Here is a 1,153,433-nt window from a genome sequence, read left to right as displayed (position 1 = left end):
CTATCTGTTTCAAAAATAAAAAAAAAAGAACATGTTCTAAATCAATGAAAAGAAACCAAGAACCTTGAAAAAAGATTGGAAAAAAGATTCGAGGAAATGATAACAAGAATGGAAAACTTAGAGAGGAATACGAATGAATTGAAGGAGCTGAAAAACACAACACAAGAACTTCACGAAACATGCACAAGTTTCAACAGCCGAATTGACCAGGCAGAAGAAAGAATATCTAAAGTTGAAGATCAACTCAATGAAATAAAATGAGAAGCCAAGATTAGAGAAAAAAGCACAAAAAGAAATGAACAAAGTCTCCAAAAAATGTGGGACTATGTGAAAAGACCTAACCTACGTTTGATAGGTGTACCAGAATGTGACGAAGAGAATAAATCCAAGCTGGAAAATACTCTTCAGAATATTATCCAGGAAAATTTCCCCAACCTAGCAAGGCAAGCCAATATTCAAGTCCAGGAAATACAGAGAACACCACAAAGATATTCCACAAGAAGAGCAACCCCAAGGCACTTAATCATAAGATTCACCAGGGTTGACATTAAGGAGAAAATACTAAGGGCAGCCAGAGAGAAAGGTCGGGTCACCCACAAAGGGAAGCCCATCAGACTCACAGCAGATCTCTTGGCAGAAACACTACAAGCCAGAAGAGAGTGGGGGCCAATATTCAACATCCTTAAAGAAAAGAAGTTTCAACCCAGAATTTCATATCCAGCCAAACTGAGCTTCATAAGTGAAAGAAAAATAAAATACTTTGCAAACAAGCAAGTACTCAGAGATTTTGTCACCACCAGGCCTGCTTTACAAGAGCTCCTGAAAGAGGCTAAGAAAGAAACACATAGAAAGGAACAAGCAGTACCAGCCATTCTAAAAACATACCAAATGCTAAAGAGCATCAACAAAATAAAGAATCAGCATCAACTAACCAACAAAACAGCCACTTAGCATCAAAATGGCAGTATCAAATTCACACATAACAATATTAACCCTAAATGTAAATGGGCTAAATGCACCAATCAAAAGACACAGACTGGCAAATTGGATAAAAAACCAAAACCCATGAGTGTGCTGTATCCAGGAAACCCATCTCACATGCAAGGATACACAAAGGCTCAAAATAAAGGGATGGAGGAAGATTTACCAAGCAAATGGAGAGCAAAAAAAAAACAGGAGTTCAAATTCTCGTCTCCGATAAAATAGACTTTAAAGCAACAAAGATCAAAAGAGACAAAGAAGGTCATTACATAATGGTAAAAGGATCAATACAACAAGAAGAGCTAACTATCCTAAATATATATGGACCCAATACTGGAGCACCCAGATATATACGACAAGTTCTTAATGACTTACAAAGAGACTTAGACTCCCACACAACAATAGTGGTAAACTTTAACATTTTACTGTCAATATTAGACAGATCAACCAGACAGAAAATTAACAAGCATATCCAGGGCTTGAACTCAGACCTGTAACAAGCAAACCTGATAGACATTAACAGAACTCTCCACCCCAAATCCACAGAATATACATTTTCTCAGCACCACATCAAACCTACTCTAAAATTTACCACATAATTGGAAGTAAAGCACTCCTCAGCAAATGCAAAACAACTGAAATCATAACAAACAGTCTCTGAGACCATAGTACAATCAAGTTAGAACTCAGAATTCAGAAACTAACTCAGAACCGCACAGCTTCATGGAAACTGAACAACTGGCTCCTGAATGTTGATTGGATAAACAATGAAATGAAGGCAGAAATAAAGAAGTTCTTTGAAACCAATGAGAATGAAGACACAACATACCACGATCTCTCGGACACATTTAAAGCAGTCTCCAGAGGAAAATATATAGCAATAAGTGCCCACATGAGAAAAGTGGAGAGATCCAAAATTGACACCCTATCATCAAAATTGAAAGGTAGACTAGCAAGATCAAAAAAACTCAAAACCTAGCAGAAGGCAAGAAATAACTAAGATCAGAGCTGAACTGATGGAGATAGAGACATGAAAACCCTTCAAAAAAAAAAAAATCAATAAATCCAAGAGCTGGTTTTTTGAAAAGATCAACAAAGAGACCACTAGCCAGACTGATAAAAAAGAAAAGAGAGAACAACCAAATAGATGCAATAAAAAACAATAAAGGGGAAATCACCACAGATTCCACAGAAATTCAAACCATCATCAGAGAATATGACAAACAACTCTATGCACATAAACTAGTAAACCTGAAAGAAACGGATAAATTCCTGGACACCTGTGTCCTCCCAAGCCTAAACCAGGAGGAAGCTGAAACTATGAATAGACCAATAACAAGGGCAGAAGTCGAGGCAGCAATTAAGAGCCTACCACACAAAAACAGCCCAGGACCAGACGGGTTCACAGCCAAATTCTACCAGACACACAAAGAGGAGCTGGTACCATTCCTTCTGAAACTATTCCAAATAATCCAAAAAGAGGGAATCCTTCCCAAATCATTTTATGAGACCAACATCATCCTGATACCAAAACCCAGCAGAAACTCAACAAGAAAAGAAAACTTCAGGCCAATATCCATGATGAACATAGATGCAAAAATCTTCAATAAAATACTGGCAAACTGATTACAACAGCCCATCAAAGAACTTATCCATCATGATCATGTAGGATTCATCCCGGGGATGCAAGGTTGGTTCAACATATGCAAGTCTATAAACGTAATTCACCACACAAACAGAACCAAAAACAAAAACCACATGATTATCTCAATTGACGCAGAGAAGGCATTGGACAAAATTCAACAGCCTTTTATGCTAAAAACCCTCAATAAACTCGGTATCAATGGAACGTATCTCAAAGTAATAAAAGCTATTTACGACAAACCAACAGCCAATATCATACTGAATGGGCAAAAACTGGAAGCATTCCCTTTGAAATCCGGCACTAGACAAGGATGCCTTCTCTCAACACTCCTATTCAATATAGTACTGGAAGTTCTAGCCAGAGCAATCAGGCAAGAAAAAAGAAATAAAGGGTATTCAAATAGGAAAGGTGAAGCCAAATTGTCTCTATTTGCAGATGACATGATAGTATACCTAGAAGACCCCATCGCCTCAGCCCAAAAACTCCTGAAACTGATAAGCAACTTCAGCAAAGTCTCAGGATACAAAATCAATGTGCAAAAATCACAAGCATTCCTATACACCAATAACAGATTTAAAGAGAGCCAGATCAAGAACGAACTGCCATTCACACTTGCTACAAAAAGAATAAAATACCTAGGAATACAACTTACAAGGAATGTAAGGAACCTTTTCAAGGAAAACTACAAACCACTCCTCAACAAAATAAGAGAGGACACAAACAGATGGAGAAACATTCCATGTTCATGGTTAGGAAGAATTAATATCATGAAAATGACTATACTGCCCAAAGTAATTTACAGAATTAGTGCTATCCCAATCAAGCTATCATTGAATTTCTTCACAGCACTGGAAAAAACTACCATGAATTTCATATGGAACCAAAAGGGAGCCTGCATAGCCAAGTCAATTCTAAGCAAAAAGAACACAGCGGAAGGCACCACACTACCGGATTTCAAACTATACTACAAGGCAACAGTAATCAAAACAGCATGGTACTGGTACCAAAACAGAGATATAGACCAATAGAACAGAACAGAGGCATTGGAGGCAACACAAGATATCTACAACCATACAATCCTGGATAAACCTGACAAAAACAAGCAATGGGGACAGGATTCCCTGTTTAATAAATGGTGTTGGGAAAACTGGCTAGCCATGTGCAGAAAGCAGAAACTGGACCCCTTCCTGACACCTTACACTAAAATTAACTCCAGATGGATTAAAGACTTAAACATAAAACCTGGCACCATAAAAACCCTAGAAGAAAATCTAGGCAAATCCATTCAGGACATAGGAGTAGGCAAGGACTTCATGACCAAAACACCAAAAGCATTGGCAACAAAAGCCAAAATAGACAAATGGGACCTAATGAAACTCCACAGCTTCTGCACAGCAAAAGAAACAGTCACTAAAGTAAATTGGCAACCTACAGAATGGGAAAAAAATTTTACAGTTTACCCATCTGACAAAGGGCTGATATCCAAATTTACAAAGAACTCAAACTTATTTACAGGAAAAAAAACAAACAAGTCCATTCAAAATTGGGCAAAGAATATGAACAGACACTTTACAAAAGAAGACATATGAGGCCAACAATCATATGAAAAAATGCTCATCATCACTGGTCATTACAGAGATGCAAATCAAAACCACATTGAGATACCATCTCATGCCAGTTAGAATGGCAATCATTAGAAATCTGGAGACAACAGATGCTGGAGAGGCTGTGGAGAAAAAGGAACACTTTTACACTGTTGGTGGGAGTGTAAATTAGTTCAACCATTGTGGAAGACAGTGTGGCGATTCCTCAAGGCCCTAGAAATAGAAATTCCATTGACCCAGCAATCCCATTACTGGGTACATATCCAAAAGACTATAAATCGTTCTACTATAAGGACACATGCACACGAATGTTCATTGCAGCACTGTTTACAATAGCAAAGACCTGGAACAAACCCAAATGCCCATTGATGATAGACTGGATTGGGAAAATGTGGCACATATACACCATGGAATATTATGCAGCAATCAGAAATGATGAGTTTGTGTCCTTTGTAGGGACGTGGATGAATCTAGAGAACATCATTCTCAGCAAACTGACACAAGAAGAGAAAATGAAATACCACATATTCTCACTCATAGGCGGGAGAGGAAAAATGAGAACACATGAACACAGGGAAGGGGGTACTGCACACTAGGGTATATTGGGGGGAATAGGAGAGGGACAGTGGAGGGGTATCTGGGGAGGGTTAGCCTGGGGAGAAATGCTAATTGTGCATGAAGGGGAGGAAGGCAGCAAAACACACTGCCATGTGTGTACCTATGCAACTATCTTGCATGTTCTGCACATGTACCCCAAAACCTAAAATGCAATAAAAAAAATCTGATGGATTATTAGCAGACTACTGAATTATATTGACCCAAGTGTGACACCTAAAATCCAAGCTTAAAAGTAACAAAAACCCTATATAATAGTCAATGTTCATGCTGCTGATAAAGACATACTCAAAACTTAACAAAAAGAGGTTTAATTGGACTTACAGTTCCACATGGCTGGGGAGGCCCCAGAATTATGGTGGAAGGCAGAAGGCACTTCTTCTATGGCAGTGATAAGAGAAAATTGAGAGAGAAGCAAAATAGAAAAACCCTGAGAAACCCACCAGATCTTGTAAGGCTTATTCACTATCAAAAGAATAGCATGAAAAAGACCAGCCCCTTGATTCAATTACCTTCCATGGATCCCTCCCACAACATTTGGGAATACTGGGAGATATAATTCAAGTTGAGATTTGAATGGCAGCATAGCCAAACTATATCATTCCACTCCTAACCCCTCCAAAATCTCATGTCCTCACATTTTAAAACCAATCATGCTTTCACAACAGTCCCCTAGAGTCTCAACTCATTTCAGCATTAACCCAAATGTCTACAGACCAAAGTCTGTTCTGAGACAGGGCAAATATCTTCTACCCATGAGCCTGTAAAATCAAGGCCAAGGTAGTTATTTCCTAGGTACAATAGAGGTACAGATATTGGATAAATACAGCCATTCCAAATGAGAGAAATTGGCCAAAACAAAGGAGTTACAGGGCCCATGCAAGTCCAAAATGCAGTGAGGCAGTGAAATTTTAAAGCTCCAAAATTATCTCCTTTGACTCCAGGTCTCACATCCAGGTCATGCTGATGCAAAAGGTGGCTTCCCAAGATCTTGTGCAGCTCTGCCCCATGGATTTGCAGAGTACGGCCTCCCTCCTGACTGTATTTCTGGGCTAGCATTGACTGAGTCTTTTCCAGCTGAAGTGCAAGCTGCCAGTGGATCTATCATTCTGGGGTCTGGAGGATGATGACCCTCTTCTGACAGCTCCACCAGGCATTTTCTTTCAAAGGAGAGACACCACTCCAACACTACATTTTCTTTCAAAACTGCCCTAGCAGAGGTTCTCCATGAGACCCCCACCCAGGCATTTCCATATATCTTCCGAACTCTAGATGGAGGTTCCCAAACCTCAATTCTTGACTTCCGTGCACTTGTAGGCACAACACCACGTGGAAGCTTCTAAGACTTCAGGCTGGCACCCTTTGAAGTCACAGCCCAAGTTGTATGTTTCACCTGTGGCTGGAACACCCAAGTTGTTTCCTTTCAGCCACAGCTGGAGCAACTACGACCCAGGGCACCAAGTCTCTAGGCTGCACACAGAATGGGGACCCTGGTGCCAGCATATGAAACCATTTTTTCCTCCTGGACTTCTGAACCTGTGATGGAATGGGCTCTCTGACATGGCCTGGAGACATTTTTCCTACGATCTTGGGGATTAACATCAGGTTCCTTGCAAATTTCTGCAGCCAGCTTCAATTTCTCCTCAAAAAAGTGGTTTTTCTACTGTATCATCAGGATGCAAATTTTCTGAATTTTTGTACTGTTTCCCTTTTTAAATGGAATGCTTTTAACAGCACCTAAGTCACCTTTTGAATGTTCTGCTTAGAAATTTCTTCTGCCAAATACCCTAAATCATCTCTCTCAATTTCAAAGTTCCACAAATCTCTAGAGCAGGGGAAAAATCCTGATACCAATATTTGTATCAGTCAGTGTTCTCTAGAGGGACAGAACTAATAAGATATATATATCCTATCATATATATAGTTATATATTTTATATTATATATATACGTGTGTGTGTGTGTGTGTGTGTGTGTGTGTATTGTGGGATCACAAGGTCCCACAATAGGCTGTCTAGAAGCTGAGGAGTAAGGAGAGCTAGTCTAAGTGCCAAAACTGAAGAACCTGGAGTCTGATGTTTGAGGGCAGGAAGCATCCAGCATGGGAGAAAGAGGTAGGCTGGGAGGTTAGGCCAATCTATTTGCTAAAACATAACAAGAGTCGCCTTTGCTCCAGCTCCTAATAAGTTCCTTATTTCCATCTGAGACCACCTCAGCCTGGACCTTATTGTTTATATCACTATCAGCATTTTTGTCAAAGCCATTAAACAAGTCTCCAGGAGGTTTCAATGTTTCCCACATTTTCCTGTCTTCTTCTGAGCCCTCAAAACTCTTCCAATCTTTGCCTGTTATCCAGTTCCAAAGTTGCTTCCACATTTTCGGGTATCTTTTCAGGAACACCCCACTCTCCTGGTACCAATTTAGTCTATTATTCAATTTTTACACTTCTGATAAAGACATAGTTGAAACTGGGAACAAAGAAACGTTTAATTGGACTTGCAGTTCCACATGGCTTGGTAAGCCTCAGAATCATGGTGGTAGGTGAAAGGCACTTCTTCTATGGTGGCAGCAAGAGAAAAATGAGAGAGAAGCAAAAAGAGGACACCCCTGATAAATCCATCAGATATAGTGAGGCTTATTCACTATCACAAGAATAGGAGGGGAAGACCAGCTCCTATGATTCAATTACCTCCTCATAGGTCCTTCCCAAATTATGTGGGAATCTGGGAGTTACAATTCAAGTTGATATTTGGGTGTGTACACAGCAGAACCTTATCACTCTAATAGAAAACTTAAAGTCCACATACTGCAGAAAATGTAGAAGCTACAGAATCATCTCAGGAAAACTGCTGAACAATAAGCAGAAATAAGAAAAAAACAACAGCAAAAACAAATGCTGAAGGGTGAATACATCTAATGCAAAAGTTGATACATTATCCAAATGTCCAGTTTTCAGCAAAAAAAAAATATGAGACATGCAAACAGGAAAGTAGATCTCATGCACAATGCTGAGGGGTGTGGAAAGCAGCCAATGGAAAATGTTCCAAAGTAAGGCTCAGATATTGGAATTAGACAAAGACTATTATCAACAAATATAAATGTTTTAAGTGAAAAACCATGCCTAAATAATCAAATAATCCCACCTATGGGACACCATCAAGCATACCAATGTACACTTAATGAGAATTCCAGAAGAAAAAGATAAAAAGAAAAAAGCAGGAAAAATATTTGAAGAAATGAGAGCCAGAGATTTGTAAAGTTGGTAAAAAATACTAGTCTACTCATTCAAGAAGTTCAAACAGAAAAAACTCAGAAATCTATACCCAGACACATCTTATGTAAATTGCAGGGGGGGAGGGGACACAAATAGAGAATCTTGAAAGCAGCAGTAGAATAATGACATACATAAGTAACACTCATTAAGATTAATAGCTGACTTTTTATTAGAAACCATTAAACCAAAAGGACAGTGGGATGGTATCATCAATGTTTTTGCAAGGAAAAGACTATCAACCAATAATTCTCTGTTTAGCTAAATTCCAATTCAAAATGGTTAAGACATTTTAAGATAAACGAAATCTGACAGAATTCATTGCCAGCAAATGTGTCTTTTAAGAAATGCTTAAGGGAGGTCTTCAGAATCAAAGGGCATTTGATGGTAATTCAAATTCACAGACAGAAATAAAATGTGCCAGTCAAAGTTATTACACTGTGATTATAAAATGCAGTATAAATTTATTTTTACTTGTATCTTTCCCTTCTATTTATTTTAATGGATAGCTATATAAAGCCATAAATTAATAATTATAAATTTGTTTTCATTGACTTAAACTCTAATGATGAAATTCATGATAAGAAGGGAGGACAGAATTAGAGCAAAGATTTGTAGTATGCTGAAAATATGTTAGTATTAATTCAAACTAGATTGCTTTAAGATGCTAATTAAATTCCCCAAGGAGAATAACCAGAAAAATGACCACAAAGTCATTAAAAAAACAAGAAAATTTAAGACATACATGAGAAAATACCTACTTGACAACAATAAAGGGAAATGAAGAATAGAGGGGAGAAAAATATATAAGATATTTAGAAACCAGCTGGGCGCAGTGGCTCATGCCTGTAATCCCAGCATTTTAGGAGGCAGAGGTGGGTGGATCACGAGGTCAAGAGATCGAGACCATCCTGGTCAACATGGTGAAACCCCGTCTCTACTAAAAATACAAAAAATTAGCTGGGCATGGTGGCGCGTGCCTGTAATCCCAGCTACTCAGGAGGCTGAGGCAGGAGAATTGCCTGAACCCAGGAAGCAGAGGTTGCGGTGAGCTGAGATCATGCCATTGCACTCCAGCCTGGGTAACAAGAGTGAAACTCAGTCTCAAAAAAAAAAAAAAAAAAAAAAAAAAAGGTATTTAGAAATCAAAGAAATTAAATAGCAACTGGCAGTGCCTTTACTAATATCAGACAAAATAGTCATTAAGGCAAAAATTGTTATTAGATACAAAGAACATTTCTTATAATCAGATGTTCAATTCATCGGGAAGATATACTATTTCAAACATACATGAACTTACTGAGTCTCAAAATGTATGAAGTGAAACTGGCATAACTGGTTTGAGAAGTAGACAATTCAACAATAATAGTTGAAGACTTCAAAATTTCCATTTCAATGCATATCAGGATAAATTATATTCTGAGCCTCAATAAATTTAAAAGAATTAAACCCATACAATTAATGTTCTCTAATTGCAATGTAATTAAGGTAGAAATTAATAACAAGTAAATCTGGCAACATCCAAATAACAAATGACTTGAATTATGAGTGAAATTAGTTTCAGATAAACATAAAAATACAAACAAACTTTACAGGGAGTTATAGAAGTTCTCAGAGGGAAAGGTACAGCTGCATATACATTTTTTAAAGTGTCAAATGGCTAAACTAACCTTTAATATTATAAACTAGAAAAGAAGGTACAAACTAACTGCAAATCAACAGAAAAAAAGTAAAAGGCTAGAAGTAAAATTAATGCTATGACATAGAGTTGAGAAAATAGAGAATAAGGCAATAGAATCAAAAGTTGATTTTTTAAAAATATTTAATAAATAGACTTCAACCAAATAATAATAAAGAAAAAACAGAGAGGTTTCAAATTAATAAGTCAATAATGAAATTAAGAGACTTCTTACCAATATAAGACAACTTAGATGAAATGGACAAATTCATAGAAAGACCCAAACTACAAAAATGGACTTTAAAAAGTATATAATATGAATAGACTAACAACAAGCAAAGAGACTGAATAGATTGAGTTGGTAATATTAAAACATCCAACAAATAAAGCCCAGGTACAGAGGGCTTCACAAATGAATTCTAGCTACATCTTAGAAGAATTGTTACTGATTTTTTACAAATTCTTTCAAAGAAAAAGAAGAAAAAGTGAACGCATCTTAACTCATTTTATGATACTGATAAGACAAATGCATTACAGAAAATCACCAAAGCAAAAAGGTAAGAGAAGAAAAAAAAAAATCTATGAAACAAGAAAACAACAAAATGGCAGGAATAAATCCTTATCTATCAATAATTATTTTAAATGTAAACGGATTCAATTCTTCAGTCAAAATTCAAAACCTGACAGAATAGAAAAATAAACAAGATTTAGCTATATGCTAACAACAAGAGATCCACTATAATTTTAAGGACATATATAGAATAAAACTGAAAAGATAGTAGATAACATTTCATGCAAATTTTAACCAAAAGAGATCCAGGTTACTACTAATTTGTATCAGAAAAAATAAACTTCAGATCAAGAGACAAAGCAGCTCATTTCTATGATAAAGAACTCAATTCACCAAAAGTACATGGAAATTGTAAATATGTATGAATTGTGTCCTTTGTAGGGACATGGATGAATCTGGAGAACATCTTTCTCAGCAAACTGACACAAGAACAGAAAATGAAATACCTCATATTCTCACTCATAGGCGAGTGATGAACAATGAGAACACATGGACACAGGGAAGGGAGCACTACACACTGGGGTCTATTGGGGGGAACAGGAGAGGGACAGCGGGAGGGGGAGCTGGGGAGGGATAGCATGGGGAGAAATGCCAAATGTGGGTGAAGGGGAGGAAGGCAGCAAAACACACTGCCACGTGTGTACCTATGCAACTATCTTGCATGTTCTGCACATGTACCCCAAAACCTAAAATGCAATGAAAAAAATAATGAATTGTCAATAAATGGCATAATTTGTCATCCATAAAAAAGAATCCAACATTAGAGCATCTAAATATATAAAGCCAATATTAATGGGCATGAAGAGAGAAATAGAAAGCTATACAATAATAGAAGGGGACTTTAATATCTTACTTTCAACAATGAACAGATCAGCTAGACAAAATAAGAAAATACTATAACTGAACTGTACTTTAGAGAAAATAGATCTAACAAATATGTACAGAACTTTTCATCCAACAGCAACAGGAAACACATTCTTCTCTGGTGCACATTGAACATTTTCCAAGATAGACCATATATTAGAGTACAAAACGAGTCTTAACAAATTTAAAAAGATCAAAATTGGCCAGGTTCAGTGTCTCACCCCTGTAATCCTAGCATCTGGGGAGGCTGAGACAGGCAGATCACTATAGTTAGGAGTTTGAGACCAGCCTCACGAACATGGTGAAACCCCGTCTCTACTAAAAATACAAACATTAGCCAGGGTGATGGCAGGTGCCTGTAATCCCAACTGCTCAGGAGTCTGAGGCATGACAATCATTTAAACCCGGGAGGCAGAGGTTATAGTGAACTGAGATCATGCCACTGTACTCCAGCATGGGTGACAGAGTAAGAATCTATCTCCAAAAAAATAAAAATAAAACAAAAATTATATCAAGTATTGTTTTTTACCACAATGGTATGAAAGTAGAAATCAGTAACAGGAGAAATTTTGGAAAATTCTCAAATAGGAAAGTTAAACATGCTCCTGAGTAAACAATGGGGCAAATAAAAAAAAATCAAAAGAAAAATTTTTTAAATATCTCAAGACAAACAATGGAAGCAAAACACACCAAATCATATGGGATGCAGAAAAAAAATTTCAGTTTATAACAATAAACTCCTACGTTAAAAAAGAAAGATCTCAAATAGATAGCTTAACATTACACTTCAAGAAGCTAGAAAAAGAATAAACCCAAGTTTGCAGAATATTCAGAATAGAAATAAAACAGCAGATTTAAAAAAAAAAAGAGAAAAAAACAGATACAACTAGAGTTGGGTACTTGAAAAAATAACCAAAATTGATAAATCCCTGGCTAGGTGAAAAAAAAACTCAAATCTATAAAATGTAGACACGACAGTAGATATCTCAGAAATTTTTTTTAAAAGATTATAGGAATAATTATACACCAACTAATCTGAGAGTACAGAGGATACAGAGAAACTTCTAGAAAAATACAACTGCCAAGGTTGAATCAGGAAGAAACGAAAAGCCTTAAGAGACAGTAACAAACACAGAGACTGAACCAGTAATTTAAAATCTCCCAAAAAAGAAAAGCCCAGGACCAGATTGCTTCACAGTTGAATTCCATCAAACTGTCAAAGAAAAATTAGTATCAATACAGGCATATCTCATTTTATTGCACTTCGCTTTATTGTGCTTCACAGAAAATGTGTTTTTAACAAATTGAAGGTTTGTACAACCCTGCTTCAGTCTGCTGTCACTATTTTTCCCAACAGCATATGCTCACTTCATGTCTGTCAAATTGTGATAATTATCTCGCTATCTTAAAATTTATTATTATTAAATCTATTATAAAGATCTGTGATTAGTGATCTTTGACATTTTTTTCTGTAATTGTTTTGGGATCCCAAGAACCATTCCCATATAAGATGAAGAACTTACTAAATGTATGTGCTCTAACTGGTCTACTAACCAGCCATTTTCCCATCTTTCCTCATCTTCTTGGGCTTTCCTATTCCATGAGTTACAAAAATATTAAGTTAAACAATCCTCTAAGATAAGCTAAATAACCTCTAAGTGTTCAAGTAAAAGAGTCACATGTCTCTCACTTTAAATAATAAGCTAGAAATTATTAAGCTAGTGAAGAAGGCATGTCAAAAGCCAAGAAAGACCAAAAGTCAGGCCTTTTGTGCCAAACAGCTAAGACAAGTTGAGAATGCAAAAAAAAAAAAAAAAATACTTCTTAAAGGAAGCTAAGTGTCGCTACAGTGAACAGATGAATTATATGAAAGACAAACCAGCCTTATTGCTGATATAGAGAAAGTTTTAGTAGTCAGTAGATCAAATCGGCCACAACATTCCTTTAAGTCAGTGCCTCATCTAAAGCAAGGCCCTAACTTAAATTCTATGAGGCTACAAGAGGTGAGAAAGCTACAGAAAAAAAGTTTAAAGCTGGCCAGCCATGGTGGCTCATGCTTGTAATCCCAGTGCTTTGGGAAGCTGACACGGCCAAATCACTTGAAGTCAGGAGTTCCAGACCAGCCAGGCCAACATGGCGAAACCCCATCTCTACTAAAAATACAAAAAATTAGCCAGGCATAGTAGCAGACACCTGTAGTCTCATACTCGGGAGGCTGAGGCAAGAGAATTGCTTGAACCCAGGAGGTGGACGTTGCAGTGAGCCAAGATTGCACCATTGAACTCCAGCCTGGGCAACAAGAGGGAAACTCCATCTCAAAAACAAAAGAAAAGTTTAAAGCTAGCAGGTATCAGTTCATGATGTTTAAAGAAAGAAACCAGGTATATAACATAAAAATGCAAGGTAAAGAAGCAAGTGTTGATATAGAACCTATAGCAAGTTTTTATGAGATCTAGCTAAGATAATTGATGAAGGTAGTTAAACAGGGCAACAAGTTTTTGTTGTGAAAAAAAAAAAAACAGCCTTCTATTAGAAGAGGTGTCACCTAGGACTTCAAAAATTAGACAGAAGTCAATGCCTGGTGTAGTAGTCTGTTCTCACATTGCTATAAAGACATTCCCAAGACCACGTAATTTTTAAAGAAAAGAAGTTTAATTGTGTTACAGATTTACATGGTTGGGGAGGCTTCAGGAAACACACTATCATGGTGGAAGGTGAAAGAGAAGCAGACACTGTCTTCACAGGGAGGCAGGAGGGGAAATGAATGCAGGAGGAACTACTAAACACTTATAAAAATCATCAGACATCATGAGTATTCACTCTTATAAAAACAGCATGGGGGAAATGCCCCCATGATTCAATTAACTTCATCTGGTCTCTCCCTTGACACATGGAGGATTAAGAAGATTAGAAATAGAAATTCCATTTGACCCAGCAATCCCATTACTGGGTATATATCCAAAGGATTATAAATCATTCTAATATAAGGACACATGCAAACGAATGTTCATTGCAGCACTGTTTGCAATAGCAAAGACCTGGAACCAACCCCAAAGGCCCATCGATGATAGACTGGACTGGGAAAATGTGGCACATATACAACATGGAATATTATGCAGCAATCAAAAATGATGAGTTCGTGTCCTTTGTAGGGACATGGATGAATCTGGAGAACATCATTTTCAGCAAACTGACACAAGAACAGAAAATGAAATACCGCATATTCTCACTCATAGGCAGGTGATGAACAATGAGAACACATGGACACAGGGAAGGGAGCACTACACACTGGGGTGTATTGGGGAGAATAGGGGAGGGACACAGAGTGGGTAGCTGGGGAGGGATAACATGGGGAGAAATGCCAAATATGGGTGAAGGGGAGGAAGGCAGCAAAACATACTGCCACATGTGTACCTATGCAACTATCTTGCATGTTCTGCACATGTACCCCAAAACCTAAAATGCAATTTAAAAAAAAGAAGAAGAAGATTAAAATTCAAGATGAGATTTAGGGGGCTTGGGGGCGGAGAACAGCCAAACTCTATCACCTGGATTCAAACCTTCAAAACATAGGCTGACTCTCTTTTTAGGAACTAATGCAGCTGATCACTAAGTTTAAGCCAAAGTTCATTGACCATTCCAAATCTAACAGCCCTTAAGAATTATGTTAAATATACTCTGTCTGTGGTCTATAAATGGAACAAAGAATTATATTAAATCTTCTGTACCTGTGGTCTATAAATGGAACAAAAATGAGATTATACCACATTTATTTATAGCATGGTTTATTGAATATTTTCAACCCATCATTGAAACTACTAAGAAAAATATTCTTTTCAAAATATTGCTCATTGACAATGTGCCTAGTCACCCAAGAGCTCTGATGGAGACGTATAAGGAGATTAATGTTTTAATGTCTGCTAACACAACATCCATTCTGGAGTCTATGGATCAAAGAATAATTTTGACTTTCAAATCTCACCACTTCAATACATTTATAAGATTACAACTACCACGGAAAGTGATTCTTCCAATGGATCTGGGCTAAGTAAATTGAAAGCCTTTTGGAAAGGATTCACTACTCTAGATGCCATTCAGAATATTTGTGATTCATGGGAGGAATTAACATGAATTCCCAAATTATTAACATTAACAGAGTTTTGGAAGAAGTTGATTCTAAACTTCACAGATAATCTTAAAGAGTTCAATACTTCAATGAAGCAAATTCCTGCAATTATAGTGGAAACAGCAAGAGAATTAGAAGTGAAGCCTGAAGATGTCACTAAATTGCTGCAATCTCATCATAAAAATTGAAAAATGAGAAATTGCTTTTTAAGGAGAACCAAATAAAGTGGTTTATTGGATGGAATCTACTCTTGAAGATGTTGTGAATGTTGTAGAAATGACAGCAAACAATTTAGAATAACACATAAACCTAGCTGATAAAGCAGTGGTGGGCTTTGAAAGGACTGACTCCAATTTTGAAAAAAGTTCTACTGTGAATAAATTCCACCAAGCAGCATCACAAGCCACAGAAAATCTTTTGTTAAAGGAAGAGTCAATCAATAGAGTAAGCTTCATTGTTGTCTTATTTTTTTTTTTTTTTTTACAATTTCCACAGCCATCCTAACCTTCAGTAACCACACCCTTATTAGCAATTGTCAAAAGTGAGGCAAGACCCTCCAACAGCAAAAAAATTGACTTTCTAAATGGTCATATAATTGATAACATTTTTTAGCAATAAAGTATTTTCTAATTAAGGTTTGTACAATTTTTTTAGACATAGTGGTATTACACATATAACAGACTACAGTATGGTGGAAACATATCTTCTATGCTCACTTTATTATTATATTTGCTGTCTTGCAGTGCTGTAGGACTAAATCTACAGTATCTCAAATGTATGCTAGTACTTCTCAAACTTTTACACACACACACACACACACACACACACAGAGTTGGAGGGAGAACTTTTAACACATTTACAAGGCCAGTATCACTTAAGACAAATACCACAAGCAAACTACAGGTCAAAATCTGAGTACTAATGCAAAAATTATCAATTAAATAGCCAATCAAATTTAACAACATATCAAAAAGATTATACATCATGATCAAGTCATATTTATCCCTGGCATGAACGGCTAGTTTAATGCAATTAAATCAGTGAGCTAGATCACATTAACAGTGGCAAAAAAAAACCTCATGATTATCTACATTGGTGCAAAAAACGTATTCAATAAAGTTCAACATCTTTTCTTGATTAAAAACTCGTTATAAGTTAGATATAAAAGCTAATTGTCATCAACATAATAAAGGCTATTTATGAAATACTCATGGAAAGCATCATAACAAATGGGTAGAAATGGAAAGTTTTTTCTCTAAGAACTGGGAATGGAGAAACTGAAAACTTTTAAGAACTGTTACAAGATAAAAATGCCCCATTTTCACCACTTTACTCAACATACTCTTTGAAATACTATTAAAAGCAATCAGACAAAAATAAACATTACTCAAACTGGAAAGCAAGAAATAGTTATCTCTAATTGTAGATGGGACGATTCTTTACGTAGAAACCCCAAAGACTACACCAAAAAAACTATTCAAACTAATATATAAATTTAGTAAAGTTGAAAAATACAAAATAAGCATACAAAAATCTGTGGGATTTCTATATACAAATCATGACCTAGCCCAAATTTTTTAAAAAATAATAATCCCATTGTAACAGCATACAAAAAATAAAAATGCCAAGAAATAAAAATTTACCCAAAGAGATGAAAGATTTATACACTGAAAACTACAAAACAATGATAAGGGGGTGGCGGGGCCAAGGTGACCAGCCAGAATCAGTGGCAAGTGTAGGCTCCCATCAAAAAGATCCAAAACAGCATGTGAATACCATACCAGCACCCAAGGTATCCAAGTCTGTCATTAGGACTGACTAGGCAGCTGGCATGACCCGCGGAGGGGAAGGAACAGCAGTGTGGTGTGATGGCCCACCTGAGAGTGACACAGGGCAGAGAAGCCCCTACCCCCAGCCAAGGGAAGCACTGAGTGAACATGCTACCCAGCCTGGGAAACCATGCTTTTCCCACAAAACTATCTATCCCATGGATTGGAAGACCCCACTCATAAGCCCATGCCTCAAGGGCCTTGGCTCCCAACCACAGAGCTGCACAGATTCTCATCAGCCACTCAGCTAGAATCTGCCTAAGCCTACTTAGTCTCTGAGGGAGCAGTAGGCATCACCACGACTGTGGCTGCCTGTTGTCTCTGCTGGATGATCTCTTGGGGGAGGGAAGCAGCCAACATTGCAGCTGCAGGACCTCCCTGAAGGACTCCAATTTGGGAAAGAACTCTGATCTCCTTGGGCCTGAGCCACAGAGGGAGAGGTGGCCATACTCTCTGCAGACCAGCAGACTTAGTATTTCCTCCTGCTAGCTCTGAGAAATCCAGGCAGCCCAGATGAATGGGTTTCTCTCTAGCACAGCACACCCCCTCCACCAAGTGGCAGCCAAAGTGCTTCATTAAATGGGTACTGCTTCCTGTGCTAGTCAATTAGGTGAAAACCCACCAACAGGGGTGGTCAAACCCCTTATTCAGGACCATCCCTACTGGCATCAGGTCAGTGCCCCTTGAGGTCAGATATTCCAGAGGAAGGAGCAGGCACCCATCTTTGCTGTTCTCCAGCCTCCTTGAGTGACATCTCCAGGTGTGGGAGTGAACCAGATGAATAGGGCCTGAAGTGAAATCCTAGCAGACCACAGCAGCCCTACAGAAGAGGGAACTGACTACTGAAAGAAAAAACAGAAAGCAACAACAACAGCATCAACCAACAAAAAAGTCCCCACAAACACCTCATCCAAGGGTCAGCATCCTCAAAGAATGAAACTAGACACTCATGAAGATGAGAAAGAATGAATGAAACACTGAAAACCCAAAAGGTCATAGTGCCTGTTCTCCAGATGATCACAACACCTCTCCAGCAAGGACACAAAACTGGACAGAGGATGAGATGGACCCACTGACAGAAGTAGGCTTCAGAAGGTGGGTAATTACAAACTTCACTGAAGTAAAGGATGAAGTTCTAACCCAAAGCAAAGGTGGGTAATTACAAACTTCACTAAGGTAAAGGAGCATGTTCAAACGCAATGCAAAGAAGCTACGAACATTGATAAAAGGTAACAGGAGCTTCAAATTAGAATAACCTGCATAAAGAGGACATAAATGACCTGAGGGAGTGAGAAAACACACCAGGAGAATTCTGAAGCTTACACAGGTATCAATAGCCAAATCAATCAAGCAGAAGAATGAATATCAGAGATGAAAGACTATCTTGCTGAAATAAAGCAGGCAGACAAGGTTAGAGAAAAAAGAATAAAAAGGAACAAAAAAAACCTCTGAGAAATATGGGACTATGTCAAAAGACTGAACCTATGACTGACTGGAGTACCAGAAAGTGATGGTGAGAATGGAATCAAGTAAAAAAAAAAAACCACTTAGGATATTATCCAGAAGAACTTCTGCAACCCAGCAAGACAGGACAATGTTCAAAATGGGGAAATACAGAGAACCCTATTAAGATATTTCATGAGAAAATCAACCCCAAGACACATAATCGTCAGATTCTCCAAGGTAAAAATGAAGGAAAAAATGTTAAGGGCAGCCAGAGAGAAAGGTCAAGTTCCTCACAAAGCGAAGCCCATCAGACTGACAACAACAGCATCAACCAAAAAAAAAGTCCCCACAAACACCTCATCCAAGGTGACAGCAAATCTCTCAGCAGAAATCCTACAAGCTAGGAGAGTGAGGGCCAATAGTCAACATTCTTAAAGAAAATAATTTTCAACCCAGAATTTCATATCCTGCCAAACTAAGCTTCATAAGGGAAGAAGAAATAAAGTCCTTTCTAGACATGCGAATGCCAAGGGAATTCATCACCACCCACCTGGCCTGCAAAAGCTCCTGAAGGAAGCACTAAATATGGAAAGGAAAAATCAGCACCAGCCACTGCAAAATACTAAACATATGAAGACTGACACTATGAAGAAACAGCATCAACTAGTGTGCATCAACCAGCTAGCATCATGATGACAGGATCAAATTCACATATAACAATATTATCTTAAATGTAAATGGGACAAATGCCTCAATTGAAAGACAGAGATTGACAAACTGGATAGAAGGTCAAGACCCATTGGTGTGCTATATTCAGGAGACCCATCTCACACGCAAAGACACACATAGGCTCAAAATAAAGGGATGGAGGAAAATTTACTAAGAAAAAAAAAAAACAGAAAAAAGCAGGGTCTGCACACCTAGTCCCTGACAAAACAGACTTTAAACCAACAAAGATCAAAAGAGACAAAGAAGGGCATTACATAATGGTGAAAGGATCAACATGACAAGAAGAGCTAACTATCCTAAATATATATATGCACCCAATACAGGAGAGCCCAGATTCATAAAACCAATTCTTATAGACATACAAAGCCACTCAGACTCCCACACAATAATAGTGGGAGACTTTAACATCCCACTTTCAATATTAGATGGATCAGTGAGACAGAAAATTAACAAGAATATTCAGGACTTGAACTCAGCTCTGGATCAAGCAGACCTAATAGACATCTTAAGAACTCTCTATCAATAACAACAGAATATACATTCTTCTCAGTGCCACATGGAACTTACTCTAATATTGACCACATAATTGGAAATAATACACTCCTCAGCAAATGCAAAAGAAGTAAAATTATAAAAAACAGTCTCTCAGACCACTGTGCAATCAAATTAGAACTCAGGACAAAGAAACTCACTCAAAACCACACAACTACTTGGAAATTGAACAACCTGCTTCTGAAAGATTCCTGGGTAAATAATGAAAGTAAGGCAGAAATCAAGAAGGTCTTTGAAACCAATGAAAACAAAAAGACAACATATCAGAATCTCTGGGATGCAGCAAAGGCTGTGCTAAGAGGGAAATTTATAGCACTAAATGTCCACATCAGAAAACTAAAAAGATCTCAAATCAATACCCTAACATAATTAAAAGAGCTAGAGAGGCAAGAGCAAACAAATCTAGAAGCTAACAGAGGATAAGAAACAACTAAGATCCGAGACAAACTGAAGGAGTTAGAGACATGAAAAACCCTTTGGAAAAAAAACAGTCAATGAATCAAAAGCTGATTTTTTAAACAAACAAAATAGGTAGCTAGACTAATAAAGAAGAGAGAGATGAATCAAATAAACACAATGAAAAATGATCAAGGGGATATCACCACTAACCCCATGGAAATACAAACTACGGTCAGAGAATATTATAAACACCCCTATGCAAATAAACCAGAAAATCTAGAAGAAACTGATAAATTCCTGGACACATACACTCTCTCAAGATTAAATCAGGAAGAAATTGAATCCCAGAATAGACCAGTAAGGCGGCCTGAAATTGAGGCAGTAATTAATAGCCTACCAACCAAAAAAAAAAGCCCAGGACCAGATAGATTCACAGCCGAATTCTACAAGAAGAACAAAGAGGAGCTGGTATCATTCTTTCTGAAACTATTCCAAACAAATAAAAATGCGGCAAGCATCAACCTAATACCAAAACTGGGAAGAGACACAACAAAAAAAGAAAAGTTCAGGGTAATATTACCAATAAATAGCAATCCAAAAATCCTCAATAAAATACTGACAAACCAAATTCAGCAGTACATCAAAAAGTTTATTCACCACAATTAAGTCGGCTTCATCACTGGAATGCAAGGCTGGTCTAACATATGCAAATCAATAGATGTAATCTATCACATAAACAAAACCAATGATGAAAGTCACATGGTTATCTCAATAGATGCATAAGAAGCCTTTGATAAAAATTCAACATCACTTCATGCTAAAAAATCTCAACAAACTATGTATTGATGGAACATATTTCTAAACGATAAGAGCTATTTATGACAAACCCACAGCCATTATCATACTGAATGAGCAAAAGGTGGAAGCATTTCCTTTGAAAACTGGCACAAGATAAGAATGCCATCTCTCACCACTCCTATTCAACATAGTACTGGAAGTTCTGGCCAGGTCAATCAGGCCGAGAGAAAGAAATAAAGCATATTCAAATAGGAAGAGAGGAAGTTAAATTGTCTCTCTTTGCAGATGACATGACTGTTTATTTATAAAACCCCATCATCTCAGCCGAAAAACTCTTTAAGCTGACAAGCAACTTAAGATCTCAGGATGCAAAAATCAGTGTGGAAAAATCATAAGCATTCCTATACACCAACAATATACAAGCAGAGAGCCAAATCACGAATAAACTTCCATTCACAATTGCTACAAAGAGAATAAAATACCTAGGAATACAGCTAACAAGGGACATGAAGGATTTCTTCAAGGAGAACTACAAACCACTGCTCAAGGAAATAAGAGAGGACACAAACAAATGGAAAGACATTCCATCCTCATGGACAGGAAGAATATTATGGAAATGGACATAATGCCCAACATAATTTATAGATTCAATGCTACTTTCATCAAATTACCATTGACATTTTCACAGAATTAGAAAAAAATACTTTAAATTTTATATGGAACCATAAGGAGCTCCTATAGCCAAGACAATCTTAAGCAAAATGAACAAAGCTGGAGGCGTCATGCTCCCCTAACTTCAAACTATAATACAAGGCTACAGTATCCAAAACAGCATAATACTGGTACCAAAACAGAAATATAGACAAATGGAACAGAACAGACCACTCATATATACATCTATAAATCTACAATCATCTAATCTTTGACCAACCTGACAAAAACAAACAAGGGGGAAAAGACTGCCTATTTAATAAATGGTGCTGGGAAAACTGGCTGACCATATGCAAAAAACTGAAACTGGACTTCTTCCTTACACCTTCCACTCTAGATTAAAGAATTCATGTAAAACCCAAAACCATAAAAATCCTAGAAGAAAACGTAGGCAATACTATTCAGGATATAGGCATGGGCAAGACTTCATGAACAAAACACCAAAAGCAATGGCAACAAAAGTCAAAATTGAAAAATGGGATCTAATTAAACTAAAAAGCTTCTACACAGCAAAAGAAGCCATCATCAGAGGGAACAGGCAACCTACAGAATGGAAGAAAATTTTTGCAATCTACCCATCTGACAAGGGTGTAATATTCCAAATTTACAAGGAATTAAAACAAAGTTAGAAGAAAAAAACAACTTCATCAAAAAGTTGGCAATGAATATGAACAGACACTTCTCAAAAGACAACATTTATGTGGCCAAAAAATATATGAAAAAAAGCTCAACATCACTATTGTTATAGAAATGCAAATCTGAACCTCAATGAGATACCATCTCATGCCAGTCAGAATGACAATTATTAAAATGTCAAGAAACAACAGATGGTGGTGAGGCTGTGGAGAAATAAAAATGCTTTTACACGGTTGGTAGGAATATATATTACTTCAACCACTGTGAAAGACAGTGTGGTGATTTCTCAAGGATCTAGAATCTGAAATACCATTTGACCCAGCAATCCCATAAATGGGTATATACTCAAAGGATTATAAAACATTTTATTATAGAGATACAGGCACACATATGTTTATTACAGCACTATTCCTAATAGCAAAGACATGGAACCACCCCAAATGTCCATCAATTATAGACTGGATAAAGAAAATCTGGTACATATACACTATGGAATACTATGCAGCCATTAAAAAGAATGAGATCATGTCCTTTGCAGGGACATGGATGAAGCTGGAAGCCATCATTCTCAACAAACTAATACAAGAACAGAAAACCAAATACCACATGTTCTCACTTATAAGTGAGTTGATAAATGAGAACACATGGACACAGGGAGGAGAACCACCCACACTAGGGCCACTCAAAGGGTTGGGGGTGAAGAGAGGGAGAGCTTTAGAACAAATAGCATATACATGTGCGGCCTCAAACCTAATTGTCTGGTTGGTAGGTGCAGCAAACCACCATCACACATGAATACTTATATAAGAAACCTACACATTCTATACTTGTATCCTGAAACTTAAAAAAAATTAAACTCAATAGATATCTGCCTTCTTATGTTATGTGTAGATCTTTGATGGACGTATCACTGTCTGGATTGCTGTAACAATGCACAATACACAGAGCATTTTGAAAACTGCTAAATCTAGTTTCTAATTAAAGCTATAAAGTTAAAAGCAAAAAAAAAAACTGTGATACATATATACCATTGAATACAATATATCCATAAAAACAATGATATTTTATCCTTTGCAGCAACATGGATGGAACTGGTGACCATTATACTAAACAAACTTCAAATGTGGTGACGGTTGCAAAACTCTGAGCACATTAAAAATCCCTGAGCTTTACACTGTAAACCGGTGAATTTTATAGCACATGAAATATAGCTCAATAAAACTATTAAAAAAAATATTATTAGTATTATAATGCAATTTGTATCACTAGGCAATTCAAATAAAGGTTAATAGTGATTGAAAGCTATATTTATTTAATCAATTTACAGAAAGACATTTTAATCAGAACATTTAATAATTAAGTATAAGCTTAAATTTCATGACAGATGTTAAAAACACAGGAAATAGAAATGTAAAATAATCCTCTCATTACAAGTATTTGAGGCATAATTGAGCTTTATATATTTATACTTTAAAGGTCAAGAATGCTTAATTATAAACTGGACAGCCGTGAACAAATGTATATGTTCTCAGTAAATACTTGTACAAGAAAAAAATATTTTTTCTAATAAATTTCAAGTAGTTTTAATTATCAAAATGCTGATTAATTGCCAAATTAATATAGTCATGGCAGAAGTCAGTGTAGAATAGTAAGACTGTCAAAGCCAGTTCTGTTATTTGTTTCACTGCCATACTTTAATGCTTGTTAGGCACTGATCACACTTAAATTCAGCACACTCCACCTTTATATTCTATTAAATGTACATAAAACTGAGTGCATCCAACATTTAACTATGTTTGCTGTAATTTTGAAACTTCTAAATAAATTTGTTTTTGATCCCATTGATAATGAATAGCTGAATGTAAATGGGCTATGATTTCTTCATAATCATTGTAGGAAAGGAGAAATCTAGCTACAAATTATGTTTAAATACAATGAAATTTTTATCAAGACTAAACGTAACATGTATGAAGGCTGTCAAGTTTAGTGTTTAAACATTTATTTGTTTATATTTCTGACACCATTTTTAACATTTTGTACACATTAATAAACCGTGGGCTCTAGATACAGTATTTATAGTGTCTATTGGATATACCAGCTCAATTATGCGTGGTACCTTGTACAAATTAATTAACTTCTCTCCATTTCTGTTTTCACATTTCTAAAATAAGATCAAGTAGCATTTTTACATATTGTTTTGAGGACTGTTACCATTCATTAAATAATATTTTTCGAAGTCTGACACACAGAATATTTATTAAACTGAAGTTAATAAATATCTTGAATACGTTCAATTACCAGGCATTGTGCTATGTATGCACTGGGGATAAAAAGGGAAATCAGACATGGCCCCTTCCTTCAAAAAGACAATTGGACAATGCAAAAATGATTTTACTATAATATGGTACATGTATCAACATAAATAAACCAATTTCAACAATGTCTCAGAATAAGTGATTAACTATTATGTGGGAAAAGGTAAAGCCAGTTATAAAGAGGTAACTGCCTTTTGAAACAGGCAGCAATATCAGAGAGGTCCACAATCACTGGATCCTGTATGAGTGAACCCTTTGCCTCTCCCTACTGCTTCTCTTATTGTTTATACTAATAGGATATATTGTAGAGGAATGAACATGGATATAGGGGCCTGATGAAACTCAATTCAAAATCCCGCCATGCCACAGTTTCTCAAATGGCTACAAAGTTATCCATGGCACAACCATGATATGGGATGTTGATAGTCGGGGAGGTTGTGTGGGGACCAGAAGAGGGAGTAAATGAGATCTCTCTACTTTCCACCCAATTTTGCTGGGAACCTAAAACTGCTTTAAGAAAGGAAGTTTATTAATTAATAAAACAAGTTATTTGGGCCATAAACACCTACAAAAAAAAGGAATACTAAAAGAGGCCAATATGAGAATTTTTGTCCTAATTTAACTTCTAATTAGAAAGCAAATGCTTTTTCATTTTGTAATATTCAAATATTCAAATTTTTATCATTAAACACATATTACTTACTATGTACTAGATAATAATATAAACAGTGATGACTATAGAAACCTGATAAATGGAACTTAACACAGATAAACTTACAATTGAAGGGAAAAAGATACTATGCTTGGTCAGTTTCTATATCATCATGGAAAATGATGTGAACATCATATGATTACTGTGAAGGTTAAGACATAATAAGTACAAAATATCAAGCGCACTCTGTCATAGGGTAGAGTTTCAATAAATGTTGACTCCTTTCCCCAGTCCCTGCAGAACTTAGGCCTCTGAAGGATCTAAGAAGCCATCAATTCAGATCTACTTTATTAAATTATCAGAAATAAAGATTAGTTATCAATATATTTAAAAGAATCATTTTAATAAAAGCATATGTCCATACTATTCCAGGTTTTAGATTTAATATGAGATAATATTATCTATTAGCTTCCTAGGGCTACTATAGCAAAGTTCCAAACTGGTATCAAAACATAATTTTATTCTTATAGTTCTGGAGGACAAAAGTCTGAGAACAAGGTGTCAGTTGGGTTATGCTCTTTCTTAGGTTCTAGAGAAGAATCCGTTTCATGCCTCTTTCCTAGCTTCCAGTGATTGCTACTGTCTTTGGCTTGTAGCATCATCAATCTAATTTCTGCTTGTCTTCCTGTGCCCTCTACCCTGTGTCCATGTCCAAATTTTCTTCTTATAAGAACATCATTCATTAGAATAGCACCCATTATAATCCAGTAGGACCTCATCTTGACTTGATTACACCTGCCAAAATACTATTTCTAAATAAGGTCACATTTACAATATCTAGGGGGTTAGAATTTGAATGTGTTTACTGAGGAACAAAATCCTACACATTTTACTGTGTTAGAATATATCATAAATTTTTATTTGGAGCATCTTTTGGTTCTGATTAATAAACCTTACCAACAGAGAGGATAGACCAATAAGGAAGATAGAAATATATAATATTAATGTTTCATGGGTATAATTATAATTCATATGTTGTGGGCATAATAATATAATGCAAGTCTTATTTTATAATTCTTTACATTTAATCTAGAAAGATTTCTGTCTATAACACTAATACCAAATGAAGGCATATGATTCATTGACTAATATCAATTTAAAAATTATTCATTTGACTATGCATTCCAACTTAGAAGTTTTATCAGTAAAAGAATCTATGGCAGATTAAAGGTAACCACATGTATTGTAACACTCATTCCATTAGGAAGTGAATTTAAATTCTCTTTTCCTTGAATCTAGCAGGGTCTTAGTGAATTGCTTCTAACCAATAGAATGTTACGAATATGACAATACAATGACATATGAGATTAGGACAGAAAAATACTTGCAGTTTCTTCCTTTTGTATTAGTCCACTTTCACACTGCCAATAAAAACAAACCTGAGACTGGAAAATTTACTAAACAAAGGAGTTTAATGGGACTAATAGTTCCACGTGGCTAGAGAAGCCTCATAATCATGGTGGAAGGCAAGCAGGAGCAAGTCAGTTCTTACATGGATGGCAGCAGGCAGACAGAGCTTGTGCAGGGAGACTCCTGCTTTTCAAAACCATCAGATGTTGTGAGACTTACTCAGTATTACTAGAGCAGCATGGGAAAGACCTGATCCCATGATTCAATTACCTCACATGAGGTCCCTCCCAAAACACGTGGGAATTCAAGATGAGATTTGGGTGAGCACACACCCAAACTATATCATTCTGCATCTAGCCCCTCCCAAATCTCATGTCCTCACATTTCGAAACCAATCATGCTTTCCTCACAGTCCCCTAAAGTCTTAACTCATTTCAGCATTATTTCAATAGTCCATAGTCCAAAGCCTCATCTAAGACAATACAATGTTATTTTAAGCCAGTATATTTAAAGATAACTGTTACACAGCAATTATAATGGGGACACAAGCATTCTATACAAATTATGTGAATCTAGCCATCACATGGTCAAGAAAAAATGGAGTCTTTGAGAAAGTAATTATACCCAGTGGAATTCTATAATAATAGAGTATCTGAGATATCAGGGAGTTAAAAAGCAGGTGGTTATGCATTTCTCAGTGAGACTCTTAAAGCATTATAGAACAGCTGAGCCAAGATTGATAGTTTAGTTGAGATGACTGCAATATACACAGTGCTGTGACTCCCAGAGTGAGACAGAGACAAGTTGAGCAGTCTGCCTAGTGACTTTCATGTGAAATGGGAGCACAGTGACTTCCACCCTTGAGTAAATCTCAGCTGGCTACATATTCATGAACCCCTGCCCTCAACAATAAACTGGAGGTCAAGAGCATATAATAAAATCTGTGCTCACTACCAAAGCAACTGAAATTTTTATGTATGCTGAAGAAACATATTCCAAGTTTTGTCTAGAATCTCATTTAAAATTAAACAGAATTACCAAATACCAAAGGCAGTTAAAAATTAAAAAGATACTAAACTGCAATTCAGATAAAAATAGAACACAAAATAACTTCAAATAAAAAAAAGTTGATATCATGAGCAAAATTTTGAAGAAATATTATATTAACAAATGTGGAATGTTATTTTTTAAATTACATTTCTAAAGACATTACTAAATTTAAAGCTCAGTAAGTCAGATGAATAACGGAATTTTGTAGAAAAAATAACTACCGTACTAGAAAAATACACTAAGATTATGCTAGAATATTCTACTAAAAAAAGGAAATAAAGACTAAAAGTGAAGATACATCAAATATGTCTATTTAAATGGGATGTATACTAAATAGCAGTTTCAGAAGGTGCAGATATAGAGCATCAAACAACTGATAATGAGAATAAAAGGAGGAAGAATTATATCAACTTTTGCCAATTAAATGAAACACATAAACAACTGGAAACAAAATCATCTGCATTCACACAGTTGGCTTTTATCAACGTGACTTTAATTAAAAAAAAAAAAAAAAAAAAAAAAAAAAAACATTGCTCAGAAGGCTAGAACTTGCAAACATCCTTAATTATTTGATTCAGGAACTTCCTGAAAATACATTTAAGACAGCTTTCGAAGACTCATCTCATAGTAAGGAACATCAAATGACTGTTTTGGTTTTTTTTCTGAAAAACTTACTTTGAAACCCTAGTCTCAAAAACAAAGTCCTGGTTTGTCTACTAATCCCAAATTGCTATGTGAACTGCACCCATTTCAAATCAAGCCCCCACATTGAAACACCTGCCTTAAACTAGAGCTACAAGATCTCATTTATACCCTGTCTCTGCCTCTCTTCCCTAAGAATGCCATCTAAAAGTGGGTGAAGGATATGAACAGGCACTTTTCAAAAGAAGACATTTATGTGGCCAACAAACGTATGAAAAAATACTCATCATCACCAGTTCATTAGAGAAATGCAAATCAAAGCCACATTGAGATACCCTCTCACATCAGTTAGAATGGTGATCATTAAAAAATCTGGAGACAACAGATGTTGGAGAGGATGTGGAGAAATAATATATTTTTTTTAATTTTTATTGGATTTTAGATTTTAGGTTTTGGGGTACATGAGCAGAGCATGCAAGACAGTTGCATAGATACACACATGGCAGTGTGCTTTGCTTTTCTTCTCCCCTTCACCCACATTTGGCATTTCTCCCCAGGCTATCCCTCCCCACCTCCCCCTCCCACTGGCCCTCCTCTTTTCCCCCCAATAGACCCCTGTGTTTAGTGCTCCCCTTTCTGTGTCCATGTGTTCTCATTTTTCATCACCCGCCTATGAGTGAGAATATGCGGTGTTTCATTTTCTGTTCTTGTGTCAGTTTGCTGAGGATGATATTCTCCAGATTCATCCATGTCCCTACAAACGACACAAACTCATCATTTCTGATTGCTGCATAATATTCCATGGTGTATATGTGCCACATTTTTCCAATCCAGTCTATTATCAATGGGCATTTGGGTTGATTCCAGGTCTTTGCTATTGTAAACATTGCTGCAATGAACATTCGTGTACATGTGTCCTTATAGTAGAACAATTTATAGTCTTTTGGATATATACCCAGTAATGGGATTGCTGGGTCAAATGGAATTTCTATTTCTAAGGCCTTGAGGAATCGCCACACTGTCTTCCACAATGGTTGAACTAATTTACACTCCCACCAACAGTGTAAAAGTGTTCCTTTTTCTCCACATCCTCTCCTGTTGGTGGGAGTGTAAATTAGTGCAACCATTGTGGAAGACAGTGTGGCAATTCTTCAAGGATCTAGAAATAGAAATACCATTTGACCCAACAATCCCATTACTGGGTATATAACTGAAGGATTATAAATCGTTCCATTATAAAGACACATTCACACATATGTTTTTATGTGTGAATTTACAATAGCAAAGACTTGGAACCAACCCAAATGCCCATCAAGGATACACTGGATAAAGAAAATATGGCATATGAACACCATGGAATACCATGCAAGCATAAAAAAGGATGGGTTCATGTCCTTTGCAGGGACATGGATGAATCTGGAAATCATCATTCTCAGCAAACTGACACAAGAACAGAAAACCAAACACTGCATGGTCTCACTCATAAGTGGGCGTTGAACAATGAGAACACATGGACACAGGGAGGGGAACATCACACACTGGAGTCTGTTGGGGGATGGGGGGGCTAGGGGAGCGATTGCAGGGGGTGGGAAGGTTGGGGAGGGATAACGTTAGGAGAAATACCTAATGTGGGTGATGGGACGATGGAGGCAGCAAACCACCATGGCATGTGCATACCTGTGTAACTATCCTGCAAGATCTGCACATGAACCCCAGAACTTAAATTATGATTTTAAAAAAAAGATGCTATCAATGTACTAAACTTTCTAACACAATAAGCAATAAATGTTATTAGCAAGTCACATGCTAGTATTTCTGACAAGCAAGCATACAGTACGTTGAGATATCTTACAGTTGTCTTTCTCTTTGCTGTCCTACGCTGAAAAAGAATTTTGAAAATCTTTATAACCCTGGCATAATTTTTCTTGATATATAAAACTTTCCTCATAAAGATAAGTAGTTGCAAATGATGCAATTGAAACTATAGCAAACATATTGGCAGTATAAATGTAAAATCATGCTCCAAATATATTCAGTATAGAAATGAATCCAATAAATACAAATAATTTAAAACCATAAACATATTTTAAATAAAAAATTTTATAATATTTGGAAATTTAAGTTTTTTTTTTTTTCAATTTCTGGCTTTAAAAGGCACTACCAAGAACCAGGCAAGATGGCCAAAGAGATGCGGCCAGGAGACACCTCTTCCACCAAGTGGAACCAAAATATAGAGTAAACCATTACACTTTGAACAGATCTTTTGAGAGAAAACATTGAAAGTTGACAAAGAGGTGACATACACACTGCAGTTGAAGAGGGAGGAAGCTGGGCAGTCTACTCTGAGTCCCTCGGCACCAGGACTGGCCCCAGTCCTGGGAGCTATGGAAGAGGTTAGTGAAGGAACCCCAGGGTACTACACTCTTACCATACACCTCTGGGATCCTAGCTATAGGAGCTCCCGTGACTCACTTAGATCTCTGAACTGGCAGAAGCAGCCACCCAGCAATCAGGCAGAAGCACAGCTCACATCCATGAGAACCCTAGAAAGTTCTGCCACATGATATAGCTGTAGTAAAATGCAACCACAGGAGCCTGCACCCCAAAGTGCCCTATCTTGCACTGAGTGGTTGCAGTTTGCCAGGCCAGGAGAGGGCAGGGCTGCCATTGTCATGGAACTGGGGAACACTTGAGCCATGCAGCCCCTTGCCTGCTGGCACCTCTCACAATTGCCTGCCTGGTTCCTCCTGCAGAAGGGTACCCACAGTACAGCCTCCAATGCTAACAGCCTGAGTGTTTTGTTGGCAGCCTGGGAGAAGTTCAGCATCCCCCAGCACAGCTGGTAGTGGACTACCAGGAGCCAGAGGACAAATATTTGGACCCCGATGCAACTCCCCAGGATTTCAACATGCCAGGGGTATGGAGCCGAGATCTATGGTCTGACCTCAAGCAAGTGAGGAGTAACCACTCTCAGAACACAGAGAGAAATATGGCATAGGTCTGTGTGCCAGCATGGAAGCTGCCCGCCCCCGTACCTTTACAAGACCAGTTTAGGAAGAGTATGGCATCACAACCAACCACAGCTTCTTCCTCCAGGAGCTGCACAGCCTAAAATTTCTGGAACATTTCAGCAATCTGGGTGCAGACGGCTTGAGACAGGCCGTGCCAATAGAAGTTGCTCCTAGGGGGATGCCCAAGAGCGATCCATTGAGTCAGGAGATCATGAGCTGGGCAGGACCCACAGCCATCTGCTGGGCCAAAAACCTCAGGCCACAGAAGTCATTCCAGTTGCACATACATAGTATTACTGCCCTGGGGGTGATTCTCTGCACTTGACCCACTGCATCACCACACCGCTTGCAGACATACCCTACAACCTTCTCCGATTCTGACAACCACAAGGGACCCACAGGTCACCCGGGAGTTGTTCATCACCTGGTCGCCTGGTGACATAACCCTCGGTTCTAACCACGCCAAAGAGAAGAGAAGTACAGCTGGGAAAAGCCCCATTTAAGCCAAAGGAAACATGGACACAGCACTAGCAGTTGAAGAGGATACCACCAAGGACCTGGAACATTCTTGTAAGGGGAGTAAAATCTCATCCCTTCCTTCCCCTCCCAGAGCGCTGCTGCACACTAACTGAAATACAAAAGGGGAGCACAGGAAGTCCTAGAAGGAGCAATCAGACATGAGAAAGAAAGAAAGAAAAGGCATCCAAATAGGAAAAGAAAAAGTAAAATCACTCTTCACTGACAATAGGATTCTGTACCTAGAAAATGCTAAAGATTCTGCCAAAAGCTCCTAGATCTGATAAAATTACTTTAGTAAAGTTTCAAGATACAAAACTCAACATAAAAATTAGTAGCCTTCCTATACACCAGTAATGTTAAGCTGAGAGCTAAATCAAGAACACAATCCCATTTATAATAGCTGAAAGTGAATAAAATATCTAGGAATGTATCCAACCAAGAAGATGGAAAATATCTACAAAGAGAACTATGAAACATGACAAAGAAATCAAAGATAATACAAATGAATGGGAAAACATTCCACACCCATGGACTGAAAAACTATTAAAATGGCCATACTACCCAAAGTAATCTATAGATTGAATGCAATATGTATTAAAGTATCAACATCATTTCTCACAGAATTAAAAAAGAAACAGTTTTAAAATGCATATGAAACCCAAAACCAGCCCAAACAGCCACCAAAAAAAAAAAAAAAAAAAAAATCCTAAGCACAAAGAATAAAGCTGGAAGCATCACATTACCTGACTTCAAACTATATAAGTCTACAATAACCCAATCAACATGGTACAGGTACAAAGACAGACACATAGACTGATGGAATAGAATAGACAACACAGAAATAAAGCCACATGCCTGCAACTTTCTGATCTTCAAAAAAGTCACCAAAAACAAGCAATGGGGAAAGGACTCCCTATCTGGCTAGCCACGTGCAGAAGAATGAAACTGGATGCCTATCTATTACCATATACAAAAATAAACTCAAGATGGATGAAAGATGTAAATGTTAAGACCTCAAACTATAAAAATCCTGGAAGAAAACCTAGGAAATAACCTTCTGCACATCAGCCTTGAGAAAGAATTTATGACAAAGGCCTAAAAAGCAATTGCAACAAAAATAAAAATTGACAAGTGGGACCTAGTGAAACTAAAGAGCTTTTGTACAGCAAAAGAATCCATCAACAGAGTACACACAGCCCACAGAAGAGGAGAAAATATTCACAAACTATGCAGTTGATAAAGTTCTAATATTCACAACATTTAAGGAAATTAATTCCACAAGCAAAAAAAACAAACAACTGCATTAAAAAGTAGGCAAAGGACATTAACAGATACTTCAAAACATACAAGCAGCCAACAAACATGAAAAATTATTTTAGCTCAACATCACTGATAAGAGAAATTCAAATCAAAACTACAATGAGATACCATCTCATACAAGTCAAAATGGATATTATTAAAAAGTCAAAAAACAACAGATGCTGGAAAGGCTGTGGAGAATAGGGAACACTTATGCATTGGTGGTATGTATGTAAATTAGTTCAACCATTGTCAAAAGCATTTCGGAGGCACCACAAAGAACTAAAAACAGAGCTAGAGCTATTATTCAAGTCAGCAATCTCCTTACTAGGTATATAGCCAGAGAAAAATAAGTTGTCCTACCAAAAAGACATATGCACTCATATATTCATTACAGGACTATTCATAATAGCAAAGACATAGAGTCAATCTAGGTGCCCATAAATGGTGGATTGGAAAAATCAAGTGTAGTGACTATACACCATGAAACACTGCATAGCCACACACATACAAATCAAAAATCACTCTTTAAAGATCCATCCTCTTCCATTAAGTCTACTTTCAACTTTATTAAAAGCAAAGAATTGGAAATAACCATATTAATTACTTAGCAAGTAATTATTACCTCTACCTATTAGTTTTCACTTAGTGGTACTTTTTTTAACCCAAATACCTGAAACAGTTGGAAAAAACTCAAACCATTATTAATTATAAATTTGCAAGTATTTATGATAAAATGGCATTTGTAATATAATAAACACATTTTAATTAAAACTTTCCCCTACAGATTTCGCTCATGTTTAATATATACTATATAAGCTAGTTGGCAAAACCAGTCCATGATGTCAAGTCAATCAGTAAAATCTTAATTTGTGTTTTAAAAAAAATCTAACTTTATTTTTCAATCTAACTTAATAAATTTCATTTTTAAATGCTGAGATAAGAGGCATTTAACTAGATCAGATTACTAAAAGCCATTTCATTAAAAGTAAAATGTTATAATCTAATTCACTTATCTATTTTATAAAAGATATAAATATGCTGTTTATTATTTTATAACACCTCAGTGCAATGAGTGACTAATAGTAAAAGTTAATTATGAGGTAAGGAATTTCTTTGGACAATATGTGTATTTTTTTGCGAATTCATATATTCTCCAAAACCTTGAAGTTCAGCTTTTGGAAAGGATAAAATAAGAAACCCAAACAACGGTTAACAAAACTGTCAATATCTAATGCAATCATGCATTATTGTACTTGCCCATTTTTAATCAGAGTATGGTTTGCTAGAATACTGAGTACAGCTATAATTTTGTTAAAGAAAGCATAAAGCATTAAACATTTTACAGAAGACAATAAAATAAACTTTGTTATTAGAACAAAGATTCTCTGATAACAATTTAATAAAAATCAATTTGTACTTATAAAAGTAATCCATATTGTCTAGAAGAAGTAATTTCCAAGTTTTATCTTTGTGATTTATCCAATGTCATGCAGCTTGACAATGTTTTATAGCCCCAGAAAACATTTTAGTTAAAAAGAATAAGCATCACTAATCTATTCTACTTTGGCATTTTGTAGCTGCTTTTATTTCCAGCTAATCACACATCCCAGAGGTGAGGGATTAGAATAGCTGAGAATAATTGCTTTTATTTACCTACTCGAAAATGCTGCTTTTAACAATCAGTAATTTTTGGTTTTAAGGAATTCTTCCTTCCAGGAAAAGAAATATTTGCAATGGTGGGGGTGGAAATGAGTGTGTTAGGAAGCAAAATTCTTGAAAAAAATGTGTTATTATATCCAAGGCCCTAGGCTGCCATATATCTGAATTCAGAATATCTCAAAAGATCAAAATACCCAAATTATAAAATCATGCTTCACTTTTTATTGTACTGCAGGTTCTGGGGTCCATGTGCAGATCATGCAGGATATTTGTATAGGTTCATACATGGCAAGGTGGTTTGCTGCCTCCATCACCTTGTCACCCGTATCTGGCATTTCTCCCATGTTATCCCTCCCAACCTTCCCACCCCCTGCTGTCCCTCCCCTAGCCCTCCCCCCAACAGACCCCAGTGTGTGATGCCCCCTCCCTGTGTCCAGGTGTTCTCCTTGTTCAACACCCACCTATGAGTGAGAACATGTGACGTTTAGTTTTCTGTTATGTCAGTTTGCTGAGAATGATGATTTCCAGATTCATCCATGTCCCTACAAAGAACATGAACTCATCCTTTTTTATGGTTGCATAGTGTTTCATAGTGTATATATGCCACATTTTTCTTGTCCAGTCTGTCATTGATGGGCATTTGGGTTGGTTCCAAGTCTTTGCTATTATAAGCAGTGCCAAAATGAACATATGTGTGCATGTGTCTTTATAATAGAATGATTTATAATCCTTTGGGTATATACCCAGTAACAGGATTGCTGAGTAGAATAGAATTTCTTTTTCTAGATCCTTGAGGAACTGCCACACTGACTTCCACAATGACTGAACTAATTTACACTCCCACCAACAGTATAAAAGCATTTCTATTTCTTTTCTCCAGCATCTTTTGTCTCCTGATTTTTTAATGCTTCACTTTTAAAAGGTAGTATGCACAAGGAAGGGAAAGTGGGTGATATGGTTTGCCTATGTCCCACTCAAATTTCATCTTGAATTTTATGTGTTGTGGGAAAGACCTAGTGGTAGGTAATCGAATCATGGGGGTAGGTCTTTCTCCTGCTGTTCTCATGATGGTGAATAAGTCTCATGAGATTTGATGGTTCTAAAAGAGGGAGTTTCCCTTCACAAACTTTTTTGCCTGCTGCCATCCATGTGTAACATGACTTGCTCCTCCTTGCCTTCCACCATGGTTGTGAGACTTCCCCAGCCACGTGGCATTCTGAGTCCATTAAACACTTTTTCCTGTATAAATTACCCAGTCTTAGGCATGTCTTTATCAACAACATGAAAATGTACTAATACAGTGGGGAAGCACTTAGTCTGTATGATACCTTGTTTAATCATTAAATGACACTTCCTTTTTGTGTCCAGAGGCTTTTACACACAGGAGAAATGCACCATAGCTAGACTGGAGATTAAAGAAAGCACATGTCTTAGTTTTGTAAAGCAAAAGGCTAAATTGAATTCAGGAATAACTCAGGAAAAGAAACTTTAGGAAAGAAAACTAAGCTGAAAATCTAGAAATCGGCCTGCGTATCACTGAAAATTCTCAATTTGTTGACCACTGAGTTAAAGTATGAATTTGGGGAATGGGGAAAATGCTGAAAAAAGATAGGAGAGAAGAGTAACAGAAAGAGAAGCAGCAATTGGTTTAACCTGGCACTAAGCCAGAGCCTAGTAGAAAGCTGGACAGGGAGAAATTCATAAAATCATGACCAAAAAGCTGTTGAAGTCACTGTGATAGGCCTCAGAGAGGGCTCCCAAAGATCCCTGCCTCCTGGCATCCATGCCACTGTGTATATTGTGATCTGTTTGTGCACTGGGTTGTGACTTGCTTCTAACAAATAATAGTGTAGAGATGAGTAGACATCACTTCCAAGATTAGACTCCAAAAGACGGCTCTCACACCTCACCTCAGTGTGGGTGAAAAAAGCTGCCATGTCATGAATAGCCCCATGGAGAGGCCCTCAAGGCAGAGAATTCAGGTCTTTCACCCAAAACCAGCAAGAACCTGACACCTGCCGACAGCCATGTGAGTGGGCTTTGAGCTCCTTATACTAACAGGGCTACAGTCTTATCCCATACCTGATTGCAGCCTTGGGAAAGGCTGAGTCAGAGGCACACAGCTAAATTGTGTGCCTGGATTTCTGACCCCAAAAACTGTGAAGTAATAAATGTTTATATTTTAGGATGCTAAGTTTAGAGATTATCTGTTATGCAGCAATGGATCATACAGACATGATTACCTAATGCTGTAATTGTTTAGGTGCTCACTATGTGACTATTACCCATTGAAATACAAAATGCAAGTTCAGAGTTCTTTAAGAATCACTTTTGGAAACCTCAAGATTATGGTGTGTATACAAACACACATACATATATATATACACACAAAACAAATAAAATGAACTCAGAGCCATACTCTGATCAGACTTTCCCATTTTCTATATGTCATGTTTACTATCTTCACTGAATTCCTATCTTAACTACATCTCCACTTTCATTCCCCACACTGCAGACATAAGTGCCTTCATGGACACACACAGATAGATGTGCACACACACGTGCACACACAGAAACTTTTTGTATCACTAACCAGATTCAGGTTTGTTGGGGAATTCAGGTGAAAGTACCTGAGATGATTCACATTATAATTCAAACTTAGCAAAAAAAAAATCATTTTATTATTTTTTTTGGTAACTACCTTGAATCATGGAAACTAATAGAAATATTTAGTTTCTGTCACAATTCCAGATGTTTTTGTCTATGAAGTAAAATAACATTTGTAGTCTTAACAATTTATTCAGAGTTAAAATGACCACAGAGTAATAATAAAGCTGATAAGATCTTTCTTACAGCATATATGACTCCTGATTTCTCGTTCTCAAAGGAATAGCATTTCCTATCCACAGCAGGAGTCCTCTATTTATAAGGTTTCAGCAAAATGTCACCACCTCCCATGGAGATAGATCCCAGCACTCTATCCTGAGCACAGATACTAAAAGTTATTGAATAATTTACTTTAAGGTTTCAAAATATTATAAGGTTACCTTCCTACCACATATATCATTCACTTAAAGAATGATTTTATGTATTGATATATTTAGACCTCTTTATAATACTGTCCTTGAGTTGCTTAGACTAAAAAGTTTGCTTTGTACCTTGCTCCTTTTAAGTATCTCATATATGTGTATGTTTTATGGAGTCCACCACAGATTCTATACTGTATTTGATACAATCAAATTATTTTAAATCCTGAATATACTTTACTTCCATTTTAATACACTGCTTTTATCCTGGAAAAATTTATTCTCTGGTGAAAGTGTACACTATGCACAAAATAAACCACATTACTCATTCTTAGTCTATTTATCCATTCAGAATAAGCTTATATAGAAGAACTTTTCCAACAAATAAAGGAGAGCCACAGATTTTGCTCTGAACTAAGAAATCCATTATGCATTGGAGTAAATTTGACTGTTTAAATAGTCTTGATGCTTTGTAAAATTAAACTTGGCTTATTGTTTGTTTTCCAGGGTGATCGTTAAAGGACAAAGCAGAAAAAAAAGAGCGGCAGCATTACTGGCAAGCTTTGCTTGTTTGCTTCTCTGTATACGTGAGCAGCCAGTGGAACTTCTGTGCTGATGACAGCGTTCCAAGCAGCCACCACTCAGTGCCATGTCTATTTGGCCACTCAATCCTGTTCATCACAAATTCATCTTCTTCTTTCATGTCCACTCAGGTTCTTTATTTCAGACACCCATCATTGTCTTACTTCCTTTACATTTAAATATGCTTCAAAAGTTTTAAATAATTTCAGACCTATACTAAAGTAAGCAAAACTTTCACATTCCATTCAACCAGAATACCCAATGGCTAACATTTTACATTTGCCACATCACCATTCCCCATCCAACCTTCTCTCCCTTGTATATTTACACACACAGAGAATACATATACACATTAGTCCTTTATAAAAACTTTTGAGAGGAAGGTGCAAATGTGATTTGCACCTCATTATACCTGTATATTCCAAGTACTCTAATGTATATTTCACCCAAACTAGAACATACTACTACGTAACTACCTTATAAGCCTCTAAACCAGGTATTGAACATTGATATAGCACTGCCATCAGCTTCTCAGACCCAATTCCAAATTTGCCTACTGTCTCACAGTGGTACATGAAAAATGGCTGCAATATCTTTGCTTCTCTCCCCTTGAATTTGAGTCAATATGATTGCTTACCAATACAAGGCATGGATTTCATATAAGAAGTCTGATTTCCTAAGACCACCATGCAGAAGAGCTCACATGTAAGCACTCTTTTTGATACACCCTACTGAGCCCAGCCTTCCAACCATCTTTGCCAATTCCTTAGCAATGTGATTGAAGCCAAACTGGGGCTTCCAGATCCTCCTGCCTGCCAATGGTAAACACCAAATTCGGTAGAATTGTTCAATGAATGCTAGCTCAAATTCTTAACCTAAAATATCACGAAGCATAATTCAATGGCTATTGATTTGCATCACTAAGTATGGAATATTCTTTTACCCAAAAATAGATAAAATATCTCACAATGTCTCATTTTTTATGTCCAGTCAAATATACTAGAAATAGGTATTACATTTAGTCATGTATTACAGACTCCTTCAATCTGGAACAATTCTTCAGTCTTTTTCTGTCTTTCATGTTCTTGATGGTTTTGAAGATAACAGGCCTTAGACTTTGTAAGATGGCCTTTATTATAGGGTCCATCTCAAAAGTCCTCATAATCAGACTTAGTTATTCAGTGGGAAGCTATACCAAGTGTATACTAATATCCTGTTCCTCAAATTATGCCCACCAGCCTTAGCATCCATGGACATGTCCCAACTGAATCAAACTCCTCTCATGACAGTCAATGGTGACTTTTTTTACATTTAATTTAAATTATTTTATTTTCCATGATGAGTCAGAGAATGTAGACCTTTAATAACAAAAGCTTAAAGAACTTAGGAAGGACAAGGCAGCTGTCCTGGTTCTCCATGAGTCCATGATTAATTAACATTGGACTTACATCCTCTTGAATACCAGATATTTCTCCCATTTAGGTGCATAGCACTGATGACTGATGGTGATTTTTCTATATCTAACATTAGTTGAAACTGTTCTGTGAGGAAGAGCTTTCCCTTTCTGTACCATTTATTATTTTGAGCATTTCCTTAATTTTTTTAGCACAGGATGTTAAAGGCCTATCTTGTATTCTCCCGCCTTTATACTCAAATCAGTCACTTCTTCTTTAAGTAAGTATTTTGAACTTTGTAGGTCATAAAGTCTCTCTCATAACTATCCAATTCTGCTGTTAGAGCAATAAAGCAGCCAAAGGCAACACATAAATGAATTAATATGGCTGTGTTCCATTAAAACTTTATTTACAAAAACAGACCATGGGCTGACTCCTGGACTAAGGAGCTAGAAATTCATGACTATAAAGAATATTACACCGTGTATATGTTCCACGTCATATTCTTTATAGTCACAAATTTCTAGCTCCAGGAGGGACAGCAGGGGATGGGGAGTTGGGGAGAAATGCCAGGTATAGGTGAAGGGGAGGAAGGCAGCAAATCACAGTGCCTCGTGTATACCTATGCAACTATCTTGCATGTTCTTCACATGTACCCCAAAACCTAAAATGCAATAAAAAATGGAAAAAAAGATTACAAGGAAATATTGAGATGCGTATCTCAAGCCCTTTAATCCAAAGCATAGAGATATATAGGAACAACATGATATAAGGAGAAAATGAAAGTACAAGTGTATCCTTAAGGCAAATGTGAAAATTCTTGGCTTTCCGAGGACATCAGAAAAAAGTAATTGCTTTCTTTGTAAGTAACTGGGATATTGTATAAAGATAGAAACTTGATGGAAACAGTTTCTAAGAAATATGTGACCAAGAGTTTATAATCTTGTGAAAGTTAGAAACCAATAATTTTTGTTTCTAGGTATATATCCACATAGGATTATTTTATTCTTAAGCATATTTTAACATAACTGTTCTCATACACGCTCTGTATGTTAGAATAATTGATTTCAAATTTTAGCATATATTAAAAGCTCTTAAAATGCTAATTAAATGTATTGATACTATAGTCCATCCGCAAAGATAATGACTCAGTAAGTAATGGGTGGAGCACCCAAGTTATTTTCATGAGGATAGTCCAGAACCACAAATGAGCAATTCTCAACTAAAGCAATAATTATGTGTATATCACATGTTATGCTGAACAGCAAGAAGCCTCCAGACAGCAGAAAGTGGGTTCTACTGACCACCAAGTACTGTCAAAAACTCAGTCTGAAAGTTGAAAAGAAGTCTGGTTACCTTCCAGGATGGGATATGGTTCTTGAGAAAGACTTTTCAGGGAAAATCTGTGTTTAGGAGTTAGAGGGGATGAAGTTGCTCCCATCCAGGATAATAGCAATCCAGGGTTCTGTTCATTTGGCAACAATTTCCACTCACCTACTGGGTCTCCCACTGTGTACATTTCCTGTTTCTGCTAATAACAAATGACCTCAAACATAGTGACTTAAAATACAACACAATTTACTATGTTACAGTTCTAGATGTCAGAAGTCTGAAATGGGTCTCACAAGGTGTTGAGAGGGTTGTGTTCCTTCTGGAGGCTTTAAAAGATAATCAACTTCCCATTACTAGGTATATACCCAAAGGAGTATAAATCATTCTATTATAAAGACACATGCACATGTATGTTCATCGCAGCACTGTGTACAATAGCAAAGACCTGGAACTAACCCAAATGCCCATCTATGATAGACTAGACAAAGAAAATGTAGCACATATACACCATGAAATACTACATAGCCATAAAAAATAATGAGTTCATGTCCTTTGTAGGGACTGGAATGAAGCTGGAAACCATCATTCTCAGCAAACTGACACAAGAACAGAAAACCAAACACTGCATGTTCTCACTCATAGGCGGTGTTGAACAATGAAAACACATGGACTCAGGGAGGGGAGCATCACACACTGGGGGCAGTTGGGGGGGTACTAGGGGAAAGACAGCATGGGGTGGGGAGAATGGGAGGGATAATGTAGGGAGAAATGCTGGATAGAGATGAAAGGGGGATGAAGGCAGCAAACCACCTTGTTATGTATGTACCTATGCAACAACCCTGCATGATCTGACACGTACCCCAGAACCTAAAGTACAAAAAAAAAAGATAACTTCTTTAACACCTAGATATTTGCAGAATGAGGGGTGCCCATTGCTCCACCTGCCATACCCAGAGAGAAGCTGTCTCTCCAACCATAAGTAAGTGGTAGCTCAGGAAAAGACAAAAAAAAAAAATTAAGTTACCTGTAAAGTGAACATGTAGAAATATATTGACTAATATGGCTTATGTGTATATGAGTAAACCATATTAGTCAATATATTTCTACATGTTCACTTTACAGGTAACTTAATTAGAATGCATTTATTCAATGTGATAAAACGTACTTGAATTTTCAAAGAATTGAAGTTTCTCTAAAAAACAAATTTCATGTCTTCAAAGTTCACTCTTTTCATATTCATGAATCACTTTCTTTGTATGAATAAATTTGTTTTCAAAGCCAAGTATTTAATATTCAGAACTTCTTTCACAATTTGTCATCGAATCAGAACTGCAGATCCACGAAACTGAAAATACTGTATTTTACAAATGTTTTTATTTATTACTGAAGAAATACAGTTTATAAGAAGGTTAAAAAGAGTCTGATAGCCCAAGAACCCCAATTGTTCTGATTTTACTCTTCCCTGTATTTCTGTTTCACCCTAAAAGTATGGTAGCCATGGAAACAATACTAGAACAGCTTGGAAGGGAGTAGGGAATTACTTAGGTAGGGTTTATGGTAAATGTGCTAAGTGAAACCTTGTTTGAACTTTAACCAATGCTACCTTGAAGTTGTTGGTGAAACTAGTAAGCTGAGTTTGAGCCTGTCAGACTCGCATAAAAGATACCACATAAAAGAGAAATTTGTCTGGGTGTGGTGGCTCATGCCAGTAATCCCAGCACTTCGGGAGGCAGAGGCAGATGGATCACCTGAGGTCAAGAGTTTGAGACCAGCCTGGCCAACATGGTGATACCCTAGTCTCTACTAAAAATAAAAAACAGCCAGGCATGGTGGTGCATGCCTGTAATCCCAGCACTGAGGTAGGAAAATTGCTTGAACCTGGGAGGTGGAGATTGTGGTAAGCCAAGATCAGGCCACTGCACTCCAGCCTGGGCTATAGAGTAAGACTCCGTCTCAAAAAAAAACACACACAAAAACAAACCTGACGTCTATGAACATTGGTCACGTGTTATACGTCTGTTTTATACAGTGCTTTGCAAGTCTTGCCGCAGTTACAGGAGTAGTGAATCAGACAGGCAGTGCCCAAGGACACAGTTGGTCAAAGAAGTAATGTTGCCGTGTCATTTTCTACTTAGATATTCAAGCACATCTAAACAAAGTGATCATAAAATCTTTAAGTATTTTTGTTTAAATCTTAGAAAATGCGATATTATGGAAGATCTTACTGGCTAGAGATTTTCTTGGTTCTGGCTGACTTTAGGAGAAGAAATGGCTCTAAAATGCTGGGTTGAGAGGTAAATTGGGGAGTGCTATTTGCCACTTTTCTTAGTTCTTTTATGGGACTTATAGTCCCACAGAATTTTCTACATTCAGAAAGAATAAGAATCAGGAGAGTAATTCAGACTGATTATGACATTTTTGCCAAAGGTGTAGCTTTTACACATACAATGTTGAACGTTTTTAAAAGAAGATTTTCTTATTTTTTGACACACAAAATGACATCCCTAAATGCAGTGAAGCTGCCGTAGCATTCACACATTGGGGCTTTGCCACATTCAAAGTGACTGAGCTTCGTACTTTGCAGCTTTGTTGTTAGATTTGGCTGCAAAAATAAAAAGCATAGCAAAAACACTCAGTCAAATCAGCCCTATATGCAATTTTCTTCTTTATTTGACCAATTAATTTCACTAATCAAGTCAAATAGTTAAACCATTTGTATCCCAAGATACACTCTGTTAGAAAACTGCCCGATTTTCCTCTTACTTGTTTCTCTTCTTTCTTATTATTTTAATGAGGTAAGATAATAGTCCACATTTAGGCAACTACCTGATTTTTACCATTAGCACAATTTGTAGATAAATTTTTGGTGAAAACACTATAATAGTAATAGAAGAATCTGGCCCTAAACTGAATTTTTTAAAAATAAAGATAAATACAAAATTGAGAAGGGAAAAAGCAGAACTCATTAAGACCTTAGAACTTACCAGTTTTAATTAAATAAACAAAATATCTATTGTGTTTTGAATGATCTAATGGTCTATACATATTTAAGAATGTAAACACTAAAAGCAATGCATAATTATTTTTAAAAAATGATCAATAGTTTCCCAATAAAAGGTGATGAGCTAAAATAAGAAAAAGAAAGCTTAGGCACAGCTCAAGTGAAACCTTCATTACATTAGAAGAAATTTCAAAGGGTATGTTCCTAAGTTGCTAACTCCTACGATGTTAGCCTGAGAAAGTCATGAAGAAGGTTGCGGTAAGACATCATGGCTGGTATCCAGCATCAGCAGCTTGATATCTGTATATCAGGGTGGTCAAACCACATTAATACTAAACCATTCTCCGGAGATGATAAAGGATATTTGCATAAGCGAGTCTCTTTAAGCCTTCTTCCATTTCAAATAAAATTACTACAGCCAACTTTCCATTAAAAAGCCCAAAACTTTGGTTCTAATTCTGTGTTTCAACAGGGTGCTGTCTTTGCTGCTTTATTTTCTTACAATATTAAACAAACGTCATTACCAAACATAATTTGTAGAACACACTGACCATAGTAGCAGTCACAGAAACTCTAACTTGTATAGGCTGGTCTACTGTATGCAAAGAATAGAAACATTAAGATAAGAAAACCACAGCAGAGATGTGCAAAGATACATTTTAGGAGTTTGGGGAGGCTCAGGAAAAAAAAAAAAAAACCCGCAGGTTTTGTCAATAAATATTTTTGCAAGAGTAGAGGATAATGCAGAGAAAGCAAGCGTAGAACTTAGGAGGACTAAACTTAGTAGAACTTTAGGTAAATTAAGGAATAAAACTCAAGAGTGAACTTTATGCAGCAGAAAGATAGTATATAAAGACTTAGAGGTATGTTGATGGAAAATGTAAATCCAGACTGCCTAGAGAATAAAGGGGAATTTGAGAAGTGAAAGCCAAAATAGAGGGAGACTTACATTTCCCATTCAAGATTTAGAAGTTTGCTTTCCACTCAAATTTCCCAGCATTAACTCCACTGTGACTAAGTATATAAACTAAATACCTTTAGATGGATGCCAGAGGGATCGAGAGAATCTTAGCGACAGCTACCCTAGGTTTCCAAGGTAAAGGAGTGGTCACACTCTGGAAAAATTCACACCCTTCTGCTGTGCAGATCAGTAACTGAGAAACGTTTTTAAGCATTGGAAGGAAGTAAAGGATTTAAGTATAATAATAATTTAAATAATACATTAGAGCACAAAAACATTCACATACATTATTTCACTTAACCAGAAAGGAGTGGTGTAAACAAAGCAGAGCTGTGGAAAAGTCATCTGGATAAGACTTACAAAATCTTTTAGAAGAGGAAAAGATTAGAGGAAGGAGGAGCATAAAATACTGATACATGAAACAAAGTAAAACACTGAAGAAGACTTCAAAGGAAAAAGGCTGGTGCACTGGAGAGGAAGTAAGAATTATAAAGCTACCTCAGAAATGCAGCACAAGTTGAGCAAAATTTAGAAGGATGGTAGGCTTGATGCCAACTTCTTGAGGACTGGGTTAGTACTTACCTCTTGCTTAGATTTCAGTTGGTCCTAAAGACGAAATTCCAAAGCATCAGGTTCTGAAGCAGATATCCTCCATTTGAAGAGAGGAAGGAGAAGTTACTAGAAACCAAGCAAAGCATATAAACCAATGGTTCTTAAAGCTCCTCCATCAGCATCAGCTGGGAACTGTTAGATCTCCAAATCCCTACACCTACTACATCAGGTACTCTGGGGCTTGGGCCCAGCTATCTGTGCTTTAACAAGCCCTCCAGATTATTCGGATGCATGCTCAAGTTTGAGAGCCACTGACAGAGCCAGGGTTACAGATGTAGCAGAAATAATTGGTTTCAGGTGGAGATCTGTGATGGCTTCATGAGAGGAAGCCTGGTTAACAATTAAAATGTGATCACCCACGGGTGATTAAATCATTCAGTTTGCACATGCCCAAACAATTCAACCTTATTATAAATGATTCCCCTAAAAGGACATATTAGGAAGACGAAATTATTACAAAAATCAAAATTAGGAATATTGTACAAAGCCAAGTCATTTTGATTTAAATTTCTCTTTGAGATTACTTTTGCTAGATCCTCCTCTGGAACACACAATCTGCTACATTAAAATGAAAGAATTTATAAAAAGAGAAAAATGAAAGGTATTTGATATAGTTACTTCATCATAACATATAGCAATAATTTCCTAGAGATTTGGAATATTCAAGCTGAAGAATATGCTTTTATACCATTGCATTTATGATATGCTTTTTTATTATTATACCTAGAACTGCTCTACTCCTGTTTATTCAACACAGGTCTAGCCAGCTTTATCTAAACTACCGTGAAAAACGCAATAAAAATAAATGAAATTTTTCTCATAGTACCTATGAATCTAACTGTAAGATGACCAATGTTACATACTTAACAAAATATATTATTTTGTTTTGAAGTGTAGATTATTCTACTCTCCTTATAGAACAGCAGCCTTTCCAAAAGCAGAAAAACCAGAGAGAGGAAAAAAAAACTAAAGTCATGAAAACTTTGATCTCCTACTCATTTCACTCAGTTTCAAAGTCAGAATAGTTATAGAATTTCTAAACATGCCACACCACATTTTATTTCTGTACTATTACTTTACTTTTATATAGAATTTGGGAATCATATCAAAGGAAATATTTTAAATCATTCCAGACTCTATACTAGTATGATGCAGCTTTTATATATTTGTGAAATTTCCTATCCTATAACTATCCAAGCTTTATTAAAGTTGGTGATCTAAAAGAGAAAGGCCAGTTACCAAATACAATATGCCCAACTTACAGAGACATGTGTGAGAGGATTTACCCTCTGTTCTGATCTAATTGTTTGGTTTATGAGGATTGTGATGAAATGAATAAGGGAAAACTTGTGCCTTTAAAGATTATATATGCAAGCTATTTTGGACAAGCAGAAATGCTCAGAAATCCTTTCATGAGGGTTACCCTTTGCATTGGTAAAGACATACTTTATGTTGTCAATTCAAAGTTAGTTATGCCATATCTTGAGCTTAGATTTTTTTTTCACCCTCCACAATAAAGATGGGAAGCAGCTAACTATTGCCCTATTTTTAATCATTTCCCCATGCAGTCACCAAAACTTGAGAGAAATACTTCAAATATTCAGATATCACTAAAACTACATTAGTGCTTTCTTTAAAAGACAGCTAAAATAATGATTTTTATAGCACTTCAACACATTTATTCAATTTAATCATGTTTGTCACACATAAATACACTGAAAAGTAGCAAAGTAGTATACAACCATAGAATCACTGATTTTTTCTATTATATAAATAACATAGAAGGTTAAGAAACAGTCAATATTTTTATTTTAAATCATGCCAAAGTTAAAATTGTTATACCAGTAATTTTTTCATAATTATATTTATTATATTTACCTTTTCCCCCATTCTTATTTTGAAAGGAAAAATACAGGGCCAAAAAAAAAAAAAAACTGATTCCAAAATTTAAAACTTGGTATCTCATCTTCCTTCCTCCCTTAACAAATAATTAAAAATTACAAATTTTCCTCTAAACACTAGTTAGTTGCATCTCACACAATTTTATTTTTTATTATCTGAAGTTTGAAATTATGTTGTATAGTAATAACCATGCTTATTTCTGCTTTAATACATGTATTAATTAGACATGTATTTCATTTCTAAATCTCTGAAGATTTTCTACAAATACAGTTTTAATCTCTGATTCCATTGGTTTTAAAAATACTCTATAAGAGTTCAATTCTTTGAAAGTTATTTAGTTATTTTATGGTATGACATATGTTTTATCTTGGTGAATGTTTTCTATATACTAAAAAGAAAGAATATGCCATTGTTGGTAGTGTTTGTTAAATGTCAATTAGGTCAAGTTGGTTGATAGTGCTGCTTAGATCTTGTCTACTAACTCTGATTTTGTGTCTACTTGTTCACTCAGTTACTGAAAAAGGGTTAAACAATTCTCCCATTACATAAATTTTTTTCTGTCTTTTGTTAATTCTGTCTGGCTTTGTTTCATGTATTTTGCAGCTCTGTTATTAGGTCCATACACATTTAAGAGTTGTTCGGTCTTACCATGAAGTTTAAAAGTTATTTAATACTTCAGTCAAAGTCAGGTTTTAATTCAGACTGATTTTTCGGCCACATAGTTCTCTCAAAAATTTGTTGCTTCATTATCGGTCTGATTCCATTGAGGTCCACATAGCAATAGCTACCCTTATAATACTTTGCCAACCTTTCGGCAAATATGCCTCCCTCTCTCTCTCTCAACTTAATTATATGCCTCCCTCTCTCTCTCTCAAACTTAATTATAGCTACATTATTTAGGATCCCAAGAGAAAATTATTGTTCTATTTTCCTGAGCAATTTTGTCTAATTCAAAAAATGTTACTTAGGGTCACATTAATCTAATAAAAAGATTTTAAAGATTTAATAAAAGGTAGAGTGACCACAACATGATTTTTTCACCAGAAAACTATTTTAATGTCAGTATGAATTAGATTTTTGTCTTGCACAATTTTATTTTAAATATAACAGATTATAAGCATAAATGTTAAATACAAATATTTCCAATCTGCAAGCCTCAAAAGTCCTCTATTGTGTTTTTCATCATTTGAAAAAAAAACAATTCTTCCTTGAGTACATGTCTTTCTCAAAGAACCTTATTAAAACCAGTGATAACAATCAGATCACACTACTGTCTTTCTTTTTCCAAAATGTTTTCAACCAATGCTCAACTCAACATGTCATTGAGAAAGGGGAAAGATTCCCTTGCTCCTCGCAGGGCATGTGGTGGGGGTATGGCTCACATCTTCAGAGTCCAGCTGCTCAAACCTCTAGGGGAGCATACAGACAGGCAGGCTGTGAGGCTCTGACCCCACAGCAGGGTCTAGGGGTAAATGTTCACAGTTCCTGAAGCCCCAGTGGGAATATGTTACAGGATGCTCTTTTAGTTTGCCATCTATAGGCAGCTCAATTAGATTCTTTACCTTGTCACAAGCACAAAGGGCTTTCTGTATCCTGGGTTTTTGCCTTGGTGTACAGAAGAATCACACCACATGTGGACTTGGAGAATGAGTGCAAAGTCTTATTGAGTGGAAGTAGTTCTCCCCTGATGGAGGAGCCAGAAGGGAGATGGTTTTCCCCTAAAGTTGGGCTGTCAGGTGGCCCTGGCTCTCCTCTGACTGCCCCGGCCAAACTCCTCCTTGCCTTGCCAGTGGATGGCCTGCTGGTGTGCTGGCATCTATTGGTGTGCTCTCCTGCTGGCAGGCATGCTCCCCTTGTCTTCTCCATGTCCAGCCACTTTTCTTCCACCAATGTGTTCCTCTCGCCATCCAGAAGCCTGTTTCTGCCTTGCTAAGGTCTCGTGTTTTTATAGGCCCAGGATGGGCTCATGGTGGGCCAGGGTGGTCTTGGAAAATGTAACATTTGGGCAAGAAGGCAGAAGTGCCTGTCCTTACCTAGTTCCCTGGTGGTAAAGCCCTAGCCGGGAACCACGCCCTCCTCCAGCCAGTACTTCCCTTCCTCCCTTCCTTATCATTTAAAGGGACAATATTTTCCCCTCCCAGCATCCTGTATCAATTGTATGTCTTCCAAGTTATCCATTTTGACATTTTGCAAAATATCCCAAACATTGAAAACACAGGTTGCTCACTTCCCCCAAATTTTTGTTCCTTCCTAGCCAACAACTAAAGAAATAATAGATATTTTTGGCTTCTCTTTTGAGCAATTTCCTTTACTTTCAACATCAGTTTTACTATTAGTCAAGTGTGCTGCAATAATAAACAACTTCAACTTCTCAGTGGCTTACTACCATCAAATATTTATTTTTTGTTCACATTATATAAGAGCTGCTGGTTGGCTGGGGCTCTGCTCCAGCTGGGGTTCCATACCACATGCTTTTTATTCGAATCCAGGTTGAAGGCTTAGTTCCAATACGGCACTTGCCCATTTTGTAACTTGTACTATGTATGTTTGTTAAAGCTGGGAAATCTTTTCTAGATGCAATGCCCTTCCCTCTAAAGCTCCATGTTAGGGCTGGCCAGATGAATATTTGGCAGAAGCGAAGCAATGGTCATTACTTTCTGATGCCCCCTGCTTTATCTATGCTCTTTTTTACTTGGCATTTAATTATCCTTCCTGAATGCTACCCAATAGTGGCCTCAGGATCACCACCAGATGTTTGGTTTTGGATGAACATGCTGAAAGTCCACCCCACAAGCTTTCACTGCTGTGGCAAGATGTGTTTGACTTCTCAGAGTGCTAGTAACTTCTTTTCTGACCCTCAGATCTCCTCTAGACCTTCAATGTTTTCATTCCCTTCCATGTTTGTGTAAATTGTAATTCTTAAATCCCTTATCCTATGAAAGTTATACTGTCTCTGTTTCTCTTTTGAATCCTGACACCCATTCACTGATAGACAAGGAGGTTACATTTAAATTGATTGCTTGAATGTGGCATAGGATCATCAGTCTCCATGTTCCACTGGCATTGGATAAAACATGTCACATGGCCAATTCAAACATCAGTTGTATGAGGAGGTATCCTCATGTGTGGGTAGGAGTGTGTAAATATTTGTCAAAATCATGTAATCTACTGAACCTATTTTGTAAATCTCTGAAGCAATCACCAAATTACTAAGCATTGGGATTGCAATGGGCATTGAGAGCCCTCATCAAGGTTAGGGGATAGAATCAACCCTACATAAATTACATTACAGATTATATGGGAAGAAATTCAATATATAGCTACACGGAAAAAAAGGTAATGCCTAAGGAGCAGTGACTCACAGATGCCCACTGTGATTAATTGCTAACTAGTGAAATTGTTGTTCATTTCATAATGAAATTTCAGCTGTACTTAAAAAATATTTCCCTATTTTGTTAATTTATAATTACAAAACTATTAAAGATATTCTTAAAGATAATCACTTGAACTAAACATAAGGAGTATTGAAATCCATATTCTTGTCCACAATTTCATAGGTCATTTAAACATGCCACAAATTAGTGCACTCAAACTCACACTGTTTATGTTGAAAAGTATTATCTGCAGGAAACCCTATTTCTCTGTAGATTTCACATGTGATTTTAAAAGAATTTAAAGAAAATTCTTTCTTAAAAGACGGAGAAACCTACATCTTCATGTAAGCATTTTTCATTTTATTTCTACTGTAGTTAAAAAAAATCACCCCATCTAAACAGGGATTTTGAAGGCTCTTTTAACTTGGTTACAGTTAACAAACCAACCCTGGAACAAACGCTTCAACCTAGATCAGGTGGCAGAGAAACCACCTCTGCAGGGCTGAGGGTTGTTACCTCTGTGTCATTTTAGTTATTTTCCGATGTGCATAGAAAGCTGACATTTTCAATGAAGACATCAACACCAAGAGCAGGACAAGCCAACAACACCAATGGCCTTATACAGCCTCACATTTCAGACTCTTACAAATATTTTTAGTTGGATCAAGTCCACAGTGCTAAATATGCTCTATTATATCCATTCCCATGGAAACAGACAAGATGTCACTGGATTATAAATTTGCTGCCTGATGAAAAAAAAAAAACAAGAAGAAGAAAGAAAATCTACATGGGCCTGAAATAAATAAGAATTCTTATTTGAAAAGAAAATTCTGTAGCAGGAGCAAGGAATACACAGGAAACAAGCAAAATTAAATTTTCTTTAAAAATATTGAGATTTTCCAAAAGAAATTAAAAAATCTATTTTGAAAGCTATAAATAACCTATTAGAAATTTAATGAGAAAATAATTTCAAGTGATGTCAGCCACTTAAAGCTGGAAGCTTTTTTCAGGGCTAGTCATTCAAATATTTACAGAGCAGCTGCTTGTGAGAGAAACCATACTTAATGTGGGAAACCATTTCTGGACTGTTGAATTGCTTTCTAACTTGGTCTCTCTCTGTCAGTTGTGGCACTCAGAACCCCTAATAACCATCCTTGTTTCACAAAATAACATGAAAATTCCTTCAAGTGGCTTTCAAGGCTTTCCAGAGTGTGACTCTAAGCCCACTTAGTAGATCTAAACAACAGTAATTTACTAGGTGTACCTTATATGCAAATCAAATCACACTGAGATGTTTAGCTATTCATATTACTTGGACATTTCTGCCATCCATATTTGACCCTATTTTTCCTTCTAAAGTAACAGTTTTGATTCATCATCTCCACAATTTAAAAGTCACACATGAAATGTAGCTTCCCTTTTAAAGCCTTCTTTCATCACTCTAGCTGATAAAAACTGTCCCTCTTATGGCTCCTTATTTCTAACCCTCTCATAAGCCTAATATTATTGAGAATGCTCACAGCTCTGAACTGCCTTCATTTATTAGACATTCTTGTTTCTTGAACCACAGGAATCTGTAAGTGAATATGAGGAATTTGAAAATCCCTGCCTTATGCATAATTGCTGTTTAGAAAATACTACTGAAATTAAACAGCAATTAAGATATTGAAAAATTTCATCGATTTAAAATCTGATCTAAATGTGTCATATCCAGATAGACCTTAAACTAGAAAAAAATAGTTACTGTAAAACTCAGTGCTAAATTGAAGAGAATGGAATAACTCATATGGCATACTGATATTTGATTCAGAAGCTTCCACAAGCTGTGCTGAGGCTTTAGCATCTGTCTTTTACAAATGAGAAAGTACATATGCATAGAGGATGTATGGTTTATCCAAGTCACAGGGGAAAGAAGAGTTAAAGCTAGGATTCGAGTTGACAACTTTCAGATCACTTGCTTCATTCACTCAGCTGTAATATCTCTAAGAAGCCATTTCTAAGCTTTCAACAAAGTGGTTCTGAACTCTTCTATCATACTATTTTTTAATTTTTTTAGACAAAGTTTGCTCTTTGTCTAAAAAATAAAAGTGCAGGCTCAACTGCAGTGGATTGAGCGTGGGTTACACAGCTGTTACCATCATGGCTCACTGCAACTTTGACCTCCCAAGATCATGTGATCCTCCCACCTCAGCCTCTCAAGTAGCTGGGACTCTAGGTGTGCACCACCACATCTGGCTAATTTTTTTTTTTTTTTTTTGTAGCAATGGGGTCTCATTTTGTTACAGAGGCCGATCTCAAAATCCTTGGCTCAAGCAATCCTCCCTCCTCATCCTCCTAAAGGATGTACTGGGATTATAGGCATGAGCCACTACTCCCAGATCCTTTTTGTTTTAATTCAAGTAGTTTACATACTCAAATGTACTCACTGAAAGTAAGTCCCAACAAAAGAAACGGCAATGAACATAGTCAATAAGGCAACTAGTGTTGACACATGGTTTTATTTTTGTATATGTCTGTAAAATCATTAAAATATTTATTTTTGATCTTGGTAAGAAGGATTTTAGGATTAAAACATCCTACCTCACTTCTCTAACGTAATGCAGCCTTTAAACTTCAACTATTAATAAGTAAGGAAGAAACATTTTCTCTTATTTATGTTTCCAGAGTTGGCAGATGACTGATAGATATCAAGGCTACTTTCTTTCATATATCAACCATTTATTTTGCTATAATTTGGATGCCCTAAACTGATTAAAAGCAACATGTTCAACTTTGGGGATATTTGCTTGGGATCCATTTAAAGGCATTTAGATGCCTACAATTAGCAATTTAAAACTTAGAGCAAAACTTAATTAAATAAATTGTATTTCCCAAGCCTACTGTCTTCAGAAATTTGATTATTGCTTTTCTTCCTGGTATAATTTATTTCTAGTTAACTAATGCAATGTCTGATATAAAGAAGAGAAATATTTGAAGCCTAAAAAGCATCACATAGCTGACATTTTAACTCAAGTAAGCATAAACTGAGTCTATGATTGGATATAACTTCAAATTTCTTTGGCAATCATATGTAAAACAACTAGTCAACAAAAGTGAATTTAGGGAATGTGGCAGACAGCTTCTGACACAACTCCCAGTGATCCCTGCCTCTTGGTATTTATGCCTTTGTATAATCCTCTCCCTTTGCTTTGTATAATCCTCTCCCTTTGTATAATCCTCTCCCTTTGGGCTGGAACTAACAACTTGCTTATAAAAAATAGCAATCAGAAATGATGAGTCTGTGTCGTTTGTAGGGACATGGATGAATCTGGAGAACATCATTCTCAGCAAACTGACACAAGAACAGAAAATGAAACACCGCATATTCTCACTCATAGGTGGGTGATGAAAAATGAGAACACATGGACACAGAAAGGGGAGTACTAAACACTGGGGTCTATAGGGGGAAAAGGGGAGGGATTGCCAGGGGAGAAATACCAAATGTGGGTGAAGGGGAGAAAGCAAACAAAACACACTGCCCTGTGTGTACCTATGCAACTGTATTGCATGCTCTGCACATGTACCCCAAAACCTAAAATGCAATAAAAAGAAAAAAAAATAGAACACAGCAAAATTGATGGAATATCACTTCTGTTATTAGATTATTAAAAAAAACTATAAGTTCTGTCTTGCTAGCATTCTTTCTCTATTCCCTTTTCTACTTGCAGCTTTGATGAGACAAGCCACTATATTGTAGAGACCCATGTGATGAGGAACTGAGGGAGGCCTTCAGCCAATAGCAAGCAAGGATCTGAGTTCTTAAATTCAACAATTCACAAGGAACTGACTCCTGCCAACAACCACGTGAGTGAGCTTGAAAGCAGATACTTTTGCCGTATTGAGATAATTACATCCCTGACACCTTGATTGCAGCTTGTGAGAGGCCCTGAGACAGAGGACCCAGCTAAGACAACTGTATCTTAACCCACCGAAACTGTGAAATTGTGTATGTGGTTGTTTTAGGCCACTAAGTTTTGAGATATTTTGTTATATAGCAAAAGAGCACTCATACAAGGAGTAGTAAGTTTTCAAGAAAGTTGATTCCATTATTAGGACTGGCAATATAATTCATAATGTAGGCAAAATTAATCAATGCCTTTCATCTCTAGATAAATGGTGATTGGTTTAATTTAGACACAAGACTTAAACTGCACATTTATAGACAATCTTAAGACATTACATGGAACATTGATGAACAATGCTTAAGGAGTCATGATGAACATGGCAGGAATCTTGGAACCGCAAAAGAGCCAACCTTAAAATGAACTTGAATCCAAGAAAGAGAGTGACAAATAGAAACTTGAATCTTGATAACATTACTAGACATTAGATGCAAGTTTGCTTGAAGCTAGCATAGCTCTGAGTTTTCCAGTTAAATGAAATATTACATAATCTAGGATGAAAATAATTGTTAATATGCAGCATTAAAATCATCCAAAATGACATAACGTCCATGTTCCTCATATATTTGAATAATTGAAATTAAGAATTTTAAAAGGCATGAAAGAGCACCCTGAACCTTCTCCCATTAGGTGATAAAGACAACAGTGGCAATCATAAAAAGCATATATGATAACTAGATATTTGCTATAGGATAATTAAACTATAATGAGAATGTCAGATAAACACTTTAAGAAAGCAGCAACACAATTTCATTGTATTATGATTGCTTTGTAATAATTAAACATCAAAGTCAAAATATAGAAAAAGGTACTCTGAAGATGCAGAATAAAATACCTCAAAGCAAACTTTGCTTGAAGATAAGCTGGAACATCTATTAAATAGAAAAATTAAGTATCCTCTGCATAGAAAGCTTGGAAATTAAATGGAAGTTTAAGTAGCTTTTGAACTATATAAATTATGTATAGCATTTTCCATAAACTTCAAATGATTTGCAAAAAATTATGTTATACTGTTTCTACCTAATTCCCCAACTTATTAATAAAAATTTCTATTAGACTACATTATCTAAGAGAATCAAATACAATTACATCCTGAAAGCTATAAGAACAAAAATACAGTATATGATTTCTCATTAGTGAGAAAAATAATCATAGTTTCCCTTCTGTGATGAGAGATAAGGTCTTCATAGCCACCTACCCGTGTGACAAAGCTGTTTTCCACAGGAATATGCATTTTTAAGATGGCCAAGCAAGGAGATGACAGAATTTGACCCAAATTTTTAAAAATTTCTTTTGTTTTATTTATTTATTTTACTTTAGGTTGTGGGATACATGTGCTGAATATCCAGGTTTGTTACACAGGTATACATGCACCTATCAACCCTTCAACTATGTTTTAACCCTCATGTATTAGGCATTTGTCCTAATGCTGTCACTCCCCTTGCCCTGCAATCCCTGAGAGGCCTCGGTGTGTGATGTTTCCCTCCCTGTGTCCATGTGTTCTCATTGTTCAACTCCCACTTATCAATGAGAACATGTGGTGTTTGGTTTTCTGTTCCTGTGTTAATTTGCTGAGGATGATGGTATCCAGCTTCATCCATGTCCCTGCAAAGAACATGAACTCATCCTTTTTTATGGCATCAGAGCATTCCAAGGTGTATATGTGCCACATTTTCTTTATGCAGTCTATCATTGATGGCATTTGGGTTGGCTCCAAGTCTTTGCTATTATAAATAGTGCTGCAATAAACATACATGTGCATGTGTCTTTGTGGTAGAATGATTGATAATCTTAGGGTATATACCCAGTAATAGGATTTCTGGTTAAATGACATTTAGTTCTAGATCCCTGAGGAATCACCACACTGTCTTCCACAATGGTTGCACTAATTTACACTCCCATCAATAGTGTAAAAATGTGCCTATTTAACTGCATCCCCACCAGCCTGTTGTTTCCAGACTTTTAAATGATTGCCATTCTAAATGGCATGGGATGATACCTAATTGTGGTTTTGATTTGCATTTCTCTAATGACAAGTGATGATCTGCCTTTTTTCATGTTTGTTGGCTGCATAAATGTTTTCTTTTGAGAAATGCCTGTTCATATCCTTTGCCCACTCTTTGATGGAGTTGTCCACTTTATTCTTGCAAATTTCTTTAAGTCCCTTGTAGATTCTGTATATTAGACCTTTGTCAGATGAATAGATTGCAAAATTTTTCTCCCATTCTCTAGGTTTTCTGTACACTCTGATGATAGTTTCTTTTGCCGAGCAGAGCTTTTTAGTTTGATCCCATTTGTCAATTTTGGCTTTTGTTGCCATTGCTTTTGGTGTTTTATTCATGAAGTCTTTGCCCATGCCTACGTCCTGAATGGTATTGCTTAGGTTTTCTTCTAGGGTTCTTAAAGTTTTAGGTTTTAAGTTTAAGTCTTTAATCCATCTTGAGTTAATTTTTTTATAAGGTGAATCTTGTTTGTAAAAAACAGTCAGTTTTTGAAGGTTCTAGAAACCTTTAATAGTTCCTTGTGAAAACATGCTAAGCATGTTTTATAGCAGTCTGAAAGGTTCTATTCAGACAAATATCAGATAAATTTCTTACTACAATCTGTTCAGCCAATTCCACTTCTAGGAGATAGAAAAAAATTAAAATTCAATGAGATCCTACTCTGTTCTGGGTATCATTTAAACATTACTGTACTTTAAAAAGTTGAACTTTTGTTATCAAAAGTTTGTTACAATGCTGAACTTTTGTTATTGTTTGTCTGCATTTTTTAAAACTAGTGACATAAATGCATCCCTTTCCCCTTACTCAGCAACTATGCCCAAAGAAAACAAGGTACACTTCTTAAAGCAAGCCTATAAATTAACTAATAATAAGTTGGAGCAGAGATTGAGAGTCACCTCAGGAATTCTAAATGACCTCCAAGTCAGGAGAAATAGTGTTGGTCAAGGATGAAAGTAAAGACAAATCACAAATCAACGTGGTACCTTCAAGGAAGAGTCACTGGCTCTCTAATCATTTGCATTAGGAATCACTGGGGAGGTTTTAAAACTATTGATGCCTATGTTCAAACTCCAGGGTTTCTGACTAGAATTGATCCTGAGTGTGTCTAAGACACTAATTTTTTAAAGCTCCCCAGAAACACGAATTTGTCTTCAAACTGTGACCTGACTTGCCCGCTGATTGTAGAGATATGCCATGCCCATTTTATTATTTAGATAGGTGAAGAATGTCAGCTGTTCATTATTTGTTTCATATTATAGAGATATGGCACAAAGTCATGTATTTGGAAAATCAATGGATGAACAAGGCCATTGGGAAAGAACGAATCTGAAACCTCTTTGGGATACAAGATAAAATTCAAAGAGAGAAACCACTAACATGTTTTCTTTTACACTTCCCTTACATTCTTATGAATCTGGTAGTTATGAAGAAGGGAGGAAAGATTGAGAGGAGACTGAAAAATCTGTGATAATTCATTAAATCAAACTCCACTTAACTTTCTAGTATGGCGTATAAAATAGGACCAAATCATAGACCTTGTCATTATCGTTACCTATTTTCTCCACCATAATGATCTCTGCTTTAATTTACATTAATTAAAACCCTAGGGTCATGGCTACAGAGAAAATGAGGATAAGTCCTAGATATCTTCACTGATTAAGTGAAACAATGAGAGTGAATCATGATTATACCAGAAATAGAGGTACTCATCAAATAATTATGTTTTTTCTATACCACATGGGACCTAGTTCTCTATACACAAAACAAAATTGCAATAATAATCCTAATAATATCAAGTTTATATTTAATATTCAATAAATATTAGATGTGTGAATTTTTATTCTACATATGTTGTCAACAAAAGCTTAGAATCTCCATTTTATGTTATTAAATTCCATTGAATATTAAAGGAAGAAAATCAGAGAGGGGCATACAGTTCAGTGGAAAATAAACTGTTGCATAGGTACAAATATACAGTTTAATAGAAGAAATAAAACATAGTGCCACATAAATCAGTAGGTTTATATAGTTTATAATAATCTCTTGTGTATTTCAAAATAGCTATAAGATAATTTAAGTGTTTCTAGCATAAACAAATGACACATATTTAAGTTTATGGATATCCCAATTATGCTGATTTTATCTTTTGGAAATTATTTGGATATATTAAATTATCATATATACCCCCAAAATGCAATTAACTAAAAAAGAAAATTGTTGTCTCACAAATTCCCCAGCCTTGGCATTTATTTTACTGTTTACATTTATGTCCTCTCCAAGCTTATACTCTCTTTTGTAGCAGAACACATTTTCTCAGCGTGATTAAGAATTATCCTACTGGCTTTTTAACAGCCTTAGCTGTTGCCTTTGGGGTTTAGGGAGTCCAAGGAGACTAGGGACTACAGCATTTTACCAGCAAAGCACAGCTGCTCTCCAAAGAAGCAGCAAGACCAATTATTTACATGGGTTCCACATCCCATTTTCCTTTATTGGGCAGAATCTCCTGATCAAGTTCTGCAACCAACCCCACTGATGTGCTTGAACTAGCAACAGATTCATACTTCCCTGGGGTGGACCTCCCACAGGGAAGGGATGACCACAATCTTTGCTGTTTCACAGCGTTCACCACTGATACCTTTAGGTGCTGGAAATTCTGAGGCAGACCTCAAGCACACTGAAGCAGCCATACAGAACTATGGCCAGATTGTTTGTTACATGGGTCTCCAATCTCATGTCTCCTCACTGGGTAGGCCCTTCTGGTCTGGATGTCCAGCCACCTTCTGCCAGAGTTATCAACAACTTCTCCTCACTGGGCAGGGATGCCTGACCTGGAATCCAGCACAACCACCCTGCACCTGCCTGACCACTTCAATCAGAGGGAGCCCAGCAGTTAAGGGAGCACCCACATACAGAGATGAGAAAGAACCAATGCAAGAATTCTGATAATTCAAATGGCCAGCGTGTCTCATATCCTCCAAATGAATGCACTAGTTCTCCAACGAGGGTTTTTAACCAGGCTGAGCTGGCTGAAGTGATAGAAATAGAATTCAGAATGTGGATAGGAATGAAGATCATCATGATTCAGGAGAATGGCAAAACTCAATCCAAGGAAACTAAGAATCAGAAGTTGACAGACAAAATAGCCATACACACACACACACACACACACACACACACACAGAGAGAGAGAGAGAGAGAGAGAGAGAAAGAGAGAGAGAGAGAGAGAGAAACCTAATAGATCAAATAGAGCTAAAAAACAAACTACAGGAATTTTAAAATTCAATCACAAGTATTAACAGCAGAAAAAATCAAGCTGAGAAAAGAAAGTTGGAACTTGAAGACAGGCTCTCTGAAATAAGACATGTAAAGTTAAAAAAAACAGAAGAAGAATAAAAATGAATGAACAAAGCCTCTGTGAAGTATGGGATTACGTAAAGAGGCTAAATCTATAATAACTGGCATCCCTGAAAGGGACAGAGAGTAAGTAAACAACTTGGAAAACATATTTCAGGATATTGTCTGTGAATACTTCCCCAGCCTCACTACATCAGGAAATACAGAGAACCCCTGCACTATTCTACACAAGCTCATCTCCAAGACACATAATTAGCATATTTTCCAAAGTTAAAATGAAAAACAAATATTAAGGGCAGCTAGAGAGAAAGGACCGGTCACCTATAAAGAAAACCATATCAGGGTAACTTGCTGGGAATACTGTGGACCCCTCAGTGGTGACTGAGCAACCCCAAGCTTCCAGAAGAATTGGCAAAACCTGAGCTATCTGAAATAACAAGAAGAAATTGTTGTTGATTTTTAACTTGTAAATTCTCTCAAAATTTGGTTTCCCCAAAATGAGTTATTTGCTTTGTTATGCTTACTTACTGTATTGATTATATTTGAGAAAATGAAGAATAATGTGAAGAGTTAAAATGTAGCTTGTTACTTTTCCCCTGTCTAAGATGTTTTGCAGAAACAGGAACACCGGGTAAAAGACAAACCACATAGCCTGACTGCCAGAGAGAGATAACAGCACATAAAAGCTTCTCGTTGCAGAGAGCCTATAAACGGACATGTAATAGAGAGGCTTATTACCCAGAACCCTTTCCCAGAAAAGGTGTATTGATTAGGGCCCTGGAAAGGGAATGCAACCCTTATGGAGAGCCTATAAACAGATGCATGAGGGACATCTTTTGTGAGGAAAAGCCTCCGTGGTAGAGATAAGGATGTAAAAGTCTTTCTTCTCCCACTGCTCCTCCAGGCCTACATGCTGGTCTCCCCCATCTTGCAGTTTCGTGATCAGGCTTGTTGTCCTGTGTCAGATTCTGTTCCCTCTGCAGCTGTGAGCCATGACACTACAAAGACAGCCACACACACACACACACACACACACACACACACACACACAAACACAGACAAGCTGCAGGGGGATCAGAATCTGATAGGACAACCAGCCTGTGCTTTTCTTACTGCTAACTATAAGTTTATGTTTAACCTCTATTCTTGCTAAGGCGTATAGTTTCTATGCTGACACACAGAAAGTAATCTTTACCTTATTCTGCTTTTACAATACCATATTGTGATCTTTGGTCAACGGTTTTTGCTTATGTTTCTTTTTGTATAATTATCACTGAAACTTTGTGTAACTTCACTCACCTCCCCTAATGAAAGAACGTAATAAAGCTGAGGTTTTTAGGGGAACATTAGACATTCATGGAGCAGCATTATGTGGTGTCCCTCCCCTGGGCCCACCTTTAAAGAAAACGGTTTGTCTTTTTTTGCTTTTTCACCAACCACTCGATCACCTTGAGAGATCTTGAATCCACATTGATATATTGGGAGCTGGTCTTCCAATAGTAACTAACAGCAGACCTCTCAGAAGAAACCTTACAGGACAGAAGGGATTGGGGATTATATTCAACATTCTCAGCCAAAAAAAAAAAATCTTCAACCAAGAATTTCATATCCAGCCAAACTAAGCTTCCCCCTAAAATAGAAATAAGATCCTTTACAGATGAAAGGGAGTTTGTTACCACCAGACCCATCTTGCAAGAGATCTTTAAAGGAGCACCATATACTGTCCCAGTCAATACAAAAACACAGATGAATGACACTACAAAGCAGCCGCACACATACACACGCGCACACACACAAACACACACACACAACACACACACAAAACAGCATAATAACCAACTAACAATGCAATTACAGGATTAAACACACACACACGTCAATACTAACCCTGAATGTAAATGGGCTAAATGCCCCCATTTAAAAGTCACAGAGTGGCAAGCTTGAAAAAAAGAAAAAAGCCAGACCTAGGGGTCTTCTGTCTTCGAGACCTACCTGACATGAAATGACACCAATAGGCTCAAAATAAAGAGATGGAAAAAAAAACTACCAAGAAAATGGAAACAGGAAAAAAGCAGATGTTGAAATTCTAATTTCAGACAAAACAGACTTTAAATAACAAAGATAAAAAAAAAAAAGAATGGCATTACATAATGGTAAAGAGTTCAACTTAACAAGAAGACCTAACTATTCTAAATATACGTGCACCCAACACATGAGTACCCAGATTCCTAATGTAGATTCTTAGAGACATACAAAGAGACTTAGAATCCAACACAATAATAGTAGGAGACTTCAACACCTCACTGACAGTATTAGACAGAATAATGAGTCAGAAATTAACAGATAGTCAGGGCCTGAACTCAACACTTGACCAAATGGATCTCATAGACCTCTACAGAACTTTCCACCCCAAACAACATAATATACATTATTTTCATTACCACATGGCACATATTATAAAATTGACAACACAATTGAACACAAAACAATCATCAGCAAATGCAAAAAAAAAAAAACAAAAGCATACCAAATACACTCTCAGATCACAGAACAATAAAAATAGAAATCAAGTCTTTAAAATATTGCTCAAAACCATGAAATTATTTGGTTATTAAATACCTGCTCCTGAATGACTTTGAATAGATAATAAAATTACAGCATAAATCAAGAAGTTCTTTGAAACTAATGTGAACAAAGACAACATATCAGAATCTCAGGGACACAGCTAAGGCAGTGTTAGTAGAAAAAAAATTTTATAGCACTAAACACCCACATCAAATAGTTAGAAACATCTCAAGTTAACAACATAACATCACAACCAAAAGGCCTAGAGAAGCAAGAGCAAATCAACTGCAAAGCTAAGAGGAGACAAGAAATAATCAAAATTAGAACTGAAATAAAGGAGATGAAGACACAAATAAAATCATTCAAAAGATAGATGAATCCAGGAGTTTGTTTCTTGAAAAAAATCAATAAGATAGATAAGCCACTAGGTGGACTAATGAAGAATAAAAGAAAATTTAAATAAACACAACTAGAAACAACAAAAAGTATGTTACTGCTAATATTACAGACATATAAAAAACCATCATGGATTACTATAAATATCTCAGTGTATGAAAACTAGTAAGCCTAGAAGAAATGGATAATAAACCTGGACACATATACCCTCCCAGGACTGAACCAGGAATAAATTTATCCCCTGAACAGACAAATAATGTGTTTTGATATTGAATCAGTAATATATATCCTACCAACCATAAAAAGCCCAGGACCAGACAGATTCACAGCTATATTCTACCAGATGTACAAAGAAGAGCTGATACTATTCCTACTGAAACTATTCCAAAAAACTGAGGAGGAGGGACTCCTCCCCAACACATTCCATCATACTGATACCAAAACTTGGCAGAGACAGGTTTAAAAAAAGAAAAATTCAGGCCAATATTTTTGGTGAACAGCAATGCAAAAATCTTCAACAACATACTTGCAAACCGAATCTAGCAGCTCATCAAAAATTTAATCACTACAATCAAGGCTTTATCCCTGGGATGCAAGGTTGGTTCAACAAATGTAAATCAATATATGTGATTCATCACATAAACAGAACTAAAGACAAAAAAAACCCATGAGTATCTCAAAATACACAAAAAGACCTTTGATAAAATTCAACATGCCTTCATATTAAAACTCTCAATAAACTAGGTACTGAAGGAACATACCTCAAAATAATAAGAGCTATCTATGACAAATTCACAGCCAACACCATACTGAATGGGCAAAGGCTGCAATTATCCCCCTTGAAAAGTGGCCCAAGAATACCCTCTCTCACCCCTTCTATTCAACATAGCATTGAAAATCCTGGTCAGAGCAATCAAGCAAGATAAAAAAATAAAAGGCATCCAAATAGAAAGAGAGGAAGTCAATCCCTCAGTTTGACTTTTGGGCTGAGACTACGGTGTTTTCCAGATACAGAATCACGTTGACTATTCATGTTGACTAAATCATGTTGACTCTAAACATGATTCTATATCTGGAAGACCCTATAGTCCTGGCCCAAAAGCTGCTTTAGCTGATAAACAACTTCATCAAAGTTTCAGAATACAAAATCAACAGGAAAAATTATTGGCATTTCTATAAACCAACAGCCAAGTGGAGAGCCAAATCAGGAATATAATCCCATTTTAATTGCCACAAAAATAATAAAATACCTAGGAATACAGCTCACCAGGGTGAAAGATATCTATAATGAGAATTACAAACACTGCCCAAAGAAATCAGAGATGACACAAACAAATAAAAAACATTCCATCCTCATGGTCAGGAAAAATCAATATCATTAAAATGGCCATACTGCCCAAAGAAATTTACAGATTTAATGCTAGTTGTATCAAACTACAAATGACATTCTTCACAGAACTACAAAAAACTACTTTAAAATTCATATGGAACCAAAAAGAGCCCAAATAGCCTGGGCAATTTCAAGCAAAATGAACGAAGATGGAGGCATCATGTTACCCAACTTCAAGCTATACTACATGGGTACAGTAACCAAAACAGTGTGGTACTGGTACAAAAACAGGCACATAAACCAACAGAACAGAATAGAGAGCCCAGAAATAAGGTCATACACCTACAATCATCTGATCACCCACAAAGCTGACAAAAACAAGCAATGGGGAAAGGATCCTCTATTCAATAAATGTGCTAGCAATCTGATAAATACTTAACTAGATTTAATTGTTACTGTTAACCAAGGAGTGAAATGAAATCTGGTCATTTTATTGTCTTGTGCCTTTTTTTATGATAATAAAAGGGTAAGGGCAGTTTGGAACTCTGTAACCTGATATCTTGGAGTGTTTTCCTAAGATATTAGGTCTGCATGTAGCTTACTTTGCATCAAGCTATCAGTAAAAAGAGAAAGCTTTACAAAATTTTTTAATGTCCTCTTTTTTTTTTAATGCTGGATCTGTGAATAATTTTTCAGTGTACCAGTTTTCACTATTTCATTTTATGTCAAATTGTCAGTATTAATAAGTAAAACCTCATTTTAACTGCTTTGGAAATTATCAAGAATTTTGTGCACATTATATACCATAAGCTTGACAAGTAAAAATTGATCCAGGATTCATATTCTTTCAATCAAGACATATTCTAAAGGAATAATTGGGTGGAAAATGACTTCTAATATATCAATTTACTTCTCTTTTGAAAAAAATCATTAAGCATTTTCCTTCTATCTTATAATTTCTAAGCAATTGACATACTCAGAAACAGAACTTTTGAATCTTATAGTTTGTATTTAAAAGTTTCTCAATTAGAGATATTGACAAATTATTACTGAGGAAATAATATAAGCATTTCATAAAAATATTAGTACCAAGGTGTGAGAAGCAAATAAATTCTTAGGGGAAAATCTATTTTATAAATTTATACAAATAAGAGATAGAAAAAACATGGACAAAATTAATATTAGAAAATTAATTCACAAGGTAATTCTTTTCAAGTAAAAAAATGCGGAGTTAGATTTAAATACAGAGGTCAGCAATAAAGCCCCATTTTTCTCAATAACGTGAATAATTAGGTAATAGAAAGGAGTATTCCTGAATTGCCCAAGCACTTACTAACTAAGATTAACAGTCTTATTGGAATTGGAGTAAATTTATACCATTACAGCCAAACTTTTTTCTCCTGTTCAACAATGCATATAGGCAGTTTCACATGCATTCAGGTGTATTGTATCTGTAAACATAAGTCAGTAAGATGGGGTAGGTAAAATTCAGCTAGATCCCATTCTGAAGTCATGGGAAAAAGAACTATTTATCTGTTTCCCTCCCCTAATGAGATAAGAGAATGTCCAATTTCAATGACTCTTTAATTTCCATGTGTTTCTCAAGATTTTGGAGCAGAATTAGATATTGTTTTATCCAATGCCAAATTTATGTATATCTTCTTCTACACCAGCTGGTTCCTCAGATTAAAAACTAAATATTTTATTGAATATGAAATTTAAAGAATAAGAGCCAATTTCTATATTTTCTTTACAATGATTTATTTTGAAACAAAATAAATGACATGGTGCATATAATAAATACTTGGTGTACAACCCCAAGAAAGAATGTATTATAAATATCAAGAATTCTCTACAGAAATGGTAAAGAAGGAACATAATGAGATGTTACTTCTGATCATAAATTTGAAGAAGACAAATTATAGAGTAGTTTTATGAAACTGTTGCTATCACTTTGCAACCCTTTCGCTTTGTTCCCTGTCTGATTTAAATAAACCTGAAAAGTGAAGGCTATATTAATCTTGAATCACTTAATTTATCTGGACTTAATCAAAAATTATCCTCAAATATTCATCAAATTTAACCACAAAAGCCTTAACTCTGTAAATAAAAACTGAAAATATATGAAGTTTTAGGCATCAATAATTTGCCAAATCTTAACCCTTAAAATAAACTCTCAATTGTAAAGTTTTTATTAGTATATATTCCTAGAAGAGGAGTTCCACCACTACTTACAACAGAAATCATAATATTTTAGTCTATAGGTAAATTTAGGAATATGGGACAACTGAGAAGCTTTTTAAAAATTAGATCTCATTCCTCAAATAATATATCAAGTCTCTTATGGTATTAGCTCTTGGGGAGAAGGAGAGAGTCTGTCAAAATTGTTAGCCTAGAAAAATACATCTGTTTGCAACAAGTGGTTTTAGACAATTTATTACTCAAATCTAGCTAAACTAAACTAGGAAAATAAATCACTTATTTATGGGATAAGTTATCACCATTTAGTGCAATGATATGCTTGAGTTGTTCCATACAAGCTTCCAAGAACTAATTATTACATTTCAGGAATTTTGCTAGTTGCTAAACACAGTTATTATTAAAATTAAATTATATAAATGTATAATTCAATCAATTATGTACATATTAAATACTCAAACCTCATCACTTCTTAATTATTTTAGTATAGCTCACAATTATCTTTACGTATGAGATTACTTACTTCTCTTACTTCCATATGGGGAAAATAGTGTTCCACTGCACACCGCTACTCAATTTCCTGTTCTTTGACATCATACCATCAGCTTGAATTTAGCTATCACAAGAATATTTATACCTCAGTAATTGAAAAAAACTGCATATTGAACTTAATAGATTGTTTTATTGTCTAGATTAACAAAAATGATGGAGAAAATGTTATTAGAAAGGAGTAAATAAAGTATATTTATGGTTGTATCTGTTACAATGTGAACAGCACAAAAAATTGAGGAAATATTTTTCCATTGTTTAAAAACTGTTATTCAATTTAACAAAGAAGTTGGTCATGTCACTGGCAATTGAGTGACGTTCCAACATATGTCTTTGTTTCATTTTATATTTTTATTAACACAAATGAAAATATCAACCAACAATCATGTTGGAAATAGAATTGTTTATCAGCAGAAACTGTAGCTTGTCTGTGGATATGTGAACTTGGTAAAAACGAAATCAAGTGGATTTTCCACCAAGATGGCCAAATAGGAATAGCTCTGGAGTGCAGTTCTCAGTGAGAGGGAAACAGAAGGCAAGTGATCTCAGCATTTCCAACTGAGGTTCCATGTTCATCTCACTAGGACTGGTTAGACAGTGGGTGCAGCCCAAGAGGGTGAGCCAAAGCAGGGTGGAGCATTGCCTACCCCAGGAAGTGCAGGGGGCCAAAGAACTTCCTCTTCTAACCAAGGGAAGCCATTAGAAACTTTTCCCAACACTCCCACTCGGATACTGCGTCTTTTCCAGCGTTTTCACAATCCACAAACCAGGAGATTCCCTCCGGCGCTAATAACACCAGCATTCCAGGTTTCCAGCACAAAACTGAGTGGCCGTTTTAGCTGCAGCAGCTTTTTTAATTAATTTCTCATACCCCAATGAGGCCTAAAATATCAGCCAGACAGAACCACTCATTCCCCTGAAATGGGGACTAAAGCCAGGGAGAAAAGTGATCTGGCTTGGTGGGTCCAACTCCCACGAAGACCAGCAAGCTAAGATCCACTGGCTTGAAATTCTTGCAGCCAGCACAGCAGTCTCAGCTCAACCTGGGACATCTGAGCTCAGTGCAGGGAGGGAGAGAGGCATATGCCATTGCTGAGGCTCCAGCAGGCAGTTTTAAACTCACCTGTATAAACAAAGTCTCCCGGAAGTTTACACAGCAACTGGGTGGAGCCATGGAAACTCAGCAAGGCCTCTGCAGGTAGACTCTCTTCTTGCTGGGCAGGGCGTTGCTCTAAGAAGGAAGTAGCCCATCAGGGACTTATACATAAAGCCCCTACCTTCCTGACACAGAGCACCTGGGAAAAGGGGTGGTTATGGATTCTGCTTCAGCAGACTTAAATGTCCCTGCCTAGCAGCTCTGAAGGCACTAATGGATCTCCCAGTCAGTGCTGGAGCTCTGATAAGGGATAGACTGCCTCCTCAAGTGGCTATCTGACCCCCTCATACAGGAGACACTGACGGGGGTACACCTCATACAGGAGAGCTCTGGCTAACATCTGGCAGGTACTCTTCAGGACAAAGCTACCAGAGGAAAAAACAGGCAGCAATCTTTGCTGTTCTGCAGCCCCCGCAGGTGATTCCCAGGCAAGCAGGTTCTGGAGTGGAACTCCCGCAAACTCCACCAGACCTGCAACAGAGGGGCCTGGCTGTTAGAAGAAAAATTAGCAAACAGAAAGAAATAGTTTCAATGTCAACAGAAAGAACATGCAGTCAGAGACCCCAAACAAAGGTAACCAACTTCAAAGATCAAAGGTAGATAAATCCATGAAGATGGAAAGAAACCAGTGCAAAAAAGGTTGAAATCTTCAAAACCCAGAATGCCTCTTCTCCAAGGTATTGCAAATCCTCACCAGCAAGGGAACAAAACTGGATAGAGGATGAGTTTTACGAATTGACAAAAGCAGGCTTCAGAAAGTGGGTAATAATAAACTTCTCTGAGCTAAAGGAGCATGTTCTAACACAATGCAAAGAAACTAAGAACCATGAAGAAAGGTTAGATGAAAAGCTAACTAGAAGAACAAGCATAGAGAAGAACATAAACAACTTGATGGAGCTGAAAAACACAGCACGAGAACTTTGCAAAGCATACACGAGTTTCAATAGTCCAATCAATCAAGTGGAAGAAAGGATATCAGAGATTGAAGATCAACTCGATGAAATAAAATGAGAAGGAAAGATTAGAGAAAAAAGAGTGAAAAGAAATGAACAAAGCTTCCAAGAAATATGAGATTATGTGAAAATACCAAATCTACCTTTGAGCGGTGAATCAGAATGTGACGAGGAAAATGAAACCAAGTTGGAAAACACTCTTCAGGATATTATTCAGGAGAACTTCCCAACCTAGCAAGGCAGGCCAACATTCAAATTCAGGAAATACAGAGAACACCACAAAGATACTCTGTAAGAAAAGCAAACCCAAGGCACATAATCATCAGATTCTCCAGGGTTGACACAAAGGAAAAAATGATAAGGGCAGCCAGAAAGAAAGGTCGAGTTACCCACAAAGAAAAGCCCATCAGAATCACAGTGGATCACTTGGCAGAAACACTAAAAGCCAGAAGAGAGTGGGGACCAATATTCAACATCCTTAAAGAAAAGAATTTTCAACCCAAAATTTCATATCCAGCCAAATTAAGCTTCATAAGCAAAGGAGAAATAAAATTCTTTACCGACAAGTGATGGCTGAGAGATTTTGTCACCACCAGGCCTGCCTTACAAGAGCTCCTGAAGAAAGCACTAAACGCGGAAAGGAACAATCAGTACCAGCCACTGCAAAAACACCAAATTGTAAAGACCATCAATACTATGAAGAAACTGTGTCAACTAACATGTAAACAACAAACTAGCATCAAAATGGCAGGATCAAATTCACAGAAAACAACATTAATCTTAAATGTAAATGGACTAAATGCCCCAATCAAAAGATACCAACTGGCAAATTGGATAAAGAGCCAAGATCCATTGGTTTGCTGTATTCAGGAGGCCCATCTCACATGCAACGATACACATAGGCTCAAAATAAAAGGATGGAGGAAGAATTCACCAAGTAAATGGGGAGCAAAAAAGAAAATGTAGGAGTAGCAAACATAGTATCTGATAAAATAGACTTTAAACCAACAAAGAAAAAGAGAAGGACATTACATACTTTAAAGGAATCAATGCAACAAAAAGAGCTAATTATTCTAAATATTTATGCACCCAGTACAGGAGCACCCAGATACATAATTCAAGTTATTAATGACCCATAAAAAGACTTAGAATCCCACAGAATAATTGTGGGAGACTTAAAAACTTCAGTGTCAATATTAGATAGATCGATGAGAGAGAAAATCAACAAGGCTATCCAGGACTTCAATGCAGATATAAACCAAGAGGACCTAACAGACATTGACAGAACTCTCCACCCCAAATCCACAGAATATACACTCTTCTCAGTACCACATCACACTTACTCTAAAATTGACCACATAATTGGAAGTAAATCACTTCTCAGCAAATGCAAAAGGATGGAAATCATAACAAACAGTCTCTCAGTGCATAATGCAATCAAATTAGAACTCAGGATTAAGAAACTCACTCAAAACCGCATAACTACATGGAATCTGAACAACCTGCTCCTGAATGGCTACTGGGTAAATAATGAAATGAAGGCAGAAATTAAGATGTTCTTTGAAACCAATGAGAACACAGGCACAACCTACCAGAATTTCTAGGACACATTTAAAGCAGTGTCTAGAGGGAAATTTATAGCACTAAATGCCCACAGGAGAAGCAAGTAAAGATCTAAAACTGACACCCTAACATCACAATTAGAAGAACTAGAGGAGCAAGATCAAACAAATCCAAAAGCTAGCAGAAGACAAGAAATAACTAAAATCAGAGCAGAATTGAAGGAGATAGAGACACAAAAAACCCTTCAAAAAATAAATAAATCCAGGAGCTGGTTTTTTGAAAAGATCAACAAAATAGATAGATTGCTAGCCAGACTAATAAAAAAGAAAGGAGAGAAGAATCAAATCAATGCAATAAAAAATAATAAAGGGGATATCACCACCACTTCCACAGAAATACAAACTACCATCACAGATTACTACAAATACCTCTAAGCACATAAACCAATAAACTTAGAAGAAATGGATAAATTCCTGGACACTTACACCCTCCCAAACCTAAACCAGGAAGAAGTTGAATCCCTGAATAGACCAATAACAAAGTCTGAAGTTGAGGCATCAATTAATAGCCTACCAATGAAAAAATGTCCAGGACCAGATGGGTTCACAGCCAAATTCTACCAAATGTACAAAGAGGAGCTGGTACCATTTCTTCTGAAACTATTCTGAGCAATAGAAAAAGAGAAAATCCTCTCTAACTCATTTTATGAGAGTTATCCATCATCCTGATACCAGAACCTGGTGGAGACACAACTAAAAAAGAAAATTTCAGGTGAAAATCTATGATGAACATTGATGTGAAAATCTTCCATAAAATACTGGCAAATAAAATGCAACGGCACATCAAAAAGCTTATCCATCACAATCAAGTCAGCTTCATCACTGGGATGCAAGGCTGGTTTCACATATGCAAATCTATAAATGTAATCCATCACATAAACAGAACCAAAGTAAAAAACACATGATTATCTCAATAGATACAGAGAAGGCCTTTGACAAATTTCAACAGCCCTGTATTATAAAAACTCTCAATAGGGGGAGGACTCAAGATGGCACTGTGAGAACAACCCAGGATTAGAGCTCTCTTTGAGTCTGTGGAGAGGTGAGTCGGAGCTGCATTTCCAGACTGATCTTTGTTGCCCACAGAACGGGGAGATTCCCAAGTATAGGGGAGACGCTGGACGCCTGGCAGTGCCTCTGCCTGGCGAAACCGGCAGCCGGGGTGGTGGCGGCCGGCCCTGCCCATTGCTCCCCACAGGGCGCACTTGTCCGGGTGCCCTGTTGAGCCCGGCAACCTGAGACTTGAGAGGGCTGGACTTGAGACGGAGAGAGACTTGGACAGTGGGGCTGCCCAGGGGATTGCAGGGACAGAGCGTTTGGGCTAGCCCAGTGGGACGAACAAGACTGTGATTTCAAGCGATCCCCATGCAATCGGTCTGAGACGCTCTGTGGGGGGGGGGGGGCGTCCACCATTACCAAGGCAACCAGCCCCAACTGAGATACACGCCCACTGCTGAGTCAGCCAGCCGTTGCCGAGGCAACCTGTCCCTACTGAGATACACGCCCACTGCTGACACAGCCTGCCGTTGCTGAGGCAACCCACTACAACAGAGAGACTTTGCCTCAGGGCATGGCGGAGACCACAGCAGAACAGCAGACCCTGCCCTAACAGGGCGAGCCTCACAACAGCAGGGCGGAGCCTCGGCAGGCAAACAGTGGCTAGTCTTCCTCCTAGCTGGGCAGGACACCTCAATGAACATCCAAAAATAAAGCCCGAACCCCCCAACACAGAGCATATGAGAAAAAAAGGTTGTTTTAATGAGCTCTGTTGCAGCAGAATCAAACATAGCAGTCTAACAGCCCTGAATGAACAACAGAGATCACAGCTCAGCAATTGAGCTCCTATAAAGCACAGACTGTCTCCTCAAGCAGCTCTGTGACCCCTCTATATCCAAAAGACTGACATTTGGCAGGCATCATTCTGGGACAAAGATAGCAGAAAAAGAAACTGGTAGCATCCCTCACTGTGCCACAGCTGCTAGAGGTGCACCCCAGACAAGCAGGGCCTGGAGTGGACCTCAGCAGTCATACAGTGAAGGGGCTAGACTGGTAGAAGGAAAACCAAGTAACAGAAATACTTCATCATCAACAATCTGGGTGTCCACTCAGAGACCGAATCGAAAAGTCAGCAACTACGCAGACGACAAGCGGATAAATCCACAAAGATAGGAAGAAACCAGCGAAAAAAGGAGGAAAACACTCGAAACCAGAACACCTCGCCTCCTAGAAAGGACCAAAACTCCTCACCAGCAAGGGAACAAAGCTGGACGGAGAATGACTGTGATGAAATGACGGAATTAGACATCAGAAGGTGGATAATGAAAAACTTTTGTGAGCTAAAAGTACATGTATTAAATCAATGCAAAGAAACTAAGAACCTTGAAAAAAGATATGAAAAAAGATTTGAGGAAATGATAACAAGAATGGATAACTTAGAGAGGAATATGAATAAATTAAAGGAGCTGAAAAACACAATACGAGAACTTCGCGAAGCATGCACAAGTTTCAATAGCCGAATTGACCAAGCAGAAGAAAGAATATCTGAAGTCGAAGATCAACTCAATGAAATAAAATGAGAAACCAAGATCAGAGAAAAAAGTGCAAAAAGGAATGAACAAAGCCTCCAAGAAATGTGGGACTATGTGAAAAGACCTAACCTACGTTTGATAGGTATACCAGAAGGGGACGAAGAGAATGAATCCAAGCTGGAAAATACTCTTCAGGACATCATCCAGGAAAATTTCCCCCACCTAGCAAGACAGGCCAACACTCAAATGCAGGAAATACAGAGAACACCACAAAGATATTCTGTAAGAAGAGCAACCCCAAGGCACATAATCGTCAGATTCAACAAGGTTGAAATAAAGGAGAAAACACTAAAGGCAGCCAGAGAGAAAGGACAGATCACCCACAAAGGGAAGCCCATCAGACTCACAGCAGATCTCTGGGCAGAAACACTACAAGTCAGAAGACAGTGGGGGCCAATATTCAACATTCTTAAAGAAAAGAACTTTCAGCCCAGAATTTCATATCCAGCCAAACTGAGCTTAATAAGTAAAGGAAAAATAAAATCCTTTGCAAACAAGCAAGTACTCAGAGATTTTGTCACCACCAGGCCTGCTTTACAAGAGCTCCTAAAAGAAGCACTATACATAGAAAGGAACAACCAGTACCAGCCATTCCAAAATCACACTAAATGCTAAAGAGCTTCAACATAATGAAGAATCTACAACAACTAACAGGCAAAACAGCCACTTAGCATCAAAATGGCAGTATCAAATTCACACATAACAATATTAACCCTAAATATAAATGGACTAAATGCACCAATCAAAAGACACAGACTGGCAAATTGGATAAAAATCCAAAACCCATCAGTGTACTGTATCCAAGAAACCCATCTCACATGCAAGGATACACAAAGGCTCAAAATAAAGGGATGGAGGAAGATTTACCAAGCAAATGGAGAGCAAAAAAAAGCAGGAGTTGCAATCCTCATCTCTGATAAAATAGACTTTAAAGCAACAAAGATCAAAAGAGACAAAGAAGGCCATTACATAATGGTAAAAGGATCGATACAACAAGAAGAGCTAATGATCCTGAACATATATGGACCCAATGCAGGAGCACCCAGATACATAAGGCAAGTTCTTAATGACTGACAAAGAGACTTAGACTCCCACACAATAATAGTGGGAGACTATAACACTCCACTGTCAATATTAGACAGATCAACCAGACAGAAAATCAACAAGGATATCCAGGGCTTGAACTCAGACCTGGAGCAAGCAAACTTGATGGACATTTACAGAACTCTCCACCCCAAATCCACAGAATACACATTCTTCTCAGCACCACATCACACCTACTCTAAAATTGACCACATAACTGGAAGTAAAGCACTGCTTAACAAATGCAAAACAACTGAAATTATAACAAACAGCCTCTCAGACCATAGTGCAATCAAGTTAGAACTCAGAATACAGAAACCAACCCAGAACCGCACAGCTTCATGGAAACTGAACAACTGGCTCTTGAATGTTGACTGGGTAAACAATGAAATGAAGACAGAAATAAAGAAGTTCTTTGAAACCAATGAGAACGAAGACACAACATGCCAGAACCTCTGGGACACATTTAAAGCAGTCTCTAGAGGAAAGTATATAGCAATAAGTGCCCATATGAGGAGAATGGAGAGATCCAAAATTCACACCCTATCGTCAAAATTGAAAGAGCTAGAGGAGCAAGATCAAAAAAACTCAAAACCCAGCAGAAGACAAGAAATAACTAAGATCAGAGCTGAACTGAAGGAGATTGAGACACAAAAAACCCTTCAAAAAATCAATAAATCCAAGAGCTGGTTTTTTGAAAAGATCAACAAAATAGACAGACCACTAGCCAGATTGATTAAAAATAAAAGAGAGAACAACCAAATAGATGCAATAAAAAATGATAAAGGGGAAATCACCACAGACTCCACAGAAATTCAAACCATCATCAGAGAATTTTATAAACAACACTATGCACATAAACTAGTAAACCTGGAAGAAATGGATAAATTCCTGGACTCCTGTGTTCTCCCAAGCCTAAACCAGGAGGAAGCTGAAACTATGAATAGACCAATAACAAGGTCAGAAGTCGAGGCAGCAATTAAGAGCCTACCACTCAAAAAAAGCCCAGGTTCAGACGGATTCACAGCCGAATTCTACCAGACACACAAAGAGGAGCTGGTACCATTCCTTCTAAAACTATTTCAAACAATCCAAAAAGAGGGAAGCCTTCCCAAATCATTTTACGAGACCAACAACATTCTGATACCAAAACCCGGCAGAGACCCAACAAGAAAAGAAAACTTCAGGCCAATATCCATGATGAACATAGATGCAAAAATCTTCAATAAAATATTGGCAAGCCAATTGCAACAGCAAATCAAATAACTTATTCATCATGATCAAGTAGGATTCATCCTGGGGATGCAAGGCTGGTTCAACATACGCAAGTCTATCAACATAATTCACCACATAAACAGAACCAAAAACAAAAACCACATGATTATCTCAATTGATGTAGAGAAGGCATTTGACAAAATTCAACAGCCCTTTATGCTAAAAACCCTCAATACACTCGATATCGATGGAACGTATCTCAAAGTAATAAAAGCTATTTATGACGAACCAACAGCCAATATCATACTGAATGGGCAAAAACTGGAAGCATTCCCTTTGAATTCCGGCACTAGAGAAGGATGCCCTCTTTCACCACTCCTATTCAATATAGTACTGGAAGTTCTAGCCAGAGCAATCAGGCAAGAAAAAGAAATAAAGGGTATTCAAATAGGAAAGGTGGAAGCCAAATTGTCTCTATTTGCAGACGACATGATAGTATACCTAGAAGACCCCATCACCTCAGCCCAAAAACTCCTGAAACTGATAAGCAGCTTCAGCAAAGTCTCAGGATATAAAATCAATGTGCAAAAATCACAAGCATTCCTATACACGAATAACAGACTTAAAGAAAGCCAAATCAAGAACGAACTGCCATTCACAATTGCTACAAAAAGAATAAAATACCTAGGAATACAACTCACAAGGAACGTAAGGGACCTCTTCAAGGAGAACTACAAACCACTGCTCAACGAAATCAGAGAGGACACAAACAGATGGAGAAACATTCCATGTTCCTGGTTAGGAAGAATTAATATTGTGAAAATGGCTATACTGCCCAAAGTAATTTACAGAATCAACGCTATCCCCATGAAGCTACCATTGACTTTCTTCACAGAACTGGAAAAAACCACCATGAACTTCATATGGAACCAAAAGAGAGCCCACATAGCCAAGTCAATTCTAAGCAAAAAGAACACAGCTGGGGGCATCACACTACCAGACTTCAAACTATACTACAAGGCTACAGTAATCAAAACAGCATGGTACTTGTACCAAAACAGAGATATAGACCAATGGAACAAAACAGAGACACCGGAGGCAACACAACATATCTACAACTATACAATCTTTGATAAACCTGACAAAAACCAGCAATGGGGAAAGGATTCCCTGTTTAATAAATGGTGTTGGGAAAACTGGCTAGCCATGTGCAGAAAGCAGAAACTGGACCCCTTCCTGACACCTTACACTAAAATTAACTCCAGATGGATTAAAGACTTAAACATAAGACCTGGCACCATAAAAAACCTAGAAGGAAATCTAGGCAAAACTATCCAGGACATAGGAGTAGGCAAGGACTTCATGAACAAAACACCAAAAGCATTGGCAACAAAAGCCAAAATAGACAAATGGGACCTAATCAAACTCCACAGTTTCTGCACAGCAAAAGAAACAGTCACTAGAGTGAATCGGCAGCCAACAGAATGGGAATAAATTTTTGCAGTTTACCCATCTGACAAAGGGCTGATATCCAGAATTTACAAAGAACTCAAACAGATTTACAGGAAAAAAACAAACAAGCCCATTCAAAAGTGGGCAAAGGATATGAACAGACACTTTACGAAAGAAGACATATATGAGGCCAACAATCATATGAAAAAATGCTCATCGTCACTGGTCATCAGAGGGATGCAAATCAAAACCACATTGAGATACCATCTCACGCCAGTTAGAATGGCGATCATTAAAAAATCTGGAGACAACAGATGCTGGAGAGGATGTGGAGAAAAAGGAACACTTTTACACTGTTGGTGGGAGTGTAAATTAGTTCAACCATTGTGGAAGACAGTGTGGCGATTCCTCAAGGCCTTAGAAATAGAAATTCCATTTGACCCAGCAATCCCATTACTGGGTATATATCCAAAAGACTATAAATCGTTCTATTATAAGGACACATGTACAGGAATGTTCATTGCAGCACTGTTTACAATAACAAAGACCTGGAATCAACCCAAATGCCCATTGATAATAGACTGGATTGGAAAAATGTGGCACATATACACCATGGAATATTATACAGCAATCAGAAAAGATGAGTTTGTGTCGTTTGTAGGGACATGGATGAATCTGGAGAACATCATCCTCAGCAAACTGACACAAGAACAGAAAATGAAACACCGCATATTCTCACTCATAGGCGGGTGATGAAAAATGAGAACACATGGACACAGAAAGGGGAGTACTAAACACTGGGGTCTATTGGGGGAAAAGGGGAGGGCTAGTGGGAGGGGGAGGTGGGGAAGGATAGCCTGGGGAGAAATGCCAAATGTGGGTGAAGGGGAGAAGCAAAGCAAAGCACACTGCCATGTGCGTACCTACGCAACTGTCTTGCATGCTCTGCTCATGTACCCCAAAACCTAAAATCCAATAAAAAATTAAAAAAAAAAAAAATAAAGCAATTGAGTATCTTCAAATTGAAAAAAAAAAAAAACTCTCAATAAACCAGCTATCAGTGGAACATATCTCAAAATAATAAAAGCTATTTATGACAAACTCACAGCTATTATCATATTGAATGTGCAAAAACTGGAAGCATTCCTTTGAAAACTGGCACAAGACAAGGGTGCCCTCTCTCACCACTCCTATTCAACATAGTACTGTAAGTTCTGGCCAGAGCCATCAGGCAAGAAAAAGAAATAAAAAGGATTCAATTAGGAAAAGAGGAAGTCAAATTGTCTCTATTTGCAGATGACATGAATGTATATTTAGAAGACCCCATTGTCTCAGCCCCAAACCCCTTAAGCCGATAATCAACTTCAGCAAAGTCTCAAGATACAAAATCAATATGCAAAAATCACATGCATTCCTATAACCAAACAGACAAACAGAGAGCCAAATCATGAGTGAATTCCCATTCACAGTTGCTGCAAAATGAATAAAATACATTGGAACACAACTAACAAGGGATATGAAGGACCTCTTCAAGGATAACTACAAATCACTGCTCAAGGAAATAAGAAAGGACATAAACTGATGGAAAAACATTCCATGCTCATGGTTAGGATGAACAGTAGCATGAAAATGGCCATACTGCTCAAAGTAATTTATAGATTCAATGCTATCCCCATAAAGTTACCATTGACTTTTTTCACAGAAGTGGAAAAAGAAAAAAAAACACCTTAAATTTCATATAGAACTAAAAGAGAGCCCACATAGCCAAGACAATCCTATGCAAAAAAAAAAAAAAAAAAAAAAAAAAATGCCTTTGGATGCCTCCAAAGCTAGACGCATCATGCTACCTGACTTCAAACTACACTGCAAGGCTACAGTAATGAAAACTGGATCCCTTCCTTACACCTTATGTAATATTAACTCCAGATGGATTAAAGATTTAAGCATAAGACCTAACATCATAAAAACCCTAGAAGAAAACCTAGGCAATACCATTCAGAACATAAGCATGGGCAAGGACTTCGTGACTAAAACACCAAAAGCAATGGCAACAAAAGCCAAAATAGACAAATTGGATCTAATTAAACTAAACAGCTTCTGCACAACTAAAGAAACAATCATTAGAGTGAACCAGCAACCAACAACAAGGGAAAAAATTTTGCCATCTACCCACTTGATAAAGGGCTAATATCCAGAATCTACAAAAACTTAAACCAATTTACAAGAAAAAAATAAACAACCCTATTCAAAAGTGAAGGATATGAACAGACACTTTTCAAAAGAAGACATTTATGCAGCCAACAAACATGAAAAAAAGCTCTGCATCACTGGTCATTATAGATATGCAAATCAAAACCACGATGAGATACCATCTCATGCCAGTTAGAATAGCAATCATTAAAAAATCTGGAGACAACAGATGCTGGAGAGGATATGGGGAAATAGGAATGATTTTAGACTGTTGGTAAGAGTGTAAATTAGTTCAACCACTGTGGAAGACAGTGTGTTGATTCCTGAAGGTTCTAGAACTAGAAATATTTGACCCAGCAATCCCATTACTGGGCATATACCCAAAGGATTATAAATCATTCTATTATAAAGACACATGCACATGTATGTTCTTGTAAACACATGCACTGTTCACAATTCAGAACATAGGCATGGGCATGGACTTCATGACTAAAACACCAAAAGCCATGGCAACAAAAGCCAAAATAGACAAATGGGATCTGTCTATCTGCAAAAACTTGGAACCAACCAACCCAAATGCCCATTAATGATAAACTAGATAAAGCAAATATGGCACATATACACAATGGAATACTATGTAGCCATAAAAAGGGATGAGTTCATGTCCTTTGTAGGGATATGGATGAATCTGGAAATCATCATTCTCAGCAAACTGATACAAGAACAAAAAACCAAACACCACATTATGTTCAGTTCATAAGTAGGAACTGAACAATGAGAACACATGGACACAGGAAGGGAAACATCACACATGAGGGCCTGTCAGGGGGTGGGGGCTAGGGGTGGGATAGCAGGGGGTGGGAGTATGGGGGAGGGACAGCATTTGGAGAAATATCTAATGTAGATGATGGGGTGATGGATGCATCAAACCATCATGACACATGTATACCTATGTAACAAACCTGCACATTCTGCAGATCTATCCCAGAACTTAAAGTATAATTTAAAACAAAGAAAAAGAAAACTAAATCAAGCATCATGTGGGAATCAATTGGCTATATGGAACTCACAAAAGGATAATGTATGTTTTACTATTATTTGTAAATCGTTTGCTACCCATCCTTTACTCAGTACAATTCATAATAAATTCATTATTCATAAATAGGCACTTTTTTGTTTTATTTTTAGAAAGCCAGTTGTTAGATTTTTACCAGTAAATGACAAATTTTGTGTCACCATATTGACCTGAGACAGGTAAATAAGTAGTTGTTTAAAGTGTGTTCTAGACCTATATGGAGCAGCTTTATCTCTTAGATGTGAGTAGCATGTCAATCTTTTCTAGCAGTAATAGAAGTCCCTGACTGCTAGTTTGAAAGAGGAATCTTTTTTTTTAAGTCTTGATGCCTATATGTCACAGCTGTGCCTACATTTGGTCTTAAAGGAAAATTTATAACAAACTGAGATAAATAAATTCCAGTAACTTTTATGATTAAATGATGTATTTCAAAAGAAAGGATTAGGATATTTTTAAAGCTATTCATTCAGAAATCTACAATATAGTCAAGTATTTATTTCACCTTTCTGTTCTATTACCACTATTTTAGTTTCTATCCTTAAAAGTGGAAACAGCTTCAAACATCATATCCTCTTGCTGAAATACGCAGGTGAAGAACTTGAATCTTTTCCTTTCTTTTGATTTTTAAAGGTAGTAAAAACTATTTCAGTAAGCTCCCAACAGGCATTATCTTATTTGCATTGTACCACGTATATCCTCCTTACTCAACCACTGACAAGGGGATAGAATTACCTTAACCATTCCCTCTCTGGTTCATACTTCTCTGAAACATGAAACTTCCCAACAGCTAAATTCTAAAAAGAAAGGAATGTTTATAACCAACAGTGCCTGCTGCAAGAATAGTCTGACTTTAATAAAACTATGAGCATTTGAGTGAAAGAGAGAATTTAGGCGAAGAAAAGAAGCCTGAATCTTTTATAAGAGAACTCTTATTTATTCAATTATTTGACAAATATTTATTGAGTATTTTCTCCGTATCATACACTTTACCAGATGCTGGGACTAGAAAGAAAGAAGTTTCAATCTTAGCCCTCCGAGAACTCAATCTTTTGATTAAACAGACCTGTGAATGTACAATTATAATGCATTGTGATAAGAATTCTAAGTACCCAACTGGATCATCACAACTTTGTAGATTGAAATAAAAATATAATTTGTAATTCAAGCAAATAAAAATTTTAAAAAGCATTCTATATGCGTAGTACATTCTGATGGATGGACGCAAAGATACAAGAACTCCAAAGAATGTGCAAATACCTAGTTCTCCCCTTAACTTCACATGTAACATTGAACAAGTTCTTTACATATTAGGTAACTCAATTTCCTCACATATAAAAATGAATTTATCTATTCAATCAAATATAAAAACGAGAGATGAGTGAGAGATATCTCATGGGATCATAATGAATGATAACCATTTCGACAATAAAGGAAGTGTCTTTGCCTCACCACTGAGTGAAAATTTACATAAATGTTAAAACAGAAACACTGAATGTGAAGAATATTTTCAGCTAAACTGGAATACTTTCATTATTTTAACTTGAAATTAGAACTCTAAATAAAAATAGTTCATCCATTACCTAAAAATCAAGAATGTAAGAGAAAAAATCATATGAGGACGCTTCATTTTTAGCATCAATATAATTTTATTTTCCTAAAATTTCAGTCATTCTGTGAACAAATATTTATTGTGTTAGATGCTTTTTAGAGTATTCACTGTCTTCCTAGTTACTAGCACTCTGAAAAGATCATGGCCCTGGGGAAAAGGAACTGGGAAAGCTCCTGAGAATATATAAGATGACTGAAAGAATGAGCAAATCAATGAATGAAATTGTTTTTTTGTTTGTTTGTTTGTTTGTTTTTTGGGGTACAGACAGGGTTTCACCATGTTGTCCAAGCTGGTCTCAAAGTCCTGACCCCAAGTGATCCATGCACCTTGGCCTCCCAAGGGAGGGAGGCATAGCCACTGCACCCGGCCTCAATGAATTTCTATTTCTTTTTTCCTTTTAAGATATGAGCCAGAAAGAGAATTTATTTTCTTTCCTTATTTGCTTTTTTACTTTTTCCATTCATCTACAACATCTTTCTTACAGGTATGTGGAACATGGTGCTAGTTTCTGGAACTGCAAATAATTTTCACTATAGTTTCAACTGACAAAGACAGAAAAACTACTACTAGTGAAAGAAAGGAATTCATAACCCCAAATGTAACATATTAAATGCTTCAATAGATGAGTAACCAACATGGTATAGGATACCATTGGAGGAAGAGACATTTTTAAAAAAATAGAGAAAACTGATTTTAATATATTGTTTTAGAAATTTAGTGTTTGTACTTAAGGGTAAGTACAATACTTCTTTGGATATGCTATGTGTGCTTCAGTAAAATTATTGGATCATAAGTTTAAAAATACGCACACAATTTTCATCCCATCTAGGGATTCAATACGAAGTGCCACTGTCTAAATCATTCAATCACATAGCTGTCTGTTTGAATTTAGCAATTCCCTAGAGATTAAGAATTCACAACAACCTAACCCTCAGTAACCTATGTCAGCATTTGATCTATCTTACTGTCAAAAACATTTTCTCTATGAGTGAAAGCTTCCTGAACAACAAATGTAGTCCATGTCTTTCTCTTGCCCACACCTGAGAAGATGAAGAAGTAAGCAGGAGAGAATGTTACCTTATAAAAAGCTTTTCTTTTTACTTGAAAGAGGGTTATTAATTAATTCCTTCTGACTTATCTTTCTAGAATAAATAGTGCCAACTCCTTCCAACTTTTGCACTCCCTCAATTATACTCAATGCTTTTTAGACTATATTTCCATTTTCTAGAAGTATGATTTCAAATTGAACACAATATTCAAGTAAAATTCTTTTTCAAAGATTGTGTAGGAATTGGTGTTTCATAAGAAAAAAGTGACTATTTTTTGGAAATTATTAAAGTATATACAAATTTTGTATCTTAAAGTAATAGTGATTATCTTAAAATAAAAGGAATATCTGTCTTATGTATTTGGATACTCCTTTGTTTTCAAAAATTCAAAGGTTATTGAGAGGTTATTGTGTACTTCCAAGTATCAGCCTATGGTAAAACTTTACTATATTCCTTGTCAGTACTAGCTTACTACAAAATATGATTCTGAGAAAAAAACTTTTAAGTTACTGATTGTATCAACTTATAACTACTTTATGTGCTGTTACTTGGTATAGCTTTCTAATTTAATTCTTTGGTAATTAGAAGTGATTGTTAGTCTGTCTCCAATGAGTTTAATTTTAATTTTCTGTGGATGATCCTACTGGCTGAGTAGAAGCAATTTTGAAAAGTTTCTAAAGTTAGAAAATTTGAGCATGCAACATTTATTATCCATTCATTTATACAACCTTTATTCATGCACACATGCACCCACAAAAATTTAGGACAGCAACTCAACAGATGTAAGAAAATAGAAATACAATTTTAAAATCAAAACCAAGAAAAACTATTAGAAGAGAAAGTTAAGACTACAAAAGTATTTTAGTAAGTAAACCACAATAGGGTATATAAAACTGGCCTTCATTTTTGCATTTAAGTTCCTTGATAATCAAAGTGAAAAGGGAAAAATATGATCAGTTATATAATTGTAGATACCAGAATGTCTCTTTTGTTATTAGTATTGAATTGTAAAGAAAATGCTTTATATCGTACCTTGAAAGTCCACAACCCTACGAGGTCATATGGAAAATAACCTCAAACTATTCAAAAAGCAGGTAGAGCAAGAGAAAATCACAAGGTGTCAGCCTTCATTAACATTAAAGCACAGTTCGGTTCAATGTGACCTGTGAATAGAAGTTGGCTCTCATTTATGGGGCTGGTCACCTTAAATTTGCAAGAACAAGCACAGTCAAAATTTGAAGTATTTAAATATATTAATAAATATAATTTTTCTAAATGCTCATATTTCTGATCATATAATTTATCTTCCTTTTAACATTTTTGCAATGGGAAAAGTAAGTGGTTTTTTAAAATTTTTTTTTTTAGGCTGATTGTAAGATAGGTGTTTACCTCAGATCTCTTTTCTTTTAGGGTACAATGCAAGAAACTGCTATATACCTGCACAACTAAAGAGATTTCTTATCTAGTGCTCGATAAGACACCAAGAGATAAAGTCTTGTCACTTTCAGCTTAGATTTAATGACAGCAAAACCATCCAACATGAGAGAAGAGATAATGCAGGTATTCTTTATCGTACTGTATGTCTTACAAAGGCTAAAAAAACACTCTTCTCTTATTATTTGTTTCTAGAATGTAAGTTACTCATTCAGAATGCTTGAAAATATAAAACACTTCAAAATAAAGTCCAGATCAAGGGCAGACCTTCAGAAAGTGTGCAACCACCTCATAAACCATTGATTCAGGCTGACTTGGGTGCCACTAAGCTAGAATGCTATCAAGAAAAACTATTAATGTGATATTTTAAAAATGAGTCTACTAATTCTCATTTTTCTGAAAAATCCTGAAATATTTCTTTGGGAAGTTGGTTGCAATGTAGCCCATGGAATATACGGACACACAACAAGCACAGAGATCATCTAATGCCCAAATGACTTTACACATTCACACACAGACACACACATTATTATTATCATTCCTCTCTTACGTTCTCCAAGACACACCAAAAATTTAGAAAAATTCCATGTTTTCAAGATAGAAAATCTTGCTATCTTCTCTCTCATGGGTCCATAGTATTTCAATACAAGAGCAGAGTTCAAAAATAATGACATAGTGTGTTCCCGATTTAACATGCTGGTTTTTCAGTGCTAAAGACTAGATTCCCTGCTCACATTCTAATATTTAAAAGTACTTTGAATTTACCCTTAAGCAAAGACAGATTTGCTATAAGCCTAAAGCAATTGTTAAGGAAACGTCCTAAAATTACATGACTGGAAATTTAAAGAATAATATTGATGACTTTATTAATAAAGTTTAATTCTATATTCAAAGTCAAATTTAGTTTTTTAAACCAATATTGCATATATTCTTATGGTAATGCTCTTGCTATATAACTTGCATTCAAATAATTCTAGTAATATGTGACAATCCTTAAGGAGAGTGCCTGTTATTTTCCCCAAAGTGTGCAGCACATTGTTGTAGTGAAAGATCTTTCATTTTTACTAACCTTTATTCAATGTTCACTTTCACCTTTTGCTTTTACTCTAAGACAGATATAGAGGATTACATGAGTTTTTTGCTTAAATTATCATAATAAAACCTTTGGTTTTAACCTTGATTGAATATCACTTCCTAATTAGAAAAAGAAAAAAACTTCTTAATAAGCCAAGACCCCCATTTTAAGAGACAGGATCTCACTGTCACACAGGCTGGAGTGCAGTTGGAGTACAGTGGTGTGATTATGGCTCACTGCAGCCCCAAACTTCTCAGCGCAAGTGATCTTCTCACCTCAGCTTCGCTTAGCTTGATACTACAAGCACACATCACCACACCTAGCTAAGAACCCCTTCTTAACAACTTCCTGCCTCACTCAGAATAAATGCCAAATACTTTATTGTAACCTCTAAGGCTCCATGGTCTGGTCTTCTGTTTGTTTTCAGATCTTATCTTCAATTTTCTGAGTCTGTCACACTGGCCTTCATGTTATTCTTCTACTTTAAATTTTTATTTTAGGTTTGGAGTATATGTATGGATTTGTGATATAGATAAACTCATATCACTGGGGTGTGTTGTAAAGATTATTTCATCAATCAGGTACTACCTAGACAATACCATTCTGGATATAGGAACTGGCAAATATTTCATGACAAATAAACCAAAAGGAATTGCATAAAAAGCAAAAACTGACAAATGGGATCTAATTAAACTTAAGAGATTCTGCACAGTGGAAGAGTAAACAAATGATCTATAGATAGGGAGAAAATATTTGCAAACTATGCATTCAACAAAAGTCTAATAGCCAACATCTATAAGTAACTCAGGTTATGCTTTAAATACTCCAGACAGATTCCTACCTCTGGGCCTTTGCATTTGCTGTTACTTCTTTCTGGAATGTTCTTTGCCCAGATATTAACATGACTCACTCCTTCACATCTTTAAGATTTCTACTCAAAAATTTTTTTCTCAGTGAGTTCTTCCCTGGCTATACTATCTGAAATGAACTGACCCAAACAGCTCAGTCCTTTTCTTGTATATTTTTTGTTCTTAACATGTGTCATTAACTAACTTAATAAATTTACTTACTCATCTTGCTTATTCTTTGCCTCTTCATCTAGAATTTGCAAGAATACTTGGAACAAATTAGTTGTTTAATAAATATTCAAAACTATCTCAACAGTAGCTAATACTCTCCTTAAGACTAAACAATTATCAGAAAGAAGAAAGGAAGTTTTACCTATACTATAAAACAAAACAATGACATATACAAATTAAAAAGATAAAAGATAAAATTTCATTTTTAAATGGTTAAGACTCTATTTTTGAATAACTTAGAACTTTTGTATAGCCTACAAGAATAGAGTGAAAAACTATAAAAATTGATGAGGGATTAGTAGAATGCTTAAGAAGGGCAAGTCAGGAATCAAACTACCAGGCTCAAATTCCAACCGACTTCTTATCAGCTACGTGAGCTTGGGCAAATCACTTCAACTCTTTGACTCAGTTTTCCTACCTGTGAGTGGGAATAATAATAATAGTGACATCAATTAATTGTAAAGGCTAAAGTAGTTGATACCTCTAAAGTGTTTCAAACCATCCTGACACACAGCAAGCACATATAAGGGCTGGCTATTAGCATCACTGCTAACACCACTCTACTGAATTGACAGAATTCTTAAGTGGTCATTTATTCCATCTCCCTACATCTAGTATCAAACTTGGGCTTTGCTTTCTTTTTGTATTAGGTAGTGAAACTATGTTACGAACATTATGTCACAGTGGTAAATGACACTAAAAGTAAAGTCAGACCAAACTGGCAACTAAGTTTTAAATGCTCTGTGAAACCAGATTTGTCTCCAAGGAAGAATTTTTTTAACATGTCTGAATAGGATGGAAATTGGATGGTGGACTACTATTTACCAGATTTCATAATATGTGGTTCAAAACACCAAAAGCCACAAAATCCTTGATAAAATCAGAATTGCTGAAAGGTAGACCTTATTTGGAAATACATGTGTACTAGAAACTGCATAATCTACACCTCCTCAGTGGTTAACTTGCCTGCTGAGGTTTTTCTGTGAATCAGACTCAGAATCTCTGGATTGGAAATGATTGAACCAATGCACATTTTCCCCTTTGTGTGTGTTCCATTCCAACATCTGAATAATTCAAATTTTAACTATAAGTAGTGATACATTTAAAAAATACCAGGTGGAATTCTCAAGCAATGTGAGGCAGGATAATTTATTGAGTTATTAATTTGTGTTTAATTTTCATGGTATTTTCCCTCCCCACGTGTCTACTGAGTGTGCAGGGCATTTTGGCCCTTGATCTCAGTGAAGGCTGTGGTTATAGGGCTCAAAGCAATAATTGCCTGGAGATTCCTTTCTCAATTTTTGTGTTTTGAAAACTAGATTTTAAGGATGAGAAGACTATGATAGGGTGAAGAGGAGAATACCTTGACAGGAACAGGACCAAGGAAAAATAAGGAAAAAGTTGAGATTCCTCATAACCGAGGGTGATGGACATCATTAGATTCTGAGAGTAGTGGGAACCCACTTACTGTTCCTGGAAGCACCCCATGACGTGGCAGACTTTCAGCTGTGGGCTGCATTTGGGAAAGCTGGACCTACCACATGGAATTATGGACACTGAAAAGATTCTTGTGCCCAGATTTGGGCAAAAAAAGCAAGAGAGATAATTAACTCAAGTTCCAATGAGGAGCCGCCTTGCCTTATTTTGCCAGATTTTTGTGCAATTCAAAGAAGGGGATTTCCCCCAATAACCAAATGACTAAAATGTTTTTCCCATTAGCTCCAAGTCAGATCTAGTCATGTACACACATGTAGCTAATAGGATATGTGCATGGATACAGATGTCATATATACATCTATCTATCTATATATGTATACATATATATACATCGGTACACACACACATACGTTGTACCACACACAATGTATGTGTGTGAGTACCGATGTATATATGACATTTCTTGCCAATCTGAATTTATAGACAATGATGTATAACATTAAAGTGTAATATTAATGTTACTGCAAATGAGCAAAAGTATATTTGCAATACACACATACACAAAATTTCAAATTTTTACCTCCATGAGTCCCAAGTTATTACAAGATTGAATGAGAGCTTATGTTGTGTCTTTGGACCAAAAGTAGTATATATGTAATAATAAAAAAAATGATGACCTTCTATTTTTCACTTAAAGAAAATGATAGGCTTCTTTTCAAAGTCACAAGTTAAATTGCCACATTGTGTTATTTAAAAAATAAAATCAGAGTTGAAGCTAAATCATTCACTGCCTGCTTATTTCATGAACTATATAATGAAAGGAGTCATCATACTAGAATTTAGCATCCTTTTATTATCCATAGGGCAAGTAAAGCCCAAATTTTACAAAAGATTGTGTGACAGCATTGTATAATAACTAACAAATCATTATGATTTTCTTTGCTATTCATTCAAGGAATGCTAATAATAATTAATGTGCATGTAATGTATAATTTCATAGGAGTGAGGCCATAAATTAGCATTAATTACAAGACTTCCCATTCCTTCATCTATTGAAATGCTTAGAAATTTCCTTTAAGCCCCAGTTCTCAAAAAACCAGTTGGCCATTCTCATATTTGCAAGGTGAAACTGGTGTATGCTGGATCTTTAAATCAGAAAAAGATAAAAGGAAATATAAATTATTTTTCCTAATTTCTGTGCTATCCCTGCATCTTATTAGAGAAATGTTGTATAGCTTTCTTACTCTGGCACAAATCTGTTAACTCTGACAGAGGAAGCAAAATTTGTAACTCTGAAAACACCAAGTTGCCTATGAAGGAATAAGAAAAAGACACTTGGTCTTCATGAAGCAAACTCTCTTGTGCTGAAAGCATCTCTCCAAGAGAAAATGTCATTGTAAACCTTTGTTTTAAGAGTTATTTTCCATAGTTAACTGTTTTGCTGACAGATGCATTGTTGTAATATAGAATGACAAGTAGTATGAGTGTTACTGAAAATTATTATGTTTCCTTAGCGAGAAAGAGATGTAAGACCAAGTTTAAATACATAGGTTAACTTTACCTAAAGCAGTTCTATCACTTTATATTTTGGGAACAAGCCATATCACTGTTCGCAGTGATTCAGATGCTTAAGTCAGATTGTTTTCTACAATTGACAGTGTAAGAGCCACACTTCAGATGACTTCTCATGTCCGAAGGCATGAGCTGCTGCATCAGTAACGCAGGAGCACTGTCATCGCATATTACAACAACTGTGATATGTCTTACTGACAACATCAGAGCCTTTTGATTTACATGGACTGGCCTTAAAATAAATGAGTGGAATATTCCCCAAGGCATGTAATCAATCGCATCTGTTGCAATCCTGGTATTTCCTCTGCCCTGTTTATACCATTACTGCCTCTACTGAAACAGTATTATCGTTAAGTGTTTCCATGAATCTATCCTGGCACCAACTCAGAGCACCACCGCTACACTACAAATGTTTCCAGCCTCTAAGGACCACAGCTGTATTAGTATTGCTCCAGTACTGTATCGATTGCGATAAATGTTATGAAAGAAAAAAATATCTATCTGTTACTGCATTTCTTTGTATCTTTGTGTTTGATGAAACAACAGCAAACTGTTGTGGAGAAAAAACATCTGTTAACCATGGTGAGGTAATCTAGCTATACTGCAAAATAATGTAAAAATAAATTACTGGGTGTTTCTAAAAAACATTCTCTGCAGTCTATAAAAATTGAAATCATTTGACTTTGTTGTAAGATTAGGAAATATCAGACAGAAAAATGTGCTTTGCATTTAAAACAACATATGGTGAGATCAAACAGTATTTGTGCAACAAGATGTATTCCTAGAAAAATGGCTATATATATATGTACACATATATACACATAAACACACACACATGCATATACACACACACATATAAATTGGTTTACTTTACTGACATGTTCTACCAATTTATACCTCCTGTATTAGTCCATTTTCATTTTCACACCGCTATAAAGAACTGCCTGTGACTGGGTAATTTATAAAGAAAGATGTTTGATTGACTCACAGCTCTGTGTGGCAGGGGAGGTCTCAGGAAACTTACAATCATGGTGGAAGATGAAGGAGAAGCAAAGCACCTTCTTCACAAGATAAAGGAAGGAGAAGTGCCAAGCAAAGCAGGAGGAGCCCCTTATAAAACCATCACATCTTGTGAGAACTCACTCACATGTGCGAGTAGCATGGGGGAAACTGTCTCATGATCCAATTATCTCCACTTGGTCTCTCTCTTGACATGCGGGGATTATGGGAGGTTATAATTCAAGATGTGGGTGGGGACACAAAACCTAACCATATCACCTCCTAGACCTAGTTTTGGTATCCAAATGAATGGCAAAACGAGAGGAGTTAATGTCGATTAAAAAAATAAGCAATTATTCTGTAAAACTAAACAATGGAAATGAAGCCTATAAACTTTCCAGGTTCCCCTGAATGTTTGTTTTCATTTAAAACTAGTATTGTATGCCTTATTATGTTAGTACACATAGTAGTTCATGAATAAGGATATGGTTTTATGAATAAATTTTTTTTAATAATTGAGTCAACACCTATCTAACATTGTTCTAATCAAAATGAAAGAAACCTGGTAATGAAATGATTCCATTCTATACAATCTAAGAATCCTTTTTATTAAACTTTATATAGATATGAGGATTTGCTTTTCATGTTGGAAAATATATTAAAGTTTTATTGCTCTACAGATTTTTAAATATATCCAGTAGCTTATGTTACATTTAATATGCCCTTGCAAATCCTTACTAAGAAGTTAAGAAAATTGTGGTTATATTTCTAAAAATAAAGGAAAAACTTCAGTTCTAAATTAATGCTAAATTTTTAACCTCAGTTTGAATATCATGGATGTAACAGAATATTTTATTAAATTACTGTTAGCAGTTAAGAGTTCTCTAAATCAATCTGATTAAATTGTCTATTAGTATTAACATCTTGTGTTAAACATATTCAGAAATAAACTTAATAGTCACAAAACTATTCAAGCATTTAAAATTTAAAATATTATACAATTCAAGTGAATATGTTTTTTATTTTAAAAATAAACTTTAGTTTTTCATTTATTCTTTAATTATCTCATTTCCTAATCATGAGTACAACCATAAAAAAGTAAAATATAAGTACAAATACATACATCTTTTTTAGTGGCAACTTTACAGATGCTTTGAAATTAAATATACCAATATATACATAATGCATTAGTGGCTATTTATGCAAACCAAAAAAAAACTCTGATTTATTAATGTTACCAGTTTCACCACTGTCACATAATTTCATCATTACATAGTGGCTGAAACTATTCTCCTACATTTGTTATTAGTGAGCTTCATGTGCTATCCAAAGGCATAACATGTTATGTATGGTAAAAATGGTCAAAAAGCAGTGAGGAGCACATACAGCAATACAATAGTCCTGGCAATCTTATTAAATAGCAATCTTTAGTCAATGTCACTCAAAACCCTTCAGTGGGCTTCCATGTCCCTTAGAGTAAAAGCTAAAATCCTTACAATGACCTACAATATCCTACTCTCCACATCCATACCGTACTCCAGTCCCACTGCAATCCTGAAAGTTCTTAGAACTCACCAAAGGTGCTTCCACCTCAGGATTTTTCATGTGTTCTTCCCTCTGCCTGGAACAGTCTTGCTACAGATAACACTGTAGCCCAAATCGCCACCTCCTTCAAGTATACAGAAGAAATGTTCTCAGTGAGACCATTCATAGCCACAAGTCCCCATCCCATTTCCCAGCGCTCTCTATCCTCCTCTTCTGTTTATTTCTCTCTAATGCATCATCCATCTCTATGAACTATATAACTTCCTTTGTTTTCAATTTATTGCCTCTTTCACTAGACTTTAAGCTTCCACAAAAAATGGCAATTTTTCAGGGAAAGGTGATGAAGTCTGCATTTTACTCTCTTGTCTCCCCAGCACATTTGGCACAGAGAAGACACTTGAAAAGTATCTTGCAGAATGTTGAACTGAGAAGTCTGTGGAGGAAAAAATCAAATTTGAGATTGAAAAATACTTTCTCATGATTCTCGTGAAGCAAATATCTTCTGAAGATGCAGTTTATCAATTATTCCTTTATTTTCACTTCCAAAATTACCAAATCTTGCAGACAAAGTTGTATTTTTTTTAAATGCCAAAAAATACTCTATGACAAAAGCAGGACTGGGAAACTCTGTGAGTCCAAGTTCTATACTTTACTCAGTCACTGACAGAAATGGAATCATATCTGAGGGTCATCCCAGCTACTAAGGAACACTTGAGCAAAATTCTGACTTCTTAAAACTGCTGTATAAAGCCAGGGATTTTGTGACATACAACAGGTTTGCTGTCCAAAAGATGACCTACATTCAGGAGTACTTCCATTTAAGGTTACTGGATTATTTAGACATAAGAATTATTGAAATAAACTGCACGTCAAAGGCCAAGAATGTGTTACGGACATACCTTGTCAATGTGAAAGAAAATACAAAGTCCATTGTAACTTTAGACCTAATTCTACCTAAGGCTAGAAAAAAAATCTGTTCATAGTATCTTTGAGCTGAAAAGGGCCTAAAATATTGTCTCCCTTGATTCCTTCCTTTTATAAATGTCCTGAATATAAGAGGTGATAAAAAAATATTTGTGGAATAAAATGAATGAAGTTAAAGGCAAGAGTTTATATGACTTGCTTTAATTCAGACTAAAGAGCAGAAGAAGGATTAGAACACAAATCTGGTTTTTAGTCACAGCAAACTAACTCAATAATTCAAAGAAGTAAAAAGCTGAAATTAGAATTATAAGAATTCATTCTGAAGTAAATCTGCATATTTTTAAAAAGATAAATTTTGACCAAGAAGAAAATAGACTATAACAGTGTTTCCCAGAGTTACCTGATTTATAAGAGTGGCATAATGTTTTTAATCAGATTTCCTAAAGCCCTATCATGGAGGAGATAAATCAGAATCGACAGGGAACAGCCTAAAAATCTATTTCTTAAGTCTGTACTCCAGATGATTATAGTTAAGCCAGTGTGGGGAGCAGTAGACAAAGGTCAGGTAGTTGCATTTATTTTGGCCTCATCATCAGTCAATGGTGATAATTAAAAGATTGTTTTTGCTCTCAGGTCTGTTATGAAGAGTGAGGAACCAGACTTACAAGATTTACTACAATGTGTAGCAAATTTACTACAAGATTTACTACAATTCATATTGTTACTCTCCAATCAGTAAGACAAATGCTTTCTCATTAACACTTCATTATTTTATACTTGAACTCTTCTCTCTTCTCTCTCTTCTCTCTTCTCTCTTCTCTCTCTTCTCTCTTCTCTCTTCTTTCTTCTCTCTTCTTCTCTCTTCTCTCTCTTCTCTTCTCTTCTCTTCTCTTCTCTTCTCTTCTCCCCTTCTCTCTCTCTCTCTCTCTCTCTCTCTCTCTCTCTCTCTCTCTCTCTCTCTCTCTCTCTCTTCCTGAGCTTCTGGGTTCAAAGAAAGTCCCCAGAATCTATAGTTAGAAACAAAGTTTAACCTCATAAAAATCTAAACTATCTGTAGTTAAGCTTGAGAGTATTAGCAATTCACATTCATTTGCCAAAATTCAAATATGTTTACTTTTTCAGATTTAGCTTACTTCCACTCAACAGATGTTCAATTATAGAGTTATGCTAACTTCATATTCAAGTTTTAAGTTCATGGAATTTGTCTACCTTCTTTAAAAGAAAAAAAAACAATGACATTTTTAAAATGAACTGTTTCTAAACATAGTTTTTTAAAAAGTACTGTCTATAAACTATTTCTCATAGTGACTATTTCAATATGCTTTTCCTTTTTATTTGAAAAAATATATTCAAAAATATTGGTTTGCAAAATTGTCATGCTTGGTCTTTATTTCTAGCTCTTTATTAACAAAAATGTCAGAAAAAAAGGTGAAGCAAGGTTTAAGGTAAAATTTTACACACATAGAATTTTCAAATCATCATCAATAGCTTCACAACTTTTCAATACCCCAGGTGAGAAATTAGAATGAATTTTTTCTTGAAATCAAGATGATCATAATTTAGAAGGAGAACATAACCTATTCAAAAAATTTAAGAAAATCAGTAATTGTTTATAGAAAAGGAGGACTTCTGAAAAGCTCTTCACAGAAGCATGCCAGAATAGGTCTTTAGGAAAAGTGTTCATAAACTTTAGGAAGCACCATAAAGAGCAGGGTTTCTTTTTAGACGAGATCAGGCACGTTCAGGGTGGTATGGCCATAGATGGTTTCTTTCTAAAAAAGAATATTCCAGGATCTGAACTCCATAGATTCTGTTTGAATAAGCCAATATTGTAGCCCAGGAATCGGCATTCCAACAAACACCTCAAGTAGTATTTGGACCACACTTTGAAGCTGTAATTTAGGTTCTTCAACTCAAACATGGGAGAATTATTATGGCAAGCTTAAGGAAATGGTGGAGACCTAGGGATAAGTGCATATTCTAACTAGGTCCCTCAGGGTACTCTGTCTTTAATGCCTTTGCAAAGATAAATGGAAAATATAACTGCCCATGTTTCATTCTTGGTGCTAATACTAGCAAACTAACATTTAGCCTAGGCTGACACTTCTTGTCACTAGATTAGGAAAGACCATTTCAAAGGAAGATATCCAGAGAAATACTTTGCCTAGATGATCCAATTCTGACTCCCAATAAAATCAGAGACCTTTTCTCTTAAAATGTAACATCAATATTAGACGGCTTCTTTGTTAAAATAATAATAATGGACCAAGTGAACACTGTTGTGCACCTTCTGGTTCCTATTTGCTCACTTACAAAGATGCTTCAAGAAAGAACACATTATGAGCAGTAATCAAATAAGTAGTTACTATAAGGAAAGTTTTAGAAAAATAAGTTCCTCCAATAAGCTCCATTTCAGGTCCAGCTTATTTCTTCAGTCTAATTTGTCCCTACTTAGGAAACCAGTTAGAGCCATTTCCGTCCCTTAACTTTGGTGTTTTATAAATAGCAAAGGAGCTGAAAACAAATACTGCATCTTAGCATGCCTTTCCTTTTCACAATCGTGCCTCTCTAAGAGGTTAAGCCTTGCCAGGACTTAGGGGGCCCACAATGATCTTTCCCTTTTCCTTGCAATCATACGAAATAGAAACCAAAGTTGGTAGTAAGAATCAATGACTTCATCAGGCACATTAAATATATTTCTACTTTTCCCATCAAAATGTAGACAATGTGAAGTTCAAATGGTTGGAAGGAGCATTTTGTACAAACTGGACTTGTCCTTTAAAATTTGTAACTACGTGACTTAATCTAATGAAATATATAAATGCTACTATTAAACATTAATATGGCCCAATTTAGAATACACATATAAATTTAAGAATAAGAAAGCTTCTGTATTGAAATCTCTAGTTTTCTATTAAATAGGAAAAAAGAGATTATAGGAAGAAATAGAGGATTTTTAATAGCAAGGGTATTATTTGTCTAAAATAGGCACTATTTACAAAATCATGATAAAGAGATGGATTCTAGTTTTAACTTTACTGCAAACTAGCTGCATGACCTGGAATCTCATTTACTTTCTTTGAATCTTAAATTTCTTATCTTTGGTAGGGGTCTATTTTACTCAGCAATCTCTGAATTCCTTAACTAGTTGAAAACTCTCATTCCAAATTAATCAGAGAAGGCTTTTTACAACAAGTTTTATTGAGCAGTTTATAAAAAGAAATGCCTATTCTGGTAAACAAGCAGAAAAATAAAAGAATTTATAAGAGGCATTCAGAATTACTCAGGGTCTTTTTCCTAAGCCAAGTGAATGGAAATATGTTGATTTAATTTTGAAAAAATATACTCTCCAGTATCTAAAGAAAGAAAATTTTATCCGATTAAAGATAATTCAAAGGGCTTTAGCTGTCCTCTATAAATTAAACTTCAAACAGTTATTACAAATCATTTTACTGATTTTAAGTATTATTATTCCAACATATGGATTAAATTGTGTAAGAGTATAAACAGGTCAACTATTAAGCCAGTAATGGCTGGAGAGAAAAAATGATTTAGGATTTTACTTATCCTCAATTGTCTGTAATTGAATTATCTCCAAACGGGGAAAGATTTTTTTGTTCCTTATACATAAAATACAAAACTAGTTAAAATATCAGATTTTTCTATCCATCTTTATTTATTATTTTTGAAATATTTCACTAAAAAGATGATAGATGAAAATCAAGAAACATCATGAATAATTGTATAAATGCTTCAAGAATCATTCTAGTTATGTAATATTGGGCTAGCGGGGACTTCAGATTCCATGGAATCCATATTCTTTAATTTATAGATCAAAAACAACAAAGCATATTCAGATAAAGGGACTTATCCAAAATCAGTTTGGATAACTCACTAAGCAAGTTAGCAAAAGAAAAGTCTTTTGGACACATATTAGGGCCCGGAGGATGTTCGGCTGCTGTGAGCAGTAACCTTTCCGAGGGAGTGGCTGGGTGATGGCCATCTTAGAGAAAAGATGTTCTCGTCCGTGGGGCACGTGGTGCACTTGGAGCAGGCGAACCCCTTCAACACGCCTCATCTGCAGCTGGTGCACGATGGCCTCGCGGACCTCCGCAGCAGAGCCCTCCAGGGCCCACAGGGCAGCCCCTCCGCCCTCACAACCTGGCAGCCGCTGCCGTGGAAGAGTACAGTTGTGAATTTGGCTCTGCGAAGTATTATGCACTGCGTGGCTTCGGTGGGGTCTTAAGTTGTGGTCTGACACACACTGCTGTCGTTCCCCTGGATTTAGTGAAATGTCGTATGCAGGTGGACCCCCAAAAGTACAAGGACATATTTAACGGATTCTCAGTTACACTTACGGGGCATGGTGTTCGTGGGTTGGCCAAAGGATGGGCTCCGACATTCATTGGCTACTCCCTGCAAGGGCTCTGTAAGTTTGGCTTTTATGAAGTCTTTAAAGTCTTGTATAGCAACATGCTTGGAGAGGAGAATACTCATCTCTGGCGCACATCATTATATTTGGCTGCCTCTGCCAGTGCTGAATTCTTTGCTGACACTGCCCTGGCTCCTATGGAAGCTGCTAAGGTTCGAATTCAAACCCAACCAGGTTATGCCAACACTTTGATGGGTGCAGCTCCCAAAATGTATAAGGAAGAAGGCCTAAGAGCATTCAACAACGGGGTTGCTCCTCTCTGGATGAGACAGCTACCATACACCATGATGAACTTTGCCTGCTTTGAACGTACTGTTGAAGCACTATACAAGTTTATGGTTCCCAAGACCGGCAGTGAATGTTCAAAGCCAGAGCAGCTGGTTGTAACATTTGCAACAACATAGCTGGAGTCTTTTGTGCAATTGTTTCTCACCCTGCTGTGGTATCTCTGTTGAATAAAGAAAAAGGTAGCTGTGCTTCTCAGGTCCTCAAGAAACTTGGATTTCAAGGTATATGGAAGGGACTGTTTGCCTGTATCATCATGATTGGTACTCTGACTGCATTACAGTGGTTTATCTATGACTCCGTGAAGGTCTTCTTCAGGCTCCCTCGCCCTCCTCCACCTGAGATGCCAGAGTCTCTGAAGAAGAATCTTGGGTTAACTCAGTAGATAGATCAAAGCAAATGTGGACTGAATCTGCTTGTTGATCAATGTTGAAGAAAGTGCAAAAGTTACTATATATTTGACAGTGTAGGAAATTGTCTATTGTCTATTCCTGATATAATTACTGTAGTACTCTTGCTTAAGGAAAGAGTTTCAAATTTACTGTTAAAATAAACCCAACTCTTCATAAAAAAAAAAAAAGGCTTTTGGATTATTCTGCAGGAAAATTAAACTCATTTGATTTTGTTCAATTAAATGTCCCTACTTTTCTTCTGTTACTCATTGTCACTGTTTGTGTGTATATATTGCTATTTAATTTATATTCTGTTGTTTGATACATCATCACATTCACCATGCAAATCTTAAAATATTTGCCCCAACCAAGAGCCAAATTTTGTCCTAAAACTTATAAACCTAAGAGTTTTATTAATTTACCAATATCAGTAGAAGCCTGATTAAACTATGTGAAAATTGATTCAAAGGATTTAGTCCAGGAAATGAAGAACATAAATTTAGATCAGGCCAAAGTTATTCATACAGATACACTAATCAGAAATTCTGGATTGAAAGTGAGAAAGAGCATCTGGGCATGCATCTAATAGCTCAGATGCATGCTCAATTAGCTGCATAAATCTTGAACTCAACTGTGACCTAGGTTTAGTCACGAGGTTCCAAAACTTCTCTGATAAAACATAGAAGAAATAATTCAAAGACTTAGGAAAATAGAATAGTTGACATGGATTTACCACTAAGACCTATTCAAGCAACCCTGAGATGACTCAGAGCACTTTCTTTATTAAAGCATTGAGAAACCCATTGTGAAGGGAAGCACTAAAACCCCTGAAAACTGCAGTTAGCTGTCCTCTATCAATTAGACCTTCACGAAGCGAAATGCTGCTATTGAATGGGCTCCCTGACTGAGAGGTACAATCAAATCCCAGAATGACAACAGCAGCTTTTAACCACCAGAGCAAGTCAAGTGCTATTACTACAATAGAATCCAGGCAATAATTAATATGGTGTTATGACAACGAGCATGACTGCATTTTTTGATGTTTGACTGATGTCAGCTTTTAAGCCCATCTGTCCCTCTTTCCTTTCTGCCCCCTACCTGAGCAAGCTGGTAAGAAAGCCTGGGTGCTCCTGCCTTTAGCACCAGAGGAAATTCATATCACATAAGCTCTGGTTAACCTGGACCTGTTTGTGCCTGTTCTGCTCTCCCTAGTCCCTTGTGTGAGCAATACCCTTTATCTCAAATTATTTGGTATGCGAAGCATCATTGTATTCTATATAATACCTTTCAATGGAAGGTAACACATTTCACCTTTATGTAGTGATCACAAACTAGATATGATCTGCACTGATCTTCGGTGACTCAATATGGCATCTGTGCAAGAGAAACCTAGAGGTGACTCCAGTGACCTTTATCTCTGAGTTTCATGCCTTACTTTTATTTCTTCCCCTTGAGTGCAGGTAGGACTTTGCTTCTAACCAATAGAATATGGCAAAGGTAATGGATGTCTCTATCATTATTATGTATTATATGGCAAAGGTTATGAGAAGTCACTCTCACAATTACTACCAACACACACACATACTTGCTAGAAGAGAGGCTAGATAATCTCTTTGAGGTCTTGAAAGAAATAATCATGTTGGAAAACTGCATGTCAAGAAACTGCAGGAGGCATTTAGGAACCAACTTCAACCTCTAGCCGATAGGCAGAAAAACATCCTAAGGCCCCCAGCCACAGAGCCACAAGGAAATAAATTTTGCCAACAACTTGAATGGGTTTGAAAGTAAATTCTGCCCCAGCTGAGCCTCTGGATAGAACACAGCCTGGCTGATACCTCCAAGCAGCACACCCAACTCAACAGTGCCCCATCTCCTAACCCGTAGAGACTGTAAGATATTATGTCTGTGTTCTCTTACACGGATGGTTGTGGCAATGTGTTATGCAATAATAGAAAAGTAATATAAGATTTTCTTGTGTTTTTTCAGACGGAGTGTCACTCTGTTGCCCAGGCTAAAGTCGGTAGAGTAGGCTCAATGCAACCTCTGCCTCCACGTTAAAGAGATTCTCCTGTCTCAGCCTCCCTAGTAGCTGGGACCACAGGCACGCCCCACCGTGCCCAGCTAATTATTTTTATATTTTTAGTAGAGACGGGGTTTCACCGTATTGGCCAGGCTAGTCTCAAACTCCTGACCTCATAATCTGCCCACCTCAGCCTCCCAAAGTGTTCAGATTACAGACATGAGCCATCGTGCCCTGCCCAGAAAACTAATATGGGATTTCTAAGACTGAGATAGATAAGTAGCTAAAAAAGAAAAAGAAAAAGAAAAGAAAAGAAAGAAAAAGAAAGGTTTATATGATCTAAACAGAAAGACAAAAAGTCTAGTTTAAGAAAATGAGGTCTTATTTGATTCCATATCAACTGGAATCATAATCCTTTATCCAAATCTTATTTCTGTGCCATTGCCATTGTTACACTGCATTTGAATGAACGTGGTTCCAACTACGCCAGAAAGAGAATTATGTAATTCTACCACAAATGACCCTGAATTCACTGGTCAGACTAACAGGTTATGTGTATCGGGTAAAAACCACCATTTTGGAACTAAGTTTTCCTCATAGTAAGCTAAATAATTCTAAAAACTCACCCCATACTTTTTCACCAAAAGTGGAGTGCATGGCTAGAGAAGACTTGTTCAGCATTTGGAAAATCTACCATACTTATCCTCTGATCCATGGATTGAGAGCTATCATGATCAGAAAACCAGAAATGTCATAGGTAAATCCATACAAGTACCTCTTTCGACCAAAATGTTAAAATAAAATAGGTATAGAAAATTCTCAATAAAATCAAATATACTGCCACTATTAATAATTCAAAGATGCAGAAGTAGTGATTTCTATCACATCCTTAGCTCATTTGTTTGGCCTCTCGGATGGATCTTCAAGAATTACAGTCAAATTTTACATATCTAACTGTTCAGTGACTTCAATTTCAGCTGCCACTATTCCAGGTACAGTCTCTTCAAACAAAATAGCCTCTGGAACCTGGTATGCAGCTACAGAACAGACACAACTTTTTTCCATCTCAAATATAGAACATACCAGAATCCATTTATTTTCACTTGACAAGAAAAATGGGTAATTCCTGCAGTCTTTCCTCAGGAATGCATCAACTCTCTTCAATGACAACGTAATTTTCTCATCAGAAGTCATTATTATCTCACTGGCCAGCTACACTGACACCATCATGCTCATGGATCTAATAATCAGAATGTACCCTAGATACTATGGCAAAACAGATATATTCCAGCGTTAGCACAAAAAGAAAAAAAAAAGAAAAACAAAGAAAGGAATGGAGGGAAGGAGAAAGTGAAGAGAAAAGAAAAGAAGAAAACAAAACTCACAGAAGACAGTTTTTCCTCATTGGAACAGATACATTCTAGGTATGTTCCTTAGTCTGCCTGCCATGCTCTTACCACCATCAACAACTGAGGGCTTCATGAATACCTTTATTCCTCTTCATGATATTCAAGAAAATATTGCATCTGACTGTGGGACTTAAATAGCATAAATCTTCCTATACAATAGGCTATTGCCCTGAAGAATCATGGGGTTAGCATATACCTTAACACCCCAAAGTAGCTGAATTTCAAGGTCTTACTGACAATTCAGTTACAAATGAGAGATAGTACCTTGTGTGGTCAGTGCTCCCCTACATGCTGTAATTTGCTTTGAACTAGTTATCAATTTATGATGAAATTACTGACATAGAAAGGATGCATGGAACTTGGAAATAAGAGGTAGAGATGATAAGAGTACTACCTCTTACTATAGCATCTGATAAGCCCATCAAACAATTTTGTTTCCTGACCACAGAACTCCAGATTGGCTATTTTTGAGATTTTAGAGACCTGACTACCTCCTGGGGACAGAGCAATTATTCTGCTGAACTGGAATTTCAGAAAGCCCTGTTTTGGATACTCATGCCATCAAAGCAGCAATGAAAGAAAGGAGATGACTGTAGTACCTGGTGGATTTCATTCTGAATATTGTAAGGGAAAAATACTACTTCCACAATAGAAGGGGTGGGGGGGAGGCAATTTACATATGAAGCCTCCTAAGTTTACATTGAGTATCATAGGTTAACAGAAGGCTATAGCAATCCAACCCAAAAATGACTCTGACCTCTGAGGAATGCAGACATGTGTCCTCACACCAGAAGAAAAACCTCAACCAATGAAGGGGTTGCTAGTGATAAAGACATATGGAATGAGTCGTGGGGAAAGACAGAGCATAACTAGGGTTTCATGTCCCTAAAAATGAGGATGGTTTCATTCTTCCATATACACATGTGCTGTACTAATACATAACTAAGTGTTGATGGCTATTAATAATTTACTACTTCTATTAAAGATATCAAGTTAGAACAATAAATAAACTACTAGAGTAAGGAACATCACCCACCTAGAGATAGATACAGTGACTAATGGGCTATGTGCAAGAAAGGATAAGATCATTTGCCATCTTATAACAGAAAGCTACGTTGTGTTAATCAGGAGCATGTGATTGTTGCTTTTGCTATTTAAAAGACTTAGACTAGATAAAGGGGTGTATATGCAGGAATATTGAGAAATCAAAGAACTGTGCTGGATATTGGCCATTGGTCAATGATGTTTACCCAGCACATTTTACACCTCCCTCCACACGTCTTCTATATTGCAGAAATTTTGCATTTCCACCTCTACTTGCAGCCTAGGATAAATTTGTTTCTGCCAATCAGAAGTACTCAGAGGACATTTGGAAAGCAAAAGTAATGCAGTGATCTTGTGGCTGTTGATTCTCCTGGAAATTAAGTTAGCAGAGACAAGAGTATAAAGAGGTGCTTTATGATGCTATGGCAACAACAGTTTCCTGATCCCTGTATTATAGACACTGCAATGTGTTCTTGAAGTCAACAGCACCAATGTTAGCCTCCTGAACCCAGTTCCCCCAGGACTTCCAACTATTTTGTAAACACAGCATTACTTAAGTGCAGTGTTTGTAAGCACATTATTATAGTCTTTTTTGCTTAAAATATCTAAACTGTTTCTAGCTTAGGAAGAGAACAAATTGTTCTTAGCTTGATAAATAAAGCTATAAAAAATAATGACTTCAAGAAATACCATGAAAACATTGCAAATTCCCTTGAGATTGGGAATCAGTGAAGATGCCAACCACCACCAATTCTATTCAATATGACAATAAAATGCCTAGCTAACTAACTTGGTAAGACAATTAAAAGACATAAAAAGCATATGTATCAGAAAGGAAAAAAATGAACTGTCCTTATCCACAGATGATGTAAATTTTACCCACTACATATCAAAAGAATCTACAAAATAAGTGAATGTAGAAAGGTCATTGTATAACAGCCAATATATAATAATAAATTGCTTTTATATAGATCAATACTAAGCAAACAGAAAATATTTTAATTGATACTATTTACAATATTATCAAATATATAGTAAAGAACATCTAGTAACATGTGTGTAAAACTTTGAAACAAATTAAGTTTTAAATAGAACCACTATTGTTTTTTCTCTCATTCATATATTATCTCATAGATATCAAGATATCTATAAGTTCCTTGATAATAAGAGCTAGGTCATTCAAGCTCGTATTCCCTCAGGATTTGGTACCATGTTTGGTATATATCAGGTGCTCAAACAGGTGAAACACATTTAAACCTACATAATTTTATATTGTTTTAACTATTATTTCTCAATTACTGAGTGTGTTACTTATATTAAATTCTGACAGCTCCCATCTCTTCAAAATTTGCCAATGTAAAGAATCACATCACAGAGAAAAACATGAAGCCATCCAACCAAGGAGAAGAGAAAATAAGTGTTTTATGAGAAAGGCAATCCAGTGCATCTGATAAAGAAAGTGTCAGTTAGAAGGACTGGAAATCTTCAAATGACTGGAGACTCAAAAAGAACTAGAATCTCAAAATCTTAAATTTGAATTTCTCATTGCTCTATGAAAAGTGAACTGCACTTTAAAAAATGTGTTTTATAGGTTTTATGTAAACTACATATCTGTTTCCTAATTATTTTGACTGCTACCTTTGATTAAATACAGTAGGTTCAACTCCTGCAATAATTATTATTATGTATTATATAATAATATATTAAATAACATATTATTATTCCTTGAATTGTTTTTCATCTTCAATTCACTTTCAATAAGATTGTGGCTGAACTGACAACTTAAGTGCTCAGTTATTCAGATATTTGGAACCAAATCAGATATTCTGTTGCACTCGATTGTACCTATTGAGACAATATCATGAGAACATGCATTAATTTTCTAAAAGTTTTAAATATCGTAGCTCCTTAGGAATATAAGAGAAAAGCTATAATGTCCACTTGGATATGGACCACCATCCCCACCCACCATTTCTTCTAATAGTCATAAGCTCTGGAGTAAACAACTTCTGACAAAAATAATATCATTAACACATCTATGTTAGCACATACCCTGTGTCACATGTGTATAGCAGGAGTAGGCTGTGTTCCCATTGGGGCTGCTAGTCCATGTTGCTGTTTTCATCATTCTTTGTACTGTGGTATCCAGAAAATAGTAGAATCTCAATAAGTAATTGGTGAATGAATGAAGGAATGAAGAATAATGCTAGATCTTTTTTGTCTGGTATAAAATAAATGAAAAAGACAATAAAATCTAATATAATTAATATTTTATCCAGCATATTAGTGTATGTGGCCATGCATTTTATACCATTGAAACATTTATAAAACAGCAAATAAAAAACTTTTTAAATTTAAACTTAGCTCATGACCTCACATTTCTGCCTAGTTTTAGAAAATTTAATCCTACACGTGCAAAAAAACTCAGTGTCATTTGGTTTAAATCTCAGTTTCTCTAGGTTAATTATTAGTCAATTTAGGTTTATCTTACCCCTTCATCTTGCCACATCCCCAGGTAGCATCCAGACTTGGGAAAGGCATATAAATAATTTCATAGCAACAGAAGAAAAATGTGCATTATGGAAATAAAGACACCTAAACAGGAACAAGCAAAGGGTGTTTATTCAGAGCTTGCTTGATATAGCAAAGGAGTCAGCCACCATCACTTATGTTTGGCAGAAATTCAAGGCAGGCAGAAGAGTGGGAAAGCTTTATAGGAGAAAAAAGGCTTTAGGCATGCCCTGATTAGACATTTTTGGCATGGGAAACATGGAGATGGGCTGATTTGAAGCAGGGCATCCTATGTGATTGGTTAGCAGAGCACATTCAGCTTTATCCTAGGTTGGAAGCGGGGAGAGCAACAACATAAACATTAGAGAAGTTTGTAGTTATTGATCCAAATCCTAACTTTTTGGGCTGATTGCTATAGATGTTCTGGTTTGCCTTCACAGACTGTTTGCTACAAAGGTTGTGGGTCAGATTTCTATTTTTATATGTAGTCAGGCTATTGTCCATTTGTACATGGAATATCTCTACATTTAACCCAGGGTGGTTTTCTGCTATTCCATGCCTCTGCTGAGTTGTTCTTTGTCCTTGTGTGTGTTGGGCTACATCATTTGACCCAGCTACAAATATTTATGCTCACTCTAGTTCCATAACTTCCAAGCATATTAAAGGATCTCTTCCAGGCATCTGTCTCACGTAGCCATTTCTGCACCCTGCCTAGGACACATAATGAAATATGGAGTGGGCTCTGGAATGCTGCTGTCACACATGCCAGACTCGCCTTCTCAACAAGACTGTGACCAGGTTACACCAAGGCTGGCCAGACAACCATCCGGGGTACTAAAGAACCTGGCTCCCCCTATTTCTCTGGCATTTCCATTGAACTTTGTGTCACCCTACTTTCTCTCAAGAATTTAGCATAGAATATGGGACACTAGATCTTTCTTAAGAACTCATGCTCCAATTACTTTTCCTTTCATTCTTGTGTGCTTTTTAATGGAAAGTAGAAGTTAAACAAAAAATTTTCCCATTCTTAGGTTTATAGAGTGTATTCTAAGCTATGTGTCCTCTAGAATTTGATGCTTAAAGTTAAAGCCAAGATTTTGGAATTAAAACCACACTAATATGCTTATCTTTTACCAATGGATAATGGCATCCCCATGCCATGGCTCTCAGAGTAAGGCCTTTTCTAGAACTTTCCAGTAATCATCTTAAGGGATCGAAATCTTAATTCTTCGTTGGCTCTCTAGCATTCCTGTCTGAAGGCAGTGAGAGAAATCCATAATTACTACTCAAATGGCAATGGGGAGAGGCCGCTGGTGGGTAGTCTGTTGCCTGAGGAAGGGAAACGAAGTTAGCAAAAATATTTGAAAAAGGATTATGTTAAAAACCTTTCTCCACTCTCTTTTTAAAGAACCATATATTTACATGCTTTCGTGCATGTTGATTAATTCAATTCTCAAACAATCCTGCACAGAATTATAGCATGGTTTGTGCTAATGAAGGACAGGTCCAATGCCCTGATCAAAGGTCAAACAAGTTATAAATACAAAAGGAAAAATTAAAATATCAGGAAATGCACTCCTTCTTTAGCAAACATAGTATGTATCAAAGGAGTACATAGTAATGAAAGTGGCTTCTGTTACAACCACTTCTTAATAATGCATTTACGCAGATTTTTTTCATTAAACATTTAGTATTCTTTGCCTAATTCTGCAGCAAGCACACTTTCCAGGATGAAGTATAATCTGAAAGGGAAATGAATTCTAATTATGAGGACATAATGCTGAAAATAATTAAACTGGTCATGTACTGTTTTTCAAAACTGGTTGCAAATTGATGTTTGATATTTATAATATGCTATTTAATTTAACCTTCAAAATTTTCTCAGCTACTTAACTATAAACAAGTATTCAGCACTGTTCAAGACAATTCTCTTCTAAATTTGTCTCTTAGTACCCTTCAAAAAGTGAGAAGAGCGATGCAATAATTTCATAATTTTGTTACTTTGTCATTTTTAATTTTTGTGGGAACATAGTAGGTGTAAATATTTAGGGAATATGAGATGTTTTGATACAGGTATGCAATGCATAATAATCACTTCATGGAAAATAAGGTCTCCATTTCCTCAAGCATTTATCCTTTGTGTTATAAATAACACAAAAAAATTTATTTATTTGTGTTATTTATAACACATAAAAAAATAAATTATAGTCTTTATTTTAAAGTACAAAATTAAATTAGTATTGACTATAGTTACCTTGTTGCACTATCAAATACTAGGCCTTATTCAATCATTCTAACTTTTTTTTAGCCATTAACATAACAATTCCCTCTTCCTCCCCAGCACCACCACCCCCAAGTAGCCTTCTCAGCCTTCTACTGTCTCTGTTCATGAGTTCAGTTGTTTTGATTTTTAAATCCCACAAATAAGTAAGAACATGCGATGTTTGTCTTTCTGTGCCTGGGTTATTTAACTAAATATAGTGACCTCTGGTTCCATCCATATTGCTGCAAATGACTGAATCTCATATATTTTAATTGCTGAATAGTACTCCACTGTGTACTTGTAACACATTTTCTTTATTTATTCAAATGACTGAATCTCATGTTTTAACGGCTGAATAGTACTCCATTGTGTATATGTAACACATTTTCTTTATTCATTCAACTATTGATGAACACTTAGGTTGCTTCCAAATCCTAGCTATTTTTTGTGAATAATGCTGGAACTAACATGAGAGGGCAGATGTTTCCTTGATATACTGATTTCCTTTCTTGTGGGTATAAGATCATCTGGTACCTCTATTTTTGGTTTTTGAGGAACCTCCAAACTGTTCACCTTCGTGGTTGTACTAATTTACATTTCCACAACAGTATACAAGGGTTCTGTTTTTTCCACATTCTTGCAAGCATTTGTCATTATCTCTCTTTTGGATATAAGCAATTTTAACTGTGGTGAGATGATACCTTGCTGTAGTTTTTATTTGCATTTCTGTGATAATCAGAGACTTGAGTACCTTTTCATATGCCTGTTTGACATTTATATGTCTTCTTTTGTCTATTCAAGCCTTTTGCTCATTTTTAAATCAGATTATCAGATTTTTTTCCTACATAATTGAGTTCCTTATATATTCTGATTTTTAATACCTTGTCAGATAAGTTGTTTGCAAATAGTTTCCCCTATTCTTTTAGTTGTCTTCACTTGGACTGTTGTTTCCTTTTCTGTGTAAAAGTTTTTTAACTTGATGTGATCCCATTTGTCCATGTTTGCTTTGGTTTCCTGTGTTCATGGGGTATTCTTCAAGAAATCTTTGCCCACACTTATGTCCTGGAGAGTTTCTCCAATGCTTTCTTGTAGTAGTTTCATAATTTGAGGTTTTAGATTTAGCTCTTTAATCCATTTTGATTTTATTTTTGTATATGATGAGAGTCTAGTTTCATTCTTCTGCATATGGGTATCCAGTTTACCCAGCATCATTTATTAAAGAGGCTGTTTTTTCCTCTAGTATATGTTCTTGGCAACTTTGTCAAAAATGAGCTCACTGTGTGGATTTGCTTCTGGGTTCTGTATTCTGTCCCATTGTTCTATGTGTCTGTTTTTATGCCAGTATCATGCTGTTTGGGTTACTATAACTCTGTAATATAATTTTAAGTCAGGTAATGTGATTCTTCCTGTATTAGGTTGTTCTTGCATTACTCTAAAGAAATATCTGTGACCAGGTAATCAATATAGAAAATAAGTTTAATTGGCTCATGATTCCACAGGCTCTATAAAAAGCATGCTGCTGGTATCTGCTCAATTTCTGGGGAAGCCTCAGGAAACTAACAATCATAATAAAAGGCCAGTCTTAGATGGAAGGAGCAGAAGCGAGAGAGATCACATTTTTAAATAACCAGATCTTGCAAGAACTTACTATCAAAAGAACAGCACCAAGTAGATGATGCTAAACCATTCATGAAAAGCACCTCCATGATCCAATCACCTCCCACCAGATCCCACTTCCAACAATGGGGATTACAATTCAACGTAAGACTTGTGTAGAGACAAAAATCCAAACCACATAATTTTCCTCCTGCCCACCCCCAAATCTCATGTCCTTCTCATATTTCAAAATACAATCATGCTTTCTCAATAATCCCCAAAGTCTTAACTCACTCCAGCATTAACTCAAAAGTCCAAAGTCTCACCTGAGATAAGGCTAGCCTCTTCTGCCTATGAGCCTGTAAAATCAAAAACAAGTTAGTTATTTTTCAAGATACAATGAGTGTATAGGCATTAGGTAAGTACTCCCATTTCAAAAGAAAGAAATTGGCCAAAAGAAAGTGGCTAGAAGATCCTCGCAAGTCTGAAACCCAGCAGAAAAGTCATTAAATCCTAAAGCTCCAAAATCATCTTCTTTGACTCTGTGTCCCACATCCAGAGCACACTGGTTTGAGGGGTGAGCTCCCAAGACCTTGTGTATCTCTAAACCTGTGGCTTTGCAGGGTTTAGTCCCCATAGCTTCTCTCATAGGCTGTGGCTTTTCCAGGCATAGAATGTGTCTGTGGCTTTTCCAGGCATAGAATACCAGCTGTCAGTGGATCTACCATTCCAGTGTCTGCAGGACAGCGGACCTCTTCTCACAACTACCCTAGGTAGTGCACCAGTGGGGTACTCTGTGTTGGGGCTCATCTTCACATTTCCCCCTCTGCACTGTCCTAATAGAGAGGTTTTCCATGAGGGCTCTTCCCTAGGCTTTTCCATACATGTTCTAAAATCTAGGCAGAGGTTTCCAAGACTCAATTCTTATACTCTATGCACCCTTAGGCTTAACACCAAGTGGAAGACACCACAGTTTAGGCTTGCCCCCTATGAAGCAGCATCTTCAGCTGTATCTGGACCCCTTTTAACCACAGCTAGAAGTGGCGCTATTGAGATGCAGGAAACTGTGTCCTGAGACTGTACAGGGGACAGAGGTCCTGGGACTCATCCATAAAATTATTCAGTCTCCTAGACCTCTGGGCCTGTGGTAGAAGGGGTTACCTCCAAAGGTCCCTGAAATGCCTTCAAGGACTTTTCCCCATTGTCTTGGATTTTAGCACTTGGCTCATTTTTCATTTATGCAGTTTTCTGCAGCCTGCTTGAATTCCTTCCCTGAAAATGGGCTTTCCTTTTCCACCATGTGGCCATGCTTCAAATTTTCCAAACTGTTTCACTCTGCTTTTCCTTTAAAAAAAAAGTAAGTTTCAACAATTCATAAGAGCATAGGTTGTTAGAATCAGCCAGGCTACATCTTGAATGTTTTACTGCTTAGAAATGTCTTCTGCCAGATGCCCTACATTATCATTCTCAAGTTGAAACTTCCAAAGTTCCCTAGGGCAGAGGCAAAGTACAGCCAAGTTCCTTGCTAAGGCATAACAAAAGTGACCTTTGCTCCAGTTCCCAATAAGTTGCTCATTTCCATCTGAGAGCCCAGCCTCAGCCTGACCTTCATTGTCTATACCACTATCAGCATTTTGGTCACAACTGTTCAACCAGTCTATAGAAAGTTCTTGACATCTTCCTTTCCAGTTTGAATGCCCTTCATTTCTTTATCTAGTCTGATTTCTCTAGCTATGACTATAGTGACTAGTCAACACTAAATTGAATAATGGTGGTGACAGTGGACATTCATGTTCCAGATCTTAGAGTATAGGTTTTCAGTTTTTCACCATTCAGTATGATACTAGCTGTAGGTCTGTCATATATGGCTTTTACTATGCTGAAGTATATTGTTTCTATAACTAATTTTTGTGGGGTTTTTATCATAAAGGAATGTTGAATTTTGTGAAACGCTTTTATAGCATTAACAGAAATTATCATACAATTTTCATCTTTCATTCTATTGATGTGATGTTTTATATTAATTGGTTTGCATATGTTGAACCATCCTTACATCACTGGAATAAATCCCACTTGGTCATAATTAATGATCTCTTTAATGTGTTGTTGAACCAGTCTTCTGGTATTTTGTTGAGGTTTTTTTGCATCAATGTTCATCAGAAATACTGGCCTACAGTTTTGTTTGTTTGTTTTTGATGTCTTTGTCTGGTTTTGGTATCAGGGTAATACTGGTCTTGTAAAATGAGTTTGGAAGTATTTCCTCCTCTTCTATTTTTCGGAAAAGTTTGAGTGGTATAGGTGTTAGTTTTTTAAATGTTTGATAGAATTCATCAGCAAAGTCATTGGATCCCCAGCTTTTCTTTACTGGGAGAATTTTTATTAAAGCTTCAATCTTGTTATTTGTTATTGGTCTGTTCCGGTTTTAAATTTCTTCCTGGTTCAATCTTGTTAGGATGTATGTATCTAGAAATCCGTCCATTTCCTTTAGATTTTTCCTTATTTTGGCATACAGTTGCTCGTGGTAGCTACTGATGAAACTGAATTTCTGTGGTATCACTAGTAACATCTCCTTTTTCATCTCTGATTTTATTTATTTGGGTCTTATCCCTTTTTCTCTTAGTCTGGCTAAAGGTTTAGCTATTTTATTTAACTCATTAAAAAAAAAAGCTTTTTGTTTCTTTGACCTTTTACATTTTTTCTTCATTTTGATTTCATTTATTTCTGATCTGATCTTTATTATTTATCTTCTTCTGCTAATGTTGGGTTTGGTTTTCTCTAGTTTTTCCAGTTTTTTTAAGATGTTATTTTTAGGATTCTTTCTTTACCTTTTACCTTTAGGAGTTTGATCATTAAATACCTGAGGTCGTCTTATTTGAGTTAAATCTGCTTAGTGTTCTATAACCTTGATGTAGTTAGATATTGACTTATTTCTCTAGGTTTGGGATATTCTCTGTGATTTTCCCTTTGAATAAAGTTTCTACCCCTGTCTCTTTGTCTACCTCCCATTTAAGGCCAATAACTCTTATATTTGCCATTAGAGGCTATTTTCTAAATCCTATAGGTGCACTTCATTGTTTTTAATTCTTTTTTCTTTTGTCTCCCCTGACTGTGCATTTCCAAATATCCTATCTTCTGCTTGATCTACTCTGCTATTAAAAGACTCAGAAGTATTCTTCAGCATGCCAATTGCATTTTTCAGCTCCAGCATTTATGCTTGTTTCTGCTTAATTAATTCAGTCTCTTTGTTAAATTTATCTGATAGAATTCTGAATTCCTTCTCTGTGTTATCTTGAATTTCTTCGAGTTTTCTCAAAACAGCTATTTTGAATTCTCTGTCTGAAAGGTCACATATCTCTAGTTCTCTAGGATTGGTCCCTGATACCTTATTTAATTCATTTGGTGAAGTCATCTTTCCCTTGATCATCTTGATACTTGTACGTGTTTGTCTGTATCTGGCCACTGAAGAATTAGGTATTTATTGTAGTCTTTGCAGTCTAAGCTTGTTTGTACCCATCCCCCTTGAGAAGGATTTTAAGGTATTTGAAAGAACTTAGGTGTCATAATCTAAGCTGCAATTGCTTTAGAGGAGATGCCATGCTCAATAATGCTGTGGTTCTTCCAGACTCATAGAGGTACTGCCTTCATGGTCTTAGTTGGACAAGAACTGGAAGAATCCTATGGATTACCAGGCAGAGATTCTTGTTGTTTTCCCTTACTGTCTTCCAAACAAATAGAATCTCTCTTTCTGTTCTGAGCCACTTGGAGTCTGGGATTGTACTAATAGAAGCTTCCTTCTCCTTCTCGCCACCTTCCCTAGGACTGCACTGGATCAGACCTGAAGCCCACACAGCACTAGGTCTGACCCAAAACCCTCTCTAACCATTCCCTGGCTACCATCTCTGTTTACTCATAGCCCTAAGGATCTACAACCAGCAGATGAAAAAGCCAGTCAGGTGTACAACCTTCCCTTCAGGGAAGTGAGTTCCCTGCAGCCCCCAGTAGGTCTGGAGGTGCCTCTGGAACCCAGGGACTAGAGTTAAAAACTTTAGGAGTCTACCTGGTGTTCTGCTATACTGCAGCTGAGCTGGCACTCAAACCACACGATGCATTCATTTCCAATCTTCCCTCTACTTTCAAAAGCAGAGGAGCCTCTCCCCATGGCCACTGCCACCTCAGAGCCATGGAGAATACTGCCAGACTACCACCCATATTCCCTTACAGCCCAAGACCTTCTTCAATCAGCTTGTGGTGAATGCTGCCTGGCATGGGACTCACCCTTCAAAGGAGTGGTCTCTTTTTTGGTCCAGGGAAGGCCCAAAAATGCCATCCATGAGTCAAGTCTTGGAACTGGGGACCCCAAGAACCCACTTGGTACTCTTTCATGCTATGGCTGAGCTGGTACCTAAGGTGTCAGACAAAGTCCCCTTTACTTTTCTCTCTGCTTTTCTCAAGCAGAAAGGACCTCACACCATAGCCACCACAACTGAGAATGTGCTGAGTTTTACTGGAAGCTAGCTTTTAGTGTCTCACTCAAAGCCCTCAACATAGTACCTGGGTATGGCTGCTGGTTATTCAGAACCCAAGAGCTCATCACTCAGCAGGTGATTAATCCTGCCAGGACAGGATCCCATTGGGTTCCCTTCTGGGATCTCAAAAAGATATCTGTACACCCACATTCAAAGGAGGAGTACACAATAGCCAAAAGATAGAAGAAAGCCAGTGTCCACTAATGGAAGAATAGATTTTTTAAAAGCTGGTACATACATACAATGGAACATAATTCCATTGAAAGGAAGTAATGCTGACACATGGTCCAATACAGATGAACCTTGAGAACATTAGGCTAAGTGAAATAAGCCAGTCAAAAAACAACTACCATATGATTTAACTTATATGAGATACCTAGAGTAATGAAATTCATAAAGACTCTGGCCAGAGTCTAAGCATAGAGGAAAATGAGGAGGTATTGTTAAACTCTATATTTTGGATACAGAGTTTCACTTTCACAAAATAAAAAGAGTTCTGGAGAGGGATGAAGGTGGTGATGGCACACCAATGTGAAATACTTAATGCCACTAAACTGTACACTTAGAAATTGTATTATTATGTAAATTTTACCACAATTAGATTTTAAGGTAGCAAACTATAGAGAAAATACTATCTAATGTTTTCTTACTCTATGTATTTAAACCTTATACTCACTGCCTGAGAAATATGCACCTTTACTACTGTGTAGCAGTGTAATGGCATTGTTAACAGCACAGGCTGTGGAGTCCAATTGCCTAAAGTTTAAGCCTGGTTTTACCATTTTCTCATCCTGTACCTTCAAGGAATTATTAACTTCTCTATGCCTGAGAGTTTTCATTTGTCAAAAGAGAAAAATTGATTTAAAACATGTAAAGCACTTAGAGCAGAGCAGCAAATAGCAAGCATTCAATAAAGAGGAACCACTATTAATTCCAGGATTTAGACAATTTTTTCAAAATCAAATAGGTAGTAGATTGTAGAGCCACACGGATAGTGACAGGAGGCAGCCAAATGTCTAGGCAGATAGGGAAGGTCCCTGAGGAAACCCCACCTTCAAGCAAAAAAATAAAAAAACACATACCCTGAAACCTGTGGCCCAAAGTGATAACTTCCATCCAGCTTACCCACTCTCTCTGATTGGTTCTTTCTGAAGAGTGCCTTTTTAACCAATCAAATTTTTCCTTTTCCAGAACTACCTATAGCCCACCCCACCCCCATTCTGTGCCCATAAAGATCCCAGATTCAATTTGTAGAGAGAGAGAGAGATGGATGGACTTTGGGGAAGAAATGCCCAGACTTTGGGGACAATGATCTGCCCTTCCCATCCCCTCTTCAGCTTCCCTCTCTGCTGAGATCCATTTTCATCACTCAATAAAATTCTCCACCTTCATCACTCTTCAATTGTCTGTGCAACCTCATTCTTCTTGGACACCAGACAAGAGCTTGGGAACCATCAAGTACAGGTACCCAGAAAAGCTATCACACCAGCTCTTTGCTCTCACTGGCAGAGGGCAGCCACCCCATGTGATGAGGCAAGGAGTCAGCTGAGCTGCTAACACACTCCCATCCATGGACAGCAGAACTGAGAGAGCACTGTAATATCCCTCTGGAGCTTTGGGGTTGCAGGTACCCCAATCTGAGCACCAGCACCAGCCCCACTCAGAGCTTGCTCCTGCCTACAGTGCCTACAGTAGCCAGCAGGATCTCGCACTCACTCACTCACTCACTCACTCACAGGCTTTCCTCCCGCAAGGTGTTGAGCATTGTGGACAGAGTAAACAGGGCATCCCTGTCACAATTCTGGCGAAGGAACTAAGGAAAATCCTGCATCAACATTAATTTAAATGTATTATACTCCAAAATCCAAGCTAATAACATCAAATAAAACAACATCTGAAGTCAATACAGTCATTAAAATGATATTTTAAAAGTTTTTAATAGGAGTATGTGCATATGTGCCTGTATCACTTAAATATTTCTCACACATATGTATTCACATACCCACAATACAAAGTTAAATGGCAAAAAGCAAGAAATAAAACGTTTACAAAATGTTCTCACTTTTAATTTAAATACACACATACACACAGAACAGCAGAAATCCTTGGAATAGAAATCTTTGTCCTCTTCCATAACACCATTTCCTCTGGGCCCTTTAGGCTTGCAGGTGTTGACAGCTTCCACTAAGGTTAGATTCTGAATATTTCGCTATCCGTTGTTGGTTTCCGTAACTCTTCCCATTCTTCATTCATTATTCCCTTTATTAAACTGTTCTCAGTTACTCATTCTGAGGTATTTTCTATTTCCCACCTGGCCCTTGGTTGATACAATCATTACTGAAGAACTAATTTAGTTCAGCAGATAATTACTACATGCCTATTTGTGCAAAATGGTGGACATGAAGTAGCCATAAAAAGGGATTGACTCAGTATTAGCTATCTATTACCATATAACATATTCACCAAAACTGAGTGAACTAAAAAAAAAAAATTAGTGTCTCTTAGTTTCTTCAAGGAAGGTATTTGGATGCAATTTAGTTGGCTCAGGGTCTTTCACAGGTTATAATCAAGGTGTCAATTGGGGCTGCACTCATCTTTTTTTTTGAGACGGAGTTTCGCTCTTGTTACCCAGGCTGGAGTGCAATGGTGCAATCTTGGCTCACAGCACCTCTGCCTCCTGGGTTCAGGCAATTCTCCTGCCTCAGCCTCCTGAGTAGCTGGGATTACAGGCACACGCCACCATTCCCAGCTAATTTTTTGTATTTTTAGTAAAGTCAGGGTTTCACCATGTTGACCAGGATGGTCTCAATCTCTTGACCTCGTGATCCACCCACCTCGGCCTCCCAAAGTGCTGGGATTACAGGCGTGAGCCACCGCGCCCAGCCAGCACTCATCTTTTATGGCTTGATGGGGAGAATCTGCTCCAGGCTCACTCAGGTGAGTGTCAGTAGAATTTAGTTTCTTGCTGCTATTAGTCAGAGATCACCTTACTAACTCAGTTTCTCGTAATGGACTTCTTCAGAGGGCAACACATAACAAGGCAACTAATTGTTTACAGCAACTGAGATAATAAGAGAGGACAAACTACAGACAGAAGTACAGTCTTTGTACCTCATCTCTAAAACGGCATTCTTCTGTATTGTAATCATTTTCTTCTGTATTGTATTCACTAAAAGCTAGTTCATAGGTCCAGCCAACAGTCAAAGGCAGAAGATTATACATGACCATCAAGATCAAGAGGAGGACATCATAGGGGGCCACTTTAGATGCCTATCATATTTCCTAACCTGTCTAATGTTCTCCATTATGTCCTTCTGTGTAAAGGCTGCAAGAATTACCAATAGGGCTTTTGAGGGTACAGCCAACAAACTTGTTAACTCTCATTTCACAGATTAGAGATTAGGAAATAGATAAGTACCCTTTTTCAAACACACCAATCACAAACATATGCACACCACTTTTAGATGAAATCGCCAAATAAAGGTAGGAGAAAGATGAAATCTGGGTCTATACAAATAATTCTGTTAGTAATTTCATGATATGGATTGCTAAATAACCAATCCTATTCAGCACTTTAATGGAATCTCTAATCGTGCTCTGTACCCTCCCTCATTTGCCTATCATATGTAGGCAAAAATGATAAACTAATTTGTATGTGTATTATTTAGTGACACTAACAGAGACTTAGGTCCTTAAACACATAGTTAAAATAAAGTTAAATTTTTCATCCCTTTGTTGTATCCTGCTATGGATGTTTCTACTCTCTAAAGCCATGTCACCTCTTCTTTGAAAATAGCATTTATAAGAAGGAAGGAATTTATTGAATAAAATTAGATTTCCAAAGAGATCAGCAATAGCTGTACCCTTCAAAGTAATGTAATTTACACCACTGAGTGTCTGTTGACCTGTAAATTTACAACTTGCCTGCTGTCACTTTCTTGCTCAATCATGGAAGATGTGGAACATCAGTGTTTGAAAAAAGACAGAAGACTTCACAACACAACAGGCCTCCAGGGCTCTTCAACAATAGAGTCTCAAAAGAAATTGCATTTTGTTTTTGAAGTGTGGGCCAATAAATAGTTCTGCAACACTGGATTCTTTTAAATTCCCCTAAGTAACAAAACTCTCTTAAGAAATAGATGATGCTGAACAAATTCTAAATTAACAGCCAGTAAATTTAATTGAACCCACTTTAACCTGGTGAGCCTAAAGAGATATTTTAAAGTATAAAGGTCAAAGAAGAAGAAGAAGAAATTGTGGTCATTAGGTCAGTTTTTCCAATCTCTCTGGGCATTAATCTTGTCTTTTCAATAAGAAATTTTTATTAGTTATTGCATTTTCAGATGATACAACATCACATTGGAAAGAGCTCATTTTAAACACTGATTTTTATCTTCTGAGTTCTTAATAGAAAAATTAGATTCAATACACAGCAAATTATACCTTTCTAGTAACCTTAACCTTAATTCTTACAAAGGTTTTCTTTTTATTAAAATAAAATAAAATCCAACATTTAAAATATGCATACTCTTCTAAAAGACTGGTCTATCTTCACTAACTTCCCCCTCATAGGCCTGACTCCCATATGGCTAAAGTAGTTAGCTTTGAGTCCCTCTTTTACCACCATCTTTAATTATCTGCTATTATTTTACCAAAACACTTGTAAATTTAGCAGCACTTTGATCCAGACCAAATAGACTTTCCAGTTTTGCTCTCAATTCCAGATATCATATTCTCATTTGATTACAGTTTTTCCATCTCTTGAAAGAGAGACCTCTCTTGCCTTGAACAGTTTCTCATTTCTACCCCGTGAACCTGGTATCATCTCAAGCTTTCCTCCATTTCCTGGTCTCCATCACCATTATGGCCCAGGCTCTACATCTGAATTGAGGCAACAGACTCCTAGCCTACTATCTGCCCCTCTTCCAGTGATGTGATGCAGTCAGTCTGTAACAGTTGGTGAAAGTAGATAGTTACATTTTTATGAATTGTGCCAGCTTATTTTAAACAAAGTAATTATTAAACATAGAAATATATAAATGTATACTTAAATAAATTGCATTGTAAATAAAGGTGATAATTATGCATACCTTTCCACTTTCTACATTTTTCTGTTTTTATGGTCTTGAGTTTATTTGCCTCAGTTGTATCTATAGAATGGAAATATTATACTATGTTGAAAGACTACTGCATATCTCTTCACAATTCTACATTAAGTAATGTCTCTGAAATCAGCACTGGTGGGAGTGTTTACATTACAGAAATTGGCAAATACACATCAGAACTTTGGTTTTTAGAGAGGAAGCTGTTCAATACTTGACAGCCCACCATTGCCTATCCATGCACACAACACACCAGACACTGCCTCCTCATCCCTTTCTAAATAAAGAGGCTGTGATGGGATAGGTATTCATGTGGCCAGTCAGTGAAGATGCTGCAGAATAAATACTGGTAAAGCGAATATCTCTGGCTGATAACTGTGGTTTCAGGTAAGATAGGGACACAGGGAAAAGAGGCAAAAATGAAACTGAACAGGGGATAAGTCAGGTAAGCCTAAGAACAAGATCTAATCAAGAAGGTCTGGGACAGATAAGCACAATAACATGGACGATGAGCCTTCTTAGTTCAAGTACTAAATCCATCTGTACCTCATCTAAATTGTTCTAATTGAGATGAAAAAAAATAAAGATCTGTGTTTCTTGGATACAGGATCTACCATTTACAATATTCAGACCTTAATAGAAAAATCAGAAAATCTATGCATTTAGTTTCAACAAAAGTTAAAGTTCATCTTTCTTGCTGGCTTTTATGGAACAAAGTTTTCTAGGTGTTATAAAATTCTTTTTTTTTCTGTAGTTAAGTTGAAACAAAATCATCAGAAAGATAGTTTATAAGTTGTGACTATAATTTACATTAGATAAAATACCTTGTGGCTGTCTCTTGAAGTATAATCAGCAATAAGAACTGGAAAATTCCCATTCAATAAGTGTGCTTCAACCTCTTTGATGTTTACTGAATAATTTCTCTGTCTCAAATGCAAGATGGTTAAGACTTTCATCTTTCTTTCTTCCTTATTATTTGTGACACACAGATTTCGGTTGAAAGTATTTCTGGCAGAACTTTTCAGAAAAGCTTTTTATATTGTATCATAATATCAATTATTAGTCATGTTATTATCCGTAATAAATTCAATAATTCTGAATTGTTATTATGTTGCATTTATAATGTTACAGTCAATTTTCTCTAAATAAACTTACTTTTCTGGAAACTATAAAGACCAAATTGGTGATTATCCTCTGATAATTACTGTAATAAATCTCACTCTCAAGAAAGGTAACAGTTAAACAATATTTTTATTTTAAATATGTTTTACATGTATTGTTATTTTTAGTTATTACATGTCTTTCTTCATTTTAGTTTCTAAAATGTAATGAGAGTACTTTATGATACCAATTATATTTCACAGCTCTGATTTTCAAATCTGTTTTTCAAATATCAATACATTCTCCAAAATTAATTTTCCTTCTTCAAATTGATGAGAGAAATGATTCTCTATTAAAAACTTTAATATAATACTTTCTCTAATAATAAAAGTAATGCAGAAGTAGAAATTATTTACAATTAAACCATTGGGATTAATGTATAAAAGCTTCATTTTTATACCTCTCTGACTTATTCAAACTTGTTACAATGAACATACAATTTAAAAAAGAGTCCAGGCACACTAACTCATGCCTGTAATCCCAGCACTTTGAGAGCCTGAGGTGGGTGGATGATGAGGTCAGGAAATCATGACTGATGATGAGGTCATGGAAATCATCCTGGCCAACATGGTCAAACTTTGTCTCTACTAAATATACAAAAATTAGCTGGGTGTGATGGCGAATGCCTGTGATCCCAGCAACCTGGGAGGCAGGCTTGAACCAGGGAGTAGGAGGTTGCAGTGAGCTGAGATTGTGCCACTGTACTCAGCCTGGTGACAGACTGAGACTCCATCTCATAAAAAAAAAAAAGAACTGAGAGTTGATTGTTGAAACATAATGAATTTATTATAAAAATAATTGTTTCATATTATATTATTAAAGGATTAATGTTAAGCTAATGTCCTGGCAGCAACCAGAGGCAATACAAATTAGTAGCACATCACTATCATTTTCTGCATTTCTTTCAATTCTCAGCACCATTCTTTATTTGTTGGAGAATTATAGAAGTCAGCTATTGCTTTCATTTTCATTCATAGGCCCAATAAATTTGGTTGTTGTGTTACTCTGTTCTCATGCTGCTAATAAAGACATAGCCAAGACTGGGTAATTTATAAAGAAAAGAGGTTTAACAGACTCACAATTCCACATGGCTGGGGAGGCCACACAATCAAGGAGGAAGGCAGAGGAGAAGCAAAGGCAGGCATGTACATCTTACATGAAGGCAGGCAACAGAGTTTGTGTAGGTGAACTCCCATTTATAAAACCATCAGAACTCATGAGACTTATTCACTATCAGGAGGACAGTGTGGGGGAAATCACCGCATGATTCAATTACCTCCACCTGGCCCGACCCTTGATATATGAGGATTATTACAATTCGAGGTAAGATTTGGCTGGGGACACAGCCAAACCATATCAATTGTCTTCCCTACATTCTATAATGAGAACTTGATGTTAGTAAATCTAAAACTTGCTCGCATTTGTGACTAGCACCTTTCCTGTTCCTCTTACTTAGTTTTTTTCTCTTCTTTTTTTTTTTTTCTTTTCTATCTTTTTCTTTTTTTGAGATGGAGTCTCACTCTGCTGCCCAGGCTGGAATGCAGTGGCACTGTCTTGACTCAATGCAACCTCTGCCTCTGGGGTTCAAGAGATTCTCCTGCCTCAGGCATTGGAATACCTGAGATTACAGGCATCCATTACTATGACTGGCAAATTTTTTTTTAAATTTTTTATTGCATTTTAGGTTTTGGGGTACATGTGAAGAACATGCAAGACAGTTGCATCGGTATATACGTGGCAGTGTGTTTTGCTTCCTTTCTCCCCTTCACCCATATTTGGCATTTCTCCCCAGGCTATCCCTCCCCAGCTCCCCGCACGCCACTGGCCCTCCGCTTTTCCCCCCAATAGACCCCAGTGTTTAGTACTCCTCTCCCTGTGTCCATGTGTTCTCATTTTTCATCACTCGCCTATGAGTGAGAATATGCGGTACTTCATTTTCTGTTCTTGTGTAAATTTGCTGAGAATGATGTTCTCCAGATTCATCCATGTCCCTACAAATGACACAAACTCATCATTTCTGATTGCTGCATAATATTCCATGGTGTATATGTGCCACATTTTCCCAATCCAGTCTATCATCGATGGGCATTTGGGTTGGTTCCAGCTCTTTGCTATTGTAAACAGTGCTGCAATGAACATTTGTGTGCATGTGTCCTTATAGTAGAACGATTTATAGTCCTTTGGATATATACCCAGTAATGGGATTGCTGGGTCAAATGGAATTTCTATTTCTAAGGTCTTGAGGAATCGCCACACTGGCTTCCACAATGGTTGAACTAATTTACACTTTCACCAACAGTGTAAAAGTGTTCCTTTTTCTCCACATCCTCTCCAGCATCTGTTGTCTCCAGATTTTTTAATGATCGCCATTTTAACTGGCGTGAGATGGTATCTCAATGTGGTTTTGATTTGCATCTCTCTGATGACCAGTGATGATGAGCCTTTTTTCATATGATTGTTGGCCTCATATATGTCTTCTTTTGTAAACTGTCTGTTCATATCCTTTGCCCATTTTTGAATGGGCTTGTTTATTTCCTGTAAATCTGTTTGAGTTCTTTGTAAATTCTGGATATCAGCCCTTTGTCAGATGGGTAAACTGCAAAAATTTATTCCCATTCTGTTGGTTGCCGATTCACTCTAGTGACTGTTTCTTTTGCCGTGCAGAAGCTGTGGAGTTTGATTAGTCCCATTTGTCTATTTTGGCTTTTGTTGCCAATGTTTCTGGTGTTTTGTTCATGAAGTCCTTGCCTACTCCTATGTCCTGGATAGTTTTACCTAGATTTCCTTCTAGGGTTTTTGTTGTGCCAGGTCTTATGTTTAAGTCTTTAATCCATCTGGAGTTAATTTTAGTGTAAGGTGTCAGGAAGGGGTCCAGTTTCTGCTTTCTGCACATGGCTAGCCAGTTTTCCCAACACCATTTATTAAATAGGGAATCCTTTCCCCTTGCTTGTTTTTGTCAGGTTTATCAAAGATTGTATGGTTGTAGATATGTTGTGTTGCCTCCGATGCCTCTGTTTTGTTCCATTGGTCTATATCTCTGTTTTGGTACCAGTACCATGCTGTTTTGATTACTGTAGCCTTGTAGTATAGTTTGAAATCCAGTAGTGTGATGCCCCCCGCTGTGTTCTTTTTGCCTAGAATTGACTTGGCTATGCGGGCTCTCTTTTGGTTCCATATGAAGTTCATGGTGATTTTTTTCCAGTTCTGTGAAGAAAGTCAATGGTAGCTTGATGGGGATAGCATTGATTCTGTAAATTACTTTGGGCAGTATAGCCATTTTCACAATATTGATTCTTCCTAACCATGAACATGGAATGTTTCTCGATTTGTTTGTGTTCTTTCTGATTTCATTGAGCAGTGGTTTGTAGTTTTTCTTGAAGAGGTCCCTTACGTTCCTTGTGAGGTGTATTCCTAGGTATTTTATTCTTTTTGTAGCAATTGTGAATGGCAGTTCATTCTTGATTTGGCTCTCTTTAAGTCTGTTATTGGTGTAGAGGAATGCTTCTGATTTTTGCACATTGATTTTATAGCCTGAGAGTTTGCTGAAGTTGCTTATCAGTTTCAGGAGTTTTGGGCTGAGGTGATGGGGTCTTCTAGGTATACAATCATGTCGTCTGCAAATAGAGACAATTTGGCTTCCACCTTTCCTATTTGAATACCCTTTATTTCTTTTTCTTGCCTGATTGCTCTGGCTAGAACTTCCAGTACTATATTGAATAGGAGTGGTGAGAGAGGGCATCCTTGTCTAGTGCCGGATTTCAAAGGGAATGCTTCCAGTTTTTGCCCATTCAGTATGATATTGGCTATTGGTTTGTCTTAAATAGCTTTTATTACTTTGAGATACGTTCCATCAATACTGAGTTTATTGAGGGTTTTTAGCATAAAGGGCTGTTGAATTTTATCAAATGCCTTTTCTGCGTCAATTGAGATAATCATGTGTTTTTTGTTTTTGGTTCTGTTTATGTGGTGAATTACATTTATAGACTTGCGTATGTTGAACCAGACTTGCATCCCAGGGATAAATCCTACTTGATCATGATAGATAACTTATTTGATTTGCTGTTGCAATCGGCTTGCCAATATTTTATTGAAGATTTTTGCATCTATGTTCATCGTGGATATTGGCCTGAAGTTTTTTTTCTTGTTGGGTCTCTGCCAGGTTTTGGTATCAGGATGATATTGGTCTCATAAAATGATTTGAGAAGGATTCCCTCTTTTTGGATTATTTGGAATAGTTTCAGAAGGAATGGTACCAGCTTCTCTTTGTGTGTCTGGTAGAATTCGGCTGTGAACCCATCTAGACCTGGGCTTTTTTTGTGTGGCTGCCCTTAGTATTTTCTCCTTTATTTCAACCTTGTGGAATCTGACGATTATGTGCCTTGGGGTTGCTCTTCTTGCGGAATATCTTTGTGGTGTTCTCTGTATTTCCTGCATTTGAGTGTTGTCCTGTCTTGCTATGTGGGGGAAATTTTCCTGGATAATGTCCTGAAGAGTATTTTCCAGCTTGGATTCGTTCTCTTCGTCACTTTCTGGTACACCTATCAAACGTAGGTTAGGTCTCTTCACATAGTCCCACATTTCTTGGAGACTTTGTTCATTCCTTTTTGCGCTTTTTTTTCTGATCTGGTTTCTCATTTTATTTCATTGAGTTGATCTTCGACTTCTGATATTCTTTCTTCTGCTTGGTCAATTTGGCTGTTGAAACGTGTGCATTCTTCGCAAAGTTCTCGTATTGTGTTTTTCAGCTCCTTTAATTCATTCATATTCCTCTCTAAGTTTCCATCCTTGTTATCATTTCCTCGAATCTTTTTCAAATGTTTTTTCAAGGTTCTTAGTTTCTTTGCATTGATTTAAAACATGTTCTTTTAGCTCACAAAAGTTTCTCATTATCCACCTTCTGAAGTCTAATTCTGTCATTTCGTCACAGTCATTCTCCGTCCAGCTTTGTTCCCTTGCTGGTGAGGAGTTTTGGTCCTTTGTAGGAGGTGAGGTGTTCTGGTTTCGGGTGTTTTCCTCCTTTTTGCGCTGGTTTCTTCCCATCTTTGTGGATTAAACCACCTGTCGTCTGCGTAGTTGCTGACTTTTCGATTGGGTCTCTGAGTGGACGCCCAGATTGTTGATGATGAAGTATTTCTGTTACTTGGTTTTCCTTCTACCAGTCTAGCCCCTCCATGTATGACTGCTGAAGTCCACTCCAGGCCCTGCTTGTCTGGGATACACCTATAGCAGCTGCGGAACAGTGAGGGATGCTACCAGTTTCTTTTTCTGCTATCTTTGTCCCAGAATGATGCTGCCAAATGTCAGTCTTCTGGATATAGAGGGGTCAGGGAGCTGCTTGAGGAGACAGTCTGTACTTTATAGGAGCTCAAGTGCTGAGCTGTGAGCTCTGTTGTTCATTCAGGGCTGTTAGGCTGCTACGTTTAATTCTGCTGCAGCAGAACTCATAAAAAAAAAACCTTTTTTTTCTCAGATGCTCTGTCTCAGGGGGTTGGGGCTTTCTTTGTGAGTGTCCATTGTGCTGTCCTGCCCAGCTAGGAGGCAGTCTAGTCACTATTTGCCTGCCGAGGCTCTGCCCTGCTGGTGTGAGGTTCACACTGTTGCTGCAGGTTCTGCCGTGCTGCTGCGGTCTCCGCCCTGCTGCCACAGGCTATGCCCTGCTGCAGAGTCTCTCTGTTGTGGCAGGTTGCCTCGGCAATGGCAGGCTGCATCAGCAATGGGCGTGTACCTCAGTAGGGGCTGATTGCCTCCGTAATGGCGGATGCCCCTCCCCCACTGAGCTGCACTGTCCTGGGTTCAGCTGTGCCTGCACCTTGGAGCATTTGGAATCGCCGTTTTGTTTGTCCCACTGCGCTACCCCAAATGCTGTTTCCTGGAATCTCCTGGCCTGGCTCACTGTCCAAGTCCTGTTAAGTCTCAAGTTCAGCCCTCTCAAGTCTCAGATTGCCGGTTCAACAGGGCACCTGGACCAGCACGCTTTGTGCAGAGCTCTGTGGAGTGCCACTGTGCTACAGCACCGGCCACTGGCTGCACCGGCCAAAACCTCTGCCTGGCATCCTGCGTCTCTTTTACACCTGGGAATTTCCCCGTTCTGTGGGCAACAAAGATCCATCTGGAAATGTGGCCCTGACTCACCCTCCGTGCATTCACCGAGACCCTCAATCCTGGGTTGTTCTCACTGCACCATCTTGAGTCCCTCTCGACTGGGAAATTTTTGTATTTTTAGTAAGTAATATTGCCACATGTATCTTAGGAAAATTAAACACAGAAACCAGCAAGAGAGCGTAAGTAAACAAATCAACATTTACACATTTATAATCTTAAAAAAAGGACTCAAAACATGAGATTTTTTTGATAACAGTTCAGTAGCCATAAATAGCATTATGCAAATATAAAGGACAACATAGGTAAGTGAGGTTAAAAACAGAAATGTTACCAAAGTTAGAAAATCTAGGTTTGAAACTAACATGGGCAACTTGAAGCCTTATGATTTCAAATTAGTGTGTCAAATACTGTGTACTTCCATTTTCTTGTAAAAATGAATATACCTGTCACTAAGGGATGTTATGTATAATATGATTATTCATATGTATTCATGTGAGTAATATATTATTATAAAGACACAAGATCTCAATAACAAATGTTCATTCACACAAACCCAAGGAATCTCTATTTTGTCTCACTGAAGTTCTCCACAAATGCCTCAACTGGAAAAAGCATTTACCATTATTTCAAATATTTCACTAACCAATAATTACATATCCTCGCTAGTATATATTAAATTAGAAAATAGAAGATATTTGTCAGACTTTTAAGACAGAGATCATTTCTTTTAATGAAGGTGGTTGTCTTAGTCCAATACCACTGTTATAACAAAACACCACAGTCTGTGTAAGGGAGGTAGGGAAGTCTAAGTTCAAGGAGCTCACAGATCTGGTGTCTAATGAGGTCTTACACCTTCTTGCTGCATCCTCACATGGCAGAAGGCATAAAGGCAAAAGAGACCAGGGGCCCCTTCCATCTCTTCCACTATGTGACAACACCTAGACAGCACCAACTGTGAGGAATGGGCCCTCACCATTCCTGCCGGGCACTGTGGCTCACACCTGTAATCCCAGCAGCTGAGGTCAGAAGTTCGAGACCAGCCTGGCCAACATGGTGAAACCCCATCTCTACTAAAAATACAAAAATCTGCCGGTCATGGTAATGGATGCCTGTAATCTCAGGTATTCCAAAGCCTGAGGCAGGAGAATCTCTTGAACCCCAGAGGCAGAGGTTGCATTGAGTCAAGATAGTGCCACTGCATTCCAGCCTGGTCAGCAGAGTGAGACTCCATCTCAAAAAAAGAAAAAGAAAAAGAAAAAGATAGAAAAGAAGAGAAAAAAACTGAATCTGGCAGCACCCTGATCTTGGATTTTCCAGTCTCTAGAACTGTGAGAAACAAATATCTCTTCTGTATAAATTACACAGACTGAAGAATTTTTTTATAGCGGCACAAAAAACTAAGACAGTAGTTAAGGAGTAGTGGAAAGAATATTGAAAATATTCTTGGCTGGGCAGAGTGGCTCACACCTGCAATCCCAGTACTTAGGGAGGCCAAGGTGAGAGAATCACTTGAATCTAGGAGTTTGAGACCAGTCTGGGCAACATGGCAAGACTTTCTCTCTAATAAAATCATAATAAATTTTAAAATATATATTTTTTAAATTAAAAAGATAAATATTTTTGACCCCATGAACAACTGGCCTTGATAACACTTCATTAATTAAATTTTTTTTCATTTCATCAAATAATTTTCTGTATCAACCAGAGACTAAGTCATTCTGGGTACTGGGGATACAACAATGAGAAACAAAAAATGCCCCTGGCTTCCTCCCAGCTTAGAGTTTAATAAGAATAATCGACAATTAATAGAACAATGACAACTAAGTGTGATATTATAGAAGAAGTAGGGGTTATAATGAGATTGCATAGCATGGATGCACAAGAAGGTCTAGGAGCTGGAGTGCAAGGAAGACGTCACAAAGTGGCATCTAAGATTTCCCTCCCTGGTCCCATTGCTCATAGTGTTCAACTCCAAAGGACTTATTTCTATTTCTTGATTACCCAGGGCATTTGTGTATTGAAATGTTCTTGTTCGAGTTCTTCACGTAAGTGGCTCCTCTTCATCACTCAAATCTCAATTAACATTAATACTTAGAAAGAGCTTTCTTAATTCTTATCTTAAGAAGTCTCAAACACATCACTTTGTTTTATTCTCATCTTTACATGTATAAGTGACTGATCTTTACTTATTAACTATAAACTATGTATTATCTATTTTAACTACATATTTAACTATTTATTATCTATTTAACTACACATTTTCTATTTCTGGCATTGGGATAGGGACACCAGGAAGGCAGAAATTCCTGTTTTATTTAATCACTGTTGAATGATTAAGATGTAAAGCACTATGGTTGATTTATAATTATTTGTTAAATAAGAAAATGAATTTGCCTTGACTATCTCACAGAATGTTTAGACAGTCAAATCAATAATGATTACCAACAACAGTGGCAAAAGCCCTGACATTTTACATAACTTTTTTAGACTACAAAATGATAATGCATACATTATCTCACTTGAATTTTCTGTTAGTTCCATAAAGAGAGGCTAGCATGAATGAGAAAGTAAAAGCTTATAAAAGTCTAGTGAATTCTTCAAAGTCATGAAAATTGTGTGCAAATAAAAGCAAAGCTGACATGAAAAGAGAGACCTTCACAGAACAATTTGATTCTTTTACTATACCACATGGAAATGTGAACAGTTTTATACATGATTATGAATAGTAGACCTGAACAGTGGAGAATCTCAAATAAGCCATAAGCTAGAAACTCACCAGCCAGGTCTTAATATACTTTAACTAGAAAATAACTAATCTCTAGACATTAATGATGAATCCATGCATTCAGTTCCCTTCCCCACACAATATGTTACTGCATTCTGGTAACAGCAGCATACTTTTAGCATAGAAATATTCTCATTAAACTGAATGAAGAGAAAATTTAATTATTCATTAGCTATTAGTCTGTACAATTATGTATGCTTTTTACATGTCAGATGCCTAGATGGGACTTGGCAGAGAAACACGGAATTGAATCAAGAACTGAAAGTGCAATATTCTTCACGTGATGTGTGAACAAGAGTAAGGGACTCAGCAGCAAAGCAAACCAAAGAAATAGCAACACAACTTAATACACAAAACTAAAGTCTTTATCTCAAAGGATATCAATTACAAGTAGCATTTGGGCCAAATTAATTAATATGTACTCCACCGATTCCCTAGAGATACTCAAGTTTGCAGCCACTAGGAAACCTAGAAATATGTTACGTTAACTTTCTGAAAATTACTACAAAATTATGACTACTGAGCCTTTTTTCCTAAGTACATATTTTTCTACTGTGAAGATTAGAAAGGCAAAGTGGGGAAGCTGGCAATTCTCTTTTAATCCATTATTTACTTAGGACAGGGAAAAAATCCCTTGATAGAGAATATAAAGCTTCTTTTAGACATAAGAAAAAAACCTGTTTCTTTAGCATTGCTAGGAAAAGCATTTTCTCTGAATCATTGAAAGAAAATGTTCCCTTTGGAGTCAATAAAAAGTCATGTGATCAGTGTGATCCTAGCAGAAATATTTGCAAAAGTAAAGGCCTTTTTAAAAAAAGTATCTTAAACGTATAAATTTTGAAACAAATTTGAAAATGTGCAATTTCTTAATGGTTTTCAAGACCAATTTAGAGCATTCCCATTGGACTTTATGAACATCTCAATAATGAACATATATTGGCTATATTAAAAATGGGAATTTAAAACAATATTTATCTAATTCCATTTATTATTATCAAAATATAGGAAGAAGGCAATTATTTAATAATAATTCAGAAAGCTTTGTTTCTAACCTGAAATAAGTATGTCAATACAAATTATGTCAGCTTAACTCAAAAGTACATAGTAATGCACAAAATATTTTTCTGATGTCACTGTTTTCAAAATTATTAAAATGTGGTCTATCTTTAATAGATTTCAAAAAACCTCTGTAGAACACATAAAATACACCTATAATTTTTCTTAGGTTACAAAGGTTCAAAAGAAGTGGACCTGTTCTAAAATAAAACTTAAGCCCACCTGCAATCATGCCCAAAACCACCCCCTACAAAATATATGATCTAATTAAACTTGATACAGTTTATCTAGTAAATTTAATAAACACAAAAAGCTTTCTCTTTTTTTTTTTTTGAGAAAGAGTCTCATTTTGTCACCAGGCTGGAGTGCAGTGACACAATCTTAGCTCATGACAACTTCCACCTCCTAGGCTCTAGTGATTCTCTTGCCTCAGCCTCTGGAGTAGCTAGGATTACAGGTGTGCACCACCATGCCTGGCTGATTTTTGTATTTCTTAGTAGAGACAGGGTTTCGCCATGTTGGTTATGCTGGTCTCAAACTCCTGACCTCAGGTGACCTACACACCTTGGCCTCCCAAATTGCTGAGATTACAGGCCTGAGCCACCACACCCGGCCCAGATAAAGCTAATTTTAAAAAGGAATGCAATCCCAAACTTCTAACATTTTCTTGGAATATTTATTTTCTGTCTAAAATTATGCAGCATAATTTTCCTCAACAATAAATACAATTTTCATAGACCATGTAAACTGGCCTACCTAAACAGAGAAATTATACAAATAACAACACAGAGTAAAACCAGTGAGACATAACCAGAGATAGAATAGCCATATTTCCAGGAAGTCTCAGAACAGCTAATGTCACTACAGTCCATTTATATATATATAATAGAGAGAGAAAGTATATATAATATACTTTCTGATACACACACAGACACACACACACAGACACACACACACATATCACTAGCTTTATTGAGGGGGGAATACAACAGAATGGTATTAAAAAGCATATGAGCCCACAATATCCTCTGAAGGTATATACTGTTATTTTTGTTTCATATTACTTTATATTTTAGAAGTATACATGTTAAAACAATAAGCATTTTCTAGAGGGGTAATATTAGCCATTATCATTGATTATCATTGATTCATAAATTATTGTAGATTAGTTAAGAAAAGAAAAAGCATTTAAATGTAATATGCCACTTCCCAATTTTATTACAAAATTCGATTCTTACTCAGATGTCTTAAGATTTTGATAAAGTATCAACATTTTACAGATACTGTAACAGAAATAATTCAAAAATTTTTTATTTCTACCTTAAAATTGTATATTACAACCCAAATTATGATGCAAAGCACTTAAAACACACATAAACATATGTATATCAATACCTATATATCTGTGTGTGTGTGTGTGTGTGTGTGTGGTATTAAGCTGAGAGACTAAGAAATCCAAAATCTTGTAAATGGAGAAAGATACAAATTATCACTCTTTAGAATACATGTAATTACTCTGAGAATAAATTTTAAGTGAACTTCCTTTGCTATTTGCTCATTCTTAAAGGGCATTATGTAATTCTCATTATGTTAAAAAAAATTTTACCTGGCTTAAAAATCTAAAATAAATTTGTCTCATGAATCCTGATAAAAGTAACACTTAACAGCTAATAAACCATATCTATTGACATGTTTTATAGCATATTCAAATGTATTCTTCATAGTGTCATTTTTCATATCAATTCTCAATGGGAACCAAATATATAACATTAAATAAAATTTAATGAAGATGCGATATCATGAAGATAAGCTAATTAATTTTAGGTTTCTACATCTCAGGGTTTTTTTGTTTGTTTGTTTTTTTAGCTTGGTAGGAACATGTAATACAAACTCCCTATGTATTAGATATGGAAAACTAGCAGTTTTTAGGCCTCCAATAATCTACGCTTATTAGTTTCCTGATCAACATTTAAAATGAAGAGATTTCACATATCAGTAGTAATATCTCACAAATGCCTTGAAACATGCATGGCCACCATCACTGGTACTGAATAGAGACTGCCGCCTTAGACAGTGTTTGGATCTGTGACTTCTGTCTGTCATCTGGCCACCTTCATTTATTTTAATTACTTGAGTGGTCTTCATTCTCAGAGGATTAGATAGCTCACATTGCTTTTAGATGGAAGACACACAGAAGAGGGAACATAACAGCTATACTGTGCACCAGAAGCATCTCAGGATTTATTGGTAAGCCAGATGACTAGTTTGGCACACTTACATCTCCAGCATTTTGCTTAGAAGTAAAGAAGTATTCTTAAATTCACAGAAGTTTAGGAAACTACTATAAAGGCATCTCTTTCACCATTTCTGAACATGTTGTGCACACACATAAGAAAAAATCAAAACATACTGCTAAAATGAAGTGGTAATTGCACATGAGTGGGCAGAGAAAAAATATCCTTCACAGGATTCTAATTTATGAGAAAATATCTTTACTATATTTCAGAAAAGCCCAATTTATTCGCTTTTTTAAAAAGCAATGAATGAAGAAATTCTGCTGATAGGATGGCAAAAAAAAAATGAATTTTCACACATCTCAAAACCTAATGCATTTAGCATAAAATTGTCTTTGTTGTGATGAATTGGACAAACGTGTTTCTTTCCACCCTTGCTTGCTATTTTCTTAAAAGTTATTTTTGTGAGATACAGATTCCTTTTTGATTTTTACAAAGAAAATTTTAGTAAGACAGTCACAAGAACTTTTAAAACACTTACAGCAATATAGCTATTTTAAAATTACAACTTGCATTTCAATAGAGTTGAAATCTTGAACTTAACAGAAATTCCAACAGGGAACTATATCATGTTTCTTCTTTCTTCTCAGTGTATTTGTATTTTTTATTAAAAGGGTTCAAATAGAATACTCTGACGTAGAAAAAAAAAACTTCTGTAAACTGGCTGAGAAAATGTTTTCAAAAAAGAAACAGATTTCAGGAGAGTTTGCAGTCTTCCAACAAACATCAACATTGAAAATTTGGCAGATGTCTAATTATTATTGCAGTTTTTCAAGTAGACTTTTTATGACTCACCAAGACTATGAAATCAGTTCCATTAAAGATTTCTCCTATATTCTTATGTCAGAATATCCTGATTTATATGCTATCTTCTGAGACTCACTATGTTCAGTCTGCCTTTGCAGCAAACATGGCAATACATCTTGTTCTCATAACTTGATTCTACTACCCGCTTCCATGCCATTCTCCATCTACTCATCAGAGCCTCTGAGGCAGTAAATATCAGTTGTTTCCCTTAAGAGGTAGATAGAATAACCATATTTCCAGGAACTCTCAGAACAGCTAATGTCACCACAGTCCATTTGTAATAAGTGGATAGTTGGCTCTTTTATACTGTAATACTAAGTGCAGTGTGTGATGGAGTCTTTATTCACAGATATCTGATTATAATATCTAATGAAATCATCTGTCTATAATACTAAGTTCAACAATTACCCATTTATGTCCTTAGTTAGCATTGTCCTCTGAAAGAATATATATGTTTTTGAAATAAAAGTTACTGATGCAATTTAAATCGCTTAAAATGCAAACTGTTTGAGATACTAATGGATTGTAAAGCTGAGCTTGAATTTCCTTCAAATATTTTATAATCAAATGAGAAAATAAAGTGTTCTAAAGTGTTCTGCCTAAGGAAATTGAGAGGGAGAGGCATGAATTCAGCTGCCTTGGTAAAAGTCATATACATTTTTATAAATATCAACAGGATACTGTTAAATAAGTCTAAAGAAGTATTGTATCCAAGCCAACACAGATGATCAGATTGTCAAATCAGACTTACAAAAGCCAGAAATCTTACCCAATTAAAATCATATCAAAAGTCTCAGAGGAAGCAGCAAAGGCCTAGGAAATTGAAAGCAGTTTCTCAGCTCCCTCTGACATTGAAAGCAGTTTCTCGCTACTGCCTTTCTGTGGCAGATGTGTCCTTTGGCCCAGAAAAGGTGTCAACTCTAAGTGAAGTTCTTTAGTTCTTCACACAACTAGAGGTATTTCAAATGACAAATATTTCAACCTCATCAAACAGTGGGCAAAGGATATGAACAGACACTTCTCAAAAGAAGGCATTTATGCAGCCAACAAACATATGAGAAAAGCTCATCATCACTGGTCGTTAGAGAAATGAAAATCAAAACCATGATGAGATACCATCTCCCACCAGTTAGAAGAGTAATCATCAAAAAGTCAGGAAACAATAGATGATGGAGAGGATGTGGAGAAATAGGAATGCTTTTACACTGCTGGTGAGAATATAAATTAGTTCAACTGTGGAAGACAGTGTGGCAATTCCTCAAGGATCTAGAACCAGAAATACCATTTGACCCAGGAATCCCATTACTGGGTATTTACCCAAAGGATTATAAATCATTCTACAACAAAGACACATGCACTCTTCACAATAGCAAAGACTTGGAACCAACCAAAATGCCCATCAATGATAGATTGGTTAAAGAAAATGTGGCACATATACACCGTGGAATACTATGCAACCATAAAAAGGATGCATTTATGTCCATCATTTTCAGCAAACTGACACAGGAATAGGAAACCAAACACTGCATGTTCTCACTCATAAGTGGGAGTTGAATAATGAGAACACATAGACACAGGGAGGGGAACATTACACAGCAGGGCCTGTCAGAGGTTGGAAGGCTAGGGTAGGGATAGCATTCTGAGAAATACCTAATATAGATGGCGGGCTGATGGGTGCAGCAAACGACCACAGCACATGTATACCTATGTAACAAACCTGTGCATTCTGCACCCATATTCCAGAACTTAAAATATATATTTTTTTAAAAACGTGACATGATCAGGCATACCTTTTAGAAAGATACAATCTGGAAAATGAGCTGGGACAATATTAAATGTCAAGAGACAAGTTAGGAGTTTCAGGAATCCAAGTGAAAGATGTTGGCAGCCTGAACCTGTGTCATGGTGATGGAGAAAAGCTGACTAGTTGTAAAATCTGCAAGAGATGGAAGAGCCAGGACACTAAAATTGAATGGATATGAGGGATGAAGAAGTGGGAAGTCAAGAACAACACTCAAGTTTATAGTTGGGCAACTAGGTAAAGAACATTGCTCTAAAAAAAATGAGAGAGAGAGAGAGAAAAAAAAATTGTTGTGTGTTAAATTTGAGGAGTCAGAATAACCCCATATAGTGTCCTGTAGAAAGTTAGATCAATAGACCTGAAGTTAATGAGAAGTATTTGATTAGAATTATGTATTAAGAAATTATTAACATATTGTTTGGGATTAGAGTCATGGGGTTAGATGCAATTTGTTGGGGAGACTTCTCCCTCAAGAGAGAAGAGAATGAAATATGGTAATTACATTATCAAGTGGAAGAAGTACAGGGAAGGAAACCTTTTAAGAGTAAAGAAAGCAGAAATAAACCAAGCTAGTTTAGTGTCATAGAAGCTCAGGAGAGGCAGTGCCTCAAGAAGGGAATGCTCAATAGCAGTAAATGATGCTGAAAAGTGACTGAAAGACACCCATTGCATTTTTCAAAAAGGAGGCAATAATTTTGTCAAGAGAAATATTAATGGCATATTGGGGGCCAGAAGCCATAAAGAAGGAAGAAATGCATTAGAAGTTAATAATGCATTTCTTGTAAGAGAGAAATTGGAAGGTAACTGGAGGTAGACAAAGGGGGAGTATAGACAACTCTCTTGAAATAGTTGTCTACTTACTTTTTAAATTGCACACAAAGGATAAGAGAGAAAAAAGGTAACTAGAGGTAGACAATAGGTCAAAAATAACGTTATTTTATTTTGTGTAGTTTACTTGTTTATTTTGATATTAAGAGAGACAGTCCTATTTACACATTGTTACCAAGGAAAAAGAAGCAGAGGAAGAAAAGGAAAAGAGAGGGACGAATTCCTAGAAAGTGGTTCCTAGGAAAACAAGTGGAAATGGAAAGAGAAATCCTAGAAAGGAGAAGTGAAAAACAGAGGAAAAGATGAGCATATTATTTATCAGTTGAGTGGTGGGAAAGAGACAGTTTCTATTTTACATCATCATGTTCTCATTGAAATAGGATATACAGCCATCTGCTGAAATTGAAGGAAGAGAAGGAAGGTCAAGGGTTTGAAGAGAAGGTTTCAAATCATATTTTATGAAGATCAGGAAAAAGACTGCAGACTTGAAAAACAAATAGGCAAAGAAAAATATTTAGAGACATTGTAAAGTCACTCCTGACTGGATTACGGAGGAGAGAGATTATTACATTAAAGAATGAGTTACTCCCTGTTGGAAAGTTCCTCAAGACCACAAAAAGTTACATCAACATATCTAAAAATTTACCTTGGAATGGCCCAATTCTATCCATTGTTGCTCAGGAATTACAATCAAAGTAAATGGCAAGTTGCAGTTTGCCAGAAATACTTCTCAGCATTCCCCTGCACCTATGTGACAAGTTGTTTTCTATCATACCGAAGCCTCTCTCATAATTCTTAATATGATAAATATGTATAAAGTTAATTTTTCTTCAAAATTTTCTAAAATTTAATATGACCCTCCATGCTTTACTCTGTGCTTCTTATCTCATTCTTCACTCCAAATGCTTGGAAACAAGAAAAGTCCTACTTATCTAATGGCATTTACTTTGTTGGGGTTAAATAGACTTTGATTCCAAGATGCCTGAGTTCAAACCCAAGTTCTGTCATTTATTAGTGGATGACTTAAGCAAGTTACTGACCTCTGAATCTCATGCTTTCACTTGTCAAATGGGAAGAATAATCTCATAGAATATTTTGAGAATTGTATATAATGCAGTATGCTAAGTCAGTGTCTGATAGATACCTAGTAAACTCTCTACATGTTATTGTTATTTTGCTGATATCTGGGGATATGGAAGAGGGTCCATGTTTCAGGAAGACTTCTCTTCACTGTGTGCTCTTCTTGAAGGAATATATTTTGATTGGGGGCATATTTATGTCCAGACAAAATTTCATATTGCAATAAGAGCCTTTCTCACCAGATTAATAGGCTGAAGCTTTTCAAAAAAGGCTGATTACCAGGAAAACCAAAAGGAAAAAAGAGCTGGAAAGTAGAAAGAGAAAAAAATAGTTATATTTCCATCCCATTTAAAAATTAGATCCACTGCCTATCTTTTCTGGGACCCCTGTTAATTGGGCTAGAGACTATTTTCATGGCTGGGATAAATAGCAGGCAGACCTTATTGACTATAAAGGCTGGCAGACCTGGTAATGACTTACAGAAGGAGACTGTGGTGCCTACTTGTCTGAATAATTTTAAGGACTTGGCAGATAATTCTCAAGGACTTTTTAATTGTAGTCCTGTGAAAGCCAGAGGACAGGCTAATGACCTTTGAAGATTTCTTTCATTCCTGACTCTATAAGAGCAACTCTTAGTTTACCTTAGAATGATATATTTTACATATAATGTGAATATGATTCATTCTAATTGCACATAGCATTACTGCCAAAGATGGTCGTGGACAGAGCTCCTTCCTGTCTTCTGTATAAGGCAGTGTCCCTGCCTGTTGTTTAAATTAGTCTTTCATGCAACCACTAACTCAAGTCTAAGGATGATTCAAGCCAGAAGCAGTAATTTTATTTATATGATGTCTTACATAGAGGGAAGGCTAGTAAAAGAAAAACAAATCTGGACTGGACAATCAATTAAATCTAAGCTGCTTTGTGCTTGGGATGTACTCCAATAGAGTACGATGGAGTCTATCTACAGAGGTTTATAATGACTCTGCCAATATTAATTATTCACTATGCAGCTTACCCATTTTCAGGGAACTCAGGATAATGGTAACAAAATTTTCAGAGTTTCCAGCTGTATAATACAGAACACAACAGCTTTAGTTGTCACGTCACTAGCTGACAGAAAAAGGTATTTTCAAGGCAATAATTCAGTGGATAGAATAAGTTCAGACAGTTCAAAAGTTCATAATAAACATATTTCATATTTCCTTTCTAAATGGTGAAGGAAGGCTCAGGGAGGGAAATACTTTTACATCTGATTCCTTTGGGACAGCAAAATACACACGGTGGATTAAACACATTTAGCCCCTGTCTACTTTGAGCTTTCTTCTCCTGCTTTTTATCTATAAATGATTTCACTGACTGAAACTGCATACTATATCTGATGTAAAATAGACCAACTTGTTGGCTGGGTTGGCAAAAACATCTTGTCATTTATTGATGGGAAACCAAAAGCCTGTTTTCATGAAGTCAGAAGTAATTTTGTTTGATGGGAAGGAGTCAGTTTGAAAGTAGACTTTGGGTTTTTGATGGATGCTAATAACAGCATGAGAAAAAGGCTCTTCCTATTCATGTTGTATTGCTTTATTCTATCCACAGGATCTAGCCTTTCAAAATGTGGTACATTTGCCTGAGCAGTGGAAAGAAGTTCTCTCAGAGAGAAATACCCTGACAGTCTGGTCTTTGTTCATTCACTGAAATGCTATTTGGATATGTTCTGTGAATATATCTTCCAATTTGACATTTTTATCATGCAAACGATAATAATAATAATGTGATGCCATCCTAAGTCTTCTTTCTTTAACCATGTTTAGGAGAGCTGTAATATATAAGTGAAATGATTTTGTTTTTAAACATCTGAATGACTCTCTTTAGTTAGGTTAATTTTTAGAACTCTAAAATCTTTGGCTTTTTATATTATTTTGAAATCACTGTATAGCTTGAGTAGCTGAATGAAAATGTAAATGAAATTTATGTTGTATTTTCTGTAGGTGGACTCTTACTTAAATGAACATCAGGGAAATGCTACACTTTGAGTCAGATTTGATTAAGTCTGTAGGAAAGTCATTCCCAACAAAGACTAAAAAACTATTTCCATGTAAAATACATCTTTGCACTTAAAGTAGACATTAGCATGATATTCTGTCATTATTGTATGTTAGAAAAGTGTGTTAGAAAATAAGATTTTAACTAAAGCTAAGAGTTAACCTTTAACTAAAGGAACAGGAGTAATGAGTGAAAGGGAGTTTGTAATTATAATTAAAAATGTGTTATTTGTAATTGGATGGGAAGAAATTACACAAAGAGTAACCATTTGATTTATCTCACGAAAGTAGGTGATCTTAGAATAAGCTTTAAAAATATTTCAATTAGTGACTAAAGTCTATAGTTAATTATAAAAGTTTTAAAAACAAACAATGGAAATTATTACATTGTCAAAAGTTTTTTAGAATTACTAAAATTTGTGCTGAAGTATACATAGGAAAGGTGGGTATGTGATGGAACTTTTAAATAATTTTTAAAGATCAGCTTGCCCATTATACAAATGTCTAAATATGAAGGAATAAAGATATACCTGATGATTAAATACAAATTCAGGTTACCAGAATATTTATACTACAGTTGTCCAAATTTTCATATTTTGAAAGATATGAACATTTCAAAAACTTATTCACTCATATGCAGACTTTGAAAATGTTATGTATAATGGTGTGAGGAAGGCATCTATAGGATTTATGAAGATAATAATGGGTTAAAATATCCAGTTTTGAATAATTTTAAACCTCCTACACTAACACTCTAGGTCAAAGTTATGATCAGGCAAGTGCTTTCAAATTACCATCATATTTGATTCCAAATATATTCTATTTTCTTTCCTAATACCTTTGAAATGGTTTGACTCTCTATCTCCACCCAAATCTCATGTTGAATTGTAATCCTCATTGTTGGGGAGGGACCTGGTGGGAGGCGACTGGATTATGAGGATGGATTTCTCTCTTGCTGTTCTGGTGATAGTGCATGAGTTCTCATGAATCTTGTTGTTTGGAAGTGTGTAGCACTTACCCCTTCACTTTCTCTCTCTCTCCTGATGTCATTTGAAGATGTACTTGCTTCTCCTTCACCCTTCTGCCATGATTGTAAGCTTCCTGAGGTCTCCCAGCCATGCTTCCTGTACAACTGGCAGAATTGTGAGTCAATTAAACCTCTTATTTTCATAAATTATCGAGTCTCAGGTAGTTCTTTATAGCAGTGTGAGAATGGAGAAATACAAAATTAGTCTACTAAGACATAGGGACATAATGAATATATACAATCAAGACTAATCACTGAAAGGCAATTGGAAAAAACTTATCTCTAAGATTCTCCTTAATATAGCAAAGATTAAAAACATTCATTGCACAGTTAAAGTTCTATCTGTCACCTCCCTGAGAGGTAGACAGAAGAAGAGGCCATCTATTCAGCAATCACAGGAAGATGTTGTACCTTCTCACTTTTATATTAGTCGGGTTCTCTAGAGGGACAGAACTAATAGGATAGCTATATACATGTATAAGGTAGAGTTTATTGAGTATTAACTCACACAATCACAAGGTTCCACAATAGGCCATCCCCAAGCTTAGGAGAAAGATGTAGGCTGGGAGGCTAAGCCAGTCAAGCCTTTTCACATTTTTCTGCCTGCTTTATATTCTAGCCACTGGCAGCTGATTAGATGGTACCCACCCAGATTAAGAGTGGGTCTACCTTTCCCACTCAAATGTTTATCTCCTTTGGCAACACCTCCACAGACACACCTAGGATCAATACTTTGCATCCTTCAATCCAATCAAGTTGACACTCAGCATTAATCATCACACCTTTCTATTCTTTTCAGACCTCATCCTCCTTCTCGCCCTCAGCTTCCACGTTGTTCAATACACATAGCCTTGTTTGCTCTTGTACATGTCAACACAGGTTAACCTAAATTGTTCAGGCTGAACAACCACAAAGTACCTACTTGTGTTCACTCTCACTGAGGATCAGAAGTTAGCCAGTTACATTGTTTTCGGGCAGAAAATTGCTCTTCTTTGTATGTGTAGTCAAGTGACATACATAGAGCAAGTCAATTCACAGTGGGAGATAAGTATTGCTTTGCCATAAGTTTTTGAGACAACTTCTCAAGACAAATAAAAACTCACATTTGTTAAATGCTTTACATTGTCTGTGAACACTGACAGTAAGAGAGGAAAAAAAAATGTTTGTGTATTGCTTCCAAAAAATGGCACAGTCTAGTTTACTAATCACTGGACAGTATTGGCCATAGCAGAAGATGTGAATGAATAGGATTAAGTAATAAGTGTATTAATAATTTACATATATTGAATACTGAAAATTCCATTAGTCAATTTCATATGTATTACTCACCTGCATATTAAATATCATCAATAAATAAGTGTATGTATCAACTAACTGTGTAGCCCTGTGGTAAATGCAATAGAGAATATATGAAAGTAAAGCTACCCATCCACAACTTTATAGAGTTCCCGGTCCTTTTACAGGACAAATAATGTGTATACATGGGAAAACTTAAATAATAATTAGACATTAATGATAGTATGAACAGTACTTCTTATTTGATCTGTACACTAACCTGCAAAATGTTTATACCATATAGACACTAAGGTAGATATTATTATACATATGAAAGATTTAAGCACAGAAAGTGCTAAGATTCGCTATTTGCTAAGAAGAAAATGTCCCAACCTTACTGCAGAAATTAGCAGGTAACTCTATTTTCTGGGAAGGGATATATAAATTTTCTGTCACTCACTATGATTTTTCAAGGTTAATAATGCCATTAATATACTATCTGTATGCATAAGTATATCTGAAAAAAAACTGGATAATTGAACGTCTTTCTGTGTAATGTAGTAATGTTTATCTCCAGGTATCACCACCAAAAAGAAGAAAAGTCCAGATCTCTCTTCATTGATTTTTCAGTTAAGTCATTTATAGATTGTTCCCATTTATATACCAAATAGGCAAATCAAAAGAAATATGTCTTAAAATCAAAGCTACTTCTGGGATTTGGCCTTTGAGGGTACTATAGCTGATTTACTGGTGCCCAGCTCGAACATACAACCTCTATCCATTTTCTCCAAGTACTTTTTCTCCAGCTGATATCTGAAGAGCTCCTTTCCTTGGAATCACATTTTTAACAATCCTGCTCAAATTCTAAGCACCAAATTGCCTTTCCTTGAAGAATGTCTGGGGCCTGTACATGTAAGATAAGATACTAGCAGATGACATAGTCTATGCAATTTGTCTACCGAAATCTTCACCAAATGATCAATGACCACTTCTAATGGAAATATGGTTTCAATTCTCCCTGTGACAGATGGTCTAGCCTACATTCCTAAGAGATATGATTTTTCTGTCAACTTTTTTTTTAAATATATGTGCTGGTATTTGGGGCCAATTTAACAACTATATTACTCTGTTGGTGCTATTCTGAAGTACCACATCTGCTTTCAAACTGAGTTTGTGTTTTTCCTATAAAGTGATATATATAATCCTCTATGAGAAAGCATTTTCAACTCAGATTTCAATGTGGTCATTTCAAATCAAGAAGAAAAACATTCAAAAAATCCAATGTGTCTTTTTTGTTTTTTAGCTTCTAAGAGCTATGTCATGCAGATAATTTAGCATAACTTGGTTAATTGTTGCAAGAGAAAATAATGGTACTATCTTTACCCATGATATAATTCAATCAAAAAGGATTTGCAGTCATCCATTATGCTGTCAAAAATCACTTCACTTCTATGCCTCTCAGTCTACAATGCTCAAATAACTCAACCAGACAATCAAACTCACTAAACTACGAATAAAGTCTTTAATAGGATTCCAGAAATGCTACTGCTCTAGGACAGAAGGTGCCAGTTATGACAATCTCCAAGTTACCTCTGCTGCCTTCCTGGCTATTTATTTTGCTTTATCTTTTAGTGCCTGTATATCACCTATGTATTTGCCTGGAATTTTGATTTCTTTTCCAGTTCCCAGCTATCTAGACTGGGAATCTCCAGCTTGTTCTTTTTCTCAGTAGTCTATTTCTCTTACCAGAGAAGAATTCAAAACTGGAATTGGATATTAAGAAATCAAACTTAGGAGTGTAATTTATGCTGTACTCATCATCAGATGCAATGCAATTTCATTTAGAAAACATACCTAATTTAAGGGAGCAACATTTGCTAACAAGTTGTTTGTTTCAGTGGTTCTGTGCATTTTCATTTTAACAGTGGGTGACCAAGGGTATGGATGTAATAAAATATGAAAACAGCTGAAATAAATACAGTGCTGGTGCTGATATGAAAAGACAGATCATTATTTTTCAGAAAAACCTTGATAAAATAAAATGCTGATGGTTCAATAATATTTTATCTTCAATTTCATATATTTTATATACATATATATTTAAGCATATATAAATATATAAAGATAAGTATATATACTTATATAAGTATATATCATATGCTACCATATAATATGGTAGTATATGATACATATATAAAACAATTGACTCAGAAAGGTTTAGCTTGCTTGTATAACTATATATACTTATTTAGATTTACCATATAAATAATATATATTAATATTAATATATTAATATGTTATATAACATATTATATAAATATGTTATATAACACATTATAATATATTAACATCTTACCTATTATGTGCCATGTATTATATAACATATTATATAATATATATAATATATTAATATATCATAATATATACCATATACAAAATATATACTTCTGTAAATATATATATTTTGTAAGTATATATATATTTAGATTTACCATATAAATAATAATTTATATTTATATTATTTATATAGTAATTTATATTTACCATATAAATAAGTGTATATACTTATATATGAGTATATATGCACCTATATATGCACATATATATACTTACATATACACTTATATATACACTTAAATATATGCTTATATATACTTAAGTACATATATACTTAAGCTGTATATATGTATATGTACATACACACATTTATATATAAGTATATGTATATATACATACATAAATATATACCTAATATGTGTATATATATACATGTATGTACATTACATACATAAGCTATATATATGCATATATATATACACACATATATACTTAAATGTGCATATATACAGCTTGTGTGTATATATACACACATATATAATTTGAGGCTAAAAGTATATATATAACTTGAGCTGTAAATTGAACCTAAAAGGTAATATTTACTCCTTCTGATTGAAACATTTTAAGGATAAAATTATGAATCTTATCTATTGGAATGAGGAAATGGTTATTGTCTCTCCATGTAGCTTTGAGCTTATCTAAGCCCTGATTTTCTGTATATGTCTTGATTTAGTCTGAATACCAAAATTAAGTCTCAATAGTTTGCTTAGATATTTACTTGATTTTTCAAATCTACGTCAGCTTCATTAGGATCAGCTCCTTGTTCTAAATGGTTTAGAGCCCCATGGTTGCAGAGATATTAGTTAATACACTATACAAATGGTTTCTCAACACTGGCAGCTTATAAGAACATCTGGTGAGGATTTATTTAATATATTAAGTGACCAGGGCCAACACCAAATGAGCTAAATCAGAATTTCTGTGGGGAAAGCCTAGACATCAATATTTTTAAACCTTCCCTAGTTTAGAGAATCATCCTTCTATCAACTATACCAGGTATTGCAGGAGATATCATTTGCACTCAAAGGTATTGTGTAAAAAAAATACCTTTTTAAAAAATATATCAGGGACAAGTGGGAGACAATTTAGGTGAAGTCCCTAAGTTCTAGAAACAAGTAAATGTGCATTCAAATTTTGGCTCTTCTGCTTACTAGTTAGGTGACTGTGAGCAAGCTAAAACTTTCTGACTCAATTGTTTCATTTGTAAAGTACTAATACCACAATGCCTCATAGAGTTGTGAGAATTAAATGAGATAATATAGACCGAACACTCAGCAAAGCACCTGTCCAAAGGAAGTCAACAAATAAGAAAGAGTGTAAAGTCCATATTTTTTACAACAAATACCAAAGTTGGAGTAGGAAAAAGACCAGAATTGTTAGGAATTATTCTACAGTGAATGGGGAGCTTAATACAGAGCATAAAGTATGTGGAAAGATTTTATATAAATTCAACTGTGGCTGTGCCTACACCAAATTATGGATCAATAAGGCTATCTATAGTGGCCTATTAAGTTAAAGCACTAACTTATTGTAAATTAAGCTAAATTGCTATTTTCATCAAATTCACCTCATATTTTCAGAATCTGGGATATTGACTATGAGATATACTTTTCAATAATATTGATACATTAAATCTCTTTCTTATACAAGGATAGAATTTCCAGCAAGCGTTTCTGAAGAAGTGATCAACAATCTCAGCTGTACTAGAATAACGTTGTCTCTTGGGGGCATTGCACATAGTAGGTGCTCTAAAAACAGTTTCAATGACTGAATAAATCCTCTCACTCAGGAAACTTGATAACCACCAGCCAGTGCAGGAACAAGCCTGTGGCAGATCTTCATCATGGCAGAAGGGAAAATCAGGAACAAAGATCCTGGGAAACAGCTGGGAATATGCACTATGTATTTAAAAACCGGCTTCTTTTAAAATAAGAACAAGGCTTTGAAGATTTAGAAGTGCCTGTGGAAAAACTGAAAATGAAATGCTTCTGTAAGTCAAAAGTGATGAGTTTACAGGTGTTAGAAAGATTACATGAGTGAATAATAGCTGAGAAACATCAAAGAAGCAAGTCTTTCAAGCTGTGGTTCTTTCATTAGATAAAACACTAAATATGTCAGCCCACCCCCACTCAGAATATTATCTAATCATAAATACTTGCTGAAATACACTTAGACTTTACTCACTATTTTTCCATTGGGAGACTATTGCCCTCAGCATTCTTCTGTCTTTTTCAGACTTATTTGTTTTTGTAATGTTACGGTACAATGTCTAATCATGGTTTGTTTTTGTCAAGCTACTTTTAAGTTCAACTTTTGAAAATAAGAATGTGAAGGCATTTCCATTTTTAAGTTCTTTTAAGGCTTACAAACCATTAGGAAATTGTGGATTCAGTTTTGCTTAGGAAGCCTACTTTTAATTTACTCATTTTTAAATTAAAAATGCCCATGTTTTTTAAAAATTGATAGCATATTCCTTAGTAGTTAGCCAAAGGAAATCAAGAATTCTGTGTATTTATTTATTTTCCCTTTAGACTGAAAAGCATTGTAGACAGCAAATGTGGAGTTCAAAGACATTTCTATAGGTACTAGAAAAGAATGTTAGATTTTACGGGACAAGGCAGCTGAAAGTACACATATAGAAGCTAAAAATATAGTCTGTATTTCACTTTATAAATACAGTACCATATTACGGATCCATATCACAAATCTCAAATATCCAAATTCTGAATTTAGTCAATATCCAAAATGCTGAAAATATGAAGTGACTTTGATGAAAATAGCGATTTAGTCTAATTTACAATAAGTTAGTGCTTTAACTTAATAGGCCAAATTAATAGGCAAAATTAAATACCTTTTATCCTAGTTGGAAAAATCTGCATAGCCACTATTGTCCTTGTTCAAAATTAGTATTCTCCTTTCTTCCTTCCTGCTTTCTCTTCTTCTTAATAATGCAGCCAAAAAGCCATCACAAGGTCCCAGTCAGAAAGAAGCAAGGTCTGACAGGAATTGAGAGAAGGCAAGGCAGGCCACCAAGTGGGACAGCAACCCACGAGGATTTTGAAATTGAACAAACAAAATAATGAATTGAGAATGAAGTCCAATTTTCTCGTTGAAAATGAAATGTTATAAATATGAAAGGCCAAGCCTAGATGAGATATACATGCATTCACATAAGATACAGAGATCCACCAACTAGCTCTGTATGCTGAAAGGGTCTTGGAAAAGTGATACCGCACATCAATGAGTATACACATCACTAAGACCGCCATGGTTCTTTGGATTATAATTGCTAAATTTAGGATGAGACCAAGAAAATCACAAAATAAGCCTGGAATGTGTTACGCCAGAAATTAAGGAAATATGTAAAGAATGTTAGGACCCTGTCAGACGTAGAGGCCAGCTTGAAGAAGGTTTCTACTGGCCAAACATGGGACATTTTAGTATTGAAATACTTAGTGATAGTAATAGATCATATCCCACTGAATAAAATAGGAATCTAGAAGTCTGCAATGATGAAAGAAAGAGGGAGGGAGGAAGGAGATAAGTTTTACCAAATAGTAAAATGACAACAAATAAATGTAGAACAGATGATGAAATTTGAAAATTACTGCTTATCAACTACAATCATAATAATTCACATGAGAAACATCAACAAAACTAGTTAAAACTAGTGGGTGGAAGTTGTAACAAGTTGGTGGAATGAAGAATGGGTTGTATATGTAGTGTATTTTCCTGCAAAACATGTACAAATTAAGAAAGACAAAAGAACAAAGCAGGCACGGTGGTGCACACCTGGAGTTTCAGTACGCAGGAGGCTGAGGCCTGAGGTCAGATGAACACTGAACCCAGTAGTTGGAGTCTCCCCTGTTGAAGAGGAGGAGGAGGAGGAGGAGGAGGAGGAGGAGGAGGAGGAGGAGGAGGAGGAGGAGGGGGAGGAGGAGGAGGGAAGCAGAAGCAGGAGTGAAAAAAACGTTTTGTTTTGTTTTAAAGAACAGCCTTGCGGTAGAGAAACATGGATGATCATGACCTTCCTCAAATGGTCAAAGCTAACGTTACCATGACAGAATGAAACAACCTCATGTAACCCCTGAGGGAATGCAGTGAAAAGAGCACAGAATCATTCCTATGACATTCCTAATTTGAGTACAGTAAGAGGATACCCCAGACAACACAAAAATATGCAAAACAATTGGCCTGTAATCTCCAAATATCTGAAGGTCGTTGTATTAATCCATTCTAATGCTGCTGTGAAGAAATACTGAAAACTGGCTAATTTCTAAAGAAAAGAGATTTAATTGACTCACAGTTCCACATGGCTAGGGAGGCCTCAGGAAACATACAATCATGGTGGAAGGCACCTTTTCACAGGACAGCAGGAGTGAGAATGAGTGCCAAGTGAGGTGGGAAGTCCCTTATAAAGCCATCAAATCTCATGAGAACTCACTTACTATCCAAGAACAGCATGAGCAGTATGAGGAAAACCACTCCCAAGATCTAATTACCTCCCACTGAGTGCTTCCCATGATACATGGAGATTATGTGAACTACAATTCAAGATATGATTTGGGTGGGCACACAGCCAAAACATATCATTCCACCCCTGACCCTTCCCAAATCTCATGTCCTCACATTATAAGAAACAGTAATGCTCTTTCCATCAGTCCCCAAAAGTCTTAACTCATTCTAGCATTAACTCACAAGTCCAACTCCAGGCCAGGTGTGGTGGCTTATGCCTATAATCCCAGTATTTTGGGAGGCTGAGGTGTGTGAATCACAGGGTCAAGAGATCAAGACTATCTTGGCCAATATGTTGAAACCCCATCTCTACTAAAAAAAAAAAAAAGAAAAAAGAAAAAATTACAAAAATTAGCTGGGCATGGTAGAATGTGCTTAAAGTCCCAGCTACTTGGGCTCAGGAGGCTAAGGCACAAGAATCACTTGAACCCGGGAGACAGAGGTTTCAGTGAGGCAAGATCACTCCACTGCACTCCAGCCTAGCAACAGAGTGAGACTCTGTCTCAAAAAAAAAAAAAAAAAGAAGACCTGTTCGAAGTCTCATCTGAGACAAGGCAAGTCCCTCTGCCTATGAATCTGTAAAATCAAAAGCAAGTTAGTTGCTTCCTAGGTAGAATAAGGGTACAGGCATTAGGTAAATACACCCATTCCAAATGGGAGAAATTGGCCAAAACAAAGGGACTACAGGCCCCATGCAAGTTTGAAATCCAATAAGGCAGTCATTAAACCTTAAATTTCCAAAATGATTTTCTTTGACTTCATGTCTTACATCCAGGTTATGCTGATGTAAGATGTGTGTTCCCACACCTTGGGCAGCTCCACTTCTGTGGCTTTGCAGGGTCCAGCCCTCTTCATGGCTGCTTTCAGGCTGGCATTGAGTGTCTGTGGTTTTTCCAGGCACCTGGTGCCAGCTGTTGGTGGAGCTGCCATTCTGGGGTCTGGAGGATGGTGGCCCCATTCTCAAAGCTCCACTAGGCAGTGTCCCAGTGGGAACTCTGTGTGGGGGCTCCAACCCCACATTTCCCTTCTGCACTGCCCTAGAAGAAGTTCTCCATGAGGGCTCTGCCCCTGCAGCAAATTTCTTCTAGGACATCCAGGCATTTTGATACATCCTCCAAAATCTAGGTGGAGGTTCCCAAACCTCAATTATAAACAGGCTCAACACCATGTGGAAGCTGCCAAGGTTTGGGGCTTGCATCCTTTGAAGCAATGCTCTGAGCTGTACCTCGGCCTCTTTTAAGCCACAGCAGGAGCAGTTTACATGCAGGGTACCAAGTCCCCAGGCTGCACACACCAGGGGGCCCTGAACCCAGACCAGGAAACCTTTTTACCCTCCTACGCCTCTGAGTGTAATGGGAAGAGCTGCTGTGAAGGTCTCTGACCTGTCCTGGAGACATTTTCTTCATTAACATTCAGCTTCTCATTACTTATGCAAATTTCTGTGGCAGGCTTGAATTTACCCCCAGAAAATAGGTGTCTTTTTTTTCTTTTGCAACATCAGCCTACAAATTTTCCAAACTTTTATACTCTGCTTCCTCTTGAACATTTTTCAATTTAGAATTTCTTCCATCAGATACCCTAAATCATCTTTTTCAAGTTCCAAGTTCCACAATTCTTTAGGGCAGGGAAAAAATGCTGCTATTCTTTTTGCATATCAAGAGTGGCCTTTACTCCACTTCTTTACAAGTTTCTCATCTCCATCTGAGACCAAACTCAGCCTGGTCTTCACTGTCCGTATCCATTCTCACACTGCTATAAGGACATACCCAAGACTGGGTATTGTAGAAAGGAAAAAGTTTTAATTGAGTCACAGTTTAGCATGGTTGGAGAGGCCTCAGGAAACTTATAATCATGGCAGAAGGCACCTCTTCATAAGGCAGCAGGAGACAGAATGACTGCCATGCCAAGTGAAGAAGGAAGCCCCTTTTAAAACCATCAGATCTAATGAGAACTCACTATCACTAGAATAGCATTGTGGAAACTGCCCTCAGTGATTCAATTATCTCCCATCATGTTCCTCCCATGACACATGGGTACTATGGGAGCTGCAATTCAAGATATTTTGGTGGGGACACTGCCAAACCATATTGGTCATGAAGAACAAGGAAGGATTGAAGAACAGTTCTATATAGAAGGGAACTGAAAAGACATGATGACTTCATGCAACATGAGAACCTGGATTGTATCCTTTTGCTATTAAAGACATTATTTCAATAGCTAGTGGATAATTTTTTTGAATAAATTTTGGTATGAGAGTTTTGAATAAATTTTGGTATGAGAGTTTTCTATACTGTTCTTACAAGTTTTCTATAAGTTTGAAATTATTTCCAAGTACAAACTACAACTTCAAAACATTTTATGAGTGAGTAAGCAAAGGTAAAATGCCTGAAAATGTCAAAAGCTAATTGGCATCAGAGTGGGCACAATTCCAAATTATCATTTGAGTCTTCTTTCCTCCCTTCTCTGTTTCTTCAGGTAGAAATATCAATCCATAAAGTCAGGGGGCTTGATGTCTACACTGCCAGATACATGTGCTTACAAATGCAGCCTCACATTTGGTGCTCAAAAAATACTCTGGATTATTTTATTTTTATCCTGAATATTTCTGTCTTTAAACTATGATTTTTTAAATGCTTTCAATCTCCATTTCCAAATCGATTACTTATAACAGAACAATAAGGAAAAATGCTCCCTTCTGCTCTCAGTTTATGCAATCTCTGAAAAGTAAAAACAGAATGTTCCAGTGCTTTTCAGGAAGCAGAGGCAGACCATGCAAATAGTAATACAGATTGCTGAGTTCTCCATCCTCATTTATCCTCTAAAGGCTCTGCCACTCCATTCATGCACTCACAGTAAATATCACCCTTTGCCCTTTACAATCTGCGGTGACCTTCAAAACTGAGTCTAGACAGGTTGGTCTTCTCATTTCTTCAAGGAGAACAATATTTAACCACCATAAGTATTTATAAATGTTTTATAGTAACTCTATATAATTATGAAGTAAAATACATTTATATATTAAGTGGGAAAAGACCATACAACCATTAAAATTCAGTTGTTAGCATAATTTAATGTTATAGATCATGTTGTATTCCTGACACTACATCATCAATTTTGAATATTGAAGTAGAAAGGTATATTTATGAGTTTAATTGGCTGCTTGTCAACTTGATTCTTTGGGGCAAGAGAGACCATTTATCCCAAACAAAACTGCTATCTAATGACAGATTTTCGAATGAGTATCTACAACTGAGATACTGATAATTTACTGCTTTATTCACTCACTTTTCGTTACATGTCAGTCTGTTTTAGGTTCTAAAACTCTCGCAAACTCATACAGAAAGTGGAATGTGATAGGAACATCTTCTCAATAGCTAAGTATGCTACTGTCATAAGATCTTTTTGAGTTTAACATGCTTATACTAGCACTTACCACATAAATTTTATTGGCACAGAGTTTCATAGAGGCAGCTGGCTTGTACTTTTGGGACATTATGCTTTAAGCACAAAATCAAATTATTAGTTACCATGATAGTGACTCATATTTAGACTTCATAATGGTAGATATATGGTATAAAGTACAAGTGTATCTCATCCAAAATGTTAGTTTTAGCATCTTAACACAGGATGCAACATACTATTGATAATAAATATTTATTAAATTAAATATCGAAGGAGTGAACAAATAAATGTTTCTCCCAGAGCTCCTGTTTCTTAATTAGAATAGTTTAATTAACCAAACTGAAAGGCAGTCATTATATGGCTATTTTTATTAATATTTGCAAATACAAATGAGAAATGACATTGCTATCAGTCCATTGTTCTTGTGACTTTTTTTTCCTTTTTTTTTTCTTTTTTTTTTTTAATTGCATTTTAGGTTTTGGGGTACATGTGCAGAGCATGCAATACAGTTGCATAGGTACATACATGGCAGTGTGTTTTGTTTGCTTTCTCCCCTTCACCTACATTTGGCATTTCACCCCAGGCTATCCCTCCCCACCTCCCCCTCCCACTGGCCCTCCCCTTTTCCCACCAATAGACCCCAGTGTTTAGTACTCCCCTCTCTGTATCCATGTGTTCTCATTTTTCATCACCCACCTATGAGTGAGAATATGCGGTGTTTCATTTTCTGTTCTTGTGTCAGTTTGCTGAGAATGATGTTCTCCAGATTCATCCATGTCCCTACAAATGACACAAACTCATCATTTCTGATTGCTGCATAATATTCCATGGTGTATATGTGCCACATTTTTCCAATCCAGTCTATCATCAATAGGCATTTGGGTTGACTCCAGGTCTTTGCTATTGTAAACAGTGCTGCAATGAACATTCGTGTGCCTGTGTCCTTATAGTAGAACGATTTATAGTCCTTTGGGTATATACCCAGTAACAGGATGGCTGGGTCAAATGGAATTTCTATTTCTAAGGCCTTGAGGAATCGCCACACTGGCTTCCACAATGGTTGAACTAATTTACACTCCCACCAACAGTGTAAAAGTGTTCCTTTTTCTCCACATCCTCTCCAGCATCTGTTGTCTCCAGATTTTTTAATGATCGCCATTCTAACTGGCGTGAGATGGTATCTCAATGTGGTTTTGATTTGCATCTCTCTGATGACCAGCGACGATGAGCATTTTTTCATATGATTGTTGGCCTCATATATGTCTTCTTTCGTAAAGTGTCGGTTCATATCCATTGCCCACTTTTGAATGGGCTTGTTTGTTTTTTCCTGTAAATCTGTTTGAGTTTGTTGTAAATTCTGGATATCAGCCCTTTGTCAGATGGGTAAACTGCAAAAAATTTTTTCCCGTTCTGTTGGTTGCCGATTCACTCTAGTGACTGTTTCTTTTGCCATGCAGAAGCTGTGGAGTTTCATTAGGTCCCATTTGTCTATCTTGGCTCTTGTTGCCAATGCTTTTGGTGTTTTGTTCATGAAGTCCTTGCCTACTCCTATGTCCTGGATAGTTTTGCCTAGATTTCCTTCTAGGGTTTTTATCGTGCCAGGTCTTATGTTTAAGTCTTTAATCCATCTGGAGTTAATTTTAGTGTAAGGTGTCAGGAAGGGGTCCAGTTTCTGCTTTCTGCACATGGCTAACCAGTTTTCCCAACACCATTTATTAAACAGGGAATCCTTTCCCCTTGCTTGTTTTTGTCAGGTTTATCAAAGATTGTATGGTTGTAGATATGTTGTGTTGCCTCCGATGCCTCTGTTTTGTTCCATTGGTCTATATCTCTGTTTTGGTACAAGTACCATGCTGTTTTGATTACTGTAGCCTTGTAGTATAGTTTGAAATGCAGTAGTGTGATGCCCCCGCTGTGTTCTTTTTCCTTAGAATTGACTTGGCTATGCAGGCTCTCTTTTGGTTCCATATGAAGTTCATGGTGGTTTTTTTCCAGTTCTGTGAAGAAAGTCAATGGTAGCTTGATGGGGATAGCATTGATTCTGTAAATTACTTTGGGCAGTATAGCCATTTTCATGATATTGATCCTTCCTAACCATGAACATGGAATGTTTCTCCATTTGTTTGTGTCCTTTCTTATTTCGTTGAGCAGTGGCTTGTACTTTTCCTTGAAGAGGTCCCTTACGTTCCTTGTGAGGTGTATTCCTAGGTATTTTATTCTTTTTGTAGCAATTGTGAATGGCAGTTCGTTCTTGATTTGGCTCTCTTTAAGTCTGTTATTGGTGTAGAGGAATGCTTCTGATTTTTGCACATTGATTTTATAGCCTGAGACTTTGCTGAAGTTGCTTATCAGTTTCAGGAGTTTTTGGGCTGAGGTGATGGGGTCTTCTAGGTATACAATCATGTCGTCTGCAAATAGAGACAATTTGGCTTCCACCTTTCCTATTTGAATACCCTTTATTTCTTTTTCTTGCCTGATTGCTCTGGCTAGAACTTCCAGTACTATATTGAATAGGAGTGGTGAAAGAGGGCATCCTTGTCTAGTGCCGGATTTCAAAGGGAATGCTTCCAGTTTTTGCCCATTCAGTATGATATTGGCTGTTGGTTTGTCTTAAATACCTTTTATTACTTTGAGATATGTTCCACCGATACCGAGTTTATTGAGGGTTTTTAGCATAAAGGGCTGTTGAATTTTATCAAATGCTTTCTCTGCGTCAATTGAGATAATCATGTGGTTTTTGTTTTTGGTTCTGTTTATGTGGTGAATTATGTTTATAGACTTGTGTATGTTGAACCAGCCTTGCATCCCCGGGATGAATCCTACTTGATCATGATGAATAAGTTTTTTGATTTGCTGTTGCAATCGGCTTGCCAATATTTTATTGAAGATTTTTGCATCTATGTTCATCATGGATATTGGCCAGAAGTTTTCTTTTCTTGTTGGGTCTCTGCTGGGTTTTGGTATGAGGATGATGTTGGTCTCATAAAATGATTTGGGAAGGATTCCCTCTTTTTGGATCATTTGGAATAGTTTTAGAAGGAATGGTACCAGCTCCTTTTTGTGTGTCTGGTAGAATTCAGCTGTGAACCCATCTGGACCTGGGCTTATTTTGTGTGGTAGGCTCTTAATTGCTGCCTCGACTTCTGACGTTGATATTGGTCTATTCATAGTTTCAGCTTCCTCCTGGTTTAGGCTTGGGAGAACACTGGAATCCAGGAATTTATCCATTTCTTCCAGGTTTACTAGTTTATGTGCATAGAGTTGTTTGTAATATTCTCTGATGATGGTTTGAATTTCTGTGGAGTCTGTGGTGATTTCTCCTTTAACATTTTTATGGCATCTATTTGGTTGTTCTCTCTTTTATTTTTAATCAGTCTGGCTAGAGGTCTGTCTATTTTGTTGATCTTTTCAAAAAACCAGCTCTTGGATTTATTGATTTTTTGAAGGGTTTTTCGTGTCTCTATCTCCTTCAGTTCAGCTCTGATCTTAGTTATTTCTTGTTTTCTGCTGGGTATTGAGTTTTTTTGATCTTGCTCCTCTAGCTCTTTCAATTTTGATGACAGGGTGTCAATTTTTGATCTCTCCTTTCTTCTCATATGGGCACTTATTGCTATATACTTTCCTCTAGAGACTGCTTTAAATGTGTCCCAAAGATTCTGGCATGTTGTGTCTTCGTTTTCATTGGTTTCAAAGAACTTCTTTATTTCTGCATTCATTTCATTGTTTACCCAGTCAACATTCAAGAGCCAGTTGTTCAGTTTCCATGAAGCTGTGCGGTTCTGGGTTGGTTTCTGAATTCTGAGTTCTATCTTGATTGCACTATGGTCTGAGAGGCTGTTTGTTATGATTTCAGTTGTTTTGCATTTGCTGAGCAGTGCTTTACTTCCAATTATGTGGTCAATTTTAGAGTAGGTGTGATGTGGTGCTGAGAAGAATGTATATTCTGTGGATTTGGGGTGGAGAGTTCTGTAAATGTCTATCAGGATTGCTTGCTCCAGGTCTGAGTTCAAGCCCTGGATATACTTGTTGATATTCTGTCTGGTTGATCTGTCTAATATTGACAGTGGAGTGTTAACGTCTCCCACTATTATTGTGTGGGAGTCTAAGTCTCTTTGTAAGTCGTTAAGAACTTGCCTTATGTATCTGGGTGCTCCTGTATTGGGTCCATATATGTTTAGGATCGTTAGCTCTTCTTGTTGTATCGATCCTTTTACCATTATGTAATGGCCTTCTTTGTCTCTTTTGATCTTTGTTGCTTTAAAGTCTATTTTATCAAAGATGAGTATTGCAACTCCTGCTTTTTATTGTTCTCCATTTGGTTGGTAAATCTTCCTCCATCCCTTTATTTTGAGCCTTTGTGTATCCTTGCATGTGAGATGGGTTTCCTGGATACAGCACACTGATGGGTTTTGGATTTTTATCCAATTTGCCAGTCTGTGTCTTTTGATTGGTGCATTTAGTCCATTTACATTTAGGGTTAATATTGTTATGTGTGAATTTGACACTGCCATTTTGATGCTAAGTGGCCGTTTTTCTCGTTAGTTGATGTAGATTCTTCATTATTTTGAAGCTCTTTAGCATTTAGTGTGATTTTGGAACGGCTGGTACTGGTTGTTCCTTTCTATGTGTAGTGCCTCTTTTAGGAGCTTTTGTAAAGCAGGCCTGGTGGTGACAAATCTCTGAGTACTTGCTTGTTCGCAAAGGATTTTATTTTTCCTTCACTTCTGAAGCTCAGTTTGGCTGGATATGAAATTCTGGGTTGAAAGTTCTTTTCTTTAAGGATGTTGAATATTGGCCCCCACTCTCTTCTGGCTTGTAGAGTTTCTGCTGAGAGATCTGCCATGAGTCTGATGGGCTTCCCTTTGTGGGTGACCCGACCTTTCTCTCTGGCTGCCCTTAGTATCTTCTCCTTCATTTCAACCTTGTTGAATCTGACGATTATGTGCCTTGGGGTTGCTCTTCTTGCAGAATATCTTTGTGGTGTTCTCTGTATTTCCTGCATTTGAGTGTTGGCCTGTCTTGCTAGGTGGGGGAAATTTTCCTGGATGATGTCCTGAAGAGTATTTTCCAGCTTGGATCCATTCTCTTCATCCCCTTCTGGTACACCTATCAAACGTAGGTTAGGTCTTTTCACATAGTCCCACATTTCTTGGAGACTTTGTTCATTCCTTTTTGCACTTTTTTCTCTGATCTTGGTTTCTCATTTTATTTCATTGAGTTGATCTTCGACTTCAGATATTCTTTCTTCTGCTTGGTCAATTCGGCTATTGAAACTTGTGCATGCTTCGCGAAGTTCTCGTATTGTGTTTTTCAGCTCCTTTAATTTATTCATATTCCTCTCTAAGTTATCCATTCTTGTTATCATTTCCTCAAATCTTTTTTCATATCTTTTTTCAAGGTTCTTAGTTTCTTTGCATTGATTTAATACATGTACTTTTAGCTCACAAAAGTTTTTCATTATCCATCTTCTGAAGTCTAATTCCATCATTTCATCACAGTCATTCTCCGTCCAGCTTTGTTCCCTTGCTGGTGAGGAGTTTTGGTCCTTTCTAGGAGGCGAGGTGTTCTGGTTCGGGTGTTTTCCTCCTTTTTGCGCTGGTTTCTTCCCATCTTTGTGGATTTATCCACTTGTTGTCTGCGTAGTTGCTGACTTTTCAATTGGGTCTCTTAGTGGACACCCAGATTGTTGGTGATAAAGTATTTCTGTTACTTGGTTTTCTTTCTACCAGTCTAGCCCCTTCGCTGTATGACTGCTGAGGTCCACTCCAGGCCGTACTTGTCTGGGGTGCACCTATAGCAGCTGCGGAACAATGAAGGATGCTACCAGTTTCTATTTCTACTATCTTTGTCCCAGAATGATGCCTGCCAAATGTCAGTCTTTTGGATATATAGGGGTCAGGGAGCTGCTTGAGGAGACAGTCTGTACTTTATATGAGCCCAATTGCTGAGCTGTGAGCTCTGTTGTTCATTCAGGGCTGTTAGGCTGCTATGTTTGATTCTGCTGCAACAGAGGTCATTAAAAAACCCTTTTTTTCTCAAATGCTCTGTCTCCGGGGGTTGGGGCTTTGTTTTTGGATGTCCATTGAGGTGTCCTGCCCAGCTAGGAGGCAGTCTGGTCACTTTTTGACTGCTGAGGCTCCTCCCTGCTGTTGTGAGGTTCACCCTGTTGCTGCAGGTTCTTGCTCTCCTGCTGCAGTCTCCGCCACGGGCTACGCCCTGTGGCGGAGTCTCTCTGTTGTAGCGGGTTGCCTCGGCAACGGCAGGCTGCGTCAGCAGTGTGCGTGTATCTCAGTTGGGGCGGGTTGCCTCAGTAATGGACGCCCTCCCCCCACGGAGCGTCTCAGGGACCGTATCCATGGCGAGCATTTGGAATTGCCGTTTTGTCTGTCCCACTGTGCTACCCCTAATGCTGTGTCCCTGAAATCCTCTGGGCTGGCCCACTGTCCAAGTCCCCTTTAGTGTCAAGTTCAGCCCTCTCAAGTCTCAGGTTGCCGGTTCAACAGGGCACCCAGACAAGCGGGCCCTGTGGGGAGCTCTGGGTAGGGCTGGCCGCCGCCACCGCAGCTGCCGGCTTCTCCAAGCAGAGCCTCTGTCTGATGTCCCGCGTCTCCTTTATACTTTGGAATTTCCATGTTCGGTGGGCAACAAAGATCAGTCTGAAAATGCAGCTCTGAGTCACCTCTCTGTGGATTAACCGAGAGCTTCAATCCTGGGTTGTTCTCACAGCGCCATCTTCTTTTTTTTTTTTTTTTTTTCAGATGGAGTTTCACTCTTGTTACCCAGGCTGGAGTGCAATGGCATGATCTCGGCTCACCGCAACCTCTGCCTCCTGGGTTCAGGCAATTCTCCTGCCTCAGCCTCCTGAGTAGCTGGGATTACAGGCACATGCCACCATGCCCAGCTCATTTTTTTTTTTTTTGTATTTTTAGTAGAGAAGGGGTTTCACCGTGTTGACAAGGATGGTCTCGAACTCTTGACCTCATGATCCACCCGCCTTAACCTCCCAAAGTGCTGGGATTACAGGCATGAGCCACCACGTGCGGCCCTGTTCTTGTGACTTTTGAAAGGTTTTAAGAACACAGAAAATCTCAGAGTTTGGTTAATTTATTGAAATTGGAAGAGGATTTTTGCATTGGATGGTATGGCTAATTTAAAGGACCTCTTCCATGATTTACCCAAGTTGCCTTTTCCTTACATGCCAAAAAGCACACAAAGCAATGAACTCAGGAACACCAGAGTGTCCAGACTGAAAGGACTCAATAAAATACTAATATAATTAAAAGGGAGACAATACCAGGTGACATTTTAAATTTTAAAATAAATCTTGTCCACAGCTTTGGATAAAAACATGATTTCCAAAGTAGATTACGTATTTCACAACAGAAAATCATCATCCATGCATATTAGTCATAAGATAAGTAAGACATTCTTCTCCATTTCTGATGGCTCACTTCATTCAAAAGAGAACACTTCCAGAATAGGTTATGCTTTTGAAAAATAATAATAGTCTCATTTTAGGGCTCCATCTGCTCTCAGACTAAGTAGAACCAATGAAGTACATACTCTCCAAAGAATACTAATCAGATTTGTATATAAACAATATTGCATTCCAACTTCTGGCAGTTTGGAGACCAAACATGTTGCTGAAAGTTCTACATTTTTTCAACATTAGTGGTGGTGGGGAAAGCAGAGGAAGATTAATAGGAAGAACTTTTCTTAAAGTGGGAATTATGAAATTTTCAAGATGAAAAGATTACACTTTTTATCAGCTGTGTTTTTGCAAGTATCAGCTCCCTTAATGCCATCATGTCAGATCTAAATTTATATAGACACTGCATATTAATGATCAAAGTGCAGGATATCTCTCTTCGTCCCCAATGTTGTTACAAGTGGTAAAGTTAAAGTAGAAGTGGGGTCATTTTTCATGGTTTGTTGTATTTGAAATGGCAATATGGTCTCCTATAAAAATTTTAGAAATCAAAGCCATGTTTATTTTTTTCACTTTGTGATATTTCAGTGTTAAACCAAATATGTTGTTAAGTTATCCTGCATCATTAAATACTAATACAGACACATGCGTGCACACACACACACACACACACACACACACACACTGCATTTAATTAAGAAAAAACACAGTTTACTTATAGCATGGTACAATAAAAGAATCAGCCCAACCCTCTTACTTTGAGCAGGAGCATAACTAAACCAGCCAATGAATAACCTACTAGCTTATTTCTTTTCTAATAACTTAGTTTTTCCTTCTTTAAGTTTTACTTTAATAGTGTTAGTCTGTTGTATTCTGCCTACAACCATATCCAGGCAATTTCTAGAAGTTGGTGAGTATTTTTTTAGTTTAATTAAATAACCATTTCTGAAGTATTTATGGACAATATACTTAATAGGTCTCAAAAACACATTAATTAAACTTCTGTTTTGTGTCAAGTACATTTCTACTAGTTCTACTTTCTCAAAAACCAGGAGATCCAACAAATTTCCTTTTAAATTCAACAAAATTTTGTAACAAATTTTAATCTGATTAAAAATTTTAACCAGAAAATCAAACAAATATATTATTTTGATTTTAAGACTGCAGAAGAAAGTTTTACAGTACTATAGTTAATAGCATACTGGTAATGTTTAAACTGAAGTAGAAGATATTATTATTGACTATAATCCATGCTGTGCTATCAAATACTAGCTCTTACTAATTATATATATCTTTTTTTATCCATTAACAATTGTCACTTTCCCTACCCTTCCCAGCCTCTGTTAACCATCATTCTACTCTCTATCTCCAAAATTTAATTGGTTCAATGTTTAGCTCCCACAAATAAATGAGAACGTACGTACAAAGTTTGTCTTTCTGTGACTGGCTCATTTCATTCATTTAACATAATGAAATCCAGTTTCATCTATGTTGTTGCAATTGACAGAATCTCATCCTTTTTATGACTGAATTGTACTCCATTATGTATATGTAACACATTTTCTTTAACCATTTATCTGTTGACAGAGACTTACATTGCTTGCAAATCTTGGCTATTGCGAACAATGCTGCAACTAACATAGGAATGCAGGTATCTCTTTGATATACTGACTTCCTTTGTTGTGGTTATATACCCAGTGGTGGGATTGCTGGATGGTATGGTACCTCTATTTTTATTTTTTAAGGAAACTCTAATCTGTTCTCCACAGTGGTTGAACTAATGTACATTTCCACAACACTATACAAGAGTTCCCTTTTCTCCACATCCTTGCCAGCATTTATTATTGCCTATCTTTTGGATACAAGCCATTTTAACTGTGGTGAAATGATATCTCATTGTAATTTGGTTTGCATTTCTCTGATGATCAGTGATGTGAGTACCTTTTCATATGTCTGCTTGCCATTTGTATGTCTTCTTTTGAGAAGTGTCTACTCAAATCTTTTGCCCATTTTTAATTATTAGATCTTTTATAGAGAGTTATTTGAGCTCTTTATGTATTCTAGCTATTAATCCCTTGTCAGATAGATAGTTGCAAATATTTTATCTCATTCTTTGGGTTGTCTTTTCACTTTGTTGATTGTTTCTTTTTCTGTGCAGAAGGGTTTTCACTTAATGTGATCCCACTTGACCACTTTTCCTTTGGTTGCTTGTGCTTGTGGAGTATTATTCAAGAAATCCTTACCCAATGTTTTCTTTTAATAGTTTCATACATTGAAGTCTTCTACCTTTATCTGTCTCTTTACCTTCTCTTTATGTCCAGTAACTCTTAGATTTGCCACTTTGAGGCTATTTTCCAGATCTTGTAAGTATGCTTCATTTTCTTCTTCTTTTTTCTTTTATCACTTCTGGGTATTTTCAAATAGCCTGTCTTCAAGCTCATGAATTCTCTCTCCTGCTTGATTGATTCTGCCATTAAGAGACTCCAATGCACTCTTCAGTATGCCCATCACATTTTTCAACTCCAGAATTACTGCTTGTTTCTTTTTAATTATTTCTTTCTCTTTGTTAAATACACCTGATAGGATTCTGAATTTCTTTTCTGTGTTATCCTGGGTTTTGTTGACTTTTCTCAAAAGAGATATTTTGAATTCTCTGTCTGAAAGGTCACATCTCTCTTTCTCTGGCATTGGTCCTTGGTGCATTATTTAGTTTTTTTGGTGAGATCATGTTTTCCTCTATGGTCTTGGTGCTTATGCATTGATATAGTTTGGATGTGTGGCCCTGCCCATATCTCATGTCAAAATAAAATCCCCAACATTGGCAGTGGGGCATGGTGAGAGGTAATTCAATCACAGGGGCAGTTATTTATGAATTATTTAGTATCACCCTCATGGTACTATCATCATCATGGTGAGTGCTCTCTCACAAGATCTGGTCATTTAAAAGTTTGTGGTACTTTCTCACTCTCTCTCTCTCTTGCTCTTCTTTTGCCATGTGACATGCTTGCTCTTTCTTTGCCTTCTGCCATGACTAAAAGCTCCGTGAGGCTCCTTCAGAAGCTGAGCACATGCTAACATTGTTTTTCCTGAACAGCCTACAGAACTATAAGCCAATTAAATATCTTTTATTTAAAAATTATCCAGTCTCAGGTGTTTTCTTATAGCAATGTGAGAATGGCCTAACACATGGATGTTCACAGATGTCTGGGTATTGAAGAGTTAGGTATTTATTGTAGTCTTCACATCTGGGCTTGTTTGTACTCATCCTTCCTGGGAATTCTTTCCAGGTATTCAAAGGGACTTGGGTGTTTTGATTTAAATTTTTGGTCACTGCAGCCATAACGGCATTAGAGGGGCCCCCAAACCCAGTAACACTGTAGCTCTTGCAGACTCATGGAGGTACTGCTTTGGTCGTCTTTGATAAGACTCAGAAGAATTCTCTGGATCACCAGACAGAACAGAAATTTCCTTACTTTGTCTCAAATAAATGGGGTCTCTCTCTTTCTGTCCCGGGCTTCCTGAAGCTGGGGGAGGGGTGACACAAGCATCCCTGTGGTCACCACAACTAGGACTGTTCTGGGTCAGACATGAAGCCAACACAGCACTGGTCTCACCCAAAGCCCACTGCCTGGCTACTGTCCATATTTGCTGAAGACTCTAGGACCCTATAATCAGCAGGTGGTGAAGCCATCCAGGCTTGTGGGCCTCCCTTCAGAGTAGCAAGTTCCCCCTAAGCCCCATGTGGATCCAAAGATTCTATCAGGGAACCAGGGCCTATATTCATAAACCCTGGGAATCTATCTGGTGTTCCATTCCACTGTGGCTGAGCTGGCACCCAAGCCACAAGATGAAGTCCTTCACACTCTTCCCTCCCCTTTACACAAGCAGAGGAGTCTGTCCCTGTGGCCACCACCACCCCAGGCCTGCAGCAAGTATTGCCTGATGTTCATTCAAGTACTAAGGGCTCTTCAGTAAGTTTATGGTAAATGCTGACAGGCTTAGGATCCATCTTTCAGGGCAGTGGGTTCCCCTCTGACCCAGGGACAGTCCAAAATTCCATCCAGGAGCCAAGGTCTGAAATCAGACACCCCAAAATTCTGCTCCCTGCTCTACTCCACTGTGGCTGAGCTGGTACATAAACTCTGAGACAAAGCTCCCTTTCTTTCCTCTCCTTTTCCCCAGCAGGAGTCTCTGCCTGTGTCCAACACAGCTATGAATGTGCTGGGTCACACCTGAAGCCAGCATATCTGAAAGTCTTACCCAAGGCCCACAGCAGGCTCATTGCTGCTGATTGTTCAGGGCCCAAGGGCTCTATAGTCAGAAGGTGATGACTCCTGATAAGATTCAGTCCTTCCCTTCGAAGTAGTAGGTTCCCTTCTGGCCCAGGGTATGCCTGGAGATATTGGCTGGGAGTTAGGGTATGGAATAGAGGGGTGGAGGTTGCAGTGAGCCAGATCTCACCATTGCACTCCAGCCTGGGCAACAAGAGCAAAATTCCGTCTCAATTTTAAAAAAAATGGAGCAAAATTTGGTAAAGCACACTGAGCAAAACCTCGCAAATTGGCAGACATTTAGGATTTGACTAAAAAGTGCTAGGAGGAAGTTTTGATAATTTTGCTCAAATGGTACCAATCATCTACCAGTAAGAATATAAATAATGCTGACTCTCCTAGTCTTGACAAATACTCAGTGACCTTTCATTAGGCTGTTTTAGAAATGAAAACCTACAAGTGATTTTATGAGATTACTAAAGGTGGTCAATAATAGTAATGGATTTTTGGTTCAAGCCTACCTCAAAGTCAGCTCCCCTTTTTGTAATAAGGACATCTCAAGTTTCATTTAAGAGGCAATCTTTTCAACTCAGCTCATAAAGTTTACAATGCCACCCCTTCCAGACCCAGGTCTAGCTACCAGTGAATTCCATCCCACAGGTATCAACAGTCAGTTCAGAGATAGCACATGTAATATTATTAAGCACATTACTATGATAGTATTAAGTGCTTAATATTACATAAGATCATTATAATGTTTATTACTTACTAAATTTTTAAATTTCACACACCAGTATAGACAAATGCTGACTTTGCCTGTTACACCATCAGCACTACTAACAAATATTCATTTAGAAGAATCATTTTATGTTTTAAACACACAGAGAAGCATTCCTATGGCTTATACAAATTTAAAACTATATTAATTTACTCTAGTAGAACATCTATTCATTGAGCTTCAATAACTGCATTTCACATAAAGAAACAATTTTTAATAAACTTAGAAGTTTATTACCTGACTCCGTGGTTTTAAATCCATTAGTTATTTCTCTGTTTTCATTATATTATTATCTTTTAGCAACATTTGAATCAAATGGTCTTTCCTTCTTTTTGAAACACTTCCTTCAGTTATTGCCTGTTACAAGCCCTCTTGCCTGTTTGACTAACCCAGTAATGCCTTCTCAAACTTTTTAACCAGCTTCTCCTAGTTTTTTTAACTGACTTCTAAATGTTGAAGTGTCATAAAATGCAATACTTCTCTATCCACTTCCATTTCCTATGTAAGCTTTCCATGTGTGTAGTTTAAATACTACAATAGACTGGTAACTTCCAAATGTATGCATTCATCAGTGACCATTTACCCAAAATCCAAACTGAAAAACCCAACTTAACATGACAAAATTAATATGCCACCACTCAACTCAATTTTTGCTAAGATCTTCATAGCCTATTCCTTTGACCATTTGCTTCATTTTGGTAAAGAGAAGCAACTCCACACTTCCAAATGTTCAAGACCAAAATGTGAAGTCAACCTTGACTCCAATCTTTCTGTCACATTCCACATTCATCTTCTTAACAATTACTGTTGATTTCACCTTTAGAGTATACCTGCAATCTTTTTCCCAAGATCTCTACTCTCATTAACCTAGACAAGACACCATCATCTCTTACCTGAATTAGCTTCTTAATTCATCTCCCTCCTCCCATCCATTATGGTTGGGTTCTCCAGGAAGCAGATATTAAGATGGAAAGTACAAAAACTTTATTGGGGAATAAGATCTTAAAAAGGAAGCCAGATTGGGCAGAGGTTGCTGTCAGACAGTGATGCCAACCTGACAAAATGTCTGCTGAGCCAACAGGAGACTCCAAAGCAAAGACTGCCAATTGGAAAATACCATATTTGGTGGAAATTGCTAGCCCATTGTACCTCTACTTGCTCAGTGATTGAGCCACTTAAAGTGACTAGAGCCACTTTAAGAAGTGTTTGATTACACCTGAAAAACTAAGCTTGAACCTTCATGAAGCTAACAGCTGGAGGCAGTCAGCTAACCACACATTTCAAATTTGGGAAAGTGAGTCCTGTCTTAAAGGGGATTGAAGTGGTACTAGTCTTTCTCTGCCAGAAAACCTCTGTTCATCTACCATCTATTCTTATTCCTCTGCTGTCTATTCTACATGTGGCAGCTAGATGCTACTTTTAAAATGTAAGTCAGATCACATCATTACTTTGTTCAAAAACCTTCAATAGCTTTTCATGTCACTTAACATAAAATCCATGACCTAGAAGATACTACACCATTTGCTCCTTCACTGTCCCTCTGACTTCATTTAACCACTTCCCTTTTATCTACTTCAGTCCAACCCCATCTCAGGGACATGCTTCACCAGGCCCTTTGCCCTTGTTGCTTCCTCTTCTTAAGCTTTCTTCCCTGAAATATTCTCAAGTTTTTCAAGTGTCTGTTCAAATATCACCTCCATATAAAATAACCCATACACCTCCACTACCACTTTCTATGCCTTTATCCTGTGTTATTTCTCTATATGGTGTCATTTTATACAAAATATTTTCATTTTCATCTAAGCATCATGAAACAGGGACATTTTCCATGTAATTCACTGATGTCTCTTCAGCTGCTAAAGTAGAAATATAATAAACGCTACATAAATATTTTGAATAAATTTTCTTCCTGCTTCCTCTCTTACCCTCTGAAAATTTAGTCTCAATGCATCAGCCAGAGTAATACCTCTAAAGTTTAAATCAGATCATTAGAGCTGAAATCTTCTAATAACTTCTCACTGTACTTAAAATCCTAAGTTCTTGTGATGTTATTTGTGATCTAAACCCTGGATGCTATCTAACATAATTACCTTCTGGTTTTCTTTTTTCTCATCCCATGCCAGCCACATGGGCTTATTCTGTGTTTTGGACATATCTGGTATATCTGACACACATTCAGTACCTTTGCACTTGCTCTTTCCTTAGCCTACAGTACTCTTCTACAAAGATGTTTACCTGTCTTTATTCGAGTCTCATCTCTAAAATACTACCTCAGAGAAGATTTATAAGATCTGACTACCTAATTTAGCCTCCTCTGTCAACTTCTCACTCTAGCCAGGTTTAATTTTCTTCACAATACTTGTTGCTACTTGATTCATGCTGTATTTATGTGTTTATTTTGTGTTCTTTCTACCAAAATGTAAGATACTTGGAGGCAGGGACTCTTTTTTTGCTAGTTAAGGATAAACAAACTAAGTAGTATTTAATCTGATAGGTGTCCTCATAACAAACATACATTTGAAGGATCAGTCCAATTGTTTTGAAAATGAAGCTTAATAGTAAATAAGGCATAGAAAGACTAGTGGTGAAATTATAGTACCTGAATTTCAGAAGTACTCCTATCTAGTTGTGCATGAAGCAAACTCTTCAATCCTACTTTAAAAAAAGCTGTTTGAGAAAGTATCTTATATGTTATTCACTGGCTTGAATTTTATATAATTTCAAGTAATAGTTTTGTTGGCCTGCAATTTCTGATAATTTATGTACATCCTGGTCCCTTTTCAGCCATGGATGGAGTGCCTGGGACACAGGGTACCATGTCTCCAGGCTGCAGATATCAGGGGGACCCTGGGCCCCAGCCCACAAAACCATTTTTTCCTACTGGGCCTCCAGGCCTGTGATGGGAGGGGCTACCATGAAGGTCTCTAACATGGCCTAGAGACATTTTCCCCATGATCTTGGGAATTAATATTCAGCTCCTTATGCAAATTTCTACAGCCAGCTTCAATTGCTCCCCAGAAAAATGGGTTTTTCTTTTCTATCACACAGTCAGGCTGCAAATTTTTTAAACCTTTATGCTCTCCTTCCCTTATAAAACTGAATACTTTTATTAATACCCAAGTCACCTCTTGAATGCTTTTCTGCTTAGAAATTTCTTCCACCAGATACCCTAAATCATCTTCCTTAAGTTCAAAGTTCCACAAGTCTCTAGGACAGGGGTAAAATGCCACCAGTCTCCTTGATAAAACATAGCACAAGTCACCTTTGCTCCAGATCTCAGCAAGTTTCTCATCTCCATCTGTGACCACCTTAGCCTGGATTTTATTGCCCATATTGCTATCAGCATTTTAGGCCAAGCCATTCAACAAGGCTCTAGGAAGTTCCAAACTTTCCAACATTTTCCTATCTTGTTATGAGCCCTTCAAACTGTTCCAATCTCTGCTCATTACCCAGTTCCAAAGTCACTTTCACATTTTCAAGTATCTTTTCGGCAATGCCCCACTCACTCTACTGGTATCAATTTACTGTACTGGTCTGTTTTCATACTGCTGATAAAGACATACCCAAAACTGGGAAGAAAAAGAAGTTTAATTGGACTTACAATTCCACATGGCTGGGGAGGCCTCAGAATCATGGCGGAAGGCAAAAGGCACTTCTTACACAGTGGCAGCAAGAGAAAAATGAGGAGGAACCAAAAGTATAAACTCCTGATAAATCCATCAGATCTCATGAGACTTATTCACTATCAAAAGACTACTACAGAAAAGACTGACTCTCATTATAAAATTACCTCCTTCTAGATCCCTCCCACAACACATGGGAATTTTGGGACATATAACTCAAATCTGGAAGATTTGGGTAGAGACACAGCTAAGCCATATCAGCATCATAATCTTATTCAAAGAGACTTTGATTGCTTTTTGCTCCCACAAGATATCACACTGGTTCATTACATTGATAGCATTGTGCTGATTGGATCCAATGAGCAACAAGTAGGAAACAAAATGGACTAATGATAAAAGATTTGTGTGCCACAGGATGGGAAATAAATCCAACTAAATTTCAGGGAACCTCAACCTCAGTAAAATGTCTAGGGGTCCAATGGTGTGGGGCCTATCTAGATATTCCTTCTAAAGTGAAGGATACGTTACCACATTTGGTCCTTCCTACAACCAAGAAAGAGACACGATGCATAGTGGACCTATTTGGATTTGGGAGGCAACACATTCCTCATTTGGGTGTGTTACTTTGGCCCATTTATTGAGTGGCCCAAAAGGCTGCCTGTTTTGGGTAGAGTCCAGAACAGAAGAAGGCTCTTCAGCAGTTATAGGCTGCTATGCAAGCAGCTCTGCCACTTGGGCCATATGATCCAGCAGATCCAATGGTACTTGAGGTGTCAGTGGCAAATAGGGATGCTGTCTGAAATCTCTGACAGGCCCTCATAGGTGAATCACAGTGGAGGCTCTAGGATTTTGGAGCAAGGCCCTGCCACCTTCTGCAAAAAACTTCTCTCCTTTTGAAAGACACCTCTTGGCCTGTAAGTGGGCTTTGCTGGAAACTGAACATATGACGATGGGTCATCAAGTCACCATGCAACCTGAACAGCTATCATGAACTGGAGGCTTTCAGACCCATATAGACATAAAATTAGTCATGCACAGCGTACTCTATCAACACTTGGAAGTGGTATATTGGCCTCAATTCTTACTTATCTTGCAGTGGTAATAAGTATGCTTATTCTTGTCAGATATTGCATCATACCCAGTATTCATGGACTAGTTCAGACACTTATAGAAACAACTGTTACCAAAACCTTCCCCAGTTTCTCCCAATCCCATACTAATAGATTATTTATTCTAGAAGAACAACAAACCCTTATCATGTTAGCTAAGTTCGAAGGAGAAAATGTATACATTTCAGAGTGGGGGAAATTGTTGTTAAGAACAAATAGTTTTTCTTCTAAGGGTTTCAGGTTCTGGCACTCTGTTTTATTCTATAAAGTAATCTTACTCATTCATCTATCAGCCCTCCCTATCTCTGCTGTGACCAAACATGCCCAAGCATTTCCCACCACCTATGTAACCGTCCTTCCTGTCAAAAGCCCACCCTTACCCCCTTGATGATTTCAACAGTAGCCAATTGGAATTAGCCTAGATTATGTGGTTGGACCCCAGCCCACAGGGGGAGGACACAGGAACAGGGTCTGCATGATGAAATAAAAACTGCTGCTCTCCTTTGTTCTAGGTACTTTCCCATACCTCTGCCTTGCATGCAGGAGATGTCTTTCTATAGAATTAAATTGCCTTGCTGAGGAAACTTTTGCCTGAGTGTTGGGTCCACTTTGCAGTGCTGAGCACTTTTGTCTCCAACAATTCCTTGGGGTGATCAGCCAGCTACCTGGTGGCAAGTTATTATATTGGACCTTTTCGATCATGGAAAAGGCAGATATCCGTCCTCACTGCAATAGACACTTACTCCATTTATGAGATTGCCTATGCTGAGCACGATGTTTCTGCCAAGACTACTATCCATGGACTCACAGAATGCTTTACCCAACATCATGTTATTCCATACAGCAGTGCCTCTGACCAGCACAGTCACTTTATGGCTAAAGTACATCAGTAGGCTCATGCTCATGAAAATCACTGGTCTTACCATGTTCCCCATCATCCTGCATAGAGTTTCAGTCAGGGTGGTGGGAAAAGTTGTAAGAGAAATTACAAAGATAAAGTTATAGGAAACAGGAACAAACCTTCTTGGAAGGCTGAGGGGGGTGGGTTGCATAGCTTCAGTAAAAGGTTTGGCTGAAGGCAGCTGAATTATCTTAAAATATTAGGGCATATGTACTACAGAACCTAAAGTACAATTAAAAAAAAAAAAAAAGCTTAGGGCTTAAATACATAGGAAGGTAGAGGAGTTTATCTAAACAGCTTGTTTACTCAGGTGGTCCTAGGACCAAACTTAAATCTTATGCCTGGAGAACCACTCTCTATTAGGGGTTTGGCAAAGTTAATTACCCACTAGTGGTGTTTCTCAAGACCTTTGTAATTTAATCTGTACTAAATAAATGCAAACTTCACTAGCTAGTCAGGGATGCAGCTGCCAAATCTTTCCCAGACCCTTCTCAGTATCTGTGAGTGGCCTGGACCCTGAAGCTTGCTCTTTCACTAGATATCTGTCTCTAGGTGCATTTGTTAATCTATCACTGGGTTGGGGTCAATCCTGAAGGAGTTGGGTTGACAGAATGATGGAACAGCCTTTTGAAGTCACAATTACAATGCCAATTAGGTGACAATACTTTGCAGGGCTGGGAAATAGCTCTCCAGAAGGCCATGTACGCTGTGAATCAGCATCCAATATATGGCACTGATTCTCCCATAGCAAGCATTCATGGGTTTAGGAATCAAGGGATGGAAGCAGAAGTGGCACCACTCACCATCACCCCTAGCAATCCACTAGGAAAATTTTTGCTTTCTAATCCTGCAGCATTATGTTCTGCTGGCCTAGAGGTATTAGTTCCAGATGGAGGAATGCTGCCATCAGGAGACACAGCAATGTTTCTATTAAACTGAAAGTTAAGATTGCCACCTGGATACTTTGGGCTCTTCCTGCCTTTAAGTCAACAGACTAAGAAGGGGTTACAGTGTTGGCTGGGGTGACTGACCCAGTCTACCAAGATGAAATGAGTCTACTACTCCACAGTGGAGGTAAGAAAGAGTGTATATGGAATAAAGGAGATTCATTAGAGTGTCTCTTAGTATTACCATGTGCTGTGACTAACATCAATGAGGAACTACAACAGCTCAGTCCAAGCAGGGGTATAAATGGTTCAGACCCTTCTGAAATGAAGGTTTGGGTCACTCCCCCAGGAAAAACACATGACCTGTTGAGGTGCTTGCTGAAGGCAAAGGGAATATAGAATGGGTAGTAAAAGAAGGTAGTTATCAATACTAGCTATGACCATGTAACCAGTTGCAGAAACAAGGACTGTAATTATCATAAGTATTTCTTCCTTCTTTTGTTAAAAACATGTTTGTGCATGTATACACTTGTAATAAGAAAATATCTTCATTGTATTTCCTTTCTCCTTTGTCATGTGACATAAGATTTATTGACTTCATATCAGCATTTAAGTATTGTTAACTTCATGTAATAGTATTTTGATTGAGAATTGGTGTGTTTCCAGTTGTATGAAGGATAGTTGTATTATGTTAGGCATAATTATGACATTACTGCCTTTATTTGAAGATTATGTATGATCTCAGGAGATGTATATGGGTTCAAGATGACAATGAGTGAACTTGTGATGATTAGTACACAGTGTCAACTTGATTGGATTGAAGGATACAAAATATTGATCCTGGGTAAGTCTGTGAGGATGTTGCCAAAGGAGATTAACATTTAAGTCAGTGGGCTGAGAAAGGCAAACTCCAATTCCCTTAATCTGGGTGTGCACCATCTAATCAGCTGCCAGTGCAGCCAGAATATAAAGCAGGCAGAAAAACATTAAACAGCTAGACTGGCTTAGCCTCCCAGCCTACATCTTTCTCCTGTTCTAGATGCTTCCTACCTTTGAACATCAGACTCCAAGTTCTTCATCTCTGGGACTAAGACTGGCTCTCCTTCTCCTCAGCTTGCAGATGGCCTATTGTGGGACCTTGTGATTGTATGAGTTAATACTACTTAATAAATTCCCCTTTATATATATATATATATATAGGGGGATATATATATATATCCTATTAGTTCTGTTTCTCTAGAGAACCCTAACTTATACATACACCCATTTTGGACTTCATATGAGCAAGAAATGTAGTTAAATCATATTAAACCACTGAGATATCAAGATTTTAAACTAGTATTTCTCTAACTACTTTGCAACAAAAATGGAGCAATATTTTCAAGGTTTTCTAGAAACACATTATTTTCACTCTGTTTTCCTTTATAAAATAAAACCATTGCTAAGATGACTTGTCACCTTTGTTGTAAGGCATTCCTTAGTTGTGGACTTACAAGTAGCCAAAAAGGTTTTAGAATATGATGAAATCATTGATTTCCAGGACAGTCTAGTATTTAATAGACAGCATAAACTTCTGTTAAAATGTTAAAATGCTGAAGAAACACTTTACCGAAACATGCCACAGCTACTACTAAAAAACATTCTCTGTAGAGGAGAATTACACACAAAGTAAACAGAAACTTTTGTCTAATACAACCCAAGATTCCTATATAAGGGAAGGGATTAACAATAATTATAAGCATAATATGCTTTGCAATTTAATCCACTCCCAAATATTTTGTGAGACCCACTTCTTAGGATACAACTTTGCTTATGTATGCAAGCAAATACTCCCCACTGAAGTATTTGTTCACTCTTTATATGCACACCCTTCTGTCTTGACCATCACGAGGCCCAGCAATGTCTGTAGCTGAGAAATTCATGTTCTATTTCATTTATCTTACAGTATCATTTACCAATAGACAGTAAATTAAAAGTTATTTGATGTTCTTCTTCTGATAGACCAGGATTTACCTATAAAGGTACATAACGATGGTGAAAATAGACTAGTATTTTTCTTGGGAGGGGAATAATATTTTATAAGCATATGACACGTTTGGAAAAATACACAATAGACCACTGAATTTTTCCCCCTGGAGAGAATAACTAGGGGCCATGCAAGGAAAACAAATTTTTTCACTTCAGAACTTTGGAAATTTTACTACCTATGTGCATTACTTATTGAATAAATAAATTAATTTATAAAAAAGTAAAGAATAATAATTGTCTTAAACAAAATGGTCAGCATTTTAAATGAAGCCAGAGGAATGCTTGTTTTAAGAATGCAAGTTTTTCTTAGGTCATAGGCATAAGTCATCCACTACAAAGGAAGACATGAAGAAACCTTGTTAATATTCCAAAAGGCAGCTATCACGTTATCTTGTCCACATGAATACGTGGGACGTATGCTTGAGGAGTAAAATAAATTGATCCATATGAAGAGTTGGACTCACTCTTAATTTATTTAAATCTGGATTACTGGGTACTTTTAAAGAAGTAGACTGTTTTTACACTTACATACTATCGCTAGTTTGTCTAACAAAACATTGCAAGGAAAATCTTCATTGAACCTGCCTTAAGTGGTAGATGAATATATTCATTGCCAAATACTATATTAAATACTTGAATTAAGTATGCTTTTAAAATGTTTGTGGGATTTTTGGTTTATTTTTCTTCCATGCTAAGAATTAGTAAAGCAAATATTTTATTCTCTCCAAAAAATAAAGCAAAGAGAAATCAGCTCAAAATTTACCTTTTTGAAACTTGGCTGTACCTTTTATATTATTAACCAATGGAAGTAAATTCTAGGTCTCTTGTAACTGAAATTAAGTTAATAAACTTTCTTTTGACTGTAATTAGCATAATATGATACACTATTAAATTGTTTAACGGTTTTGATTTATTCCAAATCTGCAAGACGTAAAGAAGTACATATATTCTCCACTAGCAAAGGGGTACATGCATTCGCCACTCTTTAGAATTCCATCCAGAGAGACTTCCTTGAAGTAAAATTCTGGGCTTTATCCCCATGCACCCTTAATCAGTCTTCTTCAGGGAAGACTAATCATTCATCTGATTTGTGAGTTTGGAAGAAAGAGTCAGGATGACCATCTTTCCTTTCTCTTTGTGAGAGGCAGTTGCCCATAGGAAGCACATAATATCTGTCCCCTAGAACTTGCCCTAAATGTTACATAATCAAGTATCCAGAGGGGAGGTCATTGGATTTTTAGAAATGCCTGTGACTACATTGTAGGGTAAATTCAAACATCAAGTAATGACAGGACTTCTATGCTATAGGCTGAGCCACATTTTACCAAATACAGTTTTGAGACACAATTCAAACATCTGTTTCTTAGGTGCTTTCAAATACAAGCAGAGAGAAAGTGATGTTATGCCTTGACTTACGAACCTGCCAATAACCATATTAATTTTTCTTATAATTTGCTACAGGGTAAGACAGTTTGATCAATAAGTATTTACCTGAATCCTTTTATGAAAGTAGCATGACTTTAAGGCATTTGAGCAATGATTTTGTCTCATCTAGAGAAAACTCTTTCCTCTATAAAGTTCAAAAATCTTTTAGGTAAAATGAGAATAAATTTCAAAGATAAACCAAACGTAGGATTTAGTATCATAGAGTGTAGTTTCTGTAAGGGCTTTCTTTCTTTTCTTTTTGATTATTATGGGTTGACAATCTTGGTCCAGAAAAGAATAAAAAGCACTGCTTCCATGAAATTCCCACCTCACCTTGCCTAACCTTGAAATCCCATATCCCTCATGTCAAATCAGTGTGATAAATGACACCCAGCCCCACTAACTCTTACTAGAATTTCAGTTAATCATGCCTTTTAAATTCCATGTTTCTCTCAGTCCTTTCTTGGCCTATCTCTCAGAAAACTTCAGATACTTCAGTGTTTAAAAGCTGAATTTTTCATGAATACTTTCACAGTTATCTCAGTAAGTATTTTCAGAGTAGAAGTGTGACTGGAATTTACTGCCTATTGAAAGAAAAATCTATTCAATAAGTATTACTTATAAAATACATGCTTTATAACAGGCCTGAAAAAAAAACAAACCTGGAGAGAATGGAAGTGACCTGCAATAAATGACCCTAATGGCAGACTAATTTGTCAATGGGCATTCTTAGGGAATTATAAAGGGTCTATAAGATCATTTGCTGACAGAAAGCCACTACAGAGACTACACTCTATGATAGGAATCCTCCATTTGGTTTATCTTACAAATTTATTCTTATTCTTATTTTACATAAAAGATTTTTGAGCTTTAAACTATAGCTAGAGAAAACAGTTTCCTTTAGATTAGATACTATAAAATAAATGCAATAGAACATGAATTTCTAGGTACAGGCATCAAATTTCAAACCGATATTTGTAAGAAAAGGTGAAATATACATAGGCTCTGTTTGGGGGATTACTACATACATGTATGTATCTTTAAAATATATATTTTCCAGGAAAGACATTTATATCAGGTTAAATTGTGAAATGACTACATGGTAGTAGGAGCCTTTAGGAACCTGTCATATAGCACAATAGATGAATATCCTACCTCTTGAGCTTTATTTTTTTCTCTCTAGAAAACTAGCCAAATATTGTATTGAATTTGATGCACTCCCCAAAAGACCACCCATAAAAAACTCTGATTTGCCACAATCCAAGCAGGAGTTAATACATTATCTTAATGAAAATTCACTAGAGCTTAGAATTTACATGTATTAAATGATTTGGAAAATGACACAGACATGAATACTTGGAGAGAAATAGAATTTTTAATTTAAAAATTCAGCAATTTTTAAATTTAAAAATTTCAGTGAGTGAAATTTAGAAATTTCAGAGCAAATATTTATGTTTAATAAATATACATTGAATGAATACAAAAATTAATACTTAAATGGATAGATGAATAAACATTTAATGTTTGCTAAAAATAGAATTTTTTTCTTATAAAATTTAATGTTATGTATGTGTGTGTTTATGTGTGTGCACACACAGAGAGAAATGGATATATCTAATGCATATGTTATTGGTAGTTATAATTACAATATATAACTTGAAATGGTCTACCAAATATGATTCCCTCTTTGTATTATATATACCCATTATTAATATTATATAGTCATCCATTTTCTCCAATGTTTTATTAAATAACTTTTTAGTATGGTCAACAATTTTTGTCTAAAATTTGTAACTATTGAATAAAAAAAGTTTTTAAAAATTCCTTTCAAAATGCTATGTCAGAGATATACATAAATTTATACTCACATGAATCAGTATCTCAGAAATACAAAAAATAATAGTTTGTTAGTGCTTATTTTATAGCCATATAACAACTGGCAGAATTTACATTTTTTATGTCACTCAGGTTGCTATAAAATTGTTTTCTTCTCATGAGTGATCTCAAAAGAATATTATAAAAGTTTATGGAATCATATCCAAATATTTTTCCAACTTAATAGATGATACGACATACAGAGTTACAAAATACAAATATGTTCCAAATGAACAAGGCTATTAACAATTTTTAAAAATAACTGAACACCAAACTAAAAGCAGCATTTGAACTTGAGGAGGTTATATTCAAAAGTAGTGTTCATCACCATCACTTTATAAAACTGGATGCAAATGTGGTCTCTACTGCTCACTCCTAAATAGGCACCAATTGCTATTTTAAATTTTCTTTTCTTTTGTATGCACTTGATAAGAATGAGGCTACAGATTAAAAAGAGATGCTTATTTATTCAGTTTAACTACTGAGACTTTAGCTTGTGGTCATATCACATTGAAATACTTTATTTGCAAATTTATATAAAATGTATAATTTAAAAAACTTATAGCATATGTCAGACATAGCTTTTTACTATTTTAATCAAGGACTGTGCAGGGCACAAAAGTTACCTTTATTGACCTAAACTAAAAATTACCTGCCAGCGCTACTTTCTCCTCTTGGTAGAGCAACAGATGTTCTTATAGAAGCAATAAACTACTCCAAACTCAGTGATTTACAAAACACTAATTTAAAATTTACATGCTTTTTACCTTTTTCATAAACCACCTCGGATATTAGCTTATCCTGACTTTCCATGTGCCCTGGAAGGTAGGTGAAGTGTATGTTTTTTATTTCAATGTTGGAGGACGGGAAACATCCCATCTTATAACTGTCTAGAAGGAGTCTCTTAGTCTTCAGATGAGGAAAATATCACTGCACGACGTATTTAGATTCTTTCCAAATGCGAGGATTCATATGACTTTGTATCCTGGCTTTAGAAGTGTGATAGACCTTATGGGTCTAAAGGTACTAATCAAACTGGCCAGTCTTACTCTTTCTGGTAAGATCTGGAATATCTATCTTGATGTTTTTACTTTCTAACCTGTATAATACTGATATTTTAGGGAAGATTCTTGTTAAATATAGATATTTGCATGCCAGTGCTACCCAGTGTAATGCCTATGTGACCAAAGCGAATTTCTACCCCACATGAGCTCTACTTATCTTTAAGAAACAAGATGTCAGAGGTCAGAAATACCCCATCATGACCAAACCATCTAAAACTGGGAGGATCCAAGAGGACAGTTGACTTGATCTTTGAAGAACCTCTAATTTCGTTATAATCTATGGGAAATGACATTCCCACCAGCACCATGACAGTTGACAATCACCATGATATCAACGTGAAGAAACCATAAAAAGACAAAAAGGTGGCACTCTGATTTCAAGAAGTGTTCCAGCCATTTTCAGAAAAGACATGAATATTCTTCCCTTGCTTTTAATGCCCAACCCTTTCATTACAGATGCCCTATGTCAGTGGCTTTACAGCTCTCAGGAGCTGAGTTGATTTGTGAGCTGTGTTCCCACTTCTAAATTCAATGGCCACAGAATAAAGCTTGCACTGCTTGATGTTTACTTTTGTTTTCATGTATTTGCTGCATGATACCTGTCTTTAAAGAGGAAAGCATACCAGCTTTTGGGAAAAGCGGACTCAGTCAGTAGTACTGGTTTATGCAGTTCTTTTCTTTTCTTTCTTTCTTTTTTTTTTTTTTTTTTTTTGAGACGGAGTCTTGATCTGTCAGCAGGCAGTGTAGTGGTGTGATCTTGGCTCACTGCAGCCTCCGCCTCCCAGGTGCAAGCGATTCCCCTGCCTCAGCCTCCCTCGTGGCTGGGTCAACAGGCATACGACACCACACCTGGCTAATTTTTTGCATTTTAGTAGAGACAGGGTTTCACCATGTTGGCCAGGATGACCTTGATCTCATGATCTCATGATACCCCTGCCTCAGCCTCCCAAAGTGCTGGTATTACAGGCGTGAGCCACTGCACCCGGCTGTGGTTTCCTTAAAAGCCAAGCTGCCAGACTTATCTCTCTTGACTCTGTCCCTCACATATTAGATTTACAGATATGTGAGATGATTTCTCACATCCCTCTACCAAGTTGCTTTTCTCACTGAGAGTCAGATGCAACAACAAATTTCCTCACTTTGTTTTTTTCATATTTTACTTTCCTCCAAAATTAATCTTCCACTGACTATTCAATTGCAAATAACAATTCATTATTTATAAATTGATCACATTATAAATTATAGAAAATCTACAATCCACAAATTGTTCAATCTATACAGATGCATAGGTTAATAACAAAGGGGAAAGAGTAGTGGGCTAAAAGTCCCATCTCCTAGTCTGTCCTGAATTAACTATGAGGCATTTAACAAGTCACTCACTGTGCCTGTTTTCTAACTTATAGGGAAGAGAGATTCAGCCATATAGTCACCAAGATTTCTAGCTTTAACATTTTATAATTGTACAAAATAAAACTGTTTAGAGAATATAAATGTTATTTACTTCTAATCTGTAAAATAAGAATAGACAAAATAAGAGAGTCTACATTAGTTAAAATGTAGGATGTCATTAGTAAAAATAAGTTCCTCTGATTTAAATCTTTTTCTGCCATTCTATCAATCACAAATTTTTATTATTATTTTGCCTAAAAATATAAATCAAGACAACTATCCTAAGCAGCTTTAAACTGATGGTCCTAACTGGAAACTTTTACAAGGCAACATAGTACATCTATCTGAAATAAATACCATTATTAACTCTTTATCTACTGATCAATCTATTGATCTATTAGCCAGGCTAATATGGCCTCTCCCTGCGATCCTGTCTGTGCTCACCCCTGGAGTCCATCTTGCCAGGGCCAAAGCCACCTCTGCCCCCACCACCCCGGCCCCTTCGGAAGGCTCCACGGTCCCCACCTCGGCCCCAGTAGCCTCCTCAATCATAGCCTCCTCTGCAACCACAACGATCATCTCCGTAGTTACCCCCCATATGAGAGCCACCTGGTCCCCCTCCTGGGCCATCTGGTTTAGGGGCCTTCTACCAACTTTCCTATCTGTCTCTACATCTAAATCATTAACAAATGAAAAGTATGTCTTGATTGTTATTCTTTATATATAACAACAAAAATAATACAGCAGTTTTTTTTACCCAAGTTGGTGATTTGGGTGCTAAAAGGTAATACTTTTATCATATGCAAAATTCTTTTAGGGTATCCATGATAGTAGGCACTTCAAAAAGGCCATTCTTCTTCAGAGGAATGCAGTAGAAAAAATTGAAGTCTAATTGGCAAAATAAGGTTAAAAGACACTAGAAATAACACACACACACACACACTCACAAAATAAACATAACCCGTTAGGATATTTCATCATCTTGATATTATTGGTTATTTATTTAAAGCTGTTTAATGGCCTGATTAAAATTCTAATGCACTCAGAAACTGGATTACTAAATACGAGACATCTCCAAAACTATTCTCAGTAATTACACAAAAGGTAATTTTAATGCAAAAACCATAAAAATATCAACAACTTGTAACTCTTTATTAGTCAGAATTGGCTAAAATGTGCTAGATAACAAGTGACACAAAATCTCAGTGAGTTATGACAACGTGCAGCTAAGTCTTAACCGCCCTTGACCCATACATAGCTTCAGTGAATGGGTCATGTTGTTTTCTTTCCAAGATGAAGTTCTCTATCTAAAATATTGATGGTCTTTGGCAGAGAGAAACAAAACCTGGAGAATCATATACAGGCCCTTGAGGCTCCTATTTTATGCAAGTCATCTCCACCCATGTTTCTTTGGCTAGAGTTCTACTTGTGGAGTTCAGTAGTGCTGGGACATAAAATCCTCTCTCTCAATAGGGACATCACAGACAAGGAATGCTACAGAGAGAAAAATTGTAATATGGGAATATCCTATTGAATGGCCATACATTGTTGTGCTGCTATGTTGTATAGAGTTTTTGTAAACCTACATTTTCAATATCAGATTTAAGTTTACATACAAAATTTATGTACATAAAATATGTAGTACATTATATAAAATAGATCCTTATAAACCAAAAAACATCCTACCAAAAAAAAAAAAAACCCCAAAAACTGGAGAGATACTTGTGTACTATGGCTGTATTTGTCTCATTTTATCATGAATATTTTCTCTTTTGTCATACATAAACACGTTAGGAGTTAAAACGAGGCAGTCAGTGCACTGGTTAAAAGCACATTTGCTGGGGCCACTTACTAGCTGTAGAAACTTGGACTTGTTCCTTAACTTTTCTGTGTTTCAGCTTTTCTATCCATAAAACAAGGATAGTAATGTTATCTTCCTCATAGTATTGCTATGAAATTTAAATGAGATGGGACAAGTAAAAGCACTAGAACAATGCTTGGCACATGGAAAAGCCCATTTAAGTTCAGATCATGGCCTAAAGTTGACATAAAACATCCTGTGTGATATTAAAACAATTTACTAAAAATGAAAACTATGGTCAAAGTATTATTTAGTAAGCTGTATCTGAAAAATAGTTACCTGCATGAAATTATGTTATTTAAAAACATCACTGAAGTCAGTTTGAAAGGTCAAGAGATAATCAATGAAATGATGTAAGACTGTAATATGCAGCTTACTGATGTGACTTCCAATTCAAATGTTCTAGTTAAAAATTGTGGTCAGGTAATTTATAGTTTTGAACTAATCAAGAGGATGGCATCATAGGATATTCCTAACATAAAGTATAGAACTACGCCCTAGCTGTTCAATCCTATTCTGGTTTTCTTAATCCTCAGTTTCCTTTACTTCTTGAAAATATATAACACACTTGACCAAAATTCCTTTATTAAAGTATTCTCTTTCAATCGTGATATTGCAATGCCTGGATAAGCTTTCTCAGTCAATCCTTCTTTCTTCTGCAGTCCTATGAATCATTAGCAAAACTACTGTATTTAGTAAAAAAATAAAGGTGACAGGATATATATATATATATATATATATATATATATATATATATTACTTTCCTAGTGACAGTAACCAATAAGAAATAGAAAAATATTAAATATTTAATTTGCAAGGGTGAAAAATATCTATAAAGTCATGTACATTGAACAATTGGAAATGCCATGTTCTTGGATGAGAAGGCCTGTAAATAAAAAAAAAAAGTTATCCCTCCAATTAATATTAAAGTAATATAATTTCAATTAAAAACTCAACATTATATGTTGTTCATTTTCAGAACTAGAAAAATATTCGATATAAAAGAATAAATTTAGCAAAAACTGCCAAGGATGTTCAAAGAGAAAAAAGAGAATAAAGAAAGAAATAGCAGCTTTACTTCTAAGTACAATTTAATGGTACTCTAAAACCACTGAAATGAAAACAGTTTGGTACTGGCCTAGAAAGAGAAAATTAGATAGACCAATGGAACAAGAACCAAAATGAAGCTAGGTTTGTTCAATCATACTTTCAACCATACTTAAAGAGACTAATTTTGGTTTATTTTGTCTCCAAATAGCTTTATTCTTGCTGTGAGCTTAGGCGAAGTTATGCTGTTAAGAGGTCATGCAGTTTATGACAAAGAACAAACCACATTCAACTTAGGTATCCAAAGGAAAAGATCTGTTAGGATCAATTCATATTCTTTTAGTGATTCACAGAAATACAAAGGAAGATATTAAATGTCTTGCTTGTACTGCAGCAAACCTGTAAAATGACAAATTTTCAAGTAATGTGCCAGAAGCCCACTGTGAAAATAAAACTTCAGAGCTTCAGTTCTACTCTGTGATCAACTAATTGTTGACTGTGACTAAGCCATTTCTCTTGTCAGAGTCTGGATAATCATGTGCATTACACAGAGGATTGCATACTACACATGAGACCATTTATACAAAAAATACTGGGCATAATATGAAGTAAATATGAGTGTCCAATGTGTTGTTTTGCTTTGGGTTTATTGATTAATGTCCAAACTAATTTTGATTTTCAAAAATGTTATATATCTTATAAATTACTTGGGCTGTGTTCTTTTCAACTTCTTTACTAAACCAAATTCCTACTCTAATATTTCTTAGTTTTCTTTGACACATGAAGCTCATTAGTTTTATAGCAAACAGATTCTGAATGACAGTCTTTTATCCAGTTTTTTTTTGACTAAGAATACATTCTGTTGAGCAAAAATAATAATGCTCAAAACTTGTTTATTCAGCAGTATAACTTCAGGAAGCATTAATGGCCCGTTGACTGGAGTAAAAACCTGTTACTTTTTGCTTGAGGAATTTGCTATCATGATTTCTATTATCCTCTCAAGAGCCTGGGCAAAGCACTGTGCTTGTGACCATGATTCATCTTCACAAGTGTGAATAGTTAGTGACAAGATAAAAAATACAAGCCTGAAAATGAAGCTAAATTTTCAGTGAAAAATTTAGCCTTGTTAAGTTTGCAATTGGCATAATTTCAGAGAAAGAACAGAACAATTCGTTTCTTTGCATAAATAATTTAAGGATCAGCCTCTTTGATAGCAGCCACAGTGAATGTAAATTGCTCTATCTGCAGATGTAAAGTTCTCTGGCATCAGTAATAGACACTTAGACAATACAGAACTCACTTCCAGGCAACACTTAGGAGATAAAGTTTTCACATTAAATATTGCTTACTTTTTCCAAACAGGGCCTTTAAACAATTGGTCTACATGTTGATACCACAGGATCACTTGTTGCATAAAAACTAGAATGGTAGTTAACTTAAACAGTTATTGATGGGTTGTGACACAAAATCAGATCTACCTGGTTTCAGTTACTCATGGCTCATGTGAATATTCTTCTTTGATTTTTTCTACTGTCTTTATCTTTTATTCTGAACAAAAAGAACTGTCTGAAAACTAGCTATATAGAAACTTCAAGTTTATAAGGATACAACAAGAAGTTGGGGGGAACAAACCCTTTGTGAAACTAATCTACAAAGTTTAGTTGTACACGTCTTTAGTGTAGAAGGGCATGTAATAATTTCCCTGAGGTTATGGAGGTTTTCTTCTTTACATACCTGTCATTCTGATAGGAAGTAGAGTTCTAAGGTGATAAATTTCTTGTAATTCACACACACACACAAAACACACACCTTGAGATTAAAGATAGTTCTACCAGTGTCACCCCTCCTCCTCCCACTAGAGGAGCTCGTGGCATTTTGTGCAGTACTGAGCTGTATACATAGTACATGGAGCTTCCCTGGTCCTCGTTTACCAAATAGTGGTATTATTCCTTCCTCGACAGGACAAACAACACCCCTACACATTTATAACCATCACCCTTCAAGAAGGCACTGCAGGAGTCATGTATGGTAACCAAGTTAACCATGAGAAATTGCCTTGAGGAAACACAATAGGTTAGAAAACTCTTCTAAATGGTGTCAGATATTGCAGTAATCACCACTTTGCTGACCACTTTAAGGAAAAACAGGAAAAGAGCCAGATGTTTTCCTCTCCTTAAATTTACCTCTTGACTAATCCTCTAATCTCTTCTCAACATGTAGATGTCTTGCCAGGAGAGTACTGAGCTATTCTTTTCCTCTTTCTTAATCTATTATTCTCCTAATGACTGAAGTTACTCAATTTTCATGTATTTTTATTACAAAATAGTTCAGTCACACAGAAACATAAGGAAAATATAATAAATCATTATGTACCCACTAGTCAGTTTAGTAAATAAAACATTACAAATAAAATTGAAGTGGCCACATCCTCTTCTTCAGTCCCCTTTCTCTCCTGCTCTGAGTAGTGGTAACCACGACCCTGAATTTGTTGTTCATCATTCTCATGCATTTTAAAATTGTTTTATTACATCTATGTGTATATCAGTAAATAATAGCTGGTGTTTTCTTTTTTTTTTTTTACATTTTTTTTTATTATACTTTAAGTTCTGGGACACATGTGTAGATTGTGCAGGATTGTTACATAGGTATACACAAGCCAAAGTGGTTTGCTGCATCCATCCCCAAGTCAACTACATTAGGTATTTCTCCTAATGTTATTTCTCCCCAGTTTCCCCAACTGCTGCTATTCCTTCCCTAGCCTCCCCATATCCCAACAGGCCACTGTGTGATGTTCCCATCCCTATGTCCATGTGTTCTCATTGTTCAACACCAACTTATGAGTGAGAACATTCAGTGTTTGGTTTTCTGTTCTTGTGTCAGTTTGCTGAGAATAATGGTTTCCAGATTCATCCATGTCCCTGGAAAGGCCATGAACTCATCCTTTTTTAGGGCTGCATGGTATTCCATGGTGTACATGTGACACATTTTCTTTATCCGCCCTATCATTGATGGGCATTTGAGTTGGTTGCAAGTCATGGCTATTCTAAACAGTGCTGCAATAAACATATGCATGCATCTTTATAATAGAATTATTTATAATTCTTTGGGCATATACCCAGTAATGAGATTGCTGGGTCAAATGGAATTTCTATTTCTAGATCCCTGAGGAATCACTACACTGTTTTTCACAATAGTTGAACTAATTTACACTCCCAACAGTGTAAAAGCATTTCTATTTCTCCACATCCTCTCCAGCATCTGTTGTCTCCAGATTTTTTAATGATCACCATTCTAACTGGCATGAGATGGTATCTCGATGTGGTTTTGATTTGCATTTCTCTAATGACCAGTGATGATGAGCTTTTTCAATGCTATACCCACCAAGCTGCCATTTATCTTCTTCACAGAACTGGAAAAAACCACCTTAAACTTCATACAAAACCAAAAAAGAGCCTGCATAGCCAAGAGAAACCTAAGCAAAAAATACAAAGCTGGAGGCATCATGCTACCTGACTTCAAATTATATTACAAGGCTACAGTAATCAAAACAACATAGTACTGGTACCAAAACAGAGATATAGACCAATGAAACAGAACAGAGGCCTTGGAAGAAATGCCACACATCTACAACCATCTGATCTTTGGCATTTTCATATCTTTTTAGATTTATTATGAGGTTTATCATAATATATGCATTTTTTTACAGCTACCATTCCACTCAGCATTGTTTGGAAAATATGGTCATTAATATATTTAGCTCTAGTTAATTTATTTTCAATATTATACATATATTCTATTTTATAAATACACCACAATTTATTCATTCTCCTGATAATGAAATTTAGATTATTTCTATTCAGTCTCCATTACATATGTAGTCCAGATTTATATTATATATATAAGCATTCACATACATAAAATGTGCTTAAGAATGCCATTGCAATATGCAGTATATATGTGTATGTATATGTACATATACATACACAAACATATATGTATAATATTGCAATATTGCAAACTGCAGTGGCATTTTGAAGCAATGTTTCCTTGAGCCCATGCCAGGGTATTATTGGTTAATATACTTAAAAGTGGAAATACTTGGTTGAAGGTGTATATATCTTTAGCCATTATAAATACTGTCAAATTGTTTTTTACCAACTTACACACTTTTGTAAGCAGTGCTCAAAAAATTTCTATTGCTCTATATCTGCATAAATATTTCAGGCTTTTAAATTTTTGCCCATCTAATGTATGTGAATTATATGTCAATTTTTTTCATTTTCATTTTCTGATTTTTGAAGAGGTTGATCACCTTTTAAAATATGTATTGCCCTTCTGTGTTGCTACTTTGATGAATTTCTTGTTTATGTCTTCAGCAAAGCTGTCTTCTTGAGAAATAGCACTTTCTATTTGTAGTTAAGCACATTGCCACCCAAAATAAAGACTTTATTTCTGAGTCTCCATAGAAGTTAGGTGTGGTTATGCACCACAGTTCTAGCCAATGAGATATAAACGAAATCTGGTGTGTAAATTCTAACAAAAGTCCATAAAGTGAGAGAACTTCCCATCTCTTCTCCTTTCCCCTCTTATGAGTTTTAATATGGTTATGATTCCTGGAACAGGACTAGCCGCGTTAGATCACTGGGTGGATGTCACAAGTGGAAGATGGCAGAGCAATAGATTGAAAGAATCTCAAATGACAGAATCATTATCAGCCATGTGAGTGAAATGACAGTGAAGTTATCAACCAGCCTTTGAACTTATCACTGATGATCTTGACTGATTATCTTGTTACTGCTTTATATGAGAAAAATTAATTTCCCTTGATTGTTTACAGGCTTTTTGGCACTTGTAGCCAAAAGTAACTCTAACTGATATATTTTGTCTATTTTTCAGGTTATTTTTAGCTTTTTGTCATTTTCTTATTCATTTGTTAGTGTACTTTACATGTTCTGCATAGAAAACTTTGTTGGCTACGTATGTGCTACAAAAACGTCCCGTGTCTTTTGTTATTATTATACTTATAGTATCTTTTCGTATAACAGTCATTTTAGTTTTAATCAGTCGAAAATGTTAGTCTCTTTTAGTAAATTTTAATTTTGGAAATTCTCTCTGTCATCAGGCTGGAGTGCAGTGACACAATCTCACCTCACTGTAGACTCTGCCTCTCAGGTTAAAGCAATTCCCCTGCCTCAGTCTCCTGAGTGGCTGGGACTACAGGCACATGCCACCATGCCCAGCTAATTTTTTGCATTTTTTGTAGAGACAGGGTTTAACCATATTAGCCAGGATGGTCTTGATCTCTTGACCTCATGATCTGCCCGCCTCGGCCTCCCAAAGTGCTGGGATTACAGGAGTGAGCCACCATGCACAGCTGATATTTTTTAATTTTAATTTTATTTTGTCTCCATATCACTTATCGAAAAATCCTTATTTTTCTGCTGACCAGTTATGACACGTTTTCCTGAGCTTGTCAGTAAAGATGAAAATTATATGGCAAAGATTCAGGAAGATATGGTTTTCATGCAACTGAACATGTCATTATTTAAGTTTTATAAACTTCCAATCTCATCTTTTTATTCTAGAATACTGCAAGATAATGATGGCAAATATTTATAGTACTAAAATCAGGCACACCCAAATTTGAATCCAAACTCCGCAATTAGCTAATTAATTTACCATAAGCAATCGCCTAACCCATTGAGCCTCAATTCTGTTGTCCAAAAAGTTGGAATAACAATTTTATAGTATTTATAATAGAGACCAAATAAGCTAATTTAACCAAAACACTTAACAGTGAATATTGCACAGAATAAGTGCTTAATAAATGGAGTGGTTTTCTGATGCTATTAGTTTCATTTATCTGGAAGAAGGTAAACAGAGTTAATTTATTTCCCCAATGTGGATTTTGACTCCTCCATCTTCCCTGGGATATACCCAAACTCCTGGCTTTTGCATTGACCATAACAGTTCTGTCTACTCAGAGGCATTTTAGGTTTTATGACAAAAACACAGAGGAAATAAAAATATTTATAAGATCAAAAGAGAAAATAACTTTATAATTATAACAATAAAAATCATAAAAATAGAAGCTATTTATGGAAGTACTTTAAATGCATTATAACATTTAATCTCTATAATACTCTAAAGTAGGTATCATACCATCAAAAGTTAATTCACATTCCCAAACTCACATAGAAATAAAATAGGAGAGCAAGAACTGAAACTTAGGTTTATTGTAACATGAAAATTCTTGCTGTTACCCATTGTACAATAGTTTGAGAAGACAGTGTGGAGGCTTGGGAGTCATTTTTACTCCTTCAGTAATGAGTGTAATGGAGAACACTCTTAAAGGAAAAGCACACTCCAGTCTGAATACCCACCAATTCCCATTCTAACTACTGGCTTGCATTCAATTGCACCCATCAGTCACTTCCAATACTAGGCTCTACCAATTGCTTTTTATTTAACAAAGAGTTGTGGCAGACAAAGTTTAAGTGAAAGTAGCACACAAGGCAGCAAACATTATTTTGCTTTGCATGTGGAATCTTTTCACTATGCTGGAAATGAAAGTAAGGTACCGTTATCAGTCACACATACATACATACTCAAAATAAAATAAAACTCAAACAGCTGTGTAATAAATGGCTGGTCATTTAACCTTCATGAGTATTTGGCAAGATGCTAGGATTATGGGATGCAGGAGAAAGAAAACTATTTTCAAGTTTCCATGAAGGCAGTAGTGCTGGAAAAGATGGTGGAAAGCTAAAATATTAAAATGTTGTATGCTTATCATGCTTTTAGTGAGGTGAAAGAAAATACTTTCAGAGGCAATAATTATATATTTCATTTATAGGAGTGAAATATGGATGATCACACCTTGTTCCCCATAAACAATCTCTAGATAAGGCAATCATCTTTTTTGTCCAGCTCCCATGGAGCCTGTGGTACTGTATGCAAACAGAGTAGAGAAATAAATATCACAATAATGTGAATTGCTAAAGTCTCCTCTTTTTTGTTTCAAGTCAACAGAGTCCTATACTGGTTGACTTTGCCATTTCAGGAATTAAAAATATAACATCTATTTATGTACTCATTGAGAAGTTATTTTTTTCTCTCTTTCATTATGTAAAAGATTGCAATAAACAATATTTCCCAAAAAACAGAAGAAGGACCATATTGTTTCTTGTAATTACTTAACTTTCAGATCCCAGCAGTGGCTTCAAAATATTAACACAGGAGAAGATTGCTTTGTGCAGTGAAATTATCTCCAAAGCTGCAGGATGATATAGGGCAGGTCACCTTCCTCCTTGCATTTCAGTGTCCCTAGATGCCACCAAGGAGTTAATAATGCTTATCACCAATCCCCTTCAGGCCAGGTTAGAAGGCTAACTGGAAAAGAGTATAAATTAGTGATTTACGAAAAACATGCTCTGGTGATATGGAGCCTTATGCTATTCTCAGAACACAACTACACAAAGACAGTATACATAATGCAGGTCCCAGCCCAGCCTATATTGTGTATACTGTCTTCCTACAGTGCTGTACCATGTCCATATTCACAATTTTCAACAGACTCTCATACAGAGAAATCTCTGCACTAGAGTTAGCCCGATTAAGACCAGAAAGAAATATTTGATCATCTATTTATTCTAATTTTGATGAAGTTATGAATTGCTGACCATAAAATCAAATCCCATAATATGAAAACCTAGCCACAAGGGCCATTTCTCATTGATTCTTTGAACAGAGTTCAATTAAACTGACATTCTAGCTCCTTTCATCTGCTCCTACTTTCCAAAGGAGACATATTCTGAACAGTTAGAAGAAAAGGCAGGTGACAAAAGGAGTGGGGTACACCCTGTTATTAAAATCTACCTGTCTATTAGTCAGGGACCATTAGAGAAACAGAGACAACAGGATGTGTGTATATATAGAGAAAGATATATTTTAAGGAATTGGCTAACATAAGTAAATTCAAAATCTGCAGGGTGGGCCAACAGTGTGGAGACCCATAGAGAAACCAGTGTTGCGGTCCAAGTCTGAAGGCCCTGTGCTGGTAGAATCCCTCCAGGAGTCAGTCTAACTCTAGGAACCTCAACTGTGTGAATGAGGCCCATGTCCCTTATGAAGGGCAGTCTGCTTTAATCAAAGTCCATCAATTTAACATGTTAATCTCATCCACTAAAAAACCCCTCACAGAGACATCCAGAATCAAGTTTGACCAAAAATCTGGGCATCATCCTGGCCCAACCAAGCTGATATATATAGTTAACCATTATATCTTATAATTATGTATTAATATTTGTTTCATCTGTTAGACTGAGGAAGCAAGGGATATGATAGTATCTTAACCGCCTTTGATGTTTAAGTCTAGCCTAGAACGTTATCTCCAATAAGTGCTGAATAAATGTCTATTAAACTGAAATACTTTGGGTCTTGTTTGTGTACTTCTCTAGGCTACTGCAGAGCATAACCTTAAGACTGTTTCTTGAGATGTTATCCAGTGAAAGGTATCCATGTGTTATGGACTGAATTGTGTCTCCCAAAATTTACCTGTTGAAGCTCTAATTCCCAGTATGACTTTACTTGCAGAAATGGCCTTTAAAGAGATAATTAAGTTAAATGAGATCATAAAGGTGGTAATCCAATATGACCAGTGCCCTTATAAGAAGAGGAAGAGACCTGAGGGATATGTGTGCATGAGAAAAGGGTCTGTCAGGATGTAGTAAGAAGGCAGCCATCTGCAAGCCAAGGAGAGCAATCTCAGGAGAAACCACTCCTGCTGGCATCTTAATCTTACACTTCCAGCCTGTAGAACAGAAAAAAAGTAAATTTCTGTGGTTGAAGCTACCCAGTCTATGGTATTTCGTTATGGCAGCCCTAGCAAATTCACTGTATCCCAACTCACACACACAAAAAAACACTATCCTGGGCCTGGGTTTGGGTAGGGCCTATAAATGCTCAGTGGAGAAAGCATCATTGGTTTCAGCTGAATGAAGCTGACATGATGAGTGCACTGGGCAGAACAGCCATGGGGTTCCTTTGAAGAAACTAAATATCTGAAAGAGATGAATGCATGTAGATTGGCCTGCCTCTTGAACTTTCAAAACAATAATTAAGCTTTCATTTTCCTGAAGTAAAAAATGGCATTAACACCCTTCCTTGAGTGTTTTTCAATTTAAAGTGAGTTGCAGGGGTATCAGTCATTCACATCTTGTTTTGTCTGCTTTCTGAAATAACTGAGATTGGTCAAAATCTGAGAAATGAGAGGAAGGACAAAAAGTAAGCTTGAAGCAAAAGAGTTTAATTGACATGATACAGGGAAAAATTTAATGCATTAAGAATTCAGAAACATACTAGGGATATAGGCCCTTCTTCTAAAATTTACCTAGTGTTGGCCTTATTATCAGCTGCATATTAGAGATGGGCCAGAGTTAAAGGTCTTTTAAAAAATAACCATTGTATTTCTGTTTTTGCCTTTCAAAATGAAGCCAATAAGAATAAAACCCTTGATACTACTGCCTCTGCTTCAAGCATTGTTTTCCCCCATTTTTTTTTTCTAAAATTTATTGGGCTCCTCTGCTGTCCACAGTATTTTCTTCAAAAGTGCTGTTTCTCCCTTGACTTCCTTAAGACATCTAAACCCTAGTCAGCCTTGAAGTTATATATAAACTAAGAGAACCCTCTGTAAAGCCTTCCTGATTAGTTCAATTGAAAATTCTCTTCCCCTTTTAACCTCTTTGTCCCTTTCATTTATTTTACACTTAAAGTACAAACATAAAGTTAATTGCCTTTTCAAATATTAGTTTCAATTCACTAATTAGATAAAGTTCTTTCACAACAGAGAACATTTTGTATATTTAACGATAGACCACTTAGAGCATTAACTAAATCTCAAAACACATAATGTCTCCAAAATCACTGCACTGATTGATTGGTGAGTGAATAAGTGATTAAATAACAGTCCAGCCATGCTCCCAAGTGTCTGCTCATTAAACATAACTCTTATGTTTACAGTGATGTTTAGCATGTGAATATATGCTATATAGGGTATCTCGTGTGTAAAGAAACAAGACACTAAAGAATGCTAACAGGCTATGGAACTGCCTTTATTTCTTTTGTGTGATTCCACACACACATCCCTATCTGCAACAGGGGTCTGTATGCAAGGCTAGTGTTCTCTGAGGACCATCTAATAATCGATTCACAAATTATTTATTATATTCATATTGGTGTCATGTACTCTGAGAGGTCCTGGAGATATGAGTGTGTGCTTATGTGTATGTCTGAGTTAGGGGAGAAGGTAGGAGACAAAGGGTAGGACGAGCAAGGAATCTGACTATAAAACAAGTTAACTGTGCATTAGTTACCAACTCATCTAAGTCTGGTGATACAGAACACACTCATAAGTTACATGACATTATTAGTTACACATTGACAGCAAAGGATAGATGCCTAGAATTCATCACAAACCATACCCCCTCAGAAAAGTTTTCCTGGTGGATAAAGTTTATATTGATTGTACCCCCCCCCTCGTACCACAGCAAAGGAGTCCCAGAAAGTAGTCCACCCTGGGTTTTATCCCCCAGGGCAACAGGATTCACTGGGTTAAAGCAAGAAAGACATCATGTTTCTAGGGGTGACTGGAACAGAGCCTGGGCTATTTCAGCAAGTGCCCCCATATCTCAAGATGTCACATTCCAGGACGGTCTACAATTAAATGAAACCAATAAAAAGACCACTGCTTATTGCCTACCCTTCAATCTCTCTTTCCACTCATGTAATATTGCAACCACGAAGTACTACAAAGGGAAGTATTTAGTCAACGTGGTGCACAGCAGCTAAACTGGCCTCCAGTCATCCCTAACTTCTAGAATTATGCTCTGGTGTGTGAGCTGGATCTATGAGTTTCTTCCAATGAATAGAATACAGCAAGGTTAGGTTATGAATGACATTGACTTCTCTCATGCTTTCACTCTCTCTCTCTGGCCTTTTTTGTTCATCCTCTAAGTTGCCATATTATCCTCTGTCCTGTGGCAAGGCAAGGAAGTAGAAGATGGCAAGGAACAGGGGACAACCTCTATGCTCTAGCCTGAGAGAAACCAAATCCTGCCAGAAACCACATGAATAAAATTGAAAGCAGATCCTCTTCCAGTTGAGCCTTGAGATGACTACAGCCCTGGGTGACACCTTGATGCAGCCTTCTGCTATACTCTGAGCCAGACAATTCAGCAAAGTCGTGCCTGGATGCCTAATCCACAACAATTTTGAAGGAATAAATATTTGTTGTTTGAGTTTTGGGATAATATGTTCCACTCAATAGATAACTAATAGAGTTAACAATATTAGGAGGTCTTTCATGAGGAATTTCTTCATGTATGTAGGCATAAAGATATATAATAGTTCTAGGCAGAAGTTAATTTTCATAAGCGGTACTACATTGTAGTAAAGATGTGGAATAAAGAATTCACCTCTCTAGTTCTGTCTGAAACCCAAAATAGACACATGACTTTGGGTGGACAAAGCATATTGTCTATAAGGTTTTTTGACCTGAATTCCATTTTCATATATTGAAAGGAAAATTTAATTTAGGTCTAAGCTCCCTCCCTAAGCTAACAGCTCTTACCCATAAGAAAATCTAAAAATCAGGTTAATTGAAACCTACAAAGATGGATGTGTATTTCATTTCAGTGTTATTTTTTCTATGAATTGGATTTCTTTGCCAACAATGCTAGGCCAACTTCTAATGCTACATATTCCAGCAGAGCAGCTTTTCTATGTCTCCTTGTCTTCTTATTCTCTTTGCTTAGTTATTATATTCACATTGAGATTTCACACCAACAATTTATGACAAAAAGCCAGCATGCCTACTATAATTACTTTAAAAACAGCAAAAAAATCCATTTTTATATACTAAATATTAGCAAGGTAGTTTCTATAGTCAATGCATTCATTTTGTCTAAAAACAGAGATTTAGATAGTTTTATTGTCTATAAATAAAACCAATAATGGAAACAAAAGTGAAGAAATGGGGTAATCTACTCATGACAGATGCTTTTACATATCTTAACAGATTTTCTCAGTATAGCTTGTTATTTTAAATAAATGAAAACACAACTGAATTATTATATTAAAATGCATTGTACCAACAGTTTCAAAAGAAAATAGAATAAAAGTATCCTTGGTGGCCAAAAGTAAAAATTTAGCCTAATTAAAAAATGACTAGAGAGAAAATATCTAATCTTTCTGCATGCAGTCCTTTCCTTTCTGTGTAAATGGTGCATATGTGTATTTCTGATTTTTCCTAAGTACATCCACTGCAAGATATGTGGCCTGCCACTGAAATGTGAATTTATTTATGAATCTCTATAATAGACACTTAGGCTAAAAAATTCTGTACTCCCTATTCCCCATTAAAATTCTGCAAAGAAATCTTCAAAGCCTATAAAAACTTTGTGTCTCTTTGCCACCAAGAAACTCCACTGGAACTGGTTCATCTATTTAGCTGAATCTAATTGGGCAAGCCAAAAATTGGTGTCACTACTTTATGCGAAGAAATTGATGTACCACCAAAATGCCTCACAGACTGGACATGAGCCTGATTCTAATCAGAATTATTCTCTCTGAACCACTCCTATATACACATACCCTTCTCTATGTGAATCACAAATTTTTTCCTGAACTGGCAAATGTTTTCAATATCAAGTGCTGTTTTTCAAATATTGAGTTTGAATACAGAAATAAGTGAAAGAAGATACTTTAGTTCCCGATCATTCCCCTCATTGAGCTCTTATTAAATTCAAGAAATATCAGATAATGAATGTTGGGAAGATTTTGCTATAATTATACTATACATGTTTGCATTAGGTGTTTTATAAATGGGTCACAGAGAAAATCAGGACCAGATCCCAGAAGTCTGAATAACGATTCACATGCAAACTACATTAACTCATGTAATAAGCAATGCATCAGGTTATCAATTTAATGATGAATTACATGATAAAAATAGAAAATGGAGGTGTAGGAACCAAGCTAGCCAACTAGACACAGCCAGAAAGAACATCTCCCACCAAGAGACCAGGACATTGCAAAGGCTGGCATACTCTGAGCAGACCTTTAGATGGAAGACATTGAGAGAGGATGGAAGGAAAACACAAACACCAGACTGAAGGAGAAGGAAGCCGTGAACCTTATAAGAGGCTGCTTAGCAATGAGACCCATTCCTGGCCCCCAGTGGCTCCTGGGGAAGAAATAAGTTGAACAAATGAGGAATTTGGATAAGGATGAGTATTAATAAAATTTTAAGACAAAGTTGAAACCTAATCTAAGGAATACAATAAAATAATACAGAAGCTGAAAAACAAAACAATCATATTTAGAAAGAATCAAATAGGTCTGATAGAGTTCAAAAAATTTACAAGACAATCACAAGTATTATCAGCAGAATAGACTGAACTGAGGAAAGAATCTGAGAGCTCAAAGACAGGTTTTTTGAAGCAACTCAGCTAAAAATTAAAAAAAAAGAAACAAAACAATGAAAAAAAACTCAGAGAAATGAGATTATGTAAAGAGATCAAATCTAAAATTCATTGATATACCTGAAAGTGAAGGAGAAAGAACAAACAACTTAAAAACTATATTTAAGGATATTATCCATGAAAATTGCTCCAACTTCACTACAGAGGCCAACATTCAAATTCAGAAAATGCAGAGAACCCCTGAAGATACAAAATGACTATCCCCAAGACACATCATCATCAGATTTTCCAAGGTCGACATTAAAGAAAACATATTAAAGGCAGCTAGAGAGAAGGGCAGGTCACCTACAAAGGAAACCCGATAGGGCTTACAGCAAGCCTTTCAGCAGAAACTCTACAAGCCAGAAGACTTTGGTGGCCCATATGCAGCATTCTTAAAGAAAAGAAATTCCAATAAAAAATATTACATGTAACCAAACTAAGCTTCATAAACAAAGAAGAAATAAGATCCTTTTCAGACAAGCAAGTGCTAAGGGAATTTATTACCACCAGACCTGATTTATAAGAGGTCCTTAAGGGAGTGCTAGATGTGGAAATAAAATACCATTACCAATCACCACAAAAACACACTAAAATACATAAATCATTGACACTATAAAACAATTACACTATCAAGTCTGTATAATAACCAGCTAACAAAACAATGACCAGATTGAATCTGCATACATCAATATTATCCTTCAATGTAAATGGGCTAAATGCCCTAATTAAAATGCACAGTGTGGTGAGTTGAATAAAGAAGATCCAACTATATACTGTCTTCGAGAGACCCATCTCACATGCATGGATGCTTATGGTTTCAAAGTAAGGGGACAAAGAAAAACCTACCAACCAAACAGAAAACAAAAAGAAGCAAAGGTTGCTAATCTAATTTCAGACAAAATGGTTGTATTAGTTCATCCCACGCTGATATGACTACCTGAAACTGGGTAATTTATAAAGAAAAAAGATTTAATCAGCTCACAGCTCCACAGGCTATATTGGAAGGAAGCATAGCTTGGAAGGCCTCGGGAAACTTACAATTATGGTGGAAGGCAAAGAAGGAGGATTCATGTCTTACATGGCCAGAGCAAGAGGAAGACAGTGAAGGGGGGCTATCTTTTTAACAACCACATCTCATAAGAATTCTATCATGCTGCTGCACCAGGGAGATGTAGTATCTTTTAAACAACCATATCTCATGAGAATTCTATCATGATACTACACCAGAGAGATGGTGCTAAACCACTAAAAACTACTCCCATGGTCCCATAACCTCCCACCAGTCCCCACCTCCAACACGGGATTATAAGAGATTTGGGTGGGGACATAGAGCCAAACCACATTATTCTGCCCCTGGCATCTTACAAATCCCATGTCCTTCTCACATTTTAAAATGCAATCATGACTTTCCAACAGTCCCCCAAATTCTTAACTCATTCCAGCATTAACTCAAATGTCCAAGTACAGTCTCACCTGTGACAAGGCCACATCCCTTCTGCCTGTGAGCCTGTAAAATCAAAAACAAGTTAGTTGCGTCCATGATACAATGGAAGCACAGGCATTGGGTAAATACTCTCATTCCAAAAGGGAGAAATTGGTGAAAACAAAGAGGCTACAGGCTTCAGGCACATTCAAAACCTAGCAGGTTAGTCATTAAATATCAAAACTCCAAAATAATCTCTTTTGACTCCATGTCTCAGGCAACACTGATGCAAGGGGTGGGTTCCCAAGGCCTTGAGAAGGTCCATGCCTGTGGCTTTGCAGGATACAGTCCCTGTGGCTATTTTCATGGACTGGTGTGGAGTGCCTGTGGCTTTTTCAGGTGCTTGGTGGAAGCTGTTGGTGAACCTACCATCCTGACATCTGGAGGACGGTAGCTCTCTTCTCATTGCTCCATTAGGCAATTCCTCAGTGGGGGCTCTGTGAGGGGATTCTAACTCCACATTTTTCCTCCACACTTCCATAATAGAGGTTCTCCATAAGGTCACTGCCCCTGCAGCGACTTCTGACTGGACATACAGGCTTTTCCATACATCCTCTGAATTCTAGGCAGAGGCTTCCAAGCCTTAGCTCTTGCCCTCTGCACACCTGCAGGCTTAACACTATGTTGAAGCCTTGGCAGTTTGCGGTTTTCACCCTCTGGAGCAGTGGCCTAATATGTACCTGGGGCCCTTTGTATCTGGGAGCAGCTGAGATGAAAAGAGCAGTGTCCCAAGGTTGTACAGGGCAGCAAGGCCGTCAACCTAGCCCATAAAACCATTCTTTCCTCCTAGGTCTCCAGGTTTGTGATGGAAGGGGCTGCTGTGAAGGTCTCTCAAATGCCTTCAAAGCATTTTTTCCCATTGTCTTATTTATTAACATTCAGCTCAGGCTGAATCAACATTATTTATGCAGAGTTCTGCAGCTGGCTTGAATTCCTCACCAGGCCCCACTTCCAACACTGTGGATTACAATTCAACATGCAACTTCGGTGGGAACACAGAGCCAAATTGTACTGATAGTCTTTAAACCAACAACCACCAAAAATAGCAAAAAAATAGTTGCAGGGGGGTGTGTTATGTAATGGTAAAGGGTTCAATTCAACAAGAAGCCTTAGCTATCCTAAATATATGTTTACCCAACACAGGAGGACAAAGATTTATGAATGAAAGTCTTACAAACCTAGGAAGATACTTAGATAACCACAAAATAATAATGGGAGACTTCAACACCCCACTGACAGCATTAGGCAGATTGCTGCGGCAGAAAACTAGCAAAGATATTTGGGACCTGAACTCAACAACTGACCAAATGGAACTAACAGACACCTACAAACTCTCTATCCAAAAAGAATAAAATGCACCATCTAATCATCTGTACATGGGACATACTCTAAATCTACCACACAATTGATCATAAAATAGTTCTCAGCAAATTCAAAGTAAACAAAATCATACCAACCAATCTTTTGGACCATAGTGAAATAAAAATAGAATTCAAAGGTAAGAAGATAACCCAAAACCATACAATTGCATGGAAATTAAACAATCAGCTCCTGAATAACTTTTAGATAAATAACAAAATTTAGGCCAAAATCAAAAACTTCTTTGAAATTAATGAAAATAAAGATACACTTACCAGAATCTCTGGTACACAGCAAAAGAAATATTAAGAGGAAAGTTTATAGCATTAAATGCTCATATCAAAAAGTTAGAAGGATCTCAAATTAACAACCTAATATTACACCTAAAGGAACTAGAAAAACAAGAGCAAAACAACATGATCATCTCAATAGATGCAGAAAAGGCTTTTGGTAAAATTCAACATTCCTTCATGTTAAAAGGCCTCAATAAAGTAGGCATTAAAGTTACAGACCTCAAAATAATAGAGCCATCCATGGAAACCCCACAGTCAACATCATACTGACTGGCAAAAGCTGGAAGCATTTCCTTTGAGAACCAAAACAAGACAAGGATGCCAATTCCCACTTCTATTCAACATAGTATTGAAAGTCCTAGCCAGAGCAAGTAGACAAGAGAAACAATACATTCATCCAAATAAGAAGATAAGAAGTAAAACTATCTCTATTTGCAGACCATATGATTTTATACCTAGAAAACCCCATTGACTATTCCCCAAATCTTCTAGATCTGATAAACAACTACAGCAAAGTTTCAGGATACAAAATCAATATACAGAATCAGTATTATTTCTATCCACAAAAATTGTCAAAGCTGAGAGTCAAATCCAGAATACAATCCCATTCACAATAGCCAAAAATAAAAAATAAAATATGTAGAAATACAACTAACCAGGGGTGAAAGATGTCTGCAACAAGAATTACAAAACACTGCTAAAAGAAATCAGAGACACAAACACAGAGAAAAACATTTCATGCTCATGGTACAAAGAATCAGTATTAAAATGGCCACAATGCCCAAAGCAATTTACGGATTTAATGCTACTGCTATCAAACTACCAATTATATTTTTCATGGAATTAGAATAAACTTCTTCAAAATGTAAATGAAAACTAACAGAGCAGGAGCACAGTCTTCTCAAACAAACACCACCACTTTAAGTTTCAGCTCCCCTTCTAGCCTCATGCATTTCAAGTCACTTCTCTTCTAACTACAAGCAGCCAGAAGAAACAGACATTAAAACACAGATAAGACAGTTCAGCACAAACGGAGATGCAGGAAAAGTCTCTTGGGTAACTGCCAAACTTCACTCTCATACAATGGGCCCCAGTAAAACAGTGGGCCTTAATAAGCACACTCCTTTCCCTGCATGTGCACTAAGACAGAGAAAATAGTCCGAACAGCCAAAGCTATCCTAAGCAAAAAAATCAAAGCTGGAGACATCATATTACTCAACTTCAAACCATACTACAAGCCTTTAGAAACCAAAACAGCATGGTATGAATACAAATACAGATACATAGACTAGTAAAACAGAATAGAAAGCTCAGAAATAAATCCACACACCTACAACCACTGATCTTCAGCAAAAACAATCAATGGAGAAAGGACTCCCTATTCAATAAATAGTGCTGGCATACATTGCTAGCTATACACAGAAGATTATACCATATACAAACATCAACTCAAGATGGATTAAAGACTTAAATGTAAAATCTAAAACCATAAAACCCACAAAAACAACCCTATTAATAAATGGGCAAAGGACATGACAGAAAAGGCTTTTGGTAAAATTCAACATTCCTTCATGTTAAAAAGCCTCAATAAAGTAGGCATTAAAGTTACAGACCTCAAAATAATAAGAGCCATCTATGACAACCCCACAGTCAACATCATACTGACTGGGCAAAAGCTGGATGCATTTCCTTTAAGAACCAAAACAAGACAAGAAGGCCAATTCCCACCACTTCAATTCAACATCGTATTGGAAGTCCTAGCCAGAGCAAGAAGACAAGAGAAACAATACATTCATCCAAATAAGAAAACAGAAAGTCAAACTTCCTTTTTTAAAAGATGACATACATTCAGCCAACAAGCATATGAAATACTGTTCAACATTACTAATTACTAGAGAAATGCAAATCAAAACCAAAACAAGATACCAGAACCAGTCAGAATACCTATTGTCAAAAAGTCAAATAATAACAGATGGCTGGCAAAGTTGTGGAGATAAAAGGAACACTTATAAGGCACTTTTAGAAATTTGGAAATCATTTTAGCAATTCCTCAAAGATCTTAAAACGGAATTACCAATCAACACAGCAAACCTATTATTGGTTTTATACCCAAATGAATGTAAATCATTCTACCATTGATATAGTTTGATTCTGTGTCCCCACCCAAATCTCATCCCAAATTGTAATTGCAATGTGTTAAGGGAGGAATCTGGTGGGAAGTGATTAAATCATAGGGGTGGTTTCCCCCATGGTGTTCTCATGGCAGTAAGGGAGCTCTCATGAGATGTGATGGTTTTGAATATGGCAGTTTCCCTGCATGCTATCTCTCCTGTTGCCTTGTGAAGAAGGTGCCTGCTTCCCCTTTTCCTTCTGCCATAATTGTAAGTTTCGTGAGGCCTCCTTAGCCATGCAGAACTGTGAGTCAATTAAATCTTTTTTGTTTGTAAATTATCCCGTCTCAGGAATTATCTTTACAGCAGTGTGAAAACGGATTAATACAACCATAAAGACACATGTACACATATGTTTGCTGCAGCACTATTCACAATAGCAAGGACATGAAATCAATATAAATGCCCATCAATGGTAGACTGGATAAAGAAAGTGGGGAAATATATACAATAATCCATACAAAAGAATGAGATCATGTCCTTTGTAGCAACATGATGGAGTTGGAAGCCATTATCCTAAGCAAACTAATACAAGAACAGACAACCAAATACTGCAAGTTCTCACTTACCAGTCAGAACTAAACAACAAGAACTCATGGACACAAAAAAGGGGAACAACAGACACCAGGGCCTACTCAAGGGTGGAAGTAGAAAGAGGAAAAGGGTCATAAAAAAATACCTATCCAGTACTACACTTATTACCTGGATGACAGAATATTCTGTATACACCAAACTCCCAGGACACACAGCTTACCCATATAACAAACTTACATATGTACTCCTGAACCTAAAATAAAAGTTAAAAATAAATAATTTTTTAAACTAAGTTTAGGTTTCAATCGAAAATACCAAAGAATAACTGATACAGGCTAATGTCTCTTTTACAAAGGTGCTAACTTACTAAATAGGCTTGTTTTATAGAATGAGAAATTGAGGCTCAGTTTCATAAAGAGGAACCTGAATCTAAAGAAAAAACCACATAGTCCAATAGACAAAGCGATCCATCTCTATCAGTCTTACTATTTATCTGTACTAACAGATGTGTTTTTAATCCTATTGAAATTTAATTCTGTAGACATAGACTTAGTTGGGAAAAAGAAAAATCAAAGCATTTTCATTCATTCAATACAACATTCATCCTTTTATCATTTATGTATTCATATGTCCATTTAGGCAATTTAACAAATATTTAGTAACTTTCTTACAGTGTGTTCAGGAAATAGGAAGGCGACCTGGATGAAGAAGATAGCTAGGTCAGAGATGTAAGTTGGAACCCATCCAAAAGGCATTATTTGTGTACAGCAGAGTGTAGAATTTCTTACAAATGAGAGATTAACCCATTCAAAAGTTTTACATCAATTATTAAACTTTTATGAGGATAAGAGTCATTTGGTGAACTTGTTAAAAATACAAAAGCATAAATGCCATTCTTTTGGGGTAGGTACTGGTGTGGGCTAAGAAACATAAATTTTTACAAAGCCATAAACTACCACACCACTATTACCAAACTATCAGCCAAGTCTGAATAAAGCAATTCTTATATAGTCCTTCTATATTAAAAAAAAAACCCTTCTATATGAAAAAAAACTTTACTGTGATACACAATATCTTCAAAAATAGTGTTAATTAAATTTCACATGCACATGTTCATCTACAGACAGTGATAAATAGCAGATTCTGACTCAGTAAGTCTGAGGTGGGTCCTGAGATCCTGCTTTTCTGACAAGCTCAGAAGTGGTGCCAATGTGATCAGTCCAAGAATCACACTGTGACTAGCCAAAAGCTATTACTGTGCCAGAAATTTTGAGATTAAAATATTACAGATATAATTCTTTTCCATAAAAAAGTTTACAAGCTAAAGAAAGAAATGGAGATATAGCCAGGATGCTTTGGGAGGAGGAAGCATATGAAGCGAGAAGCCAGGAAGGTCTTACTTAGAAAAGGGACTCTTGAGCTGAGATTTGAAAGAAACAATCTTATTCAGTCACATGCTCTTTAGGAATTTGCTACTAATATAAGAAATAAATTGAATACAAAAGCAACAAAAATAAGTAATATAAAGCATAACTAATACAGGCAAATACTATAGATCTTCAAGGAAAAGGAGTTTACTCATGACTATTCCTCCTATAAGTATTCCATGAATTAACCAATGATTTCATATTTGTGAACCGATACATCTCTTCCAGTGGACAAAGTTTTTGGGGGCAGAAATAATTGTATTTATAATGCTAACAATATCCAGCTCTTTAGTTCATATACAACACAAATTTTAAAGTATCTGTCAAATTATCACTGCAGGCTTCAAAGAGAAGGTGGGTTTGTAGCCCCTATAAACTTTTCAAAAACAAAGGTATTTAATGGACAATATTCCAAAGTGGAGAAATTGTGAGATACCACTACCACTATAGTTCTATTACCCATATTTTGACCACTTACCAATATCACAGAATGAGACAAAACTCTTTATGTTGAGCTCCAATTACACAATACATATCAAAGACAATAGAACCAAACTTTATTTAGTGAAAGACTCTGGAAAAAAATTATTTCTTTAGTTTATTTGTAGTCCTTTTCACCAATAAGAATCATGTAAGAAAACTGTTGGCAGGGTGTGGTGGCTCACGCCATAATCCTAGCACTTTGGGAGGCTGAGGCAAGTGGATCAATGAGGTCAGGAGTTCGAGACCAGCCTGGTCAACATGGTGAAACCCTGTCTCTACTAAAAACACAAAAATTAGCAGGATGTGGTGGTGATACTTGTAATCTCAGTTATTTAGGAGGCTGAGGCAGGAAAATAGCTTGAACCCAGGAGGCAAACGTTGTAGTGAGCCAAGATCATGCCACTGCACTCTACCCTGGGCAAGAACAGCAAGACTCCATCTCAAAAGAAATTTAAAAAAGAGGAGAAAATTGTTCATTTTGCTTCACTCTTAAAGTTGACAGCTTCATGAAGATCAAAAGCATTTGTGATTAAACTGACACAAAACATCTCAGGAAGGCTCAATTTCATTGCGCTTATTGTGCTAGACATTTGACAATCAAGAGACAAATGAGGTATGGTCAGTCTTATCTACAAACAGCTTTGGAAGGCAGGTATATTAGCAACTCATTGTGATACAGTGTGATATGGTGAATACTGTGTTAAGGGCATGACCGAAGACCTCTCTTTTTGGCCCATGAATAACATCTCTGTGAAATTCTCTTCTGGCAGAAATCCAGAAACTTCATTGTACTATACAAGATATAAGAGATATAATTCTTCATATAATTATTATATCTTTATAACTTTATATATATAATTATTATATCTTTATATGTATAACTATATGTCTATAATTATATAAGAGATATAATTCTTTTCTATAAAAAAATATATATAACCTAGAGAAACTACTTTTCTTCTTCATAGCCTTCTTGGCCACATTACCTAGGCCAAAGGCAGAAATCAGACCAGAAGAAGTTACCTATTGGCTAGCAGGCAGATAGGAACTTTCTTGTAAGAATAGGTTCCGATTAACATAGACACAGAGAGATGGGGGCTGAGTGATATTATTAGTGAAATATTAGCATAAAATACCACCTTCATTACTGCCGCTTCCCCAGAGTTACTACTGCTGTTCCCACCGTTACACTAGTATATTCTTTTCCTGAGAACTCATGGTGATTAAGCACAGAGATCATTGAGGCTGACTTTCTGATTTTGAATCTGAGCTCTTTTCCTTAATAGCTATGTGATCACAAGCAAGTTACTTAACCTCTCAATGATAGTATTGCTATCCTTCTCACAGCGTTGTTGTGAGGATTGAATGCTGTGGTAGACAGCCTCCTAAAACGGTACCAAATGATCCTGTATAGATTTCCTGTATAGATTTCACTTGCATGTGAGCTGAACCCAGTGACTTGCTAACCAACAGAGTATAACAAAGGTAATGGAATGACACTTTCATGATTAGGTTACAACATTTTAACTTCTCTTGTGCTGTAAGACTCTCTCTATTGTTTGCTTTGATGAAAAAAATCTTCCATATAATAGAAACCTGCAGAGCAACAAAATGAAAGTACCCTCCAGCCAATAGCCAGCAAGGAATTAAGATCCTCAGTCCAACAGCCTTTGTGAAACTAAGGGGTTGGTACTGAGTTTGGAAGTGAATCTTTCTTTAGTCAAGCCTTTAGCTAATACTGCAGACCCTTGCGAACACATTAATTTCAGCTTTTAATAAGACTATGAAGTAGAAGACACTGCTAAGCCATGTCTAGGTGTCTTATCCATAGAGACTGTGGTATAATAAACATGTATTGTTTTAAGCCACACTGTTTTGGATTAATCTGTTCCTTAGCAAGATATAACAATATAAATAGGATTTTCCATGTTACTTCCAAACAACAAAAGGCACAATGAGATATGGAGAAGGGAGAAATTATCCTCACCTGTTCATAAAAGTAAGCAAGTTTTCCTTTAAAAACAGAACACTTGCATTGGGGTTTATGTAATGAGTAGAACTATAGCTTGCTGAGAAGGTACAATAGGCACAGTAAGCAAAGGAAACAAAATGATCAAAAGCATTAAAAGTAGTATGCTTTCTAACATTTGCTTCCTTAAACTACAATTAAGGAGATGTTATATGGCCCATAGTATCAAGAATGAGTGGGGAATGGCAGGAGAATACACAGAAAAGGTCAGTCAGAAATAGGATTTGAACAGCTTTGACACAGACATAGGGGTTAGAATAATTTTTTACGGCAATGAGAAATTGAACTAAAGATTTGGTAATAAAAATAAAAAGAAAAGGAGAGATTGAATAAAGGTATTTCTAAAGTAGAATTAGAAGAGCTTTTTTTCTAATATATTGAGTTAGTAACAGAGTAGAAGAGTTAATTAAAATAAGCAGCGTCTAGTCTGTTTCCTGGATGTAGAGCGCAAAGTCAGTTTTGAAAGTCAGGCAGGTGACTCTGAGTTTAAGATACTCATCTCAGTGATGATATCCAGAAAGCAAGCAAATATGTATTCAGTAGCAATCAGTATATCAGAAAGTATGGGAAGACATTAAAGTGAATTAAATTGCAAAGTAAGAAGAGATAAAGAATGAATCAGGGAACTGAAGGAGATAGAGACACGAAAGACCCTTCAAAAACATCAATGAATCCGGGAGGTGGTTTTTTTGAAAAAAAAATAAATAAATAAAATAGACTGCTACCTAGACTAACAAAGAAGAAAAGAGAGAAGAACCAAACAGACACAATAAAAAATAATAAATGGGATATCATCACTGACCTCACAGAAATACAAACAGCCATCAGAGAATACTATAAATGCCTCTATGAAAATAAAGTCGAAAATCTAGAAGAAATGGATAAATTCATGGACACATACACCCTCCCAAGACTAAACCAGGAAGAATTTGAATCCTTGAATAGACCAATCGCAAGTTTGAACATTAAAGCACTAATAAATAGCCTACAAAACAAAACAAAGCAAAAATGAAGCCCAGAACCAGACAGATTTGCAGTCAAATTCTATAAGAGGTACAAAGAGGAGCTGGTACCATTTCTTCTGAAACTATTTCAAACAACTGAAAAGGAGGGACTCCTATCTAACTCATTTTATGAGGCCAGCATTATTCTAATAACAAAACCTGGCAGATACATCACAAAAAAGAAAATTTCAGACCAATATCCCTGATGAGCATTGATGCAAAAATCCTTAATAAAATACTGGTAAGCCAAATTCACCAGTACATCAAAAACTTTATCCACCATAGTAAAGTTGGCTTCATCCCTGGGATTCAAGGCTGGTTCAACATACGTAAATCAGTAAGTGAAATTAATCACATAAACAAAACCAATGAAAAAAACACATAATTATCTCAATAGATGCAGAAAAGGCCTTCAATAAAATTCAACATCTCTTCATGTTAAAAACTCTGAATAAACTAGATATTGATGGAGCATAGCTTGTGACAAACCCACAGCCAATATCATACAGAAGGGCAAAAGCTTGAAGTATTCCCTTCAAAAACCACCACAAGACAAGATGCCCTTCCTCACCACTCCTATTCAACATAATATTGGAATTTCTGGCCAGGGCAAAAAGGCAAGAGAAAGAAATACAGGTTAATTTTCTCTGTTTGCAGATAACATGATCCCATATCTAGAAAAGGCCATCGTCCCGGCTCAATAGCTCCTTAAGGTGATAAGCAACTTTAGCAAATTCTCAGGATAGAAAATCAATGTGCAAAAATCACAAGCATTCCTAAACACCAACAATAGACAAGCAGAGAGTCAAATCGTGAATGAACTCCCAATCACAGTACCTAGGAATACAGCTAACAAGGGAGGGGAAGGACCTCTTCAAGGAGAACTACAAACCACTGCTCAAAGAAATAAGAGCGAACACAAAGAAATGAAAAGACATTTCATGCTTGTGGATAGGAGAAATCAATATCATGAAAATGGCCATACTGCCCAAAGTAATTTATAGATTCAATGCTATTCCCATCAAACTTCTGTTGACATTCTTCACAGAATTAGAAAAAAACTACTACTTTAAATTCATATGGAATCAAAAAAGAGACCATACAGCCAACACAATGAGTTAGAAACCTGGAAGATAAGCACAGTTAAGGAATAGATTTTTAAAAGTCAGTTGAGGTTACTGAAAAGAAAGTAATAAGAGAAGTACAGCAGATGTTGTCTGAGGGAGGTCATCAGTGTAAGTTCTGCACATGTCAAAAGGATAAATTTGTAAGAAAAAAAACTATGAGATATTGTAACCAGAACAGTATTGTTGACCACTGAAAGTGATTTTAACGAAGAGTTGAATTCAGACTTCTGTACTTTGAGGAAGAACTAAGGTACTGAAGCGAAGTGAAGTCAGTTATATTCAAAACCTGAAGAGAAGGAATCAAAATGGAGAAAATAGAAGCGCATTACAGATATTACGGAAATAGGGGGTCAAGAATGGGGCAAAGCTATAACAAATTTATGTGGATGAAAAGACCATTTTCTCTGACAGGAATAATAAAAGTAAAAATGGATAAAAGTAGAGTTTGGTGTGGAGAAGATAGGAAGAAATTTGACAAGCCAATGTTATCTGATCAAAACCAAAAAGTCATCTTTTGACAGTGAAGACTCAAAAATAAACTGAAAATCTTAAATAAAATGGTAATGCTTTCTGTCAGAAACAGGAAAGGGAATTGACTGGGTATTAAGTTACTAAGCAAAGGTGCTTTTCAACCGGCCAAAAGAAAAGGTGAATAGAAGTAAATCACTTTAGTAGGAAGATCAAGTTTATCTCAGAGCTATTGGTTGAAATTAGATCCAAAAAAAGCAAATAATTCTGAATTATGGGAATGTCAAAAATCTTAAAAGCAATGTTTTCTTATTTCCCAAACACCCTCAATGGCAAGGCATATTACCAATTAAATTACAAGTTTAAGGGATAAAACGAATTTTAACTGGGTCTGGCAAAGTTCTTTTATAATGAAAGACCCATTCAGATTCTAGAAATATTAAAATATGGAAATGTATTTGGAGAAATACGTTCATCATCTTAAGAGATAAGTTTTCTTTTTGAATCCCTTTATATTCTCAACAGATTTATAGTAGGATCTTCCTAAATTTGTTGTGATATGTAAGTTTTTGCTGACTATTAAGTTTTCATTGCAATGAGATAAGGTCCTGGTGGTAATTAACTATGAATAGAATGGAAAAGAAAAAGTTATCCTTTCTCCTAGTTTAGAGTAACATGGGAGATGTTTCAAAGCTCATTTTGAATTCTAATAACCTGAAATTTGTGATCCTGTAGTTGCAGCATTAAAAGAAAGTTGACTTTTCACAATGCATAGGAAAAAAATTAACTAATAATGCAAACATAATTGCAAGAAAAATGCTGTGCCTAAGTGAGTAAAAAGCATTTTAAAATACATTAGAAGCAATAACAAATATGCAAACATATAAAATTTAATTACAATCCACATCACATATTCTTTAGGATCTTTTTTTTTTTTTTTTTTGAGACAGAGTTTTACTCTTGTCACCAAGGCTGGAGTACAATGGAGCAATCTCGGCTCACTGCAACCTCCGCCTCCCAGATTCAAGTGATTCTCCTGCCTCAGCCTCTCAAGTAGCTGGGATTACAGGCATGCACCACCAAACCCAGCTAATTTTTGTATATTTAATAGAGGCAAAGCTTCACCATGTTGGCCAGGCTGGTCTCGAAATCCTGACCTCAGATGATCAACCCACTTCAGTGTCCCAAAAGGCTGAGATTACAGGTGTGAGGCAATGCACCCAGACCACTAAGACCATTTTTAACATGTCACTATTGGACATTATATTGGTGTTCTAAATTAAGATATTACAATAAACATTTCCATTAAAGTAACAAAACAATTTTCCTGAAGTTTTCTGTAGTTGAGACTATTCTTTATTTTGGAGGTTCTTCCCCTGGATTATTCTGCATTAATAAGGTGAGGTCTGCCTGGGCATCTCAGTGTTCCAAATAGCTCCCTCCTAGGCCATCTTCCAGTTCCTTCCATTCCATGGTTCAATCCAAAAGCTCTCAGCTTTGGCTGGAAACTCTGGTATTTCCTATAGCCTCATATCTAGACTCTGCCTCTCAACCATGTCCCTTTTGGAAAGATGTCTCATTTGCACTATCTGCCTCAAATTTCGTTTTCATCTTTGCTTCCTTAAAAATATCTCTAGGAAGTCCCCAGGCAAGATGGCCGAATAGGAACAGCTCTGGTGCGCATCTCCCAGTGAGATCGTTGCAGGAGGTGGGTGATTTGCACATTTCCAACAGAGGTACCTAGTTCATCTCATTGGGTTGGACAGTGGGTGTAGCCCAAGGAGGGTGAGTCAAAAAAGGGTGGGGTGTCACCTCACCTGGGAAGTCCAAGGAGCCAGAGAACTCCCTCTCCTAGCCAAGGGAAGCCATTAGGGACTATTTCCTGCACTCCAGCCCAGATACTGAGCTTTGCCCACAGTCTTCACTAGCTGCAGACCAGGAGATTCCCTCCAGTACCACACAACCACCAGGGCCCTGCCTTTCCAGCACAAAACTGGGTGGCCATTTGGGCAGAAACCAAGCTAACCACAGTTTTTTGTGTTTTTTTATACCCCACTGGCACCTGGAACACCAGCGAGACAGAACTGTTCACTCCCCTGGAAAAGGGCCTAAGGGAGCCAAGTGGTCTAGCTTGGAGGGTCCCCCTCTCATAGAGACCAGCAAGCTAAAATCCACTGGCTTGAAATTCTCACAGCCAGCACAGCAGTCTGAGCTTGACCTGGGTCATTCAGGTCAAGGGAGGGGCGTCTTTTCACATCTTTTCACGTAGTCTGGGGAGGGGCATCTGCCATTGCTGAGGATCGAGCAGTCCTCAGCGTTTATAAGTTTCAAAAACACAGCGTAAGCAAAGTTGCCAAGAAATCCAAACTGGGTAGAGCCCAACACAGCTCAGCAGCTGCAGGCACTGTCTCACTAGATGTCCTTGTTGGGCAGAGCATCTCTAAAAAAAGGCAGCAATCTACCAGGGACTTATAAATAAAACCCCACCTTCCTGGGACAGAAACCTGGGAAAAGGGGTGGTAGTGCGTACAGCTTCAGCAGACCTAAACGTCCCTGCCTGGCAGCTCTGAAGAGAGAAGCAAATTTCCCAACATAGCATTTGAGCTCTGATAAGGGACAGACTGCCTTCTCAAGTGGCTCTCTGATCCCCATGTATCCTGACTGGGAGACACCTCCCAGTAGGGGCCAACAGACACCTCATTCAGGAGAGCTCTGGCTGGCATCTGTCAGGTACCCTCTGGAATGAAGCTAACAGAGGAAGAAATAGGCAGCAATCTTTGCTGTTATGTAGTCTCCACTGGTGATTCCCAGGCAAGCAGGGTCTGAAGTGGACCTCAAGCAAACTCCAGCAACATATAACAGAGGAACCTGACTGTTAGAAGGAAAACTAACAAACAGAAAGAAATAGTTTCAACATCAACAGAAAGGACATACACTCAGAGACCCCCATCCAAAGGTCACTGACCTCAAAAACCAAAGGAAGGTAAATCCACAAGGATGGGAAGAAACCAGTGCAAAAAGGCTGAAAACTCCAAAAACCAAAATGCCTCTCCTCCTTTAAGGAATCACAGCTTCTTGCCAGCAAGGGAACAAAACTGTACAGAGAATGAGTTGGACAAACTGACAGCAGCAGGCTTCGGAAGGTGGGTAATAACAAACTTCTCTGAGCTAAAGGAGCATGTGCTAACCCAATGCAAGGAAGCCAAGAACCTTGAAAAAAGGTTAGACACAATGCTAAGTAGAACAACCAGTTTAGGGAGGAACATAAACAACCTTATAGAGCTGAAAAACACAGCAGAAGAACTTCATGAAGCATACACAAGTTTCAATAGTAAAATTGATCAAACAGAAGAAAGGATATCAGAGATTGAAGATTAACAATAAAAAAAGTTAATTTTTTGTTAACTTTTTAGAGAAGACAATCAAAATTAGAGAAAAAAGAGTTTATATTTTTTATAAACACAGCCTCCGAGAAATATGGGATTACGTGAAAAGACCAAATCTACATTTGATCAGCGTACCTGAAAGTGATGAGGAAAATGAAACCAAGTTGGAAAACACTCTTCAGGATGTTATCCAGGAGAATTTCCCCAACCTAGCAAGGCAGGCCAACATTCACATATGGGAAATACAGAGAATACCACAAAGATACTCCTTGAGAAAAGCAATCCCAAGACACATAATCATCACAGTCAACAAGCTTGAAATGAAAGATGCTAAGGGTAGCCAGAGAGAAAGGTCAGGTTACCCACAAAGGGGAGCCTATCAAACTAACAGTGGATCTCTCAGCAGAAGCACTACAAGCCAGAAGAGAGTTGGGGCCAATATTCAACATCCTTAAAGAAAAGAATTTTCAACCCAGAATTTCATATCCAGCCAAACTAAGCTTCATAAGCAAAGGAGAAATAAAATCCTTTACAGACAAGCAAATGCTGAGATAGTCTGTCACCACCAGGCATGCCATATAAGAGCTCCCGAAGGAAGCACCAAACATGGAAAGAAACAACCAGTACCAGTCACTGCAAAAACATACCAAATGGTAAAGACCATTGACGATAGGAAGAAACTGCATGAACTAGCAGGCAAAATAACCAACTAGCATTTTAATGGTAGACTCAAATTCACACATAACAATATTAACCTTAAATGTAAATGGGCTAAATACCCCAATCAAAGACACAAACTGGCAAATTGGATAAAGAGTCAAGACCATTGGTGTGCTGTATTCAGGAGACCCATCTCACATGCAAAGACACACATAGGCTCAAAAATAAAGGGATGGAGGAAGATTTGCCAAGCAAATGGAAAGAAAAAAAAAAGTAGGGGTTGCAATCCTAGTCTCTGATAAAACAGACTTTAAACCAACAAAGATCAAAAGAGACAAAGAACGGCATTACATAATGGTAAAGGGATCAATGCAACAAGAAGAGCTAACTATCCTAAATATACATGCACCTAATACAGGAGCACCCAGATTCATAAAGCAAGTTCTTAGAGACATACAAAGAGACATAGACTCCCACACTGTAATAGTTGGAAAATTTAACACCCCACTGTCATATTAGACAGATCAACAAAACAGAAAATTAACAAGGACATCCAGGACTTGAACTCAGCTCTGGACCAAGTGGACCTAACAGACATATGGAGAACCCTCCACCCAAAATCAACAAACTATACATTCTTCTCAGCCCCACATCACATCTGTTCTAAAATCAACCACATAATTGAGAGTAAAATGCTCCTCAGTAAAATGCAAAAGAACGGAAATCATAACAGTCTCTCAGACCACAGCGCAATCTAATTAGAACTCAGGATAAATAAACTTACTCAAAACTGCACAACTACATGGAAACTGAAAAAAGCTGTTCCTAAATGACTTCTCAATAAATAAAAAATGAAGGCAGAAATAAAGATGTTCTTTGAAACCAATGAGAACAAAGACACAACGTACCAGAACCTCTGGGACACATTCAAAGTAGTATGTGAAGGGAAATTTATAGCACTAAATTCCCAACAGAGAAAACAGGAAATATCGAACCTTGACACCCTAATGTCATAGTTAAAAGACCTAGAGAAGCAAGAAAAAACAAATTCAAAAGTCAGCAGAAGACAAAAAATAACTAAGATCAGAGCAGAAATAAAGGAGATAGAAACACACACACACACAAAAAAAAAAAACCTTCAAAAATCAACGAATCCAGGAGCTGGTTTTTTGAAAAGATCAACAAAATAGATAGACTGTTAGACCAATAAAGAAGAAAAGAGGGAAAAGATGCAATAAAAAATGATAAAGGCAATAACACCACTGATTCCACAGAAACACAAACTACCATCAAAAAATACTATAAACACCTCTATGCAAATAGAACGGAAAGTCTAGAAGTAATGGATAAATTCCTGGACACTTATACTCTCCCAAGACTAAACCAGAAAGAAGTTGAATCCCTGAATAGACCAATAACAAGGTCTGAAATTGAGGTAGGAATTAATAGCCTACCAACCAAAAAAAAGCCCAGGACCAAATATATTTATGGCCAAATTTTACCAGAGGTACAAAGAGGAGCTGGTACCATTCCTTCTGAAACTATTCAAACAATAGAAAAAGAAGAAATCCTCCCTAACTTATTTTATGAGGCCAACATCATCCTGATACCAATACCTAGCAGAGACACACTAAAAAAGAAATTTTTAGACCAATATACCTGATGAACATCGATGTGAAAATCCCCAAAAAATACTGGCAAACTGAATCCAATAGCACATCAAGAAGCTCATCCATAACTATCAAGTCAGCTTCATCCCTGTGATGCAAGGCTGGTTCAACACATGCAAATCAATCAACTTAATTCATCACATAAACAGAATCATCTATTATCTCAATAGATACAGAGAAGGCCTTCAAAAAATTCAACAACCTGCCATGCTAAAAACTCTCAATAAACTAGGTATGGATGGAATGTATCTCAAAATAAGAAGAGCTATTTATGACAAACCCACAGCAAATAGTATACTGAATGGGCAAAAACAGGAAGCATTCCCTTTAAAAACCAGCACAAGACAAGGATGCCCTCTCTAACCACTCCTATTCAACATATCATTGGACATTCTGGCCAGTGCAATCAGGCAAAATAAAGAAATAAAGGGTATTCAAATAGGTAAAGAGGAAGTCAAATAGTCTCTATTTGCAGATGACATGACTGTATATTTAGAAGACACCATCATCCCAGCCCCAAATCTCCTCAAGCTGATAAGCAACTTCAGCAAAGTCTCAGGATACAAAATCAATGTGCAAAAATCACAAGCATTCCTGTACACCAGTAACAGACAAATTATGAACTCCCATTCATAATTGCTACCAAGAGAATTAAATTCCTAGGAATACAACTTACAAAGGATGTGAAGAACCTCTTCAAGGAGAACTACAAACCACTGCTCAAGGAGATAACAGAGAACACAAACAGATAGAAAAACATTCCATGCTGATGGTTAGGAAGAATCAATGTCGTGAAAATGGACATACTGCCCAAAGTAATCTACAGATTCAATGCTATCCCCATCAAGCTACCACTGACATTCTTCACAGAATTGGAGCAAAACACCTTAAATTTCATATGGAACCAAAAGGCAGCCCACATAGCAAAGACATTCTAATGAAAAAAAAAAAAAGCTGGAGACATCATATTACCTGACTTCAAACTACATTACAAGGCTGCAATAACCAAAATAGCATGGTACTGGTACCAAAACAGAGATATAGACCAATGGGACAGAACAGAGGCCTCAGAAGTAATGCCACATATCTACAACCATCTGATATTTGACAAACCTGACAAAAACAAGCAATGGGAAAAGAATTCCCTGTTTAATAAATGATGTTGGGAAAACTTGCTAGCAATGTGCAGAAAGCAAAAACTGGACCCCTTCCTGACACCTTACACTAAAATTAACTCCAGATAGATTAAAGAGTTAAACATAAGACCTAACACCATAAAAACCCTAGAAGAAAACCCAAGCAATACCATTTAAGACGTAAGCATAGGCAAAGACTTCATGGCTAAAACACCAAAAACGATGGCAACAAAAGCCAAAATAGACAAATAGGATCTAAATAAACAAGCTTCTGCACAGCAAAAGAAACTATCGTTAGAGTGAACAGGCAACCTACAGAATGATGCAGTCTACCTATCTGACAAAAAGCTAATATCCAGAATCTACAAAGAACTTAAATTTACAGGAAAAAAAAAAAGCTCATAAAAAAGTGGGCAAAGGATATGAGAAGACACTTCTCAAAAGGAGACATTTATGCAGCCAACACACATATGAAGAAAAGCTCATCATCACTGGTGATTAGAGAAATGCAAATTGAAATCACATTGAGATACCATCTCACACAAGTTAGCATGACCATCATTTAAAAAGCTGGATACAACAGATGCTGGAGAGGATGTGGAGAAATAGGACCACTTTTACACTGCTGGTGGAAGTGTAAATTGGTTCAACCATTGTGGAAGACAGTGTGGCGATTCCTCTGGGATCTAGAACTAGAAATACCATTTGACCCAGCAATCCTATTATGGGATATATACCCAAAGAATTATAAATCATTCTACTATAAAGACACATGCACACATGTTTACTGCAGCAAAATTCACAATAGCAAAGACTTAGAACCAACCCAAATGCCCATCAAGGATAGACTGAATAAAGAAAATGTGGCACATATACACCATGGAATATTATGCAGCCATTAAAAAGGATGGGCTCATGTCCTTTGCAAGGACATCGATGAAGCTGGATACCATCATTCTCAGCAAACTAATAAAATAACAGAAAACTAAACATCGAATGTTCTTACTCATAAGTGGGAATTGGACAATGAGAACACATGGACTTATGGAGGGAAACATCATGCACCAGGGACCTTTGGGATGTAGGGGGCTAGGGAAGGGATAGCATTAGAAAAAATACCTAATGAAGATGATGGGGTGATGGATGCAGCCAACCACCATGACATGTGTACACCTATGTAACAAACCTACGTGTTCTGCACATGTACCCCAGAACTTAAAGTACAAAAAAAAAAATTCTACATGGAAAAAAAAATATCTTTTACATCACATTGGATATCATTATCTAGCACCCTCGAATCAGTTCTGTGGATCTGTTCTGCCCAGATCTGAGGCACAGCCCAGGCCTCTGAAGCTCAGTTGAACTCTGAGCTCCATAGGAACAAATACCATAGTACATATGTATAAGGAACTCAATTAATAATACATTAGTTAACAAATAATTCTAGACCCCAAAACCAGTGTATCTGCTTGTCATGGGGAGAAAACCACACAACTTCCTCCTTTACTAAACTACCTTGCATCTGATACAGAATTGCCACAGAGTTGCCTTCTGTGGCTATAAAATCACACCCAAGTAAAGTAACACCAATTTCCAGCTACTAATAACTCTAGAAAAAAATCTAAATTTTTAGATGTCTGATGTCAATTGGCAACTGTGGCTGAAAGCCATTTCCAAGGAACAGGGATGCTAGAGTCCCTATAAGAGCAGAACAGCTAGTTAGTCCTCCTGTTTGAGTGGTGCAAAAGGTACTTTGTGGGAAATTACCCTGCTCCTAGATATTCATGTCCTGAATTATCATTGTAAGCTACAATTGAAGTCTTTAAAATTTCTCCAGCAAGTTTCCTGGAATTTTTCAAACAATTCAGTTTAATTTAAGGTAGAATGTTAGCATCTTCAATGAATTTTTTAAAAAAGGAAGGAGTTATATAATTTGGTACTCAGAAACTGATGAGTGCTGTACTTCCAAGAAAGTATATCTCTTCTGATGAGTCTGACAAGAAGTACCACGATAGAAATTGGTATCTGAAAATGTGGTTAGTGAAACAGTTTAACTGTATTTCTTCTCCAAAGAATGCAATCTCTTTATGGAGAAAATCTTTTTAAAGAGCATAACAATCAGGGTAAATGTCATTCTCATTAATCATCCTCTGATATAATAGAGTCAACTGTAAAAATTCCATTAAGTCTAATTTCCTGAGAAGGTGAAGGGAACCATGAAGCTTAAGCAACCATAAGACCTAAATGTTAACTTAAGCGAGGTCCTTTCCGCATTTGCCTCAGAGTGTTGTTACGGTTCCTACAACTTCCTCATTTTATCTCCAACCCTCCTCTCCCTACCCACCACAGATTATGTGGAAGAACAAAAGCAAGGAGAAAATTGACAATGGCTCTTAAATGAAAAGTCCACTTTAGACTGAAAAGAGCACTCCAAATATACTCTTTTAAATAACAGGATTTGCATTCTATCTATCAAAAGCACTGTAAATATCACTTTTAAAATAACCTATGACAAGGCCAGGCATTGTGGCTCACCCCTGTAATCCCAGCACTTTGGCAGGCTGAAGCAAGCAGATCACTGGAGACAGACTGGGCAACATGGTAAAACTCCATCTCCACTAAAAATACAAAAATTAGCCAGGCATGGTGGTGCACACCTGTAATCCCAGCTACTCAGTGGCTGAAGCATAAGAATTGTTTGAACCTGTGAGGCAGAGGTTGAGGTGAGCCAAGATCGTCCCACTGCCCTACAGCCTGGGTGACAGAGTTAGTCTCTGTCTCAAAAAATAATAATAACCTATGACAAATTGTAATTAGTATAATCCCTTCGAATTTTCACAGAAAAATATTCTAGTGCAACATAAAATGGTTTCATAGAACTTGGAAATAAATCTTTAATTCACTGACAGTGTTTTTATAGACAAAATTACAAGTTTTATTTAAGATCTTTTACAATCATCTTAAATGGCAAGACTGATACATTACTGGCTTGATAATTTTAAATGAAATGGTCAGTGGGATGGTTAATTTTATGTATCAATTTGACTGGTCTAAAGGATGTCCAGATAGCTGGTAAAACACTATTTCTGGATGTATCTGTGTAATCTTAAAGACAATATCATTTGAGTCAGTATACCACAATCTGAATGTTGTTACCCCCACAAAAAAAAAAAAATGATGTGATGAGATCCTAACCCCCAAGGACTGTGTTAAGAAGTGAGGCTTTTCGGGAGGTGATTAGGTGATGAAAGCAAAGGCTGCATAATGATATTAGTGCCCTTATATAGGTACAAGGGAGCTTGTTCAATCCCTTCCTCCATGTAAGGACAAAGCAAGAAGGCTCCATTCTAGGAACCAAGCAGTAGGCTCTCACCAGACACCAAATCCGCCAGCATCTTGATCTTGGATTTTTTGGCCTCCAGAACTGTGAAAAATAGATTTCTGTTGTTTATATGCCACTGAGTTCATGGTATTTTGTTACAGAAGCTCAACTAGACACTGAGTAAAAAAGATTCTCCCTCACTACTATGTGTGCACATCATCTAATCAGTTGGGGGCCTGAATAGAACAAAAGATGGAAGGCAGGCAAATTCCCTCTCTCCTTGAGCTGAAACATCCATCTTCGCTTCTCCTCGGACATTTAAATTCCTGGTTCTTGTGCCTTCAGACTCCAGGATTTGCACCAGTAGGGTCTCTGAAATTCTCAAGCCCTTAAGCTCAAACTAAATTACACCACTGGCTTTCCTTGTTCCCCAGATTGCTGATGGTAGATTGTGGGACCTCTCAGTCACTATAATAGTGTGAGCCAATTCCCATAATAAATTTTCTCTTATATATATCTATATATCCTATTTGTTCTGTTTTTCTGAAGAACCCTAATACAAACAGTTACAGGTTGTTTACTTAATGGAAAATCAATTGAAATACTAGCATGAGAGAGAATAACAGATTGAAAAATGAACAAAACAAAGGTGCACTTTTAAGACCCAAAACACACACATACACACACACACACACACACACTTCCAAGAACACTACCACTAACAGAAATCCTTATTATAGTGCAATCAATAAAAATCTCTAACAGACTCAATAAAATACATTTTTGTTTTGCAAGCTTTTTCTGTAAAGGAGCAGAAAGTAAATATTTTAGGTTTCATGGGCAATATATTCTCTCACAATTAGTCAACTCTGTATTGCAGTGTAAAAGCAGCCACAGACATAGTCAACCAAAAGGATGCAGCTGTGTTTTAAAAATCTTTATTTGCAAAAATAGGCAGCAGGCTGCATTTAGCCAGGAAACCAATTTACCAAGGCTTGACTTAAACTAGGTCTACAGTACATGTAACATGTCAGGCATGCAGTATGCAATTCCAAATATTTGAATGAATAAAATAGTACACTGTGAATAGGATTTTTGAATGCACACATGCAAATATATTCATTTCAACAGAAAAGAACTGTTTCATGATGGGATAAGTAAATGATGGAATCTGACTTTTAGAACTGGAAGAGACCTTAGAAATATATAAATATCAACTCATTCATTTCATGGATGAGGAAACTGAAGTCAACAGTATTCAAATGGCAGGCACTATGTTACATACAACTTTTTTTAAAAAGAAAAATACATTTCAAAAAATCCTAAATAACCAAATAAAAAATGCCAAAAATAAGACCTCTCTAGATTTAGTGATAAGGAATAAGATAAACATTATTGTAAGATTTTATTGTTTTTCGTAGGATATGACAAGCAGCTATTTTAACATTTCTCTAGTTTTTTTATTGCTCTGTCACAATTTTTCATAAACTATATTACTTAGAGAAATAACTTTTTCTAACAAAAATAAACTGAGTTCCTGTCTATCAACATTGTGAGGAAAATTGTCAGGCACTGCAGAAAGAAATATAGGCTTAATTTTATTTGAGTAAAGGAATATATTACGCATTTCTCCATTATTTGAGCAAGGAATATATTACGCATTTCTCCATTAAGTGACTTCTTCGGTTATCAAACATACACCACATTATCCACCTTGAATTTACCCTACTGTTTCTCTAAAGTAGGTATGTAAAATAGAAGATTATACAGACATATATATTTAAACACATCAATGGAAAGGAAAGAGTTTATATTTCTATTCAATAGCTACTAAGGAAAGTGAAAAACCTCAGTTTTGTATAAATGAAATATTAGGAGATTTTAATAATGTATACAAAAACAATGCTATGTTATTATTGCATTAGTGTATTTATTTTAGGGATGAACAGAGGATGGTTTAAAAACATGGTTACTGGGGTTGGCATGAAGCATAGCCCAGTGTGGTTAACTACCATCAGCTGGTGGATATCGCGTGTTGGCTCTTCTTCCAAATAACTGTCACTATTTTACAGCTCCTTACTTAAAACATTCCTTGTTGTTATCAGATCATGAAAAAACATATGACCCAATTCACTAAAAAAAAAATAGAATACACTAAATAGCAAATATACAAATAGACTAAGTCAAAGTTAAGAATACGTGTAAGCTTACATAATCTTTTTTATCTGAAAGAGAAGTAGCCCATGAAGACAAAGCATCAGAATTTAATAGAATAATAGCAGTTTGCCAATCAAGGTAAACCTTTTCTTCCTAGTCTTCCAATTTTTGGTTTCTGAAATGTAGGTTTGGATGAGATGATCTGTAGGTTCCATAGAGGTCTATAATTTTAACTGTGTTTGCTTAAACACTTCACATTTTCTAAATCATTATGCAAATAAATTAAACATTATTCAAAGCTCAGGGTAATATGAGATCATATAATGAGGGGACATGAAGCCATTGGCCATTTTGCATTTATCTTTCATGTGAAAAAATAGCTTTTAACCATAATAAAATTCAACAAGAACCTTTATATCACAAACTGAATGACAACTTAAAATAACATTTAAAAAGCTTTGAATAAATAATTGTGTCTGAAGAACTTCCTAAGCCAATGGATAATGCTTCTTTTTGTAAGTTAACACAAATTTTTTCTGTTTAATGTTACCAACTACAGGGTTGACTGCATGATAATTAAATGAAATTATATTAGTTCACCCAGATATTACATTATCATTATAAATTAGAATACAGGCAGCCCCCAATATACAATGGTTCAATTTATGATTTTTCAACTTTATAATGGTACAAAAGTGATACATATGCAGTAGAAATCATACTTTAAATACAATTTTTGATGTTTTTCTGGGATGGTGATATATAACATGATACTCATGATTCTGGGCAGTTGCAGTGATCCACAGTTCCCTGTCAGCCACGTGACCATGAGGGTAAACAACTGATATTCCACAGTATACTGAGTTGCCAGCATTGTTTGGATATTGGGTATTTTATGTTTTTGGATCCCATCACGTCTAAAAAAGGCCAATGCGTCTCCTGTTTCTGGTGAGAAAAAGGGGAAGGCAACTCTTGAGAACTCAAATGAATTGCTCAGCAAGGTGGCAAGCCAATAACGGCTGTTCCAAGTGAGTTAGGACTTTCACAATCCACAGTCTCAACCACCTTAAAGGATAAGATGTGAATCAGTGATGCAGCGAAATCATCAGCATCAGTTAAATGTACTGTCATCACTATTAAAACCCTTGGTCAACGAATGATATGGAAAAATTACTTGTCATGTGGATGGAAGACAAGATACTGAAGCAAATGCTACTTAGCCTACTGCCAATTCAGGCTAAGTCAATAAATCTTTTCAATACATTAAAAGAGCATACTGATGACCCTGTCTTACTTGCAAATGTTGATAGCAAGTCCTCAGTGGTTCTAAGGCTTTAAAAGGTATCAGAAGTTTTATAATATGAAGGTCAATAGTGAGGCAGCAGATGCCAACAATGAAGGGACCAAAGTTTTTAAGGAAGAGTTGCACAGGATAATTGTTGATAGGAAACATTTGCCAGAATATTTGGTGTCAATAAACAAGCTTGTTCTGCAAGCATATACCAAAGCATATTGTCAGCAGCCCAAGACAATACCAAGATTCAAGGCATTCAAAGACCATGAAATGCTACTTTTGGTTGGAAATGTTGTGGGGTTCATATTAAAGTCTGTCATAATGCACCATTCTCAGAACCCTAGAGCATTCAAGAATGTAAGTATATCCTTCCTATTTATTATTACCATAACAAGAAAGCTTGAATGACATTACCATTGCTTGAAGACTGGTTTTTGAACTGTTTTATTCCACAGGCAAGAGAATACTGTAAGCAAAACATTCAAGATTCTTCTGATCTTAAACAATGCACCCAAGTATCCACAGCATACTGGTTACATGCATCCTGATGTAACAAAAGATTGAGTATTTGGTGTCTAACACAACTTCACTCATTCAACCAATGGACAAAGTCCCAATACTGTATTCAGAGCATACTATCTGCACCAAACTTTTACACAGGCTGCTGAAGTGAGTGACTAAATCTGGTCAAACACTGATAGTTTTGGAAAGATTTTAACATTCTAAATGCTCTCTCGAACATTGCTGCAACATGGGAGGATGTCACACAGCAATTCATGAATGGCATTTGGAAGAAAATTTTGAAGATATGTTTGAACACATTAAAAGGCTTTAACAAAGATTCTGCTCTTGATGAAATGGTAAGTAACAAGATTTTAGAGCTTGGGAATAGCTAGAATTTGACACTGATGAAAAAGATATTAATGAGCTTGTTGGCATTGGGGCTGAGGGACTAATCGAACTGGAGGAAGAAAGAAGTTGGGGCAGAGGAAGAATTTATATCCAAGGCACCAAGAAAGTTCACAGCAAGAAACTGGTGTATGTGTTTGCTACTGTTGGTAGTGGCATATGGATGTTAGAAGAAATGGTTATCAATTCCAAGGGATTCTCAAGAGCTGACAGGATACAGGATGCTCTTTCCTTCTATATAGAAATGCACATGTAATGAAAAGAAGGAGCCAGCTATATAACCAAAACTTGATATCTTCCTGAGGAACACTATGCCTGCTAAACCATCAACATGTTGATGCACCAATGGCTTCCACCAGCTAGTCTCAAGCCACATTGGAAGAGAGAGAAATTGATGACCCTGTTGCTGTAGCATACCCATCATCTAGCAATTAATCTCGGTTCAATGCTTCATTTTTCAGGCCCAGTGTGCTTTCAGCTGTGTAGGTTACTGGTAAGTACTCATACAACCATTCAATTTTTTACTTTCAGTATTAAATAAGTTATGTGAAATAGTCAATACTTTATTATAAAGTAGGCTTTGTGTTACATGAATTTTCCCAACTGTAGGCCAATGTTAAGTATTCTGAACACATTGAGGTAGACTATGATGTCTGGTAGGTATTAAATGCCTTTCCAGTTTATAATATTTTCAACTTACAGTGGGTTTGTTGTTATATAACCTCACTAAAAATCAAGGAGCTTCTGTACTGTATTTGGGACAATATATCTCTAGAAATGTTTTATTGAGCATAGTTTAATTCTTGTCGTATAGAAATGTTACTGCCTTTGTGCCTATGTACTTTTGGATCGACATCTCTGAAAACCAACATGTATCTTCTGAAAGGTTCAACACCAGCAGAATTAGTACACATTTCTCATCCTCACCAATATCAATAAAATCTAAAACTGTTTACCCTACTCCTTATAAATTACTATTTTAGGTGGCTTTTTTGCAATTTTATAATCCAGGGCAAAGTTTCTTACCAATTCATTTTTTCATTTATTTGTTCAAGAAACACACAATGAGCATCAACCATGTACCAGGTGTATATATATAGTTTTCCAAAACATTCAGAAAACTGCTTGGGGGAATAAAAAGCTTTTGGTTCAACTAGAGCTAGATATTTAATCACATAACCATTTTTTCTTCTCAAGTGATTTTTTTCTTCTTTTTGCATTAGCTATGCTTTCACCTAATGTTAACCTTAACTTAATAAGCTTAAAACAGATGGAAAACTGTGCCTCCATAAAGTGGTGAACTAAATGCCTTATAATGCTGAGGATTCCCAATCCTCAGATACATGAAGCTCTCATCTCCCTGCTTCTGGCCTTTGAACCGAGCCTCCCAGTTTTCTAATCCAAAATCCTTAATCTCAGTACTAGAATTCATAGTTCTAGAACCCATAGGTATTTATGCCCCTAAAACCTCATAGAAAATCATTTTACAGAATATAGATGCAATGGCAGAGAAGCAGACATTTGAAATGGAAAGGATGGTAATAAAAGCTAATATTAGCTGTGTCTCTATCCGGCACTATACTGAGTTCTTTAGATACAGTATTGCATGTAATCTGACAGCTTCTCTGGGGAGAAGTTATAATCACTCCATTTTTAAAGTAAAAAAGTTGAGGTTCAGAGAAAGTTCAGAACTAGCACAATTTAGTCAGATTCTGAGCCCTCTTCTGTTTCAGAGTATCAGAGAAACACACAAACAGACCAAAAGACAAATAAAAAGTAAATCGGAACAAAAACACACATATATGCTCCTTCCTTTCCCAACCCATGTCCAGTGAGTACAGGAATCCAGTTGTTTTTGCTGCTCACTGAATCCACAGTACATAGCTGGGGATCTTGTAACCATTTCCTAGACATTACTAAATAAACGATAGTTAATTTACAGGCATATTACTCCTTGCCACCTATATCTGGTGTGTGTGTGTGTTTAAGACTCTGTTGCCCGGGCTAGAGTGCAGTGGTATGATATTGGTATACTGTAGCCTTAAGCTCCTAGGCTCAAGTGACCCTCACACCTCCCAAGTAGCTGAGACTATAGACATGTACCACAGTGCCCAGCTAATTTTTTGTATTTTTGTAGAGATGAGTTTCTTCATGTTGCCCAGTCTGGTTTCCAGTTCCTGGACCCAAGTGATCCACTTGCCTAGGCCTCTCTAACAGCTGGGATTATAGGCATGCACTAACATGCCTGGCCTATATGGTGCTTTTCAATGTTTATCAAGACAAATTTAAAAATATATGTGTATGGAGAATTGTACACATATCACAATAAAAATTGTTGAACATTATAAAAATTAGAAATAAGTAAACATAAGCTTAAATATTTTTAAATGAATATTAATTGGCTTTGGCTTCTCCATCACCAGAGAAAAATAATGTACAAATACACAAAGAAGCAAAAGGAATACAGGATTGAGCAACCAGCTCAGGTTTTACTCTTAGCTAATTTCACCAAAATCTTATACTAGTCAGATTTATCATTTAGATGATCTTTTTGATTTAGAGCGGAACAAGTTTGCTAGAAAAGGGGTGCTTATGATTCTCATTCTTTTAAAAATGAGAATTCCCTCTCCATGATGTAGTGAGGTAAAGCGTATGTTTAAAAATAGAAATTTTTTCTTCAACTGAGGTTGAAGATAATTGTCATTTTCCAATGCAACTCCGAATTTTATTTTTAGTACTAGACAGAACATGTTCAAAGTCCCAAGCTTTCTAATTAATATATGCAGTAATATTGATCTCTAAGCAAAAATAGGAACTTAAAGACATTTGGTCTTTCAAACCTAAATAAAACACCACAAGGTTGAACTGTATATTAAGATCTCATTGCCAGTCAGTAGTTCTAGGAGAAAGGTCATAGGGCAAGTAGATTTAAGTAAAGTAAAGAAAATAAATCCTCTACCCAAATATTCAGCTGGGTGGGAAGGCAAGAGAATCAGAGGATTCCTGAACACTGACTGGAATAGAGAACTTCTGTGTAGGAGGCCCTCTATGAAACAAGACGTGTGCAGGCTGGTTCTTCTTTTCCATTCTTGCCTCCTTCCTTGTCTTCATCACAGGAACTTGATTCTGGATTCTGTACAGTATTATAAAAATGTGAATAAAGATGGGTTTTGGAGGTAATCAAACCTGGTCATTCTAGACTTCGGCACTTAATATAATTTGACCTGAGAAAAGTACCTTCTTCTAAATTCAATTTCCTCAATTTTGAGGAATCTAAAGTAGATGACTACAGGTTACTGGGAGGATTTGAAATCATGATTTTAAGTGCCAAGCACTGACATACAATAGATGCTCAGTAAGTCACTGATGCTATTGCCATTGTTGTTACTAATATTAATAGTAACAGAGTTAGTAGCAACGTTAGTAGAAAACTATCTAGCTAGTAACATTAGAATGCCCTCTCTTATTGCTATATAAAAAGTTTAACTAACCATGTTCTTTTCCTCCTCATTCTTGTTTATAAAAATTATGGTGTTAGAGCCTTTTATTCATTTTTCTTAGATAATACCCAGATTGCCACAATTGAGCTTGAAAATTAATGACTTCACCATAGTCTGACATCACTTCTGTTACTCCGTCCCAGATAATGTGTTGCTGAAGCCAGTTCTTCCATTAGTGATAGACGTGCTGCTCCATGTTCAAAGCCAGCAAGGTCACACTTACCAGTGATTCACTCTTCAACTGATAGAATGATAGTCAGGCTGGGTGCGGTGGCTCACGCCTGTAAGCCCAGCACTTTGGGAGGCCGAGGCGGGTGGATCACGAGGTCAAGAGATCGAGACCATCCTAGTCAACATGGTGAAACCCCGTCTCTACTAAAATACAAAAAATTAGCTGGGCATGGTGGCACGTGCCTGTAATCCCAGCTACTCAGGAGGCTGAGGCAGGAGAATTGCCTGAACCCAGGAGGTGGAGGTTGTACCATTGCACTCCAGCCTGAGTAACAAGAGCGAAACTCAGTCTCAAACAAAAAAAAGAATGATAGTGACTATGAGCAATATTTCAAATTCAATTTTAATTCTAGCTTTTCTTAGACCAAGCCTTAATATTTAAATCTGTAGAAAATAGTGATAAAAATAAACAAAACTGGACATTAATGACGGCTATTAAGTCTGCCCAATAGCACCTAACTTCTTAAAAAGTGGTAAACACTATCTCTATTGGATAGTGGAACCTTGTGGGAGGAATGATTTTGATTAGAATTCAACCATCAAATTTAGAAAGTGATAGATTAATGAGACAAAAGAAAATTTCCAGTACACATTACTGCAGAGGGCATTTTTTTAAAAGTTGAACAGCCTATCAGGTAACTTAAGGTCTGTTCCTAACAAGCCTGAAAAGCTTGTAAACTCTATCAGTCTTCTAACTGCAAAACTATGATAGGCAGCACTTTCAACTACATTAGAAACAGCCTGAATTGATAAATCCAGAGCCCCTTAACTTTTTTCCTTATAATCACTTCTTTTCTTCTAAATTAAATGATCAGCTTGGAAGATTTCAAGAAGGTGTCCCCCTCCACCTCCCTATGTATGTGATCTTACTTTGAATTTATGTTACCTGATGCTGTGTAGAATATACCCCTGTTCAGACAAAGCCAGCTGTGCAATTCTCTTTATATCTAGTGTTGGCTTCCTGTGAAAAATGGATAGTTCCATCTAGTAATCCCCTCTGTTCTCCTCTTGAAAGCATTATCTGCTTTTATGTATTATTTATTTCTCTGACTGCTTGATTTCTTAAGGTAAGTGGTTATCGAGTAAGGACCTAAGACTTCTCTGTATCAAATCTCACCTAGGGCCAGTTTTGATCTCCAAGGGACATTTGGCAATGGCTGGAGTTATTTCTGATTGTCACAACTAGGAGAGCGCTATTGGCATCTAGAGGATCCAGGCCAGGGATGCCCTTTACATCCTCCAATGGGCAGGACAGCCCCTCACAACAAAGAATTATCTGGCCACAAATGTCAATACTGCCACTGTTGAGAAACCCTGCAAAAAAGAAGCAATGGATATTGAGCTATTTTTAATAACTTTTAAAAAGCTTAATAAAATGTGTAATTACCTAAAATCACAATGTACAAGCTAAATAAAATTTAAATTATCTTTGTTTCTGGTTGATTTCAAAGTAAATTGGTTTAGTGTTGCTTCTTATTTCATACTCATGAGAAGCTCTGGTTGGCAATTGTCTGTGGTATTTAATAAGACATGGTTTGTTTATAATAAACATAATTGAGCTGGCACTTCTCTTTAAATATAAGATTATGAAGGGATAGATGAATATAAGCAGTAATTATTGATGATGAAGCTCATAACCACTGATAGAGGTCTTATTTATCACAAAAGAATGTTTAATCTTATATAAAAGATACATAATCTTGTTTTCTAAAAAAAAAAAAAAAAAAACAAACTTCCAAGTGACTTTGTCTTCTTTTCTAATTTGAATTTCATTTCCCATACTAGCTTGCAACCTATCATTTTAGTTTTGATTTTAATTGGTTATTTATCTCCCTACTAACTGTTGGGTGAATGTACAAGATCACTTTATGGGACTTTCAGACTTGACTGGAAAGCATTTTCTCAGTTCCAAATAAGAAAACCATTTTCTTGACCCAACCATTCTGCTCTCATAGTACATTTCTCTTTTTTTCCCACTATACTTTTCAAGTGGAATGCCTTTTCCCTTTCTTTTGATTAGCTCTCCATCTTCCTGTGGTGTGGATTTATTATTTTTGATCTACAAGAACCACTATGACCCAGGTCAATAACAATCCTTCTCTATGTATGAAGTTCCCATCTGTCTCCATGTGCCTTGATGCATAAGGCAAGCAAAGAGCAGTGGGGATGGTAAGGACAGTTGGTGACCCACTTTTAACACAAGCTAAACAGCATTACGGTATTTCCAAGGTAGAATCTGTGTGTTACACCTCTTTCCTCACAGCCTATCCTCACTACGCTCCTGCTGAGACTCTGCTGAATCTCTCTACTTTAGTGTATCATATTTTTGTAAAACCCTGAAATATATACTTTTTTGGGTCATTTTATTCTCTAGACTATCATAAGCTTCTGCCACCTTTTAAGAAAGTTGAGTGGCTGCTTCAACCTCCAGAGAGAATGAAATTTAAAAGGCTTTATAACCACAAGGCCTACAATTTTGATAGCTGCAAAATCAACATAAAATTGCCCTTTTGAGTAGATGGCAAAAATCAAGTCACAGTCATTATCACTATTGTATATCCAAAAATTTAAAGATTATAAGGTATAAATTTTCATTCCATCAGTTATCATTTTGGCTGAATGCAACATGTCAAGATGCAGGCTAGGTACTAGTAAAATAAACATGATCCTCTCTCAAGGGGCTCATATCCTGTTAGAGGGAATTATAGATAAGCAAATACAATGTGTCATGTGGTATATTTGAGATGTGCACAGTATATAGAGATAAACACAGTATAATAAAAGCATGAAGGGACCAGTTCAATCCTACAGATGTAGGGGAGGGGAAAGTAGGGAGATTATGCTTATTACATTCTCCGTTTAAAATTTTCCACAATACTCTACTATTCCCTCAATCTCCGTATAAGATACAATTTACTCCCTCAGTAAAAACTACCAGTATCTCTGATTTCTCATCCTTTTTTTCCTTCTGCTATTTATATTCTTTCTTATTTCCTCAATTGCTTATTTTCTCCATTTCTAACTATGAAACTGCTATCTCAGTAATAAATATCCGACTGGGGACAATTTGATTTCCAGGGCACTTCTGACTAGTTGCCAGAGGAAATAAATTTAGTTCGGGAATATTTTCATTCTTTAGGTATTAAATCTACTTTCCTTTTACTCCATTAGAAGTTTCACAGAGAGGACCCAAATTTCTAGCAAGATATTTCGCCTCTTCCTTAATATGGGACTTGTAAAACTTTCAGAGAGAAGGAAGGCACAAAAGCCTGAGCTATGTCACACTTTCACTCAGAAAGTTAAGACTTTATGGGAATAGCCCAGTTTAAACTCTGCTTTTATTCTGTAAATAAATTCAAGTCACTGGATCTTCCTTTGAAACTTTCTAGCTAATCCTTTCGTTGAGTCTCTCTGGTGCTTAAGCAAATGGATAGAACTAATTGTTTCCCACCTTGGGGAAAACATTTGTTGTAGAAGAATTAACTTAACTAGATCAACAAAGCACCTACCTGCTTTGTTATCTTACATTCCTACCATCTCTAATCCCCAGAATGTTCTGACCCTGAAGCCTGGGCAGGTTGGATATTTTTAGTATTCCTCTCCAATACCCTCTGAAACATAGTTATCTGATTTGGAAAAAATTTGCTTGTTAAATGTATCTTACTAATACAAATTACTTACTTTAAAATCACATATGCATCTGTATATACACACAAATGTGTCATATAGGATACATAATTATATGTATCATAATATAAATTTAAACACATATATATAGACACAAACACAACTTTAAGTTATATTAAAATGATTACATGTAAGAGCTTGTAAGAAAATTAAAGTAATAATCTATCCTGACTCCACTTCCATTTTAAAAAATTAATCGATGTACAGAAATCTGACATAACTACTCAAAGTCATACAAGCTAGTTAATAACAGAATTAGCTTGAACTAATAACAGGTATTCCACATTTCTACTCCAGGGCCTTGTCCATGTTAAAAAGTTTCACAATTTATTCATGGTGTAGGCAGAGTAGTTTTTACTGTCACCGTCTTGTAATAAGACATCAGAGGTATGTGCTCTGGAACTATGAGATTTTATCAGCAAAACAAGGATGACTAAATGAGAAAATACTTGTACAGTACTTACCAAACTGCGTGGTACAGAATAAATTTTAATAAATCTTAGCTTTTGTTGTCGTAGTTGTTTTGGTTGTTAATGATACTGCAATGTTGTAATTACATTAAAGATGGCTGCTAAGGCCGGGTGCGGTGGCTCAAGCCTGTAATCCCAGCACTTTGGGAGGCCGAGGCGGGTGGATCACGAAGTCAACAGATCGAGACCATCCTGGTCAACATGGTGAAACCCCGTCTCTACTAAAAATTACAAAAAATTAGCTGGGCACGGTGGCACGTGCCTGTAATCCCAGCTACTCAGGAGGCTGAGGCAGGAGAATTGTCTGAACCCAGGGGGCGGAGGTTGCAGTGAGCCGAGATCGCGCCATTGCACTCCAGCCTGGGTAACAAGAGTGAAACTCCGTCTCAAAAAAAAAAAAAAAAAAGATGGCTGCTAAAGGTCTGGTGTAATAATGGCTCACACCTATAACCCCAGCACCTTGAGAGGCTGAGGAGGATGATCCCTTGAGGCCAAGAGTTAAAGACTAGCGTGGACATAGCAAAAACTTGCCTCAACAACAACAAAAAGAAGATAATTAAAAAATTAGCCGGCTGGGCGCGGTGGCTCAAGCCTGTAATCCCAGCACTTTGGGAGGCCGAAGCGGGTGGATCACGAGGTCAACAGATTGAGACCATTCTGGTCAACATAGTGAAACCCCGTCTCTACTAAATATACAAAAAATTAGCTGGGCATGGTGGCGTGTGCCTGTAATCCCAGCTACTCAGGAGGCTGAGGCAGGAGAATTGCCTGAACCCAGGAGGCAGAGGTTGAGGTGAGCCGAGATCGCGCCATTGCACTCCAGCCTGGGTAACAAGAGTGAAACTCTGTCTCAAAAAAAAAAATTAGCCAAGTGTGATGATGTACACCTAGAGTCCAGCTACTCAGGAGGCTGAAATAGGAGGTTCTCTTGAGCTTGGAAGGCTGAGGCTACAGTGAACTATAATTGTGCCAATGCACTGCAGCCCCAGTGACGAGCAAGATCCTGTGTCAAAATAAATAAACAAATACAATTCCTGCTAAATAATTATGACAACAGAATTTTTTCTAATGAAATTATCTGATCATGATTAATTTATTTTATTTGATTGTGAAAAACATTTATTAATCTAACCATTAATTTTAGGACAGTCATTTTATTTATTTACTTATCTTGCAGATTAGGGACTCCTGTTTTGGGTCTTTGAGTCTTAGACTTTCACGAATGTGTTTAAGGAGGCTTGTAAATGCTCCGAAATGTATGCTTAAATTGTTGAATGTATGTGGAAATGTCTTACTCTGGAATCGAAGTGATAGTTTTTATCAGTTCTCAAGGCTCACCCATGTTGTAGCATGTATCAGTACTTCATTCCTTCTTATTGTCAAATAATTTTTTTTTTAAAGGAAGAGAGAAAGAGAAAGAGAAAGGGGGAGAGAGAACAGGAGTCTTGCTCTTTTTGCCCAGGCTGAAATGCAATCTAAAAATAGGTGTTAAAAACCTCTTTTATGCCGATAGTTGTGCTTAACAGCAGAGACAGGAAGGAATAAGGGAAGAAAATAACAAACAATTTCATTTAAGTCTGTAAAATGCTATGCAAATGCTGAAGAGTGATTTCCAATTATGTGGTCACTTTCAAAATAGGGGTAATGTGATACTGAGCAAAATGTATGTTCTATGAACCTGGGGTGAAGAATTCTATAAATATTTACTGAGTTTACTTGTTCCTGGTCTGAGTTCAAATCATAGATGTCCCTGTTAATTTTCTATCTCGTTAATCCATCGAATATTAACAATGTGGTGTCAAAGTCTCCTGCTACTATTGTGCGGGAGTCCAAGTCTCTTATAAGTCATTAAGAACTTGTCTTATGTATCTGGGTATTCCTATATTGGGTGTATATATATTTATGATCATTGACTCCTGTTGTTGCATTGATCCTTTTACCATTATGTAATGTCCTTCTTTGTTTCTTTTAGTCTTTGTTACTATTAAAGCCTATTTTGTCAGAGACAAAAGTTACAACCCGTTTTTGTTGTTGTTGTTGTTGTTTTGCTCTCCATTTGATTGGTAAGTCTTCCACCAACCCTTTGTTTTGAGCCTTTGTGCCTTGCTTATGAGATGGATCTGGATACAGCATACCGATGGGTTTTGACTTTTTATTCAATTTTCCTGTGTATATCTTTGATTGGGCATTTAATCCATTTAAATTTAGGATTAATATTGATATTGGTGAGTTTAATATTGTCATTTAATGCTAGCTGGCTATTTTGCCCATTAGTTGATATAGATTCTTCATTATGGAGATACTCTTTACCTTTTGGTAAGTTTTTGGGATGACTGATACTGGTTGTTCCTTTCTGTGTATAGTGCTTCTTTCGGAAGCTCTTGTAAAGCAGGCCTGGTGGTGAGTCAAATAATACTCTATTGGACAGATTACCATGTTTTGTTTATCCATTTATCAGTTGATGAACATTTCCACTCTATGGCCATCAAAAATAATGCTAATCGAACATTTGTGTACAAGTATTTGTGTGAACACTTTTTTGCAATTCTCTTGCGTATATACTATATTTAATTGTTGGGACAAATGGAAACTTTACATTTAACTTTCTGAAAAATTGCCAATTTATTTTCCAAGGTTGTTGCATTATTTTACATTTCCACCATCAACATATAAGAGTTCCAATTTTACATCCTCACCAATTTTCTTTTTAAAAAAAAAATTCATCCTAATGAGTATGAAATTATATTTCATTATGATTTCCATATATATTTCCCTAATAACCAATGATGTTGAGAATGTTTTCATGTGTTTATTAACCATTTGTATATTTTTGGGGGGAAAAAAAAAGTCGGCCAGGTGCACTTGTACTTAATGCCTGTAATCCCAGCACTTTGGGAGGCGCAGGCAGGTGGATCACCTGATGTCAGGAGTTCAAGACAAGCCAGGCCAACAAGGCAAAATCCCATTTCTACAAAAAATACAAAAATTAGCTGGGCATGCTGGCATGTGCCTGTAGTCCCAGCTACTCAGGTGGCTGAGGTAGGAGAATCACTTGAACCCAGGAGGTTAAGTTTGCAGTGAGCCAATATCATGCCATTGTACTCCAGCCTGGACTACAGAGTGAGACTCCATCTGAAAAAAATTATTAAAAAGTCCACTCAGATTCTTTGCCTATTTTTTATTGATTTGTCATTTTGGGTTTAATAGTAAGAGTTATTCACATATTCTGAGTACTAGACCCTACCAGATATGTGATTTGAAATATTTCTCCCACTTTTTGGGTTGTCTTTTTAATTTATTGTTGACATCCTTTGAAATGCAAAAGTTTTAAATTTTTATGAAGTTCAATGTATTTATTTATTTTTTGCGTGTGCTTTAGATGTTATATGTAAAAATGATTTGCTTAATTCAAGGTCACAATATTTAGAGGTATATTTTATTCTAAGAATTTTATAACTTTACCTATTACATTTAGGTATTTGATCTCTTTCGAGTTAATTTGTGTATATGGGTGCAAGATAAGGTTCCATCCTCTGCAATATTAATACAATATACTTTGATATAGGTAAAGCAGATACCCAAATTATATCATTCCTTTTAAGATCTTTTCTAATTCAATGTTGAATACAATATATTTTTATAAAGAAACATTTGTATAACCTAGACTTTTTTAAAGCATTAAATTTTATGTGCCTGGCTTATTCACTTAAGATAATGACCTCCAGTTCCATCAACATTGCTGCAAATGATAAGATTTCATTCCTTTTTTATGGCCAAATAATGGAGAGTAGTCTCCATTATGTTTGTATTCCACATTTTCTTCATCCACTCATCCTTTGCTAGATGGCTAGGATTCTTCCATATCATTCCTGTTATGAACAATGCTGCAATAAACATATGAGTGCAGGTATCCTTTGATATACTGATTTCTTTTCTTTTGGATAAGTACTCAGTGTGGGAATGGTGGATCACATAGGAGTTCTATTTTTAGTTTTTTAAGAAACCTCTATACTGTTTTCCATAGTGGCTGCACTAATTCACATTTTCACTAACAGTGTATAAGTGTTCCTGATTCTCTGCATCCTCATCAGCATCTGCTATTTTTTGTCTTGTCAATGATAGCCATTCTAATTGTGATAAGATGGTAACTCATTATGGTTTTGATTTGCATTTCTCTGCTGATTAGTAATGTTTAGCATCTTTTAATATATCTGTTGGCTATTTGTATGCCTTCTGAGAAATATCTATTCATGTCTTTGTTCTTTATTGTTGAGTTCCTTATAAATTCTGGATATTAGTCCTTTGTTGGATAAATAATTTGCAATATCTGGTATCTTTTTCATTCTATTTTCTACCTCCATGAGGTAAAGGTTTTTACCTCCACATATGAGTGAGAACGTATCACGTGTTCTCACTGGGAAAGGTGTAGGTAGGGATAAAGAGAGGTTTGTTAATGGTACAAACAAACAGATAAAAACAGTAAGTTCTAATGTTCAGTAACTGAATAGGGTGACTATAGTAAACAACAATGTGCTGTATATTTCAAAATAGCTACAAAAGAGGACTTGAAATATGGCCAATACTTAGAAATAATAAATTCTTGATGTTATGGATACCCAAAATACCCTGACTTGATTATTACACAGTCTATGCATGTAACAAAATATCACATGTACTTCATAAATATAAACAAACATCTGTATGAATAAAAAAGAGAAGCATTGTAATAAGAAAAGTTATAAATTGCAAATATTAAAAAATTAAAATTTTTAAATACTAACAAATTATTCTTAATGAAAAAAAGAGGCGTACATAGTAGAGCTACACTGAGATGTCATATAATTGGCATCGTATTCCATCTGACCTGTGGGAAACACCATCAAATCACAGAATCTTGAGTCGCTCACAGAACATTCACAGCAGAAAAAATGGAAATAGTGCCAAAGTAATAGAAATAAAAGAGCAATCTCTGAAGTAAGAAACAATTAAAACTGGTATTTCAATGACAATATTGTGTATAGTGCATTATAAGTATCAAATAAATTTAAATTTTGAATAATTACATAAATTAACAAAATTAACAGTAATTCAATCCCAATGCAAGAAAATAATATCCCAGCACAAATTAAACAAGATACTCAAGGCAGCAACAAAATTTGGATGACTCCCAAAGCGAATTCCAGACTCTACCAAGATAGAGATAATTATCTTAGTTACATCTGGATGGGTACTTAGTATCAGCAAACTCTCTCTAGACTATTATCTTGATTCTGATTTGAAGATTAGGCAAATCAGGTACGCAACACCAAAAAATCATTATCTCTAAAGAGAAGTGTACACACCTACTTGAATATGCAAAGTGACTTATTAGGATAGGAGAAAAAATAGAATCTCTATGTTTTTAATTTTGAAAATGAAAAAATTTAATGTTTACAGGTATTTAAATGTTCATATAACTCCATACGGATGACCTTAGTCAGTCTATAAATTAGATGATTTTATGTTATGTAGAAGATTTATCCCAAAGAAAAGAAAGAGTAGAAGTTCTACAACTTGCAGAGGGTAACATGAAAGGTCTTATTAATTTATTTGCTTTAAACATAAAGTGTCATATTTCAGTGCACATGTAACCAGTATGGATTATATTATCCAGTTTTAAATAAGCTAATAAGAATTGGCTTATTTAAAATATTCTATAGTTATTTCCCTGTAGAATATTTCTGTAAAAATCTGGATTGAAGATATTACTAGTTGTGAGGAGGAAAACTGAACAAGAGCAGTATAAACTAATTCCTATACTCTCTAGCAGAAGAACTTTATCAGCCACATTGGAAGATAAACAATGATAATCTACTTGGAGCTGACAAAAGGTGCCAAAAATGTTAAAATTTTCTGAAACGCTTTTGAAATGTGAATTTATATATTATTTATAATGAGTGGTATTATAGAATGTTTGTGATTTTAATGAGTGAGAAAGTGGTTTTTGAAAGAACTTCATGTTATGAAGAGAGTATTTTACAGAAACAATTTTTAGAAATACCTGTCTTTATATGTCATTACTGCTGAAATATATGCATATCAGCATCTAAAAAGAAAAGCTTATATTTTCATTTAAAAAAAAATTGAAAACAAAACTTTCAAAACATTCTAAAGAAAGGTGCTAGAGATTTAGGCCATTCTTCAAAATCTAGAAGTTGTTTGCAAAAATAAATTTTTGACTTCCAGGAAGATGAGAATTGATGACATGAATTTCACCTATAAATCTTGGCATAATTGATGAATGCAATTTAAAAGTGAATTTCATGTTGTGTTCATTACAGCCAGTGAAATGTTCCTTCCATTTAAATCTACTACTTCTATAACAGCCATTACAACCATTAATCCAGACTGTTTTTTTTTTTTTAAACAGTTTGCTCTTGTTGCTGAAGCTGGAATGCAGTGGTGCAATCTTGGCTCACTGCAACCTCCGCTTCCCAGAGGTTCCAGCAATTCTCCTACCTCAGCCTCTCGAGTAGCTGGAATTACAGGCACCCATCACCACACCTGGCTAATTTTTCTATTTTTAGTAGAGACAGGGTTTCACCATGTTCATCAGGCTGGTCTTGAACTCCTGACCTCCGGCGATTCACCTGCCTTGGCCTCCCAAAGTGCTGGGATTACAGGTGTGAGACACAGTGCCCAGGCAAGAATTGATTTTTAAGACACTTGTCAAATTGTATTTAAACCAAGATTTTCAAAAATAGTAAGGCATATTCAAATAGACTATATTCGCTGAAATTTTATTCACAATTTTTGGTGAAAGCAGAAAAGAATGTTTGTACTACTAATAAAAATAAAATTATTTTTGAAGTGGTGTTACTCTTTATATCATTATTTTATATATTTCATAAAAATTATAGTAATTAACAAGCTAAGACATATTGAGGGTATCCTCAAAATTATTCATTAAGGTATATCAAACAATTTTGAAATTATTGCTCAAGAGAACATTGGATAGCATAAGTTTATTACTCTCGGAATGTACTTTATGGTACACAATCATCTAATACAGTGGAAATAGCCCAGCACTGAGTGACCTAGATTCTAGTCCAATTTAAAAATCTATAAAATCTCAGACAAGTCAACTTAGCTCTCTGGGACATATCTGCCTATCTGTAAAACAAAAAGTTTGAATTAGCTGATCTCTAAAGACCCATACAGCCCTAAAATTCTGGTTTCAATATATTCTTCCTTGGAGACTTTGAATGTATATCTATATTATTATTCAGTGTACTGTGATAATTCATCATAGAACAAGTTACTTTAAGAACAATGAAAGATAAAAAGCAAACACTAATTATGAGATTACAATTTATATTAAATGTCAGATCTTGAGAATGAAAATCTAATTGATCATTTTACAAGCAGGTATTGCTTGCCAAATGTCAGGCAGTGTCTTTGCTTTTGGAGGAACACAAAGATTAATAAAAATGCTATCCCTGACATTCCAGAGCTCTCAGTTACATTCTACACAATACTTTGTAAATAAGTAACGTCAGCAGAGCCTGAAAGCTCATATCATTTCTTAATTCTCATTTTACAACAGAATTATGCTGTTTTTTATTAGCATTGCATCCTCATCTGCAAAAGGAAAGAAATAAAGCAACCAATTCAGATGACCCCAACTAAAATGCATTAGAGAGTATTCTTATTTCTGGGTGAAATGCAAAAGCAGTTTCATCTATCATTTATCCAGGCTTTGTTCCAAAACTTTATTTAACTTATACATCATGCCCCCACTTATACTTTTTGTTACAGAGAACTAAATGTGTATTATTTTTGGTCTTTAATGTTTGTAGTTCTTCTACTGAGGATTATTAAGGTAGACAAGACCACAAAAATGTCATTCAATCATAAATGACAACCTGCCTAATTTACTATAATTTATATTCATAAACATGCTCTAAAAGAAACTGTTGTCCTAAAATGTGCACATGTCTGAAATGGTTTGGGGGAAACAATACTTTAATCACATAATGAAAGCATTCCTACCACTGAAACTGAGCCTGAAGCCAAGAGCAGTTACCCACCAAGAACAGATGTGGGTATGATTGAAATATATTGGTTAATCTGATTGAAATATATTTGTTTTCTTAAGAAAACAAAAAGCAATTTCCTGATTCACTGTAATTATTTTATTCACTCCTCAATTCAACAGATAAGGTCCTCAAATTCCCATTATGCATCGTGTGTTGTTATACAGCTTAGGAATTTAGTAGTGAACAAGACAAAATTCACATCCAAGAGTTTCTATTTCAGAGAGAGAAATAAGTTATTAAGCAAAGAAGTAAGTAAATATTTTAATTCCTGATAATGATGAATGCTCTAGGAAAAACACAGTGAGTTTTTGGCTGTAATGTACAGTAAGGCATTTTCAACAATATGTAAAATCATGACTCCAATTAAGTGTTTGGAAGTTTTAGTCATATAAGACATTGGAGAATTTTGGAATTTATACATTTAAAAGTTCTAGAGGATATCAAAACCTATGGTCGGACCATGAATGAGTATGAGTTGGAATAGAAATACATACACTGGGGCTAAAACATCAGGTGAGCCAGGAACACAAATGTTAAACCAGGGAGAAGGATGAAGAGAGAGATAGACTAAGGCAAGTATTGAAAATTATTGTTCATATGGAGAAGGAACTGAAGATAAAAGAGAGCCATTTTTAAAACTAGGGGAGTATAACTGGGCTCCATTAGACTAGAAGAATGAATAGGTTTTACAGGGGATGAAAGAAGAGCAATCTTTTTAAATCACTCAAAAATACTTTTAAATGCTTAATTGATCTGTATTAAATCTAAGAACCATGGCTATGTAAAACAATAAATAGTATTTAGTTGAAATGACTACTAGATGAAGTACTATCAAAGGACAAAGGAAACTAAGTCAAATGTGAGAAGGTATTCAGAAGCCCTCTGTGAAATAGAAGCATTCTGTGCAGATATAAAACATGTAGGGAAAAAATAGAATGAACTGAAAAGTTAGCTATGGAACAATACGTCTTGGAATAAGGGAAAGCACAGAGCAGAACGTGGATTCTCGAAAGAGAAGTAGTCAGAGTGACTTATATTTTATTTGTGTCTCTAAATGACAAGTATGTAAGTGAGTAGATAAAAAATATAAAGCCAATAACTAGACACTAGCAAATACATGTACCTATATATACATCTATATGAATACATAGATATATGATGTACCAGATATAATAGATTCTGTAACATACATTGGGTCTATGTAATATTATACATATTTTTTCCTTCTTAAGATGTTTTACAAGGCTTCATTCATTCATTTATTCATTATTTCAAAACTGTTTTGTATGCATTTATTTATTAGTCAAAAACATAATCCAGAATAGGGTGTTGAACATGAACATGCAAAATCATTCTGCAACGTTAGGTTTCAAGACTACTGTACTAAAACAATGAAATAGTCATTAACATTAAAAAAATAAAATTGTTTGAATTATTTCTCTTCTCTGATACAGCTTTCTTCATTACCACCTGATTGATTTGGTGGTTGGAAAGAAAGAATTGACAGATGAGCCTGAACTTATAGAAATCTAGCTATACAATTTTTAATAAATTCTTAAGCTTAGAAACTTACCCTTGTGGTGATACAATCAGGATTGTGAACTTACATGTTTGTGAACTTGTATTGTTAATCAGTACATTAATTTTACATTCATTTTCCTATTTTTCTCCTCTGTCTTCTTTTGTAAACCCTTTCTAAGTGTCTAAATGAAGGTAATCTTTCACAATCCAGATTATAGTAATCCTGGGGTTAAAACTCTTTAACATGATACCTTCTATTACCTAAGTAACTTGTTATTCAGCAAATCGGTCTATTATCAAAAAACGTCTGTCTACGTATTCACAATTAGTGTGTCTTGGTAGTAGCAACCCTCTTCTCATGTCTGTTTTTTAAATTAAACCACAATAATATAGCAGCTGAAAGCAAACAACAATTTGCTTAATAAGCAGCTCAAAGAAAAGGCATAATAAGCAGCAAAAAGAAAAAAAAAACTATTTTTGATCTTATTTTAGAGAAATAGATTCTTACCATCAACCCAACTCCTTAAAAATGCTATGAAAATGATTAGGATAAAATCTGTTCTATACTGAGTAAAGACTTTATAATACTTCTGTTTAACTGAAAAGGAAACAAAAATTCCAAAAACAAACCAAACAACAGAAAACATGAAATTGGTTATTTTGGTTATTGAAAGTCAAAGAACTTACAGTTTCTGTAAAACTGGCCGAGTCGATATGTTGGTAAAGCTTATCTTTCCAGTCACTGTGACCAAAATATCTCCAGCAATTTAAACCTGTGTTTATGCTGAAATTGTCTATACAACGATAGTGATTGACATTACAACTACTCCAAAAGGAAATTTCCAGATATTTAATCTTTCTTATGGGATGGAGGAGGTAAAAGGGAGGGAGGGAGGAGGGGAGAGAAAGAGAGAGAGAGATTGAGCTTGGGATTGATTATTTGACACAACATTTGCTTGCCCTGTGGCATACCTCAGGTAAATAGCTTAAAAGTAGTTTAGTGTAACAAGAGGTCATTTCTTTTTTCTTTCTCTTCCATCTACTCAGCTTTCTTTCTTTCAGTAAAAGCCTCAAGATGACACGTCTTTCAAAAACATCTAAATAATATATGAACCCTTCAAGACTCATCATGCAGGCTACATAGGTTTTTGGGTCTTAAAGGAAATTTTACATATTAAAAGAACTCATTGCTAATTAAATCAACATTTATGCTACACTAAAGAAGGAAGACAGTAAAATAAAAGAAAGAAATTTCCTAAGATCACTCCCTTCTCACAGAACAGTTTCCACCAGCCCTTCAGCAAATATATCATTCTTTTGTTAACTACAGATACATTCTGGTCTTCTTTGCTTGTCTTTTCACCTTTTTATTCTATCTGGAAGGCTTGGTGTGTTTTTCCTGACAGCATTTGAGATTCCTAAGCTGCTCAGTAGTGCCAGCCCGTACTGTGCACAGTAAGTGAAGAAGAAACAATCTGGCTGTTGTTTTTTTAACACTTTCCAAACAGCAATTTGTTTCTCCTGCTTGATTTTTGCCCCTGGACATCCAACAGTGCAAAAATCAATTCACTGAATATAAGACAGACTTTCTCTTCATCTTTCACTCCTGCGAATTTAGCAAATTGAGATGAATATTTACAATTTAAAGGAAAGTTCTGTTTTTCAATGATGCATTGGGATTCTTTTCCACAACGAGAAGTCCATTATCTTTCTCAAAATTTTGCACTAATTTCCAATAAATCACTCCTTGAAATTTCTGCCAATCATAATAGCAAAGAATAAGGCGTTTTTCTTTTTATTTTTCTTAAAATGGACCTAAATAACAAGACTCTCAGTAAAACGAATCCACATTGTAAATTTTAGGAGAGCAAGAATACCTTCTTTTATTGTTTAGATGCAAAAAAAAAAAAAGAAGTGTTTATTAGAGTATTTTTAAGCATGAATTTACACACTATGAGTTTAATATGTACACAATAAAATAATCTCTATGATAAAACTACTGGTTTTCTTGAGCAGCAACTGGTTCCTTTCTAAATAATGTAGGTTAGTGATTCTCAATATTTGGTATGAAAATTAATCACCTGGTGGTCTTATTTAAAGTTGAGATTTTTGTCTAAATCCTAGAGATTTTGCTTCCGTAATTATGCAAATGAACTCCTCATAAACCAAAAATAAAACAATAAGATACCAACTCCAACCTGACTCTGGTATAACATCATATAATAGGTAACAGGTCCTAAAGGAAATCAATGTATTTTCTTCCAACATGTATTTCTTTCACATATTTTGAAATGGCCCTGGAAAGGCATCTCTTCTAGGGAAAGTTTACATTCTATAGAGATTCCCTTTCCCTTTCCAAGTATTTTCCTGATCCAGGAGAGATTTAAGTAAGAGTGTCTGATACCTTTTAAGGTCTGATAGGAAACATTTGTTGTGTATTCTCTCTGAAGCCTTCCACCTGGAGGCTTCACTTACATAACAAGAACCTTGGCTTCCACAACCCCACTTATCTTAACCCCAAGAATTTTTTCTGCTGACTTTATCTCTTTAGGCAAAGCTTAACTCTCTTCACCAATCCCCATCAGGAAATCTTTGAACCTATCTATGACTCGGAAGCCCCTACTTCAATAAGTCCTGTCTTTTTTGGGCAAACCCAATGTATACTCTGCATGTATAGATTTGTGTGTCTGCCTGTAGCATCCTAAAATGTATAAAATCAAGTTGTAACCCAACTGCCTTGGACACACATTCCCAGGACCTCCTAAGGATGTGTCATGGGTCATGGTCCTCATATTTTGCTCAAAATAAATCTCTTTATAGATTTTACAGGGTTTGGCTTTTTTCATCAACACTCTTAATTTGTATTTGGCCAGATGAGTTGTATAGAACCGAATTTGAGAAACAGCTTATAAATGTAATCTCAGACACACAGTTGTGCATAAGAAGTCAGTTATTAAAGATCTCTGGATACTATCTCCAGCTCTGGGATCCTCTCCCTTTGAGGACTCATCCTCATAATGCTTCGAATCTTAATAGCAAAATTATATAAAGCAACTCTTACACAATCACATTAGAAAAGCGAGACAGGAATAATACAGGGTGGTTGCAGGAGAATAAGAAATTCCAGACATCAGTTTCACATGACTAGAGCTTATAAGACCTTGAAAAATCAGTGTGTGGAGCAAGCTGACTAAGCACAACTGGACCCAATGCTGGATTTGACCTAGGTTTCTCCTAGGACATCATTATATGCTCATTAGCATACTAAATCACATACCCACCAGTGCCACTGAGAGACTGAGTTAAGGAAAAAAACTGTCTTCCTGGGTCCAAAAGGGGCGTGGTTTCAAAGCCAAGAACTTCCCAGAGCCGTGGCTCCATCCACCTCTCCATCTGGGAACCTAGAACTCTTTGTCTAACTTTCCCACCCTCCAGCTAGGTAAAATTTCAGGTGTGCTCCTTTGTTTAAAAAGCCCACGAAAAGCTCTGGGAGGAAGGGCCTTTGTTGTGGGCCACACAGTCAATCAGCATCAGAGTCAAGATCAATCACTCCAGAGGAAGTTTCTCTCATTGGACAAGAACATGAATAGGGCAGGACTAACTTCAAAGTTAAAACCCCACTGCCCCTTACCTGTGCGGATTTCCCTCTCTGGGATCCCCTCCCATAACAATGTGGGAGCTGTCTTTCTCTCTCTACCAGTCCGAATATCCCCTTCCGACTCCCCTCCACGGCAGTGTGGGAGCTCTCTCTCTTTTTCTCTCTCTGCCTAATAAATCGCTTTCTACTAAACCCTTCTGTCTGATATTTACTTGAACTGTAGGCTCACCGCACCGCCAGGGCCCCTTCCCCATTCCTGGGGCAAGTGAGCCCAAGAACCTAGGATACCTGGTTACCCCATGACAGTTCCAAGAACACCCTGATCTGGTGTAAAAATGGGTGGAGTTACAGTTACAAGAAATCTCCACCTTTTTCCAGGAAATTCATAAATATTCCACCTCTTGGATAAGAAGACACATAAAGATAGAACCCCCAAACCCCACTATGTGACTCTCTCGAGTATGCCAGCACTCCCCTTTCTTTAGAGTGTACTTTTCCCTCAAGAAAGTAAAATAAATCTCTGTACTTTCACTATTTTGACTCCATTGAATATATTATTATGATTGTGTCAAGAGCTTGAACCCAAACTGAGATTGAGATCCCACTGGCATTTGGGCCCTCCCCCAGCCCACTCAGTAAAAGGACACAGAAAAGGTCGTACAAACTACTTTGAACTACTGAATCATTATTTTTATGTAGTCTACCTTTTCTTTCTTTTTTTTTTTTTTGTGAGATGGATCTCTCTCTGTACCCAGGCTGGAGTGCAGTAGGGCAATATCTTGGCTCACCACAACCTCTGCCTCCTGGGTTCAAGTGATTTTTCCTGCCTCAGCCTCCTGAGTTGTGACTACAGGCACTCATTATTATGCCCAGCTAATTTTTTATATTTTTAGTAGAGATGGGGTTTCACCATGTTTACCAGGAGGGTCTCGATCTCCTGACCTTGTGATCCTCCCACCTTGACCTCCCAAAGTGCTGGGATTACAGGCGTGAGCTATCGTACCTGGCTACCTTTACTTTCTTAAGACTTGCAAACTATATTCCATTGGTACTAGATTATTATATTAAGCAGAAGTACTTAACCTGTGGTTAAACGTTAAGTTCTAAGAACTTCCATATACTGTTTGAAAAATGTTAGATACACAGAAATTTCTCAGATGAAAACAACTGATTGAGCTTCACTAATGAGATTTCCCTTAAGATATAAAAATCTACTATGGTATCTTGGCCAGGCACGGTGGCTCATGCCTGTAATCCTCCTAGCACTTAGGGAGGCCAAGGTGGGTTGATTACCTGAGGTCAGGAGTTTAAGACCAGCCTTATCAACATGGTGAAACCCTGTCTCTATTAAAAATACAAAAAATTAGCGAGGTGCAGTGGCACATGCCTATAATCCCAGCTACTCTGAAGGCTGAGGCCGGAGAATTACTTGAACCCAGGAGGCGGAGGTTGTAGTGAGCCAAGATGACATGCCACTGTAGTCTAGTCTGGGCTATAGAGCAAGACTTCATCTCAAAAAAAAAACTACCTACTTGAATTGTCATATGTGATTTTCCATGCATTTGATGTGTGAATAAAAATTTTCCTTGTTAACATAATGTAAAATAATTTTTTTTTAAATTTCTACTAAATATGAAAAAAGCCATCATAAAAAGTTTGAAATCTCAGAACATTATATAAAAGTATAAATATGAGGTAACTATAATACACTATTTCAGGTTGTACGTCCTTGTTGGATCTGTCCTGCCTGACTTTTCCAATTCAAATATCATCATCCTTCCTCAGATCCTCTTGTTTCCTCTGTGCTGAACAAGTGGTGCTATATTTTATATCTAGCTATTGCCAATGTATCTATCTTCAGCAGGCAATCTTTCCCTTTTGTAATAACTATGAGTTACAAGATGGAGGTTGGGAACCTTGCTGGAATTATGAATAAAATGAAAATAGTCTTTGAAAGAAAACATGCTCCATGGCCACAGAATAGCATTTCATTATTGGTACAGACACTAACACATGCTCTCTAGTAAGCTGACTTATAGGTACCATTGATAAACTGCAGTCTGTTGTATCTGTGCAACAATCATTATGCCATGGAAAGAAATGAGTGAGATAAGGAAATATGATCTGTCAAATTTAAAAGAGAAAAAAACTTCAAAAGTGGTAATATTTGAAGAGAAATAACTACCCTCTATAACCAAACTGGCTACGGAATTGGTATATAAGTCAAGAATTTGAAAACTTGAGAATGCAATATGTAAGCTTAAATCAATAAGCTCAGAAAATGAACTTTTCTTAGTAACTGGAAAAAAAGTAAAATATCTAAAGAAAGCAATATAGAAAGCAAATTTTAACAGTTAGAGAATGTCACAGTGTTCATTTGAAGAGCTGAAAGATATGAAAAAATTTAAAGAAAGTTGAGTCTGCCTCATGTATAACATATAATTATGTAATTGTGATTCTAATCTACAGCCAACACTTACAGTGAAGTTTCAGAAATTGGTTCACAGAAAAAGTAAAGAAAATTGTGGCTAAAAGAATTTTGCCAAACTGAGACTCTCTTAGAATTATTATAACAGAAAAAGGGGACTTTATCAAGACATTAGATTAATTTAGATTTAAAATACAAAATGGCGCTCAATCAGATGCTCACGTAAAGGTATACAAACATTTTCAAAAGCAATTTAAATTCATTTTCCACAATAGAAATGGGTTTAACGCTACAGAATAATATATATCTCTGGGTTTTAATACTCATTGAACTTAAAATTGAGAAACACTATGAGATAAGTGATGTAGTACTAGTTTAAATGAAAGCTGAATAACAGCAGCCCCTTGGAAACTTAGTTCAAAAAACTTGGTTTAAAATTGAGAGAGGCATGTACGTACTATTAGGAAATAGGAGCAACTATCTGTTGGGTCTAATAAATCAGACTCTTTCTACATGAGGAAACCACCCAGTTCCTTCTTCAAGATGAGAAACCACAATGTAGGGCTAGCAGTTTGGGCCAGAATAATCTTTCAAAAAGAGGGGTTGATTTCCATTTTAATCAATATTGCAGATTAGTTGTTATACAAAACCCTTCTGTTGCAGAATAACTAAGAATAATATGCAAAACATGAATCTAAAACAAAACAAAAAAATTCATTGAATGAGTTTGCAAAAAAAAGAAGGGAAACTCTCAGAGGCCAGAAGTGTCAGGAAAGTGCAAACCCATAAAGCCCAGAAGCCTCAAAACTATCAATCCCAAAAGTTTTGTTTTAAGCTGCCCACAAGCCTCATTTAATGGAGCATTAAAATAATAATAAACTATTTTCTCTCCAACTTGGGAGGTCAGAATGCAAACTCCCAAAAAAAGTTGAACACCTGAAAGACTTTCAACCTTAATGATGTGACATAGACAATATGTGTTTATCACAATCTTTCTCTTTCCTGGGCATAGAGACACATTACATTCCTAGCCTCCCTTGCAGTTTGTTTGGGACTGTGAGATTGTATTCTAGCTGATAGGATGTGAGTGGAAATGACTACTCTATTTCCAGACGTGGCCCTTTGGAATGACTTGTTGCAGACTGCACAGTTAGAAAACAGAGAAGGACAGCCCACCCCACATTTGACTTGGGGAGGAAAAATAAACCTTCCTTTTTCTAAGCCACTGTAATGTTCAGGGGCTTATTTTTAACTGCATTTATCTATCTCAACTAGTATAATAAGTGAACGAGGGAGAATAAATTTTCCCACAGGGAGAAATAACAAGAACACCTCGAATGGATATGATTCTGGAATTAGTGCATATAGGTAAGATAGAAAAAGAAAGTCCATGCAAAAAGACTAGAGTGGCCTCAGATTGTTACAGTGCCCTAGGTATCTTGCAAAATCAAATGCAAATTCTCTCTCAAGAAGCAAACTTTAAATCTAGGATCAAATATTCTAAAAGGTAAGAGTCCAAGGATCATAATCTCACACATTATGATATGTGAAAAATTACACAGAAGTTAGCAAGCCACTATGAGCAAGAAAGCAGAAGCAACAGACTGCACAAGCAGAAATGCAAAAGCTACAAATGTTAGGATTATAATAGAATATAAAACCAGTATGTTTAAAATGGTTAAATTAATACAATACTGAATTAAAATTATAAATATGCAATAAAAATTTCTAATCTTACCATGCAGATTTGTAAAAAAAAACGAATGTGATTTCTAGAAATAAAAATGTCAAAATTGAATCTAGAAACTCCAGATTAGACACTAATTAAATACTGAAGATAAAATAAATGAAACACATGAAGACATTATTTAGAAAGTGGCACTAAAAGAAAAATATGAGGTACACAAAAGAAAGTTTAAGAAATAAATACAATAATCAAGTGTTCTAAAATTTGTTCATAAAATTTAACATTGTTAATTAGAAAGTAAACCAATCCTAGAATTGGTAAAACATAACCCAATTAAAATTATTTGAGTAGATTTAACAGTACAATAGACTGAGATAAACTAAGAACTATTAGGTACGTCAAAAGAAACTATCCCCAGTGAAGCTTGGGGGAAAACAAAAAGCAGCAAAATAGAGACAAAAGAGTAAAATATTTAAAGAATATAGTGAGACAAAATCATAAAATAATTGGATTCCTGGAAAGAAAGTTACAGCGATATAGGGAGAAGGATAGTCAGACATAATTACAGAAATTTACAGAACTGATAAAAAGACTCCAGTACTAGATTCAGGAAGGCAGATACATCATAAGTACAATTAAAAAAAAAAATACCGTTAGACCCATCCAGGGAAACTGAAGAACACCAAATACACCAGGAAGATATTAAAAGCCTAAAAGAAGAAACAAAACAATTATGAAGGACCTACATTCAGACTGACGATATTCTGTGTTTCACAACAATGGAAGGCAAGGAAAATTGGATTAAATCTTCAAAGTGCAAACATAAAATAACTTTCAGTTTATTAGACCATATTTCAGGAATGGGCATTAATTAAAGACATTTTTATGCAAACATTTACTGAGTATTACCGACAACAAATGCTCATTAAAGGAACTTCTGAAGAGTGTACTTCAAGGACATTGACTGAAGAACAAAAGCTAAGATGTAAAAATGTACTTTGAGCATAGAAAATGGTAAACATGTGAATATAGCATTGAAAGACTGACTTTATCAAAAATAAAATAATGGTATGTATTCTTGATGAAGTTAAAAAGTAATGACAAAATGACTTCTGTTTTGAGACAGAATAGATCTGGACAACAGAGCACGCTTGCTACAAAACTGGACAAAGCCAGATAACTTATAAACACATTTTTAAAGACTCCGAGAACTTCAGAAGCAACAAACTAAAAATCCAGAAAGAAGAAACGCTTTTATGTGAACAAGAATTTTTATTTTTCCTTCTCCTGGGAGCATTTTCTGATTCTAGGTGCTTGCTAAGAATCTGGCATGACTAGTCAGAGAGCGTCAGCTAGGCAAAAGAGAAACCAGCATAACTTTTAGTGATTCTGCCAGGCTGGTGTGACAAACTGGAAACCTGAAAGGCTGCAAATGTACAACTGCTTTTTCTCACAGAACATTTGCTAAGTTTTGGTGCTATGCGGGAGTCTGGGAAACAAGGCCAAAAGCTTCTGGAAGACAGTGAAATCTCCAGATGCTTGTGGAAGTGGCCTGACTGAAAAATACTGCTCATCTTACCTTCATGGAGTTTGCCTTATTTTGAAGTGATATAAGGTAGAAGATGAGAGAGCTGGGCACAGATCTCTGAGGAGCATAGCTGAATTTTCTGTAGTCTTCCAAACCTGGGGGGAGAGAGATCTATCAGAATCAGAAACAAACAACTATGAAATGGGAGGGGGAGCATAGCAAACATGAACAGGGGTAAAGCAGATTGAGTTTACTAAAACTGAAACCCAGCACCAACTTCAATTAACGTCTGATTGGATTGAGGTGCTCCAAGCCTCTGTATTTGCCAATACGAGAAGATAACATCATCATCTTGAGTTTCATTACATGCAATGTCCAACATACATTAAGAAATTAGTAATGTGGAGACAAGGAAAGATGACCAACACTCATGAGAAAAGGAGAGGAGAGATGACCCAGATATTGGAGTTTGTAAGCAATGACTCTCAAAACCTCTGGTTAATATGATAAAACCAATAGACAAAAATGGGCAAAATAGGTCAAAGGCTAGAGAATTTCCAAGAGAAATGAAAATCTATGTAAAAAAAGACCAAATAAACATACTATATGAAAAAAGAGACTATCTGAAGCTAAGAAATTAATCAAGCCGTTGAAGAAATGCGTTGACCGAACACAGCTGAAGACCGCGAATTTGAAAACAGGAACAAGAAAACAGGTTTTAAAAAAACAAACAAGAAGAAAAAGAGCATGGGAAAGGATACGCATGTAAAAATTGTAAGATAACGTCTTTGTTCAAGTGTCCCAGAGAACAGATTTTGATGAAAAAATCTACATTCAGGAGATTTATAGGGAGGGCTCTCAAAAGCAATATTGTAAAGAAGTGAGTGAAGTTAAAGTTGAGCAGAAGCAGTTAATCTGAGATGCAGTTGCAAGAAAAGGCCTTAGTCAAGCCTGTGGGAACTCTGGAGCTGGATGGCCTTTCAGAGATGTCCCAAAGGAAAGCAAAGGAACTGGGCATTTTTACCTCTCAATGCAGTTGCCGCTGGAAGGAGGCATAAATTTGGGCAAAACATCTCTCTTTGGTGAAGACCATGTCAAGCAAGGGATTCAGCAGTGAATTGTGTGCGGTCAACCTTCCTCACAGCTGAGAGAATCAGGGGGCACCTGGGTGGTTTATTACAGCCTACACTACAATTTACAATTTACACCTGTGTGCTTAATCCACTTTTTTTTTTTTTTTTTTTTTTTTTGAGACAGAGTTTCGCTCTTGTTACCCAGACTGGAGTGCAATGGTGCGATCTCGGCTCACGGCAACCTCCACCTCCTGGGTTCAGGCAATTCTCCTGCCTCAGCCTCCCGAGTAGCTGGTATTACAGGCACGCGCCACCATGCCCAGCTAATTTTTTGTATTTTTAGTAGAGACGGGGTGTCACCTTGTTGACCAGGATGGTCTCAATCTCTTGACCTCGTGATCCACCCGCCTCGGCCTCCCAAAGTGCTGGGATTACAGGCGTGGCGCCCGGCCTTAATCCCCTTTTTAAAATGGAAGTTTACACACCTGGAAACAATTCCTCTAGGAGTTTCTCTTCTTCTCTCCTCTTCCTTCATTTTTTTTTTTTTTTTTTTTTTTTTTTTTTTTTTGGTGCTGACTCTCACTCTGTCACTCAGGCTGGAGTGCAGTGGCTTGATCTCAGCTCAATACAACCACCACCTCCTGGGTTCAAGCGATTCTCCTCTCACCCACTCCGCATCCCCCAAGCCCCCAGTAGCTGGTATTACCCGTCTCTACTAAAAATGCAAAACATTAGTCAGGGATGGCACGCACGACCATGCCTGGCTAATTTTTTGCATATTTAATAGAGACAGATTTCACCATGTTGGCCGTGCTGGTCTCGAACTCCTGACCTCAGGTGATCCGCTGGCCTCAGCCTCCCAAAGTGCTGGGATCACAGGCGTGAGCCACCATGCCCAGTCAAGGATCTCTTTTCTTGTGTTCATTTATAAGCACAGTCTTAACAGTCACCTCACAGCCCTCAGTATTGCAGGTATTCTTTGACTTTCAGCTGATGTTTGTTCTTCCCTTCTCTATTAACCATTTCAGGTTCGCCTTGGCTAACACTTTTGCTCATAAAGATGGCTTATATAGTGAAGCGGCCGAAACACTTATCACTCAGCCTCTTTGCCATACCTTTCTCTGTCAATGACAGGTCCTCTTATCCATTTATCTTCAATATTGGGCAAGGAAATCAAGTGACATGCAAATTGATCATTTTGGTGCCAAATATATCCTTCCCTACCTTCGGTGTGCAACAAAAACTCTACCTTCTCCTAAGAATTAGACTCTATTAGCCCTGTTAGCATGGCTCCTTTACTTGCCTGCTGGTCTCTTGGACTGAGAAACCCAAAGTAATCAGGCAGAAACTATGGCATAAAATGTCATAGGAATCTTACTGTGGCACCTAGTGGAAGCATTTCTTCTCTGGGAATAAGGATCACTGGACTTAAAGTTGCAGGCCCAGAAAATAGAAAATCTTCAAGTGGTCACCAAGAGTGATAGTAAATGGGGTTGTCCTTGTATCCAGCCCTTGCTTCTGGTTTTTTGTATTCTAACTACTGGCAACAGAGCACTTTTTAATGATTGCTAATCAGGGGGCATGTATGCTGCCTCCCAGAGGATAGCATCCTTACAGAGTACCATTTCCAAGCTGGTATCCCAGCTTCCCCTTTAAAAACCCATACCATTGCTGTATCAGGTCAATAGTTTCTGGTGGCATGGTAGGTGGTCCCAAGGCATGGTCACTGTTGCATATCCTGTGTTTTAGAGAAGCTCTTGGAACTAGGCATGATATACCACATATCCTGTTAATGGGTGGAGCAATTGTAAACCATCATAGAGTGGTGATGGCTGAAGCTCCGCCCACAAGAAAGACAAACATATATCTGAAATATGAGTCAGTTCCTGTTAAGATAAAAACTGACTTCCAGGATGTAAGAAGTTTGGTATACTAGATTTCCTATCAAGTAACTATTTGGTCTCCTTAAGGAATGGTACCATACTAGAGTTCAATACTGGTCTCTTTTGCTGGCAGGTTAAATGTTCGACAGTGGCACTCTTAGTGAAGGGGAACTCATGTAAATTCCATTCCTGACATTATTGCTGTTTCATGCATGACCTCTTGCACTAGTATCAGAGTAGTGGCTGACTCAACGGACTGAATTGTACTGTCTATTTTCTTAATGCCTACTCTTTCTGTTTTCAGTTTATTAAATCCAGCTAAATGCTCCCTTTAATATATTCACTGTGACAAACAACAGATTCCTTCAAAATTTTCTCCCTTAAACGGAGCACAATGTTAAACTTTCTCCCTCAGGGTGCTTGCAGGGTATTACAGGTAGAAGAGGCTTTCTGGACTATCCAGTGTGGTCAGCAGTGTAGGTACGGACACCCCAGTTACAGGGCCAGTATGTCTTCACTACATTGCCTCAAGCTACTCTGATATTTACACCCTATGCCATAATCAGCCCATAAAGAACTTGTTCATCTTCTCATTCCATGCTGGTTCACTATGATGTTGCCATCATAGCAACTGGACCTGTGAGGTAGAATTTGTAAGTACCTTAGGAGACCAGAAGTACCAGAGAAAGAAAAGCCCCATAAAATTCCAGAGGCCTAGCATCTTGTGAAGTTTCTAGAAGCCCGATAGTGTAGAGAATGCTGGAATATCCTGTCAAAGATTTCTTTATGATCAATTGAATATGAGAAAAAACTCAGGCTTGGTTTACAGAAGGCAGTACATTTTTATAAAATGAATTATGTTCATACAACAGAATACTAAACAATGAAAGTGAATGATGATAACTAGATTCATCAAAGAGATTAATCTCAAAAATATAATTCAGTGAAATATTATATTGCAGAATACATTTAGAGTAATACTATTTATATAAAGGCCAAAGATAAGAAAGTGATAGTTAAAATATTGAGAGATATATACTAGGAAAAAAAATGAATTATTAATGCAAAATGTAGGATATGGATACTTCGTATGTTTGGGATAGAGAAAGAAATGGCTGATAGTTCTATTAAAACTTACCTAGAAAATTTTGACTGGCAATTTTATATTTTCTAGGCTTATAATGGATATGCATATTCGTTTTATTATCATTCTTTTCACTAGTGGCTCACAATCCAGACTGAACCATAGACTCAACTAAGAAGTTTAAAAGCAAAGCAAAGCAAACAACAACAACAAAAATCTAATGCCCTGATACCAATTTAATTATGCTGAGGTATCTGGGTATCAATATTTCCAAATCCCTCCAAGTGTTTCTAATGCATAAGTAGTTTTGAGAAACGTTGTTTTGCACTGTTAATATACCCTTTCGGATTTTATATTTCAAAAAAAATTAAAGACCAAAGGAATAGGAAATGAATTTCTATTCCAATTTTCTACGTAGACTTGCTCTGATGTATTGACCCATTTTGCTTCAGTGCTTCACGTCAGCCAGGTCATGTGTTAGTTTATTGGCCTTAAGAGACAAGCCATATTAAATGTTCTCATGAGGTAATGAGTATTCCCAGCCTAACTCAGTCAACTTTATTTGCTCTTTTTCTCTAATCACCATCTCATGTGCTGATAAATTTCACCCTGTCCTAGAAAACTTCCTGCATCAGAACCATAGGCATTTTTCTGTTATGCCATTTATTCTCTGACTACTTAAGGAGTTGTGTTTTCTCTCACTGTTTCATTTTTCTCTGCCTTGAACCCTGAGGCCCAATCATTTTGGCTTTCTTCTTCTTCCCTTCCTGACAATTTCATTTAGTTCTTTTCTTCCCATGACATTTTCTTCATGGAGATGTCTAAACACAGACAGATTTCTTTGCAAATGAAAGTTACTCTTTTAGAAAAAGAAGGAGAATTAAAATTCATTAACTAAGGATGTAATTGGTAAAAGAAAATATAACGTAATCAAATAAAGACATTAATTCTAACAGTGCTACCACAAATTTTTCTCTACTTCTCTAAGTTCCTAAAAAATATGCAGGAGTGAAATCAATATTCAAGTTTTTAAATGTCACTTCTTCAGTTTGGTGTTTTAATATCCCTAAGAAACAGTATATTTTAAATATTCTTGAAGACTAATGAAAGCATTCAAATGTGTAGAAGTTAAAGTATGATCATTTAGGATACTCCAAGCCAAGTAAAATCAGTAGTAGCTTTATTTTTAACATGTAAGCAAAGTGTGAAAATGCAAGCCAATAACACATTGGGGAAATTTAAGGCATAAAATGCTTCAAAGTCACATTACTTAATGTGCAATGCTTAAATGTTAATGGTATGCTGAGAATAATTGCAATTTTTCATCAGCAATTTAGAGAATTATACTGGGACCTATCAGAGGTTTTTCTAATGTAAGACAATGCAAATTAAGTATTTCTCTAACACCTTTGAAGGGCCACTTTGTCATCATAAGAATTTAATAAAAATAGAAAGCAGAATTGTATTCTGAAATAGCTCTAACCTTTCAAATGAGTTTACTTATTTCCAGACTGTGAATATCTTGAAGAGCAAAATATACAAGGTTTATGCAAATGTTTATGACATTTTCCAAAATATTTGTTATAGAAATAAAGTTTACAGATTATAATTTTCCAAATGTAATAGCATAAAAACACAGAGGCTTTTTTTCCACAAATGAGTATGTAAAAAATATCAGTTGCCAAGATGCTAACATTGGAATTATTATGCAAAAGCAGTTAATCTTAGAGATAAGACTGATTTATTTAATTATATTTCAAAAGATTCCTAGCAGGAAATTTGTATAGATCAAAATAGTCTTTTCAGGAAGGAAGCTAAGATTAGACAATCAACCTTTTAATCCACTTCACAGTTCAAATTCCCCTCATTTCAAAGTTATCCAGGCAGCACAAAGATAACTGTTGGAATTTAAAAGGGTGTTTGTGAGACAGAGAATATGGAGTGAGTATGTATGTGTCTGTAAATAAATTTGATAAATAAAAAAGACAAAGCCTGCTTGAGGAGATATTAAAACACTTTAGGAATTTTTAATGGAGGTCAATTTTGAGGTTATTATTTTTATATGTCAACAATCAAGTTGGTGATGACTACTATATTCTGGATTTTTCTTCAAGAAAATATACATTACATTTTGATAAAGAAAATTACTCATTAATTACCTCTTAGAATCCAGTTAAAATATGTGTGCAAAAATGATCTAAGACAGAACTAAAGGACATAGTGTATTCCTGAAAGTGAGTGTGAAGAGGTGGCTATATCTTAGTATCAACAAAAGAGTGTCAGGATCTTTACACTTCTAACTAATGGGAGTATTTGTTGTTAGCTTAGGTAGGTACTCCCTAGACGAAAACTTGTCAAAGTAAAAAGATTTTAAAATATCTAGACACTTATCATGATACAAATACTACAATTAGCTTAAAGAACAAGGATATTTATGATCTTACTTACTATGACATTCAGAGGAAAAGCAGACTCCAAGATTGGTTGATTCATGAGCACAATATATTATTCAAGACTAAGTGTGACATTTACTTTTTCTCCGTCTTTCTATACTTTCATTCTTCATGTCATCTTCATACTGGAGTTGGTAGCAAGATGGCTGCATAAATTCCAGATGTTGGCTCAAGACCCTGCCACATAATTGAAGAAGAAGGAAAACACCTCATTTGCCCTCTTTAGCAGTGAGAAAAATTTTCCCAGGAACTTCCAGTAGACTTCTCCTAGTATTTTGTGGGTAAAAGTGGTCCTACCTGTTTCAGAAAAAAATCACTGGCAAGGACTAATTCATTACCATATGACTAGACAATTCATTTGTGCTGGAATGGATACTGGGGAGACAATTCCAATATTCAGTATATAATATAGCTCAGCATATATGGCTTTTATTTATTTACTATTTCATTCATTTAACAAATATATCTTAAATGTCTAGCATGTACCACTAGATATATTGTAGCAAATAATTTAATTGGCTTTGATTGCATGCAGTCTATAGTGTAGCTAAAAAGATGGGTCTAAATTCTTCAGAAGTACTTAAATGACTACATTTTTTAAAATTCTGTTGATTCTAACAAAATATATACAAGATCTATACAAGGAAAACTACAAATCTCTGATAAAAGAAAAAGGGAAGAACTAATAAATTGAGAGATATTCCACATCCATGGATAGAAAGACTCAATATTGTCAAGATATTGTTTCTTCAAAATTTGACCTATGGATTCAAGATAATTCCAATGACACCCCAATACGTTATTCTGTGGATATCAAAATCTCATTTGAAAGTTTATATGGAGAAGTAAAAGACCAACACAACACTGTGTAGCCAACACAATACTGAAGAAGAACAAAGTCAAAGAAGTGACACTACCTGACGCCAAGACTTCCTGTAAAACTACAGTATTCAAGACACAAGTACTCAGGAAAGAATGACAGGCAATGGAACAGAACAGACTTCTATACAGTCAACTGATCTTCAAAAAAGGACCAAAGGCAATACAGTGAAGCAAAGATAGGCTTTTCAACAAATGATGTGAAAACAACTTCATTACAATTTAAACTTTTACTCTGCAAAATTTAAAATTTAAACTTTTGTTCTGCAAAAGACACTATCAGAGAATGAGAAAATCTGCACTGACAACATGCAAAAAGAAAAAAAAAGATTCTAAATACAGACCTTATACCTATCACAAAAATTAACTCAAAATAGACCTAGACTTATAAAACATAAATCTATAAAATTCATAGAAGATAACATGGGAGAAAATCTAGATGTTCTTGGGTATAGCAGTGACACTTTAGAGACAACACCGCTATCGCCTGAATATTTGTATCCTCCCCAAATTTTAAATGTTGAAGTCCTGAACCCCAAGATAACGACAGTAGGAAGTAGAGCATTAGGGACATGATTGGATAATGAGAGTAGGGACCTCATGAATTGGATTAGTGCCCTTATAAAAGAGGCTTCGGGGAATTGCCTTGTCCTTTCTACCATGTGAGGACACAGTTAAAAGGTACCATCTATGAGCAGAAAGCAGGTTCTCATCAGACACTGAATCTGCTGCCACTTTGGTCTTGGATTTCCCAACCTTAGAAACTGTAAAATAAATATGTTTGTTAGCCACCAGTGATTTATAAGCTACAAATTTGTGGTGTTTTGTTTTTTGTTATAGCAGACCAAATGGACTAAGACAATCAAAAAAGTAATTGTAAAGCTGGACTTCATTACAATTTAAACTTTTACTCAGCAAAATTTAAAATTTAAACTTTTGCTCTGCAAAAGACACTATCAGAGAATAAGAAAATAAGCCACAGGCTGGGAGAAATTATTTGCAAAAGATGTATCTGATAAAATACTGTGATTAAAATAAATAAATAATAAAAATCATCATCAGAAAACAAAAAAATACAATTAAAAATAGGCAAAGACCAGAATGGATAACTTACCAAAGAAGACATAGATGGCAAACAAGGATATGAAAATATGTGCAGCATCATATCATTAGGGGACTGTAAATTAAAACAATGATATGCCACTATATACCTACTACGATGGCCAAAATCCAAAGCATTGACAACTCCAAAAACTGATGAGGACATGGCACAACAGGAATTCCTTCGTGGCTACTGGCAAAATGGTACAGAAACTTTCAAAGACAGTTTGGAGGTTTCTTACAAAATCAAACATGCCCTTATCCATAGCATCCGGAAATTGAACTCCTTGGCATTTACTCAAATGAGTTAAATAATTATATTCTCAAAAAACCTGCACACAGATACTTGTAGTAGCTTTATTCATAGCAGCTTAATTGCTAAAACTTGAAAACAATTAAAATATCTTTCAGCAGGTGAATGGGTAAATACACTGTGGCACGTGCAGACAATAGAATATTATCTAGTGCTTTAAAAATGAACAATTAAGCCATGAAAAGACATGGAAGAAACTTAAGTGCAGATTGCTAAGTGAAAGAAGTCCACATGAAAAGATTGCATACTAAATAATTTTAACTCTTTTGACATTCTGTAAAATGCAAAACTGGAGATCAAAAAAAAGTCACTGTTTTTCAAGAATCAAGGAAAAGGAAGGATAAATATAATAAATGAAGCAGAGAAGATGTTTAGGGTGATGAAAATGTTCTGTGTGATACTGTGGTAATGCATGTCCTTATACATTTGTCCAAATGCATAGGCTGTGTTACACTACGAGTGAACCCTAATGTAAGCTATGGACTTTGGGTAATGATGATTTATCTATAGAGATTCATGGATTACAGCGAATATACTACTCTGGTGTGAGATGTTGATAGTGGGGAAGGCTGTATGAAAATGGGGCAGAGAATACATCAGAACACTTTACTTTCTGCTCAATTTTGCTGTGAACCAAAAACTGGTGTAAAATATAAAAGCTACCCAAAAAATATTATTGGAACCCTAATTAGATGGTGGGAGAGGGATATGGAATGGGGAGGAAAAGGCAGTCAGAGAAGGATTCCTTAAGCTCATGGCTTTAGGACCCAAAAGATAAATAAGAATGTTATGTTTTCCACAGTATCTCTTTTGTAGTTAGTTTCAATCTATTCATGGTGAATCTTTAAAGTTAGACTAAATTACATTATCAGCTTAATTAATCACAGAATCTCAGCATTAAAACTTACGTCTTATGCAGAAATATCTCTTCCAAAATAAAAGTGTAGACAAAATTTTTTAACAGTTTTTTTTTTTAGAAAAATGGAGAGAAAGAAAGAAAGAAAAAAAGGAAAGAAGGAGAGGAAGACAGAGGAAGAAAAAGAGGGAGAAAGAACAGGAATGTTGTTTTATTCTAAAAATGGGTATTGAAATCCTCTTATGCCAATAATTGTGCTTAATAATGGCTGATCAATATTTCATTTAAACCTATGAGTAGGTGTGATGTGATACTGATAAGAATGTATATTTTGTGTATTTAAAGTGGAGAGTTCTGTAAATGTTTATTAAGTTTACTTGTTCCAGATCTGAGTTCAAGTCTTGAATATCCTTATTAATTTTCTGTCTCATTGATCTATCTAACATTGATGTTGAAGTCTCCCACTATTATTGTGTGGGAGTCTAGGGAGTCTAAGTCTCTTTATAGGTCCTATGTATCTGGGTGTTCCTGTATTGGGTGCGTATATATTTAGGATCATTAGCTCTTCTTGTTGCATTGATCCCTTTACCATTATATCTTTATTGCTTTAAAATCTATTTTATCAGAGGCGAGAATTGCAACTCCTGCTTTTTATTTATTTATTTTTGCTCTCCATTTGGTTGGTAAATCTTTCTCCATCCCTTTGTTTTGAGTCTTTGTGTATCCTTGCATGTGAAATGGGTCTGGATGCAGCATACCATTGGGTTTTGGCTGTATCTTTCGATTAAGGGATTTAGTCAATTTAAATTTAGGATTACTGCCATTTGATGTTAGCTGGCTGTTTTGTCCATTTGTTGATGTAAATTCTTCATTATGTGGATGCTCTTTACTTTTTGCTATATTTTTGGAAAGGCTAATACTGTTTGTTCCTTTCTATGTGTATTGCTTCTTTCAGAAGTTCTTGTAAAGCAGGCCTGGTGGTAATAAAATCTCTGAGTACTTGCTTGTTCATAAAAAAATTTATTTTTCCTTCAATTGTGAAGCTTAGTTTGGCTGGATATGAAATTCTGGGCTGAAAGTTCTTTTCTCTAAGGATGTTGAAAGTATAGACAAAGTTAATCTAAAAATTATGCTATATGTATTTGCCCAAATATGTAAAATGACTAGGAAACACCCTTAGATTAGCATAAATAAACAAAAAAGGCTCATTTTTTTTTTTTTGAGACAGTTTGGCTCTTGTTGCCCAGGTTGGAGTGCAATGGTGCAATCTCGGCTCACTGCAACCTCTACCTCCCAGTTCAGGTGATTCTCCTGCCTCAGCCTCCTGCGTAGCTGTAATTACAGGCACCAACCACCACGCCCAGCTAACTTTTGTATTTTTAGTAGAGTCAGGGTTTCACCATGTTGGCCAGGCTGGTCTCAAACTCCTGACCTCAGGTGATCCATCCACCTTAGCCTCCGAAAGTGCTAGGATTATAAGTGTGAGTCATCATGCCTGGCCATAAAAATTTAAATAATTGTTTCAGATCCTAAGTATAGTTCCACTTGAGAGAGAACTTTTTGTTATTTTCATAGAAAGCAGTACATAAACAGCATCAGCATTTATGTTGAAATTTTATTTTTCTCAACATTTTTCTGACAAATGCAAAATTTCACATACAGAAGAGGACACTGAGATATAGTTCTATTCAGTCTCTTATTTTAGCCAAAAAGTAGGCTAAGTCCTTGAAAAGTTAGGGGTTAAGACACAGGAGTGAATTTTCTGGACTCTGAGGCCCAGTTTTCTCATTTTTAAAATAGGGAAAATTAAAATACCTAATACATGGTGGTTCTTTCAGCACCAAACAAATTAATGTAGATAAAGAGCTTAGAACAGTACGTGACATGTAAGTGCTTAATAAATGTCAGCTATTGTCACTTGTTATACTATTAGATGTTGTTATTATAAATAAAAATGAGACTCACCCTATTATGACCACACAAAGCCTCCCCATGTTTCTAGTTTTATAGAAAGGTAACAGGTATTACATGAAAGAAATATTAATAACAAAAAGAGATCCATATGGAAGGATAGCAGGGAAATGTCAGTCAAGTAAAGTTAAACAGATTTTTCTTTAGCATAAATTCTCAGAGCTCTTCATATGAGAATGTATGTTATTATTCTCTGAGAGATGAAAAGAGTATTTGGAAATTTCCAAACTGACTTGACAAAGAAACCCTATATTTACTAGAGCATTATGCAGAACAAATATTGAATGACTCACACTTTGAAAAATAGTATGGCATTCTACAACATTTCAGAACTTGAAACCCATTATCTCTCACGGACAGGTTGAATAGGCTTAAATAGTTATTGAAACAAATGATGGTATAAAATATTAACCTTATTCTATTTAATTAACATGCCAATAGACTAGCTCTTTTCCTTTCCTCATATACCTATATTACACTTCAAATTGCTCATTATTTTTCATTTCTCCAAAATGTAAAGGGTGTTAATTACTTATAGCCAAGATACAGTCTACTTTTTACATCAATTCTCATAATTGAAGTCATGCTTAAACAGAAGTTAACCTCTGTATCCACACAAAGTAGGCGTTGACCTTACACAAGAGTACTGAGGAAAAAAAATGTATATATATTCAAATGAAAAAAAAGGATTACGAAAACTAAAATGATAAAATATTATTTGCTGATGTGTAGCCTGGAAGTTTTTCTTGGCCACAGTGAAGCTCTTGTGTTTTAAAGCCATGATCAGTTAAAATTTTATGTGTTTTTTTCAACTTTTGCTTCAAAATTTGTTACAATTATCCTTAAAAACTCCAACTTCAAGTATTTTTTTAATACAGCGAAATGTTAATAGAGAAAAAACATTTCCACTACTTAGTATAATATAGAAGGGAAGAGAGAAAAACAGTATGTAGATGATTTGGTACATTTTCAAACTGACCTGTCAAATATTGACAATCAATAGAGACAATACATTTGAAAAGTGAGGTTTAATTTTACCAAAATGTTTAGCATTAATAGGAAACAAAGAATGCTACATTATTCTTGTAATTAGTAAATTGATAAAAGGTTGACCCAGGATGCCTTCTGCTGATTTGATGAGATAAGGTGGCTGATAAAATTATAAAGTAGCCCCATTCATTAGATTATATCTAAAATCAGATATTGTAATCATGCTACAAATAAAAACATATTGTTTTCCATTTTTCTTTCCTATTGCAACTTGGTACCAAATCCACAGGTTTGTGAAAATCTGAGAAATTATTGCTAAATTCCAGGAAACCTACATAGCCTTTGCTTCATTCTTGATGAGATCATCATTTAATAGAAAATTAATATGTGGCTATGACTGCTTCAAATGAGAACCCAGTTGTGAAGCTGAAAATCTATATAATGGAACCACCATCTAATGGAATCCCTACCTTCATGCATGTGTGCACATATTTCACAATCACTGATTTGAATATGCAAAATATTTTAATGAGAATTCTATTATTTTAAAGAATAACTTGCTTTTTATCTGAACAGGCACACTGTTATTTACTAATAGCTTTAACAATTGTCACATTGCCACAAGCCAGTTTAAATAATTCTTACACACCCATATATGTATTTTGCTTACTCTAAATGATAACTTCTTTTTCCAAAAAATCCTTGGCCAGACATAATGGCTCATGCCTGTAATCCCAGAACTTTGGGAGGGTGATGCAGGCAGATCATCTGAGGTCAGGAGTTTGAGACCAGCCTGGCCAACATGGCAAAATCCTGTCTCTTCTAAAAATACAAAAAAATTAACCAAGCATGGTGGTGTGTGCCTGTAATCTCAGATATTACAGATACTGAGGCAGGAGAACCACTTGAACCCGGGAGGTGGAGGTTGCAGTGTGCCAAGATTGTGCCAAGATTGGAGTGTAGACTCCAGCCTGAGTGACAGAGCAAGACTCCATCTCAAAATAAAAAAAATTTTTTTTAATCCTCCAAATTGGCCTTTATTTTATTATACACTTTTAGAGCTTTACACTTAAAGAATTAGACATCATCTAGTCCAACTCTATCTTTTATAATCGATAGAATTGATGATGTGGAAAATTGCATAATTTGTCCACCTAGAACACAAGATTTCCTAATGTCAGTCTACTACTTTTTCTGTAATTTAGACTAAAGTGTCTTTTTTGTTTAATTGCCTGTTATCCACGATTGCACTTAAATTGTTAGAGAATGATAAATACTGACAGGCTGCTGAAACTAGGACACTCAAATAATGCAACTTAGACATCACTACAAGTTCAGGATCCTGTCCTCAGTTTCTGATTTAAACAGTCAGTGTTTTCAGATCACCCAGGGTCACATCTTTGGAGGGAACTTCCTTTTTCTTCTAATATAAAGCATTCTTTCCCTCAATAGTGATACTCCCCAAGGCGCTCTCTATCCATTTGTTTTTATCCTACTTTTTATTTCCTGAATATTTCCTCAATATGTAAAATTTTCTGTTTTTCAGCATCTTTTTATCACCAGCTCTGTCTGCTAAATAATAAGCTCCATCTATTTTCAGGGTCTACTCTACCATCAGATTATAGATCTGTGGAATCAAAAGAATACTTTTGCATACATTAAAGAATAAATGAATGGCAAATTATTTATGCTGATCAAAATTATAATATTCAGATATATAATATGTCTACAATCGTAGAGATACTTAGCATTCTCTCATTTATTCAGCTATGAATGTTATTATAAGATATATAAGAAAAGTATAGTAAAATATATACATATAAAAATATAATCATGATAAAATACCCTTTCCCACCATTTAGCTAAAGAAGTAAATGTGTACTAATAGTTTTAATCCTGTGTTTTCTAAACCAATCACTTTTCCTTCTCTGATTGAATTTTTTATTTATAATTCCTTCTTTTAAAAGTTTAACTTCACTGCACATATATAAGCCTGAACAAGTTAGTGTATGATTACATTTTGTCTGTTTTAAAACTCTCTAAGAATAGGTTAAAATGAATGTTTTCTGAAATCTGCTTTTATTTCTTTACTTTTATTTATTTATTTATTTTGAGACAGAGTCTTACTCTGTTGCCCATGCCAGGCTGGAGTGCGGTGGTGCAATCTTGGCTCACTTAAACCTCCACCTCCCATATTCAAGGGGTTCTCCGAAGTTGATGGGATTACAGGCGCATACCACCACGTCCAGCTAATTTTTTGTATTTTTAGTAGAGACAGGGTTTCCCCATGTTGGTCAGGCTGGTCTCAAACACCTGACCTCAAGTGATCTGCCCATCACAGCCTCCCAAAGAGCTGGGATTACAGGCATGAGCCACGGCACCCTGCCTGAAATCTGCTTTTCTGACTCAGTATTCTGTTCTTTAGCTTCATCCACGTTGATGCAAATAGCTGTAGTTTATTCATTTTCACTGCTGTCTAATAGCTAATTCATGAATACAGCACAGTTAACGATACGTTTTGTTGTCAATAAGTACGAAGATTTTTTTTCTAAGTTTTTGGTTATTACTCAAAAATCTATTCTGAGTATTTTTGTAAATGTTTCTTGGTATACATGTTCAAGAGTTTCTCTAGTTAAGAATCTGTAATATAAAGCATCTTAATTATTGTTTTGAATGGTACTTGTTTAGATTTTTTCACATAATGCATATCACTGTTCCTTCTGAAATTAGTTTCCTTATTCTTAAAGTAACATTTTCAGACATTCCTTCAGTGATAATCTCTTATAAATAATGATCCACACTCTGTTCGAAAACATGGATATTTTATTTTCCTTCTTGAAAAGAATTTACTGGGAATAAAATTCTACAATAACAATTTTCTCTTAATACTTTGAAGATAATTTGCTTGGATTTCTTGATTACATTATTGAGAAGTTCTCTGTTGTTATTGAGAAATTACCTGAAAGTCTAATTCTAATTGTAGTTCACTTAGAAGTAATCTTTTTTCTCTTTCTGCCTGTTTTTAACATCTGTCCTTTGCCCCAGATATTCTAAATTTTCACCATGTTGGTTCTAGGTGGATTTTTTTTATTTTTATTTTTCTAAATTAAGATTGAGGGGCTAAGGGAGTACTTCTTGAATATGGGATTAGACACCTGTCATAATTTTGGGGAAAATGTCAACCATTTACCTCTTTAATTACAACTCCTCCCTTTTCATGTCTTACCTTCTCCTGAAACTTCAGTTAGTTGTATAGTGGAATTTCTCTTTGTATTAAATGGTTTGGGTTGCATTTTTTAGAATTTCTTCAGATATATCTCCTATTTACTGCTTCTTCAGCTGTGTAATTGTTGTTTACTGTGTCTCTACATTCTATTTTAGAATATAAGTACAGTTTCTTTTAAATTCTAAATGTTCCAGTGAGTTCTCTTTCTTTTTTCACAAATCAGACTTTTCAAATTGGACTATCAGAACTGATAATTTAGAAATGTTCTCTTTCTATCCTAACCACTAACTACTATGTGCATTTAATTTAGAAATCAGAAAAAAATTAGATAGTGGTTAATCTAATAGCAAAAATAATTCTTCCTTTTTCATAATTTTAGCATATCTCATTTTTAGCTATTAAATACTTCAAATTCTGTATGTGACAACTTCAAAATCAGCAGTTTTGATAGTCTGATTCTGGGTTTGTTGCTTCTAATCATTTTTATTCATGGTCTTACTTTCCTTGTATGTTGGTAATTGTCAGTGATGAGCTCATATCCTCTAGTACTTTTATGTGTAAATTCTTTAACACTGATTTTAAAGTGCGTCCTTTCAGAACGTCTGCTTTCCTTCTGCCAGTTTCCTCTGCTCACAAGACAAGACAGACAAATATCTCCTCTATCTCTGAAAAGCATGTTATTTAATTCCTCTACTGAGGGTGTCACTTTGTGTTTTCCGATATTGTTTGCAACAAGGTTGTTTGGTCTAAGTGACTGCCCTCTTCGCTCCAGAATTTATCTCCTGATCTTTGAATGAGTGGTCCTTTAAATCTAGGCCCTGCAGTTTCCAGAATATGGGAAACTTGACAAGATTAATCATCTGGTCTCTACAATAAGCTAGGTTATCAGGAAAAAAGAGTGATAGAGTCCCATATGGATTATAAAAGACATGTCAATCCATAGTAATTTGGATCTTATTTGGATTTAGATTCAAAAAAGTAAAAACGAAACACAAACAAGAAAGCCAGACCATTGGGAACATTTGAACACTGACTTGGTATTTGTTGTTATTGAGGAATTATGTTCATTTTTCAGGTGTAATAATAGGATCACAGCTATAATTAAAGAAAAACCTTTATCTATTAATCACAAAAACTAAAATATTTATAGACAAAATGATGTAATTTATTGAATATGCTTCAAAACAATTTAATGTAGGCAGGGGGATAGTGGATAGAGACATAAATGAAATGAGTCCTGAGTTGACAAAGATGGATTTCTGGGGTTCATTATACTTTTCTCTCTATTTTTGTGTATATTTAAAATTATTCATTAGGCTGGGCACAGTGGCTTGTGCCTGTAAGTAACCCTAGCACTTTGGGAGGCCGAGGCGGGTGGATCACAATATCAGGAGTTTGAGACCAGCCTGACCAACATGGTGAAACCTCATCTTTACTAAAAACACAAAAATTAGCCTGGCGTGGTGGTGCATGCCTGTAACTCCAGCTATGCAGGAGGCTGAGGCAGAATTGCTTGAACCTGGGAGGCGGAGGTTGCAGTGAGCCAAGATTGCGCCCCTGCACTTCAGCCTGTCTCAAAAAAAAAAAGGGTGGGGAGGTCAGGGGAGAAAAATTTCATTAAAAAAGAAAGCCAGGCTCTAAACCTCTAGGGAATGTTCAATACCACTAAATAGCCTAATCTTGAAAGCTGGTTTACACCTTATAGATTGATTAATCAATTTTTTTTTAATTTGTAGCCTTTGAAGAATTCCCTTACTTTCAAACCCAATCATCAATATATTTAATGAAAGGTCTCTTGGACTGTTTCCAGCAACTTTAGATATTTTGAGCTGGGCAGCATTTCACTTATCATCATGATTGTCCTATTTCAGGAAAAAGAAGTCTCAAAAATAGTTCTAGACAGCCACTCTCTTCAGTTCCTCAACTAGAATCTGGAGACTTTCACTGCTACTGGTCTTTTAACCAGTCCTGCCTCATTCAGTGAGGTTCGCTCTCCTCCAGTCTTCCCACAGCAGCTGAATTCATCTTTTAATAAATAAAAATTATATCATATCAGGCCCCTGCTTAAAATCCTATTATGCTGGATAAGACCCTGAAATGACCCCTGAGGCCATTCATAAGTTGACTTCTAGCCAGAAATCTCCAACTTTATCCAGGGCTATTTTCCCTGTGTTTATTCTCTAAGATTCAATCAGATGAGCCTTGGTTTTATTCTTTGGGCTGAGCTCTTCCAAGACCAGATCCTTTGTTCTGCTTGGAACACTATTTCTTTTCCCACATTTATAAGCTAACACTTTCTTTTGGTCTCAGCTTAAATTGCTTCCTTAAAATATTATTTCCCTGGTCCTACATTCAATCAGACAGCTACATAATACATTCAAATAGCCCTGGATCCTCATCTCAAATGAAATCTTTTGATCAATATCCTTCTTCCACATTTGTTAGTAAGAGTTAACAAGTCAGAGACCGTAATTTTCTTATTAACCCCTTCATTCTCTCTAGTGGCTAGTACAACAATATCATATAGCACATGCTCAAAAACAGTTCAGCAGAAATAAATGTCAAGTATTATGCTACTTGCTATAAATGGTAACCAAGATAATTCAATTCCTGATTTCTGGGAGTTCATTGCTGAAGAGATGAATAAGGCAGAAAGGTACCCTAGAATAAATGTGGCTATCAATAGTTTTTCCTTTTCTGTTTCACACTGCTCTCACCTCCACCCTCCAGGTCAATGTTGTATATACAACCCTCCAGTCACTTGACAGACTTACAGTTAACAGATCTCACCATTGACACTATCAAACACATGGCTGATAGCCCAGCCATAGTATCTACGATAAGTCTGGTGTTGACTTCTCAGACTTCAGGGTTGACATTCGTGCAGTTGCTACTATGGTTTACATAATTCAGTTTGATTGAATACATCCTTACCTCACTATAAACTGACACATATTAGTGGTCTAATTAATATTTGTTGAATAGAGGGATGGAGGTTGTATTTGTATCACATCGTAAATACCACCCAAGGACAAGGTGAACTGGAATCAGTTCTATTCCGTTATTAAGCACTCCATCACTGAATCGTGTGTTGCCTAAGTAGCAGACTTTGGAAAGTGTTTAATCCCACACTGTGGCATAATATTTTTGGCTATGTTCCCAGTAACTTGCATTCTTCTTGCAAGCTTAAAATCAATAATTTAAAACTTCTAGCAAGCTGAAAAATCGAGAATAGTTTGGCCCATTCCTGAATCTTCTCAGTCCTTGAATAGAAGCTGACTATTCTATAACAACAAACAGCACCTTTATTTATTTATTTAACTTTTAGATAACAGTGCTTCAGAGTGTGTATTTTATATGTGTAATGTCTAAAAAAATGGACAACCATCTGGTACATGAGCAACAGTTTCTTACAGAGCCATTCAATCTTTTTCTTTTTTATTTCTACAGAAAATTTGTGCTCTAGGCTCAGCAGTTTTTTCTTTTTTCTCTTTCCTTTCTGACACTATTTAGAATGCTGAGGATGTTTGCCATGATAAGAGGATTCCAACAAAGACTTGTCATAGGCAATTGCATGCAATTTGGTTGAGTATAAAGTTGTGGGTGTGGATTTTGTCCTTAACATAGTGTCTCTGCTACATTGCTGACAGCATTTTGTGGCTGTTCTGACTGTTCAGTAATATCAAGCCCTGAAATATATTATAGTCTTCTTTTTGATGTCTGGAGCACCCACAGGAGACACTGTATATACTTTCTAAATTATTCTTTCCCTTTCAGTCTCATTTCTTGTCTCATGCCATCTCTGTTATTTCCTTTCTCATCTCTGTTTCTTATTCTCTACCTTAGCTGCAGTTTCTTCCCCAAAAGGAAAGAAATTTCACGCTATCATGTTTTTCATTTGTGATTCCACAAAAAGCTAGCACTGTGAGATATTTTCCAAGAATCAGCTAAGGATGATTCTATGATTAACGTGATTTGAACCTGCTAACGCAGTGCCTCTTGTCTTTTTTTATGTGAGCTTCAATGGATGGTTTCCTCCAGAGATATCATATATTTTCCCGCCATTATTCTTCAACTCTTCTAGTATTAAAATAAATGCCTAATGACAATAACTTACATTTTCCTATAGTTTTCACAGAAATTATCTGATCTAGGTCAACACATGTGCATATTTTTTTTGAAATTTTTAATACAATTTGAGTCTTCTTTACCCAGTCTATGATTAACTGGCCTTTTAAAAAGTTACAAAACATTTTTTTAACTTCGGAATTACTTTGTATAATATCTGCTAAACAAATGATTATCAAACTTTCACATACACATGAATCAACTGAGAATCTTGGTAAAATACAGATTCTGATTCTATAGGTCTGGAAAGGCCTAGGATTCTGGGTTTCTAACAAGCTCCCAAGGGATACCAATGCTACCAGCATGTAGACCACACTTAGAATGGCAAAAGGTTAGATCAGATAGCAAGTATTGCTGAAGGGCAAATGCCTTTACTTTCTCATTCACCACTTTTAAATCTACTAGTGTGTCCAGCACATGCTTGGTTTCCAGTAAGTATTTATTAAGAGAATAATGAAACCCCCACATCATTCATACAGCAATGTAAGCAAGTCATGATAGATACTAGTGTTCCCATCTTACAGAAGTACCCAAATGTAAAGTGAGTTGACTATGGATTACACAGGAGCAGAACCTTGGTTTTATTTCACTGTCTACTTTCTTTTAACAAGGAAGAGTAATGGCTCTGTTCTCCAGTGTCTGCCCATTTAATATTCTTTTGAAGATTCCAGATGTCTCCAGTGATTTGAGTGTATGTAACTACATTCGATTTCCATGAACTGCAGATGGAGTTGTGAAGAAGGAAGCAAATTTATTTCTGAAGTGCTTCTAGGTCTAGTCATGTTGTCACATGTAAATACCCTTGCAGAACTGCGTTGGCTTTTTCCAGAAACCAGTTGGGCCTATTTTGCTTTGAATGGTAAAATTTGGGATTATCATTTAGGAGGAGGAAGATTTAAGATTCAATTTAAAAATAGGATTATTTTTAGCATTGCCATGTCACTGCTCCTAGAAACACAAAGTACAAATATTGAAGCATGTAATCACCTTGTTAAATTTGGAATTGTCAAGACAAAGTAATCAGGAAACAAAAATAAAGCTGCTCTGTCAAGACTGTGATTTAGGGGCTGCTATGAGTAGCTACTGAAGTAGTGGGAAAAATCATTTTCAAATGTTGGAAGCCAATTAACAATAATGAAATTAAGTTGAAAAACAATTAGTAATTCTACTTCAAAGTATAGTAATGGATAGAAAATAAACTTTCCAAGGGAGCACATCCATTGTGCAAATCTTTTAAAACCACATTAATTGTCAGGTTCCTTTTGAGTCAAGGTGTTCTAACTCATATTTTAGTAGGAATTCTGTCAGCTGGGAAAAACTCACCTGCTGAGTTACTACCTTTCAATTACCCAAATAAAGAACACAGTACAAAGCATGACAAAAATAGAAAAGAAAAATTTAAAGTAAAAAGAAATTACTCGTGCATTCTAAGATGAACTTAACTCTCCCATATATGAGAGAAGAATAACAAATTTATTATTTACAACCGCCTTCCTTACTCTCTTCTCTTAACTCTCTCTAAGGAGAAGACCTTAAGGAAATTCACTTGTCCTGCTGAGTTGAATGGCAAGTAAAAATAATTTCAGAGAATGGCAGGGGAGAAGGTTGTCAAGGAGAGGAATAAATCATTGCTAAATTGTTCCAAATAAGAAAAGGAAGCATGGCATATGAGAGGAAGGGTGGGGTGGCCTGGAGATTGGAATTGTGGAAACAGATGTCACAGCTGCCAAAGACTGACTAGAGGGCCTTAAAATGCATTTTAAAGGACATTTTGCAAGGTGCTAGGTTCTGTAACCTTTTCATTTCAATCCCATCTAGGGTTTCTTGACTGGGGCATTATTGGCATTTGGGACTGGATAATTATTCACTGTGATAACCTTCCTGTGAATTCTAGGGAGTTCAGCAACAAATATTAATACTACCCATGTGAGATTAGCATCTTTCCCCTAATTGCAGCAACCAGAAATGTCCTTAGACCTTGGTGAATGTTCCCTGTGGGGCAAAATTACCCTCAGTTGAGAATGATGGAATTCATCGCAGAAGTTTTGATAAAGGTCTATATTCATTATTTGTGCCATGTAAGTTCAGTAAGTATATGTGTGTAATGTTTTAATTTACTTTTTAGTGTTGTAATTTGTTTATTCCCTTGGAGGTGTGGATTGGTCCCAATGCAGATCAAGGCAAGAGCAAATGTTTCCAAATGGGTCCAACTACATTCAGATGAATCCTTACACATTGTCTAAATTATGTGCCCTAAAATGCAGGTTTAGCTACAACCCAGTTTGAATTATTAAGGTAGATTTCAGTCAAAAATGCCCTATAATAGCTGCAAAGGGCATGTCAATGAATATTGAACTGACAGGAGAAATAATGACAGAGCACACTAAATTTAGAATAAGATTGTGGAAGCTCCAGAAAATTAAGATAGTGTTCATGGTTGGCCATTTTTTTTGAAGAGACAGACGGACACATTGCTATCATACAAAAGCCTATTCTAATGACATAATACCAGAGCAACTGGTGTGAAACTGCAGACTGGAAACTGCAGTTTAACCTAACCTCTCTGGAGAGGTGGGTTATAAATCGTTATTTCTTGGGGGAGAAAAAGAGCAAAGAAAGATCAAGTATTAGCAGACACATGCTGGCAAATGTTTAACAATGGCCTTTTTAAGGGCACTTATTTGTGTATACATTTTCCAGTTTCTATGGTGTAAATACTCCCACTATGGCTATTTGCAAGCTACCAACATGTCATTATTGAAGGCAAAGTCAGGCATGATTGCACACAATTAGCTCCCTTGAGTCAGCAAATGCAGTCTCCCTCATACCACTGGGTATGAGGCATAAAGATTTGAACGGGTTCAGAGCCTTGCTCTGCTTCACCTGATCAAAAGTGATCTCTCAGAGAAATAAATGTCTAGAGGCTGAGGGTAAACCTATCATGTAAGTCTTAAAGACACTACTCCACCAGCCTCTTTGCTATTTCAAAATCTTTCCCTTTGGTGTCTCTAATCCTTATTATGTAAAACAATTTTAGCCACCTTTATCACTTGAACTCTCTGGGGATGTTATTATTTGGTACAGACTGACTAGAGACACTGGGACTTGGGCAATGTTAGGCATGTAACATATTTGTATTTATATTTAGTTATGTTACACACCTAAAATACTGTAACTAGAAGATGCACCCATAGATGGGATATTACTTGTGAATCATGATTAAAACATGCCTCTGAGTATTACATTCGTAATAATAAGCCTCACAGGAAGACAAGTAATAGAGATGATCTAGGAGTGTATAGGGTTTCACTACTGTAATTCTATGGGAACTCAATGTCTCAAAGCTCTATGTCTATAAAATGTTGCACTTAATTCAAAAGAGCTTAAGCAAAGGTAGAGAGATGCATAGACTCTCACAGTTATAAGCATATGTAAAATCACAGAAAGATTTTTCCTGAACATTTGTACAAAATTCAAAGACTTTAATATCAAGATTAGAAGGTTGTAGGGAGTGCAGGTTGAAGAATTGGAAAGGGATGTAACAAATAAAAAATGAATGACGTATGAGTACATTGGCACAAGTGACTAAAAAGGCTTAGGATTCCCAAAAGCCTATATAACCCTTACACATTAGTGAAGCCAATCCACAAAGAGGGAAAAAAAATAGAGGGTACTTACCCTGAAGGAATAAGGAAAACACATAGAGCACCAGTTCACCTAGCTCGTGTAGACCTCCGTTAGCAACCCCAGGTTGGCTTTTGGACCAATTGCCCAGGAAAAAGAACCAGTGAGTTTCCAACCCCAATCTGAGGCCTGTCAGAGCCAGCATCGGCCCTTGATGCATGAAATGCAGCAAAGTATGAAGCAAACAAGATTACCATGATAACCTAGACAATGTTCATCTAGAACCAGACCACAAGGCTGACAGTAACATTCAAGACAAAATTTTATATTGCTCAAGCTTTGAGAGATCGGAATTCTCTGAGATTTCATTGTCAGTAAGTAACTCTGAGAAACACCTACTCATCCCTACTGAAGACATAGGTAGAGCTAAGTGTTAAAGAGGGTAGGTAAGCTGGGCTTGGTGGTGTCCACACCTATAATCCCAGCTACTCAGGAGGCTGAGGCAAGAGGATTGCTTGAGCCTAGGTGTTCAATATCAGCCTGTGCCTATCTCAAAAAAAAAACAAAAAAGAATGGGCAGTTATTACACAGTCACACTGAAATTCTAATACCAATGGATCTTCCAATGTCCCAAGGTCTCTAGTCACATAGCAAAATCCCTGGAGGTTTCAGTGATAAACTAGGGAGAGGTTGGACTCTTTGTCAGAGAAATAGTGCAATACACTGTAAGGAAGTATATATATATACACACACACATACATATACATACACACACACACACACACACACACACACACATATACACACATACACTGTAGCAAAAGTTTAACCGAATAAATTTATTTTCTAATCCATACAGCTGCAAAGAAAAAGCAGTGGTCTTACTATGTTGCTTTTAGGATTTATTAGTGGATGAATACATACATTTTGGGAACTATGTTATAAGACCTCCTGTTTGTAGGATGACTGATACCAGGACTAAACTTTTCTACATGATAAAAAATTAGAGATAGCCAAAGACAAAGATTCTGAAAGGCAAGGAGACTTGGCCAGGAACAGTGGCTCACGTCTGTAATCCCGGCACTTTGGGAGGCTGAGGCAAGTGAATCATGAGGTCAAGAGATCGAGACCACCCTGGCCAACATGGTGAAATCCAGTCTCTACTAAAAATAACAAAAATTAACAGGGTATGGTGGTATGTGCCTGCAGTCCCAGCTACTTGGGAGGCCGAGGCGGTAGGATCCCTTGAGGTAGAGGTTGCAGGAAGCCAAGGTTGCACCACCGCACTCCAGCCTGGTGACAAAACAAGACTCCGTCTCAAAAAAACAAAAACCAAACAAGAAAGGCAAGGAGACTGGTGGGTCAACAATAGAAATGGGGAAAGAAAAGCAGAAAAACTGATAGAGAGGGACGTATAATGTATAGCTACCAGATTAAAAGGAACTTAGAGAAAAAAATCAGAAATAATTAAAATTGATTTAAAGGAAGTTTTACCACACTAATGTAACTTTAAAGCTATCCTTCTTCTGCTCACAAAACCTTGAGTAAATTTCCATAGGATTCCCTTTTGCTTCTTTGTTGTTGTTGTTGTTTTTGAGACAGAGTCTTGCTCTGTTTCCCAGGCTGGGGTGCAGCGGCACAATCTCGGCTCAGTGCAACCTCAGCACTCTGGTTCAAGTGATTCTCTTGCCTCAGCCTCCTGAGTAGCTGGAATTATAGGCACATGCTACCATATCTGGCTAGTTTTTGCATTTTTAGTAGAGACGAGGTTTCACCATTGTGGCCAGGCTGGTCTTGAACTCCTGATCTCAAGTGATCCATTCACCTCAGCCTCCCAAAGTGCTAGGATACCAGGCATGAGCCACTGTACCTAGCCTCCTTCTTGCTTTTGACACCATAAAAATCAATTCATTGGGCTATAATCAGCATTTTTGAAAATATGATTGGAATAGAAAATATCAGATGCCTTGCATATATTATTTTGAAAAAAATTGTTTTAGTTATATACATATATACATGCGAAAGGCTTGTATGTGTAATGTACAACCATGTAAAATGAATTCAATGTTGAGGGTTGGAGACAAAACAGCTTGATAGCCACTGCCCTAGAATACTCTTGAATGTATCCTAAGAAACAGCAACATTGATAGCAACGTTATTTCACCATGTTGTATAAAACAAAATTGAAAATCCTTCAACAGGAAAATGGAAAGTATTTTCTTATCCATAACTGTGGTATTTTCATATCCTGGAGTATTAGACAGTAATAAAACTGAATACATGATAGCTATATAAAACAGCATGAACGAATCTCAAAAACATAATGTCAAATGAAAAAACTACTCCTGGAAGATAATATACAGAATTATTACATATATATGAACTTCCAAAACAATCCAAATAAAAAATATGTGGCTTAGAGATACACGTACTTGTGAACAATCAATGAAGAAAGGCAAAGAAATGATAAATACATGAGGATGATGATTACATTTTGGTGGAGAAAAGCATATATCACAGCAGACGGCACACGGAGTTCAAAGGAAGTGTTTAAATTCCATTTCTTAAGCGGACATGAACATACATATATTTATTTTTTATTATACTTTAATCTATGTGTAAAAATATATGCAGCTTTTGGTAAGCACTGCATACAGACAAACCTCAGTATCTAGTGTTTCACTTTATTGTGTTGAAAATATTACACTTCTTACAAATGGTAAGTTGTGGCGACTGTATTTCCAACAAGTCTATCAGTGCCATTTTCCAACAGCTCACTTTGTGTCCCTGTGTCACATTTTAGTAATTCTAGCAATATCTTAAGCCTTTTAATTATTATTATTTCCATTATGGTGATGTGTGATCAGTGATCTCTGATGTTACTATCATAATTCTTTTGAGGCACCATAAACTGTGTCCATAAAAAACATTGAGTTCAGTGAATAAACATGTGTGTTCTGACTGTTCCACAAACCAGCCATTCCCTCATCTCCCTTCCTTTCCTTGGGACTTACTCTTTGCTGTGATACAACATTATTGAAGTTAGTTCAATGAATAACCTTCTTATGACCTCTAATGTTCAAGTGAAAGAGTCACACATGTATCATTTTATATCAAAAGCTAAAAGTGATTAATCTTTGTGAGGAAGCCATGTTGAAAGCAAGATGAGCCAAACACTGAAACTCTCACTTTAAACAGTTAGTCAAGTTGTGAATGCGAAGGTAAAATTATGGAAGGAATTGAAAGTGCTACTTTAGTAAACACACATGGTAAGAAAGCAAAACAGCCTTATTGCCACTCTAGAGAAACTTTTAGTGCTCTAAATAGATGATCAAACCAGCAACAAAATTCCCTTAACCCAAAGCCAAATCCATAACAAGACCCTAACTCTTTTTAATTGTATGAAAACTGAAAGAGGTGAAAAGCTACGAAAAAGTTTGAAGTTTGCAAAGGTTTCTTCATGAGAGTTAAAGACAGATCCATCTCCATAACGGAAAAGTGCAAGGCAAGGTAACAAGTGCTGATCTAGAAAAGTCAGCAAGTTATCTTAAAGATTTAGCTAAACTAATTGATAGAGGTAGATACACTAAACAAATAATTTTCAACATAGATAAAACAGCCTTCTATTAGAAGAATATCCCATCTAGGACTTTCATAGCCAGAGAGAAGTCAATGTCTGGCTTCAAACTTCAAAGAACAGGCTGACTCTATTGCTAGGGGCTAATGCAACTGGTTACCTGAAGTTGAATCCAATGCTCGAGCATTTGCTAATCTAAAAATCCTAGGGCCTTTAAGAATGATGTTAAATCTATTTTGCCTGTATTCTATAAATGAAACAACAAAGCGTAGATGACATCACATATGTTTATAGCATGGTTTACTGAATTTTTTAAGTGTACTTTTAAGACCTACTGCTCAGACAAAAAGATTCCTTTGAAGATATTTCTGCTCATTGATAATGCACCTGGTCACTGAAGAGATCTGACAGAGATACACAAGGTGAATAATATTGTTTTCATGCCTGCTAACAAAATATTCATTCCGCAGCCTATGGATCTAGGAGTAATTCCAAGTTTCAAGTCTTCTTATTCAATAAATATGCTTTGTAAGGCTATAGCTGCTACAGATGGAATTCCTCTGATGCATCTGGGCAAAGTACATTAACTACCTTCTAGCAAGGATTCACAATTCTAGATGCCATTCAGAACATTTGCAATTCATAGGAGGGGTCAAAATATCTACCTTAACAAGAGTTTGGAAAAAGTTTATTTCAGCTTTCATGGATTATTTTGAAGGATTCAAGATTTCAGTGAAGGCAGGTACCGCAAAAGTGGTGGAAAGATCAAGAGAACTAGAATAAAAATAAGAAGTGGAGGCTAAAGATTGAATTGCTGCAATCTCATGATAAAATGTTAACAGGACTTACTTCTTATGGAACAGCAACAAAAGTGGTTTCTTGAGATGGAATCTACCGCTAGTGAAGATGCTATGATCATTGTTGAAATGGCAATAAAGGACATAGAATATTACATACACTTAATTAATAAAGTGGCAGCAGAATTTGACAGAATTGGCTCCAATTTTGAAAAGCATTCTACTGTGGGCAAAATGGTATCAAGCAGGTTTGTATGCTACAAAGAAATTTTTTGTGAAAGGAATAGTCAATTCTTATTTTAAGAAATTGTCACAGCCACCCCACCTTTCAGCAACCATCACCCTAATCAGTCAGCAGCCATCAACATCAAGACAACACCTTCCACCAGCAAAATGATTACAGCTTGCTGAAGGGTCAGATAATTGTTAACATTTTTTAGCAATAAAATGTTTTAAAATTAAGAAATATATATTGCCATAGATATAATGCTATTGTGTACTAAAGAGACAACAGTGAGTGACACTAAAGAGATGCTAGAGCTTAGTAACACTAAAGAGACAACAGTATAGTGTAAACATGACTTTTATATGCACTTAGAAATCAAAAAGTTGATGTGTCTTGCTTTCTCTCAATATTCAATTAATTGCAGTGGTCTAAAACTGAACCCATATCTCCAAGATATGACTGTGTTTCATAATACATTTTGTACAATGAAATAACTGTTGCTAGAATAGCATCCTTTTTATTAATAGTGCAAAAAACTACTCATTTTAAGTATTCATTTTGTATACAGAATTTTAAGAAATATCTCAAAATAGCTGAAAAGGGTTATTTAAATATTTCAGGGTGAGGTATAGTTCCTGTTGTATAGTCGTATCACCTATAGACAATAATTTTTTGGTCCTCCTTTTTGCTGTACTTCTTGTTTTTTGTTGTTTCATGATAAATTGTTTTGTCTAGAGGTTCCAGAAAATGTAAAAACCAATGTAAATTAAAAATGAGTATTTTCTCTTAATCTGTATTATAAAGAAACTGACATTTATTTTGTGCATAATTATCATATAGATTATTCCTTTAGGAAAGTAGTATTTATCATAGAATAATGTTCTGGATTGAATTGTGTTCTCCTCCACTAATTTGTATATTGAAGTCCTAACCTAACCCCCAGTATCTCAGAAGCTTACTGTATTTGAAGATAGAAACTTTAACAAGTTAATTAAGGTAAACTGACGTCATATCAGTGGTCTGTAATTCAATATAACTGGCATCCTCATGAGAAAAGATTAGGGCACAGACAAGCACATACACAGAGTAAAGACCGTATGGGGAAAAAGCAAGAAGGCAGCCATCTGCAAGCCAAAGAAAGCTATCTCAGCAGAATCCGAACCTGCAGACATGTCAATCTCAGACTCTCAGGCTCAAGAATTGTGACAAAATAAGGTTCCATTGTTTAAGCCATCCAGACTGAAGTATTCTGTTATAGCAGTTCTAGCAAACTATTACCAACAGTATTATCTTTAAAAGCAGAAATAATCCAGACTTGAAAACTGGCTTTCAGCACAGATTAGCTATGCGACCTGGGCCACATTACTTAAGATCTCCATTGCCTGAGTTTCAGGATGAATAATAATAATAATAATACCTACTTAAAAGGAGTAATGGGAAATGTATTATTATTATTAAAAGTTGCTGAATTTTTTAATGCTATTTCAACATGTCTAAAAAGGCATAGAAATATCCCTATATTACATGTATCCCAGTAATTTTACCCAAAGGGGGAAAAAAATGCAAAGATATACACTACAGACATTGATCACTGTATGGTTTATGTTAATTTAAGTAAAATTAACCCAGATATTTCTAAATAGGATAATAATTAAGTAAATCATAACTATAGATAGAATATTCTGTAGTTACAAAAAAATCACTGTGATGATATTTTGATACATCATTAAGCAAAAACAATAAAACCTTATTATAGTATGAGCTTAACAAAATAAAGCACAACTAGAAAAAAGACTAAAAGGAAATAAAGTATGCCAAGATAGTAATAGTGGTTGAGCTCTCCCTAAAAGCATAACAAGTGGCATTTTTTTCTGTTTTTCATATCTTCTCTACTATCAAATATCTGTACAATAAATATAAACTAATGACTATATTGCTAAAACATTAAAAAATAATTTATATTATGTTCAAATAATATATATTTAGTATATAATATTAAAAGGCCCTTATATTTACATATTGATAGGTATACATCATCTATATTGGCCTATCTAATCTCAATTTTAAAAGAAAACTGAGTTTCAGTTCCAATAAATGGGAGTGATATGGTCTTTATGCTCTTCCAACTTATAAAAATGTAAGTTCCTCAAAAACATGCTATATATCCTCAATAATTTCTGTTAAATCAATAAGTCTCAGCTAAGTGAAATATACTGAGTAGTTGTTGATGTGAGTGAATATGTGAATATGAACATAATTAAATATATGACTAAAAAGTATTTATGGTATAGAATTGATAAAGTACTAATGCAAAGGATTTTATAGTTTGCTTGCTTCAGAGAACTATTAATTCAAAGGGGCATGTTTGGAAAAAGGATAGATTATATATGCATTTTCTAGTCTTTTAAGATATTAAACAGGCCTACTGCAAAAGAAATTAAAATATTTTCTAAAATTTTTGCAAGATTCATATATTAATTCAATGCAGAATATATGTGCACAGATACAAATTTCTTCAAATATTCAGCCTTCAAATGGCTTTTAAGGACAGAAACTGATCACTTTTTGGTTTCATTTGCAAACACTTTTCTTTGTCAGTAAGAAAAGTGTTTGCAAATGAAAAGAAAAAAATATGAAAAGCAGTGCACTTTTTAAGAGACTGGCACCATTCAGGTTATAAGTTTTCATTTTAAACTGGTAATAGTGACCAACTTGTGATGTGTTGCTTTAGTTAATGGAAATGTGATTCTTTTTTTTTCCCCCCCAAGACAGAGTTTCACTCTTGTTGCCAAAGCTGGAGTACAATAGTACGATCTTGGCTTACCACAACCTCCACCTCCTGGGGTTCAAGTGATTTTCCTGCCTCAGCCTCCCAAGTAGCTGGAATTACAGGCATGAGCCACCACACCTGGCTAATTTTGTAGTTTTACTAGAGATGGGGTTTCTCCATGTTGGTCAGGCTAGTCTCTAACTCCCAACCTCAGGTGATTCACCTGCCTCGGCCTCCCAAAGTGCTGGAATTACATAGGCATGAGCCACTGCGCCCAGTGGGAATGTCATTCTTAAGAGGTCAGGAAAAATGCATTCAATTTCTTAGTAGATTTGTTAGATTTTCTTTGCTCTGTGGTCACAGACTTACCTAGTTCATACACCCAACAAACATATGCCTTTGGATACAAAAGGAAGTAGGATAAATATATGGATAGATGTGCACATCATTTCTACCGCTGGAAAACAATTCAGATTACTAAGCAACCAATTTCTTAAGCAGTATGAAAGATTATTTGGAAAATTCAAAAGAAATAAAAAATGATTTTCTCTTGTTTCTGATTCATGTCTTACAGAATAGGCTAGACGTTCTAAATACTAGACGTTCCAGATTATACTATTCACTTGGCAAACATCAACATTTTGATTCATAGTTTCTTGGTAAAGTGGAGAAAAAAATAGTATTTATATACTGCCAATATGAGTATAAATTGGGGACATTAAACCTCTGTAGCATTATCTATACAATTTAAAATGCAAATAGTTTTGACCTAGAAATGTAACTTCTAATTGTTCTTAGTGGTGTGTTAACATATACACATGTATGAAGGTATTCACACACAAACACAGATATTCACTATAGCAGTTTTAGAATAGTGAAAAGTGAAATGCCTACTAACATAGGATTAGGTAATAAAATATGGCATCTTTGTCTAGTGGGATACCATGCAGTCATGAAAAGAATAAGAAAACTGTACTATTTTAGATAAACCTATTAAACACTTTGAAAAAAGATAAAAGCAAAATCTTCAATTTGTATAATAAAAAGAATATATATGCTGACCTGAACTCTGTAGAATTCCTCTAAAGATTTCCAAGAAACTGATGATAATAAAAATTCCTGCAGAGAGAAAGGAACAGAGTGGCCAAGGGAGAGGAATAAGAGAGAAACTTGTTTTTCATTGTAGAGCATATACTACCTATCCAAAAACTAAATAAAATTTACCTACAAATCACTAAAGATGTTAGTGATTATCCTATTTTTATAAGACAGCATATAATTCAGATATATTTTGATAATTCATATGACACATACTCTAAGCAATGTAAGAAATATAACGATTTGGAGAAATATTTTACTTCAGGATAACAAATTTTATTAGGCACCTATTATGTGATAGACTCATATACTAAGAATGCGAGAGATGAAACGGTTTTGAAAGCAGGCTCTGGAGTCAACTGTTCAACCTGAGGTATGTATTTGGATGGCTGTAAACCTGCCAAGTGAAGATTCCACATAGGAGGCTGGATATATTAAAAGGAGAATTTGAAATGGAGACATCATAGGAGAATCATTTCTCACATTTATCTAGTAATCAGCTAAGATATCTGTCTTTCTTGCTAACCACTTAAGGACTGGTACGTGTTCTTCATTGCTTCCTAACTTTCTGACATTCATATGGAAATTATGAGTGGTGGGTCTTCATGGAAGTATGAATATTCCAGGAAGTGAGAGTAACACAAAAGAAGAGACAGCTTTGTATCAACAGAATGTAAGTAGCCTACTGTGTATCTACTACGGAAAACATGTTGTAGTTTATTGTTACAAGATTTGAACTATCCATAGCCATATTTATTAAATAATTTCATCCGTATTACTCACAAGTTTAATAATTCCAAATTACTCTATAAATGCAAAAATCATTTTATTTTTATATCTCCTTTCTTGTCTTTATTATTTATAATAATAGAATTTATAATCATAATATGATATTAAAAAATAAGATCACAATGTAATAGAGAAAAGACCACAAAGTAAATAAATTATTTCGCACCAACACTGGCAATTTACCAGCACATTAGCATGTAGTCCTTTATGAGTGAGAAATTAATGAGCAGAAATATTATATCATTATTATTTATTTTTAAGAGCACAAGAGTCAAAGTTGAACTGTCATCCTGTGAAAATTGTCAGTCATTAAGTGCATTACTAATTAAAACTCTTCTACAACTTGTTATGTGAATAAATACTGAAGTAGAATTTGACTTAGTTCAACTTAGAATTTTCTTTTTATGGGTCTCCATAAATATATGGTTTTAAATAACAAAAAAATGTGCTCATACTACAAATTGCATATTATTATTTTAATCATGCCAATCTGTGCATAACTGGCAACCGGTTTAGACACATTATTTATAAGAAATGCCAAAGAATGCCTTTTGTTTCCACTTCCTCAATATTTTTATATTGCAAAATAGAAAAAGTAGTAATTGGGGTGATTTGATTCATATAATTGTTAGTGAGTTGTGCAATAAGGACTACACTAAATGCTAAGCAAATAAATCTCACAATTTCCTGCCCTAATGGAGGTGTCATTCTGGTGGGTGAGTCCATAAATAAAGGAATCAAAATATAATGAAAATTAAACATTGTGCTAAGTGCTGTAAAGGCGGTAGTGAAATAGAAAAAGGTAAGAAAAGTTAATCTATTTAGAAGGTAAGAGAAGTTGTCAATGAGAAGAGGTTGTCTGAATTGAAACCTGAAGAATAAGAAGAAGCTAAACTTGGAAGATTAGAAAGATGAAAACATCAGACATTGGAACACCACACATAAAGACTCTGTGGTAGGAAGAGCTTAACCCAGGGTGACCCAAGGTTTATGGCCAAGAGGTATGGTGTCATGATGAGATTGGATACATAGGAAGAGGGCAATAGATACCAATATTTAGGTTTCTTTTAAGACACTACAGGAAGCCAGTGGAGTCCCAAGGAGGGAGTGATATGATTAAATTTATATTTTTAATTGATTGCTTTGTTTGCTTTTTGGGACTAGGTTGGAATGAAATGGGAATGAAGGAAGAGCAACAACAGTAAGGAAGCTCTTACAGGGATCCAGGCAAGCTACGATGGCGCGTTGGACTAGAATGGCAGCCATGGGAATTGAAGGTTCTGAATATAATTGGGTCAGAGTTTGCTGATAGAATAGATACAGGAGAAATGAAGAAGGGGCAGAAATTAGGCAAGACTCCCAGATTTCTGACGTAAGCAAGTAGTAAATGATGGGGTCATTAGAAGGAAAGGTTTTGAAAGCAGGCTCTGGAGTCAACTGTTCAACCCGTGGTATGTATTTGGATGGCTGTAAAACTGCCAAGTGAAGATTCCACACAGGAGTCTGGATATATTAAAAGGAGAGTTTAAAATGTAGATATCAAAGAAGGATCATTTCTCATATTTATCTTGTAATCAGCTAAGATATCTGTCTTCCCACTTGAGGACTGAAAGATGTTCTTTATTGTTTCCCAAATTTCCGATATTCATATTGAGTGAAAGTATGCATGAATGAATGAATACTATTAACTTAAATCTCAGGCTTGAACATGCACATTTTAAATTGCACCATGTAAGAATGAATAATCTTACAATGTTTAGACTTTTTTTTCATGCTGCCAAACAGCTGTGTCAACTACTAAAATTGAGATTAAGATCTGGAAAGTGTTTTAAGAATCACCTAATAAAACTCCTCTTTTCACAAGTCAGGAAACTGGGACCTAAACAAAGACTTACTGAAAGTTACAGTTGTTAGTGTCAGGGTTTGGATTAGAACCCAAGTTTCTTATCCCATTCTACTACTCTATATTCTTCTGATCAAAAGCCAGTAAAATGGTTCAGTTAGTTTGCATAGCAAGGTGGTAATTAAAAGTTTCACAGAAGATCACAAACATTTTTTAAATTATAAGCTTGCTTATGAAACAATCTCCTCAAAAATAACAAAATGTAGAATACTAACACACCACTTTTTAATTTACTCACTCAAAGAACTTCATAAATTAAAGAGAAAAACCCCACATACACATTACATGACTAAATGTTCTTTGGTTTCCAAAGAATTCTCTCACCAGGCCTTAGAGTAGAGGCATTTATGATGGAAGATGAAGTCACTTTTAAAAAAGAAAACATTGGTTCTTTTGAATATAGGGAAAAGCAAATGTGTGTCAATATGCTGCTTAGTCAATCAGACCACAGTAACCATAGTAGAATACTTAGTGTTCTCAGACTCCTGAATACCTATTTCCCCAAATTAAGACTATGCCTATATGACAACAACAATAAAAACATATATAACATAAACTCTGGCACACTTGAAAGGAATACCACAGGTTCCTTGTTTCTAGAACAAGTTGGTCAAACCTATGTCATAGACTACATAAACTGTTCATAAAATATATAATGCTTTAGTCTCACACTGCCCTTTACAGAGAGCTTAGCGAATACTCAATCCTTCCTACAGTGCTTAGAAAACACAACAAATTTGGAAGTCCATGTATGCTTAGGACATATTTCATGATAGCTAAGGTTTAGAATATTGCCATTGAATAGGATTGTTTTAGCAATGCTGAACATAGATAGAAAATAACAGGGCTCTCTGAAACTGACCTATACTCTACACTCACCATAAATTCAGACGTGTGGTACGTCTATTAAGGTAGTCTGTCTCTAGGAAGAAATGAAGAAACGCTTGTGAAAGAATTAACCCAAAGAGTGTAGATACGCAAGTGTGGTACTAGGAGATCAGCACCACCATAAATTCAAAACCTTCAGCCTCAATTTGAAACTGAGCAATGACAAAAATTCTGTGTTGTTTTCCAATCAGGAGGATTTGTTGATTCCAATTTTCCACAACAATTGCAAACTCTGCTCTCCTACATACTTTTAAATTCTTCCCCTCTCACTATCCCATCTCACATGGCTGTACTTCCTATCTCAAAGACATATTAGAAGCAATCAGATATGAAAACCCTCAACTTCCCACTACCAAAATCAGTAAACCTATTAGTATCCACAGCCATCCTTTACCCCTTTACTGCTGTTTCTAGAGAAATGGCATCTTTTGTCAAAGTCATTTATCGATTAATTTAATAATATGTCATTGTTGAATGTGTTGGATTCTTCTTTGGGGAAATACATACACTGGTTATCTTTTCTTTTTCCCATAACTTTGGCCTCTCTCTACTAAATCCCTCCCAGCAGCATTTAAACATGTTCAAATTAGCCTCATATTAAAAAAAGAAACATACAAAATAATAATTATTATTCCTTTCTCCCTCAGTCTGTAGTCCCCAGCTCCTGCCCACTTTTGTCCTTTGTTTCCAAACTACTCAAACAAGATACCTCAGGGCCAGCCTGAGGCCATCTCTTCTTTCCACTCTTTATACTCAATCTAATCAATTTTATCTACTCTTACTAATTATCATCCAGTACATGCTAATAACTTTCAAACTTTATCTGCAATTCAGAATTCTCTATTGACTTTCAGCCCTTTCCCATATGTCCTTGACTTCCCCAGTTAAAGAAAGTTACCCAAATAAGTTTTTCAAAAGCTGGTATTACCTCCACCCATCCCCAAACCTGTCACACCATCTTTGTTCCTTAAAACAGTATATAGAATTACAAATAAACAAATTACTCAAGCCAGAAACTTGAAAATCACTCGACTCCTTTCCATTTCTCATGCCTTCATAGCCAAATAGCATATCCTAAAAATTCCATCTTTTAAATAGCTCTAGAATCTGTATCCTTTTCTCTGTAATCAAATTTACAGTCATTATTCAACTATTCTACAGTAAGAGCTTCCTAACTGGCTACCTTGTGAATGCATTCTCAATTCTATAGCTAGACTGTGCTTTTAAAAGGCAATTGCTAGTACATACTTCCCTGCTGGAAGTCTTCAGTTTTTTTTACCTTTACTGTACAGATTTGCTTCCACAAACAATAGACAATGTTTTATTTATGTTTTAAAACTTTATATGCATAAAATATATATGACATCTTTCTTTGGAACTAGCCTTTTTAACTAAAGCTCTTATTTTTTAATGCTATCCTCGTTAATACATAAGCTCCAAGGCATTTTTTCCAACTGATGAATAGCGTTCCATTGTATGACCAAAGCATGGTTTCTCTATTCATCCCTCCACTGAGGGTTGTTACATTTGTCCGACTTTTTCATAGCAATGAACAATGTTGTGATTAAGTTGCTTGAAAATGCCTCCTGTGCACATGTGTGAGAGTGTCTTTAAAATGAATACCTAGAAAACAAATTGCAAGATCATAGGAATTGTACATTTTTAGCTTCAGTAGCTACTGTGTCATTGCACGAGAATGACATACTCCAACTGTAGTTATCTGGAAAGAAGAGAAGACAGGGAGGAAGAAGAGAAATGGGTTTAAGATTTTAGCTGGAATAAAACATTTTCTTTCTTCAAAACTGTTGCTTTTTTCCAGTTTTTCACAAGGCCATTTATTTATTTATTTCATTCTCATCTCTCAGATCTCAGGCTACATGTTACTTCCTCAGGAATCCTTTTCTCATCCTCTCAGGCCATTTAATTTTCCTTCATTTTAACTTCCCAAAGTCATCTTTACTTCCTGTTTTGTAGCAACCCTTACACTCTGAATTATTCGTTTAACATATATCCTCAAATAATAATTGATGGATTGATTCACTTATTTGTATCTATCATGCCCATTAGACTCTGAGTCTCTAAAGGTAGAAACTGCATCTGTCTCATCAGAAACTCTATTCCCAGCACCCACACAATGCCTAGCACACAGGGGTTCAATAAATAGTCACCAGAGAATGAAAGTATCAGGGACGTATTTGTGAGTAATACTAGGTAGCCAGCCAAGCTCCCAGTCCCCTACAACCCTATGAAAATCGAGGGCAAGATTCATGAAATTGTAAAAAAATAAAACTGAAGTCTCATTACCACAGATCTGTAAGACACTGAGGACATAAAGCAGCAAAGCCTTGTGGCACATATAAGTCTATGTGACTTGGTTGGTGCTGATTCAACTTTCCATATCTGGTGTCAAATTTGGTGCAGAATGGAACTGGACACACAACTGTATGAACCACAGGCAGGATCAATAAGATCTGGCATCAAACGCTGGACTTTTGAGGGGCAGGAGACATTGCTGTGACAATCAGAGAAGAGACCAGAATGGCGGAATGTCAAGTCTCAGTTGGGAGCTCTACATTTGCAAGTCTTTGTGAGAAAGTGGCAGTTTATCACGGAGGAGGTAGGGGCAGAATCACAGAAATAAAGAACAGTAACTCTTATTGCTGTCTTACCATGCAGACATTTGAACATTTTGTCACTGGATTACAAAGATTAGATAAATAAAATATTTTCATGATTCTGTGTGCGGTGACAAAGCTAGAAAGCAGAGGTATATACCATTAGTTTCATCCAAAATGCACAAATGTGAGGTGTATTAGATCTTCAAATAAGGCCAGATCTAAGGTATAAAGAGATAAAGCTTTGCAAACGATCTATGGGTTTTAATAAAAACATCTGTTTTCCACCTTGTCTGTACCTTAGCAATTGCTGCAGATAATCTACATCGTAAGGAAATACTTGTTTATGCTACGTATATGCACGGAGCTAAATAAACACATCTAGAAATATCTCTTCCCCTAAGAATTAATTGTAGTCAAATGGGTTGTTTTGTCTCCCTGATACTAAATCACTGAACTGACTGAACACCCACATTTCAGCTAGTTGTTTTACTTTTTCTGTTAACTATTTCATGGTCTGAATATCACTTTTGTATATAGAGTTGACAAAAATAACAAAAATAAAAGCAGTTTGAAGAGGCAGTTTTTTAAACCTACTAACTCTCACATCTTTTACTCTTATTCTAGTACTGTTATAAAACGTACTGTTTTGCTTGCCCTTCTCGGACATTCCTTGGGGCCAATATCCTAGACCCTATAATTCATTCAAGATAATTTACTTACTGTCAAGGCAGCATTTATATCCCAAAAGTTTCCATAAATAATTCATTGAATGCATTCATTTCCAGAAGATCTGTTCAGCTAGAAACCTGGTTATTTCTTCAAGACAGTGCAAATACTGCCTCAAAATTGAAGAGCTAATTCAGCATGGACCAACTACTGGAAAACCTGAGGCAGAACGAAAAATTTTAGTATATAAACATTCAAGTAGATTGCAAATACCTGTTTACTTGCAAATTCAGAGCCGTGTTTGTAATCACACGGCAGGAGAGGGAGAGAGAGAACCCCCAAATTAGGGAAGGAATAAAAGCCTGTGGGCTCTATGCAGTTCCTTGCAATGTCCCCAGGAAAGAGAGGTGCTGCTTCTAAAGAAGAGAGGGCCAGGATCAGTCTTAGACCCATTCCCTCCTCTCCAGCTGATGGGCATTCACCTTTTCTTTCTATAGAGTAGCAACCCCGTCACCTGTCATTCAAATAAATATAATTGCATTCACTTTAACTTTCATCAGGTGATGAATACTATGCCTGTCAGCAAAAATAATGACCACTTGTGTGGCTTTGGCATACTACTATTTTCACCACTTACATCTTTATTGCCACTGCAGTCCCATTCATTGTCTAAGTTCTGGTGTCTGCCCTCACAGGCTACCATAAAGGTGAACATTCGACCATCCCACGTGGTCCCTAGGGTCTGAAGACTTCTGCTGTAAGTCCCAGCCAGAGTGTGAGCACTTCTAGAGAGGCTATGAGGTCCTGTTGCAGGATGTTGCATCACGAGAAGCCATACCCTGGTGAAACAGTGAAACTTTTATCGCTTTGAACTGGATATGGCATTTGTCAAAAGTATCTTCTCAATCATTCTTTTCAATATTCTGTCTGGTCTACTTTGAATATAACCCACGTGAAGATTGAAACGATATCTTTCTTGACCACTATGTGCCTGGTACATTGTAGTAATTTAAGAAATATTTGTTTTAAAAAATAAATGTTTAATGGATGAGTGGGTGGGTAGTAGCCAAATACTTTCTTGTGGTCTTTGGCTCTACAAAGTTCAATATTATTTGATATCCCAATATCCCTTCAGAATGGACTCTCTTTTTGTTCCATATAAACAAATGAAATGAAAAAACACACATGATTATCTGAATAGATGAAGAAAAGATCTTCAATAAAATTCAGCATCCCTTCATGTTAAAAAACTCTCAATAGGCCAGGCGCAGTGCCTCATGCCTGTAATCCAAGCACTTTGGGAGACCAAGGAGGGCGGATCACTAGATCAAGAGATGGAGACCATCCTGGCTGACATGGGGAAACCCCATCTCTACTAAAAATACAAAAAAAAAAAAAAAAAAACAGCCGGGCATGGTTGCTCGCACCTGTAGTCCCAGCTACTTGGGAGGCTGAGGCAAGAGAATCACTTGAACACGAGAGGCAGAGGTTGCAGTGAGCCAAAGTCATGACACTGCACTCCAGCCTGAGTGACAGAGTGAGACTCCATCTCAAAAAAAAAAAAAAAAAACTCTCCATAAACTACATATTGAAAGAACATACTTCAAAATAATAAAAGCCATATATGACAAACCCACAGCCAATATCATACCGAATGGGCAAAAGCTGGAAGCATTCCCTTTGAAAACAGGCACAAGACAAGGATGCTCTCTCTTACCACTCCTATTCAATAAATGATGTCTTCTGCAGTGCTGGGAGTGTGCGTAAGGAAAAAGAGGGAGGTCACCCTGTTATCAGGCTTTCATATTCTTACAGTAGGACAGCAACATAATTAGAAGTATGCCTGTGAAAATCTAGAACATAAATTAGTTCTCTCTCACATGCCTTAGTGTCACTCGCATATTAGCCTTGTTGGCATTTGGAGGAAAAATACACTTTTAAGGCATTTTATATTCTGTGATATTGAGGCCACACATACACACGAATTTCTTTTCTTTTTTGGAGATGATTCTCCACTAGTATTTAGTAATATAACACTGTGTATTGAAAATATGTTTCCTGGCTGAAGAATGGACAGAGGCAACATACTAGGACCACTAAGGCCAAATACCTTATAATTATTATTGATACAATTTTACCTCCAGTCTGGGGGAAAAAGTACGTGGACCTGTACACATACATAAACACTCCCGGAAAACTGCAGAAATATGGAACACTTTTTCAAGACCAAAGAAGAAAACTACTAGACAAATAACAGTCTGTCAGTGTTACTGGTACTTAGGAGATTAGCTTTGTAATTTGTTGGGTCTTGTTCTATCTGTCAGAGGTTATGCTAAGGATAGTTTCACCTGTACGGAGAGGGAGGAAATAAAAAAATCAGAAAGAAAATTTGCGTTTTTACCAGAAAAAAGGAAAAGATCAAGACAAAAGGTCTGGTGAGACATGTGAAAGAAAGAATCTGGACAACAGTTTAATCATATTTGGTGGTCGTTTTCCTAAAATAAATAAATGAATAAAGAAATGTGCTATTACACTTCTTTAAATTATATGACCTTCACTATCCTTACAGTTTCAGAACATTGAAAAATCTGTTCTCTTAATTTTAAGCTTCAGCTTTGAGTTTGCAACTGACTCTGAGGACTTTGTTTTATGCATAAAGTTATTATCCCCTTTTGTATCAGGTCTGTTGTAAATGTTCATTATAATCACTGATGCTTAATTTAGCAGATGGTTGGAACTGTACAATTCTTCTCAGAGGAATTAAATATGGTTATGTCATTTCCCAAGTTGACTTAAAAGAAGTAATTTGAGATCAAGTAATGTTTCAGTTTCAGTATTAGTTCAGAATCATTGCCATAAATGTTTTCTTTTCTCTACTTCTCTAATTTTGAATAACTGTGATGAACTGGGTTGGTCTTTCATTTTCCTAGCTTTCGATGTTCTTCAATAAAGAAATAAGGATGAATAAATTATCGTACCCAAATCCCATGTTTTGCCACATGATTCTTCAGGAGTCCCAAAAGAATTTTCCTATTATATTTGCACAGCACTGTTTCTCATCTGCTGTCAGCCAATACAAGGTGAATAGAAATAATATCTTATACCAAAATGCTGGTACATATTAATTCCACCTCCAATGACAACCTTGCACTAATCTCAAGATATCAGTGATCAACTGTAATTAGCAAGAAACAGAGAAGCTGCATCTAAAAAATTTCTCAGAATCTCCTACCTACTCAGAATGCCATCTATGTCTTTTGTTCAATAGATATTCAATTGGCTGAGAATGGATCGTGCATTTTGAAAGACAAGAAACTAAAAAAAGAGATTGTTCATAGTTCCAGATCTGTCTCTAAGTAACAGGGTCACTTCTCTTCACCCTGGGGGCTCTTCGAAAAAGGTAGTTTTTCTAAACCAAGATTTCACTATTCATAAGGGCTCATTCTTATACGTTATTCAGCCTCTTTCAACTTCGAATTTCTATGCCCTGCAGCCTCCTACTTTTCCTGTTGAACTTACTTTGGACACTGCAGGAAGCAAAGGGAGGGTAATATTTGAGGGTATGAGAGATGGGTGATTTAGTCAGGAAAGTTCATTGCTATGCTATTATGTTCGGTATTTAGAATCCTTCTTCTGAGGGAGTAAAGGATCTTAATTTCAAATAGAAAGTAAGCTCTGCAATTTCCCTTTGAAACTGGAAAATTATAGGAAAACCAACAGACATCTTTTAGAGAATGTTGGGATTATAATGCAAAGTAGTTAGGAGATCTGGGTTTGTGCATGTGTCTGCCACTGGTTAGGACTTTAGGTCCCTGTGGTTTAGTATCATCTTCATAACCACAAATTATGGCCATGAAGATTAATAGCATAATGTGTTTATATATATAATATAATATACACTAAGTTTCTCTGTAAATTATGGTTTTGTGTATACGGTATTTTTACGTTGTTATTGTCGTAACCTCTCCCTTCTCTTCAGGAAAGTTGAGAAAGGAGTGACAAGATGCCATCTGCAGGTGTTCTTCTGCCCTGGCTACTTTCGCCGTAGTGTTTCCCACCTTGGCGCTCCCTCCCCCAAACCCCCTGCAAAGAGATAAAACAGTAGATGTACACACTCCTCCCTCTGCACAGTCAGCTAAAAGCCTTGTATCCCAATCACGATGATGGCAGCTACAGTGGTTGTGATACCTATCAGCTAAGCCTTGCTGAAGTAGGTATGCAACTCGCTACACAAGACAAAAGCTCTCTGAGCCTGGCAGGAAGCTTAAGTGCGATAGTCACATAAACTCATTTTCTAATTACCATATTCTCTGTTTATCTACAAACAGTTGAATTCTGGGCAGTTACTCAATTCTTGTATTCTTGGGTTCCATCTGCTAAATCTGAAAGAATGGAACTACCTTTCAGGATATTAAGGATTAAATGAGAAAACATACTGAAGTTTCTGCCATAGTTTTGATTTCTTATTAGGTCATCAGTAAAAGGTGATTCCCGCCTCTATCTCATCCCCAGTTCTTCTTCTACCCTTTGGCAGCAGCAAGAAACTATCAGGATCATCCACCACAGACTTCACCCACACAGAAACAGTACTCCCACTCACCCCCACAAAAACATTTACCCTAGAAAAAGTGTTCTGCTTTTCTTCCTGTAACTTCAAAGAGACTTATTTGAGAAGCCATCTTTTTTATACTCCCTTATATGTATTCTCTTGTGATCCAATGTAACTTTCCAATTCATTTCTTATTAGAATTATTATTGTGTATTGCAAAAGAGAATGAGGGGAGAGGGAGAGCTAGAGAGAGCTTATGTACTTTTCCTTTACACTGTGGTGTTTTAGTCTAACTGTTTGTCTCAACCTAAGTTTCATGTGAAACCAAGGCAAAGCTTTTCATCTGTAATTCATTCTTTTATAAGGATTTACAAACCTTTACAGTCAGCTTTGCTGTTGATTTGCATTGCTTTTACTTAGTGGTTTTGCCAAAAATACAATCAGTTATGTGATTCAGAAATACGTTCTTGCAGCAAATTCTGATAAAAGAGTAACACTTATTGAAAACTCACATGAAAAATGAGTCAACTCAAAGAATAAGAATTTTTTTACTACATGAGATTTTAAAGATCACTTACTTCAACACTTTATTTTTAAACAACTACGATTACAGAATATTTTCAAATGCTGTGGAGTTCTGCTGAGTGCACCAGATATATTATATTGCTTAATTTCTACATTATCTATATTTAACAGAGGAAAAAATTGAAGATCTGCTTTTCAATGTCAAGGGTTGGAGGAAGACCTGGAAATTGCTGATACTTAGCCTTGGCTCGTTGCACTAAGGAATGGTGTATTGTTTTATGTAAGGGGAAGCTGAGACAAAGGACTCCTAATTGGTTTGAAAAGGATGATGCAGCTAGATAGTGACAGGACTAGAATGAGACAACTGGGCTCATGCAAACCCAGTTCAGTCTTCATTTTTACGTTATTGCACAGTAATATATTGTAACATGGGCTGCTGTTATATTTTAATTGAGGCTTTTCACTTAACATTGAGGAATTAAACAAAAACATTGTCCCCTGTCTTCTATATACTTTGTCTCAATATCCCATTTATATTCATGTTTTCTTTTTTATAATTCTCCACTTCTATTCCCATTGTATAACTTACTATTATTACATAGGGCATTTTAAATCTCCTCTACTCCTTATGAAATGAGCAAGGAATTAACAAATGAATAGTTCTGTAGAGAAATGAAGAAAGCATGATCAACCCGAGATAATTTAGGGCTATAAAAACTGGTGTTTTGAATATCAGGTGATGCTACTTATCCTTACACCCCACATTTTACTCTACCCTATACTTTAAAGCAACATAGGCCACTGGGTCTTCGGAAAAGGTCCTGTAAGGCTATGGCCCATGAGAGGAACCCAGGGAACTCTGGGTACCTTTACGGCAGTTGCTGGAACTACCTTCATTTGCCCCAGCATTTTTAACCACTACATAGCTGGATCCAGGTTCTGATTCATGGATCTTTTTCCTCACTTTTGATTTCATCTCCAGTGCTTAGACTTAATGGCCTAGGAAGGTTGTTTCTCTGAGCTTGAGTCCTCCCAGTTTTCCCAGGTCTAGGCTGAGGCACACAACTGGGGTCTTCTGCCTCTTCCTCCTTCAAGTCCCACTTCTCTCCTGGTTCCAGGCCTAATCCCCAAGTCTCAAACTCCTGCTTTCTGTCCATTGAAAAACTGCTCAAGATAAGATAAGACTGTTCTCCCTGTTTAATCACACATATTCCCCCATGGTGCTGATAGTTTTATCCCTGTCTTTTCATCATCACATTGTTTCCTCATGGCAGCAAACATTAACACAACACAATATAAAACTTTTTAAAATCCAAGAAGTCAGAGGATAAAGAATGTGGTCATCTGGTAAAAGTCTTATTTATATAAGCAATAACTTTAACATGTGTACAAAAGACATGGCTAAGCACTTGATGACTCAGTATCAGAGACCATCTTGAATTCATAGAGGAAGCTGCTAAAACTGCTACCCGTAGACTTACAGAATGCCTCGTCTGCTGTCATGGTGTTCCACACAGCATGCCTCAGATCAAGGAACTCACTTCATAGCAAAATAAGTGTGGCAATGCGTCTATGTTCATTGAATTTACCGGTCTTACCATGTCCCCCACCAGCATGAAGCAGCTCACTTGATAGAATGGTAGAATAGACTTTTGAAGACTCAGTTACAGTGACAGCTTGCCCCAGTCCTGCAAGGCAATACCTTGCAGGACTGGGGAAAGGTTCTCCTGAAGGCTATATATGTACAGAATCAGCATCCGATAAAATCTATGGTGATGTTTATCTATAGCCAAGATTTACAGGTCCAGAAATCAAGGGTTGGAAATGAGAGTTGCAGCATTCATTATTACCCCTAGTAACCCACTAGCAAAACTTCTGCTTTCTGTTCCCATGACCTTATGCTCTACTGGCCTAGTTCCAAAGGGAGGAATGCTTCCATTAAGAGACACAACAATGACTCCATTACTGGAAGCTAAGATGGCCATCTGGCCACTTTAGTCTTCTCATGCCTCTGAATCAACGGACAACCAAGGGAACCACTATGCCAGACTAGAACTATACCATTGGCTCTCTTGGGTCTCCAGTTTGCCAACTGCAACCTCTTGGGATTTTTTAACCTCTATATTTGGGTGAACCAATTCCTTGTAACAAATACACACACAAACACACACACATACATGCACATACACACACAAACTTGTATAAAACACCCCCACACACATCCTACTGGTTGTTTCTCTAGAGAACCCTCACTAATGCACCTGCTTAATATTCAATCGCTCTTTGTCATTATATAATTTTTGTTACACCATTTATGAACTGACTACATGTCCCTTACATGTAAGGATAATGGTAATAGCTATTGTTATTATTATATACTATAATAATATATTTTTATTATATACTATAATAATTTAATATTAACTATTTAAATATTTTATTTATATACTATAATCATTATATACATCTGCAACAATAGTAATAATATTTAACCCTTGTTTTACACTTAAAATATTCCAGGCATTGTTTTAAGTACTTTATATGTATTAATGCATGCAATCCTTATAAGCACTCTGAGTTGGATATTATGATCCCAATTCATTTATAAGGAAACTGAGACACAGAAAGGTTATGTAACATACTGAAAAGTATACAGTATCTGCTGCAGCCAGAAGTTGAGACCCAGTAGACTGACCCTAGACTTGTGCTCTCCTCCAGCATTCAAACTATATCTTATTTTATTCTGTTTTGGAATCCCATAATGAAGAGCAATTGTTTTCTTCATGTGGTATTCCCTGCATGTAATGCATCAGAGAAGCAGCTTCAAAGTATGGTAGCAAATATCCTGGAACTGCACCTTTGCATGTAGAGACCCAACTGTATCACTTTTAACTGTGTAACCTTAGGCAAGTTACTTAACTTCTCTTTGACTCAGGTTTTTCATCTCTGAAATGGTAACGACAGTAGAAGTATTGCAAAGAATAATTAAGTCAATATATGTAAAGTGCTTAGAATTCGATCTTAGAATTTAGTAAGTGTTCAATAAATGCTTGCTTTTATTATGATACTGGCTTTATCCATCACTTTATTCCCATCACCTAGAAAAAGCCGTATACTAAGCACTCAATAAATATCTGATAATTTAACAAATATATTTGTTGTCTTACACATTGTATTATTTTACATGACAACTGTGCTGCCTACTTTGCTTCACCATCTAAAATATCTGTGGCACTGTGCTAGATGCTAGAGTGACAGAGATAAGACATGGGCGATATCCTTAAGGCATTCACAGTTGAGTACATAATCTAACACAATACATAAAAGATAGTGTAATGAGTGTGATGGCATCCGGACCTAAACATTATGGGAGAATGGAGGGTGGGGCATCTAACTTGGGTGGAGAGAATGTGGGAGGAACAATGCAGAAGTCCTTCTGCCATGAGAAATAGACTGTTCTCATAGCCATTCCCTCAAATATCAAAATAATGCTGCTGGGGATGAGTTTTTGACTGATAAGCAAACTCCAGTAGGATTTTGGCTGTGGAGATATTAGATGGTTACCTAATCACTGTGTAGTGAAAGAATATCAGGATGGGTCCTCTGCCCCCCAACAACCCTCTTTATAAAAATTAAGACAAAATAGGCTGTGCCTAAAGGAAAGAAAGAGGATGTAAGGTCAGCAAGGAAGACATTAGCCGGTAAGTGGCTCAATGCATGCCTGAAGAATGTCTTACAGAGAGGGGTTAATTTTTCTCACATAAGAGGAAGTCTGGCAGTAAGCAGGTATTGGCCTTGCTTCAGCTGCTCAACAATCCTATCAGGGACTAAGGTACTTACCTCACCTGGTGCGGCTTTTTACTTTTATATTCATCACTCTCCATGGTTGCGAGGTGGCTGTTCTGACATCTAGATTTTACTTTCAAATTCAAGACCAGAAGGGGAGTTAAGATGCCAGCCTTATATGAAGAAGGCCAAGCTTTTCCAGAATTCCTTCTGGCAGACCTCTACTTGTGTTTCATTGTCACATGGACACTGCCAGCTGGATTGGAGCCTGGAAAAGCAAGATACAAGAGTATCACAATTGGCTTAGACCACGGGTGGACAAACTTTTTTTGGTAACAGGCTAGAGAGTAAATATTGTAAGCTTTGCAGGCCATATTGCCAGTCTCTGTTCTAATCACCCAATCCTACCATTGTAGCACAAAAGCAGCCATAGTCAATACATTAATGATTGAGTGTTGCTGTGTTCTCATAAATTTTATGGACAATGAAATTTAATATAACTTTCACATATTATGAAATATTCCTCTTTTGATTTTTTTCAACCATTCGGTAATGTACAAACCAATCTTAGCTCATAAATGGTGAGTCTGATTTAGCCTACAAGCCCATAATTTGCCAGCCTCTGGCTTGCACTATGACAACCCATTGACTGGATCTGGGCAAAATGCTATTACACATAGTGTTTCAGCAGTTATCTATAGGGGAGAAATCAATAGTGGGTATGCAATTAACTTGCAATAAAGAGTAGTTTAATTTTCTACATGAAATAGGACTTTTTTTTTTGAGACGGAGTTTCCCTGTTGTTACCCAGGCTGGAGTGCAATGGCGCGTTCTCGGCTCACTGCAACCTCCGCCTCCTGGGTTCAAACGATTCTCCTGCCTCAGCCTCCCGAGTAGCTGGGACTACAGGCGTGCACCACCACGCCCAGCTAATTTTTGTATTTTTAGTAGAGACAGGGTTTCACCTTTTTGACCAGGATGGTCTTCATCTCTTGACCTCGTGATCCACCCGCCTCGGCCTCCCTAAATGCTGGAATTATAGGTGTGAGCCACGAAATAGGACTTTTATATAGCATTTGGTATATGGTCAGGGCATAATATTTTAGTTTGTTTCTTCTTCCTGCATTTTAGTATAGAATCTTTTCTTATTCAAAGGCCTTTAAATCAAAGGTTGCTTTGAATATAAGGTGTTCTCTGATGCCACATTAGAACACCTTATATTCCAACTCTGATTTTCAGGTAATTAATTATTAGGAAAGTCTTTTGGAGGTGTAGGTATTGTTCAATCAACAGGGGACTGACTGCTTCTTATTGTCAAACTTTAAGAGAAAGCTAGAAGTCATGCGTGGTGGCTCATGCCTGTAATCCCAGCACTTTGTGAGGCCGAGGTAGACAGATCACGTGAGGCCAGGAGTTCGAGACCAGCCTGGCTAACATGACAAAACTCCGTCTCTATTAAAAATACAAAAATTACAAATGTGCACCAGGCATAGTGCACCAGGAGGCCAACTTTCCAGTGAGACAAGATCGTGCCACTTCACTCCAGCCTGGGTGGCAGAGTGATACGCTGTCTTAAAAAAAAAAAAAAAATTGAAAAGAAAAAGTTGGAACTCAAATTAAGAATTAGAAGCTTCATTCAAGTTTCATAAATGTTGCACAGTTTTCTTCCTGGGCTTCCAGAAGTGAGGGAAATGCAATAGAACCTTAGCACAGAAAAAGAATTTTTGCATTTTGCTTTGGTAAGCTCTCATTATATATTCTTCACTTACAGAAGAAAAAAATAGATTTGAGCAAGCAAAAACAGGCTCCCTCTTTATACATCTAATTACAAAGGCAATTTCCTTTATAGCCTACTTACAGGAATACTTCTTAGCATGTTGCCAACAGTATCACAACTTGTTTATTCAAAGGTTATGTGTGAATGAGAGCTTTTTGATATTAATCAAGTAATTTGCTAGTGTTGCTGGGAAAAGGAAAATGTTAGCTTTATCCTGAAAAATGAAACAGCCCATTAATCAAGTTCACTCTATGGAAGACCATTTTCTGGAGAGAGAAGGCAAACAGACCCGTCAGATAAGAAATTCTTAAACTGATGGAGCCTTTAATAGGGTTGGCATAGACTTTTGCACAGAAGGTGATTAAGTAAAACAACTTTATTCACCTCACAATTTACATATATTGGGTATTTATGAATTCAAAGATTACTGTTTCTGATTAATTGGCCTCTCCCCCACCTACCAAATGCACCATATTAAAGAGCAAAATTATTGCATATGGACTACTTTATTGGTGTTCATTCATTATTTCTAGTTAAAGTTAAAAAGGTTCAATAGAATGTGTATGTTCTAAAACATTTGTCTCTTTTTTTGTTACCACAGCAGCACACTCTTTGTAGGTTTAGCTCTGGGTTTCCATCAATCAAAATTAAATTCTGCAGTAAAAGGCATTTAAAGCTATTTGTATAAATGCAGCCGAATAGTATAAGGTTGTGAGATAAAGGATATGAAAAATAACTATTTTGAGGAATACAGTGAATAAGAAGGGGGTCTTTTCTCTAGTATGATGAATTGCAAAAATCCATTAGCCAAACACCAATGAGTAATTAAGTTTTAAGAGCCAGGCATGATATGAATTTGTTTTTTGAGAGTAAAAGAAAGAATTATTTCACAATATTGCCTCTTATTTCCCCAATTCATCTCTATACTTTATTGTTACTAAAATAGAAGTTAAAACACTGGTATGATGGAATTTTTAATTCTAAAGAAATTGTCAAATATTTAAAAAAATCCTTGGTAACAATTATTTTTGAACATTTCCAATGCATCTTTACAAGATCATGTAGTACAGAAAAAAACAGACATGTGAATGGTGGATGTCAAAGTCACCTGTTAAAGGAGGAACTGTCTTTGATTAGAGCAGGAGTCTTATACCCAAATGCATCTGAAGGCCAGGTAGAAGCAGAGTATTTGGGACAGTCAAATGTGTGAGATTTAAGTCCTTTCTAAATGGAATAGCAGCTAGTCCACTAACTCTCTGTAGCCACGTAGAGATGTCGTGTTCAGTTGCCAGATATTTTGTATGTCAAGTAAAGAAGGAACCCACATCCCCAAAAAACCTCCAGATTCCTAAATGTATGCTCACATTTTTCAAAACATGTACAGGGGCTACATCCAGTCTGTAGGCTGCAGGTTTTTAAACTCTGCTTCAGGAAAACACTTGGAAAATTGCTTTCTGTATAGTAGGACAGGTTTGGAGGCCTTTGCATAAGAAGGTAATAGCAGTTTTCAGATTGAAGTGAGCATGGGAGATAACCCTGTCTTGTAGGGGCATAAAACTCATGGCAATGGGTAACCAGTGGGAAATTATCATTGACAGCTAGAGGAATATCAAGAACCAGTTTGTCCATTATTCAATTTTAAGTTCGTTGATTAAAACCACTCTGCCACTACAAACCCTAATGTCGGCCTGTGGCAACGATTTCAGAGAAACCAAAAAAGAGTCTATGTTATTCAATTGCTGAATGGAAAAATACAAAGAGGAAATAGCCAGAAGAGATAATTAGAAGAGACTCAAGAGTTTCAGAATGCAAGAGCCTGATAGTCACCAAAACTTGAAAATAGTACCAGACATCCTATAGAAACATGGAATGGCCCAAATCAGGCCAAGCTCTGCTAATACTTATATTGCAAGATACAGCTTCAAAAGGGGCATTTTAAATAGAAGCAATTTAAATTCCCAAGACTGGTAAACAAAGTAAGGTGATTGGACAAAAGCAAAATTACTTTTGTGAGCACTTGTATCCTTACTTTAGAGTGATACTCTCCTTCTTCCTCAACCCTCTTACCATATAGGGATGTAGTTGGAATTAGTCTCCAGTTATGAATGAACCTTTTTCATATGAAAACACTTTTGCATTACATATGAACTTCAAAGGCTAAGGGAGTAAGAAAGGAGGCAAGACTCCCCTAATGTACTGATTGTGCTCATACTCCTCAATACTTGCTCTAGGTTTAGACCAAAGCTAAACAGGAGACAGAAGATGTGTTTTCATACTGAATGTGATCTTGGGCAAGTTATACAGTCATTCTGAGCTTCTGAATCCTCACCTGGAGCTTGATTTGAGAATTACTATATTTCTCCTATTTTACCAGATTGTTTTAAAGAGATAAATATAAGAGAAATGAAGTCCTTTGAGAACCGTAAAACACTCTGTGTGTAAAAAATATAATTATGACAGAAAAACATTTCCTTGAGAGTGAAGGAATGAAATCATTAAAACTCTATTCATTCAGATTTCTATCTATGGAAAGGACCCCACTGTGCTGAAATTCCAAGGAGCAAGTTGAATGAAGTTGCCATGTTAGGGGATAAAATGTCACCTGAGGAACTAAGACCAAAATAGAAAGCTGATATAATTGGGGTCTGCCAGTGAGATACTCATCAGTATTCAGAATTACCAAGGGTTTTGCTTCCTGTATTTAAGAATCTATATTGTTTGATCATTTGGCTAATGTCCCCAAGATAAAATACATTTAAAATCAAGATATTTAAAGGTCAACTTGGTAATTTTTCTTATCTGGAAAATAAAGAAGTACAAATCTACATTTATCTTATTTCCTCTTTCTCCAAGTGTTCTTTTTTTCCTAGAATAGGAAAGTACCCTATATAAAGAGTTGGTTTAGTGAATCACAGCAGCAGCTTGATTGCGACGGCATAGGACAGTGTAAAAAGAAATGTGCCAAGATGTTTGTAACAATATCTTAATAAGAGGAGGGCAATATCTGCCCTCATCTCCTTCTGACCTTTGATTGTCTGAAGCCAATTCACCCAAGGACAAAGGATTGATCACACTTTATTTCCTGTTTTAATCAAGATATTTCAAATTATGTCTCATTCCTCATAATGACTTCCTCTCCTGGAGGATCAAATGTACAGATACTTAAGACTGGTTTAGCTATGGACTTCCCAGACATGCAATGAGGTTTTTTTTTTTTTTTTAATGTGTTTGTGTTTGTGTGTATGTGCACACATACATAACGGAGAAAGTGAAGAAAGTTCATTAAAGGGAATCAAATAGATTAGCTAATAATCATAAGTACTTGTAGCAAATGTATTTACTGTTGTTACATTGCTATAGAAAAGTGACATGCTATTCATATTTTACAATTATTCTCTGGGCTATAAAGAGCTTTCATCCAGATAGTATGATCCAAAAACCTTTAATTAAAAAAAAAAAACTAACTTATTTCATCATGAAGGATCACATCTGACTTGCTATGATTGGTAGGATCTTGCACATTAGACCGGTCTGCAATAGGCGAATGAAACTTGGACCACTGATGCATCACAGACAGGTCAGAAGATATACCCAAGCTGTGTTATTGGATCATTGGAAATGGTTTAATCTATCCTTTTGCTTCTATGTCTTTTACTTAGACTGGCTGTGTTTGGTTAGGTATAATCCACAAATTTGTCCTAAAATTAAGATTTTCTGACTTTAACCAAGGACCCAAAACAAATTTAGTTGGAGCTGTATGTTTTCCCTCTTCTCTAAAGAAGAGACAATTTCACAAGTTCTGGTTAGTACTGGGCTCTGCAGCTACAACCTCAACATTGGTTTTATATGTTACATTGGCTATACTGTGAATCAGTAAGTTTAGCCATACCAATCAAATGCCCTAAGCCACTCCTTCTCATTTGTACGATGCTTAGGCCAACTCTGTGTCTTCTCTTGCTCTCTAATATTGTGATTGACTTCTAAGAGTATCACTTTTAGGTTATTTGAGAAAGAGCAGCAGATTAACTCATCCTCAGCATCATCACTCAAAAAGCAAAAATTCAGAATAGTTCATATAATTGGTTCTATAAACAGAAATGAAAACAAATTAACCAAGAAACTCCCTTAACTAATTTTATAGAAAAATATACACTTTGCTGGTATAATCACATTTTACAAATATCATCAACAGGGTAATGGGTGATGATAGCATCAAGGGGTTCTAATAAACCTAATGTTGTTATACTCTTCCATATCATATAATGCAAAATTATGAAATTTTAATAGAATAGTATGTAGTAACATCAAAATATTTATTGGTATAGGACAGTTTTTAAAAAATATACTTTGAAACTGAAATTTCCCAAATTATCATTAATATACTATATGGCAAAGGCACATTTATAGAATAGCAAGCTATCATTGTAAAGAAAGCATAAAATGTCCACAGACATTAAGCATACAACATCTTTAGAATAACACAAAACATAATGAAATAAAAAACTATTGAGATTACTAATTGGCTCTAACTACTCAGTAAGTTGATGTCTTCAGAATGAAAAAGCTAATTATGATTAGAATCAATATGGCCATTACATGCTAAGTGAAATTAGAAAAAGGGCCTACATTAAAGTTAAAGGTGATCACTATTTCCACACCCTACATACACACACTTGCTCCCTCATCCCTCATCAATTCTGACTTTCTGGTTTTAAATTGTCTTTTACATTATATGGGAGAAGTGTCCAGCTGCAAAAAAAGACACTTTAATTTCTTTTGGGTACTCATTTTTGAAAACAAATTAAATTGCTTGATTTTTCCCTCAATACATTTTTTGAAAATTTTTATTATAGTCATCAGTTATTCAGTGATATTGCCAAGAGAAAGGACTCAGAGGAGCTACTTCATTCTGAGTCTACTAGGATGGAAAAGAAAGAGACATGATAGAAAATTAGAAAAAGTGTTTCTACAAGTCCTGAGCTGTTACTCGATACATAGAACTCTGTTCACTCCATCTGAATGGAGAGTGGTTGATAACTTTGCCTTGAATAAGTGATAAATTTGTCAAATCCAAAAAAAAGGTAGGAGAAAAATTAAATATATTTCCTATCAGAACTGATAGCTAGTTCTAGTCTAGACTTCAAATTGGTTGTACATTTTTCCAGCTTCTCCTGTGGTTGTATTATTCACTCTTGTGACACTTTCTTTTCCAATAGAGAGACCCACTCTTAGTAGATTATTGGGAAACCAAAAAGAATACATTCTCCAAGTGTTCTAATTAAATCCTCTACCCCTCCAACAAAAGCGTAATAATTATTAAGGACAATTAGCTGTTAATTTTCCATGTGTTTATCCCATATCTCTCCACTTTACTTCTTTCCTTTTGGGAACCTCCAGAAACTCTTCCCAAACACCATTTTAGATACCATATTAACTTAGATTCCTATAGGTATTTTTAAATGATCTCACCACATTGTCTCACATATTTATAACTTTCTCATTTGGATCCAAGAATTTTCTAGCAAAAAGTAGTATTTCTTTCCACTCTTTGGAAGCAGACAATTAAATAGCAATAACATCAGAGAGCAGCTGTAAGAAGTTGGGGGAAGGTTTTGGGAAACACAGAAGAAAAACTTCACAGGAATTTCAAGTTAACAAGAAACTTAAACCCAGCAGTCCTCCAGGGAGAAAAAATACATCTCAAATCTCTATAGAACAACAATAACAACAAAAGACCAATATGCAGTGAAGTGGCAGATGGAATGAAAGCTGACTCTAAGGCCTCCCTGATTGCATCCTGCAGGAAGACCACCCAAAATGACACAGCAAGTTAAAATCTTAGTATACATGCATCTTTCTCTACTGCAAATCTAAGCATAATGGCACAATTGCATTACCATTCAGCTTGCTCTAGCTTTACAGTGTGTAATAGTTCCAATGCATTAGCCAAGTTTTCCAGCAATGCGCCTTTATTAAAATAATTAGAGTTTTGAATAGTAGGAAGCACATTCTATAGCACTGAAAATAATACTTAAATTGATAAATTCCATTACAAAGGTACATACAACTAAATTGAAATTATCATATTTCTTAAATTATTTATGGAAACCCAATTCCTTTCTTTGTAATAGAAAGAACAACCAAGACTTAGATGTATTTTTTTTCTTTTTACTGCAAAAACATACTATGTGAAAACTGGTATCATTCAGCTGAAAACAGTAAATCAGCAAATCCCCAAATCTCAACTTTTTTAGAAAGTGACTTTAAAAAAAATTGTATCTCATGAGCATATAACAGAATTTTCATTTATGGTATATTTTAGGGTCTTCTACTTAACAATGTGCTAGGCTGGAGAATAATGTTCCCCCCAAAATCACAGTCCCTGCCTTCATTGGTTTCCAAGTACAGTGCTCATTCAAGTTGAAACTATACCTTCATTAAAAAAATCAACTATATAATTCTTCATATAGCAAGACCTTTTAACAAATTTCTTTAGCCTGGTGTTTGCTTCCACTATTAAGTTTTGGGAAATCGCTTAACTTGTGAGGCTTAATATTCCTCAGGTGGAAAGTAAATAGATTTAACTACGTGAACACTGAAGCCGTTTTTTTTTTTTTGGATGTTACAATCTAAATTTTTAAGTTTTTTAATGAATTACCTCCTTTAATCTTCACAATCATCTGTAGAGAGAGAGGTACAGAATGTGATTTGTAGAAATAAAATTGCTAGAGAAATGCCAAGAAGGTTGATACCAAGACCTCTGGTTCAATGACTGAGTGCCCACATGACCCAGGGCACATCATCAGTCAACTTGGGGACAGGCTTGTGGCTTGCTAGCTTAGTGACATTGGGTAGGTTGTTTCATACCTCTGAGTCTTAGTTTCCTTATCTGTAAAAGTGGAAAATAACCTCACACATCCATAGGATGTTTAACATTAAAAAAAGTCCTCACAGCTAACTTTTATCCCATAATAGAGGAAACAGGCAATAATCATGTGACATAACAATTTTCACAAGACTGCTGAATTCTCTGTCACTTTGCACCATGTCTAGAACCCAATATTTCCTTATAACTGACTCCTGAATGCACTACACCCACATTTCACAGCAGAATAGGGCTGTGCTTGCATCCAAGACCAGAACTAGAGATTTAGTGTCTTCTAAATACAGCCCTTTTTACCTAACAACTTACTGAAGCCAGAAACTTATAAATATGCCCTTCCTGGAAAACTTCATAGCATCTTTTCTCATAGTTCATCAACCAAAGACACAAAACAAACTTTATCATCTTTTCTAAACATGGTAAACCTGGTGATATTGGCAATGCCTACTTGCATAATAACTTTTAAAAATGGAGATTATTAATTATACATTACCACAATGTGTCTCTATTTGATGCCCAACGTTCATTCTTTTTAACCTTTCACCTAGTTTTGTTAAAATTTCAGAGTTTGTGTTGTTGCTGTAGAGGATTTAAACAAGGCTTACACAATATATTTGTTATCAATGCTTTATTGTTGAAAACAAAATCGAAATTCTCTGGCACATAAAACAATTATTTCTACAAAAGGAAAGCCTACAAATCTTGATAATTTATACAAATAACAGTTTCTCAAAAAATAAAATTTTAATTTAGTAAACTTGTCTTGTGCTCTATATTTTTAGCACTGTCTGCAATAATCCACCATAAATCCCTGAGCGGAGACATTTTTTGATCATGTTCTAATGCCCCTCCCCACCCTCCCCCCACCAAGTTGGTCGGTTACTAAGTCCAGCCCTATGGTGAAAAGTGTCAGGGACATTTAATTATTAATGATCTGTGCATTTTATGACACAGGCCCAATTATTAACGCTACTTGGGAGCCAGTGTCACAAGAAGTGCCTCAACTACGCATTCAGTGAACCTGTTAAGGACCAGGTCTTCGAAAGGAGGAACAATAACAATAAAAAGATAAAATGTTAAGACTAGAAAGTCATCATAGGTCAATAACTATTTAAATAAATACAAATGTTAGACACTGAATTAATCTCTATAGCCTTATATTAAATTCCTTTTTTTTTTCAATTGCCAATGCACTAAAAAGTTAATACACTTCAACCCACTATTTTGGCTTGATCATGGGTTTGTTGCTGTTAAATATCATTCTGAAAACACAGTGATTTAATTTATAATTTAGCTTTTGGCCCTTCAATGAAATGTTTACAAAATAATATATATCTTACAGAAGGGCTTACTTATGAATGGCATGAAAAAATCTTTCTCACTACATTTGCCCTTCTCACAAAAACACTAATGCTGTAGAAATACTACTTTCAATTATTTATCCCACTGTATTCAGATACATAGAAAAACATAAAATATGGAGAAAACATAATATGATCTATTTGCATGTCCAGCTTCCTTTTAACGGAGATGCTGATCATATATACCTGGAGTGTGAAAGGGAAGGAGAAACAGGTGATTTTCAGTTGCAAAGAACTGGCTTAATGCATCAAGTTTTGTTATTTGCTATGGTAGAATAATAAATAAATAAATATGTAGGGTATAGTATAGCTACTTTCTCTATGAAGAAGTTGATAATGGACTAGTGTTTTATGAAGTTAAATTTTAGTGGCAAAGTTTAACTGCAAGCCAAAAAATGTTCAATAAAAATATTGTTCTCTATCTAATTCATACTCTTTTTCTTGTGAAATGATCATTGAAGTGGTTACTAATAGGTAATGAAATAAAATACCAAATTTGCTAGTGAGAAATAGTCTTCAACTGAGAAAAGCACTTGGCAGAAGACCTAGAAACATGCAGGCTAATGCTATACTCTATTGCACCTTAAAATAAGTTGTTTTTGATGCCTTTTGAGAAGAGCAAAGTAAGACAAAAATAATTCCTTGAAAATTTATCAGCATTGCTGTTTAGGTACCTTTAAGAAAGTGATTAAAATTTGACACCTACTCTTTCCAAAATACAAAATCACTGGCAACCACCATCATACACTCCTTTGAGTAGAGTTGATTTTTTAACCAGCAACATCTGGGAAGCACAAAACACCTTCCCTTTTGTCTAATAGCTATTGGTTAGTTATTGGAACTGGAAGGCTTACAAGCATCCCTGTCCTTTATCCTTATGTAAGCTTGCACATTATCCAGGAATAGCCATTTTAAAAGGTAATTTCAAAAGAATTAATACAATTAATCCTACTGGGCAGCTTGGCGGAAAATATTGGTGACATTAAAATTTTAAAAATGCCTGCCTGACACATATAAGGCCTCCCCAGTCCCTTATACAACTCGAGTGTGAAGATGGTTAGCTCTGCTCTCCATAGCCTGTTCAGAACATAAAAAGCAAATAACATCCAAAAGAATGAAGCCTCTGACATCCAAATCATAAAACATTATGTACACTAGTCAAGAAACAATAGCGGCTTTGGACAGATCTTGACACAGTATTAAAACGAAAAAAGTTTTCTAAGCTTCAGAAATTGATAAGCAGGCTGTCCCAAAGAGGGAAGACAGCAGCGTTAGGACAACCAGCGGCTCACTGGGACTCACACTACGCCTTTATCACTCCCTAGTTACACTTAACCCTAACTGTTTACCATGGCTGAATGGACACTCTGACTTCCTCTCACAGTGTTTAAGGAACAAGATAATTTTGAAATTAGCTTTCAGAAAATGAACAAAATCTGTGACTTATACACCCACCCCTCCCTTTTAAGAATGCCAAAAGATTCTGTTTTAAGTGCTCTGGTTTACAGTCTATGGGTAACAATTACATCCTCCATGAGGTTTCCAATGTTCCCCTTTTTGGTGTTAACAGCTGTGCCAACAGCAAAGTAGATTTTTCCAGAAGTGGTAGGGACCTCAGTGTTCTCTGCCCTGGTCTTGAAGTTCAACAGGAGCTCTTGTCACAGCACTACTGGGAAGTTCGGTCTGCTAAGGAAGCCAGCTTTCAAAACTGGAGGAGGATGGGCTTCTGCCTCCTGTGTCAGGTCTTAGAAGTCTTTAAGCCTTGTTTTTCCATGATGTTCCACAGTTTGCGGAGATTGGACTGTGTGATGACATCATCTGGCTTGAGCTGCAGGGCCCGCAGGTAGTTCGCCTCGGCCTTCTGGAGTCTGCCATTGAGGTGCAGAATGGCTCCCAGATTCATCAGAGCAGCCGGATACTGCAACAAGAGAAAGGAAGGAAAACAATTAGGAGGCCATTTCAAGCTTTCCTTCATGGAAAACAAAAACCTTCATCCACTTATGCAAATTATTCCCTTCTGTCTAGAGGCATTTTGTGAAAGCAATTTAGCAATTTATACAAACAGACAAAGACAACTAGGAAGAAGGAAAGTTTTCAAACAGCTGCTGTGTACTCTGTGCTTTAGAAAGGACAGACATCTAAAGAAAGAGTAATTTTTTCTATAATGAGAAAGCATAGGTAACATATGAAAACCTAATAGCATAATCAGACAGTACTATTTGAGGGAAAAAAAATGTTTAAAAATGATATAATTTCAGATGGAAAGAATTTTATTTTTGGCCTGGTCGCTGAGTACCAAAAGAATTTTTTAAAATTTCAATGACAAGAAACAAAAAATAAGTGGCTAAAGTTGGCAAATCTATACCTACTTATTCTTTGTTTTCTCTTCTTAGCAATATCCCAGGCTTTTAACACAAAATTAAACTATGAAATGTTACTGATGCTTTTGGGTAAAAATCCTAACAAAAATGAAAATGCAACCACGAAAGCACCTCCAAAACCTAAACAGTTTAACAAGACAAAGTCTTTATTTTTAAAAGCTCGTGTTTAACTTCCATAATAATGAATGTTTACCATAGAGTGAAGTAAAAGCATTCAAATAGATAAAATATGGCAGAGAAAAATAAAACTTTTTAAGAACAATTTTATCTTACCTATTAAAAAGCAGTTACAGAATTCTCATAGAATTTTCAGTAATGCATAATAATTGCAATACAAAGCTATCGCATGGGGGAAAAAGTTTACAAGTGTTTTCAAAATGGCATGAATTACGTTGCACCAGTTTAATACAAAGATTTTCATGCCCAAATTCTCAGACATCAGTTAACAACAATAGTCCTTCTTAAAGGAAAATATATTTTGCTTGCTCTTTATAAATAAAGGCTGTTTTGCTCCTGTCCCTGGAATATTCTGGCTAACAGAAAGCAGCTAATATTTTGGCAGTTACAAAAATGCATATTTGAAATATCAGATAAAAGTAAGGTGTTTACGCTATGATTACACTTTATTTTTCGGATGGTGTCAACTATCAATTGTCCTTCAATTCTGTACTACAGCCTAAAATAATTCACAATTATTTTTAAGATTTGGTATTTTCACAAGACATGCACTCTTCAGATGAACTCATGTGACTCTACTCTTTACTGTCAAACTAATTATTTCTGAACCAAAAGCAATGCTTTGGAGGAGGGTGGAATAGCTCAGAATAAATTGACTTAGGGGATATGGATTTTTAGGAGATGTGTGTTTGAACTCTTGTTCAACCACTGTCTAGGACCTTGGTGAAGTCCCCTAACATATCTGTGCCCTTCCTTCAATTGTGAAATACTGAAACAACATCAACTTCTTTGCATGCTGTTAGAAAGATACAATGAGAAAATTAAATACACATAGCAGAGTACAGGTATAAATTAGACACTCTACAAATATCAAGATTACTTTTCCTTATCTCATTTTGCTTCAAGTCTAGCACATACATGTTTGTGGTTTTTATGCTGTTGTGCAGTCTTTAAAATTTTGATTTCAATGGCTACATATGTGTCTGGATATATATTCTAAAATCTTAAGTCTTCAACTACTGGGCATTATTTTTAAACTTTCCTATATAATTTTCTCTTTTACAAAAAATAATGCTGCAAATAATAGCTATTCCTGACCTTCAAAAACCTTTTTGGTCAGGACAACTCCATACTTATCAAGAAAAATGCAGATGGTCAATTTCTAATTTTAAACACCAATCCAAATAAACATAGCTCTAAATGTCATGTGCAGTAAAAAGCTCTACATTGGAAACTGAAAATAACACCACCTACTCTGTCTTCCTAAAAGAACTTTGTTATCACACCACTGCTATTATCCTGAGTTCCTTAAAGCTTGGACACAGTTCTGAATTATGTCCTCTCACAGTGCTTAGCACAACTATCAATAAACAGCCACTAAATGGAGGGTGAAGTGTGCTCACAGCCTGAATTACTAAAGATGCTAAGTAGATACAATGTTCAGACTTCCTGCTATCCTGAGTGGGAAGAGTGGAAATAGGGAGGAATAACCACTATTGGAGACCATTCCTTACTAACCAGAAATGGAAGAGGCCCAGTGATGAGGTGGAGAGAAAACAGATGGCTCTGTGTGATAGTCATTATTTCTTGAATCATTTTATGGCCAAAGTGACTGTGCCTATCATGTCTGTATCTATGATTTCAACTCAAAGGGATTATGAAAAACACTCAGAGGTTACAGAGTCAGGCTGCCTAGGTTCAAACAGCAGCTCTACCACAGAGATGTGGGCACTTGAACAAGTTGGGTGAGGGCTTATGATCTCTGTTTCCTTTATAACTGGGATGCCAGCATTTTATTTCTGTAAATATCATATGAAAATACCCACATCATTGTCTTTTTCCATTTCTTCTTTATCATTTCAAAAATACAAAGCAGAACCTCCTTGTTAGTGTGCCTGAAGAACCACTGAACCTAAAAACTGAGGATTTCTGAACTGGCTTCATGTTTACTAGCTTTCTAGCCTGTTTAAGGTTAAACCTGTAAGAGGTAAATGTGAAAATGGTTGGTAAAGTTGATCATGCTACATAAATAGACTTTACTATTATTACTAAATTGCAGCCCGAGGCTTCTCTGTCCTTGAAACACTTATGGAGTGACCTACCCACCATCAAATGATGAAACACATTTTGTATTTTAATATTATTCTAATAAAACTCATCTAGGAAGCAAAATCTGTTCTGTTGAATGAGTTCTAAATGCTAATTGTAATGGGGTTTTTGTAATAACTTTAATTTTGCATTATCCACACCACTGTGTTACTTATTAAACAAAAAAAAAATCATAGTTACCACAGGATAACAACTGTCATGAAAGCCCACATAGACTCATTAATTGCTTCCCCTAAGGACTAAAAATAAATGAGAACTAAAAATGTGCATATTTAAAAACATCGTTCAATATATTTAAGCAGCTATACATTTCAGGTTCAGCTATAACATTTTGGTGTGAATGTAAATGGCTACTTCAGTAAAATAAAACGTTTTATTTCAAAACCCTACAAATGTGCATTATGTAATGCTCAAAACATCACAGTATCTTCTTAGTGAATGGAAATACGGAATTGATACACAGGTATGCTAAAATATGACATATGTAATGAATATCATCACCTTAGATAACTGCTTTGAAAGTGTCAGTGTTTATTCAGACATAAAAAATTTCAAATATTTATTAAAAATTGATGAATAAGACTGGGGATAGACTCTACTTTTTACAACATGGTTGTTTTTCTCTCTTCAAAGACAGGGGTTTTAAGTCTGTCATGTCTTCCCTCTGTATCAGTGCTAGGGAAGCTTAATGGACGCCCACTGGACTGAATTCCTTCAGGTCATCTAGCTGAGCAACACAGAACTATATAGTTTAGGGAGTTGCATCATCATCACCTGGCAGCTTGACAGAAAGGCAGAACTTCAGGTGCCGCCTACTGAATCAATTTGAATTTTAGCAAGATCCCCAGGTGCTTTGTATGCTCTTTAAAATTTGAGAAGCACTGTTATAAAGGTCACTTCTAGATCATAGATTATATCATTTTGTAGCTTCTGTGATTAAATTTCCTATAAGAGGTTATAAAGTATGTCAGAATACCTATCCTCCCTCAAAATAGAATTCTTCTCTTGGTTATTCAATTATTTAAGTCAGAAAATGTCCAAATAATCTTTATTTTTTTAAGCAGAAGCCATAAATGACTAAATATTATTAGACAGAAGGAGAAGATATGAAAAGCCTTTTAATAACCAAATAAGAACACATAAAGTTTTCCAAAACAGACTTAAAGACTACCAAACTCTAAAACTGAAATGTAAAAATTTCAGGTAATCTGTTTGATTATATACTGGTGTCGTTGTTCTCTGCCAGGTGTAGCTCATGAGCTGGTGAGAATGACAACTGCTCAAGCCTTCCCCGACACACATGGTCTTTTATTAAAGACAAGTGACGAAATTTTCAGTATGTTAACCAAAGTAGTCAGTGGTTTGCAGCCCAGTAGCATGGGGCTCCTGGTTCTGTACAACAAATGACACCGACTCCTACTTCACAGGCTAGAAAGGAGAACCAGACATTCCTTGTTTCCTTGATAAGGACAGATGCTTTACATCAAAGGAGCTGACTGGCAGCCATATTGAAACGGAAAATGATATATTTTTTTAAGACTCCAGGGAATTCTGCCTTCTTTGTTATTTTACTGTGGTCTTTGGCTTACTTCTTCAACTTTGGAAGAAATATGCAAAATTAAAATAATGGATGTCTATTGTGGTGGGTAGAGCACAGACAAGATTACGGAGGACTGATTCTTAAGGCCCTTGAGGCTCTCAAGGAATGCAGCTGAGCTCACAGGGTATCGTGAACACACAGGATTGGAACACAAAATCATTGGTCAGGCCTCAGCTTATTATGTAGGAGTGAAAAGAAAATGACAGAGGAGAAATAGTAAGACTACATGGGAATTTAGGGTTGGGAATCCATGTTTCTATTGGGATCAGGAGTTATAGAGGAATTGAGTGGGGTACCAGAGGAAAACAAAACCAAAAAAGGTTTGGTTGAGACGTTCTATTTAGTCAGGAGTTGGATAGCCATGCAGTAGCTGGGCTCTCTTGTATCCTGTTAGTCCAAAGTTGAAGAAGTAAGCCAAAGTCCCGTGGCCATTTCCCTTTTATGAAGGACAGTCAACAGGCAAGGGGAATTATGAGAAAGATGAAGATAGAGGTAATAGATGAAGATAGAAGTAATTTGTAATTGCTTAAATAAGTTTATTTCCATTCAAAGGATTTACTCATGTTGCTAAAATTACTCAGACATGCATATTTCTTGTTGTATATACTACATAACTTTTTAAAAAGAGCGCCGGGCACGGTGGCTGATGCCTGCGATACCAGCACTTTGGGAGGCTGAGGCAGGTGGACTGCCTGAGGTCAGGAGTTAGAGACCAGTCTGGCCAATGTGGTAAAACTCCATCTCTGGAAATATAAAAAAATTAGCTGGTCATGGTCGCAGCCGTCTGTAATCCCAGCTACTCAGGAGACTGAGGCAGGGGAATTGCTTGAACCTGGGAGGCGGAGGTTGCAATGAGCCGATATGTCACTGCACTTCAGCCTGGGTGACAGAGAGGACTCCATCTTAAAACAACAACAACAACAAAAAAGAGTGACTGAAGTTAGCCGTACTAGTCATTACTCAATTAATATACAACACATTTTTGGAATATTTTCAAGATAATCACCTTCAACCTTCCTTCTGAATATAATTTGCAAACTTAAATGAGTTTGTAGTCTGAACTTTTTGATGGATTCTCACTCTTTTTAAAGTAGCTATCAAATAAATCAAATAACTTAATGAAGACTGCATACTGGCATTCAACTGTATTCAGTTGAAATTGCTTGCCCAACTGAATTTACTGAAGCAGCAACTGTACATGATGCTTAAAAATGAATAGTCTAAACATTTTAAGAAACATATTAATGAAAGGCATTTATGCATACATTTAGTGGATTTATATTCATTTGTGCCTTATACATGGCAGATATTTAATAAATAATTACTGAATTAAAGTTTTTAAGATGACCTGTTAAGCTTCAGGAAAAAAAATGTTAAATACCTTATTCCTTTCACATTCAACATCACTCTCCTTTGTTTCATTGGCATGCTTAATGGTTTGATGCAAGATGGAAACATACATAAATTATCTTGAATTCCTTGTCTCACCACCAATATACATACTCATATCCAATTGTTAAGTCTTGATAACTTTACTCCCAGATTGCTCTTAAATCTGTCTTCTAATTATATCCTACCCCTTTCTTCCAACTTGGTTCAGGCCTTCAACATCTTTTCTTGGATTACTTAAATAAAATTATTCTGGCAGAAATAAAAGAATAAATGAATAGGTAGATGAACACGTTGATGGCTGATTGACAAAATGAATAAAGAAACATATGACTAAAGTCATATGTGGGTTTTTTCTTTATTATATTTTAGGCATATAAAAATTTCAGAGAATGCAACAAACACTGTATAGTTGCCTAACAAATATAACTTTATAAATACAACTGAAGCCCCTAAATATCTCTCCCTATTCTATTCCTGACCATCTTCAGGAGAAAACTACCAACTACCAGTTGAAACTGGTACTTAACAGTCCAGTACACGTTCCACAGTTTTACTGTTTGTATACCCATGGCAAATGTAAATATCATTTATAAGTTTTAAATATATTAGGCACCATCCATCATGGAATACCATCCTGCCAAATACCCATTTGAACCCTCAAATTTTGTTCAACATTTTATTTTTCAGACTTACACATCTTGATGTATGTAAGATTTGTTATTTCACATTAATTACATTAAATACCTTCTCTTAATGATGGAATACAGATCCTTTCAGAGAGGGCTGCCATCAATTCTTGTGCACATGTCACACATTCTTAGGGAAGAGTTTCTAGGAATGGAACTGTGAGATCACAGGGGTTCTTAGACTTTGTTAGCTATTACCAAATTGCTTTTCAAAGTGGTTGTATCAAAATGTACTAATAAAAACATATAACAGGAGACCCTTTATTTTGTATCCTTAATAACACTTAGTATTGTCTAATTTTTAAAGTTTTTGTTGAATTGAAAGTTGCAAAATGGTGTGAACTGGCTATCCCAAATCTGAAAATCTGCAATCTGGAATGCTTCAAAATCTAAAACTCTTTAAATGCAGACATAATCCTCAAAGAAAATGCATTTTAATTTTCAGATTTTCAATTCTCAACTGGTAAAAGTATAATGCAGATATTCTAAAATGTGAAAAAGCTGAAATCTGAGATTGGGATTTCTGCTCCCAAACATTTTGGATAAGGAATACTCAGTGTTTATATTTTCATGCACTTAACTTCTTTTCCCTTATTACTAGAGAGGTTAGAAACATTTTCATAAGCTTATAAGCTTTTTATGTTTCCTCTTTAGTGACACACCTGCTCTTAACATTTGTACAAAATAAGATAATAACCTAACATTCTATGAATTATCACCTATATGGTAATATTTGAAAGGCAGGAACACAGAGCCCCAACTGCCTCAACAGTGGTCCTACATAGGACTGCCTGCCTTGTTGCTTCCCAATATTGGGAACCAGATAATCATTGCTTCCAAAATGAAAAATCTGATATAAACAAAATAGAGAATCTTTGATATAAGTTCACTTAAGGTGATGACAGAAATATGGGCAGCCAGACAGTGGACCTCTGGTAGAGGCAGTGAGATCTCCATGGATGTCTCAATGGTAACTACGGGAAATCCTGGATGAATGTATATGGGAGGACAGCAGCTCCTAGTTAGCCAGCATGCAGAATAACCTTCATAGCCTTTCTGTATCCAGAATCCTTTCTTTCTTCTTAGTTCCTTTTCCAGGGATAACAAAAAGGAAAGAATTAAGATGAACAGTATGTTTCATATTTTACCTCTCTTTACTACTCTCCATTTTTACTGGCACCATGTAAATTTAGCATCTCATCTCATTCTTTAACCTCCATCAGCCTCCTATAATTCTCCCTATCTTCAGTTTCTTCTTATTCCAATCTATCTTCCACCTGATATTTATCTTTCTAAAATGCAAATTATGTTTCAGAAGTTTTGTCTATAGAAAAGGATCCAGACTCTTCAGCTAGTATTAAGAAGCCCCTTTTTTACTTGGCATCCAAAACATTCCCTCAATGTACATTCTGCCTGAGCCAGCTCAAACTTCTATTTCTGTCATCAGCTCTTTTGAGCATTCATTTCTTATCATAGACTGCTCCTCTGACAAAGTCCTTCTTCCACCCTCTCTTTGACAAACTTCTGCTCAATAAAAAAAGATTTTAACAAATTCTTATTCATAGTTTACTTCTTTATGTTCCCATAGTACTGTCTACATGCATTAATTGCTACACTTACCAGAGTGAATTATAGCTACTTGTTATAAGTGTCTGTCTTCTTTGATGGAAGATGAAAAAGCTAGTGAATTTATCTTAATTGCCTTTATACTGCTAGTGCTAGAATTTGGCATATAAAATAAACTCTCAATGAATGTTTGCTGAAAGAAGACAAATTTGTATGGGCTAGCAGAAAAACCTGATGTAGGAGAGGTAAATTCTATACCAGTCTCAGTATAATTGAACAAATATTTATTGACCACTAATTATAGGTCAGGGTCTCTGCCTGACAATGGATATGCAGTAAACAAAAGAAATGTGTTTTTAGTCTCTATGTAGCTTTAAGTACTTTTAAGTGCATACTTAGGATCTACTACAACCAATTATGAGGTATAACTTCATTGTCTCGTTTATGCCCTTCAGACTGAAAGGGAGGTGAAACTGTTATCCATGCAACGATATAAGCAGTATAGAAGAGGATGACACAGAGGACGGATTCACTGCCCTCAAGGAGTTTACAGTCCGGTGCATGAAGACAAATTCTTCTACTCCGAAGGAAGAATCAGGTATGTCTACAAAAGAGATTCTAAGAATGAACTGCGGGGGAGAGGGGATATTATTTCCTTATGGGTATGAGAATATTAGACAAGATGCATTGTCAGGTTGCTTCAAGTCTCTTAGATTCCCAGAATGAGAATATTACATGAACTTTTGAAACGGGTGGGTAGCATCAAAATCAATTTGTTACTTTAAAAAACATTTTTAGCTGACTGCCAAGAGCAGAACCAGGAGTGAAGAGTCCCCTAATAGAGAGGAGTCTGAATTTCAATTAGTTTGGAGATTAAGCTGTCAGCAGTAATATTCATGATGTTAACCCTTCTGGTACCAAACCAAAATGAAAAAATAAATCCTTACTTAAAATGCAAGATTAATACAATTTAACAATGGTCAGAAAATGCTATCATGAAACAAAATCCCATAAGAATGCAACACTCCCAATTCAGAAATGACAGTTCTTTGTAGTCTTATTTTGAGTATAGTCATATTTTGAATATATCAAAAAGATTTACCAAATTGAGACATAGCATGGGGAAACAACACAGGAAATCTAGCAATGGCAAGGCAAATTCTGACAGATCATAGAAATGATTCATTTTGATTCTCAGTTTCAATACAGTATTTGTGCTTTTGGAATAGTTTTGAATAACACAAAACAGATAGAGATGACAACTAAGACAACAAAGCTGTATGAAGGGAGTACTTCCAATTTGTCAGAGACACATTTTATCCTGTGTGCTCAATCCTTCCCTCCTACGTCTGCCTCGTCCCAGTGTGTGTTACAAGAATGTTCATTTAACTTTTATGATGGGTCCGACTGTCACAGTGTTGGGTGCTATACATTTCTATGGCTATCAAAATGCCAACAGTTGTGGTTTGGGGATAGCAAACAGTGACTGTAACAGAACAATTTCAAAAGTGGTGGTTATTTCTAACAGACTTTAAAGTACATCTACTAACTTAAGTATATTACTCCAGAAATTATTCTTCAGTGAAGATGATCCTATTTTGAAGCTGGATTTTTTGATGTCTTTAATGTCACAGAAACATCTTTCATGTGACTCAAATGGAAAAATCTAGAGAACTGACAGTGCTCGTGGCAGATGGGAGGCAGGACTGGATTGCAACTCCGACTTGGACAGAGCAGCACGTCGAGGCTTGCCTGTTGAATTTTGCTCCAGAACAACTGCAGGAATAAATCAGGAAACCCAAAAGGACCCACAGACCCTCTGAAGGAAGCAGATTGCTCCTGCAGGACCTGTGAGACACCCCAAATACTGTGAGTACCCAAATTGTGGAAGTGGGAAAAGAAGGTCAACCACCCCTGAACACACACCCTCACTGGTGAAAATGAAGGTCTAGATTATGGGAGAAGATTGTGACCTTACCTGGAACTGAGTCTATTTAGACAGCTGAGTGAAATACAGGGCTAGAGGAAGCAGCAGAAAGAGCCCTGTGTGCTCGCTAGGCTCCATAGCAAGCCATCTCTGGCAGGACTCCTAGGGGTCCTTCAGGAGGATGGCCAGAGGCCCCAGGGAGAAGGAAAAGGTCCCAGAGAAGGAAATCTCCAGCTGAACTTTGTAACAATCTGAACCGATCAAGAAGCCTACTGGCCAGAACTCTGGGGAGCGCATGAATTGGTGTGCAGACTATAAAGGTGGGGGAAGAAGGAAAGCCATACGTGCTTTCACAGCTGGGAAGTGGGTAGCATGCAGTAAGTTCTCAGCCTTGCTTGCCTACTGCCTGGAAACAGACTCAGTGCTGTTGGGGATGGGGACATGGCGGGAGTGAGACTGGCCCTTTGGATTGTGTGGGAGCTACATGAGGCTTGTGACTGCTGGATTTCCTCTACTTCTCCGAAAACCTGCATGACACAACAGGGGCAGCCATAATCCTCCTATGAACATAACTCCATTGACCTGGGAACTTCATTCCCATGCCACACAGCAGCTGCAGCAAGACCTGTCCAAGGAGAGCGTGAGCTCAGAAATGCCTAGCACTGCCCCCCAACAATTGTCCTCCCCTGACCACCCTGGTAGCTGAAGATAAAGGGCATATACTCTTAAGAGTTCTAGGGCCCTGCCCACTGCCTGTTCCTCCCAATACTACCCACAGCTAACGCTCTCTGGAAAGCGCCACATCCACGAAGCCAAACTATACAAAAAGAGTGCATTAAACCACCAAAGCTAAGAATCCTCAAATAGTCCATTTCACCACCCCCCTACCACCTCCACCAGAACAGGTGCTAGTATCCACAGCTGAGAAACCCACAGATGGTGCACATCATAGGATGCTGTGCAAACAACACCCAGTACCAGCACAGAGCTTGGTAGACTTGCTGGGTGGCTAGATCCAGAAAAGGGATAACAATCAGTGGCTAGACCCAGAAAAGGGATAACAATCACTACAGCTCAGCTCTCAGGAAGCCATATCCATAGGAAAAGGAGGAGAGTACCACATCAAGGGAACACTTCATGAGACAAAAGAATCTGAACAAGAACCTTAAGCTCTAGACTCTCCCCGTGACAGAGCCAGCACAAATGAGAAGGAACCAGAAAACAAACTCTGGTAATATGACAAAACAAGGCTCTTCAACATCCCAAAAAAATCACACTAGCTCACCAGCAATGGATCCAAACCAAGAAGAAATCCCTGATTTACCTGAAAAAGAATTCGGGAGGTTAGTTATTAAGCTAATGAGGGTGGCATCAGAAAAAAAAAAAAAACGAAGCCCAAAGTATGGAAATTGAAAAAAAGAAAAAAAAGATCCAAGAAGTGAAGGAGAAATAGTCAATGAAATAGCATAAATAAAAGACAATAAAAACGTCAGGAAACAAGGACATTTACAGAAATGCAAAATGCTCTGAAAAGTCTCAGCAATAGAACTGAACAATTAGAAGAAATAGAATCAGAGCTCAAAGACAAGGTCTTTGAATTAACCCACTCCAACAAAGACAAAGAAAAAAGAATAAGAAAATATGAACAAACCTTCCAAGAAGTCTAGGATTATGTTAAACAACCAAATCCAAGAATAATCAGTGTTTTTGAGGAAGAAGATAAGTCTAAACATTTGGAAAACATATTTGGGGCAATACTCAAGGAAAACTTCCCTGACCTTGCTAGAGGCCCTAGACAACCAAATACAAGAAGCACAAAGAATACCTGGGAAATTCATCACAAAAAGATCATCACCTAGGCACACTGTCATCAGGATATTTAAAGTTAAAGGAAGGAAAGAATCTTAAGAGTTGTGAGACAAAACTATCAGGCAACCTAGATAGAAAAACCTATCAGATTAACAGCAGATTTCCCAGCAGAAACCCTCCAAGCTAGAAGGGCTTGGGGCCCTATCTTCAGCCTCCTCAAACAAAACAATTATCAGCCAATAATTCTGTATCTAGTGAAACTAATATTCATCTATTAAGGAAAGATATAATCTTTTTCAGACAAAGAAATGCTGAGAGAATTTACCACTACCAAACCACCACTCAAAGAACTGCTAAAGGGAGATCTAAATCTTGAAACAAATCCTGAAAATAGACCAAAACAGAAAAGCATAAACCTCACATAACCTATAAAACAAAACACAAGTTAAAAAGCAAAGACCAACAGAATGGGAAAAAATTTTTGCAGTTTACCCATCTGACAAAGGGCTGATATCCAGAATTTACAAAGAACTCAAACACATTTACAGGAAAAAAACAAACAAGCCCATTCAAAAGTGGGCAAAGGATAGGAACAGACACTTTTTGAAAGAAGACATATATGAGGCCAACAATCATATGAAAAAATGCTCATCGTCACTGGTCATCAGAGAGATGCAAATCAAAACCACATTGAGATACCATCTCACGCCAGTTAGAATGGCGATCATTAAAAAATCTGGAGACAACAGATGCTGGAGAGGATGTGGAGAAAAAGGAACACTTTTACACAGTTGGTGGGAGTGTAAATTAGTTCAACCATTGTGGAAGACAGTGTGGCGATTCCTCAAGGCCTTAGAAATAGAAATTCCATTTGACCCAGCAATCCCATTACTGGGTATATATCCAAAGGACTATAAATCGTTCTACTACAAGGACACATGCACACGAATGTTCATTGCAGCACTGTTTACAATAGCAAAGACCTGGAACCAACCAAAATGCCCATCGATGATAGACTGGATTGGGAAAATGTGGCACATATACACCATGGAATATTATGCAGCAATCAGAAATGATGAGTTTGTGTCGTTTGTAGGGACGTGGATGAATCTGGAGAACATCATTCTCAGCAAACTGACACAAGAACAGAAAATGAAACACCGCATATTCTCACTCATAGGCGGGTGATAAAAAATGAGAACACATGTACACAGGGAGGGGAGTACTAAACACTGGGGTCTATTGAGGGGAAAAGGGGAGGGCCAGCGGGAGGGGGAGGTGGGGAGGGACAGCCTGGGGAGAAATGCCAAATGTGGGTGAAGGGGAGAAAGGAAGCAAAACACACTGCCATGTGAGTACCTATGCAACTGTCTTGCATGTTATGCACACGTACCCCCAAACCTAAAATGCAAGAAAAAATTTAAAAAAAAAAAAAAAAAAGCAAAGACAAAAATCAAAAACAAACTACACAGGCAACAAATAGCACAATGAATGGAATGGTACTTCACATCTCAATATTAACATTGAATGTAAATGGCCTAACCACTCCACTTAAAAGATAGAGAATTGCAGAATGGCTAAGAATTCACCCACCATCTGCTGCCTTTACGAGACTCACGTAACACATAAGGACTTGTATAAACTTAAGGTAAAGGAGTAGAAAAAGACATTTCATGCAAATGGACACCAAAAGTGAGCAGGAGTGGCTATTCCTAAATCAGACAAAAAAACTTTAAAGAACAGCAGTTACATAATACAAAGAAGGACAATATATAATGATAAAAGGCCTTGCTCAACAGGAAAATATCACAATCCTAAACATATATGCTCTTCTACTGGAGCTCCCAAATTCATAAAACAATTACCACTAGACCTGAGAAATGAGATAGACAGTAACACAGTAATAGTGGGGGACTTCAATACTCCACTGACAGCACTAGACAGGTCAAGACAGAAAGTCAACAACAACAGCAACAAAACAATGGATTTAAACTATACCCTGGAACAAATAGACTTCACAGTTACATACAGAACGTTCCATCCAACAACCGCAAGTTATACATTGCATTCAACAGCACATGGAACTTTCTCCAAGAAAGACCATATGATGGCCCACAAAATGAGCCTCAAAAAATTTAAGAAAATTGAAATTATATCAAGTCCTCTCAGAGCACAGTGGAATAAAACGAGATCAACCCCAAAAGGAATCTTCAGAACCATGCAAATACAAGGTAATTAAATAACCTGCTCCGAAATGATCACTGGGTCAAAAATGAAATCAAGATGAAAATTAAAAAATTCTTCAAAATGAATAACAATAGTGACACAATCTACCAAAAACTCTGGGATACAGCTAAGGTGGTGCTAAGTGAAAAGCTCATAGCCCTAAACACCTATATCAAGAAGTCTAAAAGAGCAAAGACAGACAATTTAAGGTCACACCTCAAGGAACTAGAGAAACAAGAACAAACCTAACCCAAACCCTGCAGAAGAAATGATATAACCAAGATAAGAGCAGAAGTAAATGAAATTGAAACAAAAAAATATAAAAGATAAATGAAACAGAACGCTGGTTCCTTGAAAAAAATAAATAAAATTGATAGATCATTAGCAAGATTAACCAAGAAAACAGAAAATCCAAATAACCTCAATAAGAAATGAAATGGGAGATATTACATCTGACGTCACAGAAACATAAAATAACATTCAGGGATACTATGAACACCTTTATGCCCATAAACTAGAAAACCTAGAAGAGATGGATAAATTCCTGGAAAGATACAACCATCGTAGTTTAAATCTGGAAGAATTAGATACTTTGAATAGCCCAATAACCAGCAGCGAGACTGAAATGGTAATTTAAAAGTTACCAACAACAAAAAAGTACAAGTCCAGCCAAATTCACATTAGAATTCTACCAGATGTTCAAAGATTTGATACCAATCCTATTGACACAAGATAGAGAAAGAAGGAACTCTCCCTAATTCATTCTGTGAAGCCAGTATCACCCTAATTCCAAAACCAGGAAAGGGAACAACTAAAAAAGAAAACTACAGACTGATATCCTTGATGAACATAGATGCTAAAATCCTTAACAAAATACTACAAACTGAATCCAACAACATATCAAAGAGATAATTCCCTGTGATTGAGTGGGTTTCATTTCAGGGATGCAGGGATGGTTTAACATATGCAAGTCAATAAATGCGACACACAACATAAACAGAATTACAAACAAAAATCACATGATCATTTCCATAGAAGCAGAAAAAGCATTAGACAAAAATCCAGCATCCCTTTATGATCAAAACCCTCAACAAAATTGACACACAAGGGACATACCTCAATGTAATAAAAGCCATCTATGACAAATGTACAGCCAACATAATACTGAATGGGAAGAGTTGAAAGCATTCCTCTGAGAACTGGAACCAGATAAGGATGCCAACTTTTGCCACTCCTCTTTAGCATAGTACTGAAAGTCCTGGCTAGAGCAATCAGACAAGAGAAAGAAATAAAGGGCATCCAAATTGGTAAAGACGAAGTCAAACTGTTGCTGTTTGCTGATGACATGATTGCATACCTAGAAAACCCTAAAGACTCCTCTGGAAAGCTCCTAAAACTGATAAAACAATTCAGCAAGTTTCTGGATACAAAATTAATGCACACAAATCAGTAGCTCTTCTTTACATCAGCAACCAGGCTGAGAATCAAATCAAGACCTCGGCCTCTTTTAAAATAGCTGCAAAAATAAAAATAAAATAAAATATTTAGGAATATATCTAACCAAGGAAGTGAAGGACCTCTACAAGGAAAACTATGAAACACTGCTGAAATAAATCATAGACAACACAAACAAATAGAAACGCATCCCATGCTCATAGATGTGTAGACTCAATATTATGAAAATGACCATATTGACAAAAGCAATCTACAAACTCAATGCAATCCACAAACTCAATGTAATCCCCATCAAAATACTGCCACCTAATTCTTCACAGAATTAGAAAACACAATTCTAAAATTCATATGGAACCAAAAAAGAGCCCACATAGCCAAAGCAAGACTAAGAAAAAGAACAAATCTGGAGGTATTACCGTACCTGATTTCAAATTATAAATAAGGCCACAGTCATCAAAACAGTGTGGTACTGGCCTAAAAATAGGCACATAGACCAATGTGACAGAATAGAGAACCCAGATATAAACCCAAATACTTACAGCCAACTGATCTTTGACAAAGCAAACAAAAACATAAAGTGGGGAAAGAACACCGGGTTCAACAAAGGGTGCTTGGGTAATTGGCTCGCCACATGTAGGAGAACGAAACTGGATCCTCATATCTCATCTTACACAAAAATCAACTCAAGATGGATAAAGACTTAAACCTAAGACCTGAAACTATAAATATTCTAGAAGATAACACCAGGAAACCCCTTCTAGACATTAGCTTAGGAAAGGATTTCATGACCAAGAGTCCAAAAGCAAACACAATAAAACGAAAGATAAATAGCTGGAACTTAAATTAAATGAAAGAGCTTTTGCCCAGCAAAAGGAATAGTCAGCAGAGTAAAGAGACAACCCACAGAGTGGAAGAAAATCTTCACAATCTATACATCTGAAAAGGATTAATATCCAGAATCCACAATTAATTCAACAAGTGAGTAAGAAAACAAACAATTCATCAAAAAGTGGGCTGAGGACATGAATAGACAATTTTCAAAAGAAGGATATACAAAGGGCCAACAAACATATGAAAAAATGCTCAATATCACTAATGATCAGGGAAATGCAAATCAAAACCCCAATCCCATCCACCTTATTCCTGCAAGAATGGCCATAATCAAAAAATCAAAAAATAGTAGAGGTTGGTGTGCTTGTGATGAACAGGGAAGACTTCTACACTGCTGGTGGGAATGTAAACTAGTACAACTAATCAGGAAAACAGTGTGGAGATTCCTTAAAGAACTAAAAGTAATTGGCCGGGTGCGGTGGCTCACGCCTATAATCCCAGCACTTTGGGAGGCCAAGGAGGGTGGATCACGAGGTCAAGAGATCAAGACCATCCTGGTCAACAAGGTGAAACACCGTCTCTACTAAAAATACAAAAATTAGCTGGGCATGGTGGCGCACGCCTGTAGTCCCAGCTACTCGGGAGGCTGAGGCAGGAGAATTGCTTGAACCCAGGAGGCGGAGGTTGCGGTGAGCCAAGATCGCGCCATTGCACTCCAGCCTGGGTAACAAGAGCGAAACTCCGCATCAAAAAAAAAAAAAAAAAAGAACTAAAAGTAGAACTATCATTTGATCCAGCAATCCCACTATCCCACTACTGGGTATCTACCCAAATGAAAAGATATCATTATACAAAAAAGAAATACTTGCACATGCATGTTTATAGTGGCAAATTCGAAATTACAAAAACGTGGAACCAACCCAAATGCCCATCATAAGTGGGAGCTAAGCTATGTGTATGTAAAGGTGTAAGAATGACACAATGGACTTCAGGAAGTCAGGAGGAAAGGGTTGGAAGGGAGTAAAGGATAAAAGACCACAAATAAAAAGTCCGAGATGGGCAGAACACAAGGTCAGGAGTTCGAGACCGGCCTGGTCAACATAGTGAAACCCTGTCTCTAGTAAATTTACAAAAATTAGCTGGGCATGGTGGTGTGTGCCTGAAGTCCCAGCTACACAGGAGGCTGAGGCAGGAGAATCACTTGAACCCAAGAGGTGGAGGCTGCAGTGAGTTGAGATTGTACCACCACACTGCAGCTTGGGCAGCAGCTTCATCTCAAAAGAAAAAAACAAAGACTACAAATAGGGTACAGAGTATACTACCTGGGTGATGGCTGCACCAAAATCTCACAAATCACTGCTAAAAAACTATCTCATCTAACCAAACACCACCTGTTACCCAATAACCTATGGAAATAAAAAACTAAATAAATAAATAAATAAAGGAAAACCTAGAACTGAGGCCACCTAAGTTTCACTCAGTTATTATAAAATGCAATCAGTACTCCATCTTAATTTGCAATAAGCATGCAGCTTATCATTTGAAGTAAAACTGGCACATAAAAGTTCTACATAAAATATGTGATGTCTCAAAGTACATATAGAATAGAAAAAGAATAAAAATAAGTCGAATTTAAGAAATTTAGAAAAGAATATGCACACCAGGCAAGCATCATCTCTCTCTCTCTCTAAAACACCAAGAGCTATCTGCCCTTACTAATCTTACAAAATCCTACAGTATCTTTTTTTCTTTCCTTTGAATAAAATTACGATTTAAGCAACGTAATTCATTCTACACTTTGTTTGTTTTTAGCATGAAGGGGAAGGAGGAACATGTGCATGCTTTCTCAATCATAATCATATTTCACAGAAGGATTTCCAGCTGTACAGCCCACCCAACAGTGTATGTGTGAGGTATCAGTTTAAAAATATATAATACATGACTGCTCATTCCAAGGAATGGGAATATGTCACTGGAATAGTCATGTTGTTGTTAAAATATATTTTAGAGATAAGTTGAAAATTGAGATTTGTTCTTATAATATTTAAAAACTCAATTGTCATGGAAGATACAACCAGAGAATCACTTTCTTCCCCTAGATTTTTTGCTACACAAACGGATCTGTTATATATATATGTAAATATATATTTTTATATATAAATGCATACACACATACATATATACACATACACAGATATCTATCTGAAGATAGCAAGAAGTATAGACATACTACAGTGTACATGGACATAATGACATAGTGGATTAAAGACTCAACAGATGCCACAACAAGCAAATTCAGAAGAATTTTTTTAACCTATGTATATCACTTTTCTAATTAATGTCTATGTTTGCCAATAAATAGCTGTCTGATGGAGATCAACTGAGATATATTAATTTATATATTTTGTAAATTACAGATTTTTCCTAAGTAGGATTTACTAAAAATACTTATTTTAAAAAATCCTGGAAGTGATCATATCAGAGATATCAAATAGCAGATTTAAATAAAAATTTAGAGTTAGTCACATATATTCTAAAGATGGTTTCTCAGTCAGTTCTGGCTGCTATAACAGAGATTCAAAACTGGGTGTCTTAAACAACAAACATGTATTTCTCATACATCCTGGCGTCTGGAAGTCCAAGATCAGGCTGCTAGCATAGTCTGGTTCTTGGTGAGAGTCTCCTTCCTAATTATGTTTTTGCATGGCCTTCCTTAGTGTATGCAGGCAGAGAAAGAATCCCTGTGTCTCCTCCTCCTCCTCATTTTTTTTTATAAGGGATTTACTCACATCTTGAACACCACACCCTCATGACCTAACCTACTCTAATTACCTCCCAAAGGCCCACCTCCAAATACCATCACATTAGGGATTAGGGTTTCAGCGTATGAATTCTGGAGGAACACAAACATTCAGTCCATAGCAGATGCGTGAGACAATGTTTTTTCATCTTCCAAAGCAGATGGGGACTATGGTGTGAACAGGCAGGATTAATGCAGGAGTGACAGTTTCATTCAAAGCAATCACATTTCAACACGACATTAGAAAGCAGCAACTGTCCACTTGCAGAATGAATATGAAGAAATATGTTTCACTGAGCGAATTTACCACAGACTTCTTGCACAAAGCAAGTGGGAAGTATTTTGAATGCTTTGAGTTAGGATGACCAAATCAAACATAACAGGCAGGAGTGCAGCAATTTCTCCAGAAACTATAATCTTTCCAGGGACTAAAAGTAAAATGGAAACATACTGACTGATGCATGGCATTCTATTTGCTCTTTTATAGGGCCAAGACTTTGTTGACACATGCCTGGAAAAATAACGATGCGAGGCCTTCACAGATAATAACTTCCATCAGGACACACCAATCAAGGTGAAGCCAAGCTGTACTCTAAGCCATGACACTTGTCATGCCTGCTGAAAGTGCAAAAATAAATAAACATGGCTTGTGTATCTCTAAGCTCATAGGTTTAATGGCAGAACTTGTGCTACTCGCATAGTAAAGGTTCACATATCACCCTCAAGATCTCTCCATTCTACTGCAAATTTTGCCTTTATTTCTGATAATATCTAATATGGCCACAATCAGACTGCATCTAGTATCTCCTAAGTTAAAGTTTTTATCTGTAAGAAGCAACAGGGTTTAATCAATAGGGTTTTAAAGACTGGCTCAATGGCATTTTCTGAGTTACAGCTTCCAACTTCTTATCTAATTTGGAATTTACATAGATTTTACCTAATCTACCAATATCTTATCTCTTCTTTGAACAGCACTATTTTTGAAAACCTAATGTCCTTACCTTCCTTGTTCTACCCTGTAAATATAAAAAAGGAAGCAAGCAAGTAGCTAGCAATTAATAAAACAATCACAGAGACCTAGAGCCACGTAACTGCTGGCCTCGAATGTATTTATTGCATACTTATTCACCCATAGTCACAAATAACAACCAAAACCAAGCTTGAAAAAGAAGGCGGAACAAAGTAAATTATTTCAAACCCAATGATTAACTCTCAGATGCCACTCTGATTTCTTTTAAACTCATCTTTAATACCAAGTTAGGAGATCATGATTATAAGATATGTGTCAAATATGTTTACAAAATCACAAAATGACATTTTTAACTACTCAAAAAACATAATTTTATACTGGAATGCAACAACTTTGAAATAGCTAATATTTCAAATCTAATATTTGACTAAACTAAAGCCTGGCCACATATCACCTCTGCCTATGATTCACATCTGAACAAGCAGAACAAAAACCACTTCCCTAGAAGGACAAAGAAGGGACATCTTTTCAATTCTTGTATGTAAGAAACCAGAGGCAAGATCCTTTTCTGCTATTACATATTAGTTATTCTTAAAATGAAGTATCTTACGAATACTTCACTATCTAATTAAATTGTGGGCCATTTGTTTCATAAATGTTTAATGCCCATTGCATATAATAATTAAATCCAATTGCATTGTCTTGAAATGGCTGATGGAAATTAGGCTATGCTCTAATGCTTATAATTTGACACTTTTATTTACGTCAGTAAAAGAAGTTTAAAAACTTTGTTAACTTCTTTGGTTCATCCAAGAGATACAGAAATTAAAGGTAATTTCTTAGAAAAATGATGTCTTGGATGCGAAATGAGCATGCTCTCTTGTAGCAGCAACCTCCAGCAGAGATGCAGGCGTGCATGTGGCCAGTCTTCAGGTCTATTCAACTGTAAAACCTGCTCATTGGAGGAGAGGAAGCAGAGGATTGATACACTGAGGTACCTCTTACAATAGAATATATAAATAGGATTTAGAAGATATGAAAAATAAATTTATAAAAATGGAATTTAAAAAATGGAGTAAAATGAAAATTTTAATAAGAAAGTCACTGAAAGAGTCTTCTTTTTTTTTGAGACAGGGTCTCACTCTGTTACCCAGGCTGGAGTGCAGTGGCGTGATCTCAGCTCACTGAAACCTCCTCCTCCCTCAGCATCAGAGAATCCTGAGTATCTGGGATCACTGGCATTTTCCACTATGCCTGGATAATTTTTTGTAGAGATGAGTTTCTGCCATGTTGCCCAGGCTTGAAGGAGCCTTTTGTAGACTGTAAATAGTTAAAATGGTATCACTCCTGTGGTTCTCTGATTACAATTTTTAAAATAAAATAGAGTTTGTCCCATCAATCATACCCATGTTCTTAATTTTTCCTTTTTAAATGTAATTTGTTCACTCATTCATTCATGATGTAATGACTGAGTAGGTATTGATCCAGCAGTATGTAATAGAGTCAAAAACTCCAGTCTCATGGAGCTTGTATTTTATTTGTAATACATCAATAATAAATAAAAAGAAATAAGTAAAATACATGACACTTTATATTGTGATACACTCTAAGGTAAAAAAAGAAAGGAAGGGAGAGGTCAGTTAACTAGTTTGTGTCACATCTGGCCTACTGCTGACCCTTTTGAGTGGAAACCCTGAAAAGAATAATACATCATGACACATGAAAATTGCATTATATTCAAATTTAAGTGGACATGAAGTATTTGAACATAACTACAATTATCATATATGTACTGTCTATGACTACTTTTATGCTACAAAAACAGAGCTGAGCAGCTACAACAGAGAGCTTATGGCTACAAAACTTGCAATATTCACCACGTGGCCCATTACAACAAAACTTTGCTGGACCCTAGTTTACAACATCAAATGGAAAGAACTAGAAAGGTCTTAGGAGAAGATGGCCTTTGAGTGAAGAATTGAAGAAGTGAGAAAGTGAATTGCACAAAGTGCATCATTGGACATGCCTTCAAAGGGTCACTTTGAGGGATGTGTTAAAAGCACATTAAGGAAGAAGGAGTATATTTCATTATATGTCAGTGGTGATGGTAATGTCTTTTGACCAGGATAGTATCTGTGGAAGTTGATTTATAAAACTATATTATAAATTATAGGTTAGTGGTGATGGTAATATATTTTGACCAGGATAACAGCAGTGGAAGTTGGTTTATAAAACTGGAAGAATGAAGCCATTTATTGCAATGGGAAAGACCATGGGAAGGGAAGGTGTGGGAGGATGATCAGGAATTCAGTTTAGTAGCCTGACAGGCCTCTACATGTGAAGACACTAAGCAGACATTGGGCAGATTAGTTTGGATTCCAAGAAAAAGACCTGGGTGGGAGATAAGGTTGAAAGTCATCAGTGTCTCAATGTCACTTAATGCCATGAAAGAGGGCAAGATCCATGAGAGTTTGGGTGTGAAGTGGGTTAAAGAGAATTCCCAAGTTATAGACATTGGACTGATGGAAAAGAATCAGCCAAGGGGTAAAGGACAAGAGGCAGTGGAGTTAGGTGGTTGCAAAGGAGAGAAGTTTCTGGAAACTAAGGGGAAAAAATGTTTCCGGGAGGAATGATTAATCATCTGTGTCAAATGCTGCTGACAGGACAAATAAAATTAGAATTGAGAACAAATGGATCTAACGATACTGAGTGTTGTACTTACTAGTGAAAGTCTAGGAACTTGGGTAAGACCAGTTTTGGTGACATAACATGTCTGAGTGGGTTGAAATGAAAATGCAAAGCTATAAAGAGAAGGAGGAAAATTAAGGGGTATTTAGAAGGAGAAATTATCTTGAGAGGCTTTTTGCTGTTCACTTTAGTAGAAATAATATATTTAAATGCTGATGGGAAAAATCTGGCAGAGAGGAAACATTTGTTAATTCTGGAGAGACATCGACAGAAAGAGAGGAAGGGGAAGTGTAACTGCTGGAGTAGTGTCCTTTAGTAGACAAGACCAAAGGCATCTAGTGAAGAAATAAAGAGGTTGGTTTGAATTAAAAGGATGAATCATTTATCTAGAATAACAGAAGGAAAGGTAACATTGCACATGTTAATACATGGTTAGATGTAATGACGGAAGCGGCTGGAAGTTCTCTGTGATTACTTCTATATCCTCAGTGACAGAAAAGCAAGCTTATCAGCTGAATATTATGACAGGGGAAGAGACTAGAACTTTTAGAGTTGAGAATAAGGTATGAATAAATGTCTAGAAAAATGTTGAGATACAACGGTTTAGAAACCTACAGTACAGTTGCCATGCAGCTTTGAGGACTCACATGAGGTTACTGATAAGGATTTAAAGTGTCATCCTTTTATTTAGTCATGTTTAGCTTCAAGATGCAGGCATGGAATAGGCAGAGATGGATTTAACTAGGTATTGATTTTTGCCAAGTATATATCATAAGGCAAAAAGTGGCAAAGGAGTAGAGATTACATAGGTAAGAGCAATTATAGTGATGGATGTGAGAATTTAATCTAAAAAGGGATGTGAGTCATAATGTGAAGAACCATGAAACACTGGTGATTTCCAGTCTGTTAGTCCTGCATGTGGCTGATACATTTGGGAAGTTGGTACTAGAGGTGGAGATAGTAGTCAAGGAAGAGATGTTTGAAATGAGATCACAGAGGTGTTGTGGAAGAGAATATCTTGTAAGAGAGCTTTCTTGAGAGACCAAACTTAGTGAAATATATCAAGAATTGGGGAGTGACTGGTTGATATGGTTTAGATCTGTGTCCCTACCCAAATCTCCCTACCCAAAGAATGAACTAATACACTGGTGATGCAGAGAAAAGAGAAATACAGTCTTGCAGGCATTAGATTCTGGGGAATGAGAGATTATTTGAGAGAACTTGGCCTTTTGGGGTGACTTACATGAACAGAGATAAAAATATGACTGATATTAGTCCTCATTGTACCAAGGAAGAAAATAACACAGTTTCATTACCAAATATTAGTAAGAACAAACTTGAGCTAAAAAAACTTTTTTAGTAAAGTTGACTTTTAAAAGATAATCTTCACTTCTTAGCATCTAACTTTAGTCACTGAAGCAGCTGTTGCTTACAGTTTGGAGATCTTTACCAAGAAAGCAAATATAGGATCAAAAGCAGGTCCTAAGATGTTCTAATAAATGAGTAACACATTTATTAATGTTACTGTTGGATTGTTCCAGTCATCTTGTAGTTCACATTTTATAATGTTAATTTTTCCTGTACTTTGGTGGCTAGCTAAAAATAATGCTGATCACATAAACATGTATCTATTTGGTAGATTAATTAATATATAAATCAAGTAAATTAAAAGAATGATGTGCTTAATGATTAGTAGTATTACTTTTCATTTAAAGACTGTATTAGTCCATTTTCCTATTGCTATGAAGAACTGAGACTGGGTAATTTATAAAGAAAAGAGGCATACTTGGCTCATGGTTCTATAGGCTGTACAAAAAGCATGGCTGGGGAGGCTCCAGGAAACACAATCACAGCAAGAAGCCGAAGGGGAAGCAGGCATGTCTTACATGGCCAGAGCAGGAGGTAGAAGAGAAGCGGGAGGTTCTACACACTTTTCAACAACCATATCTCCTATCACAAGAACAGCAAGTGGGGAATTCCATCTCCTTGAGTGAATCACCTCCCACCCAGGCCCCTCCTCCAACCCTGGGAATTCTAATTCAACATGAGATTTGGTCAGGGACACAAATCCCAATCATATCACAGACTAAACATCAAGATTCAGTGAGGGGATTCAAACAGTGATTATCTCTTCTGGGTGTGGGACAGAAAAATATGTGCATAGGTAGATAAAATTTACCTAAAATGATTAGTTTTGGAGTTACATTATATGTTCACAGGTATGAATTTTATGATTTTATTATCCACCCTTACTTACATACATATCTGTTGCTGTAGGTTGAAAGTGTCCTCTAAATTTCAAGGGTTGGAAACTAAATCTCCAAATTCATATGTTGATTGGAGGTGAGGCCTTTGGGAGGTAACTGGGATTAGATAAGGTCATCAAGGTGGGGCTCCCATGAGGGGATTAATGATTTTTTAAAGAGAAGAAAAGTGACTTGAATTAGCACATTTCCTCGGTCTCACCATGTGACACCTCCTGCCATGTTCTGATGCAGCAGGAAGACCTTCACCAGAAGCTGAGGAGATGTCAGCACCATGCCCTTGGACTTCTCAACTTCCAGAATTGTAAGAAACAAATCTCTTTTCTTTACAAATTACCCAGGTTGTGGTATTCTGTTGTGGCAACAAGAAATGGACTAAGGCATATGTTAATATATGATTTAGATATATTTGATATCATAAAGATTTACATTTACAAATATTCTATTGTAAGATCACACTTCCCCCAGGCTTCCCTGTTGGCATGAGTCCAAAGTCCCACATGCTCAGAGACACAACCCCTGAGCCACACATACATCCTCAGTCAAAAGGGGATACAAGAACACTGTGTATTTCTGGCAAGATGCCTATATCATCCTCTGCTCTAACATTAACCACACAAAACATTATTCATGTCATCAGATTATACAAGGTTTATTTAAATTTATATCATTAATTTGCTGTTTTGTTTGCTCACCATTTCTTGTCGCATCTTAGATTCCCCTTCTGGAGTTATTTTTATTCTACCAAAGTATATGCTTTAGGGATTTCTGCAGTAAAAGGCTGCTGGAGGCAATATTTTTCAGTTTTTGATTATCTAAAAAGTCTTTATTTCACCATCATTCTGAAAGATACTCTTAAAAGATGAGAGTATTACAGACATTTTTTTCTTAACAGCTTAAAATGATTGTTCTATTATCTTCTATCTTTCATTGTTGTGCATTTTATGTGCTCTTGGTTGAACTTTATGTCTTCATAGGTAAGTTTGTGTGTGTGTGTGTGTGTGTGTGTGTTTCGAGACAGAGTTTTGCTGTTGCCTAGGCTGGAGTGCAATGGCATAATCTTGGCTCACTACTATCTCCAAGCAGTGATGTTCAAGGAATTGGATTCAAGCAATTATCCTGCCTCATCCTCCTTAGTAGCTGAGATTATAGGCATGTGCCACCAAGCCCAGCTAATTTGGTATTTTCAGTAGAGACAGTGTCTCACCATGTTAGTCAGGCTGTTCTTGAACTCCTGACCTCAGGTGATCTGCCTGCCTAAGCCTCCCAAACTGTGTCTTTTAACTACCCTAGAAAATTCTGAGATATTCACTATTTTCTATTTTGGGGCTGAAAATAGATATTGGATCTTTTGATATTCAGTTTCTTAACTTCTCTTTCATATTCCTGATTTTACCTCTCTGTGTGGCCTCCTATGAAATTTGCTCACATATATCTGATATTCCCATTTGTGACTTATCTATTTAATTTAATCATTGAGTTTTGATTTCAACAATATTTTTCCTTTCAAGATAATTCTATTGTATATTTCTTAAATATTTCATACAATGCTATTCCATATTCTGTTTCTGATAATTTCATTATCTGCAGTCTTTAGAGGTCTAAACTTTTTATTTTTGCTGATTCTCATTCACAGTGATTACTTCCTTGGGGTCTTGTGATCTCTGTGTTTTCTTTAACAAATTACTTGATCTTATTCTGAGGAATTCAGCAGGTTTAAATTGCAGGTACTTTTCTCTTAGCAGGATTTGAATCTGCCTTTGCAAAAAGCCAGAGAATACTACCACCTTGACATAGTTTGGATATTTGTCCCCACCCAAATTTTATGTTGAAATGTAAACCCCAGTGTTAGAAGTGGGTCCTGGTGGAAGGTGTCAGGGTCGTGGGATGGATCCCTCATGGCTTGGTGTTGTCCTTGCGATAGTGAGTACTTGCAAGATATGCTTGTTTAAGTGGGTGGCACCTCCCCTTCATTCTTTCCTCCTCCTGCTTTCACCATGTAAAGTGCCAACTCCTGCTTCATCTTCTGCTATGAGAAAAAGTTCCTGGAGCCCTCCCAAGAAGTGGAGCAGATGCCGGCACCACGCTTCTGTACAGCCTGCAGAACTGTGAACCAATTAAATCTCTTTTCTTTATGAATTTGCCAGTCTTAGGTATTTATGCAAGAATAGCCTAACACAGAAAACTGGTAACAAGGAAGGGGCATTGCTATAAAGATATATGAATATATGGAAGCAGCTTTGAAACCTGGTAATGGACATAAGTTGGAAGAGTTTGGCGGGCTCAGAGAAAAACAAGAATATGAGGGAAAGTTTGGGAATTTCTTAGAAACTAGTTAAATGATTGTCACCAAACAGCTGATGGTAATATGAACAGTGAAGTCCAGGCCGCTGCGGTCTCAGATGTAAATGAGGTCACCACTGTTATGACTGTACTGTGTCCATGTCCTAGAAATCTGTGAAATTTGAACTTCAGAATGATGACTTAGGGTATCTGGTAGAAGAAACTTCTAAGCAGCCAAGTGTTCAAGAAGTAGTCTGGCTGCTTCTAACAGCCTACTCTCTGACACAGGAGGAAAGAAATGACATAAAGTTGGAAGCTACATTTAAAGAGGAAGCAGAGCATAAAAGTTTGCACATTTTGCAGCCTGGCCATGTGACAGAGAAAGAAAAAGGTTCTTTTGGGAGAGAAATTCAAGTTGACTATGGAACAACCACTTGCTGGAGATATCTACAGAACCAAAAGGGAGCCAAGTGCTAGTATCCAAGACAATGGGGAAAACAGACCTTCAGAGCAGCTCCTCTCATCACAGGCTCATAATTCTAGGAGGAAAGACTGGGTCAGAAGCCATGCCCAGAACTCCATTACCCTGAGCAGCTTTGGGAGACTGCTCCTTGCATCTCAGCTGCTCTGGCTCCAGCCTTTACTCAAAGGGGCCCAGGTACAGCTTAAGCTGCTACTTTGGAGAATGCAAGCTGTAAGCTTTGGCAGCTTCCACATACCTCCCTTCCTTTGGCAGGGAAACAGAGTGCAGGAGGAAAAGCTTGGCAGCCTGTACCTAGATTTCAGAGGATATATGAGAAAGCCTGGATATCCAGGCAGAAGCCTGCTGCAGGAGTAGGGCTCTTACAGAGATCTTCTACTAGAGAAGTGCCAAGGGGAAATGTGGGGTTGGAGCCTCTACGCAGAATCCCCCATTGCCTAGTGGAGCTGTGGGAAGGATATCATTGCCCTCTAGACCCCAGAATGGTAGATCCAACAGGAGACTGCACTCTGGGCCTCAGAAAAGGCACAGGTATTCAAAGACCTGTGATAGCAGCCTCTGGACTAAACCCTGCAAAGCCACAGAGGTGGATCTACACAAGGCCTTGACAACTCATCTCTTGCACCAGTGTGCCTGGATGTGGGACATGGAGTCACAAGAGATTATTTGGAGCTTTAAGATTTAATCATGGGCCTGCTGGGTTTTGAACTTGCATGGGGCCTATAGTTCCTTTCATTTGATTTCTCTTTTTTGGAACGGGAATGTTTACCCAATGCCCGTACCTCCTCTGTATAGAAAACTGTACGAGAGAGTAACTACTCATTTTTTATTTTACTTGGAAGTCACTAACTTGTTTATTTTCCAGGCTTATAGGTGGAAGAGGTTTGCCTTATGTCAGATGAGATTATGGACTATAGACTTTTGGGTTAAGATGGAATGAATAAGATTTTGGGGACTGTTGAGAAGGCATGATTATATTTTAGAGTGTGAGAAGAACATGAAATTTGGGGAATCCAGGCACAGAATAATATAGTTTGGATATTGTCCCCACGCAAATCCCATGTTGAAATGTAATCCCCAATGTTGGAAGCGGGGCTTGGTAAGCGGTGTTTGCGAAATGTATGTGGATCCCTCATAGCTTGGTGCTGTCCTTACAATTGTGTTTACTTGTGAGATCTTGTTGTTTAAGTGTGTGACATCTCCTCCCTCACTCTCACTCTCACCTGCTCCTGCTTTACCTTCCACCATCAGAAAAAAGGTCCTTGAGCCCTCCTGAGAAGCTGAGCAGATGCTGGTGCTGTGCTTCCTGTATAGCCTGTAGAACTATGAGCCAATTAAACCTCTTTTCTTTATAAATTATCCAGTCTCAGGCATTTCTTTATAGCAATGCAAGACGAGCCTAACACACACCTGAAACTCCTACATTGGGTGTTGACTCAGTATTGGGAGTTACAGGCTCTGCTTCACTACACTGGTGCAGGCACAAAGTTATTAGCTGGCAAGCATGGCTGCTATTGGACTCTATCCTCAGGATATTGGACCTCCATTCTCAGGTAACTTCTATAGGTGACCCACCACTTAGATCCCAAACTTTAGTTTGCAGTAGTTCTTTTTTTCTTTTCCTTCCCTAATCTTTTTTCTTTTCTTTCCCTAATACTGCCAACCTCTTCTTCCTTGCCTTTGGAAGGGTACTTCTTGTCTCCCACTTGAAAGCCCAACAAAATTTCAGAACATTATTCTATCCTCTACCAGAGGAAAGAATCTAGGGGAGAGAATCTTTGCGCATTGCTGTGCTGACAAAAATAATTATAAAAATCATTGCAATTTTGATGATCTTAAGGCTTGGCTTTGGAATAATTTAGGTTAGCCTCTTAACCTAAGCTTGGTTATTGACAATTATGGAACTGCATCTGCATCTTAAGTATATCACAGTTCTAAGTTACAGGGGAGTAAAAAAGAAAATGGGTCTTACTCGCGAAATGTTTTCAAACTCAAGACAAGACAGGAAGTGACACATACAGATAAGCAACATAAACAAAACATAGACAGCTATGAAGCACTCTGACATCCATCTGGAACGCTATTCACTGTTGGAAATACTCCACTTTGTTTAGCTTACAACTGAGAACCACTATGCAACCCACAGTTTATTTATCAGAAGTATCAAACCACAGTTTATTTTTTATTATAAAGAACACTTCTCACATGTATGACTGTTTTGCATTTTGACATAATCCCTTTCTGATAATACAGGGAAATTTCATTTTGATACTATGTTTTCAGCAAAGCAATTCTACCTCTTGCCAAGATAAAGTCTAATTTGCCTTCCTTCGACTATCCTCTCTCTTTATCATTAAGCAGCAAATTATAGAGCCCCATTTCAGCATAAGCACTACTACTTCACAGACTAAATATATTTGTTCCTTTCTTCGCTTATAGAAAGAGTAAAAAATAGAGTATCTTCTCTGCTGCCAGTACTGATACTGACAGGATGAATAAAGAACTCGTGTGTGTTCTTTTCTTGCTATCTATGCAAAATGAAACTTTTTCTGCTGTGGGGGCAAATGCACTCTCAGGCATATTTGCACCCTGCAGGCCTGAAACTGACAAAGGTCTACCCAATTCCAAAGAGATAATGCCAATGTCTAAACTAGTCATATGCATTGCTATCCATGGTAATATTTTGGAATCATCTTCATAATGTTAATTTATTGCCTGCTTTCCCCATGCAATTTCCATAGTGACAACCGTTGGCTGCTAACCTTTAAAGCCAGACAAGTCATTTTTATTCTCAGCAATTATCTGTCCAATATACATTGTATACAAAGCCCCTAGATCTTCCTTTATCTTAGTGGGTCAGAAAGTCTGTATTCCATTACTTACTTGACAGGTACCATATATTTGTTTACTACTTGTATACTGTTTGAAACATATATGCTTAATATGATCTCAAATGATCACTGTAATTGACCCAGAGAGATGTGGACCATAACAAAGCCAGTAAGCAGTACCGCTGGGTCCCAAATCCAATTCTTCCCATTCTGTTTCCTCTTCCCTTTCCACTCCATGATTCCAATTTATTATGATGTGATATAGCAGTTGTTTTCATTTTAGTAAACATTGGTGGTGAGTCACAATGTTGATCACAAGTATTTGGATAGATTGGATTGACAATATTCTATATTTATTATTTAGGGGCATAAGTCTAACTGAAAGAGAGAAGGAGGGACAGAGTTCTTGAGAGATGCTAAACATCTATTTGTATCGACATGAATTTTCTGATTTTTCCGAAATATATTAAAAGGTATTTGGGGGTCTACAAAATGATTTTCAGTTTAGCCTTTAGTTCCTGCTTCATCCTTTTTAAGAAGGAAAGTAAATCAATGTTTACTTGAAGAAACACAGAATTTATAGCTTTGCAATTGGACTACTGCTTACAAACAGCAGGGTTAATATTGTAATGCTTAGATACTGAAAAACAAAACACTAGTGGTCCAAGATTATTTAATCCCATCAAATGCTCAATTGAAATTTTGTCCATAAATGTAAAATAATGTCACAAGCAATCATGCTGTATGCTTGTGTTAATGTAATTTACATGACTTATAAATTTATTTCCCATTTAAGTTCTATTGAGTGAAGATACTTAAAATGTGATCAATATTGTTTATAGCTAGCTGCTGAAATATGAGGAAAACTAAGACCATAAAACATGAACTGGAATGCTGCTAACACAACCCAATAATAAATGAATGTGTTAATTAGAAGCATTTAGAATGTGTTGTTAGTGCCATGCTTACATTCTGAGAGAAGGTTACAGAGGCGATAAACTATTTCAGTGTTTATCGGGTCTAAAAGTGGAAAGATTAGCTTAACTGCAGCTCAGTTTCATTAGTATTTGTTAATGACAAAAATAGTATCTCAGATAAGTAAAATAGAGAATAGTCCCACATACATTCTCCCAGGCTGTTTTTTCTACCTAATTTTACATTGCTCAGACAGATCATTCCTGCTGTAAAAAAGTCTCAGATTATAAGGATATTAATAAACTTATTATCAAATAAGGAGAAACGGTTTCAAAGACTTATTTCAAAACCATATATGTATGTCCAAAATGGCAAGTGGGAATAATTCTGGATTAGGATAAGAAGATCTGAATTTTAATACTCACTCTACCATTTTCTACCTCTGTGACTATGAAAAAACTACCTAACATTACCAAGTCAGTTTTCTAAATAAAAACAGAAACAAATAAAAAAAGAAACTGTGAAAATAGTGGCCCAACCTCCCTTATTAGGTGTTATGAGGAATAAGTAATAGAGGAAGTATAGAAAAAGTTTAAAAAATTGTAAATCTTGGAGGTGACTCAGCAACACGCTCACAGGTCGAAAAACTCCAAGAAGGCTGGGTGTGGTGGCTCATGCCTGTAATTCCAGCACTTTGGGAGGCTGAGGTGAGCAGATCATCTGAGGTCAGGAGTTCAAGATCAGCCTGATCAACAAGGTGAAACCCCATCTCAATTAAAAATATAAAATTTAGCTGGGTATGGTGGCCGGTGCCTGTAATCCCAGCTACACGGTAGGCTGACGCAGGAAAATCACTTGAACCTGGGAGGTGGAGGTTGCAGTGAGCTGAGATCACCGTTGCACTCTAGCCTGGGCAACAGAACAAGACTGTCTCAAAAAACAAACAAACAAACAAAAATATATATATACACATGTACACATATAACTTTACAGAGATGTAAGTATTATTTTACAGCATATTCTCAAAATAAAAGCTATAATAATTCAGTAGTAATGTGAAAACTTCCAGATGGTACTTCTTTACCAGAATAAAACAAGATCAAGAGTGAGAATACATTATTTATAAGGATAAGGTTACCCAAAATTGGAAGAAAAGCAACATTAGAAAAAAGTGTAAAACGTAAGTTCTGTTTTGTGATTTTTTTTTTCAGTTGATGAAGAACAAGAATAGGCCTTGGAGAATCTCTTAATTTGGCTTCTAAGGAAGCATCTCAGGAGACATAAACATCCTTGCATGTAACACTTACAAATATATTTAAGCACAAAACTGAAAATCTGGTTTATACACTAAAATTTGCTTCCTAATGCTGGACAAATTTAGAGTCTGGGAAAAAATGAAATATTTTAATAATAGCATGAGAAGATACAAAACAGCATATGCTTAAACTTTGGCTCTAAATCACAAGTGTACATTTAAAATGCAAAGTGAGGATACAGAGAAGATGTGCACAGTAAGAATTTTATTACAGAAAAAAAATTAAATGTTACTCATTTGTTTGCCTATGGGTTGTTTCTATTAAGTTTGGAAATTTTCATTACTGTTATAAATCTTTACCCTAAATGCCAAAAAGTAACACCTACTGTGTAAGAAGGAAATTAGGCTTTTAATCAAGAAGTTAGGAGCTCCCTGGGAAATAGCTGAAAAAGGCAATTACTTTATATTTCATTCATTTGAAAAGGAGAAAATTCTGTAAAGTACTGAATCTTTATTGAATATTGGCATTCAGAACATCTGATGATTATGAAGAAAAACGTTATTTTTCAGCAATAGAAATGGATATCTCTTTCTCTCATGTGGCCTAGTAGTTCATTGAAAGGCTATGACATATCCAAATTTATCTTAACAAGTCTTCTCAGTGGATATTCAGTTGCTTCTATTTTCTTTGCCATGAGGAATAACAGAAGTACACAGAGATGGTATTTGATACAGATTTTCAAAGACGGATTCATCAGACCAGGGAGAACAGCAGAACATATGGGCAGAAGGAGAATTTCAAAGGAATAGAAGGGTAATATGCATGAAATCAGAGCATGTTGCACTCAGCATTGATGGTGAGAGATGCTGGGAGGTCAGGATATAATAAGAGTTGCAGTGCATGAGCATGAAGGTGGGGGTTGGGTCCCCTTACTCGAGCTTACTAAGAGCTCATCTACATATTTGGTTTCTGATAAAACTTGTGTTAAAAACATGGCGTTGTTTCTGACACACAAAAGAGTGTAAAAAGAATTGTTAACAATGATATGTCAAAGGGTATTTTTAAGAGAAGTGTGACAAAAGATGTGTTTTAGGAAGATACAGCTTTTGTGACAGGATTGAAGAATAGATTTGAAGGACAGAAGACTTGAGGCAGAGAGAGCAGTTAGGGATCTCTTACAACATTTCACTCAGGGATTTATGGAACCCTAAGCTAAGGCAGTGGAAGGAGAGATGAAGAGGAAACATTGTTACAAGCCATTTTGCTTTACTGTGTTTATCTGACAGAATTTAATGAACTGCTGATTAAGGGTAAGGGAAGAGAAAAAAAGTTGAAGGTAACAGATTACTAGCAAAGCTGCTGGAGGGGAAAGTCAATGTAATAAGTAATATGAAGAACACACAAGGAAGAGGTGTGCTGGGCTGACAGGCTGGAGTCAGCTATTCTGAATGTGTCCATTTCTTCCCATCTGTATATAGGACTAAACTCTACAGTATGAACTACTCCAACAGCCAATTAACTGTTTGTTTCTCTGCTTCCAGTTTGTCCCTCAAATCCATTCTCCATAGAATAGCCCTCAACATCTTTGTAAAATGTAAATAAAAGTATTTTACTCTCATGCTCATATCATCAAAGAGGCTTCCCTCTGCACTTAAAATAAAATCCAAAGTGAATGCCATTTTCCACTGTCAATCTCTCCAGCCTCAGCTCCTGCACCTCCTTCTCTCTCTCATATGCTACTTCCAACTGGGGCATTCTGTATGCTCCAAGCTTCTTTCCATCTTGTCTTTGGGCCTTTATACAAGCTGTTCTTCCTGTGCGTGCGCATATATTTCCATGGCTGAATCTTTTTATTTCTGTCCCAGGTTAAATCTCAGCGTTTAGAGGAGTGAAAGAGTGATTATACATTGTAAAGTATGCCTCCCTCTTTATATTTATTTTCTTATGTCTTATAAATATAGCATGCATCATTTGATTATATATTTTTTTGTCTCTCTACCCTCAGAATGAAAATCTTTTTTACTAAATAGAAGGGACTTTACTTACTTGTTTACTGCTCATTCCTAACACCTAGGGTAGTCCTGACAGTGAATAGATATTCAATAAATATTTGTTAAATGAAAGAAAACATGCTGTGTTTGAAGTAGCCCATGGTACAACTATATGCAAATAGCTAGGAAGGAGTTTTGAGCCCAAGGGAAAAAGAAAGTCTGGAGAAAAGTTACAGAAATTAGGTACAGTTGAACTATGACTGATTTATGGCTTTTAGGTTCAGCTTTCATTTGTGTTTGCATGGGTGAGTATGAGCTTTTGTGTGTGTGCATATGTTTGAGAAGAACAATTTTCCCTTAATGATTACTTGCAAATAACATCATTATATCCTTTTCAGGACACAGATGCAAACTAAATCCCATTTCTCCTTTAACTCCCTTTATATGACCAGTAGCCTGAATTGAGACCCTAGTTCTGCCACTTGATAGGTGTGTGACTTCAGGCAGATCATCTAGCTTCACATATTCACTCAACAAGTATTTATTCAGCACTTACCATGAACAGACACTGTGCTATAAGTTAAGTATGGCATGCTGAAACAGATAAACATGGATTCTACTTTCAAGAAGCACTTGTGAGGGTAATAAATAATAATCATACAAATATATAAAGATTAATTGTGATACGAACTATGAAGGTAAGGCAAAGTGTAGGGTACAATTAGAGTTCAGGTAGGGTGCAACTAGAGTTCAGGAAGACTTCCCTAAAAATAATTGTTGAGATCAGCTGAATGAGTAGAAATTAATAGGTGAAGAAGGCAGAGGTAAGTGTTCAATATCTCAAGTTGGAACTGAGCATGGCATGTTTGATATGGTTTGGCTGTGTCCCCACCCGAATCTCATCTTCAATTGCAGCTCCCATAATTACCTTGTGTTGTGGGAGGGTTGAGGTGGAAGGTAACTGAATGAGGAGGGCGAGTCTTTCTCTGGCTGTTCTTGTGATAGTGAATAGGTCTCATGAGATCTGACGGTTTTATAAACAAGAGTTCACCTGCACAAAATCTCTCATTTCTCTCTTGTCTGCTGCCATGTAAGACATGCCTTTTGTCTTCTGGCATGATTGTGAGTCCTCCCCAGCCACATGGACTCTGAGTCTTTTAAACCTCTTTTTCTTTATAAATTACCCAGTCTCAGGTATGTCTTTATCAGCAGCATGAAAACAGACTAATACAACGTCCAAGATGGACAGAGAATCACGCTGATGAGAGATCATGGAACAAAGGAAACAGAAATGTGAGATGTGATGGCAAAGATCAGCCAAGATCAGATCATGCAGGGCCTGAAGGCCATGTGAAGGACTTCAGTGAATGAAGGAGACCATATTTGCTGCCATTCACTGGTAGCTTCATATTTCTCACACTGATAATACCGCATATATTTTGGTATATGATTATGGAAAACTTATTGAATGTGGTAGAAAACATATTTCAAACTGTGGCTGTAAAAACTATAAATATAAACTATATACTCTGCCAAATATGTAGAAGGCATATTTGAATAATCTGTGAAATGCCTTAAAGTGAATTGAATTCAAGTAATCTATGTTTGCATTGCTTCAAAAGAGTAAATCTTTTATATTTGCAAGAGGTTTCTCACATTCACGTACATGCTCATGATGTCAAATTTTTATAATAGCAATAAACTGTGAGTTCTGATTTCTAGAAGCAGTCTTTCTCATCTGAGCCTAAACTTCCATTTCTAATGTTGAAGAAAAAATATCTTGTTAAGCAAATTAATACTGTGAAGAGGATTTCTTGGAGGCCTTGGAGGCATATTTAACCTAATTGCAGGGCCAACTACTTTATAATAGATGGCTTACATGCAAATGGAAGTTACTAAATATAAATTAGTTTGTTCATTACAGTGATCTAGTAAGGCTCAGAAACATGTTTTCATTAGGTAACTCACTGTGATAAACTGTTATATCTACAGTTCATTAATTCATTCTTTCACTCACTCAATAAATCTCCTTTCGAGTCTTTCCCCATTTCAGGATATAGCAATTCCATCCTTCTGAAAGTTGCTCAGGCCAAAGAACATGAAATTATGGCTTTTCTCTGTCCCTCAGACCCCACATCAAACTTCCGTCAGCCAATATTGCAGGCCCTCCAGCTTAAAGACACACATACAGACACATGCACACACACAATTCTCTAACTTCTTGAATAATTCCCCTGTAAGTTTTCCCAACTGGCACTAATGTGTCAGGTGTTTTAAATATTTGTAGATCACAGAATATCCTGGATCTCTTCAGGAATTTTATGTTTACAGCATCTATTCTAAGTGTTCTGAGTTCTACACAGTGACTTTAAAAAGCAGGCCTTTGTATCTCCATCCCCAAACCCTCCTCTAATCTTCAGTTGCATGACAGATTTCCACAACAGCCAACAGTCAACTTTAACACATTATCTTTCCCATCAGATATGTTTGACCTCCAAGATTCCTAATCTAACTAACTAGTACCAGAACCTACTTAGCTGCCCAAACTAGAAACTTCTCTCTTCATTACTCCCATGTCTCTGTTAAGAAATTACCAAGCACTATCTATTTTATCTCCTAAATACTTTTATTAACTAATATATTATTATTTTTCTTTTTGAGACAGAGTCTCACTCTGTTGCCAGGTGCCAGGCTGGAGTGCAGTGGCACAATCTCAGCTCACTGCAACCTCTGCCTTCAGGGTTCAAGCAATTCTCCTGCCTCAATCTCCTGAGTAGCTGGGACTACAGGCGCACGCCACCACTCCCAACTGATTTTTGTATTTGTAGTAGAGAGGAGGTTTCACCATGTTGGCCAGGATGCTCTCGATCTCCTGACCTGTGATCCACCCACCTCGGCCTCCCGAAGTGCTAGGATTACAGGCTTGAGTCACCGTGCCTGGCCTCCTAAATACTTTTCAAATATACCTTTTCCTTCCTCTTGCACTTACTACTGTCCTAGTTTAAGTCTTTTCTCACCTGGAAGTGCAGTAGCATTGGTCCTTCTTCGCCCAACCAGTGCCCACAAAATTCATCCGCTATGTCACAAGTGGAACAAATGTCTCTCAGTTATATTATTTTCTTTCTAACCATTGAAGGATCCTTTTAGTGTGGCAGGTGGGGCATTTGAGAATCTCGCCACTAATTTTCATGGTTTAGCCTCTTTGCCTATCACTATAGATGTCAAGATTTACAATCTTAAAACATAAAGTGGCTGTCTTTTCCTGAACAAACCACAGTACTGTCTACATCTTCCTTCAAAAGTGAAAAGGCTCCCCATAGCATGTACTGCTTGGTTAAATCCTATTCCTCTTTCAAGGCTCAGACTAGGCATTCTCCTCTCCTAGGACAGCTTCTCTGGCATTTTCAGCCTTCTCAACTGAGTGGCCTAACCATATTTGTTGCCCCCAGGGCCTATGAGGATGCTGAATCTACAGGACTGCACTGTCTACTTCTATGTAAAGAAGTGTTTTTCCCTTTCACAAAACTGTGTGCTCCTCAAAGGCAGGGGCCATCGCTCTTCCATCAGGACACCTCATTTTCCCTGAATGGTGCCTGGCACTGACACACTCATTTACTGAACAGCCAAGTCTACATGAGTTCCTGTCATTCCACATTCTCATAGCAATACGTATATGTGTTTTTAGCCTCAGTATGGTTCATATTTCCATGATTATTAATTATTGTCTCTTTCCCTGCCCCAGGTTCAAAAGTTCATGAAGACAAGTAGGCCTTCTTTGTTTAACTCTTAAAGTCCCATTTCCTAGAAGAATGTATGGCTCATAATTGGTACCCAGTGAGTATTTACTGATTGAACAGAGGATAAAAATCATCTTTGACTTTCAAACATAAGACAGCTCTGTTCTCTTCTCTCTACTATTGGATTTAGGGAGATTATTAAATCTCTCATTTTCTAGAGCATAATTTACTTCCTGTGCTGTTCAAGAGAAGAGACCATCAGAGAGCTTCCCGTGCACAGATTCAGCAGAGGATTACCATACCAGGTATTGCTCTAGACTCTCCCAGAGACAAACCCAACAATAAGCCGACAATTTACTTAACACACAAAAAAAGTGTGAAATAAGATTTAGTGCTTTTGCTTGCCTGTTTTGTACAATATATTTGGGAATTCATTCATAGTGCTGTTTCAATCACTGAAACCAGCAGTTTCAGCTTTTGGGCACAAAAGAAATAGAAAAGTCTAGAAACATCTGGAGGGTTGTGTTTGACATTTTTCTCCCTCACTTTTGTTCTTTTTCTTTTTTGGTCAAGTTCAGACCGGGCGGAACAAGTTAAATACACACACACACACACACACACACACACACACACATATTTTAAGACAGAGTTTTGCTCTTGTCACCCAGGCTGGAGTGCAATGGCGCAATCTCGTCTCACTGCAACCTCTGCCTCCTGGGTTCAAGCGATTCTACTGCCTCAGCCTCCATTTTCAGTTGAGATGGGGTTTCACCATGTTGGCCAGGCTGGTCTTGAACTCCTGAACTCAGGTTTCAAAAAGTCCACCTGCCTTGGAATCCCAAAGTGCTGGTATTACAGGTGTGAGGCACTGTGCCCAGCCAAAATATAATTTTTAAAATGCTACTTTATAGACTTGATGACAAGAAATTTAGCTGTGCATCTTATGTGTGAAAGAATTTTCTTTTCTACTGTTTCTTATTCATTATGTTGTAGACTGGTCCTCATGCTTCTAAGGTAGGAGAGACTTTGATAGGGAAACACATGAATGTGTGCATGCAAACGTATGTGCACATGCACACACAGAGAGTGACATCCTGAATCGGCCATAGAGTTATTTACATATCCTGCAAAGGAGAATATGGGGAGCTTTCAGAGAAAAACTACTGGAGAGAGAGCACTTCGACACACAGTGATATTTCAGTACTGAACACATGTCTCAAAAATGTTGCTACATTACCACCAGTAAATTTCAAGACGGCTTTCAAATATCTATTTGCGTAACCATAGAGGGAAGAATCCTTCCTGCTTTTATTCAGCTTTGCCACTGGTTTATTTCTCAAGATAAAGGACACCCAATAATTTGCATGTGTCTCTTTACAGCTGTAGTAAATCCAACTTGACACTATTTGCTAGAGGGGTGCCTGATAAGAAACAAATGATAAGACAGTCTCTTTTAATCATGAAAGCAAGAACACAGATGTTATTTCTATTTGATTGAACTATTCAAAACAACCTATTATACACAGAAACTTGTATGTAAAACGGTAAGCATAAATAATGAGAATAATATAAACAGTATGATGGAGACTGCTGATTGGTCCCCCAGTACAATCTGGTTTCCTTTTTTCTCTGGGTACATGGCTGCTAGCTAGATAGAGTAGTATTTCCTAGTGTCTCTTGTGGTTAGGTTCAGGGGCATAATTATATTCTCACCAATAAAATGTGACCTGAATGGATATGTGTACCTTCCATTAAAGGAAACTCTTACCCTGAACTTCCTTTCTTTTGTTCTCCAACACACTAGGACAGAGACATGCTTGCAATCAGCTGTGATCATGCAGCAGAGACCAATGCTCTAAGGGAGGCAGGATACCAGCATGGAAGGAGGAGATCTTTAAGCTCTATTTGAGTCTGGGAGCTGTTGGGCCTGGTGTTTATATAAGAGGAACACTGCCAAAGCACACCTTGTGGGAGAAGGCAGGATTATCTCTGTAACACAATGGCATCCTGGAGGCCAGGGAGAGAGTAAGAGGCCAGTTAGAGATGCCCAATGAGAAGAAGCACACAAATATATACTTCAGAAGAATGTTAACAATTTCCATTTCTCCCTTCCCATGCAAAACGATGTGTACACATTGGTACTTACCCTCTCGCCCCCTTCCTCTTTGTGCATATATGCCAATAGTGTTTAACTACAGGGATAAATCTACAACTTGCATTTTCACTAATCACATATCTATTTCCAGATGAAAGCTTATAACCAGAGTGTGTGCTTCTAAATAACTGTGCCACAATCTCGATATGGACTCCATCTAAAAACCATAAAAAAATAAACTCTACATGAATTAAAAATCTAACTTAAAAAACAAAATATCGGTGTGAGGGAGGCTTTCTTATACAAGATAGGTAACTCAAAGGCCACAGTGAAAAAGATAAACATCTTAATGCAATAACAAAACTCACTAGAAAAACGTGCAAAAGACGTGAAAATCAAGTCTCACAGAAGATGCCACATGATAATACATAAATAAATGAAAATATATGTTATTACCACAGTAGTAGCCAAAAATATGCAGCTTGAATCAATAAGATAGCAACTTTAGTTCTTCAAATCCATAATAACATAAAAGATGGACATTATTCAAATTTGGCAATTGTGCCAGTGGGAATGTGAACTGCTATGCTTTTTGGAAAGCAATCTGGCAGTATAGCAACTATTAAACATTTAAAACGTCCATCTTTGACTCACAAATCATAATTTTGGAAATTTATCTTAGAGAAGTAAATAAATATGTAAAGAAATATGCAAAAGGAGACTTTCTTCCACACTGTTTATAATAGTAGTTTGGAGAAAAAACAAAAATAAATAAATAAAATAAACGTGTATATTAATAGAGTAAAATTTGACAAAATGGTGATAATATCTTGGGTTTTTTTCTTCTTTAAAATGATCTTTGGTTATGCTTCAGCATCTTAAAATGTTTAGTTCAATGCCAAAGACTAGTGTCACCTGTGCCAAAGGGAGTTTAAAGGGGGATTTGGGGTCAAACCATGGGATGAGAGCACCATGAAGGGAGGGCAAAGTATGATGTGCTGAGCTTTAGAACAAAGCAAGTTTAGACAGAGGAAGGCTGGTTGTGGTGATTAATAAACCACCCAGATACTTAAGTAGGACATATAGCTATTTTCTCTGGATTCCCTAAAAGTATGTAAGTGGTAATGTTCAGCTACTGAAATTTATATGTTGAAGGCAATGTGAAATTGGCAGTCACAGTATGTTAAGGTCCTGGGCTATCTTGTTTATGTCTGATATGGCTGGATGTACTAGTTGATTTATGAACAGTTCAATGTCTGGAGTGCTGGTGTAAGGGGAATCTGACAAGTGTGAACTTAATTCAGGAGAGTGATGTAGGTAGAATTACATTTTAGAAATATCACTGTGCAGCAACCCAGGAAATGGATCTAAGAAGGAAGCAGGCAACTGTGCAATGGTAGGAGCATGGGGAGGGCCAGTACAAAGGCGATGAAGCAAAGATGAGGCGGCAGAAGACAGATTTGAGAAATGAGAGGTAGAACGCCTAGCAAAATGAAGGAATTGGGGCTGCTTCTTGAGTCTCTTGCTTCAGTGTCTGGGCAGATATGGTACCATTCATGAACTCTCAGAATTCAGGAGAAAGAGATGATGATAGAAAATCATCATAACCAAAGAGGTTAACTTTATGCAGAGACCTGTGATATGTCAGCTGCATGACTCTTAATGCATAACAATGAGAACAGAACCTTCAATATTAAATTACAGCAAATGAGTTTTCTCTCTAAAGGGCCTGAATGTGACACTCCTAGCAGGATATGATGTTAAAAGAGAGTACTTTGGTGATTATATTTCATTTGATTTCTCTAACTGTAATTGGTTTCCTTCTTTTCTCCTTCACTCAGCACATGGATTTAAGTAATATCTTCAAGACACAAATTAAATCTAGGAAAGTATACCTACATCTAATTTTCCTTTTCTAAAGCTTCTGAAAATTAGATACCTTAATGTCACACTGAAAACACCCCAACTATAGTAACAATCTCATGGAATATTATGACTGTCTCTACCCTTTCTGACCTTCTTATTAAGGATTTGGTGTGAAAATAATGATAGAAAAAAATGTTCAATGTGGGAACAAAAAGACACTTGCATTTTCTGTCTGCTATCACTACTCAGTTGGAGCCCATGAACTCCTGCAAAATGCAATTCTAGGATATATGCACTAAATTCTGCAAAATATTAGAGTACAGAGAGCATGTGCAGAAGGACAAAAATGAGATTAAAATATGTCTTTTTTCGCTATTATCAAGCCAATGTACGTGACTGAAAACGCTGAGTCAGCACTGCCTACAAAAAGGGCATGGCTTAATGGAGATCCACATTTGGAGCTTTGAGAATCGCCTGTTGCTCACCACTGTCCAATGCTTCCAGCTGAAATTCTCTCCATGAGACTATAAAGATTCTAAAGATTAGTACATGGCTTATGTTGTGGTTCTATACTCCCTATCTAGGCATCATGCTGGCTAAACAGCAGGCTGTTACTATTTGTTTAGTTGAGTTTTGGGGTACTTACTGTACCTTGGTGATTACTTAGTTTGTGTAAAGGTGCATAAAAAATACAAAAATGTGTGTGCTGTATTGTGAATTAGTTAACAACCAAAACACCATAAAGCTAGTAATAACCATAGTACCATAAAGCTAATAAATGCAATAATTTTAGTGACATTTGTTGAGTGTTTAATATGTGCCATTTAGTTTTCTTGAATAATTCTCACAACAACCCTTTGCAATGGATACAATCAAGAAATCAAGTTAATTTGTGAAAAATAACACTTAAGTTGCTAAACTAGAATGAAAGCAAACATTTTATTGAGTTTTGTAAAATAGTACAAATGAACAAATGCTCTGAAAGAGCATAAGTTATGAAGTTGTAGAAAAGCAGCCTATTGCCCAGCAAGGGTGATACCAGTTTGAAGTGAAATCACCATGATGACCGACATTTGACTCTTACAGACCAAAGTGTTCTGCAGCAAGGTCTTTAAACAGTGCTGGGAGCAGTTTATAAAGGTGCTTATTTAGTCTTCCTAGTGTTCATGATTTTGGCAAGAAAGCATGAGATAAAACCAGTTGCACAAGCCTTTGCCCGAAACTCTTAATAACAAAAAAGTCATTTTATGAAGGGTAGGTACAGGCATCCCATATCTCGTGGATGCCTGAGATATAGCTTCTATTTATTTGTAAGTCCCTAATAAATGTTTCTTTCTGAGAAACTGGACTTATGAGCCTCTTTCTTCAGCCTCTTAGCTCCCTTAGTTTTTGGGCATAGGTGTATCTATACCAGCTCACCACAGGACAGCAGTCTTGTCATTTCAAATGTTTTTACTATTTAATTCTGTCTTGATGATCTGTGGTCAGTGATCTTTGATGTTATTATTGGAATTCCTTTAGGGTGCCCATATAACACAGTAAATATATTTGATAAACGTTGTGGGTGTTTTGAGTGCTCAATAGACTGGCTGTTCCTCCATCTTTCTTCCTCTCTCCAACCTCCCCATTCCTAGAGACACAACAATATTAAAATTAGGCCAATTAATAATCCTCTGTTGGTCTCTAAGTGTTCATTAAAAAGAAGTGTTGCACATCTCTCATTATAAATCGAAAGCTGGAAATAATTAGACTTAGTGAGGAAGGAATGTCAAAAGGCAAAACAGGCCGAAATGTTTTGTCTCTTGTATCAAATAGTTAGCAAAGTTGTAAATGCAAAGGAAAAGTTATGAAAAAAATTCAAAGTGCTACTCGAGTGAACACACAAATAAGAAAGGGAAACAGACTTATTACTGATACAAAAAAGTTCTAAGGATCTGGACAGAAGATCAAACCAGCCACAAAATTCCCATAAGCCGAAGCTTAATCAAGAGCAAGCCCCTGACCGCGGTGACTTGAGCCTGTAATCCCAGCACTTTGGGAGGCCGAGGCGGGCGGGTAGATCATGAAGTCAAGAGATCGAGACCATCCTGATCAACATGGTGAAACCCCGTCTCTACTAAAAATACAAAAAATTAGCTGGGCATGGTGGCATGTGTCTGTAATCCCAGCTACTCAGGAGGCTGAGGCAGGAGAATTGCCTGAACCCAGGAGGTGGAGGTTGCGGTGAGCCAAGATCGCGCCATTACACTCCAGCCTGGGTGACAAGAGTGAAACTTCGTCTCAAAAAAACAAAACAAAACAAAACAAAACCAAGCCCCTAACTCTCTTTAATTCTATGAAGGCTTAAAGATAAGAAAGCTACACAGAAGAAAAGTTTGAAGCTAGCAGAGGTTTGTTCATGAGGTTTAAAGAAAGATCCATGTCTATAATATAAAAGTGCCAGTTTCAAATTTCAAATGTTATTACTTAAGAAATACATTTTTGGGGCTCTAGCTGCTATAGATAGTGATTCCTCTTATGGATCTGGGCAAAATAAATTAAAAGCCTTCTGGAAAGGATTCACCATTATAAGATGCCATTCAGAATATTCATGATTCATGGGAAGAGGTCAAAAGATCAACCTTAATAAGAGTTAGGAAGAAGTTAATTCCAACCCTCATGGATGACTTTGAGAGGTCAAACTTCCAGTGGAGGAAGAACTGCAGAAGTGATACAAAGAACAAGAGAATTACCTTGACCCTGAAGATGTGATTGAATTACTATAATCTCAGGGAAAAAAATCTGAATGAATGAGGAGTTGCTTCTGATGGATGAGCAAATACAGTGGTTTCTTGATATAGAATCTACTCCTGGGGAAGATGCTGTGAATGTTGCTGATATGACCACAAAGGATTTAGAATATAACAAATTTAGATAAAGTAGTGAAATAGTTTGAGAGGACTGACTCAAATGTAGTTCTAAATGAACTACATAGTAGTAAATGAAGTTCTACTTTTGGTAAAATGCTATCAAACACAGCATTGCATGCAACAGAGAAATCTTTTGTGAAAGGAAGTGATCAGTCAATGCGGCAAACTTCACTGTTGTCTTATGTGAAAAAACTGCTAGAGCCAGACCAGCCTTCAGCAAGTATCACCCTGATGGGTCAGCAGCCATCAAATTGAGGAAAGATGCTCTACTGGCAAAAAAAGATTACAACTATCTGAAAGCTCTGATGACCTTTAGCATTTTTTAGTGATAAAGTGTTTTTTTATTTAAGGTATGTATACTGTTTTCTTAAACATCATGTTTATTTAACACTTAATAGACTACTGTGTGGTGTAAACATAAGTTTTATATGCACTGAGAAATCAAAACATTTGTGTGACTCTCTATTGTGAAATCTGCTATACTGCAGTGGACTGAAACTGATCTTGCCATATCTTTGAGGCATTTTTATGCTATTAATTAATACCTCATTTGACAGATGAGGAAAACTAAAACACACAGAGGCTAAGCAGATGCCCAAGGTCACACAGTAGTTTATCTGGAACTGGGTGATAGAACCAAAGCCCATCAGGAACAGAATGCTGTACATTTAACATTAACTATACATTATAATGACCTGAAGAATTTTAAAATGAGGATGCTGGGCTGTCTCTGACCAATTAAAATTAGAATTCCTGATAAGACTTAGGTCTCAATAGGCTAAAAGTTCCCCAGATGATTCCTGATGTACAGCCAAGGTTGAGAACCATTTGATCACACAAAGGCAAGACTACTATTTATATTCCCAACAAATAACATTTGTGCTCAAAGTCTATGACAGAAGGTAGATTTAAAAATCAGCAGTAAATAATAGACTATTGCCTTTGCTGTGGTAGGAAATTTATTAGCAGTGATTGTAAGCAAGAAAATTATAGATAACTTAAAATAAAAAGTCCCAGAGTGAATGTAGTCTTGAGTTTATTTAATGAATGTCAAATCTGACTTTCTTATCAATCTTAATTGGATAGTAAATTCACCCTATTATTTCCACACACAGTTCAAGAAAACCATGTTGGGAAAGGCCTTAAAATATCTTTAAAAAATTGAGCTCAGTTGGTTAATTCTCAAATGCCAATATTTTTCTGTGGGTGTTGTTTTTCATGGCATTTTATTTTTGATAGCACAGAGGGCAATATTTTCAAAGCAAAAGAAATATTACTATTCATACAAGTGAATATACACTTCACCTCTATTTGCCCATTTTATAACTTGGATTTCAAAACCAAATGAAATCTGAAAGAAAAAACTTGGATGAAAAGTGGTTTGTAACATGATGGAAACTGTCTCCAACTGCAATTAAAAAAGTAGGCCCTTTTCCTCTGGGGCAAATAAAAAGGTAATAAAAAAGGGTAATACAGATAAAGGGTAATGCTTGGTAAATCTTGTCTGTCAAGGGAAGTCAGGACAAACATTGATTTCATCAACACCGTTTCTCAAAGGCATAGTTAGCAAAATGTAACCAAACTCCCTGATATTTCCCCCCTTATTTTAAAATTCTTCAACCAAAGGGACTCACAGAACAAACAGCAAATAGAAATTACAGACAGGATTAAAATAGCGAGCTCTTTACCCATGATGGAGTGTTGATTCAATGACCCCGTTAAATATAAAAATCACAACCAACCCCCGCCCTCATGGTAGAGTCAACATTCTAGGCTAGTCACACTGACAGCACAAGTTCTGGAAAAACTACTCTACCTAGAAAGCATGCAGGCTTAGCCGATTCAATAATTACATCTTATAAAATTATTCTTCAACCACAGTCAGATTTCTAAAAGTGCAGGGTATTTCTCTCTTAGAGACTATGCCTTTCTCTCAGTCTTATGGTTGACACAAAATCACTGATTTACAGAGCTGTGCTTTGACCTGTCAGGTACCTTGCATACTGTCCCACTCAGTGTAGGTGCCTTGCCGGTAATATTTGTCGTTTCCTCCCTCACTGGTGTTTTCCTCTTATTATGGCTCCAAATGTCAAGTAGGTCATCCACAAACAATAGCACAGGAAAACATGTTACGAATTTCTCTTCTTATAAAATTGACTGATAGGAAAACTCTGGCTCCTTATTCATATCCTAAAAATTTTCACATACCCTTGTTTTTGGCATTGAAATGTTTCCATCATTATTTTCTTTTTTTAAGAAATTTTGTGTGGGGCAAATCACCTGTTGAGTGAGAGAGGTGTCCGTTTGGGATTTTCATGGAAAACGGGAAAGTTTTTAATAACTAAGGGAATATAATCTTTATTATGTAAATTAGGTTTTTAAGAGTAATGGGGGGTTAAAAAACATGTATGCCATTAGGCCAAGGAAAGTTTAAGAGTTATACAGCTTTTCTAGATAGCATGTGCATTCTATTTAGCATATACAACTCTATAAAAGCTGTCCCAAAGATTCATATCCATGTATTCTATTAGACGTGCTATTACTTCTACTCTGGGCTGTGTTTCGGAATCTAAATTTATGAACACTTACTTAACAGGAGCCCAAACTGAGTGATTCTGAATTTCATTGGAGTATGAATTCATTCGAAACTAAATAGAGCTCCTAGTTCACTGTGACCACCATCTTCTCATACTCACATAGAGAGACCAGGACAACCAAAAGAACATGTATCCCGGAGGATACATGTCGGGGTAAAGAGAAGATTTCAAGTTTCTATATTCAGCAAGAGTTAAAAGTCAACATTATCTTGGAAAATCTTGTAAAAATCACTTGAATTTCCCTTGAAATAAACCTTGAAGTACAGCCTCTCAATGTGCTCTTGGCAGTCAGTTTTGTTGTGTTTTGATTTTATTTCCAACACTGTAAAAGACTGCTGTCTTGTGCTGAGCATCGCATGTTGTGGTTGGCTTGCATTTAGAGCCCTCGTTTAATTGAGGGGAGTGGAGGATGTAATTTAATCATTTAAAATGTTAGAACCACACTCAGTGCTGCAAGATGTCCATCCACCCTGCGAAAGCACAAGAAGCTGGCACAAAGAGGACAACAGCTTCCTACAAATTCCTTCACAATATTGACTGAGAACCTTCAGGCACGAGTCTACATGCTAGGGAAAGCAATGTGAGAGGAGCAAAGTACCTGCCATCACAGAGTTCAGGTTCTAGAGAGAGAAGCCAGATAACACAAATATGCAAAGAAATATACAGGCTGCAGATGGTAATAAGCACCAGTGAGAAAAAGCACAGCAGAAAAAGAGAGGGTGTGTTGGGAATGCAAAGTCTCACTGATAGGAGATGGTATTTGAGCAGGTATTTAAGTCAGTGTTCCAGCAAGCTATGCTGTTTCTTGAAAGAAAAGCATGGCAATTCCAGGAAAAAAAACAGTATAATTGCCTTAAGGAAGAAGTATGTTTGAACCAGAGATAAATGGCAATGTGCTCATTGTCAATATAGCTTGGCAGGTGAAATTGACTTCTTTAAAATTCATTCTGTTTGAAGAATTTACAGACAAATTCCTGTAATGTAAACAATTAAGCACTTCACTTCCTATGGGCCAGGCAGCATTCTAAATGCTTTCTATGGGTTGCTGATTCCTGTAAAAAGCCCTATGAGTCAATTATCATATTACGGACTTCCATTTACAGAGTGGATGAATGAAGTCTAGGAAGGTTATGCGGTATGCAGAGGATCCCAGAGCCAGAAGCAGGTGAAGCCTCATTTAGGGTTTAACCCATTTGATTCCAGAGCATAAACTGCTAGGCGATATTGCCTACCAGGGCATGTGAATATGACATAATTCCACTGGGAGTTGCACTGTATAAAATGCTTTTTCAAATAGGGATGTCACTGAGGCATGCTATTTATAGCAACACCTAGTGAACAGACAAATCCTATGTGCTCTACATTTCTCTATAAATTTAAGAAGGCAAAACCCAAAAATCCAGTTTCTTTGTGAAGTGTTATGCTGGGAGTGAACAGCTTTTTTATATGCTGCCATATCATGAACAGAATACAGTACATGCTTAAATATTTAATAAATTTGATGCTGTTACTATACACAGAATACATTTCATGATAAAATTTATACTTTTGAGATACAGCATATACAAGCTAACCTATAGCTATTACTGAAAACATAGTATTAAATAAAAACTATATATATCTGAAGGCACAGTCTATATTGTCAAGGATATACAACTCTCTGCATGAGTACTTTATAAAACATTTAGTTCAAAATGGGCTTTAAGAACTTGCACTTCGATTGTCAAACTTCAGGGACAGTGCATATCATGATGTTTTGTTGAACAGATTAATCCTATGGTTCTTCCTCGAGGGACCCTGACTTGTCTAAAACCATCACAAATACCTATCTGGCAGAGTGTGGCTCTGAGAGGATAGGGAGTGCTTTAAATGATACAGCACACACGTTTGGGGAGGTAACAAATTTGCATTAAAGCAGAGTTGAAAATTCAAATGATGTCTTAAAAAGAATTGAGTCATATGACATCTTCATGCTCTACTTCCTATTACATAAACATCTTCACCATATTCAGCAGCTTCAATTTAGATGAAAGTACTACGATAGAACAAATTAATATTAGGGACTATAAGTAAATGTTATAAATTCTGAAATATCCAGTAAAAGTTTTTGTTATAATACTCTAATAATAAATTTTCACTAAAGCCATTTAAATTTTTTTTAGAGATAGGGTCTCTGTTATCCAGGATGGAGTGCAGTGGTGTGATCACAGTTCACCGTACCCTCTAACTATGTCACCCTGCCTGGCTATTTTTTTTTAATTTTTTGTAACTACAGGGTCTTGGTACATTGCCCAGGATGGTCTTGAAACCTTGGGTCCAGTGATGCTCCTGCCTTGGCCTCCCAAAGTGCTAGAATTATAGGCATGGGCCACTCTACCCAGGCCAATTTGCATAAATTTCTAAGTAGGTTTTTTTTTCCCATCTCAGGGAATTTTCTTAAAGGTGAATGTCTGTTGCTTTATCTATATGTAAGGAAATTTTAGGTTAGTGCATTTAAACATTTTTTACCATTTTTGAAATCACCCAAGCTTTAATATATAAACATTTTCTCAAATATATCTCCAGATTTATCAAAATAAACATTTATAATAGAAAGAAAATCTGATATGATACATCCAGATCATTCATCTCTCATTTTATTCAGTAATAAAAAGGCTTCCCAAACAATCGGCCAGGTAAGGAGAACCTACTATTAAAAGTATCTGGCCTTCCAAATAGTAAGCCAACATTTCATTACATCATTTAGCTTGCTTAGCTTTCTGAGGGCTTGTTAAAGAAAAGGAAATAAATTATTTTTATAAAAATGTGAGAAGCATATTTAGTGTAATAATATGAGACAGGCCAGGGCAGAGTCATCAATATGTTTCATGCAATAAAAAATAATTATTTTACTGCTTGTTATGTTCCTTAATTTCCCAAATAGTCTTTGAAGATACAACAGGGGAAGGTGACTGACTTCTTGCATTTTTAGACATTGCTGTTTAAGCTGTTGAAGATGCAAATCTTGCAGGCTTCTAACTTGATAAAATATTAATAAAAAATGATGGAACAATGAAAGGCCTTATAAGACTTTTGATCATGATATAAGTGCGTTTGCCATCTCTGAGAGGATAGGGACAAATTATTTCTCCTTATATCCATTATTTCCCCTTATATTCATAGGGCCTATTTTATAAACTGACATATATTTCATACTCTGCTTATCTGGCTTTAAAGTCTATGTCATTTCACTTTTCCAGTGTTCCTCCAACTGGAATCCATAGACCATGTGGTGTTGGGTGGGTTATAGGCAAATAGTCAAGGGTCTGTGAATTAACCTCAACAATTTGTCAGTTTTGACAAACAGCACTTCTCCACTCCAATGATTTATTAGTCATTAGATACTCTGGACAATTTGGATCACTATATTATAGACAAGAACAGTCCAGTGAGTTTTATTTATAAGGGTTATTGTACTTTTGGTAGGTAATCTTACACATGAAGTAGGGAGTTTAGACACAGGTTCGAAAACCCAGCTGTGTGGGGATTTATATTCCATTTCTGACATTAGCTGTGAGACCCCAGGCAAATTACATTACTTGTTTCTCCATCTATAAAAACTGGGGAGACTTAATGTTTAATCAGTGCAGATGCTGTAAGGCTGACATTTCCTCCTTTTTTAAACAACAATTTTATGGTACTCAATATTATGTTTATTCTACAAATTATAGATAGAAAAAATCTTAGGTAATAATTCATTACACACACACACAGAAAGGTGAACCTGTAGTACTGGTTTGAATACACATGATCAGTTTTGACCCTCTCAATACTACGATTCCCATTTAGGTGAACATTTGCTTTTATATCACTGTGTAAAAAGATTCCTAACTTTCAAACATGGAGATACCGTTTATACAAATTCAAGGGTAATCATAATAGGTTTAAAGTAATGATCTGGTACTATAGTGCTGACAGTATAATCTATCATTTGCTCTTCATAAAAGTTCCTTAGCTATAGAAAATGGTTGGGAGTTACTGTGTCAATCAGCATACTGGAAAATAAAATGATAATGTTGTACTACGTAACGAAGGGAAAACTAAGCACACGCACATGTTTCTAGTAAAGTTTCCCAAGACTAATTAAAGTATAGGATCTTCCTTCGGCAGCAAAATAATTTCATCTTCAAGACCTGAGGAATCTATTTCTCTCAATGTTAGCCTAAAGAACTATGTAAAAAAAAATGAGGCAGTAATTGACAGAATGGTAACTCAATATGGGTAAGAAATTATAAATTCTTAATAATCTCTTTTCTCATAAGAAAACTAATAAATTAAGATAGATGTCCATGTATTTTGTATTTGTTGTTTAAATAGAGTGATCTACAGAAATGCATTTTACAAACCTTTTGGTCTTTCAATATTTGTATATTGAAACTTTCCAAATACAGTTTGTATAACTTCTGGTATTATTTTAAAAGTGCATCCCATCAGGAGTAAGGAAGTATCAATGCCTATTATATATTTATTTGTTTTTGCTGGTCTAATTTGCTAATAGTTTCATAGTATACCTGTGGTTACAAGTAAAAGCAGAGACAGTTGTAGAAGGTAAAATCTATTATTACAAAAATACAATAAATGGTTTAACAATTTGAGAAATCATAATTGAACTCTGCTCAGAAAAAAGGGAAAGCAGCCATTGGTTCCTGGAACTATAGTGGAAAATGCACTGTCTATTGAAAAGAAATAATTTGTCTCAGGAAAACAAATTCTTATATTGGGAGAAATAAGATGTTTGTTTTAGTGAGTTTTATTAGAATCCTTAGGCTATAAACACCCAGTGAAAATTACAAACATAATCAAGAAATAAACTCTAGTATGCATATAAATTCCATAGGGGAAGATCTGCTATCTCTCACATGATTAAATCCTTAAGTAGATAATGATAGAGCAACTTGGACTGATGAATAAGAAAAAAAAAATAACTGATAGAAGTAGCAGTAATATTCTAAATGTATCAATTCTAGAACTTGTTGGGACCTGTTCTCATCTCTTCCTGTGATTTAAGCAATTAATTTTTTGTAGTTATTAATTGTTGGAAGTAGCTTATACATGTATATTATTTTGTAAATCATTCTAATGATTTCTTTTTTTCAAAACTGCTTCTCTCTTTAAAAGTCAGCTCCCTAAGCTGAACAATTTACTTTCCAAGTAACTAATTTAGTAAGTAAATAATCATTTCTAATTCTTTCCTGTCACAAGGTCTCTAATGTCACTGTATTTGCCCTCCTTAGCTTGCCATTTATCTTCAAAAAGGAAATGTAAATATGTTGTAAAGCAGCATCTCAGAGTCATTTCAGTATAGATCATCAAAGCAAGTGACAGAATAAAAAAGTGAAGATAAAAACCACCTGAGAGCTGGTCAAACATAAATATAAATGTAAATTAAGAATACTTAAAACAGATAATTACATATAGTTAAGAAACTGATTTCTCTGTAATTTTACTTTTTTGGTATCACCAAAAATGCAGGTTTGACTATTACTTACAAAACTATGAATATTGCACCACAGCAGATATTTGTTGGCATTTGGTATCTAAGAAAATAATAGCTGTTTATAAGACAAAAACTGAAAAATTTTGCAGCACATATTTTTTTCCCTCTTAATGATGTCACTCTTCTCGGGCTTATCAAACAATGTTATGGCAATATATTTTACCAAATCCTTCTCAAGGGATAAAGAGCAGCTGTTTATTCTTACATTTTCCAAGGATAAGGAGTTTAACAGTTTAACAACACAGGCTGGGAAAATTAATGTCCTAGAACAAACTTTAGACAGGCTCCTCTAAGTCTGGATAAAGGCTTGGAAGACTAGGCCTCATCCTTGAGTCTTGTCATCAGCCTGGCTAGTTCAGTTGCCATGAAAAGTACGCTAAGTAAGTTTACCAAGAATCCCCCCACACTTGATATCTGATCATCTTCGTTTGTCTTATCAAATTTCTCATCCACCACCTTTTGATATCTGATCACCTGGCTTACCTTCAGTGAGAACCCTGTTCAGTCAGTTTAGCAAGAATTCTCCTATCCTTGATGTCTTCCCTTAGTAATTTTCCATTCACTGATCTTTCACTATGTTAGTTAGGTATTAAAGGGGAGGAAAAATATCTTTTCCTTCCATCTATCTTATGTTCATTGGCTGAGGCCCATGTTAAGAAAAAGACCAGTCAGGCACAGTGGCTCACTTCTGTAATCCCAGCACTTTGGGAGGCCAAGGTGAGAGGATCACGAGGTCAAGATATCGAGACCATCCTGGCCAACGTGATGAAACCCTGTCTCTACTAAAAATACAAAAATTAGCTGGGTATGGTGGTGCATGCCTGTAGTCCCAGCTACTCAGGAGGCTGAGGCAGGAGAATCATTCAAATCCAGGAAGTGGAGGTTGCAGTGACCCAAGATCATGCCACTGCACTCCAGCCTAGTGACAGAGCAAGATTCTGTCTCAAAAAAAAAAAGATTAACATGTTAAAGAAAAATTAGATAATAATTCATATACAACGAAGCCACAGCTCATAAAAGAAAAAAGAAAAAAAAACTCATAACACACACACAAATTTATATAACTTAAGTTTTACATAATATGACAGCCTTCATAAGAAAATGAAGACATCCGTATAAACCCGAGAGTGTTTTATGGTAGGTCTGATGTACTGGAAAGCTATGGAGAAATATCATAGGACAGAGGGACATAAGAGTGAGACACTGGGGGAAAACCAGGCAAGGTCTGTTTGTTCAGGTTTCTCTTCATCTCATTTCACCTTCAGAGATGAAGCTCCTATCCTCCAGGTGCAGCATGGGCACCATGCCTGCGAGTGTCTTATGGCTGTCTCAGTGGAAGATCAGACAGTCCTTCCTGCACATGCCATTTCTGAAATTCCTTCAGCTGAAAAATATTCAGTATGCCAAGATGCCATATTTTGGGGTAGCATTTTTTGAACTCTTTCAGTATAAATTCCCAGCTGTATTTGCTATAGAGTTGAGCCTAATTTCTCTCCCTTATCACAAGTCTTGACCTGTCTCATAATAGTCTTTAATAAAATCTTCTTTTCCATTAAAAAAATCTAAGAATAATTTTTCTTTAACAAGGACATGGAACTTTCAATAGAAATTAATCTATCAACCTATAAATTTAATTATGTGTCTAATGTTTATTTGCCTTAAGATAAGGTATAATATAGATTGGGGTTTAGATAGTTAACAAGGAGTTAGGAGTACATGGAAAGTAAAGAAGTAGAAAAAGAGGGGTGGAGTGTTACAGAAAGAATTAGAAGCAGGAGGGAGAGAACAAAGACTTACACATGTAAGTGACCTTTGTTTAATGTTTCGTGTATATTTAGAAAAATATAAATACCTGTGAAATAATAGAAATGGAGGAAGCTTGCTAGGGAAAAACCAAGGAGAATTATAAAGAATGTGGTAACTGGTGATGGGGAAAGGGCATAGCCCTCCAAAGTTAGCAGCCACTAGTAACCTAAACTGATACTCCCAGGTAGGAATGTGGGTCAGTGTGGTTACATCAGCTGGAATTTTGAAAAAATCAGTTATCTGGTTTCTTTGGAGGAAAAGAGACTGTAATTTTAGTGTGTGGTCCCACAGTTTGAACAATTATAACTGTAACTCCATGCAAAAGATACCCCTACAAAGAAATGTGAGTAAAAGTAAACATGTAGGAGTCAGAGAATATAATTAAGTGAAATTTCCCAAAGGTTTTGATGTTCCCTGAACTACAATACTGAAGCTGATTTTCTTTATAGCCAAGAGCTACTTATGTTCCGGTTATGCTTCAACTCCCTTGATCTTTCTGGTTGTAAATCTAAAACACACTTATACAGAGAGTATACAAGTATATATTGAGAAAATATTCTTTAAAAATGATTGCATATAGATTGTGATGAATAACAATACCCCGAGACTGGGAAAACTGTAAATTTAGTATAGGTTAGTATGACAATCTGACCTCAGTCTAGGCTGCAACTTGCCCACACCAATAGCTAGTAAACAAGCGGGCTGTATTCGCTATCCTTCCATAAGCATGGAAACTCACAGAGAAGAAAAACAGTAAACACTTCAGAAATATATATTTTTTATGGTTTGTCAAAATTTGCAAACAGAAGTACAGCACAAAGCAATTAAAATGTAAGCATGAGAAGTGAATACACCAGAAACTAGACTTGTAACCTGTCAGAAGAAAATAACTGCAGCATGAATGTAATTGAAAAAGAGGCCTAAAATGGAAAGGAATTTGAAGACAGATATGATGGGCAGGATGGGACCAAAATTGATCCTGATATAACTGAGGTTGTCAGAGAAGTGAGCATTTATCTTACTGGAATTAGGTATTTGATTTCTACTGACGTGTGCAAAAATATACGTAATGACAATGTGATGAAGTGTATCTATGAACTGAAGTAGAAGAAGCATTTGAGGAGTTAATTTGGGTGTGAATAAACTTTAAAAGATCCAATGAGCAGCAAGACTGAAATATTAATTAAAAAATTACCAACAAAAAAAAGTTCAAGACCAGAGAGATTTACAGCAGAATTGTCTGCCGACATTTCAAGAATAGGTACCAATTCTTTTGAAACTATTCCACAAGATAGAGAAAGAAGGCACCCTCCCTAATTCATTTTATGAAGCCAGTATCACCCTGATACCAAAACCAGGAAAGGATATAACCAAAAAAAAAAAAACTACAGACCAATATTCTTGATGAACACGGATACTAAAATCCTTAACAAAATATTAGCTAACCAAATCCAATAACATATCAAAAATATGATCTACCATGATCAAGTGGGTTTCATGGTAGAGATGCAGGGATGGTTTAACATACACAAGTCAATAAATGTGATACACCATATAAATATTAAAAACAAAAATCACATGATCATCTAAATAGATGCAGAAAAAGCATAAGACAAAATCCAGCATTGCTTTATCATTAAAACTCTCAGCAAAATTGCCATACAAGGGACAAATTTTAATGTAATAAAAGCCATTTATGACAAACTCACAGCCAACATAATACTGACTAAGGAAAAGTGGAAGGCATTTCCTTCTGAGAACTGGAACAAGACAAGGATGCCTATTATCACCACTCCTCTTCAACATAGTACTAGAAGTCCTAGCCAGAACAATTAGACAAGAGAAAATAAATAAAGGGCATCCAAATCAATAAAGAGGAAGTCAAACTCTCACTGTTTGCTGATGACTTGATCCTTTTTCTTGAAAATGTTAAGGACTTCTCCAGAAAGCTCTTAGAATAAAATAAATAAAATAATTCAGCAAAGTTTCCAGATACAAAATGAATGCATACAAATCAGTAGCTCTTCTATATGATGATAGTGACCAAGCAAAGAATCAAATCAAGAACTCAATCCTTTTAACAATAGCTGCAAAGAAATTAAAATACTTGGGAATATACCTAACCAAGTAGTTGAAGGACTTCTATAAGGAAAACCACAAAACATTGCTGAAAGAAATCATAGACGACACAAACAAATGGAAACACATCCTATGCTCATGGATGGGTAGAATCAGTATTTTGAAAATGACCACATTGCCAAAAACAATCTACAAATTCAACACAATCCTTATCAAAATATCACCATCATTCTTCACAGAATTAGAAAAAACATAAAATTCATAGGGAACCAAAAGAGAGCCCACATAGCCAAAGCAAGACTGAGCAAAAAGAACAAATCTGGAGGCATCACACTACCTGATTTCAAACTATACTATAAGGTCATAGTCAAGAAAACAGCATGATACTAGTATGAAAACAGATCAATAGAGAAGCCAGAAATAAACCCAAACACTTACAGCCAACTGATCTTTGACAAAGCAAACAAAAAGATATAGTGGGGAAAGGACACCCTATTCAACAAATGGTGCTGGGATAACTGGCTAGCCACATGTAGGAGAATGATACTGCATCCTCATCTCTCACCTTATACAAAAATCTACTCAAGATGGATTAAGGACATAAACCTGCAACCTGAAACTATAAAAATTCTAGAAGATGACATTGGAAAAACCCTTCTAGACATTGGCTTAGACAAGGATTCCATGACCAAGAACCCAAAAGCAAATGCAATGAAAACAAAGATAAATAACTGGGACCTAATTAAACTAAAGAGCGTTTTGCCCAGCAAAAGGAACAGTCAGCAGAGTAAACATAGCCCACAGGGTGGAAGAAAATCTTCACAATCTATACATCTCACAAAAGACTAATATCCAGAATCTACAACAAACTCAAATTAGTAAGGAAAAAACAAACAATCCCATCGAAAAATGGGCTAAAACATAAATAGACGATTCTCAAAGGAAGGTATACAAATGGCCAACAAACATATGAAAAATGCTCAAAATCACTAATGTTCAGAGAAATGCAAATGAAAACCACAATGAGATACCACCTTATTCCTACAAGAATGGCCATAATAAAAAAAAGAAAAAAAAAAACCAAAACAGTAGATGTTGGCACAGATGTGACAAACAGGGAACAATTCAATACCGGTGTTGGGAGTGTAAACTAGTACAGCCACTATGGAAAACAGTGTGGAGCTTCCTTAAAAAAAAAAAACTAAAAGTAGAACTACCATTTGATCCAGCAAAATCCCACTACTGGATATCTACCCAGAGGAAAAGAAGTCACTATCTGAAAAAGAGTCTTGCACACTCATGTTTATAGTGGCACAATTCACAATGGCAGAACTGTGGAACCAACCCAAATGCCCATCAATCAACGAGTGAATAAAGAAACTGTGGTATATGTATATGATGGAATACTATGCTGCCATAAAAAGAATGAATTAACAGCATTTGCAGTGACCTGGATGTAACTCAGGAATGGAAAACTAAACATCGTTTTGTTCTCAATGATATGTGGGAGCTAAGTTATGAGGACTCAAAGGCATAAAAATGATACAATGAACCTTGGAAACTTTGGGGAAAGAAGGGGACTGGAGTGAGGGATAAAAGACCACAAATATAGTGTAGTGTGTAATGCTCGGGTGATGGGTGCACCAAAATCCCACAAATTACCACTAAAGTATTCATGTAACCAAATACCACTGGTACCCCAACTTTTTGAAAAATAAAAAAATTAAAAATTAAAAATAAATAAAATATACAGATGCATTTGTAAATGAAAAAAACTAGTCAAAGTGAAATACACATGTGCAGAATTAAAATAAATCTTACTCATAAAGTCAATCTGGTGACTCTGGGATCCACATAAAATCAATGCCTAAAAGTCAAGACACATCGTATGTAGTATTCCCACATCACAGAGGCTTGTGGAAAGTTTTGCAAGAAGCGTATGGCTCCTCCTCCATTTACAAGCAGAAATGTGGTTTAACTGCTTCCCAGACAAATTATTATTAACCATGTCATTATTTTCCAACAAGATAATAATCCTTCATATGGTGAAATCCGAATCTGTCCCATTAAACTTGGTTTTATGAGTTTTGTTGTTCTAATTAGGGTTGAAGAATATCTTTCCCATTAGAATATACATATATATGTGGGAAATTTTATATCCCTTCAATTAATAATAGCTCAATTAAGTAATTAACCTTTTCCCTCAGATCTCGGTCTTAGAAGTTATTTCCACTCCATAGAATTCCTCTACCACCATATTCACCAGAAAAACTATACTTCAAATTGAAAGTAATGTATTACAGAATATGCGGACTACCTTTAACACAGTTGCACTTTGTCAATAAGCTCATTTATTTGAATCTTCTCTTCCCATGTTTCCAACTTTAATTTCTGACATATAATCATTGCTAAAGAGTCCAAATGGATAATACTGGCTTTGATTTTATAATAATGTTCTGATATAATTTATGTTCTAGGTACTTGGGAAAGGTATAATACATATATGAAGTTCTCTCTAGGATAATATAATCCTTGAAAGATATTTTCCCTTTAATTCACATATACTAAATACACATTGAATATTTGTAAAATATTCTACATATTAGAAATGCAAAGTGCAAATACAACATTTAGCATAAAAATCAGAGAGCTGAGTCGAAACTGTAAGTAATCTACCAGTCATCACAAAAACAATGTGTTCTCATGGATACTTATTTATCCCATGTAGACAGTACAGGCCTGAATCAAATATTACCTACTGCGCTCCTCAGAACATGGAGTTGTCCACAAGTCTTTAACATAAAACTCTATCCTTTTTTCCCCCCACAGCATTAGCAGATAATCAAATGAGCATAATTAAAATAATTTACCACCTAATGTTAACTCCCTCTATTTCTAGTTTTGTTTTTCCCTCTATATCTTCACAGTCTCCTTTTTCTTCTTGAGTCACTGGGGAGAAAGCATTGCCTAAAGATCTCTGATATTTCCTTTGCGTCCCCCTCGCCTTGGACACATTCTCAGTCTCATATTTACATGCATACACACACTTTCAGTATCCTATTCAACACCAGATGCAAACATTCAACATCTATCTTTAATTTGTAAGAAACTCAAACTTAGTATTTCCAAACATCATTACAGAGTAAGTCTGACACTGCTCACCTCCAATTCTCCATTTTCTTAACGACTCACATCACTTGTGTGAAACTGTACTCCCAGAGGCCACAAATGTCCTTACTCTCGGAAGTTGATGGACTTTTTCTGTCCCCTGCTCATCAACTTTCCTTTCCACGTCCTGTCACTGTCTTGGCTGCTTTCCTCACTGTAAATTTCAAATGTAGGAATTCCCAAATATCTGAAATGGACTCTCCTCTTTTCTAGGTATTCCCTCCTTTGGTGATCTTATCCACTTATTTGGTACTATTTCCTTTTTGCAAATGACTCCCACATCTCTATCCCTAACTATGACCTTTCTTCTCACTGCCTTCATTAAGAGAAATGCTCCATTACAAAATTAGACTAAGCATATTCCCTCACTCAGAATTTGCTCAGTCTAAACATTTTGTTCTTGGAATAAATATAGCCCACTGATTAATTACAATATTTATCTTTGTGGTGTTTCTTTTCTTCCAAGTTACCTAAAATCAAAATGTTGGAACACTTATAGCAGCTAATTATCTTACTTGCATCCTGTGAAATAATCTATGGCTTAATTTATCTTTATGTTCTTTTCCATTCCTCTCCATTTCAGTACTTTATTCTCACCACTTTATGCCAATACTATTACCGTGACCTTTTATTTAGTTTTCCCAAGGCTGTATCTCCCAACTCTATTTCCTCAAACACAACCGACATTTTTCATTCCATCACATAAATGGCCATCATAAATTACTCTTCTCAGTATGTCACTTTGCTTAATAACATTTAAAAATACAAACTCCAAATGTTTAGTATGGTACTTACTGCCTTTCCTCTGGTTTTATGCTAGTTTCCAGTTCTATCTTCCCCATACCCTTCCTCTCTGTACCCTGCCCCTTGCCTTGGTTCATGTGTGCAGTTCTATCTGCCAGAATTCTCTCCTTGTTCTTGCTAAAATCCTCACCTATAAGCATCCTATCATTCAAGCTTCTCTTAGCTTGTCAACTGTGACTCAGTGCCTCTTCAGCTCAACCCAGCTTAAAGTCATTTCTCTTTCCTGTGCACTTTGCTTACACCTAGCAAATGTCTCACAAAGCACTTATTAGATGGCATTATTTATGGCCCGGATGTTTGATTGGGATTGGAGGAGAGAACAAAGGAACCCCAATCCCATGTTTTCTCCTCCACTCCTTCCCCCATTAGATTGTACATATCTCAAGAACAAGGTTAATTTTTCATAACTTTCAAATCCTACTGCCTTTAGCACAATCTTACAAAAAATTGGAACTTGATAAAAAATAAATTGAATAAATTCATACTAAAAACAATTACATCCCTCAAAATATAAGATGCACAGACCTATCATTGCCAAGTACCCTCTCCTGACTCTACAGTTTACTAAAAGCCAAGTAAAAGCAGGTGACTTTGTACTATGCAAATTTCTCATTCTTCACATTAACCATTTTTTAAAAATCCATAAGTTAATGTAGAATTTGGCTTAATTCCTACAGGAAGAACAAAGCACTTTCATTTAAATGTCCCCTGTAGTCCTCCAAAGTCAGCATCTTTTGATGCACATAAGTGAGAGAGAAGACAGAGAACACTGTTGTCTATTTAAAGTAACCTCCAAAGAAAGGTCAATTTATTTAAAACAATAGAAAATTAAAACTATAAAAACTTAAAATGCCAACGTTGGTAAGGAGTTTTCTTACTATAGTAACATGTTTTAATCTATTATAAGGTTTAATTTTAGCACAATCAGCCCCAAGAATCAAGTAAATAAAATTTTTAAAGGGTAATGGTATCTTTTTTAAATAAATAGACTTCTCTACGTATTTTGGTAAATGACAAGGTATTGAACATCTCTGACGAAGACACAACATTAGAGTCTAAAACTTATTTTGTGCCAGTTAATGTAGACATCTTTCATTATTTTAGTATTTGATCACTGGAATTCTTTGTATATAAAATGATGCAAAAATTCAATTAACGGTTTCAAAGTAAATTATGTGAAAAAATACGGCTTTTATGGCATAGAATAAATAAAGAAATTCATCAGGGGACATATTGAAGAAATGGAATACGTATTTTATTTAAAAATATTCTGCATACAATTGGCAGTCTTTTAAATATGACTGTAATAAGTGATAGTACACAAAGGTTGCAGCTTCATATTTTACTTCATATAGTCGTGACTTTTAAGACAGTCACACAATCTCCCGAATAAGCTACTGATTATTACCGTTTGGGGGCACTTAAAAAATAGAAGAAAATCCTTTACAAAAACTAAGAGTAAGCTTAGATTACTTTGTAGGGGAGAAAACTAGAAAAAAACAATGGAACTCTTAACTAGAACACTGGAGTTGAGGTCTGTTAGCTATGTTCTCATATAGGCAGGTAACAAATTTATTAAGTTAAAAGCAGATAAATAACAAAGAATATTTTTTATGAACAAAGGTAATAAACAGCTATAAACAGGAAGAATATTAAATGAATGCTTTAATTCTGATCAGAGGTGTAATTGCTAATAAATCATTACATGGATTCTTGTTTAAACAGGTCTCTTCATTTCAGAACAGAAATTTATATTACTGCCATGGTTTGCATTTTATCACTCTTTCCTCTGTGCTGTGGTGTTTTACTCACCTAGATCACATACTGTAAGTCAAAATACAATTCTGAAAAAGGATTAGAAAAAGACTGTATCTGTTGATCCATCAACTGTAATACCATTTATCTACTGTTAAATATGAACATTTTATTCTATCCCACCCATTTTAAATGTATTGTTGCCAGATAAGGAAAGTATCATTTGAATAAACAAATTTTCAAAGTCAGTCTGCAGCAGGTTTATGAAGAAATATTTTGAAGGTTCAGAAAAAAATGGCTTCGAGTTGGAAATTAAATATTGATTTTATGATTTGGTCAGTCTTTTAGTATTAACCATTTCACAAATCAGGCTCAAATCTTGTAATACTTGAGTTTCTTTCATTTTTTAGTTCAGGTCAGGTAAGCTCTTCTCTCACTAATCCATTATAATGTGCTGAAGATGAATCATTTCACCAACCACCTGACAAAAAATAAACATGACACTCAAGTGACTAGTACTCAAAAAACAATTGCACTTAAGTATCACGCATTATGTATATTTAGAGCATTCTATTAATGTGAAGGCAATTAAAAAAAGAAAACAAAAACTCTGATCTCTGCCTTTAATGAAATTACAATAAGTTTAAGGCTTCAAATTCAACTCTTTTTCCAGAAATACTGAAAAAAGCTGCCCACTTGGACATTTACAAAACCATGCCTGCTGCACAGCACCCCTCCTTCCCTGCCGCACACCACCCCTCCTTCCCTGCCGCACACCACCCCTCCTTCCCTGCCGCACACTATCCCTTTCCTGCCGCACACCACCCCTTTCCTGCCGCACACCACCCCTTCCCTGCCGCAACTCCTAACCCTCTTGGGCTGCTCCAGCTTTCTCTAAAGCACTTATCACTCACTATCTGACATACTACTAGGTCCTTCTCCTCAGACTAGACTGTGAGCTCCTAACCATTTTGTTCACTGCTGTATAGCCACTGCCTAGAGTAATATAGCTGGTACTCTGTAAATATTCTGAATAAATACATAAAATGACTATTATTACTTAGGTTCTCCAAATTTCTGGCTTATCTTTCCTCTCTAAGATATGGCTGCATTTTTTCCATCAAGCTTTCTCTTATGCATTCAGTGGCCTAAGTTACAGTGTGATTCCATTTAGTTTTGATGGTGGGTAAGCTATTGACTTCTACGCCCTTCCACAGAATAGGGATCACAAAAGTATCTTTGGGTTGTTGTGAGAAATGAAGTACTTAGCACAGTGCCTGGCATGTAATAATAAGTACTCAATAAAGTTTAGCTGTCATTGCTTTCACCATATGATTATGAAATTATTTTCTTCTGTTGCAAACTGCTTATCAATTCTTGAAACATCTCATAATTAATGTCACAGGGTTCAGAACAGCCACCCCAAAGTATGGTTCCTTGTATTATTGAGTATTTTAAGCTGAAGGAAACAAAACTGCAGAAGAAGAAAGCTCACTCTATGACCTTCTCCCCTGTAGTAGTTAATAAAACCCTCATTAACACCTTATCGCTGAATACACAGGGAAAAATAGAAGAAGAAAAAACAGGACTTTCTAAGTTCCTGCCAATTTATTACCATGAGATCATAACCTTTTGTCTTCTAATCATACCACTGCATGATATCTACAAAAAATATTTTCCTGGGTCATCATTTCTGAAGGCTCCCATATCAGGTAAATGTATATTAAATAAATTTCTATGCTTTTCTATTGTTAATCTGTCTTTTGTTTTTGAGGTCTCAGTGATGAGCCTTAGGATGTTTAAGAAAAATATATATTTTTTGTCCCTACAAATAAAACTTGGAGGAATTGAGGTTCAGTGCTAAGGTTGCAAGCGGATGAATCTCCTGGAAAGAAAAATAGCTACCTCCCACATAGGTCTCTTTCAGGGACCATTAATCCTCTTCTTTTGTGCTCTCAGAGGACTGTATATACCTCTGTATAAGAATCACTACACTGTATTTCAATTAGTTGATTGTGTTCAGTCTTGCCTGCTACACTGTGTGGTCCTTTAGGATATGAAATCTCGGTATTCTGCCACAAAGAAGGCACTCTATAGATGCTTGCCCAATGGATGAGTTACTGTAAAGAAATGAGACTGATCCCATTATTTGCACTCACATCACATGTGCACTTTCATTATTGTTTCAAAATTACATTACCCAATAGATGATCTTGATGTGAATAACAGGGTAGAAGATTTTAGTATTGGCGAGAGATGCAGAATGTGTATGAAAATAAAAGGAATGTGCTGGAGTTCAGAGATGTGTTGCAAATAAAATGTGCTTAGAAGACCGAGACAAAGCCAGTTCTTATTTTATCATAAATGGTTACTCTATTTCAATAGGAGAGATCTAATTTATATCCATCTTACTTTATGGAAGTGTGATTACCCCAAGAAAAACTGTAATGAAAACATTCTTGATAAAGTTGAAAAGCACAGCTATTAGAAATGAGGACTGTGGAATAGAAAAGGGGCATACAGCTTGAGGTCTGATGATATATGAGAATCAAAAAATAATAGGTATTTAACGCCACAGCCAAAATAAACCTTCAAGGAATTAATTTTAAAAGTCATTCAAATACAAAGTATTTAGTAATGCTAATGCCTGTGTTCAAGTGATAAAAATCTTATGGAGCTTTACACAGGCTAGAAAACAGCAAACCTACCTCTAGAAAAAGAAGCTTGAGACTGGAAGATTTTATTGTTGAATTAGCTGTTTAGCAGGTATTCAAAACAAGAGATCAGAGAGAGAAAGAAAAAAAAAAGTAAAAACCCAGTATCACGATGCTTCTTTGTCTTAAATCTATCATATGCTTTGAGTCTATCCCTTTGAAAATGTTTCTCACTAGGAAAGTACTTACATTAGGCCTCAGCCTGGCTGCCAGATCGTAATACTTCTCAGCTGCTTCATTGAGGCTAGCCTGTCTGTAAAAGAAAAAATAAAATACAACTATAGCATTTATTTTAGAATTACAAATAGGATCATTGTGCAGCAAAATAACGTTAACTTAAAAAAATTCTGATCACACTAAACAATACGTTGCCCAAGCAGATAAAGACTTATAGTTTGAGTGTTTGCATTACCTTTGTTATTGTATTTAGGGCATTATAAATAGTATCTTAACATAATCCTATTCAGTGGGTGTTCTTATTTTACGTTTACATATTAGGAATTAGAAAAGTTATTCCCCTTTTCCATGCAAAACTAGGTACTATATTATAGTGTTGGGATTTTCCAGCATTGACATCATACCCTAGAAGAATCTCAATTTAAAAATAAATTGTCAAAATTAGTAATTAGTTGCTTTTTGTTTAATAAAAACAGTAAACATCTACAGGATTTTCAAAATTCCACGTTTGTCTAGAAACACACTTCTTTTTTTTCCAGCATGAAGGGAACTTTCCATGGTGTGCAGTCAACAGAAAAAATAAAATAAAAAGGCCAGATTATGTCTCCTCTTGGACTCTGGCCACCAGGGTTAGCACATGACTTAACCTCAGCTAAATAGATGTTCTCGTTACTTAGGACTTTCATTCCTAAGTGACAAAAAGATGAAAGGATGGCCAGAATTTACTCGCAATGGTAGAAGCAATGGGACTACTTACTAGCCAGACTCCTCCTATAAAGAACTGCCTTTGTATATCTCACTGCTGGGCCACTGAGGCTACCTTGTTTCCTGTTGATTTAAGCCTTCCAGCCTACAGTGAATTCTGTAGCTCTCATACCCTTCAAATAGCTACAGTCAGTTTCACTTGCTCACAGCCAAATATTGTAAGTAGTGCAACTGACTTGTACAATAAGATGTGCACTTGATATTTACAGATAGATTTGTTCACTGCATATTCCTATAACTCACAGCAAAGACCTAGGTTCAGCCAACTCATGACCAGAAGCAGGGTTCTAAGGAAGTCCAGCTAGTCATTCTTTAACAAACAATATACAGTTTTTTTAATCATACCATTCTGCTTCAGAAGACCTTCTAAGATGGCAGGTAATAAGATCTAAGAGCTTCTTAGATGGAGGTTGAGCTGGAATCTGGTGACAGTATTTGAATAGCAGAGAAAAAGTGCTATAGGAAAATGCCAAATTCAATTTTGGATGATATGCATAGTGTATCCATGACGTGACAATAGTAGTAAATGGCTGGGGGTCCTGCAGTTAAAATGGTGGAACAGTCTCTTGAAGCCGTGATGTTACAAAGCTTTTGAGACAGGAAGATGACAGGTCACGGATGAAGAGAACACAAAAATTAACTCTCTCAATTAGAAAAACATATTCAAGTTTTAAAAGAGAAGGTTAACTAGCCATACCAATAAAAGTGAATTTGCACTTTGGTCAAGCCAAATACAAACTATAAAGACATACCCCATGCAACCATATAAACTATAGAAATAACTGAAGATAACATCTGTCTGGAGAGCAGGACATATTCTTCTAATTTTTAAAGGAAAATAATTAAAAACACTGCTATTTTTAATAGATGTTATAAAGAAAGTAAAAACCCTTGACCTAAGGCTCTACTGGACCCATGACATGTTACAATGTGCTGTTGCAATTTATATTCTCATAAATGTTAAAGTTCAATTTCACTATGTCAAGAGAAGTACTTTAGTCTGGTATGAAACAGTAAAAATTCCCTTACTAGGGTATTTAATGAAGGTTCCCCCTGCCACCAAATTATAGAATCAATTTGGTACAGATTCATTTGGAAATATAACCAAAATTCATTAGGTCATGCCCTGGAAAAGTTCTCTCCAGAGGAAAAGAAAAGTCATGGAGGTAGGAAATTAGAGTAACTTAATACTACAAAGAAGTCAGTTACTTTGAAGCGAGATCAACCAATAGATGTCTAATATGGAAAGTATAGCTACGATTAATATTCTTCTTTATGGACATTTAATTCATGAGGTAGATAAGAATCAAAACAGAAACTGAGGAATTCATCAGATAAAATGCCTTGAAAATAACAATAAACTCAACTCTTAAAAGGTTTTACTGCCCCCTCAAATGTTTATTAGTTTTTAAAGTCTTCATATTATTCAGTGCTTTAATTCCCAAAGGAAATATCTAGGTTAGAAGACCTAATTTCTTAAGCTAGAAGTAGAATTGATGAAATTCTAATGAAGTGGTAAAAAAAACCCACTAGGATTTATTGTCATATAACTATGCAAATTAATTTTCACTGTAAGACCCTTTTCTTCTGATATTAAATAGTCTTTATAAACTAATCAGCATGCATTTGTGGCAGCACATGGAAAACTGTAGGGAAAAGAATATGTCAGTTACACCCACAGAATGCTCATTTATATCCTCATTTTATTCTCTAGACAAAAGAGAGTAACTCATGAGGAACTGTCCAATGTCCATTTTACAGTGATTGCTGTATTTCACACATGCCTCTGCATACAGCATCTCGGGAGTACTTAATAAATCTTAATTGTATAGATGATTGAATCATTAATCAACATTTGCAAAGTAAAGAATTCAGCAGTATTCTGCCAGTTGCTTGGGGATCCTACTAAACATTGTCAAGAACATCAACCATAAGATTGTTAGGGACTGAGGACTGAGGTTCTCAAGACTATTAAAGCAGATGATAAAATAATACTTCCTACATACTCGTATCCCTTTTTCCTTCCCTATTTCTTTTCTGGGACAGAAAATTTCTAAATCCTCTATCCAGGAATTGTTTCATTTACTGGTTATAATACCACATGAAGCAATAATTATTATTAATCACATTTTAAAGATGAGGATAATGCAAAAACAGTGCCACTCACTGTCTTACTTCCTGAAATCTCTCATTTTTAAAAGATCACAATTAGATATAGTGGAAACCTTTCCCAAGGGTTCAAGTATTAATAGAAGACTTTGAAGGTGGGTGAAGAAGAAAGCAGAGGCTCTGCAAGAAATATGCAGGCCAGATGTAAACAACTTTGCGTTCTAGCGGAAATACACTTTACAAAGCCAGGAATGAGGCGCTGAGAAAGAAAAATCATTCATACGAGGAACCTACAATGAATCCAGAGGGGCAACTTGCCCCATTTAACATGCCACCCTGGGAGTCAACATTGTTATGCCGCGTATCTAGAGCATTGAAAATTTAATCACCATGCCAGCAATAGACATCAATTGGAGACTTAGATGAAAGCGTCTTTCTCATTACCAACTCCTACCCATCATAGCTGTTGGGCCCTCCACTCTTCACATTACCTCTGGTCTCTCAGGGCCAGGAAGGGTAAAGAAGAAGAAAAAAGTCCAGATAGTATTTGTGAACTGATCTAGGAAGTAAACCCTGAATTGTTAGGAAATCACTGGAGAAGCTGATTATATTTTAAGTCTTTAGATTCAGGGTTTTTGTTTGTTGGTTGGCTTTGTTTTTTTTGCCAGCAGTGAAAATATAGTCTCAGGTCAAAAGCAAACAGACAATAACAAAACTCACAAACAAATTTCATCACTTGGGTACCGCAGAATTCCTTTTTTTGTACATGACACTATAAAACTTGGATCTGTTAAAAATATATATTTCTTATATCTTATTCCACTCCCTGGTATTATTTTAGAAAAGTGTATTTTGGAACACATGTTTATGGCCCAATAGTCTTATAAAGAAAGATGTATAAGAGAAATTTGGGAATCAATAATGTAATGGAATAACAACTTAATATACCTTATAAAATGCATGAAGCAAATTTGATTAAAAGAACCACTTACAATTACCAACATTTTTATGCATTCTGTGAGAATTATAAAATCGTTAAATTTAAAATTTCTTCTTTAGAAATATAAAAAGTAAAAACTCTAGTGGCACTTAGAATTAAAACTCTCTTTAACTACAATTATTAATAGTTGTGAATGGTCAATTTGAATTGAAAATTAATATAAAAACCACTGATACATACAAAAGATAATATTTCAGTGAAGTCTTGGTAATTATTTTCAAGAACAGCTTATGAGCTTTTTTTTCTAGAGAGAAATTGTTGTTCATGTAACATAAAGTAACATAAAAGTAGAGGAAAATGGTAGCTGGGTTTTCCTGGAATCTTGCCAGGCTCTGATGCTTAGTTTTAAGTTACTCAAAGCAGCACTAAATTTTAATTCCAGTTGATATGTTATACAGTAGAAATTGAAGTAGAACTGAAATAATCTAGGACATAAAAATGTATAGAAGATCTTAAAAAAGAAAAACCAGAGTCATACATATGTAAAAACAATGGAGCAGAAAAGATCCTTGCAATGAAACTTCTTCGATAAATTGTTTATAACCAATAAACCTTCTTAGAAGAAAACTTTCTATCAAGACACTAAAAATGGCTTCATGACCTGTATGTATCTCCACTTTGAATTCCAAAGGAAAACACTTTCCTTTAGCAATAAGAGAAAAAACATTATGCTGACAACATAATTTTTAAAATGGTCCCTCTGAGTTAGGCCCCATGAGAGTTTAAGACTACTCTTTTATGGCCTATAACTGTTCAGGGACTGCTAAGGGCAGAGTTAAACCCTTATCTAGAAAGATTGCATAATGACGTGTAGTGGAAAAAATTAAAAGAGAGGATGTGTGTATTGGGAATGTCAACTGTTATATTCACATGCAGTAAATTACCGCTTACGTTCAAGGTGCAATGTTTGGATGAGGATAAGGAATCAAGATGGGAGAAACAGAAGCAGCAGGATGGAACTCGCTTGTAGTGTGGGGTCCAAGAATCAGCATTCCACTCTTCTCCTGGATTTGTTAGTAGTGTAAAATCACAAGTACCACTCCAACCAACTAAATCACAGCATGCATTTTAACAACATCCCCACGTGATCATCTTGTATATTGGTACTGAAAAGGCACAGGGTTGAAAGACACCCACCTTCAACCTCATCTGCCACCCCACTTTGCTTTGAGGACCCTACAGTCCATTACAACATGGTTGAAATAAGAGCCTCATGCTTATAATTTGGCAGTAAAATGTAACTTAAAATTGGAAAATTCAGTGACTTTTGAGTGGTTTTGGTAAATTTGGAAGTGTTAAGTAAGAAAATATATGGCCCAGAGGGCCTTGGAAATACATATACATCCCCAAGATCACACACATGTTCATGTACACAATCTGATTTGTGGAAATAATCTGATTTTGCTTTTTTCCTATTTAAGAATTTAAATTCTATGTGACTTCCAGTAAAATGTATTAACAAGTTAGCATTTCTAAAATTTTATGTTTCAATACACTGAATTACATATTATGTGATTTGAATATAATAATTAAAAGATAATGATTCTTTCTCATATATTCACTCTGCTCTCTAGAAATTAGGAAAGAAATTAGAACCAGTTGGTATGGTGGAGTTCTGCTATTTTTACTACCTTTGGGGAACAGTGATAATTTCTACCCTTAGGCCTAGAAAAAGGAAAGTGTACACATCTCAGCTGCACGTGTGACCCACATCAGAGACTACATCATGATGATATTTCTAAAAATGTAATATCCCTTTGAGAATACAAAGTTGGAGTTCCTTCTCCAATGACCCTGTCTACTTTATAAAATTTATTATAAAAGTATAATTTAATAATATTGGAAAGATCTAACTACTGAGCATTTATTTACATATTTAACAAACTGTTACTCTGTAAATTCTTTTCTCTATCAATAAAGTCAAGAATCATAGTGTCTAAGCAGTCAGTCTGGTGTAAAATATGAGGGAGCCCATGTGTCATAGTGAAACAGTATCATACTACATTAAGCCTAACCCCTGCTATACCAACTGTAAATACAGAGAAAAGTATTGACTTTGAGTTTCAGTATGCTCATCTTTAAGATGGGAAGATTTACTAATGTTTGTGTCACAGATGTACACTTAGAAGTAAGAGAATGACAGACACAAAATACAAAGTAGAGTACCAGGCAGACAGAAGATGTCTGAATAAAGGCTATGTTTATCCCTCACCCTGTAAGTAGATTAAACACACCACATCACACCACACCATACCACACCACACACACACAGACACACACACACACACACACATACACACATCCCTTCCAACAGAGCCTATGAATGTTGTAAACCATATAACATTTGTTTTTAGTGCCTCTATATTTCCTCTCAAATATCAAGTATTTTCATGTTCTCTCCAGCTCCCAGTTTTCAGAAAAGCTGTATAAATCCATTCATAAGAAATGTTTCTAATAAAATAACTAATTCAATAGTTTCTTCTCATAATGCTATAGACATAACTCTACTGTATTCTAGCATTTTAAATTCCTTTGATATTTCTTTGATGATAGCCAGTCTGCTTTTTTATGCTCTCATCTGGAAGCAGCTAGTATTTTTTCATTTTGTTTGAAGTACTAAAAATATCACCATGTATTATCAATATTCATTATGTGAGGCCACTCAACATGTGTGATCACTTTCCCTGTGAATACACTTGGTAATTAGCAGAACAAGGATCCCACCTTCCCAAGAAAGGCAGAAGCTAGAAATTCACTCATTTTCCAACTTTCGCTTAGCACAGGACTCAGGTTCTACCCATCAGATGCAATCTCAAGAGAATGGAATTCAGAGGTAAGCATAACAGGAATCATCTAGGCCCAGGAGCATCATCTTCTAATAAACATCATGCATACTCTGCTGAGTTCCTTGTGGGTGATGGTGGCACAGCTCCTGAGCCCAAGGGAATTCTGGATGGTTGGGAGTTATTCCTAGCTGTGTAGAGGAGAGCTCCAGACCCCACTGGTAAGAGTCTATAGGTTACACAACACTCTTTAAAAAATCTTGTTGCTGCACAGACTAGCAAGAGTGATTCCTTAGTATACACTAAAAGGTGATCTCTACGTGAAAGCAATCTAGAAACAAACCTATTTTCATTGATTTTGCCTTCATTACGATGAATGAAGATCTTTATCCCATTTTGGAAATTTTCTCCATCTCTTAAATTAATTCTTTATCTGCTGCTCTATGCTCTTTTTCAGAAATTTCTGTTCTTATTAACATTTACGTATACACAAGTAAAATTGTATACAGCATATATGCTATATAAAATTACATGCACAAATATATAGTATATAATTACATATGCATATTTATGCATACATAAATAAAACTATAATATATATGCTTTCCATATAAACAACATATAATTATATATAAATACATGATTATGAGTATATATAGTACGTAGAACTATACAAACATATATATATAGCAAGTGTAATTACTTATAATTATGCATGTGAGTTCTCAATCTATCCTCCAATCTTTTATTCAGTCACCATTTTCAAGTTTTTAGGATTTTTCATTAATTTCTGGGAAAATATTTATAGCTTCTATCTAAATTATTAGTTTATTAATTGTAAACTACCTCCATTGCTGTTATACATTCAGAGACCCTATTACTCGCTTAGTAATCTTTTCCTGACATTATAATATTCCTCCTTCTGTTTACCTATTTCTTTGCACAGATATATTCTGTATCAGCTAAGTTAGGTTATACTTTGGTAATAAACACCATCTACATGTCACTGAATGAAGACAACGAAGTTTACTTCTCACTCATTGAACCTATCCAATGCATGTGAGAAGGGACGTTTGTCTCTCTTTGGTCACTTCAGGATTACTTTGGTCACTACGTTTCTGTAATTTCTAGTCAGAGAAAGGGAAAAGCACTCAGTCTTAGAGCTTTGGCTCAAAAGTGGCATACATGAAATTCACACACATCCAGTGATAAATAAGAGGCAAGCAAGACTTCAATTTCAAGGAAGGCAGGGAAGTGCAATCCTACTGTGTTTCTCTAAAACAAAGGGCCAAGCGAACTTGATGAATGACGTTAATACTATTTCTACCACAGAGTGTTCTTGTGAAGCATTCTGATAACAGGAATTTAGAGACCTCTAAGAGGCTTTTATGTTTTTAATGTAAACCTGCTTCACTGAGACCCTTTATTTTGCTATCTCTGACTTGTCATTCTTATCTGAACTGCCAAATTGAAGAACATATTTCAAAACGTTGTATTAACTTATTCTATAGCAAAAGATCTTTGTCCACTTCTGGTAGCTGAAATGGTTTGTTGGAAATTTCTGAAATTTCAAGCCTCTTGAAGGTCCCAGTAAGATAAAGACTTGCTCCTTGATGGCTGGCCTCAGGACCTCAGTTCTTCCAATATAATCTCATTCAGATGGAATGACCTTTTTTTCTTTTTGCTACATTTGTAATGAGCAGCTCCCCCAACCCCCCCAACCCCTGAACCTTTTACAGATTCTTTTGGTCATTAAACTGGGAATTTGCAAAGAAAAGGGAAATTAAATCTGTATGTTCAAACTTCATGTTGAACTTTCCTAAATTGCTGATTTTGGATAGTAGGTAAACCACTTATCCAGCTAACCAAGTAAGGCACAAACAGGAGCCATCCACTGTTCCTCTCACACCCAAATCGTCATCAATCCCTGTCGATTTTGTCTTTTAAATACTTTGCAAAAGAACAGAGTTCTTGAGAAAAAAATTAATATCAAACTTATTTTTAGAACTATGTGGCATTCCCAGAGGAAAAGTTACATGTAACATTAAATAAGCAATATTTTGATGATTAACCATTTTGACAAAACCATATTCAAGGGGAAACCAATAACTGTTCTTATTCCTTAGGCACAGAACCCTGAATGTTCTCAACTAATACGGAAAGAGACTGGTGTTCAGCTTGACAGCAAGCACTCCAGAAATACTTGAATTTGACAGAGCTGAAAAATGGTAAAGCTAAGTAAAAACATTCATGAAGACCACCATCCAGTTGGGCTGGAGAATGTCAGGCTGCTGTGGTCATTCTTGCAGTCAATATAGGAAGGCACCGACTGATTGCAACTTAATGAGATATGCAGGCTGGAGAAAGCTGGAGAGGAGGCTCTGAAAATAAATCCTAGACCTTTTCTCATTACCAACATATGACAAAAACCTTCCACTGGTTTCTAGCACTAAGGCAACTAAGAGATAAGAAATCATAAGTGATGTCTTTAACAAGGCCTTTTTTTTGGTAATATACTTATAATGGGTTTCCATTGGTAGACCTTGAATTTCAGATATGGATTTAATCTATAGCAAAATGCCTTGTTGGTAAAAGTATCTGTTATTATCAAGATGAATTTGCCTGTGTGTATTCCCATTCTGTGTGAATTTCCCATTCTTGCAAATTGCTTATTGTGACTGAAAGCATAGTGTTTTATTCATGAGGAACAAAAGTTTTTAATCTCTGTCACAGTACCTAACCTTGTCACACAAACTGAGGTGTCTTTTAAAAATTATCTTTGCATTGAAGGTTCTTGCAGATTGCTTACACTTTATTTTATAAATATACCAACAGTCAATTGAATCCTGATTTCTCTTTGTAGGTTTTCTTGGGCTTATCACAAAACAAGTACTTTAGAAACGGCAACATGAATGTTGAATGAGGGCATTCAACTGAAATCTCTCTGTATTATTTCTTACAACTACGGGTGAACCTATAATCATCATAAAAGTTAAAAAAAATAGTCCTACTTTTTTCAAATGTCCTCATTTAAAAAACATCCAAATGTGAACCAACTTCTCTGTTATTATTCTTTCCTTGTAAGAGTAATCTACATAATTACAAATCTATCCATGGAAGCCAAGCACAGAGATCACAGCATAGAAGTCATTTAGTGAAGCATTTAGATGGGGATTTACTTGATACTCAAGTAAGAATACGGGAGAAGTTATATGTACCTATACATATAACTACCATGACAAATAATGCTTTTTTAACAACCATACACATCATTTGACTAAAAACAGTTTCTTAAAAACATCCTCCTTTAACCTAAAGAACTATTTATGGATGAACTGATTTTCTTTACATTCATGAAAAAACCCTGATAATCTGGCCTTTTATTTCAGTTTTCTTTTTTTTTTTTTTTTTTTTTTTTGCTCCCATTATAATTTGCCTTTGTAATAGTCTTCTAAAAACAGAACCACTAAAAGTCAAGAAAATGTATTGTTTCTCGAGAAAGCAATAGTGCTGATTACAGGGCTATTTTGAGAATTTCATAGGCTTTAAGTGTACCTGTATTTGAGACTTCTCTTCACTATCAAACATGAAAATTGATCCACATGCCACATTCAATATAATTAACATAAAAACACAGATACTGAGATGCAGTTGACTGACATATGTTTTGCTTTGGAGACATTTAATTAGACATGTAGCATTTTCAATTTTGCAGTTTTCTTTTTGTATTGACTAGGAATTTTTGGAGGGAAGTGAAAGGAGATGACAGTAATTTTCAGAAAGTCCTAAAAGCTCATATGCCCTACACACGGTGCACATAGACTAGGGGAGTCCAATCTTTTGGCTTCCCTGGGTCACACTGGAAGAATTGTCTTGGGGCCACACATAAAATACACTAACACTGATGATAGTTGATGAGCTTAAAAAGATAGAAAGAAAAAGCAAAAAACAATCTCATAATAACGTTTTAAGAAAGTTTATGAATTTGCATTGGAATGCATTCAAAGCCATCCTGGGTCACAGGTGGTCCATGGGCCATGGGCTAGATAAGCTTGAATAGCCTATAATGAATACAATATTTCTAATTTTTTACATAGTTAAGCAGCATGATTCACATTCAGAATGTAGAATAAGGCGGTATGACAGGGAAATTCGTATAATGACTTACCTTCTCAAAGACAAGGCTTTGAGGCACAGTAGCAAAAACTAACCTGAGCATGTGGGCAGCATTGAAGACAACATCAAACTCCATGCTGTCTAGTTCAGCTGCTTTTTTTGCCATCTCAGCTGCTTCTATGAGCCGAGCTTCTTCCAGAAGAAACTGACCTGCAAGATATAAAAACCAGTGAGCTTCAACTCAGAAAATCCCACGAAACAATAATGCTGTTATTAAAGAATAATAAGTACGGTGATAAAGGTGATTTGAGGCTAGGATAATACCTATTATTTAAAGATTAGTTATCTGCCTTTCACTTAATTGTGGGACATTTCAAGGTTTCTATTTGCTAACTTAAACATTTTTTCTTAAAAAGAAATCTAGACTATTCAGCAGGATATAAGATGAATAAATTTAAAGCTATATTATAAATATGAGTTAAGTTGATTTCAACTGTTAGTACTCTGTGAATGTATGTATGTATGTATGGAGGTATGTATGTATGTATTTTTTATTTATTTTTTGAGATGGAGTTTCACTCTTGTTGCCCAGGCTAGAGTGCAATGGTATGATCTCAGCTCACTGCAGCCTCAGCCTCCGGGGTTCAAGCAATTCTCGAGCCTCAGTCTCCCAAGTAGCTGGGATAACAGGCATGTGCCACCACACCTGGCTATTTTTTGTATTTTTAGTAGAGACAAGGTTTCTCCATGTTGGTCAGGCTGGTCCTAAACTCCCGACCTCAGGTGATCTGCCCGCCTCAGCCTCCCAAAGTGCTGGGATTACAGGCATGAGCCACTGTGCCTGGCCGGTACATTAAAACAACTCCTATCTCTGATGCATATGTACAAACAGGTATATTCATGTTGACAAATATTCATTTCTAATATTTAAGTAATATTAAATTACTGATAAACATAGGAAGGTAGGTTAAACATTAATTTCCTCAGATTTAATAATACTTATGGAATAAATATTAACAAGTTCATATTTGTGAGATTACTTTAAAATCAGCTTTGCAAGGTTAGAGTTACTGAAGACAGAAGCACAGAACTCTTTCAACTGCACCTCAAGAATTATGATATAATGTCATCCCAGAAACATATTGTGAAGGTAAAGAAAACAAAAGTTAGGCCCAATTTAATGCCATAAATATACAGAGACAAAAGGTCACTTTTTAAATAGAGATTTATTAACAGTAACAGTACTAATGTTAAGCTTTATCTGATATGGATATTCAAATAAATACCAATTTTAAGGATGACAAAAATACGCTGAAGCTCATCCATGTAACTGCCAGGCGTATCAAGTTGTAGGCCAATTATTATCTCTTCCTGTTGAGGTTTCATGTTTGTTTGAAGTTCAAAAATTTAAAAGTACTAAAAATTGTTATAAAAACGATTAGTAAGTTCTGAGCTGCATACAGAAACATAAAACTTAAAAAATATCAAGAATACACACAACCAACAAGCATGTGAAAAAATGGTCAATATCCCTAATCATTAGAGAAATGCAAATCAAAACCACAATGAGATACCATTTCACACCAGTCAGAATGGCTATGATTAAAAAGTCAAAATATAACAGATGCTGGTAAGGTTGCAGAAAACAGGGAAGTCTTATACACTACTGGTGGGAATGTAAATTAGTTCAGCCTCTGTGGAAAGCAGTGTGCTGATTTCTCAAAGAACTTAAAACAGAATTACCATTTTCCCCAGCAATCCCATTATTGCATATATACCCAAAGGAATAGAAATCATTCTACCATAGACGCATGCATGCATACCTTCATTGTAACAGTATTCACAAGAGCAAAGACATGGAATCAACCTCAATGCTCATCAATGGTAGTCTGGATAAAGAAAATGTGGCACACATACACAATGGAATACTATGCAGTTGTAAAAAAGAATGAGACTGTGTCTTTTCCAGTAAGCTGGGTGGAACTGGAGGCCATAATCCAAAGCAAACTAACAAAGGAAAAGAAAATAAATACCAGCCTAAGATAAAGATAAGCCTAAGATTATTAAGCCTTTTTGTTTTTTTCAAAAGCAAGAGACAAAATTTTAAGATTAGGACTTGAAGATCCCTTCACTATTTCTACAAAAAGTTTCACATCACTTCATTAGTTTGTCACCTAACATTCTGTGCCTTTATCTCCCAGAACAAATAAACATTCATTCTTGGGTTAGAAAATTAAGGAAAAAGAATTATACATTCCTGTATAAGCTAACTCTACAAATATAGATATGAAATAAAATTTAAGTAATAGTGCTTTTTTACATCACAGTAAAATAAGAATCAGATAATCTGTAGCATACTGAAATATTATCTCCTTATATATAGCTTCATAAAGGTTTCCAGGCTAACTCCATCCTTCAGTTAGTTGTAGTTATTAGAGACTGCTTTTTAAATAAAAATACAATATTAATTACTACTTGTATTCAAAACTTAATATTTAATTAAGCAAAAGCATTAATAAATACATTATTTATATGGTATTGAAACAAAGGATAATATAGGAAATTATTAATTGTTCTTTTCCTTTGCAGGCAGCTATTAACACTGAAATGTAATCTATATTAATAGTTAGAAAAATGTAACAATTAATTGAATAATGAAGGCTTTTTTCTTGAAATTCATTACTCTAGACTGTAGAGAGAGAAGATTAGCTCCAGTTAAAAAGAAAGACAAAAAGAACACGGTATCTACTTTGTACATATGGAAACAGTGAAGGACATTGATGAGTCATCTATAAGGCGAAGGTAATGATACCCATTACGAGGGGTCCCTTTAAAATTAGTGTCCAGGACAAAGTCTTTGAAGGTTTAGCAATGCCAAATGTTTTTTTAATGTTCAACAAAAAGGAAATATCCTTAATTTTGTAAAATTAAATTAACAATTTTTATCATAATTTAATAAGATTTATTTATGCTTTAAATTAGCTTTGCCATACAACCTGTGCTTTGTAAACAATTTCCAAAAACTATACAGAACACATAATTTTTAGTAGGGTACACGGTGACAGAAAAAAATTCCCATATGATCATTTTATAACTGCAAAATTCGTTCACCATATTAATATTCAGAAAAACAATATCACAACACATTAGTTAGGTATTTGCCTGCTTTCCTCTATTCTGTTCTCGACAGGCCACAAATCTCAACAGTCCTACATTAGTCTTCTGCTATGATAAAGGCACAGAATATTATGGAATGTGAATCATTTGGCTGGTATTTTTTAAACTGAATTTGAATATTTCAACCAAGGTGAAAGTGAATTATTATTCTGCTATGTTACACAATGACTGCTTGTTTGAAATATAGCTGAGAATTGATAGAAAATAAAGCAATAAACATTCTGAATACATAGAACTTGTGTTTGTGCAGGGAACTGTTTGTACAGGGAAACAAAGAGTAGTGGGTATCTTCCTAAAGTGACATGCTATTGGGGAGACAATAAGAAACAAAATTTTTCCTTCCCCTTCTGGAAGACTTTACCTCAAATCACCCCTCTCCCAACAGCTTTATCTATTACCACTTCCCCCAGACTCCAGCCCCTTCAGACTAGAAATTAGGCTTCCCATAGAGGAACCTACTGCTTCCCACCTTTGTCTGGAACCTGCAGCCACTAAGATCTCTCAGCCTCTAAGTTTGTCCCATCCCAATCTCCAGTTCTGTCTTGCCTACCTATTGTAAAATGACAGCTTTCATGTTTATCCCCTAAAACATTTCCTTCTTAGTGAAGCCTTCTTAGAACCGTTTCCAACAGTGTTAGGACTGCTTATGATTTAGGTTCACTGTAATATAATTTACCAACTAAACTAGAGTACCTAGAAGAGTAAAAGGAAATATTAATTATGCTGAATGGGTGGAAACCAGAATTGTCCCAATATGGCCACCCCACTTGTAGCACATGTGGCAGAATGTGTATCTCAGTCCTCTCATCTTCATCACCACTGGGAACTGAACTGTTTGTACAATAGGGCATTGAAACGCTGCTAGCAGAAGTAACAAATATACTAAGAAAGCCAGTTGCTTTTCCCTGATGAATTACTGTTACGTTAAGCCCATCAACACTGAGACAGGCCCTAAGTTTCAGTGAGTAGAAACAGCTAATGAGGCTCAGGTAGTGCACTTATACTACAAGGTGGAGCCAGGACTAAAGAGAAGAGAAACTCAAGGAAGGCACGTACTTCGGGGAGTCCATCTACACTGATGGATTCTACAGGACCTGCAAGGTTACCTTTTTCATTAGTCTCTAGCTCTAGTGCACATCAGAATCACCTGGAGGACTTGAACTAAAACAGAGAGTTTCAGATTCAGTGAGATTTGCATTTTTAACAAGTTCCCAGGTGATGCTGATGCTGCCAGTTAAGTGTCCACACTTTGAGAATCAGTGTCTTCTGGGAAAAACAAAATAAATGTTTTTCACCATACTCTGGACTCTAGTCACATCTGGAATTAGCTAGCAGGCTGAGCTCTTCTGGTAATCAATTGCACCTGGCATTGTGGGAATCCGTATGAGTCTACAGCAACCTCCGTTCTTGCCTCCTCAGAAGAAAGAATTCGACAGAGGGGAATAAGGCAGAAGGAGATACCAAGGCATGTTTTAGAGCAGAAGTGATACTTTATTAAAAAGCTTTAGGACAGTAATAAAAGGAAGGAAAGTATACATGGGAGAAAGCTAAATGGGAGACTTAAAAGGCAAGTGCATGGTTTGACCTTTTGACTTGGGGTTTCATAGGTTGGCATATTTCCGGGGTCATGTGTTACTTCTCCCTACTCAGGCAACTCCCGAGATCTTATCAGGAAGGTGCTGATCATTGGTGTCAGGTGTTTTCTGTTAGGAGCCAGCTTTTCCCTCGTGCTGGCTGTGAACATTTATTACTTCAGAGAAACAGTTAAAAACTGACCAACCAGGCGCGGTAGCTCATTCCTGTATTCCCAGCCCTTTGGGAGGCCAAGGCACACAGATCACCTGAGGTCGGGAGTTCAAGACCAGCCTGACCAACATGGAGAAACCACGTATCTACTAAAAGTACAAAATTAGCTGGGCGTGGTGATGCATGCCTGTAATCCCATCTACTCAGGCGGCTTGAACCCAGGAGGTGAAGGTTGTGGTGAGCCGAGATCAAGCCATTGCACTCCAGCCTGGGCAAAGACAGGGAAATTCCATCTCAAAAACAAAATAAAACAAAAACAAAAAAAACCCTGCCCGACCATCACCTGATGGTCACCAGATACTCCCACTGTGTGTGTGGGAAATATCCCTCTCCTGCCCTATACATACCCAACTAGCTATCTATAACAGCATTGTCTTCCCTAGTTATGGGGTATAATGACTAGTTTACACATATGTGTAAGACAGATATATGTATATAAATAACACATATTCACTGAATATCAGCTTGCTCTCTAAAAGTCATGAAAATAAGGAAAGGTAAACGTTTTATCCTTCACATGATACAACAGGTATCTGAGAAACCACTTTTTTTTCATATACAGCAAAAACATTCCACGTATTTGATAACTGAGTTGAACTGCAAATAAAGAAAGCACAAACGGCATAAGTAAAATGTATTTTGTTTTCATGTGTGTACTGTTGCTACCACTTTCTTTGGTTGTAATTTGTCTTACCCAAGCTAATTATCTTAATTATCACAAATTACAGGGAGGAAAAAAAGGAAAAGAAAAAATGAGACAAATTTTTTTTTGAAGTACTTTGAGTAGGGAAAAACAGATGTTATAAAACAAGGAGGAATTCTCCAGAGATCCAGAGAAACAGAGTGTAAAAGTCTCCCCATGGGCTAACGAGGGAAGAGGGAAACAGTGATTGTTTGGTATTGAACTGTTCAGCATCAGAGTAATACCAGTTCTTCTCTGTACAATTCTCTCACTGAACCATTTAAAGTACTTAGTTTTTACCAACATTTCAATATGACAAGCTTGTGAAGACCAATCTTTCATTAATTCCTGGATTTAAAAAGCTATCTGCAATGTAGAAATCCATAAAACTGTATGCTGGCCTTAAGCCACAGGCTCAAATCCTGCTTTGTAAAATATCTACTTATAAATTCCCTAGATTAATTTTGACTGACATTTTTTACTAAAACACTATAAAAATTGACTCATGTTCACTGCAACTAAAGAGCTAAAACAATCTGTAATAGGCGTTATGATACAGTTCTCTTTAGAAAAAAAATTATTCAAATGTAGCTTTAAAAATGTTCAGTGTCAAAAATATTTTTTATAAGACTACCAGAAAACAGCATTTGCATTAAAACAGTTCTTTTTGGAAGAAGACATTTGATCATAGAAACATGTCCAGAATCATCTGAATTCTACTGATACCATTCTGTCTTAAGCCACCACATCACCCTGGATGACAGCAATAACCTCCTAAATAGTCCCCACACTTCTACCTAGAGGGTATTCTCAAAACGACAGTCTGAGTGATCTAGGTAAAATGGAAATTGGATTGTTATTCTACAGCTGATTTGAGAACCCTTACACTGGCCTACACAGCTAGCCATGATCAGCATGGGTTCTTCCCCACCCTCTCTTACTGTTCCTGTAATGTATCAGAGGAACGATGGCTCCAGGTTCACAGTCTTTTCACTCACTCTTCCCTCTACCTGCAATGTTCTTCCCCCAGATATCCCAGTGGTTTGCTCTCTTACTTATTGGCACATTTTGGGGATTTAATAAATGCATGTTCAATGAAAGGACTAAACCAACAAATATTACTACGTGGCTCTCATCTTCAAGAGCAAGCTAGAACCTATCCAGCATTTGTCACCAGAAGTCTCTCTATTCACATTTCCACATCTTGCAGTGATTTTAGGCAGAGCTGCAGTACATGGCCACACACGCTTCCCAAGCATGCCATTCACAGTGCAGTTTCCATGAATAGTGGTTCCTGAACTTGAGCAACATGGTGGCTCTGGTATTAGGAGTCTGAATTTCCCTTGGAACACAACAAAATAAATCCACGTATCAATCATACCTTCAAAGATATTTTAATTTCAGAGCAATTCAAACTATGCAATTTATCTAACATCTATTATATGTTATCGTATTGTGAGATACATTTAACAGACTGGGAACAGAAGAAGACATTATCTGAAAATGAGAGAGTTTTTTCCATAGGTTAATATACCCCCCCAAATTAATATTGTGCTACTATACACAAAATATGGTAGTACTTGCAGTGGGGATACAAAGATAAATACAATATTTATATTTGCAGTTTCATTTTATTAGAGAAGGGAGTAGCTTATTGACATACTTTAACCCCAAAACTCGTATAAATTTGAAAGGGAGGTGTGAGGTATCACAGACCAAATGCATCATTTTTATTTCAGAATGGAGGTAATTTTTGTTTTCTTTTGTTCAACCAGCAGCCAGATCATGAAACAGAACATTGCCAGCATCCCAGAAGCAATTATCTGTACCTGGGGACTTTTTCAAATATTCTGATGATTAGAAATGGGGAAAAGCCAACGTGGAAGTAATTGGGCTAACTGGTTTTAGTCACATCTAGTGGTAACAAGATGAGTAACTAAAAGGTAATTGAGGCAAGTTATTTATGAGGTGTGTCTACTACAGGAGGGTAGTAACACACGCCTGGTAAGAATGGGTTGATGATAATGCAGCAGTCAGGTTTTAGACTAGCTGTAGGTAGGGGATGCTACTAAAGAGAGGTAGCTTGTTAATGCTAATTATGAGTGAGATCGTTAAAAATATGGAGGGGGCTCTTCTCTTTTTGCCTCTCTGAAAGGAGCATTGCTGAGTGTCTTTTTCTGAGTCACCATGGCATTTCAAATATGCTTTTTAAGGCTGATCTCTCTAGCCTTTCCTTTATTCATTTTGTTGCTCTGTGTTTTTATGCCCTTGGCAGCCTGAGTCAGTAAATGCTGTTTTTCATGAGACAGACCTAATGTGATAAATGTGTCACAGTTACTGGCCAAGAAAACAGGTGGCCTGGTGAACAAGGAAAAGATACCAAGGGATCAATCTGGACAGCTTACTGTGAGACTGGGAGGCCCTGGATTTGTTCCTAAGTGAACGCAAAACCAAGAATTTGTCCTGATTTGGACAGGTGGCAAGGAAGGTGTCTAGTGTGAAGAAGATTAGAGAAACAGAAGGCCAGGGCCCTGCGCTCCACTGGAAAGAAAGTCAGGAAGGTTAGAAGTACTTACTGAATTTGTTTCTCCCTGACTCTTTCCAAAAGGGTTATGAAATGCCAGAAAACCATTTAGGGAGTTATGATGACTGTCTGATGGGGTGTGGGAATTTCTGCAGGCAAAGAACAAGAGAGGAGACTGGGGAGGAGGTGAGAAGATACAAGGGAGAGAGAAGGAATAGCGGGGAGGAACAAGGAATAGAAGGTCACACAATCTCATCATAGGTTTAAGTAATATACAGATTCCACAGGGATCAAGTATTCTTCAAAAGATAAAATAAGTTCATGCTGGGCTTCCAACTATCTGCAGTGTTTTGTCACCTAAAGAGGAAGAGGAGGATGCAACTAGATAAGGAATACAACCTCATCACAGACCCAGAGGTGAGCAGCCCCATTTAGTTACAGGATGAGGTGCATTCTTACACTAGGGAGTTGTAAGGAAAGAGATGAGGTAGACAAAAGACTCGAACACATTTTCTGAGTAACTAAAGAAAGGAACTAGTATCTCAGACTCAGTTAGAGCAGTAATGAGAATGGAGAGAGGCAGCTCAAAGAGTCGGTGCTTACATCCTCTTCCCAGGAGAGCTCCAGGTTTTCTTACTGTGCTCGCACACCATCTCAGTAGGCTTTTCTGAGAAACTCATTTCAAGATGTGTCAAGCAAAGGACAGAATATTTAATAGCAGGGCACACAAACTTTGAGAGCAATTGTTTTAATTAAGGCAGAATAAGAAACTGCAAACAAGAATCTCAAAGTGCATTCGCTTGCTGAGTCAAAACAGGTAAGACTGGAAAAATAGTGTTTCTCTCCCTGCCCCACCAATGTGTGTGAGTGTGTGTGTGTGTGTGTGTGTGTGTGTGTGAATCTTGACAACACACAAACTTCACAGATACTACAGAGTTCTCCAAGATGAGCCATGTTGAGATTTGCAGCTACAGAGAAAAGCCTCTGTGATTTACCTAGTTAAATGAACACCATAGTTATGGAAATAATGAAATAATGGGAACAATCCATTATTTTTCCCTTAATGAACTGTTTAGACTGTTGAGCACAATGTCTACTCTCTTATTTGTAAGGTTACTTATAATCTTCAGTCTTCCTGCAAACAATTATTCCCTTTCTCTGGTCTTTTTGTTTACACGTAAGTGTCTCTTCTTCCCTTAATTTGTCCCTTTATTTATACACTTTATTCAATTTTTTTCATATTTTGAATCATTCTCCAGGATATTATGGTTTTTATTATAATTTAACAATAATAAATGCCCATTGTCACAATTAACTGAGCATTTATTATATGCTACTTTATAAAACTGTAAATAAATACTTACAACTTTAGGCCATAGTCATCTCCAGATCATGACACTGAGGAGCAGAGTGCGGAAGCTACATCATGCTTAGGGAGATAAGCTGCAGTAGGGCCGGGTGTGCCTCATTCCAAATTCATCTTCCTGGTAAAAATCTTTTGCACTGTTTACTCCCTACATCCACATCTTAATTTAGTTCTTATCATCTTGCCTTTATGGCTTCTAGGGTCCTATACAAAGACAGATTCAAAAGAATGTATGCTAATTTTATATAACTGTACTTCCCCTTAGCAAAGCATGACCTAGTTATAGACAATTTTTTAAAAAAAGTGGATTCTATTCCTGTACACAAAAAAGGGGCACAGACGAGAAAAGGGAAGTTGAAAACTAACGAAAGGGCAGTCTACCCTTCTTTACTCATTCTTGTATTGAAAAGAAGTTGATTGACCAACCTTCCTAGGCGAAGCACTGTGATAAGGGTTGGAACCCCTGTAGCAAAGCCACTTTGGTTATTGGGTTGGGTTTTGAGTTACAGTTTCTTCACTTTTCACATAGGTGTAATCATACATAGTTATTAGAAGGAACAAGTGAGACAGTGTAAAGAAAACCGAGGACTGATTCAAGATGGTACGGTGAGAACAACCCAGGATCGAAGCTCTCAGTGAATGCGTGGAGGGTGAGTCAGGGCCGCATTTCCAGAAGGATCTTTGTTGCCCACAGAATGGGGAAATTCCCAAGTATAAAAGAGATGTGAAATGCCAGGGAAGCGGTTTTGGCTGGTGCAGCCGGCAACCGGTGCAGCCGGCGGCTGGTGCTGCAGTGCACTGGTGCGCCACAGCACTCCGCACAAAGTGCACTGGTCCAGGTGCCCTGTTGAACTGGCAATCTGAGACTTGAGAGGGCAGATTGGCATATCCATCTGATTGAACGGGACTTGGACAGTGAGCGAGGCTAAGATGTTCCAGGGAAAAGGCATTTGGGCCAGGGCAGTGGGACAAACAAAATGGTGATTCCAAACGCTCCGGGTGGAGATTTTCACTGCAGGCACAGCTGAACCCAGGACGGTGCAGCTTGGTGGGGGAGGGGCGTTTGCCATTACCGTGGCAACCCGCCCCTACTGAGGTAAACTCCCATTGCTGATGCAGCCTGCCATTGCCGAGGTAACCCGCCACAACAGAGAGACTCCGTCGCAGGGCGTACCCCATGGCAGCAGGGCAGAGACCGCAGCAGCAGGGTGGACCTCACACCAGCAGGGCGGAGCCTCGGCAGGCAAATAGTGACTAGATTGCCTCCTAGCTGGACAGGAAAGTGCCATGGACACTCATAAAGAAAAGCCCAACTCCCCGAGACAGAGCATCTGAGAAAAAAAGGGTTTTTTATGAGTTCTGCTGCAGCAGAATTAAATGTAGCAGCATAACAGCCCTGAATGAACAACAGAGCTCACAGCTCAGCAATTGAGATCCTATAAAGTACAGATTGTCTCCTCAAGCAGATCCCTGATCCCTCTATATCCAGAAGACTGACATTTGGCAGGCATCAATCTGGGACAAAGATAGCAGAAAAAGAAACTGGTAGCATCCCTCACTGTTCCACAGCCGCTATAGGTGCATCCCAGACAAGCAGGGCCTGGAGTGGACCTCAGCAGTCATACAGTGGAGGGGCTAGACTGGTAGAAGGAAAACCAAGTAACAGAAATACTTCATCATCAACAATCTGGGCGTCCACTCAGAGACCCAATCGAAAAGTCAGCAACTACTCAGACGACAGGTTGATAAATCCACAAACATGGGAAGAAACCAGCGCAAAAAAAAAAAAGGAAAACACCCGAAACCAGAACACGCGACTCCTACAAAAAACCAAAACTCCTCACCAGCAAGGGAACAAAGCTGGATGGAGAATGACTGTGACAAAATGACGAAATTAGACTTCAGAAGGTGGATAATAAGAAACTTTAGTGAGCTAAAAGAACATGTTTTAAATCAATGCAAAGAAACTAAGAACCTTGAAAAAAGATTTGAAAAACGATTCGAGGAAATGATAACAATAATGGCTCACTTAGGGAGGAATATGAATGAACTGAAGGAGCTGAAAAACATAATATGAGAACTTCGCAAAGCATGCACAAGTTTCAACAGCCGAATTAACCAAGCAGAAGAAAGAATATCAGAAGTCGAAGATCAACTCAATGAAATAAAACGAGAAACCAAGATTAGAGAAAAAAGCGCAAAAAGGAATGAACAAAGTCTCCAAGAAATGTGGGACTATGTGAAGAGACCTAACCTACGTTTGATAGGTGTACCAGAATGTGACGAAGAGAATGCATCCAACCTGGAAAATACTCTTCAGAATATTATCCAGGAAAATTTCCCCCACCTAGCAAGGGAGGCCAACACTCAAATGCAGGAAATACAGAGAACACCACAAAGATATTCTGCAAGAAGAGCAACCCCAAGGCACATAATCATCAGATTCACCAGGGTTGAAATACAGAAGAAAATACTAAGGGCAGCCAGAGAGAAAGGTCGGGTCACCCACAAAGGGAAGCCCATCAGACTCACAGCAGATCTCTTGGCAGAAACTCTGCAAGCCAGAAGAGAGTGGGGGCCAATATTCAACATCCTTAAAGAAAAGAACTTTCAACCCAGAATTTCATATCCAACCAAACTGAGCTTCAGAAGTGAAGGAAAAATAAAATCCTTTGCGAACAAGCAGGTACTCAGAGATTTTGTCACCAGCAGGCCTGCTTTACAAGAGCTCCTGAAAGAGGCACTACACATAGAAAGGAACAACCAGTACCAGCCATTCCAAAATCACACTAAATGCTAAAGAGCATCAACATAATGAAGAATCTACATCAACTAACGGGCAAAACAGCCAGCTAGCATCAAATGGCAGTATCAAATTCACACATAACAATATTAACCATAGATGTAAATGGACTAAATGCACCAATCAAAAGACACAGACTGGCAAATTGGACGAAAAAACAAAACCCATTGGTGTGCTGTATCCAGGAAACCCATCTCACATGCAAGGATACACAAAGGCTCAAAATAAAGGGATGGAGGAAGATTTACCAAGCAAATGGAGAGCAAAGAAGAGCTGGAGTTGCAATTCTCATCTCTGATAAAATAGACTTTAAGGCAACAAAGATCAAAAAAGACAAAGAATGCCATTAAATAATGGTAAAAGGATCGATACAACAAGAAGAGCTAACGATCCTAAACATATATGGACCCAATACAGGAGGACCCAGATACATAAGGGAAGTTTTTAATGACTTACAAAGAGACTTAGACTCTCACACAATAATAGTGGGAGACTTTAACCCTCTACTGTCAATAATAGACAGATCAACCAGACAGAAAACCAACAAGGATATCCAGGGCTTGAAATCAGACCTGGAACAAGCAAACCTGATAGACATTTACAGAACTCTCCACCCTAAATCCACAGAATATACATTCTTCTCAGCACCACATCACACCTACTCTAAAATTGACCACATAATTGGAAGTAAAGCACTGCTCAGCAAATGCAAAACAACTGAAATCATAACAAACAGTCTCTCAGACCATAGTGCAATCAAGTTAGAACTCAGAATTCAGAAACCAACCCAGAACCACACAGCATCATGGAAACTGAACAACTGGCTCTTGAATGTTGACTGGATAAACAATGAAATGAAGGCAGAAATAAAGAAGTTCTTCGAAACCAATGAGAACGAAGACACAACATGCCAGAATCTCTGGGACACATTTAAAGCAGTCTCTAGAGGAATATATATAGCAATAAGTGCCCATATGAGGAGAATGGAGAGATCCAAAATTGACACCCTATCGTCAAAATTGAAAGAGTTAGAGGAGCAAGATCAAAACAACTCAAAACCTAGCAGAAGACAAGAAATAACTAAGATCAGAGCTGAACTGAAGGAGATACAGACATGAAAGAACCTTCAAAAAATCAATAAATCCAAGAGCTGGTTTTTTGAAAAGATCAACAAAATAGACAAACCACTAGGCAGATTGATTAAAAAGAAAAGAGAGAACAACCAAATAGATGCAATAAAAAATGATAAAGGGGAAATCACCACAGATTCCACAGAAATTCAAACCATCATCAGAGAATATTAGAAACAACTCTATGCACATAAACTAGTAAACCTGGAAGAAATGGATAAATTCCTGGAGACCTGTGTCCTCCCAAGCCTAAACCAGGAGGAAGCTGAAACTATGAATAGACCAATATCAAGGTCAGAAGTCGAGGCAGCAATTAAGAGCCTACCACACAAAAAAAGGCCAGGACCAGATGGGTTCACAGCCGAATTCTACCAGACACACAAAGAGGAGCTGGTACCATTCCTTCTGAAACTATTCCAAATAATCCAAAAAGAGGGAATCCTTCCCAAATCATTTTATGAGACCAACATCATCCTCATACCAAAACCCGGCAGAGACCAACAAGAAAAAAAAAAACTTCAGGCCAATATCCATGATGAACATAGATGCAAAAATCTTCAATAAAATATTGGCAAGCTGATGGCAACAGCAAATCAAAAAACTTATCCATCATGATCAAGTAGGATTCATCCTGGGGATGCAAGTCTGGTTCAACATATACAAGTCTATAAACGTAATTCACCACATAAACAGAACCAAAAACAAAAACCACATGATTATCTCAATTGACACAGAGAAGGCATTTGACAAAATTCAACAGCCCTTTATGCTAAAAACCCTCAATAAACTCGGTATCGATGGAACGTATCTCAAAGTAATAAAAGCTATTTATGACAATCCAACAGCCAATATCATACTGAATGGGCAAAAACTGGAAGCATTCCCTTTGAAATCCGGCACTAGACAAGGATGCCCTCTTTCACCACTCCTATTCAATATAGTACTTGAAGTTCTAGCCAGAGCAATCAGTCAAGAAAAAGAAATAAAGGGTATTCAAATAGGAAAGGTGGAAGCCAAATTGTCTCTATTTGCAGACGACATGATAGTATACCTAGAAGACCCCATCGCCTCAGCCCAAAAACTCCCGAAACTGATAGCAACTTCAGCAATGTCTGAGGATATAAAACCAATGTGCAAAAATCACAAGCATTCCTCTACACCAATAACAGATTTAAAGAAAGCCAAATCAACAACAAACTGCCATTCACAGTTGCTACAAAAAGAATAAAATACCTAGGAATACAACTCACAAGGAACGTAAGGGACCTCTTCAAGGAAAAGTACAAACCACTGCTCAATGAAATAAGAGAGGACACAAACAGATGGAGAAACATTCCATGTTCATGGTTAGGAAGAATTAATATCGTGAAAATGGCTATACTGCCCAAAGTAATTTACAGAATCAACGCTATCCCCATCAAGCTACCATTGACTTTCTTCACAGAACTGGAAAAAAACACCATGAACTTCATATGTAACCAAAAGAATGCCTGCATAGCCAAGTCAATTCTAAGAAAAAGAACACAGCAGGGGGCATTACACTACCGGATTTCAAACTATACTACAAGGCTACAGTAATCAAAACAGCATGGTACTGGTACAAAATCTGAGATATAGACCAATGGAACAAAACAGAGGCATCGGAGGGAACACAACATATCTACAACCATACAATCTTTGATAAATCTGACAAAAACAAGCAATGGGAAAAGGATTCTCTGTTTAATAAATGGTGTTGGGAAAACTGGCTAGCCATGTGCAGAAAGCAGAAACTGGACCCCTTCCTGACCCCTTACACTAAAATTAACTCCAGATGGATTAAAGACTTAAACATAAGACCCAGCACCATAAAAACCCTAGAAGGAAATCTAGGCAAAACCATCCAGGACATAGGAGTAGGCAAGGACTTCATGAACAAAACACCAAAAGCATTGGCAATAAAAGCCAAAATAGACAAATGGGACCTAATGAAACTCCACAGCTTCTGCACAGCAAAAGAAACAGTCACTAGAGTGAATCGGCAACCAACAGAATGGGAATAAATTTTTGTAGTTTACCCATCTGACAAAGGGCTGATATCCAGAATTTACAAAGAACTCAAACACATTTACAGGAAAACAACAAGCCCATTCAAAATTTGGCAAAGGATAGGAACAGACACTTTACAAAAGAAGACATATGAGGCCAACAATCATATGAAAAAATGCTCATTATCACTGGTCATTAGAGAGATGCAAATCAAAACCACATTGAGATACCATCTCATGCCAGTTAGAAGGGTGATCATTTAAAAATCAGGAGATAATAAATGCTGGAGAGGATGTGGAGAAAAAGGAACACTTTTACAATGTTGGAGGGAGTGTAAATTAGTTCAACCATTGTGGAAGACGGTGTGGCGATTCCTCAAGGCCTTAGAAATAGAAATTCCATTTGACCCAGCAATCCCATTACTGGGTATATATCCAAAGGACTATAAATCGTTCTACTATAAGGACACATGCACACGAATGTTCATTGCAGCACTGTTTACAATAGCAAAGACCTGGAACCAACCAAAATGCCCATTGATGATAGACTGGATTGGAAAAATGTGGCACATATACAGCATGGAATATTATGCAGCAATCAGAAATGATGAGTTTGTGTTGTTTGTAGGGACATGGATGAATCTGGAGAACATCATTCTCAGCAAACTGACACAAGAACAGAAAATGAAATACTGCATATTCTCACTCATAGGTGGGTGATGAAAAATGAGAACACATGGACACAGGGAGGAGAGTCCTAAACACTGGGGTCTATTGGGGTGAAAAGGGGAGGGCCAGCGGGGGGGGGAGCTGGGGAGGGATAGCCTGGGGAGAAATGCCAAATGTGGGTGAACGGGAGAAAGGAAGCAAAACATACTGCCATGTGTGTACCTATGCAACTGTCTTGCATGCTCTGCACATGTACCCCAAAACCTAAAATGCAATAAAAAAAATTAAAAAAAAAAAAAGGGGGGGAGGACTTAAGATGGCGCTGTGAGAACAACCCAGGATCGGAGTTCTCGTTGTGTCTGCGGAGAGGTGAGTCTGAGCTGCATTTCCAGACTGATCTTTGTTGCCCACGGAACAGGGAAATTCCCAAGTGAAGAGGAGACGCGGGACGCCAGGGGTGGCGGCGCCGGTCCTACCCAGCGCTCCCCACAAGGCGCACTTGTCCGGGTGCCCCGTGGAACACCCTCAATAAACTCGGTATTGATGGAACGTATCTCAAAGTAATAAAAGCTATTTATGACAAACCAACAGCCAATATCATACTGAATGGGCAAAAACTGGAAGCATTCCCTTTGAAATCTGGCACTAGACAAGGATGCCCTCTTTCACCACTCCTATTCAATATAGTACTGGAAGTTCTAGCCAGAGAAATCAGGCAAGAAAAAGAAATAAAGGGTATTCAAATTGGAAAGGTGGAAGCCAAATTGTCTCTATTTGCAGACGACATGATAGTATACCTAGAAGACCCCATTGCCTCAGCCCAAAAACTCCTGAAACTGATAAGCAACTTCAGCAAAGTCTCAGGATATAAAATCAATGTGCAAAAATCACAAGCATTCGTCTACACCAATAACAGACTTAAAGAAAGCCAAATCAAGAGTGAACTGCCATTCGCAATTGCTACAAAAAGAATAAAATACCTAGGAATACAACTCACAAGGAATGTAAGAGACCTCTTCAAGGAGAACTACAAACCACTGCTCAACGAAATAAGAGAGGACACAAACAGATGGAGAAACTTTCCATGTTCATGGGTAGGAAGAATTAATATCGTGAAAGTGGCTATACTGCCCAATGTAATTTACAGAATCAACGCTATCCCCATCAAGCTACCATTGACTTTCTTCACAGAACTGGAAAAAACCACCATGAACTTCATATGGAACCAAAAGAGAGCCCACATAGCCAAGTCAATTCTAAGCAAAAAGAACACAGCGGGGGGCATCACACTACCAGATTTCAAACTATACTACAAGGCTACAGTAATCAAAACAGCATGGTACTGGTACCAAAACAGAGATATAGACCAATGGAACAAAACAGAGGCACCGGAGGCAACACAACATACATACAACTATACAATCTTTGATAAACCTGACAAAAACAAGCAATGGGGCAAGGATTCCATGTTTAACAAATGGTGTTGGGAAAACTGGCTAGCCATGTGCAGAAAGCAGAAACTGGACCCCTTCCTGACACCTTACACTAAAATTAACTCCAGATGGATTAAAGACTTAAACATAAGGCCTGGCACCATAAAAACCCTAGAAGAAAATCTAGGCAAAACTATCCAGGACATAGGAGTACGGAAGGACTTCATGAACAAAACACCAAAAGGATTGGCAACAAAAGCCAAAATAGACAAATGGGACCTAATCAAACTCCACAGCTTCTGCACGGCAAAAGAAACAGTCGCTAGAGTGGACCGGCAACCAACAGAATGGGAAAAAATTTTTGCAGTTTACCCATCTGACAAAGGGCTGATATCCAGAATTTACAAAGAACTCAAACAGATTTACAGGAAAAAAACAAACAAGCCCATTCAAAAGTGGGAAAAGGATATGAACAGATACTTTACAAAAGAAGACATATATGAGGCCAACAATCATATGAAAAAATGCTCATCGTCACTGGTCATCAGAGAGATGCAAATCAAAACCACATTGAGATACCATCTCACGCCAGTTAGAATGGCGATCATTAAAAAATCTGGAGACAACAGATGCTGGAGAGGATGTGGAGAAAAAGGAACACTTTTACACTGTTGGTGGGAGTGTAAATTAGTTCAACCATTGTGGAAGATGGTGTGGCGATTCCTCAAGGCCTTAGAAATAGAAATTTCATTTGACCCAGCAATCCCATTACTGGGTATATATCCAAAAGACTATAAATCGTTCTACTATAAGGACACATGTACACGAATGTTCATTGCAGCACTGTTTACAATAGCAAAGACCTGGAATCAACCCAAATGCCCATTGATGATTGACTGGATTGGAAAAATGTGGCACATATACACCATGGAATATTATGCAGCAATCAGAAATGATGAGTTTGTGTCGTTTGTAGGGACATGGATGAATCTGGAGAACATCATCCTCAGCAAACTGACACAAGAACAGAAAATGAAACACCGCATATTCTCACTCATAGGTGGGTGATGAAAAATGAGAACACATGGACACAGAAAGGGGAGTACTAAACACTGGGGTCTATTGGGGGAAAAGGGGAGGGTCAGTGGGAGGGGGAGGTGGGGAGGGATAGCCTGGGGAGAAAAGCCAAATGTGGGTGAAGGGGAGAAGAAAAGAAAGCACACTGCCATGTGTGTACCTACGCAACTGTCTTGCATGCTCTGCTCATGTACCCCAAAACCTATAATCCAATAAAAAATTAAAAAAAAAAAAAAAAAAAAAAAGAAAACCATGGAGGGTGAGTTCTGGTGCTTTGCCTCCTCTTCTTTTTACTAACTTCTCCATGAACTCCTTTCCTTTTGTGCCTTTCAGGCTCTCAAGCTGCCCTTCCTCCCTGGGGCCTTCAAGAGCACAATGATCAGAGCTCCCTGGGTTTCTTCACCAGCAGTACTCCCTAAGAGCAATCTGGCTCTGGGTGTGTGGCACCATTGGGGACCCATAAGGCTCACGTTTAGTAAGAGCATATATTTCACAGAACAAGGAAAACCATAAATGTATTGTGAGCTGGAGTGTCAGAAGAGGCTTAGATTCTTGCTCTGCCCACTTACTAGTCATAGGGCCTTCAATGTGCCACTTAAAATTGTGGATCCTTAAATGTTGTTATCTGTAAAATATGGGTAATGTTATTTCTGCACAGCACTCAGGAACTGACAAAAAATATGCATAAATGCACCCAATGCTTGATCAGGAACGTAATTGTTAAACACTCAGCTTCAGTAATAACAGCACTAGCATGAATGAGCACATATGTGCCCAGCATGGTGCCAAGGTCTTTCTTTTCTGTAAATTTTCATTAACTCTGGAGTAAGGACACACCATATTATTTGCGTTCATTTACTCATCCTAATATTGTAACGCATTTTGCAATCGTATTCTACAACACAGTTTTATTTCTTTCTTGGTTGTTGGAAGAGCTATAATAAAACTTTGTGGGTCAGAAAGAACATCACCATAGAATGTCATCATACCACATCTTAGCATGGTCTTAGCATTCTATATGTTGACATAAGAGATGATAACACTGCAGTATAGCACAACTGGCCCTGTAAAGAATTTAACTACTATTAACTGGCACTGATACCTTGGGTAATATACCCCAATGTTACTGCTGGATGAGATCACTTTCCTCATCGGTAAAATTAACATAGTCACATACTCTCCCCATCTGGTTTTTGTGGGAATTAAATGAGATGCTATATGTGAATTTCTCAGGACACAAAAGTACTCAATAAACATACCATTATAGTATATTATGAATTCATCAAATATATATAATATATGCATCAAATATATTGTAATATTTGAAGATTTCATAATGAAAATATTACATTTAATAGAGACTCCATGCAAGCGGTCTTTCTCTACTTTTTATTCCCTTCTTGTTTAATTTTTATGTCTTAAAGTTTACATGTTGAGTTCTATTAAATAATTTTTGATAATTGGTTGGTTACTGTAATAATTCTCCTGCTATCTACTTGAACATTAGACTAAGATGCTGGTTCTTGGCCAGGTGTGGTGGCTTATGCCTGTAATCCTACCACTTTGGGAGGCCAAGGCAGGTGGATCACCTGATGTCAGAATTTCTAGCCTAGCCAACATGGTAAAACCCTATCTCTACTAAAAATACAAAAATTAGCTGGGCATGGTGGCGAGCCCCTATACCAGCTACTTGTGAGACTGAGGCTGGAGAATCGCTTGAACCCAGGGGGCAGAGATTGCAGTGAGCTGAGACTGCATTACTGTACTCCAGCCTGGGCGACAGGAGTGAAACTCCATCTCAAAAAAACAACAAAAAAAGATGCTTGTTCTTTCATATTTTATTGAAGTATACATCCTTCATAAAAGTAATGTGCTTGTTATAGAAAATTTAAAATAGGAAAGATTAGGCCTTCCAAACAAAGGAAAACAATAGGTTTCATGTCTAAAAAGCTAATACATCCATTCTAAACATTCTGATGTTTTAAAAAGTTTCTTTCGCTTTCTAATGACTTAGTTATTTTGCAGAATTTAATCTTACGCCATGTATAATTTTTATTCTTTTTTCACCTAACATAATAACATAGGCAGTTGTCTCATTATTAGGTATCCTTCATAACCTTAATTTAGGATTTAAAAGATTTCATCAAATGGGAATAATCCCACTTCATTTAACGATCTCCCTTTTTTAGATACTTAGATCAGATATTTCAGATATTCAGATATTTCAGATATATGCTTTCCCATTTTTACCTCTAACAAGTAGCAAAGTCAAAGCTCAATTACTATTTTTGCTGATAATCTTAAACATTAAAAATACCTGCATTTCCTTAAAATATATTCTCAGGAGAGAATTATTGAGAATAAGTGTTAGGGCAGCTTGAGGGAATTCATTATTATTTAAATTTGAATTCCTTTGATTTACAATGAAATTGAATGTTTACCTAACTTTCAAACCAGTTGTCAGGAGGCAGAGGTTCCAGTGGGCCAAGATCGCGCCACTGCACTCCAGCCTGGGCGAGAGAGCAATACTCCGTCTCAAAAAAATAAATAAATAAACCAGTTGTAGTTCCTCTTTAAGGAGTCATTTGTTCGTGTCACTTGGTCTTTATACTCTATTTTCATTGTAGTTGTATAGTTTCTAATGTCTTGAGTACATGGATCTTTTAGTTTTTGCCTTTAGAGAAATTATTCTTTAAGAGTTTATTGTTTCTTAATCATATGACTTTTCAGAAACAAATTAATGTTTCTCCTTAATTCTTTGCTTTTAAGCAAAAACCATTTCCTATTTCTTCCCATTTTAGTTGCGGGGAAGTTTTAATTATAAAAGGCTTTGGAAAATATCTTATGTAAAATACACAAAGGTATGAAGATTAAATTGTATTAATTTAATAGACACATTTTAATAATAGAAAATTTAGAAATAAAAAATCACAGATGAGGAATGAAATAGTTTGGAACAATCTTTAGAAAAACCTTAATCTAATTATATATCTGTGAACTGCTGATGCTCTTATTGGAGCATTAAAGGGACACTAAACATTTATTTTTTAAAAAAGATGGTTTGGTCTTAAGTATTAAACATAATTGTAATCTCAACATAATTTTGCAAAGACTCCAAGTGTATTTTCATTTTTAATTAAGGCAATATTGTTATTTGGTTCATTATTTTAAAACGTCCTCTTGCTGTTTTTGAAGTGACTAAAAATGAAAGGATAAAACATAGTCTCAATCCATTACCATCTTCTACATCAACTTAGTTATGAATAATAAAAAATAATACAGGCCACTCACCAGTTCAATTCATTATGTATTTCAAGCCTCTACTTTCAGTGCTCATTGATGAAAGACCAAACCTATTATTTTAACACTGTCCTCCGAGCCTGCTTTTAAAAGTGAAACAAATAGTATATGAACTATCTGCTATGGTTTGGATATGGTTTCCTCTTGCTACCAAAGCTCATGTTGAAATTTGATCCTCAATATGGTGACAGTGGTAGGTGGGGCCTACAGGAAGGTGTCTGGGTCATAAGGGTGGATTCCTCACGAATGGTTTGGTGCCCTAACAGTGGTAGTGAGTTCTCTGGTAAGACTGGATAAGTTCTCATGACTATGGATTAGTTCCCACGAGTGTGAATTCTTACAAAGTCAGGATGCTCTGTCGGCTTTCTCTCTTCTCATCTTTCTTCTTCCCCTTTGACCTTCTTCCACCAAGTTATGAGGGAGCATAAAAGCCCTCACCAGAAGCAAAGGCAAAGCCCTTGAATTTTATAGCCTGCAGACATAAATAAACCTTTTTTCTTTATAAATTACCCAGTCTCAGGTATTCTTTTATAGTAACACAAAATGGACTAGGACACCATCCTAGAGAAAAACAGAGTCTAATAATAATAGTAGAAAGTTCTGGATTTAAAAGTTGAAAGATCTGGGCTTTTAAAGTTCTTCCTCCACTAAACACATTAAAAATTTCTGAAATAGAAAGTCACTTAAAAATTCTGATATCAAATTCAGTCAAATTTAATTAGGATCCATTCCTACCTTACACAGGGGTTGGATGATGGAGCAAAAAAGATTCAGGGACAAGAAAACATAAGATAGATGGCCAAGTGTTTAATAAATATATAATGGTAGCATTCTAAAAGTGACAAGAGAGCCAAATAATAATAATCCAGACAATTATAAGTTTAAAAAATCTATACTTTTCTATGAGCTCACAAGTAAAAATGATAGAATAACTGACTCTTTTTAAAACTAATTAAACTATTATTTTTACAGTTTTTGCCTCCTTCCCAGTTTGTAAGATCCACTACAGCCTGTCTTATTCTCTACTGTGTCCCTATATCTGGTATAATGCTGAATATATACTGAGCTGGAGGCTAAAAGTAAGAGGTTCAAGACTCATCACTACATAGCTGATCCCTTGAAAGTGAACTATGTCACTCTATTAATAGCAAACATAACAGGGCCATAGGTTTTTAGAAACTCACTGTTAAGAGGAAAACAGGGAAGGAAAAACTGTCCAAGGTGTACATAAAAGAGTACTTTTTTCAATAGCACTAAATCTGCTCCCTTTCAACTTTTCACATATCAGTCCACAATATTTCATCAATTCCCCATCTCCCAGAATTTGTATACAATAGGTACCTTATAACAAATATTCATTGACTTAAATTGTTTCAATGGAGACCAAATTTACTACTGTGCACCTATAGAAAACATTTATAATGCATTCTGTCTGAAAAAGTTCTTTTCTAGTAATTTTGAAAGAGAGACTTCGTGTCTTCACCCTCATTCTTTTGGAGGGCACAGGGGAAACTACAGAGAATTCCCTGAATTATAGGCCCACATGAGACACCAAGGCATCAAACCCTCACCTTTGAGATTTATAAACTGAATTAAATAAAGACTTTACATTATTTGCTTCACGTGAACACGGGAATATTTGACAACATACAAATACACAATATTACATTATTACTAATGCCACAGTTTGAAACCAACTGCATTCCTTACAATTTTGATAAAAGAGCTGTGAGAAATTGAGTATATGTTACAGACAAGAAATCACAGTAAATGGAAATGGAAAACATTTTAGAGTCTGTCAATCTTTCACTTTACAGATGATAAATCTGAATTCCAGAGACTATAGGTACCGCACAGCATGACATTTAACCAACTGATTGAACCAACTGTATAAACCTGCCTAACTTTCTTTCTTGTAAGCCAATCTGAAAAAAAAGGCAATCTGCAATGCAATCCCTTCCCTCAAACAACTAGTGGAAACAAAAATACAAGTAACGATAGTATTTAAAAATATTGTCTTCTAATCACCACTGCAGCAAACGCAAATTCTGAAAATTCCTTCTGTCTAATCCCAACAGGATGGTATCTTCTACATACTTGTATCATTAAAAAGCAAATCAGAAGCACAAAATCACACAAGAGAGTGGATTTCCCATACAACAAAACTCAGTAACGCTGGCATTTTCTTTGGCATTTGCAAAAGCATTTTAAAAAGACTCAAAACACATATATTTCATTTAAACATTTATTTTTAAGCCAAGGAAGTGTTATTATTCATTTAATCTGTTGGCATAACAATCTAAGAATATATATAACCAGCAAGTTGGCAAGGAACTGATACAAGAATCATAGTATGTATTTTCTTAAACAAGAAATAAAAATTCAAATAGATCATCCTTTTGGGCAATTTTGTAATACAGATCCAATTCTAGAATGGAGGATTTTCCTAACTGATCTCAATAAACGTTGCGTATTACTGTGTAAACAGCAATATAGTAGATACTGATGATACAAGAATGGAAAACACACCATCCCTACTCTTAATTATGTTTGAATCTTCTAAAGGAAGTAAACATATAATTTCAGTATAAATATTTACATTCCCACAACTCCTTCCAAGTCCAAGACACCATCATCTCTTGATGAAAATATCACAAAAACTATCTACAGTTTCCCTCGTTCTATTCTGACCTTTCTCTAGTCCTGTCTTCTCCACATGGTCCCTTCCAATACACTTAGAATAAAATGCAAAACTCCTTAGCTCAGTCTCCAAGTCCCTATGGGCTCTACCTCTCATTCCCCTGTGGCCTCCTTTCCTCCCATTTTCCCACCTAGTTCAATGTTCTAGTCACATTAGCTTTTTTTCCTCTCCGCTGTGAACACAGGCTTGATATTGTCTTGGTCCTTTGTACTTTCTATTTCTTCTATATGAACCTGGCTCTTTAATAGGTGGATTAACATAGAAATTTCAAATATCATATTATCAAAGATGCTTTATCTGACTACCTTGTCTCAAGGAGTATCCAACTTCCTAACTCATCATCTTCTAAAGATGACATCATCCTATTTATTTCCTATAGAGCATGACTTACTTTCTGAAAGCAGAATGATGCGGTTGGGCCTAGAAGACACACTGCATAAATTTTAAAATTACTAAAAAACATTCTCTATGAACTTTAAGCTAAGTCATGACATATAAATTTGAGTTCTAAAACTGTGTACAGTAGGACCTACTGATCAAAAATATTTACCTACCTCTCTATTTGCCAGTATTTTGAAAAAAAACAAAAACAAAACCCAAAAATAAAAACACAAAAGAACCCAAACAAAACAATATATTTTATGGAAGAAAAAGCATGACAGTAATCAGGGAATCCAAAACTTAGCTGTAATTAACTTGAGCAAGTCAATTCCATTTCTCTAGACTTCAATCTACTCATTTGTTATATGACATAATTTTAAAAGAATGGGAAGAAATGCCAGATATAGGTGATGGGGAGGAAGGCAGCAAATCACACTGCCATGTGTGTACCTATGCAACAATCTTGCATGTTCTTCACATGTACCCCAAAACCTAAAATGCAATAAAAAAGTAAAAATCAATAATAAATAAATAAAAATAAAAGAACGTTACATTTCCAGTTCTAAAATTCAATCCTTTGAAATAGATCCCTCTAAATGAAAATTTGCATGGTTTATAATCTGAGCACAGTGAGCAAAGAATATCATGTACTCAATTATGAGCTTCCCCTATTTTTGTAGATGAATTTGCCCTAACTACTATTCCTTTTTGCTCTAACTACTACCTCATTTGGAGTTCTATTACCAACTCCAAAGTAGGAAAAAAATATTGAAGTTTATAAAATTTCATAAAATACATAACATTATATTTCATAACTTTATATTGAATTATATAATCATTCCTCCTTTAGAAAATAAAATACCTTTCATAATGTATGTATGTCAAAAAAAAACTTAAATCAAGAGTACTAAGAAGAATCAGTTTTTACAGACACATTTAAAGACATCTGTTATCATTGCTTTCCAAATACTATATAAAATTAAAGTTTGCAGGCCAGGCGCAGTAGCTTATGCCTGTAATTCCAGCATTTTGGGAGGCTGAGGCACAGGCGGATCACATGAAGTCAGGAGTTTGAGACTAGCATGGACAACATGGTGAAACCCTGTCTCTACTACTAATAAAAAAAAATTTAAAAATTAGCTGGGCATGGTGGTGGGCACCTGTAGTCTCAGCTACTCGGGAGGCTGAGGCAGGAGAATTATTTGAACCTGGGAAGTGGAGGTTGCAGTGAGCAGAGATCTTACCATTGCACTCTGGCTTGGGCAACAAGAGTAAAACTTCATCTCAAAAAAAAAAAGTTTGTAGAACTTTCTGTTCAACTAAATCCAAAAATTTCTTAAGGAAGAAATACCTACTAGTATCGCCACTGGAAAATAATATTTTAGGAGCATTATGTAATGTAAAAATCATAATAACTTTTTTTATAAGATAGAAGATGGACATAGCCAGATTAATAAGGGAGCCAACTTTTAAAATTAATAAAATAATGAAATTGCAATCCAAATGGAGCAATGACAATGTTTAATGAAATTGATTGTGAAAAACCTATAAATAATATTTTCCATAATATTATACTTAAGCTTAGAAGATGCAGTAAGTAGAATTAGTATGAGGCAAATGAAATGCAGGCAGCAGATAGGGGAAAAAAATCTCCTATTTTATAACACGCAATGATGGGCAGCCCTTTAGTACTCAGGGAAAATCACCATGAAACTACTTCCATGGGCAGCTGAGGTACCCAAAAATACTAGGCATGAGAGAATCCTGAAGCACTTCAATAGGAAAACCTATAAAAATAAAAATAAAATCTGTCGCAAACTTAAATTAGTTGACTACTATTTTAACATGCCATTACAACGGCATTGTGAGACAAAATCAGGAGTTGTACCATCCTGCATTAATGCTGGGGAGATAATGTGCTGCATTCCTAGGTTTGTAAACATAGACACACAATAACATAAATTAAAACATGGATTTGTGGTTGTTTGAATGCCTCCATCATTTTATTATTTCTATTCTTCTACACTTGCAGTCTGTCACCAATTCATTTTTACAGCTGGAAACTGGGAAAAGGAATTAAATATTCTACTAGTATACTAGCTTTAGTTCCTTATATTTAATTTCTGTCCACTTTTAAGTTTACTACTTGACAGTCACTAATACATCAAAGCCAACAGTGATCAAAAAGCCACTTTTCCCCCACAAGGGATCAGCAAAAGTTAATGCTTTCTGGCTCCCTAAAAGAAATTCCAACTGCGAATCTGGTAGAAATAAGCACATCTTACACAATATCAAACCAGCTATATACTTCGCCTCACTAAACACATGACTCACTACTAATGACAGAGCAGAGTGTGACAGAGTTGTTATGTAACCTCATTCTAGACTGATTAAGGCCAAGGCTAAATGAAATGAGACAGCCATTTTTTGTACCCTTTCCAGCTTATCCTTGGCCTCAATATTTGGCATTTATAGGCTGGTGTACATCCATATCTTCCAGAAAGCAAGATTTTTGAAGCCAAAATGTAAACTTCTAAAACTTCAAAATGACATGCTCGAAGAGCAATACATTATGATTTAGAATGAAAAAGAAGCAAATGTTTTATTATAAACTATGCATAAGGCAAGGAGCTAGATGCTTTCCTGATGAGATCTCATTTAAACTCCACACTGAACTTGAAAAAAACAACTGTCCAGTGCCATCCCTGTTAAAGTCCTAATAAAATTACTAAAGGAAAGTTAACACACAGCCCTTGTAATAAGACTGTTTTGAATGAGAAGGTAGGAATATAACATGAGGCTAAATCTGCAATAACAGAGTCCATCTCCTGTTGAAATGTTCTTTACCAGCAAAACCTAGATCTTGTATCAACATTAATATCCTAAATGTGGAAGACATGGAAAAAATATCAACCACTCACCATAATGCATGTAACAGTTTCCTTTGGTGGGATCCAGCTCAATAGCCTTCAAGAAGAGCTTTTCAGCCTCGGTCTTACGACCCTTGAAAAACAGAGAAAATGGATGATTCAGTAACAGGTCATGAGGGATTCTTCACTGCCCAGGCCTAACTGAAGTAGCCAAATGTCTACTTGGTAATCATGATAGGAAAGGAAAAAAAAAAGCATTTTGTTCTTATCTAAATGAGGATGATCAAGAAAAAAGTGTTGAGAGACAGCACTGAGGTCTGAACCCTGGAAGGCATGAGGAATATATAACAGAAGATAAGGGCCCACCAAAAAGACCAGGCCAGGAAAGCAAGACACAAAGTGAAAAAAAAAACTTTCACAGAAACCAGAAAGACAAGACAGTTTTAAAGAAATATTTCCATTTTATTTTCTCCCTTTGATTTGTTTCCTCTTTATTCCTTCTTCTTCCTTGTAAAGAACTGTGGCCATTTTAAATGGCCTTACTCACTTTATGAAGAAAAGAGTCACAATTTGGTGACTCTCAAACAGCTACTATTTATCCTTATTGTTACTATTCAGGACTAAAATTCTGGTAATCCAGGATTTACTAGGTTAAAATTAGGTCACCTTTGTTGTTGTAGTTTTAAGTAAATATTACCATCATATGCACAAGGAAAATAAGCAAAAAATAGGGGAGAACATTTACATAAAATAAATTGATTTTTCATGAAGAACACCATAGTCTAAACAGATTCTAAAAGTATACATTCTTCACTTAGTTGTGGCCTCTGAACCACAGTTACTTCCTCTGTAACCCAAAGGGGTAGCACAAGATAGGAGAAGACCCCTAAGAAGCACTTTCCTGGAGCAGTTCTATCTTGTTTGGCATGGTTGGGTTGAAGATGTACAGTGACTGTGAAGGATGCCAAGGCAGTGGGTGGTGCCCAAAGCCACAGACCATGGTAAAGACAAATAATTTATATTCTCTTTACCTACATAAACTTCAAACAATGTTTTCTTCTTACTTTTTTTTTTTTTTTTTTTTTGAGATGGACTTTCACTCTTGTTACCTAGGCTGGAATGCAATGGCGCAATCTCAGCTCACTGCAACCTCTACCTACTGGGTCCAAGCAATTCTCCTGCCTGAGCCTCCTGAGTAGCTGGGATGACAGACATGAACCACCATGCCCAGCTAATTTTTTGTATTTTTAGTAGAGACTGGGTTTCTCCATGTTGGTCAGGCTGGTCTCCAACTCCTGACCTCAGGTAATCTGCCCTCCTCAGCCTCCGAAAGTGCTGGGATTACAGGCATGAGCCACCACGTCCAGCCCACTTTGCATATACTTTTAAAACTATTGTTATGAAGATTAATTTTCTGAAGTTAGAGGTATATAATTAATCTAATATGCTACATTAGGGGTGTCCAATCTTTTGGCTTCCCTGGACCACACTGGAAGAAGAAGAATTGAATTGGGCTACACATAAAATACACTAACACTAATGATAGCTGATCAGTTTTTTTTTTTTAAAGGTTCATGCATAAATTTCAGAATGTTTTAAGAAAGTTTATGAATTTATGTTGGGCTGCATTCAAAGCCGTCCTGGGCCACATGCTGCCTACAGGCTGTGGTTTGGACAACTTGTATTACATGCTATGCAGGTTTGACTCTTTTCTCCATACTCCCTCTCCTTTTGTTCATTCCTTCATTAAAAAAAACTCACAGTTGCTACCTCCTTCGTTAACTCATTATTCTAGTAGTTAGGACATAGCCTGCTGTTGTCTCTATTAATGATCAGACAACTGGCTTCCTCATTTCTTCTATCATTTTAGTAATGCTACTCTATTCGGTAACTCCTTTTTAAATCAGAAGTCTTGTCAAATACCAATAATTAAAATTTTTTAATTCTCTGCAATGTTTCCCGTAACATTTTAACTTTAAAGGAAAGCACAGACAGAATGTTTCCTATACATACACTTTCATAAAGTAAAAAATAAAAAGAATTAGGGAACCAATTAGGGTTCCCTAAATGATTTAATAACTGTAGCAAATCAGGCAGCCTAATGTATGAATTAGAAGTACAAATTCTAGGGAAGCAGAACAGCTCCCATACTTGTTTAGCTACATGACCCTTGGAAAATTATTTCATCTCATAGCTACAATTTCTTTGATACAAAAAAAAAAAAGAGGACTGGCAGGGCATGAGATTTTTAGGGCAATGCAACTATTCCATCTGATATTATAATGGTGGATACATGGCATTAAGCACTTGTCCAAATTCACAAAATACACAACACAAAGAGTGCACTCTAATATAAACTATAGACTTTAATTCACTCATCAACTGTAACAAATCTTCAACACAAAAGTAAGTTAATCTTAATAGGGGAAACTATATATCTGGGGTTGTAGGAAGGTGAGGAGGTTTATGGGAACACTCTGTACTTTCTGCTTAATTTTTAATGAACCTAAAACTACTCTAAAATAGTCTTAATTTTTAAAAAGGTTAACAATAAAACCTATCTCCTAGGATTACAGAATTATCTGATATGATACATATAAATTAACTTTCATACTACCTACATATATGTTTGTAATAAATGTTCACTGTTATTTTATATGTACACTATACACATATATATTGAATAGTATGCAAAAAATGAAGAGTTATAAATGACAAATAATGTATTTTATTTTATATACAGCCCCCAAACACAGTGTGATCTGGCAAGATCATCACTGGAAAGCAATATGCAAAGAACTTGCAAAAAATAATACTTTAGGAAAAAATGTAAAGTGAAAGCTATCATCAGTAAAGCAGTATCTATACAAATGTCATACACAAAGATTAAAAAAGGAAATTTTCACTTAAGTTTTCAAGAACAAAAAAGAAGAAACTGGCTCTTTTGTCAAAGTCACAGTAAACAGGGCAGTAAAATCTCTCTGTATAGTCCACTGGCAAAACAATATTATAAAATTTTTAAAACATGTAGTAAAACTCAATGGACAGTAGTCTCTGGCTGCTCAGTGGACCAAATTTTTAAATGCAATGAGTCTCATGCTTTCCTAGATGCAAAATAAACCCACTGAAGGCCAGAATGCTCTAAAGGGGGAGATACTGTACCATCACACAAAAATCCATCTTTCTGCTTTGACCACTATTATTTAGCCAAGTGCCAAATGATAAAAATGAAAAGAAAATTCTTAGGAGAGTACAGTAAGCCCTCACTTAATGTGGTCAGTAGGTTCTCAGAAACAGCAACTTCAAGTGAAATGACGTATAATGAAACCATTTTCCCCCCTCATCAGCATTATAACAAAACATCATCAAAACAATGTTATTTCAAGGACCTGCTATACATTCTTTTGCTTTATTAAAGTTTCCACTATGTTAAGTGAAGACTTACTGTATATAAAATTAAAAGTCAACCAAATTCATAAGCCAACCAAGGATAAAGGTTGCTGGTTTATAGGAGGAAAGCATGAGGAACAAGAGGTAATATTATACTTAATCACATTTACTATTTCAACTGTTATTGTTCTAGAGGTTTGGTAGTTGAAGTGAAGAAAAAGTCATTTCTCAGCAGATTTTTCCTGGTGTCTTTTAGATTATGTCAGCATTCTGCACAAACAAGCGTTATTACTCATGCTGTGTACTGGTTGACATGTTTGGACACATGAACTGGTTCAGAAATCAAGAAAAAGAGACAGTATTGAGTATTATAAACAAATAATATTTACTAAACTCTTGGGGAAAAAAACCACCATCCCAATTAGAAGACTGTCTGGTCATGTCCACTCTGATTGGCATCAATAAAACATAAATGTAAGAGAAATATTCAGTGAAGTTTGTTTAGCCTTAATCTATATCATGGGATCAGTATTAAGCTAATTCATTTTGTTTTCTTTGTTAAACTAGATGCCACTACCACTGTTCAGCTCAGGTGCCCAGCTGAGTGGGTGTGTAAGGCAAGCAGCATCTCTCTCAATGACTGACAGATCAATGGTTTATCTAACTACAAAACACACAAATCAATATAAAAATACATATTTTCACACACACATGCACACACACACACACACCCTTCAATTATTTCTAGAACTTCCTTAAAGCAAGCAGGAATATTAAATATAAGAAAGAATTAGATTATGGCTTTAGCTTAAATTGTTTTATTTTTAAAAAGTAAACTATACTTACACTTTTGCCCCTTATCTTTACTGAAATTATGTATTACATCAACTACCCACCTCTGTAGTATGTCTTGAGAACCACAACTCAGAAATACTTTACTAAATGACACCTGAAGACACCAAGCCCTTACATTGTTGCATTGAATTATGACTTTGAGTGTTTATGTAAATATGCATATATATATTTATATATCTTTAAATATATAAATTTTGATATTTCAATGTATAAGAAATGCATGTATTTTGGTCTTCATTCCCAGTCCCTGGTACAGAACTTCTAAAATCCTTGCAATTTTTTTGAGCTATAGGGGTGCTAGGAGAATTTTTTGCTCTAATATTTGGTCTTTTACCCCAGTTTCCTGACACATAGCTTCTAATCCTTTGAAATTTCCTAGCAGATAAGAGTGTCTTTTGTTTTCATGAGGCAAATCTTTTTTTTTTTTTTTAGGAAGGAAGGGGTGATTTATTCGGCCGGGAGCAAGGTAGCATAGTTGCCTAACAGCCAAGCTTGTCTCACAAAGGAAACCTCTGCCTTTATATAGGCTTACAACTCTAGATTTTCTTTATATAACTCCATGTGAAAGGGTCTTGGGTTTACAGTTTAGAAAGTACATGTGAGGGGGTCCTGATCGATGAAGTAAGCCTGGGGGTTTGAGCAAGACTGAATGGGAACAATACCGGGAACAATTTAATCACCTTAGCTCTTAAGGATAGGGGGTGGTTTAACTTTCAGGCCACTGAGCTCATACCAGCTATGTGTCAGCTTTTACTTCATCCTTCTTTGAGACAAGAGACAGGAAAGAGGGGTTTCTTTCCTCATTTTCCTGCTTTGAGAATCTCACTTACTAGTAATAGTGGGGGTTCCATGAGGCAAATCTTGATAGGCTCCTGGATGCCTGCTGGTCACCAGGAAAATCAAGCCATGATTAGAAACTTGGAATTTTCAGCTCCAGCCCTTCCCTTTATTCTCTGGGAAGAGGAGCAGGGATGGAGGTTGAGTTAGTAACTGATTATGCCTACATGAAGAAGCCTCCATAAATATCCCTGAATTACAGGATTTGGAAAGCTTCTGCACTGGTGAATAAGAAGCTGTCTACACTGCAGGAGGGTGGCACACCTGAATTCCACCAGGACAGAAGTCTCTATGCTGAGGGTGTTTCTAAACCTCCCCCTGTGTATCTCTTTATCTGGCTGTTGAATTGTATCCTTTAAAATATCCTTTGTAGTCATTTGGCAATAGTAAGTAATCTGTTTTCCTGGGTTCTGTGAGCCACAGTAGCAAATTGAACTCAGGAAGAGGGTCCTGGGAACCTCCAATTGGTAGTCATGTTGTATAGAAGCTGCGGGTAACCTGGAAACCTACAACTTGGATTGGCACCTAAAGTGGGGCAGCAGTCTTGTGAGACTGAGTCCTTAACTTGTGACGTCTGCACTAACTCTGGTTAGTGTCAGAATTTAATACGAGGCCATCCTGTTGGTGTCTTCTGGACAATGGCTTGGTTTGTGGGGAATTCCCCCACTGACACTTGTGTCAGAAGTGTTCTAGGTTGAGACTATAATAGGAGAAAATAGTTTTTTTCTACTATACATAAATATAATATATAATACATTTATATGTAAATATATATAATACATTTATGTATAAATATATGTATATATACTTTGTTCCCCAAATGCAAATAGTGCATTAATCTTATTCTATAAATTAACATAAATCTTTACCTTTTCTTCTATAGCCATCCAACTACTCTATAAATAACCAGTCAACACATAAAAATAGGCTACTATGATTTCTTTTCTTTTTTTTTTTTTTGAGACAGAGTCTCAAAAGTCTCATTCTGTCATCCAGGCTGGAGTGCAGTGGTGCGATCACAGCTCACTGCAATCTCTGCCTGGTGGGTTCAATTTTCATGCCTCAGCGTTCTGAGAAGCTGGAACTACAGCCTGCACCACCAAACCCAGCTAATTTTTGTATTTTCTAGTAGAGATGGGGTTTCACGATGTTGTCCAGGCTAGCCTCGAACTCCTAGCCTCAAGTGATCTGGCTGCCTTGGCCTCCCAAAGTGGTGAGATTATAGGTGTGAGCCACCACGCATGGCCCTATTTTCTTTATATAACTTAGTAGCTTATAGCTACTACTTACTTATTTATGTTCACATGTTATTAGTAAATTATAGAGCTGTGAACAAAGTAGTAACTCCTCTATTTCATATCTGAAAACTGTCATACCAACTAAGGTTTCTAAAATGATAAAAAGAGTCCTTTCCGAACTAGCTCACATTCTCTAACAAATATTTATATTTTAACTGGGGATTACCTATACCTTCAGCATCAGTAGGAATACCAACTAGAATAAAATGAAGAACAAACCAGAGAATTTCATTTCAGTGGCCCTACTCCTTATTTAGAGGCTGCTTCAAGTTTGGGGAAGGAACAGTCTCTTACTGTACTATGTTCTAGCAGCCACTTCCGTATGTCTGATGTTTACTCTTTGGGAATTCCTGACATTTATGAGTGTCTGTTATTTTTCACAACAAATGCAAATCACACTTTCATTTCATATTCAAATGTATCTCTATACTAACAACAAATATGAAAAGGAAGCAGTTGATAAAACAGGTCCAAAAGCTTATGTGTAGTTTGAAAAACATGTTGTTTAACCATGCATTATAGTTAAACGAGTGTAAAATGTAATTTGTGATAACTGTCATTTACAAATAAGATGAGCATTACTTGACAGTTTCAAATTAAAAAATTTTTTTTATTGATACAACTATTTGTACACATTTACATGTTACATGTGATATTCTGTGTAATTATTAATTTAGAGTATGTTGAGGTGGGGTGTCCATCACCTTGAGTATTATTATTTATCATTTCTATGTGCTGAAAACATTTCCAATCCTCTTTTCCAGCTATTCTGAACTATACAATACATTGTGTTAACTACAGGCACCATATTCTGCTATTGAACATTACAACTTTTTCCTTCTCTCTAACTGTATGCTTGTTCCCATCAACATCCCCTTCTTCATCTCCCCCTCTCACTACCACACATGCACCCTTCGCAAACTCTGGTATCTGAGTCTTTTTAAGCATCCCAGTATTTTTATATAATACGCTTTCAGGATAAAAAAGTGTTTCTTCCTCTAAAGAAAAAAAAATCATTAAAAAAACCCCTAAAAGTTCAAGTTATTCTTACAAACCAAGATGATTCATATACAACCATTAAATTATAATAGCCTCTCCCCAATGTTATATATTATGAGCTGGAGCTAACTGTAATTAGAGGCAAAGTAAAGGGGCAGGGGCAGTGGTAACTTTCATGATGAAACAGTTCATCTGCATATTACAAAATATTTCCCCATCAAATTGTCAGATACCCAAATTCTACCATGACTTTCATTTTTTTTTTTTTTTAGGGCTAGAATAGTACATCTTCTAGAAAGCTTTTAAAATATAATAAAATGCTATATAAACAGCAGAATAAAAATTACAGAATAAAGCTACCTGCTACAGAAATGATCTGGCTGAAGAGTTTAACTGACAGTAGTGTTTGTCCTCCTGGAATTGTCATTCAGGTCCCGCTTTCCATAAATGTCAGGTCTTCTGTGCCCTCTTTTCCTAAACATCCTAAAGCAGAGGCTGCCTGAAAGACACTTACAGTGTCATAGGACCTGAATGCATTGAAAAATTACATCAAATGACACCACGGGCAGCTAGAGGACAAAGGGAGTGTTTCTCTCTGTTCAAGGACAATATCCAGAGTAGGCAAAGAGCCCTCACAAGGGAGGAGTTGTTCTGTGGCATGCCCAGGACAAGGCTGACTCCACAGCCAGAACTCTCACCCTGAGCAAAGTTTCCCTGAAGCCCATTCCCAGTCCCACTGAAGAGACATCAGCCTTTAAGGTGGTGTCAGCTCAGCTCAGATGGCCAGGACACCCTCCTTTCCAGCCTCCCAGAGGCATAATGGGAAAGGAGGAGGTCACAAAACTGGCTGAAATTAAATGACTGACAAAGTGGGAATAAAAGGCTGCAACAGAATGAGTTTCACTCCAAGGTACAGAAGTGAATCTCACACTCAGCTGCCTTTCTGGCCTGGGAGCCAGACACATGACATGAGCAAAGGGCACAAACGAACAGTTTGCAAATATCAAAAAATAATGGCCAGAATTTCTAAAGAAATATGTATTTGATTTACCTAAACTGCAAATTGATACAAAGAGATGTTATTCATCTATCAAAAAATTTCCCAAATAAAGAGAGAATTCAGTATTTCTGAGGGTTCATAAAAACAGGTGTTCAAACAACACATTGTTGAAATACAGTAATATGTAACAAAAACATCCTGGGGGAAATTTGACACATATGAAAAGCATTAAATCACAGACACACTAGGCCAACTAATTCTATTTCTATGTATTTGTCCTAAGAAAATACCTGTAAATACAAAGAAGTCACTATTCATTTTTATTATAGTATTGTTCATAGAAACTCAATGTCCACCAACACGAACTTTAACCAAAAATCATTTCAGTGAAATACAGTGTATCTACTAAAATGATTTTGTAGAAAATTATGTAAACCCTAAAAATTCTTCATGATCCAGTGCTAAATGAAATAAGCAGGCTGTAAATTACAGTTTACAACCTAATAACATTTTCTTAATAGTACCATCTCTATAATTAGACCATTTTACTATAGGGATTTCAAAGGTGAATAAAAAGATTAGTCACTGGATCTTTCAAACTTATGAGCAGAGAAGAACACACATAGACTGTTAAAAAGATGTACTCTGCTAGTCGTCAAAATAAGTGCCTCAAGACCACAGTATATCTAACTACTGAGAAATGAAAGAGAAGGCTTCATAGATGTGATGTTTGACTCTATAACAACAGATTAAGTTCCTGCTATGTGATAGGCTGGGTTCCAGGCCTTGGTAATCAAGACAAAGCTCCCCTCCTGGTGCAGCTCACAGTTTTAGTGGTGGAATCCTTAGTTTACACATAAATAGGTAACACAGTCAGTCTTAAGAGCTTTTGTGAAAAATATTGCAGAAGAGAGCAATGCACACCTTGGTGGGGGCGGGGGGGTGATAAAGTGACAAAGGAAGGCCTTTACTGACATTTGAGGAGTTACATAAGGGAGTAAGCAGGGCATGGAAACATCTGGCACGTTTGGAGTTTTGCGGCCCATAGAAGAAAACATCATGGCAGCAGTTGAGCAAATCCCATAAAAAATTGTGAGTCAGGAGTATGACAGGAAGGACCAGGTTGTGCAGGGCCTAGTATAGGTTCTGGAAGGAGCTTGAAATTTCTTTTTGCTGTTTTTTTCTTTTTGGTAGTGAAAATTCGTTTCAATTTCAATGTCACATGTTTTGCTTTTCCTTATATTGTTTGCTTAGGTGTTAACCAAGAAAGGGTAGAACAGCCTCTGGGAACTATACAAATATGGCTTCATGAATTTATGTGACCTCCTTGTACAGGAGCCACGAAATCTTCTCTGTGTCCTTTCCCTTTTAGTGTGTATGCTGCTGAATTGAGCCCTGGAATATCTTTTGATGAGGAAGTAACATCATGGAGGATTTGAAACAGAGGCACAATATAATCTCACTTAGAAATTTTAGAAAACACTTTAGATTTAGGGTAGAAAACTGTCTGTAGCGGGTACAATAAACAGGAAGACCTCTTAGAAGGTTAATTACTCCACAGCTTAAACAAAAGGGACAGCAGTGGAGGCAGTGAGAAATGATTCAGGATCTATTCTGAAGACAAGTGGCCAGGGGATCAGGTGTGGATTTAATAGAAAAAGAAGAGTCAAAGATGACTTCACATTAAAAAAAAAAAGAAAGTTTTACAGATGGGGATCTCATGCTGAAGCGTAGTGGCACAATCATAGCTCACTGCAGCTTGAACTCCAGGGTTCAAGTGACCATCCTGACTCAGCTTCCCAAGTAGCTGGGACTACAGGTGCACACCATTATGCCCGTCTAATTTGACTTCCCAAATTTTCACTGGCTGTACATGGGTGAAGGCAGGTAACATTTATTTACATGGGAAAGACCATATGAAGGCAAGTGTTGGTAGGAAGGTGCATATGTAGTGGAGTGATAGAGTTCTGTGTGATTGAGATGCTAGAACAAAAGAGTATGGAAGAAATTCAGAAACACCGACTACACAGGGTGCCACAGACTGAGAGTTTGCAAGACATAAGAATACTGGAAATCTGACACTTTTCAATGAGAAGAAAGTAAAAGGAGAAGACTTGCAAGAATGCCAAGAAGGGGGGAAAATGGGAAAAAACAATAGCAAAAAACTCACCTACTTACATTCTAATCATGTTTTCAATTAAAAATATAATAAAAAGCATTATAAAAAGTAAACATACATACTGAACTCATTTTAAATAACAATTTCAAATTATACATAACTCATCTTTCATGAATACATATTAAATATCTGATATTCTTAGAATTCAAACTGAACCATTGCTTTCTACACAGCTTTGATATTATGAGCAAAAAAAGTTAGATTTTAAGGTATAAACACAACATGGTTCACTTCTAAAAATATTATATAAATGAAGGCGTTTAGCTTACTCAGATTTCCTGTAATGTTACCATTTTAATTTCCTTTCTATATCTGTTCACTTGCATATTTTCCCTTCAAACTTAAAAGGGTCACCCACATACACCGTAGTAACATTTCAGGGGGCTAATTCCATAGGCTACAACCACATCTTAAGCTCTATCTGGGAAAATTACTTAAGTTGCTATATCATGACATGACACTAAGCTCAAAGTAGAGTTAAAACCAACATCTGTTCATAAGGCTTATCCAGCCATAATCTCAGTTGATGAGAAGAGTATTCAGACATTTCATTAAAACATCTGACGAATATAAGGTGAAGTAAGTAGAAATTAGGTTTAAATAAAATTTATAATTAAGTTACAGCACAAGTATATCCTAACATTTTATTTTTAAATTATGCAAATCATTATAGATATTAAAATGGGCTATTTTTAGACTTTAGAATTATGCATATAATTCATTCTTGAATTACAAACCAAAGTGTCGGCTTTTAAGTAAAACAATGAAATTTCCAGAAGATATTAAATGTATTCATTGATTCCTTTTATTCTGATGAATATTTACTGAGCACCTACCATGTGCCCAGTGCTGTGTTGGGCCCTAGGATGAAAATGGTGATTAAGAGTAGACACAGGGCCGGGCGTGGTGGCTCATGCCTATAATCCCAGCACTTTGGGACACTGAGGCAGACAGATCACCTGAGGTCGGGAGTTCGAGACCTGCCTGACCAACATGGAAAAATGCCTAACCAACATGGAGAAACCCCATCTCTACTAAAAATACAAAATCAGCTGGGCATGGTGGTACAGGCATGTAATTCCGGCTGCTCAAGAGGCTTAGGCAGGAGAATTGCTTGAACCTGGGAGGCAGAGGTTGCAGTGAGCCAAGATTGCACCATTGCACTCCAGCCTGGGCAACAAGAGTGAAACTCTGTCTCAAAAAAGAAAGAAAGAAAAGAAAAGAAATAGAACAATTACAGACAACTCTCAACATACCTGGCTGTGAAGAAAGAGGAGCAACAGTGTCAGTGGAAGGAGAGGAGACACAATGAGGGTTTTCTAAAAAGAACATAAAACTTAAACGACAAGGGGGCATAAAAATTAACGTCTTTTTTTTTTTTAGTTTAATTTAAAATTAGAAGAGAAAATAACCCCAAAATCTATTTGTAGAAGTCTTAGATAACTTGCCAATTATGGCCATGACCAAATTAAGGCCTGCCCAGAATTCTTTAAGCTGAGTCTTTTTCCTCCTGGGTGCTCTAACAACACTTGATTCCTACTTTTGTTGTGACACTTACCATATGTACTTTAATTACCATTTGTAATCTCTTTTACTCATTGTAAACCAATTTAGGATAATTGTTTAATCAACACTTTGCCAAGGGCCAGATGCGTAGTAGGTGGTCAAAGATGCATGAAGAATGCTAAACATCTTGCAAAAGCAAACACTCAAAACACTTCTTAAATGCATACTCTCCTCATGAAGTATTGCCTAAATGATGGATGGCACAGTTTCCAGTGGTAAATCTGCCTAAATCTTTTTTTTTTTTTTTTGAGATGGAGTTTCGCTCTTGTTACCCAGGCTGGAGTGCAATGGCACGCGATCTTGGCTCACCGCAACCTCTGCCTCCTGGGTTCAGGCAATTCTCCTGCCTCAGCCTCCTGAGTAGCTGGGATTACAGGCATGCACCACCATGCCCAGCTAATTTTTTGTATTTTTAGTAGAGACGGGGTTTCACCATGTTGACCAGGATGGTCTCGATCTCTTGACCTCAAGATCCACCCGCCTCAGCCTCCCAAAGTGCTGGGATTACAGGCGTGAGCCACCGCCTCCGCATAAATCTTGAGACCTTTGTGATACTCAGAGCTTCATGCCACTGCCATCATTGGTGACGCTTCCCACAAAGAAAACAAAAACCCACATATTTTATTATCGTTCTGTGATCCATAAGATGGCACCAAAAGTTCATGAAAAACTGTTTTCCAAGAGGCAGCTTTACTTTAGCTGGATAAAGTGGTCAAGGTGATTTCCATCTAGGGAATTACTGCTATTAGAAAACCCTGAAATATCAGCTATTAGCCATGACTCCAACCATTCCTCGTGGCTATAAGTACAATGGGTGTTTCCCATTCATTATCACCAGTACTATAAGCATTCACTGGATCATTCCTTCCATGAGAAGTGCTATGCTGTTTGGCTCTCAAAGGGCAGGCCTGAGCTCACAGAACGGAGTTGACACTTGTACTGCAGAAGTTTAAACCATGTGGGGATGGTAAGGAAAGCTGTCTTGTGAGAGTGGAAAGGCAGGAGCCTAAACAACAGCTGCTCTGCAGCTGGGTCACAAAGGAGTGCAAGAAATCCCTCGACACCATAAAAGGTAGCGAATGATGGGAAGGCAATCGCAGTGCTTCCATTTGTCATTGGCAGGGTGCCACTTGCTGCGCTCAAATCCAAATGCTCTTGTAAGAGGATGAAACCAGATGTAAATAATTCTCTAATTTTATATATTATATATATGTACACACACAATATACACTATATAGTAGAAAGCTTCAGCTATAAAGGATGTAGAGGTTTAATTTTTTAGATACTAAATTCTCTTATGATTTACCAGTGTACTGAAGACAGCATTGGATTTAATAACAAAAACCTAAGTTCTAGTCTGGTTCTGACAACATAAAGTAAAAAGCCATGAAAAGCCACTGGTCTGAATAAATTTCATTTTTCTTCAGCTGTAAATTAAAGGAACTGGGTTAACTGAACATGACTGATTGCAATTCTCTATTAGAAAAATGGAATTCAATTCAGGGGAAGTGGTTAAAAATGTATATTAAAGAAAAAATAACTTCTTAATTCATGTCATCCTCTTTTGCTTCCACTGAGCTCCAGTCCACCATGGGGGAAAGGAATCAGCTCTTCTCACCAGGCCCACGCAGCGGACACTGAGAATGGGGAAAGTAGTGAGACCTAAAATCAACTCTGTAGTTCATGCTGTACTAATGAATGAAACTGAACAGAGGAGGGGTAAATGATTCACTTATCTTCTGAAACCAATTTCAAGGTAACGATGCTCATAAAAAGAAGAGTATCTCAGAAAGGTTCTTGAGTGAACTAGGCCACAAATGTATTGAAAGTCTAAATGGTTCTTCTAAATCATTCTGGTTTGCCTGAAACTGCTGTTTCTAGGCCCACTGTTTTAATGTATTTATAATAGCATCCCTTTCCTGGTTTGGACAATGATAGTTACCCTAATTCCTGTTTCTCTCTCTCACAATAATTCAGTTGAATCAGGTAAGTCAAATGATGGCTCCACGACACTGCCATGTCTCACCAGATGAAGCCACTAGGCTCCATCAGCAGCATCCGTGAGGTCTCACTGTGACCCCAGCTATCCATTCCCTAAGATGCTCCTAACAAAGAGAGCATTAACAAAGACATCCTGTCCAAGCAAAAGACCATGGGAATTTCCTAGGCATAATTAAGTTTCCATTCATCTTCTCCGCTACCAAAACACTTTTCCAGTGACCAGTTGTCACAGCAGATTGCAATTCTAATTTTTCCTTGTAGGTCATGTAGTAAGAACAGAAACATTATAGAGCAACTTACTATGCATCAGGCTCTATTCTAAGTACTTTTATGTATGGTTACATTACATCCTCATAAAAACTCCTAAAATACTATTATAATCCTCGTTTTACAAAAGAAGAAACCGAGGCACAGAGAGGTTCAGTACCTTGCCAAGGTAGAGAAGCTCGATTTGACAGAGCTGGGATTCATTCACACAAAAACAATATGGCTTCACAGTTCATATTACTACATTATAGGCATGCTCCAGAAGTTCACTACCAGGAATCATTATGTCATTTAAAAACTAACTTTATAGTTTAAAGACAAACTCATGCATCCACCCATCCTTATCATGTATTTAGAGAGTACCTACTTTATGCCTAGCATTGTGTGCAGTACAGGACAGGTAAAGATAAACTGAGGCAATACTCTTATACATGGTGTAATATCATGCCAACTTCAGAGGTAGGCCCTTATCAAACAGCAGATTATACTTAAAAGGGCTATTGTCAGACATGTGCACAGTAAGTACATAAGGAGAAACCAAAGAGCAGGACATCTATTCTGCATGGGTGAGTCAGGGGAGGTTTGAAAAAAGAGGAGGCCTACTTAAGCTGACTCACAGATGGAGGAAGAATTGGCCAGGTATCAAAGCAATGGGCTATCTAGTCAGTGCCAGTGCTGGTGGCTTAAAATTTCTCTTTACAAAATCCAAATTAAGAAAATTATTTAGAAATTCTGCTTAAGGGAAAATTGTTCTTAATTTAACACTATTTAAAAGGACGAGCAGCTTACAAATGTTAATTTGATACCAATCAACTCAAAACACATTTATTTGACAAAACAGCATTACATAACAAGTAAACTTCATCAGATTTCTCCTTCCTGCCAGGCTAAAGATTCTAGAGCCATCTTCTGTGAACAATAATTTTCTGTGACTTACAAGTAAAGAAAGATCTATTGAAAACAGCAATGTTTAGTAAGCAATACTCGTTCACTTTCACTTCTAGAGTGTGAAGTGACTAGAGGTAGTGCATATAAGATTATAGAAACCTTTAAACTAAGTGGAAAGGGGAAAACATGCACAAATGGCCAGAGCCTGGCACAGGACCAGCAGAACAAGTCTGTATGTATAAATATAAGTGACAAGCATATCGCCGGACTGGACCATTCCCAAGTCCCAGCATTACAGTGTGCTAGCTGAAGCACACACATGTGTTTTGGCATTATTACAAAATGAAATTCTCTTTCTCTCTCTCTGACAGTGAGAGAAAATGTGTAATTTCACACGAAAATGTGGGCCACTCATGAAAACAGAGTACAGAGGTGACACGATGATGCAGAACAGAAAGTCTGAACTTCTTTGCCTCTATATAGACAATTTAATAGTGGTTCAGCTCAGCTCTAAATTACCACTGTCAACATCAAAGACACTCTTGACCTTAGAAGGAAAAAATGTGTGATGTGAGCTGCACAGGTCTCACTAAACATCATCCTCCTGAATTCTCTTCATCACATCGTGCAGATTAATTGTCACCTGAGTTGGCAGGTTTAACTTTGAGATACAAGAGGGACTGAACAGACACTCCCAATCATTAGAGCATTTTTACCAAAGCAATTCAAGGTATGTAGGATGGCAGTTTAGTCAATCCGACATCATTCCTTGTGCAAATGCTGTAAATACAGTGCAAGCTTTGGAAGAAATATGTTGACCTACTCAGCTTCTCAAAATGGAATGCATGGACATACTGGGATATGTGGTGTCATGCCATGGAAAACCCAAAAATGGAGCTTTGAAGATTTGAGGGAATATCTGTGGTATTAAATTATTAAATTATCTAAAGTAATTTCTCTTTTAAAACAAGCATTGATATGTTATAAAAAGAGAAGCATTCGCCTAGAGGAAGGAATATGGGCTTGGGAATCAGACATGAGCTTGATTATCTCTTCAAGGTTGATCCCCAGAAGAGCAGGACTTCTTGAGCAAGTTACTTAAAATCTCCAGAAATTCAAATCTTTATAGGGATAATATACCTCTCAATGAGCTAAAAAGATAGTACACGTAAAGCTCTTAAAACAGTGCATGGTACACAGGGAGAGCTCAATAAATGCTAGCTATTATGATTTTTGTGTAATAAGGATAGCAGTAAAGAACCACATCTTTAAAGGATTAAATAAGGTAACATATATTTAAGAAGTACAGTACAGTAATACTTTGTGAGCACTCAAAAAGAGAGAAGTTCTTTTCTTAACTAGACCTTTTAAACCTAAATCTATTTACCCAGAGGCAAATCATAGATATATATGATTATTTTAGATGTATTTAAAATAGCATTCTTGGCCAGGAGGTGGCTCACACCTGTAATCCTAGTACTTTGGGAGGCTGATGGGTGTGGACCGCTCAAACCCAGGAGTTTGAGATCAGCCTGGGCAACATGGTGAAACTCTGTCTCTACTAAAAATACAAAAAATTAGCCGGGTGTGGTGGCAGGTGACTGTAGTCCCAGCTACTTGGAGGCTGAGGCAGGAGAATCACTTGAACCGGGGAGGTGGAGGTTGCAGTGAGCTGAGATCACACCACTGTACTCCAGCTTGCGCAAAAAGAGCAAAACTGCTTCTCAAGGAAAAAAAAAAAAAACGAAAACAGAAAACAAAACTTAGCTTGGCATGGTGGCACATGCTTGTTGTCCCAGCTACTCAGGAGGTTAAAATGGAAGAATCGCTTCCACCCAGAAGGTGGAGGTTACCATGAGAGATGAAGCCTCTGTACTCCAGTCTTGGCGACAGAGCAAAACCCTGTCTCAATAATAATAACAACAATAATAAAATGGTATTCTTATAGTATCTACACAAATAATTTTGTAATCTAAAGTAACTTCATTATCAACGAACTTGTCACTTGTTCTGGAATGTCTTAGAAAAATGTAGGCAAAATTTGCCTTAGGGTTTGGTGAATTTGAAAAAAAGACAAAACAGGGACCAATGCTAAACATTGAATTTAAAATTAGAAGAATGTAGGGCTTTTTGATCAAACTGGAAAACTCATATAAATACCAGAGACAGTTTAAGAATACATCATCTGCCTCTCCCTGGAAATATGTATTTTCTAAAAGGTCCATTGTCTCTATGAAATACTGATATGATTTGGCAAACTCAGGTTGAAATAGTCAGCAGGGTTCAAGCTGCTATGAATCTCAGAATTATAAGAGAGTTGGAGAATTTTAGTTGACTTTGAATATTACAGTAAATTAATACCTGCTATTTCACAGAAGCAAAATTGTGTTAATCAAAATACTATTTTATTCAAATCAGTCATATTTCACATATCTTTCTTCAAATTAAATGGCTACAGATGAGCATGTTAACATTATTTTGTTTTTAGAAATGTAACAATACGATCACAAGTACTGGATAGGCAATGGAGGGAAAAAAGAAAGTCCATAAAACATGCAAAGAAGGCATTCTATCCAGCAGATAGCATCTGTACTGAAGGATAAGCAAGAAAGAGTAGAAAACACAGTTTTAAGTGTTGCTAGACTAGGTGGATTTATGATAAAATGAAGTTAGAAAAATATGAGTAGAATAAGCTAAGTGCCTAAAGAAGGGCCACTTTAAATAAACCACACCATCTCTAAAAAAGATTTATATAAAATAGATTTATATAAAAGATTTTATGTAAATCTTTTTTAGAGATGATGTGGTTTATTTAAAGTGGTTTATTTCGATATTCATTCTTTTAGAAAATGTCATTTCAGATTTGGATGTCTTAAAATAATAATCTATTCATTTCACAAATATCTGGATACTGTAATATCATTAGGAAAAAAATATTTCTCAAATTTCCAAATAACAATTTCTCAAATGTCTTTTATTACAGTAGTTATTTAAATATTTGTAATAATAATTAGTGTTACAAATTAAGTAATATTATGTTAAGCAAAAGTTAATAATTTCTAAGATCAGAATGAACTTCAGCAAAACTACAGCAAAACCCTAAAAAGAAAAGGTTGCTTCTTCTATAATCTTTATCAGTGTAAATTCAACCTAATTGCTTCCTGTGGAAAATATTTCACATTGCTCTCCATCCCTTCACATTTATATGTCAAGCTGATTTGTCAGCTGAAATACATAAATATTATAATTCCTATAAATGATCACATTATTCCTAGCTGCCATACTTCATACCTAATAAAAGAACAGAGGATTATCTGTATTCTCTTATACCTGTCAGAAGAATACTGTACATATTCATTATCATCACTACCACTGTTCATGAAATTCTACAAATTCCCTCTGAAGTGAATGGCTTATATTAGACACTTTGCTGAGATTCCCATTCCAAGCCTATCAGAGCAAAACAGATGGCCAGAAGATCATAGTCTTCTATGTTATCAAGTGAATAAAAAAATGAACAAAATAAATTTTGTGTTTTTTCATGCCTACATTCAAAAACAATTGCTTCTACATTCACGGAACTACCATATTATTTTTACTGAGACAAATATAAGAAAGAAATGATTTTACATGCAAACATGTTGCTATCCAACTATTTGACTCTTTAAATTCAGTTTTCAATCCCTTCTTAATGCTGTGGATTTCTGCCAACAGAATTTAACCAACAGAATGAAATTAAAAGGTATGTTCTCAGGCTCTATTTCCTTTAACCCCCTTAAAGCATCTTTTTTTTTCTTTTCGTCTAATTAGTTGTATAAAACTTCACCTTTGCCATTTACCCCTTCAAACTTTTAATATTTATTTTTTTCTTCTCTCATTTTTCCTTCCACCATGTAACACTAAAATAATTTATTTTGTTCAACAAATACTTATTGTTATTCAAGGCCCTCTCTCAGCATATAAAAATAAGATCAAGCTGATACACTAGACTAGCTCTCAGTCCAGTAGGTAAGATAGACATGATAATAGTTAATAATTATTAATAATATTAATATCAACATATTAATATAATTAATATTATATTATTTTTATATTAATTATATTAATAATAGATAATAGTCAATAATAAGATGACCTACTTACTCTCATCGGAGCACAGGTAACAGAACAATTAACTTAGGGAAGGACAGTGATGTGTCAGTGAGTGTTATGGCCTGACTGAAAGCATCCATGTGGATGCTCTGGAATTCACATGGAATTTAGCCAATCCCCGCTTTAGAGTCATTTCACCTGCATCCATTCAACAAATATTTATTGAACAACTACGAACTAAGAACCAAGCTAGTAGCAGTAATGAACGCAGTATCTATTCTCATTATCTAAAAAAAGAGGCTATATTTATTAATCTGTTAGGAGTCAGTATCATGTATTCACATGCAATAAGAAGTGGAAGAATTTGAAGGCTAACTGGAAGAATCAGGAACTATTTTATGAATGAGGAAGTGTTTTAGATGAAGCTGTATGGATGGGTAGGACTTTGCTAACTGGAGAGGCATGAAGAAGATATTGTAGACAAAGGCAGCACCAACTTTGGAAAAGACAAAGAATGAGTGAATGAAACATACTTAGGGAGTTACCATAAGTTTAATACTGAGGAAGATGATGGTTGATGAGGCTGCACAAGTAAAGTTACGGTTAAATAATTAACAATGTTCCATGTCATGCAAAGACATAAACAACAAAGATAACAATAACATTGTTCTTACTGCTAATGGTTAATAACTATTGAGTCCTCACAATATGATGACCAGACACTGTTCTAAATGCCTTACATGCATGTACGGACTCATTTAACTGCACAACAAGAAAATGCTTTTTCTCTCATTTTACAGACAAAAAGGATGGGATAAAGAGAAGTTAAATAACTTGCCCCAATTCACAGAGCTAATAGGTAGTTGAACAATCCAGGCAGTCTAGAACCAGTGTTCATTTAAGTACAGCCACCCTAAAATGATGGAGAGCTAATGAAAAAGGAAGTCAGGCTTCATGATCAAAAACATTTATATAAACATCTAATTCTATACTTTTGAAATATTAAAACATCAGGCCGGGCATGGTGGCTCACACCTGTAATCCCAGCACTTTGGGAGGCCGAGGCAGGTGGATCACATGAGGTCAGAAGTTCGAGACCAGCCTGGCCAACATGGTAAAACCCCATCTCTATAAAATTTTAATTTTTATAAAAATATAAAAATTAGTTGGGCATGGTGGCAGGTGCCTGTAATCCTACTCAGGAGGCTGAGGCAGAATTGCTTGAACCTGGGAAGCGAAGGTTGTAGTGAGCAGAGATCACACCACTGCTCTCCAGTCCAGCCTGGGTGACAAGAGTGAAATTCCATCTCAGGGAAAAAAAAGACAACATCAACGAGGATTTACTACATACAACACACATTATGGTTTATGCCATGGGAAAGTAAAAATACATGGCATACCTTATGAATATCTGTGATTCCTGATAAATTAAGATACAGATTTAGATACACACATAGATTTGTTACTGAAATGACAGGGGTTTGGTCTAGATCCTGTTGCTTGCTGCACAGCAAGCCAATAATTGAGACAATGACTATCACCAGGAAAGAAGCTTTATTTGGGTGCTACAGCTGAGGAGATGGGAGATCAGTCTCAAATTCATCTCCCTGACCAACTAAAATTAGGTTTTTACATAGCAGGGAAGAAATGTAACTACAAACAGGAAAACAGGAATTTGGGAGGGGTAAGAAAGAGGAGCTCAACAGGAAGCAGGCTGTTGATCAGGCAGTCATGATGGGTGTGTGGTCTGGTGTCTCACTGGCTAGACGAGATGATATGGTGAATTTAAGTTCCTTGATACTATCTGGGAGGGCTGATGGTTGGTTTCTTGAGAAAGAAACTTAGATAAGACAAACAAGTTTTAAGAATGGGAAGGTCAATTTCTATGTTTATTCAAACAAAATCATAAACATCAGATGTATGGGACAATTGAGCTGGTTTCAGATTGAGATAAAAAAACAGAAATAGAGAGAGTATGCTTGAACAACAATATTATTAGCAGTTCCAATGTTGTAACACAGGGGTCCCCAACCCCCAGGCCATGGCCCAGTACCAGTTCATGGTCTGTTTGGAATCAGGCCACACAGCAGGAGGTGAGTGGTGGGTGAATGAGCTTAACTTCATCTGTATTTACAGCTGCTCTTCATTGCTCACACTACCACATGAGCTCTGTCTCGTGTCTGATGATTGGCAGCATTAGATTCTCACAGGAGCACAAAATCCTGTTGTGAACTGCACGTGTGGAGGAATCTAGGTTGTATACTCCTTAAGAAAATCTAATGCCTGTTGATCTGAGGGGGAAGAGTCTCATCCCCAAATTGTCCCTCCCACAGTGGACTTCTGATCAGATACCATCAAGCAAGAAGACAGTAAAATATTCAAATATTTCAAAATATTGAAAAACAACCCCACAAATCTAGCATTTTCTATCTAGTGAAACTATTCTTTAAAAATGAAGCAGAACTATAGATTTTCTAGACAAAAAACCTAAGGCAATTTATTATAAGCAGACTTTCCCATAAGAAATCTTAAAAGATTTTCTTCAGGCAGAAGGAAAATGATATAAGAGACTTGGATCTATATTAATAAATGAAGATGGTTATAGAAAAAATAAATAAAGGTAAACTAAAATATTTGTCTTTTTCTTAGCTTATCTAACGAACTATTTAAAGTAGTACTAGTTATAATTTATTACATGATTACAGCATACAGGTAAGCAGAATGAGTGACAGCGATGTCATCAGGGACAGGTGGGAGGAATTGTGAATACTCCATTATAAGGTAACTGTATGCACATAAAGCAGTTTAATGTCACTTGGTTTAAAATGTACATCACAAATTCCAGAGTAACCAGCATGGAATTTTTAAAAGAAATATAATTACCATACTAGGAGAGGAAATAAAATGAAATTATATTAAATGCTCAGTTAAAATGTAAGAAGAAAGAAATACAGTGCAGCAAAAGCAGTCCTAAAACTGAAGTTGATAGTGGTAAATGTATACATTATGAAAGAAGAAAGAGCTCAAATCAACAACCTACCTTTATACCCCAACGAACTAGATAAAGAAGAAAAAACTAAGTCCAAAGTCAGCAGAAGGAAGGAAATGATAAAGATTAGGACAGAAATAAATGAAATAGAGAACAGAAAAACAACAGAAAAGTAGCAACAACACTGAGAGTTCTGCTTTTTAAAGGTAAAATCAGCAAATTCTTACCCAGACTATGCAAAAAGAAGACTCGAATAACAAAAATCAGAAATGAAAGAGGAAACTTCACAACTGATAACACAGAAATAAAAAGTATTCTATGAAGAGGCAGGAAAAGAGGGCCAACTAGAAACACCCAGGAAGAGCCTCTCCTACCGAGTGAGATCGAAATATCAAGTAATCAACATACTTCAAAACACATCTTTTGGGAGAAAACACTGAGAGTTGACAGAGAGGCAACGCAGGCACCAAGGCTAAAGACGGAGGCAACTAGAAGCTGCATGGAATGGCTGGCACAGAGGAAGGACTCCTTGGTCTTGAATGGCTCCTACAAAACTGATAAGTGAAGAACCTGTGGAGGAACTCACTCTTATGATGGACTTCTGGGATCCTGGCTGCAAGAGATGCCACCATCCCTATAGACAGTTGAGCTGGTAGAGGGTACTATCCAGAGAGTAGACAGAGCTTGGGCATGTATGTGTAAAGCCCAGGGGGTTTTGCATGGGGAAAGCTACAACAAAATATGGCAATAAGCATCCATATGCAAGAGTTCTCTATATTCGTCTGAGCGGCTCCGGACTTTGCTGACTGGACCGGGAGAGAACAGGGCTGTCTTTCCTGAGATATCAACATGAGTCAGATCTGTACATCCCTCTGTGCACTGGGCCTTCTTGGGTCCCCTGCCTGGCTGCTTGCACAGGAGCAGACCTATCTCTTTGGGTGCTTTGCTGGTGGCCTGGGAGCAACCCCATGCTGGGGCAATCCCCTGCCAAAATCCCCTTCCCCTGCCAAGCACAGCTGAATCTCAAAGGGTCCGCTGGCCCAGTGGGTCCCAAGTTCTCTGGGTCAGAGCACGCAGCTCCAGAATGCAGAGTGGAGATTTGTGGTTAGAGCTGGGGAAGAGCCCTCACTCTCAGAGCATTGGGAAGAGTGAGGCTGGATTTCATGGGCGCGGCACCAGTGACTGGACAAGGATCCCCTAGGGTCCAAGAACGTATCTGATAAGGGGGTCATCCCTTTTCTCCCATCTGCCCCACCACAGAGCACTGCTGCAAAGGTGCTGAATTACAAAAGAGGTGCTATGCTAAGAGCCAATCTGCAAGCCATTACTCTTTTTTTTTTTTTTTTGAGATGGAGTCTCGCTCTGTCGTCCTGGCTGGAGCGCAATGGTGTGATCTCGGCTCACTGCAACCTCTGCCTCCCAAGTTCAAGTGATTCTCTTGCCTCAGCCTTCCGAGTAGCTGGGATTACAGGCACGCGCCACCATGCCCGGCTAATTTTTGGATTTTTAGTAGAGACAGGGTTTCACCATGTTGGCCAGGCTGGTGACAAACTCCGGACCTCAAGAGATCCACCCGCCTTGGCCTCCCAAAGTGCTGGAATTACAGGCAGGAGCCACCGCTCCCCGCCTTCCAGCCATTACTGTTAAACGCCGTCTACTGGATTGGAACTTGAATTATACCCTCAACCCCCCAAATTCAGCCAGTATATACTGCCTGTGAAACAAAATGCAGGAATCTTTTCACATATGAAGATGATCCTGTGCAGAGCCATGGTCTTCGGCCGGGACCTAGAATTGAAGCCAAATTAATATATATATTCATTTATATATATTAATTACATATATATATCACAATGATATATATATATATCACATTCAGATTATATGTATACACACACACACACACACACGCAGTCAAACCCTTAAAGAAAATAAAGAATATAAAAAGTCCCACCCAAATGACAGCAAATTCTAAAACAGATAAAGGAATACCAGCCCTCTCAGATGAGAGAGAATCAGGACAAGAACTCCAGCAACTCGAACAGTCTAAGTGTCTCCTTACCTCCAAATGATCTCACTATCTTCCCAGACATGTTTCTTAACCAGGTTGACATGGCTGACATGACAGACATACAGTTCAGAAATTTGAATGTCAAGGAAGCTTAATGAGATCTAGAAGAAAGTCACAACACAATCCAAAGAATCCAGGGAATCCAGTAAAATGATCCAAGAATTGAAAGAGGCAAAGCCATTTTAATAAAGAATCAAACCAAAAATCCTAGAAAGTTCTGGAAGTGAAAAATTCACTAGGAACTTCATAATATTGTTGGAAGCATTAACACAACAGTGCAAGCTGAGCGAAGAATCTCACAGCTCAAAGACTAATCATTTGAATCAATGCAGCGAGACAAAAAAGAGAATAAAGAAAAATGACTAAATATCCATGAAATATGGGATTATGCAAAGAGATCAAACCTACAATTCACTGGCATTCCTGAAAGAAGAGAGAGGGTAAGCAACTTGAAAAACATATTTGAGGATATATAATAGCTCACAAACATTTTCCCAATCTTACTAGAGAGGCCAACATGCAAATTCAAGAAAATCGGAGAATTCCTGAAAGATCATATAAAAAAGAACCACCCCCAAGACATATAGTCATCAGGTTGCACAAGATAAATGAAAAAGAAAAAAATGTTAAACAGCAACTGGAGAGAAGAGCCAGGTCACTTGCAAAGGAAACTCTATCAGGTGAGCACTGGACTTCTCAGAAGTAACATTACAAGCCAGAAGAGACTGGAAACCTATTTTCAGCCTCCTTAAAGAAATGAAATACCAACCAGGAATTTCATATCCCACCAAACTAAACTTCATAAATGAAGGAGAAATAAAATCCTTCTCAGACATTCTAATGCTAAGGGAATCCATTACCAATAGCAGTGAGGCCTTTCAGGGAGTACTAAACATGGAGATCAAAGAACAATACCTGTCACCACAAAAACTCTCCTAAGCACATAGCCCACAGACATGATATAACAACGACACAATCAAGTCTACATAAAAACAGCTAAGAACAAAGTGACAGAATTAAAATCTCACATATGAATATTAATCCTGAATGTAAATGATCTAAACACCCCACGTAAGAGGCAATGAATGGCAAGTTTGATTAAAAAATCAAAACCCAACTGCTGTTTTCAAAAGATCTGTTTCACAGGTGTCAATACCCGCAGGCTCAAAGTAAAGGGATCAAGAAAGATCTGACAGAAAAAGGGAAAGGAAAGAAAAGACGGAGTCATTATTCTCATATCAGATAAAATAGATATTAAACCAACAACAGCCAAAAATGACAAAGAAGGTATTATAGGATGATAAAAGTTTGAATTCAACAAAAAGACTTAACTATCCTAAATATATACACAGCAAATATTAGAGCACCAAGAGTTATAAAGCAAGTTCTTCTGCAGTGATGAAAAGCCTTAAGGCAGACATATACTGATAGTGGGAGGCGTCAACTCCCCACTGACAGCATTAGACAGATCATTAAGGCAGAAAAACTAAAACTGAAACAACAACAAAACCTAGACCTAAACTCAACCCTTGAATAACTGAACTTAATAGACATTTACAGAATATTCCGCCCAACAACCACAGAATATATATTCTTCTCAACTTCTCACTTCTCAAGTGTACACAGAATACACTCTAAGAGTGATCAGATGCACAGCCATAAGCAAGTCTCAATAAATAAAAATATATATATATACCAAGCACACTCTCAGACAACAGTACAATAAAAATAGAAATCAATACCAAGAAGATTACTCAAAACCAATCAATTAAATGGAAAGTAAACGACTTGTTTCTGAATGACTTTTGGGTAAACAACAAAATTAAGACAGAAACAAAAATATTATTTGAAGTAAATGGCAACAGATGCAGCATACCAAAATTGTTGGGATGCTAAAACAATGTTAAGAGGAAAGTTTACAATGCTAAATGCCTACACTGAGATGGTAGAAAGATACCAAATTCAAAATCTAACATCGCACCAAGAGGAACTAGAAAAGAAGGAAGAAACCAACCCCAAAGCTAGCAGGAGATAAGAAATAACTAGAATCAGAGCAGAAATGAATAAAACTGAATCATAAACATCCATACAAATTATTAGTGAAACCAGCAGTTAGAAAAATCAAAGTTGATAGAAAAATCAAAGTTGATAGATTGTAGCTAAATTAACGAAGAAAAAGAAAAGATCCAAATAAGCATAATCAGACGTGACAAAGATGACATTACAACCGATCCCACAGAAATAGGAAAGATCCATCAAAATTATTAAGAAATCTTGAGGAAATGGATAAGTTCCTGGAAACAGACAACTTTTTAAGATTAAACCATGAAGAATTTGAAAACCTGAACAGACCAATAATGAGTTCTGAAATTGTATCAGTAATAAAATATCTACCCACCAAAAAAATCCTTGCACTGGATGGATTCACAGAAAACTCTACTGGATATACAAAGAACTGGAACCAATTCTACTGAATATATCCAAAAAAAATTGAGGAGAAAGAACTCCTCCCTAACTCATTCTACGAAACCTGCATCATTCTGATGCCAAAAGCAGGCAGAGACGCAACAAAAAATAAAACTTCAGGCCAATAATGCTCAACAAGATACCAGCCAACCAAATGCAGCAGCACATCTCAAAGTTAATTCACAACGATGAAGTGTACTTCATTCCTGGGATGCAAGGTTGATGCAAAATATGCAAGTCAATAAATGCAGTTCACACATAATCAGAATTAAAAACCAAAACCATATAATCATCTTAATGCATATAGAAAAAGTTCAATAAACTCCAACAACACTTTAAGATAAAAATGCTGACTAATTATGGCATTGAAAGAACACACCTCAAAATAACAGTAAGGGTCATCTATGACAAACCCATAGCCAAGATCATACTGAATGGGCAAAAGCTGGAAGAATTCCCCTTGAGAACCAGAACAAAACAAGGATGCCCACGGTCAACACACCTATTCAACATAGTAGAGGAAGTCCTGGCCAGAGTCATAAGGTAAGAGAAAAAAACAAAATGCACTCAAAAGGAAAATAGCTCAAGCTACCTCTCTTCACTGAGGATATGATTCTTTACCTAGAAAAGGTCACGGACTCCACCATAGGGCTCCTAGAGCTAACAAACAACCTAAGTAATGTTTCATGATACAAAAATCAGTAGCACTTCTATACACCAATCACATTCAAGCTGAGATCCAAATGAAGAATGCCATCTTATTTAACACACACACACACACACACACACACACACACACACAAACTAGGAATAAAACTAAATAAGAAGGATGACCATCTCTACAAGGAGAACTACAAAATACACCTGAAAGAACTCAGAGACTGCAAAAAGAAATGGAAAAACATTCTATGCTCATGTATTGGAAGATCAACATCATTAAAATAGTCACACTGTCCAAAGCATTTTACAGATTCAATGCTATGCCTATCAAACTACCAATGTCATTTTTCCCATATAAAAACTCAAGGTAAAGACTCACATGTAATATCTCAAATGATAAAAATCGTAGAAGAAAACCTAAAGAATACTTTTCTTGATATCAGCCTTGGCAAATAATTTATGGCTAAATCTCTTTGTTCTGTTAAGTTGCCCAGTCTCGGGAATGCCTTTATCAGCAGCATGAAGTGAACTGATACACAGAGTGTCTGTGCAATAGGGAAATCTGACAAAAACTACTTCAAGCCAGGTGATCAAGGTTAGCATAAACAGTAGTAAGTCGCATTGCTAACAGATACCCTTGCTCGGATGAGGATGACAATTCACCTTTGATGGTCTGTCTCCCAAACCCCATAATCCAAGTCTAATCACAATGAAACAACAGCCAAATGCCAATTGAGGAACATACTACAAAATATATGACATTTACTACTTAAAATTGTTAAGGTCATCTAAATAAAATGAAGACTGAGAAAATGTCACAGCAAGAGGAGCCTAAGGAGACATGACTACTAAATGGAATGTGGTTTCCTAAATGGGATCCTGGAACAACAAAAGGACATTAAAGAAAAACTGAAGAAATCTGGATAAAATATGGACTTTAGTTAATAACAATGTATCTATATTGGCTCATTAATTGTGACAACTATATCATACTAATGTGTTATATTAATAATAAGGGAAGCTGAGTGTGGGCATATGAGAACTCTCTATACTAACTTTGATTTTGTGATCAAACTATTCTAAAATAAAGACTTTATTAAAAATTAATTGCATTAAAAATCTAACAGAAATGCCACAAAATTATAGCCTTTATTTTATGAGTTAAAATTACATAGGTGCCTCATAAATTTTTTTTCATGTTGGAATAGTTTGCAACACAAATGAATTCATAAGATAAAACTTAAAAAAAGATTATGACTCAAACTGCTAAAGGTGGAGGGTGAGAGCATTCCAGTTAAAGGAAAAATTTCAGTCATGACTGCTTCCTCTGATCTATTATTCTGTATAGGGTACTTATAAATGTTATAAGTAACAGCATTTGCCAAAGATATGTTAAGAAAAGATTTTAAATATTACAATCACCAAATGCTGTTTCTATTTGAGAAAGGGAAAATAATTACAATTTGCTTAGGGTCACAAATTAATAAAGTCAATTTCCTCTTTCAAACTTATGGCTGAAGTTTTGTGAGCATGAAAACAAAGCTTTTTCTTTTAAGTAGGATTCTGAATATTTCATATACACCCTTTTAAATGCATTATAACATTGTCAACTGGTAGTTCAACTCTTTTCTTCTGGATTCATCCAGACAAATGGCTATTTTCAGCAAAGCTACAGCCACGATGTTAATAATAAATCTTTCTCTTTCAAAATGTTGACCTTGTTGGCATCTCCATACTGATTTCCTCAAACTGTCCTATGATCTCCGTCCACCCATCATACCAATCACAGAGAAGACAATGAATCACACGCATTTTTAGTAAATTTTTCAATGCTAAATACCAACTACACACTTGACAGAAATAAATTACTGAGTAAGCAATTTGGTGTTGGTCTTCTGTCTACAACTCAAGGTCTTCCAGTTTACCAGGTAAATACTGGTTTCTTTCACCTATATTTATTTCTTAAACTTTTGTATTCTGCATGCCTGCTCCCTTTCAGTTTGATATCTTATAAAATTCTACAAAGTACATTTGGCAGAACACTGCTTTCTTGGGATAAATGGTTTCGACTTGAAAAAAAAACTGTTCCATATGATGAATAAGCTAAATAGGGCTTTAAATACAAAGAAGACTTCAGTGTCTCTAACAGATACTATGTATACATATTTTAAGAATGGAATATAGTCTATATCTTTTCTCACACTAATTTGACAACTGGATTTTTTCCCAATGGACATCTAGAAGTATTATAGTTATGTGGAATACATTTGGAAATGTATTTTGTACATTTTAGGAATATTGCTTTGATAATTCCTATCAAAGCAATAATGGCAATAGTAAAATAATGGCAGTAGTAAAATCTTCTTGGCATTCTTAAATTTCAGCATATTTGAAATTCTTCATTTTACTCTTACATAAAACCAGTCCTTGCTGTGCAGCATTACTTGTTGAGTCAGCTTTGCTAATGTTTACAGTCAAAGCAAAGGTTTAAAGGCATTAAGTTACAAGTATATATAATTATATATGAAAATATATATTATACTTCTCTCTATATGTATACACACACACACAGAGGCAAGGCAAATATATAAAGGCATAAATACAGCTATATATGCCTATATAAATAGGCTATGTGTCTACATATAACTATATAGGCATATATAACTATATATAAAATATAGGCATATACAACAATATATAAATATATATATATTATACTTCTTTCTCTACATATATATGTATACACACACAGTCAAGGCAAATGTATAAGGGCATAAATACAGTTATATATGCCTATATAAACTACATAACTACACATACATACATACATACACATAACTATACGTATGTGTGTATATATATGTGTGCGTGTGTGTAAATATATATATATATATATATATATATATATATATATATATATATATATACACACATACAGGGAGAGAGACAGAGAGAGAGAGGAGTGTTAAGATGGTGCAGGAGTCAAGATGGAAGAGTTCTCTTCCATATCAGCAGAGATAGAGTGGAGGAGATGATTACCACTTCTGGCAAATGTGTACCCTATGTAGAAAAGGGGAAGACAGACACCCTCAGGAAATCATCTTGAGCCAAAGCAATAGATTTCAACTTAATCCTTTCCTTCTGCTGATGTAACATCTTTGAGGTATATGAGGAAATCTTACAACATAAGGCTATAAGGCCATAGGCTTCTGATCAAGTAATTCTCTGCTTTAAGTGAGTATATTTCTGATTCAAGCAGACAGAAAGTCTTTTCCTCTGCTAGCTATTGCTGTTTCATCTCAAAAGATGAGAAATATAAAAACCTATAAAAACATGATATATCTTTAGGTTTTGTTTTTCAGAGGCAAAAAATTTCTTGGTGATGCTACATCTAAAAACCAGACTACTGATTTCTCCACTATATGACATCATTACATATGGCTTTATACAATAGTCAGTGCCCACTGTAAACTTTACGCCATACAGCTAATGTCAAACTGACCAGACAGTCCTACTAATACATGAGTCATTCTGCATATTGTGGTCCTCTACCTAAAGTATCGTTATTACCACACAGACTGAATTACAGTATATGCTCAAGAATGTACCTCATCCTGTCCCTTTTGACAAAGAGCCTCAATTATGTCACAGAAATGAGAGCCTGCAATATTAAGCCTTTTGAAAGTATTAAGCCTTCCACTATGAGAAGAAATCAATTACGAGGCAGGTAAGTGCTCAGGTGCTCTGGCTCCAACCCAACATTCTACCACTTCAGTGTTTACCAGATAAAGGTCAAGCCACTTCACTCGGGTCTCCCATGTCCTTCACCCTCACCTCTTTCAATGTGGAGTATCATAATGGTTCCTTCAAAACTTCACATATGAGAAAAACTATATATATCACATTTATATTAAAAATTCAGCTTTAAACTCCACTGTCACTATTTTCTATCACATATACAAATACATAAATCCTTTTCATCAGTAGCTATGCTAAAATTCTATTCATTCAAAAATATATGCCAAAAATACATTTTCCTTTCAGAACTGTATTAGAAGAAAAATCTAAAACCAAATGAAGATTTCTTTTGAAAATGTTTTTATAAATTTTGAAGTCAGGCATTTACATACATGAAATACCACATATGTATATTTTATTGTAATAGCCAAAAAGCTAACAAGCAATTTTAAAGGGCTGCTGTGGTGGCTCACAACTGTAACAGCAGTTCCTTGGATGATCCAAGGAAGGAGGATGGCTTGAGCCCAGGAGGTGTGCATCACTACACTCCAGCTTGAGTGACAGAGCAAGACCCTGTCTCAAAAACAAACAAACAGAGCAATTTAAATAGTACTGCTTTCAGAAAACAGGAGGGAGCCACTTCACAAAAGGAGCCACCTTACATGTAATATTTAATTTTTTATAAGGTAGAAAAACAACAGATGAGGATTTATTTAATATATCAAGGGATACGTGAAATCAATGAGACATTCAGGACTTGGGGAAAAATATGAATCTGAACCCAGAATTAACTGTGTTTGAAGTGAGTATAATTTTACTAAAAACTAAGGATACAATCTAAAGCTCTGCAGGCTTCATCCTTCAGCATGCTGAGCTTCATGGGCCTCAAAAGTAATACAGGTAAACGTAAGGACTTGTGAAAATGTTCATGGCCAGATAGGTTTTGAACCTATTTATGAGTCTGCAAAAATGAAGACTTTCACATCTTGGAACAGACATGGCATCATTTATGTGCATGTGTGTATATGTGTGTGTGTGTATATATATCTCCATATCCAAATGCCATAAGGAAAAAATACAATTTTCTTTTGTAAAAGCATTGGCCCAAACACTTGAGAAGAAATATGTTTGTTTCTAAAAATGTATATTGTCTATATCATCACTCCTAAGAGTGAACATAGGCTTAGACCAGATGCTATTTTAATAAGAAGTGATATGCAAATGTTCTACTTGGTATATTATTACAAAAACATTACCAAGCCAAGAAAACATAAAGCATAAATTAAAAACAGCTTAACTCATGTTAAAATGTTTTTATGCTTTATTGTATGATAGGAGAGCCAATGATAGAGCAGAAAGAATAACAAGCTGAAAGCCATGAAGTATCACAGAGTATCGATAGGGCTTCTTTAACAAATTAAAGCTATAAATTGGGGGAGGGGTTGGAATCTTCCAAATGGTATGGGATCCTGTGCCTATGATAAAAATTAAAGGGTAAGGAAACACAATGAATGAACCTACATAATTGTCCTTTCTGAAGCAAAAGTGATTTCCACCAGTCATAAGTATGGTAGAGTAGCTTTTATTATGAATTTCACTAAAATAAAATACATGGAGACCAAGAGAATGCTGTGAGTCTTTGTATCTCCACTGCTTCTTAGCAAGAGACACAGTTCAGGCTCAACAAAACTGTGTATCCAATGCAAGTTTTTATAAAAGACTGCTTTTTTTTTTTTGAGTTACCTAAGAAAGCTAAGCTATATTTAAGAAGCATACCACTTTTCCATCTATATGCCTCCATTAACATGGGATATCAGAGTACTAGGGATTATGAGGGCTTGAGCCAGCTGGCTATTTAAATTGCATTAAATGATGACAATAGACCAAATACAGAAACCAAACAGACAAGTTAAATAACAATAATAAAATGTGTGAGATGGGCACGGTGGCTCATGCCTTGTTGTAATCCTAGCACTTTGGGAGGCCAAGGTGGGCAGATGACTTGAGACGAGCCTGGCCAACATGGCGGAACCATGGCTCTACTAAAATCAGCCGCTTAAGAGTGGATGCCTGTAGTCCCAGCTACTCTGGAGGCTGAGGCATAAGAATTGCTCGAACTCGACAGGTGGAGGTTGCAGTGAACCAAGATGTGCCACTGCACTCCAGCATGGGGTCAAAGAGCTAGACTTTGTCTCTAAAATAATAAAATAAAATAAAATTAATGTGTGGACCTCTGGGGAGTTAATAAAAAATTTAAAATGGGCGTAACTAGCAGGAATAGAAACGGGGGTAGAAAGGGCAGCATATGAGAAATGGGGTCATCTCCAAAAGGCTCACTAGCACCCAACCATACTATTACAAGCTCCCTGCTCACAGCCCTCCTGGACCCAAGCATCCTATCTGCAAGCATTCAGCCTAAGTAGCACAACCTTGTAAAACTCCCCTCTAGCACCTGCCTCTTTGCAGGCAGCAGACAGCCTTCCCTCTGCTGTCTTGCCCATTGCTCTCTTGAAAGGTATCTCCCATATCTCTAAATAAATCTGACTTTCTAAATTCATTAATGCCTTGGTAAATTCCTTTACCATCTGCATGCCAGCCTCAGAGAGTCACTGTACCTTAAAAACAATACACTTGAGAGAAACGCCAAATGTGGGTGAAGGAGCGGAAGGCAGCAAAACACACTGCCATGTGTGTACCTATGCAACTATCTTGCATGTTCTGCACATGTACCCCAAAACCTAAAATGCAATTTAAAAAAATAAAATAAATAAATAAAAGCAATACACAATTTACCCTTGAACAATGTAGGGGTCAGAGGGACCAACCCTCATGCATGCAGATGAAAATCTACATATAACTTTTGACTCCCCCCAAAACTTAACTACTAATAGCCTGTGTTTGTGTGCATAAATTTTGATAATTTTTAACTTTTTATAATATACTTGTGTATGTCTTATGGCAGTAAATGATAGACTAATATCTACACATATTTTATGTACTTATGACATATCTAACTTTAAAAAATATTCAATAAATCTGGGCTATGAGTTTTGTCTGCACGTTTTTCAAATTGTTGCAAATCTCCAAAAAAAAAAAAAAAATTTCCAATGTATTTATTGAAAAACTAACTGGGTATAAGTGGATCTACACAGTTCAAACTTGGATTATTCAAGGGTCAACTAATCTTATTTCTAAATAAATAGATAAAAAACAAACTTTTCAAGCAAAGCAGCACATATATGTAGATATGGCTGAAATTATCTCATATGGCCTTTAATTCCAAAGAATTTGAGTATTTTAATTTTTATTACTCCTGAGAATAACAGGCAAAAGAAATAGCTCCAATGATGATTTCTACTAAGTGACATACAAAAGTAGAATAAACGCCTGAGAGGTTTTGGAGATTCCTTTGTCAGTGACAGCAAGTATAATAACAATAAGACTGCTGCTAGATAACAAACGCATATTTGGAGTGGAACGGAAATACTAAAAAAGGAACTATCAGATTCATTATGCCTCAGAGTAAAAATAATACAATAACTCTATAGGTCCAGACTAGTAAGTCATAAAGTTCAGGTACAGCAACTTCATATAAAGGCTTAGCTGAATATTACAGTAATTAAACTTCCTTCTATATTTTCATCCAATATTTCAGTAGCATGATATATGTGATATTATACCTTCCCTTTTCAAAGAATAAATTTAGCAACTTGAATTATATATATCCATAATAATTATTCAATCAGATTAACAGGAAAAATTACCATTTGTTCCTATCTAGCTCCAATCTATACATGGCTGTGCAGTAATTATAATAAACAAACAAACAAAAACCCAAATGTTGGTCAGCTTCCAATCTGGAAGTAGCTCTTCCCTGGAGAGGGTCAAATGAATGAACAAGAAGTCTTAGCTCTAAATAATAACAGCAAAAGAGCCATGGAAACACACTACATTGCATTTCGAGATAAACGACACTGACACCATTTTAGCCTGGGGTATGGGGCTTTTCTATGGAACCTCCAGTACTTCCACAACTGGAGTTTTATGTAGTCTAATTAACTTTGGCTAGACACAGAAGTCTGGCTCAATGCTCTCATGCCGTAGTCAAAAAAAAAAAAAAAAAAGGTTTTCTGTATCAAGAATTACTGTCAGTCTCCAATATCCTTCCTACTCTCCTACTAACCTAAATCTGGAAATAAGTTAACAGCCAAGTAACTCTTACTACAATTTAAGTAAATATTAATTTTATTGGCTCACAAAACTGAAAAATATTTGGCTTAACTAAAAAGGACAAAAAGAAAGGAAGACAAAAAATCAAAGTAAACATGTGCACACCACTATAGGACCCACACAACTTTAGAAACAACTGTAAAATCATCTGAAATACCGTATTGATGGAAAGGTTATTCCTTCCTTTCTCTCTTAATGCATGCCCAATTTTAAATTCATGGCATTTGCCCTAGGTAACAAAGTTCAAACAAGAAATAAATCACAATTTTAAGCAGAGCAATTCAAACTCATCCCGTGTTTAGTATTTTAATTGGACATGATATTGGTATGAAATTTCCATGTATTTTAAAAAGATGTCACTTGGGCCCAACTATATTTAAACATGGAGGCTACAATGACTCAAATATAAAACTATTCCTCAGGGTACCCTGAAAGTTTCATATTAGAAGTATAATGTAGGATCTAAAAGTGTCAGTAGCTTAAAACTGAAGTCTTATATTCCTGACCTATCATGCCTAATAATAAAATTCTGTTTAACCACTCAAATTAAACCAGTATCCAAAGTTACTTTCTAAAAATAGGTTATAAAAAGAAGATGAGGGGATAAGTAGTTACTGAGTAACTATGTAAGTTGTAACTTACTGAGTAACCGTAGTTGAGTTACCTTTCCGATCTTCAATCAGTTTAATCACATATACAAAGTGGGAAAAACTTCATTCTTAAAATTATTTAACGTGGAGAGAAAATTAATGACACTTGATTCAGAAAACCTTGAAGTGATATTCAATTCTATTATTTAGTAGCGAAATGACTTATGAGGATGCTCCTCAAACCTTTGGAGCTCAGATTCTTCATTTATAAAGAGGGGATAATACTTCCTAAGGACCGCTTTCAAGCTTTTACTAAATAACACATGTCAAGCACAGGCACTGAAGAGATGCATAACCCTCTTTTTTTTTTTTGAGAGGGAGTTTTGCTCTTGTTACCCAGGCTGGAGTGCAATGGCATGATCTCGGCTCACCGCAACCTCTGCCTCCTGGGTTCAGGCAATTCTCCTGCCTCAGCCTCCTGAGTAGCTGGGATTACAGGCACGCACCACCATGCCCAGCTAATTTTTTGTGTTTTTAGTAGAAACGGGGTTTCATCATGTTGACCAGGATGGTCTCGATCTCTTGACCTCGTGATCCACCCGCCTCAGCCTCCCAAAGTGCTGGGATTACAGGCTTGAGCCACCACGCCCTAACCCCTCTTGTGTCTACCTCCCCATCTAGGATTTTGAAAGATTACTCTGTGTCTACTCTATAATCATGCCACCCTCATTTATTATTTTTTTTTCCAGCACTGATCACTGAGGATTAAAGCAATGCCCAGCTTGAATGAATAAATCTCAATACATGTGTTGACCATATGAAGAGATTAATGAGGGAATGAGAACCAGGGTGGGGAAACAAAAATATTTAAGAGCCATGTACCCGGCCCTTAAATAATTTATAAAGGAAAAGGCACATGGGGTACAGGGATAGTAACTAATACATTGAAATGCCAGGTACTGAAGAAATAAAGACTCACTTCCTGCCCCTTTCTAGTATCAAAAGACAGACATGTACGTATGTGTCATTCTATTTGGAAGTGCCTATGAGATACTGAATCCAGTACTAATAACGTATAGAGAAAGAACAACAACAATAAAAAACTGCTTAAGAAAGTCAGGCAAGACTTCAGAGAAGAAATCAAATTTTAACAGGTAAAGAGAGGAAAGGACATTTTTGGCAGAGAAATAAAAGAGGATTTGATCTATAGAATGTGCCAAAGCAGTTTGGGAATCCTTACATCTCTGTGAACTTTACTAAATTCTGTAAATATTACACAAATTCTTAAATAAAAGCTTTAAAAAAAAATGTACTGAGTGAATCATTCCACTGACTATACTAAAAGTACTAATAATCAACATTTTGTTCTAATGTATCTTATAAACATACAATTCTTATATAAAATTCTACTCTACAGTCTAAGTCTAATATAGTTGCATTTTATTTTTACATATTTTGCCTTGATCAGTTTTGATGAAAGAGTGAAAACACCACTTAATTTTTATTCCTCTTCTCCTGAGACTAGCAGCCAATTACATTTTATAATATATTTAAAGCATTCAGAAGTCAAAATGTGTGGTATTTTCTACCTTTGCAAATTCTGTGTTGGGCCAGTGGGCTGTACCAGGCCAAGAAACCCCAAATTAGATAAAAGCTATCCATAGGGATCAGAAATTTGCCAAATGCCATAATTTAGAAAGAAACTGTTAAAGATGGTTGTGGGGTTTTGGCACTGTGAGTTTAAGCCATTCCATAATGGGGTTTGAATTTCATCTAATCAGCAAGTCGGAAACTATAAAAGTCTTGGTGGGGGAGATTAAAAATTTGGATTATAGTATAGGAGTCTTTCCTTCCCTTCCATATGGTTTGGTAAATTAAAACCTCTAAATCTCAAAAAAAAAAAAAACCTTCTGAAAAGAATAAAACAGCCTTTAAAATCATATTTTTGGTACAGGAAACCTAAGCATTCAGGCTTGAAATTTTTTTTTAGAAAGGTCACATGGTTTCCATATCCAGTGTTATGGTCTAAGCATACATAGATTCATGGAAATTTAAGCTGACTTTTTTTTTTTCTCTCTTCTAACATTGTTTTTGGGTGGGGGACAGTGAATCAGGCATCTGAAACTTTTAGAGATTTTTTTTTAAGGTGGTCATTTATCAATCTAATTTAGCTACATTAATTTAATGCTTACGTGGAGTTGTGTGAATCACCACACATCACACAGAATCATCAATATGGAAATGGGAAAAGGTTTTCATAGGGTAAAACAACTTTTCCCGGGTGATTAAACTAGAAGTATCTGTAAATAGCAGAAATGGCGACTGTACTCTTCAATTCTTAGTTACGATTCTTTCCCTTCCTCTGTACTTTCTCTGCCATTTGGACCCCTTATTGATTTATTTCATAATTCCCTCTTTTGCATCCTCATCTTTTGTTCGCATATAAGAAGATTTCATTACCTTCATTCTTCTGTCCTCCAAATGAAAATCATGTTGCTATCATATTTTTTATTGATTATATAAATATTTTTATATCATATTTTTCTAAAAGCTCTTCCTTGTTTTTTTTTTGGTTTCTTTTTTTCAAGGCATTCTGGTTCATAAAATGCTATATGTTTCTATCTCTTTCTAAGGATTGTTATTCCTTTAAATATTTCTTTTGCTTCCTTAGGTTTCCTTCTCCTAATAACTCGTTTTAATTCCAGTCTTTTTCATTTGTGTCTTTCCTGATATGAGTAACAAACCCTGGTTACCCACTGATATTTAAGAATGAGTTAATCAATAAAAGCTGAATCAAGTTCCTCAGGCATAGAAAGGCATTCTAGATGGAATAGATTCACTCTGCTGTGTCTGGTTTGGGAGCCAGTCATTTACAGGGGACCTCTAAATGTAGGGATTTGAAAAACTATTCCTTACTATGAGTTAGTTTCTCTAGGCCAAAATTCAACAACTTCTTGAGAGGTAAGGTCTAAGCAAAAAGGGTGGGCTGGAGGAAAGAGAGTAAACCCTGTGTGGCTGGTATTTTGCATAGGGTAGGGGAGGGGTATTAAAGATCTGAATACTCCATGGGAGGACCCTCAATCAATCCTCTTTTCACTCCTCTTCTCATTCTGCCTTCAACTGTGCAAGCTGTTCCTGAATCCTGAACTTCTCTTTATTTACTTGTTCCACCTCTTAGGGCACCTTTTCCTTACCTTGAAGGCAGGTGCCTAGTTGCCGGCATTTGTGGACAAAGGGGAGAGACCTGACTACTCCATTCATTGGCTGCAATTTACTACCCCATTTTATATCCCTTAACTCATCCTTTCCTGTGTCAGCTGCCTCCATGTCTCAAGCCTCTCCAGGTTTCTTTGGTGTAAATAGGATTTCTTTTCATCGTTATCCAAAGCTTATTTAGATTTTCATTTCCTTCTCTCAGACAAGTCAGTTGTAATACTTGCAACTGCTTTAGAAGTCCAAAAATCAGCTGTAATCTCTTATCCATTGAAATTTCTCTTTCCATTCTGACTATTCCGGTATAGTTATTCCCTCAATATTTTATTCATTAAAAGCTTAGTCTGATTTCCCCACATGATCTCCAGTATTTTTGCCCAACATTTTTTATTCACCTCACTCTATCATTCCTTCTAGATTTGAAGCACATCTCCAGTAACTTCTTCAGCAAAAGTTTTTAGTAGACTAAATTTTATTTAATATACTGGCTTGGGAATTCCAGGGACATGTAGGTAAATTCAAAATCCAAAGCATGGTACAGGAAGGACAGGAGCAACAAATTTCCAGCAGATACTTTGTTCACTCTCCACCCAGATCCCATTCTGAGATAGACAAACATTCACGCTGCCTTCTTATACCTGTGGACAAACTTATGTTGTCCCTTCAACTGCAGGTATGAATTTCCCTGCTTTATTTAGTCAATTAATTCCTGGCCTTCCATTGGCCCAAAGCGTTGTTTCCTATTCTAGAAATAAGGAAAACAAACAAATGAAAACCACCTTCTCACTGGTTTCCATGATCAGTAAATAATCCCAAATGAGCTTGAGGACCAGCCTGCTGTCCACTTCTCTGGTATTCAGTTATCACTTTATTTCTAGCTCCTAGGAACTTCTCTTACTATTCAAGCTCAGTTTAGTGTCGAAACATATCTGTTATATTTTACTAAGTATATCTAAGTATTTTTAGTGGGAAGTTTTCTGGTTACTTAGTCTACCTATATGATTTCTTTCCTTTTTTTTTTTTTGAGATGGAATCTCATGCTGTTGCCCATGCTGGAGTGCAGTGGCATGATCTTGGCTCATTGCAACACTGGCCTCCCGGGTTCAAGCGATTTTCCTGCCTCAGCCTCCTGAGTAGCTGGGTAACAGGCATGCATTACCACACCTGGCTAATTTTTGTATTTGTAGTAGAGATAGAGTTTCGCCATGTCGGCCAGGCTGGTCTCGAACTCCTAACCTCAGGTGATCTGTCTGCCTCAGCCTCCTAAAATGTTATATGATTTCTTTAAGACCATTTCATGGTATCTTAGAATGGATACATGACAATTTTAAGTGTTATCTACCATCTGCTGTAGAAAGTAAAATGTTATTATTTTTTGAAGTAATACAAAAATATTTTTCTATGAATTCACTTAGGAATCACCTTTGTGATCATTTGCTGTATGTTTTTCTAATATTCATTTATTTTTATTAATATTGGAGAGAGATTAGGTACTATAACTAAAGTAACAGATATTTGATTTAGACAAGGATTGAAGCCTAGTTCTATCACTTACTGGCTATGTGAGCTCAGAAAAGTTACTTAAAATTTTAAACTATTCCCTATTGTGTAAAATAAAGACATTAGTATTACTTTGAAATATATGAAATTACCATTTTTATAGGTCATAGTGGTGCAATACTAGTAATTTCCAATGCTCTATACTCATGTCACTTTCATGGAATGGTGGCTTCCAAGGGTGCCTGTCACACAGTGAGAGGCCATAGGATAGCTCCACCTCTCTTACAGAATGATTTCAATTGGAAGGAATTTCAGCACATATAGTTTTATACAGTGTTGGCTATGTACAAGAATCAGATTTAGTTCTAATTATAGCCAATTTGGGGCTAACACTGGTTTACAGAACCTAATATTTATGCAAATGTCATTATTAGAACAAAAATTCAGTATGTAACTCCATATTTGAGATTCTCCATTTATATTTTTCCATTAAGTTACTTCGAGGATCATGGCATCTCACATCTTTTTTGTTTGGTTGTTTATCTTTTTAATTCTTTTAAACATTTTTTATAGGTGCACAGTAGATGTGTATATTTATGAGATACAGGAGATGTTTTGATACAGGCATGATACAGACATCTCACATCTTGTCTAGACTACACGTCATAGAAAAAGTAACACATTTTTCTATATTTTCTGTAAGGGGTTCTAACACAGTATCATCACCATTATATCCCTACCAGCTGAGTTAACTGGCCGTGAAAATGGTACTTCGAACCCCATCTATCCAAGTCTGCATGGAGAACACCAAGTTTTGTAATTACTTTATTATTATTATTATTATTTTTGAGATGAAGTCTCATTTTGTTGCCCAGGCTGGAGTGCAGTGTCACAATCTTGGCTCACTGCAACCCCACCTCCCTGGCTCGAGCAATTCTCCTGTCTCAGCCACCCCAGTAGCTGGGACTACAGGCACCTGCCACCACATCTGGCTAATTTTTGTATTTTTAGTAGAGACAGGGTTTCACCATGTTGGCCAGGCTGGTCTTGACCTCCTGACTTGGTGATCCGCTAGCCTTGGCCTCCCAAAGTGCTGAGATTACAGGTGAAAGCCACCGCACCTGGCCAAGAAAATCAAGTTTTACAGACCAACAGGGCAGCTACTCACTGTTAGAGCTAGCAGCTTCCCATAGGTGAGATGAGCAGGGATGTGGTCAGTCTTGGATCTCAGTGATTCCATATACCAATGTTCTGCTTCGGGGAGTTTGCTTAAACGCATGTATGCTTCACCTGGAAAGAGAATTAATCATGAAGATCAAAGGGAGGATACAGTTTTCCCACAATATTTGCAACAACATTGTCATCATCATAGTGCATAGAATTTCAGATGCTGTGGGAAGTACTTTCATTCATGTTCTTATCTGATTCCCGAAGAAGTCATCCTGATTTCCATCTGACAGAAGAAAAATCACGTTTGGAAAATGAAGTGAAATGGCTCAAGTCAAAATTTTAATAGGTAGTAAAGCTTTGATTTTTAACATACAACATCTGATTCCCAGACATATGTCCCTTGTTATCATTTCTTTTTCTTTCTGAAAGCTATGTTTGTTCTTTATTCTTTTGTTCTTTCTTATTCACATTCACTTATTCCTTTAGAAATTCAAGTATTTAGAGAATAACTAAGTGGAGAGCTGTATAGAGGAACTATATGAAAGAAGTGTGAGATCCTATCAACAAAGGACTTACCTTTTTGAGAAAGAATAATTGAGAGAGTTAAAAGTATATGTAGATTAAACACTGCTGCTAAATTTTTTTAGAAAATATTTGAATTTTATATTGCTGACAAGTAAATAAAGGCAGGGCAAGGTGGTTCATGCCTGTAATCCCAGCACTTGGGGAAGCCAAAGCAGGTGGATACCTTGAGTCTATGAGTTAGAGATCAGCCTGGGCAACATGGCGAAACCCATCTCTACAAAAAACACAAGAAATTAGCTAGGTGTGATGTTGCACTTCTGTAGTCTCAGTTACTCGGGGGGCTGAGGTGGGAAGATCACCTGAACCTGAAGAGATCAAGGCGAGCCCTGAGCGCATTACTGCAATCCAACCTGGGAAGAGAGTGAGACCTTGTCTAATAAAATTATGAAATTATTTTTGTTAATTCATTAAATAGTTAAAATTATTAATTATTGATAATATAATAAAGTAAATAAAATTTACCAGTTTAATTTGGAATACTCAATAAACAGATGACAATTATCAAGCATGCCCAGCACCACATACAACATGAGCATGAGGCATTTTCGCCACGAGTCATTACTCTCTAATAATATATGTTTCAGCTACCAAACAGCATTGCCCTAAGAGCCAAGCAGGAGAAAAAAGCTGGAAGTAAAGTCAAAAGCATACCAGCTGCCTATGAATTTTCATCCCCCCTTCCCTTATATGTTTATATAATGAACAAAATAGCCAACTGATGCAAAAATTGTATTTTAAGATAATTTATATATTTAAGTTAAATATTGTAGTTTTACTAAGCACCGCAAATGTAGAGGCACCACTCAGTTTCTGAGACCAAGCAGCAAACTGGCAACCTGCGTTATTTTCCCGTCAGACTAGCGTAAGAAATCATAATCATGAAAGCTTTTTTTTTAAGAGGCATAATCAGAGGCTTTTTGTAAATGAATAACCCACATGGGATGTACATTTTTTGCTTGAAAGGAAGAACTCACTCCCTTTGTGTTAATCATATTTACCTTATGTTTCCACGGTATTTTAAATATGAATATGTTTGACTAAGTGAATGAATTGGTTTCAGTCCCTTGATCTTTTGAATGCCCTTTGCTTTCCTGAATAATAAAAAATATTGGTGACAAATAATACACATTATACACAAAAAGATACATTTTTACCCACTCACACAGATCTATGTGGTTCTAGTTCGATAAATAATCCCTAAACTATATTATTATAAAAATGATAGTTGAAAATGTTTGATTTTTTCCCCTCAAAGTTTATAACATATCTACACTTAAGAAGTTGGTGAAGTTAAATTACATATCTAAGGTAAGACAAAAGAAATACTGAAGCAAAGATCAAAGATTGGAATAAAATCCACAAAAATGCTTACAATTGTTAAAATGATAGATTAGTAATGAATTTCTTTTAAATTTCCATACATTTCTGTAATAATTTTGTTTTTATTTTCATATCTCTATAAGCACTGACACACTGTCAGATGGATTTTTTTCTTGCCATATTGAACTAACAAATGTTTTCAAATAAAGCAAATCATAACTTCTTAGGAAAAGTGAATCACTTCATACTCAAACAATACTATATGATTTATATAACAGAAAATATAAACCCTAAAGTATTAAAAAATGTAAAGCAAGTATGATAAAACATATACATATATTTATCTCTTAAATGGATTATAAAGCCAGATGGAATATGGGCCTAAATTACAGGTTCCATATGGAATCAACCTGAAATTCTCTTTGGTTCTTCAAGTGCTTATAAGTCAGTTTAAAAAAGTTGTACAACCATTTTATTTAATATAGCTTCTACTTTTCACATAAAACTTTAACTGATTCTTAGGATAATAACAGTAGGTCTTCTGTACAGAAGAAAGAGTGTGAGATAACCCCATTTCCAGAGTACTTTTGAAATAGAAATCTTTATTATTGTTAATATCTAAAAATTATTTCAGAAAGTATACTTGCTTATTCCCAAGTCAGAAATCTATCACTATTAAAATCTATTTTAAAATAAAATATTAGCCAGGCATGGTGGCTCATGCCTGTAATCCCAGCACTTTGGGAGGCCGAAGTGGGTCAATCGCGAGGTCAGGAGTTCAAGAGCAGCCTGGCTGACATGATGAAAACCCCATCTCTACTAAAAATACAAAAATTATCAGGGCACCATGGCTCATGCCTGTAATCTCAGCTACTCTGGGGGCTGAGGCTGGGAATTGCTTGAACCCGGGAGGCAGAGGTTGCAGTGAGCTAAGATCATGCCACTGCACTCCAGCCTGGGCAACAGAGCAAGACTCCATCTCAATAAAAAGAATTATTAATTTATTCAATAATTAATGACTGGTCCACTTTCTTAAGAACCCCTACGCAACTTATTAATTTGTAAAGCTTGCAAGATAAAAAATATTAAGGGGCTATAAATAAGTAATGTAATATGTCATACATCTTGGCAAGTATATGAAAACTGATAAATAACTAGCCTAGGCAGGTACCACTTATTACAAATTTGAAGAACTTTATGTAACCATTCATTGTGTCTTAATAATAACAATGATGACTATGGCAATAATAATTGAGCATTTACTATGGATTACAGTGGCAAGTTACAGGTGACAAATGTCTGACTCATGTTCACTTACTCCTCCTACTCCATACATTTGGACATGTAGAATTTTTTTCTCAGCCTCTTAAGTGGTCTTAACACATTGCCCCACTCAACCACTACCAATTGGTCAAAGTAGGTCCGCAAGATGAAACAGTTTTTCAATTTCTATAGTTTCTTTGTAAACGTATCTCATTGCCTACCAAGGAATGTCACTATTTGGATTTTACAGATGGAAAAAATTGAGAAGTGTGGCTAAATTATATACTCAAAATCATGAATATGTAACATAGTAAAACTGCAATTTAAACCCAGGACTAGCTGAACTTAACACACTGCCTTTACCAGCTAGTAGAGAATAATCATAAATTTTCCAAATCCCCAGCTCAGGTGAGAATTATACTTTTTGTCTCTCACTCACAGAAAATTATTTTCTAGCTTGTGATACATCAGCCAGCAGATTTATTTCACTTTGCCTTGGGCTTATCTACTGAATTAAGAGAATAAGGAAGAGCAATGGTAATCTATGAGTGACCTTTAAAAATGCTTTCCATGCATATGTAATTCAATTCGTAAGAGGGAAATATGTGACACGTTAGTTCTAAGTCTAGAAGATGTACTTTAGTTCTAAGGCTAACCTTAACACAAAAAAAGGTCTATAAAAGTGATAATAAAATCAAGATGCAAAACCTAAAATGCAAAAAAAAAAACAAAGATAGTGGATAACTTAAATACATTAAAAAGGTAATTCAATAAAGATTTAAGCAACAAATATTGTAAGAAAAAGTCCTTGGGTCGGGAGCGGTGGCTCACACCTGTAATCCCAGCACTTTGGGAGGCCGAGGCGGGTGGATCACGAGGTCAAGAGATTGAGACCATCCTGGTCAACATGGTGAAACCCCGTCTCTACTAAAAATACAAAAAATTAGCTGGGCATGGTGGCACGTGCCTGTAATCCCAGCTACTCAGGTGGCTGAGGCAGGAGAATTGCCTGAACCTAGGAGGCGGAGGTTGCAGTGAACCGAGATCACGCCACTGCACTCCAGCCTGGGTAACAAGGGCGAAACTCAGTCTCAAAAAAAAAAAAAAAAAAAAAAAGTCCTTGCTATATCCCTGGCACTGGAAAGGTAAGACCTTTACATTTCTCATTTCTAATCCTCGATAGAGGTTAGAATATCCATTTTATGAATAAAGACCAAAGGCTGAGGAATGATCAGTGACTTGTACAAGGACAGTTAATAATCCTATCCTAAAATGATTAAATGGCTTCAAAACCATAATTTTTTTCCCATTGCATCAGCTATCTGCCGTATGAAATTTATTATTTACTGAGTACCTACTAACATCTTAAATATATTATTTTCTACCTTTACATTATCCCTACACTTTATTATCAGTCTCATTTCGCAAATGAATTATGCTTCAGAGAGCTTAACAAACTCATTCAAGATTTCAAAAAAAAAAGCAAATGTCAAACTCAGGATTCAGATTACAGTTTTCTCTGGCTCTTTACACTATACCATTCTGTACAAATACTATCAAAAATATTCAGAGAGGGAATAAGATAACTGCAAAAAAGTACCATCAGTGCATTTAGATTAGGACAGAGTGGTATATATGTAATCCTACAAGCTTGGTTAAAGTGCTAAAATAATAACAATTCCATAAAGGAAATGGCCACAGGAAAAGAAAGTTCAATAAATTCAATAAGGAAGGAAACTAAGACACTTGGTCGGGAATAGGGCAGGGGATAAAGGTTAAGTCATGTTTTCTGGTACTGTAATTCTTCTTAACTTATAATAATAGAAAAAAATGTTTATGCTGCCCAGGAGGAAAGACGCAATAATGACTATTTTCCCTTCTCATTCTGTAAGAAATGACATAATAAAGGTACTTTCATAAGAATGAGAAGATTTGCTGTGGGATGATAGAGTGAACAGGTTCATCACCCAGATTTATTTCCAATTCACTCACAGACAAAAGGAATTTGGATGTCTCCAGGCTGGCTTCAGGCAGATATAAACCAGTTTCAGATGTAGAACAAATAATGCATTTTCTCCCTAAAAAGCCCCAGGTCTAAATAACCCAGGCAAAGGCTAACTCCTTAAGGAAAGAATGTTTTGGGATGTTGATGATGTAATAGCTAGATCTCACTGATTCTTATGTTTCAAATTACTGGACAGCTCCTGCTTGCAGATAACAATAAAGCATGTAGTAGGAATTATTATTAAGACTCAGTATAGATTTCCTAATTTTTAAGGAAACTTATGTGACCACTCATATGAAAAGTAATTATCCCTTCCTCAACCCCTATAGTAATTGTTCAATGCCTTTTTTAAAAACACATAATCATATATCTTGCACATCAGTGCTGGTTAGCCAACATGAACAAAGCATATGATGGTAAACATAAAGGTTAAGTAGATATCATCTGTTCCTACTTAAAATCTAGTGACAAATAAGTAAATTTTCTGGCGCTTCCCCAAGTTTGCGTGTAGGTACAAATGAAACAAAAACAACAAAAATCTTTTGAAATATGTGGTATGTATGAATTTGATTTGATCTGTGATAACATAAACATTGGGCTTCAGGATGAAGAAAACTATCAAGTGAATGATATCTCAATAGTAAGTGGCTGTGAGCACTATTATGACACTGATAGAGTGATGCATATGTGACTGACATGCAGACAACAACAAATTGCACACACCAACTATAATTCAAAAAATTATACAAGTTTTAGAACTTTATTAAAAAGCTGCCAGACAAGCTCATGGGGGAAAAAGCCTGTTTTTCTAAAGGACTCACACAAATTATATTTTTTCCTAGTCTCTAAAGAACAAGGACACTTATAAAATGGTCCCAACTGATTTCTAGCAGGCTTCTAGCCCCTAATACAGTGAAAGCATTTCATTGCCAGTATGGCTAATTTTAGAATGCTTTGTTGGAAAAGCAGGCATTCTATCTTAATCTACTAAATTTCTAGGCTCTCCAAGGAGTTTGAGAACTTAGCTGGTTGCTAAGGTATTCATTCTACTTTAAAGTCATGCTTATTTTCCTTCTAATATATTAGATTTACTCTGATGGTTTTCATAATGATTTTTTATGTGCTGGTCATTTTTCTTTTAATGAGCACTTTTTAGCAATTTTCCGGTTTGCCATGATTAGTTCCCTTTTACACGTGACTTTTAATTTGTTCCTTAGGAACTAATTTTGCAACATAATTTTAAAATGAAATAAGTACATTTTAATTAATTAATTGATGAACTTGGTTTATCTACTTATTGAAATTATTCATAACTATGATCCAGCGCTGAGTTATAAATTACATACCAAAATAATGAGATGGTTATAGAACACCAAGCAAATTTAACTCAAATAAGACTACTTTAAGACATGTCATAATCAAATTCCCAAAGGTCAAGAATAAATAAAGGATCCTAAAAGTAGCAAGAGGAAAGAAACAACATACAATGGAGCTCTACTATGTGACGCAGCAGACTTTTCAGTGGAAACCTTGCAGGCCAGGAGTGGCATGACATATTTAAAGTGCTAAAGGAAAACAAACAAACAAAAAGCCTCATATCCCAGAATAGTATAATCCAGTGAAAACACCCTTCAAACATTAAGAAGAAATAGACTGTCATAGATAAACAAAAGCTGAAGGATTTAATCAATAACAGACTTGTCCTATAAGAGATGCTAAAGGGAGTCCTTCAATCTGAAAGAGAAGAATCCTTATAAGCTGTAAGAAATCATCTCAAAGTGCAAAACTCACTGGTAGTAGTAAGTACACAGAAAAACACAGAATATTATAAAATTGTAATTGTAGTACATAATTACTCACATCTTGAGTAGAAAGACTGAAAGATGAACCAATCAAAACAAATAGCTACAACAACTATTCAAGACATACACAGTATAATAAGACATAAATGGAAAGAATTAAAAGTTAAAAAGCAGGAGGAAGATTTTTTTTTCTTTTTTTTGAGATGGGGTTTCACTCTGATTGCCCAGGCTGGAGTGCAATGGCGTGATCTTGGCTCACCGAAACCTCCATTTCCTGGTTTCAAGCAATTCTCCTGTCTCAGCCTCCTGAGTAGCTGGGATTACAGGCATGCACCACCATTCCTAGCTAATTTTGTGTCGGTGTTTCTCCATGTTGGTCAGGCTGGTCTTGAACTCCCAACCTAGGTGATCCACCTGCCTCAGCCTCCCAAAGTGATGATATTACAGACACAAGCCACCATGCCCGGCCAGTAGGATGAAATTTAAAGTGTAGAGTTATTATTTGTTTTCTGGTTCATTAATTTTTTGCTCTCATTTATAACCAATTATTTTAAACAACTGTCATCAGTTTAAAATAATAGGTTATAAAATATTATTTGCAAGCTTCATTGTAACCTCAAACTAAAATCATACAAAAGATACACAAAAAATAAAAAGCAAGATATTAAAAAGTACAACCAGAGAAAATTACCCTTACTAAAAGGAAGACAAAAAGGAAGGAAAGAAAGAAGATCACAAAATAATCAGAAAACAACAAAATGGCAAGAGTAAGTCCTTACTGATAAATAATTATATTGAATGTAAATGGACTAAATTGTCCAATAAAAAGAGAGTGGCTGAATTAAAAACAATAACAACAACAACAATCTCTTGCATATAAGAAACACACTTCACCTATAAATACACACATAGACTGAAAATGAAGGGATGGAAAAAGATTTTCCATGCAGATTGAAAGCAAAAAAGAGAAGAGGTAGCTATACTTACATCAGACAAAGTAGATTTCAAGACAAAAACTATAAAAAGAGACAAGGAGGGTCATTATATAATGATACAGGTATCAATTCAGGGAGAAGATATAACAATTGTAAATATATATGCACCCAACAGTGGAGAATCCAGATATATAAACCAAGTATTATATTAGAGCTAGAGAGACCCCAATACAGTAATAGCTGGAGGCTTCAAACCTAATTTTCTGCACTGGACATATCACCCAGAAAGAAAGTCAATAAAGAAACACTGGGATTAATTTGCACTAGAGAGCAAATGGATCTAATAGATATTTACAGAACATTTCTTGCAATGGCTGCAGAATACACATTTTTCACCTCAGCACATGGACCATTTTCAAGAATAGACCATATATTATGCCACAAAGCAGTCTTAATAAACTAAAAAATCCTGAAATTATATCAAGTATATTCTCTGATCACAATGCAATAAAACTAGAAATAATAACAGGAGAAATTTTTAAAACTACACAAACACATGGAAATTAAACATACATACCAAAATAATATTTTAGATGGCTTGGTTTTGTTTTGAATCATAATTTTGCCACTAATAGCTGTATGTTTTAGAAAAATGAGGGATTTCACAGACCCTCAGTTTTATCATTTACAACGATATATGGCTAAGAATAAATAACTCCATAATTCCCAAAAGTGGATAATCATTTTTAGGTTCGGCAGTGCTCAGATATTTATATTTATTCATTTTCTAAAGAGGTAAAAATATCCTAGTTGGTTTAAAATATTCTGTCTCATTCATAATTTCTAGTTTATCTATTCAAGATTGACTGCATCTAGATCAAGTCTTGGTTCTTCCTTTTAATAATTATAAATGTGTTTTCTAATTATAAACATTATACCTGTTCATTGAAGAATGTCTAAAAGATCATAATTTTATAAGATGGAGAGAATTCTAGCAACCATAGATAGCCACTGGCAAGTTTTAATGTGTTTTCCAAGAATTTGACTTACATATTGAAAAATCAATTATAGAGCAAAATATTTTGCTAGCGTTAAGCATCTAGGTTCCTTCCCGTATTTTATTATTTTAAATAAAACTATGCCAATTTTCCCAAAATTCAGTTTTCTCATTCCAAATCAGTATTCAGTTTGTTGTTTATTCAAATTCCCCTCCCAACATTTTATGTAAGTACTGCACTTCCACAATTATCATAGTGTTTTTAAATTATCTTTTAAAAGCACATCTCTTATTACAACTTCAGAATAAATGTATAGCAGGAGAATTCTTGGAACTATCTTTTATATAAAATATTATTAAACGATCTTTTATATACAAAACATTATTCTCTACATCATGGAGATATGTATCCTTTTCTAATTATATAGTTTCATTATTAAAATTAACTGTGCATTCCATTTGTAATATAGTTTGTTATGTGGCATGAGACAAGTATCTGATTTTATTCTTTTCCAAACATTTACTCAGTTGTTTAGATCAACCATTATAAAAATTTCCTCCTTCCCTGACCAATATTTAGTTCTACATTTATTCTACTACAACCTTAAATAGTTTGTTATTATTTCCAGGGTCTCCACTTTGTACTATTGTTCTGGGTTTCTTTTCTTATAGGGGTACAATATTGCTCTAATCACGTCATCTACTATTTTGGTATCTAGTAGAACAAGTCTTGCCCTTTATTCTTCTTTAGACCTTCTTGGCTATATTTTACTGTTTTATAATCATTTGTCAAGTTTTTGATAAGATTCTTTTTAGAATGTTTATTGCTATTAAATTAAAATCTGTAAATTTGAGAAAAAGAGAATTTTTACAAAATTGAGTTTCCCCATTCAAGAATAGTATTCAGTTCTTGATTTATTCAAACTCTCTCTCCCACTTTTTATGTACTTATGAAACCTACATAAGCAATTATAATCCTTCTGCTACAAAACTAGACTATGAGATGCATGGAACTGGACGCAGAATCTTTTACGTTTTTCTGTCTTCCAACCTAAGTCTAGAAAGCATTGGCTCCACAGAGTGCTCGATAAATAGCTGACAGATAATTGATCATATTCTGTATCTACTTGAATTTAGATGTTACATTTTTACTAAGTATGTCCTTAAAGAGAAATTTCCAAATAACTCCTTTTTCTAGAACCTGCAGTCTGATGGAGTCATATGACATAAGGGTGATTATATTAAGAGTTAACTTGCTGTAATCTGAATGATCATTTTTACTTCACAGTGTTTAGAAGCATTAGAAACACAAGAATCATTAGAGTCTGCCTGTTAAAAGTGTATTTACGCCAACTAATTTTGTGACTTTTATATCTCCATCCTAATATTGTCATCTTATTCTTATAAGACAACACAAGTTGCCCCAGATAAATTGCTTCTGATTGGAAATCCTTTAATGACTACTGTACAGCAGTATTGAAAGTAAAATGTAATATTATCCAAGTCTTAATTTGAGAAATATTATAAAAAGGTTCAATATACAACTCTTCAAGTCCTATAGCATTAAACTTAAGGGGAAACCCCTGAAGTCTGAAAGTAAACACAGGAAACACAGGGAAAAAAAAATGTGTTTCATTAAGGAATAACACTGATTGTTAAGAAGTAGGTTAAACTTCAGTGAAAGTTTAAAAAGTTCCTAATTTCTATTATAAGGTCATATACAGGAAGCATCTGAGGTTCCATCAAACTTTAACTTGAATAAAAGCCAGAAGCCTGTGTAAATATTTCTCTCTTTGCAACTACGGATCCTGATGTTCTCTTGACTAATCAATCTCCTTTATATTTTCAAAGAAATAAAATCACTAGAATAATCAATGCACAAATGTCAAAGCCAATTCTATTAAGTGCTCGGAATTTTCAAATAGTACAGCGTGAGACTGTGTGTGTGTGTGTGTGTGTGTGCACATCTTCATGGGTATGCTGAGGGAGGTGAGATCTTTTCCCCAAAAATATAATACTGTCTTCAGGAGAATTAAAATGGAGTGAATAAAACGGCTTAATAAAACTGAGATAATTAGTGAAAACTAGAAACATGCAAACAAGTGCTAAGTTGTATTATTATTTTTTAACAAAGAAAGCTTTATACCAGAAAAAGGAAAAAAAATGAGAGAATACTATACTAGCCTGGAAAGAATGAGTGAAAATAGTATTCAGAGAAACAGGAGTTGAATAGTTACAGGAAAACAATAAATGAAAAAGCACTAACCTGAGTCAAAAGAGTATAACGCAAGGCTTTCCAACTCAACACAGATCTTTTTAGGAATATATTTCATGTGTATTCCTGAGACAAAAAATATATTCCCATAATAGGCAATGAATAATTTATTTATATTATAAATTGTTATATTAATGTTAATTACTAAGGCATACCACATATTGAAAAATTCATCCAACTTTTAATGAATACTTGAGGATAAAATTCTATAATAATCCACAAAAATCCCACTCCCATAATTAACATGTTGGCAAAAATGACACATTCTGGAATAAAACTCTGCATGTTCTATTTTCATACTTTATTTAATTTGAATATGGCAGCAGTTATTGCTTCTCAGCCTTTCGGCTAAGATCAAGTGAATATGGTGATGGGTTCTATCAGTGTAGATAAAATTAAAACCAAATGACAGCTCAGTGGAAGAGTTAAATGAGGTTTTTATATAGAAAACAACTTTCCCTTACTTATTAGGAAAATCATACTTGACTACACAGCCAAATACATACAATTAGTAATGTATTTAATTTTAAACTTAATTTACATTTCATGTGTTAAGGCTCTGAACACAATACCCCAAAGTACATCACCTTTGCATGAGAAATGCTTTGAACTAAAAGACACCAGGCAGACAAAGCCTTCTAATACCTATCAAGAAAACAAAGTCTTTCTGAACTTCTCCTGTCCTCCTGTCTCCCTGTCCTCCTGTCTCCCCTGAAACAAGCTGTGTATACCCAGTCATAGATACTCTTCCCCAAAGAGAATCACAAAAATTAGAACTCTTCTCCCCCACAGCAGGACATAAAACGTAGAAAGATCATTCTTCCCTCACCCCTCTCCCTTTGGAATGAAGACCCTCATTCCAAAGGGATGCTGCCTCATACCTTGAGGGAAGGAATGCTACACAGAAAGTCCAAGAAAAATCTGGACAGGTCTTGTTGGGGTTCCCCACTCAGTCTATTACCACTAGATCACACCTTTCTGTCAAATCACATTTCTGTAAGGCTGTCCATGCTTTGTCAAACCTATGCATGAAACAGATGGTTTTCTCTAGGTCTTTGATCTTCATTTCTGAAGGCTCCTCTGTCATGTAAAACTCTGATTAAATAAACTTGTTATGTTTTTGTCAAGTTAACCTGTCTTGTTACAGGAGTCTTGGCTATGACCCTTATGATGACTGAGGAAAGTTATCACACCTTTCTACTCCTACAGTTGCCTATTCTAAAGATGTACAAGAATAACTTCTCATGTCCTTGACACTGATTTTCAAGATTGTATCCTTCACACAAAATTATCTTCTTCCACATGACTATGTCTATTTCATCTTACTGATGTCACTGTCAGCATCTTTTAGAATGTTAGATTTTGAAATCCAGGTAATGACTTTCCCAGGCATAACATAAAATTACCTCAATTTTCTAAATTAAAATCCAACCTGTATTTACTACTGAGTGAAAGTTTTACTCCACATATATTGCCCCAATTAAAAATTACAATACATACTTTTTTCATTTATTTCTATTAAAGTCTCAGAAAACAGGTGTGGGTTTGTAGAGATGGAGTCTCACCATGTTGACCAGGCTAGTCTCGAACTCCTGGGCTCAAGCAATCCTCTCACCTTGGGCTCCCAAGGTGCTGGGATTACAGGCATGAGCCACAGTGCCCAGGCTGAAAACAAATTTTTTTGAGAAGAACATACTGAAACTATTTGAGAATCAGAGAATAAGAAGGATATAATTAGGTATTAAATAATTTGAGCATATTCATTCCCTTATAATTCAATTTAAATACAAAGTTTTTAAGCTTTGATCTTTTTCTTCACCACAAAAATGGCAGGAGGATGGATTAATGTAACAGGTGGGCTTTTGTGGTTTTAACAGCAATGAAATATAATCAACTGTCTCATATCATATTTCCTGGAAAGCAAGCGACATTTAGACCTACATATGATCCTTAGGCAATCCTACTATTGGCATTAAAGTGTTCAAACTCCCCGCAGGGGCAATATATCTTCTGGCCCTGGGTTTAATTGAAACTTTAAACAAAATATATTACCTACTTAATGCAGCTGAACTGGATGCTGGCCTTTGTAGTGTACAGACTAATGCCTAGCAAATTAACATCTGTAATGGTAGTACATAATGTAGAGTTTATATCAAGTGTAAAAGGTAGAAAAATAAATTTTTTTTAAAAACTGTTGTTTTTTTTAAATGAGAAATAAAGTTTTAGGAGAAAAAAATTATATATTTTTTTGCTCATAAATTTAATCTATCATTATTTTTGATACACAGCCAAACATTGATTTCCTTATCTTTTTGACATATAATCTTCAAAGTATACTTCTAAAATCTTTCAAATCTATATTTTGCCTTTCCAGACTGTCAAACTCTGAAAACCTGGCATTGGTCTCCCGGTTGTATTCTTTCTGAAAATGGAAAAATGAAATGAAATAAAGACAGTTATCTTAAAAATTTAGAAGTTCATATTCTTTTTGGATTTCATAGGTTAATGACTAATCCAGTCATCTGGTCATATTCATATTTGTAGGATTGCCTCATTGATTTTTCAAGAGTGCCAATGGAAGGAATCAGAGGAAAATCACCAGAACTCAAAACAGGGGAAGCAGGTGGTATAAAAAGCTTAACACTACTGGAGTGTTAATGCTTCCACACTTGAAAAATGTGAAAAACCATCTCTTTCACAGTCAGCACGCTAAATGCCTTGAGCAATCCACTTAAGAACAACTAAACACAGGAGGAAACGTTAAGCATATAAACCGTCATGTCAAAAGTTTACTCTGAATATCCCCACTTTAAATATATTCTGAAACAAGGTGAGGTAAACACGCATACACATACGAACACAGAAGAATCCAACAAAAATAAATGATTTAGTTAAGCACCAGCCACACAGAAGGTTGAGAAAGAAACAGACTTCCTTTATACTCATTCTGCAGACTGAACTCAGCACATAATGTACAGACCTAAAGCAGAATTTGCATTTAAGAGCGAGAATGTTTGCATTTTGTTTTCAGAAGGTGGATTTGTCAGTTCTTCTCACCTAAAAAATAGTTTAAAAACCTAAAGATCACTTCTTGCTATTTGTGACACTTAACTCGTTCATACCACAAGCTTCCTTCTGAAAAATACAATTCTAAAATTCATGCAAGCTTTTGACACAAAAATTGCCCTAATAAATTCATTTTTTGTTTCCTATTGTTTTTCTTCCTCATTCCCTGTGAATGGACAAATAAAATTGGAAAAATACCTCATAATAAAAGAGCTGTTGTAAAGAGCTGAAAATTCAATCAAAATGTTCCTCCTTCTTATTGAAGATATGGCGAGAAAACATTTTTTCGATTTCTGATCTATTTAAGTAAAAGCCTTATTGGCTGAAGGCTGATGGAGAAAAATATATTTCCCAATACTGAGCTGAGACTAAAAACTAAAAGGGATATATAAAACATGAGATTAACATAAGAGAATCAGAACAGTATGATGAAAATAAAGGCAAATAAAATCATAAAAAGCAATGGGCCATTATCACACATTTCTCCGGGAAAAAAAGAATCTCTCCCTAAGATAAATGCATATTGCCCATCATAAACACACATTTTAGGGAACAGGAAAAAGCTTGAGTTTCTCTTGCTGGTTTTCTTTAGTCAACATAGTAGGGTCTATAGACAAAATATTTTCTATTTTATTTATAGGCATTTACTTATTACAGAGAGGCCCTAAAGAGCTCTGGACCAACCATGAGCTCTCCCAGGAAGTTCTCTGAGAGCAAGAACTATATCAACTATTTACATTTCATATGTCTGCTGCCTCTCTGCCATCCCAGCCCTTGTGACTTAATTTTTTTTTCGCATACAGAGGTTATTCTAAACAGTTATTATAGACTGAAATGACAAGACAGTTACCCTAGGTTCTCTCTTACTCCACATAATACATTATGCGCTTTTGTTCTCAAGATATATTACCAAGATGAAAAGATGCAAATTGCTTGTATAATTAAAGCCAACAATTACTTTGTATTGAGAAAGCCAAGTCATTTTATTTTAAACAGTAAATAGGTTTAAAACGACCTCTGGGATTGGAAGAGTTCAAACAGATAAAAATAATTGGACATTGAAGCCTAATTTAGTTTCCTATAATCCCTTAGAATTATTCAAAAATGATACTTAAGTAGAGATCATAGGGGAAATAAACAATTATAGAGAAAGAAGAGAAAAACTGAGAGTGTTGAGAAATTATCCCGCATTAAATTTTGTTAAATATTCAGTATACCTAAAGTATTTTGCAGCTGTTTTACTCTTTATAGTAAAACTGAAGAAGAGGTTTTTATATATTTAATTTTTGCTAATTTTTAAGTGCAAAGGAAAACTATTTTGACATAGTAAAAAAATGTAATAGTTTTGGTAACAAAGAAGGACTAAGCAGAAAAAGCATTTGAATTTAAGTCAAGAAACTATGCTCCTGGTTCTAATACAAGTTGTAAATCTAAACTTCATAAAATGATGGAGGTGTTAATTTTTATCTTAAAAAATAAAAGAGATTATTTTATAAGGGCTTCTAAGATGTGAGTCTTCCTTCTATCTTTAACATTCTATGATTCTAAAATACATCTATAACTTCAGAAGAAAAGAGAAATTGAGATCCAATAAATGCCTCTGAGCGATAGAATAAAGAATAAGTTTGGTTAGGTCTAGATAAAAAATACATCATGAAAGAAAAAGGAAAAAAAACTCCAGTCTACATATGAGACTTTTACTCTGGAGGAAGTACTCTATTAATGAAACCAAGTTAACTGCCAATAAAGAAATATGCTGCTTTAATTTTGGTTAATATAGCTAATGGTAAGAGAAGGATTTTGACTGTAGTTACTGAGAGAAAAAGGGAAGTGAGCCTGGAAAAAAAAATACAGCAATTCCAAATAGGACAGAACTAAACAGAATCTCTATTGGAGTGTGGTGACCACAAGGCATACTGATGACAAAAATCTTAGATGTATGAATTTGTCATATTTACATTGCTAAATACAAAAAAAGTGACAGAGAATACAATCAACTTTTGGAGTTTAAAAGCCTATGGAAATGATAATTACAATGAAGAGTCCTATTATAACACACTTAATTACATTAGGCAGTTGGACCCATATGTTTCACCTTTTAAAATTTATCATTTTAGTCAATCCTCAAACTGATACTACTATTATAATAATTGTATAAAAGGGAAACTGAAGCTTCTGTTAAGTAATTTGCCCAAGGATGCTCAGGGAGAAAGTGTCAAAGTCGTTATTTGAACCCAGGCTATCTAATTTCAGAGACTACCTTAGGGTGAATCTCAATTTAATCTAACCTGTTTTCTCAAGAGGAAATGAGGTCCACAGTATTACGTCACACAACTGTCTAGAAGCAATTTAACACACATTTTGTGATTTGGTCTCTTAATATTTCATGTATTCTCATATCTTCCTAATTATAAGCATCTAAGCAAAATTCTAGCTTTTGTTTATAAAATAGTATTTATTATCTGTTTATGTTTTTAATGTGTGTTTGTAATTCACTTAATTCAGGATGGGAAGGTACTTCTCAATTATTGTTACTCAAACACTTACTCCTATGAAATTGAAGAGGATAAATGAGAATAGGTTTTTAAACACTTTAACAAATTTACTTACAAACTGCCACAATAAAATTAAATTAATAGTTTTAAAATATGGAAAATTTAAGTTGGGAAATTAATCAAACTTGTTATTTTCTATTAATACACAAAAAGGAAAAACACATTCATTTGGCATTCAGAATTAGTCAACTGGCATGTAGCATACGGTATGTAATATGTTTTTCATAAAATGTTCAAGGGTAGATTAAATTCAAAGGACTAGAGTGTTTTCTAACAAAAGCAATTGCAGTGGATTTAGTATTACACTAATAATCACATTAAAATATAATTGTATTTTTTCACACACTCCTTTATTTCTCTTAATCTCCAAAGAAAAGAAAAAAAATAGAAAAAAAAACCATAATGCTTGTGTATCTACACATGAGTGCTTGGGGGTAGTGGTTGTGAAGGAGTAAATAAATGAGACATGAGAAAAATGAACACTTACAGGCTAAATCTAGCCAGACATTATAATCCATCACTGATCCCTAAAGGGCACTAATAATATGTAAACGTGTGAATTAGAAAACACATTCAAGGCTGTTGATAGGATAATCAGCACATGCTGACAGACTAATGAAACTGATGAACTGATAGGACAGCTTATCTCCTGGGTCATTTTTTTTTCCTCGTCAAATGGAGGCTAATCAAAATGTATTAGGAGTCAAAGCAAACACTTGGGGGATTTAACCCATTTTGATTAGGAGGTGAATTCACTCTCTGAGAAAATTATAGTTTCCTGAACAACTGAAACTATAAAACCTGCTCGGCTAACAGACCTTGACATAAAATTAAATAGAAGGCAGCCACCATAATCACAGAAAAAATCAGAAATGTTAAATATTAAGAACTTCCCTTTAAAAATTGTGAGGGTGCTTTTCAGAGTCTGGACAAAGCAACCATCTCCTTCTCTAATGGAAAATAAGACAAAAGATTAAGCAATAACCCCCAGGGACACACTTATCTTTTGCTGCCTGTGTGAGCTGAGCATCTGTGTAACCATATGAGAGACAGATCCCAAGGTATTGGCTGAATTTTCAAATTTATTAGCATAAAATGATTGAATGAATGTTTGAAATAGCTAACTCTGGTGAACAACACCACTTCCAATTAACAACAACAAATATACTACGTACAAGCTGTTGCCAAGAATCTTAGAGACCTATCCTAATTTAAAGAAAGATGTCTTATTTGATAACTGAGGAAAATTGGGAATAAGGCCTTGCAAGCACAAGAATTAAGAATAAAATAATAAGCTAAAATCAAAGCTAGGGAAAGCAATTCTTTCAGTATTTATTTTAATGCAAAAACATCTACCATTGAAGTAAAACAGTTAATTCAATTCATAAATCTACATATCCTAAGCACATGCTTTATGGACATATATATTTCATTCATATAGATAGATTGATGGTAAAATGCTGGATAGTGAAATGCATTGTTTTAATTTATAAAAATGTAATGGCAAGAATATAGTTAATGTAGCTAAATTTTACCTTTTAGTAATTATACCAAAGAGGAAAAAAATGACAATTCAAAAAACACTCTAGTGTGCTTTTTAATATGACATTCAATCACTCTACTGCTGCACAGGCAAATTGGGGGTGAGATTTCCATAGACATGGAATAAATATTTTAACCTCTTCCAAATAATTTTGTTTTTCTGTTTATAGACAAGTGCTCCATTCTGTTTCTTAACTATTTCTAAATTTTCTGTCCTTTGGAAAAAAGAGAATGTGAGTGCTCTTGCCAAGTATATATTTTGTAGTCGGGAGAGCTTGGGATTTTTTTCTGTGCTCAAGACGTAGCTACTATTAAATTCCTCCAATTATAGAATGTAGAAGTGTACAATAATCCTGGAGATTATATAGTCTAATCTCATTTATTTTTCTATGCATGAGAGAGGCCTAGAAATATTAAACAACTTAAGCAGGTTTAATGAAAAGGGAAAATCTGAGTTTGCATTTTGTGCTTGGAAAAAAAGAAATATTTGATTTGAGGACAAAAGTAAATGCTTCTCTTCTCTTTATTATCTCCAAGCAGCAATATTAATCAATCGTTAGGCCACCTTGCTTTAGGGATCTTTTTACAAGTGTGATATGCTGAATATGTAGTTTGCAGTCGTAACCATGATCAAACAGCTGTGGCAACAATTTACTACAAGGCAGGCAGGGGTCAATCACAGATGATAGGTAGGATATTTTATTATAATTTCTCATTCTTCACCTCTTATATCTAGAAAAATCCATGCCCAGATTTATATACTTTCTGATTAATGAGAATTAAGCTAATTATTCAACATAAAACATAGAATAACTATTGTAGCACATTAATAGTCTGTATAATCTCGTTTTTACTCTAACATATTACTATGAAAATTTCTACTGAAATCCAAGTGCTCATCAATAAAAACCACACATCTGGCTCATTTATCTTATTTTACAAGCATCAAAGTTCATTAATCTCTGTCATAGCATGTTTAGTTTTGGGAATCTTCTGATTAAGAAAATAATATGATAAAAATTATCATGAATTTGATAAACCTACTAAAATTAATGTATACTTGATTCATCACTAACCATTATTGAAAAGTTACACATATGTAGATTATTTTTACAATTTCTAGGGTCTAGCTAATATTCAATACCCAGATAATTTTGAGAGTCCCTTGCAATAATTCTGGGATATGACCAATGTGTTGGGGTTTGCTGTATTAATGCATTTATTTGTCATGTCAGAATAAACATGCTGTGTCAGAATTTCAGCATGATGCCAGATTGTGAACATTTCTTTGTGAGGACTAACATGATTTATTAGAATTCCATTACAGGTCCCTGAAATATCAGTTTAAAATACTGATGTTTTACTTACCCATCATGTTGTACAAGCTCTGTGGGGCAAACTGCCTTGGCATTTTCTGAATTGCTTCCTTGTATACACTAAGGGCCTCCTAATTTATAAAACAAAAAAAGAGATAAATCATCACTAATGGGCAGGGATCTTCACTATAAATAATAACATTCTTCCAAAGTTAAAACCATCCAGTGCTGTTTCCATAGAGGAAAATAATTGAGCCATTCTTTAGTGACATACTATCTCAATTCCACCAATGAAAATACTCAGGCCAGTCAGTGAAGAATGCCATAGCTTAATGAGGCATTGAATGTTAGCAATGCTCTTTTAATACAAATTTTCTAGTTCATACAGATTATTCAACTATAAAAACTAAAAAAAAAAAAAGTTTGAAAGTTACCCATTAGTCATCTAAATTCCATAATTACTTTAAGTCAGGAATCTGTTAGGATCTAAATATAATGTCAGCTAACAAATCTTCCAGCTCATGAGACCCACTGAAATTCCTTAAATGCAATTATTTTAAAAGTTGTATTTTTATCCTTATATTACAGTTTTAATACATTGTGTAAAAGTATGTGAGTGGGAGGTCAGGGGAAAGCAGCTGGAAGGAGAGAGAGGGGCAATTAGGAATTCATGAAAACATGCTTCCTGTCAGAGGAAGGGAGGACCAGTCTGGGTCACCTCCTAACTCACTGTGCAACATCCTGTTACACCACTTTTTCTTATCACTCAGTTAAAAAATAATAAAATAAAATTTTATTTTAGTACAGTTTTTTAAAGAATTAAGAGAAAATGGTGGCATTTCTCTTAATTGCATTTCCTTAATATGCAACGTGGTATTTCCTTAACATGCAAAGTAAAAAGATATGTTTTTTTTAAATATCAAACACTGGGTATAGGGTAACAATTCTAGAAAGTGTGTCTTGGATCATCAAACCAAAGAAATGGGGAACAAAGAAGCTCCAGAAACATCACGTTATTTCCCCATTCTTGAATAGTCACAGTACATACTGACATACTATAATTGCTCTGAGAAATGGACAGGAAAGAAATCTATTGAGTTTTTATTTAGCAGAAGGTTTTTCCAAACAAATTTGATCACAAACCCTTCTAATGTCATCACATAGTAGTTTCTCAAAGGACAATAGTTTAATTTGTATACGTATTAGTTGTTCAAAGGACATAGGGTCTGAAAGGAGGCTGTAGGTTAGAAAACACTGAGACTAGATCAGAAGAAGAGGGAAGGAAAAAGAGAGGCACTGGCCAGACCTCGTAGTGTCCCTGCTCATGATACAGCTTTCCCAGGTTGTACAGACAACTGGTAACAGAGCTTTTGTGTGCATGAGGGTCCTTTAGGTTTTCGTCTGGGATCTCAGAACACTTTAAGAATGTACGTCGGGCTTCTTCCGTCCTTCCTTGGTTCATCAGAATAATACCAGTATTTAAATATGCAGCTGAAGGGGAACAGTGGAAACAAAAGTGTGAGAAGAAGATATACACTGTAAATAAAATAAATTTATCTTTGTTTCTATCTGGTTTCTATGGTTTAGTTCTCATAAAAAAAAAAAAGAAAGAAAACAATGCTTATGGAACAAATACTCATGGGATCAATAATGGTAGGGGAAACTGCACTTATCACTGCAAAATATATGGAATAGTCTCTACCAGCAAGAAATCCCAAATATTTTTAACCTTGAAATCTAGCTGAGTAAAAGTTATAGCTAACATAATTTTTTTAAATGATCAATGAACAGAAGTATGATGCAACTGAAAGAGATATAATTGTTAGAGGTTCATAATTTGAGTAACAAGTATTCAAAAATAAGAGCACCAAATGTTTTCTCAGTGAGGTTGTAAATTACAGAGTTAATTTTCAAATATGGAAAGAGGTATAAGAAATAAAATCTTGAACATTACTTACAAGCCAGGGTAGGCCTGCTCCCAATAGCCAATTTATAATAATGTAGTGCTTCTGCAAACCTGCTGTTCTCCTGTAGAAGTAGCCCTCTGCATGAGGAAAACAGAAATTTAGAGAAAGGACTGTATTATTACATATAAACCCACACATTTTTATTTTATATTCCAAAAATAAAAAAGGTTAACAATGCAATAAAAATGCTAACCTGGTAGTATAAAAATACATTCTAAATATAAGGAAATGATTCCTCAGGAGAGAAAATCCTAGATAGGTATCAGTTGCATTTGTGCTGCATTAGAACGTATTAGGAGGTATTTTCTAAAAGCCTTTTACCACCATTGAACTTTCCCCTTCTCTAGCTGTCTTTTCTATCCCACTAGAATTACTAACCACCTGGATTTCTTCTTAGAGCATGCACATTTTCCCATCACTTCAGCAAGGAAACCTATCTAAGGCAGTGAGATGTGAATATATGGAAACATGAGATGTGTCTCTCACTAGCTGTATTGCTTGAGAAATATTGGTGCTTGGCTGCCTGAAAGGCAAAAGGTAGTCTGGCTCAGCAGCAAAAAGAGAAAACTCTCTGATGCTAAAAAAAGAACAACAAAAAAGACCAAAGGCTATCCCCATCACCCTTTTCCTGATATCTGGATTTAGTTAGGTAAGACTGGATTTCGGAGCACTGCACAAATTTCAGTTCACTGTTCTGAAAACATCTTTCTCTGCAGACCCGAAGATTCCATAGACTTTCTTAGAAGGCTCTAAGGTAGTAACTACATGTACTATCTCAGCCATGCCAGAACCCACCCTCATGACCGAATGAAATCAATTACAGTCATGTCTATCAAATCAAGGTGTTGGAGAATTGAACTAAGTTCAAAAAGCTCTCAAAGAGGGCTTTTTGGCCTATTCCCATTTTCTTGTAATCAGTAAGTATCTTACAGACATTCTGCACATCTATTGAGCCTGAATACTGCTGTTATCATCTCAAACTGCAGATTCAACGTGGCAGCTGCTGAGGCCTTTGAAAGGCTGGTAAGACGAAGGTCAGAGAAAAGAGAAGGCTACTAATAAAAACTTCTCATTCTGTTGAGCATTTTAAAATACATCACTTAATGAGCATCTTGAGAAAATATTTAAAATTAAAGAATGCTCACTTGTGTCAAAAGCATATATTAACAACTTCACAATTTTTCATAGTTGCTAAAATGTCATCTGAATAAAGAATTCCCAAACACATTAACATCAGTTTCACATATATATATTTCTATTAAAAAATGTAAACAACAGTTAATTTGATCATGAAATTAATATGCTGTTAAGTGTACTTGCCAGCTGCTGGGAATAAGAGAGAATAAAGCTTCCTGTAGTAAGTAGTAAAGTATTTGTGGAAATGGTCAGTTTTATTCAAATGGGTAAAATTGATAAAGAGAATGAACAAATTTTTAAAAAGGAATAATAATCTTTATGATAATAATTTTATTGACATAATGCCTTCCCATTAATTAAACTCATATATATTAGCTAATTTCTGAAACTTATCTACAACTTTAAATGTCTTCATGGCTTTGCTTTAAAATTCAGATAAAGAGGGGCATCTCCTTTGATAGAAGGCTAAGGGCACCAGGGGAGAAATACCATTTAGATATTTAATTCTATTTCTTCTAGCTTCTTTAGAAATTGAAATCCTTCAATCAACCCCTCTTTGTCCAACATCTTCAGTTGCTTTTACCAAATAGTTTCCTTTCTTAAGGCTACAAAAATGTTCATGTGCCTCTTAGACATAGGAGAAGAAAATATCTGTATAACCTTTCTTTATTCTATAACCACCTCCAACTACTGCTTATGATTGTTTTCCCCTTCAAAGCCAGATTTTCTTTAAGAATGGTCTGTGGTGTGTATGACCACTGCCTCAAATCCCATTTACCCCTAAATTCTAAATTCTGCTTAGAGTCTCTTCCCAGAATTCCCCTGATATGTCCTATTAAATTTCTACTAATCACTGAACCCCCAAATAGCCCACTTATGTGAAACTCCACTCAACTATTACACTTCAGACTACTGAATTCATCTTCCTTCCGGAAATTCTGTATTTCCTGGCTCCTGGGAGACCAGTCTCTTCTTCTTACACAGAATGAGAAAGAAAATGTCTCTTTATTCATGAACTTCTTTAAAAGGAGGTGGTGTTTTGCAGGATTTTGTACTTGTCTCTAGGAATAAATACTGTCTCTGCATGATGTCATGCATAAATGCGGCTCATGTGTATGCTGACTGCTCACCATTCTGAAAAACGTATCTCCTTCCTGACATCCAGATCTGCTTTCAAAAGCTGACTGAGCCACATCAAGATAGAGGCTCACTGAAATTTCAAAATCAATACATCCAAAAATTGAACTCAGTATCTCCCAATTAAAAATAAATGAATGAAATAAATAAAATAGGGGGAAAATCTTCATAATTAACACAATCATTCACTCCAGTTGCTAAAGTGAGAAACTTAATTATCACTCTTAGGTCTTCACTTATCTTCACAATTCCATGTTTTGTCTACTAAGCCCACCTTATTATTTTCTAAGGCTCTTTACTCTCCCTCTCAAGGTTTATCTTTATGCCTCTGTCAGAGCCCTTTTTATCTTTTCTGTCACCTGAATAACTGCAATAGCCCACTAATTAGTCTCCACATAATTACACTTCTAAAGGGCAAATATGCTGTTAGGCTAGATGGAATGACCATGAAGGGAATGAGCACATATCTCTGACAATGTACCTAAAGTCTATAAACCTTGAAAACGGATGTACTTAGCCTCATGGGATTCCCAACGCAGATAGACTATATACCTGTCATTTTCCAATTCATAAAACATACAAAGAAGAAAGAAAATGATAAAGTGTAATAACCACACTGGGACAACCCTGTTCTGCCTCCCTTATTCTTGCAGGGAGGGGGCAGATCCTAGTCACTCAGAGTGATTCAGCAGTCGTTTTCAGGAATATACATATTGTGATTCTTTGAATTAGAATACCATCATCCTGTACATACTCTAAATAAAGTTAGCAATGGAGTGATTCTAAGTCAGATGGCTACTGTGACTGACTTCTCATGGGCTTAGGATTTAATTGAGCATTAACTATGCCCAAGAATGGACGCTGCAAATGTGAACAAGACAGACATGCACTTGCCTATGGATGCAAAATCTACTTAGGTAGATGAATATGAAAACATAGAGGACAGAGGACCAATATTGCCCAGCCCAGGAATGGGCAAGGAAAGGTCTACAGTTAAAATTATACTGGTAGAGGCCGAAAGCACGCCACAATAAAGAGTTATCAGCTCTCCGTTACAAAGGGAGAAAGAGAGGCTCAGAGAATTAACCAACTCTTTCTAGTTTTTATGGTTAATAAGAGGCAAAGCCAGAATCAGAACAGTTTCTGATACTAAATCCCATGCTCATTCTAGAAGGAAAAAGAAGAGAAAAGAGATGAAATAGTTCAATTCCAGGTACATGTGTGCTTGGTTATGTTTCTTTTTGCTCTAAAACGTTCCAAATGTTAAACTGTGTTGACACATGAAAAAGGAGTCAAGTGCCATTATGGAAATTCTGGATAAATTTGGGCCAATCCTAGTATTGTTATGACTAGGACTCTGTGAGTATGGTTTTCCAGAATAAAACCCTTTTTTATTTTACCTATAACATGATAGACAGAAATCCTTCATGTTACAATAATAGTAATAGTGACAGAGAAGCTTGTTCAGCACTTAGAATGTATGGAGCATTTTACATATATTGATTTATTACAATAGTCTTATGAGGTAGGATATTATTACTTTCTTCATTTTGCATATAATGAACGTTAGGCAAGAAAAAGTTAAGCAACATACCTAAGGTCAAACAACTGGTAAGAAGATGCCAAAATTCAAGACTAGTAGTCTGGATATACATGAGGACCTGTAATTTAATAAATCATTCATGCTAAAGGCTTTTATAACTTTTCATGACTGTTTAAAAATGACATAGTTTGTTTACATGCAGATTATGTCAAAATCTTCTGGTTTCTACGTATATGAAAAGCAGGAACACCTTAAAAATTTTTTTTAATTAAAAAAAACCTGATTCCCATATATTTGTTAAAATTTTAATTTAGATTCAAGGGGTTCATAGGTTTGTTACATGTATATATTGTATGATGCTGTGGTTTGGGGTACAACCTATTCCATTACCCAGGTACTGACCAAGTACCCATTAGTTACTTTTTCAACCATTGCTCCCCTCCCTCCTTCTCTACTCCAGTAATCCCCAGTGTCTTTCATTACCATCTTATGGCCATGAATATTTAATATTTAGCTGCTACCTTTAAGTGAGAACATGCAGTATTTGGTTTTCTGTTCCTACATTAATTTCCTTAGGATAATGACCCCCAGCTGCATCCATCTTGTGGCAAACTACATAATTATATATTTTTATGGCTGTTTAGTATTCCCTGGTATCTATTTACATATTTTTCTTTACCCAATCCATCACTGACAGGCAGCTAGATTGATTCCACATCTTTGTCATTTTGACTAGTGCTGCAATGAACATGTGAGTGGATGTGTCTTTTTGATAGAATGATTTATTTTCCTTTGGGTATATAGCCAATACTAAGATTTCTGGGTCAAATGATAATTTTGTTTCAAGTTATTTGAGAAATCTCCAAACTGTTTTCCACAGTGGCTAAACTACATTCCATCAACAACATTTAAGTATTTCCTTTTCTTCATTGTCTCACCAGCATCTATTGTTTTTTGGACTCTTTAATAATAGCCATTCTGACTGGTGTGAGATGGTATCTCACTGTGGTTTTGATTTGCATTTCTCTGATAATGAGTGATGCTGAGCATTTTTTCTTAGGTTTGTTGGCAGCTTTCATGTCTTCTTTAGAGAAGCATCTGCTTATATCATTCTCCTGTTTTTATTTTTTTATGGCATTGTCTTTTGCTTGTTCAATTATCTACATTCTTTATAGATTCTGGATATTAGACCTCTGTTGGAGGCATACTGTGCAAACATCTTCTCCTATTTTGTAGGCTGCCTGTTTACTCTGTTGATAGTTTCTTTTGCTATGCTGAAGCTCTTTACTATAATTACATGCTACTTATTAATTTTTGTTTTTGTTGCAATGTCTTCTGAGGACTTGGTCAGAAATTCTTTCCCAAGGCTTATGTCCAGAATGGTGTCTCTTAGGTTTCCTTCTAGGATTCTTATAGTTTGAGGACTTACATTTACATATTTAATCCATCTTGAGTTAATTTTTATATAGAGTGAAGAGTAGGGATCCAGTCTGATTTCATGCTATGGCTAGCCAGCTATCATAGCACTATTTATTGAACAATAAGTCCTTTTCTCAATGTCTTTTTTTGTCAAATTTGTCAAAGGTCAGATGGCTGTAGGTGTGAGACTTTATTTCTGGATTCCGGATTCTGTTCCACTGCTCTATGTGTCTGTTTTTGTATCAGTACCATGCTGTTTTGGTTATGGCAGCCTTATAGTAGAGTTTGAGGCTGAATAATGCAATGACTCTGGGTTTGTTCTTTTTGCTTAGAATTACTTTGGCTATTCATGATTTTTTTGGTTCCATATATTAGAATAGTGTTTTTTAATTCTGTGAAAACTGACATTGGTGGTATGATAGGAATAGCACTGAGTGTGTAAACTGCTTTGGGCAGTATGGTCATTTTAATGATATTGATTCTTCCAAGTCATGAGCACAGAATGCTTTTCCATAGTTTGTGTCATCTGTGATTTCTTTCAGCAGTGTTTTATAGTTTTCCTTGTAGAGATCTTTCATCTCCTTGGTTAGAAATATTCCTATGTATTTTTTTGTATGTGTATGGCTATTGTAAATGGGATTGCATTCCTTATTTTGATCTCAGCTTGAATATTATTCATGTATACAAATGCTACTGATTGTTTTACATCAGTGTTTGTATCATGAAATGTTACTGAAGTCATTTATCAGTTCCAGGAGCCTTGGCAGAGTCTTTAGGGTTTTCTGAATATAGAATAATATTATCAGTAAAGAGTTAGTTTGATTTCTTTTCCTATTGGAGGCCTTTTATTTCTTTCTCTTGCCGGATTGATCTGGCTAGGAGTTCCAGTACTATGTTGAATAGGAGTGATGAGAGTCAGCATCTTGTCTTATGCCAATACTCAAAGGGAATACTTCCAGTTTTTGTCCATTTATTATGATGTTGGCTGTGGGTGTGTCAAAGATGGCTCTTAAGATGTTGCAGTTTATTCTCTCAGTGTCCATTTTCTTGAGGGTTTTATAATAAAGGGCTAATAAATTTTATTGGAAGTTTTTTTCTGCCTACATTGAGATGATCATATAATTTTTGTTTTTAATTTTATTTATGCAGTGAATCACATTTTTTGATTTGCACATGTTGAAACAACCCTGCATCCCAGGAGTGAAGCCTACTTGATTGTGTCAAGTTACCATTTTGATGTGCTGCACAATTCAGTTCACTAGTATTTTACTGAGGATTTTTGTATCTTATGCTCATTAGAGATATTAGACCATAGCTGACTTAAGTTTTCTTTTGAGACAGACTCTTGCTCTGTCACCTAGGCTAGAATGCAGTGGTGTGATCATAGCTAACAGGAGCCTTGATTTTCCAGGCTCAAGTGATCCTCCTGTCTCAGTAACCTGAGTGTGTGCTACAGGTGTGTGCTACCATGCCTGGCTAAACTTTCTGATTTTTAGTAGAGATGAGGTCTTGCTCTGTTGTTCAGGCTTGTCTTGAACTACTGAGGGCAAGCAATCCTCACACCTCAGCTTGCTCATGTATTGGGATTACAGGCATGAGCCGTTGTGCCTAGCCTGGTTTTCTTCCTTCCTTGTGTCTTTGCCAGGTTTTGGCATATGAGTGACACTGGCTTCATAGAATGAGTCAGGGAGGAGTCCCTCCTTCTCGATTTTTTTGGATAGTTTTAGTAGAATTAGTACCAGTTCTTTGTACATCTGACAGAATTCAGCTGTGACTTTATCTGGTCTAGGAACATTTGGTAGGTAAGTTTTTATTTGGTGTGTTTTACTTTTTTTTAAATTACTAATTCAATTTTTGAAGTCAATATTAGTCTGTTCAGGGTTTTTATTTCTTCTGGGTTCAGTTTTGTGAAACTACGTATTTTCAGGAATTTATTTCCTCTGGATTTCTGGCTTGCATGCATAGAAGTGTTCATATTAGTCTATGAGGGTCTTTTATAGTTCTTTGAGATCAGTTGTGATGTCATCTTTGTCATTTCTGATTGTGCTTATTTATATTCTGCACCAACCTAATATTATCCCTCTTTTTTCTTTGTTAACTTCACTAGTAGTCTATTATTGATCTTTGTCCTTTCAAAAACTCAACTTTTGGGTTCGTTGATTCATTGTATAGATTTGGGGGTCTCAAATTCATTCAGTACTGTTTTGACTTTTGTTATTTCCTTTCTTCTTCTGCCTTTGCAGTTAGCTTGCTAATGTTTTTCTAGTTTTCTAGGTGTGATGCTAGGTCATTAATATGAGATCTTCCTAGTCTTTTGAGGTAGGCATTTAGTGCTACAAACTTTCCTCTGAACACTGCTTTCGCTGTATCCCAGACACTTTGGTATGCTGTATCTCAGTTTTCATTTACTTAAAAAATTTTGATTTCTGTTTTAATTTCATTGTTTACACAAAAGTCATGTAATATTGTGGTTTTGACAGATCTCCTTGGTAATGATTTTTATTTTTATTCCACTGTGGTCCAAGAGAATGGCTGGCATGCTTTTAGTTTCATTTTTAATTTATTGAGATTTGCGCTATGGGCAAGCATGAGGTTGATGTTGGGTAATGTTCCACATACAGATGAGAAGAATATATATTGGGTGGTTTATTGGTAGTGTCTGCTATAGATATCTATCAGTCCATTTGGTCCAGTGTTGAATCTAAGTCCAGAATGCATTAGCTTTCTGCCTCAATGATCTAATTTTGTCAGTGCGGTGAAGTCCCCACTATTATTGTGCACCTGTCTATATCTTTTTGTAGGTCTAAAAGTATTTGTTTCATGAATGTGGGTGTTCCAATGTGGCATGTATGCATATTTAGGATAGTTAAGTCTTCTTTTTGAAGACTTACCTTCTTGTTGAAGACTTAACTATCCTAAATAAATATGCATGCCACATCGCATTTATCATGTACTTGCTGATTTATCATTATGGGATGCCCTTCTTTGTACTTTTTTTTTACTTTTACTCATTTAAACTCTTTTTTATCTGGTCAGGCTTAGTGGCTCATGCCTGTAATCTCAGGACTTGTTAGGCAAAGGCGGGTGGATCAGCTGAGGTCAGGAATTCAACATCGGTCTGGCCATCATGCTGAAACTCCATCTCTACTAAAAACACAAAATTAGCCAGGCAGGGTGGTAGGCGTCTGTAATCCCAGCTGCTTAGGAGAGAAGCTGAGGCAGGAAAATCACTTGACCCTGGGAGATGGAGTTTGCAGTGAACTGAGATCAAACCATTGCACTCTAGCCTGGATGACATAGACACCATCTCAAATAAATAAATAAATTCTGTTTTATCTGATAGAAGAATAGTGACTCTTGCTCTTTTTTGTTTTCTGTTTGCATACTACATCTTTCCCCAACCCTTTACTATGAGCCTGTGGGTGTAATATTATATGTGAAATGTGTCTCTTGAAGACGGCAGACATGTTTTGTTTCCTTTTTTTTTAACTCCACCTGCTACTCTGTGTCTCTTAAGTTAAGCATTTAGACCATTTACGTTCAAGATTAATATTAATATGGGAAGCATTGATCCTATCATGAACTTATTGGTTCATTGCTTTGTAGTTTCTATTGTGTGGTTGTCTTATAGGGTCTGTGGGCTATATACTTAATATATAAGAGGGTTTTTGTGGTAGCAGGTATCACTCTTTTGTTTCCATGTTTAAACTCAAAGATTTCACATAAAGTTGATCAAGTGAAAGAATACATTTTAATATGCCAGTAAGTCCATATCATATGCAGTTGCCTCAAAATTAGGCAAATTGGTCCATACTATACATTAATGTGAATTTAAAGTGCCTTTTGGGGGAGAAATTTAAAAAAATATTTCCAATCTCTTAAATTTTAAGTGATAGGGTCAATTTTATATATCTATATGTAGGTGAATATATTACAGCATTTTTAAAAGAAAATTTTGCTTCTCAGACTTCTCCTCCAATGGTTTATCTTTTAGAACAACAGAGAATGAAATTAAGCAGCTGGTGATAAAAAAAAAATTGGGGAAAGAGAAAGAGTATGTTTTTGTCAAAGAAAGAAAATGTGCCCAGACATATGAACTGCTACTATTTCTAAGACCTAAATTCTAGAAAATCATGTTCCTTAAAAACAAAAGAAATAACAAAATGTTCTCTTTTAAATCCATTTAGAGATTTTTTCCTGCTATGATCACATGTTCTAGGAATACTGCATGTGTAGTATTTCCTTTTCCCAGGAATGTTTTGCCCATCTTTCTCCCATCTCCCCTGACAACCTGTCTTTGTCTAAGATACTATTATATGAAATCGCAATAATCAGGGCACTCGATTAAGGAGGAACAGTCAAACCCACAAAAACAGTGGATTGAACAGAGTTGAATACAAACATTAAATGTAAATAGGCATAGGGGTCCCTAGCTGATCCTAAACATTGACAGAGACAAAAGAGGAACATTTATTTAGTACATATTCTCAACCAGGAGCGACTTTGTCCCCCAGGGGATATTTAGCAATGTCTGGAGACATTTATGCTTGTCACAACTCAGGGAATGGAACTGGTATCTACTGGGTCGTGTCTAGGAATGCTTTTAAACATCTTCCAAGGCACAGAACTGCTATCAACAGTAAAGAATAACCTAGCCCAAAATGTCAACAGCACTGAAGTTGAAACACCATGATTAGAATTTTATATCAACTAACTACAATACATTTCTTCAGAAAATAAGGACCTTGTATCTCTTCTAATCATACACACCAACTATACAAGAAGATAGACTACAGGAAAGCACATTAAGAAATAAAATTGTTTTCATTTAAAAAAATCTAACCTACCATGTCTACTATCTTCACAAAAAAGGTAAACAAAAAATGAAATTTTCTAAAAATTAAAAAAGAAAAGCATACCTTTTCCTACTTCTGACAACACATCTGACCCAATTGTCAGTGACTCTTCGAAGTAAGACTGCCCTCTAGATAGAACTGTCAATCCAAATCCTTAAGTAAAGTGGGCTTTTGCCTCTTATTCTAACAAAGGTCTTAAACAGCGGTTGAAATCGGAAAGATTCAAGTTTGAGTATGAATAAAGCACATTAGGAGATGAAAGTATACTTTTCAAGAGTACATATTTCAGTAACAAGGCTGATGTTCCTGCAAAGCGTAAGGGAAACAGGATTTTTTTTTTTTTTTTTTTTTTAGACGGAGTTTCGCTCTTGTTACCCAGGCTGGAGTGCAATGGCTCGATCTCAGCTCACTGCAACCTCTGCCTCCTGGGTTCAAGCACTTCTTCTGCCTCAGCCTCCCAAGTAGCTGGGACTACAGGTGTGCACCACCATGCCCAGCTAATTTTTGTATTTTTAGTAGAGATGGGGTTTCACCATGTTGACCAGGATGGTCTCGATCTCTTGACCTTGTGATCCACCCGCCTCGGCCTCCAAAAGTGCTGGGATTATAGGACTGAGCTACCGCGCCCGGCCCAAAGGGAAACAGGATTCTACCTAAAAGAGTCACACACTTTCAAAACCAGGGAAATGCTGAAGGATAAACAGTTTCTTTCTTGCTTTGATTTCATTAAAGTCTAATGTCTGGCACTCTTACAATATATTAAACATTGACAATAAGCTTAATGAGTAATGAACAAATAATTTTTCAGTGAATTGCCTCATGGCGAAGACAGACAAACAATCACAATACAGTGTAAAGAGGGTCATCATAAAATAGAAGGTGTTTTGGGAACCCACGAAGGGAACACCTACCCAAGATAACAGGTGAGGTGGCCAAGTCAAGAATGCAGACAACAACATTCCAGACAGATCAAGCCATGTGAATGAAAACTTAGAGTTACAGAGGACAGCAATTTTGACCTAACAATAGCAATAATTACAGGCTTCATGATAATAAAATGAGGTGATCTATGTAGGAAGCATTTGGAAAACTAAAAAACTAAGACAACTAAAAATTAGAATTATATTATTGAGAGTGAGATTCAGTAGAAATAGTCTTGCTATTTCCTGGGCAAAAAATACTCAACAATCAAAATAAGTCAAATAACAATGCTTATAGGCAATGATTCACAAAATAGTTTTAATCCCTACTGCCCAGCTATTTAAAAAATATGTTCATTTTAAACTAAAAGATGTTTCTGAATTTTATTTCATTTGATTGTCCTTTAACACATGTAAAAACTTTGAAACTAAGGGCTTTTTTTTTCCTCAGAGATAAAACATAAATTTTAGATATTCACATATTTTTCCTAAGGTTATTTACGCATTTGAAATTTGCAAAGTGAAATGAACCAACATTGGTTCCAGTCATATTTGAACATTGCATTAATCCAAATTTTCTAATCAAATTTGCTTATTTAGCTAATGACTTTAATAATGAGATTTTACATGATTTAACAGTTAAATGTGATTGCAGATGCATTTGCTCACTTTTTTCAAGAATTATGCTTAGTTTTAAGCAATGTTTATAATATGACACTTGGAAAAATAAATCTTTAATCTCTATCATTCAACAGCAGTGATAATTTAATAGCACGGTACACACATAAAACATAATCCCAAATCTTGTTTGTTAAAATAGATATGAGGCAAAATTCTCAAGTGACTACACTGGCAATAAATGGAATTAAATTCAAAATCCTTTTTAAATTCACACACTGTAAATAAAATAAGTAGCTACTATTTGAATTAATTAGAGTAATTTTAAAGTTTAGGGAGACACAAGAGCTTAGGATTTAAGTACCTAATAAGCACTAGCCACTTTGTTAGAAACTGAAAACACAAAAAGCATCATGATCACACATGCAGTCAGGTTTGGTCATGTGACCAGCAGCAGAAGAATCCTGCACTACTTTAGAAAACAATCTTTAAGGAGTGACAGTATTTCCTCCCTTACCCCTCCTCTTTCCCACTAGCTGTGAGGTAGTTCTGTGTTGAGGAAGATAGAGGTCGAACAAAAACTAAAACAAGCGCTGGAATCTGAGCCCTTTATAAAACTAACCAATGAGCAGGGACTGCACACCTCTGGACTTCCTTTTTGTTAGACAGATTAAAACATCTGTAACTAGTTTAAGCTACTGTTATTTTTTTTTTTAATCACATGCTAACCAACCTCTTCTCAAATGACAAAATGGCATATGCATTATTCATGTTTTTAAAAATGTATAATGCTGGCTGGGCATGGTGGCTCACACCTGTAATCCCAGCACTTTCAGAGGCTGAAGTGGGCAGATCATGAGGTCAGAAGTTCGAGACCAGCCTGGCCAATATAGTGAAACCTCGTCTCTACTAAAAATACAAAAATTAGCCAGGTGTGGTGGCAAGTGCCTGTCCCAGCTACTCAAGAGGCTGAGGCAGGAGAATAGCTTGAATGAACTGAGGAGGCAGAGGTTGCAGTAAGCCAAGATCACACCCCTGTGCTTCAGCCTGGGTGACAGAGAGAGACTCTCGCAAAAAAAAAAAAAAAAAAAAAAAAAGTATAAAGCTGCCAGTCATGGTGGCTCATAGCTGTAATCCCAGCACTTTGGGAGGCTGAGGTGCATGGATCACCTGAGGTCAGGAGTTTGAGACCACCGTGGCCAACATGGTGAAACCTCATCTCTACTAGGGAGGCTGAGGCAGCAGAATCACTTGAACCCAGGAAGCAGAAGTTGCGGTGAGCCAAGACTGCCTCACGGCATTACTGTCTGGGCAACAGAGCAAGACTCTGTCTCAAACAAACAAACTATATACATACATACATACATACATACATACATATATTATATATATACACACACAGACACATACATACATATTACTCCCTTACTCCATGTGTATATAATGCTATAAAATATGTAACATCAAATATAGCTCTCATAGAGAAATTTTAATAAAAACTTCATTTAATTACATTTGAATAAATACAAAGTATGAGTTGCCTGGTTTGAAGTGATAACCAGATTAGGCAGCTGCCAAGAATAAAACTTGGAATTAAAGTATGTAATTAAAATTAAATAATTTAAGAATGTAATAGGTGTATAAAATTGGAACTCTTAAATTAAGCTCCTAGACATCAGAGTGGTCAGAGATATCACTGTTGCCCAAAAGAATAATGACATTAGTAGTATTTTTTAAGGGATATCAATCCTCTTAATATCCAAGTACTAGAAAGAGGGGAACTCAGAATTTATTAAGTGGAACAGAAATAGGTAGGATTTTCATCACAGAAAAACAAGTTCAGTGAGATTTAAGTATTTAATTTAAGCTCTATGGGATATACCATAGACAAAACTATAGTTTCTGGTCTCATGAGGCACTTCTGTGACTTTTAGGTTTTCCTAGGATAACAGACTTTGTATTTGAGAACTAAGCAAAAGAATTCTCCTTACTCATATATTTTTTTCTCAAATCATATGCTCTATTTCTTTCCTTTTCTCTTTTCCTTAATTAAACTATTTTAAATACTGGTAAAAATGACATTTTAACTAAGACTGGGGTAGAAAAGCAATAGAGGAGGCACATATAAATGACTGACTTTCTTTAAAACATACTTTCGAGTTATGAGAAAAATGCTTAACACGCTTGCTGCAAAAGGCATAATGGAATACATATTTTAAAATACTGCTGTTATTCTACATGATTTTTGCATACCATACACACTGAGAGCAAAATTAAAAGATGTATCCTTCTTCAAAATGTTGGGCAAGTTGTTTCCCTGCTCTATATTTTCATTGAACTAAGAACAATGGAAAAAAGGAGATGGGGAGAAAAACAACCGCCATGTCACACATAAACTAGGCAAATGAGGGCATATAATTCTATTACACAGCTCCCCAAAGCTGAAACCTATTTCAGAGTATGTCACTTGTGTCACAAAACTGCTAAGTAGGTTTCAGAAAATACAGTTAAGCCCCATCTCTGGTATCTTTTTTTTGACACAGACCTGTTTATTTGTTCTGAATTGATTTTTGTTTAGACTTGGACAACTAAATAAAGTACAATAATGCCACCTTCTTTCATAAAGAAAGTTTTTTTTTAATTTTAACCTGTCAAATATTAAACAGTAGGCATTTGATCTAAATGACATTTTAAATATTTCAGACGGATTGCCAAAAACCTTATCCTTTAACGTTAGTAGAGAAATAACAAGTTGCAGCTTTTAAAAACAATTGTTATATGAGTTTTTCCTTAGGGTCTAAAGAAAGAGAAACATATCCTCGCTATAGTATCATTTTGTAAAAATTTGTAAGGTCTTGATTAAATGGAGTATTCATTACAAAGGTGCTTCTCCTGAGATGGAATATGGACTATGACATCTAAATAAGCCTTTATATTCCAAATTAGTCCATTACGACTTTGTGACAGGTGCTGAACAAGATGTTTTACAACTATTATGTGTTTCCCACAATGAACCCATAAAGGTATCAACCCATCTTAAAATGAAGAGTTCAAAGATCACAATGGTTAAGCAACTTATATCTATGCAGCTAGTTGTTAGTGCTGGATCTAGGATTTGGAGAACTACATTGTGTATTAATATATGCATAATTTACTTTGTACCTATCTTTTGAATACATAATTAAGACTCTATTTTTCTCCACATATTAAAATAATAGACATGAATAAATTTTTCTAGTTTAAAAACAGTACCTAACAGGAAATAATAAAAATGAATACTTGGGGGTTTAAGTTTTTCATATTATTTCTTTCCATCCTTATAATTAGCAATAGAAATTGTTATTCTTTTTACTTTAGAGGTATAAAAAAGGTGGGAGAGAGGTTAAATAATTTGTCCATGATAATACAGCTGGCAAGAATCAAGATGAGATTCAAATTCAGAGGTGTCAGGCTTCAAATCACCAACACTGGTAATAGGTGCCTGCTTTTAGCTTAAGTATTAACACCTGCCCTTTCTCTCCAGTTCATATACCCACTGTTTCTTCATTATCTGAGTCAACAAATTTATCTTATTTATAAACGCACTTCCCAACATATAAACATCTTGAATTTGCATCATGTTCAAATAAACTGCAGCCTCCCAATGACAGTCAACCTCTATTATACTAAGAAATGCATCACAACCAATATGCTTAAAGTAAAGGGGTTTCCCTGAGTTACTTGTGTGCTTTGGACTCACTCCTGCTCATGGCAGTGGTTGCCAGTAGGCTAAGACATAGCCCCCAAATGGCACAGCCAGAAAACATTAAGAAATAGAATAAAATTACCAGCTAATGAAACCTTCAGATTTTATCATCATATAATTATATCATATTTCTAGACATTATATTATTTAATCTTCTATATTAACACTAACTTAACCCAATGTTGCAGATGAGGAATAAGGATTAAACAGTTTGCCTAAGATCAGGCACAGGACCAATAAATGAATGATTTGAAGCCCAGTCTGTTTAAAGCCAAAGCCCATGCTCTGAAGTATTTCACTAAGCTGCCTTCAAAGTGCAAGGCTGCCAGATAATTTAATGTTTTAAAAAGGAAACTTTTCCCTTTTCTCCATCACCCTTCCCATGCAAACAAATATGACTCTGGTAAGTCCATATATATCTTCTGGAATCACAGGCAAATCTCTTTCAAGTATTTACTTAACCCTACAGGACACTTTTGATTTAAAACAAACAAATTAAGAAATGAAAAGTATCTAACACAAGTTAAAGGCACTAACCACAAATGATTTAACTTTAAATCTGTATAGTGATTTACTACCTATTCTTTGCTATTTATAGGTGCTATCCAACATGGATGTCTATCTTTATGTAATTTCTTGGAGAAGAAACCCCCTATCAATTGGAGCATGTGTAATCTCTGCAGAGGAACCATTATGCTGGAACACAAGCATAGGCCAAAACCTAGCTTGCTCAGTAAAACTCAATGTAATTAGACTGACTTGTTTATTCATTCAAAATATATTTTGAAAGTACCATTATGAAGGTTTAATGATGAGTGAAAAAGATAATTTATTTAAAAAGCAGCGCCAATGCTGAGTTGAGGATGCTTTGGGATAGTATAATATATCATGGAAGCCCCCAGCAAGAGAACCTAACTTAAACAAGTTTGTTCAGGCAGAGGGAAGAAAAAGGAAAAAATAAATAAAATTAGCTTTTGAGAATTCTACAGGAATGAAAACACTCAAAAAAACTACACTAAAAAAAAAGCTTCACGGCAAGATTCCATCACAGATATGGTTATAATTTGGGTTAGAGATGTCCCAATGGGCGCACAGTGATTTAGTGCAATGTACTCACTTTAAACATAAATGTTCAACAAAGTGGGTGTTTTCTTTGTCCCTTAACAGCAGTGCACTAACGAAAGTCTGCTGTTAAAGCAATAAATTATGAAAGGGGAAAAGGTATCATGTATCTTATGGACCAGCAGGAATAGGTGTTAGGTCATACAAGCAGTTTCTAACTTAAAAATAAGGAAGTTGAGTTCCAAAAATGAAAGTCTGAAGCCATATATATATATATATATATATATATATATATATATATTGTTTGGAATAGATTTTTTTCAACTTACCAACAATTCACTTGCAGGTTTATCCTGAATACTTCAGAATTAGAAGAAAAACACTATTCTTAACAATCTTTTTTTTTTTTAATTGACATGGGGTTTCACTCTGTTGTCCAGACTGCAGTGCAGTGGTACAAGCATGGCTCACTGTAGCCTGAGTCTCCTGGGCTCAAGCAATTCATCCACCTCAGCCTCCCAAGTAGCTGGGACTACAGGCATTTGCCACCAGGCCTGGCTATTCTTGTTTTTTAAATAGAAACAAGGTCTCACTATATTTCCCAGGTCTTGAACCAACTCTGGGCTCAAGTAACCCTCTCGTCTTGGCCTCCCAAAGTGCTGGATTACAAATGTGAGCCACTGAGCATGGCCTGTAACAATCTTTCTAAAGTTGCATTTGTTGATTTAATTTTGGTACAGAAAAGGAATGTCCCCCTTCACTGAACTCAGGGGTCACAGAGAATGAGGATCAACTCATGGCCATAGGCATCATTTAGAGGTTTCAGTCATGGTAACAGGAGCCAAACTGGCAGATAAGGCTGAAGAATGGAGAAAAAAGTTGAGAAATGTGGACAGAATGATGGAGGTTTGGGGATCAAGGTGCCAAATCAAGAGAAAACTGGCAAATACACTCAGCAGCACGTGCTTCTATTCTCTTTTCTATTCACTCCACCCTCATGTTTAATAAGGCTACTGGTCTTATTTCCCTTGTCTTTTCTTTAAAACAAAACAACAACAACAACAAAACAAACAAACAAAAAAAAAAAACAGGGCATAAGAATTGACGAGTTTGCTTGTTTTTCCAAGCCATCGATTGTTGCTTTTGATTAAAATTGCACTCTTTGCTCCAATACCCAGTTTCAGGAGACTGAGAACACACTTTGCAGCCCAGATTTGCACCTACCACTAAAGCTGATCTTTGAAGATTTAAAGATTTTTCTAAAGAATTTTATTTCAAACAGGCAAATGTACCGGGGACACATTCAAACACAGTATAATTTTTTAAAGGCTATCCTTAAAAATGCAGTTGAAATCCAGAAACCCTGTAGACTTAAGACAACTTGGATTATTCTTCTAGACAGGAATTTCTGTTGTTAAAGAAAGTGCATGCCTATTACTCTCTGAGTCTGATGATGAGATGTGGTTACTATCACAAGGTTGCATCTGACTCTCTATCGCTAGATGGCTGGTGGACATTTCCTCACACTGTCCTCCTTACTATCAGAATAGCAAGATGGGATTACTTCTACCCCAAACCCTGCGCCACAAAACACACTCAGCTTATCATCTCTAACAATAAGGGTCACTAGGGGTAAAGTGAAATCAGAGCCACAATGATTAAAAGTAATGGAGATGTGAAGCAAAAAGGGCATCTTTAGGTAGTCTTTAATTCTGCAGAGGTAAATGAAGAGAAGAAGAAGGGAGAAAGGGGGAAGGAAAGATTCTAAGGTAATCTATGGTACACTCTTCACACATAAGGAATTTAAGAAACATGTATGTACCTAAATCAATGTGCATGCAACAAATATTAATTGAACACATATGCTAAGCACTATTTTAGACACTAAGAATATATACAAAACAATGCTTTTGTGAAGTTTACATTTTAGCCATAAACAAAGTAAACTAAGTTTTATATTTATGTTAATATCATTCATTATTTGTCATTATAGGTAGTAGATTACATAGTTCATTAGAAAGTAATACATGCAATTTTTCTTTTCTTTTCATTTCTTTTTTTTTTTTTTTTTTGAGATGTTGTCTTTTGAGATGTTGCTCTGTTGCCAAGGCTGGAGTGCAGTGGCGCAATCTCAGCTCACTGCAACCTTCATCACCCTAGTTCAAGTGATTCCCCTGCCTCAGCCTCCTGAGTAGCTGGGATTACAGGCGCATGCCACCATGCCTGGCTAAGTTTTTATATTTTTAGTAAAGACAGGGTTTCACCATGTTGGCCTGACTGGCCTTGAAATCCTAACCTCAGGCAATCTGCCCACCCACCTCAGTCTCCCAAAATGCTGGGATTACAGACATGAGCCACCACGCCTGGCTTGCAATGTTTTAAAGAATAAAGTAAAGAGGAACAGAAGTGTGACAGTGGTAGAGGGGTTGCTAACTTAAATAGAATTGGCTAGGAAGCCTTATTCAGAGAATAACATTGAAGCAAACAATTGAAAGAAATAGTGATATAATTTAGCTATAGAAATAATATATTAACTGGTAGAAATAATATATAAAAAATTTTAAAAAGGAAAAAAGAAAAAAGAAGCAGCAGATGACACAATATTCATTTTTAAAATTCATTGTCATCTAAATATCCAGATGTCTTCAAACTTCAATTATACTTTATACAACTTTTCCATCATACAGGGAAACACAGTTAGGTTTTGTACAAGAAAGAAAGTAAATTAAGTAAAGACAATATTACTATATTTCCTGGTGTGTCTAAGAAATAATTCTTAACTCACATAATTGGAAATCTGCAGAGGACTGATTGGAACTACACAAATAAATTTACATCTGTTCGTTTTTCTTGAGGAGCAAACAAATAAGAAACTTTTTTCATAATGCAATACCTCCATCTGAGAAAACTGAAATTAACTTACTCGAAATTCTGCTGCACATCAGCCCGAATTTTCCACTTGAGCATAATTTTAGGAACAACAGAAAGCTTCTGGCCATGTAAGCAACTTTCAATCAGTTTTAAAGTTAAACCAAACACAAGGCATTAAAACAGGAGGTGAGTATGAAATTTGTCAACCTCTTCTATGGGTTTTCTAATATAATTCTCAAATTTACCTACAGTGTCCTAAATGAAAATGACTATAAAATTAAAGGCCTTTTGATGAGATTGCAGAAAAATGTCTTTCACCATTTTTCCAATGTGGAAAATAGTTTAACTCACTCTATGCTCTTGAATGAATATTTCTACATACTACCATTTTGCAGCTACATTTGTAAGAGAAAACCTATAACACAAATGAGCACAGGAATGAGTCAGTCTTTCTTTTGCTGGGTTCCAATTTCTAAAAGGATCCTGATTTCCCCCAATTTTGCTCTGGGATAGAGTGGGGAGGGCAAGGCTTAATAGTTCAGCAGGCAATTCTAGGCACCAATTTCCATTGCTATAAGACGAATGACTGTGAACTAAGTCATTTAATTCAATTTGATTTGAAGGCATTTATTAAGAACCAAGGAAGTACTGAAGACCTTGCTATGTGATAGAAACAAATACATATTAATTTACATCTCCAGCCATCAAGGACCTCCTAGTGTGAATCTACTTCTTTGGTCTTTTTGTCCGTATATTTCATTAATTAAGATAAAATTATTCTCTGGGATAGGCTGTAGCTTTGTGATAACAACATGCTGTTCTCTGAATACCACATGGAGGAGAAGTAGTAACATATTTAAGATTCTACACCTAGGATTAACACCACTATCTTTTTTTCCCATGGGGTCACAAAAAAGTTTATAAAAATATTTAACTTCTCAACAGTATATGATTTTGGTAATTTTCTCCCATCTTACTGTCCTAACCAACAGCTTCAATGACATCACACAACTTAGTCTTTTATCCTACTCCTTAAGCCAACTTTAGGTTTCTACTTTTTCTGTCAATCTACTTAAATATTGGCATTCCCTAGGATTCCACCCATGGTTCTTCCATTTATTCTTATACATATTATTCACACATGCATTATTTATTGTCAGTTTCAATTTATATAATTATGACACCAAAATCAACACCTGTTAGCTCAAAATGCTCTTATGAACTATGGAAACACATTCCAGTTGCCTGGTGGATGTCCACTAGCCATCTCAAACTTAGCCAAAACTGAACAATACTTCTTCCAAACCACCTTGCTCACCCGTCTTTTTAGTATGACTCCTTCATTCTTTTCTTTTTCATTTCTTTTTCCTTCTGGCTGATTTAAGTTTCTTTGTATATTTTGTCACAATAATATAAGTATGTCCCTTAGAAAAGATGTCACTTTATTAGTTAACATTCTATTTTTAAATCCAGACTTCAAGTTACTTGAGAGTAGAAACTACACTTTGTCAGCTTATTCCTAGCTTCTAATATAATGTCTATCATCCTGAAGGTACTTAGTATTTGTTGACTAAATTAATGGATCCTTATTTTCAAAATGTAAATTCATATTGATAAATGTACTTGAAATAATCAGTTTTGATGAACTTTAGATTTATTCATTCTTTCTCAGAATTATGTGAAAACCAGTGATGTCTGAAATAGGTGCTATAAGAATTGTGGATTTTAGAGTGGCAGGAAGATAAATTTCACCCTGAGAGCTAAACTGGAAAATCAACTCAAAATGAATCAGAGAACAGGGGTGCAAAATCAACTGCGGATGAAAAAGATACCTCCAAAAACAGCAGGTATGAAGTGTAACTGTCTGACCATATTAGTGCAACAACTTGAGTACAAAATCTAAGAGTGTGTAGGGAACAGGAGGTGATGAAACCTTGAAAGCCCTGGAAAAGTAAATTTAGAGTCAAATGCCAATAGCAGTTGTCCCAGCACTTTCCAGGAAAGGAGGAGCTGCATCCAAGAGGTTTCCTAGCATCAGGCTGTCTTAGACTAATGCCATTATAAAGCTATTCATCCAATACTACTTGGAATGATGCTGTTACACATTGAATGTTTTCAACACATTGAGAGACAAGTTTGTCAAGCAAACTTGTGATTCCCATATAGACTTGCTCAGATTTTGAGTCATTCTAGTACCTATGACAATATAATGAACAAAATCCCTTAAAAACACGAACACAGGGATTTTCTTAGCCATCGGCATGCTTTGTTTATCTAATAGCTCTCTCCAGGATCCCCTCAGGCAACTAACAGATCAGCTTCTTTCCTAAGTAAGACTACTCTTACTGAAAAGTGTAGAAGGTGAGTGTGCCCTGGCAGTAACTTACTGAAAACCACTGAATGCTACTTAATAAACTTTTATGTTATATATAATTTACAATTTTAACTAGTAATCACACAGAATTCTTAACACCATAAAACCTGCAATAGAAAGTGTTTCATCTTGGCCAGGCTTGATGGCTCATGCCTGTAATCCCAGCACTTTAGGAGGCTGAGCTGGGCAGATCACCTGAGGTCAGGAGTTTGAGACCAGCCCAGCCAACATGGGGAAACCCCATTTCTACTAAAAATACAAAAAAAAAAAAAAAAAAAAAAGAAAATAGCCAGGCATGGTGGCAAGTATCTGTAATCCCAGCTACTCAGGAGCTTGAGGCAGGAGAATTGCTGGAACCCAGGAGGCAGAGGCTGCAGTGAGCCGAGATTGTGCCACTGCACTCCAACCTGGGCGACAGAGAAAGACTCTGTCCAAAAAAGGAAAAGAAAAGAAAATGTTTCATTGTTTGGTCTTTTAAATAAACAATTAACTCTAGCTTCTACATAAAATCCTTTCTGACTTCTCCTTTACCATCCTGCAGACGTCTAGGTCACCATGTAGTAATTATTTTCTTAATCCATGTCTGGCATCTTGACAGGAACGACTTAGCTAAATTTCTTCAGTTTAGTATTTCTTGGCCAAAACTCAAGAATGGATAATTTAATGTTAAAATGTATTCAAGAATCTACATTCAAAAATGTATAGCTGGTTGATAAAATCATTAAACATCGTCAATTTGTCTAGTTTTAAATAATCACTGATTTTTACTTTCAAAATATTTTTCAAAAGGCTATTTATATTCTTATATTTTTCTGTAGAAAAATATTATATTTTCTGTAGAAAAATATTATAGTAACTCTACAAATCAGAACTGAAAAACTAAAAGACAAATTTAAAAAATGTGTTTCTATGAACAAAAGTCAGCTACATAGCCACTTATACCTCCAGTAGGTCTTTAAAGGAGAGACTGATATTTTAAGAACCATGAAACAGCTTATCTTCCAATAGGAAGATAATAAATAATAAATCAGAATACAACTATATACTTCGTAATTTACTATTCAATTTTTTCTGATTAACAAATGGAGCTATTGAAATGTATTTTGTGGAAACATCCCTTGGCTGGTTATCTGTTTTAAGTAACATATTCATTATATTCTCTAATCAATTCTGAATTAAAATATTTGTTTTCAATGTGTATGTAATAAAGAAAATATCACCAGGGTTTGGTAGGAAGAAAGAAAAGAGAATTCAATTGTTTACAGCAAAGTTTGCAAGACTAAATTTCAAATCATTGCTTCACCTGGGTACGGTGGTTCATGCCTGTAATGCCAGCACTTTGGGAAACCAAGGCAGGTGGATTACATTTAGTCAGAAGTTCGAGACCAGCCTGGCCAACATGATTAAACCCCATCTTTACTAAAAAAACAAAAATTAGTCAGGCATGATGGCACACATCTGTAACCCCAGCTACTCAGGAGGCTGAGGGAGGAGAAGCGCTTCAACCTGGAAGGCAGAGGTGCAGTAAGCCAAGATCATGCCACTGCACTCCAGCTGGGTGACAGAGTGTGACTCCATCTCAAAAATCAAAACAATACAAAAACAACAGCAAAAAATCATTATCCCAAATTGGTACAATAACAATGGTCTCAGGGAGGGAATTTTACTGCTCTTATGCTTTGTGGACAGAGATTGTTTCAAAGACATATATAATAGAGAAAAGGTGTGGAATCAAGCTACATGCAGAACCAGATAAGAACACGTGGCCAGTAATGCAAGCTAGAAAAGACGTGGATCAGATAAGTGGCATGGACAGGAAAGGGGTAAGCAAAATTGAACTGTTGATTTATTTCCATTCATTCGATTACTCATTAGTTTTTAATCATCTCATTAAAAATTAGCCCATTAGGTTATTAATCAATATATGCATGATTTATCTCATTAGTTTATTAATTCCTTTGTTAGTTTATTAGCATAGACACAGTTTGAAGCCTATATGCCTGGTATTGTGCTCAGTGCTAGAGTAAAAATGATACATGGGCACTGAGCCAGGTGTGGTGTCATATGCCTGTAGTCCCAGCTACTTGAGATGCTGAGGCAGGAAGATCACTTGAGCGCAGCAGTTCAAATCTAGCCTGGGAACACATTGAGACCCTACTTTTTAAAAAAAGATAAAGATAGATCTCCCTCCTAAATATCACAATGCAACTAATATTTGGCACTTTCTAATCTGGATATTAACATTTGTGATTCCATGTTCCCCTTTATGTATATGATATTATCTTCCCTTTATATCATATTTATGTATTCTCCTTTATGGTATTTGCAATACCATGTTCCTTTACATGGCATAGGACACGGTATCACAAATACTTGACTCTTTATAATCTGGGTCATGTTAACATTTGTGATACTATGTTCTTTTATATAAAGAGGAACATGCTGTCACAAATGTTAATATAATCCAGATTAAACAGACAAGGATTAGTGGCTTTGTGAGACCTAGGAGGGATATCTGTCTTTCACTTCTGAAGGTGGGAGAGGTATCCAGAAATCTCACGAGGAAGTGTTACTTAAGCTGAGAAAAAAAGGATTGAAAGGTATTAGGCAAAAAAGGTGGGAGGAAGGACAGAAAGATGTCATAAGGGGTGGAAAGAGATTAGAAGGGGAAGAAAAGAAGGAGAATGCTGCAGGCAGGCCCCATCAGAGGAAAAAAAAGATAGCATATTTGGGAAAACTAAAAAAAAATAAACTTCCAACAAAATAAGTTTTATAATACAGAAATAGCAACAAAAGAATAAAATTAGGCATATCTAGAAAAACATAAAATCTAAACAATCACGAATGACCAATTTAAAATAGAATAAAAGAGAAAAAATACATAATTCACATTACTAAAAATAATTTCTAAAAAACTAATAAATTAACCTCAAATATATGAGACCTTTGAGAGAAAAATATAAAATTTTAACAAAACTTTGAAAATGGAAAGAAAGGTAGAAATACACATATCTGAAAGAGAAAATTCAAGAGTATAACAATTCCAATTCTCCTCACTTTAATATACAGTCAATACAAAACCAGTGAAAATCCTAACTGGACTTCCAATTAACTTAAGAAGTCTACAATTCACTGGGTATGGTGGCTCATGCCTGTATAATCCCAGCACTTTGGGAAGCCAAGTCTGGTGGATCACCTGAGGTCGGGAGTTCCAGACCAGTTTGACCAACATGGAGAAACCCTGTCTCTACCAAAAAATATAAAAAATAGCTGAGCATGGTGGTGCATGCCTATCTGTAATCCCAGCTACTTGGGAGGCTGAGGCAGGAGAATCCCTTGAACCCAGGAGGCAGAGGTTGCAGTGAGCAGAGATTACATCATTGCAATCCAGTGTAGGCAACAAGAGCAAAACTCCATCTCCAAAAAAAAAAGAAGTCATCTATGGTCAGGTTCACATTGAAGATAACACACAGGAATAATCAAGAAGTGTGGGAAACAAATAACAAGGATGAGAGGCTTGCCTTTTAAAATATGTTTCCTAGCAAATATAGTGTATGAAATAACTTGTTCTTGACAGAGGTTACCAACAGACCAGCATAGAGTCCATAGCAATGAACTATGTTGATGTAGGGATTTATTCTAGGTGATAGGTAGCTATCAAATAAACTGGATAGGTAAACTTATGCAATTTAGGTAATTTTATTCTAGGGGATAGGTAAATATCCAATACATTATAGTGGGAATTTTAGTTTTCATTGGAAAAAATTATACCTTAACATAAAAAATAATGAATCCAGAGTAGACTAATGTCCTAACAATAAAGCAAAAATAACTTTAAAACTATCCAAAAAATAACAAATTTAAAAGCATAATAGGCTGCAAATAGTCATTTTCAGAGAGACAGAAAATACAGAGGGTTTAAATGAAAAAACTTTGAAATTTTTTATATATAGAAATTAAAGTTACTTACAATAAATGCTATAAGTAAAAATGGTATGTTAAAAATTAGTTGAAAATATATGCAAAATAGGTTTGTGTGCTTACACGTAAGTTTTCAACCCTGTGAATCAGTAAGAAAAACATAAACCTACACCAAAGAAAATTAGGCAAGAAATATGAACAGTTAATCCCCAGGAAAATTACAAAGAGCCAATTAACATGAGAAAAATGACTTAACTCCACTTATAATTAGGAAAATGGAAAATGAAGCAATATAGTTTTGAAATCATCCCATTGAGCATTCATTAATGTTGATCTTAACAGCTCCAATATAAACAACTTAAAATGGGGGCGATTATACAAATTCTGACACATGTGTGCACACACATAAAAAAGTCAAAAATTAATAATGATTCATATATGCAGGGGAAAAACCTTGAAAGTGTGTACATAACCACATGTATAAATGCTTACTAAAAACCTGGTAAGATCTATACTACAGGAGGAAAAGGATATGAGGAATGAAACAATAGGAACTTCTACATTTTGCTCCATATTCTTCAGTATTATTTGAATGTTTCACAAGAGTATATTTGTGTATTAATTGATATTTATCAATTAAAACAAAATGAACATTATATATTAGGTGTTAGGCCTTGTTCTTGCTACATGAATACACAGATATCAGCTACCCCACTTCATTCCATGAATGAGTAAGGGACCAGCTGAGTTGTACACCAAGAACACTGGTAACCTCAAGCCAACAGCATTATAACAAAATCCCTCAGTACCATTCGCTCTATGTCAGACATGCCCAACACATTTGGACACTCCTGCTTGATAATCTCTCTTGAATTATCTATTTTGGGAGACCAATTGGCTTACCTGGCATCACCCAGACACCTCCCTCTAACCCCAACACATACTCCCCAAAAGAAACCCTGTGCCAAACTCTAAGCACTCGATCAAGGGTATTACTTTTCCCTACATTTCCACCAGTCCTCACTCCTCATGGGCCAAGCTCTGTTTTTAAACTCCATGCCAAGTAGTCTCACCAATTGTATTCTGTAATCTCTGACACTTCTAACCTCTCAAACTATCTCAAAACCTGGCTTTCATACCCTTATTAGGATTGAATCGATGGTGTCAATTCTTCGCGACATCTTTCTCTCATTGCTATCTCAAACTAAACTACCTTTTCCTTTTCCTAAAGAGATTTTCTGGCATCATTATATACACACACACACACACACACACATACACACACATACATATATGTATGTGTACATATATATACATACACATTATATATATATATTTTTTTTTTATATTTTCCCAGATAGAAGCATATATATTAGTATGGCTTTCATATATATTATTAGTGTTTTATTATTTAGGCATATATCCAGTTATAACTCTTTTCTTATTCTTAAAATTGTATATTAGAGATTCTCTATTCTGTCCTACATTACCCTTATCAAAAGCTGCTGATCTTCCAGAGAACAAAATCTTAGAGTATGCATTACTTCCTATTGTTTCTCTGTATTCTAATTTATTTATATTTTCTCTTTACTTCCCTTAAATTATCAGTTTATTTTCTTGCTTATTTCTTAGCTTATTGGATTGGATATTTACTAAGATTCTTACAACACAGAACAAAATGACAACTAGCTTATGGTAGCAAAATCTCTATCAGCAACAGACATAATTCTGCTATTAGATAAGATAATCAAGAATTGATTATAACATGTTAAATTTATCTGCATTCTGAAATCTAATTCCTAATAAAATATTTAATGTTTTACTAAATTACCTGCTTAAATATCATTTGGAACAGACTGAGACAAATTCATAGCAACAACGAAAGGATACTGACTACTTGTTAGTCTAAAAATCAATTATATTTCACATAGCAGTGAGTGGTATAGTGAAGAGGTTGAAAGTGAACTGCATATTTTAAAAATTTGACAGTGTAAATCATTGAGCCATGATTCATCTGCTTTGCTTCTGAAAATGTATCATACATGAAAAGACAAATCAACATCATAATGCAAATCTGTTTAATCTGGTTTTAATAATTTCTTATATGAAATATTAGATTTTAGTAAATTTGACAATACGAATAAAGGGTAAATACAAGGCTGTAAAACAAATGCATGATATCTATTGTTATTAAGAGTTGAATTAAGTACTGTTTTAAATTTCATACTATATAACTACTGTCTGTAAGCATGGATTCAATGATATCAAATGATATTATAATTAATAGCTTTAGAATTAAAAATGTCTTCTGTATTACTTTCTTCTTGAAGGCAGCTCTTAGCACAGGTATGCAAACCCAGTGATAATTATTTTACCAAAATTCTACACCATGAGTTCAGCAAACTCACCAACAATTATTAAAAACTTACATCCTCTATTAGATTTAATTCCAAATATTTTATTTCTCTATGTAAAGGTTATTTTTTTTCTAAATTTGAAACATAGATATTGAGGCTTTTCCCCCCAAATATTTGGTTTATTTCTGCCTAAAGAACTAGAACTGTTGCGCAGATATACGGTCAGAATGTCTTAGGTTCATATATTGGCTCCTCTATTTACTTTCTGTGTGACCTTAGACACATTACCTCTGAGTCTCATCTTCCTTGTGTTATAGACTTCCTTTGAAGAAAAACTATGATAACATATGGAAAGAACTAAGAGGAACATTTAGCACATGCAAGTGATTGACGCTATTGCTACTAAAGAAAAAAAATTATTCCATCATTTTACAAACATGCAATACAACTCTTTGTGTGTACCTCTTAGATATAACTTGTTTTCACGCCTGAAAACAAAGCTCTCCTCAAATTTTTATAATCTCATAAGGTGATATTTATTAAATTTCAGATAGAAATCTCCATCACTTATACTATTGCTTACTTTATATTTTCCCAGATCATTCCTATTTTTCCTCTATCTTCACCTATATCAATGTTCATAGGTGCTACTTAGAAGTAAAAGTTACATTGAGGGCCTAACAAAAGCTTACAATTCCCAAAAATTTCTAAAATGCATGAACAAATATAGCTATTCCATGCCAATTAATACAAATAGGTTTGTTCTAGGCTTCTGTCATAAAACATCTTTAAGAGACCTAACTGTAACTGATGATAGGAAAAGAGATTAATGCATGCTATTAACTCAAAAGAGTATTATCAGGTTATGTGTCCTAGAAAGATTAAGCAAAACAAATTCCTTCTCTTTTAGGAGTTAAAATAGAACAAGGAGTAACTTCTGTATATCAGAGAAAATTATGTACATCTCAAAACTAAAATCTGCTACTTCATAGTCTAAACTTTCCATGAGAAAACTTTTTGCTACTTAGGTAGAGAAAAGTCTTTTCTTATAAATATGATACCAAACATACTTATATTATAGATTATAATGAATCTATCTTGGTATATTTAAAAAATATTTGATTTAAAAAACACTGAAAAGTTTACCTATTTTAAAATAGAATTATTGAATTCTGTCAAATACTTGTTTACAAAATCCAATACTTCCAAATCATTGCCAAGATTTCTTGCAGAATTTAAGCCTCTCCGTTTAGGCTGACAGATAAGTGTGGTTTAAAGACCTGCCATATTAGTAAAACATACTGTGGAACTATATTTGGCATCAGGGAAAAAAATCGATTTTGTCAATAACTACTTTTCCAGCAAAGATTTTTCACTAGGGTTTGGGAAGTTCAATTCATATGCTGTCATTTTTACATAGGTATCCACTGACAGACAAAGCCTTAAGATGTAATTTTAAAATCACAGGTAAAGTGAAATTTTCTAATTGAATACACTTCTCTTCTCAGTAAAGAATAAGCCTGGATCAACACTTTGAATCCTTGACCAACAGGTATCACAAAGAGGTGGGAAACGTTTTAACCAGAGACTATGGATAAGACAGAGAAAAACGTTTCAACGAAGAGGTGTTGGTTGTTCAGGTTAGTTTTCCTCCAAAAATATATGAAGGATGGGAACCAGAAAAGTAATGTCCCATACTGCAAGGCATGAGGCCCCTTTGACATCACTTTTGGATGCAAAAAGTGTAAAGAACATATGTGTGAATTTATTAAACTGATAAGGTTCTTTTTCATAAAATAAAAATATTAATAAAATATAGTAATATAACAATATTTAGATGAAGAGGACTCTAGCCTTTGTAGGAGTACCTAAATAGCATCTTCATCAAGAAAAGAAAAAGATACAAGTTCAAACTACTTCAGCAAAGAAGATGGTAAGATACATGGTGCAACAGGACACAACAGAGACTGGGAAGAAGGAACAGTGTGCTGGAGCAGGTGTGCTGCATGTGAAAGAATTCCAGGTGACAAAAAAGAAATTAAACACTGCAAGCTGACACAAAGCATATCTACTGGCCTAATTCAGACCACAGGCTGCTAGATTGAGATCCCAGTGTTAAAGTCTGTGAGGTTAAAGACAAGGTCAATGTATGAATATAAAATTAACTGGGCTCATCCTGTCTGCTTTCCCTTAAATATCTAGGTTTTTTTCCTGTTTATTTTTAGTTAAAATTTTTTAAAAAATTATCTGTGCCTTTAGACTTAGCCAATACGAAAGATTCAGGTAACGAGACTACACTTATTTAAAAGTTTGTAGATTAGTTTCATACTGTCAATATCACATAGCATTCATTAAACACAAGCAGCAAGCATCTTATTTTTCCTAGGATCAGTCACCTTCCTATAGAGAACTGGTCTGCCTCCATTGCATTCCAACTCTGGATGTGCTGTCAATGGAAGTGACTCATGGCCCCTCCCACATCGCTCAGTGTTTCACCAAGAGAGGACACAGGACTGCAGGAAGGTCAGTCCAACAACTTTTTCCGGGATTAATACAGACACCAAAACAAAATAGTTCTCTTTCCTTCTGAGACTGAGAAGAGTCAGGATACTATATTCATAAAGGCACAGCATTCATCTTTCCAATTGTTATAGAGTACCACAGAAGACGGACCAAACCCAGAAGAAACTGGAGCCACTAAATGGAGTAACATTCCTGAAACAGTATCAGGCACAGGATCTAACTAGGTCTGAATCTAGTCAACCCAGGGATTTCCAGTTAGGGGAGTTTATACATTCTCTGTTGTGTTTACCAAGCTTAAACTAGATTTCCGCCACTTTCGAACAAAATGTTCTCACAAATATAAGAGACAATGAAGAGATTTAGGTTTGGTTTACATTTGTCTACTCACATCTCATTGTACCAGCTAGGACTGTCCACTCAAACAACAAAACCAATTTTTCCCCTGGGATTTTTCTAACCCAACATGCAATGATATTCTAAATTATCCCAACCTCACTGATAATCATCAGTGCCTATAAAGAGGAAAACAAAAAAGAACCATGACCTTACTCACTCACTTTTCCGGTATACCACATATTCTACATATACTTTGACATACCACTTTTTTTAATTGAAGACAAAATCTATTCTTAACGATCAAGGCTGGGCACAGTGGTTCACACCTATAATCCCAGCACTTTGCAGGGAGAGGCAAGAATACTGCTTCAGGCCAGGAGTTAGGCTCCAGCCTGGGCAATATAGTGAGTCCTCATTGCTACAAAAAAATTCAAAAATTGGACAGGCATGGTGATAGGCACCTGCAGTCTTAGCTACTGTGGGGATGAGGCAGAAGGACTGCTTGAGCTCAGGAATTTGAGGCTGCAGCAAGCTATGACAGTGTCTCTGAACTCTAGCCTGGGCCACAGAATGAAATACTGTCTCAAATAATAATAATAATAATCAACACATGATTTGCATAACTCATACATAACAGGCTTATTTTATAAACTAAGTATAAATTGAATAAACATTTTAAGAACTAAAAGATATTTAAACCAATGTTTACGTTACATGGCATTCTACTTCCAAAAAATTCAGCTGTAACATACACATGATATGGATGATGTGGCCCAAAACAAGGAAATCACAACTACCCACCACCTAATCGTCTTGAGGCATGAATAACAAAAAGAATATTTCAGTACAATGGCTATAATCATCTCCATTTCCAGCAGTTAAATCAATAGTCCCTCTCAGGTCAGATTTCAAAGACGAACCAAACCAGAGAAAGCAAGGCATACTCACAAATTATAAAGCATGTCAGCCATGTTGCTGCGGTAATACAAAGCATTTCTGTAGGCGCTTTCAGCTTCAGAAATTTTGCTCTGACTCTTCAGAACATTTCCAAGGTTACCCCATGCTGCCAAGAAGAAAAAGAAATTTTCAGACTGAGCATCAATCCAATTATACATGACATAATATCAGGCCATCAGGAAGTACCACAGGGAGAGAAAACCGTCATAAAACATTTTTAAGAAGGAAAATTTATTTCCTTTATACGCTAACATTTCATCAAACCAGGAGATTAAATATAATCAAAGCCTTAAAAAATTAAAGTAATTATTATGTTTCAAAGCTGATATACATATACAGTTCATCATAAAGCCAAGAACAATGTTATCTTAAGATCACCTACAAAGGCTTCATGTTCTTCCAGATTTCAGTAGGGGTCTTCATGGTCTGAAATTATTGTATACTTACTGGGCTAGAAACTGCAAGAAATGATCTCAAAATAAACAAATATTTCATTCAAGTATGAAAAAACTGATAAATGGCATAGAAAATCTGGAGATGAAAAGCAAAAAAAGTAAACAAGATCAAAGCTATAGAGAAGCTTACCAGGCATCAGAATACATCAATGAAACATTATAGATATAATGTTCTTTTATACTTTTTCTGCTTATGAGCTCATTTCTGAGAAAAATTGCTATTTCCACACCTAATCAGGTTGAAAATTAAATATATTTTCTGTGTGCCCCCTTTGTTCTCCCCAAATAATAGTAATATTTCAACATTAAAAATAACAAAAGGCATAGCACCAATAACTGCCCACACAGTATGGCTCTCAAATGGATTTTGCCCTCAAACTTGGCTGCTTCTCTTGTCTTCTTTCCCTCAAGGAGATGGGGTATTGCATCCTGAAAGCAGAGTCCCCCAGAAAAAGATGAGGATGAGAGGAAGGGTCCTATGTGTTGAGATATATTTAGTTGGGGGTGATTGCTGACTATAATCACTGAAAAATAAAAGGGGTTCTGAGTATCAATTTTAATGCAAAAAAGAATACAACATCCTTCCATCTCAGATTTGCCTGTGTGCCTCTAAGAAACTTAATACACCTGTGCTTCAGTTTACTTTACCTGTAAAGTGGAACAATAGTCTCTCAGGTGTTTCATGATGAAGGTGTTAATACATACAAGCTGTTTAAGACAGTGTCTGGGGCTGGGCACTATGTCTTACACCTGTACTAGCGCTTTGGGAGGCCAATGAGATGGGTGGATTGCTTGACCTCAGGAGGAGTTTGAGACAAGTCTGGGCAACATAGTGAAACCCTATTTCAACAAAAAATACAAAAATTAGCTGGGCATGTTAGCACGTGCCTGCAGTCCCAGCTACCTGGGACGCTGAGATGCAATGATCACTAGAGCCCAGGAAGTCGAGGCTCCAGTTAGCCATGATCACGCCACTGCACTCCAGCCTGGGCAACACAGTGAGACCCTCTCTCAAAAAAAAATAAATAAAAAAACAAAGACTGTGCCTGACACATGGTAAACACTCAATAAATACTGCTATTAATATTATTGTGCTTGATACTCTTTACAAATTACAATAGTTAAGCATTGCTTATAAAAATAACATTATAATGCATTTTATGCCCTTATGTGATCTACAGAGAACACTAATCCTTCATATTTGCAAAGTCATATATCTTCTTTGCTTCTGATGGAAAACAGGGGAAAGACACTGAACTCACAATTATGCAACAGCTAATAGTGCCACGTACCATGCCACACACTTGACATGTATCATCTCACTGAGCTCCCAACAACGTTCCATACATAAATGGCCATTCCCTAGATGAGGAGACAGACTCAGAGGCACTAACAAATTTTTTAAGTTAATACTGAAGTGTTAGAGTGAAAACACTAATCTGACACTGGCTGCTTCCAAACATTTTCTACCCTCTACCTAATATTTTCATACCGCGTTTCATCTTTGACTGAAAACCAACATTTACATAGGCCTTGGCACTGAATCCATAGAAAATTGCATCCTTTAAATTAAAAGACAAAACAGTGTAAAATATTGTCAAATTAAACTACTAAATGAAAATGAAATAAAATTAGGAAAATAATAAGATAAATTACAATTATCTTCAAACATAATAGGTGTAATACCATAGGTATTCTATATCTACTATAAATTAGTAAGACACGGCTTCATGGAAATTTCTAATGAATAGGCAATTTTTAAATCCCCATTCCTCCCAAAGTTCTACTCTGATTGTGGGAGTAGTAAATGAGAATATATTTCTATTGAAATCTCTCTGAGAAATGCATTCAAATATTAATTTAAGCACCAGAAAATCCTCATTATAATGCTATACCATTTTGATAGTAGTCCTAGAACATAGATGATTAAAAAAAGTGACAGCAAGGACATAAGTGTGAATATTTTGAGGCATATTTCCAGAGAAAGAAGTTGATTTCTTTAGATACTTATATCTCAAGTAAATAATAAACTGGTAAATGCTTCTCTTGTTGGCAACGGACATATATAGGAATGAATACCTTAGAGATGTTGGGGGTTTAGGTCCAGACAACCATAATAAAGTGTATCACAATGAAATGAGTCATTTAATACTTTTTGGTTTCCTAGTGCATACAAAAGTTATATTTACACAATAATGTCTAGTAAGTGTGCAACAGCATGATGTCATTGCTTTTTAGACATTTTAATAAAAAAATACTTTATTGCTAAAAAATGCTAACAATCATCTGAGCTCTTTTTTTTTTTTATTGAAACAGAGTCTTGCTCCATTGCCAGGGGCCAGGCTGGAGTACAGTGGTGTGATCTTGGCTCACTGCAACCTCCGCCTCCCAGGTTCAGGCAATTCTCCTGCCCCAGCCTCCCGAGTAGCTGGGACTACAGGCGCACACCACCACACCCAGCTAATTTTTGTATTTTTAGTAGAGACGGAGTTTCACCATGTTGGCCAGGATGGTCTCGAACTGTTGTCCTCATGATCCGCCCACCTCGGCCTCCCAAAGTGCTAGGATTACAGGCGTCAGCCACTGTGCCTGGCCAATCATCTGAGCTCTTGGTGAGTCTTAATCTTTTTGCTCATGGTAGGCCTTGCCTCAACACCGATGGCTGCTGAATGATGAGGGTGACTGATGGTTGCTGAAGGTTGGAGTGGCTGTGACAATTTCTTAAGATTATATAATATTCTAATCTTTTAGTGCTTTATTGTCATTTTGGCAATGTTCACAGCATGGTCACCAGGAGTACATTCCACCTCAAGAAACCACTTTCTTTGCTCATCCAAAAGAAGCAACTCCTCATCTGTAAATATAATATCATGAGATTACAGCAATTCAGTCACATCTTTAGGCCCACTTCCAATTCTAGTTCTCTCGCTCTCTCCATCACTTCTACAATTCCTTCCTCCACTGCTGTCTTGAGTCCTCAATATCCTCATGGATACATAACTACTGAAAACAACTTCTTCTAAATTCCTGTTAATGTTGATATTTTGACCTCGTTCCATGAATCACAAATATCTAGAATGGCAAATCCTTTCTAAAAGTTTTCCATTGTAGATCACCATAACAGATACAATAATTAAAACATTAAAATATTGTGAGAATTGCCAAAATAAGACAGAGACATGAAGTCAGCACATGCTGTTGGAAAAATGGCACTGACAGACGGTTTATGCAGGAGTGCCACATTCAATTTGTTTTTTTAAAAAAAATACAATGTCTGAGAAGCACGAGAAAGTGACATGCAAGAAAATGAGGTATACCTGTCATCATATCTAGAATAGACGTTAACTCATTTGGTTGACTGTTCATTTATCCATTCATTAATGTATTCAATATTTATTCATTCATTAAACAGATATTTGTTAGACATCTATTTGGTGCCAGGAACCTTGTGAGGGGCTGGACACTCAGTACTGTTCAAAATAGTCAGTTCTCACCCATGTGAGCGTATGTTGTAAGTGGGAGATAGAGATAGTGGAGGGAGGGTGGGATCCTTACAATAAAATAAATGAATTAACTTTAGATAGTGATAAGTGTTATAAATAATGCAAAATAAAGATGGCATGGATAAGGCTAATTTTAGGTAAGGATATCACAGATTTAGGAAAATAGGTACAATCTCTAAGAACTAAAGGATAAGGAACAAGCCTGGCAAGGACTGCTGATGCCAGATAAGGAAAGTACAGCAAAGAATCTAAGGCAAGAATGAACTTGATGCTTCCCAGGAACAATACCAGTCAGGTGAGTGGCTGCAAAATGAGAGGGAAGTCAAGATGAAGTCACAGAGATAGGCAAGGGTCCAACCAGATAGGGTCTGACATGCCAAGATAAGCAGTCTGGGGCTTATTTTATGTGCAATGTTTGGAGATAAATTTTCAGCCAGGGGTTTTTGTGATTTGACTTTCATTTTCGAAAAGTCAAAATGATTACTTCTCTGTGGAGAAGGTACTCACTGCAAGCGAACTAAAGGAATGACAGGGAGACCGGTTAGAAGGCTACTGGAGTAATCTAGGGGCAAAATTCTGGTTTCCAACAGAATGGATGAGCATCAGAGATGGCTATTTCAAAGTGAGAAAACAACTTAGAAATTAAAAGTCATCAACAAGTTAACTGAGGCAATGTCACAATCTGATACTCAGTTTCACGCCTTTTATCAAAATGAAAACCTTTCATTTCTTATGATTAATTGCTTTAGATGCCTGCAAAAATCTTGTTTTCCTGTTTTACCCACACAATCATACACAGTATCAGCTTCAGACAAAGTTACTCTGAGACCATGATAAAGTAAAACAAATAAAAACCACCTCACAATTTTATATAAACAGAGAAAAAGGAAAAGGTCACTGTAAAACCCACAAAATACCAAAATCCTCCTCTCCTGCTACATGAATGATTTCTTTATCCATGCGTAGAATTGTCCTGGTATTTAATCAAAATAAAACCCTCACTTTCTTAGACTCTCTTCCAGATCACCCAACCAAAGTCAAAATTCTATAATTGGACATATAATGATATGCCCCAGAATTCTCCATGGTTTGGCTGTTCTCTCTCAGTGCCAGAAGTAGTTAAGTCAACTTTTATTTCAGGTGTAGCTCTTGTGGTCTTTGGCTGAAGGACACTGACAGAGGATTTAATCATACTCAAATGTAAAAACGATTCCTTTTCAAATCCTATCCTCCTTAAAATTATTGCTCCACAATTCTGTGTTTATCAAAATAGATTTTAGGTTTTTAAAAAGCTGCCGTAACTTTTCATAGCTGATTCTGTGAGTTAATTCTTTTTTCTATTACTTAAGATTTGATCATATTAACCCACGCAACTTTTTTATATCATGTCAATTTTTAAATCTCACTGTTCTGACTACTTGGAAGTATGCATACCAATTTCTAAAAGACATAAAGGAATATTCCAAGGCTTATGGATGGGGTAATTTATCATTACAAAGATGTCAGTTCCCCCAAATTAATCTATGAATTCCATGTAAATCCAATCAATATTTTAGCATCATTTATTAAGGAACTCAAAAAGTATATTTTAGCCATAATATAAAAGAGAACATGAAAACTGTTACACCATATTCATAAAACACAAAGATAAACTCCAGATAGTTTAAACAGTTAAATGTGAAAAAGTAAAGTTAACAGAAGAATATATAGAAGAATATTTTTGTGGAATGGAAAAGCACTTCTTCAAAAGAGCCCCAAATATCATTTGAAATGTAAAAAAACAATTCATGGATTTCAATACCTCAAAAAGGACTTCTATTTAATAAAGAACATTATGGACAAGTTAAAATGCATAATATACTAGGAGAAGATATTTCAAACATCTAAACAAAGAACTGTCTGTGCTTGGAAACTAGAAGGAGTACTGTACTTTTCTCCTGCAAAGCAACAACAACAACAACAAAAAAACCATAAGAAACCCAACAGGGAAAAAAAGGGAACGGGCATGAATAGGATTCTGCAAAAAGGAAAACCAAAACAAATACCAAGCATTTAAACTAACACTCAAATTTCTTAGTAAACCCCTGAAATACAAATTATAACAACGAGATATCTTTTATACCTAGACTGGCAAAAAGAAAGGAAGGAAGGAAGGAAGGAAGGAAGGAAGGAAGGAAGGAAGGAAGGAAGGAAGGAAGGAAGGAAGGAAGGAAAGAAAAATGGATAAGGCCAACTACTGGTAGTGATGTTGGGGAAGAATCCTGTGCACAGCTGGTGGTGGTGGCCTGGTGTGGACGTTCTGTTATGCCATCTAACAGGACTTAGTCAAATCAACAAATGTAAGTGACTAAGTCAAAAAAGAACCTCTACCCAGCAATCCCACTCCCAGATAAATTCTCACCTAAGAAAGCAAGTAGGAGACTGTTTAATTCAAGTGTCTTAGTGTAGGCTGATAGTGGGTAGTAACAATATGTCCATCACAGGAGTACAACATGGGACATTCACTTTACAGACTCCTATACAGCATTAAGACCAATTAATACCACGTAAATACTGTTTCATGAATGGACCATAACAGCCTACAAATAACTAATAAAAGGAATGCATTGTTATAACAATGATAAATATTAAAAATTGATTCATGCCCAAAATATCACTATGTATTTAACAAAGTAGATATAATTAAATGAAAGGTATATTATAAAGCAAATACATTACATGCAAATCAACTATGTTAGATCAGTTGTCTATGCTACAAAGAGAAAAGTAAGTAAAGAATACAGTTAAAAGGGGATTGATAGGTGAAGAAAACAGGAAATGTGCAGGGATTAACCTGAAAACTGCAGTGAAGGGGAAAAGAGAGAAGGAAAGGGCAGGGAGGAAAGGAAAGGAAACAAAATAAAATTAAGGTCACAGATTTTTTTTTTAAGATGGAGTTTTGCTCTTGTTACCCAGGCTGGAGTGCAATGGCGCGATCTTGGCCCACCGCAACCTCTGCCTCCTGGGTTCAGTCAATTCTCCTGCCTCAGCCTCCTGAGTAGCTGGGATTATAGGCACGCGCCACTATGCCCAGCTAATTTTTTGTATTTTTAGTAGAGACGGGGTTTTACCATGTTGACCAGGATGGTCTCGATCTCTTGACCTCGTGATCCACCCGCCTCAGCCTCCCAAAGTGCTGGGATTACAGGCGTAAACCACCGCACCCGGCCGATCTTCTTTTAAAATAGAGATGGCGTTATGCTATATCCTACTTAGGGAATATAAGGTTATAGCATTCACTTAAACTTTTTTTTTGGAAAGATAATTTAAAACAGATGTTTGGGATTATCTTCAAATTTTCACTTTGCTGCTTATTCTTTGGACCACTCAAAGACCTTGTATTTTCATTAAGATTAAATATAATGTACATTTTTTACATTTTTAAGCCTGTACATTTTATTGGTGTATTCACTTCCTATAATCTTTTAAAAGTACAATTTTATTGAAATAAAATTCTCAAAGTTCTTTCAATGAATTGTGATGAAGTGTAAATAACAGTTACAAATGTTTTAAAAGTTCACATTTTTTTTCTGTTGCCCAGGTTGGATGGAGTGCAGCGACGTGATCCTGGCTCACTGCAACCTCAACCTCTTGGGCTTGAGCAATCCTCCCACCTCAGCCTCCCGAGTGGCTGAAACTACAAATGTGTACCACCATGCCAGGATGCTTTTTTAATTTTAATTTTTGTAGAGGTGAGTCTCACTATGTTGCTCAGGCTGGTCAAAAACTCCTGGACTCAAGCATTCCTCCCACCCTGGCATTGCTGGGATTATAGGCGTAAGCCACTGCACCCAGCCTAAAAGTCCACATTTTAATAGAGGATGTGCACAGATGAATGCAAATCACACTTTTTAAACTCTAGATATAATATAATAAAACATTAATCTGAAATTCAAAAAAATATAGTTGTTGTTCCAAAATCTCAATCTAATTTTGAAAAGTTTTTCCCAATGAAGGTTCCAAATATTCAGAGTATTCATTTCATCCCTGTTTTAAACAAAATAAACTTCATGCGAAATTGCTCTAGCTTGGAGGGACTACTGCCCCATGTCATAGACCTGCTTTGCAGCACTGTGACAGTCTAAAGGGAGCAAAAGAAGTGGGAAGGGGAGAAGAGGAGATGGAGAAGAAATTTTAAAAATTCTAATAAAAATAACCATAATAATAGTGTTTAATTTACTTTTAGATTACTATATCCTTGGTAGTCTCCTCAATTCATTTGACCTAATAAAGACATTTGGGGTCTACAGTATTACTATCCCCATTGCACAGATGAGAAAACTGAGGTTCAGCCTCCTAAGTGCAGAGTTAATGATAAGGGAGATTCAGATATCTTTCCAGGCATCCAAACGTAGTGAGAGGTAAGGCTATCTTGCTCTCTCCATATTGAGTTTGAATGCAAGGTAGAGAATACCATAACATAGTACTTAATATGTTTTATATATTTTAATTTAGGAACTATAACATAAATATGAAATCAAAATTATCCAAAGGAGTTATCCTCTCAGAACTGCCAGGGGGGAAAAAAAAAGAAACCTCAGTAGTAACAAAACTATCTGGTACCCATATTTCATAATATTTTTTTCCAGACCAGAGAAAAGTTAATGCTAAGCAATATATCAGGTGTTTTATATTTCTTTGGGAATATAATTTTATATGTCATATTTGCCTGTTAAAATATTGGAACTGAACATACCCTGCCTGTGTAAGCAAATGGTTGCTGCTCAAAGATGCTTGGAACTTTGGTATATTTGTCAGTTCCTCTTAGTGCCCTGAAGATACTTTACATATGACAAAGATTTAACAAGCATTGTTGAATAAGTAAAGGATTTCAATCCTAAGACTAACCATATATGATGACTATATTAAGGGAAGGGAAACAGACACTTCTAGAAATCACTGGATAAGCACTATAAAATATGATCTGTAGAGTTATTTTATATTCAAAAAGAAAAAGAAATTCTTCTGTTAAAAAAATCAAGAACTGAAGAAGTAGGAATGACTCTTATACCTCAAGGGCCCTTCATATTGATATTCAACTCCCTCTAAAAGGCATCCATTTACTAAGAAACTTGATCTTAATTCACAATGAAAGCTTCTCTTGTACTTAGTCCACAGTCTGCCATGGTTTATTTTATGTTCTTTGAAAGGCAAAAGAACAATTAAATATTCCCATCTTGCTGAAGTTGTTCTAAAGAAAAAATCAAATGTGAGGTCTCTCTGAAAATGCTGTGACCTCCTGCAATAAATACCTCGAATTTTTTTTCAAAGTTGTAATTTCAAATACATGGTACTTTTAAGTTTACAGAGTAAATTCAAACTTACACCACAGTAACTATTACAATTTTATATCTGTGCTATACTTCATAGAATCAATACAGGGAGATTTGAGCAATTTTCTCAAGATTTTTAAAATTTATGTTAGTAATTTAAATAAATTAAATATATAGATATATTCATTAAATATAAAAGAAGTTATGTTTTTCATAATTTGACATACACTGCTCTTTGAAAAAAATAGCTTAAAGAGTAGAAAACAGACTAAGATTGAAAATTAATACTTAGAGTACAGTTGTTGCTATAATAACATCTGAAAGTAGGGAAGCAGCTTTGGAAATAGATAATGGGTAGAGGTTGGAAATTTGGAGAAGCAGGCTAGAAAACACCTCCACTGCCATGTGAGGGCTCAGAAGACCTCAGAACTGCAGAGCTATCAGTGTACAATGCCAATCCGAGAGAGATGACATGTGAGCTGAACCCGGCAAAGCCGTCTCAATGTCTTGATAGCCCAATCCCTGTATCAGCGAGCCCAGGATGTGGGACATGAAATCGAAGGAAATTATTCTCCAGTTCTAAGACTCCATATTGTTTTCTCTACTGGGTTTTGGATTTACTAGGAACCAGTTACCCCTTTCTTCTTTCCTTTTTCTTCCTTTTAGAATGAGAATGCCTACCCTATGCCTGCTTCACTGTTATATTTTGGAAGTAGATTACTTGCCTTGATGTTACAGGCTCATAGCTGGAAGGAATTTGCCTCTATATGGATCATGCCTTGAGGCTCATCTATATCTTATTTAGATGAGACTCTGGATTTTGGATTTTTGAGTTGATGGAAACAGGTTAAGGCTTTTGGGACTTTAGGGATGAAACAAATGTATTTTTGCATCATGAGAAGAACATAAATTTTGGGTGCAAAATGCTATGGTTTACATGTGCCCTCAAAACTCAACATGCTGTAAACTTAATCCCCAATGTACTGCATTGGGAGGTAGGTCCTAATAGGAAGTGACTGGGTCATGAAGGTGAAGCCCTCATGGATGGATTAATGTTAACACAGGAGTGGGTCACTTTTCACTAGTGTGAATAAAAACAAGCTGAGAGAGAGAGAGAGAGAGAAAGAAAAGAAAGAAAATTTTTTAAAAAAGATAAATACTCTTTTTTTTTGAGAGGGGGGTCTCACTCTGTGGCGTGCAGTGGTGCAATCTCATTTCACTGCAACCTTGGTCCCCTGGGTTCAAGTGATTCTTCTGACTCAGCCTCCCTAGTAGCTGAGACTATAGGTGTATACCACCATGCCCAGCTAATTTTTGTATTTTCTTTCTTTTTCGTGTGTGTGTGTGTGTGTGTGTGTGTGAGAGAGAGAGAGAGAGAGAGAGAGAGAGAGAGAGAGAGAGACTCCCTCGGTCACCAGGCTGGAGTGCAGTGGCGTGATCCTGGGTCATTGCAACCTCCGCCACCTGGGTTCAAGTGATTCTCCTGCCTCAGCCTGCTGAGTAGCTGAGACTACAGGTGCATGCCACCACGCCCAACTAACTTTTGTATTTTTAGTAGAGACAGGGTTTCACCATTTTGGCCAGGGTGGTCTGGATCTCTTGACCTTGTAATCCTCCAACCTCAGCCTCCCAAAGTGCTGAGATTACAGGCATGAACCACCATGCCCAGCCTAATTTTTGTATTTTTAGTAGAGACAGGGTTTTGGTGCTCTCAATCTCTTGACCTCGTGATCCGCCTGCGTCAGCCTCCCAAAGTGCTGGGATTACAAGAGTGAGGTACCACACTGGACCAGTGAATTTCTTAGTATTTAATTTTCACCTACTTAACATTCAGATCTACATAAGTAATCACGTCTCTTTGGGTTATCATCTCAGCATTTTCATGTCACTAACATGCTGAACAGAGTCACCAAATGTGTTAACGACTCTCATTGTTGTTTCTTGCTTCAGCTATAATTCATTTTGAATGAACCTTATAACTTTAACATATGTCTTTAGTCTATAACAAAATCTTGAGTTCTATGTAAAGATCTGCCAAAATTGCAGTATTTAACTGCATTAAATAAGGGGAGAAATCCTAAATTTTGCTTCCACCAACGTTGTGTTACTTGCTTGGAATCAGAACGTTACTTACATGAGGAGGTAGAAGTGGCAGTCTTGCCAGTTTCTATCTCAAATCAGCTGCAAAAGAAAATAACTTATTTGCACTTAATATAGTAGTGCTTATATCTACTAAGAATTGTTTTTATTCAGATTAAAAGCCAATTTTGCCCAGGCCCAGTGGCTCATGCCTATAATCTAGCACTTTGGGAGGCCAAGCTGGGTGGTGTGCTTGAGCCTGAGAGTTCAAGAACAGCTTGGGCAACAGGGTGAAACCCAAGAAAATACAAAAGTTAGCCGGGCATGCTGATGTATGCTGTGGGCTGGGGTGAGAGAATCGCTAGAGCCTAGGAGGTCAAGGCTGAGAGGGGAGAAAGCCTTCAGCCTGGGAGGTTAAGGCTGGATCGCACCACTGCACGTCAGCCTGGGTGACAGAGTGAGACCCTGTCTTCAAAGAAAAAAAAAAAACAATTTAAGCCAAATTTGCATATGTATATGCGATCTCTCCTAATCCTCATAACAAATGGCTTATATTATCATCCAGTTTGTACTATTAATAGATGAAGAAACCATGCCTCACAGAAATGACACTCAAAAAGATAAAAGAACAAAAAGAAGTCTCTGTCTGGTTCCAAAGCCCTTGCTTTTAACCATGATGGAACTCTTGGACTTCGGCTGTGCTCCATGATTGGTCATACCAGCTAGAGTTTAAATAAATATTATTTTAAAATATAAATATTAATTATGTTAAACTTTCTAATGTCAATGGAGAGAGAAAAAAAGAACAAAAGAAAACAAAGGGAGCGGGGAAGAGCCACTGAACTGCAAAGAACTGAAAATGAGCGTAAATGTGTTGTTGCTGTTTTTTAAAATAGACTGTCTTCCCATTCCATCTATTAGCAAAGACGGTAAGGGGGGGTCAACATTTGTAGACTGAGCTTTTTACTAATTGTATGATAATCACTTCACATGACCCCAGGGAAATAAGAGCCCTTATAATCCTACAGGAATTTATTTTTCCTGAAGTAATTATACCTTGGATTATTACAGAAAAGAACATAATGGTAAGTAGGTAAATAAAACAGATATAGTTAAAACATTAAGTAGAAGAAATGGCTATGATTTAAAGATCATGATTCATATGTTATCACAACATATATTCTATATACTTATATGAAATGCTAATTACAGGGATTTTACAAGATGCAATTATTTCTCATTTCCCTATCTGCAGTTACTTCAGACAGACCTGAAACTAAGCGTATTCCCAATAAGAAAAAATAAAAATTTAATGTACAGATAAAGATTTAGTACTTCAATATATATGAACACTGTTAGCCTTGATGGCAGTGTTTGTCACTGTAACATCTATGAGCATACTGTAATATCCACAGGTAAATCCAGCACCTGTGTTTGTTTTGTCTTAGTATATCTAGGCTTGTTCCTTGGCATTTTACCATCTGCAATCTCCACCATATTCCTGACTTTGACTATGAGCCTCCCCACACCCATGGCTCAGGTCTGCTGCCAGTACCACTCATGGTACTTGATTGTGGGGTTTTCCTGGACTTGTCTTCACTCCATTTCTTATCTATGCAAAATTATTCCCATGGCATCTCAATCAAAACTTTCCTGCCCTATGACCCTAATAAGAATGGCTGAATACAAAGTTTCTGATAAACTAGTGCACGGTATTGTATATAAAGACAGTTAATATTACTGCATTTTCAAATATCATGACTTGCCAAAGCAGGGAGAATTTGGGAGCACCGAGTCTTGAGGCTCTCCTCAAATCACAACAAACCCATTTTGCCTATTACACTGTCAAAAGTAGTCAATGGATCACTTGGGGAATATATATACTAGAATGTCATAAATACTGGTCCTATTTATGTAACAACTATACCAATCCAGTAAAGGCTTTTTAGAAATTCTTCATATATGGCTGATCGCACAGCCATGTAGCCATCCAACCAGTACCTTTTTTAATTATTACTTTTCTTGTTTTAAATTTTTTCTCCATAAATATGAGGTCTGGAACTTCTGGCCTCAAGCAATCCTCCTGCCGTGGCCTCCCAAAGTGCAGGGATGACAGACGTTGAGCTGCTGTGCCCACACTTGCTTATTAATAATAACAGATTTTGTTTTCCATTAAAACGCTAGTACCTTTTGATTTATGGCAAATCCTAAAGAGTATGAGTTGCCTCCGAGTTTGTATGAGGAATAGAATTGTCTCCAAGCAGCCCTTACAGCTTGCATCTCACACAATCAGGATCATTTGAGTTTGGCTCAGGTATAAAAGATGAAGAATCCTTGGAAAAGCCAAGAATTCTTAGACAACTTGTACAGTATTATGATTGCTAAACAACTTAAGGGGAAACAAAAAGAATCCATTTTCTTCCTTAAATTCCCTTTCTTCTTCTATCATCCAAACTAAATCTGTCTTATCTCACAGTGGATCCAATTATCAGTTAGGTATATCCTGCCGCGTAATGGCCCCAGGTTAGTTTCCTACTCTAAGTCACTAAAGGAACTTTGATACAGAAACATTAAATGAAATGTCTGAAACCTTAGCCCTGTTATCAATTAGATTTGGGTACCCCCAAGTAAATTACTTAACTCTTCTACTTCCTATTTCATAGTAAAAGCAATAATTTAGTAAATAAGTAATGTGGGACAAACCCTGGGCTAGGTATGCTATGCACACCCACAAGGTGGTATAGATCTAACACTCACTCTATAGATGATAACACTCTTAAGGAAAATGATAACAGCTATAAATGGCTTGAGTTATAATCGGTACCCACATCTACCTTATTGCAAAGTTTGGAACCTTTAACCATGCTGTTTCTCCTTAAGCATCCTGCCTCTCTTAGTTTCTCATCTGTAAAAGAATTGTAAGGCCAGGTGCAGTGGCTCATACCTGTAATGCCAGCACTTTGGGAAGCCAAGGCGGGTGGATCACCTGAGGTTGGGAGTTCGAGACCAGACTGACAAACATGAAGAAAGCCCGTCTCTACTAAAAATACAAAATTAGCCAGGCACAGTGGCACATGCCTGTAATCCCAGCTACTCAGGAGGCTGATGCAGGAGAATTGTTTGAACCTGGGTGGCAGAGGCTGCAGTAAGCCAAGATTGTACCATTGCACACTAGCCTGGGCAACAAGAACAAAATTTCGTCAAAAAAAAAAAAGTTGTAACAAATCCTGGGTCACTGAAGATTAAATTAACATAGATGCGTAACTCCCATTATGAAAAAAGTATATTTCAATAATAGATTATTATATACTAAAAGCATAACCAATTCAATATACACTTTTATAGCACATCTGGCCCTATTCATTATATATGGTCATGCTATTGAGAACTACTTTGCCAACCAAATCCAGGACAACAAAAACACAAGTAAAAGCAGTATTAAATACTCTAGAGGCCAACTTTAAGATTTAAAAAATAATAAAAATCCTTAAGATTGCATTGTATGGCCGGGCGTGGCAGCTCATGCCTATAATCACAGCACTTTGGAGGCCGAGGCAGGTGAATCACGAGTCCAAGAGATGGAGACCATCCTGGTCAACAAGGTGAAACCCCGTCTCTACTAAGAATACAAAAATTAGCTGGGCCTGGTGGTGTGTGCCTGTAGTCCCAGCTACTCAGGAGGCTGAGGCAGGAGAATTGCTTGAACCCAGAAGGCAGAGGTTGCGGTGAGCCAAGATCATGCCATTGCACTCCAGCCTGGGTAACAACAGCGAAATTCCATCTCAAAAAAAAAAAAAAGATTGCATTTTATTTTAAAAATCTGCTTCTAAGTTATAAATATAGTACATCTCAAATATAGTACATCGGGGACAATATTCCAAGTGTTAAATTCTATATGTTAATTTTTGGCAATCACTGTGATCAATGCAATAGCTAGTGTTGAACAGGGCAAAAGTAAATACTAGAGAAAAGGAGGTATTTAAAAAAAAGTGATGAGTAAAAATGCAAGTAAAATGTGAGTAGAAAAATATTTATATGGTGCTAATGAGGACAATTATTTGTAAATAGCCATGAGATTTCCAAAATGAAATATCAATTATCTTTGCTATATGCAAAATTCTTGGGCAACTATCATTTTAGATCATTTCTTCTGTACTTTCAGTTGATTTAATAACAGAAAATAAAGGGAAGTTAATTTTATTTGCCTTCTTTGCTGGTACAGGACAAGTAGACAAGGATTCTAAAGACAAATACATGTGACCCTTGAACAATGTAGGTTTGAACTGCCTGGTTCTACTTATATGTGGATTTATTTTCAACCAAACACAGACTGAAAATACAGTATTTGTGGGATGTGAAGCCCACGTATACAGAGTACTGACTTTTCCTATATTTGGGTTCTGCAGGGCCAACTGTGGGAATTGAGTATTCAGGGATTTGTTTGTAAGTGTGTGGTCTTGGACCCGATCCTCCACAGATATCAAGGGATGACGGTATTTGAGTATGAGGCATTTTTGAATGAACTGAAAAACATGATGTTGAAACAGAGAATGCTGTTATACATATTAAAGTCCTGAAACTACAATTCAGAAAGTTTTACTTCCAAGTATTGAAAAGAAGCTAGTATACAGAAGGTTAAGTAAGATAAAGAGAAAAAAACAGGAAATATGTCAAAACCAGTGATTAGTGAATATTACCAATTAAAAAATACGACTAGATGTGTGGTCTTAGATATAAATGCATATATTCTATTCATGAGTTTTAAATAATATTGTCAGATTATTTACATGTCAGAATGATTAAAACTCATAGAGAAGCCATATTTTCCTATTAAATAATCAGAACTGGGTCTTAGGTTATGCTTCTTTAAACCCTAATTTTTAACTTAAAACCTCAAAAGTAAATATCCAGTCCAGGCTCAGTGTGAGAATGAGCTGAGAACCAGCAATAGCCAAAACCAAAGTATGATGATGCTCTGACCAAAGCAGCGCACAGCCTCTGGCTCCGGCATCGTGCCACAGAGAACAGAAGCGTGGCGTTAGAAGGACTTCAGTGACTTCATCGACTGTCCTCAAAAGGTATCCCAAAGTCTCTGCGCTAAACTGTAACAGTAAAACAGATTTTAAAATGCTGTACTGTTGCTTCCAAATAATAGTATTTCAAGAACAAAACAAATTTTAAATTTATCACTGTGATTAGAGATAAGAAAAATGCAGACTACATGGGTTTGTATAGTCATAGTAATATGCTAATTTTTTTTTTCTGAGACACAGTTTTGCTCTTGTTACCCAGGCTGGAGTGCAATGGCGCAATCTCGGCTCACCACAACCTCTGCCTCCTGGGTTCAGGCAATTCTCCTGCCTCAGCCTCCTGAGTAGCTGGGATTACAGGCACACGCCACCATGCCCAGGTAATTTTTTGTATTTTTAGTAGAGACAGGGTTTCACCACGTTGACCAGGATGGTCTCGATCTCTTGACCTCATGATCCACCCGCCTTGGCCTCCCAAGCTAATGCTTTCTTATACAAGCACAGAAACTCATTTCTACCTGAAAATTATTTTTAATATTTACATAAATGTGGATATTACCATTCATTCTTCTTCTTCTTTTTTTTTTTTTTTTTTTTGAGACAGCGTCTCCACTCTGTCATCCAGGCTAGAGTGTAAGGGTGTAATCACAGCTCATTACAGCCTCAATTTCTCCAGGCTCAGGTGACCCTCCCACCTCAGCCTCCCAAGTAGCTGCAGCCACAAGTATGCACCACCACACTCAGTTAATTTTTGAATTTTTGCAGATACAGGATTTCACCATGCTACCCAGGCTGCCCTCAAACTCCTGGGCTCAAGTGATCCACCCATCTCTGCCCCTTAAAGTGCTAGAATTACAGGCATAAGCCAAGGCACCCAACCACCATTCATTCTTAATCACAATTGCAAAAGTAACATGATGTCATTATCCATGAAAAATATTCAGATTATTCAACACCAGTAGTGCAAGCCATCAAAACTTGTTTGTAAATCTCAAGGAGCTTAAGTCAACTGATTTAGTGAAAAAGGAAAACATCTCAAAATATTTTAGACTTTGTGATCTTTGCTGGTATTCTCATGAAATACAAGTTGAGATATTTACTCTCTTATCCTAAACAAGGAGAGGTAAGAAGAGCAGAAAAAAAAATTATATTTGTTTATGACATAAAGTTCCTACACAGAGCCCCAAACATTACACAAATGTAAGTTTCCTCTGCTATTCCAGGCATCTTAAGAAGAAAATGCCGTGCTTTGACATCTGGGTAATCTGTTCTTGTCAAAACTTGACTCTGAGCTGATACATTACACTTCTAACCCAGTTCCTTCTTTCTACACTTAAACTGTCTAAAGAGAAATTTTTCATAATTAATACGTATGCTTAAAGTGCTTCCAAAAAAGATAATAATGCTGATATTTTAATATCTTAATTTGGTGTTTTGCACAAAGAAACTGAATCATACTGTTTAAGATCACTGAACGAATGGGTTGAGAGGCAGCTGGTATTATTGGGAATTAGAATCCTTAAATAGAAGACACAATAAACCTCCAATATATTTCTGCTTTCAGAAAGATGTTTTTTGTTGTTGTTGTTCTAAATTTGTTTCTCCGTAGTATGTAGCCAAATGTGAGTAAGGGCTGGGTGAGGTGGCTCACACCTACTGGCACTTAGGGAGGCCTAGGCGAGCAGATCACTTGAGAACAGGAGTTTGGGACCAGCCTAGCCAACGTGGCAAAACCCTTTCTCTACTAAAAATACAAAAATTAGCCAGGCAGGCATGGTTAATTACAGGTGCACACCTGTAACTCCAGCTACTGGGAAGGCTGAGGTAAGAGAATCACTTGCACCAGGAGGTGGAGGTTGTAGTGAGCTGAGATCGTGCCAGTGTACTCCAACCAGCCTGGGCAACAAAGCAAAATGCCATCTCAAAAAGAGAAAAAAGAAGAAAAAGAACAAAATAAATTTGAGAATGGCTTATACTTAGAAGACAATATTACCACTTTAAAAAAAGAATGTCTAATATGTTTGATCATTATTTCATTTTTAGCAAGCACTTGATATTTATGTCCCTTCTAGGTCCCCTTGGATGACAATGTTAAAATCGCAAGGAAATTTACACTGAAAGGCGAAGGTCAAATGATGACACCAGAGTGCTGTGAAGGGAAGAGTGGTCCCTTTATATGATATGGGGGGGCGGGAGTAGGAGGAGTGCTGGGCAGAGGGCATGGTTCCTGGCTAGGGCTCCACCCCACAGACCTAGGTGAGGACAGGCACTCCTGCTTTTGTGCCCAAATGCTGCATTTTCCAAGACTACTGTGGCCCCCTATGCCCAGACCATGTGCCTATAAAAACCCGAGACCCTAGCGGGCAGACACATAGAAGCTGCTGGATGGTGAGAGGAACACATCTGCAGAAGATGACAAGCGGCTGGACATCCAGAGGACATTGAGGGGACACAGTATGGAAAAGCACACTGACAGGCAGTGGCACACTGGCAGGCCATCCACCAGCCTAACAAGGCAGGGTTTGGCCCAAGAATCAGAGGAAAGCCCAGGCCTCTTAGCAGCCTGGCTCCGGGGGAAACCATCTCCCTTTTGGTAACCCCAATCTGCTGAGAGCTATTTCTCAAACCTTGTTGCCTGGTGCAGTGGCTCACGACTGTAATCCCACCACTTTGAAAGGCAGAGGCAGGCAGATCACAAGGTCAAGAGATCGAGACCATCCTTGCTGACATGGTAAAACCCCGTCTCTACTAAAAGTACAAAAATTAGCTGGGTGTGATAGTGCAGGCCTGTAGTCACAGCTACTCGGGAGGCTAAGGCAGGAGAATGAATCGCTTGAACGCGGGAGGCGGAGATTGTAGTGAGCCGAGATTGCCGTGACTGCACTCCAGCCTGGGCAAGAGAGTGAGACTCCATCTCAAAACCATACAAACAAAACAAAACAAAAACCTCACAAACTTTGCACTCATTCTTGAAGCCGACATGTACTCCAATGCTTCTGATACACCAAATTAAGAAACCCTGGGAGATAGAAATCCCTCTGTCTTTGTGATAAGGAAGGGGGTCTAACTGAGCTAACACAAGTCGCCTACATATGGCTCAACTAACATGACCCTGTTAACATGACCACTGGGGGTTCAGGAGCTGTAAACATTCACCCCTAGACACTGCCTTGGGGTTGGAGCCTCACAGCCTGCCTGTCTATATGTTCCTGTAGAGGTTTGAGCAGCTGGGCACTGAAGACGTGAGCCACACCCCATCACATGCCCTTCGAGGGGACAGGGGAACTTTTCCCATTTCAATAAGATTTCTACTTTAATGCCCAGGTGCATATAAATTAAAATAAAGCTCATACTTCCTCTACATCAAACCCTTTTACAATAATTATATGACCTAAACATCTCAAATTTTTCTATAATTCCTTGACACTTATCTGGAATTTTCTTTAAAATCTATAATCACCAGAAATAGGCACAGTGCGTGATAAGGCTGAAACTAAGACATATTGCATTTGTCCTCCTGAAAGTCTGCTCTTTAACATTATCAGTGATTGTATTTAAACTACAGAAAGAAAGGAACATATTTCATTCTGCTTTAGAGGATTCAAATATCTGTAATCTGATTCTGCACATGACAGTGCTTTCATACATATTTTTAGCTTCCTTTAACTTTTCTTTTGCTGAAAAGGAATTAAACATTTCAAAAATAGTGGCTCTGATCTTAACTCTATTCTCAAATAGAACTTCTAATGTAGCTAATCATTCCTTAATAGGTGTTAGATTTGAAGATATCTCTTAGGTCTCTTTTCCTGACAGTATAGTGAAACTCCATGCTCAGAGAATCACAACTTGTACAGAACCAATAAAAATGCCACATTAAAAATAAAAATATTTGTAAGTGAATGTATTTATTGCCTGGAAAGTAAGGGCAATCCTGAAGTCTAAAAACTTCATGAATTACAGGACTCCAGAAAGATAAACTAGTCATGAAGATGGTATTCACACTGCATACACTATAATGGTCAAACTGATAAACCTGGGTTTGTGCTTTACTGAACTTCAAGCAGGAGGCCAGACTGCAGAAGCCACATAAACTGTGACTCGCCTGAAAGAAGACAGCCCTTGTAGGTTAACTAGCAACAAACAAATTTTTAAAACTTAGAGAATGGGCTGGGTGCAATGGCTCACGCCTGTAATCCAAGCACTGTGGGAGGCCGAGGTGGGTGGATCACCTGAGGTCAGGGGTTCAGGACCAGCCTGGCCAACATAGTGAAACCCATCTTTCATAAAAAATAAAAAAAATAGTCGGGTGTGGTGGCGCATGCCTGTAGTCCCAGCTACTAGGCAGGCTAAGGCAGGAGAATTCCTTAAACCCAGGAGGCGGAGGTTGCAAGATTGTGTCACTGCACTCCAGCCTGGGTGACAGAGCAACAGAGTGAGATTCCATCAAAAGCAAGCAAGCAAACAACAAACAAAACCTTTAGAGAATGAAAAGATGGGTGAACTGTCTGCCTGGCATATTTGGACTAAGAGGAAGTAGGAAAAAATATTCCTTGGGCATTCTTAGGCATTGGTTCACCTTCATGAAGTTTGGGGCAATACTATCTGTTGCCTAAAGAGTATCCAAGCAAAAATGGTTTTTAAACTACAACTGTAGCAGAGATTTTAAAAGGGATATCACAAGAATATTATGTGTAACATTGTCTCTATACTAAATATAAAGTCCTAGTTAAATTGAACCAAACCCAGAGAAAAAAAGTTACTAAAACTGATCTAAAAGCAAATTTGGTTCTTTCCAAAACTAGGAAAGAAATTAAATCAATAAAAAAAAAGCCATCTATAACCAAATATTATGCCTACCTAGTTTTGCAGGTAAATTCTACCTAATTTAGAAGAAAAAAATAATTCTAATTTTACATAAAATCTTTGAGGGAACAAAAAAGAAGTAATGCTCCTAACCTGATTCTATAAAGATCAATTGGTTTTAAAACCAGACTATGACACAAGAGAGAAACTAACTCAGAAATACAGATGAAAAACAAATTTAAAAGAAAATGGAAATGATAATACATTATAAGCAATTCCTGGGCTTAATCTAGGAATGCAAAATAGGTTAAACATTAGAAAATCTATTAATACAAAAGTGCGTGAAGGATATGAACAGACACTTTACAAAAGCAGACATACATGAGGCCAAATAAACGTGAAAAAATGCTCATCATCACTGGTCATTAGAGAAATGCAAATCAAAACCACAATGAGATACCATCTCATACCAGTTAGAATGGCAATCATTAAAAAATCTGGAGACAATAGATGCTGGAGAGGATGTGGAGAAATAGGAACACTTTTACAAGCGAGAGTGCAAATTAGTGCAACCATTGGGGAAGACAGTGTGACAATTCCTCAAGGACCTAGAAATAGAAATACCGTTTGACCCAGCAATCCCAACGCCCAAAGAATTATAAATTGTTCTATTATAAAGACACATGCACTTGTATGTTCATTTTGACACTGTTTACAATAGCAAAGACCTGGCACCAACCCAAATGTCCATCAACGATAGACTGGATAAAGAAAATGTGGCACATAAACACCATGGAATACTATGCAGCCATAAAAAACTATGAGTTTGTGTCCTTCATAGGGACATGAATGAATCTGGAAACCATCATTCTCAGCAAACTGACACAAGGACAGAAAACCAAACACTGCATGTTCTCACTCATAGGCAGGTGTTGAACAATTAGAACATGTGGACAAGGGAGGGGAGCATCACACACTGTGGTCAGTAGGGGGGGTTAGGGGAGGGACAGCGGGGGGTGGGGAGGGTGGGGAGGGTAAGGAGGGATAACAAGGGGAGAAATACCAGATATAGGTGATGGGGGAATGAAGGCAGCAACCCGCCCTGCCATGTATGTACCTATGCAACAATCCTGCATGATCTACACATGTACCCCAGAAGCTAAAATACAATTAAAAAAAAATTAAAGAAAATCTACTAACCCCATCTCTACTAAAAATACAAAAATTTAGCTGGGCATGGTGGCGCGTGCCTGTAGTCCCAGCTACTCGGGAGGCTGAGGCAGGAGAATTGCCTGAACCCAGGAGGCAGAGGCTGTGGTGAGCTGAGATCGCGCCATTGCACTCCAGCCTGGGTAACAAGAGCAAAACTCCGTCTCAAAAAAAAAAAAGAAAATCTACTAATATAATTCATCAAACTAAGAGACTAAGGGAGGGAAACCAATCATCATCAGTATTAATTCATAAATAAGTTCTTAAACTAGAAATGAGGAAAACTACTGATAAAAGTTATCTATAGAAAAATCTATAAATACATCTAATGTGAAAAAAATCAAAAACTTTTTTAAACAAGTATAAAAAATTTAAAAAAAATTTGTTTAACATTGCAATGGGGAATCCAGCACATAAGACAAGAAAAGAAATAAAAGAGAGAAATGAAACTGTGAAAAAGGAGAAGTATAGGGAAAAGTCCTCAAAGACACTGGAAATATTCCTTTAATAAGCTACAAAATACATATTTTAATAGTATTCCTTAAACTATACAAATATGATGTAAAGGCATACTTATATATGAATGGTATATTTCATATATATTTAATAAAAGCAAAGACATGTTAGGGCATTTTTAAGAAACATAATACTATGGAAATCAGAAAAAAATTAACTTCATGCTTAATCCTATGCTAGTCTCAATTTTTTTTAGCATATAAGCCCTGATAAACATAATCTAAGGCAACTCTAATTTTAAGGTTTGAAGGTTTTCAAAAGCCCATAAATATTCTAAAAGTCTTGTGGGTAATTTCAAAATCTTAGATTTGGCAACATGGCACCCACTTCATCTATATCATAGAATCATTTGCATTGAGTATATTGTGGTCTGGATTTTTTTTTTACACCCACAAAAACTGAACTTGGAATCATTAGAGCAGGACAACAGAAAAAAAATTTATGTGTTAATTCATTTTTTTTTTTTTTTTTTTAGACGGAATCTTGCTCTGTATCCCAGGCTGGAGTGCAGTGGCACAATCGTGGCTCACTGTAACCTCTGCCTGCCAGGTTCAAGCAATTCTCCTGCCTCAGCCTCCTGAGCAGCTGTGACTAAAGGTGCAAACCACCATGTCCGGCTAATTTTTTGTATTTTTAGTAGAGATGGGGTTTAACCATGCTGGCCAGGCTGGTCTCAAACTCCTGACCTCGTGATCCACCTGCCTAGACCTCCAAAAGTGCTGGATTTACAGGTGTAGCCATGGTGCCCAGCCCCAATTCATTCTTAAAGGCATCTGAACTTCTGTGACTCTCCATCCCAAATGGAAACAACCATACTTGAATTCTTCGAGATTGAAATATTTAAAATAGGCCTTAATTTAACAACTGAGTAAAAATGTAAATCTGCTTTTAAAAAATATTTCAGTCTAGTTCAGCCAATGAGATGTCTTCATTTCATTCTTGCCAGCCCCATTGTTTACCTATTTTTTTCTACTCATATAGAAGAGGTGGACTGAAAAGATAAAACACAGAATTTCTTCATGAATACTAGATTTAACTTCCTGCTATTTATCTCTCAATCAGCCTTTATTGGTGAGTTGCTTTTAGCAGGTTCTCCTACCAGGGCTCGCTGGTAAAAATGAAAATCTGTGTTTTACAGCACAACTCAGGCCAGTCAGTTTTAAGAAAATACTACAGTGCCCTTCTTGATTTAACTGGCAAATTTCATGTTTTATGAAAATCTGAACCTCTGTTGAAAAATTTGTATCTTCCTTTGGACATACCATGACAAATTATTGGAGAAATATAATAATAGAATTTATGACACCATTTCAAAGGTAGCTGGTTAACTGAAACTCATCATAAAGACACTCAATTAGAGGTTTAAAGAAAAGCTCATACCATAAAATATGCAATGAAATAGTCAATTTTTACATGGCTTAGAGGCTTAGGATTCACTTAAATTGTGTTATTTCCTAAATGATATTCCTACAACATACTTGTTTCTTAAAATTTGATGCCATGTTAAATTGAAATAGAACCACCAATTTTGCAGCAATCTACAAAGGAAAAAAAAAATTGTCAAACACTACAAAACTGAAACAATTTTGACTGTTTTTCTATATTTAAAACATCATGTTTGTCATTTGCATTGGGGGAGTGAATGCAGACTGCTTGGATAATCACCTTGAAAGTTTCAAATATGTGTATCATTTCACATACATCTTTTATATTTATCAGTTCACATATTTACATCAAAAATGGGCATTGAAAACAACCGTTAGCTCTTAAGTTTTCCCAGATTCACTCTTAATTGGTTGTTTTTTTGTTGTTGTTTTGTTTTGAGACAGACTCTCGCTCTGTGGCCAGGCTGGAGTGCAGTGGCACAATCTCAGCTCACTGCAACTTGCACCTCCCAGGTTCAAGGGATTCCCTTGCCTCAGCCTCTCAAGTAGCTGGGATTACAGGCAAGCACAACCATGCCCAGCTAATTTTTTGCATTTTAGTAGAGACAGGGTTTCACCACACTGGCCAGGATGGTCTTGATCTCCTGACCTCCTGATCTGCCCGCCTCGGCCTCCCAAAGTGCTGGGATTACAGGTGTAAGCCTCCATGCCTGGCCCAACTGTTCTTAACTGTTTAAGAAATTGCTTTCAAATAATTAACCACCACAGTCATGATTTTTAAATCAAATTGACATAGAGTTAATAAACCATTCTCACAATCTATTTGATTTAGAATCTATAACTTAATTTTAAAATGCCTTTTAGCAAACCAGATGTGCTGCCATATATGCTACAATTCTTTTATGTTTATGTGCTCACTGATCTGCTTATCTATAACTCTGTTAGCCTGGGGTTGCGATGTTAATTAATAAGGATTTTAGGGAAGAGAGGTGACCAGTTTGAGATGCTGGCACATCGTCCAGGTGGAAAAGTTCCTTGTAGGTAGGGGGTCACAGAGAACATAACATAGAAATTCAATTGTGTATTGACCTTCTACTGTATACCAAGCAATGTTCTAGATACTATAGAGAAGGGAAAATAAAACTTCAAGAATTCATTAGTTTAGGGAGAAGGCAAAATCGTAGAAGAGAGAAAGCTGTGGGAAATGAGAGAAAGATAGTCAAAATCATGCAGAGCCTTAAAAGCCGTGATAACAGAGATCAATGGTGCCAAACTCTACAGAAACTAGAGGCACATGGGGATTTAGAAAGGCCAGAGCAAAAAGGGTGATCACACATTTAACTGCTTTGTAATGAATCAAGAAATGCTTTCTTTAAGCAAATACTACTCAATATGGCTTAAAAAGTGAGTTGCTTTAAAGGGGGACAGGGGTGGGTGGGTGCGAATGCAGTGGCTCACACCTGTAATCCCAGCACTTTGGGAGGTTGAGGCACGCAGATCACCTCAGGTTGGGAGTTTGAGATCAGCCTGAACAACATGGAGAAACCCTATCTCTACTAAAAAAAAACAAATTAGCCAGGCATGGTGGTGCATGCCTGTAATCTCAGCTACTCGATAGGGTAAGGCAGGAGAATCGCTTGAACCCAGGAGGTGGAGGTTGCAGTGAGCCGATATCATACTACTGTACTCCAGCCTGGGTAACAAGAGCATAATTCTGTCTCAAAAAAAAAGCAGGGGTGTACTGGGGGAGACCCTTTCAAATATAATGTGGCTTGCTCATTAAGGCAGTCATCAGAGAACATTTTTTTTTCCCTAAAAACAAAAATGCAAAGAGTCATTGTGAAATCAGCAAACTACAGTAATCAACTAGGTCTAGTATTTTCCTCACATTATCAACCATATAATGAGAAAGGACTTGTGGTTTACATAGTCCAAATCAGCTATCATTTCTCCACTATCCAGATTTAAACCATAAATTAGCAGCACAGTCACTATGACAGGGTTTACTCATCATCATTTGCATCCAATCAGTTAATGACTGGCAGCTGTCTACAGGACCCATTACTGAAGGCAGCAGTCTAATGCATACTGCTTCATGAGGCTGAAAATCATACCCTGTTAAAGCACATGCTAGACTAAGTATTCCGAAATTTGCAAAGGCTTTCAAAGGAAGAAAAAAAAATCCTAACTCCATCTGTAATCTCAGAAAATCGTACAGAAGACTGGGTTTCTAATCTTTTACTTAGGTTCAAATAATGTAACAGATTACAAAAATCTGCCTTAAGGAAGATTATTGCAAGGTTCATAATTGCTAAGAAAGTAACTGCAGTCAGAATTTTTATTAACATCTTATAAACAGAAAAAAAAATAAGAAAACTGGATTGGAAGAGTTTTGCCTTGTATCAAAATGGAAGCATATGTCACATACAGATGCAGTCACACAATCTAAAACTAACTCCACTCCCAATTCTACCTGTCATTATAAAGCATCCCTCACACTACCTGGCATATCAAAGGCATAATATTTCACACTTTTGCCTTATTTCATGCAAGTACATTCTATCTGTAAATAGATCATGAACACCTTAAAGCGAATGACCCTGACTGTAACAATACTCAAACATATTCATTACTGAATGCCTTTGCTCTACCAGACACAGTCCTCATTGCAGCATATATAACACTTTTTAAAATGTAAAAATCTCTACCTTCTTGTGTTATACATTCTAGTGTATGCTGACAAGACATTCACACAATGAACATGTAATTATAGAAAATATAGTATGTCAAATAGTGATAATTGCTAAGAGAAAAATGAAGCATGGAAAGAGGATAGGGAATGCTCGATAAGACAGAGGTGGAGCGGTGTATATAATTTATAGCAGGGCGGTCAATTTTACATAAAGCACCTTGCTTATAATGCAACAGCTGATCAGAGACTTAAAGGAAGTGAGGAAGATCACAGAATAACCAGGAAAACACATTGCAGGAGGAAACAATGACAAGGGTAAAAGCTCTGCGGCGGCCAGGCACAGTGGCTCACGTCTGTAATCCCAGCACTTTGGGAGGCTGAGGCGGGCAGATCACCTAAGGTTGGGAGTTCGAGACCAGCCTGACGAACATGGAACAACTCTATCTCTACTAAAAATACAAAAATTAGCCAGCTGTGGTAGCACATGCCTGTAATCCCAGCTACTCAGGAGGCAGAGGCAGGAGAATCCCTTGAACCAGAGAGGCAGAGGTGGCAGTGAGCTGAGATCGTACCATTGCACTCCAGCCTGGGCAACAAGAGTTGCTCAGAGACAAAATTTGAAACTTTGTCTCAAAATAAAAAAAAAAAGGGAAGGGGGGCTCTGCGTCAGGAGCTTCCCTGGCATATAAAAGGTACATCAAAGGGCCAGCAGGGCTGGAGTGGAGTAAGGGAAGGAAACACTGGTGAATATAGATGGGATCCTGTCTGAGACTGTGTATATCTATATCTATCTATCTATAATCTATCTATCTATCTAGAGTTGTGCAAGCACAGAACTGTTCTAATTTTATTTATTTTTATGTTTTCAACTTTTATTTTAGATTCTAATGCTCTAAGTGCAGGTTTATTACAAAGGCATATTACACGATGCTGAGGCCTGGAGCACAACTGAACCCATCACCCAGGATGTAAGCATAGTACTCAACAAATAGTTTTTGAACTCTTGGCTCCCTCCCACCCTCCCCCTCTAACATGATTTCAATTAGAGAGAAACAGGGAGCCAGAGAATAACTGGGGAGAGTGGAACGCCATGCCCTGATTTGTGTTTCCAAAAGGTCACCAAGGCTGCTGGTTAAGCATAGACTTTGAAGGTGAAAAGAAGCAGTGGTTCAGCTCAGACATTAAAGAATGTGAAGTTGTCACTCACATCATTACAAACAAAAAAGCTAAACAGACTGAAAATCAATAACTTGTCTTGGAATCATCAGTGAACTGGGGTCGCAGGGCCAATCACCACCGTGAAATCTAGAGAAAGACAAATCCAAAGACACAGCAGAGGAGAGCTTACCTGGAGCAGAAGCTGCTGGAGACAGAAACCATTAGAAACAATTGACTAGTCACTTTGACAAGTTGCTGAAGGCTAAGCACGAACTAGCTTTTGAATCAGAAACTCCTGAGGGTGGCAGTCTTAGGGGACTTGCACACTTTTGGAGGTTTTGCCCCCTGGGACCCGAACAGAGTCTCATTGGGAAGAGCCAAGAAAGATGTTCCTCTGACTCTGGCAGTAGAAGAATAAACCTTATGAAATATACTACCCAGAGCATTGGTCATGACAAATGCCACTTGCTCCATAAAAGAAATATCTTAGCCTTGTCCCAGAGCTGAGCGGGAAAGCCATTCCTTTCAACTCAGCCTCTTCTAGCCTTCCTGTCTCAACTGGAGTGAGACACAAGGAAAGATAAACACTTGTGGCCAGGCGAGGTGGCTCATGCCTGTAATCACAGCACTTTGGGAGGCTGAGGAGGGCAGGTCACCTGAGGTCGGAAGTTGGAGACCAGCCTGTCCAACGTGGAGAAACCCTGTCTCTATTAAAAATACACACACACAAAAAAAATTAGCTGGGCATGGTGGTGCATGCCTGTAATTCCAGCTAATTGGGAAGTTGAGGCAGGAGAATTGATTGAACCTGGGAGGCGGAGGTTGCAGTGAGCTGAGATCATGCCATTGCACCCCAGCCGGGGCAACAGAAGGGAAAATCCATCTCAAAAAAAAAAAAAAAAGAAAAGAAACACTTGTGAAGATTTTGTCATAAAATAATAGAATATATTTCCTTCCCCACACCAACAGAGCTGCAGTATAGTAATAGTTGATTACAGCTGAAATAGATGCAAAACAAACTGAGTCCTCGGGAAAGCCCAACAAACACTGCAAAGACCAAAACCAAGGCCACCAGAGGAACGTGACATCACTGTCAACCACAGCTATGGCAAAATACAGTCCAACTCCTAACCAGATTCACATGAAATCTCACAATAAAACCAGTTCACCTCATTTCTTATTACCCAATACATCATGTCTGAGTTGAAGCATAAAAAGTACAACATGCTAAAAGGCAAGAAACACAAGCTGGGAGGTGAGACGAGAGTCTTTTTACTAATATTCCAGATAAAAGATGGTGGTGGCCTGGGCCCTGATGCCCACAGTGATGGTGTAAAAGGTGGTAAAGCTCTGGATGCATTTTTACAAAAAGGGCATAGAGGATCTCCTGATGGAATGGATGTGGGCTGCTGTGAAGCAAAGAGGAGGCAGGGATGACTTCAGAATTCTTGGCCAGAGCTGCTAGGAAAACAGAGATTCCATCAACTGAGATGGACTGAGATGGTAAAGCCCACAAGCAAAGCAGTTGACTGGGCCATGGGTAGGTGGTGGGTTTGGGGAATTCAGTGTTTGATGTCTGAAAGAACTTATCATGGCAGTGGCCAGTTGTACATTTATTTAGCTAATAATATCTTGGGGTGCTGAAATTCTGCAGCACTTCTCAAGTATTAGAATGAACACCTGAAAATGTTGGAAACCCAGGACATGTTTAATAATTGTTTTACTTAGTGAACGGAAAAATAAAAAAAATGATCAAACATTCTAACTATGTACCAAAATATCTTCTTTAGAATCATTAACTGTCGGGAAAAATAGCAGCTAATGCTGGAAAATACCTAAGAGTTTACAAAATGTTTTCAGGTATTCTGACTGTTACTTATACCCTAGTATCTGAGTATCTGGCCTCTCCTTTTTGCACTGTAATAAAATTTGGCTGGATATGTGTCTTCTCAGAATAAAGATAACATTTCCCAGCCTTCCTTGTAGGTAGGTGTGCCCAGTGGTCTGAGAGCAAGCATGATGTATGCAATTTCTGCAATATGCTCTAAGACTGAGTATACCCACCATTTGCCCTTTCTCCCTCCCTTCCTGTCAGCTGAAGTGCTGATGTGATAATGAGCCATCTTGGACCATAAGGACAGGGTGACACCACTGAGATGGCAAGGGAATAAAAGAGAAAGAGCTTGGATCCTGAAAACCCATGGCGCCACCTTATCAGCTCTGTGTTTGCACATACTTAGATTAAAAGAAAGAATAAAGCTTCTATCTTACTTAAACCACTGTTGTCCTGGCTTTTTCTAATAGTAATTTAGCCTAAAACTTAAAATATGCCAAGAATTTTTGTCTTTAATTCTTAACTATATATCTGTTTTAAACAGCAGGAAAATACATTGGCAACATAGGCTTGTTTTATAGCCTTACATATACTAGTGCAGCAAAACTGGCTGGTAAGTATTCTGCAAAAACTAATTGTAACAATTTTTATAGCAAGATTTGGGTCCAGGCATTCAATAAACTGTGCAGTACTTACTACCTAGAAAAAGCCACATGGTAATGATTTTTCACAAAGAATTGAGAAATTACATGCTATACAGTAGCTCAACTTTAAGCTTCCAACTTCCTATTAAAGTCCCTGCAATTTATTAAGCAGTGTAAGTGCCAGCAATTAGTTCCTTAGCTTAAAGAAACTGTGTAGTTGTTCACTAAATTCTTGACTTAATTTGTGCTCATCAGACAAGCATGACAAAGTAGCTTTTGGGGTATCTAGATCTTTAGACATATATCCTAATACCTATTAGCAGGCCATTTTCATATTCTGGAACAGTTTTACACCTTCTTTTAATCCTGATATAGAATTGTATTGAGAAGAGTAGAAGGATATCAGTTCAAATGCTATATAAGCAAACATAATTTAAGAGTAAAAATAGGCCAGAGGCGGTGGCTCACTCCTGTAATCCCAACACTTGAGGAGCATGAGGTGGGCAGATCACCTAAGGTTAGGAGGTTGAGACCAGCCTGGCTAACATGGTGAAACCCCGTCTCTACTAAAAATACAAAAATTAGCCAGGTGTGGTGGTGGGTACCTGTAATCTTAGCTACTCGGGAGGCTGAGGCAGGAAAATCACTTGAACCCAGGAGGCAGAGGTTGTAGTGAGTCAAGATCATGCCATTGCACCCCAGCCTGGGCGCTACAACAAGACTACTCCCTCAGAAAAAAAAAGAGAGAGAGAATAAAAATGGCTTATAAAGAACAAAACTCTTTAGCACTATTTACTATGATATATTTCTGCACTAAAAACTTACATCTATTTTTATTTAATTGTCTTCTAGCTTCCAATACATTTAATTGCCTAAACTAGAGTAATCCATTGTCACAGCTTTTGACTTTTCTTTTATTTCAAAGGAAACTACTTTCTACGCTAGCTATCGATTCTCAGATTTGCTCAGATAATTTTCTAAATCAAAAGCAATCATGAATGGTATAATCAAAGCTCTCATTATACAGTGAAAAGTTTATTTTTCTAAGTGACTTAAAAATTCAAGTAAAAACTTGTTAACTGCTTTGCAAAATTCAGATAATTCAGCCTCTGCACTGCCGAAGGTGACTCACACCTGAATGTGCACACACTGACATCTAGAGACATAATTTCAGGATTCAGAGGGAGTCACGTCTCCAAATCTTTTCAAAGTTTCAATTGAAAGTCTTATATTTCCTCAGGCGATGCTTGGAAAACAGAAAAGCTAATGTATACTTATGTGGGATACTGACTTTTATTATATGATAAAAGAGCTGTCCCTACCTGTATTTTAAAATTTGAAAGCCAAGTCCTTTTCTAAATTCTTGCAACAGTCAATATTGTTACACAACAAGAGTTCTAATTCTCCCAGACAAACATAGTCAGAAACACAGGAAAATATTTTCTTATTCCAAGTAAGAAATATTAGGCATGTCTCTAAATTGGTTATATACGGTATCTCTTTAAAAAAAATAAAAAGCGTGAAAGATACGAATACTGCATACAAGGACCTCTTCCTCCTTAATACTGTATTTTAAGACAAGAAGCAAAGAAGTACAGAGGTTGAAAGCATAAACTATCCAGACAAAAGCATAAAATAAAAGATTACCTTTAGCTGGGTTTACTTTTATCCCTGACCTATACAGCATTTCCTCATTCTGCCAGTCTCCATTCCTGATCGCGGTCTTGAGTCCATAAAAAACAATTAGTGTAGCTGTAGCATAAAAAATCAAGCTCTTGAGGAACCGCTTTTGGGCTTTGACATAAAGGGCTCTGGCCCCCACTGTAATCAGTAGGCAGAAGCCCATACTAGGAATATATAATACTCGCTCTGCAATTACAAAGCCGACATAGAAAAACAGGTTCGTGGCAGGAACAAAGGGTATGATTAACAAAGATAAAGACAGAACAACAATGTTCTCCGTAGAAGGAAGTTGGGTTCTCTGTGATACATCGTTTTTAATGCCATTTTCTACTTTGGATGCAAAGCTGAGCTTAGTCTCCGAGTTCTGGTACTCCACATCTGAAAGGCAGCTATGTCCGTTTGCATTCTGCTTGCCATTTGTTACAGTTTTCCCATCGCATTCTCGGTCTGCGTTCGGGCTCTTCAAACCATAGCAGGCAAGGAGGAGGAGTCCAGTATAGAAGGCCACAGTGTGTAGGTTTCTCCAGTCACAAACTGTTTTGAGCAGAGGCACGGCGTCCATCGACCAATCAAAACTGAGGGTATCTGGGCATAGCAACAGCCAGAGGTTCTTGGTTGGCAAGTAGAAGAAGGTGAGCGTGCGGGTGAGGAGGCTGTCCGAATCAGCAGCGGGGTTGTCCGAGTTGGAAAAGCTTGGTGGTTTGTTTCCCATCCAGTATAACCGGGCACCCAAAAGGGAGGACCCCCAGAAAGTTAACAAACTAATGCTGAGGAAAAGAGACAAGTTCTTCCTCTGAAATCAAAAAAGAGAAGGGAAAAATTAAGATCATTGTCAATACAGCATGGGAACATTTACTATTTAGAGATAAAATACATTTTTAAATGGACAGTTAAAAACATAGCATTATGTCTCCAAAAAGAACGACTTAATTATTTCTATCACCTTTTCTTTTTCTGAGACAGAGTCTCACTCTGTTGCCCAGGTTGGAGCACAGTGGTGCAATCTTGGCTCACTGCAACTTCCGCCTGTGGTGTTCAAGCAATTCTCTGCCTCAGCCTCCCGAGTATCTGGGATTACAGGTGCCTGCCACCACTGCCCGCTAATCTTTGTATTTTTAATAGAGACCGGGTTCCACCTTCCTGGCTAGGCTGGTCTTGAACTCCTGACCTCGTGATCCACCTGCCTTGGCTTCCCAAAGTGCTGGGATTACAAGTGTGAGCCACCACGCCTGGCCCCTACCACCTTTCAAACATGCCTAGAAAAATTTTAATCTCCAAAAAACCTGAATGTGGAATCATAGTTTGCATATATTTTTTTATTATCTTTTCTTATTTTTCCTCTCTAAAATACCAGTAATCAAAGCTTCAATTTCATAACTGCTACAAAGTGGGTTCAATATATTTATTTCCCTCTCAGAATTCGTGTCAGGTCACAATGGGGCCACAGTGTAAAGTATTTAGCACTCTTTGTAAGATATAGAAGGCACCTAATAACTATTGTCTTTAATTTTATCATAGTTTCAATTTTGAAGAAAAACAAAAAGCAGTCATGTCAAAAAATATTTGGTATGGCAGGACTCTGTGCTCATCTCTAAGGGAGTAAAAGCATGCAGCTAAGTCTAAGCCAGTCCCCATGTCATTGCCTTATTCTGTCCTTGCAGAATTTATAAAGCAGTCTTTTATCTGCTGCCCCATATTGTCAGTGACAACGGTGACATCCGACATTCAAAAATATTCCTCATGAACCCCAAATTTTTCATGTTGATGACAGCTTTTTAAAAATAAAATTACTTTAGGCCGGGCACAGAGGATCACTCCTGTAATCCCAGCACTTTCGAAGGCCGAAACAGGTGGATCACTTGAAGCCAGGAGTCCAGAACCCCATTTCTACTAAAAATACAAAAACAAACAAACAAAAAAAAAAACACACACACACACACACACATTGCCAGGCATGGTGGTGTGCACCTGTAGTCTCAGCTACTCATGAGGGTGAGGCAGGAGAAGAGCTTTAACCCAGGTTGCAGTGAGCCAAGATTGCACCACTGCAATCCAGCCTGGGAAACAAAGCAAGGCTGTCTCAAATGAAAAATAAAATAATAAAATAAAATGTCTTCTTTAATAATGAACTGACTTATTTCAAGAGAATGACAAAAACTGTGAGAGGAGGACCAAAGGGCATCCACGTTAATGCTAATTTCCTGGCAAAGTTCTTCAACCCCAGCAAGAACTTAGGTGACATCTAACAATCTAAGTCCTACAGAGGCACAGCAGGGAGGGTTAAAATGGGCACCATATCCCACTAATGGTTCAATGGTAAGGCCATTCTTTACAGCAGACACGCCGGGGTTGTATAGAATTGTCTTAATGACATGTAGAAGGGTGTTTAGAATCTTACCAAGCATACACCAAATATTTAGTTTAAAAAACAACCCACAAAGAGCAAATAAACAATTTTTTGTAAAACAATGTCTATGTATTGTATACAACGGTCACACTGGACTCTGCTCCTCAGACTCCTCCTCCACCCCAACCCTGACTGCTGGAAGCCACAGCACTACTCGTGGATGCTCTTTCCTACTCTACCTTCAACCTAATGATCCTCAACAAGCTTCATGATTTTTTTTCTTTTTTGACGCAGTCTCACTCTATCGCCAGGCTGGAGGGCAGTGGGCAATCCCAGCTCCCTGCAACTTCTGTTTTCTGGTTTCAAGCAGTTCTCCTGCCTCAGCCTCCCGAGTAGCTGGGAAAACAGGCACGCACCACCAAGCCCGGCTAATTTTTTGTATTTTTAGTAGAGATGGGGTTTCACCATGGTAGCCAGGATGGTCTCCATCTCTTGACCTCATATTAAGGTGACCTGCCTCCACCTCCCAAAGTACTGGGATTACAGGCATGAGCCACCGTAACAGGCCGGTTCATGAATTTAAATGTCCTTAATGTATGCTAATGACTGTACCTTCATCCTCCCTCACCTCCATAGCCAATTATTGAATTGCTCAAATTCACTTAGGTATCTCAAACTCAAAATGCCCAAAATAGAACTGTTGACTTCATACTTCCCCAAAAGAAATAAAACAGTTCCTCTTCCAATCATCATCACCATCAGCAAACAGTAATACTACATAACCTGTTTCTTCTCCACTGCCACTTTCCTTCCTTCCACATTCCACTCATTACCAAGTCTTCACAACTTTCACATCCAAATATATCCTGAATCTGTCTTTTTCTCTCCATCTCTTCTGTCATCATTAGTCCCAAGTGCCAGCACTGGGATGCCTATAATAATCTCCTCCTAACTGGTGACCTTGTCCTTCTTAACACAAATTATTTTATTCCCTAATTTTAAACTCATTAGTGAGATCTTATTTTTAAGATCTTAGAGGTTTTTATATCTCTAATAAAACAAAAAGTTTGGAATTCATTTAGGGTTCCCTTTCTACTTTTTGGTGATATGTCCATTTTTACATTTCAAAAGTATTAAAGTTTTTTTTTTTTTAATCTAAAAGGGGGTAGCTGTGTGTATAAAAGAAGAGAAACAAAAGAATAAGTGGTTAGAAATTTAAAACTTAAAGGAAATGAGAAACAGCAAGCAGATGGACATTAGACAATTTTAATAGGTGGAATTATTCATTAATATCGATATAGTAATGCCAAATTCACAGCATTAACTTCATTGTTTTAAAAACATCCTTGCCAGACATTGGCTTAAGATTAATTCACATAATGCTGTATGGAATTTTTAATAGTAGAGGGAATAATATCACATTCTGCCTCAACAATCTAACTTTTAATTGGAAAAATGAAATACTTCAAAGCCTCATTAACATGTAAGAATAATTTTTGTAAATCATTCCATTGTTCCTCTGAAGTTCTACCCAGCAATAATTCTAAAATTTCTTGATTTTAGAAAAAGAAACCCACAAAACCATGCTTAAGAACTTGTAATAACTTGATTCATCAATCATATAACTGTGTACTCTTAGGTTATACAAGTGAGAAACACCATTTGGCAAAGATAAATGTGACAAGATATCATGGATAAAGAAGACTGATCTTGACAGACAACTGAATTCTGAATTTGTACCAAAAGCCCATTTTTAAAGTGTGACTAAGACCATTCTATTACAATATCTTATGGTGGGAATGACTAGGGAAGTGAGGAGGAAGAGAGAGAGAGCATTACAGAAACAGCTATAATCAGGCAAGAAGAGAAGCCAAGGGCCAGGGAAGCCACATGAAGGAGGGAAACATGGTCAGATTTCTTTGCTAGTCATTAAATTCCAGAATAAGTTAGCCTAAACAGTGATGTAGGGCATGGCTGCTCATCTCAGTAACCCTAGCACTTTGCGAGGCTGAGGTGGGCAGATCACTTGAGGTCAGGAGTTCAAGACCAGCCTGGCCAACATGGTGAAACCCTGTCTCTACTAAAAATAGAGAATTAGCCATGTGTGGTGAGGCATGCCTATAATCCCAGCTACTCAGGAGGCTGAGGCAAGAGAATCGCTTGAACCTGGGAGGCGGAGGTTGCAGTGAGCCGAGATCGTGCCATTCATTGCACTCCAGCCTGGGCAAGGAGTGAAACTCCATCTCAAAAAAACAAAAAAAAAAGAGAGCTTCAAATCTGTGTGAGATTCCCATTTATCAAAAAGCTTATTTGAAAAAACTAAAAGGTTTTTTTAGTTTTGATATACACTGACTAGATTTTAAAAATATGAAATTAATATGTTAACAAATCTAAATTCTGGTTATAGGCAAGTAGATATCTGATGTGTTAGTTCCTACACTTTTCTATATTTGTTATTTATTGAAGCTATTATGTTCTAATTAGGTTTCTCAACATCAAAGATATTTTTCCATGTTCTAATATAGTTATTTTGTGATTATTTCCTTAATTTTACAAGAAAATATCTTAAATCAAAGGAAAATAATATAAAAACAAAATGCACAGCTGTTGGGATGTAGAATAATACCAAAAATCTCTTGTAGAGCTAAGCTGTAACTAACACATCACTCCCCAGAGGGTAACACAGAGCCTGACATTTGTAGGAATTCAAATAAATGATTCTTAAACTAAGTCTGACCCTTGCTTTTAAAAGTCAGTTTCTATCTTTCTCTCACACATTTTATACCCTGTTATGCTAAGTCCCAGCTCCCAATATCCTACACAGAGGTTCATGAAGTTAACAAAATTGGCTGTGAACAGTAGTAGCCTGTAGTCCCAGCTACTCAGGAGGCTGCAGTAGGAAGATGTCCTGAGCCCAAAGGTTCAAGAAGACCCTCGGCAACATAGCAAGACCTCATCTGTTAAAAAAAAATTCAACGATATTGCCCACAACTCCAAGTTACTATTTTCAATCAGTTTGTTGTCACCACATACAGAAATTTGGCCTTTTCACCTTTATGTCGTCATGTTTTCTGCCTGCTTCCCTCTCTCAATGAAAAACACACATTAAAGTAGTAGCATATGTTCGGGAGAAACATTTTCCTTACTACAACTTTGTTGTAAAAGTTTTAAATGGTTAGAGTTATAACCATTAAGTTATAACCAAAAGTTATAAATAGGAAAATTACTGCATCCCTACAAACAAAAAACTTATAGATACGTTTTACACCAGTATGGACAGGGTTTCTTTATGTTTTAATTCACCTAATTGTTCACTAAATACTATAGGTCTGCCTTATGAAAGTCTAATTTTTAAGATGTTCAAATGTATCCATTTATAAAGTTCTTTAACATAAAAAGGGAAATGAGCTCTAACCTCCATGTTACTGAAAAACAAAAATAGGGTTTTTTTAAATACTTTTTTTAAAAAATAGACACAGGGTTTTGCCATGTTGGTCAGGCTGGTCTCAAACTCCTGACCTTAGGTGATCTACCTGCCTCGGCCTCCAAAGTGCTGGGAATACAACCATGAGCCACCATGCCTGGCCAGATATTTTTAATTATAAGATGTTTAGAGGGTTTTTCCTGAAACTGCCAGACATAGAAAATCATAAAACTAAAGTCAGCCATTATAAGGTTCCTAACTGACAACTTCATTTTTTGACACACTAATGGAATGAAAGTACATAACTATAGCTTAATGAGTAAATAATGTGAAAGTTATCAGAAAACATCAAAATGGTCCCCACACATCACCTGAAATATGAGGGAGAAACCAATGAGAAGACCCTGCCATATTAGTTAGTGGTGTTGATGCCTCTACAGAGCCCTGTTGTGAATTATTTCCTTCTATGTGGGTCTTTGGCTGAAGAAATAAAAATAAGAGTAAAGAAAAATTCAACTATAATAGCTTCCTGTTCTATTATTCAAGAAAAACTGCCATTGATAATGGCAGCTTCAATATCTTCTTCTGATCTCAGATTTTCTGGGACATAAATGAAACTGAAAAGGAATATTTTAGTCTCAATGAAAGAAAAATGTAAACATCCTGCTGTAGAGTATTAAAACCATCATGAGACCTACATTTTGGCAAACTAACGAGAATAAATTACTTAAGCATAAGGCTCATTTAATTCCAAATTAAGCCCTTGGCAATGATAGTAGTTGTAATAATAAAGTAGATAAAAATCAGTACTGAAAGTTATAACACAGAGAAAAGGCTATTCAGCCATAACAAAAATCTAGCACCTTCTATTTTGTATTCAGCATTCATCACTTTTCTTATGTCAATAAAATAGGATTTTTCATAGCTCTCCACCATCCCAAAACAGTTATCACTGGATACTCCCCCAAAAGCATAATTTCTGAACATGTGACAAGAAGGAATGCATGGCTGAAAGTAGAGTTAGGAATTGTTTCTAGAACATATCCATGTGATTAATCAAAGTTTTGTCATAATCAAGTTGTCAGAGTAGTTCTGTTTCCCTTTAAAAGAAAATGGGCTTTCTTATTAATAATCATCCTGTCTACAAGATTAGAAACATTTGTTTTTTCTCCACACCAACTAACAGACAAGATTAAAGAGTTTTATAATGTTTGGCATTTCAAAAGACATTAAAAGATTAAATGGGTGGGTATAAAGACAAAATTAAAGATTAAGGGGCATAAAAAAGTATGCTAAGATATTCAGTATTTTGGATTCTAAGGAGTTATTTTGTTCACTTAAACCCATAATACACCGTAATGTTTCCCTTTGAGTTCAAGCATCCATCAGAAAGCGTTAGTAAATCTCCAGCTAAACATGTAACAACTTAAGATGATCATCTAGTCTTTCACTTAATCATACTTGAAAGATATTTTCCTGATTTTTGTTGGATTTGTTTGTATTTATTCCTTCAATGGTTGTTACCATTTTTTAATAAAGTGAACCAGGGTTCCTTGGATAAATGGATTGATGTTAGGACTGGGAAAGATAATATACAAGATGAACTTAGAGCAACTTGTAGTGCCAGAAAGGGAGAAAGTGCTCAAACACACGTAAAAGTACACTGATACAGACATGTCCAAGTGTGGAAGGCACACAGGAATCCACTTAAAGAGCTCCCAATGGCCAAAGCTCGGAAGAATTTGAGCATCAAAAAACGTAATGCAATACTGGATTATAACCCAAAGTATAAAATAAATATTCATGAGTCCATATTTGTAAGTGATATAAAAAAATAAACAAATGAGAGAAGAAACAAATCTTTGCAGAAGAATTCCAAATAATTTATATATATTCTCTTCCCTCAAAAATGGGAGCATAATTCCCATTTCGTAGGTGTGGTCTGTGAATAGGGACTTCCTTCCAAAAGGCACAGTAAAGGCAGGTGAGTGGGAAGATGTGGGGACAAAGTAACTTTACCGTGGAGAACCTGAAAAACACAGTCACTGGCAGGTGACAAAGGTCAGCTTCGTAGTGGTAAGCTGTGTTGACAGTATGTACCCTTGTTATGATGTGATGAAAATATTATTTCATATCTATGTTCTTCCTCTCAAAACCCCTATTCCCAGCCAGGAGCAATGGCTCACACCGGTCATCTCAGCTACTTTAAGAAGCAAAGATGGGAGGAATCACTCAAGGCCTAAAGTTCATGACCAGCATGGACAACATAATAAAATCTTATCTCTACAGGAAAAAAAAAATTAGTCAGACAATGTGGCATGCACCTGTATTCCCAACTACCTAGGAGGCTGACACAGGAGGAATGCTTGAGCCCAGGAAATCAAGACTACAGTGAGCTCTGATTAGCCACTGCACTCAAGCATGGGTGACAGAGTGTCTCTGTCTCAAAAACAAACAAATAAATACTTTAAAAAATTAGAAAAAAGAAAGACTACAAATAACAGCAACAAAGAAAACTTATTCCCAGAATAATCATTTAAACAAAAATCAGAAAAATTCTAATGGAAAGACATACTGCTAAATATATAATTGGGAATCCTCAAAACTGACAAGATCATCAAAAATAAAGCCTGGCTGGGCATGGTGACTCACGCCTGCAATCCCAGCACTTTGGGACGCCAAAGTGGGAGGATTTCTTGATTTCAGGAGTTCGAGACCAGCTTGGGCAACAAAGTAAGACCTCCAACTCTACCAAAAAAAAAAAAAAAAAAATCAGCCAGGTGTGGTCACTTGCACATAGTCCCAGCTACAAGAGAGGTTGAGTAAGGAGGATCACTTGAGTCTGGAAGGTTGAGGCTGCAGTGAGCTGTGACTGTTCAACTGCCCTCTTGTGTGGGCCACAGAGCAAGAAAGAACCTGTCTCAAACAGAAAAGAAAAAGAAAAAGCCTGAAAAACTGTCACATCCAAGAGCCTAAGGAGACATGATAAATAAATATGCCATCCCAGATGGCATCATGGAACTGAAAAATGACATTAGGTAAAAACTAAGAAAATCAGAATAAACCACTGATTTAATAATGTATCAGCCCTGGGTCATTACTTACAACGAATGTACAATACTGATATGCTGGATGTTAATAGTAGGGGAATCTGGGTGTGTGGGAACTTTGTCTTATTTTCTGAATTTTTCTATAAACCTAAAACTGTTCTAAAAAATAAAGTATATTATTTAAATGGTTGTTAGTACAGTAGAATAAAAGCTCTTACACACCAAACAAAATTAAATGTAGATGAGCTTTGATAGATGAATAGCTGAAAGCTGCTAGCAAAGAAAAATTAACAACTGAAAATTAAGACCAACTTAAGTGCCTACTACCTTTTACATTAATCAAAAAAGATTGAATACAAAATGAAGTAAAATTCAGGTTAACTGAACATAGTTGCTTATATGCATTGTACGAGAGGACATACTGATTTCAAATCCTATTTGGTTTTTGTCTGACACTCCATAGCATTTGTAGTTTGTTGGAAACCCCTAAATGGGAAGCAAGCATCAAGGAAGGACGCTTCTAAACCCATTGCTATGGTGTTTTGGTTGGCATGGTGACCCATTCTTCCTCATTAAACTAACATGGGGAAATCAAGCAGTGAGCAATTTCTGGCATACCCATGGCAAGCCCCTTCTAGAGCTAACTATTAGAAACTGAAGTACCCAAAGAGTTCAATTAGTGGAACTGCAAGGGGTGTGCCATAGCCCCTAACCCATTACATTAAAAACAAGCCCCTGAATGCCAGCCTTCAGAGTAATCTTGTTTAGCTTAGAATGAGAGGTTTAACACTTCCCACCAGGCAGTACACTATGGTCAAATCAGGTTAGCCACCAAACAATCCAGGCTTTATAAAGAAAATATGTGAAGAAAATATCCTTTGTGACCTGAAAAAAAACAAAAAACAAAAAATGTTTTAAACAAAAGTAAAGAAGATACTTCTCTGGACTATGAAAACACTTTTTTTTTTTTTTAATTAAACTCCTTTCCCTGTTCTTTAAGAAGACAACAACTAGGGGGAGGAGAAATAAAATTAAGTGAGCTCAAAATTAACTGAATTTCAAAAAGGAACTTTCTTTTATCAATCTTGCCTCAACTGGGCAACTACATTCCAAATGCATTTCCTGCGCCAATGGATTAAACTGCAACATTCTTTTAACTCTGTGTGGCTTTCGTGTGACAAACCAGCCATTATGAGATGCGTTCCAGTCTCATTAATGAGTTAAGCATGTGAGCCCAGCATTTTGGAAACATAAAGAGACAAATTATAATGAGACTTCACTCAGTGGGGAGGCAAAGATATAGCCGCCTTCTCTCGAAGATATCATAATAGACAGCTATTTAATGAGTGTGGGAGTTTTTCTACGAAAACACAAAAGACCAGCAAGAAAAAGGAGATTTTATATTATATATACAAATAGAAGTTAATAAACATACATGCCTTATAGATATTCATTAATAAGCATATAATTTCAATGTTTAATGTTGTTACATGGAAATATACTCCAACTCTATAATTACCCTATGTCTTCTCCTAAATTTAAGTAGTAAATTCAATGTCAAATGACAAATTATTATTTCTCACCGGTAAAAATGCAGCCATTTATCTGGGCATATCTCATATACACTGTCTGTTTTCTCTGAATGCAACACTGATTCAGAAAATACTCATTTTCTTGACTGGGCAACTGAGGCAGATTATAGCTTTTAAATGAAAGTTTTAACATCGGAAAGCATCCATCAATTTCATAATTCCTCTTTCAATATTCAGTGATTTAAACAATTCAGCGATTTCCAGACAACACTGTGGCACTTATTTGTGCTTCATAACTATTAGTAATTCAGAGCAAAATCAAGCGGAATTAGAATCCTTAAAAGGCCAGCTGAGTAGAACATTCTGGGTTTACTAAGCAAGCAGGATGGTCATCCTCTTCCCATCACCCCCGCATGAAAGAAAACAGAATAAGTGAAAGGCCATTATGAATGTCCAGGGACACCAGAGTAACAGAGTTACGGTTAGTAGAATTATAGAAAAAACAACCTTACTCCCAAATCTTTCTTGGTTTGTACTATTTAGTTTGCTCCCTTTAATATAGAAAGATATGTGAAAAGGGATAAAGTACTGATATAAACAGTACCCAAAGGCTAGTTATTTACAAAACACCTTAAAAAGAAAAATTGAGTCTGGGGATGGGTAACGTGGGAAAAGCTGAAAAATATAATTTGAGTTTTCATGAAGAGCTATTTTTCAGGCGTATGCATCTTATTACTCTGATGAATATCATCCTGAAAAGTAAAATAGTAAACTTAGATGCAATATTGGTTATAAATAAATGGAATAACTTTTCTAAAAGCACAAATTAATATTAGCACCATCAAATAAGCATTACTTCAAGGTACAATTTATTAGCTGGAATTCATCATCAAAAGTATGACTTTCAAATTATACTTACTTTACAGGTACTAAACTAGTGGAATATTTCATGTTATGTTGACATAGAAATTATTAATATGGCTGTGAAGTAGCAATATGTCAGATGTTTGGGAAGGAAGGAAAATATTAAGAAGTTTTTCAGTTCATTCAGGTTCTATTCTGTTAACTTCCCAAAAATGTCTTCTTGCCGGAAGCAACTTGGTAATATGCAATTTTTGGAGCCTGTTGGTGGCTACCAACGTAAATAGATGAAATCTTTGTGTAATTTTAATCACTTTATTTCATTCCCTCTTTTAATGTGAGATTTGAAATTAAATTTTAATCATATACTAACTTTTAAAGATTATGTATAGAAATTGTGATATTTGAAAATTAATACACAAATTCATGGGAAGATTTTGACACAGAAAAGTACTCAAACTATGAAACCAGGGCCGGGAACGGTGGCTCCTGCCTGTAATTCTAGCACTTTGGGAGGCCAAGGCGGGTGGATCATGAGGTCAAGAGATTGAGACCATTCTGGCCAACATGGTGAAACCCCGTCTCTACTAAAAAAAAAAAAAATAATAAAATAAAATAAATCCCAGCTATTCCTTGAGAGGCTGAGGCAGGAGTATCACTTGAACCAGGGAGTCAGAGGTTGCAGTGAGCTGAGATTGTGCCACTGCACTCCAGCCTGGCGACAGAGTGACAGTCTGCTCTAAAAACATAAAACAAAATTATGAAACCTATATAATCATTGCAATATTCATTCTCCATTTCAATAAGACTTCAATCAACCCAAGTTTGATCTTACTTCAAATCAGTTAAAATGGAATTTTGCATTTACTAAATACCTATTGATGGCCATTTAAACAACCCCATTTATCTTTTATAGCATACCTACCCTTTGTAGCTATCATTATAGTACTAGCTTTCAAATTATTTCAAATTGTGTTAAAATCTCATAATTTTTTTCATTAAGATATGTATCTTTGAGTTTTAGCATTTTCAATAAAACAAACTCTAGAGTTAAATAAGATTTACTTTAAAAATCTCTCATGAGGTCTTCAAAACACACTTGGATAATTCTTTCAGCCTGACACAGCTCCAATTAGCACTAATCATTGCCATGCCCTAATTATTTAAAATTAAATAAACTGAACTTACACGTGCAAACATTTTGCAATTCACCCTGCATCCCCTTCTCTTTTCAAGTTAACTTGTAAGATTAGACAACTTGTTTAATAGATTATTATCATTGGATTAGGTCCAAAAAGCATTCCTCTAATGGGAATTCTGTCTGCTTTAACAGTTGTAGTTTGGCGAACTCTCCCTAACTGAACTGTCAATCATTTTTTGACTGGCTCAGGGACCTTGGAACCCTGCAGGGAGACAAGCAAAAAGTTTTTGCCAGGTGCATGTCTGGCACTCTGTAAATTTGGATTAAGCAAAGGGGAATAAGAAATGGAAGGGATCTGACTTGCGGTTAACTGACTGCAATCTCTGGCTTCCTACTTCCTACTTAAACATGTCCTTGTTCAAACGCACTAGCTGTCCCTGTCCCCTTGCATGGTACCCTGCTAGGCACATTCAGTGCAACAGTGAACTCCAGCAACATTCAGAAGTGCCAAAAACGCAAGCAACTTCATGCCATGGGCCAGTCAAATCTTAATAAAAGCAAAGGATAAAAAGTCTTAACATTGTGCTATAAATGTTGATTACCAGATAGTAATAAAAATTACAGGATGCACTAGAGTCTTTACTTAGCTTCTAACTCAAACATTAACTTTTAAGTAATATTAGGAAATTCCATTCTTGAATAGGTTTCTGTAATAACTCCTAAATGAAACATACAAGAAATTTTACAGTAAGGATCATATTACCTTTTTTTTTTTTTTTTTTTTTTTGAGATGGAGTATTGTTGTGTCCCCCAGGCTGGAGTGCAGTGGCATGATCTCGGCTCACTGCAACCTCCGCCTCTAGGGTTCAAGCAATTCTCTGTCTCCTGAATAGCTGAGATTACAGGTGCCTGCCACCATGCCCAGTTAATTTTGGTATTTTTAGTAGAGATGGGATTTCACCATATTGGTCAGGCTGGTCTCAAACACCTGACCTCAGGTAATCCACCTGCCTTGGCCTCACAAAGTGCTGGGATTACACACATGAGCCACTGTGCCTGGCCTAGGATCACATTTCTTAATAAATCCAGTTTTGCTCTATTCTGAACACTATCTCAAACCAACCCATATGTCTTGTTCCTTCGACAATCTAATCAAATACAGGTCATCCAAATGATAATGGTAAAGCAAGTCCAAATTAAGCTCCATTATATTTTTCTGTGAGAGACCAGATAATATGAGAAAAAGAAATTGTGTATAATTGCCTAATGTATTCAAACACCTGTTATGTTGCTTTATTCCTCCCAGATGAAATCCTGGCATCTAGTAAAGAGAGCAGTACCTAGAAAACACTCTGTTCTGTTATTCTATCTCACTTTGGGATGTGATGTAGAGGAAATGGTTTATTACTAGTAACACTAATTATGAATATTTGTTAAACATTTTACAGAGTGCCTTATACGTATTATCTCAAGTAGCCCTTTATAAAACATGATGTTTGTAAACTTTGTGAATTAGTGTTTTACCAAAGAGCAGGCAGAATTCAGAAAGGTTAGACTGTTACTCAGAATCTCACCACTCAATGGGTAGAAGAATTAGGACTCAAAAGCTATGTCCTTTGATTATATGTCCAAGGTTCTATGCCATAAATCAGCAGTCCCCAACTCCTGGGCCACGGACCAGCCCTGATTCATGGCCTGTGAGGAACTGGACCACACAGCTGGAGGTGAGTGGTGAGCAGGCATTATCACTTGAGTTCCCTCTCCTGTCAGATAAGTGGCAGCATTAGACTCTCATAGGAGCTGGAACCCTATTGTGAATTGCACATGTGAGGGATTTGGGTTGTGTGCACCTTATGCAAATCTAATGCCTGATGATTTGAGGTAGAACAGTTTCATCTGGAAACCATCATGACCGAGTCCATGGAAAAACTGTCTTCCAAAAAACTGACCAAAAAGATTGGGGACCACTGCTGTAAACCACACTAACCCCAACAATACCCACTTCACACCCACAGATTCTAATTCTTCAACAGGCCTCTGTTCATCAAAGTGCTCTCACCCTCTCTGACCTCAAAGTGGTAACTGACATAAAAGACCATTAACTCCTACTGGAAAGCTCATACAGCCACAGATTGGTAAATGCTAGGAGACAAAGAGGTCAAAAATTTGTATCTATAAAATCCAGAACACTAAAGAGTATCTTCTCAATGTTTCTTTGGCAGTGAGGAAACTGATGTCTTATGTGCTGCATGTATTCACCAAGAGACAGCTGTTCAATTGCAGTTAGGACTAGAAATTCCATCTTCCTTTGTGCTCATGGAATGACTTTTATTTGTTTATAATTTTTCATTATCTATTATTTATTTCTAGAGACAGGGCTTGCTATTTTACCCAGACTGGGCTTGAACTCCTGGGCTCAAGAGATCCTCCTTCAGCCTCCTGAGTAACTGGGACTGCAAGAACATGGCACCGCATCTGGCTTATTCATTTATATTTTTAATTACTACTGTTCATCAAGAATCTAAGATAATTCTCTCAAGCAAGAACATTTAGATTCTCAGCTGGGTATTCAAAACTGGCCAAAATTTGGCCCATCTTTACTATCCAAACCTCAAATCTCCCCAAGTTTCTCAAAATCCTTCATGGTACTGCCTTCTTTATCATTCTAGGTGTAAACCAAATTCCCATCCATCCACCTACTGTTGCCACTTTTTAAATGTTCTTTACCTCCAGCTTAAGTTCTATTTTTCCTGCAAGACTTACCACAACAACTCAGTTTCTCCAGGTTACACTAATCCCTGTTTTCTCAAAGCTCACCAATCTTATAACTTGTATCACATATGAAAGATATCAACTATTGTAAAGGTCAAGTCTGAAGTTGTTAAGGACCAAAGTGACACTAAGCATATAATCTTAATCTTATTATCTCACACTTACAGAAGTGAGTTTCACTGCTCCCACAAGAATACCAGCTCTGTAAGAGCAAGGATTTATCTATGTTTTGTTCACTGACTTACTATTCATAGCAACTAGACCAGCACCTGGCAGAGAAAAGACACTTCATGTAATATGGGTGAATGAGTACATGAATGACTGAGCAAATGACTGAATGAATGAACAAAAGAACAATGAACCAAGAGAACAGTCTGGAAGGGGGCTGGGGGCAATTTTAGATACACCAGAATCTTAATACATTGATCAAATAGCCCAATCTCATCTGTGTAGTCTGTACTTATACAAAACAATATAGAGTGGGGGTTCTTTACTCCTGGGTTTTGTTTTTTTTTTTTTGAGATAGAGTCTTACTCTGTTGCCAGGCTGGAGTGTAGTGGCGCCATCTACGCTCACTGCAACCTCCGCCTCCCAGGTTCAGAATAATCTCCTGCCTTAGCCTCCAGAGTAGCTGGGACTACAGGCACGTGCCACCATGCCCAGCTAATTTTTAAATTTTTAGTAGAGATGTGGGGTGTCACCATGTTGGCCAGGATGGTCTCGAACTCTTGACCTTGTGCTCTGCCCACCTTGGCCTCCCAAAGTGCCTGGCCTACTCTGGGATTTTTCAAAGTATATGTGTCTGGGTGATATCATAGTTCTCCATTTCTTTAACTTACATATTTTATGTAGGTGTCCCTAGTTTCTTTAACAGTCTGATTTTGTTTTTTCTCCTAGTAGGTACTGTATTAAATGGGGCATTAAAACAACAGTAAGACATTTAAAGCTCCTTTGGCAAATAAGGACTATCCTGTACTATAGAAGTAATTTCAAATACATTTGAAATATACCTGAACTATGAAGCCAAGTCAAGTTCCTTATCCTTAGGGTACTTTGTAATCAATGAGGAACAGGAGAAGAATACAGTGTTTTAAGGAAGGAAAGAAGAAAAAGAGGGAGAGGTAAAGGGAGGAAAAGAGGGAGGGAGAAAGAGCAGACAGGAAGACTAGACTTTGAATCATTAGACTTGCCCATTCCTCACAAGAAGATGACAATAATAAAATTACATAATTCCTCTGGACATCTCCAGCTCTAAATGAAGGGTCTTAAAATATCCACTTCACTTTCTGGGGTGTTTAGGAAGTGAGCTGAAGTGTTAGGATGATTTGTAAACAAAAGAGGTTACTGACATGGGAGACAGGCTATTCTTGAAACAGCAACTGTCAGTTACTTTGATAGGATGCAACTGCAGGATTTGAGAAACTTCTATATAACTGCATACTTCTCTGTGACTTGAGAACGTGGTTTCAGAGAGAAAGTTATTTGTAATTTAATTTTTAAATATCGCTCAAGAATCTAGCCACTTCCTACTTTAGTGTTGTAGTAAATAACAAAATTTAACTTTGATGAAAGCAAAAATGTACTAATACTGTTACAGTATTACACAACAGTATTGCAGTATTCACTTCCATTGCGATTTATCTAATGAACTTTGATATTTAAAAGAAAATGGTAAGCACAGATACAGCCAAGCATATAAATGTTATGACATATTTTTAAATTAGCCAATTTGGAGAGAAGGTAAGATAAAATAAAAAAATGGCTCAGCTAGGCGCAGTAGCTCACACTAGTAATCCCAGCACTTTGGGAGGCAAGGCAAGTGGATCATGAGATCAGGAGTTCTAGACCAATCTGGTCAACATAGTGAAACCCCATCTCTACTAAAAATACAAAAAATTAGCCAGGTGTGGTGGCAGACACCTGTAATCCCAGCTACTTGGGAGGCTGAGGCAGGATAATCACGTTAACCTGGAGACAAAGGTTGCAGTTAGCCCAGAACGTGCCATTGCACTCCAGTCCAGGTAAAAGTGCAAGACTCCATGTCAAAAAAAAAAAAAAAAAGGCTCAAATTAACAGAGTACTGTTAGGCACTTAGAGATGTCTATGTATTAACACATTTAATTGTCAGAAAACTCTAGATTTGAGATGTGGACATTAGGGAACGAAGAGGTAAAATGATGATTTCCAGGTCACACTGCTATTAAAGCAGCAGCCATTACACTGCCTTATATAGCCAACTGCCTAATCAAAAAAAAGAAATTTTACAAATCGTTGAAAAAAAAAAACCAAAATTTAAAAAAAATGAAATAACTTTGAAAAAGTCAATTATAAAGTTACACTTAAAAAGACTGATTAAACAATACTTATTAGAATGTATTTATGGAATATTTAGAATTTAAGATTTTGGCCCATTGAGTTTAAAACACAAGGAAAAAACGCCAAATTCAAATTGAGCTTTACAGATTTCATTACCTGGCATTTTCTTAATTCTGAATCAGTACATCTAATAATATTCAACTGCCCTATATGTTCTTCATTTGGATGGGAAAAAAATGGCCCATTTTCAAAGAGACATGAAGAGAGCGATAACATCATTAAACTTTCAATTACCTCTCAGCTGAAATATGTCACAACCATCAATGCACTTCTTACCAAGACTTAAAAAACAACAAAAAAAAAGCAAAAAAAACACCACAGAACTCACTGCCAAAGTCAATCACTTAGTATCTACCTGGAAGAAAAACACTAAGAAACACGCTACTGCCCCATCACCACCACCACCATCACTACCACCACCATCTCTAGTCAAGAAAATAGATACTAAACTGGTATAAGATTTACTTCTCAGTTTTATTTTTCTTTTTAGTGTCAGCTCTCCTTCATGATAGAAGTGCTTAACCTTTACACTAAGATCAATCAATAAATCTGTTCAATATATCTAAATAATTTGGTGGGAAAAAAAAGAGGATTAAAAAAATTCAAGTGCCCTAATGCTACAAGCAAAATTTCAACTGAAGATATATTTTCACAGCTGCTGTGAACTCCTAGAGGTGGTTATTCTTGGAAATCACCCTCTGCTTACTTGGGCTTTCTTTACAGGGTAATTGTTACCAAAGTTTACTTTGTCTGACTATTTTGAATGAATTCAGTATCCAGAGAATAGCCATAATGCTAATTTCAGACTTGGCTGATTTTTGAAACTGTAGAGTAAAGGAGTTTCTAATGACACAAAGTGGGCTCAAAGATACCTGCTCAATGTGCTCACTCATATGTATTCTGATACAACATGGAGGAGGGAAAATGAGTAAAGGTCTGCACTCTCAGGCTCAGACGGGGCAAACCATACTGCTCTTAAGTATTTGTTTCCTCAGCTGTAAAAGTTATATTTATATATAAATATATATGCATAAATTATATATATTTTTATTATATGATTTAATTTAATGATTTTAAAAGTAAAACACTGGCCAGGCGCGATGGCTCATGCCCATAATCCAGCATTTTGGGAGGCGGAGGCGGGCTGATCACAAGGTCAGGAGACCGAGACCATCCTGGCCCACATGGTGAAACCCTGTCTCTACTAAAATACAGGTGGCATGCACTGGTAGTACCAGCTACTCGGGAGGCTGAGGCAGGGGAATCACTTGAACCCTTTAGGCAGAGGTTGCAGTGAGCCAAGTTCATACCACTGTACTCCAGTCTGGGGACAGAGCAAGACTGTCTTAAAAAAATTTAAGAAGTAAAAAATTATCCTCATAAAAGAAGTGTTAGAGTCAGATAAAAGTAAAAATGAACATAAAAGTCCCTTGTGAAATGCATGCAACTTGTATGTAATGGAATGTTTCATATTACTACAAATGTACTGTCCTTAACATAGTCTCTTTGGAGAGCCTGAATTACTTACACATATGAGTTCAGCAAGTAAGTTATTAGAAAGATCAGGAGTCAGCAAACTATAGCCCAGAACACGTAACCACACTTTGTGTCTGCAGTATAAACAGCAGGGCCAAGTAACTGTAGTAAAGTCCATACAGCCCTCACAGCAAAAATCATTGACTATCTGGCCTTTACAGAGAAAGTATCAGACCTCTGAGACTGAGGATCAAGCATGGCACTTAACAATTTTTTTTAGGTTTTCTTTTAATTTCTCTATCATTAAAAAACTAATTTCAGATTATTTGTCAAATTAATTTCAGCATTTAAAAGCATTATTTTTCTTGCATGAAACAAGGAATCAGAGTCAATTTCTAATTATGTCCATAAAATGATTACACAGCTAAGGTAAAAATGACATAATTCCCTATTTTATTCTATATTTGTGAAGAATTAGAAAGTGAGATTGACTCATGAGCGGCTCCATTTTAGATACTCAAGTGTTAACTGTAAGTTTAAAAGATAATGGAAAAGATTAAAAAGGGAGAAAAGGGGATATTATTTTAAGTATGAATAGTTTCCTCTGAAAGGTGAAACACAAAACATATAACGCACTACAGTTTGCAATAAATACCTGGCCTTCAAAAAACATTATAAGCGCTTTGGAACTTAATCTAATGTTCTTAGAAATGAATAAAAAACAGATTATCTGCACAAGAAGCCCATCTTTCCAGATTATTTCAAAGACAGGAAATTATTATTTTATCCCAAAAAGGCTTAGCAGAAAAATTATTATTTTTTAATTATGATTCAAATGGAATGCAATTTGGTCCTGAAGCATCCTCAGAAATGCCCATATTAGGAAAACCTCCTGGAGCGGATTAAATGAGTTGTTCACAATTACACAACTAGGTAGTGGCAAAACCTGTGTGAAAACTCAGGCCTCCTGATTAGAACGGCAGGGTCTATGTCATTATGCCATATGGCCATACTTTTCACAGCATATTCCCTTTATCTCTGAAATCACAACTTCTCTCAAATGTCTAACATTTTTTAGAGGTTTTCACATAATTAATCTAGAAAAAGGCTACCAGCTGGATGCAAAGGTGCAGGTTCAAAGAACTTTTATATAAATCTGATGTAAACCAGCAAATGTCTTAATAGCATATTAAATTTTTATAGAATCGTTCTCCCATAATTAACTTTATGTGATTGCTCTTTTAAAGTTGTTCAGTAGTGAATTTGCCTCTAGGAAGCAATAATCTGGGCATAGTTTAGGATGGCTATTTATTTAAAGGGATAAGAAAATTCCAAACTCATTCCCTGCTTTAAATGTTTGGTTTGTCTGAAAATAATTCCTTTTTCGAATAGGTAATAAAATGGAAATTGGGTTTACCCCAAATTTTACAGTCACCTTTATAATTTGATAAAACTCCCAGTCAAAGCTAAAAACAAGACAATTTTACATTTTAAATACAACCTAATTCCTACTGCATATGTAAGACATTTGTAAAACATCACTGACAGGCAAATAAATGGGAAAGAAAAAGAAGTGCCCAGATTCATATTTACACTGTAAACCACTGTTACTCATTCAGAAATCAAGGGTTGCATGTACCAAATACACAGCCAAGAAAGCAATCAAATGCTCATGTAAGATTCTTACTCCAGAAAATCGCATTTATGTAGGGACCTACAATTTATCATAGTTTTGAAAAAACAAATTAAGAATCCAACCATTCTGACCCATACATAACCCCAAAGAAGATACCAATTTGTTAAACTTGACTACTCAAACTTCAGGGTCAATTTTTTAAACAATAAATAGACAGCTAAGCGGATTAAAGGCACCAGTGAAAAAACAGGGCTTCACAAGACTTTAACCAAGTTTACTGACCCACATGGTTCAAGGTCAACACTTTTCACTACAGATCCTGTTAAACTTGGAAAGTTAAACACACACACACACACACACACACACACACACACACCCTACGTCTTTGTAAAAGGGCCGAAATCCCTATCCTTAATTCCATTCCAAAATATAAAATTAAGATTGATGATGATAGTTAAAATTTTTTTTAATACACTCAAAATCAAACTGCATTCTTTTTGTTTTGAGATGGGGTCCTGCTCTGTCATCCAGGCTGTCGTGTAGTGGTGCGATCTCGGCTAATTGCAACCTCTGCCTCCCCAGTTCAAGCGATTCTCCTTCCTCAACCTCCGGAGGAGCTGGGACTACAGGCATGTGCCACCACACCTGGCTAATTTTTTGTATTTTTAGTAGAGAAGGAATTTCACCGTTTTAGCCAGGATAGTCTTGATCTCTGGCCTCATTATCTGCCTGCCTCAGCTTCCCAAAATGCTGGGATTACAGGCGTGTGCCACTGTGCCCAGCCACAAACTGTATTCTTTAAATGAGTCGATTTTATGATATGTGAATTATATCTCAATAAAAGTATTAAAAACTAAAAGCCTGACCTGAACTGACACAAGGCAATTTATAGCTTTTATTTATTCCAGTTACTGTAAATATTCGTATATTTTCCTTCAGAAATACTAAATGTTTCCTATTTTGAAGTGTTGCCATGTTGGGAGTGTCACATAATGCAGAGTTTATGCACTTTATTGTCTTTGAATAGTATTTTTTTTTAAATTAAAATCATCCCTGACTGGCCTCATGGTTTTGGATACTGAATCAGGGAACAGGTAGGCCTTCTTTGTATAAATAGAGGAAAGCTCAGATATCAAAGTCTTAATGATCTTTACAATCCACACAAAACAGTCTGCACAATTTAGGACACCATTAGACACATGGATACTCTTGAGCATCAAAACATTGCTAATTAGCCTAAGCAATTTTGTAGTTTTTATGAAATTTACAGGAAAAATTTATCTGATTACAGATAAAAGTCTCTTTAGTGAAGACTCATTATTTCCCGTATAAAGCCATTAGCAATGCACTGCCTGTCAAGAACACACAAATAATATGGTTGATTAGCAATGATGCAGCAATATGAAATTCAGAAACAAAGCTAATGCTTTCAATGTCAATTGAATCCAAATAATTCTTGTTTGCATGCTTTGGAGAAACACATGCAGAGTAGGTGAAATGCATGGGCACATTAAGAGGCAAACTTAGTCAAGTCCAACCTTCAGGATCTTTGCACAAGTCCTCTCCTTTAAGTCTGTTAAATGTAGAGCAAGGCCACAGTAGAAGTGATATGTCCCTGCAGGCCAATGTGATGGTCAAGCTCAGAATATCACTATCTCAATGCCTGTTTCCCTTCTGGGACAGAGGCATGCCAAAGAAAAAGTCGGTCCTGCCCTTGATTTTAAGGAGGTTTCTAAACCAATTACAGCCTAGACATACTCACACAGGTATCAGTATAACTCATCTAATATTCTAATTATCAGGATATTTTTTACTTTGAAACTCGGTCTTACTGCATACTCAGCAATTGCGGGAGGAGCGGTTCCTTCAACATTTTTCGAAATACAGAGTAAAAATAATGAATGCACTAATTATCAGGAGAATGGTTACCACACAAATGTAAATCCTGAGAGAGCAGGTGTTGTCTGTTTTCTTCACTACTTCCTCCTCAACATCTAGATCAGTACTTAGAAGATACTCAGTACATATGTATTAATATATAAGAAAGAATATAACAAATTTCTTGTCATGTGAGAGGCACTGAGGAGATAAAAAATGGACATTGACTCTAAACCTAAATGGAATGCTCAAGCATTAAATGGTCTTAAGACAGACACACACACACACACACACACACACACACACACACGGACAAGCAGAGCTACTTAGACACCACTACTTTCTGTCACTCTGACTCTTCCCTAACCAGGCTAAATTAATTTGGTCTGACACTTGTGCTTCTCTAGCATTTCACAAGGAATTATATTAGCACTTAGCACAGATATACAATTCTTGTATACATGTCTGCTACTGGCTATTGGTGGAGAGAAGATATCCATCATTGTATTTTAGCACTCATAAAACTAGTTTTTGCACCTGGAAGTACAGATTATTTGTATTCAAAGCTACTGTAGATAATGAGCATTGGTCCTAAAGCAAAGTAATGCGAAAAAAAATCAGTTTCTTTTGTAATACTACTTTGATCTTTTGTTTTGACTAAAATTGCACAAAAACAGTATAATAGGAAGACCATGAGCCCTAGAGTCAGGTATTTGAGATGAGATCCTCTCTCTGCTGCATCCTATCTATGAATCCTTAGGCAATTATTTCACTGGATACCTTATCTGTAAATGAGGTTAATGCTTTCATAGAATGGAACAAAATAAGGCACAGAAGACACATTGCTAGCACACACTAAGCCTTGATAAATGGTGGTTCTCATTACCACCAGCTGTGTGTATATGCAAATGTAAGCTAGTGAATTCAGATGGGTTATTTCTCTTCCTCTTGAACAATATGGAAGTCAGTGCAGCCAGGGAGAAGATTATACTGCAGAATGAAAGAGAATCAAAGACTACAAATTATCCTGTCCAAGAACCAGAAACTTCAGACTGCTGCTTTGACAACTTAAATTCAGTCCTTTTCTCACTCAGCCAGCCCATTTTTCAATTGGCATCTCCACATTTTCTCCTTTCTTGCTATTTTATCTCTGAAGTACATTCTGTTTTGGAGTCATTCTCACTTTTACATTAGGGTTGCCAGTGATTCAAGTATTCACAAGACAGCAAGAAACTAAAGTCATATTCTGTGGTCAAAGAAACTTTAAGGCTCTAGTGGTGGCCTTTTTAAAACTCCCACTGCATTCTGGAGTTAGAAGTAACAAGATAAATGTGTATGCTTCCAAATGATGTGCCCAGTGCTAACGCCTAAAGTTTTGCTCCTGAGTTTGTGCAGTGATGCTGTGCAGAGTTGAAAGAAGGTGGAGACTGTGATGCCTTACTTTTAATTCTCCACTTCTAGACCCATCTTAAGTTTGGCATCAAAGAGAGGAGACTTCTATTGAGGGATAAAGGATTTCAAACAGTAACACATTGTTAGTAAAGGCAATTAACCAAATTAGAAAGAAAAATACAGTGATTTTAGTCTCTTTGTGTTAAGCTTGTGTTATCTGCAGGAGCAAACATTCCATTTGAATGTGAGTTGAAACCAAGCTGGAGCACTCAGATGACAAAATGCAAATGAGACCCTAACTGAAGCTGTTTGAGGTGGGAGGGGAGGAGGAATCTGGGAGGAAGGGAACAACAAAACAAACACCAACAGCTCAATTTCAAGAGGAAGCTAGGAATTATTAGCAGAGAAAAAAGAACCCAGGGTGAAATAAAAAGTAGAATTGTAATTAATTAATGATGAATTTGAGTGACAGGTACATGGAAGTCCAATACTAGCCTCTAGTCTAACTGAATGGCCAATTGAAAATTTCTATAATACCAAGTTTTTTTTTTTAATTTTTTATTGCATTTTAGGTTTTGGGGTACATGAGCAGAACATGCAAGACAGTTGCATAGGTACACACATGGCAGTGTGTTTTGCTTCCTTTCTCCCCTTCACCCACATTTGGCATTTCTCCCCAGGCTATCCCTCCCCACCACCCCCTCCCACTGGCCCTCCCCTTTTCCCCCCAATAGACCCCAGTGTTTAGTACTCCCCTCCCTGTGTCCATGTGTTCTCATTTTTCATCACCCGCCTATGAGTGAGAATATGCGGTGTTTCATTTTCTGTTCTTGTGTCAGTTTGCTGAGAATGATGTTCTCCAGATTCATCCATGTCCCTACAAATGACACAAACTCATCATTTCTGATTGCTGCATAATATTCCATGGTGTATATGTGCCACATTTTTCCAATCCAGTCTATTATCAATGGGCATTTGGGTTGACTCCAGGTCTTTGCTATTGTAAACAGTGCTGCAATGAACATTCGTGTACATGTATCCTTATAGTAGAACGATTTATAGTCTTTTGGATATATACCCAGTAATGGGATTGCTGGGTCAAAGGGAATTTCTATTTCTAAGGCCTTGAGGAATCGCCACACTGTCTTCCACAATGGTTGAACTAATTTACACTCCCACCAACAGTGTAAAAGTGTTCCTTTTTCTCCATATCCTCTCCAGCATCTGTTGTCTCCAGATTTTTTAATGATCGCCATTCTAACTGGTGTGAGATGGTATCTCAATGTGGTTTTGATTTGCATCTCTCTGATTACCAGTGACGATGAGCATTTTCTCATATGATTGTTGGCCTCATATATGTCTTCTTTCGTAAAGTGTCTGTTCATATCCTTTGCCCACTTTTGAATGGGCTTGTTTGTTTTTTTCCTGTAAATCTGTTTGAGTTCTTTGTAAATTCTGGATATCAGCCCTTTATCAGATGGGTAAACTGCAAAAATGTTTTCCCATTCTGTTGGTTACTGATTCACTCTAGTGACTGTTTCTTTTGCCGTGCAGAAGCTGTGGAGTTTCATTAGGTCCCATTTGTCTACTTTGGCTTTTGTTGCCAATGCTTTTGGTGTTTTGTTCATAAAGTCCTTGCCTACTCCTATGTCCTGGATAGTTTTGCCTTAGATTTCCTTCTAGGGTTTTTATCATGCCAGGTCTTATGTTTAAGTCTTTAATCCATCTGGAGTTAATTTTAATGTAAGGTGTCAGGAAGGGGTCCAGTTTCTGCTTTCTGCACGTGGCTAGCCAGTTTTCCCAACACCATTTGTTAAACAGGGAATCCTTTCCCCATTGCTTGTTTTTGTCAGGTTTATCAAAGATTGTATGGTTGTAGATATGTTGTGTTGCCTCCGGTGCCTCTTTTTTGTTCCATTGGTCTATATCTCTGTTTTGGATAAGCAACTTCAGCAAAGTCTCAGGATATAAAATCAATGTGCAAAAATCACAAGCATTCCTATACACCAATAACAGACTTAAAGAAAGCCAAATCAAGAACGAACTGCCATTCACAATTGCTACAAATAGAATAAAATACCTTGGAATACAACTCACAAGGAACGTAAGGGACCTCTTCAAGGAGAACTACAAACCACTGCTCAACAAAATCAGAGAGGACACAAACAGACGGAGAAACATTCCATGTTCATGGTTAGGAAGAATCAATATCGTGAAAATGGCTATACTGCCCAAAGTAATTTACAGAATCAACGCTATCCCCATCAAGCTACCATTGACTTTCTTCACAGAACTGGAAAAAACCACCATGAACTTCATATGGAACCAAAAGAGAGCCCGCATAGCCAAGTCAATTCTAAGCAAAAAGAACACAGCGGGGGGCATCACACTACCGGATTTCAAACTATACTACAAGGCTACAGTAATACCAAGTTTTTAAGAATTAAAAGAGAAATAATGTTTAGAGTGACAAAAGCATTCAACCTAGATGGGGTGGCCTAGAGTACACCATTGTCTCTCCTCTCAACTAATCATGGGCCTAATTTCTGTGGACCTCAAATTATTTTATTTATTTTTGAGACAGGGTCTCATCCGTCATCCGGGCTGGAGTGCAGTGGTGCAATCATGGCTCACTTTGCCCTCCACTTCCTGGACTGAAGTGATCCTCCTGCCTCAGCCTATCAGGTAGCTGGAACTATACGTGCACACCACCACACCCTGCTAATTTTTGTATTTTTTGTAATGATGAGGTCTTACCATGTTGCTCAGGCTGATCTTGAACTCCTGGGCTCAAAGTGATCCACCTGCCTCTGCCTCCCAAAGTGGGGAATTACAGGTATGACTCACTGTGCCTGGCCTCAAGTTATTTTAAGAAGGTGGTGCTGTGGAGATGGACAAATGGTTTCTAGTATACCATTCCAGCTATAAAAATCTTGGTGTTTTTGTGAATTTTTTATAATATTTAATGTCATTATATAAGGGAATCAGATTCTCAATGTACATCAGTGGGTTCCAAACCTAGCTATTCATCAAATCACTGGGAGAGCTTTTGAAAAATCTTTCCCTCTTGCCACCTCTCCACAAATTCTCCCCTCAACTCCTTAAAAACAAGCAAAAGTAAGCACCAAAAAAGTCTTATTTGGTAGCTTCCAGTTTTGTACTGTTATCTCTAGTTTAAAACAGTTTCCCCATGAGCAGGTGATGATCATCTAAGTCTGCTATACTCAAAGAAACTTCAAGATGAATCCTAAAGTCTTCTTAAAGTAAATGGTCACGCCAGCCACTCACCCCATGTATCATCTGTCAAGAAAATTTTATTTTTAAGTACTGAATTTTCTGAAATCCAAAACCAACCATATCTATAGATTTGTCTCAGTAAGCCAAAGTTACCAAGATATAGGATTCTGTAAAACTAATTTGGTCTGAGTGTTATTAAAGTGTCCAAAATATTTCAGGAAATATTTTTGGCAGCCAGAAAGCAGGATGGCTTTAAAGACAAAACTTTCTGCTTTCTGTTGTCACTCCAGGAGCTGGGAAAATAAACCAGTGAACAACAACAACAACAAAGCCAGACTCAGCGAAAAGGTTGTTATATAGAGATTTTGGAATCAGCTGCAACAATATTGCTTGCCAGCTTGGGAAAGAATAACTTTTAGATGATAACAGTGCCTCCTTTTTCTTTAAAAAAAAAAAAAAAAAGAGAGAGAGAGAGAGAGAGACCTGAATGCTGCAAGCTATTGCAGCTACCGAACTAATGTTCCCTACTGTAAGCCTTGCTAAAAGAGAGTATATGGGAAACAGGGTGGTTTGGGGAGGAAAATAGAAAAATCTGTCTCCCCTCCATTTTCAGATATATAAGCAACAGCACCCTCCTGAGCCCAAAGGGGGAAAGAAATCAGGCTATGAAAGTATGAGATGATGATGGCAGGATATGGGGGAAAATTGCCATATGTAGCTGTTGTCAATCTCAATCAAACAAAAGATAAATTATCAAACCATGTTGTTCAGAAGAATTAACCTTGAAAAAGGCTTTTCCTCAGCTTTCTTTCAATTATCAGCACGGGTGAACAGGATAGCAAGCATTCCATTTTTGCAGACTTGACATTTTAGCATACGTTCCATTAACCAATCTATGTGGTTCTAGAATAGCCACAGCCATGCTAATTGAGAGCTCCATAAAATGACAGATAAGAAGTTCACTACTACTGAAATGCTGCAAAAATACAGTTAAGTGCTGACAATGATGATACCTGCTGTAAGACAGGGACGTGGCAAAATAGTACAAATTTGCTATATTCATACCTAACATAAAACAACGTGGATATTATATCCCTGATTTTACAGGGCATGTAACTGATGTCCAAAGAAGTTTAGAAATTTCCCCAAGGTCATACAGCTAAAAAAATGACCGAGTTTCTATTTACATCTAAATCTGCAGACACCAGTCCAATGGTCTTTCCCCAATAGCCTTATAAGCAACTCTGCATGAAAAGATGAGCCAAATACCAAATGGTTATTCAAAGTAAACATCAGTTCTTTTCACAATATTAAATATATTTAGCTTTTATTACAATATGTCATGAGAGCTTAAGAAGAAACTACACACAATGAATGAATCATATAAATGGGCAAATTTTTGCTTGAATCTTGAAATTAGGGGAAATAAGGTTTCCACGTAATTTTGAGTTTTCCATTTCATAAAAGTTATGGAAATATACTCATTTTATTCATGTAAAATCTTGAAATAATCTTTTTTTAGTTTTTAAATACACAAGATTTAATTATGTTTAACTATCCACAACTGATACTGCCTATAATCAAGGTCTCTATATTAAAAGTACTTATTTATAATTTATATTTAGCAATATTTTGATGGAAATTCAGGATGTATTTTCCATGTCTTTACTTAACTAAGCACTAAGTCATTTATTTTTTATGTGTCCTTCATTTCCCTACTGTTTTCTTTGAAATTTAAAGAAATCACAAGCAAAATTGACAACCACATACATAGCAACACATAAGCAATGCAGAGACTCCATCACAACAAAGAGAAATACTATGATGCCTGCATTTTATTTGATTCCTGCAATTAAATGAATCAACACATAGAGAAAGAAAGAAACTGTCCTTTGGAACAGAAACTGACTTCACTAATCAAGACCATAATTACTGAAGAAACATGTATTACATTCTGAATTCATGCTATTTCTCTTGATGCAAGAGTTATAATCAGACCAACAGAGCATACAGGAGCCATCTGGGTACTGCAGCATTGTAAAGACAAACCCGGTGAACAAGGGCACACTGACCTTCCTACCACCAAATCATCACTAACTTGGAAGATGGTATTCTTCCCTTTTGATTTCTCATTATCCTTTTTGAAGAAAGAAATACTATGACCATTAAGTACAAAACCTGATTGTTTAAAATAAAATAACTTATAAACCAATGCACCCTTCCCATAGTATCACCCTTCAAATGTATCTGAACCAACAATGCATTTGACATACTCAGTCTTATCTACCCCACCCCATTCATGCCTTTTAAGGAATCTCTAATGTACTCATGGAATCTGAGTTTCTATAAAATTTCATTTGAGAAATCAACACTAAGTTATCATTTCCATTGTTCTAAGCATTTAAGACAGGAACCTGACTTCCAGGCAATGACAATGGATTTTTAAATTTGTGCAAACCGCATCATTTTCTGTGAAACTGTTAATACCGGCTTGGGTCTGAGTAACCTGATAGTCATGAGATCCCCCTCTGTCAATCTGATTCCCCCAGGCAGCAGGTTATTGAAAATTGAGCTGAGTGATGTAATATGCATCCCAGACACAGTGTTATGAGAACAGCATAGAAGATTTCAATAAGACTCATTATTTATTCATCACAAGATCCAATTTGCGTGTCATTTTCACTGACGGAGTATTGAGTTAACTGGTGGAAATTCAGTGCTGATAGAGTATTTCATTCTGTACTGTAAAAAGGACACTTTAAAAACGTTTTTTTCTATCTTCCTGTATAAAACAGTCCAAAACAAAGAGAGATTTTGTACTTGTAGCCATTCACAGTAATATCTGAACATTGTTCATCAAGGTTGGGGGGAAGGACACAGGAGAAACCTTTCTGTGTGTGTGTGTTGGCCAGGCTGGTCTCAAACTCCTGACCTCGTGATCCACCTGCCTCAGCCTTCCAAAGTGTTGGGATGACAGACATGAGCTACCGTGCCTGGCCAAGAAAGCTTTTAAAGACCTCTGTAGAATAATATGCAAAATACTATTGAACAAAAAGTACAATAATGCTAGTCTTCTGAAAATAAATGTTTTTATTTAATGATAAAGAATGCAACATTCGCTGATATGACACACATTCACTGAATGAGATACAAACTTCAACTCCTGCTTTCAGTTGGATTTGCAGTCTCATCACCAAAGGAGCCCTCCCTCAGGTTTAGAAGACAGATGGGACAGTCTCCCCGGAATCCCGAATAGCTACATGGAGCTGACCTGCGTATCCCTAGGCTCCTTCCATGGACAAACCAATGGAGAAGAACATTTTGAAACCATGCATTGCTTCCCAACATGTTGGGAGCCACAGCATAGCAGAGAAGGCCCCTATATCACTACACATGCACCGTGGTCTCAATCTACCTTTCCTGACTCATTTCCCTCTATCAACCATGTCCTCTACGTATCTGCCAAAACAACTGCTCCACGGTCCCCAGTAATCTGCTGTAAGTTTTCCTCTGTGTAATGCTCATGCAGGAATAAAATACCTTATTAATCTTTGACTTTTTGAATTGTAAAATATTTTTGAACCTTGACTTTATTTGTGGTATTATCTGGTTAGCAGTGTTGGCAGCTGTTCAAAGTTTATAGTACTACAGGTCCTCTACTCTTCCTCACCTCTCCAGTTATAAATGCCTATATCTGACCTATCCTGCAAGGTTCTACTAAATGTCTCTGCTCCAGAAGGCATTTCTTGATCCCCTCAACCAAAAGTAACCTCCCCTTCTTCTCAATTTCCCCACCACTCCCAATAGTTCCCTTCTAGCCCTCACCAGTTCCCAGCTTGAATTTCAGTTCTATATTTAAATATGAAGTTTATTCTCAACTTCCTACTACTCTAGAAAGTCCTGGTATATTGGCATGTTCTTTTCGATTCCTCTTTAATCCCCACATTGCCTAATATAGTGCTTGGCACAAAGATGAATTTTTTAAAATGATAATTTCTGAATAGATCATTGTTCCAAGTACTAACACTGTAATGCAAGCATTATAGATGCTTGCAATGGTAGTCAGATTCCCAAATGTAAATTACTTCACTTGAACTTAAACTGCAAGTGGAATACAGAATCACCTTAAATCAGCTGAGCAAGGGAGCCAACCTGCAGGAATAAAATACCTTATTAATCTTTGACTTTTTGAATTGTAAAATATTTTTGAACCTTGACTTTATTTGTGGTATTATCTGGTTAGCAGTGTTGGCAGCTGTTCAAAGTTTATAGTACTACAGGTCATGAATATTAAATGCCACAACAAGTTTACTGGGAGGAGATCCAAATTCATTTGTAAGTGCATAACAAACAGCCCTACAGTTTCCATAAAGCTAGGAAATGGTGTGATCAGAATCAGAGCATCTTGCTATATCTGGGTTCGCACAAAGTCAAGTGTAAGGCAAATGAAAGGAAAGGGAGTCATAAAAGTGGGAATACAGACAGCCGGGCGCAGTGGCTCATGCTTGTAATTTCAGCACTTTGGGAGGCCAAGGTGGGTGAATTGTGAGGTCAGGAGTTTGAGACCAGCCTGGCCAACATGGTGAAACCCCATCTCTACTAAAAATACAAAAATTAGTTGGGTGTGGTGGTGGGAGCCTGTAATCCCAGCTATTTGAGATGCTGAGGCAGGAGAATCACTTGAACCCAGGAGGTGGAGGTTGTAGTCAGCCAAGGTCACACCACTGTATTACTCTAGCCTAGACAACAGAGCTAGACTCAGTCTCAAAAGAAAAAAAAAAAAAGTGGGAATACTACTTGGAGAAGAGAGGCACAGGTGTTGGCTAAAGAAAATCAGAAAAACAATAAATAGATCATATTTCATTCAATGCAATTGATATGAAGGTCACAACTTAGGCAAAACCACAACCTAGTCTAGAAATAAAAGGGACAATGCCATAAATGATAACAGATTCCATCAATGCCATCCCCAGCAGCTAATCAAAAAAGCACATGTGGATTCAACATGCAAACACCTGTGGGCTACGAATCTCCATGTGCATGCTCTTCTCTCTAAAGAGAGCCACAAAAATAGTCACAAGTACAAAAGCACTACATTTAATGCCTTCAGTGTTCAGATAGTGATGAATCAGAAATCTTTAACAGAATATAAACTCCCATCCTCAGAAATTATTCTCAAGACAAACCGTACTATAAATGGCTTGGAAATTTGGGGTAGTTAGTTTTCACCTGATCACTACATCTGGATGTAGAATGAAGCTTAAGCAACACACAAGACAAAGGTAAAGTTCATTGCTCATGGGCAACCTCCATCATTCACATTCTGGTTAGCATTAAGACAAGAAAATTATGTCTAAAAAGAGATGACTGGAAAATCTCAATGTCTCCAGTTCTCCGGTTTAACTATCTTCTTAGTTATTGAAATAGAGCCAGAGATTAAATTATAAGAAAAGGAGATTACTTAGATAATGCACATCTTGGAACCAACTACATAAACTTTAGCAAAACCAAGGTATTCGTCTTTAGAGAAATTTTTAAAACATCAGACTGAAAGGGCTTCATTTTTCTCAACTATCTTGGGCTAATATTAGTATTGCTATCTTGACTTTCAGATTTTTTAAATTTTCCACCTGTAACTGAATAAGTGATTATGAGGCTAATAAAGGGGAAAGAGATGTTTCCACATTAAAACAGTTAACAGATGTTAAATAAGCACAGAAAATGGCCACTGGGCAAGCAGTGACTGATGTTGGGTAAGAAAAATGTTGCTTTTACTGATTTTATTACCCATGTACCTCCTGGGGTCATGGGAGGCTTGTAAAAAATTTTGTGGGCAGATAAAAGTCCAGTATTTATTTGCAAGGCTAAGTGTATTTCAAGGGCTTTTCCCTCCTTGTTTTTTGACCACATAAAACTAAGTGAGTGAAAGTAATCTAAGTAATGCTAAAACAATCATTTGGTGAGAGGTCAAGAAAATTTATTTTTCTGACATACATGTTTTCCAATCCCACTTTCCAGACCCCACTAACTCAGGAATGAAATTCTTACTGTATAAAGGGGAGAGCACAGGACTTCATTTTAACATTTCAGCCATATATTTTAAAAAGGTAAATATTAAGTGTGAATTCAATAATTTACTAAGCTCCCACTATACACTAGATGTATGGTGAAGGACAAGAATAATGTAAGAAATAAATTAAATCCTAAAGCTAAGAACTAAGACTCCCATCCTCAAAACTAAGACTGTTCTAAAACAATGAAGATTTTATAATCATACTTTCATACTTCTGAAGATTTTATACTTCTGTGTTCCCTGACAAAATTAACTACTGACAAAATTATAGTTTGTCAGCATTCAACCATATTATTTGGTAAGTCATATTACTTATCTCAATAAGCATTTGTTACATAAGCTAAATGTGTTAATTTTAGCACACTAAGAATAGTGCTTGGTAGATATAGACACTGTTTATTAAATACTAAATAAAATATCTACTACATGCCAAGAACTTACAATTTCCTATATATTTTATCAAGGAAAAATGTAGCTTTCATATTTTCTTTGCAACATTACAAAAGCCTGATGACATGCATATCATTTGCATGAGTCTTGTAACATTTTTGGTGATGAACCAAAATTCTTTCACAATATAAGCTCCCATCCTCAGAAATCATTCTTAAGACAAATTCTGTAAATGGCTTGTATGGGGTTGGTTGTTAGTTTTGGTCTGATCACTACATCTGGATGTAGAATCAAGTTTAAGCAACACCCACGGCAAAGGTAAACTGGAATCAAAACTGGCCAAATACAGCCAAGAGCCTTGCCCCTCTAGCCCTAATAATTTCCAGCTTTAAGAGGTCCACAATTTTTAGGTTTTTATTACTTAGCTGGTTCTCTGAGTAACAGTTAAACATTTATATACTGGAGTTTTCCATTTATATATGAGTGAGTGAGTGACTTATTTATTTATTTGAGACAGAGTCTCCTTCTGTCACCCAGGCTGGAGTGCAGTGGTGCGATCTCGGCTTACTGCAACCTCTGCCTCCCTGGTTCAAGCAATTCTCCTGCCTCAGCCTCCTGAGTAGCTGGGATTACAGGCATGCACCACTGCACCCAGCTAATTTTTGTATTTTTAGTAGAGAAGGGATTTCGCCATGTCAGTCATGCTGGTCTTGAACTCCTGACCTCGTGATCTGCCCACCTCATCCTCCCAAAGTGCTGAGATTACAGGCATGAGCCACAGCACCTGGCCATAAATTATGTTTTAACAGGGCAAGGAAGTTTATCCCATCTGGCAAACCATGATAACTAGGATGCAGAGTTAACTGATAAGATATTTAAGATGATTATTTTTTAAGGTTGAAAAGATCTTCGAAAGTCTCTCAGACTACTTCCTTCAGAAAGAATCTCCTCTAACTCACTCCAGACATAGAAATCTATATATTTTACAGACAGAATATGGAATTTTCTATAAATTTCATATGGATTCTATGCCAATGTTTACAAGCCTCACAAGCATAAGATTTTAAATGAAAGTTTGTGCTTAAATCTGCTTACTTCAGCTTTGGTCGATTACTAAGCAGTCCTTATTTCACATGCTGCCAACCAACTGTATGTGTAAAGACTACTAGAAGTTTATCTTAAGAAGACAGAGGCCAAAAGATAAAGATTCAAAAGTTACATCGATATTTCTTCTTCCACTTCAACTAACATGTATTAGATGTCATCCAAATACTAGGCACTCCAGCTCACACTGAACACCCCACAATTTCAAACAAGCCTACCAACTCTGGTAGAGAACTATAGCTGCCTTCATTTCCGGATGAAGAAATGGATCATGGAATGAGCCCAAGGTTACTCAGCCCCTGTGAGTTAAGATTCTATTCCATATTAGTTTCCTTTCTACTGTGCAGTCAACTGACTTTACATCTGTTTGTTCTTCACACTATCAGAGTGTAGTAAAGATATCACCAGATAGTTGGAGATGTGTGCTTCGGTCCTAGTGATTCCACCATCTTCTGGGTTACCTACATGTTTCTGGCTCTCTACACTCCAGGTGGATCTACAGGTCCTTAAAAATCTGTAAGATGTGCCAGTGTGGTGCCTCATGCCTGTAATCCCAGCACTTGGGGAGGGCAAGGCAGGCAGATCACAAGGTCAAGAGATCCAGACCATCCTGGCCAACGTGGCGAAACCCTATCTCTACTAAAAACACAAAAATTAGCTGGGCGTGGTGGCACGCGCATGTAGTCCCAGCTACTCGGAAAGCTGAGACAGAAGAATCCCTTAAACCCAGGAGGCGGAGGTTGCAGTGAGTGGAAATTGTGCAACTGCACTCCAGCCTGGTGGCAGAACAAGACACCATCTCAAAAAAAAAAAAAAAATCTATAAAATGCGCATTATCCCAATGTTCTTATTAAGCTCATTGGCCCCAAACCTAATAAAAACAGAAAGAGCTACGAAAGAATAGCAAACATCAGACAAAGTTTTGCTGCCCCGACCACTATCCTTGGCACTGCCATTGCCTAGCCCTGCAAGCAGTGGTTGCCAAGAGAGTTTGGGCAAAGAACCATCTGGAAACTTCTCAGGACACTGAACCTTCAACGGCATTGAGTCCTTTCTCTTAACATGGGGAACTTCATGCTCTTAAGTCTTAGGAGGTCCTTGCTAGTGGCATTTCTTACTTTTTAAGCAGCAGTTACACAAATAAAGTTGCCAAATACAGATAAATTTCACTTTCAGAGAAACAAAGAATAATTTTCTATTACAAGTATGTCCCACATATTGTATAGAACGTATTTCTAGGAGGGAGTACTGCAGTGGACAACTCTGCCCTTGAAAATATGCTTAGAAGACTGAAAATTTCTCAGAGAACTTCATAAGGTCCTGCAAGTCAATCCTGAATCATCACAGCCACATAATTCCCTAACTTATGAGATGGTATGATGGCAATTCTGTGTAAGAAATCACAGTATTTCACAGACAACTAATGCAAAGTTCTCAAATAGCCAGCACTGAGCCTGCATCCTCAAATACATCACAACCTCCTGAAGGACGAGGAGCTTCTGAATTACACTTATTCTAGTTGTATTTCTAGTAAAACATAGTTTGCTATTGTCAATGACATTGTGTTAGATGAAAACAATCTCTTTAAATCTCTTTGAAAGAAATAAAATTGTCCGGGCGCTGTGGTCCATACCCGTAAATCCCAGCATTTTGGGAGGCCAAGGCTGGCAGATCATGAGGTCAGGAGAGCTAGACTATCCTGGCTAACAAGGTAAAACCCCGTCTCTACTAATATACAAAAATTAGCCAGGTGTGGTGGCACCTGCCTGTAGTCCCAGCTACTCGAGCAGCTGAGGCGGGAGAACTGCTTGAACTGGGGAGGCAGAGGTTGCAGTGAGCCAAGATCTCACCACTGCACTTCAACCTGGGCAACAAAGCGAGACTCTTATTTAAAAAAAAAAAAAAAAAAAAAAAAAAGAATTAAAATTGATTTGGAATTAAGAGCTTGACTTTTGAACCATATGTTGTTTTCAATCACAAACTGTAACCAGAGTTCCTTTTAAAGTTTCAGCATTTAATTGAAATCATAAAAGAACTTCATTAAGCCCTTAATACTTGAGTTCTAAGTGAAAAGGTTAGGCTTCCTGCAGAGCAAAAGCATAGCAGAGATCATTCTGCCTATTAAGTGGAAAAAAAAAGGGGGCATTTTAAAAAATAAATGTTTTGGATTCCATTTACCTCAATTTGTTTTTTCATTTCTTCTCAATTCAATTTTAAATAAAATTAGAAATTGATGGTGAAAAACTAGTCACAACTAGGAAAACCTGACAGTCTTTTCACAGCCAAGTATCCAAAATCTTAAGTCTTCACTTGTGTCCAAAAGACAGGTGAGGAGACTGCCTAAAACATGACCAAGGTTTGCAAACCCTGGCCCAGTTCAGTCTTCATGCAAAAGTCAAAGCTAGGGTGAGTTTATTCTGAGTGGAAGAGGATGAGCAGATGGGAAAGCAGTTTCTCAAGGTGCCCCGTCCCCTCCCTGCCTCTCCTGAATGCTCTAGCAGAAAACTGCTGTCTCTTCAAGTGTATAAGGCTCCTGAAATGCTTCTGTGACCTTCAGGCACCTTTGCACTGGATACCACTAAGGGAATAGAGAAGAGAAATATTATGCCCCGAGGCAAAGGTCTTAATTGGCCTCAGGGAGAAACTTAATAATAACCCCTTTCTGTTTTGACTCTTCTTAAGCATTACCACTAGAAAAGGTGAGTATGATTCATTGTTTAGGAATTTGACTTCCCAGTGCACTAAAGGGAAGGATTGTTTTCCAAAGTCAACTCAGGAAAAGTAATATTAACAAATGGCAGAGGATTTCCCCTGTAGAGTCTAGCATCTAACTCTATTATCAGTCGTGTTACTTTTTAAAAATACACATTATAGGCAATTTATCAGATTATAGACAATTTGGGCAGAAATATAGAAATAAGAACTCAATAAATAATAAAGGTGCATATTCTTTACAAGGCAAAATTATTCCTCTACCACCCCTGAATTCGTGAAACTAAGAAACCTGAGAAATAAAACAGTCAGTAACTGCAACCCCGCTTAGTAAAGAAAGGTCAAAAGGACACTTCCACTTACCGAAGATCAAAAGGGAACTTATTCTAAATTCTACTTGAAGAGGAACAAATTTGCTTTTTAAATGGTGGCAAAGGAGCAAGCAAGTAGATTACTCAGTAATCCAATGCTCAAGAGCCAACAATCACTTACTTTGTAAATGGTAGGTAATATCTGTCTTATTTTCAGCCTGTGAAAGACAAAGACATCATAAACTGCTGAAACTGCGAGAACAGTCACTCCTTGTTCCTTCCACAACATGCTGCATCCTGCGCACAGTCCTGTCCCCAGGAACCAGCCCCAGGTTCTGGCTGAGTAGCCTCTTGTAGAACAGTGTTTAATGTAGCAGAGCAAGGAGAGGAGGAAGAAGAGACTGGCCCCGACGTCAGCTCGTCCCACGATTCCTGCCACTGCCTCGGTGTGAATGGGGTGAGAAGCAAACATCAAACCAGCCATGAAGGTCCAGTATCCATCACCAAGGAGAATCTTGGAGAAGCTTGTGAAGAGACCAGTGACGGCTGCATGCAACAGGACGTTGACAAGATGGTAGCTCCAGGGATTCAACCCTCCAATGGCATGGTTCAGGCGAAAAGAAAGAGTGCAGAGTGGCCGGTAGGACTTGTGGCTGCCACTGTGGGTTAGAAGAGTCCCCCAAAAATCATTGTAGAAAATGTGCGTCCATGGAGTTTCTGGGAGAAGGTCCTGATTAGTCTTGATAGCACGGCTAAAAAACAAAATGTTAAAAAAAAAAAATCAAATGTAAAATACAAAAAGGAAAAAAAAAAGAAAAACTATGACATTGCTAAGATATTGCCTTCCTCGAAAGCTTTGTTACTATGTGGCTTTATGATGGGATTCCAGGCACACATACGCTGAATTCATGCCCTCCCCTTAATGCTTACTAAAACCACAATGAGGGCTGTTTTTCTCTTCCTTAAAAGCCTTCTTCCTTGTTGTAATGCAAATATCTTTGAAGAATAAAGTTCTTCATCTGGTTTAAGCCTTAGCGTAGCAGTCTGCCAAACAACTACCCTGAAAATTATGTGACATACTGGCTAAAAATGCATAGACCAGATCCCAGGTTGTGGCTGGTCCTGAGAATCTGCATCTTTAAGAAGCAAGGCCCATATGATACAAGGAGTAGCCTCCAACTAGAAATAAATTTTACAGGGATTATCAGTGCCCAGTGCTTCTCATATACACAGATCACCTGAGGACCCTGTTAAAAGGCAGGTTCTGATTCAGTAGGCCTGGGAAGAAGCCAGAGAGATTCCATGTTCCATTAAGCTCTCAGGTGAGGCTGATGTTGCTGGTCCTTGGACCACATGTTGGGTATTTTTTTTTTTAACGGAGTTTCAGGCTTGTTGCCCAGGCTAGGGTGCAATGTGATCTCAGCTCATTGCAACCTCTGCCTCCTGGGTTCCAGCTGTCTCCTCAGCCTCCTGAGTAGCTGGGATTACAGGCATGCACTACCATGATTGGCTAATTTTGTAGTTTTTAGTAAAGACAGGGTTTCACCATGTTGGCCAGGCTGGTCTTGAACTCCTGACCTCAGGTAATCCTCCCGCCTTGGCCTCCCAAAGTGTTGGGATTACAGGCGTGAGCAACCGTGCCCCCAGCCTCACATGTTGAGTATTCAGGGCCTAGATAGCTGGAAAGACTAGGAAGAATGACTCTCCACCTAGCCAGTGTTTCCCTTCCGACTACCTGCTAGTAAATTTCAGCCTTTCCCACTTCTTAGCTTTCACGGGACATACTCTCCTCGATAGAAATCTTCATGCACTTCACTGTTTCCTGCTTTTGAGGATAGTTTCCATTTGCATGACTGATATTTTCATACAGACTTCCAGAAGGAAGGATCTACTAATTGCTAAACAACTAATATACTGCCAAACACTATGTTGATCTCCTTGGCTACATCTTCTGATTTAATCTTTAGAACAATGCTGAGGAGGTAGATATTATTCTCTACATCTCTCAAGTGAGGTTTATAGTTCAGAAAGATTAATTAATAACTGGCTCAGAGTCACACAAGTTGAGAACAGTAACATAGAGCTTCGTGATTAATTCCCTTTCCACTATTCTGGGTTTCCCAAAATGTGATCCATCTACTACTGGGGCATGTAAAAAAGATGTATGCACTTTGTAAAAATTATAAAGGTTATATTTATGTTAATGGTTATCCTAGCTATCTACTCAGAATAAAGCTATTGAAAGTTAAAGAAAAAGAAAAGACTTAAGTAAGTAAAAGAAAAGAATTAAGTAACCGAAAGTACTGATATATGTGGATACGGTACAAACACTGAAGGTGGCATTAAACTATTCAGTTTGGAACATCCTGGCTCTGTGCCACTGTCCTCCTAGGGAACAGAGTGGCATTTGGAGTCTTTTTGTATCCTTATTGCACTTATTTCTGTATTTATAGAACATACAAGAGAAATATGTGTTAGTAGGGCACAGGAATGAAAACCTCCAGAACTAGAAAACTTTTGCCTGGTCTGGTATCAGGGCTTTTTAAGGAGCTGTGGGCACCTGTATGGATACAGAATAATATGTTGTAGGAGACTGTCTTCATGATGTTCAACTCTAGACCCTCCACCAGTTCTACCTTCTGTTGCGAGGCAGGTGTGATCAGAGAAATTTCCACATGGATATTACCAAAAAGCAGGATTAGAAAGCCCTGGATTCAGGGGAAATGTTCCTGGGTCCTAACTCTTTCATTCACTGCATGATTGCAAAAACAAGAACCAGCACAGAGATTCAACAGATTAGGAAACAAACCCATCTAAGGTGAGAACCAGTGGAAACAGCTGAGTGGTTGAGTCCAAATGACTAGGCATGATAGTTTTCACCTGCTTCTCTAAATCGCTTCCCATTAACCTCTCTGAGCTTCAGTTTCGATGATAATAGTTTTACCTTGAAATCATTTAATAAACATGTATAATTGTTCATTTGTTTCTATATAGAGAAGCAGAAAACAGTGTTTTACATACATAAGTGTGCTGGACACCCTAGTGCAAATGATATCTCTGCTTTGTCAGCTGCTGCTATTACTCTATAAAGACTAGAATGTGATTTATGAAAAGTCCCTTATTAAAGTCTTCCTGACCCATGACCTATCAAATTAGATGCATTTTGGGGTTAGAATTAAAATAGGCTGATCAGAAGCTGATGGTTATATCCTATGTGTCAAATACCATGCTAATCCATATAGTAATACATATATTATCTACTAATAAAAACTAGTTGACTTTTCTAAATGTTCAATAAAAAGGCAAAAGATCTGTGAAAATCTTCAATTACTCTATGTGGCCAGGATGGTTCATTGTTCCCCAATATCTATTCTCTCCCTTGTCCATACAAAGGAACTTCAATTTTCAGTTAGGCGTGTGGTCATCTAGAAAAAAATGTATTTCCCTACCTTCCCTTGGTGGTAAATATGATCGTATGATGAATTTTTATCTACTACTTCCAGAAAGCATCTTAACGAGGAAAGCTTAGCCTTCTTCCCCTCTGCCTCTACCCTCCTCCTTCCTGCTGAGTGGAGTACAGATGTAATGGCTGGAGTTGCAGCAGCCATTTTGGCCCACAAGGTGTTCTTAGGAATAGAAATCATGCAGACAGCAGAGCAATAAGATTGAGGGAAATTTAGTCTCTGTTACAAGAGACTATACTGACCCTGGGCTAACTACCTCCTATTTCTTCAGTATGAGAAATAAATTGCTACCTTTCCTAAACTGATATTTTGAGTGTTAACTAGCAGTAGTTGAATCTGGTCATAAGCAAAATCCTTTATTAACAGAAGACCTACTATAGCACAGTGGATTGATTTTCCATTTTGATTTTGATTTTTGCAAGTCTCCATGTATACTGTGTATACACGGATTTCCATATAAATTGGATTTAAAATATTAGAATCAGATGTTATTCTGGATCTGTTAAATTAAAACACTCTGCTATGGCATTCATCAAGAGTCTAACCCAGAAGTAATTGCTTAAGACATGATGGATTATAATTAATATTTAAAAGAAATATGTATACAAAAAAAACCCTACCAAACAGTGTTGCCAGAAAGAGCTTATTTCAAGCAATTCAGAATGAAAACCAAACTGGCTTCAACTAGACATTAACCTTGATATTGACGTAAATATCTCTACTATCAATCCAGAAAACTTCACACCATCAAAGTCAGGGCAGTGGAGAGCTCAAAGACAAAGCATTCTGAAATAAGGCTCTGTCAGTGCAGTGAGAAAAACTGTAATGCACACTTTGTTTAAAATAATACTCCATCCTTTCAGTGGCAGATTGAAAAGGATGAAGAATCTTCTTTTCCAAATTGGATTTCTACATGCTATTAGTTCAGTGCCATAAACAACTCTGTAAAGGCTTTTTGATAAAGAAAAAAATACACCCATTAAAAAACCTGTTCAAAGTTGCTGGAATTTATCTTTATATCAATAAATCTAGTAGCCTACAGCAGCCACAAAATATAATATATCTAAAGACCCCCATCAAGGAAGTTTTGAAACAAAGAACAAAATTAACAAATCGCATAATTTTACTGTGAGAAAAAAAAAAAAAAGCTTTGAGGCTGGGTAAGGTGGCTCATGCCTGTATTCCCAGCACTTTGGGAATCCACGGCAGGTGGATCACCTGAGGTCAGGAGTTCAAGACCAGCCTGGCCAACATGGTAAAACCCCGCCTCTACTAAAAATACAAAAATTAGCCAGGTGTGGTGGCAGGCACCTATAATCCCAGCTACTTGGGAGCCTGAGGCAGGAGAATTGCTTGAACCCGGGAGGTGGAGGTTGCAGTGAGCCAATGGTGCCACTGCACTCCAGCCTTGGCAACAGAGTGAGACTACATCTCAAAAAAAAAAAAGAAAGAAAGAAAAAGAAAAAAAACTCTGAAACACAGTCCTAAATTTACATGGTAGAAAAAAACTTAAAATGACAAGCAGCGTTAATAAAACAAAAATGAAGGAGCAAAGGACTATCTCATCCATGTAAAAAACATACTATACTAAGGGAGACATTAGTGTGATAAAATTCTCCGATGTGTGTTTGAGTAGGATTTATTTAACCAATGAATATTATGGTTAAAAAAATGGAAGACTAAATTGTACTGGGCTTTAATATACAAGTCATGTCACACATGCAAGTCAGAGATAAGGGATGCATTACGCCGCCTCAATATCCTATTAAGAAAGATACAGACCAACAGGGCCTTAATAGAATCTGAGAAATCTTCTAGCAAAATGAGAAAAAGGGAGTCATTCAAACCTAAGATAATAGATTTTGATCCATTTGCATTTTCTTCTATGAGTCCAAAATAGAAATAGTAAAACCTCTTCTGCTGTTTCACAGCTAATAAAACACCTTGACTCAAAACAAAATTTCATGCTGATATTTCTGAGGTTGCTTCTGTGAAATGATGTTGAAAATACAGAAAGGCACTAAGGAATCAGGATATTTTCCACTCTAGGAAAGGTGGAGGAACTCAGAGCAGCAGATATGGAAAAAACCAATTGTTGGCATAATTCCCTAGAGGACACAGGACTGAGAAAAGTGTTGTTTTGAAGCAAAAAGATATCCTCTGAAGTCTTCAAGGAGGTCTTAACCTGTGTCCGGTTTTGTTCATCTGTGGCGCTTTGTTTTTGCTGCCTTATGATTTTTCCTTCAGAAAATGTTGACAAAGGCCAACGCTACTGTAAAACTGAAGAATGATGTGACACTGCCACACTAATCGTCCTTGTGTGTCTGTGTCTCACAGCTTTTTTTTTTCTGTCTCATGACCTTTTCAGTCATAAGCACCCATGTGAATGATGACCATTAGTCCTCAGAGCAGGAATGAGGCTTAGATTCTTCCAACATCAAATGGCACTGTTCTGACATGCTTTCAATTGTTCTACTTCAAAGGAAGCAAAGGCCAAACTTAAATTAAAAAAAAAAAATTTAACAGTAAGTTGAAATGTTCTTTGCAAGAAAGATAAGAAAAAAAGAATGGCCTTTGTTAACCTGCCCTGCTTCAGTGCTACCCAGTTCAATGCTGCAGTTAAGAAAATACATTCTGGCCAGGAGCAGTGGCTCAGGCCTGTAATCCCAGCATTTCGGGAGGCTGAGGTGGGTGGATCACAAGGTCAAGAAATTGAGATCATCCCGGCCAACATGGTGAAACCTCGTCTCCACTAAAAATACAAAAATTAGCTGGGCATGGTGGCATGCGCCTGTAGTCCCAGCTACTTGGGAAGCTGAGGCAGGAGAATTGCCTGAACCCGGCAGTCCGCGGTTGCAGTGAGCCGAGATCTCGCCACTGTACTCCAGCCTAGCCACAGAGCAAGACTCCATCCCAAAAAAAAAAAAAAAAAAAAAAAAAAAAAAAATCCATTCTATAGCAACTGGGTACACTAAACGTGTGAGAAAGCAGACACAGTGACTTCACCTCCCTATACCGTAGTTTCCTCCACTGTGAACTAGAGAGCACTATACTTGCCTTATAGGATCATTATGAGGAGTAAATGATCACATGCAATATAATGTGACTCTGTAACATAGGTAACACGTTAGCTATTATTATCATCATCAACACCAAACAACTGATGCTAGCCAGCAATGCAAACACAGTGTAATTTTCGTCATGTTTACAGCATTCAAAAATCAGTGGATCATGAATATCTCACTTAAAATTCCTTTATGCTGTCATGGTACTTTGAAAAAGATAATAAGCATTTATGAAATGATACCTTTACCACATTACTCTTCTCATTACTTTTCTAATTTTCTTCTTATCTTTTTGAGGACCTCATTCTAAGTCTCTCAACTGTTGCTGTTTCTCTCCTGGTTCCATCCCCTGACCTTCTTTTGCTCTACAATTTCCACCTCTTTGGTAGTCATAGCCAACAACTGCAACTCAAGGGATGACTTCCCCATTATACCTCTAGTCTGGCTGTTGCTCATGAGCCTACACTTCTAACTGCCCATTTGATATCCACATTTGAATGAAAGAAAGATGGATGGCATCCAGGGTCCTCTACTAACACTACATGTGCTGCCTTTGCAAATTAGCCTCTCTAGTTCCACTTCCATACCTATGGTTTGCAGACAGTGTTAATGATACTTTTCACCAAAATGTCATATTAAAAATCAAACAAGGCAATGTTAACTTAAAATGCTTGTAATTTATACAGCATGGTGCAATGGACACTACGCGTTTTTGGAGACCCCCTCCTTTTAGTAACAGTGTCCTGGTTATCTTTTTCTTTTTCTTTTCTTTTCTTTTTTTTTTTTTTTGAGATGGAGTCTTGCTCTGTTGCCCAGGCTAGAGTGCAGTGGCCAATTCTCAGCTCAAAGCAACCTCCACCTCCTGGATTCAAGCGATTCTCCTGTCTCAGCCTCCCAAGTAGCTGGGATTACAGGCATGCACCACCACACCTGGCTAATTTTTGCTATTTTTAGTAGAGTTGGGGTTTCACCATGTTGGTCAGGCCAGTCTCAAACTCCTGACCTCGTGATCTGCCCGCCTCAGCCTCCTAAAGTGCTGGGATTACAGGCATGAGCCAGGTTTTCTTTTTAAGAATAGCCCATATCTACTCTCCGTCCACATGGGTAGAATGAGACTGCCCTTTCCCCTGGATAAAATGTTAATGTATCTTTCCAACCTCATCGTTGGCCACACAGTTGACTTAGGGACAAGCAAGTCTGGCAGGAGTCGATATGGTGCCAATTATCTACTAGGAAAAGGTATCTTCTTTTAAGAATGAGATTTTAAAAATCCTAGAGCTGCTTGAGAATTGCCTGAAGACAGGGCCAGCCTGAGAGTGAAGCCAAACCAGAAGAACCAAAATCAAGGAAATAAAGACAATTCCTGGTGTAGCAGGATCCAATCATACCTGAAGCCAGTACTGTATCATCAAATAAGCCATACACTAGCTTGAACTGCTATTGTGACATCTGCAACCAGAAGCATACTAAATAGTACGGCACCATGTAATTCCCATGTAACATTGGCAGTTTCAGTACCTTAAGCTTAGTAAGTCTAAATCCAAACTAATTTTCCCCACAAACCATCTCTTTTTCATACAGTCTCATCATTGGGTACCATCATTCTTCCATCCCTGAAATAAAGGTTGTACATGATAGTTGCTTATGGTTTTGCTTCTATATCTATTTTTAAATTGGTTAAAGACATTTTAAAGCTGTTCAAGACCTCAGAGAAAATTCAACTCACAAGTTTCCCTTGAATCTGCCTCTAACTTCCCTTTTCTCTTACCCTCATTCAGGCCTGATTTATTTTCTGCCTGCTTTGCTTAGCATGCTTATTAAAACTGCCTGCCTGATCATTTTTCTCTTTCCCTCATTAGGCTATAGGTCACTCTGGATAGGAATTATGTCTTTTCTCCCAGTGTCCAACACATCTTAGGCATGCAACAAATACTGTTAAACTGAACTAAATAGCGATTCCTGCCTGCCTTCATTCCCACTTTGATCCATTATGCATGCTATGGATAGGAAAAACTTCCTAAATGTAACTCTAACACCAGCAATCCCTCCACAAAGCTCCCTCATTATGCCCTATTTCTTACCATAATAAACACCCTTCACAGCTCAGCTTTCACAGCCTTCCACTTGGTGACCTCAAGGCCAAGCTCCCAACACTTCTCCATATGCATGCTAATGTCAGCCAAACTTCCCAGCCTCATGCTGCAGTTCAAACCATTTCTTTTCTCCCTCTACCTGGATTGCTATCCTTTGACCATTATATCTTTCTAAATATGCTTCAAGCACCAATGCTCATTTGCAAAGCCACAGTCCCCTCAAAGCCTTTCCTAGTTATTGTGGCAGAATATGCTGGATTTTGACTTTGAGTATTGAGACATTCCTATTAACGACACTGACTGCTTACTATCAGTATCAGGGATCTTAAATGGGATGAAATATGGGAGCTATATGAGGAGTGGGAAGAAATGTGTGCTTTGAAAATAGCATACATAGTAAGATCACCTGTGTGATCTTACTATTACCTCTTCTGTCTCTTTTGAAAATCACTGCCCAATAAAATGGAATGACCTGTCCAAAGAAAGTTATTCACTCATTCCTTTATTCATTCATTCAGCTACGGGCAAGGCACTATGAAAGGCACTGAAAATGGAATGGTGAGCAAAATAGAGCCCACAACTTTAAATATTCAGCTAAGGAGACAAGGCAAATAAATGTACAAGTAATTTCCCTGCGGTATGATAAACACGATATAACACAAATGACGACTGGTATGGTAGAACACAAAACAGACTCCCAACGTCTTAGAAGATTGAAAGCTTCCAGGAGGAAAACGTATCTGCATACACGTAAACAATTAAATGAAAGAGAAAGAAAACTGTGGAGAAGTTTCAGGCCAACAGTCAATATTTTCAGACTCTGGAGCAGAAGACAGTGGGGCATGTCTGAGATCTGAAAATATAGTACGTTTGGCTGGAATAAAACTTGAGGGATGGAGCAGCAGGGATAACTGGCATTACTCTGTCATGTACTATTCTTCCTCATGGGATGACCAGGAATTTGGCTGGACATGAATCTCTCAATGATCTTCAAGTTTGATTCATTTATTGTCTTGAAACTTCATCTCCCCAATATTACTAACTCCTTAAAAGTTGAAAAGGCATCTCATTTATCTTTTGGAGCCTAACAAACAGTACTCAATATATATCTAATTAACTAAATTCTAATTAGAGATGATTGGAGTGACAAATTGTATTTACCTTTCTGGAAAATTCTAGGTTTTAAGTATGTAGGGAATTATCACTTTCATCTAAAAGTGGTTCACTCAGAGCACTAACCTCTACTCACTCAATAATCATTAACTGTGAAAAACCATCGGGTTAACCAGCTTAGCCACATGTCTTTGGTACTCATTTGCCACTTAGCCTATAATCCCTTCATTAGAGTACCTCTTTAGGGATAAGCCATTATATTTAGAAAGCTCCAGTTAATATGCAAATACGTGGCTAATAGGGTAAGAGAATGAGAGAAATACTATGACATCTAAAGACCATCTTACTTCGGGGATAAGCACTGTATTTCAGATTCCTATAGGAACTTAGGGTAGGGCAAATAAATTACAGTGGTGGGTCCTGGGTTGCTGGGGGCAGTGTTAGGTTTCTAGGTCCCTAGGGTAAAGGAGAGCACTACAGTTTGGACAAATGTTTATCATTATACTTCTAACACGTTTTCCAAATTTGCATGTTCCTATCTTGATCTCTTCCTACTAGATGGTAAAACCTTCATGGACAAAAATGATGACTTCGTAAGCACAAATGCTGGCACTTAATAAATTGACACCACACGTATGTTGAATGAAAAGAGACTATAGAAAGGTATTAAAGAGCCTGCTGTCAGACACCCAAGGGTCAGGACCCCTGAATAACTGCTGGTTTGGAGAAAATTCTATGGATGCTAAGGCTTCCAACTAAAGAAATATTCTAAGTGGATCCCGCTTCCATCCCTTTAGGAGTTTTTCTGATAAGCAATAAAGGAATTTTATGAGTTATATCTGCATAGTAACCCTCCCTAACCTCAGGACCCTAAGAAAAAAGAAAAGTAAACGTCTGATTAAAGATGTCCCCAGCTGCAGCTAAACTCAGACCCCAAACTGTTGGAGATTTGCTTTCATAGAGCTTCCATGCATGATGAAGCTCCTTCTTACTCCAAGTCAAGAGTTTACCTAGACACCCTTCTTTATTTTTCATACAGAGTCTCACTCTGTCTCCCAGGCTGGAGTACAGTGACACCATCTCAGCTCACTGCAACCTCCGCCTCCTGGGTTCAAGTGATTCTCCTGCCTCAGCCTCCTGAGTAGCTGGGACTACAGGCTTGCTCCATGATGCCAGCTAATTTTTGTATTTTGAGTAGAAATGGGGTTTCACCATGTTGGCCAGGATGGTCTTGAACTCCTGGTCTCAAGTAATCCATCCGCCTCAGACTCCCAAAGTGCTGGGCTTACTGGCATGAGCCATTATATCCAGCACTTTGTCCTCTTAGTAGGAGAAAATGAGGAAGTAGAACGTTGGCTAAGTATTTTTTTTAAATATCTTTAATTCCCCAGATAAAGCAATTCTGTCATTTTCATAATTTCTATAGGAAATATCCAAGAAGAAAACTCTGTGACCCTGAAAACTAATAAACCATTTAAAAGAAAGTTTATCACTTATAACCAAAACTTTAGTTATGTAGAGATGTTTTAAAATGTTTATATGAAAAGCATTTTGAAAAATTAAAGCAAAAACTAATACAGTATGAAAATATCAGGAATACCACACTCTAAGAACTTAATTTCACCAATTAAAATAATCCTCTACTTTAATGTTATCTCATTAACACCTTGAAGTATTTTTCAAAGCCTTGCAATTTGCATGATGAAAAACAGTATTAATATTATATACATAAGGCTGGGCGTAGTGGCTCACACCTGTAATCCAAGCACTCTGGAGGCCGAGGCGGGCGGATCACCTGAAGTAGGGAGTCCAAGACCAGCGACCAACATGGTGAAACCCCGTGTTTAAAAAATAAAAAAATAAATAATTTTGTACCTAAGCATTTGGTTACTATATCCATATCAGAACATCCTAACATAAAATAATTCAGTACACTTCATCTCCTTCTCGCTGTACTACACTGAATCAGTCTCAATTTTAAAACTTAATGAAAATAACTTTTTTCTAATTTTCCAGATTTGCAATTAGAAACAACTAGAAGAGATACTGTGAAGCTTTCTCACACCTAAAAGTTAAATCAGGAGCTATACAGGAACCACTTTAGTGCATTCGTTTACATAATTTATGAATATTAATTTTGTAGTTTTTTTTTTTTTTTTTTTTTTTGAGACGAACTTTCACTCTTGTTACCCAGGCTGGAGTGCAATGGCGCGATCTCGGCTCACTGCAACCTCTGCCTCCTGGGTTCAGGCAATTCTCCTGCCTCAGCCTCCTGAGTAGCTGAGATTACAAGCACGCGCCACCACGCCCAGCTAATTTTTTGTATTTTTAGTAGAGATGGGGTTTCACCATGTTGACCAGGATGGTCTCGATCTCTTGACCTCATGATCCACCCGCCTCAGCCTCCCAAAGTGCTGTGGGTATTTTTTAGTAGAGATGGGGTTTCACTATGTTGACCAGAATGGTCTCAAATTCCTGACCTCGTGATCTGCCCACCTCAGCCTCCCAAAGTACTGGGATTACAGGCACGAGCCACCGCGCCTAGCCTCAATTTTGTAGGTTTTCATAAATTCATAGATCCATTAAAAAGTTCATTAAAAAAATTTTTCAATCTAATACTATGTTTCTCCGACAAAAGGTCTTGAGCATTTGTGATATGTTGCAATATGTACAACATATAATTTTTCTATATTAAAAACATGATGAATGTTTGACTTTAAGGGATGGAATGAATATGAGATTATACGTTATGAAGTTCTATATGCTTTCAAAAATGAATGAGCTCTAGAGGACACTAGATTCTAAAGGAAAGGACACCTCTCTTTCAGATTCCTCACTCTGTCGTTCAGGCTGGAGTGCAATGGCATGATCTCAGCTCAGATTCCATCAGATTCCAAGAATACCTGTTCTGTGTATGGTCTTGGTCTATGTGCTTTTACAGAACAAAAGATATAATCTTTGTGCCTAAGGATTTGATTATCGAAATGTACTCTCTAATGATGCAAGCATGCCAAGCTAAGAATACACCCAGGCAGTTAAAATACTTGTCTTTATACATGTGCTGTATAAATTTTAGAACAGATAAAGTACATGGCAATTTTCCTCCAACTATTCGAGTATTACTTAAAAAAAACTCACATCCTTGAGGGGTAATAATCTTCACCTAAGGTAAATAGGAAAAGTGCCCTCTGGCTATGACCACTGCTTGTGAACACACTGAGTCCTCAGCCTGAAAACTGCCAGACCAGGCAAGTAAAAGGGAAAAAGGTTTTAAAGGGAGAAACTAACAGGCTCTATGCAAAGGAGCCCTGGGAGTAGAAAGGCATTCATGATGCATTATCCAGATGTTTCGCTTATCTGCTCACCTAATATTCCTGTCTTCTCTGAATTGAGTCTTACTCAAATCACTTTTTCTCCCCACAAGATTGGGTCTCACTCTGTCGCCAGGCTGGAGTGCAGTGGTGTCATCATGAACTCATTGCAACCTCCGCCTTCTGGGTTCAAGCAATTTTTGCGCCTCAGCCTACTGAGTAGCTAAGACTACAGGCACTTGCCAGCATACCTGTCTAATTTTTGTATTTTTAGTAGAGGCAGGGTTTCGCCCTGTGGGCAAGGCTGGTCTTGAATTCCAGATCTCAAGTGATCCTCCTGCCTCAGTCTCCCAAAGTGCTGGGATTACAGGCGTAAGCCACCACGTCCAGCCCAAGTCACCTTTCTTTATCCAGAACTCCTGCAGTCATACAGAATATCCAAGATGCTTATTTTTGCCAAATGTTTGCAACAATCCTTACTTTTTGTACTTAAAATTTTCTACATGTTGCCAATCTATTCCTCACAGGTATTCCTGTTATAATACCACCTTGTATTTGTATCCCTCTTTTACGTTTCACAAACGTAATATGCTCCTGTTCATGATCTTCTTCAATCCTCATCATGACTCTGTGAGTGGACATCGATGTGGACATCAGAAATTAAAAGTCCTACCTGAGACTAGAGGGTCAGAAAAGATCAGAGCTGCACACACAAGAATGCAACTCTTTGTCATCATTCTTCATCTACAGCTCTCCCTGTTATATGCCACACACATTGTGTCATGTCCCACCTTGCCACCCCCAAATTCATATGTTGAAGTCCTGATCCCCAGTCCCTCAGAATGTGGCTGTGTTTAGAGACAGGGTCTTTAAAGTGGTGGTCAAGTTAAAATGAAGCATTTAGGGTGGGTCCTAAATCTAACAAGTAAAAAAAATCTTGGACACAGACAGAGACACAAGGGATGCATGTGAGAAAAGGAAGACCACGTTAGGCTACAGCAAGAACGCAGCTGTCTACAAGCAAGGGGAGAGGCCACAGGAGAAACCAAACCTGATGACACCTTGAACTTGATTTCTAAACTCTGGAACTGTGAGAAAATAAGTTTCCATTATTTATGTTACCCAGTCTGTGGTGTTTACTTACGGCAACCCTAGAAAACTAATATGCCCTACTATACCATAGAGACAGTATTGTACTATTACATACACTATCTACTGTTTATCTTTCAGAGTTTCAGAAAAACTGCATTTCACATACAAGCCATTTTTCTACAATACATACTATGTCTGGTGCCGTTTCTGATGACGTGTTGAACTGTTCTGTGATTGTAAATAGGGTTTTAAGAGGTATCTTACTCTCAGTTCTGCCAGAATCTAGATTCCCCACCAGAAGAAAAAAGAAAAAAACATTACTAATCACAAACTGGGGCCAATACACCAGGACATTAACGCGAACTAAACAGACACAATAAAACACTTGTGCCACATTGTCACATTTACATTGAGACTGACAAAGTTTACAAAGCAGGCACATTATCTCTATGTATCCTCAATAATGCTACAAACTAGAAAACTGAAGCTGGAGGGGTTAAGTTAAAGAAGTGCATACACTTAATAAGAGGCAGAAAGGACTTGAACACTGATTTCCAAACTACTCCATTTAACCTTCAAAGCAGGCTGTGTTCCTCCACATGTACAATAAATCTCCAGTGAGAAGTGTCTGCAAGACGATTTGAAAGTAAAATCTCAGTCTATTATTGCATTTTGTCTGGAATCCATATATCTGCCCTCAAGACTCAATAAAACTATAAAAAACACTTTTGTACCATATTCTTTTAATTTCTGCATTTCAAAATGAAAGTCTTCTTTTAACACTAAAGAATCTTGGAAAACGTGAGTCAAAGGAAGGTGTTAGTTGTCTTCCAGTGACGGGTGGAAAAGGCAGCTTTATGAGAGCCAAACGCTAACCTATAATTTCATATTACAAAATTTAATAGAAAACATATTCTGGCAGAGACTTTGCTGCCTGCATCCCTTTTCAGCTATAAAATAGTTATACACACATACATACATCTGAGAAAGATCAGACTTTGAACATATTGTAGCAACACACATGCAAAACATGGGAAGTTTCACCAGGGCTGCCAGTGATGACAGGGTCCACAGACATCCCTACATTAAAATCAGCCTCACAGCTAAATTAGAGATTTTTTTGGACACGCGGATATACGAGCCCTGATGAAAAACAGATAGTCAAGGAGGAAAACACTCTAATTTAAAACTAACACAGATGAGTCTACACAAAGTACCCAAACATTTGGTCCACAAACCACCAGCAACTCTCTAATTTGTCATGGAAGGCAAGAGAGATTTCATAAAAGAATGAGGTGGGGGAGAGAGAGATTAACTTCAGCATTAAAATTTACTGACATCCTAATATATGCTGTAGTACTACTTTCTAATCTTGACATCATTTTTTGACCAAACTTTAATAATCAAGAAATAAATTAGATTTCAGGGAGCTGTAACGTGTTTCGTTCTGTAGCCCTTTAAATAAATCACATAGTAGGCACTATACATATACACCTATATCTATCTATATACATAAAATAAATGTTATGTGAAAACTATCAGCTCTTTCAAATCTCAGTTATGAAGAGATAAATTATGAAGCACCAGCATGTCCCTTTAAAAACAGTAAAATCTTAGCCAGGTCTGGTAGCTCATACCTATTATCCTAGCATTTTGGGAGGCTGAGGTTGGTAGATCACCTGAGATCAGGAATTTGAGACCATCCTAGCCAACATGGTGAAAACCTGTCTCTACTAAAAATACAAAAGTTATCTGGGCATGGTGGTGGGCACCTGTAATTCCAGCTACTCGGGAGGCTGAGGCAGGAGAATTGCTTGGACATGGGAGGTGGAGGTTGCAGTAAACTGAGATCACGTCATTGCACTCCAGCCTGGGCAATAAGAGCAAAACTGTGTCTCAAAAAAAATAATAATAACAAGTACTATGAGGTCATGAACAGTGTCTAGTTCTGAATATCCCATTTCTAAAGGAGACATGATAAACTGGAGACTATCTATAAGTATGCCAGGGAAAAAAAGAATCTGTCACCCTGGCCACTGCCAATAAAATATTTTTCTACGTACAAGTAACCATGATGATTAAATTCACAAGGCAAAAACATGATCGAGTAGAAGTTAAATATAAGAATGGAAGATGGTATTAAGTCAGAGAAATCTAAGCACAACGAATCTAATTTTTTACTCCAATATGTAAAGAAAACAAAAGTCTACATTCATCTTTTATCTGAAGCAACTCCCAAAATCCACACTGTGTTAAACACACATACACACACTTTAGAGTTTGCCAAATTTTGATTGAAATCATTCTTTTTTGACTTACTAGCTGTTAGGATTTAGGTTTTCATCTAAAATTTGTTGTTTATGGTCAATACTAAATAAGAGAACTAGGTTAACTCCAAAGCACAGCACATGATGCGTAGCAGGTGCCTCACAAATGACTGCTTCAGTTACAGCAGTTCACCCGCCTTTCCTTTCCGGATCTGTGGACAAGCACTTTTTCCTGAAATGTCGGTCAATACCCCTATATCTAGCATGCAATTTCTGGTATCACTTATCTATTCTCTTAGCATATTCTCTAGGACTTTGCTCCTGTCTCTCCACTGCACCCATCTGGAATTGTGCTTGCATTAATCATAAATTAAGCCCAATAGCCAATCTAAGAGCGTAAGAATGATGTTCACAGCAGTCAAACTCAGCTGGAAAGATGGATGACAGCAAGGTTAAGTGAGGTGATCAAAAAGCATAAAATGAAAAGAAGTCACAGGACTTACACATTACCGTTCACAGCATAATTAGGATATTTTGGGAAGCAGACTCATCAGAAGGATGACAGTTGCATACTAGCAAAGAAGCTGACCTTGGGTACATCTTCTTGACTAAAGATGATCGATTCTATTAAAACAACCATAATGTCTTCTGCCTATTTTTTCTTGGGCAAATTAGGAAAAGAACTAGTCAGGCATTTCCAATCACACACTTTATTGTGTTTTTAAAGATGGCTACTTCTAAACAACAGGACAATGTTAAACCTCTTGTACCTTTGCTAATAAATAGGGTCAACATAATATTTGAAAGTGCCCTCTTTACACTCTTCATATAAGTAAACCGTACCCAGGAGGGAGTAAACCAGCTATAATTTATGATGCCCTAAAATATACCCTAGAAGAGTCTAAGATCAGAAATCTGATCACCTGTGAAAAAAAGGGAATGTCCTGAACTTTACCATGGTCAGTCTACTCAGAATAGATAGATTTTCATGTTGAAAAACATTAAAAATTGCCTTGGGGAGGGTAACAGAACAGGATGCCCAAATGTTATAGTAGTCCTATCTTCTAATGGTTTCCCTTCTGAGGGCATCCTGGGGAGAAGTTCAGTCTTTCTAATGGGAATAAAACTGCAGTACAACTCTCCAAGGGCATTTACCACTTTAAAAAGGAACTCCAAACTCTGCTGTCTTTAAAAGGCAGCAGGTCATTGGGAAAAGTCATTTTTCAAAGCTCTAGTAAACTGGCACTCTGCTTTTAGCTAGCCACAGAGATAAGGCATGCTGCCTCAGTAACAGAGTCACCTTTCTTTAATTTTTAATGCCCAGGCATTTCACAGCTCCCAAGGGGAAATCAATGATTTACTTACGACATCATAAATGGCTTAGACTGAGAATATCCATGTGTTTTGACAAAGCAGGAAGGAAATCATCCATCAGCAATTCATTTTAGATGAAGATTTGATAAATGTTACAAAAGTACACCATAAAGGCATCGTCCTGTCCATCTCCAAAACTAACATGAAAAATATTAATAGGCTCATCATTGTCATCCTGCAGAAGAATTTAAGTGAAAATAAAGCTCCTAGAGGGGACATGTGTTTTTACTTCCCACTCTGAAAGCACACACAGGTATAAGCATGTTCAAATGGCAATGAATTCATCTGGAATGTAAAAGACCATGGGGTTCACACATACAAAGATCAACAGTTGTTTTAGAAATTAACTACACCACATCTTAAACTTCTACATAAGTTATAAACTGATCCAGGTGCTATCATCAGGGTAGAAACAGATGCAGTGTTAGCACATTAAACTGTGAATCCAGCTCCAACACTGCTTAATGGGCTCCACATGCTGAAAACGTTCATCATGGGTAGGGAGTGCACTCAACTAAAAGCCTAACATTCAAGCAAAACAAGAGGTTCGTTATCTTCATTTTGCTCACAAACAACTATTCTGTGACTAACGTTGTTTTTACATTGATTATGGTGCATTAGTCATTTTTAGGGAGGGAAATGATAAGAGAGTAATTCAACATCATAATAACAAAGCCACAGTTGTCACAGGGGTGTTGATGACATGACACTGCTGCTGTCCCCACAATAAAGTCAGCACTGGTTGCATTGCCTGCTTTATCTTGTGTTCCCATGTGGACCCCAGAAATGGCTAAAGGAGGGGGGATGAATGATAGGGAAGTTTGTAGAACAACTACCATTATTTAATGTATGTGAAGAACTTTCTAGATTTCAAAGTTTTTATATACATTATGTGTTCTCACAAATGCTTCCTCCCATCTTTTTCTGTGATGAAAATAAAGACTTTCATCCAAGATTTCATAGCAAGTAGCAAAATTATGAAAAAAATGCATCTTTGAACTGTTCTAGTGCTGCTTCTGTTACTCTATAGTCTCCAGACATGAGATCCCTGCACTGGGGGAGCCATTTGCCCCCATGTATAATTTACTGATTTAAAATAATAAAATAGGTAATCCTAAAAGAATAATACACAATAAAGCAGCACAACTTTGTTTTAGTCAGTTCCCTTTGGTCCATTTCTTTGGCAACTATTGATACGAAAAAGGTCTACATGATGCTAAATTACTGCAACATACTAGAAAGCTATTTGGGATGGAAGAGATTTCACCCATGGAGCATTCTGCATTTATTGACTTTTACATCTACTGAAAGTCTTACCATCTTTAAATAGCAACTTCAAAAACAGACAATTATAATAATGCCAAATTAATCTTTATAATTTTTCTACTTCCAGAATTCAACTCTGGGATGACAGTTAATTGAATATTTTAACTCTCCTGAGAGGTCATCATTGTAAACTCCTTTTTTATGTTGTTTTTAGAGACAGGGTCTCATTATATTGCCCAGGCTGGACCTGAATGGCTGGGCTCCCAGGATCATCCAGCTTCACCCTCCCAAGTGTAAGGACTACAGATGTGCATTACCATGCCCAGCCATTGTACATTTATTGAATCAAATCATTTCATTTGTAAATCCAATCTTATTTCCTGAACTTCAGCCTCAGTAACTGTTTTGCATCAACGAGTCCTCAGTAGATGGTTAAACCCATGGCAAGCCGGCTTCTAGTATAATTCATGTTAAGAACAAAGCTGCTGTTATAACAAAGTAGACCATGTGTCCAGATCATATTTCAATGAGAGGCTCCAAGAACAGGCTTGAGTTTTTCTCAAAATATCCTTCTGAAAACTGGACTTCCACTTTTAATCTAACATGGTCTTATTTTGTTCCTTGTTGACTTATATACATATTATACTAATTAGAAACTAAATGATTTTGAGGATGAAAAGGAAAAATGTGATGGCAGACTAGCAGTAGAAAATTTTGAGTAGGCTTGGGAGAAAGAACAACCTACTAGGCAAAGTCCTAAACCTTCCTGTCTCAGCAATGATGAAGACTGGCCAAATTGTTTTGTTTTTTTTCTATCCTGTTACTTGTTATTGTTAAAAGAATGAAAGCTAGATAATCTTAATTATTAGCACAGGGGGTAAATTACAACAACCCCCAAAACAGATATTGATCTGTGTTAGTTTCCTATTGTTACTGAAATGAATTACAATCTACTTAGTGATAAACAAACATAACATTATTGTCTTTCTCTTCTAGAGACTGTAAGTCCAAAATGGGTTTCGATGGTCTAAAATCAAGGCATTAGCAGGACTGTATTACCTTCTGGAGGCTATAGGAGAGAATCTGATTCCTTGGCTTTTCCAGCTTATAGAAGACACATGCAGCCCCTCACTTAGGGCCCATTTTTCCATCTTTAAAGTCAGAAGTTGATTACATCATTCCAACAAAGACTTTCATTATCACGTGTCCTTTGACCCTGACTCTCCAGCCTCCTTCTTTCCCTTATAAGGATCTTTGTGAATGTACTGGGTCCAACCAGATAATCCAGGATAAGCTTCCATTTTAAAGTTTTTAATTCAATCATATCTGTAAGTTACTTTTGTCATGCAGGTTAGCACATCATTGACAGGTACCAAGGATGTAGATATCTTTGGAAGGCCACTAAGTGTCTCACTTAGCTAGGCTTAACCAAGCCCAGTAAAAGGGTCATCAAAATCATTTCCTGGCCAGATACGGTGACTCAGGTCTGCAATCCTAGCACCTTGGGAGGCCAAAGCAAGTGAATCACAAGGTCAGGAGTTCGAGACCAGGCTGGCCAACATAGTGAAACCCCATCTCTACTAAAAATACAAAACTTAGCCAGGGGTGGTGGCATGTGCCTGTAGTCCCAGCTACTTGGGAGGCTGAGGCAGAAGAGTTGCTTGAACTGGCAAGGCAGAGGTTGCAGTGAGCCAAGACCACGCCATTGTACTCCAGCCTGGCCTGGGTGACAGAGTGAAACTGAAACTGCCTAAAAGAAAAAATTTCCTGACTAACATATATAAGCTACTCCAACTATTTTATATACACATATAAGTAAATAAAATTACTATTTATTATTTTCTGCTAGATTACCAAAGGAAAACATGAAACGTGGTGTTAGAGCCCCATATAGACTGTATTTTACTCATATTGTGTTATATCCAGGGGTGATATTCAAAACATTAACAACTAGTACAGAATGGGTACTGACCACAGCACTGGACAAGGGTTTTACAGGGCCTCTGCTACAGGCCGCATTAAACTTCCATGAGCAGGACCATGGGAGATTTATGTGACCTCAAGTGAGGGCATACAGGGGTCAAAGAACAAGAAAGCCTCAAGGGGCAGGGAGCAATGGCAATTTACCAACTGCAATGTCCGTATCAATGAGAGCTGCCTAAATATGGTGTCTCCAACAGAACTGCAACAAGTGACGAATAATTTCCATACTGAGTATGCATCACATTCATAATCAGAGAAATAAAATTCAGATTGCAAAGAAGGCCTAATTTAAGAAAAAAAAACATTGATCCTATTCTAAGCAGGGAGGAATGATTAGATTAACAGGGCGCCGTATCTAAAAAGATCCTGAAAGAATTAAATGACCAACTGAGGTAAACAAAGCTAACTTTAACAGGAATAGGATTAGATCCTAAGACCTAAAATTGGATCCATATCTAGCAGCTACAAGATACGAAGATGTGGTTCAGCAGCATTTGCATAAAAAATACTGGGACATCTTAAGAAAAAGGAAGAGTCAATGAGTCACTGAGATATCACCACCACCACCAACAAAATGCAGTGCAAACTTAGACGTCAATAAAAACAAATACATCATCAAAAAGTTATAATGTCTACCATTGGATACAATACCCTTAAAATATTTTCTTGGAATTGTTATGCATATTTAGTATATATAATAATCAATATTAATAGTGATAATAGCTATGAGTTAAAATGATAATGATCATGGGCCAGGTGTGGTGGCTCACATCTGTGATCCCAGCACTTTGGGAGGCCAAGACGTGGGGGATCAAATGAGCTCAGGAGGTTGAGACAAGCCTGGGTAATGTGGCAAAACCCCATCTCTACTAAAAACTAGCTGAGCATTGTAAGACGCACCCATAATCTCAGCTACTCCAGAGTCAGAGGCAGGAAAATCATGTGAACCCAGGAAACAGAGGTTGCAGTGAGCCAAGATCAAACCACTGCACTCCAGCCTGTGCAACAGAACAAGACTGCATCTCACAAAAAATTAAAAATAAATAACATGATGATGATAAGTATCTATGAATTATAGTTTATGTGGCATACTATATAACAGAATAATTCAAGTTCACCATCTCATAGTGTTTGTGAAAATTAAATTGTTACCCTTCTTTCCAGAATGATTAAATAAATCATCCAAGGATAGGAAACTGTTGGGAAAGATACCTTAAAATATGGAAGCATTCAAAATAGCAACCAAGATGATATGGGCACTTTGGAATCATGTCATTTTGAGAGCTACTGAAGAAAAGAGGTTCATTTATCCAGTAAACAGATACTTTGAAAAGGGAGGATGATAAATTTCTTAAAATCATTAAAATTCCATCCAGTGAAGAGGGATTATTCTGTACCTACCATTAGGTAAGACAGAACTCGGAATTACTAAAAGCTAGATGTTGAAGGAACTATAGCTGTGAGACAGATCTGATGATGGAGCATGTCAAGTCAGAACTCAGTGGATTTTCCATTACTGAGGTTCAAAAAACAGAGGTTATATCGTTACAAGAGCTACAGTAGACAAATTTTAAGGATACTTAACTTATTATTACTATACTTGAAGTTCTACGGTACATGTGCAGAATGCGCAGGTTTGTTACATAGGTATACACGTGCCATGGTGGTTTGCTACACCCATCAATTGTCACCTACGTTAGGTATTTCTCCTAATGTTATCCCTCCCCTAGCCCCCCAAGCCCCTGACAGGCCCCAGTGTGTAATGTTCCCCTTTTTGTGTCCATATGTTCTCACTGATCAACTCCCACTTATGAGTGAGAACATGCCATGTTTGGTTTTCTATTCTTATGTTAGTTTGCTGAGAATGATGGTTTCCAGCTCCATCCATGTTCCCTGGACATGAACCCATCCTTTTTTATGGCTGCATAGTATTCTATGGTGAATATGCAAGGTGCACTTAACATTTTTCAACATTTTCCTTTCTCTGTAGGATACCACCTCTGAAACAGAAACTCACAATCCAGTGTTTCCCAAATATTAGCCATCCTTATAGAACCTCTCTGATTTCTGCCACATTCATCTAACTAATTAACTTAATATCATCCTATAAGTTGTCTCATTTTTGTTTCCTCCTTAATATATTTTGCCTTGTTCTTAGCAATATCCATGTGCAATATGATATGCTAATTATATTTCTAGTAACTCTTAAATATTAAAATGTTTATGTGTATATCCCTTAAAATCAACAGTGCATATGGCACACTTTAAACACAGCTGTAACTTCTTAATTACCAATGTCTATCAGCTTTCAAATTAGATATTTTTTCCCCACATCTCTAAGTTTTGAATATCATTTTAACGAGATCTACTGGGTAATTATCTTATGATGGTACAGTTCTGGTATTGGTATACTTATTTATTTCAGAGAAGACAATGGAAACACATTCCCTAGGCCTCCTACTTACTTGGCTATATTTGCCTCATGTTTTGGAAACCAGTTATTCATGTAATGGATAACAGCCTTGAATATCAAGATAGAGCTCTGATCATCATTAAAGTTTCTTAAAGTTGAGTTTAAAAATCTTGAATATATTACTGAACTTGTCGATATTCCAATTAGCTAACAGATTAACAGCTGTATATTTGGCAGATTTGTTTAGGATTTTTATTTTCCTTGCAGATTTGTTTGGCAATATATGACACATTTTGTGGGCATGAGTCAACTGAATAAATAAAGCATTTAGAGAAAAAGAAATAGACATGTTTAATTGCTTTTCTTCCACAACTTCAAGAAAGAACCTCAAGAGCAGAGACCTGTCAGAGCCCAAACTGCTAAAATTTTAAAGCACAGAAGCTTTTCTTTGACTTAGTTTTAGTTGATTCTTCTTTGTAGCCTCACAAGTAATTTTGAACATTTCTGCCATAAACTGAAACAAGGCTCTTAACACATGATCAAGCTTCATACTGGGATTCTCGCCTGGCTTTAACACCTACTTTAGTTGATAAATGTTTGTCCAGCTGTTTTTATTGGTTTATTATGCTGTGGTGAAACAAAATATTTTCCATCTTGCTACCTTAAAAAATAAACAACTTTGTCATTAAAAAACACTCCAGAAAATATGGCAACCTTAGATGTTCTACTCCATAAAGTTTATTGACATTTTGGAAAATACAAAAATGCAAAGGGAGAAACTCTCCACTGAGAGAAAGCAGCCATGCCTAACTGCAATGAGACTGACTTTTGTGCTTGTCTGACACCATCTTGGATAGAACTCGGGTAATGCTAATTCTCCTGCATGGTGCCTTCCTCAGGCATGGCCTAAATTTTACACTAAATTTCCATAGGAAGTGGGACCAAGAGGAAACTGAGACTGCAAAACTGGAGCTAAAATACTTGCTTCCCAAGATTAATCTACTTTACATTTCCCTCTATCTTCCATCCCTTTTTCCTCCTTTTAAAAAAGCTATTTACTGGGATGACAAATTAACTTAAGGCTATAATTAAGAGAAATTTAGAACTTCATGTGAGAACTCAAAAGCTGCTTTGAATTAGTGATCGCCACGGGCACATAATTTATTTGTAGAGAGGACTTGTGCCTTTCAGTGTTTGCTTTTTGGCTAAGACTTATAAAGTAATCAGAGGTTACTAAAGCATCACCGCTGCTTTGCAAAAGAAATTTTTTTGAATTATGGAAGATATACTGCAGGCAACAATGCAGGACCATTATTGCACAGGACAAAACATAGAGGTACTCCATGCTCCTCACTCAGATAACGATTCACAATGTAATTGCCTGATGAAACAGTGTACAGTAGTATAATATTCATACAGTCTGAAAATGTGAACTACGTTTCTGTTTGGAAAACTCTGCCCCTACCGCAAAAGCTCTCTCTCTCTCTCCCTCCCCCACAAAGAGGCTCCCTTATCTCTCACTTTACATACCGGCCCTAGCCCTCCCACCGCCCAGCTTCCCGCCGCCCAGCTTCCCGCCCAGCAGTTCAAACTGACCAACAGTTGCCCACAACCTCGGCTTTCAGCTTCCCCACGCCCTCAGCCCTTCAGCCCCCTATAAAACAACCCTGCCCCTCTGAGTGGGGTGGCCATTTTTCCTTTTCGTCCCGGCTGGCTCGCCTGGAGGCTCTTTTCTCTCAATAAAGCCTGAACTTAAGACTTTTTTCTAGCCTGCGGTCCGGTTTTTTCCGAACGAGCTCAGTATTCCCGCAGAGGGTAGGTCGGACAAGTGGTGCCGAAACCCGGGACAGGAGCTGAGGCCGTTGGCCTGGCCACGGCCCCCCTCCCCGACCTACCCAACACTGGCCCTGCCACCTCCACGCTCCGATTAAGGTAAGCCAAGTTTTTCTTGCTTTGCCTTCCCCCGCTTCCCGTCTCCTCTTCCTATGGCACGGTGCAGTTGCTCCCTCTCCGGCGTTCCACACGGACTCCTTGCCTAGTCTCAGCCGAGCCAAGGTAGTCTTCCATTCCGGCTCCAGGAGCCTTCCGAGGGACAGCCGGCAGATGGGGGATGCCCCTCTGACCGCTTCCCTTTCCGTACTTAATTGTACTCCGGGGAATTTGCAACGAACGGGGACGCCTTTTCGTTGCATCTGCCCATCCGTGCCGGAGAGTCTGTAGCTGCGCCTGCCATGGGAAATTCGGAGTCCAAAATACCTCTGAGCACCCCCTTTGGGTGCTTGCTGTGAAATTTTACCAAATTGGGATATTTCCAAACCCTCAGAAAGAAAAAGCTTATCTTCCTGTCTCAGGTGGCTTGGCCCCAATACAAACTCAGTAACCAGTCACATTGGCCCCCGACTGGCACTTTCGATTTCAACACTCTCCGAGATCTCGACGATTTTTGTCGCCGCGCGGGCAAGGACAATGAAATTCCTTACGTTCAGGCTTTTTGGGACCTCCGTACCCACCCCGACCTATGTTCTTCCTGCTCCACCTACCAAATCTTCTTAGCTCGTACCCCTCATAAATCTTCCTCCACTACCTCTCCCCCTCCCTACTCCTCACCGGAGGATCTGCCTGAACATCTGTCCTCTCCTGCCAATCTCAGCAACCAGTCGCCATCAATGGCACGCCCTTCCCCCACTCCCTCTGCACCTCCTACCTCAGAGCCCATGCCTCGCTCTCCCTCTACTCCCTCCGAGCCCCCTCCCTCAGAGGCCACACTTCCTCTTGCCTCTCCGTTGGCGGCCCACACCCGCTCCCACCAGCCAGCTATCCTGGCCCCACTCCGAGAAGTAGCAGGCGCAGAAGGTTTAATCAGGGTCCATGTTCCTTTCTCACTCCAAGACCTGTCCCAAACTGAGAAACATTTAGGATCCTTCTCAGCCGACCCGTCCACCTATATTAAAGAATTCAAATACCTCACTCAAGCATAAGAAGCCCTAGTCTGGTACACTCGGTTTGATCCAGCCTCCCAAAACGGGGCCACTGTATTAGCCTCCCACTTTATCTCCCAATCAGCACCCGACATAAGAAAGAAACTAAAGAAAGCAGAAGAGGGGCCAGAGACTCCCATCCAAGACCGGGTAAAAATGGCCTTTAAAGTATTAAATGCCAGGGAAGATGCGGCTGAGGCTGCCCGCCAAACTTGCATGAAGCAGAAGGCTGCCCTGCAGACCCAAGCCCTAGTGGCGGCTCTAAGGCCGGCAGGGAACCAGAAGCCCAAGGCCAAAACCCATGCCCCTCCAGGGGCATGTTTCAAATGTGGAAAGGAAGGACACTGGTCCCGAGCCTGTCCACAACCATGGCCACTAACTAATCCTTGCCCTACCTGTCAGCTCCCGGGACACTGGAAGTCAGACTGCCCCAGCTTCCCCAGGGTGCCAGTTCCTCAAAACAGACACACTGGTGTTACGCAGCCGGCAGTCACCCTCGGTAGGGAGGAGCCTGCTTGCCAGGAACCAACCTCCGAGGGAGCTCCGTTCCCCAGTCTTTTAGGGCTGCTAGATGACAGGCAGGGCCCTGGCTTTCCAACTCTGGTTACCCTCGCCGAGCCTAGGGTCACAAGACATGGGGGCTACCTACTCTGCACTTCCTTCCTATTCTAGCCGTCTCACCCCTTCGCAGGTCTTAGTCATGGGAATCGACGGGACCCCGAGTATCCCCTACCAAACCCCACCACTCATGTGCTCATATAACTCTACTCCATTTACCCACTCTTTTTTAGTAATCCCCACCTGCCCAGTTCCCCTTCTGGGGCGAGACATCCTTTCAAAGCTGAAGGCTGTCATAACCTTCCCCACCGCCAGCCCACACAGCCTCTTTCTCCTAGCTCTCAATACTCTGCCTCAGAACTCCAGGCCCTCCAGTCTACCCCCAGGGTACGGTTCAAGGATGACTGGGCCTTCAAGCATAACCTCCTCATCCTCCCTGAAAAGCAAAGGTACCGGATAATCGAAGACATCCACAATTCACTCCACATTGGGCCTAAAGCCTTATACCAGTTCCTCAACCCACTTTTTCACCCCCACCGCCTCCTCAGTACCATACAGGAAGTCCAGTCCTCATGTACTGTCTGCGTGAAAACTAATTCCCAGGGTTCCTGTCATCCCCGGCGCCAGCTTCATCAGCTACGCGGGTTCCTACCTGGCCAAGACTGGCAAATTGATTTCACCCATATGCCAAAGCACAAACAGTACTGGTATCTGCTAACCATTGTTGACACTTTTTCAGGCTGGATTGAAGCTTACCCTACAGCCTCTGAGTCTGCCGGGACAGTAGCCACTCATCTCATTCAAGACATCATCCCACGCTTTGGACTCCTGGCTACCATACAGTCAGACAACAGCCCAGCCTTTATCTCCAAAGTCACTAATGCTGTTTCTACCTCTCTAGGAATTCAGTAGAAGCTACATGCCGCCTACCATCCTCAGTCCTCTGGTAAGGTGGAACAGGCCAATGGCCTAATAAAGGAGCATCTGACCAAGCTCATGCTTGAGATCCGCCAATCCTGGGTAACCTTGCTTCCTATTGCCCTCACCAGGTTGAGAACAAGCCCCCGGGGCCCATCACAGCTTAGCCCGTTTGAGCTGCTGTATGGTCGCCCCTTCCTACTTTCAACTCCCCCACTGCCAGAGACCACTCCTCTAGACAGCTACCTCCCCTACTTTACTCTCCTTCGCAGCCTTCTCCGAGAACATGCCAACGCTTCTCTTCCCCAACCCACCCAGCCATCTGAAAATACACAGAAAGTCTCCCCCGGAGACTCAGTTCTTATCAGGTCCCTCTCCCCAAAGCCCCTTGCCCCCAAGTGGGAAGGACCATACACAGTCCTCCTTACCACTCCATCAGCTATAAGAATTGCTGAAATCCCATCTTGGGTCCACCTGTCTCAGGTAAAAAGGCTCCTCATGGACCCTCCCTATGCTGGAAGGCTATTCCTACTGGCCCTTTATCTGTCAAACTTACCAGGGCCTAGCAGCCACACCCCCTACAGATGGAGATTCTTCCTAACTGAAAACTATACCAAAACCACCTTCATCTATAATACCCCCCATACAGCCACAACCATCTTCTTGCAACTTCCGACTGCCCCGCAGCCGGATGCCAAAGTGCCATATAGCTGAACTTCACCAAATTCCTCAACGTCCATACTAGTATACCTCTCATGTGCTTCAACCATGACCAACCATCAGGAGCATGCAATAATACTCCTTAGCGCTCCTGCATGGGATGTACTTGGATGAGCTGTCGACTACATATAGCTATCGAGTCCACAGTACCTGCCCGATCTCAGCTCAAAATCATCCCAGACATAGATGGAGAAGGAAACACCATTATCGGTTCTACACGGTATTCCCTTCTCATACCTGACCCCTGGGACAACCGGTGGAAAAGCCCCCAGAAAGCTGCTGTGTATGACCACATAGATACCAAATATCCCTCTTCCCACCTGTACATCTGGCAGGCATACGTACATACAGTCCACCAAGTCCACTCTGACATTAGCCTACAAGAAAAATTTCTGAATGACCAATTGCAACCACATTCGCCTCCGTTTTCCTGGTTAACTTTTCTCCAAGAAGGAATCAAGTTAGCTAACCTCTCAGGACTAATTGGCCTAACCTCATGCCTCATGTGTGCCTTCTTAGGACAGACTCCCTTTGTTGCAGTCCCCTACCCCATCCCTCTCAACCTTTCAGCCTCAACTTCTTCCTTCTCCCCTATCAAGGAAGTTGATCTCTACACTCCACCTGATTTTGAACAGCTACCTGTGTGCTATTCCCTAGGCCAAAACTTCCCTAGCTGTAACAGAACTATACGGGTAACCACTAATATAACAGCCCGACGAGGAACCTTTTTTTGGTGTAACAAGACCTTAACAAAAACTCTCTACATTGGTCTTTCCTCATCTCTTTTATGCCTCCCAGTAACCCTAGTCCCTCGACTCACTATATATTCCCCAGCCGAATTCCAGATGCTGCAAACTCCCCATCACTGCACCCGACAAGCTGCCTTCCTACCCATTGCCGTTGGAGTCTCCCTTGCTGGTTCAGCACTTGCAGCAGGATTAGGAGGAGGGGCACTAGTCCACTCTCACCTGGCCATAGCCCGACTGACCTCACAATTCCAAGCAGCTATTGATGACTCTACTGAGTCTTTAGCATCACTCCAATGACAGATCACCTCAGTTGCCCAAGTTGCCTTACAGAACCGAAGAGCCCTAGACCTGCTCACTGCTGAACGAGGAGGGACCTGTATCTTCCTACAAGAAGAGTGCTGTTACTACATCAATGAATCCGGCCTAGTAGAAACCCAAATCAAGAGACTCCAGAAACTCAAAACTAACCTGCAGAGTCAGAAGTTCTCGGCTGAAGCCACAGCATGGTGTTCTTCCTCTATGTATATCCTCTTGTCCTCATTGCTTGGGCCCCTAGTAGCCGTTTGCCTAATCTTACTTATTGCTCCTTGCTTTCTCCAGTTCCTACAGCAGCGCTTTCAAGAACTGACTTGAGTCACCATCCACCAGATGCTGCTCCAACCCTACCCTGAACGAGTGCAAGAAACAGACCTCTCCCTGAACATCCAGGCTCCTTAAGAAAAGAGACCTCTTCAGAACCCCCCATTGACCCTTGTCAGCAGGAAGTAGCCAGAGAGACAACCGACGCCCCTGACCCCCTCTTTTTCTTTTCTTTAAGGAGTTGGGAATGTTTGGAAAACTCTGCCCCTATGGCGAAAGCTCTCTCTCTCTCTCTCCCTCCCCCACAAAGAGGCTCCCTTATCTCTCACTTTACATACTGGCCCTAGCCCTCCCACCGCCCAGCTTCCCACCACCCAGCTTCCCGCCCAGCAGTTCAAACTGACCAACAGTTGCCCACCACCTCGGCTTTTGGCTTCCCCACGCCCTCAGCCCTTCAGCCCCCTATAAAACAACCCTGCCCCTCTGAGCGGGGTGGCCATTTTTCCTTTTCATCCCGGCTGGCCCGCCCGGAGGCTCTTTTTTCTCAATAAAGCCTGAACTTAAGACTTTCTTCTAGCCTGTGGTCCGGTTTTTTCCAAACGAGCTCAGAATTCCCGCAGAGGGTAGGTCGGACAGTTTCCTCTTAAGAAATTACACACATAATTAAAAACAGCAACTTTACATTAAAAAAAAAATCAAAAACCTTGTACATAAAGTCTAACTGCGGAGGGGAAGGGAGGATGAGGAAGCAAGTTTAGCAAGAAATCTCACTATGTAACTACTCGCTTGCAGAGAAATATTTTAAGGATTCCTGTTTGTTTGTTTTATTTAAAACTCCACAGTGAAACAAATTCAGCTAGAAGGCCAAGAAAAGAAAGTAATCAGAGAAATCTAGCATGTTTGATTCCATGAAAAGAAATGGTTATTAACCTGGGTGTCTAGCCTGAGAAGGTCACACAGGTCTTCAGATCACTTAAAAATGGTAATGGTTGGCCATTTCACAGAGAAAACATTCTGTATAATCCATATTCTATCAGTTGTCAAGGCAAGATTCAGCCATAAGTTCAGTTTCAGTCAAGCCACATAATACTAAGGAATGCAAAGAAGACTTCTATACTACTCAAAACCTTTACTTAGCACATTTTTCAGCCTCATCAAAAGTTCTTCATACAATCCTGAAAGAAATTCACTGCACAGGTGATTTTCTGTAGTCGTTGAAAAGGATTGTACATATATAGAGCCATGCCTGGAGCAGAAATCAAGGACTTAAGACTTGTTTCAGTATAAGCAGTGCCACAACCTGTTTGAACATCTGCTTTCACATCTGGGAAAAATTAAAGGTTGATATTAGTAATTTCTCAGCTCTTTTTTTTAAAACAACACCACTACCACCACAAGTCTGATTTCTACCCTAAGTATTAGAGACCATTTCAGGAAAAATACAACAACATCATCCAAGAGTTTGGCTTGAAGATGAAGAGTACCCAAGAGGAAACCTCCCAAAACAATCATGGCAATCGCATTCCCCTTTGCTGAAGACAGACCCATTCAACAAATATTTATTTAGTACTTATGATCTGCCAGGCTGTATGTTATAAGCAGAGTTAGCCCAGGCTCTGAAGCTCTGATCAATGAGACATCATGCAGTCTTTTGCAAAATGCTTTCCTGCCGATAAAGAGAGAAAAGTGCTCTTATTCCTTCCCCTTCCCATTTTGGGGGACCTGCTTTGAGAATTTGATGTTTGCAGCTGAAGCCACCTTAAAAATAGGAGAGAAACTGCTGACGCACAGGAGCTCATGGTATCATGGATAGATAGTCAAACCAGAAGGCAGAAGGCCACCCTTCTCTAGATACAGAATAACTTTATTATAGTTTAAACCATTTTTAGTTAGTTCTCATTTGCCGTCAAAGTCAAAGCAACTGACAATACCCTGGGTTTTTTAAAACTTACTTGATATTTCTCATACACCTATCACCCAGAACAAATATCCATTTTCATGCCACCTATTTCAACTATGTTTTCTTTTTTGGAAGTGAGATAGAATATCATTTTAACCTACCTCTAATTCTATTCCCTCACGTTCCCTTGTAGGAGTTACCACTATCTTGAAGTTGGTATGACTATCTAACCTATGATTTCGTATTTTTACTACTTAAATATGTTTGGTATATATTTAAAACTTGGCTGGGCATTGTAGCTCAAGCCTGTAATCCCAGAACTTTAGGAGGCTGAAGCAGGTAGATCACCTGAGGTCAGGCATTAGAGACCAGCCTGGCCAACGTGGTGAAATCCTGTCTCTAGGATTAGGTGGCAGGCACCTGTAATTGGCTGGGCCTGGTGGTAGGCACCTGTAATCTCAGCTACTCAGGAGGCTGAGGCAGGAGAACTGCTTGAACTTGGAAGGCAGAGGTTACAGTGAGCCAAGATCACACAATTGCATTCCAGCCTGGGTGACAGAGTGAGACTCTGTCTAAAAAAACAAAACAAACAAACAAAAAAACTTAACTGAAATATATCTTAAGCTAAGCAGCATTCTGAAGCTTATACTTTTACTCAGTAAGTTTCTAAGATTTAGCTATATTTATATAACTTTTTCATGAACTACTATGAAGTATTCCAATGAATGAAGATTCCATAATCCATTGCTCTGACATTTAAATTATTTATAATTTTTTACTTGATATGTATTTTTAACAAATAAAACTGAAGACATACAGTACATCTTCAAGAGACCATTAGAATACAGTAAGACGACATGCTAAGAAAAAATGGCTACTAGGACATAGTGTTCTGTAGGGAAAAATCCATTGATAGCTGATGTTCCAGTAACACTGTAACTAGCTATCTATAAACTAGTGTCAGTATCACCAATACACTATTCTCAACACTAAATGGCAAGAAAGATACAATGTGCACCAATGGGGCCCTAAAACTGCTACCTCACCGGCATTGTGGAGACACTGAGAGTGGGCTAAAGAAGGACTAAGGATTTGCTGGAGGATGAATAAACATTTTAAGGGCTACTATGTTGGGCAGAAACACAAAGGCAGAATTATAAAAACACAATAGAATTCAATTTGAGACAATACAGTTTAATTTGTGAAATTGCCATTTCAAATTTTCCAATTTTGCATTTAACATTTAGAATCCAAACAATTTCCCCTTAAAGGAAAAAAAAAAATAAAAGTAAGGTTGCTTTCTCAGGGCACTGGCAAATCTCATCTTGTAACTCCATTCTTTCAAAGGATTTTAAGTACATCCTGTTGCTCTTGGGAAAAAAAGGAAAACCTTTAATATTCTCTACATAGTTCAGGATTATCTGGCCTCTGCTCACCTTTCTGACTACATCTGAGACCACATTTCCCATAATATCAAACCTCCAGCCACACAGGACTTTTATCTTTACCCACAAGGCTACAGAGCTCTTACCCCCTTCTGTACCTTTGTAAAAACACTCTAAAGCTAATCTTTGCCTATCAACCCCACCCACCTTCACCTAGTTGACTCCCTCTCATCCTTCAAAGTTTAGCTTCAAGTTGACTTCAGAAGCCCTCTGACATTTCAGAGTAGATGAGGTCTCCCTGGTTTACCCTTATGGCACCTATCACAGCGAGAATTATTTAACGATTGTCCTCCCTTTGACTATAAGGGCTACAAGGGCAGGGATCAGGCTTTGTTTTTCTCTCATTATTCCTAAAACCTGCAAGAGTGTCTGTAACATATTAGGTGCTCAAATGCCCTCTCAAAAATAATAAAAATGTTGCAAAACAAATTGTCACAGAATTTGACTCACAGTTTACTCTATAAGGCAGCTTAATAAATCTAAAGTAATACCAAGCACAAAATAGCATACAACTTGAAATCCAAATGACAAGCTTGGCACCTACACAGAATACAAATACTCTGGAACACATTCTGATCTTCCCTTCCTCAGGGATATGAATTTAACAGTATGAAAATCATTGTCATTAAATAAAATGACTCTTACAAATATGCTAATTCACAAACCTGACTGTTCTGTTCCTTCTTAATATACACACAGTCTATTTCCATTAACATCTACTTTTACTATGTTTTCAAGACAACATCAGCTAAATTAAAATAAATTAGGGCAGACTTTAATGGTAATTATATTTTAAAAGATTGATGACTTAATATTTATAATTTTCATTTTGGAAAATTCAGAATATTGAAATTTAAATTTTTTCTCATATCTTCTCTCCATGAATCGGTAGAAAACATAGATCATATGTCACTACCTATTATATACTTAACATTTATCTATTCAACCGTTTCATAGCCCAGGGTATATACTAAGCACTCTTCAAAGAACTTTATAAATACGAATTCATCTAATAACCTGAAAGTTTAAAAAGTTAAATTTAAAAATAAAAAATAATGACATATAAACAGCATTACATTGCATACATATAACTTTTTACAGTAATATGGATTAATCAAGGGTGACATTTGCCAAAATTAGCTAATAGCATGTTTATTAGTACTGGTATCTACTGTAGAGGTGGGATTACTTCCATGCCTCTTTTCTTAAAGTCAATGATCTCTTCACTGCAAAATATTTTTAAGATAGTCACAAAACCCAACAACTTGGATGGTGTAGATTCTCTTTTAAATGAAAACAAAAAGGCACTCTAAAAACAAAATTCAAACAAACAAAACCTTAACAGATAATCCGGGATTTGCTACTCACAAGCTGTGGAGGAAAAGACTTTGCTTTGTCTATAAAATTACAGAGAGGTAAGGACAACTGATTTTGAATCCTCTTAAAATTTTAGTACTCTGTGTTTCTACAGTGTTACCAAGAAGGTAACTCAAGCGCTAGGAAGTAGGTTTAGTTCCAATCAGAAATTTTGGGGAGGACTCTGAAAAGCTTTGTAAATCAATTATGTTTCTGGTTCCTCAGTTGTAAACAAAACAAAACAACAAAAACTAAAGGTTGCTAATAAAACCTTAGTGTACTCAGAAAATTAAAAGTGTTTAAGATTTACTGCCTAGCATGGACAATGCCGCTACCAACTAGAAAAACATCACTGGTTATTTTGATGTGCATATCAAACACTTTATTAGTCAAAGTACTCATATTACAATAATTCAGTTCTATAACAGTGTCAGATTACCTTTTCCATTTTCGTTTTCTTGAAAGGTACTGAGAACACTGAGAACACTTTTCAATAAATAACACTTCTGCTTGAATTTTAATCACTCTATTAGGCAATATGTAAATTTCCAATTTATTGCCCCTGAAAGTTAGAACTTCCTGAATTTGCCTTTTATTTTAGTAATATCTCAATGTTTAGGTTTTCCCCTTAAGTCATGCACCTATAATCTGTGCTGTGCATGACCCAATTTAGTAATTATTTGGGTACTCTGTGTATGGTCCAAGGGCTAACAGTATGAGTGCTAACAGTATGCCCCAATTCAATTACAGTCTGGCCCACACGATGAAACCCTGTTTCTACATAGTGGGGCATGGTGGTGCATGCCTGTGGTTCCAGCTAATCAGGAAGATAAGGCAGGAGAATTGCTTGGACCTGGGAGAGAGGTTGCAGTGAGCCGAGATCATGCCATGGTACTCTGGCCTGGGTGACAGAGCCAGACTCTGCTTTAAACAAGAAAAAGGAAATAGAAAAAAGAAAAAGGGCCAAGTATGATGGCTCAAGCCTATGATCCCAGCACTTTGGGAGGCCAGGCAGGTGAATCAACTGAGGTCAGGAGTTCGAGACCAGCCTGGCCAACATGGTGACATCCCATCTCTACTAAAAATACAAAAGTTAGCTGGGTGTGGTGGCACGTGCCTGTAATTCCAGTTACTTGGGAGGTGGAGACAGAAGAATTGCTTGAGCCCAGCAGGCAGAGGTTGCAGTGAGCTGAGATCGTGCCACTGCACTCCAGCTTGGGTGACAGAGCAAGACTGTGTCTCAGAAAAAAAAAAAAAAAAAAGTAAAAGAAAAACCGAAATAAGCTGGGAATGGTGGTGGGCATCTGTAGTCCTAAAAACTTAGGAGGCTGAAGTAGGAGGATCACTTGAGCCTGCGTGATCAAGGCTGCTGCAGTGAGCCCTGATCATGCCACTACATTCCAGCCTGGGCAACAGGGAGATCCTGTCAAAAAGAAAGAAAGGAAAAAGATGATTATCCTTGTACTATAGTGGGCACAGACATGATTACTAGCTGATCCTGGCCCGTAAGAAGCTTCTTCAAAGTTCTAGATCTGCAATGTACTCTTTCACAGTACAATAGGATACAATTTAACCTGGGTTATTCAAACTCCACAGAACGTATAGAGATGTTCCCCCGGTAGTCCATAATAATTTGATGCAAACAACAGTAACAGTCTTGAATACCAGCAAGAATGAGTCATGTCCCAGCTTGGCCCCCTACTAATTGCATGAACTCGGGTCATTTCCTTAACTTCTTTGAGTTACATTTTCCTCAACTGCTTATCAAGGGGTAGATGCTTGGTTGATGTGACTTACCTTTCTTTTGTTCTACTTAAATGAGAGAGGGAAAAAGCAGGTATTGCACCTTTGAGGTTTTTTATTCCACAGGAAACAACACAGCTTACTATAGTTACTTAATTCAGATATCAGTTAGCTAACTTTCAGTGTCTTTGTTTTATATCTTCCTGTATTCCCTGTGATGATTTATTTATGCTAGACCTACCCATTATACATTCACCATATAATAAAATTATATGGAACCAGATTCAAGTCATAACATAATAACAGTAATTTTAAGAATTACTTGGTGCAAATCATTTATCCTCATTACCTTCCAATCAGTAAAATAAGAGAATTAGAGCTCTCTAAAATCTACTCAAGCTTTAAAATAGATATATAAAATGTATGATTTAATATGTTGATCTAATAAGTAAATTTTCAGAGAAAATGAGAACAAATTTTAGACACTAATATTTCACAAATATGGATAGGGATCCAGACATCGGGCTGGAAGTGTCTCACAAATTTGGTCACCAATAGGACATTCTTTAGTAAGTAAGAGTGATTGCTACAAGCTCATGTCAGAGAGAATTTCAAATACCTCATCAGGGAGACTACTTACATTCAACAAGAGGGGGAAAAAAGTCAGTCCAGCCAGGAATTAAGAAAGACTTTCTACCCCCCACTGAAGATGTGTAATGATTTGAAGCAAACGCTGCTGCATAATTACTTATAAACATAATTGAGGCGCTCCATCCCTGCAAGTCCTTTTATGTGAGTAAATGATTCTAAATAAAATGCAAAATTAAAAATATCTTTTTTTAAGCACACCATTAAAATTATACTTTGAATTCTAAACTTAGCAAGGAACAAGAAAAATCTTTGGAGGCATAGAGTATAAAAGATGAAAAAGTAGCACAAAGTTGAAATTAAAAGACTACACATATCATGAAGCCATTATTGGAACATCAACATGGTATGTGGGTTCTAACCTAGGAACAGCACACATCAGTGTGCTCCCACATACACCTCTAAACCATAACTGCCCTTTTAATCTAAACTCTCCATAACAACTAAAGATATGCCAGGATGAGTGCTGGATGTATGTACTCCATGTGGTTTGTCAAACTTCAAACCACAAGGAAATATGTGCCTGTTTACCAATTTCTTTCACTGGATGAAAAGACATTTAAATAATATTTTGGAAGATTAGTAAGTTTACTTAAACATCCTTTTTTAAAAATGAAGTTGGGAAATCAGCTTGGTATGTATACATTTATCCAAATTTACCATCACCTGGCTGTCTCCTGTCAATTTACTACAACCATCATTCTGAAACAAGTTTTTGAAGCTATGGTGAAACTTTCTGTTCTCAATTATTTGTGTACTCTCTTCTTTAGTGGTATTTAAGGAACTCAGTTAATCTCCAGCAATCTGAGTGTGTGTGTGTGTGTGTATGTGTGTGTGTTTTCCCTATAACAGAGTGAACAAACTAAGAAGACATACAAGAAAAGTAACAAAACTGTAAAACCCCACACAAATAGAAAAAGCAACTTCTTACTACAAAAACACGTCTGTTTCTTTTCTTTCTTTTTTTTTTTTTTTTTTTAACTGCATTTTAGGTTTTGGGATACATGTGCAGAACATGCAAGATAGTTGCATAGGTACACATGTGGCAGTGTGATTTGCTGCCTTCCTCCCCTTCACCCACATCTTGCATGTCTCCCCATGCTATCCCTCCCCAGATACCCCAATTGTCCCTCCCCCTTTCCCCCCAATAGACCCCAGAGTATAGTGCTCCCCTCCCTGTGTCCATGTGTTCCATTGTTTATCACTATGAGTGAGAATATGCGGTATTTCATTTTCTGTTCTTGTGTCAGTTTGCTGAGAATGATGTTCTCCAGGTTCATTCATGTCCTTACAAAGGACAGGAACTCATCAATTTTATTGCTGCATAATATTCCATGGTATATATGTGCCACATTTTCCCAGTCCAGTCTATCATTGATGAGCATTTGAGTTAGTTTGAGGTCTTTGCTGTTGTAAACAGTGCTGCAATGAACATTCATGTGCATGTGTCCTTATAGTAGAACGATTTATACTCCTTTGGATATATACCCAGTAATGATATTGCTGGGTCAAACAGAATTTCTATTTCTAGGTCCTTGAAGAATTGCCACAGTCTTCCACAATGGTTGAACTAATTTACACTCCCACCGGCAGTGTAAAAGTGTTCCTATTTCTCCACATCCTCTACAGCATCTGTTGTCCCCTGATTTTTTAATGATCTCCATTCTAACTGGCGTGAGATGGTATCTCAATGTAGTTTTGATTTGCATTTCTCTGATGTCCAGTAATGATGAGCATTTTTTCACATGTTTGTTGGCCTCATGTATGCCTTCTTTTGTAAAGTGTCTGTTCATATCCTTTCCCCATTTTTGAATGGGCTTGTTTTTTTCTTGTAAATCTGTTTGAGTTCTTTGTAAATTCTGGATATCAGCCCTTTGTCAGATGCGTAAACTGAAAAAATTTTTTCCCATTCTGTTGGTTGCCGATTCACTCTAGTGACTGTTTCTTTTGCCGTGTAGAAGCTGTGAAGTTTGATTAGGTCCCATTTGTCTACTTTGGCTTTTGTTGCCAATGCTGTTGGTGTTTTGGTCATGAAGTCCTTGCCTACTCCTATGTCCTGAATGGTTTTGCCTAGATTTTCTTCTAGAGTTTTTATGGTGCCAGGTCTTATGTTTAATCTTTAATCCATCTGGAGTTAATTTTGGTGTCAGGTGTCAGGAAGGGGTCCAGTTTCTGCTTTCTGAACATGGCTAGCCAGTTTTCCCAACACCATTTATTAAACAGGGAATCCTTTCCCCATTGCTTGTTTTTATCAGGTTTATCAAAGATCATATGGTTGTTGATATGTTGTGTTGCCTCCGATGCCTCTGTTTTATTCCATTTGTCTATATCTCAGTTTTGGTACCAGTACCATGCTGTTTTGATTACTGTAGCCTTGTAGTAAAGTTTGAAGTCCAGTAGTGTGATGCCTCCTGCTGTGTTTTTTTGCTTAGAATTGACTTCGCTATGCGGGCTCTCTTTTGGTTCCATATGAAGTTCAAGGTGGTTTTTCCAGTTCTGTGAAGAAAGACAATGGTAGCTTGATGGGGATAGCATTGAGTCTGTAAATTACTTTGGGCAGTATGGCCATTTTTACGATATTGATTCTTCCTAACCATGAACATGAAATGTTTCTCCATCTGTTTGTGTCCTCTCTTATTTCATTGAGCAGTGGTTTGTAGTTCTCCTTGAAGAGGTCCCTTACGTTCCTTGTTAGTTGTATTCCTAGGTATTTTATTCTCTTTGTAGCAATTGTGAATTGGAGTTCATTCCTGATTTGGCTCTCTTTAAGTCTGTTATTGGTGTATAGGAATGCTTGTGATTTTTGCACATTGATTTTATATCCTGAGACTGCTGAAGTTGCTTATTAGTTTCAGGAGTTTTTGGGCTGAGATGATGGAGTCTTCCAGATATACTATCATGTCATCTGCAAATAGAGACAATTTGGCTTCCTCCTTTCCTATTTGAATACCCTTTTTTTTTTTTTTTTATCTTGCCTGATTGCTATGGCTAGAACTTCCAGAACTATATTGAATGGGAGGGGTGAGAGAGGGCATCCTTGCCTACTGCCAGATTTCAAAAGGAATGCTTCCAGTTTTTACCCATTCAGTATGATACTGGCTGTTGGTTTGTTATAAATAGCTTTGAATATTTTCAGATAGGTTCCATCAATACTGAGTTTATTGAGGGTTTTTAGCATAAAGGGCTGTTGAATTTTTTCAAATGCCTTCTCTGCATCAATTGAGATAATCATGTGGTTTCTGTTTTTGGTTCTATTTATGTGGTGAATTATGTTTATAGACTTGCGTGTGTTGTACCAGCCTTGTATCCCTGGGATGAATCCTACTTGACCATGGTGGATAAGCTTTTTGATGTGCTGTTGCAATCAGCTTGCCAGTATTTTATTGAAGATTTTTACGTATATGTTCATCATGGATATTGGCCTGAAGTTTTCTTTTCTTGTTGAGTCTCTGCCAGGTTTTGGTATCAGGATGATGTTGGTCTCATAAAATGATGTGGAAAGGATTCCCTCTTTTTTGGATTATTTGGGATAGTTTCAGAAGGAATGGTAACAGTTCCTCTTTGTGTGTCTGGTAGAATTCAGCTGTGAACCCATCTGTACCTGGGCTTTTATGTGTGGTAGGCTCTTAATTGCTGCCTCAACTTCAGACCTTGTTATTGGTCTATTCATAGTTTTGACTTCCTCCTGGTTTAGGCTTGAGAGAACACAAGTGTCCAGAAATTTATCCATTTCCTCCAGGTTTACTAGTTTATGTGCATAGAGTTATTTGTAATATTCTCTGATGCTGGTTTGAATTTCTGTGGAATCCATGGGTATTTCCCCTTTATCGTTTTTTATTGCATCTATTTGGTTATTCTCTCTTTTCTTTTTTATCAATCTGGCAGGTGGTCTCTCTATTCTGTTGATCTTTTCAAAAAACCAGCTCTTGGATTTCTTGATTTTTTGAAGGGTTTTTCGTGTCTCTATCTCTTTCAGTTCTGCTCTGATCTTAGTTATTTCTTGTCTTCTGCTAGGTTTTAAGTTTTTTTGATCTTGCTCCTCTAGCTCTTTCAATTTTGACGATAGGGTGTCAATTATGGATCTCTCCACTCTTCTCATGTGGGTGCTTACTGCTATATATTTTCCTCTAGAGACTGCTTTAAATATGTTCCAGAGATCCTGGTATGTTGTGTCTTCATTCTCGTTGGTTTCGAAGAACTTCTTTATTTCTGCCTTCATTTTATTATTTATCCAGTCAATATTCTAGAGCCAGTTGTTCAGTTTCCATGAAGCTGTGAGGTTCTGAGTTAGTTTCTGAATTCTGAGTTCTAACTTGATTGCACTATGGTCTGAGAGGCTGTTTGTTATGATTTCAGTTGTTTTGCATTTGCTGAGCAGTGCTTTACTTCCAATTATGTGGTCAATTTTAGAGTAGGTGTGATGTGGTGCTGAGAAGAATGTATATTCTGTGGATTTAGGGTGGAGAGTTCTGTAAATGTCTATGAGGTTTGCTTGTTCCAGGTCTGAAGTTCAAGTGCTGGATATACTTGTTAATTTTCTGTCTGGTTGATCTGTCTAATATGTGTGTTAAAGTCACCCACTATTATTGTGTGGGAGTCTAAGTCTCTTTGTAAGTCATTAAGAACTTGCCTTATATATCTGGGTGCTCCTGTATTGGGTCCATATATATTTAGGATCGTTAGCTCTTCTTGTTGTATCGATCCTTTTACCATTATGTAATGTCCTTCTTTGTCTCTTTTGATCTTTGTTGCTTTAAAGTCTATTTTATCAGAGATGAGAATTGCAACTCCTACTTTTCTTTGCTCTCCATTTGCTTGGTAAATCTTCCTCCATCCCTTTATTTTGAGCCTTTGTGTATCCTTGTATGTGAGATGGGTTTCCTGGATATAGCACAAAGATGGGTTTTGGCTTTTTATCCAATTTGCCAGTCTGTGTCTTTTGATTGGTGCATTTAGCCCATTTACATTTAGGGTTAATATTGTTATGTGTGAATTTGATACTGCCATTTTGATGCTAGCTGGGTGTTTTGCCTGTTAGTTGATGCAGATACTTCATTATGTTGATGCTCTTTAGCATTTGGTATGTTTTTGGAATGGCTGGTACTGGTTGTTCCTTTCTATGTGTAGTGCCTCTTTCAGGAGCTCTTGTAAAGCAGGCCTGATGGTGACAAAATCTCTGAGTACTTGCTTGTTCGCAAAGGGTTTTATTTTTCCTTCACTTCTGAAGCTCAGTTTGGCTGGATATGAAATTCTGGGTTGAAAGTTCTTTTCTTTAAGGATGTTGAATATTGGCCCCCACTCTCTTCTGGCTTGTAGGGTTTCTGCCAAGAGATCTCCTGTGAGTCTGATGGGCTTCCCTTTGTGGGTGACCCGACCTTTCTCTCTGGCTGCCCTTTGCATTTTCTCCTTCATTTCAACCCTGGTGAATCTGACGATTATGTGCCTTGGGGTTGCTCTTCTTGCGGAATATCTTTGTGGTGTTCTCTGTATTTCCTGCATTTGAGTGTTGGCCTGCCTTGCCAGGTGGGGGAAATTTTCCTGGATAATATCCTAAAGAGTATTTTCCAGCTTGGATTCATTCTCTTCGTCATATTTAGGTACACCTATCAAACGTAGATTAGGTCTCTTCACATAGTCCCACATTTCTTGGAGACTTTGTTAATTCCTTTTTGCGCTTTTTTCTCTAATCTTGCCTTCTTGTTTTATATCATTGAGTTAATTTTTGACTTCTGCTATCCTTTCTTCTGCTTGGTCAATTCGGCTGTTGAAACCTGTGCATGCTTCGTGAAGTTCTCGTGTTGTGTTTTTCAGCTCTTTCAATTCACTCATATTCCTCTCTAAGTTGTCCATTCTTGTTATCATTTCCTCCAATCTTTCTTCAAGGTCCTTAGTTTCTTTACATTGAGGTAGAACATGGTCTTTTAGCTCACGGAAGTTTCTCATTACCCACCTTCTGAAGTCTGATTCTGTCATTTCATCACACTCATTCTCCATCGAGCTTTGTTCCCTTGCTGGTGAGGAGTGTGGTCCCTTGTAGGAGGTGAGGTGCTCTGGTTTTGGGTGGTTTCCTCATTTTTGCACTGGTTTCTTCCCATCTTTGTGGATTTATCCAACTGTCATCTGAATAGTTGCTAATTTTCCTATTGGGTCTCTGAGTGGACATCCACATTGTTGATGATGAAGTATTTCTGTTCCTTAGTTTTCCTTCTAACAGTCTGGCCCCTCTACTGTAGGACTGCTGAGGTCCACTCCAGGCCCTCCTTGCCTGGGGAATAGCTGTAACAGCTGCAGAACCCTGAGGCTTGCTACCAGTTTCTTCTTCTGCTATCTTTGTCCCTGACTGATGCCCGCCAGTACTTTATAGGAGCTCAAGTGCTGAGCTGTGAGCTCCGTTGTTCATTCAGGGCTGCTAGGCAGGTACGTTTGAGTCTGCTGCAGCAGAACTCATAAAGCCCCTTTTTTTCCTCAGGTGCTCTGTCCCGGGGAGTTAGGGCTTTATTTAGGAGTATCTGTTGCACTGTCCTGCCCAGCGCAAGGAGGCAGTCTAGTCACTGCCTGCCTGTAGTGGCTATGCTGAGCTGCTCTGGCCTCCGCCCTACTGCCGTGGGCTCTGCACTGTTGCTGGGGGCTCTGCCCTGCTGTTGTGGGCTCCGCCCTGCTGCTGTGTGTAATTCCCTGAAGTCCTGTTTATATAGGTGTGGTTAGAACTGCTGTGGTGACAGTGGCCCGCCTCTGTAATGGCAGACTCTCTCTGTTATGGCAGGTTGCTTCAGCAACAGCAGGCTGCGTCTGCAATGGCAGAGTACCTCCGTAGGGGTCAAGTGCCTCGGTAGTGGTGGACACCCCTCCCCCACTGAGTGGCACCATCCTGGGTTCAGCAGTGCTTACCATGATACTCTCAACTCCGAGCGTTTCCAATTGCTGTTTTGTTTGTTTTTGTGGGGGTGAGACCTGCTGTACCTGATCACCTGGCTCCCTGCCTCAGAGCCCTTTTTTTTTTTTAAGTTGAATGGTTAACTCTCTCCCAGGGGAACACTTCTGTTTCTTAAAGTCTTCTACAAAGTATCCCATTTGATTATTTGAATAATTATGTTTATATGGCATATGTAAATACATATACTTATTTGGGAAAGATTTTTTATTTTACATTATGATAGGGCATTTTTCCATCTCTTACCATGTTGTGGAAATAATAGTCACATTGTCTACAAGAGAAGGGATCAGAAAAGGAAGCAGTTACCTATAAAACACATGAAAAACAGAAAAGGAATCTCCAGTGACAAGGAAAACTATCCACACAAACACACACACACACACACACACACACAAATAAAATGCAAAAACTTTGTTGAATTGAGAAACTGAAGCTATTTTAAAAACAGTCTTATTGTTCCCCTGTGCCTCCTGGCTCTCCATCAGCTCACTCTCTCCACTCCTGCAGTTGACTGATCTGGAAGTCATGCATGCTCTCCCATTCACGTTCAGCAGGAAAACAGGAAAATCAGATACCCCATCTCACATTCCCAACTGTGTTTGTCCCATTACACATACTTTGTATTTCCAATGATTTTCATAGTTCAAAAATTTTATTTCCAATAAAACTTACTGTGGATATCTACTTAGAATCAATTTAAGAAAGTCCTCTTAGTTTATCACCTCTTTTGTTGAAGGAAGAGGTAAATCACAATAAAACATATGGTGGCTTCTGATCTGCTTATATGTCTTTTTTTTTTTTTGATGCCCTCTCTCTGTTGCTCAGGCTGGGGTGCAGTAGCACACTGCAACCTCCACCTCTTGGGTTCAAGTGATTCTACTGCCTCCACCTCCCAAGTAGCTTGGATTACAGGTGCACACCACCGCACCTGGCTAGTTTTTGTATTTTTAGTAGATAAAAAGTTTCACCATGTTGGCAGGCTGGTCTCAAACTCCTGACGTCAGGTGATCTGCCAACCTCAGCCTCCCAAAGTGCCGGGATTGCAGGCATGAGCCACTGTTCCTGGCCTATGTCTATTTTTAATAGATAATTTTCCTGAAAATTCTCCCATGGAAAATTAGCCTCCCCTTTACTTAACTAGAAAGCTTAAAATTCAAACACTAATTTCCATGATTACAAATCATTGCATCTACAGCATTTATTTCTAACATCCTACCAAACAGCAATTTCCCAGGCCATTTAATTTTACTAAATTTTACAGGCATGTAATTCCTATTAACTCTGTATCTTTTTCTTACATGAAATAGTGGCATCACACCTTTTCTGCATATATTGACAATGTGACATAAATTAACTTTCATCCAAACAGCCTAAATCGCATTTCATTTCTATTTATTTAAACACATTTGTATTGAGCACCTGCTAAGTGCTAGATACTTCAGTACATGAGTAGGAGAACAGAGAATAATCCTGAACCAAATTATTATAATGAGTAGTGTAAATTTTTATTAGCATATCAAGGTCCCACTCTGACCTAGCCTGACCACTAAACCACATCAGCCAAAGAGGGCTGATGAACTGTTTACGCTGCTGCATAAGTTACTGTGTTTCCTCTCTTCAAAGTTCAAGTGTCTATAATGTAAATTATAAGTTCCATATGAAACATTTGTTGTTTAAGAAATGGAATAGGCCAGGCGTGGTGGCTCACACCTGTAATCCCAGCCCTCTGGGAGGCAGAGGGAAATGGATTACTTGAGATCAGGAGTTCAAGACTGGCCTGGCCAACACGGTGAAACCCATCTCTACTAAAAATATAAAACTGAGCCAGGCATGGTGGTGGATGTCTGTAATCCCAGCTACTCAAGAGGCTGAGGCATAAGAATTGCTTGAGCTTGGAAGGCAGAGGTTGCAGTGAGCCAAGATTGCACCAAGACTGGGCGATAGAGTGAGACTCTTGTATCAAAATAATAAATAAATAAATAATTTAAAAAGGGAAATGGAATAACTGCTAGCAACAAAACCGGGATTTAATACACATTATTCTTCTTGTCTCTCTTTACTTATTTTGTTTTTTTGTGGTAGAAGGGGTGAACAGAGTGTAGAGAAAAGTACAGAAGAGAGTTAGGACTACAACACAAGAACAAAATAGTATCTACCCATTCCCTTTCTCAAGAACAGGGCTACCTGGGTTTTTTCTGTGAAAATAATCAATGACAGCCAACATCTGAACTAAGAATTAGTAAGAGGTCCAAATTCTAAAATAATTTTATATTCCCTAACTGTAGATTTTTACCCATCCTTCTTTGAGAGATAAAGAAAACACCTATGCCAATAATTGTCTACTAACACTTAGAAATACTAATAAGCTAAATGCTTTGATTTTTAATTCCACAATACATCAGATTTAACAAATCATGAAATGGGCAAAAGCCTAGCAGAGTACTCATATAAACAGAAAAAGTAACACCCGGCAGGCTAATCATGAAAAAAAAAATTAAATGTATTTTCAAAAAATACAACTAACACTCTAGGGACATTTTGTGTAGGGAAAAAATTGCCAATCCATTTAACAATCTCCTGAATGTGTGTACATACTAGCACAAAATATATTACTGAAAACATCATACTGGTACTGAGATCTGTGAAAGGATAAATCCAATATGCTTCAATTATGAAAGTAAATATGAAATACATGTTTGAAACATTTCCCACGAACTTATGAAATGTTTTAGCATATAAAATTATATTAAGTTAATAAGAGAATTTATGAACTGCATCACTTCTCAGAAACAACAGAAAAGGAAGTACCACACGTTAATTTCAGTACAATAAAAGAACCCAAAAGTAAAAGTTAGAATTGTTCAGCATACTAGCACTTTTCTTAACACCTTTTCAAAGAAGCTTTTTTAAATGCCCTCCATCCTCGTTTTCAACTTTTTCTAGCATTTTCTCTCATACCTGCCTCCAGACTGTGGTTCAGTCCTAGGCTATGATAGATATGAGGAGGATAAGTTGTTTCATCAGACTAGACAACCACGTGGAAAATGGAGAATACTACCTACGAAGCACAAAATGACTACACCACAGCAAGACGGTCACAGACATTTTTATCAAATGATTGCAGGAAACTATAACCTATTTTTAGTACCATTGTCAAAATCTCCATTTGCTACTGGGAATTTGTCAAAAAAAAAAATGTTCAGTGAAAATCAATTTTGCCTCAAAATCACTAAAAGAACATTTTACGCCGGGCACAGTGGCTCATGCCTATAATACCAGCACTTTGGGAGGCCGAGGCGGGCGGATCACGAGGTCAAGAGACTGAGATCATCCTGGTCAACACGGTGAAACCCCATCTCTACTAAAAATACAAAAATCAGCCAGGCATGGTGGTGCACGCCTGTAGTCCCAGCTACTCAGGAGGTTGAGGAGAAAGAATCACTGGAACCCAGGAGGCAGAGGTTGCAGTGAGCCAAGATTGAGCCACTGCACTCCAGCCTGGCGACAGAGCAAGACTCCGTCTGAAAAAAATAAAAATAAAAATAAAAAAGGAACATTTTACTTGGTATCACAGGCTGATAAGCTCATACCGGTATAGCAGGGGAATACATTGTTATAGGCATTTGCTTTTTAGTGTGGTATTTAATAAAGCCCTCATAATCTGTGTAAATCCTCTCCCCCCTAAAAAAAGGGGGGAAATATAAGCTATATAAGAGTATTCTTTTTTAAATATAACTTATTTTTTAGAGAACTGTGAGGTTAACAGCAAAAGTCAGCAGAAAGTACAGAGAGCTCCTATATACTCCCTGCCCCTCACATGTACAAGCTGCCCACTATGGACATCCTGATGAAGCTGCAGTCACACATCAGTAATCCACAGAAGTCCATCGTTTACCTTACAGTTCATTCTTGGTGCTGTACAGTCTATGGATTTGAGTAAATATATCCATCATTACCTATCACACAAACTAGTTCCACTGCCCTAAAAATCCTCTACCTTTTCATGCAAGGTATTACTCCTGGTTGTGTCTACGAGGGAGTAGCCAAAGGAGGTTAACATTTGAGTCAGTAGACTGGGAAAGGCAGACTCATCCACAATCTGGGTGCTGCCAGCGAAGTCAGAATAAAAGCAGTCCGAAGAATGTGGAAAGAGAAGACTGGCTGAGTCTCCCGGCCCACATTTGTCACCTGTGCTGGATGATTCCTGCCCTCAAACATTGGACTCCAAGTTCTTCAGCTTTGGGACTCTCAGACCTTCGACTCTCAGACTGAAAACTACACTGTTAGCTTCCCTCCTTTTGAGGTTTTGGGACTCAGACTGGCTTCCTTGCTCCTCAGCTAGCAGACAGCATATTATGGGACCTCACCTTGTGATCATGTCAGTTAATACTCCTTAATAAACTCCCCGGGATATATACATCTATCCCATTAGTTCTGTCTCTGTTGGAAAACCTAATACACTTAGAAAGTACTGTGAGGGGCTGGGCATGCTGGCTTACGCCTGTAATCCTAATACTTTGGGAGGCCGAGGCAGGTGCATCAATTGAGGTCAGGAGTTGGAGACCAGCCTGGCCAACATGGTGAAATCCTGTCTCAACTAAAAATATAAAAAGTTAGCTGGGTGTGATGGTGAGCCCCTGTAATCTCAGCTACTTGGGAAGCTGAGGCAGGAGAATCGCTTGGACTTGGGAGGAGGTTGCAGTAAACTGAGATCACGCCATTGCACTCCAGCCTGGGCACAAGAGCAAAACTCTGTCTCAAAAAAAAAAAAAAAAAAAAGAAAGTACTATGAGGTCGTGAACAGTGTCTAGTTCTGAATATCCCATTTCCAAAGGAGCCATGATAAACCGGATATTATCTATAAGTATGCCAGAAGAAAAAAAGGATCTTAGAGCCATGTTATCTAAACAATTATAAAATCAGAAATGTTCAATCTGATAAAAAGTTACATTATAAAAGCATTTAGAATTGAAAGTAGAAAATTATCTTTCGATTGAAAGAAAAGTTTTCTAAAAATTAAAACTGTTCAAGAATGACAGAAATCGTGTCCTAATAGTAGTCTTCCTTTCAAAGAAAGCATTCAGAGGCTAATCATTTCTAAGCCATACTGTAGATGCTGTCGATCTAGAATTTTCTTCTCATCTTGGATATACATAAATAATTCTAACATCTATGTGAAACACTACGTAAACCTTGTAGAATGCCCATTAGTCTAATTATTAGTAAAGGATAGATCTTCCTTTGTACCTACTGTGATGTAGTCTATAAGTTATCTTTTTACAGTAAAATTAAAAAACAGAAAAAATAATACATAACAGTGCTAAGAAAGTTTATCCACTACAAGTCTTTCGGATTAGAAATGAAGTCTATTGCTGCCCATTTGGCCTTCAAATGACCTACTTTTTATTTTCACATTACGTTAACCTGGAATTAGTCCATATGGTTCAAAACAGATCTTCTTCCAGAACAGGCCCCTTGTCAACATAAAATTCTAATAGGATGAACATGAGAAAGTAAATAAGTGATGATTGAAAATGCTAGAAAACTATTTAACATCATTGAATATTCATTAAGCAACTATTAGTGACCACTCCCATATGAGGTATTTGAGAGATTCACAGAGTATTCAACATGTCCACAATCAAACCAGGGGAAAGCTTTACATTTATACTATGAAATAAACACAAATACTTCATCTACAGCCATGTTCATTGTTACCAGTGACCTACAGAACCTTGCAATTAACTTTTCTATTGAATTAAGGTCTGTGGCATGTGGTCAAGTGCATGAAAAGTGTCAGGCAAAAATGTTATGTGCTTGAGAAGGACGGAAGCATTGAAATTGAGACATCCATCATTTTTTGGACTTCCCATAAGTAATAAATTTTTAATTTGCCAGTACTTGACATGGAAAACTTATACTGAAAAGAAAATATGACAATATTAGCAAAGACAAAAGAAATTACTTTTGTACAATATGTATTATTTGGAAGTATTTGGAATTCTGGTTTTCCATAGATAAAATATTAAAAAATATAGCCAGTTAGCAGTTCCACAGCAAGTACTGCAATAAGAAATAAAAATAAGTCTGGGAAGTCCAAATGGTAAGGCTCTATGTCCAAAAATGCAAAACTATTTTCATATAGAAAAGATGAGAGATGGCACTAAATGATAAGATACAGGGGGAAAGAACAGAGATTGTACTCCCATCTTAAAATCACAGATCTAGCTCATTCCGTCCATTAAAGTGTAAAGTAAAAGGTGCTGCCTGGTACTACAGAGAAAATGCCACCCAAGACAGAGGAGATAGAAATTAGAGCCCTAAAATAATTTTCTATTGTCACAAAAGTCAACATGCACATCCAAGAATAAATTGTGCCACCAAGCTTGAGCCTTCTGGTGATAAAATGAAGAGACACAAAAGGCAACTGATCCAACATATAAAAAGGTAACAGCTATCAGCATCATCTAATCAACTTGGTTTCATTTTGGAAGCAGTGAATTCCATATTACAGAGTAGAGTGCCAGTATCATCTTATATGGTCTCACTGTGCTCTCTCTCATGGAGGAATGAGACAAAGTTTAATGATTAAAGACACAAATGACCTAATGAATAACAGTGAAGGATATGATTCAAACAGGCACCAGTAGTAAACACTGACACACACACACAAAGTGATCCTTTTATTCCTTTGCCAAGGGCAACAGATTTTAACAGCACAAATGGCCTTCTGTCATTCCACTTACAGAAACACATTCAAGAATTATTACAGGATATCAGCTTAACTGTGTCAAAAAGAACAACTGAACTATAGGCTGAACTCCTGAAAGAATACTATATAATAAACTATATTACTATACACACTGTAATACTATATAATAAACTACTATAAAACAAACACAAAATGGCTTTAGGAAAAAGTAGAAAAATTCTTAGACACTAGCTTAAAATTAAAAAAACAAATACAAAAACCAATAGACTTCTATAGAATAAAGAAAAATTCTGGCCAGGCACGGTGGTTTACGCCTATAATCCCAGCACTTTGGGAGCCGAGGCAGGTGGATAACCTGAGGTTCAGGAGTTTGAGACCATCTTGGCCAAGATGTTGAAACTCTATCTCTACTAAAAATATAAAAATTAGTCAGGTATGGTGGCAGGCACCTATAATCCCAGCTACTCCGGAGGCTGAGGCGGGAGAACCACTGAAACCCAGAAAGCAGAGGTTGCAGTGAGCAGAGATTTTGCCATGGAATTCCCACCTAGGTGACAAGAGTGAACTCTATCCGGAAAGGTGGCGGGGGAGGTGAGGTGAGAGGGGAGAGGGGAGGAGGGAGGACAGGGGAGGGGAGGGGAGGAGAGGGAATGGGAGGGGAGGAGAGGGGAGGGGAGGGAGAAATAAACAAAGAAACAAAGATTCCTGATTCTTATTAGTTTTGTTCCTATGTACTTATACTGTGCTATATTCTCTTTCACCAATTCAGCCTAAACTATTTCTACAGTACAGACTAAAATAAGCAGAAACTTTATTTGCCTACACAAATTTTATCTAATCTTCCTTTAATGTAGAATCTTCTCGAGTTTCTCCAATCTCTACTAAATATTTCCAATAACTGTAAATTTATTATCCTGTAAGCCTGCCCACATTATCAGAGCACTATAGCCCAAAAAATTCCTCTCCACCTAATCTTTGCCTAATATTATTTGATGTAAAAACAGCAGGGTTTTGGTGGGTCCCAAGGTAAAGGAGACACCTTCCATATGCATTTGGGAAGATAATAGACATCTATTGTAGTAAGCACACATTCTATCTTATTACAAACTCATGCTATGTCTCAAAGACCACAACACTTCAAAAACATCACCACTGTTATCATCTAATCATGAGATTTTTTTGAGACTTCCTGGCAGTCTCCTAAAAATTCTGTGGCCCCCAAAGAATTAACAAGTGTTAAAGGAGCACATTTTAAGGTTGATGGACATATGTAGCATTATACATATGCATCAAATGGATGCCTTCAATTTTAAATGAAGTTTTCACAAGTAAAGCATAATTTTGCCAAATGGATTTTAGGTAATGTTATACTTGGTCATTGTAAAATGACTTAGGTTTTCCTCATATCCTGAGGTCTACACATGTAGAGAACATAGAGTGTTCTCTAAATAGGAACCTTCACTGTTCATTTCTAAACTGAAGAATTAGAAAAAAAAAAAGATAGCACATTCAACTCAACAAAAATTTGTAAATGGGCTAACTTCTTTTTAGACAAAGTTTGCTCATTCATGCCTTTACAAATTATTTAATACATATTCACTATTATATCAAGTACTACGCTCCATCAGATATGCAAAGATAAGAATAATCTGCTTAGAGGAGAGATGTAAAGCTACATAGGTCTATTTAGAAGCATTACAAAATGGAGGAAAAGACATTCTCAGACTAAACCAGTCCCACTCTACCCTCAACCCATGTATGATTTATCCTATGCAATACAAGTTAATAAAGCCCATTATTCCCTCCTGAGAATGGACAGTCTTATCTTTCAGATTGATTCAACATGTCGATCTGAAGTGTATTGAGTTAATTAGGTTTGTTGGGTCACACCTTCACTGCACAGTTAATGTTTTGGCCTACAAACTTTCATTCCTGCTTCTTACTGAGATCGAATAAGAAAAAAAAAAAACTATTTATCTTCAGTAGAACAGATGCCAACATCAATACACCTTGAAGGAAGGAAGGAAGGATTTCCAGGAATAAACCACAATGGGATTGACTGCTATCATCCCTTTAAAATACAAGGATAATAGAGAATTCAGTCACTGACCCTAAATGTCAGAGGAGCCATACTTGCCCCTCAAATGTTGAATGTAAGGTCAGTTCAAGTCCCAAGGGAATCCCTAATTGTTACTTTAAATCTCATAAAATTAAAAGCATTGTATTTAAAAAAAGATGATACTGAATACCTTTAAATATAACGGTAACTACCGACAAATTGTAATGCTTTATAGCAACCTCAATGAAATCAGTAGTACAGGTACCAGACAGTGAAGCATATATAGAATTGGGAGCCACCAGATGCTAATGAAATAAGGAACTTTAAAAATATGTATCAGAAGAGACAGTAAAACTTGTACTACAGATTTGGGAAAAAAAGGAGTTCAGAGAAATGACCATGAAGCATTTAAGCTGAGTGATGGAAGGAATGAAAATAAGTCAAGGACCTGGTTGTTACAGTCAATTTGAACCTTTGGCAGGGATAATGGAATTAGCATCTGATTTTAGGAATTAAGTATTTGAGGTTAACCTACTCAAGGAATGAAGCATAAACATTTAAGAAATGCATGAACCAAGAGTTTACATGAAAACTGCACACAAAGTCCTTAAGGAAACAGTCAAGCTGAAGTCTGTCTCACACGCTGTCAGAAAATGCCATTGTTCATTTCCAAGCCTATAAGCACTACCTCCAATGCCCTGATGTCATATGGTTTATACCCACTCATCCTCTTTAGACCCTGTATCTTTACTTCCATGTGTATCTCAGTTTGCCCCTCTACACAGCTAAATTCAGGTCTATTTCTCCATTATCAACTTTCCCCTGAGCTACAGCACTGATTCTCAAACTGCTCATTAGATAAATCCATCTGGATTCCACAGTGGTATTTCAAACTCAATGTAAAGATCAATTCCTCATCTTCCTAAAATAATGTTCCTCAACCACATCTGACTATTTCTGTTGCCAGTGTCTTGATTTTCGGTCACCACTTCTTCCTTACTACCATATTCATTTGGTTTTAAAGTCAAACAATTTAAGCAACACCCAGTCTTTTGTATCTATCCTTTTTGTTCCTTCTAATAATGATTGGTAATTCTGGTTTTCTTTCCCTCTTACCTATCTGCTTCCTTTCTAATCCTCCCTGAATACTACTGCAAGATAACAATTTTAAGGCAGGAGATGACTATGCTCAACATTCTTGCTCAGAAACGAACAAAATACATTCATTTTGTCATGGCACTTGATGTCTGCCACAATCAGTCTCTAGTCTTTTTCCTATCTATATTCCTGAACACGCCTTATGTGTATGTCCCCATGTAGCCAAATTCCAAGAATACTATTTTCCTTAGTGCTTTATTCTTTTCCACCTCAGTGCCTCTTCCTGGTGATAGTTTCTTTTGAATGGATAATTCCCCTTCTTAAAAGTCCATTTCCTCCAGGAAGTCTTAGTCATCTCGTTTTCCCTTACTTAAAATTCAGTAACACCTTGTTTCTTACTTAACAGTGGTTAATAAAACTTACATTACAGGCAAATTAACTGGAATCTGATGCTAGCTCTGCCATCCATGACCTCACCATGGGCAAGTATCTTTATCTCAATAAGCTGTGGTTTCTTCATCTGCAAAATGGGAATAACAAATAGTGCTTGCAACTTAAGGATTGTTGTGAGAGATAAATATGCCAGCACCTGGTAAGCATGCCATAATCTCTGGCTATCATTATCATCTCCATGATTATTACCTGCTCCCTCTGAGAGTATCATAAACCTAACATGAAAACCTGAGGCAATTAAAAAGTTTGCTTATCACTTTTTTACAAAGTTTGTTAATACTTTGATTACCACTTTCTACCAGCACCTACTAGAATATCTGGCACATAGGAGCTCAGTAAGTATGTGTTGAAATTATCCATAAATGAATGAGTCCATAAACATGAAATCAATAAGTATATATAAAAGTCAGTCTTAAGTTTTTAGTTTAAAATATTTCTATATATAAAACAAATAAAGGAAATACAGATTAAAAGGGGAGGGAGGGTAGGCAAGAAATTTCCCAAGTCAGTATCATAAACTAACTGCCAAAAGTCTTATAAAACTATATACATATAGTTTATAGATCAAGGGAGGCAGGAGACTCATAGTGATGCTCCGTGGAGGACCATATTTTAAATGTCACCTTGATATAATAGCATGTGCCAAGAGGAGAAATATCAGAATGGTTAAGGGTTTAGAAAGAAGGCCAAATAACAAATCCTGAACAAATGAAATGGAATATTTAACCTGAGAAGAGAAAACCTTAAGTAGGGATAGAATCATTCCATTAAAATATATGAAAAGTTATCACTTGGTAAAGAGAGTAGCTAACTTCTGTGTGGTTTCACAAGACTTAATGAAAAATGTGAAAGGAAGAATATTTTGACTTAATAAGACAGAATGACTATTAAACCTGCCCAGGAACATAACCAGCTGCTGATACAGAGTAGTGAGTTCCAAATAAACATAAGCATTCAAGTAGAAAATTGATAGTATCTGCCAGAGATGCTAGAATATTTCAAACAATCCATATTGTCTTAAGTGCTACAGAGCTGAGTTCACACACATTAAAAGGAAGTGATACTGACAAACACTATTACAGTGAGGGTGGGGAATATTTAGATATACGTAATGATTCATATATATACACACACACACACACACACACACACACACATATAAAGTACTGGTTTGATATATTTGTAAAAATTTGTCACTGAATGATAAAAACTGGATTTACAGTTGCAGCAAATAACTAAATTATATATACCAGTTAAATCCAACAATCAAAAGTGAAAGTTGCTATTATAGGGATAGAGGTTGTTCTAAGCAATTTTACAACTTTTCAATTTGTTTCTGATTCTACAAGTCATGTTTTAAAATAAGTCATAGTATAAGAAATAAGAGCAAAAGGAAAAGGAATAGGGGAAGAAACAAACCAAGCAAGTCAAAAATTAAAATCTAGTGTGTTCAGTGATTTCAATAAATACAGGTTATATGTGACGACACAGAAAAGATGGTTTCTGTAGGTTTATATATAAAAGATAGTTTCCATAATTCTATCTTAACTGTCTTTCTTACAGCTATTCCACATGATATTAAAAATACCCAACAGTTTAAGTTAATAAAATTACATTTCATTTTGGGTCACATTTCAAATTGATTAGATGTCACCTTAAATAACCCTTCCACTCAAAAAAGTTGGTTAAGTCAATTGATGTTTTCCATTAAATGAACAAATTTTATAACACACAGATTTCGAGTTGGGCCATTACTTTAAAATAAATTCCTTACCTCCTATGGGATTTTTTTTTTTAATTCTCAAAGAACTTAAGGTTTCATGAATTAATCTCAATACAACCACTATTACAGAGAGTTGAAATTGAAATTACATGCAGTGACAGCCTGAAACAACTGCAATAACTGATTTTACTTCTAACAAGTAACAGTAAATGAAATGTAGTACTGAAACAGAAAAATTATGGTACAAGCATTCTCTTAAAATTTGTGTTATGTTTAGCTATCTTAAGAAGGAGACCATGCTCCAGGTACGGTGGCTCATGTCTGTAATCCCAGCACTTTGGGAGGTTGAGGTGGGTGGATCACCTGAGGTCAGGAGTTTGAGACCAGCCTGAACAACATGGTGAAACCCTAACTCTACTAAAATTACAAAAAATAGCCAGGTGTGGTGGCAGGCGCCTGTAATCTCAGCTACTTGGGAGTCTGAGGCAGGAGAATCAGTTGAACCCAGGAAGTGAGGTTGCTGAGAACTGAGATTCAGCCTGGGTGACAGAGCAAGACTCTATCTCAGGAAAAAAAAAAAAAAAAGGGAGAGCATGGAATAGAAAACTTCAAATTTAATTTTATCTATAAGCAGGGATCTAATATTAAAAATTACTTTTCATATTATAAATGGCTCATTCATTCAGAAAAACTTCTATCAGCTCTTATCATTGTAATTTAAATTATATTTTAAGTTTCTAAAATGATTTGCAAGTATATGAAACTTCAGAGCAATCCTTTGAAAATACTAAAGATTTAAACAATTTATCCCTATTTCCTTAAACATACATTTGCACTGATTTTCCCATTTATTTTTGTGACAACACTAGTTAAAATTTATACATAATACTGGCTTAAGAAATACATGTGGTGGGTAATCAAATTAATACCATTACTTTAAAATATAAAAGAAATGGATCAAAACCTAATTAATTAATGAAAATAAAATCTCTCTGAGGGCAGATTTTTCTGCAGCACAATTCCTAGAAGAATGCCTAATACACAATAGGCATTCTACCTTAAAGCATACTGCTTTAAAGAAAGAACTGCTCAAGACTGGGTAATTCATAAAAGAAGGAGATTTAACTGACTCATAGTTCAGCATGGCTGGAGAAACTTACAATCATGAAGGAAGATGAAGGGGAAGCAAGGCACCTTCTTCAGTAGGTAGTAGGTAGGAGAAGTGCCAAGTGAAGGGGAAAGAGCACCTTATTAAACCATCAGATCCTGTGCAACTCCCTCACTGTCATGTGAACAGCATGGGGGAAATAGCACCCATGATTTAATTCCCTCCACCTGGTCTCTCCGTTGACACATGGGGATTATGGGGATTACAATTCAGGATGAGATTTGGGTGGGGACACAAAGCCTAACCATATCAGTGCCCAATAAATATTTTCTGCATAAAGTGAATGAAAAATCAGTTAATGTCTGCTACATAAAAACCTTGCTGGAAAATACAAAACATCCCACTCTTGAAAAAGGATCTTACAGACCCAATTTGGGGGTCAATGTTTTGTGTGTAAAATGTTTACTTTGTTTTCTAATAATTCTGTTAATAAAGTATAAATTCCACGTTGTTTAAAACTAAAACTGCTTGTAATGTGGAATTCATATGAACACTGCACCCTTGCCTTTTACATGAAAAGCAAATTAAAATCTCATCCACTGGGTTCAAAAAAAAAAATCAAAATCTAACATTTGACAGTAATTAGTATAAGCTTCCTTGATCACAGCAAAGAAAAAAAAAGTTCACTTTTTCTATGCTTTTAAAGAAACTGGTATGCAAAAGCAACTGATTATACTTCAGTCTTCTCTCTCATTAAGTATGTATAGATTCTAATCATGAACATTTTCTCTCCATATTTAAAACAAAAGCATCATTATGCATGACTGGAACATTCTGAAATTCTCCACGAAAAGATTCTGTATATAAATTCTCAGCATTTCCACTCCTCCAAATTGAAGAGAGATTAAGACGATATACACAGAAAGGACCAGCCTAATTTGGAGAATATTCAAAGCATATGACCCCATACTGCAAGTATTTCCATCCAATAAAAAAACAGCTAATGAAATATTAGACATACAAATATAATGTTTCTTCTATGTTTCTTCTCAGAGTCATTAGTCCAGGGAAAATGGAAAGAAATAATTGTTTCTTGTATGTTAGTAATTCCTGATATGAATCTCAACTCACTCTCACACTCTAGACCCAAAACCACTGTGCTCTAGGCAACTGGCAGTGACTGCTTGTACATACAGAATCTGCTCCTGCCTCCAACACCTACTCAACCCCAGGGAGCACAGGTAAATAGTAAGAACAAATTATGAATGACTTAAGTATTTGTGAGAATATCTAACAGCAGTAAGATTTTTAAAAAATCCACTTGTAGACATACTTACATCCTGTATGTCTAAACTCTTTTTAAAATTCTGGTGTACAATCTTGATATCCATCTCTCCTGCAGAAATCTGCCCATCCTTTAAAATGAGTCCCAATGTAAGTGTCTCCTTTAACCTACTAAAACTGTACCCAGAAAACTTAAGCATTCAGTCTTCTGTGTAGTCAAAGAAGTTGGCTACACATATTTCACTCCAATCTGTAATGTAGCTATTAGTATCTCTTCCCAACCAGGTTATAATCACATGCAAAGCAAGATCTGTGGATTTTTCTTTTTTAAAAAAATCTTATGAAGAACCTAGCATAATTCTGAATATATAACCAAGGAAGATTTATTAAACTAGATTTGAAATATTCCTCCTATGTCCAATGAATACTATTGGTCATTAGCTGTAATATCCTTTGTTTCTTTACCATGAATGCTTTCATTTACTATTTCTAAATAGTATAGATATGTAAATTATATAAAAAATTTCAGAATCTTATTTTCATTCACTCCAAATAAAAAGTCAATTGAGATAGCTTTCCTTTCCTAGGGGGAAAAAAAAAATCAAACAATGGATTTAGAAGCCTAAGATCTTGAAAGAGGATACCAGGTGGAAAAGAGATTATATAAGAATTTAACTGTAACATCATATAGCAATGAACAAAACTTTTGGTCAATACAAATTTACACTTTAAACAAAAGGCTGATTATAGAATTTCTATACATTAGAATGTTAGCAGAAAAGAAAAATATTATATATCTATTACAAAATAAAAACTAATCCCAAACTCTGTCAAGTAAAAAGATTTATTTTAAGAGATCACTTAAACTCTAATTCTGAACTGCATTTGAGATGCAGCTAGTAGTGGCAGAAGAATGCTGGAATAGATACTAAACTAAAAGATCCCAGTACAAGTTTTGCTTCCAATAACAATAGAGGGCCTCCCGGCTTATAAGGGTGATCAATGTAAGTCCAAACAATGAATAGATGAAGAAATGAAAGGAATAAGGGTTTATAATGCTTGATGATTAATTTAATGTTTCAGCTCAGTTACCATATCTACAAACTGACAGCATTAATTCCTTCACTATCTGGTTAAAGATTAAGCTGATGAACATTAAAGAACATTTAAAATTACCAAGCATCATACAAATAAAAGTTATTTTATTGTAGATAACATACCACCTTCTTACATTCAACATAGAAATAAAATTATACTGTCTCCTATTTTTTAGGCAAGCATAACAAAACTTCAAGAAAAAAGTTGAAGATACATGTACATTAATCATATCACCATATTTCTTTTTCTGAAACATCTCCCAAAAAATCATGTTCTTTTTGGGTAATTTAGCTAATAATTTTTACTGTGAGGTAACTGGAATTTTAATGATATTTTGGTTTAACTTACATTAATATTTTCTATTACTTTTTAATCCCCAGAGATGCAGCTACTATTTTTCAAAAACTGAATCTAGAGATGCTAATTTCTGCATCCAATTAAAATTCATCCAAATCATTATTAAACAGTCCCGAAACCTAAAAACGTTTAAAGCCCATTATAAGAAAGGCCTAATAATTTTTAGGCAACTACAAATACAAATTGGATGATTCTGTTTCTTATCACCCATCTAAATTTTTTAAGTTTTATGTTAATTAAATTTATAAACTCTCTCTTGTTCAGACGATTCCTTTCCAGTCTTAATCTCAAATCTAACTATTAGGATGTCTCCACCACCTATGGTACTAATATTATATCACTGGCCTACTTAAACAGTCCCATAATAAATTAGTCTGGATATTTTGTGTTTGTTAGCTGTTTCTGTAAGGACATATTCTGCCTCATGTGATGCTTCCTCATTCAATCTGGTCCCACAGTCAAAGACTGTATATAATTTACCTAAGATACAGAAACAAATTTATGAGATCTTATTTACATAAGTCACTACAAACATGCATTGTCTCACAGATTACCCTACTGATGCTTCTAAGTCCATACTTGGTGCAATAAGTCACAGAAGAAACTTACACTGAAATACCTGCTTTATCTACTAGAGTAGCACTCACACAGGATATGAAAATGCAATACTTCCCGAACCATTGACACTGAATCCAAGGGAACTAGTTATCCTTCTTTTTGCTCTATTTCAAACAATAAAATTTAGAGGCTTGTTCCTCACACTCTAATTTAAGCTGTCTGCCTCTCCAGTCTTCTGTCAAGAAATTAATGGTTTAGAAACTAACAATTAAATGCACTGGGTAAAACTATCTAATTAAAGGAAGCTTGGGTAAATCCATTTATAAAGTGAAAAATCATTTGACAATGAACACAATCACTTCCTTATATATGTTTCACTGATTTAAAAGTCATATTGAATGAATAGCACATTAATATCCCAGAATATTTCTGAAATTTCCATTCATTAGTTAGAATTTGAAGATCTACATACCAATTCCTGTTTGCTTCAAACAGCCTGTCAATCATACATGTTAGAAACTTGTTTTGAATTCAACAGGGTTCTGTGCCAGGAGTCATAAAGTCATGGGTAGATTTTTTTTTTGAGACAGAGTCTCGCTCTGTCGCCCAGGCTAAAGTGCAGTGGAGTGGTGCAATCTAGGCTCACTGCAACCTCTGCCTCCCAGATTTAAGGGATTCTCCTGCCTCAGCCTCCAAGTAGCTAGGAGTACAGATGTCTGGCCACTTTTTGTATTTTAAGTAGAAATGGGGTTCACCATGTTAGCCAGTATTGTCGTGATCTCCTGACCTCATCATCCACCCTCCTTGGCCTCCCAAAGTCCTGGTATTATACACATGAGCCATCATCCCCAGACAATGATGGGTAGATTTTCTTAGACAAAACATGTACACAATCCATGTAATTAAAAATGCTATATATACAGCTGAGCCTGAACAACGAACGTTTAAACTGTGTGGATCCACTTACAGAGATTTTCTTTTGACTTTGCCATCTGACACAGCAGGCCCAACCTCTCCTCTTTTTCTCCTCTGAAGCCTACTCAATGTGAAAACAATGAGGATGGAGATCTTTATGACCATCCACTTACACTTAATGATAATGAATATATTTTTTCTCTCTTAAGATTTCCCTATTAATATTTTTTCAACTTACTTTATTGTAAGAATACTGTATATGATACATACACCAAATGTGTTGATGAACTTATCGGTAAGGTTATCAGTAATGCACATTTCTGACTACACTGGGGTTGGTGCCCTTAACCTGTGCATTATTTGAGGGTCAACCATACATCCATGTTCTTTATCCATCCCCACTGGAGAAAAAACAGAAATGCCAAATACCAAGGATAAAATAAAAACAATGCCAAATACGGTATCTGATTACTTTTTGGTCCTTGTGGTCGGGTTCGAGACATCTGACTGATGTTAGCCCTACTACTTAAGTCATTTCAAGTTTACTGTACTTGTGTGACTAATTGAGCCATTTTTTATTTTCTTAAAAAAATGATGTCAAGAGTTGGCTGAAAACAGTAAAGAAAATAGAATTTCTGGAATCAGTTGTCAGTTGTGAACCATTTAGATTGCTGCCATCTAACAATGTTTAACTCAACTCACAAAATAAAAGATTTCCTTCCAATTCCTCCCAGTGCTTCCCTCCCCTCTAGATGCTTCCACAACAACTTGTTCATACCCCACACTGGCTGAATTTTGATTTATCTGTCTACTTCTCTGAGTCCCCTCCTAAATTGTATATGCCTCAAGGATAAAAGCTGTATCATTCATCTGATTATTCCCAGAACGAGTAGTATTGGGACAAATCCTAACGTATATGATAAAGTATATTGTTTGCTGAGAACAATGGCAAGGAAAACCTGGCCACTGCTCCACAGTGGAAAGCTACTTGGGGCATTCTAAAGTACCAAAACAGTATATGTATATCATACACTAGGTAAAACAATTTTTTTCTTGAGATGGAGTCTTGCTCTGTTGCCAGGCTGGAGTGCAATGGCACAATCTCAGCTCACTGCAACCTCCGCCTCCTGGCTTCAAGCGATTCTTCCATCTCAGCCTCCTGAGTAGCTGGAACTGCAGGCACGTGCCACCACACCCGGCTAATTTTTGTATTTTTAGTAGAGATGGGGTTTCACCATGTTGGCCAGGATGGTCTCGATCTCTTGAACTCGTGATCTGCCCGCCTTGGCCTCCCAAAGTGCTGAAATTACAGGTGTGAGCCACCGCGCCTGGCCAGTTAAAACAATTCTTTAAGCACAGAATATGTGACCCTGTCCCCATGGCTCCCTCCTGGAGAATGCTTTCTAGTTTATCCTTCATCAGTGGTAAGCAGGCACCAGCTGCCTACCTAGTTTATCTTGGTTCTATGAGAAAACACAGAACACCGGTTTGTTACTAATAATCACCTGTTCAGAGAGAATAAATATGTGGGTTAGAATCTGCATGATGCCCTAAGCCTGGAATGCTGGCAGCCCCCTGAGGCTCTCAGCTCAGAAGGCTGGTCCGAAAGTGGTATCTTGGTGCCTGCTTCTTCATACCTTCAGCGCCACCTGGGTGGGGGTCTCTACAGCCGAGCTGGTCTCTGTAGAGTAGAATGTCTAGCACCAAACAGATGTTCAATTAAGACTTGGTGAGTTAATTAAAAAAATAAGAATTTTATATAGCACCACTGATGATAGCAATGAAAAGCAAAGGGCTTTATTAAAAAGTGGAAAAGCAAACTTACTAAGGGGCAATTGCTGTGTTTTCAGAGGCCCATGTCCAGTCACAGTTTAGATCTGCCTGTTATATGCCAATGGTTGTGAAGGAAATCAACTTCCAGTCTCTTCAAATGTCAGATTTCTTATGAAAACTGAGTACTACTTGAAATTTCTGGGTAACAAAGCCTCACCGCACTACACAATACTGGAAAAAGTTACTCCTTCTGAAAACTGACATTTCAATTTTAAATTGCTATCAGTTGATCAGTAAGCACTTGAGCCATTTGTAGAAAACCCTTTTATATATAAAAAGAGATAAGGTGCTTCAAAAGAGCAATTTTATAAAAATATTTGTCCAAGCACCTCTTGTGTTCTTTGCAAAGCCCATCCTTTGTTATTAAAACAAAAATGTAATCATCACTGCTTTAAAAAGTCCAGGGGTGAAGAAGTAGCACCCCTTCCATTAAAAGCCCCAAGATTTGTCTCTCAGAAAAAATTTCTAGGTAACAAAGATAATACATCATGATTTTTCAAAGAAATTCTCCAAATTTTAGAGGAAGTCAATGAAAGTAGTTCCCACTTCTTGAACACTTATAGACTCCTAAATCCATTTACTTTGATCTAGACCCCTAAACTTAGTCAAAAAGTCTCTTTCTGTAAGGTGACCAATCTCCTTAATCTCACAAAAACATTTCACGCTACTGACTACTGCATTCCCTTCTTCATACTCTCTCCTGCACTACTCTGTGAGGCTGTACTTCTCATTCTGCTCTCTGAAGCTCATTACTCTCTTATTTCCAGCTCCTCCTCCAGAGCCTGAAGTTTGTAACCTGAGATTTTCTTTGAAATAGCATGCAACTCATGGAACTTGTTAGGGGTGTGATGAATATCTGCATTACCAGAGTTGGATCCATAGAGGTCTGCAGCAACCTCAGTTCTTGCCTCCTCAGAAGAAAGAATTCCACTGAAGGGCATAAGGCAGAAAAAGACACTAAGGCAAGTTTCAGAGTAGAAGTGAAAGTTTATTAAAAAGCTTTAAAACAGGAAAGAAAGAAGATACACTTGGAAGAGACCCAAGCAGGAACTTTGGAGGTCAACTGTGGCATCAGACCTTTTGATTTTAAGTTTTATATGCTGGCAAACTTCCAGTGTCTTGAGTCCCTTTTACCATGATCCTTTCCTTAGGGTAGGCTGCCCACATGCACAGTGGCCTGCTAACATTTGGGAGGTGAGCAAGCACACTGTTACTGGAGGTGTATGCATGCTCAACCAAAGCATTCTTCCCTTTTCCAGTGGAATGCCACTGAAAGTTCATACTCTTGCCATTTTGTCTCTTAATGCGCATGCCCAAGCCTACTCATCCAATTCCAGAGCTGCAAATTACATTTTTGTAAAAAAAAAAAAAAAATGTTTTTACCTATTGTGAAATTGCCTCTCCCTGGCACCTGTGATCAAATATCACTTTCTTATAACAACTGTGAACCATCAGGAAACTGCCGGCTCCCTGGTGCTGGCTGTGAACTGTCATTTTTAGAGAGGCTGTGTGATAACTGCTGAACCATCACCTGATGATTGTGTGATATTCCTGGTGGGTGGAGAGTGGGAAGCCTTCTCTTGCCCAGCTCCTGCCTGGCTAGCTACCTACTTTAACAAACTCAACTGTCTTGATATCTTGTCAATGAGAATGGGTCCAATATTTGCTTCTCTCACCAAGTCTTTCACATTTCCAACTGCCTTGTGGGGCATCCACCTAAATAGGATGTCATACTGGCCACTCAAGGACAACATACCCAAAATTTAACATCCTCTTTTATTTACATGTGTGACTTGGTGTTCTAGACACCCTGGATCAAAACATGGGAGTCATCTTTGATTCCTTCTCATATTCTAACATGCAGTAAGTCCTGTTTATAACACTTTCACAGTATGTCACAAATCTTGGGATTCTCTTTACATTTCGACTTTCATTAACATTCAAGCCTTCATGATACAAACCAGGAATGCTGCAGAAACTCCTTGAAGCTGTCTCCATCACCAGACACTACCAGACTAGCCTCTTCTCCTGCAGAGCCTGTTCAAAGGGGTTACTCCTAATTTTTTTCTACCACAAAGTCTAAACCCCTGAGTGTGCCATCACCAACCTTCTACAACTGGTTCTTTTGCTGTCTTTCCAACATTTTCTCTATATGTAATTCTTCAAACCAGCAACTCACTTTTGTATATCTCATGCCTTTTCCTTGGAATTCTTCCTTCTTTACCCTATTTTGTCAAAATCAATTTTATCTCTGAAGGAGGAAAACGAAAAAAGTGTTCTCAAATAGCCCAATTAGCAATCAGTTCTATTCCTGCAAATGTCTTTACCTAATTGTCTTAGATCCCTATTACCGCGGAAGCTTCCCTCATCACTCCATGCCTGAAATCCTTCCATGGGGCCTACCATACAAGTTTGAACATAGGAGACCCTTAAAAGTGATGGACAAGTATTTTGGAAGTTGTCAAAACCTTACCTCCCTTTTAAAAGGTTTATACATAAATACTGTTGAGAAACAAATACATGAAGTTACAAAACTTTAGGCTAGTATCCTCGACTTCCACTAACATGTCTTCTAAGCATGCCAATGTGTGTTTCTGATTTAACCCCCTCTTTGTTGTTTAATAATGCTCTACAACCAACAGGGATAGCTCTAAGCCACACAAAAACACATTCCATATTTCCAAATACATGCTAACAGGAAAAATGTGTTTGTATAGGATTTGACTCTACCAGTTAAAAATCGACAAGGACAAACCCTGTTGTCTCCCTACCCTCTGCCAAAAAAGTGTGGATGTGTCATTTTTATTATTTCATCAATGACAGTACATCATACATTTCAAAGTTCTTAAGTGTGCAAATACTAAAACTCAAAATTTTGGTTGGTGGGAGGATGTTAACTGCATTTACTACTTCAGGAGCTTAAGTAAATTCTGACATTTACCTTTCTCTCCCTTTCCTCCAAGAATGCACTTTAATGACAAAAATATGAGTCCTGCTCTGAAAACACAATAAATGCAACAGCTTGAAAGAGAAGAAAGCACTCTGGTGTCCAGCTGGGTGCTGAGTGCTGAGAACAAGTGCCCAGACATACAAGCTGGATAGAGCAAGAATCATGACATAGTAAGACTTGTAGCAGAGAAAGGTGAGCCACACTGCAAGGTGAGGAGCCAGATGGTCCCCTCGCCCTGGAATATGCCTGTTTCCCAATATCTGCAAGAGGCAGCAGGACTTCGTGTTTGCCTTCTTGTTAGCTGTCATTCTGTATGCTCACACTATGGGCCAGGCACTACAGTTAAAGTTTTAAGAGTAATATCTCATTTATTCTGCAAGCAACCCTCAGTGACAAAGACACTACTATTACCTTCAGTTGACAGATGAAGAAATTGAGGTTTACGTGCCTTGCCCAGGTCACAGGGATATGAAAGCCATGATTTGAAACCAGGTTAGATTCCAGAGCTTAAATTCTTTGAGACAGAGTCTCGCTTTGTCACCCAGGCTGGAGTACAGCGGCATGATCTTGGCACACTGCAACCTCCGCCTCCTGGGTTCAAGGGATTCTCCTGCTTCAGCCTCCTGAGTAGCTGAGACTATGGGCACATGCCACCATGCCTGGCTAATTTTTTGTATTTTTAGTAGAGACAGGGTTTTACAGCCAGGATGTTCTCGATCTCCTAACCTCGTGATCTGCCCATTGTGGCCTCCAAAGTTCTGGAATTACAGACATCATCCACTGCAGCTGGCCCAGCGCTTAAATTCTCTGGGTCATATCTACATGGGCCTCTCTGCTTCATATCTACAAACATACATTAAACTGGTTAATATATCTTTTTTATTATACTATGTATTCTGATGCAGTCTTGCAAAAGGCCAGAGAAATTGACTGGGACAAGGATTCTGGACAACAAAACAACACATCCTGGCACATGTGCTGGTGAAAGCTTCACCATGAAACTCTATGCTCCTTGCTGGTAAGACCACCACCACCACAGTAGGCAACTCTGAGGGATTCACAGGCAAGATCCCTACTGTAGGTTAAATTGTGTCCCCTCAAAAAGATATGTTGAGGTCTTGATCCTCAGAATCTCAGAATGTGGACTTATTTGAAGATAGGGTCTTTACAGGGGTAATCAAATTCAAATGAAGTCATGAGCCTGGAGCCTAATCCAATAGAACTGGTGTCCTTATAAAAAGAAGAAACGTGGACACACACACACATGCAGAGAGAACACTAAGTGAAGATGAAGGCTGAGACTGAAATATAAGGCAAGGAATACCAGAGACTGCCAACAAACCACCAGAAGCTGAGAAAGGGAAATACACAGAACCAATCCCACAGCTCTCAGAAGAAACCAACCCTGCAGACACTCTATCTCAGATGTCTAGCCTCCAGAACTTGGAGAAGAAATATGTCTACTATTTACACATGCCCAGGCTGTTGCACTTTGTTAAAGTAGTCCTGGGAAACTCATACCCCCAGCTAAAAATCTCAAGAGATATGTGGCTTACAGTAGTGAGGGAAAGGGCATCTTTCTTATCTACCTTTCCACATATTCCCTAGAAAATTCCTCTTATTATGCGAAATTCACCTCTTACTTCCAGAAAACAAGGGGGCACAATCTCTCTTTCTACAATATGGAGGCTGGAAGCAAGGGAGTCAAGTGATTCTCCATCAGAGCAGGTCGTTAAACCCTTAGTCCCTAACAACCTAATCTCTGGTTGGCAGGACTGAGTACATTTTTCAACCCTGAATATATTTTTAAAATCAGTGCTATCATGAGTATAATAATTCTATGTAAAGTTATAGGTAACTACTACAGATAATTCCCTGGTAGTAATTCTCCCATGAAAATATTTATAGCAAGAATATCAGTTAGACTGATGTATAGACTGGAAGAAGGGAGGGACCTTATGTTGTAAAGGTAAAGAATGATATCTTTTGCTGGAGTTATAAATCTAATTTGGACTTTTACAGTAAATCGACTAGAAGTTACTGCTCTTGAAAGAAAGCAATATTTTTCCTGCAAATATTATCATTGTTTGGATTTGTTTCAGATACATGTTTTCTTTTACCTCTGGCTGTTCATTAGTCACAACTTCTCTAACTAGCAAGTCTTTACATCTTTTTTTTTTTTTTTGAGATGAAGTTTTGCTCATGTTGCCCAGGCTGTAGTGCATTAGTGTGATCTCAGCTCACTGCAACCTCCCACTTCCGGGTTCAAGGGATTCTCCTGCCTCAGCCTCTGAGCATTACAGGTGCCCACCACGACACCCAACTAATTTTTGTATTGTAGTAGAGACAGGATTTCACCATGTTAGCCAGGCTGGTCTCAAACTCCTGACCTCAAGTGAGGTCACCACCTGCCTCAGCCTCCCAAAGTTAGTTCTGGGATTATAGGTGTGAGCCACAGTGCCCAGCCAAGTCTTTACATCTTTTAAAATAAAAATTAGGTTGGTTATATTAAAAATGACTAAAAAAAAAACCACACAAACTGCTCTGTAAACAATTTTAGAGCCATTCATGGTACCTAGGAATTATCAGATTTAGAGCATTTTATAAAAATCGCATGATTTAATCTTCCCACATGCACCTAAAATGACTGAATATTGTCCTGGTTCTGTCTACCTAAAATCCTTCAAAAAATATGCACTGAATATGTAAGCCAGAAAACCACTGTCGGATAATTCAAAACTTGATAAACCAGAGCTTATTATCTTTAACACTGATTTACCATCTAATTCACGGAATTCAGGGAATAGAGATACTGAGATCTTTTTATTACAATTTTGATGTGACTTTTTTTTTTTTTGGTCTGCCTAGACCTTATTGCACACAGCAACCAATACATATTGTGATACTTGAAGAAAACAGTGGTTCCCGAAACACCCCAGATCACGATACCATACAAGAGGTGTGACATGGTCATTCTATGTAAAATTCAATCAGCCTATTCACTTTAGCAACAAGGAAGCCTGTTTCTCTGAAGGACGTAACAGTGATCATCCAATTCATTATGTACAGAAATATAACAATTGTCTTGGTGAATAAAACAATTAGTGTGAAGACAGCTTCCCACACCTTTTATTAAAATTACAATTAGCAACAAACTGCTTCACAGTAATACTTAGGCTATATGGGAAATATTTCAAATTGTTTTCCAGTGGTAGAAATAAATATTTCAAGATCACTTTCGGAACACCCATTATTTTATTAAAAATGGCAATCAGTGTCGCAGAAAGCAAGGCAGAGAAGCTAATAATACCATAAACAATGTAAAGTATGAAAAATACAGTCTGTATTTGAAAGGCAACTAAAAACTTCAGATCCTCTTACATAAATCACAGCATGAACCAACATTTAGTCTTATATAATACAATCATATCTTAAATAATTGTGATTAGAGCCCACTTTTATTTTGAGCTGATTATATCTATTCATGAGATAATTTCAATAAAACTTCACAAAAACATGAGGTAGGAATTTTTATATCCCCATTTTAAAGTTGGGGAAACGGAGGCTTAGAGAGGTTGAGTGACCTCAGCAAGTTACAACCAGTAGCTGGTAAGTTGCAGAACCTGCATTTACATCCCAGTGAGATCCCCAATACAACCTGCTCCAGATCTTTAGACCACACTGTTTAACAGGACCAGCCTGAGGAGAAGTTTCCACCACAGTTCAGCCAAAGAGGCTGCTGAGGAGGAAGCGGTCACTTAGAACAACCTTATTAAATATGTTATGCACTATATGTATTTTACCCTAAATTTAACACCACAATTAAGTTATTCTTCAACGAACTACTTACATTAAACTGCTGCAATAGGCTAAAGTTATTTTGATCAATTATTTTCACCGAAATGTAAAGAAGGCTGTTGTGTAAGTTAAAATGCATGGAAAATACTGTAAGAAACTACTCATTTGTTTTAGAGTAAATGCCACTAGCTTTTCCTGAAATTTGTCACTACAAAAACAAGAAGCTAAAGGGCTCAAGTTACCATGAGAGCCTTCAGCTGGGCTATCAGTCTATTATAAAACTTATTTTTACAGCAAATAAAAATCATTCTTTAGCCTTGTTTCAAGATACCTTAGTAACCAGCTCTATGTTTTTCTCTCAGTAGTTCTCAATTCTTTCACTGAAATACAGTACTGCAATGAATTCAGCCAGGTCGTCCTGGATACAAATAGTCTCCTCCCAAAAAGCCACCTCCACCTCAACCCCAATTTTATTAAAATCCAACAACTCAAAAGGTCTGTGGGAGGCCGCTCATACTCACTTCATATACACACACACTGTGTGCCATCTATGTGGCTGGCCCTGTTCTAAGTTTCTGGTGTTCTGGTATTCTAACTCATGTTATTACCTCTGAAAAGCCAAAATTGCTGATAACACATAAACCTAAATCTACAGGATATAAAAGCAAAGCAGTGGAAATCACTCAATCATGATCTCCACTGTTATCTTAGTTTGCTTTGTCCTTCTGTAACAAAACACTAGACACTGACGGGATAACTTATAAAGAAATTTACTTTCTCACACTTCTGCAAGGTAGGAAATCCAAGATCAAGGCTCTGGCAGGTGTGGTTGTCTGGTGAGGGCTGCTCTCTGCTTCCAAGATGGGGCCTTCTTGCTGCACCCCCAGAAAGGGAGGAACATCATGTCCCCACATGGTGCAAGGCGGAAGGACACAAGCTAGCTGAGTGCTCTTAAGGACTTTTTTGTTTTTTTTTTTGAAGGGTAGTAATCCCAGTACACCAGGGAAGAATTTTCATGGTCTAATTACCTCTTAAAGGCCCCATCTCTTAATACCATATGGTCATCATACAATACTGACATCATACTGCAGACACCTGAATTTTGGAGGGGATGTGAACAAACCATAGCACCTGGGAAAACCGATGTTCACTGAAGGCAATCCAGTCTCTACCCTTCAGACACAAATACTCGGTTAAATACTGGACCAGAATATCAACATATGACTCAGAGTTTTCTAGAGTGGATATAATGCGTAGAACATATAGGCTGTCAGCCGGGTACCGTGACTTATGCCTGTAATCCCAGCACTTTGGGAGGCCAAGTGGATCATGAGTTCAGGAGATCGAGACCATCATGGCCAACATGGTAAAACCCCATCTTTACTAAAAATACAAAAAAAATTAGCTGGGCGTGATGGCGCACACCTGTAGTCCCAACTACAGGGAGGCTGGGGTAGGAGAATTGCTTGAACCCATGAGGTAGAGATTGCAGTGAGCGATGATCATGCCACTGCACTACAGCCTGGGCAACAGTGAGAGACTCCGTATCAAAAAAAAAGAATATATAGGCTATCTTACCACATAATTTTCTCAACTTCTTGTTTTTTTGTTTTTGTTTTTGTTTTTGTTTTGTATTGTTTTTTAGATGGAGTCTTGCTCTTTCACTCAAGCTGGAGTGCAGTGGCATGATCTCGGCTCATTGCAACCTCTGCCTCCCGGGTTCAAGCGATTCTTCAACTCCTCAACCTCAGCCCCCTGAGTAGCTGGGATTACAGGCACACGCTACCATGCCTGGCTAATTTTTGTATTTTTAGTAGAGGCGGATTTTCACCACGTTGGCCAGGCTTGTCTCAAACTCCTGACCTCAAGTGATCCGCCCACTTCAGCCTCCCAAAGTGCTAGGATTACAGGCCCACTGCGCCTGGCCAATTTTCTCAACTTCTAATTCAAGTGATTCACAAATGAACTCTACTACATAGCCTTACCTCTCTCGGAATCCCAGTCTCCTTTTCTTTATTTTTCCAAAAGATTTCTACTCCCATCTCCGGTACCTTTTCCTGAGTGCTTACTATAAGCCAAAGACTTAGTAGCTTTATATAAATATTCACAAGGATTCCATGATTATTAACTACTTCTTTTCTGCAAATGGTAAAACTGCAACTTACAGCAGTTAGAGAACATTCCCAAAGTGAAACAGTCAATAATTAAGGCATGTCTCTCTGGGTTCACACTCTCTTCTCTTAATAAATATACTTTCACAAGAAGCAGCTTCTCCGCTCCTTCTGGAATCTCTCCCTAGTTCAGCCTGCCTGCCTCCACTCCTGCCTCCACCACGTCCATCAGGGTGACTGAGAAGTCCTACAAGGTGTCCACCTCTGGCCCCAGGGCCTTCAGCAGCCGCTCCTTAACGAGTGGGCCCAGTGCCCACTTGAGCTTCTCCCGAGTGAGCAGTAGTGGCTTCCGGGGTGGCCTGGGTGCAGGCTATTTTGGGGCCAGCGGCATAGGCATGGGAGGCATCACCACCATCACCATCAACCAGAGCCTGCTGAACCCCATTAAGGTGGATGTGGACCCCAACATCCAGGCCGTGCGTACCCAGGAGAAGGAGCAGATCAAGACCCTCAATAACAAGTTTGCTTCCTTCATCGACAAGGTGCGGTTCCTGGAGCAGCTGGAGACCAAGTGGAGCCTCCTGAAGCAGCAGAAAACAGCTAGGAGCAACATGGACAACGTGTTTGAGAGCTACATCAACAACCTGAGGCGGCAGCTGGAAAATCTGGGCCAGGAGAAGCTGAAGCTAGAGGCGGAGCTTGGCAACATGCAGGGGCTGGTGGAGGACTTCAAGAACAAGTATGAGGAAGAGATCAATAAGCGTACAGAGATGGAGAATGAATTTGTCCTCATCAAGAAGGATGTGGATGAAGCTTACATGAACAAGGTAGAGCTGGAGTCTCGCCTGGAAGGACTGACTGACGAGATCAGATTATCTCAATTGACGCAGAGAAGGCATTTGACAAAATTCAACAGCCCTTTAGCTAAAAACCCTCAATAAACTCGGTATCGATGGAACGTATCTCAAAGTAATAAAAGCTATTTATGACAAACCAACAGCCAATATCATACTGAATGGGCAAAAACTGGAAGCATTCCCTTTGAAATCCGGCACTAGACAAGGATGCCCTCTTTCACCACTCCTATTCAATATAGTACTGGAAGTTCTAGCCAGAGCAATCCAGCAAGAAAAAGAAATAAAGGGTATTCAATAGGAAAGGTGGAAGCCAAATTGTCTCTATTTGCAGACGACATGATAGTATACCTAGAAGACCCCATCACCTCAGCCCAAAAACTCCTGAAACTGATAAGCAACTTCAGCAAAGTCTCAGGATATAAAATCAATGTGCAAAAATCACAAGCATTCCTATACACCAATAACAGACTTAAAGAAAGCCAAATCAAGAGCGAACTGCCATTCGCAATTGCTACAAAAAGAATAAAATACCTTGGAATACAACTCACAAGGAACGTAAGGGACCTCTTCAAGGAGAACTACAAACCACTGCTCAACGAAATCAGAGAGGACACAAACAGATGGAGAGACATTCCATGTTCATGGTTAGGAAGAATTAATATCGTGAAAATGGCTATACTGCCCAAAGTAATTTACAGAATCAACGCTATCCCCATCAAGCTACCATTGACTTTCTTCACAGAACTGGAAAAAACCACCATGAACTTCATACGGAACCAAAAGAGAGCCCGCATAGCCAAGTCAATTCTAAGCAAAAAGAACACAGTGGGGGGCATCACACTACCGGATTTCAAACTATACTACAAGGCTACAGTAATCAAAACAGCATGGTACTGGTACCAAAACAGAGATATAGACCAATGGAACAAAACAGAGGCACCGGAGGCAACACAACATATCTACAACTATACAATCTTTGATAAAACTGACAAAAACAAGCAATGGGGAAAGGATTCCGTTTAACAAATGGTGTTGGGAAAACTGGCTAGCCATGTGCAGAAAGCAGAAACTGGACCCCTTCCTGACACCTTACACTAAAATTAACTCCAGATGGATTAAAGACTTAAACACAAGACCTGGGACGATAAAAACTCTAGAAGGAAATCTAGGCAAAACTATCCTGGACATAGGAGTAGGCAAGGACTTCATGAACAAAACACCAAAAGCATTGGCAACAAAAGCCAAAATAGACAAATGGGACCTAATCAAACTCCACAGCTTCTGCACGGCAAAAGAAACAGTCACTAGAGTGAATCGGCAACCAACAGAATGGGAAAAAATTTTTGCAGTTTACCCATCTGACAAAGGGCTGATATCCAGAATTTACAAAGAACTCAAACAGATTTACAGGAAAAAAACAAACAAGCCCATTCAAAAGTGGGCAAAGGATATGAACAGACACTTTACGAAAGAAGACATATATGAGGCCAACAATCATATGAAAAAATGCTCATCGTCACTGGTCATCAGAGAGATGCAAATCAAAACCACATTGAGATACCATCTCACGCCAGTTAGAATGGCGATCATTAAAAAATCTGGAGACAACAGATGCTGGAGAGGATGTGGAGAAAAAGGAACACTTTTACACTGTTGGTGGGAGTGTAAATTAGTTCAACCATTGTGGAAGACAGTGTGGCGATTCCTCAAGGCCTTAGAAATAGAAATTCCATTTGACCCAGCAATCCCATTACTGGGTATATATCCAAAAGACTATAAATCGTTCTACTATAAGGACACATGTACACAAATGTTCATTGCAGCACTGTTTACAATAGCAAAGACCTGGAATCAACCCAAATGCCCATAGATAATAGACTGGATTGGAAAAATGTGGCACATATACACCATGGAATATTATGCAGCAATCAGAAATGATGAGTTTGTGTCGTTTGTAGGGACATGGATGAATCTGGAGAACGTCATCCTCAGCAAACTGACACATGAACAGAAAATGAAACACCGCATATTCTCACTCATAGGCGGGTGATGAAAAATGAGAACACATGGACACAGGGAGGGGAGTACTAAACACTGGGGACTCTTGGGGGGAAAAGGGGAGGGCCAGTGGGAGGGGGAGGTGGGGAGGGATAGCCTGGGGAGAAATGCCAAATGTGGGTGAAGGGGAGGAAGGAAGCAAAACACACTGCCATGTGTGTACCTACGCAACTGTCTTGCATGCTCTGCTCATGTACCCCAAAACCTAAAATGCAATAAAAAATAAAAAATAAAAATTTAAAAAATAAATAAATAAATAAATATACTTTCAAGATGTGGTTAAATTCACCTTCTCAAATTGGAAAATCATTGATTATAATAATTGGAGTAATGACCATTTGAATATGTTTATAATAGAAGCCTTTATAAGAGGTAGTAATGCAAATACCTCTTTTGACCTAACACAAAATAAAACCACAGATGCTGTTAAAACACACACACACACACACACACACACACAGAGAGAGAGAGAGAGCGCAAAATTCACAAGATTTAGAGTCTTTCACTTGTTTGTGGATTCAAAATTCTTTAAGTATGCAAGGGAGAGCTTGGCCTGCTCTAAGAAATGTCACTAACAATATACCTGAATTTGCGGTCCCCTCAATACAAGCCCGTTTTTCTGTGTGAGTTGGTAGATGGGGAAGAGGGGAAATGTGCATCATTTATACCTTTCAAGAACAAAAGAGGAACCAAATTCCAATGACAAGTAGTAAAAACAGGGAGGACAAAGGCTGAGGGGAGGAATGAAAAAGGACTGCGCCCCAGGAGTCAACACTAGCTGAACAAATTGCGGGCCTGTGCCCGGTCCCACATGCCGGCTGAGGCCAGCAGGCTGCCCTGGGACCAAGTCACATGTGCCCTCTTCTCACGCACCAACAGAGCCTGTGCAAATAAGTGAACCGTCACAAGTGAGTGAGCGAAGCACCCTGGAGCCATCAAATTGTAAAGAAGGTTTTCTATCAGAAAGCTGAAAATCACACATGTGGGGTTTACACAGGGGCACAAAGCAGCTAATACTGAAAAACGTCCCTAGGGATCAAGAAAGCATAAAAGTTAAGTCATTTTCCCAAGTCTCATATACAGTAGATAAGCCTATTAAGAACATTGTAAGCTATGCTAATTGGTTCAAAGGTTACATATCTCTTTTGTTTGTTCCAACTGAGCCTTCACACACTGCAGTGAATTGGGGAAAAAGACAGTGTAATAAATCTATCTGAAACAAAACAGCATTAGGGTTTGAAAAATGCTAATGAGCTCGAGTGTTCCAACTTGAAAACTCCCCTTCCCACCCACACACCATATTACTAGTTCCTAAGTCATTTCTAATAGCACGGGAAGAAGGCTTTAAAAATTCTTCAATTCCTCATGCTGTTAATTCTTGATCACAGCTAATACTTTTAAAATTAAATCAAGTGTCATTTGACAGAGTAACATTAATTTAGTCATTTATAATGAAAGCATGTTCTTCTACATATAAAACATTAGGGAAATATTATATGTGCATCTTGTCATTGGAAAACTCAATGAACACTAATTAAATACTGCTTCTTAGAACTTACTATTTTCAAAGTTCTTCTGTCCCTAAATTTAGAACTGAAGATATATTCTAATTTTGAAAAAAAAAAGAAAGACTGAGTCAACTAATTTTGATTTCTTATCCTGGGAAAAAAGATGAAATGGGAATGTAAAGCATGACAAAAAATATTAAGTCCTTTGAAAATGTTAAATATTATTTTGAGATCTTAAGAACCCAAGAACCAAAAAATACTAAAAAAGAAAATAATGTTCTATCTCTTGCATCAGCAACAGTTAGCTTTGTGTAGGTGGCTAGGTAGTGAGGATACTGTGGAAAGAATTCTGAATAATTAGCCATATTACCATTGTGTAATTAAACACTGCAGTGGTTATGTCCTTATGTGTGTATTCATTCGACCAAAAGATGCCTTTACAAAGAGAACATAAAAATATAGCACAATTTAAGAAATCTCAGAGGAATGCCTGGACAACATGTACTAATTTCCTTTGGCAAAAATTAATCACACTTTGTGGTCTGATTTAGATCTTCAGCACATTTTAATTTACCATAATTAAGCTAGAACTGTACACATACTAGGTGGCAAGTACTATGTATCTTCAAAAAAATAAAAGATGAATATCAGAATATTCATCTCCAGAATCTGTATCATGTGACAATACGATGTAAAGTAACACTGAGGGAGGCCAGGTGCAGTGTCTCAGGACTATAATCCCAATACTTTGAGAGGCTAAGGTGGGAGGATCACTTGAGGTCATGAATTCAAGAGGAGCACAGACAATATAGCAAGACCCCATCTCTACAAAAAATGAAAACAAATAGCTGGGTGTGATGATGCATGTCTGCTGTCCCAGCTATTCAGGAAGCTGAAATGGGAGAATTGCTTGACCTCAGGAAGTCAAGGCTGCAGTGAGCCATTCACATAACTGCCTGCCATCCGGGGCAACAGAGCGAGAGACCCTGTCTCTCACACTCCACACACACACACACACACACACACACACACACAAAAGTAAATAAAAAAACACTGAGGAGAGGAGAAAGAATAGAAAGTCATGGTTTAATGGGTAGAGAACCTCCTCTGGAGGTGTTGAGATGTTCTGGAACTAGACAGAGGTGATGGTTGCTCAACATCATGAATGTACCAAATGTCACTGAATCATACCCCTTAAAATGGTAAATTTCATGTTATATAAATTTCACCTAAAAAAAATTTATAGTACTGAACTCTAGTTGATAGAAAGACAGGTGCTTTATACAGAGCATTTTGTCTTCAGTCTTGATAATAATGCTAATGTATCATTATCCCCATTTTCAGATAAGAAAAGCCAAGCAAAAGTGGGCATATCTGGTAAACCACAATAGACAGATTTTAACTCCAGGCTGTTCCATACTCTTTCCCCTCTATCTTGCTGCTTCTTGCTTCTGTGGGAATTTGCCAAGCAGGTGGATAAGAGAAAACACTCTTGATCAAGTCAGAACAGCTTAGCAAAGCACAGGGCAGGGAAGTGCATGTCATGTTCTGAAAATGATAAGAAGCTTAGAACAGTAACAGTTGGGGCAGGAAAGCGATGGAGATAAAGCATAAGCAGTGGCTGTGGAGGTAAAGCCTGTCAAAGGTCCTCCATGCCCGGTAAGGAGTATAGGCTTTGTCTTGTTACCTACAGCAGCAGTTGTCAAAAAGCAGTGTGTCTCAAATTCACTGGAAGGTTTCCTAAAGTGCGGATTTCTGATTCACTTGATCTAGGCTGGGGTCTGAGAATTTACATTACTAAAACTTTACCAACAATGTTGATGCTGCTGGTTCAGTGACTATAACTTAGGAACTTCTGGCCTCTAGAATAATCAGGGGTTTTTAAGAAAAAAAGCAACATAATTTTATGAATATATATAATATTGTTTTATATATATAATACTTGTATATATTAAACGTTGTATATATGGAAAAGTTATCTTGCAGTGCAGTTACTAAACCCCTTCCTTTCTGAAGTTGGTATTTATCAGGAGGAAGGGCCTTTGTACCACTTTTCCTGCAGCAAAGAGCACAGCTCTCACTTGTGTTAGTAGTAGGTCTGATTCTTCTATCTGAGAGTAGCTACCTGCCTTAATTTCACCATTCATTCCATAACTTATGGAAATATGTATATATAACACTTTATTTAGGACTGGTCGCAGAGAATACAGACAAGATTATTGCAATGTCCAAAGTAAGAATAAATAAATAAAAACTTCAACTAGGACAACAAAAATTGGGGTTGAAGGTAGGACTGGCATGACCTACAGATACATCAGTAAAAATTAAAACCCCCAGTAACATCAAAGGCAAAAAGCTCAAGAGCTGGAATTACATAGTATGGGAATAGACATTTTCTTGAAATGGTGACTAATTAGAGGAGAAGTTATATACAAAGAATAGTCAAAGATAAGCTATGTTTTCATGAAGGAAAAACATAAAGGAGAAGCATCTGGTCCTACAATACAAAAGCCTAGGGATGATATTCAACCCCAACCAGGTCACTTAAGTGGTATAAATGAGCTCATTCAACTGGCTCCCCTACACAGGGGTAAAGTGGCACTACAGCAACTCATTAATTATGACATTCTGTTCAAAAAAATTTTTTAAGGGAAAGAGGCAGGGAAGTAACAAAATAAGAACTGCTTCAGATGCATTGAGTCTGGTCCAACAATTTACTTTTTCCCAGGAAAATCAACATCCCCTTCTGAAGAGAATTAATAATAGGGAAAAAAATGCTATCAAATGACATTTCCAAACCAAAGCCAAACAAACTATTGACTGGCATTAGAGAAATTTCAAACACTGAGTGTCTCAAAGAGGGACGGTAAACTGTAAACAGAGAGAGAATCAATTCCAACAGGCCCAATCCATCCCCTCACAATTACAGCAATGGAATCCTTGTTCAACGCCCTGGGCTCAGCATCTGAAAGCACAAGACTCTGTCCACGACAGGATGATGTGGGCAGTTTACTCTTTTTTTTTTTTTTTTTTTTTTTTTTGAGACAGAATCTCACTCTGTTGCCCAGGCTGGAGTGCAGTGGTGCGATCTCAGCTCACTACAACCTCCACCTCCTGGTTCAAGTGATTCTTCTTCTTCAGCCTCCCAAGTAGCTGGGACTACAGATATGTAACACCACGCCCAACTAATTTTTGTATTTTTAGTAGACATGAGTTTTCACCATGTTAGCCAGGCTGGTCTCAAACTCCTGTCTTGTGATCTGCCCACCTTGGCCTTCCAAAGTGCTGGGATTACAGGTGTGAGCCACCGTGCCCAGCCTTTTTAAGATACAAGGTCTCACCTAAGCTAGACCTTAGGTGTGTGGTGTAAGCAACCCGTGAGCTTAACTGAACCTACCTCCTCAGCCTCCTAAGTAGCTGGGACTACTGGCATACACCACCACACCCAGCTATTTTTTCCTATTTTTCGTAGAGATGAGATCTCACTATGTTGCCCAGGCTTGTCTCAAAATCCTCGCCTCAAGCAATCCTCCTATCTTGACCTTCCAAAGTGATGGGATTACAGACATGAGCCACTGTGCCCAGCTAGCTAACTCATCTTTACTGAGTGGATTCCTCCTCTGTAAAATGAAAGATAACATTAATAGTACTTGTCTTGCCTACTTCACTAGTTAGATGTAAAAGCAAATAGAACACAGAGAGCAAACTGAGAGCATAAAGCAAACTCTTAGTCTATGTATTCCTACCATGATCTACAACAGACTCAAGGTTGCTTTCAAAGGAGGGAAGATGAACCAAATGTGCATCAGTTAGGATTCTTTCTACAATATTAATAGCACAAGTTTCTTTAGATTCTCTGCCTTTGTTCACAGTTCACTGTTTCATCAGAGGCGAACAAGAATCAGAATTGTTTGCATATTCCATCAGAGAGCCTGGCTTAGTCTATATTTCTATGTAACTTAAAATCAGGGATGGCATTTTACTTCAAATAAATATTAATCACACCAAATGAAAGGACAAACTTTGTTTAATGAAACTATCCATTCTTCATGTTGCTAATTCATCACAGTAATATTCCAGAACCTATTAATCTGTGTGTCTACTTATATTCTGTTTTAAATGTTTGTTAACCATTATTGCATATTTAAGTCTAGTCGTTCTTCCCTCTTTATTAACAACATCTAAAATTCAGCCTACACACAATTAGAACCCACAGGTTGCAACTCTCTTTTTTCCCTGACACAGTTCTAGATGACCATGATTGTTTGGCAAAGCTCCACCTCCTACACCTGCCATTCACAAGATTAGAAAACCCATTTAACTTTCTTTACCCTACATATTAGACCTGGTTTCAAAAAGACAAAAGAGACAAAACTGGAGACTTGAGGAAGACATTTGGCAAAAGGAAGTGCTTTATCACCTCAAAGATGCATCCCTAAATGAGTTAGGAGGAGCTGGGGACAGACAGAAGCAGGCAACAGATTTTCCTTTATTTTTTGAGGTAGAGTATCCCTATGTTGTCTGAGTACTTCTCAAAATCCTGGGCTCAAGTGATCCTCTGCCTTGGCCTCCCAAAGTGCTGAGATGAAGGCATGAGCCACTGTGTCAGACCAGGCTTTCTTGTAAAAGTCAATTCAGAACTACTTGCTTCTGAGAGTGAAGAGAGAGAAAAGCCGCAGGAGTTTAGAACTTCAGCACCCTGGAAAGAGAAGAAGCAGAGTAGGCCAGGGACCTAAGAGCAGGGAAGTGCTTAAGGTGAGTGTAAGATGTTAAAGATGTAATTACACATTCTTCACAGATGAAAAGACCAGGACATTAGCTCTTGAACATGAAAAGTGTCTAGGAAGGCTGTGATGGAGAGAAAGGTAAACGAGCTAGTTAAGTTTTCTCTTACCCTTCTAGGAGATTGCAACTAAACAAATTTAAAAAGGTAAAGAGACATATGCAAAATATTAGTGGGAAGAAGAGACATATTTACCGGGCATTGCTAACCCAGCACTCAAGCAACCCCACTGTGTTCTTATTGCTGTTCCTAGGCTACCAAACCTTTCAACCTTGCAATAAAAACTTAAAAACCACATACCCAGCTGGGTGCGGTGGCTCACACCTGTAATCCCAGCACTTTGGGAGGCTGAGGTGGGCAGACCACCTGAGGTCAGGAGTTTGAGACCAGCCTGAATAACAAGGAGAAACCACATCTCTACTAAAATACAAAAAATTAGCTGGGCGTGGTGGTGCAAGCCTGTAATCCCAGCTACTTGGGAGGCTGAGGCAGGAGAATTGCTGGAACCCAGGAGACAGAGGTTGCAATGAGTCAAGCTTGTGCCATTGCACTCCGGCCAGGGCAACAAGAGCAAAACTCAGTGTCCAAAAACAAACAAAAAAAAAACCACGTACCCATGAGAATTCAATAAATGTATGCTATGTAAATTCAACTTCACTAGAAGTTACTAATAGTTGCAATGATGAAAGAATTTTGAATACCTCCATTTAATTTGTAGAATACTTATTTCCCTTATTCTAAATGTTGCTATAAAGGGTCAGAAGGTATACTGCAATATCATCTCTGTACTCAAATAACACTGCTATAAATTGCCTCCAAAATAAAAAACACTTTACCTAAAAGATGTTTCCAAAATATTACATAATAAGACACTTTTATTACGTCATCTTTAAAATACAGTAGCAGAACTGACATTTTTAAAAGAAAATCTGTAACAGACATTTTGTAAGGAAATCATTTAAATGTTGTAGGGACACCAGAAAGTCTATTTTCATCTCACGCCAAAATACCACTTTTGGAAACCACATAATTAATTTTTTAAAAGGGGACTTACATTATCAGGATGAAATAAGGAAAGAAAATTTTAGCCTACTGTTGGTCTAAGGACATTTAGGTTTTTTGGGTTTTTCTTTTGTTGTTGTTTTTTGAGACTGAGTCTCTCTCTGTCGCCCAAGCTAGACTGCAATGATGTGATATCTCAGCTCACTGCAACCTCCACCTGCTGGGTTCAAGCGATCCTACTGCCTCAACCTCCCAAGTAGCTGGGATTACAGGCATGTGCCACCATGCCTGGCTAATTTTTTATATTTTTAGTAGAAACGGGGTTTTGCCATGTTGGCGAGGCTGGTCTCAAACTCCTGACCTCAGGTAATTCACCCACGTCGGCCTCCCAAAGTGCTGGGGTTACAGGCGTAAGACACCGCATCCGGCCAGGACATTTAATTTCTAATATCTTTTTTTAATCAGCTAAGGGTATTACAGAAATACAAATCCATACTGGTATCATAAAATGAACTAAGCCAAAGATAATTTTAAAGGATAAAGACTTCAAGAAGTAAATCTGGCCAGGCGCGGTGGCTCACGCCTATAATCCCAGCACTTTGGGAGGCCAAGGCGGGTGGATCACGAGGTCAAGAGATCAAGACCATCCTGGTTAACATGGTGAAACCCTGTCTCTACTAAAAATACAAAAATTAGCTGGGCATGGTGGTGCGTGCCTGTAATCCTAGCTACTCGGGAGGCTGAGGCAGGAGAACTGCTTGAACCCAGGAGGCAGAGGTTGCGGTGAGCTGATCACGCCATCAAACTCCAGCCTGGGTAACAAGAGCGAAATTCTGTCTCAAAAAAAAAAAAAAAAAAAAAAGAAGTAAATCTACCTTAAGCAATATTCTGAAAAAATTTAGGAAACATTTCAGGGAAAAATATAAATTCATTTACATATAACTGGGTTCTGTATTTTTCAAATCCTTTCAGAATAAAGTCTACACCTCATTACAAAAAATTCCTTAAATATCCCCTTTCCAACTCAGAGTTAACAAACTATTCCACATGTAAAATGGACCTCAGTGCAGAAAATAAGTCCAATAACATTTCATAAATAATGTCACTTAGCCACCTCATTAGACTCACACCATCTAAAATTAACTTGGGGAAAAAACATGAAAGATAGAAAATGACAAAACCGCTTCGCCTAGTAGATAGTGAAAATACAAATATGAAAAAGTTTTACCAGTTTCCATACTGGGTATGATAATTAACATATACACCCCAACCCCCAACCAAAACATAATATTTGATAGATGGTAACAGTCTGATAAAGCTCGCAGAACAAACAAAACAGTATTAGGGCTAAATACAAACTGTTACATAGGCTCCTATAATTAAACCCTTTTCATTTTCTCTAGCTTGTAATAACAAAGTAGGTATACAGGAGGAATTTATTTTAAAATGCCATATACATAAATCAACTACAGCATAGCTGAGGAGTAAAAATGTTCTAAAAGAAACAAAAACTTTTATAGTAAGTTTATAGTAAGATCCCGAGGACTTGGAGTGGTTCCCACATCATGGAACCCCAACAAAGACTAAGAAAAATCTCTCACTAAGAACTCTAAGGAGATTGAGACACTTTCTTCAAAGACACCAGGCCCAGATCACTGTGGAAACAAAGCAAAGAGATGTACCAAGCAGTTTTCTAATCAAAGAATTCCCAGTAATGAGAGTCTGCAAAGCAAACATTTAAACATGAAGTCATCAGTGTTACTTCAAAACAATGGTAGATGCTCAGATTTTTACCCCAAATTTAATCAAATATCTTTTTTTGCTATAAAAAATACCAGCTAGAGAAATAATTCTCAAAGTACAAATTGGAGAAAATTAAATCAGCACCACTGATCTCTATGTCAACATGAATGAAATGCCTACAACAAAAGGAATCAAATAATCTCCACTTCTGAACTGTGAGAGCCATTACAATTTATTGGGTAACATATAATGTAATATACTTTGTGATGCCTTTCCATTATTGCTTTAAACTGTTATTTAAACTCTGGGAGAGAGGACTAATCATTTATCCTTTCAGGTATGTGTGTCACGAGTTCTCAATTAGATTATAATTCCTTTGAAGAAGGAAGCTAGAAAGTAAAATGTTTCCTTCCATTTTTTCTAACACTTTGCACTCATGTTGATACATATGATTTTTCTCTATTGCTTCTTAAATAGAAAGGAAATCTCAGCAAATAGAACACAGGGACATCAAGAAAAGAAAGACATCAGCAAAACATAAATCAGGTAATAAGGAGCAGGTTAACTTTCTGTATTGTTCCACAGGCAGTGGAAAACATTTAAAGACTATCACCCCTGCAGCAATCAGAACATGGAGGAAAAAAAATCTAAAAATCAAGAACGAACACAAAACAAAGTAGTCTTGCCACACTTAGAATTTCAACATACTTAAATCGCGATGGTGACGTAAACTTCTACCCACTGCCTTTTACCCCTTTAATAGCTATTTAACAAATACCTGCAGAAATGAACCAAATCCTTTAATGATCAAGGATAATCTCTGAATCATGGTCTCTAGAATCAAGGAGACTAGAGAATTCAAAGTGACAAAGGGAATCAAGTTTCAGGCTTGTAAATCAAGTTACATAGCGAAAGGCTGCCATTTTAATCTTCAGTATCATTATTTTCTTTAGGGCATTTGGGATTTGAGAATGAATGTGGTAATAAACCATTCCTTTCACTACTGCCCTATCTTGGGAAGTCTGTTTAAATTACGCAGTCCAACAACAAGCAGACAGATATGAATGGACATATATTTTGCTAAATATATTTTCCTGTTTGAAAACAAAGAGCTTTACTGCCAGCAACTTGGTAAGCTAAATAAATGTCATGGGATACACAGAAAATTAAAAGTTACATGCTCACATTTCAGTGCTCTAACAATATGCCCTGGTTTGTTTTTCTTTTGTGTGAGTGTGTGTGTGTGGTGGGGGGGTGTTTGTTTGTTTGCTTTGGATTAAGAATTAAAATAGCTGGGCCGGGCATGGTGGCTCACGCCTGTAATCCCAGCACTTTGGGAGGCCAAGTAGGGTGGATCACTAGGTCAAGAGATCGAGACTATCCTGGTCAACATGGTGAAACCCCGTCTCTCCTAAAAATACAAAAAATTATCTGGGCATGGTGGCGCGTGCCTGTAATCCCAGCTACTCAGGAGGCTGAGGCAGGAGAATTGCCTGAACCCAGGAGGCGGAGGTTGTGGTGAGCCGAGATTGCTCCATTGCACTCCAGCCTGGGTAACAAGAGCGAAACTCCATCTCAAAAAAAAAAAAAAAGAATTAAAATAGCTGAAACCAAGAAAAAGAATAAGAGGGCTCAGGATTAAGCACAGGGTAGGAAAATTCCTTCCTGATAGCATCTCAATCCCATGGTAACAAAGCAAAATGGAATTTTCCCTATAAGTCTTTCTCATGTAATGTTTTAGTGCTCAAGAGATTCCCAGCAGCTTCTGGGTCTAAAGAGAGGCCTTAAAGTAAAACTGAGTTCTTTCCACTGACATGGATCTCTATGAATCATACATATATGACTACATCTTTAAGAGACGAAAAACTATTCAGAAAGGTAGGGCAAATCTCCTCCGTTCTGTGCCAGGTAATAACCTTCAATTGTTCACTCTTACTCTTCCCAATTGGAAACTAAACAAAAAGACACAGAAATTGTAAACGATTTTCTAAAAATTCTAAAGTGGCTGAAACCAAAAACAAACAAACAAACAAAACCAAAACAAACCAAAAGACACACACACAAGGAAATCAATAAAACTCAGTAAGCTGTAGGGCAGAAATCTGTAATAAAACCAATGTTCTCCACTAAAAAATTAACATGCTGTTAACTCCAGCTAAAAATACGCTGGAAAAATTAAAACTGCAAAACACAAAAATGAAGCATGGAATTACGCTGACAAAAGACTAACCCCACATTTCCTAACTACTTTCAGACTTCAAGATGGAAGTTAAAAGGAAGTCAGTCTTCACCTACAAATGGAGGTGGCTTTAAGGTGAGTGAGAAAGAGAAAAGCTGGAAGTGCTACTTCCTTTTAATGTTAACAACTTCAGCTTGCTCATTGGCAGGAAAGCAAGAAACCAGTCCCCAGTATCAAATCGTAGCCCTCTATTTCCTACATAGGAGGAGGAAACAACAGTATATCAGGCCATGAGATCATAGTAATTACAGGAGACCTAACATCCAACTCTATGAAGGAGATATACTTAGCCATAACATACCATGAGCAGGGCACATCGTTCATGCCTATAATACCAGCATTTGGGGAGGCCAAGGCAGGTTCATGAGGTCAAGAGATTAAGACCATCCTGGCCAACATGGTAAAACCCTATTTCTATTAAAAATACAAAAATTAGCTGGGCATGGTGGTGCGTGCCTGTAGTCTCAGCTACTTGGGAGGCTGAGGCAGGAGAACTGCTTGAACCCAGAAAGTGGAGGTTTCAGTGAGCCAAGATCATGCCACTGCTCCAGCCTGGTGACAGAGCCAGACTCCATCTCAAAAACAAAACACCGTGTCAATTTCATGTATCCTTTCCACTTAATATGTAAGTTCTCTCAACACAGCTTCTCTAGGATATAGTCTCCCAGCCAATGCCTTTCAAAGGGGCTTCCACATACCAAAAAAGCAAAGGGTTACACAAAATAATTAATTGGATTATGGGAGAAATATCTGGGCTTTCTATTTCTGTCACATTATTTGGGTTTCCATTTATCATAGACTTATACTATTCAAAATGTACTACTAAAGTATTATACATATATATTTTTAAATATTTATGTAGTATACACGTGTCTTCAAATGCTTTGAAATGATAATGTGAACTGGTTAAAATAAAAAAAGAACTGCTCCAGTTGACAACAGGCCCATTCTACATATACGGGTCTGCTGATAATATAGCTATAATTGAAATTCTCTGCATCCCTGTATTCCATTCTACAATTTGTAGAGCATTTTTATAAACATTCTCATATATCACAAAATTGGACATAGCAGGTAGAAAGTGGTGCAATCCCACATTTCAACAATTGAGCAAACCAAGACTGGAGAGAACCAGGTAAGGTTGACTGCTGCTTTGATCCTCCTCCCCACCCTTCCCACTTGCTCTCCATTCCTTTGCTTCATTTACTGCAGAACCTTGTACCCTTGAGACAAAAATCACCCCCTTGAGGATCCTTTAAATGGTGGAGAAAATAAGTAAGATAAATTCTTCATGAAATGACAACTTAACGAGGAAGCACTCTTCCCCCGGATCTGCTTAAACACATAACCATTCTTCCAGCCAGATTTTAAACCCAGATGAAATCATAAATATAAATCCTCCACTTAGAATAATGTGAATTTAAGCATAAAGCAAAATCAGTAACCTAATGAAGAAAAATTCACAATCAGAATCTTATAGCTGGGACACATTTCTACTACAAAATACCCTAGTGTCAGATCAATGGCAACAAAAGGGAAGGATTGTCTCCTGCCAACCCCTATTTTTTTTTATTTGAGAAAGAGACCAAGAGGCAAGGGAGGATCTTTAGTAGGGTGTAGAAGCACTCTGTCTGTCTGCCCCCACCACAACTCTCTCTCTCAGACACACACACACACACACACACACACACATACACACACACGCACGCACACACACAGGCATATATACCTTTTTATTAAAACAGCTACAAAAAATTATTTAAAGGCTGAAAACCTAGCCAGCACCAACACAAAAACAGGTTTATCTTCCAATACTATGAATTGTTCTAAAGGCTTCCATTTAAATGGCCAGTCCTACTTGCTTTTTTTTAATACCTATTAATTTCCCTCAAAGTCCAGGAAATTATTCAAACCCATTTTGCATCCAAGCTCATTTGCCCTTAATTGAAGCATTTCTAATCAAAAATTCTAATGTACCCTGTTTTCATTGTGAAAGAAACTACATAAATAAGTTTATTAAGCAAAGTAGCTTGTCAACTTTACATTTATTATACCCAGGAAAGAATAAATGAAGGCATTTCCCTCTATAAACTCCGTATCTTGTCTCTGTGCAAAAAGGAACATTCAATAATTTTTGTTAATTTCATTGCAATAAATGTCACATTATCAAAATTAGGAATAAAGAGGCTACTTAGAAGTAACTCAAAGGCACTGTGTATCACACAAGCCTTGAATCATAATGCCATAAACAGCCACATTGTGCTCAGTCTAGAAAGGGCAGAAAACATCACTGTCCATAGGATGTTTCTTTTCATTGTCCTTTTCTTGGAGATAGTGTGTCAATGACTATGCTAAACACTGACCTCGAAAGTTCTGTTTCAAAATGTGCCTTTGTAATCAGCCCTCCAGAGTGATCATGAGGTTTCTGACTTGTACAAGCATCAGTTAATACTTCCATAAAATTAAATTAGGCAAGAGAAGTATTAGAGACAGTGTTGGTCAAAGAGGTCTGTTTAGTATTCCTGCTCCTTCCTTAATCCAAACACTAGGAAGGCCAGCAAAGCTCGCAGCTGAAATACAGATAAAATGTACTGAATAAAGCCTGTAATCAATTCCGAGACCCATATTTAGCACAACCAGACACATATCACACATGGAGTCCACTTAATTTTTTCCTTTTGTTCAATCAGTTTAATCAAACAGTAGATAAACATAATGTAAATATTTTTTATCTTGGAGCCATTTAACTGTCCTCTCTTTTTCAACACTCTTGTTACATCTTTACCCAATATTCACAGTGGGAGGGGAGGCTGAGATGATCTGTTCTTTTAGGACCTCAAAGTTAAGTTTTCCTAAGGAGCATCCAGCCATCATTAGGAAGCATCAGTGTCAAATATTCAGTCCTTTGTTGTTTATTTATTTATGTTAATGGTGTGACTGTTACATATTTCTAAATAAAGAGAAGTGTTAAGAGGCTTTTCTCTGGGGATGGGGGTCTTCAATTCTACCAATTTAGCTTAAGACCACCAAGGTGGTCTTTGGAGAAGGCCCTGCTTTCTAAAGCACACAGTTGTAAACAGCAACTGGTTGAAGGACTAATTAGCATTAAACAGGCCCCAGGAATGAACAGCAGGATGACAAGGGTCACTAAACTAAAGAGGAGGTCAAACTACCCCAGCCCCATGGGACAAGGCCCAAGGTACCCATGCAAATGAGAGAAGCAGCCTAGACATGTAGAGATGAGCGGCGGCATTAAAACTCTAAGCCGCCTTTCACTTTCCTCTCCAAAAAAAAAACAATAATAGAGGAAGGAAAGAAAAAGAAAAGAAAACCAAATGGCCTACTTCTTCAGTGTAGCATGATACGTAATTAGTAATCACTTCTGTCCTGGAGAAACAACAAATAAAAGGCATCTAAGAACATCGCAATGGCAACCAGGAAGAATTACAGAATACAATTAGCATCTGTGTTAAGATGGGCAGCGGTTTTCTCCCACAACATCCCAGTATTTCCACCACAAAGAGGAAATCTGTACAACCAACTGCCAACTTGTAGATTTTTTTCTGCTAAAAAAAAAAAAAAAAATACTCCACACACATACTCTATTCAAATGTGACAAAGAACCCTTTTCTTAAAACACACTATAGGACTGTTGGTTTTTCCATTCTCCTTGCAATAAAAATTCTTCCTTCTTCAAATTACTGCAAGATAATTGCAGAAATTTGACTTTGAAAAGTTTGAGAGAGAGATTTTCAGCATTTTGAACCCTATTAATTTTGATGTACTCATCAATTTTACACTCATGTCCTATTTTGCTTGTTTTCTTGTTTTTAATCCTGCTTTTGCTCAAATCCATCTTGGGAAAAGTTTCAGCTACTCTGAATGGGAAGAGATTTTATTATATCAGTAATTCAGTTAAGGCAGAAAAAATATCTAAAATTGCAACAGCAACATTTTTTCAAGATAACTCAAAAAGAAACTATAGTTTAGAAAACTCAAAATAAAAGCTAACACTCATTATTCTAGCCCTACTTTCTAAAATAAAAAGTGGTCTTTGTAAAACTAGATATAGCCCTATTTTAAAAACTCTTCCATACCACGCTGCAACTAAAAAATAAAAAATGTTTGCAACCAGAAAGCCCATTAAACCAAGTATAAAAAAAAAAAGAAAACTTACATATTGAGACATCAATAGAAAAAATATATAGGACATTTTTATTTAAATACACAATTGACATTTTGTGCCACATGCCTTAAGATTTGCCTCTGAGAATACAAACACATTTTTACCACAAAACAAAGTGTTAGTTCAAATTTCTCACGAGGCAAACATTTTTTGTTGTTGTTTGTAAGGATATTTTGTAAAGTACATTTCCCAATCTTTCTCTTTCACTTGACTGAAGGAGCATGCAAACTAACTTTGTGAACTTCTCTTGTATATTACTTTTGCTTTTAATATATTCATACCTACAAGGTAGCAGTATGATTCATTTTCTATCAATTGTTAAGTCAGGTCTGCATAACAGAAACATTCAACAAAATAAAAACTGGTGAATGCTGTGAAAATGACACAATGGGTCTGATATTTTAGGGAAAATATCACAAAATTATCTAAGCCATGTTTCTTGCAAAAGGGAAAAGATAAAGTATGCTATTGCTATTTGAAGCTGGAGAAAGCTAGTTTTCTTAGATATCAGAATGGTCAGTTAACCTCATTTAATAAGGAAAATGAGCCAGGTATTTTCATTCACTGTAAAATTATCCAAGGCAGGCATGCAAGGAGTAACTCTGCATTAAATACCTTAGCTAAAAATTTAAAAAGCAGATATATTGGCAAAAATCTTATACTGTACTTTGTTCAATGCATTAACAACTGAATCATACAATTGGTGTGGATGTGCTAAAAGGCAAATAGAAAAGACTGAAACAGATAATTAGTAAAAATATAATCTTTCCTGTGATTAAATATTTACAAATAAATGATACGAAAAGGAATCCACAAAATATCCACCTTTAAATGGACAGCCCTTACTCCTGAAGTAGCAATCGAATAGATAAGTCTCAATTAATGCTGCAACTGTAGCGTGTAACATCATGAGAACTATGGCGTTTTTTATTTTTTATTTTTTGAGGCAGAGTCTTACTCTGTCACCCAGGCTGGAGTGCACTGGCACAATCTTGGCTCACTGCAACTTCTGCCTCCTGGTTCAAGCAATTCTCCTATCTCAGCCTTCCAAATACCTGGGACTCCAGGAGCATGCCACTACAGCCAGCTAATTTTTCTATTTTTTACCAGAGACGGGGTTTCATCATATTGTTCAGGCTGGTCTCACAGCCTTGGCCTCCCAAAGTGCTGGGATTACAGGCGTGAGCCACAGTGCCCAGCCTACAATTAGAGTTATTCTGTTTCATAGCTACACTAAGTGAAATTGTGAAAAGATCCCATCTATTATCACATCTTTACTATTCTTGGTTACAGTTTAATCTGTACTTGCTGATCATAGAATAACAGAGATATTAATCATAAGTTTATCTTGGTAGGTTTTACAATGTACAGGTATGCCCCAAATATCAAGTTTCTAATTATAATAAATGTGAGTTACACCTGAAAGGCTTATTGCATAAAACATTCTTATTTGCTATCTCATATGAGTGACATCAGAATGATTTATTTAATATATCCTGACATCTGCTGCCTAAATCCTTCAGTGTCTCTCCACCGGCAAGCGCATCAGCCTCTGCCCTTGCCAACTTTTCTTACTTCAGCCCCCACCATTAACCATACCATTACCCAGCACACACTGCAACCATTTCAGACTTCCGGACACTGTCTACCCTGCCACAACATTGGGATTCCTTGCCTTTGCATATGTTATGCTCTGTCTGGAATGCCCTCCTCTGCCACTATTGTTTGCCCAGAGAGCTACTCGGCCTTGAAGTTTCAGGCTGTGCGAGAATTTTTTGTTGTTGTTTTTTTGAGATGGAGTCTTGCCCTGTTGCCCAGGCTGGAGTGCAGTGGCGTGATCTTGACTCACTGCCACCTCCACCTCCTGGGTTCAAGAGATTCTCCCTGCCACAGCCTCCCGAGTTGCTGAGACTACAGGCATGTGCCAGCACGCCCAGCTAATTTTTTGTATTTTCAGTGAGAAGGGGTTTCTCTGTGTTAGCCACGATGGTCTCGATCTCCTGACCTCATGATGTGCCCACATTGGCCTTCAACAGTGCTGGGATTACAGGCATGAACCACTGGGCCCAGCCATGAGAATTCTTAATTGACAGACAACCACAATAAAAAGAACCCTCCAGTTTAATACTTAGCAAGTCTTACTTCAAACTTTTTCAGAAGGATGGAATCAAAGAACAGGGAAGATGGGGGATGGATGTAAAATGTTCAATGTTTAAATAACTAATAAAGTATTTGCCTCTCTGTGTTCATCTCATCTCTAGGCATGGTTGGGAAACAATGAAACTTTTAGATATGGTCTCTGCCCTTAAGCTATGTATGATACTGCTGGAGAGTTGAGACTATTATACATAAAATAATTAGCAGAGCCTACAAAATCTGAGGCAAAATTAAAGACTAGAGTAATATTAAAGAATATTTAGATAGTATTTTACAATTCAAAGGGTAATCTTCATATATGACCCAATGTAATCCTTGTATCTGGGTAAAAAAATGACTCATACACAATTTACTGAAAATAAAATTGAGTCACCAGATTATGGGGTACAGTCTCCACAAAGAGAGTGGGTAGAGGACAGGGCCCTTGGAAGAAAGGGAAGCATCTGGGCAGGGAGAAAGAGAGAAAATAGCAAATCATGGTGAAAACCAATGGAAACAAAGCATGAACATCAACAATTTAGGAGCCATTGAAGAGATGAATCTGCAAGAGCAAAAATTTCAGCTGAGGAGTGGGAAATGGAGCTGGTATAAAGACAGACGCAAAGCCAAGAAAAAGCATTTGGAATGAGACAGAATATAAACGTTTGCCACTGGCAGTTTGTGAGCAAGGCAACCTCAAATTTAACGAATTTTAAAAAGACATTCAATACTCTCCAGAACATTTTATTGGGAAAACCTCACTAGAATTCAATATAAGTTTAACAGTTTAGCAGCTGGAGAAACTTGGGTTTGGATACATAAAAGAGTGGAACATTCTGAATTATCTGTAAAGATGGCCAAAAAACACCCTGAAAACTAAATGCATCCTCTGAAGATTTCTTTTAGAAAATAAGCAATATGTAAAGAGAGAGAATCATTATTAGTATATTTCATTTTGATTCTATTTATTTTACTGCCTTGCTATACCAAAAGAAATATTTTAAAGAGAAAAGCTTATTTAGCCGATCTTGATAACCAACCAGTCCTATATTGATTGATTGATTGATTCCAATAAGTAGGAGAACTATAAATGTCTGTATTCGTGGAATAGTCCAAGTTCATGCCTGCTCTTCTAGTATGGTTATAAAATCTGCCCCCTTTCCCTCTAGAAAGTGTTCTGGCTTGTAATACAAGAAATGATAAAGTCATCTTAGCTATAACACACTATAACTAACATAGCAAATTCAAGGGTGTGACCAGAGACTTCACGTTCAGCTCCATGGGGGTTTCATAGATTTCACTCTATATAAAATTTATAAATATGGTATCCCCTAAGCTGTGCAATCCAAGCAGAGCACCATGTACATCAAAGTGTGTTAGCTTACTCCTGTTTTCAGGGCAGTTTAAAGCACACCTCATTTATTTATTTTTTAAGAGACGGGGTCTCTGTCACCCAGGTTGGAGTACAGTGGCATGATTATAGCTGGCAGCAGCCTCAAACTCTTGGGCTGAAGCAATCCTCCCAGTTTAGTTTCCCATGTGGCTGCAACTACAGGTGCGAGCCACAACCAGTAGCTAAAGTCATATTTTTGTTTTGAGGCAGGCTGTCACTCTGTTGCCCAGAAAGGAGTGCACTGGTGTGATCACAGCTCACTACAGGGCTAAAGCAATTCTCCCACCTCAGCCTCCTAAGTAGCTGAGACTAGAGGCATGCACCACCACACCCAGATTCTTTTTGTTTTTTTTTTTTTTTTTAGACACAACATATTGCTGTTCCCCAAAATGGTCTCAAACACTTGGGTTCAAGTGATCCTCCCACCTCGGCCTCCCAAAGTGCTGAGATTCCATTCAAGAGCCACTGTGCCTGACCAGGTACACCTTTTAAAGCTTGTTTAGTATGATATGAATTTTCCCAGCAGATTTTAGTGTCCAAACTAAACAGCAAGCAGGAAATAAAATAAAAATAAAATGCACAGGTAATCCCAAGCCCAGCACATAGCCAGAGTGGACACGGAATGCCTGTCTGCCATTCCTTGTAGACTACTTATAGCACCACACCATTTGGTAACACCCAGAAACCATCAGGAAGGCCCAGGTTGGCCTTTTCCTCTCTTTAGTACATGCTACATTACATTTGCATATGTATGTTGGAAAAAAAAGTGACCTAAACATAAATCAAGCTGTTTCAGAAATGCTAGCATGAATAAGCCAAGAAAGTCCTAAGATATGTTACCTAATATTAATATTTATGTAGGTATCACTGGAAACTAACCAACAGTTGGTTCAATTCAATGCGATACTCTATACATATACATAACTGATTTTCTTGGTAAAACCAGAAATTGGGTTTTATGGGTGCGCACACAGGGAACCCAGGCATGTACAACTTTGAGAGGAAATTATGTTTCCTCTCAAAATGAAAGAACACGATCCTCTCAAAAAATGAAAATCTGCCAAGCCCTCAACTAGAGACTAAAGAAACTAAAAGATTATAAATGTGTCAGAGAAAAAAATCAAACGAAGCATAAAAGGAAAACAGGCTAAATTTTGTCTCCTTCCACTAGATATGAGTTGGTACATTTACTTACCCTACCACAGTGCTATTGAAAATGGAAGAAATATGAGCATCATTATATATCACTGGCTTTTATTGCTACTGGAGACTAAGGCTGGCCTCAAGCAGAACATTTTTATTCTCCAGTAAAAATATTTTTCTTTTTGAGATTGTGAAAAATTTCAGTGACCATTATTAGTTACTTAGAACTCTATGTATTTCATGAGGCCTAAAATCAGCTACAGTTACTTTATATGCCTTCTCCAAACTTTCATCTGCACATTTCACATAGTTTTCTCTCTATAGGCTTCCACTCTTGGTTCCCAAGTATGGAAATCTTGTTTCTCTCTCTCTGTTTTTCTGTTTTTTTCTGGAATGGGGTCTCACTCTGTTGCCCAGGCTGGTGTGCAGTGGTGCAGTCACAGTTCAACGTGGCCTCAATCTCCCAGGCTCAAACAATCCTCCCACTTTAGCCTCCTGAATAGCTGGGACTGGAAGCACCACACCACTATGCCCAGCTACCTTTTTTTTTTCTTTCAAATTTTTTGTAGAGACAAGTTCTCGCTATGTTGCCCAGTCTGTTCTCAAACTCCTGGGCTCAAGCAATCCTTCTGCCTTGGCCTCCGAAAGTGCTGGGATTACAGGTGTGAATCACTGTGCTTGGCTGGGAATCTTGTTTCTATCTTTATTTCACCAAGGCCCTAAAAGTAAACATCCCCTGCTTTAATATTTTTCATTGTGGTTAACTTTTATTATTAATAGTAAAATAAACTCTGGTTTACCAGTGATATTTTGGTGTCTTACCAATGGCAAGACTCACAATTTGTTGAACTGTGGCAGAACCCATTTGTCCATGACAGGTTTTTCCCCTTATTCCTTTAGAATACAACATTCAGTTGGGGCTCAGGACATGAATACCTAAAGACTGTTTCTCATGCTCCCCGTCAGCTGCTTGTGGCTGTGTACGCAAACTGCAGCACATGAGAGACAGCAGAAGTGATCAACACAGCTTCCAGGTCTTGCCATTAGAGGAAAGTGCATGCCATCACTCCCATCACCTCTGCATGTCCCACACTGGAGACATGCTAGAAGGCATGGCAGGCATCTAAGATATAAAATGAAAGCCTACTCTTGAGGATGGCTCAAAAAAACTTTATCATCCCCAGACAAAAAATAATTTCGTTGTTTTTTAGACAGTCTCGCTCTTTCATCTAGGCTGGAGTGCAGTGGTGCAATCTTGGCTCACCACAACTTCCACCTTCCAGGTTCAAGCAATTCTCCTGCCCTCAGCCTCCCAAGTACCTGGGATTACAGGCCACCATGCCCAACTATTTTTTGTATTTTTAGCAGATGGGGTTTCACCATGTTGACCAGGCAGGCCTCAAACTCCTGACCTCAGGTGATCCACCTTCCTCAGCCTTCCAAAGTGCTGGGATTATGAGCATGAGACACCACACCTGGCCAGCAGACAAAAATTTTATAAGCAAGAAATAAACTTCTATCACAATGAAGTCACTGTTATTTTGGCACCATATATATACATATACACATATACACATACATACATACACGTATATATTTGTGTACACATGTGTACGTATATGCACGTGTGTATGTAAGTGCATATATGTACACATATGTATATACACACACACACATAACAGCATCAACCTGTAAACTGCTGAATAAATAAATTATCTTCTCTTCATTTCTCTTTGTTGTGCTTCATTTCTTAAGCAATAAAGGAAAAAGCTTAAAACATCTTGGATGAGTATTATTCCTAACCATTGGCAGGGCAATATCAATTCTAAACTTTATCAAATTATTACATTTAAAAATACATCTACATAGCTTATACCACAATGAGAGATTATTTTTTTCATTCTAACACAGAAAAATCTTCCCTAAAATTCTAATCTCTGGACAGCCAGAAAAAAATAAAATTTACCTCTGCTTTAAGAAAATTGTTGGAGAAGGGCTCCTGGAGCCACTTTAGTGCTCAAGCATTAATATCCTGGCTAAAGAAATATCAATGGCCGGTGCAGTGGCTCACATCTGTAATCCCAGCACTTTGCGAGGCCGAGGTGGGTGGATCACAAGGTCAGGAATTCGAGACTAGCTTGACCAACAGGGTGAAACCCCGTCTCTACTAAAAATGCAAAAATTAGCCAGGTGTGGTGGTGCATGCCTGTAATCCCAGCTACTCAGGAGGCTGAGGCAGGAAAATCACTTGAACCTGGGAGGCAGAGGTTGCAGTGAACCGAGATCACCCCATTGATCCAGCCTGGGCAACAGAGCAAGACTTCATCTTAAAAAAAAAAAAAAAAGAAAGAAGCAAAGAAACATCACTTCTCATTTTGCTGTGGATAAATTACATGCTAGACACGTTTTCTTTAGTCCTCAGAACATAAACCACTACCTAGGAAACTCCAACAGTCTGAGTAATATTAATTATTTATCACAAATCAACACATCTTTTATCACAAACTGCAATACAATAAAAAGAACATTAGGTTGAGCAATAATAAATCACTGTCAAGCTTTTGACTATATACAATTTGAAACAAGATTATAAAACTGCCAAAAAGACATAGAAGCTGTAGTCTCTGGTGACAACCAATATAACTAACTCAGGAACAACAGTGAGGAGAAGAGTGGTGGGAGACAGTTGAGAATCAGCAAAGCAACATATAACATTTTCAAGTGGCTTCATTTTCCAACAAAAAAACAACACGGCATGTAAATTTTATGAAGAACAACTGTAAACTACATATTCATCAAAACACCAAACCATATTTAAACACAAACAAAAAAATACCTTCTTTCAAACCTTTGTAAATAAGAAAGCAGAAAGATAATTTTCTAAAGTACTTAATAATTATTCTGTTTTTTTCTTTTATACCTAGGAAAGACAGCTCTCTTCCCCACTCCAACACTGCTTTCCCATTTTTATCAACACCAAAATAATTTCCACAGATCATTAACTAAAAAAGCACCCAGCATAGAATTTAAATAGGCATAAAATTCTATAATTTTCTTTGGAAAGTAGCATTATTTGGCTTAGCTTTTGGTTCTAAGGTAACAAAGAATTAAATTTATTCCAGGGGGTGGATGATGGGCCAAGAAGAGAGACGGGGATAACTAAGAAGTTAAGTGCTCACTACTCCCCCGACAGAAGTCAACCGTTTTCTCCCTGCTGCAGTGATGCGGACTGCCTCCTGTGTCTACCCTGCTGTCAGTAGAACTTTCTGCAATAATGGAAATGTTTTACACTTTCCAAAATGGTAGCCACTACTCACAAGAGTTGACTAGGTTCTTGAAATGTAGTTAGTGAAAGTGAGACAGAAGTTTTTTTTTTTAAAGACGGGGTTTCACCATGTTGGTCAGGTTGGTCTTGAACTCCTGACCTCAGGTGATCTGCCCGCCTTGGCCTCCAAAGTGCTTGGATTACAGGCATGAGCCACCACACCTGGCCTGAAGACAAAAGTTTTCAAAATTTTTAATTGTCACATGTGGTTAGTGCCTACAATATTAGATAAAACAGTACTTCCAAAGTCTTTCAAGGCTCCACTCAAAATGCTGTCTCCTCTACAAAGCAGTCCCAGATCCTGCAGCTTGAAAGTTAAAACCTTTTCCTCTGGTATGCCACAGTAATTTAAATATACACATAGATAAAACGCATGAAGTTGGATCACCAAGCAAGGCAAACTTTCAGTCTAACCAAGATGACTCTCTGGAATCCCTTATCAAGAGAAAAAGATAACTCATCAAGCCTTTTTTCTCTCAAGCTGGAAACAAATTCCTGTTCATCCAGTTAAACAACAAATGCAGCAGGAAATTTACATTTAAGCACCATAGGCAAGAAAATAAACAAAAACACAATTGACAGTAACAGAGGGGGAATGCTGTTACTATGAGACAGGCAAGGTAAATGAGACAATCTGAGAGAATAGAAGATTCATTTGCCCCATATTCTAGTCAAATATGGGATGGTATAGACAGAACCCATATAATGGCACCTGTCTCCCTCACTACTGTTTTCCTTTCTAGATCACCTACTTTCCTTCCTATCTACCTACCTCCTTTCCCGCCCCCCCTCCCCACCCCTTTGGTACACACCCTAGATATTTACATTCACATCAGTTAAATATAGGTATGATGGAATTCTAAAATAGCACTTACTTATCACTTTCTATTGTTCATGAGTTACTTATGTATAACCTTTCTGTCCTACTGAATTATTTATCTTTGTCTTATGCATTTATCAGTATAATTTACATTATAATTGTCAAATTTAAAAGCACTACATCTAGTTATGGCATTATTTGTTCTTAGTTATGAAAAATTAAGAACTGGTTTGAAAGCAAGAGTACCAAATCAAAAGTTTTCAGTGACCAATCACTTAAAAAAACAAAACAAAACTGGGGCACATCTAATTAATAAGTGACAGCATACCTAATTCCTGCCGATGGTAGCACATGGCATTTCAAGAGAAGTCAGAATCTCAGGTGATTATTTAAAATACAATTTATAAATGTTTCACTTATTTATTTAATTAAAGGACAAAAAAAAAAGATACTGAAGGTATCAAATAAATGCTTTCTGGTAAGATACTGCAAGCTACTGATTTCTGACCTCTGCCCATATGGATTAGGGCTCTAGGCAAACTCACTTGCTTGCATTCAACAATCGTTACTGGGCTCCCAGCTAGGAATATTTTGGTGATCGAGACATTTGGTACTTGCTCTGTTAGAACTTAGTTTTGATAGGGCAAAGAAAACAACTTATTACATAACTTTGATATAAGCAAGAAAACAACTTAGTAGATAACTTTAGATAGTCATAAAGGTTATATTTAAAGTACAGCATGTAATCTGAGCGTGCTGAAGAAAGAGGATTACTTGACCTAGGCAAAACCCGGAGACTCTGTATCCAAAAAAATAAAATATAGTAGAGCTATGTGATAAAAGAGTGATAGGCTCATTTAGATCAAGTGCTGTGACAAATCAATCTTCCCGCTGTCTGTTCTTAACGCAAATAGATAAAATTACCTGAGGGATGACTCTGGGAAAGGTCAGTGATTGAGTCTATTGAACTTGCTCTGAGGATCAACGCATGCTAGACTCCACCTAAGAAAGTTACTGAACCTTTAAACAGGTGGAAAAATCCTACTGAACTAAAACAGAGTGCTCTGCTCAGTTCTTCTAATTTTCTGCAATAGAGTAAAACATATATGAAAATCTGAAACCCCAAATCTTTGAGATACTCTTGTAAACCACAACACTCAGAATGACCAGAAGCAAATCAAATCATCAAATGCATATGTCTATGAAATTTAATTGCTTAACTGTACACTACAGTCATATTATATTAAATGGGACACTAAATTCACAGATTGGAAGGTTTATCATTTCCTAGGCAAACTCAAGTAAAAGTCCCAGTTTGACTTGCAGTTATACATTTTATTAAGGGTATCATGATAAATTTCTCAAGGACACTTAAATTCTATGGTGATTCATACCCACACAGAAATTAAACTCTCTAGTAGAGTTTTATACTTAAGGTAAAATATATACTTTTCAATAAAAAGTCACTTAGAATTTAGGCATCTTGGGTTTTTCAGGGATGAGAGAACTATATTAAAAGAAAACAAAACTCAGATATCCATAAATAATAAGTGTCTTGGCCGGGCACAGTGGCTCACGCCTGTAATCCCAGCACTGTGAGAGACCGAGGCAGGCAGATCACTAAGGTCCGGAGTTCGAGACAAGCCTGGCCAACATGGCAGAACCCCGACTCTACTAAAAATACAAAAACTAGCTGGCCGTGGTTGTACACACTTGTAATCCCAGCTACTTGCGAGGCTGAAACCTAAATGCGAGAGACAGAGGCTACAGTGAGCCAAGATGGTGCCACCACACTCCAGCCTGGGTGATAGAGCGAAACTCCATCTCAACATACTACTGCTACCAATGTGTCTTTAACATCACTTCTGATTTCTATGCTCCAGAAACATTAGACAAGATAATGACTTGAACACAACTTGGCAGATTGTCAGAACTGTTCAGTAGTTACCCCTTACATCTTTTTTTTTTTTTTTTCTGAGACACAATCTCACTCTGTCACCCAGGCTGTAGTGCAGTGGCGTAATTACAACTCACTGCAACCTCTGCCTCCGGAGTGTCTGTAATTACAGGCACCTGCCACCATGCCTGGCCAATTTTTGTATTTTTTAGGAGAAACAGGGTTTTACCATGTTGGCTAGGCTGGTCTCAAACTTCTCACCTCAAGTGATTCATCTACTTTGGCCTCCCAAAGTACTGGAATTATAAGCACTGTACCTGGCCTACCCCTTACATCTTAAGTTGCTCCTAAAGTAACACTGCCAGACTCTCGTGGCCCCTGAATTGATCCTCCTGAGGGAAAACGAGAGAGCTGCTAGATAGGTGAGCTGAGGCTTGAGCTAAGCATGTTTCTTAGGCCCTGGGACTCTTTGGGATTTGCTTGCCTGCAGATTGTGTGTTTTCCTATGTTCTCTCAGCCACATAACAGCTAGACAGTCTCTCTCTTTGGGAGGGGATGGCAGCCACACTGCTTATGACTGGGTGTAGAATCCTCATTAAGGAAAAAGCATTAGCATGCTCACTTATCACAATCTTGCCACAGTCAAACAGCTTTATCATAATTAAGCAGTGTGTAATCCCCATCATTCTTCTCTCTCTCCTCACTTAGTTCTGCCTTAATTGACAAAAATACTATAGGCTCTCAGAACCCCAAGTGTAATGACCAATAAGTATACAATTACAGAAAAGCCTGCATCAACACTGTAAACTAAGGAAGCATGCCACCAAGATGCCAGAAACCTTGAGGACACTGCATATGGAACCTAATTTTAAAAGACAAGAAGAGTTGAAAAAACCAGACTCACCGCCAGAAAACTCCCCAGCATTGTGGGATGTAAATAAAAGGTGTTTGGCAGAATTCCACTAATGCATCCTAATTTGCAGGGCTGAGAGCTGGAAGTACAGACAGGCCATGGAGGATAAGACACACACTATTTAGCATAACTCAGAGCAGCTGTGAGAGAAGGGCCACCGCTCACACAGCCTCTTTTACAAGCAGAAAATCAGAAGTGTTCTAGGACCTTTTCTTTCTGTCAAATGCTGAAGTACAAGAACGCGCATTAGACACAGCTGCTGCACAAACCAGATATTATGGTCAAAGCAAAAACACAGACACTCCGCATTAGGTCTGGCACTACAGATGCAACCATAAAGGCAGACACAAACTCTTGTGCTGGATTCTGTGCAGATCCATCTTCTGCTCTGATTCCCTTTTAACTTCTAGCATCTTGAAACTAGTATTGGTTTCTACCATTAGTGCTGCAGTGCAAGTTCTGGGAGAAGAAGCCCCTGGCTATCCTGCAGGACAGGGAGATAAACTGCTCTGAACAGACCTCTCAATAGGCAAAGATGAGTTAGCTGGAAAAAAAAATAAGTTTAAAACAAAAAGTACTATGGAGAAAAATAAATTTCTGAAAGGAATTATTTCAGGAAGCAAATTCTTAAATTCACCTTTGTTTCTTGACGTAACAAGAGACATGACAGAATATAATACAGTTTTATAAAGGAGCAGGGGAGAATCAGCTGAGGAGGGAGCAGTATTTAAGGGGAGCTGGGTTTCTTTAAGGAATCGGTTAACTGAAATTGAAAATTCAATAGCAGAATTTCAATTTTCATAAGAATAAATGATAGAACCAATCAGTAGAAAACAAATTTCCTGTGTATCAGACAAGACAAAGAAAAACAGAGAGAGAAGGAGGAAAAGCTACATATGGAGTAGACAGATGAGAAACCAGTATTTAGTAATGGACAACATTAATAAAAACTGACCAACATCCATCCATATGCTAGTTCAACTTTTTTTTTTTGTTTGAGATAGAGTCTCACTCCATTGCCCTGGCTGGAGTGCAGTGGTATGATCACAGCTTACTGCAGCCTCGTTTTCCTGGGCTCAAGTGATCCTCCCACCTCAGCCTCCCAAATAGCTGGGCTCACAGGTGTGTGCCACCACGCACAGCTAACTTTTTTTAATTTTTAATTTTTGGAGAGACGGTGTCTCACTATGTTGCCCAAGCTGGTCTCAAACTCCTGGACTCAAGCAATCCTTAGCCTTGACCTCTCAAAGTGAGGGGATTACAGGCACAAGCCACAGTGCCCATCCATATCCTACTTCAACTTTAAAGTATAAGAACTTAAGAAATAATCTCAAAAGCAGCAAGAAAGAGAAATTTAAAAACTGCAAAGGGCGAGGGTTAATATCAGACTGGCTTCAAACCTTCCAAAAGAAAGTAATACTGTAATTCAAGAATTACATAATCATGCAAGTTGTTCGTTCATGATTTAAAATAGAAAACAGGTATGCAAGAGCCCTTGCATGTTTGTACGTAAATACAGTATTCCTTCATATACAGAGCCAATACCAAGATGAAAAAAAAGCTATTGTCAGTCCTGTCATAAAAGACAATGCAAATAGTACCAGTAATTTATAAAGAAATAAGTACAGAAATATGTAAATATAAAAGGGAATAATAATATGCCAAGTAAAAACACAGGAAGAATGGTGATTAAAGAAAATAAAACTGAGTAAATACTACGAATTTTAAAAGTGGGTATCAATGTACTTTTTCTTATAACAACAAATTAATGAATAGGAAAATATATGTTCATGTTTTTCAGATTTTAAGAGAGATATTAGTGAAATTTTAAAAAATGATGCATTCCACTCAAATAACTTACAAAAGGAAAATCCATCAAAAGCATAAAACTATATGAAAGACTATATATGAGTAGTGTATTAGTCCATTTTCATACTGCTATGAAGAAACACCCCAGACCGGGTAATTTATAAAGAAAAAGAGGTTTAATTAACTCATAGTTCCACATGGCTGAGGAGGCCTCATAATCATGGTGGAAGGCAAAGAAGGAGCAAAGACAGGTCTTACATGGCAGCAGGCAAGAGAGCGTCTGCAGGGGAACTGCCCTTTTACAAAACGGTCAGTTCTCATGAAAATTTATTCACTATCACCAGAATAGCAAGGGAAAAACCCACCCCATGATTCAATTACCTCCCACTGGGTCCATCCCAGGACACATGGAATTATGGGAGTAACAATTCAAGATGAGATTTGGGTAGGGACAGAGCCAAACTATATGAGTGAGGTGGTGAGGGATAAAAAGGAAGGAAGGAGGGAAACACATACATATATACACCCTTTTCTATGGAGCAAATGCAAGGGCTGTGTCAAGAATAACTATATTATAACATCTGAGCATTACTAAAGTCTGTGGAGTAAGCATTACCCTTAAACTATAAATGAAACATCTGCAAACTGTAGAGGTTTCATGCAGCAAAAAAAGAAGTACTAATGGCCAGGTGCAGTGGCTCATGCCTATAATCCTGGCACTTTGGGAGGCCAAGGCAGGTGAATCACTTGAGGTCAGGAGTTTGAGACCAGCTGGGCTAGCATAGTAAAACCCCATTTCAACTGAAAATACAAAAATATTAGCCAGGTGAGGTGTAGGGCACCTGTAATCCCAGTTACTCGGGAGGCTGAGACAGGAGAATCTCTTGAACCCATGAGGTGGAGGTTGCAGTAAACCGAGATCATGCCACTGCACTCAAGCCTGGGCAAGAGAGTAGGACTCTGTCTCAGGGGAAAAAAAAAGTATTAACATATAAATTGAAGATAAATAAATGGAGAAACATAACAGGGTAGGAATTATTAACATAACTCATTCTTTGTCCATTCAGACAAAAGAAATAGATGTATGGAGAATCTGAATATGACAATCAACGTTCTTTTTAGTGTTATGGAGACATAATCATACATTACAACAGAACAACCCTCAGCATATTTTAAAAAGAAAGCTGTTCTTTTATCACAATGAATCAAAACTGTAAATTAACTTAATATGTACAAATAAAAAATTGGGAAATTGAATATTACTTTATTAAGTAATAAAAATGAATATGTCAAAACTGAAAATACAGAATATTTAAAAACAATGAAAAAATTAATACCTATGTTGCTGACAGGTCAAAACCACAAAAAAATAATTAATTAACTTTTTAAAATGTGACACCTATATTTTGTGCCAAGTAGTACTGAGATGCAGATTTATAATAAAATGCTTTCATTCCTAAACACTGTAGACAAAGTTAAATAGATATTCAACAATACGAGCTAGAAATATAACAAGAAAAAAGTAATTCAGATATAAAATCTGAGCCACAAACTGAACAAAAGACAGAAAAAAACATGGCAGAACTAACCAATTAATACATCCAAGGAAAAGCATTACAAAAAAGAGAACCCTCTAGATCTGTTCTCAAAAATTCTGGCACTGAAAGAATTTTTTCAAAGAATAATTGGGGAATTATTAAAATGTGCTGACTCAATCAGGGAGAGCAGTATCCAGGGCTGTCTACTTAAAACCAGCACCCCAGTGGGTCTGATACCTACGGCCTAACAACAATAACCCTTTGAAAATTTGAGAAAATGTTTCTTACCCACCCTGCTCTGGTCTATTAAAGAGAAGTAAATATACTGAAGAACTTGATAATAATAAAAGACACAAAAAAAATATGTCAAAGGCTTTTCAAGTTATGAGAAAACATTATCTAGTGTTTTATCCTAATAAATTCTAAACACTCAAAGATATGAATGACTCTCCAAAGAAAAAACATGATTGAAAAAGAAAAATAAAGCTCAACAGATCAATAGCCACAAAAGCAACAGAAAGTTATCAATGAAATACCTTTCAAAGAGAACCAAGCCAATATGGTTACATAGATAAATTCATTCACACAAACCCAAGGGACAAATATTTCTGTCATAAAAAATGTTTCAGAGAATCTAAAAGCTTCTCACATCATTTTATGACACTAGTATAATCCTGAAAAATACATCTTAAAAAAAGAAAACCGGAATCCAATCTCACTATGAATACAGGTGTAAAAATAAAACTACTTTTGGAGAATATTAATATATCATACTGTATTTATGTTGGTTTTATTCTCTAGTGCAATATTCATCTAGTTATAGAAAAATTATTAGCATAATTCTTTACATTAATATGGGAAAGCAGAAAACATATGGGTAACTAAACAGATATACATATGCATGCACATGTGCACACATACACATTATTTTTCTTGAGACTGAGTCTTGCTATCACCCAGAATAGAGTGCAGTGGCACAACTTCAGGTCACTGCAACCTCCACTTCCCGGGTTCATGCAATTCTTCTGCCTCAGCCTCCAGAGAAGCTGAGATTACAGGTACAGACCACCACGCCCAGCTAATTTTTGCATATTTAGTACAGATGGGATCTCACCATCTTGGCCATGCTGGTCTCGAACTCCTCAGGTGATCCTCCTGCTCGGCCTGCCAAAGTGCTGAGATTACAGGCGTGAGCCACTGGGCCCAGCCTATGCACGTTTTTTTATTGGAGACTTTCTGTTAAAGGCAGCAGAGAGTGAAAACATGACTTTACCTCTGCTCTCACAAAATCCACCACACATATCAATGGAGAGATCGTTTAAAGGAGCCTAAATGCTTACAGATACTTTGAAAGGCCACACTTTGACCTTAAGCTCTGTCAATCCGGAAAAATGATGACCAAGCCTCAATCATTTTAGGAGGATTACTTGCCAAAGTCAAGGACACATTCCTGGGAGACAGGTCTATGCCTTTCTCCGAAGATGATTTTGAGGGCTCCAAATTTAAAGGGGAAAGAATGGGATATCTAAAAGTACAAAATTTTCATGTAAGAAAGAGGCAGGGAAAAGTACTCATTCATACCTTTGTCTGTCTCAGTGAATCTGCATTTTTCTCTTTTTTTTAGATAAGATGACATAGACAGATAAGGCAGAGGAAAAGTGCAGGGAATCCACATTTTACATAAGATAACACAGTCAAAATCAGGCACGGGAACAGCAGACATGCATTTGTGGGGAGGGGCTGTGGCTACCCCTGCAAAGATAAGCTATCAATTTACATTGCCATTGTGAATTTTAACAGAAACACCTTAAAGATCTTGCAGCTCACTAGGCATTTCCTTGTGGGCAAAATATGGAGAAAGCAGGTAGCTTTTAATCTTGTAGCCACATTATTTAGGAACCAAAAAGAGGAGGCAGGTTTGCGCAAACCAGTTCTGAGCTTGACATTTCTCTCTGGTTTAATGAGTTTGGGGTCCCAAGATTTCATTTCCTTTCACATTTCAAAGCACCTTTATGTATCATATTACTCAATCATCCATTCAATAAATACGTATCAAATGTTTAGTCTGTGTCAGATAGTGTGTTGGGTGTTCTCAATTTCTCTCCTTTCCCCGGACAGACTATTGGCTCCCTATAAACAGGTACCTTGCAATTATATTCACCATATTCTCACCCAGTCAGATCGCTGGGGCTCAAAAAGTATTTGTCAAAAGAAGAAAAGAAGAAAATGAATAAAGAATCTATGTATTAAAAGAGAATACTTTTTAAAAGGGGCTGGAGATAGATTATCAAACGAGCTTTCATTGAAAACACTGAAAAATGTTCATGAACTCAGTGGGTTTCCACATCATTAATATCTGACCACAGCAGGCTTTGGGGTGAGGCCCAAAACATGTCTTGCCATTTTAAGCCAAGGTAAAACAGGTTCCAGTCCTGGCCCTGGCTCTGCTGGTCTAGGAGACCGTGACGGCTTTACAGTTAAAAGACTGCTTTGGATCCTAAAGGCTTGGAAGTTTCTCTGTGTCTGGGTTTTCAGTGCTCATGCTTAAAAAGCTCCAAATTTCTACCTATTTCCAATATATCACACCTCAGGGCAGAGTATGCTTCACATTTTAGTTGGCCCTCTCTTTCTCGCTTTGGCTATGCATTTTCCACTGCAGGCTTCCTGGAACATAGTAAAGGCACATTCTTATCTGTGACCACACTCTTCCATTCCTGGGGAGAATCCCAATGAACTAAGTTACTGTGTCTCTCCCAGGTTCCTGTTTTTCATCAACTAAATGCCCCCAAAGAAAGATGATGATGTTGACTAAGTGCCTCCCCTGAGATGATCCTTCCTGAAGCCTAGAAGAGTTGACAAACATCTGCCTGATGATCACTAGAAGCACTGTTTTATCTTAGTTGCTTCCCTTCACTTCCTCTCTCTTAGAGGAATCACAATTAACAGCAAGTGGGTTTTATCTGCCCTTCCATAGTTGCACTTTTTGGCCTACATCTTATGAAGATGATTATTCTAAATCAAGTCTGATGAAAATGACAAATATGGCAGAGATTCCAAATATTCAGATTACTGTCCCCTGGATACTACGCCAGCCTCCTCGAATAAAAATCCCACTTGCATTGTTGACATTACTATACTTCTAGTCTCCCGGTCTAGAAATTCTGGTCTCATTGTTGACTCTCTTATTTATCTCTTATATTCTATCTCTGAAGTTTCATGAAAGGAAATAATAACTTGAATAACAGGGAAGGGAAAAAAGAGGTTAAGTGGCCACAAAATTCCTTTCGGGAAGAGAATCGTCTGAGGACAAGGTGGGCATTATGTATATGGTAAACACCTCAATGCTTTGGGACAACACATACAAATGGCTCTACAGAACTGCACGAACATTGGAGGGTAGGGGATGAGTGACTTAAGGAGGAGACATCATGCCCAGCAATAGGTCAGGAAACAGGTTCCAGACACAGAGTAGAAAGAAACAATCAATGAATATTTTCCAGAATAGCAACAGCTAAGGGGCTTTCAATAGATGAGATTACTAAGGGTCTGTTTAAAGTTGTGCTGTGTTGCACTGCAAATCCCTCACTGACATCAAACCTTCATCAAATTTGGGTATACAGCACCGTATTAGTGGGACTCCTGGAAATAAAGAGGTCACTTCAGCTAAGCAGGGTTCCAGGAATGCAAAGGAGACACCATAAAGAAGAGATACAAAGTCTTAAGAGTGATCAAGACCTCAGCAAAAACTTACAGTAGGTCGTGGCTATGAGAAATTTGAGTTCTGTGTGAACCCCTACAAATGGCAAAGCCACAGGGAATTCCACCATATGTGGGACAGGAAATTAAGTGAATATTTACTTGAATCTATGAGGACTGGATGGCCATGGGCATGGATTTTATGATTCTCCCTGATGAGCAATCTCTATCCCAACTGACACTATACTCACTCATCCCAACCCTCAATGCTCTGCAGTTTCTCTTATCTGATCAGCCACAAGCCTATCCCAGCTACTCAGGAGGCTGAGGCAGGAGAATTGCCTGAGCCCAGGAGGCGGAGGTTGCGGTGAGCCAAGATCGCGCCATTGCACTCCAGCCTGGGTAACAAGAGTGAAACTGCATCTCAAAAAATAAAAAAAGAGAACAAATCTTTACTAAGTATCATAACATACCAGGCTGAATGGTAATAAGCATGTTATAGCCGTAAATCCTTTAACACTTAGTCCAATGAAAAAGGTACTTTGCTGTTTCAGAGGTGAGAAAATGGAGACTCCAAACTTAACAAACTTGATGAAGATCACATTGCTTCTGAGTTGAAAGAATAAAAACTGAACTCATCTGTCTGAGACGAAACCCCACACTCCATACTGTGTTATCTATTGCAGTAGTCTCCAACCTTTTTGGTACCAGGGACCAGTTTCGTGGGAGAAAATTTTTCCACAAACTTGGGAGGAGAGAACGGCTTCGGGATGATCAAGTGCATTACATATATTGTGCACTTTTATTTATTTATATTTGTGATGGAGTCTTGCACTGTTGCCAAGCCAGAGTGCAGTGGCACGATCTCGGCTCACTGCAACCTCCATCTCCCAGGTTTAAGCGTTTCTCCTGTCTCAGCCTCCTGAGTAGCTGGGACTACAGGCATGCACCACCACACCTGGCTAATTTTTGTATTTTTAGTGGAGTTGGGTTTTAACATGTTGGTCAGGCTGGTCTCAAACTCCTGACCTTGTGATCCACCTGCCTCAGCCTCCTGAAGTACTGGGATTACAGGTGTGAGCCACCATGCTGGTCCTATGTACTTTATTTCTATTATTATTAAATTGTAATATATAATGAATTAATTATACAATTCACCATAATGTGAGAGCCCTGAGTCCTGAGCTTCCTTACCTGCAACTAGATGGTTCCATCTGAAGGTGATGGGAGACAATGACAGCTCATCAGGCATTAGATTCTCATAAAAAGTGTGAAACCTAGATCGCTCACATGCACAGTTCACAATAGGTAGGGTTTGTCCTCCTATGAGAATCTAATGCCACCACTGATCTGACAGAAGGTGGAGCTCAGCGGGTAATGCAAACAATGGGGAGTGGCTGTAAATACAGATGAAGCTATGCTCACTCACCTGTGCTCACCTCCTGCTGTGTGGCCCACTTTTAATGGGCCATGGACCCACTTTTACCTGGTCCATGATCCAGGTGGTTAGGGACCCCAGCTCTAACGCATTCTCAACCTAAAATGTCTCTTTCTGTGGTGAAACATTTAGCTTCTAACTACAGACGTACCGCTGACAGCTTTCAAAATACAAACTGAAACCCTGGGCACAGTGCAAGCCAATGCATAATTTTAGTAGATGATTTAATAGTCTCCTAAAACTAAGAAAAGATAATTCATTGAATACAAATCTGAGGATACATATGCATTTTTCTTATTTTTGGTTTTCACACCGAGTATAAATAAGAAGACCCGGTCAAATGACTGTCAGAAAAAAAGGGCCAGGAAGATGCTTAACCACACGTCTGCCTAGAGATTCAACAAAAAAAGAGCTTCTCAAAAATGCTGACTATGTATTTTAAAATAATAATAAAAATTAAATAACCCCAAATATTTTCTTTATATAAGCTGGTTATACTTCCCAAATTTACTTGGTTAGTTTGTTATTCTAATCCTGAGACCCAACTTCGGACAGAAGTGATAGTATAACTTGAATAACAAAGAAATTAAAAACAGGGAAAAGACAACACACAGGAAATAATCCAGCGGCACCACCCATTCATCAGTTAACAATTTTAGATACACAGCACTTCTGTAAAAATCAGGCTACTGAGGCAACCCAAAATTTGTCAAAATAGTATTGATCACATTTAGCTTGAAGGAATAATATTAAAGGTTTAAACATGTTCACATTTATCCCAATCACATTAAACATTAACTCCTGGGTTTCTAACCCATAGGCATTAATCCATCCAAGTTGTGGCTCGATAGAGCTTTACAATTTATTTATAGTTTTACAAACTCTCCTTTGGGCTGTCATGTATAAAGGGGCATGGCTACTGATTCTTACCAGAGCTCCAGAAAACTGTCAAACATTTTTAACTTTTTACATTTCCAGCTTTTCATAAAGCAAGAGTCAAGTGCAGATTTTAAAATTATTCTTATTAAAAGTTTATAAGGTAACAATCAAGTGCTGGAATTCTGCCAGAAAAAAATGAGCTAGAACTCAGTGGTTATGAATTAATCACATCAGAGAGTTACTAAAATGAGATCAAGACCTCAATGTTATAGTGTATCCTCTTCACATAAAAGTGCTTTTGTATCATTACTGGAATTTTTCATAGAGAGCGAAGAAACTGTTTGAAATTTGTAATTAGAATCTTATCTCTCTTTTAAGATAAATTTTAAAGATAAGGGGAAAAGTTGCTTTAAATACTTATGACATCTTCTTGGTTATTTTATATAAAGAAGTCTTATAAAGCATGTGTGGATATTGAGCAGGGTTGGAGGCATTCTTCTTAAAGGGCTGCTTTAATACACACTAGAGCACTGAGACACATTCTCTTCATTTAAATGTTCAAAAGATGCGAACCACATTTGCTTCCCAAAGCCCAGTACTTCAAACAACAGTGATGACAGCAATAATAGCAATCATTCACCTTCCACAGCACTATATAATTGAAAATAATTTTCTAATTCACTTAACTGGCAGACAGCCATGAGGCAAGTCTGATACTGTCATCTCTTTTTTACCAACGATGAAACTGATGCTCTGAAATTAAGGTCATCTGAAGCTTGAGAGGTAAAGCACTGTATAGACACCAATCTTTGACTCCCAATCTGGTATGTTTTCCTTATGGCTACACTGCCTCCTGCAGTGATGTATTTATACAATGCTGTGCATTTCTCAAATCAAGTTCATGTAAAATGTTTAACAAATCAGGATCTCCCACTAGACAAATATTTACATCAAAAGGATACCTAAACTAAACCAAAATCATTTATGATACCATTAGGGTCCTAATTTTCATTAAAACGTATTCTTATGCTAATGGATAATAAAGTCAAATTTAAACTGCTGTTTGAATGGAAAATAATGATTCCACAGCTTTATTTGAGGATTAGTGGAATTAGTTACAGGTCATACATCTAACCTTCTACACTACACTTATAAACGCTTTTGTGAATAATTTGACAAAATGTATATTTCAGATTTATCAGTGTAGATGTAGGATCTAGGCCTAGAAATGGAACTGCACAAATGGCTTTAGAAGCGAATGCCAAACTGTTCTTCAAAGTTTTATACCAACTTGCCCTCATACCAGCAATACATAAGAAACTCCATGAATCTATACCATTTTTTGATATTGAGTCATATTGTAGAATCTTACACAGCAGCACAAATGAATAAGGCAGAGCTACATACCACAACAAAGATAGATTCCTAAAACATTATATTGAGTTTTTAAAAAGCAAATGACAGAGGCTTTATAGAGATCAATACTATTTTTATAAAGCAAAAAGCCACGTATATCTAAATAAAAGAATATATACAAGTAGGCTAAAACTACTTTTTAAAAACCTGGGGAATAAACACAAAATCCAGATTTTCAGAGTAGAGACAGAAATATGCTATCTGGGAGAAGTATACAGATATTCAGGTCATTTATATTCTTTAAATATAAAATAAGGTAAAATGTATTATTTCTCAAGTGATAACAGGACCACACAAATCTTACTTCATACAACTTACAGTAAAATCTGAACAAAAACACTATTTCTGCCAAAATAGTCAAGGGTTTTGATTTGTCAAGAGTCTCACATAATCCTTTGATATTTCAATCAGACCCTTTTGAAGGGCTTCTCTTGTCGTTATCTCTGGTGATAACTGCCTGATCACCTGCCATACCAATTTGTCTAGAGGTTTACATGTTAACGCAGATCTTACTCAGCCACTTTCCCTGACTTCACGGAATCCTGCATCCTTTGCAAGATGTACAATCTGTGCATTTTGCAATGTGTTTGCATGTGGTTTTGAGATATCCACAGAAGACAGTAAAAGAATTATCAACACTTGATGTCAAAGAGTGGAAATACTGGTAGCATTCACCAGAGAGAAACATACAAATAAGGAGTAATTTGAAAATCCATTAATACATATTTTATTATCTTTGAGAGTAGCCTCATAACTGCAGAAATGGTGATAATAAGCACTGTACAAGCTGGATTTTCAAAGTATAAAAAGTCTATTTCCTAACCTATATAAAGCCTCAGATTGCTCTTCAGTGAACTCACTGAGAGAAACATAAATATCTACCAGCCTCTCTAAAGATAAGCATGATAAATTAAACAAAAAACTCTTTGTAAGCATTCAAGTATATTTAATCAAATGTTAATGTTTTAAAGAGATTTCACTCATGAGCAAATTGCAAAAGAAAACAACTATACAAATGAAGCAATATTTATCTTGACTTAGAACCAGATGAACAAAGCACAAGTAAGGGAGGAATGCTTCCTTAAGCATGTCTCAGAAGGCTCTGGAGGAAGCTCTCATTTGCTTCCTAATAGAGTCCCAGTGGAATCATTTAAACTGCAAGCTCTACCACTGTGTCAAAAACAGGATCCACTTATTTTTCAGCTTTACAGGAACATTCTATTAAATAGAGTTAAAGCCATCTACACAGTGAAAGTCATGTCAAATCTGAGAGTATCAGGGGTTTTTCACGTTTTCTTTTTATCCCTGGAAATCAGAATTTGGTTTCAGTAAAACCACCTGGAATAAGAAAATGTAAGAGGTTTAAGTACTTCTAAAATAGCAATATTTTTATTATTATCACTGAGCACTGATTCAAACTTTCTTCACAGGAAGAAAAAGACCCTGGAGGCAAAGGGCTCCATTTGGGTGAACCCGACTGTAGCTGTGTGATATTTGGAATCGTAGTTGCCCATCTGCGTATACAGCCAGTCGGGCCATCACTTCCAGTGTGGGGTAGATGTCTTGCAATAAAAGTAAATGATGCTAGGCCAAAAAAAAAAAAAATCAATAAATTCTATCAAAATTCACAAATGCCTCCACATTTGAAAGAGTTAGTGATCATTTCTAAAGCATTCCTAAAAGCTAAATCTCTCCAGGTTCTCCCTCTGTTTGCTTTGGGTATGTCTGATCACTGTTCAGGATACTCTGCTGACGCTAATTATTCAAAGGCAGGAAGGAGGTCTGTATATTCCTTTGTCCCATGCTGTGACCAAATCTGGAAGCAGTAATACCTGCCAATGCAGGGAGGCCATATCAGTACGGTAAAACCCTCAGGCAGGCTTACTGGCAGGATGATTGCTCCCAAGCACATCTAACCTCTTGTTTTGTCAAGAAAATGCAGGCTTTTCCCTTCAACTCTTTGACACAGACTATAATAACCCTGCTACTCTGCTAATCAAGGACATATCTGTCCTTGGAGGTGTTTCATGTACATGGAAAAATTTCAAATCATTGTTGATAGGAGAAGAACTGTGAGACAAGGATTGTTTTACTTATTTATTTTTTTACAATTTCCAGGCTTTTTAGTAAATAAAGAGAATATAGTAAGTCTCCAACTCAAGAAGTTAGAAAAACAAAGAACATACACAAATAAAAAGAAAGGAGATAATCAAGCTATGACTGGACAGTTTTACAGATAATTTTATGATGCATTCAAAGAACAGGTAATTCTATTCTTACACAAATTTTTTAACAAAATAGAAAAATAGGAAATATTCCTTCAATTTATTTTATGAGGTACTGTCACTCTGATTTTCCAAACTAGACACAGGCATCTGATGTCACTTTTGAGAACAAATATGAGATTTTTTTTCCCCTAGGATAGCATTTTATATTTAGTAATTTCTATCTTTTTTTTAATAAAAGCCTGTATTTTCTTTTTTAAAAAAAATAACTAACAACAACCATCACAATAAAAATAAATGACATACATATACCAAAAGTTAGCTCTTGGGGTGAAGGCAGATCCAACACTAAACTTACAAGCATGTGTCAATCAGGTCTATTTTAGTTACAAGTGATAGAAATCCATTTCAAACCGGTTTACACAAAACAGAAGAATTCACTGGCTTGTGTAACCGATCAGGTATTCAGAGTAGGTCGTCAGGATTCTGTATCTCCAGCTCCAAGCTCTGCCTTCCTCTCAAACGTGATGCTAACAAAAGAACTGCCACCGACACTGGCGATCTTGCTTACTATTGGCTAAAAAACTCCAAGGGAAAAAAGTAAAGTCTTCTTTCAAATAATTACAACAAAAATTCCAGGAACTGAATCTCATTTGAACAATTTTGATTACTCAGCCATCAATTTGATTACTCAACCATCACTGTGGGCAGCAAATAAGCTCCTTTTTGATTACAGCAGGGGTAGAGGTATGACCAGCCCCTCTTGAACTACATAGACAGAGAATATAGGAGGTTTCCCAAAGGAAATTCCAGACTATGATATAAGAAAATGTGAATTGATGTTGGAGAGGAACTAGCAAAAGACAGACACCACAATCAGTTGCTTCGCAATATCTTAAAAGAACAAATAAAAAATAGCCTGAACATCTCAACTCACTTGCCTTCCACCTCCTCTGTAATAAGGCTTCCAGTAATCAGAATTTAAATCACATTTCCCCACAACACTGACGAATTTGAAGAACTTTTCCCTCAAAGCGACTGCAAGTTGGAATGTTGGCAGGTACTCCAAATACAATAGTATACAGATGAACTTTGATTGTAATCTCTACTTCAAGGAAGCTTTGATTTGTGAAAGCTGCTCACAGATAGCACTTGGAAAATAATTATGACTTGCATAACACCTTTTACTGAGATGCTTTCTACAGTTCATTTTACCCATCCTCAAACATTGCTGTTCACAAGAAGATGAGCACAGCTGTAATGTGCTTTGAGAAAATCAAATATAAAAAATTTCCAGGCCATATCAATTCAGAAGTGCTTACCCACATTCCAAAATAATATACTACTGCATGAACTGCCTCAGCTGAAGTACTATTTATTTATTTATTTATGAGACAGAGTCTTGCTCTGTCTCCCAAGCTGGAGTGCAGTGGCGCTATATCTGCTCACTGCAACCTCTGCCTCCCAGGTTCAAGCAATTCTCATGCCTCAGCCTCTCAAGTAGCTGGGACTACAGATACCCACCACCAAAACACCTAGCTAATTTTTCTATTTTTTTTTTTTTTAGTAGAGACAGAGTTTCACCATGTTGGCCAGGCTGGTCTTGAACTCTTGAAATTAAGTGATCCACCTGCCTCAGCTTCCCAAAGTGCTGAGAATACAGGTAGGAGCCACCGTACCCGGTCTGAAGTACTTTCTAAAAAGACAAGTACCTCTACTACAATCCAAATATTCAATTTTAAAAGTTTAATTATATAAATAAATTAGCAGAGCATTCAACTTTCAACTAAGGACTATATACTTCTTATAACACCAAGTTTCTAAGGCCTAAAACCCCATGGGTTTTTCTTTGTGCTTAGTTTTTTAAAAAATAAGTTTTCTTATCTCAGTGAATTAAACTGATGGTATGAAAAATTAATGACAGTATTTTTTAGAAGCCACTAAGAAAGGAGTACCTTTAAAACATTACAATTACTCTTATTATTCTCTTAGAAACGCCTTAATTTCCTAAGCTTCTCTCAATTTCTTTCTGATAAACCAAAGGCAGAAATGTTAACAGATGTCATTCCCTTGAGGATATCTCCCAAGGAAGCATCTGGACTTTTGGGCATAAATCTCAATCTGCTGATTCTGGTGACATCTTTATTTGTCCCTTCACAGATTAACTGTTGGATCCCAGAATGCCCCAATGCCTGGCAAAACATGACCTACTAAAACTCCCTAGAGAATCCACTCAATGACAGCTCTAACTCCATCAATATTTTCTAATTAATATGCTTTATTTTTACCTGTATTTCCCCAGGAGGGTCAACCACTTTCATCAACGTAATACACAAGCTGACATTTGAAATCAATTAACTTTTGTATCAAAAACTAGGAACGAATTTTAGAAAATCCTTGAAAATTTAAACAGCTTTACACAATAATAAATTGGGCCTCCCAGAGAATTAACTGTGCCTTTGGCAATCTCATGAGACAGACCTAAATTTCCCAAGTTAAATTGTGAAATTCTCATATCTCCTTTGAAAAAAATGAGCTTCTGAAGTTTTCTTTTTTTATGAGTTATTTGCAGTTCAGCAAACAGAAGTGGATAACTATTTTCCTAATCAGATTTCTCAAGTTAAAATCATTAAGCCACCCACTATATAAAACACTGGTCAGTATGAGAAACTTGTTGGTAATAAGCAAGTTAGTATAATAACATCATATTTACTTTTAAAATTTAGCCCTCCACAGGGTGAAACCAGAATGAGGAAACAGTTTAAAGAATGTTTACACATGGTCAGTCTCTTTTTGTAAAAGAAACAGAAAACTCTTTCCTCATTTAAAAAAAAAAAAGCCATTTTGTTTTCAGCTAGCATACTGGCATGACAATATGGAGACTGCATAAATGGATGATCTTCTCCTTGTTTACTTCTATAAAACAGATGCTACACAGTTCATCTATGGACAATGACTTGGCTCCTAAGTGTAGGAAGGCAAAAGTGATGAGTAGAAAAGATGAGCAGCTGAAAGGACCCCTCAGATATGTAGTATCTGCCTGAATGCTCCTTTAACAGGAAAGAAACGCCACAAGGTCACCAGGGTATATAGTCCTATCTTATTGGTTTAAGAGAGCAGTCCTCATTCAAAAAGATGATGAAAAGACCAGGAGAGAGAAACTCACTGTAGCAGCCCTCAAGAACGGCAGGAACAAGTGATTTAGGTGACTTGAGCCTAGGGGTCTAATGAAAGCAAGACAGTGGCACCTGATGTTGGAGATGTTAAAGCCAGCTGGGCTACTCCAGGGCACAGCTGAGCAGGGATAAATAGAAGATAGAAGAGATGTCACTCAATGTGTTGCTAAACCTAGCTCCCTAAAAATCTTTATTATTTATGAAGTTCATCGTTCCTATGTAAAGCAAACCCCAAATATAGCACACATTTGTCTTTAAAGTTCTGTATCCAAGATGTTTACTCATGTCCACTAAGATACATGATGTTTGCAGTTATACGCCCTATTTTACAATTAGTTTGCTGGAGGTAATAGTTGGTCTTTATGAAGTCTCTAAACCAATTAACCAAAAGAACAGCCACTCCCCATTTTATGCTCCCAAGAATATAAGCAGTGCCACTATTAGTAACTCAGGAAAACTCCAACTATGAGATTCTTTTTTGTTTGTTTGTTTCGTTTCTGACACGGAGTCTCGCTTGTCACCCAGGCTGGAGTGCAATGGCACAATCTTGGCTCACTGCAACCTCTGCCTCCCAAGTTCAAGCAATTCTCCTGTGGCACCTTCCCAAGTAGCTGGGATTACAGGTGCCTGCCACCATGCCTGGCTAATTTTCTGCATTTTTAGTAGAGTTAGGGTTTCGCCATGTTGGCCAGGCTGGTCTCGAACTCCTGACCTTAGGAGATCTGCCTGCTTCGCTCGACCTCCCAAAGTGCTGGAATTACAAGTGTGAGCCACTGCACCTAGACTGCAATTCTTATAAGCAACAAGAGCCTTCAGAAAAAAAAAAAAAAAATGGAGCTTCCAACAAATGTAAAAACAGTTGATAGTCTATGGGGGAGAGGGATAATGTATATATTTAGTAACTATTTGTAAAGATGTTAAACATAGACTGCAAATTACTAATGGAATGGCATTTTTCCCCTATAAAAATGTCAGTGCCTTTGAACACTAATGGCCAGTAACAGTGGTCAGGATAAAGTACAAGTTCACAATGATCTAGAGGCAGTGTAGATTGATGCAATCCTTTTATAAATACCTTGGCATTTTGTTCATTCTTTAACACAAAACTACTTAACTGGAACCATCCGAAATATGTAAGCATAAAAACATATTTCAGATTCCACACAACATACAATTCCAGATACTTTTTCCAAAAGGAAAAGAAAAAAGCATTAGGAAGTAATCATAAGAGATACTTTGTCAACGAATTTTGAAAATTCACATTTTAATTATATATCATATTTTATGGAATAGTAAATACTGGCAAAATTTACATTATTTCCCTTCTTTAAAAAGACTAAAAACATTATTGAGTATATCAGAGAATCTTAATATATTCACATATATTCATATAATTAATATACTCATATACATTGAAATTTTCCCATAAATAAGCAATATTATATTATCTATGATTTCTTTAATATTAGTCATTTTAAACCTTTAAGCTTTCCCACTAAGTGACAATTTACAACAGGTTCAAAATTTTGAAGTTTCCAAAACAACTTTACATATTTAATTTTAGAGACCTAATTTAACACATCATTCTGAATCAGAATTCCACATTATCCCAGAGATTTGTTCACAACAACAACAACAACAAAAATAACTCATATCACAAAGATAAAGATTGCAGGCTCTGAAGTCACGCTTGTCCAGGTGTAATTCCCAGCTTCATCACTTGAACTCGGGCAAGTTACTTAACTTCTCTTAAGAGCTTCCTCGTTCAAAAAAACTAGAATTTATTCATTCAATAACTATTTACTAAGCACATATTCTGCATTAGGCATTATACTAAATGCTGTCCCAGAATTCAGCCCAGAAGAGGAAAAAGGCATAATACTTATAGAGCTTATATTCTAGTGGGATATTTCAGAAGACTGTGGTGAGGAATTAGAAAAATAATATCTATACAGCACTTTCTACAGGGTCTGAAAAAAGGATAAACAATAGACATAAAGTCGGGATTAATAATAATATCTCGTAAGACTGACGATAGCTATTATTATCTCATGGTATTGTGAAAATTAAATGGGCCAGTTCATACAAAGCACTTCCCTTTAGGCAAAAAAAAGAAAAAAAAAAAACTCTCCACATATCAGCTATTAACATAAAATAATCACCTTGATTATTTCGGATGCACTCTCTATCCCCGGGAGGTAGTAGAGGGGAGACTAGAGTGCAGAATGACAATTGCCAACACGATCCTTTAAGCCCTTTAAGAAATACCAAACCAGAGGTCACTTCTCAAAAATATGAGGAAAAGATATCCAGGGCCATCTCTTCTCTTTATCTAAAACATGCATGCCGATTTCTATAGAAAGCTGCTTGATCTGGTCAGCCCTGTAGAAAGTATTTAAAGTCAATCATTTTTTGTATAAAAAAAAAAGACTTACACTTTTAGAGTTTAGTGGTATAAACAAAAGAGGAACTTCAAAATTTGAAGTAAATACAATTAAAGGAATGAGAAAAAAAACTACAAATAAGTAAATAGTGAGCCATCACAGAAATATCTAAATTGGCTACCGTATGCTTATCTGTGATAACCCTTCTCTTCCATCTTTAAAACAGGATTGAAAAACAAAGTTTCATGGGCTGGGTGCAGTGGCTCAGGCCTGTAATCCCAGCACTTTGTGGATTGTCTGAGGACAGGTGTTCAAGACCAGCATGTTAAAACCCCATCACTACTAAAAATACAAAAATTAGGTGGGTGTGTTGTTGCTTGCCTATAATCCCAACTACTTGGGGAGAAGGAGGTAGGAGAATCACTTGAACTCCAGGGGCAGAGGTTGCAGTGAGCTGAGATGGCTCCCTGCACTCCAACCTGGGCAACAAAGCAAGACTCCGCCTCAAAAAAAAAAAAAAAAAGAAAAAAGAAAACAAAACAAAACAAAAACAAACAGTTTTTATCTGTAAACACAATTTTTACTCCTTCCTGAAGCACTAGCATTGCTACTACTTATATCTGCTCCAATGGGCCATAGAACAAGTTAAGGCTGCAAGAGACCAAGAGAACTGGAGCCTACCTGGACCAGTAGAGATGAAGACAAACAGTTCTTTGTGCTGAGGCTATGTCTCACAATCACAGTTCAGCTTTTATACCAAATTTTTAAAAAAAGGCATCAAATATACAAGGTGGAGCTGTGTCCAGATTTTTTTGTTTTGTTTTTGAGACAGTCTCCCTCTGTCACCCAGGCTAGAGTGCAATGGCCCTGTCTCAGCTCACTGCAACCTCTACCTCCCGGGTTCAAGTGATTCTCCTGCCTCAGCCTCCTGAGTAGTTCAGATTACAGGTGCTTGCCACCATGCCCAGCTAATTTTTTTTTTTTTTTTTTTTGAGACGGAGTTTCACTCTTGTTACCCAGGCTGGAGTGCAATGGCGTGATCTCGGCTCACTGCAACCTCTACCTCCCGAGTTCAGGCAATTCTCCTGCCTCAGCCTCCTGAGTAGCTGGGATTACAGGCACGCGCCACCATGCCCAGCTAATTTTTTGTATTTAAAAAATTTTTGTGATCCACCCACCTCAGCCTTCCAAAGTGCTGGGATTACAGGCGTGAGCCACGACGCCCAGCCTGAGTCCAGATTTTTAAACTCAGGTGAGAGAGACCAAGCAAGTAAAAAATTGTTTGTTGCCCATGTCTTCCACGGGAATGTAGGTCTAGGAGAGAAGGGATTTTGTTTTCTCACAGTGTAAGTAAAAATGCATGAGTATTAATTTCTAAAGTAGAAGCAGTCTAAATTAAAAGAGTTTGGCACACTCAGGAGATGCCAGTGTGGTTCTGTGTAACATGGGTCTCCAAGGCAGGAAAAAATAAGGTTATAAAAACCGAGAACCACCCATTTTACCTCCTCCCTTTGTCAGCAAACATACTCTGAGCCACCGTCTGAGAGGTGCTACACACAGATTAAATGTGAAACAAGCAAAGGATAAGACTCACTGGGGAATTCTATTTCTTGGGTTCAAGTAAAACAAGAAGCTACCCTTATTCATTAAACCTGAACATATCATTTAACTACCACTAAAAATAACATCTTAAGAGACAAAAGATGCTTAAGCACAAACTATGTACTATGCTTATATATATAAGAGGTTTACCCGTGTGTGTGTGTGTGTGTGTGTGTGTATTATATATATATTGGAGTTTTGTTCTTGTTGCCTAGCCTGAAGTGCAATGGTGCGATCTTGACTCACTGCAATCTCTGCTTCCCGGGTTTAAGTGCTTTTCCTGCCTCAGCCTCCCAAGTAGCTGGGATTACAGGCATGCACCACCACACCCAGCTAATTTTTCTATTTTTTGTACTTTTAGTAGAGATGGAGTTTCAGCATGTTTGTCAGGCTGGTCTTGAACTTCTTACCTCAGGTGATTCATCTCCCTCAGCCTCCCAAAGTGCTGGGATTATAAGCATGAGCCACCGTGCCTGACCCCCCCTTAATATATTTAATCCACTCAGTTCCTTCACTTAGGGAGTACCTCTTATGTGACAGGCATAAAGTTAATACTATTAGTCTCCATGTTACACATGAAGAAACTGAGGTCTACAGAGATTAAGAAACTTGACCACAATCATACCATTAGTAAACTGTCAAGCCAGGATTCAATTCCCTCCAAAGCGCATACTATATTTACCTACCAAAGAGATGGGACACTCACTCCAGTCATGTCAACATTGCTCCAAAATGACTTCTAAAGTTCTTTTAAAACTATGGTTTATCAGATTGAATTTGGAAAACGAATAAGAAAGTCCAACTTAATACTTAATACTAGTATTTTCTTTTTATTATATAACCTAGCCCAATTTTCTTATATACTACCCCCACTGGTGTTTATTATATTATTCAGGATGATCACCAAATCTGATTCATCATATTAGAACTATCTGCAAGCTATTGGGAAACAATATCATATTAATCCTCCCAATCAAATAGTTGCTATCACTAAGAGTGCTAAAAAGACAGTGCTAAATGTATTTAAGTAAAAAAGCTACTCCCATGATACTTCAAGTAATAGCAGCATCACCAGAGGAATGCAACAGTGAGTCGATATTGTTGGAATGGAACAATACTCCATGGAAGGTATCGACACTTCTATTTTCCCTAAGGAGTAAGTCATAGCAATGCACTCCATACTTCCTTCCATGCTCTAAAATCTTTAGACAAGAAATAATAACGATCTCCTGAAATTACCTTTTTCTTCCATTTCTCTTCTTCATTACACTTGGCATTATGACAGAGAAATTACCATTATTTAGCTTTTTTTACAATTTGGTTCCAATTTAAAGCTCGAAGTCATTATGCACCATAGTGAGATACAATTGAAAAAATGCTGAACCTGGGATCGGGAGACAATCTTCTATCCCAGCTCTGCCACTAGCCAGAGCTAAACTCTTGGACAAAAACCTAACTTCTCTGGACTTCTATTTTCTCATGTATAAAATGAAGATATTTGTAGTAAATTTAAAATTCTGTTAATGTTATTGAACCTCTTCCTTTGGGTCCTGAAAACTGAAATTAATTAGCAACTCTCATATATCTTGGTATAAAGGAAATAATCACTCTGCTGATTTGTGTGTATTAGTTTGCCGTTGTTGCTTAACAAGTCACCATAATGGTAGAGGCTTAGGATGAAACTAATATATTGGCTCACAGTTCTGTAGGTCAGAAGTTCAACAATAACTCAGCTAGGTTCTCTGCTTAGGGCTTCATAAAGCCAAAGTCAAGGTAATGGCCAGACTGGGCTCTTACCTGGAGGCTTTAAGGAAGAAATACTTCCAGGTTCATTCAAGTTGTTAGACAAATTCCATTTCCTTGGTATTTCAAGACTGATGTCCTTATTTCCTTACTGGCTGTCATCCAGGAGCCACTCTCAGCTTCTAGAGGCTGTCCACATTCCTTTTCATTTGGTCCTCCTCTGTCTCCAAACCGGCAACCGCAAAGTGAGTAGAGTCCTTCTCAACCTTTGCGTACTCCTGGCTTCCTCTTCCACTGCTAGAGAAAACTCTCTAAGGGGTTCACCTATCCATCTGGGTCATGTCCATTTGGAAAATCACCGTATCTTAATGCCAACTGACTTGGAACTTTAATTACATCTACAAAGTCCCTTTGCAATAGTGCCTGGATTCCAGTTTGAATAGCCAGGGGACCAGAAACTAGGTTCCTATCTTTAGAATTCTGCCTACAATGTGTTTTGGAGGGGGGTGGGGCAGAGAAAGGGTGGGTCATGTGGGTGTATGTCCCTCACAAAGCTCAAAGCCATAGTCTTCTTTGTATCCTATTACACACACCAGTGCTAAAATATGATGTGTCCCATAAATATCTGCTCAATTAAATGAAATACTTCCCAGTAGACAAAAACATGCATGGTGCCAAATATTACTATTAATTGAGCCCTGGCACTCAAGATAAAAATGAGATATACCTAACTCAAAGGACAGGCTTTATTAGACCTATGGACAAGATGTTGACATTAGCTGTTTCTATATGAAAACGCCAGATGCAAATCAAAAGCTAAATAAATGAGCAAAGGGCTATGTTTTAAAAAAATATACATGCAGGTCTTAGTTATTCTAGTGTCCAATAACAGTTCTGAAAGCTCTTTGTATCACTAAGACAAATGAAAGCCTCTGTATAAAAATTCTTAAATGTATTCCATGATGCTTTCTTCACTCTCACAATAAGGCAAACGATGCTCTCTCCAGCCAGGACCCACAGGTCTGACAGTTTAGGATCTGCACCTTGAAGAGTGCCAATAAGCAAACAAACTGCCCATGTAAAAAGCAGGATAAAAGAATAAATCATTCTGCCACAGTTCCTAATTCTGAAGTCTCAATCATTTTGCAGTACTTCTTGAATTTAAGAAAAAGGGGAGGGGTGCTAGAAACGTGCACTATATTCCTAGATGCTGTGAATTAAGTCACCATATTAATGCCAATTCAAATAATTTATTCTTTAGCAGCCATTTGCCTGCTGTGCATCTCATCAAAGCACAATGGTATTTTTTTGAAAGCATAAATAATCCTGTTCTATTGCAGCCTGATGTGACATCTACAGAAAGACAATTAATTCTCATCTTCCACTATTATCTATTTGTCCATTCCCAAAGGGTAAGTGGTGTTTTCTCTAGGCTCTTGTCTGCTAATGTACAATGTTTACTGGTAATGAACGTTTTAAGCTACTGAACAGCAGCTATGAAAGAACATGAAATTAGCTAAACATACATCACAACACTGTGGTATTTACAACAGGCTCCCATGGATAATGAAACTTCACTTAGGACATTCTATTTCTGTTCAGTCAACACATTTCAAATACCACTAAAGAGATCACTACCTGTAAAGAACCTCAGCTGATTTAATTTAACTTTATCTCGTAACACAGGGGAGTTACAGCATTCTTTGCGGCAGTTGTCTTTCAGACACTACAAAAGGTTTTCTACATCAACTGTATCTGTCCATCTCCAGAACAGCCAGATAAGATTTAATCATCATGTGCTGCACGCCATGAACTGTTTTAATTTGGGGTTGCCTAAACTCTGCTTGAGGAATGAAAAAATTAAAGGGCACACACACAAAGAGAAGGGAAAATAAATCCCCGTTGTGTCTTTCAAGATGCTAACTGGTGCCTTATTCTGCTTTTTCCCTTCCAGCAATAAAACAAGGATTTATATTCTGAAGAGTTCTTCAGTCCAGACCTGAAATAGCATTATCTTTTGTATATAGTCTTTGACAACAAAGAAAAGCCAATAAGCATCAAAATCTTCCCCCCAAATAAAACTATAAACTTCCCTTTAGAAGTTAAATTAGTAGTTTCATTAGCTCAGAAAGTTATTTTCTGAAAGATACATGTAGAGGGCTTTTCAGAGAGAAGTTTCCATGGGGAAAGGAGCTATTTAAGCTGTTGCTGACTATTTATGTGGCATACTTTTGGCTGTCTGCAGCAACCTTCTGCTAGCCCGTGCTTGAGGCAACTTTCAGGGAGGGGTCAGTATATGACATAATTCCATACAAAGAAATGTAAATGGAGGGTTGTTGGTCAGAGTTCCATAAAATTTTATGCTATTTCTATAAATAAAAATATTGTTTAAATAACTGGCAGATGTGTCCCTGTCTACCCCTTGCCTTCTGCACTCCTTTGTTTTTTTAGAGACAGGGTCTCACTCTGTCACCCAGGCTAGAGTACGGTGGTATAATCATGGCTCACTGCAGCCCTGAACTTCTGATCCTCTGTTTCAGCCCCTCAGCTATGTCTTGGCACATAGCTAGGACAACAGCTGTGTGCCACCATGCCCAGCTAAATTTTTTTTTTTTTTTTGAGACGGAGTCTTGCTCTGTTCACTAGGCTGGAATCCAGCGGTGCATTCTTGGCTCACTGGAACCTCCATCTTCCAGGTTTCAAGCAATTCTCCTGCCTCAGCCTCCTGAGTAGCTGGGACTACAGGCACAGGCTACCACACCCAGCTAATTTTTGTATTTTTAGTAGACATGTGATTTCACCATGTTGGCCAAGATGGTCTCTGTCTCTTAACCTAGTGATCCACCGACCTCGTGATCCTCCTGCCCTGGCCTCCCAAAGTGCTGGGATTACAGGCGTAAACCACTGCACCAGCCTAATTTTTAAAAATATATATTTTAGAGACTTTCTTGGTGGTCTTGTTTTGTTACGCAGGCTAGTCTTGAACTCCTGGCTTTGAGTGATCCTCCTGCCTGGTCTGCCAGAGCATGGGGATTAAAGGTGTGAGCAACCACACCCAGCACCCCTACTCCTATCTGACCAAAACCTGTACGTGACATTTACAAGTATAGCAACCAACCATCAGGCAAAAATTAAAGAATGGAAACACTATAGAAAACAATGAGAAAAAAATGCAAAATATAATATATCCCTGGAATAGATAAGTCACAATGCATTATGACAACAGGGCCATATTTTCCTTTTGACAAGGAGTCTCACTCTGTTGCCAGGCTGGAATGCAGTGGTGCGATCTCCGCTCACTGCAACCTCTGCCTCCCCAGTTCAAGTGATTCTCCTGCCTCAGCCTACCAAGTAGCTGGAACTACAGGCACGCGCCACCATGCCCAGCTAATTTTTGTATTTTTAGTAGAGATGGGGTTTCACCATGTTGGCCAGAATGGTCTCGATCTCTTGACCTCATGATCCACCTGACTCTGCTCTCCAAAGTTCTAGGATTACAAGCATGAGCCAACCCACCCAGCCCAGAGTCATATTTTTCTACAGTAGTAAGGGAGTTAAAAGAAAGGGCAGATCAATGAAAAATAAAGTTATCATAAAGGCATTCATTTGTTAAACAAACAGGGCTTGCACTAGATTCGGAAGGATGGGTAGTAATTAAACAGCCAACGTGGAAGAAGACGTGCACTCAAAAAATTATAGTATAAAGCCAAATCTGAGAACCAATATCAAAATAGGCAAGGAATGTTTAGGAAAGTAACACCACCCTGGTAATTTCAACCACCACCCTGACCGAAAGGGAAGGCCGGTTGTGGGGAACAATAAAAAGGAGTAATAATAATAATAAGAAATTATTTATTGAGTACTTGGCTGTTCTTGTCTAACATGGTACTAAATGCTATATATCTGCTTTTTCATTTAAATCTTCATAACTGTGTGATGCAGATATTATCCTCATTTACCAAAAGGTAAATCAAAGCTCAGAAAATAAATAACAATGTCTAATGCCACACAGCTACTATTGCAACTATAGAAAATTTTCATAAAAAAGACAGCAAATAAGTATAAACACAATCAAAATTGTTACAGAAAGGCAGCTGTCTACATAGAAAACAATCATGATATGCTAGAGTGGCTAAAAACTTGAGTCAATAAAATCATATGATCTGGGTGAGACTGTGAAGTGGTGGTAATAAAAATGGACTGGATCCAGGAAATGAAGAATATATATACAGGATATAGTGGGGAGTCATCTCGTTTAAAAGGCAATTACTAAATTCTCGTTTGGACACTATATTGTTACTACCTGTTCCTAGCTACCATATAGTGGTGGTCTACAATGTAAATGTTGTAGATAACACAGCATTTTTTTTAACTTCCTGATTTAGGTCCCTTTGTCTCTTCTCTCATGTCCCCACCTGCTATTTCACCTTAGCTCTGAGGCTGAAGACATAAAAAAGGATGGCATGACCTAGGGAAAGTTTCAGGAAGAAATAAATGAAAACATGCCTCCGTTTGTCTTGAAGGATTTGGGTCATAAGGATACAGAACACAGGAGGGTCTCCAGGTCACGTTCCTTGGTACTGCAGTCAATAAGTAGGGATGCAAGCTGGGCACAGCTGCTCCCACCTGTAATCCCAGCACTTTGGGAGGCCGAGGTGGGTGGATCATGAAGTCAAGAAATCTAGACAATACTGGCCAACATGGGGAAACCCCATCTCTACTAAAAATACAAAAATTAGCTGGGCATGGTGGCATAAGCCTGTAGTCCCAGCTACTTGGGAGGATGAGGCAGGAGAATTGCTTGAACTCGGTAGGTTGCAGTGAGCCGAGATTGTGCCACTGCATTCTAGTCTGGCAACAGAGCAAGTATCCATTTCAAAATAAAAAAAATAAAATAAAATAAAAAGTAGGGATGCATCTTAGGAGGAGCCTAGGGCACTGACAACTGTCCTGGGTTATACTAGGCTCCACATGGTATGCAGTGGACCCAAAATTTTTATGGGCCCCCATAGGGGACATTCATGCTAAGAAGTATATGTGATGACTGGAAGAAGGGCACTGAGATCCAAACAAAGGGATGTGTCCAGATTTCCTCAATAGGAAAACCAGAACTCCTGCATCTTGACCATTGCTCGTCCTGATCACTGTAATATCAGTAATACCAGTCACAGGAACAAATAAGAATCCCAAAATTCCGTATAGACCTAAGGACCACTCCTTCCCACTACCCAATGCCCCACTTCCTCCTCCATATACATGACATCTGGCAGACATGAGGATAAACACTACAGCCTCCATACTTTACATCAAATTACAATTTAAAGCATGTTGTGGATGAAACTTCTATTTGATTACATGTTGGTTTCCTTCACTACTATCTAGTAGACCATCTAAAGACAGTCAGATTAGTAAATCAAAAAGCTAAAAAGCTCCTATTTTTCTCTACATCTGAGCTGTGGGAAATTTAGTCAAGTATTTAACAGCGACAACAAAAAAGCCACCCCAAGAAAGCCCTCTTGGGATGAAATACAAATAAACAATTTCATATTTGAAAAGTCTGTGTAACTAGATATTAAAATAAGAGTTTAGGCTAAGGCCTCTGCAGATGACTGTCAGACTCACAGAAACTGCAAACCAAAATGCAGATTTCAAGTGGGTACCACTAAAGACTCCTTGTTGATTTAGTGGGTATACATGTGACAGGCAATAAAGGTTGAGGAGGGCTGGGGTAAGAATGCTACCTCCTTCATGTCAAGACAGAAAGCTCAAGGCCATGTCAAGACCTGGCTGTGTTGTACTGGAGTTTGAAAGTCACCTTTTTCTGGAGTCTCTAACCTGAGAAACACCAGATTGCTTGGACAGCATGAAAGAGACCTTTTAGCTTCCCCTTCTGAGAACAAGTCAAAGAAAGGTGGACGACTGTTCCCCAGGGACTTGCAGACTCGGCAGAAAAAAGAGCCAGTGTGGAGCCACTTTGAATCCTTCCTGAGACAGCCACACAGGAGGGTCACAGATAGAGAAAGTGTGTGGCATAGACAACCAAAAAACCAAGGACTCAGGGGAAAGTGTTAGCCAGAGGGAAAAGCAAAATACTTCAGGGGAGTATTTTGGTGAGAGAATCCCACCCAGCTGGGAAGGCTCTCATGAATTCAAGACACACCCATAAGACAATGAGTCAGCTCTGAATATGCGCTAGGGTCAGAGTATATAATGTCAGTTTAAACCCACAACACACACAAACAGACCTTCCCTGTGGATCCTTCACACACTATTCTTATATCTCTGAAGAGTCCATGACAGGAGCCAGTAAATGGAAGAAGAAATGACCAGGAAGAAAGAAGTAGCCAATAGATAGCATGTTCCAAGAGGCAGGGATTTCTGTTTCGTTACTTACTGTATTATTTTTCCCAGCCTAGAACTATGCTACATAATAGGTGTTCAATAAATATTTGCTCAACAAATGAAAACTCATCACACCCCACTCTTCCAGAATGCCGATTCCCTTCTATAGCAAGGTACACCAGAGGCAAAGATTTATTTCCCAAATGAGACTGTATTTGTAATTTAAAGGGATTATAAGGATTGCTAGTAACAGAAAAATCAGAAGACATGCTAGAATTTTCATTAATAGCAGAGGATAAACTTTCCCCTCTGAATATAAGTTCAATTGGTAGTAGGAAGTGCAATGTAAATTTGCATTTTCCTTTCATATATTAAGTTTATATGTTCAAACGTATTGACTACCCAGAGTAGGGTTTGCAGAGCAATTTACCATACACGTTCCATTTCATCTTTATAACAATCACACTTTCATACTTTAAGAAATTAGGGCTTACAGAGTAGTAAACAACAATACTGGTTCTATAGCCAACTCTAGAATATTCTGTTTACCTCTAAATTTGTATCTGAAACAGTCTTCGTAGATTCCTGTCTAGCATGTTCTACCCAAATAAAGGTAGATAAACTTGGAGCCTTGCCCTACTTACAACCTAGCTATTCCTAACAGATGGCCTTTTCTTTCATTATTCAACTCACTTAGGCTTCTGGTTTATTGACCAATGATTACAAAATGCCTTATAGAAATAAATAGAAATAAAAACAAATACATTTTCCAAAATAATAGTGACTTGAACAGGATGAAATTTCATCCATCTATATTAATATACAGTCCAGTGTTAGAAATGGCAAGTCCTAATTGTAAGACATCCAGACTCCTTCTATCTTGTTGCTCTGCTGTATTTAACTCATGGCATCTACTTTTTGGACCATGTCGGTCCAGCCATCATACTGGCATTTCAGCCAGTGAGAAACAGGAAAAGAAACAACAGCAATCAAGTTACACATACCTCTTCTCCAGCCAGAAGTAAATCATAGGGCCACACCGGCTCAAAAAGAGGCTGGAAAATCTGAGCTTATATCGGTCACAGATGTGTCTTATTCAACTTCAAGTGTCCAACACATTTTCTGGCACTGTTTAAAATATTTGGCAGTATAGTATGTATAATCACTGCCATATTCATTCATACAGTAAGCATTTATCAAACATCTTTCTATGTATCTTTTTTTTTTTTTTTTGAGACAGAGTCTCACTCTGTCACCCGGGCTGCAGTGCAGTGGCGTGATCTCGGCTCACCGCAACCTCTGCCTCCCATGTTCAAGTGATTCTCCTGCCTCAGCCTCCCGAGTAGCTGGGACTACAGGTGTGTACCACCACACTCGGCTAATTTTTGTATTTTTAGTAGAGACAGGGATTCGCCATGTTGGCTAAGCTGGTCTCAAACCCCTGACCTCAAGTGATCCACCCGCCTCAGCCTCCCAAACCCTCCTCAGCTTCCCAAAGTGCTGGGATTACAAACATGAGCCACCATACCCAGTCATGTATCATTTTTAATTGACTAAAGAGAACAGTTATTAAATAACATTTTACTAATTTGTTTCATCACTGATAAAATGACTACCACTGACATTAGAATAGCTAATAATAATACTTGGTTTTGGTTTACCACAATAGCCTCAAAATTTTTAAATATTTGGTGGCAATCAATTTAGAATTCTCATTTCATATGAATGACTGCTTTTTTTTTTTTTTTTTTTTTTGAGAAAGAGTCTCACTCTCTTGCCCAGAGTGGAATGCAATGGCACAATATCAGCTCACTGCAGCCTCCGCCTCTCCGGTTCAAGTGATTCTCCTGCCTCAGCCTCCTGAATAGCTGGGATTACAGGTGCACACCACCACGCCTAGCTAATTTTTGTATTTTTAGTAGAGACAGGGTTTCACCATGTTGGTCAGTCTGGTCTCAAACTTCTGACCTCATGATCTGCCCACCTCTGCCTCCCAAACCGCTGGGATTACAGAGGCATGAGTCACCATGCCTGGTTAACATTTTTAACTATCGTGTTTTCTTACTAGTTCAAAGACAATTTATTCCAAGTGATTCGGAGGAGAATAGTTCCTGTTCTTAAACTCATACGCAACACTAACACCTCAAAAAAACTATAAAACCAAAGTGAACACACATGAACCAACCTATTACTTGTGTCTTTTTAAGGAGGAAATAAGTAACAATTAAACTCTTGGTGCATTTCTTTGGAATGTAAATATCCCTGTCACTGTAAGTAATCACAAAATTTTAAAGGCAACAGATCATTCTTCTTGTATAATCAAAATAATAAGAAATGTCCTAATTAGAGGAAGCTAACTAGAAGGACGAGAAGTCTGATCAAATAGCTAAAACTACAGGATAAAAATCAATTCCTCCAAGACATCCCCAACTCATCATCAGTAAAGATGTACTTTTATGAATAATGAAGATAAAATACAGGTTGGTGCCCTGGCATATTCCTTTAAGGGACCACATAATTTCTGCCATTTGTCCTTTTCAAACTTGAATTAAAAAAAATTACCTAATTATACTAGACCAAAGGACTTACACTATCTTGTTTACCCTGGAACAACTGGACATTTCTAAGGGAGACAACAATAAATACCACAGCAACTCAATCCTGCCCAGTAAATTACTAATAAGAAAGTTGAGAGAGAATTTAGTTTGTTTTCGACCCCAATGGACTCTCTTCCCTTTCTCCAACATACATTTATTATTCCATATCACTGTCCAAAAAGCTTTCTTTAGAATGTGGTCCTTGGAAGAACAACATCAGGAAATTGTCTCCCTTTGGGCACTGGTATTTAGGCATTAGAAACAGCATTAGAAAGATAAAATATTCTCCTTTTAAAAAGCATTTTAAAAAGCTCAATGGGGTGTCTGTGACTTACTATCAGTAAGCTTGAGCATTACAGATTTAAGTCAACCTCAAATTCCTGTATAAACAATCAAACCTGTAGCTGGAAAAGCTTTGTGTTATTTTACTCTTTTACTTCTGATTACTTATTCATTTATATTTCCTGAACTATTTACAAAATGTATGCAAACAAAACCAAACTGCAAGCCTATTATGTTGCTTACACTGGCATCTACTTCCTGCTCCCTTCCTGGGGTTGATAGAGATGGCTGCCATTTTAAATAAATATATTAATAATGCAGCTATTTTTAAAAGTTTCCCACAGAGTGGCTGCTATAAAGCAGTAAACAGAACTGTTGAGTCTCACAAGGCAGATGCCTTAAATATAGGTTGAAATTCATTTCGAAACAGTGCTGCACATAACAATTTTAATTATTACCATTACTCTCACAGTAGTGTCACTTTAGACCTGATAATTTAAAAAAAAAAAAAGTGTTAGACTGTTTAGCTGAATATAATGTAAGATGGAATTAATCATTGGGCTAAATTACTGTTAAACTTAACTGGTATTTAAATTACATCAATTTGATATAAGTTTGAGGATAAAGTGTTTACTTATTTTAATGGTCATAAATTCTAACCGATTTTTAGCTGCTTACATTTCACGTGATTTAAGAATGTCTAAAATCATGGGTAATTAGTTTATACAAACAGGACATTTGTTAGTTTGTAAGGCAGAAGAACAGGATTACGTTTACCTCCTATGTCCTAAAAGCTCTTTAACTGGGATATTCATTAAAGTTAGAGATTTCATTGCACCTCTGATTAACTAGAAGCTTCTAATATTTTCCTTTTCTAACCATTTGTTCTTAAAGACTATTATTTGAAATACATTCAAAATAGCAAGTGGCAATCTTGGTTTGTACTTCTCAGAAATGTTAAAAAGCTCGCAATAATAGAGCAATCATGGGACTAAATATCCATCATGGGAATAATGCCCAGACCATAGAAAATTTTAGCCTTCTCTGACAAGGCTGTGGAAGGAAAACACAACCTAGGAAAAGTCTGAAATGAAAAAGTCATCCCGATACTATGTTGCAATTACCCTAACCACTCACATTACTGGAAAGCATGCATAATAGAATGCAATAGCTAAAAAGAATGATTATAAAGCCACTGAAATCACACAGTAATCAAAAAAGTAAAAACTGACAGATGTGTTATTATATGAACATGATAATGGGACTTTACTAATACTGGAAGATGTTTAAAGCAACTTGAAAATAAAAAGATATTCTGTACTTTAAATATAGGACATGTTGGGTTTTTTTTTTAGTTAATCGTCTTGAAAATTGCTAATAATTACTTTAATAACTGAGGAATCTGAAGAACTACTGAGAAGAATGCTAGGATGCTAACCTAAAATAAATCTTAGATGTAGTCAAAATAATATTAAAAGCAAAGCTCAACTCCAATTACATTTTCTGTACCGTTTATTTAACTTCTCTGTCCTATTGCTCACTTCCTGTGGTCCCTAAATGGAAAAAGCAAAGGCTTATGTCAGTAAGCAGGACAAGAGTAGGGTGAGGCAAGGGAGGCATTCATCTCTGGAGCAAAATTTAAAACTCATTAATGAAGATAAACTTATTTATTTATTTATTTATTTATTTATTTATTTATTTTTGTGAGACAATGTCTCACACTGGCGCCCTGGCTGGAGTACAATGGCATGAACTCAGCTCACTGTAACCTCTGCCTCCCAGGTTCAAGCTATCCTCCTGCCTCAGTCTCCCAAGTGATTGTGGGATTACAGATGCCCACTACCACATCCTGGCTATTTTTTTTCTTCTTTTTGTATTTTTAGTAGAGCAGGGTTTCACTATGTTGGCCACGCTGGTCTCAAACTTCTGACCTTGTGATCCACACGCCTCAGCCTCCCAAAGTGCTGGGATTACAGGCGTGCGCTACCACATCCAGCCAAGATAAACAAATATACCTGTAAAAATCAAAATTAATGTAAAAAACTCTTAAAGACAGATCAGATCAGTATTACTGACTTCCTTTTCCCTCGTACTCTAATATGGCTCAGTACAAGTGCTTACCGATTCTGTATTGTGATATTTGGTTTATTTTGATATTTGATGTAGATTTTCTAATTAACTTTATGTTACTTTAGCATATGATTTATTTTATTGAAATATACATGTTTTGAGGGGGCATATCCTAAAATTCTGTGCTCAAGGTAAGTATCTCTCTCACCTCATTTGAGTCTCAGCCCTGTGGTTTAGGATTCAATAAGTATCTGTGGAATAAGCGATAGAATATGTGAATAAACCTGCAATGACTCTCAGACTGTTCTCAATATACCACATAGGCTCTTTTAATACAAACTCTATTAACTGAGCACCCTCCTTTATTAGATCCTTTAATTATTATTTCTAATTCTCACAAGAGTCCTTCAAAAATATATAACCATCTTAACTTTACCACTAAGGAAACTGAGTTTCTAACAGTGCCGTGACTTGGCCCTAACACAAGTTCTCAGTAAATACTGGTTGGATAATAATAACAAAGAAAGTAAGTAGAGACCTAGACGTTAACTCAAGCACATGTCCTGGCATGTCAGGGACTGCATCATCCTCAAGGAACTCACTTTAAACCTCTCAAGTTGGATTTTGGTGCTCCTCTTCCGTTTCCAACAGCAACTGTAATAGGCATAATATTAAGATGACTCTTATGATCTTCACCTCCTGGTACTACTCCTATGATTATGGCAAAAGGGTGCCCATGAACCATTCAAAGGGAAAGAAGTATTAGGCAGATGGCAGAAGAGATGTTAGAGAGATTCAAAGCAAGACAAGGACACACACCACTGCTAGTTTTGAAGCTGGAGGGGTCACATGAGAAGGAGTGTGAAGGGTCTCTGGTAACAGCATGGTCTATGGTGACTGCCAGCAAGAAAACGGGAACCTCACGCCGACAATCACAAGGAACTGGAGTCAGCCAACAACCTGGAAAAGCTTGGAAACAGTCAAGGTCTTCAGAGAAGTACCAGCTGACACCTTGACTTTAGCCCTCTTAGACCCTGAGCAGAGAATACAGCCAAGCCTGCTCACACTTGTGGTAATTTTTTACGCAGCAATAGAAAACGAATACATCAATCTATGTAAGGCATCATATCACATGCATGGCAATTATCTTTTCATCTGAGCTTCTCCTTAGCAAGGCCTAAACATTTACTCACTTACCTGATGTGATCTGCCCAAGGCCAGCCACATTATAAACACAGAGTTGACACTGAAGAGACGAACGAATTCACATACTAGTTCCTCAAGGAAAGTTTAAAGTACTGACAGCAATGATAATGACAATGAAGTGATTTGCACATAACATGGGCCCTCAATTAATATTTGCGAGCTAAACACTGCTTTTTTCCTGGTGCACAGTTGAAAGAACACACATTTTCTAAGACCAGTTCCACAGCTATATAAATATATGATGTTTACTGGGGTACATTCAGTCTTTCCATAATATATAGAGAAGTACACAAGTACACAGAATAGCTTTAGCATTGTATCCTCCACAAAGATAATAGATAAAATATCTTTAGTATTACCAGTCACCACGTTCCTTACTTCTCTTTAGTCCAGTTGTCCTGTTTTCCAGCTTTTCCTTTGCTGCTGGCAGAACAATCAAAATCATAATCTCTGAAACTTCTACCAGAAACGAATTCTATCTTCTACAAAGGATATAATTCAAAGGTATGTCATTTACAGAAGAAAGATAATGAAGTACAATTAATCATCTAGGCTGACTGTTCATAAGCAATTCTTAGAGGGAAAACCCCCACCTTCCCACATACTCACGGAAGACTGAAATCACACTACACGAATTAGCTGCTTAATGCTGATCACCCATAACCCTAAGAAAAAGAAGCCAGTGTGCATCTTGTGTATTCATTTATCTTTGAATCCCAAACACTTATCCCAATACCTGGTGACCTAGCAGGTACTCAACGCATGTTGCTGGACTGAAATAGCAGTGAAATCTGTAATGTTTGGTATCCTTACACACATACACTACCCTCACCTCACAGCAATGAATTATTTATAACTGAGCAGGTTTGATCTTTTCCAATATTCAGCTTTCCTTAATTGCATTATTTCTATTATTCAACGTACTTTCTTAACTGTATTTACCTACGCAGAATGAATAAAGAATTTCACAAATGAAACATTTTGAAAAAAATAAAGAGATCTTCCCTCTAAGAACAATTAAAATCAAAAACCTTTAAAAAGATGTCTTATATATTAGTCAGTGCCTATAATTGCTGTAATTATGTAACTATAATCCACTAACATCCAACGAGGCTGGTATTAGTATCCAAGCTTTGGAACTCCCTTACAACAAGGTCCTTTTAAGGCAATTAACCTTATTTGGATAGTATCCAAGAGAAATCAATGCTTTATCATATTCTAAGCTCCAGCTAACAGTGTTTTAGGTAGGTGCCAGGATGTTTCAAATTGGAACTATAAAATTACTTAATTATGTGACCTACAGAAATACAGATTAAACCACACTTCCACACAGCTGAAAACCGAAATTAGTCCTCATCTGTCTTTCTATAGCTACCATATTCAGTCATTCCCTCTGCCTTAAAGATGATGAGAACCAAAATGAAAAAAGGTTATTCTTCCATGAACAGTAGCCAGAGTAAAATAAACCCCACTGAGGAATGAAACTTTCATTCTTCCATAAAACAGTACCCAGAGTAAAATAAACCCCAATGAGACATTTATTCTGACAAGAATCTCTATAAAGATCAATCAGTAAAGTATAATACATAATTTTAAGCTTCCAGAACTGGTATTACATGGCGAGAGCCAACTTGAAATTGTCTTTAGTAAAGAATGCTAAATCATTTTGATATACATAAATACTTAATTCTAGTTGAAACATAACACCTGTAAAACATTTTAACAATTCTCAGTTTCCAAAAATGTTAGCCAAAATCTCTACCAAATAAATCCCATGACTCTCCTGACCCCAACCTTTGTCTAAGCATCACCCATCAACAGAAAAATTAGCAAAGCCAGGGAAAGAGGCAATAAACAAGGAGAAAGAAAAGGGAAAGCCCTCATAACTTACAAATTACATAAACTTCCCATTAATCAAGAATTGGCTCTATATTGTTTTTGCATGTATTAGAATGATCCAAGAACTGAAGGCAGAGCCATTTAGTCATTTATTACACAAACCATTCCATGTAAAATTGAACCTTGTCAGCTGAACACTTAACTTGGTTTACTAGTTCCTGATTATATAGCACTTTAATTTCACTCACACACATAACTTTAGTACACACACACATAACTAAACTGTATATTGAAGACATTACTTTTGCTATATCCCACATATGCTATTTTTCTTCACTTTGCCCAAAATAAAGCCTAATATTTATAGTAATAGCCTAAAACTTTCAATAAATTGATAAGTAAACCAGTTAAGATACATATCAAGTATTTCGATGGTGGCTTTCTGATGCCTGCAGTTTTGTTAAGAGCAAACAGCTATAAATTCCTAGCCAAAAATTCCCACTGGTCTAAAATTTGTATATGGCCTACTAAATACGTCTCATAAATTATGTCATGACAGCATGTTATTTCTACTTACTGAAAATATTACTACACTCACTAACGTATAATTTTCTTTCTTTAAAAGATGAGAAAAAAACTCTGAATTCATACATGCCAAATCTCACCACCACAGGACCAGACACTCTGGAGCCCCATGTTGGCAAACTACGCAGAAACATTCGCTCAGTTCAGCGATAAGCCTGTTAGGTTATGCAACACAATCTTGTGCTACACATTACGCAGCAAATTTAAGTTGTAACAACTATCGAGTGGTAGGCTTTGCAGACTCTGAGACAATGCACATTTGTAAAGGTACCAGTCAATATTAGTTTTTTTTTCATTTGCTAAATGTATAAATACCCATAAGTCTGGCACTTGATTCTAAATTCTCCAACTGTAATTACAAACACATGTGCACATTACATAGCTACAGATGCACTTAAAATAATTACCTTATTGAAGATGTCTGCTTTTCCACAAGCTACTAGAAATAGGGGCTAGCTACTCTGCATGCAATAGTTTTCCATGTGCAAACACATTAATCAAAACGACTTACATACTTGAAAAGGCAAAATAGCCATCCATATATCCCGTGTGATTTCACCTCCCTAGAAAATTTTATCTTACAGTTTCCAAGTAGATCCTGCTTTGCTAGTGTGTCTATTAGAATTTGAAAGGAGCAGGAGCCCACAAAACGGTAAAGTTTACTGATGTGCAGCCACATGTCTCTTGTCAAGATGGATCCATCAAACCTGTTTTCTCATTCTACTATCTCTGATTTCGAGATTACTTAACTATCTCACTTAAACTAGTGCCTTCAATAAAAAGAATATTTATGTGATACACAACTATAGAAAACAATGTACTAAAAGTGCTAATCTCTGCATGGACTCAAGAGAATGCTCAGGAGTCACAAAGCACCCATAAATCTAACTACAGTCAATGTTGTTTAAAGTGGACAGAGAAGCATGTGCACCTCCACTTCATTTTGAAGGCACAAACTGGTAAGTGGTAAAGCTGGGACTCCAGTCTGGGTGACCCCCAGACCATTCTCTTATTATTATTCCAATAGCAGACGAAAAGCCCAAGAGATAAAAGTGGTTGTTTTATATAATATGGGGAGTGAATGAGGTAGGGTCTGCTTGTTTTGTTTCGTTTTGTTTTTTTAAGACAGAGTCTTGCTCTGTTGCCCTAGCAGACTGCAGTGACGTGATCTCGGCTCACTGCAACCTCTGCCTCCTGGGTTCAAGCCATTCTCCTGCCTCAGCCCCCCGAGTAATTGGGATTACAGGCATGTGTCACAAACCTGGCTAATTTTTGCATTTTTAGTAAAGATGGGGGTTTCACCATGTTGGCCAGGCTGGTCTGGAACTCCCGACCTCAGGTGATCTGCCCTCCTTGGCCTCCCAAAGCGCTGGGATTACAGGCGTGAGCCACCATACCCAGCCTAGAAAAAGAAAAAGAATATGTTAAGTTACGAAACCTCTAGTCTTGGGAATGATCCCAGCCTTTCCAGTCAGGGGTCAGGGTAGCTCTGGAAAAGATTCAGTCACACTAATAACAGAGAATCATATTGAAAATCCAAAGTCCAGAATACAAACAATTATATATAAGTGACATAATTTTAATCTCAGTAAAATAAATATATCAATACAAACACAGAAAATGAAAAAAGACTAGAAGAAAGATTAAACCTGATTCTGTATTGAGGTGGTAGAATTACAGTTTAATTCCTCTCTTTCTTTTCTATTTTCTATAATGGAGAAAGAACAAAATTAATGTTATAAGTTTTCTGGTTTTTGGTTTTTTAAAATTATTTTTTAAATTCCAACACAAAAGATCAGCATTAGAAGGGGAACAAAGAAAACACCTAGTTTTCCTGATTTAACAGGTCACTAGACTGTGGCTCAGGAAAGAAAAGGGGCTTTTCTAAGGATACACAGCAATTCAAAGGCAATATAGTAGAATTGGTTAAGAGTACCCTATGTGGGCTCCAAGCCTGGCTTTGCCACTTTCTAGCTATATGACCAGAAGGAAAATCCCTAACTTAACCTTCCTGCCGACATCACTGGAAAGTCTCTGGTGGAGAAAGCATATGTAAAGTGTCTAGCCCAATACCTGGCACATATGAAAAACACAAAGACTGTCTTTTTGCTAGAAAAAAGAACCACAAGTGTCTTTACCATCTCATTATCATCTGGTAGGTATGCTTCATGCATACTATTCAGTCATCTATGATATGTCCTGTGCTTTTAATCTCAATCTATGTTGAAGCTTAAACTCTGATTTTTTTTTTAGCTCACTCAAATTCCTATCTGAGGGGTTTAGGGAGTCATGCTCTACAAATCATAAATTCTCATCAGATGGGTTTTATTTAACCCTATATACTGTGACTAACTTTCCAGTCTGACTCTAGAATAACATTACGTAACAAAGAAAAAAAAAATCAAAATATTTTACCCCACCACATGTTTCTTTGCCTTATTTTGAAATGGTCCTGCAAAGGGGTCCTTTGTGGGAAAAAATTTGCATCTGTAAAGAATCTCTATTAACATGGCTGGATCATTTTCCTCCAGGCCCTCAGAATCCTGAAGAGATTAACTGAGAGTCTAGCACCTTTTAAAGGTGTGAATGGGAAACATTTGTCATCTATTGTCCCTAAGGGCAGCCACTAGGAGGCTTCAAAAGAACCTTGGTCTCCACAATCATTTATCTAAACCTGAACATTTACTTTCCATTAATCCCAGGTTTTTAGACAAACTCAATGTATTGTAAACAAGAAAATGTTTAAATTTACCTATAACTTGAATGCCCCACCCACACCTGGCTTCGAATTGTTCTACCTTTCTGGACCAAACCAATGTATTTCTCAAATGTATTTGATTGACGTCCCATGCCTCCCTAAAATATATAAAACCAAGCTGCATCCCAACCACCTTGGGCATGTGTTCTCAGGACTGTGGGCTGTGTCACGGGCCATGGTCTCTCATATTTGGCTCAGATTAAATCTCTTCAAATATTTCAGAAAGTTTGCTTCTTTTTCGACAGTGTGCACTATTAGCAATTGGGATTTTGTTTTTCTTTTTATGATACCGAAGTATTAATGCCAAGAAGAATCTTGGAAACTGTCCCTCCCAAAATGTGACTCATAAACTGTAATTTCAATTTTCTAAAGCAACCTGTCCAATGAAAAATTAATATTTTCTAAAAATAAATGCAAATCTAACAAAAACTCCTTTGAGTATTAGGAAGCTGACAGAAAATAAAAAATAAATCTAGAAAGGTAACTGGATGAAAATAAAACTTACTTTGATTATACATATCAGCAAGGTCTTTATGAAGGAAAAAAAAAAACAAAAAACAGTGTCCCCTAACCCTCCACCTCCAAACCTGGATATCTGGATGCCTTCTAGAAATATTCTCTACCAATTGTTTTGTTTCGTTTTTTTAAAAAAAGACTTTTAAAAAATCGACACTGTTGAAAAAGGAGAAAGGCCTCTTACTCTAAACAAAATTTATAATTTCTTACTCTCCTACCACTAGAAAAGAATGCTTGGAAATTTCAGATAATTAATAGAAAAAGCTCTAAAAAATTTGAGGTGATCAGACTACAATTACCTTTGTATCTGTTGATCACCTGATGCTCTATAGTTTGCATGTTATAAACATCACAGAAGAAAGGTGTTTATCGCACAAACATAAAATTGTCACCAAGGTCATGAAGCCACACGGTACTTTCTACAGAAAAGTATACTGATACTGCTATCTACAAGAAACAAAATATAAGATAATAACACTATTCAATAATGGCCATATGTTTTCAGAGAGTCATACCAACCCATCTAAAGAAGATAGAATGATGGAAACTAAACCTGACAACTGATTATAAGTCTCTTTCCACGTTTCCAAGTTGTATTAGTCCGTTTTCACACATCTATAAAGAACACCTGAGATTGGGTAATTTATAAACAAAAAAGCTTAATTGACTCACAGTTCTTCAAGGCTGGGGCGGCCTCAGGAAATTTACAAACATGGTGGAAGGCAAAGAAGAAGCAAGAACCTTCTTTCTTCACAAGGCAATAGGAAAGAGAGAGCTCAGGGGAACTGCCACTTTCAAACCATCAAATCTCATGAAATATCCCTCACTATCACAAGAACAGCATGGGGGAAACAGCCCCCATGATCTAATCATCTCCCACCAGGTTTCTCTCTCAACATGTGAAGATTACAATTCAAGATGAGATCTGAGTGGGGACAGGGAGCCAAACCACATCACAAGTCTAACATCATAATTATGTTCCTCCTATTTAAAACCAACACCTCCCTTCATCCCTCATAATGAAATGAAAGATTCTTAATGTATACCCTTGTACTCACATCTGGGACTCCAAAGTTAATAAACGATAGTTTCTGAATTTCTAGTTTGCCTTGCACAGTCTCAATGCCCTATGCTCAATCCTGAGCTGCATGAGAAAGAAACCCAACAAAATTTCTTTCCCAGGGCATTCTGCATATATTATCACTAACTCCTAAAACAAATCCAGAAGTTCTTTGTATCCCCATTTTACTGAAAACAACATCAGAAGTCAGAAAAATTAAGTGGTTTATCCAGGGTCACCTGGATAAATAACAAGGTGGGGCTGGAACTCAGGTGGTTCTATTGCTAGAAAGCCAATACTCTGCTCACACCAGTGGCCTTGAAGTACACAGAGTAGGCTAGGTGTATTTTCAGAAGTCCTAGATGCTTTGGAATGTACTCTAGCCTATGCTTTGGTTTGGTAATGTAGAAAAGGCCGTTTCAGTTGAGCATCCCAAACCTGAAAATCTAAAATCCAATATGCCCCCAAATCTGAAATTTTTGAGTGCCAACATGATGCCACAAGTAGAAAATTCCACACCAGACCTCATGTGACAGATTACAGTAAAAAATGCAGGTACCAACAGTTTATTCAGCATCCCCAAGGCAAAAACAAAATTATTACCAGTCTATGTATATGAGGTATACATGAAACATAAATGAATTTCATGTTTAGACACAAGTCCCATCCCCATATTTCATGATGTATATGCAAATATTCCAAAATCCACAATCAGAAATATTTCTAGTTCCAAGCATTTCAGATAAGGGATTTAAACCTTTATTAGATCTTAACTCTCAGGAGGCCTTGTATAACCATAACTAACAGGGCTCAGAAAGCTGCAGCTGGAGCTCCTAAATTAAAAGAAATAGAAAGTGTTACTCCTCAAGCTTTCCACCCTCTAGCAGAGTCCCTGGTTTTGAGTAGGTTAATTGCACCACTCTCATGATTAAATCCTCTCAAGCAACTAACTATAGCCTGCGGACCAATAATTATTAGAGTTAAAATTGTCTCTTTACTTCTGTGATTATGTTACTCCTTTAGGTTAAATGATGACCAACTGAATCCTACTTTATTCATGTGGCATATATTTCATTAATGAGTGCCTACTACGTGTCAGGCTCCGTACTCGGTACTATGAAGCTATGAATAAACATTTTCCATGAAAAAACCTACAGTTTTACAGACAAGTTGAATGGAACATGTTAAATTTCAATGGCGATAACATGAGGCAGAAAGGTCAAAATCCACTTTGTTTCATAGGATGGATTTTACTGACACTCAAAAAAATCAAGGGGAAAGACCCAGAATTTTTTAATGCTAATGAATCTTTTTTTTTTTTTTTTTTGAGACGGAGTTTCGCTCTTGTTACCCAGGCTGGAGTGCAATGGCACAATCTCGGCTCACCGCAACCTCCGCCTCCTGGGTTCAGGCAATTCTCCTGCCTCAGCCTCCTGAGTAGCTGGGATTACAGGCATGCGCCACCATGCCCAGCTAATTTTTTGTATTTTTAGTAGAGACGGGGTTTCACCATGTTGACCAGGATGGTCTCGATCTGTTGATCTCGTGATCCACCTGCCTCGGCCTCCCAAAGTGCTGGGATTACAGGCTTGAGCCACCGCGCCCGGCCCTAATGAATCTTTTTCTTTAAAACTATCTCTACTTCTCCATTTAGTAAAACAGTTATTCTTGAGGTGGCAGCATTCTGGGGTTTCACCTTAGTATTTATTTTGTTCTTGTTGCTTAGACAGAATCTTGCTTTGCTGCCCAGGCTGAAGTGCAGTGGTGCAATCTCAGCTCACTGCAGCCTTCATCTCCCAGCTTCAAGCAATCCTCCTGCCTCAGCCTCCCAAGTAGCTGGGATCACAGGCATGCACCACCATTCCCAGCTACTTTTTCTTTATTATTATTTTTAGTAGAGATGGGGTTTCACCATGCTAACCAGGCTGGTCTTGAACTCCTGACCTCAAGTGATCTGCCTGCCTAGTTTTCCAAAGTGCTGGGATTACAGGCATGAGCCACTGTGCCTGGCCTCACATTAGTATTTAAATAATTCTTTCACAAACAATTTTAGAGGAAAAGAAAGGCTTGTATGTAGTAGTAGGTTTCTGTGTGAGAATACTACTTAAATCCAAGTCCTTTGATTTTTCTTTTTTAAGTCAAAAGCTGATGCATAATTCATTAGGAGAGTCTTTATAATGGCAGGAGTGGGAGAGCTGGTGAACAATTTACAAAATACACACAGAATAAAAACCTTACAGTTCTTCCAGCAGCAATCCAGCAAAAGTGAAACATCCACAGAGTCTATGAGAAAAATTGCTGATGATGACAAAAGACCCAGATTCTAATTCGCACTAGAGGACAGACTCAGGTAGGTCACTCTCATCTCAGGATCTCAATTTCTTCATTTCTAAAATGAAGATAATATTGTTGGCCCTATTTATATCACATAGTTCTCATGAGGAGGCAAACACAATTGTGAATGGAAAAACACTTAGAAAAAAAAAGGTTACTGGCTATGTAAATAGTCACACATATTATTCTAGAAATCTCAGAAATTTAGTCAGGCCAAGGCATTGACTTTTCTATAACTGTTTAAATAGCCTGCATATTTTAGTCTCTATTTTTGCCTTCTCTCACCAAAATGAACTTGGAATTTTGTCAAGGAGTTTGCTAAATTAGTCAGTTATGCTCTTACTCCATTATTTTTAGAAATTATCTCAGTTAACTCTTGGATGTAGAGGGTCTTTTTTAGATGACAGGTTCACTGCATAATGAGAGACATGGTTCCTATTCAGTGGGAACTATAATAAAGACGTCTAGGTGGGACGGTGGCTCACACTTGTAATCCCAGCACTTTGGGAGGCCGAGGCAGGCAGATCATGAGGTCAAGAGTTCAAGACCAGGCTGGCCAACATGGTGAAACCCTGTCTCTACTAAAAACGCAAAAATTAGCTGGGCATGGTGGTGCATGCCAGTAATCCCAGCTACTTGGGAGGCAGGACAATTGCTCTACCTGGGACCTGGGAAGCAAAGGCTGCAGTGAGCCGAGATTGCACCACTGCACTCCATCCTGGGCTGCAGAGCAAGACTTTGTCTCAAAATTAAATGAATAAATAAAATAAAGAAGTCATATCTACTTTAGTTTTTTAATTTTAATATTTCAAGTGACCGAAACATAATTTAATTCAGAAAGAAAAAAACAAAAAACAAACAAACAAAAAACCCCAAACAATTTAAACTATTATGAGGGAAAAAGCAAGCAGAAAATCTTTAACTTTTCTTTCTCCTTTGTCAAAATGCCCATGTTTTCTGGTCCCTAGGAAAACTGCGTAAATGTCAGCTTCGTCCCTAACCAGATAGCAACCCCTTAGAAACCTACCCAGCAGCTGCCACAGACAGACATCCTGGGCAACATAGAAATAAATGCTCTTCTAGAAGAGTAAATTTTATTTACCAGAAACTGGATGGGGAAGGAAGGATGATAGCTATTTACTAGAAGGAACACAGATGAAACCCAATGACTGTGTGTCTTTTCAAATTAACTTGATTTACAAAACCTATCATTAAATGTAATCTAATTTAAATGTGCATTCGAGCCACTTATATTTGTAACTCCTTTCTTGATGAGCAATTAGTTCTACTCTTACTTTCTTGATGTACTTACAGCTAAAGCACAGCACAGATGAGAAACATCTATGACATCATTCTTTGCTGAGTTTTCTAGACCCAAATAAAATGTTTTTTAAACATGGCTGGCCAGCGGGAGTTGGAAAAGACAAGCCAAAATTTAGAGCTTTTTGCTTTATTCAATATTCATAACCACATGACAAGAAGACACGTGAAAAGACATTCAAAAGTACTAATCATCAAGAAGATGTAAAACAATGAGATACCGTTTCATGCTCACTAGATTGAAAAGACAGATAATAACAAGTGTTGGTGACATCGAACACTGCTGGTAGGACTGTAAAATAATGCAGCCACTTTGGTAAATGGTGCAGCAGTTCCTCAAATGGTTAAACACAGAATGATCATATTATCTGCAGTTCCACTCTTACGTATATACCCAAAAGAATTAAAAACAGATATTCAAGCAAGCACTTATATAATATTGTTCAAAGCAGTACTATTCATCCACAATAGCCAATAAGTGGAAACAACTCAAATGGTCATCAGCTGATGAATGGATAAACAAAATGGGTATTATCCATACAATGAAATTTTATTTGGCTATAAAAAATATGAAGTTCTGATGCACAGTACAACATGATAAACCTTAAAAATATTTTGCTAAGTAACAGAAGCCAGTTATAAAAGATGACATATAATTCCATTTACAAAAATATTCTAAAATATGTAAACTTATATAGATAGTATATTAGTGGTTGCAGAGGGCGGGGGTTGGGGGCATGATGGTATAGATGGGTGACAGCTAAAAGATACGAAGTTTCTTTCAGAAGTGATTAAACTATTCTAATCATTGTAGAGACAGTCAGAGATCTGTGAACATACTAAAAACCATTGAGTTTAGACTTTAACTGGGTGAACTGTATATATGTGAATTATGTATCAATAAACCTGTTCCTCTTCCCAAACAAACAGACAAAAGGAACAGAAAGTATGCAGGAGTAGAGATCAGTTAAACTAATAATTGTACTTCAAAATTCCAATCACTTTAATTGTAAATATTTAACTATAAAAATAATTTCGAGAAATATATTAGTAAAAACTACTGTTTGCCTAGCCTGTACTATTTGCCAAGAACTTACATTTCATCTCGCATTCAGAAAATATTTCCATTATGCAGTTTAGTAAGAATCTAGGAGAATGCACAACTTGCCTGTGGTCACAACAGTTAGAACACCAAGGGAATCAGAACATGTATCCAAGGTTACTTGGGGCCAAAACTGCTTCTTCCCCTACATTATGACATTATGAAAAAAAAAAAAAGACGAAGAGACATCGAATCATCTTTCCTCAATCATGCATATGCCCAAAGGAAACTGCTACATGAGTAATTAGGTATAAAAAAGGAAAAGGCATTTGCTCAAAGTTGCACCTGTGTTGCATGATATTTTCACTTATTTACCAACAACTATTTCCCAAGAGTCTACTATCTGCAAAGAAAGAGTCACTAAAATTTTTAAGTGAATATTTTATTGATTTTCAGTCTTTGCTTATTTTGTAACTGTGCCTAATGATTCAGGGTTATTTAAATTATAATTATCTAAAGCTGTAGAAGTATATTAAGCTCTACATCCTAGCACCCAGGTTTCTGAATCTGTATATTAAAAGAGAAAAGTGCTGCTTCATTTTTATAATCAACAGGATTAAACTCTACAGATTACAGAATGGTCATGGATGTGGTACCTGTAGGGCTAAATCCTAAGTCCATATGTTTAATCTGTTTATTTGGATCCACAATTCTATATGGATTTTAATAAACTTACCCAAAACCCCCCAGAATTTTACAGAATACTACCAACTTCCATCTTCCTATGAGGGTTTAAATTTCCACAAACATAAAACGTATCAGAAATGATGGGGCACGGGAAGACATTTTAAAAGTATCCATTGAACCATATGAATTTTTGCCCATTCTTAGCAGACAAAAATGGCCCTGTCATGTGGCTCATCCTACACTTAAGAAAAACACATTCTCTGAGTTCAGGCTTAATATTCAGATGGTGAGCCAACCCTTGATGTTCACCGTATCCCAAAAGCTCCAGCACCAGGGCACAGGAGACCAGGGTTCAAATACGGACTCCATCACTTAATAGATTTGTGACCATGAATACATTATGTTCTGAGTTTCTGCAGCTTCCGTTTCTGAAACCTGGGAATTAAAACCCCTGCCTGGATTTACAACACTGATATGAGATTCTACAGGTATAATTCAGGTTTAACTGATTTCAAGCATTTCCATATGTAGGAAATGTTAGTTCATGTCTTGCTTAGTTTTGCAACTTCCACAATACCCTGCGATGTGAAAAAATAAATGGAGCAGTTTTTGGTTTTTGCTTTTTAATTGGATTAGATGAAGTTTCAAATCAAGCTCCAATAACCAGTTTCGTGTCTTTGTGGATGCTGCCTAATTCTGTTCCATAACTTTCATTTATGCCAGAAGTTGCAAAATTTTTTGTGTGAAAAATCAGATTTTGACCATTTTGAGCAGTAGGATGTAAATAACTCCCACAAGTTTAGTGTTCCAGTAACGGAACACTAGTCATAAATAGGTTAAGTTCTCATCTATAAAACTGGTAAAGAGAGGGCAGGCACTCTTTTGCTCCTGCTACTTGGGTCCATGCAAGGATATAAGACCACTGTTGCCAACTGCTTCTTAATTTTTTTAATTAAGAAAGCTGGACTGGGCATGGTGGCTCACACCTGTAATCCCCGCACTTTGGGAGGCCAAGGCAGGCAGATCACAAGGTCAGGAGATCAAGACCATCCTGGCTAACACAGTGAAACCCCGTCTCTACTAAAAATACAAAAATTAGCTGGGTGGGATGGTGCATGCCTGTAGTCTCAGCTACTTGGGAGGCTGAGGCAGGAGAATCCCCTGAACCCACGAGGCAGAGGTTGCAGTGAGTTGAGATAATGCCACTGCACTCCAGCCAGGGCAACAGAGTGAGACTTCATCTCAAAAAGAAAGAAAAAAGGAAAAGAAAGAAAAGAAAGAAAGCTGGAAATATAAACCAGGAAATAAAATTTCCTAATTTCAGGAAATTAGGCTAGTAATTTGTTGGCGACTTTTATTTTGTTCTGTTTTGCTTTGCTCTATTTTTTTTTTACACCATAATTGAAGATAAATTAAAAACTGAGTTAACTTCAAACCTAGCAAAATTCCTGACCCATTCCTAATGCTAAACAATTTACTAAATTAATGTTTTCTGGATAATTAATAGGGGTACCTTGAAATTTTTAAAGTATATTGTATAGTGATTTCCCGCTTTGCATTTGTCAAATATTTAGAATATTTTAAAGAGCTGGTTTTTATTTGTTCAAGTTAAGTACCTAAGGTAACTCTCTTATGGTATACAAAATAAAAATTACCTTTTTCTCAGCTGGGCATGGTGGCTCACACCTGTAATCCCAGCACTTTGGGAGGCCAAGGCAGGTGGATCATCTGAGGTCAAGAGTTCAAGACAAGCCTGGCTAACATGATGAAACCCGTCTCCACTAAAAAATTTAAAAATTAGCCAGGCGTGGTGGCAAGCACCTGTAATTCCAGCTACTTGGGAGACTGAGGCAAGCGAATCACTTAAACCTGGGAGGTGGAGGCTGCAGTTGCAGTGAGCTGTGATCATGCCACTGCACTCCAGCCTGGGTAACTGCACTCCAGCCTGTCCCCCCACCAAAAAAAAAAAAAAATTACCTTTGTCCTGTAAAGTAAAATCAGCAAACAGATAATACATTTGTCTTGAAAGCAGGTTCAGAACGTGAGAAAGAATTTTATCACACAACTGCTTGAAGGACCTCAACTTCTGGGCACATAAAAGCGGAGGTGATATATTCCCCAATGGCACAAACATCCCAGGAGTCTAAATCACACTATCAGCTTCCACCCTTAAGATTTGTGATGCTTTACCTGTGGAGGTTTTTTATTTTTGTTTTATTTCTACAGGACCAGGTAAGTATTATCTACTCTATATATACCTTTCTTTCTCACTGCAGAGCCCTATATTAACAAATTGCAGAAAGAGCAATACAGTACTTATATGTTAGAAGCAGAAGAGGCTATAGGCATTTCATTAACCTTAAGTCTTGGTTTTGAGTGTCAATGTTATCATTTTCTATTTGTGAATGATGCAACATATGGTAGACTATCGTGTAATCTTAGACACACACTACTTAGACTCGGTGATAAATTCAGGCACCTGACAATACGTCTGCCCCTACATTTAACTAGCGCTCAGCAACAATGTACCAGAAAGCATACAAACGTGAATGTGCCACTAACACTTAACAAGTGTCCACTGACTGGTAATAGCATAATTATTTTTAATTCTGCTACCAGAATTTCTCTGATGGCTCAAATAAGACTAGATGCCTAGAAATAAAATGACTGCTCCTTAGCACACAGTATTTAAACTAATATATCAAGTTGCCATTTCCCCAAAGATTTGCCAAAATTATATCGCAAATTCCCTACTGCATTCAAAATTAGATTCACTTGACACCAAAAAAGAAGAAGCCATTTAGACACCAAGTTTTCTAAAACCAAGCAGAAGAATCAAAACACCTCTTATCTCTCTTCAATTTCACATAACATTGGATGATCTAATATACTTCCTAATGAAAATAACAAAAGTAGATGATAATAATATGAGCAGAGGGGAGAAGGAAGGAATTGCTTCTGTTGTCATTCTCTGATTTCTACAGGATTAATGGCTGATACAGTGACAGGGAACCTTTTACGGTAGCTACAGTAAAATGTGAAATATTCCAAATGTTAGGGCTCAGACATGAACAGACGTGCTGAAGAGGCAGCTTCAGTTGACATCTCTACCCCATCCCCACCACCCCACCCCACACCATCCTGTCTCTCAATTCTCTCTCTTCCAAGGCAGAAGATGAGGTCGTTCTGTGAAGTTTCCTTATCTGCCTAAAGTCCAGACCCTAGAAAGAAAAGAATTACCTCTGGTGTTGCTTCTCTGAGTTTTCATTAACTGAACTCGTATTGCAGGAAGCAAGTCTGAAATCTGTCAATACACCTGGACAGACTTGTCACAAACACTGTGTGCTCTGCAGGGCCAACAGACTTTGTTGCAGATCACTGTACATATTTCAAACCCACTGAACTCCCCTAAAACTCATTTCCTAGCCCCTAAAATCATCCACACTTCCCCATCTCCCTATCCCCTAAGAAGAAGGAGATGTAACCGTCTTCTACCTCATTGCATGGTGTGTAATCACTCTGTGATTTTCCCCTTATGCACATCAATAGATTTGTACCCCTTTTCTATGAATCTGCCTTTTGCCAGCTGATTTTCAGCCAATCTTGAGATAGCAAGGGGAAATTTTCTCTTGGCTCCTATGTAAACAAGCTTATACCCTACCTATGTTCAAGTCCCATGACCCAAAAAACAAATCAACACCAATAAACTGAGAAGCAATCTCAGTAAAGGTCCTCCCTTGTCTCTAGGAGGAAGTCCCACTGACTTTTTAAAATATCTAATTTTAGAATGTGAGTTATGAAACATTTTATTTATCCTTTTTAAAAAAATTCCCAATCCCTAATACAATTCCCAAATACGGTAGGAAAAGAGGAAGCAAAGGAAAATGAGGGAGGTGGAAGCTAGTTTCGCGATCTAGCACATTATCCTAATGGAGATCAGGAACAGCAGGTTACAGGAAGTATGAGGAAAATGTCTCAAAGGTAGTAATCAACCGACATCTGAAAGACTGATACAGAAATAAATAATTCAAATACCTTTTTTTTTTTATCCTACTGTGGACATAACTTTTGTTTTTTAAAAACAAAAAAAAGCACGGACACAATTTTTAGGGTACCATTCTGATAAGGAAGCACTCTAATACATTTAAGAGCATCTTTCTATTACAGTCTGCTGAAAACACCTAAAGTTAAATGTAACAATTCCAATTTAAAGCCCCCCTTTTTTTTTTTTTACAACTTTTTAAAGATTTTTCATATAAAATTTACCAGTCTCAAGTATACAATTAAATGATTTTGAGTAAATTTACCAATTGGTGGAACCATCACCATAAATGAGTTTTAGATCACTCTAATAAGATCACTAATGTTCATTTACAATAATCCCATTCTCAATGCCAGGCAACAACTAATCTACTCTCTGCCTCTATAGATTTGCCTTTTCTGGGTATTTCAAACAAATGGAGTTCTACAATGTTCCAACGTTTTCTAAATGTGTAACTTTAGTGAAACTGCTTAACATTGCTGTGCTTAATTTCCCTCACAATAATGATTTCTACATGTGACAGGAGTAAATCAGATAGTCCATGTGAAATGCTTAGAACTCAGGCTGGCACCTATTGAGTGCACAATAAATAAATAAACTATCTTGTTAAGACACAGATACTATTTGCTTGTAACTCTACAAGAGTTTCAGAGCCAATAGAGCCTCAAAATCAGCATTCCTAAAAATGAACTAACTGTATGTCCATCCTGTAAAAACTACTTTCCTCCTATGTTCTTTCACACAGAAATACTATGAGAATCCAGATAGTCAGACACTAAGACTGATATGGTGTGGCTGTGTCCCCACCCAATTCTCATCTTGAATTCCGTGTTGTGGGAGGTACCCAGTAGGAGGTAACTGAATCATGTGGGGAGGACTTTCCTGTGCTGCTCTTGTGACAGTAAGTTTCACAAGATCTGATGGTTTTAAAAACGGGAGTCTCCCTGCACAAGCTCTCTTTGCCTTCTGTCATCCATAAAAGACATGAATTGTTCCTCCTTGCCTTCCACCATGATTGTGAGGTTTCTCCAGCCATGTGGAACTGTAAGTCCATTAAATCTCTTTCTTTTGTAAATTGCCCAGTCTCTGGTATGTCTTTATCAGCAGCATGAAAACAGACTAATACAGGGACAAATTCCTAAACTCTTAATTTTTCGTTTTTGAGACAGAGTTTCGCTCTTGTTTCCCATGCTGGAGTGGAATAGCATGATCTCTGCTCACTGCAACCTCCATCTTGCAGGTTCAAGCGATTCTCCTACCTCAACCTCTCAAGTAGCTGGGATTACAGGTGCCCATCACCATGCCTGGCTAATTTTTGTATTTTTAGTAGAGATGGGGTTTCACCGTGTTGGCCAGGCTGGACTCCAACTCCTGACTTCATGATTTGCCCGCCTCGCCCTCCCAAAGTTCTGGAATTACAGGCGTGAGCCACTGTGCCCAGCCAAGATGGCTCTTCTTAAACACCAGTTCAGTGTCACCTACAGGTGAAAGGTGAAGGAGGCAAATGCAGAAAGCAGGGGCAGCACAGAAAGGAAATGGGAAGAAAATGGAGAGAGAGGATAAGAAAAGACAGGAAAGAAGGAGGAAATAGGGAAGAAGATAAAGATAGAGCATGCTCTATGAGGGCAAAAGGTGGCAAGAGAAACAAGAAGGAGGAGAAGATTCACTTTTCTGAGCGGAGGGTGTCTTCTCAGCTTGAGCTGTCAATAAAAAAGTGAACCCTTTCTTTTACTCCTATGTGTGACAGTAATCAATTGAGCTTTCCATTCTTCTGATTCTTAAACACTACCGCTCACAGAGGTAGCGTTCTAGCTCTAAAGTGAAGGAAAAAATTACACACTTCTATCTGCTGCAGACATTTCATTTCCTTTCTGAAGCATTCTCCAAGTTTACCTTCAATCACGAGTTACTTCTGAGACTGTCCCCATCTGTTTTCATTTTTTTCTTTTCTTTCATCAGAATCCTTGGAAAACCAGGCTTATTTTAATATGCTATAAATATCATGGCTATTTAGGTAAAAGAATAAGCATTAAAAGAGCTATTACAGATTCTCCAATTCGGTGGTTTCTAATATTTTCCCCCCAGACATTTTGAAGTATATTTACTTCCACTTCAACCCAATGCCTGATTTCCAAATAGTTTCTTGCCCTTTTCGATTTTTTAAACAACACATTTCCCCCATTTTATTAATCAAAAGGCAAGGCTAACCATCATATTTTTGGACTTATATAAGCTACCCAGTACTAAGAGCCCTGAATGCACGTAATTATTTACGCAAACCAAAACAAGCAAAATCCCAACATTCTGTTAGCATAGGTGACCCTCTATTAAATAACTGTAAGCTTTGGGGTTTAATGGAAGTTGGCAGTGACCTCTGACCTCACTACACTTCCAACTACTAACTTAGCCAAACTACTCAAGTTTACAGAGATGAAAGCCCAAGAAATCTTTTATTTCTATATTACTAATGACTCTAATTTTCTACCTTGTTTCTTACAAGATCTTAATAAATATCCATTTGTCCTACCAGAGGTTGTGTGTATCCTGGGTTGTGTGGAAAGAATTCCAAAAATTCATGAAATTGGATGTCATGTAGAAAACCAAAATACCTAATATCTGTCCAGCAGGTTTGTGAGATCCTTGAGACTAGAGGTCATATGGTTCATTATTTACACGACATTCCAGTAACGTGGTTCCCAACAGATTCCATGAGAAATAAAGATAGATGAAGCTGAAAACTGGATTCCATTCCATGCTCTTAACAACCCTATGAGATCAGAAATTACTGTCCTCTTCACACACGTGCAAACCGAGCTTCAGTCAAGTCACTAACTTGCTTCTAGAATACTGCCAAAAAGTGAAAGATTTGAGAATAAACCCAAGGATACCCATTAGTCGATGATTCACCCATACTTTATTTCTCTTCTCTTCAACAAGAAACAAATACCCCATTTTCTCAATGCCTTATTCCCTGGAGATTTAAAGTATAAAATTTTTTTTTTTGAGACGGAGTTTTGCTCTTGTTACCCAGGCTGGAGTGCAATGGCGCGATCTCGGCTCACTGCAACCTCCGCCTCCTGGGTTCAGGCAATTCTCCTGCCTCAGCCTCCCGAGTAGCTGGGATTACAGGCACGCGCCACCATGCCCAACTAATTTTTTTTTTTATATTTTTAGTAGAGACAGGGTTTCACCATGTGTATTTCTCTCTTAATTCATTATTCATTTATCATGTTCATAATGATCACAATTCATTCAGATCTTCATATAAATATCCAACAGGTAACTGGGAATGACCTGAGATGTAATTACTGGGCTGCCTAGATGGCAAGACAGCACCCTATGCCTGTTTACAAGAATCATCTTGGATGAGCAAAGCAGATAAGTGATGACAGCCAGATCTAAAGACAAACGACTAAAATGGAGGTGGCAATATAGCTTAAATCTTTGTTGGAGAAAACAAGGCATCTATTTGGAAGCCATGTTTTTTCTTAACTACAGCTCAAAATGATCACTGGGATTAGAGCACAGTCAACAAGATGACTGGACACAGACATGAACCCCCACCAGAGAGGAACTTCGTCTCGATTGATCGAGAAGCACCAAGCACATTAAGCAAAACCTGTAAACCTCAATTGTGAGTTGGGAAATAAAATTCAACATAAATTCTGAATTTTCTGGATATGGTGTCAACAGAACACATTTTCCTTTACTCCCATAAAATATTTTACTGACATCAAAATACCTCCAAGTCTTACATAATGTAAGCACTGCCTGGACACTTTCACATATCACCATATCTTTGGCTTCCAGCAACATCAGCAATTCACCACTTGCAGGTTAAAAAAAAAAAATTACAGAATTATGGAATTACAATAGGCCTAGCTAGCATCACCACCAGCAAATTTACTGCCTCTCTGTACTTGTAAATTGATTGTTTCTTCTTTGACTTGAGGCAAGTGGCGAACTACATAGAAATGCATGTATATTACACATTTACTCATAAACATTAACATTAGGATTGAACTTTCCTAAACTCAGAATATTATGATACCCTTTAAATAAATATTATAATATACAGTAGATATAATGTGTCTCTCCTAGCTTTTTTGTTTGTTTTTCATTGAATTCACTAGCTCCAGGTCAAAATGTTTCTACTTAAAAAACTGCTTTTACAGAAATTGTTTACTATCTGGTTTCTGATTTAAGAATTTTTAATAAACTCTTACTGAAAATCCAATTAGCAGATATTGGGGGTTTTGTTTTTAAGTAAAGGTAGCTGCGACTAAAACATATTTCATTTATTTCTAAGGAGTTACAATTTCATTTCACATGCTTGTAAAATTAGTCATTTTTCAAATTCACTATTAAAAATCATATCCAAGGCAGCATTTCCCACTCAATTAATCCATGTATTATTTTAAATCTGCAAACCAACATTTCAGCTAGGGATTTTGCAACGCCAATTGCTACTGTTTTATAAGATTCACATTTCTAGCCACATAAATTAACATTCCTGAAAAATACAAGACTCAGCTATAACTCTTCAGTAGGCAATTGTGGTCCTGACACTGACTTTCCTACCTGAGGACAACAACATTCAAACCATTTGACAAATGGGGAGTCTCAAAGAGTACAGAAGATGGCAATCTAGATCACGGCAAAAACATGGCCTTTTTTCTTGCCAATAAGAAAAAAAAATCCCATCACAGCAATACGTTACTGACATTTTATCAAAGGGCCTCCTGGGTAGCCCAAAGAACAAAAAAAGCAAGAAGATGAGGCTGTCACCAACCCAACAATGACGCAGAGTCACTTTGCAAGTGTCAAAACCTCAGTCTCAGAAAATCAGGACTGGTGGGCTGACCACATTAGAAAAATGGATACCAGAAGAATACCAAACAGCTGCTTAGCACTGTGCTAAAGCAAGGCAGTTACCCACGGGGAGGTCAAGCAAAACACTTGGAGAGCACATTGAAGCACAGCCTGAAACAATGTAACCACGCAGCAGACAGCTGGGAAACAACTGCTTGGAAACAGAGGCTTGCTGCTACAGACACAGAGGGGGCCCAGGTTAACAAACAGCAACAGCAGCATCCTAGAGGCAGCCATTCTGAGATGAAACAGCAGGCACTTCCTGTAGGCTAAACAGGACTGCCTGGACCACATGACCGGGGCTGATGGGACCAGCACACAAGGAGTTAAGTTGCATGAAAACCGCTGCTGGCCAGCACACTCAGATCAAAGAATTAGTGGGGACAAAATCTGTAACCATTGTAGTAGCATGGGGTCCATGCCATCTAGTCACTTACTGCTGGTGCAGTCCCCTAGGCAGCATAATTGCCAAGTTCTGCAAAAGTCACAGACAGTACTCACTGTAGTGTGGTCTCGGAAAAGGGAAGTCAGTAAAATTTTACGTCTCGAAGTCCGACCTTGAGTTTTCACTCTTAACAATTACATCGTAGACCTATTTTTCTCAACTGTGGTTGGAGAACCCCTGAGAATGTCCAGATGTGCTCTCAGGGATCAGTAAGTTTGCCAGAAGAGTTTTAAAATTATGTGTTTCCATTTAGATCAGGGGTTGGCAAACTTTTTCAGTTAAGGGCCAGATAGTAAATATTTTAGGCTTTCTTTGCAAGCCCCAAGGTCTCTGTCACAACTACTGAACTCTGCCATTGCAGAGAGAAAGCAGACACGGACAACACATAAATGAATGGGTGTGGCTGTTCTGAAAAAACAGACTGCAGGGTGAGTTTGGCCCATAAGATGCTCACCCCCGAGACAGACAATAATCCAACACAAACATACATGCGTGCGCACACATCTATATGAATCATCTATCCCCTATAGGTGACCACCTCATAATTCTGTGGGCCTACATGATTTCAAAGATTGGATTTACGATGGAGTTGAAACCAAGATACTACTCAACTGTCAAGGGTAATGAGAATGGAACAGAAGAGGACTTCATAGGTTTCACGGACCTCTGTGATATTCCCCTCTTCCAAGAATACCTTGCCCTTCCTTCTAACAGAGCCCGTTTCCTGCTGGTGAACCTATTCTATATGGTGTCATACAGACAAACCTGCCTCCTTTCCACTCATATGCCAGACTATAAGTGCAGGCACAAGGCCTTGGCCTAGACAAAGTACCCCCACCAGTCCCCAGGTCAGAATAACTAAAGTCCTCCACAGAGCACTTCAGAGAGAACTAGGGAGAAAACTCTAGGCTGCCACTCATCATGAAGATCACCATAGCCGGACCAAGAGATGAAGAAAGAAATGAAGTCCCATGGCCCCATTACAGCTCTTTGGTTCAAACAAGCAAGAGTCTCCACCTTCCCTGAATTGTGCTCATGTCACTGCTAATGACAAGAGTACAATGTGTGTGTCCTAGAAAATTCATATGTTAAATTAAATCCTAATGCCCAACGTGATGGTATTCGGAGGGAAGGCCTTTGGGAGGTGATTGGATCATCAGAATTAAATTCTCATTAAAGGGATTCATAAACTTAGAAAACAGGCCACAGAGAACTCCCTTGCCCCTACCTCCATGTAAAGACAGCAAAAAGCCACTATGAACCAGGGAGTGGGGTCTCCACAGGCACCAGATCTGTCAGCACCTTGATCTTGGACCTCCCAGCCTTCAGAACTGTGAGAAATCAATTTCTGTTGTTTACAAGCTGCCTGGTTTATGGTATTTTGTTATAGCAGCTCAAACATATTAAGACAATCACTTATAACCAAGTCTTTATTATCAAAATAAATAATATGCTAGCAAAAATAAAGGTGCAATGACAAAAGTTTTAGCACCAATTTAAAGTAGCAACACAGGCATGCCAAACACTGAAGCATCCATACAATACGCATTCGTGAGCAGAGATGTTTTGACTTTTCACCTCTCCTCTTACTCATTAAGGAAAGTAGGCACGTCTTTCCATCTCCCTTCACCCAAAAGTGATCTACATATGTGTTTCCTTTTTTTCTCACTTGTCCAACAGAAGTCTGAGAATAGTCTTAAAACTCTTTCCCCTTGATCCTCCACATTCAGCTAATTACCAAGTGAAGTCAACTTTTCTCCACCTTTTCATTTCTATTATATCCAAATTTATTTTCATCTTTGTTTTTAACTTTTTAAAATACTAATCATCGCTGGCAATACAAATCCTCCGATTTAATCTTATACAGCCTATATAATCCTATATAGCCAATATAATCCTATAATAGCTACCTGTCTTTCTGTATTGGATTTTATCCCACTTCAGACAATTGTTTCAATGTTATCAGAGAACCCAAGGCCCTTGGTGTTCTGGCTCCTATCAATTCATCTCTCTTCCCTCCTTCCCTCCCTCCCTCTATCCTCTCCTCCAGCTTTATGCCCTGCTTTTGGACATCAAGCTTTTCCTTCCCTACATATGTCTCCTCAAATATTCCACTCTTTCTCTCTCTTTTTTTTTTTTTGAGATGGAGTCTTGCTCTATTGCACAGGCTGCAGTGCAGTGGCACAATCTCAGCTCACCACAACCTCCTCCTCCCGGGTTCAAGCTCTTCTCCTGCCTCAGCCTCCCTAGTAGCTGGGATTACAGGTGTGTGCCCCCAAGCCCAGCTAATTTTTACATTTTTAGTAGAGACTTTTAGTAGAGGGTTTCAACACGTTGGCCAGGATGGTCTTGAACTCCTGACCTCAGGTGATCTACCTGCCTCGGCCTTCCAGAGTGCTGGGAATACAGGCATGAACCACTGCACCCGGCCTTCTCTCTCATCTTTATTAATCTAATTCTTACTTATTCTTCAGGAGTGAGTTCAAGCATAGGCTTCTCACAAGTGCCTCCTTCCCTCCCAGTCTGGGTCAAGTGCCCCTCTTATGTACTCACTTAAGCCATAAGTATGTCTCTATTTTAGAGTGGCTGTCTGTTTGCTTGGTTGTCTCCCCTCCAGATCCTAAGCTCTTTCAGACTATGTCCCACGTCCTATTCAGAGTCGCTGCCCCAATATCTCACATGGCTCCTGACGCAGCTAAGCATTTACAAATGCTTCCTAACGGAAGAGGGGATGACATGAGCTGAAGGCATCCCACACTGATGCTTTCTCGGGAGATAGCACATTTCTAGATAAGAATGACTTAACACTCTTAACTCAAAGGCCAATGCCTATTTGAGCTGATTTCTTGAATTTAAAATAAACCAAGTTCGAATGTTTCTCCAAAATTTTGAATAGAATTATCATATTTTTACACTATAATATGCAGAAATCAGACTACCCAAAATGGTAAGCATACCCTTACTTTTCCTTTCCTTCCATCACTTCTGGTAACAGTACCCATTTCTGGCCTCTGACATCAGTTCTCAGAATACACAACAAAACAATATATAGTATTCTTATCAAATATAATTAAATCTTTTCACTGACATGTGTATAAGGACATTATCTTTTCTTAAATATTTTTAACTCCTTAGGTTATTGGGGAACAGGTGGTGGTTGGTTACATGAATGATGGTGGTGATCTGTGAAATTCTGGTGCAACCATCACCTGAGCAGTATATACTGCACCCAACTTGTCATTTATCACTCATTCCCTACCTACCATTTCCCCCTGAGTTCCCTAAGTCCACTGTGTCATTCATATGCCTTTACACACTCATAGTTTAGCTCCAACTTATGAGTGAGAACAAACGGTGTTTGGTTTTCCATTCCTGAGTTACTTCACTTAGAATAATAGTCTCCAATCTCATCTAGGTTGCTGCAAATGCCATTAATTCATTCTTTTTTATGGCTGAGCAGTCTCCCATCATATACATATACCCCAGTTTCTTCATCCACTCATTGAATGATGGGCATTTGGGTTGGTTCCACATTTTTGCAATTTGCAAATTGTGCTGCTATAAACACACATGTGCAAATATCTTTTTCATATGATTTCTTTATAAGAACAATTATCATCTTATAATTTTTGTTGATTTCTCAATTTCCATACATTTTTTTTTTCTAATACTGATCTTGATAGAGAACAGAAATTTGTTAGTAAACAGTGCCAATGAATTAGCTACAACCGAAGCAATTTCCTGGGACAAAAATCCTTAAAGTAGAAATAATTTGCTTTAAGTGAAGGAAAGACAATAATTTTTGTTTGTTTGTTTGTTTGTTTGTTTTTGAGACGAAGTCTCACTATGTCTCCTAGGCTGGAGTGCAGTGGTATGATCTCAGCCCACTGAAACCTCCACCTCCCAGGATCAAGCCATTCTCCTGCCTCAACCTCCCAAGTAGTTGCGATTACAGGCGCCCACCACTGCGCCCAACTAATTTTTTGTATTTTTAGTAGAGACGGGGTTTCACCATATTGGTCAGGCTGATCTCCAACTCCTGACCTCATGATTCGCCCGCCTTGGCCTCCCAAAGTGCTGGGATTACAGATATGAGACACTGCACCTATCCAAAAAACAGTAATATTTTACCAAAAACACCTCACTAGTTTCCATTTCTTCAAGATTTTGAGAAAGACTACCATTCCGTTTTTCAATACAACTACCGCTGCAGAGTTACATATGCCTGTTTCTACCAATTTTAGTCTATTCCAGTAAACTGTTTCAAAACACACAAATAACTTACAAACATACACAAAAGATTTTCTTCAAATGCAGAAGGTAAGCTACATTCGATGCATTTACTCTACTTTTATATATGCTTCCATAGATGCTTTAAAAAAAAATTCAAGCTAAGTTCTGGTTTATGTTTCAATTTTTATTCAGAAAAAGTTTTAAGGTAAATAATATTTCTTTCCAATCTTATGATTTACAGGAAATCTTTTAACTTAATTTTCAACCAGTTTTCATAAATAATGACAGAATAAAAATAAAAATAAAAATTTAAACTTAAGATGCTGCTCAGTTTTTAACATCGTACATTATCTATCTAATTAAATCTGTAAGGTTTATGGTATATGAATCCACTGTCCAATGTAATATTAAATTCACTCTTTTGGACTACGATTTGAAAAATAAACCTTCCCACTTCCAACAAAAAAATAAATTATCAGAACTCAAATTCTAACCACATAAAGATAAGCATACAGCTATTTACTATGATGATAGCATTAAAAACGCACAAACAAGCCACTATTTTATAACACACACCAAAACTCTAGGATATATGTAATCAAAATATATCCTAGAGGCTTATTTTAGAAACACTATAGTGCTACTTCTACAGACAGCTGAATCTGGAGAACTTCCATTCTAACATGTCTTGATGTTACCTCAGAAGCTTATTTGATGCTCTGGTTCCAATTCACAAAGACACCCATCAAAACTAACTGTCTGGCCGGGCGAGTTGGCTCATGCCGGTAATCCCAGCATAGTGGGAGGCCAAGTGGTGCAGATAACCTGAGGTCAGGCGTTCAAGACTAGCCTGACCAACATGGCGAAACCCTGTCTTTACTAAAAATACAAAAAAATTAGCCAGGTGTGGTGGCGCATGCCTGTAATCCCAGCTACTAGGGAGACTGAGGCAGGAGAATTGTTTGAATCTAGGAAACAGAGGTTGCAGTGAGCCGAGATCATGCCATTTCACTCCAGCCCAAGTGACAATGTGAGACTCCATCTCAAAAAAAACACTATCTTCCATTACAGTGCATCATTTTATCACTTTTCTCCCCACAAAGAAAAAGTTTATCTAATTTTCCCTAGAATGATTCTTCCTCTATATCATAAAAGGAAAGTGCTGTATCATCAGCAAGGAAGAAGCAAAATCCTCTTCAAGTCCACTTCCCTCGATGTCACCAAAGTTAATTTATAGGGATGTTATACTTCACCTTCTCCCCTCATAATAGATAACTACACCCTCTCATCCACTCCAAAGTAGAAAATTCCAATTACTAGTCTTTTGTTAGTTCTTTTATTTTCTAGAGACAGGTCCCCACTCTGTTGGCCCAGACTTGAGTGCAGTGGTGTGATCATTGTTCAATGTCATTGTAACCTCAAAATCCTGGGCTCAGCCTCAAAAGTTGTCATGACTTCTGGCACCTGCCACCAACTCCAGCTAATTATTATTATTATTATCATTATTTTGAGACAAAATCTCACTCTGTCACCCAGGCTGAAGTGCAGTGGTATAATCACAGCTCACTGCAGCCTCTATCTCCCAGGCCCAAGTGATCCTCCAGTCTCAGCTTCCTGATTATCTGGTACCACAGTCATGTATCACCATGCCCAACTACTTTTTATTTTTATAAAGACAGGTTTTCCCTGTGTTGCCCAGGCAAGTCTCAAGCTCCTAATCCCCCTGCCTTAGCTATTTTATTTTTTGTAGAGATGGAATCTTGCAACATTACCCAGGCCAGTCTCAAACTGCTAGGCTTAAGCAATCCTGCCCCCTAGCCTTCGGAAGTGCTGGGATTACATGTGTGAGCCACCACACCTGGCTTCTTCTGTTTAGTTCTAAAAGTCACCTGGTAAAAGCATGTTTAATAAAACTTGAATGACTGGTTTCTGACAGCAATGTAAATTAATTCCAGAGAATTGAGAGCCATCCTGCAAAATCTACTTGCTTCCCATTAACAACTTAAAAATAGTATGACTGATTTTTTTTAACCCATCAGTAATGAAATTTGCTTAATTAAGATACTGGGTAAATTTTCATCTGAATATTCTAAAAATATTCCGAAGAACAGATGTGGATTAAAGAAAACTAGCCTGCTATCCAGTAAGAACCAAAAGTGTTCTTTTCAGGAGCTTGCCACTTGCTGTTAGAATTTAGTCATCTGTAGGAACAGAGTAGAATAACTCCAAGTAGAATAAGGTAACATAAAAGAAATGAATAATGACAGTGGCTGGGGTAAAATATCTTTGGTTGATATGGTTTACTATATTATTTTGTTCATTTTCCACTGTAAGTGTGGTAATATTGCAAATGTTTTACTTCCAATATTAATTTCTCCAAAATGGCCAATTTCAACTATATTTCTTTTTTTTTTTTTTTTTTTTTTTTGAGACGGAGTTTCGCTCGTTACCCAGGCTGAAGTACAATGGCGCAATCTCGGCTCACCGCAACCTCCACCTCCTGGGTTCAGGCAATTTTCCTGCCTCAGCCTCCTGAGTAGCTGGGATTACAGGCACGCGCCACCATGCCCAGCTAATTTTTTGTATTTTTAGTAGAGACGGGGTTTCACCATGTTGACCAGGATGGTCTCGATCTCTTGACCTTGTGATCCACCCGCCTCAGCTTCCCAAAGTGCTGGGATTACAGGTGTAAGCCACTGCGCCCGGCCTCAACTATATTTCTTAAGCAAATACACTCAAACCCATTATTATAAAATCGTGACCTGTTTTAATCTAGAAGGGACAGAGGTGGGGCAGGGGAAATCAGAACCACCATGATTTTAAAGATAAAGCCATATTCCCTCTGGTAATAGATCACCTTCAGCATATTTAGTTTACTAGCATTTTGGGAGTTGAATTCATTCTCTTTCAAGGAAACAGAGGCAAAGAGGAAAGAAAACATTGTTTATTATTTTAAGGTAATACATATTTTCTTTATATAGGGAATCCCTAGAAAAATGTTAAGTAAATATGTAAAAGATGTTTTAATTAGGAGATTAATATTCTTAAGTAGAGAATTACTTACAAATAAATTAATACACATTGTAGGTCCTAGTGAGAGTATGAAGGAATGAGTGAGAACAAGCTTCCCAGAAAAGAATTCAAACAGAGCTTTTATATTTAATGCTGCTCACTGTGAAACAAACATACATAAAAGTATTCCTGAGATCTGAGCTGTCAATTTAACACAATCTTTTCCAATACAAACCAAGTCTGTAATTTTCATTGTTTAAGATATGTCATTACCTAAAATACACACTGTAGAACAAAATCATTCTTACAATATGGTAAAAAATCATAACTTTCCATGTACTCTCATATGGCAAGGCGGTGTCCCCACACAAATTTCATCTTGAAGTGTAGCTCCCATAATCCCCATGTGTCATGGGAGGGACCCAGTGGGAGGTAATTGAATCATGGGGCAGATTTTTCCCATGCTGTTCTCATGATAGTGAAAAAGTCTCACAAGATCTGATGGTTTTACAATGGGCTCCCCTGCACATACTCTCTTGCTTGCCTCCACGTAAGCTGTGCTTTTGCTCCTCCTTCACCTTCTGCTATGATTTGGAGGCCTCCCCAGCCATGTTGAACTGTGAGTCCATTACACCTCTTTTTCTTTATAAAGCAGCCAGTCTCAGGTATTTCTTTATAGCAGTATGAAAATGGACTAATATATATTCCTATGTATAATATCATCTAATTTAAAGAAGAAAAGCAATTATGGTAAAGAACATGGACATCATCTAATAATGTTTTTCACATGTACATTTAATTAACTATACACTGCAAATACTTTATAGGCAAACTTTGTATATATGTACATGCATGCTTATATGGGTGCCTATGTGTGTGCATAATGGTAAAATCTCAACATTACTTCTCCAAACTTAAAATTCAGGATAAAAATTAAATTACAAAATCATTACCTAATTATTATAGTTCACTGAAATATTTTCAGTTACCCTAAATCTACCCAAAATACTAAGTTAACTATTATCAGAAGTAAGTTTAAATTTTGCACATTGGCTTTTATGAAAAATCTTTAAATACTCTATGATAGTTTCAGATATTATTAGTGATTTTTAAGCTATTCAACAATACCGTTAATGAATAAATTAAAAGAAATATTTAGTAAATATCCTAGATACCAGATATGGTTCCAAGTACTTTATATAACTTATCTCATTAAATTCTCCCAACAACTCTATTAAGTAGGTATTGCTATTCTTATTCTATACAAGAGGGAAGAGAGGATAAGGGAGTTTTAGTAACACAATCAAAATAACACCATTAGCACATACAGTCACCCCTCAGTATCTATGGGGAACTTGGTTCTAGGGCCTCCCACAGATCCTAGATCCACATTGCTCAAAGACCTTATATAAAATCCACAATGCTCAAAGACCTTATATAAAATGGTGTCACATTTGCATAAAACCTATGCACATTCTCCCATATACTTTAAATCATTTTTAGATTACTTACAATACCTAAGTACCATATAAATATAGTCATCCTATATTTAGAAAATTATGACAATAAAAAAATCTGTACATGTTCAGTACAGACACAATTTCTGTTTTTCAAATATTGTCTGTTACTCCATGGTTGGTAGAATCCACGGATGCAGAACTCAGGTGTGTGGAGGGCTGGCTATAATAGTTCTGGGATTAAATCACTGGGCCATCTGATTCCAAAATTCTACGATCTTTACTCTTTGCCACCTTGTTGTTTGAAAAACTCTGAAAGACATTTTTTATAATTGTTACCCAAAATGTACAACCAGGCTAATTTGCTAGATGTTGCCATCCTGCACCTGTGTTAAACAAAACTTACTGCAAATTCTTGATATACAACTGTTTGACAGAAACACGTCAGTGCAGAGACTGCGGCTCATCTGACAAACGGCTTTCCTCATCGCCACGCTGCCAGAACTACTCTGAATATGAACGTCCTCCAAAAAGAAAAAGGGTCGTCAATGAGGAGAGAGACCATGAGTACCCAGTAACAATATGCTCTGCCAAGCAGAACCAAAGTACCAAAGACTATTTATACCAGTTGCACTCTAATTGGTCGGTGTACTCTGCAGAAGGAAAGAAGCACTCAGATTGGCCAGAATGTCTATTCAAAATAAGCCTTCACATACAGTGACTAGAAACATAGGAAAAACAACAGAAAAGAAATGAAGAGAACAAAAACTGCTTTTGTGATGAGACTGGAAACTGCTGGCTACAGGAATGGATAGAGAGTAAAAGCAGAAATGGAGCATGGGGGATGGAGCAGGCCATTCAATAGCAGCTCAAATAGCAGGGGCTCAACCACAGACTCCAAGTGAAAAAGTCAGCAACAACATTGAAGTAGGGCATAGCTCTGTTCTCAGGGGAGATGAGAGTGAGATACACTAGTCTCCCCTCATCCATGGTTTCAGTTACCCATGGTCAACTATGGCTCAATATTAAATGGGAAATTCCAGAAATAAACAATTCATAATTTGTAAATGGCACATTGTTCTGAGTAGCATGATGAAATCACATGTCATCCGTGTTGGTCCTCCTCTATCCCACCCTGGGTGTGAATCACCCTTTGGTCCAGTGTATCCAACAGTCTATACTACCCACTCATTAATCACTTAATAGCTGTCTCAGTTATCAGACCCACTGATGAGGTAGCACAGTGCTTGTGTTCTAGTAATCTTACTTTATTTAATATCAACTCCAAGCACAAGAGTAGTGGGGCTTGCTTTTTATGACTGTTCTATTTTGTTATTAATTGTCATTAATCTCTTACTATGCCTACTTTATATTGTAAATTAAACTTTATCATAGGTGTGTATATATGAGAAAAAACATACTATATACAGGGTTTGGCACTGTCCTCAGTTTCAGGCATCTACTAGGGGTTTTGGAATAAATCCCCCAAGGACAAGCAGGACAACTATATTCAATGCACAGTGATCAAACAAGTCATTCAGCCCTCTGGTCCAACCGCTCCACAGCTAAGTATGTAACCATGCAGCTTTTTAAACCCACAGAGAACGTTCATCGTATTATTTGATTTGAGTCTCACTCTGTGGTTGGCAGTTACTATTATTATTTTCGTTTCCTGTCCAATTAAAATACTGAGCTCATGAGCGCTGAACAGCTCAAATACTTAGCTAGTATAGTAGTATTTCAAGACTAAAACTATAATCTTTTATCTTGGTCCAGCATTTGTTCACAACCCTGACTCTACTAGACAGTACATATAGTATTTTTTTAAAAAAGAAAAATGTATAACTCATTTTAGAACAAGTTCCTTAAAAAGGTTTTTATTAACTAGGACTTTTAAAGTTCAAATATAGTGCATTCACCTATTCAAAAATCCCCCAAGGTGCCTTAAGGCTAAAGTTTAAGTGCACCAGGTTAAAAAGTCATATAGGCCCAAGCATTTCTAAACCTATTTAGATACCTTTACGGAAGAGCATCACCTGGTGCCTGAATGTCACCAAGAATAATCACTAATAATTTTTATCTTTCCTACTTTCCTGTAGGAAAGTATTTTAATATTTTAACTAATCAGGAAGCGAAAAGACCCTAGACTTTTCTTTTTTGCTGCTTGCCTCAAATCTGTAAAGTCGTCAAGCAATGCAAACCAAATCTCAAAATGGGTTGTTCAACAAAAGCATCAACCAACCGATAAAGACACTGACTCCAGAGACTCTGCTTAGGCCTCAGTACCTGTTCCAGCATAAGCCCTAGGCAACTGCACATCCGTTTATATGTCAAAATGAGAATCCAATATCTGTCCCCACAGTCATATTACAAAGAAGATGACACTCTTTTATATGATGGTGACAGATTATTTAAATAGAGATCATCTCAATGAATTTCAACAGGCTCTCCACCCTTTCAAAATCTGAATACCTCAAACTCATAGGATCAATTTAAAGATGCCATTGTTGAACACGTAAGAAAAATGACATATAGATTAAATAAACTGGCTAAGCTCATATCCAACAGAGACACCTTATCCTCAACCATTTTTAATCCAGGAATTTAGATAGTTTATCTGTAATGCATTTAAATGAACTAGAGCCTTACTACCCCAAGCGTGGTCAGTGAATTTTCAGCATCTGCTGTACCTGGAAATAACAGTAACGCAAAATCTGCATTTTTTTTTTTTTTTTTTAATTGAGTCTTGCTCTCTAGCCAGGCTGGAGTGCAATGGCTTGATCTTGGCTCACCGCAACCTTTGCCTCCTGGATTCAAGTGATTCCCCTGCGTCTGACTCACGAGTAGATCAGACTGCAGGCATGTGCCACCACGCCCAGCTATTTTTTTTGTATTTCAATAGAGCTGGGGTTTCACCATGTTGGCCAGGATGGTCTCAATCTCCTGACCTTGTGATCTGCCCGCCTTGGCCTCCCAAAGTACTGGGATTACAGGTATATTACAGGATTACAGGTGGGATTACAGGAGCCACCCCACTGGGCCACAATCTGTATTTTTAACAAGTCCACTGTGTTTCCATAGTGGCTGAAATTTGGGCAGCACTGATCTATTAATAGAATATAGACAGATCTATTAATACACATATAGACAGATAGAAAGAGAGCCAGGAAGAAGCCCATCTCAGCATCCCTTTAGGGAGATGCTTCTAGCTCCAAAAAACTGGAAATTTGAATTTGAACTGCATGTTAAAAGATTTATCTGTATGAATGCAGAGAGGCAAGCTATCAGAGGACCGGGTCTAAAACCCCTTGCCAGCCACAAGCATCCTCAACATATGTCAGGAGTGCACTGAAAAGTAGCTACCAAAATCCTCTCCTAGAAATAATACATTATTTACGTTGATGACATATAAGAGGTTTTGAAATACTGATTTCACCCTCTGTTCAATATAGAATAAAAGCCAAAAAAAACACTGTTTACAAAAGGAAAAAAAAAAAAGTAAATTTAAATATAGAGGTGAAAGGAAATAATCCTAATGTGGTCTTTTTTTTTTTTTTTTTTTTTTTTTTTTTTGATAAGGGTCTCGCTCTGTCTCTGTCACCAGGCTGGAGTACAGTGGCAAGATTTCAGCTCACTGCATCCTCCACCCTCTGGGTTCAAGCCATTCTCCTGCCTCAGCCTCCTGAGTAGCTGGGATTACAGGCACGTACCACCACACCCAGCTAATTTTTATATATTTTTTTAGTACAGATGGGGTTTCACCATGTTGGCCAGGATGGTCTCGATCTCTTGACCTTGTGATCCACCCACCTCGGCCTCCAAAAGTCCTGGATTTATAGGCGTGAGCCACCAAACCCACCCATGTGGTCATTTTAATAGGCTATTTAAAATAAATACTCATGGTACACTATAGTTGATTTCAAGCTGTACACTGGTGTCTCTAAAAGATTGTTATTAATCTTAAATTCATTTTCTTTGGTTAAATCAGTATATATCTTTGCAAGAGTGGGTTAACGTATAAAACTTTGTTTCTTTAATATAAATCAGTGACATAATTCAGTACCATATCTTTTTTCTTTCAATAGAATAACAAGAATAACCTTCCTATTTTAAATGAAGTTTACCAAATGAATTCAGGTATAACAGCGTTTCCCATCAGCTATAAATAATTGCCTCCCTCTAAAGGGCCTATTTCTGCAAATAAAAAATGTCTTTTTGCCTGATTAAACTTCTTCATCATTTGAGAACTTTTCTTCTGCAAATGTCTAGTTGGAAAATTTGTCATAAGCAGCTTGCTTTGTCAAAATGAAATCTTTTCAATTGCTTTGGGAGAACAGTTGTACAGTTAATTATTTGGGGCAGGAAAGGAGAAACTTGTTGTTCTAAAGGTAATATACTTGACAAAACATCTGAACCCAGCTATTCTATCTTAAGACATTGAAGGCAGCATGCTGAGTATTTATATTTCTTAAAGCTGAAGATAGGAAGGCAGAAGTAGCCAAAAACCAATTTACAAAACTATGAGGAATGTCCCAGAGGAACCACTATAGGCTAATTAGAGCTGCCAACCCTACCTTGAAAACCTCTTCCTCGGAATGGTTCTGTAATGACAAGTGTCCTCCCCAAACAGAAAAGCAGTCAAGCCTAGGAATGTAATCTCTATAGCCACCACCTAACGCACCCCCCGCAGAGGACACAATTTGCAGGGATGTCACTTCTACATACACCAACATCCAGTAAGTCCTTGTTCCCTCTGGAGCAGCCTTACTCCAGAGTTTATTGACTCACATTTAATCCAAGAGACACAACTAACAGAAAATAAAACCTGACAGACATGCTTTCATTGTAGAACAAATTGGAAATTAACAAAAACAAGATGTTTACTTTTTCACAAAGTATTTTCATTTATCTGCCTCTCTTGAAGGCTAGTTTTATAAGTTTGGGTTTACAATAGAAGCTCAATAACACTATGCTTTATAACAATGACCTTCATACAGATCTATGACCTAACAGGTTAATGTCAAAACAAAACAAAAAAAAAAAGCAAGGCAATAGCTTGTATCCTTTCAGTGTCTTTATAAAATACATATATGCAACCGAAAAAAGAAAACAAAATTTCATAAGACACAGCTGTAAAAATTTTATGAGCCTTATTCATCTTAAAAAAAACTTATCATATAAGAAATAAACTTGTGAACTGCACTTGAAATTAATAACCAAAGAATTCCAAGTATGCAGGGTTATATGGACTGCCATTCTTCCCAATGGATTTTTAAACAATGTTGAAACATAGCTGTTTGAAATACTTCAGTCCCATCATTTAACACTGTTCAAAATGTCAAGAGCCATATTGCGCCCCAGTGGCCACTCTTTAGCAAGTAACACATCCTTTGAAGTTAAAATACTTCTAAGTGATGTCAAGTGAGAATTCCTAGGATAGTACAGTCAAAATTTTCTACTTCTATGGAAATCAATAATCCTGGAATCACAATTAGGAAAAGGGCATTTTCATTATCCAAAGTTGTGAATTTTTCAGTTTTAAATCTCAATCAATTCCCTTACCAAAAGGCAATGTTTTTATACAGTTTCCTAATTAAACAAACTATGATCATATGCCTGTACTAAACCTGTTTTTTTTTTTAACTTAAAGCTCCTGAGGAATACTTTTATAATAAATTTCACACAAATGAAGATTAATCACCAAAGACAAAGATCTCACAGAAACATTTTATTTGACAATACCTAGCATACAGCTGCTATTCCAAGGGTACTAATGTGTGTTTCATTCAGAAATCATGTAATTTAGCCAGTCATCTTGACTATAACTACATGCTGTGCCATGCTTCATACAAAGTCTCACTCCACCATCATAAAATGCCCCAGCAAAGAAATCAACAAACAAAAGCCTATATCGAATCATCATAAGCAAATAGCATCTCCTCTGCCAAATACTAAGGTATTTCTAAAATGGATACAGTGGCACTGCCCTCAAGCACTGTGGTACAGAAGTAACCTTCAAAGAAAGTAAATACACATTTAATTTCATTTAATTCCACAATAAAATGGAATCTAAATCCAGAGTTTATATTTTCAATTCTCATCTCTTTGCCAGATTAATTTTTTTAGACATGCATAAATCAAAATCTCTATCTCATCCTTAAAATAATCTCTAGTTTTTCAAATTAGCGGAACTTATGAATGTCCTTCAATAAAATAAACTACTCTAAAAAATGATATGAACTTTTAATGTAGAATCTTGAAAACAATCATCTCAGTGCTCCCGCCTTTTTCAAAATTCTCTGGTTTACATATATAAGTTTACTTAATTATTTCCCATTTACTTGCATAAAAAAAAGTCAAAGTTATAAACCCAAAAAATCAATTCCAAAATGCTTCTAAAAGACTGAAACAAACATTTATACCTTTTATTTTAGAAACCTTGAATATTAAAAAAACGGACAAATGTGATTGAAAAGGTAAACAGGAAAAAAGAGAAGAAGAGGGTGCGATAGAAATTTCATAGAGCCGTATCTTTTTGGAATTAACTGCCTTGAAAATATGGCCCAAAATCTTTGAAGCAAAAATCTTTAATCCCTATGACAAATTGAGGCCAATCTACTCAACTCAAAGAATTCAGACATCGAAGAAAAGCAACTGAGTGTAGGAAAGAGGCATTTAGAAGAGGCATTCCAAAGCTTCTGTGTGTATGAATAAAGCACCAGTGAGGACAGACCCAAAATAAGGCCAAGCCAAAGTACCAATCATGAATCTCAGGCGTGAATGTTTTAGAAAAGAAGCTAACGGAGTCCCAGTGAAAAATTTTAAAGATGAGTATGAATAAAAATAAGCATGAGTAAAAAAATTAAAAGGTAACAACAAAGGGATAAATTCAAGTGGAATTCCACCTGCCAAAGGTCAACCTATCAGCATGTTTATAGATCTATCATCAGACTCCCAGATTCAAACCCTATACAGTACCTGCTGAGGTACTGGTAAGAAAGCACCATGTTTGGTGTGATGCTTGTGAACAAGGTGAGCAGTGCTGTAGTTCTGTTATGCACCACATATACAAAGAAGCCCATATCCAGTAATATTCATAATCAGAGAATTACGGAATGTAACAGTTTATTCCTCAAAAGCACATACAAATCATATCTTCAAAGAAACCATTTAGCACTGTATGCAATTACACCAGCGATTATTCTAAATAGTATGCCTTTTTCACCCCAAGAAAAACAGAAGCTATGCAGTCCTGCTGAAATATCCCTCCACTTTTGTTACAAACTAAGCTCCTAAATGAAGTCAGCTATTTATAGAGGAGAGGTCTTTACATTCAATAACCCACTGTTCCTTTCCTTGGAGGCTGCTACACCTGTCACTTTTGTGAAGCCATTAAAATAAGTATCCAAAGCTGATACAACACTCTGCTCCTAAGAGAGAACCAATATTTATTAGAGTATAAATTTAGATAGGTCTAGTAAATTTAGATGAGTAAAATAAATTTTGAGTACAAAATTTAGATGCATATAATAAAGTTGTAAAAAAGTAGGTTTGTCAGCCACAGATTTTTTGAGGCCCTAAAGGGTAAAGTTTGTCCTTTCCTAATATTACAAAGGTGCCTGCTTTAGAGCTAATGCACCTTTAGCCTATGAAAAACAGCTGTACCACTAGAGGTAGTTTTAAAAATTGCTTTTAGTGAGCTGAGCAGCAACAAAACAATTAGAAAGACAAACTGAATGTGCTCCTAATGCATGTTGGAGCCCAAAAGGTTGTTGCTATTTCAAAATTATAGCAGAAGAGAGTTTAGTATTACCATAGGGGCACATTAGCATTGAAGAACTAAGTGCAAATGACAAAACAGGCCATAGAATCACCAATGTAAATGTAAATTAATGATCGTGCATATATGTGTGTATGAAAACAACTAAGAGACAGATGGTGATTTTCCCTACGGCATTTGCACATGTCCATTCAAATGCCTGTATGTGGGTCAATTACTATGATAAACATCATGTGACAGGCTCAATGGAGGTACAGCGGTTCATACTGACTTCATCTCATTTTAATTTACTGATGAGATATACTTATTCAAAGAACCAAAATGAACTATTTCCAAATAGATTTGTCTAAACAACCAAAACAGCTAGAAAATGAAATGCCTTGTTCTCTATGCAGTATCTAGATGCTTAGAAAAAAAAAAAAAAATAAGAAAGAAAATGAAATGCCACCTAAAATAATTTCTAAACTCTTAACCTGTATTCCAGTGCAAACTGGGAAGGAAACTGAAGAGTAAGACAATACTCCTGTACACAGTGGTTTCTTATAATAATAACTTGATAAGACAATCACCTACACAAAGAGAGCTTCTCTCTTACTTAATTGTATAGTAATTCTTTCTAAACATGCTTTTTACTAATACCAGACCTGCCTTCAGTAGTTACACATACTGGAATCTTAAGATAACAATGTCAGATTGGTCAAAGACAAGTCTATTAGAGAGAACTTTTTAAAGGTAAGTTAACAGAGTGATTATTTCACAAGGGATTCCTATCATACCAGGTCAAAAATCCAAACTAACAATAACATTAAAAGATCAAGCAAAAATAATAGTTGAATAGATTTAGAAAGAATGCACTTTAAAAAAACAGTGTTAATATGCCTTAAATTTCATTCCCTCATTTTAAATAACATTAATCAAACTCATTACAAAGAAAAATTTAACTGTTTCTAAAAACTGAGATTTACATTTATACACAAATGAAAAGCTAACTTGGAGTGTATTATTAAGAGTTTGATGTAGTTTTAATTCCATAGTGGAAATGTCTACCTTGTAGTTATTCCTCCAAGTTTCAAAAAATTACTGCACAGTGAAATAGCTAAGAGACCTATAGGTAAAATTAATGATCGTTGGGTTTAACACATGCAAAATGGGCAATAAGAAAATAAATTTTCAGAGGAGTCACCAATACATTTTCTACTTCCAAACCTGCAAATTGTCTTTCTTTACAAACTAATACATTATCTTACTCATGTGAGGATTTAAAGCATGTAAAAGTTGCATTATCTTATTTACTTGTCTATGTATAAAAAGCACATGTCACCAATTAGATGACATGTGCAAAGCGAAATCAGACTTCTTAAGTTTCGAACAGTTATGGTTTGTTTACCTTTGTATGCTTAGAAGTAAACTGACTCCTCTCATGGTGTTATCTCCATAAGAAACCTATAACAGTGTTATTAAAAAGGATAAGAAAAAATGATGTCAGGTCAACCTCAACAAACATAGAAGAAAGCAGAGAAGGAGGAAGGCAGCAAGTCACACTGCCATATGTGTACCTATGCAACAATCTTGCATGTTCTTCACATGTACCCCAAAACCTAAAATGCAATTTAAAAAAAAAAGAAAAAAAGCAGAGAAGTTTGGGTCAGCAAGTTTTTCCACTGACCTAAACACCCAATTTTCTCCAGAAAATAAGAGAATGTCCTTTAAAGAATCACACAACATCACTTAACAAAAACTGCATATTTTTCATTTCAATTTTCCTCTAATCACAACTTAAGATTCAATACTAGATAGAAGGCAGGGGAGGGAGGATGAAGCTGAAACCATACACCGTTTTTCATCAGATACTATGAATTCTTCTCTTCCACTGTTTGTTTCATCACATCAGAGGCATATTCTTAAGTTTAGCACAGAAACACTTGTGAAATATTAAATTTTACCATAGAGAAATTGATTTTGCTGAAAGTTTCATGTTACCATTTAATTTCAACCAAGCTACATCAAACACAGAAAGAAATTATATATAGTTTATAAAGTAAACTTAATCACTATATTTAAAAGAAATGATAACTTTGAGAAATACCACAGCAATAATGATTTAGTGAAGCAAGTCAGGAATAAGAGCCATCTCCCTTAAGCCTGCTCCCTTCACTTCCAGCATTGGCCTCTTCTTATAGAACTGTATTGTACAAGAGTTCCCGGGGGGGCAGCAGAATCCACAGATCTAGTTTAAGCAACGTTTTAAACATGAATCTTTGCATCTGAAATGGAGTAGTGGAAATAAACAAATTATCATCATCCTTCAGTTTACACTTGGCTCCCCAGCTCTCCTCCCCCTTCACACACTAGTGAGTTACAGTAGTTAGCTAGAAAATATAGCAGAAAAGCCACAATCTAGAGTGTACCTTGGCAACAAATCACTTGAACAGGCTGTGCAGACAACAAATAAGTTCAGTGCTCCTATTTATGTGTCTCATAATTTCTAGGATAAAGAAAAACAAAGTTTGCTACTCTTAAGAGTTCACATTCTAAGAATATCTGATTGCATATGGAGTTCTGCTAAGAAATCAGTGTAAAATACACTTTTCAAATTGTAGCAAAGTATAATTCACACTTACAGGCCCTCAACATTTTATATCAATATAAACTATCTATATATCACATTGAGCATGCTATCAATAAAATGATATGGGCAAATAATCATACTCAATTCACCTATGTAGCTACAAGATAGAAGTCACAAATTTTAACACCCTATCTGACCTACTGCATCTGAAAAACTCACAATTGCCAACCATCAAAGCACAACTAATTTATCATTACACTCACACCATTCTTCCCAGTTACAAAGTCCAGTCCTAACACTTCTAACTGATGACTCAAGAGCAAAGAACAATTAGACCTACAGAAAAATGTATATCTAAATTCAGCTTTAATTTTTAAAGAATGGTTCTACTGATATGTACTTTCTTAAGGATTAGACAGCAATTAACAAAGGCATACAATAGGAACACTTGATTTATCACAGTTTTTACAACAGGTTGCATTTTTATAGTTAAGTTTCTTTTTTTTAAATAAACTCTTTATTCTTGGTTTAAATGCTTACTATTCAAACCGCCCCCAACAGAGCCAGTAACTGCCCATACTGACCCCTGAGCTGGTTTTAGTAAAAAGTCACCTATCTTTGGAAGCAAGGGCTTTTTCCACCAATATACAGGAAATAGCAGGTGCACCATTACAAAAAATTGAAGAGAACAGAAGTTCACCTCGCTCCTACAGACCATTTCTCAGAGCATGTCGTGTAGTTGCTAAAATCAGTATGCTGCGTAAAAGTTAAGGCAAAATGTATGTCGTCTAACAGTGGCTCTCTATCAACTAGCCTCTGATAGGCTCTACATAAAATGCATTAAGACGGGTTTGCTGGATGTTCTGACACCTATTATCAGATGATTTCTTAATAGAGACGTGAACCTCATTTTAGCAGGAAAATGGGCACGCCGGAGAGTACAGAATGCGGCTAATTACGACCAGGAGAAGATTCTGTCTTCACCTCCCCTCACTATCAACCACTTTGCTTAAGTTCATTCACTGCCTCGCCCTAACCCTGGGGATCCATTCACTTTCCATAGCTCAGAGAGGCTGCTGAAAAGCTGTCAAAGTAAATCTGTGCTCACTTTTTGGATGGTTTAATTTCAATGGAGCATGAAACACCCCAGGACGGTTAATAAGTTTGGCCAGGCGTGCTGTTATCCCTAATATATTTTAATTATGCATCTGTTTTAATTGTAATCAGATTAAGGCACCGGAAAGACACAAATTGGAATTTTCCCTAATGGATACAGGAGGTTTTCATCAGTTTCTAAACACTAATAACGTTTAAAAGATGGGTAGAGACACCAATACAACTGTGACATTTTCCAGAAATCGATGCCGTTTCTTTGACAATACAGTTCAGGTCTCATTAGCCACACAAACTAACCTAAATGCAGAAGACAACTTCAGTCTCTAGGGTGTCTTCTCCAATTAGTATAAAAGAATCACTAACGTCTAATGTACAAGTCCCAACAGAAATGAAAGCCAAAGCTTTTATAAAGTGCTGCCCCACGGATAGGTGAAAGGGGCCAGGGAGGCGGGAGAGACCATCAGCAGCATTATTTTGGCTCAAAGTAAAAGTCTGTAAACATTAAAAGGGAAAGTTAAAGCAGAGAACGATCTCTTTCCACAATATTGGCAACTATCAAACGTGTGTTTTTAACTTCGGGAAATAAAAGTGTCCCATCAATAAAAGGAAACCGGACGGGGAGGATCTATCGGGGATCCAGGAGTGGCTTCCTCCTAACCCAGACGTAAAATCACTTAATGGGCTTTTGTAGCAACAAGGAATACCTAAGTCTTTTTTATTTAATATGTTCATTAAACAGTTTCCCAAATTGCCGGGATTTCCGCTAAGAAACTCAAGCGTCTGCCAACAGCCGAGAAGCAAAGGAGAGAACCTGATGCAAAGTAGGAGCGGAAACTCCCTCGGCCCGCCCGGCGCGCTCACGTCCCCGGTGTTTGCTTTAGGTGTTAATGTTTACGTGTCGCCTGAACCGTCAGGTGCCGAACCAGTTCCTCCAAGACGCACTTCGAGCCTTAAAGCGGGAAGCTTCTGAGCCACCGCGGAGTGTGCCCCCTGCAGCCCGTCGCCCCTTCCTCTCGGCCCCTTACCTGTCATCATAGCAGAAATCCGCACTCAGGGTGTTGAGATACAAGGCGAGCCCCAGAGCGCTGCTCACCAACTCTGCAATCATCTCTCCACCGCCTTTCCTCCGGCTCGGCTCCCAGCGCGAGGGCAGCAGCGGCAACAAAAAACAGAAGCATCAATCCCCACCTTCCGCCGCCTTCTCCTCCCAGCTTCACTTTTCTCTCGCTTCCCCACCCTCCCTCCCTCGGGTCCTTCCAATCCACGACTCCTCTGCTCCTTCTCGCGCCCGGCTCCGCAGCTCCTGCGTCCTCCCCGGGTGTGGGCTCACACCGCACTCCCCATACCCGGTGCCCGCGAAAGGCGAGCGGCGTTCGGGCTCCGCGTCCCCCGGCGGAAGCGCAGGGCTGGTCTCTCGCGCAGGTCGCGGTCCCCACCCTAACCCATGGCAGTTTGGGGCGTCCAAGGTGAGGACTGGGACTCGGAGGAGGTGGAAGGGTGCGAAATGTGCAGAGTGACCGGACCGAGTCGGGCTCTGGGACCAGCTGCAGGAAGAGAGAGAAAGAGGCGCGGGTGGGAGGGACGAGGCGAACCGCCTCCCCTCGCCGCCTCCCGGGCGCACTGCTCCGGTGTCGCACGGGCGGACTCCAGCCGCCAAGGCAGCTGCTACACATTCACTGTTTATTAGCTCCCTCCCGGCTCCAATCCCAGCTCCCTTCTCCAATGAAGTGAGAAGCTGTGGCTGGAGACTCCAGAAGCTCCCGCGTGGGGATCTCGACGCGGCCCCCCGCGCCTGCGTGACCAACCCTCCATCCAGGCTTGGCCCAGCCCCTTTCTCCACCCAGATCCTGCCGGAAGGCTCCGCCCACCCTACCCCACGGGCTGCTCCCACCCTCCCCGGCCTGGAGGCTCCTCCTACCCGCCTTCTGCCCTCCTGTTTCTTTCACCTTCGATTTCACTCTGGAAAGCCCCCGGGACCCAAGGGCGACGGCTGGAAGACTGCCCAAAGGAGTAGCTACAGTGCGGCCTGGGAGGGGAAGCCGGGGGAAAGGAGGCCAAGGGGGAGGTGGTCGCTCACCCCGCTGCCTGGCGGCGCCTGGCACAGCTGAGTCTTAGCCACAGCGCTGCGTGTGCCAAGAGCTGCCAGGCGTAAGTCCGGTCAGCTGGAGAGAGTTCTGAGCCTGGGAGAGGAAGAACAGGTTTGGCCACTGCTGCAGCTTCGGTTGCCACAAACACACGGGCGATCTCTTAGGCACACGGTGTGTGAGCCTAAATGGGGCTGGAGGAGGTCGTATTGGAGAGCTTGGAGGCAACTTAGCTTGAAGGAGAGAGAATTTCAGCTCTTAGCCTACGGTTGGCCCCAATGTCAATGGAAAGACATAAAGGGAGAGAAATGTTCCCTCCTTCAGTAAGGTTAAAAAGAAAGGAACCCCAAAAGGGAAAAGGACACATACACCCTTCAGCGACTTCCCGGGGACCCCTTCGTGGTTTCAGGGGGACTGTCAGGTTGACCCTGAGAACACCTCTAGTGCAAGCCGATACAGCACTATGCTTAAACCTAGTAAGGCGGGAAGCTAATGCCTTTCCTTTCCGCTCGGAGGCAGGAATGGATGGAAAGCATCCAACATGATGAAATATGATGTGGAATGGTCTGTGTAGAACAAGCTCTGGATACTAAAGTTGCAAGACTAAAGAGGACCCTGGGCTGCCTGACACACCTCCTCCCGGCATGTCGCCTTTCTTGCCGGGCGAGTGGCTCGGGTGGACCGCAATGAACACTACTGCAGCGCCCCCTGCTGCATAGTAACCACGAGGTGTGGAAGACAGGTCTTTTCCACGCGTGCCAACTGATTCCAAGAGCAGCACCTAACCGGCAAGCTCTCCAAAACTGTGGCAAGAAATTTAGCCCCCTGGGTGTCCGGCAGTGGCCTGAAAAGAAAATACCGTGGTATGGGCTTCTGTAGACCAAAGCTACGTATCTTCCTAATTTCACAAGGAAATCCGAGAAATCTGTATTGGATACACACAGATAAAATGACGAATATTTATTAAGATTATACCTATAATGCCACCCACAGTAGCACATTTTTTGTGCCCTGGACAAATATATGTGAACAAAAATAAAAGGAATTATATCTTTCCAAGTAGGAACTGATCTTTTACCCTTTTTCCCCATAACCTTGGCTCATTGTTGAAAATTTTGAAAATTGTATCAGTCCGTCATGATGCTCTGTCTCTCCAGTGCACTTACATGCTGAGATATGTATAGTATATATAAAATATGCATGTGCTCACTGAAGAAAGAACACATACTGTGGAATCAGATGTTTAAGCTTGAGTGCATACTCTGCTATTATTATTCGGGTGATCGTTGGCCAGTCACTCAACCTCTTTGTGACTTTTCTAATCTGTAAAACAGTGGTAATGATAGTACTATGTTATGAGTACTATTGTGAGTATTAAAATAGTTAACACTTAAAAGGGACCTGGAGGTCAGGTGCAGTGGCTCACGCCTGTAATCCCAGCACTTTGGGAGGTGGAGGCGGGAGGATCACGAGGTCAAGAGATCGAGACTATCCTGGCCATGATGAAACCCTGTCTCTACTAAAAATACAAAAATTAGCCGGGTGTGGTGGCACGCGCCTGTAGTCCCAGCTACTCGGGAGACTGAGGCGGAAGAATGGCTTGAACCCAGGAAGCGAAGGTTGCAGCGAGCCGAGATTGTGCCACTGCACTCCAGCCTGGCAACAGAGCAAGACTCCGTCTCAAAAAAAAAAAAAAAAAAAAAGGGTGGGGGGGACCTGGAAAGTGCAAAAAAAGTGTTAGCTAGTATATCATTATTACTATGCTTTCTAGCTTCCTCATTTCATTTTACTTGTTAACAAAAACCTAGACATTTGCCTCCAAAACACATCCTATCATGTCTTTACTACTTGAGTCCACAGCCCAGTTATCCTCATCTCCTGTAGAGACTGGGTTTTACCATGTTGCCCATGCTGGTCTTAAACTCCTGACCTCAAGTAATCCACTCGCCTCTCCTGCATAGACAAATACAGTAGCCCTCTAAATGGTCTCCATACTTCTACCACTGCAATGCATCCCTTCCCCAATTTTGACTTTATGCAGAAGTTTCCTTTGTAAACCTATATATCCCCGATTTTTAAATGTTCCAAACCTTTCTGTTGTACTTTTAAATATCCAACAACTTCCTGTTATACAGCTAATAAAACTAATTCTTACCATGGCTAGCCAAGCCTTCCTTTCGCCCAGACCACCCCTCCCCCTTCACGTTGTGCGCATATGTGTACAACGTAGACATCCTTCTCCTCAGGAACTTCCCACTGTTTCTTCCTCCTACCTGAGGTGCTGCTCCTCAAACCTTCTCTAGCTCCTTCTCACCATTTAGGTCTTAGCTCAAATGCCATAACCTCAGAAATAAAGTATGCTCTCTCCCATCAATCTCTATCCAACCTCCATGTATTAGTTTCTTCGTAGTATGTATGTATCGGTATCAGGAAGCACCACTGAATGGAAGCTCCATGAGGTCAGGGATCCTGGCATTCTTGTTTTCCACATAATACCCGAAAGCCTATAACATCCAGACATGTATAAGAAACTTTAGAAAGATGTTAATAAATGAACAAAACAAATAAGCTTAGGAGAAACTATGTGACAGCTGGAAAATCCACAAATTTTCATCACTGATTTTATTATCATTGTTAAATAGGGTGAAATATTAACCAAGGAGAGGGGAAGGGAGCAGGTTCACAATTAATCAGGATGTATCAAGTTTGCAGGAATACCCTTGATGGGGAGTCACACGGACAGCTCTCTTCAATTATTCAGAGGACTCAGAGATGTAAAAATATTAGAGAGCTTTGGGTTATGCATGCTAAAAACTTGTAAGCCTTTTACAGAGCTGTGTTCATTTTTAAGGCTCTAGTAGTTTTATTTTATTTTAAAAATTTTATTTATTTAATTTGAGACAGTCTTGCTCTGTCGCCCAGGCTGGAGTGCAGTGGCCTGGCTCTGTCTTGGCTCACTGCACCCTCCGCCTCCCAGGCTCAAGTGATTCTCCTGCTTCAGCAGTAGCAGGAATTATAGGGGTGTGCCACTACGCCTGGCCAATTTTTGTATTTTTCGTAGAGATGAGGTTTCACCATGTTGCCCACGCTGGTCTTGAACTCCTGACCTCAAGAGATCCGCTCGCCTCAGCCTCCCAAAGTGCTGGGACTACAGATGTGAGCCACCATGCTGGACAATGGCTCCAATGGTTTTAAATAAATTTTATGCACTCCTCCATCTCCTCCTTTTCTCCTCTCCCCACATTCTAATGCCTCTGAATTGGAAGCCTAGGTGACTGGGAGATGTGCTGTAAAGTGGCACATCTAGCCTTCCCTGTTAAATGGAAGGCTGAAAACCCAGCTGTGTTCGAGAAATCAAGTTGCTTTTAACAAATTTTTCTATTATAATTTAATGTAGGTTTCAATATCCTTCCAGAGCATTAAGCCATGGTCTTTTTCAGATTGCTCTCCAAGGGCTGAGAAGCAGCCAACTCCTGCATTTTCTACCTTCCTTAAACAACTTTAGGAGGAAAATCAGATTAAAGATGTCATCACTATCATTGAAGATCATTTAAAATCTGGGGACATAGCTTTTTCATTTATCAAGGTGTACTTATTCAATGTGAGATTGTGGCATCCTTTCTGAATATGTGTACTGTCTATTTAAGGCTACTGTTGCTCTCCACAGATGAAGAAAATTAGGATGGTTGGCTTGAATTTTCTACCTTAGACACAATACTGGCCAAAAAAGTGCTAAGCCCTTATTTTCCTGAAGTAGGTTCCACACATCTGCTACCTCACCACTTCCTCAATGAATTCCTTTTTATAGCAGCCCCGACCTACCCTGCATTTGTTCTGCATTCCCAGTCCTTTGTTGTATAATTCATACCTTTGCAGTGCCAGTTCCTCAGGGTAAAGATTTCCTTATTTGCCTAAGACATTTTTAGTTGATTGTGTAATACTATCTTCCCTTTGGGTGTTGCATAAATATTAACTAAAAATCCACATCTGGTCCTGGTCGTCATTTCTATTTGTCCTAATATAACTTCTCTTTGAACAATTCATTTGGAAAGTGTGCCAAGGGTGAAATGTGGCACGTAAATTCTCTTGCTGCACAGAATGCTTTTTAAAGTGCCCACAGATTTGATTATTTATGAGCAGGAGATTTGCGCCTCTTCCTTGCTCCCTCAATTCTAAAATCGCACTGGGCCAAAATAATTACAATCTTCCATATGTTTTCTGAAAAGGTATCCAAGTATCTTCTGCTAAAATCTTAACAGATTGACTAGGAAGCAAAAAACACTAGCCCAGCAGGTGAAACTGCCTGTTTAGGGAGGTCAGAACAGAGCTCTCTGCTGGGGGACTCATAAGCTCTGGGATTTACTCAGGAAATAACCCTGCAGGAGAAAAACAGCAGAGCATGGATGAAATGTGGGTCAGGGAGCTGAAACAGGCACATGGACTGCTTGGTTAACTAATGACTATAAGTGCATTGGCTACCCGTTACATTTAGATGCTTCCCAGCACCATAAAGTGCTGCCCTGCAGACACTGCAGTGTATAACATCACTTTGTCCCAAGACTTGTGATCCATTAGCAATATAAGTAGAACAAGGCAGCCACAGAAACAGTTTGTCACCTATCTCTCAAAACTGGGAGTTAAGAACCAGCTGCTAGAAAAATAATGATCACTTTAAGAATCTCACAGTCTCCCCAGCTTCCAATTCAGAGAATGTGGGGGTGAGGGAGGAAACAAGAAGGAGGAGTAGTGTAGAAATAACATGTTAATAACCAGATATGAATAATTGCAGAGATGTTGAGGCTAATGATAGAATTCAAAAACTCAATCAAGAAAAGCAAGGACAGCCTCCTTTATAGAATCTCTCTGAATGTATTCACATACACTGATATAAACAGTGATCACAAATGCTCTAACGGCTTGAAAAATTGCACCAAATATCAGCAAAGACTTTTGATAAGCCTCATATTCTTTAAAATAAAAGATAAAAAGTAGAAGGGAAATTAGTTTTGATGTGGACATCAGTTAAATTCACCAGCTATTCGAGAATGTTACCTTGCTGTTCAACCCAAATGAAACTTTGAAGCCAGTGTTGTCCAGCAGAACTTGCTGCAAGGGTGGTTTTCTATTGCACTGTTCAATGTCATATCCATTAGCTACATGTGGCCAGTGAGCAATGAAATGTGCCTACTGTGACTGAGGAACTGCATTTTTTATTTTGTTTAATTTCAGTTAATTTGAATTTAGCGACATGTGGCTAGTGGCTAATTTATTAGACAGAATAGCTTAAGCTGTCAGCTGACCAACACTACTTGTGCCTTATGGTGGATTTCATGTAAAAACCAGTTAGTTGGCCGGGCACAGTGGCTCACGCCTGTAATCCCAGCACTTTGGGATGCCGAGGCAGGCAGATCACAAAGTCAGAAGATGGAGACCATCCTGGCTAACACGGTGAAACTCCGTCTGTACTAAAAATACAAAAAATTAGCAGGACGTGGTGGCAGTAATCCCAGCTACTCAAGAGGCTGAGGCAGGAGAATCCCTTGAACCCGGGAGGCAGAGGTTGCAATGAGTCAAGTATCAGGCCACTGCACTCCGGCCTGGTGATAGAGTGAGACTCCGTCTCAAATAAAAAAAAAAAAAAAAAAAGCCAGTTGTCAATCCTCCCACAGGTCAAAGCTTTAGTCCTGAATCATTTGATATGAACTTCTATGTTCCCATGGGAGACCTGCTTTTATTTATAAAATGGCTACCAGCTATTGAGCTTTTTCCTAGATATTAGGCTTTGTGCCAAGCACCTTATATATATTATCTCACTTAATCCTCATTACAACCTAGAGAGACAGGTACCATTACTATCTGTATTTTGCAGATAAAGAAATGAAGACACAGAGAAGTTTAGTAAATTGCCCATAGTGTGAACAGCCTCTCAGTGATGGTGCTAATATTTGAATTTATGTCTTTCATTCCAAAAGTCTGTGCTGCAACCACTACTCAATAGTGTTGTCCCTTATTTTTTCCAATCAAAAGGTTGCATCCCACTTAGGATCTACGTCAGGAGAGGGAATTCCTGGGTACAGCCAAGATATTTTGGTTAAATTAATCTTTTTCCTCTACCCTCCCTCAGATCATTTTGGATAGAATATTATGAAAGCCTTTTTTTTTTCTACCACTTTTGCTTGATTTTTCCCCAATCTGGTGTAGAAACTTGCAAAGGCTACAATCTTTGGTATAACATAAACCCCCCTCCCCCATAAAATACACACACACACATTTTTAATAATAAATATATTCAACTCATGCATATACATTATTTCTAATACAACGTACTGTATCTATTAAAAAATGGTTAAGGTAGGCTGGGCACGGTAACTCATGCCTGTAATCCCAGCACTTTGGAAGGATGAGGCACGCAAATCACAAGGTCAGGAGTTTGAAACCAGCCTGACCAAATGAGGTGAAACGCCTTCTCTACTAAAAATACAAAAATTAGCCGGGCATGGTGGCATGCCTGTAATCTCAGATACTCGGGAGGGTAAGGTGGGAGAATCACTTGAACCCAGGAGTGGCCAAGACTGCGCCACTGCACTCCAGCCTCGGTGACAGAGCAAGCCTCTGCCTCCAAAAAAAAAAAAGGATAAATAACCTAACCCAAATTCCAACACAATAATGAAAGTATTAATGTAAATTACAATTTGGAAAACCAAATAAAAGATTTGCAGAAGTAAATATTATCATGCTAAAAACCCCACTACAAATTTGCACCCTACATGTTTAATCCACTTATTATTCCTCTGAATTGACTATAAAGTCTGTTTGCAATTTGACCTATTAATTTAATAATAAGTGACAAAGTCAGTGTATTTAAAACTTTTGCAATAGATTTAATGAAGTTCCTCATTTAAAATTATAATTTGTAATGCTATTACTTTAGTTATTATAAGTGAATTGAATATTTATAGCCTTACATATAGACTTCTATCACCCTGTGTTTCTCTCTCCAGGTGTCCTTTGTCTCAGCTTTTTTTGGTCCTTTGTAACCTATTCTTTCAGCTTTCCACATTTTGCTCCTACAAAAGCATTTAAAGCTTAATGCACAAAACAACAAAGTCACCTTCATATGTGTTGTAAAGATCTGCCCTGAGATATACAAACTAATAAAATAGATTGTCTGCAATGATTGATTTGGAGCTAAGACATTTATTTCTTGGCAGTCAGTTCCACAGTGTCAGTCCTTGGATTGAAGTGGACAAATTATGAAGAAGACATTGAATTCATCAGTCCCAAGCTAAGCACAAATGGGGACCTGTGTCAGACGCTCTCATCCTCTACAACCCATTCCCTGTGTTAATCACATGCTACTGGTAGGCTCAAAGGCTTGCGAATTATTGTCCTTGGATACTCAGCTGTTCCAGCACAATTTGTTTAAAAGTCTGTTTTCACCACCAAATTGCCTTTGCATTTTTGTCAATTGACATATATCCACGTAGGTCCATTTCTATACATATATACTGTCTATTGATTATTTTGTCTATTTTTATGCCAATATCAAACTGTCTTGATTACGGAAGCTTTGTAAGTGTTGAAGTCAGGTAGAATAATTTCTACAAATTTGTTCTTCGTTTTCAAAATTGTTTCCAACCTCTGTTTAATTATAATACTTTAAATTTTATATCCATTTGCTATTATAAGTTCCTATAATTTGGCTTTTTAAATCTCTTTAATTTGTTTATATCTTGAGTATACTTATATTTAGGTATGTGATTATATATACATAGGCATTTAGGTATATAAATGCAATTATGTCTGTTCTCTGAGTTTCTTTGTACAAAAAGTAGAATAAATATCTATGGCCTAAAATACCCTCCAGTAAAATAGGCTGGGTAGAATTTTTTTTTTAATTGCATTTTAGGTTTTGGGGTACATGTGCAGAGCATGCAATATAGTTGCATAGGTACACACATGGCAGTGTGTTTTGTTTGCTTTCACCTTTCACCCACATTTGGCATTTCTCCCCAGGTTATCCCTCCCCACCTCCCCCTCCCACTGGCCCTCCCTTTTCCCCCCAATAGACCACAGTGTTTAGTACTCCCCTCTCTGTGTCCATGTGTTCTCATTTTTCATCACCCGCCTATGAGTGAGAATATGCGGTATTTCATTTTCTGTTCTTGTGTCAGTTTGCTGAGAATGCTGTTCTCCAGATTCATCCATGTCCCTACAAATGACACGAACTCATCATTTCTGATTGCTGCATAATATTCCATGGTGTATATGTGCCACATTTTCCCAGTCCAGTCTATCATCAATGAGCATTTGGGTTGATTCCAGGTCTTTGCTATTGTAAACAGTGCTGCAATGAACATTCGTGTGCATATGTCCTTATAGTAGAACGATTTATAGTCCTTTGGATATATACCCAGTAATGGGATTGCTGGGTCAAATGCAATTTCTATTTCTAAGGCCTTGAGGAATCGCCAAACTGTCCTCCATAATGGTTGGACTAATTTACACTCCCACCAACAGTGTAAAAGTGTTCCTTTTTCTCCACATCCTCTCCAGCATCTGTTGTCTCCAGATTTTTTAATGATCGCCATTCTAACTGGCGTGAGATGGTACCTCAATGTGGTTTTGGATTTGCATCTCTCTAATGACCAGTGACGACGAGCATTTCTTCATATGATTGTTGGCCTCATATATGTCTTCTTTCGTAAAGTGTCTGTTCATATCCTTTGCCCACTTTTGAATGGGCTTGTTTGTTTTTTTCCTGTAAATCTGTTTGAGTTCTTTGTAAGTTCTGGATATCAGCCCTTTGTCAGATGGGTAAACTGCAAAAATGTTTTCCCATTCTGTTGGTTGCTGATTGACACTAGAGACTGTTTCTTTTGCCGTGCAGAAGCTGTGGAGTTTCATTAGGTCCCATTTGTCTATTTTGGCTTTTGTTGCCAATGCTTTTGGTGTTTTGTTCATGAAGTCCTTGCCTACTCCTATGTCCTGGATAGTTTTGCCTAGATTTCCTTCTAGGGTTTTTATGGTGCCAGGTCTTATGTTTAAGTCTTTAATCCATCTGGAGTTAATTTTGGTGTAAGGTGTCAGGAAGGGGTCCAGTTTCTGCTTTCTGCACATAGCTAGCCAGTTTTCCCAGCACCATTTGTTGAACAGGGAATCCTTTCCCCATTGCTTGTTTTTGTCGGGTTTATCAAAGACTGTATGGTTGTAGATAAGTTGTGTTGCCTCTGATGCCTCTGTTCTGTTCCATTGGTCTATATCTCTGTTTTGGTACCAGTACCATGCTGTTTTGATTACTGTAGCCTTGTAGTATAGTTTGAAATCCGGTAGTGTGATGCCCTCCGCTGTGTTCTTTTTGCTTAGAATTGACTTGGCTATGCGGGCTCTCTTTTGGTTCCATATGAAGTTCATGGTGGTTTTTTCCAGTTCTGTGAAGAAAGTCAGTGGTAGCTTGATGGGTATAGCATTGATTCTGTAAATTACTTTGGGCAGTATAGCCATTTTTACGATATTAATTCTTCCTAACCATGAACATGGAATGTCTCTCCATCTGTTTGTGCCCTCTCTGATTTCGTTGAGCAGTGGTTTGTAGTTTTCCTTGAAGAGGTCCCTTACGTTCCTTGTGAGTTGTATTCCAAGGTATTTTATTCTTTTTGTAGCAATTGTGAATGGCAGTTTGTTCTTGATTTGGCTCTCTTTAAATCTGTTATTGGTGTAGAGGAATGCTTGTGATTTTTGCACATTGATTTTATATCCTGAGACTTTGCTGAAGTTGCTTATCAGTTTCAGGAGTTTTTGGGCTGAGGCGATGGGGTCTTCTAGGTATACTATCATGTCGTCTGCAAATAGAGACAGTTTGGATTCCACCTTTCCTATTTGAATACCCTTTATTTCTTTTTCTTGCCTGATTGCTCTGGCTAGAACTTCCAGTACTATATTGAATAGGAGTGGTGAGAGTGGGCATCCTTGTCTAGTGCCGGATTTCAAAGGGAATGCTTCCAGTTTTTGCCCATTAAGTATGATATTGGCTGTTGGTTTGTCATTAATAGCTTTTATTACTTTGAGATATGTGCCATCGATACTGAGTTTATTGAGGGTTTTTAGCATAAAGGGCTGTTGAATTTTGTCAAATGCCTTCTCTGCATCAATTGAGATAATCATGTGGTTTTTGTTTTTGGTTCTGTTTATGTGGTGAATTACATTTATAGACTTGCGTATGTTGAACCTGCCTTGCATCCCCGGGATGAATCCTACTTGATCATGATGAATAAGTTTTTTTGATTTGCTGTTGCAATCGGCTTGCCAATATTTTATTGAAGATTTTTGCTTCTATGTTCATCATGGATATTGGCTTGAAGTTTTCTTTTCTTGTTGGGTCTCTGCTGGGTTTTGGTATCAGGATGATATTGGTCTCATAGAATGATTTGGGAAGGATTCCTTCTTTTTGGATTATTTGGAATAGTTTCAGAAGAAATGGTACCAGCTCCTCTTTGTGTGTCTGGTAGAATTCGGCTGTGAACCCGTCTGGACCTGGGCTTTTTTTGTGTGGTAGCCTCTTAATTGCTGCCTCGACTTCTGCCCTTGTTATTGGTCTATTCATAGTTTCAGCTTCCTCCTGGTTTAGGCTTGGGAGGACACAGGAGTCCAGGAATTTATCCATTTCTTCCAGGTTTACTAGTTTATGTGCATAGAGTTGATTGTAATATTCTCTGATGATGGTTTGAATTTCTGTGGAATCTGTGGTGATTTCCCCTTTAACATTTTTTTATTGCATCTATTTGGTTGTTCTCTCTTTTATTTTTAATCAATCTGGCTAGTGGTCTGTCTATTTTGTTGATCTTTTCAAAAAACCAGCTCTTGGATTTATTGATTTTTTGGAGGGTTTTTCGTGTCTCTATCTCCTTCAGTTCAGCTCTGATCTTAGTTATTTCTTGTCTTCTGCTGGGTTTTGAGTTTTTTTGATCTTGCTCCTCTAGCTCTTTCAATTTTGATGATAGGGTGTCAATTTTGGATCTCTCTATTCTTCTCATATGGGCACTTATTGCTATATATTTTCCTCTAAAGACTGCTTTAAATGTGTCCCAGAGATTCTGGCATGTTGTGTCTTCGTTCTCATTGGTTTCGAAGAACTTCTTTATTTCTGCCTTCATTTCATTGTTTATCCCGTCAATATTCAAGAGCCAGTTGTTCAGTTTCCATGAAGCTGTGCGGTCCTGGGTTGGTTTCTGAATTCTGAGTTCTAACTTGATTGCACTATGGTCTGAGAGGCTGTTTGTTATGATTTCAGTTGTTTTATATTTGCTGAGCAGTGCTTTACTTCCAATTATGTGGTCAATTTTAGAGTAGGTGTGATGTGGTGCTGAGAAGAATGTATATTCTGTGGATTTAGGGTGGAGAGTTCTGTAAATGTCTATCAGGTTTGCTTGTTCCAGGTCTGAGTTCAAGCCCTGGATATACTTGTTGATATTCTGTGTGGTTGATCTGTCTAATACTGACAGTGGAGTGTTAACATCTCCCACTATTATTGTGTGGGAGTCTGAGTCTCTTTGTAAGTCGTTAAGAACTTGCCTTATGTATCTGGGTGCTCCTGTATTGGGTCCATATATGTTTAGGATCATTAGCTCTTCTTGTTGTTTCGATCCTTTTACCATTATGTAATGGCCTTCTTTGTCTATTTTGATCTTTGTTGCTTTAAAGTCTATTTTATCAGAGATGAGAATTGCAACTCCTGCTTTCTTTTGCTCTCCATTTGCTTGGTAAATCTTCCTCCATCCCTTTATTTTGAGCCTTTGTGTATCCTTGCATGTGAGATGGGTTTCCTGGATACAGCACACTGATGGGTTTTGGCTTTTTATCCAATTTGCCAGTCTGTGTCTTTTGATTGGTGCATTTAGTCCATTTACATTTAGGGTTAATATTGTTATATGTGAATTTGATACTGCCATTTTGATGCTAGCTGGCTGCTTTGCCCGTTAGTTGTTGTAGATTTTTCATTATGTTGATGCTCTTTAGCATTTGGTGTGATTTTGGAATGGTTGGTACTGGTTGTTCCTTTCTATGTGTAGTGCCTCTTTCAGGAGCTCTTGTAAAGCAGGCCTGGTGGTGACAAAATCTCTGAGTACTTGCTTGTTCACAAAGGATTTTATTTTTCCTTCACTTCTGAAGCTCAGTTTGGCTGGATATGAAATTTTGGGTTGAAAGTTCTTTTCTTTAAGGATGTTGAATATTGGCTCCCACTCTCTTCTGGCTTGTAGAGTTTCTGCTGAGAGATCTCCTGTGAGTCTGATGGGCTTCCCTTTGTGGGTGACCCAACCTTTCTCTGTGGCTGCCCTTTGCATTTTCTCCTTCATTTCAACCCTGGTGAATCTGACGATTATGTGCCTTGGGGTTGCTCTTCTTGCGGAATATCTTTGTGGTGTTCTCTGTATTTCCTGCAATTGAGTGTTGGCCTGTCTTTCTAGGTAGGGGAGATTTTCCTGGATAATGTCCTGAAGAGTATTTTCCAGCTTGGATTCATTCTCTTCGTCACATTCTGGTACGCCTATCAAACATAGGTTAGGTCTCTTCACATAGTCCCACATTTCTTGGAGACTTTGTTCATTTCTTTTTGCACTGTTTTCTCTGATCTTGGTTTCTCGTTTTATTTCATTGAGTTGTTCTTCGACTTCTGATATTCTTTCTTCTGCTTGGTCAATTCGGCTGTTGAAACTTGTGCGTGCTTTGCGAAGTTCTCATATTGTGTTTTTCAGCTCCTTTAATTCATTCATATTCCTCTCTAAGGTATCCATTCTTGTTATCACTTCCTCAAATCTTTTTTCAAGGTACTTAGTTTCTTTGCATTGATTTAAAACATGTTCTTTTCGCTCACAAAAGTTTCTCATTATCCACCTTCTGAAGTCTAATTCTGTCATTTCGTCACAGTCATTCTCCATTAAGCTTTGTTCCCTTGCTGGTAAGGAGTTTTGGTCCTTTCTAGAGGGTGAGGTGTTCTGGTTTCGGGTGTTTTCCTCCTTTTTGTGCTGGTTTCTTTCCATCTTTGTGGATTTATCCACCTGTCGTCTGTGTAGTTGCTGACTTTTCGATTGCGTCTCTGGGTGGACACCCAGATTGTTGATGATGACATATTTCTGTTACTTGGTTTTCCTTCTACCAGTCTAGCCCCTTCGCTGTATGACTGTTGAGGTCCACTCCAGGCCCTACTTGTCTGGGGTGCACCTATAGCAGCTGCGGAACAGCGAGGGATGCTACCAGTTTCTTTTTCTGCTATCTTTGTCCCAGAATGATGCCTGCCAAATGTCAGTCTTTTGGATATAGAGGGGTCAGCGAGCTGCTTGAGAAGACAGTCTGTACTTTGTAGGAGCTCAATTGCTGAGCTGTGAGCTCTGTTGTTCATTCAGGGCTGTTAGGCTGCTATGTTTAATTCTGCTGCAACATAACTCATAAAAAAACCCTTTTTTTCTCAGATGCTCTATCTGGGGGGAAGTTGGGGCTTTCTTCATGAGTGTTTGTTGCACTGTTCTGCCCAGCTAGGAGGCAGTCTAGTCACTATTTGCCTGCTGAGGCTCTGCCCTGCTGTTGTGAGGTTCACCCTGTTGCTGGAGGCTCTGCCCTTCTGCTGCGGACTCCACCCTGTTGCCACGGGCTACGCCCTGTGGCGGAGTCTCTCTGTTGTACCAGGTTTCCTTGGCAACGGCAGGCTGTGTCAGCAATGGGCGTGTGCCTCAGTAGGGGCTGATTGCCTCGGTAATGGCGGACGCCCCTCCCCCACGGAGCTGCGCTTTAAGAAAACCTCCTCACCAGGAGCGTTTGGAATCGCTGTTTTGTTTGTTGCACTGCGCTACCCAAACACTGTGTCCCTGGGATTTCCTGGTCTGGCTCACTGTCCACGTCCCATTCAGTCTCAAGTTCAGCCCTCTCAGGTCTCAGTTTGCCGGTTCAACAGGGCGCCCGTAACAGTGTGCTTTTGTATGGAGCACTGTGGAGTGCCTCTGCGCTCCGGCGCAGGCCACAGCCACACCGGCTGCCGGCTACACCAGCCAAGACCTCTGCCTGGCGTCCCGGGTCTCTTTTATACCTGGGAATTTCCCCGTTCTGTGGGCAACTAAGAACCGTCTGGAAATGCGTCCCCGACTCACCCTCTCTGCGCATCCAGCAAGAGCTTCAATCCTGGGTTGTTCTCCGGCTGGGTAGAATTAAGATATGTGAGTGTCATCCCTTCTCTTCAATATTCTTGAAGTATTTGTTCCACATGTATTTCTCTTTATATTCAAAATGAGAAATTTATGATATACATTAAAAGCAATATAACATTTTAATTTATCTGAAATTATCACTCATCTGTACTGGCACATGGACAGCACTAGTCACTGCATTCACAAGCAATAAGTGATTTCAATGGATATAGTTACAAGTTTCTAGAATTTAAATTTTTTTCTTCACTCTTTCTTTCTCTACCTCTTGCATATTAATGCATAAAAACATTTTTCATTTTTCTGTGGTTTCTTTTCTATCTTCAGTTTTACATTTGTGATGTTTCAGAACCAGATAGTATCTTTAGAAACCTATTAGTGTTTAAACTTTGGATATAAGTCACTGGTTCTTAACAATATCATATACTATGTGTTCTAGTCAGTGTTAACATTTCAGGTGACACCAACTACTGACTTTAGTCTCAGGGTTGGTGGCCAGGCCAGTACTTACAGGGGCCATGTACTTATAGGGGCATGCTTCAGAATGGCTAGTGGAGATAGGTTGATTCTGACACAGAATAATTTTGAGTTGCAATTCAAGGAATTGATAATTTTTACATTTTGCCACTCATAAAAGGAGTTGCATATGTACCACATCACTAATTAATTCTAGTGGTGGTTTGGTATCTTCAATAGATCAGCTGACCCATCCTTTAACCTGGCTCTGGGTACATGTGTCAATATTTGCCCAAATAGTTCTACTTAAAGCTAAGCACCGCCCACATGTAGACCTTGTTTGAGAACAACGTCTTTTCTAATCTCCTCTTCATCTCCTTCATGGTCTCTCTTACCCACTGCTAAAACAAGTCAGGGTTCTGAAGTAAGAATACGAAAGGAAAGGTGTTTATATGTGTTGAGCACTTACTTTGCACAGGGACCAAGCCAGTTACTTTAAATATGCATATAACTTAATTCTCACAATAGAGAATTGATAGTATTATTGGTCAGATTGATTTTGTTACTGTTTTTTCAAAAATGACAGAATTGAAAGTCAAGACTATTATTTCACTTGATTGCACAATGACCAAATGATGACCCTGGATTCTATATTATGTCTGCCTGTTCCAAAAGCCTTTGAATTCTTATACAGTGTCCATCTTATTAATAGTATTGAGAACCATTTTTAGGATGGGGTAATTTAAGACTTTTTATGGTAGCTTTCTCCTTCTTTAAGCCCTTTGTAATATGGTGAGGGAACAGCTTTTGGGAGAATGTCAACAGTCTTCTTCTTTGCTCTGGTGAGCTTTTTGTGAGAAAATGAAATGGAAGTAGACAGACCTGTGAACCATACAAATACAACCATGTTTAGATTTTTTATAAACAAAAATGAAGGCAAAGTCTGCAAGGCTACTGAGTTTGGGCAGAATATAAATCATTTGGAATAGAAAAGACCGACATACTAGTGGTAGCAAATTCCTGTAGAAAACACTAAGAAGCCAAGATTTAGGCAGAGAATAGACTACTGCTGTTAGAAGTCTTATCCCACAAACTAGTATTCAGAGCCAGCTGGGAATGATACCATTATGCACAGATAGACATCAAGGAATACCTTATCAAACTATTTTGTAGACAGAGTACAATTAGCCTTTTACCTTGAGGCCAGATGCAGAGATTAAAGAATGCAATGTATACACAAAGATGTACCAATTACATTTTCTGTCACTTCTTATTATTGCTAACTAAGAATTATGTTTTATAACAGAAACAGCAGATAACAAAGAAGTAAAAAAAATTTAAAAAGTCTGATCATCCCTGGAAAGCTTTTTAAGAGTCTGGAAACATTTATTTAATAAAAACAACTCAAAACAAAAATAAATTCATAACAATGGTAATAGGTACTTATGAAGAACTCTAGAAATACAGACTATTAAATAAAAGATCATTCATTAAAACTGGCAACTAGGCCAGGCACGGTGGCTCACACCTGTAATCCCAGCACTTTTGGGGGCTGAGGCAGGTTGATCACCTGAGGTCAGGAATTTGAGACCAGCCTGACCAACATGGAGAAACCCTGTCTCTACTAAAAATACAAAATTACCTGGGCGTGGCAGCACATGCCTGTAATCCCAACTACTTGGGAGGCTGAGGCAGGAGAATCGCTTGAACCCAGGAGGCGGAGTTTGCCGTGTCCTGAGATTGCATCATTGTACTCCAGTCTGAGCAACAAGAGCGAAACTCCAACTAAAAAAAAAAAAGTGGCAACTGGAAGTGTTGCCAGGAGCCTGGAAGGAAGAGAAATGAGGAGATGCTGTCAATGCATATAGAATTTCAGTCATCCAGGAAGGAAAAACTCCTAGAGATCTGCTGCGTAACACTGTGCATATTAGGTAACAACTCTGTACAGCATACTTTAAAATTTGTTAAGAAGGTAGATTTCATATTATGCATTTGTTGTTTTTGTTGTTGTTACCACAATAAAAAAAAGTGATGCTAGGAAATAACTTTAAGTGTTTATGTATAGGTACTGGTGGAGCACACACTTATGTCATTTCATTATCAGTTTTTTAGATATCATTGGACTTAAGTATTGCTGTTTTTGTGTATTTTTCAGTTACCCTACTAAATATATTTTTAAAATACACACTACAGCTTGTGTCTGTAATACTTATTTCAATAAGCTGACTGTTGGGAGAATAATTTCAATGAAATAGGAACATGTTTTTAAAGGGAGACTGATAATGTTGGCTCTTATCTAAAGGATATAAGCAGGAAATAATATTAAACTACAGTTAAAATCAAAGTGTTTTCCTAAATATCAGCAAAATAAATTCTTCCACTTAAGTGATTCCCTAGCTAAAAACTACTTAAAATGGGATCTTTTTTTAGGAAAAAGGTCTATATGAATTATTTCAATTTCCTATGATTCACTTATTACCACCTGTCATTAAAGTGCAGACCTCCAGGTGTTCACGTGGCTCCTTGATTATGAGTCTCTTGTGTTATATAAAGGCAAAGTTATTGATCTGGAATTTTAAAAGCCAGCAACCAAACAAATGCTGCATTTTACTTGCCAGCCCCTGGAAGCCCATGTTCCAAATCGAAAACTTTCTTTGTAATCCTGTACAATGTCAGTATTACTGAAAGCATTGAAAGTCATCTTCAGAATGTAAAAGTAATATAGAATACTTTTTGGACTTGAAAGAATATACTTCATGTTTCCTGTAAAATCTTGTGTTCAAAAATTTACATTTTCACAGACACAGCTGATCCATGAATCAGTTGAGTCTCATAATAGAGATATGCGTTATACAGGATACTAAAGCAATACAAGATTTCAGTCATTAGGTATTGCCACAAAAACTATCCACAGTAAGGTAATTGCAGAGTCACAGGGCCCCATTTTGACTCATAGGAAATGGCAATTTCTTTCTTTCTTTTTTTTTTTTTTTAATAGAGATGGGGTTTCACCATGTTGGCCAGGCTGGTCTTGAACTCCTGACCTCGTGATCCACCCATCTTGGCCTCCAAAAGTGCTGTGATTACAGGCATGAGCCACCACACCTGGCCCAGAAATAGCAGTTTCAAGAGTCTTAATATGTAGTACAAAAATTTTCCAAAATTGATTTTATATATCCTTTCGTTTGAAATTAGCAATGAAAACTTGTATAATGTTTTGATGCCAAATTTACCCATAGATATTGCGTCAAAATGTCATCATAGTAAAAGTTAAATTAGCCTTCACCAATATGTTAGACATGTGGATTAAACCAATAATAATAATTTCCCTACCAATCCCATATGCAAACTTAAAAAATATTTGCCCTCCCATGGAACTATTTTAAGACTGTTCAGCCAGTGTCTTCCTGAGCTTCACTCACCTATAATAACAAATGCCCTTTCTATATAGAGTCGACCTCAACCAAAAGCAGAAACAGTTTTCACCAGAGCATAAAATCTGCACCATTAGCAAGTGGAGGGGACCAAGGGTTCATATGCTTCCAGTTTCACCCTCATCATTTGCCTACTGAATCATTGCTTTCCTCTCACCCTAGTTGTATGGAGCGAATCTATGTATACATCCAGACATCTGCTTTGGTTTTCTCTAATTATTTCAAAGCCATCTGGATACAGAGCTTTTCCCTGCACCCAAGCCCACTTGACTAGGGCCCTGCCTTGCTTTAACAGGCTTGTCTATGGAGACAGAGCTCTGTTACCTGGACCCTCCCACTACTCAAGTAGGTTTCTGCTGTATATCACTTCAAACCACAGTTCCATCCATCTCTTTACTTTTAGTATAGCCTGATGCCTCTGTTCTCCTTTGGCTATATTCCCACCCAGCAGATTGAATCTCCTTGGATAGCCCTACCTGCTGGAATCAGCCCAACTTCATCACACATCTTTGGACTCTATATGCGGGACTACAAGAGAGTTCCCTCATGAAGTCACCCAATAGCTGGGGTAGGTTTTCCTTCCACAGTAACTGTTTTTTCAGCACCTTCAACCACATTGTACTGCTTAGGTCCCAATGTGCCTTTCTTCTTTATATGCTCCCCATTCGTGATTCTGTCTGTACTAGCAAATTTAGTAGGCTATTCTCAACTGTTACACGTGGCGGCTAAAGGACATTCTTTTAACTTTGTATTTGTAGGTCTAGTAATAAAATGTGTGATGATACTGATTCTTTACATTGGCAACTACATGAACCTTGAATAGTAGAGCTATAAATTGATTTATTTTAATAAAAGTATTTAATAAGATAGCAGTAATTCTTAAAGTACTTAGGTTTAGAAGACATAATTTTGTTTGATAAAATAATTAAAATGTTTCTATTTTACATACACTTATTGTTGGTGAAAATAGATTCAAATTCTGTATACCTTGAATATAATTACATATTTAGTTATTTAGATCATTAATGTTATAAGTAAACAAACTACATATGTAAAAGTCTTGATTTCAAAAACCTATTTAATGAGTTTGCTGAAATGAATGCAAGAAAATAAATTTTAGAGAAAACATATAATGATGAAGTTATTATGGCTATTAATTGTATGATTTATCAAGACATCATTAGCCCCGCAGCCAAACACCCAGCACAAGCAATAGTGGTTAAATTCATTCAGCTTTGGTATTTTGCCAAATTTAAGTCATGTGAAACACACAGCTTTACACATATTTTCTGACTTTGTTTGATTTGCTGTGAAAGTAAATTTGTCACAGTAAAAGGAAAGATCTGTTTGCTTGATTTAAAAGATATGTGGTAATATACAGGCCTCCTTTTATATTCCCGCCTTGACTTCCACAAATGTTAGCAGCAGACATAAGTTCCCATTTTGTATTACAAGAGCTGAAAAATAATGTGTATTTAAATTAATGAATAATGTGTATTTAATTTGAGTAATTAGAACTTTGCCTTTAATTTCTCTTAGCCTTGGTTGTTGTCGTCTGTGTTGTGACGGTGGGATTGTCTGAAAGTGTGATTCCATCTCCTATGCTAGTGTTTATATGAATCTCTGATTACAGATGTTAAGAGGTACTTTGAACTGATTATTAAAGAATGTCACAGAAATACTCATTTGTTTTGCTTTATTCCTTTGTGGAATACAATATTTCATATGAGAAGATAATTTCTCTTCATGAGTAGGTCTCCTCCACTTGAATCAACGAAATTCTGTGACTTGTCAGGAAGGATGTGATACAGGTGGAGGGGTTATTTTTATGTCATAATCTGTGTATCTTCATTTCTTGGCAGATTTGTCATCCAGTAGAGAAAAAATTTAAGGAACAGCTGAAATCTGTTTCTTATCATCATATTTTCCAGAGAATGGAGCAACTCCACTTGTCATCTGTTCGCTCAGTATCCATCTAGGTCATTGGTTCTCTAAGATTTCCTTTGAGATTAAATTGCTGAAAGACAGCTTCATTCCTTTCGTGCTCCAGTCCTTTGCATAACACCGTCTCCATAAATGCACGTCACTGGAGTGGGATTGTAAGTCATCCAGTTCTCCAATGATCTGTTTTAGACTTTTAATTTGTAAAATAAAAATACTTTATTTAATGCTTTCATCATACCATTACCCAACTACTTTATCTATTCTGTTATTTATTTTTCCCTAGGTATTCTGTATAAACCTGGTTTGATAAACTGTAAAAATGGCAAAACATACATTTAAAAAAGTTGGGCTTCATACATCATGCTGGGCACTTTTTTTAAAAAATAATTCTAAACTATGGCAAATCATTAAGAGGAGAGGGATAGAACTTCCAGAGAGAAAAGCCTTCAGTCCAGATGAAGTCATGACTTGGTGCTGTGAGTTCCTTTCTCTGGAAAGAAGTATTAGCTGCAATAATCTGGCTATATTCCAAGTTGGTCAGTGGTATGTTGCCTCCCTAAATTCTGCAGCTTCGATTACATTCGTTGTCCTAATGCTCTTCCTGTCAGGAATGGTCATGTTGATGTGTCAGTTGAAACAGCTGTTGCTTCTGATGAATGAGAAACTACAAAAATCACTCTCTTACCCATCACTAGTGTTGGAGTTAGAAATTAAAAGCCCAGTGACCAGGAGAGGCACAGAGAGAGGTGGGGGAGTGGGGTGTAGAGAGAGAGAGGGAGACAGAGAGAGAGAGAGAGAGAGAGAGAGAGAGAGAAGAGAGAGGAGAAGGGGGGGGGAGAGAGAAATCACATCATTTTAAAGTATTTTCAACTACTCTTCCTTTATTTTAATATATTCTCTCAACCTGTCTCTTAATTTACAAAAAACAACTTGATTACATTTATTTTGAGTTTTTAAGATTTCACAGACATTCCAGTTAGAATAGACAACCTACTTTTCTTGGTGATAATACAAATGAGATTACTTTTGTCAGTTGTACTGTGTATCTAAAAATCAGTACCACAAAAGCCGCATATTGAACACTTTTTGTTAGCAGGATGCTATTTCACTTAATACACATTCCTGCTCTTTAAAAAACCCAAAATTTTGCTTCCAAATAAGCATGCTGATCGCAAAATAATCTTTATCTTTTTAAAAATTATTAGATGATCTATGTGTATTTTCTTCATTCTCAGGCAGAGAAGAAGTAAGAACTGTGTTTTGCCCCCAGTTAAGCTACACATACTGCCTGACGTTTTTCTCCACTTCCACATTGAGCCTCAAGATTTAAAACAATTCCAAGAGTCTAAAACTATTCAAATAGATTGAATGGGATTTTTAAAAAAAACCCCAAATTTCCCTTTTATGGTTAAAGACAAATTCCCCAAATAGTGCAGGCACACAGTGGGTGCATAGTAAGTGCTTACTAGACTGAATTACTGTGTCCTTTTTCTGTAGTTATTTCTAGGAGGCAGTTCAAAGTAAAAAATATATTTAAATGTTGGTTTTATTTTATTTTATTTTATTTTTTTAGAAAACCTTGGCTTCTATGATAAAGTCCAACTTAACAGCATATGTTAAATTGTTAACTTTATTAGAAAGTGATGAGTACCAACAGGGGAGAGAAATATGCTGCAGTTACTTATTTATACACAGAGTCTTCCTACTTTTATATATTTTTTTAGTTACTAAAATGGAAACATAAGCCAGAGGGCAATGCTTTCTTTCTCTCTACCACCAGATGCACACAATAGAACTATTGCTCACAAGGACGATGCTTGTTATTTCATATGTGATCATCAAGAAACAGATGGAGAGTGATTATGTGTTCTATGTCCTGCTGACTGTTTTAAAGCAAATAAAACTTCATCTGTATTTTCCGAGTTTTGATTTGTAAACAATGATTGCTTTGAATCTGATTGTGATTATTATAATGATTTTGGGAGGTTAGGCCTATTTGGTTCTCTTAGATAAACCTTGGTGGAAGTAGCAGGACCTCTGTTTAGTGAATAGTGAAATATCTATAGGAGATGTTCCGAAGTTTTTATAAAGTGGAATTCATTCCATTAATCAATCCAACATATGTTCAGAGAAGATTTATTGAGTAGTTTCTATTTGCAAGATACCGGAGGTATAATGGTAAGTAAGGAACATGGTTCCTATCACTAAGGAACACAGGAGTGAGGTAAATACCATTTTCCCTCTGGCATTCTGCCATGGATGGATGGCACCATTTAAGTCAAGCTTCTAAGAACAAAGGTACTTGGTCAGTAGTTGTCCAGTAGGTGATTATTATGCAAAAAGTTACAATACCACTCCTCAGGAGAGTTAAAACGTATCTGAGTTTGTTTGGATTGCTATAACAAATAATAGACCGAGTGGCTTATCAACAACAAAAATTGATTCCTCACAGTTCTGGAGGCTGGAAAGTCCAAGATTAAGGCTGTGGCAGATGCAGTGTTTTGTGAAGGCCTTCTTCCAGGTTCATTGACGGCACTTTCCCACTGTGTCCTCACATGATGGAAGAGACAAGGCAGCCCCCTTGGGCCTCTTTTATAAGGGCACTAATCAGCTGGGCGTGGTGACTCACGCCTGTAATCCCAGCACTTTGGGAGTCTAGGTGGGTGGATCACGAGGTCAAGAGATTGAGACCATCCTGGTCAACATGGTGAAACCCCGTCTCTACTAAAAATACAAAAAATTAGCTGGGCACAGTGGTACACGCCTGAGGTCCCAGCTACTCGGGAGGCTGAAGCAGGAGAATTGCTTGAACCCAGGAGGCGGAGGTTGCAGTGAGCTGAGATGGTGCCATTGCACGCCAGCCTGGGTAACAAGAGCAAAACTCCATCTAAAAAAAAGGGGGGGCACTAATTAAACTCATGGGGGCTCTGCCTTCATGACCTAATTGCTTTCCAAAAGCCCTACCTCCTAATACTCTTAATCTTGGGGTTAGGACATCAAATGAATTTGGGGGAGACACAAATATTCAGTCCATAGTAACAAGATCAATGGAAATTATAAATCTTTCCTGTTGGCATTTAACTATTTGTTTGTCTTACTCTCAGTCATATTTTGGCATTGTTTCCTTCTCTCATATGCAGATTCCTCCCCTTTTCTTATGGTTTATCACATTGGAATTAATCTCTCTTTCTTTTCTCCTTTCTCACTCTAATGTCATTTTAATGGATATGAATCTTAGTACTCCAAAGAAGGTGTGCAAGAAACATCACATGGTTTTACTTTTATTAATTTAAAGAAAGCTAACTGCAGCAGTTACTGTTACACTCGAATGTTTAGGGATGAAAACTCACTTACACGGTGGGCACCTGCTCTCTTTTCCTGGGCCCTCTTCAGAATCCAGTATCTTATGTGGCTCACTAAAATGGAAGTAGAGCCTTTCAAGTTTATCCTATTATGAGTTCTTGAAGGTTGGCAGCCCTTCTGCCATGACCGGGGCCTGAAAATCTCATTGGTACCAAAATCTCAGAGTCAAGTGTTCAACTTTCAAAATCCACCAAATGTTTATCCTACGATCTTGTCACTTCCTTCTGGTGCCACAAGACAGTGGGTTGAAAATGACTGAGAATCCCCACTAATTCCATGGGCCTGTAATCTTACAGGTATCCAACCTATTCTAATCTGTGAGTTCATACACGTAGAGCTGGTGGTCTTCAGGTACTTTTGTTTTACTGTCGCTCCACAGATTCCTCTTAAGACAAGCAAGCCAAATGCCCCAGAAACTTTCTTAGATCTAGGGTTGGGATGGAAAATTACCAAGAATAAAACATAAGATGGTATCTCATACTCATTTCATTTCTCTCTCTCAGGCTTAATCCTCTACTTCTGGTCTCTTATTCTTTCTTTCAACATAATTGAATGCTTGCTAGGGGCCAGGCTGATAGAAATCCTGAGAGGTCAATATTATTATTCCATCTGAGCTTTGTAGAAACTGTAGGGCAGAATAGTAAAGCTAAGATTTGAAATTGTGTCTGTATAATAATTTCAAAGAAAATATGGTTTAAAGGGAAATAAATGTTCTATATAACAGAGGTCCCCAACCCCCAGGCCATAGACTGGTACCTTGGCCTGCTAAAAACAGGGCTGCCCAGCAGGCAGTGAGCAGCAGGCTAGCATGCATGACCACCTGAGCTCCACCTCCTATCAGATCAGTGGAGGCATTAGATTCTCATATGACTCTGAAACCTATTGTGAACTGCACATGCAAGGGATCTAGGTTGCTTGCTCCTTATGAGAATCTAATGCTTGATGATCTGAGGTGGAACAATTTTAGCCCAAAACAATCCCCCTTCAGCCCCGACTGGTCTGTGGAAAATTGTCCTCCACAACACTGGTCCCTTGTGTCAAAAAAGTTTGGAACCCCTATTATATAGGACCAGGACTTCTGAGTTGCCACTCAAGCTCCTACAAAGTGGAAAATTTTGATGAAGTTGCTTAACTTCTTAAATTCCCACACTGATTATTTTGAAACTGAGTTAATTGTTCACAGAGCTTATTTGGATATTAAATGAGATAATGGATGATGAACTGTTTTGTGAAGTTGGAAGCACTGTATAAAAGCAAGAGACTTAGATCATTCTATTAACATATAACTCCACAAATTACACATCCACAGTCATTGTATTAGTCTGTTTTCATACTATAAAAAAAGCTGCCTGAGGTTAGGCACGGTGGCTCATGCCTGTAATCCCAGCACTTTTGGAGGCTGAGGTGGGCGGAATGCCTGAGGTCATGACTTAGAGACCAGTCTGGCCAACATGGTGAACCCTTGTCTCTGCTAAAAATACAAAGAATAATTAGCCAGGTATGGAGTCATGCACTGTAATTCCAGCCACTTGGGAGGCTGAGGCAGGATAATTGCTTGAACAAGGGAGGCGGAGATTGCAGTGAGCTGACATCATTCTACTGAACTCCAGCCTGGGCAACAGAGTGAGAATCCATCTAAAAAAAAAAAAGAAAGAAAGAAAGAAAGAAAAAACTGCCCAAGACTTAGTAGGAAAGAGGTTTAATTGACTTAGTTCAGCATGGCTGGGAAGGCCTCAGGAGACTTACAATCATGTTGAAAGGTGAGGGGGAAGAAGGTATCTTCTTTACAAGGGGCAGGAAGGAGAAGTGCTGAGCCTTAAAAGACCATCAGATCTTGCGAGAACAGCATAGGCGGACTGCAGAATTCCTGTAATCCCAGCACTTTGGGAGGCTGAGGCAGGCAGATTGCTTGAGCCCAGGAGTTTAAAAACAGCCTGGGCAATATAGTGAAACCCAGTCTCTTCAAAAAAATAGAAAACTTAGCCAGGCATGGTAGTGTGTACCTGTGGTCCCACCTACTCAGGAGTTGGAGGCTGCAGGAAGCCACAATTGTACCACTGCACTCTAGCCTGGATAGCAGAGCAGCCTGAGTGACAGAGTATGCCTCTGTCACAAAGAGAGAGAGAGAAAACAGAGAAAAAGAAAGAGAGACAGAGAAAGAGGTGGAGGGGGAAGGAGGAAGGTGATGGAAGAAAAGGAAGCAGGGAGGGAGGAAGGGAGGGAGGGAAGGAAGGAAGGAGAAAGAGGGAGAGAAAGAAAGAAAGAAAGGAAAGAAATAGAAAGAAAAAAGAAGAAAGAGAAAAAGAAAGGAAGAAAAAAGAAAGAAATAGAGGCCAAGTGAGGAATCATCTAGGAACAATCTCTGACATTAAATTCAATTTAAAAATGAAGCATCCTGATGGAACATGTTGTAGACCTACAAATGAGACTAGGATGGCAGTGTGTATTGTGGCTAAATACCAAAGAAAACACAAACAAAAAATTAAGTCACCAAATTGAGGCTAAGAACTAGAAAGCCTAATATATTTGGTACTTTAATCCTGTTTTTAGCACGTACCAGGCACAATGCCAGGTACTATTTGAATGTAAGAATACATAAATTCCTATCTTCCTGTGGGGACAAGCCAGTAAGAAGAGAGAAAAATAGAACAGAAAGTTTTAATCTAAAATCTCCAAGAGGGAGAAATGTCTCTTTTGAGGCAAAAAAGAGAGGAGAGTAAAAAAAAAGAGAGAAGAGTGTTTTTCCCTCCTCTAGGTATTGCTGTCCTTGTTTGAGAGATGAGGAAATTGAGGCACAAAAAGGTTAACGCATTTGTCTAAGTTTGCTCCTATTATATTTACACTATCATTTGTAAGACATAATTTGATTACATGACAGTGAAACAAAAGGTCTGAAAAGCAAAATGCATCAAATATGAACATAATTATGGAGATGAGAACACATGTTCATTTGCTAGCAACCAAAATTAAGGAAGAAGCTTTTTAAACAAAATGCTTTTGATACTAAAAGTATGAACCAAAATATCATTCATTTTCCCATTATGCTTTCCTACTGCAAACATTAATCACTGTTAGGTGTTAAACTATGAATTGCTTTTCTCTCAAAAAGAGCATCTAGAAATTAAAGGCTGACTGTCTGGTTTTGAAGAAGAAAGTCATGTAACAGTACAGTTCAGGTTTTCTACAAATTCAGAATCTTTACCTTAAATTGGGTCTTTACTGCCAGACCCAATTCACACCACATTGATTCCCTAGAATAACACATAATGCCTTCTTCCAACCATTCCCATTCTCCTCGAGGTCCCGTTTGCTTTAGAACCTCTTGATAGCAGAACCTTGCTTTTAGTTTTATGGAGATTGAAAGTTGGGAAATGAAAATAACCAGATTGTATAGAGGCTAAAAGTGGTGTCTGTAGGAGGGAGAGTCAGGCTGGATATGGCCCCCTGAAAGGAAAAAAATGACACCAACACTGTCCTGTGTGGTTCCGAGAGACTGACTCACCATACCTGAAATGTATGAAAGTGAGACAGCAGCAGAATGCCAATCTATTCATTTAAAACACAAAATGTAACTGTGTCATTCACAGGATCCACACACTCTCTCCTCATGTGAACTTGTACAGAAGAATCTACATCATTATCAGAAATAACGTGTGAATCTCCTTTGTGAGTGGGCTGCCACAGGAACAGGGACACCTGATGTCTGCAGGACGTGTAGTTTCTCTCCCTGCAATTAGATCGCCCTGGAACCTGAAGGTGCTTAGAAAGTAGGAATCAGAGAGAGGGAGCGAAGTTGGTTTTTCTCCTGGGCCCTCTTCTTCTCTCTCGATGTCTTTCCCCAGGCTCCTTCACCCACACACTTAATTTACTTCACTGAATAGAAGCAGATGACTCACAGATTTGAATCCCCTGGCCCCAACCTCTGCCCCGGGTTCCATCCCATACATCCACCTATCTGACATTTCCACCTGACTGTTTCAAAGGCATCTCAAAATAAATATTTCCCCCAAACCAACTCAGGAGCCTTTACCTCAAAGCTATCTCTCCCAGGGTTCTCAGTCTCAGTAAATGGCACTGCAATCATCTTTGATGTCTTCTCCCTTATTACCCTTTTAGCTGATTTTTCTCCAAGTTCTGTTGATTCCAGCTTCTAAAAACTCTCACCAACCTCTACACTTCCATCCTTCACCATCAACATAACCATGTTCAAATCACCCTCATTTCTCACCAGGTGAGAGATGCCCCTAAATGATCTCCATACTTTCATTTTCCAATTCTTTCTTCATATTTTAACCATAATGTTTCACTTAAAACACTTCACATTTAATACACCCAGAACCCACCAGCAATGGTTTCCCACTGCTATTAGGATCAATGAATTCGAATCTTCTAAATGCCATTTGAGGGTCTGCATGGTCTGAATACCCCTCTCCAACTTTATCCTCCTCTGCAGCCCTGCACCCCCACAGCTCCAACCACCTGATGGTTCAGCCTCTCTTATCTGCTGTACCTGCAGAGTCACAGATCTTGGTACATAATGTTCCTCCTGTCTAACAGGCTCTCATACCCATCTCCTCTTCAAGGAATTAGTTGCTGCACATCTTTCAGATCTGGTTCAAATAGTGCTTCTTCAATGAACCCTTTGCTGGCCACACTGACTTGGACAAATTCCCCTGTCTAGGTTATTACAGCTCCATTTACCTATCCTTCACAGCATGAGTCACCATTGCCATTTTATATTTGTAAGCTCCCTGGCAGAAAAAAATTGTGTTGTTTTTACTCATGATTCTTGCTTCTTAATGCTTTGCACAGCTTTGCCCATAACAGGTATGTCACAGTATTTGTCAAGACAGTAAACAAAAAATAATGCATCAAATAGATACTCTGATACCATGGCACTAGGGTAAAATGGCCTGAAGCACATCTCTCCTTATACAATGAGCATGCATTAGGAACTGAACACTGGAAGTCTGATGTCTTTGTTTCTGGTCCCATGCTGTGTCAACATCTGCATGGACCCAGGAGCCAGACTGCCAGGATTAGAATTCATACTTTCTTGCTTTGTGTGAACAGAGCAGGTTATTTGCTGTAAGACTCAATCTTCTCATGTGTAAAATAGGAAAAATGCTGATACTTATGAAATTAAATAAATATAAGGATTGAATAGTACTGAGGCTCTACACATTAAGTTCTCAATAAATATGAGTTATTGTTAATATTACAGGTTTCTTTTTTTTTTTTAGACAGAGTCTTGCTCTGTCACCCAGTCTGGAGTGCAGTGGTGCAATCTTGGCTCACTATAACTTCTACCTCCTGGGTTCAAATTATTCTCCTGTTTCAGCCTCCTGAGTAGCTGGGATTACAGGCGCCTGCCAGGATGCCTAGCTAATTTTTGTATTTTTAGTGGAGACGGGGTTTCGCCATGTTGGCCAGGTTGGTCTTGAAGTCCTGACCTCAGGTGATGTGCCCGCCTCAGTCTCCCAAAATGCTGGGATGAGAGGCATGAGCTACCGCGCCTGCCCAGGTTTCTTTCTTTATTGCTGTCCTTGTAAGTCTGATCAGTGGCTCCCTAGTCTGATTGACTTGTCTCTGTAGTATTGCAGAAATACTAGTATTTAATGTCAGTGACCCTAGAGGGAATTCCCTCCTCCCCACTATGTAGCTATTCGTTGGAGCAATAAACTGCTTTAGGCAACTTTGCATATCAATGCCTAGATGTGCTATGTGTTCGTCTCAAAATTCCCCAATGTTTAAATTCTAAGGGACCACTACCTTGTGACATTCCCTCAGAACTAACCACAGAGGAACTGTTTCTGGGATCTATATTTGATCCTTGCCACAGTCAATGTGCGTGAATACCAGGGTAGTCTTGCTGACGATTCTAAAGATTTAAAAAATGAAATAACTTTGTTCATGCTTCTCTCATAGGATTCCAAGAACATATATTGGAGAAAAACTGAAAATATGAACCTATTTAACAATTTTATACCTTGTTCTTCCTTTTGGGTTATCATATCTAGGAAGTAAATCTAGAATTTGGCACATCCTTGGCATGTCATCAGGAGCATTATATTCTGTTTATTGCGTTTTCCCTTTCATGCTGTGAACCACTACCTTTATTGCTATCTTGAGCTCTTGGTTTGGCAACTCTGTGATAGCCTCTCCCATTCTTTTTGCCCAGCTTTTGGGTTGAAAATACTGCTGTCTTCATTTTTATTTTTTCTCTCTAAGGAAATGTTTACAAAGCAGGCCAGTCTCACCAGCCTGATGCTTCTCAGATGGCTGCCCTTCACACTGGGTGAGAGCCGGGGTGCTGCTGCGATTCTGAGTTAGATTTTCTACCAGCAGTAAGTTGCGCTTGGCTTGCTTTGTGGCAGCAATTACTTATGAGGGCCTGTGATGTGCCAGGCATGGGTCACAGTAATCAATTTCTCCTTTCTCAGGGGCCTGGGATCAGTGGCCAGAACAGCCAATTGACTGACTTTACATAAAACAAATCTGACTACATGCACATTTTGAAGAATCTTCTCTATACAAGCAATGTTCCAGCTAGAAAGCCAGCATATATTCAGTGTATTGCTATAAAATGAGATTCCAAAAACTAAAACCCACAATAAAAAACAGTGGCTTTGCAGTCTCAGTAAGGGACTGTCAGAAGGAAGAATTGTTGCTATTAAAAAATTATGGGAAAAGCAGAGACATTAATTTTACATGTCTTACATTACTGTGTTTACAATCTGTTATGTTTTAGATAATGGTCTAGAAAAGATTTCTCACACTTCCTTTACAGCTTAGTTTCAGTGTATTCCTCCAGGGGAAAAAAATAAGGAAAAATCAAATAAATGTGTTTGCACACAAAGAAAAAATAATTTGATTGCCAAAGGAAAAATTTATCAGATTGAAAGTTACTCTCTAGAGATAGTTACTGTGAAATCAAGGTTTGCTTCCCCCCCCTTCAAAACTTCTTTGATCTTCCATTGTGTCATTTGTGGAGAAGCTCAGTCCCATGAAAAGTATCAAAATGTATGACCATTAAAAGCCATGAGCTCTGAAACAAAACATATGTTAAATATCAGGAATTCAAGTCTTTAAAAAATACCTAATGCATCTAAAATCAAAGCCGTCTATCATTAAAATTAAGATAAACATAAAAGAAAAATAGCAAATAAACAAAAAGAAAAAAGATAAAAATAGCAAACACTTTTTTTTCTGTGATCCTTTAAAGTAAGAGGATTTACTCTCCCGTCTCTAGGGAATCTTTGGATAGATGATGGACTTCAAGGGGGTCTCTGGCCTTATAACTTTGATTCCAAAATTTTGCATGTGGGCATATTTACCTTCTTCTGAGACAAGAGTCTATTATTTCATCAGATTCTCAAAGACCTATAACATCTCAAAATTAAGAGCCACCACAAAGGAAACTATTCAAAAATTTTATAAATAAAATCTATCATTTGTATAACTAAATTCATAACTGATTACTGTAAAATGGAAATGTATTTTATTTGGACTATGGGAAAAAGATAAGATTTTTTTTTTTTTTTTTTTTTTTTTTGCTTAATTTCTTTCAACAAGATGGAAACAGAAAAAGAGAATTAGGATATTCCCTTTTACAAAAAGGTAGTATAACCACAACTTAGGTAAAGGAAGGAGCAGCAGAGATTCAAGGGCACTTAAAACCTTTGATAAATATTTCTAAAATGCACGATGTGTTTCATCCAAAGCGCTGTGGATTAATCACAATGCTCACTTCGGTTACATTATAAACCTCTTAAAAATCCTCTTCCAAGAAGAAGCTTCTCTGCTCCTTCTGGAATCTCTGCTTGGGTCTGCCCACCTGCCTCCACTCCTGCTTCACTCCTGCCCATCAGGGTGACCCAGAAGTCCTACAAGGTGTCCACCTCTGGCCTCCGGGCCTTCAGCAGCCACTCCTACACTAGTAGGCCTGGTGCCTGCATCAGCTTGAGCTTTTCCCAAGTGGGCAGGAGTGCTTCAGGGATGGCCTGGGTGAAGACTATGGTGGAGCCAGCGGCATGGAAGGCATCACCACCATCACGGTCAGCCAGAGCCTTCTGAGTCCCCTTAACCTGGAGACGGACCCCAACATCCAGGCCATGGCACCCAGGAGAAGGAGCAAATCAAGACCCTCAACAAGTTTACCTCCTTCATCAACAAAATACGGTTCCTGGAGTAGCAGCACAAGATGTGGAGACCAAGTGAGGCCTCCTGCAGCAGTGGAAGATTGCTCGGAGCAACATGGATGACATGTTCCAGAGCTACAGCAACAACTTTAGGTGGCAGCTGGAGACTCTGGGCCAGAAGAAGCTGAAGCTGGAGGTGGAGCTTGGCAACATGCAGGGGCTAGTGGAGGACTTCAAGAACGAGTATGAAGCCGGGCGCGGTGGCTCACACCTGTAATCCTAGCACTTTGGGAGGCCGAGGTGGGTGGATCACCTGAGGTCAGGAATTCAAGACCAGCCTGGCCATCATGGTGAAACCCCATCATTAAAAAAAAAAAAGAATAAGTATGAGGATGAGATCAATAAGCATACAGAGATGGAGAATAAATTTGTCCTCATCAAGAAAGATGTAGATGAAGCTTACATGAACAAGGTAGAGCTGGAGTCTTGCCTGGAAGGGCTGACTGATGAGATCAACTTCCTCAGGCAGCTGTAGGAAGAGGAGACCGTGATCTGCAGTCCCAGATCGCAGACACCAGCTCCCTGGACATGGACAACACTGCTGAGGTCAAGGTGCAGTATGAGGAGATCACCAATCGCAGCCGCGCTGAGGCGGAGAGCATGCACCAGATCAAGTATGAGGAGCTGCAGACGCTGGCTGGGAAGCACGGGGATGACCTGTGGCTACAAAGACTGAGATCTCCGAGGTGAACCAGAACATCAGGCGGCTCCAGGCTGAGACTGAGGGCCTTAAAGGCAAGAGGGCTTCCCTGGAGGCCGGCATCACAGATGCCGAGCAGCATGGGGAGCTGGAGGTTAAGGATGCCAACGCCAAGCTGAAAAGCTGAAGGCCGCCCTGCATTGGGCCAAGCAGGACATGGCGCAGCAGCTGCGTGAGTATCAGGAGCTGATGAACGTCAAGCTGATCCTGAACATTGAGATCGCCACCTACAGGAAGCTGCTGGAGGGTGAGGAGAGCAGGCTGCAGTCTGGGATGCAGAACATGAGTATCCATACCAAGACCACCAGCTGCTATTCTGGTAGTCTGAGCTCGGCCTATGGGGGCCTCACAAACCCCGGCCTCAGCTATGGCCTGGGCTCCAGCTTTGGCTCTGGTGCAGGCTCCAGCTCCCTCGCTGCACCAGCTCCACCAGGGCCATGGTTGTGAAGAAAATAGAGACCCGCCATGGGAAGCTGGTGTTGGAGTCCTCTGATGTCCTGCCCAAGTGAATAGCTGTGGCAGCCCCTCCCAGCCTGCCCCTCCTGAGGCTGTTTCACAGCCGGGGAGGGAGGCACCTGTGCAGGTGAGCACAGGGAACAGGAGACCCACCTGAGGCTCAGCCCTAGCTCTCAGCCCACCCACAGGGGAGTTTACTGCCTGGGGACCACCTTTGCCCATTCCTCCAGCTACAATTCAATTGCTTTTTCTTTTTTGTCCCAAATAAAACTTCAGCTAGCTCTGTTAAAAAAAAGAAATCCTTTTCCAATCTCATTCTTTTCTCCCTCCTCCTCACTCACTATGTCAGCCAGAAAATTTCTGCCTCTGCCTATGAGATTCAGTTACCTGGGTGTCCAGTCTAAAAGTCATTTCAATGCTGTGCATCTTACACTAAACATGTGCTATTTCTCTCTCTAAAACTGGACTTCCTCCAGTGGTCCCTGTCTCAGGAAAGGCTTCATCCACTTGCCCAAGCTGGAAATTTAGGATCCATTCTTAATACTTCCCTTTCTTATCCTATTTTTCATAAAGTCCTGGCAATTTTAAACATCTTGCAAATTCGTCTCTTTTTGTCTATCTCCACTGTCTCCATCCTGGTTCAGGCTACCCTGGTCACTTGCCTGAATGAGAAATCTTCTACCCCATTAAATTCATATCTCACTTTTTTCTTACAAACCATCCTTTCCATGGCAGCCAGTTATTATGTAAAAACATAAGGTTTTTTTTTTAAAATCAATCATATGCTTAAAATTCATTCAGTGGCCCTTAGTTGCTCTTAAGACAATGACCAAAATATTTATTTTATTTGACATAGATGCAAAATCTGTAGTAAATTGGCCCCTGAATTGTTATCCATAGTACCTTTTACCATTCTCCTTGTTCTCAGCCATCTAGCTTCCCTGGTTTCTAGATTTCTCAACCATGTTAAGTTCTATGTCTACTTAAGGCCTTGCACATTCTGTGCAGTGCTTGAAGCTTTCTTATAACCATACTACCTGCTTTCTCTTTCCCCACTCCACTCTGCTCTCAGCACCTGTATCACCTCAGGAGGAAGTTTCCATCAACCTCTCCCCCAAGGTCAGCTAGTCACCCTCTTTCGTGCTCACAGCCTCCTCTACTTTAAAAAAATTATTATTTTAGTTGGCACATGATAATACATATTTATAGAATAGAGGAAGAGTGGGAGAGGAGGTTAGCTAGAGGTTGGTTAATAGATACAAAATTAAAGCTAGATAGGAGGAATAAGTTGTACTTTATACATATATGTCAGATAAGACAGATTGTAATTTCATAGTTACATTATTTGAGGACTCTCTTTCCACCTCCATCACTTGGTTATAGCTCCAATATTGTTTGTTTTGCACATCAATATAATAAAATCCCTGTTTTAGTCCAAATAAATATTGAAGAATGAATGAATGAATCTACAATTCTGATCTCTATGAGGAATCTACAAAATACAAGAACAAGAGAAGAAATAATCATGAAAGTACAGACAGACCCTAAACTGGAGATCTATTTGTTTTATCACTAACAAAACATAAATATTTCTTTTTTGAGAAATTTGTTTCAGGATAGTTTCTCAGAATTCCAACAGAAAACAGGATTTGTTTCATATGAAGAGACTTGTTGAAAAACTTCAATAGAAGTATGTAGCAAATGAGTAAAACAAACAAGGGATGATGGACCAGAGACCAGTAACAGTGGAAAGTTATTACTGTTACAATAGGTAGCTAGTCAGGCAAGAGCAGGGCAGAGGAGGGTCCCCCCACACACCAGGAATGTCGGGCAACCATCAGGTGATGGTCAGGCAGTTTCCCTCTAAAATAATAATTGGTAGCAGCCAGTGCCAGGGAAAGCCTGTCTTTCTGTAGACAGGAAAAAACTTGAAACTAATGATCAGCAGCTTCCTGATAAGATTTAGGAGTTGGGCAACAGAGCTCAAGCCACATGCAGTAAGAGGCAACATGGTGAAGTTTAACTGGTATACTTCTTAGGGACACTCAACTGGCAAGAGAAGAATGCCTCAAATAAACACGTGCACAACAACAGGAAACACTGCACATGTTGCCCTTCCAAGTGCTGGCAGCCCACTGTGCACGTGGACAGCACACTCCAAGAGAAAAAAAATCAGGGAAGAAGTAATACAGATCTCAGAAGGATGCCAATGTGTAAAAAACCCCAAGTCTAAAGGTCAAACCACAGACCTGATCTCTTAAGTTGCCCACTTGACCCTCTTCCAAGTGTACTTTACTTTTTTTTGTTCCCACTTTAAAGCTTTTTAATAAACTTTCAGTCCTGCTCTAAAACTTGCCTGTCTCTCACTCTGCCTTATGCCCTTCAATTGAATTCTTTCTTCTGAGGAAGCAAGAGTTGAGGTTGCTGAAGACCCATATGGATTCACTGCCAGTAACATGCTTTGGTGCCATATGAGCAGATAACTTCCAACACTAACATACTTTGGTGCTGTCTGACTTGGATACAAGCTCCAGTGGTAAGTCATCTCCATCTCACTTTCCTTGGCTGGTGGAATTTAAGCCCCATACATGGTTTTATTCTCCTCTTTCATTCTTCTGTTTACTAACCAACTCCCAGAATGATTCCTGTCTGCCATGGTGGCTCTGCTCCCCCAAGCTAATCTCACGGCTCACCCTGATGGATGGCTCATAGGGGTAGAAAGGACCTTGAGATTTGCCCCAAGTAAAACTGGGACACTAATGGCCCTCCTAAACAGGAGGCTGGTGAAAGTGGTAAGGCTAAGGCCTGAAACTGCAATGCCTGGAGTTTCCTCTGCTTTTTCAACTAAAATTGGCTCTTTCCCATGAACACACACTGCCTATTCTCCTGTTTCTCTATGTGTGGTCTGAAAAGGCCTTGCACACTTGCTAGACTGTCCACCTCAGGGGCAAGTCTGCTCCTTTGCTTTCACTTTGCTTGCCACATGACTTCTTAAACATACAACCCCTATTATTTGTGTACCTGTGGCTCTTACTGACTTTGTGCAGCAGCAAAGATATTGGCTGTCTTGCAGATATCCCCTGAGATTTATACTTGTTTTTAGCCTACCAGCTCAGATGACCTCCAACACTTCTCATGTATGCTGGCATATTGCCAGGACAGACACTAATTGGAACTCCAGCTCTGCCAGCTCCTTATGACTTATCATATACTTTGCATCCCTGATATGCCCCAGGGCTGAGTTTTCTGGTTGTTTTTGAAACAGTTTGTCTGCATAGAGCCTCACTCTGTGGTCCTTTAAGGACCCCATTTATGTGCTTTTTTGAGGAAGCACTCCTTTGGGAGGAGGGAAATTCTTTTGCCACTTATTCATTCTTATTCTAAGTCCAAAGTCCTCTGGATGTTACTCCTTTATGTCAAAAGGGCAAATAAATGTTGGCCTCTTGAATCTAAGTGCTGCTGTTTTTGTGAGCATATGAAAGCTTTCCAGGGGTATTCCTCTTGCTTTCTCCCACTTCTTCCTATAGCCTCCATTTCTCTCATCACTTCCACATGCTTCCGAATATGAATCAAGACCTTCAAGGTCATATTCAAAGGGATGGAAGTCCAGCCTCCTTGCAGCAGTTAGCAGAAAAACAGTCTTCTCTTCTAGTTAAAGAATGTGGAAAATGGGAATCTAAGAAAAGAGATAACCATTTTGTTTCTAAAATGTTCTGCGTGAGAGACACTAGAAGGTCATAGAGACAAGGATATAGGCTGGCCAAGGCTTCAGGAACAAGAGACCTAAAGGACAGAGATGAAGGTTGGTCCCAGGCTAACGGATTACTATTAAAACAGAGATGAAGGTAAGGTTAGGGGCACACAGTAAGACCAGTTCATTCCAGAACCCCAAGGATGAACAGGGAAGGCACTGTTCATTTCAGTATCTCCTCTGTTCTCAAGTGGGTAATTGTGATGAGATGGGACCAAAGTTAAGGGGCCATGGTAAGACTAGTTTATTTCAGAACCCTAAGGACAACCTAAGGATGAGCAGGGAACCCCCATTCAGGATAACAGGAAAGTAAAGGGGATTCCTTCTTTTTCCTTTTTTTTCTCCTCTGTTCTCTCTTTGCAAATGGGTGATCACATCTCCATACAACAAACATGCCCCTTGGATACCTCCTCAAGAACTGGGAAAAGTATCATTCCTCAAAACCTTAAACCAAAAACACCAGGTTATGTTGGTAATACTGATTGGCCTAAAAATGAACTGGAAAAAAAATTACAAAAGTTGGCCTCAGAATCCATGCCCTTATGCAGGAAATCCTCAAATTAACCTCCTTAACTGAAAGCAAAATAAGAAAGAGGGCTAGGCCAAAGGAGAAATGCAGGGATAAGAGACAGGCTAAACTATTGGCTGCTTTAAAAGCTCTCCAGTCCCTTCCAGGTTGCCCTCAGAATACCCTTGTGTGTAACTGCCATCAGTACAGGAAGCCAGGCCACTAAAAGGCAAACTGCCCCAATAAGAAAAATGGGGAAAAGCCCCACATGACTTGACTCCTCCGCCACAAGTTCAGCCACTGAAAATGAGACTGCCCTTAGGGCCAAAGGGCTCCTGGGAAAGAATCCCAACCCCTGATGGACTTGAGCTGAAGGGGCTCTCTGCTCTGGTTGGCTTCCAAAGCAGACATTGTCATCAACAAGACAAAAGCCATGAGTGACTCTGGAGGCAGCAAGTAAAATTATAAATGTTCCATTTGGGTTCAAGAGCTACTTTGTGCCAATCTCTTTCTCTGAGCAACTCTCTTTCAAATCCTGTTGGGTAATGGGGCAAATGGCCCCCCATCCTTCCAAAACAAAAGTTTCCCATCTCTTTAGGGCAAAAATATACCTTCCAAGAGGGTGCCTGATTAATATTTACCCAATCTCTGAATTCATCTTTCTCTCTGATAGGTCTATTTGTAACCAATACCTTTAACCTGGTCATTCCTATCTTAGGAATTTAAAAATGGCCTACACTTATTCAGACAAGTCCTAGCAAAAATCTAACTTAAAAATCTCTTGAGAGGGAAAAACTTACACAGTATCTAGATAACCTCTTTAACTATTCCCCCTTCACAGGTCTTATACAGTGCAAACCAAAACTTCCTAGCAAGGATAATGACTTTGGTCTAATTCAAATATTATAAATGTAAAAAGGTATGTTTGATAAGGAAGGTTATAAATTAAAAGGGTTTATATGAGAAATAATTTTGTATGGTAAATTTTTGCCCCAGAGTGAAAACGACTAGTTGTTTAGAAGGACAAATGTTTAGGATAGGTCAGAAAGTCCAAGCATGTCACAGGTGATCTGTGAAAGTCATAAAGATTCATGAAAGGAAACTTATGAAAGAAATGCATAATTTTAAAGGTTATTAGGCCTACTAAATGCTTCATAAACTGCTACTATGACTCTTAACTATAACATTACAACCCTTAGCCCTGAGTAGGAAAGGGGAGAAAATATCATCATTAAGGCTCTTTTGGAGCTGGGACTATAGTCCTAAGGCCTAACAGTTGAAAGAAACAATGGTTGAGGAAAAAGGGGAAATTGGCCCTATGTAAATATGGTGCCAAAGCAGGGAGAATGAAGGTGAGAAATACTCTATGTCCTCTCTCTTCTCACTCTGATCTTCTGCCCTTGTCTTCCATTAGTTGAACCCAGTTAGAAGTCACCTGGTCAGTAAGCCTGGGATTTTTAATTCACACTGGGTCAACCTGCTACACAAACAGTGCTTGACAGACAAGAGTAGACAATGGATCTGCAGCAGAGGGTGGACACAGGCACATGTCTTCTACTTATACCATGGGTAAAAAAGTGTTTCTGTTAAAGAATGGAGACTTATTTTACTACAAGAAAGGGATGTTTAGAACATCAACTGTTATGAAAGCCTAGACAAATGTGGTCGGCAATATCTGTGCACTAAACAAAACTGGGTCATAAAGATAATTTAGTTACATAGGTAAATTATAATCAAAACTCAAATTCTTCTAAAATGCAGAAGTCCAGGCCAATAATCCAAAAAGATTTATTTTAGCTAAAAGAGATCGAAGAATGAATTTAATCAGTGAGGAAGATCTAAAGGATAGTTAACAAAGATACAAATATAAAATACTGTAATGAATCTAACACAGGGAATGCTAATTTGACATCTGTTTGTCTTAGTTTCTGTGACAGTTTAAATAATGTCTACTCTCCCACTCCAAAAATGCTCCAAGTCCCAATCCCTGGAACTCCTGAATATATTAAGTTACATGGTAAAGGAAAATTAAGTTTGCAGATGTAATTTAATTTGCTAATCCACTGGTCTTAAAATAGGGAGATTATCCTTGCTTATCAGGGTAGGGTCAATATAATCATAAGAGTCCTTAAAAGTAAAAAGGAAGGAGGAAAAGAAGGTCAAAGTCATGCTATATGAGGAGGACTTCAAAGCTGCTCTTACAGGCTTTGAATATGGAGAAAGAGAGTTATGAACCAAGGAATGTGAGCAGCCTCTAGAAGCTGGAAAAGCAAAGGAAACATATTCTCTGATAGAGCCTCTAGAAAAGGAAACTGGCCTACAGACACATTGATTTTGCTTAGTTAAACCCAGGTCAGATTTCTGTCCTACGGAACTATGATATCATACATTTCTGTAATTTTAAGATACTCAGTGCATGGCAATTTCTTACAGTGGCAACAGAAAACAAATGCAGTCTTTTTGTATGTGAAATAAGGACTAAAAAATCCTACTATTGAGAAGAAAACTAAAATATCACTAAGCTTCCCCTCAAAAAACAAATATTTTAAGTCTAAGATTTGAGTTTTATGACATGGGAGTGTGATTCTTAAAGACAATTTATTGCAGAAAATTTCCCTAAAAGTTTAGCTGGATGAATTATAGAGAAATCATTTAAAACATTTTTCCCCTGCTTACAGAGTGTAACTATAAGAAATCAGCCAGGCAATATCCTATTTTAAAACTAATAAATTTATTTATTATTATTTATTGCTTGTAACAAGAATAACAACAGCATATATTTATAAAGTTAATTATAAATTATAAAGTAAATCTCCAGTATGTTCCATTAGTTAGACTGTAGTAGCAAATAGATATTGAAGTCTTAAGGTACTGTTCAGGAAGGCTACTCAAGTAGCCAGAATAACTCTCCTCTGGACTCTGTTCATCTGTGGATCTGCTCTCACTGTCATTGTCTGCATTAGGCCAGTAGAGGGGAAAGACCTTGGAGCAGCACATGGAGACATTTGTGGACAAGGTCTGAAAGATGCACGTATCCTTTACCATGAATTAAATCTTGGTCACTTGCAATATAGCTACAGGTATAAATATATGCACCTTGAATTAACTGTCTCAAGTTAAATTTTTTATTTGCAACTAAAAAGTCCAAACTAATCCAATACAGACACAAGTTTTTTGAGGTCCTAATAAAATGTTTAGAATTAATACTGAAAAATCTTTGCTACAAAAGAATGAAAGTCTGCTCTCTTGAAAGGGGAAAGTGCAAGAGAAATACATAAATAAGCATATCTACAGAGAAGATAGTTACTTAAAAAGAACCAGAAAACTGAAAATTGCCTCAGGACAATTGTAAACTGCTGTGCTGTTTATCAGTGTTCAGATAGCTCTCAATTCTCCATGCTAATGGCTTGGAGGCATTGCATACAAAAATCTTACTTTAGCCATTGTCCTCAGTAGTAACTTTTACTGCAGTTCCTAATAAACAGCAGAATTGATTTCATTTTCTCCCTGCTTCCCTCTAGATCTTTGCAAATATTAATCAATTACTGAAATGGCAAAGGGCACAAAGCAGAAGAAAAAAACAAAAAGAATGGATTATCTGGAAATTAGAAAGCCCATCCCAGGTAACAGAGAAATGATCTCTTATGAATAGAGTGAATTATTTAGGTCTTATGAGGTAGTTGTCTGGAGAGAAAAGAAGAAAAGCAAAAGTTTAGGCTAAGTTTTTGGGCATAATTTGGTAGTGAAATAAGTAATTAAAATAACAATAAAGAATATTCTAGAACATTTAGAAATTTCATGTTGGTGGTCCCTACACATGTAATGTTTAAAATATTACACACTTACAGAGACTGCCAACATAGTAATTTATTGCCAGCCTAAGGCATTTTGAAGTTGACTTTAGAATAAAGCTTCTCCTTGCATTACTGCAAATGTGTCATGACTGGGAAGGTGAAGGCAGCATTCAGTTCACATACTTAGGGTTCTGTGAAATGCCAGGTCAAGTGACTCACATTAAATTAGGTATATCTTTCACCTACCTTTTCTCCTGTGATAATATTCAGCTATGTAACTTATAATGAATCTCCCTCATGCTGTTAAATGTATCAGAAATATATTCCAGTGTTTATTTTAGGTTTGGTCTGTTTCAAGGCAAGGAGAAATTGATATTTATAGCAAGTTATAAAATTTTGAAATAAAAGACTGTGTATATTGAATTATAAATTAAAATGTCTGGCTGAAACAGGACAAGAATATTTCTAAACTGTGAGTATGATTTGGAAAATAAACAGTAAATGTCATTACCCACTTTTTGCCATCTAAATTTTAGACACTCACATTTACTTGTAAGCTAGACTACCCATGTATTTTTTGAGGAAAAACATACACCACAATGAGTCTTTAAGAGATAAAATTGTAAAACTAGATCCCCATGTTATGCTGAAGAAAAGGACATTACTTGCATGCAGATGTTTCAGGTCTAAGAAGTTATTTTTCTGTTGGGAAATGTAAATTGAGTCCCTTTTAGTAGATTCCGGCCTCTGTGGATTTGGTTGTCTTGTTGCTTTTTCAAAACTTCCCAGTGCTATAGATTATTCCTTATTCTCAGAGTTGTGGGTGTTAAACCTTCAGGCAACTGCCTGCAGGAAATCTGAAAGGAAGATCATCAAGAATGCTGGAAACACTGGTAGGCAAAAAGCTCCCTAGAGGAAGGCTGATGAGAGGAACATGATGCTCCATGTGTGGCATTATCTGAGATTGAACAACTTCACTGTGGGCACAGTAGACTACTTTGCTCTGATCAGTCATAGGACTGCACCCTGATGGGTGGAGTTTCCTTGATAACTCCCTAGTGTTCCCACTGTCAGTCATACAGAGAAAGGTCAGGTTGAGGACAGGAAAGGAGATAAGCATAAAAAGGTGTCTGAGAAAAGCATTTCTTGCTAGGGCTTATTGGCAATTGAGTCTAGGTTCCTAAAGTGTACAAAGAAGCCTTGGTGATTAAGAGTGCAGAACAAAACCTTGCACTCTTAAAGAATGTTGATCTACTGTTAAAAAGATGTTGATCTACTACCTGAGTAACAAGTTGCTGAGTAACAAGTAATATCAAAATATAGTTCTCAGATAAGAGTGGGTGAAAGAAGTATGCTATAAGCTGATAAAAGAAGTCTACCATCAGCCAATGATGACAAAGTACAGTAATGTAGAGCTATAAACCTTTAGAACAGATAGAGTAATTTTATGTTTATTTAATCTAATAATAAATTGAAATTTGTACTTTTATAGCTTTTAAAATTTCATTATTTTAGCAGTTTATTTTTATTACATTTTAGAAAAGTTTTGGTCAATGACAGATTGAAAATAAAAGTAATGATCCTTTATCATAAATAGCTTGAAAGCACTTGTGTTAACCTCTTTATTAAACTTTCATATCTAGAAAATGTCACAGATTTATTGTAAATAATAAATGAGATGATGTTCGGAAAGTACTTAGCCTAATACCTGGCACTTAGTTGCTACTCGATAGATAAAAGCTGATTTTAATATGTAGAAATGGTTACTGTTTAAGTTGGGACTTAGAGAATGAAGAGGAATTCACTACATGAAGAAGTTAAGGATATAGCCTAGAGAGAAGGACCAGGATATACAAAAATATAAATTTATGAAAAGGCATTCCAGTTGTATTTGTACATTCTCATACTGTTGTAAAGATTCTACCTGAGACTGGGTAATTTATAAACAAAAGAGGTTTAATTGACGCACATTTCTGCATGACTAGGAAGCATTGCGAGACTTACAATCATGGCAGAAAGGGAAGGGGAAGCAAGCACCTTCACCAGGTGGCAGGAGAGAGAGAGAGTAAGGAAGCATCACACTTTAAAACCATCAGCTCTTGTGAGAATTCACTCACTATCATGAGAACAGAACGGGGGAAACTGCCTCCGTGATCCAATCACCTCCCAACAGGTCTCTCCTTCAACACATGGGGATTACAATTTGAGATGAGATTTGGGTGGAGACACGGAGTCAAACTATATCACCAACATGGCTGAAATCTGAATGTGCAGGTCAAATCCATGAAAACTAAAATATAAGTGTGACCATTATGTGTGCTGGGATGTGATGGAGAGTCTTGTTCAACAGTCAAGCCTACTAAGGAGATAATTAAGGAGAATTAAGTGCCATTAAGATGAATACCCCTTAAGAATTATTTTAAAGTCCTCGAAATTCCAAAATTTACAACGCTTGTATTCATTTTTAGTTCTGAAAATATAGTCATCATAAATAGTCATCAACATCAGAATGTTGACGGTGTTTGACATTTTTAAATTGGTAAGAACAAAAATGATAAAATATGGGCATTGGGGTTTATTGTTGTATGATACTAAATGTATCCAAATGTAAAACCAAATGTGTTAAAAGATTATAAAGAAAAGATTGAATGCATTTGAAAATTAAATGTTTATAATTACTCTTCAATACTTTTTACATATGCAATGGTCTTAATTACAAATGCTCCTCAATTACAGACCCTTGCATGACCTCAGCTGGGAAGAACTTGTTTTTCATTACAGTAAGGGAAAGTATCCTCTTTATAATAAAAAATCTATGTCTTTATAGATATTCCTTAATTACTTTTCACTAATTGAACCATTCAGAAATACCAAGGTGTGCAGATGCTCTTCTGTTTTAGAAAGGGCTCAGTCATATTTTACTATTCATTATGTATGTATCACAACACACCTATTGTCAAGGAAATATGTTATCATCTCTGTATTTATATTACGATCTAAAAGAAGCACAAACATTAATGAATAAATAGCAGAAACCGTACTAAAACTTTGGATTCTTAGTTCTTAGTTGTTTTCCATTTTCCTGCTGAGACTGCTCGTCTACCATTTTTTTCTTTTTTTTCTTGAGACGGAGTTTCGCTCTTGTTACACAGGCTGGAGTGCAATGGCGTGATCTCGGCTCACCGCAACCTCAGCCGCCTGGGTTCAGGCAATTCTCCTGCCTCAGCCTCCTGAGTAGCTGGGATCACAGGCACGCGCCACCGTGCCCAGCTAATTTTTTGTATTTTTAGTAGAGACGGGGTTTCACCATGTTGACCATCGTCTACCATTTTTGAAGGCAGGTTTGAGTTGTTATTTGCATTTCCCCTCTTCCAATTTAGACTTTCATGTCTTCAAAACACATTCTCATCTCATTTTTAACCAAAACCAAATGAATCTGTTATTCTTGTTAATGAGTTATGATCTCCAGCTCTAGTGTTGGAAAGTGATCTTTCTTAAGAAAAATCCTAACAGCAGCACAAAAGCTCTATTAGTAATTGTTGGGGATATGGTCTCCCTTCCATAACTCTCAGGGTTTTGTTGTTTGATGTTGTGGAATTGGCATTGTTTTCATGACAAAATACATACTGCAGATGGTTGGCAGCCAAATCTTGCTGAAATGGGCAATTGTAAGATGGACTCAATTCTGAAAAGCCCTCAGCCGGTGCACTGAAGTGGTTGTATTATTTTACTGGGAGGGGAGGAGATTGTGATTTGGACCCTGAATGACTTGAATGATAGATCAGAAACTTTTCCTTATCTGTATACTACTTTTCATGAGGAGATTTTGCCAGACACAAAATTGCAAATTGTCTGCTGAATTAAAGTGTATGAAAATTAAAGTGGCCAAATAAATGCAAATCGTCACTATTCTCAGGACAGGTACTGACTGACTTTCAGTAAGTCATGCTTTGATGATTATAGCTGTAATTTCCTTTTTTAATTCAAAAAGGCATTCAAACAGATATCATAAACAGTAATTTGTGTGGTGAACCAGCCAGCCCCCTGCTGGCTCTCACATTAGTGGTCCCGTTTGAAGCAAGCTTCTTTTGCATCAAGTTTTACATGGCCAGCTCCTTGTCAACATTCTAGTTTCTGCACATGTCAGCCCCTTGAAAAAGATTTCACATTTTATCTAAAACAGCATTCCTTTGTCCAATACTCTAGACTTTTACTTTAGTTTTAACTCCTACCACCATGCAATATAATCTCATGTATAAATTGATTACTTGTCTATTTTCTGCCTCCTCTAGATAGAACATATATTTATGAGAGCAGAGACCTTATTTGTGTCTCCAATCCCTGGCTCAATAAGTACTCAATAACTGTGTGCGGATATATTAAGCAAAATAAAACATGGGGTATGTGTGATATTCTCTCTTTAAAACAAAAATTAATCTGTTATTGTCTAATAGGCACAAATTCAGTGATTTTGTCATAAGCTTTGTCACAGAACCACAGAAGTTCTAAAGTCTTGCCCTTTTTCTCTATTATTTAAATACAAAAAAGTATTTTTTTGTAGAAATCCAGTTTAAAAGAATTATTGTCAGAAAAAAATGAGTTTTCCTTAAACAGGCATACAAAAATAATCCTATTAACCATAATGCACAAAGATTTCTTTTCATCTATTGTTTTTCTTTAGTTGGGACTTCATGCTTTCTATAATAGTGTCATTAGTGCCAAAATATGGAGGGATCTTGGAATACCTTTATTACATTATTAGTTCTCTATATCACATTCATTTTCTCAGTAGTTAGTATTTATTCTGAGTCAAATAACATTATTCAAGCTACTTAGCCCATATTTAATTTTTATTGATCCTTTTTTCATAAAAAAGAGGAAAATCAATTTTCTATTATGTTTGTTGAACAGGTAGAGTGAGATTTTGATGGGCATAGCAAATAAAGTAATTGAGAATTATTTGCCAAGAGGTTCAATTTAATATGTTAAAGGGAAACTACAAATAAGATAACAAATCACTGCATGATCTCTATTAGTACTTCTATTTATTCTGAGCATCTCAAAACATGTGGGTGGAATGAAATGTAAAAAAAAAAAAAAGAAAGGTAAGGTAATTTTTTAGAGAGAAAACAGACATCATTGGAAATATTTATAATTTAAATTCCTAACTCTAATATATATCCAATGTATACAAATTGGAAAACAAAATAAATATAGGCAATACACGACATTAAATTAGCCCAAGGAATCTGGCATATAAGCTAAGGTTAACCACCTTTGCCCTCAGTGTAATTACCACCCTCTCAAGGCAGCTATGTTTAAAGTTCTGTCATTCTCATGCTTTTGACTTATTTAGAAACTGAAGCTTATATAATTTTAATGTTCAAGGAATTTTACTGTTCATTGCTCCTGAATTCTGTAAAATGACACAATATATAAAAGGATCTGTTGTATAGTTTTGCCATGCTATGTCCAGACTTTCTTTTTTCCAGCATAAACTGCCCATTTACAGGGAGAAATTAGGAGAGGACATTTGCATGCATTTATTTTATGCACCTGTGAAACATTCATTATGGGCAGATTACTGTAATGATCACTTGAATACAGAGTTATGAAACTTTCAGAGCTTCAAGTCAAATGGGATGATGACATAGATCTGTGAACGCTTTGATGACTTATGTGATTATTAGGAGAAGGCTCTAAAGCCTTTCTCACAGGAAAGGAAATTTTATGAGAATATGGTTTCTAGAAGAAAGTGATCTATATAGGCATGTAAGTGTCTGGCAGGATTAAGTAAGTAGGATGGAGTAAGAGCAAACACATGGGAGCCATTTAAAAGTAACAATGAACTTCGTTTATAATGATATCCTGCCTATTATTAAAACATGGGCAGCATTAAAGACAATTACTTCTAAAATGTGGCTACAACTAATATAGGGCAAGGGCTATTATCGTCATTGCACTCAGCCTGTTAAATAAGACATACTGTGCTTGCTGGGTAATTTTGTCCTCAAGAGCTAGGGTAAATGAAAGCACATAGAGTCAGTAAAATGTTAGAGTGTCCTAACATTTAAGATCAAGCTTCCTAAGAGCTAGGTAGAAAACGTAAACTCATGTGCTGCTCAGTACTGACCCTACCATGAAGCATATATAGGAGGCTGACCTGGTCATCTCCAACTATAGTGCCTTTTTCTGTCAGAGGCAGGTCATGGTTAGAAAGCAAGCTGGTGAAGGAAAAGGAGAACATTCTGTCACCTTCAAGCAACCCCAAAACCATACCTTAGGCTTATGCTCCCTACCCTAGTTGTATCTTGAAATTGCCTGGAGAACTGGTTGAAAATCTTAATGCCATCCCAGAGATACTGAATTAATTTCACTGCTCTGAGTTGAACCCTAGGACATTAGTTGGTGGTTGTGTAATGATTTTAATATGCAGGTAAGGAGGCAAATCATTGTTCTAGAAAGGAAAAAAAGGAGAGACTGACTCTCCCAAGCAAAGGGGTTGGGCCAAGGCTTGCTCTTTTTAAAAACCCTTTCGAGCTATCATTTCTTGACTTTGCCCTCTCCAGTGCTAGCCTTGATATTTATTCCTATAATTAAAGGGCTCAGGGCCTTGGAGGAAGAGGCAATAGAACAGAAGTGTGTTACTTACACTGGTCTTCATAACCTAGTGGGAAATCCACTTTTGACCAAAGTGTTCAACTTGGAACAAATCACGATATAAGTTGGAGAGTGATAGAGGACATGAAAATAAATGTATTGCAAGAGATTGCAAATTTCCATTTTTGCAAAATCAATGAATAATCAGCAAAATATCTTGGTGTGGACATTTATTCTGGCCTGTCAGAGAAAAATAATGTCTTTATTATCTAATAGGACTTGGTGTTAAGAGTCTTGGAGTCTGCGGGACTGTTCTAGATATTAGGAGTCCTCAGTGAAATCACAAATGAAAAACACATTATAACACACAGAATTAGAATATTCCAAGCACATGTGTCTATAATCTTGACCAAATCCTTGGAAAGGAGAAGCTGCAGCTGGAATTTCAAGATGCCTAGATTTGGAAGTCTGGAAAGTGTTAGTAGACAGAGAAATAAACAAAAACAGTTGTATGTAGTATTCTGTTTTCATAGTAACAACCTTAGCTCACTCCTGCCTGGTTATCTACCACAGATCTGCTTCAACAGCTACACCTTGTGTTATCTCATTTGATCCTTTACTTGCAAATGTGGATTATACAGGTACATACATTCTACACTTTGAGTATCAACAGAAAGCTGTGATCCCAAGTCTCTATTGTTGCTCTGATGTAGTGCTGAAAATTCCCCACCGTGTGCAACAGGAGGGATTGGATTGGTAGACATGAGTTTTGATCCCAGATTTGCTGCTAATCAGCTAAGGAAAATAGTTTAAACTCTAAGCATGACTTTCCTCAAGTTTAAGATAATATTCATTTTTAAAAAGCCCTTTCATGCCTACCTCTCAAGAGTATAATAAGAAAGAATGTAATTTGTTTGAAAGAAATTTAGTGTGCAATGTACGAAGTACGTTGAGTTGGGGGTTGTGAGCATTATTAAGGCATCAACTTCACGAACTCCTAAGTACTATCATGAATCCTCATGTCATCAGTATGCAATGTTGCATAATCATTGTCCCCAAATGTTATGCTTATGAAATTGGAGGATCAGAAATCTGGGAAGTGCTCAGCCAAGTTCTTCTCACTAATTATTTCTCCGGGTTGCAGTCAGTATTTTGCTGGAGCTTCAGACACCCTGAGGCTTGACTGGTGCTGGAGGATTCATTCTCTAGGTTATTCATTTTCATGGTTAGCAAGTCAGTGTTGGCTATTGGCCCAGAGCCTCAGCCTTTCCATATGGGTCCTGGGGCTGCTTGAGTGTCATTATTGTGTATGACAGTTGGCCCCTTCATAACAAATAGTCCTAGAGACTATGGTGAAGTTGCATCACTATTTATGGTCTACCCTAGAAAGTAAGGCCCAGCCTTGTATTTGGGTCATGGGGGCAGATTGTTAATGAATGGCTTGGCGCCTTTCCCATGGTAATGAGTGAGTTTTCATTCTATTAGTTCACACAAGTGCTGGTTGTTTAAAACAGCTTTTTTCTCTCTTTTCTTCTCTCTTTTTTTCTTCTTTCTTCCTGCTCTTCTCTGTCTCCTTCTTCGCCTTCAACTATGATTGTAAGCTTCCTGAGGCCCTCACCAGAGCAGATGCAGATGCTGATGCTGGCAGTGTGCTTCTCATACAGCCTGCAGAATCTGATGTCCAATAAGCCTCTTTTGTTTATAAATCATCACTTAGCCGAAGGTATTTCTCTATAGCAATGCAAAGCAGATTAACATAATTGCTTTGTCTATTTGTGGTCTTTGGCGGTTTCATATAAATTTTAGGATTGTTGTTTCTATTTCTGTTCAGGATGCCATTAGTACTTTGATAGGGATTGCATTGAATCTGTAAGTTGCTTTGAGCATATGGTTTGGCTGTGTCCCCACCCAAATCTCATCATGAATTGTAGCTACCATAATTCCCATGTGTCATGGGGAGGCACCAAAGGGGGAAGTAATTGAAATCATGGGGGCAGGTCTTTCCCATGCTGTTCTTGTGATAGTGAATAAGTCTCACGAGATCTGATGATTTTATAAATGGGAGTTCCCCTGCACATGCCCTCTTGTCTGCCACCATATAAGACGTGCTTTTGCTTTATCTTTGACTTCTGCCATGGTTATGAGGCCTCCCCAGCCATGTGGAACTGTGAGTCCATTAAACCTCTTTCCTTTATAAATTACCAGGTCTTGGGTAAGTCTTTGTTACCAGCATGAGAACAGACTAATACAGAGCACTACTGTCATTTTTACAATATTAATTCCTCCAATCCATAAGCCTGGGATATCTCTCTTTTTTGTGTCCTCTTCAATTTCTTTCATTAATGTTTCATAGTTTTCCTTACATAGATTTTTCACTTCTTTTTTTAAATTGTTTCCTAGATATTTTATATTGCTTTTTAAAATGGAATTATGTTTTTGATTTCTTTTGTTTTTAAAATTTATTTATTATTATTTTTTGAGAAAGGGTCTTGCTCTATTGCCCTAACTAGAATGCAGTGGCCTTATCACAGCTCATTCCTCAATCTTTTAGGCTCAAGAAATCCTCCAACCTCAGCCTCCCAAGTAGCTGGAACTAAAGGCGTGGACCACCATGCTTGGCTATTTTTTAAAATGTAATTTTATTTTATTCTAAGTCCTAGGATATATGTGCAGGATGTGCAGGTTTGTTACATAGGTAAATGTGTGGCATGGTGGTTTGTAGCACCTGTCAACCCACCACCTAGATATTAAGCCCCACATACATTAGCTATTTATCCTAATGCTCTCCCTCCCCTTATCCCTGACAGGCTCCAGGGTATGTTTTTCCCCTCTCTGTGTCCATGTGTTCTCATTGTTCAGCTCCCACTTATAAGTGAGGATATGTGATGTTTGATTTTCTGTTACTATGTTAGTTTGCTGAGGATAATGGCTTCCCAGTCCATCCATGTCCTGCAAAGACATAACTTCGTTCCTTTTTATGGCACATAGTATTCCATGGTGTATATGTGCCACATTTTCTTTACCCAGTCTATCACTGATGGGCATTTGGGTTGATTCCATGTCTTTGCTATTGTGAATAGTGCTCCAGTGAATATATGTGTGCATATACCTTTAAAATAGAGTGATTTATATTCATTTGGTATATACCAGTAATGAGATTGCTGGGTCAAATGATATTTCTAGTTCTAGAACTTTGGGGAATTGCCACACTGTCTTCCATAATGGTTGAACTAATTTACATTCCCACCAACAGTGTAAAGGCATTTCTTTTTCTTGAGAGCTTTGCCAACATCTGTTGTTTCTTGACTTTTTAGTAATGGCCATTCTGACTTTCATGAGATAGTATCTCATTGCGGTTTTGATTTGCATTTCTCTAATGATTACTGACCTTGAGCTTTATGTTTATTGGCTGCATAAATATTTTCTTTTGAGAAGTGTCTACTCATGTCCTTTTTCAACTTTTTAATGAGGTTGTTTTTCTCTTGTAAATTTGTTTAATTTCCTTGTAGATTCTGGATATTAGACCTTTGTCTGATGGATAGATGGCAAAAATTTTCTTCTATTCTATAAGTTGCCTGTTCACTCTGATGAGTTTTTCTTTTGCTGTACAGAAGCTCTTTAGTTTAATTAGATTTCATTTGTCAATTTTTGCTTTTGTTGCAATTGTTTTTGACATTTTCATCATGAAATTCTTGCTCATGTGTATGTCCTGAATGGTATTGCCTAGGTTTTCTTTTGGGGTTTTTATAGTTTTGCATTTTACATTTATGTCTTTAATCCATTGTTGGAGACAGATGCTCAGTGCTGCAAATGAAAATTAGCACTGAGACAAAAGATTTTTCAGCAATGCAATTTTTACTTCCTGGACTACAAGGATACCGTCTGTAGCCATCTTGCCATGAGAATACTATGAACAAAGGAAAAGCAGACATATTTATTCCTTATATATTTGGAATTGTCCTTACTTCTGTGTCTGATCTCCATTGGCTGGAGCCAGACCTCACAATCTAAATTAAAACCTGATTGGCTAATAACTTAAAAGTTGTCTAAACAGGTAAAAGCAGTGGAGAGCTGGGACATGCCTGTGATCATGTCCAGCACAGATATCTTGGTTAAAGTACAAGGGCATAGAACATACTATGTGCCTGTAAGCATGGCAGGTTTAACAGCTACATAGGATAGGGCTTATCAAAGAGTTATTAGTGCACTTATTCTTTAACAAGAAAGGAGACTTTAAAGAGGAACTTTTTTACTCCCCACATCCATCTTCAGTTGATTTTTGTATATGGTGTAAGGAAGGGGTCCAATTTTATTATTTTTTAAATGTAGAAATGGCATCTTGCTATGTTGTGCAACCTGGTCTCAAACTCCTCCTACCTCAGCCTCCCATAGTGTTGGAATTACAGGTGAGAGCCACTGTGCCTGGACCCTTTCTTGATTTCTTTCAGAAAGTTATTTATTGGTATATCTAACACTACTGACTTTTATATGTTGATTTTGTATGCTGAAATTTTTTTACTGAAATTGTTTATCAGTTTTAAACGTTTTTTAGTAAAATCTTTTAGGTTTTTCTGAATATAAGATTATGTAGTCTGTGAGCAATGCCAGTTTGACTTTTTCCTTTCCAATTTAGATGCCCTTTATTTCTTCCTGTTGCCTAATTTCTTTGGCCAAGATTTCTAAAATTATTTTGAATAAAAATGATGAAAGTGGGCATCTTTGTCTGTGGGTTTGTCATATATGGTCTTTATTATTTTGAGGTATGTTCTTTCTATACCCAGTATGTTTAGGGTTTTTACTAAGAAGGGATGTTGAATTTTATTGAAAACTTTGTCAGCATCTATTGAGATGATTATATGGTTTTTGACCTTCATTCTGTTTAATTATGTATCACATTAATTGATTTATGTATTTTCAACCATCCTTGCATCTTTGACATGAATTTTATTTGATCATGGTGAATGATTTTTTTTTAAATGTATTGTTGAATTCAGTTTGCAAATATTTTGTTGAGAATTTTTGCATCTATGTTCATCAGTGATATTGGCTGGTAATTTTTTGTTGTTATTATTTGTTTGTCTGGTTTTGGTATTAGGATAGTGTTGGCCTCACAAAATGTGTTTGCTGGTCTCACATTCCTGGCTTCAAGAAATCCTCCTGTCTCAGCCTCAAAAAGTGCTGGGATTATGGGTATGAGCCACCATGTAAAATGATTTGAAAGTAGTGCCTCCTCTTCAATATTTTTGAAGAGTTTGAGAATTGTTAATAGTTCATCTGTAAAGGTCTGGTAGAGTTCAATAGTGAAACTGTCAGGTTCTGGTTTTCTCTTTGATGGGAGAGTTTTTCTTACAACTTCAATCTCATTATCTACTATTGGTTTGTGAAGATTTCTATTTCTTCATGGTTTAATCTTGCTAGATTTCATGTGTTCAAAAATTTATCTGTTTCTTTCAGGTTTTCCAATTTGTTAGTGTATTACTGTTGATAATAGTCTCTAATTGTTCTATGTATTTCTGAGGTCTCAGTTTTTATGTCTCCTTTTTGTTTCTGATTTTATTTGAGTTTTCTCTCTTTTTTTCTTAGTCTAGCTAAAGGTTTGTCAATTTTGTTTATCTTTACCAAAAAAAACAAACAAACAAAAAAAAAAAACCTTTTCATTGATTTGGCATTCTCAATTTTTTTTTTTTTTTGAGAGAGAATTTTGCTTTTGTTGCTCAAACTGGAGTTCAATGGCATAATATCTTAGCCCACTGCCACCTCCACCTCCCAGGTGCAAGCAATTTTCCTACCTTGGCCTCCCAATAACTGGGTTTACAGGTACGTGCCACCATGCCAGCTAACTTTTGGATTTTTAGTAGAAACGGGATTTCACCATGTTAGCCAGGCTGGTATCAAACTCCTGACCTCAGATGATTCACCTGCCTTGGCCTCCCAAAGTGCTAGGATTATAGGCATGAGCCATGGCAACTGGCCTCTCAATTATTTTTATAACCACAATTTCATTTATTTCTTCTCTGCTCTTTTTTATTTATTGCCTTCTACTAATTTGGGTTTGGTTTGTTCTTGCTTTTCTAGTTCTTTGGGGTGCATTGTTAGGTCATTAACTTGAAATGTTTCTACTTTTTTGGTGAAGTTTATTGCTATAAATTTCTGTCTTAGTACTTCTTATTCTTTATCCCATAGGTTTTGATATGTTGTGTTTTTATCTTCATTTGTTTCAAGAATTTTTAAAACTTTCTCTTGATTTCTCTGTTGACCCATTGGTCATTCGGGAGCATGCTGTGTAATTTATAGGTATTTTTGTAGTTTCTGAGATTCCTCTTCTTATTGGTTTCTACTTTTATTTCATTGTGGTCAGAAAAAATACTGGATATGATTTCTAGTTTTTGAATTTGTTGAGACTTGTTTTGTGGCCTACAATATGGTCTGTGCTCAAGAATGTTCCATGTGTTGATGAAAGCAAATATGTATTCTACAGCAGTTGGGTGATATGTTCTGTAAATGTCAGTTAGGCCTATTTGTTCTAGTGTGTAGTTTAAATACCATCTTTCTTTGTTAATTTTTCTGTCTGGATGATCTTCATTATAAAGAGTAGGGCATTGAAGTCCCCTACTATTGCTTTATTGGAGTCTGTCTTTCTGTTTAGATATATTAATGTTTGCTTCATATACTTGGGAGCTCTGGTGTTGTGTGCATAGATATTTACAACTGTTATATCCTCTTTCTAAATTGACCCCTTTATCATTATATAGTAAACTTCTTTGTTACTTTTTAAAGTCTTTTATTTGTAGTCTATATTATCTGATGCAACTACAGCTGTGCTTGCTGTTTTTTGGTTTTCAGTTGCATGGAATCTTTTGCCATCCTTTCACTTTCAGTACATGAGTATTTTCATAGATGAAGTGGGTTTCTTGTAGGCAATTTATAGTTCAGTTTTGTTGCTTTGTCTTTCAGCTACACTTTGTATTTTAATTGGAAAATTGAATCAAATTACATTCATCATTATTATTGATAAATAAGGACTTACTACTGTCAGATTGGTGCTCATTTTCTGATTTTAGTTTTAACTCCTCTCCTTTCTTTCTTTATTACTGGCTTCCTTTGTAGCTAAGTGATTTTTGTCTGGTAGTGTTTTTTTTTTTTTTTTGTCATTGCTTTTAATTTGTAATGAATATATTACAGGTTTTTGCATTATGATTATTACTAAGAGGCTTACAAAAATATAGATATAACAAGTTGTTTCAAAGACAGGACAACATATATGACAAATAAAAGAACAGAAACAAAAAAAAATTTTAAAAAGATTCCTGGGCAAGATGACTCAATAGGAACAGCTACAGTCTTTAGCTCCCAACCAGATCAATGCAGAAGGTGGGTGATTTCTGCATTTCCAACTGAGGTACCCATCTCATCTCATTGGGACTGGTTAGACAGTGGGTATAGCCCATGGAGGGCAAGCAGAAGCAGGGTGGGGTGTCACCTCACCCAGGAAGTGCAAGGGGTCAAAGAACTCCCTCCCCTAGCCAAGGGAAGGTATGAGGGACTGTGCAGTGAGGAACAGTACATTCTAGCCCAGACATTATGTTTTTCCCATGGTCTTTGCAACCTGTAGACCAAGTGATTTCCTCAGGTGCCTACACCACTATGGCCCTGGGTTTCAAACACAAAACTGGATGGCTGTTTGGGCAGACACTGAGATAGCTGTAGGAGTTTCTTTCATACTCCAGTTGTGCCTGGAACACCAGCAAGACAGAACCAATTACTCCTCTGGAAAGGGGGCTGAAGCCAGGGAGCTAAGTGATCTAGCACAGTGGATCTCACCCCCACGGAGCTCAGCAAGCTAAGATCCACTGGCTTGAAATTCTTGCTGGCAGTACAGCAGTCTAAAGTTTACCTTGGACTCTCAAGCTTGGTGAAGGGAGGGGTGTCAGACATTTTGGAGGCTTGAGTAGGCAGTTTTCCCCCTCACACGTAAACAAAGCTGTGGGGAAGTTTTAACTGGGTGGTGCCCATTGGAGCCTGGCAAAGCTGTGGTAGCCAGACTGCCTCTCTACATTCTTCCTCTCTGGGTAGAGTCTCTTTGAAAAAAAGGCAGCAGCCCCACTCAGGGGCTTATAGATAAAACTCCCATCTCCCTGGGACAGAGCACCTGGGGGAAGAGTCAGCTGTGGGCACAGCTTCAGCAGAATTAAACGTTCTTGCCTGCCACCTCTGAATAGAGCAGCAGATCTCCCAGCACAGCACTTGAGCTCTGCTAAGGGACAGACTGCCTCCTTAAGTGTGTCCCTGACCCCTGTGCCTCCTGACAGAGAGACACCTCCCAGTAGGGGTCGACACATAGCTCATACAGGAGAGCTTTGGCTGGCACCTGGTGGGTGCCCCTCTGAGATGAAGCTTCCAGAGGAAGAAACAGGGAGCAATCTTTGCTGTTCTTCAGTTTTCACTGGTGATACCCAGGCAAACAGGGCCCTGAGTGAACCTCGAGCAAACCCCAGCAGACCTGTAGCGGAGGGACCTGACTATTAGAAGGAAAACTAACAGAAAGAAATAGCAACAACATCAACAAAAAGGATGCCCACACATAAACCACATCCGAAGGTCACCAACATCAAAGACCAAAACCAGATAAATACATGAAAATGAGGAAAAACCAGTATAAAAACGCTGGGAATTCTAAAAACAAGAATGCCTTTTCTCCAAAGGATCACAACTTCTCAAGAGTGAAAAAACAAAACTGGGTAGAGAATGAGTTTGTCAAACTGACAGAAGGAGGCTTCAGAAGATGAGTAATAGCAAACTCCTCTGCATAAAAGGAACATGTTCAAACCCAATGCAAAGAAGCTAACAACCTTGAAAAAAGATTAGAGGAATTGCTAACTAGAATAACCAGTTTAGAGAAGAACATAAATGACCTGATGGAGTTGAAAAAGCACAGCACAAGAACTTTGTGAAGCATATATAAGTATCAATAGCTGAATTGATCAAGCAGAAGAAAGGATATCAGAGACTGAAGATCAACTTAATGAAGTAAAATGTGAAGACAAGATCAGAGAAAAAAGAATGAAAAGGAACTAACAAAGCCTTCAAGAAATATGGGACTATGTGAAAACACCAAATCTATGTTCGATTGGTGTACCTGAAAGTGATGAGGAGAATGGAAACAAGTTGGAAAACACTCTTTAGGATATTATATAGAACTTTCCCAACCTAGCAAGACAGGCCAAAATTCAAATTCAGGAAATACAAAAAACACCACAAAGGTACTCCTCAAGAAGAGCAACCCCAGGAACATAATCATTGGATTCACCAAGGTTGAAATGAAGGAAAAAATGTTAAGGGCAGCCAGAGAGAAAGGTCAGGTTATCCATAAAGGGAAGCCTATCAGATTAACAGCAGATCTTTCTGCAGAAACCCTACTATAAACCAGAAGGGAGTGGGGGGCCAATATTCAATATCCTTAAAAAAAATTTTTTCAACACAGAATTTCATATCCAACCAAAACTAAGCTTTATAAGCAAAGGAGAAATCAAATCCTTTATAGAAAAGCAAAGGCTGAGAGATTTTGTCACCACCAGGCCTGCCTTATGAAAGCATGTGAAAGAAGCACTAAATATAGAGAGGAAAACCGGTACTAGCCACTGCAAAAACATACCAAATTGTAAAGATCATTGACACTATGAAGAAACTGCATCAACTAATGGGCAAAATAACCAGCTAGCATCATAATGACAGGATCAGATTCACATATAACAATATAAACCATAAATGTAAGTGGGCTTAATGCCCCCATTAAAAGACATAGACTGGTAAATTGAATAGAGGGTCAAGACCCATCAGTGTGCTGTATTTAGAAGACCCATCTCACATGCAAAGACACACACAGGCTAAAAATAAGGGGATGGAGGATGATTTACTAAACAAATGTAAACCAAATAAAAGCAGGGGTTGCTATCTTAGTCTCTGATAAAACACACTTTAAACCAACAAAGATCTAAAAAGACAAAGAAGGGCATTATATAATGGTAAAGGGTTCAATGCAACAAGAACAGGTAACTGTCCTAAATATATATGCACCCAACACAGGAGCACCCAGATTCATAAAGCAAGTTATTCATGACCTATAAAGAGATCCAGACTCTCACACAATAATAGTGGGAGACTTTAACACTCTACTGTCAATATTAGACAGATCAATCAGACAGAAAATTCACAAGAATATTCAGAACTTAAACTCAGCTCTGGACCAAGTGGACCCAAAAGACATCTACAGAAATCTCTACCCCAAATCAAAAGAATGTACATTTTTCTCAGCACCACATCACACATATTCTAAAATTTAACACATAATGGAAGTAAAACACTCCTCAGCAAATGCAAAAGAATATAAACAAAAACAGAGTCTCTCAGACCACAGTGCAACCAAATTAGAACTCAGGATTAAGAAACTCATTCTAAACCATACAACTTCATAGAATCTGAACAATCTGCTCCAGAATGACTACTGGCTAAGTAATGAAATTAAGGCAGAAATAAATACATTCTTTGAAACCAATGAGAACAAAGACACAACATACCAGAATCTCTAGGACACAGCTAAAGCAGTTTTTAGATGGAAATTTATATCACTAAATGTCCACAGGAGAAAGCAGGAAAGATCTAAAATTGTCATCCTAACATCACAATGAAAAGAACCAGAGGAGCAAGAGCAAACAAATTCAAAAGCTAGCAGAAGACAAGAAATAACTAAGATCAGAGCAGAACTGAAAGAGATAGAGACACGAAAAATCCTTCAAAAAATCAAAGAATCCAGAAGGTGGTTTTCTGAAAATAGATAGACCACTAGCCAGACTAATAAAGAAAAAAAAGAGAAGAATCAAATAGACACAATAAAAAATTATAAAGGGTTATTACCACTGATTCCACAGAAATACAAGTTACCATCAGAGAATATTATAAACACCTCTACATAAATAAACTAGAAAATATAGAATAAATGGATAACTTCTTGGAGAGAGATCCAAGATGGCTGATCACTAGCAGCTTGGGATTGTAGCTCCCAGTGAAAGCACAGAGAAAGAGGACGCCACACTTTCAGATGAATTTTTATTGCTCACGCACCAGGAGATTCCCAGTGGAGGAGCCCCACAGGTCACCAGTGCGACTCTTGTGGCCAGCGCGGCGATTTTGCTGGCGCCTCAGTGCAGTGGTTCCTGGTGCAGAGTAAACGGGACTGGTTCCCCTTTTGGCTGATGTTTGGAGCTCCGGGAAGGCAGAGTCACCTATTCAGCTGATTGAAGGACAGATTCAAGAAGGAAGCCAGACCAGAGATTCCTGGGCAGAAAAGCACCATCAATCTTAATGCCACTGTTTTAGCCAGCGCAGTGGCTTGCTCAGATTCTGGTGCTGGGAATCAATAAATTGGACGTCCACTCAGAAACCTAATTAGAAAGTCGGTAATTACAAAGACTACAGATGGATAAATTTATAACGAAGGGAAGAAACCAGCCTAAAAAGGCTGAGAATACCCAAAATCAGAATGCCTCTCTCTCTACATGAAATCACAGTTCCTCATCAGCAATGGAACAAGGCCTGATGGAGAATGACTGTGCTTCATTAACAGAAGTAGGCTTCAGAAGGTGGATGATAAGAAACTTCCAAGAGTTAAAAGAACTTGTTCTAATCCAATGCAAAGAAACTAAGAACTTTAAAAAAAGGTTTGATGAAATGCTAATGAGAATATACAATATAGAGAGAAATATAAGTGAATTAACGGAGTTGAAAAACACAACACGAGAACTTCACGAAGTATGCACAAATTTTAACAGCCGAATTGATCAAGCAGAAGAAAGGATATCAGAGGTCAAGGACCAACTTAATGAAATAAAACGAGAAGACAAAAATAGAGAAAAAAGGATAAAAAGGAATGAGCAAAGTCTCCAAGAAATATGGGACTAAGTGAAAAGACCTAATCTACATTTGATAGGTGTATCTGAATGCAAAGAAGAGAATGAATCCAAGCTGGGAAATACTCTTCGAAATATTATTCAGGAAAACTTTCCCAACCTAGCAAGGCAGGAAAATATTCAACTCCAGGTAATACAGAAACCACCACAAAGATATTCCTCAATAAGAGCAACCCCAAGGCACATAATTGTTAGATTCACCAGGTTGAAATGAAGGAGAAATAGTAAAAGAAGCCAGAGAGAAGTTCAGGTTACCCACAATGGGAAGCCTATGAGACTCACAGCAGATCTCTCAACAGAAACCCTACAGGCCAGAAGACAGTGGGGGCCAATATTCAACATCCTTAAAGAAAAGAACTTTCAACCCAGAATTTCATATCCAGCCAAACTAAGCTTCACAAGAGAAGGAAAAATAAAATCTTTTGTGAACAAGCAAGTACTCAGAGATTTCATCACCACCAGGCCTGCTTTACAAGAGCTTCTGAAAGAAGCATTACACATAGACAGGAACAACCAGTATTATCCTTTTCAAAAATATACCAAAAAGTAAAAAGCATCAACATAATGAAGAATTTACATCAACTAATGGGCAAAACAGCCAGCTAACATCAAATGGCAGTAATCCTAAATTTAAATTGACTAAATCCCCCAATCAAAAGACACAGTCAAATCCCATTGGTATGCTGCACCCAGACCCATCTCACATGAAAGGATACACAAAGACTCAAAACAAAGGGATGGAGAAAGATTTACCAACCAAATGGAGAGCAAAAAGAAACAAATAAATAAAAAGCAGGAGTTGCAATTCTCATCTCTGATAAAATAGATTTTGGAGCAACAAGGATCAAAAGAGGTAAAGAGGTCATTGCATAATGGTAAAAGAATCAATGCAACAAGAAGAGCTAATGGTCGTAGATGTGTACACACCCAATACAGGAACACCCAGATACATAAGAATTATAAAGAGACTTGGACTTCCACACAATAATAGTGGGAGACTTTAACATCAATATTAGATAGATCAAGGAGACAGAAAATTAATAAGGATATCCAGGACTTGAACTCAGATCCAGAACAAGTAAACTTAATAAACATTTATAGAACTCTCCACTTTAAATACACAAAATATACACTGTTATCAGTACCACATCACACCTACTCACAGGTTTAAATTAAATATTGATTGGCTACTTGTTTGTTATTTTCTTCCCTCGTTTTTTTCCTGTCTCCATTATTAAGCAGAATTATTGGCATAAAAGAGGTTTTTAATACCCATTTTTAGCTAGATGGGCAATAAAGCAACACTCCCTTTCTCTCTCCCTCTTTTTCTTCCTCTTTCTTCCTCTCCTTCATTCTATTTTCTTTCGTTCTTTCTTTTTTAAAATTTCTTTTTCTTAAAAAAAAAAATGAGCCAAGTCAGACCTGAGCCCTGACGCTTTTGCCTTCCTACAGATCCACCTGGAATAGTTTTCTCAACCCACAGTGAGAAATACATTTACTCAATCCAATATACACACATATGCACAGGCACTTATATGCATAGATTGGAAACGAAAGTATCACAAAACTTACCTTTACAAAAAATAAAAAACTGTTATAGAGCAATGTATGAGAATAGTGTCAGAGGCTGACAGGAGTTAGGAAGGTAAAGTTAGTCAAGCTTCATTCACAACACTACAAAGAGAGGTGGTCCCCTAGGGAGCCTGGAAAAATTTAGCAATTTGCTATTAGAAGTCTGAGCCAGAGAGAACACTGGCGGCTGTTAAAAAAACAACAACAACAACAAAAAACTTCTTGGACACATACACCCTCCCAAGACTAAACCAAGAAGAAGCTGAATCCCTAAATAGAGCAATAACACGTTCTGAAATTGGGGCAGTAATTAATAGCCTATCAACCAGAAAAAGCCCAGGACCAAAATGTATTCACAGCCTAATTCCACCAGAGTTACAAGGAGGAGTTGGTACCATTCCTTCTGAAATGATTTCAAACAATAGAAAAAGAAGGACTCCTCCCTAACTCATTGTATGAGGCCAGCATCATCCTGACACCAAAACTTCACAGACACACAACAAAAAAAGAAAATTTCACGCCAATATCCCTGATGAACATTGATGCAAAAGTCCTCAATAAAATACTGGCAAACGAAATCCAGCAATGCATCAAAAAGCTTATCCACCACAATCGAGTTGGCTTTGTGCCTGCAATGTAAGTCTTGTTCAACATATTCAAATCAATAAATGTAATCCATCACATATACAGAACCATTGACAAAAACCACATGATTATCTGAATAGATGCAGAAAAGGTCTTTGATAAATTTCAACACCCTTTCATGTTAGAAACTCTCAATAAACTAGGTATTGATGGAATGTATCTAAAAATAATAAGAGTTATTTATGACAAAGCCATGGCCAATATTATACAGAATGAGAAAAAACTGGAAGCATTCCCTTTGAAAACTTGTACAAGAAAAGGATGTCCTCTCTCATCACTCCTATTCAACATAGTATTGGAAGTTTTGTCCAGGATGATCAGGCAAGAGAAAGAAATAAAAAGTATTCAAATAGGAAGAGAGGAAGTCAAATTGTCTCTGTTTGCAGATGACATAACTGTATATTTACAAAACCCCATTGTCTCAGCCCAAAATATCCTTAAGCAGATAAGCAACTTCAGCAAAATCTGAGGATACAAAATCAATGTGCAAAAATCACAAGCATTCCTATGCACCAATAATACACAAACAGTCTAATTTGGAGTGAACTCCCATTCACAATTGCTACAAAGATAATAAAATACCTAGGAATACAACTTACAAGGGATGTGAAGGAACTTTTCAAGGAGAACTACAAACCATTGCTCAAGGAAATAAGAGGGCACATATGGAAAAACATTTCATGCTCATGGATAGGAAGAATATCATGAACATGGACCAAAGTAATTTATAGATTCAATGCTATTTTCATCAAGCTACCATTGACCTTCTTCAAAGAATGATAAAAACTTCTTTAAATTTTATATAGAACCAAAAAGGAGCCTGTATAGCCAAGACAATCCTAAGCAAAAAGAACAAAGCTGGAGGCATCACACTTCCTTAATTCAAACTATACTAGAAGGCTACAGTAACCAAAACAGCATGGTACTGGTACCAAAACAGATATATAGATCAATGGAACAGAATAGAACAGAGGCCTCAGAAATAACACCACACATCTATAACCACGTGATCTTTGACAAACCTAACAAAAACAAGTAATGGAGAAAGGATCCCCTATTTAATAAATGGTGTTAGGAAAATGGGCTAGCCATAGGCAGAAAACTAAAACTGGATCCCTTCCTTATATCTTATACAAAATTTAACTCAAGATGGATTAAAGACTTAATCATAAAACCTAAAACCATAAAAACCCTAGAAAAAAACCTAAACAATATTATTCAGACTTCATAACTGAAACACCAAAAGCAATGGCAACAAAAGCAAATGTTGACAGATGAAATCTAATTAAATTAAAGAGCTCCTGAACAAGAAAAGAAACTATTATCAGAGTGAACAGGCAACTTACGGAATGGGAGAAAATTTTTGCGATCTATTAATCTGACAATGGGCTACAGTATCCAAAATCTACAAGGAACTTAAACAAATTTACAAAACAACCCCATAAAAAAGTGAGTGAAGGATATGAACAGACACTTCCCAAAAGAAGACATCTATGCAGCCAAGAAACATATGAAAAAAAGCTCGTCATCACTGGTCATTAGAGAAATGCAAATCAAAACCACATTGAGATACCATCTCACACCAGTTAGAATGGTGATCATTAAAAAGTCAGAAAACAACAAATCCTGGAGACGATGGGGAGAAATAGGAACATTTTTACACTGTTGGTGGAAGTGTTTATTAATTAATCCATTGTGGAAGACAGTGTGGTGATTCCTCAAGGATCTAGAACCAAAAATACCATTTGACCCAGCAATTCCATTACCGAGTATATACCCAAAGGATTATGAATTTCTACTATAAAGACACATGCACATGTATGTTTACTGCAGCACTGTTCACAATAGTGCAGACTTGGAACCAACTCAAATGCCCATCAATGATAGACTGGATAAAGAAAATGTGGTACATATACACCATGGAATACTATGCAGTCTTAAAAAAGGTGAAAACATGTCCTTTGCAGGGACATAGATAAAGCTGGAAACCATCATCCTCAGAAATTTAACACAGGAACAGAAAACCAAACACCGCATGTTCTCACTCATAAGTCAGAGTTGAAAAATGAGAACACATGGACACAGGGAGGGGAACATCATCCATTGGGGCCTGTGGAGGGGTTGGGGGATAGGAGAGGAATAGCATTAGGAGAAATACCTAATGTAGATGACAGTTTAATGGGTGCAGCAAACCACCATGGCACATATATACCTATGTAACAAATCTGCATGTTCTGCACATGCATTGCAGAACTTATAATAAAAATCCAAACAAGCAAAAAATCCTCTACACTTTAACTCTATTCCTCTCCCATTTTGATGTTATGTTGTTTAAATTTACAAAATTTTTTTTTTCTTTTTGAGATGGAGTTTCGCTCTTGTTACCCAGGGTGGAGTGCAATGGCGCGATCTCGGCTTACTGCAACCTCCACCTCCTGGGTTCAGGCAATTCTCCTGCCTCAGCCTTGTTATATCTGTTATTGTTTTTAATAGATTTGTCTTTTGGGCTTCATACTAGCATTATAAATGGATCTCACATCACAATTACAATGTTAGAAAATTCTGGATTTGTTTTTGTATTTAATTTTATATGTTGGTTTTATACCTTCCATTTTTTTTTTTTTGTTAGCATGTTAGTATTTTCTTTTTACAGATTGAAGAAGTCTCGTTGATGTTTCTTGTAAGATGGGACTCGTGTCAGTGGATTCTCTCAGCTTTTGTTTTTCTTGTCTGAGAAAGACTTTCTTTCATGGTTAAAGAATAGCTTTACTGAAGGCTGGGCGTGGTGGCTCAAGCCTGTAATCCCAGCACTTTGGGAGGCCGAGGCAGGTGGATCACGAGGTCAAGAGATCGCGACCATCCTGGTCAACATGGTGAAACCCCGTCTCTACTAAAAATACAAAAAATTAGCTGGGCATGGTGGTGCATGCCTGTAATCCCAGCTACTCGGGAGGCTGAGGCAGGAGAATTGCCTGAACCCAGGAGGCGGAGGTTGCAGGTGAGCCGAGATCACGCCATTGCACTCCAGCCTGGGTAATAAAAGTGAAACTGTGTCTCAAAAAAAAAAAAAAAAAAAAAAAAAAAAGAATAGCTTTGAATACAGTATAGCTATTATATTATGCATACATACTTTATAATACATATAAAGCTATTCTTTACTGTATCCAGTCAAGAATGAAAGTTTTTTTTTTCTTTGAATGCTTTAAAAATGTCCTCTAACTGCCTCCTAACTTGTGTGGTTTGCACTGAAAACTTTGTTGCCAGACAAATAGGAGCTTCTTTATTTATGATTTGGTTCTTTCCTCTTGCTACTTTTAGAAACCTCTCTTTGTACTTGAGGTTTGAGTGTTTGGTTATTATATTCCTTGTTGCAGTCTTATTTGAGTGGAAATTGTTTAATGTTCTATGACCTTCATGTGCTTGAATATTCATATATTTTTCAAATTTTGGAGATTTTTCTGCTACTGTTTCTTGGAATAAACTTTCTAGCCCCCTTTCTTGCTTACCTTCGTCTTAAACACCAATAATTCTTAGATTTGGTCTTTTGAGGTAACTTTCTTTTAGGGGACCTTCATTTTTTCATTCCTTTTTCTGTTTTCTCCTTTGCTTGTATTTTCAAAGAGCCTGCTTTTGAGCTCACTGATTTTTTTCCTGTGATTGATCCATTCTGCTGTTGAGAGCCTCTAGTAAAATTTTCAGTTCAGCAAACTTATTTCTCAGTTCCAAGATTTCTGTTTTGCTTATTTTTATTTCAACCTCTTTGTTAAATTTACCTGATAAATTTATAAATTGTTTTACTCTTTTATCTTGGAGATCACCGACCTTCCTTAAAACTGCTATTTTTGAACATATTGCTATCTCATTAGATTCAGATGCTTGTTTCTTGCTTTGTCCATTTGAGGAGTCACAGTTCCCCCCATACCTTTGTTGTTGTTTCTTGTGGATGTCTATCTATATCTTTGCTTTGAAGATTCTTAATTCCAGTCTTCTCTGTCTGGCATGTACTGATTTTTATTTGATATGTTTGCTTTTAATTTACCTGTTGATTTTTTTTTCTTTTTCTCTTTCTTCCACTAGGTTGCTGCCTCCTTTTGAACAGTAGATGGCATCTTAAGCCCAGGTTTGCCACCGTTCTGGTAAACAATCAGAGCCTGTCTAGAATAGAGAATTAACCAAAGAGATCATCCCCGTAGTATGAAAAGGTTGGTTAGGAGTTCATACTCAGGGGACCAGTGTAACAAACCACCTACAGTGAGGTGCTTCCGAACAGCCACTCTGATTTGGCATCTCCTTTTGGCCAAGTTACAGAGCAGAGTTTTTAGGTTGGGAATAGTATTCCCATCACTCCCTCTTTGTCTCTTGTTGTTTTCAGGGATATTTCTCCCTTCGGGCACTCTTGATGGTCCCATGAGTGGAGGTAGAAACAGGTCTCCTGTCAGGGAACCCAAGATGGTATGGAAGCTAGCTGTTCACTTTGATCTTACTTTTCCTGGTGTAGAAATTGTGACTCAGAGGAAATTTTTCCGTGTGCTTGGTGCCAGACAGACTGGCATCATGGATATGGACATCTGTTTCTCTATCTCCTCCAAGTTTGTTCACTTCTCTGTGGCCCTGGGAACTGTCTTTTCCTCATGTTTGAGTTCTGGGATATTGCTGGTGACAATCTCAGAACTGTGTTCATTTTTGTTTTTTTGGTTAGGAGAAGTGAAGCCAGCTTGCTTCTACACTGTCATTTAGGAACCACTTCAATCAATTATTGATTAAGGAGACTGTTGATGATTTAACTGTTCCTACTTTCATTATCCATTTTTCCTACATTTTGCTCTGTATTGCAGGTAACTATACCAAGCAAACTCTTCACTTCCTTGCCTTTCTATTCTGGTTCCTTTCTACCAATGTGAGGAATTGGCTAGAGATTGAAGTGTGGGACCAAGGAAGAAGCTAGGTTCTTTTTTCCTTCTTTCCTTTCCACTTCAGGTGGCAAGTAACTTCAGCAATAACCACATAGTCTCTGTATTTCCAACTTTCATCTCATAGCTATTCCCTTTGTGGTCCTAACTCCTGATGGACAGCTTCTTACAAGGAGACATCGGCTTTGGGCTTGGTCAACCTCACCTCCTCCCTTGGGCTTCCGACCATTGCTATATTCAGGATTGCCTCACTATCTTTTGTTGAACTTCTCTTTGTACATCAATTATTAAACTATCTGATGTCAGCTCTGCCTTCTTGATTGATCTTGATTGATAATAGTAAATAATGGATCATAGATGGTTCCAAATCCTGCTCAAACCATGACATAAAATTTTAATATAATTAAAGTTTTGCATAATGATTAGATAGTATAGGATTTAGCTAATACCTAAAGATTTTGATATACCTATCAAAAGACTGGGACAACCTCAATTGGGTTTCAATGATCATGTCCATGTGAGGTTTTAGCTTCAGGTATTGGGATGGTAAACATAGAGTAGGTTGTTTTGAATAAGGCCTTGATGGATGACTAAATCTTGAGAATTTATAGTTGAGGATAATGATATTCTGAAAGTAAGAAGTAGCAGGTGCAAAATTTCAGTCCAAAAAAGAGGAGAAATTTAATTTTTATATTGAAATGTCTAGTTTGACTGGAATATTAGAAGAAAAGGCTAGAATAGGCTGGATCAAAGTAATTGAAGGGTTTAGGTAATATTTTAAGAGTTCTAGTTTCTATTTTTCACATACCCATGGCTTATAACTAATATGGAAGACACTTCAGTTTATGTGCAAAAATATGATAATAGGGATTATGTTTTGCTTACTGCCCAATCTGTCGTGACTCACAATGTGCCCAATAAGTATTTGTTAAACAAATTAATGAGGCATGGTCTTTGTATCATAGTTTACAATAACTATATGATACAAATAGTAAATAGTTTTGTATCTGTTTATATAAATGATTTATGTAAAAATCAGGCTCCTACTAAATGAAGGGCATTTTAAAAATGTCTTCTCCAAATAATTCACAGAATAAAGTGCCACATTAGGTAATTATTCTAACTACATTATCACAATAACTACCAACACCTTTCAAAATGTGAGCTTCAAAGCTCATGAATCTGTGAGACCTTGAAGATTATTTAGCACAACTCCTTTTTAGCACAATCTGGGCTTGGGCTCAACAGGGTTCAACACTTACTTAGCCCTTAAATGCTGCTACTAAAATGTTGCCCTTGACAGAGGTTAATGGATCTTCAAACTGGAACGTCTCTCCAAACTTTCACAGCTGCTCTGAGTAAACACACCAGATTCCCAAATGCCAGGCTTATGTGACAGAGCTCTGGCACCTGCTGAGTTTGCCATTCATTATACTATTGTCTCACAACACATCCGAAAAACAAAGCCCTATAGATGACTGGTCATTATCCCGGTTCATGATAGCACAAGGGCCCAGAGAGCAGTGCTTGGAAGAAATCCACTTGTGGATAGGGACTTTTAACTGAAATCCCAAACGCACTCCAGAGCTCTGGTATGCCACTTCTTGGAGCTATCGCTTTTCCTTCTCACCAGCACATTTTTGCTCTAACATTTTTAAGGATAGGAAGCTGTTCCATAAATACTGAAGCCTAATAAGTGTGGCTACAGTGAGACATTAACAAATCCTGCTTTTAAGTGAACTGTTTCTAACCATGGATGCTTGCCCTAGGATCTCCAATTCAATTAGTGAGATTTAGTTTTGTCTTCTTTAATTTCTAACTTGTTTTTTTTTTTTTTTTTTTTTGACAGAGTCTTGCTCTGTTGCCCAGGCTGGAGTGCAGTGGCATGATCTTGGCTCACTGCAATCTCTGCTTTTGGGATTCAAGCAACTCTCCTGCCTCAGCCTTCCAAGTAGTTGGGATTACTGGTGTGTATCACCACACCTGGCTAATTTTTGTATTTTTAGTAGAGACAGGGTTTCACCATGTTAGTCAAGCTGTTCCCGAACTTCTGACCTCGTGATCCACCCACCACAGCCTCCCAAAGTGCTGGGAATACAGGCGTGAGCCACTGAGCCTGGCCTTCGTCAGTTTTTAATAAGCAGCTAAAAATCCTATAACAATGAAGATGAAGAATGATTTGCATTCTTTATTTGTAGTAGAAATGTCCATGTATCAAATGTTATTTCAAGCAAGTATATATTTTCTTTGGTTTCTTGTTGTTTTGAACAGAAGTTTTCATCATGAGGGAATTTGATCTACAAATGGCCCTTGACATTCTGTAGAGAGGGAGAAAGGGGAAATGTTACATTAATAATTATGTCTGTGAAGAAAGGGAGAAAGAAATGTTTGGATGATGGTGTTTTTACATGAATATTGCTAGAGTTCTACATTATAGCATTGAGGAGATATTTTCACGTCTTACTCCTATCTAAGACCAAAGTATTTTATTTGCCAATGGCAAAGTTTGGCTTAGTAAGTGAAGAGAAACTCAGAAGACGTTATACTGAACATGGGTCCTGGTGGATTGAGACTACACCGATCTGCTAAGATTCTGAAAATACAGGGCACAAAAATGCTAGAGAAACCATGATCATGGCCTTGAGGTCCCTTTCACCATCAGTTATCATACATGATCCTAACACTTTAATCACCTGAGATGTGTCTGAGGAAAACTTTTATAGGTTCTACATAATCCTAATATCGATTTCTATTAAACTCTTTCATAAAATGTAGGAGATAAATAGGGTCCTGCAAGTTATTGCTGTGCAAATTAATGAAGAGCAGTAGGCACACCGGGTAGAATACGTCTAGTTATCCATCCGAGCCCTCTCCAAACACAGGTGAAATTTGATTTATAAACAAAAGAAATAATTTTCATTTTGTCAAACTTTAAAATCTTCATATCCAACTTTGGGAGGCCGAGGCGGGTGGATCATGGGGTCAAGAGATCAAGATCATCCTGGTCAACATGGTGAAACCCCGTCTCTACTAAAAATACAAAAATTAGCTGGGCATGGTGGCGTGCACCTGTAGTCCCAGCTACTCGGGAGGCTGAGGCAGGAGAATTGCTTGAACCCGGGAGGCGGAGGTTGCAGTGAGCTGAGATCGCCCCATTGCACTCCAGCCTGGGTAATTCAGACTCAAAAAAACAAAAACAAACAACCAAAAAAAACCTTCATATCCATAGCAACACTGTGTGTGTGGTTATCTAATACCTGGGTAAATTGTTTCAGTGTATGTACTTCTCTAAGTACTTTAGTATTAGGGAAACTAACATGATATAAAAATATTGGGCAGAACTTACAGCAATCTCAAAAGCTTCCAGTTGCAGTTAGATTTAGAAATAAATACAGCTCAATTACGATTTAAAATCTACTTCTGACTCTCTTTTTTAATCTTCATCCCTTATCTTTTCTGCCCCATCATGTTATCAATATTGTATTTATAATTCTTGTTTTTTGATGACTTTATTTCTTCATAAAAATTATGTTTGCTCATCTTTTTTGAAACATTAAAGCAAAACAGAAAAATACAAGAAAATTAAAAAAAAATCCGCTACAGATAAAACCCATTATCAATATTAAAGTAGGCATTAGTCTCCATATTTTTCTCTTTGTGTGGCAAAAAGAAATAAACATTAACTTATTATTTTAAAAATAATTACATGTGTCCAAGCCTGGGTTCCCTGGAAGCAGATGTTAAGATGGAGTTGGGGTACAAGATAATTGTAAGGATAGGTGAGAAAGCAGTATTGTGCAGAAAGAGAAGTCAGACTGTAGCACAGGTCTAGAAAATGCCTGGCGGCCGGGCGTGGTGGCTCACTCCTGTAATCCCAGCACTTTGGGGGGGCCGAGGTGCGTGGATCACGAGGTCAAGATATCGAGACCATCCTGGTTAACATGGTGAAACCCCGTCTCTACTAAAAACACAAAAAATTAGCTGGGCATGGTGGCGCGTACCTGTAATCCCAGCTACTCAGAAGGCTGAGGCAGAAGAATTGCCTGAACCCAGGAGGCGGAGGTTGTGGTGAGCTGAGATCGCGCCATTGCACTTCAGCCTGGGTAACAAGAGCGAAACTCCGTCTCAAAAAAAAAAGAAAAGAAAATGCCTAAACCAACTTAGCGGAGACCTCTGGGACAAGTAGTGTCTTTGTAGGTCCTGTATGGGTCCTTCATTCTCCTACTTTTTCATGGAATTCAGAATGCCCACACAAAGAGCATGACATAGGCAAGGTGTCTTCATGCAGCTGACCTTTTTCTCTGCTGGACAGAAAGTTCTTCCTTGAGAAGGAAGTGAGCAGTGTATCACCATGTCCACCATGAGTACTGGTGAAATCTATGTCAGGCTTTACTGGCAGAAACATAGCTGAGAAACCCACTCCTCTAGTAGTGCTATTAAGTCCAGGAATTTAAAAAAATCTACCAAAAGTAGCTTATGTAACATCCAGCAAAGTAAATTTAGACTTTCATATCCTTCCTCTAGTAAAACATTTCCTTTGATAACTTGATTGCCTTGTGGTTTTAGAACACTAATCTTTATTACTATGGTATATGGAAAATTTTTAATCATCTACTAATTCCTTCTGTAAGCATTACCTGTACTACATAAAAGTATAGATTCAAAGTTGGAAAATACTGAGAGCTCATCTTGTGGAATTCTTGTACTTTCTATCTGAAAATACTGGTTCACAGAGGTACAACTCCTCCAAATTTACCTGGTGGCAGAATCAGAGCAAAACTTGTCACTTAATTCCTAATATATTAGGTTGGTGCAAAAGTAATTGTGACTTTTGCCATTCTTAATAAAAGTAATGTCAAGAACAATTATTTTTACACCAACCTAATAATTTCTGTTTCACAAAAGATGAAGTTTTACTTAAAAAGAAACTTTAAAAATGAGGAAATGATGAAAATAGACCTCTAAGTCATAATATCATAAAAATTTACCTCCTAAATATATGACATTTTGGAGTTTATCATGATAGCTTTCGTTATAAGCACTGATTTGAATAGGTGATTAACAGAGAAACAAACCATGTGTTCTTACATGAAAGAGATGAGATAAGCAGTCTGGGTATTCTAAGATATTTGGCAACTTTTAAACCGTATAGAAACGAACAGCTTTCACAAATGATATTTAATATTCATTTCAAAGTATCTTTGTTGGGCATTTTTAGGGAACTAGGATAAATTTGTTTTTATTTTTTATTTCAATAGCTTTAGGGGAACAAGTGGGTTTTTGGTTATATAGATGAATCATACAATGGCAGAATCACAGACTTTGGTATACCCATCATCCAAGCAGTGTAAATTGTATCCAGTATATAGATTTTTAAAAATCTTTCACTGCCTTCCCACATTCCCCACTTGTGAGTCTTCAGTGTCCATCATGCCACTCTGTATGCTTTGCATACCCATAGCTTAGCTCCCACTTACAAGTGAGAACATATGGTATTTGGTTTTTGATTACTGAGTTACTTTATTTACTTAGAATAATGCAAATGATTACTTATTGATGTCTTTTTCTTTTTGATATTGAAGTGTTCTTTTTAACATTTCTTGTAGGACAAGTCTGTTGTTGATAAAATCCCACAGCTGTGTGTGTGTGTGTGTGTGTGTGTGTGTGTGTTGTGGGGGTGGTCTGGGAAAGTCTTTATTTCTCCTTCATGTTTGAAGAATATTTTCACTGTTTAGCTCAGAGATTATATATTAAAAATTCTGAGCTTCTTTAGGGTTTTTTCTCCAGCACTTTAAATATGTCATACCTCTCTCTCCTGGTCTATAAGGTTTCCACTGAAAGGTCTGTTGTCAGATGTATTGACACTCCATTGTATGTTGTTTGCTTCTTTTCTCTTGCTACTTTTAAGATTCTTTATTTATCCTTGACCTTTGGGAGTTTGATTATTAAATGCCTTAAAGTTGTCTTCTTTGGTCTTAATATGCTTGGTGTTCTACAGCCTTCTTATACTTGAGTATTAATATCTTTCTCTAGGTTTGGGAAGCTCTCTGTCAGTATCCCTTTGAATAAACGTTCGGCTCCTATCTCTTTCTCTACTGCCTCTCTAAGGCAAATTACTCTTAGGTTTGACCTTTTAAAGCTATTTCTAAATCCTGTAGATGTACTTTATTGTTTTTAAATCGTTTTTCTTTTGTCTCCTCTGACTGTATTTTCAAATAGCCTGTCTTCATGCTCACCCATTCTTTCTTCTGCTTGATCAATTCTGCTATTAAAAGACTGATGTGTTCTTCAGCATGCCAATTGCATTTCAGCTCCAGAATTTCTGCTTGATTCTTTTTTTTAATCTTTGTTAAATTTATCAGATTTCTTCTCTGTGTTCTCTTGAATTTCTCCGAATTTCCTCAACACAGCCATTTTGAATTCTGTTTCTGAAAGATCATATATCTGTTTCTCCAGGATTGGTCCTTGGTGGCTACTTTGTTCATTTGCTGAGGTCATGTTTTTCTGGATGGTACTGATGCTAGTAGATGCTTGATATGGTTAGGATCTGTGTTCTGCCCAAATCCCATCTTGAATTGTATTTCTCATAATTGTCATGTGTCATGGGAAAGAGCCTGTGCGAGATAATTGAGTCATGGGGACAGTTACCCCCATGCAGTTCTCATGATAGTAAGTGAGTTCTCATGAGATTTGATGGTTTTTAAGGTGCTTTCCCCCTTTGTTTGGCACCTCTCTCCTGCTGCCATGTGAATAAGGAGTGTTTGCTTCCCCTGCCACCAAGATCATAAGTTTCTGGCGGCCTCCCCAGCCATACAGAACTGTGAATCATTTAAACCTCTTTCTTTTATAAATTACCCAGTCTCAGCTATTTCTTCATAGCAGTATGAAAAAGAACTAATACAAGTTCTTTGGTGTCTGGGTATTGAAGAGTTAGGTATTTATTGTAGCCTTTGCAGTTTGGGCTTGTTTGTTCCCATACTTCTTGGGAAGGCTTTCCAAAATAATCAGAAGGGCTTGAGTGTTGTGATCCTAGCTGTATCTGCTTTAGGAGGGTACCTTAAAGTCCCATTATGCTATAGTGTTAGTCAAAGGTACAGCCAAGTCTTTCAGACTTGGTAAGGTACTGCCTTGAAAGTCTTGGACAAGATCCAGATGAATTTTCTGTATTACCAGGCAGAAACTCGTATTTTCTTCCTTCACTTTCTCCAAACGAAACAGAGTCTACCTCTGTTCTGAGCCCTCTGAAACTGGGCATGGAGTAACAGAAGCAGCCCTGTGGCCACCAACACTGTGACTGCATTGTGTCAGACCTGAAGGCAGCACAGCACTGGGTCTCACCCACGGCCTGATGTAATGACTCCCTGGCTACTGCCTGTGGTTTTTCAAGGCCTGGGGCTCTACAATAAGCAGACAGCAAAGCCAGCCAGGCCTGTGTCCTTCCCTTCAGGGCAGTGAGCTTCCCCAGGCCCCAAGTGGGTCCAGAGGTGCTATCTGGGAATTGGGGCCTAGAATCAAAAACCTTACAAGTCTGTAAGCTGTTTTGTTGTATTGTGGCTGAGCTGGCACTTAATCTACAAGATGCAGGTTTTCTCACTCTTTCCTCCCATTTCCAAAGGGAGAGGAGTCTCACCCCATGGCCACTGCCACCACAGGCCCATGGGGAATACTGCCAGACTACTGCTAATGTTCTCTTAAGGCCTAAGTGTTCTTTAGTCAGCTTGTGAATGCTGCCTGGCCTGGATCTCACCCTTCAGGGCAGTGGGCTCCTCTGCCCACAGGTCCAGAAATGCCATCCAAGAATTAAGTCCTAGAATTGGGAAACCCAGAAGCCCACTTGTTGCCCTACTCCCCTGCAGCTAAGCTGGCACCTAAGGTGCAAAAGAGTGCCTTTCACTTTTCTCTTTGTTTTCCTCAAGCTGTAGGAGTCTCACCACATAGCCATCACAGTTGAGAATGCGCTGAGTCTTACTTGAAGCCAGCAAGTCTTAGAGTCTTACCCAAGGTCCTTGACATAGTACCTGGGTATCGCTAGCGGTTATTCAGGGGTCGAGAGCTCCTCAGTTAGCAGGTGATGAATCTCGCCAGGACTGGGTCCTTTCCTTTAAGGTAGCTGACTCCCTTCTGGCTCAGGGTGTGTCTAGAAATGTTGTCTAGGAGGTAGGGCCTGGAACAGGGGCCTCACAGCTCTGACCAATGCACTATCCTCCTGTGGCTGAGCTGGTATCCAAGATGAAATACAAAGCTGTATTAGACCATTTTCACATGGCTGATAAAGACATAACTAAGACTGGGCAATTTACAAAAGAAAGAGGTTTAATTGGACTTACAGTTCCACATGGCTGGGGAAGCCTCACAACCATGGCAGAAGGCAAGGAGGAGCAGGTCACATCTTACGTGGATGGCAGCAGGCAAAGCAAGCTTATGCAGGGGAACTCCTCTTTTTAAAACCATCAGATTTCATGAGACTCATTCACTATCACAAGAACATCACAGGAAAGACCCATCCCCATAATTCAATCACCTCCCACTGGGCTCCTCCCATGACATGTGAGAATTGTGGGAGTTATAATTCCAGATGAGAATTGGGTGAGGACACAGCCAAACTATATCAAAAGTCCTCTCCAGTCATTCCTCTCCACTCTTTGATAGAAAGGAAAGAATCTCTTTTGGAGCTGTGCAGCCTTGTTAGGGAAGGAGTGATGCTAGCACTCCCTTACCCACCCCAGCTGGTGTCTTAGTAGGTTACATAGCCAGCAGTCCACCGTCTCTGGGCCCAGTTTGGCACTAAGACTCACCTAAGAGTTGCAGTCCTTCAGACTAACATATGTTTCAGGTTTATTTAGAGCCCCAGAGCCCTTTAGTCCATGGTGGTGAGGTTTGTGGGACTCAAGTTCTACCAGCTGCGATTGGCAATTCACTTCGGGCTAGGGCTGATTTAAATGCTCCCTCTATGGGTAGGTGTCAGCTGAGTTTGTCTGGTTTTACTTTCTCCCATAATAGGACAGCACTGAGTTCATTGCCTCTCAATTGCTGCCCTTTCTCTCACCTCAGCACACAAAATCACTCTCCACAAATACAGCATTGCCACCAGGGGATGGAGGATGGGTGGTATCAGCAATCCAAGACTGTTTTTTTTTTCCTACCTCTTCAGTGCCTCTTTAAGCAATATGAAGTTAAAATCAGGTACTCGGAGTGCTCATCTGATTTTTGGTTCTTACGAAGGTATCTTTTGTGTGTGTAGATAGTTGTTAAATTGGTATCCTCACTGGGGGAAATAAACAGTGGAGTCTTCCATTCAGTCATCTTGCTCCAAAATCCATCTTTTGAGCTTTTAAAGAAGAGTTTTATAGATAGCTATGTGTATATAGAAATCTTAGGAAAAGCCAAGTCTTATCACTTACGTATTATGTCTTTTCATGTTACAAAGTTAGGGGAAAACCATAAAGAATATGTGTATGCTCTCTGAAATATGCTGGTCTCAGCTTTAGGGTAGAGAGGGTATCCAAACTTGCCACCAAGCACTGATATTAGCAGAGACACAAATAAGTTCCAATTTGCCTATCACCTTCTTTAAGTAACACTGTCCCTTTAGATTCTTTGAACAGTGTGAACAATCTGAGACTGGTATATCTCCATGAATCTTAGTGGGGTCTATGAATGCGGCATTTCCACAGCTGAATTAAATACATTTCATTTCCCCCCAGGTCAGATTTTATATGAATATATTTCAGAATCTTCTCAGTATCTGCTACCCATCACCATGACAACCAAGGGTATTTTCAGAGAAGTCAGCCAGTCACTAACATCATCTCCGCTAATTTTGAGAGATGGAATTTCAGAAACTATGACAGCTGACACTAATCCGTAAGTACGAACATCTCTGTACCAATGTATGGTTAGTCAAGATTTTGATTCCATGTATCAAAAACCCAATTTAAGCCAGTTTAAGGCAAAGAGAGTTAATTTGCTGGTTCATGTGGCTGGAGAATCTAAGAGATGAGGATGGTTTTGGTAGATCCATGTTTAAAGATGTCTTCATAAAACTACTCCCTTTCCTCCATCTTTCAATTTTGCTTTTCTCCATGATGAACTCAATCTCATACAGGCTGTTAGCATCCTCAAATTATCCACTGTCAACTTTATACTTTTACAGCTAAGCAATCCCAGAGAATGGAGTGACACTTTTTCAAAAAAACTCTGTCACAAGTCCCAGGGTAATCTCCAATTGGCCTGGTCTGGGTCATGTACCCCACAAATCTGGGGTTTGGGGTATAGTCAGCACTGCCCACACAAACTGGACAAAGAATAAGAGAAGGGTATTTCCAATAAGAGACATTGAGCATCAATAAAACATTTATAAAACAACCACATAGGTTAGGTTGTCTCATAAATGGTATGGCATCAAAACTAGAGTTATTCAGTTTACATATCAAACAGAGGAAGGAAGAAGCATTCTAAGCCCCAAAAAAGTGCTGGTTGAATGACAGAGGTTTGATGATTACACAATCAAGAGTAATCTCATAATCACAATATTATCATAAGGGGTTTAACTCTATATATACCCTGAAGCTACATGATTATTTATTGGGATTATACTATATTTTAATTTTCATTAGTCAGATTATGTTCTATGGCAAGTTAAATGAACCCAAAAAAACTTGCTTAAACAATGGAGGGAAATGATTTGCTAATGTAACAGAAAAGTTAGGGCTAGGTTTCAGACAGAGATAGGTGTGTAGGGCTCAAACATTGTCATTGGATCTTGTTTCTGTCTTCCCACAATGCAGCTCTTCTTTGTTTATATTGACTTCAAAGAGTCTTACTGCAGAAGCTTTTGATTTTTGACTGTCACAAATTGAGAAATGCACCGTTTTTGAACCACCACTAGATCAGAGTGATAGGGTACTTTGGCCAGTTTCAAGTTACTTTCTTATCCTGGGAGCCAGGAATGGAGATCAATTTTGTTTAAACCACATTGACAGGGGCCAGAGATTGTATGAGGGAAAGTTAGGACGTAATACCAAAAAAGGCAAAAGGAAGATATCCTCTGTATAAATATCCTCTTCACATTTTGCAAATATATATGATGTAGCATCCTGGAAATGACAGGAAAGGATGAGAGGAAGGGTATAGACAGAGAGATTTTGTAAGATGTAAGTAACTTGTAACTCTTCAACCATATAAAAATAGAAACCACTAAAGAAAACCAGAAAACAGTGAAGCTACAACCTCTGGGTCACAATAACAACAACAAAAAAGCTTCCCGCAGAATTTACACTGAGAATCTTTGATTCCTGTAGCTTTCTGACCAAATTTATTTACATCTTTGAGTTTCTATTTCTTTCCATTTGTCTACAAATTCAACTACTGCAGTTTTGTTCACATGCCATGGCTTCAGCCTTTGGTGTCTCTCTAGATCTCTCAAATCTTAACCGGCTGGATCTTGAGATTCATCTTTATCTTTAGGAATCCTCTCATCCACACCTATCCTGTTGCCTGAACTTCTCTGACATTTCAACCTTTCAACCCTACAAGTATTCTTAGGACTCCCTATCATCTCTTTCTTGTCTCTGACTACCTATGGGCAGGGGAATCATTCTTCCTGGAACCCACACATTCTTCTCTTAAAAGTTAGAAAAGACTCAAAGTTTTGGTATTTTGGCATATCACCCTTAGAAAAGAAGAGAGATAGTTTTTTTATGCACACAAGGTACAGAGATGCAATGATATAAATATTGAAGTAATGAGAAGTTGGAAGCACTAAGGTCTTCACAGATACATAGAGGTAGGAAACAGATGCTGAGAGACATGGAGAAACAATTTGCAGAAACAGCTGTGGAGAACGAGCTAGATCATCTCTCAGATTAACGAATAAATTGCTGAGCTACTGTGAGATCCCAGCTGAGGTCACATGACATGAAAGTATGGTACAGAAGAAATACACTGCATTTTTCTTCTCTTGACATTCGATGAAATTTGAAATATTTGTTTGTTATGCTTGTGAATAAATTCAATTAATTTTAATAAAAGTGGAATGGCAAAAATACCTGACTTCTAGGTTAGGAAAATCATCAATGAGTTAACAATGAACTGAGTCTAAAAATAAGTTTGTAATGTTCAAACATTTTTAGGTTGAAAGTAGTGTAGACAAAACAAAGATCTTTTTAAAAAAATTTATTTATTATACTTTAAGTTCTGGGGTACATGTGCAGATCGTGCAGGTTTGTTACATAGGTATACATGTGCCATGGTGGTGGTTTGCTACATTCATTGCCCTGTCATCTACAGTAGGTATTTCTCCTAATGCTATCCCTTCCCAATCTCCCAACCCCCTGTTATTCCTCCCTAGCCTCCCACCCTGTGTGTGATGAACCCCTCCTTGTGTCCATGTGTTCTCATTTTTCAACACCCACTTATGAGTGAGAACATGCAGTGTTTGAAAACAAAGATCTTTAACAAAGCTTTTTAAAAGAAACTGTAAGGTTATAATATTTACCTGTGCTTCTTCCATCTTTATGTTCATAGGAATCACTTGAAGTTCTGTTGTTTGTTTTTAAACACAGAGTGGCAAAATTTAGCCCTAGAGATTCATTCAGGAGGTCAGTGTTGCAGGTACCAAATGTATAGCTGATCCTTAGAAATACCAGCCTATACAAAGGGACAGGTGTGCAGTACTTGTCACTGTAGAGTCCCTGTACTTGAATTGACCTATTGTATCATCTTTTCCAATTTTATCTTAATGCTGAAAGGTCAAATTTGCTCTTTTTTTCATTTCCCTTTGAAGCACTGCATATTTACTCATCTTGTAGGAGTGGAATATGGTCTGCAGTAATTAGCAAAGTAGCCCGAATGGCAAACTGTATTAACAAAGAAATCAAAAGATGACAATGAGCAAAGCTAAAAGCCTCAGGCATCACATTTTAATGGTCAGATGACACCAGGCCTCTGCTAATTGATTACATTTTCTAGCTATAGTATAATAAGGAAATTCATCTTGAAAGATTGCACAATTTCTACACAAGAATTTTCTAGAAGTGATAAGGTAATGGTAGAGATAATGGCACATTTTTCATACAAGAGCTCATTATGATATACGTGACTTTTATAAAGCTGGGGACTCTGAGCTATAATTTAACAATGTAAGAAGGGGGAAAGCTGCATCTGTGATGAAACATTTGTTATGGACTAAGAATAGTAGCTCAAATCACCTGTCTAATGTCTCAGTTGAAAGAAATGTAGCCTGGATCAAGGTAACCTTTGATATCTTAGTTTGTGGAGCACGAACAGTGGAGCACTTCTTCCTGAAGTGAGAAAGTAATGGAATTTCAATTTAAAGTAGGGGGAAAGGGAAAAGATATGATCTGGTTCATTTTTAAGGGGATAGACAATATTAATTCTACGTAATTTCTGAGCATGTGGTACTGGAGAGGTCCTCTTTGATATATCTAAAATCCAAAATGAAGGTAGAGGTGAGTAAAAAGATGGGATGGAGTCACATTAGGCAACAGAGGTAAGATTGGGATAGAGTCAAGGTGGAAATAATGTAATTATATAATATGCTTTTCCTGCCTTTCTCTCCTAATTCAAACAATTAAGACTCAATAGAAATTTCATTTTCATTCAACTATTTATTTTTAGTGAACTCCTATTGTGTGCTGAGATTCATTAAGCTCTTGTCCAAGAGGACTCATCCTTCCCTTTGTATTTTCCAAATTAGAAAACCAAAATGAAAACAACAAAAATAAGACGAAATTTAATTTACTGTTAATACCAATAAAGGGGGAAGCTGGAAAGGGAAAGAAAAAACTATCTTAACATGAAACAGATATGACTGAAAGAACTCTGTAAGGTTTATGGAGTGCTCAATACTTGAATAAATGTGAAGACATCATAAACTGAAAGGCAAAGACTGAATGATATAAAGATATCTGGTTTTTTTCTAAATAATCATATAAGGTAACACAAATCCATTTAATATTCCAAGGATTTATATTTCTAGAAGTTGCTAAATGTTTTATAAAGTTCACATGGAAAATAAGTGGGGAGGATATAGTTAAAAAATGAAGGAAAAAAAGCTAACAATCATGGTATTTAACATCAACAAACCATAAAGTACATTAAAAACGAAAATAAGTAAAACAGAATAACACCGATATGAGAAGAGACAGCCTAAAGCAGCAGTCCCAACCTTTTTGGTACTGGAGACTGCTTTCGTGGAAGACATTTTTTCCACAAAATAGGGAGCAGGGGATGGTTTCATGATGACTAAATTTATTGTACACTTTATTTCCTTTTCTTTTTTTTTTTTAAATCATACTTTAGGTTCTGGGGGACATGTGCAGATCATGCAGGATTGTTGCATAGGTACATACATGGCAAGGTAGTTTGCTGCCTCCATCCCCCCATCACCTATATCTGGCATTTCTCCCCATGTTATCTCTCCCCAACCTCCCTACCCACCGTATCCCTCCCCTGGCTCCTGACCAACAGACCCCAGTGTGTGATGCTCTCCTCCCCGTGTCCATGTGTTCTCAAGGTGCACTTTATTTCTGCATTAGTACATTGTAATATATAATGAAATAATTATACAACTACCATAATGTAGAATCAGTGGGAACCCTGAGCTTGTTTTCCTGCAACCAGATTGTCCCATCTGGGGGTAATGAGAAACAGTGACAGATCATCAAACCTTAGATTCTCATAAGGAACATGCAACCTAGATCCCTTGCATATGCAATTTACAATAGGGTTCATGATCCTATGAAAATGTAATGCCATTGCTGATCTTACAGGAGGCAGAGCTCAGTTCATGCAAGTGATGGGGAGTGGCTGTAAATACAGATGAAGCTTCTCTCACTTGCCCACGACTCATCCCCTGCTGTGTGGCCTGTTCCTAACATTTTTGATAAAATGTCTTAAATCACCCCATAGTACATACCAATGTAAATTTCAGATAAATTAATAGTAATTGATTTTTTAAAATACTACACTAAAAAAAGAATCAAACAATTGAATATATATCAAATCTTTGAGTGGAGTAGAAAGCTTTTCTAAGGTACAAGCAATTTAGAAAACAAAACAGAATAATTTAATAGAATAATAAAGTAACTTAATAGATTGTGTGTTAAAAACGAAAACTAAAATGAAAGCCAAAATAAAAAATATTTTTGACAAATAATACAGAGGAAAAATATTATTTCTTAAGTTTAAAAATATTAAAATTAATAAAAGAATTAGAATAAATTTACATGAGTAGATGATATTTGAAAAAAAGTGTAATAGGTAATAGACAATTATAAAGTAAATATTTAAGATGATTCAATGACATACTATCATGTAATAAGTTAGAATTTTTTTGAATTGTAATACTTAGTTCCAGGTGAAATAGGACCTCTTAAACAGTACTAAAATAGGACAAATATAATATAATAGCTACTTTTATTACTTGATTTCTTGAGTAGTTATCATACAGTGGTGTTTATGTGGAATTATAAATGTTATTGAAAGTAATCCCCCCAGTCCTTGGGGGAAATCTTTCTTAGATTAGTTAAGTAATTTTCCCATGTCACATGGCTGGAATTGATGTCAGAACTAATTTCAATATAACATGAGTCATATAACCCAATATAACCTGGGTAATACTGTTTTGAAATTAGTTTCCTTGTATGACTCAAGAGTTTTCAAATGGCCATGTCCTTTAGATCAATAATTTTATCACTGGTCATTAATTCTAAAGAAATATTACTAAAAATGGGAAAAAATTTATGCACAAAGCTGTCCATCTCAGTTTTGCTGGACAGTGAAAGATTATAAACAATCTTTATGAGTGACTATAGAAGAATAATTGTATAAAGTATATCAAATAAATGAAATATTACTTAACCATTAAAACTATGATGAAAAGCATAAATAATACCAAAAATGCTTATAATATTTTGGAAAATTAAAAAATACATATAACTATATATAAAGTACAAATATATATCAAAAACACTGTGAATATAAATGCAAAGAAAATTCATCAAAATATTAACTTCATGTTTAGATTGGTAAGGCCACAAGTGCCACTTTTTAAAATCTTTTTCTTCCTATTTATAATGCATTTTAGATTTCCTCTTATGAAACAAAATATCACCTAAAATAAAAGTATGTATGATCTACTAAAGAATGTCTAAACCTGGCTATATACTTTAAGCAGATACCATCGCATGTCCCTTTTGAATTTGTGTTATTGCTATTTGGAAATATCAGTTTCATACCCTATCATTGGTTTTTTTTTCTCTATCCTTTGAACCCAAGCATGTTTACTGGGTTCAAAGGATCAAGAAAAATATAGCTGTTTATTGCTTGCACACATGTGTGTCAATGAATTGTCATCCCGTAATGACTACCTAATATGACAGACAGAGCCATAGATCAGCTAAGGTTATGAGACAGTGATGCAGCAACCTTAGCTTTCTCTATCTGGTACTACCCTATTTTATTCTGAGATCTAAATTTAATAAAGATTTCCTAAGAGCATAGCATAAAACAAATTATTTCAGTGGTTTTGGGGTTTTCAGTGAAACAGAATGTTTGTGTGTGGTAATGTGTGGATTTTATGAATGAAATATGTAGAAACACACTTTCCAATAGATTCTTGAGGAATTTGAAATCATAGTAAAAGTTGAAGATTGTTGTATTTAGTTCGAGATCTTGCTGACTCTCAATCCTTCATTTGCGATTCTGTACAGTTTAATGTGCAGTGAAAATTCATGTTCTTATTTCAGGTTAAGAATTTGTGGTTAGTAAGATGATGACTTGAGCTACCTATCAAAAATATTTCTTAAGTGGTGGAGTGAAATGTTTTAATATACTAAATTGAACAAAACATTTTAAATACTTGAGAAGTGGTCATTCATAGCTATTCTGGGGATTCTATTTTTATTCGTATCTACCCATGAATGGAGCCTGGGAAATATCTTCAAAGTAGCTATGAACTGATTTACATTATTTTAATCTTAATTAGTCCAATTCAAAAGGGTTTCATTAAAATAACAGGATATGAAAAATCCAGGATAAAAGTGTTTACACTCCATTGTCCGTCTATACATGAGTATGTATGAGTGCGGGTATGATTGTGTTTGAGGATGTGTGTGCCCTCTTCCCTGATGTAGCATGGAACACAGATGACACAAAAGGATGGCTTGAGAGAATTTTACCTCCCTTCGCCATTTCCATCAAACCTTTTTCTATATTTTATATGTATAATAGATGTTTTCTGAGTCTTATGAGAAATTCCATAGAAATTCAGCTTTACATTCCATCTCACCTTGTTCTCCAACTAGATGGACAATCATAAGACAATAAAAATTCTGGAGCTGCCACTACCAGGAAGGTTAAGGGTCTCTGGGAACTTTCTTGCAGAGAATCCTTGCTTCTATCACTTTCTCCTGGATACTGGATAGAAATGAGTATTTCATAGATACATTGTATGGGTAAACATTTTACTACAAAACTTTCAGTGTGAAATAAATCAAATTAAATTTCACTCTGAAACTCTGTCCTGTCAGAATGGTCAGGAGTGCAAATCACTATTAATTTTGGGGTTGGGGAAGAGTAGAACTTCTCTTTCTTGGGATCCGCAAAACTTAAATAAACTTATAAAATATCCCCAAAATGAAAGAGTCGGCTTCAGTTAATCATGTTCTTCACTGATTATATTCATCCATTCAACAAATAATGAGAACTTACTAATGGTGAGGTATTTTCCAGGGACCAGGGACACTCAATGAGTTGGATGTCACCATGCAGGCTCATACGGACCTTTGGAGGCAGGCAGCTGTGTGACTCTGGGGCTCCAATGCTAAGTTTGAGCACTGATGAGTTTGCTGATGCTTTGTGTCATAGGCCCAAGGAACAGCTCTGCAAGTCTGCCCTGTAGCCCCTTCCCTTTTAGGTCTTGTTACCTGCAGGAGTCCCTGACATTGGCTCTTGCTTTCTCTGTCCCTCTTTACTCTCGTTCCTTCTCCTCACTGTATACCAAAGGCACTCTCCACTTCTCTCTTCCTTCAATATATTTCCCCCCAGAAAACCACAGGCCAGAAAGCAGGTTGTCAGAAGAAACTTTTGTTTTCATTGTCCTCTAACACAAACCTCTCTGGCAAGCTGGCACAGAGATTTGGCTTGGAAAAGAAAGTGTACAGGGGAAAGAGTATGGAAAGAGAAGTAAACACACATGTGTATGTCCATAAAATACCCTGTGCGAAGAGCGCCTTGGTTTTCCCAAAGTCAAGTTCATGTTTAGTTTTCCAGGGTTTTTTTTTTTTAAACAAGCTTGGTCTGATACTTTATGAAATTGAGTATACATTATTTTTGAAATAGGCCAAAGGATTTAAGGTTAGAGCTCATGAACATTTTCTGCATTCTAACATTTATAGGATTCTGGATCTTATTTCTTTATTCAATATGAAGTAAAAATAGAGAACCAGAAACATTCTCGGATTTTAAGTCTATTTTTCCTTTGAAATCTTCCTATTTCCTTTATTCTTTGCTAATTCTCACTCACCTGGCTATAGTCAATACAATTATTTAGAGATTGACGCAACTGACTGTAGAGAATAACAGTTTACAGCTACTCATGTACAAGAAAAATCATATCTATTTCATTTATATCTCCAGTAGGAAGAGGATATTAAGTCACTGAGATAAAGTAAGAGCAAATAAATCACAGGGCATTTCAGGAATGCACTCTGTGATAGCTCAACTTTTAGAATCAAAGCTAAACTTTGGGGTTTGAAGCCAGCACTTATTTGAGAGTCTAAACATCAATGAGTTCATGTAAAAGGGAATATAATTTGGTCTTAGAATGGTATCTAAATAGCAGTGCAGATAAATGAGGGGTAAAAACTATAATTTGCACAATTTTCTAAATCATTTTCACAGCAAGTTTCATGGAAAATAGCATTTAACTTTGACTTTGGTTAGCTTTGGTATTTCTGTAACTGAGGGTGATTATTGATTACTTGAATGCTAAACTATTTTCACTCTTTCTCCTGGATACTGGATATTATTAACTGGTTCAGAAGTAAGCTTTGTGAATGGGATAGTAATCCCTTTATGATAAATAATGTGTTCCTATCCTTCATCCAGTCCCTGCCATCATTGCCCCCAAACACTTCTCTATCTTGTTACTAGTATATGCCCTGTACTATCCCCTTGCCTACAGCCCTTGGTAGGAATCCAAATTTTATTGTAAGTATTAGACATTGCAAGAATAATACACACAAAAAATGTTTTTAATACAAGTTGGCTAAGTGATTTGGTAAGATTTGTTACCCTCAAAGGCAAGTGTTTGAGAGGTCTCCTTTAAAATAGACTTTCTATATCAACCTTTAGATTTGGAATTGATTGTAGATATACTTATATCCAGCTGGCTATGGGTATAAGGAGAAGATTCACAACTTCATCTCTGCTATGGTGGCAAGTAAGAAACGTTGGGGTGGGTTGGCTGATTTGGTCTTCTACATACATAGCAGTGGAATAGGTGTTCCAGATCAGAAGTATGGTAACCTTATTTCCAGGGAATTATTTTTGAGGCTCATTTTTTGCTGGATCTTGTCTGCAAAGTATTTCTTAAGTTTTAGTAATACTACTGGAAATTTTTTACGTTTCTGAGCAATTTAATTAATATTTTTGTATCACACATTTGTCATGCCTGCTTCTCAGATTGTTGTAGAAAGGAAGAAAAAAGAAAGTGGGATGAGAAGCAAGAAAAAGAGGATCCAATGATTAAAGGTATCCAAAGCTATGAGCTTTTCTAGGTATTTTCATAAGGCATCAATTATATATAGATCTATATAATTTGAGGCTCAATTTATGAAATTATTTATATTTGTAGAAACATCTTTGAATCTGAGAGCCTATAAATTCACACAAGAGCTTGAAATATTAATTTACACATATAAGCACATTAATCAGCCTCAATGTCAAAATGACCCAGCGTGAGTGAATACAATGAAACTGCAATGAATCATAATTTCCTTTTCAAAATCATTCTTAATACTTAAAAACACTCACTTCTCTAAGAAAAAAATCCAGTTCTTTGCAAATTTTGAAATGTGTAAGTTTTTGCATCCAAGACTTGAAGCAAAGTGCTTATCTCTTACCAAAATAATAAAATTATATACTGAGCTCTTTCTATGTACCAGTGATTTTGCTAATAGCTGCACCAATATTCCCTTCACTGTTGCATATTTAGATAGATATAGTCTCCTTCAATTTAGAAGGAGAAGTTGTGATTAGCTAAGGCCTAATGAATGTTATGCTGTAGTCTAAGATTCTAATCTAGGGCTGCCTAACTTCTAAGTCCATGCTCCTATATTAGGGATTTTATAGCTTTAATAGGAATATAACATTGACACCAGAAATGAAAGAACGATGTTTGAAAGAGAAAGCATCTAGAGGTTTGTGCATCTATCACTCAGGGTGAACTAATCACAGATCAAGTTCAAGGAAAGGAAGCATTCAGGAGATAGTCACCCAAAGCCAGGCCAAAACACAGAAATGGAAAACATGGTGAAGTGAAGGTACTCTGGGAAAGTAACTTTAAGAGATGGGACATTTATATCTGACATCTAAGCTGGTAAGAAACTTAAGAAGATGAAATTAATTAACTTTGAAAACACTGAGTGTATCTTATGTGCTGGAAGAGAGGCATATGCCAGAGATACAGTAATGAATCTTAGAGAAAAACAAGATATGGTATCAATTAGGATTTCTATGGTTGCAAGTGGTGGAACACTTGACCCAAACTAGTTCAAGCAAAAATAGATGATATTGAGATCTTAAATGAAATAATTGGGATGTTCAAGATGCCATCCAGTTTCAGGCATGGCTTGATTTGGAACTCAATGTCACTGTAAAGTCACCTAAGTCCAGCCTCTAGCAATTTCTTTTCTTTTTCTGTTTTTTTTTTTTTTTTTTTTTTTTTTTTTTTTTTTGAGAAGGTGTCTCACTCTGTTGCCCAGGCTGGAGTGTAGTGGTGTGATTTCCGCTCACTGCAACCTCTGCCTCCCAGGTTCAAGAGATTGTTCTGCCTCAGCCTCCTGAGTAGCTGGGATTACAGGCAGCTGCCATCATAGATACCAGCTAATTTTTGTTTTTAGTAGAGACAGAGTTTCACCATGATGGTCAGGCTGGTCTTGAACTCCTGACCTCAAGCAATCCACCCACCTTGGCCTCCCAAAGTGCTGGGATTCTAGGCATGAGCCACAGCACCTGGCCTCTGCTAGTGATTTCATATTTACATTTACTTCTATTTCATCCTTCAGGTGACAGATTGAGAGAAACTAACTTCAAAGAAAAACAAAAGTTCTGGAATTGAACCTTATTGGTTCTAATTTTCCTGGCTTGGGTGTAATCATCCATGAAACAGTCACTATGACTATGGGGATAGAATGCACAGACTGAATTAGCCTAAAGCAGATGCTTTAGCCCTGGAGCCCACAGGTGATGGAGTTGGCACCCAAGCCAAAGAAGGGTAAATGATCAAACCAAAATTGAAATCCTAATGTCAAATGAGGAAGGAATGGACCTTAGGTGATGAAAACAAATACTGCATTTTAAGGATAAATGAAAATAGGACAGATAAGCGGGAGAATAAAAATAAACAACAGTGGTAAAAATTTTAAAACTGGAACTAATTCTAAAATAAATGTTGAAAAAGAAAAAATGTGGATAATGTTTGGAAGTGGTGAGGAATAGTGACCAGAGAATTGGGAATTGAAGATGTGTGAAAGACAGAGGAAAGATAAAGGTAGGAATAAATAAATAAATGTTAATAATAAGATTAATCTGATAGAATTGTTAAACCCTATTATTAAAGTAGCTTAATAATAGTTCAGTGTATTTTAAAATATATAATAATAAGGCCACTTCACAGAGAAGATCCTAACTTCACACTATCTATTGTGGTTCATTGATGTTTTTCTGTTTGTGTTATCTATGATTTCTTTTAGCAATGTTTTGTAGTTCTGCTTGTAGAGCTCATTCAGCTCCTTGGTTAGACATATTCCTAGCTTTTTTGTGTGTGTGGCTATTGTAAATGGAATTGCATTCTTGATTTGGCTCTCAATATAATGTTATTGATGTATAGAAATGCTACTTATTTTTACAAATTTATTTTGTATGCTGAAATGTTGCTAAAATCTTTTCAGTTCTAATAGTTTTTTGTCAGAGTATTTAGGGTTTTCTCAGTATAGAATCATATAGCCAGTGAAGAGAGATAGTTTGACTTCTTTTCTTATTTGAATGCGTTTTATCTCTTTTTCTTAGCTAATTCCTCTGGCTAGCACTTTCAGTACTATACTGAATAGGAATGGTAAGAGTGGATGTCCTTGTCTTGTCCCAGTTATTAAGAAGAATGTGAGGCCTCTTTTTTAAAGGCCTCAATCCTATTCACAAGTGAAAAACCCTCATGGTCTAATCATCTCCTAACAGCTCCACCTCTTAATATTATTGCATTGGAAGTAAAGTTTTAATATGAACTTTGGAGAGGGACATAATAATTCAAACCATAGCATGGACTAAAGACTGAAAGTCTTCCTTATTTATCTGTATTTTACAAGCTCCTGTGTTCTTTAATAATCTTGAGGAAACAGGAAGTATCCTTCAGAAACAAACTGAGTTGGACTTTCCATTACTAGGATGAGTACATCTTGAGCAGATCACATTTCAGGCAATGTTATTTTTTCTTAATTCTAATATAGGTAAATGTATATCAATAACTAATAAAATATTTGAGTTTTTGCAAAAATGCTTTAATTTAGAAATGGCACTGTATCTCTGCATTGATTTTAGGTAGTTATAATATACTAGACAGTAATCAGGTTTTATTCTTAACCAAGTCACAAATATAGCAATGAAGAAGCAGTCGTGTCTTCTTAAAACTTTTGACACTGTGTATAATATGAGAAAGTAAAGGTACACACCTTGACATAAACATGACCATTCTTGGAAGAAGAAACTCCAAGAATGGGTCCTTCACCCTTTGAATTAGAAGAGAATCCACCCATGTGAAGTGCAATCTGTGAAGCATTTATATATAAAGCATAGCATTTTCAGTGCACAATGAATGAAGAGTTTCTTTGTAAGATAATTTATCAAGCAGGAAAGAATTTGTAGGCATGATGCAAGTGAATTCTTGCTGTAGTGCATTTGGAAATTTTATTCCATTTGCAGCATTCAATTTATATTCAATTTAAATTTAATAGGCTTTGTATAAATACATTATTTCTAAGACATTTTTCAAAGGGCCTATTCAGTGAAGTATTGCTAATGGCCACTTAATCATCTGACTACAGCACAGATAAAGCACTATGGGAAGTAAAATGATGTGCTCAAAGGTGTTCTACTTACATAAGCAATGGAAATCAAATGAAGGCTTAAGTATCCTCCCTGAGCTCTCTACCACTATTATTGTCCCTCTTTATTTTTTCTCCCTCAATTTTACTAACATATACACTTTTATCTTGTTGGGTAATGTTTGTTTAAGAAGAGAAAGAATCATTTGGATTAATATATTTATTTCCCCTGTAGTTGGAATTTTGATTCTTTAATTATTTTGTTTGAATATAGTTAATGAGTACCTATTAAATACCAGACATTAAACTAGATGTTTGGGAAACAAAGACAAATAAGACAAAATCATAGTCTAAATCATGCTTTTATAAGATGGTCAGGGACAAGTATCATTAGCATCAGCCTAGAACTGGTTAGAAATGCAGATTCTTAGGCTTCCAAGTTCACCCAATAATTTGTGTTTTAATAGCTCTTCCAGGTGATTCTCATCTACACTCAGTGTTGGAAACCACTTATTTAACAACAGAAAGACATGCAATTATAGTTGCAAAACATTTTAATAAGGTGAGTAAGAGTTATGCACAAATTCCTATTGGAACAAAGAGGAGGAAGCTTCTAATCTTTTTTACATTTAGTATAGAAATTACATGCATATATGTTATTGGCATCCTTCCCATGCAGAAAAAAACACTTCATTGCTCTCTATTGCTTTCAGAATATAGTCTGGGATTCCTAGCATGCCATTTGAGGATTTCCAGGCTTTGGCTTCTGCCTGTTCTCTAGCCTCATTTCTTGCCACTCCATCAACATTCCACAGTTGGTAGCACTCATACACACTATATTATTTTCAACTTTCTTCTGTCTACAGTATCTTTCTTCAAATGCATTCACAACATTGGACAACATTATGACTCTACTAAGGAGTCATCTCCTAAGGGAAGTCTTTCCTCACTCTTCCCTATGGTTGTCTCAGCTTGTCTTAGTCTGGTTAGGCTGCAATAACAAAAATATCGTAAGCTGGGTGGCTTATAAACAACAAAAATTTATTTCCTACAATTTTAGTGGTTGATAAGTTCAAGATCAATGCATCAGTAGATTTGACATCTGATGAGACCCCCATTCCTCAAAGATGGTGCCCTCTATGTGTCCCTAAATGACTGAAGGCATGAACAAGCTCTCTTAAGCCTCTTTTAAAAGGGTACTAATCCTATTCATGAGATCCTTCATAATTTATCAACTGCTAATGGCTCCACCTCCTCATTTCACCAGATTGGGGATTATGTTTCAACATACAAATTTTGAAGGGACACAATCATTCAGTTGTAGCACAGCTCACTTGTAAAACTGTATCACTGAATTCATTACTGTTGCATTGCTTCTCAGTACCTGTCCAACTCTGACACATAACTGTTAGTTACTGCAAAGAAGAATCTTTAGTGTACTTTTTTATGTTCTTAATACCTATACAATGTCTGGGACTGAATGGAAGTACAGAATGTTTGCTGAGTATATTTTAAGAAAGGAGTATCTTTCTTTTATGAGAAGTTTCTGTATTATATGGTTAGACTATCGAGTGTATTTCTTTCCTTCAACTCCAGAATTAATTAGGCAGTCCACTGTATTTAAATGTTCCTCTGATTTTCAAACTTTTGAATTATGAAAAATTGTTGGCAAATGTTTAAAAAGAGAATTTCAAATATGCTCATTGATATTAGTGGTAAACATATTTATCACTTTGATAATTTTATATGGATATCTGAAAAAATGCTTTACTCTCAGTCATCAGAAGACATTGCCCAGACTAGAGATTGTCCCTCTATAAAGGACATTATTAAGTAACTCCCCACATTGTCACGTTATACCAGCTTTATCATTCTCTGTAAGCCAACATGTTGTCCTTTTTCTTTAGACAGAGTTTTGCTCTTGTTGCCCAGGCTGGAGTGCAATGGTGTGATCTTGGCTCACCACAACCTCTGCCTCCCAAGTTTAAGTGTTTCTACAGCTTCAACCTTCTGAGTAGCTGGGATTACAGGCATGTGCCACTACGGCCAGCTAATTTGTATTTTTAGTAGAGGTGAGGTTTCTCCATGTTGGTCAAGCTTGTCTGAAACTCCCAACCTCAGGTGATCTGCCTGCCTCAGCCTCCAAAAGTGCTGGGATTACAGGAATGAGCCACCATGCCTGGCCAACACTTTGTCTTAATCATTCTTCTTAAACATTTATTCAAAGGTTTAATAGACACCTATTATGTGCTAGGTGCTAGAAGTTTTATTGGGAACATTGAGAATACTGCATATTACTGATGCTGCATTTTATTGGGAACATTGAGAATACTGCATATTATTGATGCTAATTCTAACTGTAACCCATGAAGTAGGAACCATTATAGTTATATGAGAAGAGAGATTAAATAATTTGCTTAAGATCACATGCCTAGTAAATTACAGAGTCCCAGACCTGAACTCAGATTGTCCTGATATTATTCTCTAATAATGTTCTTACTGACCTTTTTCTAAGCTTCATGATACCTGTTGGTTAGATATATTTAGCTTCATTTTATATACCCTTCTTTCATAGATATCATTGTCATCACATACAAGATTTTGGGATGCTTAGCAATAGATCTCACTTTAGGTTGTAAACTTTTAGAGGTAGACACCATTTATTCCTAGGTCCTTTGTACAAAGGATCTATATTACTCTGCTCTTTTATGTGTAGACAGTGCCTTTAAAAGAGGTTTAGTTTAACTGATACTGCAAATTTCTTCAATTCAATTTTCACACCATTAATTCATTGCAAAAATGTTGATTAAACATCTATTATGTATGAGATATGATTAGGCCCTGGAGCTATACAGAGACAAAGTTTTCTCTTGGAGAGATTATATCAAATAGACAAAGACAGATAAACAGGTAATTACTATACAGAATGATAAGTGTCTTGGGAGTAATATGTAAAGAGTGCTGTGGATACACAATTGAAGGACACATTATGACCTAGACCTGGGGCTTGAGGAAGAGTTACAAATGAATTCCTAGAAAAATAATACACCGAACACCTGAAAGCCCTGGAAAACCAGTGGAAGTTATGCCAGAGGAGAATACTGTTTTGCGTAGATGAAATTGTTTGGATAAACATCTGGAGGCCAAAGTTTGCATTCACAGTACCTGTAGGAAAATGAAAGGCAGAAGTTTAGGAGGGAGATCTTTTGTTTTACAATGACTTTGGACCTTGTCCTGGTAAAAATGGGAAATTGGTAAAGGGATTTAAATAGAACAGTAGCAGATTTGAATTTTACAAAGTTCATTTGGTTGCTGGAATGAAAATCAAGTAGATAAAAATATACTGGAAACAAGGAAATACATGAAGTGGTTATTACCCAAATTGAGCAGCACATGATGGTGAATTAGAGTACGGGCTTTGGTTTCAAGAGAAATATTTAGATTAAAAAGGTATCTTTAAGAAGTAGAATGGATAGGACTTTGTGATAGATTGTAGATGGAGGAGGAATTCAAGGTAGATATCAGAGATTATATTCTGGTTTCTGACTTGGATAGCTTTCACCAAACTAGGGAATTCATAGTGTGAATGTGCTTTAGAGGGAAGATGAGTTATGATTTTGACAGAATGAAGTTGGTAAAAAAATCTTAGTGTAGGTCGAGACTCTGCTGGTCATGAAGAGATTTATAGATAACTTAAAGAAACTATTAGGAATGAACTGACTACAAGTGTGTCAAATGGTTTTGTAAAATGGAAATTATCTTAAATTAATTCTTTTTGAGTTTAGTGTAAACCAGAAGTTCAAAATTCCTCATAACTCTTAAAAATACTAAATGCATATTTTGATGTGATGCAAAGTTACTACTTAAACTTAGTTTCAATTGGGATAATTCCAGCCACTATGATTCTATAATTGGAAACAGGTATCCTCACAGATCTTCAATACATCAGTCATCCCACAGGTACCACTGAACATATAGTTTCTTACTACCTTGTAATTCCTGAGTTTGAATTTTAACTTTCATTGGGATTCGGATTACTAAAATGAATCCTACATCATAAACTCTAACACAATATTTTTTGGGTGTTTTCATTAATTGAAACATATAATTGATTGAGGATAATAAATGTGCTCAAATTTCAGAAGGTAGTTTTGTTTGTTTGCTTGTTTGTGTATCTTCGCAAAGCCTTATTTTAGAGGGATGCCTCCTCTTCATTATATTACCTTGATAAAACTAGTAAGAAAGAGCTCATCACTGGTTAGTGGGAAATATCATTGAATCATCAGCAACTATTAGGTCATATTTAATTTATTTTAGTCAACTTGTGATATAGTTGGCTTTTTTTCTTTTAACTAGCTGACAATAAATGCAGCTTTTAAATGTTAAAGCTGATTCTGTATTTTGTGCCATTGTAAATAAAAGAGTGCTTTCCTAAGTATGTAAAGAATGGCTATCAGCTGGTGATAGTGAATCAACACACTCAGCTATGCAACTAGAGAGAGAGATACTATTGTTAGAATGTTGACCCAGGTTTCTATGGCCATAGAATTGCCCACCTAGAGATCACATCAGCATGCATAGTATCAAATAGTGAAACATGAATAGACTCAAATAATCTGTCATAAGTACAATCAGTCTGATGAAAATGATCTGGCTCAAATCCCTGAACAAAGACTGCGCCACTGAAAAATTCAATTGAAGCATGTGTTTTATAGGTCTGAAATAAAAATTCATTCACTCCACAGTAAAAATAACACTTGAGGAATTTTGTGTTCACCAGGCAGAATCATTTAGATTAAAGCAACCATAAGGGAAAAGCACAGCACCTAGCAAATGCCATTGAATCTGACATCTTTTTAGGTTTCATCAGAGTCTTTTAAAGTCATTTTTCATTGCTAGATCAACCTGATTCTTAAAAAATGCAGCAGAGAAACAAGATAACATAATCAGAGACAGTGGTATCATAAGGTCTATTAACAAAGCAGCTCAGTCATATCAGCTGAAGGGAAACAGCTGTGGAAGCTGAAGTCCTTAATACATTAACCCACCTGTTGCTATTTATAAGAACCCTCTGTCTGTCATCATGCCTGTTGTGTCTGTCACTTGCACCTGGCATGAGGGGCTTATGGAGCAATCATATATCATTTACATGCAGTCAAGAGCCATTGCACTATAGAATCATTATTCTAAATGCTGAACTCCTTTGAATTTAAAGAAAAAAGTACTTGAGCATGTAATTAAATTGATACACACTGAAATTCATTAACTGGAAAATATGCATAACTTAAAAATTTTTTTTGAGTTTCTGTGTTTTTTGACTGGAGATCCTTAATTAATCCTACTTATTGTCAAGTTTGACCATGATTTAGAATGTCATTCAAATGTATGTTCCTGCTCAAAAGGAAAACTGTAAATCAACTGAAATATACATGTATACATATATTTATTTCACTTCTCTCCACCTCCATGATGGTCTTAGTTTTCTCACAAAAAAAGAAATTATTCTTTACTTTCTTTAGAGCCGCACCTCTAATAAGGCAATTGCCTGGTCAAAGAATTGCACAGCCCTTTAGACAACGTGAAAACTTTCCACTTAACCACAGGCAATTGTGTTTTCTTGAGTTTTTGCTTACCAGTGGCAAATGTTTGTGGTTACTGGGAATGTGTTATTGTTTCCCAGAAGGCCTGACCTCTACCTAAATTTAGATTTGACATATCCAAAGTTCAACTAAATAGAGAGGGTGAAGATAATCACTGAAGTCACCAAATGCGTAATATATCACAGAGGGAGAATTTTAGCTTCTGCTACCCCTCACGACTCATGGGAACACACTAGCACCTTGCAAAAGATTTATTTTAGAATATGCTTAGAATAATAACCTCTCTTGTTTAAATAAAATGACCTGAGGACTGCATTATCACAAAATGGATCTATTCAAATTACAAAGCATGTTCTAAACCATGTGTGTAACTAGAGAAAACTGAAGTAAAGGCAGTGGTGTAAGCTGTGGATTGGCTCAACTGAAATCCCTTCCAACTCCTAAGAGCATGCAGAAGCTCACACATTTCTTAGACTATCTTGCAGTTAGGGTTTCTTATAAAGCTGAAGTTTCACCAACAAGATGATCTCAAGCAAAACTTTGAGTCAGGAATTTGTTCTGTGAGAAGAGAAGCAATTTGTGAAATAGCCACTTTTAAGGTATGGAATATGGCAGAAGTGGCTGGTTCTGAAGGCGACAACTGTAGGGCAGCTTCCTAGTTTAGCAAATAAAGTGCTGCTTTCAGAGTCCTGCTGAAAGAGGGGTAGCTTTCCTGTTCAGAAAGGAAAAAGGAAAACTGAGACACTCTCAGTAACTTGGAAAGCAGTGACTGAGGGCAATTTTGTCAAGATCAAGAACATTCTAAGACCAAACATTCTTATGTTCTTGAATATTGTCTCAATTTCATTACTATTCATCAGTATTTATATTTGTTAAATAATAAATATCTTTCTATTCATTTGAAGGAAGGAACTGGGACTTTGGATGGACCATTTATAATTTTATGAATTGATGGCTTATTGTTTAAGCACAAGTTTGGTGTCTGTACTCGGCTGGCACTTTTATGTCTAGTAAAGAGTTGTATATGGCCTTTTAGTCTGCACAGAAAATAGGCTGAGATTGTTCTTAGGATGACCACTATCCCAATTTGTCCAGGATCGTCCCAGTTTTAAAACTGAAAGTCCCACGTGCCTGGAAACCTTTAGTCCCAGACAAATAGGCATATTTGGTTATCCTATTTGTATGCCGCCTTCTCAGCCTGCTCTGTCTTCCCCCTCTTCCTCACACTAACAGCTTTTATGTTATAGAAAACCACCACAGCTGAGTTTTTCTACAGCTACTGCTCCTTTCAGAGAGCAAATACCTGTCAACTTTGTCTCCTAATGAGCTCTGTTCCCCTGGGCAGCTATCTGTTCGTTTCTTCTTTTCCCAGAGGACTAAACAACCCAGCCCAGGCTTGACTGCCTGGTTCTTCCTTCGGGCACAAATGGCACAAAATACTTCCAAAGCAAAAATAACTAAAAACACACTAGAGCTTACTTATGGTAGCATGGCAACCAATGCTGGCTGCATTTGAAAGCTCCTTATTAGTGTGAAAGTTATTTTGCATAAAGTTACTTGTTAAGTAGGCTAGACACTTTCAGTTCCCTGTGAACTTTGCTTTTTACAGACTATTTTCCCCCTCAGAAACCTTTATGAACCAAAGGAGATTTGGAGATATCATGAATAATAATAGGAAATACTTGCCAAGGCCCTTCCAAATGAGAGTATCCCTGCATACTAAGCCTAAATTACTTTAGGTTTTTTCTTATTCCTTTGACTACTTAAAGATAGAGAACAAAAATACACCCAAATACTCTATTCTTTTTATGCAATTCAAGAAAATAGCTTACTTTCTATCTCATCCAGTCAGCTATGTGCATCACAATGTCAACCAAAAATGGGTGATTACTCACTCACTCTCATCCCAACAACAACAACAAAAATTACTGGCCTTAATAATTTGCAATTTATTCTTAATGACTTACACAGTTTTATTTCCCACTACTCTCTAATCATTTTAACACTGTAGGTCATCTCATTGATCTAAAAATAAAACACTAGTAATCATTTCCTAATCTCTGTTCATCCTGTTGCCACCACTAGTATTGTTTCCTCTACTCTTTGCTGATACCTGTACCACAACTCAGGCAATTACTGTTATGAGTACCATGACTCATACTGCTACTAAGATTGTAACTACACCAACAATCATTACTTTGACTCGATGTCAACATCATTAATGAGTTAGATAACTTAGAAAGAGCCTGACCCTGTATTAGATGCTCTGCAACAATGGTCTCATTTGACGCTTCACCATAACTCAGAAAATGACTATCATTTTTCTTTCATGGGTGAGGAAATTGAGGTTTAAGATACAAGGTAACTGTCACAAAGTCACAAAGAAAAGAGGTGGTGAGTATTGGTGTGATCCCAGGTCTTTAGGGCTTTGAAATGCACACATGCTTAAAAATACTTAAATGTTGTTCTGTCCAGGGGAATCTCTTAATAATTTCACTCCAGATTGATAATCATTTCTTTATCATCCTTATTTTCTATATCACTCATATAAGTAGTAGTGGCATGTTGCTCAACGTTGCTCTTTTACTAAGTGGAATATATATTTATTATTTTCGCTCACGGAAATAGTAAGAAATATATTTCCCTACTTCTGTGCCAATGATAAGCACATAGTTATAGCTTAGTAAATATTTTTTGAATTGACTTAGTTATTGAATTTCACTGGCTTCTCTAACAAAATAACCAAAATATTTCTAACAGTAGCTTTTGAATTCAAAAGATATGGGTAATGGAAGAATATTCAGTGATTAAAAAAGGATGAAATTCTGTCATTTGAAGCAACATGGATACGCTTGGAGGACACTATGTATACTGAAATAAGCCAGGCACGGAAAGACAAATACCACATGCTGTCACTCATATATGGAAGCTGAAGGGGTTGATCTCCTAGAATTCAAGAGCAGAGCAGTGTTTGCTAGAGGACGGGATGGGTAGTGGGGAAGGAGAGGTGATAAAGGGAAAAAAGGAAGGCCAGAGGTTGGTTTGTGGATGCAGGGTTTCAGCTGGATGGGAGGAATGGGTTCTGGTGTTCTATGGCACTGTAGTGTAACTATAGTTAATGACATTTTACCATTCATTTTCAAGAGTATGGGGGGGACCAATTTTGGTGTTCCCAACATAGGAAGGTGAGAGAAGTTTGGGGTGATAAATGTGCTGGTTTCCTTGATTTGGTCATTGCATGTTGTATGTATTATCAGGCTGTGCTCCATAAATATATACAATTATTATCTATCAATTAAAAAGAAAAGCAAAAAATTGTACATACTTATGGAGTCCTGGGTGGTATTTCAATGCACTGTCTTTGACTATGTTCTCCATGCTGTGCAACAGAGCTCCAGAGCTTGTTCCTCCTTCCTAGATGTAGCTTTGTGCCCACTGACCACCCTCTTCTCTTCCCGACTCCACTCTACTTTCCCAGCCTTTGGAGGCCACTCTTCTCTCTACTTCTATAAGACCAACTTTAACAAAATGATTTTAGTGACTGCATAGTATAAAATTAAAGTTTTCAGGACCCCCAAATTTTTAAAAATATATAAGATGTGGCTTCAAATACATGAAAAGACCATGGTCTAATTTACAGCCTTTTGTGGGTTTAATGAGACACTGATCATTGAAATGATACAATTATGAACTAAAATTTCAGTAAATTTTTAAAATAATTTACTTCCCTCTTTCAAGTACCAGACTTTAGTATGGTTATCCGCAGGTGTCATTCAATGGCAGAGCTATATTTAATATTTTCCTAGAGAAATTCAGAAAAGGAACAGGTAATTTCAAAGGATCATCAATAGGTAGATGATTATATAATTAATATCTCTCAAGGGGTTATATATCCCTAACATTTAATTTTCACTTCACATACTTTTAAATTTATATTATTTTTAAAAGCATTTCAGAGTAAGCCAGCTATAATGTAAATAGAGATAGCTACATTTACCATAGAAGTTTAATTTTATTTTCTTTATATGGCAGGAAATAAGAAGGTGATACTGCAATATTGAATTTTAAATTATTTTTAGCACATGAAAAAAATTTTCAGAACAGTGTTTCGTATTTATTGCTTTTCCTTAATAGTGATGTAAAGTTTTGACAGCTAAAAGTGAACTATATAAACTAGCAATTTGCTAGAGGACGGGATGGGTAGTGGAGATCTTATTCTTAATTTGAGAAATGCTAAGAATTCTAGAGATGTCATTTGTGTTCTTAGGCTCCTTGCTTATGCTAAAGACTAAAAACTTCTATGTGATTCACTGGCATGGGATTTTTACTTTTAGATTCTGAATATAATGACATAGTATGTTAAGCCTATATTCCTGCATATGGAAACTACCCCATGCAATGGGAGTCTCAGCTTTGCGAAGAACCTATATTGAAATTTGGTGATAAAGGAAAAAATATATTTCTCTATAATAAATCCATTTTAGAAAGAAATTTTATAGGGTAAAGGTTATATCTCCTTAATCTTCCTATGTGAGACATAAAAGAAGTTTTGGAGATAGAGGATTTGAAGCCAAATAATATTAATTTCAGTTCTATCCTTGGTCCAATCTCTTATTGTTTCTCAATATTTCAGGGTATAAGTTTTCCCAAATTGATAATGCTCACTTCACAGGGTTTTTTTGTTTTTGTTTTTGTTTTTGTTTTTTTTTTTTTTTTGGTAAGGGTTAAAGAAGAAAACTTTTAAAACAATATTATTCCTGAAACATGGTAGGCCAAAAAATACTTGTTTTTTTCCCTCTTCCTTCTAAATGATAATTCTGAGTTTATTCCCTTAATCCAGAAATTCTGACCACTCATTGACTATCAAGTATCTGTAATTTAAAGGTGACAACAGAAAAAGAGATGAAAAGAACCTGAGACCCTGAACACCCCATTCAATCCTTTCACAAATCACCCTTCTCCTAGAGGTCACCAAGGAGACAAGGCCATGCTAATTCACACTTCTTATCACTCTGGGGCTTTAACCCTAAATCACAGTGCAGTACCCTGATGGTGAACTAAATTGAACCACATGGGTGACTTCTAATCATATTCCAGTGTTACTGCCTTTCTTGCTTCTTTTCTCCTACACTTATATAAATCTTGCCTTCCCTTTCACACTAATCAAATGATGGGAGAAAGTTCTGAACACGGATAATATCCTGCTGAAAGGAAATGCTTCTTTCCCACTTTTGAAGGAAGTTCTCTTATTAGAAACCTCCTGCTCCACTCTATTTTCTAACTCCCTCTTTACCACTGGGCTTTGGGACAAAGAACTGAGCATGGACAGCTCAAACAACTCCTACCTCCCACTCTTCCTTTGGGAACCAGCTACTTGCAGGAAGCATACATTCTGTTCTGTTCTCCATGCAGGATTTTGTAGGAACAGGCCTTGGTGGAAGTTCAAATATGCTTTCTATTTAGTGTCTTCTGTGGTTCCATATAAATTTTAGGATTGATTTTTCTATTTCTATAAAAAATGCTATCATGATTATGATAGGGATTGCTTTGAATATGTATATCACTTTGGGTAGTATGGGCATGTTAACAATATTGATTCTTCTAATCCATGAATATGGGATATCTCCTCACTTATCTGTGTCTTTAATTTCCTTCCTCAGTGTTTTAAAATTATCAATGTACAAGTCATTCACCTCTTTGGTTAAATTCATTCCTAAGTATTTTATCTTTCAGTTGCTATTGTGAATGATATTGTTTTTTAACCTTCATTATTTATTGTTAGTATATAGAAGCACAGCTGATTTTTGTATGTGATTTTGTTTCCTGCAACATTTTTTAGTTTGTTTATTGGTTCTAACGGGTTTTTTTTTTTTCCTGAAATCTTTAGGATTTTCTACAAATATATTCATGTCATCTGCAAAAAGACATAATTTTACTTCTTCCTTTCCAATTTGAATGCCTTTTATCTCTTTTACTTTTCTATTTGCTGCAGGTAGGACTTCCAGTACTGTGTTGAATACAGTGGTGAGAGTGGACCTCCTTGACTTCTTTCTGATTTTGGAGGAAAAGCTTTCAGTTTTCTCCTCTTATTTATGAGGTTAGCTGTGGGTTTTTATATATGGACTTTAATGTGATGAGGTAAGTTCCATCTATGAATATTTTGAGAGTTTAAAAAAATAATATATAGACATTAAATTGTGTCAAATATGTTCTCTGAATTTACTGAGATGATTATAGCTATCTTCTATCATCTATCTTTTTTTTCATTTCATTCTGTTACATGTGGTATATCATGATTTTCATTTGTTGAACAAGCCTTGCACCCAAGGGATAAATCTAACTTGGTCATATTATGTGATCATTTTAATGTCCTATTGAATTTTTTGCTTGTATTTTATTGAAAATTTTTACACCCATGTTCATTAGGGATATTGGCTTGTAATTTTATTTTCCTACCTGCCTTTGTCTGGTTTTGGTATCAGGGTGATGCTAGCCACATGAATGGAGATTGGAAGTATTTCTGTTTTTATTTTTTGGAAAAGTTTAAGGAGGACTGACATTATTTCTTCTTTGACTATTTGGTAGAATTCACCTTTTAAGTCATCTTTTCCTGGGCTTTTCTTGGTTAGAAAGTTTTATTTACTGATTCAATCTCCTTATTTAACATTGGTCTGAAAGGCTTTCTAATTTTTCTTGATTCAGTGTTGATCAGTTGTATATTTCTAAGAATGTCTTAATTTCTTCTTGATTATCTAATTTGTGGGCATATAATTATTTCATAATAGTCTGTTATGATCCTTTCTGCAGCATTTCTTATATTCTCTCCTTTTTTATTTCTAATTTTATTTATTTGAGTCTTCCCTCTATTTTTCTTGGTTGGCCTAGCTAAGGATTTTTCAATTTTATCTCTGCAAAATCTTTTTCTGTTATTATTCTGTTCTCTGTGTCATTTATTTCTGCTCTTATCTTTATTATTTCCTTTCTTTTGTTCTAACTTTGGGCATAGATCGTTATTCTTTCCCTAGTTTCTTGAGGTGTAATGTTATGCCCAAGGTTGATTGATGGGCTAATTTTTGCATTCAAGCCATTTTATTTTTCACAGAATCTTAAGTGTTTCTCCAATAATGGAGTGCTAAGTTGGCTATTGACTTGTTGACTACATGCTTTCTGGCTATGCCTTTAGATTTTGGAGATCCAAAGTATTAATTCAGACATTGAGGGGTACTCAGCATCCATGCTAATAAAAAAGTAAAAGAGAACAGGAGTGTTTCTTAGAAAGAGACTTGCCAGCTTCTTGTGTTAATGCAGAAAAACAAACTCAATAAAATGATTAACACAACTAAGAGTCTTCTGCCTGGCATTTTCTGGTTCTAGGAATTATTTTTGCTCAGGAAATCAAGGAGCAAACCAGAGTAGTTTTAAAAATATCTTACAGTCAAATTATCAGAAGGGGTCAGTAGGAAGATAAGAACAAAAATAGAATTAAGCTAGAAGATATGAGAGAAAGACGAATGGAAAAATGAGATCATGAAGGCTAGCATAGAGGGAGATGAAAGCTCAAAGGAGGCAGATCTAGTTCTAACTGTTCTTAAAATATCATTTAAAAATGGGGCTATTTTACTTACTGTAAATTGAAACCTGTGCAGAGTTCTGATGGGATCTAGCAGGAAAAGAGAGGCAACTTCTCAGACAGCTTCCTGGAAAAAGCTTCCCTAGAAGCAATAGATTCCAAAATATACAGTACTTACAGAAACTCTGTTAAAGTAATAATTATCATGAATATGAAGAGTTATCTGGAAATCACCCCTTAAGGATTATGACAACTGTTCCAAAAGGTTCAAATAAATTGAAGTGGTCCTTAAGAGGAAGTCCAGAGGATCATCATAAAATATTGAAATCATTACTGAGTAGCAAAGCGAAATGAAACTCTTCATGTGTATAGGGAAGGAAGAGAGATTGTTTGTGTTCTGAGGAAACCTGATTAAGGAATTTATTCAATTGAGATTCCAAGAGAAAATGCAACAAATATATTAAAGAGAAGTTGGGCAGCAGAATAATAGATCAAGCTCTGGCCAGGACAGATGTTGGTCTGCTGGGAGAGTTTCTCCTGGGTGAGAATATCCTACTTACAGACCTGGAGGTGAACAGAATTTATTTTTAAAATACAGTCATGTATCACTTAATAATATGGATATATTCTGAGAAATGAATCTTTAGGTGATTTCATCACTGCAAGAACATCAGAGTATACTTACACAAACCTAGATGGCATAGCCTACTACACACATAGGCTATATGATATAGCCTGTTGCTCCTAGGCCACAAACTTGTACAGCATGTTACTGTACTGAATACTGTACACAACTGTAACACAATGGTAACTATTTGTGAATCTAATCTTAGAACAGATATAGGAAAATATAATATAAGTGATAAAAATGGTTTACCTTTATAGGGCACTTACCATGAATGGAGATTGCAGGACTGCAAGTTATTCTGGGGAGTCAGTAAGTGGTAAATGAATGAGAAGGCCTCACTATACACTTAGGCTACACTAAATTTAAAATATTTTTCTTTCTTTTAAAATAAATTATCCTTGGTTTGCTATAACTTTTTTACTTTATAAACTTTAAAATTTTTAAGAATGTTTTAGTCCTTAGTAATAATATATAACATAAAACACACATTTTACATCTGTACAAAAATATTTTCTTTATATCCTTATTCTCTAAACTTAAAATTTTTAATTTTTTTTAAACTTTAAAAACTTTTAAAACACAAATATACATATTAGCCTAGGTCTACACAGGGTCAGGATAATTAATGTCATATTCATATCTTGTCTGACTGGAAGGGCTTCAAGGGAAATAACACACGTGGAGTGATCATCTCCTATGATAATAACACTTCTGCATTACCTCCTGCAGAACCTGCCTGAGGCTGCTTTACAGCCACTTTTTTCTATAAGTAGAAAGTGTACACTGTAAAGTAAGGACAAAAAGTACCATAAATACATAAACCAGTAACATAGTCATTTATTGTGAATATAAAGCTTTATGTATTGTATGCGATTGTATTGCTATGCTATTATACAACTTACAGTGCAGTGGGTTTGCTTACATCTGCATCATCACAAACAAGTGAGTAATGTGTTGTGTTACAACATTACAACAGCTAGTGTCACTAGTGATAGGAATTTTTCAGCTCCATTTTAACATTTTTAATTTTTAAATTATTAATTAATTAATTAATTTTTTAAAGATGGGGTCTCACCATGTTGGCTAGGATGGCCTTGATCTCTTGACCTTGTGATCTGCCTGCCTCGGCCTCCCAAAGTTCTGGGATTACAGGTATGAGCCACTGCACCCGGTTATCTTATGGGATCATTGTTCTATATGGTTTATCATTGACCAAAAAGTCATTACTTGGTGCACGACTGTAGTTGTTTTAGCAGACCCAGATGTCACTCATTTTCTATTTCTCAAAATGAAAGTTTCACATTGGACCAAATTTATGAACAATTGGTATGCAAATAAATGTCTGTTCAGAAAACAAAGGAAAAGTAAAATACAATAAGGTATTGAGATCCTGTAATTGGTACTAATTTTACATTGGCTAGGGAGAGAAAGGACCAGTTTAAACAGCAGACTCAACTTTCTGAAAAGAATTGAGAGATCACTGAAGTAGAAAAGATATAACACGAAAATGCTATTTATGGCCAGGACATTAAAAATGTAAGAAAATCTCACATTTTAGGAGCACAAAGCAGAGATATGAGTCCACCCTAGACCACCAGAGATACAAACAAAAGAACCCTTAAGAGAAGCTTTGGTTTTTCTTAACCTCTTGTAGGTGACTTTTGTGCTGAAACAAACATGAGTATGAAGAGGTCTTCCCAAGAGGCATATTTCTTTGATGTAAGCAATTCAATAGCAAGAGAGACTGTCCAAGCCTTCTGTAGCAGGACTGAAAATATTGAAACAGCATATATAATGGAGACTATGCCACTAGTTATGGCTTACACGCAATTTACTATTGGAGGGCCAGAAACAGCAGGATTAATGAAGAAATGTAAATTAAGATGCATTAAATTTGCAGAAAAGACACCTCATTTTAAGACCTAACAAGTGGGGCTACCACCACCGGAAATTTCTAAACTTTGAAAAAGGCAGTAATGTCAAAAATATCGATGTCTAAGAGAGAAAACTGCGAGTAGTTGGATCTTCCTGCCAGTTGTGATGTAATCATAGTGTACAAATAACCACTTGATAAAATATTTTTTTCCAACTAAGTTGAAAGACCCAGGTCATATAGACCTTTTACCATAGATTGACTAGTGGCACAATAAAGCTAAAATCTAGGTGTTTTCCATCTTTCCTCCTTTCCTCTTAAGTGATTGAGTTTCTGCTACGGTTTTTAATAACACTAAAGACTTAGGCTGGGGAACTGCATCAAGACTATTAGAGACTGGCTTACTTTCAAAATTTTGTGGGTCCAGAACTGTTAGACTATTCTGCATTATATTAATTTTTTGGACTTTTCCTTCTGAGGTTCTGAAGGAACTATATCAATTCCAGTGAGCGAATGCATTAGCTTTGGCTGCTAAATGATCACCATGAGAAACTTACTGGCTGAAACTGAGCAGAAAAAAGCTGGGGCAAATTAATTGAGGACCTTAACTTATTAAAATTTTAATTCATAATGACAAGTAAATTTCACTATAAATTTTAATTCCTTTGGACTATAACTTGCAGATGTTTTGCCTTCGTTTCTTTTGAAATTTTGCTTACAAGAGAAGACAATTTGATTTCTGAATTTATATCCTTAGACTATTATTTCCAGGCACACTTAATCTTAGAAATTTAATTTTTCCCAGAATATTTATAATAGTAGAGTTTATATTGAAACTCAAGTCATCTCTATGTTGTTAGCAATTTTATTTAATGCTGTCTTTTTATGTCATTATAGAATCTTTGATTAGTTCATTGGAAATTACAGTTTGACAAAATTTCAGACAGACTATTGAGTTGAAAATACATTTCTACCCTTGGGGGAGAATGTCCTTGGAATTACTGAATTAATATATTGTTCTGACAAATTTCAGAACATCAAAGGACCAAATACATCCTGGCCACTAGCATTTCTAGTGGTCACTCAAAGGAGGGGTGGTGTTATTGAGACAGCGGTCACTTGAAATTGAGAACAGGACCTCTGGATAAATTCCTCCCCTGTGGGAAATACAGACAATACTACTTGGTCATAGGTGCCACACAAATAGGTGAGAGCCAGAATTCTGAGCAATATTGCAAGGGAAACACTTCTTGCTCCTTTCCTCTTTAATCCCTCTAAGAGGAGGGACATCCATTACAGTACCATGTGTGACAACTTTCCAATTTTGTTGTTCTTTCTTCCACAGTGGAGAGGGAGTGATCAGGTAAATTGATAATTTGGGACTAAGATCTGTATCTCATCCTCTTTCTATCTTCTTCAGAGCTGGGTGCTCTTATGCTGGGTCCTACACACATTAAATTTCTTAAAATTAACTTCAGAAATCCTCACTATCCCTTCATGGGTGGCTTGCAGTGTTCACATACTGGCAGTGTCTGGGTGGCTAAGTTTGTCTAACTGTGGTGTTCCATGTAAGGTTTGTTCCAACAAACCTGTATCATATCCTACAATGTCACTTTTATCAGTAAAAAACACTGGGTGGCTATTCAGCAGAAACACACTAGTATGACTATTACAGTTATTAAAATAACAAAATACTTGTGTATATGTTTTGTAAACAGTATAGTGGTAACTACAATAAGTTGACATATTAATAATATAAGTAAAATTATGAACTCAATAATTCAAGCTGATGAGTCATCTTTCTTTCCTTCTTTTTTTTTTTTTTTTTTTTTTGATGGAGTTTCGCTCTTGTTATCCAGGCTGGAGTGGAATGGCACGATCTCGGCTCACCGCAACCTCCGCCTCTTGGGTTCAGGCAATTCTCCTGCCTCCACCTCTTGAGTAGCTGGGATTACAGGCACACGCCACCATACCCAGCTAATTTTTTTGTATTTTTAGTAGAGATGGGGTTTCACCATGTTGACCAGGATGGTCTCGATCTCTTGACCTCGTGCTCTACCCGCCTCAGTCTCCCAAAGTGTTGGGATTACAGGTGTGAGCCACAGCACCTGGCCTGAGTCATACTTCTTTCATAGTGATAACTGAAAATTCTTTGCAGCCAGTTCAGCACAAGTGAGGGTAGGCATTGCAAAATTTTCGCAAAGTACAGAATATCAGTTTTCATTGTCTTCACATTAATTGCTACTACTTCTAAATAGTCTAATGTTGACTTTGGTTTTATTGTTATTATGGTGCAATTCTAATGTAAGTAGAAAGTGTGTAGCATTTTGATATGCTGAAATTCAAGAATTTGCAATAAAATAAGTGAACACCTAAATTTAAAAGATGCCAAAGTTTAAAGTTCTTAATGCAAATTTTACTTTTAATAAACCTACATTCTCTGACTCTGTAGGAAAATAAAGAAATGACTTTAATATTGAATAACAACCTGAAACTCCAAAAATGAAATATATATACATGCACCATGGAATACTATTCAGCAATAAAAAGGAATGAAATAATGGCATTTGCAGCAACCTGGATGCAGTCAGAGAATATTATTCTAAGTAAAGTAACTCAGGAATGGAAAACTAAAACCATATATTCTCACTTCTAAGTGGGAGCTAAGCTATAAGGACAGAAAGGCATGGGAATGATGTCATAGACTCTGGGGACTTGCGGGGGAGGGTAGGAGGGGCGTGAGGGATAAAAGACTATACATTGGATACAGTGTAAAATGCTCGGTTGATGAATGTACCAAATCTCAGAAATCACCAGTAAATAATTTATCCATGTAACCAAATGCTACCTGTTCCCCAAACTATTGAAATAAAAAAATATATAAACTATTTAATAGAATTTTATGAGAAGAAAAATTTCAAACAGAGCTTAAGATTGCAATCTAGGTTTATGGTCTCTCTGGGTGCAAAACATTCATCTACAGAAATGAGTTAATACTTTTCAAAAAAAAAGGTGATAAGGTTATAAAATTCTAAAATTAGCAAGGAAGTTTAAACTATTTTAAATAAAACTTTTCCTAGTTTAATTAAAGCTTAAGGTTTATGGATTAGATCATTGTGCATTTGTTGAGAGCTATACAGTACAACCACTAAAATAACACATCTGATTTTATTGCTATTGTTTGAGAAAACAGCTTCAATTATAAAAATTACAGAAAAATCTAATTGGATTTTGTGCAGATAATGTTAGAGGAATGCTACAGAGAAATATGAGCGTTTCAGGCAAAATTTTAGAAAAAAATTCCAGATGTTTTAATTTAGCACTGTTAGTCACTGTATTCAGTTATCATCGGATGAAGCAAATAACTGAATATTTTCTTGATAAACTTTTATTTGCTCCCATATATCAAATAAACTTTGGAGAAAATAAAATAATATCTTAGAAGTTCCTGGAGTTAAAATAATGAAAATTGGAAGAATAGTTGGATTTCAATAGGCAATGTTGGGTGCTGAGCCTGCAAAAATCATATGTATTTATTTAATGGAACTTGCAAAATGGGACTGTTTGAACATTTATAAAAAAAATGTTTATAAGGATTTGGCTTTAATAAATGATAGTCTAACAGAAATCCAGTATGATCTGTTCCTTTATGAGATAGACTATATTGCAGTTACAAAAGCTGACTGATAAACGAATGATAAAAATAATTGAAAATATGAAACTAAATAAAGAAAACTTTGAAAGTGTAGCCAACAATATGACAGAAATGTAAAAAAGATTATAGTACTTGTGGGAATTAGAAAAGTTCCTTTTCAAAGTTTCCTTTCTTGTTAAAGAATAAGTGTGCTGATAACTTTGTTAGGCCCTATCCTATGTAGCTGTTAAACATGTCATACTTACAGACACATAGTACGTTCTATGTCCTTGTATTTTAACCAAAATATCTGTGCTGGACATGCTCACAGGCATGTCCCAGCTCTCCACTGCTTTTATCTGTTTAGAAAAGTTTTAAGTTGTTAGCCAATGAGGCTTTAGTTTAGATTATGGTCTGGCTCCAGCCAATGGAGATCAGACACAGAAGTAAGGATGACCTCAAATACAGACAGAATAAATCTCTCTGTTTTCCTTTGTTCATTGTACTCTCACGGCACTATGGCTAGAGAGAGTGCTCTTTCTGCAGTATAGGAAGTAAAAATTGCGTTGTTGAAAGATCCTTTGTCTCAGTGCTAATTTTTCTTTGAGGCACAGAGCATTTATTTCCAACACTAATTGAAATAAAAAACTATCATCTTAATAGAAGTTAGTAATGTCCATAAATAATATGAAAATGCAACTGTTATTTATTAACTAAAGAAAAGAATTATAATTTATTGAATCCTAAAAATTATCCACATAAATTTTATAAAACTCCTTAGACTGATATGAAAAAAACAATAAAATTAAGCCTACTAAATATTTTAATAAGTTATTTTGTGACTCAACCAATAATAGAGATATCTGTATATACAGATAAATTTATCTGAAAGTTTTGTATATACAGTTATCTCTATTATTTTAATATTGATTTATATACTAATTTATATTTCCATAAAGATTATTAAAAGATTTACACAGCATCCAAAGACCAAAATTTTGTAAAAAATTAATGACAATTATTTCAACAAAGGAGAATCTGACAGAGCAGCACCATGAAAAACATAATAGATATTAAGCGATACCTTCTACGTATTAATTTGCATTTCACCTACTGAATGAAACTTGAACAGAGAAATCAAAGAGGTTGATAGCACTCCAAGATTATAGCTTAGATGCTAAGCTTAAATGCTTAGCTTTTTACAACTCTGTTAAACAAAAATTATATCAATAATTTATAAAAAACAAAATATAATTTTATATTTTAATAATAATATAGATTCTGATGGGGAGAGACTCAAGATGGCACGGTGAGAACAACACAGGATTGAAGCTCTCAGTGAATGCACAGAGAGTGAATCAGGGCCACATTTCCAGAAGGATATTTGTTGCCCACAGAACGGGGAAATTCCCAGGTATAAAAGAGATGCGGGGTGCCAGTGCAGCGCAGCTGGCGGCCGGTGCAGCCAGCGGCTGGCGCTAGTGGCGCTCCACAGCACTCCACACAAAGTGCACGTGTGCGGGTGCACTGTTGAACTGGCAATCTGAGACTCAATTGGCATATCCATCTGATTGAACGGGACTTGGACAGTGAGACAAGCCAGGAGAGAGCAGATTGGGCCAGCGCAGTGGGACAAAAGAAACGGCGATTCCAAATGCTCCTGGTGGAGAGTTTCATTGCTGGCACAACTGAACCCAGGACGGTGCAGCTTGGTGGGGGAGGGGCGTCCACCATTACCGAGGCGATCCACCCCTACTTGGGTAAACTCCCATTGCTGACGCAGCCTGCCATTGCCGAGGCAACCTGCCATAGCAGAGAGACTCCGCCATAGGGCGTAGCCCGTGGCAGCAGGGCAGAGACCACAGCAGCACGGCAGAGCCTGCAGCAACAGGGCGAACCTCACAACGGCAGGGCGGAGCCTCGGCAGGCAAATAGTGACTAGACTGCCCCTAGCTGGGCAGGACAGTGCAACGGACACTCATAAAGAAAGCCCCAACCCCCTTGAGACAGAGCATCTGAGAAAAAAAGGGATTTTTTAATGAGTTCTGCTGCAGCAGAATTAAATGTAGCAGCCTAACAGCCCTGAATGAACAACAGAGCTCACAGATCAGCACTTAAGCTCCTATAAAGTACAGACTGTCTCCTCAAGCTGCTCCCTGACCCCTATATATCCAGAAGACTGACATTTGGCAGGCATCATTCTGGAACAAAGACAGCAGAAAAAGAAACTGGTAGCATCCCTCACTGTTCAGCAGCTGCTATAGGTGCACTCCAGACAAGCAGGGCCTGGAGTGGACCTCAGCAGTCATACAGTGGAGGGGCTAGACTGGTAGAAGGAAAACCAAGTAACAGAAATACTTCATCATCAACAATCTGGGCATCCACTCAGAGACCTAATGGAAAAGTCAGCAACTACTCAGACGACAGGTGGATAAATCCACAAAGATGGGGAAAAACCAGCACAAAAAGGAGGAAAACACCTGAAACCAGAACACCTCGCCTCCTAGAAAGGACCAAAACTACTCATCAGCAAGGGAACAAAGCTGGACGGAGAATGACTGTGATGAAATGACGGAAATAGACTTCAGAAGGTGGATAATGAGAAACTTTTGTGAGCTAAAAGAACATATTTTAAATCAATGCAAAGAAACGAAGAACCTTGAAAGAAGATTTGAAAAAAGATTTGAGGAAACAATAACAAGAATATGAATGAATTGAAGGAGCTGAAAAACACAATAAGAGAACTTCGCAAAGCACGCACAAGTTTCAACAGCCGAATTGACCAAGCAGAAGAAAGAATATCAGAAGTCGAAGATCAACTCAATAAAATAAAATGAGAAACCAAGATTAGAGAAAAAAGTGCACAAAAAAATGAACAAAGTCTCCAAGAAATGTGGGACTAGGTGAAGAGACCTAACCTAAGTTTGATAGGTGTACCAGAATGTGACGAAGAGAATGAATCCAAGATGGAAAATACTCTTCAGGATATTATCCAGGAAAATTTTCCCTACCTAGCAAGACAGGCCAACACTCAAATGCAGGAAATACAGAGAACACCACAAAGATATTCCACAAAAAGAGCAACCCCAAGGCACATAATCGTCAGATTCACCAGGGTTGAAATAAAGGAGAAAATACTAAGGGCAGCCAGAGAGAAAGGTTGGGTCACCCACAAAGGGAAGCCCACCAGACTCACAGCAGATCTCTCAGCAGAAACTCTACAAGCCAGAAGAGAGTGGGGGCCAATATTCAACATCCATAAAGAAAAGAACTTTCAACCCAGAATTTCATATCCAGCCAAACTGAGCTTCATAAGTGAAGGTAAAATAAAATCCTCTGCGAAGGATATGAACAGACACTTTACAAAAGAAGACATATATGAGGCCAAAAATCATATAAAAAAATGCTCATCAACACTGGTCATTAGAGAGATGCATATCAAAACCACATTAGATACCATCTCACGCCGGTTAGAATGGCGATCATTAAAAACTCTGAAAATAACAGATGCTGGAGAGGATGTGGAGAAAAAGGAACACTTTTACACTGTTGGTGGGAGTGTAAATTGGTTCAACCATTGTGGAAGACAGTGTGGCGATTTCTCAAGGCCTTAGAAATAGAAATTCCATTTGACCCAGCAATCCCATTACTGGGTATATATCCAAAGGACTATAAATCGTTCTACTATAAGGACACATGCACATGAATGTTCATTGCAGCACTGTTTACAATAGCAAAGACCTGGAACCAACCCAAATGCCCATCGATGATAGACTGGATTGGAAAAATGTGGCACATATACACCATGGAATATTATACAGCAATCAGAAATGATAAGTTCGTGTCATTTGTAGAGACATGGATGAATCTGGAGAACATCATTCTCAGCAAACTGACACAAGAACAGAAAATGAAACACCGCATATTCTCACTCATAGGTGGGTGATGAAAAATGAGAACACATGGACACAGGGAGGGGAGTACTAAACACTGGGGTCTATTAGGGGGAAAGGGGGAGGGCCAGCAGGGGGTTGGGGAGCTGGGGAGGGATAGCCTGGGGAGAAATGCCAAATGTGGGTGAAGGGGAGAAAGGAAGCAAAACACACTGCCATGTGTGTACCTATGCAACTGTCTTGCATGTTCTGCATATGTACCCCAAAACCTAAAATGCAATAAAAAATTTTTTAAAAAATAATATAATTATTAGAGTTAGCTGATTAATAATTTTTATTATAGGTTAATATTAATTAGCATTTTATAATATAATGTTTATTTAGAAAATATACAAAGTGCTATTTTTAACATCGATTTATAAATTAATTTATATGATAGAGATTATTAAATATTTTGAATCTCACTTCTGAATAAAGGGGACATCTGTTTTCTTTACCTGCCAATTCTTGATTTCTTAAGAGGTTCAAAACTTAGATTGAGAAAGTGAGCAGTCACATCCTTTCACTTTCCAGCCAGAGCCTCCACGTTCTAGCCAGTTCATCTTATGACTCTGCAGGAGAGAATAAACTATCTTTCCACCCATTTTCTGTTAGGTATGTGGGAGAGACAGAGTCAGAGGGAGTGAAGCAAGAAATCCAGAGTGGGAGCAGAGAAGGGACCTGGCCTTATTGCGCAAGTAGATCCTTGCAGACAGATTGCATAATCTGTCTGTAAGAAGATACAGACTTAGATATGGTTTGGCTGTGTCCCCACCCAAATTCCATCTTGAATTCCCATGCTATCGGTGGGACCCAGTGAGAAGTATTTGAGTCATGGAGCCAGGTCTTCCCCAGGCTGTTCTTATGATTGTAAGCATCACAAGATCGGATGGTTGTATAAAAAGTTCTCCTATACAAGCTCTCTCTCTCGTTGCCTGCTGCTATTCATGTAAAATGTGACTTGCTCCTCCTTGCCTCCCACCATACTGTGAGGCTCTCCAACCACATGGAACTCTAAGTCCACTAAACCTCTTTCTTTTGTAAATTGGCCAGTCTTGGGTATGTCTTTATCAGCAGCATGAAAATGGATTAATATAGACTCCAACAAAATAAAGTGCTGAGAGATTCTGAGCTCAGTTCCATGATCTAATGGAATGTTCTTGAAGCTGGCTGTATATGTTTTTCACTGCTGCCATAACAATAAAGCAAACTTAGAGGCTACTGATATCCATTTGAGGGTCCTTCAAAAGTTCCTGGAAAATATACATTATTTTAAAAACAACTACACAAGGATTTAAAAATTGTTTTATGCCAAAATAGACTTGTAAAAACTTGTTACAAAATGTCTGAGCAATATCTAGTTTGAGGTATTAAGGAGGCTAAGACCATCAGTTTGTAAACAGCCTGTATCAGAGACACGTTAATTCTGCTAAAGTTGAAGCGAGAACAAACAACAAATTTGTGGTGAAACTTGAGTGGAAAAATGGTAAAATTATTGATGCTTTATAAAATGTTTATGGGTACAATGCCCATATAAGCTATGGCCACCTGTGCCCAATTGTGCAGTAGAGGAGGGTGGGGATGTGGTTTGCTCATGAGATCAGTTCCATGGCATGTTGTTGATCCTGGTTTCTGAGTTTCTCTCTCAGTCTTTCTGGAAACTGTATGAACTACTCACTATCCTTTAATAATTTATTTGCTGATCAGATTATCCAGTGTTTGTGTTTCTTTCAGCTAAAAAACCTACACCAACCTAATTGATTGATCATATTTTATACTTTCCAGCTTCCAAAGCTGGTGGGGGCAGGGAGCCTGAAATGCACTCTATAGAACCTATTAAAAATGCCCTTTCTCATAACATCTTGCAAATTTCTCAAAGAGTGAGTGTTCTCTTTCCACCATGAAACCAGCTTTTTAAAAAACATAATTGTTATTTAGAACCTATCACAATTTACCTTCATTTCAAATTTAATGTGTTATGTATTATATTACCATTGAAATCTATTATATAACTTTAAAAGTCCTTAAGGATATGATAGTGGGTTGGACGGTGGACACAGAAAGATAAATCCTTGTCCTAATCTCTGGAAACTGTGAATGTGGCCTTATTTGAAAACAATAACCTTTCTGATACAATTAAATAGCTCAGGATGAGATCACCCTAGATTTAGAGTCCACCCTAAATCCAATTACTAGTACCCTTGTAAGAGAAAGCTGAGGGAGGATCTGAGATAGAGACACAGGGAAGCAGAGGAATAGGTCATGTGTGATAGAGTCAGAGATTGGAGTTTTGCAGTCCTACGTGAAAGAAGGCCTCTCACCCCTAGGAGCTGGAAGAATTAAGGAGGGATTCTTCCCTAGAGGCTTTGGAGGAAGGACAGCCCTGTCTTTATCTTGATTTCAGACTCCTGACTTCCAAAACCATGAGAGAGTAATTTCTGTTGTTCTAAGCATCTACTTTGAAGTCACTTGTTATGGCAGCCCTAGGAAGCCAGTACAGACATCATTGTTAAATCTCTCATGGCAATTTCTGATCATGTAATTATCATTACTGCATCTGACTTACCCAGATACTATAATGAACAACTGAGGTTTTGCTTTCCTCTCATCAAATCTTCACTTTTTTGGTGATACCTCTTACTTTTAGTTTGGGAAGCTGCCTTTCCTTTGATGGGGTTGCTAGTCAAGTCTGTTGTCTTGGCTTCTTCTGGCATATGACCCAAATTTGGCCTTTCAGATGCTGTCTTCCTGGAGCATAAATCTTCAGAAACTGAGATGAGACTGAGTAGAAGTGTAATTTTGCTTTTTACTAATTCCTGACATTTAGATCACCTGACATTCTTAGTGCTTGTCCTTTATACAATCTAGTCCTTCAGTTTATGTAAAAATTCTATGAACTATTTCCAATATGTCTAAAATTCTTTTTGGGCTTAGATTGGTAGAGTTGGTTCCTTTCTTTGTAAAGCAAAGCTACTTTTAAATATAAATATTCCTGAGGTCATCCTAGACTCACTGATTCAGAATCTTTGAGGATATGGTCCAGAAACCTTCATTTTTATAAGCTCCATAGGTGATTCTTTTCTCCTTTATTTCCTTTAAAAATCTTGAACAATTGCTGCGTCTTTTATTAAACAAGACCTGTTGATTTAGACTACAATGTTCACAATGTACAGAATTCACTTTAAACTTAATCTCAACTGATGCTGGATTTTTCAGAATTGAAGATAAAAACTGTTGTCATGACAACTATTTATGGGTCTTATATATTTATATGAAAAGAATACAGCCCCACGGCAACTGGTAAACCCCATGGACAAACTAATTGATGTACTTTGGTCAGGCTCTGACTACTTTTTATCTAAGACTTCAGGGTAGAAAATGGGCAAGGAATAGTTAGGCTATAAATCTAAAACTCTGTTACTCCCCTGTTTGTAACCTGAAACTGAAACAAGAGTTTCAGTGGGAAGTACTTATAAAAAATTATTTTTGAAAAATTTTAGATATGAGAAAGAAATCTTTTAAAGTTTCTCTATACACAACACAATGCAGCTTTGTTAATAAAACCTGTCTCTGCTAAAGGTAGATAAAAAAAATCTTGACAATTCAGGAGACCTCAATCACTGTGAAATGTTGCCTTGAGGTTACACAGTCAATTCAGACTTTGTTTCTCATCTCTATTCTCTTCTCCTGGTCTCTGTAGAGGTACTTAATTTCCCGACAGCTTATCTGTAGTAGCAATGACAGTTCTAGCAAGTTAGCATCTCTGATTCAAATCACACCTTCTTTTTTTTTTGGAGACACGGTCTTACTTTGTTGACCAGGCTGGAGTGCAGTGTCACCATCACGGCTCACTGTAGCCTCAACTTCCCAGATCCAAGCAATCCTCCCACCTCAGCCTCTCAAGTAGCTGGAACCACAGGCAAGTGCCTTCATGCTGGCATATATATACATATATGTATGTATGTGTGTGTGTGTATATATATATATATATATATATAGGTATAGACAGGGTCTCCCCATGTAGCCTAGGCTGATCTCACACTCCAGACCTCAGGTGATTCTCCCACCTCAGCCTCCCAGAGTGCTGGGATTACAGGTGTGAGCCACTGTACCCAGCTCTTAAGTCTCACTGTCTGTTCTTCCTGTGCTTCTCTGGGTTTATGTCAATGTGTCTACCACATTATCAGCACTGCAGTAGCCTCCATTTGATAAGAATGTAAATCCTGAATCTTTTTTCCTACTACTAGGCTTCTTCTGGTCTGCAGGCTTTGACATTTCCTGTCTTCTTGAGGTTCAACAATCTATGAGGATATCCTTAGATCCAGCCACTGGTATGGTTTCCTCAATCATTCTGCCATATTGCTCAGGGATTATGTTCAAAGTTTATATGATTACCTTGAAGAAGCTTGTAGTCTTTTCTATTCTAAGAGTTTCCCAAATATTTGTTGAGTTTCTATGATAGGTTTTTTTGTTTTGTTTTGTTTGAGACAGAGTCTCTCTCTTTCTCTGTGGACCAGGCTGAAGTGTGCAGTGCAGTGGCAGGATCTCTGCTCACCATAACCTCTGCTGCTTGGGTTTAAGCAATTTTTTAACCTCAGCCTCCCTAGTAGCTGAGATTATAGGCGCACACCACCAAACCTGACTAATTTTTGTATTTTTAGTAGAGGGGGTTTCACCGTTTTGGACAGGGTGGTCTCAAACTCCTGATCTCAGATAATCTATCCACTTCAGCCTCCCAAAGTGCTAGGATTACAAGCGTGAGCCACCATGCTTGGCCCTAACTATGACAGTTTTCATTGTGTTGCTACTCACTCCACCATCCCATTCTGAAAATGTGCGACCCTTCAGCCTTCTTCCAGCCTCTAGCCATGTCTTTGATTCTCCCTTACTAATAATTGTAAAACTTTCCTATCTTTTGGGGATGGAAAATTGCTCTTATATTTTGTATTTTTCTTCATTCTCTGATTAATGAATAAATACTGTGCTCTGAGAACTTTAAGAATCTCAGACTTTGAAGATCATTAAAACCTTTTATCATTCAAAAAACCCTGGATTCTATTAATATAGTAGAAAGCCTTGTTTTCAAGACTATTGCCTATACCATGGATTTAGTCGAAGTCTAATTTGAACTTCAAAGATTCTCTCTGGCCCTGAGGGCATTTATAAGCAGAACTATTGTGGCTGCCTGGATGGTGTGAGAAGAATAATCCATATAAGCAAAAATGAAGAAACAGAAAATATATCAAAATATTAACCACAATACTCTATTTAAATAATTGGTTAAAAGAAAGTTCTACTAATGATTTCTTCTGCATATTTTTCTTCTACTATGTCTAAAATTGTAATGAGAGTCAACTCCTAGTAGAAAAGCTGTAACTAATAATAACCAAAATCTAACATGAACTACTTGCTTAATGAGAAAGAGATAGAGGGAGAAGAATATATACAGATAGAGAGGAAAAAAGAGATTTATTATAAAGACACTCAGTTACTCAGGTATTCCAAGGACAAAAATGGGTTCTGGGCTTCAGAGGCAACTAAAACCAAGCATGGATATTCCATCAGGTCTATTGTTATGCAAGCAGCAGCCCTATCAGCTCAACAGAGTCACTTGTTAAATTAACAAATTTTGTGAGCAGTTGTAAAACACAGCCATTATTAAAAATCAAATCATACAAACTTACAGTTAAGTAAATAATATTTAGGTACTAAATAATCCAGGCTCACCATTTCCTAATTAGTTTCCTATTACTAATGTTAATCTTATCTATTTTATATTCTACTATTGTCTGTGCTCTGTGCTGTTTATCTTTATTTACAGTTATTGCATTCATGTGATGGCAATACTACATAATGATGTGCTAATGGAAATCTCTTCCCAAATTATGTTCAGTGACATCATGATAGTAGTTTGAAATTAGCCATGGTAGTAAAATTTCCACCAAAGAAACTGGGAAATGCAACAATCAGATCCCCCTGCCTTTTTAAAAAAACTGGAGAACTTATTGTTAAATATTTAAATATTTTCCAGAATATCATTGCTCAGGACTCCTCTATTTTCCATGTCTTTTCTTTCACATTTGTCTGCCTTTTATTCCTCTCTCTCAATCAGTTGGCTACGTCTGTGTTTTTACACAGGTAGCTAGAAACAAGGGCACTGAGAAGTTTTAAGATTCACAATTTATAGTTAAGGCACTCAAAGACAATATGATCATAATAGCTTCTGTGCTAACCAAAGTGGACTGAGATAAGAAGAAATTCCCAGAACAGGGATGTTATATAGACAGTCCCTATATTATCCACTATATTATCAAATTCACATTCTGTTTTCAGAGTTTTCTCTTGAAAATTATTCCATGAAAATGCTCAGAGTAACTGTCAGTTCCTCTCTTGGTGTCCTAACTGTCTTCTCTGTTTCTAGTTTCTTACCACTGTCCTCAAAGCAATTCAGTCTTTTTATGCCAATCACAAATGGCTAGCTTGGTCTCTCCTCTGAAAGCAGGAATTTGACACAAATTTAAGGGCATAAGTAGTCTTTCAGGCTGCTCCTAGAAAGCCAGTAAAACAAAAATATTCTTTTTAAGGCAAATTAAACTCTCACTAACCCCAGGAAGTTCGAAGGAATTATTTTCCCAAACTCTCATGACCCAGTTTATTGGTCAAAAAATGTATTCTTTAAAATATGAAAAGTTCTTTTTCAGATTATTTCAAAGGCTAGGAACTCTCCTGAGCTTTTTTTCCCCCCAGCTAAGATGACAGAAAAATGCTTACCATACAGAAGGATGCAACTAAAATTTCTCCACAAAAGTGATGCATTATTCTAATTATATTACAAAGCTGGATATATTCTCTGTGCTTGATATGGAAAAGGTAACCACTGCAGGAATTCTCTGTTGGATTCTATCATATGAAAATAAAATTCCAGACCTTTTCTTCTTCTTTTTAAAATTTTAAGAATCAACTGACTCACCTAAAGACTCATTGGTGACTGATTAAAGTATGCATTGCTCTTCTGACTTTTATCCTGAAGTTAAATTTTCTGCAATAGTTTTTATTTTCTTTAAGAAAACAGATTTGTAACAGAAATATCTGCTAATTCATAAAAAGCAAAAGGCAAAGGGTTTTCTGATTCAACAATTATGTATAGTTCAACAAGATACCTATATCTATCTATGTATGTATCTATCTATGTATCTATGTATCTATCTATCTATACATATGTACTTCTTTTCAAATTGAAGAAACCATGAGTAAATTGGGAATAAATCACATCAGAAATCAAAACTTTACACTTTAATATAGCTCAGGATCATATATAATATTTACTTTATCAGTGAATAGATGTTCAGCTAACTAAACCAGAGCTCTTTCTCCCTATTCCATTACAAATATTTCTGCACAGTTACTTCATTTAAAAGAATTGAGATCCAGTTTTTCAGGGAACTCTGATCAAATTCAGAACAGAGCCTCTAATGTGCATTTCTGAATATATAGCACTAAATGCAGGGCTGGACTTACAGTAGATGGCCAATAAATCTTGGTGAAATAAGTGAATGAATATACATCAAAAACCCTTCCTGAGATCATTTTGAACTTCAGTGATACTGTGTTTTCAATCTTTGAGAATAACTGTTTACATGGTAGTGCAAACTCTAATCTTTTTATATGAAGAAAGAGAAAATAGAAATTTGGAATAGCTCAATTTGGTGTTTCATTTTGTATTGTTGTTTAATGTGTGGTTCTCTAAATACTTGCTATAAAACTGGTAGTTAGCTCTATATGCTTAATTAAATTCACATTTAAAAAAACTATTTTGCAATAATAATTCTTAGAGGTACTATATAATTTTTACTGCATCACATCAGAAGAGGCATCAGGTCCAGTTGTTCAGTTTATTCAGGGGAAACTTAAGTAGTAGGTTCAAGGAATGTCAGCCCAATTTATCTACAAATAAATGCAAAGTTCCCCATCAACATTTTACCCAGTGATTTTAGAAGCCACCGATGATCTTTGATCAGATCACTAAGGATTGCAAAATAATGACTTCCTTAATTTTATTATGTTTTATGAATTATCTGTTCTACTACAAAGATTTTTTTTCACATTAACTATTTGTTATTCTGAAATTCTGAAATAGAGGTTGCATAAGTAGGAGAAATTAAAAGCTTGATTATTTCCTTTACCAATTTTCAGGATACATGTCCCAGCAAACCAATGGGGCTTTTAAAATTTTTTAGTATCATGAGGGAGTAAAATATGTAAAATACGTAAAACTTCTTCAGGTTGGCTTTTGAGACATTTTTACTTGACCCCCGTAGTCTTGGATAGCTTCCTTTCTTTTAGTTCAAAAAGATATCCCAAGATCACATTGTTTCCTGTCATGAAAAAGGATACTTGGAAAGTATACTAGATTGGTTTAACACTACTCTATATCCATTCAGCCACTGACACTCTCCCTTGGTGTCTTACTTCTTGTCTGTCACATCCTTAGCAATGGCTCATACCATTCCCACAGTCACAGAGCCGGCTTTCTGTTGCAGTTGCTGCCACAACTACAGCTTAAGGAGGCCCCAGCATGATACCAGCTGACAAGAAGATCCTGATTAAGTTCCTGCACCATGGATTTACCAAATCTGCTGGACATCTAGAACCCTGCCAGAGAGGTGGGTAACCAATCTACAAGTGCTGTGATATGGGGTAGAGTTGAACAACCGCTTACTTGGGCCAGGAAGAAGCAAGCACAATAATTCTTTTCCCTTCCTTCCTGAATATGAGCTGTTTAGGGACAGAGTTTTTTTGAGACAGAGTCTTGCCCTGTCGCCCAGGCTTGAGTGCAGTGGTGCGATCTCAGCTGACTGCAATCTCCGCCTCCTGGGTTCAAGCGATTCTCATGACTCAGCCTCCTGAGTAGCTGGGATTATAGGCAGCCACCACTATGCGGCTAATTTTTGTATTTTTAGTAGAGATGGGGTTTCACCATCTTGGCCAGGCTGGTCTCAAACTCCTGACCTCATGATCCACCCGCCTCGGCCTCCCAAAGTGCTGGAATTATAGGCATGAGCCATTGTGCCTGGCCTAGGGACAAAGTATTTCACATGCCTTCTCTGAAGACTTCCCTGAAGTCAAGAAACAAGTTGTACAAATTAAAAATGGAAAAACTGTTTATATTTCTATAATTTTACTTCAATGATATACAATTACAGGATTCGAGAGAAATAGGCAAATTCCTGCTATCAGTTTGCTATTCTGAGGCATGTTGATGTCACAACTTTAGAAGACATGAGTATCTCACACTGGGCAAGAATCGAAACAACTATATGCATTTGAATAAATTCATTCATTTATTCAACAAATATTTGTGATAAACCTTAGGTGCATGTGATTCAGAAGTAAAAGATATATTCTAATCCTCAAATAGTTTATGTCTACTGGCAAAACATATTTGTGAACAAATGTGCAGATAACTTCTCAGTTATTACGTATCTTTCTTGCACTTTCATTTTTGTAAAAGTCTTCCCAGAACCTCTGTTCTGCCCTTATTTCCAGGAGGTAGAGGCTGACCTTCAAAGCTGGAAGCAGAGTTACGATCTCCTTTTCTTTAGCTAAGTGATTTTTTTTAAAACGTCTTTCTCTGCTGTGGTTGAGAAATGGCTGTTCATAACAAAGGCTGGAAACAATGCCAAAGGGAAAGTAATATTTTTCTCTTGATCTTTTTTTCTCAGTTTACTAAGCCATTGCAATCATTTTCCCATTTGTTTCTTGCAACTCAGGAGGTAAACAGAGCGGGTGTTGTTTCTTCATTGTACATAAGAGGAAACTGAGGCCCAGAGAGATTAACTTTCAGATTCAGGGTTACTAAACACAAAAACAGGGTAAGAATCCTAGTCACATTTCCTGGGCCACTTTTTTTTCCCAGTGACATTTTAATAGAGCTAAAACACCTAGGTAAGAGGTAGAAAAATAGTAGTGTATATTGATCCCACTGTGCCGTCTGTTCTTAGATCTACTTATTGATTCAGCTGCACCCTCTATTAAGAGATCAATTTCAGAATGTCTGGTGTCTAAGAAAGAGTGAAAGAACCAGGCTCAGGAGCAGGAGTGAGGTAGCTCCAGGGATTCAGTCCTCTTGCATATCCTGTTCTGATGGCTTTCTACCCCAGTCCTCTAGTCCTCACTCTTGGGTCCTACTTTTTCTGCTGCTGACTGAGTAGACCCACCTATTGGGTCTCTGACATATATTGTGAGTTCTCTTTATTCCCATTCATTTGGATGTTGAATAATTGTTATCTCACCCATGTCAAACACAGAGTGCTACTTTGTGAAACTGTATTAAATCAGACCATGAATGCATAGATGTATACCTCTAATCTGGAATTCTGCTTGAGATTAAAAGGTCAGTTCTGCCATTTCCTTTTTTCTTGAATTTCTTATCTCATGCCCTGATGCATTTGTATTCTTAGGAGCATTGTGGCAATCAGGGATTTGTTTGTTTTAAGGAAAAAAAAGATTGTTGCTTTGCTAAGCAAAAAAAAAAAAAAAAAAAATTAACAAAATAAATAAATGTGAATAATGTGGGATAATTTCAGAAAGAAAGGAGAAATGAAAGAATCAGGCTTACCAGGAGCAAGCATGAGATGGCTCCGGGGAGCCAAGAAGTTGAATTTAACTGATAGGCTTGGCAGCATGTTGCTGCTGCAGTGATTCAGCTTCCTCAATTTTCCTGTGCTAGAGTCAATGTGTTCAGGATCGAAAGTCCCAGAGAGTGAGTCTTGATTTTTTTAGCATTTGGTCACATAAAACCGTAGTCAAGCCCTAGCTGGGGAAGAACTGGACCAATAGTCCCCCAAAACTGTGAGCAGTTGGCAAGAATAAATTCCCCCAAAAGTGTTTAGAGTGCTGTGTCAAAAATAAAAAGAAATGAATGATAATCATGCAATTTGCAGAGTATATTGGCAAGAGCAATGAACTGAAATTAGAAACCGTGGATTCAAATTTCAGTGCTTCTATTATTTAGCTGTGTGATCTCAGCATGCTATTTCATGTTTCTATGGTTCAACGTCCTCATCTACAGAATAAAAAGCTTGGAGTAGAAGATAGCTAATGCTCATTTTTTTTTGTTTGCTCTGAAATGGTAATTTTCTAACTGTAGGAGGTTCTTCCCAGGTAAGGAAGTCCTTGCCAATTAGTGAATACCTTCATTGTTTATAGACCTTAATCATTTCTCCTGCTTCTATTTAGAGGTCTATTTCATGGATTAACATGTCTTGTAGCAAACACCCTTAAAGGGTTCTTAGTTTTCATCCCTGTCTACCATTCTGTGCTGACCCCAGTATATTTCCATAGTCTTGGTTTTCCTTTGCTCAGTTCATTTCCTTCTGAAAGACAATATTTGGTCTCTTCAGTACTGTCCAGGAGGTGTGCTTTTAATTTCTTTTTCACAATAAGCAATACAGAAGCTATTTGCTGCTTTCACTTTTTCCCCCTTAGGAACTTAGTCAAACTGGAAGCAGCATTCCAACACTGTATTTCCCACCTACATGAATTAAATGCTTAAAATTTTAAAGAGTTTTATTTTCTTAATTCCATGCAAAACAAACATTAAGTTGGTCCTAAATAAAATGTTTGACACCCCTTTTTCTATTTTCTTCACATTTTATTCATATTGATACCAATAGTCATTTTCCTTTAATTCATGCATCACTTAGGTGGGCTGATTCTATGTATTGTCACTGAGAAAAATAAACTCTTACTCTTTCATCCTCATATAATATTCACTCTGTGTTAGACACTGATATGGTTTGGCTCTGTGTCCCACCCAAATCTCATGTCAAAATGTATTCCCCACGTCAGGGGAGGGGCCTGGTGGGAAGTGACTGAATCATGGAGGCCGATTGGATTGCCCCCTTGCTGTTCTTATGATAGTGAGTTCTCATGTGATCTGGTGGTTTAAAAGTATGTGGCTTTCTTCACACTCTCTCTCTCCTGCTCCATGATGTAAGACATGTCTACTTCCCCTTAGCCTTCCACCATTATTGTAAGTTTCCTGAGCTATGTGGAACGGTGAGTCAATTGAACCTCGTTACTTTGTAAATTACCCAGTCTCAGGTAGCTCTTTAAGCAGTGTGAGAATGAAGTAATACAGCCACAGAGTTAGGCTCTGTTACAAATGTACAGATATATAAAATCTAATCCTTACCCTGTAGGATCTTACACCCTAAGATTTTTGAAGGGAGAGAAAACATATCAGGTCCCTAAAATAAAGACTGAAAATAATGAATATCACAAAAGAGTAGCAATGCAGGCCAGGCGTGGAGGTTCATACCTGTAATCCCAGCACTTTGGGAGGCCGAGGCAGGTGGATCACCTGAGGTCTGGCGTTCGAGACTAGCCTGACCAACATGGTGAAACCCCACCTCTACTAAAAATATAAAAATCAGCCAGGTATGGTGATGTGAGCCTGTAATCCCAGCTACTCAGGAAGCTGAGGCAGGAGAATCACTTGAACCTGGGAGGCGGAGGTTGCAGTGAGCTGAGATCAAACCATTGCACTCTAGCATGGGTGACAGAGCAAGACTCCAGCTCAAAAAAAAAAAAAAAAAAAAAAAACACAAAAGGAATAGCAACCCATTGTTATAAACTATAAAGAAAAGAAAAATTTAACTCCATTCATGTAAACAGAGAAGGCTTCATGGGACAAAGCAGTATTCGAACTAGGTTGGAACTGGGTAAAGAGGGAACTGGTCTACTATAGTCTACTTTTTCTCCCCAACAAACTATTTACCACATAGAAAGAGTGACTAACAAATAATTGGTTCCTGACTTATTTGTGTCCAACCCTCCAATAACATCCCACTGAATTTGGAATAGAATATCTACCCCTTACTGTGGCTTACAAGGCCCTGCATGGTCTGGTCTTTCCTCCCACCATTTTCACATTCAATTATTATTTTCCAGCCATGATGGTGTTTTTTCTAACTCTCAAATATGGCAAAGGACATTTGTCTTTGCTGGCTTTTTTTGTCCAGAAAAGACACTTGTCTCTGCTGGCTTTTTGTGGGGGGTGGGGGTGGGGAATGGTATCCAGAATCCTCTTTTCCAGATATTTACATGACTGGTGCTTTATTGTCATTTAAGTCTCACTCTAAACATTACAGCTTCAGTGAAGACTTCCATGAACCTAATCTAAATTAATTTATCTCCAAGGCTCTATTGCACTCCTCTACTTTGCTTCTCTCAAACTACCTAAAATTTCCCTGTTTATTCACTTGTTTTCTTTATAACTTCCTGCCTTCCCATGACTAGAATTTCATTAATAGTTTTTAATGTCTGATGAGCTTTTGTGTGATAAGTAATAATAATGTTTGACTTTATTATTGTCTAGTTTATTAATAGTATTGTATTAAACAATACGCTTTAAAAATTCCTTTAAATAATTGGCTGTGCAAATTAACGAGAAAATTTATGACTCTAGCAAAGTAAATTCCCCCAAATATTTAAATATTCATTTACCAAAACATTTTAAAAATACTTTACATTTTATTTTCAATGTTTTAAACACCTTTTAAATAAAAAGACAAGATACTGCTAAAAATTACAAAGTTAATGAATATATATACTCCAAAGTCAAGAATGAAAGTGTTTCAGGTTATTCCTATCTGCATTTTTCATTATTTCTCAGCTTGTCTTCCTGAATTTTTATTAAAACTCTGTCTGGGGTTTTAATAATATTTTGTCTTAAAGAAAAGGGTAGTGTTTCAGACTAACCAGATTTTGGGTATGAATTATTTAGAGTTCAAGTTTTTGTTGGGACATGGCTCTAGTTGAGTCATCCAAGGTGTTTTATAGGCTACTAATGGTTAGTAAATACCTTTTAATAGGAAAATTGTAATCATTACAATTTTGCAAAAATAAAGTCATGAGACTTTATTTTTTTAATAAAGGTTTTGAGTTTTTGAAACTCCATAGCTTTCCAACAAATGTAGGATTCTTTTAATTTTTACCAATCCACTGCCCTGTCGATTTGAGGTACTAGTTTGGTTTGTTAGTGTCATTAAGTGGTATGTATTTCTTATTAGTATTTTATTATAATTAGTTGGACCATTAAGAATTGTCAACTCCTAGGAGATGAGGGATTGTGTTGTAGTCAGGTCTACTCTTTTGTACATTTGGTTAATTTTTCAGTTTAAGACATGCGGTTGAACCTTTTTTTAAAACTTGGTTACTGTGTGTGACCACTGAAGCTGATTAGCTCTAGACACCCTTTGAATCTGATTAATTACATATAATCAGACCTTCCTTTTCTTTCTACTGAATCCACTTTTGGTGGGATAACTTGGCTCCCTTCTATACTCTGTGTTGGCCAAAGGAAGTAAATATCTAAACTTAAAGATAAATATTTAATTAATACTTTTATATATTAACAATCCCTTATATATTCAAGTCAATAAACTATTAAATATATTCTATTATAATCACAATTTTCATGTATTATAATTCCTATTGGTAATCTTTTTTTTTAATTTTTTATTGCATTTTAGGTTTTGGGGTACATGTGCAGAACATGCAAGACAGTTGCATAGGTACACACATGGCAGTGTGTTTTGCTTCCTTTCTCCCCTTCACCGACATTTGGCATTTCTCCCCAGGCTATCCCTCCCCAGCTCCCAACCCCCAATGGCCCTCCCCTTTCCCCCACAATGGACCCCGGTGTTTAGTACTCCCCTCCCTGTGTCCATGTGTTCTCATTTTTCATCACCCGCCTATGAGTGAGAATATGCAGTCTTTCATTTTCTGTTCTTGTGTCAGTTTGCTGAGAATGATGTTCTCCAGATTCATCCATGTCCCTACAAATGACACGAACTCATCGTTTCTGATTGCTGCATAATATTCCATGGTGTATATGTGCCACATATTCCCAATCTAGTCTATCATCGATGGGCATTTGGGTTGGTTCCAGGTCTTTGCTATTGTAAACAGTGCTGCAATGAACATTCGTGTGCATATGTCCTTATAGTAGAACGATTTATAGTCCTTTGGATATATACCCAGTAATGGGATTGCTGAGTCAAATGGAATTTCTATTTCTAAGGCCTTGAGGAATTGCCACACTGTCTTCCACAATGGTTGAACTAATTTACACTCCCTATTAGTAATCTTATATGAACTTCTCCTGTTTGAGTATTATTAGAAACATACAGACTTCCTTAGATTTCATCAGTTTAGGTAACTACTGTAATAGTCATAATAATTATCTGAATCTTATTTTAATGCTCAAACTACATAAATTTGACCAATGACGGTCCTGAAATTTGCCTCTTTTTATTTCAGAATTGTTTTTTTCTGACATTTAAAGAAAATTATTGTATTTAGTAACAACTCCTTTAGAGTTCAATGTTCTCATCTATAAAATAAGAAGCACCAAGTAGCTGTTTCATATCCATAGTGATATTTTTCTACCCTAAAGTTTGGATTCATTTACCTTTCAAGGAGTCCTTATTGTGTGTGTGTGTGTAGATTGGAGACCAAAATGCGCATACTGGAGGATTATAATGAGATTTGGGTGACATATAATAAAGTTGGCATGCATGTTGTGAATAGACAGTTTTTTCCACTCAATATGTCATATAACTGCATCAACATACACACCCACACACCCCCACTCCACACACACCTATATGTGATAAAGCATATACATAAGAAAGAATAAAATATATAAAGATATAAACCTAGAAATTTTGATTTTTTAAACATCCAGATATGGAGGACTCTGGGAAGATGGCATTAGAGTTTTTAAATTTCTCCAAATCCCATATAAACAGGGAAAGGAACTAGGATAGCAAAACCTAAAACATATAGACAACATCTACCATTAAGCTAACACTAGGTTAACTATAAACTTCAAAATATAAGCAGGTGGGAACCAACCAGTACCACCAAGAAGCACCACATGGCATCAGCAATAATGTGAGAGAAAGCAGAGGAATGGCAAAAGGTTTCTGATGTCTATAAGAGCTGAAGAATACCCAAATCACCAGCAGGTCGTCACTGGTAAACTTGTCAGAGCATTTTGAAGTTAGCAGGTACAACTGGGAGTAACTGAGTTAGCCACCTTTGTTGACTATTCACAGTTAAGAGCTAATGGGTGATGGAAGTACAATGATTTTGGAAAAATCTGGGCTTTATAATCTCTTACTAGTAACCAGTGAAAATTTTCTTCCAGTATCAAATCATGTACTGCATAGAAAATACTGAGTAGAACCTCAACATTAAAAAAGGAAGGACATGGTTTATATAGAAACACTAGGGAGAAGGAACTAAAGCTAACAGACCTCAGGAAAAAGCCAGCTTTTGTTTTCGAACACATTTTGATCGTGTCTCACTACAGCTTTGAACTCCTAGACTCAAGGAATCCTCCTGCCTCTGTTTCTTGAACAACTGAAACTACAGGTGCGAACCACCCTGGCTTGAACACATTTTGAAAATAACAGAAGGGGGAAATCTAGAACTAGTAAGCTAGGAAAGCTATCCTGATTTACCCTTTTTCTAATATAGAAAAATAAATACTATGACAATCACAACAGAAAAGATTTTTTATAAAATACCACCAAGGTTCTTATAATTAAAAAAAAACCTAGGAGCTAAATAGCTAAATATTACCCTTTCAGACAATGAAGTCATGCCAGGACAATCTACATAGAAAAATACATCAAAACTGTAACCAAACACCACATTTTCTCACTCATAGGTGGGTATTGAACAATGAGAACACATGGACACAGGGAGGGGAGCATCACACACTGGGGTCTGTTGGGGGTGCCTAGGGGAGGGACAGTGGAGGGTGTGGGGGTGTTGGGGAGGGATAACATGAGGAGAAATGCCAGATATAGGTGACTGGGGGATGGAGGCAGCAAATCACATAGACATGTATGCATCTATGCAACAATCCTGCATGATCTGCACATGTACCCCAGAATCTAAAGTACAAAAAAAAAACCCTGTAATCAAATTTCTCATACTGACACAAAATAATTTAAGAAAATGTTAATAGCTATGAAACAACATAAATCATAATTTTTAAAATTTAGAAATAAGGTAATTGAAGAAGAGATAGAAAGATTTGACTATTTGAGCTCATAGAATACAGAAAATCATTGCTAAAACAAAATGTTACTTCTGAGTTTAACAATAAACCATGAAGAACAAAGCAGTGAGTCAACAAATAGATAATGAATGCCTTTAGAGAAACAGAACATAAAAAGTAAAAAAAAAATTAAAAAGAAATAAAGCATTAAAAGTATTTGAGAGACAGTGACAATTACAGGTGACAGGAAAAGAAGACTCAGCATACACGTAAAGGGAGAGCCTGCAGATAAAAACTAAAGCAATAAATGAGAACAAATACTAGAAAGTATACATCAAGAGAACTTCTCTGAAAAGAAAGATGGCTTAAAACCATGTGTTGAAAGGGCATATTATATTCCTGCTGATGAGACAGCTAATTCTCTTCTGAATTTATCTTTTGTAATACAGATGCTCCTTGACTTACAATGGGGTTATGTCCCAATAAACCCATCATCAAAAATGGAAACCCATCATAAATGGAAAATATTATAAGCCAAAAGTGCATTTAATACACCTCACCTACCAAATATCATTATAGCTTAGCTTAGCTTACCTTAAATATGCTGAGAACACTTACATTACCATACAGTTGAGCAAAATCATTGAACACAAAGCTTATAGTGAAGTATGGAATATTTCACTTTATTTATTTATTAAATACCATACTGAAAGTGAAAAGCAGAATCTGTTTTCAAAACAAAGTTTCTACTGAGTGTGATTTGCTCTGGCCTCACTGTTAAGCCCGTATGTACCTCCCCAAATGAGATCAATAGAAACTAACACTTGCTACTAACATTTTGTCTTTCAATATCTTCCCCTGAAGGCTTTGGTTCTACCAGATACATTAAATGACTTCTGATTTTTTCTTCTGGTGATAATTTTGCTGCTTTCCTACTGAAAACATGAAATGTGTCCCCCCATCATTACAGTCCCAGATAAAAGTTTTCTAACTGATCAAACTCAACTGCTAACCCCATTGCACATATTTTTTGTTATTATAGCACACAATTCTGGTACTAATACTTTACTATTCAGGATAGAGTAGTTGCATCCTGGTTGCTAACAATCTCATAATCTCAATAAACAGTAAGACTTTGTTTTCATGCTATGTCTCTATTGCAGGTTGGCTAGAGTCCAACAATGTCTGCCTCTATTGATTTACATTTCTTTAATTATTAGTAAAGTTGAACATTCTTTTCATATTTTAAAGTCACTTTTAGCTCATATTGAGATTATCTTTGCTTCTGATGTTGCAAGAGCTCTTTAAACATTAAGATAGTATTTCTTTGTGCATCATAATTGTTAATATATTTCCTTTTGTTACCTTATTTATTTATTTATATTTATTTATTTTTTGAGAATAATAGAATAGAATAATTTTACAGAATCTCACTCTGTTTCAAGGCGCCAGTCTGGAGTCAGTGGCGTGATCTCGGATCACTGCAACCTCCTCCTCCTGGGTTTGAGCAATTCTCCTGCCTCAGCCTCCCGAGCAGTTGAGACTACAGGCATGCGCCACCACGCCCAGCTAATTTTTGTATTTTTAGTAGAGACGGGGTTTCACCATGTTGGCCAGGATTGTCTCGATATCTTGACCTTGTGATCCGCCCACTTCGGCCTCCCAAAATGCTGGGATTACAGGCGTGAGCCACCGTGCCTGGTGTTACCTTATTTTTCTTAAAAAAAAATTCCATTTCATATTGAAAAGCTAGAAAGATCTTGAGTCAACAACCTAACAGGCCTGGTGTGGTGGCTCACACCTGTAATCCCAGCACTTTGGGAGGCTAAGATGGGCAGATCATGAGGTCAGAAGACCGAGCCCATTCTGGTTAACGCAGTGTAACCCAGTCTGTATTAAAAATACAAAAAATTACCTGGGTATGGTAGCATGTGCCTGTAGTCCCAGCTACTTGGGAGGCTGAGGCCAAAGAATCACTTGAACTTAGGAGGCAGAGGTTGCAGTGAGCCAGGATCGTGTCACTGCACTCCAGCCTGGGTGACAGAGCAAGACTCCATCACAAAATTAAAAAAAAAGAAATCATGAACTCAAGATCGATTAAGGACTTAAATGTAAAACCCAAAACTGTAGAAATCCCAGAAGGAAACCTAGGCAATACCATTCAGGACATAGGGACAGGCAAAGATTTCAGGACAAAAAATGCCAAAAGCAATTGCAATAAAATAAAAAAATGACAAGTATGATTTAATTAAACTAAAGAGCTTCTGCACAGAAAAAGAAACTATGAACAGAGTAAACAGACAACTATGGAATGTGAGAAAAGTTTTGCAATCTATCCATCTGACGAAGGTCTAATATCCAGGATCTGTCAGGAACTTAAACAAATTTACAAGAAAAAAGCAAATAACCTCATTAAAAAGGAGGAAAAGGACACTTTTCAAAAGAAGACATATATGTGGCCAACGAACATATGAAAAAAAGCTCAACATCACTGATCATTACATAAATGCAAAAGAAAACTACAATGATATACTACCTCATACCAGTCAGAATAGCTATTATTAAAAAGTCAAAAGAAAATAGATACTGGTGAGATTGTGGAGAAAAAGGAACGCTTTTACACTGCTAATGGGAGTATAAATTAGTTCAGCCCCATTGTGGAAGACAGTGTGGCAATTCCTCAAACAGCTAGAGGCAGAAATACCATTTGACCCAACAACTGTGTTACTAGGTATATACCCAAAGGAATATAAATCATTCTCTTACAAAGATACATGCATGCCTATGTTAACTGCAGCATTATTCACAATAGCAAAGGCATGGAACCTACCTAAATGCCCATCAATGATAGACTGGGTAAAGAAAATGTAGTACATATACACCATAGAATATCATGCAGCCATAAAAAGCACTAAATCATGTGTTTGTAGAGACATGGAGGAGCTGAAGGCTGTTATCCTTAGCAGGAAAAGAAAACCAAATACTGCCTGTTCTCATTTATAAGTGAGAGCAGAATGATGAGAACACATAGACACATTGCAGGGGAACAACACACACTGGTGCCTTTTGGAAGGTGAGGGATGTGAGGAGGGAGAGCATCAGGAAGAATAGCTAATAAATGCTGGGCTTAATATCTAGGTGATGGTCTGATCTGTGCAGCAAACCACCATGGCACACATTTACCTATGTAACAAACTTGCACATCCTGCACATGTCTCCCTGAACTTAAAGTTGAAATTAAAAAAAAATTATGTTATAGTGAACATGTAAAATTTTTAAGTTTTATGTTGTCAAATTTATCTAGCTTATCATTTACGGCTTCTGAGTTTTATATTTCAACTCAAAAGTTTTACTCACTTTCAATAATAAAAATAAAAATTTTCCCATATTTTCTTCTAGTATTTTTTTAACAGTGGATATTTTCTGCACTTGTACTCTATAATCTGCAATAATCTCTTTGATTCCCACACACTAATCATTGAAATTTTTATATTTATTGGCATTTATTAAAAAACTTATTTTCCTACTAATTTGGTATTTTCTTTTCAGTTTCACAATTTCCCCCTAATCTGGTAGATATATATATGTATATATATATATTTGTGGCTGAGTCTATTTCCCCTTCTCTAATGCAGTAATTCTTAAAGAATATATCAGGAGAGTATGGATCCAAGATGGCCGAATAGGAACAGCTCTGGAGTGCAGTTCCCAGCAAGAGCAATGCAGAGGGTGAATGAACACTGCATTTCCAAATGAGTTTTCACTACCCACAGACCAGGAGATTCCTGGGCTGAAAAGTGCTATGAGTTTCCAACATGGCTGTTTCAGCCGGCACAGTGGGTCTCCGCGTAAAAACGCACACAAATCTAGGCTGCTGTTCCAACTGGCACCTGGAATGCCTGGGAGACAGAGTCACCCATTCAACTGAAAAAAAGGGGGTTGAAACAGGGAGGCAGCTGATCTGGCTCGGTGGATCCCACCCCCACAAAGACCAGCAATCTGAAATGTGCTGGATTGAAATTTCACAGCAAGTGCAGTTGGACCTGGTACGGTCCAGCTCTGTGAGTGTGGGGCATCTGCCATTACCAAGGCAGTCCACTACTACTGAGGTAGACTGCCATTACTATACCTCTGAAAATAAAACTGCAATGAAGTTCACACAGCAGCTGGGCAGAGCGCACAGCAGCTCAGCAATGCCTCTGCTGGCAGACTGTGACTAGGCTACCCCCTTCCTGGGCAGGGCATCTCTGAAAAAAGGCAGCAGCACATCAGGTTATGAGTTCCACTGCAGCAGACTTAAATGTACCTGCCCAGCCGATCTGAATGGAAAAATGGAGCTCCCAGCACAGCACTTGAACTCCTATAAGGGACAGATGGTCTCCTCAAGCAGCTCTCTTACCCAAAGAGACATCTCATAAAGGAGAGCTCAGGATGATATCTGGCGGGTATACTTCTGTGATGAAGATAACAGAAGAAGAAACTGGCAGCAACCCTTACTATTCTGCAGCTGCTGCAGGTGATCTGCAGGCAAGCAGGGTCTGGAGTGGACCTCCAGCAGTCCTAGAGCAGAGGGGCCTGACTGTTAGAAGGAAAACTAAAAAACAGAAAGAAATAACTTCAACATCAACTAAAAGGACAATCACTCAGGTACCCCATCTGAAAGTCACCAACTACAGAGACCACAGGTAGATAAATCCACAAAGATGGGAAGAAACCAGTACAAAAAGAATAAAAACACCCAAAACCAGAATTTCTTTCCTCCTCCAAGGGATCACAACTCCTCACGAGCAAAGGAATAAAGCTGGATGGAGAATGAGTCTGATTAATTGACAGACACGGGCTTCAGAAGGTGGGTAATAACAAACTTCTCTGAGCTAAAAGAACACATTCTAACCCAATGCAAAGAAACTAAGAACACTGAAAAGAGGTTTGACAAAATGCTAATGAGAATAAACAGCTTAGAGAAGAATATAAATGACTTGATGGAGCTAAAAAACACAACACGAGAACTTTGTGAAGCATACACAAGTTTCAATAGCTGAATCAACTAAGCAGAATAAAGGATATCAGAGACTGAAGATCAACTCAATGAAATAAAATGAGAAGACAAGATTAGAGAAAAAATAGTGAAAAGAAATGATCAAAGCCTCCAAGAAATATGGGATTATGTGAAAAGACCTAATCTATGTTTGACAGGTGTACCTGAATGTGACAGACAGAATGAATCCAAGCTGGAAAACACTCTTCAGGATATTATCCAGAACTTCCCCTACCAAGCAAGGCAAGCCAACATTCAAGTCCAGAAAATACAGTGAATACTGCAAAGATATTCCTCAGGAAGAGCAACCCCAAGGCACATCAGATTCACCAGGGTTGAAATGAAGGAAAAAATGATAAGGGCAGCCAGAGAGAAAGGTCAAGTTACCCACAAAGGGAAGCCCATCAGACTTACAGCATATCTCTCAGCAGAAACCCTACAAGCCAGAAGAGAGTGAGGGCTGATATTCAACATCCTTAAAGAAAAAACTTTCAACCTAGAATTTTGTGTACAGCCAAACTAGACTTCATAAGTGAAGGAGAAATAAAATCCTTTATGAACATGCAATTGCTGAGAGATTTTGTCACCACCAGGCCTACCTTACAAGAGCTCCTGAAAGAAGCACTAAACATAGAAAGAAACAACCAGCACTAGCCACTCCAAAATGTACCAACTGGTAAAAAGCATCGACACAATGAAGAAACTGCATTAACTAATGGGCAAAACAAACAGCTAGCATCAAAATGGCAGGATCAAATTCACACATAACAATATTAACCTTAAATGTAAATGGGTTAAATGTTCCAATCAAAAGACATAGACTGACATATGGATAAAAAGTCAAAACCCATTGGTCTGCTGTATATGGGAAACCCATCTCATGTGCAAGGACACACATAGGCTCAAAACAAAGGGATGTAGGAAGATTTACCAAGCAAATGGAGAGCACAGAAAAGTAGGTGTTGCAATCCTAGTCTCTGATAAAATAGACTTTAAACCAACAAAGATCAAAAGAGACAAAGAAGGGCATTACATAATGGTAAAAACATCAATGCAACCACAAGAGCTAATGATCCTAAATATATATGCACCCAATACAGGAGCACCCAGATAGATAAAAAAGTTCTTAACAATGTACAAGGAGACTTCAACTCCACACAGTAATAGTGGAGGACTTTAACACTCCACTGTCAATATTAGACAGATCAACAAGACACAAAATTAACAATGATATCCAGGACTTGAACTCAGATACAGACCAAGCAAACCTAATAGACAGCTACAGAACTCCCCACCCCAAATCCACAGAATAGATATTCTTCTCAGCACCATATCGTACCTACTCTAAAACTGACCACATAATTGGAAGTAAATCACACCTCAGTAAATGCAAAAGAGTGGGAATCATAACAAACAGTCTCTCAGACCACAGTGCAATCAAATTAGAACTCAGGATTAAGAAACTAACTCAGACAGCACAACTTCATGGAAACTGCTACTGGATCTTGAATGTTCACTGGATAAACAATGAAATGAAAGCAGAAATAAAGATGTTCTTCGAAACCATTGAGAACGAATATGCAACATACCAGAATCTCTGGGACACATTTAAAGCAGTGTCTAGAGGGAAATTTATAGCAATAAATGCACACATGAGAAGCAAGGACAAATCTAAAATTGACATCCTATCATCAAAATTGAAAGAGCTAGAGGAGCAAGATCAAAAAAACTCAAAAGCTAGCAGAAGACAAGAAATAACTAAGATCAGAGCAGAACTGAAGGGCATAGAGACACAAAGAAACCCTTCAAAAAATCAATAAATCCAGGAGCTGGGTTTTTTTGAAAATATCAACAAAATAGACAGACTGCTAGCCAGATTAATAAATAAGAAAAGAGAGAAGAATCAAATAGATGCAATAAAAATGATAAAGGAGCTATCACCACTGATTCCACAGAAATACAAACTACCATCAGAGATTACTACAAACAACTCTATGCACATAAACCAGTAAACCTAGAAGAAATGGATAAATTCCTGGACATTTCCACCCTCCCAAGCCTAAACCAGGAAGAAGTTGAAACCCTAAATAGATCAATAACAAGATCTAAAGTTGAGGCAGCAATTAGTAGCCTACCAACCAGAAAAAGCCTAGGTACAGTTGGGTTCACAGCCAAATTCTACAGACATGCAAAGAGGAGCTGGTACCACTCCTGAAACTATTCCTAACAATCCAAAAAGAGGGAATCCTTCCCAAATCATTTTATGAGACCAACATCATCCTGATACCAAAACCCGGCAGAGACACAACAAAAAAAGAAAACTTCAGGCCAATATCCATGATGAACATCGATGCAAAAATCTTCAATAAAATACTGGCAAACCAATTACAACAGTACATCAAAAGGCTTATCCATCATGATGAAGTAGGCTTCATCCCTGGGATGCAACGTTGGTTCAACATACACAAGTCTATAAATGTAATCCACCACATAAACAGAGCCAAAGACAAAAGCACATGATTATCTCAATAGATGCAGAGAAGGCCTTCGACAAAATTCAACAGCTTTTTATGCTAAAAACTCTCAAGAAACTAGGTATCGATGGAATGTATCTCAAAATAATAAAAGCTATCGATGACAAACCCACAGGCAATATCATACTGAATGGGCAAAAACTGGAAGCATTCCCTTTGAAATTTGGCACTAGACAAGGATGCCCTTTCTCACCACTCCTATTCAGTATAGTATTGGAAGTTCTAGCCAGAGAAATCAGGCAAGAAAAAGAAATAAAAGGTATTCAATTAGGAAAGGAGGAAGTCAAATTTTGTCTCTATTTATAGATGACATGATTGTATATTTAGAAGACCCCATTGTCTCAGCCCCAAATCTCCTTAAACTGATAAGCAACTTCAGCAAAGTCTCAGGATACAAAATCAACATGTAGAAATCACAGGCATTCCTATACAACAAGAACAGACTAAAAGAGAGCCAAATCAAGAGTGAACTGCCATTCACAATTGCTACAAAGAGAATAAAATACATAGGAGTAAAACTAACAAAAGATGTAAAAGACCTCTTCAAGGAAACTACAAACAACTGCTCAAGAAAGTAAGAGAGGACACAAACAGATGGAAAATCATTCCATGCTCATGGTTAGGATGAATCAATATTGTGAGAATGGCCATACTGCCCAAAGTAATTTATAGATTCAACGCTATCCCCATCAAGCTACCGATGATCCTCTTCACTGAACTGGAAAAAGCCACCTTAAACTTCATGTGAAACTAAAAGAGAGCATGCACAGCCAAGACACTCCTAGGCAAAAAGAACAAATCTGGAATTACCACACTACCTGACTTCAAACGTTACTAAAAGGCTACAGTAATCAAAAGAGCATGGTACCAAAACAGAGGTATAGACCAGTGCAACAGAACAGAGGCCTTTGAGGCAATGCCACACATCTACAACCATCTGATCTTTGACAAACCTGACAAAAGTAAGCAATGAGGAAAGGATTCCCTGTTCAATAAACGGTGTTGGAAAAACTGGCTAACCATGTGAAGAAAGCAGAAACTGGACCCCTTCCTGACACCTTACACTAAAATTTACTCCAGATGGATTAAAGACTTAAACATAAGACCTAACACCAGAAAAACCCTAGAAGAAAGCCTAGGCAAAACCATTCAGAACATAGGCATAGGCAAGGACTTCATGACCACAACACCAAAAGCATTGGCAACATAAGCCAAAAGGGACAAGTGAGATCTAATTAAACTCCAGAGCTTCTGCACAGCAAAAGAAATAATCATTAGAGTGAACCAACAACCAACAGAATGCAAAAAAATTTTTGCAATCTACCCATCTGACAAAGGACTAATATCCAGTATCTACAAAGAACTAAAGCAGATTTACAATAAAAAACCAACCCATTCAAAAGTGGGCAAAGGACATGAACACTTTTCAAAAGAAGACATATATGAGGCCAGCAAACATATGAAAAAATGCTCATCATCACTGGTCATTACAGAAATGCAAATCAAAACCACATTGAGATACCACCTCACATCAATTAGAATGGCGATCATTAAAAAATCTGGAGATAACAGATGCTGGAGAGGATGTGGAGAAATAAGAACACTTTTACACCCTTGGTGGGAATGTGAATTAGTTCAACCATTATGGAAGACAGTGTGGCGATTCCTCAAGGACCTAGAAATAGAAATTCCATTTGACCCAGCAATCCCATTACTGGGTATATATCCAAAGGATTATAAAGTATTCTATTATAAAGACATATACCCATGTATACTCATTGTGGCACTGTTTACAATAGCAAAGACCTGGACCAACCCAAATGTCCATCAATGATAGACTCGATAAGGAAAATGTGGCACATACCCACTATGGAATACTATGTAGCCATAAAACACAATGAGTTTGTGTCCTTTGTAGGGACATGGATGAATCTATAAACCATCGTCCTCAGCAAACTGACACAAGAACAGAAAATCAAACACCGCATGTTCTCACTCATAGGCAGGTGTTTAACAATAAGAACTCACGGACACAGGGAGGGGAGCATCACGCACTGGGGTCTATTGCAGGGGAAACGGGAGGGACAGCGGTGAGTAGGGAGGTTGGGAAGGGATAACATGGGGAGCAATACCAGATATAGGTGACGTGGGCGGGGTGGAGGCAGCAAAGCACATTGCCATGCATGTACCTATGCAACAATCCTGCATGTTCTGCACATATAGCCCAGAACCTAAAGTGCAATAAAAAATATATAAAGAAAAAATAAAAGAAAATATCATGAACCCATCTTCTCCCATTCTCAGTGACATATTATTGAGTATGGTTATTCCAAGGAAGCCCCTGAAACTCTGAATAGCTTAAGTTAAATATGATACCATCTCCTGGCCATAGTGGTCCAGGGAAGGACCTAAGTCTCTCTGAAGGTAGTTACATACAAGGAGAAATTTTTTTGCCCTTTTTGAAAAGAGAAATTTACTCTCTCATCCGAAGGAACTAAACCACTTCTTTTTTTTCTTAGTAAGTATAATGTGAAGATTTTAAGTCTGGAACATGTCAGCTACTTTTCAACTGTAATGGATAAGCCTAGATCTCCTGAGTGCTACCAAATAGAGCCTGAGGATAAGGCAGACATGCAGACATCTTGGCAGGCCAAGGGAAGGGATAAAGATAAATGATGCTGCATTACTTGATTACCAGATCTAGTCCTGCTTGAATTTAGACCTATATTTGAATTTTTTACTTATATGAAACAGTAAATTTCTCCCCTTTTGAAAAGCCAATTGGAGTTGAATTTTCTGTCACTTGCAACCAAAGGATTCCTGATGCTTATTTTTTATTATCCTTGCTATTTCCAACAGTTCTATCTTCAAATTTCATTTTACTATGAGTCAGATGTAACTGAGTAGGATACGGGTTTATTCTGCCTTGTAGCTACTTTCTTTTTGTTCCACACCAGAATAGACTTACAGAATTTATATAAAATGAATTAGTTTTCAACATTTAAATTGAAAAGAAGTTCCAAAAATATGCAGATTTTTTTTTTAGCAATAGGCCTAGAGTTGCAACAATTAGCTGGAACTAAATAGCCACAACTATATGAAGATGAGTCATAGTGGCCCCAGTTTTCCACAGTCCCTATATCTCTATTGCCTTATATTAGGCACATGTCCTTTGCTTATTTTCCTGTCTGGTCTTCCTGAGTTGTGACTGTGTTCTCTGATGTCCAACATGGTAATAATGGGGACGGAGAAGAAGAGGGTTCCAGACATGTTTCATTGAGGAACAAGAGAATAAAGATTCATAGAGAAAATCTTTATTACTTTAATCTCTATTTTTCTATATAGTGAATTGCCATTCCTACAGGGAGTATTTAATTTAAAAACTTTTAGAAAAATAAGAATTACTTTTTCAAAAACTGAAACTACAAAAGCAGTTAAAATAAGAAGGTTTAAAGTGATTTTCTTCTGCTTAATTTGATACATTATATTTGCCTAAAACCTGATCTCATAATTGAATGTTACTTGAATGAATGTGCTAGTGGTGGCATAAATCTTTTTAAATTACAAACATCCAAAAATATCACTTAGATCAGTTCTTACCTTCAACACATTCTGCTTTATATAAATCCATCTTGACTGAGTCTAAATGACACTCAGTGGCACACTTTAGTTCTTTGTAAAAGGTTGCACTAACAAGCATATGTGATTGTAACATATTACCAGCCCCTCCACATAAGAGAATGAAATCAGTCCAAGGCCAGTGACAGTGTCAAGGAGGATTGTTTCTCCTTTCTAAGTCAGAGGGATCATGGACATTTTCCAAAGGAGTCTGAATTTTGTTCTTGTAAATGACTAGGCAGCCTGACTTCTAATAGAATACAACTGGCAGCTAAAGGAGTAGCAATATGTGAATCAGAATACTCCTTTTTAAAATAAAAATCTATGAAACTCAAAAGTTTGTTGTGATATGTTACAGGCATTTGAATAGTGTGTAGATCTAGTAGGTACTTTTAACATACACACATCTAACATTAAATGTTAAAATGTACTTTAATAAATATTCTATAAATATTTTATCAATGTAATTCATGTATTATTTTCTTAGAAGAAAGATACGTGTTTATTTACTTGTGTTAATATTCAAGTTAATGGTCTATAAAATCTATTTAGTGTTCAAAATCTAATCTTCTCATTGGTGACTTTGAATACAGAGTTGGGAATGATAAAGGAGTAAAGGAGATGTCAATGTTTACTGATTCATAATAACCGCTACCAATAGTGAGTACTTGCTGTATGCTAGACATGGTTCTGAAAACGCTATCTACATTTCTCACATGTATATATATTCATTATATATATATCTACATTTATGTGTTGTGAAGACTCCATGAATATACATATATATGTATATATGAGAATAAGCATATATATATGTATATGCTTATATATGTATATATGAGAATAATAAGCATGTGTTGTGAAGACTCCATGAATATACATATATATTATACATACATACATATACATATATGTATATTCATGAAGTCTTCACAACACATGCTTATTATTCTCATTTTACTTGTCCAAGGCCTCTGGCCGGTTTGAAATGCTTTCTTGTTGTAGGGGTAGGAGGTCATAGGAATTCTGGCTCAGGAAGAAATAGGGGGATATTTATGAGGAGAATGACAGTCGGAGATGTATTTATATACTAAAATATTCTGTTACTTTCTCTAACATTTTATTTTGGTTATCCCTTTAGTTAGGTGTTATGCAACTATTTCTGGCCAGGCGAACCTCATGAATGTATATGCTGCCTCTGTGCAAATTAGAAAAGGGCTCCACTCTGCAGGCAGTGCTTGGCCAGGAGAACATGAGTTGCATTTCCACCAACACACCTTGTAACTCACTTTATTCAGATCCCTTGTTCATGACACAACCTGTAGTACCATTTCCTGTGTCTCTGACTGAGGAAAAATAAGTAAAAATGAGAGTAATCTAATAATCTAAAGTTAAAACAGCAGTTTCTGAGGTCATCATAGGAGTAGCAACATGATCTCTTGTGGTATTCAAGAGGAAGCTGAGTCACAGGGTCAGCCTACAGTCCAGTAACCATTTTTGCACATAGAAACTATTTTTCAGCTTGGAGATTTGGGGATTCTGATTTTATTTTTATTAAGGAAGTCACAAGGGTAATTTTAGTTAAGGAGATTGTCTTTTAGATGATAAGGACCTCAAATAAACTTAGATAAATAAAGAGCATTAATTTTTTAAAAAGCAAATAATGTATTAACTAAACAATTGAAAGTCACACTGACCTATTTGGAAGGCTTCCTAGAGAACAGGTGATTAGGGAAGTCAAAGAGGAAATCTTTTCCTTACATGTCAAGGCAGGTGTTACATTTATAAGGAGTGTAAGGAGCAAAAGTAGTATGATGATTGTTAGGGAGTTTTGAACAGGTGCATTGAAAATATATGGAAGTCGTAAACTGGGTAAAGATACTGGGACAAAGGAGATATTAAGTGATATGGGAGCTCTGAATATAAAGTGCTTTAAAAAATCTTTATGCTGGAAATATAAAGGAGTGATATCAGCAAGATGGCAGAATAGGATTTTTCAGCAATTGTTCCCTTGCAGGACCATCAATTTGAAAACTAAGTGAGTACCTGACTTTACAATGGACACCAGCGCTAGGGCCCCTCCACTGAAACCCAGCATGAGGTCAGTACCTATAGTTCTTGGCTCCAGGTTACAGCTCCAGAGTTAGGCCTGCTCTAGGGCTACGCCAGCTCCACAGCCCCAGGCTTCAAGCCTGTTCCAGCCCTCACCCCTACAATCCAGACTCCAGTCTGGCACCTGCAGCCCTAGGGTTCAGGGGCACTCCAATGCCAGATCAGTACCTGAGGCCCCAGGGTCCAGAACAGCTTCCATGGACCTAGTCTCCAGGCTAGAACCTGAAGAACAAGTCTCCAGGAAAGGCTCTATAACACCAAGCATCAGGCTAGCACCCATGAATTCAAACTCCAGACCCTGGCTCCAGGCATGCTTTAGTACTAGACCCAAGCTTCAAGGCAGTCCCCATGAAACTAAGTTCGAGGATACGCAAGACACAGATCTATCTACTGCAGTAGAACAGATTCTATGCCTTCCCCAGTGTATCTCAACATTGGGCTGACCTCTGTTGACCTAGGCTCTAGAAATGCCCTTAGTATCCAGGCTCAAGGTGCAAACTCAGGACCCATGCATGCCCCCATGGAGCGAGGCAACAAAGCCATTCCATTACCAGGCTAGCTCCCATGGTCTCAGGCTGAAGACCCACCTCAGCACCAGGCTGGTACCCATGGCCCCAGAGTCCAGTTCATTTACCACAAACACAAGCTCCAGACCCAATCCCAGGGACCCAGGCCTCAGGCCCATCCCCATGGACCCAGTCAACAGGTCCACCCCAGTGAACTCTAATACCAGGCTGGCTCCCATAAATTCAGGATCCTGGCCCACCCAAGTAGACCCTAAACTCCAGAATTATTCCAGTGGACCCAGGCTCCATGCCAGGCCCCAAGAGCCCAGGCTCCTGGCCAGGCACTTGGACCTTAGTACCAGGTCTACTCACCTGCTGACCTAAGCACCCCCTCAGACTGTTCATGAACTCCAGTGCCAAGCTTTCCTATGAACCCATGCAGGTGACCTGTCCAGAATATGGACTGGCTGACTGGTGAAGAACTTTCTCTACCAAAGCCAGTCTATAAAGAATGGTAATGATGCTTACTTCTTCAAATGCACACATACCAATGCATGGCCACATAATACCATGGGAATAATCAGTGAAATGTGACACCACTAAAGGAATAAAATAAAGCAGTAGTAACTGATCCTAAAGAAAGAGATCAAATTAAGTCTGCTGGACATGAGTAAAAATAATAATCATAATGATGCCCAGTGAGCTACAAGATATACAGATCAGCAACTAAACAAAATCATGAAAATAATATACAAACAAAATTAGAAGTTCAAAAATATAGAAACCATACAAAAGAACTACACAGAAATTCTGGAGCTAAGTAACATAAAGACTATAATGAGAAATTCTACAGAAAGCTTAAATGAAAAATTCAGTCAAGCAGAAGAAATAATCAATTAGCCTGAAGACAAGTCATTTGAAGTTAACTGGTCAGAGGAACAAAAAGTAAAAGAAGGAAAAAGAGTAACAAAAGTCTACAGGAATTATGGGACACCATTAAGCAAATCAATATATGTGTTATGGGAAAAAATATATATGTATTATGGGCACAGAGTTTATTTAAAGAAATTATGGTATCTTGGCAGCTTTTGTGACCAAACAATAATAAAAAGAAGAAGAACAAAAATAGTGACAGAAAACTCCCCAAATCAGAAAGAAAAATGAACATCCACATCTATGAAGCCCAAACACTATCAAATGGATTAAAAATAAAAAGATATTCACCAAGACACATTATAATCAAATTATCAAAAGGCAAAAACAATGAGAGAATTTCAAAAACCAGCAAGAAAAAAAGCAATGTGCCACATATATAGCCATGTTTGTAAGACTACCAGTGGATTTCTCAGTAATATCTGTAAGACTACCAGTGGATTTCTCAGTAATATCTGTAAGACTACCAGTGGATTTCTCAGTAATATCTGTAAGACTACCAGTGGATTTCTCAGTAATGTCTGTAAAGACTACCAGTGGATTTCTCAGTAAAAACTTTGCAGGCAAGATGAGAGTGGGATAATATATTTTAAATGTTGAAAGAATCCGCCAACTAAGAATACCATCTATGGTAAGGCTATCTTTCAAAGATAGAGAAATAAGGGCTTTCCCAGACAAATAAAAGCAAAGAAGTTCATCACCACTTGACCTGCCTTAAAAAAGGGAATTCTATAAGTTAAAATGAAAGAACACAAACAGCATGAAAACATGTGAAAATATGCTATAATAATGAGAATATAGTTAAATTCAGAATATTCAAATACCATAATGGCAGTGCCTAAATCACTTTTAACTCTAGTATAAAGGTCAAAAGACAAAAGTGTTATAAATGAATATAGCTAAAATAATATATTAATGGATGCATGATATGTGAAAAATGTAAATTGTGATGTCAACAACATAAAGTATGGGCAAAGAAAAAGTTAAAATGTATAGGTTTTGTATGCTATTAAAATTAAGTTTTTATCAGGCTAAAAGATACTTCTATAAGAGCTTTATTTTGCAAACTTTATGATAGTCCCAAAGAAAAAACCAGTAGTAAACACACAAAGATAAAAAAAATCAAAGAATAGCTTTATAGGAAATCATCAAATCACAAAAGATAGCAAAATAATAATAAAGAAAGAAACCACAAAACAAAAAATAAGTTTAAATGGCAGTATGTCCTTTTCTACTTATAATTACTTTAAATGTAAGTGGGCTAAATTCTCTGAACAAAAGGTAGATAGCAGAAGAAGAGATAAAATCAGACAAATGAAAACACTACATACTACTTACAGACTTTCACTTTAAGAATACATGCACAGATGTGGTGCCACATGCCTGTAATTCCAGAACTTTGGGAGGCCAAAGCAGGTGAACTGTTTGAGCTCGGGAGTTCAAGGCCATCCTGGGTCACATGGCAAGACCCTGTTTCAAGAAAAAAAAAATTAGCTGGCTGTGGAAATGTGTGCCTGTAGTCCCAACTACTCGGGAGGCTGTGGTGGGAAGGTCGCCTGAGTCCAGGAGGTTGAGGCTGCAGTGAGCCGTGATTTCATCATTGTGCTCCAGCCTGGGTGACAGAGGGAGACACTGTTTCAACAAAGGAAAAAAAAAGGAAAAAATAAATTTAAACAACAACAACAACAAAAAGGAATAATACACACAGGCTGAAAGTGAAAGAATGAAAACAGTTATTCCATGCAAATGGTAACCAAAATAGAGCAAAAGTGATTATACTTATCAGATAGACTTTAATAAACAGCTATCACAGGAGACAAAGTTATTATAAAATGATAGAGGAGTGAAACCATTAAGAGAATATAACAATATAAATATATATGCAGCCAACATTGGAGCACCTAAACATATAAATATATATATATAAGATAACTGAAGAAAGAAGTTGACAGCAGTAGGATAATAGGGGACTTTAATGCCTCACTTTCAATGATGGCAATAGCATTCAAACAGAAAATCAATAAGAAAACAGTAGACTTAAACAACAGTGTAGACCAAATGGATGTAACAGACATATACGGAACATTCCATCCAAAATCAGCAGAACACACATTTTTTTTTTCAAGTGCACATGAAACACTCTCCAGAATAGACCTTGTGTTAGGCCACAAAACAAATCATAACAAATTTAAGAAGACTGAAATCATAGTAAGTATATTCTCAAATCACAGTAGTATATAGCTAGAAATAAACAACAGAAGAAATTTCAGAAAATTTACACACATGTAGAAATTAAACAACATACTCTTGAACAACTAGTTGATCAAATAGAAATCAAAAGGGAAATAAAAAATATTTTGAGACAAATAAAGATGGAAACATAACATACAAAAAGTTATGAAATGCAGCAGAAGCAGTAGTTATAAGAGGGCAGTTTGCAATGATAAATGCCTACATTAAGAAAGTAAGATCTCAAATGAACAATCTAACTCTACACTTCAAGGATCTAGAAAGAAGCAAAACATACTAAGCCCTTGGTCAGCAAAAGGAAGAAAATGATAATGAACACAGCAGAAGTGAATGAAATAGAGACTAGAAAAACAATAGAAAAAAATTAATAAACAATAAAATTGTTTAAAAGATGAACAATATTCACAAACCTTTAGCTAGACCAAGAAAAAAGAGAAAAGATTCAATTAAATAAAATTATAAATAAAACCGGAGAAATCACAACTGATACCATAGAAATACAAAGGATCATCAGAGACTACGTGAACGATTATATGCCAACAAAAAATAGACAAAGAAATGGAGAAATTCCTAAAAATGTACAGCCTACTAAAATTGAAACATGAAGAAATAGAAATTCTGAACAGATAAATCAGGAGACTGAATCAATAGCCAAAAACTTCCAGCAAAAAAAGAGCTCAGAACATGAAGACTTCACTGGTGAATTCTACCAAATATTTAAAGAAACATTCATGCAAATCCTTTTCAAATTCTTGAAAAATTGAAAAGGAAGCAACACTTCAGAATTCATTTTACAAAGCCAAGATTATCCTAATAAGAATCCAAAGACAGATAAATACTGCTCAAGAAGAAAAATCTATAAGCTATTATCTCTGATGAACACAGATGCAACAATCCTCAATAAAATTAGCAAACTCAATCAACGGCATACTAAAAGGATCAGAGTTAGGCATGGTGGTATGTGCCTATATCCCAGCTACTCAGAGAGGCTGAAGAGAGGATCACTTGAGCCCAGGAGTTCAAGTCGAGCCTTGGCAACATAGCAAGGTCCCAACTTTTAAACAATAATTGAATAAATAAATAAAGTATCATACACCATTATAATAAGTATTATCCCTCGGATGCAAGGATGATTTAACACACGCAGATCAATAACACAATATAGCACATTAACAAATGAAGGATAAAAATTAGATGATCATCTCAACAGATGCAGTAAAAGCATTTAATACAATTTAACATCTTTTATAATAAATATCTCAATAAATTATGTATAGAAATAATGTACCTCAATATAATAAAGTTCATATATGACAATATCACAGCTAACATCATACTTAATGTAAAAAGCTGAAAGGTTTTCCTCTAAAATCAGGAACAAGACAAGGATACCCATTCTAATCATTTCTTTTCTCAAGAATAAAAAGTACTTCCACTTCTACTACTGAAAGTCCTGGCCAAAGCAATTAAGAAAAATATATTAAAATTCATTCAAATTGAAATGGAAGTAGTAAAATGGTCTCTGTTTGCAGATGACATGACATATATAGAAAACCTTAAAGACTTCATCAAAAAACAGTGATAACTAATAAACAAATTTACTAAAATTGCAGGACACAAAATTAACATATAAATATTAGTAGAATTCCAGCTGAGACATTGATCACATCAGTGTCACCACCTGAGACGTTGATCACATTGGGGTCACTACTTGAGATGTTGATCACCACCTACAGGGCTGTGTCCTGCAAACCCTGACTCTGCCACGGATGAATAAAATACACTCACACACATAATACAGTGCACGAGTGGGCTAGGGAGATCATCAGCTGCTCTCAGAGGGTGATTGCAGCTACCCAACCTCTTACTAGCTGTTCATCCTCGCATTTATTCAGTATAGATTTAATAACAGAGGTTCTAACTCAACACACTTGTGGATAATTAACATTTTTAAAAGACTGGTTATATGAACAATAAAAGGTTTGGTTCTGGAGCCCAGAACAAACATCATTAACAGTTAATCCCCCTTCGACCTCCCCCTGAGAAGGTCATCTGTTCACAAAGTTTACATAAGCAAACAAGTAGAGTAGAGGCAAAGGAATGTGGGGTAAACAGACTTAACTTGGGAAGCTTCTATTATCACTAATCTTCACCCTATGACCTAAGGTAGGAACTGGCTGCCCTACTGCTCTAAGGCAGAAACTGGTTCCCTTCGGCCTGTCCCATATTAAAAACCTTTCAGCCTTCCAAAAGGTTTGAGATTATATCTTATAGCTTTCCCTAATGTTTCCCTTGATATTTTGCCAACCACCCTGAGTGAATCCAAACAATTAACAATGAACTATCCAAAAAAAGAAATAAAAAAAATCTCACAACAGCATGAAAAAAATTCTTAGGAATAAATTTAACCCAGAAGGTAAAATACCAGAATACTGAAAACTACAAAACATTGCTGAAAAAAATTGAAGAGAACACAAATACATGGAATAATAGTTCATGTTCATGGAGTAGAAGCGTTAATATTGTCCACACATATATAGTACACAAACTATACATTCAAGCAATTCCTATCAAAAACCAAATGATATTTATCATAGAAATAGAAAAAAATTCCTAAAATTTGTATAAAATCATAAGAAATACTGAATTGCTGAAGCAATCTTGAGCAAAAAGAACAACACTAAAGGCATCAAACTACCTGATTTGAAAGTATACTACAAAGCTCTAGTAATTAAATGAGCATGGTACTCATGTAAAAACATACACAACAACCAATAGAAAAGAATAGAGAGCTCAGAAATAAGTTCACACATATACAGTCAAGTGATCTTCCAAAACAATACCAAGCATACATGTACACAATAGGGGAAGAATAGTCTTTTCTGTAAATGATGTTGGGAAAAGAGGATATACACAAGCATATTAACGAAACTGGACCCTGGTCTCACATCTTAAACAAATAAACTCAAAATGAATTAAAATATTTAAATGTAATACCTGAAACTGAAACCTCAATAAGTAGGCTTTTGGGGACACTATAATAGAACATAGAAAAAGTCTTATTGCCAGTGGTTTGGACAATAATTTTTTGAGTATTACCACTAAAAGGTCAGGCAACAAAAACAAAAACAGACAAATGGAATTACATCAAACTAAAAAGCTTATGCACAGTAAAGGACACAATTAATAGATTGAAGACACAGCTTATGAAATGGAAGAAAACATTTGCAAACCATACATCTGATAAAAAAGTAATATCAAAATATACGGAGAACACAAACAACTTAATAGCAAGAAAACAATTTAATTAAAAAATATGCAAAGGATATCAATAGATGTTTCTCAAAAGAAATAGCCAACAGGTAAATGAAAAAAAAAAATGCTCAAGATCGCCAACCATCAGTAAAATGCAAACTAAAACCAAAATGATTGGGAGGCTGAAGTGGGCAGATCACCTGAGGTCAGGAGTTCGAGTCTAGCCTGACCAACATGGTGAAACCCGTCTCTACTAAAGATACAAAAATTAGCCAGGCTGAGTGGTGCACACCTGTAATCCCAGCTATCTGGGAGGCTGAAGCAGGAGAATCACTTGAATTCGGGAGGTGGAGGTTGCAGTGAGCCAAGATTGTGCCATTGCACTCCTGCCTGGGCAACAAGAGCTAAACTCTGTCACACACACATAAAAAAACCCACAAATCAATATTACTTCACTCCTTTTATAATAAATATTATCAAAGTGACAAAATATGACAAGTATTGGTGAGGATATGCAGAAAAGAGAGCCCTTGTACACTGTCAGTGGGAAGGTAAATTAGTATGGCTATTATGGAAAACAGTATGAAGATTCCTCAAAAAATTGAACATATAACTATTATATGATCCAGCAGTCCCACCTCTGGGTATATATATTTAAAAACTTAAATCAGCATGTCAAAGAGATATCTGCACTCCCATGCTCACTGCAACATTATTCACATTATGGAATCTACCTAAATGTCCATAAGTGGATAAATAGATAAGGAAAATGTTATGTATACATACTTGACCCTTGAACATGGTTTGAATGGCATGGGTTAGCTTATATGTGGATTTCCTTCTCCTTCTGAAACTTCTGAGACAGCAAGACTAACCTCTCCTGTTCCTCCTCCCTCTTAGCCTACTCAATGTCAAGATGATGAATATGAAGATCTTTACAACTTACTTCCACTTAAAAGAATAGTAAATTTATTTTCTCTTCTGTATGACTTTCTTAATGATATTTTCTTTTCTCTAGCTTACTTTATTGTAACAACACAGTATATAATACATACAACACATGAAAATATGTCAATCATCTGTTTATGCTGTCAGAAGGGCTTCAGATCAACAGGATATTAACAGGTTTCTAGGGAGTCAAAATTTATATGCAAATTTTTTACTACATGGGTGTTAGTGTCCCTAATCCCTACACTGTTCAAAGGTCAACTGTATTCACTATGAAATATTATTCAGTCTTAAAATCTTATGATTTGTGACATTATGAATGGCCATGTAGGACATTATGCTAAGTGAAATAAGGCAGGCCCAGAAAGGGAAATTCTACATGATTTCACCTATATGTGGGATCTAAAAAAGTTAAAATCACAGAAGCACAGAGTAAAATGGTAGTTTGCAGAAACTGAGGGGTGTGTGGGGAGGGAGAGATGGGGGAATGGAGAGATGTTGGTTGAAGGGTACAGAATTTCAGTTACACGGGATGGATAAATTCTGGAGATTTATTGTACAACATAGTGACTATAATTCATAATAAAGACTTGTCTACTTTAAATTTGCTTAGACAGATTTTAAATATTCTAACCATAACAAATAAGTATATGATGTGATAGAGATATTAATTAGCTCAATGTAATCCCTTCACAATATATATACATATCAAAACATCATACGGTACATCATAATGTGCTTTATGAGTCCATCTTGATTATCTGCTATTTGATCTTTACTATGTCATTTGGTCTCTCTTAGATTCTGTTTACTAACGTATAAAAGGATGTTAAGGATTCATAGAAGTATAATAATAATACCTATTTCAAGTTGTTCTTTTGATGATTAAACCAAGTGATATATGTTAAAGTTCTTTGTAACCTGTGACGTACAATAAACCATCAATGGTTTATCTATCTAAAATTTATCATTTGTTTAAGCAGTCTCAGGCCATAAGGTTGTCAATTGTCAACTCTCTCACAAATCTGGATTCACCAGAATAATATATTGATAAAGCAAAGCTGGGTTATTACCTACTGCTATTATTATCTTATTGTATGCTTCCTATTAGAAACAATATCCCTTTAGTAGAGTCTTAATAGTGTTTCTGAAGGAAAAAAATCAAGGGTAGGTATTGATATGGTTTTGGGAGTAGGGTTCCAGTAATTTAATTCTGGTCTTGCTTGTAATGTAGAAATCTGCTCAAGAGTGGGAGAAGCTGTAATCCCAGTACTTTGGGAGGCCAAGGTAGGTGGATCACCTGAGGTCATGAGTTTGAGACCAGCATGGCCAACATGGTGAAACACTGTCTCTACTAAAAATACAGAAAATTAGCCAGGCATGGTGATGAATGCCTATAATACTAGCTACTCAGGAGGCCGAGGCAGGAGAATCACCTGAACCTGGGAGGCAGAAGTTGCAGTGAGCTGAGATGGTGCCACTGCACTCCAGCCTGGGCAAGAAGAGTGAAACTCTCTCAAAAAGGAAAAACCAAATAAGATAAAATAAAATAAAAAATAAAAAAGAGTAGGAGAAGTTCACAATATAAATAGTTCTATACTGGTGTTTGTAGACAGATGAGGGTCTTGATGTGATTCTTGATAAGTAAACAATTGTTTCATCAGCAAGCAGCTTGCCCAGATGAGTAATCTATTGTCCTGAGAAGGGGATCATCGGTTCTTTTTCAGGAAATTGTAGAACTAAGCCATCAAGTAATTTACTGGTTTATAGGCTTATCTTCCAGAAAAAAGGAGTAGTAAAATCAGGTTTATGTAGGCAACCGTAGTTCTTAGTTCTGAAAGTGAAGTCCTGTGGCTGCATGTAGTCTTCTTTTCAGGGATATATATAGATATTTGGTGAGAAAGTATTGTGCTGTACACTAAACTAGAACTTTGGAGTTACTATAGTTCTGAGAAAATTACTAACTCTTTTACAATGTCAATTTCTTTATTTTTGAAATTTGAGACCAATGTGCTAACATGACAACTGTTTATTTCAGTGTCTTAGTTCTTTTTGGGATTCTATAACAAAATATTCAAGACTGGGTAATTTATAGTTAAAATAAATTCATTTCTCACAGTTTTGGATGCTAGGAAGTCTGATATTAAGGTGCCAGCATCTGGCAATAACTTTCTTGCTGTGTTATCTCATAGCAGAATGTGGAAGAGTAAAGAGAGCTTGTGCATATGAGACAGGGTGAAAAGATCAAACTCAAAGCCTCGAGACTGTTTATAATCAGGATAATCTTACTCATGAGGTGGATCTCCCATAACCTGAGCACCTCAAATTAAGCCCCACCTCTCAATATTGTTACACTGGGGATTAAAATTTCAACATATGCTTTTGTGGAGAATATGTTCAAATCATACATTCTGGTAATTTTTGTTCAGAAAGAGAAGAATGTAACCTAATACATAATTATACTTCTAGCTTGATAAAATTCTTGGAAACTAATTTTCCTAAGCAAACAGTTTGCTCATTTTGGCCAAGAGCACTTCTTTTAGAACAACAGATTACTCATTTGGGAAAACAACTCATTTACTAGAAAGCTTTACTTATCAACCCTCCCTTAAAACTGTTACCTTGCTGTGTTTTTCAATTTTGAATTATTATGTCATGTATTTTCCCAAACCCAGTAAGTTCCCTGCCAGGAAAGACTACATTGACCACTTAATCTCAGATTCCAAGTCCTATAAATATCCTTTTCTGACTCCTCCCCCATGCTTTTCAGATGGCACTAAGACCAAATTAAGGTCTTTCTACAGCAACTCAACCTAATTTAGCTTGATTGATCAATAAGGTTTTATGGAAGTCTTTCTTGAGAGTCAATAACAGACATGTTAAGAAAAGGGAATGGAAATAATTACCTTCCAAGTTGATTATAAAGATTAGAGTATGTACATATAAAAGTGCTAAGCACTGCTTCTGGCATATGGTAGGGACTTCTTGACTGGTACTCATTATTATTATAGGTAAGTTTCAGAAAGATTATATTTCATCGAGAGATCTAAGACTAGCAAAGGTGTCTTTCCCCAAATATAAGGTTTATATTTATGAAAATCCCTCTGCTAGAATGAAAGGGTTTAAGAATACAGACATTAATGAATGGAGAGTGCAGTCTTGGGAGATTACATGTGAACATATGAAGGTCTTTAACAATGCTTATTTACATTGCCAAAATAAAATAATGATAACATATGATACATGTACTAAATTGAGACAGTAATACCTGTAGATTCCAAACAAAATTAATTTCCAATTACCATTCCCAGCTGCCTAGAAGTAAAACCAGATTTTCTGTCTTAGTTTCAAGGAGGCAATATTCACTTACTTGGTTGGATATAATATGCTATGCAGAATTAGCCAAACTTGAGGTTAAGGGCACAGTCTTTCAGACTGCCAAGTCTGCCCAATATTTCAGACACCAACTGCAGGTTTGGGGGTTTCCCAAAACCACCATCAGTTTTGATAATTCACTAGAATGAATCACAGAATTCAGGAAAGGGCTATACTTATGATTACAGTTTGATTATAGCAAAAGGATACAAATTAAAACCAGCCAAAGAAAAAGATGCATAGAGCAGAATCTGGGACGCAGAGGGCTCCAAACACAAAGCCTCTGTGTCCTCAAGGACACAGTACCCTTTTGGGATCTGTACATGGATATGCACGAAGCATTGCCACCCCAAAAGCTCACCTGAGCTTCAGTTTCCAGAGTGTTTATTGAGACTTCATTTCATAGCCATGATTGATTGATTTGCTACCCACATGATTGAACCCAAAGTCCAGCCCAACTCCTCTCCAGAGGTCAGGGTAGTAAAATGTGACTCAAAGCCCCAACCTCTATTCACATAATGATCTTTCTAGCATGGCCAGCCCCTATCCTGAGTTAGCCTGTTAGCATAAACTACCTAGGGACTCACCTTGACTCACCTCATTACCATACATTTTCAAACCAGAGGACCCACTGTGAATAACAAAGACATTCCTATCACTTAAGAATTTCCAGTTCAGACATTATTTCCCAAGAGTCAAGTGGAATCAAAAGCTAGACCTTTCTTTAGGTAAAGTTAATTTATTAACTACTTATATAGGTAATGATAGTATCTATAAATCATTGAGCATTTACAACATGGCAAGTACTTTACATATTATCTGTAATACTCATTAGAATTGGTATGAGGAAATGCTATATATCACATTTTAAAGATTAAGAAATAGTGCTTTTCCTAAGGCCATAAGCTAGTAAATAGCTGACCTAGAATTAGCACCCTGATCTGTCTAACTTCAAAGGTTATGCTCTTTCTACTATTTCTAGCTTTTTTTTTTTACTGCCAACAAATATGAACAAATACTATATGCTCCACTATGATCCCCATTCAGGCATCTCCTGTTCACTTAACCAAATGTTCAATATCCGTTTGATTTTTTTTAAAGTAAGAATATTTAATTACATTACTCAGTGATTTTTAATCTAGAAATATTTAATTACATTCCTAGAGTGACAGGAACATACTCTGCAAATGTTTTCAAGTAAGGAAAATAAGTATGTAGTAAAATGTAATGGATATATCTTTTATTGTTCTCTGATTGTAAGAGAAAACATTTCTGCTTGCTGGACGAGGGGTCAGAGCCCCGGCATCAGGAAATGGTCGACTTGCCGGTTCATAAGAAGATTTTACGAACAACAGCCTAGGTTTGAAAAAGGAAGGTTTGTTAGGAAGAAAGAATGCTGCAAAAGGGTGAAGTGGGGCATGTCAGTCACAGCCTCACTAACCTACCCCAGGAGGTGATCCTGCAGAATGAGAATGAGGACAATGGCAAGGACAAAGGTTAGGACAAGCACCTCTACTATTCCCAAAAAGAAGGAAGGGCAATTTCCTAAAGAATTTACAAAGAACTCAAACAGATTTACAGGAAAAAAACAAACAAGCCCATTCAAAAATGGGCAAAGGATATGAACAGACACTTTACAAAAGAAGACATACATGAGGCCAACAAACATATGAAAAAATGCTCATCATCACTGGTCATTAGAGAGATGCAAATCAAAACCACATTGAGATACCATCTCATGCCAGTTAGAATGGTGATCATTAAAAAGTCTGGAGACAACAGATGCTGGAGAGGATGTGGAGAAATAGGAACACTTTTACACTGTTGGTGGGAGTGTAAATTAGTTCAACCATTGTGGAAGACAGTGTGGCAATTACTCAAGGCCTTAGAAATAGAAATTCCATTTGACCCAGCAATCCCATTACTGGGTATATATCCAAAGGACTATAAATTGTTCTACTATAAGGACACATGCAAACGAATGTTCATTGCAGCACTGGTTACAATAGCAAAGACCTGGAACCAACCCAAATGCCCATCGATGATAGACTGGATTGGAAAAATGTGGCACATATACACCATGGAATATTATGCAGCAATCAGAAATGATGAGTTTGTGTCGTTTGTAGGGACATGGATGAATCTGGAGAACATCATTCTCAGCAAACTGACACAAGAACAGAAAATGAAATACCGCATATTCTCACTTATAGGCGGGTGATGAAAAATGAGAACACATGGACACAGGGAAGGGAGTACTAAACACTGGGGTCTATTGGGGGGAACAGGGGAGGACGGGGGGGGAGCTGGGGAGGGATAGCCTGGGGAGAAATGCCAAATGTGGGTGAAGGGGAGGAAGGCAGCAAAACACACTGCCATGTGTGTACCTATGTAACTGTCTTGCATGTTCTGCATATGTACCCCAAAACCTAAAATGCAATAAAAAAAACATTAAAACATATTATACATGAAAGATGAAAAAAAAAAAAGAAAAATCAAAGTGCTGCTATTCTAAGACAGATGAATGTATAACTGATAGAAGAGAAAAGGGGAGAGAGGGAGGGAGAGAAAGAGAGTTGGAGGGGGAGAGAGAGAGAGAGAGAGAGAGAGAGAGAGAGAGAGAGAGAGAGAGAGAGAGAGAAATTCCATACCAGTCCATTCACCAAATGGGACAATAACTCAAGATAGTGTTGGAGTAAGTGATGTGCTCCTGCACCTCCTTGCCCCTCTTGCATTCTCTTCACACCAGACTTCCCTTTATAAATACTTGTGCTCTGCCCCCAAGTTTGAAATGATTTCTTTAAGGCAGGAGGCCTAGACTGTTCCCCACTGGTAGCTTAGGAAGTAAAGTCACCTTCCTTCTGCCGCATCTCCTTCTTGTTATTATTCAGTTCTACAAGCAGAGAGTAGTTGAAACTGCATTTGGTTAAACAAGGAGAATTGGTGATAGAGATATGCATATATACAAATAAATCAAATAGGGACATTAACTATAATCTCCATGGATAACTTGTTTAAAAGTCCTCACTTTTATGTACACAAAACAAATCAAAGGAAAGATTTCAGACTTAGGCTCGTGGTAAGTGAAAACAACCATTGAGGTAAATGAAGTTCTAAACCATTAAAATATATCAAAAACACGAACTGGTTTATCTGATATTTCCACTGTAGTTTTTTATACCAAATAGTGTCAACTGTGATAGCACTAAAAAGATAGCATCACACTTCCATTCATATATGTACAATCTAAATAAAAGCAGGGTGCTTTCTGTGCAAAATGCAGCTTTAACACATAGTCCCCCATAAAGATTGCCTAAGTTCTAAAATGATGGATTGATTGCAAAAATGTCCCAATTTCCAACCCTCTCTGTATTTACCCCCTTTGAGATGTGGTATTCCAGTTCCTTCCATTAAGATCTAGAATGTGTTTCCCAGCCTTGAACATTCTCTGGTCTATCCTATGACTTGTTTTGAACAAAAGAATATCTCACAAATAAAAGAATTTCAGTTCTGCTCCTAGACCTCAAATGGCCTGTACACTTATACCTTGTTCTCTTGGATTCTTGCCACCATCATGAAAACAAGTCTCGTTAGCCTGTTAAAGGGAAATGAGAAAAATTTTGTGGTGGGCAGAGAGTTTTGTCTCATGGGGCCAACCTAGATCACTTTACTTCGTTGGATGTAGTATTCCATGCAGAAGCATAGCTGACCTTCCATTTGGCTACGGAAGCATAAGTGATCTCAAATGAAATCATTTGAACCCAGCTCAGATCTTCAGAAACAACCAATCTGTGCATTCATAAGCACATGTTTATTATTGTATGTTCCATTGAAGTGCTGTGTTTTTTATGCAGCATTACTGTGACAATATTTGCCATTCTTCTGTATAACAGCCACTGAGAGGAAAGAATCAGATACCTCTTCCTGATACATCTTCCATATATTTATCTTGCAAATATCTATGAGTAAATAAGGAATGAGAATAAATATATAATATTTGACCATTCTGTTTTCATGAAGCAATAAGAGGAATATGAGCAAACCAGTAGTTTTGCTTTGCTCATATTCCTCTTAGACCAGAACCAGAATTTTCATTCTAGTTGTGTATTTGCACAGGAAAGTGGTTACAAAACCACTTTAGGTTCTGGTTCCATTTTCCTGTGCAAATACACAACCAGAACTTAAATTCACTTGATAACCATCAATCTATCCCTTTACTTGGTGTTTTCCTAGATCCACATACCACGGTCACTAAAAATAAAAATCCTCATTAGTAGTTAACAACATATAGCTACTATAAAAGATTTAAAAAAAAAGAAGGCTTCACTAAAAATAATTTGTTTATATGCTAAGTATAGAAATGGCTCCTTTCCAATAGAGAAAACAAGTCAAAAGTATCAGCTCAAGCTTGGAAATTACTTTTCCTGAAATCAAGCAACCATATGAAGTACATAACTTGAAATCAGAGTTGAGAATTAACACTTTAAACTTTACAAATGATATTTAACATATGTAACATGTTTTTTACATGTAAGCAGGTAAGCATTACATGCTAAGCATGTAAGCATATAAACTTATTTTTACATATTTTACATGTAAGCATGTAAACATATTACATGCTAATGGAATATTCAGAACTTCAGAAAAAACCCATACTCTTATGGCTCATTTTTTTAGGTCTTGGAGGACTCACCTCCTTCTTTAATACCTACTAGAGTAAAAATTGCTCAACACCTGGGTCTGTGGTAGAATCAAATTACATCCACACTTATAATTCTTTTCTGGTTATGTTTGCATCAACCATATCTCAGCAGAGATTTTTAGTCTCTTCCATTCTCAAATATCCTCTGTCTCCATCTTTTTCTTAAATAAGTTAATGTTCAAAGCAAATGAACAACCATTTCCCAATTAAGTAAAAAGAATACACGGTTTCCAAATGCCTGTTACCTGTGTACTTTATAGGATGCTACTTTTTTCTTCTTTACTCAAAAGAATAGCAATTCTTTACAGCAGGTTAATACATAATCATTTGAAATCAGATTATATTCTTGATGGGCTGAAATGAAAGAAGTCAGTTTCCTGAATATAAATAGATAGTATTTGTCTCTTGAATACTGTGATAATAAGCTATTTAATTACAGGCTTTTCATTGTGTTTGGCATCCTTATCAAATAATTCTTTTCTAAGAATTTCATAAAGCAACATGCCCAGAAGACTGAATTTATTAATCTATGTTTTTATGGGGAACTATTTAATTTTGTTCACTTACTTGTTTTAAAGATGAGAAATTCATAGCAAAATACACCATGTATTCCAAAACAAGGATGGAACTGGGTGGTGGTGGGGGGAGCAGAATTCTCCAGGTAAGGAGTGGGAATAAAAGACTGGTGTGCTGAAACATAACATTTAGGCAATTTTATAATAGAGGAATAGATACTTCTAGAAGAAACTGATAATTGGTCTTTTAAAAGTATAAATACACTGGGCATGGTGGCTCACACCTGTAATCCTAGCACTCTGGGATGTCAAGGCTGGCAGATCACTTGAGGTCAGGAGTTTGAGACCAGCCTGGCTAACATGGTGAAACTTGTCTGTACTAAAAATACAACGACTAGCTGGATGTGGTGGCATGTGCCTGTAATCCCAGCTAATTGGAAGGCTGAGAAAGGAGAATCACTGGAACAGAGGATATGGAGGCTGCAGTAAGCTGAGATCATGCCACTGCACTACAGCCTGGGTGACACAGAGAGATTCTGTCAAATAAAATAAAATAAAGGAATAAATAGGAATTTGGGAAGGAGACAATAATAAAAAGTAGATATACCCATTCTGTGTTGAAAAGGACCTCTTGGGTTGAGCAGGTTTTGCCTTCAGACAATTAATATCTAAAGGGCTAGAATTATTGAATGGTAAAGGATGTTTTTAAGGAAGGCCTAAGAGAAGAAAACGACAAAAAGAATATCTAGGCTAGCTATTCTTAAAGAAATCAGAGCCTTGAGAACAGCTGAGAGCTGGACTGGAAAGTGTCAGTAGGAAGAAAAGACAAGGAGAAAAGACTGCACCAGGGCCTGGCCTAGGGGATAATAGTAAAGATAGTCAGGTTTGTGGGTAACTTAAAGAGGCAGAGAAGACAAGTCAGTTAAGGATATGTCTGTGGTATTACTGGGTAGGATGAAGCTTCTATAGAAACCCAAACCAGGCTACTAAGTCAATACATGGACCCAGAACAGGAATTAGAAGTTGCAAAGTGTATCCAAGGTCCCTCAATTTCATCTGCAGAGTAAAGGGGAACAGATAAACAGAATATAAAATAATTTGATTGTGTGTCAAGAGACATAGTATTAACCAGTTTTGTAGCTTTGAATAACTGTTTGGGTATAGTTTTTTTCCTTATAAAATGAAAATAAAAATGTAAAACTTTATAAAATTAAAAGTTTACACAAACTCCTTATGCTCAGCTCTCATCTTCTAGGAATCTGACACTCATGCAAAATCCTGGTTGCATTTAATTTACCCCATGTTTCTTAATGGAAGAGGGGATGAATATCACTCCAGGGGTTAATAACTGGCAGTGTCCGGAGGTATTTCTGTTTGTCACAACTGGGGCAATGTTACTGGATTCTAGTGGGTACAAGTCAGGGTTGCTACAGAATATAAACAGACAAAACTCCCACAACAAAGAATTATCTAGCTCAAACACCAATAGTGCTGAGGCTGTGAAACTCTGCTATAGGTATACGTTTCTTTACATCCAGTTCTTGTTTACTGATCCGTTCTACAGATCCTTTAAGTAGAAAATACTGGGAAAAGAATTTCATTAGAGGGAATAGGCATAAGCACCTATCAGAGATTTCTGAAGGAGTAAAGTTTACCCTTGAAAATATCCATTGATGAGGTAAGAGTGTTATAACAATGTTTACCATACAATAGCTATGAAAAAATTGTTGTCTCCTTACTTCTCTAATGAAGGCCTATTCACCAATGGGAGTACATTCTGGAAGGCAGGAGAGATGGGTTCCAGTGTGTATGATCTTGTTCTGTCATTAACCAGTTGTAATTGGAGTAGTAACTTAGTCACTGAGATTTGATAGGAACACAGAGTTAATATCTATTTTCCCTTCCATCAAAGCTGCTACAAAAATCAAGTTAAAGAAGATCTGAAAGTGATTTGAAAAGTTAAAAGTGCTACAAAGATATAAAAAGTTAATTCATGCTTATGTTTCACAATATTTACAACATTTATCTAGCTTAATCTTGCTACCTATTGAAATGAACTCAACAAAGTTTGCATTCCAGTATGAGAAAGCATAGCATTATATTTTATATAGAAAATGAAAACAAGCAAATTTCCGCTAAGAGTTAATAGTCTAGTTTGGTAAATGTATCAGTTATTTATGACCACAATAAGCCTGCATAATAAACAATTACATAACCCGAAGTGTCATACAACATTAAGCATTTATTGCTCACATGTCTAGAATCAGCTGGGGTTTAGCCAGGCAGCTCTGTCTTGGCTTAGATCACTCATCTATCTGAAGGTTGACCGGCTGTCAGCTAACTGAGGATGCCTTGGCTGAAGTGACTGGCTCTGCTTTGTGTGTCTTTCATCTTTCTGTAGACTAGATCTGAGGATGTTCTCGTGTTGAAAGTAGAGGGCAAGCTTCTGCTTACATCTTATCTGCTAATATTCCTTTGATCAAAGCAAGTCACCTGGCTAAGACCAGAGTAAAAGGCTATGGTAACACTACTATATGCACAGGGATTGGACACAGTTACATGGCAAAGAACGCGGATACAAGGAGTGATTAAGATTTGGGCCACTGATGCAATCTACTTTAGGAAATAGTCACTTAGATTATAAGGTGTCACATCTAGACCTGATGGAGAGGATATGTATCACTCAGATTTTCTGGACTTTTAGTTGAATCAAGTTACTAAATACAATTCTGCGTTGACTCCTTAGTAGAGATAATATATGTGTAAGAAGAAGGATGTACACAAATGTTCAGTTGTCAGAGGGACCGACAGTGGTAAAGACAGCAACTGTGTATTAATATTTGTGCTTTCCTTTCTCTTTCAATCCATGTGGGGTCATCTAACTAGCCTTCTGCAATGAAATACAAGCAGAAGGAAATGTGTTATTTCCAGGTTAAGAAGTAGACATTCATTCTCTTTTGTTTCTTTCCCCTTATGTTGGGTAGAGGCAAACTATTTCAACAGCCTAGGAGATGGCAGAGCCACAAAATTGATAGAATCTGGGTCCCTGAATTGTCATATAAGGAGAGTCATCAACAGACCATTAAAAACAGCATGGAATAGTGCATGAGTTTGAAATAAACAGTTGTGTTAACCCACTATAATGCTCAGATGTATTTGTCATATAACGTAGCATTATCCTAAAGCAACGTAATTTTATCATTAACACTGTCATCAATTTAAAGCAAAAAATCTAAAAATTACACATGATCTTTCTTAGAAATTTAGTAAAGCTTTCCCCTCAAACCTGAGCTTTCAAATTCCTAACATATTCTTATCAAGATTCTCACTACATCTCAATAATTACTCATGTATGTGAACACTTCTAGTGACAGTAAGCTTACCATTTGAACTTCTGAAATAACCATTTCTATTTTTAAAAACATTCTGTTTATTGGAAAAGCCTTCCCTAGTTTGAATTGCCTATCACTACCCATTTGAACATTCTAAATTATCAAGTATAAGTTTATTCCCTCTTCTAAAGGGAAGATATTTTCTTATGTCAAGATATCTATAGATTCTATCTCCAAACTATAAGAAAAGAAGTATTTTCTTTTTAGTTTAATCATGACTTAAAAAAAATAAGTTAAAGTTTAAACTTTGTTTGGAAAACCCAAGAGCAGTAATTATATACTAAAGCTTCAATATGCTTTGTAAGTTGTTATAACCACAGGTCACCTGAACACTATGATGAGTTAATTTTCACTGTGTAGTTGATACAACTAATAAAAAAATTAAAACACAGGCTGAAAGTCATAGAATATGTGAGGGCAAAACCAAAAATTTGAGATGCTTAGTAGAAAGAGATCACGATGCCATTTTACAAATATATGCATTTTACTGTGTTCGGATTTGATAACATTGTGAGGTTTTCTTTCCAAGATTTTGACATGAAGAAGAATTTGTATTAACTAAGTCAACTAGAAGAATTTTTTGTAATTTCTAAGAAATTCTGTTTTTTTAAAGTTCTATGACACTAACATCTTGGATGCATTATTTTTATTTATTGTTTTTTCCTCGGACTTGAATATTGGTTCAATTATGCAAAGCTTCCAAGAGGAAAGCTTCATATTGAAAACTTCTGACCTCTGTGCATTTTTACTAACCAAACATTCATAATTTTTTCCCCTCTCCCAGACCTGCTAGAATATGGTAGGTGGCGACCTCTACTGGTTATCAGTTAATGTAGCCAAAGCCGCAATTGACTATTTCAGCAAATAATAACCTCTGCTCTAAGATATATAGGAGAAAATATCCAGAATGAATTGAAAATTAAATGTTTAAGAAAAATAACAGACTCTTATTGGTTTTAATGCAGTTTGAGGATCTATATTTGATAATTTCTTTAGTTCAAGAAATGTGTTTTGGTTTTTACCCTCATCTGTGTTTTATTTATTTTTTGAGAACAAAAGCATAGTTGCTATTGAGGCATCAGAACACGTATTTCAGATTTCAAAAGCAATGCCTGAAGTTGCAGTTATGCAAAATAAATGAATTCTAGAGATGTTCTGTATAACATAGTGCTTATCGTTAACACTATGGTATTGTATACTTAAAAACCTAAGAGGGGACATCTCACATTAAGTATTTATATCAAAATAAAATAAAAATAAACAACATTTGGTAGGATTTTACTTATTAGAAAAGAAACACAAACCAGTTGTAAAAAAAAAATTCAACTACTCCAGAAGTGACATCAGTTAAAAAAAAAAAAGTAATTTTTCCCCACCAGCACTTCCCCTAGTCTAACTTTCCAGTATTCAAATAAATTTAACATGGGCAAATTTATTTTTGATGTGTAAATTACTTGTTTCAGGTCTTAGGCTAAGTTTAGGAGGATGGAATTTAAGTATGCATTGATTTTCAGAGTAACAGATAAAGGAGAAAAAAATTTACAGATACCCTCCTTCCATCCCTTAAGAAATTAAATGCTGGAGAAGATTGCCTGCTAGTTTCGCCAGAGGGAAGATTTAACTAATTCTTTCTCCTAAGAGTACAAATATTAATTTTCAAAAGGATAGGAAAAAGAATAAAGTGTGCTTGAATTTAAGTATCCTAAATCTAGGTTTTCCAAGTTTAGTACAGGGAAAAACTCAATTTTTAGTCTTTCACTTTCAGTGGAAAGTTGCTCAACCAGCATAAATAAAATTAAGTTCCATTTTCATAACAGACCAATCTCTTTAAAAAAAGAACAGAAAATGAAACACCGCATATTCTCACTCATAGGTGGGTGATGAAAAATGAGAACACATGGACACAGAAAGGGGAGTACTAAACACTGGGGTCTATTGGGGGGAAAAGGGGAGGGCCAGTGGGAGGGGGAGGTGGGGAGGGATAGCCTGGGGAGAAATGCCAAATGTGGGTGAAGGGGAGAAGAAAAGCAAAGCACACTGCCATGTGTGTACCTATGCAACTGTCTTGCATGCTCTGCTCATGTACCCCAAAACCTATAATCCAATAAAAAATTAAAAAAAAAAAAAAAAAAGAATGTTTGCAAAGGAAAAAAAAAAAAAAAAAAAAAAATTTATCTTGCATGTTCTGCACATGTACCCCAAAACCTAAAATACAATAAAAGAAAGAGTGCATGTAATTAGGTGATTTAATTATTTTAGCAGTTTCAAAATAGTAGCTCGAATTAATAGGAATATGTTTAATGCTTAAATAAAAATTTAAGGCTATCTCCAAAGTTCAAAAAAAAATTTCGAAATCACTGATAAAGGTTTTTGAGCACAAAGACCACTTATTATTAGACACTTAATTCAAGATGATGCCAACAAAACAAAGATTCTTAGTAGTTTTATGGAGTTTATGGTTTGATTTAACCTGTGAAAAAATATCTGATATTCAAGAGATTTTCTTATTCAGAATGAAAAAAAGGAAAGCTGGAATTAAGAGTGTTCTGCACATGTAAATTACAAGTCTTAAAAAGTTTCAAAATAAGTTAATAGTTTTGATACAAACTACTCAAAGGTTGGTAAAATCCTAGCTATGTCAGGTCCTTGAAAGTAGGAAGAAAAAAAATGAAATTTTATTCCAAGGAATTTATTGAATGGGTACAAAATAAAACACCATTTTCCAACAAATGTAAATATTCACTGAAAGATTTAATCATTTTGTCCTAAACTACAGGTATCTGGTTTTAGACATCGGAAGTTTTTGAATTAGATTTTAACGGCTGTTTAGGGTAGAGAACTAGCTCATGTTAGCAAAGTGAATCAGTAGACGTTTTCAGCTGTGGTTCTGCAGATCTGCAGATCTGCACTGGTTTGCTACAATATTTTCAATGGTCCACAGTGAAATCAGAACACTATGATAAATAAAGATAATTTTTCATGAAGCCAAGTACATTAAACTTAAAGATCTGCACTTTAAACGTCTAACATTTGTACTATGAAAAGGATAATAGAATAATACTAAAATTGATTTAAAAAATTAAAAATTGATTAATTTTAAAACTGATTTTAAAAAGGAAATTAAGAGTAATATTAAAATTGATATAAAAAATTAAAATGAAAACATATCATTCAGCAAAAGACAAACTTGACAATGTTTTCAGTTCTACCATACTTTTGAAAATTTATTTAAAATAAAATTTCAAAAAATAAAATTTATTTAAAATAAATTCCTAAAGCCCATTGCCACTGCATTTCAGTCTTCAATTCTCTTCTTTCAAAAATAGAGCTCTTACTATAATATGTAAGGGATGAATCTTCTGATCTGAGCTTCCTCAGGTTGTAAGTACAGTTGGCACACTACTTAGAAAATTCCTCATTTAACCTGAGGAAAACTGCAAAAAGAACATGTGGCTTATCATAAATCCAAAATCGTTATAGAACTGCGTTTTGTGGAAAGGGTTTTTTTTCCTTCTAGTTTTGAGAAACCCTGTGAAATCCACATGTATATCAGTGGGATTTATCTTTCAGAATTGGGACGATATGTTTTGTCAGTCATAAATGAACTGTAATCCCCATAGATTCAAGTTTAATTCAAAAACACGCTCTCCAGAGCTGCTAAATTTGGCAACTCACATTCTCCCCTCCATATGCTATCCTTAGGGAATTCTACATACATTGTCCATAATGGTTTCTACTTAGGATGTCTGGAAAAGTAGATATTATGGTCACAGAAGGGCCATTAAAGGGAATTTGAAAACAGATCCATTAAGTTGAAGTATTCAATTGTAAGAGTCTTCAAGTTGGATGGACTATGCTAATTGATATTCAAGGAATAGCTCCATCTGCCCGCTGCTCATATCATAGCTTCTAACTACTCATGCTTGTATTACTTACTTACCTGTTTTGGTATTCTCCCAGGAGAGAGAATTAGCAGAACACAGTGTGCATAAAAAGTACAGCAGATAAATAATGAATTGTCCCTAAATGTGGACTTCATTTCCATTCCATTCTGTTGTTCGGAGCCTTCACTATTTCAAATAGCCATCTTTTTTTCATTAATTACATCAGCTCTGCTTTTGTTATGTCTTGTTGGAAAAGAGAAAAGAAAGTTTCCATTATTTGTCTTCTAGACTGTGGAATGAAGCAGTTGGGGCATTTTGCAAACATTCAATCATATCTTGAAATCTCCGGTCAGTTTTTGAGTGGATTTTAAAAATACTTTTCTGTATTTTTATGCTAGCTTTCTCCGAAATTGTGTTTTTTTCTCTCTCTGCTCGTCCTTTGTGACCTTATCCGTTTTTCCCCACCTGGCTCTCATTTTCAAACCTAATAGTTCTCAAGAGAAACAAGTTTCCCAAAGGTTCCCCAACTTGGCTCTGTCTCAGCAATACAATACTATTTTTGAGTTTCTTTTTTTAAACTCTAAAGTTGCTTTTCTTCTGTTTAAATGATTTTTAGGAAATGGTCTCTCCTCTGCAGTGTATAGTAGCTGCTCTCTGTTGGACAGCATCTCTGAGGTCCTTGTCATGTGGCACTCGGCTAAAGGTTAACTTGTCATTTTAGCTACTGAGCTACCTTTCATGGGATGGTAGTCACAGGAATAACAGTCATAATATTTGCTTGAATAAGGACAGTACATACCCACTTGTTGTCTCATTTGGGTCTCACCAGGATCCTGCAAAGCAAAGAAGACTGTTATTATTTTTCCCATTTTACAGATGAGGAAAATATGGCCCTAAGGAGTTATGTGACTGGTCTAGCAAACTCTGTGTACTAGTAAATGGTGGAACAGAAAGGGGAAGGCTGGTCTCCTGTCTTTGGTGTTTTCTTCCAGTGTTTTTCCTGGGACCTCTTCTTTATGATGATAAACAATACAAGCTGCCTTACTGTTGAGGAAAGAGTGAAAGAATTTAGGTAGGCCGGGCACAGTGGCTCACGCCTGTAATCCCAGCACTTTGGGAGGCCGAGGTGGGTGGATCACAAGGTCAAGAGGTCAAGACCATCCTGGCCAACATGGTGATACCCCGTTTCTACTAAAAATACAAAAATTAGCTGGGCGTGTTGGTGCCCACCTGTAGTCCCAGCTACTCAGGAGGCTGAGGCAGGAGAATTGCTTGAACCCAGGAGGCGGAGGTTGCGGTGAGCCGAGATCGCACCACTGCACTCCAGCCTGGCGCCTGGCAACAGAGCAAGACTCTGTCTCAAAAAAAAAAAATTTTTTTTTGGTAAAACAGAATAATACATGGCAAGAATCATGCATGGCACTTAGTGAATGCTCAATAAATGTCAATTATTCTTTATGTGTCACATAAATATGACAGAAAAATTGACAGAATGACATACAAATGTAGCTGCTTTCTTTCTGCTCACAAAAGGATATAACAATCTACAAGGGAGAGCTTTTAAGTAGCCATTGAGTAAAACCCAAGGATTGTAACTTTATGTTTGGTTTCAGTTGAATAGCAGCAATACCCTCCCCTCCAGTCTTTACCTTCCCTTTCCTGAAGGAAAAGTAGTGTATAGATTCATTCTTCTGTACAATGAAACCAGCTAATCCAAACAACATGGTGCACAGTCAGGAGAAAAGATTCTGGATTCATATCGTGTCTCACAATATACAAGCTGTATGGCCACAATTTGGGCAAATTATTTAATCTCTCTGTGCCTCAGTTTTCATAACTGTAAAATATTGCTATTTGGGCCTATCAAATAGGTTAAGAGGAGTATAATAGGAATAAATATGAGTATAAAGGGAATGTTTAATTGGAATTCTTGACCATGGCACCAAGATATGATGGATATTGGATTTAACAGAACCTCAAAATGAAATTTACAAAGAAAATATTTGTGTTCATTGCTCTCATGAGGCCAATTCCCACCTGTCTTTTATCCAGAGCAGGGATATAAAAGGACCAGAAGAGTGGGACTTGTAGAGGATTTGTCAAAAGACCTTCGTAGTTGACAGCTGGAGGGGTGTAGTGGTGCCATCTCCCAGTGCTAAGTGAGGTGAGAGAGGCATGGCAAGAGCATTAAGAATATAACAGGTGTTCCTGGGCCTGTGGACTGAGCCCTCTGTCAGGATTCAAAAAATGAAACAGCTGGTAACAACAGAGCAGAAAGCTGCTCCTGAGAAGTGACTGCACCTGTCTTATCCAATTGTAGGCTAAAGGTAACTCGATCTTGGGGGCTAGATGTGGAAACTGGTTGTGATGTCAATCTGGAGTTGTTTTTAAAGGGATTCCCCTCAAGTACATGGTCTGACAGGGAAAGGGGATGGCAGATACAAGTGACTATACCAGTCAGGGCACGAATGCTAGGGAGGATGATGGAGGTCCACCAAATCTACTGGCCTGTCCTGGAAAAGGGAGTGGCAGTTGGAAGGTCTTGGAGGGAGTTCCCAGAAATTAAAAGAATCCCAGAAGAGAACACGTCAGCAGCAAATAACTGCTCCATTCCTTCACTATCTCCCGGAGAATATGTCACCATCTTTAAAAAGTACCCACTGGGGAGAAATTTCCTTTGTACCTTATCTCCTTCCATGACTCTTCCTTCTTTTGCATCTCTTTCCTGCTGCAAACAGCCTACCAAAGACAGGCTCTGGCTATTGGAAGTGAGGAGGCAGGAGTCTTTCCACTTTAAATCAGGTTCCAACTGTTGATTATAATACAATAATGGATGTTTTACATTATAAATTAGATTGTGTTTGTGCTTTAAAGCAACTGCAGGATGACCATCTAAGTGTAACTAGTGAAGTTAAAAGCTGGCCCAAGATTTCATTCAAATAAGGAAAAGAATAGCTCCACTGTGCTTTACTAAAGAGAAAAAGAGACAAAATAAGGCTATTTTGTTATAAATGCCTATAATGTGTGCTATCATATTAGATTTGTGGGCAACTCAGACCCCTCAAGTTACTTTCATTGAAAGTATCCTCACAAGTCGGGTCTTTTTCATCCTGTACTGACTTGTACAGGATGGGATAAAATTTTTAAATAACCATATTTTTTACCTCTATCTTCACCTTTACTACTTCTCAGTAGGGCTATTCCTTTTGCTTTGACCCACGGCTTCTGATTAAGATCAGTTAGATAAAGAATCTTGAATATAGTATTTTCTCAAAGCTATTAGGATTCTTTTACTTTAATCTGCAGGTCTATTTTCTTATCAAACAAATAAAAATTTTGAATGCAAAAAAGTAAGAAATTTTAAAATATGCAAAATCTCTCACCCAATATAGAATAATTAGACAGCTATCGAATTTCTTCTTAATTACTTCAAATAGTAACTTACCACTTCTCTAAACAACTGGAAACCTACAGATGCCAGAAAGCTATTTCTTAAACTAAAACAAAATCCACAGTCATATAATTTCTATCAATTTGTTCATCTTTTACTACCCAGAGGAATACATCTCATGCCTGACATTCTATGGTTTTTAGTGTTTACTCTCTTCTACATAATATTGGAAGAAAGTTACATTTTCCTTATTTGGATACCAGGCCCAGGCATAATCTAAGAGCTATAGTAACATGTATATTAGGTTTGTAGTTAACTCAAACCTATCAAGTTATCTTTATATAAAAAATACCACGTCAAGTCTTCCTCATTCTGTCTTTGTACAGTTGGTTATTGAAACTAAAAGAAAAAAAAGTCCCATTTTCAACTCTATTTTGTTGATTTTACTCTACTATTTCAGGCTTTTACAAATATTTGGAATCTCCTTTCTGATTCAGAAAAAACTGATTTTTATTTATGTATTTTTGTTATTTTAGAGACAGGGTCTTGCTCTGTCACCTAGGCTGGAGAACAGTGGTATGATCTCAGCTCATTGAAGCCTCAACCTTCTGGGCTCAAGCAATCCTCCCACCTCAGCCTCCTGAGTAAGTGGGACTACAGGCACATGCTATCATACCTGGCTAGTTAAAACAATTTTTTTGTAGAGACATGGTCTCACTATGTTGCCCAGGCTGGTCTTAAACTCCTGGGCTCAAACAATCCTTTACCTTGACCCCAAAAAGTGCCGAGATTACAGGCATAGACCACTGCACTCAGTCTAATTTTTATAAAGTTATTTTTTTCTCTATCTCATCTTCTGCCTTTGATAGTTTGTAAGAATTCTTTTAATTCCTCTTTAAGCCACTGATAAAATATTTGAACAGGAAAATTATTCTTCAATGAACATCCTTGGATATGTTGATCCTTGTGTATCCTGAGTGGAGTTCACCAAGTCATATACCCCAAAAAGGAATTACTGTATATGTTGTGAGCATTTTCATTTTTATTAGATACTGATAAATTGCACATTCTTTAGATATGTTAAATATAAGCATTATGGTTACAACTGACTTATATGAAGGAGTTGCTGTTCTAGAAATCACTGACTGTACTGAATATGCCTACAGTGGGCCATCGAATGCATGTGACAATGGCACGTAGAGCCCAGTGCAGGAGGAGCAGACTTCAAGGCCCAGGTTCCCATGGTGAACCAGTGGTGTCATCATCAGACTGGCTTGTGGCATGATTTTGGCTCTGGTCTGCCTTTGTTTCTTTTCACATTCTAAGCCTTGTATTTCTGTTACTAGGTCCTTCTATGAGCTAGTCTTTATTCTTTATTAATAAACTCAATTTCTGTTTGAATATGAGGGCAGAATTATTTTCTGTTGCTGCCAGCTAAGAGAATATTCTATTTTCCCATCACTACTTAACCTCTCATTTCCATTTTTTCTCCTGACAGTTTCAGGGCAAGACTAATACCTCTGTTAATACGCATATTCCTAGATGTTCAGGCACTCCTCTGAGCTGAAGACTGCTATCCCTTTTCTCAGTTCCCTTTTCTCTGAAGACCCCAGCAGTTTCTTCAGCTAGGAATTTAGCAGTGCTGAAAAATGGTGTTTCACAGCTCTTCCAGGCTCTACATTCTTTCTTACTTCTTGTTTCAGTTAGGTTTTGTTTCCATGTTTATTGCTTACATAAGCAAAAAACTAGAAAGAGAGAAATAAGACATCAATGGCAGTACTAAAACTAGCAAATTTAGCAGTGATCAATACTTGGAGGACAAAAGACTGCACTGCAGCTCTTTTCCTGTTGGGAGTATACATTATTGGCACCAAAACTCACCGTGAATACATCATGTGATAGTTCACAAAAATAAACTGATAAGAATGCATTGTATGTTTCTTGTACTGATGGCCTTAGCTCCTTTCTGGCTCCTTTAGATTGCTTTGCCTATTTATACCATAAACCATTGATTCTAGATCTTATAATTTACTTCTCAAAACATAATTTTCTTCTACTCACTAATTTTTATGGAAAGGAATATTATCATTTTTGTTACCTGGGTGCATTTGAGGAGTATTTTAAACAAATATTAAAAGTGGTTGAATTGGGACTCTTTCATTAGTTTCCAATAACCTATACCTGAAAAGGCTAAACCTCAGCATTAACCTACCAAATAAATAAAAGTATGTGAGACTAGAGTCCTTGATTTCTGTAGGTAGAGTTCTGAGAAAAAGCATTTAATCAGAACATCTGAAGGTAAGCCTTTGGCATAGTTTTGTTTTTTTTTACAGTCTCCTGGATCATTTCAGCACACAGCTGTGATTGTGAATTAATGGCCTAGTAGATTTGTAACACTGGTGGAATTGAGCAATATTGCCTTCCTGGCATCCCTTTCTCTCTCTCTCCTGGTGCAGACATTCTGATTTCCTTTTGGGAAGCCTCCCCTCTCCATCCTCAGCTTGTTGTTCAAAAGAGGCTGATTAGAAGCTAAGGGTTGCAAGGGTAGGTAAGTAACTCAGGCTTAGCCAGTCACTGCATACATTGCCTTTGCCATAGTAATTGGTTCAAGGATAAATTTCTGACCTAAGCTAGGCAACCCTTTTATTAGGATTACGGAGAAAGAAGCATTCCTCCTCCTGAGATCTCACTACAATTATGCACTAGGATCCCATGTTAACCTGGTGAGAGTGGGAGCACACAATGGAAACGGACCTAAGAATATGGTCAATTCAGAGCAAAGCAGAAACAAACTAGAGTCAATGAAAAGTGTTTGTGTGTGTTGTATATATGTGTGTGAGAAAGAAAGAATGTGAGAGTGAGAGAAAGATAGAGTGGGTAGAGGCTAATAATATTCTTTGAGCCCCTGGATCCATCTGTGCCTTAGGTTAAATTAGGTTAACCCCAGGACTTTCCAGAGACACAATATTTACATGGATAGGAGGCAGGGAAATACTAAGTAGAAGAAGGTAGTCCCTGGTGAGGGCCATACCCTCAAATCTGGGATGATGGCCCAAAGTGAGAACATGCATTCCTGTTTTCCTGCTTGAATGTTACCTTATGGGCCTCCCTGCACCCCATCCTGTTAAAAAAAATCCCAGGCTTCACTGGCAGAGCTTCAGTGTGGCAGAGCAGCAAAGGAGAAAAGAAGCAGGTGGACATCAGAGAGAAGCAGCTTGATTTCAAAGGGACAGCTTGATGGTGAGACTTTGGAGAAGAGTTCAGCCAGTGACAGAGGACTCCAGGGGAAGACCACCTTCCCACTCGATCCCCTTTCCATGTCCCCATTCTGCTGAGAGTCACGTCCACTGCTCAATAAAATCCTCCATATTCACCACCCTTCAATTTGTTTGTACAACCTGATTCTTCCAGGATACTAGACAAGAACTCGGGTACCAAGAGGATGTGTGCAAAAGGCTATAACCCTAACCCTCCACTGAGCTATTAAACACTTAAGCCATATGTGGATGGCAAAGCTAAAAGAGCACATTGTTAACACACCCACTCTGGGGCTCCATGAGTCACAGGTACCCCCCAAGATGCTGCCACAAGGTTGCACAGAATTCTACTCCTGCTGGCACCCATCAGCACTCATTCTGGCCTCTGCACTCACTCACCTGCATGTTCCCCCTTCCATGAGGGGTTGAGAGCTGCAGGCTGAGTAAATGAGCCAACGCTTTTGTAAGACCTGTGATGGGGACTACGTAACTATCTCGTTTCAATGTGTCTTTATCTACTCGGGCTGCCATAACAAATCACCATAGACTGGATGGCTAAAACCATAGACACTTATTTCTCAATATAATGGAGGCTGGAAATTTCCTATCATGGTGCTGGGAAGGTGGGTTTCATTCTGAGGCATCTTTCTTGCCTTCTGGGAAGCTGCCATCTTACTGTGTGCTCACATGCCCTCTTCTTTCTGCATGATGAGACACAGAGAAAGAAGAGAGTGAGCCAAAGTACAAGCCTAAGTGAGCCTTCTGGTGTTGGTTCTTATAGGAACACTAACCAATCATATTGGGTCTTTACCCTTATGACCTCATTTAACCTTAATTATTACCTCTTTATAAGCCTTATCTACAAATACTGTGTCGTTGGGGGTTAAAGTGTCAACATAAAAATTTGTAGAGGATATCATTTACTCCATAGCATGATAATTCCTTCCCCTCTTTTCTTCCTTAAGGCATTGCACTGACTTTTCGTCACTAAATGTGACAGAGGTCCAAATGCTATAGCCACAGCTGTTGACCTCAGCACTCAATTCATTATATCTGTCCTCATGTGTCTGTTTGCCTTCTTAAGCAGACCAATGCAGTGGGAGCAACAAGCTGTTAGTATGGAAAAGGCCATCTAGTAGTGTGGTTCAAAGCAAGGCCTCTGGAGTCTGGCTGCCTGGGTTTGAATTCCACCTCTGCCATTTACTTAACCTCCCTCTGTGGTAATGAACACACCTGCAAAATGGTATGTACCTAAGTCTCTACCTTGGGAATCATTATGAAGATCTGATGCATTAGTATTTATAAAGTACCTAGAATAATTGCTGGCACTGTGCTGTAAAAATTTTGTTCCACAGATCTGAGTTAAATCTCTACTTGTGCATTTATTAGTATATGACTACATGTAAGCTAACTTTTCCAGCTTCTTTTTTCTACTGAGTAAAAAAGAGGATAAATGATAATTTTGGGCAATAGTACATAAAAATTTACTAGGATATGTCCTGCCATAGTAAACATTCAATAAATGATGTGTGAACAAATGAACCAATTACAATTAGAGAATGAAGTTCTTCTTTTTGTCTAAAAATTACTTAAAATTTAAGCATATTTAATTTTCGATGGTTAATAGATTTATTAGATCTCTATCTATCTATCTATCTATCTATCTATCTATCTATCTTTCTTTCTTTCTTCCTTTCTTTCGACTCTTGCTCTGTCATCCAGGCTGAAGTGTAGTTGCAGGATCTCAGGTCACTGAAACCTCCGCCTCCCCAGTTCAAGCGATTCTCCTGCCTCAGCTTCCTGAGTAGCTGAACTACAGGCACATGCCACCATGCCCAGCTAATTTTTTTTTGTATTTTTGGTAGAGACAGGGTTTCACTATGTTAACCAGGGATGGCCTTGATCTCCTGACCTTGTGATCTGCCTGCCTCGGCCTCCCAAAGTACTGGGCTTACAGGCATGAGCTGCGATGCTTGGTTGATTGATCTATTTTCCTTACTTTACTTTAGAAATCATAAGTCACCTAATGCTCATATGTAATTACATAGAAATGACAATTTTGCCCAAATGAGACAGAATAATTTAGTTGAGCATTTGATAATCATGCTGTCCACAACTCTTATGAAATCTGTTACCGAAAAAATATGAGGGCAAAGTGGAAGTCTAACATGAGCTGTGTAATTTGCAATTATTTCGATGGATTACTTTTCTGAGAAACTTTCTGTAATAGAAAAAATCATAGGCTATGAAAATTATACTCTGTGTATGAAAATAAAGCCCAAAAGAGCAGAATGGATTGTCTTTTTCTGAGTTATTTAGTCAAAGCAAGGCTTATTCAAAGTCAGGACTTTACTTGACTTTAGATGAGCTTTATATAAATGTTAACTCCCCTTGAAAACCTGATGATTTAAGTTAGCAAAAAATATGATGATGATATTTTGCAAGTGAATTCACATTATAAAAAAGTTAAATCTTTCTACTTTTCCTTGGTTTGTGAGTCTTAGAGGCTGAATTTTCTTTCTTATCAGGGAAGTGGATTTTTGTACCAAATAGCCTATAAAGGTTGAGTTTTTGTTCCCAATTGCGCTTAAAATTTTTCTATTTAAAAATAATTACTATAAAACTGAATAAAGATGTGTTTAAAGAAAAAGTTAAATGCTTTTTATCCACGTATTTCCTTTTTTAATGAAAGTGAAATTGTATTGCAAACATTACTCTGGATTTTGCCTTTTTTGTTGTTATCAGTTATCAGTGTGTGATGGACTTCCCTCCCCCAGGGCAGTACACGTAGCTAAACACATTCTTTCACATACAGACATCATAATTAAAGTAAGTATGCACCAGAATTTATTCACCAGGAAATTGTTCTTTTCAGATTTTACTTTTTGTCACTACAAACAATGCCAATAAACATGCACATATTCCTACACTGATGAAAACATGAAATAGGATTTCTCTAAGATACAGTGATTTTAGGGTAAGTTCAAGGTGCTACCACATTCCTTAAACATAGTAGAGGAAAATAATGACCTTTGTCTACAAGAAATTTTGATAATAAAAAATAAAAGAATATGAAGAGTAAAGTATTTGAAGTCAAAAGTGATCATATTCACATTGCAATGTGGTACTTGTTATAACCAACATTTATAAATCATTTCTAGATCTATGAAGAGAGCCATGAAATCTCCACACTCATTTGAATGCCTTGGGTAGCTTCTTAAAGGGTAGTCACGAAAGCTACACTGCTAGGAATTATACACATGTTCGCAGTACATATTCCATTGCCCCACCACCCAGAGATTTTTATTCAATATGTTTGAAGTGGGGCCCAGGTAGCTTCCCTGTTTAACAAAAAATTCCCAGGTGAAACTTCTGGCTGAAACCTTCCACCTGTTTTTTATGGCCCAGAGCTAAGAATGGTTTTTACATTTTTAAAAGGTTGAAAAAAAATCAAAAGAAGAATGATATTTAATGGCATGTGAAAATTATATGCAATTCAAATTTCAGTGTCTAGAAATAAAATGTTATTGGAACACAGCCACACCTATTCATTCCATATAGCCTGTGGCTGCTTTTGCACTGCACTAGCAGAGCTGAGTAGTTGCCACGGAGACAACATGGCCACAAAGCCAAAATATTTACAATCTGCCCCTTTACAGAAAAAGCTTGCCAATTCCTGAACTAGATGATCTCTAAGGTCACAGTCCTGAATTTCTGGATGTTATTCACTATAGTTATTTACCTCCTTCAATATGCAAATATACCTCCAGACCCTAAAGCTGATGCAGACTGATGGAGGTGCAAAGAGTGGGTGAAAGTCAGATATCCTTGGGACAAGTTTGTTTTTACCAGTCACTTACAAATTAGGAGGTGACATGAGCAACATACAATAAAGGAAACATTAGGATAATCAGAACATAAATGAAGACTGCAACAGTGAACACTTACACAGTACATTGTTTTTACCAGGCACTGTCTTCAGTGCTTTCCACACATTAATTCATGTAATCCTTTCGACAACTCTAGGATATAGGTACTATTTTCATCCCCTTTTTATGGTTGAGGAATGTGAGGCATAGAGAGGTCCAGAAACTTGCCCCAGGTCATGTACTTATAAGTAGCATAATTGCAATTGTGGGTAATCGTAAAGAGTTTGAACTGAGGCAGTTTAGAGGTAGAGTTTGTGCTTAAAACTACTAAGCTGTTACCATGAGCAATAAGGTAAGAGCAATTTAATGGTAATAATTTTATCTAAATTCCATTTGAAAGTCAGGGGAGGAGGACACCACCCTTCGATGTCACCTTATTACACGCGGTCACAAGGTCAAATATCTTCAGGGCCCATTAGGAGCATCGATGAGAACACAGCCTCTCAAACTACATTTCCTTTTCCTACTTTTGATAGCACCATGGAAACAGAGCTTGTTCACCATAAGAAAACAGCTGCTTAAGGAGTGATGATAACTGGTAGTTGCAAGGTAGGGAAACTCTCTGGGGTGGTGGCGGGTGGTGGATGCTGTGTCTGTAGCTGGGGAGCGCATGCCCCAGGGAAAAGGGGCCTGCTATTCATCTCTACTTTTTTAATGACATGTAGAAATGAGAGTAGTTTAGATTCCTGTAGCATAGCCTGCCAATATTCAAGAATTACTTCAAATATGAAAAACAAAGAAAGCTCACTGTCTGTGCCTAACAAAATAGGCATACAGGCTGGCAGTGTGTAACCCATGCTTTAGCAATTTTCTCTTCAGTTTAAATCACCTCTATTCCAAACCTTTCCATGTAGCTCTCTAGACCCAGACTTAATCAGAATCATGGCTGCCTCCATGAACTGGTGCTAAACTTTACAGTCATCTTCAGTTGATGAGCATTACAAACTTGCTATCAGAAGCTGGAGTCCTACTTGGGAGATAGTTATGCTATGATTAAGGCTAACATCCTCTTCATGTTTATTACAAGAAAAGTCTGCTTGATATAATATTAGTCAACAATCTTTACCGGGATTGGCAGCATTGATAAGTGCTTCTCCTTAACTGAAAAGCATATTTTCATAGCTTTTCCAGGAATATCTTGGTGGGTTTTTTTGTTTGTGTTTTGTTTTGAGATGGTGTATCAAACTTTAATCAGACTTCAATTAGAATCATGGCTGCCTCCATGAACTGGTGCCAAGCATTATAGTCATCTTCAGGAGATGAGCATTACAAAGTTACTTTCAGAACCTGGAGTCCTACATGAAATATAGTTATGCTACGATCAAAGCTAGCATCCTCTTCATGTTTATTATAAGAAATGTCTCCTTTATAGTATATTAGAGTCAAGGGATCTTTGCCAGGAATGGCAGCATTGATAAATGCTTCTCCTTAACTGAAAAGCATATTTTTATAGCTTTTCCAGGAATACCCTGGTGTTTTTGTTTGTTTTTGTTGTGTTTTGAGATGGAGTCTTTCTCTTGTCGCCCAGGATGGAGGGCAATAACACGATCTTGGTTCACTGTAACTTTCTCCTCCTGGATTCAAGTGATTCTTCTGCCTCAGCCTCCCAAGTAGTTGGGACTACAGACGCCTGCCACTAAGCCCAGTTAATTTTTGTATTTTTAACAAAGACGAGGTTTTGCCATGTTGGCTATGCTGGTCTTGAACTCCTGACCTCAGGTAATCTGCCTGCCTTGGCCTCCCAAAATGTGGGATTACAGGCATGAGCCACCACACCCAGCCTCAGCCTATCTTGGTGTTTTTAATGGCACCATAATCCATTTCCTTAGTTAGTCTTCAACCATATAATACTTATTTCATTAACTATAATAGCTCATGCACATTTAGTAATGGCCCTAGAATACAATACTGTTTTTCTTCTTTTTTAAATTTGAAGGTGCTTCAGAGCAGAGTATACAACAAGGAAAAGAAGATAACAGAAAAATTTCAGTTGTTTGGGTGAAGTGAAAAAAATGTTTCAATTAGTGTAAACTGGAGTGATAAATCATTATGAAAATAATTAAAAAACATTCATCATTCTGACAGTCTGAAATAGCATCTAAATTGTTCAAATATTTTACTAAAAATCTACCTAAAGAACTTTGCCTATTCTATGGGAAACAATTTTTTAATAAAACAATATTTAAAAATATTTTCCACAGGCATATATTCAGAAAAATAGTGCCTCAAATGGAATTTAAAAATCAATCAAAATGTATTGCTCAAATCTGACATTTATGTGTTTTGGTTAGAGTTCATGGACTCTGCACAAAGTAAGCATTATTTTGAATATTTTCAGTTTCTTTAATATATAGTATCATAAATAAGGGGCAAGTTGTCTTCAGAAGACTGCCTAAGAGTCGTGGAGTGTGAAAAACATGGTACTTTGGCACTCAAAAGCAATACTCAGATGAACACTATTGCATTAAATGCTTATATAGTAGCACAAAAGGACACTAAATTTTAAAAGGTGAAACTTTATAAAACATCCATTTAAAAAAAATCACAAAACACTAAATACAATGTAGTATTCTGGATTAGGTCACAAAAGAGAAAGAAGAAATTAATGGAAAACTGTTGAAGTCCAAATAAAGTCTGGAGTTAATAAATATGGTAGTATTCCAATGTTTCTTTTTGAGTTTTGACAAATACACTGTGCGAATATAAGGTGTAACAGAGAAAACTGGCATAAGAGGTATATGAGAACTCTTTTACCTACTTTTCTGTAAGTCTAAAATTATCATGAAGTAAAAAGTGTATTTAAAAATTACAGAACCAGGCCAGCCGTGGTGGCTCATGCCTATAATCCCAGCTCTTTGGGAGGCCGAGGCAGGTGGATCACGAGGTCAAGAGATCAAGATCATCCTGGTCAACAAGGTGAAACCCCGTCTTTACTAAAAATACAAAAATTAGCTGGGTATGGTGGCGCGTGCCTGTAATCCCAGCTACTCAGGAGGCTGGGGCAGGAGGATTGCCTGAACCCAGGAGGCGGAGGTTGTGGTGAGCCGAGATCGTGCCATTGCACTCCAGCCTGGGTAACAAGAGCAAAACTCTGTCTCAAAAAAACAAACAAACAAACAAACAAAAAACTACAAAACCATTTGTAAGAATATTAATCTGTGCCTTAAAGCATCCAATTGAATAGACAGGCTGATACAATTCAGATGCCATGAAGTGTCATTGATGTATATACATGTAGGTCATGTGTGTATTGCTGAGGGATAAATGAGGGTGTATGAGCAGAGTTAACATGCTTAGATGTTTTCCTCACTTGTTGGTCCTGATGCTCAAAATTTAAAAGCAGAGAAATAAGGGTGGGAAGTGAATTCCTAAACATTTTATTAATAAAACTGTATTTGAATATTTCTGTCTAAAACAAGAATGTAAATATATATATAATAAATACATATATATTTATTTATTTTTCCAGGAATTTCCTTCTTTAGCACTATCTTTTAAAAAGGTAGGATACAAGGGAACAACTTTTTTGTTTCTTTGTGTGTGCTTGATTTTTTTAAAAACAGTTTTGGGCCGGGCGCGGTGGCTCAAGCCTGTAATCCCAGCACTTTGGGAGGCCGAGGTGGGTGGATCACAAGGTCGAGAGATCGAGACCACCCTGGTCAACATGGTGAAACCCCGTCTCTACTAAAAATACAAAAAATTAGCTGGGCACGATCCAAGATAACTGATCACTAACAGCTCAGGATTGCAGCTCCCAGTGAAAGCTCAGAGAACGAGAGGACGCCACACTTTCAGACGAATTTTTGTTGCTCACGGACCAGATTTCTAGGGAAGGAGCCCCACGGGTCGCCAGCGCAACTCTTGTGGCCGGCGCAGCAGTTTTGCCAGTGCCTTGGTGCGGCAGCTCTTCATGCAGAGTAAACGGGACTGGTTCCCTTACTGACCGGTGTTTGGAGCTCCGGGAAGGCAGAGTCACTTGTTGCTGACTCAAGAAGGAAGCCAGACCAGAGATTCCCAGGCAGAAGAGCACCATCAGTCTTATCACTGCTATTTTGGCCAGCGCAGTGGGTTGCTTGAATCCCAGCACTGGGAATCAATAAATTGGACGTCGACTCAGAAACCTAATTAGAAAGGTGGTAATTGTAAAGATGACAGATGGATAAATTTATAATAAAGAAAAAAAAACAGTCTAAGAAGGCTGAGCATACCCAAAATCAGAACCCCTCTCCCTCTACAGGGGATTGCAGTTCCTCATCAGCAATGGAACAAGCCCTCATGGAAAAGGACTGTGTTCCATTATCTGAAGTAGGCTTCAGAAGGTGGATGATAAGAAACTTCTGGGAATTAAAAGAACTTGTTCTAACCCAATGTAAAGAAACTAAGAACTTTGAAAAAAGGTTTGACGAAATGCTGAAAAGAATAGACAATATAGAAAGGAATATAAATGAACTAACGGAGTTGAAAAATACAACACGAGAACTTAGTGAAATATGCACAAGTTTAAATAGCAGAATGGATCAAGCAGAAGAAAGGATATCAGAGGTCGAAGACCAACTTAATGAAATAAAACGACAAGACAAGAATAGAGAAAAAAGGATGAAAAGGAATGAGCAAAGTCTCCAAGAAATATGGGACTATGTGAAAAGACCAAATCTATGTTTGATTGGTGTACCTGAATGTGATGGAGAGAATGAATCCAAGCTGGAAAATACTTTTCAGGATAATATCCAGGAAAATTTTCCCAATCTAGCAAAGCAGGACACTATTCAACCCCAGGTAATACAGAGAACACCATAAAGATATTCCTCAAGAAGAGCAACCCCAAGGCACATAATCGTTAGATTCACCAGGATCGAAACAAAAAAGAAAATACTAAGGGCAGCCAGAGATAAAGGCCAGGTTACCCATAAAGGGAAGCCTATTAGACTTATAGCAGATCTCTCAGCGGAAACCCTACAAGCCAGAAGAGAGTGGGGGCCAATATTCAACATACTTAAAGAACAGAACTTTCAGCCTAGAATCTCATATCCTGCCAAACTAAGCTTCACAATTGAAGGAAAAATAAAATCTTTTATGAACAAGCAAGTACTCAGAGATTTTATTACCACCAGGCCTGCATTACAAGAACTTCTGAAAGAAGCATTATACATAGAAAGGAACAACCAGTATGAGCCTTTCTAAAAATACACCAAAAAGTAAAGAGCATCAACATAAATAAGAATTTGCATCAACGAATGGATAAAATAGCCAGTTAACATCAAATGGCAGTAACCCTAAATTTAAATTGACTAAATCCCCCAATCAAAAGATACAGCCAAAACCTAATGGTATATCCAAAGATACACAAAGACTCAAAACAAAGGGTTGGAGAAAAATAATAAATAAATAAACAAAAAGCAGGAGTTGCAATTCTCACATTTGATAAAATAGATTTCAAAGCAATAAAGATACAGTGGTAAAAGGATCAATGCAACAATAAGAGATCTTAATACCCAGATACATAAGACCCATAACAAGATTTAGACTCAATGAGACAGAAAATTAATAAGGATATCCAGGACTTCAACTCAGATCCGGAACAAGTAAACTCAATAAATATTTATAGAGTTCTCCATTTTAAATACACAAAATATTGAGCGGCCATTATTAATACCCATTTTTAGAATGAAGCAATATTCCTGTTCTCTCTCCCTCTTTTTCTTCCTCTTTCTTCCTCTCCTTCTCTCATTTTTTTACTTTTCAACATCCTAGTTCCTCACCTCTACTCAATACATTCCTCTGAACACCTGATTCCTTGTGATTCTCCCATCCCACTGAAACAAACAAACAAACAAAAAATCAGGAAAAACAGAACCAAAGGGAATTCTAGATGTTAGACAGCCCTCTGAAACAAGGGAGATATAAGAATTCAACCATTGCTGAATTCTTATATCTCCCTATGTGAAATCTTTAAAAAAAAAATAAAAGAAAAAAGAAAAAAAAATTAGCTGGGCACGGTGGCGTGTGCCTGTAATCCCAGCTACTCAGGAGGCCAAGGCAGGAGAATTGCCTGAACCCAGGAGGCAGAGGTTGCCGTGAGCTGAGATCACACCATTGCACTCCAGCCTGGGTAACAAGTGCGAAACTCCGTCTCAAAAAAAAAGAAACAAAAAACAAAAGCAAACCAGTTTTGTGCCTCTGTGGTATCTTCAAAAATATACAGATAAAAATGATGATAGTTTCTTCCAAAATCTAAAAATTACAACTTTAAACTAAGTTCTATCTCTTCACCAAATCAAGTACATTGTGGTAGGTTTTCCTTTTGCTTTGTAGGACAGACGCCTTGATGAGGTACAGTACACATACATCAGCATGCTAAAATGTAATTAGTAGGTCTGCTGTCAGGCACGTCACCACAGGCAAACATACTGCAACAACCAGAAAAAGGCAAATAAACCAGAAATAAACATATTTTTAAAGATATCAGAATAAGAAAATAGTATGAATAAAAATTCCAAGTAAAGGAGAATCACTCTGAAATAAGCTGGCAATTTTTGGTTGTCATTTTCCTTAGTGGCTGCGATTGATCTTAACCCAACAGAGAGCTTCTGCTGGGGAAAAAAGATGCTGGCAAATTTTTTAGCTTTCCCGTGGGTTTGATAGACTCAGTAAGAAAACGGAGGGTCCTCAATGACATAAGATAATGGTGGAAATGCAAGTAGAAACTGTGCCAAAATGTGGCACATGATTTAATCCTAAAAGCAATTTCAATTTGGCCTATTTGTCTGTCATTTAGGGCATGTGCCCAATTTAAAATGGTTTCTGCTTGTTCAAGTCTCTCTCTCTCACACACACACACACAAGCTCAGTGATCAAATATTTAGATTTACATAAAATTTTTGACACCAACAATAAAAAGGCAGCATTTAAATAAACTGTAAAATGCCAGAAAGGCCTCAGAAAATCAAATATAATATTCGGCAAGATTGCTAGTGTAGGGAAAGAGAGTAGAGTATATATATTTATTTTGCTTTGTTGATTATGTATACTGAGTTTTCATAAAGAAAAGAAAGTCATGTGTCCTCAAAAATATCTGTCAAAGTTGGCTGGTTTTATGTGCATTACAATATTTTGTTTAATTAGGAACTCAATTTGAATTTTGATTAAAGCAATTAATAGAAAATAAGGATCCTTTTAGGAGTAATCTATGGCAAGTTTTTCTTATTACAAGAAAACACTCAATTCATACATTTTTATTCTTATAAAAGATTCTAGATAAGGAAATATAAAAGAAAATTATATATATCAACAAATATTATTTTTACAAACATAATTTATATTGTTAGAAGTACCATTACTTCAGATTTATAGAACAGGTGGTTTATGAGAACACTATACGTCTGAACATAAATCCATTAAAAATATTAGCTAGATTCATTAATGCATACAACATCTTTTTTACATAGATCAGCTGGAAAATTTAAAATAAACAGCATTGCTACATATTAAAAAATAATTTTTGTTGCAGACGATTTTTAGAGTTTAACATTTAACTTAATTTTTAGGCTAATTTAGTTTCCCCTGTACATCCTCTACATCTCTTTCATTGTACTTGTCAAATTATAATGATTAAATAATTGTCTAATTTTTGATATGTATTTTCTGTTATGTTCTGAACCCCAGGAGAGCTGAGACTATGTTTCCCTGTTAACTACTCTAAGCTTAACATTTAGGCCACTGCTTAAAACATAGAGGCATTCAATAAAGATGTGCTTAATGAATACGGGATTGAATGAACTATATCATGAGTAGGCAAATTATGGCTCAAATCCAGCCTACTGCCTGTTTTTACAGCCTTCATGTGAAGAATGATTTTTCCATATTTAAATAGGTCGATGTTTTCACATGGTACCTAAATGATAGACTCCATTTTGCTTGTTGGCCCATAAATCCTAAAATATTTACTATCTAATACTTTAAGAAAAGGTTTTCTGATCCTGGGCTAGACAATCACTGTCTAATACAACTGTTATGATAAAAATGTGTATCTTTGCTGGGCAATAGGATAGCCACAAACCACATGTGGTTATTGAGCACATGAAATTTATCCAGGGTGACCACACCTTTAACTTTATTTTAATTAATTTCAATAATTCTCTATGGCCAGTAGCTAGTGTGTCAGACATCAGCAGATCTGGATATGTAAAAGAATAGACTTCATGTAAAAATAGTAAACAATTACTTGCAGCTCAACTCTATGCAAGAAAAAATGTAAAAATATGTGCTAACTGGGCAGTTAGTTGGTCTTTCTCACAATAAAAAATGGAAATAACTAAATTATTTATCACCAGTTCATTAGAACAACTAATGTTATGATAAAACGTTGAAAAGGCCTAAAGGTAAGAATTAGTTCATTTAATCTGATAGTTACACAGGAACTTATTTAAAATTAGCAGTGGCTCTTCATTCTATAAACTGTAAATGAGAAAATAATTGTTTTGGATAAGGCGGATAATGTTAATGTTCTATTAACAAATAAATGAAACTGCCTTTATAAAGATTTTAACATTTTTCTTTGCATTATTGATTTAAATATCAATAATTTGCAAGGAAACTCTTAAGACACATAGAGTCCTATTAAAACAAAATGTTCTATAATGCAGTAGGCAAATATTAGAGCACATAAACATGCCAAAACAGTGCTGTAATTTGGTAGTATCCCTAAATAGTAGAATTAATGCAGGTATTAAAGTGAACTGAGAGGTAAAGATTCAAATTGAAGAGTAAAGTTTACAACACCCACTACCACATATAATTTCTTGTCTTTAAGATGACAGGCACTTAAAAAGAATTCTGAAGTATGTGCTATTTAGGATTGAAATTGTTTGGTGCTATTATTTTTAACACTTAAAGTAAGTAAAAAAGGGAACATTAGAATATATTTCCTTTTCATGCTTACACTGTTTCTGATATGTCTACATATGAAATAATATCTTCCCGAGTAAAACTACTTTGGCTCCACTCTTTTATTTCAAATGATTTTATCATTAGGGAAAAATTTGAAATCATGGTGGACAAATAATCCCTTAATGCTTTCCTGGCTAGCAAGTAATTTATCAAAGCAATCCAATTTCCAAATAGCATACAAACTCAGTAAGATGCTCAGCCAATGCATCTGTTCCTCTCAGTATTTAGAGCATGAACAAATGCCTTTCCTTTGGGCGTTGGTGGGGAGGGAGGAACCTGAGCTTGAATTCTCTAAAAGGGCAATTTAGCTCCAGTAAAATGGTAACTAATAACTCATAATTTCTCTCTGATAGAACTTTAAGATTAAAAAAACTCATACTTTATTGAAAAATAATTTATATGCAATAATACTGACCCTTTTACGTATACAGTTTAGTGAGTTTTAACAAACATACAAGTTGTATATCTACAACCAAAATTAAGATTTGGGATATTTTCAATCACCACAGGAAGTTCCCACATGCTTCTTTGTAAACAATGCCTCTCTTCCCTCACAGTCCATAGGCAACCAGTGATGTTTTCTGTTTCCACAGTTTTGACTTTTTGGGAATATCATATAAGTGAACCATATAACATGTAGTCTATTGTGCCTGGCTTATTTTACTTAGTCACTTAGTATATGATATTTTGAAATTCACCCATGCTGTTGCACATATTGGTAATCTGTCCCTTTTTGCTGCTCAGCTGTATTCCATTGTATGAATATAACACAATATTTTTAGCCATTCTCCTGTTAATGGATTTTCGGCTACTATGAATAAAACAACTATTAACATTTGCTGTGTAAACATGTTTTCATTCCTCTTGAGTAAATATCTATGAGTGGAATCGTTGGGTCATAGGGTAAGTATACGTTTAACTTTATAAAGTCTGCCACATTGTTCTCCAAAATAACTCTATTATTTGTATTCCCATCCACAACATGTTAGTGCTCTGGTTGTTCTGCATTGTCTCCAGTGATTAATGTTATCAATTCTTTTAATTTTAGTCATTCTATTAGAAGTATAGTGATATCTCTTTGTACTTTTAATTTGTATTTCCCCCGATGATTACTGATATTGTATATTTTTCCGTGTGTTTATTGGCCATCTGTACATCTTCTTTGCTGAACATTCGTTCAACTCTTTGCCTTTCTTTTTACTGAGTTTAATATTTTGTCATTTATGTATTCTGCATGCAAGTTCTTTATCAGATGTGTGCTTTGCAATTTTTCTATCAGTGTGTGGCCTGTATTTCATTTTCTTAACAGTTCTTTTGAAGAGCCAACATTTAAAATTATTTAAAATTTTGACTAAGTCCAATTTATCAAATTTTTTGCTGTGGTTTGTGCTTTTTGTGTTCTGAGAAAGCTTTTCTTAATCAAACGTCACAAAGATTTTCTTCAATACTTTAGTTTGTCATATTATTTATTTTACTATGTATTTAAAATATTGTCAGAGAAGAATTTCAAAGGCATTTCCAGACTGTCAAAGGGTCTGCGGTCCAGAAATAGTTTAACTATGCACCTTTTATTCCAATTTCCCAGGTCTACTATTCCTTAGGTTGTCCTTTACCCTGGAAAGTACTAAATGTCTTTGATGCTTCAATTTTTAATATTACATTATAACCAGCTTTGCCTTATGTAGTTTAGTTCAATAAACCTTAATTGAACATGTGAGACTGGACAATGCTTCATGTCAGAACCTGGGGATTCAAAGATGAATCAGACAGTTCCTACCTATGAGGAATTCACATCCAGTATTGTAGGTAGGTACATAAACAGGCCATGGCACTATAATGTTTATGTGCTTCAATAATCACATGTGAGAGTGACCTAGATGATGTTCTTACCCCTCTCTTGGGTGGTGGTAGAGGTGTGGGCAGAGTATCAGGAAATGCTTCCCACAGGAATTGATGTGTGAGGACTCCTGGAGAATAAGAAGATATTAAGTGAGATGGAAGAGAATGTTTCACACAAAGAAAACATGTGCAAGCATCAATCTCAACTCTGTGCCTATAGTTCAGGGGCAGAAGAACTGCCAAGGGAGAAATTATGCATCGTCTGCCCCCAGTTCCCTCAGGATACATTACGTTAAGAAAGAAATCATTTTCAAAATGTGGAATCCAAAGCGGGTTCACATTCTTGACTAGAATATTCAGCTTGCCATTTACCATTCCATTCTGCGAGGCAAAAGTTCTTTCTCTCAGTCCCTTTCCCCCAGAACCTGTGAGAAGGTACAGAGCTCTTGAATGAAGTGGCCCATTCATCAAGGGCCCCTCCCTGTTTCTTAGGCTCTTTCGAAGTCTATACTTAGTGTGTGGCTCCTCAGTGTTAACAGTTTCCTTCACTCCTGGACTGAAGGGTGGCACATGTTGTGCACTTAAATACTGCAGGACAAATGGGAGGAACACCTGGCTACTAACTCACAGCCTCAATTTCTCATTCAGTACCTTAGCCCATGTAAGCCAGACTAGCTAGAACACTGAAGGTCCTCTCTCATCCTTGATTAAATGCATCATTTATTACATTCTAAACAGAGATTATTACATTCCAATCTCAACTGTCCTTAAAACATTTCTTTAGGCTCACAGAAACAGCAGCAGCAGCTTCTCCTCAGCTAATTAGGGGCTAATTGACTCTTTAGCAGCTATCAGCTGTGACAGAGCCCTTCCTGCCTCCTGTCCACAAGAATACTTGGGACCATGTCTCTGTGAAGGACTCCAATTTCTCCTTATTAGTAAGGAGAAAATTCTACTTGCCTATAACCTAGTATTCTGGCTAAGATAGGTATGTAAATAAAAGTCTTTATATACCTGAGAATTTATCCATTTAGTTAAAAAATTGTGTATTTTTGTTCTGTTATCCTACCTTTCAAGGTTTCTGGTTCCAGTTGCTGAGGAGGTGTTACATCTTTCTGAGGAAGAAGACGATATCCTTTTTTGTCCTCTGTAAGAAAGCTTTGTGTGGTGCTGGTGGTGCTGGAAGTGGGGTGTGTGTGTGTATGTGCACATGTATGTGTGAGCATTTTGAATTATGACCACTACATTTCATGACTTCACTTACATTGAATTATTCTTTTCTCTCAGAGGATGGGCTAATTTATTTTTCTCATAGAGAATCAGTGTGTTAATTTCCTTCCTTTCCTCCAAAGCATATTCTGAATGCTTTCATGGCTAGGCATAGGACAAACAGTTAAAATGATATATATTCTGTGCCTCCAGGTCAAACAGAGGGATGCAAAAGTTTTAAAACTAAGTGTAATAAAGTGCTATCGATGTTGTCATAGGCATCTGTACAGAGTATAGTTGGGACATAATAAAAAGATAGCGATTTCCTGTGGAGGCAAGATCATAAATATTAAAGGACAGCATAGGAAAGTGCTGACAGGAAGAGAAAGGGAAGTTAGCATTTCTGGAAGGGAGACCAGGGAGAGCAAAGTCCAGATGGGGAAAACAACTTGAGATGTGGGAGTCACAGAAATTCTGGATAACTTGAAACCTGGGGTTAGATGGAGTGCAGCAAAATATTATGTTGATGAAGTAGCCAGGGGAAGCCTCATGGAGGATTTGAATGCCATGTGAAAATGTTTAGGCTTTCCTGTAAGAACATGGGATGGCCACAGTAGAATTATGAGCAGGGTGAGGAGATTGATGCTGGGAAACTAAAAGGGCTGTTCAGAGGCCCTGAGCTTAGTCAGCAGCAGAGGGACTGGAAGAAGAGAGAGTAAAAATAAATAAATAAATAAATAAAAAAGGTAGAATGAATGTAACAATGTTTAAGTGAATTAAAAGAAGAGACATTTCTAGGATGATTTTTGGTTTTCAGCTGAGAGTTTCCTTCACCAAAAAGAAGTATCAGAAAAGGGCAGCTTTGACAGGAAAGTTCCATTAGATAATTTCATTTTGAGGGCTAGTAAAATGTATCTGGGCGTGGCAATGTTCACCAGGCAGCTGGATAACAGGACTTGAACTCAGGAGAGAGACCCTAGAAATTAATATCTCGGCCTTATCAGTATATAGGCAGTATGGGAAGCCATGGCCATGCCCCTTGGAAAGCATATAGGTGGAAGAAAGCCCAAGCTCAGAGCCCTCAATGAAGAACACTAATATTTAAAGGAAAAATAGAAAAGAGTCTGCAAAGAAGGCTGGGAGAGAATAGTGAATGGAAAGGGAAAACTATAGGAATAGTGTTTCTTTGGCTTCCAGAAAGCAATTCAGGTATCAGGTGTTCCCTCTGCCTCCTTTTATCTTAGGACCTTTCTGTCTTTCCATCTCCATTGCCTTAATCTCTTCTCTCTCAAAGTCTCTTCATATATAGTTGTTAATTCCTCATAACATTAGCTTCACATGATCAAATACTGTCTCTGGAATTTCTTTATAATTCTGTGACCTTTCAGTTTCTATTCCCACAGTGTTTCTTTCCTTTCCTTCTCCTCTCCCCTACCCCAACTGTCCTCTTCTCTTCCCTCCCCTCTTCACCCCACTTCTCCTCTCTTCTCCTCTACTCTTCTTCTTCTTCTTCTTTTTTGAGATGGAATCTCGCTCTAGGTGTTCCATGCCTGTAATCACAGCACTTTGGGAGGCTGAGGTGGGCGGATCACCTGAGACCTCAGGTGAGGAAGACCATCCTGGTCAACATGGTGAAACCCCATCTCTACTAAAAATAGAAAAATTAGCCAGGTGTGGTGGTGCATACCTGTAATCAAAGCTACTCAGGAGGCTGAGCCAAGAAAATTGCTGGAACCTGGGAGGTGGATGTTGTAGTGAACCGAGATTGCACCACTACACTCCAGTCTGGGTGACAGAATGAGACTCTGGCTTAAAACAAAAACAAAAAGCCAAATAAAACAACAACAACAACAAAACACTTCTCACAAATAGCCAAGATACAGAAGCAACCTAAGTGTCCATCAGTGGATGAATAAAGAAAATGTGGTGCACATACACAATGGAGTACCATGTCAGCTTAAAAAAGAAGGAAAACTTTTTCTTCTTTTCTCTAACATTGATTAACCTGGAAAACATTATGTTGAGGCACAGAGGTGCATATACAGCGTTATTTCACTTATATGTGAAATCTAAAAAAGTTGAGCTCATAGAAGTAGAGAGTAGAATAGTTGCTACCATAGGATTGGGCAGTGGGAGGATAAGGAAAGGGGAAATGTTTGTCAAAAGGTACAAAGTTGGCAGGGTGCAGTAGCTCAGGCCTGTAATCCCAGCACTTTGGGAGGCCGAGGTAGTCAGATCATGAGGTCGAGGGATTGAGACCATCCTGGCCAACATGGTGAAGTCATGTCTCTACTAAAAATACAAAAATTATCTGGGCATGGTGATTCACACCTATAATCCCAGCTACTCCAAGAGGCTAAGGCAGGAGAATCACTTGAATCCGGGAGGCAGAGGTTGCAGTGAGCTGAGATCATGCCACTGCATTCCAGCCTGGTGACAGAGCTAGACTCGATCTAAAAAAAAAAAGTACACAGTTTCAGTTATAATGAGTAAGTCTTAGTGGTCTATTGCACAGCACCGTGACCACAGTTAATAATGTATATTAGAAAATTAATAAAAGAGATTTTAAATGTTCTCACCCCAAAATATAGTTGAGGTGATAAATGTTAGTTTAATTATTGAATAGTATATACATATATAAAAACATGACATTGTACTCCATAAATGTATACACTTATTATTTGTAAAGCAAAATTTAAAACAAAAAAAAAAAGATATTGTAGGAACGAAACAAAGGTGTTGTGATGTATTGAAAATGGCAAGTCATTTTATCCACAGAATGGATTGACAGAGAAATATCTTTCCAATCATGGAACCTGTAAGTATTTCACATATGTCAACTGCGCTCCTGATAGTTTTTTTACCTGAGCAGTTGTCCATTCATGAGTCTCTTTCTATGAGGAATGTGTTCTTGCATTCTTCCTACATGTCAGAAGCAAGGCAACATGCCCCCTGTGTTGGAGCAAAAGCAAAGACTACTAGCCATCTTGGCAAGCATGGAGCTATTGTCTACAAATCTAGGAGATTATTAGAGTTTGGTACCTTTCTGTTTTTAAAAGACCAAGCCACCAGTAAGTGGTCTCATAGTGTCTACACGTAACAAAACAAAATAAAACAAGGAACACTAGTCTTGGAGTCAGAAAATCTGGATCACCTTGAGCAAATCATGTATATCTTTTGACTTCCACTGTAGAGTCTGAATACTTTACTTACAATCACATAGGTAAACCAAAAGCCCTGGAAACTTAGAGGAAGGAAAAATTATTCCTGTTAACGTTAGTTGGGGAAAATTTCTAGAGAGAATAATATTTAAGGCGGGTCTGGGAATGCAAGCACAGCATGCCAGGAAGAAGGTAAGGAAAAGGGTTTGACTTGGGGTAAGCATGCAACAGCTACTAACTGGGCTGAGGAATTATCATACCTCGTACCTCAGGGACAGAATGTGACCATCTGAAGTCTCTCAGGGTCTTTGTTTGAATAACCAAAAATTCAGAAGTATGTGTCTTCACCTTGTTGTCCGTCAGCAGTGGACAAAACATGCCCCTCCAATCATCTAGCCTTTTTTATGCTCTGACTGTACTGCTCTGTTCTTCCTTCTGACTCACTCCACTACTGCTGCCATTCTTTCCAGTGAGGTCCTCTGGAAGTATCCATTTAGAGAAAACCAACTACTCTACACCATCTACCTTTTTACCATATATATACTTCCCTCAAGCATGGCTAGCTCTCCAGGCACTTCTTCCCCTGCCACACTCTCCAATGCACAATGCTTACTTTTCTCACATAACATGGACCACAAGGAGAAGCTGGGAGGCTGAGGGGAAGAGAAACTAGGCTTCTTCTTGATCTCCATTGTTAATTACTCATCCTTAGTCTCCACTGTTGAATAAAAGAACCTCATCTGAGGATGTTAGGCAGCTACGGATGTTGCCATTATTTGTCTTCTACTAAACCCTCAATAAGATTTGGCATTTGTCTATTGTCAACTGCTATCACTTCCCTCAATTAACTCTTCTAACGTTTTTTTCAAGCATGTTTTCCTTTCTAGTCTTCCTCAGTAACCATTTCAACATTCATAACTAAAATAATAATTAAAGATCTTGAGCTCAAATTTTCCTATGGGTTCTAAGTTGTGTATCTTCATTTGGTGGAATCTGATGTTCCAGGGTGGGACACATCCAGCACAGAAGAAAGTTGAAGGCCAGAAGACTCAGCAAATCACCTTCTCCCACCTTCTTCTGCTATCGCTGGCAGCTTATTAGATGAGGCCCCCCAACAATGAGCGTGGGTGTTCCTCTCCCAGTACACTGACTCAAATATTAATCTCCTTTGGCAACACCCTCACAGATACACCCAGAAACAGTACTTGGCATCCTTAAATCCAATCAAGTTAACACTTAATATCACAAACTCCAAAGGGCATTTTTCAACTGTCTTCTTACTTGTTCTATAAAATGCATTCAACCATTGGTCACTCCACAGGTGCTGACATATTATCTTCTTTGGTTTATGTGATATGCTCTTGGTCTTTATACTTGATTTTTGGATGAACTTTCTCAGCCTTTTTTGTCTGTCCTTCTCTACAGAACCTTCATACTGCTTCATACTGGGTTTATTCCAGATTCAGTGATAGTTTCCCATTCTTCCCTTCCTGTGCTTTTTACTCTGAGTGATATCATCTATAACCTGACTTCCATTTCCATTTATATGTTGGTAACTTCTAAAAATGTGTTCAAGCTTCCCCTTTGTGATAGCACTTCTTTAACATTGTTTGAATGTTTCAAAAGCATCCTAAACTCAACATATACAAAATAGGAAAGTTGTAGTTTTTTCCCAAATACCACCTTGTATGTAGCCAAACAATCTAGAAACTTATGGGCCACCAACCAAAGAGCTCTAAGAACACACCTGTAGTCCATGTTAGATTTACATAGCTTACTGCTGCCAGTAAGAATGCACTCCAGAGAAACCATGAGTTGTCCTAGTAAAACAGAGTTTGCAGGAACTTCTTACATGATTTGGTCTTGAATTGCATGGTTGAAGGTTGAATTTTAAAACATGGAGTCCAGTTTTGTACTGGATGTTCTTAAGAAGCTGGGATAAGTCAATAACTGGTCTTAATTTTTTTCTTTTCTACTCTATGAGGCAGGTTGATTAAAGTGAGCCCAGACTAGTTACTGCTAAAAAAAAGTAGCAATCACTCATGTTAATCAGAAGACAGGATGTTGAGAATAACCTTGTCTGTCTTATTTCAGACATGTCATTAGCGGCCTTGTCTGAACATTGTCCATAATTGTTATGTGAGTTTTAGGATCTTCAAGTTTTAGCTAGTTAGTTTTGAAAAAAAAAATGATGTTAACTTTCAGCTTTAACTTTCCAATATAAAAATTAAAGTGAGTAGCTATTATTATTTCAAACACAAAATTCAGAATCAACTTATATATGATTTTAGTTGTACACATATTTTCCTAGTAAGACTTTTTTTAGGTTTCTAAGAAAAAGTCAAATATTATTTTACCCATTTGTAAAATCCATTCTATTCCTTGGCAGATTATGAGACCTACCTATTTAGAGGCAGGGAAACCAAGGTACCATCAAGTGCTTGAGGTCTGTAAGGCTTTATGTCCAGTAATATCTTGCTTTTCTCAAGAGGAAAAATAACAATGATGAACTCTGTATTAAGTCAGGGTTCTCTAGAGGGATAGAATTAATAGGATAGATGTATATATAAAGGGGATTTATTAATGAGTATTGGCTCACACAATCAGAAGATGAAGTCCCATGATAGGCCTTCTGCAAGCTGAGGAGCTTGTAGAAGAAAAACTAGAAGACAAATATGGAAGACCCTTAATCAAGTGGTAGGGGAGTATCTTCAGGGGTTAAGTTGTTAAATTCTCAAGACAGAATGTCTGAATTTAAATCCTGATTTTACCATTCAATTGTTTTCTCTAGCTACTCCTACTTGGAACAAGGTGCCTGACCTCTGTGTCTCAATTTCCTGCAGCAGAAATAAAATAGTCCCTTCTTCTTAATACTGTTGTTAGGATTAAATAATAAATTTAGAACAGCACCTAACACAGAATAGGCACTCAATAAATATTTAGTTGACATGATTATTATAATCCATCATGCCATTTGGAGTTTAAAAAACCTTTTAAAAATTGAGTAGTTGCCAAGGACACTGTGTATGAATGGTATGTACGTGTGTAAGAGAAATATAAAGTTGGAGTCACCTCTAAAAGTTTTAAAACAGATCTGGCCATTCAAGAAGACTCCTTCAGAGAAGTCTGCTCAGATGCCAGCACACTTGAGAATAGTGAATCTGAAATTATGTTAACATATTGGAACTTTCCATGGAGTCTGAAATGGTGAAACAGCAATTTAAGTTGTAGACTTTCAAAAATGTCAAAAAAATTGATGATGTACTCTTGCTTGCCAGGAAGGGGCTTATGCAACACCTTTGGGCTGAATATAAGAGGCCAATAAAAATGGAAATTCTAAGGGGAATTCCATGAAATCTGTTACTGAAGTGGTCCCATTCTATTGCTGTCAAGCTGGCCATTTTGACATTATTAACTAATATAGGTAAGTGGGGTACTTTTTCTTTTTATGACAGCAGTTTAAATTGAGCTTCTGTGTCTGTTTGTGATTTCACTTAATCTACATGCTCCTTGCATTTACTAGATTAGAGGTGGATTCTTTGGGGCAGAGAAAACAGTGTGCAACACAGATTAAGTTATAGGTTGTTTAAAAATTATAGTATATGGGGTACATAGAAAATGCTATGTATGTATTTGGTTACTGGTCATTTGTGCATTTTGGGTGATATTTTTGAATTAAGTTTATTGGCACATTTATGTAAAAGACTTCATTTGAATCAATTTCTGTCAAATCATTAGATTGCTTGCCTATGATTTCTGGTATTTTTATGTACAAATATCTAAGCAGGAGAATATTCAAAGCTTGCATTTCATTGTCATGAAACTGTCTACGGATCTTGTGTTTAACCATCAATAATTTCCCAAGATGGCAGCTGTTATGAAGAACAACATAATTAAATATATATTTTAAATATATATATTTAAAAATGGAAAATTTCTAGAAATATATGCTCTGGGAGAGTAAATAATTGAAGAAAAGGAATAATGTTTTAAGCTCAAGGCATTCAGAGCAGTCTTAGGTATAACAGCAAGAAATCAGAAACAGCCTAGAGATCCAACAATAAAATTATGGTAAATGGTGTATGTCTCATTAGGATGGAGTCTTAAATATAATTATCATAAGGGTGATGCAGAATCATAAGAAAATGCTTATTATATAATGTTAAGTAAAAGATGCAGAATATTAAATGATATGTTCATTATTAGGGCAAATATAAATAATGAATTCATTTGAATCAAATGAAAAATATCTACACTTGGTGGTGGGACTATGAGTAATTTAAATACATTTTCTTCATTTTTTCTGAGCAAAAAGAGAAAAAAATAAAGAGTTTAAAATGGCATGACCATTACTATTCAAGAACCAATTTCCTTACTCATTTTTCATGGATTTGTAAAAATGACAGCTTGTATGTTAAGGCAATTTGAGCTTTAGACCAGTAAATTCACTGTATCCTGATTTTCTTAAAATTCTGTGTAAATTCCAATTCTACCTTGATTAACATGAAAAGAACCCATGGGTGAAAAGACAGCCATAATAAGAGAGAAACAGAAAAAGCACAGAATTTGGTGTGCAGAATCTACCAAAAAATTATAAAGACCTTTTAAAGAGTTATGTTTTCTAAACTGCAATATATATTTATAGAAGTTAGAGTTTTTGATATATAGATAACATAAATATTTTTAAAAATATTTTCTTAAATGACAGACAAAATTGTATGTATTTACTTCATGTAACATGATGATTTAAAGTATATAAATATTGCAAAGTGACTAAATACAATGAATTAAAATATGCATTATGTCACATAGGCATCATTTTTGTGGAAAGAACAGCTTACATCCACTGTCAGCATTTTTCAAGAATACAGCATCATATTAATTATATATCTTTTAAACATATTACACTTGACTTGTGCAATAGATGTCATAAGCTTATAACTCCTACCTACCTGAATTTTTGTGTCCTTTGACCAGCACCTCCCCAACCAGCCTGCTGTCCCCACCAACCACCCAGCTCCTGGTAGCCACCACTCTACTTTCTACTCCTATGAGATCAACTTTTTTAAGATTCCACCTATGAATGAAACCATGTGGGGGTTTTTAAATATATATCTGTCTTATTTCACTTAATATAATGTCCTCCAGACTTATCCATGTTGTTGCAAATGACTACCTTTTTTTCTGACTGAATATGTATTCTGTGTATTTACCATATTTGCTTTATTCATTCATCCATTGATGGACACTTAGGCTGATTCTATATCTTGGTTGTTGTGAAAAGTGTTGCAATAACATGGAAGTGCAGATATCTCTTCAACACACTGATTTCTATTCCTTGGGATATATACCCAGTAGTGGGAGAGTTAGACCATATGGTAGCTCAAATTTTAATTTTGTTGAGAAAACTTCATGTTTACTTCCAATTATGAGGTCAATTTTAGAATAAGTGCGATATGGTGCTGAGAAGAATGTCTGTTCTGTGGATTTTAGGTGGAGAGTTCTGAAGATGTCTATTAGGTCTGCTTGGTCCAGATCTGAGTTCAATTCCCAGATATCCTTGTTAATTTTCTGTCTCATTGATCTGTCAAATATTGACAGCGGGGTGTCAAAGTCTCCCACTATTATTGTGTGGGAGTCTAAGCCTCTTTGTAGGTGTTTAAGAACTTGCTTTGGTTATTTGGATGCTCCTGTATTGGATACATACATATTTAGGATAGTTAGCTGTTCTTGTTGCATTGATCCCTTTACCATTACATAATGCACTTCTTTGTCTCTTTTGATCTTTGTTAGTTTAAAGTCCATTTTAACAGAGACTAGGATTGCAACTCCTGCTTTTTTTTGCTCTCCACTTGTTTGGTAAATCTTCTTCCATCCCTTTATTTTGAGCCTATGTGTGTCCTTGCACGTGAGATGCGTTTCCTGAATATAGTACACCAATGGGTCTTGACCCTCTATCCAGTTTGCCAGTCTGTGTTTTTATTTGGGGCATTTAGCCAATTTACATTTAAGGTTAATATTCTTATGTGTGAACTTGATCCTGCCATTATGATACTAGCTGGTTGTTTTGCCCATTAGTTCACACAGCTTCTTCATAGTGTCAATGGGTCTTTACAATTTGGTGTTTTTGTAGTGACTACTGGTTGTTCCTTTTCATGTTTAGTGCTTCTTTCAGGAGCTCTAGTAAGGCAGGTTTGGTGGTGACAAAATTTCTCAGCAGTTGCTTGTCCATAAAGGATTTTATTTCTCCTTTGCTTATGAAGCTTAGTTTGGCTGGATATGAAATTTTGGATTGACAATTCTTTTCTTTAAGGATGCTGAATATTGGCTTCCACTCTCTTCTGGCTTCTAGAGTTTCTGCTGAGAGATACTCTGTGAGTCTGATGGGCTTCCCTTTGTGGGTAACCCAACCTTTCTCTCTGGCTGCCCTTAGCATTTTTTCCTTCATTTCAACCCTGGTGAATCTGAAGATTTTGTGTCTTGGGGTTGCTCTTCTTGAGGAGTATCTTTGTGGTGTTATCTGTATTTCCTGGATATGTATGTTGGCCTGCCTTGCTATGTTGGGGAAGTTATCCTGGATAATGTCCTAAAGAGTGTTTTCCAACTTGGTTTCATTCACCTCATCACTTTAGGTCAAATGCAGATTTGGTCTTTTCACATATTCCCATATTTCATGGAGGCTTTACTCATTTCTTTTCACTTTTTTCTCTAATCTTGTCTTCTCACTTTATTTCATTGAGCTAACCTTCAATCACTGATATCCTTTCTTCCACTTGATCAATTCGGCTATTGAAACTTGGGTATGCTTCACGAAGTTCTTGTGCTGTGTTTTTCAGCTCAATCAGGTCATTTATGTTCTTCTCTTCTGATTATTTAAGTTAGCATTTTGTCTAACCTTTTTTCAAGGTTGTTAGCTTACTTGAATTGGGTTAGAACATGCTCCTTTAGCTCAGAGACGTTTGTGATTACCCACCTTCTGAAGTCTGCTTCTGTCAATTCATCAAACTCATTCTCTGTCCAGTTTTGTTCCCTTGCTGGTGAGGAGTTGTGATCCCTTGGAGGAGAAGAGGCATTCTGGTTTTTGAAATTTTCAGTCTTTTTGCACTGGTTTCTTCCCATCTTCATGGATTTATCTATCTTTGGTCTTTGAAGTTGGTGAATTTTGGATGGGGTCTCTGAGTGGACATCCTTTCTGTTGATGTTGAAACTATCTTTTTCTGACAGTTTTCCTTCTGATAGGCCCCTCTGCCTCAGGTCTGCTTGAGTTTGCTGAAGGTTCATTCCAGACTCTGCTTACCCGGGAATCACCAGCAGTGGCTACAGAACAGCAAAGATTGATGCCTATTCCTTACTCTGGTAGATTTTTCCCAGAAGGGTACCCACCAGATGCCTGCCAGAGCTCTCCTGTATGATGTGTCTGTCAGCCCCGGCTAGGAGGCGTCTTCCAGTTAGGACACACAAGGGTAAGGGAGCCACTTGAGGAGGCAGTCTGTCCTTTATCAGAGCTCAAATTCTGTGCTGGGAAATCCACTGCTCTCTTCAGGACTGCCAGGTAGGGATGTTTAAGTCTGCTGAAGCTGTACCCACAACCACCCCTTTTCCCAGGTTCTCTGTCCCAGGAAGGTAAGTTCTTTATTTATAAGTCCCTGATAGGCTGCTGCCTTTTTAGAGATGCCCTGCCCAGCAAGGAGGGAGTCTAGTGAGACAGTCTGCCTGTAGAGGCCTTGCTGAGCTGCTGTGGGCTCTGCCCTGTTTGGACTTCCTGGCGCCTTTGTTTACACAGGCAAGGTTAAAACCGCCTATTTAAGCCTAAGCAATGGTGGATGCTCCTCTTCACACTGAGCTCCAATGTCCCAGGTTGAGCTTCAACTCCTATGGTGGCTACAAGAATTTCAAGCCAGTGGATCTTAGCTTGCTGGTCTTTGAGCGGGTAGAACCCTCTGACCCAGATCATTTGGCTCCCTGGCTTCAGCTCCACTTTTCAGGGATGTGAATGGTTGTGTCTCACTGGCATTCCAGGCACCACTCTGTTGGAAATGTGAAGATCACCTGCCTTCTGCCTCTCTCTCGCTGGGAGCTGTACATTGGAGCTGTTCCTGTTTGGCCATTTTGCCAGCAATCCCCATTATGCTATTAAGGAAACAAACCAGGTATCTATGGAATGTATCTCAAAATAATAAAAGCTATTGATGACAAACCCACAGCCAATATCATACTGAATGGGCAAAAACTGGAAGCATTTCCTTTGAACACTGGCACTAGAAAAGGATGCCCTCTCTCACCACTCCTATTCAATATAGTATTGGAAGTACTAGCCAGAGCAATCAGTCAAGAAAAAGAAATAAAGGGTATTCAACTAGGAAAAGAGAAAGTCAAATTGTCTATTTGCTGATGACATGATTGTATATTTAGAAGACCCCATTATCTCAGCCTAAAATCTCCTTAAGCTGATAAGCAACTTCAGCAAAGTCTCAAGATAAAAAAATCAATGTGCAGAAATCACAAGCGTTCCAATACAACAATAACAGACAAACAGAGAGCCAAATCATGAGCAAACTCCCATTCACAATTGCTGCAAAGAGAATAAAATACCTAGGAATACAACTAACAAAGGATGTAAAGGACCTCTTCAAGGAGAACTACAAACCACTGCTCAAGGAAATAAGAGAGGACACAAACAGATGGAAAAACATTCCATGCTCATGATTAGGAAGAATAAACATTGTGAAAATGGCCATACTGCCCAAAGGAATTTATAGATTCAATGTTATCCCCATCAAGCTACCACTGACCTTCTTCACAGAAGTAGAAAAAAAAGCCACTTTAAATTTTATATGAAACCCAAAAAGAGCCTGTATGGCCAAGGCTATCCTAAGCAAAAAGAACAAAGCCAGAGGCATCACACTACCTGACTTCACACTAAACTACAAGACTACAGTAATCAAAACAGAATGGTACAGGTACCGAAACAGAGATATAGACCAATGTAACAGACAGAGTCCTTGGAAGCAACACCATACATCAATAACCATCTGATCTTTGACAACCCAGAAAAAAGAGGCAATGGGGAAAGGATTCCCTGTTCAATAAATGGTGTTGGGAAAACTGGCTAGCCATGTGCAGAAAGCTGAAACTGGATCCCTTCCTTATACATTACACTAAAATGAACTCCAAATGGATGAAAGATTTAAACATAAGAACTAACAGCACAAAAATCCTAGAAGAAAACCTAGGCAAAACCTTTCAGGACCTAGGGAAAACCTTTCAGGACGCAGGCATAGGCAAGGACTTCATGACTAAAACGCCAAAAGCAATGGCAACAAAAGCCAAAATAGACAAATGGGATCTAGTTAAACTTAAGAGTTTCTGCACAGCAAAAGAAACAATCATTAGAGTGAACTGGCAACTGACAGAATGGTAAAAAATTCTGCAATCTACCCATCAGACAAAGGACTAATCTCCAGTATCTACAAACATCTAAAGCAGATTTACAAGAAACAAACAAACCCATTCAAAAGTTGGCAAAGGATATAAACAGACACTTTTCAAAAGAAAACATTTATGAGGCCAACAAACATGTGAAAAAATGCTCATCATCAGAGAAATGCAAATCAAAACTACATTGAGATACCATTTCACACCAGTTAGAATGACAGTCATTAAAAATTCTGGAGACAACAGATGCTGGAGAGGATGTGGAGAAATAGGAATATTTTACACTATTGTTAGGAGTGTAAATTAGTTCAACCATTGTGGAAGACAATGTGGTGATTCCTCAAGGACCTAGAAACAGAGATTACATTTGACCTAGAAATCTCACTACTATGTATATACCCAAGGGACTATAATCATTCTACTATAAAGACACATGCACAGGTATGTTCAGTGTAGCACTGTTTACAATAACAAAGACCTGGAACCAACCCAAATGTCCATCAATGATAGACTGAACAAGGAAAATGTGGCACATATACATCATACGATACTATGCAGCTATAAAAAACGATGAGTTCGTGTCCTTTGTTAGGGACATGGATGAATCCAGAAACCATCATTCTCAGCAAACTGACACAAGAACAGAAAATCAAATACCGCATGTTCTCACTCATAGGTGGGTGTTGAAGAGTGAGATCACACGGACACAGGGAGGGGAACATCACACACAGGGCTATGTTGGGGGGGGCTAGGGGAGGGACAGCTGGGGGTGGGGAGTTAGGGAAGGCATAACACTGGGAGAAATGGCTGATGTAGGTGACCGGGGGGATGGAGACAGCAAAGCACCATGACATGTGTATACCTATGCAAAAATCCTGCAAGATCTGCACATGTACCCCAGAAGTTAAAGTACAATTTTTAAAAAAGAAGAAAATGATTAAAACTCTAGAGTAAATGGGGAATGAATGAAGTAGTTTAAAATATTACTTTAAACTTTCCCTAAGTGTAAATGAATATTTTGATATTATCTATAGCACTAATTTAATAATTACTTTACTGTTCTGAAGATAGAGGTACACCTAGTACAGTGTCCAGTTCATAGATGGTCAATGATGTTTCATTGAATTTAAATATGTGTTCCTTGATCCGAAGCACATGCATCAATTTTTGAAAAGTTGTAGAGATTTAGTCTCTTGTTTCCTGTCTTTCAGGCATTTTGTTTTGGTCCCTCAAAATAGCTATCCTATACGCCTTGTGAATTTGCATTTTTTAGAGAAGTTAGAAGCTAAAAATCAGGACATATATTAAATGTGTATATGTTGGGACTTCATTAGCCTACTAGTCTTCAGAAGTTCTACAACAACAGAATATTTACCTAACTTTAAACAAAGCTATGAGACTTAGTTTTATTTCAATAAAAGAAAGTTAAGGAAATTTATGTTGATTCTCCCCTACTTTGTTGTATTAAGGTTAGAAGCTATGTTATTAATGGCAGCAATATTAATTATTCTCCAAGCATTTACTACCAATGTATTAGAATGAAAACACATTGCCAATAACCACATTTAAAAAGTAGATATTAAAACTTTGCTAGATATCTAAAAATATGAGTCATATTTTTAAGAATTTCAAACCTGTTTATCTGCAAGATAAACTGTGCTCACTATTAATGAGAGAAAAGTTATTACAATAAAAGCATATTACCAATAACCACCTTAAAAATTAGACATTAAAATTGTGCTAGATATCTAAAAATATGAATCATATTTTTAAGAATTTCAAATTTGTTTACCTGCAAGATAAACAACTGTGCTTGTTATTAATGAGAGAAAAGATATCTATGAAATAATTTATCTTGCAAAAGCTTTTAGTTCTTACATCCTAAACACTGATCCTCAAGATCTTTAAAATTCATTCTTTAGTTCAGCATAATATGCTGTTAAGGAATGGCTTCCTAAACTTCCTAAACCAAGTGTAAGCTAGTAATGTAAATGGAAATGTGGACTTTTAAGACATTACTTATATATACAGAACAATTTCTAACATCCTACAACATTAAAAGTAAACCCTCCTTTGATTTCTACTTTATTTTTTAGCTCTATCCTTTTAAGTTAGTTTAAGTGGAAGTAGAGCACTAATACTTTTTCTTCATGATTAAAATTCTGTCTCTTTTAACTTTATTCAGTGGTCTACCTATACAGCATTATATTATCTACTAAAATTAAAAATATTCTTAAGTCCCCAAAACACTAAATATGTCTGTTATAATCTAATAGTATCTGGAATTGTTTTATCTTGCTCTTGAAACACACTATTTGAATAAATTTTGCTTGATGGGAAAACCACCATTCAGATCAAGTATTTTTCTTAGAAAATTTGAAGCAGTATTACAAGATTGTGCCTTTCCTGAAAGGGCAGCTAATTAAGAATACATGTGCAGTTACTTCAGCATGATCATCTGATGTACACAAAATCCCATGTTGACCAAATAGAAGGCAATGTGGTATATTTTAGGCTGGAATTCACATAATTTCTCTATTTTTCTAAAATTGACTGCATTCGATCATAACTTCATGTAAGTTAAGGATTTTTCCTCCCATGAGATTTAAATACATGCTACTTTGTTCTATGCTGGCATATGTTAACTCTTTTTTGCTAGATTGTGCATTTGAAGATTCTAATGAAAACAGTATATACTTTAAAAAAGGCCTTCCAACGACAAAATATTTGCAAACTGAATAAGGCAAACCACTGACATAAATACATCAAGTAGTAAATTACAATGCATATAGCCAGTAGCCAAGTACAAGCCATCTAGGAAGGTGTGGGAGCTTGGAGTTCCTTTGATCACAGGTTAACCACAGCACATATTTCATATAAAAGATTATTTCTTAAACAGTCCTTCTCCATGAAAATAAGCCATTGTACTGAACACATTGAAAAACAACATGAAGGAAACTATGACTAATGCACCATGCTCACAATTGGCGACAGAAGTGAACAGTACTAGGACATAGTTCATTGGAAAGGATTGTGTGCTCATGTAGCAACTTATTTTTTTAAATTTTCTCAAAGTCATTATCTAAATCTCAGCTCTTCCATATACCTATCATATATGTTTCAATGACTAGATTATAAACTCTTGAAATTAGAAACTGTCAAAATTTTAAAATCTTTCTCTCCACCTTTTTAGTGTCTAGCATGTTCTTAGTCACAGAGCAGCTAAGAGATGGTAATCGATTAAATTACATACATTAATGAAGTACCTTCACTGAAAGGTAGAGACTTAATTGCAGATTCAATTAAACAGTCACATGTTATTTACGATTTACTTTCCTTCTTGAGGCAGTTTTGCTATATTGTATTTCCTTTAGAATTTTTTCCATTTCATACAAATTTATCAATCTGCTATCAAAGAGTTGCTCTAATTTCTGTAGGATCTATTGTGATGTTCTCTTTTTCATTCCTGATATTGGTTAAATGTTCTATTTTTTAAAAGAAATTGTAACTTTTGACAGTTGTTTCAATTTTGTTAGTTATCTAATAATTGATTTTGGAATGCATTTATAACCCCTGAATGTGTTTTTCATTATAATCATTTGTTAGTACTCTTCTAATATTTGTGGCAAAAGTAGAACTTCAACTGTAGCATGATTTTAGCTCAGCATATAGGTTTTCATGCATAATTTTCCACTATGATTCCATTCAATTATTTTTATTTATTTCAAAATATTATGTGATGTCTACTGTGATTTCCTTGACTCCCAAATTATTTCACTGTACAATTTTAAAATTGACACCAAATGAGTATTTTCTACTCACTTTTAAGCATTTTTTTCAGCTTCAATAAATTGTGATCAAATACTACACTGTATGTGATGTCAATGTTTCAAAATGTATTGAAATTTTCTTTAAAGCCCAACACATAGCCAAATTCCTAAAAGTTCCCTTATGTGCTTAAAAAAATTATGTACTCTGTAGTAACTGGGTACAGTGTACTGTATTGGCACATTAAGCTAGTTTTACTTATTTCATTGTTCAAATCTTACATCCTTATACTGTTGTTTGCTTTTTCTGTAAGATTGGAACATAAAGATACTTCTGGAATGACCACAGATTTATCTATTTCTTCCTGTAGTTGTGTTAATGTTTGTTTCATACATTTTGAGAATATGTTAACTAAATTTAGTATTATATCTTCCTGAAAAAACTGAAACTATATTCATTATGAAGAGTGTCTCTTTAAGAGTTGCTTAAAGCGGAGAAGGACTGCAACAGTTTGTAATCTGGACTAGGACTGTGAGGGCTGCCCTGCCCAGATGGCATTGTCAAGCCAGATGGTCCCAGGCACCAGACAGGACTTTAATGTCCAAGGACCTTTGATGTGCGGGGCTTAGAACAGAAGGCTCTGCTTGCCCACATCTAAGTATGATAATGATTCTGTCTCCCAAGAAAAAAAAAAGACCATAAAAGACAACAAGAAACATAGAACAGGCAGAACATACAGAAAGCAAAAAATAGAATGGCAGACTTAATATCTGTATCAGCAATTCCACTAATTGTAAATTAAATCCTTCAATTAAAAAAAGAAAGACTGAACTCCTGAAAACCTAAGATCCAACACTATGCTGTTTAGACATGACATATCTAAAACATATAAGTATAAAACATTCAAAATTAATAGAAAAGAAAAAAGCATATTTGAAAATATTCATCAAAATAAGCTAAATCAGAATCAGACAAAGTAGCTTTTAATTAATATTGGACAAAAGTATCAATTTTTATATTTCTTTTTAAAAATAATTTCAATTTTTATTTTGGATTCAGTGGGTACATGTAAATGTTTGTTATAGGGGTTTAATGCCTAACATTGAGATTTGGAGTGTGAATGAGCCTGTCATTCAGGTAATGAACATAGTACCCAATAGATAGTTTTTCAGCCCCTGCCTCCACCATTTCTCATCCCTCTTGTAGTTCCCAGTGTCTGTGGTTCCCATCTTTATGTCCATGCATATCCAATGTTAAGCTCCCAATTACAAGTAAGAACATGTAGTATTTGGTTTTCTGTTCCTGCATTCATTTGCTTAGGACAATGGCCTCCAGTTGTATCCAGGTTGCTGCAAAGGACATGATTTTATTCCTTTTTATGGCTATGCAGTATTCCATGGTGTTTATGTACCACATTTTCCTTATGCGATCCACCACTGATGGGCACCTAAGTTGATTCCATGTCTTTACTATTATGAGTAATGCTATGATGAACATATAAGTACAACTGTTCTTTAGGTAGAACAATTTACTTTCTTTAGGGTATATATCCAGTAATGGGATTGCTGGGTCCAGTGATAGTTCTAAGTTGAGAAACTTCCAAACTGCGTTACATAGTGGTTGAACTAACTTAAACTCACACCAGCAATGTATAAATGTTTTCCTTTTCCTGTAGCCTCACAAGTATTTATTGCTTTTTAACTTTTTAATGAGAGCCATTCTGACTGGTGTGAGATGGTATTTAATTGTGGTTTTGATGTACATTTCTCTGGTGATTAGTTATGTTGAACATTTTTAAATATGACTGTTGGCCACTTGTAAATCTTTTGAGAAGAGTCTGTCCATGTGACTTGCCCACGTTTTAATATGGTTACTTGTTTTTTGGTTGTTGCATTAAGTTCCTTATAGATACTGGATATCAGACCTTTGTAATATGCATAGTTTGCAAACGTTTTCTACCATTCCATAGGCTGCCTGTTTATTGATAGTTTCTTTTGTTGTGCAGAAGTACTTTAGTGCAGTTAGGCTCCACTTGTCCAATTTTTTGTTGAAATTGCTTTTGAGGGCATAGCCATTAATTATTTCCCCAAACCAAAGTCTAGAATGGTGTTTCCTGGGGTTTCTTATAGTATTCTTACAGTTTGAAGTCTTACATTTAAATATTTAATCCATTTTGAGTTAATTTTTTATGGTGAAAGTTAGGGGTCTAGTCTTATTCTTCTGCATATGGCTAGCCAGTTATCCGAGAACCATTTATTGAGTATGGAGTCTTTTCCCCATTGCTTGTTTTTGACAACTTTTGCAAAGATCAAATAGTTATTGGTGTGTGGCTTTACTTCTGGTTCTCTATTCCATTAGTCTATGTGTGTTTTTGAAGTAGTACCATGCTCTTTTGGTTACTGTTGCTTTATAGTATAGTCTGAAGTCAGGTAATATGATGCCTCTGGCTTTGTTCCTTTTGCTTTGGAGTTCTTTGTCTATTCAGGGTCTCTTTTTGGTTCCACATAAATTTTAGAATACATTTTTCTAATACTGTGAAAAATGACATTGGTCATTTCATAGGGATAGCATTGAATCTGTAGACTGGTTTGGGTGGTATAGCTGTTTTAATGATATTGATTCTTCCCATCCATGAGCATAGATGGTTTTCCATTGTTTGTGTCATCTATGATTTCTTTCAGCAGTGTTTGTAGTTCTCCTTGTAGATATTTTACTTTCCTGTTTAGATGTATCCCTAGGTGTTATTTATGTGCCTACTGTAAATGGGACTGCACTCTTGATTCGGCTGTCAGTCAGCTTTTAGAAATGCTACTGATTTTTGTATATTGATTTTGTAAACTGAAACTTCCCTGAAGTCATTTATCAGTAGTAGGCAACTTTTTGCAGTGTCTTTGGGGTGTTTTAGGTATAGAATCATACCATCAGTGAACATAGCTAACTTGACTTGTTCTTTTCCTATTTGGATACCTTTTATTTCTTTCTCTTGACTGATTGCTCTTGCCAAGACTTTCAGTACTATTTTCAACAGGAGTGGTGAAAGTGGGCATCCTTGTCTTGTTCCTGTTCTTAGGAGAATGTTTCCAGCATTTGCCCATTCAGTATGAGGTTGGCTTTGCAATTTCACGTTTAAATGTAAAGAATTCTTCAGCTTTTAAATGAGGATACTAAAAATCCATTTGTAAGTTGTTTAACTGGAATTTATAACACATTTTTCCTATGAAATCAATGCTGCTATAAATATGGTTAAGTTCATGTTAGTCTATCTAGAATATTTAACAAACATAACTATTACTTTTATACTATGCATTATGTGGAATTAAGTGCTTTACATTGAGAACTGCAACCATCTGCATCTGCATGACAGAGATATTAGGTTCAAGAACTGAAACCACCTGTGTTAACATGATTTATCTGTTTTTTACAGGAAAACTTTGCACAGGAATAGGACTGTACCCCAATAAATAACTTCACTGTTTCAGAAAATTCCTATACAATGATTTATTTCAATCTTCTCAACTTCTCAAATAATTCACTTATAAAGCAACAATTTACTTATCAACACTTGCTTCAAGACCCTGGCATTGCTATATATGCTAATCCTAATCTCTTATGTAATTAACTTTTTCAAATCCCAGTTTTCTCTACCTTTGAGCCCAGACCTCCAAATACTATAAATATTCTGCCCTAATTTCCCCCTTCAGATGCACTGTGAAGCCTGTCAAGGCAGTGCCCTCTGTTACTGTGGTGAGTTACAAAAGACTTAGCTTTATTTCATTAGCAGTTTTTTGGAGGCATTTTTAGGTAGTTCAATAACATATTCATACACTTAATCTTCCTAACAATCTTATGAGTTCTATTCTTATGTTCTTTTTATAGATAAGAAAACTGGGGCACACTAAACAATTAAGTGGCTTACCCAATGATACAAAACAATTTAGCTCACCTGAGTCTAAACTATACTAATATTACTGAGTCCCTGTTCTCTTTGGCCATTGCTCTGAAGACACCCTTAAAAATTGGTGGGGAGTTGGGGAGAGATAGCATGGGGAGAAATGCCAGATATAGGTGATGGGGAGGAAGGCAGCACATCACACTGCCATGTGTGTACCTATGCAACAATCTTGCATGTTCTTCACATGTACCCCCAAACCTACAATGCAATAAAAAAATTGAGAAAAAGAAAATAAACAAAAATCCTATATCCTAAACCCTTGAGTTCTGATCTTGACAACTGTTAACTATCGTAATTAATAATTTTATTGTTTATCTTTCTCACTGGCCTGTATGTAGGCTCTTTGAAGACAGTGACATATTTTCTCCATACTATCAATGCCAAGCATAATCTCTGACAAGTGGTAAGCATTCAGTGTTTATAAAATGAAAATAAATAAAACCCCATTTCACAAATGAGGCTCCAAGATGTTAAGCACTGTCACGCTTTAGTTCACTCAGAATTTAATTGTCAGAATTTGTGCTCATGCCAAAACATTCCTTGGCTAAACTGTAAACTAGTTTCCAAAGTGCAGTTTTCATGAGATGAGAGTCTACAACCATTGCAATGGGATTCATGTGTACAAAGCTGTAGTCTAAAATACTCTGTTTCTTTGCTTTCTATGGAAATGTTATCATCTCAGTGTGGCGAATGCAGGCTATCTCACATTGATTCAATGCTTGCATCACACATTTAACTGATTCATAAAAATGGAAACCATTAATGAATGCATACAATTTCTGACAGTTGCTTAAAGCAGAGAAATTACTATCAAGTTGCCTTGCTGATGAAACTGTTGTAATTTACTTTTTTTTTTTCCCTTGAGACAGAATTTTGCTCTTGTTGCCCAGGCTGGAATGCAATGATGCAATCTTGGCTCACGGCAACCTCTGCCTCCTGGGTTCAAGTGATTACAGGAATGTGCCAGCATGCCTAGTTAATTCTGTATTCTTAGTAGAGACAGGGTTTCACCATGATGGCCAGGCTGGTTTGGAAATCCTGACCTTGGCTGATCTGTACACCTCAGCCTCCCAAAGTGCTAAGATTACAGGCATGAGCCACCATGCCCAGCCTGTTATAACTTCTCTATGCTAAAAGGTGTTTTACAGATATAAAATATTTTTCTTTATTATAATGAGAAATAAATATTATAAAAGTATTTGGGTACAAGGAAAGAATTTTAAATTTTTACATGGAAAGTAAAATTATAAAAGAAAAAAGTTGGCTGAAAAGGTTTTCTGCTCCTTCTGAAATAGCTATTTAGTCAACAATAAGAGAAAATCACAGCATGCTGAAACAAGAAAGCTATTTAGGAAAAAGAATGCTACTGACAAATTGAAACTGAGGAGGATTCTTAAGCAGTCAGTATGAATATGACGAATGAAATCACAGTCTGGTTTTCTTTCTTCCTGTTTTCTATCATTCCCAAGGGCTGCTAAAACCATTCAAAGGAAGGTTAATGAGAAAACTTTATATTGAATAAATAAGACTCAAAACAACTGAAGCTGCTGATCAATCTCAGTATCACTAAACATGGAACAGCCAAACAAGATGTGTCTTCTGATATGATGTAACAGAAAGTACATATCACTATGAAGTATTTTTGCCAAAAGACAAAAACAAACACATAATAACAACTTGACTCTCTTAAGTTTCTAGATCTAACAACTTTTAGGAAATATTTGGGAAGTTGTATTAAATGGCTCTCTAAAGGTATAATCAGGTAAATCTAGAAATTTATTCTATAGAATGTATCCATATTTTATAGAAAAAAATTGCCTGGTTTCTTAAAAAAATAAAAATGATGTGAAATTTTTTAAATGGAGGGGAAATCATTATATATTTAAAACAACCTAAGAGACATATCAAGCAAATGCAAATGCGTTAAATTTGTTTAGATTCTGAATTGATGAAACTGATATAAAGACTTTTTCAGCCATAGATATATGAATGAGACATTATAGATGTTATAAAAAAACAAACAAACAAAACAAAACCCTTAACTGTTAGAAGTAACAAACTTCATGGAATTTGCTTTGAAGTTCTCCAGCTAGGGTATGTATGGGTAGGGTGTGCATGTACATGTTTATGTGGGTATAGATGAACAAAACTGGTAAAGTGTTGATAATTATATTGCACTCTGTGATGAGTACATGGGAATTGCTTATACTCTACTCTCCACTTCTAGATATGTGAAAAATAGTGTAGGAAAAAAAAGCTTAAAAATGGCTTATTTTCCAAGTATTATACTATCTGTACAAAGACTATTTATCCGTATGCATATACATATATATAAATACAGACACACACACACACACACACACACACACACATATATATAGGCTGTAAACTCAATATTATACTACAGACATATAATTATTATTTGTTGGATAGATGCCAATATTCAAGAAAGCAGTTTTGTTTTTTTTTTTGCTTTGGAAAATTTTTATAAAATCTCTCTAGTTGAGGATCAAGGAAGCTTTATTCCAGCTGTTCATCTTTTTGGTATGCATTAGAATCCTCAAGTTTTCTGCTAATAAAAAGGACTTGTTTCACAATGGGCAGGGTGTTGGCCTCATTCCATTGACTCTTGGTTTACTCAGATTGGCTTTTTACAGACTATATAGTAATTCCACTAAGTGTCAACCCATCACTTTCTTTTAGTAAGATAAATTGCCTAAAGAATCCATTAGGAGAATATCTTCTTATAAGATACAACTTTCTTTAGGGGAATTATCCCATGTACTTATATTAAAACCCAGTGTAAAATGTGCTTTAAATGAGGCACTTTTAAGTTTCTGACCTGGTTCGTGGGGATTTCTTCCCTTTAAATGCAGATTTTTTTTCCTCTTGGTAAAAGAAAAATACTTCCAAAATGTGGATGAAACTGCGAATGATCTTCAGCACCAACTATCTTTACCTCTTATCTGTGCTAAATTAAATAAATCAAAATGTGATTTGTAGCAAATATAGAGGGTCTTAAATATTGAACAGGAATTAAGATGCAGATTACAATCTTCTACTGATGTACTAACTCAGGAATGTAGATCAACCCTTTTATATTGTTGTCATGGGTTCTTATTTTATTAATATATGCTTTGACAATGGAAAAGTGGATTTTTAACCTTCAGTTGTTAGCCATTATTTTATTACTTAAAATATAGAGCAATCATTTAAAAATTTTTATAAAACAGGAAATAAATGTTTAGAAAAGCAATCTCAGTAACAGGTCTCATAGAGAAATATATCTCATAATTTGCTTCAATGGAAATCATTTCTGTTTCTTCAGAGCAATAACAGCATAACATCTGGGAGATTTCACAGGATCAAACAACTTCACAAGAGCAGACCACGCAATATCTTCCTGCAAATTGATAAGTGATTTAGATATACAACCATTTGTTAAAGAAAAATATGAGAGATGAGTCAGATTATGTATTGTAATATTTAAAAATACATAAAAACAAACTGTATCACAGAAAATTCTTAATCTTTGTTAAACAAAATTAACATTCACAATTACACTTTCAAGAAAATTTATGCTGAAGAAACAAGGATGTATGTAGAGGGCGAATTATGAGTTTATTGTTTGCTATGGTTGTGAAAAACTAGAAGTGGCCAATCACAAATGGGTATTAGTTAAATAAATTATTTTGTGATGACATATTATTCACTTTCTATAGTACATTTAATATGGTGGGAAATTCTGAATAAAATATATAAAATGAATTAGATGTAAAACTGCATTTATACATTGATTCTAATTTTAATCAAAGTACAAATAATGTGCACACATAACTATATACATAACACATATATATTTGAGAGATTCCATAGAAAGTATACTAAAAATATAATAATTGAAGCTATTAAATAAAAGGTAATATTATGACTACTCTTAATTTTATTATATACCCTGTATTTCAAATTTTCTAACATAAATGTGCATTATTTTATAAAATATTAATTGAAATATTAAAAATAGCATTTATATAATTTCTACAATTTCATTACAATCTATTAATCTTTGTGTATACTGTTTTGCTTACCTCTTGTACATAGGTCAATGGAGATTGCTTTGAAAAGAGATGTGAGAATCTAGTAAAATGGGTACTGATTTTATGACCCACTAACTTAGGAACTAAAGCTTTCCAGTGATTTAAAGTTAGCTGGCAGCTTAGGAAAGTATATCATTATTTACATATTTGAAAACTGCCTTTCTCCAAAAAAATACAAATTAGAACAAAGCAAACATTTTAAAATATCCATTTGTTCCAATTAGCATTTGTTGAAAAGAAGAAAGTAAAGCCCCTGTATGACAAAATAAAATTGTTAAAGAGTTGATAGTGGAAATATTCGGTGAGTCCATGAATGGGTTTAATTTAAACAGTTCATCAAGCTTTATTTTACCCATAGCTCAGAGTAGAATCTGCAAAAAATATTTTCCTTAAAGACAACCCAAAAGACAGTATTTCTGTCATTCAACATAGATAAATAAAATTGTGAAAAAAAATTCAGAAAGAATCTTCCTTGATTAGAAGTTTCTATTCTGTGGAATCCAAATGGCCAACACTCTAAAGTGAATTAAAAGACAAATTCTTACAAAATGAAATGTATATACAATAACTTTTATGTCTGGCCTTTATTAATTTCAGCTATACAGTATTTCATATATAGTGGTTCATGTTCACTGCCTATGTATAGTAATTACCATACAATTAAAAGAATGTAAACTTTATTACAGCAGCTTTGCTGAAAACATCTGTTGTACATATGTGTATATGTTTAAAAAGAGATGAAATGAATATTTAAAGTATGAAAATATAATGAGAAAAATTTTCTTACTAGTTTTATGTGAAAGAATCTTATCCTAAATATAAGTGGATCTATATTACTGTATTGAGTAAAATATTTATTATGCATTTTAAAATAACATAATTTACCTGCTCTTTCAGGTAACAAAGTCGATCCAGAAGAATCAAAGTCTCTATACAAGGAGCCAGAACAACTTTCAACTAAAATAAAAATTAGATAGGTAGGTTGGAGGTACTTAAAAAAAAAAAGACTTGCTTACTTCCTTAACACTTAAGTTTAAGAAAAGGTATCTACATAAGTTTATATAGACTCAATCTCCAGTATCCATGTACATCTTCAAAAAATGAATATTTCAGAGATCAAAAGGTTTTCTTTAATAATAGAAAAAGAATGCCCTTTAGGTGACTGTGAGGTAGACTCCAAGCAATCAGATGTGATAGAAAGCTTTTAAAGGGGTACTAAGAACGAAATTCATTAAAAGGAATGCTTGTGAAATAACTGCATTGGGACCAGTATGTGTTCAAAGGACTCTGAAACTTTTTGTACATTTATAATACTTTTTTAAGAGAAATCTACCATGTGTTCTCTTTATTACATTACTGATACCTAATATAATCCTGAAATAGGAAATGATCCCAAACAGTTTTTCTACAGTAAGGGAAAAACAACATAGATTGCTTGGCCCATAATAAAATTTAATAGGACCCTATTCAAGTCTAGCAACATATCCAATTTAATATGCTTAACTCTGAGATTTACCATATTAAAAGCTTCCAGCTCATTCATTCGAGGCTTATACTTCTCATAGTAGTTCAGTATAATTTTTTCTGGCAGCTTCAAGATAAAAAAACAACAAATTTAACAATAGTTCAAAAATAGTTTTCCTTGTCAAACATATCCTAAAGTAAAATAAACATGACATCAATTTAAAACAGCTTTAGGTGTCTGAAGAGCTCTCTCTACGGAAGTCAAGATAACTCTAAATTACTTAAAACTTTTATACTGATACAGGGTATGCAGCACATCATAATTAAAACCACCAGTAACATCCTATTAATATTGTTTAATTTCAACAACTAAAAAGGAAAGTATTTACTTTCATTTGTTATTACGCTTAGGGAACACAGGAGGAGCTCAAACATTTTTTGATTAAAATTAAATTTTACAACACTGTATCTAGAACAAGACATCGTTGAGCAAAATTCAAATGCAACAGAAACAAAATAGCATATGTCCATACTTAAGGTAGTTTCTTTTAACATTCACTTAACAAATCCATTAAAGAGCATTACTTTTTTTTTCCCCTAAAACAAATACCTACAGTATGTTGAACTCCTGTATTTAGCAGGCCTCTCTCTAGTTCAATTGTGTTTATGCTCCTCTAGGTAAGCTTTATGTTACAGGGTCAATTGTATTTATTTCTAAACTTGCTATGCCAGTTACATTATTGCCATAACATACAGATTGAATATACCTAATCCAAAACCTGAAATGCCCCCAAACCTGAAACTTTTTGAGTGTGAACATGACATTCAAAGGAAATGCTCATTGGAGCATTTCAGATTTTGGATTTTTCAGATTAGGGATGCTCAACTTATAAGTATATAAGGTAAATATTTTTTAAAAATCTGAAATCTGAAACACTCTGGTCCCAAGCATTTTAGATAAGGAATACTCAATCTATCATATAAATAAATATTACATAACAAATGAAATATGAAAGCAACAGGAAAAATTGATTCTACATATTGAATGCCTTTGTGAAAGATCTGATAAAGGAGAGTCACCTAAAGAAATTGCTGTCAATTAGATGTGGTCAGAATAAATGAAAGGCTGGATAAAATGAGTAAAAATCTGAAAGGACTTGTACTCATATTTATTTGCAAATGTTTAAATGAATTTATTATTATTTTCAAAGTCTCTATTGTTTTTATTATTGCACTAAGTTTCTTTTGAATTTAAAAAAGTATGAAGGGTAGTGGAAAGCAAGGCTTTGTCTCATTCAATTTCTTGTGAAGCCTTCCAGAAAAGCTCTCCCCTTTCGTAAGGAACCCATGCAGATGACACACTCCCCATCCTTTTTAAGTTTGCCATATTTTTTGAATCAAATGAGCTCCTGCTGGAGAAAACTTTTGCAGAAGAATATATTGGACTAAATCCAGGCCTGAACTTCAAGGCAGCAAAAACTCTCATCTCACAAAATTGTGTGTGTTCAATTATAGCCTTTAGTTCTCTCGTCTACCATCCGAAGAGCAGCAGTTGTAAGATAACTCAGAACTCATAACCTTTCCTATTTTGCTTCCTAAAAACAGGTTTCTTCAGTGTGATTTCTTGGGTGCTCCATTTTCTTTTTCTTTTTTTTTTTTTTTTGTGTCAAATTGGGAAGCACCATGCTGGTCATCAGTTGTGTTTGTTTCAAACTAGGGATTGTTGATTTTCTTCCTCAGGATACGACACTTTAGATAACTATGTTCTGTTGATTTTGTCTGAGATCTGTAACTGTGAGCATGTCCTCTTCGTATCTTTCAGAATCCCTCTTTTACCGTCATTATACTTTGTAATATGTATAGTTTAAGATTTGATATTGTCAAAGATAGTTTTGTTTCTCTTTCTCATTCTATTTGTTGCTTTTGAGTGTATTCCAGAGAGAAAAGGTGAGAACACCATTTTACTCTAATATTTTAAAAAAAGTTTGTTGTTTTGAGAGATCCAAAACTGGATATTATAGGCTATGCATTATAAGTATGTTTGAGGCAAAAAAGCCAAGGGATAACTTCAAACAGTAAAACCATATGCAAATCTGTATTAAAAAAAAAAAAAAAAAACCAAAACAAAAATGGCCTGTTCTTACAAGAGTATAAGAAGTGTACAGTTGGCCTTTTATAACTGCAGGTTCTGTACCAACAAACTTTATCATCTGCAGATCAGAAATATCCAGAAAAATAAAACAAAGTGACATCAGCAAGAACACTGACTACAGATGCCTGATGCTAGTCCCCCCATACAAGAAAGAGACAAGGCAATGAATAAACAGACGAGATTTGATTGGAATGTTGAAGGGAGAGCATTTGAGCACAGCATGGAAGTGGATGGAGATGCACCTGTGGAGACTAGAAGTCCAGGTGAGCAGCTTGGAGACACCTAGCCTCTGTAGCTCTATCTTCTCTGATTAGATGAGAATCTGCCCCAAATCGGTGGAAACTTCCTGTTACAGGGAAAAGGCAAGCAGAAGAACACTACCAGCCCCCATTGCTACCACAAACACCTACATCCTTTCTACAAGAGAATCTCATAGTCTTCACAAGCAGTGAGCCCAGTTTGGAGAGCTTCCAGGAATCCACATAGTGTGCACTCCCCACTCCCGCCTAGCCTTGTACATCAAGTTTCTACAGCACAGAGCCATCTTAAGACCAGAGTAACATCAGGAGTGCACCCTGCTCTGTAGGTCACTAACACTGTACCTCTACACCACTGGGGCTCTATCTTCATTCCCAAGCCCAAATGGGTGGCTGACTGCCACAACCTAAGCTGCATGGAGCCTGGGTCCAGGATTGGCTGTCACTCTGGTCCTATAGTAGAGAAACCAACTAACTTCCAGACACAAAAACCGTTTGACAATCCTGTCTAGTGTACACCTACCCTTGAACTGGCCAAACTGCTGCGTGCCCTCTCCTGAGGGGGATAGTCTGTGAAGCCTCCAAGCAAATGACATGCTCTGGGGCTGGGTGAAGTACTACACGCCTGCATCCAAGGAAGTACAGACAGACCTGTGGTGCCCTACACCCTGAGCCACTCAAAGGCCCAATGCACTCAATCACAGTCTGAGAAAGAACCCTGCAGGCTGCTTCTGGAGGGCAATCACCCAAGCTGGCTGAGCAGCTGTTGGCCCATGACACAGGCCTGAGAAATAGCTCTGGGGACCTTCCCAGTATACAAGCCTCCAAGCCAGCCAAGTGGCTGTGTACCTACATCCCAGGCTTGAGAAGCAGCACCCCCCAGAACAGCCCTGGATGACATGCCCCAGGTCAGCTCAACAGCCTTGCACCGCCATCCCAGGCCTTGAGAAACAGTGCTATGGGCAGCTCTTGGCGGTCACACCCCCAGGTGGTCAAGCAACTCTGTGTATAAACTCCCAGTCAGAGTAACTCCCCATAACCCCAATGCCAGCTCCAAGGTGGCTAAACCATTATATACAGGCATGCACCTCCAACCTGAGAAATGGCACAGTGAGGACACCCTTAGCCAAAGCTGCACCACCACTGTCCGGAAACTCTCTCAGCCTGGGCCACTGAAACACTCACAAATGCCATTATATGGACTGCATCAGAAGAAACTATGTGGATACTACACTACTGCATCCACCTAGGACCACAGCCAATGCACCTCACCCAACTAATATCCCAAAACCCATTCATATGAATAAACCTTTCTTTATGAAACCTACTCCATAAAATTGGATGGTATGATTTTTCCACCAAGTACACAGAAACCAATGCAGGGACACCTCAAACATGAAAAAGCAAGGAAACATGACACCTCCAAAGGAACACAATAATTCTCTAGTAGTGGAACCCAAATATAAGGAAAGATAAAAAATGCCAGAGAAATAATTAAAAAAAAATCTTAAGAAAACTTAGTACAGATTAACAAATCAATGAAACCAGAAATGAGAAATTAAAGAGAGAGATATAAAAAAGAACCAAATAGAGATTCTACAGCTGAAGAATTCAAGAAACAAAATAAAAAAATACAATTGAAAGCTTCAATAACAGACTAAGCAAGCAGAAGATTTTTTTTTTCAGATGAAAAAAACAAAAAATGTTAGTGATGAGTGCACATACAAATGAACCTAGACAATCGCTGAGTTCCTCACACTTTCATGTACTTGCAAAATTATTTAATCTTTATAGACATAAGTGAACAATGGGTTCTGCCACTTCTTAAAGATATGAAAAAAATTTTAAGTTTAAATATACAGTCTTAATTACACCAATGTCCCAATGTTCCAAGACAGATTGTAGATAATAGAATATCAACTCCTTCTCAAAGAATCAAAAATAAAAAACAAAACTCAATGCAATCTATAAGATTAATGTATGTTTAGGAAAAATCCATATTAAGTAACTAGATTCCACCATTTTCTCCCTTCTCATCTATTCTCTCTCTCAGTTACTGACAACTTTTTATAGTATAAGAGCAGAGCAAAATTTCTCATCAACTTTTTGAAAAATAAACTATTTAAAAAAGAGATACCCAAGAGCCTTGTGAATATAACACCACTGAAATTATTTACTGAGCACTAATGCTGGGTCTGCTATTACTAAGAAATTTTCTGAGGAAACACTTTGCGTTCGTATAGTATTTTAAAATAAATTCTCCAAACTGCTTCAGAATCTGTAGTGTATTTTTTCAAGTAACAGTTTATTGGAGTTATCATCATATGACATTGCTGGTATGGAAATGATTACATCTAACAGATAAAAAAGATTTAGACATAAAGAATAATGTGCCCTAATGTCATATGGTGTTACTGCTAAGAGTTAGGATCAGAACTCACATCCTATTCTTAATTCTGTTTACTATTCTAAGTCCCTATATATTCTGTTTCACAGAATGCTACTAGTCACTGTGCTCATGTGTTCATGCAAGTTTTGGCAATGCTTGTTAAACAAAGCTAACCATATTCCCAGAGCCTTTACCACATATAATAACTCTCCAGGAAGAGTATGGAGAATAGGGCAGGTGCCATAAACTCAAAGCCCTACAGGTACCAGGCAGGTAACAAAAGTGAGGAGGCAGGAAAGACGAGGACTTGGGGGCTAGAGAATGTGGCCCCATCTAGTGGGGCCCTGACCACACAGGAATGCAGTCTAATCTGCCCATGTCTTTTCAGAGAAGCTACAAATATGAGCTTTAATTTCAAATTCCCAGGTTTATGCATGCTGCATCAAATTTAAAAAACAAACAAACACTGTAGTATGAAAAAAAATATTTAGGCTAGATTAGGCTGGTCTCATTTAGAAAATCTGAAATACCATGAATCAAAATTTTACTTCCCATAGGACCTTCATTCAAAGGATCTATTACTTTCTTAGTTAGACCTCTGCAGAACAGTGTTGAAAATGTTGCCTTTGAAAGCGAGCATCCTGTCCTCCTAGACCATTATGGTTGGAGTACCTCTAAACACCAAGCATAAATTGTTCTGGGTTTACTCAAATTGAAATAGAAAGTAATACTCAACCTTTACTCTTCATGTAGAAATGGTTCTCTTCTGACAAATCTAGCCCTTGCAAATCTATATTTCTAAACAATTATGCTGGTAACTGAAGGTATGTTTACAATAAGCTTCACAATTGTATTACAAAAAAAAAACACTGTAATTGACTAGATATGAAAAAGATCCTTCAACTTTCTGAAACAATTTTAAATATATAAGTGATATGAAGGCATTTATAAGTTTAGAATTTGGGCTGAAACTAGTGACAGTTTCAAACACTATAATACTTGCAATGTAACTTTTCTAAGGTAGAAAGGCTTTTTTCCTACTCTTTCCTCTTTTCCCTTTCATTTCTGCCCTGCCTTGTAAAAATAAGTTCTGAGAACCTGATGGTTATTTACCATAGTGCCTAGCATTGTGGCACAAATGTAATAGAAACAGCATAAAAGTGTTTAATCACATAGCAAATGATTTTCTCCTCCTAGTGTCTGCTTGGTCCATATTCACTTCTTTTGACTGGTAAAATACTCAGCTTCTTTTGACTGGCAAAATAGCTACACTGATCCCGGGATCAAGTACTGAAAGCATCATATTTCCAGAGCCATGAGAAACAGATATACCTGTTACACCCAAATTAGACTCACTCCTATTTTATTTCCATGGATGAAATAAAAGCCTGGGTTCATTGGGCACCCTTGGGGGAAACTAAGAAATGTAACATTTGGAGTTATAATATAGAAATAAGAAACAACCACGAATTTCTTCCAAATGAAGTTTCAAATTAGATTTGAGTTTTAAGTCCTATTTCTTTCTTCTGGACAGCTTTGGTGGCCAAGATAGAAGTTCATTTCCTATGTTTTCAGTGATTATTCTCTTTGATGGACACAGGATTTATGGAGTCTAAAGAGAACATGCAATTCTAAAGTGTTCATGTTTGAGAGGGAACTCTGCAATGATCAGAAAGATTGAGTCCATTTTAGTATAAAAAATGAGAACTATATTAACAATGAAGCTGGCTCTACAGAATTCAGAGCTAGAGACTCACTCTACTCAATATTACTGACATGTTGAAATGCTAGATGAAACTAAAACAGAAAAAAAATCCTGGAGTTTAAAATATGTCTGACACGGTAGTATCTGGTCACCGTTTTCTGCAGTCATGGGCACCACTTTATTCCACGACATAAAGATTAACCTCAATAATGTATATACTGTCTGCTGCTTGCACTTGTCTTTCCCCTGAACATGGCAAAGCTCCAATTAGAAGGTGATATGGTTTGGCTGTATAACCACCCAAATCTCATCTTGAATTGCAGTTCCCATAATCCCCATGTATCCTGGGAGGGACCTGGTAGGAGTTAATTGAATCACAGAGGCAGTTTCCCCCATGCTATTTTCATAATAGTAAGTGCTCACGAGATCTGATGGTTTTATAAGGGCCTCCTCTGCTTGCTCAGCTCTCATTCTTCTCCTGCCTACTGCCATGTGAAGACGGATGTGTTTGTTTCCTTCTGCCATGATTGTAAGTTTTCTGAATACTCCCCAGTCCTGCAGAACTCTGAGTCAATTAAACCTCTTTCCTTCATAAATTACCCAGTCTTGGGCAGTTCTTTATAGCAGTGTAAGAACAGATGAATATAGACGGTCACTCAACAAAACCATATGCAGGTACAGCATCTTGCATATGACACAGAAATACTTTATGGTAATGCTGACATCCAAAAAAGTGAGAAACACCAAAGCAGAAATACAGATTCCCACAGAGATTCCCTTAGAGGTGGTAGCCGCCTGTGGTGGGGACATGAGTTTGTTATGTCAAAGACCAACCAAAGATTGTGTCATGGTGCCATTCCCTTCTGTTGTGTAAGAGTTGGTGGGTTGTGTCCTTGTTTCCTGCAATGTTGTAATCTGAGTTTCTGCTGGCTGAGTTGGAGAAGGTGAAGTCGCTGGATCATGGGTGATGGCATTGGAGGAGCAGAGGTAGACTCTAGACGACATGGGAATACTTGTGTTCCTGGATGGTTTAATCTCCAATGATAGGGTGACTTTCATGTCACTGAACCACCCTCTGTGCACAAAATAGCAGTACAATCCACTGTCAGTCTTGGTTGCATTTTCTATACTCAAGAAGGCATCCCTTTCAAAAGGTATGTCATTCCCTTTAATGCATCTTCTAAAAGGTGACATTAACCCAGACAGTTTCATCTGAGCATCCAAATATAGGACACATCTTTCAGCCCCAGCATACAGATGTCACCTCTCCATTATAGTTGTAAGGTAGCATGACAAGCTAACCCACTAATCTACTCATTTGTACAGTATCTGCCACAAGTAGGATGAGGCTTAAGATGGTTGCTTGAATCCTCAAGGATGGGGTTAGCCAGTTATTTAGGAGGTAGTTTTCCAGCTTCTTCTTTAGAGTGCCTCCTCATGCCTTAGCTGACCCTTCCTCCAAAGGTCTTTATAAATAAATATAACTTTCTCCAAGAATTGCATTATCTCTTTGTCACATCTTTTCATAAGAATACTTAGAGGTATATTTGAAAATCAAATTTTTCCAGTTGGCCAATCTCTTTGCTAGATTTGACCAACTTACAAAGTTGAACAGATTACAGGGAGATTATTAGTGGACTGGAACAGTACTTGTTTTCTGCTGGGTTATTTTAAAAAATTCAGCAAAGATCTTAATTTTAGTTCATACACTAGGCTTGAAAAATCATAGAGACTTTGAGAATGCTGGTGTAGGAAAGGGCTTTGAGAGAAAGAATTTCTGAAGTTGAAGACAGGTCTTCTGAAATAATACAGACAGACAAAAACAAATTAAAAAAAAATGATGAAAAAAATCTATAGGATTTATGGGACACCATTAGGGCTATCAAGCAAATGTTTGCATTATGGGTAATCCAGAAGGAAAAGCGTATAGAAAACATACTTAAGGAAATAATAGTTGTAAACTTCCCAAGTCTTGGAAGATAAATGAACATCCATGTCGAGGAAGCTCAAAGACACCAAATAGATTAAAGCCAAACAGATCCTCTCCAAGGCATATTAAAGTCAAACTATCATAAGTCAAGAACAAATAAAGAATTCTAAAATCACCAACAGAAAAACATCAAGTCACATATAAGGGAATCTCAATTAGACTAACTGGATTTTTCAGCAGAAAGCTTATTTGCCAGGAAAGTATGGCATGATATAGTCAAAGCATTGAAAGATAAAACAAAAACATTGCCAGCCAAGATCATGATACCCAGAAAAGCTATCTTTCAGAAATGTAGAAGAAATAAAATCTTTCACAGATCAAAGATAAGTAAAAACTAAGAGAATTCATCACCCTTAGACTGGACTTTAAAAGCGCTCAAATGAGTCTTACATCTGAAATGAAAAAATAACAATTGCCATTATCAAAGCATGAAATGATAAAACTTACTGGTCGAGGTGATATACAAAAGAGAAAAAGAAAGGAATCAAATTTTATCACTGCAGAAAACTACCCAATCACAAAAATAAATAAGAGGTAAGCAAGAAAAAAAAAGGATATAAAAAACAACCAGAAAACAATTAAAAATGCCAAAAGTAAGTCTTTGCCTGTCAATAATAGCCCTGAATGTAAATGGACTACATTCTCCAATTTAAACATATAAACTGGCAAAATGGATTGTTTTTTAAAGACCCAACTATATGCAGTCTGTAGGAAACTTACCTCACTTGTAAACACACTCATAGGCTTAAAGTGAAGGGATTACAAAAAGATATTCCAGCCAGGTGCTGTGGTTCATGCGTTACCTCAGCACTTTGGAAGCTAAGATCACACACTGCTCTACAGCTAGGTTTCAGAGCAAGACTCCATCTCAAAAAAAAAAAAAGAAAAGAAAAGATATTCTATGCTAATGGAAAAACTGAGCAGGAGTAGATTAGGCAAAACAGAATTTAAGCCAATAGCTATAAAGAGAGACACTATGTAATAATAAAGGGATTACATTAGCAAGAGAATATAACAATTTTAAATACAGATGCAACTTACACTGGTGTACCTAGATATATAAAACAAATATTATTAGATCCAAAGAGACAGATAGACCCCACTATAGCAATAGTTGGGGACTTCAACACCTCACTCTCAGCATTGAATAAATCATCTAGACAGAAGATCAACAACAACAAAAAAACCCATTAGATTTAAACTGCATATTAGGTGAAGCTAATAGAACAGACACTTATAGAATATTTCACCCAGCAGCTGCAGAATACACATTCTTTTCATCAGCACATAGAATATTCTCCAGGATCAACCATATGTTAGGACACAAAAAAGTCTCAAAAAATTTTAAAAATCAAAATCATACCAAGTATCTTATCTGGCCACAATGGAATACAACTAAACATCAATAAGAGGAAAATTCACACCTATGAAAAATACCTATGGAAGTTAGAAAACATGCTCCTGAATGACCAATGGGTGGGAAAAACCAACAAAACTAAGATTGGAGTTAAAAAATTCCTTAATACAATGGAAAACAGAAACATAACATGCTAAAACCTGTTGAACAAAACTAAAGCAGTACTAAGGGGTAAGTTTATAGCAATAAGTAAGTATATCAAAACTCTAGTAAGATTTCAAATAAAGAACCTAATGATACATGTCAAGTAATTAGAAAAGCAAGAACATGCCAAATTCAAAATTAGCAGAAGGAAAAAAATTAAGATCAGAGCAGAAATAAATGCAATTGAGAATTACAAAGAGAATAAAACAAAAAATTGCTGTTTTGAAAAGATAAACAAAATCTGCAAACAATTAGTGAGACAAACTAAAAAAAAAAAAAAGGCAGTAAGAACCAAAATTAAAAACTACAAAACAAAAACAGGGATGTCACAACAAATACCACAAAAACAAAGAATCATTAGAAACTACTATGAACAGCTATGCACCAAAAAATTAGAAAAGGCAGTGCAAATAGGTAAGTTCCTAGACACATATAACCTACCAGCATTGAACCAGGAAGAACCAGAAAACCTGAATAGACCAATAACAAGTAGTAAGTTTGAATCAGTGATTAATAAAAGTCTTCCAAACAAAGAAAATTCCAGGACTGGATGGCTTCACAGATGAATTCTACTAAAACTAAAAAAGAATGAATACCATTGAAACTATTGCAAATAATTAAAGTGTAGGGAATTCTTACTAACTCATTATATGAAGCCAGCATAACGCTGATACCAAAACCAGATAAGGACACAACAACAAAAACATAAAACTACAGGACAATACCTCTAACAAACATTAAACACAAAAATTATCAACAAAATACTAGCAAACTGAATCCAACAGAATATTAAAAAGATAATAACACTATGATCAAGTAAGATATATCTCAGAAATGCATGGCTGGTTCAACATACACAAATAAATGCGACACAGCACATCAATAGAATGAAGGACAAAAACTATGTTGTTATTTCAATAGATGTAGAAAAAAACATTGAATAAAATTCAATATCCCTTCATGATAAAAACTTAAAAAAACCTGGACATAGGAGAAATATACTTCAACATAATAAAGGCCACATATGACAATTCCACAGCTAACATCATACTGAAAGGGGAAAAAACTGAAATCTTTTCCTCTACGAACTTTAACAGGTAAAAAATGCCCAGTCTTACCACTCTCATGCAATATAGTATTGGAAGTTCTAATCGGGACAACTAGGCAAAAGAAAGAAATAGAGGAAATCCAAATTGGAAAGGAGAAAGTAAAATTATCCCTGTTTGCAGATGACATGATCTTATTATAGATAGAAAAACCTAAAGGTTCTACCTAGAAAATTTGTAGAATAATTTAGTAGACTTGCAGAACACAAAGTCAACATGTAAAAATTGTTGAATTTCTATACATAATTAACTAGATTAAAATAGCAGGGGGAGAAATGCCAGATATAGGTGAAAGGGAGGAAGGCAGCAAATTACACTGCCACATGTGTACCTATGCAACTATCTTGCATGTTCTTCACATGTACCCCAAAACCTAAAATGCAATAAAAAATATCAAGAAGTCAATTCCACTCACAATCGCTATAAAGGAAATAAAATATATATGAATAAATTTAACCAAGGAGGTAAAAGACCTCTACAAGGAAGACAATAAAACACTGAAGAAACTGAAGAGGATAGAAAAAAATGGAAAAACATTCCATGCTCATGGATCCAAAGAATTAATAATGTTAAAATGACCATACTACCCAAAGCAATGTACAGGTTCAATGCAATCCCTATCAAAATACCAATGACATTCTACATAGAAAAAAAATTTGTATGGAGTTATGAAAGATCCAGAATAGCCACAGTTGTCTTGAACAAAAAGAACAAAGCTGGAAGCATCACATTACTAGACTTCAAAATATTTTACAAAGCTGTTATAATCAAAACAACATGACACTGGCATGAAAACAGAAACATAGACAAATGCAATAGAATAGAGATCCCAGAAATAAATTCACATGTCTTCAGTCAACTAATGTTTGACAAAGATGTCAAAAATCTACATTGGAGAAAGAACAGTCACTTCCATAAATGTCTGGGAAAACTAGATATCTACATGCTGAGGAATTAAACTAGACACCTCACTTCTCATCCTATACAAAAATCAACTCAAAATGGATCCATGACCTAAATATAAGACCCCAAACAACAAAACTACTAGGAGAAATGCTTTAGGATATTGCTCTGGAAAAATATTTTTGAGTAAGACCTCAAAAGCACAGGCAAGTAAAGCAGAAAATAGGAAAAGAGGATTATATCAACCTAAAAAAAGCTTTTGCAAAGCAAAGAAAACAATCATCAGAGTGAATTCAACCTACAGACTAGGGGAAAAACTTTCCAAACTTTTCATCCAACTGGTAATTAATATCCAGAATATACAAGGAACTCAAATATTTCAACAGCAAAACAACAACAACAACAGCAAACCCAAAATCTAAGGAAAAAAACGGACAAATAATCTGAACTGACATTTCTCAAAAGAACACATACAAATGGCCATAAAGCATAGAAAAAAATGCTCAACATCACAAATAATCAGGGAAATGCAAATCAAAACCACAACGACGTATCATCTCACCCAATTAGAATGGCTCTAATAAAAAAGATAAAAAATAAAAAATGTTGGCAAAGATGCAGAAAAAAGGAACTCTATACACTTTTGGTGAGAATGTAAACTAGTATAGTCACTATGGAGAAGAGGCTAGAGGTTCCCGAAAGAACTATAAATAGAACTATCATAAGATCTAGCAATCCCACTGCCTGGCATTTGCCCAAAGGAAAAGAAATCAATATATCAAAGACATTGATTTGATATAGTAAACTCTGGTATCCCTATGTTTAGCACAATTTATAATAGCCAAGATATTGAATCAACCTAGGTGTTCATCAACAGATTAACAGGGACAAAGAAAATGTGGTATGTATAAACAAATATGATTCGGCCATAAAAAATAATGAAATCTTTCATTCCTGGCAACATGTGTAGAACTGCAGAACATTATGTTAAGTGAAATAAGCCAGGATCAGAACATTAAAAACATAGTATGTTCTCACTCAGATGCAGAAACTGGAAAAAAAAAAAAAAGTAGAATGTAGTATGTTCTCACTCAGATGCAAGAAACCAAAAAAAAAAAAAAAAAGTAGAATGTAGTACAGAGGACTCCGAAGGCTTGAAAGGGTAGGGGGAAGTGCATTATGAGAGCGATTTGTTAAAGAATACAAAATTATAGCTAGATGAGAGGATTAAGTTCTAGTGGTCTATATACTGTAGGATGAATATAGTTCACAATAATATACTATATAGTTTCAAATAGCTGGAAGGAGGACCCTGAATGCCCACAACACAAAGGAATAATAAATGTTTGAGATGATGGACATGCTAATCATCCTAGTCTAATCACTATACACATAATATATTACAACCTCACTATGTACATCATAAATATATACAATAATGTGTCCATTTAAAAAACATAAAAGACAAAATATATATTAAAAAAAGAAAACAATAAAAAACAATACAGTATAACAACTACTTACATTGCATTTACACTGTATTAGGTATTATTTGCAGTCTAGATATTGTCTAAAGTATACAGGAGGATATGCATAGGTTCTATGCAAATACTATGACACTAGGGACTTGAGCATCCATGGATTTGGATATCCATGGGAGTCCTGGAACCAATCCTTTGAGGATAGCAAGGAATGACTGTATTTATATGTTTTTAAGTGAAAACTTCAGGGCTTAAAGATTTGACTTCATGCTTTAATCAACTTTTTAAATTAAACTTAAATCCCAGCACTTTGGGAGGCCAAGGTGGGTGGATTATGAGGTCAGGAGATTGAGACCATCCTGGCTAGCATGGTGAAACCCCATCTCTACTAAAAATACAAAAAAATTAGCTGAATGTGGTGGTGTGCACCTGTAGTCCCAGCTACTTGGGAGGCTGAGGCAGGAGAATTATTTGAACCCAGGAGGCGGAGGTTGCAGTGAGATTGTGCCACTGCACTCCAGCCTGGGCAACAGAGTAAGACTCTGACTCAAAAAAAAAAAAAGTCTCATTAGATCACAGAGATTATAAGAAAATTTTAAAATGAAGAGAGTATCTCTCAGTATATACACACCTTAAATATAGATGTTAGAAGTATATTCATGGTCTCATGTTATAGACATGTATATTCATTATGTTAAGTGAAATAAGCCAGGATCAGAAAGTTAAACATGGTAAGTTCTCTCTCATATGTAGAAGCTGGAGAAAACGTTAATCTCATAGAAATAAAATGTAGTATAGAGGATTGCAGAAACCTGGAAGGGTAGGGTGAAGTGGGGTATACAGAGACATTAGTTAAAGAATACAAAATTATAACTAGATAAGAGGTTTAAGTTCTAGCAGTCTATAGCACTGTATATCCATGGTCATGAATACATATTCATGGTCTCATATATAGACATCATTATTGAGTATTAAAGCCAGCGTGAGCCTCTTCAACTTCCTGAAGATAAAAGGAAGGCACTGGAATGGAAGCACTGCCTGGCATAGGTCATCCTTAGGCAAGAACAGACATGCAAACTTGTAAATTGAGAGTACACACTGAATGGCAGCTGAAAGTACTGGTAATGAATGCCATTGCCCTGTACTGCTTAACTCCTAGTCTCTAGAAAAAGGAACTAGCATGAGTTAAGATGTGCAGTGGGGCCCTCGCAGGGGCTACTTAGTGGGCTCTGAGTCACCTACAGGAAGATACCCAGTCCTGAAGAGAAACTGGAGTGGGGGACAATATATAAGAAATCATGTTCAGGTGCTTGAGGTTTTTTTTTTCTTCCCACTTTCCTTGTAGTTTGGTGATAGTGATTTTAACTCTGATATTATTCTGTGCATTAGACAGTATATGTCTTAGTACCCAAAATGTTTCATATATTTGACTAGTTTCATCCAATCAGCCAGACTTTCATGAGTTAAAGTCCTGGATACAAGCATGTCTTCTTTAACTCTTCAGTAAGATTCATCATTCCTTGCTTTTTTTTTCTGCCTTTATTTCAAACTTTAATTCCTTAATCTGTTTTAGAAGTACATTTATTTTGTCTGTGACAAGCATAAATTTTTTCTTTATTTTTTCTCATAGGTTTGCTTGCCTGACGATTGCTAGTTTTGGAAAAACGCCAAACAAGCATTCTTGTACTCAAGTCTGTTAGTAAGTTATGTAAGTATGACAAACAGAAGCATGAGTTCTAGAGTTAGGAATCTGGATTGAAATCCTTCCTCCAAATTTCCTAGATTTTGGCCTAAAGAAATCCACTTAACTTCTGTCTCAATTTCTTCATCTATAAAACAATAATAATGTCACTTATTTCATAAGGCCATCCTTAGTATTCAGTAAGATAATATAAACAAATATAAAAGATAATATAAACTTTTAGCATAGTGCCTGGCATAAAGCAAAGGTTTGGTAAACATTAGTTACCTCATGATGTTCCTAAAAAATAAATACATTTTATAACAGTTTTAATTTACAGAAATTTTGAGAATAGGACAGAATTTCCATATACTCTATACTCTTTTCTTCTCTTAACATTTTACAATATGGTATGTTTGTTATAATTAGTAAACCAATATTAATACATTAGTATGAACAAAAGTCCACATTATATTCAAATTTCCTTAGTTTTTATGTAATGTCCTTTTCCAGGTCTAGAATCCCATCCAGAAAACCACATTGCAATTAGTCCTCTTGGCTTTGACGATTTTGCAGACTTGCCTTGTTTTTGCAGACCTTGACAGTTTTGAGAAGTACTGGCTGACCAGTACTTTGTAGAATGTTTTCTGTAGAATGTATTTTGTAGAATGTTTCTCCAGTGGGATATTTTTCTCATATACAGACTAGAGATAGGTTTTTGAAAGAAATACTATAGGAATAAAGCACCATATTTCTTACCTTATAACAAGAGTACATACTATCAACATGAATTATCACTGTTCACATTGATCTTGATTACCTGGCTCAGATTCTGTTTGTCAGATTCTTCACTGGAAAGTTCATCATTTTTCCTGCTTCACATACTTATGCTCTTCGGAAAAAAAGTCATTATGTACAGGCCACACTTAAAGAATGGGGAGTTTTGCTCTAACTCCTCGAGGGGGAAATATATTATATAAATTATTTGGAGCTCTTTTCCATGGGACATTTGTCTCTTCTCCTCCATGTGTTTGTTTATTCAATTTTAAAAAAATAAATCGATATAAGGGGGGTGTAGATAAGCAAAGGTAGACCACATACTATAATTTTATGGAGTATGGGTTAAATGAGTAGATGACAGATACAGTTGTTCAGAGACCCTCCCCACATCATATGTGATAAGAAGATGGGTTAGCAACTGAGATAGTTCTCACCACTTGATGGTGGGACTGAAGGTTCTTGGTTAGGACATAACTGGCTTAAGAACTAAAGTAAGTGTATGTGAAGGTGAACGCATCAGCAGATCCTGTCAAAGAAGTCAGGGAAGACAAAGTCAGTGGCAAGGAGGCTGAAGTGTTTCCTGATATTCTCAGGTTGATAGAGGAAGTTATCCAAAGATTAGTATCACTGTGATCTTCTGGAATAAACAGAGCAAAGGTGACTCAGTATGTTATTACTTTTAGGTATGATTTCATTTTGCATGTAACTGATGTTCCTAAGTTTGAAACATACAGGCTTTTTGCTTTTTAGTTTTCAAGTTTTCTATTGATAGATCCTCAAGTTCAGAGATTTCTTTCCTCAGCTGTGTCCAGACTAATAATAAGCCCATCAAAAGCATTCTTCATTTCTATAACAGTATTATTTTTCTTTGTTTTTCTTTTCTTGGAGGCAGAGTCTTGCTCTGTCATCCAGGCTGAAGTGCAGTGGCACAATCATAGCTCACTGCAGCCTCAAACTCCTGGGCTCATGCAATCCACCTGCCTCAGCTGCCCAAGTAGCTGGGAATAGAGGTGCATGCCACCACACCAGGTAATTTCTGAATTCTTTGCTGAGATGGGATCTTACCATGTTGCTCAGGCTAGTCTCAAACACCTGGACTCAAGTATTACTCCCATCTTGACCATCCAAAGTGTTGGGATTACAGGTGTGAGACACCATGATTGTCCACAGTATTTTTGATCTCTAGCATTTCCTTTTAGTTTTTTTGTTTAAACTTCCATCTCTTTCCTTACATTTTCAGTATGTTCTTGCAGGCTATATACCCTGTCCATTAGAACACGTAGTATTTTACTCATTATTGTTTTAAATTTCTGGTATAATTCTAACATCTTTGCCACATCTGAATTTGGTTCTGATGCTTGCTCTGTCTCTTCAATCTGTGTTTTTTGCCTTCTAGTATGCCTTGCAATTTTTTCTCAATGGCCAGATACAAAATACTTGTTAAAAGTAACTGCGGTAAGTAAGCCTTTAGTGATCTGATGGTAAGGTGTGAGGTGAGGGATAATGATTTACAATGGTTTGAGTCCTATAATTATGTCTCAGTCTTTTAGTGAGCTTGTGTTTCTGTACTATAAACTTTATGAGTGCTTCTCAGTATTTTTACCCTTTCCTGGGTGGCACAGGATGGCTAGAGCAGGCTGGAGTTGGATATTTTCTTCTCCCCCATAGAAAGTTAGAGTTGGCTGGAGCTGGGTATTTTCTTTCCTTCAGGTGAGTTAGGCTCTAATAAAACACCAGCAGGTTAAGCTCTGATTAAATAGTTTCTTCTGAGAAACTATTCAGAAGAGTAGAATGCTCTGGTATATTTCAAAATGGTTATTTTTCTTCTCCCGTTGATGGAAGCAGGAGGAGATTTTTTTTCTCTAGTATTCTCTAAAACCAGGTTAAGCTCATTAAGGTAAAACTCACAGAGGTGTGGGTGGTCCCTTATGAGTGGTTCCCTCTGTATTTTTTAATTCCCAAAGTTGTCCACACTGAGCCTCCAATAATTTGTCAATTACAGTTCAGGTTTTTTCCTACCTGGCACAGGTTTCTGTGGAGGTTTCTGCTCCTGTAAGTTGTAAATCTCTGCATTTGCCTGTCTTTCCAGTGTGGGAGGCAGCAGTTTGCCCTGTGACCTCACTTCTCTAAAGAGTTGTAGGCTTTTCTGTTTTTTTTTTTTTTCTTTAGCTTTTAAGTCTTCCTAAGACAGAGCAGCAATTTTCAAGCTTTTATATGCTGGACTGGAAGCTATCCACTATAAATGTTTTTGTGAAAAGTAAATAAAGTAATGTTTGTAATGTCCATAGCATAATATCTACCACAGAGTAAGTGTTCAGTAAATATTAACTCTTATTAATATCTTATTAATTATATACTAATAAATATGTTAAGAAACATTTGCTGTGGTTATTAAACTGGGAAAATGAAGCCAGAAGGAACGATAACAAAGTTTTAAATGTATTAAGTTTAAGTAAAACTGTAGCTCTTAATTTGTGACAATAATGCTTAGGTTAGTGTTCTTGATATTAAATACAAGACATAAAATGAGATATGCACTAAAGGCTTGCATTAGGTAAGACTAATTGTAAAGAAAATCAGTCAGATAAATGAAAAACATTTTTTTAAAAGAACCTAGAAATAAACTAATTAGTGTAACCATGTCTATTCTCCTTTATGACAAAATTAGCGAAGTCTTCATTAGTGACTAAATAAAAATATTTATAAGCGTCATGTCAATTATGTTATTACTTGTAGTACATATAAAGGGATTATAATAATTAAAAGGAATATCATATAGTTAGCATTTACTATATACACTGTGTTAAAAGCTTTATGTCTCTTACCTAATTTAATCCTTCCTAAATCCTATGGCTTTCTTATAGCTTTAAAGAGGAGGAAACTGACTAGTCCCAGTTCAATTGCTTTAAGTAATAAAGCAACTGGGGACTAAATGAATAACTGATATAATAAATAACAATAATACCCTTTAGCTTTGATATAACATTATCATGTCCTTTTAACATTTTCAAGAAGTCCATTTCATTCCTTTAACTACCTATTCTATTCTTTGTTTCAATTTATAATCAATTCAAAATACCTGAGTAATCCAAGTTCATTTAATACTTTAGTATTAATAGCTCATCTAAATAATGTTGAAAGCTGTCTTTTTTTTCCTCAGTGGTAGAATATTTATTAACATCAGTCAACAAGCTTACCTTTCTGCTTTCAATAATATGTTATCAATTATTAACTTGGGTGGGCCTCCTATGATATTATAACTTTTCAAGATTCTCCTATTTGAAGGCTTTTGAATTTAAGATTTTAAATTTCAATTAGTTATATAAGCTGTAAATAAATGCATTTCAAAATTAAAACCTTTCTCTCTTGCTTTACTTCTATTTCTCATTTGTACTGCTGTGTTGATTTTTAACTCATTTTGATTTGTGAACTGGCACATTTTTAACTCTAAAAGAGGGAAACTGTGAAGATACATGACAGTAAACTTTCTACAATGACAGGAAGGATAAACTGGAAAAAAGATAATGCAGGTCTGGTTTCAATATAATTTGGATGTTTTCACAAATGAGAGAAAAGTAGATGAGAAGTTATTTTGTATTCTCTCAATTCATTACTAAAGAGAAGTTCTTCCATCTTATATGAAAATTATGAGTCATCATATACTAACCTTGGACTCATCTAATCCAAGCTTCTTTAGAGACCTTCTGACATAATCCAGAAATGAAGAACATTTGGAATAAATTTTACCAACATGCTGATCACTGTAAAACAAAAGTGAATAAATTTTTAGTTTTTCCAATGTAAATTTTAGATGGTTTTAAATTCAATCATGAAATATTTTAAAATATTTTCTGTGAATATGGCACAAGATCCAAATGTGATCAAAACATAGTAATACTTTTGAGAACATTTTAAAGTTACATGTCACAAAGTATTCAGGATCTCCTTCTGACAATTCTTATAACATACAGCAGCTCTGAGAAAGAAATTTTAAACACAGTATTAGAAAGTATCATTTTTAAAAGAAACTATTGGTCTTTCAAAAGTTTCCATTGTGCTATGAATCACATTTGAGGTTTACTGGCTCAGTATTACAGCCTGCATCTCATGACAACATCTGTTACTAGAGGCAATAATTCAACAGTAATGCAAAGAGAACTTCTTCAATACCAGCCACTGTACAAGCCCCAAATAATGAGTTGGATCTGACTTGATCTCATTTATGCCTTCCAAATTCTCAAAATAAATTAAACCAAGTATCATGAGATGGTTTTGAATTTAAACAATACAATGCTAGACTACCACATCTCACAACTTTGGTTGCAATTTAGCTGTAATGTAAAAATCAAGAGGATGAAAAAAATTAACTCTGAGTTATCAAAAACAAGGAACAAAGCCTTCCTTATTCTTGGCAATATAAATATTAATAACTGATTAATTAGACATACTGTTCTAGCAATTCTACCTTTAAAATATATTTAAAACATATTCCTTCAGCTCAATATCAAGATGGCATCTCAATTCCACTTTTTATTACATCATGTCCTGATTATTCCAACTATTTCCTAATGAAGACCTCTAAAATGGAAATTTCTCTTCTTCACTTCTTCCTACATGTTATTTTCTAAGAGCATTTTTGTTTTGTCACTTTTCTGCTCCAAAAGCTTTCAACACCTCTCCCATTTATTGGGATAAATCTGAAACTCCTTAGTTAAGCAATCAGTGCCCTCTATAACCATAATTCTCAATTACATATCCCATTACATTCCAGTATTTAGTTTTTTCTTCTTAAATCAGTCTGCTCATTGTTTCAGACTCATTGTTTCAGACTATCTTCCACATTTCTGCCCTGGTGCATTTGCTCACGCAGTTACCTCTTAATGGATTATACCGTTCCCACTCTCTTCTACAACTTAGTTGAACTGAAGTCATTCTTTATGATATAGTGCAAATGTATTTGCTCATGCAGTTACCTCTTAATGGATTATACCATTCCCACTCTCTTCTACAACTTAGTTGAACTGAAGTCATCCTTTTCATGATAAAGTACAAATGTACATGTTCTTTTTGGTACTGATGACTGATAATAATCTTTTCTAATTTTGAATTTCTATAGCCCTTTTCACTCTTGTATTCATTTGCTATTTTATCACCTTGACTTAATAATCACTTGAACAGGTATAGGTTCCAGAAGGTAGAAAATATATTTTTTACAGGTTTCTGTATCATTCTCAGATACTACACATACACACCCTTCTCAGATACTATACATCTTACGTGTAACAGATACCATATTATATATATATATATGTATGTGTATATATATATATGTATGTATGTATATATATATGTATATATGTATATATAAAAATTTATTACAAAATATATGTACAAAAAACATATATATATATACAAAATGATTTAACTCTGTAGCCAGGAAAATATGCCATTTAATATTAACTCCCTGCTTCTCAGTTTAAAAAAGTTAAACTTTGATTTTTTTTTTTTAATCCAAAAGGACAAGCCCTTAAGTCTTTGCCATAAGCCAGTTAGTCTGGCTCCAATTGTATACCATTCTTCACTATCTTATGGAGTAGTTCTTGAGAAGAAGCAAAGAATAGTACATAAGAGGGTGGCTTCCAGTCAGACTGGTTCTATCATCTACGAGTTTCTTGTTCATTAAAATGGGATATCAATAGCATTTACTTCAGATAGTCACTATGAGGATTAAATTACATAACACATATAAGGTGCTAAGAAGTGAGCCATGTAAGCTATTGTTGTTACTTTTATTACTATTGCTTTTATAATTACTAGAATTATGGTCTAGATCTTTCATTGATTATACAGTTAAAAATCCCCTGAGTAAAATGTTTCCAAATAAGTACTAAACATTATAAGCTGAAGAGAGAATATAGTGAAATGTAGGGGGTATTGATTTGTTTCCTGGGTTTTATCCTTCAGACTGCCTGAAAATCAGGGACACATTTTCAATTTATTTTCCCCTCCTTTACTTTTCCTTTTCAAAACACACTATTTTTTTTTACTGTTGCAAAATATCACAGTATGGTCATTGTAAGATTGCTTTTAGTGTGTTAAGCAGTAATTTGCTATACAAGACTTCTTTAAGTTCTTTGTTAAGCTGTACTATTTCAGACCTCTTTTTAGCAATAATAGGGAAAAAAGTCACTCAACTAGAACTACAAAGTTGGTGATGTGATCGTTACTTCGTCTCTTGTGACACTGCCTCCTCAACAACACTGGCATTCTCTTAGTTTCTTGAACACATCATGCTTTTAGTTACAAACACTATACTCTCTTGCTTTGGAAACACCAAACTTTGCCTTTCAGATCCTATCTCAAATCTTGATTCTTTAAGTAAGCCTTTTCTGGCCCTCCAGAAGTTGGGCTCCTAACACAGAGAACTTCTCCTTCAGATACTCTCCTCTTTGTTTCTCTGATTGTGTCTCTCCCTTGATATCTTAAGCCAGTGAATTCTCCAAAGGGGGTGAACACATCCAAAGGGAAAGAGAATATTAGATTTTTTATTTCTGTTTTGTCTCTTAAATTTCAATTTCTGAATTTATTGTAAAATCTATACAATATGCTAGTGGAGAGACATGTATGTCACTTATAAATAAATATTCATTTTTGCATGCATGCTCAGAAATGTTTCTGGACAGAGGTGTGAAACGTAAAAACATGTTTGAGACTACTACTCTAATCAGCTGGAACACAGCTATCTTGCTCATGATAATATCCCCAGAACAAAGTATAGCACCTCACACAGCAGGATCTCCATTAATGAATTAAATAATTAAATAAATCATCCCTCAGCTAGTAGAAATAAATACAACTAGTTACACTATAAGAGAAAAATGTGTGGGCCTGCAGTACGCTGCTCCAGTGAGGTGCTCCACTGCGGCCACCAGGCTTGCTGCCTTCCTGGGCACCACTCCCCGGCCGACCCGATACGACGCGCCAGTAGCGCAGCACCGATTCCTCTCCAGCTGTTGGGTGCTGCTCTGAGCAGTGTCACTCTTTATACCAGAAAGCTGGCGGGCACAATGGGGAGAAAACAAAACAAGAAGAAAGTGGAAGAGGTGCTAGAAGAGAAGGAAGAGGAATATGTGGTGGAAAAAGTGCTCGACCATCGAATGGTAAAGGGCAAAGTGGAGTACCTCCTAAAGTGGAAGAGGTTCTCAGATGAGGACAACACATGGGAGCCAGAAGAGAATCTGGATTGCCCTGACCTTATTGCCGAGTTTCTGCAGTCACAGAAAACAGCACATGAGACAGATAAATTGGAGGGAGGCAAGCGCAAAGCTGATTCTGATTCTGAAGATAAGGGAGAAGACAGCAAACCAAAGAAGAAGAAAGAAGAGTCAGAAAAGCCACGAGGCTTTGCTCCAGGTTTGGAGCCAGAGTGGATTATTGGAGCTAGACTCCAGTGGAGAGCTCATGTTCCTAATGAAATGGAAAACCTCTGATGAGGTTGACCTGGTCTCTGCCAAGGAAGCCAATGTCAAGTGCCCACAGGTTTTCATATCCTTCTATGAGGAAAGGCTGACATGGCATTCCTACCCCTCGGAGGATGATGACCAAAAAAATGACAAGAATTAACTCTCCTGAGTACCAGCCCCTGTCACATCTGACTGTGGGTTTCAAGTGGGAAGGGAAGGAGTTCTACTTGTCTTGACACCACAGAGGTGGCTTGAGAAGATGTCCTTTGAAGAGCCAGTATAGTTTCTGTGCCCTGCAGCAGCCCAACTGCTTTAAAGCTGTTCTAAGCTGTATAGTTTGCATACCCATCCCAGTGGAGGGGAAGGGGGATAAGTGTTTCAAGGCAACCTTTTCCTCACTTTGCTGAGAAAAGCAAAGGGCCTTCTATGAAGGACAAAACTTGCAGAATTGGGTGTGTGGGAGAGCAAAAAAATACTGTAGATCTTCAAAGATCATCTCCACAACCCACAGCCTTCTTCCCAATAGTGTTAACTCAGCATAGCATGTGTGTAGTTTTTGGCTATTACTGGTGTATTATTTGGGGGAGGGAGGGATGGGGAGGGGAGAAAGGGAGATGGGTAGCATAATTTTGATTAAATTTGGGGGCCTGAAAGGGGAAATGGTGAAACAATGGAAAGAACAGACAACTAATGATATGCTTCTATGTCCAGAATACTTTACTTTTCAAAAAAATGTCATTGGCACCATAAATAAGGGCTGTGAGAGACTGTTTAAAAGCTGTGAATGTCTGAAACTATAAGCCAAGGTGTTCCCTGCCTAAACTTACTGCTGTTCCCCACAAAGGACTAAGACAGTTAATAAGTTACCAAAGTTGCCATTTTGGAAATGGAAATTGACTGAGGAGGGAAGGTCTTTTGTTGGAGAGTATACAGGACAAGCAGATCATTCTGTCTCAGAGGTGCTAATTCCTAAAATTAGAAGACCTTTCTTTTCCAGTAACAAAATTATAAATATCAGTTTGTTCATCCAAGCCACTGGCTGAGGTGTTGGGGAAGAGGAAGAGGGTGGAAGAGGAGATAAGACAGTAGGGAAAGTCAAGGGCCTATGCTCTTAGTGGGGAGAACTCTTGGAGCCGTTCCCTTTTTTTGAGGTTTGAACTCTAAAACCATTGATGGCAGGGTTCAGTCACTGACAGCAGAAGTTTCACTGAATTGATTCCAGAGTTGGGTGACTTAAAAAACCTCGGTCCCAGGAGAAGATTAAACTTTCATACTGGGGAGTGGTTCACTTTAAAACACACACACACACACACACACACACACACACACACAACTTTTTAAAAGAAATCCTAAGAAGTAACATACCCAAAATGCTCTGACTTGAGTCATGAGATCCATCAGTTCTTGATATTGTGTAGACTTGCATCTAGAGCTACATTGTAAACTCTTTTTAGGCATGTGTTAGATTTCTGTGAAAACTTTGTTTAAATGTAAACTTCATACTATACTATCAGTTTTTATCTTAACAAAACTATAGATTTATAAAAAAAGAGAGAAATGCATTAATATAATAAATAGGTCTATCGATAATATTCAAGTATAATAGACAAGCATATAGGCAGGCTTAGTTATACAAATAAGTATAATTTAAAATAGAGAGCTCCTGAAGAAAGATGTAAGAAAGAGTGCAAAGTAAACAATACAAATATTAACAGCTAATATTCATTGTGTTTACTATGTGCCAGTGATTCTTATGTCCTTTGCTGTATTTACTCACTTAATCCGTACAACACCCCATGTGGTAGGTCCCATTATTATCCCCATTTTAAAGATTTTAAAGTAGAGAGAGGTTAAGTAAACTTTCCAACACTCGACTCCATAATCTTGGATATTAACTATTAGTCAATATTACCTCCAGCATAGTACTTGAATAGAGTTCATACTAAGTACTGTTAAACTGCAGATAAGGAACAGCCACCTCTGTGTAACAGGTGAATAGCAAAACAGATTCCATGATACCATAACAACGTATATGTACATTTCTTACAGAAAAGCTATGCAGAGCCTCCTGCAATAATCAAGGAAACAGAATTTTAGTGTTTTAGTGCAACCATGGAATACTAAATAATTCTAATAATTAAAAAATTATTTGGTTATTCTCTCTTTTCTTTTTTATCAGTCTGGCTAGTGGTCTATTTTGTTGACATTTTCAAAAAACCAGCTCTTGGATTTATTGTTTTTTGAAGGGTTTTTTATGTCTCTATCTCCTTCAGTTCTTCTCTGATCTTAGTTATTTCTTGTCTTCTGGTAGCTTTTGAGCTTTTTTTTTATCTCGCTCCCTATGCAACTATCTTGCATGTTCTGCACATGTACTCCAAAACCTAAAATGCAATAAAAAAAAAAATAAAATTATATGAGGGAATGGACTTCATGGGAGGAGATTTGTTCTTCCTAAGTCATTTATTGCTAGACTTACTGCTCAAACTCATTAGCAGTTAGGATCAGTCAAAAGTATGTTTACGATTTCTAAATATTATACATGTTCATCAGGTTTCTTATTAATTTTAAAACATGTATTCAAATGTTGTATATGCATGATAGTGCAGTGGTTGGTAGAGGTTTTGAACTAAAGACTGAAACAGGCGTGAATCCTCACTCCACCACTTATTAAACAATTAACCTCTTTGCCTCTTCTTGATTATAAGTAGAATGGTGTTAAATCTATCTCATAAGCCTGAGGATAAAATAAAATATTCAATATACTGTGCATGGCTCAAGGACACAAAAGGATATTTTTCAGAAAACAGAAATGTCAGGTATAGTATTATTACTAGTATTAAGTATAATGAATCAGACTTTATAACTCTTAGAAGTTATAGGTTACTTTTGTAGGACATGAGACCAATTTCTACAAGTCTTGGTGTTTCATAATCTTAAAAATAATATCTGCAAAGTGAGTTTATGATGTAGAATATAATTCGTTCTTTTGTAGGTGCAAAGAAAGGAAAATATTGTATTCATTAGTATTTAGAAGGGTCTATAGTTTTAAGGATAAATATTGCAATTAAAGATTATTTAGTCATTCATTTAATTTAGAAACATGGTCTTGCTCTGTTGACCAGGCAGGAATATAGTGGCATAATCATAGCTCTCTGCAGCCTCAAACTCCTTGGCTCAAGCAATTCTCCTGCTTCAGCTTTGTAAGTAGCTGAGACTACAGGTATGAGCACCTGGTGAAATACTGCAATTGTATTAGTTAAGAAACAAAAAGGAGGTAGGCCAAAGAATCTTTAAATGGAAAATAAAAGGGCAGAATAGGATTATTCAAAAAAGGAATATGGGGTGTGTTACATTTTTAAGTAATAGCAGTCTTATTTATGACAGAGCTTGCTATAGAAAAAAATTCACTTGATCTTGAGAGTATTATGTATGGTATTATGGTCCAATAAAGTTTTACTCTTCATATTTAATAATTTAAAATAAAAACTAATAATTTGTTTATGTTGCCTCCAGGTAAAAGTATTAATGTAACAATAGCTCAGTTTAGAAGATTTTTTTAAACACATAGAGCATGATGGGCACAGAAACTTCTGTTATTAAACAGACATGATAGAAAAGAATAAAAAGAGAACAAAAATCATTCACTAAGGGGAAAATATGTCACATCTGTGTTCCTAAGGTAAACTGTTTACTGTAGCTAAAAGGAAATATTATTTAAAAATATTACTATTTCAGAGGAGTTCTCCAAAGTATTTTATAGCTCCCTATCAACATTTCTGATAAAGAAAATTATGACAAAATATTTATTTCATTATTGTTATTTCCTTTGGAGTTGATAGGCAAATAATCACTTAAATCCCAAATGAGAACCTAGAAATCAGAATAATTATTTTCATGAATTTTCTGTTTTTCAGAGTGGGCTCCACAAAACAGTATTTAATTAAGTATTTATACATAGTTTGGGAGAAGAAAGATAGGATAGTATGAACACGTAAGCATAGGTTTCAACAGAGTGAAACAGATTTCTTTTAATAATGAATATCACTCAATATGTTCCAGGCATTGTTGTAAGCACTTTATAGATATTAACTTCATTTTCAAAACAACCTTTTGACGTAGGTACTGTTATTAACCCCAGTTTACAGATGGAAAAACTGAGGCAAAAAGATATAAAAACATATGCCCAATACCATACTAAAATGATGTAGTGGGGATACTGGCATTAGAAACCATGCAGTAGAGCTCCTGTGCTTATGTTCTTAATGGTGACACGCTGCTGTCTCTCACCAAACTATTAGGAGTCTTTAAAATATGAACATGCACTTAAGTCTTAAAGAGGAGGATACTGCATGGAGCATTCATCTTTAAGAAATTCTTTTCTCCCTATTTTAACAGAATTAACGGCACTTTAGGACAACAATCTGGAGAACACTGGTATAGAATAGTCAAAATTTCCTCTTTCAAAAGCTTTTCTAAAATACTCTGGAGTCAGGTTCTTTGGCTCTATTAGTTGAAGTGAATGAAAGAAAACAAATCATTTGAGTTGGGAGATAACACAAATAAAACATGTACTATTAATATATTAGATAGTAATAAGAGCTGATGAAAAGCTGGTGATAGAGGAGAGAAAGCAGATATGAAAAGTTAGAGGGGAGTGAGGGTAAATAGTGAATATCTCAGAGATAATAATTTTGAATGAAGACCTGAAGAAAGTGAGCAAACCAAGTGGCTATCTATGAAAGGGTATATATTCCAAGCAGAGAATGCAGCATAATCAAAGGCCCTAAGTAGAAGTGATTCTGGTATTTTCAAAAAACATTAAGGAAATTAATGTACCTGGCACAGATATAAACTAAGCGGAGAAGAGTAGAAATGAGGTCAGAGAAAAAATGAGGAGCCAGATGATATAAAGCTTTGCAGGTCACAGGAAAAACATTAGCTTTACCTCTGAGGTAAGCAGAAGCCACTGGAAGATAATGAGCATGAACCCACTTTAAAATATCAATGGGATCACTCTAGATATTGTGTAGAGAACAGACTGTAGTGAGCAAAAGTAGAAGAGAGAGACCACGTAGGAACTTATTACAATAATCTGGACGAAATATCATGGTGGCTTGGACCAGAGGGATGGTCCTGAACGTTGTGAAAAGTGATAAAAACAGATTTAGATACATTCTTAAGGGAGAGATTATAAAGTTGCTGAAGGATTGAACCTAGGCAGTGAGAGAAAAGAGTCAGGGATGCCTTCAGGATTTCTGGTCTGAGTACCTGGAAGAATACGATTGTCATTAACAGGACTAAAAATTTGGGATTCACCAGTATAAATGACACTTAAAGCCACCAGATGGAAAGAAATCATCTACTTAGTAGGAACAGACAAAAAAAAAAAAAGCCACCTCAACAATTAGAGGTTTGAAAAAGAGAAATCAGCAAGAAAACTGAAAAAAGAACGAGAGAAAAATGTGAGTATCTTCTGAGTCTTTCCCTAGAATATGAGAGAAAGAAATGTTTAATGAAGAGTGTAAAATTGAGTTCAATACTGATGGCAGGCAAAGTAAGAGGACTGAGAATGAAGCATGCAATTTAACAACATAGGGTCATTCACATTTCAGAAAAGGGTGGTTTGCTGGTGTGATGGAAATAAAATCTGACTGAAACATATTTAAGGGAAGTGGAAAAGAAATTGGCAGCACTTTCAAGGAATTTTGCTGTAAAGGAAAGAACCAACATGGGACAGTAGTTAGAGGGAAAAATTGGGTACAAAGAGGATTTTTAGAATTTGTACTCTTAACCACTATGATACACCATTTAATTTAGTAAAACTAAAAAACTGGTCATCAAGGAGCTCAGAAGGTAGCAGAAGAGTAGAAACACAATTAATTGCATTTGTTCAGGTTCAGTAAGAACATGAATCACAGCTTAAATACTATAGGAGAACAGAAAAGAATGGAAAGGAGAAAAGAAAGCCATCACAGAGATGTCTTCTAAACTGGATTTTTAAAAACCCAGAATTTCACTGTCCAGAGGTCCTGGAATGAAAGGATGGCAGAAATAGGGAGGAGAATATTCCAGGTAGAAGGAACAGCTCCAAGAAAACATGCAAAGTATAAAAATAATTGCATGGGAAATGATGAATAATCTGGTGTGCCAGGACAGTGTACATGGGCAGCTGCTCATGGTGCACAGGAAGAATGGGATGATGGATTAGGCTGGAATGAAAATTAATAACAGATTTAAAATGCCCTTGAATGCCACAATAATAAAGTTTAGTTTGGGGCATAAAAAACTGTTATCAAACATTTGAAAGTTAGAAAACTGACATGAATTTCTGAAAGATAAATGATGAGAACTTAAGAACAGATTAAAAAGGGCCCCTCTGTCAGAATAAAGCATGATCAGCATGCTAAAAAGGAATCAGTACACTTTCTTTTAATAAAAGTGAATGCACTGGATCTAATTAAAATTCTACTCAAATGAATTCAACAACACCCACATGGTTCTCCAAAAATGCAATTGTAAGAACATGGTTTACTTGTAACACTTTCCAAGAAAACAGTATTTTTATGGGAGATTTTAGAAAAAGGTGAAGCAGAGATATACTAAATAAATGAAAACAAAAACATACAGGACAGATTGTACAAAAATTCAGTTTCTCCATAATCACAAAATATTTATCAAATTATTGTAACATTATTAATTATTTTGTGCCTTTTGTATGCTAACACATATTGAAATACTTAAAAGAAAAACAACATAAAATTTTGCTGTAAATAGCTATCACTTAAGGGAGCTTCAAATAATCTTCAAGTTACTTTTTGGTTTAAAAGACACAGACCTTTTAATTTCAACTTGACCACAAATTATGAATTAAATGATTACCTTTAATATTGTGTGATAGTTTGTAAGGTCTGAGTTTTCACTTTCCTGTTCGATTATAGCAAAATCACAATTAAAATTAAATGTTACATAATTATAGGTAGCAAAACACTATATATTTCTTGCATATATTTCTATATATATTGCTATATATTTCTTGTAAATGTATTTGTATATATTTATTATGCAACAGAATAAAGTGAAAAAAGTGTACAACTGAATTTTCCCTGTTCTCTTTCAAAGTGTTTAAAAAGATATTTTTAATCCATGAAATTCCTTCCTTCGCATTTTATTCCCCTTAGAAAGTTTCCATCATAGATAAGGACTAATTATAAATACTTTTTTATAAATTATCGAGTTTTAACATAAATGAGCTAAATCACAATTATAAATAATAAGGTTAAAATGTTATCCTTAAGTCCCTGAAAAAGGTTTACTTCTCATCTTAGGCTATATAAACAATTATACTTGAAGATGATTTATTTTAGCTAGGAAGAAAAATTTTAAAAATGCAAAAGAAGTAATTAAGTGACCTTATTTTCTGTCTTTAGTACTATTGCTGGCCAGTAATTCCAATCAAGTTAACCTTGATTTACAATGCTAATACAAAGAGCCTTGCAACTTAACTCATATTGAAAATATCTCAAAGAAAATTTACCATTAAAAATAAAGAATGTAAATAATAGGTTGATGGGTGCAGCAAATCACCATGGCATATGTATACCTATGTAAGAAACCTGCATGTTCTGCACATGAACCCCAGAACTTAAAGTATAATAATAAACAAATAAGAATGGGATAGTGAAAACATTTCTGGACTATGAATTTAGTCCTGATCCTGGTTCTTTCAGGCTATATGACTTTAGATAAGCTTTTAATCACTTAAATTTTCTTATCATTATGAGGTGCCTAGAGTAGATATTGGGAGTACAATATGTGGCTCAACTGACTCTGGCGTATAGCCTGATAAAAGATTAATATTTTAGTGATACTGAATACAAACAATAAGCATTTATAAAATATGTGTAAGGCATAAAGGATATAAATAAAACAAACCCTTGTACCCAATGCCAAACTTCAGAAATACATTACTAGTATTAAACACCTAGATTTCTATATGTGCTCCTCCTCTTCCCTACCTCATCACTCTGCCTAATAATCCACTAGCCCCTCACCACTCCCAGAGGAAACTATGACACTGAATCTTGCATTTACCATTCTTATGTTGTTCTTGCCTCTTTACCACATAATCGTACTCCTAAATTATTATTCAGTTTTGCTCTTTTCTGAATTATATAAGTGGAACCATTTATAGGAGTTTTCTGAGATTTCAGTTAAAATCATATTCTCAAGATTCAACCACATTGATGCATGTAGCTGTAATTCATACATTTTCACTGTGGTATATAAAGTACTTCACTATATACATGAGTATAATACAATTTATCCATTCTTCTATTTTTTTTATTTTTTAAATTTTTTATTGCATTTTAGGTTTTGGGGTACATGAGCAGAGCATGCAAAACAGTTGCGTAGGTATACACATGGCAGTGTGTTTTGCTTCCTTTCTCCCCTTCACCCACATTTGGCATTTCTCCCCAGGTTATCCCTCCCCACATCCCCCTCCCACTGGCCCTCCCCTTTTCCCCCCAATAGACCCCAGTGTTTAGTACTCCCCTCCCTGTGTCCATGTGTTCTCATTTTTCATCACCCGCCTATGAGTGAGAATATGCGGTGTTTCATTTTCTGTTCTTGTGTCAGTTTGCTGAGGATGATGTTCTCCAGATTCATCCATGTCCCTACAAACGACACAAACTCATCATTTCTGATTGCTGCATAATATTCCATGGTGTATATGTGCCACATTTTTCCAATCCAGTCTATTATCAATGGTCATTTGGGTTGATTCCAGGTCTTTGCTATTGTAAACAGTGCTGCGATGAACATTCGTGTACATGTGTCCTTATAGTAGAACGATTTATAGTCTTTTGTATATATACCCAGTAATGGGATTGCTGGGTCAAATGGAATTTCTATTTCTAAGGCCTTGAGGAATCGCCACACTGTCTTCCACAATGGTTGAACTAATTTACACTCCCACCAACAGTGTAAAAGTGTTCCTTTTTCTCCACATCCTCTCCAGCATCTGTTGTCTCCAGATTTTTTTTTCTTTTAAAATTGTATTTTTTATTTTTTGTTTTAAGATTCAGTTTTATTACATGAGTATATTGCATGATGCTGAGGTTTGGGCTTTTTTTTAAATTTTTTATTGGATTTTAGGTTTTGGGGTACATGAGCAGAGCATTTAAGACAGTTGCGTAGGAACACACATGGCAGTGTGCTTTTCTTTCCTTCTCCCCTTCACCCACATTTGGCATTTCTCCCCAGGCTATCCCTTCCCACCTCCCCCTCCCACTGGCCCTCCCCTTTTTCCCCCAATAGACCCCAGTGTTTAGTACTCCCCTTTCTGTGCCCATGTGTTCTCATTTTTCATCACCCGCCTATGAGTGAGAATATGCGGTGTTTCATTTTCTGTTCTTGTGTCAGTTTGGAGGATGACGTTCTCCAGATTCATCCATGTCCCTACAAACGACACAAACTCATCATTTCTGATTGCTGCATAATATTCCATGGTGTATATGTGCCACATTTTTCCAATCCAGTCTATTATCAATGGGCATTTTGGTTGATTCCAGGTCTTTGCTATTGTAAACAGTGCTGCAACGAACATTCGTGTACATGTGTCCTTATAGTAGAACGATTTATAGTCTTTTGGATATATACCCAGTAATGGGATTGTTGGGTCAAATGGAATTTCTATTTCTAAGGCCTTGAGGAATCGCCACACTGTCTTCCACAATGGTTGAACTAATTTACACTCCCACCAACAGTGTAAAAGTGTTCCTTTTTCTCCACATCCTCTCCTCCATCTGTTGTCTCCAGATTTTTTAATGATCGCCATTCTAACTGGCGTGAGATGGTATCTCAATGTGGTTTTGATTTGCATCTCTCTGATGACCAGTGACGATGAGCATTTTTTCATGATTGTTGGCCTCATATATGTCTTCTTTCGTAAAGTGTCTGTTCATATCCTTTGCCCACTTTTGAATGGGCTTGTTTGTTTTTTTCCTGTAAATCTGTTTGAGTTCTTTGTAAATTCTGGATATCAGCCCTTTGTCAGATTGGTAAACTGCAAAAATTTTTTCCCATTCTGTTGGTTGCCGATTCACTCTAGTGACTGTTTCTTTTGCTGTGCAGAAGCTGTGGAGTTTCATTAGGTCCCATTTGTCTATTTTGGCTTTTGTTGCCAATGCTTTTGGTGTTTTGGTCATGAAGTCCTAGCCTACTCCTATGTCCTGGATAGTTTTGCCTAGATTTCTTTCTAGGGTTTTTATCGTCCCAGGTTTTGTGTTTAAGTCTTTAATCCATCTGGAGTTAATTTTAGTGTAAGGTGTCAGGAAGGGGTCCAGTTTCTGCTTTCTGCACATGGCTAGCCAGTTTTCCCAACACCATTTGTTAAACAGGGAATCCTTTCCCCATTGCTTGTTTTTGTCAGGTTTATCAAAGATTGTATAGTTGTAGATATGTTGTGTTGCCCATTCTTCTATTAATGAGCTTTTTGTTTCTGGATTTTTCCTCTTATAAACATTGTTGCTATTGATCATTCATGTAAAAGTTTCTAAGAGCATGCATATAAGATTTTGGGTAATACATATACTTAGGTGTAAAACTGCTGAAACATGTATATTTATTTTCCAGTTTATTAGATAATGCTAACTTGTTTTCATTTCATTCATCCTCTGTGGGTTTTCCCTCAATTTTATTTATATATGCTCTGATCTTCATTCTTTCTTTCTTTCAAATTTTGGGTTTGCTTTTCTAGTTCCTTCATGTATACTATTAGGTCATTTATTTCAAGTTTTTCTACTTTTATGATGTAGGTGTTTACTGCTATATATTTTGCTCTTGATATTTATTTTGCTGACTCTTATAGAGTCTGCTATGTTGTCTTCATTTTCGTTTGTTTCAATAGATTTAAAAAATTTCCTCTTTAACTTCTTAACTGACCCATTGGTCATTCAGGGTCATGCTGTTTAATTTTCATGTATTTGTTCAGTTTCCAAAGGTCCTCATTATTAATTTCTAGGTTTATTCCATTGTAGTCAGAAACCATACTTGATATGATTTCTACTTTTTTGAATTGGTTGAGACTTGTTTTGTGGCCTAACATATGATCCTGGGTAATGATCCATGTGGTGACGAAAAGAATATATATGCTGCAGCAATTGGATGAAATGTCCTATAAATGTCAGTTAGGTCCAGTTGTTCTATAGTGTAGTTTAACACAAAGTTTCTTTGGTATATTTCTGTCTCCATAATCAGTACATTACTAAAAGTGAGGTGTTCAAGTCCCCTGCTATTATTGTACTGCAATCTATCTCTCCCTTTAGATCTATTAATATTTGCTTTATAAATTTTCATGCTCTGGTGCTGGGTGCATATACATTTACAATTGTTACATCCTGCTGAATTTACCTGCTTATCATTATATAATGACCCTCTTTCCCTTTTCTGGCTTGAAGTCTATTTTATGTGACATAAGTACAGTTGACCCTTAAACAACATGGGGATTAGAGGTGCTGATACCCTGTGCAGTAAAAAATATGCATGTAACTTTTGACTGCCCAAAAGCTTAACTACTAATAGTCCACTTTTGACTGGAAGCTTTACCAGTATCATAGTCAATTAAAACATATTGTATTTCACAGAAAGTACAAGTTTTTCACACTTGCTATTATAGCTGCAGCAAACAAGTTAGAAATTTCCTTTTCTCTTTTTATAGTAGTCCTTATGCTGGATTCATTTATCTTGAAATGCTGGGCAATCACAGCTGCAGACTTCAATCTATAGTACATATCAAGTAATTCAACTTTTTCTTGTAATGTCATGACTTTTCTCTGCCTATCAGGAACACTTCCAGCATCACTAGTGGCATTCACTATGCATATCATGGTGTTGTTATTCAAGGTTTATGGTACTGCTCTAAAGACAACGAAAAATACATGAGAACTGTGAGAGATCACTTTTTATTGTGATACACAATCCACTGGAGAAACAAATTGCTCACACTGAGATTTGCAACACGCAGTGTTTTAAACAAATACAACACTTGAGTTCACGGCAATGCCAATAAAAGGTGGCTATAAAATTATTATATTATATATTATAGCTAATTTAATGTGGTTATGATTTAATACTTCATATTTACATTAGTTTACATTTCTCTTTACTGTGAATAGTGGCATGTATGGTCTGTGTTTGTCTGTATAAGTTTTTACATAAATTTTGACTTTTATTATAGATTTGCATATATTTTATGGTAGTAAATCAGAAACGTGTATGTATTTTTTATGCATTCAAGATATACCTCATTTTCTTAATTTTTTAAAATATTTTTAGGCTACATGGTTTGTATGCAAGTTTATTTAATTGTCACAAATCTCTTAAAAAAACTGCATGTAAGTGGACCTGCACTGGGTTTTTGCTTTTCTAGTTCTTGAGGTATACTATTTGGTCATTTATCACGTTTTTCTACTTTTCTTTATGTAGGTGTTTATTGCTATATATTTTGCTCTTAATAATTCTTTGGCTGAATTCTATAGAGTCTGGTATGTTCAAATCTGTATTATTCAAGGGTACCTATAGCAATACCTGTTCTTCTTTGGTTTCCATTTGAATGAAATATCTTTCTTCCTTCTCTGTACTTTTGGTCTATGTGTGCTGTCTTTATAGGTGCAGTGAGCTTCCTGTAGGTGGCATATAATAATAGTTGGGTCTTGTTTTTTTGATCGATTTAGCTCTCTGTATCTTTTAATAATTTTGTCCATTTACTTTCAACATTATTACTGTTAGGTAAGGATTTACTACTGCCATTTTGTTACTATGAAAAAGCTAAAAAAAACCTCTATACTTTTAACTCCATCACCCCTACATTTTGACTTTTTGATGCCTATTTTTTATGCCTATCTCAAACGTTATGATTATTATTTTTTATGTCTTTTTGTCTTTATACTAGAGATATGAGTCGCATGCATACCACATTTACAGTATTGAGTCTTCTAAATTTTTGTCTGTGCACTTACTTTTACCAATGAGTTTTATACCTTGAGCTGATTTTGCTGCACGTTAGCATCCTTTTCTTTCAGATTGAAGAACTCTCTTTAGCATTTCTTATAAAATACCTCTGGTGGTAATACATTTATTCAGCTTCTGTTTATCTGGGAAAGTATCTCCCTTTATATCTGAACCACAGCTTTGCTGGTCACCATTATTATTAGTTGACAGTTTCTTCAGCACTATGAATGTCCTCCCACTCCCTCCTGGCCTGAATTTTCTACTGAGAACTCTGTTGCCAGATGAATTAGAGCTGCTTTTCTCTCGCTGTTTTTTTGATCCTTGCTTTGTCTTTTACCTTTGAGATTTTGATTATTAAATGTCTTAGAGTAGCATTGTTTGAGTTGAGTTCAAAAGTCTTTGGCCTTCCTATATCAGAGTATTTGTATAATTTCCTGAGTTTTAAGTTTTCTGTATTATTTCTTTGAATAAGCTCTCTATCCTTTTCTCTTTTACAAATCTCTTGTGAAGTCTGCTATAAACTGAATATTTGAGCCTTCCAAACCTCATGTTGAAATGTGAACCCCAATGTTGGAGGTGGGGCCTGGTGGGAAAAGTTTAGGTCACAGGGGCAGATCTTTTGTTAATAAGTTATTGCCCTCCCAGTTTGGGGGACAGTGAGTGAGTTCTTGCTCTATTAGTTTCCACAAGACCTGGTTGTTAAAAAGAGAGTGACACCTCCCCTCTCTTTTGCTTCCTCTCTTGCCATGTGATTTCTGCATATGCTGTCTACACTTTGCCTTTATTCATCAGTGAAAGCAGCTGAGGCCCTGCTCTCCAGAAGCCAAGGAAATATTGGAACCATTCTTCTGTATAGTCTGCATAACTGTGAGCCAAATAAGCCTATTTTCTTTATATATTACTCAGCCTTCGTTATTCTTTTATAGTAACATAGAAATGAACTAAGATAAAGGCCATGACTTAAATTTACTCTTTTGAGGTTATTTTTCTATATTTTCTAGGCATACTTCATTCTTTTGTTTTTTGCCTCTGACAGTGTGTTTTCAAATAGGCTGTAGGCTACTTTCTTTCAGCACTTTGAAGATATCACTGACTTCCGGCTTCCACTGTTTATGCCGAGAATTCAGCTGTTAGACTAATTTAGTTCCTTTGGGGGTAATCTGCTTTCCTCCTTCACTCCTCTCACCTCTGGCTGCGTTAAGATTTTTCCCTTTATTTTCAGCAATTTTACTTTTATGTGTCTAGAACTTGTTTTCTTTTTACTTCAGCATAACATTTATGTACCTCCCAAATCTGAAGATTGATATCTTTTTGTCCGGATTGGAAAACTCTTAATATTGCTATTGCCCTATCCACTGTCTCATCTTCTTCTCAGACTGCAGTTAACACATACATGAAACCTATTCCCTGTATTCCACATAGCTGTCAGTCTTTATTTTCTACTCTCTATGTTTCCATTTTTTAATGCATCATTATAGATATTTTCTTCCGACCTGTCTTATAGTTCATTAATTATTTCTTTAGCTGTGTCTAAAATGCTGTTAAGACTATGCATTGATTTCTTGATTTTAGTCATTTTATTGTTCAGTTCTAGAATTTTCACTTGAATTTTTTTAATGTTTTGGCTCTCTGACAAAAATATTTTATTTCAATAAGCATATTATACATAGTTTTTAAATTAAGCTTTTAATTTTAAGAGAATCATAAAATCACATGCAGTTGTAGGACAGAATAAGGATTGGTGTACTCTTCATTTAGTTTTCTACAATGTTTCAGAATGGTAATATTCAGGATACTGATTTGGATGCAGCCAAGATACAGAACACCTCTATCACCAGAAGAATCCCTCATGTTGCTGTTTTACAGCCATATCCACTTCCTGGCTAGCCTACCCTCTTTTCCTACCTCAGCAACCACTAATATCTTGCCATTCTATAATTTCATCATTTCAAGAATGTACATAAATAGAATCAAAAAGTACATAAACTTTTGGTATTGGCTTTTATTCATTCAGTATAAATCTCTGGAAATTCACTCAGGTTGTTGTGTGTATCCACAATACTCTTTGTTTTATGCTTAGTGTTTCATGGTACGGATTATGATAGTTTGCTTAAATACTCACTCACTGAAGGACGTCTGGGTTGTTTTCAGTTTGGGCAACCAGGAATAAAGCTGCTATAAACATTTGTCTACAAGTTTTTGTGTAAAGATAAGTCAGCCTTTATTGATACCTAAAGGACTTTGTTATTGCTGGGACTTCCGGATTCCCATGTGATCTCCACTGACACCATGATAGGGGTTACCTTGTTACTGCTGAGTGATGGTGAAATTCCTGATTCTCTACTAGGCCTTCCTTGATACAAACCACCCTAGTGGGGAGAAAAAGGGATGTCATAGTACAGCTGGGTGGGTAGGGAGTACAGGCTTCTCACATGGTCTCTATGACACTGTGGTAGTGGTACTGGGTTATTTGTTATTACAGTTGGATAAAAGTCCTAGTTTCCTACTCAGCCTTCTCTAGTACTACTCCACAAAGGGGTTATAAGGAAGTTTCATTACAGCCCGGCAAGGATGAAAGTGTAGGTTTTTTATGTGGCCTTTGTTGGCATAGGTGAGAGTGGAGCTACAGGTTTTTCTGTTTTTATTTTGCTATAGTATGGCAATTATGCATAAAAGTTTTTCTAGGCCTGCCCACTTCCTGGTCTTTCAGTTTTCATTTGAAATTTCTTTTTTTCTCTGCCTATTGGTGGTTTTGGATTACCACCTTTTCCAACTCCAATCTTGGGCTACATGAAGCAAAACAAACAAACAAACAAACAAAAAAAAAAACCTGGGGAACTCATACTGTGTTGTTCCTTAAGTCCAGAAATCCCTAGCCAGTCTTCCCTATTCTCTCTACTTTTTGTCTTCTTGTATTCACTTCATATATAATGTTCAGGGATTTAGTTGTACTTAGCAGCACAAATAGAGAAAAGTACATCTATTCAATATTTCCAGAGTTGAAGTCTCTCAAGTATAGTTATTTTAAGCCTTTTTCTGGCTTTCTTAAAGGTACATTTCTGTTGACTGCAGTTTATCTTGGATTTTGGTCATGTTGTCTTGTTTCATCACATAGCTGATTATCCTGGATTGGTTTTGTAAGGTACTATACATATAAAACATTAATGATAGTTTGAGGCTTAGATTTATATTATTTTGTCCAGAGGGAATTTATTTCTTGTATCCAGCTAGCAGAAGCAATAATCTGAAATACTTTAATCACAGCTTGAGATAATTCAAAATGGGGCTTTAGTCATTTTAGGACTGTTCTATTTGTAGTTCACTCTTACTCTTACAGTATGAACCTTTAGGGACCTAATTCAATGTATGAGTGGTTTACCTGGACTGCTCCTGAGTCCTCACCAGACCATGAACTCTAACTTTTGTTTCACTAGAACTGTCTTTCTATTGAAAGCTGTGCTCACCCTTTCTGTTGACAGGTGGACAGTTGCCTATTCCAGAACTGACAGATGCTTCTGGGGAAAGTGCAGCCATAAGAGCTGGACTTGCTTCTCTTGAAATCCCATTTCCTCCTAGATTTTCATCCTAGAATTCTTCGCCTCTTCAGTAGGTCTCTGATGCTCTCAAACCAATTAAAAACAAATTTAAACACACATGCACACCCATATGCATGTGCACAGACCTCTGCAGCATTTTTTAGTTTCTCAGAAGTGAAGTTAGTCCTAATTATTTAGTGTGTTATTGAAATCAGGCTTCAATCATTCTGTTTGGTTTTTATATAAGCCATCCTGACTAGAACATAAATTGCTCCTGTGTGGAAACCATTACCTATGCATCCAGAATCCCCAGAACCTAACATGTTGTCTATCACACAATAAGTAATTGCTGTATTAAAAAAATAACACATACAAATCTTGATAACTAATTAGAATATGTGGTTTGATGATAAAAGTAGAATCATTTATCATTTCTAGACTTCTAATGTTCGATAATGGTCACGCCATTTCCAGAAATAACATCAAGAGAAAGAAGAATAGAACTGGTGGGAAGAGAACATTTGTTCTAGATGTAGCTGACTGATATATTTGTGAGGTACTTAAGTAAAGTTATTCAGATGAAAATGAGAAAGTGAATGAGGACTTCTAAAAAGGTGAGAACTAACTACATACCTCAAGAGTCATTTGTGGTAAGGATCCTAAAAGAAAGAGAAAATATAAAGAGACAGGAGCTGAATAGAAGACATGAAAGAATGGCTAGATATACCTAGGAGATGGAATAATAATTAAGACACTGTAAAAAAAAACAGATGAGTGTTCAGGGTAGAAAAATGAAAGCCAGAGAATACAGAAAAATGGAAGATAATGAGAAAGAGATTTTAGAGGAAAAACAATGACCAACAATGTCAAGTGTGGCAGAAAGGTCAATGAGGCTCAGGAATAAAAGTCTTATAAAAATACCAGCTATCTTCTGAGTACTAATGGAAGGCAGGAATGTGGAGGGTTGGAAAGTGTTGAGTTTTTAAGTGAGAAATAAGGTTTAGAAAAGGATATAAACAAATTTAATAAGTTAAAAGAAAAATAATAACGAACAGATTTGAGGTCTTTAAAGGAGGCAGGTAGTACTGATTTGAGGTCTTTAAAGAAGGCGGGTAGTAAATATTTGAGTGGACATGAATTTGCACAATTTTATGGCTTTTTTCAACAAGGTTAGCACCTTGGGGTAAATATAAGAGAAGGAGGACATGAAAAATTCAGTTTTATAGACTTTGAAGAATAAAAAAGGAAATGGTGACTAAGATACAGATTTGGGAGTTATCGACATAGAAATGATAGTTGAAAATAGGCTATGTAGGTACTTGTATGCAATAACTTCTATCAGTAAAAAGTGGATTTTTTTTTTTTACAGAGAAATAACAGCTAACCTAAAAATCCCTTTTATATCTTTTAATAAATTGTAGATTGATTTTTGAGAACCTGAAAATTGCCTTATTTTAATTTGTAGAATAATCCTATAATACCAAATAATAATTTGAATCCTACAGTTGTAATTAGCAAGAGAACATTCATAAAACCTGCCAGAATTACAAATGTATGCTTGAATACAACAGTTGTTGAACCAATATTATGAAAAATTCTCCTACCCCTTACTTCTATGTATATATAGTACATTATTTGGGGGGGGAACAGGAACAAAACAAAACATATGCAGAGATAGTATTCTACCAGCAGAGACCTGAAGGGCTATAAGAGTTGTTCATGATCAATATCTGTTCTAGTTAGAGTTAAGTGCTTATGCCTTACTGGATGTGAAATATTCTAATTCTTCCTCATATAGTATCATCACTGAACTACTTAATATAACATTTTAATACTTCAAAAATTCTAAAGCATATTTTGCATACATTGTCATTACAATGAGCCTTCAGGACAAGAAGGAATCATTAGAGCTCCCCCTTTATTGATAATTAACCTAAGATACAATTGTTGTGAACTTGTTATTGACATTATGCTCAAAGTTTCTTATACTAATAACAGTGACTCTGCATAAATTCACCCGAAGACTAAAAGTCAGTTTACTTACAATATAACATAGTTATTCTTATTAAAATAAAATCCTCATACCATTTGGTGATGCCATAACAATCTTTAATAATATCCTGAAGAACAGCACGATAGAAGAGTGATTCAGTAGGCAGCTGAAAAAAACGCAGACATATATAAGATCAAGAAACAAATAAAAAACAGAAATAAAATAAATGCCAGAATGTTAGAACCATTAGTGAATGTCAGAAACCCGACTTTGTTGCTAAACACAGAGGATGACTTTATAATTTTTCTATTTCAAGTAAAAGTGTTACCTTAGGCTAATTTTTGTGAAAGTTAATTCTAAAAAAAAAAGAAAAAAAAAAAAGAAGGAACCATAAAAGAAACAGCAGTGAATAAGAAATAAAAGTTATAATCAATGAACAATAAGTTAATGTCCAAATGGAGCCCTTATCAGTTAAAAATGAAAAATACTTTCAAGACCAGCCAAGTCAGCTCTGGAGCATTTAAGAATCAGGAAGGATATGTGTGAAAAAAAAGAGAATGTAGATCTGTCTTAATGGAGGTGGAATAAAGATAATAACAGCTAGGAGTCACACCAAGAAAGAAAGATCCTACCCTAAGTAAAGAAATATAAAGATATGTCCGAGGTCTGAAAGACAGCATTGGCTATCACAAAGTTGAAAAGTAGAGCCTGGGAAAGAACACAGGATAAGAGACTGCACTCTCAGCAATGCTTCACTTCTTGCAGAGATATGAGAGATGTCCTATAAAGGTTCAAATGTTTTTGAATGGAAAGGAACAGCTGAAGAGAAGGGTTCCAATGAAGTATAATTATTTCAAAGGAGCAGAAGGTAAAATATTGCTATTTATAAAGAGCACTTCACTGCAGCAATACAAGTGCTCAATCTAAGAAACTACAAAAGTCACCAAAACCCTAACCACATCCCGACAGATCTTGATATTGACAGTATGGAACATCAAACATAAAATAATGTCAGCAGCAATAACCCAGCTTGCAGGCAGTTTTCTTTTAATAAGTAGAAACAGAAGTAGGTCAACAGTACTGAATGTTTTTAAGAAGTCAAACAAGGTAAAACTCAAAACTGTCCAATGACTGGTAAAGTTTTAAAGATATAATTCAGTGGAATGTGTATATCCATGGAGTTATCCTTTTGTGACATTTATTATCCTTTGGAGTCCAAAACTGTTATTTTCACATGTTTTCAACTAGAATAAATATGTTTGAATACAGATGGAGCTCATAGCAAAATAAAGTTTTCATGCTCCGGCAGAAAAGTTACTCTACTGCCCCTCTCCCTCATTTAACATTAACTTCCCATTCTGTGCTGCTGAGACTACAGCTTGGGAGCTGAGGGTCATTTTTTTACATCTTCCCCTGATGGCATTGCCCTCTGAAGTCAACAGAGAACATCAGACTTGTAGACTCGTAGAGCATTGTGAAAGAATACAGGTTCTACCGCTGGAAAGTGGTGTAACAAATATCACAGTCCCCAAATAACTGCTAAAATAATTCACTGTAGGTAGACTCATACATATGCTTGAGCACCCACACTAAAACCTGTAACATTTGAAAAGCACAATTCTTATATCAAATCTCTTTCTCGCCAGGCATGGTGCCTGTAATCCCAGCAGTTTGGGGGGCCAAGGCAGGTGGATCACCTGAGGTCAGGAGTTCAAGACCAGCCTGCTAACATGGAGAAACCCTGTCTCTACTAAAAATACAAAAATTAGCTGGGTGTGGTGGTGGGCACCTGTAATCCCAGCTACTCAGGAGGCTGAGGCAGGGAGAATCATTTGAACCCGGGAGACGGAGGTTGCAGTGAGCCACGATTTTGCCACTGCACTCCAACATGGACAACAGAGCGAGACTGTCTCAATCAATCAATCAATCAAATCTCTTTTCAAAGTTGTCACAAATGCCTTCACTTGAGACAAAAACTATTGATTTCAAAGTTTTCCTTTCCTTACAAATTACACCAAGACATTTCATTTAGAATTTCTTAATCTCTGGATATATTTTCCATTTGAGATTTTCTCATCTTGAGTAACTCTTTTCTACAGCACCAAAATCTCTACCTTATCATCTGTCCCCCATTACCTTAAAAATCCTTTCATTTATCTCATAATATATTTTCATATATTAACACCTATTCTTATAAAATTTTATTGAAATTCAAAGCCACTTTGGAAAATCTACTCTTGCATGAATTGAAATATAAGTACTATAAATGGCTTAAAATGTTCTTAACTTTTTGTTTGACTAGCTATAATAGATAAGTTTAATTTTATATGAAACACCTAAAAGTAGTTTAAAACTCTTCTTTCTCATGCCTTTGAACAAATTACATTAAATGGTATCAAGATTTAGAAATAAAGTTACATTGTTATTAAAATGATTGTAAAATACAACCAAAAAGAACAAAAAGTGCATTTTAAACAAGAGAACATAAAAACATGGAATGCACACACACAAAAATACAGCAGAACAGAGTAAGTCATCATTCCCAAGTTACTCTGAGTAAATAAGAGCTTTACAGATGTTTCCTAAGAGAAAGGGAAGAGGTTATAAAATGCCTTCAAATGTGCATTCCTGGAATAACTAGGACCATCTATCCTGGTAAATACAGATACGTAAGTGGGAAGGGAATCAGTATCTCCTGAACAGTCTGTGCCTGACTATTTCAAGAATAAACTGGACATGGCTCAGAGTTTATTTCACTTAAGTGATAGATTAACTTACACTTTAATGCATTCTTGAAATGAGGGAGAACACAAACTGTACACCCTTAAAGCATGTGTATCAGACATGCATTTTACAGGTCTAGTGGAAAGAGCACTAAGTTGGAAGTCAAGGCTCTGCAATTAATTAAGGGAACTAGAACACACTATTAAACTTTTGCTACATATAATTCTCATGTAGGTTTAGGATAATACCCAACTGACGAGTGTAAGTATGAGCAAACACTTGTAAAACTAAGAAACACCACAGTAATGCATTGGAGTATGATGATAAAAGCTCTTTCTTTTTTCCTAGACCTCTAGAAAACCATTAAGTTAATATGTAGTATAGTAGTTAAGAGCTTGAACTCCATACTCAGATTCAAGTCTCAGTCTTTGTTACCTTACAGTCTCTCATGTGTATAATGGGATAATAAGAGTACATACTATATGGTGCTATGTATTTACTACCTCAGTTGATGAGAAAATTTTCTAAACAGTATTTTAAACAGTACTTTTAAGCTCTGTGTCAAATTTAGCTATTATTTTCATGATCATAATTATTAATTATCTGTAACAGCAACAACAGTTGACATTTATTGAGCATTTACTATATGCTAGATATTGTTTTAAGCATTTTACATTTTTCATTCACTTAATCCTCACAACCCTATAGAAAGGTATTATTATTACTCCTATTTTTTTTTCTATTTTACAGATAAAGAAATTAAGCTACAGAGAAATTACAACATGTGTCCAAGGTCATTAACTAGTAAGTGATAAAGACATGATGCAAACCAGCAGTTTGTAACTAAAGTCCCACACACCTAAAGTCCCCCAACTCAAATGATAGGCTCTAATGCTAATGCCTTCAAAAGAACCAGATTTTATCAATTTTAAGATAGACAAAGTGACTATACCAAAAAGAAAACTACACACAAAATGCTTATCAAAGTTCCTGATCCAGAGTAATCACTCAGTAAAAAATTGTTATTAAAATTATTTTTAAAATTATACTTTACACAATTCAAATTGACATATTAATGTTCCCTGAACAAAAGCAAAAGAAAGATTTCTAAACATTAGGTTAAATTTAAAAATTTTATGAAAGGGTTAAAAAAACTGTTAAAAAATTCTTAATGTTTCCTGAACACAAGGTAAACAATAAGACAATTACATGGATATTTTGAGGATTATATTTAACTTTTATTTCTAAGTGCAAACCCATTTGGCTCTGCAGATAATGGCTAATCAAGTCAGTAAAGAAGAAAGTTATCAAGCAATCAACTGAAGTATGTGTACTGGACTGTAGTTAAAATAGTGTACTGAATAATATAGATTATTTTTGCTTGAACTAGGCAGATAAAAACCTAATTGTCAACAACAGCATTCTTTAAAAATATTTATGATTTAGTCTAATATGAAGAAATGAGAAGTTAGTATAACAGCATAATGCAGAAATTTTCCTGAAAGAACAAAATTTCTGAAAAGTTCATTTTGCTTTTAAAGTAAACTTACAGAACATACGCAAATTTGAATATGCATCTGGGACAAGATATTTATTAAATTCCATTAGATTTTAAGTTCATCAGCAGGTCAAGTATGAAGAGTACTTGAGAGAAAAATTAGAGTGTTCATCAGTTAAACACTCTTACTTACCCCTTGGCCAACTGCAACCCGCTCCAATGCCTTAAAGGGAAAACAAAAAAACAGACTGCTGATATATTGAGTCTTATCTTCTAAGGTTTATAAACACACTGTATAAGAGTTTGTAAAACTGACATTTAGAAAGATTAATTATGTGATAACATGTAAGTTTATGCACTTAACAGTGTTAGTATCATTAAAGAATGTTCACTAGTATGCTTGTGTAATTTAGAGCTATTTTATAATGGATGTGTGTCATATACACAAACACATATCCTTGAATGTCAATTCTAATCATACACAGTCCTTGAATTTCAGAAGAAATTAGGAAACAGGAAAGCAAGGAAATGACACATTCTTGGCTCATTTTTAGTGCAGCTAAAACAACCAAATAAATCCAAAATTATTATTATGCACATATACAGACATAGATGTACTTATATATTTTAACATATTTTCTTATAATTTTAATAAACATATGATTTCATATTTTAGTAAACAAAGTAACCTAGACTACAATCAAAAACCTATTTTAGAAAACTATATGTATTTTTGGTCTGTGTGATCAAAAATTCAAATCAAATTCACATATGATCAAGTGCCAGGTAAAGAGAAAGTAACATGTATTGTTACAATTTCATATATACTAGTTTTCACATTTGTATTTATTTAAAATTCAAAACATATTTTTACAAAATATTTCCTAACATTTCTAATAAATACTCATAATTCAAAACATATGAAAGATTTGTCATAATTTAAATAAGGAACAGACTTCTGAAACTGAGTTTTTAGACATAATTCTACATATATATAATTTTTAAACTAAATTTGATTTTTAAAATTTAAAATTTAATCTAAAAATTTTAAATTAGAAAATATTTCAAACACAGAAAAGTAATACTTGTATAAGAGATGTGCATATACTTGCTACTCAAATTTAAAATACCCATATTTGCTTCAGGTCTTTAGATTTTTATAAATGAAACTGTTTATTCATAGCTAAATCAAACACTTTTAAAATGAAAAGATAATTTACAGATTATCTTTTTATAAGAGCAATTTTTGCAGATACACAAGATCACTGACAAGTAACTTTCCTCAAGTTGCATAGCTAGTTAGCAAAAAACTGAACAACTAAAAACTTGTTATTTGAATCCTGCTTTATTCTCATGTCCTCACACCATGTAGAGTTGGTAGGAAAAAGAATTCACTGCATGAAAACTGGCTTCACAGAAATGGTTTGAAGAAAAAAAATGTAATTTTCCCATTTACTTGAAGGATACCTTCACTGAACATCTAGAGTCAAGTAGAATGTTATGAATACAGTAGACAGCTATTACACAATTTTCATATTATGTTAAACAGCAACAGGTTCAGAACACATTTCGCACTGAAGATAATAAGGAATTTTCATTGAGGGTATTCCTTGTGCCAATTTCAGATTAAATTTTTGTTATAAATTTTCTTAAAAGCTGAACTGAATTAAAAAAAAAAAAAGAGTCTTTAAAAAGGTGATTTGGTGTTAATAAAAATATCATATAGCCCAGGACTGCTTTTGGTATGTGTTACTGATGAGTTTAATTTAGAAACAGAAATAAGAAATTTTTATTACATAATAAGAGATAATCAGGTAGGTGGTACAAAGTGTTTTGCAAACATTAATACTGTTCTTGAACACTGACAAAGAGGATAAAGAAATCATACTAAGTATTCATTTCATACTAGTCTGGAATAATTTAGAAGTTTTATCAGGCTTAAGGTATGCTAATGAGATTGCTCAAATTTAATTAATATTTTGTGTCTGGTTAGTATCCATAACTGTTTATTTGAAAGCATTCCCCAGAAAAGTATCTTTAAAAAAAAAAAAAAGATATTACCAAGAAATTGCCAAAACAATTTCTCTGAGTCCTGTTTAAGCTTTGAATATTTGTAAAAAATGTCAGTTATGAAGCAAAAGGTAATAAAATAAGATATATTAAAAAATTTGTTCTTACACTTTCCAGCATTACTTTGGAATCGAAAAAATAAGTCAAGGGGGACATGGGTTGAGATGGAGCTAAGGAGTAGGGCATTCCATGGGCAGCTGACATTGGTCAGGACTAGCATGGTCTGCTAATTCTATATTTACAGAATTTATTTTCCAAAGTCTTCTTTTTGGTTCTTTGAATGCTTAATAGAAATCATTATTTTTTTATGGATACAATATATTATTTTGACTTTCTAAGGGATATTACACAGTTCTTTCCTTTTAGATCATCTACATTTCTTCCCAGTTGTTTTTTTTTTCCTTCTTTAAAATCTAATCTCTCTTTTTTTGTTGGACTTGCCTTAGATATCTATTGACTCTTGGCTTTCAGTTAGTAATTAAAATGAGGATGACATAAATCGGATTAGAAGTATTTTGCTTACGAGTGAAGACTGTTGGTTGTGGGTCTCACCACAAAGGGATAGATCTATCTTGTTACACTGTAAGTCCGTGATGCCAATATCTTGAGGTCTTTTCTCTGAGGCTAGTTAGATTCGCTTTAAAAAGACTTTCAATTTATTACTTCAAGGGTATAACACTAGCTACAGCATTTTGATGCTCAAGTTATCACAAGAAGAACCTGTCATTCTAACAAGACCTTGAACAAGTACCATTTACTAGAGAGTGAGAGAACAAGACAAATTTCAGAAAAGTAGTTTAAATGGGGCTACAAAAGGAAACTAGTATGTTAGCATAAATACATTTCTAAGATAATTCTAGTAAATATAACTTAGAACACTGGCACACTATTTCTTACATTGCTATGTAACAAAAGCATAGAAATAATGGACTCTAAAAGAATAAGTTTACTTTGCAGTTGGACATTAAACATATTATTTAATCAACTGTATTTTATTTTTTATTTTCTTAAAATTTTTATTGTATAAATTTAAACTGTACAATGTGATTTTTAATACATAGATAGATAGATAGATAGATAGATGGATGGTTCCCAACTTTCAACTTTGTGATAGTGCAAAAGTGATATGCATTCAGTAGATACTAAACTCTGACCACTCATACAACCATTCCATTTTTCACTTTTTATATAGTTTTCAATAAATTGCATAAGATATTCAATACTTCATTATAAAACGTGCTTTGTGTTAGATGATTTTGCCCAACTGTAGGTTAATGTAAGTGTTCTGACCATGTTTAAAGTAGTCTAAGTTAAGCTCTGATATTGGTAAGTTATGTGTATTAAGTGCATTTTTGTGTCAAGATAGTTTCAATGTATGAAGAGTTTACTAAGATATAACCCAATCATAAGCTGAGAAGCATCTGTATCTAGATAGATATGTTATTAACAACATATCCACCATCTTACATAATTACCTTTTGTGTGTATGTGCAGTAAGAGCACCTAAAATCTACTCGTACATTTCCATTATATAATACAATATTAACTATAGTCCTTACGTTGTACTTTAGATCTCTAAATTTATTAATCCTACATAGCTACAGTATTTTAAATTTCTGAAAACACAAAAATCACTTACATTATTGGAATCATTTCTTTGTAAAGTGACATAGTGCCATGAACAGAGAACATTATGGGCCAGACTGTTTTAGATCTGAGGGCACTAGTCAAATGCAGCATAATAAATGCTTCATTTAATTAGATAGTTACTTCATCTCCCAGTTAGCTTAATATTTTTCCCATCTATAAAGATTTAGGAAACAAAATGATCTGCTATAAAGAAACACAAACCACGGAGCTTTACATTATTTTTATAGAATAATTAGATTATATATAACTTTTGTTATGACACTGCATGTAGAGTGGATATTGTTTAAAGGGCAAGCCATTTTTTTCTTATAATTTCCAATGCACAAAAGCATTAATGAGGCTGTTCTGCAAACTTTGGCATTGAATATATAATACTAGCCCAAAATAATAAATTCTGCAACATCTGGATAAAGCTGTTATTCCAGGAAAAAATATAACCATACCAAACATGCTGACATTCTGGCATTACGACCACAGCACCATCTCTCTTCCTTTAAATAGCGGCACATTGGAAATCCCCACTTTTCCTGAGTACATTCTGCAGATGCAGGAAAAATATGAATTATTTAAATAAAATTCTTCCATTTTCAGTTAAGATAAATAATCTACTGAGAAAGCAAATCAGTCGCTGAGAAAGTTAAACAGTAGTTAAACATGGAAATGGTGATGTTTAACAGTTCATTCCAGTTTGTTAATTGAAAGCATACTAATGTTATGAAAATGGTATTTGCTCAACACAGCTGCTTTGTGTTTAAGTTCCAAGTCTGGTACCAACCAATTTGCCAAAACAATTTCTCTAAGATTTAGCAATTTAAAATGCAAATACTCTTGATATTCAGTTAACTATAAGAGACAAGCAATGAAATACTGAAAATTTATTGCCAACCTGACTTTTTTTTAAAAAGTGACTTACATTGACATTTGGCAATTTATTATAGAACAATATGAATTCATTCCTAACAATGTTGAAGCATCAGAATTTTTTTGGCCACTATGTTCCCATTTCAGAAAAAGAACAGCTGTACAGGCTATTTTTTCATTATATTAAGAGACTGTAATATTTTCAACTATGACCCAGTTTGGCTCAATTGCACCTATATTTTACAATAAGAACAACATTCAATGTTCATTACTTAATCACATATCTACTGCCTAACTTACACAGTTACACATGCAATGCGGTGATGTTCAAATTCCTGATGTAGAACTATTAGTTCCATAGGGTTTTTGAAAAGGAAAAGAAAGCAATTTCAATTTTAAATTAAAGCCTGTAAATTTTTATCTTTTTTTTAAAAGTGACAAGTAAAAGAAAGTTGAGATAAACATAAATACAAATTTCTGTTATATCATAAAAGGTAAAATAAAATAAAAACAAAAAAACTGCTTTATAAGAAAATGCAATTGGGATAGATTCAACTAAATAAATGTTTGTACCAGACAATAAATGTCTGAACAGATAAATTTTGATTAAAACAGAACAAGTTTAAATTTTACAATCACAGCCTGAAAAAAAGGTTTCTTTCAGGTATTAAATTAAAATTTATAATAGACCCTACTGAAAATCAGATGGAAGATACGGACCATTCCCCCCCCCCAGGAATATAAATAATAATACAAATACACAACTCAACAGCAAAACAATTCAATAATGCAATTAAAATATAGCCAAAGGATCTGAATAGACATTTCTGAAAAGATGGCATACAAATGGCCAACAGCTATATGAAAAAATGCTGAATATCACTAATGATCAGGGAAATGCAAATCATATAGCCATATGAAAAACAATATGGAGGTTTCTCAAAAAAAAAAAAAAAAGAAACAAAAACAAAAACAGAACTACCATACATACAATCCAGAAATCCCATTACTGAATATTTATTCAAAGGAAAACAATCAATATCTCAAAGGGATATCTACAATCACATGTTTATTGCTGCACTATTCACAATAGCAAAGGTGAAATCATCCTAAGTATCCATCAAAAGATGAATAGATATAAAGAAAATGTGGTATTATAAACACAATAGAATACTATTTGGTCCAAAAAAAATCCTGCATTTGCAGCAATATAGGTAGAAATGGAAATCACTGTATTAAGTGAAATAAGCTAGGCACAGAAAGGCAAATATCACACATTTTCACTCATATATGACAGCTAAAAATGTTACCTCATGGAGATAGGGAGTAGAATGATAGTTACCAGAGTATGGGAGGAGTATGTGTGTTTCGGGGAGAGGTGGATAAAGAAAGGTAGATTCGCTGGTACAAACATACAATTGAATTGAAGGAATAAGTTTTAATATTCAATAGCACAGTAGGTGGCTACAGTTAACAACAATATACTGTATATTTACAAATAACTAGAAAAGATTTGAAATATCCCAGTACACAAAAATGATAAAGGCTTGAGATGATGGATATCCTGAATACCCTGTCTTGATCATTATACATTTTATGCATTTATCAAAATATCACACATACCCCAAAATATGTACAAATATTATTTATCAATGAAAATGCTAGTATATACACAGAACTTAATGTTGAGACACTAGTGTAAGTCCTTTAAATGTATTAACCAGCTTCAGTTCCTAGAACAATTCTGTGAAGTAGGTATAGTATTATTCTCATGTTCCAGAGAGGGAAACTGAGAATAGACAGGTTAGATAAATTGCCTTACTTACAAATCTAGCACAAGGCAGTGCTGGAATTTAAACTCAGGCAATCTGACTCCAGAACTTATACTCTTAACCACCAAGCTATATAAATGTGCATTAACAAACAATTTCACTTACAGTTGTATAGGACTCATAGAGCCCTTGCAGCCTATTCAAGTTCCAGGGATTCTGGGCTACTTCTATTTCCAAGATGACTTCAAACAGTGGTTTGGGTTTTATTGAAGGTTTTATTATTCAACTGAGACATTATTATTTTTAAATGAAAGGGTTACAATAAGTATTTTATTTTTCTGACAAAAAGAAAAAAAAACTGATCTCACTGCAAAAAGTGAAGGGCTAGAGACATGGGGCTGTGCTATTTTATTCAAACTGTTTTATTCCTAAGCAATAAAACCGCTAGTTCCCCCTTTCCCCATCCATTCTCTCCTTGTTCCTTGCAATAACAGAGCACTCAAATGTTGAGATTAGAGGCTACAATTCTCAGATTTCCATGCAACTACTAGGATACCTACAAGACTAGGTTGTAGCCAATTGAATGTGGGCAGAAATCCTATATGCAAATTCTAGATTGTATACTTAAAAGGGATGGGGGGTATGCTCTTTCACCCACACTTTCTACCCGTACCTGCTTACTTCATTTCTTTTCTGTCTGGAATGTGTTCATGGTGCCAAGCGAACTAAGACCATGCAAATAAGAGCAGTAGAGAGTAGTGCAAAGAAATAGAAGAATCCTAGATTCTTATAAGACTTTTTGGTTCAGAGCTTCTAGAGAAGCTCTACTTGTTGGTCTCTGGATTGAAATATACATGTTCCTGTGTCTTGTATAGTCACTGTTACTTTGGTTCTAAATCCATTTTACATTTAAATCTTCATCTTAACCTAATGTTTGCCAAACGTTTTATAGCTCAGCACTCTTGGAGTATAGCAAAATTTGTATATCACACAAGAATAAACAGATGAGGATGACTGTGGTCACAGGAAAAACTCAGGGAACAAAGAAAACCGTATCTCAGGAATAACCATAAAACATTCATGGCACAGTACTTAACTACCTCTTTTCTAATTAACACAGAAGTCTTTTTCTGAGGATGTGCTACTTGAGCAGAGATCTAAATCTAATAAAGAAGCATGCCATGAGAAAAAGATTTAATGAAATATGAAACAAAATTTAAAAACTGAGCTTCCAGTAGGATATATTTATTCTCCAAAAACAAAATAGAGAATATCTCACAACTTGAAATGATAATTGACTAGCAGTTTTTTTAGGTATGCTTTAACTTTTCTTTTTTCTTTTTAATTATACTTCAAGTTCTGGAGTACATGTGTAGTTTGTGCAGAATTGTTACATAGGTATACACATGCCATGGTGGTTTGCTGAATCCCCCCGTTATCTACATTAGGTATTTCTTGGAATGATATCCTTATCCAATCCCTCTACCCCTAGCTCCCCCAACCCCCAACAGGCCCCAGTATGTGATGTTCTCCTCCCTGTGTCCATGTGTTTTCATTGTTCAACACCCACTTATGAGTGAGAACAAGTGGTATTTGGTTTTCTGGTCTTGTGTCAGTTTGCTGAGAATGATGGTTTCCAGTTTCATCCATGCCCCTGCAAAGGACATAAACTGATACTTTTTTATGGCTGCATAGTATTCCATGGTGTATATATTCCACATTTTCTTTATCCAGTCTATCATTGATGGGCATTTTGGTTGGTTCCAGGTCTTTGCTATGGTAAACAGTGCCACAACGAACATACATGTGCATGTGTCTTTAAAACAGAATGCTTTATAATCCTTTGGGTATATACCCAGTAATGGGATTGCTGGGTCAAATGGTATTTCTATTTCTAGATCCTTAAGGAATCACCACACTGTCTTCCATAATGGTTGAACTAATTTACACTCTCACCAACAATGTAAAAGTGTTCCTATTTCTCCACATCCTCTCCAGCATCTGTTATCTCCAGATTTTTTAATGATCGCCATTCTAATTGGTGTGAGATGGTATCTAAGTGTGGTTTTGATTTGCATTTCTCTAATGACAAGTGATAATGAATCTTTTTTCATAAGTTTGTTAGCTGCATAAACGTCTTCTTTTGAAAAGTATCTGTTCATATCCCTTGCCCACTTTTTGATGGTTTTTTTTTTCTTGTAAATTTGTTTAAGTTCTTTGTAGATTCTGGATATTAGCCCTTTGTTAGATGGATAGATTGCAATTTTTTTAACTTCTTCTAATATCCTAACCAAATACCTACAAACAAACAAAGTTGTAACACTTGAAGAAGAAGAGATGAAAGCCAACATAGTGCAGAGCATGAAAAAAATCCAAAAAACAATTGATGTGTAATGAAAGGTATAATTAGTAGGCCATCACTGCTCTGTGATTTACCTTAGGCTGCCAGGAAAAAGGCTTATCTCCTTTTTGAAAATAGGCAGAGAGGTTTTTCCCTCAGTGATAATCTAAAGAAAACTTGGACTGGAAAAAATACTACTGAATATTAGATTGAAAGGGGTACAGTATATCTAAAAAATATACTCTATTGGAAAGGGTATATTATTAGAAGAAAAAAACTAATACAAGAAATCCACAGCCAAGTATACTTCCAAATTCTTGACCCACAGAAACTATGAGAGATAAGAAATAATTATTGTAACTATAAGCTATTGAGTTTGGGGTGATTTCTTTCACAGCATTAGATAACACATACAGTCTACAGTTAGCAATGAGAAGTAAGGAGGTTTATTCCACACAAGGAATGTGGGAAAGACATCCACTGCTTGAAGAGTATGGTAGTGTGCTTCATTGCAAGAGTTAGGTTTTGATTAGGTGAGAAAATAAAGAAACTTTCAGAGAAGAGGGAAAATATATAGGCAATTTTGATAATGACTGACTGCAAATTCCAGCAAATGGGAAACTTAGTCAAAACCAGGGGCTTATGGAGAAGCCTTTGATTAGGGTCTTGGAAGGAAGAAATGAGCCGCAAGTCCTCGGGGTCTGGTGGTAGCTGATATGAATAGGGATAAAAGGCATGATGGGATTAGCCCTGAGAATCTAGAGACAAAGTGGTGAAGCTCTAAGTGTGGTGGAGGGAAGGTGAGGTGAAAAATTTTGCAGGGGAACAGAGTTCTGTGCTTCCCAATTGATTTCTGGTGATAATCGGAAGATATGGGCAGAGAAACACAGAATTCCTGGATTCCCTGTTGTCTCCAGATGATACTGACAGAAGCCAGCAAGGGAGTCATCACACATGGAGCTCATGGGGCTGTCATTGGAGAAGTGGAGCATAATAAAAGATGGTCTTACTTCAAGTATATTTCCTGACTTGTGGTGATGAAGATTATTAGGCTGAAGGAGGGTTTTGGTCTTTCTTAGAGCTCATAAAGTGACTACCACCACAACAAAGGCTGACAGAGGGTACTCAACCCATGTATAAAAGAGGTTCCTCTTACATATTTAACAATGCATGAAGGACAGAATGGCAGTCTTACTTGATGCACCTGGCTCCCTGAATTCCTAACCAAAACACCTAGGAACTTTTAAGATACTAGCACAGTTTATAGAAAATGCCAGCCTTGGCTCAAGGCTGTATTAAAACACACCACTCCTCAGGACACCATGAGGTTACACAACCATCTTGAAGTTTTCTGAATCTGCATTAACAGTTTCCTCTGCGGTTTAGATCACAGTGGCCTCATACCTTTGCTCTTTTTCTAATGGAGTTAAGTGCAAACAACTGATAAAGAGGCAGTAAATCCTCAACATCAAAGCCTTGTATGTAAATCTTCAATATTATCTTCAGAATCTGTTTCATTAGTTTCATTCTGACTGCAGTGAAGACTGAAGCTCTTAAATAAACTACTTTGATGTATCAGTCTTCTCTTTGTGTACATATACTCACATTCAAATCTAATCAAATTGAGCATTATTCACCCTTTATCCGTGAATCAAGCTGCTTTCCTCCAGCCTCACTTCCATAATTTTGGAATAGATGAAGTCTCTTGTTTTCTATCCTATTTCTTAGTATTTCTTGCAAGCTTTAGAAACAATAATCTCTTCATTTTAAAGACTGTACTAGTTATCCCTTCTTGTGTTAATATCATTATCCACCTAATTAAACAAGCTTAAAGTTTAGAACCATTTTTCATTATTCTAAACTCTTATACATACATCTTCTTAGTGATACTTCTTTGTCATATTCAGTCTTCATGAGCTACTAACTTGGTAATGCAATACCTACTCATTAAATTTTGTTGCATTGTTTTGGTTTTCTTGCCCGTCTTTCATACTAACAGCAATATTATCTTTCTAAAACACACACATTAACCTTGTAAACAGCAGCCCTTGTTTCCTCCAACACTGTAATCTATGATAACACACCCAGTGGGTTAAAAAATACTCACTGTAGATTTCCGGAAACTTTGGATACCCCTTCCTTAAACAATCTCTTCATCTGGCTTTCGTGATATCATTCTCTGTTATTTGTGGCCTTAATTCTTTTTATACTCCCTTGCTGACTCATTACTTTCTATCTGGCTATGAAGTGTTCCTGTGGTTTTGTCCTACCACTCCCACATAGTTTTAATACTTTCTTTGAACAAAGGCTCACAAACTCAAATACCTGCAGTGGTTAAACACATTTATAAAATGGCAGGTAGACTGTAATAGGTATGAAGCCATTTGTATGGTAACCAAGTATCACATTTTCTGGGTCCTACTGCTTTTTAAATCACAAGGTGGGCATAATAAGATTACCCAAATTGCCCACAATTAGTCTGTGAGCTCCCTTTGTCACTGATAGCCAATTTGTAACCAGTGCACTATCTATACTATTCCCCTAACTATATTCTTTCTCTAGGATAACTTATCTATACCTCAATACACAATGATAATTATCGTATTAGATTTCTCAGGCTGCAGTAACAAATAACCACAAACTGGATAGCTTAACACAACATAAATTTATTCTCTCACAAATCTGGATGCCAGAAGTCCAAAATCAAGCTGTTGGCTAGGCCACAGACCCTTTGAAGTTTCTAGGGAAAAATACTTCATCGTCTCTTCCATTACCTGGTTTCTGGTGATTACTGGTAATCCTTGTCATTTTCTACCTGTCTTTACATGGCAGTTTTCTCTCTGTGTGCTCTCTCCTAGGATACTAATCATTGGATTTAGGGCACGCCCAATCCAGTATGATGATCCCATCTTAACTAATTAAATTTACAAAGACCCGGTTTTCAAATAAGTCCATATTCTGAAGTTCATAAACATGACTTTTGGGGAGACATTAATCAACCTACTACCACTCCTAAATTACATCTACATTCTTATACTCTTCTGTGAGATCCAGTTTTGCATTATCAATACCCTAACCACCATTTCCAAATAGATATTTCACTGGCACCTTAAAATCAGCATGTCTAAAATAAAACTAACTTCATAATACAAATCTAGATCTCATGAAGTTTCATGTAACTGGCACTAATATTTATTTATTTACGCAAGTCAAAAAATTTAGATGTCTTCGACACTTTCTCATTCATAGTTTGTTTTAGAAATTCCTGTTTATCTCCTAAATATTCCTCAAATCTATCAATTCTCTATTTCCACCAGTTCCAAACTACCTGTTGTGCTACAATAGTCTCTTGATGGGTGTGTCAACATCTACTCTTGTACCCTTTTATTCCAACCTCAATTCTGCAACCATGATATTTTAAAACTGTGTAAACCTCACCATAGCTGGACAAGGTGGCTCACCCCTGTAATCCCAGCACTTTGGGAGGCCAAGGTGGGCAGATCACCTGAGGTCAGGTCAACCTGGCCAACATGGCAAAACCCTGTCTCTATCAAAAATACAAAAATTATCTGTGCATGGTGGCACATGCCTGTAGTCCCAGCTACTGGGAAGGCTGAGGCAGGAGAATCACTTGAACCCAGAAGATTGCACCACTGGGCAACAGAACGAGACTCCATCTACAAAAAATAAATTAAAAAAACAAAAATAAAAAATAAATAAATTTCAACCTCATCAGATCACTTTTTTAACAAATCCTTCTTCATCTTAACAAATCGTTTTTCTCCTTTTAAGACTCCATTCCTTAATATGATTAACAAAATTCTACAAGATCTGCTTGTGCCTAGTTTGCCAGCTGCATTTCACGCTTTGCTGTTTCCACTTTTAATTTAGATTTTTTATCTGATATATATTTATTGAGTATTTAACACGGGCCACTCAATTCATGGCTAAATATTCTTTAGTTTCAATGAACAATTCTTACCTGATATGTGTTTTCCCCTCCCTTTTTCTTCTTAAAATTGTTTTATTGAGGTATGGTTGATATATAAAAAATTGTAGTTATGTAATTTATACAACTTTATGTGTTTGGAGATAAGTCAACACCTGTAAAATCATCAACCTATCATCATTAACAATGCCAAAAACTTGTTCATTACCTCTAAAAGTTTTCTCCTCCCTGTTTCTTTTCTCCTTTTGTAGTAAAAGCACTTAATATAAGATCTACCCTTTTAGCAATTTTTAGGTATACAATATAGTACTGTGAATCATAGGCCCTATATTATACATATACTAGATTTTCAAATTTTATTTTGTATAATCAAAACTTCATACTCTTTGACCAATACTTCCCTATTTCTCTCTCACTCAGCCCTGCTCCGGCTTCTGTGTTCAACTATTTTAGATTTCACATACAAATGAGATCATGCAGTATTTTTCTTGGCCTGGCTTAATTCACTTAAGATAATTTTGTCTGAGTCCATTCATATTGAAGAAAATGGCAGGACTTGCTTCTTTTTAAAGGCTGAATAATACTCCATTGTATGTATGTGCCACATTTTCTTTATCCATCTATTCATTAATGGAGTGGACCGATTCCATATCTTGGGCTACTGTGAATAATGCTGTAATACATATAGGAATACAGATCTCTTTGAGATCCAGATTTCAGTTCCTTTAGAAACATACTCAAAAGTCAGAATGCTGAATCAAATAGTAATTCTACTTTTAATTTTTTGAGGAGCCTTCATATTGTTTTCCATGGATGACTGTACCAATTTACATTCCTACCAACAAAAGAGTTTCTTTATATCCTTGTTAAGACTTGTCTTGTCGATTTTTTTTAATAAGTCATTTTAACAGGTATGAGGTGATATTTCATTGTGGTTTTAATTTGCCTTTCCCTGATGATCAACAATGTTGAGCACTGTTCCATATATTTGTTAGCTGTCTGTACATCTTCTTTAAAGCAGTGTTGAACTTATGGGGTTCTGAGTGGCCAGGCACATTGTCCAGTATCAAATCAAAACAACTTAATAAGCAGCCCCTTAGGGAAACCTACTTCATTACTTCAGACATAGCATTGATGAAATCAATCCAGAAAAAGGGCTCTTGTCCAGGTCTTCTTGTTGTACAACTGAAAAGCAGGTAACTGATGCTTATCTTTTCCCTTCAAGGCTCAGGAGTTAGTAGTTTTAGAGATAAGGGCATTCCTGATGATAAACTTGACTGAATTTTGTACAGAACAGTAGACTTAGCCTTTCTCTTCCTGCCTTAAATCCTGGTGATTGCTTCTCTTCCTCATTAAGTGTTCTTTGTGGAATTTAAAATCCATAATGGGGCACTTTTATCTGCACTAAAAATTTGTTCATGAAGATACCCTCTCTTTTCAATAATTTTCTTAATGGCATCTGGGAACTTGTCTGTTGCCTCTTGGTCAGCATAAGCTGCTTCTCCTATTATCTTGACAATTTGTTTCATGCCAAACCTCTTTCTAAAATCACCGCACCATCCCCATTGACATTAAATTCTCCAGCTTTAAATCCTTTACTGATGAAGATTTAGATCCTTTTGCTTTAATTTGTCATATAAAGACTTCACTTTTTCTCATATCAAATTAGTGTTTATAGATAGGCCTTTCTTTTAGCAATCATGTACCCATATGAAACCGTATTTCAAACCTTGCACTTTTTGTGTCTGCTGGCATAGCTTCACAGACAGCTTCACTAATTTTCTTTTCGTTTTTACAGTAGTCCTTATGACGGATTCATTTATCTTCAAATGGTGGTCAACTGCAGCTGCAGACAACTATGGTACATACTAAGCAACTCAAGTTTTCTTGTCATGACTTGCCTTCTTGGGAGCACTTACGGCATCATGAGTGGCACTTAGTATAAATGCCATGGTGTTATTCCAGGCTTACGGTATTATATTAAACAAGATGAGAAATATGCTAGAACTGTGGAAGACTACTTTTTACTGCAAAATGCAACTTACTGAAGAGACTAACTGCTCAAGTGGAGATGATTAGTGTCACAGGTTTTTTAAAGTGGGTATTTGAAACATTAGACCTCATGAAATAGCAACAGGAGGTGACTACAAAATTGTTACAGCAGAATAGTATGCATTACAGTTAATTTTAGTCAAGATTTAATTCTGCACCTTTATGTTTGATGTTCCTTTACATTTCCATGTATTGCAAATAGTTCAATGTACGATATATTTATCAAAACATACATACACACAAACTCAACCTGTTCGAAATTGAACAACTCTCATCTCAGTTCTGCCGTTTCTGCAGTTATATCCAGATCAATAAATGACAGCTCCATTCTTCCATTATTTTAGGTCAAAAGCCATTGATATATACTTTGCTTTTCTCTTTTGCACTTTCATATTAAGTGGGAATACATATAAAATATATTCAGAATTTAACCATCTCTTCCAAAGTTCTTCTTTGACCTGCATTATCACCATCTTCCATCTAGATTCCAGCAATAGTTCCCTAAGAAATTTCCTTGCTTTTTGTCACAACACTGTTTTAGCCATGCTGGTCTCTGTCCTTCCTTGAAAGGACCAAAGGCTCTTGCTTTAGGGTTTTTACTTGCTGCTCCCTCTGGCTGGAACACTATGTCTCCAAGATAGCTGCATGGCTTGCTCCCTTATCCTTCAACTCTCTGCTCAATGTCATCTTAACAACAAGGCCTCTCCTGGCTACTCTATATAAAACAGCATACCTTCAAACTCACTCACATTGCTTTATTTTTCTCTACAGTATTTATCACCATCTGATATACTAGATATATATCTGCTTGTTACTCTGTTGTCTTTACTTACTAGGAGGTAAATGACATGGGTGCAGACTTTTTTTTCACTTCTCATTCAAAATTTATTGTAGACACTCAATAAATATTTTTGAAAGACTATATAAATGTATGAATGAATGATTACATCCAGTTTTCCAGTTTGAATCATTCTGTCAGAAAACAATATTTGTACATGTCCACATTTGTATATGTATGTGCATAGCCAGAAACATTTGAAGGGAGTGTCACATCTGATACTGAACAAACTTTTACTTTTTAACATATATGCTTGCATACTTTCAGAATTTATGAAAATATATTTGTTACTTATGTTGAAAGGTAAATACAGAAATAAATGCTGTTTTATATTTTGAGTTCATTCATAGTTAAAAGTCCTTTGCTGAAGCTTCCTTTTTGTGTGTCACATGCATCTATGTCATTTTTACAATGCTTTGAAACAATAAAGTAAAATCTGGGAGATAGGTATCTTATACTCTCCCACAAAATATGTTTTTTTTTTGAAAAAAAAGGTCAAATATTTATCATTTACGAGCCATTTTACCTTGATTTTAAACATTAGTCTGTTCCATGTTATTTTCTTTAAGGACTGATTGACTAAGACTCCTTAGCTTTCCTTAAAAACATCCTTCAAGAATATCTGAAGAATTGCCATGTAGATTGACATACTCTCAAGTAAACATGACATCTCAGTTTTAGTTTCAAGTTTAGAAACTCATTTCCCATCTTAGAATTTTATAGTTTTATAATTAGCATCAGAGATTACAGTACAATTCTATAAAGTTTTCTTGATTTTCATTTCAGATTTTAAACAAGGCCACATATATATGATGTTCAAGATACTGCCTAAGGATAAAAGGTGTATTAAACATTATACTGAACTATCAAGATTTATGAAGTACATACATATTACTGGTTTTTAAAATATATTAAAAATAAAAGAATAGGCCTGGCATGGTGGCTCGCACCCGTAATCCCAGCATTTTGGGAGCCCGAGGTGGGCAGAGTACTTGAGCCTATGAGTTCACCACCAGCCTAAGCAACATGATGAAATGCTATCTTTATGACAACAAAAAATAATAATACAAAAATTAGCTGGGTGTGGTGTCATGAGCCAGTAGTCCCAGCTACTTGGGAGGCTGGGGAGGGAGAATTGCCAGAGCCCAGATGGAGGCTACAATGATCTATGATCATGATACTGCACTGTAGGCTAGACAACAGAGTGAGAACCTGTCTCAAACACACACACACACACACACACACACACAAATCCTAAAGGATAAATAAAATTAAATAATTATGTAAATCAGACTTACTCTTCAGCATTAATAAAAAATGAAGAATAAATTTTAAATAGTATAACCAGAAGAATAACAATATAGAAGACAATTTAAAAGTAGGCAAGCTCAAAACTGCTCTGCTCTTAAAACAATTCAAAAAAATGTGGGTGTAGAAATTAGTAAGAAGATAATATTTATGGGCAGTTGTCAACAATGATTCAGTTGTAAAGGAGATACTTATAGAAAGATTCTAGAATTCAAGACAATTAATGAAAATCACAGCACAATGATTCTATGTTCATGGCAATTAATTTATTTATTCCATAAATATGGACTGAGCCTCTACTACTCCTTTCTTTCCGCCTTCACCAGACTGTACCTTCAATTTAAGTCACTGTGATATAGACTCTGTAATATAAATTTTTGTTTCACAGAAAATAAAAATGGAGAGTAACGGTAATAGTAAAATGGTAATGATTATAATAAAATGATTAAATTTATTATCTCTAATTTGTTTCCTACTGGGCCATGCCAAGCTTGAGGGTTAATTTTATGTGTTAACTTGATTGGGTCACAGGATACCCAGATATCTGGTTAAACATGATTTCTGGATAGTCTGTGGGGGAGTTTTGGGAAGAAATGAGTGTTGTAATTGATGGTCTGAATAAAGCAGACTGCCCTCCCTAATATGGGTAGGCATCATCAAACCCATTGAAAAGTTAGGGGAAGGTTGAATTCTCTCCCTTGCTACTTCATTGCATAAGTTGAGACATCCGTCTTTTCTTGCCTTTGGACTGGTATTTACATCATCGGCATTCCTAGTTCTCAGACCTTTAGTCTCACACAGAAATATACATCACTGGCTTTCCTGGGTCTCCAGTCTACAGAGAGCATATTGTGGAACTTCTCAGCCTCCATAATTGTGTCAGCCCCATTCTTAATAATAAATCTAATTATATGTGTGTATGAATACCCTGCCTAGTATACCAGGTACATATAGCCCTATTTACAATATCCTTTATTTTCTATTTCTCATCTGCACTGCTAGTTCCGTTATATGATCAATGTACTAGTATTTCACTTATCCTTTGGCTAAAAGTGCAGGCTGAAAATGTAATTTCAAGGTATATGTATATGAAGTTTGATGTATATAAAAAAGAAAATAAACACCCAGTTTTAAAAGATATGTATGTTACTTTAATGGAGCCATATCTACATTAAAATATTTTTTATCAATGACTCAGTCCAGATACTACTGTCCTGGTATTTTTATGCATGACTATACAATGGCAAAACCCAGGTATTGAGAGAAAACATTGTGTTGGTTTGGCAAACACTGTGATAGCTGTTTCCAATGGAGTTTCTCAATATGTATAACAGGTTCCCTCTGCTGCAAAACTCTACACTTGATAAAATAATTTACAACGAGAAACATATGGAACACCTGAGATGATCTTTATACTGATATCACAGATTATGTTGTAACTTCATACCTATACAAATTTCACACATTGAGTCAGATAGATGATAATGAAAAAAATTTAGACAATTTTCTGATAATTTATTTACCATGGGAAAAAAGAAATGAGAAAACTATAGCAAAATATTTTTCAAGTATCAAAATCTAGATTTATATATAAAATGAGTATCAAAGTATCAGTATCAAAATCGAGTTTTATAGTTTTATATATAAAATGAAATTATAATCTAGTTTTTTTAAAAACCTGCTTTATATGAATTTGTCAACTCTCTAACAAGAATTTTTGTCAGTTTTGCTTTCATATTACTTTATATGTAAAATATAAACTCTTCCTCTTTACTACCTCTTTTAAGTGGACATACTCATTTTCTATTTTGGATTTAAACACATTATTGGCTTCTTTTCTTTACCATGAACACAGGAAGAACTTCTTTATGCTGAATAAATCCAATCTGCATGAGCTTCAAAAGCCACTTTCTATTAGTCACAAAAAATAATGAGGTGCAAGCCAAAGAAAGAAATAAGCAAAAATATATTAAAGTTCCATTTCTAACTACTTCTAGGCAGCAAGAAGATGTCCCATGGCAAAAATAAAATCCGTGCCAGTATTCTAGAAAACATAGTTGACTGAAGATCACATACAGCTGTCAGAGTGAGGTAACTGTGCACAGAATGCCAAGTACATCTAGAAATCTCTGTATTCATCCCACATTAATTGGCAAGAATGTTTCTGAGACATAGGTCGAGCTGAACAGTGAGAAGTAATGTGATATTGTAACAAAAGCTTATAAACAGCTGAATCTATTAGGCTGGCAGTAAAGTACTCATCTGCTATACAATTGCAAAGAACAATCCCTAGACTAGCAACAACAGTAACTTAAGCTGAGATAGATTCTGAGTGCTTCTCACTGAATTACTGAACAAACTAATACACTATTAATATTGACATAAGAAAATAAATATATATACATTTGCTATAAATTATTGCTAGTTTTACTTCTTAAAACCCAAACATATAAAACTCAGAGAAACAACATTTATGGCCATTACTATACTGGTATAAATGTAAAAGTATAATTAAAAAAAATTTCTTATTATATCCAAATGCAGAATCATAGCAAGAAAGTATGTATTTATGCAAACCCAGTATAATTAAGAAAAAAATACTAAAACTAAATGTTTCGATAAAAATAAATAAGGTTAAATTTAAATAATATGCATGTTTCCGGAAGCTACCTTTGTCATAGAATGATATCATTAGAGCCAGAAAACCCAGAGACCCTTCTTTTGCTTCACTAATTTACAGATGACCCACAAAGGCTAACTGATTCATCCAGGTCACAATACTGCAGAGATAGCGGAGCACTCTAGTGAGTCAAAGCACTTTTTCTTCTATGCAGTGTTTCCCACACTCTTGGACATCTAGAAATCACTCTCTCTATGCTTGGAATGTAACTTATACATAACTCTAATACAGTACCTATCAAACTGTATTATAATTGTTTAATCCATAACAAAACCTATTACATTATATATTATTTTAATGTTTCATTTAGATATCCTCAGTATCTAGCAAAGTGGGCAGTGGGTGCATACTTAGTTTGCTGAGTGTCTCCTAAATCTCAGCATCTTCTATGTTGAATACATATTTATTGATACTTATGGCTCAATATTGTTGGTACTAAATTGGCTCTTATGTTCTCATAATTTCAAAGTCTTCATTTTAGTTTCACAGTTTAAATTAGGAGTTACTAAAAACTGTTCATGCCTCAATCCCCAGATTCTTGATAAAATACTAATGATTTATAGGAAGGCCAAAAGAGAGTCATTGAATATAGATAATTTAAAATATAATCAATCACATGCACTTATGTTTTAAATCTTACTTTTCTTCACAGACTTATTTTAAAGTATAATCAATCACAAAATTTGTTTTAAAGCCTTATTTTTTTCAAATTTTATGTTAAAATTAATAGAAAAAAAAATCCAGTAATAAACATGCAATGCACTAGGGCACCATATTAAGTAAATAAAGTAAAACATTTCCTCTTCAACTTGGAAGAAGTTTATGAATCTGGAAAATCCCTGCGAGATTCCACTGACAAATTAAAGCCTTTATATGAAAAGTTCAATGTCTGAAATAGAAACAAACTTAGAAGGCATAAATATTTTTTTGTATTTGTCAAAAGAAAATAAACTCATTCTTTTAACAAATAATATGTTTAGCATCTGATATATGCCAGACACTATTTGGTATACTTGCTTTAACACAGATAAGGTGATTTGCAGCTTAAACAAGCTAATTCAGTTAGTCAGAACAAACATAAATTTATATAGCCCTGTTTTACAAACTGTAGGTGAAAGCCAGTGGAATGGTTGGCTCTTAATGGGTACAGAGGGAGCTGACTGTGTGCATCTCTTCCCATCTCCACATTTACTGACATAAGGTTGGCAGTTTGAAATTGACCAAGTTAGGTACACTTACTCAATGAAAATTAGGAAATGCTACACATTAGGGTTTTTATTCAGAGGCAGAACCAACCATTAAACATTTACCATCATACAGCTGGTCAAAACCCATTAAGGGGTCATGAAATCAATTGAGTATACTGTGACCAATATTTTATAAAATTTGAAAGAAGAAACTGAATAAGATTATCAACAAGAATGCATGTGTTGTAAGATTAAGTACCTATTAAGGAACAAATACTAACCAAAAAGAATAAGAGTTCAGTTTTTTTTTTTGTAAAATTTAAGTACTAGTTTTATTTATTTCTATAAATAACAGGTAGTGTTGCAAAATGTGTTTCTTAATGTGAGTCTGACTCAAAAAAATGTGAAACTACTACAATAACCAAGAGAACAAATATAATGTTCTTCTATAAACATGTTTAATAACTTCTGTGGTCATTATATAATTTGTGGTTAAAGATCACTTATTTGGAAGAGGAAAGAAACTTTCATAACTAATAGGAAGCCTCTTAATTATTAAATGGAATACTTTAATTATTAAAGATTAATTAGTTAATTTGGAAGCATCTTGTTCCTTCTCAAGGAATACTGAAGAGTGGAAGTATAATTGATGATCACGAAAGAATCTGAATTTGGTAGATTTAAAGTTAAGTAAGACTTCTGTCTCACCAGAGTAGTGTGCTTTGATCATTTTGCTCCAGTGGTTGATGAAATGAAAACCTTCTCTAACCCTCTTCTGTTTCTTATCTTTGTGAAGAAGAGCAAAGCCAAATGGGAACCTTGAATTCTCAAATTACTTATGTCAACATATTATTTCTTCTGGAGATATCTCATCAAATACTTTTGTTTCTTCTTTAGTTTTGACCAGTGCTGAGTCACCTTTTGTTTTTGTTTTTTTACCATTTATAATCTTATTTCATATGGTATTCCTTTACTGACTGCTTGCTATATACATCACTTTACGGTGAATGTTAGGAATGAAAGAAAACATTAAAGAAACATGTTCCAACTTTGCCCCAAAACTTGATTCTTCCTTAGTGTTTCCTATCATATACATTGTGCTGTCACCTACCTGGCTGCTCAGAAAACAGACACCTGATAATAATCCTTGATAATCCCATTTCCTTTATCTCATGCTCCTTTAAACAAATCTTAAATACTTCTTGAATTTTTCAAATTTGCTCTAGTCCTACTATTGCTACCCTTATTTTAGTCCTCACCTTTGTGGTTTCAAATTATGAAATTATTAAAGCTCAAATTTGCCATGGTACACAAATACCCTCAGTAGCTTCAGTGTTTCCATTATCTTTGAGGACTTCAGCATTCTTCTATATATTGACTGGATATATGTTTCCAGTATTTCAATGCTTCTAGGAAAAATTAATTGTATTCAGTATTTTTAGTTATAATAGGAGGTTCAGCCAAGATATCTAGCCACATGTATCTTATGATTTAGTTGAGATTTTTAAAGATTTTAGCTCATATTGAATAGATTTTAATCTGTTGAAATTCTAAGGGACTGAATTTAAGAAATATTTCCCTACAAGGATTTGAATTTGCTTATGCATAGAACAGACTGAAGACTGCTTTGTCTCAGTCAAGGGTATGGACACTTCAGGATCAGCTTTCCCATTATTTGGGGCCCATTATTAGTCTTTAGATCTCAGTGTGACCAGTATGTATCACTTTACGGCTCATAATTCCCTCCTGTCTTCTCAACTCCTCTTCCTTGCTCTTCCTTTCTCTCCTTTTAAATTTTTGTTTTTAATTAGCTGGGCATGGTGGCACGTGCCTGTAATCCCAGCTACTCAGGAGGCTGAGGCAGGAGAATTGCCTGAACCCAGGAGGCGGAGGTTGCGGGGAGCCGAGATCGCACCATTGCACTCCAGCCTGAGTAACAAGAGCGAAACTCTGTCTCAAAAAAAAGAAAAAAAATTTTTGTTTTTGATTTTTCTTGATCCACAGACATTTCCCTTATTTTTTGTCGACTCAGTAATGCCTAAAAAAAACATGTTCTAATTAAGCCAGGATCTAGCTGAACTGTAGCAGGAGGAACTCTCAGAAAAATCTCATCTCCCACACTGTGGGAAATAGAAGTCAAATTAATCCTGTTTTGAAAGGAGAAACGATGCTTTATTCCTCAATATCCTCCAAACTTCCAGCATCGAAAGCTCATACAGTAAACAGTCTTATTTAATAAAATAGATACTGCATGAGAGAGAAAATATTGTCAGGTCTTTGTTGAAAAGACAGCAATTGTTTGTACTGTGGTAATGATAAGATGAATTCACTGCCATTTACTGGACTAAGACATTGGTCGTACATTTCTCTATGATAGAAGACACAATTTCGTGCTGATATTAACTGGTTAATGTTATCTTAGGAGTTTTGTATCATATATTGAATATTTGACAAATCTAGAAATGTAAGATAAGCTTATTTAAACAGTACGTTATATAGTCAAACAATGTGATCAACATGTTTTTCTTCAGCCTCTAGACACCTTTTCAGATGAAGTATCTCTAAATTTAAAGCAAAGGAACAATCTTTAAGCCTCAACAACAGTAAAGATGATTATCTACATATGTGGCCTCCTCCCTTACAATTCCTAGAGATGATACAACTTGAGAAACAATGTGCACTAGGATAGGTATCATATACTCTTGACAAATTTCTGTTTGATATGGAAATGGCAGCATCAGATTGAAAGATACCACCAAAAGATGATATGTGACCCTCCACTTTTTTTTTTAAAGTAACTGGAGGAATCTATAGGAGAATCACCCCATTATCCCATATCATATTAAGGCTGGGGGTAAACATAAAGTTAAACCTGCAGGTTTTTGAGAGTTACACCACTTATATTTGACTATGCAATATGGAGTGCATTAACAATATTAGAAGATGCCCTGGTACTAGGCTGGGAGGAGGTTGGGAAGGAGCAAATCAGTCATAAGTTTGTGCCCTGCAAGGGCTGCTCCCAGTAGGAACTCTAATAAGGCCAGGAAAGAAGTTGTATGATGTGACTCTCTGGAGTCCCAGCTCTTTCTCTACTCCTCCTGCCCTCCTAAGCTTCTGAAAAGATCACATAAACTTACAGTAAAAACAAATTACCTTTCATCCTTCAGGCTGGACCTGAAGGGTTCCGTTAGAACACTAACACCAATTCTGAGAGAGTATATTTTAAGCAAATAGTAGATAAAGATAACTTAGACTGAACAAACACACATAGATGGCAAAATCCAGAGGCAGAAAAAGAAAAGTGATGTTTCTGTCTTGCTTTCAGTTGTAAGAGCAATAAATCAATCAGTTCCCAGAAACTCCCTAGGAGACATTTTCCTCATGCCTAAACAGTAAAAATTATGTCTCACATCCATTTTTAAATCAATGTAATTGTCATAAATGATTTAGATTCATTTATTTCTGAGGCTATAGAAAGGCTCCAGTCTCCCAGATAGTCTCCCAGATTTGTAGCCCTCTAGTGTTTTTCATTTGTTTTAAAAAAATGTCATTATCCCATGTCATAATAAGGCTAGGGGTAAACATGAAGTTAAGTCTGCAGGCTTTTGAGGGTTACACCACTGATATTTGACAGTGCAAATATGGAGTGCACTAATAATACTAGAAGACACCCTGGTACTAGGCTAGGAGAAGGTGGGGAAGGAGATCAGTCACAGATTTGTGTACTGGTAAGGGTTACTCCCAGTAGCAACTGATGATTCCTTAACAAAGTCATGGTTCAGTTAGCAAAGAAGAAAAAAATATGTGGATCTGAACTGGTAACTAGTAGTGCTTCCTCTGTTTATACCTTCATCAGGAAAACAACCAAGTAATATGAGATTTACCCAAAGAAGTTCTCTTTCCAACTTCTACAAGAATAAATAATGCAAACACTTCAAATTAATTATGGTAATAATCAACATTAGGTCAAAATATTGAAACATGAGTAAAGCTTGGGAAACAGATATTCTATAAAGGACTGCAATAAAAATGTTTCTGGTATTTCTTGTTCTCCTAGGGACAACTGGCATATAATATAAAAATATTTAAAAGTAGTTCTAAAACATATGGTATAAATTCAGTATTCACAATGGCTCATAGAGCTTTGTGGTATTTTTGAAAACTGACATTCATGACAGACTACCTCTATGGTCTACCGCACTGCATTGGGTAAACACATTCATGTAAAACAAATATTGTTTACATAGTAAATATCATGATAAAAAGTAGCAATGTACATACCAGAATTTTCTACTGCACTATGTTAGACTATTAATAATTCGAATTTACATCCCAAAGGGCAACACTGCCCCAATTCAAACTTAAAAACAGCTGTGTAAATAAAGTGAGGGTGAAGGTGTGTAAGATATGAAGAGAAGGACACATGACATATTTGACCATTCAGAGATATAACTCCATGGAACCTAGTGCTTGATATATTACAGGAAATATGCTAACCTTGTGCACATAAACCTCTTTCCCTATAAGTCAGATATTTTAGCATAATGATCAAACTATAGAGTGGCAGATTTCTATTTTAGTATGCAATGTTAGGACTCCATAGCATATGTATAAATAAAATAAGGCTATGCCCATATGCCATTTATCAAAATAGTTTCTGCTAAACAGCCCAGAACAAACTCGGTTTGCCATTGTCTGCCTACAGACACACACACACACACACACACACACACACACACACACTCATATCTGTTCATCGATAAAGGTAAGCTATAAAAATCTAGGCATACCCATAATAATTATCCCAAACATACTTTGTTTGTTCTAGATTTTTCTCCTTGAATTTGCCTAGCTGCTAATCACTTAACTTCATTCCCTATTTATGACCTCTTGCATCTGTGTTTGTTTTCCCCAGGTTTTTACTCTAAACTCTATATTTCAAGGACTTTATTTGGGTTTAATTACTCCAGCTCTCTGCACTTTGGAGCCTGATACACACTCCTAGGCCCGTTTGAAAAAATTCAACCTGTCATATGAATCTGCAAATTGGCACCTGACTAGGGCCTATCTACGTCTCTGCATAGAAGAACAATAACTATAAATAATCTTGAACATGTTTCTTTCTTTTTTTTTTTTATTGAGACAAAGTTTCACTCTTGTTGCCCAAGCTAGAGTGCAATGGTGTGAACTCAGCTTACTGCAACCACTGCCTTCTGGGTTTAAGCAATTCTCCTGCTTTAGCCTCCTGAGTAGTTGGGATTACAGGCACCCACTACCACGCCCGGCTAATTTTTGTATATTTAGTAGAGATGGAGTTTCACCAGGTTGACCTTCTGACCTCAGGTGATCCACCACCTCGGCCTCCCAAAATGCTGGAATTACAGGCGTGAGCCACCGCGCCCAGCCCACCTTGAACATTTCTATAAGTCATCCCATAGAATTCTTCATGTCGTCTTATATAATCATAACACATAACCTGTTTTCAACCATACTGTGTAGCAGAATTACCTATGGAACTTCTTAATCATACTTAGATTTAAGTCCTATGTCTAGAGATTATCATTCAGAAGTAAGAGGCAGGTCCAGGCATCCATACATTTAAAGTGTCAAATTCGACTCAGGCAGCTGGAATTGAGAAATACTGTTATAAAAATTGCATGGGATGGTTCATGTCTTCTCTATTTTATTACAGAAAAGATAAAGTGAGAAAAATGGAGATGGGGTGTTGGAAACAGAAAAGGGGGTAAGTTACCTTTTCCATCTGGTTTTTGAGATGAGAAAATGTGGCAGTCCAGGGCTAGGCAAAACTGCAATATAAACCAAGTTTACTTTCATTATTCCTATCACTTACTTTTCCACGTTTTTCTCTTATCTCTTGGCTTTCCAACTGTTTTCTTGACCTCCAAATTATTTGAGGGTGCTCACGTTGCATACATTCCCACCCCTTTTGTCATAGTCCTGTTTCTTCCTGCTTATTCTTTGCTTTCCTGACAATCAACTCCCAACTGTCTGTTCATTTCAAGTATGTATCAGGAAATTAAGTAATACTAAGATATTACTATTAGCTTTCCCCATTGAAGCCTAGCATTGTTTACCTGATAATATCAATGATTCTTGATAAGTAAGATATTTTTGACAGGAAGGCCTCTCCAAGTTTATATGCCTATTCAGAATACATGGCTGCTGGTCATGGTTCTGACAAACCTTTCCTACACTTTTTCTTATTTAAATCATGGGGCCAAAATGTCCTGCAAACATATAGTAAACAACAGCAACTTGAAAAGAGAAGACACAACTGCCTTTACCCAGGCAGGATACAAGACCATCGCTTGAGAATCTGTTAACTGAGATGCTTTCATTTCTAGTGTGCAAAAATTTGGAGTTATTCTCTTCAACTAATTTCCTTAGAAGACTCAAAGGGATTATTTTACAAATGACCAAGTACTAAAGAAAGAAACTAAGTGAACCAAGAAGAGCTTTTGGGAAAATAGATTATGGAGTAATCCTAAATGTGAAAGGAGATCAATAAAAATCATGCCTTTTTATCGACTGAAATGGATACTAGGACTATCATTATAATTCTTCCTATGAAAGACATGAGCAACAATAAGATGGGAAAAAAGACAATTACAATGAGAAAGAGTCACTATGAAAGTTAAAGAGGAAAAAAACTTGATTTTAAACATCTATCACCCCATATATTTGTTTATTCTGCCTGCAATGCCCTTCCTTCTTCCTTTTCTGATTAACTTCTACTGAATCTTTCAAGACTCAGTGGGTATCACCACAGGGGAACATACCCTCAACCCCTCACAGACTGAGCTACATGCTACTCTGCTGTAAAACAAAAGATGTAATACCCTGTTTAATAGCAATTACTATATGATTTTGAAACTAATGTTTGATGATAAAGAAAACAAAGATGAACACTAGTGCCATATTTTATGTTCTCTAAACTCTACATTGAACTGATTAACTGTTTATTAAATTTTGGTTTATTAAAAGAAAAGTGTCACTGCCTTAAGCACATATTGACTATTTAGCACTGAATAAATAAAATACAGTATATTAAATACCTTGCAAATTAAAAAGACTAAGGCAACATTCTCTGCGCTGATATAGAAAGACTATCAAAATACATTACTAAAAAAATGGGATGAACAGTTTATACATTTGTTTGCCTAAAACATATAAGAATATAGAATGTGTATATGTACTTTTTTTTCCTGGAAAGATATATAAGAAACTAATATAATTATGGGGACTTTGTATTTTCTTTTTCTTTGTTATTTGAATTTTCTATTCTAAATAATTTTTATAAGAAGCAGTGGTTTAAAAAATTACTAAGGATTATCTGGTTCCCAGGATTGAGGGCTTTTTAAAGAAATTATTTAAGGGTGAAGGTGATATCTCATATATTTTTGCACCTCCATCACTAAACACAGAGTTGAACACAGCATTGATTAACGTTGAATTGAACTCTGCTTGTTATCTATTTTTCCTATCTCTTTCCATAACTATTGACTTTTTATGAGCCTCTCCCCCATTTCCCATTATTTTACATAAAGTACAAAGTACAGTGTCTTGAAAATAGTAGCTGCTCAATAAACGTTTGTTCAGTGCAATCACATACTCTCTTATGTGTGTAAAATGCAGCTGCCACGGCAGGAAAACAGTGATTGTTTTTTTCTACTCCTAATTACTTTCTTTTAACACATATTATACAAACATCCATCTATATCAATCATGTTTGAGTGAATATGTTTAGTACTGAAGATACAAAAGTGAGCAGAATCTGGTGCCTCTCAAGACTAATGAATCTACCAATTTTTCATTTGCAGGAAAGAAATGGGAATGACAATATGTGGATGCACTCACTAATCTTGTTTCTTTCTCCCTTTAGGTTTTTCAAAGCCCTCTCTCCTAACATGCCCTATTCAAATTAATTTTAGTTAGAAATACATGGCTAAGAGTTTAAAGTAATAATCTAATAGAAAAGGTATTGGAAGACTATTTAATAATCTAATAGAAAAGGTATTGGAAGACTATTTAAAATGGGGTAGCCAGGAGTAACTAAATCTATTAATTACTTTCAAAACTGGCAAGTAACTTCTGCTAATTTTTTTAAGTACAGGATTAAAGAATCCAACATCAGATAAAAAAAATACACTAATGGCATCTTCTGGTTACCATAAAATAATGATAGTCACTTAAATCTGAATCTCTTTATATATTTTACAAATAAACTGACAAAAAGATAAAATTATTTACAATCCACAGCAATACAACAAATTTTAATTTAAATATGTTAGGAAAGACACTATCCTAAACTAGCAGAATGAGCTCTAGGGATCACTCTGGAGAAAGGGTAAGGTGCAACTGTGCAGAAAAGAGGTGACAGAGAGTAGAGTACACTGCCAAAAGAGATAAGATCCATCTTTGGTGGGAAAATACTGAGACTAGCTTGGAGACGTCATGGTACAGAGCGATGGCTCCTAGGGTCCAGTAGAATCAGAGATGACAGTCTTAAGAAGGTACTGCCTGAAGAGGAGAGGGAGGCCCCTTGGAACGGAAAGGCATCCTTGGGGACAATGATGATGAAGTGAAAGAAGGAAGCAGGCAATGGAAATTAAAGATATTTAAAAAGTAGGGTAGTATCTCTAATTTTTTTTATTTTTTGAGATGGAGTTCCATTCTTGTTGCCCAGGCAGGAGTGCAATGGCACAACCTCTGTTCATTGCAACCTCCGCCTCCTGGCTTCATGTGATTCTCCTGCCTCAGCCTCCCGAGTAGCTGGGATTATAGGCACCTGCCACCAAGCGTAGATAATTTTTTGTACTTTTAGTAGAGACAGGGTTTCACCATGTTGGCCAGGCTGGTCTTGAACTCCCGACCTCAGGTGATCCGCCCGCCTCAGCCTCCCAAAGTGCTCAGATTAGTATCTTCAAATTTAACGACACACAAACGTCTACACCCATCCCAAATTGAGCCATTTATTAATTGAATTTCGTTGTACCTACAAAACAGGAAACTCTTGAACTAAGAACCAAATAATATACCCCAAAAGGAAGTGCTTCCCTACATAAATCTTACCCTACTGCCAATTAAGGAAAATATCATACATTTAATATTTAAAAAGCTGTAGAACTGTGATTACATTATTTTTTCATTTATTTCAGAAAAGATACATGAAAATACTATAACATAATGTAAATATGTGGGTATATAGTTTAGTAGAAGAAAATTTTTTTTTCTGTTTTTAAGTTCATTGTTTTTCACTGATTTTTGATCTTGAAAATTTCTGTACTTAGAAAACAATGAGGTGGTTTTCATGACAATCATATATTCTCCATCTAAATTAAACTAGTGCTAATTTTTTGCCAATTTCCTTTCCTTCATTCTATCTCTGCATAGTCATAATTTCACTATTTCATACTTTTCCTAAAATAAAAATGTCAAACACTGACATAAAATGATTCCAATTTGATTAACTCTATTTCATAAAAATCTTTGCCAATTCTAAAAATTGCTTCTGTTTCACCTTGTTATATTTCAAGAAAATTAAACAATTACAATATTTACCTCCTGGACATGATGAAATAAGAAATAATTAAAATATATTCAACTGGGTTTTAAAACTAAGAAAAGACCAACCATCTTAATGCACACAAAAGTTGGTAACCTAAAAATTCCTGATCTAAAACTCTTAGCAAGAAATTTTGGACACAGATAAAGACATCATTAAACTAACATAAAAATGAATTGCTAATAGTAGTATACTAAAAAATCATCTAATCTGAACCAGAGGTTTTGAAATCGTATCTTACAGTATCTCATGGAAAAATTTAAAACATAAAATGGAGCAAACAGAGGTACTTCAGAAGCTACTCTGAATGAACACGTGGGCGCTTCAAATCTTGCAAACCTACTCCATACTTTGCTCATCAGGCACCTTCTACGTACAGGTAGCATAGTTTGAATACTATTATTTTAATAAAATCACACAGTTTTGCAGTTTTCTAAAATTTTGGTATGCTGACTTCAAAATACAGTAAAGAAATTTTTCTTTTTTAAATATCAGTATTCCTTTAGAATTGAAAAAGGCTTTGGAAACAAAAGCAAACTTTGAAAATCAATATTCATAACAACTCAGTTTTACTATCTTAGTAAATGTATACTTCACAAGTAGTTAGAAACAAAAGTTTTCTTAAAATACACACCACATAAAATTTTCAAATATTTGCAAAGGCTTCAGCACTCCTTACGCCCAAAGAAACTATAACAAACCTACATGTTTGCATTAAATTTCAATAACACTGTAACACTAAAAATGCAAGTAATCTTAAATGTTAATACAAATCACGGTAATGGTCAAAAAGAGGAGAAATAGAAAGCAGTCATTACACTCAAATGAATACAAATTACGACACATGGGGAACTTGTACCTTTATGCTGGTTTTCAAATTCTTCAGATAAGAGGTGGTAGCAACAACCCACACTGCAAACTCCCTTGATTTCAGAGTTGGAAGTAAATATTCGCAAAGTATTTGGAGCCAGATCACCGCAAGTGTGTAGACCTACTATCAAACAATCCTTTAAAAGACAAGAAGAAAAATAAACTTAGCAATTAAAAAGAGGGTTGTTTAAAATTTTTATTTCTTTTACTTTTACATATGGGATCTTGCAGTGTTACCCAGGCTGCAGTGTGGTGGCTATTCACAGGCATGAACATCACGTGCTACAGACTCAAATTACTGGCTTCAAATGATCCTCCTACTTCAGCCTCCCAAGTAGCTGGGACTACAAGCACTTGTACAACCCCCAGCATGAGGTAAAGATTTTAAATGTCCATTACAATATGTAAAGGTATTAATAATTATAAATTATACCTAGAAAGTATTCTATGCTTTTATTTTCATAAGTAATTATTTCTTTATAAGTAAAATAACTGTGATATCTTTACAACTTCTGAATTTTTTCAGTGATTTCATTATTTACCTGTTTATATTTTCTCTCATTTTACAACTAATATTTGACAAAGCAACAATTGTACTAATAGAATGTAACATGTATTACTAGACCAAACCTGCGCTTTCATATATATTTATATCACACTTTTACCATAGCATTAATTTTTAAAATTAATTTCACTTCTCAGATTGCCCATCAAAAACCTTATAAAATATTGCTATGAAAAATAAATATAACTGTTGCAAACTTGGTATCTCTACTTTAACAACAGAAATCTTAGTTTATTCACTGCATCAAATATGACAATATAACATTTACTTAAAACATTTTTTTCCAAATGTTATAACATACATTTTACTTAGAATTCTCATATGAAATGTTTATTCTAATTATCCAAAGCCTAATTTAAATGTATACACACACATGGGTACAATGGGTACAAAGGTAAGATGCAAGGAATCTTGTTCAATATAACAATCATTTTAAAGTTGAATTTACTATAATACTTTTCTGTCTTTGACATGATTCATAGAAATTTAGTTAAAGAAGGAGTAAAAAGAAACCTGTATAGAAAAAAAAAAAATTATACAGAAAACTTGTACCCTATTAGAATCACATACTTTCACATTTGTAACTAAAAAATTTCTAATATCACCCTCTCATTTTTCCAGATGACACTCTTAAACTCTGATAATATAAAGGTCATGTTTTCAGTGTAAATCTGTGAATATAGGTATATTAATTTCTAGTTTTTTAAAATTAAAACATCATGTGTCTCAAAGTGTTCTCTAAAGTATTCCTCATCCAACAGAAGAATTCCTTTACAATACCAGCTAAAATTAATTTTAAAGTTCTAAATAAAATATCAAAGATACATGAGTTTACTCAAGAGATGTTAAAGTATTGATTATTAATGAACTAATTACATAAACTGTAGTGCAATCATTAAGAGCACAGTCTTGGGAAACAGCCTGTTTAAATTCAAGTTCCATCACAGTGTGATTAGGAAAGCATAACTTTTCAGTGCTTTAGCTTCCTCAACTGTAAGATGGAGATAATAACAGTACCTCATCTCAATAGGTTCTTTCAAAACTTAAGTAAACTAATCCCTGTGAATGACTTAGTACATACCATATAATAAAATTTAGAAAACACTGTCCATTTTTTATAATTATAATTTACTTTACAAATTCAAAATAACGTTAAGTATTAACTTGTGTCTCAAGTACATTTTTATAACTGTCAGAATATAATTGTTTCAAAGATTTTTAAAAATTATTTTACTGAAAATGTTATTTTAACCTATGTACCCTAGACATAAAAGAGAGCTGAAATGAAACTAACGAAAAAAAATTGTGTCTGTAAATGGTTTTTGACCTGATAGAACACTCAGTTGCTTCAAGCACTATCTTTTCAAAGCACAGTTTTTAGAGGGTTATGCAGCTACTCTGCTTGTCTTCATGATTAGTTTACATAGGTTTTATTTAGATATTATGATGTCATAAGTAAAAATAATTCAAAAATGTAAGATTTAGTGCTAATTAAGGGTAGAGCAACAAAGCTACAAATTTCTCTTTTTATGCTTAAGTTAGCTGTCTCTAAAAACATACAAGAACATTTAAACTCATTCTTTATTGCATTTATCATATAGAATTAATAAATATTACCAAGTAGCAGCTAGGAGACAAAAATATGTAATCACCGTATTATCCTACTAGTAACATATTTTAAGTATTTTGAGAGGGTGAAGGGAATAGGAGGTGTTAGTTAATTCTGTAATTAAATTGTGATTCACTACAGGATCTAAGATACATTCTTCCAGCATATCTTATTTTAGATGATTCTTACAAGAGTTTGCATACAGTTTTGATCACATACTTTTAGCAAGATACTGAGAAAATTAGAAAGTGATAACATGTACTAGAAACTGACATTTTTAAAAATTAAGCTAAAGTAATTGGGATTGCTTAACCCTAAGAGAAAGTCTAAAATAGCTTAATTATTTATTTCATGTATAAAAAAAAGAATTCATGAAGGTACACTAGATTCCCTTAAATCCAGAAATATCTGGGAAAAAGAAAAAGTTCCCATTAAAAAAATGGCAAAACATTAATCATCTATCAAACACGAATTTAAATTGATAAATAACTCTAGTATCTTTTATTTACACATTTCTTCAGGGAAGACTTTCTTAAAAAAAAAAGTTACAAGGGTACTACAACTCCCAAGGGTACCTTTTTTGTTCTTTTTTGAGACAATGAGTTAGGCCAGATGATCTCCAAAGGCTCCTCTATAATGCTGTTTTAACATGCAAGGTTGCCTTTGTTGAAGTTCTGCTGTCTTTCAATTACATAAACTGACATACTTGTAATTTAGAAGAAGTTCAAGGTTTGAAAAACACTTAGAAGCTACTCTTGCTCAAGAAAATTCCATACTGGCAAGTCTAATATTGAATACTATTTTGTTCTAGATATCCCTTTGCTTCAAATTTAAATTAAAATTTAATTGCTTGTTTAGAATTGTAGCAATTCCTAATCTGCAGAGTGAGAACTTAGTTTACTTACTAGCTTTTGTGCTAGTACTTCTATTTGACTCAAGAGGTTTGAAATGAGTAAAGGATATTTTATTCTGAATAGGCTCATGTCAGATTCTGATAGGTGTGGGAATAATGAAAGCCTACTTATGATTTTATTTTCTTGGTCTGTTAGATTAATGTGATCAAGTGAGATATGTATATTAAGTAAGCTACTATTAAAATTGAATTCGATATTTTTATGAATCAAATTAAATAATTCCAAAATAAAGTCACCTCCAAATCTTCAATAATGTCATGGAGTTCTGAGTCAGCAGTGATAAAAGAGGTTAAAGGTAAATATATATTTGATTCTCTTGACTTTGATGTCATTTTTCTTCTCTCTTTATTGACTTCAGATGTTTCTCTGTTGGGTATTTGCTGTGAAGAAGTAGGCTCTATGGCATTAATAGGCAAAAGGTCTATAAGAGGAAAGACATTTTCAAAACACAAATTTTCTTCCTGATGTGGCTGAGAATGTAGGGTTTCCATCTGATTTCTGATATTAGAAATCACAGAGCCAGAAAAATCAGGTAAAAAATCTGAGGTAGACATCTTTTCTTGATTTGTAAGACTGTTATTAAAAACTTCCTCAATATCTGCTTTATTTTTAATTGCATTTTGCGCTTTCCTTTCTTTTGACATTTTTAATGCCAGTTCACTGACATCTAATCTTGACTGAGCATGACACAGTTTCCAATGTTTCTTCAATTTTCTGTTTCTCTCCTCAGCTCCATGAGTATTGGTATTTGAGGAATCAATTCCATAAACTTTTAAGCCATACTTCAAGGACAAAAAGGAGCTTAGGTAGCCTTTCCCGGAACCCAAGTCAATCACCTAAAGTTAGAAAAAAAGAACAAAGAATTTTAGGCAAATGGTAATAGAAAGCATTGTAGATTTTTTTGAAGTAACCAAACAAATGAATTATATAACTTAAATATTATTTTAAATTTTAGTTTTTTTATTCCTTGAAAAACCAACCACTCATCATTTTTATATAACATTTTATAGAGGTTCTAGCTGGTATACTAAGTCAAGGAAAAGAAGTCAAATAAATAAATAATGTAAGGGAAGAAATTCTATATACATAGATGACATTATTATGTCTGCAGAATATCCTAAAAAATATACAAAAAGCTAACAGAAATAGTAAGTGAATTTAGTAATGTTTCAGGATACAAAGTCAATAAAATTAACAATGAATCATCAGAACATATATAATATAACAGCAAAAACCAATTAGGAGTCAAGGTTGGTGGCTCATGCCTATAATCCCAGCATTTGGGGAGGCCAAGGAGGGAGGACTGCTTAATCCCAAGAGTTTAAGACTACCCTGGCCAATAGAGCAAGATCCTGTCTCTATTAAAAAAAAAAAGAAAAATTAGGAAGTAAAAATGTAAAACAATTCAATTAAAATAGAATATGTAGGAATAAATTTAACAAAGGATGTACAAAACCTATACACTGAAAACTATAAAATATTGCATAAAAAATTTAAAAGTTTGATATGAGATATACCATGTTCATGAAATAGTGGACTCAATACAAAGATGGCAATTCTTTCTTCATGTTTCAATTCAATCCTAATTAAAATCCTAGCTAAGCTTTGTAAAGAAATTGATAAGTGGATATTATAATTTATAAAATAAGGGAAAAAATGCCTAGAAAAATAAAAACAATTTTGAAAAAGAATAAGGTTGAAGAATTTTACTGATTCAAGAATATAAAGCTAAAACAGTATAGTATAGCTACAGCTGGTATAGACATATAAATGAACGGGGCAAAAAAAAAAGTCCAGAAGTAGATCCATACTTGTATAATCAACTGATTTTTGACAAAGTCCCCAAGATAATTTAATGCAGAAGATAGGTTTTTCAACAAATGGTAATGGTGTAACTAGATGTTAATACAAAAAAAAAAAAAAGAGAGAGAATTTTGCCTGTCACACACCAAACACAAAAACTAATTAAAAGTGGCTCACAGATCTAAATATAATAGAAAAATGATATTTTATGGAAGAAAACATGGAAGAAAATTGTGACATTCTGATAGGCAAACATTTTTTATACAGGGCATAAAAATCAGGAATAACAAAAGAATTTTTGAAATAAAGTTTATTAAAATTAAAACTTCTGTTAAAAAAATAAAAATAAGAACTATATGCAAAACATTTATCTGAGAAAGGATTTATATCTAGAATAAAAAAATCTTACAACCCAATAAGAAGACAAGCAACCTGATTAGAAAATGGGCAAAATATTCAAACATACACTTCACAAAATAAAATATACATATTGCCAATGTGAAAAGATGCCTAATATTACTAAAGAAATGCAAACCACCACCACAGTGAGATATATATAAATGTCAAATGGTAGGGCCACTTTGGAAAACACTGTGAGTTTACCATAAAGTTAAATATACACTTTACAAATGATCCATCTATCTCACTTCTATTCATCCAAGAGAAAGTAAAACATGTCCATACAAAAGCTTATATGTGAATATTCAGAGCAATCTTATTCACAGTTGGGAAAAAATAGAAACAACTCAAATGTCCATCAATTGGTAAATAATAAAAGAAGTAGTAGCATATCTTGGACTATGGCATACTACTCAGCAATAAAATGGAAGAAGGCATTAATACACAAAAAGATATCAATGGCTCCCAAATGCTATGTGCTAAGTGGAAGAACTGATATAAGAAGTCTACATCTTATGATTCCATTTGTACAATATTCTAGGAAAGTCAAAACTAAAAGTAGATCAGTGATTCTCTGAGAATGAAAAAGAAAATATCCTACAAAAGGACACAAGGAAAGTTTTTAGGAGGATAGAAATATTCTTAATTATGCTAGTGGTTACGTAACTGTTATAATTACCAAAATTTATCAAACCTAGAGTTGGTGAGTATCTAAATTACAAATTCAATAAAAAAAATAAGAGAATAAAAAATTACAAAGATTATTGCCATGTCATTTCATAAAATAAATGGCAAATTATAGAAATACTCACAACAGATCATTATCTACTCATACATGTTTAATTCCTAAAGTCAATAAAATCCTGACATAAGTATGAGACACTCAAGGAAACATTCCTATACTTATAGTAATGCATATCCTTAATTAAATCCTCAAACATTTCAAGTTCTCACAATGAGACCAGTTCATAGGTAAAACTTCAGTAAATAATGTCTCATAAATACAAAATGAACTTAGTAATAATTCCCTATACTTTCATTTTATGTTACTGTTCCAGGATAGGTATTTCAGGAAAACATGGAAGCATTATATACAGTCATGCATCACTCAATGATGGGAATATGTTCTGAGAAATATATTAAGAAATTTTGTTGTTATGCAAACATCTTTGAGTATGCTTACACAAACCCTGATGGTATGGCCTACTACACAATTAGGCTAAAAACCTGTACAGCATATTACTGCACTGAATACATAACAAATTGATAAATATTCGTGTGTCTAAACATATAAAAGGTATAATAAAAATATGGTATTATATATGTTATGGTACTACCATCTTATATGTGGTCTGCAGCTGACTGAAATGTCCTTATGCAGCATACAACTGTAAATTACTGACTTTGAGAAACAACAATCTAACTGTAGATGTCATATTCTACTCATGCAAGAGCTATATAGTAGAAACTCTGTCATTTAATTAGTTTTGTCTTGAAAATTTCTGGTCAAAATTGGAAAATCCCCAACAACCTGATCTCCAACCCCTTCCCCACAATAGACTTTTTCATGCTGGATCATACGCCATACATTATAGGTTTGAAGACAGGTGTCTCTAGTCCAATACCTGGTGGGAGGGATCTTCTGAGTCTCCCAACACTGTTTAGGAGACTTTCCCACAGAAATAATGTTATGGGTAGTGGTTAAATTTTTTAATAACATTAGTATGGCACTATACTTTAGATAGAAAAGATAAATTTTGCTGACAGACCTAGAGATCTAATTACCATTCCAAGCTAATGACTCTCAAATTTATAACTTCAGTTTGGAATTCTTCCATTAACTGATCCTCTCATATCCAACAGCAAACCTAACATTTCCACTTCCACAGATATCTAATAAACATCTAAAATTTAACACACTTGAAACTGAACTTGTGATATTCTTTTTAAGACCTGTCCCTCCTAAAATTTTCTCCATCACAGTTAATAGTATTTACATACCTCCAGGTAGAGAACATGACTCCTTCTGTCTCTTATAAGCTTTGTTTGAATTGTGGACAAATCCATGATCACCTCACTTTACCAGAGCTACTTCATACCAACTCCATCCTGAGCCTGGTTAACTGCAATGGCTTTCTTAGTCATCTCCCTGCTCTCACATTTCCCCTTTCACTCTATTTTCAACAGGGAAAAACAAATTCTGATCATATCACTACTCTTAGCAAATCTCTCATTGTCTCTTTGGCTTTATCTCATACTGTTAACTCCTATGGTTGCTGAGCTTTTTTGCTTCAACTCTGGAAGTTCCTGATCAGATAGGAGCTAATTTTGCAAAGTAACCAGCTTGAATATCCACAAAGACTATGATAAAGAAAGAGGCAAATATAGTGGAAATAACTGTTTCATAATACAACCCAACAGAGTAGAAAGAATGATCCAGTGGCTCCAATGGCTTCCAATCTCATTCAAGATAAAAAAAATCCAAATTATCACAATGACTCCCAAGACACTCCAACTTTCCTCTTCCACCCCAACCTCAGCTCCTACTACTTTTTGCTTGTTCAGTCTGACTTCCTGGATGTTTTAGAAACAAAGTAGGCATGTTCAGGGCCACTGAACCTGTTGTTCCCTCTATACAAAAAGTTTTTCCTCTAGATTATCCAATGAATAGCTCTCTTATCTCCTGAAAGTTTTAACTCTATTATCCTTACAATGATGTCTTACTTGTCCTTCCCCTCTGTATCAAAAGCTTTTTAACTATCCCCAGGTAAGTTCCTCCATTTTGTTTTAATTTTTTATCTTTAAAATATATCAACATACACATTAAAATACACTTATAACCTTTTAATTTATTTTACTGTAGGTTTTTCCCCATGTTATCCCTTCCCACCCCCCACCCCCATTATCTCTCCCCTACCCCACCCAACTGTCCCCTGTGTGTGATGCTCCTCTCCCTGGGTCCACATGTTCTCGTTGTATAACACCCACTTATGACTGAGACCATATGGTGCTTAGCTTTCTGTTCTTGGGTCAGTTTGCTGAGAATGATGGTTTCCGGATTCATCCAAGTCCCTACAAAGGACAGGAACTCATTGTTTTTTTATGACTGCATAGTATTCCATAGTGTATATGTACCACATTTTCTTTGTCCAGTCTATCATTGATGGGCATTTGGGTTGGTTCCAGGTATTTGCTATTGTACACAGAGCTGCAATGAACATATGTGTGCATGTGTCTTTATAGTAGAACGATTTATAGTTCTTTGGGTATATACCCAATAGTGGGATTGCTGGGTCAAATGGAATTTCTATTTCTAGATCCTTGAGAAATTGCCACACTGTGTTCTACAATGGTTGTACTAATTTATACTCCCACCAACTGTGTAAGAGTGTTCTTATTTCTCCATATCCTCTCCAGCACCTGTTGTCTCCAGATTTTTTAATGATTGCCATTCTAATGGGCATGAGATGATATCTCAGTGTGGTTTTGACTAATGACCAGTGATGATGAGCATTTTTTCATAAGTTTTTCGGCCTCATATATGTCCTCTTTTGAAAAGTGTCTGTTCATATCCTTTGCCCACTTTTGAATGGGGTTGTTTGTTTTTTTCTTCTACATCTGTTTTAGTTCTTTGTAGATTCTGGATATTAGCCCTTTGTCAGATGGGTAGATTGCAAAAATTTTTTCCTATTTTGTTGGTGGCTGATTCACTCTAATGATGGTTTCTTTTGCTGTACAGAAGCTCTGGAGTTTAATTAGATCTCATTTGTCTATCCTGGCTTTTGTTGCCACTGCTTTTGGTGTTTTAGTCTGAAGTCCTTGCCTATGCCTATGTCCTGGATGGTTTTGCCTACGTTTTCTTCTAGTGTTTTTATGGTGTTAGGTTTTATGTTCAAATATTTGATCTATCTGGAGTTAATTTTAGGGTAAGCTGACAGGCAGGGGTCCAGTTTCTGCATTCTGCACATTGCTAGCCAGTTTTTCCAACACCATTTATTAAACATGAAGTCCTTTCCCCATTGCTTGTTTTTGCTGGGTTATTGTTAATCTTTCCTAATTAGAACAGTCAACCCATTTTCAACAAAGGTGCCAAGAAGATATATTAGGGTAAGCACAGTCTCTTCAACAAATGGTAAAACTGGATATCCATAAGCAGAAGAATGAAAGACCCCCTATCTCTCACCATATACAAAAATCAAATTAAAATGGATTAAGGACTTAAATCTAAGACCTGAATCTATGAAACTACTAGAAGAAAACATTGGGGAAACATTCCAGGACACTGGTCCAGGCAAAGATTTCTTGAGTAGGACCTCAAAAGCAAGGGAAACCACAGGAAAAATGGGCAATGGACAAAAATGGGATCCAATTAAGCTAAAAAGCTTCTGCACAGCAAAGTAAACAATCAGAGTGAAGAGACACACACAGATTGGGAGAAAATATGTGCAAACTACCCTCCTGACAAGGGATTAACAACCAGAATTCATAAGGGACACAAACAACTCAATGGAATAAAAGCAAATAATATGATTTAAAAATGGGTAAAAGATCTGAATAGACATTTTCAAATGAAGACATACAAATGGCCAACAGTTCTATGAAAAAAAATGGTAAACATCACTAAGCATTAGAGAAATGCAAATAAAAACTATAATATCATCTCATCCCAGTTAGAATGGCTATTATCAAAAAGCATTAAGATAGGCATTGGCAAGAATGTAGAGGAAAGAGAACTCATATACTGTTGGTAGGAACGTAAATTAGTACAGCCATTATGGGTTCTTCAATAAACAAACATAGAAATGCAGTATGATCTAGCAATTCCACTACTGGGTATATAACTAAAAAGAAAAAAAAGGAAATCTGTATATTGAAATCTGTAAATCTGTATATATCTCCACACCCATGTTTACTGTAGCACAATTCATAATAGACAAAATATGGAGTCAACCTAAGTGCCAATAAATGAATTTATGGATAAAGAAAACATGGTACATATGCACAATGAAATATTACATATGTTTTATTTGAGAGGTTAAAGGACACTGGTAATGAAGTATAAAAGAGAAAAAAAAAAGCAGCCCAATAAAATATGTGCTATTAAGCAAGATACCACATTCAGGCAACCTGGGTTTAATCCTACCGGGAAATTCTGAGACTGAGGTGTAGAATACATACCATACCTCAGAATCATCCCAGTTGAAATGCTGTGTCAATTACTGCTTCAGAGCAGCTCACTGGGAAGAATTAATTCCCAGGACTTATATGCAGGCAGTGCTTGCTCCACAGTCACAGCAAAACCCAGAAGGAAGAAATACAGACACTACCTGGTAGAAGCCAGTCTGGCATATCATGAAACAAAAGGCCTGAGAGTATTTAGATCAGGCACCCTGCAGCATGTGCTATGTCCATGAACCCAACAACCATCCTAATACCTAGAATGTTAATATTCATACTGCATATACCTATGTTTTCCTTCCATATTCTGTCTCCCTGCTTCTACCAGGCAACAACTGATACCAAATTATTGTTTATAATTCTCTTGCTTCTTTTTTTTTTCTATCTCTGGAAAAAATAAAACTATTGCATTCTTCTCCAGACACTATTAGACCTAACAGAAAAAGCCAAAGAAAAAAAGAGTCTCAGCCAAACCTTTTGATTTGACCTGCCTTGGAGTGCCAATTAATGTAAAGAGAAAAGAACACACTAACTAAACAATGTAAAAGACACAACTGCCTTATTATGCATGTTTGTTATGAGCTTTTAAGAAAAATCATGAATTTATATGAGCTGCATGAACAATTAGGTTAAATCCTGCCAGACCTTTACCTCAATGGGTCCTGTGTACTATCTTTGGGTTTCCGTTTCCAGGCTCCAGCTCCCATTACCTTCCCATCCTACTCTGAGCCCCTCCAACAGTAACAGTCTATTTTTCTTTGTTGTTGTTGTTGTTGATCCAAAGAAGTGACATAATCAGAGCTACGTTTTCTTTCTTTCTTTTTTTTTAAAGAAAAAAAAAAAGAGAAAAAGAAAGGGGAAGAGAGAAGAGGAATCTTGCTCTATTGCCCAGGCTGGAATGCAATCTAAAAATAGGTATTAAAAACCTTTTTTATGCCGATAATTGTACTTATCAGAGGAGACAGGAAGGAACAAGGGAAGAAAATAACAAACCAACAGCCAACCAATATTTCATTTAAGTCTGTGAAATGCTATGCAAATGCTGAAGAATGATTTATTTCCAATTATGTGGTCACTTTCAAAATAGGTGTAATGTGATACTGAGAAAAAGGTATGTTCTGTGGACCTGGGGTGAAAAATTCTATAGATATTCACTGAATTTACTTGTTGCAGGTCTGAGATCAAATCATAAATGTCCCTGTTAGTTTTCTATCTCGTTGATCCGTTGCATATTAACAAAGTGGTGTCAAAGTCTCCCGCCATTATTGTGTGGGAGTCCAAGTCTCTATAAGTCATTGAAAATTTGTCTTATGTATCTGGGTGTTCCTATATTGGGTGCATATATATTTATGATCATTGACTCCTATTGTTGTATTGATCCTTTTACCATTATATAATGTCCTTCTTTGTTAATATTAAAGTCTATTTTGTCAGAGACGAAAGTTACAACTCCTGTTTTGTTTTGTTTTGTTTTGTTTTGTTTTTTGCTCTCCATTTGATTGGTAAGTCTTCCACCAAAGCTTTGTTTTGAGTCTTTGTGTGTCCTTGCTTATGGGATGGATCTGGATACAGCATACCAATGGGTTTTGACTTTTATTCAATTTTCCTTTCTTTGTCTTTGATTGAGGTATTTAATCCATTTAAATTTAGGATTATTGATATTTGTGAGTTTAATATTGTCATTTAATGTAGTTGGCTATTTTACCCATTAGTTGATACAGATACTTCATTATGGAGATATTCTTTACGTTTTGGTAAGTTTTTGGGATGACTGATCCTGGTTATTCCATTCTGTGTATAGTGCTTCTTTCAGAAGTTCTTGTAAAGCAGGCCTGGTGGTGGTAAAATCTCTGAGTGCTTGCTTGTTCATGAAAAATTTTATTTTTCCTTCATTTTTAAAGCTCAGTTTGGCTGGGTATGAGATTTTGGGTTGAAAATTCATTTCTTTGAGGATATTGAATATTGACCCCCACTCTCTTCTAGTTTGTAGGGTTTCTGCTGAGAGATCTGCTGTGAGTCTGATAGGCTTCCCTTTAGGGGTAACCTGACCCTTCTCTCTAGCTGCCCTTAGAATTTTCGCCTTTATTTCAACCCTGGTGAATCTAACGATTATGTATCTTGGAGTTGCTCTACTTGAGGAATATCTTTGTGGTGTTCTCTGTATTTCCTGGAGTTGAATATTGTCCTGCCTTACTAGGTTAGGAAAGTTTTCCTGAATAATATCCTGAAGTATATTTTCCAGCTTGAATTCATTCTCTTCATAACATTCAGGTACACCTATCAAACGTAAATTAGGTATTTTCACATAGTCCCATATTTCTTGGAGACTTAGCTCATTCCTTTTCACTCTTTCTTCTCTAATCTTGTCTTCTCATTTCATTTCATTAATTTGGTCTTCAACCTCTGATATCCTTTCTTCTGTTTGATCAAGTCAACTGTTAAAACCGGTGCTTACTTCACGGAGTTCTCTCATTGTATTCTTCAGTTCCATTAATTCATTTATATTCCTCTCTAAATTGTCTATTCTCCTTAGGATTTCATCAAACCTTTTTTCAAAGTTCTTAGTTTCTTTGCATTGGGTTAAAACACGTTCTTTTAACTCACAGAAGTTTCTTATTATTCACCTTCTGAAGCCTACTTCTGATGCACTCGTTCTCCATCAGGCCTTGTTCCGTTGCTGATGAGGAACTGTGATCCCCTATAGAGGGAAAGGCATTCTGATTTTGGGTATTCTCAGCCTTTTTAGGCTCGTTTTGTCCCATCATTATATATTTCTCCATCTATCATCTTTGTAATTACCGACTTTCTAATTAATTCTGAGTAAATGTCTAACTTGTTGATTCCCAGTGCTGGAATCTGAGCAACCCACTATGCTGGCTAAAACAGCGGCATTAAGATTGATGGTGCTTTTCTGCCCGGGAATCTCTGGTCTGGCTTCCTTCTTAAGTCCGTCCTTCAATCAGCTGAATAGGCAACTCTGCCTTCCTGGAGCTCCAAACGTCGACCAAAAGGGGACCCAGTCCCATTTATTCTGCACCAAGAACCACCATGCCAAGGCACCGGCAAAACCACCGCACCGGCCACAAGAGTTGCGCTGGCAACCTGTGGGGCTCCTCTGCTGGGAATCTCCTGGTCTGTGAGCAACAAAAATTGGTCTGAAAGTGTGGCGTCCTCTCGTTCTCTGTGTTTTCACTGGGAGCTACAATCCCGAGCAGCTAGTGATCAGCCATCTTGGATCTCTCCTCTCTTGCTTCTTTAATAGTTTTTTGCATATAATTTTTGTATTAAAATATACCATTATTTCCCTTAATAACTATTTAAAATGGTACCATAAAATATGCAATCTTCTGTAACTTGCTTTTTCCTATTCTATTTTATGTTTCTAATATTCATCCATATATGTACTGTAGTAATTTAAGCTTTACTGGTGTATTATGTTCAATATGTAAATATACCAGTTTATCCAATCTCCTGTGGATAAGCATTTGGTGTATTACTAGCTTTCTGCTTTTAGGAACATTCTTATACTATATATAACTCCTGATGCTTGTGTGCAAAATTTCTCTAGGTAGGGGTATACATCTAAAGTTAAACTGATGAGTAATAGGGTATATGATTGTTCAAGTTTACAAAATAATGTCAAATTGTTTTTCTTTTTCTTTTTTTTTTTTTTTTTGAGACAGAGTTTCATTGTTGTTACCCAGACTGGAGCGCAATGGCACAATCTCGGCTCACCGCAACCTCCGCCTTCTGGGTTCAAGCAATTCTCCTGCCTTAGCCTCCCGAGTAGCGGGTACTACAGGCACGCACCACCATGCCCAGCTAATTTTTATATTTTTAGTAGAGACGGGGTTACACCATGTTGACCAGGATGGTCTCGATCTCTTGATCTTGTGATCCACCTGCCTCAGCCTCCCAAAGTGCTGGGATTATAGGTGTGAGCCTGTCAAATTGTTTTTTAAAGTGGTTATACCAATACACACTCTAGCCTAGAGTGCATAAGTATGTCCTTTGCAAAAAGACACGAGGAGACTTTTTGGGGTGATAGAAACATGTATCTTGATTACAGAGGTTACACGAGTATGTGTGCTTATGTATATATGTATTTATGTATATATGTGTGTGTGTATATATATGTTGTATGTATATAAATATACACATAGTAACAAAACATCACATTATACAATTAACATTAATAAATTAGTTCATGTATTATCTCAATAAAGTTAGGGTTAGGGACAAATTTTTGCACATTGGCTAGAAAGTGATTAAGACTGAATAAGACTGAATTATATTTAAAGAATATATAAATCTTACACAGTGTACATCATTATATTTGTAATTTAAAAAAATCTGTAAATCAACCCACAAGTATCCTGACTAAAATCCCTTTCACACAGTACACATTATGTTTTGGCCACTTTTATATTTTTCTGCTTCTGCTTTGTATTCCCAAATTAAAAGACTGGGTGTCTTCGCCTTGGTTTCTATGTGAAATCTGAGTCCAGTTGTTGTTGTTCTGCCTCATTCCAACAAGATTTTCACTCAAGACTGGACCTTTATTCCATTATCCTACACTGCAACTGGATTCGTACCATCCATGTACAGAACCTCTATCTGGCTTACCTGACTACTAGCCATCTGAATTTTCTGTCTTTAGGGCTTTGTCGTCTCCAGTGGACTTGCTGTTATTAACTGATGCCTTAAGCTTGAGCTTGTTATGCCCCTTTTAATTCTAACTAAACTATGCATTTATTCCTCTAGAGACCATTCCCATTATTACTGCTCTTAATAGATGGCAGCTGCCACCTGAAGGATATTTAGAAACAGCACTCACTCCCCAAGATTATGATACGGCACCATGGGGAAGGACTTGCCTCTTCTACTTCATCTATGTATCATTGTCATAGTAAGCCTGTTCCTGATACTGATAGTTATTGCTTAAGTATGATAATACGGAGAAAAGGTTGAAAACTAGTATTACCTTAGCTTTTACTCTATACCCTACCCAAGAGATCTATGTTGCCACAGTGGCTCTGCATGCCGAAGCCAAACTTTCATAGTTTTCTAATCATACTCAAATCTCTAATTTTGGTGAATTTATGGAAAGAATCTAATACCTAATAAAAATTAAGAAAGGAAAATCTCTATTGCCACCACTGATCTTCTTTGAGAGCTAAGGAAAAGACTTGCAGTTTTTATAAAACAGGAACAAGAAAAATCACTTACTATTTTTATAGGCCAATGTATACAATCATTAATCTTATTTTAACATATACTTTCCAACATCACTACTTATCATAAGAACTATTTTTCAAAACAGGAATGTATCATGAATCAAACACTATGAAATAATCCAAGTCTTAAAAACATAACTACTTTGTGTTACTATCGTAACCCATCTCCTGAAAACATCTGGCAGCAAACAGCTTTACAGAATGTCATCTTCATAATGCTGCCTCAAGCTGGAGTGACAATTTATCAAAGAGAATTAACCTCAACTTCCATATATTCTGAAAAGAGTAAAATTTGTGGTAAAACATTAACAGTCATGTCTTGATCTTACTATAAATTTTTTGTAATATACTAGAAAATAACAGCGTATGCTTCAAGAATCTGATGTTTAAAGGAACTAATGTTTAAATGATGCTACTATTTAATGACATTTTAAAGGCTACATGACAGTAAAAAAGTGGAATTTGAATAATACCAAAAAGTGGCAATAATTTTAATACCTAAAAATATAGGGAAATATTCTCACCTGCTTTAGTCCATAGTAGTCAGCAATACTGCTGATCAGCTCTGACATTGCCTGAACTTCATGAGATTTCTTCATATTCATAAACTCAACTGCCTTCAAAGTTTTACCTAATGAAAATAAAAGTAAAATACTGCTATTGAAGAATCAAAATTTAGTAGGAATTATCAGTTGATATTCATATTTTTTGAATTAAGTAGAAAAATAATATAGAGATTCTACTGCAGTTTCTGGATGATAGACCTCCACTAACTTGGCCACTATAAATCAAATTTGAATTAATAAAGTAAATATAAAAATCCATAGAACATTAAAATTATTCCTTAACAATTAACTACAATGAAAAAGACTGGTAAATTGGACTACAAAGGACATTTTCCATCAAAAGACAACATTATGAGAGTAAAAAGGCAAGTCTCAAATGGGAGAAGATAATTCCAACACATATACTTCCAGAGAATCTGTACCTAAGAATAAAATAAAACAAACTCCAACAAATTAATATGAAAAGAATCACCCAATAGAAAAGTGAGGAAAAAAAACTTAGTCATTTCATTACCTGTGCTGTCTAATACCTGTGCTACTTAACCACATGTGATTACTGCAATTTATACTTAAATCAAATAAAATTGAAAATTAAGATTCTATGCTGCACTAGCCACGGGTGAAGTACTTAACAGCCACATGTGGCTAGTTTCTACTGTTCTGAGCAGCACAAGCACAGAACATTTCCATCATTGCAGAACTCTAGAACTGCACTTTGGAGTATAATACTGTATGCTACACATTATAAAGTACATTAAAATGGCCAAAGAGCATATGACAAGGCAGTCAACGTCAGCCATGTGGGAGTTGGGTGGTGGGTAACTGAAATGTAGGGCTGGAATGGTTATTATGGCATGACAATGTTCACATTTGTGAATGCTTTGGTATAAGCTTAACCTGGGATTACCACATTGGAATACTGGGTTTTAATGAGGTCTTTCCAGATATGGATGCTGGTTACTCATGGTCCTATAGATGAAAGGTAATACTTTCTTGGCAACATTCTGAGGGCACTCTAGGACATAGTCTCCAAAGGAGACGTCTTAATTCAACAATGTCATTCTGCTGGCAGATACTAACCTAGTAAACAAATATGCTGATTACTGCAGGATGAAGAATATAGCCCCTCCTCTCTCACCTATCACCAGCATGCATCTCTACATGGCTAAGTCAACTCTTTCTTATACTGGACACAACAGAGTGCATCCCAACCTTGAATGGTGGTTTTGTTGTTTGTTCTTGCCTAGGACACAACATCTTTACTCACTCTGATGCTCAAAATATGGCCCTTAAACTTTATAAATCAGGGGAAGGGCCAAGGATGAAACCCTTGACACAGAGGTATACTCATTTATTGCCAGTCAGCAGCATATGGGATAGAGTGTTCTCCTTAGAGCTTTCCTTGCCAGTCAACTACAGTCCCTATAGTAATGCTGCTGGTGAACTCATTTGCAGCTCTAATAGTTCTTACCAAGAGCCATAATTCACCAAACAGTCCCTCTCTTGTTCCAGGGAGAACTACAAAATAATTTTGCTTAAAGTGGTTACAGAGATTTAAAAAAAAAAAGACGTTAAAATAATAAAAGAATTGAATTCAAAGATAAAAGGGTCATTTTACAACAGAGAACGCCAATAGAGCCACCTTTACCAAGTGAGTAAACTTATTATCACCAATAATGTGACAAAATTATATGTGCTTCTGAATCTGGTATCTAAAAAAGGAATCACTTAAGTAGTATTCCTATCAAAAATGCATAACTTGAATCTAATCATGGAGAAACAATAAAATACACCTGCCTATAGGTATCAAAAGTATTGGTGTCAGGAAAAACAAAAGCAAGGGTAAGAAACTATTTCAGACTGAAGAGACACAACAGACATGACAGCTAAATGTCAGGTATGAAATTAGTCTGACTCCTGTATGAAGAAAAAAAATGGCTGTAAAAGATATTCTTGGAAAAATTTTAAAAACTTGAATATAGACTGCTTATTAGACAATACTACACTAACAATGGTAAACTCCTGACTGTGCTAATAAACTACGGGATATGTGGGAGAATGCTTTTTTTCTTTTGAGACACAGAGTGAAGTATCTGAGAGTAAAGTGATATGGTATCTATAACTTACATTCAAAAGATTCAGAAAAAGGGGGGAGAGAGAGAGAGTTTGTGTGTGTGTGTGTGTGTGTGTGTGTGTGTGTGTGTGTAGAAGAGAATTATAACAAGTGTGGCAAAATGGGAACACATGATTCTAGGTGAAAAGTATACAGGGTCTATTGTACTATTCTTATTACTTTTCTGTAGGTTTGGAAGTTTTCAAAATAAAAAGGGAGAGAAACAATGAGGATCAAATGCGATAAAAGATATGAAAGAGGTTTGTGTAAGATAAAATAACCTGTTTTTTTTTTAACCACAGCCTTCTTTCTGATCTCTGCCTTTTAATTGGGATGTAAAATCAATTTACATTGAATATAATTATTGATATGGCTGAGTTTTGATCTACCACATTACCATATTTGTTTTTTTAATTTGTACCATCCCCACTTTCTGACACTCATGCTTCTCCCCACATCCCCAGTTGTCCCCTTCCACTCCTCCCACCCTCTTCCCATAGAGAACATTAGCATGCTGTAACAAAAATAATGAAGATTTTGGAATCAGTAGTAACTCACTGTGATCTGTGTTTGAGGGGCAGAAACTACCTGAAGTAAAGGGTTAATGTAGAAAAAAATGTGGAGATCTGTAAGTTGTTCTGTTTAATATAGTACAAGGGAAAACCTACTCTTAAAAGCTGATTTGTCAGGGCTTATAAATTAAACAATAAATTAATATTTTGGAAATATACACATATATGAACAAAGTATTGCTTCTAAGTACCTAACAGGTACACTTATACACACATAAATAGACATACCAATTCTCTGGTTTTGATTTCCTTGAAGGACTACCAGCAACTGTTCAAAAGAAGTACATATTCCCAAGTTTTGTATGGAATAGTATTTCGCAGCCAGAGCAAAGGCTTCCACACTCACCAGCTTCTGAGAAGTTTCACAAAATATTTTGGGAAAATCAGTCATATCTAAAAAAGTGAAGATAAAGTTTTCAGCATTAATTAATTGTTAATTTGTGTGATATTAATAAACAGCAAATGAGCACTACTTAGTTTTTATAACCAATTCCAATACTTTCATCTTGTTGTGAATTTTGGCAATATATCTAACGGCTCCATTTATATTTACTATTTAAACAATTAGCTATATGGAACACCAGTTTTCTGTTAATATTTTATGCAATTAAAAATTTAAACTCCAAATTACAGTCAGGCCTTTTTTAATGGAAAGAAAGTAACAGAGACAAAGACTGAGACAGACGAAAGAAAGAAAGAAAGAAAGAAAGAAAGAAAGAAAGAAAGAAAGAAAGAAAGAAGGAAGGAAGGAAGGAAGGAAGGAAGGAAGGAAGGAAGGAAGGAAGGAAGGAAGGAAGGAAGAAAGAGGGAGGGAGGGAGGAAAGGAAAAGGAGCAGGGAGCAGATGGGAGGGGAGGGGAGGGGAAGGGAGGGAGGGGAAGGGAGAGAAGGGAAGGGGAAGGAAGAGAAGGGGAGAGGAAGGGAGGGGAGAGGAAGGGAGAGAAGGGGAGAGGAAGGGAGAAAAAGCGGGGGGGTTAAAATCTGGAGTAATGCATTTATTAAATTTAAAAACTGTCCTGGCTGGCCTATAACCATGCATTTAAAGGTAGTCAGCCTCTGCAACACTGTTACTCCCTGTTCACACTGTATGAGGAACAATGGTAATATCCCCAGTGGTAAATAAATGTCCCTGTAAAACAGTTCTTGCATCATTTGTATGATGCAGATTTGTGGCAGGGGAGCAGAGTGCATGTTCTCAATGCACTGTCAGTATGAATTCCAAAACTAATCAGATTATAACCTGGTAAAAACAACTCATTTTCTTCCCATGGCCAGTTTTAAACCAGACACTCTATGAGTTTAGTATGTAACTGCCAGTAGTTTCCAAATATTAATTTAGACTAGAATGAATAGCCATTGTACTGTTTGCAAATATCCAGTGTCCCCTCTGTAGGAGGATCACGAACCTTGTTGAACTCAGATGTGGCCGCATCTTACCAAGGTGAACCATACCACTTTCGGGCAAAAGTTTTAAGAGTATCAGAAGATTCAGTAAGCTTTTTTTTGTTCTCAGCTCTGTCATGGAAGCGTGTGTCAAGATGGAACACTCCTCAGCCTGAATTCTTGAGTGACTACAAGGACAGCATTACTGTCAAACTACAATGAACACGGAGCATATATAAAAATTAAATTTCATTGCTTTCAGTCAGTGAGTTTTAAGCTTATTACTACAGCACATCCTGCTTATTCCGATGGATGCACATAGGCACTGACAGATAAGCTCAATCTCATTGTTCTAAGGTAATTTTTAAGGCATGTTAATTTATTTAAAAGAGTTAAAAGAAAGACTTCTAATTTGTCTGTAGTGGTTCAAGGATACTCATTAGATGGGAAAGTCCAATCAGGCCCATTCATTGAAAACTATTTTGAATAATTCAAAAAAATACACATCTTATGCTTAATGAAGTATGCAAAATGTTCACCTCATGAAACCATGTTGCAATCCAGGGAAGAAGTTTAGTTCTACCAAGAAAAAATCCATACTGTAGGCTACAAAGTCTTCTATAGCATAGCTGATCTTCTGTAGTTACTTATTAAATTAAAAAAATTCTTAAACACAAAGAATAATGATGCTACCTGACAAAACTTAAAGCAAGATAAGTGATGAGGGTTTGTAGAATTCTAAATAAAAACTACATATTAAGCTAATATCTGTTAAGCTGGTGGTAGTAATGTTTACCAAATTCATTAATACGAATAAAATCAGCAGAGATATGTACCTTCCATTTCTGAATCAACTAACCAGAAATTAAAATTACTAGAGTAAATTCATTTAAGATATGTTGTACATGATGTAAATTTCTGTTGATATTTTATAAACTGAATTTACAAACTCAGCCAAAAGTAATAAAATCCACATCAAAATATTTAGCCATCATACAAAGTGGAAACTCAGTCAATTATTAAGTAATCTCAGGTTTAAGGGGAGTCTCAACATCCCCAGGTTCCAAGGCAGCAATTTCTTAGAGTGTGATAGAATAAGAGTATTAAATCTCAAAGTGCAGAGGGACCATTATAATAGTTAGCTATTGGACAATGTTGCCAAAAGAAAGAATTGTCATGTTTCTGTTGGAAAAGTAAACATTAAAATCAACTTAACTATCCTACTGAAAAAACTTGAAAAAAATCCAATCCAACATGAAATAAATGCTGTTGATTTTCTTTAATTACAGGTCTCAGCAATTTCAGAAATTTAAAGATCTAAATTACAATATTATTTTTTCAAAAATAATTAAAAAAAATAACAGTGTTCTAATTCAGTGCAACAGTTTATGGTATTCAGGGCTAACCCTACTTTACTCAGATAGTCTAGAACTCCATGAAAAAAAATGTTTTTGAATCATAAAAATATAGCTGCTGTACTTTCTTTGTTTTCAAGTTATCCAGCCTGTAACTTCCATTACTTGCTATTTTTAAAGATTTAGAAAGAGAGAGAGAAAGAGAGGCATTGATGATCTAGTCTTCTCTCCAGCCCTGAAAAGTGAGAAAGTGATGGGGCAATGACAATTCATACATACAGTCCTCACAGTTCTTCCCTAGGTACTTATATAATCACTTTGGATTTGGCAAACAAAACAGAAATTCCAGTGTTACTTAACTTATATTTAGTAAATCAATTACTACTTAGATTTTTTAAGCAGGACAAACTTGAAATTTGCTGCCTATCGCACCTGCATGGTATGCGGCTTGATTACTTGGCCTACATCTCCCTCTACTGGAAGTACTTGTTCTGCTTTATTTATGCTTTATGTATCTTTACTTTTACTTTTTATGTACCCCATATCACTATTCCACAGAGGTTTCTGATAAGATATTATAAGATGGGTTCTTAGAAGACAGGCTAATTGGTCATGAGGGAAAAAGAAAAGGAAAGAATCAGGGGAGATCATTTTCTACAAATATGAGACCAGGATATATCTCAGTTTATTTTTTTTCAATTGTTTGTTTGGTATACAAGGAACCAATGTACAAGGACAAAGATAGAAGAGACATATGTATACATCTTGGATTATAAAATTTTCAAGTTAGAAAAATGTATAAAGTTTTAAAAATAAAAATAAAGTAACACAATCACTAAACGTATAGTATTTATAATTAGTAAATAAAAATAAATGTCTGATGTCCTACTTGAATGTTACACAGCACTTTAAGGAAAACAGAATACAGACAGGGCTTACAATAACTCATCCCTATTATTTTAACATTTACCGCATGTATACTATGGGCCAGGCACTATGCTAAGCACTTTACCTTTCAGGTGACAGTTTTATAAGGAAGTTACATAGTGCTCCTATCCCCATTTACAGAGGAAATCAGAGACGTAGGGAGGCTGTAATGTACCCAAGTTTGTATAGATGCTAGGTGGCAGGGCATGTAAATCCAATGCAGTCTGACTTCAGACCTTGGTCTTAATTCCCACATCCCATTAGCATGCCATAGTAGTAAGTACAGTGGACAACATAGGAAATCAGTAAGACAGCAGTAAAGAAAAGCATTAGGAAGACCTGACTCTCTGGTAAGCATTCCCTCTGGCAGAGATCAATATACAGTGACATCCTAAGATATTTTATACTCACTTTATCTTCTTATTTGACTTTCTTCATTCCCCTCTACACCTCCCTCTCCACCAAAAGTAATTTTAAGGTTTCAAGAAATTAGCTGGACATAGTGGCTCACGCCTGTAATCCCAGCAGTTTGGGAGGCCGAGATAGGAGGACTGCTTAAGCTCAGGAATTTGAGACCAGCCTGGGCAAAATAGCAAGATCTCATCTCTACAAAAATTTGTAAAAATTAGCTGGGTACAGTAGCACACACCTGTAGTCCCAGCTACTTGAGGGACTGAGGTTGGAGGGTTGCTTGAGCCTGGGAAGTCGAGGCTACAGTGAACCTGTGCTAACCTTCTCTGTATTAGCCAGACATACTCCATCTTGTTGAGAGCCAGACAGACTCCTTTTTAACCTCCTCCTTACCCCTCCTGCCATTTCCCAATTGAGTGCATACCTAGGTCATGCTACTGTGCTGGGTCATGCTGTACTTAAAACTATAGAAACATATAACCATTGTAACCATATCCTGCTTGGCAAGCCCACTTGTTATTGTGAATATCCCCTTGATTGATTGTATGACAAGTACTGAATACCACCCTTGGTAACCAGCAATCATGGGAATCGCTTGTGTATACTCTCCTTAGTAATCAATAATCATGGGAACCTCCGGCCTCCTGGTCACCAGCCTCCCTAAATATTGCTTGTTCTGCTTCTGTAAATTCTGCTTCAGCTAGGCTCCCCCTCCCCTTCTCTAAGCAAGATATAAAAAGGAATCAAGCCCCTTCTTTGGGGCCCAAGAGATTTTTGAGCATAAGCTGACTCTTGACTCTTGGTCACCAGCAATAAAGGACTCTCAGTCAGAACTCAAGAGTGTGATGCTTTCTCTAACTCGCTCAGTTATAACAAACCCTCATCATGCCACTGCATTCCAGCCTGGGCAACAAGCAAGACCTTGCCTCAAAAAAAAAAAAAAAAAAAAGTTTCATGAAATTAAAAACTAATTTTTACATATAAAATAATAAGTCTCTGGAAAAGAAATCTCTTTATAAAATGTTATTGTGATATCTATTTGCAGCAACAAATTAACCCTATGCTTTATGCCCAGTTGTAAAGCAACAATACTTTGCACACAGCATGAATTAATGTAAGAATGACAGCAATTACTCAATACACTTACTATTGTAGCACCATCAACTACAAAAGGAAAATAAACTGTCCTAAGCCTCTATGGTAATAGTAATTACTGAGGACACTACAAGGACTTCAACAGCACCGGTGAATGGTTATAATCTCAGATGAGAAAAAGGTGATTTAGAAACTTTAGAATGTGACATAAAGTAAAATGCAATTATGTACTAAATTTGAGATTTTGCTGTTTAAGGGATTGGCGAAAGGTCACTATTATCATTATCACATTGCCTAGATCTGTCTTGTGGCGTAGAATTTCAAGAAGAAATCAACAGTGTCTTCTTAATTATAATCTTCAAAATGACACAGAAGTATTTTGTATTCATTCCTACATAAATGTCCTACAGATGTCTTCAATTCAAAAGGTTCAAAACTCAACCTAACACTTTCATGCTCCCAAAACCTTTCCCTTCTATTTTCTAACTTGTTTAATAGCCTTATCACTCACCCAGTGGCAAAGTTAAAAGGCTTTATATTACCTAAAATGCTTCTTGTGTCCTCAATCCGCATGGTAAGCCACCCATCAACCCTGATGTAAAAATGTCCTTCATTTGAAAACCCCCTCCCCCATCACTACTATAATTCAAGCCTTGTTAATGCTTTTCAATACCACTGCAATAGTTTCATAGTTGATTTTTCTCCCTTATCAATAAAACTCTGATGCTCAATAAAGTTGAGTTGAATCAAACATGTTTTCTAAAATAGAAACTGACTTATTCAATACAAATTTAAACATTTTAAGATTTTGCCTTCCACAACAGTTGACTTTTGACTTAAATCTTTGATAATCATTTAATACAGCTTAACCAAAAGCTAAAGTCTTCTTACTAAACTTTGAAAATTAAAGATGGGATGAGTTAAGTTTTACGAACGTTTGAGTCTATTCATAATCCTATAATCTACCAACGGAAAAAAATAGAATATATACTATTGCTTTCAAATGAAATCAATTTACATTATCCAATTATGTGCTAGAAAACATTTTGCCTAAGCTATTTCAGCTTACTTTATAGCTGCATATGAAATGAACAAATATGTTATATAAACATGCAAACCATGCTTTTAAAAGGAATAAAATTAACAAGAAATTGACATGCATGTCCTTATTGTACCAATATTCACATCACATTGAATGTATAAAGTACATTTAACCATTCTTAAAGTAATTTCACATTTAATGACATTACTCATAAAAATGAAATGTAAAAATAGAAAAATGTAACCACAGTATTTTAATTCTAACAGACTCTTTCCATAGTTTAATTTGAGAGGAAACAAAGATAGGCAAATAAACAAAAATTTAGAAATTGATTTGCTAAATAAAAAATAAACAATTCAGGGGTACCTACCATGTATAAGATAAAAACTAAACTTGAATAAAGCTACTTTGTTACAACTTATGATTGTCTATGAGATACAGTGTTTTACTATTTATAGTGTATGCAGACAAGAAATGTTCAATATGGATTAAAGAGGGCTCCGCAATTCCCAGTTAGAATTCTACTGGATATTACATGGAATGAGCTTACTCAGGCCTTTGAAACTTGTTTTTACCTCTGTCTGAGATCACAGTCCTTCATGAGTTTTCATGGTCCACTCTTACTTCTTTCAAGTGATTGCTCAAATGTTACCATTTCAGTGAAAACTCTGACAGTCTCATTTATTAATTGCATTCCCATTGAACTCTCATCACCCTCTGATCCTTTATTAGTTTAAAGCACTTATCACCAGCTAGTATAGTATGAAAGATCCAAGAGGACAAGAATTTTTATTTACTGCTGTATCCTCAGAACCTACAATAATGCCCAGCACATAGTAGATACTCAATGAATGAATTGAATGAGCAAGCACTAGGGTTTGAGTTCTGGTTCTCACAATGTCTATCCATGTGGCCATGAGCAATTTATTTACCTACTCTAAGACTCAATTTCTTCATCTATAAAATGGGGAACAATATATATTTTATAGAGTTGTTTTATGTAATTCTCACACATAAACATATATGTATGTACAGGCATATAAATGTACATTCATATACACATGTACAATTATGTACTTAACTATATATATATATAAACTTTTAAGGTTGGGATACATGTGCAGGTTTGTTACATAGGTAAACTTGTGTCATGGGGTTTATTGTACAGATTATATACACCATGGAATAGTACGCAACCATAAAAAAGAATGAGCTCATATCCTTTGCAAGGACATGGTTGGAGCTGGTGGTCATTATCCTTAGCAAACTAACACAAGAACAGAAAAATAAATACCACATTATCACTCGTAAGTGGGAAATAAATGAAAAGAACATATGGACACAGAGGGGAACAATTAACTATACTTTAAAATATAGTCCTAACACACAGTCTAGAACATAAATAGGCAACCCTCAAACCATTAAGTCCAAATTAAGTCACTGAGTGTCCTAACACTTGGATCAATTTTCCAAATTCATTGGAATATGCAATTTTTAAAACCTCAACTATTTAGGGCCAGAACATCTTATAGGCTACTGAAGAAGAAATTGAGAGAAAGATCAATATGCACACTTAGCTTTCAAATATGGGACCTGCTTGGAGAAAAGAGACCTGGGCTCTGGAACCTGAGTGCAAGATATCCATCAGTAGAATGAAGGCATGACTAAGGATGGATGAACTGCAACTTGAGAAACAACATGGTAGTCCAATAGTTAATACTGGGTACTACACTCTAGGTAGGATGAAAGCAAGAATTATTCAGTGTCTGCTAATCCACTGGTTAGCACTGGATGTCATGTCCCAGGATCAACTTTAAAGTGTCAGAGAGAGTTTTAGTATTAATAAGACTTCTTACTAAATTTGATGTGAAATATGGTAGATATTATAATGTCAGCTATACCTTAAATACCTGAAATAAAGTTTCAAGCTTGCTTCATCAGAATGTTTTAATTTCTCATAATCTCAAACTGTTTTCAAAAAAAGAACAAAAAACAAGAGATACTAAATTCCCAGAAATCCAATAAACTTTAAACTCCATTTAAAATTAGACGCATTTAAGAATAAATTAAATATGTATAGATACTTTTTTGAATAATAAATTCAAATTTGATAAATCAAATATAATTTTGTTAGCAAAATACAAAATAAATTAAAAATTGTAAAATGTCAAAAAGTGATGCAGTTGTAAACTATACTAAAAATATATTTATTTCAGTATAGTAATTGCTTTGAATTGATATCAACCTCTAGTCTTCTCTTTTTCCCACTGAAGACATATCATTTCTTACTTAGGTCTTCATTTCTGAACACCACTATAGGCTTCACTGCCCACAGCAACTCAAAATCTCACTACCTTAGTCACTGCCCTTGCCACTGTCCATTTACTGAGAAGACCAATACGTCTTTTTATATCTTGGTCTCGCCCTAGACTTTTGGGCTACCAAAAATAATAAAGACTTGTCCATTTGTTTATTATTATCGTCTTTGTTTTTGTTTTTTAAGGAAAAGTCTCACTCTGTCGCCCAGGATAGAGTGCAGCAGCATGATCATGGCTCATTGCAGCCTTGATCTCCTGGGCTCAAGCAATCCTCTCACCTCAGCCTCCCAAGTAGCTGGGATAAGGGCATGCGCCACTGCGGCCAGCTAATTTTTAAAATTTATTTTTTTCTAGAGATAGGGTCTCACTATGTTACTCAGGCTGGTTTCAAACTTCTGGGCTCAAGCAATCCTTCCACCTCAGCCTTCCCAAATGCTGGGATTACAAATGTGAGCTACTGCATCCGGCCAGTTTGTTTGTTATTGAGGCAAGGCACGTAAAGAACTCTTTGTCTCAGGGAAACTGTAAACTTAAACATAATAAATTACTAATAAGGGATTTTGAGGAAGTAGAATTAAGTCAAACCCCTCTCTTAAAACTATACTTTTCTTTCCCATTTTGCATTTCATTAATTTCAGTTCAATTTCATCTTCCATTCTTATTCTAAGCTCCATTTCAACACTAATGCAAAATAGATGTGTGTTTATTCTGTACTCTCTTAACTGAATTTAGCTATAATCATTTGCAAAGTAAAAGGAATAAACAAAAGGTCTTCGGAGTAAATACATACTTTTTCTACCTAGCTCCTACCCTGTCTTCACCAGATCTTGTTCTTTACTATTTCCTTAGTTTTTGTAATGATGCTTATAGTTCATAAAAGTTAGGCCAATTTTATTCTTTACAGGCCATTATTCAAAGTAATTGCTATATGGAAAATAAGCACAACACCAACCTAAATATTAAATTAAATTCCCCATTTGATTGCAATCATTATGTAAAAGGGAAGAATTAAGCTTCAGTGACTGTCATTGGTATCAGCCTAAAGAAACTGATCTTATAACTCTGTTTGAACCTGAAATGCAGTGTTTACTCAGAAGAGAACGATCAGTTTTCAGAACTTGATAAAAATTAGTTAAATAAATGTTTGAAAATGGAATATTTCTTAACAAGAAATCAAAAGTTATTTAAAAAAAAGATGAAGAGGGACAAGTGTTGGTCTAAATCAAGATTAATTCAACCAATTTGTAATATTAATAATGTTTTCAACCAGCAGTTCTAATTCTGATGTCTAAGAGTTTATGAGGACTATGAATCACCTAAAACTGTATGTAAAGTTTTGTGAATATTTGTGCATACTTAAGGCCTTATTTTGAGCAGAGGTTCTATAGCATTTAATCACTTAAACCAGCTATTTAATTTGATTTGAAACCTAAGATACTGAGATTACTATCTTTCACAGTTTCCTTATCTTTCATCTCACACAATGTTAAAATATGACATATCAATTAAGTGTTTTTCTTCTTGTTCCTAGAGATTATTTTAAACATTCAAAGCAGAAAAACTAAGTAGTGTTTTACCTCCTAAACAATCTGGGATTATTCTTTTTTCACTGGTGTGGGTAACACCCCCCATGGGCACCAAGGAAGAAGAACCGTCCAGACGCCAGGCACAATTAGTGCCTGAAGAATATCTTAGTTTATAGCATTATTAATCAGCTATTTCCTTTATATAATCCTTTATATATAATCATATATTAGTTTACAGAATTAGTGCCTGAAGTATAACTTACTGCTTGCTATATCTAGCTTATATATATAATCATACTTAGTTCCACATAATCTTTCTATATAATCATATAGGTATTATAGTCAGAGCTGTACTGACACATTTAGTGCTGATTTACATAATCCTTCTATATAACCAGATAGTAGTTTGTAGTAGGAGGAATGTCTAGAGCAGTCGCAAAGCAGAAACAGTACATGGGAAAACCAGGACAAGAACCAAAGACCCAGGCGGTGGCGTCTCTGCCTGAAAGGGCATACAGTGTATGGCAGGCTTGGAGCAAGAGCCTGTCCTCCTGAAAAAGGAGTTGCAGTACCTTGTATCCAGTTTCTGTGGAAAGTAGGCCTTGGGACTGAGAGCCTGCAAATAACTGAGGGAGAAGAACCCCTCTGGTGTGACCAGTCATGCAGCTGTACACCCTGTCAGTCTTTTCTTGCTTCTGTGGTAGCTCAAATCATCCTCCCATAAATATCTTAAGAGAAGAGCACAAGTCTGTCAGCTCCTACTGCACTGGCTTACAGTATCCTTCGATTACAAATCATTTGAAGTCTCCAGCCCCCAGATAAGAAGTGTTACACATGACACCTGTTGCACACAGCCTCTCTCCTTGCCTCGGTGACCTAATGGGGGTGGAACCCTTTTCTGTACACGACCCTCTACTGCTGCGCAAGGCATGGCCTCCTACTGTGCACGGCCCACCTCTCTGCCCAGGTGACATAATGGGGTAGCCCCTTCACTTGTGACTCACATGATTATGTACGCCCTATCACTAAGCCTACAGATGATGACCTCACCCATGACCCTTCCCCCTGCTTGTACCTAATAAATACAAACGCTTCTGGGAGTTCAGGCTCTCACTGATCTCCACTCATAGGTTGCATGGCCCCCCCAAGTCCAGCTGCTCTTCACCAGTTCTTCAGTGTCCTGTCTCTTTACTTCTCAGATCCTGTACCTCAGCACAGCATAAGGGACACCCCACAATCCTGTGGGGCCCAAGAGCCCAACAACCAGTAGATTAAGTTTCATATTTCTAAAATTAGTCTAACTTTGATCTCTCTAGTACCTTTATTATTAAACAGATCCTCTTTCATTCTTCACAATTTAAATTACTAAGCTGAAATTTTTAGACCACACCCAGCTAACAAAAAACTAGAAATAATTTAAGACACCAAACATACAGCTTAACGTATTCCATTTGACAAAATATGTTCATAACAGTAAATGGTTATAATAAATTTGCATGATCCAGGCTTAAATCTACAATAAAGGCAAGCTTATTGTCTTTTTGCATAATCCTAGAGATATGCTAAGTGTCACATACAACCATTTGATCCAGGGAAGAATCAACAACATAAGATATTTACTTTTTTGACTAAAATTTTTTAAAAATTCATATACCAGATGAACAGAAAAATAAGACTGAAAACAAACAAATCAATTATAATATATTTTTTTTATTTTTTGAGATGGAGTCTTGCTTTTGTCACCCAGGCTGGAGTGTAATGGCACAATCTCGGCTCACTGCAACATCTGCCTCCAGGGTTCAAGGGATTCTCCTGTCTCAGCCTCCAGAGTAGCTGGGATTACAGTCATTTGCCACCACACCTGGCTAGTTTTTATATTTTTAGTAGAGATGGGGTTTCACCAAGTTGTCCAGGCTGGTGTCAGTCAAACCTCTGACCTTATGATCTGCCTGCCTCTGCCTCCCTAAATGCTGGGATTACAGCTGTGAGCCACAGTGCCCAGCTAATAAATTAAAATATTAAAGTTTGCAAAAAAGATTAAAAACTACTTACGCTCTCCAAAAAGTAAAGATAATTTAACAATAAAATTATGCTTCCACATTTGTCTTTTTTAGGAAATATTATATAGTAAGCAGTATTAAAGGTTTATAAATGAAGGTGTTCCAGACAAAAGGACAGGTTCCCTGTGTTTGGATAATGCTTTTATAGTCATAGATACAGATAGTAAACAAAGATAAACTTTGAGAAACAACTGTTGTCAAACATAGAGCCATAGAGTTTCTGCGGTGAAACTCTGAATAAATTGTAAAAATACTGTTATAATTTAAATTAAAAAATAATTGTCATAGAAGATTACTTCAGTTCCCAATAAAATGACATTGAAATTTTTAAGAAACACATAGAGAAGAATAAAATTACAAATGAAGAACAGCTTGACTTGCAGAAGCAGGGGGTCTAAAATTTCTTGCAGGGAACTACCAAAACTAACTCATGAAAGCAATACAATGATTGAGAGATGTACATGATTTTAATTTTGAAGATAAAGAATGTTGAAAAAGAGGAGTGAATGTATGAGTTTAAAAATGTGTATGAGTTGAAAAATTTATCTGGAAAATTAAATAAACTAGTTTTCAATAAAATTACTGTCATATTGTTGGAAATCCAATAATTTAAAAAATATAAAGATTGAAAACCATTTCCTGGGCAATTCTCACAGCGTGAATTTTCATATTTTAATCAAGAAAAAGTAAAATTATTAGACTACATTAAATGGGAAGAAACTAGAATAAAATTCTGCTTAGAAAGGTATAATTCATTCATCTTCCATTTTGTTTTATAATGCAATTATTGATATCTGTTATCTTCCTTATTTCAATGTACATCTTTGAAGGCAGAGATTATACCTGTTGTATTCACCACAACTACAATGTTATATGGATAAAATGCTAAGTCATTTCTGCAAAACTAAATTGGGACATAAGGGCAACCAGTCATTCTGAGGTCGTAAGGGATAAATTCCACTGATTATTCTTAATTCCATTAATGACCACAGTATTGAAGAATACTGATCTTCAAAGGTCATAAAAGAGATGTTCAAAGGTTGCCTATTCCTTCTTATCAAACATTAGATTTATATTCATTTTAATCACTTCTTGTCTTCACTAATTCAGCCTACTGACCAGAGTAGTGCTAGTTTACACTTGAAACATCTCAATTATTTCTAAAAACTTAAGGTAGTAGGTGAGTGATTGGGAGGTAATGAATGGGACTTCTTAAATATTTCTACATGGAAGACCTCAAACACAACTGTTTCAGTCCTTTCCTGCTATAACAAAATACTTGAGACTGGGTAATTTATAAAGAACATAAATTTTTTTTCTCACAGTTCTAGAGACTGGATCAAACCAATCACCAGCATATTTGGTGTACAGTGAAGGTTGCTCTCTGCTTCCAAGGTGGGGCCCCTTGCTACATCTTCACATGCAGCAGGGGTGGTCAGCTTTCTTATACCTCTTTTATATGAGCTCTAATCTCGTTTATGAGGGTTCCACCCTCATTACTCAATCACCAACTTCTTAATACCATCACACTGGTAATTAATATTTAACATATGAATCTAGAGGAATGTATTCAGACCACAGCAACATATATCTGAAATGCAATACATTATTTCCCCAGCTTCCTCTGCTGATTTTCCTAATTTTGCTAGTGATGCCATTCATTCATTGTTATTGTGTAAGTTCACAATCTAAATCTTGGAATTGCCTTTCAATCTTTCTTTTTTCTAAACTTTATATAAATCAGTTACCAAGAATAACCAACTTTCACTGTATAAACACCTCTCAAAACTATCACTTCCTTTCTATTTCACTGCCATCTCGATGTCCCAGCACACATCCTTCATCTCTAGATAGTCCACATGGAAGGATGATTTCAAACAGTTTAAGCCTCCAAAACATATCTGCAATATTTTTCTGACCTTATTTTTAGCTACTCAAAAATAATATTAATACTTTGCTCCATGTTCCTCACTGACCTGAAATATACTTTATAATTTTCCAGATTCAGCCTTTTGCTTACACTGTTCTATATACTTGGAATGCCAACATACTCTCTTCTTAACCATATTAAATTCAACAAACATTAAATTTGTGTCTACTATGTGTCACTTATGATATCCTAAACATCAGGACACACTAAGTAGGAGAGTTAAGGAAAACAATTCATTATAATACAGTGGACTAAATGCTCTAATAAAGATATGAATAAAATAATATACGATGAGTAGTTTTTGTTACTAATTTAGTGTAATTTGATTTGGGTTTTGAAAGAAGATACAAAATAAATAAATATTTATTATATAGACGGGAGTAGGAAAGCTCCAAGCAAACAGGATAGCTTGAAAAAAATCAGAGAGAGAAAAATGTATGGTACATTCAGAGAACAAGGCAGTTAAGGTAGAGGGAAAATTCCAACAGAAGTATTGTTAATACTAAACTATTTCCTCATACTTCCTCCCTTCTGCTTTGGCTGAAGATATATATTATAAATTAAGAACCAACATAAAATTATTTCAGCCATTTTCATAGTCAAAGTTGATTTGGAGGGTCAGATCATGTAGGAAGTTGAATCGCTTATTATTTAGGTGACCCACTAATGACTGGTTATAGACTTTTTTATTTCAAGATCCAGATTGACTCAGCCCTTCAACATAACCATAGTGTTAACAGTAGGGACTAATAAGGTCTGAAAATAAAAAATTTAAATCATTGTATTTCCCTAGGAATTGAGAACTGGAAGAAACCCGAGCTATCTTTTATCCAACTGCCTTAAAACTATTTTTGGTTATCAGTCTCCTTTGTGAGGGTGAAACAAACTCCTGAATTCATTTTCAAGGGGTACGAGGGAACTGATTGGTGCCCACAACCTAAGAGCTGAATCTCCAGTTCCTTTGGGGACCAGCCAGATTACTTCTATTCATGAAGCTAGCTAGAGGAAACAGATATATCCCCCAAAAGGAAACTGTCTGCCACACAAAGATAGGTAACAAAATGGCCAGATCTAATTTTTTCTACCGAAGCTGCAATTTCAGAGATGTGTGAGTATGTGCGCGTGTGTTAAATCTGAAATCTGTCAATCTTGTAATGTTGGCTAAGAAAATATAAGCACCATATTGGTTAAATGAGCCAAGTTTCTAAGCCACATGAGTCTGACAGTGGCTATTTTTCTACCTCTGTTATAGGTGAACAACTTACACAGTTACTTCTTAGATGAGAAAATTGAGCCCTACAGTTAAATGTCTTGTGTAAGATAACATAGCTAATCAGTTAGAGATGGATTAGAATCAAGTCTTCTGACTCTGCTTCTAATCTGCCTCCATCTGAGTCATTCAGAGTAGGAAGAAGGTGGCTACTGTTTATTAGATGACTACCCATTTGTATGGTATGTTTTAACATATATCTCATTTACTTTTATGGAGACCTTTCAGGCAAGAATGAGGATTCGCATTTTTCAAAAGGTGAAATTGTGCTACAATACCTTAACTACATTGCACAAGATTATGCAGTACTAAAGTATCAGAGCCAGGATTCAAAACTATGTGTGACTGACTCTAAAACCTATATTCTATGCTGTCTCCTATTTGTTTATATTATAGCCAAGTTCCAGCTGAAGAGCAGATACAAGATAAGGCCAAAGGTGAAGAACTATATTTTGCAGGAAATGAAGACCTACTAATGGATTTTGAGCAGAAAAATGACAAGATCAGAATGATGATTTTGGACAATAAATCTGAAAGCTGTTCAGTGGCAACACAACTGAAATATAGTCTAAAGGCAAGAACAACAGGTTGTAGCCATTGCAAAAATTCTGTTGCAAGATTTAAAAAGGAGAGGTGACATTGAGCTATTTCCTATGAGAACGGAAAGCAGCAATGCAAGAGTAATGGAGGAAGAAGAGTTGGCGGATTATGAACTGGGGTAACAGGCCAAATAATAATGTCATTTATAGAAGGAATGCTTAAACCACTGAGGTGAGGAGGGGTAAACCAAATAAATACAGATGCCAGAAATCTTAAAACCATGTAGGCAAGTTTTTGTTTTTTAAACCAAGGAAAGAATTTAAATTAGGATAAAAGAATTTAAATTAGGATAACAGGTAACCATAACTATAAGCTTCCAAGCAAAGTTAAATGTTTTGATAAAAAATTTTAAAAATCTAAACTAATAGAGGCAACCAAATATATGATGATTGGCTAAACACAGGAAAACAGTGTAAGTAGATTGAGGAAAAATGCAACAGATAAAAGGAATCTCCATGAAATATGTTTTACTGAACTTCTAATTGAAAGATATGGGGAAGGGGGAAGTAGTGGAGGAGATACCACTACAAATTAGAATATGAATTTAAGTTCTAAATGGTTTTACTAAAACGAAAATCTGAAAACACTTCTGTACATCAAATAGACAACCAGAAAAATTACCCTTGGTTCTCCAAGATTTGTTTGTATTGTGGCTTTGGCTTACTTATGATTAGAGAAGCTCCCCAGAAATGGGGTTGATACTGGCCTCTACCTTGTTATTATGTAGTATTAGTCTTATATTTGAATCTAAAATGACTCAGAAAAACTGAAAAAGAGAAAATGAAATTCAGAAAAATGTATAAGGAAAGTAAATGAACAGAAGTTACACACACAAGAGCAATACAGAACACACTAATTATTTTTCTGCTGTGCTCTCCCTTTGTTTCCAACAACAGGTTTTCTGTCTTCATGTGTTTCAAATTATGAGTGCAATTTCAATGCATTACAATTATTACACCAACAACAGTAAAAACTACTTAGGATGGCCAAGAAAATATTTAATCTATTAAGATGCAAAAAAAAAGAAAGAAAAACTTGATAAAAGAATAATCAATCTATAACAGAAAAACACTTTTCTGTATTGTTCAATTAAAATGGTAGTCAAATAATTATACCAGATGACCATCAAAAGGAACTGATTCTAGATACATTTATTCAGCACCCAATCATTTGAGTAATAATACAAAACAGGAGAAGCAGCATATTGCTTCAAGAAACTGAAAAAAGTGTCAAGAAAAAGACCCTGGAGGTTCAGGGCCTTAGAGGGTCCCTAAGCTTTGACAGGCACAGAATCTGGATTTCCTGAGAACTCATTAGGCTTTCCACACTAATTATAAATAACATTATAAGATACTGACTTGGAAATACAAGTTTATTAATTTCCTTTGAGAAACATGCCTATAACAATGATCTGTAACATTCATTTGTTAGGACAGTCTCCTAGTTTTAGAATTATACTTAAAATTCTTAAAATTTTCAGCAAGCTAAGTAGTTGGTTGTTTCTGTTGTATTGATCTATTTCTGTTTCATAAAATATTCTGGCTATCCTGACGTAGATTATGTCTTCCCTCTTGCTTTTCAGAAGAATTTTCTAGATTCCATTAAACAACAATTAATTTCTGAAGATCAATGATGATTCAGCTGAGAATGTTACAGATTTATACGGGCAGTCATTACTTCCTAAGGATACAGTCTGGGTTCCTTGAAGGAGCTATAACAAAATCTTAATCGTCAAAATAAGATATAGGTCATATTTATTCTATCAGCAAAACATTTAGAAGCTATCTCTACTGGCTTTTTTGCTGCAGATGGTTAATCTCACCTATACTACATACTAACTTTTAGACATTTTAACCCGAAGTAATACTTGTTCTGATTTTATCTCCAAATTCCCAAGGTATTTTATTGTAATCTATAACGTACTTAATAAAGTACTATATTTCCACACAGGGAAAGGATAGTTATTGATTTGTATCTCTTCAAATAAAGTTAGAAATCTATTAAATGGATCATATAACTAATATTTATTATCATACACAATGATAATAAATCTAACTTAGGGATCAACCAGAAATAATGAATGTTGAGTTTAGTCCTATAAATGGGCAAGGAGTGCCTTCAATAAGACTTTTTATTAGATCTATGTTTAACTTCATTCTTTCTTCAAGAATTATTTAAACATGATGTTGTGCACAATAAACATACATAATTTTTTATTTGCCAATTAAAAATAAATAATTTTAATGTAAAAAATCTTTTGATTTACTCATCTATAAAGAAATGGTTTATGATGCTAAAAATAGTAAAAAAGACACACATTGTACTTTTTTTGATAATTTATAATTTAATTGCAGATACAGTCAAGCCAACAGACAATAGCAATAGTATGTTATTTGTTAATATGGCGAAAAAGTGTATTTGTTTAGAATATACACTTTCAGGAACTCCTGACAATTTATTTCTTCCAAGGAAAGACCTAATTATACCATCACTACCAATCAGCATCCTCACAACCATCATAATAATTTATTAGCCACAATTTATTAAACGCATGCTATATTCTCAGTTCTATGCTAGGTGCTATGTACACCTCATCTTTAATCTTTACTGTCCTACAAGGTAGGTAATATCATCCCTACTTTTAAAAAAAGGAAGAAAAAACCACAGATGTAACAGACAGATGTCAGCTCCTAGCTAACATGTAGGCCACAGTCTTTCCTACTAAACATGAAATATTTCTCAGTAGACCAACATCGGACAAGGTTTGTTACCATGTCAACTTCATAATCATGTCTGAGTGCAGACAAAAACAAGAATATCATGCAGACACAAAAGAATCCGCAAAAGCAGTGCCACAGGAAAAGTTCACATGGTATGAAACTGAGACCTCATGCCAGCAGCCCGCACTAACTAGCCACCTCTGTGAATGAGATATTAAGGCCATCTATGTGAATGAAATATTATGGCCATTTATGTGAATGAGAGATCATAGAGACAAATAATTCAGGCTCGATCATGCCTTCAGCAACTACAGCCCCAGCCAACATCTTGACTGTGACTTCATAAGATCCAAAACCAGATCCACCCAGTTAATCTGCTCCTGAATTCCTGACCCAGAGAAACTGAAGAGATGGTATAGGTTTAAGCCCACTCGTTATGCAGCAATAGATAATAATTAACATTAATACAACTGTGTGTCAGTGCATGTGTACTTTTCCATTTAAAAGGGGCATAAAGTAGGTACTATAATTAAATATTCCTTAATACCGTAGTTTCCTTTAATTCTTCCAGTGCATTTTCTTCGAGTTCTTTGAACATATTTATAACAGCCACTTAAATCCAACATCTTAGCCCAATTAGGATCAGCATTTATTGACTTTTTCCTTTCTTCCTAAATATGGGTCACACCATCCTTTAATTCTTCCATCACAGGTACTAAAATCCAGCATTAGAACTTACTGGGAAGCAGTTTCTTAAGTTAGAGTCACTCCTTCTTTTTTCACATCTAGTAGTTTTTTCTAGTTGCAAAGTGGAATGGCAGATAATTCATTGTAGTGAGTCTATTTTGTTTTCCTAAGGATTTGTGGTGGTTGTTCTATTTCAACTTGCTTTGACTCAAACTGTGAAAACTATCCCCCCTTCAGAGTGCAGCAGCTGATGTCTCTGCTTGGTTGCTGCTTTATCTGCCCACTGCCTGGCAGTATACCTGAACCTACAGAGTTTAGCAGTCAGATAAAGATTTGGGTAGATTTTCTAGTCAGATTTTGAGGCTCACTCTTTCTGTGGTTCCTTTGTTTCCAATTCAAAGACTCCCTAGTCTAAATTTCCAGTTGTTCTGACAAACTTGAATTTTGCCCTTTCATCCAATAATTCAATAAGGCTTCTGATATTTACCATCCAAGTTGTGGGTACTTTAGGGAGTACACTCTGTTGAAGGTGCAGCAAACTGGCAAATCTCTAGCTAGGGGAGAGCTCTGCCTCTCAAAAGTTCAACAACCCCCTTGTGCCAGTGTTTTTGCTAGGATCTCTGGGCATGTGTAGATAGGAGATCATTCAGGGATTCAGGCAGAGTTTATACTCAGATCTTAGATCTCAGACATTTTGTATCTCTCCTGTTTCCAGAATGTACCTATTAAATTTCCACCTGCTCTGATCTCCAAATTCAGCCATCACCACCTTAAGTTAGTAAGGATGTGGTATTCCACTGCTAGATCTATAGGGGCAGGGAGCATCCCAATGAGAAAGCCATAAACTCTCACTTCCTACACAATCAGTAACAGTCTTTCAATAGCAATCTTTTCTTATATTTCTGCCTTTGGTCATTTTCCAGAATCTTATAGTTGTTTTTAATAATCTGGCTAGTTTTCATCATTGTTATCTGCTGGAGAATCTGACCTCTTCAAGCTGCCATTCCTTGAAATGTCCCTGGACTATTTTAATAGCCTCTTAAATTGTAATCCTGTTTCTTCCCTTACCTTCCTTCACCTCTTAACCTCTCTTCTCCACACAGAAACCAGACTTTGAAACATAAATCACACTGAATCACATCACCACACAAAGTCCTCAGAGAGCTTTGCATTTCACCCAGAATAAAAGCCAAGTATTGAATACGGCCTACAAGCTTCATGTGAAGTTGTCTTAGACCACCTCCAAACCCCATCTCTTTCCAGTCTCACCAGGACTGCTCTGCTGTGTTTACAATGCACCAAGCGTGCTCCAGCTTGGGCATCTGCTGTTCATAACACCTTAAGGATATCCCTTTCTATCTATTAGCTAAATTACCTTTCCTGGTATACCATCAGATAGGTACTGAAGTCACCCCATTTTACAGAGGAGGAGCTAATGCACAAGGGGTTGAAGCAAACCGTCCAAGTTAGCACAACTAGTAAGTGCTGGAGTCAAGATCTGAACCCAGGCGGTCTGTCTGGAAAGCCATAATTTATGCTGTGAAAAGATCATTTCCAACATATTTCTTTTTTATTTGGGAGAATTAAATTTTATTCTTCCAATTCTTTTTAGATGAACAATGAAGAAGAAACATTTAGGACTCTAACCAGACAAGAAGATCACCTGGCACAAGAAACCTACTGAAATGGATACACTGAGGACTTTTAGAAACAACTTTGTTCCATAAAATACCAAATGACTGTGCTGAACATCTGTTAGTGTACTTTTTCAAACCATGCATGCAGCTCTGGGAACCTTTACTTGTAACTCCTCATACAATATCAGCAGAAGACCATACTCCTTGTGAGTCCCTAGTGGAAATCTGTTTCAGTCTCCAGGCAGCTCCTAACACACACCATGCAGGCGCCCTCCTCAGTGCATTTCTGTTCCCTGTTCTCACTCTATGGAATGCTTTCCCTCCAGATATCTTCATAGCTCACTTTTCTTCTTATCTTTACAGAGTTAAAGTTACCTCAATGAGGTCTTGCCAGGACAACTTATTTAAAATTGCAAACGTATTTTCCTCTTCTTCCCCTTATTTACCCCGCCCTTACCTATTATACTTTTTTTCTCTATAGCACTAAAATAATTTTGACTATCTTCTCCCTCTAGAATTGCAAGCAAGATGAAGGTAGTGGTTTTTGTTTCATGCACTGCTGTTTTCCTAACTCCTTGAAAAGTGCCTGGCACATAGTTGATACTTGGTAAATGTTTGCTGACTGAATGAATAAATGAAATTCCCCATGATCACAGAACTGGCAGAGGCAGAACTGGAATTGGAACCCTATTTGACTCCCTATTTAACTGCTAGATATCCTGTCCATAATAGCTAATAATTATTCAATAGGATACAAATCTGCTCATAGGATTCTAATATCTCTTCTGATAGGAACAATCGATCTCATATAGTAATAGAGAAAAATGTCCATCTTCACATAAACAAAAATGAAGATTTCTGACAAGCACAAATGATAAAAACTCACTCTTTTTAATATTACAAGCAGCTGACCATTTATACAATGTAATTTTTGTACAAAAATGTGTGCAGGACCACAGACATTCCACAGGTGCACAAACTAACCTAAATTCCATTGCTGTTGGATAGATATGAAATTGGCTGTAAGGTTTTACCAAAAGATGTTAGCACTTTATTCCTAGCTTAAGAGAACAAATAAGTGATATTATTCAATTACTTGTTTCTAAGTATTTATTAACCACCTAATCTAATGATGCATTGATCTAATTGTTCTAGGCACTAAGGATACAGCAATGAACAAAACAATTCCTACATTCTTAAAGGAAGAAACAGACAGTAAAAAAATAAACATGGAATGTGTCACTGTCATTAATACTGATTATGATAATAAATGGACTTGGTAATTAATTGCTAAATAATTCAGAGTAGATTTTTATGATGGTGATGATGAGCTCAGATTCAAGTCAAATGATGAGGTTTGAATCTTCCATTAGAAGGCTGTGTCCCTTATAAATTAACTCCTTAAGTTATAATTTCACAAATAGAAAATAACAAAACCTATCGTGGAAGGCTGATGTAAAGATTAAAAGAGAAGATATACATGAAGACACTTAGCACACTACAGGGTATATACTAAATATCAATTAATCCAACCGTTATCATTAGGATATACAAGACAATCTAACTCTACCATTGTATGGAGACCAAGCTTATAAACACGTATGAAAGTCTTAGCCTCTAACCTTGAGAGTAGTTTCATTTATTTATTTATTTAAAACTAACATGAGTAATTCATAAATTCCTTCATTCAACAAATATTCATCCAGTATTGAATGTGTGCCAAATATTTTACCAAGTGCTGGGAATACATCAGTTGACAAGTCAGACACAAACGCTGCTCTATTGGAGTTTAAGTAAAATTGTCATGTTATCTTAAGTGCCATATATTTATTATGAAAGCAAACTGAAGAAGTGCCTAACTTTTCAATAACTATGACTTTAAAGAAACCAGTATTTACCAAGTGCTATTATAAGAGGTCCCTCTAGCGCTGCTTTGCATTCAGAGAATGCTCAATGGATGAAGTTCACTAGAAAGGGTAAGTTTGGTTAGAAGGAAAGTAAAAATCCCAGGAGCCTGTTGGTGTCCATCATTCTACTTCCAAAATATACCTGCCTTAGAAGAATCTACATTTCTTCAGGGCAGGAAAACCTAGAACCTACAAAAATTCATGATACACATTAGGTACTTTAAAATAGTTTTAAAATGAAGTAGTGAATATTTGAATACCGTCCTCGTCCAAGATAACAATCATCTGAAACAGTCTCCTAACTACTGAAATAGTCTCCTAACTGGCCTCTTAGCTTAAGCTTTTGCCCCACTAGTCTATTCCTCAAATAATTCAGTTATCTTTTCAAATGTCAATTAGATCACTATGTTGTCTAAATAACCCCAAAGGTTTCCCATCACACTTGAAATAAAAAATCCTTCCAAGGCCTAGAAAGGCTTGTGCCACTGGCCTCTGCTTGCCTCCCGGCCTGCACCTGCAGCCACTCACCTGGCTAGAGCCAAGTGTAGCCCACTGTTCCCGCCACCAGGCTGGTGCCTTCTCGTGTTCCTGACCTCCTAAATTCAGGAAGCCTCCTTATACAATCCCTACCACATTACACTGTTTTTATTTTGTACTTCATTACCACCATCTAAAATTATCTTTACTTCATTAACTGTTGAGTAATCTACCACTTGGTGGAGGATTCCACCTAGAATTTATAAACCCCGCGAGAGCACTGCTCTCCTAGTTTCCCTCGCGTCAACTATCATCGTATTACTAGACTAAGGAACTCCCCTGCCCTGTTTCCTGCTTTCTTTAAATTGTGGAAATACACATGCACCCAAAGAAAGAGAGATCCTGATTCCAAACGACATCCCTGCCTCACTCAACAATTCCGACCCCTCCTCCGTTTCCCAGAAGAGCGTCCCGCCTCCGCTGCCGCGCACAGGGTTCTGCAGGTTTCCACCAGGGGGCTCGCTTCGCCGGCTGGGACCTTCTCCTCCGCCTCCCTTCCCGCCCCACCTACCCCACCACCCACCTGTTTCCCCCTCTGCTTCCATTAGGGGGCGCGCCTCTGAGGGCCGGACCTCCGCCTCCGAAGCTGACTTCCTCAGTGCAGCCAGCACTGTCTCCGGGGGCAAGTCGACCAGCTCCTCCCACACGGATTCCGTGTAGAAATCCACCGTGTGTGCGTTGGAAATAGACAGGGTGTCCCTCAGAAACCGCAGCAGTCCCTGCAACTTGGCACGCAGCGTGGGCAGGTCCGGGGTCACCGGGAGAGGGCGAGAAGCTGCCATGACGCTCACCCTCCCAGGCTATAGGTGGCGCAAACATGGCCGTGAGGCGCCAGCTCGGCCCATATTAGTACAGGCAGACTCAGTAGAGCTCCGAGCCGGATTCCTGCTGAGCAATTGATTGCTTCGACTTGGTGACGTGTTTTGTCGGCGTCCATTGTGGTCTTCTGGAGACGCAGTTGGTCGGCTGCAATGGCGCCGGTGAGGCGGGCAGGGAAGTGGCGGCTCGGTCGTTTTGAGGCGCGTAGTGAAGGGCTTTCACCTGTCGAATACGGGAATAAGAATATGAAACAGAAGACATGGCGGCCTAACCATCCGCAAACCTTCGTGGGGAGTGTTCGCGAGGGTATGTAAAAAGGCAACTATTTGCAAGTCCTCAGGCTTTCTCTGTCTTAGGATACCAGACCCGCCGAAGCTTTGAAGGATATGGGAACAAGATCCGGTCCCACTTAGGACAGGGGAAGCCATTCCTTAGCCCGCTGAAGCTGTGAGCTTCGTAGAGCTCTAGATAGGAAAACGGAGCAGTGTTGGTAACTTCATTAGTTAAACGCCTTCCCTGACATAACTGTTTCATCAGAACTTTTTTTTCTGTATTTTTCTTGAGAAACTGAGCAGAGAGCGTCTTTGTGTCCCCTGTGAACGTATTATGTATATACTTTTGGGTAGAGAGGACTGGGCTACAAACATATTGCTCCGAATCCTTCCCTATTACAAATACCCGAGTGGTCCTCAAATCTTCTCTTACCTGTCTTCCTCTCCTTTGCTTTACTTGGTGTTTGTCCTTTTGTCTTGCCGTCTGTAAAGTCCCTCAGATCCCACTCAGAATATATAAATGTTAAGTAAATTTAGTCTTCTGATAATTGCTAGCTTTTCAGACAACCATACACTTTTTCTTTAGCGTTGAAATATTCTCGAAAACATTCGTAGTAGTTTGTCCAAGATAAAATACTAGATGTGGCTTTTTTTTTTTTCTATTTTAAGTATTTATTGAAGGCCAAGATTAAATGTTTTAAACGAACTAAGAACGTTGTTTTAATTTGTGAATACAGCTATACACTCAAGTTGTGCAGCAGTCTGAACTGGCCAGTTTTTCTTTGAGATTCTTACTTTAATGGCTACGCGACTGTTAGCCTGGTCTTTTTGCAAAGGGCCAATTTGCTATGGAATCCATCAGCTTAAATTTGTTTCTTGAAATAATCTTTTAAAGCAAAACAATCCTAGCATCTAAATATAATGATATATTGAAAAAATGGTTTTTATTTGTAATTAACAGCTTCATTGTTTGCTTAAACTCTTCTTTTCTCTGAAAGTAATTTTGGATGATATTCCTCAACGTAGGACAAGGCTTTGCCTTTCGAAGAAAACTGAGAATTCAGAAAAGTTATAAGAAATTGCTACGGAAGGAAAAGAAGCCTCAAACGTCACTGGAGTCTCAATTCACAGATCGATACCCAGATAATCTGAAACATCTCTATTTAGCTGAAGAGGAAAGACTTAAGAAGCAACCAAGAAAAGATGACCATCCTTTGTCAGAACAAGTTGACCAGCCTTTGCTTGAAGAACAGTGTAGCATTCACCATGCTTCGTTTGAAGATCAGCGTAGCTTTGACCAGTCTCAGCCAGAAGAACAATGTAGTAAAACAGTAAAGTAAGTATTTTCTTCATATGAAATCCTTCAAGTGGTGTTTTATTTAAAAGTATTTTAGGATAATTTATATAGGAATTGGAATTTTTCTTATTTAACACATTTTAGAAGTCTAGTTAGGTAAACATTTTCATGGACGCTCAGTTTTTAGCTTCAGTAACTAAATTATTAGGCTGTTTTTAGTTTAATTGACAAAGTAATGGAATGGGAATTAAGAGGTCTGGGATTTATTTTCTTCCTTTCAAGTATAGGTGATAACTTGATTGGGCCATATGTTATGAATATATTTTTCAAAAATAACTTCTGAGAGATAAGTTTAGTCATTAGCAGTATGGGTTCCCCAGACTTAACATGTTAGTGGTCCAGTGGCCTCTTCTCTAAACTCAGAAAAATAATACTATGTCCTCCTTAAATTGGGAAAGATAATACTGTAATGAATATGTATTTAAGAGCTGCCATGTTGCACAGCTCCAGAATGGATTACTCACCTAAACTTGGGTGTTCCTAAAGTGTTTCATGACATTGTTGTGAAGACTCAGTGAGTTAATGTATATGAGAATCATGAAAGGGTATATATAATACATGGTTAGTGTTCTTGAGTATTAGCTACTACTGTTAATCTGAATTTTCTGCAGAGAACCAGAAATAGGTTGCAATTATAAAACAAATGCACAGCACCATGACACTTTGGTTTTATAAGAGTTAACCTATAAAAAACTATTACTGCACATACTTCAACTTAAACCATGCCAAAATCTAAAATTGCAAAAAGCTAGGTGTTAACTTGGGAGCATAACTTTTTACTTTATTAAGACCTTATCTTTTAAAGTTGTGAGCTATTCTCACTAAAATAACAGGAAATGGGACTACAGGTAGGAGGAATGTAACTGGGGATGAGACACAGAAAGTTTACTTTTGGTAGACTTGATTATTATATTGTTAAATAATCAGCGTGAAGCTCAGGGAAAAGATTAGCACTAGAAATGTAGATTTGAGTTATTGTCTGATAATTGAAGAAGTTTAAATTGTGAGAAAGGAAGGTAAAAAATTATGCTTTTAAAGATTACTGTTTATTTTGGGATGGACATAGGGAAAATGTCGTCATTGAGTAAGTTAAGTAAGCGTTTCAGAATTGAAGAAAGAGAAATACAGTGACAGCTAAGTTCACAGAGAAAAACTGTGAGATGTACGGATTAGTCAGCTATCAAATATCGTGGTCCCCTGTTATCTGTTTGGAAGATGTTCCAAGACCCTAGTGGATGCCTGAAACTGCAAATGTTACTAGACCCAAATTCTGTTGATTGGAATATGTTTCTGTTAATGTCTATTATTTGCAAATTTAGTGGCTTTTCCATCTTAAATCATGCACTGTGGCCATAACTTTTGCAGTTTAAGGTGTGACAGCAAAAGTAGCATGAATTTCTTTTGCCCTCACAATTTGATAGATAGATTTTTTTTAACCATAGATCTTAGCAACTTCAGCGTATGATTTTTTTCTTAAGAGCTTTTACCTTTTCACTTAAAGCAAACAGTCAGAATGGTGTACAATTTAAAACATGAATTGTTTATTTCCGGAAATTTTCTATTTAATATTTTTGTACCTTTGTTGACTGAAAGTAACTGAAACCATGGAGCAAGGAAACCATGGATAAGGGGTGTGCTACTGTACTGTAAAGTTTAAGGTGAATAGGACTGAGAACAGATCCCTGGATTTGTGGACTAGGCAGTTACTAGTGACTTTGGAGAGATTTTCAATAGATAGTGCCTGATTAAGCTTTCAGCCATACATACATGTGTCATCTGAAGTTGTGGTCATAGATCTGACAGCTCAAACACAGGTAGAGTATGGAGACTAAGAAGAGAAACATCTTGGGGGAAAAACCTGCATTGAGGAAGACAAAGAGGCTCTGGCTTGACAGACTAAGAAGGAACAATTAGAATAGATCAGGAGAAAAGAATGTGACTCACGCTGAGAGAGTGGAATTTTGAGGAGTAAAGTGACTAGTCCATTTAAAAGACTGAAAAATTCTCATTGATCATCATATTTGGCTGCTAGACGGTCATGACTGTCTTGGCATGGGCAGTTTGACTACAGTGGTGAGAAGCAGAAATCAGTTCTCAAAAAATCAAGGAACAAATGGGAAGTGACAATCATAATCTATTCACTTATCTTTCTAGAAACTTGACTACAAAAGGTCAGGAAACAAAATTGATAGTTAAAAGGGGACATAAAGTCTGATGATGAGTAATTCATTTGTTTAAGGAGGTAGCTATTAAAATATTATATTGTAGTTATAGAGTACAGTGAAAAGTTGAGTGACAGAGGAAAGGAAAGTTATTACTGAATCAAGGATACTGAGGAAATACATGTAATTCCAAGTAGTTGGATTAGCCTTGGCAAAAGGAACACCTTCAGAGAAGGGAAAAGTACTTAAAGATAGAAAAGTTTGGGCCAGGCTCGGTGGCTCATGCCTGTAATCCCAGCACTTTGGGAGGCCGAGACCATCCTGGTCAACATGGTGAAACCCCGTCTCTACTAAAAATACATAAAAGATTAGCTGGGCATGGTGGTGTGGGCCTGTAATCCCAGCTACTCGGGAGGCTGAGGCAGGAGAATTGCCTGAACCCAGGAGGCGGAGGTTGCCGTGAGCTGAGATTGCGCCATTGCACTCTAGCCTGGGTAACAAGAGCGAAACTCCATCTCAAAAAAAAAAAAAAGAAAAAGAAAAGTTTGAAATGGTGTCTAGGTCCAAGATACAGTGATTCATGACTAAGTAGATGAAATGGAATAGAGTGGAGGGGTCAGAAAACTTTGAGATTAAAGTTCATATATACACATAATTTTCTTAACATCCTTAAGTTTAATTCCTTTTTCAGTCTGGCATTTCTGTCACTTATATACTGGTTTCTTTTTTTTTTTTTTTTTTTTTTTGAGAAAAAAAGAAAAAGAAGGGGAAAAAAAAGAAAAAGAGGGAAAAAGGAATATTACTTCATTCCTAAAATGGGTTTCAATAATGGCCGATCAATATTTTGAGTGTTTAAAGTGGTTAATGCATATTTTATGTGTTTAAAATGGAGACCTCTATTGTGTTTATTTGTTCTGGCTCTGAGTTCAAGTCCTGGATATCATTATCAATTTGTTGTCTCGTTGAATCTAAATCTCATTATGTGTCTTATGTATCTGGGTGTTAAGAGCTCTTATTGTTGCATTAATCCTTTTACCCTTGCGTCCTTGTAGCTTTGAAATCTATTTTATTAAGTGTGAGAATTGCAACTCCTGCTTTTTACTTATTTATTTTTGCTCTCCATTTGGTTGGTGAGTTTTTTTCCATCCCCTTGTTTTGAGTCTTTGTATATCTTTAGATATATCATTAGATTTTGTGGATAATGTATATTTTGTGTGTTTAAAATGGAGAGCTCTATTGAGTTTATTTGTTCTGGATCTTAGTTCCAGTCCCGGATATCGTTATCAATTTTCTGTCTCGTTGAATCTAAATCTCATTATGGGTCTTATGTATCTGGGTGTTAATATCTCTTATTACTACATTAATCCTTTTACCCTTGTATCCTTGTAGCTTTGAAATCTATTTTGTCAAATGTGAAAATTGCATCTCCTGCTTTTTATTTATTTATTTTTGCTCTCCATTTGGTTGGTACTTTTTTTTTTTCCAACCCTTTATTTTGAGTCTATGTATATCTTCAGATATACCGTTAGATTTTGTCTGTATCTTTTGATTGGGAGATTTGGTCGATTTAAATTTAGGGTTGCTGCCGTTTGATCTTAACTGGCTATTTTGTCCTTTCGTTGATAAAAATTCTTCTTTATGTTAATGCTCTTTACTTTTTGGTGTATTTTTAGAAAGGGTCATACTGGTTGTTCCTTTCTATGTATAATGCTTCTTTTAGAAGTTCTTGTAAAGCAGGCCTGGTGGTAATAAAATCTCTGAGTACTTGCTTGTTCCTAAACGATTTTATTTTTCCTTCAAATGTAAAGCTTAAATTGGCAGGATATGAAATTCTGGGCTGAAAGTTCTGTTGATTAAGTATATTGAATATTGGCCCCCACTCTCTTCTAGCTTGTAGGGTTTCTGTTGAGAGATCTGCTGTAAGCCTAATAGGCTTACCTTTATGGGTAACTTGATCTTTCTCTCTGGCTGCCCTTAATATTTTCTACTTCATTTCGATCTTGGTGAATCTAATGATTATGTGCCTTGGGGTTGGTCTTCTTGAGGAATATCTTTGTGGTGTTCTCTGTATTGCCTGGGGTTGAATAGTGTCCTGCTTTGCTAAATTAGGAAAATTTTCCTGGATAATGTCCTGGAGAGTATTTTCCAGCTTGAATTCATTCTCTCCATCACATTCAGGTACACCAATCAAGCGTATATTAGGTCTCTTCACATAGTCCCATATTGCTTGGAGACTTTGCTCATTCCTTTTTATCCTTTTTTCTCTATTCTTGTCTTGTCCTTTTGTTTCATTAAGTTGATCTTCGACCTCTGAAACCCTTTCTTCTGCTTGATCCATTCGGCTGTTTAAGCTTGTACATATTTCACTAAGTTCTCGTGTTGTATTTTTCAACTCCATAAGTTCATTTGTATTCCTCTCTATATTGTCTATTCTTTTCAACATTTCGTCGAACCTTTTTTCCAAGTTCTTAGTTTCTTTACATTGGGTTAGAACAAGTTCCTTTAACTCCCAGAAGTTTCTTATCATCCACCTTTTAAAGCCTACTTCAGATAATGGAACACAGTCCTTTTCCATCAGGGCTTGTTCCGTTACTGATGAGTCCTCTTCCATCAGGGCTTGTTCGGTTGCTGATGAGTCCTTTTCCATCAGGGCTTGTTCCGTTGCTGATGGGTTCTGATTTTGAGTATACTCAGCCTTCTTAGGCTGTTTTTTTCCCTTCATTGTAGATGAACTGCCTTTCTAATTAGGTTTCTGAGTCGACGTCCGACTTATTGATTCCCAGTGCTGGGATCCGAGCAACCCACTGTGGCAGCCTAAATAGCAGCGCTAAGACTGATGGTGCTCTTCTGCCCAGGAATCTCTGGTCTGGCTTCCCTCTTGAGTCCGCAACAAGCGGCTCTGACTTCCCGGAGCTCCAAACTCCGGTCAGTAGGGGAAGCAGTCCCGTTGGCTCTGCGTGAAGAGCTGCTGCGCCGAGACAGCAGCAAAACCGCTGCAGTGGCCACAAGAGTCGCGCTGGCGACCGGTGGGGCTCCTCCACTGGGAATCGGCTGATCGGTGAGTGACGAAATTTCGTCTAAAAGTGTGGCATTGTCTTGTTCTCTTGGCTTTCACTGGGAGCTACAATCCTGAGCTGTTAGTGGTCGGCCATCTTGGATCGATCTCCTATACTGGTTTCATTTGTTTTAAAATTTTTTTAAAAACATTTTAGGATCTTTCATAGCTTTCTATATTTTTTCCTAGTTGAAATATATCTGTAAGAATCCCCATTTGTGTCTTTTAGTTAATGTGTACTCTTAAAAGCTTCAACTGTGTTGTTAATACCTTTCGGACATTTTACTAATAAAGTGATGTTTCTTTGTCCCCCAATTAAAAGCTCCTTTACAGTTCCAAAGAAAAATAAGAAGAAAACATCAAATCAGAAAGCACAAGAAGAATATGAACAGATACAAGCTAAACGTGCTGCTAAGAAAAAAGTAAGTTCTACTTTAAAAATATTTATTATAATTTTTCTTACTTATCCTAAATATATATACTATACCTCTTGTGCTTCTTGGTGCTGGGCACACGGTATTTTCTCTATAAATGTTTGTTGAATGAATGAGTGATCTGAGCAGAGGTTGAGGATTGCATCATATTCAGATTCCTTGCTTGTATTAATTATCTCAAGCAATGCTAATAGGTCAAGAAGATGATTTTAAACACATTGTTTTTAGGTTAATAATATGAACGTCTGGGACAAAGTTTGTCTAAGTATGGTCCAGTATGGTGTTAACAAGCACCTCTAGAGATTTTTATATATAATAAAACTTGAGAACCACTGACATAATAAAAGTACAGATTTTTTAAATAACATTGTATTGAAGCAACTAAAAGCAAAAGGGGAGGTGTTAGAATAAAATACTTCTTTACCATATAAATAGTTGGTTTTGCCTGTTTAAAAAAAAAAAACAACCACTATTTTAACTTAGCAAAACTTAGCACTTTGTTATCATTTAGAAAACCAGAATTGGAGAACAGAATTAGACATTTTTTTAAACAAATACAGTAAAATTACCTACAGGCTCAACAAAATTGTCATTTTATTGAAACTGTGGTACTTCTTGTTTTTCATTGATGTTTTATTAATCTGTAACTTTAAAAAGGATAGTATATCAGTCAAAAATACCTCAAAGATGATACATAATTTTGCTTGTTTTTGCTTTAAAATATATGTAATTAAGAAATCTTCATATCTAAAATGTTTTCATTGTTCTTAAGCTGTTGGCAGATAAGGAGAAAGCAAAATATTTCTCCATGGGAATACTGAACCAGTATTAACTAGCACAGCATTGTGCTTTTTCTAACCATTTGCCACCTTTGGAAAAAGTATATCAGATGAAGTGCGGTAATGACCATTATACTGTAAAATTAGTGTCCTCTTAAAATTTTCTTTATGTAGAGCTGGGGCTTTGTGATCATGAAAATTTCCTGTTATACCATGTATTGTTCCAATGTTAAGGCAAAGAGGGTACTTTGCTTCAATTATGGGAAACAGTGGACATCTTGCAAAATAGACAAACCTTAGAGTGTTTGCCTAGTAATAGCTATTTCAAAACAATTTCTGAACTGTATCTACAGTTTGTTGCTAATGAAAGTTACATGTGTTAATAATTTTAGGAAGTCGAGAGGAGAAAACAGGAGAGAGAAGAAGCCCAAAGGCGGTACAAAAAGAAGAAAATGGAAGTGTTTAAAATATTGAACAAAAAGACTAAAAAGGGCCAACCGAACTTGAATTTACAAATGGAGTACCTTCTTCAAAAAATTCAAGAAAAAAGTTAAACGTTTTGTTCTTACAAGTTAAAATATCTGCTGCTTATTATGTTCTTCTGTGACAAGTGCCTTTCAGCAATGAACTACATTTGTCAGCATAAACTAGATTGCTAAACTATCCTAAATAGAAAATGTTCACATATTTTTATTCTGGTAAAAAAACTTTATATGTTCTACATATGTTTCTTACTTATTTGCCTCTGAAGGAAGGTTGGCCTGAAGAACTGAAAGAACCTCCTATTTGCAAGACAGGCCCAAGCATGTAATACTTTTGTACCATATGAGATTTATAGGAAATAAAATATTTTAAAAATAAGGGATCAGAGCTATCAATGAAGCATTTCAATGGAATGTTTCAATTTAGCAATCAGTTACGTGGTTTTAAATTTCATTTTAATGATGAGGGAGGCAAAGACTCCCCTTGTACTATTTATTTTAAATTAAGTACATGTTGCAGGGTGAATGGGTACTGAAATAAACTGCCCTCACCATATAGCAAAGTGACCTTGACAAATCCATGAACTCAGAGTCTGATATTTATAAACATTCCCTTAAATTGAAGTACATGGCTTATTAGTGTAAGGTCTTTTAAATGATGACAGAAGCCCTGCAGTGTCACAGCAAGAATTAAGCTTTCCAGTTCCTGTGGACCCTATGCTTTAAAAATATTATCTCTGTGTCTCCCTCCCTTGTTGGTACCCTTGTGAGCTAAGGTTAACCACTGGGATAACTGCTTCTCATGCTTTGGAAATTGCAGCAGAATGAGAAAGCCTTGGCTGTATATAGTCATTTTAAGCAAAAAGAATTGACCAATAATAGTTGCCAAATACTGAATGATAAAATTGTATAAATGATAGCAAATAGAGTCTGAAAATTGCATTATGGTTTTAGGGAGCTCTTGCACTATATTTCTATATAATAATATATGGTAATTTCTATATAAAAAATTATATATTTAAAGATCAGTAGGAAGTGCTCAGATAACACTGAACTTTTTATTGCACAGAAAAGCAATGCTTAGAAATTTGCATTGCACAATATTGCATTTAAAATAAGCAGCCCAGAAAGCCTAAATTTGACTACATTGCTGAAGACAGTACATCATGATCCAGAATAAATTATTTCAATAAATTGCTTTATAATTTGTGTGCATTTTCATTTTTAGACACTATCATAAGAAAACATGGAAGGAGATCTAGTCCTTTGGAGAGACAAGTGAAAGTTATGTTCACTTTAACAACTTTGTTAAACAGCTACTTTATGCAAGGTTTATGTTGAGGAGTTATTCTTTAAAACCAAAAAAGAAAAATTCCAAAGTTCTTGTAGAGGAATAAATGCCAAGTAAGATATAATAGGGGTAAAAGTAATCAGGGGCAGTCAGATAAAGCAAAAGGTTTAGATTCAAGTGCATCAAAGAAGCACCCAGGAAACTATTTTTTTTATTATTTTAGAAACTGTCTCTTGCCCAAGGTGGACTGCAGTGGTGTGATCACGGCTCACTGAAGCCTCGAACTCCTGGGCTCAAGTGATCCTGCTCAGCCTCATAAGTAGCTGGGAATGTAGGTGCATGCCGCCACACCTGGCTAACATTTTTCTTTAGAGATGAGGTCTTGCCATGTTCAGCCTTTATTTCTAATAGAGACAGTGTTTGTAATACAGGGCTTTAAGCACATAGGTGCAGGCCTCAGTGAAGCAGAATTTGAGCGGGGGACATGGAGACACACTGGCTTTAGCAAAGACAGAATGTGGAAGTGGGGCTCACTCAAACACTGGCTTCGGATGTCCTCACCAAATGCCAGCCCAAGGTGAGGCTTAGCAGGCTACTCTAGTGGTGCTGGCATCAACAAATGCACTGGCATGTGCAGGTGGTCTCGTGCAGGCTGCTGCAGCTTGACCTTGGCCTACATTAAATATGCATGTATGAGCAGCAGGGGCCTCATCAGATGCTGCTAAGACACCAGCAAACAATTTTATTCTAGGCAATGATTTAATGATATAATAAGGAATATTCATAGCTATGCTAGATGTTAATGACTATCAGTATTTGCCACTTTTAAACTTAAAGGCAGATGTGCCTTGGATGCAGTATAAAATTCTAGAAAAGCTCAAGGTCTAAATTGTTCTGAGAGTCATTGAAATGCAGTATAGAAAAAAATTTGATTATGAAGAGATTTGAACATACCAGGAAAAGATCGGGTCTCCTTTGATTTGGTGATTGGGACTGCACCACTGCAAATTCTATGGTTTGTAAGATAGCATCAGTGTTTCAAATGACACTTTCTGAAAGAGAAGATACAGTGTGCCATGCTAAATGCATGGTGAAAAGTTTAATTTCTTGACAAATTTCTTCCAACTTAGTTTAAGTGTGCAGCTCATGTGACTGGCATTTTGATGAGGCTAAAGCAAATGCTGGTTATCCTCTCTACAGATTCATGAGTTCCTACTATAGAGTTTCTGCGACATGTCTTTGGCAGTAAATACTACTGAGTTTTGGGAGCATAATTTTGTACATTATGCTTTTTGTATAACTGGCTTTTTAAATTTGGTGAGTATAAGACAACTATTGTTCTTAGGTGTTTTATTAAATTTCCAGACATTTTGTAAGTTGAGGCATACCATAGAGTTGTTGAATTTAACTTTTGAGGTGCTGAATGAATGTGTTGCATCCATATCCATAAAAGACACCCAGTTGGCAGCTACTGAAGGAATGCTCAGGGGCATTAAGAACATTTGTGCCTGTGAGTGAATACAATAAGAAACTGGGAAGGACTTTAATTTTATTAAAATTTAACCTGATTACAGTAAGAGAATTATATTATTTTTGTTTTTGTACAGTAACTTGAAAGATAATATATAGACTTAATTTTCTCACTAGGAGTTTGATAGGAGGAAAGATTTATACTGGAAGGTGGGACATCTGCATTGTACTTGCATCTTAACATTGGGTGCTCTTTATGTATTTGGGTAATTCCCACTGAGAACACTTGATTAAATTGCCCATGGAGCTGCTAGAGAGCCCTATGGTGGAAATGCTACTTACGAGCTTGATGACCCTGGGTTTTGCAAAAAGATTTATTGAGGTATAATTGACAGAATACATACATAAAATGTTCAATTTGGTGACTTTTGACGCATGTATATACTCATGAAACCATCATAGCAATCACCCACCTGTCACCATCATTTCCTAACATTTTCTCATGGCCTGTTGTAATCAATCCCATGGAAGCCACTAATCTGCTCTCTGTCACTAATATGCATTTTCTTTTTTTTTGAGACGGAGTTTCACTCTTGTTACCCAGGCTGGAGTGCAATGGCACGATCTGGGCTCACTGCAACCTCCGCCTCCTGGGTTCAAGCAATTCTCCTGCCTCAGCCTCCCGAGTAGCTGGAACTACAGGTGCATGCCACCATGCCCAGCTAATTTTTGTATTTTTACAAAAATTAGGGTTTCACCTTGTTGACCAGGTTGGTCTTGATCTCTTGACCTCATGATCCACCTGCCTTGGCCTCCCAAAGTGCTGGGATTATAGGCGTGAGCCACCGCGCCTGGCCACTAATATGCATTTTCAAAATTTTTATATAATTAGGATCATATGCTATAAACTATTTTTTGTCTGGCTTCTTTTAGTCAGCATAATTGTTTGGAGATTCATCCATGTTGTTGGATTTATCAAAAGTTTGCTCCTTTGTATTGCTGAGTGTTCTACTGCATGACTGTTGTATGGATATATACAGTTTGCTTATGCATTCACCTGCTGATAGGCATTCAGGTTGTCTCTTTTGCCCAGGCTGGAGTGCAGTGGTGCAATCTCAGCTCACTGCAACCTTTGCCACCCAGGTTCAAGTTTCCTCCTTCCTCAGCCTCTCAGGAGGCTGGGATTACAGATGCACACCACCACACCTGACTAGTCTTTGTATTTTTAGTGGAGACAGTGTTGTGCCATGTTGGCCAGGCTGCTCTCAAACTTCTGACCTCAAGTGATTTACGCACCTTAGCCTCCCAAAGTGCTGAAATTACAAGTGTGAGCCACCATGCTTGACCTGGCTCCTAAAAATAAAACTTCTATGAACATTTGTGTATGGGCATGTATTTTAATTTTGCTTAGGTAACGACCTAGGAGTAGAATGACTGAGACACATGGTAGTTAGGTATTTAACTTTTTGGGAAATAGAACATCTGTAAAATGATTGTATAGTGGAAAAAGGAGCTTCCTGGTAAACTGAGAAAGAAGCCTGTGAAGTCAAATTAGGGGTATAACAATGACAATCCTCTGAGGACCTCAGTAATACCCCATTGTCTGCTCTGTGTTTTGTCTGTTTGCAGGTTTGGCCTTCCAATTCCTAGAGGATATGCATGCTGTATTTTCTACCTTAAATTTCACTGCTTTCTCTCAGTCTGTTCTTCAGAGAACCAATAAAATAACTGGAGAGGGTGTTTCTGGCAAACACTGATAGACTATTTTACCAGACTTCTAACTTTTCACAATTTCAGTTGTGTGCCTCTGCTCCAACTAACTTATTAAGACTTACTCTGTAATGGCATTATGAAATTATAGTACACCAGAAGGTAGCACATTGGAACAACTCAAATTACAGCATTTACTTTGCATCTATTGAACTCTCCTCGTACACTGTTAAATCAGACTACTTCTAGTCTTCAGGCTAAAGATTATACTGATGAGAGGAATATTTGCAATTGAACTACTAAGGCTCAAATAAATCCTTATAATCCCCCACCAATGTCGTTTCCATATTTACACAAACCTGAATAAATCACAGGAATAAAATCTATGATTGTGTCCTTATAAGAATAAGGACAGCCATATCTCAGTCCTTGCAAACTTCCTATATAGCCAGTTAAGAAGCCTATCAGGAAATGATACACATTTATTCAAGAACTCAGGGTAAGCAATAAAGTTATGATTTCTAGATTGCTGGTAGTTTCTAATATGACTCTGTCTTGTTATCCAATTGCTGAAGAAGTAAATATTTCATAGTGGTAGATGTATGTGCAGCATGCTTTAGTAGACATGTAGATAAAAACATTTAATATTTGTTCACTATTTTTGTGGGAAAATTAACAGCATATGTGGAGAGTTATACCATAGCTGCTCCACATCTCCCCATCTCCTGTATCCCTGGTTTTGCTTTCCAAAGTTTCAGTTATGTGTAGTCAACTGTGATCCAAAAATATTAAATGGAAAATTCCAGAAATAAAAAATTCCTAAGTTTTAAATTGTATGTTGTGAGTAGCATGATGAAATCTCATACCATCTCATTCTGTCCTTCCTGAAATGTGAATCATATCCAGCATATCCCAGCAGTGCATGCTGTCTTAACCACTTAGTAGCCATCTGAATTATCAGATCAAAAAAATATGATATGTATATAGAGTTTGGTACTATCCATGGCTTCATGTATCCTCTAGGAGTCTTGAAACACAACCCCCACTGGTAAGAGGGGACTACTATACCACATATTGGATTTATGGACTCCTCATCAATTTTTTTTTCAATCTAAACAAAATGACTTTTCTTTGAGGGTCCATTCCCATACAATATGTAGGTAATTTTTTGCAGTGTCCTCTTGATCTAAGTACTTCACAGACACTCCATATTTCTTTGCAAGATTAACTGAAAAGAGGCGTAAGGAATCTAGAGAAAAGTCATGATTTTGCCAAGAAACTGAAAACAGTTGAGTCATGATCTGTCAGTACATGGGTATTTCTTTCACTAGAACAAAGAAGATTCCATTTTACTAAAGCTCTAAATTAAAAGACAATGAAAAGACTTTTAGGGTTGACTTGTTGTTGCAAGCAATAAATACCTATTTTTTTTAAAGTTGCTTAGTCCTCCCATGAACTTACTAAGACAATTCCTGAGCCTTTCCTATGTGATATAAAAGTAGAAAAACCTGTCTCATCTTTGAATTCTTCTCTTTAACAATGTCCCAGTTTAGGTATCCCTAATCCTCTAAAAACTTCTCTCTTTTGTTCAAGAAAGACAAGATGCATTGCTTGTATTAACTCAAGAGAAGCCTGTTTATTGTCTCTCTTAGCATATCTATTGGTTTGGTAACTAAGACCTAACCCAATTTTTATGTTTGCAGGAGGTAACAGCAGCTGCCAAACCTGTGAAAGCTTCTGCCAATGTAGCATTTGCTTTTCACTAACTCTGTGGTTTACATGTACTGGGCAATCACTGTTACTTTTAGGCCACACTCAACATTTCTCTATCAACAACTTTACATTTATTAATTTCTTTTATTATCTTCTTTGTGTGTCACTATTTACCACTGTTCAAATTGTACTCTTATAACTTGAATTCTCCTTCAAGATGAAGGGAAAACAGGACTATAGCAATAACTCAGGAGTGAAGCATACCCAGCTCAGACCTTACAAACACCTTTTTAGTTAATTCTGATTTAATATAGTTTATAGATGGTTTTTAGTTTAAAAAATGATAGTGGCATCCCCTTCTTTCGGTATCCACTGAAAATGCAGCCATTAAAGCTCATTACATTGTATTCTATCTTCCCAGGTAGCAGAATTAATAGCTCTCACTAAAGTTTGTACTGTGGCAAAAGATAAAAGAGAATAGATGTGCTCTTAAGAATTTTTCATTATTTTGGAATGTTATGAAAACTGGAAGGTTTTATGACCTCTTCAGATATTTTGGCTACCTACCAGTGGAAAAATATTAGTGACTTATTGGAAGTGATTAAAAACTCACAAGGAGATCATGGTTATTAAGATAGAAGTGCATACACAGACCAAAATCTAAGGGCAATGCCCTTGCAAGGTTACATACTAATGAGCTGCTTTTCACATCCCAGCTAAAAGAGAAGCTTTACAATGGACATTTATCTCCACCCAACTTTCAGAAGAAGAAATGTCTCAATTTTAACTGGCTCTAGTTGACTTACAATGATTAGCTCAACCTTCTGAAAGGCAAAGTTGGCCATCACAGGGATCCTCTTTCCATAGAAATAGATTTTGGCTGTTTGGGGATTTAGTGCCCTGTACACCACAATCCCATCAATGAAACCAGGTCAAATGATGCTATGATTGTTCACATTATAGAATTTTAAAAAACTTCCTTTTTTTTAAAGTAAGTGATGGTAGATAACAAGCATACCCCAGGTACATCTGTTAAGTTGAGGCATGGTTCAGTTCCTCTCCTCAAGACTCTTGAGGATTTACAAATGGGCTTTATACAACTGTGCAAATATTTAGTCTTTGTATACACATTAGTTACTGTTGGTAAAAAATTTCTGGTTGGATAGTTGCTTTTCCTTGCCAGAGAGCTAACACTGTCACAGTTGTTAAAATATTATTGAATCATATGTTCTCAAATGGAAACACTGATTTCATGAGAATAAGCATAAAGAAACGCTGTTAGATCTTTCCACTAACCCAGAAAATTCACTTTTAGCATTATCCCAGTCTTAAAGATAAGTAGAAAGAGTAAATGAGACACTAAAGATGACACTGTCCAAATTTTCATAAACATAATTTTCCCTGGTCTACATTTTGCCACTATAGTTAATAATCATGGAGTCCTCTCCTCAGGGCTCACACAAACTTTCTATAAGATCATTACAAGGTGTCTTGTAATGACCTTATATAGAAAGATTATTAGAAGACACTTTCTATAAGATCATTATGAGACAGCCATTTAGCCTTTCTTTCTTATGTCAATCTTGCAGATTGACAGGATCTATTAGAAATAGCAAGGAAATATTTCATCCATCAAAAATAGTTCATCACGCCAGGTGGGTTGTTTAGTTCAAGGAAAATTTTAACTTCTTGTGTTTCTAGCAATACAATGTTGACATATAGGTTTCAGAAAATTACTATCTCAATGAAACAACTCAGTGGCTGAACCTCTGATATATGGTGTCATTTAAATGATGATATATCCCAGAGTTGACTGAATTGCTTGTTGTCAAATCTTTTCCTCTGGGATAGAGGAAAAAGTACAAGAAGGAACTGATGAACTTTGACACCTTGGAAACATCACCTACAAAGCAGAGTCAGCCAAATGCTATAATCCCAAGTTAGGGAACTCCCTCAGCAAAGGAGCTTTGATGGTCTAATATACCACACAAACCATCCAACCAGTTCAGTATTTACTTAATCCACAAACTCAGAGATAACCATCCCCAGGACATCACTGAGAAACTTTACTTTCCTAATACAGAACAGAGATGGTTCAGGATCTTGGGGATATAGAGGATCTATCTACTCTATTTCTCCTTCTTCAAGTTCCTTTTGTGAGAGCCTCCATATTATACACACAAATATGTATATATAGCACACCACATAAAATATATGTTTAATGTAATATATATAAAATTTTACAACAGGAATAGAAAAACTAGTAGCAGAACCTTGCTTAGGTTAAAAATTGTTGAGTTTGTTAGATTTACATCTGAGTAAGCCTCAGATTATCTGTTCACAGCAATGGAGAAAGTAAAGTGCCTCTTTAATACCGTTCATTCCCTCTTGCCATCCTTAGGAAAAAATCTTTTGGAAATTCTACTTGGGTCACCATGACTATATATTTTGAAGTTTATTTTTTATGCTTTTAAATGTAGATTAAAAAGTGAATTTATTTTAAAAGCATTGGCATTTTTATGTGACTAGTATTTTATGCTTGCATGTTGAAAATGCTATTTTTGATTTTTTTTGTTGTCATCTATGTACAATTTGGCACTAATGTATCATCTTAAGTTATATACATTCACAATAACTGTTTTTCCCTAGTAAAATGTGATAAACTACTGATAAATTCATTCATTAGATTCTTACTCCCAAATTTACATTTCAAGGCAAATTTATTTTTGGTATGTTTTATTAATGGAGCAAGAAAAAAATCAAAGTTTTGAATCAGAGAAGAGAAACTTAAAATTTACAATAACCCATGGCTAGCCCCTTAAAATTTTTGAGACTTATTCTCTAATATGAATAATTATGATCTATAATTTTGGACATTTTTTAAAGAGTGTATGCTCTACTATCAATTGTAAAGTCTTATCTGCACTCTTCAATTTTATAGGGATGTTTTTACACTAGTGGCCTAAAAAGTTGACCACTCACATGAGTCATGCTACAACCTTTTGTTTACATAGAAATTTAAGCAGTAATGACATAATGTACTGTTCTAGCAGATTGAAAACCACTAATCTAATATGAAAAGTGAGAACTGTTCTTTGCTTTTGGTTGAAATAGCTTTTCAGTATGTAGCACTCTGCTGTTCCAATAATCACTAAAATTGAGATACATCATTAATGATTTATGTAGAGTGTGAAGGAACAAATATGTTTGAATTATTAACTTACATATTTACAGTTTGGCTAAGCTTGGAATCTATGTTTAGAGTTGTGATTACAAAATTATTATTCAGTTGTCACTTTAAAAAAGCTATTAAAGACTTTTTGAGAACCAGCTTAAATGTTTTATCTTGGAACACACTGCAGAAATGACAAATCTCAGTTTGGCTTCTGACACTGAAACTGGGACATAGAGCTTCAAGATTAGCCTCTGAAGCAATAATAAATACTACTATAAGGCCTTCCTAAAAATGGCTCAAATAACTAAACTCATGCATATTTCTTTCATTTAGAATTTCCAATTTGCAAATGGAAGGAGATGAAGTAAAATACTTCTTAGTTATTTATTCAAGGTCACATAATAATCTGCTTTCTGAGCTAGAAACAGAAACTCAGTTTCCTAACACCCATCCAAAGCTGCTATATAGATATATCTAGAAATTTCATCTGTGAAATTTCAACCAAGACAGATATCATTAAGCAGTTTGAATGCTTTGCTTGTTCTGTAATTCTACATTTCAGACTGATCATTATACAGTAATTCACAGTGGGGTTTTTGGACAGTAAAAACTGGCACAGCACTTGGCACCCTGTCGGCTCAACCATGACACACATACACATTGAAATTAATTAATGTCTCAGCTTCAACCATTTGGGCTGACCAATGTGATCTTCTCAAGATAAGTGACTTTTTTTCTTTTAAGCTAGACTTTTTGCCAGGCTGGAGTGCAATGGCACGTTCTCGGCTCACTACAACCTCCGCCTTCTGGGTTCAAGTGATTCTCCTGCCTCAGCCTCCCGAGTAGCTGGGACTACAAGCATGTGCCATGACGCCTGGCTAATTTTTTGTATTTTTCTTAGTAGAGATGGGGTTTCACCATGTTACCCAGGATGATCTTGATCTCCTGGCCTAGTGATCCACCTGCCTCTGCCTCCCAAGTGCTGGGACTACCACCTAGCCTGGCCTGTTATTTTTATTTTTACTTACTTTTTAAAACTTTTAGGTTCAGGGGTACATGCACAAGTTTGTTATGTAGCTCAATTGTGGGTCATGGGGGGTTGGTATATAGATTATTTTGTCAGCTAATTAGTAAGTATAGTATCCTATAGGTAGTTTTTCCTTCTTAAAATGACATTCATCTACAGGTGTGCATCTAGCATTCCACTTCTGAGATTTTGTAGTAAAGGAAAAAGGATGGCAGGTGGAAGAAACATTTAAAATCATATTAAATGTTTACATGGAAATGGATCACATTTCAACTGCTTACTAGCAGTGCAATTTTGCAAAATAATTTTCCTTTTCTATGCCCCAGTTTACCCCTCTATAAAATGAGCATGATATAGATTCATAACTTTTTTCCCGAAAAACTCTGGGGTCTGGGGGTGTTTCAGAATTCTGGATTTTTAGGATTTAAAAAACAGTTCAGTGGATAGCATACATTTGTATAACAGTCACAGCAGAGTCTCAGGCATATTAAAATTGCTTCAGCAAAATAAATTTTCAAACTAAGAGACATAATTTGAGAATATAAATAGTTTCATATCAGTTCAAGTCAGATTTCTACCTGTGTGAGAATAAATGAAACGACGTTTTCCGAGATTTTTGGCTTTCAAAATAATAGGTAAGAAATTGTAGACCTGAATATATACATCGTAAGGTAACCTAAGTGGTTAAATACAGTGTTTCATGCAACGCACTTAGAACAGCAACTGGCACATGGTAAATGCTCATATATGTCAGCTATTATTATTTTAACTCTCAAAATACATCAATTTTATATTGTTTGCCATGAAGTACAGTTAGTTAGCAACAGTTTTTCACCTAATGCGTCATGGATAGATTTGGCAGGTTCACTGATAACATTTGTGTTGTAAAGAAAAGATTAAAGGTCAAAAATAATAACTGCTTTAGAAAAAAGCCAATATGTGTCAACATGATGCACCTGTAATTGCAATTTTTTTCTCTTTAATATTTTAGATCTTAATTACATTATATTTCATATCAACAGTCTTTTCCTCATATCCCAGGGAGACAGTAGTAATAATCTTTAATAACATTTTTATATTATCATGCAGGGTTGTCATTGTCACAGGGTATAAACTTGTTCAATCAATAATGGCAATTATTGGCCGGGCGCGGTGGCTCAAGCCTGTGATCCCAGCACTTTGGGAGGCCGAGGCGGGTGGATCACAAGGTCGGGAAATCGAGACCATCCTGGTCAACATGGTGAAACTCCGTCTCTACTAAAAAAAATATACAAAAAATTAGCTGGGCATGGTGGTGCATGCCTGTAATCCCAGCTCCTCAGGAGGCTGAGGCAGGAGAATTGCCTGAACCCAGGAGGTGGACGTTGCCGTGAGTCGAGATCGCACCATTGCACTCCAGCCTGGGTAACAAGAGCGAAACTCCGTCTCAAAAAAAAAAAAAATAATAATAATAATGCCAATTATTATCATTGAAGGAGAATAAAAAAATTCTCAAATGACACTTAAGAGTGCTGGATGCCTTACAAATAATATCTGACAATATTATAATTACTTACTCTTGTCTGCTTATTCCTGAAAACGTTTTACTTAATGTTACTTAAAAAATCATATTTCTGGGAGCGGTGGCTCAAGCCTATAATCCCAGCACTTTGGGAGGGGGAGTAGGGTTGATCGCTTGAGCCCAGCAGTTCGAGAACAGCCTTGGCAACAAAACTCAGATCCTACCTCTACAATCAATCAATCAATCGATCAATCAACCAATCAGCCAGGTTTGGTGGCATATGACCCTGGTCCCACCTACATGGGAGATAAGGCAGGAGAATCACTTGAGCCCAGGATTTCAAGGCTGCAGTGAGTCATGTTAATGCCAGTCCACTCTAGCAAGGGTGGCAGAGCAAGACTATGTCTCAAAATAATGAAAATAATAACAAATATTTTAAGTATGTGATACAAATTAAACTTATATTCTTCTCAATTTAATTGCAGATACTTCCTTAAGTAGACTAATGTAGGCACCACTAAAAGGTTAATAATGTTTTTCGCTGGAAATGTCCATTTTCAAAAGTAGATTTCTAAACATATTTTCATATTAATATAAGCTAAGAGCTTGGACATTCTGGACTTTGGAAGTACTTTGCTGAATGTTAAGCACATTGTTTTCCCTCTCCTAACACAATTACCAAATATTTCCACATGAGAGCTAGGTATGCATTTTGAGGCCAATTAATAGCAAATTAGTAATTGGTGATCATGAAATAAATGTTAGAGGAACCTGTGGATATTGAAACACCATTAATATGGTACTATACATATTTAGGGAGTAAATTACTATTTTTATCGCTATTCATATGAGTACTTGCACTGAGTAACAGATTTATGAATATTATCTCATTTAATCTCCCAGTGAACCCTATGATTTCACTTAATCCTATCACTGGTTGAATAGTAATTTGAAAATTATAAAATAGTAATATTAAAATTATCCAATACTCCATTGTCTCATTTAATTTCCCTAACAATTCTTCAATAGATACTATTATTGCTGTCATTTCTCAGTTGAGAAAATTATCATGCTTTGTGTCCCTTAATTATATTTTATAAATTAACTTACGTGCAATCCAGGATCCACATGCTTCATGCATAGAATATTATGCATCCAAATTAAATTACTCAATATTTTTTTGTGTGTACAGAATTTTCCAACTTAGTACCCTACTTGATTCAAGCATTTTGTTTCCAAATAGGAATGATATTCATTATCTATTAATAAAAGTTTTTTTAAGCCAGTAATTCATTTCACATTTGCAAAAGTGAAAACAAGATATTCAAAACATACTAAACTGGAATATGTTTCCAAAGAAACTATAACTAAAAAAAAAAAGCTATACATACTTGTCTTGTTTTCTAGTATCAAAGGTATATGCAAAATGATTCTCTCAGTTATCTGATGACCAAGAAATTTTTACACAGTATTAATTCTGCTAATGAATAAACTGAATAGCAGAATAATTTTAGGATGTGTATGCATATAAATATTATATCTGGAAAAATATAAATGTTAGTGTCATAGAAATGAAGTTATTTTAAAGGAAAAATGATTTAGAATTATGAATGATTAGTGCATCGGTATACATCTTCCCAATAGTATAGTGTTTCTTATTCTTCTTACTATATTAAAAATATCTTTTTTCATCCTCAACTATTCAAAATCAGCATTCTAATGATTCATAGTTGAATAATATTTTATATAATTTTGTGCCATAATCTTAAAATTAATTCCAAATTTCAACTTTTAAATTATGACTATCCCAAAATAAAAGACAATGTCATTAAATTTGTGTATCTAAACCTTTAATATTCTTCTAATGAGTTTTCCTTTCAATATTTCTGTTTTTTACTAAATAACTCTAAAGAATTTTATATCACATGTCATGTTCAACTAAGTATTTGGGGAGCTTTAGCATATTAAGTATCATCATAAATATATATCAAGTATGTGTTGCAAAGTATTCCATTTTGACCATTTTAAAAAACTCCCCTGGATAGCCCATATTATCAAATTTACTGAAAAGGAAATGTAGAAAAATGGTATTGCATAGTTCTGAAAGAGAGCCACAGAAAAAAAATAATTTTCTTCCAATCCTTTATTTCGATGTATTTAAATATAAAAGTGCCTAATTATCAAAAAGTTACAACAATTTCCATGATTTTTAAGATAAAGTGTATTTTATTTTCCTAATTAACTTAAGCAAAATAGCTGTCATATTTATTTTCAATAATATCTGATATACTGTAGTATGCTCCTAGAAATTTTTAGTTCTCTAGAGGGTTTCGTTTTATTCAGATCTTGCATGAAGGAAATACGTTTTCATAAAATAAATTTATTTTTTCATTTAAGGAGATGAGCATTAGATATTAACATTTTGAGTTATGTCCCTAGGCCTTAAAAAACAGAAAAAGGAAACCCATATTGAGGAACCCAAGAATGTGGGTTTGAGAAACAGAGGTTATAGGGAGATTAGGGCCCTGGACTACATATTGGTTAATTCTGCTTTCTCCACTTCCTGTGCACAGGAAGAACCATTAATATTGCAGTAATTAATTTCAGAATAGCAGAAAACTTGAGCTATTACCCTGACATTTAAACGGAATCCTTCCCTTGGAACACATGATATTTGTTCTTTCTTTCTATTAGATACGTACTCTTTGAACCAAAGCTAGACAGTTATTAAAGCCTGTCTGGCCTGAAGAATTCTTTATGGGGTTTAGAAAAGAAAGGCAAATTGATCTTTCTACCTATCATTTATTCTTATTTTACAAATGTCTTCTTCTGTACTGCTTTACAAAGACTCAAGAGTCCACGGTCTATTTTTTTTTCTAGCAATTGAAGAGTGTTTAACATGGTGAAGGTGTGTCAAGTGTTCTGAGAGTTGTCTGTTCTATCCTATAGTGAAAATTGTTCTTCAGAAATAAGTATGTCTTACATTTTGGGATTATGATGAGCCAGAGAGATGTTGTTGAGTGAAGAAAAACAGAATAAATAAATATAAGAGTGGGATATCATGTACATAGACACTACTTAGTTTTTCTTATAGAGATCTCATAGAAGGTTACTTCTTTATCATATTTTATTTTTTTTAATGAAAATAAAATTAATAAAATGATACCTTCTAGATCTTTTTAGATGACCAGAAAGACTAAGAGCCAAACATTTAGCTTATACTTAATTTGCAAGTAATGCAGCAACCCACACTTCATATTAATACATATTACTACAACACAGATTATGTAGGTAATACAATATAAGCAGAGAGAACTATAGACATGCTTTGTCTTGACACTTACAGTCAATAAGTAATGCAGGAGCTGGGGACAGTGGCTCATGCTTGTAATTCCAGCACTTTGGGAGGTCAAGACAGGAGGATCACTTGAGGCGAGGAGTTCAAGACCAGCCTGGGCAACATAGCAAGATGCTGTCTCTATCAAAAAAAAAAAAAAAATCAAATTAGCCAGGGGCAGTGGTGCAACCCTGTATTCCTAGCTACTTGGGAGGCTGAGGTGAGAGGGTGGCTGGAGCCCAGGAGTCTGAGGCTATAACAAGCTATGATCTCACCACTGCATTCCAGCTTGGGTGGTGAACTGAAATCCTGTCTCCAAAATTAAAAAAAAAAAGTGCAGTAGTTCAGGTAGGGATACCTTTGGATATGTTGACTCTATTTATTTCATGTAATTCACTTTAACATTTATTCAGTGATATTAATCAAAATAAAGAATTCAATAAGTTTATGTGCTGCCTAAATTGTGTTAAACTTAATGATACTCAGGTTGTAACATAAATTAGGCTTTAATATAATACATTTTGGTCTCTAAAATGAGATGAAAATAAATAATTTGTACTCTCTGTAGTCACAGCATGAGACTCTGCAGCTGGATGTTGGTAGTTTCTTCTTTTCTTATTCTCTTTGTAGTGTTATAACTAAATGTGCTACATATTAAAATCTATGTCTTCTGTGCTGATGCATTAATGCTTTTTCCAAAGCTGAGCATTTATTGCAAAAACAAAAATATTACGGACATACAAAGGGCTCTGCTACCCCTATTTTTTTCTGTTGCTGTAATTTAAAGAAAAATGAACTTCTTATTATGACATAGAAGAATCTACTCAACTTAGTTCCTTATTACAGAACTTATTCTGCAGCTCTGGTGTATACAATGAATGTTATACTGAAATTCTCATGACTCAGTATACATTGAACCATGATTCCACTCTGCACGGGGTCACTGTGTTTAGAAGATATGTTAGATGTATATTTAGGAGGTGAAATGGATGGGACTTGGTATTTAATTAACTGAAGTGGAATGCAGTAGACAAGGAAGAATCTTGGGTTACTTCCCAATTTATTTTTTTGTCAGAAACAGTAAAATAAAGTTGTAAGCAGAGTCTGCATGTATCTGGGGAAGTGGAGAGTAAGACCTGCAAATGTTACCATATTCAGGATTCTGCACAATCCCTGTCATTTTCCTATACCTTGTCTGTACCTGTGTAAATGGTTTCTTTATGAATCTCTTCTCTAGTTGATTTGTATAATCTGTTTTCTGCCAGGAACCTGACAAATAACAGTGATTGGTACAATAATTGTTATCAGAAGGAGCCCCAGGAAACAGAACTTCAAATCTGGGAAATAAATTGCTCATGTATTTCAGGAGTACTGGGAAGAAATGAGATATGGATAATTCATTATGTGTAGTTACAATGCTATTACTCAACTGACTACAGCTTTTGTCATGGGATGAAATACATGAACAGGCTGAGGCATTGGGATATCAAGTGATTATGAGACTTAGTTGCAATGGCTAACACAGTAATTATAAACTTTTTAGGGTCACCTGGCTTCTTCTGATAACACCAGAGAATGTAGATGTAGAAATTGTGCTGTTGAAAATTTAAAATATTTGGCATGGATGAACACAAAGCCTTAAGACTAGATTTGAATGAGCCCCTTGTTTCCTATGGCCAGAGGGAAGATACAGAAGAGAACTAAATCCAAGATTTCATTGTGACAGTTGTAAAGTTCTAATTCAAATAAATTCTCAACACCCTGAGCTCTTTTATGCAGATAGAAAAGTACTGATGGAAAAGGGGTGCAGTTTTAAACCACAAGACAGAGATATTTGAGCAGCATAGATAAGGCTGAAAATTTTCATGTTCTTCCCAGTCCCACCATCAGTTTCATCAAATAAAAGACAGGTAGTTAAAAAAGGAACAAATCTCTTCTGTGTAAAAATCTTTGAATGAATAGACTTGCCTTACAAACTCATTCTTCTCACAGTGCACCTGTAATTTCTTCCAGACCGAGAACGGATGAAAAGTAGTGCAAGAATTTCAGCACTTCACCAATCTGTATTGGCAAGACAATGTATGTGGGAGTGGATTTTAAGGGATTATATATACAAAGGAAGATAAATTATAAGGTGCAATTGTGTTGAACTCATTGTCATGGATGCATTTACCCAGAATATCGAATTTAATATTTTGACTAAAGTATGTAAAAAGACATTTATAACTTGATAAGTTTACTAATTGAAGTGTGGACTCATCAATAATCCATATTTTAAAAAGTGGAAATACCTGAACTTTGCTGGCATTCTAAAGGATGAAGTCCAAATGCCCCAAAAGATAGAAATGTTTGAATTAATCTTCTCAGCTCCTTTTTACTTTACCTTAATGTGGGGAAATTGAGGATACTTCCTTCTCAAGGCACTAAGAAATGTGTTATTATTGCGACAGATTGAATTCAGATGCATATGTGGTGGCCTGCACCTGTAGTCCCAGCTGTTTGGGAGACTGAAGCAGGAGGACTGCTTAAGCCTAGGAGTTCAAGAATGTAGCACACCGTGATCATGTATGTGGGTAGCTATTATACTCCAGTGTACTCCTTGATCACATTACAAGACTCTATCTCTTTTGTTTTTTTTTTTGAGACGGAGTTTCGCTCTTGTTATCCAGGCTGGAGTGCAATGGCGCGATCTCGGCTCACCGCAACCTCCTGGGTTCAGGCAATTCTCCTGCCTCAGCCTCCTGAGTAGCTGGGATTACAGGCATGCACCACCATGCCCAGCTAATTTTTTGTATTTTTAGTAGAGACGGGGTTTCACCATGTTGACCAGGATGGTCTTGATCTCTCGTGATCCACCTGCCTCGGCCTCCCAAAGTGCTGGGATTACAGGCTTGAGCCACTGTGCCAGGCCTCCCTTAAAAATATACATATATATATATATATACTATACATATATGTGATTATCATACAATACCAAATAAACTCCTATCAAAATTTATTCAACTTATTAGTGAGATGACTATCAGGAAGACTAAGCTGGTTTAAATAAACAGGAATTATATTCTCATTGAAGACATAATACTGATTGAGCTTGCCAGCGAGACATAAAACTTGTTAATATCCTATAAAGCAATTAGACCATAATTTCTGGGATTATATTTTCTATTAAAAAATACGAGACAAAATGACACAAGTTAACCTGTAAAATTAAAATTACATAGTTTGGGTCTTTAATCAATGGTAGATAATTCTTTAAACATAACAAGAGAATTATTTATTTCTCTAGATAAGGGACTATTTCTAGAGCTGATCAATGTTTGAATTTGACATTAAAAGGATATGCTGCTCTCCTTTTGCCTTATTTCCAAACTTTGGATAATTTTTCTTAAGTGCCCCCCTTATAATGGTTATAAGAAATAACCACAGTTAAATATGCTTTACTAATGTATTTAATGCTATGTAATTAATTCCTGTTCTTCTGGATATGTTTTCTTGAACATTGCATCTGGACTAAAATGATTCCTGGAAATCATAATCCAGTCCTCTGGTGGAGTCTAAATGTTGTCTGAGCAATGGTCACATAACTGCAAAACCTGTAATCATGAGTTTATTTTAGGAATGACTTCCTGGCACAGTCCTTTCAACAAATCTCTGAGATTGACTCAATCTTTTGCATGTAGTGCATAACAACCTTCCAGTAAACATGAAATAAAAGAAGAAATTATCAATTGTTGATCAAACTAAATGACAGTAGTTAATTTACTAGAGCAACCAAAAATATCATATTGAAGAGAGGACATGAAATAGTCAGACCATAAAACCAGATTCCCATTTATTGATATCAAAAATGGAAAATAACTCACTGACCCTGTGCAAACCAGATTTATGTACACATATTCCTTGTCTTAAAGTACAGCAAACACTACGACCTCTCTTTTTATTCAGCCCTTTTAAACACCATTTATACTTTAACCTGCCATCCTGAACTGGCCTAATAAAATAGTGTGCAAAGTACCTAGAATATACAAAACAATTTTTGAAAAAAAGAAAGCAAAATGAAAATTTAGCTGTTTGATTTCAAAACTTGCCACAAAGTTACATTGATCAAGACAGTGTGCTAATGGCATAAAGATGAATGAAACACCATTGAGTCCAGAGTAGGCCCATGTAGAGTCAATTAATTTTTTTCATCGTTAACAAGGTAATTTAAGAGGAAAAGCATTACCCTTTCAATGTATGGTGGTTAAACAATGTTCATAAGAAATGTTCAATTCTGCAATATTCATATGCAGAAATAAAAGAACTTTGACCTATATAAAACTTTAAATGATTCATAGTTCTAAATATACAAGCTAAAAATATATTTCTAGAAGAATCTTCTTGATTTTGACTTAAGAAAAGGTTACTTAGATAAAAGTATGATGTATAGGCTGGGTGCAGTGGCTCATGCCTCTAATCCCAGTACTTTGGGAGGTAAAGGTGGTTGGATCATGAGGTCAAGAGATCAAGACCATCCTGATCAACATGGTGAAACCCTATCTCTAGTAAAAATGCAAAAAGTAGCTGGGTGTGGTTGTACGTGCCTGTAGTCCCAGCTACTCAGGAGGCTGAGGCAGGAGAATCACTTGAACCTGGGAGGCGGAGGTTGCAGTGAGCCAGGATCATGCCACTGCACTCCAGCCTGGCGACAGAGTAAGACTCTGTCAAAAAAAAAAAAAATAATAAAGTATGATACATAAAGTAAAACATTGATGACTAGGACTTTATCAACACAAATAAAACTTTTTCTTTAAAAAACACCATGAAGAAAATAAATATACAAACCACAGACTGGGAGAAGCTATTTGTAAATTATGTATCTGACAAAGGACTTGCTTCTAAAATATATAAATAAAGCTCACAACTCAATAATAAGAAAACAAACAATCCAATGTAAAATGGGGCCAAAGAGGGCCGGGCATGGTGGCTCAAGCCTGTAATCCCAGCACTTTGGGAGGCCGAGGTAGGTGGATCACGAGGTCAAGAGATCAGGACCATCCTGTTCACCATGGTGAAACCCCGTCTCTACTAAAAATACAAAAAATTAGCTGGGCATGGTGGCACACGCCTGTAATCCCAGCTACTCGGCAGGCTGAGTCAGGAGAATTGCCTGAACCCAGGAGGCGGAGGTTGCGGTGAGCCAAGATGGCGCCATTGCACTCAGGCCTGGGTAACAAGAGCGAAACTCCATCTCAAAAAAAAAAAAAAAAAATGGGGCCAAAGATTTGAGGATACACATCACCAAAGAAAATATATAGATGGCAAGAAGCACAGGAAAATATGCCTTGTATCATTAGTTATTAGGGAAATGTGAAGTAAAACTTCATCTCTTAGAATGGCCGAGACAATATGAAGGGTAGATGTGGTTATGGAGAAACCAGAACTTTCTGAGATTTTACCCAACTTGCAAGCAAACAAGGTAGCATCCACATTTTATGAATGCTGGCAGAAGAGACAAGATTCTTGACTCGGAGACAGTTTATGATGTACAACAATAGCTGTAGCCCGAGTATTATCATTATTTTTGCATCATTTCCCTGAAACCTGATGCCCACAGGGATCTGCAATAAAGGCTAGGTGGATGCTATAAATGCAGAGGAGTTTTTATCACAGCAGGGGAACTCTGAGCTTAGGAAATCTGAATCTTTTGTGATTTGCCCAACTTTTAACCCAGAGGGAGGCATTGTCTTTATTGTATTAGACAGTAAAGAAACCTACTCTCAGCTCTCTCAATGCTGTTCACTACATAAATAGTCCTTAAAAAAAGAGTCTGAAATAAAAGGGCGGTTAATTCCTCTGGTCCCAAAATGGGCACAAACTTGAAAAAAAAATGAGAATTGTCTCTTACCACAATCACACATTTCTGTTGAGAATGTAGAATGAATGATATGGCTACTATGGCAATCCTTTTAAAAAGTTATGCATACACTTTCAATACAACTCAGTGAGTCTATCCCTAGGAACCTAGATAAGAAAACAATGAAAATATATGTTCATACAAAGACGTCCATGTGAATGTTTATGGTGACATTCTTCACAGTAGCCCCAAACTGTAAAGTCTGAATGTCTTTCCACTGGAAAATAGATAAACAACATGTGGACTATTAACAACAATAAGACGTCACACAACCAGACTTCAAACTATACTACAAGGCCACAGTAATCAAAACAGCATGGTACTGGTACCAAAACAGAGATATAGACCAATGGAACAGAACAGAGGCATCAGATGCAACACAACATATTTACAACCATACAATCTTTGATAAACCTGACAAAAACAAGCAATGGGGAAAGGATTCCCTGTTTAATAAATGGTGTTGGGAAAACTGGCTAGCCAGGTGCAGAAAGCAGAAACTGGACCCATTCCTGACACCTTACACTAAAATTAACTCCAGATGGATTAAAGACTTAAACATAAGACCTGGCACCATAAAAACCATAGAGGAAAATCTAGGCAAAACCATTCAGGACATAGGAGTAGGCAAGGACTTCATGACCAAAACACCAAAAGCATTGGCAACAAAAGCCAAAATAGACAAATGGGACCTAATAAAACTCCACAGCTTCTGCACGGCAAAAGAAAGAGTCACTAGAATGAATCGGCAACCAACAGAATGGGAAAAAATTTTTGCAGTTTACCCATCTGACAAAGGGCTGATATCCAGAATTTACAAAGAACTCAAACAGATTTACAGGAAAAAAACAAGCCCATTCAAAAATGGGCAAAGGATATGAACAGACACTTTACAAAAGAAGACATACATGAGGCCAACAAACATATGAAAAAATGCTCATCATCACTGGTCATTAGAGAAATGCAAATCAAAACTACATTGACATACCATCTCATGCCAGTTAGAATGGCAATCATTAAAAAATCTGTAGACAACAGATGCTGGAGAGGATGTGGAGAAATAGGAACACTTTTACACTGCTGGTGGGAGTGTAAATTAGTTCAACCATTGTGGAAGACAGTGTGGCGATTCCTCAAAGACCTAGAAATAGAAATTCCATTTGACCCAGCAATCCCATTACTGGGTATATATCCAAAGGACTATAAATTGTTCTACTATAAGGACACATGCACACGAATGTTCATTGCAGTACTGTTTACAATAGGAAAGACCTGGAACCAACCCAAATGCCCATTGATGATAGACTGGACAGGGAAAATGTGGCAAATACATACCATTGAATATTATGCAACAGTCAAAAATGATGAGTTCATGTCCTTTGTAGGGACATGAATGAACCTGGAGAACATCATTCTCAGCAAACTGACACAAGAACAAAAAATGAAATGCTGCATGTTCTCACTCATAGGCGGGTGTTGAACAATGAGAACACATGGACACAGGGAGGGGAGCACCACACACTCGGGTCTGTTGGGGGGATTAGGGGAGGGACAGTGGGGGGGGAGTTGGGGAGAGATAGCATGGGGAGAAATGCCAGATATAGGTGAAGGGGAGGAAGGCAGCAAATCACACTGCCATGTGTTTACCTATGCAACTATCTTGCATGTTCTTCACATGTACCCCAAAACCTAAAATGCAATTAAAAAAAAAAAAGAAAAGAAATCACTGGTATATGCAACAACATGGAAGTCCTTAAAAATAGAAGCCAGAGGGCTAAGACTATATGTGGTATAAGTCCAACACAAAATTTCTTGGAAAGGCAAAACTATAGAGACAAGACGCAATCAGTGAGTGTTTTATTAGACTGGGGATTGGGATTGATTATACATGCGCAGGAGGAAACTTTTTTGGGAGTCTTGAAAGTGTTCTAAAACTTGATTGTGATGATTACACAACTGTATAAAGTTATTAAAACTTACCAAACGATACCCTTAAACTGTATATATGTATGGGGCATGTAAATTATACTTCATTAAAGCTGTTTTAAAAATGGCATAGAACGAAAAAAATTCAGCCATGGGTATAGAGCTTCAGGTTTTTCATCTACCATCTTCTTTCCTCAGGCTCCTGGCTAAGGCGGGCCATAGTCTCCAGTTACCACCGTAGCAGCAGGCTTGAGGCCCTTATCTTTTAAATGGTTCTCAACCCTCACTGTGCTTCTGAAACACCTGAAGAGCTTAAAAAAACAAAAAATACCAGCACAGGAGAACCAATGCCTAACTCCGAGATTTTGATTCAATCAGCTAGAGCACAATATTTTTTGTTTGTTTATTCTCTCATTGATTCTAAGGTGCAGCCAAGGTTGAGGAAAAAAATACTGCACTACTTTCCTGGTATAATGTTGAAGCTATATTGGGAATCAGTATCACTGCCACTAGTGATCACAGCCAACCCCCAGTGAAATGTGGAAAACAAGTGGGGAGAAAGTTTTATCGTTTACCCAATTTGTAAAGCTTTTTCTCTGAGCACAGGGTGGGCTTTGGAGATATGGTTTTCAACATCTCTTGGGGAGTTTTCCAAAATATGAGTGCTGGGTAATTCCCCTGCTGCCTCTCCCCTCTCCTCACCTGGATTTCATGGACAGTCCTGTTGGAAGATTAACATCTTTATATTTTGGGGGTAATAAATGAAAAATAAAGAGGAATTATGATCAAGCCTATGACCTAAAATGTACAGAAAACTTATACCCTGAAAGATATATATGAGTATCTCATTTTAGCCATCTAATTTTATTTTTTAAGATGTTAAATTATAAAAATATTAATACCTATTTTAAGTAGTAAAAAAGTTAAAAAGTGTATATATAAAAAGTTAAAAATCTTCCCCCACCCTCTCCATTCCTACCTCATTGATAGCTATTATAAAGGACCAAGTCCTTTCCTTCCACAACTTCTTTTATGCTCACCTAAACATGACAAATCATATACATGACAAAGCCAAATTGTTGTGATTGCTTTTCTTAATTAGTTATCATGGTTCATGTTAATGATGCATCATTAGCAATATAGATTTCTTTCTCATAAATATATATAATAATATATTTTATTTAAATATTGTATAATAAAATGACTGTACTAAAATGTATTCAAATATTTTATTTTTGATTAATATTAGAATGCTTCCTGGTTTTGCCATTACAAACATATTACATTACATGTCACCAGAGGAATGCCCTTTGGTGTTGGTACTTTGTTTATATTGGAGAGACTCTCCAAGTGAGATTACTTCAGTGAAAGTTGTGTGCCTCTGTGTGTGTGTCTTTGATTTATTGATATTGCCAAAATATTTTTAAATGATTGCAGCAGTTTGCACTGGATGTTTTTATATTTTGAATATTTGCCAATTAGTCCAAGGCTTAAGTATCCCATTAATGACTTTTAATCCCCACTGTGCATTTTACTTTCATTTTCCTTGGCTATTAGTGAGGACAAGCAGGATTTTTATGTGTTTATTGACTATTTAGATTTCTTTTGTGAATTTCCTCAGTGTAAGCCTTTGCTTATTTTTCTATTGAGTTCCTTTTCTATTTCTCACCAATTTATAAAAGCTTTTTGTGTATTAGGGAAGTTATGCCTTTATCTATCATATCTGTTGCAATATTTGCCCCAATCATTTGCCTTTGATTTTGTTAATGGTGTTTTCCTTTTATGAAAATATGCAAGTAGTTGAATATGACTAGTTTTTCCTTCCTGTTGTGTTTAGAAAAACCTTTTCCATCTAAAGATAGGAAATTCTTCAAAATATTGTTGCAATGATTATACTGATTTCTCGTTTATATACAAACTTCTAAAATTCCATCTGGAATTTACTTTGGTTTAGAGTATGAAGTAGATGTATATCTTTGTTTTATCTTAGAAATGTGACCAATTATTTAAGAATACATTGTTAATAAACTCCTAATTCCCAACTTGATTAAACTGTCATGCTTGTAACAATTCCTTAAATTCCTAACACATTCTTTTGGATGCTCTACATTTTACACTAATCTTTTTCTTTCTTTTATTTTTCCCCTGCATGCCTCAAACTGTTTTTTTTTTCTTTTCAATTCTTCAGTTTTAATTTTTGTGGGTACATAGGTGTATGTAGTAATGGGGTATATGACATATTTTGATAAAAGTATACAATGTGTATAATCCCAGCACTTTAGGGCGGTGAGGTGGAAAGATTGCTTGAGGCTGGGAGTTCCAGGTCTCCAACTATTTTGATTACTGTGATTTTATATCATACCAATATCCTTTCAGTATCACTTTTTATGATACAAACTGTACTTTTTAGGTTTGAAAGATGCTAATTATATTTTAACTTGAATTTTTATTATCGTTGAAGTCATTATACAACATATAAAGTGTTTCTGTTTTTCTATGCTATATCATTTTACAAATATGTGAACGACTTTTTAAAGTTAAACTACCCTTATAAAGCCAGCAGAGGGAGTTCAAGGCACTGTTTTACTAGTGAGGAATTAGAAATTGTTTAAGAATGTATTCTTTTACTGATTTATGGAATAAATTTAGGAACTAAAAATATTCACTCAAATATCTTGATTGGTCAGAGTTTACATGTATATTTATAGCTCTCTAAAAGTCAAATAATTTAGGAATAAATCTAAGTTTCCTTTTGAAGGTGGGAAATTTTTGGCTTAAATTTAGTTTATTTACACAATGCAGATAACATAAAATTGAAATGATTTAAGGAGTATATTTATTGTCTTTTTTACTTATCTTTAATAATCAAAGTCAGAAAAAAATTTTTAAAAGACTGTAAAATAGTTAATAAAAATACGTTTTGTTTATTTAATCACATGAGCATAGTTTTCAAATGTAAGAATATACATAGAAACAGAAGAAAATCTTGAATGAATAACACCTCTAAAATATTTTTCAGTGCTTTTTCCTTTCAAGTGTAGGAAATTAGAAAATAATGAAAACATGATCAGCTAAAAGTGATTGACTATTTAGCAGGAACTTATAAATGAGCTAATCTTGAGTATGTTATTCCAATGGAAGTTTTTGTTTCCAGCCTGCTGCTCTCTGCTATTTATAAATATTAGAATGATGGAGACTGCTAGGAAGCAGAAAATGCTTCACTGAACCTCTCAGTGACAGTAATTCAATCAAGCAAAGGTTACAAAAGCCCTGTGGGCCGCTTGTTATGTGATAGCAGAGGTAGACCTGATTTTGTTGTATCAGATATTTTTTAAGTCAGGAAGCTTAGTGTTAAATTTAATGCTCTATCAGAGTAACTCTATTATTCTGAGTTTGAGATGTCCATTTCATTTTTGTTCTAGATTTCATTCTGTTTTTGATATGTGTTATTTGTTGTGTATGTACGTGTATATATACAGGCATACATCATTTTATTGCCCCTCGCTTTATTGTACTTCTACTGTGGGTAGAATGCTATGAAACAGCATTGCATGCTGCAGGCTACAGAGAAATCTGTTCTGAAGAGAAAAATCGGTCGGTGAGGCAAATTTCATTGCTATTGTCTTATTTTGAGAAATTGCCACAACCATCCCAGTTAGCAACCACCACCCTGATTAGCCATCAGCCATCAACATCAAGGCAGGACTCTCCACTGACAAAAAGATTATGACTTCCTGAAGACTCAAATAATCACTAGCATTTTTTTCAGCAATAGAGTATTTTTAAATTAAGGTATATATGTTGGGTTTTTTTTTTTTTAGACATAATGTGTTGCACAGTTAATAGACTACAATATAGTGTAAACATAATTTTTATATGCACTGGGAAACTAAAAGATTCATGTGACTCACTTTGTTACCATATATACTGGTATATATTTATTACCATATATACGTGGTGATCTGGCACTGAACATACAGTATCTCTGAAATAAGTCTATTTATATCTATTTATTTAAGTATATAATATTGTGATGTGCAGTTTATTTTATGAAGGACAATATACTGTAGATAAAATTGAATATCTAAAGGTTCAATAATGTGTTGTTTAAAATTTATTTTAAAACTAAGATTTCTCAAATATGTGCTGCACATAGTATGGCCATAATTAAATTTTGAAAAAATATTCAGAATGATGTATTTAAACTCTTATCATTATTGAATTTTCCATGCTTTCATTTTAAATATTTTACATAAAATGAGCATTTGACTTTTGAATTTTTCTAGGAAACACAAATATAATGCCTTTAAATTCCTAGTTATACTTCACAAAAAGTTGTTGTATTCTTGTAAAATACACTCATTTTGAAGCAGGCTTAGAAAACAATTGGAAATAATATAGTTGATAATCCATCTTTACTTGGAGATAAGAATTAATAAAGTATTACTTTAAAGTGTCATAAAGCAAAATGTTGTATACCTTTTAATATATAATCTTAAAAATATTTCTGTGTATTAAAGTAAATATAAGCAGTTAAAAGGCAAGCTTCAAACTGGGAAAAGACATGTACACAATATATTAAAGACCATAGCTCACAGAATAAACTTTTCTGATTCACAAAATTTCCCAATTCAATATTTTTTTAAAACATGCGTTTCCAAGTATATGTATTTCTTAAAAGAAAAAATAAAAATGATTACTAGATACATGAAAAAGATACATTCTCACCAGAATAAGCAAATCTGAACAATAAAGTTTTTCATTTATGTTTTTTACCTTTCAGTTTGGCTAATAAAAACAATGACAATATACAGTCCTGAAATTTGGGAATGCAGTAACTCAAGTGCATTTTCAGAGTGTAGAATTTGAAGCACTCTTCCAGGAAATTTCTTGACATTTATCAAAGGTTAAAAAATATCCACACACTTTTACCTGATAATTATATTTCTGAGAATTTATCCTAAAGATATACTCTTTGGCATTTTACATGGACTCTCCCGTTTCCCTGGTAGCTCTTCTTCAGATAGCTACATGGCCAACTCCCTACTATCTTCTCATCTGTCTTTACTCATATGTCAACTATTCGATAAGGTCTTCCCTAACTAATCTGTTTAAGATGCAAATCCAATCTTTCCAACTGAAACTCCCTTATTCTGCTATTTTTTTTTTTTAAATTTTTTATTGGATTATAGGTTTTGGGGTACATGAGCAGAGCATGCAAGACAGTTGCGTAGGTACACACATGGCAGTGTGCTTTCTTTTCTTCTCCCCTTCACCCACATTTGGCATTTCTCCCCAGGTTATCCCTCCCCACCTCCCCCTCCCACTGGCCCTCCCCTTTTCCCCCCAATAGACCCCAGTGTTTAGTACTCCCCTTTCTGTGTCCATGTGTTCTCATTTTTCATCACCCACCTATGAGTGAGAATATGCGGTGTTTCATTTTCTGTTCTTGTGTCAGTTTGCTGAGGATGATGTTCTCCAGATTCATCCATGTCCCTACAAACGACACAAACTCATCATTTCTGATTGCTGCATAATATTCCATGGTGTATATGTGCCACATTTTTCCAATCCAGTCTATTATCAATGGGCATTTGGGTTGATTCCAGGTCTTTGCTATTGTAAACAGTGCTGCAATGAACATTCGTGTACATGTGTCCTTATAGTAGAACGATTTATAGTCTTTTGGATATATACCCAGTAATGGGATTGCTGGGTCAAATGGAATTTCTATTTCTAAGGCCTTGAGGAATCGCCACACTGTCTTCCACAATGGTTGAACTAATTTACACTCCCACCAACAGTGTAAAAGTGTTCCTTTTTCTCCACATCCTCTCCAGCATCTGTTGTCTCCAGATTTTTTAATGATCGCCATTCTAACTGGCGTGAGATGGTATCTCAATGTGGTTTTGATTTGCATCTCTCTGATGACCAGTGACGATGAGCATTTTTTCATATGATTGTTGGCCTCATATATGTCTTCTTTTGTAAAGTATCTGTTCATATCCTTTGCCCACTTTTGAATGGGCTTGTTTGTTTTTTTCCTGTAAATCTGTTTGAGTTCTTTGTAAATTCTGGATATCAGCCCCTTGTCAGATGGGTAAACAGCAAAAATTTTTTCCCATTCTGTTGGTTGCTGATCCACTCTAGTGACTGTTTCTTTTGCCGTGCAGAAGCTGTGGAGTTTCATTAGGTCCCATTTGTCTATTTTGGCTTTTGTTGCCAATGCTTTTGGTGTTTTGTTCATGAAGTCCTTGCCTACTCCTATGTCCTGGATAGTTTTGCCTAGATTTTCTTCTAGGGTTTTTATGGTGCCAGGTCTTATGTTTAAGTCTTTAATCCATCTGGAGTTAATTTTAGTTTAAGGTGTCAGGAAGGGGTCCAGTTTCTGCTTTCTGCACATGGCTAGCCAGTTTTCCCAACACCATTTGTTAAACATGGAATCCTGTCCCCATTGCTTGTTTTTGTCAGGTTTATCAAAGATTGTATAGTTGTATGTATGTTGTGTTGCCTCCGGTGCCTCTGTTTTGTTCCATTGGTCTATATCTCTGTTTTGGTACCAGTACCATGCTGTTTTGATTACTGTAGCCTTGTAGTATAGTTTGAAATCCGGTAGTGTGATGCCCCCCGCTGTGTTCTTTTTGCTTAGAATTGACTTGGCTATGCGGGCTCTCTTTTGGTTCCATATGAAGTTCATGGTGGTTTTTTCCAGTTCTGTGAAGAAAGTCGATGGTAGCTTGATGGGGATAGCGTTGATTCTGTAAATTACTTTGGGCAGTATAGCCATTTTCACGATATTAATTCTTCCTAACCATGAACATGGAATGTTTCTCCATCTGTTTGTGTCCTCTCTGATTTCGTTGAGCAGTGGTTTGTAGTTCTCCTTGAAGAGGTCTCTTACGTTCCTTGTGAGTTGTATTCCAAGGTATTTTATTCTTTTTGTAGCAATTGCGAATGGCAGTTCGCTCTTGATTTGACTTTCTTTAAGTCTGTTATTGGTGTATACGAATGCTTGTGATTTTTGCACATTGATTTTATATCCTGAGACTTTGCTGAAGTTGCTTATCAGTTTCAGGAGTTTTTGGGCTGAGGCGATGGGGTCTTCTAGGTATACTATCATGTCGTCTGCAAATAGAGACAATTTGGCTTCCACCTTTCCTATTTGAATACCCTTTATTTCTTTTTCTTGCCTGATTGCTCTGGCTAGAACTTCCAGTACTATATTGAATAGGAGTGGTGAAAGAGGGCATCCTTGTCTAGTGCCAGATTTCAAAGGGAATGCTTCCAGTTTTTGCCCATTCAGTATAGCACAGTACATCTTCCAACATACTTATAATTTGTGTACTTATCATGTGTATTGATTATTATGTCTTCCCTCATTGAATTTAGGCTCAACAAAGAGTGAAACCCTTGCCTTGTACCATGATATCTTATTTCCCCAATTTTCTGGAACAGTATCCAGCATCTAACAGGTGTTTATAATAAATGTTGGTTGAATGAATATCATTTATGATAGCAAAATTTTTAAAAAAGAAAAAAATTCATCTTAAAAATTCCTCTGGGAATGGTCCAGTAAATCATGATCTATCTATGCGTATTATTTTTTTAGGGATGTCATAACAAACTACCACAATCTGGGTCGTTTATGACAACAAGAAACATATTGTGTCACAGTTCTGTGGGCCAGTATCTACAATGGAGGTGTTGATTCCTTCTGGAATCTTTGAAGAATAATGGGTTCCATGCCTCCTAACTGGAATCTTTGGTGCATCACTGCAATCTTCCCACCACCTTCTCTGTCTTTTGACACTTTTATACTCTCATAAGTTCAGGTATCATTGGATTTATGGCCCACCCTAATCCAGGATTATTTTATTTTAAGATCCTTAACTTAATTACATTTGCAATGATTCTTTTCCCAAATAAGGTCACAAATTCCATGTAGACATATTTTGGAGGGCCATGATTCAATCCACTATAATATGTTACATTGTTACAGCACTATTTAAAAATCTTAGTTTGGTTACTATTTACAGTATTTAAAAATGTGCATGATGTAATGTTTAATTAAGAAAGTAGGCTGAGCACAGTGGCTCATGCTTGTAATCCCAGCACTTTGGGAGAGAGGCTAGAGGATCACTTGAGGCCAGGAGTTCAAGACCTGACTGGGCAACATAGAGAAACTCTGTCTCTACAAAAGATAAAAAATTAGCTGGGTATGGTGGTGTGTGCCTGTAGTCCTAGCTACTGAGGAGGCTGAGGTGGGAGAACTTGAACCCAGAAATCTGAGGCTGCAGTGAGCTGTGATTTTGCCAATACACTCCAGCCTGGGCTACAGAGCAAGACCCTGTCTCTAAGAAAGAAAAAGAATAAAAGGAGGACACAAAACTTTATATGTATGTGCATATGTGTGTGTGTATGTTTGTGTGTGTGTGTATATATATATATATATATATACACACACACACACACACAGATATTTATATGTATTTTCACATAGAGAAAATAATCCAAATTTTGACTAAATTTTTTTTCTTCTGAGATGGAGTCTCATTCTGCTGCCCAGGCTGGAGTGCAGTGGCATGATCTCAGCTCACTGCAAACTCTCCTTTTGAGTTCAAGCAATTCTCATGCCTCAGCCTCCCAGGTAGCTAATATTACAGGCATACACCACTATCACTGGCTAATTTTCATATTTTTAGTAGAGACAAGGTTTCACTGTGTTGACCCGGCTGGTTTTGAACTCTTGACCTCAAATGATCTGCCTGCCTCAGCCTCCCAAAGTGCTGGGATTACAGGCATGAGAAATGGCACCTGGCCAAAATTTTTGAATTAGTAATGTGAAGGAGGGCCTTGGCACAGTGGCTCATGCCTGTAACCCCAGCATTTTGGGAAGCCGAGGTGGGTGGATCACCTCAGGTCAGGAGTTTGAGGCCAACCTGACCAACATAGTGAAGCCCTGCCTCTACTAAAAATACAAAAATTAGCTGGGTGTAGTGGCAGGTGGCTGTAATCCCAACTACTCGGGAGGCTGAGACATGAGAATAGCTTGAACCCAAAGGCAGAGGTGGCAGTAAATTGAGATTGCGCCATTGCATTCCAGTCTGGGCAACAGAGTGAGACTCCATCTCAAAACAAAAAGTAAAAATTTGGATTATTTTCTCTGTGTGAAAATACATATAAATATCTGTACATATATATACACATACACACACACACACAAACATACAGATACACATATGCACATACAAAAAAAAGTGAAGGAGGAAATATGCCAAATAAATTAAAGAAAGTCTAATCTGGGATGCTGGTTGGATACCAAATAAATTAAAGAAAGTCTAATTCTGGGATGCTGGTTGGCAGAAATACAGGTGGCTTATTTTTCTTTTCTACTTTTTTTTTTTTTGGAGACAGGACCTTACTCTATTGCAAGGCTGGAGTGTAGTGGCGCGATCTCGGCTCACTGCAACCTCTGCCTCCCAGGTTCAAGTGATTCTTCTACCTCAGCCTCCAGAATGCCTGGGATTACAGGCATGTGCCACCACACCCAGCTAATTTTTGTATATATATATACACACGTGTATATATATATATATATACACGTGTGTATATATATATATATATATTTTTTTTTGAGACAGAGTTTTCGCTCTTGTTACCCAGGCTGGAGTGCAATGGCACAATCTCAGCTCACCGCAACCTCCGCCTCCTAGGTTCAGGCAATTCTCCTGCCTCAGCCTCCCGAGTAGCTGGGATTACAGGCACGTGCCACAATGCTCAGCTAATTTTTTGTATTTTTTTAGTAGAGACGGGGTTTCACCATGTTGACCAGGATGGTCTCGATCTCTCGACCTCGTGATCAGCCCACCTCAGCCTCCCAAAGTGGGTGGTTTATTTTTCTATTCATAATTTCTAGCATTTTCCAAAATTTCTAAAACTGATTTTAATGTTTATATTTGCAATTCTGTTACTATGAAAAAAATAAAAACTAAATTAAAACAGCCCTCATAAATTGATTTATTAGAAAACTAGAAAAAATTAAGTTTCAAAATGGCACAGCAATTAATCATTTCTTTTATATCTTACACCATCAGGTTTACCCTTAGGAAAGTTTTATGTCAACCTGTTCAGGGGGCTACAAAGTAATTTGTCCCTAGGGATCTTGAAGAAAAGATGAGAAAACCATTTGGTTGGGAAGTTCAGGAATTCACCTTTCAGAGAACAAGAAGTGAAGTTAACACACTCTTGGACTCCCTTGTCATCTTATGATTTAGTCAGTTTTAGCACGGTATACTTTGTATGCTTTACAAAAGGCATATTAATTAGATTAAAAGTTCTCATCTTTTCTTTAACGTGTCTTCTTTGGTCTGCTTTTTACATTTGACCTTTTATACTCAGTTTCTTCAGTTCATCTGCTTTCCTAATTGATTAATTAATATCATAAGTGTCACCATTCTATGTTCTCTCTCTATTTTTCTTCCTTTTCCCTTGCCTTACCCAGTGAGCTTGAATTTGCATTTAGGAGCGTATCAGTCATGAATGTGGGAGCAGGTGCTTACACAGGAGGCTTGCATTTGGGCTGTCTGAACAACTACTCTCCCCTATCTACCTGACTAATAGCACACACGAGGACACTTCCTAGGCACCACACAGGGGTCTGGTCTGTGCCAGGACTGGATGGGAGCCATGGAGGGAATTGTGAATATAAATGTCACAGAGATTCTTGGGGTTTTGTTCTCATTTATTTGAACCTTGATTGACCCAATTCTTATGTGCCAAAAACAAAACAAAACAAAAAAAACTGTAGAAGTAGATTTTCCAGGATAATTGGGTGTATATATATGATGATCCTGGGAAGATGGTAAAGATAGGGAAGGAAAATAATTAGTGAATTAGTCCTGTTTTAATATTTTAATTTTAATGATTACATTTTTTAATGAAATGTGCAATGCTTTTTCTAGTGATATGTATGAGCGATCTCGCAAATGTATATATCTTGTACAATAAAGTCAAATATATTTAATATGTTCATATTTATTAATAAATATGAATTCATTGAATAAACATGAATTCATTGAAGAACTTGATTTGCAAATATTACCTATATTATTGGAGGCATAAATGAGAGCAATTTCCTAAATTTGCTAATTGTTCTGTCCTGCTGTGGACATTAGCCAATATTAGGCCTTTTAGCCCCAAAATGAACACTTCCAATTTGAATCTCATTCAAAACATGGCACCTTTAGGAGTTCAGCAACCCTTTACTTTGAAAATCTATCCAGTCTACCTCTAAGGAAATCTACTGGATTGTCTCTCAATTAGCCCTCTAAGTCCAATTCTCTGAAAGCCATTTAGCACCACATCAATGATCCAGAGAAACTATTATCAGATTACATTTAAACTGGTGAAGAGAGTCACTTCCTCTATTTTGCACAAAATACTGAGGACACTCTGGTGATGACCACTGGGGCTGTGCGGGGCCCTCTCCTCAGCCTTCAAACGTGAGCATGTCAGTTACACATGAGGAAAGTAACCAGGTCTCTGCCAATGGTCTTTCTTGATTGTAATCTATGGTTCTTCTGTTTACCTTATAAAACATTTGTAAAACATAAGGGGTGGTTGCATTTTAAACTAGGCAACCTAAATATTTGGTAACCAACGTCTGATAGCTTCTGGAGGTGAGGTTCATCAAACCAGAAGAAAGAATGACACTAAGCCTCAGACTTTCTTCTGCTGTCATGTGTCTTATGAGAATTTGATTTTTTCCCTTGGTTATTTTTAGAAGAAGCATGATTGCTGCTGCCCAGGGATTAAAAACAGCAAACCACGTTCTCTATGAAACATTTTCAAGTCAGGACTGTGACATATTCATTTTCATAATATTTGTCATGTGCCTAATATATCATAGAATTCCAACAAACTTTTTAAAAATGTACCTAGGTTTAAGTCCCTGCTGGGTCACATAAATGTGAGCCAGCCATTTAAGTTCCCTGAGGTTCATTTTCTCCATCTGTAAATGAATGTTTTAAGAAGCTGCTATTTTCCATTTTGAGGAATAAACAGGCTAATGTTATCTAAGGCATTGTGTGGGGAAAGAATTACTGTTTTCACATGCTAAAAGTGTTTATAGATAAATAAATACTGTATTGTTGAGGCTATGAGACAAGGTTAAAAGAAGTTGTTGGAATACTTAATTTGAATTTTGACAAGGAACATTGGAATACTGTTTTTTTGTCATAATACCCTAGTTAATTTTTTCCATAGCACTTTAATCATATATTTACTTGTTTGTTTCAAATATTTTCTCACTTGTTAATAACATTTACTAAGGAAGAGACCTTACCTACCACGTTCCCAGCTGAATCCTGAGCACTTAAAAATAACGTCTGGCACCCAGTAGACTCTCAGCTATTTTTAAAATAAATCAATACTACTTCATTGCAGAGAACCACTCGCCACTGGATCTTAGTCTGCTAATGTTTATGTCTGCTCAGTAGTTTTGAAACTTCTTGAGACTGGAGAATAGGAGTGATTTTTAAGATCACAATTTTTAAATTTTATGTAAATTGAAAAGAAAAATATTTTAAAAGCTTGTTTGAAGACATATGTTTTGCTCCTGAAAATTATAGGATTATGCAGGGAGACAAATTATTAAACCACAGTTGTATGGCAGGCAATATATGTTTTACTCTAGATCATTAAACTTAACCTTTTGTGATTAATATCATACTATTTTGTGACATTTTCTAAGAAACAGATTTCAGCATTTGTTTTATGTTTAAAAACATTATTGGCTTTCCTACTAACAAAAACCATTTTTGAGTGAATCTTATAACCCATAACAAAATCTTATCTTTAATCAGCATGTACAAATATTGTTTCATGTTTATTCAAGTATGCACTAAAGTGACTGGCATATTTTTGGCAGTTCTGGTTAAAGTATTTCCTCTTTTCAAAAATGTTCAAACCAAACTGACACTTTGAATTATCTGACAGTCTTCATCCACAATTGTCTAATTTCTTTCACAATGTGAGCCAAAATATTTTCTTGTATATAGAGTAGAAAAAAAGATTGAAGGTATTTTCTTACAGTTGTTGCTTTGCAATTTGAGAATTTATGGAAACATTACAGCTACATGCAAAGACATGTATAGTTGACATAAAATGTTCCTGAAAGAATTATGTAAAGGATTTTAGAAATTTTTTCTTTTATATTCCACTTTCTCTGGTGGAGGTAATTTAAATTTTATTCTGAATTTGAACATTTTATTTCTGCTTTTTCACTTGAACACATTTTAAATATGTCTTTCATTTCTCTCTGAATATCATTATATATTTTAATAATTTGTTCTTCTCTGATAATGAAATTTATTTTAGCATTTAAATTCTAGATGAGAGTTGCTGGATCAACTGGCACTTTCTCAGTTCTTAGAAAAATTTTCTTACAGTTCTTTTTTTCTGTTTGGGCAAAAAACTTAAAAATTAACAACTTATTTTAATTGGTGTTCCCTTAAACTAATGATTTTCAATATTTCAACCTAGAGAAAAGTATCCAAATTCCTTATCCCCATCTTCTTTTATCTAATATTATGATATTAATCCCAATTTAAAAATAATTCTTATCAGTTTATGATATACAGGGAAAATAGAATAAGGCCCACTAATGTTGAGAGAAACTACTTCAGCATACCATGTTAGAACCTATATTGTGAACCCAGGATTGAAGCTCTCAGAGAATCTGCAGAGAGGTGAGTCAGAGCTGCATTTTCAGACTGATCTTTGTTGCCCACAGAACGGGGAAATTTCCAAGTATTAAGGAGACGCGGGATGCCAGGCAAAGGCTCTGCCTGGTGAAGCCGGCAGACGGGGTGGCGGTGGCTGGCCCTACCCAGCGCTCCCCACAGGGTGCGCTTGTCCAGGTGCCCTGTTAAACTGGCATCCTGAGACTTGAGAGGGCTGAACTTGAGACTGAATGGGAGTTGGACAGTGGGCCAGCCCAGGGGATTGAAGGGACACAGCATTTGGGGTAGCGCAGTGGGACGGACAAAACGGCGATTCCAAAAGCTCCACATGGAGACCGTCCCTGAGAAGCTCCGTGGGGGAGGGGCGTCCACCATTACCAAGGCAACCCGCCCCTAATGAGATACACGCCCACTGCTGACGAAGCCTGCCGTTGCCGAAGCAACCCGCCCCTATGGAGATACACGCCCACTGCTGAGGCAGCCTGCCATTGCAGAGGCAACCTGCTACAACAGAGAGACTCCGCCACAGGGCATAGCCCATGGCAGAGACCGCAGCAGAAGAGCAGAGCCTGCAGCAACAGGGCGAACCTCACAACAGCAGGGCAGAGCCTCAGCAGGCAAATAGTGACTAGACTGCCTCCTAGCTGGGCAGGACACCTCAACAGACATCCAGAAACAAAGTCCCAACCCCCCAAGACAGAGCATTTGAGAAAAAAAGGGTTTTTTAATGAGCTCTGTTGCAGCAGAATCAAACATAGCAGCCTAACAGCCCTGAATGAACAACAGAGCTCACAGCTCAGCAATTGAGCTCCTATAAAGTACAGACTGTCTCCTCAAGCAGCTCCCTGACCCCTCTATATCCAAAAGACTGACATTTGGCAGGAATCATCCTGGGACAAAGATAGCAGAAAAAGAAACTGGTAGCATCCCTCACTGTTCTGCAGCTGCTATAGGTGCACCCCAGACAAGCAGGGCCTGGAGTGGACCTCAGCAGTCATACAGTGAAGGGGCTAGACTGGTAGAAGAAAAACCAAGTAACAGAAATACTTAATCACCAACAATCTGGGTGTCCACTCAGAGACCCAATTGAAAGTCAGCAACTATGCAGACAACAAGTGGATAAATCCACAAAGACGGAAAGAAACCAGCGCAAAAAGGAGGAAAACACCAGAAACCAGAACACCTCGCCTCCTACAAAGGACCAAAACTCCTCACCAGCAAGGGAACAAAGCTGGATGGAGAATGACTGTGATGAAATGATGGAATTAGACTTCAGAAGGTGGATAATAAGAAACCTTTGTGAGCTAAAAGAACATGTATTAAATCAATGCAAAGAAACTAAGAACCTTGAAAAAAGATATGAAAAAAGATTTGAGGAAATGATAACAAGAGTGGATAACTTAGAGAGGAATATGAATGAATTAAAGGAACTGAAAAACACAATATGAGAACTTCATGAAGCATGCACAAGTTTCAATAGCCTAATTGACCAAGCAGAAGAAAGAATATCTGAAGTCGAAGATCAACTCAATGAAATAAAACGAGAAATCAAGATCAGAGAAAAAAGCACAAAAAGGAATGAACAAAGTCTCCAAGAAATGTGGGACTATGTGAAAAGACCTAACATACGTTTCATAGGTGTACCAGAAGAGGACGAAGAGAATGAATCCAAGCTGGAAAATACTCTTCAGGACATCATCCAGGAAAATTTCCCCCACCTAGCAAGACAGGCCAACACTCAAATGCAGGAAATACAGAGAACACCACAAAGATATTCCACAAGAAGAGCAACCCCAAGACACATAATCGTCAGATTCAACAGGGTTGCATGAAGGAGAAAATACTAAGGGCAGCCAGAGAGAAAGGTCGGGTCACCCACAAAGGGAAGCCTATCAGATTCACAGCAGATCTCTCGGCAGAAACACTACAAGCCAGAAGAAAGTGGGGGCCGATATTCAACATTCTTAAAAAAAAGAACGTTCAACCCAAAATTTTATATCCACCTAACTGAGCTTCAGAAGTGAAGGAAAAATAAAATCCTTTGCGAATAAGCAAGTACTCAGAGATTTTGTCACCACCAGGCCTGCTTTACAAGAGCTCCTGAAAGAGGCACTACACATAGAAAGGAACAACCAGTACCAGCCATTCCAAAATGACACTAAATGCTAAAGAGCATCAACATAATGAAGAATCTACAACTAACGGGCAAAACGGCCACTTAGCATCAAAATGGCAGTATCAAATTCACATATAACAATATTAACCCTAAGTGTAAATGGACTAAATGCACCAATCAAAAGACACAGACTGGCAAATTGGATAAAAAACCAAAACCCATCAGTGTGCTGTATCCAGGAAACCCATCTCACATGCAAGGATACACAAAGGCTCAAAATAAAGGGACGGAGGAAGATTTACCAAGCAGGAGAGCAAAAGAAAGCAGGAGTTACAATTCTCATCTCTGATAAAATAGACTTTAAAGCAACAAAGATCCAAAGAGACAAAGAAGGCCATTACATAATGGTAAAAGGATCGATACAACAAGAAGAGCTAACGATCCTAAACATATATGGACCCAATGCAGGAGCACCCAGATACACAAGGCAAGTTCTTAATGACTTACAAAGAGACTTAGACTCCCACACAATAATAGTGGGAGACTTTAACACTCCACTGTCAATATTAGACAGATCAACCAGACAGAAAATCAACAAGGATACCCAGGGCTTGAACTGAGACCTGGAGCAAGCAAACCTGATAAACATTTACAGAACTCTCCACCCCAAATCCACAGAATATACATTCTTCTCAGCACCACATCACACTTACTCTAAAATTGACCACATAATTGGAAGTAAAGCACTCCTCAGCAAATGCAAAACAACTGAAATCATAACAAACAGCCTCTCAGACCATAGTGCAATCAAGTTAGAACTCAGAATACAGAAACCAACCCAGAACCGCACAGCTTTATGGAAACTGAACAACTGGCTCTTGAATATTGACTGGGTAAACAAAGAAATGAAGACAGAAATAAAGAAGTTCTTCGAAATCAATGAGAATGAAGACACTACATACCAGAATCTCTGGGACACATTTAAAGCAGTCTCTAGAGGAAAGTATATATCAATAAGTGCCCATATGAGGAGAATGGAGAGATCCAAAATTGACACCCTATCATCAAAATTGAAAGAGCTAGAGGAGCAAGATCAAAAAAACTCAAAACCCAGCAGAAGACAAGAAATAACTAAGATCAGAGCTGAACTGAAGGAGATTGAGACACGAAAAACCCTTCAAAAAATCAATAAATCCAAGAGCTGGTTTTTTAAAAAGATCAACAAAATAGACAGACCACTAGCCAGATTGATTAAAAATAAAATAGAGAACAACCAAATAGATGCAATAAAAAATGATAAAGGGGAGATCACCACAGATTTCACAGAAATTCAAACCATCATCAGAGAATATTACAAACAACTCTATGCACATAAACTAGTAAACCTGGAAGAAATGGATAAATTCCTGGACTCCTGTGTCCTCCCAAGCCTAAACCAGGAGGAAGCTGAAACTATGAATAGACCAACAACAAGGTCAGAAGTCGAGGCAACAATTAAGAGCCTACCACACAAAAAAGCCCAGGTCCAGACGGGTTCACAGCCGAATTTTACAAGACACACAAAGAGGAGCTGGTGCCATTCCTTCTAAAACTATTCCAAATAATCCAAAAAGAGGGAATCCTTCCCAAATCATTTTATGAGACCAACATCATCCTGATACCAAAACCCGGCAGAGACCCAACAAGAAAAGAAAACTTCAGGCCAATATCCATGATGAACATAGATGCAAAAATCTTCAATAAAACATTGGCAAGCTGATTGCAACAGCAAATCAAAAAACTTATTCATCATGATCAAGTAGGATTCATCTGGGGGATGCAAGGCTGGTTCAACATACACAAGTCTATCAACGTAATTCACCACATAAACAGAACCAAAAACAAAAACCACATGATTATCTCAATTGACGCAGAGAAGGCATTTGACAAAATTCAACAGCCCTTTATGCTAAAAACCCTCAATAAACTTGGTATCGATGGAACTTATCTCAAAGTAATCAAAGCTATTTATGACAAACCAACAGCCAATATCATACTGAATGGGCAAAAACTGCAAGCATTCCATTTGTAATCTGGCATTAGAAAAGGATGCCCTCTTTCACCACTCCTATTCAATATAGTACTGGAAGTTCTAGCTGGAGCAATCAGGCAAGAAAAAGAAATAAAGGGTATTCAAATAGGAAAGGTGGAAGCCAAATTGTCTCTATTTGCAGATGACATGATAGTATACCTAGAAGACTCCATCGCCTCAGCCCAAAAACTCCTGAAACTGATAAGCAACTTCAGCAAAGTCTCAGGATATAAAATCAATGTGCAAAAATCACAAGCATTCGTCTACACCAATAACAGACTTAAAGAAAGCCAAATCAAGAACAAACTGCCATTCACAATTGCTACAAAAAGAATAAAATACCTAGGAATACAACTCACAAAGAACGTAAGGGACCTATTCAAGGAGAACTACAAACCACTGATCAACGAAATCAGAGAGGACACAAACATATGGAGAAACATTCCATGTTCATGGTTAGGAAGAATTAATATCATGAAAATGACTATACTGCCCAAAGTAATTTACAGAATCAGCGCTATCCCCATCAAGCTACCATTGACTTTCTTCACAGAACTGGAAAAAACCATCATGAACTTCATATGGAACCAAAAGAGAGCCCGCATAGCCAAGTCAATTCTAAGCAAAAAGAACACAGCAGCGGGCATCACACTACCGGATTTCAAACTATACTACAAGGCTACAGTAATCAAAACAGCATGGTACTGGTACCAAAACAGAGATATAGACTAATGGAACAAAACAGAGGCACCGGAGGCAACACAATATATCTACAACTATATAATCTTTGATAAACCTGACAAAAACAAGCAATGGGGACAGGATTCCCTGTTTAACAAATGGTGTTGGGAAAACTGGCTAGCCATGTGCAGAAAGCAGAAACTGGACCCATTCCTGACACCTTACACTAAAATTAACTCCAGATGGATTAAAGACTTAAACATAAGACCTGGCACCATAAAAACCCTAGAAGGAAATCTAGGCAAAACTATCCAGGACATAGGAGTAGGCAAGGACTTCATGACCAAAACACCAAAAGCATTGGCAACAAAAGCCAAAATAGACAAATGGGACCTAATGAAATTCCACAGCTTCTGCATGGCAAAAGAAACAGTCACTAGAGTGAATCGGCAACCAACAGAATGGGAAAAAATTTTCGCAGTTTACCCATCTGACAAAGGGCTGATATCCAGAATTTACAGAGAACTCAAACACATTTACAGAAAAAAAAAACAAACAAGCCCATTCAAAAGTGGGCAAAGGATATGAACAGACACTTTACGAAAGAAGACATATATGAGGCCAACAATCATATGAAAAAATGCTCATCATCACTGGTCATCAGAGAGATGCAAATCAAAACCACATCGAGATACCATCTCACACCAGTTAGAATGGCGATCATTAAAAAATCTGGAGACAACATATGCTGGAGAGTATGTGAAGAAAAACGAACACTTTTACACTGTTGGTGGGAGTGTAAATTAGTTCAACCATTGTGGAAGACAGTGTGGCGATTCCTCAAGGCCTTAGAAATAGAAATTCCATTTGACCCAGCAATCCCATTACTGGGTATATATCCAAAGGACTATAAATCATTCTACTATAAGGACACATGTACACGAATGTTCATTGCAGCACTGTTTACAATAGCAAAGACCTGGAATCAACCCAAATGCCCATTGATAATAGACTGGATTGGAAAAATGTGGCACATATACACCATGGAATATTATGCAGCAATCAGAAATGATGAGTTTGTGTCGTTTGTAGGGACATGGATGAATCTGGAGAACATCATCCTCAGCAAACTGACACAAGAACAGAAAATGAAACACCGCATATTCTCACTCATAGGCGGGTGATGAAAAATGAGAACACATGGAAACAGGGAGGGGAGTACTAAACACTGGGGTCTATTGGGGGGAAAAGGGGAGGGCCAGTGGGAGGGGGAGGTGAAGAGGGATAGCCTGGGGAGAAATGCCAAATGTGGGTGAAGGGGAGAAAGGAAGCAAAACACACTGCCATGTGTGTACCTATGCAACTGTCTTGCATGTTCTGCTCATGTACCCCAAAACCTAAAATGCAATAAAAAATAAAAAAACAATCTTCAAAAAAAAAAGAACCTATATTGTATATCACTTGATAGAGAAATATTACAGAATTAATTAGCACCATTGCCTTAATTAAAACTCTGTTGACAGCAAACAATACAAGCTAATAGGAGTGAATTTAAGAAAAATAGAAAATTTAACAATAGATGTTGAGTTATCCAAAGGAACTGAAGGACAGCAGAGCCTCTCTTCAGTAGAGTCAAGATCAAGAAAATCATTAGGATTCCTAGCTGTAATATTTTGTCCTTTTGCTCTATTTTTCTCTGAACCTCTGCCTCACTACAAAAATGTTTGTATGCAGACTTTGTTTGCTTCTTCATATCCATGATGGAAAATAATTACTCACAAATACCAACCTTATTATCAACACTGTTTCATCTATTCAAATTGGCTATCTCTGACCTTCAATTTCAAGTTCTTGATAATTTTTTTTCCTTCTTTTCTTTTTTCTAATTTGACCTTGACACTGTGGTAATCATCAGTAATACTATTCACCAAATATTTCTATCTTTGTTTCCACTTTGCAAGCATATGATAGGATTGTACTTCCTAGCTCCTTTGTAGTAGGTCAGATCATGTGACTCATTCTAGTCAATGAAGTGTGAGCAGTAGCGATGTGTGTCATTTAAATATCAGGAAGGGACTCTCTAGAGAGTGACTTTCCTCCGTTTTGATGATCAGTAATGTTACAGTTAATGGCTGCTTTATCAGCCTGAGTTTATGAGTTAAGAAAAGGCAAATTAAGGTCCCATCCATCCCTCAATGGAGCCAGAAATAAACTTTACTGTTTAAAGTCACTGGGATTTGGGGATTGCTTGTTTTTTTTAGCAGACATAGTCTAGCTGTTTTCATTAACATATCCATATACATGGAATTGTGTTAGATTTGCAATATTAGCAATTTGGATTTGATATGTTATTTTAAATTCCTGGGCCACTGTTTTGTTCCTATTTGCTCTGCATTCACACTATTTTCTGGCCTTTAGCTTGGTACTCATTTTCTTCTGTCATGCCATGTTGCTGTTGTAAGAATTCTCAGATGATATATAGACAAAGGCATTAAAGTGCATTGGAACAAACGTTGAGCTCTGAGTTAAGATACATACATTCTTTTACTAATTATCAACCATGTTACCATGTGGCACTTTATAATTTGGGAATTCAGTTTCTTCATATAAAATAAATAGATTATACTCTGCCTCCCTCAATCAGAGCATATAAAGAGTAACATACTATATTATAAAAATGTATGTTCTATTGTCTTCTATCAATCTAGGTATCTATCATCTATTTTTTCTTTATCAAAATTGCTTAGGTGTATTATTCCAAGGTGTAAAATACACCTAAAAATTTTAGCTGGAAATTATTTAATTTGCTCAGTTTAGCCAATAAATATACAAGCATGTAAATTCATACATAATGACAATGATATGTAACAAATTGATAATTACCTTAAAATATTGTAATTGCTTCAAACATTTGTTTTCTTACTATTTTTGAAATTATGCTTGAATATAGTGATGAAATCAAATGATAGTTCTAGTTACTTACTTCAAAACAGTATGGATTGTGTCTAGGTGGAGATTTGATTGTGTTGCCCATTGAGTGTCAATAGATAGCACTAAGTTTATACCATTGCATCTATGTTTCTGATTGTACACTGTAATCTATCAATCAAGAGCAGCAGCATGAAATTTGGAAGACAGGAGAGTCTTTCTGTCCCATTTGACTGTCATTCTTGAGAAACAAAGTCCTAGAGAAGTGAAGTCTGTCTGCAGCTACTTTTCAGGCTCCATTCTTTGACTTTTGGTATTGAGAGAGGGACATATGTGGCATAAATAACAATAGCTTCTTAATTTGCTGATCCTGACACTTTGCAGTTGTAGCTTATGTTCTTGAAACCAGTTGTTCCAGTAGCAGATAAGGAGGTGATAACTTTGGCAGGTTAGTTCTTTTTTGTTACTTATTTTTGGAGGCTTAGTTCAGAGGTTGCTCTTGTAGCTTTCTCAATGATACTGTAAGCACCTATCTTGTAACCTGTATTAACTTTATTCCTTTTTTGTTTGTTTGTTTTTGTTTTGGGGATGGAGTCTCGCTCTGTCACCCAGGTTGGAGTGCAATGGCATGATCTTGACTCATTGCAACCTCCACTTCCCAAGTTCAAGCAATTCTCCTGCCTCAGCCTTCCAAGTAGCTGGAACTAGAACAGTTGCATGCCATCAAACCTGGCTAATATTTGTGTGTATAGATATATATTTTAGTAGAGTTGAGGTTTCACCATATTTGCCAGGCTGGTCTCGAACTCCTGACCTCGTGATCCACCTGCCTCAGCCTCCCAAAATGTTGGGATTATAGGTGTGAGCCACCATGTCCAGCCTAAATTTATTCTTACATGAAATATTTATAGAAGTAGTTCTAAAACGACTTGATATGCCTCAGAATGAGGTGGTGGACTTGACATACCTCAGAATGAGGTGGTGGACTTTAAAAAAATCATATTATCTGACTCCACTGCCAAAATTCTGATTTATTTCACATGGAGTAGGATCCAAGAATATGGATATATGAGAAGTTCCGATATTGCTGAATCACAGACCACACTTGATGAATCATCAGTTTAGAGTATGTTCTGTTCCTAATCAGAATCTGTAATTAAATAGACCTCGTTCTCATATGTATCAAATAATCTAGGCCAAACACAATCATTTCTCAAACATTCAATAATTGGGCTCATTATTAAGTGTTGCATCCCAAATGGACACTGTTAATTGAACTTATAACAAAATGTATATTAATAGATTTCAATACAGATTTAATCATCATTAAGGTATTCTAGAATTACTTACATTGAGTATATGTTTTTATTTTTATTATTTGAAATAAAGCTTGTTTGGATGATGTTGTACAGTAATAGTATCATACAGTGACATATACTTCTTTTTCTCCTCTGTCTAATATTCCTCCTATCTGAATTTAGCTCAGACAGGAAATATTTTTGTCACTATGGATATTGTTAATAATTTCTGTTTTTAAAATAGAAACTTAAACAGAGCTACCATTTAAAATTTTGTCATTTTATACTGTATATATGGTAAATATTCTTATTTTAGATTTCAGTTTAATCATCATATTTTAACTTAGTTCAACTCTATACATTTTATATAAGAATTTTGAGATTCAAAGATATAAGCACTTCGAGAAAGAGTTGAAGCTAGAAACTAAATCCTTCCACACCTAGTCCAGTATTTAAAAATTAATAAATATTCTTTTTAGAGCAGTTTTAGATTCACAGAAGAATTCAGCAGAGAGTACAGAGAGTTTTTATATACATCAGCCCTTGAGACTCACAGTTTTCACCATTATCAACATTCCACATCAGAGCTGTACAGTTGTTACAATCGATGAACCTACATCAAAACATCAAAATTATAGTTTCCATTAGGGCTCGCTCTTGGTGTTGTACATACTGTGAGTTTAGACGAAAGTATAATGACATGTGTTCACCATTGTGGAATCATACAGGATAATTTCACTGCCCTAAAATCCTCTGTGCTCCACCTATTCATCCCTCCTTCCCCCATAAATCTTGGCAACCCCTGGTATTTTACTGACTCCACAGTTTTGCCTTTTAAGGATATTATGCTGTTGAAATCATATAGTATTTCAACAGATATACTATATGATTTCAGATAGTTTTCTTTTACTTTGTGATATGCACTTAAGTTTCCTCCAGATTTCTTTATAGGTTGATAGTTCATTTCTTTTTAGAGTTGAGTAATTCCATTGTCTGGATGTACCCTCGTTTATTTATCCTTTCATCTACTGAAGGATATCTAGGCTGCTTCCATGTTTTCATAATTAAAAATAAAGCTGCTATAAACATCCACATGGAAATTTTTGTGTGGGCATAAGTTTTCAATTCATTTGGGTAGATATCTAGGAGAATGATTAATGGATTTTATGGCAAGAGCGTGTTTAGTTTCATAAGAAACTCCCAAGCTGCCTTCCAAAGGGGCTGTCCCATTTTGCTTTATCCACCAGGAATGAATGAGAGTTCCTGTTGCTCCACATCATTATCAGGATTTAGTTTTGTCAGTGTTTTGGATTTTGACCATTCTAAGGGGTGCATAGTGATATCATATTATTTTAATTTGCAAATCTTTAATGACTTGTGATGCTGAAAATCTTTTCCTATGCTTATGTACCATCTATATATCTTCTCTTTGCTGTTAACGTTTTACCCATTTTGTAATATGAGTTGTTTACTTCCTTTTTTTTGAATTGTTTGCTTTCTTATTGTGAAATTTAAAAAATTCTTTGTATATTTTAGATAACAGTGCCTTATCAAATTTGTCTTTTGCAAACATTTCCTCCTAGACTGTGACTTGCTTTCTCATTCTCTTCACATTGCCTTTTGTAGAGTAAAAATTTTTCTTTTTTAAAAAGTCTAGCTTATAAATTATCTCTTTCATGAATCATCACTTCATAAAGTCATTACCATAACCAAATTCATCTAGGTTTTCTCTTCTGTTATCTTTTAAAAATTTTATAGTTTAGTTTTGTCACTTATATTTAGGTCTATGATACATTTTGCATTAAGTTTTGTGAAGAGTGTAAGGTCTGTGTCTTAGGTTATTATTAATTATTATTATTTGCATGCTGATATATAATTTTCCCAGACCATTTCTTGAGACTATATTTTTTCCATTGTATTGCTTTTCCTCTTTGCCAAAGAGTATTTGATTATATTTCTGTGGGTCTATTTCTGGGTCTTCTATTCAACTTCATTGACCTATTTTCTTATTATTTCATTAAAGCCATGCTCTTGATGACAGTAGCTTTACAGCAAGTCTTGAAGTCAGGTAGTGTCAGTCTTCTAACTTTGTTCTTCTTCAATATTGCTTTGGTTACTCTGGGTTTTTTGCCTTTCCGTATAAACTTTAGAATCAGTTTGTCTATATTCACAAATACTTTCCTGAGATTTTGGTTGAGATTTCATTATAGATCAATTTGAAAAGAAACTGACACAACATTGAGCCTTCCTATTCAAATCAAGAAATCTCTCTCCATTTATTTTCTTCTTTGGTATCTTTCATCAGACTTTTTAGTTGTCTTCATATAGATACTATATATATTTTATAAAATTTATATCTAAGTATTTAATTTTTGGTAGTCAATGTAAATAATATTATATTTTAACCTCAAATTTCACTTGCTCATTGGTGGTATATAGGAAAGTGATTGACTTATTAATCTTGTATTCTATAACTTTGCTGTGATCACTTTTTAGTTGTAGGAGTATTTGTTTTTCAATTATTTCAGATTTTCTACATAGACAATCATGTCATCTGCAAACAAAGACAAATACTCACTTTTTATTTCCCAATGTGTCTACGTCTTATTTTTTTATTATTGCATTAGCTAGTTCTTCCAGTATAATGCTGAAAAATAAGTGATAAAAGGATATCTTTGCCTTTTTCCTGATTTTACTGAGAAAACTTGATGTTTCTCACCAGGAAGTATGGGGGTAACTATCGGTTTTCTTTGATAGATGCTCTCTATCAAGTTGAAGAAGTTCACCTTTATCCCTAGTTCACTGAGAATTTTATCATGAATGGTTGTTAAATTTTGTCAGTGCTTTTTCTGCATCTATTGATACCATCATGTGATTTTTCTTCTTTCACCTGGTGATATGATTAGCTTATATTTGAATTTTGAACCAGTCTGCAAGCATGAGAAAAATCCCACTTGGTTATGGTGCATAATTCTTTTTATACCTGGATGAATTTTGTGTACTAATATTTTGTTTAGGATTTATGCATCTACGTTTATGAGAGATAATGGTCTGTAGTTTTCTTTTCTTGTAATGTCTTTGTCTGGGTTTGGTATTAGATTAATACTGGCCTTACAGAATAAGTTAGAAGGCATTTCTTCTGCTTCTATCTTTTGGAAGAAATTGTAGAGAAGTGGTATAATTTCTTTATTAAATGTTTGGTAGAATTCAACAGTGAACCCATCTGGGCTGTGTGATTTCTCTTTTGGAAGGTTATCATTTATGCGATTTCTTCAATAGACATGGCCTTATTCAGATTGTGAAACAATTTAATTGATTGAATTTCTATTAGACAATAGAAACAATTTGAGATAGATTGAGAAACAATTCAATCTCTTTTTGTGTAAATTTTGGCAGATTGTATCTTTTAAAAAATCAATCTATTTCATCTAGGCTATCAAATTTGTGGGCATAGAGTTGCTTGTTGAATCCTTTATTACCATCTTAATGTCCATGGGAGCTGTGATGACATCCCCTCTTTCAATTCTGATATTAGTAGTTTGTGTCTTCTGTCTCTTTTCTATTTTCTTAGCCTGGATAGAGGCTTATTGATTCCATTGATCTTATACAAAACCTACCTGTTATTTACATTGTCTATCTCTATTGATTTCCTGTTTCTAATTTTATTGATCTTTACCTCGATTATTATTTATTTTCTTCTGCTTACCTTAGTGCTACTCTTCTTTTTGTAGTTTCCTAAAGTAGAAAGCTTTGACTATTAATTTTAGATCACTGCTCTTTTCTAATAGATGCTTTCGATGCTGTTTCTCTCTATGCACTGCTGTGCCCTACAAATTTTGATAAGTTTTGTTTTCATTTTTATTCAGCTTAAAAAGTTTAAATTCATCCTGAGATTTCTTCTTTATTTAATTTGTTATTTAGAAGTGTATTGTTTAAGTATTTTGGAATTTTCTGGCTACCTTCTGGTTATTGATTTCTAGTTTAATTCTATTGTGGTATGAGGGCAACCATTGCATAATTTCTTTTATTTTTGAGACGGAGTTTTACTCTTGTTACCCAGGCTGGAGTGCAATGGTGCGATCTTGGCTCACTGCAACCTCCGCCTCCTGGGTTTAGGCAATTCTCCTGCCTCAGCCTCCTGAGTAGCTGGGATTACAGGCACGTGCTACCATGCCCAGCTAATTTTTTGT

At 36.7% G+C, this 1,153,433-nt stretch overlaps 3 protein-coding genes, 1 long non-coding RNA gene and 4 pseudogenes across 13 annotated transcripts; 4 read left to right on the top strand and 4 right to left on the bottom strand.

Moving 5' to 3' along the window:
* The first annotated feature begins 97,607 nt into the window (after nt 1–97,607).
* On the top strand, nt 97,608–98,748 carry LOC100397790 (solute carrier family 25 member 3 pseudogene; annotated as a pseudogene).
* Nucleotides 98,749–305,640: 206,892 nt separating this feature from the next.
* TMTC2 (transmembrane O-mannosyltransferase targeting cadherins 2) lies at nt 305,641–758,280 on the bottom strand. 8 transcript variants are annotated; one of them, XR_013521950.1, is made up of 13 exons: nt 757,531–758,280; nt 578,588–579,158; nt 540,659–541,487; nt 508,383–508,497; nt 476,607–476,692; nt 475,955–476,139; nt 474,701–474,779; nt 454,986–455,107; nt 413,040–413,121; nt 386,329–386,458; nt 385,138–385,252; nt 374,282–374,345; nt 305,641–308,306 (listed from the first exon to the last, which is right to left on the bottom strand). XR_013521950.1 is itself a non-coding variant. In XM_035257146.3 (12 exons), exons 1-12 carry the CDS (start codon nt 757,611–757,613, stop codon nt 308,127–308,129), a joined length of 2,511 nt encoding a protein of 836 aa, XP_035113037.1. In that variant the 5' UTR covers nt 757,614–758,280; the 3' UTR covers nt 305,641–308,126. The 8 variants fall into 8 exon arrangements, 6 of the variants coding, with proteins under 6 accessions (XP_035113037.1, XP_078193143.1, XP_035113039.1 ...); XR_013521951.1 differs by lacking the exon at nt 305,641–308,306 and adding an exon at nt 370,857–371,859; XM_035257146.3 differs by lacking the exon at nt 386,329–386,458.
* Nucleotides 758,281–759,233: 953 nt separating this feature from the next.
* On the top strand, nt 759,234–791,388 carry LOC100392456 (keratin, type II cytoskeletal 8-like; annotated as a pseudogene).
* A 133,747-nt stretch (nt 791,389–925,135) lies between these two features.
* On the bottom strand, nt 925,136–933,808 carry LOC103795343 (uncharacterized). The gene is made up of 4 exons (XR_004728915.3): nt 930,709–933,808; nt 928,483–928,608; nt 926,599–926,632; nt 925,136–926,042 (listed from the first exon to the last, which is right to left on the bottom strand). It is a non-coding gene; the product is annotated as an uncharacterized LOC103795343 (long non-coding RNA).
* Nucleotides 933,809–971,614: 37,806 nt separating this feature from the next.
* On the bottom strand, nt 971,615–1,094,820 carry METTL25 (methyltransferase like 25). 3 transcript variants are annotated; one of them, XM_078338070.1, is made up of 12 exons: nt 1,094,525–1,094,820; nt 1,070,826–1,070,990; nt 1,067,871–1,067,977; nt 1,054,966–1,055,565; nt 1,051,631–1,051,778; nt 1,024,641–1,024,735; nt 1,020,671–1,020,700; nt 1,016,348–1,016,421; nt 993,920–994,013; nt 974,300–974,374; nt 973,669–973,740; nt 971,615–971,657 (listed from the first exon to the last, which is right to left on the bottom strand). In XM_078338070.1, the coding sequence occupies exons 1-12, from the start codon at nt 1,094,781–1,094,783 to the stop codon at nt 971,649–971,651; spliced, it is 1,728 nt and encodes a 575-aa protein (XP_078194196.1). In that variant the 5' UTR covers nt 1,094,784–1,094,820; the 3' UTR covers nt 971,615–971,648. The 3 variants fall into 3 exon arrangements, with proteins under 3 accessions (XP_078194196.1, XP_002752848.1, XP_009002558.1); XM_002752802.5 differs by lacking the exon at nt 971,615–971,657 and adding an exon at nt 971,781–972,089; XM_009004310.5 differs by lacking the exons at nt 971,615–971,657; nt 973,669–973,740; nt 974,300–974,374 and adding an exon at nt 989,316–990,889.
* Nucleotides 981,369–982,105, bottom strand: LOC144577733 (hepatitis A virus cellular receptor 1-like; annotated as a pseudogene).
* LOC144577778 (chromobox protein homolog 1 pseudogene) lies at nt 997,320–998,014 on the top strand (annotated as a pseudogene).
* A 119-nt stretch (nt 1,094,821–1,094,939) lies between the features above and the next one.
* On the top strand, nt 1,094,940–1,108,665 carry CCDC59 (coiled-coil domain containing 59). Its single transcript, XM_002752795.7, has 4 exons — nt 1,094,940–1,095,126; nt 1,096,119–1,096,428; nt 1,101,989–1,102,088; nt 1,103,272–1,108,665. Exons 1-4 carry the CDS (start codon nt 1,094,973–1,094,975, stop codon nt 1,103,431–1,103,433), a joined length of 726 nt encoding a protein of 241 aa, XP_002752841.2. The 5' UTR covers nt 1,094,940–1,094,972; the 3' UTR covers nt 1,103,434–1,108,665.
* Nucleotides 1,108,666–1,153,433: the final 44,768 nt, after the last annotated feature.

Source organism: Callithrix jacchus, chromosome 9 (genome assembly GCF_049354715.1).
Source record: "Callithrix jacchus isolate 240 chromosome 9, calJac240_pri, whole genome shotgun sequence".
Classification (NCBI taxonomy): Eukaryota; Metazoa; Chordata; class Mammalia; order Primates; family Cebidae; genus Callithrix; species Callithrix jacchus.
Note: the sequence above shows the minus strand (reverse complement) of the source record. Positions and strands in the feature narration are given on the sequence as shown.

Coding starts and splice junctions, on each gene's coding strand:
- TMTC2 (XM_035257146.3), bottom strand. CDS start 757,613: ATGATTGCAGAGTTGGTGAGCAGCGCTCTGGGGCTCGCCTTGTATCTC. Junction 455,108..474,700: donor GAGCTTGTACAACATGATGG/GTAAGTAAAACA, acceptor TTCTCTTTCCAG/GTGAAGCATACATGCGTTTA. Junction 413,122..454,985: donor GGAAGCTGCTAGCTCTAACA/GTGAGTAGCTGC, acceptor CTGTTTTTCAAG/GGTCGTAAGACCGAGGCTGA.
- METTL25 (XM_002752802.5), bottom strand. CDS start 1,094,783: ATGGCAGCTTCTCGCCCTCTCCCGGTGACCCCGGACCTGCCCACGCTG. Junction 1,016,422..1,020,670: donor GGGTTGCAGTTGGCCAAGGG/GTAAGTAAGAGT, acceptor CGTTTTTTTCAG/CTGCCTACTGAATCACTCTT. Junction 973,741..974,299: donor AGCTGGAAGCTTTTAATATG/GTAAATCTCAGA, acceptor TTTTTATTTTAG/TTGAAAGTTGTTCTGGCTCC.
- CCDC59 (XM_002752795.7), top strand. CDS start 1,094,973: ATGGCGCCGGTGAGGCGGGCAGGGAAGTGGCGGCTCGGTCGTTTTGAG. Junction 1,096,429..1,101,988: donor CAATGTAGTAAAACAGTAAA/GTAAGTATTTTC, acceptor CCCAATTAAAAG/CTCCTTTACAGTTCCAAAGA. Junction 1,102,089..1,103,271: donor AACGTGCTGCTAAGAAAAAA/GTAAGTTCTACT, acceptor TAATAATTTTAG/GAAGTCGAGAGGAGAAAACA.